The sequence below is a fragment of the Megascapheus bottae genome, chromosome 7, assembly GCF_031878675.1.
Source record: "Megascapheus bottae isolate mThoBot1 chromosome 7, mThoBot2.hap1, whole genome shotgun sequence".
In the NCBI taxonomy this organism is placed as follows: domain Eukaryota; kingdom Metazoa; phylum Chordata; class Mammalia; order Rodentia; family Geomyidae; genus Megascapheus; species Megascapheus bottae.
In genome coordinates, this window is record NC_143515.1 from 11,183,152 (window position 1) to 12,251,497 (window position 1,068,346).

At 38.9% G+C, this 1,068,346-nt stretch overlaps 11 protein-coding genes, 1 long non-coding RNA gene, 1 other non-coding gene and 3 pseudogenes across 30 annotated transcripts; 6 read left to right on the forward strand and 10 right to left on the reverse strand.

The window, feature by feature from the left end:
• Positions 1 to 28,809: 28,809 nt before the first annotated feature.
• Positions 28,810 to 32,372, forward strand: LOC150060314 (elongation factor 1-alpha 1 pseudogene; annotated as a pseudogene). Its single transcript, XR_016536299.1, has 2 exons — positions 28,810 to 30,410; positions 31,878 to 32,372. The product of XR_016536299.1 is annotated as an elongation factor 1-alpha 1 pseudogene (transcript).
• Positions 32,373 to 33,939: 1,567 nt separating this feature from the next.
• Positions 33,940 to 150,611, reverse strand: Tsga10 (testis specific 10). Its single transcript, XM_090336490.1, has 20 exons — positions 150,511 to 150,611; positions 140,378 to 140,497; positions 127,127 to 127,342; positions 122,435 to 122,500; positions 120,512 to 120,679; positions 119,969 to 120,127; positions 116,095 to 116,265; positions 115,923 to 116,000; positions 113,253 to 113,404; positions 83,982 to 84,097; positions 80,645 to 80,799; positions 77,545 to 77,600; positions 76,035 to 76,203; positions 73,416 to 73,526; positions 67,593 to 67,778; positions 57,015 to 57,224; positions 45,738 to 45,940; positions 43,775 to 43,879; positions 43,311 to 43,457; positions 33,940 to 34,253 (listed from the first exon to the last, which is right to left on the reverse strand). Exons 5-20 carry the CDS (start codon positions 120,560 to 120,562, stop codon positions 34,229 to 34,231), a joined length of 2,094 nt encoding a protein of 697 aa, XP_090192616.1. The 5' UTR covers positions 120,563 to 120,679; positions 122,435 to 122,500; positions 127,127 to 127,342; positions 140,378 to 140,497; positions 150,511 to 150,611; the 3' UTR covers positions 33,940 to 34,228.
• Positions 150,612 to 150,851: 240 nt separating this feature from the next.
• On the forward strand, positions 150,852 to 154,699 carry C7H2orf15 (chromosome 7 C2orf15 homolog). Of its 2 annotated transcripts, none has more exons than XM_090336107.1 (3): positions 150,852 to 151,090; positions 152,514 to 152,606; positions 153,664 to 154,699. In XM_090336107.1, exon 3 carries the CDS (start codon positions 153,740 to 153,742, stop codon positions 154,013 to 154,015), a length of 276 nt encoding a protein of 91 aa, XP_090192233.1. In that variant the 5' UTR covers positions 150,852 to 151,090; positions 152,514 to 152,606; positions 153,664 to 153,739; the 3' UTR covers positions 154,016 to 154,699. The 2 variants fall into 2 exon arrangements, with proteins under 2 accessions (XP_090192233.1, XP_090192234.1); XM_090336108.1 differs by having other exon boundaries at positions 150,852 to 151,036.
• A 2,161-nt stretch (positions 154,700 to 156,860) lies between these two features.
• Lipt1 (lipoyltransferase 1) lies at positions 156,861 to 180,180 on the forward strand. Of its 7 annotated transcripts, none has more exons than XR_016536225.1 (3): positions 156,861 to 156,993; positions 178,394 to 178,512; positions 180,092 to 180,180. XR_016536225.1 is itself a non-coding variant. In XM_090336493.1 (2 exons), exon 2 carries the CDS (start codon positions 162,998 to 163,000, stop codon positions 164,117 to 164,119), a length of 1,122 nt encoding a protein of 373 aa, XP_090192619.1. In that variant the 5' UTR covers positions 156,866 to 156,993; position 162,997; the 3' UTR covers positions 164,120 to 164,578. The 7 variants fall into 7 exon arrangements, 3 of the variants coding, with proteins under 3 accessions (XP_090192619.1, XP_090192618.1, XP_090192617.1); XR_016536226.1 differs by lacking the exon at positions 156,861 to 156,993 and adding an exon at positions 157,006 to 157,245 and having other exon boundaries at positions 178,368 to 178,512; XR_016536224.1 differs by lacking the exon at positions 156,861 to 156,993 and adding an exon at positions 157,006 to 157,245.
• Mitd1 (microtubule interacting and trafficking domain containing 1) lies at positions 172,292 to 181,248 on the reverse strand. Of its 2 annotated transcripts, none has more exons than XM_090336494.1 (7): positions 180,807 to 181,248; positions 178,206 to 178,307; positions 175,701 to 175,837; positions 175,242 to 175,325; positions 173,923 to 174,035; positions 173,065 to 173,125; positions 172,292 to 172,780 (listed from the first exon to the last, which is right to left on the reverse strand). In XM_090336494.1, the coding sequence occupies exons 1-7, from the start codon at positions 181,246 to 181,248 to the stop codon at positions 172,685 to 172,687; spliced, it is 1,035 nt and encodes a 344-aa protein (XP_090192620.1). In that variant the 3' UTR covers positions 172,292 to 172,684. The 2 variants fall into 2 exon arrangements, with proteins under 2 accessions (XP_090192620.1, XP_090192621.1); XM_090336495.1 differs by lacking the exon at positions 180,807 to 181,248 and adding an exon at positions 180,106 to 180,164.
• On the forward strand, positions 181,174 to 192,748 carry Mrpl30 (mitochondrial ribosomal protein L30). Its single transcript, XM_090336496.1, has 6 exons — positions 181,174 to 181,260; positions 188,181 to 188,257; positions 189,786 to 189,866; positions 191,629 to 191,775; positions 191,996 to 192,069; positions 192,605 to 192,748. Exons 2-6 carry the CDS (start codon positions 188,207 to 188,209, stop codon positions 192,732 to 192,734), a joined length of 483 nt encoding a protein of 160 aa, XP_090192622.1. The 5' UTR covers positions 181,174 to 181,260; positions 188,181 to 188,206; the 3' UTR covers positions 192,735 to 192,748.
• Positions 192,749 to 196,741: 3,993 nt separating this feature from the next.
• Lyg2 (lysozyme g2) lies at positions 196,742 to 201,223 on the reverse strand. Its single transcript, XM_090336110.1, has 4 exons — positions 201,167 to 201,223; positions 200,091 to 200,287; positions 198,846 to 198,984; positions 196,742 to 197,800 (listed from the first exon to the last, which is right to left on the reverse strand). The coding sequence occupies exons 1-4, from the start codon at positions 201,219 to 201,221 to the stop codon at positions 197,682 to 197,684; spliced, it is 510 nt and encodes a 169-aa protein (XP_090192236.1). The 5' UTR covers positions 201,222 to 201,223; the 3' UTR covers positions 196,742 to 197,681.
• Positions 201,224 to 226,554: 25,331 nt separating this feature from the next.
• Lyg1 (lysozyme g1) lies at positions 226,555 to 234,032 on the reverse strand. The gene is made up of 5 exons (XM_090336111.1): positions 233,990 to 234,032; positions 230,387 to 230,491; positions 228,984 to 229,168; positions 226,852 to 226,984; positions 226,555 to 226,673 (listed from the first exon to the last, which is right to left on the reverse strand). Exons 1-5 carry the CDS (start codon positions 234,030 to 234,032, stop codon positions 226,555 to 226,557), a joined length of 585 nt encoding a protein of 194 aa, XP_090192237.1.
• An 8,531-nt stretch (positions 234,033 to 242,563) lies between these two features.
• LOC150060322 (small ribosomal subunit protein uS17 pseudogene) lies at positions 242,564 to 243,033 on the reverse strand (annotated as a pseudogene).
• Positions 243,034 to 249,804: 6,771 nt separating this feature from the next.
• Positions 249,805 to 261,714, reverse strand: Txndc9 (thioredoxin domain containing 9). Of its 2 annotated transcripts, none has more exons than XM_090336497.1 (5): positions 261,493 to 261,714; positions 257,734 to 257,944; positions 255,120 to 255,238; positions 253,133 to 253,387; positions 249,805 to 250,337 (listed from the first exon to the last, which is right to left on the reverse strand). In XM_090336497.1, the coding sequence occupies exons 2-5, from the start codon at positions 257,920 to 257,922 to the stop codon at positions 250,220 to 250,222; spliced, it is 681 nt and encodes a 226-aa protein (XP_090192623.1). In that variant the 5' UTR covers positions 257,923 to 257,944; positions 261,493 to 261,714; the 3' UTR covers positions 249,805 to 250,219. The 2 variants fall into 2 exon arrangements, with proteins under 2 accessions (XP_090192623.1, XP_090192625.1); XM_090336499.1 differs by lacking the exon at positions 261,493 to 261,714 and adding an exon at positions 261,262 to 261,387.
• An 824-nt stretch (positions 261,715 to 262,538) lies between these two features.
• Positions 262,539 to 326,129, forward strand: Eif5b (eukaryotic translation initiation factor 5B). Its single transcript, XM_090336507.1, has 24 exons — positions 262,539 to 262,764; positions 286,784 to 286,909; positions 287,011 to 287,095; positions 287,708 to 288,371; positions 289,563 to 289,780; positions 290,333 to 290,483; positions 298,591 to 298,689; positions 299,760 to 299,849; positions 301,404 to 301,478; positions 304,728 to 305,008; positions 308,354 to 308,461; positions 308,596 to 308,706; positions 310,774 to 310,841; positions 312,498 to 312,639; positions 316,726 to 316,857; positions 317,744 to 317,926; positions 318,066 to 318,227; positions 319,784 to 319,915; positions 320,749 to 320,880; positions 320,959 to 321,035; positions 321,127 to 321,291; positions 322,774 to 322,912; positions 324,987 to 325,148; positions 325,448 to 326,129. Exons 1-24 carry the CDS (start codon positions 262,730 to 262,732, stop codon positions 325,553 to 325,555), a joined length of 3,645 nt encoding a protein of 1,214 aa, XP_090192633.1. The 5' UTR covers positions 262,539 to 262,729; the 3' UTR covers positions 325,556 to 326,129.
• Positions 266,475 to 267,038, reverse strand: LOC150060325 (transmembrane protein 59 pseudogene; annotated as a pseudogene).
• LOC150060326 (U6 spliceosomal RNA) lies at positions 272,561 to 272,661 on the reverse strand. Its single transcript, XR_016536360.1, has one exon. It is a non-coding gene; the product is annotated as a U6 spliceosomal RNA (small nuclear RNA).
• Positions 326,130 to 326,907: 778 nt separating the features above from the next.
• Rev1 (REV1 DNA directed polymerase) lies at positions 326,908 to 393,433 on the reverse strand. 7 transcript variants are annotated; one of them, XM_090336502.1, is made up of 23 exons: positions 393,233 to 393,433; positions 371,268 to 371,331; positions 369,936 to 370,059; positions 363,627 to 363,795; positions 359,879 to 360,031; positions 357,354 to 358,060; positions 354,285 to 354,392; positions 352,253 to 352,369; positions 347,379 to 347,487; positions 343,024 to 343,152; positions 340,731 to 340,885; positions 338,341 to 338,460; positions 334,285 to 334,505; positions 333,507 to 333,679; positions 331,762 to 331,864; positions 330,767 to 330,932; positions 330,248 to 330,450; positions 329,352 to 329,576; positions 328,898 to 329,018; positions 327,924 to 328,144; positions 327,684 to 327,840; positions 327,492 to 327,594; positions 326,908 to 327,293 (listed from the first exon to the last, which is right to left on the reverse strand). In XM_090336502.1, the coding sequence occupies exons 2-23, from the start codon at positions 371,319 to 371,321 to the stop codon at positions 327,182 to 327,184; spliced, it is 3,750 nt and encodes a 1,249-aa protein (XP_090192628.1). In that variant the 5' UTR covers positions 371,322 to 371,331; positions 393,233 to 393,433; the 3' UTR covers positions 326,908 to 327,181. The 7 variants fall into 7 exon arrangements, with proteins under 7 accessions (XP_090192628.1, XP_090192626.1, XP_090192627.1 ...); XM_090336500.1 differs by lacking the exon at positions 393,233 to 393,433 and adding an exon at positions 389,714 to 390,337; XM_090336501.1 differs by lacking the exon at positions 393,233 to 393,433 and adding an exon at positions 389,714 to 390,336 and having other exon boundaries at positions 347,379 to 347,484.
• A 40,398-nt stretch (positions 393,434 to 433,831) lies between these two features.
• Aff3 (ALF transcription elongation factor 3) lies at positions 433,832 to 973,310 on the reverse strand. 2 transcript variants are annotated; one of them, XM_090336509.1, is made up of 24 exons: positions 973,221 to 973,310; positions 933,672 to 933,823; positions 843,173 to 843,247; positions 840,870 to 840,990; positions 839,555 to 839,867; positions 839,050 to 839,435; positions 685,873 to 685,920; positions 618,227 to 618,307; positions 606,722 to 606,758; positions 593,416 to 593,467; positions 533,884 to 533,935; positions 511,786 to 511,826; positions 482,998 to 483,184; positions 473,506 to 474,609; positions 469,731 to 469,855; positions 466,206 to 466,395; positions 464,818 to 464,939; positions 453,818 to 453,881; positions 450,552 to 450,688; positions 442,239 to 442,310; positions 440,744 to 440,837; positions 438,843 to 438,892; positions 438,508 to 438,731; positions 433,832 to 436,307 (listed from the first exon to the last, which is right to left on the reverse strand). In XM_090336509.1, the coding sequence occupies exons 2-24, from the start codon at positions 933,722 to 933,724 to the stop codon at positions 436,186 to 436,188; spliced, it is 3,750 nt and encodes a 1,249-aa protein (XP_090192635.1). In that variant the 5' UTR covers positions 933,725 to 933,823; positions 973,221 to 973,310; the 3' UTR covers positions 433,832 to 436,185. The 2 variants fall into 2 exon arrangements, with proteins under 2 accessions (XP_090192635.1, XP_090192636.1); XM_090336510.1 differs by lacking the exons at positions 843,173 to 843,247; positions 933,672 to 933,823; positions 973,221 to 973,310 and adding an exon at positions 909,204 to 909,447.
• On the forward strand, positions 553,517 to 628,202 carry LOC150060329 (uncharacterized). Its single transcript, XR_016536228.1, has 3 exons — positions 553,517 to 553,609; positions 575,259 to 575,410; positions 628,182 to 628,202. It is a non-coding gene; the product is annotated as an uncharacterized LOC150060329 (long non-coding RNA).
• Positions 973,311 to 1,068,346: the final 95,036 nt, after the last annotated feature.

Genomic DNA, 1,068,346 nt, shown 5'->3' on the forward strand with positions numbered 1-1,068,346 from the left:
ACCTTGAATAAAGACCCAGCATTGCTCCCAAGAAGAATTAGATTTAGCTACAAATCAACCTCTATTTGCCCAAAACTTTGAGCCAAAGCAAAGGTTTTTCATGAGGAGAAGATTCAGACAAGAGGAATGGGCCAGACTGGTGGTGCGCTCCTGTTATTCAGGACAGAGTTTATTCCTGAGTGCTGCTCATTGGTTTTCAATAAGCAGAGATCTTGTAGGTAAGGCTGCATCTACCTGGAGAAAGCATTGGTGCCAAGAACCAGCCAAGAACCAGTGAGAAAGAAAGGATAGCATGCTTCTAGGACACAAGGTCCATTGGCCAAATAAGCCTGAGAGCAGAAATCTAACTGAGCTGTATCACCATCACAAAGATCCTGTCTACACACCTGCTATACAGCAGTACCCAGGTCCCAGCCATTCTCCTTCCTAGCCTCTGTGGCAAGATGGATTGGACCCCAGCATCCCCCTATTTCAAAGCCCTTCCCTGGCTTCAGCACAGTAGGATAGAACCCAGCCTCTCCAAGAGACCCTCGTCTCTTCCCTCTCCATTCCCAGGCCTGCTTCAGTCCATCCTCTGCTCACTGCACTCCAGCCATTCTGACCTTCTCTATGTTCCATGAATATTCCAAGCTCTTTTCTGTCAAGGAGCCTTTCCCCAGCTGCCATGATACTGAATGGCTTTACTTCTATCCTTCCCCTTGCTCATTCCCACTCATCGGTCAGGTCTTAGCTTAAACATCACTTCCTTTACTCCTTCCTGACCTGTATTTCCTCCTTGCCCCTCCTCTTTTCCTGTGGAGTACAAGGTACAGATTGAATGGTTTATTTTTGGTCTTATTTTGGATGCCTTCACTGGGATAGAATCTCTAGGACAGCAGAGCTCTTATCTGTCTCCTGCATTATTATATATCCAGCAGCTAGTATACTGACAGTGGGCGTAGTGGCTGTCTGTCAAATATCATTCATCAATGCTCTGTCAGACCCCTGTCAGACCTGTCACAGCTCCAGTGTAAAAAGCTACATTCTCCACTTTCCATTTCTAGTTCTTCTTTTTTTAAAGTCTTGTCTTACTCTCAGTGGTTTCCCAAAGTTTTACTCTTTCTCCCTTCAGGTGCCTTCTGTCTTGACTTCTGTCTTATCATGCAACCTCCCACTCCACCCTCCACCTTCCTGGCTTTTAGCCCCATGGCCATTACCCATCTGCTGTTTTGAAGGCGACCCCAGACTCCTGAGCCCTTGATCTTTTGTCATGCCTTTCTGGTTGAATTCCAAACCTATGGGAAGTTCACCAATACTTTGAACTCCAGTGGCCATTTCATGAATTTTCTTGCCTTTTTCTCTTTTATGTAAAAGGGAGGGGGTCATTTGACCTGGCTTACAAATGTAAATGTCTTATGCATTATGTTGGTTGTTGAGATTAAGGCAAACATAAAATTCCTATCTTTTTTTCTTCAACTACATTATAGCACAAGTAACTATTTCCCCATGTGCGTGTCATGGGGCTTCAACTTAGGGTGTGCACCATCCCTGAGCTTTTGTGCTCAAGGTTCCTGCTCTACCAGTCCAGCTTCAGCTCCACTTCTGGCTTTTTGCTAGGTAACTAGAGATGAGTCTCAAGGATTATTCTGCTGAAGCTAGTTTTGAACTGCAACTCACTAGGATGACAAGTATGAATTACCCACACCTGGTCCATAAATATAAATTTTAATAACTGGCAAATATCCCAATATCTGGATATACAGTAATTTAACTTTTACAATTTCTCTACTACCTTGTTTCCAATTTAAGAGATACAGACAAAGCTCTTTGACATATCTGTGTGTAAATTCTTTGAATGTATTTGGCCTGAATCAATGGCTTGCGTGGATCTAAAACTCAGACTATGATGCCCAGATAGAATGGTCCAAGACTGGACATGCTTTCATTTGTTCCTGGGCGGCAGCTCTTGCCATTCCCCTGCAGTCCGCTGTAATTGCTCTCATGTACGATACATTCCCATTCCCACCCTGTTCTATTCTGCACAGGCCATTTTGCTTCCTTTTTCACAGAAAAACTTAGCATCTATTGAAAGAAATGTTTTTGGTTGACCTTCAAATGGGGCAAGCCCCCTGAATTGTCTGCATAGTCCCAATGGAAACATGACAGTACTTTAAAGTGAGTAGGGAAACAGGTGAGATCCAGAGGAATGGTAGAATGAGATTGAGCTAAATAGTTCTGGCTTTGAGGATAGAGAAGCCATCAGCCAAGAAAAGTGGGCATCTTCCAAAAGTTCAAAAAGGCAAGGAACCGGTTTCTTCCTCAGAAATCCCAGAAGGAACACAATTCTTTTGACACTTTGATATTAGTCCAAATGAGATCCATTTTCACAGCAACGACATATACAGAATTTGTTAGTTTTCTTTAGTGTTATTGCTCACTGGCAGAGTCTATAGAAGAGAGTGGTTAGATACACCAGCAGTGAATGTAGCCCAAATACGCTTATTATTTTTAATGGGAGTTATCACTCAAATTGCTCTACTGGAATTTAGAATCATATTAGAAGCATCAGTTGTTGCTTATTGATGTTGTTTTACAACTGTTCAACATTGACAGTCTAAGGTTTGGGGGTCTTGAGTGGTCATTTACATATAGCAATTTTATAGATTCTTTCAGCAATATCTATCAGAGTATCCTCTGGTAACATAAAAACACTTTCAGTTTTAACCTAACTAAATTAATATTACTTATTCTTTCCTCTTTAAAAAAATGTAGCCAGGAGTGGGTAGCTCACATCTGTAATCCTAGCTAGCCAGGAGGCTGAGCTCTGAGGATCATGGTTCAAAACCAGCTCAGGCAGAAAAGTGTGTGGGCAGACCACAAAGGGCATCAAATTGGAACTGAACACCAATCTCAACCAACGAAAACCCTGTAACTCATGGAGATTGAACAACACATTGTTGAATCACCAATGGGTCATCGAAGAGATCAGAACAGAAATCCAACAGTTTATGAAATTTAACAAAAAGGAAGACACAAAATACCAGATCCTTTGGAACACAGCAAAGGCAGTACTCAGAGGAAAATTAATAGCTCTGAGTGCCTACATTAACAATTTGGAAAAATTGCAAACCAACAATTTAATGTCACACCTTAAGCTCTTGGAAAAAGAGCAACAAACCAACCCTAATCCCAGTAGAAGGAAGCAAATTATTAAAATCAAAGCAGAATTAAATGAATTGGAGTCCAAAAAAACTATAGAAAGAATCAACAAAACAAGGAGTTGGTTCTTTGAAAAAATTAACAAAATTGACAGACCCTTAGCAAATCTTACCAAAAAAAAAAAAGAAAGGAGCACACCCAAATAAACAAAATCACAGATGAGAATGGCAATTTCATGACAGAAATTACCAAGATCCAGAGCATCATGAGGGGGTACTTTTCAAACCTTTATGCCAACAAATTTGAGAATCTAGAAGAAATGGATGAATTTCTAGCCAATATTAACATACCCACACTGAACAGAGAAGACCTAATCCAACTAAAGGGCAATAAGAGACCTTCCATCCAAGAAAAGCTCAGGGCCAGATGGATTCACAACTGAATTCTATAAGGTCTTCCAAGCAGAGCTCACATCAATACTCCTCAAGCTCTTCAACGAAATTGAAAATGAAGGTACTTTGCCAAACTCAATCTACAAAGCCACTATAACCCTCATCCCCAAACCAGACAGAGATTCATCAAAGGAAGAGAGCTACAGACCCATTTCTTTGATGAATATTGATGCAAAACTTCTCAACAAAATACTGGCCAACTGTCTTCAGCAACTCTTCAAAAAATTATGCATTATGATCAAACAGGATTCATCACAGGGAGGCAAAGCTGGTTCAACATACACAATTCAACACATCAACAGGAGCAAGGACAAGAATCACATGATTGTCTCAATAGATGCAAAAAAGGCATTTGACAAGATCCAACACCCCTTTATGCTAAAAGCTCTGGAGAAACTAGGAATCCATGGAACATTCCTCAATATAATAAAGACTGTGTATGACAAACCCACAGCTAGAATTACATTTAATGGTGAAAAGCTAAAGCCATTCCCACTAAAATTAGGAATGAGACAAGGATGCCCACTCTCTCCACTCCTCTTTAACATAGTATTAGAATTCTTAGCCAGAGCAATAAGGCAAGAAGCAAGCATAAAGGAGATCCAAATAGGGAAGGAAGAAGTGAAACTTTCCCTCTTTGCAGATGACATGATTCTGTATTTAAAGAACCCTATAACTCAACTCCCAAGCTGCTTGCACAGATTAAAAACTTTGGCAAGGTAGCAGGGTATAAAATAAACCCTCAAAAATCAACTGCCTTCCTTTATGCCAACAATGAGAGGAATGAGGCAACAATCAGGAAGGCAACTCCTTTTGCAATAGCCTCAAAGAAAATACAGTACCTAGGAATTAACTAAGAATGTAAAGGATCTTTTTGATGAAAACTTTAAAACCCTAAAAAAGGAAATTAAAGCAGAACTGAGGAAATGGAAAAATCTCCCATGCTCCTGGATTGGAAAAATTAACATCATGAGAATGGCAAGATTGGTAATCTTGCCAAGAGCTATCTACAAATTCAATGCAATACCCATCAATATCCCAATGTCATTCTTTAAAGAAATAGAAGAGGCAATCCAAAATTTCATATGGAAAAATAAAAGACCCCGTATAGCAAAAACAATTCTTAGCAGAAAGAACAGCACAAGAGAAATTTCAAGCCCATCTTTAGTCTCTATTACAGAGCTATAGTGACCAAAAAAGCTTGATACTGGCACAAGAACAGGCCTGAAGACCAATGGAATAGAACTGAAGACCCAGATATTAACCCACCTAATCTTTGATAAGGAAGCCAAAAAAGAGAGTGGAAGAAAGACAGCCTCTGGTGCTGGCAGAACTGGTTAAGCACATGTAGAAAACTAAGGTTGGATCCTTCTTTGTCAGCCTGCACCAGGATTAACTCCAAATCGATCAAAGACCTCAGATACGCTGAAAACTTTACAAGAAGGAATAGGAGATACACTAGGTCTTCTTGGCACAGGTGGAAACTTTCTTAATAAGGACCAGAAACATAACAAATCAGAGAAAGTCTGGATAAGTGGGTCTGCATTAGAACGCAGAGCTTCTGTATGGCAAGGGACATAGCTAGCAAATTAACTAGAAAGCCTACAGAGTGGGAGAAGATCTTCACTAACCATACAATGGGCAAAGGCCTCATATCTAAAATATATCAACAGCTCTAAAAATGGAATCACTCCAAAACTAATCTCCAAAGAAACAACCATCCCATTAAAAGATGGGCTTAAAGAGAGTCTTCTCTGAAGAAGAAATAAGAATGGCCTATAGACACATGAAGAAATGCTCGACATCTCTGGCCATAAAAGAAATGCAAATCAAAACAACTCTAAGATTCCACCTCACTCCAGTTAGAATGGCCAGGATCAAGAAATCTAATAACAACAGATGCTGGAGGGGATGTGACCAGAAGGGATCACTACTACACTGTTGGTGGGAGTGCAAACTCCTTCAACCACTATGGAAAGCAGTATGGAAGTTCCTCAAAAAACTAAACATAGAGCTCCCCTGTGACCCAGCAATTCCACTACTTGGCATTTACTCAATCATCCAGAAATAAGGACATACTAAATCCACCAGCACAATGATGTTCATTGCAGCACTATTTACCATAGCAAAGATATGGAACCAACCCAGATGTCCCTCAGTTGATGAGTGGATCAACAAGATGTTGTTTATACACAATGCTGTCAGAAAAAAATGACATGGCCCCATTTGTAAGGAAATGGAAAGACCTAGAAAAAAATCATATTAAGTTTCCCTCATTTGTCATAATCAGTAGAAACCTTGGGCTCTCTTAGCAGAGCTTTACAATAGAACAAAACCTAGATACATAAGGCCATTTAGAATGACTCTAAATGAAAAGACCTCCAGGATATAGAAACAAAAGCCATATAACAAGTGATTGTTGTCCTTAATGTACTATGTTATCTCATCTCTTTTGATGTCTGTTGCTTATCTCATATTGTTACAGTATTTCACCTTGTTATCTGATATATTGTATATATGCGTATTTGGTTATTTGAAGTCAGATAGGGAAGGGAGGAAAACAAGATGAGGGGCGGGGGTGGGGGGAGGGAAATGGGGACCAAGACATGAGAAAGGGTATCAATGTATGTGAAGTAATGCACCTTCCATCTGGAGAATATAATGTAACCCTTCTATTAATTCTATTAATAAAAAATATATGAAAAAAAATTAAAAATAGAGAATAATAAAAAAGAAATTCTCCACATAATCATGTATCCAGACAAATTCTTATTTTCTGTCAGAGAGAGTGGCTTTTTATAAGGACATGGGTGTTTATGCTATTGAAAATCCTTGCATTATGTGAAAGTGAACACTGAGAATAACAAGGTTGATGGGCAAAACAAAAGTGGGGAAAATCAATCTGGAACAGTACATCAAAAAATCTACAAAAGAAAAAAAAATGCTGGCTTAGCCCTCTAATAGCATGAGGCTCTGATCTGAGAGTCAGTTGCCACCCCAAGTTCTGGAAATTCCACTTTTTCTTCTCAATATATATTAATTTCTTTGAGAAATAAAAACTAATGCAAAAATAAAAAAGAAAAGTCTGTGTGATTTTTATCTCCTAATTAACTACCACCAAAAAGCTTGAAGTAGAGCTATAGCTCAAATGGTAGAGTGTTCGCCTTAAAGAAGTTCAGGGACAGTAGTTAGGCCCTAGCTCAAGCCCCAGGACCAGCACACATACACACCTCATCATCTTGGTCATAATGATAGTTATGTGATTTTCCACAGAAGTCTGAATTTTTATGCTTAACCCTTAATTATTTCTCATAACCTTTATTACTTATTTGCCCATGGACAGAAGGCTGCTTTCTGAACCGTGGATAAATCTGAAAGATAATTTTGGAATAATGCCATGTTATATTTCTGTGGAATATTTTAAATGAGAGAAATGAGAACTCTAATTATGATTATGAAGGCAAAGTCTAAACCTCTACTTTTCTTTGGGCAGAGAGATAAAACAAGCATGTATCTGATTATGCGCTGGCCCACATAGCTAGCTCCTTTTGCAAATGTGGCTTTAAACCAGCTAATCTTTAAAAAAAAAAAGTCTTTATACTGACTAATTTAGAAGCAAGGAGAACAAATGTGGGAGTATAAATGTAAGGCACTGAATAAGAGTGATCATCTCTGCCAATGAACACACTGCTGTGTTTTTGAGTATCCAATGCCGTTCACGGTTTTCGTTTTGATGGAGCTTCCTGGAGAGGAGCTTGTCTTCCTTCTCAGCAAGATGTGCTGCGTGACAAGAATTCAGATTTGGAACGTTCGACCTGCCCAGCATCTTAGCGAATATACTCATCAGTCTCCTTTCCTGGAGGGACCAGAGAGTTACTAGCCGATGGTTAGCCGGTGGTGATGGAATCTCTCCCTGCACCCAGTGGAAGCGGGGGGAAATCACTTGGCCACCTTCCTTACAGTCTCAGTCCAAAGCTGTAGCTTGTCAGGTACCAGGCATCATCACATTTTGATAAACAACCATCTTTTTTTTAGCAATGCAAATTAGTAGCATGTTTCTCTGATAGGAAAATAGCATCTTATTGTCATACATTTTTAAAAAGGATCTTTTTGAATTGTACATTTTTATAATGGTCAGTCTTTGGATAGTTCCTAATTGGTGGCTAAGTTACAAACAAAAGCATGTTCAGAGAGCAGTTGTTTGGTACCCAAACCACATACTGTCTTCTGAAAATTGCTTGAGCAGCTCTCTTCCTCATCTGCCAGTGAAATGCTGTGACACAAAGGTGAAAGAACTAAGCGAATGTTTCTATAGCAAATGGTAGCACTAAAAATAGTGTTTGGAGTGAACGTAGGATGTAGAATAATTTCTTCATTGTTTCCATGGAAAACCAGCAGAGATGGAATGATGTCTCCGGGATCTGACTGTGCCTGTGAGATTACAGGCAGATTTGAAGGAAGAATGACACCCACATTGGTTATGGGTTATGAGATAACTCTCTCAACACCTGGTTACCATTTCACCACCATCTCTCCAACCTCCTTCATTCTAATGTCTGTGAGTTTTTTCATATGTAGATGGCAAGTTTTTATTGGCTGTGTTTTGGTTCCTAGTTACCTATGCCTGATTCTATGCAAAACTGCCTAGGGCTGGTAATCCTGTGTGACCCTCTATGATGGAAATGAAGCTTGGTTTTGGGTGCCATTTTTGGTGCCATCACAGCTACAGAACTTACACAGCAGAGGCTCTAGACTTATCTGTAGTCAAGGTCATTGTTCTCCTCCTCCTCCTCCTCCTCCTCCTCCTCCTCCTCCTCCTCCTCCTCCTCCTCGTCCTCGTCCTCCGCCTCCTCCTCTTCCTCCTCCTCTTGTCCTCTTTGGCCTACCTTTCTGACTTTGTTCAAATATCTCATTCCATAAACCTCAGGGAGATGAAGCAACATGTTAGGAAACCACTCCTGTCAAAGGGATAAACAGAAAGCATGGACTTGATGTTTCTCCAGTTGCTGAGTTTGCATACTTTTCTAAAATCCTGAAAGAAAAGCTCTAGCAAATGCATGCTCATTGATGAAAAGCACATCACTTGGGGAGATGTTAGGGTGCAGGTCTTTGGGAGATTTCCTATCACAGTGCCAAGCCCAGGCTGCTTCCTCATGAATCTATTACACAACGGCCGATGGTAGTAAACATGTGCTCCTGCGTGATACTCACAATGCACCTGTGCAACCTATCCTCTCTTCATTTCAGTAATTAGGAAACCCAGAGGGAACTTGCTGAAGTTTGAGTACTAGTAAATGAGAAAGCCACAAGTGAGACCTCCAGGGGTCTGGTCTCAGAGCACTTTGTATGAAACCTGATGCATAAGCACTCAGAAGTTGCCTCTCATCCCATTTAGGGAAACTTACAGGAATTCTGATAGTTGGGTTAAGATAATTTGATGCTACTGACCTCAAGTGTTTAGCAGAAACTCGATGTGTTTCTTTTAGCCTGCGAATTATAACCATAAAGCCAATGAGCAGTATGTGCTGGTCTGTTCCTTCCTGGGATTGCCTGAAGTTAGGGACACTACTCTGTTATCTGCCATGATTTCTTTTCTTCCTATAGCCAGAGAAGAGATTGAGCTAAACTAACATATTTCAGCTTGCTGGTACACAAAGACCCTGGCCAGGAGAGGCTCTGTGATTAATATCATTAATGAGCCTTTGTGAAACTCTGGGAAGGCAGTTCTATGATCCTTGTAGTTCAAGTGTGATGTGTACATAGTGTATCTCAGTACTGGTTGTGCCAAAAAAATAATTAAAGCTATGAATTTTTCGATCAATATAGGTGACCTTATTGACTCCGTTTGAAAAATTAAAGGGAATTTTTAAGGTTCGTTCAGGAATTAAAATGGGAGAAGTAGGGTTGAATTATTAGGAAGTTGGTGAGCATGGGGAGGAGGGGAGGGAAGATACAGAATTGTGATGTTCATTTGATGCCCTGCAGCACAGGACTCTGAGTTCTGAGAAAAGGGGAACAAATGAGCTGAATCCTAAGATCACCTTGGCTTCCGGCCTGAAGGTGATTTCTGGATTATGTGGGCAGAGAGAAGGAATTCAGAGTCTGAAAATCCTGCTGAGTTAAGGAAACAGAGATCTGAACACAAGGGGGATAAAGAAACTAGAATGTCTAGGGTAGGATTCTAGAAAAGAATCCTTCTTGAGAGAAAAGAGTTCTCCGGACCAGAAAGGGGTCTTATAGACTGCATTCTTCCCAGGGCTTACACAGATGGTGGTGGGAAAGTATTCAAGATTTGAACTGCTAGTGATTTCTATCCAAATCTGTGCTCATTGATGGAAACCCCAAAGTGGTCACAGAGATTTTTCCTGGACAATCTGGGTGTACCCTAGCAAAGTGTTGCAGGTTGAGTTCCCATCAAATCCAGTACCTTAGAATATGACCTTATGTGGAAAAAGGCCATTGTAGATGTAATTAGTTAGAATGAGGTCATAATGGAGTGGGGTGGATCCCTGATCTCATGTGTCAGGTATATAAAAAGGACACCAGTACGTAGAAAGAAAAGAGTGCCATGGGAGCATCAAGGCGGAGATCTGGGGGATGCATCCAGAAGCCAAGAGATGCCAAAGACTGTTAGCAAATTCCCAGAATTTAAGTAAGAGGCATAGAGCAGAAGGAACCATTGCTGCCAACATCTTCACTTTGGATATCAGGCCTTCAGAACTGTGTAAGAAGGTATTTCTATTGCTTTAGCCACTCATTTTTATGGTATGTTGAGGCCTGGAAAACAAGTATAATAGACTTTAAAACCGATGTGGGGAGGGTATGGACATTGGAGCATGGCCTAGTGGTAGAGTGCTCACCTAGCATGCACGAAGCCCTGGGTTTGATTCCTCAGTATCACATACATAGAAAAAGCTGGAAGTGGTGCTGTGGCTCAAGTGGCAAAGTACCAGCCTTGAGCAGAAAGTATCCAAAGACTGTGCCCAGGCTCTGAGTTCAAGCCCCAGGACTGGAAAAATATTAATAATATAACAATAATGTCCGATAGACGTAGTCGTTTCATGCTTGTTATCCCAGCTGCTCAGGAGACAGAGAGTATAATTACATAATCAAGATTAGCCCAGGTAAAATTAGTGAGGTCCTATCTGAAAAGTAAAATACATGTCAGTATGAGGAAAGATGGTGGATTAGAAAGTTCCTCCATCTGACTCCATGAACGAGAAGAGTTAAGATAGCGAAGAAGCCATGTGCCAGTGGCATACACCTGTATCCTAGCTACTCAGGCGTCTGAGATCTGAGGATCATGGTTCAAAGCCAGTCCAGGCACAAAAGTCTGTGAGACTCTTATCTCTAATTAACCATCAGAAAACCAGAAATGGCACTGTGGCTCAAATCGGTAGTGTGCTAGCCTTGAGCTGAAGAACTCAAGGACAGCAGCCAGGCCTAGAGTTCCAGCCCTGCAACCGACAAAAAAACCAAGCATGCTACTAACAAAAACACTGATTCATAGTGAAAGCATTGAAAAAGACCTTCCAAGCAAATAGGTCCCCAAAGGAAGCAGACATAGTTACATCTGACAGAGTAGACTTTAAATCAAAATTAGAAGAGACAAAAGTCACTTCATATTTATGAAGGAAACAAGCCACCAAGAGAACATAACAATTCTTAACATTTATCCATTAACTATTGGTGCATGGATCTTTGTAATACAAAGATTACTGAATTCAAAACACATATGGACCCCAATACAATGATAGTAGGAAATTTAATACCCTACTGTCACCACATGAAGGAGTAGATTTGATAGTGCATAAAGAAATCTTCTCATTCATTGTTAAGTAATTTCTGACATTGTGAAAAAAGATCCATGAAGGAAAGAGTAGTCTCAACAAATATTCATGGAGAGACTTGATATCCATGTACTAAAGAATGAATCTGGAGCCTGGCACAGTGGCTCATGCCTGTAATCCTGGCTACTCAGGAGGCTGAGATCTGAGGATCATGGTTCAAAGCCAGCCCAGGCATTAAAGTCTGTGAGACTCTGATCTCCAATTAACTGTGGCACTGTGGTTCAAGGGCTAGGGCAGTAGCCTTGAGCTGAAGAGCTAAGAGACAAGTACCCAGGCCCAGAGTTCAAGCCCCACAACTAACAAAAGGAAAAAAAATCTGAATCCTTTCTTCACAGTCTATGAAAAGATAAAGTCACTGAGGATGGAGGATGTAAATGTAAGAGTTAAAACTATTAAATCTCAGGAGAAGACATAAGAGTAAATCTGGTGGGGACAGGAGTTTGGCCTAGGGGTAGAGTGCTTGCCTAGCATGCAGGAAGACCTGGGTTCAATTCCTCTGTACCACATACATGGAAAAAAAAGCCAGAAGTGGTACTGTGTCTTAAGTGGTAGAGCTCTAACCTTGAGAAAGCCCAAGGACAGAGCTCAGGCCCTGAGCCCAACCTCAGGACTGGTAAAAAAAAAAAAAGGGTAAGTCTGGGTTAGGCATTAATTTCATCATATTACAACAAAGGCACAGAATTTATGAATTCATCAAAATAACAAGGTTTTATGTGCTAAAGTATAACATCAAAAAAGTCAAATAAACCAAATAGCTATAAACTATAGATTTGTTAAGCACTTACATCCAGAATATATAAAGTTTGATTCCACTCTGGCTTCCAAAAACACATACAACTCAATAATAAAAACAAATAGCTCCCTTATAAATGTACAAAAGACCTACATAGACATTTATCCAAAGGTATGAATGGCTAATAAAAAGATGCTTAACTTAGTCACTAGTAAAAGGAAATTCAAGGCTACAAAATAGAAGTGTATCATAAATATTGTGTATGTCATCAAGAATTAAAATTCACACATTTTAAAATGATACTCACTTATTTTTAAAAGTACTGTGTTGGTACTGGGGCTTGACCTGACGGCCTTACGTTCTCTCTTGGCTTTGATTCCACTCAAGGCTGGAGGTCTACCAGTTGAGCCTCTCCTCCATTTCCATAACAAACATTTTTAAACAAATGAGGTAATATTTTTACACAAAACTAAAAAACATTACGGAGAAAAATCAAATAGAGTAGTACACATGTTTATGTGACAAGACTCATTATTATTATGGTTTACACAAATGGTTATACAAATGTTTACAGTTTAACATATGCAAGTATGGGTCCACTGCTTGAGCAAAATCATCCCTTCTATCAATCTTCCTTATTCCCGCTACCTCTTCCCTTAGACTGAAATCACGTTCCCCTCCTTTATCACAGATGTACATTATTATCACTATATCTGTTCCTTATTCCCTGTCCCGTTGATACATCCCCTTCTACTGCCCACCATTAAGATGATATTTCAGCTTCCTGCTACTTTGCCAAACTGTTAATGTTCAAGGGATTTATACAATGGAGTTTCATTCTTGCATATGCTATATTTTTTTAGTCAGCTTGATTGTATATGTGTATATGCTTATATAGTGGAGATGGGTTCATTACAGATGCCTTGTGGTATTTTGTCATGCAATCTTTCAGATAAATGCTCAGGAAGGCTATCACTGAATCACAGAGTAGTTCTATTTTGACTTTTGTGAGGAATGTTCATACTGATTTCTATAGTGGTTGTACTAATTCACATTCCCACCAACAGAGAATAGGTCTTTTCTTCCCTGCATTCTTACCAGCATTTGTTGTTCTTTTTTTTTGGTTTTGTTTTTTGTTTGAACTTAGGGCCTGGGCATTGTCGCTGAGCTTTTCTGCTCAAAGCTAGCACTCTACTTGAGCCACAGCTCCACGTGTGTGTGTGTGTGTGTGTGTGTGTGTGTGGGTGGGTGGGTGGGTGTGGGTGTGGGTGTGGGTGTGTAATTGGAGATGAGTCTTTGTGGATTGTTCTGCCTGAGCTGACTTTTAACTGCAATCCTCAGATCTTACTCCTGAGTAGTTAGGATTACAGATGTGAGTGACATGTGTGTTGTTTATACACTTGATGATGGCCAATCTCATTGGGGTAAGGTGAAATTGCAGTGTTTTGATTTGTAATTTTCTTTATGATCAGAGATATTGACCCTTCCTCATTTATTTATTGACCAAATGCACTTCTTCTGAGAAGTGTCTACTTAATTCTTTTACCTGTTTACTAATTGGGTGATTAATTCTTAGGGTTTTAGATTTTTGAGTTTTTTGTTATTAGAATGTGTCAAATGTATACCTGGCAAAGAGGTGCTTTTTTTCTTTCTTTTGGTGGATTTTTTTTTCCTGATGCAGTCCCAGGGCCTGAACTCACGGTCTGAGGTGCTGTCCCTATTTTTTTCTCAAGGCTAGTTTTCTGTCACATGAGCCACAACTCCGCTTCTGGCTTTTTGATGGTAACCATCTCACAGACTTTCCTCCCCAAGCTGGCTGCAAACTGTGATCTTCAGATCTCAGCTTCTTGAGTAAATAGGATTATAAGCATAAGCCACCAGCACCTGGCTGTAGACTGTCTTTTTAGCTTAAAGTCTGTTTCCTTTGCTAGACAGAAGCTTTTAAGTTTGATTTTATTCCATTTCTCACTTCTCTCTCTCTTATTTGGTGAACCTCTAAAATTCCCCTAGGAATGTCCCTAGAATTTTATAGCAGGAAGGTCTTGCCTTATGCCAATGAATTCTAGTATTTCCTTTACTCCTTTCTATAGCAGTTTCAAGGTTTCAAGTCTTAGATTGAGGTCTTTGATCCACTTTGAATTGACTTTAGCACAAGGTAAGAGACGGATTTTTGTTTCAGTCTTGTGAATATAGATATTCAGTTTTTCCAACACCGGTTTTTCGCTTAAAATATATCCATGGGTTTGCTTAAGTATAATAAATCCAAACAGAATGTCATTAAAAGTGATATGGAATGCAAAGTCAGAAATGGCCAAGATAGCTAGGCCCAAGTGGCTTATGCCCTTAATTTTACCTACTTGCGAGGCTGAGATCTGAGGAAGGTGGTTCAAAGTCACCCAGACTGGAAAGGCAATGGAACTTTTTATCTCCAATTAAACACCAAAAAAAAAAAAAAAACCCACCCCAAAAAGCAAGTCAAAAACAAAAACAGAAGTAGATCTGTGGCTCAGGAGGTAGCGTGCTATAAAAACTCAGGAGCAGCACCCAGACCCTGAGTGGCAAACACACACTCACACACACACACACACACACACACACACTCACACACACACTCACACACACACACACACACACACACAGAGAGAAAACAAGACTTGTGATGATAAATTAAAGTAAGCTACTATTCTTCAATTCGACAGTTAGACCAATTGAATGTTGTTGAGTCCCCAGAAACAAAGCCAAAGATTTTTTTAAACATGTGTATTATTATTAAGGCATTGTACAAAAGGATTACCATTTCATAAGTCAGAAAATGTATACAATTCTTTTGAAAAATGTCATCCTTCCCTTCAAAGCCAAAGACTTTTTTTTTTGTGGGTCATGGGGCTTGAACTCCGGTCTGGGCACTGCCCCTGAGCTATTCAGCTCAAGACTACCACCCTTTCCCTTGAGCTGCAGTGCCCCTTCCAGTTTTCTAGTGGTCAACTGGAGATAAGAGTCTCTCATTCTTTAGTGCCCAGGCTGGCTTTGAACTGTGATCCTCAGAGATCTTAGCTAGGATTACAGGCGAGAGCCACCATGCCTGACAAAGCCAAAGACTTTTGAACACTTACTCGGGCATGATGGTGATGTCCAGCCATAAGGAAAAGACAGTCTTCAATAAATGGTGCTGACTTACCTGAAAATAGATATTGAATAAAAAATTATTTTACCCCTACCTCATAGCATATATAAAAAAACAATTTTAAATGGATTTTTATCCCTGAAACAACCAAAATAATGAAATTTATAAAAATAATGTAATCACAAGGTAGAAAAGTATTTCTTATCACAGAAAATAAATTGATGAATCAAATTACTGATGAGCTATTAAAATTAATCATTTTAAGCTGGGCGCGGTGGCTCACACCATGCTTCTCAGGAGGCTGAGATCTGAGGATCAAGGTTCAAAGCCAGCCCGGGCACAAAAGGACCTGAGACTCATATCTCCAATTAACCTCTAGAAAATCGGAAGAGGGGCTTGGCTCAAGGGTAAGGTGGAAGACTTGAGCTGAAGAGCTCAGGGACAGTGCCCAGGCCATGTTCAAGTCCCATGATCCCCCCAGCAAAATGATAATTTTATTCATTAAAACCCATCATTAAATGAATACAAAGTGAGCTACAAATGGAAAAGTATTTCTAGCATTATTGCTAGTAGGTTTGTATCCAAAGACTATTAAGAACTTATAACTTAATCCTAACAGAGGATTACATAGCGCAAAACCTACATACATAAGGTCATATAGGATGAGGCTAAATGAAAGGAAACAAGAGCTTTATCTTGTGTGATTGTTATTCTTAATGTACAATGTTATTTCTCTTCTCTTTTGTTGCCCTTTGGTTAATTTCATATTGTTACTGTATCTGACTTTCTTACCTGGCATATTGTATATACCTTTATTTGTTTACTTGAAATAGGAAAGGGAAGGGGAAAAAACAAGATGATTGGGAGGGGTGGGGGAGAGAATTAGGGATAAAAACATGAGACTGGGTATCAATATGTGAGAAGTAATGTACCTACTCCTTGGCGAATGTAACTGTAACCCCTCTATACGTTATCTCGATAATAAAAATAATAAAATGAAAGAAAAGAACCATAACTTAAAAATCACAAATAACTTGGGAGTTCAAAGGGAAGAGGGAATATAAATGAAGAAAGGAAAAGGGGAATTGCACTTATATTATCCAGTGCATATCTTATGAAACTAGAAAATTTGAGAGGAGTGGTTTGGTTGAGAGGGATGGGAGAAAATGATGAAAGGGAGATATTGTCCAAAACACATTATATCCATAAGTTAATTTTTTGAATGGTAACCTCTTTGTATAAGTACCTAAAGATAAAAACGTAATTTTAAAACAAAAATAATTCAAATGCTAAGATTTGAATTGGGACTTCAGAAATGTATTTTTTTAAAATTACATGTGTTAAGTGGAAAACAAGTATCTAAAAATATGCTTAACCCTATTAGTCATCAGGAAAATGCAAATTATAACCACAGTGAAGTACCATTTTATACCTACTAGAATGGCAGAAATTTACACATTTGACAGGGTCAAGCTTGTGAAGTACATGAATTCCCCTGTACATTGTGGATATTAGTGCAATTACTTTGGGATTGTCTACCATGGTGTAATATATATGATGTATATTACTGGGAGCTTGAATTCACAGCCTCAATCTTCCTAGACTGTTGAGATACTGCTGAATCATGCTTCCAGCCCCATTTTCCACTGGTTAGTGTAGGATAGGGCCTCCTTTCCCACCCAGGTGTGCCTCTTGGTCATGAGGCATTCCCTCGTCACCGAGATCACAGGGTGCACAGCTTGCTTCTGTGGAGATGGAGTCATGAAGACATTTTCTGCCTGGACTGTCTAGCCAACCCATTCTTCCCAATCTCGGCCTCCCAAGTAGCTAGTATTATGAACCTCTGTCACCTGGCTATATGTATACTCTTTAATCCAGTAATTCTACTTGTAGATGTAAACCTCTACACACAGAGATGTTCTTAGCAGTTTTGTTACTGAGAGTTCAAATAGGAAATAACTTGTGTCTATTGCAGCAGAATGAATAAGTAATGTCATATCTGCTCAATGGAAACAAACAAATTGAAGCTATCATTACATTTATCAACATGGTCACGTCTCATAAACAAAAAAATGAAAAAGGAAATAATATGATTCCATTTTTTCAATCTCCAAACTAAATTATAAGCCTACGATATCATGGCATTGGTTATTTAGAGCAGACAGGAATAATAAGGGAAATTGGGCATAAAAGGAAGTATTGAAACTTGACAAGCTCTGTATTTTTACTCAGGTTATGGTTTTATGGATATTCTCATTTACTGAGTTCATAAAACATTAGTATTGTGTTTTTTTCTGCGTGCTTGCAATTCATAATAAAGTGCATTTTGTGTAGTTTTGCTAAGACTTTATTACTAAATATTTTTAATGAAGAAAATTAGAATCAAACAATTCTTCTTTCATCCAAATAACTTCTTCTAGTCTTTGTCAATGGATCTCCCATATCAGATATCAGGCCTATGATCTGATACTGTAATCCAGAGAGAGCAAAGCGTTCATTGTAGAACCAGAGATGTCTGTTCTGTTTTACCCTAGAGAGCTTTAAAACAATAAGCACAGCACACCAAGGGAGCAGATAGCAGTTTTTGTTGTTGTTGTTGTTGTTTTTTAAATGATGTCCATGGTCATAAAGGAAATGCAAATACAAACAACCCTAAGATACCACCTTACCCCAATTAGAATGGCCAATATTCTCAACTCGGACAACGACAAATGCTGGCAGGGTTGTGGAGAAAGAGGAATCCTACTGCACTGCTGGTGGGATTGTAAACTAGCTCAGCCACTCTGGAAGGCAGTTGGGAGGTTTCTTAAAAAACTGAAAATAGACTTTCCCTACAATCCTGCCATACCACTCCTGGGCATCTATCCTGAACATCATTGCCCAGGTTATGATAAGGACACCTGCACAGCCATGTTCATCGCTGCACTATTCACAATAACCAAGTGATGGAAATAATCCTGATGCCCTACTGCAGATGAATGGATACAAAAAATATGATACATATATATAATGGAATTCTACATAGCCAACAGACAAGATAAAATAATGGCATTCGTCATTATGAAACTAGAGTGAATCATGTTAAATGAGATAAGCCAAGACCAAGGGAACAAAAGGTACATGGTCTCCTTGATACATGGATATTAGATCCAAACAGTACAAGAGTGATGACTCAATATTTAGGTACCCAAGGTTATGGACATGGTCTTGGAGATAGAAACATAACTACATAGACATAAAAAATCTAAGATGGGATATATATTCTATAGACATAATGTTATATTTTATAGATTGATATGGATCTATGGCATACAAAACCCTCAGCTTAATTTTAATTATGTTCCAAAATCTATGTGCCAGTGATTTCATATAGAGATTCCCTTCTTGAATACTTGTTTGTTAAACATGACATTTGAAATGTGACATAAAATCAGTGTTAATAAAATCTTTTAAAAAACACGATATTTTTGAAGGACAGGTGATTGAAAGTTCTAACTTGTTCTCATTCTCTCCTTCCCTCTCTCTTAACTTACATACACACACCCACACCCCCCCCCACACACACACACGTGCACACACAGAGCAATCTATGTAGTTGTTCTTAATAATATTTTCGAGACATTTTATATGGCTTTACTTATTATGTACTGAAGTCCATGTATTAATTCCTACAAATCCAAGGAATAGTTATGCTTTTTCAAACAGAAGTCCTGAAATGCTCTAAGAGACTTCTTTTGCTATGCGTGGATTAACATGACTTCTAATTTGATTATTCTAAGCTGTTCAAGAAGTAGTCTTTAATTGTTCTCCTGATGTGATGTCTTTAGATCTGCCTTTATCTCTCTTCTGCAAAGACCCCCACATGTACTTCTTTCTAGATGTGCAACAATATCAAATTTATTAAAGCTGTATTTTGATTTTGGAGGAAAATATTTTTATCAGCACAAAGAAAGTTTTACATGCTAAGAGAAGTAGGGTAATGTGAATGTATTAAGACTCTGTCTGCAGAGTTGATTCTGTGCTGCCAGTTAGCCACTTGGCAGAGTACAGGGACGTGTTAAAACTGGTGTACTAGAATGCAACTTCAGTGGTTTCTTAGCAGTGCAGACGAGGAACAGCTGAAGAACACTTTTACAGTAATGTAAAAACTAAGTTTCCATTATTTCTTTACTCAACAAATATTTGCTTAAGATTCCTAAGAAAACTGCTAGTGCCCAGTGCTAAATTATTTTTTTAAAAAAGCTACAATAGTTCAGTGAAAGAAAAATAACAAGATCTATATGAAAGTAAATGCCACTTTGGGCTTATGTTTAAATTCAGACAAAAATATTTTGCTCTGGAAAGAGTCAGAACAAGGCAACCACAAGACGTGTTCCTTATTTCTCCCATTACTGTCATCAGATCTAAGCCAAGCCCAGCCTGCTTGTGTAGAGTCTGGTATCCTGAGACATAGCCATACAGAGATGGAGCTAATTAGCTCTCCTGGACTAAGCTTATTTCCAGTTGTCCTATCATCATTAAAGAAACTAGTCCTATAATAGCAATACCTGATATTCAACAGGCTGTTAAGAAAACTGAGGAAGCAAAAAGGAGTTCTGCCTACACAGGCAAATGTCTTCTAACAGAATACTACAATTAGCACTTCGGTTATATTAGATGCTACACCTCAGAGAGGACATAGTTGCATTAATATTTACTGTAATGTCTATTTTTCTAGTTTATTTTGATTAATATTATTTTATATTATATGATAAGAGTATAATGTTTACAGCTGAGATAAAACAGGTTAAGTTGAACTTAGTGGAATATATAAATTGATAGTAAACAGAAGATGGGTTATTTTTCCAAAATGTTAAAAATATAACCCTATAGTTGTTTTACCTGGATAAATACCAGTTCAATGCTACTTCACATGAACTTAACATCAAAATAGACATAAACTAACATCTTTCCATTTAATGGGGACAAAAGAAAGAACGTATTTTTTGTTTTGTTAAAGCTTTATAGAAGAGACTAGAAGTGTGGCCTAGTGATAGAGTGCTCACCTAGCATACATGGGTTCAATTCCTCAGTACCACATACAAAGAAAAATCTGGAAGTGGTGCCGTGGCTCAAGTGGCAGAGCACTTGAGCAAAAAGTGTCCAAGAACAGTGGCCAAGCCCGGAGTTCAAGCCCCAGGACTGGCAAAAAAAAATAAAAATGTGTAGAAGAAACAAAACTTTCTGCAAGTGTAGCAACAAGTTTAAAACACAAACAGGGATTTGTCCCCAATACTTAGCCACTGACTCTTAAAAAGAGAAAGGGCTCCAGAGCAGTGCTCACTCCTGTAATCCTAGCTACTTAGAAGCCTGAGATTGGGAGGACCATGGGTCAAGGCCATAGCTTAGGTTTGTTTAGACAAAAGAGAGAGAGAGAGAGAGAGAGAGAGAGAGAGAGAGAGAGAGAGAGAGAGAGAGAGAGAGAGAGAGAGAGAGAGAGAGAGAGAGAGAGAGAGGGAGGAGAGGAGACTTTATCTAAAAAATAACCAGAGGAAAAAGGGGCTTGGGGCATGGCTTTTTTTTGGTAGAAAACCTGCCTAATAAATGCAAGAATCTGTTTAAATTGAGTACCACAAAAAAGACAAAATATTGACAAAAGAAAAAGGAGAAAATGGACTCTGAAAGAACAAAATGTGTTTATTTACCACATAAAAATATGGCTTTCCAAAGATATGGAACCAACCTAGATGTCCCTCAGTTGATGAGTGGATCAACAAGTTGTGGTATTTGTACACAATGGAAATCTATGCTGCTGTCAGAAAAAACAACATCGACCCATTTGTTAGGAAATGGAAAGACTTAGAAAAAAATCGTATTAAGTAAGCCAGACTCAAAGGAACATAGGCTCAATGGTTTCCCTCATTTGTCATAATCAGTAGAAACCTTGGGCTCTACTAGCAGAGATCTGCAATAGAGCAAAACCTTGATACATAAGGCCATATAGTATGAAGCTAATTGAAAAGACCTCCAGGATATTGAAACAAAAGCCATATAACGAATGATTGTTGTTCTTAATGTACTATGTTATCTCTCATCTCCTTTGCTGTCCCTTGGGTATCTCATATTGTTACAGTACCTCACTTTGTTATCTGATATATTGAATTTATTTGTATTTGGTTATTTGAAATTTGATAGGGAAGGGGGGAAAACCAAGATGGGGGTGGTGGGGGGGGAGGATAAAGGGTACCAAGACATGTGAAAGGGTATCAATGTATGTGAATTAATGCACCTTCTATATGGCAAATATCATGTAACCCTTTTATTAATTACAATAAAAAATAAAAAAATAAAAATAAAAAAATAAAGTTATCTTTAAGTGATTCTAAAAAAAAAAATATGGCTTTCCTTCCAAACAGTCACACAAACATGTTGGCTGTCCCTAAAATTGTCCTCAGCTTCAGCTTCTACTGGTTTCTCTCTGCCTACCTCAGTTAAAAGTAATCAATATGCGATCTTTTGCCAGTTCATGAATTGGGGTCCTCTCTTTGTGACCAGCAAGTGCAAAATTCTCCCCTAAGACCAGATCCTTTATCCTTTTTATCTTTCATTAGTAGCCTATGTTCTCTATCTTCTCATTCCTAGTATTTCATCAAGAAGCAGAGCAAGAACAAAGACAAAAATCCCCAAACAATCTTTTCTGAACTTACTCCAAAACATTTAATTTAAATCCAAAGCACAAAGGTGCAATGCCTATGTGCATCTGATCATACAAAATAATATTTAAGAAAATGAGCTGCAGGAAACGGAACAAGGGGCTTTGTCCTTTGTTGCTGTTTTTATTTTCATTTCCTTTTGTTTGTTCTGACTTTGGAAGAGCAAGGGAGGGACAAAGCATGAACAAATGCAGCAATGGTACTCATTAGACACCATGTTGGGTGGGGATGGGAAGGAAAATCTGGTAGCTCTGGGGTCCTAAAGTAAACGTACTGTTGGCCGGGATGGTAGCCTAGTGTTAGAGTGCTTGCCTAGCATACACGAAGTCCTGGGTTCCATTCTTCGGTACCACGCACACAAAAAATGCCGGAAGTGGTGCTGTGGCTCAAGTGGCAGAGTGCTAGCCTTGAACAAAAGGTGCCCAAGGAAAGTACCCAGGCTGAAAGAGAGAGAGAAGGAGGGAGGGAGGGAGGGAGGGAGGGAGGAGAGAGAGAGAGAGAGAGAGAGAGAGAGAGAGAGAGAGAGAGAGAGAGAGAGAGAGAGAGAGAGAGAGAGAGAGAGAGGCAGAGAGAGACAGAGACAGAGAGACAGACAGAGAGACAGAGACAGAGAGAGAGAGAGAGAGAGAGAGAGAGAGAGAGAGAGAGAGAGAGAGAGAGAGACTTTTCACCTGACTTATGTAACTAGAATCTCTTTGTACAACATCTTTATAATAACGAAAAATAAATAGGGGCCAGGAGTATGGCATAGTGGTAGAATGTTTGCCTAACATGCTTGCCTGGGTTCTATTCCTTGGTACTTTGAGCTGTGGCTCAAGTGGCAGAGCACTAGCCTTGAGAAAGCCCAAGGACAGTGCTCAGGCCCTGAGTTCAAGCCTGGCAAAAAATAAATGAATAAAATGTCAACCCAATTCTAAGATGCATTTAAAAGCATCTGAGTCAGGACTTGTAGAATGTAGGTGTGATGATCTTGTCATGTTAAAGCAAGGCAGGCATGGAAGAATATGGCTGACAGGATAGATTACACTAGCAAAGTTATTATAGGACAAAAATAGAAACTTTCGAGCTGGCCGCTGGTGGCTCCCACCTGTAATCCTAGCTACTCAGGAGGCTGAGATCTGAGGATCAAGGTTCAAAGCCAGCCCAGGCACTAAAAAACATGAGACTCTCATCTCCAATTAATCACCAGAAAACAAGAAGTGACGATGTGGCTCAAGGGCTCGGGCAGTAGCCTTGAGCTGAAGAGCTCACAGACAGTGCCCAGGCCCAGAGTTCAAGCCCCATGACCCACAAAAAATTATTAAAAAATGCAAACATGAATGGATCATTTCCCTAGCTAAAATTCTTCAGTAGTACCTGGAAACTTTCCAGTGGCTTTCTAGAGAATGCTGAAATTCATAACCCCTTCCTCAACCTAGCCCAGACTCATCCCGCCCTCCACATGCACTACACCACATGTACTACACCACATGCCCTACACCACATGCACTCCACCACATGCACTACACCACATGCACTCCACCACATGCACTACACCACATGCACTACACCCACATGCCCTACACCACATGCACTACACCACATGCCCTACACCACATGCCCTACACCACATGCCCTACACCACATGCCCTACACCACATGCACTACACCACATGCCCTACACCACATGCACTACACCACATGCCCTACACCACATGCACTCCACCACATGCACTCCACCACATGCACTCCACCACGTAGCTTGCTCAATTCCTGCGACCTTTAGTGTCTTTCTACATGTTGGGCTGTCCTCCTAGCACACATTTCTCCTTATTCATCTTTTCGTAACGCAGCTCATGCATTACTTGCTCTTTTCTGGGTTTCTCTCTTAGAGAAGGGATCTTTTCTTTACTCTCGGCCTCTACAGCAACCATGCCATCTTTACCATAGAACATACCAAATTATGTTTCCCATGAACTCAGGCAAATGCTTTATCTTTTGTATGATTATTACAAACAACTAGACATCTAAATGTGGCAGGATTGTGATGAGCAAAAGCTCAGAAAATATCATAATTAGCACGTGCAATGTGTGAAACTATTTGAAGTATTTGTGAATAGTAGCTCACTATGCCTACACAATGTCCTGTACAGGCATGCCACGTAAAGACTTTGGATTCCAGGCTCTTTCATTCATGCTAACAAAGGGAATGATTCCAGGGCCTCGGAAGTGTGTTGTATGAAGAACAGAGCAGTGAACAGTACAAGATTCAAGCCATGATATAGGGATTTGAACTCAGAGGCTCATGCTTGCTAGGCAAGGTATTTCCTCTCTTGGGAAGTCCCCAATCCTGTTTTTACTTCCACTAGTACTGGGGCTCAGGGCGTGAGCTTTCTCTGCTCAATTGGCATTCTACCACTGGAGCCACAGCTCTATTTACATTTTTTTGGTAGTTAACTGGAGATAAGAGTTGCATGGACTTTCCTGCTGGGCTAGCTTTGAACAATAATCCTCAGATCTCAGACTCTTGCATAGCAGGATTACAGGTGTAAGCCCCTAGGGCCCCAGCTCTCAACCCTTTCAGAACTATTTCTAATTTCCTGTTCTTCTACTTTGCCAGTCTCTAACAATGGTTAGCGTCCCTTTCCCCACTGTTTTCACAGAAACAAAGTGATACCAGTGTACATATTACTATTCTGATCCTCCTCCTCCTCCACCTTTTTTTCATTTGATAGTACAAGCCGTTTGAACTCAGGGCCTTGTGACTGCTACACAAGTGTTCTGCTACTTGAGCTATACCCTAATCTATTTTTACTTATTTTTCAATAGTCTCAAATTTATGTCCCTGCTGGCCTGAACTGTGATCCTCTCATTTATATTTCTGGAACACTTGAGGTAACAGGTATGTACCACCATGCCAACCTTTTCTTGGTTGAAATGGTATCTTATGAACTATTTTTCCATTGAACATTTATCACATTTTAGCCCCTACAGTAGAGACCTAAATTTGATTATGATAAGCTAAGACATTCTAGAATTCTTCATAGTAATGAATCACCACTATACTTAGTGTCTTTGGGAAGTTTATTTCTTTAAGTGCTTTAAACAGTATTTCCATTGTCAAGTACAAATAAAAATATGGATGTACTCTATGTCCTTCCAATGTCTCTATGGAATAAATGAGGAGGTACTATAATAATATTTAAAATTTATTAAAATCTTATCTTGGTACTTTTCTAACCTGTTTGATGTAGAAGTTGGAAAGATTTCAAAAAGTTATATAACATTAAATAGCTTTAATAAACCTGAAAGTAGTCCCAGATTGATATCCATGATGCAAATTAGGCAAATATACTTCAGATTGGCTTGAAATGCATAGGAAGATGTACAGTCCCCACGAAGGCATACCAATCAATAGAATGGTCAATGTGGGTGTATGACGACCTCAACAAGATGTTTCAATAATATCCTCTGGGGACAGGCTACGTCAATTTAAATAACAGTTATAACATAGCAAATGAAGTCTTGTGGAGTGGATTCTGAGGTTACCACCATAGCACACAACAGTCCCCAATTCTCATGTAGACTGGAAAAGATCAGTGAATGTAATATGTGTAACATGTCAAAACCTAAGAAACAAGCTGCAAAGCCAAAGAGATTAGTACTAATTAAGCTGTTAATTGTCCTAGAGCCACGACTATTATAATTTACAAGTGAAAAGTACAATAGATATTATATGAGACAAGTACAACATACATTGTTATATTAACCAAATGATCATTCATTTATAGTTATGTCTATAAAACTTAGAAAGAATGGGCCGCTTGGGTTCTACAAACTGGATTACCAGTGACTCCTTGCTTAAGTCACATCATTACCTCTATGCCATAACTTCATTGCATGCTTTTTCTTTTTTTTCCAGTCCTGGGGCTTGAATTCAGAACATGGGCACTGTCCTTGGGCTTTCTCAAGGCTAGCGCTCTTCCACTTGAGCCATTGTACCACTTCTGGCTTTTTCTATGTGGTACAGAAGAATTGAACCCAGAGCTTCTTCATGCTTGGAAAGCACTCTACTACTAGGCCACACTCCTCCTGGCCCCACTGCATGCTTTATGAGTTTGCCTGCCACAGTAAAAAGTGACTGTAGGATTAGGAATTAGTGAAGTGATGGGACAATGAACAAATTATCTTGTTTGCATCATAGTCCACGCTGTTTAGGTAAACACATGAACTTCTTGCTGCTGATGGCATTTCCAGCTAATATGACCAATGAAATCACAACACTGTTTAAGATAGGAACTATTACTTACAAATACCTTACATATTTCTTGCCTAATTTGAAGTTCCTCGTTACTTGTATATGCTTAAATATAGTTAACAATGTTTATCATGGAAATTTTTTTTGTGGGTCATGAGGCTTGAACTCTGGGCCTGGGAGCTGTCCATGAGCTCTTCCGCTCAAGACTTCTGCCCTACCCTTGAGCCACATTGCAACTTCCCATTTTCTAGAGATTAGTTGGAGATGAGTTTCAGGTCCTTTTGTATCCGGGCTGGCTTTGAACTGCAATCCTTAGAGCTCAGCTTCCTGAGTAGCTAGGATTACAGGCATGAGCCCACCGCACTGGGCTGGAATTTTTTTAATGTTATTTATTTTTATGAATTGTAGGACAACTTGTCCCTCCCATCCTGTATTTTTTTTTTAAATGCCTTCTGATCTAATAAGAACAGATGCCGGTGGGGATGTGGCAAGGAGGGATCACTACTACACTGTTGGTGGGAGTGCAAACTCCTTCAACCACTATGGAAAGCAGTATGGCAGTTCCTCAAAAGACTAAACATAGAGCTCCCCTATGACCCAGCAATTCCACTCCTTGGCATTTACCCAATCATCCAGAGACAAGGACAGACTAAATCCACTAGCACAACGATGTTCATTGCAGCACTATTTACCATAGCAAAGATATGGAACCAACCCAGATGCCCCTTAGCAGATGAGTGGATCAACAAAATGTGATATTTATACACAATAGAATTCTATGCTGCCATCAGAAAGAATGATATCACCCCATTTGTAAGGAAATGGAAAGACATAGAAAAAATCATATTAAGCAAAGTAAGCCAGATTCAAAAGAACATAGGCCCAAAGGTTTCCCTCATTTGTCATAATTAATATAAATCTTGGACTCTCCTAGCAGAGGTTTACAATAGGGCAAAACTTAGATACATAAGGCCATATAGGATGAAACTAAATGAAAGGACCTCCAGGATATAGAAACAAGAGCCATACATATAACGAGTGATTGTTGTCCTTAATGTACTATGTTATTTCTCATCTCTTTTGCTGTCCCTTGGTTATCTCATATTGTTACAGTATCTTACCTTGTTATTTGATATATTGTATATACATTTGTTTATTTAAAATAGGATAGGGAAGGGGGGAAAGATGAGGGGTGGGGAGGGAAATGGGGACAAAAATATGAGGAAAGGTAGTGCACATGAGGTAGTGTGAAGTAGTGCACCTTCTATCTGGTGAATATAATGTAACCCTTCTATTAATTAAATAAAAGTATATCAAAATGCCTTCTGTTCTGTAATCACATTATTAACATTATATTTGATAAACTATAATGTATATGTAATATACATACACAGTCCTTAAAAGGCCAAGGGTGTCTTTCCAATTAAAGAACACACTGGAGGTTGGACGCCAGCAGCTCATGCCTGTAATCCTCACTATTTGGGAGGCTGAGATCTGAGAATCATGTGTCAGAATCAGCCCAGCCAGGAAAGTACTTACTCTTATCTCCGATTAAGCACCAAAAATTCTGGAAGTGGAGCTGTAGCTCAAGTGACTGAGTGCTAGCCTTGAGTAAAAAATCGCAGAGCTAAAGCCCAAGCCCTAAGTGCAAGTCTGAGGATCATACGATCACACACACACACACACGCACACACACACCCCACAGACAACACACTGGGGGAAAAGTTAGTTCAGGTTTATATATTATCTTATCAGCAATGTGCTTGAAATTGGTATTTAAAGAACATTGATAATGACAGTCAAGATAGAATTCTGTGGGGATCATAAAATCTTGAATTTGCTTTGAAATTTCAATCTTTTTTATAAAAAATATTAAATGCTCTTAAATTTCATTAAGGAATTACAGAAAATGTAAATATAATTAGGCTAACTTGCTCAGTTTTTGTAATAAGATGTTCAAGGGCAAGGAATTAATTAATATATCAAGGAAATTGAATAATTGGTCTAATTATCCTGAGATTTTTTTAACCTTAGGAAATAAATTCTGAAGCAAAGCCAAGAAAAAATCTGAAGGGTTATAACCATGTGTGTAGGTATGTGTGTGTGCTGATACCAGAGCTTGAACTAAGGGCAGCCCTAAAAACTGTGCCTTAGCATTTTTGCTACTCAAGACTGGTGCTCTACCACTTGAGCCAGATTTTACTTCCAGCTTTTTTTTTTGCCGATTAAGAGTTTCATGGCTTCAAATGGTGAGCCTCAGATCTCAGCCTTCTGAGTAGCTAGGATTACGGGTGTGGGGCACTGGCACCTAAAAGTTTAAATCTCAATGGCTGATTATTCTGCTCTGAATCACAGCTTGTTTCAGCTGATAACTTTTGGTTTGCTATGATTACTTTTAAAGAGAACACTATAGATATATGAATTTTGAAGGTTTAATTAGTAGCTCTCACTTTATTTCACAAAAATAAATAAAATTTATAAACTAAGTTGTAAACTATTTCTGGTTGTGCAATAAATGTGGCTTTGCACACAGCACTGGGAGCTGAAGAAACTATGTGAAAGGCTATGGCAAAGACTTAATGGAAAAATCTGTTAGAAGAAACAAGCCTTTTGCAAGGAGTTTGCAAGCAGAATGATACTTCTTTGAAAACTACCACAAGTCAAGGCCAAAGTGGAAAAGGAAATGATGATATCAACATTGTCATCACGGGACATGTCAATTCTACAAGTCCACCACATCTAATGTACAAATGTGGTGACATGGACAAAAGAACTATTGAGAAGCTGAGAAGGCAGCTGCTGAGATGGGAAAGGGCTGCCTCAAGTATGCCTGGGATAAATGGAAGGCTGAGCATGAGCATGGTATCACCATTGACATCTCCCTGTGGACATTTGACAACAGAAAGTATTACATGACCATTGTGGATGCCTCAGAATAGATTTTATCAAGAAAATCATCACAGGCACATCCCAGGCTAACTATGCTTGTCCTGATGGTTGCTGCTGGTGTTGGTAACTTTGAAGCTGGTATCTCCGAGAATGGGCAAACCGGTGAGCATGGCCTTCTGGCTTACACATTGGGTGTGAAACAGCTCGTCGTCACTGTTAACAAAATGGATTCCACTGAACCACCCTACAGCCAGAAGAGATAGGAGGAAATGGTTAGTTTCAGTCAGCACCTACATTAGGAAAAGTGGTGACAACCCTGACAGAGTACCATTTGTGCCAATTTCTAGTCGGAATGGTGATCACACGCTGGAGCCAAGTGCCAATATGCCTTGGTTCAAGGGATGGCAAGTCACCTGTAAGGATGACAGTGCCAATGGAACCAAGCTGCTCAAAGCTTTGCACTGCATCCTGCCAACAAGTCCTCCAGTGACAAGCCATTGCTCCTGCCCCTCCAGCATGCCTACAAAATGGGTGATACGGGTACCATCCCTGAGGGCCGAGTGGAAACTGGGGCTTTCAAACCTAGCGTGGTCCCGTCAGCGTCATAATGAAGTGAAGTCTGTGGAAATTCATCATCAAGCTTGGAGTGAAGCGCTTCCTGGGGACAATGTGAGGTTCAGTGTCAAGAATGTGTCAGTCAACGATGTTTGTCATGGCAATGTTACTGGTGACGGCAAGAATGATCCACCCGCTTCCGCAGCTGGCTTCACTGCTCAGGTGATCATCCTGAACCATCCAGGCCAAGTCAGTGCTGGCCCATGACCCTGTGCTGGATTGTCACACCTGCATAGGGCTTGCAAGTTTGCTGAGCTGAAAGAGAAGAACGAGGGCTGTTTCAGTAAGAAGCTGGAAGATGGTCCTACATTCCTGAAGACTGGTGATGCTGCCATCGTTGATATGGTTCCGGGCAAGCCTGTGTGTGGAGAGTTCCTCTGACTATCCTCCCTTGGGTCATTTTGTTGTTCATGGTGTGAGGCAGAGAGTTGCCATGGGTGTCATCAAAGCTGTGGACAAAAAAGCTGTGGGAGCTGGCAAGATCACCAAGTCTGCCCAGAAAGCTCAGAAGGCTGAATGAATATTATCCCAACACCTGCCATTTCAGTCTTCAGCAGCAGTAGAACAGTCTCAGAACTGTTTGTCTCTGCCATTTAAGTTTAACAGTAAAAGACGGGGTCAATATTATGCTTTGTAAAATCGTCCAAAGGAAAGGAAAATGTTTCATGGATCACTTTTTTGTGAGTATGGCAGATTTAAGCTATTGGTTTTGAAAAATAAGTATTTTTTTTGTCAGTCCTGGAACTTGAACTCAGGGCCTGAGCACTGTCCTTGGACTTTTTCAAGGTCTGGTGCTCTGCCACTTGAGCCACAGCACCACATCATTCTTTTTTCTATGTATGTGGTACCAAGGAATCAAACCCAAGTCTTAATACATGCTAGGCAAGCACTCTATCACTAGGCCAAACTCTTAGCCCTAAAATCAGTACGTTTTAATGGACATAACATGACCAAAAAAATCTGTCACAAAATTCTGAGACCTATTAAAACTAAGTTTAATGAAAAAAAAAAAGAAGACAGAAAATGGCAGACTCATAACTTTTTGGGCGTGCTGGCCTGGTTGCTATCTCAGCTTTTTTTGCTTAAGGCTAATAGTACTCTACCACATGAGCCACAGCTCCCCATCTGGCTTTTTGGTTGGCTAATTGGAGATAAAGTTCTCATGGCCTTTCCTACCTGGGATGGCGTTGAGTAATGTTTCTTAAATCTCAGACTTCTGAACAGCTACAGTGAAAGGTAGAAGCCACCAGTGCCTGGCCAAAACTATATTTTAGCTGGGTGTGGTGGCTCACACCTATAATCCTGAGGATTGCAGTTCAAAACTAGCTCGGGCACTAAAGACCATGAGACTATTATCTCCAATTAATCACTAGAAAAGGGGAAGTGGGGCTGTGGCTCAAGGGGTAGGGTTGTGGCCTTGAGCTGAAGAGCTCAGGGACAGCTCCCAGGGCTGGAGTTCAAGCCCCAGGACCCCCCCCACATACATATATATTCATATATACATATATAGTATATGCATATATAATCTGGATTTGTAATTTCAAGTAATTCATAACTTCTTAGGAATCATAACTGAATAAATCCAGTGACTTCCATTTATTTTCTTGTTTCTTTTTTTTTCTCAGGGTAATTACTTTCAATCACTGTGGTCAACACTCCTGAGTTTTCACTGGAAATTATTTTTATATCATTAATATTTTTAGTTGATTCCAAACTTTATTGGACTAATATTTGAATCAAAACATATTGAAATAGTATGTTTGTTCTTCCTAAATTTTGTCCTAACAGTGTGAACAATCATATTATTACCACTAGTAATATTCTAAAGACCAAAAGATAACATCTGTTCCCTTTTTATTTTACTATTATTATTATTATTATTATTATTATTATCATTATTAGTGTGTGGGTCATGGGGCTTGAACTCAGCCTGGGCACTGTCCCTGAGCTCTTCAGCTCAAGGCTATTCCCCTACCCTTGAGCCAAGTACCACTTCCCATTTTTTAAAGGTTAATTAGAGATAAGAGTCTCAGGTCCTTTTGTGTCCAGGCTGGCTTTGAACCTTGATCCTCAGATCTCAGTCTCCTGAGTAGCTAGGATTACAGGTGTGAGCCAATGCACCCAACTAACATCTGTTCTTTTTACAGCAACAGCTTGCAAATTTATAGATCCTCATGCAAATGGATTTTTTCTACTTCCAATGAAAAGTTGGATGATAGATTAACCAGAGGGGGTGGAAAAAGACTTATGAAACTTCAAAGTATGTTTTTTACTATCTGATGAATGTAACTGCAACCTCTCGGTACATCACCCCAACATTAAAAGAAAATTAAAAAAAGAAAATTCAATGAAAAAAATTTTAAAGTATGTTTTTATACAACAAATTTTGTATTTAAATTACACAGAGGGTTAGCAATTCCCTTAACAACACCCTTGCTATAACAGGAATCCATGTTCTCTACTAAACATATTTAAAAACTTGAGAACCCTTAGGTTTTTTTTCAGTCATCCAAGAAAATATATGTTTGGGCTGGGAGTGTGGCCTAGTGGTAGAGTGCTTGCCTGGCATTCATGAAGCCCTGGGTTCCATTTCTTTGTACTACATACACAGAAAAAGCTAAAAGTGTTGATGTGGCTCAAGTGGTAGAGTGCTAACCTTGAGAAAACCCAAGGACAGTTTCCAGGCCCTGAATTTGAGCACCAGGACTGGCGAAAGAAAGAAAGAAGAAGAAAGAAAGAAAGAAAGAAAGAAGAGAGAGAGAGAGAGAGAGAGAGAGAGAGAGAGAGAGAGAGAGAGAAAGAAAGAAAGAAAGAAAGAAAGAAAGAAAGAAAGAAAGAAAGAAAGAAAGAAAGGAAATGGAAGTATATGTTTGGTATAGATTTGGTAATGTAAAACTCTAGGCAGTCTCTACTACATCAATAAGCTTATTACACATTTATGTCAAAGTGATCAGAATATAATTTAAAACAATGAATGTTATTGAATATTATCTTAACAAAAAACTTATAAGTGTTAACATAAAACACAAAGTTTTTCCTACCTTTGCATAATGTTGACCTCTTTAATGCTACCATATAATTTTCCATTAAAATATTTTATTCTTACTGATACAAGAGTCATAGTCTTTTAAGCAACTAGGGAAATATTTCCTTAACTATTTTCTCCTGATCCTCATATACCCATCTCCTAGCATCCTGCCTCTTCACATGATAAAAGTGTATATCAGAAGTGGCACTCAAGTCTTTGGTGGTTCTAGGTGACAGACTAAAATCAATGTTGTGATGATGTAGTACTATGGTCACTTGGCAACCAAGTAATGGTTAATTTTGTAAATATAAGTGTATTGTTTAATATTATAACAATTATGTTTGCACATTATTCTTTATGATCATTATAGATACCTTATTTTAAGTTATTTTTACCAACCTATAATTAGACTATATGAATAAACCTGAAGTTAAAGAAAATAAATGGCATGAATTTACAGCTAACTATCAGAATACTAATGATTAAACAAGATCAGGGCACTATCCTTTATCACTATCATAATGTTGAACAATGACTACATAAAATGAGAAACTGTCTACATTATATAAATACTATTAATGACAGGACTTCTTTTTTTTATTAAAATGACAAGAATACAAATAATGAGTCAGTAAAATACAATGGCATTCGGGCTCTAATATCAACATTAAACCAAAGCCTATGGGAAGGAAAGAGATTAAGTAACTTTTAAGGGAAGGAAAAGAAAAGAACATCAATCAACTCTTTCTCTGTATTACAGACAGCTGCCATAGGCAAATAATAAAAATGGCAATTAAGTTGATTGTAGTACTTTAATATTTTAAAGAAAACTTGGTAAAAATACAAATTTTTAAAGCTCTTACATTCTTCACAGATATATCATCACCTACCTTTCTAAAAATAGAAGTAAACACAATTGTAGAAAATGCATGTTAATTAGTCTTAGAATGGTACAATAGTACCCTGACACACTCCTACTTTCTGCTGCTTTGAAGTCAGACTGTGGCATGGAATTTATGTCAGGTTGGTTCCAAAATGCAATATTGGGTCCCAGGCCAGTGTTGTCAAATTGCCTATTTTGGCCATGAAAATATGAATCACAAAGAAAAAATTTAACCAACCAGTAATATAAGATACCAATGAAGAAAAGGAAATCAGTTTTGTAAAAACACTTTTCCCTCTTTTTTTTTAAGCTTCTTTATTTACTCCGGATAGTTAACAAAACAGTGTTCAATAGTGAAGTGAGCAGATTTTACACTCACTATTACTGTATGGATAGAAGAGCCATATGCATTTTTGTTTGTATATGTCATCTCAGATCACTGCAATATGGCACATGAGAACAGATTCAGAAGCACAAAATTAATAAAATTTAACACCGTCAAGCATTCAAAAGATAAATGCAATCATATAGCAAAAAAATCCGTCTGTAACTTTGACCTTTCCAAGGATGTGGAGAATCTCACTATGTCAGAAGTCTCTATAGCAAAGATTCCTATAAGAGAAAAAGAAATAATGCTATTTAGTTCAACATGTGTTAAAATGCATTTCAGAATTACTTTGGCAATACTTAAGTTTTTTTGGGGGGGGTGTTTTAGGCTAGGCATCATAGCATATACTTGTAATCTCAATACTGGGGAGACAGAGACAAGGATTGTTTGTTCAAGGACTCATATAGTGACTTTAAAGACAGCCTGAGCTAGATAGTGAGATTGAAAAAAATCATTTATTTTCCTCCCAGCTCCATGGAATACTTTTTTTTTCTTTTTGGTGCTGGTCCTGGGATTTGACTTGGCCTGAGCACTGCCCCTTAGCATTTCTGTGCAAGGCTAGTGTTCTGCACATGAGCCACAGTACCACTTTCTGACTTTTTTGTTTTTTTGTGGGTCATGGGACTTGAACTCTGGGTCTAGGTATTGTCCCTGAGCTCTTCAGCTCAAGGTTACCACCCTATCCTTGAGCCACAGCCCCACTTCCCATTTTCTAGTGTTAATTGTCCAGGGCTGGTCCTCAGATCTCAGCCTCCTGAGCAGCTAGGATTACAGGCATGAGCCACCACCCAGGCTCACTTTCTGTCTTTTATTTTAATTGGAGATAGGCATCTCATAGACTTTCCTGCCTATGCTGGCTTTGAGTCACAGTCCTCATATCTCAGCCTCCTAAGTAGCTAGTATTACAGGCATGAGCCATTAGCACCTGGCCATGGAATATTATTTAACAATAAAAAGAATATGGACTATTAACATGTATTTTTAGAAAAAACTTGATTAGGCATAATGAGTATTATGTTGAATAACAGAAGTCAAAAGATTCTAGTCTGTGAAATGGAATCACTATTTCATTTATATAACATCCTTAAAATGACATCATTATATCAATGTTTGTGAAGTAATGCACCTTCTATCTGGTGAATATAATGTAACCCTTCTATTAATTACAATAAAAAGATATGGAAAAAATGACATAATTATAGCAGGAAAAGACATTACATGCCAGGTGATAAGGGAAGAGAAAAAGACCACAATTATAATTGGGTATCACAAGTGAGTCTTTGGGCTCTGATGTAACAATTCAGAATATTTGCTGCTGATAAAAAATACCGTACACACACACACACACACACACACACACACACACACACACACACACACACCACATACCACAAATAAACACATGTAATTTAAAAAAAAGAACATCAGTGACTGTTACACCCTAGCAGTCATATTATAAGAATACCAGTTTATTGGTTGGTAAGATTTATCATTTAGAAGCTAAGAAAAGGATATATGAAACTGTATTTAACAGCTATCTATAAGGTTATAATCATTTTTTAATGATCATCCATACAATGATTTGAGTAGCAGTGAAAAGGAACATTCAAGAACTACTAATCCTACAACAATCTGGACAAATCTTAAATGTGTTCTGCTTAGCAGAAATCAAGTACCAGAGGCACACACTATATATAAAACTATTTGACAACTTAGAAAAGAAAAACTAGATGTACAAGAAATAGAATAGTGGCTAGGAAAACTAGGAATAGTGCCTAGACACTTGGACTATTGCAGGTGATGGGTAACTATAACAGGGTAGCATCCAAAACTGACAGTAAAAAATTAAGAGCAGTAAGGGAACATTACTAAATGAAAGGTAAAAGGTAAAATAAAATATAAACCTTTTCAAACATCACAAGTAATTTAGTAAAAAGCAAAGAAAACTAATCAAATGGACACAGCACATATTACACAATGCTGATAATAATAGTAATAGTAGTATGATAGTAATAATAATATACTACAGCCAAACAAAAGTCACATCAATAATGTGAAGGATTTTAACTTGCCTATTAAAAATACGGCTTATAAGGGCCAGGAGTTTGGCCTAGTGGTTAAAGTGCTTGCCTAGCATGCATGAAGACCCGGGTTTGATTCCTTGGCACCATATACATAGAAGAAAGCCGGAAGTGGTGCTGAGGCTCAAGTGGTAGAGCTCTAGCCTTGAGAAAGTCCAAGGACAGTGCTCAGGCCCTGAGCTCAAGCCCAGGACTGGCAAAAAAAATAAAAAATAAAAAAATATGGCTTATAAGGAGAATGATATCTGATATGGTTTGAAGTCAGCCCAGACAGCAAAGTCCATAAGACAGTTATCTCCAGTTAATCACAACAAACCCAGAAATGGAGCAGTGGCTCAAGTGGTAGCATGCTAGGCTTGAGTGGAAAAGTTTAAGGATAGCACCCAAGCCTTGAGTTCAAGCTCTAGGACACACACACACACACACACACAGAGCTTATGTAGCAAAACCCAAATCCATATCTTATAAAAGAGGTATATTTAAAAAGCAGGAACTCACAAAGCTAAATAAAGGTAAATGAAGGCAATAAGAAAACAGAAGTTTGAACTCAAATATCATAGTACCAAACAAAAATGTACATGAACCTGAAAATATTTTAGAAAAGCTATAATCCATAATGAAGAATAGCAGTCAGAATATCTATCTATGCAATAAATATACCAGTAGACTACTTATATATAGACTACTTATATAGTTATATACAGTAGACTACTTCTATACTTACATAGAATTTTATAGAAACAAAAACTAATAATTACTCTTTATAGCAGAAATTCACAATAGAACAAAATCTAGATACATAAGGCCACATAGTATGTTGCTAAATGTAAAGACCTCCAGGATATAGAAACAAAAGCCATATAATGAGTGATTGTTGTCCTTAATGTACTATGTTATCTTTCATCTCTTTTGCTGTCCCTTGGTTATCTCATATTGTTACAGTATTTCACCTTGTTATCTGATATATTGGATATATGCATATTTGGTTATTTGAAATGGGAGAAGGAAGAGGGGAAATCAAGATGAGAGGGGGTGGGGGGGTGGGAAATGAGGACTAAGACATGAGAGAGGGTATCAATGTTGGTAAAGTAATGTACCTTCTATCTGGTGAATATAATGTAACCCTTCTATTAATTACAATAAAAATATATGAAAAAAACTAATAATTACTCTTTATAGACTTTAAAACTCTACTTTCAGCACAAAACAGGTCAAATATAAAACAACTAAGCACTAAAACAAAATAACTACATAAATAAAAGTAAATTTTTTATATATACTGGATACTATACCATCATTAGAAAAAATACACATCTCAAGTGTATGTTAATTATTCACAAATATTGGTCATTTAGTAAAACTTAAAGACCATCATTTTTCATAAAATATACATACTAGAGATAATAATCACAATTCAGAAATTCAAAATTAAACAAAAGCACAAAAAATCCTTCTTCCTGAAAATTAAGTGATTTTCTATCATTATTACTCCAGAAAAAGTGAACAAGATTCCCTTCTTGAATACTTATTTGTTAAATATGTCATTTGAAATATGATGTAAAAATCAATGTTAATAAAGTCTTAAATAAAAAAAAACAAAACAGAAATCCAAATGTGAGCTGGGTGCAGTGTTTCATGCCTGTAATTCTAGCTACTCAGGAGGCTGAGATCTGAGGATTGCAGTTCAAAGCCAGCCCGGGCACTAAAGAATGAGAGACTCTTATCCTCAATTAACCACTAGAAAACTGGAAGTTAGGCTGTGGCTCAGGCCTTGAGCTGAAGAGCTCAGGCACAGCACCCAGGCCAATAGTTCAAGCCATATGATCCACCAAAAAAAAAAAAAGAAAGAAAGAAAAACAAAACAAAACAGAAATTTAAAATATTCAGGAAAATAATGATACATATCTAAATCTGTGGAATACATTTAAAATAGTAATTAGGAAAGAATCACAAACTCAAAATACCTATATTAATAACACCTATATCAATTAAAAACAATAAAGTCAAACTATATCAATAAAATAAAATGTGGCAATAACTAAACTTCCAAACCCAAAAGCTAGTGGAAAACTTGAATAAATTAAAAACACAGGCAATATCTTTCATCCCTAACATTCACTAGACAGAATAATCATCAATATTTATATAGAGAAAGAGTGTGAACAATTAAGACTATTCCACGTAAAGACTCTATTATAAAAGACTGTTAAAGAACTGTGGAATCACTTTAGGATTATAAAAAATGTTTTTGGAGTATCTTTATCTTGTGTGATTGTGTTCTTAATGTACTATGTTATTTCCTTTCTCTTTTGTTGCCCTTTGGTTAATCTCATATTGTTTCTCTATCTGACTTTGTTACCTGGCATATTGTATACACATTTATTTGTTTATCTGAAATAGGAAAGGGTAGGGAAGGAAACAAGATGATTGGGAGAGGGTGTGGAGAGAGGTAATTGGGGACAAAAACATGAGAAAGGGGTATCAATGTATGAGAAGTAATGCACCTACTATCTGGCAAAAATAACTGTAACCCCTCTATACATTACAATAAAAATTGTAAGTTTGTAAAAAAAAAATGTGTGGGCTGGGAGTTTGGCCTAGTGGTAGAGTGCTTGCCTATCATGCGCAAAGACCCAGGTTCGATTCCTCGGTACCACATACATAGAAAAAAGCCAGAAGTGCTGCTGAGACGCAAGTGGTAGAGCTCTAGCCTTGAGAAAGTCCAACGACAGTGCTCAGGCCCTAAGCTCAAGCCCAGGACTGGCAAAATAATATAATAATAATAATAATAATAATAATAACCAAAGCTACGTAGTTCCACAAGTGAATTCAACCAGATCTTTAATACTCAGATAGTAATAAGGCAATATGGTTTTACAAACAAAAATATACTTGAAGACATAAAAATAGGGTTTAGGAATTATCTTTACAGATGACCTGTTAGTACACCTAGAAAATAAAAGACAAAATTTAATGACAGCCAGGAACTGGTAGCTTACACCTATAATTCTAGCTACTCAGAAATATGAGATCTGAGGATCACAATTTGAAGCCAAACCAGGCAGAAAAGTCTGTGATGGCCTCTTATTGCCAATAAACTACTCAGAAAAAGCTGTAAGTGGCACTGTGGCACAAATGCTAGAACATTAGCCTTGAGCATATAGAAGCCCAGGGACAGTGCTCAGGCCTTGAGTTCAAGCCCTAGGATCAACAACAACAACAACAAAAGTATCTTAATAACAAAATAGAATAATTTAGCACAGTAGCATGACAGAAAATTTAACACACAAAAATAAATAGTATTTTTGAAGATGCAATGAATTGAAACAACATTTACAATATAAACAGCTAAAACAGAATGACCTTAACAAAGAATGTCCAAAACCGATATAAAGAAAAGCACAAGAATTTTCTGAAGTAAACTTGAACAAACAGAATGACACCTCCTTCTTGATTACATGGTCCCTACATTATTGAGATATCAGTTTTCTCTAATTTAATTCATAAACTCAATGTAATCCTAAGAAAATTTTCAATGTAATATATATGTATGTATTATATATAAGAGAGAGAGAGAAATGGAGAGAGAAAGAAAGAGAGTGTTCTTAGGTAGCATATGTCCATTGTTATCTTAGGACTGGCATGTAGCCAACTGTAAATATCTAAAACTTTTTTTTTGCCAGTCCTGGGCTTGAGCTCAGGGCCTGAGCATTATCCTTGGACTTTCTCAAGGCTAGAGCTCTACCACTTGAGCCTCAGCACCACTTCTGGCTGTTTTTTTCTGTGTATGTGGTTCCGAGGAATTGAGCCTGAGTCTTCATGCATGCTAGGCAAGCACTCTACCACTAGGCCAAACTCCCGGCCCAATACCTAAAACTTTTATGATTTCATGGTTAAAGCCATTGTCAGCCTGAAACTTGTTAGGTAGAAGTATTTACATTACAGAAATTAGTTGCTACAGATAGGGCTCTTTTCCCTCTCTTTTATAGAACTTGTATACCAGTATACTATCAGGTAATATTTCTACAAAGGTAAAAAAAAAAAAGCCACAAAGTCTTTAAGTTTAAAATAATGTAGGAAGGTGTCCATTCATAGCAGAACAATAGGATATGAATACAAAGTTCAGAAAGAGACTTTGAATCACTGGGACAAGGTTTTTAAATAAATTATCTTAGGACCACTACATAATCCTTTGGAAAAAGAAAAAAATAGATCTCCAATCCATATACAAACTATTAGTGAAATCTATGACAAGTAAAACTATAGCCAGGCATAGTGATTCATACTAGTAATCCTAGTGATTAGGGAGACAGAAATAGAGAGGATCAGAATTCAAAGTTAGTCTGGGCAAAAAGTTTATGAAACTCCATCTTAACCAATAAAAAGCTGGGTGTGGTGGTATGTGCCAGTAATTCTAACTACAGTGAGAAGCAGAAAAAATGGGGATTGCTGTTCATGCTGGCCAGGCAGGCCACAAAGGCATAAACATGAGATCCTATTAAAAAAATAAATAAAACAGAAGGGTGTGGAGCATAGATCACGGGTTAAAGCTCCAATCTAACAAGGGCAAGACTGAGTTCACACCCTAATTCCACTAAAAAGTAAATAAAACTACATATGTAACAGAGGAAAACATTGGTGAATATCTGGTAGACAGCTTTTCTAACTATGGATAGACCTTCATATTATTCAGAAAAAGTGTTTCAAAATTTGACTTTATAAAAATAAAAACATTCACCTGGGGAAAAAATCATCACAAGTACAACCAAAAGAACAATTTACAAACTTGTAGCATATATCACTAATAAGGGGCTAATCTCCAAAATTTATTTTTTAATTTCTTAAAGAGACCAAAAATCCATTAGTAAAAGAAATGGATTATTCAGGAAGATATTTTTAACCAGATTGTTAAACCTATCAAAAGGTACTTGAATCATAGTAATAGAAACCCCAAACTACACTGAAATACTATTTCTCATCAATCATCAAAAATTCAAAGTTTAACAGTATAGTACTCTGCTGATAAGGCTAACAGTATAAAAGGTTACAACGTGTGGGGAGATTTAACACTACCTATCCAAACTACATATGCATTTCCCCTTAAGCAAGAAATCTCATGTCTAGGAATTTCTTCTGAAGATACTTCCCCAATTATATGAAAACATATGCAAATTATCCATGGCAGTCTTGTTTATAAGTAGAACTTATTGTAAATTACATGTCCAACTATAAGAGATTGTTTGCAAAACTATGATATATCCACAAAGAAGAGTGTTAAGTGGCTCTAAAAAAGGAAGAAAAAGAAACTCTGTGAATCAATATGGGAGATGTTAAGTGAGCAAATGAAGTAGCAAAGAAGCTTAAGTGCTTTATACCTGCCATGCTAGTTATTCAAGAAGTTGAAAAGGGATTGTGGCTTGAGGTCACCTTGGGCAAAATGTTTGCAAGACTTCTCAAACAAAAGCTGGGTACAGTCATTCAGCTATGATAGGAAATGTAAAATATGAGGCTACAGATCAAGGCACATATTCTAGCAAAAAGCAAAATCTTATCTTAAAATAACAAATTAAATAAAAGGGTTGGCAGTGGTGGTACAAGCTGGTAATCAACAAGGAGGATGAGGCAGGAGGATCAGGAGTTTGAGACCAGCCTCGGTTACACCTTAGACGTGGTACTGTGGCTCATAGTAGAGATCTAGTCTTGAGCTGAAGAGCTCAGGGACAGTGCTCAGGCCCAGAGTTCAAGCCCCATGGATGACCAAAAAAATGGGGCTGGTGATGTGATTTATCAGTACAGCACCTGCCTAGGAAATATAAGGCCCTGATTTCAAGCCCTATGAAACTACATAAACATATACAGATATATATACGTATATCTGTATATATATATGTATATAGATATACGTATATATACGTATATACATATATATATTGATTACATAGAAATGGGCTAGAGGCATGGGCCATAGAATGGAAGGCATAAAGGAGAGGAGGCCTTTCTAAATGTTAATTTTTAAGAAAATTTGGCACATTTTTGCCAGTCCTGGGCTTGAGCTCAAGGTCTGAGCACTGTCCTTGGACTTTCTCAAGGCTAGAACCCTACCACTTGAGCCATAGTACCACTTCTGGCTTTTTCTATGTATGTAGCATTGAGGATTTGAACCTGGGTCTTTGTGCATGCTAGGCAAGCACTCTACCACTGGGCGAAACTTTCAGCCCCAGAAATTTGACTTTTAAAATCATGATAGCCTATATATTCAAAAATGAAGTAAAACTAAGGTATACATTAAAATGAGAAGTAGATGGCTGGGTGCTAGTGGCTCACATATGTAATCTTAGCTACTCAAAAAAAAAAAAAGCCAGAAGTGATACTCCGATTCAAGTGGTGGAGTACTAGCCTTGAGCAAGAAGGCTTAGGGATAATGTTATTCTGAAAGTATATAACCATAACTACAATTGAATGGAAAAATTATTCAAGTAATATTTGAACTCTGTATTTGGCGCGCTCTCTCTCTCCCTCTCTCCCTCTCCTCTCTCTCTCTCTCCCTCTCTCTCTCTCTCTCTCTCTCTCTCTCTCTCTCTCTCTCTCTCTCTCTCACACACACACACACACACACACACACACACACACACACACATGCATATAATTCTTTGGCAAGATAATAGTCTATGTGAGTAGGAAGAAAGGATTGTAGACTGATCCTGAACTTTTCTAAGTCAAGTTCGTCTGTTTACTGTAGTAAACATCAATGTAGTGAATGTATTGGTAGTGTGCTGGGGCTCTCATCATAGAAGAATATATAAACAGGAATAAAACAAGACTTTCTAGGGTACTTAGAAATCAGAGGTACCCATTGTGCATGTGTGTGTCTGCATATGGACAGGAGGGGACCTGAAGGAGTGTGAATGTAGGTGACAACCCCTGTATACATGATACAACAACAGGAAACAATTTAACCATAAGTCTGGGTAAACCACATATTTACTTTTGTAACTTCATGTACATTTTAATTTTTAAGTAAAAAGTTTTTTTTATAAAATTGGTAGAGACTTGTGATATAGCAGTAATTTAATTATGGAAATCTTTATTTTTATGTCAACACATCCTGGTAATCATGTTTAAAAGTTTCCTTACTCACTCCAATACTCATTGGGTATGTTACCACTATTCTCAAGAGAACAGATCCTTGAGCAGACTTACTCTTCTAATGATCGATCTAGTCCTCGGTCAGGAGATCGATGGTGAGCACGTTCTGGTGAATGACATTTTGAATTTGGCTTCATTGAACTCATATGATAGGCATTACTTGAGTAATTTTGGCGGCGAAGTTCTTGGACAGCTCTTTCCCTAAAGCAAAATGGTAATGTTTTAAAATTTCATCTTCACTGACATTAATACAACTGTCACATCAGTGCAGCTCAGTTCATACTTTAAAAATCCAACATGAAATAAACAAAACCTATTGTAGAGCTGGATATGATAGTGTATGCTTGTTATATACATAGGCATTTGGGAGGCCACTTTAAGAGGATTATAGATTTGAGGTCAGCTTTGGCTACAAAGTGAGACTCTGTCTCAGAAAATAAAATAAACCAAAAAGTCCAAAAGAACCTATTTTACCTTATAACTCATGCTTTCTAAATATTACATAGACATAAACATACCTTTCAAAGCGTTCTGTCCCTAACTGTCTTTTAGTAATGTCTAAATCCGCTTCCAGTTGTGTTACGACATTTCTGAACTGGGCCACATCTCTACTCTGGATGGCCCTGAGAAAATGAAGAGAAGAATGATAATTAAATTCAAAATATGACTGTGACTCCTGTACTGCATTAAACTATGTATCAGCTATATCCAAGACATACTGTGATTTTTTTTTGCCAGTTCTGGGCCTTGAACTCAGGGCCTGAGCACGGTCTTTGGGCTTTCTCAGGGCTAGAGCTCTACCACTTGAGCCACAGCACCACTTCTGGCTTTTTTCTATGTACATGGTACCAAGGAATCAAACCTGGGTCTTCATTCATGCTAGGCAAGCACTCTACCACTAGGCCAAACTCCTGCCCCCTCACTGTGATTTTTATGGACAGTTATAGTATTAAATGTACAAACTGGCACACTTAAAAAAAAAGTAGAGCCAGGAGTGGTGTGGTGGCTCAAGTGGCAAAGCACTAGCCTTGAGAAAGCCCAAGGACAATTCTCAGGCCCTGAGTTCAAGCTCCAGGATTGGAAAAAAAAATTAAGTAATCATAGTCTTATTCAATTAAACACCTTCTGTTTTTAACTCCTCTCTGTACAGTGAAGCAATAATGTATTATCCACTCAGTGCAAATAATTTTTAGAGAAGTACCTTGAAGTACTGAATACATGTTCATCTATACTTTGATCAAATTAATACTTGGATTCATTAGCACTATGGTTCATATGGTCTGTTTTACACATTAACTGAGTGCTTTATATATACTTAAGATGAAATTTAATATGTGGCATTACAAATATAAAAACTTTTCAGTTTAGCAGGATTTTCCTTAGGCCTAAGCAATGCTTCAAAAATCCTGCGATAAGTACATCACGAAGATAGTGACAGATGAATGCTGCTTGCACAGAACATTCTATCCTCTTTGCTAGTGTTCAGGATGGCAGTACAGACTGCTGAACTATAAATGTGAAAGATTAAGAAAAAATTATCATGCTTGCTAGTTCTACATGATGGTACTTACCAGCCAGTCTAAAACACAGTGTACCCCTTGAGGTAGGAGATTTCCTCCCACCAGTTTGAGAAATGAATCTCACATAACTGGTTGAAGGAATCAAAACAGCTCAGCTACAATAACTGAAAAAAATGACTCAGTCACATCTATCAGGACCAGAGACCATCCTTCAATGAAAACAGGCTCTGGCTCTATGGTCTTTGCTAACCAGGGCTCCTAGAAGCTGTTGAATAGTGACCATGAGTTTTCTGTCTCCTAGGTCCTAAGATAAAGGCTTACAGAAAGTATGCCATAAATGGGATAGATTAGCATAGGCTAAAGATTCCCATTAGTTCTTGTTAGAGGTGATCAAATTTTATAAGCGTTTAGTCACTATCCAGGCAGATATTTCACCCCAAACATTCTATCAAGGTCTTCTCCAAAGTGCTGAGTGCTAGTGTTGCTAGGGATTATTGGAACAGCCAGAATCAATGTTCTGGGAAATATTCAGTATTTCTTCAGAAATATTCAGTGCTCTTTCAAGTATCAAGTATGCATTTATAGGTACATAGAGAAATATGTAGCAAATAGAAAAGCTAATACAAATACTAGATGGTTCATAAATATAAAAAGTTTTCTGGTTTCACAGTGCCTAATTCTTTCTATTTTGCTTATATTTCATAAAAGCAGTATTTTAGATTGAATATTTTATAACATATAAAATTCTACTGGAAACAATCAGCAGCATAGTTAAACTTATATATCTTAAAAAGAAAAAATAATAATGGTACTATATCTCAGGCAAATCACAGCACTTCTGTACTTCAGTGCATAACAAATTATGAGAATTTAAATTTCTAGATTCTAGAATTCTAATAATCCATAAAGTATAAAAAACTTAAGAAGTATTACTTTGTTATTACATTGCTAGCCAACTCACATTTTATTTTCTGCCAAACAAAGGTGCTCTTTAAGAAGCTGAATTTCAGATTCTTTTTCTTGAAGTGCTATCTGAGACTGATATTCTTTGTCTCGATTGGCCACCAGCAAAGCTTCTAGATTCTGCATGGAGATTCTTTCATTTGTCATTTGACTCCTGAGGAGTTCTATTTCAGAACGAGCAGAATCCAACTCATTCTCCATCTATATAACAATAGAAAGATATTCACTTAACTAACATATATGATCAATATTTCATAAGTTATCATAAATTTTTGTAGGATATTATAAATAGACAACCACGTTTAGTATCTAAATTTGAAATTGTGTTTTCTTATTAGCAAACACATATACTACATATATTATATGATGCACCCTTCACATCCTCTGATTATCATTCATCAACTTCAAACTGCAATCAATTTCTATTTCCAGTTTTGATGTTTCTTTGTGCATTTCTGCACAACTGACACAGTATCTGTGATTCTCAGTTTGAGTCAGGCAGCTATAAACCTGTACTCTATAGATAAGGAATATACAGAACAGATTTATATTCCCTCTCTTGTTTAAACTTGTAGAGAACTTAAGGTTATCATGAGCCAAAAATATGTACTGAAAGCCAATATTTCTTTTAAAGTAGGAATAGTAACATTCAGAAAACATTATAAGAAATTGTTCCTTATCCCATAATACATTATAATAAATCATATATTAAGACTGAAATATATGCACTTATCCAATAGAACACAAATTAGGCCACACTAAAACTACCAGCACAATAATGGTTAATGTAGCATTATTTACCATAGCCAAGATATAGAATCAGCACAGATGCCCCTGAGTGGACAAATCTATAAAGAAAATGTAGTGTATATACACAATGGAATTCATTCATCAGACAGAATGATATTGATATGTGTACAGTAGCTCACATCTGTAATCCTAGCTACTCAGGGAGGCTGAGATCTGAGAATCGCGGTTCAAAGCCAGCCCAAGCACTGAAGTTCCTGAGACTCTTATCTCCAAAAAAACAGAAACCAGAAACCACCAGAAAACCAGAAGAGGTTTTACCACCAGAGCAGGATGGTAGTCTTGAGCTCAAGAGCTCAGATCAACATCCAGGCCCAGAGTTCAAGTCCACAACTGACAAAAAAAAAAAGAATGATATTAATATGATGTAAAAATCAATGTTAATAAAGGAAAAAACAAAACAAAACAAAAAAAGAATGATATTGTACCATTTGTAAGGGAATGGAAAGACTTGGAAAAATTATATGAAGTGAAGTAAGCTAGACCCAGAGAAACACAGGTTCCATAGTTTCCCTCATCTGTGGGAGCTAGAATTGCCTATAAATCTGTAAATAAACATACTAGGTGGTATGTAAGTGATTAAAAATTAATTAACTGACATATTTAGATTCTATGGAGAGCTCAAATAGTATAATTCTTTTAAAAGCCTAAGTCAAAGACAAACAAACTAAGTACCATTAAATGGATATTTGCATGAGGACAAGGTAGAGAAAAGAAGAGAAAGCAGGAGAATGTAAGCAAGAATCCATTGTATATACCAAAAAAATCGAGAAAAATCAGAAGTGGTTGATCAAAGGGGGGTGAAGATGTTGAAGGAAAGACTGATCAAGATGCATTGTGTACATTGACCAGTTTTGTAAAATGGCAAAAAATTAAATATATAATCTAAAAATTAAGAAAACGGAGGAGATTAAAAAGGATGGGTTAGGAGGTACTGTGTTCATAAAATGCTTTGTTGAATGGCAACTCCTTTGTACAAATACTTAATTATAATAAAAATATTCAAAAAAAGATAATCTTAACATTCCAATGAAATTAATAAAAATAAGATTACTTGGAAGGAATGTCAAATACATCTGTAAACAGATAGGGTAAAAAGAAACATTCTGAGCTAGACACAATGCAGAAATAAGTTTAACTGTATAAAAAAGTAGATATTTTGACAGTCAATATAAACTTCAAAAAAACTACTGTGAAAACACTATCCAGGCAGACATTTTACCCCAAATCTCCAGTCAAGCTCTTCTCTAAATAAAGTGTTAAGTGCTAGTGTTGCTAGGGATTACTGAAAACAGCCCGAATCAATGTTCTGGGAAATGTTCCGTGAATAAAAAGTTTTGTTCCATAAACAAAAGTTAATATACTGTCTAATATAAAGAACTTGTAAAAATAATGAGAAATATGAAATAATAAGGAATAAATAAGATGCTGGTGGGGATGTGGCCAGAAAGGAATGCTATTATACTGTTGTTGGGAGTGTAAACTTGTTCAACCACTCTGGAAAGCAGTATGGTGATTCCTCAAAAAACTAAACATAGAGCTCCCCTATGACCCATCAATCCTACTCCTGGGAATTTACTCAAATGTACTCAAATGGCCATAAACAAGGGCATACTAAAGCTACTAGCACAATGTTCACTGCAGCATTATTTACCATATCTAAGATATGGAACCAACTCAGATGTCTCTCGGTAAATGAACAGATCAAGAAAATGTGGTATTTATACACAATGGAATTCTATGCTGCCATCAGAATGACATCGCTACATTTGTAAGGAAATGGAAAGACTTGGAAAAAATCATATTAAGTGAAGTAAGCCAGATCCAAAGAAGCAGTCTCCATGATTTCCCTCATTTGTAATAATTTGTACACATGTAGTATTCTTCTAGTAGAGGATCACAATAGCTCAAAAGCTATGTACATATGGCCATATAGGATGAGGCTAAGTGAAATGAACTCCAGGATAGGGAAACAAGAGGTTTATCTTTGTGATTGTTGTTCTTAATGTACTATGTTATTTCTTTTCTCTTTTTTCTCCTTATGGTTTATCTCATGCTGCTACTGTATTTGACTTTGTTACCTGGTATATCGCATATACATTTATTTGTTTATTTGAAATAGGAAAGGGAAGAGGAAAAACAAGATGATTGGTAGGGGGTGGGAGGAGGAAAAGTAGAAAAAAAATGAAAGAGGTAGTAATGTTTAAGAAGTAATATACCCACTACATGATGAATGTAACTGTAACAACTCTTTATCCCAACAACAAAATACAATTACATAAATAAATAAATAAATAAATAAGAAAGAAAGAATGAACGAAAGAAACCTATAGGGTTGGGAGGGTGGCCTAGTGATAGAATGCCTACCTAGCATGTATGAAGTCCTGGGTTCAATTCCTTTGGTACCTCATACACAGTAAAAAGCCAGAAGTGGGACTGTAGTTTAAGTAGTAGAGTGCTAGCCTTGAGAAAGATCAAGGAGAGTGCTCAGGCCATGAATTCAAGCCCCAGGACTGGCCAAAAAAAGAAAGGAAAGAAACATATAAAAATTCACCCCTAGGGCTGGGAATGTGGCCTCGTGGTAGTATGATCATCTAGCATACACACAGCGCTGGGTTTGATTCCCTGGAACCACATACACAGAAAAAGCCAGAAGTTGCCCTATGGCTCAAGTGGCAGAGTGCTATCCTTGAGCAAAGAGTGTCCAAGGACAGTGCCTAGGCCCTGAGTTTAAGCCCCAGGACTGGAAAAAAAAATTCACCCTTGCCAGTTGTCATTTAAAAATGAGTTAAAAACAAGATGTTACTTGTAGTCTGGATACCAACAAAAGTCCCTTTGGGGTTGAATATTAGTTTGGTGTGTGAACTGCCCTACACATTTTGAATGTTCAGTGAAATCCCTGATCTTTTCCCTGATGCCACAATCAGTCCCTACTTTGTTCATGACAGTCAAAAATATATCAAGACATTGCTAAATATTTTTAGTGGAATTGAAAAGTGTATCACAGATGCTTTTCTAATCTCTCAAATTGGCAAATGTGTTGGTACATATTAACAAACATTAAAAGAAGCAATGACAATCTTATAAACATGCCTGGCAGGAGCACAAAAAGGGGCATCTTCGTGACAATGCCTTTATTGGAGTATAATTAACATGCCATATAAATCATGCATTTAAAGACCCCAATGCAGCGGTGATATGCTGGGTGTGAGTGTGTAGTGTGGACCCAGCTTCATTCCGTCTTGTTGCTCTATGCTGAAGCTATTCTGTTTACCATGAGAACAGAATACTACTCACCTGAGGCTATTGAGTTCTTGAAACATGGCTATTCCAGAGTAGGATATATTGTAAGTAATGACATATACATACTTCAAATACTTCATATTTTTGCCATTCCTGGGCATGAGCTCAGGGCCTGAGCACTCTCCTTGAATTTTCTCAAGGATAGGGCTCTACCACTTGAGCCACAGCACCACTTCTGGCTTTTTTCTATGTATGTGGTATCAAGGAATCGAACCTGGGTCTTCATGCATGCTAGGCAAGCACTCTACCACTAGGCCAAACTCCCAGCCAAAAAGATCTTATTAATTTCACATTGATTGCATGTTAAAACTGTGTTTTAAGAGGTAAATACAATACTTATAGAGTTCTCTTTTTTTTTAAAAAAAAGTATTCTCTTAGGAGAGAAACACAAAGTTGCAATGCCTAAGTGCCTCATTATATTTATATAAAATAATATACATATAGAAATGAACTTTAAGATATGGAAACAAAAGGCTTCTTTATTTAGTTTTTAGTTTTTGATGATTCTGTCTTCCTTTATTTATCCATTTTTAAAATTTTATTTTGTCAGGGTGATGTACAGAGGGTTACAATTACATATGTAAGGTAGTGAGTACATTGTTACCTCCTCCCATGTTTTTCTCTAGTTCTGTCTTCTTTACCTTATGTGCAGTGTATATACGTGTATATCTTCAGAAGGGTTGGGAGAGGGTTCAGAACTCAAGGGAAAAAAAGGTGAAAAGGTGTAGCAGTGGAGCTCACTGGACACCAATGAATTACACAACTCGTGGGTGGAGATGGGAGGGAGGGATTGGGAGAGAATGAGGGAACAGAAGATGCTGTACTCATTACCTGACTCATGTAATTATAATCCTTCTGTATATCACCTCTATAATAACAATAAATTAATAATACAAATGAAAAGTAAAAGATTCAATTCAGTGTTTCTAACCTAATAATGGAGTTGGGCAATCATTGTCAAAATCAAATGTTAGAATGTTTTCATCACACACAAAAAAAGCACAAATTAGGGCCTGGAGGGACTAGTGGTAGAATGCTTGCCTAGCACGCACTAAGACTCGGGTTCGATTCCTTGGTACCACATGCATAGAAAAAGCCAGAAGTGGTGCTGTGACTCAAGTGGTAGAACACCCAAGGACTGCTTGGGCCCTTAGTTCAAGCTCCAGGACTGGGAAAAAAAATACAACTCAGTACTGATTAGCAGTCAACTTTCTCTACCCTCAGTGTCCCTTAATCCTTAATGCACTTTCCTGTCTCTATGAGTTACCATTATATGGACATTTTATATTAATGGAATCATAGTCTTTTTGTGACTGGCTTCCCTGCTGATTCATGCCTGCAATCCTAGCTATTCATGCAGGTGACTTCTGAGGAGCACCATTCAAAGCCAACTCCAGCCAGGGAAGTGTCTGAGACTCTCATCTCCAATTAACCACCAGAAAACCAGAAGTGGAACTGTGCTCATATTAGGAGAGTGCTAACCTTGAACAAAAGAATTCAGTGACAGTGCTCAAGCCTTGAGTGCAAGCCCCACAATCAATGATATATAAATATACATATTTTTTTCAACAGCCATCAATGTTTTGTTCAGGAATTAGTACTTCATTATTTTTATTACTTAGTAATATTCTATTGCACAAATATACCACAACCAACCATTCATGAGTTAGTATTTTATTATATTTTAGGACTAATAAAAATAATGCTTTCATGGACATAAGGATCTATAGACATATGCTTTCATTCTGCTTGGACAGGTAAGAGTAGGATTTCCAGGGTTTTTTTTTTAACAGTTGAAGAACTGCCCAAATGTTCTCTACTTTAACATTCTTCTCTTAGAAAAGTTTACGTTTCTCCACATCTTTATCAACAGTTCCTAGCATCTCTTTGACCATAGCTACCCTACGGGTGTGAAATATTATGGGTTTGATATGTATTTCTCTAATGGTTAATGATGCTGACAGACTATATGTTTATTTATGCTCGTTTTGGGGCTTGAACTCAGAACCTGGGCACTATTCCCAAGCATTTTTTTAAACTCAAGGCTGGCACTTTACCAATTAACAAAATCTCCATTTTTGTCTTTTTGGTGATTACTTAGAAATAAGAGTATCATGGATTTTTCTGCTCAGGGTAGAACTCAGCCTCCTGAACACAAAGGTTACAGGCTTGAGTACTTCAGATTACAGGTTTGAGCATTAGCCCTCAGCTCTTTTATGTATGTACTGAAAATTGTCTGTTAATAACTTGGCTCCCTTTTTTTTCTTTTCTCAGTCCTAGGGCTTGAACTCAGAGCGGGGGCACTGTCCTTTAACACTTTTTGCTCAAGGCTGGCACTCTGCCACTTAAGCCACAGCACCACTTCCAGCTTTTTCTGTGTATGTGGTTCCCGGGAATTGAATCCATGGTGCACGCTAAGTGAGCATGCTACCACTAGGCCACACTCCTGTTTTCTCCCATTTTGTATATTGTTATTTTGATGGAGCATATTTAAGAAATATTGTTATTGTTGGAGTTTTTTATATGTATCTAAGACAGTAACTCCTAAATCAAGGTCATAAATCTTTACTTCTACTTTTAGCTTCTACAGTATATTATAATTTTAGCTCTTACATACATTCTATAATTCATTTTAAGTTAACCACTGTAAATTGAAGTAGAGATATAACTTCATTCATGTATATGTTCAGTTATTTCCAAAACTTCGTGAAAAATATTATTTTCTCACTGAATTATCTTACCACTAGTAGTGTTTTGAAAATCATCTGATCACAGATGATTCCTATGTTTTCCCTTGTGACACCACAATACGGTCAGTTTCTGTAGTTTTATGACCAGTTTTGAAATCAGGAAATTTGAGTCCCCAGCTTTTGTTCTTTTTCAAGGTATTTTGGGCTATGTGAGGTATTAGCACTTCCATGTGAATTTTAGACCAGCTTGTTATTTTCCTTTTATTTCTTTCTGTTTGTTTGTTTAATTATCCTGGCTGAAAACTCCTTTACAACATTGAATAGAAGAGCTAAGGTAGGCACTTCTTTTGTTACTAATATTAGATGGGATATTTTTACAAAGAAGAGATATGGGATTCTTATAGAAATTGTATAGAGAACCTGTAAATCACCTTAGAGAGTACTGCAATCCTAACAGTGCGGTGCTGATTCATGAACATGGAATGTCTTTCTATTTTTTTGGTCATTTTCTTTCATTTCTTTTGAGAATGTTTTGTAGTTTATAAAGTACAAGTTTTATACCTTTTCTGTAAAATGTATTACTAAATATTCCCCTATTTCAGATGCTACCCTTTTTGATGCAACACAATTTGATACAGAACAATATTCTTATTTTCTAACTGACTATTGCTAATGTCTAAAAATAAGAACTGTAAGTGATAATTGTATCTTCATCTTGTATCCTGAACTGATTTCTAACTGAACTCATTTCTTTTTTTGTAGTAATTTATGCTTACTGATATTTTTGGTTAATTTGGCTTATACATACATATATGACAATTAAATATAATAAATTATAATGCTATATGTAATTTGTTAATATTAAAAAGACAGGAGAGCAAACTGAACTCATTTCTAACAGTTTTTTTAAATGAATTCCTTAGGACTTTATATATCCAAGAGCATGTCATTTGCAAACATTGTTTTACATCTTTTCAACCACAATGCTTTTTGTTTTTCTTGCCTAATTACTCTGGCTGGAACCTCTATTGTGATCTTGAAGGGAAGAAGCATGCTAGGCATTATTGTCTTGCTATTTATCTTGGGGCAAAACAATTGGTCTTTCATCATTAAATATAGTATTTGCTGTAAATTTTTCATACATATTTTTAGGAAGTTAAGAATGTTTTCCTTCTGTTACCATTTTGTTACTGGGACTTGGAGTCAGGTCCTCTTTTGTGTTGCAGGCTTGAGCTAAACCTTCCACTGTCATTTTGCTAGTTACTTGAAGATAAGAGTCTCTCAGAGTTGTCTGCCTGGGCTGGCTTCAAACCACAATCCTCAGATCTCAGCTTCCTTCTCAGGGTAATTAGGATTGGTATGAGCCTCCAGCTCCTGCCTAGTGCTTTTGTTGTTCTTAATCATATGAAGATACTGGATTTTTCCAAATGCCTTTTCTGGGTCTTGAAAAAAACATCTCGTTTTTGTTCTTGATTATATTGTGTTTTGCATTACACTAATTCACTTTATATATTATTGGATTAAAATGTGTACTTTAAATTTCAAGAAATCTAAGGGGTGACACTAATCAAGATGCATTTCACACATAAACTGACATACTGAACTGAAAGTACTTTGTACAATTATTTAAAGATAACAAAGTAAATATAAGAATTTTTTACAGATTAAATCATACAATTAAAAAACATGTTAGCCAGGGGCCCGTGGCTCACGCCTGTAATCCTAGCTACTCAGGAGGCTGAGATCTGAAGATCATGGTTCAATGCCAGCCCAAACACTAAAAAGTCCATGAAATTTTTATCTCCAATTAACCACCAGAAGTGGCACTGTGGCTCAAGTGGTAGAGCTCAGGGACAGCGCCCAGGCCCAGAGTTCAAGCCCCACAACTGGCCAAAAAGCAAAACAAACAAACAAAAACTCACTGGGTAGGTGTGGGTAGCCAGTTACTTGGGTGGCTGAGATTAGAATTTCAGTTTGAGGTCATCCCAAACAAAATGTACACAGGACCCCAACTCAACCAACAAAATAAAGTGTTGTGGCACACGCCTGTCACCGCAACTATGCAGGAAGCATAAATAAGTGGATCATGGTCCAAACCTACCCAGATAAGCTCAAGTAACTATTTGAAAATTAGTAGCAAAAAGGTTAAGAAGCATGGATCAAGTGATCCGAGTGTGGAAAATATTCCCTTATTTTTTAAATAATTTGCATTGATACATCTTAAACATTTGAAAAATTCACAATCTAGAAGATCCAGAATCTCCTCTTTCTTTTCCCCTTCTCTCTCCCCTCCTCTCTCCTTCCCTTCCCCTTTTTCCTTTCTTCCTTGCTTTTCTTCCAGGACTCAATTCAAGATCTGGGGGCTATCCCTAAGCCTTTTTTCCTCATATTTAGCACATTACTACTCGAGTCACAGATCTACTTTTGGCCTTTTGGTGGTTAACTAGAGATAAGAATCTCATGAACTTTCCCCTTCCTGGACTGGCTTTGAACCATAATCCTCAGGATTACAGGTAGGAGGCAGGGGTGCCTGGCTCAGACTCAGTTTTGCTTTACAGTTTCAAATGACTATTTTGAGCTCTTCAATTGTTAAGAGGTTTATTCAATGTTTTTACTTTTTTTTTTTTTGCCAGTCGTGGGCTTGAGCTCAGGGCCTGAGCACTGTCCTTGGACTTTCTCAAGGTTAGAGCTCTACCACTTGAGCCTCAGCACCACTTCTGGCTTTTTTTTCTATGTATGTGGTACCGAGGAATCGAACCTGGGTCTTCATGCATGCTAGGCAAGCACTCTACCACTAGGCCAAACTCCCGGCCCCCAGTATTTTTACTTTTAATTACTTTCTGTTGCTTTTGTTTTTCTGAATTTATTGATTTTATCTAGGTCAGCTAATTTTTGGATTTCAGTTGCTCATTTTATTTTTCATGATCTTTTATTTTCTGCAAGGTTAGCATACACCACTATGCCATTACCTATGTGGTTGCTCCATCTGATGGGATGCCTCATTCTTCTGCATTCAGAAGTACTTCTTTGTAAACTCCTCCCTGATAGCCCTAGGCTAAAGAATTGCCTCTACCAAGCCTTATATATTCCTTCTTAGTGTAGCTTTCATCCCAATTTATATGTCAACACTGGAAGGTCTTTTTAAAGGCCAGAAGCCAACATATTTTGAATGTTTTATTTGCAGTGGCAAGCACACTATAAGGCACTGTAATGCCCAAGTCTCAGGATGACCACCAAGGAGACCACTGAGAGCTAGGCGTTCCAAAATGCAAAGGCAAGGCTTTATTTAGGCACCCTGGCCTTGTCCTACGCACCCAGCCCGAGCTTAGGAGGAGACCACAAGCTGAATTTTTACAGGGCTTTTAAAGGCAAAGACCACAGATTCACAGCAACACAGCAATCAGCTATTGGAGTGAGATAAGGTAGGGGTTAGGGACACTTCAGGGCAGTGGAAGCTAACAGGAGGTTCCCATGCCAGTATAGTCCTAATTAGCTGTCTGAGGGTAGTTTTATGGCTTTAGAAAACAAATGCCATCCCTTGAATTTACACAAGTTCTGGTTAATTTTAACACAGACAAGTCAGTTCCTGGGACTTAATGGCACCACAATTCTGTTTCTTTAATTTATGTGCGCTTTTGCATCACTCACAGTTTATATAAACAGCAAGATAGTTACTGCCTCAGAATGGGGGTGCTTTTTAGCCCCTCAGCACAATTTATGGTTTTACAAAACCTAGCCAGTTAGTAAATAAATTGAGATTAAATGGCTCACATCTGTATTCCTAGCTGCTCAGCAGACTGAGATCTGAGGATAACAATTTGAAATCATCCTGAGCAGAAAAGTCTGTGAGACTTTTACAATAAACTACTCAGAAAGAGCCAGAAGTGGTGCTGTGGTTCTAAGTGGTAGAACACTAGCCTTGAGCACAAAAAGGCTAAGGGACAGTGTCTAGGCCCTGAGTTCAAGCCCCAGGACCAGAAAAAAAAACAAAACAAAAAAACGGTATTTCATTAAGGCTATAATTTACCTGAATAACCTTTGACCTCATTGTTCTTTGCAGACTGTTATGTGAACATATTTTGCTGACTACTATGCCAACATGCTCTATAACTCTACTAATTAAAAGTAATTGCAAACTACATATTCTTTATGTTTATATGTTCTTTATGTTCTTTAATTTATTGGAACACAGTATATGGATTCCTTATATTTTTTAAAGAAAACCTAATAAAATCTAACATAACAAAAATAAACCTTAAGTTGAAAGAAATGACTTCGTATACTAGTCGATAAAAGAACTGTTTTATGATATTGTAGTAATATTACAGAAATAGCAACTTGTAAAAGTTTTAACAAGGATTTATTTTAGTATGATAAGATTAAAGTACAGAAAAATTCCTGCTTTTCATAGAGGACGTGAGAGTTACTCTAATAAATAGCAATCTCATAGAAGTTTTATAAAATGTATTACATACCATTTCTATTTCTTGATCTTTAGCAACCAGCTGCCGATTCAGAAGCTCTTTGCTTGAGTCAAGTTTAATACAGAGTTCCCTTGTGGAAGACAAATCTGCAAGTGCAGACACTTTTTCAAACTGAACCTTCTGAAGCTCTTCTTCCATCTTCACAACAGATTTATGTAGGGTTGAAATCTGGGACTTGTAAGACCTTTCAGCATTTAAGTGCTGCAAAGGCAAAACATTTGATAAATATATGTATACATTTTTAAAAATAATACAACAGGGAAAATAAAATGGGGCAAAACTTAACATATTAGTTCACTTAGACCATAGAAAGCTGAGAAGATACAGGTGGTGACTGTGTTATAAAACATGTAAGAAATGATAAATTCAGGTTTAAGACCCCAAACTATCTCAGATATAATTAATGTTTGGCCTACATTTCTATTTCCAGTTTTAATCATTCAACAATACAAATATCGCTGATAAACACAAAATGCTAGCCACTGCTTCACTCATAGTACCCATTTGTTTTGTTCTTGTCTTGTATGTTGCCATCTAGCACAGTATCATAAAATGAGGGCTAATAATTCTCTAACACTAATATTTCTGAGGGAAAGGGATTTGGGGCAAGAATAAACTAAGCATATAGACCAATTACAATTTTAAAAAGAACATCTTAAAAACCATGACCCAGATGTGATGACTCACATCTGTATTACCAGCTACTTGGGAGGTAGAGATCAGGATGACCAAAGTTCAGGGCCAGCCCAGGCAACAAGTAATTGAGATATCTCAGGTAAGCAAAATGTGATGGTTCATATCTGTAGTACTGATATGTGGGAGGTATAGGTAGGAGGATTAAAGTCCAGGGATGGCCCCAGCAGAAAACAAACTGCTTGAAAATAAAACAAAGCAAACAAGGACTGGGGGCATGGTTTAAGTTGTAGAACAAGTACAAATCCTCGAGTTCAAACCCTAATACACAAAGAAAAAAATTAAAAAACAAATAATATATGATTCAAATTACATAAATATCTTCCACATTTCATAGTTGTCAGGTTCATGTTTTGCAAAGATCACTTGGGATATTTTAGGTTCTAGTAAGATGGTTGGTTCATTTAAAAGCAGAACTGTCCTAGGAGGTCAGGAGTTTGGCATAGTGGTAGAGTGCTAGGTAAGCACTCTACCTAGACCTAGGTTTGATTCCTCAGCACCATATACATAGAAAAAAGCCAGAAGTGTTGCTGTGTCTCAAGTGGTAGAGCCTCTAGCCTTGAGAAAACCCAAGGACAGTGCTCATGCCCTGAACCAAAGCCAGTACTAGGGGAAAAAAATGGATAACGCTAAATAGTAAAAATATCTTTTTCAATTCATAGCTGAACTTAAGAGAGGAAACAGAAAATCCCTTCTTCCTAAAAAGAAAAAGAAAAATATTGAGCAGGCCTGAAGCTAAACTTAAAAGGTGAAAAGACTCCTTTTCAAAGAAGGGTAGGAAATAAGGATTTAGGACTGTTTGAGAGTTAGAGGTAAGAATTCTAAGGTTAAAAGGTATTCTCAGTGGTAGAGCACAAGGCAAGACAAAACAAAACAAAAATGAGCCACATAATCTGGGATCCCTGAATGCTGTCCTATAAATGCAAGGAGATTCCAGGGGGAGAGTCATTCAGTCTCACAGAAAGACCATAAAGAAAAGATATCAATGTTAACAATGACCAAAGACAGTCTTATAAAGAATAGCAATTACAATAAAAATGAATCCTTCAACAAAAAAGGCAAAAGTTGTTTTCAAATTTATAAGAAAATATTCTCAGTCTATCATTCTCTGCTCAGATAAACTAATTTTCAAGACTGAAGAATTAGTCTTGAAGGTAATTCAAAGTTATTTTTAGACACAGATTGAGAAAATGAAACTTATAGTTTGTTGAAAGACAGTTGTTTGAAAAAAAGAAGAAATTAAATTTGGAAGGAATAGAAGGCAAAGAGCAATGATAAAGGAGTAGAGCATGTTTCACAAATTAGAGTATCTGCCGCACAAGCTTGAAGCCTTGAGTTCAAACCTCAGTATTATTGCCAGAATAGAGAGTCCTTAATGGATTTGGCCGAGTGTTCATTTTATAAATGCCTCAGACTTAAACTGTAAAGTTAAATCACTTGTATAGGAAAGGCTACTCAGACCTGACCCATCAAGGTTTAAAAACAATCTTAAAAGGAGCAGATAGCATCAAGAATTTAAACAGAAAAATAAGAAAAAGAAAACTGAAAGTCATGAAAAATAACCAAGTACAACATTGGGGATAAAAAAGGTAGTATCACATTGGATTTATTTGTATTTGGTTATTTGAAATTTGATAGGGAAGGGGGGAAAACCAAGACGGGGGTGGGGGGATGGGGGGGTAGGGGTAGGGTAATGGGTACCAAGACATGTGAAAGGGTATCAATGTAAGTGAATTAATGCACCTTCTATCTGGCAAATATCATGTAACCCTTTTATTAATTACAATAAAAAATATATTAAAAAGGTAGTATCATTGGTGAATGCCACTCTGAATGAAATAAATTGTAAATTAAATTTAAAAAGATACATAACTTTTGAAACACAAAAATAACAACTACACAAAATAGCGCATGTGTGTGCGCGCATACACAAGCAAGCACGCGCGCGCACAACCTACTGGGAGAAAAATGGACAGAGCCTTTAGTGATATTTGTGGAACAATATCAAGTTACCTGAGTACTTGTACTTGGAATTATTAAAGAAGAGACAAGGAGAGACAAAAATATTTGAAGGAAAAAGCCACCCTCAGGCATCGGAGCAGACAGCGCTTCTCAGCAGCGCAGACCTGCCAGCTCCAGACGAGCCTGCGTGAGCCCAGAGCCGTCACCGGCTATGGTGTGGACCCGCCAGCTTCACAGAACCAGAAAATCCTACAATTTGTGAGTCACTCCGTGGAGAACTTTCCACTTCCGCTCGCGGAACAGCATTGGGAAGGAATCTCCTCCCCCACCAGCCAAGAGCACCGCCATCTTGACTGCTGGCAAAAACCCTGGCAAACCAACTGGAGCCTGAGAAGTGGTGCTGCCAGCACCATCATTCAAAAGGACAAAGGTTTTCCCAGAGGCAGCTTAGACGGATGTCCGTCGCAGCGCTAGTGGAAGTTCCTCCTCCTGGGCAGGGCCGCATGCCTGGTCAAAAAAAAAAGCTGCTCGCAGCTTCACCAGCTTTTATTTTTTTTCTGCCCAATCAAGCAAACCGATCAGAAAAACCGCAGAGCCAAATCGCAAGAGTAAAAGACTTTTTGAAGTATTTGGATTCCGAATTTAGTAGACACAAGTTTCCTATCCCATCCCCCAAACCCAAAAAACAAACAAACTGAAGAGTGCCCCTTTCTTTCTACCTTTTTTTCATTTGCATTTTTGTGTTCTTTTTTTTGCCATTTTACCTCCACCCTGTTTTTTTTTAATGTTATGATTCTTTCCTCCCTCCCCCCTTTCCTTCTGTCATAGTGACAGCACTGGGTACAGACTGAATACAAATGGTATTTTTATTAATGTGTTTTTATTAATACAGTCACCTGCTTTTTAATCTCTGGGTTGTTAGCCTTAGTATTTCTTGTCTAAGATCTCACAATTGTGTGGGATCTCCCCCCACCTTTTTTCTTGTTTTTCTTTTTAGTTTGTTTATTTTACTTTTAAAAAATTTTTATCATTGAACTCTCCTATACATACCTTCCTCTTTTCTTTAAATATTCTTTTTATTATTCTTATTTTGATAGGTTTTATCTTTTTTTTTTCTAAATTTTGTACTCAACTATTTTACCTTTCTACCACCTTAGGTCAGTTTTCCTTACCCTATCCCTTTTCTTCATTACTATATTAATCTTACACTCCTACATTACTCTTTTCTTACCTCCCCTCTTGTCTTTCCTACTATTTTTCTATCTCTGGTCCTCTGTTCATCCTTCAACTTTTATAATGCATGGATCTACAGTTGATGATTGTTGAGCAATACTGTATATCAAGGAGTTCAATTATACTGCAGGTCCAGAGGGATTTAAATACAATAGATTGGATTGGGGGGGATTGTCATAAAATGGTGACCGGTGGTGGTATTAGATTTGTCTGTAAGTACACAAAAGAGAGAGAGAAAGTGATAATACCAGTCTAAAGTAGAAAGTAATGATAGCGAGTTAGACAATACAGAAAAAAGTATCTCTGGGGTTAAAGATAAACTAGTTGTTATAGAGAAAGAACAGAAAATGAGTCAAACCAAAGCTAGGAAATATGAGAGAATGCTTCAGGAGGTCCAAGATACAATTAAGAAACCTAATTTAAGGCTAATTGGTATTGAAGAAGGCCTGGAGAAAAAGGTCAATGGTACTGGAAATATACTTCAGGGAATGATCTCAGAGGGCTTCCCAAATATCCAGAAGGACAGGCCCATCCAGATACAAGAAGCTTTTAGAACCCCAAACAGACCTGACCAGAAAAGGACCTCCCACTGCCACATTATAATCAGAACTGGATTAATAGAGAACAAAGAAAGGATCCTAAAAGCAGCCAGGAAGAAGAGAACAATAATCTACAAAGGAAAATCAATCAGAATAACCCCAGGTTATCTCAGCAGATACCATGCAAGCAAGAAGAGCTTGGAAGGATATATGTCATACCCTTAAGACAAATAACTACCAACCAGCTAAGCTCTCATTCATAATTGAGGGAACAATAAAAACCTTCCATTCCAAGGAAAAGTTGCAACATTCTGTAGCAACCAAACCAGCATTACAGAAAACTCTCAAAGATGTTCTACACATTGAAAACAAACACAAATGTGATACTGACAAAGAAATTGCACCTAAAAATCATACCAGCTAAGTACCGCAAGAACTGTCAAGCCACATGCCCTAATGAAAGCTTTTGAAAATGGCAGGAACTGGTAAATATTTTTCAATCCTAACCCTCAATATCAATGGACTTAACTCTCCAATTAAATGGCCACTATAACCCTCATCCCAAAACCAGACAGAAATTCATCAAAGAAAGAGAACTATAGACCCATTTCTTTGATGAATATTGATGCAAAACTTCTCAAAAAAATAATGGCCAATTACATACTAAATCCACTAGCACAACTATGTTCATTGCATCACTATTTACCATAGCAAAGAAATGGAACCAACCCAGATGTCCCTCAGTTGATGAGTGGATCAACAAGTGGTATTTATACACAATGGAATTCTATGTTGCTGTCAGAAAGAATGGCATCTCCTCATTTGTAAAGAAATGGAAAGTCTTAGAAAAAATCATATTAAGTGAAGTAAGCCAGACTCAAAGGAACATAGGCTCAATGGTTTCCCTCATTTGTCATAATCAGTAGAAACCTTGGACTCTTCTAGCAGAGATTTGCAATAGAGCAAAAACCTAGATACATAAGGCCATACAGTATGAGGCTAAATGAAACGACCTCTAGGATATAGAAACAAAAGCCATATAATGAGTGATTGTTGTCCTTAATGTACTATGTTATTTCTCATCTCTTTTGCTGTCCCTTGGTTATCTCATATTGTTACAGTATTTCACTTTATCTGATATATTGGATATATTTGTATTTGGTTATTTCAAATTGGATAGGAAAGGAGGGAAAACAAGATGAGGGTGGGAATGGGGGGGAGGGAAATGGGGACCAAGACATGAGAAAGGGTATCAATGTATGTGAAGTAATGTACCTTCCATCTGGCGAATGTAATGTAACCCTTCTATTACTTACAATAAAAATCTATGAAAAAAAATAATGGCCAACTATCCTCAGCAACTCTTCAAAAAATTATACATTATGATCAAACAAGATTCATCACAGGGATGCAAACTTGGTTTAACATACACAAGTCAATTAATATAATCCGTCACATCAAGAGGAGCAAAGACAAGAATCACATGATTGTCTCAATAGATGCAGAAAAGGCATTTGACAAGATCCAACACCCCTTTATGCTAAAAGCTCTGGAGAAACTAGGAATCCATGGAACATTCCTCAGTATAATAAAGGCTGTGTATGACAAACCCACAGCTAGCATTATACTTAATAGCGAAAAGGTAAAGCCTTTTTTTCTAAAATCAGGAATGGGACAAGGATGCCCACTCTCTCTTTAACATAGTATTAGAATTCCTAGCCAGAGCAATAAGGCAAGAAGCAAGTGTAAAGGAGATCCAAATAGGGAAGGAGAGAGTGAAACTTTCCATTTTTGCAGATGACATGATTCTGTATTTAAAGAACCCTATGGACTCCACTCCCAAGCTGCTTGAGCTGATTCAAAACTTTGGAAGCGTAGCAGGCTATAAAATTAACCCTCAAAAATCAACTGCCTTCCTTTATGCCAACAGTGAGAGGAATGAGGCAACAATCAGGAAGGCAACTCCTTTGCAATAGCCTCAAAGAAAATACAGTACCTAAGAATTAACTAAGAATGTTAAGGACCTTTTTGATGGAAACTTTAAAACTCTAAAAAAGGAAACTAAAGCAGAATTGAAGAAATTGAAAAACCTCCCATGCTCCTGGATTAGAAGAATTAACATCATGAAAATGGCAAGATTGGTAATCTTGCCAAAAGCTATCTACAAATTCAATGCAATGCCCATCAATACCCCAATGTCATTCTTTAAAGAAATAGAAGAGGAAATCCAAAATTTCATATGGAAAAATAAAAGACCCATATAGCAAAAACAATTCCTAGCAGAAAGAACAGCACAGGAAGAATTTCAATACCAAAGTTGACTCTATTACAGAGCTAAGTGACCAAACCAGCTTGGTACTGGCACAAGAACAGGCCTGAAGACCAATGGAATAGAACTGAGGACCCAGATATTAACCCACAGACCTATGGCCACCTAATCTTTGATAAGGGAGCCAAAAAAGAGAATGGAAGACAGCCTCTTCAACTGGTGCTGGAAGGACTGGTTAAGCTCATGTAGAAAACTAAGGTTGGATCCTTCTTTGTCAGCCTGTGCCAGGAATAACTCCAAATGGATCAAAGACCTCAAAGTAAAAGCAGATACACTGAAAACTTTACAAGAAGAAATAGGAGATACACTAGGTCTCCTTGGCACAGGTGGAAACTTTCTTAATAAAGACCAAGAAACACAACAAATCCGAGAAAGTCTGGATAAGTGGGACTGCATTAGACTGCAGAGCTTCTGTATGGCAAAGGACATAGCTAGAAAGCCTACAGAGTGGGAGAAGGTCTTCACTAAGAATACAATGGGCAAAGGCCTCATATCTAAAATATATCAACAGCTCAGAAAATGCAATCATCCCAAAACTAATCTCCAAAGAAACAACCATCCCATTAAAAGATGGACCAAACACTAAAAGAGAGTCTTCTCTGAAGAAGAAATAAGAATAGCCTATAGACACATGAAGAAATGCTCGACATGTCTGGCCATAATAGAAATGCAAATCAAAACAACTCAGATTCCACCTCAGTCCAGTTAGAATGGCTATGATCAAGAAATCTAATAACAGATGCTGGAGGGGATGTGGCCAGAAGGGATCACTACTACACTGTTGGTGGGAGTGCAAACTCCTTCAACCACTATGGAAAGCAGTATGACAGTTCCTCAGAAGACTAAACATAGAGCTCCCCTATGACCCAGCAATTCCAATCCTTGGTATTTACCCAATGGTCCAGAAACAAGGGCATACTAAATCCACTAGCACAACGATGTTCATTGCAGCACTATTTACCATAGCAAAGATATGGAACCAAACCAGATGTCCCTCAGTTGATGAGTGGATCAACAAGTTGTTCTGATTTATACACAATGGAATTCTATGCTGCTGTCAGAAAGAACAACATTGTCCCATTTGTAAGGAAATGGGGCAATCTCTTTTGCTGTCCCTTGGTTATCTCATATTGTTACAGTATTTCACCTGGTTATCTTAAATATTGTATATATGCGTATTTGGTTATTTGAAATCAGATAGGGAAGGGGGAAAACAAGATGAGGGTTGGGAATGAGGAGAGGGAAATGGGGACCAATACATGAGAAAGAGTATCAATGAATGTGAAGTGGTGAATATAATGGTGAATATAATGTAACCCTTCTATTAATTACAATAAAAATATATGGAAAAATATTTGAAGGAATAATAGCCAAAACTGAAGCAAGAATTCACTGTATGTACCACAGACTTCAGAAAAGTAGAGGAAATGGTAAAGTTGCTGAAGTGATTACACAGATCAAAGTGCATTGTACACATAAATAACCTTGTTAACTGGCAAAGAATTTAAATGCATAACTTCCAAATTAAGAAAAGTGAAGGAAGCGTGGGTGAGAGGGGTGGGTTAAAATGTTGAAAGGGGTGACATTGACATTGACCAAGATACTAGGTTTCATAAACGGCTATGTCAAAAGGCATCTCCTTTGTACAACTGCTTAAAGATACTAAAGACATTATAAAGAAAGAAATAGCAGCCAAATATATTTTTAATTTGATAAAACTTATAGCCCTAAGGAACTATCAGAGTAATCGCTATATGAGAATTATAGAGATATATAATAAACTATATGCCATTAATCTAAATAACTTCATGGAAAAAAGTTATAGAAAGCACAAACTATTGAAACTAACACAGAAGCGGAATTAATTGAATAATTTATAACAACAAAGAAGTTGATTAGTCATTTTGAAAATTCCCACAAAGAGGAGGTCTAGATGACTTTACTGGCAAATTCTATCAAGCCTTTAAAAAACATCTACAAATTCTTACCAAAACTGGAAGAGGACGAAGGGAATGTTTTCAAAATTGTCCTATGAAGACAATATTATTCTGATGTCAAAATCAAACAACACACTGAAAGGAAGATACTCGTAGGAATAGTCACAAAAACCTTCCTTGACATTAATAAGGACAAACCAAAATATACCACTTATGTAAAAGTTATTATGTCCTAAGGCCAATTAGATTTATTTTTTTTTTTGCCAGTCCTGGGCTTGAGCTCAGGGTTTGAGCACTGTCCTTGGACTTTCTCAAGGCTAGCACTCTACGAGCCTCAGCACCACTTCCAGGTTTTTGCTATGTATGTGGGGTACCGAGGAATCGAACCCGGGTCTTCGTGCATGCTAGGCAAGCACTCTACCACTAGGCCAAACTCCCGGCCCAGCCAATTAGATTTTATCTCAAGAAAGAATTGTTTTAGTATCCCCCAAATCATTGAATGTAATATAGCTATAAACTTAAAAAATACCACAAACCACATAATCATCTGTACACTTAAGTCATTTGAGAACCCGGGAGTGTGGCCTGGTGGTAGAGTATTTACCTATCATGCACAAAGCCCTGGTTTGATTCCTAGGTACCACATACTCAGGAAAAAGGCAGAAGCAGTGCTGTGGCTCAAGTGATAGAGTGGTAGCCTTGAGAAAGCCCAACGGCAGTGTCCAGGCTCTGAGTTCAAGCCCTGGAATTGGCAAAAAAAAAAAAATCCTCAACTTCAAGGAAATAAAAAAAGATGAAAAAAAAAGTTAAGGTCTTAATAATGTAGAACACAGATTTATATTTGAGCAAACTGTAACTATGGTTTCTGGAAGATAAGAAAACTTCAGAAAGCAATTTGACAATACTTAGAAGGGCTGAAGTCAAGCATATTTTAGGTCCAATTACTCACTTGTAGAAATAAAATTAAATGTCCTTCAACATGACAATGCCTTAAACAAGAAAATACTTATGCCAGTTTGAGTAAGATATAGCTCTATATATCTATAAATGGAAAGTATTTAAGCAAGTGTTGAATAAAGTGTAGCATTATGTGAATCAAAATAGAAAAATATCAAATTTACAATATTGAGCAAAAGACAAGTTACAAATATATGGATAGTATGTTATCACTTAAATTTTAAAAACAAAACAATATTATCACTTGTGGGAGATAGATATGTAGACAAAGTATAAACAGGGCTGGGAGTTTGGCCTAGTTGTTGAGTGCTTGCTAGCAAGCACGAAGCCCTGGCTTCAATTCCTGGTACTACATACATAGAAAAAGCAAGAAGTGGTGCTGTGGTTCAAGTGGCAGAGTGTTAGCCCTGAGCAAAATAAAGTCTGAGGACAGTGCCCAGGCTCTGAGTTCAAGCCTCAGGACTGGCAAAAAAATGTATAAACACTTGCAAAAGAGATAGACATAGTAATATGAAATATTCATCAACTATTAGGGAGGAAGGAAAAGAGTGGAAAGGATGAGAAGTTATCTGTAATGCTGCTTTTCTTTAAGCAGAAATATGAGAATCAAGTACATTAAAATGTTAGCATTCTTACATGTAGGGGGTAGTACTGGGATTTGAATTCAGGGTTTTCCATTTGGCAGGCAAGTGCTGTACCACTTAGACAACACCCTAGCCGCTCACCTTTTGCCATGTTTTACATACTTAAAATAGTTTCTAATTTCAGATTATAAATTATAAGGCTATGGTTGTATGGTAGATAAGAAATTAGAGGAAAATCAGGATACATAAAAGGAGGCTACAAATACAGAGCCAAAAAAAAATCCTCCTTTAAATATGACGCAGGATGTACTAGAAATACATTTTTCCGAACTTACTTGCTCAACCTCCCTGTTGAGGGCATCTACTTTTTCTTTTAACCTGTTACCCTCTGCTTCAGCAGTGATAAGTTCCAATTTGAGGGTGTTGTTATCTGCCTCGAGTTGACGAGCTTTATTTTCCCAGTTTTCAGCATCTTCGTTGGCTTTTCGGAGTTGTTCCATTATTTGCCGGTTCTCAGATTCCTGAAAAGCAAATCTTAGGTATAATCTTACACATTCAATACATATTACATATTAAAATATTATTTTCAGGTCACTTGTAATTCGCTTCCCACAGGAACATTTGTAACATAAACTTGAGAAAGACCTATTAAAGAATATGCCATTAGGATCTGCCCTGCCTCAGCCATAATTACCTCCTTAGTTAATTTAAGTTCATTATTATCTTAGGAGAGGATCTCAAGGGCTCAGTAGTTATGTGCACAAGATCATTATAAAATGATTCTTATCAAAATGAATCCAAGAAATGGAAGTAAGATGTTTTTTTCATTATATTGTTTGCAGTTCTATTTCTTTTCTTTTCTTCTTACCTTTTTTTCTTTGGTTTATTCCCTTCTGTTGCTGTTTTCCATTCCTATACCTTTTGTCTGGCATATAAGTTTATCAAATTTGGGGAGGGGAAGGGGAAGCACAGAAATGGTTAGCCAAAGGGTGAACCAATTAATTCAGCAGTGAAACCCACTAGACACTGTTAGAGATGAACTATACAACTTTGGAGGGAATGGTAGTTGGAGGGCGAAAAATGGGAGAAAATGAGGGAGGAGGTGACACTGTTCAAAAGGAAATATACCCCATTACATGGCTTATGTAACTGTAACCCTTCTGTACATTACTTTTGCAATAATTTTTTTTTGCCAGTCCTGGGCTTGAGCTCAGAGCCTGAGCACTGTCCTTGGACTTTCTCAAGGCTAGAACTCTACCACTTGAGCCTCAGCACCACTTCCGGCTTTTTCTATATATGTGGTACCAAGGAATCGAACCTGGGTCTTCGTGCATGCTAGGCAAGCACTTTAACCACTAGGCCAAACTCCCAGCCCGCAATAATTTTTTTTGTTTTTTTCCCTAGGTCTTTATTAACAAATGCAAAGTATATCATTAAGATAACACAATAGAAGTTATTTTTAAACTCTAAGCAAAAATAACTTATCTATAGTGGTAGTCCTGATTGATTTAATATTTCATTTCTAATATTACAAGTAAAGAACAAAGCTTGGGGTCCTGTGTTCTCAAATTCTGATAATCTTTCTTTTTTTATTGTGATTAATAGAAGGGTTACATTATATTCTCCAGATAGAAGGTGCATAACTTCACAAACATGATCATGACATGATCCCCATTTCCCTCCCACCCTCCCCCTGCTTATCTTGATTTCCCCTTCCCTATCCAATTTCAAATAACCAATTAAGCACGTATAAAATATATCAGATAACAAGATGAATATTGTAACAATATGAGATAACCAAGGGATGGCAAAAGAGATGAGAGATAACATAGTACATTAAGGACAACAGTCACTCATTATATGGCTTCTGTTTCCTTATCCTAGAGGTCCTTACATTTAGTGTCATACTATTTGCCCTTATGTCTCTACATTCTGTTCTATTGTAAATCTCTGCTAGGAGAACCCAAGGTTTCTACTGATTATGACAAATGAGAGAGACTATTGGGCCTATGTTCCTTTGAGTCTGGCTTACTTCACTTAATATGATTTTTTCTAAATCTTTCCATTTCCTTACAAATGGGGCAATGTTGTTCTTTCTGACAGCAGCATAGAATTCCATTGTGTATAAATACCACATCTTGCTGATCCACTCATCAACTGAGGGACATCTGGGTTGGTTCCATATCTTTGCTATAGTAAATAGTGCTGCAATGAACATCATTGTGCTAGTGGATTTAGTATGCCCTTGTTTCTGGACGATTGGGTAAATGCCAAGGAGTGGAATTGCTGGGTCATAGGGGAGCTCTATGTTTAGTCTTTTGAGGAACCGCCATACTGCTTTCCATAGTGGTTGAACAAGTTTGCACTCCCACCAACAGTGTAGTAGTGATCCCTCCTGGCCACATCCCCTCCAGCATCTGTTGTTATTAGTTTTCTTGATCCTGGCCATTCTAATTGGAGTGAGGTGGAATCTTAGAGTTTGTTTTGATTTGCATTTTTTTATGCCCAGAGATGTGGAGCATTTCTTCATGTGTCTATAGGCCATTTTTATTTCTTCTTCAGAGAAGACTCTCTTTTAGTCTTTGGCCCATCTTTTAATGGGATGGTTGTTACTTTGGAGATTAGTTTGGAGTGATTCAATTTTTTGAGCTGTTGATGTATTTTAGATATGAGGCCTTTGTCTGCCGTATGGTTAGTGAAAATCTTCTCCCATTCTGTAGGCTTCCTAATTAATTTACTAGCTATGTCCTTTGCCATACAGAAGTTCCATAGTTTAATGCAGTCCCATTTATCCAGCCTTTCTCTGATTTGTTGTGATTCTTGGTCCTTATTAAGAAAGTTTCGACCTGTGCCAAGGAGGCCTAGTGTATCTCCTATTCCTTTCTGTAAAGTTTTCAGTGTGTCAGCTTTTATCTCCAGGTCTTTGATCCATTTGGAGTTAATTCTAGTGCAAGGTGACAAAGAAGTATCCAACTTTAGTTTTCTGCAGGTGCTTAACCAGTTCTGCCAGCACAACTTGTTGAAGAGGCTGTCTTTCTTCCATTCTATTTTTTTGGCTCCCTTGTCAAAGATTAGGTGGCCATAGGTCTGTGGTTTAATATCTGGGTCCTCAGTTCTATTCCATTGGTCTTCAGGCCTGTTCTTGTGCCAGTACCAAGCTGTTTTGATAATTATAGCTCTGTAATAGAGTCTAAAGTTTGGAATTGAAATTCCTCCGGCGCTGTTCTTTCTGCTAAGAAGTGTTTTTGCTATACGGGGTCTTTTATTATTCCATATGAAATTTTGAATTGCCTCTTCTATTTCTTTAAAGAATGCCATTGGGATATTGGTGGGTATTGCATTGAATTTGTACATAGCCCTCGGCAAGATTGTCATTTTCACAATGTTGATTCTTCCAATCCAGGATCATGGGAGGTTTTTCCATTTCCTTAGTTCTGCTTTAATTTCCTTTTTTAGGGTTTTAAAGTTTTCATCAAAAAGGTCCTTTACATTCTTAGTTAAGCTAATTCCTAGGTACTTTATTTTCTTTGAGGCTATTGTGAAAGGAGTTGCTTTCCTGATTATTGCCTCGTTCCTCTCACTGTTGGCGTAAAGGAAGGCAGTTGAGTTTTGAGGGTTGATTTTATAGCCTGCTACGCTTCCAAAGTTTTGAATCAGCTCAAGGAGCTTGGGAGTAGAGTCTATAGGATTCTTTAAATACAGAATCATGTCATCTGCAAAGAGGGATAGTTTTATTTCCTCTTTCCCTACTTGGATCCCCTTTATGCTTGCTTCTTGCCAATAAAGACTTTTTATAAATATACATTCACACGTAAACTGTTCTTATAATACAAACCAGACAATTTTTGCAGTGGTATTCAAACCCAGGGCCAAACCCAGGCCCTTACACATGCTTAGAGAGCACTCTACCACTAAACTACATTGCCAGCCTTGTGAAACCATTTTTTAAATCTATATAGCTGTATTGATAGAAGTAAGATGTTTTTCTTGAGGGAAAATTTCAGTTCTATAATGACATAGCTTAGTATTATAGTTTGGCCCACCCATTCTTTAAAACTCAATTGTAATGTCAGTATTTAATTTTTTTAAAAAAAGGCACTGGTTCTCTGTTTCCTGTTAATAAATACTGCATTTCTGGCCCTGGGCTGACCCCAGGCTGGGATGGCAGGCATAGTGGCGACAGCAGAAAGCACCCAGCTTTAACAGCTGGGTGGCAGCAGAAACAAGTTGCCTCCAGGACCATAAGGAAGGGAGTGCAGGGGTGGGGTCTTCCAGTCTTTAGGGCTTCCTCAGTGCATGCCCAGTTGGGCTTTCTTTGTCTAGCCACTGGACTTTGCTTTCAGAAAAAAAGGAAAAAAAGTGAGAGGAGAGTGGGGTAGAATCTTAGTGTCAGTGAGTAAAATCTACACTATTGGTGTATTTTGTTTTCCTTAACCACTGTGATATAGAACCTATCTTCAGAGACTTACAAAACAGATCTCAGATTCAGGGTGGCTGTATGAGCAAGTGAATATGTGGACAGAAGGCTACATCATTGGTTTTGATTAATACATGAACCTTGTGTTAGATGATACAGAAGAAATTCATTCTAAAACAAAGTCAAGAAACAACTTGGTGGGATCATGCTAAAAGATACTATTACTCTACTACAAAGTGTCTCCAACTAGAAACGATCAATGAAATAAGAAGTTATTAAGAATCTTACACAGTTATTTTTTGGGGTTTTTTTTTAGGTGTTCTTTGCTGGAATCTAAGAAAACATCTGTTCATATTGTTTAATGAGCCCTTTTGTTAAGTTTTAGTGCACACAGTTCTGATAACCTTGTGTTATCATTAATAAATCAATAAAGTCAATAGTCAATAAATTTATCATCAATAAATGCTTTAGGATTGTATTTTTATTAAAATAAATAAATACTGCATTTATCAGAGGTCCTGGGCTAAATAAAATGGCAAAATTGCAATAGTGTCTGATGCTATGATTTTTGGATTAATTGGATTCTCACAATTAACATCATTTAACAGTAATAAACTGGTTGAAATCAGTTAATATTGCCACCTTGTGGCCTTTAATGAGAAGCATTTTTGCCAACTTTTAATACTATATGCTAAACTACTTCATTGACTTTCAAGGTTTACATATTTCACATTGCCATAGAAACCTAATGTATGTTTTCCGTGGTCATAATAAAAGCAATAGCTGTCTATGGAACATGTCCGAGGGACATAGCTGATATAGTTCTTGGACACTGGATTCTACCAATGCCAAAGTTAAGGGGATGGACACATCCCTCTAACTTTCTGTAGGACTTGCTGTCTCTCCCAGTTGTTTAAAGCTGCCATTCGGCTATATGATTTATCTAGTTAGGAGTGGATATACCTCCTCCCATTTCTAGTTCTCAAGGATAAGGTCTATTTTTTAATATTAAATTTAGTTTTGTGACCAAGTTAAAAAGGATTCCATAAAATGTGTCTCTTGCCCTCCAATCCCCCTGAATTTCTCCCTCTTGCATTCAGAAGCCATATTCTGCCCTTTTTGTTTTAATCCTCCCAGAGCATTGTGGGGCTTGAAATGGACAACATTACAAGGACAATGAAATTGTTCATTGTATCCCTCTACTTGGTGCCTCTTATATCTTGTACCCAAGGTTCTCTCTGGTGACTCACAAAACTCTCTGCAATGTTCTACCTGCTTCAACAGGAACTCTGTTCTATTTGACTGAATTGTGGTCATAGTATCTTTTAGTTGTTCTCTTTTCTAGTTTTATTACACTCACAATTGATTCTTCCTCACATCTCCAGAATCATTTCTCTAAAGGCAATTCTTTTATGTGCTTCTTATTACTAACTATTACTTTCTAAACTCTCTGAAAATAAGGCTGCCTTTGGCCCATCTGCCTCTGTTAGGAACATTGTATGGTCTTGAAAAATGTTATACATATGCAAATGGACCTTGGCAAACAAACAAAAAGTTCCTCATCCCAGTGTGAAAGGCACATACATATTCTTAAGTTACCTTTCTAGATATTTGTGAAACTCTAAGTATGTGCTAATTCATCATTATCAAAATTCATGATTCACCTGTTATAATGTGATAACTAAAATAATATTTATGAAAATTTTTAAATATGAGCAAAGCAGAAAATAAATGTACATACTTCAGACTTTAATATATTTTTCAGCTTATTAACTTCCAAATTAGTATCTTGGACCTTCTGTTTTATGTCATTAAGTTCATTATGCGTATCATTCAACTTTTTGGACAATGCCTATAAAAAAAAGACAGGACTATAACTAATAAAAATTTCTATATGTAAAACAACACATTGAATACTTAGACATTTACATTAACATACATAATATGTACTACACAAAAATGATGAAGAAACACAAAGCCCAGGAGTAAAGGGGCAAAGAACCCAAAAGACAATCCATAAAAAGGTAACATAAGTAGATAGTGCTTGAAAAAAAATAAAATTTACTAACCAAATGAAAAAACAATCATAACTATGAAACATTTTGTCTACCAAAATATAAAAGAATTAAAACTTTAATAATCGAAAAAAATAGCCATTCTTTATTTAGTGCCCACTAAATTAATTCTATATGATGGTGTATCAAGAAACATTTTAAATGTTCATAAAACAGAGACAAAATGTTGGTTATTGTTAAAGATGGATGTAGATACATAGGAATTCAAAAGAATTGAAAATATATCTCATCTAAATTTTTTCAGGTTAAAAAAGGAACAGTGTAGACTGATTATCAAGTATGTACAAAGCCTTAGGTTCAATCAATCCTGATTCAAACAAACTTCAAACAAACAAAAATGTTTAAAAGAAACCTCATAGGCTTTGATTCAATTTGATAGTCGAATAAAATTTGATGAAAGAAAATATTAAGTTACTGTTGTAAAGAAATAGCCATTTTAGGTGTAAGATGCAGTAACTAATAGTATTTCTGCATGTGGTATAACTACATTGGGAAAGAATATATCTTTGAGACATATTTAAGGTAATTTTTATAATAAAAGAAAATGTCATCTACAGTAAGTTTTTGGGTTTGTTTTTTTTTTTTTGCCAGTCCTGGTACTTGACTTAAGGCCTGGGCACTGTCCTTGGACATTTTTTGCTCAGTGCTAGTGCTCTGCCACTTGAGCCACAGCACCACTCCCAACTTTTTTTTTTCTTTTTTTTAAATTGTACTTTATTGTTGGGGTAACATATAGAGGGGTTACAGTTACATTCATCAGGTAGTAGGTATATTACTTCTTGGACACTGATACCCTTTCCCATGTTTTTCTCCCACGTTCCTTCCCCCCACCCCCTCCCCACTTCTAGCTTTTTCTGTATATGTGATACGGAGGAATCAAACCCAAGTCTTCATGCATGCTAGGCAAGCACTCTACCACTAGACTATGCTCCCAGCCTTACAGTAAGTTTTTAAGAAAAGTTTTTTTAAATAAGTGAGTTACATAGGTGAACACAGAACTCGTTGTTTCACTTTACTAAATATGTAGCATCATGGATAAAAAATTTTCAGGTTTCCATTTTTTAAATCTTGTAAATACTAATTAAACCGTGGTCCTTTGAGCTTTAGTTATTTTGAAGATAGTGTCTCACATTTATCCCTGGGTATCCTGGACTGTCATTCTCCTATTTATGTTTGCCCTCTAGCGGGGATGACAGCTCCACCACACCCAGCTACTGGTTCAGATGAGCTCTTGCTAACTTTTTGCCCAGGCTGCCTTAAAACCTGAATCCTCTCAATCTTCATCTAATAAGTAGCTGGGATTACAGGTATGGGACACTAGTACTTGATATTAAGATCACTGTATATAATTAACAACATTTTACATTTTATAGTTTACATAAATTTGAAATATTTTAAAAGAGGTTTCTGATATGCAAAGTGAACGTACTGGAAGTAAAACCAAAGGGTTTTTTTTAATTCAAACACACTTTCTACTAAATTAATTCTTGTTTCTTTATTGTATAAACACATCATAGCTAGAAATTCATATTCTAGAAAATTCATCTAAAAATAATGTTATAAAAGTAAATAATGGCCGGGAGTTTGGCCTAGTGGTAGAGTGCTTGCCTTGCAGGCACGAAGACCCGGGTTCAATTCCTCAGTACCACATACATAGAAAAAAGCTGGAAGTGGTGCTGAGGCTCAAGTGGTAGAGCTCTAGCCTTGAGAAAGTCCAAGGACAGTGCTTAGGCCCTGAGCTCAAGTCCAGGATTGGCCAAAAGAAAAAAAAGTAAATAATATGTTATAAAAGTAAAAATAAGGACTGGGGATGTAGCTTAGCAGTAGAGTATTAGCCTACTATGCATGAAGCCCTGGGTTTGATTCCTCAGAGTGCTAGCTTTGAGCAAAGAAGCTCAGGGACAATGCCCAGGCCCTGAATTCAAGTTCCAGGACTGGCAAAAATAAACAAACAAACAAATAAATAAATAGAGTAAAAATAAAATGACTATTCTGGTGTGTGAGCTTTTCTGAAGAGTGAAGTAAAAACTTTCACAGAAGAAATGTATTCTGGGGGGTAGGGCGGAAGATTGGCCTAGTGGTAGATTGCTCGCCTAGCATGCACGAAGACCTGGTACTACATACACAGAAAAAGCTGGAAAGGTGCTGTGGCTCAAGTGGTAGAGCTCAAGCCTTGAGAAAGCCCAAGGACAGTGCTCAGGTCCTGAGTTCCAGCTCCAGAACTGGCAAAAAAATTAATAAATGTAGTTTTTTCTTAGACAAGAAGATTCTAAAATAATATGTACCTGATTTTCTTGTTTGGCTTTGCCAAACTGTTCTTGGAGAGCATCATTCTCATGAGCCAAGATATCTCTTTCCCTTGCAATTTGACCCAGCTCATCATTTGTTTCCTCCAGTTGCCGACGCATTCTAGAAATATCTTGTTCACACATAATTAGGGCTTCTGTAGACTGTCTATTCCACAAATCAAATAGTACATAAGAAGAGACATTTTACTGAAACAGAATAACAAATTCTCACAAGACAGAAGATGAACAGTTAGCATCGAAATATTTGAAGAAGCTTAAATACTACAAAGACATTTAGAGGCTTTTCTACTTTGCCAACATTAACTATAAAAGAGTATTAAATATATATTAGTCAATGATTTGATAAACATTTTAATACTTCTGATACTGAAGAACAGGAAAACCCTTTATCATCATACTTCTAGCTGCTTATTTGCTTCTACAGATTCTTCTTCCCCTGTCCTCTTAAAAATTAATGATTTTTCAAGGTTCAAACTTACCTCATGATTCATCTCCCTCCAGCCCATGTTTTAGAGGATTATAGTCATACCCAAACCTTTCTATACTCAGACTCTAGAACCATTAACTACAGCATTCATCCACCTCCCTGTAAATAATACAGATTCATGCTTACTGGGCATTTCTACCAAAAAAAAAGCCTCAAAGGTCCCTTCATGTCTGAGGTGGAAAGCGCTTTTTTCCTCACACTTCTGTTATGTTCAGTATTCATGCTTAGATAGAAACTTGGCATATTCCTAGAGTCTTCCCTCATTAAAAAAAATCTCATTTTTTCTCTCCTCAAGTTGCAAATGCCTAATTTAATGTCACCTCTTCAGCCTGGTTAATCAAATACCAAACTCTCCTTAAAATGCCTTAATTACTTTCCCCAAAGAATAAAAATTAGAACCCAGTTGCTCACCCCTGTAATCCTAGATGCTCAGGAGGTTGAGATTTGAGGCTTGCAGGTCAAAACCACCTCTGACAGAAGGCCATGAGACTTCTTTTATCCAATTAACCAGCAAAAAGCCAGAAGTAAAGCACTGGCTCAAATGGTAGAGTGCCAGCCAGGAGTGAAAACGCTGAAGGACAGAGCCCAAGTCCTGAGTTCAAGCCCCAGTAATGGCACACAAAAAAGCAAAGAAAGGGTAAAAATAACCAGTGTTCATCTATTTATAACACAGGTCTCCTCTGGCCTGTGTATCTTTTCCTTCTTGCCTATCTTATACTTCAGGTTTCAAGAGCACTCATTTACATTTACTTGAGTTTGAGGCCCTTAAACATGATCTATGGGGGTTTTTTTGCAATTATTTTTTATTTGAATGCCCTATCCTTCATTTTGCTTGACAACTTCTCTCTCATTGTTTACTTTCCTAGGCAGATTAGGCCTTCTTTGAGTATTAGAGAGTTATTGCCTTATATATAATACTAAGTCCCTTATTTCTTACTCTTTGTATCTTAAAATTATTTTGCCTCCTGTAAGTACTCTAATATTTATGGATTGATTTACCTTGATGCCTGTTCCATCTCTGCAATGATATTCTTCATGCCTGAAATGGTCTTTTCCTTGAAAAGTAATACAAATATTGCATAAAAATTATCTTAAACTGTTAGTTTTGTTAAAATTAACTTTTATAAAAGCAAAATTCCTCTCCCCTTTTGATTTCCATTTGCTTTTAAACATATCTTGTTTTTCAATGTGATTATTTGCACTGAGCAAAAACGATGGATTACATTCACTGAAGTAAAAGCTATATTTAAAGTGTACAAGTATAATCATATATCAAATACTTTGCTAAAATATTTATGCAGGCACCCAGCAATACTATCTTACATAACTACCAAATTTTTAGAAGTAAACCAATAGTATGGCATTGTAGCATTCTATGTTCCTGATTCATTTTCTTATATTCTTCATGTTATAAATCCCAGAGAAACAATTCATTTGTAACTAAATTTAGTTCTCAAGAAAATTAACTTTGTTCAAATATATCATGTATATTTATCAATAATAAAAAGTTACTCTATGGGATACTTTTAAATGTATGGTCTAGCTTGAGCTTGCAATTCTGCTTTCTGATATAATAAAAAAGATTCTATAACTGGAGGTAATAGATATTATGATATAGTTTAACTATCTACTAGCAAGAATAGTTCATCATCTTTTTTAAAAGAATAATCCCATGAAGAATGAACTCAGACAGAAAATGCTCCTTGAAATGGAATGTTTATACAATTTTAGAAAGTATAACATAAGCTGGGCATTGGTGGATCATGCCTATACTAACTACTCAGGAACCTCAGCTATGAGGATCTAAGTTCAAAACCAACCTTGATAGAAAAGTCCATGTGACTCTTATCTCTAAGTAAGCACCAAAAAAGCCAAAAGTGGAACTTTGGTTCAAATGGTAGAGCACTAGCATTGCGCAGAAAATCACAGGAACAGTACCCAGACCTTCAGTTCAAGCTCCAGGACATGTACACACACACCCAATAAAAAGCATTTTAATACATTTAATGACTAACTTCTAAAAAACAGATTAAACTTTTAATGTTTCGGAAAGTCATTACTTAGATAAGCTTGGACTATATTTTACAAGCCTAAAAAGGGCTTTTATCAACAGATGTTAATCTTAAAAGCAAGATTTTCTAAAAATATTGTAAAATATTCAGTCTACAAAATTATGCTTTATTTTCCTTTCAGAGGATGGATGTGCTTACTTCCATAAAATTGTAACATTTTCATTTTGAAATGAATTTGCAACTCAATAGTCCTTGTGAAGAAAAGATAATGTTAATACAGTTAGTAAAATGAAAAAAATGAGAAGGGAGAAATAAGATTCAGAAAGATGTGAACATTTTTGTTACAAATGTAAGAAAAGGAAATCATGCTTAGCTACTAAAAATATCTTGAATATAAGGAAAAGCAAAATTGCACCTAAAATCAATACTTTTAAAATGATCAGTCAGCATCTCACAAACATTCAGAAAGCAAATTTATCTCATGCCTCTTGACTATTTCAATTATGCTTATGATTCCAAATGTACTAACTTAAAATTTCTCATTCTAACAGCCTATGAATATTGCATCTACATATCTCAAAGCCAACTATAATTCAACATGTAAATAATCTCTCTCAACCTCTCTTAGTTCCTATGTTTCCTACATCAGGCATAGGAACTATTCTTTGAGCTTCCGAAGACAGAAAACACACCTTATCAGTTTTATCCCCTTAATTATTTCTCTCACTAAAATTGCTACTATCTTCATAAGGTCATATCATTGCCATTATTCTCAATTCCTTGTAATCCATCTAGTAGATTTACAAGTGCCAGAATATTTCTTCTGAACCAGCTGTATGTAACATTTCATATACATTACTGCTTCCATACATCCATGATGAGTTATCATTCATCTTAGCATGTACTTTGGACTTATTATCTCCTAGCCTATCTTTTCTAGGCACTGGTATTTCCTAAAATGCTCCCTCAATCTTTCTTTTCCCCTAACCCGACTTCCAGACTGAATTAGGTGTGGCTGACTCCAATAACACATTGGGCATAGGTCCTTATTATGTTCTATCACAGAGAATATAAGGCCATATATTATAGGTCCTTATAGCTCCTTGTTATATTCTATCATAATAGGATCTTTATCACTCTATGTATTATAATATAGCTCTGCTCAGCTGTAGTTTTAACAAAATACCTGGTGTCAAAGAAATATTTTTGTTAGGATGGATGAATGGACATACCAACACACTAATGAATTACTTCCCTCAGAGTAGGGAAAGAGCTTACTCCAATAATGTAGTTTTTGTGAGGAATTGTCTTCAAAATTCATTGGTAAGCTAGATCACTATGTCCCCTTAGCAAAACTTTTTTTGTTGTAATTTAGCAAAAATGTGAAATTGAATGAGCATCCAGCTTTATGTATCAGTCCCATTTGATACATTCTCAAAGCGCAAGGATGATGTAAAAGAGATGTGTCTCTACAAGATCTCTCGTGGCATTGGATGTGGAGGGATAATGAAGAAGTGCATGAGGATGAATATGATCGACACAATTTATTTGCATGCATGAAAATAGAACAATGAAACTTATTGAAATTATTTTAAGAAAACAGTGGGATAGGAGAATGATAGAAGGGTGAAGTTGATTGATTGGATACAATGTCTACATGTGTAGAAATATCACAATAACACTTCTCCTTGTACAACGAATACACATGCTATCTACAAAAAAAGTCTCTAGTTCACAATCTCAAAGGCAGTTTTGTTGGAATAAACATATTGCCTACCAAGGTGACTATCTGAAATACTTTGAAGGAAAAAAATCAAACTACTTTATTATTATCATTATCATTATCAATGAATATCAGTCACCAAATTATGACAGGAAAATCACCTAAAATATTAGCTAGTAGATTTACATACTTATTTCCTAAGACTATCTAAACTCTTTCATACTCAGATTTTAAAGTTTCAGCTCTCTAGAAAGAACTTTGAGAAAATCCAGCCTATATTTTATTCAGATTCAAATGAGACACAGTTTAATATTTAAATATTTCAATTAAACATTTCTTGTTCATCACAGCTCTCAGAACATACTTTCATTGCCAAACTCTCTCCAAGGGATGCAATATTCTCAGATTTTTTATCCAAGCATGCTTGAAGACATTCTTTTTCTTTAGCCAAGTCATTGAGTGTTGCTCCAAGAATGCTGATTTCTTCTCGTTGTGCAATACTTTGCCTTGTAAAATTATCTAAATAATCATAAAGGTATTATTTCAATCAAGATAAAAATACGTTGTCCTGTTCAAGTAGATAGAAACACTTTGCAAAGTTCTCTTGGGTTATATAAGAGTACTATATTCCAAATGAAAATGGCATTATTCCTAGTAAGTACAAAGCCCTGAGTTCAAACCCCAAATGATTTTATTGTTAGTGATGTAAGACTACAGTGAATCATTACATTCTAAGTGGATCATAAATGTAAAAGCAATTAATATCTTTGAATCAGAATGGCAAAGGAAAGCTGTATATGGTAAGTTCTCAAAGTAGATTTACAAGTGTAATGGGGAGGAAGTATGGATCATAAATGTAAAAGCAATTAATATCTTTGAATCAGAATGGCAAAGGAAAGCTGTATATGGTAAGTTCTCAAAGTAGATTTACAAGTGTAATGGGGAGGAAGTATGATACTGGATAAGATAGGTAGACTATCAAAAGGATCTTTACTCCTTCATTTTTCCTTTCTCTTTCCTCTAGTTTGGGATGGCTGTTGCATATAAGTAACGAATCATAAAATATTCAATTAAGCCTGGCCTTGATGGATCACTTCTGTAATCCTAGCTACTCAGAAGATTGGGATCTCAGGAGCTTGGTTCAAAAACAGCCTGGGCATGAAAGTCCAGAAAATATATCTCTAAAACCCAGAACACTCTAAGCGGCATTGTGGCTCAAAGTGGTAGAGCACTAGCCTTGAGCAAAAGAGCTCAGGGACAGTGCCCAGGCCCTGAGTTCAAGCCCCATGACCAACATGGAAGGAGGGAAGGAAGGAAGGAAGGAAGGAAGGAAGGAAGGAAGGAAGGAAGGAAGGAAGGAAGGAAGGAAGGAAGGAAGGAAGGAAAGAATAAGTCTATTAAGTTTTCTTCATAGTCAAATGTTTTTTAATATTATGATTTTTCCCGATTTTTCCAAATTTGTCAAAGGAAAATAAAATCATCACAGAAATCTGATTCAATTTGTGAGAACTCTAGCAAACCAATGTTGAAGGCCTGAATGATTTATATAGAGTAGTAGCTTTTAAATTGTGATTTATCAATTAGCACTATCAGGATCACATGAGAAATGCAGTTTTAGACTCCTACCCCAGACCTACTGAATCAAAAATTCTTGGGTTGGGCACAGCTATTTATGTTTTAATAAGCACATTCCTCCCTGTATCCTGCACACTTATTCTAATGCACAGGGAGGGTTCTAGGGTTATCAGAATCACTTAAAGAAACTGGCAAAGATAACAAAAGCTCTAGTCCTGTCCTACTTCAAGTGTCTCTCTGCAGTGCTCTTTATTAGCTTCCAGAGTTTGAGAACTGTGCAAGTTAGAACTTTGCAAGACTCTGCTAGGTTAATGCTATAGAGGGAATCCCTGCTAGGCGCTATTCTAGTGCAATGCTAAGGTGAGCAATATCATACTTTCATATTTCATACAGTATTTTTACTGGCAGGAATGCCTCCAAGCCAACCCATACTTAAGGTTTTCTGATGTCTTAATTTGTGACTGATACTCAACCTCTTAAAAAGTTCTGTAATCTCCTAGCTTTAAAAAGAATATCCTCGGCCGGGAGTTTGGCCTAGTGGTTAAAGTGCTTGCCTAGCATGCACGAAGACCAGGGTTCGATCCCTTGGTACTACATATATAGAAAAAGCTGGAAGTGGTGCTGAGGCTCAAGTGCTAGAGCTCTAGCCTTGAGAAAGTCCAAGGACAGTGCTCAGACGCTGAGCTCAAGCCCAGGACTGGCAAAAAAAAAAAAAAAGAATATCCTCAACCTCACATTCCACCAAGGCTACCACCCTATACCTCTGAAGAGACTTCTCTATTCTTTTCTCCACCACTTCACTTCCTTTTCACGTTTAAATCAACTCAATGTACCACATCCAACACTCAAGAGTATTTTTGGTCAGTATTACTAAAACTGCCAATGTATCAAATTCTATCACTGCCTTTTTATTTCATTCTGAAAAATCTCTGATAATTGATCATAATTGCTAATCTCTCTTTAAATATTTTGCTCTTTTGCCTTCCAAAATAATGCTCATTTCTGGTTGGTTTGGTTTTGTTTTTTCCATCTTGGGGGGATTGAACTCAGATTCTGGGAACTCTCCTTGAGCTTCTTTGCTCAAGGCTGGCACTACACCACTTGAACCACAGCTCTACTTCTGGCTTTTTTTGTGATTAACTAGAGATAAATGTCTCACCCTCAGATTTTCCTGCCTGGGTTGTTTTCAAACTGTAATCCCCAGCTCTCAGCTTTCTGAGTAGCTAGGATTATAAGCATGAGTCCCTAATGCCAGCTGTTTCATATATCTTTGGCTTCAGTCCTAGAACTTAACTTCCTTATACTCAGTATTTTCCCTAGGTGATTTGATGGTTTTAAAACATAATTTATACAGTTATATAATCCAAATATATATCATTACATTAGAGTTTTCTTCTTAGAAACATATATTCAACTGCTTACCTTATGTCTTTACTTAGACTCAAAATATCAAAAAAAATCCAAGTTATCCTTCAATATTGCCTTTTATATTTCTCTTCTGATATTTCTTATTTCAGTAAGTAGCAATACCACCTATCTACTTATGCATGTATAGATGTCAAATGCTAAAAAAATTCTCCAGCCTTAGAATAGTTATCTTCATAGTCCTAACAAAGCTTCATCTTATTTTTATAAGATTAAGTTATGACTATTTTCATACAGATCACTAATAGGAAACATAAAGAAGAGATTTTTATAAAAGCTATTTTATAAATTCAAATAATAGATATAACCAAATATATGTATATGTTCTACTATATATATATACACACATATGTGTGTGTGTATATATATACATATATACATATGCAGGTGTACTATGATACATACTCATACACAATGAGTAAGCTTAAATGTATAAAAATGTACATTGACAAGTAATCATCCATTTAAAAAACATTTTGCTTAGGTTAGCTAATTTTTCACTGAAAACTTATGGTCCTAAATCTGTTTTAAAATGTTGAGTCTTAAAGAAAAAAAACTTTTCTGATAATTTTATTTACAAATTTTAAGGTTAATGGCCTATTGCTAAGTTCATATATGTTAGAAGTTCATATATGTTAGAGAAGAAACATACTTTTCTACTAGACAAGAAAAATAAAAGTAATATCAAGAAACAAACTCACCAATTTTCTCATCCAAGCACATAATTTTCTCCTGAGTAAGTTGTAGCTCATACTTTTTCTTAGCAAGATGTCGCTGAGTATCAGAAAGATCTTTCTCTGTGTTTTCATATAAAAGTCTGCAAATATTTTAATGATAACTCTAATTCTGAAAATTTTGTTTTCCAACCTTTAGTGTATTTAAGTCTAAAAACTCTTAAGAACACTAATATATTTTTTTCTTTCTAATATTTTCATGATAAAACCATACTACAGGAAGCTTGGAAAACTGGGTAAAAAGGAATCCTCAAATGACTACTCCAATATAACCTACTATTTTGCATGTTGGTATACTCAAGTGTATTTTTTGCTATGTGCTTTCCAAAATTACCAGAATATAGATTAAAATTTTAAATCTTGAGAATTTTTCACCTATGCTTAATCTTTGATATTTGAAGACCTATAATATAGCCCTTGGAATCATTATTTTAGTGCATAACAATTATTTACTTTTAAGTAAATGTACATAGTAATTACTGTATTATAAGACATATAAGTTCACTTCAGGTTTCTACCCTTTTTTTCCCCACTAGGTTGTGGGACTTGAACTCTGGGCCTGGGTATTGTCCCAAAGCTCTTCAGCTCAAGGCTACTGCCTTACCCCAGGAGCCACAGCACAACTTCCAGTTTTCTAGTGGTTAGTTGGAGATAAGAGTCTCACCAACTTTAGTGGCCGAGCTGTTTTTGAACCATGATCCTCAAATCTCAGCTTCCTGGGTAGCTAAGTTTATAGGGATGTGACACCATGCCTGGCTAGGTTTTCACTTTTATACATAAATTTGTTTGGTGTGTACCAAACAGTAGATGTTGAAAAGCAATGGTAAATTAGGTTGCCACTGGTTCTTCCCTTATGGACTTCATGGCTAATAAGTGGCAAATAAATTTCAATTTCTGGAAATAGGGAAGAACAGACAATCTGAAAACCCTTTTACCACATAACACTTAGATATGCTACATGCTGTTTAAGTAGAAAACAACTTTAACATGGAGAGCAAAACTTAAAATAGTTTGCGTGAGATGCTGGTGGCTCACACATGGAATCTTAGTTACTCTGTAAGATGAGATCAGGAGGATTCCAGTTGAAGGTCAGCCTGAGCAGAAAGAGAGCCTGAGCCCCTTTCTCATCTGAGAGCTTGTACGTTGGTACACATCTGTCATTTTAGCTATGACAGAAAGCCAAAGATAGATAGGTTAAGGTCCGGGCATGTACTGAGTAAGGAACCAAAACCTTATCTCAAAAGTGACCAGTGCTTGAGGCAACCATTGGTCTGCTGCTAGGAGATACTCAGGGAAGGCCCAAGCCTGCCTAGGCAGGGTGTAGATATAAAGAATTTGGGAGAGTAGGGGAGGACGTGGGAAAGGATGGGATTTCTGGGATGCTGATTGGATGGGAAAAGCATGTATGACTTCACTTGGGGAAGTTGTTTGCTATTTATCACTGGTGACTACAAGAAGAAAAAATAAAATTTCTTTGGAACCACACAAAAAACATGACCAGTGTTTAATGGCCTTGAAATGTATCTCAGGTGTGGAGTGCTTGCCTAAGAAGTGCAAGACTCTGAGTTCAAATCTCAGTTCTGACATTAAATACAAACAAAAACTTGTAATCATTTGTGAAGGAAGTCCTCTGGAACCTAATAAGAGCAATCAGACATACGAGTTATGCTCTTGGTTTATCTAAGTAGCTAATGACCTTTGTATCAACTAAAAAACAACAAAAAAGAAACCAATTGTTGCTAGGTTCAACAGCATTTCCTCTAAGAAATCCTTTCTTCTTTCCTTCTCTCTCTCTCCTTCCTTCTTATCGTTCCTTCCTTACCTCCCTTCCTTCCTTTCCTTCCTTTTCCCTTCCTTTCTTCCTCCCTGTCCTTTTCCTTTCTTCCTTCCTTCTTTCCTTTTCTCTTTCTACCTTTCTTCCTTCCTTTCCCTCATTACTTCTTTTCTTCTTTCTTCCTTTCTTTCCCTTTCTCCCTTCCTCCTTCCATTTCCTTTTCCCTTTCTTCCTTTCCTTCTTGTTGGTATTGGGGTTTGAATTCAGTAGTACTGGTCCTTATGCTTGCTAGAAAGGCACTTGAGCCATGCCCCCCACCCCAGCTAATTATTTTTCAAACAGGATCTCACATTTATGCTCACACAAGCGGAATCGCAATTTATGTTTCCCACAAAGCTAGTATAGCCAGCATGTTAAATGCTCAGGGGTTTTTGTTGTTGTTGTTTTGTTTTTGTTGGCCCTGGAGCTTGAGCTCAGGGTCTGGGCACTGTCCTTGGGTTTTCTCAAGACTAGTGCTCTACTCCCTGAGCCAAAGCACCAATTTCAGCTTTTCCTGTATATGTGGTACCAAGGACTCAAACCCAGGGCTTTGTGCATGCTAGGCAAGCACTCTTCCACTAGGCCAAACTCCCAACCCCCATGCTCAGCTTCTTATAGGTTGATGGAGCCTCATAAACTTCATCCTGGCTGGCCTTGAGCCATGATTCTCCTGATCTCTGCCTCCCAAGTAGCTAGGATTATAGGCATAAGCCACCATACCTAGCTTCCTCTGGGAATATTTAAACTCAAGATAAAACTCAAAATAAAAGCTGGTTCCAGGCTGGCCATATAATCTGGAACACTAGACAAAACCTCTCTATAAGCCGAGAGTGATGGCTCACGCCTGTAATCTTAACTATCCTAGCCACTCAGGAGGCTGAGATCTGAAGATCACGGTTCAAAGCCAGGCCAGGCACTAAAGACAGAGGGACTCTTATCTCCAATTAACCACTAGAAAACTGGAAGTGGCACTCTGGCTCTCAGGGGTAGGGCAGTAGCCTTGAGCTGAAAATCTCAGGGACAATGTCCAGGCTCTGGGCATTAGCCTTGAGCTGAAGAGCTTAGGGACAGTGACCAGGCCCAGAGTCCAAGCCCCACTGACCAAAAACAAAACAAAACAAAAAAACCTCTCCATAGATATAACCTTCTCACCTGAGGCATGAACCCACTGAAAATGATATCACGATTCAAAATTTCAAAACACTTTAAGAAACAAGTACAGCCTAAGAGTTTAAAAAAATACACAAACTAACCTGGTAGAATGAAAGTATACCTGCCTCCAAAGCATAGAGACAATTATTTCCTCAAATTGGAAGCAATCAAAATGCCCCTTATTAGGAAAGTAGTTAAATAAATTGTGATAGATGCATACAAAGGAATAATACTCAGCAATAAAAGTAAAGCTACCCAATGTGCCCATTTGGGGGGAAGGGAACCGACTATCTTGATCATAAAAAATACTATTTATTGAAATGAACACCTGAAAATGTAACCAAGAGGTGGTTTTTTCCCTTTGTTGCTATTTTTGTTTTTTTTTCTTTCTGTCTTGTTTGTTCATGTACGTATCTTTGGGAAGGTAATGAGGGGACAGAAATGGAAGGACAAAGGGTGAACAAAATTTGTGTGTAATTAATATTGTGTTGTACATTTAAAATGGCTATGATGATAATTTTTTGTAGCTTCAAATGCAATAAAAGCAAAGAGATAAAATCCAAGTTCTGCCATAGGTGGTTTTCACTGTTTCTTTGTCAGTAATGATTATGATCTTCAGTCTAGTTTAAGGTGCTTTTGCTCTTAAGGAAAATATATTTCTTTCAAAGTCTGAAAATCTGTGTGTGTGTGTGTGTGTGTGTGCGCGCGAGCGCGTGTGTGTGTGTGTGTGTGTGTGTGTGTGTGTGTGTGTGTCTGTAATGGGGCTTGAATTCGGGGCTGCTCACTCCCCATTTTTCTGCTCACTCGAGCCTTAAGTGTCTCTTGAATTGTCTGCCTCAGCCGGGTCTGTAGGTAGGATTAAAGGTGTGAGCAACTGGTACCTAGTAGAAATTTTACAATTTTTTAAACCAATTAGTGTAGGTATACAAGGGGACATGGTAAGTTGATATAGTAGTGTATAAGAATGAGATGAAGAACAAGGGCAATTATGGAGGGACACCAATGGAGGGAGGGAAGGCGAATAAATGCAGTCATATTCAATACACACTGGGTAAAAATTGAACTGAGTGGCTTGAGAGTAGGAATGGGAGGGGAACAGGTGAAGGAAATGAAGGAGCCAGGAGCACGGCCTAGCGATAGAATGCTTGCCTAGCATGCAAGAAACCCTGGTTTCAATTCTTTGGTACCACATACATAGAAAAGGCCAGAAGTGGGGCTGTGGCTCAAGTGGTAGCCCACTAGCCTTGAAAGCCCAAGAACAATGCTCAGGTCATAAGTTCAAGCCTCAGGACTGGCAACTCAAGTGACAGAGTACCAGCTGAGCAAGTTAAAATCTGAGTTGAAACCCTGATACTGCCAATAAACAAAAAGAAAACCTAGATTAAGACTTTTCTGTTCTGTTTTTATAATACTTTATTCTTTGCATTCAAAGAAGTTTTTTTTTAAAGTGTGGCTTATATTAATTGAACAGGAGAGCAGATTCCATTATTACTATTTCACACAATCTCACCCCCTCTATTCCATTCAAACAGCACCACAAGACATTTCCTTTTGTTTTCATCTTCTCAAATAACCTATTTTTTTACAGTATTCAGCTTCCTTTATCCTCCTGTCCGCACAATGTTCTCAGTAGCCCCCATACCCCCACAGTCTTTTCCTGTTCCCTGTTCTCCCATAGATGATCAGCTTCTTTTGATTTCTCTGCTGCCTTCATATATATTTGCAGTGCATTTCAAACTTAATCACTTTTTCCATTCTCTCATCTTCTCTTCCTCCTGAGTAGTCTCTTAGCTTGATTCCAGTTCAGTGTTTAAATGTATAAGTATATGGACATTTATACTTCTGTACATTCCCTTGAGTGTATATGTTCCAGCTTCCACATAAGTGAAAACATATAAAATCTTGCTTTTATTTTTGAGCTTGTCTTGTCTTGCATGGTGTTATGGTCTCTAGTTGCATCTATTTTTCTGAAAACGACAAGATTTATTTTCTTTGTAGCTATGTAATAGTCCATATTATATCACATCTCTATCCATTCATCTGTTGTTAGACACCTTGGTTGATATATACATGGATATGCAGATGTCTTTCCATTTACTAATTTGGATATATGCCCAATAGTAGTATAGCAGGGTCATAAGATCTACTTCAAGGCTTTTGAGAAACCTCTTTACTAATTTCCATAGAGATTGTACTAGTTTACATTCCCATTTCCAATAGTGAATGATGGATCCTATTTCCACTCATCCTCTCCAGCATTTCTTTCCTTTTCTTTTTTAGGCCAGTTCTGGCCTGAACTCAGGGCCTGAGCACTGTCCTTGGGCTTTGTCAAGGCTAGAGCTCTACCACTTGAGCCACGGAACCACTTCTGGCTTTTTTCTATATATGTGGTACAGAGGAATTTTGTGCATGTTAGGCAAGCACTCTATCACTAGGCCAAACTCCCAGCCCCCATATAATTTTCTTGATAGCTACCTCTCGCTGAAGTGTAGTTTTGACTTGCATTTCTTTCATGGCTAAATGTTGGAACATTTCTTCATGTATCTATTAGTCATTTGTATTTCTCCTTGTGATAACTGTATGTTCAATTCCCTTGCCCATATGATTATAGGATTGCTTATTTTCTTGCTGTTTAATTTTTTGAGTTTCCTATATATACTGGATATTAATTAGTCCTTTCTCTGTTGACTAGCTAGTAAGGATGTTCGATTCTGTGGGTTGTCTCAGTTCTGGTGATTGTTTCTTTGCTGTGAAGAAACTTTTAATTTGGTATGATCACATCTGTCAATTCTTGTTCCTGTCCTTTGGGCATCTGAAGTCCTATTCAAGAAAAATTTACTTGTATATCTTCCCCAGTTTTTTCTACATTTTCCTGTATCCATTGTTCCTCAACCTAACCAGAGTCAATTTTTGAAGTCTATATTTCCAGTCTTTTGCAAGTGATAGCTTCTCCAGCACCATTTCTTGAAAATATTGTCTCTTCTTCACTGTATGTTCTTAGCACTTTTATCAAAAATTAATTTGCTGTAGGTCTTAAGATCTGTTTCTGTGCCAATACCATGGCTAGTTTTGTTGCTATGACTCTGTAGTATAATTTGAAGTCTAATGATATCTCCAGTGGTGCTCTTCTTACAATTTCTTTTGCTACTGCAGGACTTTTTTGCTTCCATATTAACTTTCATATTTTCTGTAATTCTGTGAGGACTAATATGTAATTTTTATGGGTATGGCTTCTGCCAACAACGAACGTGGGTTATCTTTCCATCTTCTGATGTCTTCTTCAGTTTTTTTCTTCAGGGTCTTATTGTTTAAATTATAGAGATATTTCACTTCCTTGATTAGATGGATGTCTGGTTTTACAGTGTTTTGGAGGGTATTGTGAATAGAATTGTTGTTTGTTGTTGGTATACAGAAAATCTACTAATTGTGGGGTGGGTATTGCTTGTATATTCTGCTACTATTCCAAAACCATCTATCATTTCTAAAGGATTTGTTAGTAGAGTCTGTAGGACACATTAAGTACAAGATCATATACCAAATAGGAATAATTTGGTTTCTTCTTTCCCTGCTTGAATCCTTTTTCTTTCTTCTGCCTAATTACTTTAGCTAACAATTCTAGTACAATTTTGAATAAGTATGGAGAGAGTAAGCATTTTTGTCTTGTTCTTGACCTTATGAGAATGGTTCCAGATTTTCCTCACTTAATATGATGTTGGTTATAGATTTGGGATATATAGTGTTTATTAAATTCAGATCCTTGCATTCCTGATTTCTTTAGAGCTATTATAAAAAAGAATGCTGAATTGATCAAAGGCTTTTTTCTGCATGATTGAGATGAGGTATGTACTATATTTATTGATTTGTATTTGTTGAACCATTCTTTTATCACTGGGAGGAAGCCAACTTGATTATTGTATATGATTTTTTGATGTATTGTTGAACTCCATTTTTACGTCAATGTTCATTAGTAAGACTGGTCTGTATTTCTCTTTGTTGCATCTCTGGTTTTGGAATAAGTGTAATATTCACTTTATAAAATGAGGTCAGTAGAGTTCCTTCATTGAAGAGTTTGAAGAGTATTAACACTTATTTGAATTTATGGTAGAATCTGGCTGTGAATCCATCCAGCCCTTAGGCTTTCTTTGTTGGCTTTCTTACTGTTTCAATTGGATTGCTTGTTAAAGCTCTGCTTAAGTGATTCACATCTTCTTGGTTCAGCTTTGGTTAGTTTATAGCATCCAGACATTTACTCATTTCTCCTAAATTTTACAGCTTGAAAACACATTTTTAAAGAGCTCTCTTATGCCCTGAGAAACCCTGCAATGGGCTGCTTCTTCTGATGGCAGTATGCGAGACTCCACTCATACCTCCTCTGCAAGGTTAGCTTTACCAGCTGCCCAAGCTACAACCCACATGGGCAAGCACAGCCCCTCTCCTCACCAAGCCAGAGACATGTGCTCTATTGGCTCTCCACACAGCTGCCTTCCTGTTAGTTTAGTTTATGGTTTTACTGAGTTCTGAAGATTTTTTGCTAACCCTCTGTTTAAAAAACCTATTGGTGATAATGGAATGTAGAACCTTCACACTGTTTCTGGGCTGGGATCTATCAGCACTTGTAAGTCCAGCACTTGTAAGTATTTCATGAAACTGGATATGTCACTATTTGGAACATATATGTTAATGACTATAATTTTGTCCTCGTGGATGACTCCCTTTGGTAATATGAAGTAATCTTCTTTGTCTCTTTTGATTGATTTTAACTCAAAACAGCTTTATCTGATGCTATGTATGGCTATTCATCCTTTTAGGGTTTATTTGCTTGTTAAGTCCTTTTCCATCTTCTCACTAAGAAATTGTGTTGTCTTTGTTGATGAGATATATTTCATGTAGGAAACAAATGTTTGGATCATATTTTTGGTCCACGCTTCTGTTATTCATCTTTTCAAGAGTTGAGCCCACAGACATTTACTAGATAGAGCCCTAGTCTTGAGAAAGCTCAAACCCTAGGACTGGCAAAAAAAACCAAGCTAGAACTCTATTACTTGAGCCACAGCACAAACCCAAGTCTATGTCCATGCTAGGCAAGCACTCTACCACTAGGCCAGACTCCCAGCAATGAAAAGTTTTTATTTCTCCATCATTAATTGATATTTTTACAGATACTCATTTCCAGCCAGTGGAATTTCCAAAGATATCCAAAACACTGAAATGAGAACTCAACATACAGCAGAATATAAATCAAACCATAATATATGTGACGTTTTGTATGCGATTTCCATCCATTATTTGGTGGTTTAGCAGGTATTATAAACAACAGTCTACTATCTGGGAATGAACACAGTTAATGTCTTGTTACATAAGAATTACTCTTGAATGTACAGAACAACATGCTTCCTTCAAATAATATGCTAAAATCAGACCAAACTGATACAGTTTTTAAAAGTAGTTTTCAAAAGATTCCTGTAAGGTAATTTAGGTGGTCAACTGAATATTTGGTATTAAATGTTTTGCCTCTAATACACAAACTCAAAAGTAACCAATGTTAGAATTACTAGGTATGGACTCAAAACCACTTTTTCTTACAAATAGTCCATCAATTGTCTGACTATATGGAAAATTATTAAGCCTTAGGCCTGAAATTATATTATGTACAGGTACAGATAAAAGGCCTTTACTTGGGCCTTTTTTGAAAATGCTGAAGCTTTTCCATATTAACTTCGCTTATCTGACACAGGAATCCAAATAAAACTCTTGTTACTAACTATACCAGTTTAGAAAGCATGCTCATTTGAATACTATCGAAATACAGAAATCAGTCTTGGTTTTCAAACACTGTGAATTTTGTTCTTTATCAGCAGAAATATGTTTTTGTTCTCCTAATGTCCAACACACTTTTCTTTTAGCTGACTTAGCCAGAAATGCTATAAAGGCTCTTTGTATATGTATATGTACATGCATATATGTATGTATGTGTGTGTGTTTATAATCAAATTTACAATGACCTTTGCTTAGGACCTAACTTCTAATAAATGTAGTTGTACATAGGACAACACTATAACTTTCTTAATGACTATCAAAATGAAGAACAGAAACAATAGTGTTTAAATAGTATTTAATGTAGTTGGGCTACGTAGGTTTGTGACTCTTTGTCTTTTTTTGTTTGTTTTTCTGGTCCTGGACTTTGAGCTCACTCAGGGCCTGGGTCCCTCAGCTGTCCCTAAGCTTCTTTGTGTTCAAAGCTCACAATCTATCACTTGAAGCACTACTCCCAGCTTTTTCTGGGCAGTTTATTGGGAATAGGAGTCCCACAGACTTTTGTGCCTGGGCTGCTTTTGAACTACTCAGCCTCTTGTATAGCTAGGATTACAGGAATGAAGCACCAGTGTCTAGCCAAGCATTTCTTTTTAAAGGCTGCATGCATGCACCAGCTTTTCTTTCTTTTCTTTTTTTTTTTTTTACCACCCTCAGATCTCAGTCTCCTGAGTAGCTAGGATTATAGATGTGAGCTGGCACCTGGCTAGTCTTTGCCTTTATACTTATAAAAATGAAACCAATTATAAAAAGATGTATATAATAAAGCATAAAGTGTTGATCTATTTTTAAAAAGTCAATCAATAGATGAATAAATAACGTGTGGTACCTCATACAATAGAATACCAATGAATTTCTGATAAGGTCAATAACACAGAAGAATCTCAAAAAGAAATGAGATATAAAAAGATATGCACTACATAATTTGTCTTATACAAGATTCTAGAACAAGGAAGATTAATAACAGATCAAATAAATGCTTGGTTGAAAAATAATGATAGCCAGTTAGGAAAAGGACACAAGGGAACTTTTGAAATAAGTCCATTTCTTTACTTTTCTGATGGCTATACAGTTTCATATATCTTTCAAAAGTCATTTAACTATCACTACATAGTATTGTATATTGAAAGAAGGCACTGTTGACTCATACTTGTAATCCTAAGCTTGTTTGCCAGAGCAAACAAATCTATTTTCTAAACAACCAGCAAAAAGCCAGAAGTAGCTGGGCGCTGGTGGCTCACGAATGTAATCATAGCTACTCAGGAGGCTGAGATCTTTGGATCACTGTTCAAAGCCAGCACAAAAGTTTGTGAGACTCTTTCCAGTTAACCACCAGAAAACCAGAAATGGGCCTGTGGCACAACTGGGATAGCCTTAAGCTGAAGAGCTTAGGAACAGTGCCCAGACCCAGAATTCAAGCCCCACAACTGACCCCCAAAAAAGCCAGAAGTGGAGGAATGGTTCACGTAGTAATTGTGACCCCTAAGTACACCATCTTTATAATAAAATTAAATTTAAAAAAATTTCATTACTGTTACTAGACCTATAATCTATTTTCAAGAAAGGTATCATATCCATTTAATTGGGAAATGAAATTTTTTCAATATTTGTGGAATAGATAAATATGTATGTAAAAAAGAATATGACTCATAAATCACACTTTAAACATAATTCAAGAAAGGAAAAGTCTAATATAACATACACTAATACCAAGCTTATAACTGAAAATATAGCCAGTTCAAAGAGTCTACATCAATAAATATTTGAAGTACAAAAAGTACACTATCAAAAATATTAAAAGCTAGAACCAGGTATTGGTGGCTCATTCCTACAATCCTACTTATTCAGAAGACTATGATTTGAGGATTTCAGCTTAAAGCTCTCTTAGGAAAGTCCTATCTCCAATCAACCAATAAAAAGCCAGAAGTAGAGTGGCTCAAGGGGTAGAGTGCCAGCCTGTACCAAAAAAAAAAAAAATGCTCAAGGGCAATGAGTTCAAGCCTCAGTAAGGGTATATAAAAATATTAAGAGCTGAGATCAATGAAATATAGTTTAGATGTATATTCTTTTGGAATTACAAATATAATAAAGTGAGAACCAAATGCTCAGTATTTGTTTCATGCCAATCCTAGCCAGACTTAATTATAGTAGAAGGGCTGGTTTTATTGCAATTGTAAAAATGTAAATAAGGCTTTAAAACTGACACCTGAATTATATTTTATAAATGAAGCTTTGATTTTAATTTAAACAATTCTCTTAGGGCATTATGTCCATTATTCAAACTGTTCTGCATCCATTATGGCTGAAATAGCTGCTATACTTCAGGAGACAAGGGACAGAAACAGCTGTTTTTGACCAAATTACATCTCCTAATGATGATAATAATTTTAAGCACTAGATTAACTTTCACATGTAAAGATTGAAGCTATTTGAAAGTTTAAATTATCAGATAAAGCTTATTTTTAAATTTTAAGTGGAAAATGTGAAATCAAATGAAGTAGAACCTTACCTATTTTATCTTAAATATTGTTATGACTAAAGTATGCATCAATACCTATATTAAATTTTTTGTAACTTGTATTGATTTTCCCTATTGCAGATGAAACACTCAATTATTAAAAGTTGGCAAATAACTGTTAAATAAAACCTAAAAACTTAGTAAAAAATATTAAGAGCTGAACTTCAGAAAAAATTTTAAAAGTACTCACAACCCTAAACCAAATAATAATAATAATAATAACAATAAGCCAAAGACTAGCACATGTTTCTCACAGAGTTTTTTCATGCAATAATCATTCTAATAGAAAAATAAAAGGATTTAAGAGAAAGCAGGCTTAAGATAGGAGGACCTCAAGTTCAAAACTAATGGGCTATATACAAAGACCCTATTCAAACAAAATTTAAAAGATAAACAACCAAATAAAATGAGCAAAACAAGTGAATAAACAATTTACAAAGATGATAAATGGCACTCAAAAGGCACCAAACATATGTGGAAACCAGAAGACTACAGACAGAAACTACAAGGACACCACCTCACATCCAGCAAAATGATTATAGTCCAAGACAATGACAACACTGAATGTTAAACATATGGAGCAATAAACTTCATACAACCTGTCTCAATCAGAAACTGTGACAGAATGAAGAACTAGATAAGATTATGTAAGTGATTTTTTTTTCAATTCTCTCAAGTACAGTCAAGAGCTGTACTAGAATCAAAAGAGAGAAAGCAATTTTTTACTATAGGGCTACATTCCAAGAATCCTAAGAAGGGTTATATAATAAATTGCTAGTGAAACTTTAAAATCTTATAATCATCATAAATATCTAGTTATTTCTTGTGAAGCTAAACATATACTCACTGTGTAACCAAGCAATTCTTTTCCTGTTTACCTAAGAGAATAAAAACATATCCACAAAATGACATGTAAAACAATTTAAATTGGCTTAATTCCCCATGGCCACAAAATGGATAACTAAACCCAAATACCTATCAACTGAATAAACAATGTAGCCCAGCTATATTATGAGATTCTACATAGAAATTTAAGAAAGATTGAAACACATATAAATGAAAATATAGATGACCGTAAAACATATGTTGTGAAAAACAAGTGAGACTTTAAAAAGTAAAATTTGGTGGGGAAAGGTCATGGGTCCCTGAGCTCTTCAGCTCAAAGCTACCACCCTACCCCTGTGCCTGAGCGCTGTCACTGCTGAGCTCTTCAGCTCAAAGCTACCACCCTACCCTTGAGCCAAGCCCCACTTTCCATTTTCTAGACGTTAATTGGAGATGAGTTGCAGGTCCTTTTATGCCTGGGCTGGCTTTGAACCTTGATCCTCAGATCTCAGCCTCCTGAGAAGCAAGGATTACAGGCGTGAGCTACTGCGCCCAGCTAAAAAGTGATTTTTTTAAGCCAGGTACTGCTGATTCATGTTTACAGTCCTAGCTATTCAGGAGGCTGAGCTAGGAGGATAGCACAGGTAGAAAGTCTGTGAGACTCCTATTTCCAATTAATTACCAAAGCTGCAGAGCTTCTACAAATTTGGTAATTACCAAAGAGGTAGAGCTGTAGCTTAAGTAGTAGAGCACTATCCTAGTGCAAGAAAAACCTCAGAGTACCTAAGCCAAGAGTACTGTAAAGTCCTACCTTTCATGGCCAAATAGGACCACAAAAGTGACTGTACATGGTAGCCAAACAAATAATAAGCAATAACCAATGGGAATTATTGCAACATTTAAAATTTTTTGTCAAAATCCAATTTCCTTAATGTCAGTTATAAGTGCTTATATACAGGATTTTTACTTTTTTGTTTCGTTTTTGTGCCAGTCCTGGGGCTGGAACTCAGGGTCTTGGCATTGCCTTTGGGCTTTCTCAAGGTGTGATCTACCACTTGAGCCACAGCACTACTTCTGGCTTTTTTTTTCTTTTCATTTTTTTTTTGGTTGGTCATAGGGCTTGAACTCTGGGCCTGAGTGCTGTCCCTGAATTCTTCAGCTCCAGGCGAGTGCTCTACCACTGGTTAATTGGAGATAGGAGTCTCATGGACTTTTGTGCTCAAGCTGGCTTTGAACCACAGTCCTCAGATTTCAGCCTCCTGAGTTTCTAGGATTACAGGCATGAGCCACTAATGCTCGGCTTGATTTATTTCTTTATAGAAGTTTACCAAAGTAGTTTGAACAGGGCTATGCTTTATGTCAAAAATTATAATACATTTTTTTCTATGTGTTAGTAAATTGTCATCTCCTTTCAAATTTGGATCAGCTTCTACATTTTTATCATTACCACATAATGAAAAATCCTTTAATGTGATGGATGTTATCTGGTTTACTTCTTCTGAATTGCAATCATCTTTTTTTTTTTTATGCCAGTCCTGGTTTTGAGCTCAGGGCCTGGACATTGTCCTTGGGCTTTCTCAAGGCTAGAGCTCTATCATTTGAGCCACTGCACCACTTCTGGCTTTTTCTATGTCTGTGGTACCAAGGAATCTGGGTCTGTGTGCATGCTAGGCAAGCACTCTACCACTTGGCCAAACTCCCGGCCCCATGCTATCATCTTTTTTTTAGAGACAACTTTCTAATTTGTGTTGATAAGGTTACTTTTACTAAATTACCTTGACCATATAGATAGAATTCCCTATTGGCACTGATGCTGATGTTCTCATGATCAGCTCTTTATTCTACAACTTCAGTTACATTTGAATAAAATTTTACTTTGTCTTAAAACTTTTTGTGTCTACATTCTCATTTTTGGTAATAAATTTCCTCTCTTAATTATCCAAATGTAACAAATGTTTAATGTAACATTTTGCTGTCTTACATACACTGAATAACACATGCTACTGATGGATTAGCAACATACTTTGAAAGAATATGACCATGAATCATGATTCCCATCAGTTATGAAACAGGTAAGTTTGTACTTCAAGTAACCTATATACTATTATAATCTAAAACGTAAAATTGAGGCAATTCTGTAAATAGTTTTTTAAAAAGCTATAAAAAATATTCTGACAGAAAAGACACCAGACCACACAGAGGTAATGAAAGAACAAATGGAATTTAAAAGATAAATGCATAAGTTTAAGCACAAACTAAGCAAACAACAATAATAGTATCTTACTAAGCTTAGATACATATAAACTTGTGAACTTAGATACATATAAACTTAAATTCATGTAAATTATGAAAATATAGGACAAATATGCTACAAGAGTTGAGGAATATTTAAATGAGTTCATATTAAAAGAATCTATGATCCCTAAAATAATCACTAAAAAGAACAGGAAGAATTTAAAACTTCGTAGCTGATATCTAAGCATCAGCAGGAAAGAAGAAATTAATCATATGATAGGAATAATATAAAACATAATAGCATGTTAAATTTAAGTCAAAGACATCTGTAATTGACATAAATATAAATAGACCAAATGATCCAATTATAAAGATGTCAGGGGCTGTGAGTTTGGCCTACTGGTAGAATGCTTGTACCAAGACCCAAGTTCCATTCCTCAGTTACCATATACATAGAAAAAGCTGGAAGTGGTGCTGAGGCTCAAGTGGTAGAACTCTAGCCTTGAGAAAGCCCAAGGACAGTGCTCAGGGCCTGAGCTCAAGCCCAGGACTGGCAAAAAGTCATTTGAGGTAAATGTATGGCTTTATCTATCTATATTACAAAGATTATATATCTATATTACAAAAAATAGGCCCCAAAAGTGATCCTGTAAAACACTGACAAAGTCAGAATCAAAAGTAAATCTAAAGAAATAATAGGGGCTTCTGTGAGGGCCAGAAAGGTGGTGGGCAATGGGGATGTCTCCACCTGGCTCCTGGCCATGCCATTCCTCAACTACAGGCAGCAGGAAGCACCTTCCCCTCAGGAAATGACATCAACACAAGCCTGAAGAAAAAACAGTGGTTTCCTCTTAAGCCATTGTTTATCAGTTAAATATGCTGGGAAACAGTATTCAAGAGATCCTAAAGAGTTCAACAGACCACCTCCCAACTTGCCCTTCAAGTTTGATAAGGCTATAAATACGGCATTGGCTCAGAGGATAAGGGACAGTCAATTTTAGGGGCTCTCTAAATACAACAAGGTATGGACTTTTGTACTGAGTGATGTTGAATTCGGAAAGGTGACAAAGTTTACTAACATGAATAAAGAAAAATTGTAGCCTGTGATGGTAAAAATACTAGTTTTATAACAATGTGAGATTAACGAAAGGGCAACAAAAAAAGAGAAATAACATGTACATTAAGAACAATAATCACATAATATAAAGCTCTTGTTTCCACATCCTAGAGATCCTTTTTAGCTACCTGGTATATTGTATATATACATCTATTTGTTTATTTGAAATAGGAAAGGGGAAAACAAGATGATTGGATGGGGGTGGAGGGAGGGAAATGGGGACAAAAACATGAGGAGTATCAATGTGTGATTATTATATGGCATAAAGAAACTTGACTTCTTTTAATGACAAAGCAAAAGTGGTTACCTTCTGGAGAACATTCTTTAATAAAGTCACTTTAAAAACTCAGAAAAGACATTTGAAATATGATGTAAAAATCAATGTTAATAAATTCTTTAATAAAAAAAGATAATAAAGATAATTTTAAAAACTCAGAAAAGGCTGGGCACTGGTGGTTCATACCTGTAATCCTAGCTACTGAGGAGGCTGAGATCTGAGGATCACAGTTCAAAGCCAGCCTGGGCACAAAAGTCCATGAGACTCTTATCTCCAATTAACCACCACAAAACTGGAAGTGGAACTGTGTGGCTCAATGTGGTAAAGCACTAGCCTTGAGCTGAAGAGATAACACCCAGAGTTCAAGCCCCACTACAAAAGAAAGAAAGAAAGAAAGAAAGAAAGAAAGAAAGAAAGAAAGAAAGAAAGAAAGGAAATAATAGAAATCACAAACAGGTAAAATCACAACTAATGGAAAAAGTTGATCTTTAAAATGATAACCACCAATTCCAGAATAGAAAAATAGAAAATCATTAGATTAGATTTGAAAAACAATATTAACAGGATATTATAATAATATGCAAAAAATAGAATGGAAAAATGCCTGAAGATATATTTCACAACTCCAAATTTAAACTAATTCTAATTCTTCCAAATATTTATAGTAGATAAAATGAATCATAAATAAGATTATTACTTTGACATAAAAATCTGATAAGTAGCTACAAAAAAGTCAAATTTTCAAACTGTAAATTATTTTAAAAAATACATAATGGGGGCCGGGAGTTTGGCCTAGTGGTTAAAGTGCTTGCCTCGCATGCACAAAGACCTGGGTTTGATTCCTTGGAACCACGTATATACAAAAAAGCCAGAAGTGGTGCTGAGGCTCAAGTGGTAGAGCTCTAGCCTTGAGAAAGTCCAAGGACAGTGCTCAGGCCCTGAGCTCAAGCCCAGGACTGGCAAAAAAAAAATACATAATGGGTGGAGAACACATAATAATCTTAGAGTATTAGTTAATTTAGCCCATTAATATACAATTAATACAACATAACTGGGCCAGTTTGTATTTATTCTTTTTTATTGGTGGTGGTAGTGGTGGAACTTGAACTCAGGGACAGGGCACTGTCCCAGAGCTTTTTTCAATTGGAGGTAAGCATCACATGGGACTTTCCTGCCTGGGCTGGTTTTGAACTGTGAACTCCTTATCTCAGCCTCCTTCCTAGCTAGGATTACAGGCATGAGCCACTAGCACCTGGCTCAATTTGTATTTACTTTATATTGTAAGTTTATTTTTAATTTTATGAAAGTAACTACTATAATTCCAAACATCAACAAATTAAGGAAAACATAATATGACTATCTGAACACATGAATAAAAGTTACTGGGTCAATTTTGTCATTCATGCATATTTTTTAAAACCTAAGAACATGAAGATTAGACACAAACATTGTAAATCCAACAGAAACATGAAAAAAAGTAAATATTTTACTATTTGAACTTAGGAACAAAATAAGAATGCTATCAGCATTTCAGTGTACTATTAAATATAGGCTATGTCAATGTAAAAATGCAAAAAAATGAAATGTAAAAGGATTAACAAAGCAGAAAATAGAGATGTTATTATACACGTACATAACAAATGAAAAGGAATCATCTTCAGATAATTATCAAAACGGACACTGTTGGAAACCAAACAAAACTACCAAAATCAATATTTATTATTTGCATGTAGCAGCCACAGACAAACAAAAAGACAGAATAGTATTAGATATCAAAAATAGCTTGAGTGGTGATTAAGCAATTAGAAGGCTGAGATACAAAGATTGCACATTTAACGCCAGCTTAAGATACATAGCAAGACTGAGTCAAAATAAAACAAAACACTTAAAAAGGAGTTGGGAATTTAGCTTTGCGGAAGAGCCCTTGCCTGGCAAGTGCAAAGCCCTGAGGTAGGTACTCAGTTCTGGAAAGAAAAAAACAAAAAACACTTAAAATACTGAATACCTATGAAATTAACAGAATCAATGTGGGATCTCTACACAAAAACAATGGGAAACACTAAAATAAATTAAACAATGAACAAATCTGTGGAGAGACCCAAAATGTTTATGGAACAGAAGACTTGATTTGTATAAAAATACAAATTCTAAGCTGTCAAGTTAGCTTGTGCATGTAGTCTGAAGCCAGCCCAAGCAGGGTAGTCCATGAGATTCTTATCTCCAATAAACAACCCCAGAAGCCAGAAGTAGAGCTGTGAGTCAAGTAGTAGAGAGCTAGTTCAGTGACAATACTTAATCCTGTGTTTAAACCTGAGGATTGGCATGTGTACACATGCACACACTATCTTCCAAAATTAATCCTCAATCACAATTTTAACAGTAATACAAGTAGCCAAGTGAAAGTGTAGCTATAGCAGAACTACTATCACAAAAGAGCCAAAAACAAAGAGCTACTTCCAGAGTGGGTTAGATGATTTGCTATTTTGTATGACAACTTAATGACCAGAATCAGTTGTTCTTCATCTGAGTTTTCCAAATAGTAAACTGAAAAAAAAATCATAAACTACTTCACGGGGCTGGGAGTTTGGCCTAGTGGAAGACCCAGGTTCAATTCCTCGGTACCCCACGTACATAGCAAAAAGGCGGAAGTGGTGCTGAGGCTCAAGTGGTAGAGCTCTAGCCTTGAGAAAGCCCAAGGACAGTGCTCAAGCCCTGAGCCCAAGCCCAGGACTGGCAAAAAAAAATCATAAACTACTTCAGAAAAGAGAATAACATCATGTGAGCAAAAACTCCAAACTCTTCTCAAGCAGTACCAAGAAGAATAAGAAAGAATTGTTAGAGTAAATTTTACATCTTCCATCTAACTGAGAGTAGAGAGAGGCAGGGAGAGAGAGGGAAGAGAGAGAGAGGGAGGAATGGAAGAAACAGAAGAAAAGAGAAGGAAGGAGGGAGGGAAGGAGGAAGGAAGAAGGGAAGGAAAGAGAAAAAGGAAAGGAGGGAGTGAGAAAGGGAGGGAGGGGTCCAGGAGTGTGGCCTAGTGGTAGAGTGCCTGCCTAGCATGCACCGAAGCCCTGGTTCCAAAAAAAGATGCAGGAAGTGAGTGGAACCAGCCCAAGATAGAGGCCATGTAGGCTGCAGCCAATAAGGCCACAGGAGCAAGGCTCTTGTCACACCAGTGCACACTCTGGTGCCAAACATGAAGCTACAGGATTTAATCTTTGCCTTTCTACACTTTATTCTTGGTCTGATGCTTCCATGGTATTTGCCCACTTGTCTTTTTTTTTTTTATAAAAATGTGCCTGTCCCACCATATATATTCACCTGCTTTTTAAATTTTTAATGTGCCTGTCCCACCATATCTATAAACCTGCTTTTTAAATTTGTAATGGGGCTCATTGCTAAAACTTTACCTTGAGCCTCAAAGAAGAATTTGGATTTTTGAGTGACATTGAACTGTTAAGACCTTGGTGATTCTTGTGGATGGACTAAATGCATCTTGCATTGTGAAATTAGAAGAAGCCTTTGGGGCCAGACTGGTATTTGTTAATATTTGACATTTAATATGCCCCCCAAAACAACACAGTGACAAGAAGAAACTTTATGAGGTGAAGGTGGGCTGGAAAAAGATAGGTTACTGGAGAATGTCTTTGCACATATGTGTGTGTGTGTGTGTATCATATATACATATCACAATGAAATTACATTGTGTGAATGAATGTATATATAAATGTACATATACAATGGAATTTCACTATTATATATAAATTACATATAATTTTAGAATACATGGAAGTTTATTACCATAAATATATATAATAATGTATAATGTATATAATTGCATTATATATTACATATATTACAAACACACTGAAATCATTCTGTCAGAAAGAATACTATCATTTGCATGAAACTAGGAAAAAATATTTTAAGAAATGTCAGTCAGGTTCAGAGACTAATGCAGCATGGCTTATCTCGTGTGTGGAAACAGGATATAAACCATAAACATATATGAAAACATAGGTTAATATACATACACACACATACAAACTAACTAAAGCATGGTATACTCAGGAAAGGAATTCCTCTGAACAACTAACTCAACTGATTAATAAAAATGAATACTAGGAAGCTGAAGCATGTTTTGTCAGGGTAGAAAAAGGGAGGCAGACAGAGGACAGATAGGAGAATATAGTTATTATATTCAATGTACAAATGTGAAAATGGAACCAGATAACTTGAGAATATAGGTGGGATTGGGAAAGACAGGGAAAATATAGAAGGGTTGATATTGATCAAGATACATTTATATATGGCCGGGAGTTTGGCCTAGTGGTTAAAGTGCTTGCCTAGCATGCGTGAAGACCCGGGTTCGATTCCTTGGTACCACATACATACCAAAAAAAAGCTGGAAGTGGTGCTGAGGCTAAAGTGGTAGAGCTCTAGCCTTGAGAAAGTCCAAGGACAGTGTTCAGGCCCTGAGCTCAAGCCCAGGATCGGCAAAAAAAAAAAAAAAAAAAGATACATTTATATTTATAAACTGATATGTTGAATTAAAGCATGGTATAAACACATAAGGACTGAGCATACACTTATGAATGATGAGGCCATAAAAGAAAAATTTATGCCAAAATGAATTGATACAAAAAGGGTAGAGTGGCTCATATAATACCTGCCCAGCAAGTGTGATGCTTGAGTTCAATCTCCAGTGTACACAAGAAACATAAAAAAAAAAGAGGTAAGGAGAAAGAAAACTTTCCAGCTATTCATCAGAAAAGTATTAATATACAGAATATATAGAATTCAAAAAAAAATTAAAGAACAAGGACTTGTAGCTAATGCCTATAATTCTAGCTACTCAGGAGGCTAAGATCTGAGGACTGCAGTCTGAAGGCAGCCTGGACTTTAGTAAAAGTCCATAAGATTCCTATCTCCAATTAACCAGCAAAAAGACAGGAAGTAGAGCTATGGCTCAAGTAGTAGAGTGTCAGTGCTGGGTAAAAAAAAAAAGAACTTAAGTGACAAAGCCCAGGCTATTCAAAACTCTGTACTATCACAAAAACAAAATGAACAAAATTATATAGAGGATATGAAAATGCAGTATGAAAAATACAGAATAAGCCTATATAGAAATATCACAATGAGGGCCAGGAGTGTGGCCTAGTGGTAGAGTGCTTGCCTAGCATGCATGAAGCCCTGGGTTGGATTCCTTCGTACCACATACACAGAAAAAGTCATATATAGTGTTGTGGCTCAAGAGGTAGAGTACTACTAGCCTTGAGAAAGCCCAAGGACAGTGCTCAAACCCTGAGTTCAAGTTCAATGACTGGCAAAAAGGAAGGAAGGAAGGAAGGAAGGAAGGAAGGAAGGAAGGAAGGAAGGAAGGAAGGAAAGAAAAGAAAAGAAAAGAAAAGAAAAGAAAAGAAAAGAAAAGAAAAGAAAAGAAAAGAAAAGAAAAGATCACAATGAGGGCCAGGAGCGAGGCCTAGTGGTAGTGTACTTGCCTAGCATGTACGAAATAATGGGTTCGATACATGGGAACCATATACACAAGAAAGCCAGAAGTGTCACTGTGGCTCAAGTGACAGAATGCTAGCCTTGAGCAAAAAGTATCCAAGGACAATGCCCAGGCCCTGAAAAAATCATATTAAGTGAAGTAAGCCAGACTCAAAGGAACATAGGCCCAAAGGTTTCCCTCATTTGTCATAATTAGTATAAACCTTGTACTCTCCTAGCAGAAGTTTACAATAGTGCAAAACCTAGATATATAAAGCCATATGGGATGAGACTAAATGAAAGGACCTCCAGGATATAGAAACAAGAACCATATAATGTGGGACTGTTGCTCTTAATGTACTATCTTATTTCTCATCTCTTTTGTTATCCCTTGGTTATCTCATATTGTTACAGTATCTTACCTTGTTATCTGATATATTGTATATATGTTTATTTGAAATAGGATAGGGAAGGGGGGAAAAGGTGAGGGGAGAGGGAGGGAAATGGGGACAAAAACATGAGAAGGGGTAGCAAAGATTGTTAAGTAATGCACCTTCTATCTGGTGAATATAATGAAACCCCTCTATTAATTACAATAAAAAATACTTTTTCCAAAAAAAAAAAGAAAAAGAAATATCACAATGAGCAGGGCACTGGTGGACTGTAATCCTAGCTACTCAGTAGTCTGAGATCTGAGGATCATGGTTCAAAGCCAGCTCAAGCACAAAAGTCCAGGAGACTTTTGAATTTCCAGTTAACCACTAAAAAAACAGAAGTGGTACTGTGGCTCAAAGTGCTATAGAGCACTAGCCTGGAGCTGAAGAGCTCAGAGACAGTGCCCAGGCCTAGAGTTCAAGCCTCATAACCGACCAAAAAAAAAAAGAAGAAGAAATATTACAACGAACCCTACTTTGTACATATAATATATGTAAATAGGAACAAAAATGTCCCAAAATGAATCAAAATAATAAATAATAAAAGAAATTGTGTATACATGTATGTAATAGTTTTGCAATAAAAATGAAAAAATTGTTATTTACAACATAGAAGATATTATACTAAGTGAAATAAATCGATCACAAACTAATATTTCATGAGCCTGGAATGTGGTCTAATAGTAGAGTGTTTGCCTAGCATGCATAAAGCCCTGGAGTCGATTCCTCAGTTCCACATATTCAGGAAAAGCCAAAGTGGTGCTGTCACTCAAGTGGTAGAGCTTTAGCCTTCAGAAAGTCCAAGGACAGTGCTCAGGCCCTGAGTTCAAGCCCCAGGACTGGCAAAAAAAAAGACTATGTTAGGTAATGAATAGCTCAACAAAAATGATCAATATCATTTCACAATATATCAAAATATCACATTGAACATTTGAACACACAATTTTTATTCAATAATTATACTACAATGAAGTTGAGAAATGTTTTTACATATTAAAAACAGTACTACATGGGCCAGGAGTTTGGCCTAGTGGTGGAGTGCTTGCCTACCATGCACAAGGACAAGAGTTCGATTCCTCAGTACCACATATACATAGAAAAAGCCGGAAGTGGTGAGGAGGCTCAAGTGGTAGAGCTCTAGCCTTGAGAAAGCCCAAGAGCACTGCTCAGGCCCTGAGATCAAGACCCAGTACCGGAAAACAACAACAACAACAACAACAAAAAAAAGTTCTAGAGACAGCATTCCCACTTCTAGAGTATTTATATAAAAGAACAGACATCCTATGGACATGGTACTGGAAATATAAACACAACTACATAGACATAAAAATTTATGACTCTATAGATATGTTTTATTACATAGATTAATATGTATATATGACATACAAACCCTCAGCCTAATTTTAATTATGTTCTAAAATGTAAGTGCCTGAGATTGTATATAGAGATTCCCTTCTTGAATACTTGTTTGTTAAACATGTCATTTAAAATATGATGTAAAAATCAATGTTAATAAATTCTTTAATTAAGAACAGACATCAGGATCTTAGATGTCTACAGCCTCCAGTTCACTGCAGTATTATTCACAAAAGTTAATCATTTGAAACAATCAGTCTATCAACAATTGACTGGATGAAGAAAATGTGGCATGCCACTCAACAAGACATTCAGTTTTAAAAAGAAAATGCTATCACTTGCTACAATAGGGATGTACCTTGAGAACATTATGCTAAGTGGAATAAGACAATCACAGAATATACACTGCATAGTACACAGCTTACAAGAGGTAACAATGAATAGAAAACTGGTGGTTGGCCGGCATGGTGGCTCACATCTGTAATCCTACCTACTCAGGAGGCTGAGATCTGAGGACTGAGGTTCAAAACCAGCCCAGGCACTAAAGCCCATGGGACTCTTATCTCCAATTAACCACTAGAAAACTGGAAGTGGGGCTGCATCTCAAGCTGAAGAGCTCAGGGACAGCATCCAGGCCCAAAGATCATGAAAGGAAGGAAAAGAAAGGAAAGAGGAAAGGAAAGGAAAGGAAAGGAAAGGAAAGGAAAGGAAAGGAAAGGAAAGGAAAGGAAAGGAAAGGAAAGGAAAGGAAAGGAAAGGAAAGGGGAAAGGGAAAGGGAAAGGGAAAGGGAAAGGGAAAGGGAAAGGGAAAGGGAAAGGGAAAGGGAAAGGGAAAGGGAAAGGAAAGGAAAGGAAAGGAAAGGAAAGGAAAGGAAAGGAAAGGAGGGAGGGAGGGAGAGAGAGAGAGAGGGAGGGAGGGAGGGAGGGAGAGAGAAAAGAAGGAAGGAAGGAAGGAAGGAAGGAAGGAAGGAAGAAGGAAGGAAGTTAGGAAGGAAACTGGTTGCTAGTGGCTGGGGGAAGAGAAAGTGAGGAATGCTGTTAATAGTTATAGAGAGGTACACCTGATGAAAATTTTCCACATATCTCATGACAATAGCTTTTTATTGTGGGGAGGAGGCCGTAAACTCTGGCCTTATGTCTATTGGGAAGGGACTCCTAACACTTCAGCATCAACCCAAGTCCTTTTTATATTACTTATTTTCCAGTAGGGATTCGCTTTTCTTTTGGGGACAGCCTGACCTGCGTTTCTCCTACTTTATGTGTGGTTTGGCTGAAAAAACAAATGCATACTGGCACAGTTCTTTGTTGTTGCTGAGATAAGATCTCACTATTGCTGGTTTGGAAACTCAACCTTCCTAATTTCCGCCTCTCAAATAACTAGGATTATAGTTGTGACTCATCATGGCTAGCCAACAAATTTTAAACAATGTTTTACACAAATTTCAATAGGGTAGATTTCACATTATCTACATTTTATCACAAAAACATACAGGATAAAAAGAGCCTGGTTATGGTGGCTCATACCTGCAATCATGAGGAGGAAGAAATTAGTAGGAGTACACTTCCAAGCAAGTAGGGACAAAAAATTAGCATAATGGCATGTCAGTCATCCTAACTAGGTGGCAAGTGCAAATAGGAGGACCACGGTCCAGGCCAAGACTGGACATAAACTCAAATTATTAGAAATGACCAAAGCAAAGGGGCCAAGGCATGATTCAAATGATAGAGCATCTGCCTAGAAGAGATGAGGACCCAGGTTCAAATCACATACTGAGAGGAAAGCAAGAGAGGGAGGGAGGGATGGAGGTGGAGAGGGAGGGTGAGATGTGGGGGGGTGAGACAGAGATTCCTAAATATGGACAAGTGACCTGTCAAGATAAGGCCGAGAGTTTGGCCTAGTGGTAGAGTGCTTGCCTAGCATGCACAAAGCCCCGGGTTCAATTCCTTGGTACCACATACATAGAAAAAAGCCGTAAATGGTGCTGTGGTTCAAGTGGTAGGGCGCTAGCCTTGAGGAAAGCCCAAGGACAGTGCTCATGCCCTGAGTTCAAGCCCCATAACTGGCAAAAAAAATACAAGAGTGATGACTCAATACTCAGGTACTCCAGATCATTGACATGGCTTGGAGATATAAATATATCTATATAGATATATAAGTCTATGATAGGCTACATATATTGATATATAGATCGATATATACCTATCACATACAAAGACTCAGCTTAATTTTAATTATATTCTTAAATTTATGTGCCAGTGATTGCATATATTCTTTCCTTGAATACTTGATTGTAGAACATGATATCTGAATTATGATGTTAAAACTCAGTGTTAAAATAACTTTTAATAAAAAAACCATGATGCCAAAAATGATCTACAAATTTGTCAATCCCCATCAAAATCCCAATGAAGTTCTTTACCAAGCTAAAGCAATCCAAAAATCAGATATAACAACAAAAGACCTTGAATAAATAAAGCAATTCCAGGCCAAAAATAGCAATGCTGGTGGTATCACAATCCCAGACCTCAAGCTCTACTACAGAGCTATAATAATAAAAAAAAACAGCTTAACAGCTTGGTATTGGCAAAGAATAGACCCAAATATCAATGGAACAGATGAGAAGACCTAGATATCTACCATATCCTTACAGTTATCTGATATTTGATAAGGGAGCCAAACATATACAGTAGGAAAAAAATAGCCCCTTCAATCATTGGTATTGGGAAAATCAGCATCCATATGCTGAAAAAGTAGATGCTTGTTTGTCACCATATACAAACATCAACTCAAAGTGGAGACTCAAAGTCAGAGGTGAGACTTTGAAATTACTACAAGAGGGAGTAGGAGAAACACTAGAACTCATAGGCATAGGCAGAAACATTTTAGAGTTCCAGGGACACAGCAGATAGGAAACAGACTTAACAATTGGGTTTACGTCAAAATAAAAAGGTTATTACAGCAAAGGACAAAGACACTAAACTAGAAAGACAATGAACAGACTGGAGATGATTTTTAACAGCAATGCATCTAACAAAGGCCTGATACCCCCAAATTATACAGGCACTCAGGAAATTGACCTTTCCCAAAGCTAACAAATCAATTACTAGACATGCAAAGGAACTAAGGAGAGACTTTTCAGAAGAGGTAAGAATGACAAAGAAACACATAAGGAAATTCTCATCATCCCAGGCCATAAAGAAAAAGCAAATCAAAACAACTCTGAGATTCCATCTCACCCCATTTAGACTGGCCAACATTGCTGGCCAATGCTGGCAAGGAAGTGGAGAAAAAGGACCCTATTGTGTACCCATCCTATTGGTGGGAATCTAAACCAGAACAACCACTCTGAACAGCAGTCTGGAGGTTCATCAAAAAACAAAACATAATAGGTACTCACTAGCTACTATGTTGAAAAAGACCTATGTAAACTTGTGGGTGGGGACAGAAGAAAAATACTGGGAGAGAGCAAGGGAAAGAGTGACATTGTCCAAAATGAAACTTAATTGTAACCAATGGATACACTGCCTTTGTAATAACAATAAAAATTAACATAAGTAATCCAGGCATGGTAGCTCATGCCTGTAATCCTAGCTACTTAGGAGGCTGAGATCTGAGGATTGCAGTTCAAAGCTAACCCCCCCCCCCACACACACACACTAAAGAACATGAAGTGAGACTCTTATCTCCAATTAACAACTAGAAAACAGAAAGTGGTGCTGTGGCTCAAAGGGCAGGGTGGTAGCCTTGAGCTAATAAGCTCAGGGACAGCGCCCAGGCTGTCAATACCCCACAGCCGACCCCCTAAAAAATTAACATAAATAAAAAATAAAAGCCACAAAAATGCTGTCAGAAAATTATGCACATATTTGGTATGTGCATTTATATATGCAAGCTCTGGAGCAGAAGAAAATATTGAAAACTAATATCTGACAAAAGATTTATATTTAAATTACAAAATCCTTTACAATTTAATATATAATTCAATAATAAGTATACAAAAGACAAGAACAGATATATCACCAAAAGATGTATATATGACAAATAAGCACATGACAGATGTTCAAAACTGGGAAAGGGCAAATTAAAACCACAATGTATACCTTACTTAGAAAAGCTGAAGTAAAAAAACATTGTATACTAAATGCTAGTGAGGACATGTAATTACTGAATAACTTACACTGCTGATGCAAATATAAAACAAAATAGTGCAGCCATATGGAACAACAGTTTATTAGTTTCTCCAAAAGGGAAATATATACATATATATATAGCATATGAATTAGCCATTTTATTCTTTAGTGTAAATCCAAAAGAAAGCATATGCCCAAATACAGACTTACACAGAAATGTTCTAGCAGCTTTATTTGTTATAACCCCAAACTGGAAACAATGTAAATGTTATTTGTGTATCTATAAAATGGAACCATTAGTCATAAATAAATAAAAATGAGTTTTTTACATGACAATAAGAATCTAAATAACCATGTTGAACAAAAGTAATCTGGCAAGACATTACATAGTGTTTCTTTAAAGATTTTAGAAAATCAACAGTTGATTGGCATTTAAGACTACTGAAGAGCATGAAAAGATTAGAGTTCAGAATGAAACCACTACTTTGGTAGGTAATAGATATACAGGTGTGCATAAATATCAATACATACCCAAATCAACACATCAAATGTGTGAATTTTTACTATATATGTCTGTCAATTTCAATTAAATGATTAAGTATATATTTAAGAACCCCAAAATTATTATACATCTGTTAAAAATAGTATAATAAATAATATACTAAAATAAAGTGCTTTCAATGGTGTTACTAAAATGCTCTCAATGATATGAAGAAATAAATATAAATTAAATATAAAACTATACATATATCATTTCAATTACACATAAAGCTTATGTGATATACATGACATTTATGGTTAGAAACGGCTCTATATTAATATTTTTCCCTGGGATCATGAGTGATTTAAATTTTTTTCATTAGTTTCTTAAGGTTTTCTTACTTTCTTTTTATCTCAGCTTACAATATTCTCATAAGGAATTTTTCTTTTCTTTTTTTTTTTTTTTGCCAGTCCTGGGCTTGAGCTCAGGGCTTGAGCACTGTCCTTGGACTTTCTCAAGGCTAGAGCTCTACCACTTAAGCCTCAGCACTACTTCCAGCTTTTTTCTATGTATGTGGTACTGAGGAATTAAACCTGGATCTTCGTGCATGCTAGGCAAGCACTCTACCACTAGGCCAAACCCGCATTCCCACAGGAATTTTTCTTTTATGTAAAGCAAAATTTGAGTATTACCTCCCCCAGCAAGTGATTCCAACCTATATACTATAAATCTTAAGACAGATAAACAGGATTGGGAATTCATATGCCAGCCAAATACTTGTAGATTTAATAATCCATTTTATAGGGGCTGTGAGTTTGGCCTAGTGGTAGAGTGCTTGCCTAGCATGCATGAAGACCCAGGTTTGATTCCTCAGTACCACATCCATAGAAAAAAGCAGAAAGTGGTGCTATGACTCAAGTGGTAGATCGCTAGCTTTGAGGAAAAAGCCCAAGGGCAGTGCTCAAGTGCTGATTTCAAGGCCCAGGACTAGCAAAAATAATAATAATAATAATCCATTTTATACATGAACGAACATCCTCCAAATTTTCACAGGTGTATTGAAATAGAACCATACTGAATTGGTAGAACCTTTTGTTTTTCATGTCAATAGATAATAAAAGTAAAAATAGTAGCAGATGTCCTTCAAACAATTCTCCATGCTTCCTACCTATAGGCTTGATTTGACAATTTTCTGCTACCATACCAGTATGTTAGAGCTAGCATTGTACTTAGTATTCAATTAATTGGAGTTCTGTAATATGCTCCTCTTTCTTTATTATGACTTTGCATTATGTTCTAACCCACCCTTTTTTTTTCAGAGCCTCTGTCAAAATTGTGGGTTGTACTTTCTTATTCTGTTCATATCCTATAAAAAGTGAATGTAAGATTAAAATTACTAAAGATCACTAGAATCGTCTAGTATCATGGCTTCCTAATTGTGTCATTGGTAATCTACAATTAAACTTGGAGAGACTATTGCATAGGTTGAGGTTTCTACAAGTACTCCTAATAATTCTCTCAGAAATAAAACAAACAATATACAACAAAAAGCAGAGCTACAAGTTAAACTTAGTTATTTATCTGATTTAGTTTACCTCAAAGAATTATTCTCTGCTTTTTGTCTGCCAAGTTCACTTTCAGTGTCCATTGCTTTCCTTGCTAGTGATTTCATTTCTTTTTCCACAGTGGTTATAGTTTCCTTCATTAAAGTCATATTTGACATTTGCTCCATACGTTCATCATCAAGCTACACAAGTAGAATGACAAGGTGGGTTATTGCCAGCACTAAAAAAAAGCCTCAAGTAGTCTTTCTTCAGAGATACATTCCCTCTGTACAAATTGTGGTTTCTGGCAAATTGTAAATAATGAGATGACCACGTTAGACAATATTCTACATGCAAAAGGATTCCTTGTTATCTAAAATCAACAAATTGTACATAAAATAGAACTATGAAAATAATTGGTTGTCTTCTATCTAGTGTTTTTCACTTATAACAAAATGCTATAATAGGCTTATAAATATATGCATTAAACATAGCAACAGGAAACAAGTCTCTTAATTCCATTTTTATAGTTTTAACATCTTAACTATATATTCATGACACCTCAAATGTCTGGTATCTGCACATCTGGCAATATTATCTTGAACAAAATAGGGAGCTAAGAACATTATTTTAAAAATATTAAGGAATAATGCACCACTTGCTCCAAATAATCCTACCAATTCAGGGGCTTGGATCTGAGGACATGGTTTGAAGTCATCCTGGGAAGGAAATTTCCTGAGACTCTTATCTCCAATAAACTATTTTTTTTAAGCTGGAAGTAAGTTGGGCAAAAGGTGGATCACACCTGTAAGCCTAGCTACTCAGGAGGCTGGATCTGAGGATCGTGGTTTAAAGCCAGCCCAGGCACTAAAGTCTATGAGATTCTTATGTCCAATTAACCACTAGAAACAGGAAGTGGTTCTGTGTCTCCAGGGGTAGGGCAGAAGCCTTGAGCTGAAGAGCTCAGGGACAATGCCTAGGCCCACAACTGACCAAAAGAAAAAAAGCTGGAAGTAGATCTGTGGTTCAAGCAGCAGAACACCAGCCTGATCAAAAATGCTCAGGGTCAGCATTTAGGACCTGAGGTCAAGCCATAACCTGGACCTGAGGACCAGCACAAAAACATTTTCTTAATTAAAGGAAGAGTCAGGTGTTGTGAGACACATGCTTATAATTCCAGCAAACAGGTTAAGGCAAGATTTCAAGTATAAGAGTAACCTGAGTATAGAGGGGTATTCAGTTTCAAAGAGAAAAAAAAATGAATAAATAAAAGAATGAGAAAGGGGGGGGGCGGGAGTTTGGCCTAGTGGTAAAGTGCTTGCCTAGCATGCACGAAGACCCAGGTTCGATTCCTCAGTACCACATACATACAGAAAAGCTGGAAGTGGTGCTGAGGTTCAAGTGGTAGAGCTCTAGCCTTGAGAAAGTCCAAGCTCAGGCCCTGGGCTCAAGCCCAGGACTGGCCAAAAAAAAAAAAAAGAATGGGGAAGGGGGAAAGAAAAGAGAGAATGGAATAACAAATATATAAGAAAAAGGAAGGGAGCAGGAGGGAGGGGAGGGGAGGGGAGGGGAGTTCCCAAAATTCCTCCCTGGGTGACACTGTTCAAAAGGAAACATACTCATTACCTGACTTTATGTAACTGTAACACCTCTGTACAGCACCTTTACAATAAAATTTTTAACATAAAAAAGAAAATCCAATATCTCTCCCTGAAAATCCTCTTAATGGTTTTTAGAAAAGAACATACTTGATTGTTGCTCTTAATGTACTATGTGAAGTTATTTTGTTTCTCTTTTTATTCCCCTTTAGGTTTATATCATGTTGTTACTGTATCTGACTTTGGTACCTGGTATATTGTATATATATTTATTTATTTGAAAAAGGGAAGTTAAGCTGGGCACGGTGGCTCACACTGGTAATCCTAGCTAATCAGGAGGCTGAGAACTGAGGATCAAGGTTCAAATCCAGCCCAGGCACTAAAGACAGTGAAACTCTTATCTCCAATTAATCACTAAGAAACAGGAAGTAGTGCTGTGGCTCAGGGGAAGGGCAGTAGCCTTGAGCTGAAGAGCTCACGGACAGTGCCCAGGCCCATAGTTCAAACCCCATAACTAACAAAAAAAAAAGGCCGGGGGGGAGTTAAGGGAAAAACAAGATGAGTGGGAGGGGATAGGGGAGGGAAAGTGGGAAGAGGTAACAATGTTCAAGAAGTAATGTACCCACTATCTGATGAATGTAACTGTAACCCCTCTACACATCAACCTGAAAATAGAAATAAAATAAAAAGAGCTGGGCTCGGTGGCTCATGCCTGTAATCTTAGCTACTCAGGAAGCTGGGATCTGAGGATCAAAGTTCAAAGCCAGCCAGGGTATTAAAGTCTGTGAGACTCATCTTCAATTAACCACTAGAAAACCAGAAGTGGCGCTGTGTCTCCAGGGGTAGGGCAGTAGCCTTGAGCTGAAGAGCTCAGGGACAGCGCACAGGCCCAGAGTTCAAGCCCCATGATTGACAAAGAAAAAGAGAGAAAAGAACACACTCACACTTCACAATCTAACATACAAAAAAAACCTTACTCACATTTTAGAAGGAAATAGTAAGCATTAATGCCATTTTAAGTGTTTTAAGTATAATAACACTATCAGAAAAATTAATTTCTCTGAATACAGGAAAAGGGGATAGAAAAAAGTCATTGAGTTTATAGCCAAAAGTGATGTTTTACGTTATGAACTGTACACTCCAGCTCCTCTATCCTTTGTTCCAAGTGAGCCTTCTCGTTAAATGCTGTCTCTTGAGCAATCTATTTAAAAATAAAAACAAAATAAAGTGATTTCAAGGTCACTGCAGTGTGTTCACATAAAATGAATGCTGTAACAGATGATATTCTTCCATACCTTTAGTCTTTCCCTTAGACTATCTCTCTCTGTGGTCATTCTTCTTAAATCAGTAAAGGCTACATCTCTCTCAGTTTCCACTCGCCGAAGAATTGCATGAGCTGTTGTTGATTTAGGAGACTTACAGGTTTTCATCATTTCTCGCCTAAGTCGGGCAATTTCTTCTTGTGCCTATAATTTCAAGACATAGATAAGGTTTAAAAATTATTAGGATAAATTAATTGTACAGCTGGATTTCATTCTGATATTTATAATATTCATATATAATGTACTTTGATCAAATTTAGCCTCTTGAGGTTCAGAGTTGGGTCAGCTAGCACAGATCTTTTGGGGGGTTTTTTGTTGTTATTGTTGTTTATGGTGGTGGGGATTGAACTCAGGGTGCTGAAAATTTTTGCTCAAGCATAGCACTCTACCACTGAGCCACAGATAAACTTCTGGTTTTCTGGTGGTTGATTGGAGGTAAGAGTCTCATGGTCTTTCTTGCTTGGGCTGGCTTTGAACCATGATCCTTGGATCCTGAATAGGTAGGATTACAGATGTAAGCCACTCAGTGCCTGGCTAACACAGATCTAATAGATCTTAAATAAGACCTATATTTAAATGGGTCTTATTGTAGATTTACAGTTTTGTAGATGTATAAGCCAAGAATATTTTTGACCTTTAAAATGGCTGAGAAAAAATGAAGAGCAACTTTTCCTAACAGTAAATATATGAATTCCAATTTCATGCACATATAGCTTGACTATAACACGGTCAAAGCTTATTCTTGTATGTACGGGCTTTGGCTACGTCCACCCTCAACAGAGTTCAATAGTTGTAACAGAGATTCTTTGAGTTGCAACAGCTGAATATAGTAGTAATGTAGTAATAAGTTACTATGGCTTTTGCTGGAAAATTATTCAGCTCCACTGACTTACGCAATGTCATCTAAAGCTTTTGTATACTGTGCTCCTGCCTTTATTTACTTATGGAATGTGCCTCCTTGCCCCTTTGTAAGAAATAGAAGCTCCATTTGTTCAGAGCTCAAACTCTACACTTTCCTTAAATAAAATAACTAATAATTCTCACTTTTCTTAAATCTTACAATATCTTTTAAACCATTTATCCTACATTAGCAAAAAAAAAATCTGTATCTCTCCAACTACACTGCAGATGTTTAGAAATCTGAGTCTGCTTAGAAACAATAGGTCTGCTTATCATTTTTTTCTATTCCTTGTAGAGTAGTAAACTTAGAGTAGTCATCATTAACTAAAAGCTTTGATGCTTTTCAAAAATTGTTATGATTTAATATTTTGAGAATAAAACAATTATATGATCAATAAAACTCAAAGAACTTTGAACTAGAGGTCAAACACAAAGTGATTTTGATCTCCAAAATTCAGCAAATTATAAAGAAGTTCAAGAGATAATATCATTTTTAACCCCCGAATCCTGATTTGTTTTTACCTTACTTATTACACCTTATCATTTAACACTTTAAAAAATTTTTATTTTGTCAGGGTGATGTATAGAGGGGTTACAGTTACATCATCATATAGTGAGTACATTACTTCTTGAACATTGATACCCCTTCTTATGGTTTTCTCCCACTTTCCCTCCCTCCACCCCCTTCCAATCATCTTGTTTTTCCCCTTCTCTTCTCTATTTCAAATAAACAAATAAACATATATACAATATACCAGGTACCAAAGTCAGTACAGTAACAACAGGGGATAAACCATAAGAGAAAAAAGAGAGAAAGAAGTAACTTCACAAAGTACATTACAAACAACCACAAACAAACCTAACTTGAGCCAGGAGCCTGGCTCACACCTATACTCCTAGCTACTCAGGAGGCTGAGCTCTGAGGATCAAGGTTCAAAGCAAGCCGGAGCACAAAAGGACCTGAGACTCTTACCTCTAATTAACCTCTAGAAAATGGGAAGTGGGGCTTGGCTCCAGGGTAGGGCTGTAGCCTTGAACTGCAGACCTCAAGGACAGTGCTCAGGCCCAGAGTTCAAAACCCCATGATCCACAAAAAAACAAAAAAACAAAAAAAAAAAAAACAAAAAACTTAATTTTTCCTAAGACCTCATATATGCTAGGCAAGGCTAATCCTTTCACTACAGTTTCAGCCCCATTTTTTTTTGGGGGGGGGGTGTTGAGCAGTACTAGGCTTTGAATTCAGAGTCTTACAATTGTTAGGCAGGTGCTCAACTATTTGAGTCACACACAACCCCCTATTCTTTTACGTTTAGCTATTTTTCTCACTTTTTTGTCCAGAGCCTGTATCAGATCACAATCCCCTTTTTCTATGCTTAACTAGCTAGGAATGTAGCCATGCACCACTATACATGGTTTGAATGTTAAGATGAAAGTCTCATTTTGCCTATTTTCCCAATTACTATCTTTCCACTCTCTGACTGACAAGTAGCTGGGTTTACAGGTATATGCCACCACATTCTGCCCCCATCAATCTTAGGGGATCTTTTTCAAAAACTAAGACTAATTTCATGTATGTATATGATCATTTATAGAATATGGAAATAACTTCTATATTTTATTTGTAGTTATTTGTATATGTACTCATGCTCTAGTTGTACTGGAACTATATTATTTTTCATTAAGAATATCTTAAGAGCCGGGCACAGTGGCTCACACATGTAATCTTAGCTACTTAGGAGGCTGAGATCTGAGGATCAAGGTTCAAAGCCATCCCGGCACAAAAGGACCTTAGACTCTTATCTCCAATTAACCTCTAGGAAATGGGAAATGGGGCTTGGCTCAAGGGTAGGGTGGTAGCCTTGAGCTGAAGAGCTAAGGGACAACATCCAGGCTGAATTCAAGCCCCATCACTCACACATACACACACACACACACACACACACACACACACACACACACACACACACACACACACACACACACAAAATATGTATATGTGTATATATATATGAAGAACAGGGCCAGGAATGTAGCTCAGTGAAAGAGTACTTGATTAACATGCCCAAGTCCTTGGAGGAATCCTAGCACCATCATAAAAAGTAAAATCTCAGGGGCTGGGAGTTTTGCCTAGCATGCAGGAAGACCCCGGTTTGATTCCTCAGTACCACATAGAAAAAAGTTGGAAGTGGTGCTGTGCCTCAAGTGGTAAAATGCTAGCTAGCCTTGAGGAAAAAGCCCAAGGACAGTGCTTAGGCCCTGAGTTCAAGGCCCAGGACTGGCAAAAAAAAAAAGGTAAAATCTCAGGCAGATGTGTGGCACATGTCTGTAATTCTTGCCTCTTGGGAGATGGAGACAGGAAGATCATGAGTTGAGACTAGATAGGGCAAAGTTAGCAAGACCCTATTTCAAAATCCAAATAGAAAATAAAAGGGCTGGGGATATCTCTCAAAAGACAGAATACTTGGCTAGAAAACTCAAGGCCCTGTGTTCAATCCCCAATAATGCGAAAAATAAAATTAAATAAATAAAAATAGCCAGGCACTGGTGACTCACACCCATAATCCTAGCTGAGGAGGCTGGGATCTGAAGATCATGGTTTGAAGCCAGCTCAAAATCCATGAGATTCTTAGCTCCAATTAACCAGCAGAAAACCAGAAGTGTCACTATGGTTCAAAGTGGTAGAGTGGTAGCCTTGAGCAAAAAGCTCTGGGCCTAAGTTCAAGCCCTATAACTGACAAAAAAAATGAGAGAAGAGACAGAGAGAGAGAGAGAGAGAGAGAGAGAGAGAGAGAGAGAGAGAGAGAGAGAGAGAGAGAATGAATCTTTAGGACAAATGTAAATGTAAATTTGGCAGTTTTAAGCATTCTCACAAAACCTAAGGAAAAATTACATATTCCCCAAAGTAAATGCTGTTATTGATATAATTGTTCTCTTAAAAATAAGTTACCTGTTCATAAAGGAGAAATGTCTTGTCTCTCTCAGATGTAAGAACCTTGACATTACCCTGAATTTCTGCCAAATGCCGCTCATATTTTTCCAACATGCATTTAAGTTCTTCACGATCTCTGGTTGTATTCTTCAAAAGCTCGACATCACAGTTTGCACCCTACAATTATTATTTAAGAAAGCTGAAATTCTTTATTCATGTATGGTACTAATGAAAAGCTGCTACTAACAGCAATATACATCTCTACTTAAATAAATATGACTATATAATCAAAGGAAATAATAGATAATAAATAACAAAATCACCCTCCCTTTGTAAGTTTCATCCCCAAGAGTTCAAAACTTGTCATATCACCCAGCAGCTTATACTGAGAATAAAGAACCAGTATTGTCCACAATGCCACCAAAGAGACCTCAGTCTCTCAAACTCTTTAATACAGCAATTCACAACCAAAATGAATTACTTCCAAATTAGATGAATCAAAGAATAAAAGTCAATGCTTAAGCAGCACATTCTAAAATACTTTTCAGTTTCCAAACCTACCCGGGAAGTTGGAGATGGGCGTCTTGGACTTTTTGATCTACTTCTGATCATTTTTCTCAAGTTTTGAGCTTCACTTTTATAGAAATTTTTGTCTGCTTCTAAAGTCTTGACAAAGGAATCAAGTCTAGAAGGAGATTTATGTTGTGCTTTTTCAGTCTCTAAAATTATCTTTCAAGAGGGAAAAAAATTAGGCCATTATTTCTATGGAAATATAGCATCTTTTTTTCTAAATAAAAACGAAGAGGATCTTTAAAATATTAAGTTTGGTATTTTAAAAATAGGACAATTGCCAGGCATGGTGGCTCACGCCTATAATCCTAGCTACTCAAGAGGCTGAGATCCTCGGATCCAGTTCAAAACCAGCTGGGGCACTAAAGAACTCATCTTCAATAAATCACTAGAACAGGGGATGTGGTGCTGTGGCTAAAGGGGTAGGACAATAGCCATGAGCTGAAGATCTCAGATACAATGCCCAGTCTCAGGGGTAGGGTGGTAGCCTTGAACTGAAGAGCTCAGATACAATGCCCAGGCCCAGAGTTCAAGCCCTAGTGGTAGTATGCTTGCCTAGCATGCACTAAGCCCTCGGTTTGATTCCCCAGAACCATATACACAAGAAAAAAAAGCCAGAAGTGGTGCTGTGGCTCAAGTGGCAGAGTGCTAGACGTGAGCAAAAAGTGTCCAAGGATAGTACCCAGTCCCTGAGTGGCAGTGAAAGCCAGGTACTGTGGGTCATGCCTGTAATCCTAGCTTCTCAGGAGGCTGAGATCCGAGGATTGCAGTTCAAAGCCAGCCAGGTCACTAGAGACTGTGGGACTCATCTCCAATAAATCCCTAGAATAGGGCTGTGGCTAAAGTGTTAGGACAGTAGCCTTGAGCTGAAGAGCTCAGGTATCATGCCCAGGCCCAGGGCGGTAGCCTTGAGCTGAAGAGCTCAGGGACAGTGCTCAGGCTCAGAGTCCAAGCCCCCATGATTCACCAAAAAAAAAAAATCAGTAATAGTTTTATAAAAATGATACTTTCGTTTTTCAATTCTTAAATATTTTAATTTGACTAAAAGTACTCCCAAAGGTGGGTGTTAGAGACTCATGTCTATAATCTTCACCACTTGTTAGACTGAGATCTGAGGATTGAGGCTTGGAAGCTAAGTAGACCAACTTTTATCTCCAAGTAAAAAGTTTTCTAAATTTTTTTGCCAGTCCTAGGGCTTGAACTCAGGACTAGAGCATTGTACTTGGGCTTTTTCCTCAAGGTTAGCACTCTGCCAGTTGAGCCACAGCACCACTTCCAGCTTTTCTTCATATGTGGTACCAAGGAATCAAACCCAGGTCTTCCTGAATGCTAGGTAAAAGCACTACACCACTAAGCCAAACTCCAGGGCCCCTGCTAAATTATTTTTAAAGAAAAAGCTGAAACTACAGGTATGGTTCAAGTGGTAGAATGCCCCAGCCATGAGTAAAAAGCCCAGTGAGATTGTGCAGTCCTTAGTTTGAAGACACACATACACACACAAAAACCACAACTAAATTCACTTGTTATATAAGCATTCTATCACTTGTGCAATGTCCTAACCCTGAAATAATATCTAATAATCTCTAAATATTTTCTTCAATAATTGTTCAAATGAATTTAAATGGATCCTAGAAATTTCGTATTTTTATGCGTTCTTGTGAACTCCAATTCATTTTAATATGTCTTAAGACATTTCTTTCACAATATTCATTTTGCAATACTTTACAAAGGAAAATTACATACTTTCTGACAGACTATTTAAATGATAAGATTAAAATGTTTAAATGGGAGAGTTTTCATTCCCTTTGTTAGATAAATAAAACATTGGAAAGGAATGAAGGCCAAAATATGCATATGAATTTTTTGTGGCTGATTAAAACATGATAACTTATATTTTATGGAAAATGTACTTACAGATCTAAGCCTTTTTATTGTATCTTCTAATACTGTTATATTATTTTGCTGGCAAATTATTTCAATCTGAAAAAAAATGAGAAGTAATTTTTATTTGAGGATGCCTCTGTTTAACTGGAAAAGTATGAAAAAAGAAAAAAGCCATTTGACAATAAAAACTTGGAGGCTATATATTAAGGAAAAAATATGCGTTGATGATAAAAGTACTTAGGACGGAATATTACAGCTTCTTTCTTTCTTTTTTGTCAGTTGTGGGGCTTGCATTCTGGGCCTGGGTGCTGTCCCTGAGCTCTTCTGCTCAAGGGTACCACCTTATCCCTAGAGCCACAGCACTACTTCCAGTTTTCTAGTAAGAGTCTTACAGTCAGGGCTAGGGGCTGGCTTTGAACTGTGATCCTCAGATCTCAGCCTCCTGGCTAGCTAGGATTACAGGCATGAGCCACAGGGCACAGCATGGCAGTTTCTTTAGCCAGTGTTGTACATAAAAACTTTACAAAATTATTTCCCAACATTGGACCAAAATGTTAATACTAATTATATTTCTAAAGATGGCAATAAAGAAGCTATAAAAAATTAAACATTAAGGGGCCAGGAACTTGGCCTAGTGGTTAAAGTGCTTGCCTAGCAAGCACGAAGACCCGGGTTCGATTCCTTGGTACCACATATATAGAAAAAAGCTGGAAGTGGTGCTGAGGCTCAAGTGGTAGAGTTCTAGCCTTGAGAAAGTCCAAGGACAGTGCTCAGGCCCTGAGCTCAAGCCCAGGACTGGCAAAAAAAAAAAAATTACACATTAAGAAAAACATGTTTTCTACTCAGTACTAGTGCAATAACTTAATTCCCTTCCATCCACAGCATAATTTTTTTTTTTTTGCCAGTCCTGCGGCTTGAACTTAGGGCTTTGGCACTGTCCTGGAGCTTGCTAGCACTCTACCACTTGAGCCAAAGTCCCACTTCCTGTTTTTTCTGTGTATATGGTACCAAGGAACTGAACCTAGGGCTTTGTGCATGCTAGCCAAGCACTCTACCACTAGGCCACACTTCTGGCCCCCCACAACATACTTTTTGTATCAATATTATGGCACTGAATAAGCTAGCCTCACCCTAACCCATAGTTATATTTATCACATGTCTCGTATATTCCAAAACAGCAGTGAAAAAGTTTCAAGAGAGTAAAGCTTTATGCTAAACACCTTTTCTTGGAGTATTTTTAAATTAAATGAGCTTTTTTATTTTTTTAATTAAAGAATTTATTAACATTGATTTTTACATCATATTTCAAATGTCATGTTTAACCAACAAGTATTCAAGAAGAGAATTTCTATATACAATCACTGGCACTTAGATTTTAGAACATAATTAAAATTAAGATGAGGGTTTATATGTCATAGGTACATATTAATGTATGTAATAAAACATGTCTATAGAATATATAGCCCATCATAGATTTTTATTATCTATGTAGTTATGTTTATATATATTTTGGGGGGTCATGGGGTATGGACTCTGAGCCTGGGCACTGTCCCTGAGCTCTCAGCTCATGGCTACTGCCTTATTTCTGGGCCTGGGCATTGTCCCTGAGCTCTTCAGCTCAAGGCTACCACCCTACGCCCTGAGCCACAGCTCTACTTCCTGTTTTCCAGTAATTAATAGTAGGTAAGAGTCTCATGGACTTTAGTGCCTGGACTTGCTTTTAACTGTGACCTTCAGATCTCAGCCTCTTGAGTAGCTAGGATTACAGGAGTGAGCTACCACACCCAGCTACAATGAACATACTTTTAAATTCATTAACTTTTCATTATTCTAAACTAAAATGTATTATGGTCTTGCTAACAATATTTTAAAATCAAACTTTCTAGAATTATCTAGAATTTCTTATTCTTTTTCTCTTCTTTTTGTTGCTATACTAGGGACTAAACTCACGACCTCATACATGCTAGGCAACTACCAGATCACTGAGTAAAACCTGTAAATTTATTTTTTCTTTATTGTTTATTCCAAAGCTCTCTTCTAAGATTTCTCTGGAAGTCATAGTTAAGTTCTTAAAACAGTAAGGGGTTTTATTGCTTGGAACATAACAATTTAAATAAACTATGTATAGGTTTGAATAATTTATATTCAATGTTAATTTATATGAACACACTTTTTAAGAAATGAGGAACCCAAAGGTATAACTTTCCTAAACATTTAAAATGTTATTTATTAAAATGAATTCTAGGAAGTAGAAAAATGGCAATTTTTTGTTGTTATTGTTGGTGGTGTTTGTTTTTGCTTTGGGGTTTGGTGTTTTTTTTTTCCTTTTGTGGTTGGCAGGGATGGGAGGGGAAGAAGTGATATTGTCCAAAAAAGGAATATTCTCACTACCTGACTGAAATTATCCCTTTGTATAATAATAACTAACAATAAAATTATATTTTAAAAAAGATATAGGTCTAGTATGGATATTGTGCAAAGATTTCCATAGTATATTAGGTATTAAATTTCACCACAACAGAATATCTCATATGATACTTTTTTTCACAAGTTCTGAGGCTTGAACTAGGGCCTTCAGCTTTCTCAAGGCTAGTACTCTACTACATTAGCCAAAGTACCACTGCTGGCTTTTTCTGTTTATGTGGTAGTAAGGAATCAAACCCAGGGCTTCAGGCATGCTAGGCAGCACTCTACCAGTAGACCCACTTCTGGTCCCTAGTATGATACTTTCTAACAGAAATAAATTTATACAGCCAGGATCCAGTGGCTCACACTTATAATCCTAGCTACTCAGGAGGCTTAGATCTGAGGACCATGGTTTGAACCCAAATTGAACAGGAAAGACTAGCAATTAACTAGCAAAGAGGCCAGAAGTGGAACTGTGACACAAGTGATAGAGTGATAAAAAAGAGAGGAAGAGAAAGAGAAAGACAGGGAAATGGCACTGTGGCTCAAGGGGTGGGGTAGTAGCCTTGAGCTGAAGAGCTCAGAGACAATGCCCAGGCCTAGAGTTCAAGTCTCATGATTGACAAAAAGAAAAAAGAAAAAGAAAGAGAAATCAAGCAAGCAAGCAAGCAAGCAAGGAAGGAAGGAAGGAAGCAAGGAAGGAAGGAAGGAAGAAGGAACAAAGGAAGGAAGGAACGAAGGAACGAAGGAAGGAAGGAAGGAAGGAAGGAAGGAAGGAAAGAAGCAAGCAAGCAAGGAACGAAGGAAGGAAGGAAGGAGAGGGAGAGCACATTATATGTACACATTTCCTAGATATAGATGAATAATAACCAGTAGTATGTGACCAGAAGAAGATAATGTCTAGGCAGTGCAGGTATAAGATTGTAGTAGATGTTATTTTCTACACTATACTATGTGGACTAAAATCTAAGATCATCTTATCCTCCTCCTCCTCCTCCTCCTCCTCCTCCTCCTCTTCTTCTCCCCCCCCCACCCCCCGCCATGTGTGGTCCTGGGAATTGAATTAAGGGAATAGGTACATGTTAAGCAAGCTTTCTACCATTGGTTCAAAATGGTAGAGTGCTAGGCTTGAGCAAAAGAGCTCAGGGACAGCAGCCAGGCTCAAAATTCAAGCCCCATGGCTGACAAAAAAAAATAAATTATATATACATATATATCCATACATACATACATTTAAATGTTAACAAAAAGAAAACATTTCCCAATCATATGCTCTCAAAGATAGGAGGATCAAGGTCTGAGATCAGCCCTAAACAAAAACGAGACCTTTCCTGAAAAGTAACTACAGCAATGATGGGCTGAGTCTATATGGTTTAACTAGCAGAGGCCTACCACAAGAAGTTAGAAATAAATTATGTACATGAAAATAAAAGATGGAAAAAAACCTGTTTGTAAAATCTCTAAAGAGAGTATTGAAGAGAGGGTTAACATTCTATTTAAAGAATATTTCTGTTCTTTTAAATCTTTAACGTATTTTACTTAGAAAAACTGCTTACAAAAGAAATATTTAAAGAAATAAAATGTGAGAAAGTGGGACGTAAGTGTGTGAGAGAGTAACAATGTTGGACAAGAAATGTACTCACTACCTTATGTATGACTGTAACCCCTGTGTACACAACCTTGACAATAAAACTAAATTAGTGTAGCCTAGTGGTAAAATGCCCATCTAGCAGGCATGAAGAACTGGGTTTGATTCCTTGGTACCAAAAACTCAGAAAAAGCTGGAAGTGGCACTGTGGCTCAAGTGGCAGAGTGCTCACCTTGAGCAAAAAGTGCCCAAGGACAGTGCCCAGGCCCTGAGTTTGAGCCCCAGGACTGTTAAAAAAAAATTAATTAAAAAATAAAATTATGAGGGGGTGAGAGTTTGGCCTAGTGGTAGAGTGCTTGCCTAGCATAAATGAAGACCCAAGTTCAATTCCTCGGTACCATATATATAAAAAAAATTCAGAAGTAATGCTGTGGCTCCAGTGGTAGAGCTCTAGCCTTGAGAAAATCCAAGGACAGTGCTCAGGCCCAGGACTGGCAAAAAATATATATAAAATAATAACAACAACAACAATAATAATAATAATAATAATATGAAACCAAAAAATAAGGCAAAATATTTCAATGAGAAAAATATAAATTAACCCATAGTATAGATTTTAGTTATGTCAAACCTAAAAACTATCAAATGACAAGAATGTCACTTTCCCACAAAATTAATAATCACAGATATAAAATAAAGCTAAAATTCTTCAGTGATAAATTTAGTACCTTTGCTTCTTCAAGTTCTTTGTTGGCGGAATCCACCACAAAAAATTTTTCTTTTTCTAGTTGCTCTGCTAGTTGGTCGATTTTAATTAATTCATTACAAAGATGCTCATTGTGGTTGGTTAAATCGTCTACTTGACTGCTTACCACCTCCTTACTATCCAAGAGTTTCCTAACATATTCTTCCAAATCATGATTTGTCTGTTTGAGATCTTCAATCTGTTATCATTAAAAGAAAAAAAATCACATTAAAAGATTTCCTTAGCTTCCTTTTGAGAACAACTAAAAGATTGGTGTCAGAAAAGATTTGCTTCTTTGAAAACGTGACCTAACTGCATACTTTTTTGTACCTTCTGAATTCTGTACCAAGAGAATATATTACTTATCTGAAAAAGTGTAATGAATATTTAAAAGTACTTATTTATTATGGCACTAGGTACAAATTCAAGAGCCTTATGCATGGTAGGTAAGCATTCTAAAACATCTCCACCCTAAAAATTTTAGAAAATATATAGACAATTTCCAGTTTATTTTTAAAAATAAAATAAATAAAAAGAGCTGGGTACCAGTGGCTCATTCTTGTAATTCTACCTACTCAGAAGGCTAAGATATGAGGATTATAGCTCAAAACCAACTCTGGCAGGAAAGTTCATGAGACTCTTATCTCCAATTAAACACCAAAAAGTCAGAAATGGAGCTTAAGTTCAACCGGTAGAGCATTAGCCTTGAGTAAAAAATTTCAGGGACAGCACTCAGGCCCCAGTTCAGGCCCCAGGACAAGCATGCACATGAATGCACAAGCATGTGCATACACACACACACACACACACACACACACACACACCATAAAGTCAACTTATGTGGTGGCACATACCTGTATGTGCCTACCTGTATGAGGCAGAGGCAAGAGGATCATAAGTTCATAAGTTCAAGGCAAGTCCAGGCAAAGTTAGAGAGATTTTATCATAAGCAAAGCGGGCTGAGGTTGTGGCTCAAGTAATAGGGCCTTTGGCAAGCAAGAGGCCCTGATTTTAAAACTCAGTACCAGGGGAAAAGGAAATAAAAGTAACTGTATTACTTTTTAACCAAACTATTCAACAGTCAAATATCTCCTATAAAGAAGCCACAGTTCTGTAATTACCTGCCATTGAAGTTCATTAGAATTAAATTTTCTTTGAGGTTTTGTTTGTTTTGAGATAGAAAATTATGCTCATACGTAAAGTACTGGGGCTTTAACTCAGGGCCTCAACCTCACACTTGGCTTTTTTGCTCAAGACCAGTGCTCTACCACTTGAGTCACACCTCCACTTCCTAGAATTAAATTTGTAGTTACTGTTATCAAAATATATTAACTTTTTAGAAAAGTCTTTTTGAACATAGTAACTTACTTGACTAAGCTAAATATCAACTCAATCAAGTATCTGCTGACTAATGTGGAGGATCACAGCTTTCCTTCCCAACCCACTACCAAACCATCAACAGATGAAGAAAGGGGCCTGTTCTATCACGAAGGTATGCAAATGCCTTAAAAGGAAACAAAACAAAACAAAATAAATTAGACCCGACAATAATTATGAACAATAATTATGTCAAGAATAATAGTAAATTCTAAAAATTCAGTTAAGTTAGATGCCTATCATCTCAGAACTTATAGTAAAGGAATACAGTATGTTACACACAGTAAAAATACTTAAAAGAGATAAAACAGTTGCATAAACACTTCTCCATAATGTTTGTCCCTTATGTATTAGAAATTACTTATTAAGCACTATTGTGTTCAAGATACTGCATTGGTATTCTATAGAATAGGGAAAATAAAACCTCTCAAAACCAACCACATGTACTAGAAGAAATAGTCTAAGTCTTTAAGGAAGTTCTAAAATTGCTAAAATCACATCCCTTAGTTCTAACTTAGAACTAACATTGAATTTTCAAGTAACTATAGATATAGTTCCTTCCACACTATTAAAATTGTCAGTTTACTTCAAAAGTATGAACTTTATAATCTGTCATTAAAGAATATTCTATACAGGCTATGAAATATTTTTAACTAAGTATGCTACCATGACATTTATAATCTCTAATTAATATACACTAAAGCATATGATCAGTCATTTTAATCCATTTTAATTACTTTGACATTTTAGTAAACCACACTAATTTATCAGATTAAAGGATATCTCTTACTCGACTTTCTTTTGGTCTATTACCATATACTGATTTTTTGAAACCTTGGACAATGCAAAATTAAGTCACTTCTGTAAGTTTTTAAGGCCTGATCATACTCTACGTACGATGAAAATGTCATTTATGATTCTAGTTCTACTTACCTGTCCATCCTAACTTCCTATTATCAGCAAATCCTATCATCTGCAATATATATTCCTAAGTTCTACACATGGTATAAGAAACAATCACACCAAACTCATTTTAGGTAAGTTATTGCAATGTTACCACTAAATGGCCTAGATCCTTCTTTAGGAAAAACTTCAATATAGCCTCAATTTTAGGAATATACATTCATCTTTTGGAAACTTTGTTCTTACTCTATATAGCCATGGCTACTTAATAGTTCCTTTATGCATAGCCTCATAAAACAAAAAATATGCAGCCCAGTTTTAACAACATTGCACAGAACTGTGTGCAGTGATCTCTTTACTACTCCTCACATTTTACAGCTTGTAAAATCTACTAGTGATGGAAGTAGCTGAGATAATAAAGGTAGGGTAAAATAATGAACCTATAATTTGTCTAGCTACATTGTGGTGTCTACTTGCATGTACGTACTTGCATGTATCTACTGTGCCACACTTTTCAGCAGCAAAAGTACACAAAATGTTTGCTCATCTCCCCCTGTAGCAGGAAGGGTTCAATGTTTCTCTCTCTCCATATGTACCATCATTAAGCATCTGGCATAGCTTCATCTTGGTATTTTATAGCACATATTAAAGTATTTTTTATTTTCTTGTCTCTTCCAATAATTTGTAAGCAATATAAATAATAGCATTCATTTCTTTATCATGCATTATGTTGTGTGTATTTAAATAAAGTGAATAAATCACCAATAAATAAATCCATACTCCTCTTATCTCTGATACCACACTCTACTTTTAGTTAATTCCAAACCCCAAGTACTTTAGAGATGCTGCCTAGAGTAACAGGAGGGATATGGACTTTGAACTTCAGTAGTTAAATATAAATCCTTCTCTAGTTATTTACCAGTTATGTAACTGTGGCAAGTTATTATTTCTTGGTCCCAAGAGATGCATCTGGTTTCAGAAAAATAAATGAGGGTATATTGATCCTCATCTGTTAAATGGAGAGAATCCCTAAAACTTGCAGGTTGTAGTTAAATAAAAAGCTCATGTAAAGTTTATGAAATTGTTTATATTCAATAAGTAGATTTTTAAAACTAACTTTTGCTGGGTGTAGTGGCTAATATCTATGATCTAAGCTACCTCAGAGGCAAACAATGAAAGCATTATTGTTTAACAACTGTCCAGATAAAAAGTTTGCAAGACCCCATCTCAAACAGAAATCTGGATGAAATGGTATGGGCCTGGGGTCCCAACTATGTGAAGTGGTACAGATCAAAGAAATGCAGTCCAGGGCTGGATTCAAATGCAAGATCCTTCCTGAAAAAATGATTATAGAAAGTGAAAGGATGAGGGTGTGGCTCAAGTGGTAGACGGCTTCCTAGCGTTTATTGTATACATGAGATACACTTGTACATTAGGAAATATGTCTATTTGGAGTCACTGATAACATTTTCCTAAATTTATGAGATCTAAAGATTCCATTTTTTTGGGGGGGGGGGCAGTCCTAAGGCTTGAACTCAGGGTCTGAGCACTGTCCTTGGGCTTTTCCCTCAAGGCTAGCACTCTACCACCTGAGCCACAGCACCATTTCTGGCTTTTTTCTACATATGTGGTACCAAGGAATCGAACCTGGGTCTGCGTGCATGCTAGGCAAGCACTCTACCACTAGGCCAAACTCCTGGCCTAAAGATTCCATTTTTTGTTGCCGGGCAGAGCTCATGCCTGTAATCCTAGCTACTCAGGAGGCTGAGATCTGCAGATCACAGTTCAAAGCCAGCCCAGGCACTAAAAAGTCCGTGAGTCTCATCTCCAATCAATCACCAGAAAACTGAAGTGGCTCAACGGGTGGAGTGGTAGCCTTGAGCTGAAGAGCTCACGGACAATGCCCAGGCCCAGAGTTCAAGTCCCATGACCAACCAAAAAAAAAATTATATTTTTGTCAGTCCTGTATACATATTAAAATTCTACATTTTAATCTAAAGGTAAAGACCAAAGTGCTTTATATATGCATACATACATATGTATATATGCAAATATAATGCTAATTATTGTGGGCTTCTATGTATGTTAAATGCATTTATGTTCCTCATGTATTTATCTTCTAAAGTGAAAACCTTAGGAAAACAATTTACCAAACTGGTATCCTCCAAATTAAAACTGCTATTGATGCTAGTCCTTTGCAAGATTGTATCTTTGTATTCCTAACTGTAATAAGAACAGCTTGATGAGCCAGGTGCCTGCAATCCCAGCTATTCAGGAGGCTGAGATCTGAGGAATGCAGTTCAATATTAGCCTGAGCAGAAAAGTCAGTTAAGGCCGGGAGTTTGGCCTAGTGGTTAAAGTGCTTGCCTAGCATGCATGAAGACCTGGGTTCGATTCCTCGGTACCACATACATAGAAAAAAAGCCAGAAGTGGTGCTGAGGCTCAAGTGGTAGAGCTCTAGCCTTGAGAAAGTCCAAGGACAGTGCTCAGGCCCTGAGCTCAAGCCCAGGACTGGCAAAAAAAAAAAAAAAAAAAAAGTCAGTTAAGACTCCTACCTCCAATAAACTACTCAGAAATGCTAGAAGTGGCACTGTAGCTCAGGTGGTAAAATGAAGGCTCAGAGACAGTTTCCAGGCCCTGCGTTTAAGCCCCGGGACTGACACCAAAAACAAAAACCAAACAAACAAAATGCTGATATAACAACATCCATCATAATTATTATCCTAAAATGCTGTGTGAAATTAAAATAACTAGACCTTTATGTCAACTGCTAAACTTTTTAAAAATTCTAACCATGGTCACTGTCAATTTACCTTTTGCAGTTTATTGAGGATGACTTGTTTGTCAAGAATCTGACTTCAACTTCCATTCTGTAAAAGATTTCAGTCCCAAGTCCTCGAATAGAAAATGATAGATAGGGAGCCGGGAGTTTGGCCTACTGGTAGAGTGCTTGCCTAGCATTCACAAAGACCCATGTTCGATTCCTTGGTACAATATACATAGAAAAAGACAGAAATGGTGCTGTGGCTGAAGTGGTAGAGTGCTCGCCTCGATTTGAAAAGGCCTATGGACAGTGCTCAAGCCCTGAATTCAAGCCTCAGGACTGACAAGGAAGGAAAGAAGGAAGGAAGGAAGGAAGGAAGGAAGGAAGGAAGGAGGGAGGGAGGGAGGGAGGGAGGGAGGGAGGGAGGGAGGGAGGGAGGGAGGGAAGGAAGGAAGGAAGGAAAAGAAAGAGGGGGTGGGAAAGAGGGAGAGAGAGAGAGAGAGAGAGAGAGAGAGAGAGAGAGAGAGAGAGAGAGAGAGAGAGAGAGAGAGAGAGAGAGAGAGAGAGAGAGAGAGAATCCCTGGATCAGTGCAAACACGCTGAGAACCTTGTTCTCTTTTCCACTGCCTTCTTGCTTATAGGCCTTTGGCTCCACACGCATGCAAAATACTTGTGAAATATAAATATGACCAATAGAAAGGAACTGATAAGGAGAAGGCCTGATACAGCCAGGTCCTCTTCAAGACTGCCTTTGCTCTGGAATCTATTTATGTCGCCTTGTAACTTATTCTGAGAGGAAAAATAAAAACTTAGTCCAATCTTGTTAAGATAGGCTACTTTGACAGAGACTCGCTTTATCTCCATGTCATAATCTCATAGTACTTTTAAATTTTCTCCCTCCTTGCCGAGGGTAGGATAATGACATATACAATGATTCGCTCAGATTTCAATAAAAGTTGAACCAACATAGAAATAATAGTTGTTTTCAATGAGAAGAACTTTGAGATTGACTCATTTTCACCTCTGAATAAACTTTTATTATTCTTTGTGTATACATGGCTATGTGCATGTGTGTTTCAGTACTAGGGCTTGAACTTAAGACTTCAGGCTCTCATTTGGCTTTTTCACTCTAGGGGACATTCTACAACTCCACTTCCTAGAAATTCATTTTGTTTTGTTTTTCTGGTTAATTGGAGACAGGTTTCATAGAGTTTTCTCATGGGCTCAATTTCAAACCTCAGTCCTCAGAGTAGCTAGGATTACAGGCCTGAGACACCAGCGCTTAAAAACTTTGTTACTCTTAATAAACTTTGATATTCTTTTTAAAAGATTACATTTTGGACTGCAAGTTGGTTTTTTTTCTTTTATGAGTCATGCTTTGTTTTGTTTTGCCAGTCTTGGGACTTGAAATCAGGGCAAGGCACTGTCCTTGAATTACTTCTGCTCAAGGTTGGCGCTCTAACACTTGACCCACAGTGCCACTTCCAGCCTTTTCTGAGTAGTTTATTGAAAATGATAGTCTTCATGAACTTCGCTGCCTGGGCTGGCTCAGATCTTAGCCTCCTGAGTATCTAGGATTACAGGTGTGAGCCACCACCAGTGCCCAGCTTGATTAAGTGTTCTTCACCAAGCCCAAGGGCCTAAAGATTTTTTTTTCTGTTATCTTCTAGGCTTTTCTATATATGTAGTACCAAGGAATCGAACTGGGTCTTGGTGCATGCTAGGCAAGCACTCTACCACTAGGCCAAACTCCCAGCCCTAGGTATCCAGTTTTTGTAGAACCAAGTTGAAAAACTATCTTTTTCCTACTAAAATGTGCTTCTGTATATATTTTGGCAGAAGTAGATGCATTCCTAGATAACTTCAATATACCTAAACTAAGCTAAGAGGAGGTAAACCACTTAAACAGATCCATAACAATAAAAAGCCTTTCATCTAAGAAAAGTACAGGTCCTGATTGTTTCACAGCTGAATTCTATAAGCCCTTTAAAAAAGCAAGACTAAAACCAATATTCAGTTTTGAGTAGTGTAGCTATAAACTGAGTGCTGAAACCAAAGAGTGAACCTTTCCGGTTTGTTTTACAAGTGTTTGTGTTTGGATTTTGATGGAAATGCATTAACCTACTTGACAATTTGGGAAGAATTGATATCTTCACTACACTGACAAATCTAATCCATGAATCTGTTTTTCCACTTATTTAAATATTTGATATCTTTCATTGGTTTTCTGTAGTTTTCAGAACCCAATTCTGTAACTGTTTTGTTAGACTAAATCATATGAAAAAAAAGGGCCATTTTATTTCTTTGTTTGGGGTCTGTATGTCTTCTGGCCTTGCTAATCATCATAAATGACTTAAGCTACTTATATACAGCATAAAGCTGGTTCATGCTTTTAAACTGACTTTTCTATTTTTTTCAATTGATTCAAACTATATTTAGTGTAAATATATGTTATAGCTTAAGCATGACTTTTGATTTTTAATGTATTCAATTTTGTGTTTATATGTACACACACACTTGCACATGCATGCACGCACACATACACTTTTTTTTGGTAGTATTGGAGTTTGAATCCAGGTTTCTTCTGCTTTTAAGGCAGGTAATGTACTGTTGAACCACAATTCCAGCATTGCTCTCTACTGGTCATTTTTAAGGGTCTTACTTCCTGCTCTCCATGTGCACTGATAACAACAATTTATAACAGAATTTTGAAAACAAAATTTAAAAATAAAGGAAACTGGGCTGAGTTTATCCTAGTAGTAGAGTGTTGCCTAGCATGCATTAAGACCAGGGTTTGATTCCTCGGTACCATATACATAAAATAAAAGCCAGAAATAGTGGTGGGACTCAAGTGGTAGAGCTCTAGCCTTGAGAAAACCCAAGGACAGTGCCCAGGCCCTGAGTTCAAGGCCCAGGACTGGCAAAATAAATAGATTCATAAAGGAAATTTAAGCCAGGTGCCGGGCTCACAACTGTAGTTCTAGCTACTCAGGAGGCGGAAATCTGAGGATGGTGGTTCAAAGACAGGCAAGGGCATGAAAGTCTATGAGACTCTTATCTCCAATTAACCACCAGAAGTGGTACTGTGGCTCAAGTGATAGAGCGCTAGCTTTTAGCTGAGCTCAGGGACAACACCCAGACCCAGGGTTCAAGCCCCATGACTGGAGGATGGGGAGGGAATTTCATTGCAATTACCAATAATTTTTATCTCAATAGTGTTCCTAAGTTTTTCTTCTTATACCAAGAGGTGTTTTGTTTTGTCTTGTTTTGTGGAAGGTAATGGGGTTTGAATACAAGGCCTAGAACTTATTCAGCTTGCATGCTCAACTGATGCTTTACCATTTGAACCACAACTCCAGTCCTTCTAAAAGTTAACTACTTCTTTCCTGGTGAGAGAAAATTCTTTAGCTATTGCTTTAGGGTAGATCTATTAACAAGTGTACAGTTTTCCCTTCATTCCACAAGGATATTTTGTTGTTGGTAGAATAATGAATAGACAGGATTTTGTTTTGTTTGGGTTTGTTTTTTTTCTAGCACTTTAAAAAGATGCTGCTGTTGGGGCCGGGAGTTTGGCCTAGTGGTTAAAGTGCTTGCCTAGCATGCATGAAGACCCAGGTTTGATTCCTCGGTACCACATACATAGAAAAAAAAAAAAAGCCGGAAGTGGTGCTGAGGCTCAAGTGGTAGAGCTCTAACCTTGAGAAAGTCCAAGGACAGTGCTCAGGCCCTGAGCTCAAGCCCAGGACTGGCAAAAAAAAAAAGATGCTGCTGTGCCACTACTTCTGACCTTCATGGTTTCAAACTTGAAAATTTTGCCGTCTTTGAACTGGTGTTCCTCTATATAGAGCACGATTTCTCTGGATGATTTCAAGAGTGTTTTTTCCACTTTCATCAGTTTATGAAATGTCTTCATATAGGTTTCATTGGATGCTATGACGTATTCACTTATCCTTTTCACTGTGTTTTATTAAGGAAATTTTCTACCATTATCTCTCAGAATATTTTCTCAGCCCACCCTCTCATGTCTCCTTCTGTAACTCTAGTGATTCAAATATTAGGTCTTTTGTTACAGTTTCACTCTAAGGTTCTATTTATAGTTTCCAATCCATTTATCTTTCTGTTGCTCAGAAATATTATGCTATGATCATCTCTGTTTTTCTATTCTGATATTTAATGATCTTTTCTACTTTTCTATTCTGATATTTAATGATTTGATTTTCTTTACATACTGTTATTTGAGAACACTGAATTTTTAACATAGCTGCTCTATGTTTAAAAATCGTTAGTGCAGGGCACGATGGCTTGTGCCTGTAATCCTAGCTACTCAGGAGGCTGACATCTGAGGATTGACGTTCAAAGCTATCCTGGGCACTGAAGTTGGTGAGATTCTTATCTCCAATTAACCACTAGAAAACTGGAAGTGGTACTGTGACTCAAGGGGTAGGGCAGTAGCCTTGAGCTGAAGAGCTCAGGGACAACACCCAGGCCCAGGGGTATGGGAGTAGCCTTGAGCTGGAGAGCTGAGAGACAGTGCCCAGGACCAAAGTTCAAGCCCCAGTACTGACAAAAAATAAAATCCTTACTGTGGTATAATTTTAAGTATACAATTTAGTGGCATGAAGCATATTCATAATGTCATGCAATTATTACCATTGTTTACTCCCAGAATTCTATCATACCACAAAAGCAAGAAATAAATCTGTCGCATGAATTTGCCTATTTGAGGTATAAGTGGAAGCAAAGACTCTTTATCCTGTGTATGCTTTATTTAGCATATTTCAAAACTTAGCCATGTTATAACAATTCATCATTTCCTGTTTTTCTGTAAGTACTAGGGACTGAAAAATTCAAGTCTTTTGCCTGCTAGGCAGGAGCTCTACCACAGAATCATATCACTAGCCCATTTTTTCTTTAGCTTAGGTCATGTGCTTTTGTCCCAGAATCAGCCTTAGACAGCAATCCTCCTACCTATGCTTTCTGTGTAGCTTGAATCACAGGCATATACCACCACCTGCAGCCTGTTCATTAAGATGCGGGTCTTGTCAATTTTACCCAGTTTGACTTTGAACCATGAACTTCTTGATGTGTCTTCTGAGTAGCTGAGACACAAGTATGAAAGCACTGTACCTAGTTGGAAATTCATTCCTTTTCAAAGGCTTGTATTCCTTTGAATATACATGCCACATTGCTTAGCTGCTTTTTAGATGAGGTCTTGCTTTACTGACAAAGCTGCCTGGTATGCCTGGGCTCAGGGGATACTTCTACCACCTGAGTACTACATTTGTGCCACCATACCCAGCTACCCAGTTTATATATTGGTTCCTTTGTTGATTCCAACTTTTGGCTGCTGTGAATAATGCTGCCATAAGCATCCGTATATAAATATCTGAGTCTCTATTGAACTGTTTTCTTTACATTCCTACCTGTAACACATGTGTTCCAGTTCTCCCGTTTCCTCACCATAGGATAATAACATCTGGTTATATTGATAATAGCCATCCTAATGAATATGATGTGGTACACCTCCTTGTGGTTTTGATTTGTACTTCCTCAATATATGATGACGTTGAGCATCCTTTCATGTATTTATTGCCTATTTAAAACACTGTTATACATCTGGGGGTTTTGACAAATACAGAATGATATTACCATCTCATAATGAATATTACTGCCCTACAAACCCCCTGGTGCACCATTTATTTATACCTCCCACCCATCAGATACCTTGCAACCAATGCTTTTTTCAGCTCTATAGTTCTGTATTCAGAATGTCATATAAATTGAATCACATGGTTTATAATCTTTTGGAACTTTATTTCACTTTAAATATGCTTCCAATATTTTTTTCTTATTACCAAATCTTATTCCATTATATGGATATATCACAATCTTCTTATTTGCCTACTGAAAGACATCTTGGTTGCTTCCAGGTTTTGGCAATTAGAATGCTGCTATAAACATTATATGTGAGAAGATTTTTGCACGGCAAGTTGTTTTTAGTTGTAAAACTTCCATTTAGCTCTTTATAACTTTGATTTTCCAGTTAGAACTTTCTAATTTTCCTATTTGTTTCAAGTAGGTTCATAATCGTCTATTGCAACATTTATAAGATAACTACTTTAAAATCTTTGTCAGACTGAGCTGGGTACTGGTGGTTCACATCTGTAATCCAAGCAAGTGAGAAAGCTGAGTTCTGAAGATAGCAATTCAAAGCCAACCCAGGCAAGTCCATGAGACTCTTATCTCCAATTAACCACCAAAAAGCTGAGTTTGAGTCTACTGCTGGCACACGCACACGCACATACGCACATGCATGCGTACACACACACACACACACACTGTTGCATTTCAGTGTTAACATCTCTATCTTTTCTCAGATATTCATGATTCTTATGAGGAATTTTTTTGAGACCAAGTACTCTGAATTGTGTATTTTATCAGGCATCCTATAATCCAACTCACAAAAAAAAAGGGACATTGCTTCATTTTCTAAGTGAAAGTGGAAGTCCAGTTTCTCTACTCAGTCTTTGTTTATTCCTAAGGAGGATGGGCTCCTTTTTGGGAGGCAGGAGTGTGAGAGCACAGGCTCTCCACTATGCTACCACCAGGAAGAAGAGAAGTGCTTCAATACTCATCCCTATTTGGCCTCCACAACCCTGTGAATGTGTGGCCTCGGTACTACCAGTAAGTGGTAAAAGTGGTCTTTTTGCACCCACACTAACTACAAGGAGAATGGAGCACCTCTTATGAGAAGTTTAAAGAAAAGTCACCATGGGGCTGAGTACCTCCTTATTCTTGGACAGGATGGAAGTCCTGATTCCCTACTCAGTCTTCTCTAATACCATCCTATTAAGGAGACAGAGAAAAACAACTAGAGGCGGCAAAGTTCCAAAATAAGTTCCTTATTACATTCTGGTAAGGAGCAAACCTTAGCTCTCTATTCAGCCTATGAAGGAAGAAATTGTGGCTACATTCCCCCTCCCTGCTGTGGTATTTGGAGACATTATTGTCTAAAAGTCATCTTCTTATGAGGTTAGTCCTTTATTTAGGGAGGCATGACTTTCCCAGGTTTTGGGTTTTTTGTTTTGGATTTTAATTTCACCTTGTCATTTCTAGTTGCAAGTTATTTTAGCACACTAGAATATATGAAGAAAAAAATACAAGAATTTACTAGAATGTCACTCTTTATGTCACGAGATTCCTAACCTGATGTACATATATGTAGATATTTTACATATATATATACATATGTGTATCTACTCATACATATATATACACATAGATGTACACATAATATATTGTAAGTATACAGTGTATATAAACACCATACATACTATATGTATAAATATGTATATTTACAATGTATGTGAAGTAATGCACCTTCTATCTGGTGAATATAATGTAACCCTTCTATTAATTACAATAAGAAATATATGAAAATAAATAAAATATATATATAAATACATCATGTAACATGTATATAGTATATCTGCATGACATGTACATACTGTATAATGTACATTACATTATATATGTATTACGCATTATTTATTATGCTATATGTATAATATATGTGTATAACATACATATAACATGCATATATGCATTATATATGCATGTATACACACGCATATATATAATTGAGTTTTGAGCTGTATATCATGGAAAAATGAGGAAAAGTTAAATCCATTTAGTTTTCCCAGTTCTTTTTAATAACTTTTATTAATAGTTATACTCTGTAGGGCAGCAGCAGAACAGAAACAATACTGAGCATGGAGTCCAAAGAGCTAGGTACAAATCTATCCTAACTTGGAAATACAGAGAAATTCTACCTGCCATTTATTAGTTAGATGTAAGGATTAGTGAACCTCTTGGTGTTTTAATTTTCATGTCCATCAACGTCATCATTCATAATAATAATCATACGTAGTCTTTTATAACTTTGTGAAAGATTAAGTATGATTATGTACTGTGCACATAACAGCACCTGACATAACACTTAGCACATAGCTGGTACTCATTAACTTTTAATCTATGTGAATCAAATGATTAAGATAAAATTTGAATGACTGTAGATCTATTAGATATCAATGAGTTCCGAATTAGTATTTATTTTCCATCTTCTTTCTTTAAAATAGGTTCCCATCCCAAGGTAATTCAGAGAAACAAGTATGTAAACTAAAGGTAACCTGTAATTTCAGTGTAGAGATGAATCTATCTTGGTTTCTCACTTCTTGTTCTAGCTGGAGAGTATTCTGATATTTTTCAGCTTCAGACCCTAGACCAAAATGATGTTCTTTGGTGGTAACCTAGTGGAAAGAATGGGAAGTATTAGAGACACTTAGTTTAAAACCACTTGTAATTTTTCACACCAATAAAAATTAGTAACAGCTGAGTGCTGGTGGTTCATACCTATCTATTGAGAAAACTGAGATCTGAGGATTGCATTTCACAGACATACAGGGCAGGAAAATCGATAACACTCTTATCTACAGTTAACCACCAAAAAGTTTAAGTGGGGCTGTTTAACTGATCAAAGGAAGGGAAGGGGAATCACAGAAAGGCGGGAGGAAGGATACATCAGTTCAACAGTGATACTCATTAGACACTATGTTGGAAATGATCTTTACAACTTGGGGGAGAAGGAGGTTGGGAAGGTAAAAACAGAGTGGGAGAAAAGGAGGGGTAATACTATTCAAAAATAAATGCACTCATTACCTTACTTATATAAGTGTAACCCCTCTGAATACCACCTTTACAATAAAATTTAAGTAAAAATAATAAAACTCCTTTGTTCAACTACTCAAATAATAAATTCAAAGAAATACACATATATCTCCTATCCAAATAGAGTTCGATTTCTAGAAATTTATCATACAGATACACTTGTACATCTTACAAAATAAAAACATTAAAGGATTTCAGGTTAACATATTGTACATACTACTTCATACTAGATCCTATCTCTTAAATATCTACAAGATAGAGTAATTTAGAAAAACAACTTTTTTTTTTCCTTTTTGCCAGTCCTGGGGCTTGAACTCAAGGCCTGAGCACTGTCCTTGGGCTTTCTCAAGACTAAGCTCTACCACTTAAGCCACAGCACCATGTCCAGCTTTTCCTATGTATATAGTACCGAGGAGTCAAACCCAGGTCTTCATGCATGCTAGGCAAACACTCTACCACTAGGCCAAACTCCCGATCCCCAACTTTTTCTTTTCCACCAGTGCATCATATCTTTCCTTCCAACACAGTAACTACTCACCAAAATCTCCCTCAGTGAGTTATAGAATCAGGATTTTCTCCATCAGTAAGCTTTGTGTTACACCCTGTGCAAACTGGCACTCAAGAAGGCTGGCAGATTTGTCTCCTTTTTTTCTTTCTATAAACAAGATACAAATCTGCTTTTCTGCTCAACAGTTACTGCCCATCTGAAAGTCCAGCAAAATCTCTCAGATTGTATTTGAAGTTAGGGATCACTTAGGTCTTGATGGGCAACATCAAATGCCTGTCAATTCTTATAATTTCTGTTGAAAAGTATGTTCCTAATTACAAACACTAGACTTAAGATAACAGAATAAAATGACTTGCTACTTCAATGATACTATTTTTGTTTATTGTAGGGGAAATGTATAGAGGGGTTACAGTTACATTCACCAGATATAGGTTCATTACTTCTCAGACACAGATACCTCTTCTCATGTTTTTGTCCCCATTTCCCTCTCCCCACCCCCTCCTAGTCATCTTGTTTTCCCTTCCCTTTCCTATTTCAAATAAACAAACAAGTATATATACAATATACTAGGTAACAAAATCAGATAAAGTAACAATATGAGATTAACCAAAGGGGGAAAAAAGAGAAATAACATAGTACATTCAAAACAATCACAGAAGATAAAGCTCTTGTTTCCATATCCTAGAGATCCTTTCATTTAGTCTCATCCTACGTGACCTTACGTACCTAGATTTTGAGCTATTGTAATCCTCTGCTAGGAGAATCCTAGATGTGTACGAATTATTACAAATGAGAGAAACCACTTCCATAGTACTTTTAAATTTTTAGTGAACATAAGAGCCACATGAAAATTTTATTTAAACGAAGATTCTTATTCAGAGTAGTGAAGAGATTCTGAATTTCTAAAAAGCAGCACTACAAACCCTGTGCAGTTAGTACCACATTTATAATTGTAAAGATCTATTTAAATAAAATCTAAATCCCCCAACACTAAGCTCTTCATAATCTGGTCTCACATTTCTCCAAACTTATGCCCTACTTGACACTTCTCAGAATCCCTCTAAAGACAAACTATTCTATACATTCTTTTTTTGGTCGGTTGTGGGACTTGAACTCTGAGCCTGGGCGCTGTCCCTGAGCTCTTCAGCTCAAGGCTACAGCCCCACCCTTTTAGCCACTGCACCACTTCCAGTTTTCTAGTGGTTAAATGGAGATAAGAGTCTCACAGACTTTGGTGCCTAGGCTGGCTTTGAACGATGATCCTCAGATCTCAGTCTCCTGAGTAGCTAGGATTAATAGGCATGAGGCACCATACCCAGCTTCTATACATTCTTAGCATATATACTTAATACTTTTCTCCATTTGACTAGTTACTAAGTCTTAGCTTGAGGTCTATATTCCTCAAGTCTTCTTTGTCTTCTCCATTACAATGACCACTTCACCACTGAGACTTGTGTTTATATTGATTATAGGACAATTTATGCAGCTGCCTATTTTTTCTAGCTATTTCCTCCTCAGGACATTATGATAATCTAAATAACCAGCAACTTCTGAAAGTTCTCTGCAGCTCCACTAACCTGCAGATTTTTTTTACGTAACAGGAAGGTATCAATAAAAAATGTACTGAGGTTGATAATAATTCAGTATACTAAAGTGGACACTTACCTTTGGTAAACTGAACAGTCAGTCAAGTAGGGAGTATTCTAGTAACTAAAAATAAGAGAGGCCACAAATCCACCTGACAACTGTGAGCAATCATGCTGGAGTTGATACCCTCCTACCAGCTTTTTAGTCAATATTGCTAGTTGTGGAGAAGGTAAGTATACCTGAAAATTCGCATGCTGGGCCTGCTAGTTTTTGCACCCACCACTTTCCAGTGATCTCTAATATTAAAAATCAATAGCGGACTGGGAGTATGGTCTAGTGGTAGAGTGCTTTCCTAGCTCGCACGAAGACCCGGGTTCAATTCCTCAGTATCACATACATATAAAATGCTAGAAGTGGCGCTCTGTGGTTCAAGTGGTAGAGCTCTAGCCTTGAGAAAGCCCAAGGACAGTACTCAAATCCTGAGTTCAAGCCCTGGATTGGCCAAAAAAAAAAAAAAAACAAAAAAAAAAACCACTCATCAGAATGCAATTTGTTGGGCAGGGAGGTCCATGAGACTCTTATCTTCACTTAGCCACCAAAAAATGCCAGAAGTGGAGTTACGGCTCAAGTAGTAAGAGTGATAGCCTTGAGGAGGAAAAGTTAGTATCAGGAACTGAGTTCAACCCCAGTACTAGCACAAAACAAAACAGGAAGAGATTACTATGACAGAAGGAATTACTACTTTGACAGAGTAATATACAAGTATGTTAAGGGAACACAGAGAAAATGGCTATTAAGAAGTACCTGATTTCTATTTATACTAAAATTGATTTAGGATCCATTCTCCATTACCAAAAAGCCATGAAAGACCCTTATTGGAGTACTTAACACATAATATTGCTTTTACTGGATGTCCACAGTCACAGCAAGTTTAGTACGTATAAAATAATCCTCTTGAATCCCTTATATGCACCTTTGCCCTCAGTTCTGCCTCCACTACATCCATTGTAGGTTTTCTCAAAGTAAAATACCATTATCATTTGGGTATACGCCCAAGATCAAAAAGTAAGGAGTTGGGGCCGGGAGTTTGGCCTAGTGGTAGAGTGCTTGCCTAGCATGCACCCGGGTTCAATTCCTTGGTACCACATACATAGAAAAAAGCTGGAAGTGGTGCTGAGGCTCAAGTGGTGGAGCTCTAGCCTTGAGAAAATCCAAGGAGTTATCTTCGATTTCTCTTTCCCTGACTCATATTTATTTTATTAACAGATCCTTGTTGGTTCCAGCTCCATAATATAACCTAAATCCATCCAGTTGTATATATTTTCATTACCACTTTCCTATCAAGACACCATTCTTTCCCACCTAGTTTACTGCAAGTTGCCTATTGGTCTTCCCGCTTCTTCTATTGCTCCCTACAAGGTCTTCCTTGCATTTTACCTATAGTGGCCCCTTTCTCAATCACCCTTTATAGACTATTTCCATTTATTACCACTTAATATTACATCATTTATTTGTTCACTTGTTTATCATTTGCCTACCCCTACTAGGAAATAAACTCTAAGATATTTGGGTTCTTTTCTGGTCATTAGGATATCTCACTAAAAAGTTACTCAATAAAAAGTATTTCATATTTATTCAATAATTAAATGATTAATTATTAAATATTTATTATTGAATAAATACCCAATAAAAATCTTCAAATGATAGGATTAGGGTAGAAACAAGGGTGAAGAAAACTAATGAATGAATGAAAATAATATAGACAATGTAAACCTCTTCTAAGAAGCATAATTGTAAAAGGAAGAAAAGTAAAATTAAAGCTGAGAAAGGTAAAACTTGTAGAAGGTATATTACAAGAGAGGGGGAAAAAAAGGGTTTCTGAGTTCTCATTCAGTCAAGAATTACTTTCAGCATAAAAAGAAAATCTCTGGAACCTCTTTTGAGGAAAATACAGGTTATATATCCTGTATCTGGATATCTGAAATCTGAAATGCTTTACAACTGAAGATTTTCTGAGTTATAAAAGATGTTACAAATGGGAAATTCCACATCTGACCTCATCTGAGGAACTGCTGTCAAAACCCATAAACAACAAAATGTATAAAATTACCTTCAGAATTTTCTGTTTCTATTTGGATTCTATCACTAAGATATCTCATGCAAAATTTCAAAACCTGCTATCTGAAACATTTCTCATTTAGTATGCTGGATAAATGATAATCCACACACCCAATATTTTACAGTGCCTCTGAGGTGTTTACAGGTAAAGCTCTGAAGTACAGAAATAGTTCCTAAGACATGTGTTAGTGCTAATTAATGGAGAAAGCAAAGTAGGTCATGTAAGAAAAGCCAAGTAAAAAGAGTACACAGTCCTCTGGGATAGCAGTGAGAAAAGAAAGGACAGGTAAAATTTTGGTGACTTCCTGTCTAAGATTCTAATTTTTCAATAAAGTAAAACTGGTCCAGGACCGTGCCCTGTGGTAGTGAGCTCACCTAGCATGCATGAAGATCTGGGTTTGATTACCGGGAACCACGTACACAGAAAAAGTCGTAAGTGGCGCTGTGGCTCAAGTGGCAGAGTGCTAGCCTTGAGTAAAAAGTGTTCAAGGACAGTGCCCAAGCCCTGAGTTCAAGTCCCAGGGCTGGCAAAAAAAAAAAAAAGGTTAAGACTGTAAATCAGGAGCAAGTTAGGCTAGTGACTTATACCTATAACCCTACTCAGGAGGTTGGGATCTGAGAATTGAGGTTTGAAGCTAGCCTGACCTACAAATACAAGAGACTCTCCAACTACCAAAACAAAAGCTGGGAATGGAGGGCTGACTCATCTGGTAGAGTGCCAGCCATGAACAAAACACCCAGCAAGAGCAGGAGGCCATCCATTCAAGCCTGTGAGACATGCACATGAGCACATGCAGGCACAGGCAGGCATGCACACAAGTATGCACACATGCACACACATGCACTCACACGCACACATGGCATATTAAAAGGTATTACCAGTGTAAGAAAAATAGCAAGGCATATAGCATGTGCTCTACAAATGTCTACTGAAAATATTGGCATATTTTATATGCAGTTTGGAAATCTTGTTCCACAGAATCTCACCTAGCTTTTTTTTTCTTTTTCATTTTCTTTTTTTTTAATGCAGAATAGAGCTTTATTGGTGGTATTGATTTCTTCAGTATTTATTATTTTAATGGAATCATTATTTATTTTAATGGAATTAGGAAATGAATGAGAAATGACATTTTCTGGGACTTCTAAACATATTAATCTGACATTTTATAGGGAGAAAAATCAAACCAAAATGGATCAAAATCCTTCACATGGAATCTCAAACTATTAATGTCATAGAATAAAGTAAGACCTTTGGGTCATTTGAAAATCTTTGTAACCTCTGATTTGACTTTGGTTTCTTAGATCTAGCATAGCAACACAACACAAAATGGACATATACAACAACTTGAAAACTGTTACGCTTCAAAGGACACTATCATTCTTTTTCTTTTTCTTTTATTTATAGTCTTCAAGCTAGCTACTAGTGGCTCAAGCCTGTAATCCTATCTATTCAAAAGGCTGAGATGGGGCTGGGAATGTGGCGTAGTGGTACAGTGCTTATCTAGCATGCATGAAACCCTGGGTTACATTCCTCAGTACCACAGAAAAAGCTGGAAGTGGCTCAAGGGGTAGAGAACTAGATTGAGCACAGGGAGGCTCAGAGACAGAGATCAGGCCTGAGTTCAAGCCCCAGAACCAGCAAAAAAAAAAAAAAGGAGGAGGAGTTTAGCCTAGAGGTAGAGTACTTGCCTAGCATGCATGGAAACCCAGGTTCGATCCCTCAGTACTACATACATAGAAAAAGCCGGAAGTGGTGCTGTGACTCAAATGGTAGAGCTCTTGCCCTGAGAAAGCCCAAGGACAGTGCTTAGGCCCTGAGCTAAAAGCCCAGGGCTGGCAAAAAAAAAAAAAAAAGGAGCAGGAGAAGGAAGCAGCAGCAGCAGCAGCAGCTGATGTATGAAGATAGCAATTCAAAACCAGCACAAGCAGGAAAGTCTATGAATTTAGACTCCAGTCTCCAATTAACCACCAAAATGCTAGAAGTAGAGCTGTGGCTTAAGTAGCAGAATTGTAGAACACCAGCCTACTGCAGCTAAAAGACAACTTCTAGGCTGAATTCAAGCCTAGCCCTTGTCCTAGCACTACCACATGCATGCATGCACACATACGAACAAAACACACACAAACAAAACAAATTGTCTTCAAAAGTTCAGATTTTAAGACTTTTGAAATAGGGACAACCTCACTATCAAAAGGTTATGGAACATCATACAAAAGTTTATAGCCAGGTACCAGTGTCCCATTGCCTATTAGTCTAGCTACTCAGGAGGCTGAGATCTGAAGGTCAAGGTTTGAAGTCAGCCTGAGCAAGAAAGTCAGGGAGACTCTTATCTCCAATAAACTTCTCAGAAAAGTGGCTTTGCAGCAGAGTGCAAGGCTTGAGCACAAAGAGGCTCAGGGACAGTGTGCAGACCCTGAGTTTAAGCCCAAGGACTGGGGTGGGGATTGGGGGAATATAAATAGCTGGGTGCTGGAGGCTAATGCCTATAAATCCTAGCTACTCAGGAAGCTGAGATCTTAGAAAAGTGGTTTAAGTCAACCCAAGCAAGAAAATTCTTAAGATGCTTATCTCCAATTAGACACCAAAAAGCCAGATGTGGAACTACAGGTTAAGTGGTAGTGTTAGCCTTGAGCATAAAAGCTCAGGGTCATCACCTAAGCCCTGAAGTTCATGCTCCAAGATGGGGACACACAAAGAGTTTATGAATAATTTTGAAATTCTTGTATTTATAACACAAATAAGAGAATAAATGTTGTGAAGTTCAAATCAAACAAAATAGTAAAGCCACAGTTTGGCTTAATAGAACTCATCCAATCATTCCATTCAAACTCCAAACGCTGATTTCTACAATCTCCTTTATAGTGTAAAGAAACTTGTCTCTCCAATGCAGCATGAAATCATGCCCTAATGAAAGAGCAGTGTTTATCAAGAAACACTTGCAAATATAAGAAAGGGAGAGATGTTTCCACGAAGCTCCTAAACTAAAAGGATTTAGTAATATAAGAGTGATGCTAAAAGCAAAACTAAGACAAAAAGAACCAACTTCTTCACTTCAAAAGATTCAAAATGTACAAGAATGTTCACAGCAATGTTGCTCATTACTGTCCCTTACTGTCCGGTAACAGTACAATAAGTTGTGTGGACCCTTACAATGGAGAACTAACCAGCCAATTTCAAGTAATAACAAGGACAACTCTAAGCTGGGTGCTGGTGGCCCACACCTGTATCTCAGCTACCTGGAGGGCTGAGATCAGCAGGACTGAGGTGCAAGGCAAGCCCAGGGCAGAAAGAGCTGCTCCTCAACTATGGGACGGACCAGTGGGGCACATCTTTATCTAGCTACCTTGGGAAGCTTCAAATAGGCAGATGGTTGCTCAGACATAAGCCAGACAGGAGGGTTGACTCTACATCAAACATAAGCCATACAAAAAATAAAGAGCTGGAGGTGTAGCTTGGGAGGATACCTGCCTACCAATAAAAATGCTCTGAGTTAGTCCCCAATAATGCAAAAAAAAATAATGTAAAAGATTAATCTTCAAAACACTACGTTAAGAAATAACATGCAGATAGATGGGTTCCAGTGGCTAACGCCTGTAATCCTAACTACTCAGGAGACTGAGATCTGAGGACCAGGTTCAAAGACAGCCCAGCCAGGAACTTGTGAGAGACTTTTATCTCCAATTAACTACCAAGAAACCAGAAATGAAGCCTTGTCTCAAAGTGGTAGAATGCTAACTTTGAGCACAAAAGCTCAGGTGCAGCACACAAAAAATGAAGCTACTTGCTATAGAATATACAATTTCACTTACATAAAGTTACAAAGCAAGAAAAACTATGAAGTATGTGTTCAGATAGCAAGATGGAGAAGTTAGTAATCTTCAGAAAGAAACTATGAAGTATGAATCTAAATGAAATGTTTGGGGGAACTGTTGCTATTAGACAATACGACAGTATAGGGTTTTGAGTAAACATTTCACTAAGGCAATAATCTTCCTACTTCCCAACAAATAAGACTGACAGGACTGAGTCTATTGCTCAATCGAAATACAAGCAAGTGTTAGTTTTACCCTGGAAACAGTTGAATGCAACAGCTTCCCTTCATGCTATTTATTCTATTTCCTTCAAACTGATCGTGTGGTCTATTTATTTCTTCACAAGTAAACAACTTCGTGATGCTGGAAACCAGTATAGGAAACTTAAAACAAAAAATATTCTGGGACGGGCCAGGAGCTTGGCCTAGAGGTAGAGTGTTTGCCTAGCATGCACGAAAACCCAGGTTCAATTTCTAGGTACCACATACATATAAGAAAAGCCGGAAGTGGTGCTGAGGCTCAAGTGGTAGAGCTCTAGCCTTGAGAAAGTGCAAGGACAGTGCTCAGGCCCTGAGCTCAAGCCCAGGACTGGAAAAAATGAAAAAAATATACTGGGACTGGGGTGATAGAAGGAAAACATTGGAACACTGTCATCTATGCAAACTGTTCCTCAAAGCATCCTGACTCGGGAATGGGGATATCGACATCGATCGGTTGACCTATCATTCATGTATCCACATGTTTACATACATGCATATAAGATACATACAGATACAAATATACACCCATAGGCGTTTTAGTCCACAGCTACACCACCACAAACTTGAGACTTCAGTGGCTTTCCAGACAAAAGCCAGCGTCCCCTGCCTTTCTCGTGTACAATACTGAAATTATGAGAATCTCTTGCAAATGCCTACATGAGTTCAGCACGACGTGGCTCAGAAGGGAGCCAGCGGGCTGAACGCGCAAATCTCAGGTTCCAAACTCCTCAGCTCCACTCCGAAGAGTCTCCAAGCAGAGCGGAGTCCCAACCCCGGAGAGCGAAGCGGTCACCATAGGAACTAGGCTTAATCCTGAACCCTCGAGAAACGCAACACGGGGACAAGAGAAGAAAATGTGCTCCCGGGAGTCTTTCCCGGGTCCGCCGCAGGGCTCACTCCCCGCTCCCAGCAGCGGTCCGGCGGGGACACCCCAGCCGGGGCGCCCCTCAGACCCCACTCCTCCCGGCTCCACGCTCCCTCCTGCCGCCGCCTCCGCGCCCACACGTAGCTTCTCCCCACCCCGGCGCGCCCACTCGACTTCTACCTGGAGCTCCCGGGCCCTCCCCGGGCTTTCGGGCCCACCATCCACCCCCGAGCTCATCCCCGCGACTGTCAGGCTGCGGTCTCCGCTGGAGACCCAGGTCCCACCCCTTCTCCATCCTCCGCCCCTTTCTCCTCCCTCCCCACCCCCAAGATGACCTGGCTCAGGCCCAGCGGAGGCGGAGTAGAGGCGGGGCCCGGCGGGAAGGAGGCGGGGGGCGGTTAGCGCCGGCAGTCTCGCCGTCGGCCCCGCCCTCACGCTCTGTACCTGAGGGGGGCTCTTCTTCCACTTCCCCGGCGCCTTCGCTCCACTTCCGTCCGGCGCGCCCCCGGGTCCCGTGCGCACGCGTACCTGGCTCGACTCGCACTCTCGCGGGCACTACAAGCCGTGCGCGCGCACCCAAGCACGTAGCGACTCGAAGCCCCACCCACCAGCCTCTTTTGGGACTAGGAGAGGCCTTTTCCTGGCCCATCGGCGCCGCGCAGGCGCAAGCCCACGCAGCGTCTAGACGCGCGTCCCCAGCGTCCCGTCTCCTAGTAACCATCCGCACGCTCACTTCCCCTCGCCTGACCTCCGCGGCACCCTCGGAACGCGCTTGCGCAGGGCTGTTAACCCGCGCGCCTCGGCCCGGCTGCTCTGGAACCCTTACTGTTTGGAGTCGGTGGTCTTGTGCCACTTCCCCAGGGGTCTCGGATCGTTCTGGACCCACGTTCAGTGAAACGGTCGCTCCCCGGCGCTGGTCTTGGGAGCAGTTCCTGCTTCACCCGGGAAATGTTTTGAAGGGGTGTATCAGGTCGGGCACCCCATCTCCTGCCGCTGCCTCCCGGGGGAGAACCCACCTTTCCTGGTGAGCCTGGGCAGCCTCCGAGCCTGGGGGACCCGTGGACCCCACGGCCCCGGTCAGCCCCGCACGGTCCATCCACCCGCGCTGGAATCGCCAAGTAGCAGAACCAGCAATGAAAGGCCAGATTCCTGGCCGCCTTTCCATCTCCCAGTCACTCCTCCCCCCCTCCTCCAGGTCCCCCGTCCAGGATAGATAGCCCGAATGTCTAATAGGGTATCGATTTCTATTATTATTATTGTTATTGTTATTATTATTATTATTATTTTCTGGTCCTGGGGCTTGAGGTCAGGGCCTAGGCCCTGTCCCTGCGACCCTTCGTGCTCACTGCTAGCATTTGAGCTGCTGGGCTTCTTCCGGCCTTTTCTGAGTAGTTTATTGGAGCTGAAGCATCTCGCAGACTTACCCTCCTGGGCTGGCTTTGAACCAGGATCCTCAGATCTCTGCCTCTTGGATAGATAGGATTACAGGCAAGCCACGGGCGCCAAGCTCCTCTTTTTTTTTTTTTTCTCAATTAGAAGCCTTCAGTCTGGGAGCATTGACTTCACTTAAAGGTTGTATTGTTTCTAGTCACCCAACTGCCTTAAAACTTTTGCCCCTTTGAAGATACTTGAAAAACACACAAAAAAAAACACTTCCCATCCGTTTTTTATTTTAATACCGATGCGACCTTGAATGTTGAAACACTTTTATTTCACATCTTGCCTTTCCTTTGCGGCTTTTTCTTAGATTTTGAAAATATGCTCGTGAGTCTATAATATTTCATGTATTTCCCCATACCTTTTCTGTTACCTTGCTGTTGGAATTGTATTTAAATTTTTATGGGGTTGGAGGCGTGGCACAGCCAATAAGAGAAAGCATCAGATACGGAGTTCAAGTCCTGGTCTTGGGGGGGGAATATGACATTGTGATGGGTTATCTTGTGACAGTTGGCCACAAGTTTGATTTTCTTTTTTTCTCTTTGTCCATCGTGGGGCTTGAACTCCGGGCCTTCAGCTCAAGGTTTCTGCTCTATCACTTGAGCCACAACCCCACTTCCAGTTTTCTGGTGGTTAATTGGAGATAAGAATATCACAGACTTTAATGGCAGGGCTGGCTTTGAACTTCAATCCTCAGATCTCAGTCTCCTGGATAGGTAGGATTGTAAGTGTGAGCCACTGCTCCCGGCTTAAAGTAAGTTTTTTTAATTATATTTTTTTAATTACCAAAAGTGCAGAAATTATCTTTTAGGTAGAAATAAATGAGCACTGCATCCTCTGTCAGTCGTTTTGGAGTTCAGCATGAAGAAGAAATATTTCTTGATGTTTAACATGTATATCTAGTTAAATAACCAGTTTCTGAACTATAATGATGACTTTAATCTTCCTGTTTTTCCCTCCCAAAGGTGACACTGATAGTTTTTTTTGTTTTTTTGTTTTTTGTTTTATAGCAGTCCTCTGTTTATCTGGACACAGTGTAAGCCTGTGCATTTCAAAAACTAAGGTCACATTTGAGGAGAGTATCAGTTCCTGTTTTTTCATAGGTGAGTACTGATTTTTTCATACAGTCTTAGAAATAAATGACTTTATGCTAAAACAGATTTTGTTGGAAAAATACACTGAAAGTTAAGTGCCTTGATTATCCAGCCTCTAAATTTGTTTCTTAAGGTATTTATGTCATAATATAGTATCATACATCGTATTTTTAAATTTTCATTTGCCATAAACTTTGCAAACATAACTAAACACTAGAAAATTAAGTTGAGTATCCCTTTTTCTACTTTTTTAAAGAACTCAGAAAAGCAAGTACATTTCCTCTGAAATAAAATTATATCTAATCGATTAAGTAAGTAATGAAGAAGCATGGACTCTCAAGGCCCAACCTGAAGTGTTAGCCAAAATAGGGGCCGTGAGTTTGGCCTAGTGGTAGAGTTCTTGCCTAGCATGCACTCAGACCCAGGTTCAATTCCTTGGAACTATTACATAGAAAAAAGCCAGAAGTGGTGCTGTGGCTCAAGTGGTAGAGCTCTAACTTTGAGAAAGCCCAAGGTCCAGGACTGGCCAAAAAAAAAAAAAAAAGTTATGTAAAATAGTGTAGTATCCACTATCCTCTTAGGACATGAAGATTATTTTGAATTTACAAAGAAGAATGTGCTAACTTTAAAACTAACATTTTTGGGCTTGCAGTATGCTAGGTACGAGAGCTAAGGATTTAGGATTTGGTGATCTCCACCAAAGAGAAACAAACAAAAAACATTTAGTTGAAAGAGTAAGGATAAAGAGAAAGATTGTTCATAGAGAAAATGGGAAGCACTTCCTTTAGGAAAAGAATAAGTAAAGTTTAAGTATTTATGTATACTATGTAAGATGATACTGAAGAGTCCTTGAAAGGAACATAAAACCAGAGAGATTCTTTTTGTAAAAAGAGACCTTAATAAACCTTGCAAACCCTCCCACAAAGAAAATGTAATACTTGAAAAAAGGAAGGCAGTTATACTTTATATTTTTAGTACCACTATAATGTTTCCTTTAAACCAACATTCTGTAAAGTTGTTGAAATTCCTTTTGTATCCACATGTTTACTTATACCTTTTATTTCAGTAATCAAATTGAAGAAACTTTTCCACTGTTTAAAAAGATATCTTCAGACGACTTTGATATTTGTTCAGCTGTCCCAATGGGATTTTGGCTTAGTAAATCTGCTAGTCAGATATCTGCTATACAAATAAATTCAAAAGTGGATGATCACTTAATGAGAGTGACTGAGCAAAGCAGGCTGGAACCCGTGACTCGGTTATTTCAAAACACCAATAAAATAAGATTTGAAGACAGAAATCAAGAAAACTTCACAAGAATTGAAGGGACTGGCACAGATTGCTTTTCAGAGAAAGCTTTGGGTCCAGTAATATATGTTAAAGAAAGTGATGGAATAGAAATGACTGATGTGGAATGAAGTTATTTGTATGTATTACCAAAGAAACAAAAATTTTCTTTTGATTAAGAGGAGGTTTGGAGAAACAAAATGAATTCATGAGTCATCTTAGACTACATTTTTGATAGTCTATATCCAAAAGCAGTTGCTTCAGGGAAAAAAAGACTTTCCAAAATGTAAAACATGTTTCTCTAGGATTATATTCTATTCTTGGTAAAAACAAACAAACCAGAGATTGTTGGGCTTTTTTAAATGTTGAATGGCACCAAAACATCTAATTTCTTTAAAAAGTAATTTAAAAATGCCCATACAATTTGACATGAATATTTCACACTATTTCTGGTATACTACTTTTGTGTGTTGCATTGACAGCTTGGAATTTTTTGCTTTAAGATACTGTATCCTTGTACATTTTACATTTTTATAGCATAAAAGATCACTACAGATAATCTGAAAAAAAATACAGATAAAACTTGTATGTCCTCAGGAACATGCCTCATTTTAAACCTCTTATTCTCCATGTTGAGTCTATTTCTGAATTAGGAAATATTAGCTCTTTCTACTATTTTATACAAACTTAAAGAAACAAACAAAAACTGTGAAAAAATTCTTGTTCTGTGCCAGGGTTTGAAATATCTGGTAGTTTGAAACATCAGTATTATCCTACATATTGTCAGATGAAATTAAAACTATTCTGTATACAGACTATCGGTATTCTGTATGTTGCTTTTAGGGTTTTTGTTTGGGGGTGGGCAGGAATGCTGGGGATTGAATCTTGGGCCTGAACATCCTGTGCACATACTTTGCCACAAGCTACAGTCACCCTGCATATCCTATGAATGTTTTGATGTGTTCCTATAATCTAAGATATAGTTACTGTTACTACTACCCAATTGCCCAATCTCTTTAATACTTAAAAAAAAAAGGAGGCCAGGAGCATTTCATAGTGGTGGTTTGCTTACCTAGCATGCACAAAGCCCTGGGTTCGATTGCTCTGTACCACATATACAGATAAAAGCTAGAAGTGATGCTGTGGCTCAAGTGGTAAGAATGCTAACCTTGAGAAAGCTCACAGACCTTGCCAAGATGCTGAGTTCAAACCTCAGGCCTGGCAAAAACAGAACAAGGGGGAAAAAAAGGAAAATGCATCTTTGAGTAAAAAACAATTTTATAAATCAGAAAAATATTAAATGTAATTGTAGAGAATAGTGAGCTTAAAGTTAAAAAATGTTAAATGGAACATAATCCCAAAAGAAACAATTAAAAAATTCTTTACAGAAGGTAATTCTTCTGGAATGAAAAAAAATATATAGGCTAGGAGGGTAGCCTAGTGGTAGAGTACTTGCCTAGCATGCACAAAGCCCTGGGATAGGTTCCTTGGTACTACATAATACAGAAAAAGCTGGAAGTGGTGCTGTGGCTTAAGTGGTAGAGTGCTTGCCTTGAGAAAGCACAAGGACAGTGCCCACAGCCCTGAGTTCAAGCCCCAGGACTGAAGTCATTCGTTCTTCACCTAGCCTAGTAGTATGCTTGTTGCTGAAGATATGTCAGTGAGTAATTCCAGAGCCTTCACAGTGCTGTCTGCCAAGACAGAACATTGAGTATATAAGATATAAACTGTGGTGCACTATGAAGAAAAAAAATTATTCAAAGAAATGAAACAGGAGGCATAACACAAAAATGTTTGTAGTTATCCAAAAGCAGGTAACTTTTGCAGTCTTATAATTGTCCTGGTAGAGGAGGAGGAGGAGGAGGAGGAAGAAGGCGGGGCCATCCAGGGGATGGAAATGATCTAATCGGGTAAAGCTTGGTCCATTAGCCTATCCTTAACTTTAGGCTTTCTTTGTTGTTTTGGGTATAAGAATGTGGCTGAAATGCCTGACCTGAGCTGCTCCAGTATCTGGTCAGCATCTCTGCTACAGTATGAATAACAGCCATCTAGGCCAGCCCAGTTTAATCAACCCTTGCTGAATGATGGCATAGAATAAGCCTTGTTGAAACCAACAGAGGAATCACTAACTTGCCCATTAAATTGTTAGGGCTAATAAGTCACTGTTTTAAGTACTAATGTTTGAAACAGCTCATTACAATAGCCAGGAGAAACTATTACCTTGCTCCTTGACTATTGGAAGAATCTTTCATCAGGCTGAGACTTTTCTTGTCAAGCGCAGTTATTCCCGAGTATAATCACTATTTTCAGTGATCTTACTATAAATATAACAGTGTCTCTTCTTTGAATCCACTTTCAAAGCTGACCTGAAATCCCTCATCTTCTGAGTTACCTGCCAACTGAACTATATGAAAAAGAGATCTGTGAAGACCCAGCAGTATAAAAAGTACTGTACTTGCTGATACCCTGACTGTTCTGGGCTTCTGGAGACTCCCTTACTAAACTCCATAAAATGATCCCCGACACCTGGCACTTTGGTCTCTGCTACTTTTACACCTGGGTGTCCTTTACTTAAGTCAGGGGAACTCACAGATGCACTAGGGCTTTGTGTTTGCAGCCAGGCCTTGAATCTGGATCACCTTTGTTTTTTTTTTTTTTTTCTTCCCAGTCCTGGGGCTTGAACTCAGGGCCTGGGCATTGTCCTTGGCCACTTTTTTTGCTCAAGGTTAGCGCTCTGCCATTTGAGCCATAGCACCACTTCTGGCTTTTCCTGTATATATGGTACCTACTGAGGAATCGAACCCGGGGCTTCGTACATGCTAGGCGAGCACTCTACCACTAGGCTATGCTCGCGACCCTGGGTCTTCTTGTAAGACCCTTGAGAAACCAACCGGGGGCGGGAGGCAGGGAGGCGGGGCGTGCTAGCAGCGAGGCCACGCCCCCGCCTGTCGTGAGTGGTGAGTCCGACGGTGGCCCCGCCCGTGGGCGTGGCCGACGAGGGACTATACTTCGCGGCTCTAGAGGCCTGCTAGTGGGATTGAGGCTGACGCCTGCGTCTGCTGTACTGACCCGGAAAAAAAAAAAAAGCAAGCGTGACCGGAAGCCGCAGGTGAGTGAAGCCGGAAGCAAGGTTAACCCGGGCGTTGCGAGTTGGGGCCAGCAGCGACGCGTGTTGAGGGTCGCTCTGGAGCTGGCGGGCGGAAGGCGGGCACGGTGAGGCCCCATCTCCACACGCACGCCGGCCCAGGCCTGCCGGCCGACCCTTAGCTCTCGGGATGGTGAGACTTCCCTGTTAGGAGCCGTTAAACTGCATGCCGGCAGCCAGACAGGGAGTAAACCGACGACCTGGATGAGATTCTAGGTGAGTAATTTGTTGTCAGAAAGGTTGGCCAAGCAATCATCGTAACAGGGTTTTATGGAGAAGCCGAGCCTGCTTGGAAAGACAGATTCTGTTCTGTTGGTGTTGTTATTCGGAGTGTACTTTTTCTCTTCTGTCCAGTGGAGAAGCCTGTGTGGCACTGCCATCGGGCCAGTGCGTAGTGTCAGTGGAGGTTCCTGTGGAAGTAAACCTTCTAAGGACAAAATTGTTAGGACACCGAGTCTTGAGGGTATTAGACTCAAGAAAGGGCAGAAAGCGAACTCCACACACCAGAGCTTTCACGGAGAGCTGGAGAGGGACGCCACGGTGACCTGAGAAGATGCCGGGAACGGAGGCACAATGCAGGGACTTCGGGTGAGGGGCAGTGTCGATAAGCTCGAAGGGGCAGTTCCTGGTGCTGATCTGGCTCTGGGAACCGATTGCTTTAGCAAGTCTTTTGGCTTACCACCAGAGAAGATGGAACACTGGACTTTCATTTCGATTAAGATTCTGGGCCGGAGACTGGGATGGAGACGTTCAAAACTGAGGTGCAACACTCATGGTTCCATCTACGTAAGAGGGGGTGGGCGAAAAAGCTAGCTAGGCATGGGCGGCTTACATTTGAACTCTACTCAGGAGTCTGGAATCTGAGGGTCAGGTTTCTAAGCTAACCCCAGCAGGAAAGCAGGAGCTTTTTTTCCCCATTCCTGGGGCCTGGACTCAGGGCCTTGGGCTTTTTCCTCAAGGCTAGCACTGTGCCACTTGAGGCACAACACCTCTTCCAGTTTTCTAGTGGTTAATTGGAGAGAAAAGAGGCTCGGGCCCGGAGTTTGGCCTAGTGGTAGAGTGCTTGCCTAGCATGCACGAAGACCCAGGTTTGATTCCTCGGGACCACATACATAGAAAAAAGCCAGAAGTGGTGCTAAGGCTCAAGTGGTGGAGCTCTAGCCTTGAGAAAGTCCAAGGACAGTGCTCAGGCCCTGAGCTCAAGCCCAAGCTTTCAAAAGCTTGACTGTATCCTGACACTAAAACAAGATTTTATATATATATATATATATATATATATATATATATATATATTCTGCATCTAGAGCACAGAATAAACAAGAATTGCACCTATGCCAGATGAATCCAAGGCTTTTCTAAGAGTGGAGTGTACCCTGGCCTAAGAGTAGGGTAATCCCCTGAGTCCAGGAATTGAGAGGAAGAGCTCTCTTTCCCCAGGGTTCATCAGATGAGACATTGCAATCCTGTTTATTTGCTCTTATTATATATTCATCAAGCAAACTTATGATAATTTGGCTTATGAGTGATCCAACAACTAGTAATTGAACAGGCTGATCAGAATGTCTTGTTGTTAGTCCCTGGTTCTCAGTAACATTTGTTTTAGATATACCTTTGTTTCTGCTTTTTCTATTTGGTGTTGATTCTTATCATTTAGGGTCAGTTGAAATGCTGTCTGGTTCCCAAAGTCTGTTTAGTGGTTCATGTGTTCAGATACCTGAAATTGTTTCTGACACATGTTAGGTAACTCTGTCTTTGCCCCATTTCATGAGGCCTAGCCTAAAATTTTCTCTCAGATACACATTCCCAATCCCTTTCTTTGTTTTTTTTTTCCCCCTATGGTCCTTATCACCCTGGATTCATCATTGATGAATCCAAAGTGCCGAGAGCAATGCATGCCTTGTAGTAGGTGCAGAATTTGCTGACTTAATGTCCTTTGTTGTATCTCCTTCACACTATACCCATAATAGAGATGTTTTGAGTGTTATAATATACAAATTAGAACAAGACATAATCTGTGATCCAAGCATTGGAGGAAAGAAAGAGAAAAGACAGTGTTCAGGCCCTGAGCTCAAGACCAGGACTGGCAAAAAAAAAAAAAAAAAAAGAGTGTGTAAACCTGCCTTTCTCTTTCTTTCCTCCTCCCAGCAACTCTAATCTCAGCCAAGTACCAAGTATTTAAATCTCTAGGTGATGATGTTAAAGTATACATCCAGTCCTTGGCTTCCTTAAAGCTCTATATAGCACTTCCCCACTGGCTCTCTGAGTAAAGTTCAAGCATTAAACATGGGTTTATAATGATTTCTAAATACTCTAGGCCAGGAATTGGCCTGGCATGCATGAAGCCCTCTGTTCAATTACTTGGTACCACATACATAGAAAATGCCTGAAATGGTGCTATAGTTCAAATGGTAGAGCCCTAGCCTTGAGGAAAGCCCTAGGATTGCTAATAAATCAAAATTCTTCATACTCTGACCTATTCTCCCATTACCTCTTTGCTTTTGTAACTCCCCATTCTTAACACTCATCAATATCAGTACAATTAAATACTGTGTGAGAACCATGTTGGAATACTTTTCCTTACCTGTTGCATCTGAACTTTGATGTCATTTTAAGTAATTACTAATTACTATATTTAAAGTATTGTATTACATGCTTTTTAATGCCTTTCTCTAGATTGTAGAGATAGTAAAATTTCCTTAAAGAAGTCCAACTCCTTAATGCCTTTTACATCTATCCCTCTCTCTATGTCTGTTCTCCTAATTTGAGCTCTCATTTTCTCTAGCTTGGGCAACTGGATCAGTTATTGTCTTTGGCCCTAGTCTCTCCTTTAATACATGTTCAATATTGCAGAGACATTGTGGCGGCCCACTCAACACTTTCCTGCTTGAAACACTTCTGTAGGTCCTAGCTCCTCTTAGAAAGAATCCAAATGTTTAGAACTACATGGGATAGTCTCCTCCTTCTGTATCTCCTTACTTCCTGTGCTGAGTAGGCATTACAAAAAGTATTTGATCAAATTAAAACTTAGATGCAAGGGTGGAAAGTATGGCTGAAAGGGTAGACCACTCTGCCTGGCAAACATGAGGCCTTGAATTTAAAACCCCAATATCATGAAAACAATAAAAATAAATAGAAATTAATCAAAGAAATGCAGTAGGGGCACATTGTACAGATAGGCTTCTGTGGAGTCAGAATACTTGTATCATAACTCTGTCCTTAGGAGGGAATTCCCAGAATATGCCTTACTGGTAGATGACTCTTTACTTTCACATCTCATGAGTGGAACATATTACTCTTATCAGCTTGATAAGCCATCAGATTTCAAGATTCAACACAGTGTTTTCCTTCTTTAATTAAGACTCTATAGATCCTGGACAGAGGGAATATAAACTAGTTCAACTTTTCTGTACCGCACAGTTTAAAATATGATGAGTGATGAGAATGTAGACTGTAACCTAGAAAATATACTTTCAGGTCATTACTTAACCAAAGAATTTTACCAGCTGGACGCTGGTGTTTCATGCCTGTAATTCTAGCTAGTCAGGAGGGTGGGACCTGAGGATCACACAGAAGTCCATGAGACTTTTATCCTAAGTAACCACTAGAAAACTAGAAGTGGAGATATGGCTCAATGTGTAGGGTAGTAGTCTTGGACTGAAGAACTCAGGGACAATGCCAAGGCTCAGAGTTCAAGCCCCACTACTGACAAAAAAAAGGGGGGGAATTTTATCTAAAAAATTTTTGACCTAGTTATAACTATGAAGAATCTATTCCATTTTTCATTCTTTGTCTAAAGTAAGATTATAAACACCTTCCAAAAAAAAATTGTAGCTGGGTGCTGATAGCTAATACCTGTAGTCTTAACTCAGAAGAGTAACGTAAGTCTTACTGAGATGAGGTTTGGGGTTTTAAGCTAGTCTTGGGCAGAAAAGTTCTGGAGAGTCTTATCTCTACTTAACCACCAAAGATCTGGAAGTGGAAGTTAGGCCCAAGTGGTAGACAATAGTAGAGTGCCAGCCTTGAGTGAAAGAGCCAAACAAGAGCTTGAGGCCCTAAATTAAAGCCCCAGTACCTGCATCAAAAAGATAAATACTAAAAAAGGAAAAAAGAAATGATTGAGTTATGACAACATAGTCAAAGTACTTTACTTTGATAAGTAGTATTTTCTGCCTTTTCTCATCAGATATTTTGCTAACATTGCTGTCAATAATATGTAAAATTATCCAAACAATAAAATTTTCATAGCCTTCATAATGTAATTGCTTCTTTCTGACCTCAGGGGCTTTCTTCCAAGCTATGCTGGAAGTAAATCATATATCCCATAGTCAAATAGGAATTTTTTTTATAACATATAAAGAAAAAATGAACATCTCATTGTTTATAAAAATATTCAAGAAGGGATTGTTCATAACACAGAAAAAAAACACCTAAAATACTACTAAGATATTGATAGAGCAAACTGGTATATTTAACAGTGAAATTATTACACAAAAAGCTGATGAATAAAAAAGATTTAATATTGAATTAAAACCAAGCTTACTAGTATACACCTGTTACCCTAGCTACTTGAGATGCTGAGGCAGGAGGATCATTTGAGCCTAGAGCTCAAAGCTAGCCCAAGCAACATTGTGATTCCCTATCTAAAAGAAACAAAAGGGGGCCGGGAGTGTGACCTAGTGGAAGAGTGCTTGCCTTGCATGTACAAACCCTAGGTTCAATTCCCTGGCACCACATACACAGAAAAATCTGGTAATGGCGCTGTGGCTCAAGTGGAAGAACACTAGCCTTAAGAAAGTCCAAGGACAGTGCCCAGGCCCTAAATTCAAGCTCTAGAACTGGCAAAAAAAAAAGGAAACAAACAAAAGGGGGGCTGGGAGTTTGGCTTAGTGGTAGAGTGCTTGCCTAGCATGCACAAAGGCCCGGGTTCAAATCCTCAATACCACTTACGTAGAAAAAAGCTGGAAGTGGTGTTGTGGCTCAAGTGGTAGAGCTCTAGCCTCAAGGAAAAAGTCCAAGGACAGTGCTCAGGCCCTGAGTTCAAGCCCCACGATTGGCAAAAAAAAAAGAAAAGAAAAGAAAAAAAGAAAAGGTATTCTGGGGAATGTGTATGCATGTGGAATAATCAGACATAAGATGTGTGTGTATACCAAAGTGTTAATTTTGATCATCTCCAGGTGATGAGATTAAGGATTCTTTTCCTTTTCCTTTTTAGCTTAACTGTTATTTTTCTCATTTTTGAATTCAAAATAAAATATTTGGCCTTGCTATATATAAAAATGTAGTTGCTGCATACTTTTTTTTTTTTGTCAGTCCTAGAACTTGAACTCTGGGCCTAGGTGTTGTCCCTGAGCTCTTCAGCTCAAGGCTACCGCCCTACCCCTTGAGTCACAGCACCCCTTCTGGTTTTCTAGTGCTTAATCAGAGATGCCTGGACTGGCTTTGAATCTCAATACTTAGATCTCATCTTCCTGAGTAGGTAGGATTACAGGCATGAGCCACGAAGCGCAGCATCATACTTCTCTTTTTTTTGTTGTTGTTGGTTTTTTTTTGCCATTCCTGGGGCTTAAACTCAGAGCCTGTGCACTGTCCTTGGGCTTTCTCAAGGCTAAAGTTCTGCCACTTAAGCCACAGCACCACTTCCAGCTTCTTCTATGTATGTGATACCAAGGAATCAAACCCAGGTCTTCGTACATGCTAGGCAAGCACTCTAACACTAAGCCAAACTCCCAGCCCCAAACTTCTTGTTTAAAGACTTTTTTGCCTCATTTTGTCTTAACTAAAATTATATGAAGTGTATCTTCATTTATTTCCAATGAGTTCTCTGCTGTCATATTGCTAAAAGGCAAGAAACGCAGCTGGATTTGTGTACTTAGATAAGCTTGGATCAAATACCAATTATTCACAGCTAGAAAATAAAACTAATTCTATTTTCCTTCAATTAATTTGTTTATCTTCCATTTTTGAAAGCATGCTGATCCCATTTTCAGTGAAGAATGGCTTCCGGTTATTTTGTAATCACAAGGTCCCAACTGCTGGCTTTAAAAACACAGTGAAGAATGGGCTCATTTTACAGTCGCTCTCCACTGATGTATATCAAAACCTGGCTGTAGAAGATTGGATCCACGATCATATCAATCTGGATGACAAGCCCATTCTTTTCTTTTGGCGAAATTCTCCCTCTGTTGTAATTGGTAGGCATCAGAATCCTTGGCAAGAATGTAACCTGAATCAGATGAGAGAAGAAGGTATAAAACTGGCTCGGAGAAAAAGTGGAGGAGGAACAGTCTACCATGATATGGGTAATATCAATTTGACTTTCTTTACAACTAAAAATAAATATGATAGAATGAAGAATCTGAAATTAATTGTGCAAGCTCTGAATTCTGTTCAACCCCAGCTGGATGTGCAGGCCACCAAAAGATTTGATCTTATACTTGATGGACAGTTTAAAATCTCAGGAACAGCTTCTAAGATTGGCCGGACTGCTGCCTATCACCATTGTACCTTATTGTGTAGTACTGATGGGGCCTCTTTGACGTCCTTCCTAAAGAGTCCTTACCAGGGGATTAAGAGCAGTGCTACTACTAGCATTCCTGCTGTAGTAAAAAATCTTTTGGAAAAAGATCCCACACTAACTTGTGAAGTACTGATGAATGCTATTGCTGAAAAGTATGCTGCTTATCATCAAATTGATAGTCATATTAACCTAATAAACCCAACAGATGAGACAGTGTTTCCTGGAATAAAAAGCAAAGCCAAGCAACTACAAACTTGGGAGTGGATATATGGCAGAACTCCAAAGTTCAGTGTAAATACTTCGTTTACCGTATTATATGAACAGTCACGTGTGGAAATTAAAGTATTCATAGACATAAAGAATGGAAGAATTGAAATATGTAATATTGAAGCACCTGATCACTGGTTGCCACTGGAAGTATGTGATACATTGTGTTCAAGTTTTATTGGCAGCAAGTTTTGCCCAATAGAAACTACTTTGATGACAAATATGTTACTTAAAACATATCCAGAAGACTATGAACTACACAGTAAGTGGAATATCCTCTGCGAAAAAATCAAAGGAATAATGTAACTCCAATTAACTTTCATTTACTAGAATTCAGATTGTCTAGCATTTGAATTCATGGCCTCACATTTTGATTCATCATGTTTGCTCACAGCTAGCTGGCACTCTACCTCTTGAACCATGCCTCCAATCTGGCATTTTTGCTGATTAATTACAGATGGAGTCTTGCAAACTTTTTTGCCCTTTCATCTTAGAACTAGAATCCCCAGGTCTCTCTGTACTAAGTAACTGATTACAGGTATGAGCCACTGGTGTGCAGTTGGAATAATAAAAAAATTTATATTCATAATAATAAAAGGCTTAGTCTCTTTTGGCACTTCCCATTTGAAGTTGTTTATCACCTAACCTAACCTTTTATGTTGCCACCTAGGGTACTTATAACTTTGTTCATTGTTTTAATACCTGGCACACATTTATATTTTAGCCTCTTTTATGTCTAATATGATTGTATATCATATTAAACAATCTAACTACAGAATTCTTTGTTGTTGTTTTCATACTGGTATTAGTTTTTTGGTCATGATAAGGAATAGCTGAGAGAAACAAATAGAGGGAAACAAATACGATTTATTTTGACTTAAGAGTTTCCAAGGTTTCAGTCCATGGTTGATTGGATCCTTTCTTTCTAGAGAGGCAAAATGTCACAGCTGCTTAACTCATGGCAGACAGGAAGCTGAGAGAGAATGCTTGTGGTAGCAGGTTTCCTCCTTTTAACCCTTTTGTTCTACCCAGGCCTCTAGCCTATTTTGCTTGGTACAACAAAAATTATATCCAGTCTTCCCTGTTGTCTGCAAATGCATTCATAGACACACCCATCAGAGGGGTGCCTTTCTAATCCAGACATTTCTTAATTGCAATCCAATCAACTTGGCAATCAAAATGATCAAATCTGCAAGCTTTGCTTGTTCAGGTGGTGCTCTACTACTTTCTCTGTTACTTGTTTACTTAAAGTAAACTTAAACTTACTTGAGATTCAGAGTCAGGAAGATCATTTGAGCCTAGAGCTCAAAGCCAGCCTGAGCAACATAGTGATTCCCTATTTTTAAAAAACAACAAAAAAACCATTCTGGGGAATGTATTCCTCTGAAGTTCTTCCAAGGGTGTCTAAAATGTAAAAACCATGTCATCAGGGCCTGAATGGAGATTCTTCCCAAGGAGAACCCAGACTTTCTGCCACTACAGATATCTTAAACTCCAAAATTTCTATTTCAGTTATATTTTCTTATATTTTGACTTCTTATTGAATCTTTCCTTGCTTCATTTCCCTTCCTACCCCCTCCTAAATTAGACCATACTTTCTTACCACTGTTGGCATTTGCTTCTTCCCCTTGACCTAACATGGCCACTTTCTAAAATTCTAAATAATTTTCTTCTGGGGAGTGGAGGACAGGTTGGATTAAACTCAATCTTCATGCCTGCCATGCAAATACCCTACTACTTGAGCTATATCCCCAAATGAAATAAGGTCTTGCTTATTTGCCCAGCTAGTTTAAAATTCACAGTCCTCTGGGATCAACAATGTGTGGCTTTAGTTTGGGGCTTTTTTTTTTATAAACAGTCTCAATATGTAGCCTAAGCTGGCCTTGAATTCACAATTGTTTTTCTAAAGTGGGATTATAGAGCCGGGAGTTTGGCCTAGTGGTAGAGTGCTTGCCTAGCATGCATGAAGACCTGGTTTCCATTCTTTGGTACCACGTACATAGAAAAAAGCCTGAAGTGGTGCTGAGGCTCAAGTGGTAGAGCTCTAAGGACAGTGCCTAGGCCCTGAGCTCAAGCCCAGGACTGGCCAAAAAAAAGTGCAATTATAGTTGTGTATAATCATGCTCGGCTTGAATTCCCTCTATACCTAGGTCGCAATGCAGTACTGGCCAGGAAAACAAACTTGAATAATCATCAATAGCACAATTCCATTGTCCTTTGCAACTTAACACATCCTTTCTATTGGTGTCAGAGAAAGCTTATCTGTGGTTTTCATCTCATTTTGAATGTAGCTTATTTCTATATATTTCTTTTCAGCATATTTGCTCAGAATTCAACTATCATTTTCACAAACCTTGATTCACAAGTTGTTAAGGGTTGAAACGTTTAGAAATGAGCGTATTTGTCACCCCATGTCACCCTTCAGCCCATGTTCTTCAACATTTCTCAGTCTTAGGGGAAGAACGCCTCCCTTTCCTTAAAGCTAACTTCTTTACTTGTCTGTGGAATTTTGTCCTCTGTCCCTTTGAGCCACATATCAACCAATTTACATCCTGAATTTTTCTTCCTCCACAGTTCTTAACCACACTAAAGGAATATATGTTTCTTTTGGTTTTCAAGACATCTGCTCAAGATCATTTTTCTCCATCTTCCCAAACTTCTTCAAAGTGTAATGTTAACTGTTGAATACTTGATGTTTCTACAATTCATTTTTTCATTCTCAGTTGTTTCTGTAGTGCTTCCTAATATGTTGATTGAGTGTTTACCATGTTCAGAGCCCTGTACTAGTTGGATATCAATGGTGATTGAAAGATACAAGGTTCCTGAAAATAGACCGTGGTGACTTTAAGCTTTTTTTTTTTTTTTGCCAGTTCTGGGCTTGGCTCAGGGCCTGAGCACTGTCCTTGGATTTTTCTCAAGGCTAGAACTCTATCACTTGAGCCTCACCACCACTTCTGGCTTTTTCTAAGTATGTGGTACCATGGAATTGAACCCGGGTCTTTGTGCATGCTAGGCAAGCACTCTACCACTAGGCCGAACTCCCGGGCCAACTTTAAGCTTTTTAAAAACCATAGTATGAAATATATTTGTAAAGAAATATGTAATGTGTTTTATTGTTTCACATTTTATATGCCTATCAAGGTATACAATACAATATTTCTCTGGAATTTTACTTTCTATGTCACTTTTTTTTTTTTTTTTTTTTTGGTACCAGTACCATGGATTTTTGTGGTAAACTGGAGATAAGAGTTTCCTGGACTTATGTGCCTGGGCTAGCCTCAAACCACAATCCTAGATCTCATCCTTCTGAGTAGATTATAGGTATGAACCACTAGTGCCTTGCTTCATTTCATCTTTTAAATTAATAAGTCAAATCCTAATGGGTTTGTTTGGTTATTAGTACTGTAGCTTGAATTCAGAGACTCTCACTTGGCTTGTTTATTCAGGACTTGTGCTTTACCACTTTAGTCATACCTCTAGACTGACATTGTAGTTATATGGAGATGAACCCTTGAGGGCTTTTCTGCCTTGTGTGGCTTTGAACAGCAGTCCTTCAAGTCTCATCCTCCTAAGGATTATAAGCATAAGCCAGTGATGCCCAGCCAGAAAAATCAGTGTGCAACTTTTGCTCAGTTTTGCTTATTCAGGTGGTGCTCTACTACTTGAACCATACCTTTGCTCCTCTAAGTTTTACAAGTTGTGTCAAATGTAAAAAAAAAAAAACAAAAAAAAAAACACACACAAAAAAAAACATGCCATTAGGGCCTGAATGAACTTTTTTCCTAAGCTGCCTTCTAACCATGACCTGATCCTTCTGACCCTTCCTGTAATGGAGATTACAAGGTGAGCCACTGGCACCTGGCCAAGTTGAGTCAAGCCTAGTAGGAAACGTAGAAAAACAAGTCAGAATAAGTCCCTGAGACTCTTATCTCTAATTAACCACTAGAAAACTGAAAATGGTGCTTTTGTTCAAGGGGTCCGGTGGTAACCTTGAGCTGAAGAGCTCAGGGACAGCACCCAGAGTTCAAGCCCCACGACCAAACAAACAAACAAAAATTACAAGCCAACAGAATCTATGGAGGAAGAGGCAACAGATGGTAAGGGATTAGAGCCATTAGAAAGATGACATTTAAACTGACATGAAAAAAAAGAAAAAGTATCTTAGGTAATACTGGCCATTAGTATATAAAAAAGCATTCCAAAACTAAAAATAACAGTCATCAGATTCACAAATCTTCAGTTTGAAATGGGCTTGGTAGGGATATCTCCTTTGATCCAACAGTATTGGTAAGAAGCTTACCTGAGGCTGTAACATGGGTCATTAACATGGCTGGCAATTCGAAGCTGGTAGTTGGCTGGAGCTGCGGATGGGACTGTGAGCCAAGAGCTTCAGTTCCTTTTCACTTGGAGTTGGATTCCCAGAACAACTAACCCAAGAAAGCAAGCCTTTTATATCCAGCCTTGGAAGTGGCATAGTAGTACTTGAGGGGTCACAGGCATACTCAGATTCATTGAAAGGAAATGTAGATGTGCATGTTTCTATCTAAACATTATTATAAACAACCACAACAAAAGGACTGGAACACAGCACAGTATATGGGGGGGGGGTCCTATGGCATGGAAAAGCTAGGCTTGCTCCCATTGAAAGAAATACAGCCAGACTCAAGTGCGCAAACAAGGAAAATGAGCAAGATGAAGTTGTTTGGGCAAAAACAAGATCATTGAGATACTGACAGACCAATGTAGAGTTTGATTTTATACACAAAAAATTTAGTCATTTGAGAAGCTATTACAGAGTTCAGGCAAAAGATGGTGCTGGCAGTGGCCATGGAAAAATGTGGAGTGTGACAGACAATTGTTAAAAATCAGCAGTAGTTGAGTATGGTAGCTCACACTTGTAGTCCTTGTTGCCTGGATGGAGTCTTAGATTGGGAGCATCATAGTTTGAGGCCATTGTGGACAAAAAGTTGTGAGACTGCATCTTAAGAGAAAAACCTGTCATTCCAGCTACATTGAGAAGAATAAATAGGAAGATTGTGGTCCATAACAACATGGACAAAGGGCAAAATAATGTCTCAAAAATAACCAGAACCTAGTGGTAGAGTGCTTGCCTAGCATGTATGAAGACCCGGGTTCAATTCCTCAGTACCACATACATAGAAAAAAAAAAAAAAGCCAGAAGTGGTGCTGAGGCTCAAGTGGTAGAGCTCTAGCCTTGAGAAAATCCAAGGACAATGCTCAGGCCCTGAGCTCAAGTCCAAGACTGGCAAAATAAAAATAACCAGAGAACTGGGAGTTTGGCCTAGTGGTACAGTGCTTGCCTAGCATGCATGAAGACCTGGGTTTGATTCTTCGGTTCCACTTACATAGAAAAAGCCAGAAGTGGTGCTGTGGCCCAAGTGGTAGAGCTCTAGCCTTGAGAAAGCCCAAGGACAGTGCTCAGGCCCTGAGTTCAAGCCCCAGGAATGGCAACAACAACAAAATAACCAGAGCAAAAGGGGCTATGGACAGCTCAAGTAGAGTACATAAGTTCAAATTCCAGTATCACACCCCCCACCCCCGAAAAAGGGGATAGTGGCTTAATTTGGATTCATGTGAAAAAGCAAACAGTGAAGCAGTATATTGACTTGCAAAGGATGCCATAAGACCCCACAGGCCAGTGAAACTCTAAAATGAGGGTCCAAGGCCTGCAGGGTTTTTTTTTTTCTGAATGCCACCTTCTTGTGTCCTCAGTCAATTTTCCTCTGTGTACATGCACAGCCATAACCACATTTCATCCTCTAGGAAAGACATACAGTTATACTGGAATACAGCCCATGCCAAAGACCTCACTTTAATTACCTCTTTAAAAAATCTCTAGGTATAACTACTTTCTGAAGGACTTCAACATATGAATTTGGCAAGGAGACATAACTTATCCTGCAACCTAGGAGTTTCAGGACCTGACTTACACTTGAGGTATTATAACACAGTTTTGGGACAACACATTGATTTCAGTCCTCTTTTATAAATTATTTCCTGTTAGATACCTGAGTAGATCAGATCCCCTCCATTTTGTTTGACAAGGAAGAACAGGAGTGGCCACAAGGTTTTGCCTACAACTGGGGATGGCACAAGTGAGGAGGATTTTAATTTTTAGTTGTTTCAAATGTGATTGACATCTTAGCTGATCTTCCTTTGAGACAAGTGCTTTTGTGTGGTTTTAGCAATTATATTAAATCAGTTATGAGCATAATTCATTTTGGAGATTTCTTTTGGCTATCAGAAACACATTTGACAGCCCTGGGTGTTGAATTCAAGGCCTTGCTCTTACTATGTAGGCACTTTACTGATTGAGCTATACTTCCTGACCAGCTTATAGACATCAATTGAAATATGCGAAAATGGGGGCCAGGAATGTGACCTAGTGGTGGAGTACTGGCATGCATGAAGCTCTGGGTCCAGTTCCTTGGTACCACATACACAGAAAAAGCTGGAAGTGGTGCTGTGGCTCAAGTGGTAGAGTGCTAGCCTTGAGCAAAAGTACTCAAGGACAGTGCCCAGGCCCTGAGTTCAAGCCCAAGACTGGGGGGGCGGGGGGGAATATGTGAAAATTACTTTCCAAGAAAGGCATTAACCCCCCCCCCATATGAGGTGTTTGATGCAATAACTTTGCTTCTCAAGAGAATATGATCAGGACTATACATTCCAAAACAGAAATGCACTTAGTACAGAACACTTAGTACAGATAGTCAAAATATGTTCTGTAGGCAGATAGCACAGAACTTCATGAAGTTTATACATTGAGATGAAGGTGGTAGAAATGACTGATTTCTTATTTAAGCCATTGGACAAATGGGAAAAACACAGAATGGAAGTGTCTGGGAAAAGTTCAGTTGGGATCCTTGAAATACTTCAGAGATGCCATAGAGTAACCTGAATTTAAACTCCATCTGGTAATCTTGGTTAAGTTACACATTTAAGAGTTGACAGTGTGGGGCCGGGAGTTTGGCCTAGTGGTTAAAGTGCTTGCCTAGCATGCATGAAGACCCGGGTTCAATTCCTCAGTACCACATACATAGAAAAAAGCTGGAAGTGGTGCTGAGGCTCAAGTGGTAGAGCTCTAGCCTTGAGAAAACGTGGTGCTGAGGCTCAAGTGGTAGAGCTCTAGCCTTGAGAAAACCCAAGGACAGTACTCAGGCCCTGAGCTCAAGCCCAGGACTGGCAAAAAAAAAAAAAAAAAGTTGACAGCGTATGAGTAGGACTTTTGGAATTCATCTGCAGTTTTACATTTTGTTTAGTGTCCGAGTCTCAGTTTCTTGGGAAATTCTCTATCAACTAAGACTTGGTGGGGAGTAGAATCTATGTTCTACATGGAAACTGAAAATCTTACTGTGCGTTATATGTCTTTTCTCAGCCTCAGGGTTTCTCAAGTTTTTGGGCACTTAGGCTCTGACAGTCAGAAGCACTGGCTCCAGACTTTGAATTGCAAGCTATTGTTGCAAAGAACTTGGGACTTGAGGGAATGAGAAGCCAACCCAGGAGCCTGACTGGAGTTAGTTAAGGCATTAAGGCTAGCACTGCCAGTGGAAGTACTGCAATCTACCCCATCCAGCCCTGCATCCACCTGGGGCAGCAGGGCAGCATACATTCAGTCTGGGTCACAATTCGCCGCAGTTTCCACATCTCAGTCTGTAGCTCTTATGATGATTGTTCAGATTAACTACCATTACAGTAAATCCCTTTATTTCCATCACATACTAGCAATTTTTGTTTTTACTGAGAATATTGAAAGGTAAAACCACTTAAGTAGATTAGTACAGACTTAAGAAGAAAATACTACCTAGTTTAGAGGAACTTTTCATAATTGTATTTGTTTTTCTTTCAATTTTAGTACTGGGGATTGAACTTGGGGCCTCATGCATGCTAAGTACATGCTAACTACCACTCAGCTAGACAACTTCAGTCTAACCTGTATTTTAAGGGAGGACAGAGGAAAAAATGTGTTTCATGAAAGTTGACTGTCAACAAGGGGAATGGGTAGCTGGGTCAAATGCTCCTGAAAGGTCAAGTAATATGTTCAAAAGCTTCTATTGGCACTTCAATTGTACAATTGTTTTGTACAGTTAATATTCATGAATTTTTAGTGTATAGTGTTTAAGCATAAATGCATATATCTCAAACACTGATTTTTGCTTTATATATCTGCGTGTGTATATATGAGGCATAAATGTATATACACATATACATATATATATATATCCAATATGGTAGAACATAAGGTAATTATTTTCCTTTCAAGACTGTAGACTCCAGGAGATTAACATTCATTTCATCTCCATAATAGATGCTCATTATTTACGGACTTATGCTCTAATAGTCAAATAAAAATTGCCAAAACCAAAGTTTAAAATAGCTACATGACTTGAAACATTGTAAATCTACTGAACTACGGTAGACTTGGCCAGTGTTCCCACAACTGATCAATGAATCAAAAAATTAGTAGAAATGTTTATTTTTAAAGTCATATATTATAAAAATGTTTAAAGTAAAAAAAAAAAGAATCCAATATTTTTCTTACTATAGCTTGCATTTGTCCCCAAAAGTTCATATATTGGAAACTTGGTCCCCACTGCAGTAGTGTTAAGTAGGCATCTGAAAGATGACTGGCTCTGTCTCACAGTCTTTTACAGATCCAAACTCGCTCAGACATATTGTCTTGCCACATGATGCCTGTGCCATGTTAAGATGCACAAAGGTCCTCAGACATGCCAGTGCCATGCTCTTCTCAGCCCCCAGAAACAAGAGCTAAATAAAATCTCTGTTTACCTAGTGTGCGCTATATAGTTATGGCATCATATAAGGTAAAAATGTACAATATGAATCAAGCTACTATAATTTTTTCGTGTGCTTGTTATGAAAAATGTCCACTGTTGTTTCACGACATGGCCTTAAATCAAAGTCACAATATCCAAGGGAAAAAGAGCCCTAGGAAGAAAATAAAGAATATTGTTAAAAATGACATGAATATGAAGGAAGGGTTAACACTTGCCAAGAATTACTGTACTTATAATCTGATACGGAATTGTAACCCATTTGTACAACTGCTTAATAATAATAAAATGACATGTCTAAGCTGGGGTGTGGAGTTGTGTCTATAGTTCCAGATACTTAGGAAACTAAAATAAAAGATCACATAAGCCCAGGAGTTCATTTAAAAATAAAACATCAAAACAAAAACAGGGTCACACACTTATCCATAACTATCTTACCTGTGGTCTCTTAAAATAATCAAGTCCCCTTCCAATTTTAATCTGCCATCCATTGTTCAACCTATTGACATAAGTGTACAGTAAGTTTAAGCCAGACAATTATTAAGCATCAGAAAAATTTCTCCCTAAGAAACTACTTCTGCTAGTAGTAAGAAGGCTTGAATCAAACCTAGAGTTAATAGTGGGCTACCTGTCTACAATGAAACAAAAGGACCTTAGAAACAATTAAAACTTACATGTGAATTTCAGCTTGTTGATATAAATTTCCTGTTCTGCTAACAAGTAGCTGGCTAAGTGTATTCAGGGAGTCTGATGGTGTTCTGAGGGTTGTCCTGCCCAGAGGGGAAGGAGAAGCAGGCGGAGACTTGGACCTTGCCTTTTGCTTCAACAACAGCAGCTACATTTCCATCTGTTTTGCATATTTAGATCTGGTTTAAATTTTCACTTAAAATGAGAGTTTAATTGCTATAATATTCAAACCACTGTGCTAGAGGGAAAGTATTATTATGCTGTTTTCTTATTAACACAGCATATTGTCATGCCTACCCAAATAATTACTTAGCCAACAAGAAATAACACCACACAGTATTAATGTCAATAGAAAAGGAATTATGTGTATATGTATAGAGAAAAGTGCTCTCTTCATACATGACGTAACATGTAAATTCAATTCCATTAGGAAATCACAAACATACAGGACAAGGTAAGTTTTCTCTCAAAGGAGAAAAGTTGCTAACACCAAGCTTTAACTGAATTTTTAATCTTTAAATGTAATATTTATGTAATTAAGTAGCATTAAGAGAGAAATTTAAAGTATATTTCCACTGCATAAATGTTAAAATATTATTACACACTAACCTAATTTCTCGATCATGTATTGAAGAAGAATATTCTACTTCCAGCAGCACTCCATGACTCCCAAGTGACCGTTTTATTTCTTCCAGGGCAATCAGCTGCTCTGTCCTATTTCCCTGTCAATAGTAAAAATATAATCTACTGGCCAGGAGTTTGGCCTAGTGGTAGAGTGCTTGCCTACCATGCACAAAGACCCGGGTTCAATTCGTCGGTACCACATACATAGAAAAAAGCCAGAAATGGTGCTAAGGCTCAAGTGGTAGAGCTCTAACCTTGAGAAAGTCCAAGGACAGTGCTCAGGCCCTGCGCTCAAGCCCACAATTGGCAAAAAAAAAAAAAAAAAAAAATATATATATATATATATATATATATACTGCTTCATTTATTATATTTTACATTACTATTCAGGCACAGTGGCTAACACCTAGCGGATTCAGAAGCTGATAGTGGGAGGGTTGCAGTTTTAAGCCAGCCTGAGAGGAGTAAAAAGTTTGTGAGACTCCATCTCAGTAGCAAAGGCTGGACAGACATAGTAGTATGCACCTGTCATCCCAGATATGGCAAGAATCAGTAAGTAATGGAGTTGCAGTCCAATCAGGCCCAGTGAAAAAAATAAAGCAAAAAATTTTTTTAATGAATTAATATCACAGATGGATAAAAATGAAAAACTTATTTCCTAGCTTCAATATCTGTTATTTCAAGCAAATCAAGAATGTTCTAATAAGAACGTATCACAACTTCATCTTGTTTCCTTAAATTGTTATTTTATCTCATTTTATTTTGAGGCAAGATCTCTTGCTATGTAGCCTAAGCTGTCATTAAAATTATCATCCTTGTGCTTTGCCTCTAGAGTGTTGGGATTATAGACATGTACTTTCATGCTCAGCTTCCTTAAATGTAATTTAGCAATGATGTTTAATAATCCTAATGGGACTGCCTACATATCAAATTAATCATGGAAATTATCAATTATTTAGAAATACTATTTCTTCTCCAAATCAAGAAAGATGCCTACTATCATGCTAGTAATCAAAGATATAAAACATAAAGAGACAAAATATTCACCAGTACCCAGAAGACTAAACTGATAAACTATTTGAACAAATTGAGCCTAACAAAATGGCCAAATACCAGGCTAACTTCTTAAACTGAACAGCATTTTTCTCAAGATGTACTACACTTATTATGAGGTGATAAGTTAATCCTCAAAGAAACAGATCTAGCTAAAGTTCCTCATTCAGGTTTTCCTTCATTGGACTACTATATCTTTTAACTGAATAAAGTCAGTAAGTTACAAAAAGGAAATTCTTTCAGATACTTACTGCATCCACAGAGGTAAGAAGGTGAATGGTTTTTACTTTACAGCTCTTAATAAGCATCTCACAAAATCGAAGGAAGTTATAGAGCTGAAAGACATGAGGATGGGTTATTACTAACTGGCAGGCATACTTGGTGTCCCTGGAGCATTGGGTCCAACCTCCCCCCAACAGAGGCTGAGCCACAGACATAAAATCAGTAATTATGTAGAACCTGAACACATTCTCCCCTTAAATCACCTCTAGATTGCTTACAATATTGCAAAGGATATAAATACTATGCAAATAGCTATCAGGATACTGTGTTGTATAGAGAATAATGACAAAGGTCTGTAAATGTTCTGTATAGGTATAACTCAAAAAATACTTTTGATCATTGAGTCTATGAATAAAGAATCCACAAATATGGACAGCTAACTATGCCTTTAAAATCAATTTCATTATGTTTTAGTACATCTCACTTACCTGATGAGTTTGTCTAATATAAGGATCTTCTATCCACACTTCTGTAACTGTCTCATTAAGGTATTCTTTTAAAAGTGACTCATAACTGAAACCTGTTGCATTCTCTTCTATTTTAATTTGCTTGTGATATTTTCCATCTATAAAACAGTTTCCATTAATAACAGTATCCAGTTTCTTTTTACACATTTTATATTTCATACAGTGATTAATCAAGATCAGTTACAAATTAATTTTTAGCTTATTTACTCAGTAAATACGTATTGAGTGCCTTCTCTATATGTGCTATGTAGAATTGCAAAATGTAATACAGAAGTAAAGAAGGCAATAACCACTGCCAAGGCAAGGTAAGGCGACAGGTAAGGTTTTCTAAAATAGATCCTGATCTGGGCCCTTCAGACTAGCAGGTTTGTTATTGTTGTTGATTGTGGGGCTTGAACTAGACATGGGCACTGTCCCTGAACTTTTTTGCTCAACGCAACAGGTTTCAGTTATGAGTCACTTATAGGTATGAACCAGTGGTGTCCAGTGAAAATAAAGCTCTTAGAAATACCTATGTGCAGCTTTCTCAGTTTTGCTAACTCATCTGGCACTGCTAGTTGAGCCAAGCTTCCAGCTCCTCTGAAGTTGTATAATGTTGTCTAAAACAAAAAATACATGCCAGCAAGCCCTGAGTTCGTTCCTTGTGAGCTAAGTATGTCTACTAAAATCAAGTGTGCATTTGTTTATCAAGGCAAAAACAACTATGAAAGTAATAAAGGCATAAGCACTTCGGGAAACTATATATTTAAAAATGAGGGCTGGGGAGGGAAATGGGGACCAAGACATGTGAAAGGATATCAATGTATTAATGCGCCATCTATCTGGCAAATATCATGTAACCCTTCTATTAATTACAATAAAAAATATATGAAAAAAACTTATGATTCTATACATAGATTAATATGTATCTATGACATACAAACCCTCAGCCTAATTTTAATTACGTTCTAAAATCTAAGTTCCAGTGATTGTATATACAGATTCCCTTCTTGAATACTTGTTTAACTATGTCATTTGAAATAAGATGTAAAAATCAATGTTAGTAAATTCTTTAATAAAAAATACAGAAAATGCATTTAAAAAAATGAGGGCTGGACGCCTATAGTTCACACTTATAATCTTAGCTACTCAAGACGCTGAGCTCTGAGGACTGATGCTCAAAACCAGCATGGACAGGAAAGTCCAATTAACTGCCAGAAAATTGACAGTAGCGCTGTGATTCAAAGTGGTAGCCTTGAGCAAAAGAGCACAGGACAGCACCCAGGCCTAGAGTTCAAGCCCCACAAGTGACAGAAAAAAAGCTTTCTGAATAATTTAAAACAAAAGCTTCGCTGGTACCATAGCTCAGTAATAGAGCTTTTAGCTAGCACACATGAAGCCCTCAGTTCAATCCCCACAACAACTAAGAGAAGAGAAACATACATGTTCTGTTCAGAGAATTTTCATAGAGATCCTACCAAGCATACATCAACTTTCAAAGTCAAGCCAGCCAAATTAATTTTCTTATTAATCTACAAGCATACATTAATTATGCAAAGGGGTTTGTTTCATTGTAAACATAAGTGACTATGCCAATGGTACTAGGCTGGCAGCAGTACCTTTGGTTGTAGAAAGCAGCAGTGTACACCTCAGGTGAAAAATGGCAATGCCCACATATACATGTATCTTTGAACTGCATGCTTGTGAGTATACCAACACATAGGGAAGAGTACCTACCTTACCTCTAATGATTAGGAATAGGCTTTGATTCACAACAAAATGATAGAAGTCTCAGGAGTTTCTTTAGCTACTGTAATGACCATGTTCCTTTCATTAAGGAAATACAAATCAAATACAGGATCCACATTCAGTATTTATTCTTCTAGAAGTTCTTATCTGAGGTTCACACATAAGCTTCTTAGGAGCTGTGAATTCCTTAAAAATGCCAAAGTTCTATAGAATGCGTAGTATTTATAAAATGTTCAAAGGGGTTCTGACCCCACCCCACACCCACTTAAAAAATAAAGAAACCAGGGGAGAGGAAATGTATAGTAAATCGGTAAGCTCTCAGGTTCCAATGGTCTAGTCCATACTGAAATAGGTGGAAGCCTGAAATAATGAATAGGCTATATCAGAATACCATATGAACACATCACTCTACCCCATCCCCCTCCTCCTCTTCTTTTGTGGTACTGGGGCTGAAACCAGGGATAAACATCAATACAAGCTAATATCATATAACTCACCAAAAATAATCAGTTCTACTTAAACCATTTGGGTCGAATTAATTAAATATCTGACCAAAATTTAGCAGTTTAACTTTTAAATTGGTAATTGTATATTGTCCACAAATGCAGTTATCAAAATCTAAATAGTCTGTGGCAGGAAAAAAAGGTCCTCCAACCCTGGAAGAAGATTCCAGGCAAATGCTCAGCATTCGAACTCTATCCCCAGACGTGGACACATTTTCTAAAACAGCACTTTTACCTTCTTTTTCTTGGTCCAAGTATTTCTTTATATTTTCTGCTCTATCCATGTAGTGAGAAATCTTTGCTTTGAGATTACATTTTTTATTGTTATCTTTGATACCTATAAATTTAAAAAAATTAAGTTAACATTTGATTCAAACTTTATTTCCATTTTTTCAAGTTTTCTACAAATTTCCTATCCTTCAGGATGCTTTGCTTCAAGCCTAAAAACTACAAATACGAAGATCACTGTGACTGGACAGAGGGCATTCACTTTATACAAAGGAGCTGGGTTGAAGAATGGAGTTCTGACACACTCAACTCTGGTATACCAAATCTGGCATTGTGAGAAAGGTGGCTCACTATCACCAGGAGTTTTGCCATTATTCTGATCCTATCAGTTGACACAGCTAGAATGTATATGTATGCTTACTTACAGACACATCTACAATTATTTGTTTCTATGCATCTAGTATGTTTAAAATGTGAGTTTATGCAGGCATCAGTTTATGCCTGTAATCCTAGCTACTGAGGAGGCTGAGATCTGAAGATTATGATTTGAAGCCAACCTGGCAGGAAAGTCCATGAGACACTTAGCTCCAACTGACCAGCAAAAAGAAAGTAAAGCTGTGGCTTAAGTGGTAGAGTACTAACCTTGGGCAAAAAAAAAAAAAGCTCAGATACAATGCCCAGGCCCTTAGTTCAAGCCCCAGGACCAGTGCAAAAACAAACAAAAAATCAATGATTTTGGCCTGGGAGTTTGGCCTAGTGGTAGAGTGCTTGCCTAGCATATGCAAAGACCCGGGTATGATTCCTAGATACTGCATATACTGCATACACAGAAAAAGCCAGAAGTGGTGCTGTGGCTCAAGTTGTAGAGCTCTAGCCTTGAGGAAGCCCAAGGGCAGTGCCCAGGCCCTGAGGTTTTTTTTGGCAAGAAAAAAAAAAATCAGCTGGGTGCGGTGGCTCATGCCAGTAATCCTAGCTACTCCAGAGGCTGAGATCTGAGGATCAAGGTTCAAAGCCAGCCCAGGCACAAAAGGACCCGAGACTCTTCATCTCCCATTAACTTCTAGAAAATGGGAAGTGCGGCTTGGCTCAAGGGTAGGGCAGTAGCCTTGAGCTGAAGAGTTCAGGGGCAATGCCCAGGCCCAGGGGTAGGGCGACAGCCTTGAGCTGAAGAGCTTAGGAACAGTGCCCTGGTCCAGAGTTCAAGGCCCATGACCCACAAAAAAAAAAAAAAAAAATCAATGATTTTTGCTGATAACTTTATAAGACTTGTTTCAGCCTTCTTCCTTTCCTTATTGGTAACTTCTTTTCATTACTCAAGGTATTTTTACTTATTTAATTCTAGATACACATAAAGTTATTTTAGAATTCCTAGCCCATACTCTCGAGAAATTATTAACTAGAATGTAATAGTTATAAACTATCCACTTTGTCTTAACTTTATAGAAGGGTCAAAATACTGCATTCTAACCATAGGTAATCTGTTTTCATTGTTTCTTTTGTTTTTGTCCATCATGGGGCTGGAACTCTGGGCCTGGGCTGTTTCTGAGCTCTTCAGCCCAAGGTTACTGCCCTACCCCTTGAGCCATAGCCTTACTTCCTGGCTTTCTAGTGGTTAATTGGAAATAAGAGTCTTACATTCTTTAGTCCCCGGCTGGCTTTGAACCCATGATCCTCAGATCTCAGCCTCCTGAGTATCCAAGACTACAGGCTTGAGCCACGATGCCTGGTTCATTCTGTTATGTGTGACAATCGAGTAACTTAGAAACATCTCACTCCTCATCCTGCTACCCATTCTCATTTCCCCCTTCTCATCCACCACACTTTAGGTAGCTAGTCTCATTTCTCCATGTATCATTTAGAGCAAACGACTATCTTCTATCTTTTCTTTTACAGGAAAGATGGCCCACTTGCTGTGGCTTTGTACTGTTGAAATGTGTCCCCCACATCTGCTAGAAGCCAAGAGGGAGAACAAGGAGAGCTAGGCTGAAGTTGTAACTGTACACTAAATGACAGGGAAGCGTCACAAAGGTGTGATTTGTGTGACGCCTTGTCCGTGTTACCTGAGAAGAACATATGCCTGAGACAGGCAAGCCCTGAAATGCAACTTCAAAAATGCTGTTTCTTTGTAAAAGACCTTACATGTTTTCTCCCTACCAGGCAGTAAAATGTGATCCAAGCTCCAATCTCCCGTCTCGTATTTCCTCATAAATCTACAGACTCAAACTGAACTATTTATTTGGTATAAAAGCACAAATAAAATCTGAATACTTTTTTCTTTTAAATTTCTTGTTTTGGCCATTGTTTAGAATTTGTTCTTCACCGAGGTTGGTTTTAGCTGTTTTTTGTTTTGTTTTGTATTACTTTATCCAGGTTTACATATTGATTCGGCTCTATTTTTCAGAGCTTTTGTGGGTATCCCTTCCTTTCTGCAGCCCCGCTGTCCTGTGGCACACCCCACCTGCTGAATTTGCCTGGCACTGCAGAGTTTGAAGAAAGGTTCCCAGTTTCGTTTCACTTCACCTACGCAGGAAGCCCTTCCTCCCCCGGCCCGCCCCCCCTCCCTTCCTCCCTTCCTCCCTTCCTCCCTCCCCCCAGGACGCCCGCTCACCTTTCATAACCCGCAGGAGCAGATCCAGGCCCTCCTGGTAACACGTCAGCGCCTGCTGGAACTTGGCCTCCGAGTCTAGTTCCGTTGCCCGCTTGAGGATGGTGGCGGCTGCCGTCATGTCTGGATCCTGCCCGAGCCCGGACTTCGCCATAATCTTGACAAGTCCAGAACCTTCACCCAAAGTAAAATTGGGACCGCCAAGAGCGCTTCCGGGGGCGGGGCCTCGTGGCGCGCCTGCGCACCCGCCCCGTCGTCCTCGGTGAAGGGGCGGCCCTCGGCCGGAACTGGAGTGCCGGGCTCGGAACCGAGCGCCGAGCGCTCGTGCGGCTGCGACACGGACTGACTCAGGGGTGCCACGCCGTGGTCTGGCCTCTGCTCGGCTTCCCCTGGGTGGGAAATTGAGGCTGGAGTTTTGACCTGCTGGACGGTGAGATTGCTGCATTCTTCACCAAGAGTGAGTATCCGGAAGACTGCCGACGCCGACGGGTTTTCCCTATCCATTGGAGTTGGCGGATCTCGGGAACCCCCTGGTTATAAGTCCGGATGGCGGCCGGGGCCCCTGACTCCTGGAACCCCAAGAGCCCCAAGGGAGCGGCTTGGGAAAAGGAACGCAAGTTTCGTTTTCACCATTTTCTGTGCTTCTGCTTTGTGCGTGATCTAGAACCGTGTTAGGGGACAGTAAAACATCTTTGGTCGGTTCTGGGCTTGAACTCCGGGCCTGCACGTTGTCCCTGAGCTCGTCAAGGCTACCGCCCGACCCCTTGAGCCACAGCCCACTTCCGGTTTCCTGGTGGTTAATTGGAGATGAAGAGTCTCGCGATCTTTAGTGCCACTCCCAGCTTTTTTTTTCTTCTTTCTTCTATGTATGTGATACCGAGGAATCAAACCCGGGTCTTCGTGCATCCTAGGCAAGCACTCTACCCCTCGGCCAAACTCTCGACCAAACTGCCTTTTGAAAATTAATGCATATGAGAATTCAAATTTCCTTGGGTTGTCTGTTGAGGTATTTTTCATTTACTAAAAAAGAAAAGTACTTTGATCGTCAGTTACCCAAGCTGCTTCTGCCTCTTCAGAGGCAAGTATGAGGCCTGCCTACCACGTACTAAGTACTAGAAGTTCGGAAGAAAGAAATGCTTTTGTTTTCCTCCCAGAGATATGGAGGAGGAAAATTTAGTGTTGTGCGTTTTCAAAAAGAAACACTTTTAAAGTATGTCTTTTAGAAAAAAATATTTTTAAGAACCATTTACATGAATGGACAGTGTAGACTAGCTAGACATTATAGAAGTGATGCAAGAAAAATTATCCTTGTGGCCTGGCAAAACAGGAATATGTTCATATGTTTTGTTTTGTTTTGCCAGTCCTGGGCTTGAGCTCAGGGCCTGAGCACTGTCCTTGGACTTTCTCAAGGCTAGAGCTCTACCACTTGAGCCTCAGCACCACTTCTGGCTTTTTTTTTTTTTTTTTTTTAATATATATATGTGGTTCGGAGGAATTAAACCCAGGTCTTCGTGCATGCTAGGCAAGTACTCTACCAGTAGGCCAAACTCCCGGCCCCTGTTCATATGTTTTTGACAACCTGTATGTGTGCAGTTTTACCCATTTACAGTCACAAAAAAATAGAAATGGAGCCAGGCACAATTTTGCACATCCGTGATCCCAGGTACTCCTGAGATAGAGATTGAAAGGATTAAAGTTGGAGGCCAGCCCTGGTAAAAAAAAAAAAAAAAAAAAAAATTATCAAGCTACTCTAGAGGCCATCGGTAGGAAAATGGAGGCTAAGGGGGAAAAATGCTTTTCAAACAATAACTGAAGCAAAAAGGAGCTAAGGATAAGGATATGGCTCAACTTGTAAAGCATCCCGGAGTTCTGAGTTCAAACCCATGACCACTAAAAAAATAAAAGATAATTGAAATAGACCCCATGTTTCTTATGTGATACATATTTTCCTGATTTTGCAGTTGTACAAAAGAATTCTATCAATTCTCCATTTTTTTTGGCTAAGACCAATTGGAGAAGAGCTATTGCATAGTAGAGGGCAGTATCACTGCTTCTGGGTCCAAGAGTTGACATTCCAAATAAGAACAAGTTTTACTTTTAAAACACAACTTTTGAGCTGTTCGATGGTAGCTCATCCCTTACAGGGATTACATCTTAGCTACTCAGGAGACTAAGATCTAAGGATTTCAGTTCAAACCCAGCCCAGGCAGTAAAGTCTGTGAGACTCTTTATCTCCAATTAACCACCAAAAAATAAAAAAGCTAGAAGTGGAGTTGCAGTTCAAGTGGCAGAGTGCTGGCCTTGAGCAAAAAAGTTCAGGGACAGTGTCCAAGCTCTGCGTTTAAGGTGCAAGACCAGCGTGCACGGGCATGCACCCATGCATACACACACTTGCACGCACAAAACCTACAACTTTTGGATCTAGGGATGTAGTTCAGTGGTAGAGTATTTATCTAGCACATGTAAGACTCTGGATTCAGTCCCAAGTCCTGAAAAGCAAAAATAAAACCAATAATTTTTTATTTATACTTTCTGTTATTTATAATTTCATTGAGCTGAATAGAGTGCTTACTGGGGAGCAAATACTTAGATAATTGGTATATATCTGTGAATATGACAAATCCAAACAAAAATTTTAAAGCCTTGTTCTATAGAACTATCATGCTTTGAGTGGAGACAGACATACTAAACAAACCCAATGAATACTTAGGTTAGAAGATAATAATGCTATGAGGGGGGAAAACAAAACAAAACAAGGTGAATAACAGGGACTAGGAGTGCAGTGGTGACAGTTATATCGGTGAAATTTTTTAGGAGTGTGATCAAGCTAGACTTCACCGAGATGGTTTTTTTTTGTTTTGTTTTGTTTTTGCCATTCCTAGGCCCTGAACTCGGGGCCTGAGCACTGTCCTTGGGCTTTCTCAAGACTGGAGCTCAACCACTTGAGCCACAGCATCATTTCTGGCTTTTTCTATGTGTATATGGTACTGAGGAATTGAACCTGGTTTTTCATGCATGCTAGGCAAGCACTTTACCACTAGGCCAAACTCCGGCCCCGAGATAAAATTTGAGCCCAAAACTGAGAGATAAAAAGGATTAGCTGTGTGAATATAATGTAACCCTTCTATTAATTACAATAAAAATATATGAAAAAAAAAGATTGGCTATATCAGTATCATTCCTGCCAAATATGTACTCTGCTGTACTGGTTTGAGGTGAAGCTTTTCTAGTGATGACGACAGAGAAATGAGAAATGATGTCTTTGAGGAGGAGGGGACAGTGATGTGCAGGGGAGTAACATGTGGGGACGAAGACTTTAGTGCTCATTGTGATTTAATGAATGGCACTGAAGTTTTTCCTATTGTTGTTATGATGATATAGTTGTACAAAGAGGTTACCTGCCATTCCATAAGTCAGGTTATGAGCACGATTCTTGCTCATTGCCACCCCTCTGTTGTTCTCCCATTTTCCCCCTCCCATTCCTATCATGAAGTTAAGTAGTTCAGAGTTTTAATTTTTTTAATAAGTGAAATTTATTTGAGCTACCTTTAGATTCCTAGTAAGGTTGTGAAGATAATTCCTACAAATGCCACATCCAATTTCCTCTTTTATTAACATCATATATTAGTATGATACTTTTATTATAACATGTGAACCAATGCATTTTTAACCAATGTTCCTACTTTTAAAGTTCATATTTCCTTAACTTTTCCCAATGCCTTTTGTACTAAGATCCCACCTAAACATACTACATTACATTTGATAATCCTTAGACTCTCCTTAGATTCCATTTCCCATCTAGTATATGTGTTAACTACTTGACTTTTAGCAGTTTATGTTAATTAACTCTGATGGCCTGGCAGAAGTAATGTTTGTTAGCATTCTCTTCTGTACTGTTTGAGACCAAATCATTAACCAAACCTCATAATGAAAGGAATGAATAGCTTTGCTACACTTCCTTGAAAGGAAAGAATCCATACAAATTATGTAGAATTCTTCTGTACAGGATGTTTCTATTCTTCCACCAATTTATCCACTTACTTAGCTGAATGCTGTGGTCTCATGCCTGAAATAGTAGCTAGTCAGGAGGCTAAGATTGGGGGGATCACTGTTCAAGTCCAACCAAGGCCAAAAAACAGTCAGGAGACCCCCATCTCAACAGAAAATGCCAGACATGGTGTTATGCTGCAGGCTAGAGCAGGAAGCATTAATTAAAGGATTAATCTATCTTTTATGCAGGCAAAAAAGGAAATTCTTCTCAAATATAACCTAAGCAAAAAGAACTGACAGCCAGGCTCAAGTGGTAGAGCTCTATCCTAGAAAGCCTAAGACCATGAGTGTTGTTGTTATTTTTTAATATACTTAGTCATACAGTATGGACTTAGTGGTTATTTGTAGTTCTAATTATAAGCTTTCTTTCTTTTAATTATTTGCTGGTGGGATTTTTTCCATTTAGCTTCAGTCTCTGAAGCTGTATAGTTCTGGTACTACAAGGTCCACCAGACATTATCAGCCATTTCTTGAAATCATGGTTCCTTTTATTAGAAAATGATATTAAGATCTAAATTTTGGGGCCGGGAGTTTGGCCTAGTGGTTAAAGTGCTTGCCTAGCATGCATGAAGACCCGGGTTCGATTCCTCGGTACCACATACTTAGAAAAAAGCCAGAAGTGGTGCTGAGGCTCAAGTGGTAGAGCTCTAGCCTTGAGAAAGTCCAAGGACAGTGTTCAGGCCTTGTGCTCAAGCCCAGGACTGGCAAAAAAAGTCTCAGTCTTGTGGGCTGGGAGTTTGGCCTAGTGGTTAAAGTGCTTGCCTAGCATGCATGAAGACCGGGGTTCGATTCCTTGGTACCACATACATACAAAAAAGCTGGAAGTGGTGCTGAGGCTCAAGTGGTAAGCTCTAGCCTTGAGAAAGTCCAAGGACAGTGCTCAGGCCCTGAGCTCAAGCCCAGGACTGGCAAAAAAAAAAAAAAAAAAAAAAAAAAGATCTAAATTTGGCCAGGTACCAGTAGCTGCCAGCTTCTATTGACTTAAATTTGTAATCCTAGCTACTCAAGAGGCTGAGATCTGAAGATTCAAAGCCAGAAGTGGAGTCAAGCCCCAGGACCAGCATGAAAATAAATCCAAAATTTAGATGTTGTGTTTTATTACTAGATGCTATTGACCTAAGTCTTCTTAGCTAACAGAACCATTTCATATATACCTACATATCATTATTTCCATTCTCATCAGTGTCTCTGGTAAACATGAGTCCTACCTTTAATGCAGTATACAAGGATTACTGTACCTGCCTGCCTTCCTGTCTTCCTTCCTTCTTTCCTTCCTTCTTTCCTTCCTTCCTTCCTTCCTTCCTTTCTTCCTTCCTTCCTTCCTTCCTTCCTTCCTTCCTTCCTTCCTTCCTTTATTCCTTTCCCCTTTCCTTTCCTTTCCTTTTTCCTTTCCTTTTTCCTTTCCTCTTTCCTTTCCCCTTTTCCTTTCCTCTTTCCTTTCCTTTCCTTTCCTTTCCTTTCCTTTCCTTTCCTTTCCTCTTTCCTTTCCTTTCCTTTCCTTTCCCCCTTCCTTTCCTTTCCCCTTTCCTTTCCTTCTTTTGTGGATCATGGGGCTAGAACTTGGCCCAGGCACTGTACCTGAGCTCTTCAGCTTAAGGCTACTGCCCTACCCTTGAGCCAAACCCCACTTCCCGTTTTCTAGAGGTTAATTGGAGATAAGAGTCTCTGGTCCTTTTTGTGCCGGGGCTGGCTTTGAACCTTGATCCTCGGATATCAGTCTCCTGAGTAGCTAGGATTACAGGCATGAGCCACCATGCCTGGCTTATCCTTTCTTTATTACATATAACCTTCTTCAGCTGCAAGAAATTTGGCTCTTTGGAAGGTTTGGGTCAGAGTAACATGATTCAATGAGAGGACTTAACTGCAGTTGTTGAAAAAAGTTGTTAAGGACTTGGAAGTAAAAAGCCTAGTACAGAGGATATCATTAAAGTCTAATTAAATAGGAGGAAGATTTAAGAAAATGTGAAGCTAATTGAGTTGAGTTAGTATATAAGGCTGGACTTTAAAGGAAATATGGTAAAAAATAATTTAGTATTAGGTTGGTTCTGTTGCTGAAAGTTTTTTTGGGGTCTAGGTCTTTTAAGAAACATCTTAGATAGTTCTTACATCTCCCTGCTTGGTCTGCATCGCAGAAGAAAACTTTCAGAGCTTTAGTGGGCTAGAATGTAGTGGATAATGACTTGATATTTAATAATAAAATGTATTATTTATTAAGGATTGCTATTTCAGGTGCTCCGTAGAATAGCTCATTTCCAAAGTAGGTAGGTTCTTTTCTACAGAAAAAGTTGTAATACACAAATTAAGTATCCTATTCAAGAAAGAATACAATTTGTGGTTCTAATTGTTCTGTTCTTCAAACACAAGGTAGACTGCAGCTGTTTTGTGTCTATCTAAAAAATTAAAATCATTTAGACTATAGACGTAATACATCTTATGTTAATAATTAATTCAGAAAATAAGCAGAAGTGGGGGGTGGGAGGGGAGTTTGGCCTAGTGGTAGAAGGCTTGCCTTCCTCAGTACCACATACATAGAAAAAGCTGGAAGTGATGCTGTGACTCAAGTGATAGAGCACTAGCCTTGAGAAAGCCCAAAGACAGTGCTCAGGCCCTGAGTTCAAGCCCTGGGTGGGGCTGGCAAAAAAAGAAAAAGAAAAGAAGCAAAAGGGTAAACTTTCCTTTGAAAAGAAAGATGTTATGACTTAGTGAAGATGCACTAGATTAGACTGTATAGAATTGGGTTCTAGAGCACAAAGTGTCTTTTGAGTGCTAGATCTCACAATCATGTGGCACCAGTATACCTAGCTGCACAAACTTCTTGGTAGCCTCATATGGTTGGATAAACGAGAACTTGCTAGGATTTACTTTTCTTGTACATAAATTTAAGAGGGTGGTCAATTACATGAGTTGGGATCTTTTTCAGGTTGGATTTTTTTTTTTCCAGTCTTGGGGCTTGAACTCAGGGCCTGGGCCCTGTCCTTTGACACTTTTTGCACAAGGCTAGCACTCTGCCACTTGAGCCACAGCACTGCTTCCAGCTTTTTCTGTGTATGTGGTGCCAAGGAATCAAACTGAAGTCTTCATGCATGCTAAGCAAGCACTCTACCACTAGGCTACACTCCCAGCCCCTAAGGTTAGATTTTCTGTGGTTCCCTTACTGTATTCCTTATCTGCTCTCATTGTTGAAGATGTTTACAGCAGTTGAAAACTCCCACTTCCCAGTTAAATGGGTGTGGTTGATATATAATTACTACTTTTGGTTTTAACACTAGAAAAGCATGGGGAACCTGTCCACTTTTAAGATATGGCTCTATTTTCTATTTCTCACAGCCTCTGAAGAGAACAGCACTACCTTTATGGCAGGAATTTTGCGCTCAGTAGTCCAGACACCTGTAGGCCGATTACAGGTAAGTGATTATTCAGGAATTCTTTTCCTCCTCTATTCCTTAGGAGTTTTTTTGTTTGTTGGTTGGTTCTTTCTTTTTTTGTGGTGGTAAGGATTATAATTACAAAACTTTTTCATATGTATGTGTGTTTTTATATATACATACACATACATACCATAAATGTATACATATATATTTTTTTCATATATAATCTTTTTAAATGCTAGTCTTTTTTAATATTGAGGGTTAATTTTGTTAGGTTTTTATTGTTTTATCATCCTAGGGATGAAACCAAGCGTTTTGCTTATGCTAGTCAAATGCTCCACTACTATACTGTAACCCCAGTCCATTTTACTTTGTCTATTTTCTTCCTAAAGATTTTCATAAAACCCTTAAGAGAACATGCCAATAAAAAATAAAAGGAGCTGCCATGAAATCCCTTTGGTTAGTCTTTATCTTCTCCTTAAGTTTTAGGGGAAACTCTTTAATTAATGAAACTTTCACTGAAAAGCAATACAGTAAGACAGAATAGAAACAAGCTCCCAGAGAAGATAGACATGTTATTATTTTCATGTATTTCTTTTTCATTAATCTTTTACCAATTGTATATAGACAATTAGATACTGTATGTTGGATACAGACCTAAGTACATTCTGGGCCTTGATATAAACCAATTACTTGCTATTGATGATAATGTCAGCTACCTTAGTACATTGTCTTCACATCAGATTCGTCCTATGGAATCAATATTATTTTCTCTTTGGTGCCTCAGAAACTGAGCCTCTGAGAATTGTTTCAAAGCTATAAAGCAACAGAACTGGGATTAGAAATTCATGTGTCTTTTTTCTCACCCCTGTCCTTTGCTTATTTTCTACTTTTTTATGTCCTCTCAGCAATTCTGAGAAGGCTAGAAGGAAATAATTATCACCCGAGCTCAAAGTGTTTTGCAGTTAAAAGGTTGATAGTGAATCCTGGAGAAGAATAGGATTGTAGTAGTACAGAGTGGAGATGAGATGAGGAAGAATTGCATTGTGGAGGCATTGGTAGGTCTAGAAAGAAAGCTGGAATCTCAGTTTGCATTTGTTTTGTCAGATGAATCATTGAATATTGTATAGAGCAAAAATCATGGCCTTCGGACAAATATAGTCTGCCACTTGATCTTATAAATGATATTTTAGTGACACATAGGCCCATTTGTTTACAGATTGACTTTGACTGTTTTCTCTGTGAGCAGAGTCAGGTCTTAAGAATGAGCACTAGGTAGCTCCAAAGCTATTTACTGTCTGGCCGTTTACTGTAGAAGGTTAGAAGTCTGTATTTATGTAATCTTAGCTTTATAGTACTTTAGTAGTCAGATGGGATATGTTCATTTACCTACTAAGCTGAGATCAACCTATAGATTGTAGACTAGGTCAGAATAGACTTATGTTACATAAATGTTGGTAAATATAGATTACCACACAATACAGATTTCTTAAAAACAAACATGTTTTATATCATATTTGTGACAAAATATATTCTAAATAGATAATTTTATATCTTATTTTAGACTGTGACAAAAAGTGTGGAGCCTCTCATTGGTACAGACTGGATTCGTCATAAATTTACCAGATCAAGGATTCCAGATAAAGTAGGAAATGTGGTTTCTATTTCTGTTTTTCTGCGGTCCTTTTTTTTTTTTTTGATTTAATCTTAAAGGGTATCTGTTTTGTATTATTGAACCCTTAATGTGAAATAGTATGTGAATAAAGATTGTGGTACAGAATGAAACATAATAGATTAATGAAAATGATGATCGTAAATAAGAGGTATGACCAGGCATCAGTTGCTCACACTTATAATCCTACCTACTCAGGAGACTATGATTTGAGGATCAACAAGTCCAAAAACCCACACAGACAAATCCAAGTGAATCTAATCCAAGTTAGCCAGTTTAAAAAAAAAAAATGGAAGTAGAAGTGGGCCTTGAATGATCAAGTGCCAGAGCATAAGACTCTTGAGCTTACGCAGTAGTATGGCCAATAAGTCAGCAAATCAATATAAACAAAACTGGTTTTCTTACCTGTCCTGTTGGCCTTTTATACAACAGGTTTTTTATTATTTCTTAGTTTATTGCTAGTCATGACTTTTTAATCCTTTAGATTCCACGCTATTTTTTTTTTCTCTCTCTCTCTTTTGGTCCTGAGATATGAACTGGGCCTAAGCACTGAATCTGAACTTCTTTGGCTTAAGGCTAGCAGTCTACCATTTGAGCCACAGCACCACTGCAGCTTTTTCTGAGCAGTTTGTTGGAGATAAGAGTCCCATAAACTTTTCTGCCCACACTGGTTTAGAAGTGTGATTCTCAGATCTCAGCTTCCTGAGTAGCTAGGATAATAGGTGTGAGTCACCAGAGCTCAGCTTCATACATTTTTATATCACCATCGCCCTGAAAAAAACCTGCATATTCAGGTTTTCACTGTGTAACTCTACTTTCCCTTTCCATGTCAACCCATGCTAGTTAGACTCTCAGCTTTTTCTTTTACCATTCTTTCAGAAAACAAAGACTAAGCCCTTCATTGATTTTGGTTTTCATTTTGTTTTATTTTTTTTTTAGTTTGCATTTTAAGTATAGGCTTTTTTCTTTTTCATAAAGCTATTTATATTTAAAGAAAAATTAATCAGAAATGATGTAGAATTTCTGTGTTCCTTCTCCCACCTTGAACAATTTCCTCTGACATTTAACATCACTTCTATTGGTATAGAACCGATGAAACAACTGACACATTATCAACTAAAAGCCAAAGTTTACAATATAGCAACAACTAGTGTTTTCACTCTGGCAATAGTTTTATTTATAACCCAAGAGGGAGGTTGATTTTTTTTTGGAAGGGAATTTTTTCAGTTTTTAAAAATTATTATTGTAAGATGCACAGAATAACAGTCAACATCTTAATCCTTAATTTCAGATTTTGAAGTTTTTCAGCCTTGGAAGACTTGCAGAGACTATATGAGTTTAGTGTACCAAATTGAAAACCTGAATCTGCACTTCTGAATTTGGTGGGCTTGATGACATTTCAAATTTCACATGTTCAGATGCAAGATGCTAAGTTTGTAGGTGCTATTACATATTCCTTGCAGTTGAATTATTTGCTACATGTGGTTGCCTGCTTTGTGCTTCAGGTTATAAAAACAAGATCCATACTGCGTGATATTTTCCTAGAGTATGGAATTCCTGGACTCTGAGGAAGCAGCTATACTGGTTAAAGTATTCAGTTTGAGGTTGGAGAATATATAAGGATTCTGAAGGAAGAATGAAATGTAGGTGTGTGTGTGTGTGTGTGTGTGTGTGTGTGTGTGTGTGTGTAAAGAGATGCACAACAGATTTTCTGTTTATACATCTTTCTTTCTAGGTGTTTCAGGCTTCACCTGAAGACCACAAAAAGTATGGTGGGGATCCACAGCACCCTCATCAATTACACATTGTTACCAGAATAAAAAGTACACAGAGACGTCCATATTGGGAAAAAGATATTATCAAGATGCTTGGATTACAAAAGGTACGTAACTATTTTAGTCCTTAGTATTATTTAAGTTTCCTTTAAATATAGTATAATTTTATATTTTAAAAACTTTAAGGTGTATATTCATTGTCTCTTGAATTTAAGTGATTATTTAACATATTTATTTGTAAGTTTGAGCTAAACTAAATAAGTATTTAGTTGAACATTTTTGTAAAACAGAACCATGTACTTTTAAAATTGTTCCTTCTCCTCATAGGCACATACCCCTCAAGTCCACAAGAACATTCCTTCAGTGAATGCAAAACTGAAAGTAGTCAAGCACTTGATAAGGTTTGTTGCTTCTCAGTAGTTTTTTTTTTAATTAAAACTCAGTTTTTGCATCACATTTCAAATGTTATGTTCTACAAATAATAGTCAAGAAAACTATATGCAATCATTGGCACATAAATTTAAGAACATAATTAAAATTACGCTGAATCTTTGTATGTCATAGATATATATCAATATATGTCTTTAGAATATATATCCTATCATAGACCTGTATGTCTATATAGATATATTTATATCTCCAAATTCTCAGCAGGATTTTTTTTGTTTTATTTTCTTTTGTTTTTTTTGCCAGTCCTGGAACTCTGGACTTGAGCACTGTCCTTGAGTATTACACAAGGCTAGCATTCTACCACTTGAGCCACAGCACCACTTCAGGCTTTTTTTCTGTGTATGTGGTACTGATGAATTGATCTCCCAGGTCTTTGTGCATGCCAGGCAAGCACTTCTACCATTAGGCCACACTCCCAGCCCCTCTCAGCAGTTTTCTAAATGTGTTATCCCATGTGATTCTAAATCCATTTTTCTTACGTCATAGAATCAAGCCCCTCAAGCTGCCACAAGGACTTCCAACGGAAGAGACTATGTCCAACACATGCCTCAAGAGCACAGGGGAGTTAGTAGTGCAATGGCATCTAAAGCCTGTTGAGCAAGGAACAAAGTCCTGAGGCCACAACAGCTTCAGATTAAAAATGCAAGTCTCTTTTGTGTAAAGTCAGATGAAAAAGTATTCTCATTAAAATGGTTTCAATCTTGGTCATTTTCACTGACTAAAGCTGCCTGATTCTTTTACTGTTATGTAGACTTGGATTTTATTGCTACCACATAGTCTAATGGTCTCTCCCCTTTTCCTCTATAACAGTGCCACTCCAGAATAGTCGAGAATCACTTTGTTTGAATATTTAAATTTAGATCCACTGACATATTAATAATTGTCAGCTTTTTATATGATTTCCCTATTTAACTAGATACTATCAATTCTTTGACTTTATCTTAGTCCATTTCTTATTGGTACAGCTCAGTCCCTGAGACTGGCTTCTTTATAAGGAAAAGAAATTCATTTTGGCTCACAGTTTGGTTCAGTGAAAAATCCAAGTTCAGGCAACCTCTAGTGAGTGCAGTGTCACAGCATGGCTCTTTGTGTTATGTTAACAAGCATGTGCAAGAGTAATGAAGTGAGGGGACTGCCTAAAATGCTACCCCAGTAATAGCCTGCCTCAAAAAGGACGTGAATCCTTTCTGTGAATGGTGGTCCCTACTATCCCCTCCCATCCATGTACTCCTTACAATTCAACTTTTCCCTAATGTACAATGAATATGACACGTGCTCCCTTCCTCTCTCCTTCCCTTCTTGACCCCCACAAACTCTTTTCTGCTTCCTACTATTCATTTTGTTAAACCATTCATTAGCTGTTCAAGAGGGAGTTACATCACTGGACTCTTTCCCTAAGTGTGCCAATTGGTAGAGTGCTTGCCTAGCATGCACAAAGCCCTGGGTGTGATTCCCTCCATACCAGGTTCATTCTATCTACCGGAAATGAAAGAAACCATGCAACCTTTGCTTACTTCAAGTTTTTCCATTTCCTTACAAATGGTACAATATCATTCCAAGAGACAAGTAAAATTCCATTATGTGCATATACCACATTTTATTTTATTTATTTTGCCAGTCATGGGGCCTGAACTTAAGGCCTAGGCACTGTCCCCTGAGCCTCTTTGTGTTCAAGGCATCACTTGAGCCACAGTGCTGCTTGCAGCTTTTTTGTCAGTCCTGGGACTTGAACTCAGGGCCTGTCCTTGGGCTTACTCAAGGCTAGCTCTCTTCCACTTGAGCCACAGCACCATTTCTGGCTTTTTCTGTATATGTGATACTGAGGAACCAAACCCAGGGCTAGGCAAGTACTCTACCACTAGGCCACACTCCCAGCCCCAACTTCTGACTTGAGCAACTTATTGAAAATAAGAGTCTCACGGGTACTTTTCTGACCATACTGGCTTCAAACTATGATCCACAGATCTCAGCCTCCTTTTCATCTGTGTCTTCTTGATCCATTCATCTAGTGAGGTTTTCTCAGAAGCATATTTTGGCTCAGTTCTGAAGATTTTAGTCCCTGATTGGTTGGCTATTGTTTTGTGGCCTGTGACCAAGGTAGCACATCATGACAGGAAATATGTGGTCAAAGAAAAACACTCACCCCCACCTCACGAAGCCAGGTAAGAATAAGAGAAGAGGAAGGGGCTAGGAGCCTATCTCCTTCAAGTACACATCTCCAGAGATCATAAGGCCTCCCACAGGTCGGTCCTTTTTTGAACAGTCTACCACCTCCTAATAGGACCAGACTGGGAACAAAGGGCTTTGGGGAGCATTCTAAACCCAAATTATATTAGCTGTATTCACCTTAAGAGCAGTGTTAAAAAATGGAAGGCAAAGTTTACAATGCAAAATCTATTTTACAATGAAAATCCACCCTAGCAATCACTAGGCTTATAGTTAGGCAGATTAATTAAGATAGAGATGGACAAGAAGACTAGAGTCCTTTAGGTTGTCCTTAGGTTGAATGTACATAAGTGAACAAAAATATCTGTGAGGTAAGGTTCCCAGGACTTCATGATATGGGAGACCCATGTACTATGGTAGTAAAACCCATTGATGAAGCCCTTGCATAGGCTATAGTCAAATTGAGAGAGTATAGAAATGTAAAGGTCAATAGAATTATGAAGCCTTCAGGGAAGGAAATTGTGTCTCCTTTACCTGAATGTTTTATGAGGATAGATTTATTTGACTGGGAGACACTTTGTTTACTTATTATTGCAAAATCAAAATTTTACTATTTGGCCAGAATGTGGCCCAGTGGCAGAGTGCTTGCCTAGCATGTATGAAGACCAGGGTTTGATTCCTCAGAACCACATACATAGAAAAAGCTGGAAGTGGTACTGTGGCTCAAGTGGTAGAATTCTAGCCTCGAGAAAGCCCAAGGACAGTGCTTAGGCCCTGAGTTTAAGCCCCTGGACAAGCAAAAACAAAACAAAAAATTTATTAAGTCCAAAGGGAAGCAGAAACTAGGAACGGAGGGATAGATAAAGAGTGCAACAAAATTCTGCTTTATGTGAAGCTTTACCTGACTGTATTATAGACATGATATCTGATTTGATGATGTTCTACCTACCAGTATTGTAAAACAGAGGCAAAGCAAGAGTCTTGTAAGACAAGACTTTAAACATCAGTGCTGAGAGCATCATTGTTATAACACACAAGTGTGGAAGCTGGAACTTTTTCCCTTCCTATGCACAATCCTGCAGAGACCAAATAGATATTTCTTATTATGTTACAAGTCTTTTGGCACATGAGGCAGTAATGTCCAAGACAAAGAAATACAAATATAGATACAAATCTTCATTCTCCATTATGAGTCTGGTTTTTTTTATAACTAAAAGAAGTGATATTTGGCAGAGTAGGATGTACACATAGAAATTTTCATTATCCCTCAGTGGTACACAGGAAAAAACTACAGAAAGAAAGTTGAGGATGGCCAATGATACAATATTTAATGGTGCCACATCTGAGTCTTAACATCTTTGACATTGTTCTTAGTAAGTCTCTGGGAATTACCTATTGAGCTGAAGATGAGGAAGAGATGAAGACCTTGAATTAATCACTAATAGATTTGCAGAAGTTTGGCATGGAAAACATAGATACATGAGGCTTGCATGTTATTTCCAGATTATTTATATCATGTTTTAAATCATAATGAAAATAGGGCCAGGCTTTTCCTAACCTCCAGGTATAGTCCAATGCTGGTAGTATCCTACCATGTCTCTGGACCGTTCAGAATTCTCACTTGATTTGCACATGTGCCCACAGACTCTTATTCTTGGAAATGCAGAAAAGTGTCTTGTTTACTTGCTTCGCAGATCAGAGTAGCAATGACGCACACTCCCCTAATACACCACCACACACACCTCTACAGGCCAATCCCTCAACCAGTGATTCCTGGAAGTTGATTTATGAGTAAAATACTGCAGCTTCTGTTCCCTATATAAAATAATAAGAGAGTAACAAGGGTGGGGTGTGTGTGTGTGTGTGTGTGTGTGTGTGTGTGTGTATGTGTGTGTGTGTGTGTATGTGCTTATACCATTCCTTATAGTTCTCTTGCAAGGTTGAACTCTAGTGCTCATTGTGATGGTTGGATTAATGATGAGTTTCTGTAGTTGTCTTCCCTTTCCTGGACCACTGAGCCATTTTCATACCAGTGTCGTCAATGCTTCCCAAATAAACTCAAGTTCTTGTCTTAGTGTCTACATTGCCCAAACAAATACATCTTAAGGATGGGGTCTTTGGTAGGAAATCTTTGTTTCCCAGTCATAAAGAAAATACTAGGGGAATAAGTTCAGGAAATATGTTGGTCTGTTATTTCTTTTTTGTCAAAACATAAGCTAGGTAATGGAGGCTCATGTCTGTGGTACTAGCCACTCAGGAGGCTAAGATCGGAGGATCTTATTTTGAAGCCAGCCTAGGCAAGAAAGTCTGTGAGACTCTTAGCCTTGAGTAAACAGGAACAATGGCCAGTTCCTCAGTTCAAGTCTCAGAGCTGGCAAAAAAAAAAAAGGAGGAGGAGGAGAGAGAGACAGAGAGAGAGACAGAGAGACAGAGAGAGAGACAGAGAGAGAGAGAGGAGAAAATTATCTTGTCTGGATATACTTTATCCTTATAATGTTTAGTTGAAATACATGTTTTGGTAGGAAAGACCAGACTAAAACATCCTTGAACAAAGCAGGCTTCTGAAGAAAATCCTGAATTGACCCCATACAAGAACAACAGTCAAAGTATTTAAAGATTTTGCTGTGTACTGCCACTCTAGCTGACTATTGGCTCTTCCCAGTGAAAGTGATTCCTAGTTCAGCCTGAGAGGTTATTGGGCAGGGGACAGTTTACTTGGCTTTCTCCAAGCTATCTCACTAGTTGATGGGAAGGGTCCTTCCTATGACTGGTTTTCATTCCTTCTCAGAAGGAAAAGTGATTGGCACAAACATCTACCAACTATCCCCAAAGGGATTTAAATGTTCAGCAAGTACAACACAGCAAGAACTTTACATTCCAACGTGGCGTCGTATCCTCTTTTGACTATGCGAGTAAAGGCGGCCATAATCAGCATAATCAGTTTCCTTGCCAAAAATTGTGCCCTCTGTTTTGGACAACACCAAAGAGGAAAGTAGCCAAGAGGTAGGTGTATATATGATCCAAGTTAAGCTAACTAGAGTCTCTCCCCAAAGACCATGATCAAAGGATGGGGAAAAGCCTTTGGAACTCACTTATTAAAGAGGTTGCTAATCCAATCCCAAGGCTAATCCATTCCCAAGCTGGAACGGGACCTTGCACATAGGAGGTAAGTGTTGTCAGTAGGCTCCAGCCTCTGTGTGTGTGTGTGTGTGTGTGTGTGTGTGTGTGTGTGTGTGTGCGCGTGTGTGTTTACTTTCATTAAGATTGGTCAAGAAAAACATTTTGTTTCATGGGTTAAGCCTCATTTTTTGGTCAATATTGAGCACTATATATTAATACCAAATTTTAGAGAAGGGCTGAGTGCCCTAGTTATGTAGCTCCCACTGTGCTTCTTTGCCTAGAAACCATGCTTTTTGAAGAATTTAGCTCGGGCAATAATGTCACCAGCTAAGTCAACATCTATGTCCATGGGTGTAGCGATTGCGTCGATTCCAGACTTGAAGGCAGAGAGACCACCTGAAATGAAATGAAGAGGTTTATACTCCAATCCTAGGCGAACAGCAGAAAGAAGATAGAAGCAGTTCCTGGATATTCACACTCTGTCCCCCAGGAAAATCTTCTAAAATCAACAGTCCCAAATTCTCTTTCCCTTTTTCCTTTCCTAAAAAGATGTGCTACCCTAAGAATCACTAGAAAGATCTGAATTTGTTCTTTCTGCCTCCCCCTCCTCTATTTTCTCCCCCTCTTTTTCTCTGTCCCTTTCTCCCTGGTTTTCCTTTTTCTCTCTACAGTGGACAGTTTGGGTTTGTATGTAGTATAGACTTGCTAGTTAATCATTCTTTAGTATGAAATGGTGATATTCTTTTCTTTATTTAATAATTCACACACACACACACACACACACACACACAGTCACAAAAACTACAGAAGAAAGGGCAAATTTGTAAAAATGTTTAGAGAGACAAGTCCTATGTTCAGCCAAGTAGAAATTTGCCCTGGACTCCTCAGGGCACCTGAAGTCTGGAGACTTGCATAGAACAAAAGTGTATTCCAACAATTTGGAAAATGGTTCACAGCTTCTTATATCATGGGAAAGTCTATCTGAAGAAGGTTAATACACTCATTTAACTGACTGTTAACTCTCCACCATTCAATGGATAGCAAGTCAGGAGCTTCCAATTCTTTTTTTTTTTTTTTTTTTTTTTTTTTTTTGCCAGCCAGGGCCTGGGCACTGTCCTTGGACTTTTTGCACAAGGCTAGTGCTCTGCCACTTGAGCCACAACGCCACTACTGGCTTTTTCTGTGGATGTGGTACCGAGGAATTGAATCCAGATCTTCCTGCATACTAGGCGAACACTCCTGGCTAGGAGCTCCCAATTCTTAGATAGGTTAAAGCAGTTGGTGAAGGCAGACCACTTAAGGTAACTGTGGTTCAGAGACTGCTCCTGCCACAAGTCCTGCTAGCCATGGCTGACTCAGTAGGAATGCTCCCAGCTGCTCTCAGGACACATCTGAGGTTTCATAGTCTCATTCAGGCTCATGAAAGCAAAACTAGTCCAACCTTGTAAGTGTTGAGGCACACTCCATGTGGGGAATTTTCTCTGGATTGCCTTAATTTTGTCTGCTAGAATCCCAACACCCTGCAAAAGGTGTTCTTTGCTGTCCCAGGCACCAACAGGGTGGTAACGTTGCTTATCAAGCTAGAAAAATTCAGATATAATGTCAGCATCTGGACAAGGTAATACATTTTTTCTGCTGCTCCTAATTTCTCCTCCTATTCAATTTAAAAGACATTGGGCCTGACATCTTTCTTTTCCCCCTTTCTTTCCCTTTCTTCCTTTCTTTCCTTCCTTTCTTCCTCTTTTCTTCCTTTCCTTCTTTCTTTCTTTCTTCTTTTTTCCTTCTTTCTTTCTTTCCTTCCTTCCTTTCTTTCTTTCTTTCTCTCTCCCTCTCTCTCCCTCCATCTCCTCCTCCTCCTCTTCTTCTTCCTCTTCCTCTTCCTCCTCTTCCACTTCCTCTTCCTTCTCCTTCTCCTTCCTTCTTCTCCTCCTCCATCTTCTTCTTATTATTCTTATTCTTATTCTCCTTTTTCCTCATGGAGCCTAAACTCAGGGCCTGAGCACTATTCTTGAGCTCTTGCTCAAGACTAACACTCTGTCCCTTTTTTTTTTTTTTCTTGCCAGTCCTGGGCTTGAGTTCAGGGCCTGAGCTCTGTCCTTGGACTTTCTCAAGGCTAGAGCTCTACCACTTGAGCCTCAGCATGACTTCTGGCTTTTTTTCTATGTTTATAGTACTGAGGAATCAAACCTGGGTCTTCGTGGATGCTAGGCAAGCACTCTATCACTAGGTCAAACTCCTGGCCCCAACAACTTTTCTTTCTAACTGTGAAGTCTAGAAGTCTGAATTTCTGCAAGGGATTTAAAATACAACCTGAGAGCAAAAATTCAGGTATCTTGTATCCTTCTTGCAATTAATCAAGAGAAAAAAGTTGGTTCACATAGGACTTAATTATATAATCTTACCATTCATATGGATGAGACTTTCCCAATTGAAGTATATTACATACTTATTGACCAGTTGTAGTTATGGCATACATAGGCATTTTAGAGATGTCCACTAATGCATAAGCCTTGAAATACCAAAATTGTGTTAGAAAAATCCCACATCACAATGTGCTAAAGCCCTTAGAGCCAGATATGAGGCTGTTTGGGGGCCTGGAAGCACCACAAATGTTCAGTACTTCCAGTTTTAAAATATTGTAAGCAAGGAAGGGTGAGGTTATGCCAGAAAGTCTCTAGCTATATACCTGCATCAAGCCAAATTTAAGTCCCCTGTGGTCCCAACCATTTTGCAAGACAGTTCCACCATGGCTTTCTCTAGATATGATGGCTGCAATGACAGCTGGATCAATGCAGTATCTCTGTCCCACTTCTTTGATCACGATCTGGTAAGTCTTTAGGGCCTTTAAATCCATCTCCGCAAACATTTCAGAGCCCCGGATCCCTAAGTCAAAAGAAAAGACATTTGTTTCCTCTAGGCTAGAAGAAGACCCTTTCTCAAAGTTCACTAGTTTTCCCACAGTCCCGAACCCCTGCCCAGAGCTTGGAGCAGACAAGCCAACTCAGACAGGTTCACAACCAGAGACAGGTGCCACTGATGACTCTGCTTTTCCTCCTTTCTATCATGCTGGCCCATTGCGGGGAGGGCATTGGATTGAGCCAATATGAGTTTTAATCTGGCTCTGCCACCCCTGATAGTTTTTTGTCTGAAATTGTTCCTTTCTGATGAGCCTCAACACTCTAAACTGTAAATTGAAGGTGTGGAATTATATATGACCTATGACTTCTTCCAGTTCTGGCCTTCTAAGACCAGGATATAATCTTGAAGAAATATTTGAACCATTTGCTTTCATTCTACCCCTTCTTTCCAAACATCGCCCAGATGTGTTTATTTCTATATAAGGAAACTATTACTAAAACAAAATGTTAAAAATCTGGCTTTGTTTGTGTTTGTTGTTATATTTGGGGTTTTTCTTGTTGTTTTGGTTTCTTAAAGTCAGTTCTGAGGCTTGGCACTGTCCCTGAGCTCTTTTGTTTAAGGCTACTTCTTGAGCCATAGCTCCATTTCTGGCTTTTTGCTGTTTAGTTGGAGATACAAATCCCATGGACTTTTCTGCCTATGTTGGCATCAAGCTGTGATCCTCAGATCTTGGCCTCCTGAGCAGTTAGAAATCCAGCAACACCTGGCTAAGGAGCTTTTGAAACTTTTAACTTTGATATTATTTATTAATAGTAACTGATGCCTTTACAAACTTAACTGTCTAAGCAAAGTAATCTAAAATTGGTGGGGAAAGTGAAATGTCTGTTCTGTTTCTTCACTTACCACAGCTGATCAAATTGCTTATCTCACAGGGGGCCCCGGAGGTCTCCATAGTCATGATGTCTCCATAGCAACCGTGGTACAAGCGAGGATGCAGGCGAGGATTCATGGCATGAGTGAAAGAGTAGGAGGCCCTGCAAGTGCCTGGGTTGGGGGCAGAAATGAATGATCACAAACGAATGATCATTTGTGTGAAATCTGTCAGAAAATACTGCCTGAGCTGCTATTAAAAATATACCAAAACCAATGAGGAAAATCATAGGCTTCTGAATTGTGTTTTTTGTTTGTTTTTTGTTTTGGCAAATCTGGTTTCAGTAGATAAAATAGAAAGAAAGGATCCCTTCACATGCTTGTAACATTTGGGGTTTTGTTTTTAATAGAGTACTTAATTCTAAAATGCTACACAAAATGTAATGAAAATCTATCTGTATAGACCTTAAATATTTGCTTCAATATTGATCAGAGCTTAAATGGTCACAAGACTTCATTTTCTTTCAGCATTGAGGATTGAACCTGGGGCCTCTCATATATAAGCACACACTCTACTATAATTAGATAAACATATTCTATGTCATGTTATAAAGCTAAGTTTCTATGTCTATTTAATAAAATTAGAACTAAAACATAATTTATCATAAAGACTTAATCTATTCTCTCTTTTTTTTGGCTAGTCCTTGAACTCGGGGCCTGAACATTGTCCTTGGGCTTTCTCAAGGCTAGCACTCTACCACTTGAGCCATAGCACCATTTCTGGCTTTTTCTATGTCTGTGGTGCTGAGGAATCGAACCCAGGTCTTTGTGCATGCCAGGCAAGCGCTCTACCACTAGGCCAAACTCCCCGCCCATAGACTTACTCTATTCTTATTTTTTACTCTATGATCTGAGTATTTCTGTTCAGGTCTGTTTGATAAAGGAAATTGGACTATTTTCAGAATGTTGAAAAGTTGGTTCTCATAATTCCATGGATTGTAGAAGTGTACCTTAAAATTAAAAGCATATATTAAAAGAGACTAATTATGAGAAGTCATTTGATGTAAAAAAAAAAACTATATTGTCTCAATAATGTAGATGTGTGTGTGTGTGTGTGTGTGTGTGTGTGTGTGTGTGTGATGCTGGGGACTGAACTTAGAACCTCACACTTGCTAGATAATTATGTTATAACTTGAACCGTATCTTTTGTCCTTTTGTTTTTAGTTGTTTTGTTTTAGGTAGGGCCACACAGACAATGGCAATCCTATTGCTGCTTTCTAAGTAGCTTGAATCACCAGGCCAGCTTGTTTTGGCTACAATGCCTGACTTTTGCCGAGGCTGGCCTCAAGCTGCAGTTTCCCTGTCTGCCTGCTGAGTAGCTGGAATTTCACGTGGGTACTGCCACACTTGGCTGTGTAAGCAATGTCTGTTCACAGATGGATTTGCACTCCCTACTACATGTATAGTTTTGATGAACATAATTGTGTACAAGACACTGCACACTCTCTTAGAATTAGGTATAGAACAAATAGCAAAAAGGAATTGTGAATGGACCATAAAATTAGACAAGGAAATTATCAAATAAATCAGGATATACTGAGAAATATGATCCAAATAATTAAAACATAAGAAATCAGGAATCAGCAAAGCCATTATGCCCTTTAAGATATGGCTTTTCATGTGATTTACAAAGCAAGTTCTCAGAGTTGGGCCCTGTGGCTATGAGACATGCAGAAAACATCTGCATGGATGTAATAGATAGTTTTCAGAAGAGGGAGTGAGATTATGTCCATAATGAATTCATACAGACTAATTTTCTAATCATTGTTTTCTAAGCAATACAATATAATAGCTATTAGTCACCAACGAATGGTTTACAGTACTTGACAATGCATATGGGTCCTATGCCAATACTATGCCATTCTGTATAAGATCTTGAGTTTCCTTAGATTTTGATATCTGCAGAAGTCTGAACCTGTAGCCCCAGATACTACCTATCAGTGAATAGATTACCATGATACGAATCACATGTAAAATTGATATATGTGGGGTGGAAATGAGACAGCACACTGAACACATCTGTTGGAAGTTCACTCTGTTTGCCTGCTCAGCTAATAGTGTAGTACCAATCATCACTATTGCTCATCTGGATTACAATGATGGCTTCTTAACTGACCTCTTTGCCTCATTCTTGCCATCTGTTCTCCACTCAGCCAGAGTAGTCACTCTTAACAGTCCATAGCTATATCATCACCAAGTTGGTATTGTGTTCTCCACACAGTATCTGATTTGACTCCTTACTCCTTTTTTAATTCCCTTCCCTTTCTTTACTCCCATTCTTCTCTGTTCTCATCTTTTAACATTCTAGGTAGGATTCTGCTTCAAGTCCAATTAAGGTGGATCTTTTTTCCTAGAACACCATTCCTTTAGGTAGCTATGTGATTGACTGCCTGAATGTCTTCAAGTATGTTTACATATCACTTCATTTGTACCGTTAGTTCATAGGCAAAAAATGCTATCATCCTTAAACAGTTTAAAGCATGCTTAGACACACTTGGAAAAAGAGAAAGTCACCTTAAAACATTATGAAAATAGAGAATATAACTTCCTGGTTCAACTACTTAATAAAAAGAAAACATTATGCTAGGCATGATGGCTCACACCTATAATCCTAACTACTTAGGAGGCTGAGATCTGAGGACCAGGGTTCAAAGCCAGCCCGGGCACAAAAGGACCTGAGATTCTAATCTCCAATTAACCTCTAGAAAAAGGGAAGTGGATTTGGCTCAAGGGGTAGAGTACTAGCCTTGAGCTGAAGAGCTCAGGAAAAGCACCCAGGCCCAGAGTTCAAGCCCCATGACTGACAAAAAAAAACTTATGAAGACAACATTTTTTCAGCCTTTCAATTAATAATAAGCCACATTCTGTGGGTGAGTTAATAAGCAATATGTTCATTAACTTTCTGTCACTCTAGTGAAATAAAGTAAAGAGAGGTCTATTTTGGCACACCGTTATGAAGGTTCTGGTCCAAGATCAAGAGAGACCATGGCTTTGGGTCTCTAGAGAGTGTGTCTTCTTGAGAAACCTCATTTACATCAAAATCCAGGAGTGACTGAGAGCTTGGTTTCTCCAATCCACTTGAGAGGACATCCCATAAATCCTCACCTCCCAAAGATCCATTGCATCTCCCAATAGTGCCCCTTAGGGACCCATTGTTTGACATATGAGCCTTTGGGAAACATTCATCTAAATACCACAGTAGGCAGTTTTATTCCTTGCTGCACAGAATTTTACTATAGGCTATTCCTCTCAGCTATGTGTATAACAATAGGAAACAATGCACATATCATTAATGTAGGGATGGCTAAATAAGTGAGGCCATGACCTTATGGTGGCAAACTATACAGATATACAATGAAAGAAGGAGGGTGAGTCTGTATATTATGCTATAAAATCATTTCCAGGCACAGAATAGTATTTTTAGGATCATACTTCTAGTGTGAGAAAAGGTAGAAAGATAATTGTAGATACCTGTGTCATTTGCTTATATTTTTAAAGAAACAACACAAACTGGAGCCAAAGCTAATAAGAAGTGCCGCTCATAAGGTCAGGTAAGAGAATAAAGAGGACAAGGATAGAGACTACATTTCTGTAAATGTGTCTTTTTGTAATGTTTACATCTATAATGTTGCTATTTGGGGGGGGGCAGTCCTGGGCTTGAGCTCAGGGCCTGAGCACTGTCCTTGGACTTTCTCAAGGCTAGAGCTCTTCTGCTTGAGCCTCAGCACTATTTTCAGCTTTTTTCTATGTATGTGGTACCGAGGAGTTGAAGGTCTTTGTGTATGTTAGGCAAGCACTCTACTACTAGGCCATGTAATGTTGCAATATTTTTAAAAATTAGATTGAATAAGAAAAAAGGAATTGCAAAAATGATAAACAATAAGCCTAAGTTTATAAAATATATACATAATTAGGGCCAGGAGGGTGGCCTAGTGGTAGAATGCTTGCCTAGCATGCATGAAGCACTAGGTTCAATTCCTTGGTACCACATACACAGAAAAAGCCAGAAGTGATGTTGTGGCTCAAGTGGTAGAGCACTAGCCTTGAGAAAGCTCAAGGAATGTGCCCAGGCCCCAAATTCAAACCCCAGAACAGGCAAAAAAGTAACCCATAATTAGCATAGAGAATTATTTCATATCACTATACAATATGTCAATGTAAGTTTTATCTACAATAAAAAAAACTTCTTTATTCCTAAACATAACTGAAATATCTGTGTGGACACATAATTATTTTTCTTTCTTTAAGAGGGTATGCATTCTCTAGTTCTTGTCAATGATCTATAATGAATGACAACCCTATAGCTGCTCCTTTGTATTGGAAGCATGTAAAATGAGATGTCTGGGTGTTGTAGACTTGATCTAAAATATTGTAAACAAACATAGTTAAACACACCTTAATCCTAGCTCCTCAGGAGGCTGAGATCTGAGGATTGAAGTCTGAAGTCAGCGGAAGCAGCAAAGACCTAGAGATCCTTATCTAATTAACCACCTAAAAGTCAGAAGTGGAGGTACGGCTCAAGTGGTAAGAATGCTCGCCTTGAGCAAAAAAGCTAAGGGAGAGAGCCTGAATTCAAGTTCTAGCATGCAGGCATGCATGTGTGAGCACACGCACAAACACACGCACAAAGGAAGGAGTGCAGAATATATATACATGTTTTAATGACAAATGTTGAAAACTTGTTATGGGTGTATAAGTACTTACAATATATTCTTCTGTTTTGTATGTTTGAAAATTTCTATAGCCAAAGGCTTTTTTTTAAAGCTGCTTTATCAAAGGGGCTAAGAGCATAACTCAATGGGAGAATATATGCTTCACAGGTGCGACACCTGTGTTCAATACACACACACACACACACACACACACACACACACACACACACGACTTATCAGAGAGCATTTTTTGTCCAGGTATATTAAAAACACAGCATACCACACCTCATTTTCTGACCTTTATTTTCTTACTTAATTTATTTTTTGTTATATTTAAGTTTAATTTTGTTGTTTTGTTTTTGTGGGGCTTAAACTCAGGGCTATCCCTGAGCTATTTTGCTCAAAGCTAGCACTCTACTAATTTGAGCTGCAGCTCTACTTTTGGTTCTCTGGTAGTTAATTGGACATAAGAGTCCCACAGACTTTCCTGCCTGAGCTGACTTTTGAATCGAGTTCCTCAGACCTCAACCTCCTGAGTAGCTAGGATTACAGGTATGAGCCACCGGTGCCCAGCAATCTTATTTAATTTATATTGACAGGTTCAGTATCTGCTCACTAACTGGCTCACTGCCTCCTTTTTAAAATTGTATTTTATTGTCCGGATGATGTATAAAGGGGTTACAGATACATTCATCAGGTAGTGGGTACATTACTTCTTGAACATTGATACTCCTCCTGTTTTTCTCCCACTTTCCCTCCCCCACCCTCTCCCAATCATCTGTTCTTCCCCTTCCCTTCCCTATTTCAAATAACCAAATATATGTATATACAATATACCAGGTACCAAAGTCCCATACAGTAACAGCATGAGATAAACCATAAAGGGAAAACAAGAGAAAAGAAATAACAAGAAGCCAGGTGCTGTTGGCTCTCACCTGTAATCCTAGCTACTCAGGAGGCTGAGATCTGAGGATCAAGGTTCAAAGCCAGCCCAGGCACAAAAACTCCATGAGACTCTTATCTCCAATTAACCACCAGAAAATGGGAAGTGGTGCTGTAGCTTATGTGGTAGAGTGCTAGCCTTGAGCTGAAGAGGTCAGGGACAGCGCCTGGGCCCAGAGTTCAAGTCCCATGACCAACCAAAAAAAAAAAAAAAAGAAAGAAAGAAAAGAAAAAAGAAAGAAATTTTGCATTGTACATTAAAAACAACAATCACAAGCTGGGCTCTGTGGCTCATACATGTAATCCTAGCTATCAGGAGGCTGAGATCTGAGGATCAAGGTTCAAAGCCAGTCTGGGCACTAAAGTATGTGCGACTCTTATCTCCAGTTAACCACTTGAAAACTGGAAGTGGTGCTGTGGCAGTAACCTTGAGCTGAAGAGCTCAGGGACAACACTCAGGCTCAGAGTTCAAGCCCCACGACTGACAAAAAAAAATCACAAAAATCTTGTTTCCCATAAAGTCTTCCATTTGTTAGGAAATGGAAAGACTTAGAAAAAAATCCTATTAAGTGAAGTAAGCCAGACTCAAAGGAACTTAGGCTCAATGGTTTCCCTCATTTGTCATAATCAGTAGAAACCTTGGGCTCTACTAGCAGAGATCTGCAATAGAGCAAAACCTTGATACATACGGCCATATAGTATGAAGCTAACTGGAAGGACCTCCAGGATATTGAAACAAAAGCCATATAACGAATGATTGTTGTCCTTAATGTACTATGTTAACTCTCATCTCCTTTGCTGTCCCTTGGGTATCTCATATTGCTAGAGTATCTCACTTTCTTATCTGATATATTGAATTTATTTGTATTTGGTTATTTGAAATTTGATAGGGAAGGGGGAAAACCAAGACAGGGGGTGGGTGGTGGGTGGGGGGGAGGGTAATGGGTACCAAGACATGTGAAAGGGTATCAATGTATGAATGCATGTGAATGTATAATGCACCTTCTACCTGGCAAATATCATGAAACCCATTTATTAATTACAATAAAAATATAAAAAAAAGAAAATAAAGTCTTTACCTTTACATTAAAAAAAAATCTTGTTTCCCTACCCTGGAGTTCATTTCACTTAGCCTCATCCTTTATGGCAGTATGTACCTAGGTTTTGAGCTATTGTGATCCTCTGCTAGGACAATCCTAGCCGTGTGCTAATTATTACAAATTAGGGAAACCATGGAGCCTATGTTTCTTTGGGTCATATGGGTTACATCACTTGATATGATTTTTTCCAAGTCTTTCCATTTCCTTACAAGTGGGATAATGTCATTCCATTGTGTATAAATATGGTATATTCCTGATCCATTCACCTACTGAGGGGCATCTCCCTGCCTCCTTAGAGGCAGTCTTTTCCCAGGAGTATAATCATCATGATGACATGGTGGGAATACTTATAAAAAGTGCCTGCCTGGGGCACTTACTAGATCCATATACTAGATCGACAGAATCAGGATCGATCTCGAAGGCCAAAGAGTATTCTCAGTTGACTTTATGAATAGTTTGAGAACCACTGCTTTACAGAGGCTGGAAGAAATATAAAAACCATTTTCTTTTTGCAGTACTGGAGCTGGAACTCAAGATCCTCAAGCATTTTATTCCTTAAGCTACAAGCTCAGCCAGTATTGTGTTAGTTTGCTTTTCAGATAGTGTCTTCTACTTTTGTCCAGGGCCAACCTCCGACCACGACCCTCCTACCCTTGTCTCCTAAAATAGCTGAGATTACAGAGGTGTACCACCACACCCAACCCCACAGGTTCTTTTTAAATTAGAGTCACTCATCAGTTGTACACAGATAGTATCGTAGCTCATAATTAATCTACTGGCTATATAAAAGCTTGCACTTGGCAATTAAAAGTGAGTAACAATTTAAAACTATGTTGATTTTCTTTGGACCACATATAAATGCAAATTATTGTTTTTAGATAGGCTCACTTTTCTAAATTTAGGATTAAACTCTGCGTGCGTGCACGTGCGTGCGTGCGTACGTGCGTGCGTGCGTGCGTGCGTGCGTGTGTGTGTGTGTGTGTGTCTGTCTGTCTGTCTGTCTGTCTGTCTGTCTGTCTGCCTGTCTGTTCTTGGGCTTGTACTCAGAGCCTAGGCACTGTTACTGTTTTTGTTTGTTTGTCCAAGGCTAGCACATTACCACTTAAGCCACAGCTTCTCTTCAGCTTTCTTTCTTTTTTTTTTTTTTTGCCAGTCCTGGGCTTGAACTCAGGGCCTGAGCACTGTCCTCGGACTTTCTCAAAGCTGGAGCTCTACCACTTGAGCCTCAGCACCACTTCTGGCTTTTTTCTATGCATGTGGTACCAAGGAATGGAACCAGGGTCTTCGTGCATGCTAGGCAAGCATTCTAACACTAGGCCAAACTCCCAGCCCTCTTGTTCAGCTAATTGAGGTAAGACTCTCATGTACACTAGGGGTCAGTGGCTCATGCTTGTAATCCTAGCTGAGACCCAAGGATCAAGGTTCAGAGCCAGCTGGGACACTAAGGTCCATGAGACTCTTATCTCCAATTAACCACCAGAAAACTAGAATTGGAGCTGTGGTTCAAAGTGGTAGAGTGCTAGCTTTGAGCTGAAGAGTTCAGAGACAGCACCAAACCCACAATTCAAAACACAAAACAACAACAACAACAAAGGAAGCTCATGGACTTCCCTTCCTGGACTGGCTTCAAACCACTATCCTCAGATTTCAGCCTCCTGTGTAGCTTCAAACCACTATCCTCAGATTTCAGCCTCCTGTGTAGCTAAGATTATTGGCATGAGCTACTGGCACCTATTAAGGATTAAACATGGAAATATTTTTTTATCACAGTCACCATTCTAAAATAAAGATTTTTCATTTCCTTAGGCCTAAGTTTCCATTTTTTTCAAATTCAATGTCCCTTGCCACCTCACCAGCCTTCTCTTAGGACCCTTCTCTTCTGTTTTGGTCACATAGACTTCTTTCTATGTACTTCTTGAGCATGTCTACCTCTGTCTTTTCTTATTCCTCCAGCCAGAGGAGTAGCCTCTTCTTGTATGAAATCACCAACCCTGCTTCAACTTTCATGTTCTCCCTCCAAGCTTTCAGGTCTGTATTTCCTAGCTGATGTGAGACTTTCTTCCCAACTTCCTCCCAAACTAGTTCTTTTGCCTGATATTTTAATTTAACTCTCTTGCATGGCCTTGATAATTTTCTATGTATATTTCAAGTTCCATACATCTCTTTTAAGATTTCAATCCCAGTGAGCACAATGTCAGACAGAAAGTAAGTGATCAATGACTATTTAATTCCAGTTTCCATCACCCTTACTTATCACACACACACACACACACACACACACACACACACACACACACACACACACACAGTATATATATTGTATGCCAGTCCTGGGGTTGGAATTCAGGACGTGCATGCTCAAGACTAGACCTCTATCAATTGAGCCATTGGTCTACTTTCAGCTTGGTGGTTGATTGAAGATAAGACCCTGCCTGGGCTGGCTTTGTTTTTGTTTTTTTTAAAAAAAACACCTTTATTTAGTTTTCAGGGAAATACAAGATACATGTAAACATAAACAAGATATAAAACAACCCACATCTTACGGTCTAGAAGCATGCCAAGGCAGAGTATTTCTGCGGACCAACAGTCCCGTGAACATGATGTGATGCTACCTGCCAAGTGGCAGGCTAAGGGGTCGGGTCCCTTTCCCAAGGTCACTGCTTTTTGTGATGAAATTTTAAAAAAACTATTATAAATAACCAGAAACCTGGAGATAGTTTAGCACCATCAATGATCCTGGAAATATTTCACACCTCACCTGAACTGCACTGTATTGAATCATTTTTTTTCTCCAGTTTTTCTGCCAAGGGGAAAGAGGAAAAAAACCTGGAGAAAGGACTCTGGACTCCTGGCTCCACCAGGAGCTGGATAGGGACAACAGGAAGAACGCTTTGAAGTTCCAGAGACCAGTCACATCCATCAGTTCACCTCCAGCCATGCAATCCACATACCCATGCTTCAGAGACACCGTTCATCCATTTTGCTCATCACCCAGGTTCCTGTATTACCTTAAAAACTGGCAGACACACATTCCCTACCTGTGACCTACATTCAAAGGAAATCTGTTGCAGGGAGTATGTTGCCAATTCAAGGTGGCCATTTATCCTTCTTTGAAATAAAACAGCCTGCACGGCTGGGCTGGCTTTGAACCACAGTCTTCAGATCTCAGCTTCCTGAGTAGCTAGGATTACAGGCATGATCTCCTATGTCCCACTCCATATACTCTTTTTTTAGCAGTCCTGGGCTTGAGCTCGGGGACTAAGCATTGATTGTCCTTGGACTTTCTCAAGGCTAGAGCTCTACCACTTGAGCCTCAGCACTACTTCTGGCTTTTTTCTATGTATGTGGTACCGAGGAATTGAACCTGGGTCTTCGTGCATGCTACGCAAGCACTCTACCATGAGGCCAAATTCCCAGCCCCCATATACTCTTAATTACAGAAATAAGCAGTTGGTTAATGGACAAGCAGTCCAAAAAACCACATTTTTCCATTTCATATAATCATTGTTTTTCCTTCCAGCCTTTCTTCCTCTCTTCCCTTCCTCTTTTCCCTTCCCTTCCCCTACCCCTTCCCTTCCCTTTCCATTCACTTCCCCCTCCCCTCAATTTCTCTCCCTCTCCCTTCCCTTCCCTTCCCTTCCCTTCCTTCTCTCTCTTCCTTCCCACTTCCTCTCCCTCTCCTCCTCCTCCTCCTGATCCCTGATCCCTTTCCTTCTTTCCTTCCCTCTCCTCCTTCTTCTCCTCCTCCCTCTCCCCCTTCTTCTTCCTCCCCCCTGGTCCTCTCCCCCTCTCTCCCTCTTCCTCTCCCTTCCTTTCCCAGGTACTGGCTTCACTTGCTAAGCAGTCTCTCCACCATAGAGCCAGGTCCCCAGCACTGGCTCTATCTGATTCATGAGTATGCTGGATATTCCCACAATGACAAATGTCAATCAGTGACTTACCGATGAGGGTCATAAGTCCCCAAAATACAGCAGAGGGCAGCATGATGGCGGGTCTTATACTACAAGATGTCTTCTGGTTTGAAATAGAAAGGGATTAATTTTAAAACATGAAGGATTTTTAAAGGGAAGTTCATTTGATTAAAAATAAATAACAGCATCATTTCTAATTCAACACCTATTTTCCAGTTTGAAGTTATCGTTTTCCAAGTCTCAGAAAATGGCTCACTCTCTTTCTTAAGCAACTCATTTTAACCCAATTTCATGTTGATATGAGCCAGTGAATATTTTATGTATGCTATCCCACACATACCACACACATGGAAAAGCGGTTTGTTCTATTCTCTTTCTCTCTGCTTCATTCAAAGTGGGACGGGGGCTATAAACTTTACAAGATGTAAAAAAAAAATAGCGCTTACCTCATCTGCAGCCTCCCCGAGAAAAAGCTCCCCTCTCTCTTTGAGAAGGTCTTCGGAAGCAGCAACCTGTAGGTCAAGATTTGAGAGTGATGGCCTTCGTCTTATAACAGAGGTTTAACAACTGGCGAATCTATTAATCAGTAGATAGCTGCGCCTCTGAGTTCAACTGCTCTGACCTCCATAGGACACCACAACCATACAGGAAGCTTTTAAATACCAGCATGTACACTCACCTGCCTTTTCTTACCTTCTCCCAGGCTGACATTTGGGAGGGAGCTTTATATATGGTTTTAAACCCTCTCTTTAAACCCCTGACCTCATTAGATCTGAGTATAATAGTACTTTGGATTTAGGTGGTTCCTTTAATAAAAGGACTTCAAAGTGTTTATTGACCACTACTAATTAATTAATCTAATGAGCCCCCAGGCTGTACTAGAGGCATCTATTTGGTGAATTGTTTCTGGGTACCTAAAATGATACAAAGCAAACATTTGAATTTGAGAATGAGAAACAGATGCTTAGTCTAAAAAACAATAAGAGAAATAAACAGGAAATACTAGTTGCTCTCATTCCTGGATTGATGGTTTGCCGGAAATGCGGAGTTCCCCATTCCACTGTCATATGATCCCTATACCAATATGTTATAGGATCAGGTTACATGATGGTGATCGGTAAATGTGATGCTTGATCCACTTAAACCTCAGATAGAATTTCTAATCTGGGGTGATCAATACAATACCAGAGAGTAGCAACACAGCCAAATTCTCCCCAACTTTCTGAAGAGAAGGGAAAAGAGGTTTTAGGGGTAAACATTTCCCCCTCTCCCCCCCCCCCCCAGGGCTTGAACTCGGGGCCTAGACATTGTCCTTGGTCTTTCGTCTTTCTCAAGGTTTCATGCTCTCCCATTGAGCCACAGCACCACTTCCAGCTTTTTCTCTGTATGTGGTACCAAGGATTTGAACTCAGGCTTTGTGCATGCTAGGCAAGTACTCTATGCTCCCAGCCCCTCTTCTCTTCTCTTTTCCATAATTCTCCTCTCTCTCTCTCTCTCTCTGTCTCTCTCTCTGTCTCTGTCTCTCTCTCTGTCTCTGTCTCTGTCTCTCTCTCCCTCCCTCCCTCCCTCCCTCCCTCCCTCCCTCCCTCTCTCTCTCTCTCTCTCTCTCTCTCTTTCTCTCTCCCCCTCTCTCTCTCTCTCCCTCTCTTTCTCTCTCCCTCTCCCTCTCTCTCTCTCTCCCTCTCTCTATCTCTGTCTGTACTAGGCTTTGAACGCAGGGCCTTATCTTTGCTAGGTAGATGCTATACCTTTTGAGTTGCACCTCCATTCCTAGAGGGTCATTCTTTACACTTACTTCTCAAAAGAAACGATAGAACACATTGTGCAATCCTCCAACAGGAAACATTTTTTTAACCAGGTATAGCACATTTTCCACGGTGTGTGCGTATGGGGGGAAGAAACTGCCTGAGTCCTTCTATAAACACAGTAAGTTCCTAAGTCTGCACACCATCTTTCCCTTCCACCAGGAGATGGAAAATGAAGATGCTGCGTGGGGCAACTTTTTAGTAGTCTGCCATCAGAAAGACCAGCTGCCAGGAGCGCATGCCTGCCTGCCCCTAGCAGCACTGGCTTCTGTTCTGCCAGCCCTCCCTCTTGTAGAACAGCTGCTCTTTAGTGGTCACAAGCTGAGCATTAGAAGGGTAGGGTGAGGATGATTAGCCAATGGGTGAGCTTGGCCTTGATGCTCAGGAAAATGACTCATTGAGGTCTGCTACACAGTGACCATCAGTTCTGCAGGGAGGGCTGCTGCTTAGGTGGGGAGAGGGGAAGCAATACTAAAGTTTGAACTTAGTGCCTTGCACTCACTCACTGGCTTAGTTTGTTTGTTTGGCTGGTGCTCTGCCACTTGAACCACACACTTCCAGCTCTGCTTTTGCTCTGTTTTCTTTTTTTTGTTTTTGAAGGTAGTCTTTCAGATTTTTTTTTTTGATTAGTCCTAAAATTCAGTCCTCTAGCAGGGACTTACATAGTGGCTCATGCCTGTAATTCTCACTACTCAAGAGGCTGAGACCTGAGGATTGCAGTTTGAAGCCAGCCTGAGTAGGAAAGTCTATGAGACTATTATAGCCAATAAACTACCGAAGTAGCTGGAAATGGAACGGTGGGTCAAGCAGCAGAGTGCTAGCCTTGAGCACAAAATCTCCAGAAAATGGCCCAGGCCTTGACTTCAAACTCCAGGACACCACCACCATCTCACACACACACACACAAAAAATTAATCCTCTGGACCTCAACCTCCTAAGTAGCTAGGATTAATGGTGTGCAACCAGCAAGGGATGGGGTCTACCCTTTAGTAAGGGGAATCTTTGCACAAGCCCAGCCACCCTGAGGCAGCCTTTAGCAACACCTGATTACACTGGTGATAACAGCACATTACAGATCATGTGGAGTGTTCTGCTTTTTTTTGAATGATAAGAAAAATGGAAATTCATCTGTTAGGTTTCTTTTCTTTTTTTCTTTTACCAGTCCTGGGGCTTGAACTCAGGACCTGGGGATCATTCTTGAGCTTTCTCAAGGCTAGTACTCTACCACTTGAGCCACAGTGCCACTTCTGCCTTTTTCTGTGTATGTAGTACTGAGGAATCAAACCCAGGACTTTGTGCATGCTAGGCAAGCACTTTATCACTAGGCCACACTCCTGGCCCTATCTAGTCTTTGAATATCACAGTATCAAGTCCTCCACTCACCTTGGGAGGGAGATATTGATAATTTTTTTGCCAGTCTTGGGGCTTGAATTCAGAGCCTGAGCTTTCTCAAGGCTAGAGCTCTACTACTTGAGCCACAGCACCACTTCCAGCTTTTTCTATGTATGTAGTACCGAGGAATCAAACCTAGGACTTTGTGCATGTTAGGCAAGCCCTCTCACCACTGGGCCAAACTCCTGGCCCCCATATCGATATTTTAGATATGAGGAAATCAAGACTCAGAAAACTCAAGTGTCTTACTAAAAATGACACAGTTATCATGAGGCAGTTAGGATTTGAATCCAGGTCTGTAAGATTCTATAAGCAATGTACTTCACTACAGCAAAGGATCCAGCCCTCTGGACGATGTCTCTGCAAAGCAATTATTGCCACACATGCAATTCAATCTGCTCAGAAAACGTCTCCTGTCAGAATAAATAATGTAAGCTAAAGATTTAGATACAACTAGGTTTTGTATTTGTAGATGGTGCCGCAATTTCTAAGACGCAAATTAAAGTTAGTTGACTAAATGTCTGTTCACAATGCTTTCTATTTCTTTGTGGATTTTTTTTTGCCAGTCCTGGGGCTTGAACTCAAGGCCTGGGTACTGACCTTGAGATTTCCTCAAGACTAGTACTTTACCACTTGAGCCACAGCTTTTCCTGTGTATATGGTACTGAGGAATCAAACCCAAGGCTTCTTGCATGATAGGCAGGCACTCAACCACTAGGCCACTCTCCTAAGCCTCTCTTAGTGTTTTTGTTTGTTTGTTTGTACCCTTATTTTGGGTAGTACTGGGTTTGAACTCAGGGACTCAAGCTTGCTAAGCAGGTACTATACCACTTAAGCCATCTTTACGGTCCTTTTCTTTTAGTTAATTTTCAGATAGCTCTTGAGCTTTTCAAATCCAGTTCCTGGCTTTGGTGGTAAGGACTCCAGTCACACCAATACCTATCTAACTGTCCTCAACAATAGACCATAAGCCAAAATGCATACAGTTTTCACACATACACACACAAAATTCTCACTCAAAAGCAGGGTGTGGCAGATACCCCCTTTGAGGGTCTGCTCAGTTACTTGGCAGTAGACATTTTCCTGTGTCTAGAGTTAAAAGGTTAGACAAGAACAGATGATCTTGTGAGGCCTTTGGCTCCTAAAAATCTGTTGCAGCTGGCTAAACACAGGAGGCTGAACAGAAAAGCTTAAATATAGATTATATATGTTATAGTTTTTGTCATTTTTTTGATGGAAACTTGTACTACTTTTTAATATTCATCAAAATCATAAATTCCAAGCAGTCATTGTGTGTTTTAGAATGGTTCCCGCATCTGGACCATAATCCTTCTCTTTTTAACTCCTGCTGTGGCTAGGATGACAAATCCACACTACCACAGCTAGCTTCTTTCATTGATAAGGACTTTCATTGACTTTTTTTCCCCCCAGGCTGGCCTGGAACCACTGTTTTCCTGATTTGAATAACTAATTACAAAGACAGGAATGTGCCATTGCACAGTTATTGGCTGAGAATGGGTCTTGTGGGCTTTTTGCTTGGGTTATTAACAAATCTTGATCCTTAAAAATCTCAACCTCCCAAGTCACTAGGATTACAGGCAAGAGCTACCACATCTGGCTCTCTTGGCCTTTTTAGAGGTTATAAAATATGCTGTCACTGTGGTTTACATTTTTCTGAAATCTAATAATGCTTTGCATTTTCTATGGGCTTTACTGGACACTTGTACGTCTTCTTTTCTAAATGGTGACACAATATTGACACTGGAAGAAAAGCAGTACAAACATAAATGATTTCTTCACCAGGGTAAGATATTTCAGCTTTCATATAAAAGCCAAGCCAAGAAAATCACTCAGTAATATAAGTCTGGTGTTGAAATTTCTGAAAAATTCATTGGGATTTTTGTTTTGTTTTGTGTTGTTGGTCTTGGGGCTACTGCCCTACCCCTGGGCCAGGGCATTGTCTCTGGGCTCTTTAGCTCAAGACTACCAACCTACCTCTTGAGCCACAGCACTACTTCTGCTTTTCTAGTGGTTAACTAGAGATAAGAGTCTCACAGATTTTAGTGATTTTTAGTGCCCAGACTGGCTTTGAACTGTGATCCTCAGATCTCAGCCTCCTGAGTAGCTAGGATTATAGGCATGAGTCACTTCACCCGGCACCATGAAATTCCCTAAGGAAATTTATGGAGGTGTGTCCCCTCCGCCTTTTCTCCAGCCATTGATACAGAAGAGTCTTCGCTTTGTGTTTTGGGCAACCTTTATTCCATGATTGTTAATGTTATCTGTAAGTAGTCATGCAAAGATGGTTTCAACTCACCATGTACTTGATCAATCATCATTCTCCCTCATCTCTCCCAATCGTACTCATCCCCTCAATTTACCTGGCTCCATTTTCATATAGCTACATTGAATATTATAATTGCATATGCCTATCCTTCCTGTCTCTACTTTCTGCCCTACTTCTATGCTGTGGGACAGATGTTTGGTCTCTAGAATTTTAGGTTCCAGTTTCTACTATTGCCCTTCCTTCAGTCCCATTGGGAAGTGACCTTCATTTGTCTTTAGTCCTCTCAGGACTGAGGTGGAGCTTCCCTTCCTACTCCCTATCCTATAAATCAACTCATAATTCCTTTTCCTGAGCTCAAGGATAAATAAACAAATGAATAAATCAACACAAAGGTAAATTATCAAGATCTGAGTATAGCCCACCAGGATAATAATTGGTGTATGTAGTTTATAACATGTTTTCACACATATAATTTCTTTTTATCTTCAAAACAAAGTCATGGGGCACTATTATCATCTCCATTTTATAGATGAGGAAAATGAAGGCCCAGAGAGGTCAAATTAGTTGTCATCTATGGTCATTGTTCTTAGCTGGAATTCACCAAAAACAACATGGTGGAAACAATCCAATCTTTACCATCACAGTCTTAGGTAGGAATGATGAAGGAATGCGAAACAAGGGACATTAAGAAGTTGAGCTCTTCAGCTCAAGGCTACTGCTCTACCCCTTGAAGCTACAGTGCCACTTCAGGTTTTTCTGGTGGTTAATTGGAGATAAGAGTCTCTCGGAGTTTAGTGCCCCGGCTAGCTTTGAATCGTGGTCCTCAGATTTCAGCCTCCTGAGTAGCTAGGATTACAGGCCTGAGCCACCATGCCCAGCTAGAGATCTTAATGTAAGACCTGAAACACCAAAACTACTTTAGGAAAACATGGAAAAAATCCTGGAAGATACAGGTATGATTTTTTTTTCTGAATAGACTAATGGGTGGGTGGGGCTACATGAAATTTAAAAGCTTCTGAACATCAAAAGAAGAAATTACTAGAAGCAAGAGACAATGTTCCCCCACCACCAATCAAAGAACGGTAGAAAATCCTCTCAAGATATTTAGCAGTTGCTGTCCCTTGGTTATCTCATATTGTTATAGTATCTCACTTTGTTATCTGATATATTGAATTTATTTGTATTTGGTTATTTGAAATTTGATAGGGAAGGGGGGAAAACCAAGACGGGTGGGGGGTGTGGGGGGGCGGGTAATGGGTACCAAGACATGTGAAAGGGTATCAATGTATGTGAATTAATGCACCTTCTATCTGGCAAATATCATGTAACCCTTTTACTAATTACAATAAAAAAATAAAATTAAAAAAAAGATATTTAGCAGATAGCAGATTAACATATAGAGTATATAAAGAGGTCAAAATTAAAGTGTAAAAGAGCAAATAATATATGAACAAATGAGCAAACAGTTCTTAGAAGAAATACAAATGGCCAATATTTTTTTTTTTAAATTCAGGGTTGGAGGCATGACTCAGTTGAAAGTATCAGGCACCAAGTTTGAGTGCTGGTCTCGGACAAAAAGAAAAATGTTCAACATCTTTAGTCATAAAGGAAATATATAAATCAACACTAGGATTTATCTCACCTTAGTCAAAATGGCTATCATAAAAACAAATACTGGTGAGAATACAGGGAAAAGGAACCCTCACACACTACTTGTGGGATTGTAAACAAGGGAATCACTATGGAAAGAAGTGTGGTGATTCCTCAAAAAAGTTTTAAAAAAATTACCTGTCTATGACTCCATCATACACATTAGTGGAAATATACAAGAAGCAAAAAATCAATGCACAATGAAGGTATCATGAAACTATGTCATTTTCAGGAAAATTGATGGATCTAAAGCTCATCATGTTGAGAGAGTTCAGCCAAGTTCAGTATTCTAAAAGTTGCTTGCTCTCACTTGTAAAGTATAAACCTAAATTAACAGTAATAGTAATAGCAATAGGACATTAATATAGAAGGGAGCTGTTGAGGGAGGATCAGTGGAAGTCAGCAAAGTCAGAGGACATTATGCATGTATATGTACATATATGTATTTATCATATACACATAATATATTGTATATATCACATAATTATAGAAATGTATCATAAATATATACAAACATGGATGAATGCAGAACATAATAAATCCCACCAAACACTGTTCAAAAAAGAGGGAGGTGGGCCGGGAGTTTGGCCTAGTGATAGAGTGCTTGCCTAGCATGCACGAAGACCTGGGTTCGATTCTTCGGTACCACATACATAGAAAAAAGCCGGAAGTGGTGTTGAGGCTCAAGTGGTAGAGCTCTAGCCTTGAGAAAGTCCAAGGACAGTGCTCAGGCACTGAGCTCAAGCCCAGGACTGGCAAAAAAAGGGAAGCATGAGATATAGTACAAGGGCAAATTTTTTCAAAGTGCATATTTTAAAATATCACAATGAAACAAACCCCTTTATATCACACACATACATTAACTCAAAAAAAATAAATAAATACTATGTGACTGCAACCCCTCTGTACATTACCTTTCTCATAACAATAAAAAATTTCAAGGTGGCTTTGAAGAAACTAATAAAGTAGGGTGGCATCACCAAATAAATAAATAATAAAGAAGGTGAAGACAGAATAGCCAAAAGAAAAACAGTAAAAGGAAATGAGCAAAATCAATGGCAGATGGACTCTCTGGGGGTAAAAGTGACAGGTAAGAATGAACTCGTGCACAGGTATTGCCCTCTACAACATTCCCAGAGACAGTGGGGCAGTGTGCAGTTGTGGTCAGGCTGCACATATGCAAAAGCTGGGTGACCTTTCTTTACTCCAGAAGCTCTCACAGCACGGAGAGGAATCGGGGCTAAGCGCCCTCACCTGGAGGGTTTTAAAATAACAAGCTTCCTTGCTTAGTTACAGAAAGCTGATATAAAATCTTTGGGAACACAGTAGGTTGTTGAACGGCATTAATAAGTGTTTCTAATATTCCTTAAAAGTGTGTGTACATATAGACATAGGAAATAAGCTGAATTGCATCTTCCTCCCACCAGATGTTATAATGTTGTTCTTCATGTTGTCGTGTGTGCCACATTTACTCTCTAAAAGCAAGGATAAATAAGAGTGCTCCTAGGCTTCCTGTCTTCACTGCTATTAAAGAATAATAAAACAAGCTGGGTGCTGGTTGCTCACGCCTGTAATCCTGGCTTTTCAGGAGGTTGAGATCTGAGGATCACAATTCCAAGCCAGCCTCAGCAGGCAAGTCCATGAGACTCTTATCTCCAGTAAACTACCAAAAAGCCTAAAGTGGAGCTGTGGCTCAGGTGGTAGACTTAAGTGGGGTGACAAACACATTTTCCTAATTGAATATCTTTCCATGTATGCGTTTTGATCATTCCAGTTTTACCTTCTCTGAACTGTATTTTACTACGTTTCAATGTATATATTTGAATCACCTTTGCTGGGTTATTTGCCATTTTCTCATTAAAAAGAATAATAGGAAAATGTAATGTAGTTTGTGGCCTCACCTTGTTTTATAAAGAAGGAAGGAAGGAAGGAAGGAAGGAAGGAAGGAAGGAAGGAAGGAAGGAAGGAAGGAAGGAAGGAAGGAAAAGAGAGAAAAGAAATCACCAGAGACTAGGGTCATTTACAAAGTGAAAAAAAAACAATGAAAGATTAATAATAACACAAAAGCACCTTGGTACTCATGGAGGATTGGTTTCTGGACTCCTGCAGGTATTAGAATCCAGGTGTTCAAAAGCACTGTATTAATCACATACTCGTATTTTTATTTTGTTTTGCTTTTGGTGCAGATCCTGGGGCTTGAACTAGAGACTTGGGCCATGTCTCTGAGCTTCTTCTTGCCCGGGGTAGCACTCTATCACCTGAGCCACAGTTACACTTTAGGCTTTTTGGTAGTTTATTGGAGAGTCTCATGGACTTTTCTGCGTAGGCTGGCTTTAAATTGTGAACCTCAGATCTCAGCCTCCTGAGAAGCTAGGATTACAGGCATAAGCCACCAGTACCTGTCTTGTTTTATTATTCTTTAAATATTTTAGATCAATTATAGTTAAATATAAACACTATGCATCAAAATGTGCACATTAGACTTTGTTTTGTTGTTGGTGTTGTTGTTGTGGGATTTGAACTCTGGGCCTGGCACTATCCCTGAGCTCTTCAGCTCAAGGCTACCACCCTACTCCTCGAACCACAGAGCCACTTCTGGTTTTCTGGTGATTAATTGGAGATAAGAGTCTCATGGACTTTTCAGGGCCCAGTCTGGCTTTGAATCATGATCCTCAGATCTAAGCTTCTTGAGTAGCTAGGATTACAGGCAAGAGCCACCAAGTCCAGCTCATGCATATTAGACTTCTTATTGTAGAGAAAATAGAAAAGCAAGAGAATATATATTACCTATATTCATATATATATTTATATGTGAAATATGTCTGAAAAATATAAAAGGTGTTGCTATTGCCCTATTCCACAGTTGAGTGAGTAGGAGACAGGAACACTAAGAAAATGTTTGCAGTTTACTCTCTTGTATCTTTTGAATTTGAATTGTGCAGATATTCAAATGGTACTCATTCATATGTGACCTGTTCAGTCATTTGCTATGATTTCATTGGTTGAACCCTATACCTGGAAATCCTTAGCAGAAAGAACAGAGCTGGAGGAATATCAATACCAAACTTCAGACTCTATTACAGAGCTATAGTAACCAAAACAGCTTGGTACTGGCACAAGAACAGGCCTGAGGACCAACGGAATAGAACTGAAGACCCAGAAATCAAGACACAGACCCATGACCACCTAATCTTTGATGAGGGAGCCAAAAAAATAGAATGGAAGAGAGACAGCCTCTTCAACAGGGGTGCTGGCAGAATTGTTAAGCACCTGCAGAAAACTAAAGTTGAATCATTCTATGGCACCCTGCACCAGGATGAATTCCAAATGGATCACAGAACTTGAGGCAAAAGCAGATACCCTGAAAACTTTACAAGGAAGAATAGGAAATATACTAGGTGTCCTAGGCACAGATCAAAACTTTCTTAATAAAGACCCAGAAACACAACAAAATAAAGTTTGGACAAATGGGACTGATTAAACTGCAGAGCTTCTGTATGGCAAAAGACATAGCTAACAAGTTAAATAGAAAGCACACAGAGTGGAAGAAGATTTTCATTATCCATACAACAGACAAAGGCCTCATATCTTAAATATATATAGATAAAAAAATTGAATCTCTCCAAAACAAATCTTCAAAGAAACAACCATACTATTAAATGATGGGCTAAAGACCTAAAGAGAGACTTCTCTGAAGAGGAAATAATAATGGCCTATAGACACATGAAGAAATGCTCAAAATCTCTGGCCATAAAAGAAATACAAGGGCCGGGAGTTTGGCCTAGTGGTAGAGTGCTTGTCTAGCATGCACGAAGAACCCGGGTTCAATTCCTCGGTACCACATACATAGCAATAAAAGAAATACAAATCAAAACAACTTTGAGACTCCACCTCACTCCAGTTAGACTAGCCATAATCAAGAAATCTAATAACAACAGATGTTGGAGGGATGTACCCAGGAGGGATCGCTACTACATTGTTTGTGGGAGTGTAAACTTGTTCAGCCATTCTGGAAAGTATGGTGATTCCTCAAAAGAGTATGTATTTTTCGTAAGTTTTTGTACTACTACAATTTCAATTTTAAATAGTTTCTATTTTTTAGTATGGTGATTCCTCAAAAGACTAAACATAAAGCTCCCCGATGATCCAACAATTCCACTCCTTGGCATTTACCCAAACATCTAGAAACAAGGACATACTAAAGCCACTAGCACAACGATGTTCATTGCAGCATTATTTACCATAGCAAAGATATGGAACCAACCTAGATGTCCCTCAGTTGATGAGTAGATCAATAAGATGTGGTATTTATACACAATGGAATTCTATGCTGCTGTCAGAAAGAACAACATCACCCCATTTGTAAGGAAATGGAAAGACTTAAAAAAAATCATATTAAGTGAAGTAAGCCAGACCCAAAGGAACATAGGCTGAATGGTTTCCCTCATTTGTAATAATTAGTACACACCCAGGACTCTTCTAGCAGAGGATTATAATAGCTCAAAACCTACTTACATAGGTCATATAGGATGAGACAAAATGAAAGGATCTCTAGAATATGGAAACAAGATCTTTATCTTGTGTGATTGTTGTTCTGCATGTACTATGCTATGTCTCCTCTCATTTTTTTTTTTTGCCCTTTGGTTCATGTCATTATTATAACTGTATCTGACTTTGTTACCTGGTACATTGTATATATGTTTATTTGAAATAGGAAAGGGAAGGGGGGAAACAAGATGATTGGGAGGTATTGAGGGGAGGGAAATGGAGGCAAAAACATGAGTAAGGGTATCAGTGTGTGAGAAGTAATGCACCTACTACCTGGCAAATGTAACTATAACCCTTCTATACATTACCCCAACAATAAAAGAGAAAAAAAAGCCAGAGTGGGAGTGGGGGCTGTTTTTAAATAAAGCCTTCAAATCCATTGGTGTAAGTACTTGTCTAGCATGTGCAAGGCCCTGTTGTTTTTTTTGGTTTGGTTTTGTATGCCAATCCTGGGGCCTGGACTCAGGGTCTGGGCACTGTCCTTGGATATACTTTGCTCAAGGTTAGCGCTCTGCCACTTGAGCCATGGCACCACTTCCGGCTTTTTCTGTGTATGTGGCACTGAGAGCTTTGTGTGTGCTATGTGAGCATGCTACCACTAGGCTATGCTCCTGGCCAAGGCCCTGGTTTTAACCCCTAATAAAATAAGAAAGGAAAATTCCTGGGCCAGGAGCGTGGCCTAGTGGTAGCATGGGTAGCACACACGAAGCCCTGGGCTTGGTTCCTTGGTACCACATATGCAGAAAAGGCCAGAAATGGTACTGTGACTCAAGTAGCAGAGTGCCAGTCTTGAGAAAGCTCAAAGTCAGTGCCCAGGCCCTGAGTTTAAGCCCCAGCCAAACACACACACACACACACACACACACACACACACACACACACGTGAAAATTTCCAGAGGTTGTAATGTTGTAGGTCAAAGGGAGAGCAGAAAGAGTCTTGCTAGGCAATTGGGACAAAATCCCCTCTTTAGAAGTTCTGAATCCCTCACTACCGTTGAACAATGTCATCACAGGTCCCTAGACATCTCACCATCATGACCTTGTCCCTGGAAGACTTGCACAAGAAACACACTGGACACAAAAAGTGGAAGAAAGAGGGTATTTAATGATGTTTATTGGTTGTTGTATAATTAATTCCCTTATTTTTCTTTATTTACTGTTTACTAACTTCTAATTTTATTACACTTTCCCAGAGGCTTCATTTTGACACATCATGTAGATCCTGGTATCTTTGTCTTAACTGGTGGCTGCTGCTGCTCCTCCTCCTCCTCGTCCTCTTCCTCCTCCTCCTCCTCTTCCTCCTCCTCCTCCTCCTCTTCTCTCTATTCTTTTGATGATTCTGGGTTTTGAAATCAGAACTCTGTGCTTACTAGGCATAGACACACTTCTAGCCCTTTTCTGCTCTAGTTATTTAAATATTTTTGAGATAGTCTTCGTTGGTCTAGGCTGGCCTAGATCACAATCCCCTAGCTAGGTTTTCCACCTTGCTGGGATGACAGGTATACACTACTAAGCCAGCCATTGGCTTAGATGGAGGTTTCATTAACATTTTCTTCCAAGCCGGCTATCCTTGAACTGTGATCCTCCCATTTGCTACCTCCTGAATATCTAGGACTAGCGATGTGATCCACTGGTGCCTGGTTGGGATTTCCTTAGCTGAGAAATACTTGCATGTACACAAATTGCTCCACTTACTGGACACTTGAGTCTATGGCTTGAGCCCTTGGAGGCCACCTTCATAGTATGATTAGGGAAACACTTATTACCCTAAATGTTTTTCTTGTGAACCATAGTCAGGTCCTCACATGCTACTGAAATAAGTGTACATCTCCAAAAGGGGTACATTCATAAGGCTTTCTCAGCTATGTTTTTGCTGGGAAACTATTCACTGCATTTTTATTTTTGCCAGTCCCGGGGCTTGAACTTAGGGCCTGAGCACTATTCTTGGGCTTTCTCAAGGCTTAGCATGGTACTACTTGAGCCACACTACCACCACTTCCAGCTTTTTCTGTGTATGTGGTACTGAGGGATGGAACTCAAGGTTTTGTGCACGCTAGGCAGACACTCTGCCACTAGGCCACACTCCTGGCCAGGATTTATTAATTTTTAAGGGGAAGGGTGGGGAGATCAAAAAGTATCTCTGGGGGAGATAAAAAATGCCAAAGGTAACTGCTCTGCTGAGTGGTAACTCCTTTGAAAATAGATTTAAAATTTTAAAAAGAGCACCAAAGGTCATGAGAGGTCAGTATTATCCTATTTCATTCAGAATAAAAGGCAGTTTCCATTAAAATTTAACTCTATGATTTCTTTTTAACCAATAAGTCAATGATAGTGTTGCTGGATATATTTAATTTTTATGTAAATCATAAGTAATTTTTAATATCATGTGTTCTAAATGTTGCATGTGACTTATATTAATTTTTTTCTTTTTTTTTTGCCAGTCCTGAGCTTGAGCTCAGGGCCTGAGCACTGTCCTCAGACTTTCTTAAGGCTAGAGCTCTACCACTTGAGCCACAGCAACACTTCCAGCTTTTTTCTATATATGTGATACTGAGGACTTGAACCTGGGTCTTTGTGCATGCTAGGCAAGCACACTACCAATAGGTCAAACTCCCAGCCTCATATTAAAAATTTTTGTTGTTGTCAGACTGGGACATATCTCAGTGGCAGACCATGTCCTTAAAGTGTATGAGACCCTCAGTTCCATTTTCAGCACCAACATTTTAAAAATTAAAATTCACTGTGTATATGGAGTTTAAAGAGGAGGTTTCACACACTTTCTATATTTTTATGTATTGAATCTGGCAATGGTAATCAATAGTAATAGCAAGTTAATTTCACAGAAATCTGTATTTAAGATAGTATCGGTGGCAATATCTTTAAAGGACACAGCTCATAGCACACCACACACACACACACACACACACGACCACAGAATGCAGATAACAACTCTTCTTTTAATGTGACTTATGTTACATTGACAACCAAGTTATTCTCAGTTGCTCAATAGCTAGCTTTACTGGCAGAATAATTGAGACCTCTTATCTGATCATAAACTGGTTTTATCTGCAGTGCTAGAAGCCATGTTGCTTGAAGTATTTGGCTCTTGCCAGGACATCATTACAGAAGTCACAACTCAGGTCCTGGCTGCTTTTGACAAAGCCAGGACCCCCACTGTAGGCGCAGAGTCCACCTGAAATTTATATGACAAGTTAGTCCTTGATTCGAAGCCTATGGTCACTTCAGCATACTGTGCAGAAAGCTTAGGTTCTCATGCTACTGCCTATGGGCAAGAAATCTGATACAGTGTGTTACATTTGCCCCTGTTAATTCTATGCTGCAAAGCAATGGACCTATGAGATGATACATACCCCTCAGGTACTGGCTGGGGGTCCATGTTGGAAACCTGTTCTGAATTTCTTTGATTCTAGTAGTCAGAAGCTGAGTTGCCTGGGAAACCTGGGATTCGTTGATCCAAGATGAGGGAGGGTAAAAGCTTGAGTCCTGGAGGAAAGAAGGCAAAGGGAAAACCAGATAAGCCAGATCGGCGTATGACGTAGCATCATGGGGTTGTCTTTCTCTTTCCACTGCTGGTAGAACTAATGCTAACTTTTCCCTGGGATTAAACTGGAACACTTTTTGTACTACTTGAGATGCCTGTCACCCCTAAAATAGGAATGTAAGTGTGGGTGTGGGTGTGGAAAACTATGAATCCTCATGCACTGTTGAGGGGAATTCAAAATGATGCAGTCACCATGGAAAACAATACGGAGGACCCCCAAAAATTAAAATGAGAAATATAACCGTGTATTTACTGATATTTGTCCAAGAGAATTGAAGTCAGATCTCATTTCAGAGGTACTCACAATAGTCTAAAGATAGAAGTAGCCTAAAGCCCCTGATAGATGAGTGGACAGAGAAATTGTACAATATTCATGGAATATTATTCAGCTTTACAAAGGAAGGTAAAGCTGGGTGCTGTGGCTCATGTCTGTAATCCTAGCTCCTCAGGACTATAGTTGAAGCCAGTCCCAACAGAAAACTCCATGAGATCCTTATCTCCAATCCACCACCCCAAAACTGGAAATGGGGCCGTGGTTCAAAGTGGTAGAGCACTAGCCTTGAGCACAAAAGTTCATGGACAATGCTCAAGCCCTAAGTTCAAGCCCTATGATAAAAAAGGAAGATAATGTTGTCTTTGAGAATAAAGGTAGAAAAAGAAGTTTTCAGATGCAATGATTTTGTGTAGCATCTTGTCTTATGTTTTGTTAATACTGGAGAAGCTTTGACCAATTTGACTTAGCAGTGGAATGTAACTTTGCTTACAAAAATTGCTATTAAACACCTGCTTAAGATGTTCTAATTTTCTGTGAGCACACTAAAAGTAAGCAATAAATGTGAACAAAATGTTTTTTTTTTTTAAAAAATGAAGGTAAATGCTAGGTGCTGGTAGTTCATGTCTATAATCCTAGATACTCAGGAGACTGAGACCTGAGGATGGCAGTTGGAAGTCAGCCTAGACAGGAAAGTCTATGAGGCTCCCACTAACTACCAGAAAGCCAGCAGTAGAGCTATGGCTCAAGTCTAGAGTGCCATCTTTGAACAAAAGGTTCAGGGACAGGGAGAAGAAGAAGAAGAAGAAGAAGAAGAAGAAGAAGAAGAAGAAGAAGAAGAAGAAGAAGAAGAAGAAGGAGGAGGAGGAGGAGGAGGAGGAGGAGGAGGAGGAGGAGGAGGAGGAGGAGGAGGAGGAGGAGGAGAAAAAATTTCTGAAGTATAAACAATATGGATGAATCTTGAAGACATTATGCTAAGTAAAACAAGTCATCATAGAAAGAAAAGTATTGTATGATTCCACTTACCTAAGCAACTTAGAATAATCAAATTCATAGAAAGCAAAGAACAAGTTAATGGTGGTAGTGATTGGGCAGAAGAGGATATAGGGAGTTGCTAATTAACATATGTAAAATTTTAACTTTGCAGTAGACATTTTCTAGCAATCTGATGTTCAATCTTGGACCTATAATAAACACTATGGTATTGCATACAGTAAAGTAAAATTTGTTCAAAGGATATACACATTAACTGTTCTTACCACCTATACACACAAAAGAAATAAAACTGCAGGGTTTGGGCTGAGAAAGAAACAAGCAGTCATTTCAGTGTTGGACTGGAAGTCACAAAGGACTGAATTCACCTACACTGCAGTGTGGTGCCCTCATTAGCACAATTCATGAGTAGACCTAAATGTACTTTCCACCTGAAATTCAATTCTCTTTCCAAATGATCGGTATGTCTAAAGTACTTCCAACTTTTCTTTTGCACTTTTGCTTTTAGTACTTTCATATCAGTTTTGCCATTTCCTGGGATAAATGGCTGAATTTAGGTGGTCTTACTTCATCTTCAATCTTATCCTTCTCCCAACAACCTGATTTTATACAGGTGTCCCCTCAGAATTGTGCCACCAAACAAAGGACCACATGTCAGATTAATGGTGGAGGGTTACCTGCACCATTGTGCCTCTGTCACCCACGTTGACTAGAACATGGCCACCTGGAGCCTCCCTGGACAGGACGCCAGCGATCACTGCAGGATCCATGCAGTACCTTCGGCCAACAGTTCGCATCAGGGGTTGATATCTCAGAAGATGTGGCATGTCTATTTCAGCCAGCCTTTCAGAAGCTCGAATTCCTTAAGCAAACATGGAAGGAAGAATGCAGCTTGGTCTGACTTACCCTGAAACAGGAACCCAAGGAGAGAAAGGATCCTCCAAGGATCTGGGTAGGTTTAGGTCTTATATCCCCACTGAAAATTTCCTGATCTGTGATGGAGACACTGTTCCTGTGAGTTTGAATCAGCATTCCATGGATCTCCTACGGTGGATGACCTCTGTGCTTCCCAGTGCCTCTCTGCGAGGCCTTAAGGGCTGCTCTGATAACTCCTTCCCAGAGAAAAAAAAATTATGTGCCAGTCCTGGGTTTGAGCTCAGGGCCTGAGCACTGTCCTTGGGCTTCCTCAAGGGTAGAGATCCACCACTTGAGGCACAGCACCACTTCTGGCTTTTTCTATGTATGTGGTACCAAGGTTTTCAAACCAGGGTCTTCATGCATGCCAGGCAAACACTCTACCACTAGGCCAAACTCCCAGCCCACAATTTTTTTTTGTCAGTCGTGGGGCTTGAACTTTGGGCCTGGGTGCTGTCCCTGAGCTCTTCAGCTCAAGGCTGGTGCTCTACCACTTGAGCAACAGAACCACTTCTGGTTTTCTAGTGGTTAGCTAGAGATAAGAGTCTCACAGACTTTAATGCTGGGCTGGCTTTGAACCTCAATCCTCAGATCTCAGCCTCCTGAGTAGATAGGATTACAGGCGTGAGCCACCAGCATCCACTCCTCAGACAATTTTGTGAGCCTGGATACCACAAGGTCTAAAATCTCCCAGAGAAAGACTTCCAGTAAAATGAGGAGTGTCCATCCAGCAACTACAGTGGTCCCACCATGTGAAGGAGAAACTGCCCCAACGCCTGCTGTAAGTTGATGGTGGGTTTCTCTCAACAGACTTGTTCATAATCCATTCTCCCTCCTTCTTCCCCCTCCCCCATTTCCACCCCTGTCCTTAAATAATACCAAGAAATCACATTCAAGCCTTTAATAAGACTGCTGGACAAAATTGGCTAGCCTTATCTTCTAAGCACTTTACGATTTAAGAAGCACTTTCATTCATTATATTGACTTATATCGATTTCAAAAGAGGCTTAGGAAAGCTAAGTGAAGCAGAGCCAGAGCTCTGACAAAGTCTTTGGGTTCTACATGCAGTGTTCTTCCCACCCCATCCCCACTCCCTGGGCTTGGGGCTGTGGAAAACCATAGGAGCCAAGAGAACATGCATCGAGGGCCCAGAGACTGTAACTACCACAGTAAGTCAGGCCATGACGTCTTCCAATCCCACAAGATGCTCCAGGGGTGTTCAAGGTTCGGATGTTTCCATAACATCCCCAGTTGCTGCTTTCAGATGAGCCTATAGATTGAGAAAAGGTCAACCTGAACCACTGAGCTAGACACATTCCCATCCTGTGGTGGCTGAAATGGCATTGATACATACAACAAATGGGATAACATCAGTAAGATCTAGAACTTCATTCACTCTGTAGTTAAAATCCTTTTGAGATTTAACAGTGAATTGAGAAATGGTCACAGATTGAGCCAGGCAAGGTGACTCATGCCTGAAACCCTAGCTACTCAGGAGGCTGAGATCTGAGGATCGCAGTTCAAAGCCAGCCAGAGCATTAAAGACTCTTATTTCTAATTAACACTAGAAAACCAGAAGTGGCACTGTGGCTCAAGGGGTAGGGTAGTAGCCTTGAGCTGAAAGAGCTCAGGAAAAGTACCCAGGCCTCGAGTTCAAGCCCCACGACCAACAACAGCAACAAAAATGGTCATTTCCCACCCTGAGGTCCTGAGGAACTGTCAGAGCAGCTACCCTCTTGGTGAAGTTCAAGGGCTGTCTGAGGCTATGGGTCTTGGAACAAATCAGGGGTTATTTGTGCCCTAGACCCTATCTTACATCCTACATGAATTCCTAGCACTTCCAGAAAGCCTCTCAATCACTGGTCTAATGTTTGCTCTACAGAAACATATGTTTCACAGTAAAGTGTGAGGGCTCACACCTAGAAATCTAGCTACTTGCTAGATTGAGATCAGAAAGATCATAGTAAGCAGTTAGTTTGAACAAAAATCTAGCAAGACCCCAGCTCAACCAATGGGCCAGGAGTTTGACCCAGTGGTAGAGTGCTTGCCTAGCATGCATGAAGATGCAGGTTGGATTCTGCAGTACCACATGTATATAGGAAAAGCCAGAAATGGTGCTGTGGCTCAAGTGGTAGAGCTCTAGCCTTGAGAAAGCCCATGGACAATGCTCAGGCCCTGAGTTCAAGGCCCAGGACTGTCCAAAAAAAACAAAAGGCAAAAAGAGCTGGGGGTGTGGCTCACATGGCAGAGAGCTTGAGTAACAAGCACAAGGCCCTGAATTCAAATCCTTAGTGTCACTCTTCTGAAAGGGAAGAAGAAGCATCACTCTCCCTGGAATTCTCAACCCAGACCCAAAGTACAGATACTGAGACTGGGATTGTCTTGACCTTCTCTCAGTGCATTCTGGGTAGGGATTAAGGTTTCAAAGAGAGAATGTAACACACACAAATTAGGCACAAGACCAGGTACATGGAGGTTCTCTCTGCTCTACTCCTTTCTCCCCTGGCATGTATTTGTGAACTCCATTCTGGTCATCTCTGAAGGGGAGATCTTGTTTCAGTCACTACTGATATTTTACAAAGGCCATTGGAGCAGAGGGCATGCCTCCCTTCACAGCAGGAGGGGAGTGGGGATGTGCTTAAAACCTATAGTCAACCCCCCACAACTGTGGAATCCTCCACCAGGGTTTCAACCAACTGCAGACTGAAAATATAGGGGGAATCTGTATGGAACATGTATAAAAACTTGTCTACTGGTCATTATTCACTTAATATAGCATTAGCAAACTATTTGCATGGCATTTTCTTTGTATTAGGCACTTGCTTAATAATTAGTTGAATTAGTTAAGACTGAAGTCAAAGATGATTTAAAGCTTCCAGGGCTTGAAATAGGTTATATGCATAACTTACACCATTTTATATAAGAAGTCTGAGATTTCAGGATTTGGGTATCCTGTATTCTAGAACCAGCCTCCTCTCCCCTGAGGAAATTCAGTGGCAGCTAATAACAAGTACCTTCAAAGCCTGGCTCTCGTAGCTCATGCCTATAAGCCTATCTCCTTAGGAGGGTAGATCTGAGGATCGAAGTTCAAAGCCAGGCTGGACAGGAAAATCTGTGAGATTCTTAGCTCCAATAAACTACTGTACTCAGAAAAACTAAAAGTGGTACTGTAGCTTAGGTTTTTGTTTTGTTTTGTTTTGTTTTGCCAGCCCTGGCTCAGGGTCTGACCACTGTCCTTGAGCTTTATCAAGGCTAGAGCTCTACCACTTGAGCCACAGTACCACTTCCAGCTTTTCTATGTATGTAGTACTGAGGAATTGAACCTGGGTCTTCATTCTACCACTAGGCCAAATTTCCAGCTCCCAGTCTGTATTTTTTTATGAGTATATTTTTAGGTTTTATGTTCTTACAGCATCACAGGATTGACATTGAAAATACTAAATACTTCTAGTTTACAATGTTGGCATGAGTAATCTGATATAGGTAATAGTGAAAAGACCTAGTTTTTGTGAGAATACTGGCCAATGTGTCCTATTAAAGTGGCTTTTTCTTTTTCTTTGTCTTTTTTGTGGGTGGTGGGGCTTTACTCTTGGCCTGGGCATTGTCTGTGAGCTCTTCAGCTCAAGGCTACTACCCTACCCCTTGAGCCACAGCCCCACTTTATTTTTTTTAAGAGTCTTTCTGTGTAGCCCAGGCTTGATTCCATCTCTGAAGTGCTAGAATTCTAGGCATGTGCCACTGAGCCTGACTTTTAAAATCAGTACACATTTATCTTTATGACTGATGATAAAGACCACTAATGTGGCAGTTGATAGTCTCACTACAGCCTTCCTGTGACCTCTCCCTGATGTTCTATCACCCACAACGTCCTTTATATTCCCAGTGTTCAACACCTCATAGGAAGTTAACAGTATTTGTTGGAATAAATGTCTGAATAAATAAATAAATGGACACATGTAAGGTTGCATGTGGGAAGTTTTTGGAGTTTAGAGCCAAAACAAGTTGTGCTTCTTCCCAGGAACTATGTGTCCTTCTTTTATTTATCAATTAAAAAAAAGTATTGTTGGGTGCTAGTGACTCATGCCTATAATCCTAGCCACTTAAGAGGCTGAGACCTAAGGGTTATGATTCTAAGCTAGCTCAAAGTCAGGAAAGTCTATGGGACTCTTATCAAATAGCTTAAGTGGTAGAGTGACAGCCTTTAGTAGAAAAGCTACGGGACAATTGTCTAGCACTAGCAAACAAATAAATAAATAACAAGTATTTCCATTTTTGGCTCCAGCTGCAACAAACATAGGACCAGAGAAGAATCTGCACTCTATGTGAGTCCACCATGGTTGAATCAGCCTCAGTGTCACCAGCCTAGCCATATAACCACTCCTTTTGTTTCTGTTTTCTATTTAAATAATGCTAATCTTATTATGGTAGTAGCCTCAATCTTTCTATGTAAGCTGCTAGTCTAAATATATCAAATACTTTTGATGAAAGAGCTTCTAGTAGTGGAGAATGAGCAAGTGTATCAATGGCAAATATTTAAATTCTGACCTCATGCAATGTTGTTTTAAGTCCACCCTGAATTTTAGGGTACTTTGTCTTTAAAAGATGGAACATTTGGAGCAAGGATGTTTGTCAGTAGTTGTTTCTAATGCAATGTATTGTATATTTAGGAGAAACACTCATTTTCCAACTACAAAGTTTACAGTGTAAAAGCACCTATGTGTCTCCTCTCCATTCCCAAAGGTCAAGTGAAAAAGTGAAACAGACTTACTAGTCAGGGCCAGAAGACCAAGGAGCAGCCACAATGCAGACATATTGGGGATTCTGGTTCCACAGTGCCTGAAATGCTTTTAAAATCACAGGGAGGTTGAAGATGTGAACAAGCTGATCACTATTACAACAACACATATGTTTCCATAAAGGGGTTGTTGGGGAATGAAATAAGTTAACATATAACCAAAGTTAAAAGAAAACGATTTAGATCACGGTGAAAAAGCAAAAGTAAGACAAGTATTTCATCCTTTTGAATAACTTACCCATGAGGAATGTTCCATTCAGTCCAGAGGGCCTCAACACAGTGTCAAGATAATGGCTAATTATTTCAAAAAACCAATGGCCACCTGAGTTGACTCTAAAAGCAACTTTCTGATGCCTGTGTCAGCCAGGCTGGGATGATAGGCATGGATTACCACAATTAAATCAGAGAAGAGCAAGAAGTAAGAAGTAACAAGAGCCTTTTTTTTTTTTGCCAGTCCTAGGGCTTGAACTCAGGGACCGAGCACTGTCCTTGGGCTTTCTCTCAAGCAAGGTAGATATACTAGTTGAGCCCCAGCGTCACTTCTGGCTTTTTCTATGCATGTGGTACCGAGGAATTGAACCCAGGTCTTGGTACATGCTGGGCAAGCACTCTACCACTAGGTCAAACTCCCTGTCACAAGGGACTTTTTATATGGATATACAAGGCATTCCATCCATAAACACAGCATATTGAATAACCCAAACTCCATGGTCCAACTGTACAGATGTCAAAGTGGTACTCTGTGTCTTGAAGGGATCATTGGAACATCACTGGAATACGACTAATTTGTTAATGCCTCCCCGGGCTTCCTGCACTTGAAGCTATTTTTAAAAATGTCATGTCAATCAATGTATGAGAAATAATGCGCCTACTACCTGGCAAATTTAACTATAACCCCTCTATACATTACCTTAGCAATAAAAAATGGCATGTCAAGACAAATATGGTGTCTAGATATGGAGCATAATGTCTACAGGGACTTGGTTCTTCTTGTATCTTGATAAACAAAACAGTAGCAAACAGCAAAGGAATAGCAACAAAAAACTACAGCCACAGGGCACTCTGGAAGCTAATGAACAGCATATTCCTCAAGGGCTAGTTCAAGTTCTTATTCTGTTGTTGTTGGTATGGGGCTTGAACTCTGGTTCTGAGCACCATCTCCGAGCTCTTCAGCTCAAGGCTACCACCCTACCCCTTGAGCCACAGTGCCACTTTCAGTTTTCTGGTGGATAATTGGAGATGAGAGTCTCACAGGCTTTAGTACCTGGGTTGGCTTTGAACCGTGATCCTCAGATCTCAGCCTCCTGAGTAGCTAGGATTACAGGCGTGAGCTACCATGCCTCCATCAGGAGGTCTTTCTACCTATCTTTTCTCCCTGGGTATTTTTTAATTCCAGCAGCATTGTATAGATTTGTATAACCCAAGGATAATTTCTTCCTTCATTTAGTTTATTTTTCTGGAAAAAGAAGGAAATGAAGGTCTTTGTAGTTTCCTAATTCTCCCATTTCTTTTCTATGAAGGCAATTGATTTTCAGCTTAACCTTGAACAATAGCATCCCAGATTCAGAACATGAATTATGTTGCATTAACATCCTGATATGACAGAGATGTCCCTGTTTTACCCAACTACCCATCTGACCTGGAAGAATTGAGAACTTCTCTATGTATCCACTTTACCCCAAAGCTGTGTCTTTGCCCTTGCTTCATGTATGTGTGAGTGTGTGTGTGTGTGTGTGTGTGTGTTTATGTCAGTATACTATCTTTTTTTTTTTTTGCCAGTCCTGGGCTTGAGCTCAGGGCCTGAGCACTGTCCTTGGACTTTCTCAAGACTAGAGCTCTACCCCTTGAGCCTCAGCACCACTTCCGGCTTTTTTCTATGTATGTGGTACCAAGGAATTGAACCCAGGTCTTCCTGCATGCTAGGCAAGCACTTTAAACACTAGGCCAAACTCCCAGCCTCAGTGTACTATCTTTTTTTAACCCAGGCTGGTGCTCTACCATTTGAGCCACACTTCTGTTTCTAGCTTTTTTTTTGGTGGGTCATGGGGCTTGAACTAGGCCTGGATGCTGTCCCTGAGCTTTTCAGCTCGAGGATAGTGCCCTACCCCTGGGCCTGGGCATTGTCCCTCAGCTCTTCAGCTCAAGGCTACCATCCTACCCTTGAGCCAAGCCCCACTTCCCGTTTTCTAGAGGTTAATTGGAGATAAGAGTCTCCAGTCCTTTTGTGCCTGGGCTAGCTTTGAACCTTGATCCTCAGATCTCAGCCTCCTAAGTAGCTAGGAGTACAGGCATGAGCCATTGTGTCGGTTTGTTTCTGGCTTTTTGATGGTTAATTGAAGATAAGTCTCATGCACATCCCTGCCCATGCTGGCTTTGAACTGTAATCTTTAAGACAGCCTCCTGACTAGCTAGGATTATAGATAGAAGCCACTGGAAGCTGGCTCATTCTTTCTTTATTATCAAGGCATGTATCTCTCTATCTGTTTGCTCCCTCTGGGATTCTCATTGTCATTCTCTCTTGTTCTAGTCTGCCCCTTCCTTCTCAGAGCAATACTCCAGCCCATTATCTTAGAAGACTTCTTTGAACCAGTGGTTCTTAAAGCAATGGCAATGGCGGTCACAAATATCCTTCCGTCACCAGGATTGCATTTTCTTGATAAAGAGCTAACTTTTAAAGGTAAAACAGAAGGCAGTAAAGTGACAGCTCTTTGTTGTTGTTGCTATCTTTTTGTTTGTTTTGCCAGTCCTGGGCTTGAGCTCGGGGACTGAGCACTGTCCTTGGACTTTCTCAAGGCTAGAGCTCTACCACTTGAGCCTCAGCACCACTTCTGGCTTTTTTTCTATGTATGTGGTACTGAGGAATTGAACCTGGGTCTTTGTGCATGCTAGGCAAGCACTCTACCACTAAGCCATATTCCCAGCCTGTTCATTTGTTTTGGAGACAGTGTCTCTCTCTATAACCCAGGCTAACTTCAAATTCATCCTCCTCTTGTCTAAGCCTCTTATGTGGAAGGCTGGGATTGTAGGTGTAAGGCAACACAGCTCATTCTGTCACTTTTTGCAGATTTATTTGCACATAGTCTGTGAAATATATATGAGCACATATAAATATATATTTGAATTGTGAGCCATGATTAATAGCCCAGGGTGAAAAAATCTAGCGAATTTGGAGTTTCTTTCCTTCTTACAGGCAAATCCTTTCTTTTGCTCAGGAGATTGAGCCCTGAAAGAGATCATTTTCCTTCTCTCCCTTCCTCCCTCCCTTCCTTTCTTTCTCATTAGGTATCCGGAACTGGCCTTCGTGATCCTCTTGACTCGTCTCTCTGATCCATCCATAGACTCTTGAAGCTTATTACTCTACTAAAACATAAGCTTTGCAAGATGTTCTCCTTAGTTATTTTTACAGCTTCCAGATAAAATAGGATATTAGAATATCCCATCACTTATATGCTAGAGTTAATACAACATTGACAAGGTAGAACACAAGAGAAGGAAAAAATTTATTACATGACAAAGATATGAACACCTTGGTCTTTTGGCCTTGAATTCATACACATAAAAATGCATTCCATGGGGCTGGGAGTTTGGCCTAGTGGTTAAAGTGTTTGCCTGGCATGCATGAAGACCCGGGTTCGATTCCTCAGTACCACATACATAGAAAAAAAAAAGCTGGAAGTGGTGCTGAGGCTCAAGTAGTAGAGCTCTAGCCTTGAGAAACTCCAAGGACAATGCTCAGGCCCTGAGCTCAAGCCCAGGACTGGCAAAAAAAATGCATTCCATTTGATATATTACCAGGAAATGTAGACACATTTACCTTCTTCCATGCTTTGTTTTGCATATGAATAAAAATTTTAAAGTTATTTATATCAAAAGAAATCTAAAATTTTATCATTGGTGTAATGAATAGGAAAAAATGTTCTGTGATCTGTATAATATTTTTTCCATATATTTTTATTGTAATGAATAGAGGGTTACATTATATTCACCAGATGGAAGGTGCATTACTTCACAAACATTGATACACTTTCTCATGTCTTGGTCCCCATTTTCCTCCCCTCACCCCCACCTCTCATCTTGTTTTCCCTCAACATTTTTTTAATGTGTGTGTGTGTGTGTGTGTGTGTGTGTGTGTATGGGTGTGTGTCAGTCCTAGGGCTTAAACTCAGGATGCTATCTCTGAGCTTCTTTGCTCAAAGCTAGTGCTCTACCACTTGAGCCACAGCTCCACTTCTGGCTTTTCGATAGTTTCACAGTCTTTTCTGTCCAAGATTGGCTTCAAACTGTGATCTTAGATCTCAGCCTCCTGAGTTAGGATTATAAGCATGCACTACAGACACCCAGTTCTACCTGACTTTTAAAACTTGAGCTTTCTTTTCAAGATCTTTAAGTTGTAGCAGCAACAGATACATAATCATGATCAAACATCACACAATGGACTTTTCACCCACAATAAGCCAGGCACCAATTCCACCCATTTACACTCACCTGTCTTCAGTTAATTCTTGCCTTCAGAACCAGTAAGTCTATGGTGCTTTATATAGAGTGCTTGTCCTACGTCCTCTTTTAAAGAAGTGCACGCCTCCTCCTATTATGAGATTTATGGCTAAATCTCATAAATTATAGTAATAATCATAATAATTACAAATACTTTGAACTTATATAGGCTGTCTTTTATTTAGGAATGTCCTGGCATTTTACAAACATTAACCAATTAGTTCTTTAACCACACCTCTGAGGAGAGATCCTAGTTATAGTTTCATAGTGATAGTCTTGGGGCCTACCATCTGTATGTATTCTTTTGGTTTCTAGAAATAGGGCTAGGCAAGAAAAAAGAGATGAGGAAATGGAGAGGAAGAGGGAAAGGAAGAAAGAGACAGCGAATCTATGGGGACAAAAAGGAAGGAAAGAAGGAAGAAATGTAGGGAGGAAAGGAGGGAGAGGGGGGAAGAGAGAATTTGTCACCGCTGAGACACTTTGTCTTAGTTTGTGTTAGACAAGAACAGGAGTTCTAGTTCAGGTGTCTTTGATTTGGCATTACCAGCTCAGCTTTCAGGAATTAGGCTTGTGTTGTCTACCCGTGGTGAAGATGTTCGCTTATGAGCAGGATCTAGAGCTGGGCACCCAGGGCAGCTCCTAAACTTAACCTTGAAAGGGGACATGGGGTCTGATCAGACAAAATAGTATTTACCAAAATGAACTCCAAGCAATGAAAATGAGTTTTTGTCTCCTTTCTTTCTTTCTTTCTTTCTTTCTTTCTTTCTTTCTTTCTTTCTTTCTTTCTTTCTTTTTGGTGTTTTTGTCTTCTTTTTGTCTTATTTGCTCATTTATATGTCTTTGGGAGTAAGAGGAAGCACAGAATGGAGGGAGAAAGGGTGAACAGATGCAGCAATGGTACTCCCTGGACAGTAGGTTGAAAATGAATCATACAATATGTGAGGGAGGGGAAGGAAAAACTGGGCGACAGCAAGGGAAGGGATGACATTACCTAAAAAGAAAAGTACTAATTACCAAACTTATTAAGTAGTAGCCCCTCTGCATATCCCCTTAACAATAACAAGCTGGGTGTGATTGCTCATGCCTATCATCCTAGCTACTCAGGAGGCTGAGATTTGAGGATCGAGGTTCAAAGCCAGCCCAGGCATTAAGACCATGAGACTCTTATCTCCAATTAATCACCAGGAAACCAGAAGTGGCGCTGTGGCTCAAGGGGTAGGACAGTAGCCTTGAGTTGAAGAGCTCAGGGACAGCACAGGGGCTGGGAGTTTGGCCTAGTGGTAGAGTGCTTGCCTAGCATGCATGAAGACCTGGGTTTGATTCCTTCATACCACATACATAGAAAAAACAGGAAATGGATCTGTGGCTCAAGTGGTAGAGCTCTAGCCTTGAGAAAGCCCAAGGACAGTGCTCAGTCCCTGAGTTCAAGCCCCAAGACTGGCAAAGAAAAAAAAGTAGAAACACAATATACCTGAAAGACCATACCCTTAACCAAAATCAAACCCTTTCTCTATTTTGCTTAGCAGCTACTAGCACACACTGACAATTAAAATTCATTACAGTGTGAGGAAATTTGGGGCTGTCCTGGCCCTGTCTACAAAGGTACTGTGTCATTAACACTAGAGGCCACATTAGCGTCCTGGAAGCTCCTTCCTGGTCAGCAGCCAGCATGTTACTTCATGTTACTTGGCAACAGCTCCACAAAAAGGTCAATTTGTGTCCTCAGGATTGTTCAGCTCTCAGCCATGCTCTTTATATTTAGTCTTCTGTTAAAATACCTGGTAAACACTTACAAATTTTGTCCCAGACCAAGGAAGGAGCCTTGATATCAAGTAGAGGTGTAGGGCTAGATACTGGAAAGAAAGCTTAGTTCAGCTCAGTGAGAGGCTGAGGTGGGAGAGGTGCCTGTAGCAGTTCTCACAGTGGAGAAAGGCAAAGAAAGAACAAAAAGAAGAAAAAGAAAAAAGAAGAGAGAGAGAGAGAGAGAGAGAGAGAGAGAGAGAGAGAGAGAGAGAGAGAGAGAGAGAGAAAGGAGAGCGCAGCCATAATTAGCCATAATAGCTCAAGCCTGCAATCCTAGATACATGGGAGAACTCTGGTTTGAGGCTAGCCAGGGCAAAAATGTTTCTAAGACTCCATCTCAACCAAAGGCTGGGCAGAGTGGTATGTGTCTATCATTCTCAGTGACATGAGAAAGCACAAGTAGAAGGATTATGCCCAGACCAGTTTGGGCCTAAGGCAAAATCCTACCTTAAAAAAATAACCAGGGGGCCGGGAGTTTGACCTAGTGGTAGAGTGCTTGCCTAGAATGCATGAAAACCCAGGTTTGATTCCTCAGTACCACATACATAGAAAAAAGCTAGAAGTGTTGCTGAGGCTCAAATGGTAGAGCTCTGGCCTTGAAAAAGTCCAAGGACAGTGCTCAGGCACTGAGCTCAAGCCCACAACTGGAAAAAAAAAACAACAATAATAACCAGTAGAAAAAAGTTACTGCAGATGTGGTTCAAGTGAAAATGCCTGCCTAACAAGTGTGACGCTCTGGATTCAATTCCCAATATTGGGCTGGAGGTATGGCTCAGTGACAAGAGTATCCATCTAGCAAATGTGAAGCCCTTGAGTTCAAACCCCAGTATGGCTAATCTCTAATACTGCCCCCTCCAAAAAAAAAAGGAAAGAAAAGGAAAAAAAGGAAAAAGAGGAAAGAAGAAAACTTAAGTGAGACTAAATATAAAATACTCAGTACATTCTCTGTCATGCTTCAGGACCATGTGAGCAGCAAATGTTATTCACTTCTTTCACTTCCATGTTTGAGCTTTTGCCTCAAATGAGCTCCATCTTTCAACTTGCAGTATTGTCATGTGATATGAATTCCATTCCTGGGATAACAGTAAATGCCAAGAGGTGCTGGAATGCCAGCAGAGTATGAGAGGAAGACACTGATTAAAACACATTTTAGAAGAAAAACAATTTGAGAGCAGATACCATTCCAACGCTTTAGAGGAATAGATGGGCGAGAAGATATTTTTAAGAAAGTCTGGTTTTGTGGAACTATTCTCTTTTCAGAGCACCTTGTGGTAATTTCCTATAAACCTATAAATTAGTTTCTTTGGATAGATGCCATGCAGATGTGGAACAATTCTCTTTCTAGAGCACTTCAGAACAGAACGGTACAGAACCAAATTTCCAAACTGACCTGTGGATCGTGTTACCTTGGCATCTAGTTGCACACTAATTCCACTTCTTGAACTGAATTCCTGAACTGATATGTGGGACTTGTATTCTTGGCATCTAGTTTCACACTAAGGCCTGCCAATTCGACTTCTTGCATGAACAACCTGTGGCTCCAAAGCCATCAACAATGAAATGGAGTTGTATTGAAATACTGTCAACTCCATTTGTTAACATAGTCTCTCTGTTTATGTTTCTGCTAACATCAATAGTTCACTGAGAATCCTACCATATATTCTCCCCCTCACTTTTGGTGTAAAAAAACTTCCTCTACTTTGCATTTTCCCTTTCTCCCTTCCTTCCTTCTTTCCTTTCTTTCTTTTGTTTTGAAAGGGTCTCACTACATAGTACAAGCTATTCTTGAATTCAAAATTATCCTGCCTCTACCTCCAAAGTGCTAGAATCATAGGTGAGAACTACTAGATCTGGCTAGATTTCTATTTCATTGACTAGGCATAACCTTGAAGTGTACAAACTCCATTGTGTGTCAAGAGCAATAAAGGGTGAGACTGTTTACAGAAATTTAGACATGTAGACACAATCTTCGCTTGTCTTTTCTATTAAACTCTGAAGAAATAAGGGAAATAATTTCAATAATTCCAGTCGTTAAAAAACTGAACTTATATGGACTTAAAATTACCTTTGCCCTAAAGAATAACAGAGAATAGCTATGGATGAAGTCTGGCCCTTTGATTTGGTTTTTTATTTCTTCTAGGTACAGGCTGACTAACATGTGCATTTGAATGATGAACCTGATAAAGATTCAATGTGGGCGTGCTCATTTTTTCTTTTATTTTTTTGAGAGTGGAACATCCCTATATTTGTCCTGGGGAGGGGGCAGTGGGGCCTCACAACTTTTGGAATTGCTTCTTGGTGCCTGCAGCCTTGAGCATGTTGAACCTCACGGTCTTGCTCAGGGGCTGGCACTCGCTCACTGTGATAATGTTGTCCCTAAAGCAGGGGGACAGGTGCACAGACATGTTCTTGTGGTGCTTCTCGAAGCGATTGCACTTGCGGATATAGTGGACAACGGTCCTCTGCATCTTCATCCTGGTCACCACACCAGACAGGATCCGCCCTCGGATGGAGACGGTACCGGTGAAAAGGCATTTCTTGTCGATATAGGTGCCCTCTATAGCCGCTGTGGGCGTCTTGTAGTACCGGGAAGCTTCTCCCTGCCACTCTCTCCCAGCAGCATCCTCTTCTCGTCTTGGAAGCTGGCCGGCTACTCCTGGTACGCACACTCTGTCTGAATGTTCCCGGACACCTGGAAAACAAGAGCTGGGCGTGTTCATTTTATAGCCAGCTATTATGTTACCTCTTCTTGAATAAGTTTAGAACTAATTAGAGGCCCCTATGAGATGAAAAATACAATTTAAAATCAAGGTGATAAGTGTTTAGACTAGGTCTAAAAAGTAATTTCAGGGGCTGGGAGTTTGGCCTAGTGGTAGAGTGCTTGCCTAGCATGCAAGAAGCCACAGGTTCGATTCCTCGGTACTACATATGCAGAAGAGAGCAGGAAGTGGTGCTATGGCTCAAGTGGTAGAGTGCTAGTCTCAAGAAAACCCAAGGACAGTGCTCAAGTCCTGAGTTCTAGCCCAGGACTGGCAAACATAAAAGTAATTTCAAGAGACAAGAAACAACCTTATCTCTTCCAAGTATTTCTATTTGTCCATCCAAAAGAGGTTTATTTGGCAACCACATTGTGCCAAACACTATTCTATAGCCCAGAAACAAAAGTTAAATAAAATAGTTTATACTGGTAAAATCTTATTGTCAGGTAGTGAATGGGCATTCACTGACATTTTCCTATTTTATGTGGGGCGAATGGGTTAATTGCAAGCTGTCACTGGAGCCAACATCAAACACTTCAGATATGAAAGTCTTCAGAATTCATTAGCCAGCAAGAAATAAACTGGTAAGATAATGCTATGTCACGTTCTTTATTGTCTAGAGAAAGAATGAGACATATCCAGGAAATAATAAACTATTGTTGGTGCCATGACTCATATGATTTGTCTAAAATACCGCAAATATGAGACCCTGCCTAAGGGATCACACAGTCAAATCTCATAGTTGTTGACTACTTCCCAAACTACAAAGTGCTTTTATGTATCCTGTGATATAGGTGGGACAGACAAAATAATTACCCATATTTTATAGATGAGAACACAGTGTCACATAGTTAACAAACCAAGGACCTAATGGTTGCACATGATACACTTATTTGCCTCCATTCATATGTCTTGTAACTCTCCAGAGAATATAAGCATTCTTCTCTGAAATCTAGTAGTTTCCCTGAGAAGGGAGGTACCTGGAATTGGGAAGGAGTATTAATCAAGTTGTTTATTATGTGAATGCCAATTGCTCATGATAGCTAGAAGCGTCGAGTGTCTTTAAGTGGTGGCTGTGGCATGCCATATGACTAACAAAGCTGCGGAGTTGGTCACTGACTCATGTCAGGGAATGGAGAAGTGGGTCTCACACCTTGGGCATTGCATTTGAGAGGCGACTAGAACAGCATAGAGATCATTAGGTCCTTAATGGCAATCAGATTGTGGTGGAAGCCCAGGTTTCAGAGTCATCAATACTGGGTCAATTCATGAAGATCCAGTTGTGCTGGACAGTGACCCTGGAATTTCTGAGCTGGAGCATCATTCCACTTTTTTTTTGGCCAGAACTCGAGGCCTGAGCACTGCCCGTGGGCTTTCTCAAGGCTAGATCTCTACCACTTGAGCCACAGCACCACTTCCAGCTTTTTTTTTTTATGTATGTGGTACCAAGGAATCGAACTTGGGTCTTCGTGCACGCTAGGCAAGCCCTCTACCACTAGGCCAAGCTCCTGGCCAGAGCATCACTCTAGCAGTAGGATTTGTTTCCTTGGGAAACAAAGACCTGAGTCTCAGATGTTGCTTTTCTGTCATCACCAACTCCACATGATCCAGGGCCTCTTAAGCAGTGGCCACTTAAGAGGACAAAGAAGTCCTGTCATTTATAGATGTTCCCAAGACTAAGCTGGAGTGTGCTAGCTATTGAGATGCTCCTCAAATAGGACACTTAAAACATGACAATTTTTCTTTCACTAACTGATATTTCATCTCTAAGATATGAGATGGTAGAGTGGGCTATTTTCCTTTCATAAATGCCCGAATGGCCAGGATTTGTCCCATGAATGCTGGGGAAGTGGATGTTGTGCATCTGTTTCCCTAAGTTTGTTCCACTTAGCAGGGCCCACATTTGCTCTTGGTCTGCTTCACAACTACAAAATGGTGAAGGACCCCAATTATGGGGTCCTTTAGCCTCTTATCAGTAGCCAAAATAGGGCACTCTGGTCACTTTTCATATGTATTTGTTCCACAAGACACCATTTTGTCTTTTAACTATGGATCTGGATCTTTGTTGTACTGAAAGCACAGATGGTGACAGTAGCAGAATCACTTATGGCTCTGTATTAGTTTTCAGGGAAACAAAAGAGTAGGATGTGTATAGAAAAGAGATATTTTATTATCATTACCATTACTATTATTACCATTATTGTTGTTAATATGTTTTAGCCTAGTTTTTGTTTCTGTATTTTTTTTTTTTTTGGTTTTGTTTCTTGTTTGAAATGAGGCCATGTAGAACAGGTTGGTCTCAACTTTGAAATTCTCCTGTCAAGTGCCAGTGACTCATGTCTGTCATCCTAGCTAATCAGCAGACAGATCTGAGGATCATGGTTCAAATCCAACTTGGGCACAAAAGCCTGTGAGACTCTTTTGTTATTGATGGTCATGGGGCTTGAACTCTGGGCCTGGGTGTAATTCCTGATCTCTTTAGCTCAAAGCTAGCACTCTATATCTTCCAGATTTCTGGTGGTTAATTGAAGGTAAGAGTCTCAGGATTACAGGCATGAGGCAGGAGCCCAGCTAAAGTGTTCTTAATCTTAGCACTTACACATCTGTTGGCATTTACTTAAGGAAACACCAACACTAACTCTTGAGATTCACTCATTGATTCTCATTAACTCAGCATCTTTTTCGACAGTAGCCAAAATTACTCATTCCTTCAGTTTCCTTCTCTTTAAAATGGAGATAATGAGGCCTGGTGCAGTGACTCACGCCTGTACTCCTAGCTACTCAGGAGGTTGAGAACTGAGGATCACAGTTCAAAGCCAGCCAGGGCACTAAAAAGTCTCTGAGACTCCTAGCTCCATTTAATCACCAGAAAATCTTAAGTGGTGCTGTGGCTCAAGGGGTAGGGTGGTAGCCTTGAGCTGAAGAGCTCAGGGACAGCGCCCAGGCCCAGAGTTCAAGTCCCACAACTGACAAAAAAATACAATAAAATAAAATGGAGATAATGTGAGCATTGTGAATTGTTGTGAATGTAAAACAATCTTGTTCCTTTCAGTAAATTATCCCCAGACCAGTGCAGAGCTCCATCACCTGGAGCCTCATAATGGTGGACCTCTGCCCATTTTCACTGTGCCAAAATCTACAACTTCTCAAGTTACCAAGTTACAGCAGGAAATTAGTAAATATGAAAGTTAACTGTATTTAGTATAAATTATCACCTTTATTCTCAAACTGTAACCTATTCAGTATTTTTATACTTTTGTCAGACTTATACTTCTAGTTTTATTATACATATGACACTTTTTTTTTTTTTTTTGCCAGTCCTAGGGCTTGAATTTAGGGCCTGGGGACTGTCGTTGAGCTTTCTCAAGCTCCTAGCCCCATGGAGGAGGGGGGAAATCTTTAAATCTATTTTATCTGATAAATGTGGTCACTGCAGCTAACTGTTTGAATAACTTTTTCTTTGTATTTTTTTTTTTTTTTTGGCCAGTCCTGGGCTTGAGCTCAGGGACTGAGCTCTGTCCTTGGGATTTCTCAAGGCTAGAGCTCTACCACTTGAGCCTCAGCACCACTTCTGGCTTTTTCCTATATATGTGGTACCGAGGAATTGAACCCGGGTCTTTGTGCATGCTAGGCAGGCACTCTATCACTAGGCCAAACTCCCTGCCCCTGTATTTTAATTTTTGAACCTAAAGTGTGCCCCCTGAGGACAGCAAAATTTTATTTAGTAGCACAAGGATTTGACTCAGGGCTTTGGGCTTGCTAGGCAGTCTATTCTTTAAGTCATAACTCCAGCTCTTTTTGCTGTACTTATTTTTGTGCAAGTACTGGGGATTAAACCCAGAGCTTCAGAGTCCTTTTGATTTTTTCTGCTCAAGGCTTTTACTCTACCACTTGAGCCACACCTCTTCCTACTCGGCTTATTTTTGAAAGGATTTCTCTTTTTTTCCGAAGCTGGCCTGGTTTCAATAGTACCATTCACATTTAATGGTATCATAGCTGCAGCTGGGTTAATGTCATTTTGCTTCGGGGTTTCATGCATCTATTTTGTTCTTTGAAATATTTTTAATCCAATATGTCATGCTTGTCAGGCAGGCACTCTTACCACTTCAGCTGTATCTCCAGCTGAAAGCAAACTCTAGTATTTCAATTTGTATATATGCTTTGTAGTAATTTCAGTGAAATGTAGACATCTTACTTCTATATGGATTTTCTATTGTTAAACATATGTAACATACATACACTTGCCTAGATTTTTTTATTTTTTATTTTTGCCAGTCCTTGGGCTTGAACTTGAACCACAGCACCACTTCTGGCTTTTTCTATGTATGTGGTACCAAAGAATTGAACCCTGGTTTTCATGCATGCTAGGCAAGCACTCTACCACTAGGCCAAACTCACAGCTCAGATTTCTTATTCTCACTCCTTGATTTATTTCTTGCCTTGATTTATCTAGTTTTGCTAGGTAAGATTCTAGGTTGACTCCCAGTTTTACTCTACTTTTGAATGTTTCCTTGCCTTGTGGCTTCTATTTTTAGAGAAGTTAAAAAATACTCCCAATTGTTTTTTGGTTTTTTTGCCAGTCCTGGGGCTTGAACTTGGCCTGAGCACTATCCTTGGGCTTTCTCAAGCCTGGTGCTCTACCACTAGAGCCTCAGCACCACTTCCAGTTTTCCATGTATGTGGTACTAAGGAATTGAACCGGGTCTTCTTGCATGCTAGGCAAGCACTCTACCACTAGGCTAGACTCCCAGCCCCTGTTCTCAGTTTTCTATCATTCTCACTGTGATAGATTGGGGAATAACAGGCCTATTACCTTTTTACAATTTGGTGGTCTTCTTTAGGTGATGGAAAGGAATGAAACCTAGGGCCTCAGGGTTAGATATTCTACTGCTGAAACACATCTCCAGTTCTAACGATTTTTCTTAATATCTAACTCCTATTACACAGTTATTTCCTCATTTTTATATTTTTTATTGTTGGTCATGCATGGGGTTGAACTCTGGGCCTGGGCGTTGTCCCTGAGCTCTTCAGCTCAAGGCTACAGCCCTACCCCTTAAGCCCCAGCACCACTTCTGTTTTTCAAGTGGTTAATTGGAGACTAAGTCTCAAGGACTTTATTGCCCAGGCTGGCTTTGAAAACTCAACCCTTAGATCTTAGCCTCCTGAGTAGGTAAGGATTACAGGCATTTTTTTTTTTTAAGTTCTTTCTCCTGTTCTTTGGATTCTTCTTACTGTAAAACTCTAAATCTGCTGAACACCTCTAATAAATGTTCCATTTGGCTCTAAAAAATAACTTTCAACTTTACGGTATTGATGAAATACTTCCATCATACTCCTAACTTCCTTCAGTTTCCTTTAGGTATTTTGAATTTATAACAGCACTCTGTCTGCTCCTGAGCTCTCTCAAGGCCTTCCTCTCCTTTTAGTTGTTAGCCGATTGTCTAAGCAGTGTTCTGCCTTTAAATGTTCCTACAGCATGGGCTTCCAATCTCTCAATAGTGACTTCCTTTGTCCTATTGGGAACTGAGGTGGAGTAAAGGGGTGGTTCAAGTCGCAGAACACCTGCCTACAAGTTCAAGGCTATAAGTTCAAACTCCAATATCACTAAAAAAAAAAGTTCTAGTTGGTTTGCCTTTATTGGTATCATGTATTTTGTTTGGGGGGGGCAAATTCCTGGTCCCTCATGTATTATTTTAATGTGATGGAGGTTGAACCTAGGATTTGAGTGCTAAGCACAAATTCTACTGAATTGCATGCCCAGTCCCAATTGAAGTTTGATCCACTTAAGTATAGATCCATATACGATACCTTTAACCCTAGGACTGTTAGCTTCCTCTTATTCTCTGCTCAGCATTCCGAGTCTTGTACTGTTGCTGTCATAGGGCCTCTACAAGTCTTTTGGTTTTAGGGTGACACAGGGGATTGAATTTAGGTTTGCTGGTTAGCAAATACCCTATCACATCAGCCATTTCCCCAGTCCTTTTTTGTGCGTGAAAGTTCAGGGCCTGAACTTCCTTCCCTCAAGACTAGCACTATAGCACTTGACTTGCAGTTACATTTTCAGCTTTTTGGTAGTTTATTGGAGATGAGTCTTACACACCTTCCCACCTGGGGTTGGCTTTCCACAGTGCCACTTCTTAGGCTTTGAATGACATTTCTCAGATCTCAGTTTCTGGGCCTGGGCACTGTCCCTGAGCGCTTCAGCTCAAGGCTATCCCTTGGAGCCATAGCCCCACTTTCTGTTTTCTAGTGATTACCTAGATTACAAACACAAGCCACCAAGCTCCTCCTCCTCTGGCTCCAGTTAAAACAAAACGAACTTAAGATATTGCCTTGTGTATTTGCCTGTGCTATCCTTGGACCGCAATCCTACCTCTGCATCCCAAGTGTTGGGATTACCAGTATGCATGCCATCATCAGGCCTAACTCCTTGATTACACCCTAGGCTTGAACTAAGGGCCCCCTGAGCACTGTCCTTGTGCTTTCTTCAAGGCTAGTGTTCTACCACTTGAGTCACAGCACCACTTCGGCTTTTCTATGTATGTGGTACCATGGAATCGAACCTGGGTCATGCTAGGCAAGCACTCTACCACTAGGCCAAACTCTGGGCCCTCCTGGATTACTTTTTAATGCATGTCTCAAATAACCCTTTAAATAAGGCATCATGTTCACAACCTGACAGAGCTTTCTGCTGTCACCAGGTGATTCACCATCAACATGCAGCATCCATAATAAGTGAGCAATTCTTTAATAGTTAAATATTTTTCACTAGTGAAATGTTTATAATTAACAAGTGCAAGGTGTTACACAATTAAATGTAAGCTGACTTACTGTGTAAACAATGCTGCTCAAGAATTAGTCCTGGAGTAGTTGGAATTTCTATTTCCAACTCAAAACACAATTGTGAATGGTATAAAGATGTAAGAATCATATTATGGTAGAAACTGAAAAATAAGAGAAACCAGACCCTCCCAAGTAATTTTAAAACCCCAATTTCCCTCAAACATGATGGCTTCTCAGACAATAAAAATGACTTTCAATGTATAAAATTCCAGAGTATTAGTATTTGATGACCTGGGTATTGAAATTAATGGAATTTACAAAAACACATTTACATGTAAACAAACAAACACTTTGTAACTGAGCTCTAGTCATCATCAGAGTCTGAATCATATTTCTTTCCTTGGATAGTTTTCTTTTCCAGCTTTGTGAAGTTTGTCCCAAATTTCTTTTGGCTCTGAAATGGTGGCTCCATTAAATTTCCACTAAAAACAGAACAAAGTTGAAAATCATTTAATATACCTGGTATACTAGAATGCAAATGAAAATCTTTTATTACAATGTACAGAATATAAGCAATTTAAGAAAACTTCTGCCAGGCGTGGTGGCTCATGCCTGTAATCCTAGCTATTCATGAGGCTGAGATCTGAAGATAATGGTTCAAAGCCAGCCCAGGCAATACAAAGCTGTGAGATTCTTACCTTCAATTAACCTCTAGAAAATGGGAACTAGGACTTGGATCAAGGGTAGGGCGGTAGCCTTGAGATGAAGCGCTGACAGCACCCAGGCCAGAGTTCAAGTCCTATGACCCCTATCCCACCCCCCCCCATAAAAAAGAAAATTTCTCTATTCATACTGTGATATGATAAATCTGTATCTTGTTCTTATATTCTACGTTTTAGGTCAATGTCTTATTTTCACTTTTATCATTAATCATTGATTATCATTTGATAGGCTGTGATAACAAAATTTCTAATAGAAAAAAGGATTGTTTCTGTTTCTTATACCTATGATGAACCTGTTCCCAACCCCCCCCCCCAAAACACATTTTTTTGGGGCAGTATTGGAATTCCAACTCAGAGCTTTGTACTTGTGTCCTCTGTGTTCTTGTCATTTATTTTTTATTTTTGCTGGTCCTAGAACTTGAACTCAGGGCCTGGGTGTTGTCCCTGAACCTCTTTGTACTCAAGGCTATTGCTCTACCACCTGAGCCACAGTGCCACTTTTGGCTTTCTCTGAATAGTTTATTAGAGATAAGAGTTTCACAGATTTTCCTGTCCAGGCTGGCTTTGAATCCCAATTTTCAGATCTCAGCTTTCAGAGCAGTTAGGATTACAGGTGTGAGCCACCAGTATCTGGCTATGGCCTGGTTATTTTTGAGATAGGCTTTTTGCCTGGGCCAGCCTGGACCATGCAGTCTTTGTACTTTTGTTTTCATAGCTGGCTAGGAGTATACTATCATATCCTGCCTTTTCTGTTTGAGATGAGATCTCATGACTTTTTTTTTTTTTTTTTCTGTTTTCTTTGTGGGTCTTGGAGCTTGAACTCTGGGCCTGGGCGCTGTACCTGAGCTCCTCAGCTCAAGGCTACTGCCCTACCCCTTGAGTCCAAGCCCCACTTCCCATTTTCTTGTGGTTGACTGGAGATAAAAAGAGTCTCAGAGTCTTTAGTACCAAAGCTGGTTTTGAACCATGATCCTCAGATCCTGGCCTGCTGAGTAGCTAGGATTAGAGGTGTGAGACATCTTGTGCCCAGCTCTTAGGATTTTTTTGTGTAGACTGGCCTGGAACCTAAACTGCTGTGATCTGTTTCCCTTGTGACTGAGATGACAGGCTACAATGCCTAGCTATTTATTATTGGTTGATGGGCAAAAGTTCATGAGACCCCATAAGTTGACCTGAAGTCTCCTAATCCAAGCTGCCCAAGGAGCTAAGCAGGTGTGAATCATTGGTGCCCTGCTTGCCTTAGCTTTTACTAAGAGAATAACAGTCAATTCTGTTCTACTTTTCGTAGCTTATTATGATTGGTTTGGTCTTGTTGAGTTTTTCTTTTTGATTATTATTTTTTTAGTCAGTCCTGGGGCTTGAACTCAGGGCCTGGGCACTGTCCTTGGGCTTTCTCAAAGCTAGTGCCCTACCACTTGAGTCACAGCACCAGTTCTGGCCTTTTCTGTGTATGTGCTAACTAGGATTCGAACCCAGAGTTTCATATATGTTAGGCAAGCACTCTACCACTAGGCCTAGCTTCCGGCCCCCTGTTGAGTATTTCCTAATATTTAGATTTCTACAGCCATTTGCAAAACTTCCAGACTACATTGTTATAACCTGTGATTAACATACATGTTTTATACTAATAATAATTAAAAATTTTTTTTTTCTTTGGAAAGTGTCTGAGGAGCTGGACTCTGGTGGCTCCTGCCTCTAATCCTAGTGACTTAGGAGACTGAGATCTGAGGTCTAAAAGTTCAAGAGACTTTTATCTCCATTTAACTCCTGAAAGACAGAAGTGAAGTTATGGCTCAAGTGGTAGAGTGCTATCCTTGACAAGAGAAATAAAAGACAAAAAATAAAAAGCAACAACAATAAAAACACCTCAGGGACAGTGTAGTCCCAGAGTTCAAGCCCCAGGACCAGCACACAAAAAAGGGAAATACCATTTACCATTAAAGGAAACATGGGTCTTTGGAACTAATTACAGGGAGACTATAATGCAATCCTAACTTTGTTAGGACAAGAAGAAAGAAAAAGGCTTAAATAATTATGGTGACATGTTAAAATGACTCAGGAGTGTATGAAAATAGGCTCTCAACAGCCAAATCTGAGCCAGAAAGGAAATCACAATGGTAAAAAAAAAATAAGGCCACACTAATTAAACTAAAAGAAAAAGTAAATGAATATAGGAAATGGGAAAGAGATTTTCTTTTCAACTATGCCAAATGGTCACCTCAAACATGTTCATCTAGTTTATTTTGCTGAAACTAGAAGATAAATTTGAGTAAGATTTGTAAGTTGTGTAATCCTTGCTTTGAAAATTGCACTCTAGCTATGGAAGACAATGTCTATATTCTCATATTCTTAGGAAACATACAAGGAAGTATTTAGGAATAAAAGGATACAATACTTCCAATATCTATGCAAATTCTTCTAAGAAAAAAAATTGCTTTTGCAAACCTACATCTCAGCCAACTAGTTTTAATATCACAAATGTTAATATATGAAAATCCTCTGTAAACTGATCAATTAGATATGATTGTCAATTAACTTTTTGCTATAAAGGTTACCTGTAATTAAGTATATCAGAACAGCCGAGTCTCCATTCTAAAGTTTCTGTGGTAAAGTCATCTGTATTTCCTAGGTCAGTAAATCCAACAACATAATCTTGTGTCTTCCCATCTTTTACCAGTGCTAGTGTAGGAATGACTTTGATACGTAGTCTCTCACAAAGGAAGGGTGCTTTTTCCACATTCAGCTTCAAAAATTTGGTCTCAAGGTGTTTCTTGGCCAGTATCACCAAATGTCGGTCTAATATTTTGCACCTGTAACAACATCAAGAAGTTAAAACCTAAGGCAACAGGTTTCTGTTTAAAAAAATCAGCATCACTAACCTGGTGCTGGTGGCTCATGCCTGTAGTCTTAGCTACTCTGGAGGCTGACACTGGGAATTGCAATTGGGAGCCAGGTGGGGCAGTAAAGTTCCAATTAACCATGAAAAAGATATAAGAAGAGCTGTGGCTCAAGTGGTAGAGCAGAAGCCTTGAGCAAAAAAGAGTTCAGGGACAGCACCCAATCCCTGAGTTCAAGCCTGGGCCCAACACTAAACCACCTGATTTCAGCTTTCCTGTATATGCCAACTTATACTGTGACCTAATTTCCAGGTTAACTGCAAGATGAGTGACACAAAGACAAATGAGCATGCTAAAAAGTCAGATATGCCCTAAATGAGATTTTAAAAAATGCTTTAAGTCAAAAAGAAGTTGTCAAACTTGTAAAGTCTGTGGAAAGAGAGCAAAATATTAAGATAGTGTTTTCCTTATGGATGTGTCCTGGTATCTCATGTAGAAAAACTTGAAAGAACTCTGTGTGTGTGTGTGTATCAGCATGCTAATCCTGGGGTTTAAACTCAGGGCCTGGGTACTGTCCTTCAGCTTCTCTGTTCAAGGCTGGTGCTGTACCACCTGAGTTATAGCTCCATTTTTTGGTGTTAATTGGAGATAAGAGTTTCATGGACTTTCTGCCCTGGCAAGGCAGTTTAAAAAAAAAAGAAAAAAAGAAAAAAAGAAAAAAAAAAGGAGCACTTGTTAATGGGGTTTGCTTTCTTGGAATGTTGCAGCTAACAGTTAACAGGAAGGAAACCTTGTCTTCTAGACTCCTTTATAAAACAGAGGAGATGAAGAAGAAAAGGGAGAAGAGGGAAGGGTGAGAGGGGAGAGGAAGAAAAGAAAATATCTTGCTACTATCTCCAAGACAGAGATTTAAGGATTGCAGTTAAAGCCGGCCTAGGCAGGAAATTCCGTGAGAAAACATTTTCAATTAACCACCAAAACCCATATATGGTACTGTGGCCCAAGTAGTAGATCAGCCTTGAATGACACAGGGGCAGTACCTACCCTGAATTTAAGACTCATTCCCGACAGACACACAACCAACAACATGTGGAGTAGAACTTTAAAAATGTGTAAGAGTGGGCCCAGAGTTTGGCCTAGTGGTAGAGTGCTTGCCTAGCATGCACGAAGACCTGGGTTCGATTCCTTGGTACCACATACATAGAAAAAAAGCCGGAAATGGAGCTGGGGCTCAAGTGGTAGAGCATTAGCCTTGAGAAAGTCCAAGGACAGTGTTCAGGCCCTGAGCTCAAGCCCAGGACTGGCAAAAAATAAATAACTAAAATTAAAAAAAAATGTGTAAGATTACCAGGAAAAGCTGGGTGCAGTGGCTCAGGCCTGTAATCCTAGCTATTTAGGAGGCTGAGATCTGAGAGTCAAGGCCCAAAGTCATCCTGGGCACTCAAGTCTGTAAAACTTATCTCCAATTAACCACTAGAAAACCAGAAGTGGCGCTGTGGCTCAATGGCTGGGTAGCAGCCTTACGCTGAACAGCTCAGGAATAATGCCCAGGCCCAGAGTTCAAGAGGATAGAGGGGGGAAGATTACTAGAAGACAAATTAGAAAGTTGTTCTTTTTAGTTTCTAATAGTATATCTCTATCCAATCTCAACCATGTTTTAAAGAAAACACCAATCTCAATCATGTTTTAAAGAAAACAAAGTTACCTGAATGTAGTGTCTCTGTAGAAATGGCAAACTACTTTTTTACTCTCCTTGACTTCTTGAAAAAAGTCTCGCTCACTAGGGATTTCTCTGTATTCACCATGTCCTTTAGAAAGCCATTCCTAATTTGGAGAGAAGAAAAATATTGTAAATATCAGCATCACTTTAAATGTCTCAATTATCATATTATTTTCTAACAAAGTCAATATCCTATGGAGAAATGAATTCATTTTAGCAGTTTTCTTTACCCATTTCTAGTGTCCAAGACTTAACTATTCTGTGGGCAGGGAGCATACCCACAGCATGGACAGACTGAGATGATTATGTTTCAGTGATTTAAAACACTTGTTTCTTAGAACACCAAAGTAATTAGACATGAGTCTCCTTATGTAACTACATTTGTGTGTCTGTGTTCTAAACTACTACATTTAGAAACATTTTGGTGTAAGTTATTGTAATTTTTTGAGAAGTTTAAAAATTGTTTTTGCAGTATTAGAGACCAAACTCACAAAAGAGTTAAGCACCCTGATAAATGCTGTACTGCTCAGCTACAGCCCCAAGAAGTTTGGGGTTTGGTGGCATGCCTCTGTTGGCAGAACATTAGCCAATGAGTAAAAGCATTAGGTAATAAGTTCAAGGTCCAGTCTTGGACCTAAAAAAGAAAAGCAAAAAAAGTATTTGTACTGGAGGGTGTGGTTCAGCTATAGAGTACCTGCCTAGTAAGTGCAAAGCCTTGAGTTCAAACCCTAGCATGCTAAAAAAGAAAAAGTTCCATCCATAGAAAAATCCAACCACTCAACCAACCAACCAAAAAACTCACTAGATTAGCCAGTCTTGGGTACAGGGGAGTTACTGTAGCTGAGAAGCAAGGGAGCTCTGCTTGCTTCTGATGAACACCCCAGAGAGGCAGGTGTACCTTCCATACTAGCGAACAAAGGGAGGTGTCCTCAAGAGAACAAGTATTCACTCAACTGGTGAATGAACCAACGCAAATTACTCATCCAATCCAACTTCCCATTGCAGTGGAGGAAGCCTTTAATAACCAAGCCTGAGAGGCCTTTCAGCTTCTTGAACCTTCCTTGTGACAGGAAACTTATCTTCTCAAATGGAAGTACCTAACTCTTTAGGAGGTGGTTGTAATAAAAAGGAGCCCTGGGCTTAGGTATAAAAGGTACAAATTTCAAATATATTTCCCAGTACTTATGGGGCTAGAATTGTTATGGCCTTTCTGGGCCTTAATATCCTCATTTCTAAAGCTAATAAAAAAAACTGAGTTGTTGTGAAAATTAAAACAGGACATAAAAATGTCTAAATAGCATCTGACACACATGCTTAAAAAGTATCTGTACCAGTACTATGAAAATTTTAGAAATGTCTTTGACAGTTAGACATTGGTGGCTCATGCCAGCAATCCTAGCTTCTTGGGATGTGAAGAGTAGAAGAACTGTAGTTCAAGGCCAGCTAGGGCAAAAATTCATGAGACCCTTATCTCAACAAAAAGAAAAAAAGGCTATGGGTAATGGCATGACTTGTCATCCCCGCTATAGCAGGAAGTACAAAATATGAGGGATAAGGGGCCGGGAATTTGGCCTAGTGGTAGAGTGCTTGCCTAGTATGCATGAAGACCCGGGTTCAATTCCTCGGCACCACATACATAGAAAAAAGCCAGAAATAGTGCTGAGTCTCAAGTGGTAGAGCTCTAGCCTTGAGAAATTCCAAGGACAGTGCTCAGGCCTTGAGCTCAAGCCCAGGACTGCAAAAAAAAAAAAAGTGGTAAGACAGGTGCTGTGGTTCACCCTTGCAGCTACACAGGAGCTCTGAGATCTGAGGATCAATGTTCAAAGACATCCTGAACAAGAAAGTCCATGAGACTCTTATCTCCAAATAATCACTCAAAAGATAGAAGTGGAGCTGTGACTCAAATGAAGAGAACTAGCATTGAGAAGTAGAGCCCTGAGTTCAAGGACCAGGACTGAAAGGAAAGGGGGAAAAAAAAGGATCAAGGTCCAGTTTAGGTAAAAATAACCAGAGCAAAAAGTAGCTCAAGAGCCTGCTTGGCAGGCTCAAAGCCCTTAGTTGTTTTTTTTTTAAAGTCTCTCACACAACTTTTTTTATCTACAGATTCAGCTCAGATAAAGTTGAAAGAAAAATATTTTAAAAATCTTTTCAAGCTGGGAGTGGTGGCTTTCACCTACAATCCTAGTGACTCAGGAGGCTGAGATCTAAGGCTAGTGGTTCACAGCCAGCTTGGGCATGAAAGTCTGAGACTCTTATCTCCAATTAATCACTAGAAAACTGGAAGTGGTGCAGTGGCTCAAGGGGTGGGGCTGTAGCCTTGAGCTGAAGAGCTCAGGGACAGTACCCAGGACCAGAGTTCAACTCCCCTTCTCCCATCCCCCCAAAAAAAATCTTTTCCACATGTCAGCCATTTCAATTTTCACAAATTGCCTATTTTCCAGAATCAATTTTCCAGAATCAATTTCTAACAGGAAATCCTTAAATCCACAAAATTTTAAAAATGAGGAAGTGAAATGTGAAATCACTATAGCACACATAGATATAAGTGGTTAGGAGCATACTGTTATAGCAATTTCAGAAAGCAGGGCAGAGAGGTTACTTGTTTCTGCTGTTGAGCTTTCCTTAGTGCCTCAAGTCTTTTTTCTTTGAGGCGCTCCAATTCATCTTCATCCATCTGGTCCAGTTTCTTAATTTCAGAATCCAAATGATCTTCTACCAGTTTGGTAGTCTGAAGCAACTGGTTTTCCAGGACTTTCGAAAACATGTCGACAGATGCATCACCCTCCATTCTTCTAAATGGTATTGTTCAACTTCAGCATTGTTTAAAAAAAAAAAAAGAAAAAGAGGCAAATAACATGAAAAGTATTCTCTTTCATTTAAAAGCTTTCTTTTTCACTTAAAAGATTCTATAAACTGTGCATTTATTGACTCCCAAGCACTTACTGCTAGGCTTAAGAATTTTTTATATAAATACCAATATATTTTGTGCCTATATATGAAGATCACATTAAAAAAAATGTCACTGTTGCCAGACATGGTGGCTCATGCTTGTAATCCTAGCTATTCAGGAGGCTGAGATCTGAGAATTGAGATTCAAAGCCAGCCCCACCACTAAAGTCCATGAGACTCTTATCTTTAGTTAACCACTAGAAAACCAGAATGGCACTGTGGCTCAAGGATAGGGCAGTAGCCTTGAGCTGAAGAGCTCGGGGACAATGCCCAGGCCCAGAGTTCATGAGGCTGACTAAAAAAAAAAAAAAAAATCTCACTGTTAAACAAGGGAGTGAAAGGATGAGGAAAGATCTATAGAGGGGGATTATCCTGATAAAAATATAGTACATAAGCTGGGCATGGTGGCACACGCCTGTAATCCTAGCTACACAGGAGGCTGAGATCTGAGGATCAAGGTTCAAAGCCAGCCAGGGCAGTAAAGTCTGAGACTCTTACCTTCAATTAACCTCTAGAAAATGGGAAGTGGGACTTGGCTCAAGGGTAGGGAGGTAGCCTTGAGCTGAAGAGCTCAGGGACCATACCCAGGTCGAGTTCAAGACCCATGACCTCCACACATGCACAACCCCTCCCCCAAAAACTATAATCATATATATATGTATATATATGAGTGTATATATACACATCTACATGTATATCCATGTGTACATATATCCACATGGATATACATGTACATATATACATGTAAGTTGAGATTGTTTTTAAGGAGGAAGAGAAAGCAGGGTGCTGGTGGCTCGTGTTTGTAATCTTGCCAACCAGAAGGTTGGGAATTAGGTTTAATGGCAGAAAAGTTTGTGAGTCTTATCTCCAATAAACCAGCAAAAAGCCAGAAATAAAAGTGTGACTAAAGTGGAAGAGCAGCAACCCTGAGAAGTAAAAGCCAAGTGATAGCCTGAGGTCCTGAGTTCAAGCCACAAAACAAAACAAATAGATGAGAGGAAATAAGGGAAAGTGATGGCTGGATGAGGTTGATGGGTACACTGTATGTACATATGGAGATGTCTAAATGAAATACCATTAATACAACTAATATAAGTGAATAAAAAAAGAATCTTTAAAAAAGAAAGAAGCAAAGTGTGATGGCCTACGGTTCTAATTCCAGAACTTGGGGAGGTTGAGGCAAGAAGACTTCAAGTTCAAAGCCAACCTGGGCTTACATAGTGAAATGGTGTCAACAATTCAAAATCCAAAGAAACAAAGGAATAACAAATTTTTACTTCAATGCTTTTAAATTTAGATACATCAAAACAGCAGAAGAGTTAAAGTTTTATATACAGCTGACTGAAACCAGATTATGACCATGTATTATTTCCAGGTAACTTAAATCATTGGAAGTATTTAAATCAAAATTCAATTGACAACTGAAACGAGAAATTTTAGCGTTTTTTTGTTTTTTTTTTTTTGAATTTAAGACCATCAGGCCACATAGAAAAGAGCTGAAGAGATGAGCAGCAATCAGTGTTTATGAAACATAAAGGAAAGCAGAATGTCAAACGACGATTACTTAGTAGTAGTAAAGTCACAAACTCAGCTTTTACATATACAAAAGCATTATTACGTAAGATGTACTTTAACATTGAGTAGAGTTGGGTAAAAAAATGGCCTTTACATGGTTAATGTGGTAAGGAAGTTCATTTCGAACTCTCAAGACATCTCAAAATTTCCGTAAAGACTTTTGCCTGGTCTTCCATTAGCATTAGTGTCCATGCCTGTTTTATTTGCAACAAAATCCATTCCTCAAAAACTGATACTGACTTCAATTAACTGACATTCAGTGTTTTCTGTGATATAAAACAATACAGTACTTCCCATTTTCTTAAATGTTTATTATTTTCCTGCCTAATCAAATCATTGTGTAAAATAAGTTTTAACACAGAGCTAAGGTTAAAAAAGAACTTCTATTTCAATTATATATTGTAAAAATAGGTAAGTATTTTCTAATAATACCAGAGAAATTCTATGTGTATTTCTGGGTTATTACCAAAAATATTTACAGTTTTGTCTATTAATATATAACCTCAATATATTAAAAAACACTACTGAAGAACCTTCAAAACCTGGCCCACTTGTGACCCTCTGTAAATGTTGATCTGAGCTTTTGCAACCTTCACTTCTGATTTTTTTCTACACAGAAAAAGCAATTGAAAAACATTCTTGATTTTACTTACATACTCTTGGAGTTAGCAGTGCATATATCAGGGCAGATACTTAAAATTCGAATTTTTTTGAATGCACACTCAATTTACTGTACATGTGTCTAGCTTTTGTTTAAAAACATTTGAGGTTAAAAAAAAGGAATAATTCCTCATCAATAATATAATTGAAAACTATTTTGAATGTAGCAAAATACCTCCATTTCCTACCTCTCAAGAAAAATCCTGAGCATAAGGGCAGGAGAGGAAGGAGAACAAAAGATACCCCTTCAACATCAGAACTTCCTAGTAGGGCCACAGTAGAAGCTGATCGCAGAGATACTAAAGCTTAAATTACCAGCTAAAGGAGAACAGAAACGGTAAACAGCTGGGCTGAATATAGGTGCAGAGGTCTCTGCCTTTTGAAAATGTAACAGAGGTGGTGTTATGGTCGCTTAACCTTTCATTCTTCAAGCCACAGCTTTTGTCGTTTAAGATTAACTGGAAAGGGGGCCCGGAGTTTGGCTTAGTGGTAAGAATGCTTGCCTAGCATGCATGAAGACCCGGTACCACATACAGAGAAAAAGCTGGAAGTGGTGCTGTGGCTCAAGAGGTAGAGGGCTACCGTTGAGAAAACCCAAGGACAGCGCTCAGGCCTTGAATTCAAGCCCCAGGACTGCCAAAAAAAAACAAAATTAACTGGAAGGGTGGAAACAAGATACTCAGGCCTGAAATTTTCTATTCCCCTCCCCTCCTCTTTTTTTTGTGATGGTCCCGAGGCTCGAATCCAGAGCTTGGGCACTCATTACTTGGAGATATGTCTCATAGACTGTCCTGCCTAGGATGGCTTGAAGCGTGATCCTCTACAGAAAGCAGGATTTCAGGACTTAAGCCTTGCCCACAGGATTATTGTTTCTTTAATTCCTTTAGGAACAGATACTTGACAAAACCACCCAGAGCTCTCGTCTTTAACAGTCCTAGTGTACCTTTCCCAGAGGCTCCTCTGCCACTCCCAGAGCCCAGGGACAGACAAGGCAACACCGAAGCCTGGACTTCGAGGACTTCCGGAGCGCATGCGCCGGAGCCTCCGCCACGGCTTAGACCCCGGCGTCCGGGCCGCGCCTCTCCTCCCATCACAACTGGATGTGAAGCTAGGAGGTGCCCAACAGCACCGGGAGGACGCGGTGGGCGGATCTGTCACGGCATTCTTGCCTCACCTGCGCTCTAGATGGTGTCCTGGGAGCGAGGGAGCAGCAGCTCCAGAGAGCCGGTTCTTTCAGCTTCGCAGCAGACGTCTTAGCCCACGGATGGGCCGCCACTTCTGCTTTATCATTGGCTGCAGTCCTCTCGCGATATCTTAAATGCTCGCGGAAGGGATGAGCAGCTGTGGAAACGGGAGCTTTTGCGCATGCGCCACACCCCTTCGCTGTCCGGAACTCCAGATTTCAATTAATTTCTCTCGAAGTATATGACTCTAGGGAAAGAGAGCCAAGTATCCTGGGAATTGTAGTTTCTTTTTAAATTCAGGCTAGAGTGGCTTTCAAAAGTCAGTACTCATGAAGTTATATCAGAAATGAAATAGCTACGATTTTTGTTAAGCATTAACATTCGAACTTAATTGTGTTTAGCAATATTTTCTACTTTTCTAAAGCTGAGCTATAACTTCATTTTTATATAGTTCACACATAACATCACCGCTTATGTTCGTATTCATAGAATATTTTCACCGCTCCAGGAGCTTCTGTCCTTTTCACACACGACTTTTCAGAAGCTGATCTTGTTTTGAACGCAAAGATTAAGGCCCTCCTACAGGGCACTGATGGATAGATATGTCCTTGCATTTTCCCTTCCGTAACTGCACGAGATGGTTAATCCATGGGTGTGACGGAGGGGGTCCCAATTTTTGTCTTGGGTAGTGACTCTCCCTCGGAAATTTCCCAGGGCTCATCCTCGGTCCATCGTCATTCTTTACGGCTTTTCGTGAAGCTGAGAATAGATGGACACAAAAGAAGGCCAAGACCCACTTTGAAGCCGGTGCCAGTTCCTCCAGCCTGGGGAGGGTGCTGACGTTGGAAATGAACAGCCTCATTGTCCGCCACTTAGTTCTAGAATCTGGAAACCACGCGGCGTCGTTGCGCGGCGAACAATGGCAGGCAGGGGGCGCTCCAGATCCGGCCGGGCTGGCGGGTCCACTGGAGACGCTCTACCCGAAGCGCCGCTCTCGATGAGCCGCGTCCTGCGTCCTCACGCTGAGGCGGCGGGGCGATGCGCTTGCGCATTGAGGGCTCACACCATATGTGCCCCGTCCCTGTGCGCGGGTCTGTGGAGAGCCGGGTGCGAGGGGCGGCAGCGCGAGCGGGGACGGAGCCGAGCGGAGACCGGAGTCGGCGGGGAGACAGAGAGTCTGTGAGAAACCGAACCGACGGCTGGGGTCACGACTGCCGCTGACTGACGATGGGGAAGAAACAGAAAAACAAGAGCGAAGACAGGTAAGGCAGTGGTTGGGTTGGTCCGGCAGCAGCCGCCGCGGCTCCGTGAGGCGCGCGGGTCCCGCCGCGCGCGGTTTGGGCTGCGGTGGAGGCTCGGGACGAGGCTCGCGGGGGTGCTGGGACGCGGCCGAGAGTGGGCTGCGCGGGTCCGAGGCCCCAGGCCCGGAGGACCCGGTGGGCCTCGTTTCTTCAAGTGGGGCGTCAGTCCTGAGGCTGCCGGGCGCCGGCTCCGGCCGGGGGAGTTCCGGGCCTGGGAGCCGGGGCGGCGGGGCAGTTGTCCCTGGGTCCCCGGCCGCGCGGGGAGGGCCTGCTCGGCCGGCTTCCCCGGCCCGGGGCGGCCAGGCCTTCCTTGAGCAGGTGGGTGGGAGCTGGGTATTTGGCGAGGGTCGGGAAGAGTTCTTGGCTTGGCTTTGTACCTCATGAATACTTGGGGGAGTGGGGGATCCGAAGCTGACGTGCGTGCCCCGTCGGCTTTTTCTAAACCCCTGGAGCGGCACAGGAATTTAAAAGTGAGGACGAAGAGTTGAGGTTCACTCTCGAATCGAGTTTGGCCACACTTCTCAGCCTGTTTCATATGATCGTCCCGGCTCCATGCTTCTCTCTTTCCTTCTTCCGGCCTTTTTGGTCATTTCTTTGCTCTCTAGCACCTCCCTTAAGAAAAGGAGAAGATGAAACAAAACCAACCCGGGTCGCTGCTTTCAAACCTCTTAAAAGTCTTCTCGGAGTGAGGGAGTGTGAGGGTTTATGGGGGGTTATGCACCCGGAGGTTTCTGGAGCGTTCCTGGGTGTCACATTCGATTGAATTCTTTCGGGTTTTTCATAAAGCGTTTACTTCCTGGGAACAAGTTACCATCTGTTACTTTATACATTGTGAGCCACTCATCAAACGTACTGTAAATGGTAAGAGGGCGGGTAAGGTAAATTCAAAAGCAAAGCCAGTCCATACTATTTCGTCGTCTTCACAAAAAAGGGGGGAGGTTTGAAGTTAAAATGATTGTCAGTTGGAATTTTGGATTGTGTACTCACTAGAACTTGCTTACCAGATGAGTGGAATGCAAAGGCCATAGACTCACGTATTTCATTTTTAAGTTTAGATAGTTTGGAGGGAGCTAACTAGTTTGGAGAATAGAATTTAAGTCAGAAAAATGGGAAAGAAAATCAGAAATTGGGTGGTTTCATGAAACCCAAATTTATGTATGACAGAAAAGTTCTTTTGATACCTAAGTGGCATTTTTCCTTGTCAAAAACAATTTTCAGCTGTAGATAAAATGTAGCGAACTGGGTATAATAAAGCCTCCTGTATCATTTACTTGTCTTCAGTCATTATTAGCCCATGCCCCCTAATCACCCACCTGTTGGATATTTGGAAAAATCTAGAGCAAACCTCAGAGGTCCTCAGATCTCAGCCTCCTGAGTACTTAGGATTACAGGCCTGAAGCACCACACCTGGCTTGTGCCTTTTTTTTTCCCCTTTCCCTTTAAGTACTGACCAATAGGCTTCATGCTCTTGCTTGCTTTTTTGCTCACAGCTGCCACTTTACCACTGGAGCCACACCTCCATTTCTGTTTTTTTCCTAATTGGAGATAAGCGTTTCTTGGATTTATCTGTCTAGCTTGGAACCTAAATCTTCTGATGTTCCTAAATACCTAGGATTATAGATGTGAGCCATCAAATGCCTTGCTGCTTGATTATTCTTATTCTTTATGTATTACCCTTATTTTAAGTTCTTAAGCTAGATGACTACATGATGTGGGTTTCCAATTAGATTTTACTTATCTAATTTTATTTTTATAGCATATGCTTTAGCATTGACTTAAGATACAATTTTTGAATTTTAGAAGTTTAAAGATCAAGTTTGAGAATTCTACTCCAACTTTGTGCAGTTTTGAAAACGAGATTTCCAATGGGGTGTTTGACAAGATTTTTTTTTTTTTTTTTTGTCTTCAGTTGACTGAGGACACTTTTTTTTGGTTGACCTCTGGTCCTGGGCGCTTTCCCTGAGCTCTTAAGCTCAAGGCTACCACCCTACCCCTTGAGCCTCAGCACCACTTGCAGTTTTCTGGTGGTTAATTGGAGATGAATCTCATGGACTTTAATGCTCTGAACTGCGATCCTCAGATCTCAGCCTCCTGAGTAGCTAAGTCTACAGGTGTGAGCTGCCGCAAGCTGACTGAGGAAACTTGATAGGACAGAGCATAGGGTTCAGTATACACTGATGGAATAAAAGATAGAGAAGGATTTCCATTTATCCTGTAAACTTCTCAGCCGTCAGTTTCCATGATGAGACCTTGCCAGATTTTGTGTGCTCAGTAATGTCCTATTAATGTTTATACTTTTTCGTCATCAATTAAAAAATACAGGTAATAAGTAATGTCATAGTCTTTTAGATTAGGAGGAATCTAGTAAGATACCTTAATTGATAATCAACCTTCTTAAGCCAAACAGAATATTCAAACCCCTTCTGAATACTAAGGTAAGGAATGTAACTGCCCACTTACCCTTAATCAGCTGTCATTGAGGTGAGGATGTCTTTCAGAACTAGGTGTTCAGGATTCAGTATTCTGGATGCATTCAGTGTCAACTTATGTGTTGCTAGGCTTCTCTTTATACCAGTAATGAGTTGCTACAGTGACTCCACTATTCGTTGCTTTTGTCTACAGAGAATACACTTTACCTACAGACTCCTTTTGTGGGGATTCTGACTGAGGTAGCAGTCTGACCCTTAGATGACTGTGGTAGTGTCAGATATTCATCCTAGTACATCATGTATAATAAAGTCCCTCTGATAAAAAAAAAACAAACATGGTGGTTTGTTTAAGGAACCAGTTCCAGAAGAAACTAAGACTACAGATCCTACAATAAGTTGCCATAAAGGGAACAATTCACATGGACAATATATGTTTAGTATCCCTAATTGGGAAATTCTGAAACCCAGGAATGCTCTAAAGTCCAAAACTCTTTAAGTACCAGCATGGTGCCACACCTTATTTCATGTAGTGGATCACAGTCAAAACTCAGGTGCCGCGAAAATATTGTGTAAAATTAATTCCATGCTCTGTTTGGAAGATGTTTAATATGTAATTGAATCTTGTGTTTAGATTCGGTTCTATCCCTCAAGTACCTTATTGTGAATATAGTAAATGTTTCAAAATCTGAAATTAAAAAAAAAAACCCAAAACTTCTAAGCATTTAGGATAAGGGGGACTAGACTAAACTATAATATAAAAAATATATATATATATAAAATGTATATATAATATATATGTAAAATATAATATATATAAACTATAGTTCATATAGTCTAGGTTTAACAAAGAAATTCATTTTTATTTGCATCTTGTGGCTTGAACTCAGAGTCTGAGCACTGTCAGCTTTCTCAAGACTAAAGCTCTACCATTTGAGCCACAGCACCACTACTGGCTTTTTCTATGTATGTGCTATTGAGGAATCGAATCTAAGTCTTCTGTGTATGCTAGGCAAGCACTCTACCCCTAGGCCATGCTCCTGGTCCCAATATAAATTAGGGTGTTTTTTTTTTTTGAACAATTTTTTATTGTAATTAATAGAAGGGTTACATTATATTCACCAGATAGAAGGTGCATTACTTTGCAAACATTGATAGCCTTTCTTGTGTCTTGGTCCCCATTCTCCCCCCTCCCCCCCCCCCCCCCCCCCCGCCTCCACCCCTTATCTTGTTTCCCCCTCTTCCCTATCCTATTTCAAATAACCTTTCTGGCTTAGACTGGAATATCACTATCTTCCCATCATCAGCTTGAAGATAAAAAGTCCACGAAGAGGTTATGAAGCTCTGTGCAGAGTCCATCATGTCACTCCAGAAAGACCTTACCAGAGTTAGAGGAAAGAGGAGGTTCATTTTTGGCATCGGGGACAGTAGTTGCTCTTAGTTCAGCAAATGGCAGCTGATCTTGGCATTCAAGATGGCAAGCATATTGCTCATCAGGTTGGGAATATGCTTCTGTACATGCAGATTCACATCCCAGTTTGGTCCAATTTAAATCAATTCCATCATCCACAGACTGACAAATTGAAAACAGCCTGCAACCTCTTTGACATGCATATACCTCCTCTTCCTTGGGGTAGGTGTGCAAGGGGTAGGTCAACTGACAGGCCTGGTGGCAGGACATTGTATCCCCCAAGACTGAGTCAAAGGCTTCAGCCAAAGCAATGCCGGAACCCTCAGCCAGGGCTATGGTCACCAGCAGCAGTGGCCCACTTGGGCCCGGACCCAGTAGTTCCCTTTCGGTGCCACCATCTTGCTCCCTCTGTCACTGCAGCTAGGCTTATTGCTCTAAATTATGTTTTTAAGAATGCTCAGTCTGAAAGTTCTCATGGCTTTAGTTATTCCTATATCAACACATTATGAACTTGATGGGAAGAAGTCTTAGTTTCATGGTATTCCTAAATAAGAAAGTGGATTGTTAGCAGCCTCTTAGTCTTTGAGCTAATTTAAGAACTGCTGCTGGTTTACTGATTTTAAAACTAGATTTATGCATTTGTGAGACATTTCATCAGCTAGTTGACCATTATTAATACGCTTGTCCTGTATATCCTTAGTATGCCTGAGAATTAAGGGCAATATAAGTCATTTGTGGACTGTTTTTTTTTTTTCCATCTTAGGTTTGATATTCGTTAGGCTGCTTTAGCAGTGCCTTCAGTCCATCTTTCTCTGGTTATTTTGGACAGTAAGGCAGTATTTGATAGGCAGATGTTCTTAGTGCTCTGTTGAGCTGGGTTTCCACCAGTTAGGCTTAATCTAGACAAATTGGCCTGATGGGATGGCAGACAACTTCTTTGTCCTCTTTTTTTGGATGATGTTGGGCTTCACTAAAGATCTAAGGGCAGCCATGATGCCAAGTAGGAAATGGTGGCCACCTCTGTAGGCAGCAATGAGGAAGAGGAATGACATTTAACATTTTTAGGGTGATAAATCACACAAATTTCATGAGCCAGGCACTGCAATTCATACCTGTAGTCCCACCTACTTGGGAGGCAAAAGTAGGAAGAGAGTGTTTTGAGGCCATCCCAGGCATAGTTAGAAAAGAGTTTGTGTTCAGGGATAGGACATGGGTCGTAAAGGCTTAAAAAAATCCTTTGGTATATGATTTGGGAATGTTTTTCATCATTTGCTGCCTGAAGTCATTCACTTATGTTGATAATTTAGTATGGCCTGAAAATGTTAGTATAAATATCCAAATGGCCTTTAGCAAAAAAAATTCCTCCACTCCTGAAAAACAGAAAGGGTGTATTGCTGAAATGATAAAGGAATCAGAAAACAAGTGTTTTGTTTGCTGCTGATATAATTTCCTTGTTGTATATAGTAAAGCCATTTCTCAAAATAGCCACCTGTGTTTGACCAGCTTACTGAACTTGCATTAAAAAGTAGTTACTTAAAGGGGATAAGGACTAAATTATGGCTTAGCTTATTACTTTTGATAATGTATAATAATGAGAGCATAGAGAAAATTAAAAACATTCAAGGCAAAATTCAATGTTGTATTTATAAATAATGCATTTTCTTTCCTCACTATGACTTGTGACAAGTTCTGTTGAGAAATTGTAGTACAAAATACAAAAAAAATGTTAAGTTGTGGGCTGGGAGTTTGTCCTAGTGGTAGAGTGCTTGCCTAGCATGCACAAAAGCCTGGGTTTGATTCCTTGGTACCACATACATAGAAAAAAGCCAGAAGTGGTGCTGAGGCTCAAGTGGTCTAGCCTTGAGAAAGTCCAAGGACAGTGCTCAGGCCCTAAACTCAAGCCCAGGACTGCCAAAAAAAAAAAAAGAAAAAAAATTTAAGTTGTATGTGTTGAAATTACCAGCACAGTTTGCCTTAGGGGAGTGATCCCAATATTTGTATAAATTTTTGTTGTTGTTGTTTTGCAGTCTTGGTGCTTGAACTCAGGGCCTGTGCACTGTCCATGGGCTTTTTCAAGACGAGTGCTCTACCACTTGAATCACAGCACCACTTCCAGCTTTTCCTGTGTATGTGATACCTAGGAATCGAACTTAGGCCTTTCATGTATGCTAGGCATGCACTCTACCAGTAGTAGACCACACTCCCATCCCCTATTAGTATAGTTTTAATAATGAATCTATTAAACAGAACTAGTTCTGTAACTAGTTTGAGTTTAGGTATTAAGCTAAGATTCCACAGCCTATTTTGTATGCATGCCCATGCATTTGTGCTCATGTGTCAGTACAGCTGCTGGGGCTTTGTGCTATCAGTTGCCTTCTTTTTATTCATGGATGGAGCTCAACACTTGAACCACTCCTCCAGTTTAGCTTTATTTTAATTATCGGTTAATTGGAGATGATGGGGGGGGGGTCCTAATGGACTTTTTCAAACCTAAGTCCTAGATTTTTGCTTCCTGAGTAGCTAGGATTACAGGTGTGAACTACCAGTGCAAAGTACTTTTTTTTTTCTTTTTTTCAAAATACTGGTTGTAGTTACTAAAGCAGTTCTCATATAGCAAAATACAGACTTTTCAGAGACATAAACTATCTACAAAATATCTTCAATGGTGATGTAACTAGTCTTAAGATATTTTCTACTTTTTATCTTATTGTATAGTGGTAGAGGGATTTTATTGTTACATGTAAACACTGCAATTCAACCAATCTTACCTCTATATCACTCCCTGCCCTCCCCCCTCCCCAAATAAAGCATCCCTTGCAGGTTTCCTTGTTTCATTTTCATAGTTGGAAATAATCTAGCAGGAATAACTGTTATAGGCTGTTTAGATCTTAAGAGGAGTGTCAAAAATTCTTTAAAATGTTTCTGTTAACATTAATTGAATAACCACCTATCTGTTGAAAGTGAAAGCAGTGGTGATATAGTTTCATTCTATCTGTTTTTTGATCTGGAAATAAAACTTCGCATGGATATAAATGAGAATCCCTTCTTTTCACTCCAAGTGACAACTTTTAGCATCATTAGTTTTAAATCTTCCTTTGATGATAAAAGTATTTCTGATATTCATATAAATTACTTGCTTTTTTGTTTATGATATTTTACCCAAGCCAGTAACTTTGCAACACTATGAATAATATAATTAGTTTTTTGTTCTTTTTTTTGGTGGGATAGGGAGTTGAACTCAGCCTGGGTGCTGTCTCTGTGCACTTAAGCTCAGGGCTACCACCCTACCCTTGAGCCAAGCCCCACTTCCCATTTTCCAGATGTTAATTGGAGATAAGAGTCTTTGGTCCTTTTGTGCCCTCGCTGGCTTTGACCCTTGATCCTCAGATCCCAGCCCACTGAGTAGCTAGGATTACAGGTGTGAGCCACTGCACCCAGCTGTAATGTAATTGGTTTTTTAAAGTTAATTACATTTTAAGTCATTAGATTTCTAGTACTGAGCTTTGATGAAGCTAGTGAATGTAATGGATGATATAATGAAATTTTTTCTAGGTTTAGAATTACATGTTTGAAGTAATGCTTCTATTACACGAATTATATTTATAGATTCATCATTTGATGAACACTAGGATTGTTAACACTTTTAGTTATAATGAATAACATATTCTTCAAGTTTTCATGTGGATATACTTGTATTCCATTATATACACTTACATTCTTAGGAGTCAGATTTCTTGATCATAGGATGATACTACAGCTTTTTCAGAAATTGTCAAGCAATTTAACTTTTTTCAGGAACTGTTTATTCTTTATCAGTTGAAGAGTATTTATTAGTTGAAAAGTTTTTCTCTATTGCTAGTTCAGTGTATGTTTTAGATTTCATAGTGCTATTTCTTCATCTATGTGATTGTCATGGCCTTTGTCTTTTATCTCTGTATGTGGTGAAGTATGTAAGCTGAGTTTTATTTTGTGTGTATTTTTTAACCTTTCTCTAATTGGTATTGGTTTGATTTTGGTAAACAGCATGAAGGGTGGGCATTAAAGTGTAACTTAAAAATATATGTCTTCAATTTGAGAATTTAAAGTGACTAAACATAGCTTGTGTTATGATTACTTATACTATAATTAATGATATGTCTTTATGTAACTATATATTGATCAACAATGGTCCATTAAGAATATAATGTAGCCGGGCATTGGTGGCTGCAGGCATTGGTGGCTCACAAGAATATGGCATAGCCGGGCACTGGTGGTTCACGCCTGTAATCATAGCTACTCAGGAGGCTGAAATCTTAGTATTGCTTTTTTTGTTTGTTTTTGTTTTTTGCCAGTCTGTGGATGTGGTACCAAGGAATTGAACCCAGGGCTTTGTGCTTGCTAGGCAAGCACTCTACCAGTAGGCTATGCTCCCAGCCTGAAACCAATGTTTAATGTCTCGTAAAACAGTATAAGACTGTAGGGCTCTTGTCTAGAATTTTGGTAATATTTTATAATCTGCCTTTAATCAGTGACCTTTTACATAAAGGTTGAATATTACCTTTTCTGTTAATTCTTTTAGGATTTCAATTTGCTTTCAGCAAAACAAAGTGATTTCCTCTTTCAGACCTGTTCCCAACCAACCAAAGGAATGAAATGTTTAGAAATTCACTACCTTTCGGGTTCTAGAAATTATGAATAAAAAGTGGTAGGTAGGAGCTGAGTGTTATGGCTCCAAGCCTTTATAGTAAATCTAACTACTTGGGAGGCAGAGATGGGGAGTTGGGGCTGCAGGCCTGCCTGGGAAATAAAAGTTACTGAGATTCGATCTCAACGAATAGCTTGATGTGGTGCTGTGTTTAGCTGTAGGGGAAGCACAGTAGCTGAGTGCCATGATGTGTGACTGTCATCTCAAGTGATAAGCAGAAGTAGGGGGGATTGAAGCTCATGCTGGCCAGAATAAAGTGAAACCCTTCCCCTTGAGAAAATAACCACTATAGCCATGTACTGACAGCACACACCTCTAGACTTAGTTACTTAGGAGGCTGATCTGAAGGATCATAGTTTGAAGCCAGCTGGGACAGAAAAGACAGACTCCTTGAAACTAATGAGGTGGTAGAGTGCCAGCAGAGCAGGCAGAGCTTAGCAGCCATGAGGTCCTGAGTTGTAATCCAGTAGCAGTAAAACAAAGGATGAAAAAGAAAATAACCAAGGCTAAAAGGGACTGGAGGCATGAAGTGGTAGAATCCTATATATGTAACCCTTAATTCTCAGTACAGAAGGGAAAAAAAGAATAGTAGATAACTAATGCAGACCAAATTTTTATGGTTTTTAGGTTCTTCCTTCCCTATTTTGGAGATTGAACTCTTTAAGTTTTGCCCAAGCTTTTTATAAGGTTTGCTGGATAGGAAAGGAAACCCACCACATGGTTCAGGCAGAAAAGTGTTTATTGAGGGGAGAGCAAGCTCCAGACCAGGAAAGGTAGAGGCATGCAGAGACAGAGGGGAAGGAAAAGGAAAAAAGAGTAGACTTGTGTTGAGTTGGATTATATAGGGAAAGGTGGGAGGTGGGACCACAGTGGGTGTGGAAGTAATCTTAGAGTCTAGGGAACCTGTCTCTGTCTGAGGAAGGTGTGACCAGGACAGTCTGTGATCTCACTGTGATCTCAGTGGATGAGGAAGTGACCTCAGAGTCTGGGGCCCTTTGCTGACTCATATTTGGGTGATTAACAGTCAGGTGATCACTGGTTTCAGGCAGGTAGAGGGGGAAGCGGGGAAGGGGCAGAGGCTGTTCTCCAGGGTAGACTTAACATTTCATATACTCAGCATAGTAGAGGAAGTAAAAGTATAATGAATTCCCATACAATCTTCACATGGTTTAATCATTATTAACCAATACCCCATTTTTGCAATTTTATCTTAGAGACATGACTTTTTATTCATTTATTTAATATGGAACCTTCACGAATTTGTGTATTATCCTTGTACATAGACCATGCTAATCTCCATATTGTTCCAGTCTTAGTATATGTGCTGTGGGAAGCAAGGAAAATACTTTCTTTTTATAAAAGTGGTTGTGTGTGTGTGTGTTTAGTATGATTTTTATCATGTTTAATAAAATTCACACAAGTCTCTAAGCCCTAATATCCTGTCCTTGGTTTAAATTTTTATTTCAGTTTCAAAATACCTTTTCTTAGTCATCCATTCAAACTAGAGATAGACTAGAGTCACTGCATCTCTTTGTGTGGCTTATATTTTTAAAAAGTCACATATGGGTTTCATTAGGACATTTACACACACAAACATACACACATACAATGAATGTACTTTGATCATATTAACCTTTATTGTGCTCCTTGTTGCTGTTCCCTTCCTCTCTCTAAAGTCCCCTTTCTGCTTTCATATTTTTTTTGTATATGATAGAAACCATGCAATATTTGTCTGAATTTGGCTTATTTCTCTTAACATGACAATTTCGTTGTGAAAAAAACCACTCCCTTGTGTGAATGTGCTCCATTTCTTCATCAGTTTGTGGGTATATAGGCTGACTCTATAACTTGGCTATTGTGTATAGTACTTCAGCAAAGACAAGTGTGTAGGTATTTCTATTTTATGCAGACTTAAATTCCCAGAGATGGTACAGCTAGATTGCATGGCACTTCTATATATTTTCCTTCCTTCCTTTGCATCTCCGCAATGATTTTCATACTGGCTGAATTTAATAATTTTCACCCCCCCCCCAGCATGTTCTCTTCTTCTTCCTCCTCTTGTTGCTGCTGCTGCTACTCCTCCTTCTCCTCCAGGCTTGTACTCTACTAGTTGAGCCACCATAACACTTCCAGCTTTTTCTTTTTCTTTTTTTCTTTTTTGGCCAGTCCTGGGCTTGAGCTCAGGGCCTGAGCACTGTCTTTGGTGTTCATCAAGCCCTGGGTTCGATTCCTCAGTGCCACATAAACAGAAAAAGCCAGAAACAGTACTGTGGCTCAAGTGGTAGAGTGCTAACCTTCAGCAAAAGAAGCTCAGGGACTAGTCCTGAGTTGAAGCTCCAGGACTAGCAAAAAGCAACAATAACCAAAACCCCATAGAAGGCCCTCAGAAATTATTGATCTGGTTTTATAAATCAATAAATACAGGAACTTTTTTCTTAAAAACATAATTTTTATGTTAAGTGAATCAATGTAAATTTTGAGGTATAAGCAAGGAACATTCATTAGTGATAGACATGACCCATTTGAGAGCGTGATAAAACAGATTCACATGCTATAGGTTTTTTGCTGCCCATCTCTGTATTTGTTATTCAGAGGATAGTCTGTGCCAGACTGGTAGTGTATATGTTGTAACACACTGTTGTGAACTAGCCGTCTGTGATGAGATAAAATGATTCCTTACAATGGTGATGACCTTGCCTCTGATGATTGACAGCAAGGTTGTTGATTTCTTTGTTCTCAGGGACAGTAATTCCAGTCTAGCCTTCATCCACACCTTCACACATTTACAATCAACAAATCCTTATACAAACTGAAATTTAAATGAAAAGTAAGATTACCATATACAAAAAAGACCTCAAGGGCTGCTGGTATGAATGTCAGATATGTTTCAAGTCTTAAGGTAGATTAGAATAGCAATCCCAAAGAAGGAATCATCTACTGAATAGTTATTAAAACTTGGTGTGTAAAGACCCCAAAACAAAGGTTGGATAAATAGGATTGCATGAAACTGTGGAGCTTCTGCATGGTCAAGGACATAGCAAGATAAATAGAAAGCCTAGAGATTGGAAGAGCTTCACTAGACATGCAGCAGACAAGGGCCTCATATCTCAAACATACTTAGAGCTCAAACAATGAAATCCTCTCCCCAAAACAGATCCCTAAAGTAACACCTCCCTCCCCCCATTAACAAGTGGGTAAAAATATAGAGACTTCTGAAGAGGAAATAAGAAAGGCCAATAGACACATGAAGAAATGCTCAACATCTCTGGCCATAAAAGAAATGCAAATCAAGACAAATTTGCTGTTCCATTGTACCCAAGTTAGAATGGCCATTATCAAGAAATCTAGTAACAACAAATGCTGGGGGGCTGTGGTCAAAAGGGAATGCTACTATACTGTTGATGGGTGGATAAACTTGTTTAGCCACTCTGGAAAGCAGTATGGCATTCCTCAAAAGTCTAAACACAGAGCTCCCCTGTGACCTAGCAATCCCACTCCTGGACATTTACCCAGATGACCATAACAAGGCCATACTAAAGCTACCAGCACAACCATGTTCATTGCTGCGGCATTTACATAGCTAAAATATGAAATGACGCAGATGCCCCTCAGATGACAGGATCAAGAAGATGTGGTATATATACACAGTGGAGTTTGGTGCTTCCATTAGAAAGAATGACATTGCCCCATTCATGATGAAACGGAAGGACCTGGAAAAATACATTAAGCGAAGTATGCCATGCCCAAAGAAAAGTAGGTTGCATGGCTTCCCTAATTTGTAATAAGTAGAATATGTCTGTGATAATCTTAGCAATTGAGCTATTGTGATCCCCTGTTAAGTGCATAGGACCATATATAATGAAGTGTGTCAACATAAACTCCAAGAATTGGAAACAAGATGTACTTATTATGTCCTGTATGCAGTTATTTATATTTTTTCTTGTTTTAGTTTTCTGTATCCTTCGTCTTGTATACAGGTTTATCTGTGAAGGGAAAGGGAGTCACAGAAACAACAGGACAAAGGATGAACTAATGCAACAATGATACTGACTTGACACTATGTTGGAAGTGAACTATACAACTTGGGGTAGGGAAGGGGTATGGGGGGAAATGGGGTAAAAGTGATTAAAAAGAAATGTACTCATTACATATGTAACTGTAACCCCCTCTCCCCCCTGCCCCCGCTCATCACCTTTACAATAAAGAGTTCTTAAACTTCTTGGTGTGACATGGTACTACAAAACAAAGAAAATTTGATGCATGTTGATGTTACCAAGGAAATGGATGTGATTTTTTGTTGTTATTGTTGTTGAATTCGAAGACTAGTCTCTGTGCCCAGTATATGGTACTTCTATATGCGTAGTGAAAAATGAGGATCTCGAGCATCACAGTTCAGAACATGCTAAAGAAATGAGTTGTGTCTGGATAAAATTGATGCTTTTCAGGGGAGTTTGCATCATTGTGCAGACTCAGCATTATTCAAATGAATTGGGTAGTGAGTGAGCTGAGTATGAAGCTGAGGCCTCATATAGAGGAAGAATGTATGAGAGTATCTGTTGGCTGTTGAGTTGTTAGCACAAAATTGAGTTGTTTCAGCATATGTGTCTTGGAGAACCATCTCAGATTGAGCATAAGACACTGAAAAAAAAATTAAAGGATGCTGTAGATTTTCATTTTTTTTCCCTCTGGTTGTGACCAGACTCACTTATAGCTGCTTTTGTTTGTGAGGTAACTAGAGAGTTTGACATGCAAGCAGAATTGCTGTCACTGGAAGCTATCTATTCACAAAACTGCAAGAGGTGACTTGTTTTTATCAATGAAAAAAAAAAAAAAGCTGTTCTTTGAAAAAATAATTGGCCTTTCTGATAGAACTCTAGCCATGGTTGGCTGCAAAAAGGGTTAATTGCACTTTTAAGAAAATGGAACTGTTTTAGACTTGATTTTAATTATATGTGATTTAATTATGTGCTGCTGTGTCATACACCAAATAAGGCTCTGTGAAGAGTCTTTGTGACTCAACAGTGTGATGTCAGCAGTAGTACCATGCATAAATTTTGTCAGAAGGTTTAACAGCCACCTGTTCAAGGAATTACTGAAAGATGTTGATTGCATATGGTGATATTTATCACGGCAAAATGTGGTATCTGAGTCAGCTAATGAGCTGTTACGAACTTTGGGATTAAAGCAAGCAGCTCATGGAGACTGTGATCTAGTGTTGAAAGTGGACATCACCAAATATCTCTGAGTTGAACAGCAAGCTGCAGGGGCCCAGCCAGCTTCTCAGCTTCCTCCTTTCAAGTGTGAAATCATTTGAAGCTAAATTAAGGATGTAGGAATAAGGATGTGGATAGTGCAACTCAACAGGAAACATTTTATTTTTGTACTCTGAAAGGACAGAAGCTTTTTTGACACCTGAATAAGCTGGTGAATGTACAAAACTGATCAAAGCATTTAATGAAAGATTCAAGGGTATGAAAAGTAAACAAATGCGGTTGAACATCTTTACTACAACAGTTAATATGGAACCAGATAAAGTATCTGGTAACCTGCAGCATGAAATCAACTACTAAGCAGTGATAAGCTGCTAGATATATTAACCTTTCACCACCTGTGTTCTATAGACTTTTCATAATAATGACTTAATTTTCCATTTTGTGGAGACATATTGAAATACGTATCTGTGTTTAGAGCATACTTGGAACAACTATGGCCATCAATTCTTTTCAAATCTTACATTGTGAAAAGTCAGACTGTGCTTCAGACACTTGGAAAAGCAGTTATGTAGTAGCAACATCGACCAGCTAGCATCACACACTTCACCAAAGAGAAGCAATTCCCTTTACCCATGTTGTTAGGGATGATTAGAGTGAATTAAATGTTTGACTAAATATATATAGCAGCTTATTTTTTCAGTTGATATTTTTTGTAGCCTCCACTGATGATACATATTCAAATGGCTGTTGGAAAAGACAAGTTTCCCACTTGTGTTCGAGTACTTTTAAAAGTTTTAAGTGTTAGAAAAAGGTCTTTGAACCCTTTTAAATTGATTTTTGTGAGGCAACTAGTTTCAGTATTTGACATGTGGATATCCAATTTTTCCAGTACTACTTGTGGAGGCTTTTTTCCTCTGCTTTCAAGAATCAGGTAGCTGGGTGGGTTTTATTTCTGGGTTCTCAAGACTATTCCATTGGCTTATATGCCAATTTTTTCTTTGATTTTTTTTTAATTTCAGAATTATTTTTTTGTTTCTGTGAAGCCCATTGGAATTTTAATAAGGATTGAGTTAATCTGTGGATTGTTATTTTCTCTTTCTTTCTTTCTTTCTTTCTTTCTTTCTTTCTTTCTTTCTTTATTTATTTATTTATTTATTTGCCAGTCCTGGGCTTGAGCTCAGGGCATGAGCCCTGTCCTTGGACTTTCTCCAGGCTAGAGCTCTACCACTTGAGCCTCAGCACCACTTCGGGCTTTTTTCTATGTATGTGGTACCGAGGAATTAAACCTAGGTCTTCGTGTATGCTAGGTAAGCACTCTACCACTAGGCCAAACTCCCGGCCCCTGTGGATTATTTTTGATAATATGACTTTTTCACACACAAAAAAATCTGACTCATGAGCTTGAGAGGTCTCTCAGTCTTCTAGCATCTTGTGTAGTTTTTGTTTTCAATGTAGTATCTTTCACCTCCTTCCTCAGGTTTATGCCTAGGCCTCCTGAATTGTTTTACAACCTTTTTCCTGTTGGTGTTTATGCAACTTTTTTTTTGCCAGTCCTGGGGCTTGAACTCGGGGCCTGGGCAAAGTCCTTGAGCTTTCTCAAGGCTAGAGCTCTACCACTTGAGCAACAGTACCACTTTCGGCTTTTTCTGTGTCTGTGGTATAGAGGAATCAAACCCAGGGCTTCCTGCGTGCTAGGTGAGCCCTGTACCATTAGGTGAAATCCCAGCCCCTGTAATAACTTCTGTGTTTTGATTTTTTTTTTTTTTGCCAGTCCTGGGCTTGAGCTCAGGGCCTGAGCACTGGCCTTGGACTTTCTCAAGGCTAGAGCTCTACCACTTGAGCCTCAGCACCACTTCCGGCTTTTTTTCTATGTATGTGGTACCGAGGAATCGAACCCGGGTCTTCATGCATGCTAGGCAAGCACTTTAACCACTAGGCCAAACTCCCGGCCTATGTTTTGATTTTTGTATCCTGCTATTTCACAAAAAGTATTTATTTATATAAGCTTTCCCCCATACCCTCTCCTCCAGTCCTGGAGCTTGAGCACAGGACCTGATGTCAGTCTATTGAATCTATGTGCTTTTGAGCTTTATCTGGTGATATTATGTGATGAACATATTGGTTCAGTGGATCTTGGGTAGAGCCAGAGATTTTTGATTTTTGTGTGTGTGTGGGGGCTAGAACTCAGGGCCTTGGCACTGTCCTTGGGCTTTCTTAAGGCTGCCACAGCACCACTTCCAGCTTTTTGGTACCAGCTTTTTTTTTTTTTTTTGGTGGGTCATGTGGCTTGGGGCTTGAACTCTGGGCCTGGGTGCTGTCCCTGAGCTCTTCAGTCACATTCCCACATCCCATTTGCTAGTGAATAATTGGAGATGAGTCTCACGTTTGGGCTGGCTTTGAACCGCGATCCTCAGATCTCAGCTTTCTGAGTAACTAGGATTACAGGTGTGAGCCACTGTGCCCAGATTGGTACTAGCTTTTTGTGATTCCAGAGAATTAAACCCAGCACTTCGTGCATGCTAGGCCAGCACTCTACCGATAGACCATGCTCCCATGTTTTTTATTTTTTGACACAGTGAATTTAAGATGCTTTTTAAAAATTGCAGAACTGTATCTTGAATAGCAAGAATTAATTGACAATTTCTAGGAATTTCTAGGAACATATCTCTTTGTGTGTGTGCTTTCCGGCTTTTTGTTGGTTAATTATAGATAAGAATCTCACCAGACTTCCTGCTTAGGCTGGCTTTGAAATGCCTTTGGAGTAGTTAGTTTTACAGGTGTAAGACACTGGCGCTTAGCTTTCAGTGTACTTTTTAACCATTCCACCCCCATAATTTCTTTTTCTTCTTCCCTTTCAACAAGTGTTGGATGGGTTCATTAGTATACATAATTAAGATCTCTATCCCATGTTACCCTCTGTACCTCTCTACTGAGTCTCTTCTAATAGTCCTTCTTTACATTCATGTCTCATCATTGCCTACATTGTTGCTGTCATCATTTTAGACCTAATGTCTTTATATATAAAAAAAAAACACAGAAAAACATATTTTGCCAGTCCTGAGGCCTGGCGTTGTCCTTGAGCACTTTAGTTCAAGGCCACCACTGTATCCCTTGAACCACAATGCCACTTCCATTGTATTTCTTGCAGCTTGATCATACTAGAAAGTCCTTGCTGAGTAGGAATCCTTGCACTGTATTGAGTTAAAGTGAGGATGAGTGGGCATAACATCCCAAACTGTTTCTAACAAATCATACAAATAGATCTGCAACAAGCAGTGAAGTTGAAATCACTAAAAAGGGAATGCTCAAGACAGAATGGATTCATTGTCAAATGTTACCAGATCTTTAAAGAAAACCAATTCTCTGCAAGCAGTTACATAAAATAGAAAAGAAACACTATTCTGTCTATGTAGCCAGATTACTTTGATAACAAAACCTGATAAGAATATATAGCTCTTAAGTTACAAACTTCTTTAATGAACATTGATGCAAAAGTAACTAAGGTAAAAGCTGCTGGGATAAGCCAGGCACTGGAGGCTCTTGGCTATAATCCTAGCTATTCAGGAAGCTGAGATCTGAAGGTGACACTTGAAAGCCAGCCCAGGCAGAAAAGTCCATGAGACTCTTACCTCCAAGTAATCACCAAGAAAAGCTGGAAGTAGAACTAGGCTCCCCAGTAGTAGAGCTCTTACCGTTTAGCACAAAAGTGCAGGGACAGAGCTGAGTTCAAACCCTAAGACTGGCACAGAAAAAAGGGAGCTGGGAGGGCCTGGGATGTAGCTCAAGTAGACCATTTGTCTAGGAAGCATGAGGCACTGAGTTCAAACCCAGACCTGCCACCTCATCACAGGACATCCAGTGAAGTATTTATAAGTTATTGCTTCAAATTGATGTAAAATATGTAAAGTAAACCTTCATGCAAAGAGAAGGTGCTATTAAAGCTCAAATTCATTACTACAAATTGAAGATTATCAGAACACTAAGCCCTTGCCAGTATATGGAAATGCTGCACTCAAAAAGTGATACTAGAAGAGGGTGGGGGAGGGAAAGGAGGACAAAAACATGAGAAGGGCTATCAGTGTTCGAGAAGTAATGTACTCATTACCTGACGACTGTAACGCCTCTATATGTTACCCTGATAATATACAAAAAAAAAAAAAATACAGGCACAGTGGCACAATTCTGAAGTCCTAGCTCCTGGAAAGGAAGATCAGTTGAGCCCATAAGTATAAGACCAACTCAGACAACTAGCAAGACCATGACTCAAAAGGAAAAAAAAAAAGAGGGGTAAATGGCAGCTGAATCACATCAGCATTCTTCCTCACGCATTCTTTACTCAGCAGCTGTGTTCACAAATAACCCCCTGAAGAACTGACCACTAAGAAAGGAGAGCATGTGGCATAGTAGTAATTCCATCAACAGCTAGGGAGCTTCAAGGTAATAACAGGCAATGTAGACTAACAGACTGCAGCCTAAGATGTCCTGTGTATGCAATAGTCTCTAAGGTTGTACAAAAACCATCAGAGAAATTGCAGGCAATAGGCCTATGTACACAGAAAGAGTCCTCATACAGGAAACCCCATAGCAGGTTATGGCTTAGTAAAGGACTGTGCCAGTGCAGACAACAGCAACTGACCGAGTTCTCAGGAAGCAGGGAGAAGGAAGAAGTCACATTAGGAAATGAGTGGGACATAGTGATTGAGAGCACAGACCCCAAAGAAACATTTTAAATTGACTTTAAAAATATGCCCAGCACCAGTGGTTCACACCTGTAATCTTAGCTATTCAAGAGGTTGAGATCTGAAGATCCTAAAATTACCCAGACAGGAAAATCCATGAGACTCTGAGCCAGCAAAAAATGGTGGAAGTGAAACTGCGGATCAAGTGGTATAGCACCATCTTGAGTAAAAAAACTAAGGGACAGAGAGCCTAGGTCCTGAGTTCAAGCCCCAGAACTGGCACAAAAATTCTCATGTTTTCTCTCTCTGTCTCTCAAATCAATAACTCTATAAAGGACTTAAATGATATTGAAGAATATGAATATTTAAATATGAGCACACTGTCTACTCTGTTCTTATTTGCCAGATTGCTTTTGGCTGATTGTACACGCTTCTGCATAAGTAAATTTTGCGTTGGTCATAAAAATTTTTTACTTTTTGGCTATCATGACTCCAGTGGTTCTTGGAGAGCATGTGTAAACATTGAAGTAGTTGGATTACACGTAGAAACTATCCCAGGGCTGGCTTGTTTGTTGAAATGAGGCCTCGCTAACTTATACACCAGAAGCCAAAACTTTGTTTACATGGAGTATTATTTATTTCCCTTAAAACTTTAATCCTCTTTATCTTTCCCTTATCTAATTGGGGTTATAAGTGTACACCACTATGCCTGTTACCATTGTGCATCTTAAAATTTAAGATAGATGGGTCTGGAGTTTGGCCTAGTGGTAGAGTGCTTGCCTGGCATGCACAAAGACCCAGGTTTGATTCCTCAGTACCATATACATAGAAAAAAAAGCCAGAAATGGTGCTGTGACTCAAGTGATAGAGCTCTAGCCTTGAGAAAGCCCAAGGACAGTGCTCAGGTCCTGAGTTCAAGCCCCAGACTTGCAAAAAAAAAAATTAAAATAGATAACCCAAAAGTTACTGGAGAAAATTTTGGGCTTCTGAATCATTGAAAGGCTACCTTGTTTTCTCCTTGAGGCACTCTTGTTTTGTAAAAACTCTACTAGACTGTGGAGATACACTGAATTCTGAAATTACACTAGAACTTAGATATACTGGTGAATGTACGAGATATTTGTCCTTGATCCTGTACTCTATTATTCTCTTTTTTCTTGTCTAATGTGTGATACTTAAAAATACAATAGAACTTGGGGCCGGGAGTTTGGCCTAGTGGTTAAAGTGCTTGCCTAGCATGCATGAAGACCTGGGTTCGATTCCTTGGCACTACATACATAGAAAAAAGCCGGAAGTGGTGCTGAGGCTCAAGTGGTAGAGCTCTAGCCTTGAGAAAGGACAGTGCTCAGGCCCTGAGCTCAAGCCCAGGACTGGCAAAAAAAAAAAAAAAATACAATGGAACTTTTACAATTAAACTTATGGAAGTGATGTTACTTCCCACATCCCCTTTGCTTTGCATTGTGCAGTGTTATGATAACAGTATGGGTTTCAGTGCTTGTAAGGAGCCAGGATGTTATAAGTGTTCCATTCTTATCTTACTAATGGATTATACAGTGAAACAATACTATTGAGAGTTTAAGAATAAGAATTGTTAGGATTAGTGGTTGGTAAAGTATCTGATTACTGTTCCTAGCCTTCTCAGTGCCCCTCCCCTTTCTTCCTGTTAACTTGTGTAGCTGTGGGTTCTAGCTAAGAAGAAATGGAGGTTGTGGAGAGTATTTTGGTGGTGGATGGCAAAAAACCAAATAGAGTGTAAAAAGGGCAGCAAGAGGTTATGCAGAACCTTTACTTCTTTTAGCTTGTTGAGATTTTGGGTGCTTTGTTTGACAACTTAGAAGTTGACAGGAGGCAGGCAGGAGTGGTGTAGTTTGGATTTTGCTTATCAACACTGTTCAGTTTTGTTGTTACTGTTTTTTTCAGGCTCTAATGTGATTAAAGAAATGCGGAAAGGGAGGATACTCGTTAGTTACACACTGTTATTCAAAAAATTAGTGGCTTAAAATTTTAAATCACTGTCTTTAAAAGTTCTGGGCATGATTCTGCCTAATTGTCTGTTGTTTTGGGTCTCCTGTGCTTACAGCCATGGGGCCTGTAATGGAGTCTTCTTAAAGGCGGAAGCCTTCCTATTCCTTCACCTCGTCTGGTGGTTGATGGTGATCAGTTGGAGCTAGATCTGTGTCCCATACAACTAGTAGGTCCTCGACATGCATATTGGTCTGGCAGTGAATGTCCCTAATGTAAAACCTGCTGATTTAAGGTCTAAGCCCAGAAACTTAAAACTTAAATGTCATTTCAGCCTCGTATTAAAGGGGAGAAAAAGACAGTAGACCCTTATCTCAGAGTGTCAGGGAAATGTTGACTTAGTTTTACTAATGGCTGTCTAATGGCTATGTAATGTCATCTAAGTAGTGTGTGTGTGTGTGTGTATGGGGGGGAAGAGAGAGAGAGAGAGAGAGAGAGAGAGACAGACAGACAGACAGACAGACAGACAGACAGACATTGATTTCCTTAACACTACTGATCATCTTGTGTAGTTCAGTTTGTGTTTTTTTTCGGGGGGGGGGGGGGGAGGGGAATTGAAGGAATTTCTTTTGCGGTAGAATTTTTTTTTGGCCGGTTCTGGGGCTTGAACTCAGGGCCTAAATACTATGTTTGGTCTTTATTAAGGCTAGAGCTAATCGGGTGCCTGGGCTCACGGGTGTAATCTTAGCTTCTCAGGAGGCTGAGATCTGAAGATCAAGGTTCAAAGCCAGCTTGGGCACCAAAGGACCTGATACTTTTTATCTCCTTAACCTCTAGAAAATGGGAAGTGGGGCTTGGCTTAAGAGTAGGGCAGTAGCCTTGAGCTGAATTGCTCAGGGACAGTGCCCAGGCCTACCAAAAAAAGGCTGGGGGGGCTAGAGCTATACTATACCACTTGAGCCATTTCTGTGTATGTGGTACCAAGGAAAGAAACTCAGATCATGGTGCATGCTTAGGCAAGCACTCTACCACTAGGCCAAACTCCTGGCCCCCATTTTTTTTTTTAACAGACATATTTCAAGTAATTTCTCAGTGTCTTTTTGCAGTTTGTTAAAAATGTTTGGCCAGGCATTGGTTGCCTGTGCTGGTAATCCTAAATACTGAGGAGACTGAGATCTGAGGATTGTCGTTCAAAGCCAGGAAAGTCCATGAGACTCTTACCTCCAGTAAGCCCAGATAACCTAGAAGTGAAGCTGTGGCTGCCAAGTGTTAGAGCGCTAGCATTGTACAAAAGAGCTCAGTGCCCAGGCTCTGAGCTTGCCCCACAACTGACAAAATAATTGTTATATAATTTCTATTCAGAAATCATGTATGGTCATATGCATTTGTAAGAATATAATTTGTGAATACTTTATCCAGTTTCTCTTAGTGCTAACATCTTGTAAAACTGTACTGTAATATTATGGTTTAGATGTTAATATTGAAGTCCAATGGTGGTAATTATTATATACTATGTTGAAAATGAACTGGATGGGGACAGGAAGAAAAAAACTGAAGAGCGTGAGGGGGGGGTGACATTTTTCTTCCCCACCCCCAAGAAATGTACTCATTACCTGACTTAGTAACTATAACTTTTCTGTATATCACCTTTATACCAAAAACAATTGAACACATGTACTGATCATATTCAGGTTCACTTAGTTTCATTTACACTTGGGTTGTGTATGTGTTTAGTGTTCTTTTTTACACTGTTCTATGTGTAGATTTCTATATCTATTAATACAATTTAGACAGAGAACATAAAGGATTTCCTTGTTGTCCATTTGTCATCATGTAAGTACCTCCTGTACACTTCTACTTATATGGTTCTTAACTAGTGGTAAACTGCAAATGTGCTCTACATTTCTAAAATTTTTCTTAGCAATAATGTTCTGTGCATCGAGCCATACATTTACATAGATTTAGAAGATTGGTTTGATTGGTTTGTTTTGAGATCTATCTAAGAACTATGTCAATAGTTTCAATACATATTGGTGAATAGTTATGTGGAATTGGGAAGCTCAGTTCATTTAACCACTTATTAAATGACTCATAGATTTTTTTTTAAGTTTTTGGCTGTTATAAATGAAATTGCCATAAAACTTTGTGGACAAGTTTCTCTGTGAACCTAGTGAGGCTGTGATATGTGGCAAATACATTTTTAATTTTTTTAAAGTTTTGTAGAGTGGGTGAACAATTTTATATTTCTAAAGCAATATGCGAGTGATCCAGATCCTGTATATTCTTCCAGCACTGTTTGTTATCACTCTTTAGGAAGGACAATATTTTGATTATATTGATGTTTTAATTTGCATTTCCCAAATGGTTAAATGAGGTAGAATATCTTCCTTTCCTTCTCCCCCTTCCTCCCCTCCCCCCAGTCTGTATCTTTAGTGGATGTACTGTACTGATCCATTGTATAAATTGGGTATTTCATGTTTTTTGCCCATTTTCTAATTAGTTGGTTTGGATTTTTTTTTTTTTTTTTTTTTTTTTTTTTTTTTGTGGATCATGTAGCTTGAAGGCCTGGGCCCTGGCCCTGAGCTCTTCAGCTCAAGGCTACCACCCTACCCCCTGGGCCTGGACATTGTCCCTGAGCTTTTCAGCTCGAGGCTTCCACCCTACCCTTGAGCCAAGCCCCACTTCCCATTTTCTAGAGGTTAAATTGGAGATAGGTAAGAGTGTCAGATCCTTCTGTGCCCAGGCTAGCTCTAAATCTTGATCTCACATCTCAGGCTCCTGAGTAGCTAGGATTATAGGCGTGAGCCACCCTGCCAGGCTTTGGTTTGGATTTTTATTGTTGAATTCTTTAGGCGAAAATGGTTATGAATCATGAAATTATGCAGTCCAGAAAAAAGTAAATGCCCAAATATGTAATACTATTATAGTTAATCAAGGATGGAGACCTGCTTTTAAGAATAACTTTATGTAAGTAAGTTTACCCTCACTGACCCCTGTGGTATGTACTAGAGTTAGTTACTTTTTTTCTTTTCTTGGTTACTTGGTATATTTTGTTGTTTTGTTTTATTTGGTAGCTCCTCCCCCCCCCCCCACCCGTTGTGAGGCTTGAACTCTGGGCCTGGGTGCTGTTCCTGAGCTCTTTAGCTCAAGGCTACCACCCTAATCCTGGAGCCACAACGCCACTTCTCCATTTCCGGTTTCTAGTGGTTAATTGGAGATGAGTCTTACTGTCTTTAGTGCCTGGGCTGGCTTTAAATCGCAATCCTCTGATCTCAGCCTCCTGAGTAGCTAGGATTACAGGCATGAGCCACTGCATCCAGCATTTGGTAGCTTTTCATGTAGCTTTTTCAGATTTGACTAATCTAGAAACTTTAGTAAAGTATATGCAGGGAGTTTTATAAGGAGCCATAAACTCACATTGTTGTGAAAGAATTTGGTGATCTCCCCCCCCAATTGTGTTGCTAATGCATGAAACGATTTTAAATTTGTGAATATATATATATATATATGTGTGTGTGTGTGTATACATATATATATATATACACACTTATAATAGATTACTGCTATTGAGTAACACCTAGATTTTCTTTGTTTTCATTTTTAAGTGCCAAGGATGACATTGATCTTGATGCGTTGGCTGCAGAAATAGAAGGAGCTGGTGCTGCCAAGGAACAGGAACCTCAAAAGTCAAAGGGGAAAAAGAAAAAAGAGAAAAAGAAGCAGGACTTTGAGTAAGGATACTTAAATACATTTGAGGTTTTTTTAGCTTTGATACTGAGTTTACTTAATAAATAATTTAAGTGCTTCAAAATGTGTTATATTCCTTTTCTAGTGAAGATGATATTCTGAAAGAATTGGAAGAATTGTCTTTGGAAGCTCAAGGCATCAAAACTGACAGAGAAACTGCAACAGTGAAGGTGAAAAACACAGATTGTTACTATTTATGTTTGCTGTTTTATTCTAGTATTGGTTTTGAGAGCTTCATTAAGAAACTTTATTCTGTAAAATGCCAAAAAGGAAAAAACGTTTCTAGGAAAGAAATAATGTATTTTAAAATTTGTCAAAGATAGGAAGATGCTTTTTTTTTCAATTCTGAAGATATTTAACGGCATTTAACATGTCTTTAAAACTGATTAGAAATGTGTTTGTTCAAATGTTCAAATTTACATATTTTCTTCTTCAGCCTGTGAATTTGAATATGCCTCAAAGTAATGGTACTCTTCTGGGGCTTGAACTTAGGTCTGGCCTCTAGTCTCTGAGCTTTTTGCTCAAGGCCAGCACTGCTAATGAAGCCACAGCTCCATTTCCAGCTTTTAGGTAGAGTAGAGATAAGCGTGGCCTGGCTTCAAACCACAATTAATTCTCAGTCTCCTGAATAGAATTACGAATGTGGCTCACATCATATTTTAAATGACAAGTTTAACAAACAAGTGTTCAAGGAGGAAATCTCTATTTACAATCACTGGGACCCTCTCAGGTCTTTTTAAGAGATTAATTCTGTTATTATTTCTAACAATGGAAACTTTTAGCCAACAGAAAACAATGAAGAAGAATCCACATCAAAACAAGATAAAAAAAGAAAAGGCCAAAAGAACAAAAAACCAAGTTTTGATGATGATAGTGAAGAATTGGAAGATAAAGACTCAAAAGCAAAAAAGAATGCAAAACAAAAAATAGAAATATACTCTGGGAGTGATGATGATGATTTTAATAAAACGTCTAAGAAAGTTAAAGGGAAAGCTCAAAAATCAAATAAAAAATGGGATGGATCTGAAGAGGATGAGGATAATAGTAAGAAAATTAAAGAGCGTTCCAGAGTAAATTCTTCAGGTGAAAGTGGGGATGAATCGGACGAATTTTCACAATCTAAAAAAGGGCAGAAAAAAAATCAAAAAAATAAACCAGGCCCGAATGTAGAAAGTGGCAATGAAGATGATGATTCCTCCTTCAAAATTAAGACAGTGGCCCAAAAGAAAGCAGAAAAGAAAGAACGTGAGAGAAAAAAGAGAGATGAAGAAAAGGCAAAACTACGGAAGCTGAAAGAAAAGGAAGAGTTAGAAATGGGTAAAAAAGATCAGAGTAAACAACGAGAACCTCAAAAAAAGTCTGAAGAGGAAGCTGTAAAATCCAAAGTAACCTTTGAGACTGGTACTGCCTTCGAGGAGAAAGGAGAGACTCTGACAGCTGTAGAAGGTTGGTAATAAGTTTAAAAGACTTCTATTCATGTTTATTCTTAAGTTGTGATTACTATGCCTCAGCATCACTTTATTATTTGTCCTTGGTTATAAAGCACCTTAATTATAGGAATCCTTTAAAAGTTACATCGTAGGGAGGTGGGTACACTAGTACATGTATTACTTGGGAATCAGAGGGAAGATGGATTGAAGACTGAAATTTAAGATTGTATGGACAGAATAGTCAGACCCTGTCTTTTTTTTCCCTTTTAAATAAAATATACACGCCCCAAAATGTATGTAATATACAATATTTTTTTCCACTGATTTATTTGCACACTGGAGACTTTGTAGAATTTATTTTTTTGTCAGTCATGGGATGTAAACTCTGGCCCTGGGTGCTGTCCCTGGCTCTTTAGCTCAAGGCTACCACCCTACCCCTTGAGTCACATCCCCACTTCCAATACTCAATCTCATGTTGTAAAATTCAGCTGCTATAAGAAACATGAGGTCCTACTCCTGGGCCTGGGTATTTTCCTGAGCTCTTCAGCTCAAAGCTAGAGCCACTGCCCCACTTCCCCTTTTCTAGTGTTTAATTAGAGGTAAAAGCCTCATTTTTAGTACCTGGACTGGCTTTGAACCACGATCCTCAGATCTCAGCCTCCCAAGTAGCTAGAATTACAGGTAGGAGCCATGATGCCTGTCTAGAACTTTTTGAATTCATGGACTACAGTTATGTATATTCTTATATTTAGATATAATATATAGATATTATCATTGTATAGATGTGGAGGTAGCTACAGAACTTAACTGGAAATCAAGTATTTCTATTTTTTAGAATTTCCTACAATTATCTGTCAGCCACTCACCCAGGTTGCTATAAATGAAGCCATACCTGAAATACAGTATTGCTCTTTCATGGCTGACAAAATCTTTTCCCTTTTATCTTAACATCAGCATTGAAGGCAGCATGGGTAAAACCGACCTGTTCTAGGCACTAAGGTGTTGAAAATGCCTTAATTCCTCCAGTCTTAGCTCACTTATGGCATCAGCTTTGGCTTATTCAGTCCTTGAATTGTAGCCATTTTACTTACTACCGTAGGAAACTCCCCCCCTTTTTTTTTCTTGGGACCAAGCCTTGGTACCTGACTCTCACATTGGTTATCACTTTGAAAACGAAACAAAAAACACTGTCTATTCTTTTTGCTAGATGACAATGAAGGAGACAAAAAGAAAAAAGATAAGAAGAAAAAGAAAACAGAAAAAGAAGAGAAAGAGAAAGAAAAGAAGAAAGGGCCTAGCAAAGCCACTGTTAAAGCTATGCAAGAAGCTTTGGCTAAACTTAAAGAAGAAGAAGAAAGACAGAAGAGAGAAGAAGAAGAACGGATAAAGCGACTTGAAGAATTGGAAGCCAAGCGCAAAGAGGAGGTATATTTTTCATGAAGTTATCACTGATACTGTTTTTATTCGAAACATTTTCTCTATAGAATATAGTTAATCTTAAATTTCTTTTCTTTTTTTTTTTTTGCCAGTTTGGGGCTTGAACTCAGGGCCTGAGCACTGTCCTTGGACTTTCTCAAGGCTAGAGCTCTGCCACTTGAGCCACAGCACCACTTCTGACTTTTTCTGTGTATGTGGTACCGAGGAATTGAACCTGGGTCTTTGTGCATGCTAGGGAAGCACTCTACCACTAGGCCAAACTCTAAGCCTCTTAAATTTCTAAAAAAAATTCATAGTTGTATAGTAATTCAGCTATGCTATTGGTTCTGGTATAAGTAACATGAGGGGCTTCAGAAAGACTGCATTTTTCATGTAGAGACAGATTATTTATCTGTTACAGTGATAATTCATAACATTTTAGGTATTTTCATTTGTAATCTACATCTGTCTTAAGAGCTTTAAAGTTTGGGCAGTTTACAGTGATGTTTATGGTTTCTTTGCCTAGTATATTATTTTAATATGACATGCATTCTTTCTTAGGAACGATTAGAACAAGAAAAAAGAGAAAGGAAAAAGCAAAAAGAAAAGGAAAGAAAAGAACGCTTGAAAAAAGAAGGGAAACTTTTAACTAAATCCCAGAGAGAAGCCAGAGCTAGAGCTGAAGCTACCCTTAAACTTCTACAGGCTCAGGGTAAGTGGTGCTCTTAATTAAATGAACCATCTGTGAGCTTTTCCCCTGTAGTTGTATCTCTGTAGTGTTCAGAAGAATGGAACCGAATTCAAAAGAATTTCTGTGAAAATGTCCAGGAAAAATGTAAGGAATAGTAGAAACTATTTCATCATTCAGAAAGATGATTTACTTATATGCCAGGACAAAACACTTATGTGTGAAGGACAGTATTACTGTAAAACTTACTTCCCCCAGCAACCAGGAATAGAGGTAAATAATAAAATTACTACCTATTCTCTCCTCACCCTCTTAAGTCCTGAAGCTTGATCTCAGGCACTATGCCTGAGCTTCTTTTGGCAAGGCTAGCACTCTACTTGTTGAACCACAGTCCCACTTCCAGCTTTTTCTGTCTGTTATACTGAGGAATTGAACCCAGGGCTTTGCTAAGCAGGCACTCTAAGCACTAAGCCTCATATTATACTTTTCTACCTATTTTCCCCTACCTTAACCTACTTTAATGTGAATCCCAGAGATGTTTGTTTTTTTTAATGTGTTGATACTCCAGTAGTACATACAGAGCATTTGCCTTTTATCAGTAGAGTTCATAGTATCATGTCTAAGATTATATCATTTGATTTTGGTTTATGGGTTTTCATATTTTCTACTTATTTTCTAAATATCCTTTATAGCTAGTTTAAATTGAGATCAAGATGTGTTCTATAGATTGCACTTAGTTAATATGCTTGTCTAAAATTATCTGCATTCTTTTTTTTTTTTTTTTTTTTTTTTGCCAGTCCTGGGCTTGAGCTCAGGGCCTGAGCACTGTCCTTGGACTTTCTCAAGGTTAGAACTCTACCACTTGAGCCTCAGCACCACTTCCGGCTTTTTTCTATGTATATGGTACCAAGGGATTGAACCCGGGTCTTTGTGCATGCTAGGCAAGCACTCTACCACTAGGCCAAACTTTCAGCCCTGGATAGACTTTCTTGTCCTCTAGATAGACTTTTTGCTTTCTCCATTTGCTCTGGAGAACTATTATTTGCCATGCTTTTCCTAGCTTTTTTTACTACTTAGTTAGAAATGACAATCTCAGGAATTTGATTCCCTGGCTGATTTCAAACCTTGATCTCAGCCTCTTGAGAAGCTAAATGTGAACCACTAGTTGTCTAGCCACCTAATAATTTTAATGTCTGGTTAGTGGTCATGATATATCCAGTATTCTTTTTAGGAATTCTCTAATTTTGCTGTTTATTTTACAGTTAATTAGCTAGATTTTCAGGCAAATAGAAGTAGTTCTCCTATGAGAATGCCAGAATAAGTACATAGTTCTTTCACTCTTAGCAGTTGAGTTTTGAGAATAATAAGAGTTGCTGCATGAATATTCAAAGGTGACTAGGATTTTAATTTCATTTTGGTTGTATGGGTATCAAATTAGTTTCATGGTTTTTATTTCTCTGGTGTGTTTTCACTTATTTAATTCATTAGGCATTTGATACTCAAATGGTATATCTTTGGTCAGTGAATATCTATTTAGGTTGATTCTTGTAGCCTTTTCACATCATTACATGTATTCTTTGATTTCTGTACTTTCTGGCATTAAGTCATTTAAGAAGGTCTTCTATACTTTAACCTTAGATCTAGATCACTTAAAGAAGTCTTGGTGCAGATATAAATACTCTGATTTCTTCTAGCAGTCACTAAAATTGACGTAGATAAAGTAAAATGTTAAAATATAGTTGGACAATTCTAAAAATAGAAAGGGATGAGAAAAGGAAACAACATACAGAAAGCGTATTAAAGTGTTAGACCTAAAACCAAAGTACTACTAATCATGTTAAATATGAGTAAAAATGCAAATACAGACATTAATGTTAAAAGGAAGATTGTTTAAAAATGAGACAGTTGTGCTTTCTATATGAAATCTACCTTAAATATAATACAGATTAGGATAGGAAGAGAGATACAATGCTGACATTAGAAGGAAGTTGAAGTTGTAGTAATTTGAAATATACTTCTGAAAAGGCATACTTTCAAAAATTAAGTGCATACTATATAACAATAGTTATATTTTCAAAAAATAATAATATATATCTGTGTTACCTAACATTTTCAGTAAGGTAGATTTTTTTTTTTTTTTGGCCAGTCCTGGGGCTTGAACTCAGGGTCTGAGCACTGTCCTTGAGCTTTCTGAAGGTTGGCACTCTAACACTTGAGCTACATCACCACTTCTGGCTTTTTCTATGTATGTGGTAACGAGGAATTGAACCTGGGTTTTTGTGCATACTAGGCAAGCACTCTTACTACTAGGCCAAACTCCTGGCCCCAAGATAGATAATTTTCTGAGTTATATTGTAGACAGGCTAGTAAAAATTATCAGCAAGATCTCTTGTCCTAAAATTTGAGTATTCAGACAATACAGCTAATATCCAGGAGTGAGATGAGAGTACCAAAGTTCAGAGGCTACCCTGTGTAAAAAGTCCACGAGACTGCTGCAGTCAATAAAAAGCTGGGTGTGGTTGCATGATGCTGTTACCCTAACTATTCAGGATATTTTTTTCCCCTGTCTCTTTCATCTGGGCAGGGCATATAGGTAAGAGGATAAAGCTGACCAGGTGTTTTTTGTTTATTTTATTGTCAGGGATAATGTATAGAGGGTTTAGAGTTATATGTCAGGTAATGGGTACCTTATATCTCCAACCTTGATACCCCTTCTCATATTTTTGTCCCCCTTTCCCTCCCTTAACCCCCTCCTAATCATCTTGTTTTGTAGGTGTTTTATAGAGAGCAAAAATGTGCATGTGAAATAGGCAGAATGGAATTTCAGTCAGCAGTTGAAGAAGCCATTGAGCTTATTCCTGGCAGATGCAATGTGTTTTCCTGTGTTTAAAAGTATAGGAGTATAGTAGAATATATCTGGAGCTGAAACAGTTGCATGAACATTTTATTCAGGAGGTGGTGGCAGGAGGATTAAGACCAGCAAAGTTCCAGGCTAACCTAGCCCAAAACTGTAAGACATTCTATCAAAATAAAACCAATCCATCCAAATAAAAGATAGACCTGAGTTACCCACAAGTTTTTGGAAATTAATCCTTGAGTCAAAGAGATAGTCTTAAATTGGATATTTGAAAATCCCCTGGATAATGAAAACAAAGGTACAGAGTGTCCACAATTGTGGGAAACAGTGCATAGCACTAATACATTGCCTAGAATGAAGCAAGCATGAGATGTTTGTTTTAGAAAGAAATCCATAAGCTAAACTTCTATCATAAGGAGTAAAGTAAGCAGAAGGAAAAATAATAAAGTCCACTAAGCCATGAAACAGAAAACAGAAAAATAATAGAACCAGTTAACTGAAGAGCTTGTTCTTTGAAGTGATCAATAAAATTGATAAACTGCTAATAAAACAAAAAAGATACTATCAGGGCCAGGAGTGCTTGCCTAGCATGCATGAATACCTGGGTTCGATTTCTTAGTACCACATACATAGCAAAAAGCTAGAAGTGGTGCTGAGGCTCAAATGGTAGCGCTCTAGCCTTGAGAAAGTCCAAGGACAGTGCTCAGGCGCTGAGCTCAAGCCCAGGAGTGGCAACAAAACAAAAAACTCAGAAAAAAAAACAATAGTAATCAAAATCATTATCAGGATGATGGATTAACAATAGTTATATAGCATTACTCTGAATAATTTTATGTCCATAAATTAAAAACTTAGTTGTAATATAGTTGTAATAGAGCTGTTGTTGTTTGTTTATCCTGGCTTGAACTCAGGGCCTGAGCACTGTAGCACCATCCTTAGGCTTTCTAAAGGCTAGACTCTACCACTTGAGCCACAGGGACACTTGTGCCTTTTTCTATGGGTGGTAACAAGGAATTCAATCTTAGTCTTCATGTATTCTGCAAGCACTCTACCACTAGGCCAGATTGGTGTCCCCAAGAGTCATTTTTAAAAGGAACATGAATCGAACAAAAGCTTGAACACATAAACTGAATAATCCCATTATGCACTGTAAAAATCAACCCACCTGGAAGTCCATATGGGCATTCTAAAATAAGGATGAAATTAGACCAATCATAAACATCTTACCTAGATTGTTTTATGAGGACAGTATTACTACATACTGAGACAAAAGCAACTGAAAAATACCTAGGTTTATATGCACTATGAACTAAAGTATGAAATCTCAATATTTTTCATTTTTATTCTAACAATAATACATATGTATTTACATAAAGGTTAATCTAGCTTGAGAAAGCACATGTTATCCTGGGAATGTAAGGCTGACTCGCTATTTTGAAATGAATGAAAATGTTTTTCTATATTGACAGTCTAAAGAAAAGCTACCTCCAAAATGAGAAAAAAAAATATTTGTCAATTTATCATTCAGTGTTTAATAAATAAAAACTAGGTGTAAAAAGGATATTAATAATAGGTTCTTCACCTTGATATTATAAGATACTAATATAAGGAAAGGACAGCAAATACATTTAATGGTGAATAACTCAATTAGCTTTATGAGGAAGTCAAGTTTGCTATTTTTTTTTTTAACTACACTCTTATGTTGTACTGGTATGTCTCCTCAACTGCCCTTACCCCTCTTCTGACTCCCCCAAACTTTAGTACTAATGGGTGAAATTAAAACTATAGCAGAAAGTCTGCTGCTGTCTATGTGTCTATACAGACTTATGCCTGTAATCCTAATTACTCAGGAGGCTGAGATCTAAGGATCACCATTCAAATCTAGCCTGGGCAGGAAAGGCCATGATACTCTTTATCTCCAATTAACTACCTAAAAACTGGAAGTTGAGCCCCCGGTAACACATCAGTCTTGAGCAAAAAGCTGAGACTGTGCCTAGGCCCTGAGTTCAAGACCCATGACTGACAAAAAAGATAGCAAATAATAGGCCAGCTGTTGGGGCCAGAAGTTGGGCCTAGTGGTAGAGTGCTTGCCTAGCATGCACGAAGACCCAGGTTCAAGTCCTCGGTACCACATACATAGAGAAAAGCCAGAAGTGGTGCTGAGGCTCAAGTGGTAGAGCTCTAGCCTTGAGAAAGCCCAAGGACAGTGCTCAGGCCCTGATTCCAAGCCCCAACTGGCAAAAAAATAAAAAAAAATAGGCCAACTGTTAGTTGCATTTGTTCATGCTAACAATTAATAACTGAAAGTAAAAAATGTACAGTAGCAATCCAAAAAGGAAAAAAATTGACATAGCTATAAATCTAATTAATCTATATACTGAAAACAATGAAACATAATTAAAGAAGACCTATTAGAGAGATACCATGTTTGTGGATTGTAAGACTTCAAATTAAGTAAATTCTCCCTAACCTATCAGTGCTACCCTCCACACAGTTTTTTTGTATACATATAAACTATTTCTAAAATGTATATATAAAAAGACTAGAAGAGTTAACCATAATTGTGGAAAAAGAAAGTAAATGGCCCAAGACCAAATTTCAAGACTTACACCAAAGCTACAAGAGTCAATAATGAATTTGTGTGTGTGTGTGAGTGTGAGTGTGTGAGATGGGGCTTGAATGTGCCTGAGTGCTTTCCCTGAGCTCTTCCACCTCAACACCACCTCCCTACCCTTGAGCCAAGCCCCACCTCCTGTTTTCTAGAGTTAATTGGAGATAAGGGCCACAGGCCCTTTTGGGCCCTGGGCTGGCTTTTAAACCTTGTTCCTTAGATCTCAGCCTCCTGCGTAGCTAGGATTACAGGCTTGAGCCACTGTGCCCATGCCCAGCTCAATACTGAATTTTTTTTCATATATTTTTATTGTAATTAATAGAAGGGTTACATGATATTTGCCAGATAGATGGTGTATTAATTCCCATCCATTGATACCCTTTCACATGTCTTGGTCCCCATTTCCCTCCCCCCCACTGAATACTGATTTCTTTTTGCAAAATTATAGACACATAGATCAACTGAACAGTAAGTCTGTATATAGTCAATTGTAACCCTTATTTTTTCCTGTTAGAGGTGACTATAGTTCAATGGGTAAAATGTTTTTAGACTTTATAACAATGGTACTGGAATAATTGGACATAGAAATGTTTTATCTATCTATGTTAATTTCCATTCAAAGTGGATCTTAGATCTGAATTTATAGAACAGTAAAATTTTCAGAGGAAAACATAGGAGAAAGTCTTCATGATTCTGTGCTAGGTAAGTAAGTGCTTGGCTGTGACTTTATAGTAAAAGAAAAATAAGAAATTTTGAGAAATTTTGGTTCAGAATTTTTTCTCAGCAAAAGACATTAAGAAAATTCAAAGCCATTACCTCTAAATCATGTATTTGACAAAAAATTCACTGTGTAAAATTTCAGATGTATAAAGATGTCTCAGAATTCAACAGAACAAACCAACAACTCCATATGAAAGGAGACAATAGGTTTGAACATTCCCTTCACCAATAAGCTTATCATGCACTGCACAAATTAGGGAGATTTAAGATCTCAAATGAGTTAGTAACACACATAGATTATATAAACTGGAAAACTTTAAAAATAAAATCTACCTATACAGAATGGTGAAGGTGCATAGCAGTAATTTATTCAGAAGGAAGAATTTGTGAATACTTGGAAAACAACAGTAAAATGAAGTCTTTATTACTCCTCTGGAATGGTGGGTAAACATGAAATAAACCAACATGAAATGCCTACATTTACTTTGAAATTACTTAGGTGTCCCTCATTTGTTAAATTGATAAATGGTATACGCATACAATATTTCCTCAGCAATAGGAAGATATTGTACTAATTCAAAAATTACTCAAAAGCCATGCATTACCTTAGGAGGCTGAGACCTGAGGATTGTGGTTTGAAGCCAGCTGGAACAAGAAAATTCCTCATCTCCAGTAATCACCAAAAAGTCAGAAGTGAAGCTATGGCTCAAGTGGTAGGATGCCAACTTTGAGAAAAATAAATGCTCAGGGACAGGGCCCAGGCCCAAGATCAAGCCCTAGGACCCAACATCCACATCTCCCCTCAAAGTGGATTACTCACAAGCCCCTATGAAATAACAGAAGTCAACAGAATTTTTTAGTCTGGTACCTTGGGGAAAGTTTAGTGTTCAGGAGAGCTGATGGCTGCTCAGCAAGCTGAGGATATAAATAAGGAGGATAAAGAACTGTTGCTTCATTGTAATGTGGTTGTAAAAAGGCATTTGTTAAGATTCTTATTGAAGCATAAATTTTAAGATGCTTATGTAGAATTAGTTTTTCTATGTGTAACCTTTTGTATTTTAGGGTATGTATCTCTCAGGTTATTGGAATGGGGTACATGTGTCCAGATCTAGGTCCTGGGGCTTGAACTCAGGGCTTTGGTGGTGTCTCTGAGCTTCTTTTGCTCAAGAGTAAGCACTCTTCACTTGAGCCAGAGCTTCATTTCCAGGTTATTCATTTTTTTTGGGGGGGGTGGGTGGGGAGGGGGATTAGAGCAGCTTATTAAAAATAAGATTCTGAACTTTCCTGCCTGTGAACTATAATCCTCAGATCTCAGCTAGGAGCAGGAGTCACCAGGTGCCTGGTTTGAAATAAGTAATAAGTTTTTGATTGATTTAATTATTAAAAGTGTTGCGGCAGAAGGGTTTCTGTTTCATAAGTCAGGTAATACAATTCTTTTTGGACAGTGTTACCCCCTTTGTTGACTTTTAGTTTCCATCCCCCTCCTGTTCCTGGCATAAGTTGCTTAGTTCCTTTTCCATGTTATCTTTTTTTTCTCCTTTTGCTTATTCTTTCTTTTTTCTTTTTTCCTTTTCTTTTTTGGTGGGTCATGGAGCTTGAATTCGGCCTGGCCAGGGCCTCTAAGCTCTTTAGCTCAAGGCTACCATCCTACCCCTGGGCCTCTGGGCATTGTCCCTGAGCTCTTCAGCTTAAGGCTACCACCAAGCCCCACTTCCCATTTTCTAGAAGTTAATTGGAGATACTAGTCTTAGGTCCTTTTGTGCCCTGCTGGCTTTGAACGTTGATCCTCAGATCTCCACCTCCTGAGTAGCTAGGATTACAGGCGTGAGCCACCAGGGCCAGACTTTGCCACAGGAATTGCTTGGCTTGGAATGATATCTTTTAATAAGTTTCTCAGGTTCTAGGCCAAATGGTTAAGCCTAAAAATTTTGTTTCTTTACCAGGTGTTGAAGTGCCATCAAAAGACTCTTTGCCAAAAAAAAGGCCGATTTATGAAGATAAAAAAAAGAAAAAGACACCCCAGCATCTAGAAAATAAAGAAGGTTTGTATTTGCTTTAGAAACTGTTTTGTTTGTTTTTTCCTCACATCTTTTAACGCATTTTTTCCCCATATATTTTTTTATTGCAATTAATAGAAGGGTTACATTGTATTCACCAGATAGAAGGTGCATTACTCCACATACATTGATACCCTTTCTCATGTCTGGGTTCCCATTGCCCTCCCCCGACCCCTGCTTTTAATGCACTTTTAACACTGTATGAATTCATTTGTGTGTACATGGGCATGGTATTGTGCACATGTACTCCTCCCCTAAGTAACAACCCTAGAACTGCATTTTAAAATTTGTCCTATAGTTTTTTTTCTTTTTATTGTCATGCCTTAACTTAAATGAGAGGCTAATAGAAGTATTTAACATTGGGAAAGTGGGCTACTCTGAATAACTATTAACTTTAATGAGGAACAATGACTTTTTAACCTTTTGTGATTATTGTATTTTGTTCCTTGAGTAGAAAGAGTATTTTTTTTGCTTGTCCTGGTGCTTGAAGTCAGGGCCTGAGCACTGTCCTTGGGCTTTCTTTAGGCTTGAGCTCTACCACTTGGGCCATAGCATCACTTTCTACGTATGTGGTAACAAAGAGTCAAACCTGCATCTTTGTGCATGCTAGGCAAGCACTCTACCATTAGGCCAAACTCCTGGCCCCGAGTTTTTATTTTTTAAACAACATTATATCAGCTGATATTTTCTAAATTTGAAGAAATACATGATGTTGTGGGGATTTTTTTTAAAGTTTTTGTTTTGATATTCATCCTGGGGCTTGAACTCGGGATTTTATTTATTTTTCCTTAAGGCTAGTTCTACCACTTGGGCTGCAGCTCTCCTTCCAGCTCTTTGGGTGGTTAATTGGAAATAAGAGTCTCATGGACTTCTGGTCAGGCTGGCTTTGAACTGTAATCTTCAGGACTCAGCCTCCTGAGTAACTAGGATTATAGGTGTGAGCCACTGGCACCCAAGGCATAGGTTTTTATTATTGATTTTTAAAAATTACATAAATAGGATATGTGACCAGAAATACTGCAGAAATATGTTAACTTGATTGTGCTTCTTTTCAGTGTCTGAAGCAGTGGAATTGAATTCTGTTGTAGAAGTTGTAGAACAAGGAGTACCAGAAAAAGAAGAGACACCACCCCCTGTTGAACCAGGCCAGTGGCATTTGGGGATCAATTGATTCCTGTTAGATGCTATTAGTGTATCATAAGTTGTCTTAGATGTTATTAAGTATTTTAGAAACAAATACATATTTGACTAGATGGCTTTCTTTAGAATTCTTTTCTCCTAACCATTTCTAGTTTAGAGCAGTAGACAAATAAGATTACAGTGTGTTTTGTTCTTTATTAACTGTTTGTTTTCTTTTTATGGGTTGAAAATCTCAAGGCTTGAAAATTTTAAGAACTACAGAAATTTGCATCTTAAAACTAGTTTTGTGATAATTAACACTGTGTGTGTGTGCGTGTGCCCACTAGGAAGAATTGTCTGGCTTTTTTTTTAGTGTTCTGATTCATGAGATTGGTAAGACCATATGCTAGGTAAAATATGTGCAAACTCAAGAGAATATTTAGTTTTCAGTCAGGATTATGACTGAGAATAGCCTTCGAATATTCAGGCTGTGATAATTCAGCTCTCCTAAATGAGAGCTTCTCCCCCCCCTTCCTAATTGAATAGTCATTTTACATGTATAGGCATCAGCTTAGTGTTTCAATAGTGACATAATCTGGGTGCAGGTGGCTTGTACTTGTATTCCTATCTACTCAGGAGGATGCAATCACAATTCAAACAAACTTAGGCAGGAAGTCTGTAAGACTCTTATTTACAATTAACCACCAAAAGCCAGAAGTTGGAGCTGTGGCTTAAAGTGCTTAAATGATTTCCTTGAACAAAAAATGCGCATGGACAGTGCCCAGGCCCCAAGTACAAGCTCCAGGACTAGTCCTGAAACACACACATACCCCAAAGTAGTGAAATAGAGGTAGAGGATTGGTTGTTGGATTTGTGAGTTGTTCATGAGGCCAGAAAAATGTTTTTAGAGAATACTTATTTCTGAGACTCATTTCCTCAAGGGATTTATTGAGAATTAGGGATTTATCGAGAATTATTATTATAGGGAGATAGAACCCCATCTTCATCTTCCTTTTTAATACTTTTGTGTAGTTGGTTTCAGTAAAAGGAGCTTCATTTCATTGTTAAGGAGTGTTAGTTTTTCATACTAAAACTATTCCAATGTTTAACAATATTTTTTTTCCCTGGAGTAGAATAATAGTTCTGTATCTTCAACTTTGAAATCTAATAGATACTATAAATATATCTGTGAAGGCTAAAGCAAAATCAGTAATTCTGTGCATAAAGTGTGATTGGAAAGTTTAAAACGATGTGGCATTTGTGTTTGTCTTGAAAATGGAACATATTCATATATGCTTTTTAGATAAAAGAATAGCTTAGCATTTACATTTCTAATGTTTTAATTTCTTTAAATATGCAGGTTAAGTTAAGTTCTGGTATCTTGGATGTATATTGTGAAATAATGAAATATTCAATAATAGTAAATGATAACATACTACACTGAAAAAATTAAATCCAAAGGAAAGGTGCATCCATATTTTGACTAAGTTATAACATTAATGTCACAGCATAATTTCTAGTTTTTTTTAAAGTTCATATGCTTAAATTATTTTGTATCTGAAATGAAAATGTATTTATAGAAGAAGAAGAAGAAACTGAGGATGCTGGATTGGATGATTGGGAAGCTATGGCCAGTGATGAGGAGAGAGAAAAAGGTGAGTAACTCATAATTACACTGACAAAAGCCAGTGGTCATTTAAATTGAGTATATTTAAATGAATTGTCTCCTAATCATGAACTTTTGGGTTATGAGGACATTATTCTCTCCTTTGCAATAGTTAATAAGTTAATTTCTAAAATGTGCACTTAGGATTTAGTATACCTTTTTTCCATGATTATTATTATTATTATTTTATTTTTTTGCTAGTCTTGTGGCTAGCTAAACCACAGGGCTTCATGAATGCTAGGTAAGCACTCAGTAGGCCATACTCCCACCCCTCTGTTATTCTTTTTTTTTTTAATTAAAGAATTTATTAACATTGATTTTTGCATCATATTTTGTTGGCAGCCAGAGTGGAATCAAACTGTACCTTGATTTGCATCAGACAATGGCTTTATTGTCTTATTGTTTTCTGGCCTTATTCTGTTTAAATGACCTGAGATTTACCATATGAATGTAACACCTGGAAGTTCCCTGGGTCTCAAGAAGGGAAGAAGCTGAAGTGGAAAATAAACGGGGCAGTCTTTACCTGGACTGCAGACATCCCGGACCCGGTGTGTCTGTCTCTCTTCTATTTTTTCCTAGTCCTTGCCCCCTATTTCAGGAACCCCAATCTGCGAACCCTGGTTTGCTGCCGGCTGGCCCCGGCAATATTTCAAATGTCATGTTTAACAAACAAGTATTCAAGGAGGGAATCTATATACAATCACTGACACATAGATTTTAGAATATAATTAAAATTAAAGTGAGGGTTTGTATGTCATAGGTACAAATTAATATATGTAATAAAACATTATGTCTATAGGGTATGTAGCTCATCATAGATTTTTATGTCTGTGTTGTGTTTATATCTCCAAGACCATGTCTATAACCTTGGGTACCCAAATACTGAGTCATCGCCATTGTCCTGTTTGGATCTAAACCAGTCCTAGGGCTTGAACTCAGGGCCTGAGCACTGTCGTTGGGCTTTCTCAAGACTTAGTACTCTACTACTTGAGTCACAGCACCACTTCCAACTGGCTTTTTTTTCTATGTATGTGGTACCAAGGAATTGAACCTGGGTCTTAGTGCATGCATGCTAGGCAAGCAAGCACTCTTACCACTAGGCCAAACTACTGGCTCCTTCCCTCTATTATTCTTAATAATGGTAGCCTACATTCAATAAGACTGTTAAACGAGTAGTGAAAAGATCTCAGAATCACAGAAACTGGCCTAGGTAGGAAAGTCTTACTTCCAATTAACTACCAAGAAGCTAGACACTGATTGGGTGTGGCTTAAGTTGGTAGAGTGCTAGCTTTGAGGGAATAAGCTCAGCAGTAGTGCTCAGTTTCTGGGTTCAAGTCTAAAGAGTAGTACCCAAAAAATGGCAATAATTCCTAGTCACCACAAGACTTAAGCTTCTTTCATTGTCATTACTTTCTGTCTTTATTACTAAAATCTCTACTTTGTTTTTTTTCTTCCTATCTTGTTGAGAATGATCTTTGGTATTTTGATTTTGCAGACCCCCATGCTCATTCCTACTTTCAAAGCCACAGTTACTTTTTAAGCATGCCCTCATGAAATCCCACAATTTTAATATGTAATTTTTTCTATTTTTATTTATTTTGCTTTATATATAACTGTGTATCTTTTAACAAATTAAGTGATCAAGGATTCTATGATTGACTTTTTTCTTTTTTCTTTTTTTTGCAAGTCATGGCATTGAACTCAGGGCCTAGTCCTTGGGCTTTCTCAAGGGTGGCACTTTAGCCACAGTACCAGTTCTGGCTTTTTCTCTGTGCGTGTGATATTGAGGAATCAAACATGGGTTTTTGTGCATTGTAGGCAAGCACTCCCCGATTCACTATTTTTTTTTGTTTTTTTTTGTTTTTTTTTCCAGTCCTGGGGCATGAACTTAAGGCCTGAGCACTGTCCTTGGGCTTTCTGAAGAACTAGAACTCTACCACTTGAGCCAAATTACCACTTCTGGCTTTTTCTGTGTATGTGATTCCTAAGAATTGTATCTGGGTCTTCATGTATGCTAGGCAAGCACTTTTATCACTAGGCCAAACTCCCAGCCCCTGTTTTTAAATTTTTCGACATTCTTTAATTTACTTGATTGATTAGACAACATTTTTTTTTTTTTTTGGTGGGTTGGTCCTTGTGGTCTGAGGCAGACTTTTTTGTTTGAAACTTCATATATAACACTTTGAAGTTATTGTTTATCTTGTCTGACTTATTAGAAAGAGCAAAAGTCACCAGTGTAAATTCTAAGTTTGTATGGTTTTCAGTGATTTATATCATCCTGCCATCAGGGTAGGTGTACTCTCTTCTCCCTCCCTCCCTCTTTTGTGGTGGTGTTTTATTCTCTTTGTAGGACTTTATTAAAGCTTGTATGATTTTATGATTGTCCATTTTGTGATGACTAAAGCCATTATTTCCCAGTTTTCATCCTGTACCAGACACTATTGCTATACTAATAACTTTTTTGAGTATCCCTTAATTGAACACTTAGGATCCAGGAGTATTTTAGATTTGGGAAATTTGTGTATACATAATGAGATATCTTAGGGATGTGACCCAAATGTAATGATGAAATTCATTTACAATATGGTTGTCTTAAACAGCCTGAAGATTTTATGCAATACATTTTAAATTTTTGATGAATGAAACAGTTTCATGGCATGAATTCCCCATGTGTAGTGTCATTTCAGTGCTCAAAAAAAGTTCAGATTTTGGATTTTTTACAGGTGTTCAAAGTATACTTGGGAATATGAGTAAGCAAATTATGGAATATGTTATTTTCAACTTTATACATATGTAGGTGATTTGCCTGTAGTGGGGATGTTTGGCTCATTCATTCTTAATTCATGATCTGATGGTGGGAGTTCTTTCAGAATTTTACCCCACAGTAAACTTTAACCTGGTGCTTACCTGCCTCCCTTTGCTGTCCCATCCTTGCTCTAATCATTGATAGGTCTGATTTTCCAGTGCCTAGCTCTTCAGCTCTGAGACAGCTTAGTCTTTCATATCACCTCCAGAATCACTTAAGGACCCCAAGGAGAAATTAGTATATTTTTTAATTAACTTAATTGTGGATTACCAACTGAATTTTTACTGTATCCATGTACTGTCATATCAATAAACACTTTGCCATCTGCAGCATTTGGCAACACAATGTAGATGCCTTAGTGCATTTCAGTAGTTTTCCAATCTTGATACAAATCTGTGACACTCCAAATTCTATTGGCTTTCTTGAAAATAGGAAACACAGTCCATATAGAAGTAAAAGAAAACCCTGAGGAGGAGGAGGAGGAAGAGGAAGATGAGGAAGAAGAAGAAGAGAGTGAAGAAGAGGAGGAGGAAGAAGAAAGTGAAGGCAGTGAAGGTGATGAGGAAGATGAAAAAATGTCAGATGAAAAAGATTCAGGAAAGACATTGGATAAAAAGCCAAGTAAAGAAATTAGCTCAGATTCTGAATATGACTCAGATGATGATCGAACTAAAGAAGAAAGGGCTTATGACAAAGCGAAACGAAGAATTGAGGTATTTTCTTTTTCCTTTTTTGTTTCTCTTTTCCAAACGTAAGATCATTAGAACTGTACTGCAACAAAGGTTTTTAGCAATATTAAAAAAAATGTATTCTTAAAAATACCTTCTCTAATTTTGTAATATTAAGACATATAATCAACACTGATCTAAGGCAGATGCTTTCTTCCCTTAGCCAAGTCATAACAGACATTGCTTCATTTTCTTCCTTGTTTTGTCCAAATGTTAATTTGCTGTTTTGGTGATGGTACAGTTATTTGAAGGTATTGTGTGTATAGGTCCTTCAGTTAGTAAGGTGTTCGTTTCACATTGTTAGTATGAGATATCCAATCAGTTGTTTAAATCTGGCAAGTTGATGAAGCTTCTAGGTATTTATACCTAGTAGACTTTTGTGTTTTGAAGTCCAATGCACTACTTAGGAAGAGAAAGATTTTCATTTTGTCAGCTTAGTATAAATAATACTTTAGTTTGCTTGAATGGGCTGCACTCTTAAAGCTAAAAACTTTCAGCTATCCTTTCCATATGTAATTGATTTTCAATGGTTTCAATAATTTGTTTTCCTTATGTGTTCTGTATTGGGACAAATTGAATTTCTAGACCACTAAATTGATCTGCTGCTCCAGTTTCATAACTCTGATGTTTTGGGTTCAATAATTTTTTGTCAGTCCTGTGGCTTGAACTCAGGGCCTGAGCTCTGTTCTTGGGTTTTCTCAAAGCTAGTGCTTTATCACTTGAGCCATAGCACCACTTAAGGCTTTTTTCTATGTATGTGGTACTGAAGAATTGAACCTGGTCTTAATGAATGCTAGGTAAGCACTCTACCACTAGGCCAAACTCCCAGCTCTAAATATATTTTTTTTTAATTGGAGGGTATTAAGCTGCTCAATTCTGAAGATTACACATTTGATTTCAAATGTATCATTGTCAAAATATAGAAACAGCCTGGTACTGGTGGCTTACACCAATTATCTCAGGAGGCTGAGATCTGAGGTTCATAGTTTGCAGAGAGCACGGTGGGAAAGGCTGAGAGACTCTCTCCCAACCAACTACTCAGAAAAAGCCAGAAACAGTACTGTGGCTCAAGTGTTAGAGCCCTAGCCTCGAGCAGAAGAAGCTCAGAAATAGTTCAAACCTCAGGACTAGCAAAACAAAACAAAATGTAGACACAGTAACTATATTGTTTTAGATTACAGATTACCTTCAGACTATGTAGATAAGGTAGAGATGAAATACAAGTGAATTCTGTGTTTAATTGGCCCTATTTCTAGGATATAGTTCATGTATATACAAGTATTCCAAAGCCCCGAACCTGAAATACAGCTTCAGTTATTATATTCCTGAAGTAGCATTTTTCTTTTGGGCTAATACAGGGACCTGAGAAAAGGGCCTCAAAGCCCTTTCCTGGCATTTTTACTCAAAACTGAACTCTTAAGTCACACCTTCCCTTTAAGTGCCTCACTTATTTCAGATAAGGAATATATTAAAGTGTGTATGTGTGTGTGTGTGTGTGTGTGTGTGTGTGTGTGTGCGCGCGCGCGCATGTGCATGCATTCATTTTCTAGGGTTTGAGTTGAGGGCCTAGGCGCTCACCTTGAGCTTTTTTGTTACATGCTCATGGTTTACCACTTGAGTTACAGCTCTACTTGAAGTTTTTTTGGTGTTAGTAATTGGGAGATAGAAGTCTTACAGACTTTCATGCCCTAGCTGGATTTGAATCTTGATTCTCATCTCTCAGCCTCCTGAGTAGCCAGCATTACAGGCATGAGATACTGGTACCTGTCGGTAATTCTTACATGCCTGCTGTTTAGTTTGTATCAAAAAATTCTCCAACCAAAGAACATTAAGGTTATGATGAGTACTATTTTGAGCAGTATGTACATGTATGTGTTTTTGTTCTTACGCTGTTGGTTCAGTATAAACACTAAGGGGTAGGATTTTGGAATAAAATTTTATACCTTCCAAATACTTGAACACTTCAAGGACAGGCAGTATTCAGCCATACCCTATCCTACCTGAAGTAATTTGTTCAAGTAGGAATTGTATAATACTGGGAGGCTGCCAGGTACTACTCTTTGCTAGTAGAGAAGTGCTACTTGGTGTCATTTGGAAATCATGTTGGACATTACAGAAAGTTGTATTTCAGTTATAGCATCTAGTTTGTTGAAAACTAGTTTCACAAATGACATTGTAGTTTTAATGACAGCATATCTCATCTGAAAGTCTCCTTCATTGTATTGAAAGATTGTCATTTTAAAGAAATACTATGATAGCACACGTTTATATTTTATCCCCAGAAAGCTGAAGTTAGGTAAGTGCTACCAAAAGAAGGAAATAAAAAATTATATTGTAGTTCTAAGAGATTTTTTTAATAAATTATGGTGTCCCTGGAAGACAGAGTAAAGGAAGACAGAGTAAATGCCTGGGGAAAGTAGAAAATGTTGGACTTAAGCTAATGCTTAAACCTTCTTCTTACTAGGAAGGTGTGTGTATGAGTGTGCCTATACACCGTTCTGTGGCTTGAATACAGGGTCTAGGTGCTGTTTCTTAAGTTTTTTTTGAAGTGGTACTTTACCACTGGAGTCATCTATATACTTCTAGCTTTTGCTGGCTAATTGGAGATGATCCTAATGGACATTCTAGCAGTGAACCACAGTCCTTAGATCTTAGTTACTTGAGTATCTAAGATTACAGATGTGAGCAATCAGTAGCCGGCTAGGAGTCTTCTTTAAAAAATCATTTGTGCATTGGATAAAAGAATAAAATTTTAAAAATGTTTGTTTTTATCACTTTTTTTCTATGAGCTGTGATATAAATTAGGGGTTCTACTGTGTAGGTAGTACCATGAAAAATCAGTTCTTTCCTACCTATTTTTAAATAGTTTCACACAAAAGCTATCAAAGGACCAGGAATTTGGCCTGGTGGTTGAGTGCTTGCCTATAATGCACAAAGGCTAGGGTTCTTTTCCTTAGTACCACATAAAAAGAAAAAGCTAGAAATGGTGCTGTGATTCAAGTGATAGAGCTTTAGCCTTGAGAAAGCCCAAGGACGTTGCCCAGGCTTTGAGGTCAAGCCCAGGAATGGCCAAAAATAAAGAAGGCTATCAGAAAGTTGGAAATAACACTTTACATCTTGCCTATTTGTAGTTTATGCTCATCTGAAGTCTGTTCTAAACAGATTTTTTGTTGTCTAAAAGGGCTAGAAGTTCACAATATAATTTTGTGTGGTCAAATCACCAAATTATTTGAATGTAGGTTTTCATAATTTTATACCAATGCAAAGTATAAAAGTAGTAAGGATTTAAAATATTTAATTTTGGATTTGTTTTTTCCTTTTAATTTCTAGAAACGGCGTCTTGAACATAGTAAAAACGTTAACACAGAAAAGCTAAGAGCCCCCATAATTTGTGTGCTTGGTCATGTGGACACAGGAAAGACAAAAATTCTAGATAAAGTAGGTATATTCATTGATAGAAATTGCTGTTATAACTTTACAAAATTCACTTTGTATTGGCATATAATAATTATACAGAGGGACTTCATCGTATTCTTTTTCTATGTTAACAATCCAAATTTGCTGTCTCATAGCTCCGCCACACTCACGTCCAGGATGGTGAAGCAGGTGGTATCACACAGCAAATTGGTGCCACTAATGTTCCCCTTGAAGCTATTAATGAACAGACTAAAATGATTAAAAATGTAAGTTACATAGTCTTATATGCTTTAATTTCTGAGGAAGATTGTTATAAAGTTATTTCAACAGATTCTGCAGTCTACTATGTCAGAGTGGTATACTCAACATTTATAATGAACATTTTTACTCTTCTGCCCTATTTTGATTTAAATCTTTCTTTGAAAATTATGTAACTGAAGAGCCTTCATATTCTATTTCCTTCCCTCTTGTCCTAGAGCCATTGCTATTCTGAAGTTAAAAATGTTCCCCTCCATACTTACTGTTACTGTAGATCTCCATGTTTAAAAGTTCTCTTCCCTCTTCCCTTTACCAATGTTTTTTCTTCTGTCTTTTAAAAAGTTTTTTCCTGTTTTGTTATTTGTTGCTGTTTTTGGTTTTGTTTTGTTTTTTAATAAGATGTTGCATAGATAGGCAACCATTTCCTAATTCGGATAGTGAGTCCTTTTTTTGGGAAGGGCAGTGTTGCCCCTTCCTGGGGTAAACCCCAGTATTTGGGTCTTTTTGCCCAGTATTTGGGACTTTTTTTGATTGTTTATGGGGCTCAAACCCAGGACCTGGGTGATGTACATGAACTTTTGCACTTAAGGCTGTCACTCTACCACATTGAGCCATCACACTACTTCTGGTTTTCTGGTGGTTAATTGGAGATGAGTTTCATGGACTTGCCTGGGCTGACTTCAAATAGCAATCCTCAGATTCTTAGCCTCCTGAGTAGTTAGAACTATAGGCATGAACCACCAAGGCCCAGCTTGGGTCCTCTTTTTGATATAGTTCTAGTAGTCTTTTTTTTTTTTTTTTGCCACTCCTGGGCCTTGAACTTAGGGCCTGAGCACTGTTCTTGGGCTTCCCTCAAGGCTAGTGCTCTACCACTTGAGTCTCAGCACCACTTCTGGCTTTTTTTTCTATGTATATGGTACCGAGGCATCGAACCCCGGTCTTCTTGCATGCTAGGCAAGCACCCTACCAGTAGGTCAAACTCCCGGCCCTAGTAGTCTTTTTTAATTTTTTTAATTGCATCCATTATGTTTGGTTTGTCAGGAAGGATGTCCCAGGCTTATCTGATAAAAGAACTGTGTTTACCTGCAACTGGTTCTTATAGATAATTCCCAAGTTTCATCAGCACACTGCAAGTGCAAATGGTAAAAGCAAAGAGAACTTGGCATTATTAAATTTAGTTACCTTATTTTCTTTTGTCTTATTTCTTTCCTTTTCTTCATATATTTTTTATTGTAATTAATAGAAGGGTTACATTATATTTGCCAGATAGAAGGTGCATTAATTCACATACATTTCTCATGTCTTGGTCCCCATTTCCCTCCCCCCCCCCTTGTCTTATTTCTTGAATGTAGAGAATCAGTGAGTTTTCTTTGCTTAGGTGAGACTAGGTTTTATTAACTAATACCCTACCACAGCTTCATTTTCAGTTTTCTTTTAGTTTATTGGAGATGAGATTCATAGGCTTTCCTGTTTCCTGCCTGCCTGGCTTTGAATTGTGATCCTCAGATCTCAGTCTCTTGTATTGTAACTAGGGTTACACGTCTGAGCCACAATGCCTGGATTATGTCAGCGCTTTATGATACCTAGTGACTGCTGTGTCATTTGTATTACTCTTCCATACTGATTTGCTCCGACTTCACTATAGTTATGACATTTACAAAAGTGGTATTTCCTCGTTGCATTTTTGTTTCAGCAAATTTTCTGATTAATGAAAGTATTAATGCTCTGTGCCCGTTGACTCATGTTTGTTTGTGCCAACTCAAGATTTGGGGACTTCTTTTGCTCAAGGCACTTTACCACTTGAGTCACAGCTCCATTCTGGCTTTTTGGTAGCTAATTCAAGATAAGAGTTGCATCGACTTTCCTGTCTGCACTGGCTTTAAAGAACGATCCTCAGATATCCGTCTTCTGAATAACTAGGATTGCAGCATGAGCCCTTTGTGCCTGGCTGGCTAATGGTTTTAAAACCAGTACTTTGGAAAAGGAAGTAGAATACTTACTGTAGATAAATTGAATTGTTAAGACATTTTCTTGTTTTGACTTCCTTAAGCCATGCATTTTTCTTCACTTTCTAGTTTGACAGAGAAAATGTACGGATTCCAGGAATGCTGATTATTGATACTCCTGGGCATGAGTCTTTCAGGTATGAAGTCTTCTATCATTGAGAAAATTGAAGCTCAGGAATTGTAAATGTTTAGTAAAGTTACTAACTTTTGGATGGTTATTTAAAAAAATCCATGCTGCTTGTAACTCTGAATCTTCCCCTGTTCATAATTCCATAGTCTTTTAGTTGAGTCCTTGTTTTTGTAGAAGAGGAAGTCTTTTCTGCTCTGAAGGAACACTTCGTTAATGTGGAACAGCACAGTTCAAAATACATATGTGGTCCTCTACACACACACACACACACACACACACACACACACACACACACACACACACACACGTGGTCCTCTACACACACACACACACACACACACACACACACACACACACGTGCGCGCGCGCTATATAATATACATTACATATATGCATACGTATTTTTTCTTAATTTTTTTTTCATGCCTAAGATTTGAACTCGGGACCTCCTGCTTGCTTACCTTCCTTGCTCAGCAGGCACTCCACAACTTTAGCCACACCTCCAACCTGGCTTTTTGCTGGTTGTTTTGTAGATAGCTTCTTGCAAACATTTCTGCCCTGATTGGCTTAGAGCCATGATCTAGATTTCAGCCTCCTGAATAAGTACGATTATAGGTATGAGCCACTAGCATCTGGTTACAATGTGACCATTGTCTCTTGGACATATTCCTTAGCATTCAAAACTTACTTGTACTGGGTGTTTGTGGCTCACACCTGTAATCCTAACTACGTGGTACCTAGGATTAGATAGAAAACATATCTGAAGTGTGAAGATTAAGGTTTGAAGCAAGCCCACACAGGACAGTCTGTGAGATTCTGATCTCCAGTAAACTATATCCCTCTCAAAAAAAAAAAAAAGCAAGAAGCAGAGTTGTGTGGATCACGTGGTAGAGCACTAGCCTGGAGCCAGAGAAGCTCAAGGGCAGCACCCAAGTCCTGAGCTGAAGCCAGGCACCAAAACAAAATACAATCCTGTTCAGTAAAATTGGTATATTAGTAACTTATAGAACTTACTCCATTAGTTCTGTGTGTCTGTCAATTAGGTGAAGGCAAGTAAAGGCACTTGGACAATAAAAGACATACATAGTTCAGTCAGCATTCCTTTTCTCTAGGTTCTGAATCTGTGGATTCAAACTCAACTGTGGGTTAAAATAATATAAAATTGCTTATCTGCTAAATATTCACAAACTTTTCCCATATTCCCTGATCAATGCATTATAACTACTTATAGTGTATTTACATTATATCAGGTAATGATAATATGCTATTCCCTCCTTAGCTGAGATGCAGATGAGAAGTATTTCAGATTTCTGGGTATTGGGATTAATTTTCTATTTGGCAGTAATCCAAAAATCTGAAATCTAAAATGTTTTCAAGTCTCAAACTTGAGTATTGTGTCAGTAATGAAAAAGTTTTGTATTTTGGGCTTTTGAATTGTGATGTATGACCTGTATAAATAATGTTGAGGTGACTTAATGTATATGGGAACATGTGAGTGGGCTCTATGCAAATACTGCACCATTTTATGAGATTGGAGAATCCACAGTGTAAGGAACTCTGGACTTAATTCCCTCCTACTTTTTTTCTTAGTTATATATGTTAAGTTTAATGAAAATATTGAGTAAAATTTTTCCCTTCTTCGTCTTTTCCCTCTTTACAACAGTAACTTAAGGAACAGAGGAAGCTCTCTTTGTGATATTGCCATTTTAGTTGTTGACATTATGCATGGTTTGGAACCTCAAACAATTGAATCTATCAACCTTCTTAAATCTAAAAAATGTCCATTCATTGTTGCACTAAATAAGGTAAGTTCTCTAATGGGAAAAAGTGTTTTTGGTTTTTAGTATGGTTTAAACTCAGATCCAGACTCTTGCTAGCAGGCGTTCTACTACTTTAGACACATCTACATCCCTTTTTGCTTTAATTGATATGTGTGTGTGGGGGGGGGCAAGGAGAATGGGGCGGAGAAGGGAGGAGATAGAAGAGATACTCCGGGGCTTGGACCCAGGGCTGAACATTTTTTGCTCAGTATTGGTGTTCTACCACTTCAGCCACAGCTTTGCTTTCGGCTTTTTGGTGGTTCATTAGAGATAAGAGTCCCAGTCTCTTGAGTAGCTAGGATTACAGGGATGAGCTGCCACCAAAGCCCAGCTTCTGTCTGTCTGTCTGTCTGTCTGTCTGTCTGTCTGTCTGTCTGTCTGTGTCTATCTCTGTTTGTCTACCTGCCTTCCTACCTACCTACCTACCTTCCACTCATCTTTCCTATCGATTTAGAATAGCGTCTTACACAGATGCCTAGGTTGGACTGGATCACAACTTTCCTAATCATAGCAGGGATTATATCACTGTGTGCAGTGTTTTATCGCTTGAGAAGGGGGTCTTATGAATGTTTTGCCTGGAGTAATCCGGGCAAAACTAGTAATCCTTCTAGTCTGAGCTTTCCTGGTAGCTGCTAGGATTACAGGTATAATGACTGTATCCATTGCTTGGAAGAATTTTAACTATGCAAAATGCTTAATTTTTTTGTGATTAAAAATTATAATTTATCTGCATGTTTTTGTTTACCATGGCACTAGTTACAGTAGTGAAGCTGTAGACCATGAAGAAAATGTGATCTATACAGAAATGCAGAATCTAGGTTAAAGAAAAAAAAAGTGAAATGAGGGCTATTTAGAAATTGAAAAAAGGGACCAATAGGAAGAAGAGAGAGAACAAGATTGAGTAATTTAGGGGTGAATATGATAAAAGCATACAGTATACATGTGTTAAAATGTCACAATGAAACCCAGTTGATACATGCTGATTAAAAAATACACACACACACACGTGCGCGTGCATGCATATAGTTTTAGACCTGGGCACTGCCCTTGAGCTTTCTCAAGTCTAGTGCTCTGCCATTTGAGCCACAGCACCACTTCTGGGTTTTTCTTTTTATGTGGTACCAAGGAATCAAATTCTTCTAGTAGGCCACGCTCCTGTCCCCAAAATATTTTAAGAATAAATGTATGTATATCATAAAAAATGTACTCCATGGTAAATGTACCTTTTTGATAAATTAAGAACTTTATATTCCCAGAAACTGCCCTCATGCTTATTAGTAGTTGGGCTATTTACCCCTGGTCAACACTTGCCCTTTGTGGCACTGCAGACTAGTTTTACTTTGAATTTCACATAAATAGTCATGTTGTAGTCTTTAGCCTTGCTTTTTGTTTTATTTTGTTGTTACAGTTTGACTTCCATTGTATGAATCATAAGTTAGTCCTTTTAGTTGCTGAGTGATATTTTATTATCTGGAAGGTTCCATACTGTATCCATTCATTGTTGAATGATATTTGGATAGAGTACTGTATAGATTACTTATTAGCAAATTGACTTTGTTTTTCTAGTCCTGGGGCTTGAACTCAGGGCCTGGGTGCTGTTTTGGAGTTTCATTGTGCTCTTAATACTTGAGCCACAACATAACTTCTGGCTTATTCTGAGTAGTTTATTTATTGGAGGTAAGAGTTTCATGAATTGTATTGCCCAGTCTGGCTTCAAACCACAGTCTTCAGACCTCAGCCTCCTGATTAGCTAGGATTACAGGCATAAACTACAATCACTAGGCATCACTGGGTCTTGTTATAGGCGTTTGTTTTTGTTTTCTTGGAATCAATTATGGCATCTTACATATTTATTTAAATATGAGCATCTATAATTTTTTCCATAGAGCTGAGACAATGTTTTTTTTGGTGGGGGTACAGGTCCTGAGGCTTGAACTCAGGTCCTGAGCACTATCCCTAAATGTATTTTGCTCAAGGCTAGCCTTCTACAATTTTTGCCATAGCTGCTGCTGCTCCTCCTCCTTCCTTTCTATTACCATTTTAAAGGGAATTGACTTCTCTAAGTACTGTTTGAGCCTATTTTCTTTATTGCCAGAATATTTTTTACTTTATCTTGTGATTTTTCTTTTACCACAATGTTTAGAAAAAACATTGCTTAATGTCTTAAATATTTTGGGATTGTTCTAGATATTGCTGATTTCCTCATTGTGGTTAGAGATTTAAAAAATTCACTGAGATTTGACTCATGATATATCTATTGGTGCTCTTTTTCACTAGAAATAAAACTTTTTAGATCAGTCTTGTAAGCATGCAGGTCCTTTTTTTTTTTTTTTTTTTCTTTTCTTTTTGCCGGTCCTGGGGACTGACCTCAGAGCCTGGGCACTGTCCTTGGACTTTGCTCAAAGTTAGTGCTCTACCACTTAAGCCACAGGACCAGTTCTGGCTTTTTTATATATGTGGTACTAAGGAAACAATCTGGGTTTTCGTATATGCTAGGCAAGCATTCTACCACTAGGCCAAATCTCAGCCCCACGTCAAATTTTTTTAATAGTGTTACTCATTTCTTTTTTCTTAATGGGTATTTAGTTTAGTGACTGTGGAAATTATTGCTAGAAGGTTATTCAGATCCCAGTTGTAATTGTAGATTTGTCATTTCTTTCATTTTTGTATGTTTTTATTCTGAAGAGCTAACACTACCCTGTTAATTTAACATTTCCTCGTCACCTTTGATAGTAATGTATCTTCTTAAGCTTTCTCAGTAATGCTAGCATTATATCCTTTCACTTTTATTTCCTCCCTCTTTAAAAAAGCCTGTTTAGATTTTAAATGAGTAGTTTCATTAGAGTGCATGAACATAGTTTTACTATGTTTGTCCAAAGTAGTAATTAGAGTGCATGAACATAGTTTTACTATGTTTGTCCAAAGTAGTAATTTCTGGCTGTTTTGCTTTGGGGAGGGCACATCACAACATTTTTTGCTTCTTAAATTTTATTTTCTATGTTTATTTTCTAACTGGAGTTAGAAGTCAGGCCTTTGTTCTTGCTGGACAGGCTCTCTCCCTTGGAGCCATGTCTTTATTTCTTCCTCCAGGTTGGCCTGAGCTGTGATTCCCTTGTGCTTACCTACTGTACCCAGGGTAACAGGCCTGCATCCCCAAACCCATGCATTGAGGTGGGGCTCTCATGTACTTCTCATTTTTGGGGTGATGGGGAGGAGGCAGTCCTAGGGGTTCAGGCCTGAACACTGTCCTTGAGCTTTCTCAAGGCTAGCACTCTATCACCCATGTGAGCCACAGCACCAATTGCAGCTTTTTTTCTCTGTATGTTGTACCAAGGAATCAAGCCTAGGACTTTGTGCAAGCACTCTACCAGTAGGCCACACTCCTGGCCCTTCTCATGGACTTTTTAATCAGGCTACTTCAAGCAGACCTCTGTACTTTATATCTCTGCCTCCTGAGTAGCTAGGATCATATAGGTGCCTGGCTGACTTTTATTTAATGTCTTAATTATTTGCACTTATTGTATATTGTCCATCCTAGTTACGTTTATTTTTTACCAAATTTCCTATCTTTTATTTTCTGTTAATTTCAAATGTACTTTTTTCATCCTAGCTTATTTGGTCAGCTGATTGAATAAATAGATCCCAAATTGTATTCCTTTCACCTATTTCTAAATTTGAAAACGTTTTACCTGTGCTTTCTGTTGTTCATCACTAATCTGTGTGTGTCTGTCGCTGTCTCTGTCTATGTCTCTGACTCTGTGTCTGTGTATTTTTTTTTTCTTCAATCTCAGTCTTGTTCAGGGCATGAGCACTGTCCGTTGGCTTTGTTAAGGCTAGAGCTCTATCACTTGAGCTGCAGCACCACTTTGGGCTTTTTCTGTGTATATGGTACCCAGGAATTGGAATTGGGTCTCCATGCATGCTAGAAAAGCACTCTACCACTAGGCTTCACTCCCGGCCTATGTTATATATTCTTTAAAGAGGCACAATAAAATATCTCAGCAATTTACATTATGAAATATTTAGAGCTTAAATTTATGGAGGTGTTTCTTCTATAAAATTAATTTTCAGATTGATAGATTGTATGATTGGAAAAAGAGTCCAGACTCTGATGTGGCTGCTACTTTAAAGAAGCAGAAAAAGAATACAAAAGATGAATTTGAGGAGCGCGCAAAGGCCATTATTGTAGAATTTGCACAACAGGTAAGAAAGCATTCCTTCTCACTGCTCCTTTGGTACTGGAGGTTTAACCCAGAAGGACCTACCACATTCTAGGCAAGCACCTTCAACATGAAGGTATAACCTCCAGTCCTTCTTCCTTCTTTTTTTTTTTTTGGGTTGGTCCTGGGACTTGAACTCTGGGCCTGAACATTGTTCCTGTGCTCTTCAGCTCATGGCTACAACCCCACTCCAGGAGCCACTGTGGTATTTCTGGTTTTCTGGTACTTCATTGGAGATAAGGGTCTCACTTTAGTGCCAGGGCTGGCTTTGAACCATGATCCTCAGATCTCAGCCTCCTGAGTAGCTAGGGTTATAGGCATGAGCCTAAATTGCTAGTATGGCTTCCCTTCTTTATGAAGGCTATCTCAGATTGCTGATTTTTTCAGTTTGTTTGCTTTTTAACAAAGTTGTCATTTTTATTCATGCTAACCCATTCCCCTTTGTTTTTCATTTATTTTTATTTTGACTTTGTGTTTTTATTGGTTTTTTGGGTGGAGGTAGTTTTTTGTTTTGGTGGTTTGTTTTTGAGACAGTTTCTCACTGTTTTCCCTAAGCTCCTCTTGAGTTCCTCCTAGTTTTATTTCCCAGGTAACTGGAACTTGAGCTTCATGCTGTGTACTTCATAGATTTTCTTTATACTCTGAATCTTTGAAAAAAAAAAAAAAACGAAGTTGACCTAGAAAAACTACAATGCTTCTATGACCATGCTGAGACATCATACAAGTGTGCTCTCAGTGAGCTACATCCATCTAACCATGTGAAGTGTTATGTGTAGTTTCACAGTAGCGCTTAGCTCATTTACTCAGTCTTGTTCTCAGATGCCTTCTTTCATAGCTTTGGTGTTTTGGAATAACTTTTTTGCTTCCAGGGTTTGAATGCTGCTTTGTTCTATGAGAATAAAGATCCTCGCACTTTTGTGTCTTTGGTACCTACCTCTGCACATACTGGTGATGGTATGGGAAGTCTGATTTACCTTCTTGTTGAGTTAACTCAGACCATGTTGAGCAAGAGACTTGCCCACTGTGAAGAGCTGAGGGCACAGGTGATGGAGGTAATCAAGTTTTTGGTTTGTTCCCTAGCTGCCCTTGAATGGTTCATTCCTTGGGTGTGTGTGGGGTATGTACTGCTTTGAGATTAATGCATATGATTCACTCTGTATGTGCTATTACCTTTGCAATAATGTCTGTTAGGTAAAAGCTCTCCCAGGAATGGGCACCACTATAGATGTCATTTTGATCAACGGGCGTTTGAAGGAAGGAGATACAATCATTGTTCCTGGTGTGGAAGGGCCCATTGTCACTCAGATTCGAGGTCTGCTGCTACCTCCTCCTATGAAGGAATTAAGAGTAAAGGTAAGCCCGGGGGATAGGGTTGACGTACAGGAGACTAGTACAGTATTTAGAAATTCTGCTGAGTGTACTACCATTACTTTGAGAGCTATTTGGGATAATATACAGTATGCTTTCTTTTTTACCATGTAAGTCATAGAGAATAGGCATTTTGTGTGAGAAAATAAGTGTGAATATACCTGTTTATTACTTTAGGCTAGGCTTTTTGTTGTTGTTTGTGGGATTTGAACTCTGGGCCTGGGCATTGTCCCTGAGCTCTTCAGCTCAAGGCTACTACCCTACTCCTGAAACCACAGCCCTACTTGCCATTTTCTAGTGGTTAATTAGACATTAAGAGTCTCATAGAGTTTAGTGCCCAGGCTGGCTTTGAACCTCAATCTTCAGATCTCATCTCCTGAGTAGCTGGGATTACAGGTGTGAGCCACCCCACCCGGCTGGGCTTTTCTTAAATTATTGTTTTGATTCTATACCTAGTTTTCAGTAACATTTGTATGCTGAGAGAAAACATTCACATGGAAAAGTACATAAAATTTTAAAAATTCTTTAGGAAGCAGCCAGGTCATGAATCAGAATTTGTTTCTTCTTGCTTATACATAACTTCCTAATTGTCTCAGAGTTTTTAACCAGGGGTGGTACTTTTTTTTTTTTTTTAATAATAACTAATATCCTTGCTTTCTAGTTTCAGTAATGGAATGGAGATGGAGCTGTGGCCATCGTGTTCTCAGGAGCAGGCCATGGCTGTTTGTAACTTCTCTGTATCTTGTTGTATAGTCCTGTGTCCTGGGAGGGCACGGTTAGACAACTGAATTGCTGTGCACATATAGCTCACTATGATGGGTCTGCTAACAAATTGTACTCTCAATTGCAGTTTTTCAGTTTTATATCTTCACAGTTTTTTGATACCTTTAGTTCTTTTTGTTTTATTTTTTGCCAGTACCTGGGCTTGAACTCAAGGCCTGGGCACTGTCCTTGAGCTTTCTTAAGGCTAGAGCTCTACCACTTGACCCACAGCACCACTTCTGGCTTTTTCTGTGTATTTGATACATTCACAGAATCAAACCCAGGGAGGGCTTCCTGCATTCTAGGCAAGTAGCCTTAACACTAGACCATGCTCCCAGCCCCCGCCTTTAGTTTTTTGCACTGTCATTTTAGTATCTTTAGCTCATTGATATTTTAGCTTGCATTTACCTAATTGTTTCCATGATATTGCTTTGCTTATTAGGGGTTCATTTCCTCCTTTGTGAAACACTCAGTTTATTTCCTCCCTGTGTTTTTCTTACAGATATGGTAGGACTTGTTTATACATTCAAAATGGTACTGTGTTTTTGCTTTTTATGCTTTATTATCTTAAATGTTAGTCTTGGATTTTTTCATTACGTGTGATATTTTAAAGAAATACTATTATGTTGAATTTCTTAGTCTTTGGTCTTTATTGCTGTTTGTGCCTAGTTTATGAAATCTTTTCCAAGTTGAAGACTGCAAGACACCTTCACATACATTATCTCTTATTGCTACCAATTTTCAAATAAATGTGGTGGAAAATATTTTTGTTTATATAGAACCAGTATGAAAAGCATAAAGAAGTAGAAGCAGCTCAGGGGGTGAAGATTCTTGGAAAAGACCTGGAAAAAACATTGGCTGGTTTACCTCTCCTGGTTGCTTATAAAGAAGATGAAGTCCCTGTGCTTAAAGTAAGCTCGTCAATTTTGTTAGCCTTTTTTCCTTTTCTTCATTGGCATTTTTTTTTTTCAAATTGTGTCTTTCCTAAATATCCCAGGCTGCCTTAAGCTCGATGATCCTCATACCTGTCTTGTGCTTGGTTATCTATTACCAGGGCACTGTTAGGAGTACCCATTAAAATAGGCGAATCCTTGTGGAATTTCTTATCTGTTGGACTCTTAATCTAGTCAAATTATTTTAGTTTATGCAGACTAAATTACAGTAGAATTTCAAATGTACATTTTAATTGAAATAAAAAAAGTGATCAAAAGCTAGAAATTGGCCAGTGGCTGATACTGGTAATCATACTTACATGGCTGAGATCAGACCCCTGTGTCAAAGGCAGCCGAGGCAGGAAAGTCCATGAGAGTTTCTATCAAGTTAACCATTTAAACAAAACAAAACAACGAAGTAGATCTGTGGCTCAGTGGCAGAGCAACTAGCCTTGAATGAAATAGCTAATGGCTTGAACCCAAGGCCTAGGTGCAGTCCAGTTGATTAGCAACTCCTCACTCCCCCCCGCCCCGTTCCCATATTCAATAAAAAGAACTATCCTTTTTATTCTGTCTTCCTATCTGTTATATTTCTAACTGGAACAGTGATTGAACATAGGCAAACTGGAAAATGACATAATATTAGGGCATAGCAACTATATCTCTCCTCTTATCTGGCACAGGCTGTTTCACCTTGCTTTCTACGCCTTTCAAATAATTTCAGTACTTAACGATAAGGAGAGATAGTTAAATTCTACCAAAGATAGCAATAGGTGTGCTTATAATCTCAAATTTGAAAATTTGTTTTTAAGGATGAACTGATTCATGAACTCAAGCAGACACTGAATGCTATCAAATTGGAAGAAAAGGGAGTCTATGTTCAAGCATCTACACTGGGCTCTTTAGAAGCTCTACTTGAATTTCTGAAAACATCAGAAGTACCCGTAAGTAATCATAGCCAACTATACAAATGAGTGGAAGTTTCCATTACTTTGTGCACTCATACAAAGCATTTTTCACAGTATGCAGGAATTAACATTGGCCCAGTCCATAAAAAAGATGTTATGAAGGCTTCAGTGATGTTGGAACATGATCCTCAGTAAGTAAAGTTACTTTTCTGAAACTTACCAAGTGTCCTTTGTGTCATATTACTTTTCATTGATGGCCTTTGATATGCTTCAACCTTTCAGGTATGCGGTAATTTTGGCCTTTGATGTGAGAATTGAACGGGATGCACAAGAAATGGCTGATAGTTTAGGAGTTAGAATTTTTAGTGCAGAAATTATTTATCATTTATTTGATGCCTTTACAAAATATAGACAAGACTACAAGAAACAGAAACAAGAAGAATTTAAGTAAGTTGGTGTTTTATATTTATTTTATATCTTTGTTAATGTAGTTGGGAGAATTACTAAATACTAGTAGGTGTGTGTTTAACAGGATTCTGGCATTTGCTTATCAGAGACTGCATCCTGAAAAGTGGCATGTTACATAAACCATTTGTCCTTCACTCTAGTGGCACTCTAGTCCTCTCTAGTGGACATTCTAGTGTCATGTGACCTAGTCCTTGCTGTGGCCTTTTAGATGATTAAATTTCAGTTTGGCAAGCTTAGTTATCAGTACCATAGTAGTTGCTTAATTACTAGCTGCATCTTACTGAAATCGCTTTATCAGGAATGTAATGGAATTTGTAAAATTAGAATGTGAATATTGAGAAATAATCAAAGGGATTCTGGTTTCCCCACAAACACCTGCCGATCGCTCATGCACCAACCCTGCTTGCAGGCATCTGCAGAGCCTAGGCTGGGTACCAGGGGCCTGTTGTCATTGGGGGAAGTGTAACAGCTAAGTGTTAAGTGGAGATGAGTTGCCAAACGTAAAACAAGTGAGGAAAGGCTAGGTAAGAAGGAAAGTGGCTGATTAATAATGTGATTGGGGAAGGCATCCATTTAGAGCTCACTGGATGCAGCAATTGGAATGAGACTAAGTATAGCACTCCAGTGTGTGGGGAGTGTCCAGACAGAAGAGCACTTGAGATAGCCTTTCATTTAAGGAAGCAACAGCTACCCTTGCTGAAATAGAGTAGCTGGAACCATGGAGTCTGAGAAGTTGCCTGGACCCTTGTGGTATGGTGCTGTAGTGCATGGGGAGGATTTCACTTTTCCTCTGATTTGTGGTTGCCAAAGTTACATGATCACGCGTAGACATGGCAACCATGGCTAGTGATGAGTGCCTGTCAGGAGACTCCCGTACTCTAAGCAAGGCAAGCCGCATATGGAATGAGCTCAGTACAGTGTTAAACGAGAGGTGACAGGTATTAAGAAGTATGACATACGTTAGTATGTGCTCATTTTAGGTTGTGAAACCTTGGTTGAGGAGACTGACAACTGTTAAAAACTATTGGAGCACTTCTGGCATTGGTTTAACAAGCAGGGAAATCAACTTCTAGTAGCCTTTTGGACCAATAATTTGCTATGTGGTCCCCAAAATGCAGATTTGTTACTGCCTATTAAGTGACAGTTCTGTCAGCAGTTACTGCCTGGGTTTCAGGCTCTAAGGTGTGGCTGGAAGAATGTTGTCCTCAAAGTTAAGCTCTATCTTTTAATTTTGGCACAAGATACACCCAAGATACAGCTTTACATTATAGTGAGGATTTAAGAGAAGTGAAGATTTTGAAAGCAGTAGGGAAGATGAAGAAAATTTGGCAGGTTTGTCTTCCCACCCTCCATCAGGATAGTTGCTTTCCTCTCCAGGAAACTTCATTTGTGTGTATCTGCCTTTTATTTACATGGTGAAATGATTTTATAAGTTTAAAGCTTGCTTCTTTGTCCTTTCAGGCACATAGCAGTATTTCCCTGCAAGATGAAGATCCTGCCTCAGTATATTTTTAATTCTCGAGACCCAATAGTGATGGGTGTGACTGTGGAAGCTGGTCAAGTGAAACAGGGCACACCCATGTGTGTTCCAAGCAAAAACGTAAGTTCCACCTGCCCTTAAAGGTCTTTCCAATCCTTAAGCATACGTTTTTCTTTTCCCGTTTTTGGCTGGTCTTGGGTCTTGAACTCTGGGCCTGGGCGCTGTCTTTGAGCTCTTCAGCTTGAGGCTAGTGCTCTACCACTTGAGCCATGGTGTCACTTTGAATACATTCCTTTTTCTTTCTGTAAGTTGTACCTCAGTGTATGAAGTATCTGTCCCTGGTGTAGGTTCATATCACATGATTTCATACCTCCACCACGACTGTATCATAAACACAATCATCATGACTATTTCAGAGATGACTTTGCTGTACCTCTCAGTGGCTTTTAGATTGACTCCAAGAACATTGCACTTCAGTGTTTGAGTCTCAGTCAAGAACAGTCCTGTTATTCTTTGAAGAATTCACCCCCGGTGTTTTTGTCTTAAGTTTGGACTTAGGCCTGTATTGGTGAGCTAGTATTCTGCCACTTAAGCCATGTCCTTCGCCCACTTGCTTTTCCAATTCTTCCATTTAAACTTCTTCTCTCCTTTCTCACTAGATGCAGGTTAGAATTTATAAAGAACCTGTGTCCTTTTGTCACATGTCTTGGTGAAAAGTCTGAAAGGAAAATTTTGCTTCTGGTAGTTTGAGATGGTCTCTATGTACCAGGCTGGCCTTCCGTTCTTCATTCTCTTGCCTACACCTACAATTACAGATGTGCACCAAACGTGACTGTCATCAGTTCGATCGTGTGTGTGAGCACCAGAAGCTGAACTCAGGACCTTACACTCTTCATTGGGTTTACTTGCTCACAGCTGGTGTACTTAACACTAGAGCCATACCACTAGCTGAAATTTTCTTCTGATTAGTTGGTCTCATGGACTTCTCTTCCCACACTGCCTGAGTTTTAATTACTCATGTCTAAGTCTCCTGATAGCCAAGATTATGTGATCCACCAGCACCCAATCTCAACAGTTTAATTCCAGGTGCTCTAGTACCTATTTTGATGACTACTAGAGCCAATTTTATGTAAATATTTGCAGATATGGTAACTCTTCTTCCCTCGTGCCTTTTTTTTTTTGTCATTTTTTGTTTTGTTGGTAATGGGGTTTTACCTCTAGGCTTGGGTATAGTCCCTGAGTTTTTCAGGTGAAGGCTAGTGCCCTACCACTTTGAGCCACAGCACTACTTCCAGTTTTCTCAATCTTTGATGCCCAGGCTGGCTTTGAACTGTGATCCTCAGATCTCAACGTCCTGTCTTGAGTAGCTAGGATTACAGGCATGAGCCACCAGTGCTTAGCCCCTCAGCTATTTCTGAAGTAATTTTTTAACCTTTAAACTTCTTGATACTCTGCTTACCCAGTTTGGCCAGGGAAAGTGCTCATGCTGGTACATGCTATGGCCTTTGTGTTTTGGGGTGGTGACATCCAGATTCATGTAATCTTTCCCTTGCCCTGCACTTAGTTTCAGTACTGGGAAATATTTAGCCTTTGCTTCCACGAATTGTTTTCATTCTTAGCTCTCTTCCTATAAGGTAGCCTGCTTCTATCACCATCATTTGTTCACAAGTTTTTTTTTTTTTTTTTTGGCCAGTCTTGGGTTTGGGCTCAGGGCCTGAGCACTGTCCTTGGACTGTCTCAAGGCTAGAGCTCTACCACTTGAGCCTCAGCACCACTTCTGGCTTTTTTCTATGTATGTAGTACCGAGTAATTGAACATTTGTGCATGCTAGGCAAGCACTCTACCACTAGGCCAAACTCCTGGCCTCACAAGTTATCTTTAAACTGTGGTGCCTTTTATTCTCCCCTAACATGGCACCTGTCTTGTGGGAAGATAGGACAGATACAGAACATGATGGTATTGAGAAACATACACCAAGCTTCACACAGCACATAATGATCTTGTTCTTAACAGCTGTGTTATGAAGGGCAAGTGGAGTGGTGTAGACAAAATCCTCCTGTAGAGGTCTTCATGATAGTGGTATCATATTCCAAGTGTCAAATGTGGGCTTGTTCTAGTTCTTAGTTCAGTGGTCTCGGGCTTATATAAGGCAAGAGTTCCTCTGCATACATTGTATTTTGTTCTTGTTCTACAGTTTGTTGACATTGGAATAGTAACAAGTATTGAAATAAACCATAAACAAGTGGATGTTGCAAAAAAAGGACAAGAAGTCTGTGTCAAAATAGAACCTATCCCTGGTGAATCTCCCAAAATGTTTGGGAGACATTTTGAAGCTACAGACATTCTTGTCAGCAAGGTAAGTAATCAGTGAAAGTGGCACATTTTCTATAGAGTGGTTTTATCTGGTTTCCATCAGTGTGAGGGTTATAGTCTGACCTTGGAGAATGTTGGTGGAGCTAGGGCTTATCTGTGGAGTAGAGCACTTTGGACATCACCAGGACATAAGCTTCTAAGCTGTGATGTGGGTTCTGGTAACAGATGGGCATACACTGCCCTTCTTTGATTAGATCTTTAGTTACAATGCCTAAATTAAGGGGCCATTGGCACTTGGTTGTTAAAATTCTGTTCACCCTGTTTGTGCCTCGGGCATTACAGATCAGCCGGCAGTCCATTGATGCACTCAAAGACTGGTTCAGAGATGAAATGCAGAAGAGTGACTGGCAGCTTATTGTGGAACTGAAGAAAGTATTTGAAATCATCTAATTTTTCCACATGGGACAGGAAATGGAGTAAATTCAATATTATGTTGTAATATCACCAAGCCAAGAGAAAAAAAGGAACATAAGTATCTGGACACTGATGAACTTAGGTGTATAAAATGTTTTCCATGAGAAACCAAGAAACTTACACTGGTTTGACAGTGGTCAGTTAATGCGTCCCCACAGTTCCAGCGTGCCTGTTCACTTACCCCTTGCCCTAGCCTTCCCTACTTGGCTGCTGTTTTAAAGTTTGCCCTTCCCCAAATTGGGATTTTTACTACAAATCTAAAGCTCTTTCAATTTTATACTGATTAAATCAGTCCTGCAGTGTTTGATTAACTAAGCTTCTGCAGATTTTGTGATTCTTGGGACTTCTTTGACGTAACCAACACGTCTTTATGCATATTCCCGGTGATTTTTTTCCCAGCATTCTTCTGCCATATGCCCTTAGCAATTTTTTAAAAATAGCAAGTAAGACATTCTGGTATTTATCTGCTTTGTGTGAAACCATGGTGTAAAACATAGCTGGCTGCTTTTTATTGCTTGTGTAGTCCTGAGAGTTGGTTGTAATCCAATAAAGAAAACAGACATTGCAATAACAGTAAGCTCTGTTAGGCTTCCATGTCAGTGTAGCTTGTCGGCCTCCACACAGCTCAGTGTTCTCAGGCTGAGGATTTTCTCCATCATGCTCTTGTTCTGTGTGTGTGTGTGTGTGTGTGTGTGTTAGACCCACAGATTGTTCTCAGGGCTTTAAGCTCACTTGGCTTGCTTAAAAGTTGAGCCATGCCTCTAATTTTTTTTTCCATTTGGGCTGACTTCAAACCTCAGGTCTTTTGATGTCATTTTACTGAGTGCCTAGGATTATAGGTGTGAGCTAGTGGTGCCTGAAAGGACCTTGGTCTATTTTGTCCTAGAAAATTCCATGTTACAAGTTTTTGCAGGTATAATTTTGAAGCTAGTATTCCTGGTCTACATTCCTTTAAAGAAGAAACCTGTTGGATAGACCTGTAGACAGCCGAAGTCACTATGAATTGTTTGAGGAAAACTATTGTAAGTATTCACTAACAAAGAATTCCAAGTTGTTTTGATTGTCCCATACTGCTTAAAATTTGTAATCCCTCTTCAAGGGATAGAGCCAGCAATTTGACAGATATAATTTTCCCAGGAAAACCATGAAAGAAGGAAGCAGGATTTAGAAGCTTCACCCTTTATTCCAACAAGTAGATTGTTACAGGACCTCTCAGCATATTGAAAGCTTAGCACAAGAACCTGTAATGATCAAAAAAAAAAACCAAATACTTCCAGGTGGGGCATTTTTAAGTATAAGGATTCACAAAAAGGAGCCTGTACAAAATATACATACAGTTCTTTATTAAACAACTGTAAACACTTCACTGTAAAAATCCATAAAACTTTATAAACAAACATTTTGTAAATAGAATCTATGCTACAGTGAAAGAATTGACATAATTATTTACATGCAATACTGACAAATTTGGCACTTTTTGAAAGGAAATGTACAAAACACTTGCTTAAAAAGAAAACTAAGCATTACTATCATGCACTTTGCAAATACCTCACAAGCACTTATGGCACAGCTAGCAGAGGGCCCCAGGCTCCCTGGTAATATTTATGTAATTTTTAATGTGCTTCCATAAGTTTGTTGTAAAACCACCTGAACATTGTCAAGAATAAAGTCAAATGCCATATTCCAAACCGATTCAACCGATTGCTGCATCAACCTGCAGGTGGGAAAAGGAGTAACATGATTAGCACATTTCTCCTTCAAGGAGTGTTTTTGTATACATGTATTGTCATGTAGGCATTTCAAAAGTTGAGCTTAAACTAGAACACTTTTTTTAAAGGTTAAAGCATATGAAAATTACTAACCATTTTCAAGAGTAGCTTCCCCCCCCCTACAATGAAAATCCTGAGATTACCTTTTCATGTATTTTATAACTAGATCCAGTTTTTCCAAATCTTTTTCCTCAATAAGGTCAGTGCAGTATTTCACAACTTGTAGTATGTCTTCTTCCATTGGATCTAGGAGGAAAGAAAATCCTCAAATCACCTTTCAACATTCAAAGAGTTGGGAAAATGTGTCAATCACAGAACCATTGCATTGGGCCAACCTGAGATTGTAGTTATCCATTCTTTGAGCAATGTCTTCACATCATTGAATTCAATAGCTCCAGCTAAATTAGGTGATACGTGTCTAACATAGCTGGACTGTTCTGGCTGCAAACTATAAAGGCCTGGTACACCTGAACTGGAAGCAGACAATTCTTCCTGTTAATAGAAAGGACACAAGTGATAGTACATCTGCAGTAAGTACATGAAGCTCTAGTAAAGATCACCAATTTTAAAATTACCATAGGTTTCTCCCCAGCAGGTCCTTCATGCTTTAGGAACCCATCGATTAACTTCTGGGGACTCCCATAGGCTCCTGGTAGAATTTTTGAAGGACTGATAAGCAGCTTGGCTTTCAAGGGACTCTGCTGCATCTTTTGGGGGGAACTGATGGGTTTTTTCCTCTTCTTTTTCTTGTCTTTCACTGCTGCTGGCTTTAGCTGAAGTAAAGGATTCTTTGGCACTAAGGAGGGACAAAGGGATAATATGAATCTAAAGGTGCCATGAATTATTTCCTACAGCCAATGAAAACCCTCACAGTCTTATCAAACACCACCCCACAATCATCAGATAGCGAGTCATGAGCATCAGTGGCTCAGGACAGGCTCTAGAAATGTCTTTTATCCCAGTGCTGTCATGTTACTAGTTTGCAATGGATTAATCACAGAATTAAAAGAAAATCAGGCAAAATTCTCAGCTCCAACATTTTTTAAGAACTTAGCAATGAACTCAAGTCCCATTTGAGCCCTTGGTCATTTGGAGTTAAGGTGCCACCCAGTGGCTGGTGTGGCGTACATTTCTTCCACTTTGGAATTATGTATCACCAACTTGTTTTTGCTGATACTGGCATTGAACCACAATCACCCGATTTCTACATTTCAAGTAGCTAGGGCTACAAATTTAAACGACTTCACTTGTCTCAACCCTTAAATTATTGTTGTGGTGCTTAGTACTGAACCTAGCACATGCTTCACAAGTGCTCTGCTATGCCCCTGCTCCAGATTTTGTGTTTTGAATCTGTTCCTGGATTCAAGTAACCATCTCAATTGCCCATAACTGCACTGAAACATAGGCACTAAAATCCAACTTGGACTTACTAGTAACACAAATCCCAGCTGTGCTTTTGTTTGCTTCAGATATTCTCCAGGATTCACAGCTTTTAGTAAGACCCACACAACAGTGATGCCATCGCCTTTTTTGGTAACTGGCCACTTACCAGATGTACTGGCTGACTGCTGGTGAGAAGTAGCCTCTCCTTGCCTCTGTCTTTGATCATATGCTGCTTTCAGCTCCTTTTGAAGGTCAGCAGGAAGGGCAGCAAACACCTCAGGGTCTACCTAGTGAGGACAAAGTCAAATATTATATGGCTTTATTTTTTTACAAAGTAGATTTTGTTTTCAAATAATACTTTTCAGATATGTATAGTCTATAGTCTAATATGAGCTTTGACTAGGGACTTTATAGGTACAGCAGTCACTAGCAAATTATTTAGAACAAGACTCAGTAGGAACAAATGTTACCACGTCCTGTATGAATACAGCTCCACTATATTAGGGTCCCATGTCTCAGAGATCTGAGGGCAGATACTCATGTACATCTTTCTCAAACAGATTCGTCAACAGCTTCCCCCTCTACACACAGCACTACCTGGTATGAACTAGTCAAAGTACCTGTGAAAATGCTGGAAGAGCAATAACATTTATTCCTGTGTCACTAATGGATTCTTGAGGCATTTGCAACAAAACTGTCCCAACTGGTTGAGGCAAAATTCCTGTATTACAACCATTTACTAGTTCTTTCTTTTTGTCACCGTGTGGTTCTCCTTGTATAGCACAAACTTGTTTAATTTGTTCTCGGAGATCAGGAGGAAGTGCTTCCAAAACAGACTCATCAAGCTATAATAAATACCAAGCACGAATTTGAAGGTAAGTGTGTTGGACTCAAGGGACAGGCTATCTTCCATTCCCTCCCTCCCCCAGCCAGCACATCTTTGAAACAATTGCCTTGTACCTTGGAAAGCTGAGGTAATATGGAGGCTATAGGTAAGTGTACATAGATCAATTCCACAACATTAGGTAAATCCAGACTCACAGGCTATCTGCACTTCTATAGCAGAATCTTCTGAATGGTCAGGTCCTGCCTGTTTGAGCTCCATTACCATGAACTATGTGACCATTTATTGTAATACAATTAAGAATTAGCCCTTTCCCTGTAAGCATTTTTACCATCTCTTTTCAGGCCTTTTGCCACATAGGAGAATTGGAGGGGTGGCAGACTTTACCCACAGAGATTAAGAATGGTGTCCTTATTTCCAAGGACCCAAGGATGGCAATATGGTTTTTGCAGCATCCATTGTTATAAGTTTCACTGTAAGCAACATGAGGTTTCTAATTTACTACAGAGCTATTGTGTTGAATAGGATTCATACCATTACTAATATGACAGTGGCAAAGGCCTCGAGCTATGTCTTCACAACCTGTGAGACTAACAATTCAGCAATGAGTAGTTATTAAGTGTTCTCTTCAGCTGTAGACCAGTTTTGTCATAAGGAATAAAACATATATACCTGGGAAGGAGATGGGACCTCTATACTTAGATTAAGTCTTGATTGTACACTGACAGGAGAATGCAGACCATTGCATTTCCTTGGAGACTCGACTTTGTTATTGTCAGCACTAACATTTGCTGTCAGATGTGTAGGAAACGATGGCAAGAATGTGCCATTTCTAGAAGCAGGAGGTATTTCCAGATCCACTGCAGCCACAAATACTGCAACAATAGAAAAGCACATTAATGGTGTTATTCCTCCACTCACTTGGTTGATCATGCTGAAAAATGTAAACCTTGGTGCTTAGGAACATAGCTTACTGGTAGAGTGCTCGCCTAGCATGAAGCCCTGGTGGATTCCTGGATGCTGTGGCTCAAGTGGCAGGGCGCTAGACTTGAGCAAAAAGTGTCCAAGGACAGTGCCCGGAGTTGAAGCCCCAGGAGCAACAAAAACCCCCAAAATACAGACACAACCATGCCAGTCAGTACTTTCCTAAGGATATAAACATTGAAACAAACCATCTTGATAGCTACCAACCTTCCTTTTGCTGCTCTTCTGTGGGTTTCTTTGCTTTCTGAGCTTGGAAAAAATCACGGACAGTGTGTGACCCACCAGAGAAGTGGCTTGTCTGAACAGATTGGCGACTGGAACTCATGGAAGTGTTTGGATTAGCTGGAGTCAACTGATTCACTTGAATCCCAACCTAGAAGTAAAGACAAGTAGAGGTGGACTAAAGTAAAAATAACCAAATTTCTCAGCTCATTTTATTGCTGTAGAATAAAAGTAATAAACAGATTTTTGTATGACTCCTTACAAAAACCATGTTATGAGCCATTCCCTCTTATTTCGTCTATATACTCACATTTTCAACTTAGAAAATCTGGGCCACTGATGTGCTAAGAAACAATGAATGGGTTTTGGTTGGTCTAGGTCTTGAACTCTGGGGCCTGGGAACTGTCGAGCTCTTCAGCTTAAGGCTAGTGCTCTACACCTACTTGAGTAACAGCACCATTTCTGGTGGTTAATTATAAAGAGTCACATTCTCATACCTGGCTTTGAGCCATGGGTAGACGTTCAAAATTCAAGATCAGCCTCACAAGCAAAGACATAGAAACCTGAGGAAATAGCTAAAGTGAAAACATTGAAAATGTGGCTCAAGTGCAAGGCCTTAAGTTCAAATCCTAAATCCTACCCCCCAAAAGAGAGGTCTTCTTAGTATGGAGGTAGGTGGCCTTGATTTCAACCTCTACCACCTAGTCCTAGTGTGTGTAAACATGACACCAAGTAAAAGGGGGTGGGGGAAGGATGACCACTAGTATCTTATACCATAGTACTCATGGGACAAGTCCAACACTATCTTCTCATGAGAACACAATCCTCTATAAAGATTGCCTCTCAGAATAGCAATCAAAAGTTTGACACGACAGCTAGTGTATAAAAACAGCCCCATGTGCCCATGGGGTCGTCTGTACACAAGCATGTAGCAGCATCAAAATCTGATTAAAAAAATGATTTAAGAATTATTTACTTACCCCCCTCATATCTGAAATGTTAATTTTCATTGTATGGAACATGTTTAGTGTAGCTTTCCCAATGATTTTTGCACTGTCAGTTGCCTGGTCAAGAGTTACAGTCCTGTAAATGATAGAATTATTTTGTTTTAAACAACACATTCTATGCAGACCTATTTGTAAGTACCTCAATAGTACAGAAATTATAGTAAAGTTTATGGAAACAAAAGGGGTTTATAAGAAACACTACCATACATTCACTAGCAGCAAAGAGTTAAGACACTGAAGGGTTGTTCAAAAACGTTTTAGTTAATTCGTATTAAAACTTGGCAATCAACACATAAATCTATGTACCACAATGATTTAGATTCTAAAAGCACTTTTAAATAATGTATTAAAGATGAATTCTCTATTGCTTTCCATTATATTTAAAGGTGACAAAAAGTACGGTGATACAACCACAATTAACATGACCTTATATAAGACACATCTTTAGGCCAGCACTACCAGGCAACAAAACCACACAGAACTCAACCTTTAGGGTCATTTGGGCTAGATAAAAGCGGGGGTGGGAGGGGGGAGTTTGGCCTAGTGGTATAGTGCTTGCCTTGCATGCACGAAGACCTGGGTTCGATTTCTAGGTACCACATACATAGCAAAAAGCCAGAAGTGGTGCTGAGGCTCAAGTGGTAGAGCTCTAGCCTTGAGAAAGTCCAAGGACAAGGTTCAGGCCCTGAGCTCAAGCCCAGGACTAGCCAAAAAAAAAAAAAAAAAAAAACTAGGACCCCAAACAAATGCTATCAGTTTCAGAGATGTTAGGCTTTTCGCAAAGATTATACTAACTGAAGTTTATACAAATAGCTTTTTAAAGTGCCATATGTAATCTTGGGGGCCGAGAGTTTGGCCTAGTGGTGGAGTACTTGCCTAGCATGCACGAAGACCCTGCTTTGATTCCTTGGTACCCCCACATATATAGCAAAAAGCCCGAAGTGGTGCTAAGGCTCAAGTGGTAGAGCTCTAGCCTTGAGAAAGTCCAAGGACAGTGCTCAAGCCCAGGACTAGCAAAAAAAAGAAAAAAAAAATAAAGTGCCATATGTAATCTTCTGGTAAAGTTGCAGTTAAGTTTTTCAAAAACCATAACATGCTCCTTGGTCTGCCTGAAAACTCCAAGCAAAGACTGCCAGAAGGACAGAGTCCAGTGCTGCTATGGTTTTCTTCCCCTAAGGCTCGAACCTTGATCATTAGTTATTTTGGGAGTAGGGGACTTGAAGAGTTGTGTATGGTAAGTGATTAGGTCATGGCACTGCTTTTGGAAGGAACCGATAGGTTTCTTGTTAGGCCCTGGTTAGATCTCAAGAAAATGTTAATTCTCAATAGCCCCATATTGGCTGGGGGCATTGATAAAGTGGTAGAATACTTGAAAGTGTGAGGCCATGCTGTCCCCCCCAAAAAGGTAGTATAAATCATCAACCTAGGGCTCTCTGAGCTCCTGTTTCACCTTCTGATCTGTCTTAGCATATGTTCTTGTCTTCATACATAAGCTCTTTAGGACTTTGGGTAAAAAACGTTTATATGGTATCCACCTTGATATATTTTGATATAACACAAATTGAAATGTAACTAACAATGACCTTAGGCTGAAGCCTGGCTCTACACAATATTAAGTAACTTAGTGTGTCACACCTGTAAACTGTTATTTACCTAACTATCCATTGATTTTCTATAAGCTGCAATACCTACGCCAAAACAGAATTTACCAATATTACCTGGCAATGTTATCACAAATTCCATGGCCTCCAAATTTTGCAGTTTCTACAGGAGCCCCTGGTTTTCGCACCATGATTTTGAGAGTCACACGTTTACCCTTCATTCCAGCAGCTTCAAGTCGTCTTTGAATTTCTTCTGAAAGACTCAAAAGGAAAGCTTCTGCCTCTTTTGGCTACAGAAAGATAAACTTGACTAAGTTCCAGATATATATCCAAATATATATTCAGAAGTAAATACAATTGTCTGAGTCACTATTTTCTAGATGAATTAGTTGAAACTTTTAACAGCTTTTTTTTTTTTACAAAAAAGCCTTTTTTGTCTTCCCTTTATCAGAAAATTAGTCATTATAAAAAACAATTAACTGATCAATTAAAAAATTTAATGTTTACCATCTTTCCCCAAAGATCTGAGTTTCCTCAATCTTTTATGTGTCTCTCCCCTGTCGTATAAATACGTTGTAAAGGCGCTACAAACATCGTGCTTTAAGATTTAATTTAAGCATCAAGTCACAGGTAACTAGGTAAATGTCACTATGTAATACAGAATGAACACAAGACAAAAATCTGTTACAAAGGCTGAGAGCGTGGCCTAGTGGTAGAGTACTTGCCTTGCATGCATGAAGCCCTGGGTTTGATTCCGAGGTACCATATACACAGAAAAAAACCAGATGTGGTAGAGCTCTGCCCTTGAGGAAAACCCCAAGGACAGTGCTCAGGCCCTTAGTTCAAGCCCCAGGACTGAACAGGAAAGAAAAAAAAAAAAGGTATACAAACATACCTGAGTAAACCTTATTCCATAGTTGATTTCAGCTGAAATAGATTTTCTTTCCTTTTCGGTTCGAACTGGTCTATCGTCCAAACCGCGGCAGAATCTATAAAGCATCTGACCAGTTTTGGGACCAAATTCTTTTTGGAGTTTTGCCATGGTCATGTACTGCAAGTCTCCACAAGTTCTTACACCCAAAGAAGTTAACTTAGATTCCATTGAACGTCCAACTCCTGGCAAGGGAATGTCATCTCTTTTAATTATGAAGGATAAACTATAACTTTATCTTCTTTTGCTTGCCTAAGTCCAAAAAATATTACTTGCTATTGTATTGTCTTGACCTAAAAAAATCAAGATTTCTAACCAATCCACAAATTGATAGAAAGTATCTACCCCTCCCCTTACTGTACTCCTTTCACCTTTTCTTTCCTTCCCTCTTTTTAAAGCAATAGTGAAGACTGAACTGAGGGTTTCAAGTGTTCTAGGACTTTGAGCTATGTTCCAAGTTCAGGTGAATTAATTTTCTCAGAGTCTCTCAGAGCGATGGTATGAATCCTGGACTTGCATGCATGCCCTCCACACTCCTGGCCTGTTAGAACAGGGTTCTGACAAGTTCTGCTTTCAGTTTCCGGGGAGGGTGTCTTGGTTTTGTTCAATCAAAGTGGTTAAACAGATATGCACATCTAAAATGCAATTAAGAATCTTTACTATTTAAAATGGTTCCCTACCATTAAGTATTTTTCACCAATAAAGAAAAGACCAGGTGTATTTCTGGTCTTCTATATATTATCCAAAGAGCTCAGAGTACAGTTTGCTCAATGTTGTTATGGCCATCAGTGGCGTGTGTTTTCTCAGTCCAGGTCAACCTCTGTAAACATTAATGACACAAATGTTCAGAGTTCACATCAAGTTTACAAAAAAGTCATATGGCATGGTCAAGCCAAAATGGTTGGTTTACTCCCTATTAAAATTAGATGAAAGGTATTAAGGGAGCTGGCTTCCCTTGGTACCATTTAAGTCAAATCAACAGGCAAATAACACCATAATTCCAAGTTAACAACAAAACATACCAGAATTTTAATTTTTCAAGTAGCAACTAAGAGAAGACAAATCGCAAGTAAAGGCAAACATAGTGAAGATATTTGAGAGGCCTTTTGGGGGGGGGGAGAATAGCTCCCCTTTCTACTACTGGTGCTTTGCTACTCACTGACAAGAGCCAATCTATTCCAACATACTGCATGTTCAGAAAGAAGCAATCATGGGTAAGAACTTACTTGTAGGGTATCTTGAATATACTAGAGGTAGTCTTAGTAAACATAATTAAATTGAACTGACCTCTAGGGAAGAAAAGTAGTTTTCTCCATAGAAAACTCATATGGGGAAATGAAACATATGCAGTGGAAGGAAGGAAGCCCCTGGGACAGACCTTTGAACACAGACCTTTGTGCTTTTAGTTCTGCTTTTTAGACATCTGCCATTTAGGCCACATCTCCAGTCCTCATTAGTTTGAATGGGGCTGGAAAATTTGGAGCAAGCACAAGTGATTAGGATTAATCTCTACAGACAAAAAAGTTCAAATGGAGTTCAGCCATTTAGAAGGGGGAAAAAAGCAGATTAGAAATATCTGCAGAAGAAAGATGTGGAAGCTCCTGTTCAACTAACATTTGTACCTATTCTTGAGGGCAACTCTAGATAGATTAAGAACAGCATTAACATCCCAAATGTGGCCGGCTTTAACACTGACAAGGAGGAGTAAAGTTTCAAAGAGCAGACCAAAGACCCACCTACTTAATAGGCTGTCCTTAAGAACTTCTAGGGTGATGGAAACATTTGTGTCTACTCATTCCAAATCAGTAGGTATTTACTTATGACAGCTGGGCATATGAAATGAAGCCCATGCAAGTAAGGAACTGAATTAACTCTAAATGTTATTACCTATACCCAGATATTTGCTACCATATTAGTGTAGACAGGTGCCTATGAACTGGTGTGTGCTTGGGGTATTTCTGAGAAATATGAGTTGATAACCACTGACTGGATGCACAAACCCAAGACTATCAGGACAACGCGCAGAGTCCTTACTAGTCTAATGGTTCTTGCACAAGGTCAAGAGCTTTGCAAAGAACACACAGGGAAATAGTTCTTTTGAAACAAGTGTTTGAGAATGCTCTTTTATTAGCCTCAGGGAGGAGGATAATCAGTTCAAGACCAGTCTGGGCTACATAGCAAGTTCAAAGCCAGTCTAGGACGCAAGTCTAAAAGGAGTTTTTCAAACTAAGAAACAAATGAAGGTGAATGGTAAAATTACTAGATCAAAAACCTAGAAATGCTTTTCTATTTTTAAAAACATTACCAAATCACTAGGCAGTGACTTCCAATTAGTGTGCCTTCTCAAAACTCCTTTGTTGAGGTTCTAACAATACAAAGTCCTATGGGTACACCCTAAGCCCATATGACACTTGTCCTTAAGAAAATAGAAAATGGATTATAATAAGGAATGGTGGCTGATGACTCAGGAGACTGAGATATGAGGATTGTAGTTCAAAGCCAACCAAGCAGGAAAGTATGTGAGATTTGTTATCTTCAATGAGCCATTTTGGGGGGGAGGGACTGCAAGCAAAGCTGTGACTCAAATGGTAGCATCCTAGCCTTGGACAAAACAACAAAAAAATCCCACAAGACAGTGCCTTGGCCTGTTCAAGATTCAGGACCGGCATGGTGGGAAAGAAGTCTTACTTCATATTTCTGACATTAGTATATCATTGTACAATATTTACTTGGTTTTAAGGAATATTTAAACTTGTTTGACATTAGGGCCCATAACACATTTCTAAGGCAGATCATATATACTTGGAATAAAACCATTTGTGACGACAAACCTATAACACCAGCTACACAGAGGCAGAGATTATAATGAATTTAGCTTGTGTTCAGCTCAAACAAAAAGACTACATCTAAAACAAGTATAGTACGTATAGCACATCTGCTATACCATCTGCATAGAAAACAGGAGAACTATAGGACGTGCTAGGTTAAAGAGAGAGACCTATCTAAAAAATAATGAAAGTAAGAAGACTGGGGTTTGTGGCTTAACAGGTAGTATGCCTGCTTGGCAAGAGATCTTACTATAAAGTTCAATAGAGCAAAAATAAAGTGTTGGGCCAGGAGTTTGGCCTAGCGGTAGAGTGCTTGCCTAGCATGCACAAAGGCCTGGGTTCGATTCCTCAGTATCACATACATAGAAAAAAGCTGGAAGTGGTGCTGTGGCTCAAGTGGTAGAGCTCTAGCCTTAAGGAAAATTCCAAGGACAGTGTTCAGGCCCTGAGTTCAAGGCCCACAACTGGCCAAAAAATTAAAAAAATAAAAATAAACAGTGTTAGGGACAGAACCCAAGTAACCTGTACCCACGACTAGCACCTAACTATGAATGGAAAAGTTACCTCTTAAAAGTTTGGCTAGTTCAGTTATGCCTATTAAAAGAATAGAAAATAATCTTACTATGTTCCTTTTATGACTATTACTTAGAATGTCTGATTTTGCTGCATAAAAAATACAGTCAAATCCATTAGCTACAAAACTAAAACACAATGGGCTGGGAGGTTGCCCCAAGAAAAGAGTGCTTGCCTACCATGCATGAAGACCTGGGTTTGATTCCTAGGTACCATATATATAAAAAAGGCTGAAGTGGTACTGTGATTCAAGCACTTGAATCACTAGCCTTGAGAAAAAAGCCCAAGGACAGTGCTCAACCCTGAGTTCAAGCCCCAGGACTGGCAAAAAACCTAAAACACAAAGACTTGATAAATTAAAAACTTATTCAAATTTGGGTTTTGATGGCACAATATATTTTTATTTTATTTTATGTGGAGATAAATCCAACCTTGAGCATATACATCTATAATCCCAGCAGTTGGAAGGCTAAGATTTCAAAGGTGAAACCTAGGCCTAGGTTATGGAACAAGACTGTTTTCAAAATCAAACAACATCTGTATGTATAATATATAAATTATGAAATGCCCGTATAAATGTCTTCAGTAAACATTCAATAAATGAGAGACTAGGTCTTGCCTGGTAGATTAGTAACTAGCTGGCCTCGGATAAAATCATCCACTTCATCTGGCTGTAGGTGGTACTGTCCGTCTGGTTTTGCTTTTCTAGTTGCCATTCTAGCCAGGAGAATATTAGAACCTATAAAATTAAAAGAGAAAAAATAATTAAATATCCACCATTATTTAAATTTTTGAACATATTTACACACAAATTACCTATCAGGCTTATAAAAAGAATGAAAATAGTTTTGACTGTTTCACACTACTGCCTCATTAAATATTCCAAGCTAGAGCCAACTCGATTTGCCATGATCCCTTTTTGGTCTGAAGAATGGTGGTCACAGGAATTATGTTAGGAATGAGGGAAATGTAACTACAGCCTAGAGAAACAGAAAGCCAAAAGAACCAGAGCTGAGGACAGGATGATGCTGAGCTCAATAGTCTTTGAAACAGATGAAGATGGTTAGTGCGCACAAGCGAAGAATCACTGGGAAGAATCAAAGTGTGAACTACAGCTGTCTACTGTGAGGTGGAACTCAAGTGAGGAAGATTTCAGAATGACACAAGACCTGTATCAAGGACATTCAGACAGAATACAGATTCATGTCCACACAAAGGTTTGTTTTCTTTTTTTAAAGTAGACTATCTTTTGATATTTTGACAACTAAATTTCTTGCTGGCTGTTAGGAGGTCATTAGTACATGACTGTAACCTGTCTCATGGCATGTTAAAGCAGCAGTGTCTCAAGGGTTGAGGCCACCCTGTGCTACTGAATTATACAAGGCCCTATCTCATAAATGAACCAAAAAACAAAAACCACAACAACAAACTTTTGCAGACCCAGCAAAGACATTCTGCCCCTTCAGGACAAGCTACTGTCCAAGGATAGTAAACCATTTACTTGGAAGCAATGTATCTCACCTAACAGGATAGCCATTTCTAACCACCATCTTATCAAACAACTTCACATTAGGCTGACATTCCCTCTTCTCCTTTAAGTGATCCCAGTGTAAGGTACCAGACTCTTAAGAAATCTACCTAAAAACTAAACCCTGCTAAGATTACTCAAGCTAGCCTAAACAGTTTACTGTACCCTGCCCTACCTTTGGAAACTCCAATGAAACCTTTGCCCTGGTATTTCTGCTTTTCCTCCTTCTTTCCCCTGCCCATGTTCATCCTAGTGTTTTCCTCCCTGGGTCTAAACAAAGTGGAAGTGATCATTTCAATGGCATTTGCCTACAGAATCACCCTTGGAAGTTGCATAGATATGAGACTGAAATTTGGGGGAGGAGGGCAGTGGAGAAAAAGGGCTGTTGAATCGGGAGAGAACAACAGCTTGACACGATGAGCAACCTCAGTGCTATCCCTGCCTACCAAAACTACAGCATACAGTACTGCAGTAACAAATGGGCTTTACTCCAGAAAAAGACAAAGAGGGGAGGAATTTTGGCAGAAGGTCTGGTAAGTAGAGGAAGAAAAAGATGGTGTAAGAAGCTTAAGTGTCACAGAATCTCAGAGGGAACTGCTCCAAGAGTCACTCACAGTCTCCTCACAGTGAGGAGGACAAGTGATGGGAAGTTCAATGCTCAAACCAGAATGGAGCTGGGCATGGTGGCTCATGCCTGTAATCCTTGCTACTGAGGAGGCTGAGATCTGAGGATCAAGGTTCAAAGTCAGCCTGGGCACAAAATGAGAGACTCTTAACTCCAATTAATCTCTAGAAAATGGGAAGTGGGACTTAGCTCCAGGATAGGGTGGTAGCCTTGAACTGAAGAGCTCAGGGACAGTGCCCAGGCCCAGTAAAGCCCCAGGACCCACAAAGAACAAACAAACAAAAAACCCAGGAGTGAGGAAACTAGACTCACTAAGCTCACTCTGTGTATGAGAGACAGTAACACACACACTTTCAGCACTGACAAAAACACTTATTCTCTATCCTTATTTACTGGAATAATAAGACTCAAACTAAACTCCAAAACAGGTATCACCATTCTGCTGATACATATGTATCACCCCCTCTCCCACATTTATCTAGGATGACAAGAGCACTCAGCTATCTGTTGAGAAGTGTAGTAGACTTTTTTCTTTCTGTCTGGCCTCAAACTACAGTCTCAGTCTTAAAAATAGCTAGTACTATAGGCATAAGCCACTAGTATTCAGCTAACGCTCCCATTTTTGAAGAAAAATACCCCAACTTGACTATTATAAATACATTATCATCCATTTACTTCAACTTCTAACATTTTTGCGTATGTCATACACAGCTGTAAGGAATGTTAAGAATTATTTTAGAGGGGGATAGCTCACCTGTGGACCATGTATTAAGCTAATAAAAACTTTAAAACAAAATGGTTTTAAGGATATTCAAGTAATTACTTGGGGTAAGATAAGGATTAATAAAGCACTAACCAATTCCAACAGAAGCAGCACATTTAGTCTTCTCTTTGATTTCCATTCGCACAGCATTTGCAAATTCATCAGGAGTAAGTCTGGTCTCTGCAAGAATGTCAGTGATGTCCACCAGTGCTTCATCACAACTGACAGCTTCAATATTATGAGTGTAGCTATCGATAACAAACCAGACAGTGATTACAGAGTTGCCATCTGGCAGACACAAATGTTGCAAAATAAGTCTTCATAAGTTTTTACAATTTCCTCAAGGCATTTTTAAAACACTAAAGTAACAACAAAAATAAAAACAACAGTGTTTATCTCTTTAAGTGGTACTGGGATTTGAACTCAAAGTCTTGTACTGGCTAGACACATGTTCTACTTGAGCCACATAAAAATCTCTATTCATTCAAGAAATGAATATATTATTTAGGCAAAAATAAAGAACAAAACTCATAGACTATAAAAGGAAAACAGATTCCCCTAACCTCTACCAATTAGAAACTTCAACTAAAACTGTCTTCAAAAACTGAAATTATGGCCAGGAGTTTGGCCTAGTGGTAGAGTGCTTGCCTAGCACGCACAAAGACATGGGATCGATTCCTCGGTACCATATACATAGAAAAAGCTGGAAGTGACTAAGGCTAAAGTGGCAGACCACTAGCCTTGAGAAAGCTCAAGGACAGTGTTGAGGCCCTGAGTTCAAGGCCCAGAATTGGCAAAAAAAAAAAAAACAACACTGAAATTATGGGGGGTGCAGTGGCTCACACCTGTAATTCTAGCTACTCAGAAAGAAGCTGGCCAGGACACTAAAGTCCATGAGACTCTTATCTCCAATTAACCACCAGAACACCGGAAGTGACGCTGTGGCTCAAGGGATAGCCTTGAGCTGAAGAGCTCAGAGACAACAACCAGGCCCACAGTTCAAGTCACCTCACAAAAAAACAAAACACTGAAATTATAACAGCAGTAAGTAGCGGGAATCAGAAATCTCCCTTCAGCCCTCATAACAGGTCAGCATTCTATTCCGGGGAGTTGATAATCAGAAAATTGGAGCACTGCTCAGCTCAGTGGCCCATTCCTTGTTTCCATTTGGATACTACTACTGACCTCAGCTTTCAGAAAGAATTTAAAGCCCTTTCTACTTGATATCCCCAACATTCCCATGCTAGAGATCTCAAAAACAGTTACGCTTCTAAATGGCTTACTAGTCACCACAAAACACTACATACTGACTAGGTAACAATCTTTCCTGACACGTTTTCTTAGTAAAATAAGCTCCCATAAGGAAAGGAGCGAATATTATTTCTCCTGGTGAAAGTAGATAAATCTAGCAGCCATCTACACTAAGGGACAGTGGTGTTCAGAAAACAGTGTGAGTGAGAAGAGGCAGAGGTGAAGACATAGAAAAGGAGTGATCTCTTAGAATAAATATCAAACCACATCAAGATCTACAAAGTTAAACACTTTTTTGGAAGTTTTCCTAGAGCCCAGCTTAGACTATCATTAATACTGATAACTGAGTAGTTATGACACTGGTTTTATCTGGCCCTTTAAACAGAAACGATGCAGTTCTCTTGTTAGAACACAAGTAGGTTGCCATATACTTTAAATTGAATTTTGAGTTAATATTAGATACATATACTATTACATATTTTTAAGGCTAATGTCCTTTCTCTTGTCAACTAGCCATTCTGAAAGAACTGTGAAAGTGGAACTCATGTGTAATGATCTTAAAATAAAGGTTTCAAAGAATCTGTTTCTCAACAAAACATCAGTTCCAATTATTTACTCATTTATCATACAAGGTCTCACTATGTACTTGCTGCCCATTTCAAAATCATGAACTCAAATGATCCTACAGCTTCAGCTTCTGGAGTAGCTAGCTAGGATACAGAAGCATACTATCACATTCAGTTCTAGAGTTCTAATTTTAATAGGTAGAGAATCACATTTTATATACCACCATCAGAAAACTGTCAGCAATGAGATTAAGTTCTCAATTCAAAAAATTGCCTAAAAAAAGAAGACAGTGTCAAGACCAGGAGTTTGGCCTAGTGGTAGTGTGCTTGCCTAGCATGCACAAAGACCCAGGTTAGAATCCTCAGTACCACATACATAAGTAGTGCTGTGGCTCAAGTGGTAGAGAGCTAGCCTTAAGCTAGCTCAGGCCCTGAGTTCAAGCCCAAGGAGTGGCAAAAAGGAAAACTGTCCTCAGAGAGATGAAGTTTAATAAAAGTAATCCTGATAATGCTCAAAAAAAAACCTGCATGTTTAACAGCAGATAAAAGATAATTGATGTATTCTGTACCTTGCCAATGTTTCATACATTGTTTGTGCAACTTCTTTATATGAATGAAAATCATAGGGAACAGCTTGAAGATTAGGACAGAGCTGTTTAGCGTGTCCAAAAAACATTCCATTCTTAATGCCAACTTGTCTAGAGAGAAAACAGAACACAATGAGAGTTAATACTAGGAAGTTTTAAGCTGAAAACCAAGTATCAAACATGTTGATACCTCCCCATGCCACTAATATACAAGTTCCATTTAACTTTCTTTCTCATTAGGGGTTAACGACAGGCATTAGGAAAACTTACAGGTTTGTTTTCCCCCCAACGGAAAATAAACAATTGTCTCACTAATGTAAATGACATCTCTTTGTCATAATCTGAAGACTTCTCCTAAGGCTTGACCTCTGGCCCCTTTGCAGAGATGCCAGCATGCCATATGCTGGTGATATCACAACCACCACAGAGCAGGAATATGCTGTCAAAAAAGGTTTTCTTCCCCTAATACATGGCACAGTTTGGCCAGGGTTCATCCCCCAAAGACAAAGAATATAAACGCAAGAACTACACAAAACAGTGCTATGTGACAAACAGACAAAATGTACTCATCCTATTACCACCCAATTCCCAATTGACCAATTCCATGCTCCTGAAGTGGCTCCACAGTGGTTGAGATGCCAACAGCATTGTATATGGTAGGACATCACTCTGGGCAGGAGCCAGGGTTCCAGAACTTTGAGGGACCTAATTGAAAATGGTAAATTTTAAATCTACTGTGTGTCTCAATGCCCCACATTACCTTTGATATTTGGAGCATTCAGCACAAAACTATAATTATGGAATTATACATAATTAGTAAAATTCCATTTTTATCACTCTGTAAAGAATCAAGAAAAAATATTACAGTGAAAACACAAGCAAAATAAAGCAATGTTTCACCAGATCATATAATAGTACATAGTACAGGCATGGTTACTGTATACATTCATTCAGTACATGTTTACTAACCACTTAGTGTGGAGGTGTACCATGTTTAAGAAATTATAGTCTCTAATTGCTCATGGGTCCGTGGCACTTTCCAAATATTCAGATCACCAGAGAGCCAAGAAGACCCTACAGGTTATTAAAAGTAAATGCAAAAATCTTGTTTTTCCTTTGTCAGTTCTAGGGCTTGAACTCAGGGCCTGGGCATTGTCCTTAAGCTTTCTCAAGACTAGTGCTCTACCACTTGAGCCATAGCTTTTTCTATGTGTTTGTGGTACTGAGGAATTGAACTCAGGGCTTTGTGCATGCTAAGCTAACACTCTACCATTAGGCCACACTCCCAGCCTCACATTTTTGGGGGGTTTGGGGGTGGGTCATGGGGCTTGAACTGGGCCTAGACACTGTCCCTGAGCTCTTCAGCTCAAGGCTACCACCCCACCCTTGGGCCAAGCCCCACTTCCCATTTTCTAGAAGTTAATTGGAGATAAGAGTCTCAGGTCCTTTTGTACCCAGGCTGGCTCTGAACCTTGATCCTCAGATCTCAGCCTCCCACATTCATTTTTATATACACAAAACCCATAAAAACTGCAGTGAAGACTATCCAAACAAAAGAGAAAAAATAGAATAGTAAAGGAAGTGGTGACTGACAAGAACAGCAGCAGAAATAAAACTTTTGTTCACGTATCAAGTTATGTCTGTGCTGGGTGGACGATGGTAAATAAAAGTTCTCATGACAGCATTCACCCAGCAAAACATGAACTGGTCAACAAGCTTTAATGAATCAACAGGCTGACCAAAGCAGGGAAGTGAATACATAAATAAGATATATGTATGTAAATACATAGGCATTTTATTACTTATATTCTACCTATCCATACATATGGCTTACAAAAGTTATCAAAAATTGCTTAAAAAGTTATCAAAAACGATTAAAGCAGAAAAATGTCAGTATACCTATTTATGTATTCCTGTACATTTGCCAGAGAGGAAACTTAAAAGCACTTAGACACTTTAAGGAAGCTGTAACCAAAAAACTGAAGCAGAGTACAATGAGCTGAGGTTTGGGAAATTAAGATTTATTTCACAGAAACTCAAATGTATTAAGTACAAAAATGTATGAGATGAAGGTGTTCATCAATAGAGTAAGTATGTATTCCCCCAACCTGAAATTTCATGCAGGATGTTTTACCAATAGTGCAATTCCTAGGGATACAGAAACACAATCTATTCCCTGATTCAAAACACATCAGAGCATACTATTCATTACAATATGCTTTGCTAATGAAGTGTATTTTATCTTGTCCAGAATTACACAATGAAAACAACCCACCATGAAGTCTCTTTTACTGCCAACTCATCTGTATCATTAAATAACAGTATTAAAGGTTCCTTCATAAAGGCATATGAAAATAGAGGATGTGTCTATCATTACCTACTCATCCATGTATCGATTTCTTTTTATGGTAAGTCTAACTGTTGTAAATAATACACACTAATCTATATATGCACGTTCTACTTTTGTGTGATTTCTAACATCTCATACTCATATTTCATCCAATATTGACTCCATTATTGAGGTCTATTCAAAACTCATAAGCAGGTGTGACTAAAGTGGTAGAGCCCTTCCCAACAACGTTGAAACTATGAATTCAATTTCCAGTGCCACCAAGTAAACAGGAAACTACACAGAATACACAGAACTAGGGTGATAATGTCTACAATCTACTCCTCTAAACAGTATAATGAAATTATACTTGTTTTAAATAAAAATCCTCACAGAAGGAAAATTATCTGTTGTGCACACAGAAACACACACACACACACGAATTATATACCTTGAATAAGAGGAGTTGTCAACATAATGGCAAACTACAATTAAAATATCATAACCCAGAACTGTGGGGTTGTTTAGTTTTTTTACTTTCATCTCTTTATGATTTTGCCAAAATTAACATTTGTCTTTCAGCTGGAAACTTAAGGTTTCCCACACAGTATTTGGCATTCATATCATCAACCTAATTATTTTGTAGGGCCTTCAGCTTAGCTATCACCATGTGTGGGCCAACACAAATGCAACTCCCTAGAGATTGAACACCAAGTATGGCGGCTGAAATCCAAATCAGGAACTGAAAACGCTTCTACATTTGAGACTGCCTTGGGATTTCCCATGAAGCATTCATCTTTGACGTGTTAATGCTGAGGGAAGCAGCAAAGGCAAAAGGCGATCTCTTAACTCACCAACTAGCAACACCACCCACTTAGACACGAACAACAACTGGTAGCTCTCAGGTCATCACTCACTAACAAAATGGGTAAAGATTAGCCTGAATGGGTAAAGGTTAGCCTGAGTGCCACACAAACTCTCAGTTTTGAACCCCTGTGCTAAGAAAAAGTATCAACAATTGTCAATTTGTGTCTCAAGAACTTTATTATTAAGGTATGTTTCAACTGTTTGAATACATTATCAATTGACAATGAAGATGAAAAATTTTGTTAGTGGGAAAAGGTCTAAGTAGGTTACGAGTAAACATATGCAATCAACGGGTAAGAATTTAACATTGTTAATTATGCATATTTGGACATTGTTACTTAAATTAAAAAAAAAGACTAGAAAATGTTTTAAACTATTCTAATGTTATATTAAGCTCAAATATTGTTTGTTTAGACAACACTTGTCTGAACAACAGGCCTGCATGAATACTGAAACTGATGTAAGATTACATCTTCTTTATTGAATAAAAAAAAACATACGTTGTATAGGTTAAAAAAATGATCCATTATCAGAAAAGAAACTGTCTCTACTTTTACATTATAATTGATTGTGTAAATGATACATTTTCTTTAAATATGAGAAATGTGAGTTATTTTTTGTATTAAAATGGGAATGCATATTTCTTCTTGTATTAAAACAGCCAATTAAAATCTTGAAACATCAAATTGTTGCTAACAAGTGGATAATAATCTCAGAGTATTAATTGATCGTATCGAATTATTTACTAATATTTCAATTTTAACACAAAAGCCACCAATTATCAATTTTGTATTATATGAATTTATTAAATTATCTATAAAAATGATAATCTTACTAAAAAATTTAATGACAAAATAGAGTATGTAGATTCTGTTTCATTCAAGAGAATTCTTTTAATTTCATGCTCAAAAGATAAGAAAAACAATGCTTATTTTAGCTCCTCTGAAGAACCAGTAAGTTTATAAGGAACTATTAAAATTACTTACTGCAGTAGAAAAATAGGGGATTAAAGGCAAAAACATCTGTTTCCAAAACATGTTTATAATGTATTGTAATCAGGCCTGTCTGACATGTTGCATTCTTTTACAGAATTATATAAAAATTAAATTACTCATTAAGAATTATAACAACTTCCACATACCTGGCTTCATAACTACAAGAAGCAATTTCAGCCTTTGACAAAACAGAATCAATTCCATTTGTTTGTGCAGAATCTTGATTCTCCCACATTGATAAATCTGGTATATCTGCTTTAAAATAACATAATAAAATTCAGTGGTTACACATGTGTTAACTGGCTTTCCTTAACTTTTATCCAAGAAATTTGTTTTCCATTATTTTCATTTCATAAATTTCAACTCTAATCATGTCCATACTATTTCCTTATTTATTTAAAAGAAAACTAATCCTAATATGGTTTGCTCCCATTATATTCTTCTTCAGCAGTCATATTAAAACATATCATAATAAATTCAAAATGTGGTCTTTTAGTAATAGGAATTTTTTTAGAAGCACACCAAAAGATAAACGTAAGATACCTTGTAATACACAGTCCCTTAAATTAGACAAAGATGACAAGTGGTAGGGAGATGAACTACCACTCTTAAAGCCTCACAAAGACACTGTAGTGGGAAAAAGTTAATAGAAAACACAATTCTCTGAATGCTCTTTGCTGTTTCCTAAAAGAACTATGTGCAAAACTTATTAGCTAATTAACATGTTCAATAAATGTATTTCTAATGGCCATTTGATCACATAATTTAGTTGGTCATATATCACAAAGAAGATACCTGTACACATTGTAATTGTAAGTTTTTTTCTTTTAGACACATATCAGGTAAAAAGAGCTTGGCAACAAAATTTCCACTTTCAGTTTATTCTACTTTGGGCTTAGCAATTGAGTGTTCAATTAAACACCTAAATTCAAGTGCCATCACACAATCAATTGTTTTACAAAGCACAACTCTAAATAAAATATAGCTCATCACTCTCTTAAGATCCAAACCAAATTTACTACATAACACAATAAAAGCACAGGGTCTAGACAGAGCCTAGTGGCTAAATACCACTTAACTTCCTGTATCATTTTTAGCTACCACAGTAATTGAACAATAGGATAAAATAAATCTTTAGTCTTTAGGCCTTGGAATAAATACCACCATTAGGTTCTAAGAATATGCTGTAAAAAAAATACCACATTCTAAAAACAATCTCATTCATTTCTCTATGATATGAACAAAAATATCAATAGTAAAACAAACCAAAAATATACCACTTTAGCTAATTGCAGACAAACCTATTCTGAGTGTACTATAACAATACAAAGCTAACAAATCCATCATTTTGATTCTGTTTAAGAAACTGTTCCAAGAAAAATCAGCCATGTTAGTGCACCACCAGACAAATACAGGACAGCAGCTGGCTTCATGGGCTAAAAAAATGTTGTTTGATCAGTAATCATTACTTTCACCTCACTATGCAAACCATAAAAACATTTCTAGATTCCAACATACAAGAAGTCAAACTCAAAACTGGCATCTAAGTAGGGTCAATCCTACTTCCATCAAAAAATAACAACAGCAGAATATGTAATGTAAGCTCTATATTTTATGATAAAATGTGAATAGTATAAGCCATTATTAAAAACAAGACAGAAAGCCAACCACATTATCCATTGTGTCTGTACTAGTCTATTATTCTAATGTATTAAGAATTTCAAGATTATCAGTAACACAGTCCTAAAAGAGGGTGATACTAGACAAGGAAAAAAAAAGGTGTGGACACTTGCACAGCCACAATCAACTGCCTTTCAAAGATAAAACCATGACTTATGCTTTAAAAGTCAGGGAGTTTTATATGACCTTTATATTTGAAAGGCTAGTTAAGATTCTCATCTGGAAATTACAGGAAGCTCATGCTTGAGGCGCAATAGGGTATATAGTCCATGCGCCCCCAATGCTCTGGCCTGAGAAGGAGCACCATTGTGTTCCTCTTCACTGGGCTGGCTGACCTGTTCCACAGTGCAGCAGAGTGCGTGGGTCCCTCCACCAGCGGAGTGAGTTGCTTCATGTGAGATTCAGGGAAATGCAGGGACAGACTGTCCTCACTGGAGGGCAAAGTAGAGAACTGCTGATCAAAACTTGACAAACTAGACGGGCACATGGAGAATGTGGAGGAACGGTTGGAGAAATCAGAGGCCAGGACCCAAGTCTGTGAAAAAGAAATCGCTGAGAATAAATCTATGACTAATACGATTTTTAAAAATTGTTCTTTAGAATGAAAACTGAAGTTGCTGAAAGGACAGAAAACATCTGCACCCTTGGAATCTAGGAAGGGGTAAAAGGCCCCAACCATGAATTCTAGAGTATAAATGGTTCCAGATCATCAATGAGAAGTATCAGGGCTGAGTACAGCTTAGAAAGCAGATCCAAAGGAAGTCATGGATGGATAAGATTCCCTGGTTTCACTAGTCTAGTTAGGTTCTGAATAAGAATTAAGAAACCAAAGTTTCTAAAAAGGACTTAAGATGCTTATTTGTCCTAATATTCTGATTAGACATACAAGCCAAACATTAGAATTGATTTTTTTAGAGCTAGTGTGCAGAAGCCGAAGATTCTAATTTCAAAATTGGTCTTCAATATATTTATTTTTGATGCCATGTCTAATAATGACCCAGAGAAAGAAAGATTGGGAAAGAGGAATAAAGTCACTGGATAAACAAGTTCTGAGCAAAAGTTGTAAATCAACCATAAAATAAAGAAAAATCTATTTCTTCCATATACAGCAAATATGTTAATAAAGCCTTAATGGTTAAGAGGTTTAGGACATAAAAATAAATGTCAAAGCTAAAGCAAAATATCAAAGTACTGCAGTCCACTTTTCCAGTGAGAGGAGGAAATTTACATAATTTCTAAGTTACCTTCTGGTGTGCTACCCACACTTAGAGGTAAAGGGAATGTGAATTTTAAAAGTTCATTAAAACCTAGTGAAAGCCCAGTGGCTACAGAGAGGAAGAAAACTAACCAATGACAACATTCTATTAATGAAATCACTTATGGCCAGACAGTGATGGAAAGAAAGACAAAGAGAACCAATGGGCTGCTACACCAAAGGAACATGCAACTGCTGAGATCAAAATCTACAGGTAGACTGTTGAATAAAGATATGCATAGCAAACTCAGACCCCATTCATCAGAGACAGAGCACAGATTAAAAGAGAATACTGAACAAACAGACCTGGAACTTTTTTTCATCTTTCACCACTCATTCGGTACTTATTAAGTGTCCAACATGTAGAAGTATTAGGCATTTTCTTAAGTTATTTTTTTTTCTACAAGAACTTAAGATTTCATCATCTTGTAAAACTACATAGAAACTCAAATTACAATCTACAAAACCACATTAAACACGTAAACCACATCACAAAACAACTAAACTTCAAGTTCAGTAGTAACTAAATCAAAATCTGCTCACAACAAACAAAATTTTAGAACCTCAAAAACCTTTGCAAAGAGAGCCAATAACCAAGAAAGTCTTAGAAAACTGAGAAAATGAGCACAGGAAGTATAAATGTGTAAGTACAATTACTTTCTTTCCTATTTATACCATGTAATCAAATGATTACAGACAACAAAAAGATTTAATCCCGCAGAAGAATCCTTGGAGATTCTGAAAATTTTCCTTTTGAGTCAGTAGAGGTCTTTTCTAAAATAAGCCCAATATTTTACAACTATCCAACAAAGAAACAAATTTCGACAGAAACCAAACTACATGCTGTTATCATTCTACAGTATAGATTTTATTTGGCTAGTGTTTTTTTTCTAAAAGAATTTCTATAAAAACAGTGAAGAGGGGCTGCAACCATGCCTTAGTTGTAAAGTGCTTGTCTACCATGCATGATGCCCTGGATTTGAGCCCTCAGAACCAAAAAATGAACCTAAAAAACAAACAAAAACCAGCAGAAGTAGTGCTATGACTCAAGTGGTAGAGCACTAGCCTTGAGCAAAAAGATACTCAGGGACAGTTCCAGGCCCTGAGTTCAAGCCCCAGGACTGGGGGGCGGGGGAGGGAATTCAACAAATGATCAGTGTCAAACATTTAGTAAGAAACAAAAAATGAAAATAATTTGTAGGCATTTTTGATAATTTTCAATGGCAAATGAAAATGGCACTTCTCAAAAAAACTTATTGACAAAGCACACTAAATTTTAGAAAATATCAATAATTAGTATGATTTGTTTCCCTCCTTCCCCTTTGGTGTTGATCCTGGGGCCATAACTCAAGGCTAGTATTCTACTGCTTGAGTTGCAGCTCCACTTCTAGGTTTTTAGTAGTTAACTGGAAGTAAAGAGTCGCAAGGATTTTCCTGAATGGATTGATTTTCCAGCCCATTCAGATCCTCAGAGATCAGCCTCCTGATAGCAAGAATTACAGGCTAAACCACTGGCACCTAGAAGACTTATTATATTCTAATAAAGTTCTAATCTCTTTCTCCCCGCTCTGCTCCCTTCTTCTTGCTTGAGGGGGAGAAGTGAAAAGACAGGTTTTCATTGCTATGTTGCCTACCCAGGCTGGTCTCAAATTCACAATTCTACTACCTCGACCTTCTGAGTAGGTAAAACTAAAGGTGTATAGCACTGTGCCTGGCTTTCATCTGTTCCCTATTTCACTTTCTTATACTGTGACATAGGCACAAACGTAATTAACTCTCAAGCACAGATAAAAAGCTTCTATAAAGTAATTTTAATTGCCAAAGTCATTAATTAAATCAAACATCACATTTAAAAAACAATTCCTGACTCTGTTCCAGGAAAGTGTTACCATCGAATTCAACAAAAAAAAACTACAAAACAATCACTTGTATTCAGGTTTTTTAGATGTTATGAACATCCTCAAAACATCTGAATGAAAAAGCTTATGACTGCAATTCTGGTTTTATTTCTACAACAACGATACCAAAAGCAAGTCCAGAAGTCATCCGTAGGAGCACTATTGACTTTAAAGAGCTCATGTGTACCTGCTTTGCCTTTCTGGATTTTATTCTGGTAGTACTGCCACTCCAGCTGGGGGTTAGTGCCAGGACGTAAAGGTGCCCTTCCAGTTCCTCTGTTGCTTGTAACAGCTACTGGTTTACCTGTGAAGAAAAGATGAAATTATTTCTATATCTAAGTAAACAGGAATGTTAAAAACATACCATTTTTTTTCTGGGAATACTTAATGACCTTTTTTTTTAATCCTTATTAAGCATTAAAGAAGCAAATACCTTTAAAACATAATCAAGTAAGGTTCTAAGTTTCTCAGCTCCCTCCCCTCCAAAACAGTATACTATTGACAATTTTGACACATTTCTTCAGCATAAAAGATGCAGTGTTTTCTGTAGTTTTTTTAAAAAATTATTTATTTCATACATTAAAAAATACAATTCAGATACTAAATTTGGATTGGGGAGATAGGAAGATAAAACTAAGTAAGTACTCTTTATGTTTCTAGAATCTGAGAAGTAGCCTGGACATCTACATTTATCTTTTAATGTACAGCAAGTGAAATAAAATTAAATATAAATGATTAGAAATCACATACATAACTAAACATGAAAAATGTATCCCTCAGTTTTTTTTTCATTTCCTTTTGTATATGGATGTTAAGCGGCATGATGACCATATGATATGAGGCAATAAAACAGATGATTGATACATACTTAATGAATCCATTTGTTGTGAGAGCAGAAACTAAAAACTGGTAAGACCTGTGGTAGGGCACATGCTTAGCATGCACAAAGTTCAACATCAAAAAGAATCAACAAGAAAAATAAAACAACAGCGCATTAAAAACTTCTAATACACTAAAATCAATTTTTATTTATTTTTTGGCCAGTCCTGGGCTTAAGCTCAGGGCCTGAGCACTGTCCTTAGATTTTCTCAAGGTTAGAACTCTACCACTTGAGCCTTGGCACCACTTCCGGCATTTTTTTATGTATGTGGTACCAAGGAACCAAACCTGGGTCATGGTGCATGCTAGGTAAGCACTCTACTACAAGGCCAAACTCTCAGCCCCTAAAGTCAAATTTTAACATTCTAAAAATTCATTCTAATAATTGTATTTGACAAAAAATAAGGCCCATGTATTAACCTTAGCTCTTTTCTGTAGCATAGTGATTCTTTACATATGCAAACAACTGACTCTAAAAAGAATATACTTATATCTTTCAAAAAAACGGAAAAACCTGTTTTTAAGTATAATGACTACTAATGTAAATATATGAAATTCATTAAAACAAAGACTGTTACATGAACAAAAATGTTATAATGGCTGCACACTGATGGCACACACCTATAATCCTAGCTATTCAACAGGCTGAGATCTGAGAATCACAGTTCAAAGTTAGCCTGGGAAGGAAAGTCCATGAGTCTCATATCCAATAAACTGCTCAGAAAAAGCTGGAAGTGGTGCTGAGGCTCAAGCAGTAGAGTGCTAGCTTTGAACACAAAAAAAGCTCAGGGATAGCACCCAAGCCCAAAATCTAAGCCCCAAGACTAGCACAGAAGAAAAAAAAGAAAAAAGTAATAATGAAGTTCATAAAAATGTATAAAAAATTTAAAAATGCTTTCAAGCTGAAAACATAGTTTAGCAATACTCAGAAACAAAATCTCCACCAATAATTATGATGCTTCACTTGTACCAGGACAGAAAAGCAAGTTATTTGCTCACAAGGAAGCACAGTGACTCAAGTCTGAAAACAAGACCATCATAAAAATTCCAGTAACAGTTAAAAATTAGAAAATTTCCAATGTATGTCAGTTCCTGTGTATACTGTCAGTTAACATATGCCTTAGAGGAAAATGAGTATTGTTCCCAAAAGTCACCTTTATAAGGAGAAAGTTTGTTGTTGTTAAATTTCCCTACACCTTTGATAATGGAGTCCAGAAAAATTGGAAGCAGAAACTGATTTTGCCAAGAAAAACCAATGTTTTTCAAAGAATATTTCCTTACCCACTAGGAAATATATAAAAACTAATCATTTTTTAAAGAACATAAACAAGAATACAAACCTTTAAGATCTGGTCTATTTCGTATACCCACTGATACAAAGAAGCAATCCATATCAACATGCATAATACAACTTTGATGTCTGGGTGAACTCAATACTGACATATCTCCTAGAAGGAAAGAAGAGAACATTCAAACTGCAAACCAGTTTTACACATTAAAAAATGAGGCCTAATAAACTATAGGCCTCATTTTAAAAAAATGTTTTCAAGGAGAATATGTAATAGATTATGCCTACAAACCCAAATTAGTCAAATATCATTTTAAGCTGTTAAATACAAAATTTTTAAAAATAATCAAATCAATTATGACGTCATATTATCCAATTTCTCGTCTAATAAAGTCTGTAATTTTCAGTTTGTCAAAAGGTTTACCTTGAGCCAGGTGCCGGTGGCTCATACCTGTAATCCTAGCTACTCAGGAGGCTGAGATCTGAGAATCACGGTTCAAAGCCAGCCTGGGCACAAAAGTCTGTGAGACTACTATCTCCAATAGACCACCAGAAAACCGGGATGTGGCAGTGTGGTTCAAGTGGTAGAGCTCTAGCCTTGAGAAAGCCCAAGGACAGTGCTTAAGCACTGAGTTCAAGGCTGGCAAAAAAAAAAAAAAATCAGCTCTGCAGGACAGAAATATTAGAGTTAAATATTAGGATTGCTATTTCATAATAATAAATACTATTTTCCTTGTATAATAGTCTAAAATAATTCCTAGCTTGTAAAAGGCTCTGATATTACCAAATTTTTCTGATGTTTTTTAGTCTTTAGAATAGCTTTTAAATTAAAAAAAATTTTTTTTTGGGTGGTACTAGTGTTTGAACTCAGGACCCTGAGCAACACCCAACCCTATTATAGGTTTAAAAAAAAATATTAAGATTTGCCCTCTACAAGTTGGGTTACTATATTTATCAAACTGTGATGTAGCAACATTTATCTCCTTTTATTTTCTTTTTGGTGCCATTCCTGAGGTTTGAACTCAGGAAACAAGCACTGTGCCTGAGCTTTTGTGCTCAATGGTAGTAGTACTCTGCCACTCTGAACTTTCTGCCAGGCTAGCTTTGAACCTTGACTTCCATTATCACAGCCTCCTGAGTAGCTAGGAATATAAGTGTGAGCTACCAGATGCCTGGCTCTAACTTGTTATAGGAAAGATATCAAATTTGTGACCTGTGTTATTGCCAAGCTCTGTTTTAAGAAATGGTTGGTTAAATAAAGCTTAATAACAATTCCACTGTATAAAAGTATTATATAACCATATGCAATTCCAAATTACTTTAAACATTCAAGGAATACAAAATGCATAAGCCCTTATCTACAAATATTTTCACATAATATAGATGCTCTATTTTACTGCCAACAAAGAACTAATTCATAGATCCTTAATGCTTTTAAAATTAAATGACCTTCAGATTACAAAACCAAAACAGAAGGTGGCCAAAAGCATGGCCTAGTGGCAGAGAGCTCACCTAGCATGCACGAAGCCCTGGGTTTGATTCCTCAGTACCACATAAAGCTGGAGTGTAGTCGCTAATGCCTATAAATCCTATAAATCCTACTTGGGAGGCTGAGATCTGAACTTGAGACTCTTATCTACAATTAACCTGTAGAAAACGGGAAGTGGGGCTTAGCTCAAGGGTAAGCTGGTAGCTTTAAGCGGAAGAGCTCAGGGACAGCGCCCAGACTGAAATCAAGCCTCATGACCCCCAAAATAAAAATAAAAAATAAAAATAAAAAAGCCAGAAGTGATGCTGTCCCTCAAGGGTTCAAGCCCCAGGACTGGCAGAATAATAACAGTAATAATAATAATAATAATAATAATAATAATAAATACCTGTAACATTATCCTGAGATATTCATAAAGACTGAAAAAGCATTTGATCAAAAAAATGTAACAATAACTAGTAATAATAAATAGTAAAATATAAAAACAAAACAGCAGCAAAAATAAAGACTTATGTGGAGAGACCCCGAAAATGTAAGGACAAATCATTAGCTTCTCTCCATGTCTCAGTTTCCACAACTATAAATTAAATGCTAATATAAGATACTCTCTTTGACTTCATTACTAAAAAAGAACAAGAAAGGGTCTGGAGTTTGGCCTAGTGGTAGAGTGCTTGCTTAGCATGCACAAAGACCCAAGTCTGATTCCTTGATACCACATACAGAGAAAAAAGGCTAGAAGTGGTGCTGTGGCTCAAGTGGTAGAGCTCTACCCTTGGGAAAGAACAGACAGTGATCAGGCCCTGAGTTCAAGCCCCAGGACTGGCAAGAAAGAAAGGAATTGAGGAAAAGAGGGAGGGGGGAGGAAGGAGAGGGTGAGGGAGAGAGGGGGGGAAGAGACAAGAGAGAGATAGGAGAAGTAGAGAGGGAGAAAAAAAAAAGAAGAAAAAAACCAGCTACTTTTTTTTTTTTGGCCAGTCTGGGGCCAGTCAGTTTGGTTTTGATGAAAAGTAATAAAAATGCAGGGCTGGGAATTTGGCATAGTGGTAGAGTGCTTGCCTAGCATGCACGAAGACCCAGGTTCAATTCCTCAGTACCACATACATAGAAAAAAGGTGGAAGTGATGCTGTGGCTCAAGTGATAAAGCTCTAGCCTTGAGAAAGCCCAAGGACAGTGCTCAGGTCCTGAGTTCAAGCCCCAGGACTACCCAAAAAAAAAAAAAAAAGCAGTTAACTACTTATTTGTGAAAATCTCACTAAAAACTTATCACTCTAAGTACAAATCAATGTCAAAGTTATAGAACTAGTAATTTTATATGTATAATTATATAATTGTTTAGTTATAGTTACTTTTACTAAATTTTATTATAGACGATTAAACACTGAATAGAAAACACTATTTTACATGGATTAAAACATCAACAATTGATATAGTCTAAATGAAGAATTACAACTATTTTCACTGAGCCACAAATCTTTTTTAAAAGTCAGTAAGAAGCCTTCTATAATCTATTATAATTATTGTAACTTATATAACCTGGCATTCCTAAAGATTTCCCTGAAAATATGAATCAAAATACCAACAAAAATATTAAAATGCATCAAACTATTTAATAAAGCAATTTTAGTATCTACCTGTGTCAGTTACAACAAGGGCAGACCTGCATGTTTTCATTTTTTTTAACTTTTCCCTTCCTGGAAAGATACCACTACTTTGTCTTTGTAGGGTATTGACAAACTCAGTCAATTCACACTTCCATGTTGATATATGATGCAGTCTTGAATGAGAATAGAAATCTGAAATAAAATTGCAATCTGAAGGCTTGGATGGCACTGAAGGTGCTGCCTTGCAACGAGTAGGTACTAAAGAAGTGCTTTTTGTGCTTGAAGGCCCCTGAACAGTGGAATGGTGAGCACCATTGATTTTAGTGTTACTGTGCAAAGGTGGTAAGAGAGAATTAGTTCTGTGTGGACTTCGCAAAACATCTGTATTTCTGGTGCTTTGTTGCAATTGATGCAGCATGCAGTCTCTGAAGTCAGTGTCACACTTCCCAGTCCTTGGCTCCTCCTGGGTACACTCTGGAGAAAGCCTGCTGGCAATACTGTTGCCCACAGGCATCAAGCAATCCTGTGTCTTTAAGGCACCATTAGAGCTATGAATATGTCCATTAAAAATGGCATTGCTGCCTCCAGAATGTGAAATTCCATTTTGTTTCCTTCCCAGAAGTGCCTGTTCCAGATCCACAAAACCAAAATCATTATCTGCATCTTCTTCATTCCAACTGTTCATTCCATTGACTCTGACTTCATTTTCAGTCTCAATCTTCTTAATTATGTGATTTCTAAATAAAGAAAAATTTTAAATTAATAATGTCTGAACTGAAAAGATAAACCATAATCTTTTGTGTTCTTTTTGTTGGCCAAACCTAAGTATTAAATATTTCTAATCACTTATCCCATAAAAAATTGATTAGAACCTATACTATATAAATACCAAGTTCTAAACCATGATGTTTTTATTTGTTTTCTTTACTTTTAAATACCTGCTAAAATAATATAAGTAACTTCAAAAAGGTGGATAAAACACCTCTACATGAATACTTCCTTGTTTTACAATTGCTTTTGTGTAAGCCATCGCCTACCACATTAAATCCAAAACTACAAAATTTCTAAGGCCAATAAATCTGTTAAAAATAGTAGCAAAAACTGTATTAATCCAATAAAAGGCTAACTACTGTATCAGTAAATAGGAATCAAGTATGTGTGTACATGCAGGGGGTAATATGATTAAAAATGTACACCAGAGGGGCCAGGAGCATGACCTAGTGGTAGAGTGCTCACCTATCATGCACGAAGCCCTGGGTTCAATTCTTCAGTACCACATACACATACAAAAAACTGGAAGTGGTGCTGTGGCTTAAGTGGTAGAGGGCTAGGCCTAGAGAAAGCTCAAGGGTAGTGCCCAGGTCCTGAGTTCAAGTCCCATGACTGGTAAAAATAATAATTTACACCAGAAAAATGAAGACACATATATTATTGAATTTTTTTTTTTTTTTGCCATTCCTGGGATTGGGCTCAGGGCCTGAGCACTCTCCTTGGACTTTCTCAAGGCTAGCACTCTACCACTCGAGTCTCAGCACCACTTCCGGCTTTTTGCTATATATGTGGTACGGAGGAATCAAACTCGGGTCTTCGTGCATGCTAGGCAAGCACTCTACCACTAGGCCAAACTCTCAGCTCCAATGCTACTTCTTATGCACTTTGATGGTATTTTAAAACTTTTAAATATAGAAAAGATTGAATAAGCATATAATAAAAAAGCATGTAAATAAAAAAATAAGTAAAAGCAACCAATTACAGAAGGCAGTGATTATAAATCCTCTCAGGTTAAGACTTTTTTTTTTTGAAAAATCGTATCAATTCCCAACACAAGTAATTAAAAAAAAAACTGAGATTAATGGCAATGAACTACTTGATATACAAGACAATACAGTAATTAGATGTGAAACCAATATACACAGCAATATTGTCATTAAAGCTGAAATCGCGGGGCTTGAGCTCTTTCAGCTCAAGGCTAGTGCTCTACACTACATTGAGTCACAGTGCCACTTCTGGTTTTCTGGTGGTTAATTGGAGATAAGAGTCTCATGCACTTCCATTCCTGGGCTGGCTTTGAACTGCGATTCTCAGATCTCAGCCTTCTGAGTAGCTAGGATTACAGGCTTGAGCCAATGGAGTCTCACTCAATATATGTGTTTTTAAATCACTCATATGTGAAGAGTCTACCTTCTGTAACTGAGTATCATCAACTCCACTTCCACTGGTATGAAATGTTTATTAAATGAGAATTATACACATTTTGAAGTTGTGTAAGCATGGAAGAATTTACAGCTAATATACAACTCAGTTTCTGAAAAAGCATAAAAAAGTTTACTAACAATGTAAGACCAATTAGAATCTACTATGATGAGATAAATATTTTACTCATGAAACAAATTATATAAGCAGATAACTAAAGGCATTCACATTTCAATATGTTTACTATAAGCAAACAACCAATTTTTATTATTGTTTTATTACTGTTTCTATTTTCAGCAAAAGTGGTCATAGTTACTGCTACAATATTACTTTTGTCATCCTCCCAAAGTAGACAAACTTACACCCTGTTGTTGAGCTGTTTGGCTATACTGCTTGGACCTGGCATGGGATCCTCAGGTTTGCATACAGGATTGAAGTTGAGACCTTTCTGTGCACTGGACTGCTTAGTATACAGCTGATAGGGAATGTAGGACAGGAGCCGTCCAGCTTTGATACTAAAACAAGAAAAACACACAAATTTAGCATTCCACACTTGGTAAACACAACTTTAAAAAGAGATGAAGGTCCTTAGAAAAAGACATTTCCCCATGAATAAACCGTTTGGATTTTCTAGTTTTGTTTTTTTTTTATTTTGGTTTGGTTTTTTGCTAGTCCTGGAGCTTGAACTCAGGGCCTGGGTACTGTTCTTGGGCTTTTTAAATTTTTCTCAAGGCTAGGTAGCTCTACCATTTGAATCACCACACCACTTCTTGCTTTTTCTGTATATGTGATACTGGAGAATTGAATCCAAGGCTTTGTGCATGCTATGCAAATACTCTACCACAAGACCATGCTCCTGGCCTAGAATTTCTTACAAGTTTTTTTTTTTTAATTGCCAGTTGCGGGGCTTGAACTAATGCCTGGGCACTCTCCCTGAGCTTGTTTTGCTCATGGCTAGCACTCGATCACTTGAGCCACACCGCCACTTCCAGCTTTTCCTGTGTATGTGGTACTGAGGAAGCAAACCCAGGGCTTCATGCATGCTAGGCAAGCACTCTATCACTAAGCTAATTCCCAGCTGCATGAAAAGATTTATAAACTAACAAAACCAAGATCAGAAAACAATATGAGATAAACATCAAGCATTAGCTGGATTAATGTTTTAATCTTCATTAATCTTTATGACTACCATTTACTATTACTTTCCCTCAGTGGGAATTATTAAGTCTCAAATGCGTTTCACATATTAAACTTCTGCAGGACAAGTAAACTTAATACTAATTCATGTTAGGTATACAACTTTAAAAAACAAAATAAAAAAATACAGGACAAAACGAAGAATTTCTACTTTATAATGAATAATTGCACTACTTCAATCAGGATAAGAGATAAAAAATTTGAAGATATGGACTCCTTATACCTGACTCCAAATGTTTACTGCATATCAAACACGGCCACTAAAACCCAAAGCCATCCCAATGATCTAATACCAGATGGTAGTATCATTCCTTTTGTACTTTGACTGAAGTCAATTTGATTAAGAACGTAAAGTGATTTTTTTGCTGGCTAATAAGTTGAGTTATATGTGGGAACAAATCTTTAAAAATGTCACTTACTTCAAAATTTAAAACGACCAATTAATATACTTATTCAAACTAGAAGACAATGTTAGATTTGTAGTGGTTTTTTTTTTTTTTGGTTTCAGTACTGATGAAATTTACATTCAGCCTTGAGCTGACTAAGGTAAGGTGTTCTCCCACCCTAGTTATGCCTCTAGCCATTTACCCTTTACTTGTTCTTAGAACAGAGTACCACACTTACACAGGGCAAGCTTTGACCACAATCCTTTTGCCTGAGCTATAGCACTTAAGCCTCTTACATATATACTCAGTCATCCCTTAAAATTAAGATAACAGCTAATTAACAGGCAAAAAATATTTTTCTCAAAAATACAAAATTTTGCTGGGGGCCAGTGGCTCAAGCCTGTAATCCTAGCTACTCAGGAGGCTGAGATCTGGAGACTGTGGTTCAAAATCAGCCCAGGCTAGAAAGTCCATGAGACTCTTATCTACAATTAGTCACAGAAAAGTAAGAAATGGCAAGGTGGCTCAAGTGGTAGCGTGCTAGCCTAGAGCAAAACGTGCCAAGGAGCCAGGCTGGTGGCTCACACCTGCAATCCTAGCTACGCAAGAGGCTGAGATCTGAGGATCAAGGTTCAAAAGGCACAAAAGGACCTGAGACTCTTATCTCCAATTAACCTCTAGAAAATGGGGGATGGGGTTTGGCTGCAGGGTAGGGCGATAGCCTTCAGCTGAAAAGCTCAGGGACAACACCCAGGCCCAGGGGTAGGGCGGTAGCCTTGAGCTGAAGAGATCAGGGACAGCATCCGGGCCAAGTACAAGCCCCATGACCCACCTAAAAAAAAGGTTCCAGCTTAGACCCAGAGCTCAAGTCCCAGGACCCACAAGAAATAAATTCCATCATTTATATTTTCACAAACAGCACTCTAAGTTAAAAATAATCAACTCAGGCACTGGTGGCTCATGCCTGTAATCCTAGCTACTCAGGAGGCTGATATCTGAGGATTATTCTTTGAAGCCAAACTAAGCAAGAAAGCCCATAGGTCTATCTCCAGTTAACTATCAAATGTGAAGTGAGACTGTGTCTCAAGTGAAGAGTGCTAGTCTTGAGCAAACAAGCTCAAGGACAGTGCCCAGGCCTTAAGTTCAGTGTACAAGTTCGGCCCCACAAAAATAAAAATAGCAAATTAAAGTAGTAAAGAAAAAAAGAGCTTGGGGCATAACATGCAGATTGAGTCTAATGAGCATGCCAGACAAACAATCTCTAACACAGTAATAGCAGCAACAACAAAAGTTATCAACAAAAACCACTCTCCCTTTTTTTGGCCTACTGCCAGAAATCCAAGTTTGTTATCTTGACGTATTTTCATGCTATGGGTTAAAAATAATACATAATGCATAATAACTATGAGATGGATGGGTGTCAGTAACTTACACCTGTAACCTTAGCAAACTGAAGCTGAGATTCAGAGGATCCAAATTCAAATCAAGTTCACTTGGGAGAGTCTGTGAGATTCCATTCCTTTCTTGTTATTAGTTGGGCTTTGAATTCAGGGCCTGGGCACTGTCCTTGAGATTTTTTGCTCAAGGCTAGTACTCTACCACTTTGAGCCACAGCTCCACTTGCAGATTTTCGGTGGTTAATTGGAGATGTGAGTCTCACATACTTTCCTGCCTGGGCTGGCTTTGAAACTCAATCCTCTGATCTCATCGTCCTGAGTAGCTAATACTACAGGTGTAAGCCACAGTGCCTGCCTATGAGACTCTATTTCTAAAACAGCCAGCAAAAAAAAAAAAAGGTCAAGAGCTGTGGTACATGTGGTTGAGTGCCAGTGAGCAAGCTGAGCAAGTGCAGAAAGTCCTGAATTCAAACCCATGTATGAAAAAAACAATAAAATAAACTGAGCTACAGCTTACTCATGTCACCATTATTGTCTATCTCTCCAACAAGATAAGCTTACAAGGTATTGAGATTTTTGTTTTAGGTGGTACTTCTCAAGTACACAGAACGTAACTCCTAGTAGATTCACAATAACATTTACTGCCATTACACCCTTGGTAATCTGCTTCCTACAACTGATTCCTGCCGTTGGCTTCCATCATCTTCCTACTTGGCAGCTATTACAAACAACAGCATAATACATTCGGATCTGGAATGTTCCCAAAAGCCCTTTTGTTACAAGCTTGATCATCAGCTTGGTGTTTATTGGAAGATGGCGGAACTTTTAAGAAATAGGACCTATTTTGAAAGACCCCTATAATCCTAGCTACTCAGGAGACTTACATCAATATTATGGTTCAAAGGCAGTTTGGGCACAAAGCACACAAAAAATGTCTCTCTCCAAGTAACCAGCAAAATGCTAAACTGGAGGACTAGTGCCAGCCAAAAGCATGGAGGTCTCTGAGAAAGTGAACGGTCCTGAGTTTAAACCCCAGTCCTACCATAAAACAAAATAAAACAATGCAAATCAAAGAAAACCCTACATTCCAATTTTCAAGGATCCTATTAATGAAACAAAGTTTAACATACCTTTCCACAATCCATTCCGGTCGAATTACTTTCTCCCCCTTTAATTCTTTAATTTTGGCAGTAGGAAGATTTGTGGCAATAATGTGCGTTGTTTTGGATCTGGAATAATATACATGATATTGACCACCATGCAACATCATTAACTTTCTCAATTCCTCAGCAGAAGGGTCTGTAAAACCAATATTAAAGCAAAAGTTTTATATACAAGAAAGCAGATTATCATTAAAATGTTCAATCCCTTAAATCCCTTAAGGTCAATTTAAATACCACCACTACTTCACGTTCTCCTTGGCTATAGAACAAAGCTGAGAGGCAAATCAAGTGTTAAAGAAATGTGTCCTTTGTTGCTGTCTGCCAGAGACAGCAAAGCAACAGAAAAATATCTATTAAGAGTTGCCTACCAGAGGAAAAAACAACTTCAAAATAATCAGTTGGTGTCTAGTAACTCATGTCTATAATTCAAGTACTTAAGAGGCTGAGATCTGAAGACCAAGTTCAAAGACAGCTTATAGGCAGACAAATTTTCTTCTCAAGACTTATCTCCAATTAACAAACAAAAAGCTGGAAATGGAATTATTGATGCAAGTGGTCAAGTGCCTGCTGTTGGTAAAAAAAAAAAAAAAAGTAACAATGCCTGAAGACACACAGCCCACAGACACACACAAAGACAGAGACAGAGACAGACACAGACACAGACACCCCCCCCCCAATTGAATTAGCCAGGCACTGGCAGTTCATGCCTACAATCTTAGCTACTCAGGAGGCTGAGATCTGAGGTTCTAGGTTTAAAGAAGTAGAGCTGTGGCTGAAGGGGTAGAATGCTAACAGTGAACAAAAGAACTGAAAGACAGCAGCCAGGCTCAGAGTTGAAGCCAAAGGGCTGTTCCCCTCTCCACCAAAAAAAATTAAAAAATTGTTTTAAAACATCTTATTACATATAGCCTATGTCCTTGGTAGCTTGTATGCAAAAGGTTAACAATAAAGTCTGTATGGATGAGTTTCCAAACACTTCAATTCTTTAATTTCTTAAAAATAATACAAAGTAGTTCACAGCTAAAATCCTAGTTACTGAGGAGACTGAGATCTAATGATTATTGTTAAAGCCAGCCCAGGCAGGAAAGTATAAAGTATGAGATTCTTATCTCTAATTTAGCCACCTAAAAAACCAGAAGTGGAACTTGTGGCTCAAATAGTAGAGCAGAGTGCCAGCCTTGAGCATAAAGTTCACAGATAGCACCTAAACCTAGAGTTCAAGCTTAGGTCTGGTACCAATAAAGAAAAAGACAAACACAGGTTTGGTACCAATAAAGAAAAACAAACAATAAAACAAGAATTAGATTACTCAAACTTATACATAGATTTAGTAGTAGACTCTACGCTTAATGATTAAGCTTAATTACTTTCATTTTTATTTAATATTTAGAAAGTTAATAAAATAATTTCATAAGGATCATAAATCTTACCAGTTCACCAATATAAAATTATATCAAGGGCAAAAAAGAAAAATCCGCCAGTATAAAATAGACTAAGAAAGCTTTTTGTTTTATTTCATATTCTAAATAAAACTACAGGAAGGATCTTAAACATATGTAAGTTTAAAGAAATACCATTTTAAAAAATCAACATGCTTCCTACGTTCTCATAAACACTTTAGTTATGATCTACATTTCTAAGGTCACACTAAACCAATTATTTTCAAGTATCTCCATGCTTTTTTCACCTTTCAACCTAATGAGTGCTCTAAATCACACCTCCCCTAGCAACAATTGTACTCCAGAGACAAAGCATCCACAGGAGTCTTATTTGTACCATATTATTCAACAACAGATTATCTTCAAGCCCAAGCAATATAGGCAAAATAGGTCCAAGGGTTTAAATAAATCAAGACTATTGATCAGGTTAGTTTTACTCTTCAGAAAAATAAAAACACCTTGTACCATATACATGAGTTTCTCTAATTCTTGGTAAGTTTTTGGTTATTTTTTGCCAGTCCTGGGCACTGAGCTATTTTGCTCAAGGCTAATACTCTACCACTTGAGCCACAGTGCCACTTTCAGTGCTTTTCCTGTTTGTGTGGTACTAAGGAATCGAGCCCAGGCTTTAAGCAGGCTGGGCACTCTACCACTAAACCAAATTCTTTCCCCCCCACCCCATCCCCACCAGACCTGGGCTTGAACTCAGGGCCTGAGCACTATCCTTGGACTTTCTCAAAGCTAGAGCTCTACCACTTGAGCCTCAGCCCACTTCCAGCTTTTTTCTATGTTGGTACCAAGGAAATCAAACAGAGATCTTCATGCATGCTAGGCAAACACTCTACCACTAGGCCAAACATCCAGCCACCTCTGGCAAATTCTTATAGCACAGAATTCATTTAACATTACTGATTACAAAAAACAGAATTACATAAAAGAAATATGTGCATCATACCACAAGCTATATACATAATTTAAAATTTCTCACTCACTAAAAACATTAGAAAGGAATCAGGAGTTTGGCCTAGTGGTAGAGTGCCCACCTAGCATGCACGAATATCTGGGTTTGATTCCTTGGTACTACATACACAAAAAAGGCTGGAAGTGGTGCCATGACTCAAGCAGTAAAGCTCTAGACTTGAAAAAGCCCAAGGACAGTAATCAGGCCCCAAGATCAAGACCCAGGATTGACAAAAAAAAAAAAAAAGTAAAATTAATTTTTGTCAAATTTTATTCAACTCAATTTGAAACTGAACTGACATGAAGTAACTCATTCAAACAGTAACAACAACAAAAAGTAATAAACAAAAAACATGAACAGATACTTTACCAAGGATGACACACCAATTTAAATGCAGTAAATGGTGACTGATAATATTACCCATTTTAATTTGAGTATGCATTTGAGTATGAACTGAGCATGAATAGTGATGCTATTTTGGGAGGTTGTGGAAACTTCAGGAGTTAGGACCCAACTAGAATAACTCACACGGGCTATGTCCTCAAGTGTTACATTTTACCCCCCATTTCTTTTTTGCCAGTCCTGGGCTTGAGCTCAGGGCCTGAGCACTGTCCTTGGACTTTCTCAAGGCTAGAGCTCCACCACTTGAGCCTCAGCACCACTTCCAGCTTTTTTTTTTCTATGTATGTGGTACCGAGGAATCGAACTCGGGTCTTCGTGCATGCCAGGCAAGCACTCTACCACTAGACCAAACTCCCAGCCCATGCCCCCCATTTTCTTAAGGCTCTTCTCTTTTGCTTCCTGTCCTCCGCAAGATTAGGCAGTTTTTCTCCAAGATACCCTTCTCCCTTCTACCATGATGTTTCTAACTCATTAAACGTGAACTAGAGCTTTAAAACTGGAATCACAAATGAATCTTTTTTTGCCAGTTTTAAGGCTTGAACTCAGGGCCTGAGCACTGTCCTTGGGTTTTCTCCAGGCTAGGGTTCTACCACTTGAGCCACAGCACCACTTCCAGCTTTTTCTGTGTATGTATGGTACCAAGGAATCAAAGTTGGGTCTTTCTGCATGCTAGGCAAGCACTTTACCACTAGGCCAAACTGCTGGCCCCCCAAAATGAATCTTTACTGTTTAAAATTGTATCTCTCAGCTACTGGTTACAGTAAGAAGAGATAAATGAAAGCCAAGCACCGGTGGCTCAGACTTGTAATCCTAGCTATTCAGGAGGCTCAGATCTGAGAATTACTGTTCAAAAAGCCAGCCCAGGCAGGAAAGTCGGTGAAACTTACATCCAATTAACTACTGGAAAACTAGAAGTGGTGTTGGCAAATACTACAGGGAAATACTACAATACGTTATTTAAAAAAAATTAAAATCCAGTCTTAACAGTACTGGTGAAGATGAGGAGCAACTGGAATATAAATTGAAACCACAATGGGATAGTATTTCACACCTAAAATAAGAAACACTAAATGATAACAAGGATGAAAACAAAGTATATCACTCATAGACCACTGGTGATGTGATAAACAATTAGGATAACTTGTTTAAAACATGCCATTTAAAAGAAAAGTCAATCCCAAAACATTACATTAAGTATGTCTTATTTATACAATGTTCTTGAAATAACAAAATCAGAGATATTGACACCATATCTCTTTCACAAACTTTCCTCTGCTTATTCTTATGTGAACAAGAGTGAATAAAAAATCTCCATAATCAATGTATATAGCATACAATGTTTTTTTAATCTTTTTTTGAATGGTTGGAAATTCTGTAATTAGAACATAAAATTAACAGTAGTTTACAATTATATACGTATCACTTTACAGTTTACAAAGTTATGAAAATACATTCATTTCAATGCCCCAAAAGTCTTGTTTTTTCCTTCCAAGTTCCCCTTCATTAAGAGAGTACTAAGAAACACTAAATCAGGAAAGGCAATATAAACACACCAATCTTTAGGGCACTGCAAAGTACTGAGGGCAGGACATCGAAGGAAGGAGAAAACTATGATGTGAAATATGAGGTAAAGTCCAAGAGTCACAGGACAGTGCAGCCACACAAGGGGCAGGTCGTGTTCACTACTGAAAAGGAGGACCCATGTTCCGTATTCTAACATGCAAAGACCATGACTGAAGAGATGGGGGTGAACTTGGTCTCTCAGAACAGAAGCAGCTGTCTACCAACCGTGGTTTCCCAAGGAGCTGGGTTCAATATGCAGCTGGTTGCACGAAAGTCTTCCTTCACCCCTCACGTTAGAAACTTAACACCTGTCATCTGAGCAGTTGCAACTTTATAGAGGAGCATCCACTCCAGGAACCAAGCTTAATGTCACAATTGTGAGAAAGAATTTCCCAAGCAGGTATTTGCACTATCAATGGAAAGCCAACTTGGGCCACCTCTTGGAGATTCCTGCCGTAAGAACTGCAAGTGTTTCTCCAGAGAAAGCACAAGCCTGGGTATGACTCAGGGCTGGGCAGGAATTCACACAATGAATCCGGGTGGTGGGAAGTATGCCCCCAAAGAGTCCCTGTTCCTTGTTGGTATCTTGCACAAACTGAGGCTCTGGGGAAAGATACTCAGATAAGGTCTCCAATGGAAGACTGAAACTAGACCCTTGATGATCCTATTTCCTCAGTCAATATTTCCTCCATTCCTGTCCAGGACAATGAGCATCACTGAGCAATGAGCATCACTGAGCACAGAGACAGGCCAGGAGACCATCCTGTCACCAACACTCTCACTTGCTCGTTGCTCTTTTTAAATCTGTTAATAGCACATGACAGAGTCTATGAACCTTAAGTTTGCCAAGATATACCTACATGCATAATATGCTTCTAACAGTATACAGTCTAAAACAGAAACTAAGATTAAATTTATCATCAGAACTGGCTAACCAAACTTTTAACGACAACCAACATGGTCTACCCTCAATGAACCAGGCAAATACATTTATTCATAAATATTTAATTCAGCAAATATTTCCTGACTGATTAGGTCTAGACGTCATAGCAGCAGCAACTAGTGAAGAAAATGTAGTTCCTGTTCTTACCTAGGAAACAGGTAACAATTACAAAGTCTAATTAATGAGTGCTAGGATATAAATATACCTGTTATACCCAAATTAGCACATGAAATCATCTAAATCAATATGAAGACAAACAATGTTATATGTGAACATAAAAATTAAGAATAAGCAAGCTATCATACAAGATGATACCGACTGACACAAATATTTACATTAGAAAAATAAAGAAAATAAAATTTTTAGGAGTAAAACCTGACAATAGACAAGTACTGACATTATAGATCAGAAAAAAAAAATCTAAGATGGCTAAGGAAACCAAGAGATTACTTGGTGCCAGCAAAATCAAGAAAAATTCATAAAATTGAAGCACTGGTGTAGGTTCAACTCTAAGATGTAGCTGACACACTAAGAGGTAAATTAGTGGCTGAGACTCTGAGAGGTAAATTACAATTTCAAGTTATCTTCCTCTACTCCAAAAGAGGATAAACTACCCAACCCCTTCCAGATACTAGATTTAATGACAGTAAGCACAATTAGTGGGGGAGGAGATGAAGAAACAAAGATTAAGTAAAATTCTACAACCTTAACTGAGAATTCTAACCCATTCTTTATTGTATGTGGAAAAAAGGAATCAAACCCTGGTCTTCATACATGCTAGGTAAGCACTCTACCACTAGGACAAACTCCAGGCCCCTCATTTAATTTTTTAATCAATGTGCTCTGATAGAAATTAAAAGGTAGGGTAGATGGAAAAAAAGCAATGGAAGAGTAAGCAATGTAATAAACCATTCTCAGTTCTGAAAATATGTTAAAATAGGGTACCTTATAAGTAAAAAGTACTCAACCTGTATATCCATTAACATAAATGGCAACTCCACTAAAAATCTCAGAAGTCCCATCCTTCTGCTTAGCAGCATCTGATCGAAACTGTTCATCCAATTTCTGGACCTTGGCAGCCATATAACCACCCTAGAATCAAGGGGGAAAAAGAATGAGAAAAAGGAAAAGTCACAAAAACTCCCACTTTCATTCCATCCATTAAAAAAAAAAACATTTTAAAACTACATAATTAACACCATCTTATTCTGTGCTAGTGGCTAGGATGAAATGATGATCTCCTACATATGAATTTCAAGGCAAGATTTCTGTCAATTCAATTTTTTTTAACATCCTGAGGATGCTTCTCTTAAAAAGAAAAATGATAATACTAAAAATCATAAAAATGTACTGCTAAATACAAAACTGAGCAAAGTACTTCTGAGCAAAGTACATCAAAGTTTAAATCAATCAAAATTTGGCAAGTGGCTAAGAGTTTCAGACTATCTTCTACTTTCCACTAGACAGAAAGCTTAAAATGAAGCAGTTGACCAGTAGTCTTTATAAATAGGAATAAAAATACAATGAATAATTTAATGGGTATGTTTTGGAAGTAATCAGTGTATCTGATAGTAGTTTAACTTTCATTAGGTAACTTTAAATGATAACTTTATTTTTCTGAAGTTAACCACTTTTACAATCTTATGGATTCAGTCCCAAATTTCCTGAGTCATGGATAAATGTTTTCAATTGTCAGTGCCAAGCAAAGATATATACTTACTTATTTCCAAAATGTAAATCATTTGTTTTAAAGTATCACATGTTCATATAAAAAATCTCAGAAAAATGTAGACTTTAAAAAGATATAATCCCATTAATAAATATTTCAGATGCTATGTTCAAACCTTTCTTCGACATCTCAGAATAGACAGTTTATTACATATGTAATATTTTTGTATAATTCATTGTTCAAGTTAAAGCTATCTTTCCAGTTTAAGAGATGTACAGCTAGTAGTAACAACACAGTGTTCTACCATGTACAGAAAATTCACTTGACCCATTCTCTAATACTAGATATTCAAGTGTCTTCCTGTTTCTCAGTATTATTATCCATGTCAGAAAGTCGTCATCATCATACACTTAGTTTTTATGTTCAGGCAAATTTACTTCCTCAGGATAATTCCAGACAGTGAAGTATAAAGATTTAAGAACATATGAGCACTGTAAAGTTTTTAATGTATGGGGAAAACACAATTGTTATTTAAGTGGTTTACAACTTAGGCTTGAGTTATATTACAAACTTCTAAAAAAAAAGGATGAAAATACCTTGTTCAATATCATTTTTATTCTTTAAAACATACCCATTTTTCCCAGCCATCATTTTCAGCTCGCTTCCTCCATCCACCTCGTCTCATGGTGGAGCTTCTGTTTTGGGGGGAAAAATAAAATCATTTTTAACATAATATACTCAATAAATATTTTATTGTATTTTAGTATCAAGAAAGAGAAATGAAAATAAATTCAAATATTCAATTAAATGAAAAGCCAAGAGCAGTTCCTTTTGTTCCTTCATTCAGGTCTTATGATGAATAGCTTTAAACTTCAATTTCAAGAGGAAATTTTTTTGTTTGTTTTGGTGGGTCACAGGGCTTGAACTTGGCCTGGCTGCACTATCCTTGAGCTCTTCAGCTCAAGGCTACCATCCTACCCCTGAGTCTGAGTGTTGTCCCTGAGCTCTTCAGCTCAAGGTACTGCCCCTATCCTTGAGTCAAGCCCCACTGGGAGATAAGCCTCCTAAGTAAAATTTTTATATATCCCTGACCAGTAATCTTAACATCTACTTATATAATATAGCATAAGTCCAGCAATATGGCCACACTTACTTGATACCATTAATTACTGAAATGGAATGGCATTTAACATATCCATTCATTAACGGTCCCGTGATATGGGTCTTAAACACTGTTACATCATACTAGATACTCAAGAATAAACACATGTAATTCATCTATTCTGCAAAACACCCTAAAAGAAGTCAGTTAAAGTGGGGCACGGTGGCTCACACCTGTAATCCTAGCTACTCAGGAGGCTGAGATCCGAGGATCTTGGTTCAAAGCCAGCCTGGGCACTAAAAAGTCCCTGAGAGTCTTATCTCTAGTTAACCATCATAAAACCAGAAATGGCACTGTGGCTCAAGGGGTAGGACAGTAGCCTTAAGCTGAAGCTGAAGAGCTCAGGGACAACGCCCAGGCCCAGAGTTCAAGTCCCATGACAGACCTCCCCCTCCCCGGCTGCAAAAAAAAATAATATATGAGGAAAACTTGACACAAAGATTACCACTGATAACTAGTAAAAATTTAAGAATTCTTCAAGGAAATACTTAACAGTAACACCAAACCACCAAGATGATCAAACAATGACTCATCTTCAGTGGCAATGGACATAGTGCTTGCAAAACAATGCAAAATTCAAAACAGGCACTAAATGAATTTCCTTGCAAAGTCAAATTCTTCTAAGCAAAATAAACACATATTTGGACATGACTGCACTACCCTTCACAAAATTAATGTAACGTCTGTTTAGATTCTTTTAGTAACTATAGGTTTCTATTAAATGTTTACTACTATTATATATTACATTAAGAACTTTTTTGCCAGTGCTGGAGCTTGAACTCAGGGTCTGAGCACTGTCCTTGTACTTTCTCAAGGCTAGAGCTCTACCACCTGAGCCACAACACCACTTCTGGCTTTTTCTATGTATATGGCACCTAGAAATTGAATCTGGGCCTTGCTGCATGCTAGGCAAGCCCTCTACCACTAGGCCAAACTCCTGGCTTCTTTTACCTTTTTGACATTCATTTTTAAATGAATTTGTACTAGACAAATGCTCAAGAAGCAAGCAGAAATATATATATATATATATGGGGGGGTGAGTCATGGGGCTTGAACTTGGCTTGGGTACTGTCCCTGAGCTCTTCAGCTTAAGGCCCTACCCTTGAGCCAAGCCCCACTTCCCATTTTCTAGAGGTTAATTAGCAATAAAGAGTCTCAGGTTCTTTTGTGTCCCGGCTGGCTTTGAACCTTGATCCTTAGATCTCAGCCTCCTGAGTAGCTAGGATTACAGGTGTGAGCCACTGAGCTGGCTTCTAGCAGAAATAATTCTTAAAGGGAAGACTAGGTAGAAAGACTAGATAACAAAAATGTTTTACAAATACAAAATGCTCGGAGAACAAGAAGTAAACAGGTTGATATGAGTATGGATGTCAAATACCACTTGATAATGTGCTCAAGTATCAGTACCAAAGCTTAACAGCTAAATCATATCCAGGCAAGCACATGGACAAAGTGAAACCCTATCAAAAACAGCAAGCAAAAGTAAGTGCTTAATGTGTGGTACAATGTAAGAGCATCTGGTAAGGATGAAGACTAGAGTTCAATTTCCAGTACCAAAAACAGCTGGTTAATAAAAACACAACTGATAACATAGGGTTGAGTGAGATTCCCTCCAGCAACTGAGCTGATACAGTGTATACAGAAATTCAAAAATTAAGTTTTTAAAAAATTGGTTATTTATAACACATGCCAAAATCATGATGAATCTAATAAGGAAAACCATACAGAAGATGCAATACATTTTCATCAGTATTAATCTGTGGATTATTAAAAAAAAACAAACTGAAGCTGGGCACGGTGGCTCACGCCTGTAATCCTAGCTACTCAGGAGAGTGAGGTCTGAGGATAGAGGTCCAAAGCCAGTCCCAACACTAAAGACCTGAGACTCTTGTCTCCAGTAGAAAAGGGAAAGTGGAGCTGAGGCCCAGGGGTAGGACAGTAGCCTTTAGCTGGAGCTCAGGGACAGTGCCCAGGCCCAGAGTTTAAGCCCCATGACCCACAAAAAAAAAAAAAAAAAAAGAAAAGAAAAACTGAAAGCTGAGTGTACACACAATTCTAGTGCTCAAATCTAACACAGGAAGACCTTGAGTTCTAAGCCAGCCTGAACCACAAAGCCAGAGATCCTATCTTAAACAACCAAATGAACAAACATGTAAGTGAAATTATCACTGAGTAGTTTTTTGTTTTTTTTTTTTTTTGCCAGTCCTGGGCTTGAGCTCAGGGCCTGAGCACTGTCCTTGGACTTTCTCAAGGCTAGAGCTCTACCACTTGAGCTTCAGCACCACTTCCGGCTTTTTTCTATGCATGTGGTACCTAGGAATCGAACCCGGCTCTTCATGCATGCTAGGCAAGCACTTTAACCACTAGGCCAAACTCCCGGCCCCACTGAGTAGTTTTTTGTTTGCTTGTTTTTTGCCAGTCTAGGGGCTTGAACTCAGGGCCGCCGCACTGTTCTTGAGCTTTCTTTTCAAGGCCAGCACTCCACCACTTGCGCCACACCACCATTCAGGCTTTCGAACCCAGGGCTTCATGCATGCTAGGAAAACACTTTTCCATTAGGCCACACTTTTAATCACACCTATAATCCTAGTTACTCAGGAGGTAGGAGATCTGAAAGATGGCAATTGAGGCAAGCCAAGGCAGAAAGTCCAGTGAAACTTTCTCCAACACAGCAAATAGAAAAGAGGGCTAAAAGCACAGCTCAATTGGTGACTGCCAGCCTGGCAAGTGAAGTCTTTTGTTCAAATGCCTGTCCCCCAAAAGATAAATACTGATGGTTCCTCAAGTTGAGCTAGCAGGAATCCTTGAATTTGTTAGATATGCTTTCAGATATGGGGTGTGGCACAAATGATAACTCAAAAGAACTCTACAAGGCAGTTTATTTTTGTAAACCATATGCCATCTGCCCAAATCTGGCAGATAACCACTCAGAACAGGTGGGCTGCTCCTTTTTATTCCTAAAGCAGAGACAATACCCCTCTGCTCAGACTGGCAGAGCTCAGGTTCACAATCTGAAACAGAATGTGGTTTAATTAATACAGTGTCTTAATTAAGAAGAGCGGGGGGGGGGGGGGGGGGGGGGGGGGGGATGTAACTAATTCCAATGAGCTTGTAACTGTTCTTAATTAAAGCATAGCAGCAATAGGATGGAATCCACAGGGGTGAACCTCCTGATCAAAGCAGGAACTTTTTTCAGAAAAATAACTCTCTCAAGATACATAGAAAGGAAGTAACACACTTTAACAGAAAAGACAGCTTTTTTCACAAGTTCAAGTCCTGGTGTCAGCATAAATAAAGATATGTATGTGTACAGATACATACACAAATAAGAAAGCAAAATAAGAATGGTGGTTGGGGTGGAATATTATTTATTTGGCAAAGTCTTTAGACAAAATTAATGAGTTCTGGAGATTACACAAATAATGTGTCATGGAACAAAATGCACGCTCAAAAAGTGGCAAAAAGCTGACACTTATTTATATTTTTCTCCACAAATGTAACTTGAATGCTATCCACAAATAGAATCAGAGAACCTGGAAAAGTGGTGTGATATATTGATATATGCAAAGCGGGGAAAGAGGCCCCTTCAAAAAAAATTGGTATCAGTAATAACTGTGTAATCAGGAAGTAAAAAGCAAAATGCAAAAGCAATTTAAAGGACCAAGCACTGCTCTTGGGACCAACTAGGTAAATTAGGTTCTAATCCATAAGGCAATAAAGCTTGATAATGCCTGGAGAGAGGGGAGAGGAGGGGAGGGAGAGGGAGGGAGAGGGAGGGAGAGGGAGGGAGAGGGAGGGAGAGGGAGGGAGAGGGAGGGAGAGGGAGGGAGAGGGAGGGAGAGGGAGGGAGAGGGAGGGAGAGGGAGCGAGAGGGAGCGAGAGGGAGCGAGAGGGAGCGAGAGGGAGCGAGAGGGAGCGAGAGGGAGCGAGAGGGAGCGAGAGGGAGCGAGAGGGAGCGAGAGGGAGCGAGAGGGAGGGAGAGGGAGGGAGAGGGAGGGAGAGGGAGGGAGAGGGAGCGAGAGGGAGCGAGAGGGAGCGAGAGGGAGCGAGAGGGAGCGAGAGGGAGCGAGAGGGAGCGAGAGGGAGCGAGAGGGAGCGAGAGGGAGCGAGAGGGAGCGAGAGGGAGCGAGAGGGAGCGACAGAAACAGACAATGCACCAGTCTTGGGGCTTGAACTGGATCTGGCCCTGAGCTTTTTCACTCAAAGATAGCATTCTACCACTTGAGCTGCAGCTCCACTTCTGGCTTTCTGGGTCTTAATTGGAGATATGTGTCATGGACTTTCCTGCCTGGGTTAACTTCCAAATGTCTCAGTCTCCTGAGTAGCTAGGATTACAGGTGTGAGACACCATCACCTGGTTTCTCCAAAGTATTAAGTGTTAAAAGTGGGTAAAACATTTCGTACTGTAGTGGGGTCCAGATTTAGCCTAAGTAAACAGGGGCAGGGGAATGGAGGGCTCTAAACCACAGCTTCCTTGTTCCTTATTTCAAAAACTTCATTGTAACAGTGTATTTCCAATACAGTATGGTTCCTAGCAGTACATTTGTATACAGTACGTACCACTGGCTTTTTAACTGCTTTTTAGAGATTTTAAGCCAAGATACAGTTTACATTCTAAGTATAATGCTTGGTGTGAGTAGTTATTCTGTATAACGAAGATACCTTTGAAAAACTATGTTAGCCTTGAATTCTTAGGCTAAAGTAATTCTCCTGCCTTAGCTTCTTCAATAGTTTAGAGTAACTGGGAATACAGACAAGTACCAGCATATCCAGGTGAGATACTATCTTTATCAACATTAAAAAAAAAACTTAACGTAAAAAAAATATTTTGGTAGTACAGAATTTTGAACTCAGATCTTGACCTTGACAGGCAGACACTCATTACTCATCAATTAAGTTAAGCCTCCAGCACCCCCTACACACACTACAGCACCGCCCCCCCCAACCCCTGCCAGGGCAGCACTGGCACAGCTTATTCTTAAAATTAATCTGATCAACTTTTTCTAGGAGCACTATATTATCCTCCCAATGCTGATTTGCATGTTATACTGCTTTGTCATGTAGTCAATATTCAGCCTTAGACAAGAAAAAATACAAGAAAAAAAATGACTATTTAAAAATAGAAGAAAAACACAGAAGACGATAAGAGAAAATTATCCAAGTTTCCACAGGCCACCACTGGCTCTCACCTGTAATCCTAGCTATTCAAGAGGCTGAGATCTGAGAATGGTGATTCAAAGTATGTAAGACTCTTATCTGATATTAACCACAGAAAATTGGAAGTGGTGCTTTGGCTCAATGTGGTGGAACACTAGCCTTGAGCTGAAGAGCTCAGGAACAGAGCCCAGGCTCTAGAGTTCAAGCCACAACACAGACTTAAAAAAAATTTTTTTTAAAAAAGAAAATGTTCTTTGGGGGCCAGGAATTTGGCCTAGTGGCAGAGTGCCTGCCTAGCATGCACAAAGACTTAGGTTCAATTCCTCAGTACCACATACATAGAAAAGTGAGAAATTGCCAAACAAGGTGGCTCACGCTGTAATCCTAGCTACTCAGGGTGCTGAGATCTAAGGATCACAGTCCAGTAGCACTAAAGAATGTGAGACTCCAATTAACCACTAGAAAACCAGAAGTGGCACTGTGGCTCCAGGGGTAGGCTGGTAGCCTAGAGCTGAAGAGCTCAGGGACAGCACCCAGGCCCAGAGTTTAAGCCCCATGACAAAGTGACAAAGAATGAAAAGAAAAAAGAAAGGGAAAGGGGAAGGGGAAGGGGAAGGGGAAGGGGAAGGGGAAGGAAAGGAAAGGAAAGGAAAGGGAGAGAGAGTAGGAAAAACTACAACATCTTACACATTGTATAAAAACTTCTTGAAAAGTGATAGGACAGAGACTTGACAAGTGGGACTACATCAAAATAAATTTTCTGGGGGACAGGAGCATGGCCTACTGGTAGAGTGCTTGCTTAGCATGCATAAAGCCCTGCATTTGATTGCTTGGTACCACATACACAGAAAAAGCTAGAAGTGGTGCTATGGCTCAAGTGGTAGAGTGCTAGCCTTGAGAAAGCTCAAGGACAGTGCCTAGGCCCTGAGTTCAAGCCCTAGAACTGACAAAAATAAAAATAAAGTCTCTTCACAGCTACAGATATAGTTATGAAACTAGGAAGACAGCCAACAGACTGAGTGAAGATCTTTACCAGCAACACATAGGACAAAGGCCTAATATCCAATATATACAAGGAGCTCAAGAAACACCTTCCAAACATAATAAACCAATCACTAAGTGGGCAAAGGAGCTAAAAAGAGACTTCTCACAAGAGGTAAGAATGGCAAAGAATCACATGAGGAAATACTCACCCTGGCCATAAAGAGAAAACACAAATCAAAACAACTCAGAGTCTATCTCATCCTAGTTAAATCAGCCAACATTGGGAATATGAGTAACAACAAACGTTGGTGGGGGACCCTACCGTACTGTTGATGAGAATGTAAAATGGTATAACTACTCTAGACTGCAATCTGAAGGTTTCTCAAAAAACTGAATGTAGATCTTCCTAGATCCCAGCCATATCAACAACACGAAACAGGATATAATAAAGACACCTATACATCCATGTTCACTGCTACACTATGCACAACAGCCAAAATATGGAAACAGCCCAAACACCCCACAACAGATGAATGGATCAAAAAAAAAAGTGATACCTTTACACCTCTACACAATGGATTTTTACACAGCCATTAGAAAGAATAAAATTATTCCATTATTCCATTTGCAAAAAAAAAAAAATGGGTAGAATTAGAACAAATCATGTTAAAAGCAAGTAAGCCTGATAAATGGCTGAAATGTGGAAATCAGATCTAAAATACACTGGGATAGGATAAATTATAAAATTCTATATACTCATACAGATACCGGAAGAGTATACTCTTAGGAAAGAAACACAAAGGGGCAATCCCTACTTGCCTCTTTATATAAAATTATATGTGAATATATATACACACATACACACATATATAATATATAAAAACAGAGGGGAAAACGAACTCCAAGATATGAAAACAGATCTTTAAAAAAAATTATTTGTGGAGCTTGAATTCAGGGTCTAGGGGCTGTCCCTGAGCTCTTTTGCTCAAAGCTAGCCACCACTTCTGGTTTTCTGGTAGTTAATTGGAGTCTTAGGGACTCTCATGCCAGGGCTGGCTTTGATCCTCAGATCTCAGTCTCCTTAGAAGCTTAGGGGGCTGAGTAGCTTACAGGTGTGAGCCTGGCTAGTTCTTATTTTTTGGTGATCTGTATTCTTTATGTGTGCTGTATTTACCTGTGTGTCTTCAAGAGGGTAGGTGAGGAAGGGTACAGGACTCAAGGAAAAAAAAGGGTAAAAAAAAAAGAGCACACAGTGAAGCTCATTAGATACTGATCAAAGTGATGTATACAACTTATGGGTGGAGACAGGAGGGAGGGACTAGGAGAGAGTGAGGAAAAAAAGACACTGTAAGAAAGGAAAAGTACTCATTACCTGACTCATGTCATTGTAATCCCTCTTATACATCCATCACCTTTAAAATAATTTTTAAAAAATGTAAAGACAAAGAGAAGTGAAGAGTAGGATAAAGAGGAGTTATAGATAAGATGAGGCTAATCAGAATACACTGTATACACATACAGAAATGTCACAATGAAGCCTCTCTTGTACATGTATATTAAAAACAAAACAAAACAGAAACACCACTTTATCCAAAGAGAAGGTAGCCCTTGTCATTGGCTCTTGGGAGGCAATCTTAAGCCTTGGAATGATCTTCCTCTTAAATAACATTTTTTTTTTACTGAGGGAGTTTGAACCATTACAAATAACCTAATAATGAGATTTATGTAGGAGCTATGAACTATGTATTATCAACATCCTGAAGGTCTGGAAGCTAATCATCAATCATCCCAGCAGCTAATCATATCTAACAATTCAAGCCCTAGTAATATACTCTGGACAGGGACTTCAATAAGTTTCATTTCTGTCAGTACTGCACAGTACTGTAGCCAGTGCTAAAAGTTAGCACTGTCCAGGACTCCACTAGGAAAGAACAGATTTCCATATTACAACTCTTCTGTGTGCACCTCTCCCCTTGGCTGATTTTAATCTGTCTTCTCATTATAATCCAATAATAAGCACAAGGGCTTCCAAGAGTTCTATAAGCTCATCTAGAGATCTGCTGCACCTGATAGTGGTCCCAAGAAAACCCAAAGTAGAATTTGCATAAGAATGGCAATCAGACCCTCAAACAACATCTAAAATGGTACTCCACTGCACTATTCACTCTTCTTTCACTAACAGTTTCCCCACCTGTGAATAGAAACAGGATTGGCAAGTATGGACATTTTCCAGGCTCCTTTAAATCACAATCAGCTAAATATGACAATGTTATATAAACAGATATATGCTATCCTCCCCACCAGTATTGAAAATCAAATGTCATATATGTGTGTATGTGTTATATATATTTTTTTGTGGGGGGGCAGTCCTGGGCTTAAGCTCAGGGCCTGAGCACTGTCCTTGGACTTTCTCAAGGCTAGAGCTCTAACCACTTGAGCTTCAGCACCACTTCCGACTTTTTTTCTATGTATATGGTACCCAGGAATCAAACCTGGTCTTCGTGTATGGTAGGCAAGCACTCTACCACTAGGCCAAACTCCCGGCCCCCAAATGTCCTATATTTTTTTTAAAAGGATATTGTTTACCTCTTTTTCAGGAATGCAATTAATTATGAGATTACCCAGCTTCAATTATAAGAATGAGGAAAATACCCTAGGGTATGGCTAAATAAACAAGGAACCTGAGGCCCTGAATGAACTAAATAAAAAACATAGTACTCTCCCTCTGTACAATGCATGCCTACTTTTATGGGCAAAGAAAAATTTCCATAGTTTGTATTATATGCAGAAATAACTTTTATACCAGCTTAGCCTGTACTGTAATACATTTAAGAACATTCTGAACATAATGGTGGTTCATAGGTAGTCTAAACTACTTGCAAGTCAATAGAATGAAGCTCTTTGAGTGCCAATCTGGGCAAACATTACTGAGATCCCATTTCAACATACAAGTAAAGCATGTGTAAAGCATGTAACCTCACATGTGGATCAAACAGGCACAGGTAGAACTGCTGCTTAAGAACATTCCAGATAAAAAGTTTTAAAGTCCTGTCTTAAAAAAAAAAAAATGACTGAGAGAATGACAAAGAACCTGTCTAGCAAGTACAAGGCCCTGAATCCAATTCTAGTACCAGCAAAATGAGTGAGTGAATAAATAAGATTGTTTAAGCATTGTAATGTTAAAATTAAATATTCAAATAGACTATGTTAAAGTAACTGAATTTATAATAAAAATACCCAAATACTGAAAATGCCATAGTAAATATGTGTCATATTGTCCTATTTAAGCATTGTACTGAAATTTTTTATTCCAACAGAATCAAATCCCACAGTAGAAGCACTGAATGTAATAAATGCAGAGAAATCAATAAAACTCAGAATGAAGAAGAAACCTAAGAGTATTATTTAAGAGGTACATCTGAGTTTAAAACAGTATCATTTTAAGAGACAAAGGAAACTAAGAAGCAGGGAGAGGAGGGCAGAAAACCAAAGTTATAAAACATGCAGAAAGATGTGGGGCTGGGAGTTTGGCCTAGTGGTAGAGTGCTTGCCTAGCATGCACAAAGGCCTGGGTTCGATTCCTCGGTACCACATACATACAAAAAATCCGGAATGGAGCTGAGGCTCAAGTGGTAGAGCTCTAGCCTTGAGAAAGTCCAAGGACAGTGCTCAGGCCCTGAGCTCAAGCCCAGGACTGGCAAAAAAAAAAAAACAAAAAACAAAAAAAAAAACCAAACCATGCAGAAAGATGTTTATGGTAATATTGGGATCAATTGTATGCAGGCCAGAAACAGCAGCTCTAAGGTAGTTGAGGCTTCAATCTCATCCTAAAAGTTGGAACCTTACTTTAAGTTTTAGTGATAACAAATTTGTGCATGTAGACTGTAGTGAATGAGATGAATACATAGACAGGGAGAGTTGCTGGCTTCTGTACATAATCTACCCCACAATCAACAACTGCATCTCAGCAGAAATCCTTATTTGTGAACTGCACATATACAATTCATTAGCTCGCTGAACTCACAAGTTAAACTAGTCTAAATGATATATAACTAAAAACAAATTCTTCTCAATAACTCTAGTTCAAAATTTTTATCAAACTCATGGATCTGCCATCAGTTCCATGACAAATCTCTTCTCAAAAATCCTTATATTCTGTCCAACTGCAAGAGAACATAAAAAGAATACAATATTTAAGATGTTTCTAAGTTTCTAATCTTTTCTTTTGCTCAATGCCAAGAACACACATCTATTTTAGAAACAAACAAAAAATCATTAGTGTGTGTGTGTATGCCCGTTCTGAGGCTTGAACGAGTGCCTAGGTGCTATCCCTGAGATTTTTTGCTCAAAGCTAGCACTGTACCAACTCGATTCATAGCTTTACTTCTGGCTTTTCCCTGGTTAATTGGAGGTTGAGTCTCATGGACTTTCCTACCCCAAATGGCTTTGAACCACAATGCTCAGATCTCAGCCTCCTGAGATGCTAGGATTATGTGTGAGCCATTAGCACCAATTGGTTAAAAAAAAAAATTTTTAAAATCATGCCTTTTTAAAGCTATACAGAAATACTACAAGTGGGAGAACGGGTATCAATGTTCAAGAAGTAATGTACCAAACCTTGATACATAAGGCCATATAGTATGAAGCTAATTGAAAGGACCTCCAGGATATTGAAACAAAAGCCATATAATGAATGATTGTTGTCCTTAATGTACTATGTTATCTCTCATTTCTTTTGCTGTCCCTTGGTTATATCATATTGTTAAGAGTATCTCACTTTGTTATCTGATATATTGGATATATTTGCATTTGGTTATTTAAAATTGGATAGGGAAGGGGGGAAAACCAAGATAGGGGGGTGGGGGGGAGGGTAATGGGGACCAAGATATGTGAAAGGCTATCAATGTATGTGAATTAATGCACCTTCTATCTGGCAAATATCATGTAACCCTTTTATTAATTACAATAAAAAATATTTTAAAAAGCCAAAGAAAAGTAATGTACCCACTACCTGATGAATTTAATTGTAACACCTCTCTACATCACCCTGACAAAATATAATACTACATTCTTACTGACACTAGAAATCTAATTTGATGTTTACTTAGTGTATTAATACACTAATTAATATATACTTTATATAAGAAATTAATAATACACAATATATTACATCTCTGAGAAATACTGGGTTCCAAGAAAAGAGAAATTCTAAGATTGTTTAACAAGAAGATAGTCTACTGGCCATAAAAGACATAAGAATATTAGCTAACATTACAAATCTGAGCAGAGGCAGTTAACTTTCTCTCAAGTGCTAAATGTAAAATTACTGTTACTAAGAGAACTCAGTCCATTATCAACAACTGTACCCCACCCATAACAATTTATTTAGATGGTTTTCTTTTCATTTAACAGGAAATTACCTAAAACTAAAATTCAGAAAGAAATCCCAACTATTACACTTTTCACACAAAACAACTGTGCTCTAAAATTACTGAAAGCGTAGTTTATAACTCAATCTGTGACCAAATTTTTGTAAATAAAACATTTGCCTCAAGTGACTATCATTAAGTTGTTGTAATGCAGAAAATTATTCTCAACAGATAATCCTTTTATGTAAATATACTCATGCTTCTATGTAGCCTGTTCTATTTTCAATATAATGGATATCATTGGGCTACAACCATCACTGTTAGTTTGAGCAGTCAAACTGGATATGTAAGTGTTCTCACTTTTTCAGGATTTGGCTGACCATGATGGAAAATCTGACTACATAATCAGAAAGTTGGGGTTTTAAGCCAGGTGTTAACAGCCTGACTTCTTCTCCAGGGAGAGAAAGGACTAAAGATGGAGTTTAGTTAGACCTATGTAAAAACCCCAATAAAACCTCTGGACACTTAAACTGAAGGATGAAATGTCCCCAGAGCCATGGAAACTTAATGTCTGGGACACTCCTAGGCCTCATCAGATACATCTTCTCATTTGATTGAAAATAACTTATGTCCTTTTAATATAAAACTATCTAGCCAGAAGCTATTTTTCATGCCTGAACATAGGATGACTGTCCCAGAACAAACAAATATTGAGACGCTATCCAAAAAATAAATAAAAGGGCTGGAGCATGGCTTAACTACCAAAAAGCTCATCTAGCAAGCAGGAGGCCCCAAGTTCAAACCCCAGTGTCAAAGAAAAAAACAACCGAGTTCTATGAGCCATTCTAGAATATTATCAAACCTCAGAGGTTAGTGGAAACTTCATAAATTATATTCACTTCATCAGAAGTGAAACCATTGAAGCCTTGAAGCCATTGAAGCCTTGAAGCCCTGAAATTTGTGACTGGGATCAGAAATAACGGGTATGTTGTAGACCATGCCCTCAACCACTGATGTGTGATCTGTAGACCATGCCCTCAACCACTGATGTGTGACCTAACTCTAAAGCAATTGGTAACAGAATTATACAGCAGCTATAAAATAAATACCACCATACATCTCTTCCCAGGACTCTTAGGAGAATTAAAAGACAAGAAGTAGACTGAAGGCACTAATGTAAAAACACATTACAAAATTTATACTTGTTTAAAATAGACAAGAAATGGTTAAAACAGTTTCAAATTTTAAGATTATCTAGTATAAACTTGCCAAGGTTTTTTAGGGTTTTTTGGCCAGGCCTGGGGTTTGAATCTTCAGGGCCAGGGCACTCTCCTTGAGCTTTCTCAAGGGTAGAGCTCTACCACTTGAGCACCACTTCCGGCTTTTTTCTACATATGTGGTACCAAGGAGTCCAACCCAGGTCTTTGCGCATGCTAGGCAAGCCCTCTACCACTAGGCCAAACTTCCGGCCCCAAATTGGCTAAGTTTTTAAAAGGACTTAAAATGAAACCAGATTTTCCAAGTTGAAAAAAGGGGTGGAGGCAGGCACAGTGGCTCATGCCACTCAGGAGGCTGAGACCTGAGGATCCCCAGCTCCAGCACTATAGTCCCTGAGACTCATCTCCAATTAATCACTAGAAGAAGGGAAGTGGAACTGTGGCTCCAGGGGTAGGACAGAAACCTTGAGCAGAAGAACTCAGGGATAGCCCCCAGGCCCAGAGTTCAAGCCTCAAGACTCACCAAAAAAAAAAGAGGGGGGTGGGGTAAAGGCAGTGTTAAAGAGGCTCTTTAACTCCAAGGACAGTGCTCAGGCCCTGAGCTCAAGCCCAGGACTGGCCAAAAAAAACAAAAAAACAAAAAGAAAGCCAACATGTATTCAAGGAACAGAACTTGCTATAGAGTAAAATTTTGAACCTGATAAAAGGCATTTAAGAACAAAAAATGCATGACATGGTAAAATATGGACGAGAGAGGGGACTGAGGCAGAAAGATCAAGTTCAAGTTTCCTATGTTACAAAGCAAAAATACCCTATGAGTTACAAAAATACCCTCTCAAAAAAATTAAATCATAATCATAACTACATAACTCCTGGAAGGTAAAAATGCAAAAAAATTCATTCTCAAGAATCCTAATGTAATAATGATGGTATCTAGCCAACAGTTATTTTGTAAGTAAATATGAGGTTTCTCATTTTGTTTTTTATAAGGTCCTGCTAAGTCAGTCAGGCTGGCCTTGAAACCTACATATTATAAAACAGACTAGCCTTGAACTCTTACTCCTTCTACCTCAGCCTCCTATAGTGCTGGAATTACAGACATGAGACACCCCACTCAGCTAATTAGCTCCTCTTAAATTTGGGATATCATCTGGAATGAATGAAGCCAGCACACAATGTTTTGATTCCTTATATACTGAGCTTGTACAGAGATAAGACACTAAAAGAATAATTCACATCAATCACAACCAATCTTTTTTGCTGTTATTTATATTTACTTAGTCTTATAATTTGCGCATTGGTGTCAAAATCACATTTTGTGGTGGTGGGTGCTAGGATTTGAAATCAGGGCCTTATGCTTACTAGGCAGGTGGTCCACAACTTAAGCCACACCCTTAGCCCTTTTTGCTTTAGTTTCTTTTCAGGTAGGATACCAAGCTTTTTGCTGCATCAGCCTAAGAATGCAATCCTATCTACACCAAATAGGAACAAGGCCAGGCTTGTTCTCCAGTAGGGTCTCAGTCTTTTCGCCCAGGCTGAGATTACAGGCATTATTCATCTTGCCCATCCCTAACAGTCCTCTAAAAGAGAAGTCAAACTCTGGTGGATGAGCAAATCACTTGCCCACCCAAATGAAAAGTCTTTTAACTGCTTTATAAAGAACATGATTTTTTAAAATTACTTTTTAATCATAAAAAATTTTTGAATACTTCATATTTTAACAACAACAAAAAAGTTCCCTAGGCCAGGAGTTTGGCATAGCGGTAGAGTGCTTGCCTAGCATGCACAAAGGCCTGGGTTCGATTCCTTGGTACCACATATATAGAAAAAAAGCCAGAAATAGTGCTGAGGCTCAAGTGGTAGAGCTCTAGCCTTGAGAAAGTCCAAGGACAGTGCTCAGGCCCAGGATTGGCAAAAAAAAAAAAAAAAAAAGTTCCCTTTTTGTCTTTTTTTGTGGTACTAGAGTTTTAACTCAGGGCTAGCAATTACTGATCTTGCTTATTCAAGTGATGTTTTACCACTTGAACCATGCCTCCAGCCCTGCTTTTTTGGCAATTATTTTGGAGATGGAGTATTACACTTTTCTACCCAGGCTGACCTCAAATAGAGATTCTCTCGATCTCAGCCTCCTGAGTAGAAAGGAGTACAAGCTTGGGCCCAGTGGTGGCTTCAACTTTGTCTTCTTGAAATCTGAGATACTGTGTTTAGTTGTTCCCTGAGTAGCCCAAGGAAAATTTAATGTAGCAGGAAATGGCTTTATTTTTGAAGGGCACAGTCTAATTCATGTCTTCATTATTTGCTACACTGAGACTGAATATTAAGAAATCAATCTTGTAGGTTTTACGTGAGATGAAGTTGATGGAATGGGTCTGAATTAAGCTGATAGTGCTATTATTTTTCATATATTTTTAATCCTACAAACAAAATGCAACATTGAAAGTATTCAATATTCAACTAATACTTTCTTGCTTAAAGTCAATAAAAATAGCATACTTTCTGAGCAACTATTAATGAAGCCTCTTGAGGCTTCAGGCTGTCCACACATTCTGGTCAACTTTCTTTAAAACAAACAAAACAAAACCACCACACCTAGACTCTTATCTCAAATTAACCAATAGACAACAGGAAGTGGGGATGTGGCTCAAAGGGTAGGGTGGTAGCCTTGAGCTAAAGGTCTGAGGGACAATGCTCAGGCCCAGGGGTAGGACTGAAGAGCTCAGAGACAGCACCCAGGCCCAGAGTTAGTCCTATGATCAAAAAAAAAAAAAAAGAAACCACACATACATAGAAAAAAGCTGGAAGTGGTGCTGTGGCTCAAGTGGTAGAGCCCTAGCCTTGAGTAAAAAGTCCAAGGACAGCGCTCAGGCCCTGAGTTCAAGCCCCACAACTGGAAAAAAAAGAAAAACCAAAACAGCTTGTTCTTGGCTCTTTTCTTGGCTCTGTGACCATCATCTCTACATCTCTAAATATTCAATGAGACATCTCAACAAATAAACTGTCACACTGTGCGTATTTCATGATTTAGCCATTAATTTTGAGATACGTTACAGGACCAAACCTTTCAAATTGCTTAAGGGTGAGGCCCAATACTTAAGATCCTACTAGTCAAAGTTGAGTCTGAGGAAAAAAAAAAAAAGGTGTTTTACACACTACATTGAAAATTAACTTGTGGGTGGGAATGAGAGGGAAAAACTGGGAGAGATCAAGGGAAGGGGTGACATTGTCCAAAAAGAAATGTAGGGGGGGTGTGGGGATGGGAGGGAAATGGGTACCAAGACATGTGAAAGGGTATCAATGTATGTGAATTAATGCACCTTCTATCTGGCAAATATCATGTAACCCTTTTACTAATTACAATAAAAAATGCAAAAAAAAAGAAATGTAGGGGCGGGGAGTTAGGCCTAGTGGTAGAGTGCTTGCCTCGCATGCACGAAGACCCAGGTTCGATTCCTCAGTACCACATACATAGAAAAAGCAAAGTGGTGCTGAGGCTCGAGTGGTAGAGCTCTAGCCTTGAGAAAGTCCAAGGACAGGGCTCAGGCCCTGAGCTCAAGCCCAGGACTGGCAAAAAAAAAAAAAAAAAAAAAAAAAAGAAATGTACTCTTTAGCTCATTTATGTAACTGCAACCCCCAGGTACATACATCACATTTTACTAAGAACAAGGAGACTAAGTAAAAATAACTGTTATACAGTAACTGCCACAGGTAAGACTTTTTAGAAGTAACTCAAGTGGCATTAGCTCAAAGTACTGATTACTAACAAAGTAATTGGCTCCATCAATTACTTCCTATTTCTGAAAATGCTCTTAGAAAAAAATAATCTAGGAAAGGGAAAATAAGGTTACTTTAAATTTGAATTTAAAGATCAGATACCATTTTGGGGAAAATCTTTAATGAGAGAAAGCAGAAACTGAGCATATTAAAGATATGACAAAGTATCTTTTCCTTCCTAAATATTAGAAGACTCACAACTCAACTGGATCTTCAAGGATTTTCCTATCTGAGGACAGGAAGCCTCCAGCAAGTCCTTTTATCATTGCACTCTTATCTCCAGTGGAACTTCAAAGGGAAATACATAAAAGCCACTGTGGGTGGCAGTTGAGATAATTACTCTAAGCATCTTCCACAGATCAATTAAAAAAACTGACTTACACATTAAGTTCACTATTCTCTGCAGTTTATTTTTTAATTTGTTCAAGACATCCACAAAACTGATGTACAAGTTTGCTAAGTAAAATTTCAGTAGCAAAAAAAACTCATCCGAAAAAGTAGTATAAAAAATTAACTAGCCAGGCCAGGAGTTTGGCCTAGTGGTAGAATGCTTGCCTAGCATGCACGAAGACCTGGGTTTGATTCCTCGGTACTGAGGAATCGGTGCTGAGGCTCAAGTGGTAGAGCTCTAGCCTTGAGAAAAGTCCAAGGACAGGGCTCAGAACCTGAGCTCAAGCCCAGGACTGGCAAAAAAATGAAGTAGCCAGGTTCCGGTGGCTAACTCCTGTAATCTATCTATTCAGAAGATCTGAGGATCACAGTTCAAAGCCAGTCCAGGCACTAAAGTCCACTAACGTCCGTGAGACTTTCATCTCCAATTAACCACCAGAAAACTGGAAGTGGTGTGTGGCTCAACGTGGCTGAGCAGCAGCCTTGAGTTAAAGAGCTCAGGGACAGTGCCCAGGCTGAGAATTCAAGCCTACTTTAATAATAATAATAATTTGTACTAGCTATGGTAATTCATGATACTTAGAGCTAGTACTGTAGTTAAGAGGTCAGCCTTGGCAAAAAGCTAGACCCTATCTCAAAGAACCAGCCAGGCATAGTACTTAACATCTCTAATATCAGTGACATGGGAGTCCGCAAGTGGGAAGATCACAGTCTGAGGCCAGCCTGGGCAAATACCTGAAAAATAAAAATAGCTAGGATGCAGCTCAAATAAAGGAGTACCTGCCAAGCAAGTGTGAGGCCCGGAGTTCAAACCCCAGTACCACCCTATTCCCAAATAAAGGAATGAATTCATCTTCATTTTATGCCAAAATACAAAATCCTAAGTCAGTAATTACAAACAGTTCTTAAGTATATAACCAGGACCTAAGTACTTTATACATACTAGCTCAATTACTCACAGTAATCCTATAAAATAGGTAGTATCTTACAGATGCACAAACTGAGGCATGGTGAGTTATTAACTTACCTATGCATGGCCACACAATCAGTGAATGCTAGGAGCCAGGACTGTCCAGAAGAATGTTCAAACCGACTACATCTGTTCATTTAATAAATTTTACTGAGAGCCAAAAGCACTAAGTTCTAAAAGTAGTTGGCATAAGCATTAGGGATAAAACTATGTACAACTCAGACAAGATCTCTGCCCCATAGCAAGGTAAAAGTAAGTCCAATGGAAGAAATCAGTAAGTGAACAGTGTATCTTCATCTAGTAATAAATACTGGTGGGGAGGGAGTGAAATCTTGAAGTGGCAAAGGAAGAAGCTGAGACTGGATTCTATTTTATGAGTCAAGAGAAAGCACCTCTGAAGTGATGACATGAGCAAAGATCAGAAAACCTGAAGGTAATAATACTGACTACTTAAAGGGGTGAACCAGGAAAAAACAGGACAGCATCATCAAGTTGGAAGAGTTTGTTCAAATACTGTGAGACTGATGTAGTGTAAAGAGTAGCACACAAAATTAGAAGCTAGCACCTGCCAAATTATATACAATGGGTTTAGGATCAATTCTAAATGTTACAGAAACTTTTGAGAATTCTAACTTTTTTTTTTTTAAAGAAGATCACTAATAGTTATGTGGGGAATGAGAGAGCAAGAGATACAGAGACATCAGTGAAGACAATAATCCATAGTCCAAGCAAGAAACTAGAACTTAAGATCTCAACTTCTATTTGTTACTAAAAGAAGATCCTGCAAACCTAACCATTCACAAAAAAAGACTTCTGAAACAAACTCTCGTAGAGTAAAGGTGAACAAATGCAGTAGTGGTACACGCTAGACAATATGTGGGTGAGGACAGGAGGGAAAAACTGCAGAGACTGAAGGAAAGGTGACCCTGTTTCAAAATGAAATGTACTCATGACTTATAAAACTAACCTTTCTATACATTTTCTTCCTTCCTTCCTTCATTTATTTGCCAGTCCTGGGACACAAACTCAAGGTCTGAACACTGTACTTGGGCTTCCCTCAAGGCTAGCACTATACCCCTTGACAGCACCACTTCCAGCTTTTTCTGTGTATGTGGTACTGAGGAATCGAACCTGGGTCCATGCTAGGCAAGCACTACTAAGCCAAACTCCTGGCCCTATACATCATTTTTATAATAATTAAAAATTTAAAAATCTCTCTTCTTGTGCTTCCCCTTGGAGAGACATTAAAAAAGTTTTAAATATCTATTAATATCCACGTTAACGGTTCAGCTGGTACTATTAAAAGAAACAAATAAATAAAAATTCTTTTGGTGTTAGTACCCAGGCTTGAACCCCTGGCCTCAAGCTCTTATTCGACTTTTTCACTCAAGGATAAGTATTCACCACTTGAACTAAACTCTTTCTACTGGTTAATTGGAGATGAGTTTCTGCCTGGGCTAGCTTCTGATGACTCATCTCAGAAATCAGGATTTCAGGTGTAAGCCACTGGGGCCAAATCAACACCTTTAGTCTACAATTTAGATCAAGAGGTGCCTAATACTGCTTGTGATTAGTTTTCCTTTGGTTCATGTTACACAGTAAGCTGCAATTGGGGTAGGTGGGGGGGGGGTAATAATTTACTGAGTACCCACTATATACTAATATCCTTAAAAATCTTTAAGAACTCATTTATGATTCAAGTGCCCAAAGAGGAAAGTGGAACACAAGATCTTCATTCTACAAATCAGGAAAAAATCAGATATTAGTAATCTAACTTGTCCAAGGTCACACACAGTTAACTGGCAGAGCTATCAAAGACCAGGCCACACTAGCCAGGCACAGGTGGCACATGTCTGTAATCCTAGCTACTGGGAAGGCTCTAAGGCTTCCGATTGGAAGCCAGCACTGGCAGGGAAAAGTCCATGAGACTGAGATCTCCAACTAACCTAACCAGAAAACCGAAAGCAGCACTGTGGCTCAAACTGGTAGAGTGTTAGCCTTGAGCTGAAGAGCTCAGGAACAGTGCCAAGGCCCCAAGTTCAAGCGCACGACCAACCAAAAACAGTAAAAAATCCCCAGACTATTAATATTAACCATGGGCACACACACACTTATTAACAATGATTGGGTTACTAATAAGTAGTGCTTCATTCTCTTATGCAAATGAATTTGTTGCAGATGAGGGAAAGAGATTCAAACAATGTTTTGAAAAATATTTCCTACTCCTACTTGACCTTATATAGGTAAATTAATCTTATGTAATTTTTAAAAAAAACAATCAAAGATGCATTATTTATTAGAAAAAGAGCTAAAAGTTTATGACAAAAGTCAGGGTTTTGGTACAACCCGGCTGCGTAGTATCTAAGAAACTAGGGGTAAAAAAGATAATCATCAGACCACATGGTAAATGGCAAACAAAACATCTCAGGCGCTAAGAATATTCCTGTAAAGACATCCTACAAGGGGGACTGTAGGTGAGCTTCCAGTGTCCAGCACAGTAAGCACAAGTAGGAACAAGCTAGAGTATTTGCACAAGCAAAACCAAGACTACGTGGGAAAGTAGAGCCCCTACATTGCAGAGTTAGATGGATGGTAACCATAGTTTGGGTTACTGTGCACACTGCACAAGAAAAAGAGCCGAGGGATGGCGGGTCTTACTCTACTGAGGATGCAGGGCTCATTCCTGGGCTAAGCCAGGGAGCAGGCTGGTGCTCAGAATGGAGGCGTTGTTACATGAAGTCACGAAAAGCTTTTCCATGGCAAACTAGTTTCCACGAGTTTCACCTTCACCATCCAGTTTCTAATTTGTACGTGGCCGGCCTGAGGGGAGATGGGGGCAAAGCCGGAATCTGACCTCTACCACCTGTCATTTTATCCTAACAGGAGCGCGCCGTGGTCTATCGAGTCACACACACGGCAAGGCCCGCGGCCCGTGTGGGCCACGGCGGGACTCGGTGCTGCGGGCGCCGGGGAGGACGGCGGGGGTAGACGCCTGCCCGTCACCGGGACGGACAGCGAAGACGTGGGGAAACCAGTCACCGCTGCCGTCGGACGCGGACTCGAGTTCACCCGTTCGGGAGCACGGGGAGCCGAGCGGCGCGGGAGGAGCCTGAGCACCGGCGTCCTTCCCGGGCGCCCCCACCACCGACTCCAGCGGAGCAGACGCCCGAGCCCGACGCCGCGCGCGAATGAATGGCCCGCCCGGCGCCGGCGCAGGAAGCAGAGTTCGCGGCCGCGGCGGCCGGACGCCGAAGGGAAGGGCCGCAGGCGCCGGCGGCCGGTGACGGCCGGGAGCGGGCGGCGGCGCCGGAGCGGCCGCGCCGCGCCGCGGCGGAGGGGGAAGGGGAGGTCACGCGTTACATAACCCGGCGGCTGCCGGCGCGAGGGGCGGGCGCCGCCGGCAGCCCAGGCCGCAGAGGTCAGGCGGCGAGCCGGCGGCCGGCGCGCCCCTCCACCGCCCAGCGCCGCCGCCCCGCGCCCGGCGCCCCCGCCCCCGGCCGCGCGGTCCGCCGCGTCTCCGGCGACGCGTGCCCGGCCGCCCCTCCCCCACCCCGCGCCGGCCCGGCCGCCGCTCACCTTCCGCTTTGCCCCGGCCCACCATGCCCGGGCTCTGCCTCCACCACCGGCCTCGCGGGTGCCGCCGCCGCCTTCGCACAGTGCCCTCGCCCGGGGCCCAGAGGAACGCCGAAGAAGGCGGCCGCCCGCCGCACCGCGGTCCACGCTCCCCCTTCAGTGGCAACGCCGGCCTCGCGCCTCCGCGGCGGCTCCCGCCCCTCCCCCTCCTCGGGCGCGCGCGCCCCTAGCTCCGCCCCCCGCGCCCCGCTGCGGCGGCCGACCACGCCGCGCACGCGCCCGGCTCGCGCCCGGCCCCAGGCGACCCTGGCGCGGCGGGTGTGGCGCGGCACGACGCTCCGCCCCCTCGCCGACCCGCCCTCCGCTCTCGCCGCCACCGCCCGCCGGGGGCAGCGCCTCGGAGGCACGTGACTGTCTCACGCGCGGGGGCGGGGTCTGCGTGGCGCGAGTGCGGGCCGCAACCTCGCCGCCTCCGCGCCTCCCGCTCGGGTCGTGGCGTCGCGTCTCGGCAGGCCCGCCCGCCCTCCTCCCCTCGGGCTCCGCAGTCGCTACAGGACTGGCTTTAAACCCCCGGGGCTCGGCGGACAGGCGCCCCCCGCCCGGCTCCGCTGCACCGCGATTGATGTGTAGCGACATCTAGTGGGGAGCGTGGCGTGCGCGCCGACAGCTCTGTGTGGGGCCGAGGGGGAGTCCGGGCCCGCGAAGGTTAGTGCCGGGCTGGGAGAGGAGGCCGGGCCGCCCGCCCCGCCTCAGTCCTTTGAGCCCCGAGACAGCTGGGCCTGGACGTGTTTGTAAACGGTCCGCAAGTGACCTGCAGAAAGCGTTTAAAAAGGAAAACACTGGTTCATGGATGAATCCAGTTAAGGGCAAGAGGACCGTTTTCCTCCTAACGGTGCCGATTGCATGTAAGACTGCATGGTTGTTATAAAAGTCTTTTATCATAGTGGGCAAACGGGATGCAGCCTTCTTACAGAGGCCCTGCGACTCTCCCATACTTGATCCGAAGTAGCTGAAAAAGAGTTTGTACTTAGGAAAGAGTCAGTATTCTTTTCAAAACTAATTTGCAGACCTGGGACTTGTTTCCTGGTAAAGTAGTGGGGGGGGGGGTCGTTCTCCCACTCTTTTTCTTTCCCCATTTTGTAGACTTCATAAATTCACTGACGTAGGCATTCTTTTCCCTACCCTAGCGAAGTCAAGACTGCCTGGTTTTCTGGGATCTAGAAGTTAAAACAAATGGGGCCACTCCAATGGTCACAGCCAGTTGCCATACCAGAGGGGCAGGTACTGAGTTGATACCAGAACCAGTGACAACCCTTTGTCAATTATGAGGCTTCTTTAAAAAAAAAAAGTGAAGTAATGCACCTTCTATTTGGCGAATATAATGTAACCCTTCTATTAATTACAATAAAATATATTTAAAAATTATCTCTAAATGGCAATTATTACCACTATGGAGAAATGGCAAATTGATTTTTCAAATTGAAATACAATCTGTGAAGTCTATAGGAAATGCACCATTGGATTTCAAAACTGCAGTTTTGCTTATAATCAAGACAAAAAAAATGTGGTTTCTTAAGAAAACTTTGAGCTAATTGACCTCGGCAGTACTTTCATAGAATTTTATAGCACTATATAAGTGAATTTGTTACAAACTAGTGTCAGCTTCCAAATATCTTGTTCTCTAGATAAAATAGGATAAAAAGATGAAAAAGAGAATAAAATTGTAGACATTTAGAATCTTTGTTATGAATAACTTCACTGGAATTTTAGTCTCTAGAATGTTGTGACTTCTGCCACCCCATAACATCTGAAGACAACTTTTTTCCATCTTATTCATTCATTCACCTAATGCTATTTATTCTCATCAGGATTATCTTTCCTATCTAACTTTGGAGAGGGCAAATGATATGGCCAGTGTGCCCTCCACACACACACACACACACACACACACACACACTCACTTGGGGGTGCTTTGGGGCACTGCATATTTTTTCTGTTCCCTAAACTTCATTAAAATTCATTTTGAAAACTCAATCACAACTGGTATCTCGAGGGTCCAGTGCAGAGACTCCTGCAGGGACTGTCCTTGTAAGGACAAGCCTTGTCTGCTAGTGTATTACATCTGGATCTGGCAATAAACTCTTTTTATAACATCTACACTAGTCTCCCAAGTACCAAAAACAGTAAATAAGAGCATGAAGCCATTAAAAGAAAAAAAAAAACAGGTTGACAAGTCCTTGGGGTGGTGCAGTAACTCATGTTACTTCATGACGATGCAGATTGTTCCAAGACCACCTGCCATGATGAAAGATGAAAATAAGAAACAATGAAAATAATGGAGGATGAGCTCCAGCCCACACAGAGATAGGAAGTGGAAATCAGAATGGGTTTTCCACTACAGGTTTATACTCATATCACACCTTTCACAAAACTCTGGAGGGTTCCACAATTAGCTATATGCACTCATCCTGCATGCCACTCACTTTTATATCAGTAGACAAACACGTATTTCCTGCCCTCAAAGTGTGATAAGGGAGGCAAATAAATACACCTGCAGCACAGGTTCAGAACTACCACCTGAGAACAATCTATGGAGCAAACAGGGAGTATACTGATCAAGGAGACTGCATAAAAAAGTGACATTGCAGTCAGCTGTGGGGAATTCCTGTAATCCTAGCTACCTGGGAGGCAGAGACAGGAAGATCTAGAGGTCAAGGACAGATCCAGCTAAGTTAGGAAGTCACTGTGTTGAAATTAACATATAAGCAAAAAGGGCTGGGAATACAGTTTAAGTGTAGGACACTTGCCTAGCAAACGTAAGTCTCTGGGTTCAACCCCCAGCACGGGGAGAAAAGGACAATGGACTTCTCAGTAAAGACTGAAAGATTAGTCCAGTTAGTTAGGGAAACACTGCTTTCAGAGGTATGGGCATGTGCAAAGGCAGAGAAGGGTGGTAGTACAGGAGATATTCAAGGAAATGCAGAATATAAAATCAGAGTAACATGGGCTGTGGGGACTAATACACTTTGGTGCAGAAGCCAGAAGGGGTCAGAGCACGCAGGGCCATGAAGTGTCCTAATGTGTTTTGACTATTCCCAGGGCAAGGAGCTCTAAGCATTTAAGTAATAAGGTGATTATAGAAAGTCACTTTTAGGTTGGGAATGTGGCTTAGTAGTAGAGTGCTTGCCTAGCATGCCTGAAACCCTGGGTTCGATTCCTCAGTACCACATACACAGAAAACGCCCAAGTGGTGCTTTGGCTCAACTGATAGAGGGCTAGCCTTGAGTAAATGAGCAAAAGAAGCTCAGGGACAGTGCCCAGGCCCTGAATTCAAGCCCCAGGATTGGGGGAAAACAAGTCAGTCTGGCAGCTTCTGCAGCAGGCTTACAGGTGCAGCCCAGAAAAGAGGGGACTGAATATGCCCACGATGAGAGTTCTGCAAAGCAACTAGAATAAAGTGAGAAAAAGAGTAAAAATTGGTGAAACCATAGTGTCAATAGATGGTGAAGAATGTTTTCAAAGGAATTTGGGTGCCAGATACTAAAGGGCATGATAGTAAATGACTGCAGAATTAGTGGCTGCCATAGGATGGAAGACAAAGTCCCTAGAAGGGAGAGAAATTCAAAGATATGAAGGGCCAGAGCAGACAAGGATCATCACTGTGCATAGACTGGGATGGTGATGGAGAAAGAGAAAGTGAATCAGAGCACCATTCAGGTCAAAAAGATGAATATCATCCATTGTTTCCAGGTCTAATATGATGGCACAGAATTTCTTTTTGTGGCAATCTCTCAAGAATTTCTCTTTTCATATCATCCCAAGGCTGAAAGCAATACTTGACAGTGTTATTAAATAGGTAAGACCAGGGGTTGGGAGTTTGGTCTAGTGGTAGAGTGCTTGCCTAGCATGCACGAAGACCTGTGTTCGATTCCTCAGTACCACATATATAGAAAAAAGCCAGAAATGCTGCTGTGGCTCAAATGGTAGAGCTCTAGCCTTGAGAAAGCCCAAGGACTGGCAGAAAAAAATAAATAGGTAAGACTGAACAGCTAATTTTTAAAATCACACACATTTCTTAGCAAAGTTACCAAGAAACTAAGTCATCTTAACATCTTAGTTCTTCATCCTTAAATGGTCATCACTAATGAGTCATGTGTGCCCATTGGTCAATAGAACATTTCTCAAACTTGAGGAAGACATTGTGTATCATCATTCCTATTCTACACTAATAGGAGTATTTTACATTTCTTGTGTACATCACAGGAGGTCAGGATTTTCCTACTACCAGTGATACTGAGCTAGATCACTTGTCTAAATGATGGGAGCCAGTTCTTTCCATTATAAAACTACAGTTTTACTAATGTAAGTTGTAGGGTGGCAGTGCTTTGTTTTTGTTTTGAACTCAGGTTTTTGTTTTAGAGACTGCTTCCTTGCTCATATCTCCAGCCTGGCGTTTTGAGATGGAGTCTCACCCTCTTTTGCTGCGAACTTGTTGACACTGTGACACTTGGAATCTTTGTCCTGAGTAGCTAGGATTACAGGTGGGAGTCATCATTTCTGGCTCGGTTAGTCATGTTTTCACCAACTAAAGATTGTTTTCAGCAATTTTGTCATCTGATAGATTCTGTTTCTATTCACCATCCTATTCTGAGCCCACTTTATTGGGTATCTAAGATTCTAATTCCATAATTCTTTGTGTGCTCGTAGCTGGCATTGTTCGTCAAAGAACTTTTTCTTCTCCACTTAAAAATCAAAGCAAATGCTTTCCATTTAATTACTAATTTTGGAGAAAAGAGTTGCTCAATAACTTCCAATATCAGTAAATGAACTTCATTTTTCCTTCTTGCTTCTGAAAACCCTAAAGAATTCATACATTTGTATTTCTTATAAACTTACAATCAAGGTATTCTTTTTTTGGGGAGGGGGGGCAGCCCTGGGGCATGAACTCAGGGCCTGAGCATTGTCCTTGGGACTCCCTCAAGGCTAGTGCTCTACCACTTGAGCCACAGCACCACTTCTGGCTTTTTCTAGGTATGTGATACTGAGGAATTGAGCCCAGGTCTTCATGCATGCTAGGCAAGCACTCTACCACTAGGTCAAACTCCCGGCCCCTCAAGGTATTCTTTTTAATGTACAAATTACTTCATGTTTGGTCAATGAGAACTTCTTGAAATTGGGAAAAGCCTTCTCCTAGAGAAGGACATTCTAGGCACAGAGAAAGCGAGATCAAAGGCCCTGAGTAGGCATTCAAATACCTGAATATTTGAGGATAATGAAGTTGGAACAGAGGAACAGGAAGAAAAGGGTTGGAAATGAAATCAGGAAAGGGTTTGGGGGAGGCAGAAAGTCAACTGTATCGTACCCTTGAATTTTATGCCAAGTCTAATGCAACCATGAAGAGGTTTGAACAGAGGATGATAATCTGACTATTGTGTTTGGTGTACATATGTGTGTGTGCATGCACACCAGTCCTGGGGCTTGAACTCAGGGTCAGGGTGCTGTCCCTGAGCTTCATTTTGCTCAAAGCTAGAACTCTACCACTTGAGCTAGATCTCTACTTCTGGCTTTTAGGGAGTCGTTTTTTGGAGATGTTAGTTTCTGTCCAGGCTGGGTTCAAGCCTTGCTTTTCAGATTTTAGCTTCCTGTGTAGCCAGGATTACAATCTTGAGCCACTGGCACTCTACTTCTGACTTCCTTTTAAAGGAATCCTCATGGCTGCCATATAGGGAAGAATAGGAGAAGAGCATTTTGGGAGAGGTAGGATTAGAACTTTTGCTTTAGTTATGTTCAGTTTGAGACACTTATGGACCATGTAAGTGGAGTTACTAAATAGGCAATGAGATGTGTGGAGAGATGCCCAGGCTGGGGATATACATTTTTTTGAGTTGTTAGACAACGCTTAAAACAATGGGGTTGGATAATATGTACAGAGAGGATATTTGATGGGGCTTGGGATATGGCTTAGTGGTAGAGTGCTTGCCCTCAATGCATAAAGCCCTAGGTTTGATTCCTCAGTATTACATAAATAGAAAAAAACAGAAGTGGTGCTGTGGTAGAGGGCTGCTGAAGTGGTAGAGGGCTAGCCTTGAGCAAAAGAAGCTCAGGGATAGTGCCTATGCCCTGGGTTCAAGCCCTGGGACTGCCCCCCCACCCCAATTTTTTTGTTTTTTGATGCTGAGATTGGAGCATCTGATAAACATGTTGCCAAGATAATGAGCCAGTGTAAAGGAGGCTTTCAAGGCATATTGTCCACGAGGTAGAAGGAAGAGGAAAAGAAAGTAGTGTTCTGAAAGCCAGAGAGAATGTTTCAAAGATAAAAGGCAATTGAGTCACATGTTGCTGCTAATTTGAATAAAGTGAGAACTGAGAATAGCCATTGGATTTGACAGTGGAGAAGTCACTGACTGGGCAAGTCTTCCAGAAAAGTGTAATCCTACAGTAACTATTCAGGAGATCAAACACTGGAGGACCAAAGTTCAAAGTCAACTCTAGTAGGAAAATCTGTGAGACTCCATCTCCAAGTAACCAGCAAAATGCCAGACTGGACGCATGGCTCAAATGATAGAGTACCACTTGTGAATAAGCAAGCAGAGCAAGAACAGGAGGCCCACAATTTAAGCTAGCAGCAGTTTAATAAATGAATAAATAAAATGAGAGGAGAAAAATGGATCTAGGTGAGAGGTCATGGTGTGTCTGTCTAGGCTGGGCATGATGGATGTGGTAGAAATAGACTTTGACAATGATTTTAAGATGGAGTCGATAGGGTTAGTGTGTAGGATGGGAGGTGGGTAAAATTGCACAGGACTACCATGGGACAGACGGAAAGGAAGAGAAATACATCCAGCTTGGTGCTTCACTGTACTGTGTGTTCTCAAGATAATCTTCCTGTTGCCTTGTTAGAGACACTCAGTGTCTAGCTTCTTTTACCAGCCATTTAGTGTTCTCATTTAGTCTTCTGATTTCTAGCTTCTAAACTTTACTTGACTTCTCTCCCATTCTCTTTTCCTTGTGTATTGAAGCCCCTTTAATTATAAAAAAAATCCATTTATAATAATTTTCTGTGATATTTGGAAAGGAGCAGAGAAAAATAATGTGTGTTTAAACTCAGTGTCCTTTAAATTGATGTTCCAATGAATGGTCATTTCAGTTGGTCAACTCACCCTTCATGAAGTTTATATTAGGTATTCCAGAGCCTGTTCTTTCTGGTAACAGAACAACAGACTTTCCTCCTGCCTTCTTCTTCTCTAATTTTACTTCCCTTGCAAGAAGCAACATATTCTATTTAAGACCTGCCTGGGTACCACCCTGGAAAAAGCTCAAGTATGACATAATCATTTAAAATTATTAGTAGTATGCCTTAGATTATGTGAATGTGTGTGCATCTGCACATATGTGTATGTGTGTGTATGTTTTTGAATTTGATGGTATACCCTTATGTACATTTGTCCTTTTTAAAACATTTTTTTGCCAGTCCTGGACTTAGGCTCAGGGCCTGAGCACTTCCTTGGACTTTCTCAAGGCTAGAGCTCTACCACTTGAGTCTCAGCACCACTTCCAGCTTTTTTCTATGCATGTGGTACCGAGGAATCGAATCCAGGTCTTCGTGCATGCTGAGCAAGCACTCTACCACTAGGCCAAACTCCCGGCCCCCATTTGTTCTTTTTTTTTTTCTCTTTTTTTGTGGGTCATGGGGCTTGAACTCAGTATGTGTGTGTATGTTTTTGAATTTGAGGGTATGCCCTTACGTATATTTATTTTTATTTTTTATTTATTTTTTTGTGGGTCATGGGGCTTAAATTCAGCCTGGGCGCTGTCCCTGAGCTTTTCAGCTGAAGACTACCACCCTACCCTTGAGCCAAGCCCCACTTCCCATTTTCTGGAGGTTAGTTGGAGATATGAGTCTCAGGTCCTTTTGTGCCAGGGCTGGCTTTGAACCTTGATCCTCAGATCTTAGCCTCCTGAGTAGCTAGGGTTACAGGTGTGAGTCACCATGCCAGACTTCATTTATTCTTTAATCAAAGAACAGTCCCAAAGAATCTCCATGTGTTTACCTACCTCCATTGATTCTGAATCTTAGCTGGGCAGGAATCTGACTGGCATAGGGCTTTCTTCCCAGAGAATTTGAAATCAAAACAGAAAAATTAGTAACTGCATGTACATGTAACCTTGGGTTCTCTGTCTGAATTTACAGACTGGTGGGGGCGGGGAAGGGAGCCTCTTGCAGATATTTACAGTAAAACACCAAAAGATGGAGAGCATTCCTGTTGTCCTTCAGGGTTGCCTCCACAACTTACCCAGCCTGTTTCTACCGAGTGCTACGACACAAGCCTATGTCCTTGGAATGAATTCCTCTTTCCTATTTGAGCTGACTCAGGTTTGCTCCAGGGACCTGCAGCCAAAGGGTACTTACTAAGATCAAAAAGGTGAGATTCATAGATTAGGAAGGCTAATCGATCCATTTCCTATGGAGTTCATTCATCTCTATTGATATCATAATGAATGACAGCTTCCGTTTAGTCTCAGCTTTTTAGGAGCAAGCAATTCCCATGACCTTGGACCATTCTTGAGACTTTAACAGGATTTGATCTAAGTGACTGGGCTGCCCTACCATATAGAAAAATTCTGCCCAAAGACACAGCGCTTCTTCTTTTTTTTAACCAAAACAGTAATTAAAAGGAAAGAAAATGGAAAAGAAAAAGAAAAGGAGAGCAAGTCTAAAGTGCCCTGAATCCTGAATTTATTAAGGAAGGCATAGAAATGTATTCCCCAAAAGGCCAGGAGCTGATGGTTCCCACTTGAAACCTAGCTACGTGAGAGATGGAGATCTGAGGAACACGAGCATAAATGGGAGCCCCCGGATCAACCAGACAGCATGCTTATCAACTCGGCTACATAGGAAGCATAAGTAGGCGGCTCTCAGTCCAGACCCCATCATCATACACTCAAGATCTTACTTTAAAAAAAAAAATCAGTAAAGCAAAAGGGCTAGGATTATAGCTCAAGAGATAGTCTTCTTAGCAAGGGCCTAAGTTTAACCCCCAGTACTACAAACAAATAAAGGAAAGGGAAAGGGAAAGGAAAGGAGGGAGGCAGGCAGAGAGGCAGGGAGGCAGGGAACTCCTTATAATCATGAGAGCACAAGCATCAAATTTCTGGATTACAAGGAAGTGCACTTCCCCACAGCGGATGGCCTAATGATGGTTAATATCTTGTTTTTTAGACGTCTTACAGGAGGTGTTTTATGGAGGCCTTCTATAACTGGAATCCAAAACATTAGGAAAACCCAAGGGGAAAATAGTCCCAAAGTTATACACCAAATTAGTAGAAATGAACATAAAACCCAGGGATTTCACTGCCCAGTCTGTCAGTAATAACTCCAGAGACCTGAAGGGACAGTGAAGGATAAAGTCTGTTTCTTATTTTTATTGGAAGATTTTTCTTTTGTGAGTGTTCCAAACACAAGCACTGATGAGAGGGAAAATAAAGGAAGAAAAAAGAAAGAGACAGGATACACGTGATGGGAGGATAATGACATACTGATGATACTCAAATACAAATGATGTTTAAATGGTTATGTATTTCTGTTGTCGAGAGTGTCAGACAATCAGGGACCAGATTTCCAGTTCTGACTCTTGACACTAATGAGCTGCTTAATTTTGGAAAATTAGTTTAATTTTTCTAGACCTCAAATTCCTGGTCTGTTGTAAACAATGTCTTCTGTAGCTCCAAAATTCTATGAAATCTAATCTTAAAGGCTTAAAAACAGAATCAAATGAATTGAAATATGGTCATCTCATGTAGTACTAAAATTGTCAAAATAATATGTTTCATTTAGTGAAAATGTAAGAAGCTAAAATGATCACAGAAATAAATTCAATTAAAGATAGAACAATAGAGAGGGTTTTGTTTCTGGCCTTCAAAAGAAAAGATGTGAGGAAACCAAAATAAGATAGGGGAATTATAAAAGACAAGCAGAATTAATCATTCTATGAGTTTAATCAGGGGAAGATTAAAAAAATCAAGAGGCTCACTATTGCAAGCAGCATTCATAATCAGAGGCTTTTAAACCGCATACACAAGACATCAAACGCATCACACAGGGAAAAAAGGTTCAGAGTATAAGAGGTATAAAGAAAGACAGGCTTTGAAAAGACAATTTCATTACTCACAGAGGGAGAGAGAGGAGAATCACCAAATGAAGAGTCTTATGTCTGGGAACAACAGCTAATATTCAGGAGACTGAGTTAAAGGGTAGTGATGGCAGAAATAATTATTAACAGGCAGCATGCATTTCAGCTAAACAAAACACCAAGCTCAGATATTATTGTCTCCAGAGTGTTCAGCACATAAACAGCAATATAGGTGAAACTTGAAAAAAAAAAGCTGTGAAGAGAAGAAAGAAAGGCAATGTAAAGAAAGATTCCAAAATAAGAAGCACAGTTATCTTGAAGGGAGAAATACAAACAGAAAACCAAAACAGAACACCAAAATTCAGATTATATAACAATGCAGGCACAAGAGAAAATATTTCTTGCTGGAAAAAATGTCCACTGAGGAAGAGAAAGTCAGTGGAATTTGTATAGAAGTGACATTTAGTCCCATTTTTAGACATGAGCTAGTCACTTTTGGAGGTCATTGTTACAATTATGAAGGCAAGCCGACAGCAGGGTCATTTCACACTCATGGATTTTTTTGTAAAGATAATTTGCAAATTACTGCATGGGGAATTAATTTCAAAGGCTGAGTCAGAGGCAAGGAAGGTTCCTTATTTTTAAGAACCAGAGCCAAGATGAGATAGGAAGGTGTCTGGTCATTGCCCATGCAATACTTCTGCTGAGAAGGATTCTCAGTACCAAGAACTATGTAGGACAAGAAAGGAGAAAAGAGAAGGGTGAGGAAAGAGGCATGAAGGGAAAAATGAATAGCATGAATCTTTGCAAGCAGGTTCCCTCTCCTTAACAAAAGCAAACAATAAATAAATATACACATATATGTGCATATATATTGTGTGTGTGTGTGTGTGTGTGTGTGTGTGTGCATGTGTGCACACATGCACTGTTCCTGGGTCTTGAATTCAGGGGTTTGGTCACTGTTCCTGAGCTGTTTCACTCAAGGCTAGTGCTCTACCACTTGAGCCACACCTCCACTTCTGGTTTTTAGGTTAATTGGAGATCATGATCTCATGGATTTTCCTGCCCAGGATAGTTTTGAATGGCGATCTTCAGATCTCAGCCTCCTGAGTAGCTAGGATTATAGGTGTGAGCCATTAGTTCCTGGCCAAAATTGTTATCTTAATATCCAAGACCTGTGGTGCATGACCCTGTGTTTACTCTACCATCTCCCATTGCTCTGCCCCTTAGCTCTAGACTCTGAAACCACATTGTTTTCTTTTCCCTGTGATATTGCTGCAGGGTTCCGTTCTCACTGTCTCTGTGTCTGTGTGTGCTTCTCTTTTCCTCCTCTCATTTCTTTATTCCTCCCTTTTGGTTTAGGGAATACTAAGTACAGAAGAAACTATTAATCATAATATGCTTATCTTTGCCCCTGCCAAGTTATTTTTCAGTAAGGTAAGAATGAGAAAAGACTCCATTGAATATAGCCTATGCTTGGTCCAAGGTTAATCTTCCCTTCTCTTCCTGTCGTTAGATGAAATGTTGAACCTCTAATGGGACAATGGCTGTCCAGAAACATTTAAGAGCCCAGAAAGGATGCATCAGCCAACTGTAACATGGGTTGTTATCAGAAGTAAAATGACTATTTTGTTTATAACATGGCTTGGAGCCAAAGGCTTAAATTATGAAACCCGGGCAATGAAAACATGTGACATAATCCATCTGAGAGGGCCAGATGGCTTTTCTTGTACCTTCATCTCAGTCTGCACTGTGTGCCCTGCCGTGTTTATATAGGAGCAATGGGACTGTTTGCCACAAACTTCCCCTTGGTTGGCTAGGAGAAAATCAAGAGCTATACAATTGTCCATGACAACTGTAGCTAATGAGTTGAGACTCGTTCTTTGGGCTCCCAGAGCTGGGTGTTGTTTATGATTTCTACTAACATCAGAGACAAACTTCAAATGATGGCTCTATTTGTATTATTCCTACTGTGGGAATTATCACTCTCAGAATCCACATGAAAAAGGAATGAGGTCTGTTCCTCTTGGAAGACGTCCCAAATAACTTGTGCTTACCTCATTTTGGAGGTTTCTGGGTATCCTTTTTGAGGAGAAAGACTGTGATTAGAAGAATGGTCATTTTAAATCTCCTTCAGACTAACAATTGCCTTAGATATATAGGATCAACGAGTCTGTAGTTGAGAGATAGAAATTGGTATTCATATAAAAAGTAGTACCGGCCAGGTGCCAGTGGCTCACACCTGTAATCCTAGCCACTCTGAAGGCTGAGATCTGCGGATCGAGGTTCAAAGCCAGCCTGGGAAAGGGTCTAAAATGAGACTCTTCAATTAACCACCAGAAATCCAGAAGTGGTGCTGTGTCTCAAAGTGATAGAGCACCAGCCTTGAGCTGAAGAGTATAGGGACAGCACCCAGGCCCAGAGTTCAAGCCCCTCATATTCTCCCCAAAAAAGTATTATTGAATTCCCTGAGGATGATAGATTCCTTGAGTGGAATCAAGATGCTCCTTGCAGAGCAGGCTGACTGAAATATCTTTGAAGAGAAAAAGCATAAATCATAGCACCTATTCTTGACTAAGCTTGGCTGTTCAGGGCTGTAAGGATCTAACAAGAGTACTGTAGTGGTGTGATGACAGAAAGTTTAGGTTCAGATTTTAGAAATTGAGAATAATGATCTGAGGGAGCTCATGTATCAGAAGGGGTCTAAAAAGAGAATTCCACTTCTAAAGTATTTAAAAGATCAGGTAGCCAATCTTGACAGATTTTGTCAAGAAATCTACTAAGGAATTCACAAGTCCACTGGCTTTAGGACAGCAATTGTGGGACAGGAGTCCATGGAGATTCTAACTAAAAGGAGAAAGGTAAGTGTGATTAATATTCTAGGTATTGATATTCTGTAATAGCGAACATTGGTGAAGAATCTGAAAACTCTTCATGAGTAGAAGTCACCTATATCTGAGGCCTGCTCTTTATTTCCCCATGGGATGTTCTTGTCCATCTTTAAAGTTGAGAACATCAGTTCAATTCCTAAGACTCCTCAGTCTTAGGAATGGAGATGAAACTGAAATCCCGTGGTCAGCAGGAGGTGGCATATGTTCTCAAAGGACCATTATCTTAGAGTTTAAGAGCTATGGTATTTGTTAACTGTGCCTGGTAAGTAAGGGATAACCTTTTCTACTGAAGTTCAAGGATTGGAGGCGGTATTGTTGGTATTGTTTCCAGAAAATTAAATCTCTACACTGCAGATTCTGCAGAAATGATTCAGGAGGGTGGTTTGGAAAAGCAGCTTTTGACTACTGAAGTAGCATTTGTAAGAAGGTAGAGCATTAGTTTCTTAGGGATACTGTAACTAAGTGCTACAAATTGGATGGCTTAAAAAAATAAAAAAAATTATCTTCTCACAACTATGGAGGCTAGAAGCCTGAAGCTGAGATATAACATCAGACCATGTTACATCTGAAGGCCCTGGCAAAGGGTTTTTCCTTGCCGCTCCCTGACTTCTGCTGATAGTTGGCCACTATGAAAGATCCTTGTTTCATGGAAGCATCCTCCAGTGTCATACAGCTTCCTTCCTATCTAGATGTGTCTTGGTGTCTAAATTTCCCTCTTCTTGTAGGACACCTACCATTGCATTAAGACAGGCTATAGTGTAGGATTATCTGTTCTTAACTTAATTGATCTACAGTGTTCCCATTTTGAAATAAGGTCATGTTTAAAGAAATCAGGGCTTAGTACTTGAATGTATCTGTTCCATGCAGAACAGGTAGAACATAAAATTGAGGTGAAGTTCCAAGACCTGTGAGATCTATTATGAATTCCTACATGGATACTCTGACTTCATAAGGGGTTAATCAAAAGAGATTCATCTTCTAGGCATAGGGTTAATGGTTATATTTCAGACTGTGAAGGATAAGAATTTCTAAGAGCTTTGCTAATTTCAAGATTCCACTAGCTCTGTTTTTTTTTTGAGGATTACAGATGACAAATTTCTGCGTAAAAGATAAAACTGTAAGTTCTCTATTAATAGTGCCAGTAAAATGAATGTTTCCTTTCACTAAGGAGATACGTGTTACCAGGATGCGGGGGGAGGGGGAGAGTAAGATGTTTTTTTCCCCTTAGGATTGTAGCTCTCTGGAAAAGAGAAGAGTCAATGTTTTGTGAGAATAAATGAACATTAACCAGAATGGTTAATGTTCAGTCATAACCCAGTAGGGGGGGCATTCTATAAAGTCCATCTGGAGTGCTCTCAGGGCTCTTGAGGTTTGGTTCTTGTCCATGTCCTGGCTTTGCCAGGATTGTGTTACTGGCAGGCAGAACATGTTCTGGAAACATCCTAAGTAATATCTCTAAAATTAGCCCACTTATGTTAGTCTGACACTATTGCCATTTTAGTTCTGCTATCATGGATAATATTAGGAATCATTATTGGTCAACGCCATTTTCAGCATTTTTGCATTATCCTGAAGGAATAAAATATGATACCATATATTATTATTATTATTATATAAGATTATGTTACTATATATAATATATACATTATATATTACATATTATATATCATTATTCTACTTTCCATTTGTAGGAAATCATAATATATATATTATATGTCATACATGAGCTTCCTTATTTTTCTCATGTATTTTTTTTCACAGGGCTTATATCTGATCATTAACAACAAACTCTTAGGGTCATTTTTTACTGTGTTATTACAGAAACAATACTACGTTGGTTAATGTCTTTTTTTTTTGCATAGTGCTTAGTTAATCTCATCTCCATGAGATTGAGGGTTTTTGCATTTTGAATGGCTTCACTTTTAGCTATTTCCTTTAATGGAAAAAAAAACATTAAAAGCTTTCTAATTTGTCATCCATGTTTATAGGTGATCCTGTTGATATAAAAAACTGTTTCCAAAGACTTTCAAAGTTATAGACTATTTGAGAACATCAACTATCAGTTTAAGTATTTGCTCTTCTATTTTTTTCTAGTTGGTATAACTAGGCAAAGGCAATTAACTTAGCCTATGAACTGCTTTTAGTTCTTGGAATGGTTTGTACTGCTTTTAGTTCTTGGAATGGTTTGTATTTCAAAGGCAAATTCAGGTTTGTACTAGCATAACCTGCCTAATAATTTCAAATGCGTGCCACCATACCTGGTTTGTTTGTTGAGATGAGAGTCTCACTTTTTTTTCTGAGCTGTCCTGAAACCCTTCATTCTCCCAATCTCCCAAGTAGCTGGATATAGGCAGAAATCATCACACTTGGATTTCTCCTAGTTATTCCAAAATACAGAGTGCAGTATTTTGTTAGTCATTCTACTGTACAACATGAGAACTTCTTCTATTGTAATTATATGTCTGTTGCCTATTCTGTCCCCATCTCCCTTCCCCCATCCTCCCCAGCTTCTGAATATCATTATTCTACTTTCCATTTATATGAGATCAGTTTTTCTAGAGGCTCATTGTTCATCTCATTCTTAAACTATTTACATCATTTAAGAACTATAGCAGCAGAAGGAAAACTATGTATATGCAGGTACACAGGAGTTAAGGTGGAAGGATCCATGAGTCAAGGCTAACTCCACACAAAAAGTACAAGGCCCTATCTAAAAAACAAGCGAAAAATAGACAGTGGGCCGGATGCAGTGGATCACGCCTGTAATCCGAGCTACTCAGGAAGCTGAGATCTGAGGATCTTGATTCAAGGCCAGCCTGGGCACTAAACTCCGTGACACTCTTACCTCCACTTAACCACTAGAAAACAAGAAGTGGGGCTGTGGATCAAGGGGTAGGAAGTAGCCTTTAGCTGAAGAACTCAGGGACAGCGCCCGGGCCCAGAGTTCAAGCACCACAACTGAAAAAAAAAAAAAAAAAAAGAGACAGTGGATGTGGCTCAAGTAAGTGTGAGGCCCTGAATTCAAACTGCACTATCACCTCCCTCCTCCTGACCCCCACCCTCCACAAAGTTCCAGGCCAGCTTAGGGGCTACATAATAATAATACCCTGTCACTAAATATGAATAAATAAGTAAAAGGATAAAGAATTTTGAATATTCTCATCACTAAGAAATGATAAATGAGGTGCTAGCTATGTTAACTACTCTGCCTTGCTCATTATACAATGTGCACATATATGGAGACATTACTGTCTCCTATTAATATGTATACTTATGTGTCAATTAAAAACAAACTGGAGCTTAAAAAAATGGGCCTCTGATGATTCTCAGGTAATTGAGTCAGGATCCCAGTGTTCAGATTTCTTGTGAACAAGGGAAAGGCTTATGATAATTAGTCCTCCCAGGTTTGATTTAAGTCCCAGGGGTCTTACTCATGCACATCTTCCTATGGGAGAGGTTCAAGGGACCCGGACCTAATTCATGGGGAAGGGAGAAGTGGTGGCAGAAAAGATTGTCACTGATTGTTCATCACATAGCCACCTTAGGGATCGTCAAAGTTGTTTTGGATTAATTCACCTGAGAGATGCTGAATATCTTGTAATTTTCACCTAGTAAGAGCCTCGCCTTCTTGGGATATGATATACTGTACATAATGAAGCTCTCCTTGCTTTGGTTGTTGGTGCAGCAGAATTTTAAATTTCCCTCTAAAGGCTATCTGTCTCTTCTGAACTAAGGTCTTTAATAAATGCACAAAATCAGTCTTGAAGTTTTGTTCAGTTTCTTTTTTGAATGTAGTAAAAATTGTCCACATGCTATATCAGAACAGCCTGAAGAACAAATCTCAAATCCTTGAGCTCCCAATTAAGGATCTAAGAGAAATAAGAGAGGAGCTTGGGTAAACCTGGAGGGCACGCAAACCGTTCAGGAATATTGTCTTTCCTATGAGCAGGGAAATAACTATTGACTGCCTGGATCTAATGGAATGCTAAAGAACATAAACCATCACACAAAGTGCATGGATTCAAGTAATACTGAAAGTAAAACAGAATTTGGAATAAGGACCATTGGAAGAAAAAAAAGGAGCTACAACCTTTTATATGACACTATAGTCCTGCGCTAATCAATATCTATGCCCGTGAGGCTTTTTTACTGAACAACACTGGAATATTACAAGGCTGGTGCAAGGCATTATGGAGCTCTGGTTTATTAAAAACAAAACAAAACAAAACATTTCAATGGTGGGCTTTAACCCTTTCTGAACTTTAGGCTTTAAATGGTATTAAGCAAAAACAGTTAAGGGTTTGGAAAAGCCAATTTCTACTTCGATGGATTTTATCCTTAGAATTGTTATTATTGTTTTTGGCCTGTCCTGGGGTTTGAACTCGGGGCCTGGGCACTGTCCTTGGACAATTGCTCAAGGCTAGCACTCCATCACTTGAGCCACAGCACCACTTCCGGCTTTTTCTATGTTTATGGTTCCAGGGAATCAAACTCAAGGCTTTGTGCATGCTAGGTGAGCACTCTACCACTAGGCCATCTCCCAGCCCTAGAATTCTTCTTGTATCAGTAAAACTCTTGTTCCAAAGATAGTGAGAACCTGAAATAACTCCTCCAATTGAGATCTGGTTGAACTTGTCAGGACCAACAAAGCACTGTCTAGATAACACTACCGAAGGGCTGAGGTTGGAGCACAGTGGTAGAACCCTTGCTTAACATGAGTATGGCCCTGGTTTAATTCCAGATTGCCAAACAAACAAATAAGAAACAACCATATTATACTATTAACAGATCATACGTGGGGAGTTCTCAAGTGTTTTCAGAAACAGCCCATCTGAAGCATAGTTGATTGGGCAGTTCTATTTCCATAAAGGATCCCATCCAATAAAATGTACTGGTATAGCACAACAAAGAACTGCATGTTAATTCACGGTGATGTCACCATGATACCACAGTGACTCACAGTCACAGGAAGGATCTGAGCATTCCTCAATAGTTTAATGACTCCAAGAAAGAGGAGATAGAAATTGTGGTAGATTTGATAACTGACAGTATAGCATTGGTGGCTAGTAGAAAATTAGTTTTGTTTTTCTTTTGTTACTGAAGATACTTCTTGTTAATTTAAAGTAATCACTAGAAATGAGGCATTACATTTTAAAACCAAAGTATTTAATTTCAGATACACATATAATTATTCAGTATAGATTCCTGCTGTTTGTCTAAGTGAAAAATTTAACAGAAATTATATTTTTGTTTGTTAATAAAACTCTATGATTTTCCTTATAATGCTGAGTCAGAACACAGAGCTTTGCACCTGCTAGGTAAATCCTATCACTGAGCTACACAGCAAATCCTAAGACTCTGCTTTTATTTAATCATTTTCAGTAGTTGGCCAGTTTAGGGAAATAACATGAGTTAAAGAAAATATGTTGAAGAGTTTCTTGGTCATTTGTATTTCTTAGTGGAGAGTACATTCAAAGCAAGCTTCTGGTTGGAAACATCTTGATGTGGAGTTGCTATGCAAACTCCACAGAAGTAATACATTTGTGTTGGATTTGCTCTGACTCTTACTGAACTTCCATGTCTCATGGAATTTTGTGCTCATGAAACATGGAAACTCTATTTATATGTATATATATTAATATATAATAATTATATTATAAATTATATTATAAATATATTAGAATATATATAATAAAAGTAAATTACTTTTATTGTTAGGTTACATAGTGAGTATATTTCTTGTTGGACATTGTTACCCCGTCTCATGTTTTTCTCCCACTCTCCCTCCTCCCCCAAGTTGTAGAGTTCTTTCCACATATTGTCTGTGTGTATTGCTGTTACATTTGGAACTCTGTTTTGTAATTGGGGCAGCAAGGATTGAAATCATGCCTATTATATGTATTGTCTGTTACCTTCAGGCTTTCACTTATAAAACCCAAGTTTAAAGAAAAGATGATTAAACCAGGCACAGGCTCATGCCTGTAATCCTACCTACTCAGGAGGCTGAGATCTGAGGATTGCGGTTCAAATCCAGCCTGGCACTAAAATGTCTGTGAGCCTCATCTCCAATTAATCAACAGAAAACTGGAAGTGACAAAAAAAGAAAAGAAAATATTTAGATGAGTGATGATGGCTCCCATCTGTAATCCTAGCTATGTAGGAGACTGAGATCTGAGAATTGTAGTTTGAAGTCAGCCTGGGAATAAAAATCCTTGAGACTTCTTCTTCTTTTTTTTTTAGGTTGGTTGTGGGGCTTGAACTCTAGGCCTGGGCATTGTCCCTCAGCTCTTCAGCTCTTCAGCCTTCCCCTTGGAGCCACAGCATCACTTCTGCTTTTCTGGTGGTTAATTGGAGATGAGTCTCATGGACTTTAGTGTCAGGGCTGGCTTTGAATTAAGATCCTCAGATCTCAGCCTCCTGAGTAGCTAGGATTACAGCTGTGAGCCACCGTGCCTGGACTTGAGACTTCTATCTCTTATTTTCCAGCAAAAAGCTGGAGGTAGAGATGTGGCTCAAATAGTAGAGTACTTGCCTTGAGCTACAAAGCCAAGTGAACAGGTAAGGCAGTAAGTTCAAGTCCCAGTAAACACACACACACACACACACACACACACACACACACACACACACAAGATAAAATGATTTAGAATTTTAAGATGATGACAGCAGATCAAGGGAGAGGTCCTGCCGAATGTGAGGCCCTGAGTAACCACACAGGACATCTACAGGGCTTAAGACTCCAGTGGATGCAGCTCTCTTTACATCAGAGGCACAAAAATTCACACAAGGCCAACATGGAACTATCTTCTCCACTCGTGATCTAGTGGAACTTGCAAGTTGCCAAACCCAGTCGGCTCTTTCTGCACAGGTCCAACAACTTCATGCACTCTTTGTATCCAATTCTCCCCTCTCCTTTCAGTGCTATAGTACCTTCAACCAGATAACTCTCCTTCCCCTGCTTCCTGTTCCAGATGCACAGGAAGGTTTCCTTCTACACTCTTGTCTGGAGATATCAGAATTCCTTTCTCCCCTCTACACCCATCTCTCCTGAGACCCTCCTTCCAATATCCCATCTTGGTTCATTGATGGGAGTTCCTTTAAAGACCCCACATCCAGCTGTAGGCTATGCCATCAATCCATCCTTTCCTCTGCCTCCCATCCTTCCACCTTGCCTTCTCCTTAGAAGCCAGAGCCCTGCCTCCAGATACAACACCCAAACAACATTGGTTTTGGCAAATGACAAGGAAATAAACATATGTACAGACTCCAAATATACATTTGACATAGCATATTCTCATGCTCGTATCTGGCAGGAAGATGGATTTTTAACTACTAAAGGAGCTTCAATTGTATATGGAACCCTAAACCCTATTAGATGTCCCACACTGTCTCACACTCCTCAAACCTGTGGCAATTAAACATAGATCAACACATCAAACTACTACAAACATTATTTCTATCAATAATAAACAAGCAAACACTGTAACAAGATTGGTTGCAAAAGACTCTCATGGACAAGATTCTAAAACACTGGTTGGCCTGGGTTTCTATCAATTAAGACTGAATCCAGACTCCCCATTTTTCTTCCCATATTCATTGCCCAATAAACAGAAACAGAAAGGGAAATTCTTTCTTTTTTCAGAAAAAAATTCTTATCTGAGGAAGAAGAACCCAAATAGAGGGCTACTTTTTACTTAAAATATCCTACACTTCATATCTCTATATTCTTTTCCATTCAGAATACAAGCCACAGATACACTTATTACAGGCCTACCTCAACTCCCCTTCTCTGATCACTGCTCTAAAGCAGATTACCCACGCTTTCTTTATTTCTAGGAAATGTTAATTCCCACCCTTCCCCTCACAACAGGCACAGGGAACCTGCCAAAATGTGCCTGGTGAACTGATTTCAATCACATGCCTCCAGCCAACAGTCACAAATACATTCTTACCATGATAGGCACCTTCACAGGTTGGACTGAGACAATTTCTACAGAAAAGGTTAGGAAGGTTGCTAAGGCCGTGTGTGTGTGTGTGTGTGTGTGTGTGTGTGTGTGTGTGTGTGTGTGTGTGTGTGTGTTGGTCTTGAACTTGTGCCACAGCTCATTTCCAGAGTTTTGGTAGTTTATTAGAGGTAAGAATCTCATGATCTTTCCTGCCTACCTGGCTTTGAACTTTGATCCTCAGAGCTCAGACTCTTGAAGAGTTAGGAATACAAGTGTGAGCTACTGGTACTTGGCTGCTAAGGCTCTTTTGACCCATATCATTATCCAGGTTTGGGCTACCCTCACCTTTACAATCAGACAATGATCCAGCCCTCGTCTCCACTGTGAATTGGCAGCTTTGCTAGGCACTGGGTATTAAATAGGCTTTCTGCCTCATTACCAGCACCAGTGTTCCAGCAAGGTAGATCTAGCCTATGTCCTCCTAAACTTTCTTTCCTCGAGGCAGCAAAATGTTCAGAGATTTGGCGTCCCAATTCAGAAAACAGATACCAATTCCTGGAGCCACTGGTCTTCCATCTCCAGCTTGTTCCCCTGGCTGGCACCAATCGTGAGGCCTCTGCTCATATTATCCTTAAACTTGTCACAAATTTATTTTCCTCAACTTTTTGACTCTTTTTTGCAGACCATCACTCACAAACATGTGGATAACATTCCTCTGAAGAAGAGATTACTATCCACTGATCCCCCAGCTCCCAGAAGCCTGCCCGAACCACTAAACTACGTGCTTTCACCTCCAAAGACGAGGACCCCCTTTCTGCTGGAAGTCAATCAGAAATGCCTTCACCACCCCACTCCTCTCAACAAATCATAAAAGGAAAGAATGTTACTTATACTTAGCAAAGTTATCTCCATTTTGAGACCCTAGCCCAAGGGTCTCAACTTAGAAAAAGCAAAATATCCCATCTCACCACCCCACCAGGCTGTCTCTTAGTCTCCTTAATCTCTAGCCCAACAGGTGTCATTGCTGCACAAAAGGACCACAAGTTTGATCCTCCTGCAGCAGCTCTGCCCTGGGCAGAACCGTCTTCTTCATTTCCCAACACGCACAGGAGCCAGCCTCAAGCCTTTGTGCCCTTCCACAATAAAAGCCTTTCCATATAAAACCCTTCAGTCTGTATGCAGCTGTGAACTTCAGTTGTTCCTAGGAGACCTCATTCCTCAGGCAGGCTTTTTGCCTAAATAAACCTGAGGTGGTGCTGAGCCATCTCTTTGTCTATTTATTTTTTTCTGCCTGTGGAGTCTATCAATAAGAGTTTCAGAAACTTTTCCTTGCCTGGATTGGCTTCAAACTGCTTTTCTCAGATCTTAGCCTCCTGGAGGACTAGGATTATAGATGTGGAGCACCAGTGCCTGGCATTGGTTCTTAATTAATGTTCAGGTTTTTGAGATTTTTAAAGAAAAGATCATCTTGGCTACAGTTACTAGAAATTCATTACATTGGATGAAATAGGTAATAAAAGTACACATATGCAAGTCAGTCCACAAGACTGTCCTATCCCTGGAATTGTAGGAAAAGAGGCAGGAGAGACATGGCAGCAGAGTGAATGGGAACCTCCAGCAGACTTAGTCTTTCTTTCTTGGTCAGTCTGAGATTGAGTAATGGAGCCAGAGAGAGCAAGGAGAATAAGAAGCACCCATAGCAAACACCAAAACTTTTCTCCCTGTGTTCTGGAGCCCCTTAAGTGTGTGGTGGAAAGCATAGGCCCTGTGTCTCCCTGGCTGGGTGACAGTGGAGAGGTTGAACAGCCAAGTTCAGACAAGACATGGAACCTCGGCCTCATGGCCTGTGTGCTGTGAGACTCATGCAGGAGAGACCTGTGTGCAGGGTATCTAACATGAGAGGTCACATACTAGGGGTCATGTAACCTCATTGACCTTCTGGGTAGAGACCACAGCCCAAAGATGGCACTGTACCTTTTCAAGGTCACAGGCATGACTTGGTGGCACAATCCCTTGGACATCAATCCTTGGCTGGAATCCTCAGCCTTACCCGACCCCTTTAGGAGTGAATCTATTAAAACATTGGAAACATTGGAGCTTACATTGTCTTGTACATTTTCCTTGATATGTGTGTTGACCATTGCTGAATAGAGGATTTAGAGCTCTCCTTTTCATCCCCAAAACAACATTAAAACAAAACAACAACAACAACAACAAAAACCCCAATCCTTTCCAAAGAATCATAAAGGGAAGGCATCTAAAACACCCTCACATTTCTGGAGAGAGTTTTTTTCCTGCAGCATACTTTCCCAACGATAACTGATGAGTTCTTCAGTGCCCCTTAGGAATAAAGATACGTGCAATCCCATGTGCACGGGGAACTTAATTTACACGGATGACTAAAAAAGATGTTATGAAGTAGCATCCACTAAATTATAATTACAACCTAAAACCCCAAATATACACGTTGCACTCACCCATGCTGGAGAAGGGGCCGCTAACCTGCTGGGGGAGTCTTCACCTCCATTTCTGTTCTGCGCTTGTGGGGAAGCGGACAGAAAGCCAGGTGTCTCACATAAAACCAGCTATCTCTGGAATCACCATCCCATTTTATAGGCAAACAATTTCAGGTGAATAACTTAGAGGGAGCAAATGCTGGAGCGAAGCCAACTGTGGGTTTCCTTTATTGCTGGGCTTTCCTCTGTCCCCACATAAACCCTCCATGGCTCGACTTCTCCATAATTCCTCCCATTCACAAGGAGGAAGACAGTGGTAGGAAATGCAGGATGTGTGGGGAAGTTCCTGAGTAGAATGTTGGGGTGGCACAGAAGAATAGGACACTCAACTCCGATAAAACTTGGCAAGGAAAAGTTTGAGAGGGGTGAAAAATGTATCTGAGCATTCAACCAAAACCAGGACACTTGAATAAAATTTGTCAGAGCACCAGTTCTTCCCAGCTGGCACTCTACCACTTGAGCCACGCCTTCAGCCCCTAGAAAAACAATTCTTATATAACCAGATGTGACGAAATTATGTAATAACCTTGGCAGCCTTAGCTGCCAAATTGTTTTTGTTTTTGTAAAAATGTTTAACCTACTGGACTACCTGAATGTGGTTTCATCCTTGTGGTTATTGACTGTGGGCGTCTTCGGGTGACCTCATACAATGACTACCACCTCTGTGTGGTGTTTATCTTTAAAAGCTCAGCCCCACGGAAGGTAGGGGCTGCTCTCTAGCGAAGATGGAGAGTAGCAGCTGTACTGCTATTAACTTGACTCCTAACTTGTTTCACTGGTGACTCTATTGCTGGGGAGTTCAGGGCCCCCCAAAATGGCTGGAATATTACAAATTATAATCGCTTTCTTTTTTTTCTTTTTGCAAAGTATTTTTTAATATATTTTTTATTGTAATTAATAAAAGGGTTACATGATATTTGCCAGATAGAAGGTGCATTAATTCACATACATTGATACACTTTCTCATGTCTTGGTACCCATTACCCTCCCCCCACCCCCCATCCCCCCCACCTTCGTCTTGGTTTTCCCCCCTTCCCTATCAAATTTCAAATAACCAAATACAAATAAATCCAATGTATCAGATAACAAAGTGAGATACTGTAACAATATGAGATAACCAAGGGACAGCAAAGGACATGAGAGATAACATAGTACATTAAGGACAACAATCATTCATTATATGGCTTTTGTTTCAGTACCTGGAGGTCCTTTCAGTTAGCTTCATACTATATGGCCTTATGTATCAAGATTTTGCTCTATTGCAGATCTCTTCTAGGAGAGCCCAAGGTTTCTACTGATTATGACAAATGAGGGAAACCATTAAGCCTAAGTTCCTTTGAGTCTGGCTTACTTCACTTAATAGGATTTTTTCTAAGTCTTTCCATTTCCTAACAAATGGGGCCATGTCGTTTTTTCTGACAGTAGCATAGAATTCCATTGTGTACAAATACCACAACTTGTTGATCCACTCATCAACTGAGGGACATCTAGGTTGGTTCCATATCTTTGCTATGGTGAATAATGCTACAATGAACATTGATGTGCTAGTGGATTTAGTATGCCCTAGTTTCTGGATGGTTGGGTAAATGCTGGGTCATAGGGGAGTTCTATGTTTGGCCTTTTGAGGCACTGCCATACTGCTTTCCATAGTGGTTGAATGAGTTTGCAGTCCCACCAACAGTGTAGTAGTGATCCCTCCTGGCCACATCCCCTCCAGCATCTGTTGTTATTAGTTGTCTTGATCCTTGCCATTCTAACTGGAGTGAGGTGGAATCTTAGAGTTGTTTTGATTTGCATTTCTTTTATGACCAGAGATGTTGAGCATTTCTTCATGTGTCTATAGGCCATTTTTGTTTCTTCTTCAGAGAAGACTCTCTTTAAGTTTTTGGCTCATCTTTTAATGGGATGGTTGATACTTTGGAGATTAGTTTTGGAGTGATTCAATTTTTTGAGTTGTTGATATATTTTAGATATGAGGCCTTTGTCCGTTGTTTGGTTGGTGAAGATCTTCTCCCACTCTGTAGGCTTCCTAATTAATTTACTAGCTATGTCCTTTGCCATACAAAAGCTCCGCATTTTAATGCAGTCCCACTTATCCAGCCTTTCTCTGATTTGTTGTGATTCTTGGTCCTTATTAAGAAAGTTTTTACCTGTGCCAAGGAGGCCTAGTGTATCTCCTATGCCTTCTTGTAAAGTTTTCACTGTGTCAGCTTTTACCTCGAGGTCTTTGATCCATTTGGGGTTAATTCTAGTGCAGGGTGACAAAGAAGGATCCAACTTTAGTTTTCTGCAGGTGTTTAACCAGTTCTGCCAGCACAACTTGTTGAAGAGGCTGTCTTTCTTCCATTCTATTTTTTTGGCTCCCTTGTCAAAGATTAGGTGGCCATAGGTCTGTGGTTTAATATCTGGGTCCTCAGTTCTATTCCATTGGTCTTCAGGCCTGTTCTTGTGCCAGTACCAAGCTGTTTTGAGAATTATAGCCCTGTAATAGAGTCTAAAGTTTGGAATTGAAATTCTTCCAGCGCTGTTCTTTCTGCTAAGAAGTGTTTTTGCTATATGGGGTCTTTTATTATTCCATATGAAATTTTGAATTGCCTCTTCTATTTCTTTAAAGAATGACATTGGGATGTTGATGGGTATTGCATTGAATTTGTAGATAGCCCTTGGCAAAATTGTCATTTTCACAATGTTGATTCTTCCAATCCAGGAGCATGGGAGGTTTTTCCATTTCCTTAGTTCTGCTTTAATTTCTTTTTTTAAGGTTTAAAGTTTTCATCAATATAGGGAAAGAAATGGCACCTAAACAGCATACCATCTAAGGACCACAAGAACTGTCAAGACACAGGCCCTAATAAAAGCTTTTAAAAATGGTAGGAACTAATAAATATCTCTCAATCCTAACTCTCAATATCAATGGACTTAACTCTCCAATTAAACGACATAGACTGTCTAGTTGGATCAAAAAGCAAGAGCCATCGTTCTGCTGTCTTCAAGAGGCACATCTTACCCAAAAAATCAATCATCTTTTTAAAGTGAGAGGTTGGCATAAACTCTATCAAATTTTTTTTGCAAGGTGGTATACTTTATTAATCAGCTAGGCTGACATAGTAAACTACAAACTGGGTGGCTAAAACAGCTGAGATTTATTTTCAAACAATTCTGGAAGATAGAGCTATGAGGTAAAGGTTGGTTCTTCTAAGGTCTCTCTCCTTCTAGGCGGTAGCAGTTTTTTTCTCCTTGTTTTAGATGTTCCATTTGTGCCTGCCTGTGTCTTTTTTTAATATTTTTTATTGTAATTAATAAAAGGGTTACATGATATTTGCCAGATAGAAGGTGCATTAATTCACATACATTGATACCCTTTCACATGTCTTGGTACCCATTACCCTCCTCCCCACCCCCCACACCCATCTTGGTTTTCCCCCCTTTCCTATCAAATTTCAAATTTCAAATTACCAAATACAAATAAATTCAATATATCAGATAACAAAATGAGATACTGTAACAATATGAAATACCCAAGGGACAGCAAAGGAGATGAGAGATAACATAGTACATTAAGGACAACAATCATTCGTTATATGGCTTTTGTTTCAATATCCTGGAGGTCCTTTCAATTGGCTTCATACTATATGGCCTTATGTATCAAGGTTTTGCTCTATTGCAAATCTCTGCTAGGAGAGCCCAAGGTTTCTACTGTTTATGACAAATGAGGGAAACCATTGAGCCTAAGTTCCTTTGAGTCTGGCTTACTTCACTTAATAGGATTTTTTTTGTCTTTCCATTTCCTAACAAATGGGGTGATGTCGTTTTTTTCTGACAGTAGCATAGAATTCCATTGTGTACAAATACCACAACTTGTTGATCCACTCATCAACTGAGGGACATCTAGGTTGGTTCCATATCTTTGCTATGGTGAATAATGCTGTAATGAACATTGTTGTGCTAGTGGATCTTGGACACTTTTTGAAAGGTCTCCAACAGTGGTTTTCCCAAACACCACAAGACATCTGCCCTGGTTAGTTTATTAGTGCTGTTTATCTGAAAGGATTGGTCCTTATTGCATCTGGAGAAATTTCTCAGAAATGCTAATTGTTCTCCCTATCTAAAGCATTGACAAGTTTGCTTGGCTCCTGGAGAAGGGGGCTGGATAGCTTTTTTTTTTTTTTTTTTTTGCCAGTGTTGGGGCTTGAACTCTGGGCAGTGTCATTGAGCTTTCTCAAGGCTAGTGCTCTACGACTTGAGCCATAGCACCACTGCTTTGTGTGTGTGTGTGTGTGTGTGTGTGTGTGTGTGTGTGTGTATGTGTATGTGACTGGATTTTTTTTTTTTTTGGCCAGTCCTGGGGACTGAACTCAGGAACTGAGCGCTGTCCTTGGGCTTTCCTCAAAGCTAGTGCTCTACTACTGGAGCCAAAGCACCATTTCCAGCTTGTATGTATGTGATACCTGGAATCGAACCTGGGTCTTTGTGCATGGTAGGCAAGCACGCTACCACTAGGCCAAACTCCCAGCCCTGTGACTGGATTTTTAACTACAAAAATGTGTCCTGATACCTCCCCATGTCTTTCCTACTTGAGTTTTCCTCCTCTTAAAATTAGTGTTTTGAGATAACCTTACAGAACCTTTGAGTTTGATAAAAAAAAATAAAGTTCTCTATATCTAGGAAGAAAAGTAATCTTAAAACATTTTTCTATGCAATAACAAACACATTTCTTAGGCAAGGCAAGTGACTTGCACAGCTGGGGTTAGTGACCTGGGGATGCAGAACCTGTGGGTTACAGCAGTGCTGTGAACCTCCTTCCCGCACTCCTGAGTCTCATACTGGAGTTATCCTGCCTGGGAAAGGGTTCTTGCCAGGGGTTGGAGGTGTAACCCTCACTACTCAGAAGGCTGAGATCTGAGGATCACCGCTCAACGCCAGCCCAGGAGGGAAAATCTGTGAGACTTTTACCTCCATTTAACCACCAGAAAATCAGAAGTGGAGGTGTGGCTCAAAGTGGTAGAGGTCCAGCCTTGAGCAAAATAAAAAAGCTCAAGGACAGTGTCCAGGCCCAGAGTTCAAGCCCCAGGATCAATCCAAAAGAAAATAAAATCCCAGTGATCCTGCAGAAGACCACAACTACTAATACTGGTGACTGCAGTTACAATTCAAGAAGACATACTTTACCTTCAAAGGTTCAGGAACATAGAGACTTCTCTGAACAATGGAACAAACCTTGTTTTATTATAAGGAAGGAAACTGCAGTTTACAGGCTATGTAGAATTAAAAAGGTAGGGGCTTGCTTTGGTTTTAGTGGGTCTCTCAAAATTCAAAGCAAAGGGTGGGACCTCCATAAAAGATTATGAAGTAAGCAGTGAGCACTGGTGGTTTATACCTGTATTTCTAGCCACTTGAGAAACTGAGCTCTGAGGATACTGGTTTGAAGCCAGTTCAGGTAGCAAATGAGTCCCTGAGACCCAGCAAATAGCTGGAAGTAAAGCTGTGGCTCAAGTGGCATAGCACTAGCCTTGAATGAAAAAGCTAAGGGATAGTGTTCTGACTCTTATGTCCCAGCTCCAGTACTGGCATATACCACAAGGACTCCATCCTTATGAACAGGGAAACCCTGGCTCTGTGGGGGTGTGTACCTGGTTAAAGGATGAGTTCAAGCCCCTCTCCTGCTCATATTCTTTCACTTTTTGTTGCCTTCCCTTTATGATATGATGCTGTTAAAGGGCTGTGTGCAGAGATGGCTCTCCATGTTTGACTTTGCAATATCCAGAACCATGAGCCACATAAACTATAATTGCCTAGTGTGCACTGTTCTGTTGGAATGGCACAAAAGTGACTAGGAATGCAGGCATGGTGTAATTGTGTAATCCTTGCTACTTATGAGGCGGATATAGGGACGATCAAGATTGCAGGCCAGCCCTTGCAGAAAAGTCTCAGTAATGCTGTCTCCATGGAGAGAAGTTGGTGGTATGTATATCTCATCTCAGCAATGATGGGAAGCTTAAAGTAGGTACATCTTGCTCTATGCCTGCACTTCGACAGGAGGTGAAACCCTACCTCAGAAAATGGCTGCAGGCATGGCTCAGTGGTAGAATGCCCGCCTAGCAAGCACGAGGCTCTGAGTTCAAATCTCAGTACAGCCAAAAAAGTGATAAAGAAAAGGTTACTCCAGAAAGTGACATGGTTAGGCCAGATGCAGCAACAGAGGTGTGAGTTTCTCATACGGAAGGTGGGGTCAGATGGTATGGGTATTGAGAGGAAGACTTCTCAACACCAGGAAGGGTTGGGATTCTCTTGACATCCAAGAAGCTAGATCTAGGAAGGAGGAAGCCAGCAGTGGCCAGACTAAAAACCTTATGACAGAGTTGAGCACAGAGCCAACAGCCTGTGAACATTTGAGAAGAGCCATAAAGAGAAGCACCAACCTCAACAAATGGAAAACTTCACTAAAGAAGGCTGAGTTAATAGAGCAAACAGAAAAAGTATTTGGCACACATATAATTAGAATCCTCAGAGAGAAATAAAATGATATTGTACCCATAAAAAGGAATGCTTTAGAGATCTTGGAGATGAAAAATTTGATGATTGAAATAAAAAAAAATCTCTGTAAATGGGCAGAAGCATTGAAGCTGATAAGAGAATAAGCTGAAAAAACTGAGCCAAGGACTTGTCAAAGAACAGCAGAAATGGACAAGGAGACAGAGACTATAACATGTTTACAAAGAATTGGATGGTAAGCCTCCAAATTCCCAGCATTCACCCAGGAGAGTTTTGGAAGACAAGAACAGACGAATGGAGAGAGCTGAAGCCAGGAGGAAGACATGTTCTCAGAGTAACACCTATTGAAGCCCTAGGTTCAGATGCCTGCAGACAGCTTGAGGATCAAGGAGAAACATATTCAAACAAACGGCTTTTATTTGAGGTGGGAAGTACTGGGATTTAAACTCAGGGTCTCTCACTTGCTTAAGCTAAGTGCTCTATCCTTTGAGCCATGCCTATAGCCATTACATACTTTGTTTTGAGAGAGTCTTACTATGTAGCCCACATTGACTTGGAGCCCATTATGTAACCCAGACTGGCCTTGAACTCATAATCCTCCTGCCTCAGTGTTTTGAGTTTTAGTATTATAGGCATGTGCTACCATGCCTGGCAAACAAAACACTCTTAACAAGCCACAGGAGAAAGGAAATGCCAAATCACAGAGCGGAAAGAGGACAGGCCATATTATTACAAAGATAAAATAGAATTCAAGAAGAAATTGGAGCAATAGATACTCAAGTTTTGAGAAAAAATATTACTAGAGTTACAATATAGATCCCAGTTTCATAGCAGGGGCTTAAAATCCCAGTTGAGTGGGAAGCTGACGCAGGGGAAGCACTTGAGTCTGAGACCAGCTTGGGCAACATAGTGGGATCTTAGCTTTGTAAAAATTTATAGCAAGTGAAATTATGACACAAGAGTGAGCACATTTGCTATTGCTGGCATATGAGATAGTCATACACAAACACACACACACACACACACACACACACACACACACACACACACACACACACACACAACCAGATTCAAATGTTTTACATCCTCAGATCTGATCTGCAAGACAAATGAACTCAAGAAATATTATACAAGCAACAATACAACTAGGAAGTCTTAAATCTAACTACATGTTGGCTATCTTTTAAATTGAAATAGGAGTCACCGCCTATAAAATTCACCCTTCTAATGTCAAGAGTGCAGCAGGGCTTATGTATGTTTACAAGGTCATGCCTCCATCGACACGACCTGAGTAAAGAACAGTCTCATTTACTCCCCATCAGGATAAAATGGGCAAAAATGAGCTTACCACAGGCAATTCCTCCAGCTGGGAAAAGACAACTGACAGACATTCATGCTTCCTGCACTGAATGCAGTGCTTTCACGGTTCATCTCCATGAGGTGTGCACCAGTGTTCTTGGTTCCTTTGAATGGTTATACCTGCTTTGTTAACCCATTTGTCAGTTGATTGACATGTGGGCTCTTTCCACCTGTCTGGTATTGATTTCTGTGTGGATCATTTTCAATTCTCGTGAACATAAACCTAGGTGTTTCTGGTAGTATAGCAACTGTTTAACTTCCTGAAGAATGGTCAAAGCCATATTCCATGGCAGTTACATCGTTACCCTATATTTGGCCCTGCCCCCTGCTTTAAGGATGGCTACTTTGCCAGGCACTGTTCAAATTAGGCCTTTCTCAGAGTCATCCATTCATAATTCTACTTAATAGTAGGTTAAAACAGGGCTTCCCCCCAAAGATAATGAGTTCCAGCTACTCTCATATTCTAAAGGGATGAAGCACTCACTAAATGATGCCAGGGAACTGTGCAGATCCTGAGCAGAAAAATGGACAGAAACTGGAGAATCCACCAGAAGGGCTATAAGTAATTCCTACTCCATGGTATTTCTGCATGGAAATGGCTCAAGTAGGTTTTTGTTGGTGGTGGGGCTTGAACTCTGGGCCCTGGTGCTGTCCCTGAGCTCTTCAGCTCAAGGCTCTCACTCTACCACTTGAGCCACATGGCTCATGTAGCAAGGTTGACGTAGATGTGTGCTTTTGCATGTAGAAGAACACCATGGTTTCTTATATTCATGGAGTGGGGATCCAGGCTGCCTGTGGCACAAGAGAAAGGGGTGTGCCGGGAGGGAACCATTTCTTGGTTAAAGACACATTCAGATAAAGCTTGATTAAAGACACTCTGATGATGCTACATGAAAGAGAGCTGTTTTGACCCTGTTTTGGCATAGTCCTACCTGAGGTATCTCCTGAAGTCTCCTTCTCCAGGCTTCCTTGGCTTAGAGAAACCAATATTGCATACATGAAATCTCTAGCCTGGTGTTGGCATCAGAGCACTGTCCAGTTACCCTATACTGGCTTTGTCTCCAGGAGGACAGGGATGGAGAGCTGGAAGAGACTTGGCTGGTGGTAGGAGGCTCATGAGGTCATTCTGCACTTTCCATACAGTCCTTTCAGTCAAGCTACTAAGGCACATTGTGTTTGTTTGTAAACTGGGATAGATGGTCATCTGCTTTACCTGTAAATTAATGTACAATGGACAGCTAATTAAAGTGAGCACTTCTAGCTCAGAACAGTCTAAAAGAAAAATCCAAAACAAAAACCAAACAAAAAACCCCCAAACCGTAATTGGGAGGACACACAAGTTTAAATTTCAAGTATAGCAAAGTTATACAATCAGGATGTGTGGTCCTGCCCAAAGGGTAAGCTTACAGACCCCTGGGATGGAATTGGGAGTTCAGAAGTAAACCTTAAAAGCTCATCCAAGTTGATTTTTGGTCTGGAAACAATTGAAATATCCACACATAAAAGAATAAACAGGTATGCCTTTCTCACACATTTACAGAAAGTAAAAATGGATCATACATCTAAAACCTGTAGCCAGGGGCCCGGGAGTTTGGCCTAGCGGTTAAAGTGCTTGCCTAGCATGCACAAGGACCCGGGTTCGATTCCTCGGTATCCCACATACACAACCAAGCCGGAAGTGGCAGAGAGGAGACTGCGACAGAGAGCGAAAGCAAGCAAGCGGAGCCCAACCGAGTGGTGGCCGGAGCGCGAGGGAGCGAGCCTGACCGGAGCGAGCGGGGCCGGAGCGAGCGGGGCCGGAGCGAGCAGGGGGCCACAAAAAAAAAAACAAAACCTGTAGCCAAAGTTCTAAAACGCCACGAAAAGAATAAAAGAACAATCTCTATAACCTTTTATTTTCTCAGTTGTGGAGCTTGAACTCTGGGCCTGGGCACTGTCTCGGAGCTCTTCAGCTCAAGGCTGTCACTCTACCACTTGAGCTCTGGTGGTTCATTGGAGATGAGTTTCATGGACTTTAGTGCCCAGGCTGGCTTTGAACTGTGACCCTCAGATCTTAGCCTTCTGAGTAGCTAGGATTTTAGGCGTGAGCCACCGGTATCCGGCAAAGTAGTCTTCTTCTATGTGTTACCAAATCACACAAGACAATATGTCAAATAAATTAGAATTCACGAAAATTAAAACTGTTTGCACAACGCATACACAAGCAACAGGTACTATTTAAAGAATGAAAAGATCCTCTACAGAATGGAAAAAACAATCATGATAAGGATCTAGTATCCAGAACCCATAAGAATCATAACCCAACAATAAAGAGACAATCTAATTTAGATATGGCAAAGAATTTGAAAAAGTGTTTCTCTAGGGGAGACAAAAACATGGACAAGAAGCATAAAAAAGAATGTTCAACAAAGGAACATAGGCTCAATGGTTTCCCTCATTTGTCATAATCAGTAGAAACCTTGGGCTCTCCTAGCAGAGATTTACAATAGAACAAAATCGAGGTACATAAGGCCACATAGTATGACGTTAAATGAAAAGACCTCCAGGATATAGAAACAAAAGCTACATGATGAGTGATTGTTGTCCTTAATGTACTATGTTATCTCTCATCTCTTTTGCTGTCCCTTGGTTATCTCATATTGTTACAATATTTCACCTTGTTATCTGATATATATGCTTAATTGGTTATTTGAAATTGGATAGGGAAGGAGGGAAATCAAGATGAGTGGGGAGGGGATGGGGTGAAATGGGGACCAAGTCATGAGAAAGGGTATCAATGTTTGTGAAGTAATGTACCTTCTATCTGGTGAATATAATGTAACCCTTCTATTAATTACAATAAAAATATATGAACAAAAGAATGCTCATTAGAAATGTAAACTAAAGTCACAATGTGATACTATTTCACACTTATTAGGGTGGTTATTACACCCAAAAATCCTGGAAACATACCTTCACGTGAAAACTTGTACAATGAATGTTCATACTAACATAGAAGTGGAAACAATTCATTGTCTAATGATTGATAAAAAAGTAAACAAAAGTCTCAGCCTTTGAAGTAGCTAGGATAACAGGGATAAGACTCCAGCATCTGGCTGACAATTTCTTAATATTACATATGCTCTCCACTCCTTCCTAATACTTCAGAATAATTCACAATTGGATTATTCACAGATCGAGTGTGGAGTTTTGTTTGCAATGTAACAGTCAGCTGTTCAGGAGAAACTTTTATTTTTCTATGAGAGAAAAAGAGAACAGGAACTGATTTAGCATTTCATTTTGTTACACAAATCTGAATAATGACCAAAGGGAAAACTTAGGTTCCAGGCTTGTAAGCATCTTGGAAGCAGCCTGGGAGGTGAGATCCACTTATGATGGGTCCCTTGAAATCCACCTGGGAAGTTGGACAAGTATTAATATCTTGAGTTGAGATTTTTAATCCCACACAGGACACCACAGATGAGTGTACTCTAATATCAGTAGTAGCATGTATAATGTTGATGCTTTGAATGTGATTGCTACAACTACTTGGATCACAATAGTTATGATCAACACAGATTCTGAGCTTTTCTTCACAATCATATCCAAATACACTAACAAGAAGCCCCAAATAAATATCACAAAACAGAAAGGCATGAGCTATTTTAATATGAAATGACAAGACAAACTAGGGAAATGGTACCGAGATTGACAAACACAATATTATGAGATGTGCATTTTCACAGGTGGAATTATCATCGAACAGCATTGTCCTCTTCACACTTTTTCTCAGTTCTCAAAACTGTCCTGGAAGTAGTTCCTGTAGGAGGAGCAGATGATGTGCAGGCCCTGTCATTTGTTTTTGTGGCTGTTGAATCTGAAGCATTGACAGAGTCTCTTGGGAAATTAATATGAACCCAAGTTGCTGACAGTTTTCCTAGGGCTGAGTTGATTTTTGTCCTGACAAAATTTTAGAATATTGACTTAGGATTACCAGTTCCATGAACACATCTTCAAGATGACCCAGCAGAAGAGAAGGGTGCCTTCTTCAGTTCCTTCACTGACGAGAGACTCCATGAGAGAGGCTTTACATTTTTATAGAACTGTAAAAGCAAGTAGCTATTATGTTGTCCCAGGACATCTGACCTCAGAAAAGTGGAGGTTCAAGTTTTTAGGCTGGTTTAGTGTTTAGTTAATGAGCATATGATCACCACTCTAGAATTCTATTTTACTTAAATGTCTAGAATTCACATGGGCTGAGGTGCTGGGTTCCTGTGAAGAGAACTTTAGAAACAATCTGGACTTAGATCAGTTTGAGTATCTCAGGATCTCTGGCCATCTTTCCTTTTCACTAGGGGAAAGCTGGGAAAGGGATTTCCATTGAGTGTGAAGACCTTTTGAAAGACTATTTCAGTATTCTTTTGGCTAAGCCTGAAGCATTGACTTAGGAATACACAGAAGCCACACTAACCTTGTGTCTGACCATAGAAATATTAGATAAGGAGTAAAAGTTTTATCTGACTGTTACTGTGTTGGCTCCAGGGGCTTGAAACATCTAGGTCACTGGCTGGATTTCATCTTTGTTAGATGTTGGCACCACAGTGTTCAGTGTCTAATTGGGTATCTCAAAAGTCAGTGAGTTCCTCTCAATGCTCGCATTCCTCTCTCCTGGTACTGACTAAGATTTCTCTCTAATTAAGTGATTAGATTGAGGCAACGACTTAACCGCTGGAGAAAAAGTCACCCATTTTTCCCGAGAGAGGTTTCCTCTTTCCTGAAGCACATGCACATTATACTCAAGTCCCTCAGGACAGATCCCCTTTCTCCGACAAACCTCCCACAGCAGCTGTTTTCCCTCCCAAATTAGCATCAGAGGCATCAGAGTCACACGGAGAACTCAGTGTCCTGGTCTCCAGAGGACAACCTATAGGGCAGGGAATGAGACAGCGCTAAGGACCCCTGGCTTCATGGTGCTGTTGGAAAATGTGGTATTTGGTAGTCTAGGTGCTTTCTTAAGCCCAAAGCATTGGTTTAGGAATACATGGAAGACACACTAGCCTTGTGTAAAACCACAGAAATGTTAGATCATTTTTACTTCTCCTTTCTGTTTGGAGAATATCTTAAGGCCAGGGAAAGACAAAGTGAGGGTGCAAAGAGGAGGGTGGAAAATCTGCTGTTCTAGCTCTCTTAGAATTACTGCCTCCTGTCAGCAAGGACACCAAGTGATGACAGCACACATGGAGAAGCCGTCTAGTCACTGATCACCCTGAATGTTTTTCTCCTTTCTGGCCCATGGGTGGGGGTTATGGCTACTCTGCGTTAATTTAGATACTAGGACTAAGTTCTGTTTCCCATATTACCCACTTGTGTATCTGGTGCCTGATGATAGAGTACATTTGCTTTGCATTTGTTTTTACATATTCTGAGAGTAATACAGGGACCCAGGAATGTTTGACCAAATCTGTTGATGCTAGCACTTGCTTAACGAGGTAGTGAGGTGTCATGTCATCTCACAGAGGACAATGAGGCAGGGAGAGGAGCTTTCTTCCATGACTGGGTACAGCACAGCTAAGGAGAGGTATGTTGTGGTACCCAGTTATGTACCAGAAGTCTGATCCCAATGTCAGCCAATGCAGCTTTATTTCTGTAACTTTCATGGTCTGCAGGAATGGCTCTACTAAAAGGCCAATATACTAAAGGTAACTCACAGGATTTAGAAGGAAAAAAAACATAATGCAACAACAACAACAACGATATTTTGGGGACTTTGGGGGAATGAATAGCTTGCAATTACTCAAGGAAAGTCTCAAAGTTGCCAATTTGCCACTCTAACGGACCTCAGTGGTGGCTGGTGCCCCTGCAAAAGAGTCTGTAATTAAAGATCAGATGCTATGTTTAGAATTAATTGACATCTCAGCTTCATGGTCATGCTTGCAGCCCTTGTGCTATCTGATGAATTCAGCAGAAGAGACATGAGCAATGTTTTTTGAAACACCAAATTCCTTTGGTCACTCTGGATGGAATGCTATTTAGTCAAACAGTCAATGTGTCTCAGTGTTGACAGCGTTTTTGTGCTCATTTGGACAGTTACAAAAAAAGAGATGATAAATATTGGATGGAAATTCAGTTTTGTTTTATACAAAAAAAAAAACCTGACAAAAATGATCAAGGGGCAACTACCAGTATTGTTTGAAAAATCTTAAACATGGATGTTATCTTACTTTATATCTGGATACAAATTATTTCTTGAAGAGATTTTCCGATTTGAAAAATGAACAGTAAACGAGCACTTGGTTTAGCTTTCTTAGGCCCCACCCACACTTGCGATGTTTGAGACAGCTGTTAGTCTTTGGGTTGACTTGCAATTAGGGCCTCAAATCCAGTCTTCACATCAATATCTTTAAATTTGGTGGTATACCTAGAGGTCTAATCCCCTGATTCCCATTATTTTAAGTGCTGTGACTCTAACTCCCTATGCAGCTGACCCAGAATTGACCTCCTGCTGTGTCCCAGTGCCAATTAAATAATATAATAAAAAACCCCAAACCATGGCCAGATGTAATTAGTTTGAGAACAGAGTTTTATAACTTTCCTCAGGCCATGCAAACAGGTTAACCCCTCAGATGATATATACAGAATCATTTGGACAAAGAGAACATAAAGAAATCCCAAGTCTGAGCATTTCTGGTGCTATTTTTTTTCCCAGAATTTTCTGTTGTGGAAATAGGCACACAGTGAATTAAACTCTGGCTCCAAATGGCTGGAAATGTAGTTGATGCAGCTACTGACTGTATATAAAAACACATCTTCTAAGACTCTGGTTGATTGAGGTTATATGGAAAAATGAGGTACTTCTAAAAAATATTCTGATAGAAACAGGCTGTAGCTATGCACATAAATTCTAAAGAGAAGGATAGTTCTTATTTGAAAAACCACTAGGGCATTTCTCACTCTCTGCAAAAGCATCAAGCTGAGTGGTTCCTAGAACAAGCACAACCAAGTCCCCCATCCTAATGCAGGATTCTGTTGAGCACTTCTCCATAGCTGTCCAGAACTCCAAACGAACTGCCCATCTGGAAACAGACCCTCTCAGTGTGCTCTCCCTAGTCACATGTCAACAGTGCAAGACAGTGTAGTGGGGAAAGGTCAAGGCAATACAGACTGGATAAAGTGAAGTGGTCATTTTAGTGGCTACTTCTGCTTCTGTTCATTGGTTTGGGGAGAAGGAAAAGGGAAGAGATGGGAGGGAAAGCAAGAGTCACAAAACCCGCCCATATTGGGGCTTTGTCATGTTAACCACAGGTCTAATATTTCCATCTTCTTGAGTTCGTAATTCTTTTATTTTACTCAGCTAAATATTGAAAGTGTGATTCCACCTTGTTGCTTTGAGTTGGGAAAGCCAGGCACACTAGTCAGGGAATTGAATTTGTGCCATTAAAGAATTTGGAACAGAAAAGGCATGCACATAGTCACTAAGATGAAAGTCTCAAGCTTTGGATTCCTCCCTACCCCCCACCTCTCTCTCTGTATTGGGATATGGAAAAGGAAGATTCTAAACAACAGTTATATGGAGAAAAAAACCAGTTTTCTTTGCAAAGATAATCCAAGAAGACATACTGAAGGCATTTGTGAAACAACAAAATTGTTTTTAAAGACACCAGCTGCAAAGCGAATGTTGATGAGAACCTATTTTGATTCTCAAGTTTTCTTGTAAAATAGTCACAGAATTGGGGGACTTCTTTTTTAAACATACAACTCGATTTCTCTCATGTACAACATAAATCATTTAATGTAACATTTGCAACCTTAGAAAGGCAGACATATTTAATCCAAGTCCATTTATAAATTCCAATTTCACATGGATTAAAAACTGCAGATAAATTAAGTCACAATAATATCCTGTACATGCATTAAGGCTGGTGACCGCTGAAGTCTCTTGGGTATCCACAAACAGGAAATCACACGCAGAATACTGGGTCTGAAGAGTGTCTACATCATTAAAAAAATCTTTTTTTTTTTTTTGGTGATACAGATTTCAACAGCAACTCTGGAAAACTGTGAAAAATGTTATTTAAAAATATATATGTATATGCTACTGCACAGTTTCAAAGATGTGATTCATAAATAATGTGGCTGCACTGATTAGTTTTATAACAATGTCTGCACTTCCAAGATGACATGAACACGAAGTGACATATACTCAATATTAGGCACTAGTCATATCTGCCAGGCATACTACAGTTTCATGTTAGCTGTATTGTACATATATATTTTTAAATGTATGCATTTATACAAACTGTGTATATCATGTATGGGAGCCAGAAATGTACACATCACTGTTTTAGGAAACACACATCGTTGTTGGACATACTAGAATAAGTTTTACTGCAGAAAGTCTCACTGCATGGCATTCTGTGTGTTCAAATCTAGTACACAAGTTTTTCAATGCTTCAGTTTATTTTTCTGGTACACTCCTCTTTAGATAGTAGGTCCAAGCATAATCCATTTGCAATGTGAAAGTTTTCAGAAGCATTTTTAAAAAAAATTTCTTTAAGCAAACCTCCTCTCTCCCTAGGCACACACGGTCTGATCTGTGTGGAGGGTGATGCCTCATGCCAAAGTCTGATCTACTTGGGCTGCTCTCTTTCACAAAAAATTCTATTGTGTGACAGGATAGTATTCTTTTTTTTTTTTTTTGCCAGTCCTGGGCTTGAGCTCAGGGCCTGAGCACTGTCCTTGAGACTTTCTCAAGGCTAGAGCTCTACCACTTGAGCCTCAGCACCACTTCCAGCTTTTTTCTGTGTATGTGGTACCAAGCAATCGAACCTGGGTCTTCGTGCATGCTAGGCAAGCACTTTAACCACTAGGCCAAACTCCTGGCCCCAGTATTCTTTCTTTAAGTTATGGCAGATTAGGTGAGCTGAACTTGGTTAAACTTCTCAGGAAAGAATGCATCCTGACAAGTCCAGATAAGCACTGTGTGTTTCAATGTGATATTTCTGGATATTTCAAACATGTGCTGTGGTTGTTTCAGCTGACTCAGATGACCAAAGACCGACACTTTCTGTGCTTCTGCCTTGCCTGAATTTTTAATAATAAACAGATATCAATTTTATAATCAGAAAACACAAAAATGTTTCAGCTTGGTACCCAATTAATGAAAAGGGATGATATGACAGACTTTCACAAGCCATATTCAGGAGATGATTTCTGTTCTGAACACTCTATGGTGAATCCATCAAAAAGTGCAGCTCCACATCCTCTGCCAATGAAATGAGACACATGGGTGTTCTGACTGTTCTGAAAGGAACCATTTTTAGTTCTATTGGAAACTCCGGTCCCCAGCCTTTTATGGGGCTTCCTAGGGAGTCTAACATGGATGTCACAGTAAAGCCTGCCACTTTCAGGATGGGCAAGGGCAGAAAAGCTCTCTAGGGATGCATGGCAGACACCTAGAGCCATCTGTTTGGGTGAGAATTTCAATTTGTCACCAGAATTCACCAAGAAGTAGAACAAAGTCTCAGTTCTGCTGGGCATATGTAATTCCAAGTTTCTTAAGTTAGATTTCCATTTCCAACACAGGATGGATCCCAAACTTAACTGTTAGTGACAGAGATGAAAAGAATATCCCCAACTTAAAATTCCCAAATCCAAAATGCTCCAGAATCTAGAACATTTTAGACATCAATATGATGTTCTAAGTGATGTTTCAACCCTGACCTCATGTGATGTGTGTACTTTTGGAAACAGTGTATAAAATTACTTCCTGATCATGTGCCTAAAAGCATATAAAACATGACTGACTTCCACTAGAGACCCATCCCCAAGATAACTATATTAATGTGAACATTCCAAAATGAGAAAGAAATATGACATCTAAAACCAAGTATTTTGGATAAGGATCACTCAACCTGTACTGTTAATATTCTCAGTGCATTAAGGGTAAAGCCAAAATGCTTTTATTTGCTAATTGTCAATGAATCTCAAATCACCAATTGTTCAATGAGTTGCACAATATGGAATCAGTACTTGGAGCAGGGGAATCCCAGTTATCTTACTGGCCAGCTACAGATCAGGCTGACAAAAATGGGAACATTGTGACCAAACATGAGGATGTAGTGAGATAGATCACACACATTTTGTGCCACCACTGTCTTGAACAATATACACTGTCTCAGAGATTGTGTCACCTGTCTTTCTCACACTGACCTGCTATACTCCTGTTAAGTAACTCAAGGATGTTATGTGTTCTTCTTATCAATATTTCTTATCCAAATGCATTTAACAAGAAAACTAAAGCTAGGGTATGACAAAACATTATAAAACGAATAAATGAGACAAAAATTGTAAACGAGATGTTGAAAATCTAAAATGTAAACTTAATTCAAAAGGAAAGAAAACAAAAGAAGGGAAAGGAAAAGAATGGAAAGGCAAAAAAAGGAAAGAGGCAAGGGAAAGATGCAAACATACCTATACCAGGGACACAAGTTCTAAACAAGGTGCTCTGGTTGCTGCTTCTCCAAACTGAATTATAAGAATTGCAGGAATAAGTTCCCCCCGCCTGGTAAGCAGCTTGTTCATGAAAGCTTGAAAAATATCCCCGTCAAAATGCATCCAAGGCTGGCAGTGGCATGTTCTGCAGGGGTGTGAGGATCACACAGCATCAGAATGACAGCTCTCAGCCTGAGAAGCAACAGGTAGACTACTAGCAATGGACATTCCAGACAATGTCCTTATTGGCCCAAGAAAAGTGGCAAGAAAGCTACCATGGGAAGAAAAACTTGGTACATACGGAGGCAAAGGCCACGTGGCTCTCCAGCCACAGAGTCACAGTGGCAAGAGGAGGAAATGAATGTGCCCTGGAAGGCTTGTCACAGGTGTAGATTTCAACTTTGAACTGAGCTCTTAAACAGTCATCGTTGCTTTAATGTGGGTTAAATTGACCAGATGGTGGTGCGATTTTCATATTATTTGGGCCAGGGGTAAGAAGCTGTGGGAACTGGTGCATTTGCTTCTAATGTGTTGAGCCGAGGATAATGCTGGGTGGGAGGAAGGTAGTAGGACTGGGCTAGGTATTTGGCTACATGCAATCTAGTAAACATCTGGCACGAAAATAACTGACTTGTTTTCATTACTCAATTACCCATTAATACACACTGATAAAAATAATTGGGAAAGAGTATATTAATACTGAAAGTAATCAATAAGGTAAGAGCTAGGTTTCAACTTAACTGGCAGTTAAGCTTTCGGCGTGCTGCACGACACCTGGTTAACTAACCCATGAGATTTTGTGTGGACTTTCTAAGACGTCATGATTCGGCATTGAATAGGAAGAACGCGTGTGTGAACGTGAGTGTACCTGCGCTGTGGGTCTTTCATCTCACCAGGGACCTCTGCTGACGCTGTCTAGCCTGCGATGATGGAGACTAGCCAAGGAGAATGCGTTCAGGCACACATACACAGGCAGCTTCTCTTTACACCCACACATACAAACACCCACGCCCAGGGAAAAAGATCACGGTTTTGATGTGGAGGACACATTCACTGCAGTTTGATAAATGCTGTGGCTGGCGATTTCAATAGCACAGTGTCCCAAAATGTTGAGCCATTGGTGGATCGTGCACCTGCTGGAGGGCGAGGTGCCTAGGACAGGTGGGCGCTGTTCCTCAGCCAGTGCAGCCCCTGCTGGGAGTACTGCACCAGGTGCTCCATGCTGCTGTGCAGGGTGACTGGGCCCATGAGCAGATCCAGGTCATTGAAGAATTCTAGGGACGGAGAGAGCCGTTAAGAGCATTATACAGGTGAGGTCTTTGAGGATGCGAGCGACTTCAGAAAGAATTCTCTTCATGGTCTCTATAGAAGTGAAAGGCTTTCTGATCCATCCTGAGCTGTTAGCATCTCCTTGAACAACATAAGGTCCAAGGGCCACCCTAAATTCAAGTAAGCCAATAAACGGTACCTGCCATTTTGAATACGAATGAATAGTGTCCAACACAGCAAAAAAGACCACACTCTCCTATACAATAATAATAGATCTGGTGTCCAAGACAAGGTTTCCCAAGATGCTTATATGGACACACTAAATAATGTCCTGCTAGGAAAAGGCAGAGAGGGGAGGGGACTGTGGGGGACCGGGGGAATCTGGGCACAGGCAGAGGAGGAGTAGCTGCCAAGTCTGCATTGGACATATGGCACTGAGCCCTCTGGCAAGGGATATTTAGGAAGTGGCTGGTAGTGCCACCAAGAGCCTGGCTTGCTCAGGGTCTCCCAAAGGAGATGTGTATATTTCCTTTCTGTTCTGTCCACTGGAGAAACCTATCTCTCCCCCGCCCTCCCTTTTTAAAATCTTTTTTTCCCTTTATCTCTCCCCTCTTGGCCACTCAATTTCTCCATGATTTTCAGAATTCTCTTCTATGCTACTTCCTCTAATGAGCTTCTTCTCATGGTCTGGGACCTCTGTTGGTCTTTTAGGATGTAGCACCTGTGGGGACTCAGAATCTGTGCCATCCATAATGTGCTATCCCAGTAAAAATCAATGTTAATAAATTCTTTAATTTAAAAAAATCTATAGTCTCTTCAGCCCCCAATTCAATTTTTTTTTCTTCTGGTAGTCCCAGGGATTGAGAGCATGCTGGATAGTCAAGCGCTCTACCTTTCTCTCCAATTCTGCTTCTGTAACTGCCTCCTAAGAATGCAATCATCAGATAAGTCAAAATGACATTCTCTTGGAAATGTACTCATTACCTGAGTTTTGAAATGGCGACTCCTCTGTACAACAGCTTAATGATAACAATAAAATTATATTTAAAAAAGAATCGGGAGGAATACAAATGATGATATATTTATTAACATGGAAGAAAAAAGGCTTGGGATGTAGCTCAATGGTAGAGAGTGTTTAGTATGTATGAGATCCTTGATTCAATACCAATCAAGTGTAAAAAAGGGAAAGACCTAGTGTGTTCAGAAATAAAAAGTGCCTACTGTACATGTGGTGCAGGTATGCATATTTATATGTAATATAATCCAGTGTGGATTTTCTATGTGTACATTTAAACACTTGGTCGAATATTCTAACATGTGAATAATTATTGTAACTCAAAGTAGTGAATAGCAGAAAAATGGATAATGACATATAAAAATAGCTAGTGTAAGTAGAAAACACTAGAGATAATTAAGTGTCTGGGCGCTGGCTTGAGAAGTCAATACACTTCTCAATTATGTAGCCATCATACCGATAATACTTCAGAAGCATCAGGAAGGGTATTCCTGCAATAATGAATGATATGAGAAAATGCATGGTATAATGCATATTATCATATTATTTTGGGAAAAGTCATGCATATTTGGGAAAGACTGGAAAATATGTTATGTTAACAGTAATTTCCTGGTGATAAGATTGCTGATAATTTAAAAACTTGAGGTACATCTCATTGTATAGCCTAGGCTAGCCTGGAACTCAGACCTCCTGCCTAGCCTCCTGAATGCTGGGATTACAGGTGTTACTACCAAGGCCAACTGACAGTGAGCATTCATTCATTCATTCATTCACGCATGCATGCATACATGTATCTGATATTTTGGAGCTCTATGTTCTAGAGAAGGTCTCAGAAGTACAAATGTGAATGAAATGTACCCTCTGTCATCAAGGAGTTCATGGTCACAACAGAAAATCACTTGTATATATCTACACTTGCAATTCCACCTGTATCTATATGGACCACATCTGCATCTCTAGTTAATCCATTGGACATACACTTACATGGGGGATGAAGAGAGGTAAAGACACCGGGTGACCTGAGAGAGGGGAAGAGATCAGGAAGCTTTCCTGCAGCTGGAGACAGCTCTTCCTCTTTGCCCTTTCCCAGACACTGGGGCAGTGACCTGGCAGCTCAGGTGACTTCTCAAGCCTAGTTGGGTCAGCATGCTTTGACGGACCCTTCCTCTCCCCACCTGCCCAATACACACCTCTGTTTTCCTTGGCCAGGTTGTCAGCCATCTCCCAGTAGTCATAGCTGTGGAGGATGCTGTTGGTGATGCTGACGTGATTGGCAGCCATCTGGTGAATGCGGTGGGGGATGCTAACGATGGTCGACGGAGACAGGGCGTTGCTGCTGGACAGGCTGCCCTGAGACCCCACGGAGCTGGTGGGAGAGGGGTTGGGAGACATGGGGGAGGGGGTTCCAGTGCTCCTGGAAAGGGAGAGGTAGAAAAAGCAGAGTGGAGAGGTTGGGAGCAGGTGAGGCGGGGCAGCCCTGCAGGGCACTGGAGCAGCATGCATGGGTTGGGGAGAGATGACTTACTTTCCACTGGCACCCCATGGAGATGGGGCTTGGGCAGCTTTTGATGAATTCTGCAGGAAGATGAAAATGTGGACAGTGAGTGCCACCTGCATGAGGTCAGGCGAGACGCTGACAAATGCAGATTCACAGAAAGTGGAACTGGGGAGCTGTAGTCCCCAAGACTATCTTATTTCCTTTCTGGAGGTGAGGGGGCAGCAGCCTGGCCTGTGAGTGCTCCAGTGGGATAAGAGGAAGAGCTCTCCTGGATTTTCAGATGCACATTTCAGCTACTAAATTAAATCATAATACTGAAGACCTAGTGAATCCCTGAACCAGTCCAGTTCTCAATTTTCTGAGAAGTAACCATGAATAAGAGCTGCTCCCTCCCTGAGTATGACTTATATTTAAGATTAGGGGTTATATGCTGAAACTGTGGATAGACATTTAACCCTTGCAATTGTACTGTTTTACCTTGTGAAGTTCAAATGTATTCCTCTTCATTAAAACCACTCATTAAAAAATCGTTAAGTAATTATACAAAGGAGTTTCAACATTAGTTGAAAATCACTCTAAAATAGTCCCTGAAGAGTAGATTAAAACACATTTCCTTAACAGATAGAATATTCAGAACTTCTGATTTAGGTATTTTGATTCTGGATGCTTTGTTACATGGGCTGGATGTTAGCATCAGAGACTTAGACTTAATGGATGAGCCCTCAGCAATACAAAGAAACAAGGAAGAAAATCAAACCAACTAAACAATAAATAAAACCTAATCAAGCAAACACATGATGGGGGGAGGGAGAGAAAAGAAACACAAAAGAAAGCTTTCCCTTTAGCAAGGGAAGTTGTTAGAGGAACAGTGAGGTTTCTGAGGGCAGATATTGCTTTCTTGGACCTGCAGGTGTATCAAGGGAAAGAACTTTGTGGCGCGTATGACAAGAAAATAGCCTTGGCCTGGTTCTTCCTCTCTTCCCACCCCACAAAACATTCCTTTTGTGTACAAGGAATTTGAAGTGGTGACTGTTTTGCTTCGGTTTTAGTGTAGAATTGGCAAAATGTCCAGAAATGGCCTTTCAGGACTCTGAGGCACCCTACAAGGCACACACACAGGAATGAGCTGTAAAACATGTCAAAAATGATATGTTTGGGGGTGAGCTAGAAAGTGGACCTTCTGTTCTGTCCTGTGTTATGCTCCTGGGGGCTTGAACTCAGGGTCTGGATGCTGTCTCTGAGCAGGATTGCCCAAGGCTAGTGCTCTACCACTTGAGACACAGCTCCACTTCCAGATTTTTGGTGGTTAATTAGAGATGAGTCTCATGGTCTTTCCTGTTCAGGCTGGCTTTGAACTGCAGTTCTCAGAGCTCAGCCTCCTAGAAAGCTGGATTATAGGTGTGAGCCACTGGAGCCTGGCCGTCAAGCATTTGTCTTAATGGTAATAGCTCTTTTAGTATGGCTCTTAAGGGCTTTAGGACGGTTCTTGTTATTATGACACAGATGGTTAATGGACTAGAAAGTCATCTAGTTGGTTCAGCAAAACTACAACGAGGACATATGCTGAACACAGCCCAGGAGACCGCTAGCAGAGCCTGGTCATCAGAGACCCGGAAGAAGCAAAAGTTGGACAAAAGGAATCTAGAGTACTGTTGAGTAGTGTTTTTATAGAGGAACTGAGAAGACATCTAGAGATGTCAAAAAATGAGATTGCTTAACTGGTGGTTCACTTTACAACATATATTACAAATAAACTTCCTGTGTACGCAAAACCCCTTTTCTGAGCCCTAAAAGCCAGGTTTATTATAAAGGCCACAGCTAACCTGCATTTCCCCCAATGCAATGGATTCAAAGGCTTTCTCTAGTGTGCCCCTAACAGGAAATCAACAGAATACAAGGAGCCAGGCAAATCTTCTGCCAGAAGGTACCTTAAAATAGTCAATAAGTGCTTTCGAATACTTCACAGCATGGTCCCTTTTGAGTCGAAACATCCGCCAGTACAGGAGAGCCAGACATCGATAACTATAACCGAAGAGGAAAAATGAGCAAGACACAAAAGTATATCCTTCATAAGCTTGTCATTCTAGGGTGCTTGGAATCTATACAATGTTTATGTATTTCATTGAACATATATGTCAGTGAGTATTTGACCTTTCTTTTCTTCAAAAATGCACCCCCAAATTTCAAAGAAGTGCTCCTTAAATTTAAGATTATGGTGTTATAGCTCTAAGGTTTCTTTGTTGGGAACAGGTTTGGCAGTTTTGTTTGTCTACCACTAGAGGGCAGTCTCTGTCCACTAGAGGTAAAAGGAAGCAGCTTCCACTGCTTTCCTGGGGGAGCTACTGTATTCACACATGGGACACACATTTTACTAATCTATACTTATCTCAATGAAAGTGAACAATAAGTAATAGCAACACTAGGCTGAGAATAGTTTCGTTAGGTTACTTTCGACATAATTTACATATTAGTATTCTAGTAAAATACTCATTATTGTCATTAACTTATTGCAACATGATACTTCAGTCAAGAAATGACACAGGTAGCAGGTTCCTGAGATTCAGCCTCACTTCCTTGGCCCTTCTTATTCATAATTATTTGGGAATTGAGTACGAGCTCAGTATACCAATGGCTCATATACATTGGCCCATAAACCAATGTACCAAACACAGCTTCATAATCTGCTCTTGACTCTCCAGGCTCTGGCTGCTGTGGCATGTGAAACAATCCCAGATGCTTCGCTTTGGTCTTTTATGGTTATTATTTTGGGGGGACTGCATTTGACTCTTTAATTCACATTAAATTCTAATACTCACTCAACCTTCAGAGAATAAAGTGTTGACAGAACCAATAGCAAGGTGTCTTGTGTTTTGGGGAGAGTTGAGGTGACCCGAAGAATACTATTGCGAATAATTGTTACAGGCACAGAGAAATATATTATATATTAGGTAACATTTTAAAAGAAATGATTGGATTATCCAAGTGTAAGCAAGCTTTCCTTGCTTTTGTGAATGGTGAACATAGTGAGTCATCTGTTTTCATTCCTACGAATCTGGCAGTCAAGCAACACATGAGTTATTTAGATTGCATCTCAACTGTTACATGAAGGAGAAATTCCATTGGCAAAATTCCCATTCAAATGACTTTAACTGGGACCTACCTGGTTTTAACACACAGGCACACATGTACAGAAAAAAATACTATCCCTGTGTAACCTACCTGTCAGTTTTTAATCACAGTGAATTCTATTCTTGTGTGACACCACAGGGAAACTGGTCTGGATTGTTGCTGTCCATCAGAACTACACAGAGCTTTGTAAGTTAGAACTGCCAGGGAAACATTCTACATCTCAGCACTTGACTAGCCAGTGACGCAGAGGCCATGGCTTATTCTCGAAAGCATGGGCTGGGAGGTTACACTCACCACAGTGCAGCTAGTTGTTTGTCCTCTGGAGTAGCATTGGGGCCTGAGTGAGTTTTTAGTCTCATAGCATACCTAAAAAAACCAAAACAATGAAGGAATCAATAAATGTACCGTGTGTGTATGTGTGGGTGTGTGTGTGTGGTGTGTGTGTGTGTGTGTGTGCGCGCGCGTGTGTGTGTGGTGTGTGTGTGTGGTGTGTGTGTGCGTGTGTGGTGTGTGTGTGTGGTGTGTGTGTGAGTGTGTGGTGTGTGCGTGTGTGGTGTGTGGTGTGTGTGGTGTGTGTGTGTGGTGTGTGTGTGTGTGGTGTGTGTGTGTGTGTGTGGTGTGTGTGGTGTGTGTGTGGTGTGTGTGTGTGGTGTGTGTGTGTGTGTGTGTGTGTGTGGTGTGTGTGTGTGTGTGTGGTACTGGAGCCTGAGCTCAGAGCTCTGCGTGTGTTCTTTCTCCACAGCCTTTTCACTCACGGCTGGAGCTCCACCACTCGAGCTAGGACTCCGGTTCTGGTTTTGTTGTTGTTTGTGTTTGGAGATGAAGTCTGTCTTAAGAACTTTACAGCTCAGGCTGGCTTCACACTGAAATCCTTCAGGTGGGCTCCTGAGCAGTCAGTAGGTATAGGTATGAGCTTTTAAAACCTGACCTCCTATTTATTCACTGTTTTAAGATGAAAATTTCTCTCTCTCTCTCTCTCTCTCTCTCTCTCTCTCTCTCTCTCTCTCTCTTTTCTGTGTCTCTGTCTCTCTCTGTGTCTCTGTCTCTCTCTGTCTCTCTCCCTCCCTCCCTCCCTCCTCCCCTCTCTCTGTGTGTCCTGGGGATTGAACTCTCTCTCTGTCCTGGGCATTGAACTCAGGGCCTGGGCACTGCCCTTGGACACTTTTTGCTCAAGGCTAGCACTCTGCTACTTGAGCCACAGCACCACTGTGGGCTTTTTTCTGTGTATGTGGTACTGAGGAACTGAATTCAGGGCTTTGCACATGCTAGGTGAGCATTCTACCACTAGGCTACGCCATAATTCTCATGGTTTTGTCTCTCTGAAGTACGGTACTGGGAGTTGAATCCAGAGCCTTATACAAGCAATCTGTCACATGAGTCACACCTCTAGCTCCCCACCCCCTCTGCATGCTTTCTGTTGGTCATGGGGCTTCAGCTCAAGAGTCCTGACTATTCTTTCTTCAAAACTACCCGATGTCACTTTCCTTTCCCCAGGCACGACACTATCAATGTGACAAGAATAACATGATTTTCTTTGAATGCTAAAGATTGTCAGGAGTGATACCAACTCAAGAACTATTTGAGTAGATGACAACATTTCCAATTTTCTAAATTTTGCTTTATATCTAAGTGGCTGACAGATGGAGGAAAAGTTCAGTTCTAGAGATTTTTCACCCAGGGGCTTTGTCTACCCCCCTGTAACTCTTACGTTGATGGCAGCTTCAGTGTCTGCATATATTTTGAATCTATCTGTCTGTCTGTCTGTCTGTCTGTCTGTCTGTCTATCTATCTATCTATCTATCTATCTATCTATCTATCTATCTATCTATATTTTCTACAGACCTGGGCAACAGGTCTGACTTTTAGGGACTGCACTTAAATCTGTTTACTTCTTTGAGTTAGGGGACTGTGGCCCCTGCTTTTTTCTATTAACATACTAGGTCATCAGTGGGCTGACTCAGTGTGCAATGGCTAGAGGGTTCTAGGTTCAAATCCTAGCTCGGCTACTTATTACTATTAAAATCTCAAAGCCCCCATTTACTTTATCTATAAAATAAAATTAGCACTATAAAATAAAGCTAGCACTACCCTTGCTGTGGAGATCATCTTAGTTTTATAAAAACTAAAACATAATTTTTGGCTTTTTGCAATTTGCTCTATTTTAAGTGCCATTATCATCCTTAATTCTTCAGTATGAAGATCTGTAGGTTTTAAGTGTATTTCTCTGCACATATATATATATTGTATGTATATATATATATTGTATGTATCTCCAGAACAGTGATTTACCAAACTATTTATTGAGATCAACCTTTTACCACTTTGAGTGAAGTGTAGAAGCCCTGACCACTTTTAAATGACACTACATAGGTAATCAAATGGTGGTGTAATTATTTCATTCATCATATAAGATTTATTATTATTTTTGCCTATTATTTTTATATTATTAAAGAATTTATTAACAATGATTTTTATATCATATTTCAACTGATGTATTTATCAAACAAGTATTCAATCTATTTACAATCACTGGCACTTAGATTTTAGAACATAATTAAAATTAGGCCGAGGGTTTGTATGTCATAGATACATATTAATCTATGTAATAAAACATTATGTCTATAGTCATAAATTTTATGTCCATCATATAGGATTTATAAAACTCAAGAGGTGGATCAATTCTTAAATATATTTATATTTTTGTTCTATTTGGATGCTCTGACATGTCCTTTCTATAGTTGCCAATCTTTAAGGGGGAGTCCGTGAGAGACAGATAAACTGAGACTATTTCTATTTGTCTTCATTCTTGGACAATTGTTCTGCCAAATCTGCAGTTCACAGCTTGACAAGTCATTCACTCTTGAGAAATGTCTTGCTACCCACTTCTGGCCTCTCCAGTTTCAGAGCAGTCTGTGGTCATCTCAAGCAGTGAGTTCTCATTGGCAAGGCACCCTAACTCCTTGGCAGCTTTCAGGAATTTTGTTTTGTTTTTGCAGAAGTGCAGTGATGATATGTCCCAGGATAGGTTTCTTTAGATTTATCCTATCTTTTCTTTTCTCTTGTCTTCTTGAATCTGTAGGTTTGTGTCTGATTTAATAATTTTCAGCCATCTTTTTTTTCAAATACTCCACTGTCTTTTTTCAGTTCTTTTGGGCTTCCAATGATGTAAAGATGATGTCTTTTGTTACTGTGTTTGTAGTGGCTTGATGAAAAAGGATGAGTTTGGAGCACCTTTCTCTCTGTGCCTTTCCTCCATGTTTTGATACATCATGAAAGCCCTCACTGGGGGCCAGCAGATGCTCTTGGACTTCCAGCCTCCAGAGCCAGGGGTTTAATTTCTATTACTTATCATTTACCCAATATTTATTATTTTGGTATAGCAGCAGAAAGCAGACTAGATCTAAGGTGATGTTGGGGATCTATTCTTTGTCTTTTTAGATTACTTCCTCTATGTTGTTGAGATGGGGTAAATTCTACTTGCTGTTCTCAACTTGCTTGAGTCTATCTGCTATGTTTCTACTCTTTATCAAGTCCATCAGTGATTTTGTTTTGTTTGTTATTTTTATTTTTCAGTTTTATAATTTCCATTTTGTTTTTTAAGAATTTCACTTCTCTGACAAGATTATCTGTGTGTGTGTGTGTGTGTGTGTGTGTGTGTGTGTGTGTGAGTGAGTGTGTTATAAGAGAATTGTAATTGTCTCTTGGTTGCTTAAAAATCCTTGTTAGGGCCAGGAGTTTGGCCTAGTGGTAGAGTGCTTGCCTAGCATGCAAGAAGACCCGGTTTGATTGCTTGGTACCACATAATAGAAAAAGCTGGAAGTGGTGCTGTGGCTCAAGTGGTAGAGCTCTAGCCTTGAGAAAACCCCAGGAAAGTGCTTAGGCCCCGAGTTCAAGTCCCAGGACTGGCAAAACCTAAAAATCCTTGTTAGATAATCCCAATGCCTGATTCACCGTGGAATCAGGTTATGTTTCATTCCAGTTGTGATTTTCCTGGTTCAAGGTCTGGTGAGTTTCTATTATGCTCTGGACATTCTGGCAATACTATGTTAGGGATGCTGGTTCTTATTCAAATCTCTTCTGTTAGCAAACATTGCAGCCATATCTAGTTTTGGGCTACTTTGGGGCTATGGATCCAGTCATTTAATTTTCAGAGCCTTCCTGGTGTTATTTTTGTCTGCTCAGTGGACTTGTGCCACAAGTGGTCCCTCGTGGTGCTGCCTGAGGTGCGATGAAGCAGGAGAGGAGACTTACTAGGCTGCACTCTTGTGAAAGCCATCCTCCATTCCCTGCCCCGCCCCCTTCTGTTCCTCTGCCTGCTGGAGCTGTTTGGTGAAGCAGAGAGCTCTCTCCCTTGTGGGGAGGAGTGCCCTACACCAGCATTCCTGGCTCTTCTGTATCTTTCGGTGGGAGAAAGGAGTGTCTTTTCCACTTCATAACTGTACTTACTCAGGAGGTATAATTCACATTTCAATACATGTATATATTGGCCAAGTTAGCAAATTTGTCATATGACTGCCTCACCGCAGATCGTTTATTTGTGGTGAGAACATTCAAAATCTCTCTTGTAGGTATTTTGGAAAACAGAATACCTTTTGTTCCTTTTGTACTGGTACTGGAACTTGAATTCAGGGCCTGTACTCACACTCTGTTTCCATGCTCATGGCTGGTGATTACTTGAGTCATCCATCTAGTCCTGAATTTTACTGGTTAACTGGTGATGGAGGATGGAGAACTTTTGCTTGGGCTAGCCTGGAAGCACAATCCTGAGATGCTAGGATTTGAGGTGTGAGCTGTTGACTGTTGGCTTATGATACTGCATTATTACCTGTAGCCATACTACTATATTAACACTATTTTCTAACTCAGGTAAAATTTTTTGGGTAGTGAGACTATACTCAATCTGAGGTACTAAGAACAAGTACTATGCTCTCTACCTATGTAAGGTGACTTACACTGGTGGTCGGTCCCAACAGGTGTGACAGCCCTGCTATGCCTGGTATGTGCTGGCATCAGGCTTTTTATTGTTGTTCGGATTGTTTGTTCATTTTATTTTTTTAATCTTTAAACTTGATTTTTATTGAAAAGGTGATAAGCGGGGGGAGAGGGCATGGGGGGGGCAGGGTAGGGTGAGAGTAGATCATAGTTACATAAGTAATGAGCATATACTTTTTGTCCAGTCCTGGGGCCTGAACTCAGGGCCTGAGCACTGTCCTTGAACTTACCTCAAGGCTAGCACTCTACCACTTGAGCTATAGCACCACTTCCTGCTTTTCTATGTAAGTGGTACCGAGGAACTGAACCTGGGTCTTTGTGTATGCTAGGCAAGCATTCTACCACTAGGCCAAACTCCTGGACAGTACTTTTCTTTTAGTAATTTTTCTTATTGTCAGGGATTACAGTTGCATTCATCAGGTGGTAGGTGCATTACTTCTCCCACACTGATACCCCTTCTCATGTTTTTCTCCGTTTCCCTCCCTCCACCCCATTACCCCATCCTTGATTTTCTCTTGCTTAGCCCTCCCATTCCCCTTTCCTCAAGTTGTAAGGTTCATATCCAACATAGTGTCAAGTGAGTTGCATTAATTCATCCTAAGTGTGAATGTTTTTAAGTAAGATGTGACACTGTAGGTCTAGCTCACTGTTGGCCCTGAGGCTTGTTCATTTGCTTAGTCCTCAAATATTTAGCAAGTATCAGAGACTGGGAATATTTCATGAGCAAATAAGACAAAACAAGAGCACAAACCTGTGCTCAAGGGATCCTAGAGTACATTCTTATTTAGCACCTGCCCAGTCTCACCTTCGTGCTCCCTGGCTATGGGATAAGAACATCTAGGATCACCTCCAGTCATGTCAAAGGTTTTCACTGTCTTTTTTTTTTTCTGCTGCAAATATGATAGCAAATAGGAAGGCAGTATGAAGGAACCGCTGGGAGTGGACATATTTTAATGAGCAAAATGGCTGGGCAGGGCTGACCCTCAAGGCATATTTGAGCAATGCTGTTTGAAGATGTTCTCTGATGTTGTGAAGGCACTTCAAAGGCTGGAAACTACTGATTGAATGAGAGTCAAGGAAAATACCACCTAGCTTCTTTGGGCCAATGCGAACTAAAAGATGATGACCCAAGATGACTGGAAACCTCTACACATAATTGTAAAACAAATGAGAAAAAAACCCACCTGAGTAGAGGCTGAATAAAATCTCAGACTAGGGAAAGTCTCAAGTGAGGCTTAGGAAGAATTATTTCATACTACGAACATCAGACATCGTCCCATGCCATTAGTAACTGGCTAAAATCCTAAGCTGTTTTGTTACTGGACGGAGCTGCCTCAGTGGTCCTCAAGAGGTTTGTTAAGGACGTGCCTGTGACAAGCATCTCCAGCTACACACTCTTGGTGTCTTGTCAAGACTTCCTGTCATGCTCACACTGAGTGATTAACTGAGGTTGGGAGATGAAGCCTGTGTCTAGAATTATATTTAGACCAGAACAAGTGAACAGTATAGAGTGCTTCCCTACCTTCCCTCAAAGTGCTTTATGCACTCCTGAAACATTCACTGATGAAGTCAGGTTTTAGACCCAGCCGTGTCTCCTTAGCTGAGGTCTGGGTTTCCACGGTTTCAGTTACCTACAGTCATCTGCAGTTGATACCATATATACATAAATATATCACATGTGCATCTACATATGTATGTGTGTATGAACGTATGCACTTGGAAGCACTAGGCTTTGGGTATAGGCTTGAATTTATTAGTGCAAGAGCAGGTATTCTCTATCACCAGAGCCAAGTCACACCTTTGGCCCTGTTTTTTCTTCTCTTGTTTTCAGATGGCAGTCTGGAAGATTTACCCAGGGCTAGCCTCAGACTCTGATCCTCCTCCTGAAGCTTTCCCACAGAGCTGTTATCACAGGCATGCTGCCACTGTCTGGCTTACCTAAATGAAGTCTTGACAATGCTTATAATGGGAGATTACTGAGAATGTTAGCCTGAACAAATATTTCCCTCCCAATCCCTCTTTCCCTCCTATTCACTCTTGTTGCTGTTAATCACTATTTTGCACTGTTTTTGTGACATCATCTTTTTTATATTGTGCATGAGTGAAATCATGTAGAAATCATCTTCCTGTGCCTGGCTCATTTTACTTTACATAATCATTTCCAGTTCCACCCATGGTGTGGCAAATGAAAGCATTTCATTCCTTTTGTGGCTACATAATATTCCATTAGGTCCACGTACCACATTTTCTTTATCCACTCACCAGTTGAGGATCCCCAGATTGTTTCCATTCTTGACTATGTGAATAGGACTACAATGAATTCGAGTATAGATATCTCTTGGGCATACCAATTTCATTTATTCTGAATACATGCCCAGTAGTGAGATAACAAGATCATAATGGTAGTTCTGTGTGTGTGTGTGTGTGTGTGTGTGTGTGTGTGTGTGTGTGCGTGTGCATGTGCTGGTACTGGGGCTTGAACTCAGGGCCTTGGTGCTGTCCCTTAGCTTTTTTGCTCAAGGCTGGCACTCTCTACTTCTGATTTTTTTTGCTGGTTAATTAATTAGGACTTGCTTACCTAGCCTGGTTTTGAACCTCAGTCCCCAGATCTCATCCTTCCGAGTAGCTAGGATTACAGGAGCCACCGGTACCTGGGGTTTCTAAGTGTTTTTTTCACTGAGCCATATTGTTTGCAATGCAGCCTAGAGGTGAAATGAGTACCAGTACTGTGGCTTCCAGTGAGAAAAAACAGACGTGTCACAGGTTACTTAGACACAGCTTCCTTTCTTGGCAGGGCTTCTAGGACCTGCTCTGGCCTCATGCAGACAAAGAAAATGCAAGCTGCAAAATCAAACCATTCATTGTCTTGTGGTGATAAACACTGGTGCTCCATGGCTGATGATGCAGGCTGACATTCTTTTTTTTTTTTTTTTTTGGCCAGTCCTGGGCTTGAGCTCAGGGCCTGAGCACTGTCCTTGGGTTTTCTCAAGGCTAGAGCTCTACCACTTGAGCCTCAGCACCACTTCCAGCTTTTTTCTATGTATGTGGTACCGAGGAATTGAACCCGGGTCTTCACGCATGCTAGGCAAGCACTTTAACCACTAGGCCAAACTCCCGGCCCCAGGCTGACATTCTTTTCTCATTTTTTTTTTTTGCCATTGTTGGCCTTGAACTCAGGACCTGAGTGCTGTCCTTGGGTTTTCTCAAGGCTAGAGTTCTCCCACTTGAGACACAGCAACATTTTTGGCTTTTTTAAAAAAATTTTAGGTATGTGGTACCGAGAAACTGAACTTGGGTCTTCTTGCATGCTAGGCAAGCACTGTACTGGCAGTCATTGTGGGGCTTGAACTCTGGGCCTGGGCACTGTCTCTGAGCTCTTTAGCTCAAGGCTACCATCCTACTCCTGAGCCTCGGCTCTTCTTCCCATTTTCTAGTCGTTAATTGGAGATAAGAGTCTCCTGGTCTGGTTTTGAACAGCGATCCTCAGATCTCAGCCTCCTGAGTAGCTAGGATTACAGGTGTGAGCCACACCGCCCCTGGCTTCTCCTCATTTTTTTTTTTCAGTACTTATATTGCTTACCTACAGCCACCGCTCCCCCAGAATGCAGAACTTACCTGATGAGCTCCACTGTCTCTGAGTACATGGTATAAGGAGACTTGGATTCCATGGGGCCTTGTTCCATTGCATTTCCACACTCAATGAATGACAGGGCCGCTTCAGCATAGTTCAACGCCTTTCCAAACTTTTCCACCTGAGAAACACAAGTACTAGTGTCTTCCTTAATAATGTAGTTTTAACAGTATTGCCACATAATCCCTACACTTTATTTCAGGTCCCCAGCTTCTGAGTTTCAAAATCCTATGAGCAAACTGGAGAGAAGAAAGAAATAGACACAAGTCACCTGCCCTAGCCACAATTCTTCTCCATGGACAGTCATAGTATACAAATAGTAAGTGGAAAGGTGCAGTAATACATAATTCAAAAAGTTTAAATACACTTTACTATGGCTTATTATTGTAATTGTTCTACCTTATGATTGCCATTTCTTATTTGTCTAGTTTGTAAGTTAAACTTTATCAAGGGTATGCACATAAAAGAAAAAAACCCCATGATATATGAAAGGGGTTGATACTATGTGTGATAAGCATAAGGGTCTTGGGACATAGCTCCCTCAGATGGCAGTGGGTTCCTGTAATTCATTTTCCAGTTATTTTCTCAAATTACGTGTGGCAAGTGAGCAAATGGCTCCATGCAGAATGGCACCAAATCCAGGTGATGACTGTCTCCTGGGCTCCGAGCTTCATGGCCACTTTAGCATCTGCCATTATTCTAATGGTTTAGAATCTTTATTCCTTGACCCCTCAGTCTATGTGAAATATGGTGTACAGTTGACAAATGCAGTTTCATTGAAATGTTTTCCTAATTTAAGGCCTGGGTTATCAGCTTGCCCATTTTCTGAGACATTTATGTCTCCACATTTCCCTATTAAATGTTTCTTCACTAACAATTCGGATCTCATTTAACAATGAGAAAAGGGAAGGAGAGAGAATAAAACTCTAGGGTTTCCTTCACCTCAAATAAGACACAAAGTTGAAAATCAACAATAAAATGGTAATTTTTGTGTGTGCTTGCCAGTACTGGTGCTTGAACTCAGTTCCTGGGTGCCGTACTTGAGCTGTTTTGCTTGAACCACAGCTCCACTTCTGGCGTGTTGATAGTTAACTGGAGTTAAGAGTCTCATGGACTTTCTTACATAAGCCACCTCTGAATTGTGGTATTTAAATTTTCATTCCTGAGTACCTAGCAAAAGTGGTATTTTAAAATCCTCTGTAATTATCTAAATTTATGTTTATTTTCCCCACATCATCGAAGATAATCATAAATTAACGTTATAATCTTAAATTCTCATAAATCCAACCTGGTTTCATACTAGTCAGGAAAAAAAAGGTATAGATAATCTAAGTACCACTCTCTAAACCTTGACACTATAAACTAAATGAAACCTCATTAGTGAAGATACTTTAGAAGACAAAAATATAGAACTCTCCTTAGCAAATCAAATAAAAAAAAACTTATAAATCAAATAGGCTACAAATAAATAATTTTGGCAATACTTTCAGATTAAGGAAAACATTTCATTCAGAAAGTATTTTTTAGCTGGGTGCCAGTGGCTCATACATATAATTCTAGCTATTCAGGAGGCTGAGATTGGAGGATAGCAGTTCAAAGCCAGCTCTGGCAGGAAGCCCATGAGACTCTTACCGCCAATTAATCAAAGAAAAAGTTGTGGAGCTGTGGCTCAAGTGGTAGAGTGCTAGCCTCAAACAAAAGGAGTTCAAAGACAGTGCCTAGGCCAAGAGTTTAAGCCATGGTACTGGCAAACAAGCAAACAAAAAACCACACACACACACACACACACACACACACACACACACACACACGAGTATTTTTTTTTTTTTACAACAATCAATACTGAGTGGACTAAGACAAACAAACCTTGGAGGATGGATCTGGGTAGAAAATCTCATTCTGCATTTTTTTTTCTTTTTTTTGTCAGTCCTGGGCTTGAGCTCAGGGCCTGAGCACTGTGCCTTGGACTTTCTCAAGGCTAGAGCTCTAGCAACTTGAGCATCACTTCCAGCTTTTTTTTTCTACGTACGTGGCACCGAGGAATCAAACCCGGGCCTTCATGCATGCTAGGCAAGCACTTTACCACTAGGCTAAACTCTTGGCCCTCATTCTGCTTTAAAAAAAATTTTTTTTTAACCAGCACAGTGGCTCACACCTATAATCCTAGCTACTCAGGAGGCTGAGATCTAAGGTTCAAAACTAGCCCAGGCACAAAAGGACCTGAGACTTTATTTATTTTACTTATTTTTTGTGGGTCATGGGGCTTGAATTCTGCCTGGTCACTGTTCCTGAGCTCTTTAGCTAAAGGCTACAGCCCCACTTCCTGTTTTCTAGAGATTAATTGGAGATAAGAGTCTCAGGTTCTTTTGTGCCTGGGCTGGCTTTGAACCTTGTTCCTTAGATCTCCTGAGTAGTGGAAGGACCTCCAGTGTACCTGACAGGGCACTTCTTGATTTCATAGAAATAAATGATGGGTAAAACAGTAGCACTGGGGATGAGGACTGTTAGGGCTCACCAGGAATAAAATCCTGGAAATCACTGGAGATATAGCCTTCAGCTCCAGCCTCCAGCTCATGTTGGTTTTGAACACTGGTGGGAGGAGGGATAATATCGGAACCACTAGTTGGAACTCATACTCTTGGATGAGACCTTAAAATGGAGCAATCTTATAACCTCTTAAAAAAAATCAGAAGTTTTCTTTTTCTTGTCTGAAAGCTTTAAACTGCCCTAAATAGGAGGTTATCCAAGTAAGAAATGTTATTCCTTGAAAACATCAAATCATGATGCTTCTAAGGTTTTCCGAGTAGATAATAGTTGCTGTGTTGTACAGTTCAGGGAAGCATTCATTTTGGCAGATGCACATGAAAAAAGAATCTCTTCTAAAAAGAGATTTGATTTTTTGGAACCAAGCCAAGGGTCAGTCAGACTAGCAAGAGAGAAAAACATAAATCTATATTTTTTCTTAAAGGAGAAACAAAAACAAAAACAAAACTACCACCCCCCCCCACTGGCTCTAGTTAAAATTCAAGTCTTAGGACTAAATTGAAATGTTCTTCTATCCTGGACTTTCTCCCAGTCAGACATTATTGGTTAAAGTCATAATTTATTCAGCTATGAGCCCTTGATTATATAAACATTTCTCCATTTAACAGGCCCAGCCATCCTTGTAATAGATTTTATAATTACCCCAACATTATTGCCCCAGTGATGAAGCTGAAGCACAAATATAATTTGGATGAACGTATCTCACCATTGCATCCGCTTTATGCTTCATCCGTTTAGCTTCTTGCATAAAATAATCTGCACTGCGTGGCCTACAAGGAGAGAATATTAAATGTCATTATTGCTTAAGTGAAACAACTCTTGAAAATATTCTTTTTTTTACTCCAACATAAAGCACAATTAAAAAAATAAAACACTCTGCTTAGCATGGCATCAAGTCTTTTTTCACACTTCCAAATGACTATATGTTAGACACTATGATTTCTTTCTCTTAAATTAGCAATTCAAAGTCCATGCAATATATGCAGATACTCTGCATTCATAGTAGCTTGAACATGGTCTCTCAGTGCTTAATTTGTAAATAGGGATTTTTATTGTATAATTTAAAGAGTGAACTTTTTTAATTGCACACATTTTACACAAAATGATTCCCTTTAATGTAAAGATTGCAAGTATGTCTTGCAATAAACACATGTGCACAGGGTGTATGGGAGAGTATTTATGCATCCTTATGCATAGAAGTGTCTATTCTATGTATACATGGTACCTATGTGGCAGCTGAATATATTTATTTTAAAACCTCACTGTGAAAGATGCAAGAATGGAATGCCTTACAATTATGTTCCATTTGTACCAAAATTAACTGTAAAGTGATGTCTACCTTGTAACAATGCAAACATGCATGTATCCTCTAGAGTGCTGATTAGCTAGCTGGTAAACATTAACAGCAGACATATGCATTATTAAAGCAATAACCCTGGCCTACATGGGTTCTTCTAGGAGATGAAAGTAATTCATCCCGAGACGGGTCTGAGTGTGAATAAAGATCCCAAGTTATACTAAACTCCTCATTGACCAGTATGTTTAAATGCTTAGTCAGCAGATAAATTCTGTAAATTGTGTGTGTGTGTGTGTGTGTGTGTGTGTGTGTGTGTGTGTGTGTGTATTGGTCCTGGGACTTGAACTAAGAGCCCTCGTGCTGTCCCTGAGCTTTTTTGCTCAAGACTGTCACTACCACTTGAGCCATAGATTCAGGTCTAGCTTTTTGGTGGTTAATTTGAGATTAAGTGCCTCCACAGACTGGCTTTAAACTGCAATCCTTAGATCTCAGACTCCTGCACAACTAGAAATATGGTCATGAGCCATTGGCACTTGGCTTTTTAAAAAAAGTTACATAAGGTTTACATCCTTTAGGTATCATCAACATGAAAGTTTTTGTATTCTGGGCCTTTATGTGATCAATAAGGCTGACCTATTTATGAATACCAACTCTGAGCCTCGACTTCTTGACTTGGGAGATAGAATGCAACAGTGATCTTAAGTAACAAGTTGTTGAACCTAGTGTGATAAGCTTCTTTTAAACTGCCTTATTTTAGGTTATTAAAAAGTCTTTTATCTTATTATAGCAGGTAGTCAGAGCTAAGAACCTCTCGAGAGGTTAAAATTCTTAGAAAAACAAGGCATGCTATGATAATAAACATTGCTTAATAATAAACTATCACATTTAATCAATCAAACAAATCAGTATCTTAGAGCAAATAATTAGTTTTTTTTTTTTTCCTGTGGGTCATGGGGCTTGATCTTGGCCTGGGAAATGTCCCTGAGCTCTTCAGCTCAAGGCTACCACCCTACCCCTGGGCCTTGGGCATTGTCCCTGAGCTCTTCAGCTCAGGGCTACCGCCCTGTCCTTGAGCCAGACCCCACTTCCCATTTTCTAGGGGTTAACTGGAGATAAGAGTCTCAGATTCTTTTGTGCCTGGGATGGCTTTGAACCTTGATCCTCAGATCTCAGCCTCCTGAGTAGCTAGGATTACAGGTGTGAGCCACCACATGGCTGAGTAAATAATTAGTTTGGGGTAAAGCTTGCTAAAGCAAGGAAAAAATATAGTTTCCGGTCTTTTCTTTCTTTCTTTCTTTCTTTCTTTTTTTCCTGCCAATCCTGGGGCTTGAACTCAGGGCCTGAGCATTGTCCTTGGTTTTTCTTCAGGCTACAGCTCTACCATCTGAGTCACAGCACCACTTCCTGCTTTTTCTATGTGTGTGGCACCGAGGAATCTAACCCGAGTCTTTGTGCATGCTAGGCGCCCACTTTACCACTAGGCCAAACTCCTGACTGGTCCTTTATTTCTCTATAAAATATTGTCAATACTGTGGGCTACTTAACTCTAGTTGTAGGATTTTGTCAATGTGTACAAACTTCCTTCACCATTCTTAATCCTATTCCGGTCTGAATCTTTCCCTCCCTCTAGCTAGGCCTCTCACTGGTGTGTTGAAGGTTTCCATTACATAAAGGCCCTGTTCCACGTATCTCTTCTTTTTCTAGTTCATCTCCTTCATGTCTATACTTCTTTTAGTTGTCTTAAAGGGGTAGATTTTACTTCTTTGTCTACAAAATGTTTACATATTGATTGTTCAGTCTTTGGTTCCAATTCTTTCAATTTCATTATTTTTTTGCTATTACTACTGTTTGTTTGCTTCTACTTTTAAATATGCTTCATTATTTTATTTATTTATTTTTATTCTTTCGTCAGTTGTGGGAATTGAACTCTGGGCCCAGGCGTTATCTCTGAGCTTTTCAGTTCAAGGCTATTGCCCTATTCCTGGAGCCACAGTGCCACTTCTGGTTTTCTAGTAGTTAACTGGAGATAAGAGACTTTAGTGCCCCGAATGACTTTGAACTGTGATCCTCAGATCTCAGCCTTCTAAGTAGCTAGGATAGCTTTATTATTATTATTATTATTATTATTATTATTATTATTATGTTTTTGTGGGTCATTGAGCTTTAACTTGGCCTGGACGCTGTCCCTGAGCTCTTCAGCTCAAAGCTACCACCCTACCCTTGAGCCAACCCCCACTTCCTGTTTTCTAGAGGAGATAAGAGTCTCAAGTCCTTTTGTGCCCGGGGTGGCTTTGAACCTTGATCCTCAGATCTCAGCTTCCTGAGTACCTAGGATTACAGGCGTGAGCCACCAAGCTCATTATTTTTTTTTAAGAGCCCATTTAGGTTCACAGCAAAACGGAGGAGAAACTACACTATTTCCATGTACCATCTGCCACATATGTACAGCCCTCCCCAAGTATCAATGTACCCAACTAGAGTGGTACATGTTACAAATGATGATCATACACTGATAATCATTATCATCCAGAGTCCAGAGTTGAGTACTTATTCTTGGCATTTTGTATCCTATAGGCTTGGACAAATGCATAACACCATTACAGTAGCATATTGACTAGTTTCACTACCCCAGTTTTACTAGTCTCTATATTTAGTTTGTGTTTGTCCTTTGGCTTCATATCACCATGGAGAAGCCCAGAGTCCGCACCCCTAGCCATGAGTTGATCTGACTCCTCAGTAGCAGTGGGGTCCCAGACCTATTTATTATCTAGAGGAGTTCAAGTGTCTTCATTCACTTCTCCCTTGTTATCAAGTACTTCCTTGTACTCATTCTTCTCTTTTCTCAAAGACCTCTTCTATCCCCGAAAACGGCTTTCATCATGTCTGCGATTCTTAGGCCTCTCAGTTTGATTCCTCTGGCCTCTTAGTTTGATTCCTTTGCAATCGATCCTGAGCTTTACCCCTTGAACAATGTTTGTAAAGCATTCCTTTCATTATGGGACCATCTTTGCTCATGGACCTAAGATCCCTCATGGCTTTTGAGGTCAAATCTCAGTTTAGGTTTTCAGTAATCTTGCCTAACTGCATCGCTTATTCACCAAGGTCCTTTAGCAAAGTCTTGGTTGGTTTCCTGTTGCTGAGATGATATCCTTGTGTTAGAAACTCTTCCATACTCTCTCCTACCTATGTTTACTAGTTTGATGCTCACTGCATGCCTACCATAAGCCAAACGTTACTACTCTTCAAATTCTACCATCATCAGGGACATCCCAGTAGCTTTGGTCTGTGCTCAGCTCTGTCTTTCTGATCTTGCATAGTACCTCTTGTTTACATTCCACTGCTGGCATTCATCATGGTCTTGGTGTACTAGATTTTAGTCACTCCATGTGTGTAACTAGCTTACTGGCACATTAGCAGCAGGGACTATGCTGCTGGCCTCTTTTGTCTTCACCATATGGCAGTTTTAGGCCCAGGAAAGATGGTGAACAAATCCTCTCTGAATGGTACTGAATTTTCTCTGAGTTTAGGAAACAGAAATGCTTTCTGATGGGGTACAGCATCACAACTAATGAAGCAGAGAGCATCCTTATGACAAACTGAAATTCTCCACATCATTATCTGTTCCACACTCCAGTGTGTAAGTTTGGTCATTTTCTTAGTGTCCTGTTTTGTGGACCTTGTCACTAACAGTCATTTGAAAAGCATAGTAATTCCCATGCAGATACTCTCTGGGCAATAAGCTATGACAGTTTATTTTTCATGGGGCTTCTGAATCTGAATTACTCTTATACATGGCTGTGGCTCACAGTCCCTAATATGGGCTCTTTAATCAATGCTGATTTTATCTGTAACATACTAATGCAATTTTTAAAACCTGATATGTTCACTGAATCACAAAACTCACAATAGTACATGTAGATAAGTAACACATGTAATTTTCTGACTCTCTTCTGGCAGCTACAATAGACTCTACCATGCTGAAAGAAAACCATACCATCTGGGGACCATTTATGAACACGTTTGTAAGAATTCTCATTTTGCATATAATGGAGGGTTCACTATACTGAGCACTGAAGATTGCCTGAAGATTGGCCTATTTTCTCTTTTCAGGTGATTTCTAGTGCCCTGCTCTTGCATCAGACCATTACAAAGCTGCCAGGACCAATGGGGACATCACCCAGGTTGTTGGGCATGGTTTTGGGTGCATGCCATCCCAAAGGCATCACTTCCTACAGCGTTCTACAAGTCAGTAGGAAAAGCGAAACTTCTGTCAGCATGGTGGCAGTTAAAGAATATAACAAATACACTGAAATAAAATCTACTTATCCCAGCATTCAAACAGACATTTTTCATCAAAACTTCCATACTTTTATGTGGAAAAATTTAGAGTTTCTGTTTTCCATTTATGCAATAAAATTATTCACATTGTTTCTCAAAGTAACGGTATTTTATGACCATGCATGAAGAATCCTAATAAAAGCTAATTAAAAATTGTAAGTGTAACTGTATATCCTGTTCTCTTTAGAAACAAAGCTTGAGAGATCTGAAAGCCAGGCTGTAACCACATGTATTTTTATTACAAGAGCTCTCTCTGACAAAAGGTATTTGAAGACTTGATCCAAATAGGACATTTTCTTTTCTTCTCCTTACCCTCCCACTACCACCACCTACAAACACACGGTCCTAGTTATGAGCCACAACAGGGTATAAGCGACCCCATATTTCTTCTGGCACAGGGGCATGAAAGCAACCTTGCTTCCTTTTCTTCTTGGGGCTGAGGGAGAGTTGAATGGTCTCCCACAGGGAGGCTGGCATACTCTTTTCTGTAATTTCTACCTCTGTGAAAGGCTGTGCCTCAGCAGAGCCAGACTGCTTTGTGCAAACTGGCAGGGATGAGAGCTCAATGTGTTTGAACAAACAGGCTCCTCAGCACAGTGGAGATCTGGATGGTTTTTCTTAGAGAAGCTGAAATCCAGATCAGACAAAGGCAACAAAACACCAAATAAATTCATCATTTGACACCTGACACCTTGGTGTGACATTTCACCCCCCGAGGTGTTGCCATGCTTTAGGCTTCCAGGTACTTTCTCCAAAATGAGAATGTGTAAGAGTGAAATGATTACTTCAGAAATGTGGACTGCTCATGCGAGGCAAGGGCTGCACTGCAGAGCTCATCCTCAGCTGCCAAGAGATCACTGGGATGGGGCATTTTGGAGTCAGAGGCCAAATGTGCTGCGGTGGCAGTCCTGGCACCTCCTCACGGATGGATGCAGATTGACTGTGCTTAGGTGGCAAGGTCCCAAAGGAAGCGTTAGTTGCCTGGATTCTGATATCAATTAGGCCTCAGAGTACCTAGAACTTGGCTTCTCAGGAGCATTGGCTCATTCCTTTTGTATATTTTTAACAGGATGCACAAGCTGAGGCAGGTGTTTTTTTTTTCAATCAAAAGCAACTTTCTGTCTAGATGTCCTGTTTTGTTCTTCCAGTCTGACATTCGAAAGAAATGAATTATATCTAGCCATGAATGTGATCAGCGGACACAGATTTCAGTCCAGGAGATCTGTCCTTTTTCTTCCTCTCCAAAACTAGCTCCAGCTTTTCTTTTTCTCTCTGCTTGTTATGGTTAGAATAAGGAAATGGCTTTGGGACAGGGAATTCATAGTGAAACTATTCCTTAGGAGCAACACAGGGTTACTTAGGTTTATCAGGTGCTTGCAGGAAACAAAGGAAGCATCAGCTCATAAATGACTGGGGACAGTCTCCCTCAGGACCAAGGTAAATCCTGGGGAGCACCCTGCCTGGCTGAAATATTGCCTCCTCAAGAGTTCAGTTGGTTTCCTTTGATTAAATCATGCTGGGAGAGATCCGACCTTTTACATATGGGAATCTTCCCATCCTCTATGAAATTAAAATCCTTTTAGCCACGAGACTGCTGTGCATAATTACATTACAAATGTCAAGTCCCTGTTCTTTCTTCCCAGCCACATTTCACATGCTCATGGCCTTCTGTGCTGGGGGCTGAAGGAGTCTTTCTCCATGTTGGGGAGGTTTGGGGAGCTGAGCTCTCATTATTGGAGCCATGGGGACAGATGGGGCATGTGGTGGGTTGGCTGACTGCACTGGTCGTGACTGATTCTTCCATATGAAATATGATCAAGAGACAACACATCCTTCAATGAGCAGCAGGCAGGGCTGGCACCCAGGTTTGTTGGCTTCCTCTACGGCAGTATGGCTGATAGGAGCCTGGATTTCCAGCAAGCACTGAATTCACTACAAACTCAGGACTTCTATCCTGTGGCTTCACAGCCCAATTCTTTCAATTTTCTCCAATCAAGAACTCCTCTGTCACTAATTATGACACCAAGTAACTTACAGCTCATGGCTCTGCACAAATAAAACCAATTTCTAGACTTTGAGTTAGATTAGCTGTTGTCACTCAATGATGTAAATTATTACAGATTTTGGTTCGATGATGCAAGATTTTGGAGAGAATACAAGGATCCCCTGAATGTGTGACTGTCCAGTAGTAAATGTCAGGAAAGGTAAAGGAGTCGTCATAATGTCACCAATCTGAGCCTACAAGAACAAGCTGGCTTTCACCTCACTTTAAAAACAAGTGTTATTACATTCTGTTCTTCTGCATCCTAGAGATATGATGAGTGTCTCTCCAATTGGAAAGTAGCACAGGAAAAGGGTTTTGGAAGCCTGTGAATTTAAATTTACCTGTGTGCAGTCTAATAAAAGAAAGAAAGAAAATCCCAACATTCCCCCTGGGAAGGTTATTTATAATTCAAGTGTTCATTCAGAATTTGCTATTGATAGCCCATTGGATTCAGCTGTTGTCTGTACCACATGTTTATTAAACCATTAGTGAATATTTATAATACAAAATAATGAGTTTACTTTTTTTAAGCTACATGTTGTAGCTTTAAGGACTAAATGGCAGTATGGCATCTGTTACTTTTTGGATCACTGTAATTGGATTTCCATCATTTTAAAACTACTCTGGCACTAATTATCTAGTCATTTACTTCTTCCATTGGGGGCCTCTTTCTTTGGTCATTTTACTGTTAATGCTCTAAGTGAAGACAAACCAAGGAAGTTGGCTCAGTACAGAGGAGGAGCAGGAGGAAGAAGAAGAGAAGGGAGAGAAGGAGGAAGGGGAGAGGAAGATGAGGCGGTGGTAATTTTGAGTGGCCTACCTATTTGCTTCCTTCACAGCTGATGAAATGACATTTGTTTAACCATTATAACCTGCTTGTCATCTCTGTCTCTCATCCTTATTCTAGGTGCTCACACAAACTATACGTAGGAGACATTTTACACACTTTTTGGTGACTTTGTTCTCTTGGAGGATACTTACTTTTATGGCTTAAAGGAAGAGACAATGACATTTTTGTTGTTGTTGTTTTTGTTCTTCAACTTCTAAGAAGCTTCCAACAGCTTTCAATAGTTGAGTGACTGTTTCAGTTGCATGTTTATTTTATTTTATTATTATGGGTTTCAAATCAATCAGGACATGTAGCAATTGGAACGCAATATCTGTCTTTCTCCATATGACAGATTTGTAAGAGTGCCTTTTGATTCTATCATATGTATCCATAAAAGCAGAAATGGTCTTATTGTAGAGCTGTCACAGCCAGAAGAATTACCCATATTGCTAATGGGCAGAACAAATGACAAGAGCCTCTTCATTGATACAAATAGTGACAAAACTATATTAGCCTTGCCCTAGCAAACTGAGAAATATTTCTTCTTGTAAGAAGTCCAAGAAATTACAGATCAGAATACAATCATTTAGTTGCTCTCTTTCTTACTCACAGTTCTGTTCCATACATTGAAAACTCTTCCTTTTTTTTTTTTTTTTGGTTTCTGTACTTGCTCCTAACCCATTCTCTAGAATGATTTGGTATTAAGGGGATCTCATTGTTGAATGCTCGAGTACTGTTTTATTCTGTTTTAATTAAGACTTCTGCATACAAATTTCTTTCTTTTGTTTTTTTGACAGTCCTGGGGTTTGAACTCAGGGCCCGAGCACTATCCTTGGGCTTTCTTCAAGGTTAGCACTCTACCATATGAGCAACACTTCTGGCCTTTTCTATGCATATGGTACCGAGGAATTGAGCCCCAGTCTTTGTGCATGCTATGAAAGCACTCTACCACTAGGCCCTGCATGCAAATGTCTATGTTGACTTTACATACAGATGGATTCAGATTTCCTATATCACAAATGGTTAAGGTTCAGAGGACAATTTACACTAAGAACACTAATTAAAATAGAGTTGAAACCAGGCATCTGTAAGCCTAGCTACTCTGGATGGTGAGATTTCATAAAAAAGTCTGTGCGACTCCATCTCCAAACTAACCATCAAAAGGCAGGGTTGGGGGGATGGCTCAACAGGTACAGTACCAGCTATGAGAAAACAAACCAAGCAAGTACAGGTGCTGAGTTCAAGCCTTAGTACAACCCCCCACCATTCCCCATCACTCCTGGCCCCATGCCACACACACTGCTCACCTGAGTGTATCCCTATCCCATGTCCTCCCGGTGGATGACCACCTGCCATGCTTCTCAGCAGGGACAGTGGATAAGTTGAAGGGAAGGGAGGTGGTGAGGTCCAGGGATGGGGTGTAGAGTGCAGCTGCAAAGAATATGGCAGGAGTAGAGACCTGGGTTCCCTTGCCGCCCCTGCATTTCCCCCAATCCTGCCATCTTTAAATCTTTTCATTCAGTGGAAAAAGTGTGCAATTGTTTTCAACTCCAGAATTCTAAGCTCTAATTAGCTTACCAAAGTTCAAGTAATTCTTTTTGTGGCCAGTCCTGGGGCTTGAACTCAGGGCCTGGGCACTTTTGCTAAAGACTAGCATTCTATCACTTGAGCCACAATGCCACTTCTAGCTTTTTCTATTTATGTGGTACTGAGGGAATTGGACCCAGGGCTTCATGCATGCTAGGCAAGCACTCTACCTGGAAGCCACATTCCTAGCCACCAGGTTGACGTAACTCTTGCTCAATATCTTCTTTTCTCAAAGAAGTCTGAGGTAAAGGCGAAGGTTAGGGAACATGAAGAAGAAGGAACTGAGGATGGAGGACAGATGCTTCTCAGGTGAGCCCCTTGGAAATGTCTTCCACTTTGTCCTTAGAAGCCTTCAAAACATGATGCTGGAGCCCAGAATTCCCGCACAATAGAGGCAAGGCAGTTGATAATTATTATCATTTTCTGGGAAGAAAGCTGGAATGTGGAAGCATTTAGAGCCACTTTTCTTTTCAGCTTTCACGGGGCTCTCAGTACGTGGTTTGTCTCCTCAGCTAGATTGTAAGCTACCAGAGGGCAGAAACTCTCATTTTGCATGCTGCTTCTTCCATTCTTCACTGTGGATTTAATTTTTCCCTGCCTCCTATGAAGTTGAAATTACTTATACTGTAGATCATTTAGGAATGTGGATCTATAAGGATCACTTAGGATTCAAGGTGAAAAGCTGAACTTAGCATCTGTATATTGTTCCTGTATATAGGCTTTTTCATTCAAGGGTGGTACTCTTATCATGAAAGCTACATTTCTACTCCCAGCCTTATTCTGGCTAATTGAATAGAACAGTCTCCTTGACTTTTCTGTCAGGCTGGCTTCAAACTACTATCTTCAGATCTCAGCGCTCCTGAATAGTTAGGATTAAAGGTGCGCATGCATGCATGCATGCATGCATGTATGTATGTATGTATGTATGTATGTATGTATGTATGTATGATTTGGTGGTGGCGGTGGTCCTGGAGGCTGAATTCAGGGTCTTGTACTTGCTAGTATATTATGGTTGAGTTATGCCCATAACTCTTTTTGCTTTCATTACTTTTCAAATAGAGTCTCATGTTTTGGTTAGACCACCAGCCTATTTACATTTCCAGCACAGTTTGGATGAAAGGCTTGTGGTACCATACCCAGCTATTGGTTGAGGTAAGGGTGTCCCAAAATTATTGCTTGTGCTACCCTTAAATTGAGGTCTTCCCAATCTCAGGCTCTAGAGCAGTTGAGGTTATCTACATATAGCCTTTAGGGAGTAAATCACTATTATTTTTTTGGCCATTATAATTTACAAAGCAAAAATAACTCCTCTTTCTGGTAGCATAGAATCACCAACTGTCTGCAATACAAGTGCTTAAAAATCTCACGATGTCCTTTGCCTCAGCTTTTTGATGCCTGTGTGCCATCTCGTTCGTACTGGTTTTTCTATCCATTCAAAACCCCTACCAGAATTCAGCAATGGCTGTTCGCTAGGGCTCCCTCTGAGAGGGATGACTGAATGACCAAGTCATACAAGAGAAAATAAATTGTAAATAAGATGCGTGTGTCCCTTCTACGAAGAACTTCCATTTCCCCTCCCTCCTTACCACATTAGAAAAAAACCAAACTTACATGTCATCGAAGACCAGTTTCTGCCTCTTGCAGTCCTTGTGGCCATTGGAACCTGGAGACCAAGGCTCTGTTTGTAACCGTGACTTACTGTGGAGACCATTTTCGGAATTGTGAGCAGCTTTCTAAACAACAAATGATACAGTAATCTTTTAAATACTGGCTGAAAGAGCAGTCCATTAAACAGAAAAATATTTATTTAACAAAATATCTTTGTGTTCTGTGTTAGGATGGATGGTGGTTTCAGTGCAGATACTCTTGCTGCTCTGGCTATGAACAGATCCCAGCCTCCTGAGTAGCTAGGACTACAGGTGTGAGCCACTGGTGCCTAGCTCTGATGGCAATTTTGTATGGCTCATGAACAGTTTTTGTAAAGGTAATGCTGGGGTTTGAACAGGAGCCTGCAGACTTGCCAGGCATTACTCTTATGCTTTATGCGTTTGTCTTCAGATAGTCTTCTGCCTTTCTTTTCTTTTCTTTCTTTCCTTCCTTCCTTTCTTTTTTTTTTCTTTGCATGAGATGTACCTTGGATTAGAATCCTCCTCTTTGTCTCCCCTGTAACCACTGCACATAGATTACTGATTGAGATGTATCTTGCAAGCTTTTTTCCTGGGTTGGCCTTGAACTGCAAACCTTCAACTTTCTACCTTCTGAGTAGAGTAATAGGCATGTGTCACCATGCCCACCTCCCCCCTAGTTTTTCCTTTTTTTTGCTTGTTCTGGGGCTTGAACTCAGGGCATGAGCATTATCCTTGGGCTTTCTCAAGGCTAGACCTTTACCACTTGAGCAACAGCACCACGTCCGGCTTTTTCTATGTATGTGGTACTGAGGAATCTAGCTTGGGTCTTTGTGCATGCTAGGCAAGCACTCTACCACTAGGCTAAACTCCTAGCCCTAGATTTTACTTTTTGACTATTACCTGTGTCTCATGAAGTCAGGTGTGGAATTTTCCATGATGGCATCATGGTGGTGCTCAACAAATTTCAGACTCCAGAGCATTTTGGATTAGGAATGCTCACTCTGTATGCACATTCTAGATCTTAAGCCCAGGTGGGTAGCACCTTGTCATCAAATGTCATTCTTACAGGAACATCAAAGGATAAGTCCTATTATGCTCACTCGCACAGATTGGGAAATTGGAGCTCAGGAGATGAATGTACTTTTTCAAGTTCAAATAGTCACGGTGGGGAAGGTCCTGTGGAAGAGGAGTGAAGCAATCCTCTACTCTGCCAGGTCCTCTGAAAGTTGTTTTCAGGGATTCTCTGTGGGGCCAGACTGTGCCATGCTAGAGACAAAGTGTGTGTGTGTGTGTGTGTGTGTGTGTGTGTGTGTGTGTGTGTGTGTGTAATTCTACTCTGATGTTCCTGGGGAAGGAAGAGTATCAACCAACCGTAAGGTCTCCGGCATGGCTGTCAGTCTTAGGCTTTTTGTTGGAAGAGGCAGACGTGAAGACACTGTTGCCATGAGATCGGCTAGAAGAAGTCAAGTCCTCGCTGGAATATTTGTGTTTGGAGACATCAGAAAGGGGTGAAATGGGTGACCGAAGCATTTTTTCACTTTTATTTATTGGTATTGCCACACTGAAAAGTAGAAATTACAGTGATAGAATGTCAATACGGTAGGCACAGGGAAAAAATAAATGTTTTACACATGCTCTATACCTTCCAATTAAAACCTGCAGGTAGTTAAGACCATTAAAAAGTATTACTCATTGTTTCTTTACCTTTCTATCAGTATGCATAGTACTTCTAGAGTTTGTGATAAAACAAGTGACTCAGAAGACTAATTCATGTTTCATTTTTCATCCAAGGATTTCAAAATGCTCAACAAACTTTGTTTAAGTGTGAGTGACAAGTAATGGGAAAGTTAATCAACAATGATACACAAGTTTTCCTTCTCTTCCTTCTTTTGTTGGTATTAAGAGTTTGAACTCAGGGCCTTGCCCTTGCTAAGCAGGTGAGCTACACCCCTAGTTCCCCTTTGTATTATTTTTGAAATAGGGGTCTTGCTTTATATTGGGACTATGATCCTCTTATTTGTAACTCCTGACATCACTGGAATGACAGGCTCAGCCCTCTCCCCAAACTCAGCCAATGGTCAAAATGGAATCTTGTGATTTTCTGAGTATGACTGAATTGGTCTTGAACCATGATCTTCAGATCTCTGCTTCTCAAGTGGCTACAATTACAGCAGTGCCTGGTTTGAGCTCCCCATTTCTATTTCATTGGCTTTTGCCAAAGTTTGAGCTATATAAAATATTCTATAGAAAACAAAAGAATCACAGAATAACCTGCAAAATATAAAGTCAACTTTAAATTACTTAATTTTTGAATTAGCCAGGCATTGATTGAAATATATAGAGAGTTCAAAAACTCTTATTGGCACTTACAGTGTCTAGTTTCTTATTTCACCTTCAAAGCAATAGTGTATTCTTAAATATAATATTCTCCAGGATTAATCATCAGATAAAGTATGTCTACTTATATTTAAGTCTGAAATGTACATTATAATGTTAGGGTTTTCTCCATTATTTTACTTTGGGAAAAACACTATGTGGGGCAGACACAGCAGACACATAAATAAACCCAATCAGTCCTAGTTTAAGATGCTTGAAGAGGTCCCCTCATTCAGTCATTTTTACAAAATAATAAATTCATTTAATAAAAGTTTCATTTATTCTTGGAGTTATGATCTCTTAATTGCACGTGTTGATTATAATTGCAAACAAGCCCCTGAAGTCAGCTCAAAAAGCAATTTTTCTAACTGGGCAGGATGGCTCATGCCACCCTAGCTATTCAGGAGGCTGAGATCTGAGGTTCAAAGCCAGCCCAGGCAAGGAAGTCTGTGAGACTCTTATCTCCAATAAACTATTCAGAAAAAGCTGAAAATAGTACTGTGGCTCAAGTGGTAGAGCACACACATACACACAAAAAGCAATTTTTTCCTAGTTGATGATCACAGTAGCAATCACAAACTCAGGTCTTTAATACAAATGATAAAACCAAGGTTTTTAAAATTTTTTTGCCAGTCCTGGGCTTGAGCTCATGGCCTAAACACTGTCCTTGGACTTTCTCAAGGCTAGAGCTCTACCACTTGAGCCTAAGTACCACTTCTGGCTTTTTTCTACGTATGTGGTACCAAGGAATCGAACCTGGGTCTTCATGCATGCTAGGCAAGCACTCTACCACTAGGCCAAACTCCTGGCCCCCCCAAGTTCTTAATTATGCAAATAGATACAGGTTTTCTGGCTTCAAAAGTAGGAAATGTCCAACAAATGCCCGAAAATTCAGAATGAAATGAGGAGATGTGCTACAGAAAACTGCTCTGGATACATGAAAAGTAGCTCATCAATGCTGATGCTGAAGATGTATATGGAGAACCTGAATGGAATCATTTCTTGATGTCAGTGAAAAATACATGTCCCTAAGTGTTACTTTATATGCGCATAGAAAAACAAATTACAGCATTAAATGTGGTCATGGACATAGAACTGTTCTTTAATACTGCAGAGCTCCTCTCTGGGATGGGTCATCCATTACCTAGGATTGTTTTATTTCACTGGTAAAACCAGATAGCAGTAACCACAATTCTAGATGCACTCATATCACCATTCCCACAACAACTCTATGCACTTTTGCATGCAGTGTATCATTGCTTAACATATGTGAAATTATCACATATATGTTACACTGCCAGGTACAGTCTCTACCTCAGTTAGGTACAAGAACTTAGCAAAAGTTATATCTGTATTTTTACCAACCTCTCTCTGAAACAGAATTATTTCCTTTTTTACAAGTGAGGGCGAGAAACCAAAGGAGTTTAAGCTGGTGCCCAAACAGCAATACCTATGATTGTGTCTCAGTAGAAATCATAGGTGTTTCATGCCGTATTATAGTTGTTACAAACATCTTGAAATATCCCTTACATTTATTACTCTTCAGTTATTATGGTTGTCCTTAGATTGGCTAGGAAGGTTATTCCATACAGGAATGAAGAGCATATTGATGACTCTTATTACATATTATGAAAGTATTTCCATTTTTCTAAGTCTCTGGTGCCACCATCCTTCCTACACAGAGGACTGTGGTAGGCGATGTGTGTGTGTGTGTGTGTGTGTGTGTGTGTGTGTGTGTGTGTGTGTGTGTGTATGCACAATTTCTTCTTGCTTACACCTTCAGCATCCTGGCTGCCTTCCCAAGGTGACACAGCAGTAGGCCTGTGTGTGCCCTGGCTCTCCAATTTCCTCTCTGGGTTTTAGTACTGCTCTCCATCTTTTCCTAACCTTTCAGTTTACATCTTTATGTGTTAGGCTGAAACATTAATCTCTCCTTAAGAACCTCTGTGTACAGTCAGGAAGAGTGAGGAGTGTTGCAGCCAAGGAGAAGTGGGTCTGTGCTGAGGTGTTTCTAAATGGAAATGCATATATGACTGATGCTAAGCTCCTTGCTTTAATGAATATCCGGGACCTTGTCTTGGTGGAGAGTCATTTATTACAGAAGAGATTGGTAGCACCATTTGTAGCACCTTTACAGGGCGGCTGTTTGACCGTGGAATCACAGATCCTTCTTAACTCCACTATTTTAGTTTATATCCCAGAGCTGTAGGTGCTTCACCTGCAAACAACACTTTAAGTGGCTATTTCCTCATTCTTATAAAAGCTCGGTATTATTAAGCCCACTGAAATATAGGCTAACAAATTCATTTATTAAGTTTTGGGGGAAGGGAACTGTCTTTGAGAAGTGCAGAACTTGTGATAGCTGGGTAACTGGTCTTGGTTATATAGAAGAATCTGACAGTTATGGGAGCTGTAGCCAGAAGGTGATGTCCAGCCATCAATATGAGCTTTCAGTGAAACCAAGGACTTCAGATCCATAGGCCCCTTAGGCTCACTGCCACCTTCCAGGGAACACCTTACCTATTGATGTTCATATTGCAGTGGTTCACAGACAGGGTATTATTGGCAGATGCAGCCAGTCTCAAAGAGCTTTCTTTCTCTACCTGGGCCTTCTTCACCTCCCTGTAGTCGTCTTCGTTGTCACACTGCAGAGGAATAAGCAAAAGCCAATCAACTTTGGACTAGGCATGGTCACTGTGACAAAACAAGGGCTCTGGGGAGATCTGCTCACCTGGCTTCTCTGGAGAATTGGTTGATCAGCCACGTCTCTGGCATAGGCCTCTAAGGCATCTCCTCCATGAACAAGGAGGAACCTCTGAGGCTTACTATCAACAGCTTTATTCATTTAATTTTGTTTTATTGTATTTTGTGCTGGTCCTGGGGTCTCAACTCAGGGCCTGGGCACTGTTCCTGAGGTTTTTTTTTTTTTTTTTTTTTTTTTTGCTCAAGGCTAGGACTCTACCACTTGAGCCACAGCTTCACTTCCGGCTTTTTGGTGGTTAAATGGAAACAGGAGTCTCTCGGATTTGTCTGTCTGGGCTGGCTTTGAACTGTAGTCATTAGATCTCAGCCTCCTGATTACTAGGGTGAGCCATGGGCATCTATGTCTGTTCTCAGCTTATTGAAAGAAAAGGCATGATGTCAAGATCAAAATTTGGAAGGGAACATTTTGAATTATAAAAGCTGCTTAGAATTTAGCATTCCAACATGTGTTCTGAATTCACACTGTAACCTCAGCATCATGTCCTAGCTTTTCTTGGTATTATAATAAAGCATAAAGAGATGTATGTTCTCTATTTTGTTAGGGTGATAGTGGTGGCAGTGTAGACCTTTTTACTTTGAAAATCATACCTTCTGTGAACAGCAAGCAGACATTGTTATCTTTTTGTGCCTTAATTCTGGTTCCCAGTTCCTAGCCTGTGGCTTCTTAGAATTCTGAAAATACCTTTGTATAAGACCTGGATTGGATTCTTATTGCCATTGTGTTTAATTTTAGACTATGTCAAAGTGCAATACAAATCACTCCACAAAATACCACTTCCTGGAAGAAAGTAGGAGCCAGTCTTGTGTGGGTCCTCAGGGATATGGGTGGTATTTTTCAGGAGACAGTGAGACAGAGAGACTCTGACTTTCTTTCTAGCACAATGAGACTGTTTCATACCACCTCTGCCACAGAATACCCCAGATGATCATATGGTAATAGTGGTCTATGAATGCTCCAAACCAAACTCATCGGTTCTTATTGAGACCTGACATCTCTGGCAGCCAGGTACAATGTCTCAGCTCCAGCATTTAGCATTTAAATTTTAATGCCAGGATACTGAGTAATGAAAACTGTGAAAATGTACTTTCACTTTTCTATGTTTGTGTTTACTGATGATTTGCCCAGTTTCCTGAGTAGAGCAGTGTCACACAATATAAATGACATTTTATAATGAAAATAAAAAGAAAAAATAGAAAAAAGAAATCTGGATGCAGGTGGCTCAAATCTGTAACCTTACCTACTCAGGAGGCTGAGATTTGAGGATTGTGGTTTGAAGCTAGTCTGGCAAGATAAATTGGAGAGACTCTTAACCTCCAATTACCCAGCAAAAAGCTGGAAGTGGAGGTGTGGCTCAAGTGGTAGAGCACCATCCTTGAGTAAAAAAGCGAAGCAAGGGTATGAGGCAGTGAGTTGCAGCCCCAGTACCAAAAAATTAACAATACAACTATTTCAATACAGAATATTATAAACCTTACATGTTTGTCTGTACATCTTTCCCTCTCTATATCTATTCATGTATCTATGTGCATCTCTAGGTGTGTTTAATTAAATTTATATAGTGATACGTATTTCCAATCTATCCACATGTATCATTATTGTTATTTTTTTTAATTGGTCATGGGGCTTGAACTCTGGGCCTGGGCCCTGTCCCTGAGCTCTTCAGCTCAAGGCTAGTGCTCTACCACTTGAGCTAGCGCCACTTCCGGATTTCTGGTGGTTAACTGGAAATAACAGTTTCATGGACTTTTGTACCCAGGCTGGCTTTGGACGGTGAAATCCTCAGATTTCAGCCTCCTGAGTAGCTAGGATTACAGGTGTGAGGCCCAGTTGCCTGGCCCCATGTGTAGTTAGCACAGTTCTTATATATCTATAGACTATGCATTTCTATCAGTCTGCACGTCTCTCCCTCAGGGTAATATCTATTCTCACTTCTACAAGACTAACCAGCTGGTTGACTGAACAGAAATTAAGCACCAAGAGGTAATGAGAAAGGCAGAGTATATACTGGAAAACAGGAGGAAAGATGAACAAGGGAGAAGTGAGCTTGCTGTGTTCTGAGATTGCACTGGTTTATTGTGTGAACATGACAACACACAAAGATGTCACCATTTTTTTTTTTGTTGCCAGTCCTGGGCTTGAGCACTGTCCTTGGACTTTCTCAAGGCTAGAGCTCTACCACTTGAGCCTCAGCACCACTTCCGGCTTTTTTCTATGCATGTGGTACCAAGGAATCGAACCCGGGTCTTCATGTATGCTAGGCAAGCACTCTACCATTAGGCCAAACTCACGGCCCCAGATGTCACCATTTTATAGATGAAGAATCTTACAAATTTCTCTGCTGATGGATTGCTTTTATGCCATAGTATGACTGTATGCTTTCCCCATACACACTTTCAGAGATGAGGAATTCTTTCATCTTGGCCAGGAAAAGCCCTGCTCTCAGCTAGGTGTTTGGCTTAGAGGTAGAGTGCTTATCTAGCATGCATGAAGCCCCAGGTTTGATTCCTTGGTTTCACATACATAGAAAGAGCTGGAAGTGGTAGGACACTAGCCTTGAGCAAAAAAAAAAAAAAGTGGCCAAGGACAGTGCCCAGGCCCTGAGTTTAAGCCCTGCTCTCTAGCTGCTCTTCATCAAGGATTCAACCTTATGTAACCAGTCCTACTTATCTATTGACTGTCCTTTGGAAACCACATAAACCTTAGAATGGCATCTTAATTCAGCATTCCAGGCCTCGGTTACACAAATGTCTCATGTCCTCAAGCCCTGTTCACAGCCCTTCTTCATCTTGAAGCCTTCCTCGATCAACACTACTGGAAGTAACTTAAGACTTAAAGATACCATAGGCTGCTTCAAGCCTAGGAGATGCCAGTATTCATTGCCTGTCCCAATGACAGCCTTAAACCCCATTGACTTCTTAAGTGGATGAATGACTCTCTTCCCTTTCAGCAAGAACAGGGCTCACCCCACATTCAGCCTTTTCATATATCTAGCATTCAGCTTGTAAATACACTCAACAAATCTGTTTGTGACTTTTGCACATTTAACTGAGATTATGGGTTTTTTTTTTTTTGCCAGTCCTGGGCTTGAGCTCTGGGCCTGAGCACTGTACTTGGGTTTTCTCTAGGCTAGAGCTCTACCACTTGAACTACAGCACCATTTCTGGCATTTTTTAATGTATGTGGTACTGAGGACTCGAACCCAGGTCTTTGTGCCTGCTAGGCAAGCACTCTACCACTAGGCCAAACTCCCCGCCCCAGATTATGTCTTTTTTTTGTTGTTATCTCTGAGATTATGTCTTGTGGGAGGGAGTTAGGCTGGGTCCCTATTGTTTTGGCGCCACCTTGCTTCTGAGATTATGTCTTTTGAGCATTTCCAGTGGTATCTACATATAAGAAGTAGCAGGCAATTGTTTAAACACACATGAAACTCCTGCTGTTACCTTCAGTCCAGACCAGCGGCCCATCTGTGCTCTACCCCTTGCCCTCAAGTTAAATAAAATCCCCACCCCCTGGCCCTGGCCCTCAGCTTACCTTGCGTTTCCTCTTGGATTTTGGCAAAGTCTTTTCTGCCTGAGTGTCTAGTGTGTGGCTGGGTGGTGCGCTCTCCCCGTCTTTGGCTGCTGGAGCACTCAAGACCCCTGGTTCCTGGGGAAGGTGTTCTGGGATCCTGGACAGGAGAGTCAAGTCAATTTTGACCCAAAGAGACCTGACCTCATCACTGTCCTTCAGGGGTGAGAGAAGTTCGTTGCGGCCGAAGGGGACCAGCGTGTAGAACTGTTCCTCCAGCTCCTTGGCGATGTCACTGGTAGTCCTGGCGTTGATGGAGCCTACTGGTGCCCGGGAGCCACTGCCAGCGCTGACACTGTTGGCAGTATCCTTCAGTCTCTGGTCACTCCCGGAGGTGGCAGCAGTGGCCACCGTCTGCGCTTTGGCTAGAGGGTACTCCTCCTGCTCGGACTCCAGGTCCGAGTCGGAGGAGGAAGATGAGGAGGAAGACTCTGTCTCGATAAATTCCTTGGATTTGGGGATGATTCTGCTCAGTCCCCGGGTGCGCCGCTTCTCACAGGCCACGGAGGAGCGCAGCTCCTTGCGGTGGCTTGTTCTGGTGTTGCCACAGGTCTTGGTTTTGGTAGGCTCTGGAGGGGCCACCACACTCGCCCCCAGGGTGTCTGTGCCCGTAGGCTCCTCTGACCGGTGGCAGTTGGCACTGTCCCCTGCAGAGGTCCGTTCTGTGCGCCTGGTGGGCTTCTTGCCCACAGATCTTCGGGTGGGCGCCGGTGTGCTCTCCACTGGTCCACTGGGCACTGTAGGTGGTGGAGGGGCAGCAGTGGTCACCGCCACAGCTACAGCTGCAGGTGGGGACTTCTGCTTCACCCCTTTGTTCCCAGGGGCCTTGTTGGCTGTCCTTGGCCTCTGTTCCTCCTTGCAGGCAGTCTTGATTTCCTTTTCTCTCAGGCTGGGTTGGCAAACGTCGGGAAGTTTCCCACAGTCCTGCGCATCCTCTTTCACCGGGGTGTAGTATTGATTGCTCTCTGGCCCGTGGCTTTCATTTTGGATTAGAATTGGAGGCTTGTGGGGATTAACTTTATTTAGCCATTTATCCAGCTGCCACTTGTTAGAGGATGCTGGTTCAGCCTGAAAGCAGGAGACCAATGACACACGAGACATCTTTTATTATAGGCTCACTTAAAAGGGGCCTAGCTATTTTTATCTTGACCTGTCTCTTCCTATATGAGTAAAACATGACAGAGCTGCAAGCAAAGGGGAAATGGAAGCCGTAGGTGTGTGTGCCAGCCCTCTTTCGGCTTTCAGGATGCCGGGTGGGTGCTGGTCTCACCAGTCCTGACACAATGCCACCACAGCATTTCCAAGTCCACTTGATTAAAAAAAAAAGAGCACAACACTGTTTCAGCAGAGCCCCACTTTGGAGTGTTAAACAATACAGATACACAATGTACAAGTATAATTATACCTACCTGAATAAATTTGACATTCCATGGAACTTGACTAAAGAGTAATTCTCTGGAGGCACAAAGCCTTAAAGCAGACATTTACTTATTCACTTTTGCAGTGCTGTAGTTTGAGCTTAAGGCTTCATATTAGTTCAGCTAGTGTTCCACCACTTGAGCTATGCCTCAAGTCCTGCTTTTTTTTTTTGCTGGATATTTTGGAGATGGAGTCTCACAGACTTTCCTGTCCTAGCTGGCCTTCAACTTCTATCCTCCATATCTTAGCCTTCTGAGTAACTAGGATTATACACATGAGCCACTGGCATTTCATATTTGTTTATTTATTTTTGGTAAGATTAAGAACTGGGGGAAATCCAAGCATCTCTGATCTCAAAGAATAACCATATGACTTATGTGGAGATGATACATAGAGGATGGAGGGAATTTAACATCAGAAGCAAAACTTTGGGAAGGTGGCTCATTTAGCCAAAAATCTATGTTTCAGAGGGACTTGGGGTACCCTGTACACTTTGGTAGTGGGACTTGGTTAGTCTACCTGCTTCTGCTTTATCAGATTTGTTCAGCCATGGAGGTGATGGAAAGCTTTCCTGCAGGCAGTTTTGTTAACTTAAGAGCAAATCATGGATATCACTGGTTTTAAAACTCTGGTCCATAGATTTTAGTGAGGTGAGGGAATAATGACTGCTCTGAAACAATAGCCATGTTGTAGAGATGTGAACTTCTGGGAAAAGGCCAAGATTCTGAGTTGACTTTAAGGATTTATGCTTAAGAGATAGGTTAGAAACAGTAACAGGGACTACATACTGCTTCCTAAAGTCCATTTATCTACCATCATGATTGTTAGTAGAAAAGAGGTGTATTGGGAGATGGAGAACTTTAGCCAGTTTTTTTTTAATTGGTGACCATAAGTGAGATGAGGAAAAGCCATTCTGTGGGATCCAGGGGAGGAACTTTCCTTGTGGAAGCTCCCTCCTCTCTGAATTCTTAGCATCTGACTCTCAGGGTAGGGCCAGATACCAGCCTAGAACAAGAAGGCTTGGCTTAGTTTCTTTATTGGGTGGCAGGAGGGTGAGGAGGAGTAGGCAGCAGAAGTATGTGTGCCCTTTGGATCAAACTCAGAGCTTCTTGCAATTAATCTGCCACTGAGTAACAACCCCATCTACTTAGCTTCCTATTTAGACTTGACCAGTTCAAGTCTAGAGCCAGAGCCAATTAAGTTTGTGGTGGGAGAAAAAAAATTTTTAATGTAAGAAATTCCAAAAGCTGCCCTTGATGGTTCAAGATCTGATTTTCAACAGCGCAGTCTGTATTAAGTGCCCAGCTTTGGGCTTTGAGTGTAGTCACAGATCTAAGAGGGGTAAGGAATTGCTGTGTCTGAGATATTAGGGTGCTAGTTGAAGCTAGGGGAGTGGGGATGATTCAGGGGATGGGATGCCTCTGTTGGGTCAAAGAGGGCAGAGCTAGGTGGAACTGGCCATATTGTGTGGCTGCGAGACAATCAGAACTGTGGTGGAGACCATAGACACACTGAGTGTTGCTCCCAATAGATGAGTGTCTGGTGACACCCTGTGACACAAAGTTCAATTAAGACCATAATATGGATTTAGAAGAGTCATTCTGAAACACAGAGGGAGGAGTGATGATACCTTTGGGCCCCTTGGCTTTTTTACTTAAGTTTGTTTTCATGCTACAAAAAACCTTACCCAAAACAAAAAACAAAACATAGGGCTTCAGAGCAAAATGCCCCAAACAAAAAGATGTATCTCTTGAATTTCCTATATCTGAAATGCTTGGGACCAGAAATGTTTTTGATTTTAGACTTAAAAAATTTTGGCTGGGCACACTGGCTCATGCCTGTAATCCTAGCTACTTCGGAGGCTGAGATATGATGATTGTGGTTCAAAGCCAGGCCGTGCATTAAAAGTCCATGAGACTCTTATCTCCAATTAACCACTAGAAAACTGGAAGTAGAATTGTGGCTCAAGGGGTAGGGTGGTAGCCTTGAGCTAAAGAGTTCAGGGCAGTGCCCAGGCCCAGAGTTCAAGCCCCATGACCAAAATAAATTTTTTTTGGACACTGCATATCTATCTATCTATCTATCTATCTATCTATCTATCTATCTATCATCTATCTATCTATCTATCCATCTATCTATCTTGAGATGGCTTAGGGTAGTACTCAGTCTAATTAAAATTTTCTTTTACGTTTCATATACACTTTGTACATATACCCAGGGGACAATACTGGATAATATTGCTGGTAATTTTGTGCATGAAACGAAGTATCATGGTCTGGGATTTTCTGCTGCTGGCTTCCTGTCATCCAAGTTTCAGATTTGGGGCATTTCAGATTTGGTTAGGGATGTTTAATCTGCCTTTTTTTGGTGTGTGAGCCACTGAGTTGAAGGATGTAATTCTTCAGAGAGAGGGAAGACAGTGTGACCTTAGGTGCATATATAGTGAGGTCTGCAGGGGCAGACTGCATACTACAGCAAGCAGGCAGTGGGGAGACAGACATAGTTCCTGCCCAGGGGCACCTCCTGAGGTTACCACCTGAAAGATGATTTGGCAGCTTCCAATTTTGTCCTCCCATTCCTTTTCATCCCTACCATATTATGGGAGAGAGAGGCAGCACCTTTGGCTGGGCCTCAACTTCCTCAGAGAATTGGGATCTGGCATACGGGCCTGTAGGTAAAAGGACGTGGAGAAGGGGGCACACACTGGGATAGGGCTCATAGATGCTCACTAGAGCAGCACCTATCTCCTTGACCACTACGTTTAACACAGCTCTCTTCCATCCAAAACCTTCCATATCTCCTGTCTCCTATGTGAGAGAACATGGAAGTTGTAGCCAAAGCATAGATGCATATAGAAAAAGACACAGAAACTTGCTAGTGGGAGCATAAATAGTGAAGAGCAGAATACATTTAGGATGGGTCATTTTTTGCTGCACTTCATAGTAGAACAAATCAGGATGAAGTGCCATTTTCAACACACCACTAAATCACAGTCCATTTCTCAAGGATCTGCAACCACCGTTACCTCTCAAACAAAATCCAAATTCCCATGGCTGGCATTAAAGGGCTATCATCCTCTAACCATTTTTCATTGCCTGAATACCTATAATATGCCTCCAATTTTACATATACCAACTAATTTTTTTTTGCCAGTCTTGGGCTTGGGCTCAGGGCCTGAGCACCGTCCTTGGACTTTCTCAAGGCCAGAGCTCTACCACTTGAGCCTTAGCACCACTTCCAGCTTTTTTCCATGTATGTGGACCACTAGGCCAAACTCCCGGCCCACCAACTAATTTTTATGGGTAAGGAATAGTACCTTCCCAAATGTGTAGATGAAGAACTGAGAGGTTAGGTGACATATCCAAATCTACATCGGAGCCAGGCTTCAGTAATACTAAACTCATACTTTCTAAGGTTTAAAGACCAAATTCTCTGCCCTATTTGTCTCCCATGATCTCTCCTTCTTCTATTGTGTTGCTTCATAAAAGGATACCTCATTCCTTTGAGAAATGTCAGTGTTTGTTACAGATAATTGTGTGTGGGGAGGGCAGCTGATAGACAGGGCCTGGGTACTGTCTCTGAGCAATTTTGTTTAAGGCTAACATTCTACTGTTTTGAGGCACAGTTCCACTTCTGGCTTTTTTGGGTAGTTAATTGGAGATAAAATCATCATGGGCTTTCCTGTCCAGGCTGGCTTTGAACTGTGATCATCAGATCTTAGCCTCCTGAGCAGCTAGGATTAAAGTCCTGGCTGGTTTTGACTGTCAACCTGAGTGGATGGAGAGGCACCTAGGAGACTGGTAAAGCATACCTCTGGGTGTGTCTGTAAGAATATTTCCAGAGAGGATTAACTAAAAGTGGGTAACTGTTTACCATGTGGGTGGCATCATCCCATAAACTGAGGTACTAGAGAAAAAAAATGAGAAAAAGGAGAAAGCCTGTGAACACAGGCCATTCTCTCTGGACGCTATGATGTGACCTGCTCTGTTTGGCCACATCATCCCTGCCATGATAACTGAAGCCCTGAAACTGTGAGCACAATTAGTGCTGCCTCCTTTTTTTCCTCTATGGTAACTGGTCACAGCAATGAGTAACAATAACATAGTCCTCAGGCTAAAATGATAGTATTAGACCTAATTTCATAGATAACACCCAAACAATGCTTGTTACTTTCTAATACATTCAATAGCACATACATTTATTATTTATTTTGTTTTATTTGAGACAGAGTCTTGCTGTATGTAGCCTAGGCTGATCTCAAATTCATGGTCTTTCTGCCTCCGTCTTTCCAGAGCTGGGATTACAGGTATGTGCTACCACATGTGGGCACACATCTTTTAATGTTTGTTTTAGATTCATACGCGTGTGTGTGTGTGTGTATATATATATATATATATATATCTTATACACACATATGTCTTATATCTTTAACAAAGTCCAACACTTCTTTTAGACTAAGGCCAGATCTCTGTTTTTCTTATTCCTTTGATGTTCCACACTAGGTCTGTGAGGTCAATTGTTCTACCTCTGCTCAAGATGAATGACCTGTCACTCAAACTAGGTCCTTGCAGGATAGCAATATCTACCATTCTGGGGAGGAGGCAATTGTGGTCAGGGAAGCTGAAATAATGGCTGAGTTGTATCTCAGGAAGAAAACTCAGAGCTTTAGCCCTTAACCTACCACCATGCACTGGCAATGTCCCAGGTCCTGAGTTGTCCACACAGAATTCAGCCCAGTGGTTTTATGGCTTGCTACTTTACTATGTTCCATTACAAATCCTTCCTGACTAATCTCTCTGATTCATCCAGAACCTCTCCTCACATCCCAGCCTCATCTAAATCCTTGCTGAGCCCTATGTCATAAACCTTAGAGGCTCACTGTACCAACAGAGATATGTACCATGCTTACGCTAATTTTAAGGGTGATACAGTGCAACATTTTCTAAGATGTGCTTTTAGTTAATATATGCATTGGAGAAAGTTTGCCATGGTCAATCTACATGGCAAATGCTAAAATGGGAAATGTAGTTTACTTGAGCAGTATTAGGGTTGTTCTGTGTGAAGAAATGAGGTCTATTTTATTCTTGGTGTGACAAGTCAGGTAGGAAGTCAGTATGTCTTCCTCCCCTTCCTCTCTCTCTTTCTCTCTCTTTCTCCCCTCTTTCTTTCTCTCTTTCCCTTCTCTCTTTTTCTCTTCCCCCTCACCCCGTCCTGGACAGTCTCGTGCTGGGTGAGGAAAACCCATGCTCTGGTGTTAAGTTTTCCAGCTGTATGGGAAGGCATCTTGCCCTGGGGAAGTATGAGGGACTACAATGCTAGGAAATGTTCTGAGATAAAACTTAAAGGAGCCAGGCACTGGTTGTTAAAATCCTAGCTATTCAGAAGGCTGAAATCTAGATGATTGTGATTTGAATTCAGCCTGCAAAGAAAAGTCCTTTAGACTTCCATCTTCAACTTAATAAGCAAAAATCTGTTTTGGAGACATGACTTAAGTAGTAGAATGTCAGCCAAACAAGTAAACTGACCAAGCTTTAAGCTCTGGGTTTTTGTGGGTACCCACAAAAATCCAAACATGTAAGTGGAAAAAAAGAGGCTAAGAACAACATAGTTCATATCAGACTCTAGAGAGAGGATTCACAGCCATAGAAATGTTGACAGAGGCTCTCCCTGTCAGCTTGTAAAAGTGGCCTTACCATACTCTAGTGATTCATGTAAAATCAATATGAAACTATGAGCAGTGACGAGAAAACCCAGGTGTCCTGGAATATGAATACCTCCTACTTCCATGACAGGAGGCTCTGGAGGGGAAGTGAAGATCGGGGGCATTTTGCTTCAGGGCAGTCCAAGTCAGTTGGAGGGATAGAGTGTGAGATGTGTGCTGGTCAGGAGCTAGCTGTCATGTGGGACTCAGAGTCACTGGTCTCCCTACTCTGCAAGGCAACCTAGGTCAGCTCCGTCAAGGTGGTACACAGAGGTATGAAGGATGAGCAGAATCTTGCTGCTTTCTAATCTTGTGATTTTTTTTTTTTAGTCTGCAAACTTATTTCCTTCTTAATGTTTCTCTTGGGGAAAACATGAAAAGAATCTGACTTCTATTCTAACCAATGCTTCTCTTTTCAATGGAAGGAATAAGATAAAGAATGGTGATCATGTCACTTCTATATGGAGAAGCCAGAAGGTGAAAACCTCAGGTTTCTCTCAGGAACTTAAATTTCCAGAGCTTCTTTAGCAGACTTGTGATCCCTTTCCTTAGCCAGAGGCCTGAAAAATGTTGAAGAAGTGGCAAAAAAGCCTCTTCTCATCCCCAGAGCTCTGGGATTTGTGATGATCACAGTGACTGTTAGAAAGAACTCAAAGTGCTTTGTAACTGGACTGATTTTAGCCACGATCCCAGCCAAATCCACAGCTCTAGGGTTACTTTACAGCTTGAAAACAAGACTCAATAGTGGTTAATTTAATCTGCAAATTCACCACAAAGAAGAGCCTGGACATAGGAGTCTTCTCAAGTATATACCTCTTTATCCATCCCCAATCTTGCTCTTGCAGTGTCTCTGGGACTCAGTTATTTCTTATAACTAAATATTATGATTTCTCAACCAATAATAGTTTTATAAAAGCCTGCCTACCTAGTCTACTTATTTTATTTCATGTCTCTATTTTTCTCCTTTAAATGATCCCAATAGAATGTTAGCACCATGAAGATGGAGTATTTTCTTCAAGGCACACCAAGTCTGTGTTTGTGCACAAGCACTTGTAGAGTGGACACTAAATGAATGAATGAATGACAAGGAAGGAATAATACTTTAGCTTCCAAGAAAAGCCAGGGTCAAAATAAATGGTTACTGTTAAGGGCTTGCATCTTATGTGACAGATAGGGACAAGTAAGTAGGTAGATAGATAGAGAGGCAGGAACTTCGTAGAAAAGAGAAAAACGCTGGAGAGAATGCTTATTTCGGGAGGAGTGAAAAAGGTGCTGAAGAGAAAAGGAGAGGTGCAGGAAAATAAAAATGGTAGAAGTTTATGAGCCACTGTGTGAACTTCACATGAAGTCATGTTCTCATAGGCTACATCTGAATCACAGGTACATAGCTGCACACAGGTGTTGTTTGGACTCACAGGGTGCCCCCAACTTATGGCTGTGGTTTGCAGGAAGGATTTGGTTTCTAATCAGAGTCCACTTAGAATTTGGTTCCACAAATGGTGCAGAAGATCATAGGTTAAAAAAAAATCAAACCCTACAATCCCTGGTGATGTCCAATGTTTATACTCTCAGGGAGGAAACTGCATCTTATTCTTTTTTTTTTAATTCTCTTTAGAAACCAAGACCTCTTGTTATGGTCCTGCAGATGAGAAAAGTTTACTCTGGGCTCTCACCCAAGAATCCTCATGCTCTGTTTACTATTTAATCCCCCTTTCCACTTTAGAGTAGAAATAGCAATCGCTTTTATTGGTACCTTGTAATGTGTTTATACGAGGTACCTAAATCATCCTAATAGATACTGATCATGGCTGTAAAAGATTTCATTATTATTTGTAGGGAGATGCTAATTTCCCCTTTTATATTTTCTCAAAGAAAACAGTTAAGAAGGTTTTATTAATATTTATAGCCCTTGTTCATCTGATCCATGGTGGGGTGGAAAAAAAAGGTAAGATTCTAAGCATGTCTAATGCATAAAATTCCTTTCCCTTTGATTTATGGGTGGTCACACTCTCCAGGGGGGAGCTTGCCTGTCTGGTTATTGCCTCAGCTGACCCCGAGGGAGACCCGATCCATAGGTTATTTCCCATTAGTGATGTTTATAGCATATGTGGAAATTTCTAGAAGTCAAACAGATTTTTCAGACAGTGAAAGAAGATGCTTTGTACTTCAAAGGAAGTGGTGTCCTTAGGAGACTGGTAGGAGGGAACACAATCTGGATAATGTGAGCCCCAAATCTAACAGGCTCTGAGGTCTGTGACCAAGTAGGGAGCAGACAAGGTGAGAACCAGGACGGGGAGCTTGCTGGCATTGGGGGGAGGGGGTGAAGTTTGGCTTACCTCAGGGCTGGAGAAATGGGGGGGCTTGCTGCCCTCACTCTCACTGGAGCTGCTCTCGGTCTCAGAGTCGGATCCAGAGCTGCTTTCTGAGTCGCTGGAGGAGCTGCTGCTGCTGCTGCTGCTGCCGCTGCTGCTGCCCTTGCTGGACAGCACGGAGCCTCTGCAGTTGGTCTGCTGGACCACAGTGCTGCCAGTCCATCGCCACCCCCCCCCCAGGAAGGAAAGGAAAGGAAAGCCAAGTGAGCAAACAGGAAACACCAGCAGGCTGCCAGACCAGAAAAGGAAAGGGGGGGTGGAGGGTGGGGGAAGTCTGCACTCTGTCAGCCAGGATCTGGACTTCAGGAGCAAACACCAGGGTCAAAGGCAGCTGGATGGTTACACAGAATTAGACCCAGTAATCAGGGTGACAATGAGAGTTGGTTGGTTCTCCTTGATAACTAGGTGGTTAAATGCCTGAGAGCTTTAAGGAGGAAGGCAGTATAATATATCAGTAGCGGTTTTACACCACTGTTGTTTTTTTCATATATTTTTATTGTAATTAATAGAAAGGTTATATTATATTCACCAGATAGAAGGTGCATTATTTCACATACATTGATACCCTTTCTCATGTACCACTGTTGTTTTGAAGATGGCCTATCAATGTGACCTAGACTCCAGTCATCGATACAAATGCAAGAAAATTCCCAAAGCCTAAAATATTTTGGCAAGTGTCAAGAGACTTTGCTTTATTTCTGCCACAGAAGAAAAGGAAGTATGATGGATGGCAAAGTTTAGGAAGAGGGCTGTAAGAAGACCCTTTATACAATGCTCTGCTTTGAACTTTCATGGTCTGCTGGAAGGTCCCACAGAATTTGGGATTGTCAAAACTAAACTCTTGCTTTGCTCCTTTTCCTGCCTAAAGAGTCCAATGCTGTATTATTATAGGAGCTGGCATAATATGCGAAGAGCAACCTTCCTTTTAGTCTTTTTCTAAATAACGGGATATCCTTCCGTTATATATTCCAGACTTCAAAAATCCAACCCCAATGTTCACGAAACAGTATTTCAAATTTAAACTCAGTGTTTATATACATGCCACAGAGTCTTTATACAGTCAAACAGGACAGGAAAAATATTGGTCAATGCTTTCCAATGGTAATTCATTAACCACAAAATTTCAAATAACGCCCACACCCATCCAAAGAGTGTTTAAGTCAAAAGGAAATTTTCAGTACTCATATTCCTTAATTAATGGAACTAAGACACACCTGGATGGGTTCTTTTGAGGTTAAACTCTAAACCCAGAAACTCCTGGTCACTGCTTGCTGCTTCCAATTGTGAACTTTATTGGGGCCGAGCAATAGTGAAGGTCATCGGGGAGCTTGTTAGGGTTTATGGTCTCAAGTGCAAAGCAGCTGGACATGGTAAAGAACCCTTTCACCTATTCCTTAAATCATGACATATGCTTTGCCCAAGGGCAGGCTCTCATAAATCCAGGGTGTGGGGGCTGGGAGGGAAGTGATACTTATTTAAGTCTTTGTTCTTCTTATAAAAGCCATAAGACAAGAAACTATCTTGTAGGGAATCGGGCCAAAAAAATCACCCTTTAAAAAGGACAGAGTTAGGGAAAAGAGGAGTTTGAATATAACCTTCCTTAGTGGTTTTTATTTCTTTCCATTGATATCATGGCACATACCCACTGTCTGACAAAATTCTTCAACATCAGACAATATCTGCAGCTATTTCATTTATGTCTGGTATAGAAGGAGGAACGCAAGATCCCATGACAAGGGGTAGTTCATGCTGAAGGGGACGTGGTATTTATTTCTTGTGAATGAAAATTAATCTTCTGCTGGTTGGATGGATATGGTTACAATCAATGCAAAAAATATGTCTATATGAACATACACACACACACACACACACACACACACACACACACACACACACACACAGACTAAATTCCAAACCTGAGCATCTGGGATCTATGTTTAATATGTTGGTAGATCCCTAAAATATCAGGGGCAAAAACACACACACACATACAAAACCCCCAAACAACATATGGCCTAAAGACTTCTTGGTACAAGACTGGTGGGAAAAAGTTAGGACCAGTGGCTCATACCTGTAATCCTAGCTACCCAAGATTATCTGAGGAGTATGGTCCGTAGTTCAGCCAAATCAGAGAGTCTCTGATCTTTAATTAATAAACAAAAGACTTGAAGTTGAGCTGTGGCTCAAGGACAGAGCACTAGCCTTGAATAATAAAGCTTACGGACAGCACATAAGCTCTGAGTTCAAGCTTCAGGATTGGTACAGGTGCATTCATGGGAAAGCCTGCAAATATGTGTGCATACCCATAGAGACAGAAATAGGAAAGAGCTGTATTTTCTTTCTACCTAGGAACAGGAGGGCACATATTGAAGATCAGAAAATTAAGATATACAAATAACATTTTGATTAGCTTTACAAAATGATGATCAATGTTCTCATCACTACAGTCTATCTGCTTGCACTTGTATACTAAGGGACAAGAAATTATTTTGTTCTGTGGGCACCTAGGGCTCTGTGTGACCAGCAGAAGCTATTACATGTGTGGAATTCCCTGTATCCTTCACTACAAAATGAAAACTGTCTTATGAAAAGTAGCACTTTAATTTTTATGAAAATGCACATTGTACAGTTGTCCTGTTACCTTCTTTTAATGACTACTGTCCTAAATTAAAGAGAGTTACCAGCCCAAGGAGACAGAATCTCCAACCTGAAGTAGACTGGCAGAAAAGCTTTATACTTCTGTGTTTTTCTTCGTTAGATTGGGAAACTGACTTAAAATCACAGCCATACTTATTACTTGTTTTAGAAACAGCTGAAATTCAGAGCCCCAAATCTGCATGTTTCTTCATGCTGAATTGGAAGGAGTTGAAAGGATCATAACATCTTTGGATCAAGATTGAATATACAGACAATTCTTAGTTTACTGTGGTACAAAAGCATTATGTATTCAGTAGAAACTACACTGAATTTAGTGTAGATCTTTCCCTAGGCATGCAGTCGTAGGCAGTGGCAGTGGGCCAGCTACACTTTTGGCAGCTACATAATTGTGAGGGGAAACAACGGAGACTCTTCAGTGTGCTGAGATGTTTGGTATATTATCTGGGTTAAATGCACTTTCAATCTATTATGTTTTGGACTTCTGATAAGTTTATCTTGACAGAGTCCAATTTTGAGTTGAAGAACATCTGGTATTTGTTTCACTATGAGTAGAGAGAATGTAGCTAGAAAAAAGATCAGTGTTAAGGGCAGGCAGGCTTGCCCAGAGGCCTCTGTTGGCCAGCTGTGAGATCAGGAGATCCATTCACTTATTCTCACATCCATGAAGGCCTCTCTACTGACTAATTTTTTTGTTTGTCAGTCCTTGGGCGTTCTCAAGACTAGTGCTCTACCATTTGAGCCACAGTGCCACTTCCGGCTCTTTCTATGTATGTGGCACCAAGGAATTGAATCCCGGTCTTCCTGCATGCTAGGCAAGCACTCCATCACTAGACCAAACTCCCAGCCCCTCTACCGACTAATTTTTATACAGGTCTTTTAGGACATGCAATTATCTTGTCCTCAGTATGTTTGCACTGAGGGCATGTAGGTGTGTGTTGCTTCTGTTGGGCAGCAGCAACTGTGAGGGAAGAATGAGAAAGCCAGGGTGGTCTGCCCCAAAGGAATAGATCCCTTACTAACAGAAATAAGGTTTCAAAGTGTCCAGAAGACAGAAAAGCACATATCAGAAAGACCTACTGAAAGAAGACTGTAGGATGTATATAGTTAAAATTACAAGATGGCTGGGCACTGGTGGCTCATGCTTATAATCTTACTCAGAGGGTTGTGGTTCAAAGCCAACCTGGGTAGGAAAGTCTGTGAAACTCTTATCTCTAAACCAAAAAAGCTGGCAGTAAACCTGTGCAAAGTGCTAGCGTGTTAGTTTTCAATAACAAAAAAGAAGCTGAAGGATAGCACCCAGGCTCAAAAATTCACACCAAAAAATCAAAATTAAAATAAAAAATAAACCTCAAAACAAAAAACTAAAGTTGAAAATGCTAGTGTTCCAACTAGTTGTCTTGTCGATGCAACAAATAGCTAAATTAACGAAGAGCAATTTTTCTTGAAATGTAACACAGATTAATTGGTATGACAACACAACTTTGAAAGATTTTTTTAGAATACTACCTTACTAGGTTCTGTTCCTACATAATTTTATGAACATGGAGCCAATGGTTGTAAAGACATGAAAATAAGTCTAAGACTATAAAAGTTTTTTTTGTGTGTGTCAGTGGGCATAGATGCCTTTAATTCTAGTAATTGGGAGACTAAGCCAGGAGGATCTGGAGTTTGAGTACAGTCTGGACTACACAGTGAGATCTTGTCTGAAAATACCCAACTCCTCAAGAAAACCCTAACCAAAACAACACAACAAACAAAACACACACGCATTAACTTATTACTGAGTTGATAAATCTTAAAAGAGATCCAACTCCGCAAAAAGATTATAGTCTGTCTTTTCTGATAAAAAAATCTTTTGAACTCTTAGATCTGAACATTTCTTTTCAGAGAATGTTCCTCTACATACAATCTAAATTCCATTTCCTCATTTTAGCACTGCTCTTTGACGGATGGTTGTTGTTTTTGTTATTGGGACTTCCTGAACTGCTCTGCTCCGTTGGTTTTACTAGTGGCCAGAATTAAATACACCTTTCAGAGAGGCCTGACTTCATTCTAGGCCACTAGCAATGTCTCTTTCTTTGACTGTGTTGAGGCATTCTTTTTAGAATTTGGTCCAGGCCAAGTCTGAACAGACTGTAAAAAAAAAGATCTGAAATCGAACTTCCAAATGTTGGATCTTATTGTCTAGGCTTTTCTGCCTGTGGAGCCCAAATAAGTATTTTAAGTTATCCACAGGCTTTCTAGTGACAAATGACTTGAGATTGGGTTCTCTAGTTGGCTGGCATTGAGGGACAGCTATGTTGCTTAGTTTGGTACTATGCACCCCTTGGTAATGTCTGAAGGATAAAAGTTAGCTGATTTCTTTGGCTCCCTTGTCAAAGATTAGGTGGCCATAGGTCTGTGGTTTAATATCTGGGTCCTCAGTTCTATTCCATTGGTCTTCAGGCCTGTTCTTGTGCCAGTACCAAGCTGTTTTGAGAATTATAGCCCTGTAATAGAGTCTAAAGTTTGGAACTGAAATTCCTCCAGCGCTGTTATTTCTGCTAAGAAGTGTTTTTGCTATACGGGGTCTTTTATTATTCCATATGAAATTTTGAATTGCCTCTTCTATTTCTTTAAAGAATGCCATTGGGATATTGATGGGTATTGCGTTGAATTTGTAGATAGCCCTTGGCACACAATCACAATGTTGATTCTTCCAATAAAATAGAATGGAAGAAAGACAGCCTCTTCAACAAATGCTGGCAGAATTGGTTAAGCACCTGCAGAAAACTAAAGTTGGATCCTTCTTTGTCACCTTGCACTAGAATTAACTCCAAATGGATCAAAGACCTGGAGATAAAAGCTGACACACTGAAAACTTTACAGGAAGGAATAGGAGATACACTAGGCCTCCTTGGCACAGGTCGAAACTTTCTTAATAAGGACCAAGAATCACAACAAATCAGAGAAAGGCTGGATAAGTGGGACTGCATTAACTGCAGAGCTTTTGTATGGCAAAGGACATAGCTAGTAAATTAATTAGGAAGCCTACAGAGTGGGAGAAGATCTTCACCAACCAAACAACGGACAAAGGCCTCATATCTAAAATATATCAACAACTCAAAAAATTGAATCACTCCAAAACTAATCTCCAAAATAACACCCATCCCATTAAAAAATGGGCCAAAGACTTAAAGAGAGTCTTCTCTGAAGAAGAAACAAAAATGGCCTATAGACACATGAAGAAATGCTCAACATCTCTGGTCATAAAAGAAATGCAAATCAAAACAACTCTAAGATTCCACCTCACTCCAGTTAGAATGGCCAGGATCAGGAAAACAAATAATAACAGATGCTGGAGGGGATGTGGCCAGGAGGGATTACTACTACACTGTTGGTGGGAGTGCAAACTCATTCAACCACTATGGAAAGCAGTGTGGCAGTGCCTCAAAAGGCTAAACATAGAACTCCCCTATGACCCAGCAATTCCACTACTTGGTATTTACCCAACCATCCAGAAATAAGGGCATACTAAACCCACTAGCACAACAATGTTCATTGCAGCACTATTCACCATAGCAAAGATATGGAACCAACCTAGATGTCCCTCAGTTGATGAGTGGATCAACAAGTTGTGGTATTTGTACACAATGGAATTCTATGCTGCTGTCAGAAAGAATGACATTGCCCCATTTGTTAGGAAATGGAAAGACTTAGAAAAAATCATATTAGGTGAAGTAAGCCAGACTCAAAGGAACTTAGGCTCAATGGTTTCCCTCATTCGTCATAATCAGTAGAAACCTTGGTCTCTCCTAGCAGAGATCTGCAATAGAGCAAAATTTTTATACATAAGGCCATATAGTATGAAGCTAATTGAAAGGACCTCCAGGATACTGAAACAAAAGCCATATGAGTGATTGTTGTCCTTAATGTACTATGTTGTCTCTCATCTCCTTTGCTGTCCCTTGGTTATCTCATATTTTTATAGTATCTCACTTTGTTATCTGATATATTGAATTTATTTGTATTTGGTTATTTGAAATTTGATAGGGAAGGGGGGAAAACCAAGACGGGTGGGGGTTGTGTGGGGGAGGGTAATGGGTGCAAAGACATGTGAAAGGGTATCAATGTATGTGAATTAATGCACCTTCTATCTGGCAAATATCATGTAACCCTTTTACTAATTACAATAAAAAAATAAAGAAAAAAAAGTTAGCTGATTTCCCAACATACTGTAAGAACTCAACAAATGGTTCATTTCCAAACTCTCATCAGTGTCCCGGCAACAGTTTTCTTTTATCACGGCATCTCCACTGACAGCAAGTGATCTAAAACTATGTCCTATGTCCACATTAAAAGTGCTGAAAATGATCAAATCTGGTTGGAATGGGTTCAAGCTAATGAAACTATTGGTTCAATATTGACTTGATTTTGTTTGCTCTGACATCCTTCAAAGAATAATTTTTCTAATGTGGTTTTCAGAGTTTCTTATAGTTAGCCTCTTCTCAATGAATCCATTCCTGAACTATGGCTATATTTCTCATCACATGTTGATAATCTCTTTCCCCCACTCCGTCTTTCCCACTCTCCCACTCTCCCTCCCTCCCACCCCATCAGTGTTGGGATTTGAATTTAGGGCCTCAAAATCTTGTGTGATGTTTTTGCTCAAGGCTGGGGCTAGTATTGGTGCCACACTCTGCTTTTTGCGGCTTAGAGATACAAGTCTGGGAGTATGGGGCAGGAATTGGGTCTAGTTATAACCGTGTTTGCCTAGCATGCACAAAGATCTAGGTTCAATTCCTTGGTACCACATACATAGAAAAAGCTGGAAGTGGTATTGTGGCTTAAGGGGTAGAGCTCTAGCCTTGAAAAAGCCCAAGGACAGTGCTCAGGCCCTGAGTTCAAGGCCTGGGCCTGGCAAAAAAAGAAAAAAGAAAGAAAAAAAAAGAAGAGATAGAAGTCTCTCAGATTTGTCTTTCTGGGGCTGCCTTCAAACTGTGACCCTCAGATTTCAGCCTCCTTAGCAGCTAGGATAACAGGTGTGTGAGCCACTGGTGCCCGGTGGGGTTGTCTTGTTAGAACTGGGGTCTTTGCACATGCTACTTTCTGGCCCTTTCTTCTGGTTACTCTTATCTTCCCCCTCATTGTCCAGGACTGAATTTCAATGTCATATCTGTGTTTTGTTTTGATTTTGATTCAGTATATTGACAGTGTATAGTTGGAGTATAATTTTAAAAAATTCTCGGTCAATATGATTTCATTAATGTATTTAGGCTTTTTATTTAAATTTATAAGTTAAATCTGATATGATATTTCTATTTTTAACATAATACATATATCTATATATCTATATATCTATATAGATATTTTGTGGATCATGGGGTTAGGACTCAGTGCCTGGTTGTTGCCCCTGAGCTCTTCAGCTCAAAGCTACCGCCCTATCCTTGAGCCAAGCCCCACTTCCTGTTTTCTAGAGGTTAATTGGAGATAAGAGTCTCAGGTCCTTTTGTGCCCAGGCTGGCTTTGAACCTTGATCCTCAGATCTCAGCCTCCTGAGTAGACAGGATTACAGGCATGCCCCACCATGCCCGGCTAAAATAATATTTTTATTATTTTATATAGGTATACAAAGGTGCTATCATTCAAAAACCAGTTTATGAATGTAATGCATCTTGATTGTGAGGCCTAAATTAATTTTGAAGTTTGATGAACTTCAGTAAAAAGTTATTTCTAAGCAGCCTCCATTCTGCAGAAGTTAAGTCTGAGAAATCCCGTTTCTTCTCAGGAGAACTGTAAGATGCTCCATCAGTTGTTTGCTCAGACAGCTAGCAAGGACATTCAAAGGTCATCTCTAGGACTGCAGCTGTGTCCCACAGCTAGCAAGGTCACCTAAGACTAAACTTCTGTGGGAAACCATAACATAAAAAATTGTGAAATGTCTCTATGTAAAAGTTAACTATAACATGAGGCTGTGAGAATGAAAACTAAAACTTGTTTATTCTGTATTATAAAAGCTGTGCTAATTCTGCACTCAGGGCCTCCAAGTGTCACTGATTTCTAAGGTGTGGAGGACCAAGCTCGAGCTTGCTAATAAACGGCTCTTTGTTGCTTGCATTGGTCATGGACTCTAGTGGGGGATTGAGAACTTTGGGTACAACAGATCAGTGTCACCCCTATCTATATTCTTACCTATCCATCCCAATCCATCTCCTCCCTTACTTTTCTTGAATTTTGTAGTATAAATATATATGTATATGTACATATATATTTGACTGGCATCCTTACCTTTCTTTCACTTTGTTTTTTAATTTTTCTATTTTCTTTTTTTGCCTTTCTAATGCATATTAGAATATGCATTAAATATTATTTTAAAATTTATATTTGCACAGATTTTTGAATATTTTTCTAAATGAATTTTTAGATTTTATATTATACACAATTCATCACAAAATACTGAGATTGTCATTTTTTAGTTTAAGGGAAGCCAGCTGTGTTACATATTTCTTCTACATACATTGAGGACATAAAACAGTATCTCACAGGTTGCTTTAATTATCAAACAAAATTAAAAATTCCACATGGAGAGGAAAATATATTTAATCACACACATATAATATGTATAATCTTTCTATTCTGTTCTTATTTCCTTCATGTATTTCAAGTTTCCTTTTTTTCTTAAAATCATTTCCTTTCTGTCTTTTTCCTTCTTCCCAGCTACTCCTTTAGATTAGATCTGCTGGTGACTAAGGCTGTTAATTTTCTGCCATGTCTTCACTGGCCCTTCAATGATGAAGGCTTTCACTGGATACGGAATTATAGATTAATAGCATTTTCCTGTTAGTCCTTGCACCATGATGTATTACTTCCTTCTGGCCTCACTGGCTTTAGCCTAAAAGGATAAGCTAGAGAATTTTTTTAAACTATTCCCTAGAGATGTCTTAGGGCATTTAAACAGATCAGAATTGCCCATTGTTAGTGGTTTAAAACAACTTAAGCACACACAAAAACCATCTAAATCCCAGAGCCTCTTAAAATGGAAATTCCCTTACAATTATTCCTTGGTTATTCTCTATAAATTTTTATATTGTTTCTGAAAACATCTTCTTTATATTTTAAGTTTATTATAAAAATTAATGTGATAATCACTTAACCAGCTCCTCCAAGTGTGTCTGTTTCATCACTTACATACATAAGGCAGTGAGTACATTTCTTGTTCTCACCCATCCTAAAAGGTAAAGGTGGTGAAGCCAAAAGCAGGGCTGGTCCGGCTACAGAAGAAGCTTAGCATATATTGTTAGTTGGGTCTTGTGCTAGGAATCACAAAATTGAGAACATTTTGACCTTGTTGAGGAAGATGCCTCAAGGTGTGGCACCTAAGCTAAGGGAAGAACAGAGTATCAGATAGTTCTTTTTTTTTATTTTTTATTGTCTGAGTAATGTATAGAAGGATTACAGTTACATTTGTCAGGTGTATCAGACATTTTATGTCATCACAAAAGATACAATCCCAGGAAATGACAAAGTTCTCACAAGGAAACATCTGGGCTCTCTGATATCTGAAATTAATTGTGAAAACGTGAGTCACTAAATTCTTAAGGGCTTGGAAAATGGCTTAATGGTAGAGTGCTTGCCTTGCGTGCACCAAGGCTTGTGTTCAATTCCTAAGTAGCACATAAAGAGAAAATGCCAGAAATGCCACTGTGGCTCAAGTGGTAGAGAAGCTTAGGAACAGTGCCCAGGCCCTGAGTTCAAGCCCTAGGACTGGCGAAAACAAATTCTTACATTGTTTCTGTAAGGGATGTGATACGAAGTAGGAGTTGTGACAGGGAGGTCCCTGCATCTCTGAAAGCACTGTGCTAGTTTGGCAAGACCAGGACATAGCTGCATTACTATTTTATCCTGGGCACTATTTGAGTGACAGAGCTAAGCAGCTGCTGCTGCCTGTTGGTGACACAAATTTGCTACTCTTGCATTCATGTGGGTAGTACCTGGATATTAGGATGAAAAACCTTGCTTGTCTCAGAGAGCATCTCAAACAGGAAATACAACATTCCTCTGGCAGTGAGGATGGAGGCTGAGATGTGGCTGGACCAAAAGGCCAGAAAGCTGGAGGAGAATCAACCTCTAGTTTTTCTGGTATGGAGACAGCTAAAGACGTGTGGGAGTGTAACATGCTGGAGTGTAGAGAAGGAAGGCCTGGGTTCAGTCCAGATGTTTGTCCCTGATCTTGCAGCTGTGTGATGAGGACAGGGAATCCCTCTGCTCTGCTGCTTTGCAGTTACGTGGTCTATAGTGAAATGCTGAGAGCTTCCAAGAGCTTCTAGGCTACAGTAATACAGTGTAATTCTGTATCCTCTCTGTCCTCCTGAGTCAGACTAGAGCACTGCCTTAGGGGTGGTGGAATCATGCATGCAGAAGGGAATCTCTAAGACCTCTTGCATACCACACACTTCAGTAGAATGTCTCAGATGCTCTCACCCCTTCCAGCAACTGGAGCATTTTATAGCCGTGGCTCATTAGACATCTTGCCATTCATGATTTATTTATAGAGTTCCTAAATTTATTTGTGTCTTTTCAGTTCTGGAGGCAGAAAAGTCCTAGATGCTCCCCTTATAAGAACTTCATACTCATAATCTTTACAGTGGCAGAAACATACCCCAGCTTCTTGATTATGTTATAAAACACAAGGTTCGTGGCATACATTACTGACCACACAATTGATCTGTTTCCTTGGTCCTTTGTCACATGTCTTTGTCTACTTCAATAGTAACAGATACTGAGTGTGATAGCTCATGCCTGTATGTAGCCACTTGGGAGGCACAGACTGGGAAGGCAGAACTCTCTATCTTCCTGCTTTATCCTCCTGACAGCTGAGATTATAGGTGTTAAAATAGCTATCTTCTTTTAAAAGAACTACTTTGATTTGTCTGCCCAGGCTGGCTTTGATCTGAGATCCTCAGATGTCAGCTTCCTAAGTAGTAAGGATTATAGGCCTGAGTTACTAGCATTTGGCATTCCTGTTGTGTTTGTTTTTTGGTGGTGTTTTTGGCGCTGTCTCTGAGCTTTTTTGCTCAAGGCTACTGCACCCTACCACTACAGCCACAGCGCCACTTCCAGCCTTCTGGTGGTTAACTGGAGATGAGATTCTCATGGACCTTCCTGACTAGGTTGGCTTCAAATAGATACTTAGATCTTAGCCTAAAAAGTAGCTAGGATTAAAGGTGTGAGCCACCAGCACCTGTGTCTTCTTGTTTTTTGTTTTTGCTTTTCTTTTCCTTTTTTCTTTTCTTTCTTTCTTTTTTTTTTTTTTTTTACAATTTTTCTTTTCTTTTTTTTTGGGGGGGGGGAGCAAGTTGCAGGGATTAAAACCAGGGCTTGTGCATGCTAAGCACATGCTGGACCACTGAGCTAACCTGTCAGTACATGTTTATTTGCATTTTTAACAACTTGGTCATTTCACAGAGCTATAAAACATTTGCTCAGGAAGCAACCTAAGAGATCATTTAGAACAACTTACTATGAAAGGAATGTGATGTGGCTCTCCAAGATCATGTAACAATGAGCCAGTAACGATGCTTCTCTGAAATTTCCTTTAATTTCCGGAGAAAGGCAGCTTTTGTGCAAAATCTCAGGCAGTTTTGATCTTGAACAAGGTCAAAAGAGGCCCAGAGCAATGGCAGTGACCCAATCTTAGTTTGAAATCATGTTTGGTTCTGGAAAAACCCTCCTTCTAACCCAAGCTGTGTCTGAACAAACCAATTCCATTTCTCTCCTGTGTTTAAAGCAAATATAGTGAGTGTCTGAATGTCAGCAGCATGTGGTGTTTAATTTGCATCTCACCAAGGAACATAAGACTTAAGCATGATGAGTGAATGGATTTTTATGGAAACCAAATCTAAGCATCTGAGACCCAGACTTGTGACCATACCAGTTCAAGCTGTGATCTTGTTAGCTGTCATAAACCAAGCTGGGTTTGTTCCCTGGATGCAGATGCCCAGGGCAAACATGTAAAATAGTATTCAGATGTTCCTATGGGGAGTGCCACTCAAAAGGACCTTTTCAAAGACTGTGTATCAGAATACTGCTGTGATAGGCTGTCTGGTGACAGGGAACAGGACCACAACTAAAATCAGTGAAAACAAAATTGGGACATGAATAATTCAAAAGCAGAAGCCCCAAGGAGGAATGTTTCTAGGATTGATTAATTCACAGGCTTTGAGCCTCTCAACAAGGACACAGGCTCCGTCCATCTTTTCTCACTGCCATCCTTGGCTTGTGTTTAGATTGGCTCTCCCATGGATCCAAAGACACCTGCTATTGTCATAACATTACTTGAAAATACAGAGGAATAATATTACTGACTGGCTTCTCTTGTTAGAGCAGGTCTCACTGGCTTGATATTGTTGCATGCTTATGACTAAACAAGTTCCATACAGAGTACTATGACAACTGATGTTGGCTTAGACTAGCAAATAATCATCCTCTGGGATTTGGAACTCCAAGTCTCCCCTAAAGAGCCTGTCACTCAGGCTGGATAAATAGGCATGTTCTTGGTGGGAAAGAAAGACATGCCATTAGACAACCAGGCCCAGGTCTTCTCACAAATAGCCTGGTCCAGGCAACTGAGACAAGTCAAATTAGCCATGTATCTGTCCTATGACTGCTATGGTTTTTGAATGCCTGAGTGTATCCCACAAAGCTTTATGAGTGTGTCCCACAAAGCTTGGTCCAAAGTGTGGTAATGTTAAGAGGTGGTAGATCTTTAATATATTGGGCCTAGTAGAAAGTAATTAGATCATAAAACATAGCCAGTCAAAGAGATTCATGTCACTATTGACAGGCAAGGTTAGGGCTTCTGAGTGTGCTGAGAAAGTGAGCTGTCTGTTCCTTCTTTGCTGGCACATGTCTTTGCCTCTGCATAGACCATGGCATGATGCAGCTATGTGAACAGCTGTAGTTGTTAGTCATTGATATTGAGATGTTCAGATTTTTGAGTCATTAGAATCAGGAGCCTAATAAACTCCTCTTCTTTACAAAGTACCCCTTCTGGGAAATTTTATTATAGCTACAGAAAGTGGACAATGACAAACAGGGTTAGCTTGATGGGCCAGCCTAGCTCACATGCCAGGACAGCCACTTAGCCAGGAATCTGCACACTTGGGCTGAGTTGCACCTATGTTAAGAATTTCAATATGGGTTTCAATGATCTCATCCACTAAGAGACAGGCTTGGACTAGATGATTTCTAAGGTCCCTCTCACTTCTAACAAACAGCTTTTGATCTAATTTTAAGAAATCTGACAACCCTCATTTTACTTATCTCTAATAAGTTTCTAATTAGGAATTACATTAATTCATATTTTAAAATTCTTTTCCTTTTCCTTATTGAGGCTGATAAGCAGTTGGGAGGCCAGAAAAAAGACCAGAGAACACTGGAGTTGGATTCTGGGTATCTGATTCCCTGCTGGTGATTAACCCTGAGATGACGAGAATGCTACCTTGTGTTGTCTTCTAAAATGTGCACATAAGAATAATATGTAACAATTGAGCACATGCCAACAAATTCCTGGCTTCATTTCCCAGGTAATTAGAAGACTTCTAACCACTATACTACAGTCAGCTTTGCCATCTGTGAGCTCCCCTCTCAGATACAGCCACAGAGTGAAAAAAAAGTATATATATATATATATACATATATAAATCTGTATCAGACTGTGCAAAGCATGTACAAACTGATTTTTCTTGTCATCCTCCAAATAATACAGTACAACAACTGTTTACATAGCATTTCCATTGTTTTCAGAATTATAAATCATATAGATCTAGGTTAAACTGGGAGGGCCTACCTAGTTTTGCAGACATATAATGCCATTTCATATGAAGGACTTGAGAACTGACAGGGGTGGTTACCAACAGGGATGGGGACTGAGGGAAGGCTACACAGAACCTTTGAGAGACCAGGGGCTGTTTTTGGCTTTTCTATCTTACTGTGTGTATGTATAGTGTAACTTCAAGGAATCTACCTGCAGATAGTTTCACCCAGGGCACTTTTGTTTTCAGTTTTAGGTCAATTCAATGAGGTTTGTCTGCCATCTAGAATTTTTAATGCGCCTTGCTGAGTTGCATGCACTAATGAGTGCCATTCTGTGTTTGGTGCTGGAAGAAGCACAAGGTCAACCAGCCTACGTTGTACTATTGGAAGTACAGACATGTGAAGAATGTTTAAGAGAAGGCAACAAGTGTCCAGTTGTGATATCTATGATGGAATTCTTAGTTCCAATTGGCAAAACCAGGAGAAAAAAGGAGGGCGAAAGTTACCAGGGAAAGGGCTCTCTGGAGGCAGGGGGACCACAGTAGGTTCCTAAATAGCAAGTAGAAGTTATCCCCAAATCCTACTTGAGAAGGGGGCAAGATCCAGGCAAAAGAGTGACTAGAACACTGAGATTCACAGGGCTGGAGAGGTGTTCAAGGAGTGGAACCATTTATCCTTCATTTTATTTTATAATGTCCAGTACCAAGTAGCCCTTCTGTTTGCTATGCGACAATAAAGAGAGTTGAAAAAATAGATTGTGGTTAACTACTTTTCTGCATCTTATGAAGCTGAAATTTTACAAGCAAATAGCCACTCTGTGAAATCTACATCCAAGACTCTGTACTAAAGTCAGTACACGCTCCAGTCCCTTGTATTAAATATGGTGTTTGCATAGGCCCAGTGCACATCTTTCCATGTACCTCAAGTCATTTCTAGATAACTTATAATAACTACTGCAAAGTTAATGATCTGTAAATAATTGTTATACTGTTATTTAGGAAATAATGAAAAGAACAAATCTGTACATGCTTAGTACAGATGAGTTTTTTTTCCCCCTGAATGCTTCCACCCAATGTTGATGGATGGCAAACCTGTAGATGTGAAGCACTGACTTTATATGCAATTTCAGCAAGACCATATTGAATGGAATACTCTGAGAAAAATCACAACAGGCCTTGGATCTTAATGGGGCACAGTGGATGCTGGAATAGAGAAAATAACAGGGCCTCAAACTCTGCAGCCTCTGGGGCCCCAGTCTGCTAAGGAAGCTGCGCTCCAGGGAAGGCCAAGGGAGTGCAGAAGCTGGCTGGGAATGGGCCAGGAGAGGGAAATCACAATGCAGACATGTCTGCTATAGGAAGGTAGGTGAAAGTTCAGGCCTTAGTTTCTTTGGGGTGTGCTGCAAATAGAAAAGCTATTTCATGAAAAGGCAGAAAAAAAGGGGAATAAAGGAAGAGAGTAGGTGCTGAGAAAAAGAAGTGTGTGTGTGTGTGTGTGTGTGTGTGTGTGTGTGTGTGTGTGTGAGAGAGAGAGACAGAGACAGAGACAGAGACAGAGACAGACAGAGAGAGAGACAGAGACAGACAGAGAGAGAGACAGAGAGAGAGACAGACAGACAGAGAGAGAGACAGAGAGAGAGACAGACAGAGACAGAGAGAGAGACAGAGAGAGAGACAGAGAGAGAGACAGAGACAGACAGAGAGAGAGACAGAGAGAGCAGAGAGAGAGAGAGAGAGAGAGAGAGAGAGAGATTGAGAGAGAGAGAGACAAACAGATTTGAATACAAGCAGTAAATGGTTTCTGTCCTCCTTAGTCCTGAGTGGAGTCAGTGAAGTTGTGCTCTTTGGCTCTTAGATCCACCTCACAGAGAATGTGAGCGATCAGCTCCACCAAATGAGCAGCCCACTACAGCAAAAGGAGGACTATACTGTAGAACAGGTCCATAAAGCTCTCAGCTCAGCCTTGCCTGATCTGATGAAGCTCTCCTAGCAGGGCTGGTTGGGTTGTGCTCTAGAATTAGAGCACACGACTCAGAAAAAAAGTCAGATGACTTGGAGAAATGGGTCAGACCTTGGATGCAGAGTTTCCCATGGAAACTTAGGCTGAAGTCTCTAGTCAGAGGTCCTCTCTTCAAACAAAGGGGGGGGGGTGGTCTCTCCCCCCTCCCCTGGTGAAAGAAAAATTATGTAGAGAAGTTCTAGAAAGCTTTTGGTGGTCAAAGGAGAGGGGACAGGAGGCAGATACAATTAAGTCTGCTATCAACATATTCTGCCATGTATGCCTGGGTTAATGCCAAAGAGTCAAATGTTCTTGTTGACCTTGGAGTAAGAGATTTACAGCCTTAAAAGATAGGCCTTTCCAAAAGCTAGAAAAGCACAATGACCAGCTCCCATTCCTGGGACCTGCGTCTTCCTCTAAAAGAATATTCCCTACATACAGGTGACTGTCCAGACCCCTGGAAGCAAAGCCTTCTGAAGGTCCCAGGTCCTGCCTGCAATTTACGCTGCTACCAATCTGCCTAGATGTTCCCTACCTGCTCACTAATGTAAATGTGGAAGAAAAGTTTGCAGACTAGCACCAGGTAACCAATGTGTGACAGTTTCAGAAGCTCAAGAGAGAAGCTCTGCAGTGCTAGGGCTTTTAAATAAGTTGGAGTCCCGTGTAATTAAAATAATGTTGAATGAAAATTACTAGTTTAGTAATTACTTTATATTATACTATTTACTACCATTTCAATTATGTAATTTATCTCATTAATTACTGCTAGTAAAAGTTAGTCAGTGAATAATTAATGCAATGTGAAAACCAAGGGAGTAATAGAGCTTAAGAAAGAGTTTGAAAGAAAATGTCACCTATGCACAGACCTGTTAATAAGAGACTTATGAAACAAGGCAACTTGCTAAGGAGTGAGGCCCTCCATCTATTATCTGTTATTATTAGAGGTCAACAGAGAAATCTCTTCAGCTTTCACAAATGTAGAAACAGACCTGGAATTATTGATAGCTTCCACTTTATTAAAAGCTTCCACTTTGCACAACAAATTTGAGAGACTACAAATTAGAAATAGCGGCCAAAGATCAACCTGAATTGGGGTGGCAGGCATAATTCACAGGAAATGGGTGTCAGGGCATGTGTGGGGAGCTGGTGGGAGCAGGAGCTCAGTATTTCCAATCTACACATGGCATCCCCACCCACAGTCAGGTTTCCAAACAGGTGACAGACACCTGCAGCAAGCACAACACATATTAGTGCACAAAAGACACATTCATATGGAAGAAGAACAGCTGTGCACTTTTGCTGGAAGTATAATACTAACTGTATTGTTTCCTGTTTGGTGCTGTGATTTGAGCCCTAGAGCCTCACACATGCCACTTTTCCACTGAGTTACACCCCAGCCCTTATTCAATTCTTTCTTTCTTAATTATTCTCAGGGATTGTACTCAGGCCCTGAGCACTGTCTTTGGGCTTTCTCAAGGCTAGAACTCTACCACTTGAGCCTCAACACCACTTCCGGCTTTTTCTATGTATGTGGCACCAAGGAATCGAACCCTGGTCTTCATGCATGCTAGGCAAGCACTCTTCCACTCAGCCAAATTCCTGGCCTAACTATTCTTTACAAAGAGAAAGTTTGTTTTCAAGGAAACTCTCTGGAAGGATATGGTAGAATTTGAACTTGCATCTATCATTTGTATGCTAAGAATTATCCTTTAGGATCTATTTTAAAATATAATTTCCAAAAAATCATACACTTTTATAGAACATTTGATTCAAAATATGGTTTGTGTAGGTTTGCTGGATAAAATACAGGGTACTCAGTGAGGTGTGAATTTCAGATAATGAGTAACAATATCAGGGACATACTTCTACCATAGAACTATTCATCACTGCTGGATTTCTATTTACTAAATCTGCCTATTTAATGTAAAAGCATATGGTCAAAGCACATGTAGCACTGAGCATTGAGCTATGTGTGGGATGAATGAATTAAAGAAGATTGATGGCACTGGATACTTAAGCACTAAATAATGTACAGGAGATTGCCTGCTTCAAGTGTTGAGAATATGGTCTGGGTTACACAGTGGCATCAGAAATGGAATGACAGGTAAGAGGATTAACTACAATTAATCACCAACCAGGAAGTCTGGAGATGTGGAAACTCATATTTCAAGTTTCTTGAGCTATATTTTAAATCAGTGGAATACAGTACTTCTCTTTTTTTCCACTTATGGTTAATCTCCTGTGGTTACTGTATCTGATTTTGTTACCTTGTGTATTGTATATACTTTTTTTGGTTTGTTTATTTGAAGTAGGGAGGCGAAAGGGAAAAACAAAATGATTGGGAAAGGGAGACAAAAACATGAGAAAGGGTATCAAGGTTTGAAAAGTAAAGTACCCACTATCTGACAAATATAACTGTAAACCCTCTATACCTTACCCCGACAATAAGATACAATTTTTAAAAAAGAATGAGGGCCGGGAGTTTGGCCTGGTGTTAAGAGTGCTTGCCTACCATGCACACAGACCCGGGTTCGATTCCTCGGTACCCCATACATACAAAAAAGCTGGAAGTGGTGCTGAGACTCAAGTGGTAGAGCTCTAGCCTTGAGAAAGCCCAAGGACAGTGCTCAGACCCTGAGCTCAAGCCCAAGACTGGTAAAAAAAAAAAAAAAGAAAGTAAAATAAAAAGCAGTGAGGGAGATAGAATAGTAAGAATACGAAGTTAAAGTAGTATTAAAATGTCAGCAGAACCTATTCTGAAGTCACTAAATTGAAGCTTAAATATGCCCCTTTGAAGCTTTTGATGAATTGGAAGGGACAAAAAGCAAAACTTGTATAACCTTATATTATCAGCAAAGCAAATCTGTTTACATCTTGGTGACTGAAACCCTACAGCTAGTTTCGAGTTCTAATGTGACCAAAACGAAGAGACCACAGTTTCCATAGAAATGTGCTTAGTGTGCTCCAGGTTAGAGAACACAGTTCCTGAGGGGTCTGTAGTGCACTGAACTGGCTAGGCTCCACCATCCTGAGCTGCATTCTTTTGTGTTTAGATAAGAAAATGCAAGGTCTTATTTTATTCAATAGAACATTCTGGGTAATAATGTTGGAGTTTAGTAAAGTTGCATTCCCTTTGTGGTATTTTATTTAAAGAAAAGCAGCATCTGAAATCTAGGCAGCGCACTGTAATCAGTTTTATTCTACATCCTTTGGAAAGTAATTCTTGTTCTTTAAATCATTTTATTCACTTTTTTGGTCTAGAATGGAACTCAAGATATGTTAGGCAGTAAAGTCTGTGAGACTCTTCCCTCCAGTCAACTACCAAAAGCTGGAAGTGAGCCAGGTATGCTGTCTAATTGTCTTCCCAATTCTGCCTACTCCTTTAATGCCTGTTGTAACTCATGAATTTCGATCTTATCAGCCTTCTGGGTCAAGAGCATTTCTAGTCTTTTGATCCTGTTGATCCTGAATATCTTTCTTTTCCTGCTTCAGTTGTTCAATCTCCTTGAAGAGCTGCTGTTCTTATAATCTGAAGTCCAGGGCAAACATTAGGTATTGGTAGCACCTTTTTAGGTCCTTAGTATTATGGAGACAGGTAACACTCTTGACCCTGGCAGCTCTGACTGTGCCCGAAGTCAGGAGAGGCTCAGGGTTAGCATGGTCTTTGGCTGTACCATCAGTTGAATTATAGTCCCCAGCAATATTTGTCTTGGGATTATCTGCTTTTTAATGTTCTTCTTTTTCTTGGATTCTGCACATCCATTAGGAAAATTCCTCTGCTGGTATTCTTGCAGTCATTTTCTTTCCTGCAGTTAATTTTTTCCTTTTTTCTTGTTTGCTCAGATATCCCAGCAATGGGTCAGGGAAGATGGTGAGGAGGGGCACATTCCCAGGCTCTCTGAAAACACCTTTATTCTTGTGGTCACCATCAACTTCATCTACTTTCTACTGCAGGCAGAATGGGTGGAGTCACATGGAGAGATGCTTGTGCAACCCTATCCCCATACAAGCCTGTTTAGTTTGGTTGTGGAAAGGATGCGATCTGCTCTTGCTGGATAGGTGCACAGTTTCACAAGTCACCTTTCCTGGCTTCTATCATACAAGTGTAAACACCAGAGTTGCCACTAAGCTTCCAATTGCCCTTCAGGAAGTGGCAACCAAAAAAACATAGCTATCTGCCCATGTCCGATGTTTTCAGGTCTTTACTCCAGGCAGAATTAGCTCTACTGTTCTGACCATATTTGCTGATACTTGTAGGCTGATCAGGGAGCTGCTAAGGTTCCTAATGGCCTTGAGATAACCTGCTCTTCCAATTGTTCTGGGACTGGAGGGTTCAGGAACTTCAAAGGTCCAGACCTCTTCTCCATGAGTGCAGCACATGTTCCACACTCTGGCTGGTGATCTGAGAGGATTCAGAAACACCATCGTGGGGGAATGAGAATATCTAAGAATTCCATGCTACTGCCATCCAGGAGTATGTGAAATCCACACCAGCACAGGAAGAAGAATGGTAACTGGCAGATCACTGAAAACAAATCGTAAGTCATCTAACCAGCCACATCCAAATGATGTCTGGTGTGTCCACAATCCAGGCCCTGGGTAGACTTCTGTCACTTCACAGTAACTGACTTTGAAGTAGAATATTTTCTACCATTGCTGCTATGAACCTCATTTACTGATTATTTCAGAGAAAAATGACTAGGGGGTCCTAGGTGAAGAATTAAGGGGCTGAGTGCCAGTGGCTTACACCTGTAATCCCAGCTACTCAGGAAGCTGAGATCTGAGGATCATGGTTTGAAGCCAGCCTGGGCAGGAAAGTCCAAGGGATTCTTATCTCCAATAAACCAGCAGAAAACAAAGAAGTGGCATTGTAGCTCATAGTTGTACAGTGTTAGCCTTGAATAAAAAAGCTCAGGGACAATACCCAGATCCTAAAATAATCTACTAAGGCCTGACCACATTGCTGTATTGTGGACTGATATCATTATTATTCTTTCCTCTTGAAATGAGAAAAAGAGAGAATCAAGTCAGGTCACCAGGATTCAGGCACAAGATGGAGTCTGTCATACATGAAAGACAAGAGAAAAAGTGGTTTAAAAGATCAGGGATGATTGCCATTAAGAGGTGAGTGGAGGGTGCTATGTGAAGGTATAAAGAAGGAGGGCATACTATAGATGGGCAGAAAAGCCTGTCTGTGTGTAAGCACAGTAGAATGAATGAAAATGTCGGTGGATGAAGTCATGGAATGGGTCTGTGATGAAAGCTAGGGTTTGAGCCAATTTGGTGGAACCCCTACTGTTACATTACTTCACTCCCCACATCCAAGGAGCATGTGTGGTCTCCAGTGACATTCAGTAAATAAAGTGCTACTTTACTTCACTCAGGCAGGGAGGCTGGCAAAACTAGTAGCTGGTACAAAGAGCAACAATCTGTATGAGTGAGATTCACATTCTGCAGGTCCATAGGGCACAGATTGCTGTAGAGACAGGAGCAAAATCTGTGCTTCCTTTTTAAATGTTAGTGTCTAGCTAGGTACTGGTTTTCCAGCCAGCTGGAATGGGAAAAGATCTTCAAGAAACAGAAATCATAGGAAATAATGTTGGCTTTGCTCTTCTCATCATATAAATCTGTCTAAACCTGACCACTGCACTTTTCAAGGGGTCTGTCATGTTCTATTTTAAGTGTAGAGAACAGAAAGATTGCTTCACTCCCTAACCCTTTTTGCTTGGGAGGGACAGAGCTTGGTGAAGCAGGTTCTAGCAAGCAAGTCCCAGTGGAATCCATCATGATGGGCAGGAGAATGGAGAAGCCCTTGTCTGTAGGTGCAGCCCTCAGGTGTGTGCTGGGCCTGTGACTAAGGGCAGAGTTTGTCCGTCCTATTTTCAGGGGTTTCAGAAGAGTACAGAGGCTGGTGTGTGCCCAGTGCTGGAAACTTGGGCTCTAGTTGACTCTATTCTGAGCATTATTAACCTTGGGCAATCATCTGTCCACTTTGGTTCCCGATTTGTAAAATAGTTATAAGGACCCCGGCCCCAGAGGGCTGTTTGGGGATAAAATGGGATAGTGACAGCCGCCAGCAAGAAGCGGGGGGGGGGGGGGGGGGGGTGTCAGTAAGCATGCTACAGTACAGATCTGGAAGTAATCTAACATCCCAAAGATCACATGCTATTGTCCAAGACCGCAGGATTTTCATCTGGCATTGTGGTCATCTTTCAACATTATCAAAGGCACCTGGTCCGGTTTAAATTACAATTAAGTAGCTAGAGCAATGACTCTGGGAGAATCTGGATCTCCTTTGCATATCCTACAGACAACCAACTCCTCAATTTGTTGTGCTTGCCAAGTGCCCTTTAGTATTTTCTTTGGCTCCTCCCAGCTCTGGGATTAGATGAGCTGAATAGAGGTTACTGTCTTCATTTTAAGATGAAGACCTAAAGTGGCTCTCTGAGTCACTGGCTGCGATCAAAGCAAACAGAGACATGAAGAAGTGGAGTGGGGAGCTGCCAGGGCTTCAGACTCTTAGCATGGGTTGGGCTAAATACGGTTCAGTTCAATTTACCAGATCAGGCCAGTGAGCAGGCCAAGCCAGTCTGTAATGTGCAAGATGGGCCATGTTTTGTCTTTCACAAGCAATTGTTCTGCCTCAACATTTTAACTGATCTGATTAGTGAGTAGTGCAGTGAGACATTTTGCCTCTCTGCATGAGAGCATCTATGGGCAGAAGGCCTTGTGAAAATGGAGGCACGGCTACAAAGAATTACAGAAAAGAAGAAAGAATGAGAACTTGCTAGGAATTGAGTAGATCAGATGGTTGTCCCTAAATACCTGGATACACATGGCAGAGATTTGTTACTGCCTAGTGAGAACACAGTCAGGTGCTGCAAGCTGCGGGCCAGCAGAAGGACAGGGCATGGCTGTCAGCCACTGGCTTGGGTTGCCAGCATTTGGGTTGGACAGAGTCAGAAAGGTCAGATTGCTCCAGCCAGCAGAGATCACATTAACCTTCCTTTCCCCTGTTGGGCTGTAATTTGCAGTCAGCAAAGGTCAGCCAGCCTAGCAAGGCTAACACTGATCCAAGGCTGCCTCTATGAAGGTTTTGAGGGGAGCAGGTCATCAGAAGAGGAGGCTAGCTACCTAGGGAGTGGAGGTGAAGAGAGGTAGGCCTTTTGCCAAGAGTTAGCAGCTGGCTGGGAAGTATGGTCCAGCTGGCTCTGTGAAGTCCAAGTCCAGAGAGCCAAATGGCAGGGTGGGACTGTCCTAGGGGACAAAAAGGGGTGGGGCAAGGGAGAGGATGGGAGAAGAGGGGAGGTAGAATTAAGGAAGACTCCATGGGCTTTGCCTAGTTTTCTCCAACCCAGTGAGATTTAAAATATTAAAAAAATGTAATTGTAATTTAAATAAACTCCCATTCAAGGCAGCCAAGGGAGAAAATTCTGAGACAGAAAATTTTTATTAATATTCCCCAAATTACAAGTAAAATACCAATTATAGTAAAAAAAAAAGTCTGACTCTATCTCAAATTAGGCAGCAAACTGCTAGGCTAGAGGTATGGCTCAATTGGTAGAATGCCAGCTATGAATAAGAGAGCTGAACAAGAGCACAGAGCTCTGAATTAAGTCCTGGTATTGGCAAAAAAAAAGAGGTTGTAAGGTTAAGTAAAAACTAAATATATCACAAATATACTAAATCTAGAAGGGAAAACTTTTAGAAGTGTATGAAATACTGAAATGCTGACAAGACAAAGACTTTTAGTAAAAAAATAATTCTTAGGTTTTAAATATTTTATCTCTGGTAATTTTATCAACTTAGTCTAAGAAAATGAGCTCGGAAGAGAATGGAATTATAATGATCAATGTTAGACATGCCATAAAGTATCACTAAAGGTTTGGCCACTGATCCATGGAGAATCCAGCTCCCTATGGTCCCTTCTAAGTTTATGGACTGCTGTGAGGCCCATGAAACCAGAAGGTAATAATTAGCCTCCCCCAATAGAAGAGAAGAAAAGAATACCCAGGCTAGTACCCTAGCACTCTAAACCTGTGTGATAACAATGGCTTCCCACTGAGGCCCTGGAGAAACAGCGCATTTGGGAGACTAGTGCGGCTTGAGTATCCCTTATCTAAAATGCTTGAGATCAGAAGTGTTCCAGATATTTTCCCTCTCAGATTCTGCAATATTTGTGGGTGTATACATTCACACACATATATGCACATATGTATTTATGTACATATATGTATACACATAAGGAAATATCTTGGAGTTGGAATCCAAGTCTAAACATGAAATTTACTTATGTCTCATACATACCTTATACATATAAGCTGAAGGTAATTTTGTACCAAGTTTAGATGTTATGCATGAAAAGAAGTTTAAGGTGTGAAATTTTCCATATGTTGTGTAACGCTGGTGTTCAAAAGGTTTTAGAGATTGGAGATGTTCAGATTTCAGGTTTTCAGATTAAGGATGCTCCTTAACCTGGGTATATAGGTATCCATTCACCCCACCCCCATTTGTATACGTAAAACTGGTAGTAAAATACATAGGATGTATTTTCACCATTTTCAAATGTACACTCTTCGATGGCATTGTATGTTCATGGTAGTGTGCAGTCATCAGCACTATCGTTCTTTTTTTAGAGAGGTCAGAGCTCTTCTAAGTGGGTCTCAGCTCATGTCACCCTTCTGTCCCTTCAGGCACAGGCAATTCTGGGCTTTAACAAGGAGGTTAAAACACTTTCATCTAGAGGTCCCTCCAGCTACCTTCGCCTTGGCAGGATATCAGGCAGCAAGTCCATATTAATCCTGAGGCATTCCCAGGCGCACTAAACCATTTTAAAGGGCAATTAGTGGCTTTATACAACTTTATTTATTTACTCAAAAGATTGTAACTTCTTCCAAGGCTCTTTTCTATTGTGTAAAATACATGTTTGGGACCTTTTAAACTGTGTATTATTTACCTGATAGGCCTCAATGGCTTCTCTGGAGCCATTCAGTTTTATTGTGGAAATTAGTACTAGGGGGGCTTTTAAAAAGCTGAGTTTTAGGCCCTACAGTCTATGTTTGCTCTTGTCGTTAATGCAGTATTAATGCAGCTGACTGAGCTAATGGCCACCAAAGGGCTGAGAGGGACACTTATGTGGCTTTCCATAGGAGCTCTAGGGCCCAGGCACTCTGCTGTCACAGAGCCTGGTTAGAGGGAGAGCACTTCAGAGGGAGCTCAGGTATCACTTATCACTCTTCACACTGCTTCAAATAGGGCTCCCTCTGTGTTATCTGACAAGGACTGTTTTTAAAACAAGTATTACTTGCTTTGAAATAATAAAATGATACCAATTCTTGGATATTTGCTGGAAAAGTATCAGGAAAGGGCCCGGGGATGACTTGTAAGTAAGCAAGACGGGAAGGTGAAGCCAGAGGGATGGGTAGTAATGACTTGGAGTTGTGTCTGGACCTCACCTAGAATTCTGCATTTAGCTTTTAGGAGCTAGTAGGCTAGATTAGAACCTATTACAAAAGAGAGATTGGTGGAAAAAGGCAAGGGACATTTCTTGGGATTTTTGGCATTCGTTTTCCTAGAATGTTGGTGTACAAACAAACCCACACTATTAGTTTTCAGTTGCTTCATAATTGAACCCATAATCTACTATTTTTCTCTGCTGGGTGTTAAGCCTCTGGAAAGGCTTAAATCAAAGAGAATCTCCAAGCCACTGAATGAGAGAGTTTATGTAGTAGCATAATTACCATCCTTGTGATGGTAATTCATCTTTTCTGTTCCTGGCAGGGAGGATGCTATCCTCATACTGTGTGTAACTGGGTAACTTCAGATTCAGATGGCTAAAAAAACTTGCCCCAAACCAGTTCCAGACCAGGTTAAGGAGTGAGCATTTCATGCTTGCTAATGTCCCATGCAGCATCCCATCATGTCTAACAAAAAGCAGAGGAATTAGGGACATTTGGGGTAGAGAGCCTCAGGGCAGGGTTGATATGGACCTGTCAAAATTGAGAAGTTAAGATTTTCTTTGAAGTGCTCCTACCCCCTTTCCCGACCCTTAAAGAAGAGATCAACTGCTAGCAGTATGAGACAACTGTACTTCCTTTTACACTGTCAAGGACAGAGTAAAATGGTACCCAGGGTTCTGCTTTTGGGCTGGTGTCTTCCCCTCCCCTAACACACTCTCATTTATCTGTTGAAATTAAACCACTTAACTAGGGATTAGGAGGATAAGAGCTGAAGACAAAGCCATTGTCCTGCCAGTCAGGTGGCCACCTTGCCTTTCTCCTTTACAGTGGGCCAATTTAGGTCTCCTTTTGGGATACAGATAATTTCATGTTCGGTTACCTAGGTGGAGGTGAAACTCCTTTTTTTTTCTCTTAATTTCATTTGATTCCCTTAATAGAAAAGTATGTTGCATTTATAAGATTTGTTTGAGAGAAAGAAAAGTGCAAAGCAGCAGATATGTAAGGCTAAAGAGACCTCGCTCCTTACAAAGGCCACTTCCCTCTGGTCAGCAAAGCTGAGAGCTTCTCATTCATGGTGCCCAGTCCTAGTACAGCACCCTACCGAGAATGCCTGGTGCTCAATAAATATTTGTGGAATAAATGAATAAATCAATGTCAGTTGTCTGGATCTAAATATAAATGGATCTTGGACCTGAGCTACTGCCAGATGGGCAGACAGGTTACAGTCTGGTGATGCATCTCCAAGGCTACAAAAAAGTAGCCGTGGCTGGAGCTGCAAGCTGACATTTCAGAAGATGATTACATGCACAATTTAACTACATGGTTATTTGTGCCCTCCAAGTGCCATCACTTCAACAACTGCCTTCATGTTGGCTTTCTTGCTTGCTTTTTTTTTTTTTTAAGTCAAGCCCTGTTTTTTTCTTGCCTCTCATATTTCTAGCTGAATGTGATTTATTCATATGAAATTATGCTCCATTTTTATAAAACCCAAGTTACTGCAAATGATGCTTGAGGTTTTGCAGAAAATATTAATTTCTGATCTGGTGCTATAAACCATGCCTGCTCCTGTGCAGCAGCTCTGTCGCCCTGAGACAGATGGAAGCAGTCCCACGGTATGATTAACTTCTTAGTTCTGGCAATTTCCTTGTGCTCCTCTGGCCCTAGATTTCTAGATTGACCTCCAGCTTCTCTGCAAATGCACAATCACTCAGCTTGATAAATCACGCGAATCCCTTTTCTGATCAGAGTTATCTACTATTTACTACTTATGAAGGGAAGTTAATCGTATTCAAGGCACTTCATATGCTGTGCACATAGCCTTGCTTCTTCCCAACAGCAACCTGCATATTTTCCACATTACTGGCATTTGCAGGGCAGGCTCCATACCAAAGACTCACCTTTATAAAGGAGCCTCGTGGCCATGTACTGCCCCCCACATCTGCACTGAAGACAATGCCCAGAAGAAAAGGCATTTATGAGGCACATTATTAGGAATGAAAATGTAAGAAGGGTAAGGTCCTTTGCAAACACATGTTCTTGACATTGGTTTATCTCATCAAGAATTTTGCTACCCTATCCCTGGACCTGGTTGGTGGCAGTTTTTAATCATCTGGGGGCACCAATGAGCCTCTCCTAGGCCAGCTGACTCCTAAAGGTATAAGATATGTGAAAAAAAATCCTATCTTTTTAGGCACAGAAAAGAACTAAAAGCACATCATCCCACCCCAGGTTAGTCAGGCTGAAGTCTAAATCTCCTTTTCATTTTCTAGTTGTGACCTGCAGAGTACTATGGCAAAGTGGGATGTGAATTAGCATTTTTTTAAAAATTAGGTTTACATATCTAATTTGATAACCCTGGAGGAACAAACTAAAGCAGAAAGAAGAAGTCAGGTACACTGGACTATGAATTACTGGGTTACATGCAACAGTCCTGTATGAGAAAATCCCATCATAAGATAGATCGGTCTTGGTGAAAGGATATGGAAAGATGGAAGAAAACATCATAAAATACATGGGGTACTTACTGCTGAAAAAATGAGCTTGGGTCTATACCAGTTCCAAAGTTCAGAATTTACTGTGGCATTCAAGCCTTTTCCCCTAAGTTTCTTGTCTCTCGTTTCACTGCACAATGAGGGATTCTTCATAGTTTATGTGAAATACAACAAGGCAATTTTTGCAGTAATAAACTCCACACATGCATGACAAATCCAAGCATGCAAAATGTTTAACATCCTGGTTCACAGATTCTTTAGGGACAAAATCTGATTATGAATTATATGCCACAATAAATAGGGCTCAATGTTTCATAAAGCAATTTATAGTTCATAAAAATGACAAAATGTACCTGTCAGATAGAGCGTGGAGAGCTGTTCTCTGGGCTGCCTGCTGGAAGAAAGGGCAGAGATGTTTATTTAATATTCTGACTTTTAAATTATGTGCTCAATCAACACTTAAAAACCCCATGTTACACACATTTTTGTCATGTGGCCAAATTTTAAACGACTAACAACACAGTAGAGGGCTCTATCATGTTATGAAAAGAGCATTTCGGAAGAGGCAATGTGCACTTATCACCGAGGGATGAGCATGAGGTCCCAAGAAATAGACCCCTGGGGTTGGACAGATCTTGATAAAGAGCAAAGACTGAAGCTATTGTGTTTCTATTCTCTGAAATCACTTTCTCATTACTTAATATTTTTCCCTGTAAGACCCTCCATACCTCTGCCACTATTTTAGGTACAGTATAACTTGTGGCCGTCTTTTTAGATGGATTGGAAAATGCCTCCACAGTTTGAAAATGGAACACTAACTAGAATCTCAGGATTATTGATTTTTGAGGAATAGCACTATTACTGTGACAATGTTACTGAACGATATTTTTAGAGGTCCACTCTGGAATATTTATAGATATTGTATGATGCTGGGAGAAGGGGTGTGAATGGGCATATTCATGGCAGAAATGTACTTTGAGCAACATGAGAATGAAAAGATTAAGGTGGAACCAGCAGGAAAGTGTAGGTAAGTAGTGTCTGGATGGGACCTGCGGCTCTTCAAACAGTGGCAGGGACTATTAGCTAGGTAAATAGCTGCTGAGTGAACATTAAATAAATGAATCCATCAGGGAATCCTTTCTACTAAGAATGGGGTAGAATTTTAAAGGCAAGGAGGGATGTAGTGTGGGAAGGTGACAGTTCTGGGCTGCTTAGCTTCCAGCAATGGTTTTGAAGCAGGGCATTTCTTAGTCCCCATCCCAGGTGTGTCTGAAAGTAAGCAGGAGTCTCAAGAAGGGGCTCATCTCTGGCATTTAGAGACTGTGGCCAAGTATGTTAAAGTCCTTTAAAGAATAGGAAAGTCCTGCTTTGTACACTGAGGAATTGTCCTTTTAAAATGATATAGGGGAGCTATAGTGAAATAGTAATAGGTGGTGGTAATAGAGAAGGCAGACTTGAGAAGGTTCACTGAGAAAATAAGCTTGGGGGACTTATAAAAAGAACAGCCTGTAGAACATGACATTTGAAACATGATGTTAAAAACTTAGTTTTAATAAAAAATTTTGATAATAAAAAAAAGAACTAAGAAGTCAGAGGAGCTTAAGATCATTCCCCCAAGTGGCACAACAACAATGATTTAAGAAAAACCATTAAATGTAAGACCTGGGAGCTTCATGTCCTAGGACAGTTCAGCATTCATTCATTATGGACCTTGAGTATAATTCTCCATCAACATCTCCCATTGCCCTTCCCTTCTTTGAATAGAATGTAGAATGAGTCAGTTAGTCCATGTCCAGGCCACTGTTGACAATGGAATGGATTGCTATCCCCTGGATCCCAGTAAATGAAGGCCAAAAGTGTTGTGGCATGTCAGTGTTACAGAACTACTTCAAGAAAGAAAGGCATCTGCTCAACATATACCAAAGGCCTATAATCTTAGGAACTTGGGAGGCTGTGATTCAGAGTTTTGTGATTTGAGCCCCCTGGACACAAGTTAGACTCAATCTCAACAAAAAAGCTAGGTAATGATGGTATGTGCCTGTAATCTTAACTCTTAGGGAGATACAGGTAGGAGAGTTATGGTCTGAGGCTGTCTCTCAGGGTAAAAATGCAAGAGGCTCTTATACGGTAATCTGATTGTGAGAAGCAGAGAAGCTACAGTTTGAGAGATGGAATTGGAGTCTTTATTAGAAAGCTAGCAATGGCAAGCATACACATGTCACCAGAAAACTTGAAGCCTCTATACACTTAATGCTGCTAGAAAACAGCCACAAGAGCAGGAGAGGAAAGAAAGAGCAGAAAAAACAATGTCAACAAACCAGATCAGTTCCAGTGGAGAGCCTAAATGGGATACCATAATGATCTGAGGAGAGTCAGCAGACATGGGGCATGGTGCAAAATGGGGCCTGAGCTGGTCAGGGCCTAAATAGTGTCCCGGTCAGGGGACATGGTCACAGAGAGCTTGAGAATTCCGCAAGTTCATGGCACAGGATTAGCAGGTCCAGTAAGCTATTTGCCCACATTCCTGCCCCTGCCTAGGAATTCAGGTATGCCCATCACCTAGGCGTGGGACTTCCCCTTCCTCCATCATGGAGAGAAGACGGCGCCAGTTAAACTGAATTCCCTATCATCCACCATGTGGCTAAGATGGAGCCGGTTATACCTAGTATCTTTCTGAAGAATAACCAAAAAGCAGAAAAGAACTGAGAGGACGGCTCAGTCTGTACAGTGCAAACATGAGGCTCTGAGTTCAAACCCCATACAACAAAGAAAGTAAAAAAAAAAGAGAGAGAGAAGATAAAAGGAGAAGGAATTGTTCCTAGATCTTGAGGAGGTCACAGAGGCAGCTCAGGTGTCTCTGAGAACAGCTCTTCCCCTTCTCCCCTTCTGCCTGATCTCTTTCTGACAGCCAGCCCAGAAGCTGCTCACTGAAAGCACCCAGCAGGTGATGGGTGCCCACCTTTGTTCTCAGGCTAGACCCCTAAAGAGTTCTCACTCAGCATGCTGGCTTTTACTTTTGGTAAGGATATTTGAAAAAGACTCAACTCTCTACTTCTGGCTGTTCAAGACTGAATACCAAGAAGTATTTTGAAATCTCTGTAAGAAAGGTGGAGTGTATTATTAGTATGGTCTCTTCACATTATCTCCATAGGAGGTGTGGGAGGCAGATCCTTTCTAGGATAATAGAAACCAACAGAGATGTGACTAAAAAGCTCAATGTAAATTTTCTTCTAGTGCCATGGGAATAGTTCAGGACTGGAAAGGGCTACTGACACTTCCCTGTTTATAAATACTCTTCCAGGGAAATAGCATATACGGATATAAAACCTGATAGAAAATGATTTTAGATGAATGTAACTAACTCCTCTATACATCACCCTGGCAATAAAATAAAATAAAAAAAGAAGAAAATGATTTTAGGAAGCAAAGCAAAAAAAAAAAAAAACCAAAATAAAAAGTAAGAAACTTTGTTGCCCATCTCACTATGAATCAATGCATCCCAGATGGTGGCACCTCCTAAAAGCAACTCTGCATGACGTGGCCAAAACTAATACTAGCTGCTTTAGAAACTTGAGGCAAGGCAGCTTTTGCACAGCTACGTGATGCTCAAACCAAAAGGTACTCCTGCGCTTACAGACCAGGCACCTACCAGCCACTAAGCATTACCTTCCTGTAATTATTGATTCTTGGAATCTGCCTGCATGATTTCTTCAGTGAACACTACCAGACTCATTAATTTTTTGCAATTTCTGATTTTGATTGTGTTAATTTCCAATCACTCCACAAAGGACAAGTCAATATCCACTAAAAGAGGGGATAAGAATATGTTTTAAGTTTTAGGCAATTCCTTGAGAAAAGAAAGCTTATAGCATTAAAATTTTAAGTTAGATACCACCAAGACTTTTTTTCTTCCCCTTTTCTTAAAATAATAAGAAATAAACAAAAAGAAAACCCTTGGCTTTTGCATGTTATTTTATTTTCAGTTGGGAAATAATAAAAGAAATAAACATTGGAATTAAATAGCCAAGAAAAAAATTACTTAGGTTACTCATGATTGAAGTCTGAAAAACTACTCACTGTAAACTAGATGAATCACCCAATTTCATTCCTCAAAAGTCACATGTTACAGCAACTATATTTCTTCTCTTTCTAAATCTCTCATCATCTTTTCCTTATAACTTTCCTTTTATTTCTTTCTCAGCAAAACTGGTTGAGAGAGTTAAGAGAATGCTTCATTGATCTTCCTGAATGCATTACTCATTCATGAATGACTCTGAAGCTTAAGTCTAAGAGACAAAACACATTTTCTGCCAGGAACAGTCACTTCTCAGCCTCTCCTCACGAGACATCTTTTCTATGTCTTTATTATAACAAGCTTGGTGCTTGGGAACCTAATCAGTATATATTCAGGTTCCAATGTCTGCTAAATGAATTACAAGTCACAATCTGTTATTGAAAGGAAATCAAAGAGGAAATTAAATGACCTTATTGTAATTGGGTTGAGAATAGAACAAGTTCATGGATATTGGAGTGCAGAGTAAAACAAAGGGGAAAGGCTAAAACTCAGAGGCAGCCCACAATGATTCAATTTCTTACTTGATAGAAACAAAACTAATGCCTGGACATAGATATTATTTACTCTGAGTGCAGGAACTGGGTTTGGCTTAGGTAACAGGCAAAGAAGCAAAGTTACCATATTGTGTTCATTAGTGTCCAGAGTGGGGAAGTCTTGAGCAATTTCATATGTAAACAGTTGAGATCACAAAGGGTATGGCTAAAGAGGATAGGATGCTGTGGAGCTGAATAATGAAGGGTCAGAAGGATTCAGCTCATAAGGAAGAATAAGGCGGGGGCCTAAAGAAGAAAGGAGATACTGGCTCAGAAGGAACAAAGGACTTTATGTAGGGAGAAGTTTGGGAGCAAAAGCAACAAGCAGGTTAAATTCTGGTTCAGCTGAATAATCGCAAGTGGTCACTGTGGTACAGAGAGTGAGCTCTTGGGGAAAATAGCAGAGCAAGTTAAGGCAAGATCAAGGGCACTGGAGGTCAAGTGCAGACTTGTGGAGTTTACTCACAGGGCAAAGGAAGTCACTAAAAGGTTTATATTGCAGGAAGCTGGGCAAAGTATGCTTAAACATTCTATGTAACATCTTGTAAATATATAAAAATAAAAAATGAGTAGGGAAAGGGAGAAGACCTACATTGTTCAAATATTGATGGGACAAAGAGTGAACAAATGCAGCAGTGCTACTTACCAGACACTATGTTGAAAATGGACTATACAACTTGTGGGTGGGAATGGGAGGGAATAACAGAGACAGGAAGGGAAGGGGTGACATTGTCCAAAAAGAAATGTACTCCACTCCTAACTTATATAACTGTAATCCCTCTTTACATCACATTAAAAAAGGAATACCAGCACTTGTTGTGAATGGACACCACTGGTGAAGATGCAAAATTGGAGGGCACTGGTGCAGGGGCAAAGGTGGAATTAATTTTGGGAGTAATAGTTCAAATTGTAGTTGGAAATATAAGACTGATGCTGTTACGTGTCAAATAAAAATACCATTAACAGTCCCAAGACACACACACACACACACACACACACACACACACACACACGGATTAAGATTTTGAGTATAGTTTTGATATTATTCTAAGAGAAAAATATAATTTAACTAGTTGGAAAATGTCTTTTAATCATTCCAGACGTGAGGAATCTCCATTTATCAACAGTATCAAGTTTATTCCACCAACAATTAGGGAGGGGTCTCCGCCTCAGTGATTCTGATCATATTCCACATGCCATTTCCACATTCTATTACCAGATACTCCTCAGCTTCCACTGGGTGTATGTCTTGATAAGCCCATCTTTAGTAGAAAATATTCTAATTCAAAAATACATTTGAAGGTTGGGGTATGGCTTGAGTGACAAGTGCAAGCGAGTGACAAAGTACAAGTCTAGAATACTCCAGGACCTGTGTTTAGACTCTAGTATACAAAAAAAAGCTACACCTAACCTATATGATTCTGTATAGGAAACTGTTGTTTTCCCTTGAGATGTGACTACATCCTGCTATCTGTACAGCATTCTGGGAGAAGATCAGATCATGGATTATTAGTGTGGGAAAAGACTAACATTCAAATTTGAAGTAGGATGACTATTGAACACATATAATTTTCTTGCTGTTGTAAAGTCAAAACCTTAATCAAACCAGTATAAACTATGAACCACTTTCAACTGAGAATGCCATCACAATTAATCTTAGTTCAGTTGTGCTTTGTTGTTAACTGAGGCATGTCGTGAAATTCTGCATACTGTTCTTATTCAAGTGCATTTAATAGTTTGTTTTACTATTTAATATCTTCTACAACTATTAACACATTTTGTTTCCTTATCTTAACTTTCATGTAATTGTTTTAGATTTTAGTATAGATGATGGATCTCTTTAACATATTATTACATGTACTCCCATTAAGTGTCTTACCTATTTAATGATATTTACAAGACAAATACTGTTCAGAAAAGAAATGCACTCATTACCTGATGTATGTAACTTCAACCTCTCTATATATTGCCTTTACACTAAAAACTAAATAAAAAATTTAAATAAAAAACCCTTGTCTACTTTTTCTCAGTAATTTTAAGTACTTTGCATTTTCAGCTTCCTCGAAGTGCCGTCTAGGAAGCATTTTGCTCAGTAGGTTTTGATCTTATCTGGTTTCCTACAGGGTCAGGCAGTATAATTTATCATCATATAAGAATATTTTGGGAGTGAAAGGGAATGCTGACCAGATATAAGTCAGAGACCAAAGGAGACAATCATGCTTTTCTGGGCATCTTCCATTGTCTGGTTGCTCTAATAAAGACTTCTCTATGCAAATGTTACTTGCCGTTTATTAAGTCCATATTAAGATCATCATAAGTAAGATCATAATAAGAAGGCAGAATTTTAGAGGGTGAAGAACTCAGTAAGGCAAGCAAACAGCTGAATGTGGGTAGCAGAAAACAAATCATATGTTGAAATCCTAAAATGAAGCCAATGCTGGCTAGATTTTCCTGTTCTTTCTTTTTGTATTCTTTAGATTCAGCCTATACTGGGAGGTTTGGTTCAATCTTGATCTCCTAGGCTTTCTTTCATTGTTGTCCCTCTCCCTGAATGAATGTAAGTCAAATATAAGTTAGTACCAGGTTCCACTTATCCTTGGGGAGTTTGTTATCTGTTTTATGACAAATTTTAGTTTTGGTTTCCTAAGTTTCTTATAAGACCACTGATGGCCCAGACCCTAGCTCAGCCTTCTTCCACCAGGAAGAGCTTCTTCCAAACTGACAACCATAATGGGATGTGAATAAGAAATTTCTGGGGGTACTGGGAGCGTGGCCTAGTGGTAGAGTACTTGCTTAGCATGCACAAAGCCCTGGATTTGATTCCCTGGTATCACATACACAGAAAAAGCTGGAAGTGGTGCTCAAGTATCAGAGTGCTAACCTTGAGCAAAAAAGTGTCCAAGGACAGTGGCCAGGCCCTGCTTCAAGGACTGGCAAAAAAAAAAAAAGAAAGAAAGAAAGAAAGAAAGAAAAGAAAAAAGGAAAAAAGAAATCTTTGGGGATGACAAACAACTTCTTTGGGGATAATAAATAAATTATTATTATTATTTTTACAGTCTCTTATTGATGAGCTTTGTGGAAATATATTGTTCCCATAGCTATATAGTCTGTTTCACTTGCTTTGTGGGCCAATGCTAGAGCTTGAAATCAAGGCCTTCCACTGTCATTTTTTCTTTTTGCTCAGTTTTGCTGATGTGCTACTACTTGAGCCACACCCCTGGTCCAGCATTTTAATGGTTAATTGATAATGTAGTCTCAAAGATTTTCCTGCTTGGTCTGGCTTTAGACTTTGTTCCTCTAGGTCTCAGCTTCCTGATTATCTAGGATTATAGGTTTTAGCTACAAGTACCCAGTACTCTCATAAGACAATATGTTGGAAATGAACTTTACAATTTGGTTGAGGGGGAAGGGTTGGGGGAAAGGGAAAGTGGAAGAAAAATGTGGGAGAGGGCGTAACAATGTTCAACAAGAAACATACTGTATGTAGATAACTGTAATCACCCTGACAATAAAATTGAATTTTTAAAAAGTATAGAAGATGGGATTGGAAGCATGGTTCAGTTGGTAGAACACTAGCCAAAAAGCCAAAGTATGAGGTACCAAGTTCAAGTTCCAGTCTTGGACCTAAAAATAAAAGTATAGAAGACACACTTTCCTATTTGAAGAGTTAGCTTAGTTTCCCACACTCCAGACAAGGTTGTTTAGATTTGCTTATAATTACCAGGAATTTGATAATTTATTGGGCCCTTATTATATGCTGTGGAAATGCTCTTGGGGTTTGAAATCTGCCTTGATGTTGTTACCTCCTAGATTAGACTCTTACCAATGGACTGATCTGGACAGCTCATTTGAGGTCAAATTAGTGAAGGTCCTATTTTTGGCAAGTCCGGCTTTCTGAGAGGGATTAGGAGACACTTATTTGGTTTTATTGAACATTTCCAGTACATTTTACTCACTAGAGGCTATGAACTATCTGTGCCACCTAATTTGCTGCACTCTGCAACAAAGCAGTGGCTCTTCTAGGCTCTGGAGCTCTTGCCATCACAGATTTAGGGCTGCTGCTTGAGTCAGGAGAAATAGAGATGGTATGGGGCAATGTGAGCAGATAATGCAGTCACTCTTTCCCTCACCCCCTTGAGGACTAGCATCAGACTCCTCCCAGAGGGTCGGGCTCCCTCAGTGTGTGGGACTCAGAACTCAAGTCCTAAAGTGAATAGTCTTGTCATGCAGAGCGCATGGAGTGAAAGGAAATTGGAAGTCCTCAGAAGTTGCCTTAGAATCCAGAGCTCTGGAATCTTCCCTAGGGTCTTCCCCTGCCAACCATTGAAAGGGGCTTTCTCTGAACTTCTAGTATCAGACCACAATGTCTTCTTCCATGAGAAGTGTAAATACCTTAAACGCTTGGAAACAGAATTGCTTTCCCTTAGAAATCTGATCAAATAACTGAGAGGGATTGGGAAGGGGGAAAGGGAGGGGGAGAGGGAGAGGGAAGGGGAGGAGAGATGGGGATGCCTAAAATGGTCATTACACCCAGCCTTTTCATTTATCACCTTGTGGCAAAGCTAGTAAGTAATGGAAAGAGGCCAGTGATGGCTCCACAGAGCAACAGATGCTGCCTCAGCCTTACTGTGAATAGAAGATGAAAGGAGAGGGGAATAGATGCATTTTGAATGCTGCCAGGCTAAGTGAGAAGAGGACTGGTTGGACACTGGATGGAGGTTGGCAGACACCGAAGACAGCTTTCTCTGGGAATACCAATGAGGAGAAAGGATGGGAGTCTCTAAGGAGCTAGGAGGAATCTAAGTTTTCTGAGAATTTTTGCTTTATCTCAAAGACAATTCGAGGCAGAGGCATATTACTGGTCTCAAAGCTTGCCAGAGGCACTCTTGGGGAAGAATTCTTTCTACTCCAGACTTTTCACAAGGACATGTTGGAATGAAATTCCTAGGTTAGGTCTGAGTAGGAGTAAAGACCACTCCAGTCACTAGGCAAAGTGTGTGTGTGTGTGTGTGTGCGTGCGTGTGTGTGTGTGTGTGTGTGTGTGTGTGTGTGTGGAATCCATGCATGCTGTTGGGTGATGGTGAAGGATCTAAGCTCACTGTCCCAGAATTGTGAGGGGCACTCATGAGGGTGGCAGAAACATTCACTCTGGAACAGAGCATGGCCAAGACAATTATCCTTTCTTGAAAGAGTATATACACATATTCAAGAACTTGTCTATTGGTAATTTCAAAGTGATAGCAAACACAAAATATTACCCAGCATACCTAATTCTTGCTGACTTCTAAGAGATACTCTACAAAGAGTGTGTGCATTTCGATTTCTGACTCTTGGGAGGGCAAGCTTAAATTTGGGATGTGGATGGTGATGCTGGATTGCTGCTGCTTCAGCTTCTGGATGGCTCTTTGGCCTCCAGCTCTCCTTGGAACAGTCTAATCCCTAAAACATACATTTAGGGCAAAGAAACAAAGTAAATCACTGGTAATAAATGTTCAGTTCTGTGTCACTGGACATGCATTCAGACAGTTCTGCTCCTGGTTGGATTTAATGCGGTGCTTGAGCTATGTAATAGATGATCATATTCATCCTCGAGCTTTTCAGCTGGGGTACTGATCACATCTAGTAGTCAGCAGCTGTTCGTGCTGCACTTGCTAAAGACAATGGCATGTCACAATGCACAACCTGCTGCCTGCAGATCTGACTGAGATGGAGCTGGAAAGTGCCAAGGGGTCTTGAAGAATCAGACATAAATTCTCTTTATGAAAAAGAAGTTTTTCTCCTGAGGAAAACTGTGCTTAAGAGATAACTAGCCCCACTTGGAGAAGACTGGGAAAAATGAATGTGAAACTTTCCTCCTCTATATCTACACCAAACACCTGAATAACTAACTGTAGGCAAATCCTTTAGTGTGGGCCACCCAGCCAGTGTGGAGAAGAGTGATAGCAAGCACTCCAAGGAGCAATCACCTCTGAATGGTGCCACTTTCTAACAAGCTTTGTAGGAAAACAACAATACCACCACCACCACCACCACCAAGAAAACCCATTAAAGTCACAGGACAAAGGGCTCTTCCTCTGAGTTAAATAGAAATGGTCTCTGGAGGAGAATTTCATTTCCTCTGCCAACCAGCAGGCCTGCTGGATGCTGTGGTGAAGTGCGTATCAGCTGATGTTGGCCCCTCTCCTGCTCCCTGAAAGGAGAATTTTGGTGAGGGATTGCTATCTGCCACCAGCAAAAACTTGGCTTAGTTCCCAAAATGCAGCTCTTTCTATGAATTTTGCAATTTAACAAAGAATATGGTTACACATTTTTGTGTTAATTGTATGTTTGCCCACATTTAATGGGTCGTCTTTTTAATTTTTTGTATAATTGTCTCATTTTACAGATTTCCATATTCAGGGGCCTTAGTCTGAAATTAGGTGTGTCCTATGGCCCTGGGCTGGCTGGACACAGTGAAGCTTATATCAATCTCAGGTGGATTCCTAAGAGGAGCTCCTAAAAAATTTCACAAGCAGCATTGTGAGCTATGCTCAGTGACATTAAAGTCAACTGACCAATTTTGGAAACTGTGGCAGATAAATGTGAAAAAGGCAATTTTTATGTGTTTATATCTACCTATGCTGATGCTTTTTTGCAAATGTTTACACAGAGTGGCAGGATATCACAAGTGAAATTTTCATTGGCTTTTGGTGACAGTAAAATTTTGTTGATATGATAGTAACTTAACTAGTCTAGTCTGCCAAACACACTCTTATGCTGAACATTTATATCTGTTTCTTTGTGACTGACAGTTCAAATATATGATGTTTCCTAAAAAAGATGATATGACAAAGGTATCTTCAATTACAGTTACCATTATGTTTCCATATTGAAAAGGCATCAATATGTCAGCATGATCAAACTTGGTATTTAGCTCAGGTAAAAGATTAATGCAAGATTAAAAATAAACTGTAAACCATTCTTTTTCTACTATGTTGCTGTTAAATTTAATGCATGTAATTACACTCTTTCCTATAATCCTTTAGGGCAAGGCATTTCCTGGTATTAAAAATTTACTTAAAATTTTTGTGGTTAAATTATCATAATAAATATCACTAATTTGTAATTCATCCAGACCAATAAGCCAATATCTTGCATGGTTGTTTGGAGCATAGAAGGTATGGAAAATGATTCTTGGAATGATTTATGTAAAGACTGTCTTGTTCTTGTTTGGCTACACATAACTTTGACAATACACTTCATTTCTCATGGAGGAGAAACTTGATTTTGGAGACTTGCCCCCAAACCTGGTCCTGATTACTGTTTCAACTCCTGTTTATATAATTCTACACAGTTCTGGCAGGATTCAAGAGCACATATCAGGGTGTTGGCTTTTATGAACCTCCTGGGATGTGAATGTCACGTTGATTGGATGAACTCTGGCCACAAATCCCAGACAAGCACAATGACTCTATTTATTCAGACTTGGCTGCCTGAATGCAGATTGACTCTGTGGGTAATAAATTTTCACAGGCCAAGAACTTCAGCATCAACCAAGCTGATCCTGAGAAAAATGTACTTAGGAAAGTGGGTTGTCCTGCAAAATCCTCCTACATTTTGATTCCATGTCTGCATTTCATTCAACTAATTTGCATGGCTACTTATCAACATGCACTGTCAATGGCTTTAGAGGTGCTTTTTAAAAGAAAAAACAGCTCTGCTTTCTGTTCTATGATTTTCATATTAAAAAGAAGGGCAGGGAAACTTTTTTAATTAGGACCAAGAATCACAACAAATCAGAGAAAGGTTGGATAAGTGGGACTGCATTAAAATGCAGAGCTTTTCTATGGCAAAGGACATAGCTAGTAAATTAATTAGGAAGCCTACAGAATGGGAGAAGATCTTCACCAACCATACAATGGACAAAGGTCTCATATCTAAAATATATCAACAGCTCAAAAAATTGAATCACTCCAAAACTAATCTCCAAAGAACAACCATCCTATTAAAAGAGAGTCTTCTCTGAAGAAGAAACAAAACTGGCCTATAGACACATGAAGAAATGCTCAACATCTCTGGTCATAAAAGAAATGCAAATCAAAACAACTCTAAGATTCCACCTCACTCCAGTTAGAATGGCCAGGATCAAGACAACTAATAACAACAGATGCTGGAGGGGATGTGGCCAGGAGGGATCACTACTACACTGTTGGTGGGAGTGCAAACGCATTCAACCACTATGGAAAGCAGTATGGCAGTTCCTCAAAAGACTAAACATAGAGCTCCCCTATGACCCAGCAATTCCACTACTAGGCATTTACCCAATTATACAGAAACAAGGACATACTAAATCCACTAGCACAACGATGTTCATTGTAGCACTATTTACCATAGCAAAGATATGGAACCAAACCAGATATCCCTCAGTTGATGAGTGGATCAACAGGATGTGGTATCTGTACACAATGGAATTCTATGCAGCTGTCAGAAAGAATGACATAGCCCCATTTGTTAGGAAATGGAAAGACTTAGAAAAAATCATATTAAGTGAAGTAAGCCAGACTCAAAGGAACATAGGCTCAATGGTTTCCCTCATTTGTCATAATCAGTAGAAACCTTGGGCTCTCCTAGCAGAGATTTATTTGCAATAGAGCAAAACCTAGATACATAAGGCCATATGGTATGACATTAAATGAAAGGACCTCTAGGATATAAAAACAAAAGCCATATAATGAGTGATTGTTGTCCTTAATGTACTATGTTATCTCTCATTTCTTTTGCTGTCCCTTGGTTATCTCATATTGTTACAGTATCTCACTTTTTTATCTGATATATTGGATATATTTGTATTTGATTATTTGAAATTGGATAGGGAAGGGGGGAAAACAAGATGAGGGGTGGGGGTGGGGGGGAGGGAAATGGGGACCAAGACATGAGAAAGGGTATCAATGTATGTGAATTAATGCACCTTCTATTTGGTGAATGTAATGTAAAACTTCTATTAATTACAATAAAAATATATGAAAAAAAGAAGGGAAAAAATAAAGAGTTCCCATTACGACTAGCAATCTGCTTTTAATAGTATATTCCAATCTACTATAAGTCATACAGTGACCTCTACAGTACAGAGCTGAATTGAGATGAAATTGTTTCTTCTTGTGCCATTTGGTATAAGAAACCAAAGAAAAAACACAACCAGAATTGTGCCTCTGTGCTGAGAGCAGCCTCACCTGTAATCTGACATCTTAGTGCACAGAAGCTTTGGATTCTTATTGACAGACATGATTATTACTCTATGCATTATAAATAAGAAAATAATTGGCTCTTTAGCTTGCAGATTTATGTTAATGACCTAGATATCTATTAAATTAATTTTATGCTCTCCAAATATTGATTGGGGTTTAAAAGGTATCTTTCCTTCAGTGTGCAAGAAGTAAATTAGGTCAGTAGGGTAATTTTCCTCTACAGATTATATCCAATGATTGCTGTCTGTAAAATTAAAATAGTCACTTATAGAGGGTAAACTATGTTCATTTAAAAAGAAAAATGCACTTGTATAATTAAAATGAAAAGACTGCCCAATCTCTGTAGAGAATGTAATTACTGGAAGCTACAGGCATATACATAGCCATTCAATTTGAATCCCTATTCCTTATTCTCCTGAGTTCTTTATTTATCATTTTGGAAATACTGCTTGCAGTTGACATTATCTTGGCTGCTGCTCACTCTAAAGTCTTAATCATGGGTCCCTTATGCCTTAGTTATAATGATTTCATCTAGATATTTGCCGTCTATGCTCCCAAGCTCTCACTGACTTGAGAGGTGGCACTTTTCTTTTTGGCCAGACAGAAGGCGGGTAATACAGTTCATCCCTATTTCAAATTCATTACAAAATTCCTTTCAGGCTGAGTTCCTTCAGGAACCATTTCATTTTTTCAGTCTTCTAATTCTTTTACAAGAGGCACTGTTGGCCTCTGAAATTATTAAACCAGGAGTTACAAAAAAAGGGATCAAACAAATCTGCTACATGAATCACAATCTTTCATTTGTCCAAACAAGAAAGCCAATTATCCAATCTTTTGTACTATATCTAGTTTGAACCTCATCAGGTATAAGTCTTGTAGTAGCAACCACAAGACAATATTTCTATTTCAGTGCTACTGGCAAATTTCCACAATTAAAATTTGGTTATCCTTGACAGGGAAGACAGGGGACATACTCATATTCTTGGTACTGGAGGCTCTTACGTGAGAAAACTTATGAAAATTTGTAAATTCAATACCACTTAGTATAAGCACTTGTAAGAAACAACTATAGATACTTCTATGTAGGATAGATGCCACTCTCTCAAATAAAGAAGTTATTTGTACATGAGCCTGTCCAATTTATGATGTTGGCTGTTTTGGTCATATCTTTGATGTTTGAATGGAACTAATTAAAATATTATAGTGTCCAGTAAAAGGAGTAAAAGTAGGGCAAAGGTCATTCTTGGTTCGGGATGCTAGACAATAGGAAGACTCCCAATTCAGCAGAACACTGGGGATTTGCTCTTGCACTCAGTCAACAAACAATATTTCTGCTGTGCCAGACACTGTTTCTGCTTCAAGGAACTCCAGATTAGGTGGTAGAGATAGAAATTCAAAAAAGAGTAAGCTTATAACATCAACATTATGATTAGATCTAGGGAAAAGATGAACATTTTTATGAGCAGGACAAACCAAGGGTGTCCCCAAGGAAGTAAAATTATGCTGCATCTCTAAGATGTACAGGTGTTAGCCAGGCAAAACTAGAGGTAGCAAGGCCTGTGGAAGCATCGAGGCAATTGAGCCTGATTTGGTGGAAGAGCTGAAAATCCATGTGGCATGTGGGAGATGGGCTAGGAAAGAGCACGAAGCAAAGGAGAGGATGTGGACAAAGCCAGACTATATTGGGTAGTGCTGGCCATTCTGTGAGCTCTGGATTTTATGCCAGGTGGAAGGAAGCCCATTTAAGATTTTAACAAGAGATGACTTGATTTGATTCGTACTTTTAAAGATCACTGAAGATAGACTATATTCTAAAGGGCAGGGAACAGCCAAAATTTAGTTTATACCACATTGGTTTAAGCTAGTCAGGATGGAAAAGAGGTGTATGGACTAATACTTAATTTTGGAGGTTGGATTCACAGGATATAGAGGTGACATGAATACTTGAGGGAGGTATAGGAAGTCACTGAAAATGAATCCTAGGCTTGAATAGGTGGGCATTGGGCAGTACAAACAGAACAAACAGAAGGTGAACTTATTTGTGCATCTAAGTAGAAGACATGGCAAAGACCAAAAATTCAGCTTGGCACAGACTGAATTTAAATTGCTTGTCAGCCAGCAAGTAGTTCAGAGAAAGTTGGGAACTGAGGCTATAACTTTAGAAATTGCCAATACATAAAAATGAAAGGCCATGAAAAGGGATGAGAACAGGAGAAAAAAATCAGAACTAAAAATTGAAAGATTTTGGCACCGAAGACTGGGTAGAGAATGAGGAGTGAGCAAAATGTCTTGGGAAGGACAGCCAGAGCAGCGGGAACACACCAGAGGTATGGTGTCTAACATTGCCAAAGAGTGGTAAGCAAGAATTTTAGGGGTTGTAAGACTTCTAGTAAGACAAGAAACTTCTCAGGGCTATTCCATTTGACTCAGTGGAGGTTGATGGTAAGTGGAGAAGAACATTTCTGATGGAGGGATAGGGCATGGAGGAAGCACAAAAACAAGTCCCCAAGAAACATGGGAAATGAGATGATTTTGGCAGGAGCAAGGCAGCATCCTCTTGTATTAAGAGGAAGAAGGATGAATGAAGATGAAAGCAGTTGTCTGGATGCCGCAATGGAAAGATTAGTATTACTTATTAAAAGTCAGTCAGCCATGGTATTCACGAGGGAGAATAAGATATAAAATAAGGTTCTAATTGTTCATGCAAAAAGTTAGGAATCTAGATAGTGAAAGTGCTTGTTATTTACTATTAACAAGTGATAGAGATAATTACAGGATGACAAGGGGAAAGAACTTGCAAAATGACAGCATTAGTGAATTTCCATGATTATATAATACAATACCTACAGTAGCCACTAAAAAAGCGATACATACAATGGCATTATAGATAAATCAGCACTGAATTCTTTAAAATACTCAAGGAACATAGAGAAAAGTAGAAAAAAGTAAAATGGACAATAAATAAATCAAAATAAATAGGAGAGTAGCAGTCTTAGACCTCAATATATCAAAAATTATATTAAACACAAATATTTGCATCAAAACCCAGTTGGTAAGAGTAGATAAAGTGAATTGACTACATTTTGTTTTGCGGTCTATAAGAAAATCACTTCAGGTATAATAATCACATAGGTAGGTCAGAAGTGAAAATGAAGAAAGGTATATTATATAAGCGTTCATCAAAAGAGAATAATACCAATGCTAGATAAAAGTTTTCAGATTAAAAAAAATGACAAGAAATAGAGTGAGGCATTCCACAAACAATCTATCAAGACTTAGAAATGTAAATACATATGTATGTACACAATAACAAAGCTGATAGAATAGACATAGAAACCCACAACTAATCAGAGACTTCAAAAACAACTTCTAACAAAAGCCATATAAATGAGTGATTGTCCTTAATGTACTATGTTATCTCTCATTTCTTTTGCTGTCCCTTGGTTATCTCATATTGTTACAGTATTTCACTTTGTTATCTGATATATTGGATAGATGCATATTTGGTTATTTGAAATTGGATAGGAAAGGGGGGAAAACAAGATGAGGGTGGGGGTGGGGAGGGAGGGAAATGGGAACCAAGACATGAGAAAGGGTATCAATGTATGTGAAGTAATGCACCTTCTATTTGGCGAATGTAATGTAACCCTTCTATTAATTACAATAAAAATTATATAAAAAAACAACTTCTAAACAACTGATAGTTAGACAGCAATTCAGAAAATATATACAATAATTCAACAACAGTAAAAGGATATAATTAATCTTTATGTAATGTTTTCCCCATTCTTTCAGGTACTCATAAAACATGCCAATATGGATCATATTTTGGGCCATAAAAACTTATCAGGTTTAAATGAACTGAAATTATACAGAGAATGTTCTCTTATCTACAGAACTAAACTAGAAACCAATAAAAGTGAGATTAAAGTAAATCTCTGAACAATATATTTTGAAACGATCCACAAGTCAAAGAAGTCTCATTGAATTGAATGCCATTGAAAACACACCATATTGGGATACATAGGACAAAGCTAAGTGAAATATACAGCACTAAATGCTTATATTATAAATGAGGGCAGGGGAGCAGGAGTTTGGCCTAGTGGTAGAGTGTTTGCCTAGCATGCATGATGACCTGGGTTTGGTACCAGATATATATACATACAAAAAGCTGGAAGTGGTGCTGTGGCTCAAATGGTAGAGTGCTGGCCTTGAAAAAGCCCAAGGCCAGTGCTCAGACCCTGAGTTCAAGCCCCAGGACTGGCCAAAAAAAATGAGGGCAAGTCTTTTATCAATAATGTTAGTTTCCTCAATAAACTAGAAAAAGGGGAAAATATGTACCCAATAAAATAGAAAAAGCAAAAGATATACATAAAACAAACATTATGAGGGGAATAATAAATATGAGAAAAATAATAAAAACAAATCAATGAAGCTGAAAAGAAATAGAAACGCTACATGGAGAATATCAATGAAACAAAAAAGATAGTTGAAAACTGGAGAACAAAAATAAAGAAAGAAAAATGATGAGAACTAAGGAATGAAACAGGGGCTGTTACTTAGTTCTGCATGAATCAGATGGACTACTGCAACAAACATAAGAACTGCTTTCCAGAGTGGTTGTACATTCCCACCAGCAGTGCAGAAGGGTTCCTCTTTCTCCACATCCCGTCAGCATTTGTTGTAGTCTGAATTCAGAATATTGGCCATTCTGATTGGGGCAAGGTGGTATCTCATAGTTGTTTTTATTTGCATTTCCTTTATGACCATGGATGATGAGCATTTCTTTGCCATTTTTACCTCTTCCTCTGATAAGTCTCTCTTTAGCTATCTTGCCCATTTAGTGATTGATTTGTTGGGTTTGGGGGGATTAGTTTCTTAAGTTCCCTGTATATACTGGATATTAAGCTTTTGTCTGATGTACTGTTGATATCTTTTCCCAGTTGGTTGGCTGTTTTTCTATTTTAGTAGCCACGCAGAAACTTTTTATTTTTAGGTAGCCCAATTTCTCTGGGGCTCTGTTCAGGAAGTTTCTGCCTTTGTCTATGAGTTCCAGTGAGTAACAGCACTATTCTAACAGGCTTTTTTCTTTTTATGAATCAATAAGCTGTACATGTAGGGTATGTTCACTTTTCTCTATGCTACATTCAAATATAAATTGCTAATTGATATTACTTATTCTCTATAAACAAAGTTATCTCTCCCTCCCTTCCTTCCTTCCTTCCTTCCTTCCTTCCTTCCTTCCTTCCTTCCTTCCTTCCTTCCTTCCTTCCTTCCTCTCTCCCGGCCTCCTTCTCTCTTTTCTTTTCTTTCTTTCCTTCTCTTTCTTTCTTTCTTTCTTTCTTTCTTTCTTTCTTTCTTTCTTTCTTTCTTTCTTTCTTTCTTTCTTTCTTTCTCCCTCTCTCTCTTTCTTTCTCTCTTTCTTTTCTTTTATTTGTTCTTCCTTCTCAACAGGTCTCACTATATTGCTCAGGCTGGTTTTGAACTTCTGGTCTCAGATGTTCTTCCTGCCTTAGCTTTCCCAAGAAGCTGAATCTACAGGTGAGTGCTACAGTGCGCAAGCAATTTTCATAAATAATAAAAAGCATGTAACAGAAGAAAACCTTTTGGATCTAGTGATATGGAGATATTGAGTGACCACAGGTCTGAGGTTGTGGCAGGCTTGAGGAACTAACATCAATTCCATTTTCACAAGTAAAGTGATACAGCACAAAACAGTGGCCAGGCTGGGCCAATCTTAAAAAACTACTGTAGCAGTGCAAGGACTTAAACCCTGAAGCAGAACTGCTGTGTTCTTCACTAAACTAGGCTGCCAAGAGTGCAGTGGCAATGAGGACAAAGAGGATCGTTCAAACAGAGTCTTAGGATCTCCACACAAGTAAACAGGTACAGCAAACCAAAACCCTTGGCAACATCACCCCACCATAGCCATACAGGCAAGATGGACCAATATTCACAAAGACAAGCAAGTGCAATGCAAGAAAAGGTTAAGGACCTTAGTTTTCTATGTTTAGTCAAAGAAATATACCATATGTTTCTGAAAGATTTTGGGTAAAGGACAAACAAACTCTGCTTATACCTGGAAATATTATTTAGGATAAATTTCCAATCATCTCACAATAGCAGAGAAGTGAGCATGTATTGTATGTACAGGCTACATTATTTTATGGGAAATATTATTTTGTTTTGAAGGAGAAAATAATATTTTTTCTTTTTTTTTTTGCCAGTCCTGGGCTTGAGCTCAGGGCCTGAGCACTGTCCTTGGACTTTCTCAAGGCTAGAGCTCTACCACTTGAGCCTCAGCACCACTTCTGGCTTTTTTCTATGTATGTGGTGCCGAGGAATTGAACCTGGGTCTTTGTGCATGCTAGGCAAGCACTCTACCACTAGGTCAAACTCCCGGCCCTTGAAGGAGAAAAGAATCTTTTATAAAATTAGGGAAACTATGATTTTGTGAATAGGTCAGGGTATAATTATTGGCCAAAGCAGGACAATTTAATAGAATTACTACTGAATAATTAAGCTACTATATTCAAAACTACTGTTTGGACTCTTAAATTTTGAGACCAGGATTATATCATAAACATCATTCACTGTCAATTCTTTTTATTGCAAAAATAAAAGACATACACACATAGAGATTAAGTATAAGAGTAAAGGGAAGGGAAGGGGGAAAACAAGATGACTGGGAGGGGGTGTGGGAGGGAAAGGGGGCCAAAAACTCGAGAAGAGTATCAGTGTTCGAGAAGTAATGTAGCCACTACCTGATGAATGTTACTGTAACTCCTCTATACATAACCCCAACAACAAAAAAAAGACTAAAGGACCAGGGATGTATATTTACAATACAATAAGGTAATGGCTACAAGTTGAAAGGAAGTACCTAATAAAGTAACCTAATGAACTGAAAGTCTTTAATGATTTAGAGATGTGTATAGTACATTATAGATAATGAACCTTTTAGATTAAGTTGTTATCGGAAGTAGCTCAAGAAATAATTTCAAAAATGAAGAAATGTTTGTTCTATGAAATAGTCGTAAATCCTCTTTTTTATTATATCACTCATATGTGACACAATTGAATTCACAAGGGTACCTATCTAAAGCCTTCCCAATAGGATAAAACACAGAGAGATGAAATCATTTGCGTTTAGTCTCATAAATGAGGACATAAAGTTAGGAGGGAAATTGTTTTACCTTTCTGGGACTGCCAGTTGTGGGTATCTGACTGCCTGATACAGATGTTTAGAAACAAAAGAATTGAAAACCCTCTGGGTTTTCTCTACTTGCTAATCTAGTTTCTAGAGTCGACAAGCCATTTCAGTACTGTATGGTATCTTTTTGCTTCTCTCACAAGGAAGGGACCCTTTCTGTGACCCCACTACCATATTCTGCTAACAAACATCTCCTGAAATTTTTCCTTTGGTTTTTATTTCACCTCTGCTCACCCCCCCCACCATAATCATTTGTATTTGCAAGTCTAGACAGAAAATCACCAATACAACATGTCATGATACCTGTGTATTAAGTTTGTTATTCCAAAATAAAGTGATAATATGTACTTTGAATGTCATGTAAAAATGACCCTGTAGGGCTGGGAGTTTGGCCTAGTGGTAAGGGTGCTTGCCTAGCATGCACAAAGAACGGGGTTCGATTCCTCAGCACCCCACATACATAGAAAAAGCCAGAAGTGATGCTGTGGCTTAAGTGGTAGAGTGCTAGTCTTGGGAAAGCCCAGGGACAGTGCTTAGGCCCTGAGCTCAAGCCACAGGACTGGCAAAAAAAAAATGACCCTCCCCCTTCTCCCCCCCACCGTATTGTCCTTCTACCTACTCTGTTTATCTGCACTTGAAAAATACAATATAGGGGATGAGAAAAAGGAATGAGAAATGTAGGAAAATCTGTTTTCAGTGTTTTAAAACAAAATTCTTCCCTTAAAACAAAATTCTTCCCTGAAATGTAGAAGGGAGAGTGATGAATGTTAAGTGCATATTTTTCACCTTAACTGACTGATCAGAAGAGTATTTATAACCCTTGACTGATGTCCCTAGCTGATAAATCAACATGAGGGAGAACATTTCGAGCACATTTATCATTTAGGACAAACAGCTTTGGCTAAGCATGATTATTTTTTATTCATCATTTTAGCTCACCTCTACATTTTCTCCTCTTAGTGTTAATGATATCTGTATAAAGCTTCTTAATATTTAATATTACAGCTTGTCTACTGCATGCTGATGAGGTTAAGGTCACATTTGATTTCTAAAGGCCATTTTGCGAATGAGTGAGTAAGTGAGAGAGCAAGAGAGAGACAAAGAGAGAGAAAGAGAGAGAGACCGAGAGAATATTTCTATTTATGAGGAAGCCTGATACTAGTTAGCTTCCTTGTAAATATCATTGCTGATGTCTGTGTCATTAAAAATAATTACAGAATTACATCTTTAAGGGAAATGTATCAAGACACTGGCCCAAATCCATAGAAAAGACATGATTAGAAGAACCAAGTAGAGCTTCATAAGGCAACACAATTCAGAATCCACCAATCACACCCACTCCTGTCCAGCAGGTCAGTGACATCTGTACTTCATGCAAAGGACAGCCAGGTGCAAGAAAATCTTACCTGTTCACTCTCTTCTTCATCACTACTTAGCTTAAGATCATCTTCTAGCATTCTGAAAGAAGAAACAAAGAGGTACATATAGTTGGCAGATTCAAAATAATTCAGCTTCAGAAACAATCACTTTTTATAGCAGCAACATTTCAGTAGTAAGTTTCTTTAATTTCCTATTCTTTTCTTTCCATTTTAAGTGCTTATCCTTTAATGCACTTAATGGCAGATGTTTGAATCATGAAAATGATTAAGGCTCAGGAATAGTCTTAAGATGTGATAGGGAACCTCTAGAGTATGCTTTTATAGATGGAAGAGAGTCTTTTCTGTGGAACATTTGAATCTCACAATTACTTGTTTAGAGTTTTCCATGTCCCATGGCCTGCCTAGGGGACAGTCATAGTAAAGAAAGTGACAGGACAAGCAGAACTCCTCTGAGAACCATGAAGCAAGTAATAAGCTCTGAGCAATGACAGCTGCTTGGATTTCCATTAGTGTGAGGGCTGGAGCGGGCTGTTTCCTGAAGATCTGCTAAGTAGAGTCCCCCTACAAGGCTAGGAGGGTAAGTCTGAAGTGACTCAAGGCCACCTACCGTGAAGTTCCTTGGATAAGTACTGATTGATAGAGGCAGTGAGCTCACAAAAGATAAGAGTAAAACAAAGAAAGGCTACTAACCCTACAATGTCTGAGGAGGAGAATTTTATTAACAGCATTGTTGAGTACTTCTTTATAGAATAGCAAATTTCAGATTAATCTATGCTTTTAAAAAATCTTGTTCTGAAGCACATTCTATGAAAATGTTCCATACCAGCATTGCTGCTGGGGAATGCAGGGCTAGGTCTAACTTTGCATGGCCTGCTGCTGAGGCAGACATGAAGCTGAAGGTTGCTGAGACCTTGTGCTTAAACATCTTACTGTCCGGCTCCCAGTTCACTTCCAAAGACTGTCCTTCTAAATGTCCTTAGTTTTCTTTAGTGGCCAATTACAGGCCTTTCCTTAGTAGGTGCCTCTGAAAACTTTTATAGTGCAAGGAATTTCTGGAGTCAGCTGGGGATAAGGAACTAGCAGGGCTGAGCAGGGACCCAGGTCTGCTTCAGTTGTCTGCATCTGAAGCAAGTTACTTAGCACTGTACCCCCACACACAACCCCCCACACCCCATCTGCCCTATCGTCACTTCCCCAGTTGTCTTTCTGGACAGGCTTGAAGAGCTAATCCTGCTTTAAATCCTGCAAGGCTACAAAAATAAATTTTCTCCTTCCATCTTACTGTAGAAAAAGTCCTCTGTTTGTAGCTGAGAATACAACTAAGACATTTCTAAGTCATTCTTGGCCTGCAACTGAAGCTATTACCATTAGGACATCAAATCTGCTTCCTCATAGGGTATTACTATCCTTTCAGTGTGGACAAGTATCATACAATTTATTCTTTAAACCCCAAGAAAAGCTAGGCAGCAGCAGCAACAGCAGCAGCAGAGACTACAGAGCCTTGCCTCCATTACTCTGCACATCTGGCAGATCATTTATTTCCTTCGCCTCACAAGCATACACACTGGCTTCAAGCAGAAGAAACATTTTGGTGATTTATTAGAGCACTGTTTGATAGAACACAGGGGAGAAGTCTGCTTTGCTTTTTTTTTTTTTTGCCCTTGAGTGCTGAGTGACAAGCATAGTGACAGCACTAAAGGCAACGTCAGATTGTTGGCTGGACAGAGGCATACCTTTCTGATAATAAGACCAGAGAAGGAGACAATTTCTTGCCTCTATTCCTTACTCCCTCTTTTTTCATTTATTTTAATGTATAGCAGAGTTATTGTTATATTCTCCAGATGAAAAATACATTACTTCTCACACATTGATACCCCTTCTCATGTTTTTGTCCCCATTTCCCTCCCCTCACTCCCTCCCCTCATTTTTTCTCCTCTTATTTCAAATAAATAAATCTATAATATACCAGGTAAAAAGGTAGATACTGTAACAATATGAGATTAACCAAAGGGCAACACAAGAGAAGAGAAAAAGCATAGTATATTAAGAACAACAGTTACTTATAATTAAGCTCTTGTTTCCATGTCCTGGAGGTCCATTAATTTGGCCTTATCCTATATGGCTTTATGTATCTAGAGTTTGAGTTATTGTAATCCTCTGCTAGGAGAGTCCTAGGTATGTACTAATTATTACAAATGAGGGAAACCATTGAGCCTATGTTCCTTTGGGTCTGGCTTAGTCCACTTAATGTGATTTTTTTTCCAAGTCTTTCCATTTCCTTACAAATGGGATGATGTCCTTCTAATGGCAACACAGAACTCCATTGTATATAAATACCACATCTTGTTGATCCAATCATCTACTGAAGGGCATCTGGGTTTGGTTCCATATCTTTGCTATGGTAAATAGTGCTGCAATGAACATCGTTGTGCTAGTGGCTTTAGTATGTCCTTGTTTCTGTTCATCCTCTCTTTTAAGGTAGGCTATCGTTGCAATTGTTTAATCTTAGGGATGTCCAGAAAGTGCTGATTGTTATCAGTGTGAGTGGTCTAGAGTAGGTGAGGGGAGGGACACACACACACACACACAAACACACACACACACACACACACAAACACACACACACACAAACATACAAGGATGAGGGGGAATTTAGTCTTTACAAGGTGGTAGTATGAATAGACTTCAAACTGAAGGCCACTGTCAGAAACAGAAAACAAACAAAACAGAACAAAACAAAACAAAAACCTCTAACACATCTAAAAGTAAGGAATTTTTACCAAGACTGAGAACCAGGCATGAGGTTTCTCATTGGCAGGGCTGAAAGTCACCACAATGGCAAAAATCAGTGTGCGAGGTAGGGAACATGGATTATTTTTTTATTTTAAGCATGTGCTAAATGTGCTGCTATAGCTTTAATGTTAAAAGTATATCTCCAAAGTTCATGTTTTGGAACTCATTAAAATGTTTTGTTGATGATATTAGGAGATGGGAGCCTTTGTGAGGTGAGTATTAGCCAATGGATCCAAGGGGATAAGACTCCTGATAGAGACAATAGCTTTCATGATTGGGTGGTCTTGGTGAAGCCCTCTGCCATACTACAATGCACCTGGAAGTCTTCACCAAATGTCAGAACCATACTCTTGGATTTCCCAGATTCCAGAACCATGAGCTAAATAAACTAATGTCAGTTTGATCTTAAATATTTATCATGTCTATAATTGGGGCTCACTTACCTTTATCAGAAGAGGAGCCAAGAATCTACCTTGCTTTGTAAATAATTACTACTCTTTACTGAATTGCCATGTTAACAATGAATTTATGGGGCTGGGAGATTGGCCTAGTGGTTAAAGTGCTTGCCTAGCATGCATGAAGACCTGGGTTTGATTCCTTGGTACCACATACATAGAAAAAAAGCCGGAGGTGGTGCTGAGGCTCAAGTGGTAGAACTCTAGCCTTGAGAAAGTCCAAGGACAGTGCTCAGGCCCTGAGTTCAAGCCCCACAAAAATGAATTTATGGTAATTCTGGCTGAGTTCTAAAAACCAAAGATAGCATGTGTATATTCTGATGCTATAAGATTGTACCTGAGGCTTGGTCCTTCATAAAGGAAAGGATTTATTTTTAAAGTTCTATTTTGGAAGTTGAAATTATTTCCCAATAACTTTGGAGGGGGAAAGGCCACAGGCTGAATTGTACACGAGAGCTAGGCCTGGTTTCATCTCAGAGACAAAGCTGCAGCTGATTATCTCTGCTCCTAGGAGCATTTATGTTGTGGCAACAGGGAAAACAGAATAGTTTCTGGCAAGAAAGAAGGAAACCATGGGGCCGAATGGGACATTTAGGAACAGTGGTAGTATGAGCACACTCAGAAACGTCAGTACTGGCAATAAACTGAGCTTTCTTGGGGGAAAAGTGAGCTTGAGTTTAAGGCAGAGATTGCAATTCTTATTGTCTTTCAGAAAGAAAAAAGTAATCCCAGAATTAGTTATTATTACACAAATATGAAATTACAGATTTGCAGCAGACAGTCAGAGCCATACTGCGTCCCAAGCCCCTAAATGAATACACAGTGTGAATTAAAATGTTACACATACATATGTGCTGGAGTAACTGGGGGTCAACCTCTGACAACACCTAGAAAGAATCTCAGGCCTTCAGTGGGCTCTGATAGTTGCAGAGATCCTATTCTCTCAGCTTGTGAAGTATGGCATTTGTTCCCTTTAACTGCACTCAAGCCTGGGCCGAACATTCACACATCCGAAGAGGTCTAAATGTTTTGACAACACAGTGGAACCATGAAACGTAGTCATAGAGGAAAAGAGAGAAAGTATGGCACTCATAAGACCCTGAGGCATGTCTCCATCTGGTGTATTCAACTTTAGATTGTGGCCAGTTCAATATGAACATGTGTCACTTCAGTAGTTGGTGGCCCTGATCCACTCGCAATCCCTAAAGAACAGGTTTACTCATTTGTGTAACCCCAAAAGCAAACAGACTGGCCCAGGTATATTAAACAACAAACAAAATGTTAAGAATAAAGGGAAATTGCAAATTGAGTGTTGGTTAGACCCCTGGCAAAGGGTTTGGTCCTCCAATTGTGTTTTCAAAAAAGGAAGACAAAGATTAAGGCCGTACATTGTTAAGCAGTTTCGCACTGGTCACTTTGAAATCATACCTGGTTAACATGGGGTTATATACACAGCCCTAAATTCTCAGCTCTTCAGGCCTTCCACCACTGGTGATGTGCACTCTGACTCTTTTTTACAGTGTGGATAGAAAGTGCCCATGTGCAGAAGGCTTCATTCCCTACTGAGCAGTGTTCAGGAAACACTTTGGGGAAGTGTTTCTATCATGAGAGTGCTGATCTAATCAATGAATTAATTATAATTTCATGGTATTATTGGGAGGTGGTGGGAACTCTTCAGTCTAGTTAGAAGAAGTGAAAGGGGTCACTGGAAGAGTAGCTTAGGAGGTCCTATCTTAGTTCTGACTCTTTTCCCTTTGCTTTCTGGCTGCCACAAGTTAAATGTCCCTTGCCATACTTTGTTTCATGATGCCCTTGCTTCACCTGAAGCCCAAAGCCTCTGAAACCTCTAAAACTGTGAACTAAAATAAATATTTCCCTTTAAAAAATATTTCAGGGTGCCAGGAGTTTGGCCTAGTAGTAGAGGGCTTGCCTAGCATGCACGAAGACCCCAGAGTTCAATTCTTTGGTACCACATATATAGGAAAAAATGCTGGAAGTGGGGCTGTGGCTCAAGTGGTAGAGCATCGCTAGCCTTGACAAAGTCCAAGGACAGTGCTCAGGCCCTGAGTTCAAGCCCCAGGACTGGCAAAAACATTTCAGCAAACTAATATAGCATTCCCTTTATAGCTCCTCAGACCTGTCCTGGATATCTGAACTCTAAACACATAGCAATTGCTGAATTGGTATCTGTGCTGCACCAGGGAAGCATTTTCTAGACATTACCTCATTCAATCCCCATAGCACCATATTCAAGGTAGGAGGCAGTAGCAACATGACTCCAGGTGCTAGTACCCAGGATGTAGCTTACTTAGCTCTGCTACTCAACTAGCTGATACGTAACTCAAAGGGCTTTCCAGAGGGTTCGTTAAATACTCCTGAGAAAGTGCTCAGCACAACCACATTCACTGCAGTATTATTTATCATAGATAAGATATGGAACCAACCCAGGTGAGTAGATGAATGGATCAAGAAAATGTGATATATATATATATATGAATTCTATGCTTCCATCAGAAAGAATGACATTGTCCTATTTATAAGGATATGGAAAAAGTTATATTAAGTGAAGTAAGCCAGACCCAAAGAAATATAGGCTCCATGGTTTCCCTCATTTGTAACAATTAGTATATGTTTAGGACAGTCCTAGCAGAGGATCGCAATAGCTTAATAGCTGTGTACCTAAGACCATATTAAATGATGCTAATTGAAATGATGCCAAGATATGGAAACAAGAAATTTCTTTTGTTGTAATTTTTAATGTACTGAGTGAAGTTGTTTCTTTTTATTTCTTTTTCTTCCCATTTAGTTTATCTTGTTGTCACTATTTTTGGTTTTGGTACCCTGTATCTTGTACATGTTTATCTGATTTGGGGAAGGGAAGGGGAGCAACAAAACGGTGAGAGAGAGAGCAAAGGGTGAACCAGTGCAACAGTGATATTCATAAGACACTATGTTAGAAAAGAACTTCACAACTTGAGACCCAAGGAGTTGGGAGCGGGGAGGGAAAGTGGGAGAAAAACGAGGGAAGGGTAACAATGTTGGACAAGAAATGTACTCATTACCTTACATATGTAAATGTAACCCCTCTATATATCACCTTGACAATAAAATTAGATTAGAAAATAATAGAAAAAGACTAAGAGAGAAAACAAAGTGCTTAGTAAAGGACCTAACATAGATATGCGTAACCAATTTTCATATCTATTAGCATATACTAATTATATAATATAATGGTTTTCGTGATGTGTTTGATATCCTCTCTTACTCCTTTCCCTCCTCCTACTTGCCTCTTCCTCTTGTATAATAGGCTTCTCTTCTACTTTCAATTCTTTCTTTAAAAAACAAAATCTACAGTTCATGCCACATAAGCAAACCATGTGATAAGTATCTTTCTGCTGAGGATGTAGCTCAGTTGTAGAGTGCTTGCCTAGTATGCATGAAGCTCTGGGTTCAATCCCCAGCATTGTACCCCAAGCCCCCCAAATGTTAATTTTTATGATTATAGTTGGCCTTTCACACCCATGGGATCCACATTAACTGTACAACACGGTGTTCTGAAAAAAAAAGAATGAAATAGAGATACTTTGTATTGTCATTATTTCTTATGCAATATAGCAAGTCTGCTGGGGAGCTACTGGTTGGCCATATGACCCGGAGTCCCTCGTAGGAAGCACTGTTTGGTGACCGAGAGAAAATTGAAATAAAATAGACAATAAAATAGAAATTTTAAAATTGAGGCCAGAGAGTAGCTAAGTGCAACCAGAAGCGCTGAGAGACCTGGGCTTTACAAACTTAATACCTAGGAAGCTGTCAGACTGCTGTCAGGGACACTGCATGCTAGCACCTCATGACTTCAAAGGGGAATCTGAATCAGGTAACAGGAACTGTGACACTAAATAGATACAAGCAGAATTTTTTAAAACATGTAAAAAGATGATTAAAATTCTATCCATTTTTCAGAACTTTGGAACTATACCAGACAACAGATTTCTTACAGTTATTGTCCCAGGAATGTCAGAGGGCATTCTTTGATATTGGGGACAGGAGTTCAATGGGTTTGCATGAGGGGAGAGAGGGCCTTGCCTGAGCTCAGCAGAGGCCAACACGAGATAGGAGTATATTCACTCAAAACTCTAAGGAAGAATTTTAAGACATGGATGTCTTCTGGCAGTCTGTCAAGAACTCCCTCAATTGGGACTTTCCCTTCCTTAAAGTGGAAGATGTTGGAGATGACCCTGAGCATCAGCACTACAACCAGCTGTTGACAGGATGCTCATTCATTCCCCGGCTCATGCGGTGGTAGACACAAAGCCATACTTTGCAGTGCCCTGAATGGCTGGGTCTCTTTCCTAAACAACATTCAAATCAGCACTGTCATTGTTCTTCGAAAACTGTGAGGCTATGAAATTCATAATTCTAATAAATCAACGGCTTCATTCAAAGGTAAATTCAAAAACACTAATTCAATACAACTTTTCCAACTTTAATATTTGACTATCATTCCCTGAGAAGATTATTTTCTTTTTTGAGTGAAAAGCAAATTCATTGTATGTGGTGCCTATCTTTGTGAGATCCCTCCCCCCTTCAGAAAGCAGGACTAGCAGCCCACCTGTAACAGATGGTCGAGTGCTTCACCTACTTTTCTGAATCCCACACAACACTGCAGACGGCCACAATACCCACCTCCCCGGTAACGCAGCCAGTTCACACAGCAGTGGTTTTTAATTAATAGGATTTCTCCTGAATTACTTGTCATTTGGGGCCCTTAGAAGATGTGAATCCATAAGTCCTTTAAAGTTCATTTCACTTTGCTTCATCTTAATGGCTTTTTAAAAATTTGAGCTTTAATTGGGCTGTTTGATTTTCAGATTTGTTTCTATAGCAGATGCTTTTATCTCCACCTACCTGAGATTTAAAACCAGAGACAAATGTTTATGAATTCCCATTAAACATATTCATATATGCAAATATCCATTCAGGCAATTAGCATTGCATGATAGCCTATTTGTTATGCAAGTGTACCTCTTTGTAGGCAATTTCCAGCCCTCATCTCCATTGCTTGAACATTTGGAACATGGGAGGGAAAGATTAGGCAACTCATTTCATTCTTTCTGACGGCCACTATGCCGTCAGGGTCGATGCTACCATCTGTCTGGAATTATTTTCATTAGCAAGTGGTGACTTTCCTTCCTGCAGCTGTGTGGGAAAACTTTGCTGGTGACATTCTAGAAAACTGGGAGCCAGGAAAGCACAGTAGGTTCATGTTGGGAGCTGGTGACTGAGGGTTTCTGAGACCCAGCTGGAGTAATTTAGTCTGGGGGCAATGGAAAAAAGTGAAGAAAAAGAAGGGTGGTGGTTTAGATTATCTATGAGTGTGCAACTTTGATGTTTTCAGATCCTGGTGTTTCCATGTCTTTTGAAGCAATTCTGGTTCACCGTATCCCCTTCTCCAGGACCTGCACTGATTATCAGTCAATTCCTATGTGATTGTGATCATTTGATTCAGCCTGAGTTAAGAAGCACTGTACCTCTTCTGTTTATGATCTTACATTTTCTTAGAGACAATGGCTTCTGATGCCTCTTTTCCCACTTACATGCTCAGTGCACCTGTTACAAAGGCCTGCCTTCCCTGGGGAGTAACATCTTTTCTCCTATCTTATAAGGCATCACATAGCCAATCTCATTGAGGAAATTTGCCAAACTAGAGAGTAGTGCATTCAAAATCTCAATCAATTGCCTTTCCCAAGAGTACTTATATCTACATGCTGAAATAGAATATGCAGAAATCAAATGAAAATGAGAATCAATGCTAATGAAAGGAAGCAGCCAGTAGCACTAGAGTCTGGGGTGGTACAGTGAGTTTTTAAACAGCAGCTGCAGGCAGGACAGCATTTCAATGTAAATCATGTTGTTAGCCGTGTGAATAGGTAAGTGCCCACTCTCTCTGGACACAGTTTCCACATCACTAAGGTATGAGCTGTATAAAATGACCTCTACCTATTGCTCTGAAGTCACTGGTTCCTTGCCTCTATCAGTGGGTACAAAGTGCAGGAAGACTGTTGGGAAAGGGACACTAGGGAGGAGCTGACATGATTCACTTGACAGAACAAGAGGCTGAAATTTGATTTGATAGTGAAAGATGAAATGGGAGCCAGAACCCTCAAGTAAAGCCTTCAAGTAAAGCCTTCAATTTCAAATGTATCAAGTAAGGCATTCCAAATGGTTATTGCAAGAATTAAATAGAAAATAGAACCAGTCATGGTGGCTTAAACCTGTAATTCTAGCTATGTGGGAGGTGGGGATCAGGGGAATATAGTTTGAGGTCAGCCTGAAAAAAAAATCTATAGGATTCCATCTTAACCAATAGCTAGACACAGTGGCATGTGTCTTTATCCCAGCTATGGGGAAACACAATGGGTACATGCCATGCACAATCATCTCTGGTGACATGAAATCATAGCAGGATGATCATAATCCACATTGGTCTGGGCATAAAGTGAAAGCCTACCTCAAAAGAAAATCAACTGAAAAAGAGGCTGGAGGTATTGTTCGAGTGACAGTCTAGCAAGCATGAGGCCTTGGATTCAGTCTTTGATATTGCCAAGAAAAGAAAAATAGTTGATATGGAAGCATTTCCACACAGCAGAGTGCTATAGAGATCTACTTTATGGAAAAATCTTCTTTTGTAATTCAGTGCATAGGTCAGAACTTCTGTATCAGGCTCTCCTCTACTAATTATATAATTCTGAAGACACTTCTCGGAGACATGGTATAAAGACAATAGACTAAACTCCACAGTTTTCCTGTATAGGAAACACTGACTCCTGAAGTTGGTAGATGGTGCCAGTTCCCTAAGTGGGCATGACATCCTAGGACTGTAATTTCTTTTTTTATTAAAGAATTTATTAACATTGATTTTTACATCATTTTTCAAATGATGTATTTAATTCTTATTATAAATAACCAATTGGCTTAGATATTCTTTAGTCTTCCCTATATAGAGTGAAAGGTGACCCTCCCCCCCTACTCTGCCTCTCAATGCACATCTAAGGTCTTTTAGGTAGTTTACCAAAACTATATTCATTTCTTTTTAATTCATGAAGAGGATCTACAAGTAAAATCAAATGATTTATGTGATCATCTCATTAGACACAGAAAAAAGTGCTTGGCAAAACAGAACACTCTTTCATGATTAAAAAAATGCTATCAAACTCTAAAGAACTGTATCTCAACACAATAAAAGCCACAGTTGACAGGCCTCTGGCTAAGAACAAGAATAAGACAAGGATGTCTGTTTTTACAGCTTCTAGTCATTGCAGCACTGAAGTTCCAGCCAGAGCAATTAGATAAGCAAACAAATGAGTCATGCCAAGTAGAAAGTAAGAAGTAAAACTGTCTGTTTGTAGAAGACATCTTACATGACTTCACCAAAATGCTGTTACAACTAATAAATGCATCCAGACAACATATCAGAATGCGATGAGCAGACTGAGTAATTTGCCAACATCACAAAAGAGCTTTTTATCAGGTTGTCCAGGCTCTGTTCCACACATTAGAAGTATGTGTTCTTCTAAAACTCCCATTTGGACATAATTGTTCAATTTTTTTCAAAAGCAACAAATTGTTCCTCACTAAATGTTTGTTAAGGTAATTGAAGCAGCAGGTTGGCTAGCGTGGGTCAAAAAAATGAAGTTACTTCAAGTGTACAACATTCCCCTTCCTGGGTACAGTAAGGCCAAAAGGAGAGAAATCCTTCATTCCAATTTTAACAAGAGCTGATTACCCTAAAAATGAAGGATTCATGGTTAGCCTTCCAAAATTATCCCCTGCTTGTCTTCCTTTCCCAATTATTGAGTAGGTGTAGTACACTTGGTTGCTTGGTTTTAAGTATCTTTGGCTCTCTGAGTAGTAGACTCTGAACGCTGTGGGGGAAATGTTTCCAAAGGAGCACATCTTAGGGCAGAATTTGCTTCAGCCTCCAGCTCAGCTTTCTGAATATTTAGAAAGCTTCCGATAGCTTTTGAAATACAGGTTAGGTGAGTGATTCTCAAACTGAAAGTGCACTGTAATCACCTGGCTTGTTAAAATACTGACTGCTGGGCTTCTGATTCAGTATGTTTAGGGTGGAGTCTAAAATTTGCATGTCTAGTAAGTTTCTAGCTGATGCACCCAGAGGCTACTTGAAAACCTCTTTGGACAAGGCCATAGTTTCCTGCCCACATAGTGCATTATAGCTAAGACAATAATGAAAGTGGAGTTTGTGACAAAGTTCCCAGGACACTTCTGATGGCATATGAGGGCAGGGAGTCTGGTAAGAATTCTGAGGCTTTGATACTCACTCACTATTCGGGGACAGATCATTTGTAATTGCAAAGTTACAAATTTCCTACTTATTTCTTCTACGGAGGAATAGCTGGAAATACAGACATGAACTACCATGCCCAGATCATTCTCTGAGATGGGGGATGGGAGTCCTCATTACCTTTTGGTCCAGGCTGGCGTCAAATTGCCATATTCTGATCTATGCATCCCACAGAACTGAGATTACAGGGATAAATTACTTTGAGCAGTCCACATTTTTGCCTCATTTCATATGGCAATCCCTTTTATATGTTCTGCTTAATGGACTGCATAGGACAATTGATGAAAATAAAGAATTTAGTAATTTAGAGTATTGAGTTACTGAAATGGAGGAAAAGAATGCTCTGGCCATAAAAGTCTCTGTAATTATTCTTGGCGGGTCATGATGCTAAAGGCTCCCTTGGTCTTCATTAACATTCCAATGATTTTGCTACTAATTCTGGAGAGGCTGCAATATCCCTGCAAGTCCTAACTTCACAGAAGAGTCGAGGAGAAATTAATGGCAGCTATAGGTGTCCTAAAAGGGACAGCAGGTTTGAGGGTTAAGTACTAGTATGAGAGAACAGTGTGCTACCAGTAACATGACTTGTAAACTCTCACCTCCTGGCAAGGCAAGTGCGGCATTTGATACTGATTGATCTGCCCAGTCCTTGTCAGAGTGATAAGAAAAGTGATTAAGCACCAAAGTTATGCGAATTGTTTCCTATTTTCATTGTGTGTTTAAAAATCTCTTCTGGTTGTTATTTTCATTTGGAATGACAATTCTTGCTAGGTAGAGATTCCTTTGGTAGGAGAATGGGAACATCGCATGAGAGAAATTCAAGTGCCCACATGTGGTTGGTGTGACCGAAAGCATGGAGGTTCACTATCTTTTCCATTTTAGACTATGCAGACATCATGCCATCTATATACTTGATAGTATGTAGTAATTCAGTGAAAGATGTCTATATTTATTCTCTGGTTCCTATCAAGAGACTACAATGGCTTAGAATCTGTACTTTACCAGGGCCTGATTCTCCTGAACATGCTTTTTAAATTCTGGTCTTTGTTATAAGGACTTGTAGAAAATGAGTTTCTGAGCTTGGTGTTCTTAGTATCAAAGGATTCAGTTTCTAAGCTGGAATGAATGCAAGCACAGTGTGTAGAACATGATCCTTTCCTAGGCAAACAGAAGACAAGACAGAGGATCCAGATTGGAGAGATAAAGTGTTCTAGCCATACAGATTTGATGATGGACTTTAACCTCTTTGAAGGGGAGAAATTCAGAGGGGAAAAATGTATATATTTACTTGGCCCAAGTCTGTGATATTAAATATTAATTGATTGTCAGGTTATTCAGCTGGCTATTTGTTTGCTAACTGTTGTTTTGCTTATTCAATTGATAACTTCGATGGTAGAAATGCATTGATTCTACAAGGGTCATATTTTCATTAGGTTAAGATTGTGTGTGTGTGTGTACCAGTACTGGGGCCTGAACTCAGGGTCTGGGTGATGTCCTTTAGCTTTTGCTCTCAAGGCTGGTATTCTACCACATGAGCCATTGTTCCATTTCTGACTTTTTAGGTGATTAATTAGATATGAGTCTCACAGACTTTTCTGCCCAGGCAGGCTTTGAATCATGATCCTCAGATCTCAGCCTCCAGAGTAGTTATGATTATAGGTGTGAATACTGGTATGTAGATAAGATTTGTTCTTGTTTCTGTATTTTTGACATGTTTTTACTGTTGTTATGAAGCTAATGTGTAGAGAAGCAGGTAATGAGTACTTTTTTTTTTTTTTTGGTTGGTCATGGGGTTTGAACTCAGGGCCTAGGCACTGTCCCAGAGCTTTTTTTTTTTTTTTTTTCTGAACATTAGCAAAATCTCTCACTTTGAGTCACAATGCCACATCCTGTTTTCAGGAGGTTAATTGGAACTAAGTCGAATGAGCTTCCTTGCCTGGGCTGACTTCAAACTATGATCCTCAGATCTTAGCCTCTCAGGTAGCTACGATTACAGGGCTGAGCCACCAGCAGCTGGCATGAGTACATTTCTTTTTGAACAATGTCACTCTTCCTTCTCTCTCCCCCAGTTTTTCTCTCCCATCCCTGGACACACAAGCTGTATAGTTCATTTTCAACATAGTGACTACTAAGTATTATTGCTGCATTTGTTCAACCATTTGAGCATTTCTCATTTTTTATTATTGAAAAATTAATTGAGAGTTCCTAACTAAGAGGTTCATTTGGACAGATAAACTGTTAGAATTAGAAAACAGAAACAAACATAATCTTTGTACTAGCAAAGACTGGGCTAGACTAACCTTCACAGGTGGCCTATATATGACCTAGCAATCACTTCTAAACTTCACTGAATGTTGGAATCACGTGAGAATTGAGGCCTGGCTCCCATCCCACTTGCATATTCTGATTTAATATTTTTGGGGTGTGATCTTGTCCATAGTTTTCCAATTCTATTAGTGATTCTGACTTAATAATAAGGTTTGAGTAGCCCTACATGGCAGAAACAGACCCCATTGGAAGATCTAAAGACCTGAATTGCTGTGTACTTTGGGAAGAAATCCTCACCTCTAAGGCTTAAGTACTTTGTTAATATAATGAGTAAATAATCAAGGTTCAAATGGGACAATGCAGGAAAAAAGCCTATGGCTAACTGTAGTGATGGGATTAAACACTGACTCAGCTTAATCTCCAGAGATCTCATGTCACTTGGTATTACACTGGCCTACAGGCCAGTATTTGTGACAAGTTTCTATATTCACAATATCCTGCCCAAATTTGAATGCTGAAACTCAATCACTTGTGTGATATTAGGCTACTGGACCTTTGAGAGGGGATTAGATTATGGCAGCAGGGCCTTCATGAAGAGGTTTAGTTCCCTTACAAAAGAGATTTCAAAAAGGTCTTCCCACCAAGAGTCCTTTCTACCAGGTAGGGACGCATTGGTGTCATCTTTGAGCCAAATGTGGACTCAAAACAAATGTTCAACGTAGTTCCTTGATCTTGTGACTCCCCAGGATTCAGAACCATGGGAAATAAATTTCTGTTGTTTATAAACTATCCAGTCTAAGGTATTTTGTTACAACAGCCTAAATAGTCTAAGACACAGGCATCCTAAATAAATCTACTACTCAGAGAAAGCTGAGATCCACTGTCTTAATTCCTACTAAACTGTATCAACTTGCACTAATACCCATCACCAATGCAAACAGGATTTACTCATCATCTAGCTTTGTACATAACTAGTATCTTGAGTTGAGTTAGAACTATCTATTGACTTATATGCCTTCACATTTCCCCACACCTCCTGTGTGAATAAAAACATATCGGGTCTGGTGTAGTTCATTGGTAGAAAGCTTGTTTAGTGTGCCCAGTCCTTTGAACCATCCTTAAAACTAGGTGCAGAGGAGCACAGAAACGCTTTAAGGGGAAGGGCTTGCTTCTTCAGTGCCCAGAATAGGGCATAACCCCATCACTAGTGATGAGTTAAGGAATTATGATACATTTTGGAGAGACAGGAGTGCTAGGGGAATCTGAGATATTTACTTGATCTATTCTTTATCCTCTAGCAGGAAATACTGAAGAGTTATATGGACCATCGTGTCTTTCAATGACTTTCAGGCATTCTAGAGAAGGCTTTATATTGCCTAGGACTACATAGAACAGTATGCTGAGTTTTCTGTCTGATCATGACTTAGCACCATCACCCCTCTTTACCACAGGGGCTACAAGCTTGGTAAATGCATTTCCCAGAATCCTCAGCAGCAGATTTTTTTGGTTGTTGTTTAGATGTCATTAGTGAGAGGCATCTGAATGAGTCTGGGAAGGTCAAAAAAGAACAGACTCCTTATTGCTCCCAGAGCAGTGAAGCCTGTGCATAATCTTCAACAGATGGCAGATGGAAACTGGTTCCCAGGCTTCCTTCTAAGAATAATACTTGCAAGCACTGCAGGCTTCTGAGATTACTATTAGCAGTTCCTGCAATTCTTGCATTTGTCGATCCCCTGAAGTGAATTTCTAATGACTGATTTCTTGTTGGCCCTTTGACATAAGCATCTCTAGTCCTCCTGATGAACAAATTCTCTTCTTCAGATAACCCTCTAACCAGTATATACAGCAAGTAACGTAACTCTTGAGTAAAAAACAAGTCTCATTTATTTTTTTCTCTTTTTTCTAGTAATGAAGGTTTAAACTCAGAGACTCATGTTTGATAGATAGGAGTGGAGACACATTTCTTGTTTTGCACTGATTATTTATGTTATTTTATTTTATTTTTTATTTTTGCCAGTCCTGGGGCTTAACTCAGGGCCTGGGCACTGTCCTTGGACAGTTTTTGCTCAATGCTGGCACTCTGCCACTTGAGTTATAGCACCACTTCTGGCTTTTTCTGTGTATATGGTACCGAGGAATGGAACCCTGGGCTTTGTGCATGCTAGGCGAACACTCTCCCAGTAGGCTATGCTCCTGGTCTGCACTAATTTTTTTTGAGTGAAGATCCGTCTCTGTAGGTTTCCCTTGTAACTGGGATGACTGGCATGCACAAGCTTATCCACTTTCCTTCTGTTGAGCTGGAGTCTCAAGAGACTCAGTGGGCTTTTCTGCCTATGCTGGCTTGGCCTCAGGTCCTCAGATAGTTTCAGATGTATGACTGTGCCCAAGTGTAAGTTCAGAAGGGAGTCTTATGAACTTTCCTGCCTGGGTTGGCCTCAAATAGCAATTCTCTCATTCTAAGCCTCTCAAGTAGCTAAGATTACAAGTATGAGTCACTGGTGCCTGCTCTACTATTTTCAGTCAAGCATGTAGTCTGCTACATACTTGGTATGGTCCTTAGACAAAGAATTTAAAGTGCTCTGCTTCAGTTTCCTTATCTACAAAATGGGAAAACAAGTTGTTTATCTCTTGGGAATTTTTTCAGGGAATTATATGAGGAAACTAAATGGAACATTTTTTATATTACCTGGTATATAGTAATAACTCATAAGTATTCAATATTAAGTACTCTCTTATTATCCATTCCATCTTGTATCATAGTTTAGGTCTATTTTATTCTCTTGAACAGGGAACACAGATTCTAAATTTATTGAACATGTCCCACAAAAATATTTTGGAAGCCAGTGATGTAGAGTTGAAAAAGTCTTTGCTGTCAAGCCACTCACTGCTCAGTGAGAGCAGAGGCAAAAAGTAACCCTGTGATGTCATAAATACTATGAGAGCACAGATGTCCGTCTTCTCCCCTTCTCAGAGAATCCTGCTCATGTTATTTTTCCTCATGTATTTGTTTTCCAGTTTTTAAAGACACCTGAAATTCTCTTTAGTGTCTACTACAACACCTTTGGCATCCTTTGCAATCTTCACTCTATACACAGTCTGTATTAACATTAATCGAAAGGAAAATCACCTGCATTAATGGAAAGTGAACAGTTCTGATAGTGTCTGAGATTCACAAATGAAAACTTTCTCCCCTTAAACTCATTTACGTGTACCTTACCCAATCATATCTTGAATGAAAAAACCCATCTGAATCCTTGTTTATGCTGGTTGGTCACAGGGACATTTAAGATTTTTCAAAAAACCAGGCATTGGTGGCTTACATTTTAATCTTAAGTAGTCAGATGGCTGAGATCCATAGGACTGTGCTTTGAAGCCAGACCTTGGCAGAAAAGTCCACGAGACTCTATCTCTAAACTAATGAGCAAAAAGCTAGACTGGAGATGTGGCCCAAGAGGGGAAGCCCAGGAAGTACCAAGGCTTGGAGTTCAAATCTCAGTACTAAAAAAAAGTCTGTCAAATAATTTTAACAACTTTGCCCTATGCAGCCAAGATGATCATTCTGGCTCCTGTGACTGAGAGGGGGCCTGATACAGACTTGGATGCTGCTGAAAAGCAGCCACTCCACAGTTCAGTACCTAGGACATCTACCCTCAGACTTGAAGCTATTTGTCCCTGACCAACTTGAGCTTGTCTTCTGCCCACATACAGAATAAGGTGATCACTAAGATGTAAGAAGAGAAAAGATTTGTGGTCCACATTAAAAGAAAAAACATCCTATTCATTGGCTTGGGAAATTAGTAGATAATCCTCCAACTCAGGCATTTCCATGAATACAGTTTAATGCTATCACTTTTGTAATACTCTGCATATAATATCTGATACTTTCAGATTTTCTTTTAAATAGAAAACCAACACAGGTGTTTTGAATAGGTAAATCAAATAATCACAACCAAGAACCAAAACAAAATGAAAACCTCACATATAGCAGGAATAGGTAGCCTTTACAAAACACAAAATGAGTAGGCCTGAAAATTCTGTCTGAATGTTCTAAATCCCTTTTCAGGCACATACAACCAGTTTTGTAGAGGGAGGCATGACTCCTTAATGGCATGTACCTCCAGCTGTCAGTGATCTTTTTGGGGTTGTCTAGCTCACAATGACACAAAATGTGTTAAACCATCCATGGACATTACACCTGTCATTTCTATTGCCGAAGAGGTATCATTTACTGAGTTGGAAAAAGGGTCAGTAGCACCAGTCAAGGCCATTTCAAGCATTTCTTGGTAGCCTTGTATGAGGAAAATTTTACATTTCAGTAAAGTATTATTTCTGAGTCAAGTCATTTTTACCTATTCTTTTGTTTGTTCATTTTGTCTTAATAGTGTTTGAATTTAGGCCTCACACTTGCTAGTGCTTCACCAGTTGAGCCATACTCCCCAGCTATTTTTGCTTTATTTTATAGTGTCTCATGTTTTTGCCTGGTGATGGCGTCAGACCCTAATTATAGCTTCTCTTCCTGTGTGGCTGGGATACAGGCATACAACACATATAGCACACTTGGTTTGATAGTTAAGATAGGGTTTTACTAACTTTTTGTCCCCTGGCTAGCCTCAAACCATTATCCTCCTATCTTGCCTCCTATGAAACTATCATTACAATATGTACTGCTATGCCTGGCACACCTATTTTACTTTTACTTTTTTTGTGTGTGTGTATGTGCTGGTCCAGAAAGTTGAACGTAGGGCCTGGGACATTGTCTCTGAGCTTTTTTTTTTCCTGAAAGCTAGGGCTCTACCACTTGAGCCACAGCTCTACTTCTGGCTTTTTTTGTTAATTGAGGTTAAGAGTTTCTTGGACTTTCCTAGCCAGGATGGCTTTGAATCACAAACGAGGTATCTCAGCCACCAGAGTTGTATGCCACAGATGCCTCACTGATTTGACAGTTAGGTAGCCAAAAGAAATCTCAAGTACTAAGGTAATAATTTGTGTGAAAGATTTTAAGGGAGACTGTAGATTTAAAAAAACAGATTCTGATTGTGAAACAGTGTTTCTTCTACCTATTGCTTATGAAAATAACCAGAATAGTCATGATAAACTTAGTCATCACCCCAGAAGCTGTGGGGTAAATCCTGCTTAAATAGTCTGTTCATTGACAGAGAACAGGAGAGAGATAAAGGGAGGATCCCAGTCCAACATAAATGTCCCGATTTTAGATGAATCAAGAATGCTTAGTTTTTAAATAAAGTAGCAGAAAAGCAACTGTTCTCAGCATCAACACTAAAGAATACTACAACACTGATGAAGCTTACTTTTGAAATCCTTTTCCATTTCAGGGCACCCTCAACCTCTAGGGCTCTTGAGCCATGTAGTTGATTCTTTTCTCAGTTAGCAATTATACTCTTCCCTGTGTTTGCAGGAGCTAAAAGAAGAGCTGAAATGTCTCTGCTCTCTGCTTCCCTTCAACCAGGCCCTCTGGCAAATGACTGTGAACTAGTCATAATATGTAGTGAATGATTGGTCGGATTTTAACAAGTTCTCAAGTACTTTCAAACCGTACTTGCTTTTATATGAATAAAATCACTACTACAACAATCTTTACAAAAGTGATACTAATGGTAGAAATGTTTAGGTGTAGTGATAGTCCCTGGAGGACCACAGTGCTGTTATTCATTTCTACTGCATGTTAATATGCACAGTGGCAAGCACTCCTGACCAGTAGATTGGATAGAGCATGATGACATCACAGAGATGAACATTCTGCCCACCATGGAATTATAGCATATCCATGAGCCTCTAGCACCTGTGGCAGAGTTTACTAAATTAATCATCTTTCACTGATAGCCCACATATGTCAAGACTCTGCTGGATAATTGAGGTCAGTGATGTATAAGAAGTGGCTCCTTTTCTCATGGCACTTGAGTATAGCATAGCAGCTCTGGCTTATTCTCTTATCCAGACAATACCCACCTCTGGGATCTTCTCCAGAGGCCTCTGAGTACTGTGTGTATGGGACATTAAACTCAACCTATACAAGGCTCTAAAAATATGATTCTGAAATTTATTTTGCCAGTCGTAGGCTTGAACTCAGGGCCTGAGCACTGTCTTTGGACTTTCTCAAGGTTAGAGCTCTACCACTTGAGCCCCAGCACCATGTCCAGCTTTTTTCTATGTATGTATTACTGAGGAATCGAACCTGGGTCTTGATGCATGCTAGTCAAGCACTCTTCCACTAGGCCAAACTCCCGGCAAAAGTTTTTATATGACCAAAGATTCTACTGCAAGTCTTCACTGGCTGCTGTGGCATTTTCCTTGTTGTCACCCATACTACCATTTGAAATGAATAGCTAAAAATGTCGAAGTAGGCACCTGCTAACTGTTTTTTTGGTTCTTTTTTTTCAGTGCTAGTGATTGAACCCAGGACTCTGTACATGCTAGCACCCTACCAATTAGCCACACTAAAGTTTAATATTTGTTGATTCTATTTGTTAGGCTATAGAAATTCTATCTGAGGAAGAATAGGTACCTCATAATGCAGTAGAAGGAGAAATGGTTTCACCAGATGAACTAGGAAAGTCTGGGAGAGATGCAGCTTCAAGTCAATGAGACCAGAGATCATGGTTTATGTTGACACACAGCAAGCCACAGGCTGACCTCTGATACCCTGGGGAACCATAGGACGAGCTGCCTAAACTGACTTCCAGGGTGGAGATGAGTTTAACAGTCAGAAGCACAGAGCTTAAAGCACAAACTCAGCCAGTAACTAGCCAACTGCTATTTTTGTAAGCAAACTTTTACAGTATCTTTAGATTTGTAGAAAAGGTATAAAGATAACACAGCTTTCTCAGCTACAGATGTGGTTTGATTTAGGATTTATTTTGTGATAGTGTAAAAGTTTATGCAAGCAAGTCATAGGAGATATCTTACTATTATTTTTAGCTGACTTTGCCTGGCTGTAGGCCAATATATCTGATCATTTTTAAGATTGGCAAAAGTGAGTTTTTGTATTAAGAGGGTTAGATGTTCTATATTCAGTTGTGACTCAAAGTATTTTTAACTTATGATGGGTCATTGAGCACCACCCATACTTGAGAGTTCTGCTCCATCTCCCTGAGGGAGCAGCAGCTACGTGAATTACTTCTGCTTGTCTATTTCTTTTCATTTACTTAATTATTCAATCATTTGTTCATAACAGTATGTCTCTTACATAGTTACTTTTTTTCATAGATGAGACTGAACCCAGGGCCTACTCACTTGGTTGAACCACCCCAGCTTCTTGCTGGAGTCTACTCTGTAGGATGTATTATAACTCAATAGGAGCCAACTATTTAAAAATTCATACTAAAAAGTCTTACACCAAACAGTTCTTTCAGCACTCTGCAGGTGCTGCAAAGACACACAGAGACTAGCGCTGCCATGTGTTGCTGACATCAGGTACAGGCCTTAACCCATAGGGTCCCCATTATCTGGGCAAAGTAGTCCAAATTATGGCCAGACTTTAAGCACATAACGTTCAGATTGTTGGTCCACAAGTCTTTTCAAATTACAGCCATTTGTAATTCCACACATATACCTTAAAGCTGTCAAAGTCATTCAATTTATTTTTTTTCATATATTTTTATTATAATTAGAATTGATAGAAGGGTTACATTATGTTCACCAGATAGAAGGCGCATTACTTCACAAACATTGATACCCTCTCTCATGTCTTGGTCCCCATTTCCCTTCCCCCAACCCCGCCCCAATTTATCATAGCAAATGGACATATTTCTGCTATTTGTCTCACTATTCATTCTGATTTATGGAGCATTTTGGACACTCCTTGAAATGTTTCATGCATTTTCACTTCCTTGGTCTTGGTCTGCCATTCCCTTCAATAGCAATTGCCCTCTCCTGCCCTGGAATCTTGTCTCAGTTTTCCTCAGCACCCTCAACCATTCCCAAGTGCTAGCTCCCTGGAGCCAACTGCACCAAATCTTAACTGTGGTGCATAGCTGATCTCATTGTGCATCCTAATCACACACTAAATGTTTTCTAAGTTAACGTTCTCTTGTATGTGTCTCTTCCCTGATTGCCTAAAACCGGAGTACATTTTCTGCCCACATGAAGTCCAACTTTCACTCCTGGATTCTGTGTGCACGTCAGCAGCCTGGTAAACCTGCACATGGGTTTTGAATTCTGCAGACAACAGAAGTCCTGATGGTCTCTATCCTGTTTCTGAAGCTTTCTTCTGTGCCTTTCTCTTTCTCTGTCATGAGCATTAGGGTCTATTTTCCATTTCATTGCAGTCTATCCAAATTTAAATTTACATTCCCTACAGCTTCTGAAGGAAGGCCCATGAGTTTTTTCATGGGTCAGTCTCAGCTTACTGCAACTGCTCCCTCTCCTAGTCTTGGATCCAACACAAGAGCAATACAAATGATTTCCCTTTTTCTGAATTTTGTCCTCCTCCTTGCTCTCTGAGGGCTACCCTAAAGGTTCCTCATCTTCATGCTTTGCTGATTTTCTACTGTGTGCAAGAGCACATGTACACACACTCTCTCACACACAAGTCCCTGAAAGCCTTTGCTGTCCTATATTGTAATTATTTATCTTCAAGTCTCCTCAGCTACCTGATTCATGGGTTCCCAGAGGGAATTGTCCAGGACTTCCTCCTTTCTGTGCTTCCAGCACCTGGCCGCCTGAGAATATACATTACACAAAGCGCAATCAATGTTGTCATACACTATGGAAATGGAGTTCTGAGAGCATGGGAAAGAAAGGGGAGCACTTAGGTAATGGTCACCTTCTCCAGAACTCACAAAGTCAGCCCAGTGGAACAGTATGCTCTACCTTTAAGGCTATTTTCACTTAGTAACTGCCAAGAAAATTGCCAACTCTGATCATAAGATTAGCTTTACATAGAAGCTGCCACAACTCATATATCAGTGCTTGATAGCATCTCCAAACACCAAAAGCAACAATGAACTTCCTTTTAAAATAACTTACATAGATTTGTCCTAATGAAATCCCCAACTTTTCTTCAATATTTAGCCATAGCAGAGGCTACTTAAGCATTGGCCTGTGCGTCCTAGATTGCAATTATCACTTATTCCTAAGTAAAAATTCCTTCATTGGAGAGTTCTCCAATTTTTGATTAATTTTAATAAAGACATGACAGTTATTTAATGGAACAAACACAAGTATACATCTCTTCATAACAGAGGTAAGACTTGACCGTGATAAGTTCTTGACCATGATTTCAAAGGTAATGGAAGACATTCTAAATCTATTTTCGGTGAGCTGAAAAATGATATTATAACAACTCATTTAGAAAAAAAACTTTAATGTTCTTTAAAACTTAATCTGTGTTCAAATTTAAAAAACAGTGTTTGGGCAAGTCTGTCTGCTGTGGAATCAGACCACAATGGGAAGGACTCAATGGAAACTGCTGAGAACCCCAGGCATCCACAGGCTGTGCAAGTGCTATGTGATAACAGCTGTAATGTGGAATGAACAGGCAGAGCTATTACTGTTGTTAACACGCCCATATGTAACAACTGGGCTCTACAGGATACTTTTTATACAGATTCTCCTCCCCCTAGTAAAATTTGAATTTTAACAAATATATTTTGGCTAAAGGTATACGAATATAGTGTAAAACTTTCTTAAAGAAAATTTAATTTGTTTCACTCATGAAGTGGAGGCATGGTAGAGTTTCTTGTTTTGTACTTTTATAGTGAAGAAAGCATAGAGTAACATGGGAGCAGGTATGTGTGCTGGTTGGGGGTGGTCAAGATCGGGTAGACTTGTGTGCTTCTGTCTGGAAGTCCAGGCTGTGTAGGGGGCGTGGGACAGTAATAAAAACAAGAATGTGTGTTAAGGGGATTCACCTTTCACTTTCCAGTCACTTAGGAAAGTTGATCATCATTTCCAAAGTTCCCTCATGGTCTCTTCTTCAACAAAATGGTATGTGTCAGGGTTCCTCCCAGTGCACTCTTTCTGTGTCAGGTCTTACTATCAAGGTAATTAATTAATGGTCAGGGCTCAGAAAAGGACTAAGTTCTTGTAATGAACAAGAATAGGATCTATATTATGGAATGCTTTAAGGACATATCTGAATGGCCTTCTCCCAATTCTCAGGAGGCAGCTTCTAGAAGTGGCTGGTGCTCAGCCTCTAGTGTTGTCTGCAGAGCCTATGAGTATGGCAAGGCAAGAACAGCTTGGCTCAAGCACAGGCAGGCATGCCTACCTCTGTTACCCTGCCAGAGGACTACAAATTGTTTCCCCAGAGGAACTGAGTTCCAGGACACAGGAAAGCGCCAGTTCTGGTTCTAGCTGAGCTCAGGGACCCAGGATAGTGCACCATGCTTGTTGCTTTACAGTGACCCTTATTCAATATCACTTTCTTTGCTTTTACTCTTGACCTTATTAGTGGAGAACTGGAAACAGGCCACTGGGTTAGGGGATGCAGGAGATAGGATTGTATCTGGATATACAAGTCACTTGTAAAGAATAAGTGAATCAAGAGTTTTGAAGATTAGAGGAGGCCGGGCGCAATGGCTCAAGCTTGTAGTCCTATTCAGGAGGCAGAGATCTGAGGATCAAGGTTCAAAGCCACCCCGGGCACAAAAGGATCTGAGACTCTTATCTCCAATTAACCTCTAGAAAATGGGAAATGGGGCTTGGCTCAAGGGTAGGGTGGTAGCCTTGAGCTGAAGAGCTCAGGGATAGTTGCCCAGGTAGAAATCAAGCCCCATGCCCCCCCCAAAAAAAAGAATAGAGGAGAAGGGGAAGGGAGCCCAGTTCTATAGTACTGTGTGTGGTGCCCTCACACACCAGATCTGAGCTCCCTCCTCTGCCAATTCAAGTCCTGTATACCCTTGAGAGCTCATCTCAACCACATCTCCTTTTAGAAGTATATCAGATATTTCCATCCTTGTCCTTCCTTGTCTCTGAACCCCATCAAGAATCTGATGTTTTATACTCTGTCCTGGTGGGTCTCTTTTCTTCACTGTTCATCACTGAGATGATGTCTTAAACCTCTGAGGCCTCCAGAGAGCTGGTATCAGATACCAGCATAGCTGGTTAAAGCCTGAACCACACCATGCGTTTGAAGATGCTCTCCTGTGACAGGTGGCAATGTAGTATTCTGAGCCTGTCTGAATGTATACTTTTATCACAGCTCAACATTAACATCCAAGGGCCTCATGCCACTGCAAGGTTCAACTCCTTTGACTGGGAACCATGCCAAATGCCCATATCCATCTTATTTCTATAGCTTTGCACAGTCTCTGAACATAGCAGGAACTGAACAAATGAACAAATTCTCAACTGAATCAAATGGAAATTAACAGACTATTGTCAGGTTACAGAGAGGAGACCAATTTGATGAAATAGGAGAGTGGGATTCTAAAAAGTAGAGCTAAGAATTCAACCTTAACTTTGGCTAAAGTCAGTATTAATAGCAGCACATGTGATTACCCCAATTGGGTAAGAAAAATCTTGGCCAAGAAAAACCTTTACTTCATATATTTTAGTCAGATTCTTAGAAATCAACGCTCATTCAACACTCAGGTATTGTAAAACCTGCATGTGCCCAAGCCAAACTTTTATATGGAAATTGTTTATATACTATTAGGATATCCTAGAGTCACCACCTACAGTAGATTAATTAAAGAAAAATACATAATTATTTTAGAAGTGAATGTGATTTCAATCAAAGAAAAATGGGCAGAAATGGCAGTGCAGCCGCCTTATAATGTGTAAGTCCTAGGATGACTGCTGGTTCAGTAAAAGAGGATGTAGGGTGGGGGGCACACTGTGGAAGAACACATGTCTATACAAGTCTCTGTTCAGCCTTTAGTGCCTCCTCCAATTAAAAAGGATAACAAAGAATGTTTAATTCATATTTCTAGGCCCGCCTCTGTCCTGTGAATTAACATCCTTTCTACCTTTCTCTACTACTACGCCTACTTTCAGAGCTGTCATTAAAAATTTCTCTTTCTGTGTGCCAATCCTAGAGCTTGAACTCAAGGCCTGGGCATTGTCCATTCATATTTCCAGTAGAGGAGTTACATATAGTTTTTATACCATGAAAAAAGGTTTAGGACTCATACAATTCTTACTGAAGTGAAGGACCATTTGGGCACTTCTGGCCCACCATAGCCACAGGAATTAAGGACACTGGACATGCTCAACATTCCTGGCCATGAAGGAAATGCAAATCAAAGTAACATGGAGATTTCATTTTACTCTAGTAGGACTGATCATGATCAAGAATATGAACATTAACAATTGCTGGTGAGGATGTAGGAAAAAATGTCACTCTAACACACTGTTGGTATGAAAAGAAACTAGTGCAAATACTATGGAAACCAGTATGGAGATTTCTTAAAAAAACTCAACACAGAGGTATCCTATAATCCAATGATACTACTTCTGGGCAGTCATCTGAAAGACTGCATGTCCAGATACAATAAAGGAATCTGCATATCCTGTTCAGTGCAGCCCAGTTCACAATGGTCAAGTTATGGATACCATCCAGATGCCCACAACAGATGAATATATCCAAAACATGAGACATATCACAAATACATACCCCAAAGATAACTTTCTATATAATTATACATAGAAGAATATGCAGAATAGAAGATATGATTTAGTTGACTATAGCATATGCAAGAGTGAAACTGTGGAGTAAACCTTTCAAACAATGAACAGGCCACTTAATTACTACCAGTGAACAGAGCACAAATACATCCAGAATACTCAATGTACATAGGTGAGAAAAAAAGTGTGAAGTATTAAATAAGTCTAGGGGGAGGGAACAAATGAGCTGGGGTGACTCTGATCAAGAAGCATGCAGATATACCTGTCTAACTATAATCTCCTTGCACAACCTTTGAAGTTCAGAATACCAAAATCAAACAAACAAAAACCAAAACACACTGGGCAGAAGGGAGAAAGCAGCATATTTTCAGGAGAAACCCGGATCTGGGATGCCTGTGTGGCTTCGAAACTTTGTACTGGTTTCCATAAGCCTCTTCCTTCCCCATCCCACATGCTGGTCAAGTCCTTAGTTTTGTCTAGTATGAGCTGACTAGTAGGAATGTAAAGAAAGTGGAAGGAATCAGTGATATTAATTTTAGTAATGCAGCCAGTAATATTGTCCTCTATATTCATGATTTCCACTTCTGAGGAGAGAAATCATGGAGAGAAAATGCCTTCCCCACCCCAAAACAAAACAGAAAGAATCGGTATTAAACATGTACAAGTTTTCTCATTGTTATTATTCGTTTTCTCATTGTTATTATTCCCTATACAACACAAAAGCAAAACTACATAGCGGTTACACAGTATCCAGTATTGTAAGTCATCTGGAGATGATTTAAAATATACAGGAAGATATATGTAGGATTCATGTAAATACCACACCATTTTATTTAAATGAATTAGGCATCTGTAGATGTTAGTACTCATGTGAAGATCCTGAAAACACTTCTCCATAAATATTGAGGAACAATTATATATTTATTTAACTCAATTTACAACAGGAATGATCATTTTAACGAGTTTATGTTTTAGCAACAATGCCATTTATCTTTTCTCTGTAACTTGTTCCCAGTCCTGAGTATTTTACATTACTGCCCATTTCAGTTCAGACTGTGAGGTTCCACTGCTCAACAGGCGCTGTGCCTTGTGGTAGTGGAACTCTAGTGGCCTACATAGGCCAGTCTTTCGGATCTTAGGGGGTTCAGATCCTCCTCACTAGGTGAGTCTCCTAGGGTGAAGCCCTAACCCACTTAATGCCTTTAGTTGTTTCCACCATTTAACTCATGAAATTTGCAACAACCAGGGAATCCCTTTTTAGGGACTTCCATTTGTGAGCACAAACACCTTCTTTGTCAGGTCTCTTGAAATATCCTGAAAACATGTTCGAAAAATTACAAGAAAAATGCCTGGCATTTAAACAATGTATTTCATGTATACATCCATGACACTGCTTCACAGGATAGAAGAGGGGGTCAACCTGGCTCCTACTTTACTCATTGTACACTAACATATTGATCCCCCAAACCTTAAACTAAACATAGGAAATCTCTACTTCTTTTACTGGTGAGAGAATAGGATTTCATTTCTAATAGGTCATATCTGAGAATTCACAGGTTATTTAATGCCATAAACGGAGGAGGGTCATGAAGACACAGAAATAAAATATCTGTGAAAATAAGGTTGATCAATCACCAAGTTTTATTTTTTTCCTAGCTAGAAGACTCTCCAGAATCTATAAAGAGGTTACATGGAGGGGGACTCACATCACCCCAACACTGTGCTTAGTAGATACTAGGCAGCCTGTTAACTTCAGACAACCGTCAGCTGTTCAAACCCATCCAGACAAAATTGATTATTTTTCTGGTGCAGGGCACGGATAAAATTCTCAAATGAATTGCCAAAGAAGTCAGTTTGACATAATATCCTATAAAATCTTTGCCGCTTGGAAGAACTGCAGAAAATTTCATTAACATACAGCTTTATTTCCCTTCCAACTCCTCATACCAACCTCATGATTGTTACAACGGTCACATGCAGGTGATTTACATGCAGGAAGCTGAGATCACTGCATCTCAGCAGAAGAGGATGCAATTTTCAGGGGGAATCTTACCCACTATGACTTTATTTAAATTCCACATTGCATTTAATATGTGCTAAAGCTCAAATTCAAGATGTGCCCAAGCAACTTAGTTTTGCATGTATCATTTCGTTTTCTACAAAGGGAATCAAGTGTTTCTTAGTGGGTCACTCTTTCTTTCCATGCTTAGCATGTGGTTTCTGAAAACTCAGCATATTATACAGCATAGAGAAAATTATTTTTAACTACGTCATGATGCTAAAGGGCAAGAGCCAGCTGGGCAGTTAGTGCCCTCTGCTTTCCACTCCCTCACTCCCTGATTTTCCTCCTCCTCCACCTCTGCCCTTAAGGGAATGAGGCCCTTGCCATTATTAGAAGGTATGAAAGTATCAAACATTTCAATCCAACTTCTCCTCCTATTCCAAGGACTTTACTAAAGGGAAAAAAGTCCACCTGTCTCTTGGACTTTATACAGAGACTATAAGAATTAGGAGAGGGGCCAGGAGTTTGGCCTAGTGCTTGCCTAGCATGCACAAAGACCTGGGTTCAATTCCTTGGTTCCACAATACATAGAAAAAGCTACAAGTGGTGCTTTGGCTCAAGTAGTAGAGTGCTAGCCTTGAGAATGCCCAAGGACAGTGCTCAGGCCCTGAGTTCAAGCTCCAGGACTGGTAAAAAAGTAGGAGAAACCGACAAAGGTTCATTTCATGGGTTGTGAAAAGTCTCTAGCAGATTTCAAATTTTAAATGCCCAGTGGAATCCTACCTCTGAATCAGAGAGGTGCACTTCAAGTGGATGAGATGACCTTCCTCTTCACTTTCTGCTCTTTATGAGGGAGTGTAGGTGTCTATAAAGAGTTGACTACACATACCCAACTTTGGACTTTCTAGTCCAAAGACTATTGTTAAGAGTCCAATGATTTTGCAGAGAAAGAAAAATGATGCAATTTCAGGGCTACTGAGCAAATGTAGAAAGGAAGAGCAATTTGTAAAATACTGAATCAGCTTCAGATCATACCTCTATTTCTGGCACTAGTTCTTTAAATAGACAAGCACTGTGTGGTTGTAAAACAAACCAAGAAGAAACCCTAGAGATCAGAACAAGAAGAAAAGAAGTTTTGGTAAAAATTTGTGTTCCCAGAACACCTGTAAGAATCTGACAGCTTTGGCAAGGATTCAAAATGAGAATCTGAATCTAGTTTTGTCCTAATGCTGATGCTGAGTGCACACACACAGCTTTGTTGGGCTTCTTACAGTAGGTAATAACACCAGATCCACCTTGTTCACAGGTTGTTGTTGTCATACCATGGAACACAAAGAACTTTCAGAGCATTGTTTTATAAACAAAATAGTAAATACATCTGACCTTGTGAGTTTGCCTGCTGTCAATATATTAACTGCCTGTATCATCTGTACTGCCCTCCTGTTTGTATGGTGCTTTCACATCTCTAACACCTTTTTGTATATTCCCAGGCTGTTCAGAAAACAATTCCAAGCATGTATCTCATATATAGACTGGGGCAATGGCAAAGTGTTTTCCCAAGCTTAATCCTAAATTTCAGGAATTGGACAATCTTTGCTACTACTTGAAAACTCCAAATCTCACCAGGCAACAACAGACTCTACCAAGCATCACTCGGTCTTTTTTTTTTTTTTTTTTGCCAGTCCTGGGCTTGAGCTCAGGGCCTGAGCACTGTCCTTGGACTTTCTCAAGGCTAGAGCTCTACCACTTGAGCCTCAGCACCACTTCCGGCTTTTTTTTTTCTATATGTGGTACCAAGGAATCGAACCCGGGTCTTCATGCATGCTAGGCAAGCACTTTAACCACTAGGCCAAACTCCCGGCCCCTTTTTTGTTTTTTTTTTCTGGCAGCCCTGGGGCTAGGGGCTTGAGTGCTGTCCCTCAGCTAGTTTGCTCAAGGCTAACACTCTACTGCTTGAGCCACAGCATCATTTCTAGCTTGTTTTTGTGCTAAACTGGATATAAGAGTATCGTGGAATTTTCTGCCTAGTCCAACTTTGAACTATGATCCTCAAATCTCAAGCCTCCTGAGGAGCTAGGATTATAGGTGTGAACTACTAGTGCCTGTTGCTTTGTCTTCTTTTGAATTACTCTTTTTGCAGTATGTTTTTCTTTACTGGTTTACTGGGCTTGAACTCAAGGACTGTGCTTTCTGGGCAGGTGCTCTATCACTCAAGCCAGGCCTCCAGTTCTTTTATGCTTTCGTCATTATTCAAGCAGGGTGTATGGGGTTTTTTTTTTGGCCAGTCCTGGGTCTTGAATTCAGGGCCTAAGCACTGTCCTTGGGCTTTCTCAAGGCCAGAGCTCTACCACTTGAGTCACAGTATCACTTTTGGCTATTTCCTAAGTATGTGGTATGGAGGAATCAAACCTGGGTCTTTGTGCATGCTAGGCAAGCACTCTACCACTAGGCCAAACTCCTGGACCTACAGTGTATGTTTAAAAAAAATTTTTTTTTTGCTTTTTCTTTTGCCAGTACTGTATTTTGTGATCCTTCTACTTATGGTCTCCTGTACAGCTGGGAGGACAGATGCATGCCACCATACACAGATTATTGGTTGAAATATGGTCTTGTCAACTTCTGTTCTTGAATTGAGATCTTCTTAGTCTCTGTTTCCAAGTAGATGGGGTTATAGTCATGAGTCACCATATCTGTCTCTAATTTGTGTTTTTAAATCTTCATCCTTCACCCTTAGGATAGCTATCTATTTTCCAAAACCACTAATGATCATCGCTTGAACCCAAGATGGTGTCTGCAGAGTACTACAAGTCTGCCTGACTCATGCCTTGGACTTCCCAGCATTAGGGTGCTAGGGTGTTGTCACTATAATATTTGCAGGATTTGACTTGGAAATTCTCTCTCAAGCCTGATTCCAAGGGTGTTGATTCTGGCTAGCAACCCTAGCAAAACACTTGACTCACTTGGAAAATCTGACATTCTTGGATGTCTGATAATGAGACAGAAGAAAACTGTCAGTAGAGGGGCTGCCAATAATATTTATCCAATTAAGCACCTGATCTTTTACATATTTACCCAGCAATTTCTGAAGTGCCCATGGATTGGAGTTAGCACTTTTCTACAAAGAAAGGTAGGTTTTTGGTGTTCACATGAACAGCCTCCACATAAGAACATTTTAGGCACAAAATTTTGCATCTGAACTTTAGAGAAACCTGATAATATATTTTTACAGCCTCCTGAGCAGCCAAGATTATAGGCATGAGCCATCAGGGCCTGATGATACTGACTTTTTCAAACTATAAATGCCTTCATCCATTAGAATGCTAATTTTTCATGAAGCTTCAGATCGGAGAAACAACATCTTTCTGTGGATAAGACATTTAAGTGGATGTAATATTTCTGGCTATTACATAATATAAAAGTCTCACATGAATATATTCTTGCTGTTCATCTCACTGGTTTTCCCTATATGTTCCAAGAAACATAAAGGTACTTTTCTAGCTGTCTCCTCGCCTCCAACCTCATCACCTGTGGCTTCTATTATTATTATTATTATTATTATTATTATTATTATTATTATCATCATCATCATCATCAATCCTGGGCTTAGGCTCAGGGCCTGAGCACTGTCCTTGGACATTCTCAAGGCTAGAGCTCTACCACTTGAGCCTCAGCACCACTTCCAGCTTTTTTTTTTCTATGTATGTGGTACGTTTTTCTCTATGTATGTGGGTCTTCGTGCATGCTAGGCAAGCATACTACCACTAGGCCAAACTCCTGGCCTGGCTTCCATTATTTTTGACGAGTGTCTTTTGCTGTATTACTAAGTCATGGACAGGATATAAAAATTCAAGAAGAGGTATTATCTGGCTTACTTTAAAAAACCTCATTTAGTAACAGCACTAAAATCCTAGCTGTGAAAAAACTTAATAATTATCTCACTAGAAGTGGAAGAGGGATTTTTTCATCTTCTGTTGTACTAAATGATCTTTTCCTAAACCTGCATCAAGTCAGCTTTTATGGAAGCAGTAATGCCTGGGAGAATTTAAACTGATAATCATTTTGAATCTCAGATCCTAGCATCCACAGATTTAGGCTACAGTGAGTCTTCCCTCTGAGTTCTAGGTTCACAAGGGAACAATTTCACCCTATATGCACATGTAGAAAACATGCCACAGGTAGTGGGACTTTTCATCCACAGTGCATTCATCTTTCTGGGGTCACTTTTGGATTTCTAACAATGCCATGTTTCTGTTCACAACTCCAAAGATTCTATGTATAAAATGCTCACCGGCAACTGCTGACAAGGAACCAATGGGATAGACATGGCTCTAAACAGCTTCACTCTGATCTCCATGGCTTTCTAAATGACATGGGAATCTGCTGTAGTCTGGTCTCATCCCCCTCACATGGAAATGAACTTCCACCTGGAGTTCCTGCTCATCATTTGGTATAGAAACAGTGGCCTTTGCAGTAACTTTCATGGCCTTTGCAGAAGCCATCCTGCCTACCTATCATATGAGAATGACTGCACAACTATACCAAAGTATTATTCTTACCCCTCTCTGAGGCTTAGAATTTCTGCATACCTTGGTTGGGAGAGAGAAAAGGCAGGATTTAGAAATCATATATTTTTGGGTGGTGATTACTGATTATTGAACTCAGGGCTTTGCACAAGCTAGGCAATCACTCTAGCACTTGGCCCATGCACAATACACAAAAACTATATTCTTAAAAGCCACTTATAGTTTGGTGTATACCAGTTATTGAAACTTGCATTTAAATGGGTTTGACAGGTTTATCTGGAGCTACTGTGATGGATGGAGCAGAATAGGAAAGCAGGAGAATAAACCAAGATTCAGGAAATTTCAGGGCTTAGGACAATGTCCAGAATAACTACAATTGCAAGGTAGAAGGCCACATTGTTGCCTTGGTAATGGATGGGGATAGAGAAAGAGGCACAGAGGGAAGGCCATAAAGGCCCAAAGACAAAGTCTGTTTTCTCTGAGATGGACTGGGCCTGGTCTTGGTTCTCTGCAAGCTCAAGTTGTTGCAACCTTCTTAAAAGAGCCACAAGGCAGCCACATTGTACTCAAAGCTTGGGGTGGGTGGGGAGCCACTTACTTCAGAAACCCTTGGGGTTGTCCCACATTGTATCTGGGACAGAGACAACATGATGCTGAGTGGTGGCCTGGCCAGGACTATCAAGCATGGTGGAGTCATGAGATCTAGGATTTCCCTGTAGCCAGGGTAGTAAACTGGTTTGTATAACAGCTGGGCAAAGGATAGACTATGGGCAAGGAAAGGATATCTGAATGTATGGCTGTGTGGGTTTAGGCATTAACAAGGCTAGAATATCTTAATACTCATTAGGCACTTTTGTGAATTTTTAGTTCATGCCACAAATGACAAATGGTGTAGCAAAGGACAGTGTGGTCCTACAGACAAAGCAAAAAGTCTACCAATGCCCTGGGAGCAGGAGGAAAGAAAATATCTTTATTACCAAGTGATTTGTAGTGACACCTGCCTGAAACCCTAGACATCAGAAAACTCTCTTATATTCTCACCAGGTACTTTGGTTACTACAAAATTAAGACTAGAAGAAAACACAGAATAGCTCCTTCACTGGGAATGATGGATATGCTTTTGAGAATTTTATAAATTTAAAGTAACTACATATTTACATGAGAATGCCACAAAACATGCAGAGAATTCCTGAGCACGCTTCAACTTAGTCTTTGCCAGTGTTAATGTCTTTATTTTCAGTGCTGGGTATTGAACCCAGGGCCTTATGCTAAGCTTGTCTTTATCACTAAGATACTCCCCCAGCTCAAAGATACTCCCCATATCAAAACCAGAAATTTGAAGAATTCATTTAATTTATTTAGATTCTACCATATATGCATGAGCTCATTAGTGTGTGTACATGTATAATTTTGTCACTTGTATAGCTACATACAACATTCTAACGCTATCAAGACATGTGACCTCCTCATTTCTGTAAGATCTTTTCATCTATCCTTCTAAACCATCCCTCCCAATGCTAATCCCTAAGCTATTCTCCACTTCTACATTTAGGTTACTCCACAAATGTCATATACATGGAGTATAAAGTATGTATAGTTTTCAAATTGGCCTGTTTCTTCCTACTCAGCACAAATTCCTCAAGAAATCAATAGCTCACATTGCCCCATTTTATGTTTCACCAGCACCATATGTAGTGATCTACTTTCTCTGTAACTTTGTCAGCAAAGTTACATTATCATTGTTAGATTATCATTCTTTATTGTAGTCACCTGTAGTAGGCTTACTTGATGGGAGCACTGTGCCCTAGAATCTCCATACCCATTCGCCAAGTAAATCTATCTTTATAAACTAGTCTGCCTTAGGTCTTTCTTTGTAGGAACAAACAGCTGACTAATACACAACAGTTAAAGGGTGTGTCTGTTTTCATTCTGTCTGGGAATATATGGGTATAAACAGGAAGAACATCTAAGAAACCAACAAGACACAGGCCTAGATTTCGGAAGGGAAGAAAGAAATCAGGAGCAACAGAGGTGATATATATATATATATATATATTGCTGTTAATTATTTTTCAAAAATGGATGTGGCTTAGGCTCAATGGTTTCCCTCATTTGTCATAATCGGTAGAAACCTTGGGCTTTCCTAGCAGAGATTTACAACAGAACAAAATCTAGATACATAAGGCCATATAGTATGACGCTAAATGTAAGGACCTCCAGGATATAGAAACAAAAGCCATATGAGTGATTGTTGTCCTTAATGTATTGTGTTATCTCTCATCCCTTTTGCTGTCCCTCAGTCATCTCATATTGTTACAATATTTCACCTTGTTATCTGATATACTTTATATATGCTTAATTGGTTATTTGAAGTAGGATAGGGAATGGGGGAAATCAAGATGAGCGGGGGGAGGAGGGGAGGGAAATGGGGACCAAGACATGAGAAAGAGTATCAATATTTGTGAAGTAATATACCTACTACCTGGTGAATATAATATAACCTTCTATTAATTACAATAAAAATAAATGGAAAAAATGGATGTGGATGAAATGAGTGTTATTCAGTTAGGGCAATGAAAATGAAAATTCCCCAATCTGACCAAGTACCAAAAATCATTTGGAAAGTTTAAAAATACAAATTTCTAGATCAAATTCAGACCACTGAATGTCTACTAGAAGGACTCTGAATCAGCATTTTAAATCTCTTTAGTGATTCAAGTGTTAATTTAGGTTTTGGGGCTAATTTATGTTTTAAGAAGGCACTTTGCAATCACAGATGCTGGTGAGAATAAGGCCAAAAGGGAACCCTGTTGGTGGGAATGTAAATTTGTTCAACCACTTTGGAAAGCAGTGTGGAGTTCCTGAAAAACAAGCATGGAGCTACCCTATGATCCAGCAATTCCTCTCCTGGGCATTGACCCTAAAGATTACAAACCAGGATATAGTAAAGCCACTAGCAAATCTGTTTATTGTAGCATTTGATTCACCATAGCCAATGTATCGAATCAGCAGTCTAGATATCTCTCAATAGATGAAGGATCAAGAAAATGTGGTATATATACACAATGGAATTTTACTCATCATTTAGCAAGAATGATATTGTACTAGTTGTATGTATGCTAGGTGAAGTGAATCAGGTCAAGAGAGATACAGAGTGCATGTTTCCCCTTATATGGGGAAGCTAGATTTAGCTTATAAACTTCTACGTAAATACACTGGGTGGTATACAAGTATATACACATGCATTAACTGAACTACATTAGATCTCAAATAGTGTAATTCCCAAAAAAGCCAAAATCAAAGATCAACAAAATAAAACACCAGTAAGTAGGAACTTAAAAGAGGTAGAGTAGGATCAAGGAGAAAGAGTAAAAGAATGAAGAAGAGGGAAGAATACAGTCATGAATACAATGTATATCCTTCAAAATTAAGGAAGTAAGGGAAGGTGATGGGTGGGTAGGGGAGAGGTGGATAAGAATTTTGAAAGGAGTGACATTGATCAAGATATGTTCTATTCATGAGCCAGGAGTTGGCCTAGTGGTAGAGTGCCTGCCTAGCATGCACAAAGACCTGGGTTCGATTCCTCGGTACCACATACATAGAAAAAAGCTGGAAGTGGTGTTGAGGCTCCAGTGGTAGAGCTCTAGCCTTGAGAAATCCCAAGGACACAGATCAGGCCCTGAGCGCAAGCCTAGGACTGGCAAAAAAAAAAAAAGATATATTCTATTCATAAACTGCTTTGTTAAGTGGTAACTCCTTTGTACAAATACTTAATGATTTTATTTTATTTTATTTATTTTTTTATTGTAATTAGTAAAAGGGTTACATGATATTTGCCAGATAGAAGGTGCATTAATTCACATACATTGATACCCTTTCACATGTCTTGGTACCCATTTCCCTCCCCCCCCACACCCCCCACCCGTATTTTTTTTTATTTTAAAGATAGTGGCTTGGTATGATTTTCAGGCTGGTCTCTTAATTCTCAGGCTCCCAAATAATTGGGACAATAGATCTGTGCTGCCCCATCCAGTTTTAATAACATATATATACACATATATATACACACACATATATATACATGCATGCATACATACATACATACATACATACATACATACATACATACATATATATTGGTACTGGGGTTTGAACTCAGGACCTTGCACTTGCTCTGCTTGCTTGTTTGAGTGATGCTCCACCACCTGAGCTATACCTCCAGCTCAGCTTTTTACTCTTTTGGAGATGAGAATTTTGTGGACTTTTTTTTTAAATTTTTTTATTGTAATTAATAAAAGGGTTACATGATATTTGCCAGATAGAAGGTGCATTAATTCACATACATTGATACCCTTTCACATGTCTTGGTACCCATCACCCTCCCCTCCACCCACCACCCACCCCCCCGTCTTGGTTTTCCCCCCTTCCCTATCAAATTTCAAATAACCAAATACAAATAAATTCACTATATCAGATAACAAAGTGAGATACTGTAACAATATGAGATACCCAAGAGACAGCAAAGGAGATGAAAGATAACATAGTACATTAAGGACAACAATCATTCATTATCAAGCAAACTTTACTTACACTGAAACCATACATAGATCTTGTGGACTTTTATAACCAGTTTGGCTTTGAATCTCAATTTTCTGGATCTCAGCCTCCTGAACAGGATTATAGGCATAAGCCACCAATACCTGACTTGACTGATTAGTATTTTTAATATATGATGATATATATTCAGGCTAGGAATCAATCAGGAGATTAGGTTATATAAAATAAGTTAATTTGATAGGATACTTGAATCCACCATATTAATTGATCCTGTTATTTATAAGACCTGATAACTCCCTTTGGATATTTCTTATTCTTCTAAGCTGACTGCCACAGGTAGGCTGATGTGGCTTCTTGTGCCTTCTCAGTGGGTTTCCATAGCTGCCTACCCTAGAGGGACATCTCTCGATGTCTGGGAACAGGCTGACTTTGTGATTCTTTGAAGATTTTTAAATGGAAAACATTTAGAATACCATTGTTTTTTATTTGATCCAATACCTCCATGTACCTTATAAAAGAGCCATTAAGTTGCAGAATGAAGCAAAGAGGAAAGAAAAAGCAAAAATTGTTTATATTTCACTAATTCAAAAGATTATTATTAGGCTGATTTGTGATGAGTTTAGTCAGAAAATTCCTTGTATCATTCACACACACGTGCCTGGGCTGGGGGCTTTGAACTCAGGGTCTAGATGCTGTTCTTGAGCTTCTTTTGTCACTCTGCCACTTGAGCCAGCATTCCACATCTGGAATTTTTTTTAGTTTATTAGAGATAAGAGTCTCATGGACTTTCCTGCCTGGGCTAGTTTTGAACCATGATCCTCAGATCTCAGCCTCTGAGTACTGGCTTACAGGCATGAGCCATTCCCTGGTGCTCAGCTTTATGTATGCATTTTTTAAGCTATAGAAAGGACAAGGCAAACAGCTACTAAAATGAGAGGCACCTACACAGCTGCCTGGCTTTTTTTTAAAGGAAGTTACAAGCATAGCCCTTTAAATACATTTTTAAACTATCCATTTTTCTTTTGACTGAAATGGAATAGTGATTCAGTCCCTGCTCCAACAATGCTAACATTATTGGGTGCTGGATGCTTTAGCTCACAGCAGGGGCAGAGCCCACATGCTTTTTCATTACAGGACACTTAGCATTAGCATCACCCACAGACAATCTCCCACCACTTTCCCCAATGCTGCCTTTCCCTCCGGCTGCAAGTCCCCTCAGGCTGCAGTCCTACACTCCAAATACTCAAGATAGAACAGTAACACAAAAATATTCTTACCCCGTTGGAGGCTTGATCCAGCTGTGGCTTAGAGCAAGTAAAAAATTAGTAAACTTGCCTGTAACAAAATGCTAAAAATTCCAAAGATTTCTTTTTCTTTTCCCTATGTCCACTGTTAAAAACCATCTCGTACAGAATGGTCACATTTGTAATATGTCCAGGATGAAGGCAAAAGTCTTCCTTATAGTAATTTGTCTGGTTAGAGAGTAAAGAAAAAACAAATCCATCTTTAAGCTGTTGGTTAATATTTTGATCTTAGAAAAATGTCACATTCATGCTTCACAGCTGAATGGTGTTTTTTTTTTTAAACGGGTAAATTCTTCTCACTATCAGTACAAAACAAACAAAAGGTTATCCATGGAGTTTCAAAGGCATCTCAGGCGCATAAGCTGAATTTAGGCAGCTTTCTTTGATATCCAATTCCCCAACTGTTTCAACAGGGAGGGGAAAAAATCCTTTGCAATTAAACAATTGGGGCATTCTAACAAAGTTCCAAAGGTAGGAACTGTCACATTCCAAATCTTTCCATTCCTAGATGAGCTTTAGTATTCAGATGCAAACTGAACCTCTGCTTTTGGGGGGGGGGCTCAGGCTGAAGCTTCTGTGAAGCAGGCATTTCCATCCTGTGGCCTCACTTTTAGGATTCCTTTCTTGCAAAATTTAGTTGTTTAATTTGGCAGCTGGCCAGGATTCATTTTTATTTTCCTCTCTCTCTGCCATTTTCCCTACCTCTTTTCCCTTCTCCTGGTCCATCTTCTGTTCTTTGATTAGTTGTGACTTGGCAGACCAACTGAACCTATAGTCTATGTATTGTTTGGTGCAGGTGTCAGAACTAGTAAATGAAAAATAACAGGGCATCTGGTTACATTTGAGTTTCATGTAAACAAATAACCTTTCAGTACAAGGATGTTCAAAATATTGCATAGGACATACACTAAAAAATGATTCCTTGTTTTTCTCTAAAATTCAAATTTAACTGGGTGTCTTGTATTTTGTTTGGCAACTCTAGTTTGGAAGTTGAAGAGGAGGAATTAAAACAACCACAAAGACATCTATTTACAAGTCATGGAAGAAGAGAAATTTCCATTCCTACACTGAATGCTTTCTGGCTGGTGTGATGATCTGGGCAGCATCTCTTTTGCTTCATTTTTATCCATCACACTTTCCTGAAAGCTCTCCAAAGTCAGGCTCTACTCTGGCTCCGCTGGCAGTCCCTGCTATTCTGAAGGCAATCTGGGAGCCCAGAGCAATCACAAAACCATGCAAGTGCTCAAGTTTAAATTACTTATCTTTCCTCAAACTTTGAACACCAAATTTAGTGTTTTTAAGGGCAGTGAAACAGTTTTCTCTGTTTAGTTCCCATTTGGAGGCAATTTAGCATGATTAGTAACAGTGATTATGAGAAAAAACCAGAATTCAAATGTACTTAAAAAAGTAAGAAAATGATCACTTCTTGGATATTCTGAAAGAAAAGATAAAAATATCAATGTGCTTCTGACATTTAAAGAGAAGATAAAGATATTACATTATTTGTCAAAATATAGTTTTGAACAATTAAGTAAGCCCTGAGTCAGCAAATAATTTGGAAATGCTGTTCTGGTATTTAAAAGAAACATTAATTTTCATTATCTCAGCAATATTTTGAAGCCCGGTATCCAAAATGGAGGATCTAGAAAAGTGTGGTTAAAAGCATGGGAACAGGAGGCAAACTGGGTTCACATCCCATCTCTGTCCCAAACTAGATGTGTGGTACGGATCAAATTCCTTAACCTCTCTGTGCATATATGCCTTATCTGAGAATGAGGATAATTATTTCAGGTAGCCTTGTGAGCTATCATTTCACCTAATGATCAAAGTAAAGGACTCAGAAGAGGGCTCAGCACAGAGGAAGTGCTCAGTATATTTTGTGAATGAGCACCACATCATCTAGTCCTTCCAAGGATCTAAGAACCTTCTACTAGGCCCTACCACCATCATCCATCACCTCTGTATCTCCCCACTGGGGACTATGCTTCTAAAGACATGAACTATTGGGGAACAAACTACATACAAACTGCAGCACTTTCCAACTGACAACCTCAGATATCACTTGTTCATTTGTGTTTCTAATGCAATTCAGTTGTCTGTGGTTTGAGGCAAAGTGAAAAACAGTACTTTTGAGTCTGATACCTCTGTGGTAAAATCCTGGCTTGGTTATATAGCTGTGTGTTAGTCACAGAGCTTGGGCTCGTATAAAATGGGTAATTCTATTGTTTACTCTTGTGAGCTGCAATGAAGATTCAGAGTTGATTCACTTAAAGAGTGATCTGTTTCAGTTTACACTTGTTCCTGAATAATTAGCTCATATAATTATCCTAATTTTATAAGGCACTTAGTACACAGCACAGCATCCAGTGAGCATTTAGCATTTGGCATTGCTTGATCATGACATGCCAGCACCTGTACAGTTCTACCCAAATGCCTGAAATTCTATGAAATCCTTATTTTTAAAGCAGGAATGGCCTTTGGGTTTAGGAAGATAAATGTATGCGTGCATAAAAGTAAGGCCACCTGTTTTTATCCTTTCTGTCCTTTCAGTCGATTTAAGAATTTAAGAGGCTAAAGGCAGAAGGTGGAATGCTCTGTGGCAAAATCTTGGAGGCCAAGGTGAACATACTTCACATGCTTTGGCTGGGACCATGTGAATACAGTTTCACTACATCCTCTGCCAGCAGCAGAGGCCCTCTGAGGTGAGCAGGTGGGTTGGGACTGGGACTTGGATTGCCTGATGAATTCCAGACCTTAGCTTGGCCATTTCCCAGACCACACCATTGTTCAGAAACAGCACAGGCACCCGTGTCTGCAGCCATGTTTCCTTGCCCCGTCACTGGCTATTTTGGAGTTAATTCTCTTGTCACTAGGAGGAGGGGGAGGCAGATAAAAAGGGCTTTTAGGGCTTTCTGCCCTTTGTTCAATAGGATTTCTTCTTTAACACCTCTTCCACCACACAGATTCTCTGCCAGTCCACAAACCTCAAAGCAGCTCTGGAGCAGGGTGACTAGCTAGGCTCTTGGCTCTGATGCTGCGAACTGTGCTCTCTGAGCCAGCTCACTTTTCTGAGACCCTGTTTTGCCCTTTTGGAATGCAAGATGTAGTATTGTAATAAAATAACTTTCCAGAGTGTTGCAGTGCATGGGAAGTATCTTATGGTATCAGGAGGATTCAGAGATCCCTGTGATCAGGGGCAGCAGGGAATTCAACTTGCAAGTTTGTAAGCTTTGCATTTAGAAACTTTTTGTCTCAATTAGAATCCGTAGAAGGAAGAATTAACTAATGGGGTTTCTGAAATGTGAATATCATGTAGTGAATGTATTGAAACTGCCTCTGTATTTATTTGTTGAAGTTTTTGGTTTATTTTTCACTGAGGTTTTTGTTTTTTATTGTATTTCATTGATGGGGTAATGTATAGAGGGATTACAGTTGCCTTCATCATGTACATTACTTCTTGGACATTGATCATTCATTTATTTATTATCAATATTTTTCTTCTAAATGAGTACTAGGTTATAAGTGCTGAGAAAGACTCAGACAAATGAGCATGGAGACACTTTAGGAAAGTGTTGCTGTGAACTGAAATAATTTGTTGCAAAGGTGCCAAGCATCCTTCTAAACTGTTCACCTCCATCAAAAGTGAGTAAGTGAATCAGTTGTATATGTGGTCTATTAGGAGTCTGAAAATCTTCTTTCTCCCAGGACACAGACACTAAACAGCTACATCTTGAGCCTGTGAATGGGTCCTAAGATTTTGAATTGTCAATCTTTCCCTTTTGCAGGTTCTACCAGCATGCTCCAAGGTCCTCTGGGGGAGAATACTGCAGGGAGCTTTACAAACTCATTACATCCTGGCATTGTGGGCTGGAGAGTGGGTTTGAGTACACACAGACTTTCTGGCTGCTAATCTTTGGAGAAGCTCTTTCACAGGTTTCGTTGTCTATAAAATGAGGAAACAAGAACAGCTGCCAAAGCCACTGGCAGACTACTGACGTGATCTGTAACCCAGGATCCAATCCACATGGATTTCTTTCCTTTCCTCACTCCTTTGAAACACAGCATGATAGTAGTTGAAAGTACCTATATTGTTTGGTAAGCTGTGGCTGATGAAGGCATATCTGTGCTTGTGACCTGCATTTAAAAATAGGAACTATAAACAGAAAGTCCCATTATGAAGGCCTCTTAGTTATATACTGTCTTGAAGTTTAAAAATTGTTAATTTGAAAAAAGAAGGAAACTCTGACACATGCTATGATGTTTATGAAACTTTAAGGACATTATGTAACAAGAAATCAGCCAAAGAAACACTAGATGCTGTACTTAGATGAGGTACCTAGCGTAACCTGCATAGATTGGTACCACACATTGACAGGAGAAGAATGGGGAGATCTGGCTTAGTGGGTGTAGAGGTTCAGTTTAGGGAGATTAAAAATCTCCCCAGGAAAGATTATATTGTTGGATGCAAAAACATGTGAATCAACATTATGTCATAGAACAGAACACTTATAAAATGCTTAGTATTTAAATCTTGACTATAGTTTTTTTCTTTTTGCCAGTCCTGGGGCTTGAACTTGGGACTGAGCACTGCTTCTAAGCTTTTGCTCAAGACTAGCATCTTACCACTTGAGCCACAGTTCAAGTTTTTCTTAGTTTATGGGGAGAGAAGAGTGTCATGGACTTTCCTGCCCAGACTGGCTTCAAACCTCAGAATCTCAGACTCCTGAGTAGCTAAGATTACAGGTGTGAGCCACTGGTGCCTGGCTGCTTACATGCATTTTGCCATAATTGAAATTTTTAAAAATCCCTTTGGTTAATCTCATATTGTTACTGTATCTGACCTTGTTACCTAGCATATTGTAAATACATTTATTTGTTTATTTGAAATAGCAAAGGGAAGAGGCGGAGACAAGATGATTGGGAAGGGATGGAAAGAGGGAACTGGGTATAAAAACATGAGAAAGGGTATCAATGTGTAAGAAGTAATGTACCTACTACCTGACAAATGTGACTGTAACTCCTCTATACATTACAATAAAAAAAGAAAGAAAAAAATTTAAAAATGTAAATTTGAACACCAGTCTTTAAGGATACTTCCTGATTTAGGTAACACCCTGTGTGGATAAGGAGGCATATTTGGAGGGAGCCTTAAAGTCAAGGAATGAGCATGTGTGACTCTGGGAAACTAAAAAAGGGATAGGGAATAATAGACTATAAATCTGTTAGAGGATTCTCTCTTAAGATGGGTGAGATATTGAAAGGGTTGACACTGACAAAGATATGTTTTATTCATAAATTTCTTTGTTAAATGACAAGTCCTTTGTACAACTACTTAATAATAAAAACTGGGGGCTGGGAGTTTAGCCTAGTGGTAGAGTGCTTGCCTAGCATGCACTAAGACCCAGGTTCAATTCCTCGGTGGTACCACATATATAGAAAAAGCTGGAAGTGGTGCTATGGCTCAAGTGGTGGAGTGCTAGCCTTTAGGAAAGCCCAAGGACAGTGTCCAGGTCCTGAGTTCAAGCCCCAGGACTAGCAAAAAAAAAGCAATTCCATAAAATATTTAGTAAATTTAGCAAAATAAATACAAGACTTGCAGAATGAAAACTATAAAACATTAATAAGAGAAATATAAAACACAACTAAGGGGAGAAATGTTCATGAACTGAAAGACTTGACCAAGTTGGTATCTCCGTTATTATTATATTGATCTATGGATTCAACACCATCAAAAGTTCAGCATGATATTACTGTAGAAAATGATTCTATAGGTTGAGTCTGAAAAACGTTCAAGAAAAGGGCCTATGTAGCTTAACAGTCTAGATCAGGGATAACAGCCTTGTAGTACCTGCTTTCAATACTTACTGTGAAACCAAAGTAATGAAATTATTATAGCCTTAGCAGGAAGACAAAGAAATCAAAGGAAGAAACAGAGTCTAGAAACAGACCACACACATAGAATCAACTGATTTTTCAAAAAAAAAAAAAAAGATACCTAAATAACTCAGTGCGGAAAGCCAAGTCTTTTCAACAAATGGTGCTGAAACAACTAATGGGGGGGAAATGAAGTGTTTGAATTGCACAACTGAGATCGCCCAAAGACCTCATTATCAAAACTGGCATGACAGAACCCTAGAGGGGAAAACTGAACATTATTTTCACAACCTTGGAATACACAAAAATTTCTCACAGATGTTAGAAAAATCATACATAGTAAAAGAAAAATTCTAATTTTGATTTAAAGTATCAAAGACATCTGCTTCTCAGAATTAAAAGAAAAGCCACAAGCTGCGAGAATATATTTGCTATACATACATTTGACAAATAATTTATATCCATTTTAGATAAGGAACTCTAACAATTCAATTACAAAATGACAAGGAAATAAATGTTTTGAATGAGCAAAATCCCTGAAGAAACAAAAGATATTGTAAACATCTACTAAGCAGGGGGAAGGAAACCTTTTACTAGGTCATCTTAGAAAAATAACAATGCTACATCCTCACAATAATGACTCAATTTTAAATGACTGACACCTAACAGTGGTGAAAATGTGGAGCAACTGGAACTCTGTTGTATTGACACTAGAAGTATAAAATAGTAAGACAGTTAGTTTGGGCCAGTACTAGTGTTTAAACACAGGGTCTCACATTAGATGAGCTAGTCCTCTGCCAGTTGAACCATGTTTCTGCCCAGGCTGATCTCAGCCTCCTGAGTAATCACAATCACAAGTGTGAGCCCCAGTGCCTGGCCACAATATTTGAAAACTCATAAATGTATTTATTATATAAGCCAGAAATTTTGTTTGTAAACGGCTATACAGGAAAAAATGAGAAACAAAAGTTTTTAAAAAAAGATTTATACCAAAACAATCATAGCGACTTTATGTATAATTGAATAAGAACTAGAAATGCTTCCAGTATCCATCAGCAGGTGAATGGACAAACAATTGTGACATGTTTGTACCGTAGAATACTTCTAATTGTATATCAACAAGGACCACACTACAATATAGATGAATCACAGAAGTAGTATGTTCAATGAGGGAAGCCAAATAAGAAAGAATGTACACTATAGATTTACTTTGTGAAGTTCCAGAAACAGGCAAAACTAAGTTGTAGAGATAGAATTTGTAACAGTAGTTGCTATGAGATATTGAGAATTAAATGGGAGGGCTTATGACAGAGTTTCTGGAGTGAGAGAAGGTTGTATATGTTATCTTGTGCCATACTGCAAGGTAAGATATATTTGTAAAAACTGGCTGAATTTACATTTAAGATTTATACATTTATTGGCAGTGTGTGACTCAAGTGGTAGAGTAACTGCCTAGCAATTACAAAGCCTTAAGTTCAAAGTTCAAACCGTAGTACTACCAAAAAAAATGAAGTCTGTACATTTCCCTGCGTGTAAACTTTACCTCAACTGAAAAACAAAAAAATAGAACAAAATAATTATGTGACAGTTTTTACCCAATAATAGCATTTAAACTTTATCACATATAACTCTTAGCACTTAACATGTCTTATCTACTCTAGCCCTTAGAACAAACCAATACTTCTTTCAATTATAGGCAAAAAGAGACTGAAGTCCTTGCATTTACACAGCTTGATAGCAAAGCAGGGCTCAAACCCAAGATGCAGACCCTGAGAGCCAAAAGCTTACCAGTATGACTTTTCTGGAGACAATATCTTTCACAGAAAGAGCCAGTAATTAACATAAAAGAGGAATAGGCCAACATAGTACATTATCATCCATACCAGAGAAAAAAATCTAGCAACCAGACAAAATGGAGTTTCCAACATTCTATAAATCTTACAGGATCCTACTGTATGCTTTATCTAGTTTGTCCATGACTGAAAAATGTGCTCTCAAGTTATGGGCCAATAGCGTAATAAGCATTAGACAAATCCTAAGAAAATATCTTTTACATTTTTAGATGACCCTTAACTGGACAAAGCAACTATAGCCTCAGAGAATAAAGAACCTTCACAACTTAAAGAAATTTGATTAAAGGCAAAGTGTGAAATCCTAGGAGAGAAAAAAGTCTAGATTTATATAGTGTGTGGTGAAGGAAATGGAAATTAATATAAGCTCAAAATGAATTACAGTGACCCAAGAAGGAATTCCTTCTTCAAAAGTGAATATTTGGAATGTCTTTAGTACTGAGTAGGCACCCCCTAAATCATAGTTACTGCTATCAGCCATCCTGTCAGATGATCAAAACTAAATTGGAATTTTAACCTATTCTTTAGGAAAAAAAGTGAGAAACCTAGAAAAAACCTAAGGAAGATTGAAAATAAAAATTATTAGAAACTTTTAAAAGGTTTTCTAGTAGAACTGAGGAAGAAGGCTGAGCACCAGAGCTGCTGCGGAGATGTCAACCAGAACAAACTCTTCTCCAGGGTTTCAACAGGCAGGGCCATTGGCAAGAAATGCTTGACTTCATCTCTTCCCAGGAAGAAGACATGTGTTCTGAAGGAGGCCAAACAATTTGCCTCCACCATTGACTTCCTTTTCAAAACATTTTGGAAGATATGGGTATCAGAGACTGCTGACTGATACAACAAAATGCACTAAACAGAGATGCTCAAAACCCCTGTCCAATTCTAGTATATAACATGCAACTATGTGTCCTATATAAAGATGACATGGACAAAATGTTTATAACAGTGAAAAATTCTCACTGAACATATCTATAGTTTTTTGTAAAACTATCCTAGAAAACATTAATACAGAGGGAAATAACACCTAGGGGAGTAATTGGGCCCTAATAATATAAAGAAATCTATCATTTATGTATATTTAATAATAAGGTTGTATAAACGAATCATATAATAGGTGTTTGGGACTTGGGAGGTCAAAGCCTTTTGAAAAATATTTCCCTATTATTTTTTTTTCCTGAGAAACTTGAAACCTCCGAATATTTACTTTGGCTTTAGCAATCTGTGTCTAAAATGATGAGTTGTGGCTGATCTTTAGGTCTGTGAGGTACTTGTCTCCTGAGACTTTTTTCTGTATCTGTTGAAGTGATTAGCCAGGATCCTGATAGCTAAAAAATGAGAAAACTTGTATGTGGCTTTGGCCAGATCCTATTTCTTCGACTCTCAGACACCAAGAATAAAAAATGAAATAAGAAGGGTCCTTATGTTTCTTTAGAACAGAATTCGACGAGGCCACAAAGGAGCATGGTTTATCCATGGAGGTAGAAAGAACCGCCATGACCAGCCCACCTGCACCAAACACTTCACTGGACTGTCATGGTGAGGTTGTCATTGTTACAGAAGAGGGAAGTTGGATGTTAGATCATAATGTGTCTTTTCTCAGATTAAAGGACAAGAATGTCAATAGGAAAATGCCAGAACAAGACTGCAGAGATTTTCTGTCTGTTTAAACCAGGCCAGTCCTAAGGATCTTTCTTTTTTTGGGAGCATTTCTCAATTTATTTTATGAAGATAGTATCTCCTGATAATAAAATCAGGCAAAAAAGGAAACAATAAAAGGAACCTCATAAGTGTAGATGCAAAAATCTTTAACAAACTATTAGCAAATAGAATTCATCAGTTACATAAAAATATTCTGACCACAATTGGGTTTTATTCCATGGATGCAAACAAATCTGGTTCAATATTAGAAAAGTCAATGCAATTCCCTATATTAACAGGCTAAAGAAGAAAAATTATACAATCGTACTAGTCAATGCATAAAACATTTAACACTGGCCATTCATAAAAATTTTCTAAAATAGGAATACAAAAAAACTTGCTCAATTTGATGTATTTTGAAAAAGCAACCACAAAAAATCATTACATTATATTAAACAATAAAAGACTGAATATATTCCCCACTAAGCCTAGAAACACTAATGATCTTGAGAGAATCTTCTAGCAGATTTAGAGTCTTTTATTTCCTGTGGCTTGTTTAGTTTCCCAGATTGACAGGTGTTCATTACTTGACTTTAAGGCTCCCTCCAAATGTACCTCTTTTTCTATGCAGGATATTACCTAAGTCAGGAAGGTTCCTTAGAGGTTTGTGTTCAAATGCACACACACACACACACACAAAAAAAAAAAACCCCACATCAACCCTTTAAAATTATTTTCCAGGGCTGGGAGAGTAGCCTAATGGTAGAGTGCTTGCCTAGCATGCACAAAGCTCTAGGTTTGATTCCTGGGTACCACATATATAGAAAAAAAATCCGGAAGTGGTGCAGTGGCTCAAGTGGCAGGGCACTATCTTTGGGCAGAAAGTGTGTCTGAGGACAGTGCCCAGACCTTGAGTTCAAGTTTCAGGACTGGCAAGCAAAAAAAAAAAAAAGATTTTTCCAGGGGGCTGGGAGTTTGGCCTCGTGGTAGAGAGCTTGTCTAGCATGTACAATGCTCTGGGATTGTACTGCACACAATGAAAAAAGCTGTGGCTCAAGTTGTAGAGCACTGGCCTTGAGGAATGCCCAAGTGTGGGGCTCAGGCCCTGAGTTCAAGCCCCAGGACTGGCAAAAAAATTATTTTTCCAGGGTTGATAATAACTAGGCACAGGAGTTAACCAATGTAATGTTTTTCTATAATGAAGGTAACTGTCAGATATTTATGTTTTTATGTTTAGATTAAATAGATCCTTACACCTTCTTGATCAAATAGATCATTAAATCTCAAAGGAATCCTTATGTGTTATCCAGATTTCTCTGTTCTATCAGGCAATACATGACCAAAACTAAGATAATCAACTCTTTTTCAGAGACAGCAAGGAGGAAAGACATTTCTTTAGGAAATGGGTTTTACTATCTGCACATTCCTATTTTTTATCCTAAAAATCAAGTAAGTACATCAGATTTAAATGGCTCCTACAATCACAAAATTATATAGCTAGCGGGATGGGCAGTCATTACTGAAGCTGTCTGTCCTAACACACCATGGAGATGAAAGAGAAACTGATTCTAGTGCTTTGTGATTGTTATATCCGTTTGCTTGTCTCATCTTTTGAGTTCCCAAGGAGCTCATACTTTTTAAAATCTGTTTTACTTTAAATCTTTTACCTGTTCTGTCTTCTAAGATCTATAAATTTGTGGTTGATGAATCATATTCACTTCAGATTCTAATATTATAGGCTGAAGTATCTTCCTTTCATTCTTATTTGAAGTCCTAATCTCAGATAATTCAAACTTTGATCTCATTTGGAGATGAGATCTTTACAAGGCTAATCAAATTAAAATGAGATCACTAAGGTGTACCCTGAAACATCAGGATGAGTCCCATTTCAACACAGCTGGTGTCGTTACCAAAAAGGAATACAGAGATAGGTCCACACAGGATAATGAGGGCAGAGGATAAGAACATGACCAGGAGAAAATATCTTCCCTTACACCCCTTGGAAGGGGTCAATCAATTCTGCTGACATGTTGATCTGGGGCCAGTTCCAAAACTGTGAGAATCAGTTTTTGTTGTTTAAGCCACCTACCTTGTGATACCATAGTATGATAGCCTTGGAAAACCAGTATACTTACCACTTAATGAATAATATAATTTCAGATTTAAAAAAAAAGTATCGACTTTGTTTCTTGAGACCATATATCCCTCAATATGTAAGTGGGCAAAAATCAGAATGCGTATGTCATAGTTCACCTCTTGAGTTGAATCACCTTTTAGATCCTCAGATTCCTTATCAGTAAGGCAAAGAAGTGTCCCAGCCCTGTCCACCTAAACAAAGCTTGAATTAGGCACTGTACCTAAAAATGTAGATGCTATACTTTGTCTATTTTTCTCTTGCCTAATTTTGACAGAATCATTCAGAGAGATTCTGTGAGACATTCAAAGTTCGGAATTCTTCATTTTGGGAGATTGGCGGAGGATGGTGGCGGTTCAGTGTGAGACAGTTCTTTACCAGAAATTGATCCTAAATAAGCTTTAGCGTCACAGAGATCTCTGTCAGGAAAAATGCAGAACACTGGCGTGAGAAGACAGCATGGAGCCCCGCCAGCCGCCAAGCAGACAGCGCTTCACGGTGGTGCAGACCGCCGGCTGCAGACAGAGCCACACAGAGCCTGCGCAAGCCCAGAGCCGACACCTGGCCGTGCACGGACCTGCCAGCTTCACGGAACCGGAGAATCCAGCAATTTGTGAGTACCTCCAAGAAGAAGTTTCCACTTCTGTTTGCGGACCGGCATTGGCAGGGAGCCCTCTCACCCACAAGCTGAGAGCAGCGCCATCTTGACTGCTGGAAAAGACCTGGCCAAAGCAATTGGAGCCTGAGAGGTGTTGCTGACAGTGCCATCATTCTAACTGGCAAAGCATTTCCAAGAGATCCCTTAGCCGGAAATCAGGCCCCAGCGCTGCTGAAGTCCATCCCCTGTGCCAGGCCACAGACCTGGTAAAAAAAAGCTGCCCACGAATCTTTCAGCTTTCTTTTCCCAATCAAGCAATCTGATCCGAAAAACCGCAAAGCCAAATCACAAGAGAAAAAGACTTTGTGAAGTGTTTGGATCCCGAATTTAGTGAAGACACAAGTTTCCTATCCTGTCCCCCACCCCCCCAAAAAAAACCAAACTGAAAAATACCCTTTTTTTGTTGTTGTTCTTCTACCCCCTTTCATTTGCATTTTTAGGTGTTCTTATTTTCTCTTTGCCATTTAAACTACACCTTTTTTTCTAATGTTATGATTCATTGCTTTTTTTTTTGTTGTTGCTGTAGTTGTTTTCTCCTCTCTTTTCCCGCATTCCTTCTGTCACTGTGGTCATTCCTACAAACACAGTGACAACTCTGGGTACAGTCTGAATAAAAATGATATCTATATTGATACAGTCACATGCTTTTTAATCTCCTAGTTTTCAATCCTAGTATCTCTTGGGTAAGAACAGTGAGGAATCTCCCCCCACCTTTTTTTTTTTTGGTATGTTTTGTTTTATTTTGTTGTTTTCTTTTTTCTTTTTAAAATTTGTATCATTGAAACCTCCTAGATTTACCTCCCTCTTTTCTCTATATATTCCTCTTATTACTCTTCTTATTTTCATAAGTTTTATCTAAGTTCTTCTAAACTTGTTATCACCTTAGGTCAGTTATCCTTACATGATACCTTTTCTTCATTACTATAATAATCTTACACTCCTGCATGATTCTTTTCCTACCTCCCTTGTCATCTTTCATATTATTTTTCTATCTCTGGTCCTCTGTTCATCCTTCAACTCTTATAATGCATGGATCTACATTTGATGGTTGGTGAACAATGCTGTGTATCTAGGTGTTCAATTATACTTTAGGTCCAGAGGGACTTAAGTACAATAGAGATTGGATTGAGGGGCTTATTGTTTTGGTCATAAATCAGTAATTAGTGGTTGTATTAGCTTTGTATGTAAGTGCACAAAAAGAAAGAGAGTGATATTACCAATCTAAAAGTGTGAACATCTATTGTCGGCCAACTAAAAAGGTCTAGGTTGGTTATATCTGAAAAATTATAAATCTTGTTTAGTATTAATCTTGCTCCCATTTTCAAATGGGCAGAACAAGAAACTCAAGAAAAATGTCAAATCAAGGAATAGCATCTCCCACCCAACATAAACAGGCAATGGAGCAGTCAATGGCAAATCCTGAGGAGAGTCTTCCAAGTGCTATACAAATGTAATTGATAAACATCATTAATGAAAAGTATGAAAACATAAATAAAGAGATAAGGGAGGAAGCCATAGCTAAACAAGAGGAAACCATAAACAAGGTGATATCTGAAAAAGGGGAAGACATAAAGGAAGCCATAATAAAGGTTTTTCAAAGAAAAATGGACGAATTCATAAAATCCACAAACTAAAAGGTGACTGAACGCCAACAAATGTCCAAAGAGAATAAAGCTGCTGAGCTAACCACTCAAATGGAAATCAAGGAGTTAAAGAAATCCATACATGATCTAAAACAAGAGATGCAAGCCATCAAAAATGAGCAATTAGAAGCAAGGGAGATGAAGAATAAAGTGGAAAGCTTTGATAGCAGGTTAGACAATGCAGAAGAGAGAATTTCTGGGGTTGAAAATAATTTAGTTGTTATAGAGAAAGAACAGAAAATGAGTCAATTCAAATCCAGGAAATATGAGACAACGCTACAGGAGGTCCAAGATATAATTAGGAAGCCTAATTTAAGGCTAATTGGTATTGAGGAGGGTCTGGAGAAAGAGGTCAATGGTATTGGAAATATACTTCAGGGAATTATCTCGGAGAACTTCCCAAATATCCAGAAGGGCAGGCCCATCCAGATACAAGAAGCTTTTAGAACCCAAACAGACCTGACCAGAAAAGGACATCCCACCACCACATTATAATCGGAACTCTATCAATAGAGACCAAAGAAAGGATCCTAAAAGCAGCCAGGGAGAAGAGAACAGTCACCTATAAACGCAAACCAATCAGAATAACCCCAGATTTCTCAGCAGAGACCATGCAAGCAAGAAGAGATTGGAAGGATATATGTCATGCTCTGAAGTCAAATAGCTACCAACCAAGAATACTGTAGCCAGCTAAGCTATCATTCATAACTGAGGGAACAATAAAAACGTTCCATTCCAGGGAAAAGCTTCAATATTATGTAGCAACCAAACCAACATTATAAAAAATTCTCAAAGATGTTCTATACATAGAAAACCAACACAAATGTAATACAGAGAAAGAAATGGCACCTAAAACTCATAACACCTAAGTACCACAAGAACTGTCAAGACACAGGCCCTAATGAAAGCTTGTAAAAATGGCAGGAACTAATAAATATTTCTCAATCCTGACTCTCAATGTCAATGGACTTAACTCTCCAATTAAACGACACAGACTATCTGGTTAGATCAAAAAGCAAGATCCATCATTCTGCTGTCTTCAAGAAACACATCTTACCCCCCAAAAAAACATTTTTTGAAAGTGAGAGGTTGGAAAAAAATTTATCAAGCTAATGGCCCCCATAAACAGGCTAGAGTTGACATCCTCATATCAGATAAAATAGACTTCAAACTAAAATTAGTGAGAAAAGACACAGAGGGTTACTACATATTACTAAAACGATCTTTCTTCCAGGAGGACATAACCATCCTAAATATCTACACACCTAAACTGGGAGCCCCTAATTTCATCAAGCAAACTTTACTTTCACTGAAACCATACATAGATCGAAACACAGTGATTGTTGGTGACTTTAACACACCACTCTCACCTATGGACAGATCAACCAGGCAAAAACTCAACAGAGAAACCTTAGAATTGAACAAATGTATAGACCAACTAGATCTAACAGACATCTGCAGATTATTCCACCCAGAAACCACACAATATACATTTTTTTCAGCAGCACATGGAACATTTTCCAAAATAGACTACATTTTAGGGCACAAAACAAACCTGGTGAGATTTAGAAACACTGAAATTATCCACTGCATTCTCTCAGACCACAAGGGCATCAAATTGGAACTGAACACCTATCTCCACCAATGAAAGCCCTGTAAGTCATGGCGATTGAACAACACATTGTTGAATGACCAATGGGTCATCGAAGAGATCAGAACAGAAATCCAACAGTTTATGAAATTTAACAAAAAGAGGCACACAAAATACCAGCTCCTTTGGGACATGGCAAAGAGAGTACTCAGAGGAAAATTTATAGGTCTGAGTGCCTACAATAACAAATTGGAAAAAAATCACAAAACAACAATTTAATGTGTCACCTTAAACTCCTGGAAAAGGAGCAACAAACCAACCCTAATCCCAGTAGAAGGAAGCAAATTATTAAAATCAAAGCAGAATTAAATGAATTGGACTCTAAAAAAACAATAGAAAGAATCAACAAAACAAGGAGTTGGTTCTTTGAAAAAATTAAGAAAATTGACAGACCCTTAGCAAATCTTACCAAAAAAGAAGGGAGCATACTGAAATAAACAAAATCAGAGACAAAAATGGTAATATCATGACAGAAATTACCAAGATCCAGAGCATCATGAGGGAATACTTCTCAAACCTGTACACCAACAAATTTGAGAATCTAGAAGAAATGGATGGCTTCCTAGCTAATATTAACATACCCACACTGAACCAAGAAGAACTAACCCAATTAGACAGGTCTATTTCAAGCACTGAAATAGAAATGGCAATAAGAGAACTTCCACCTAAGAAAATCCCATGGCCAGATGGATTCACAGCTGAATTCTATAAGGTCTTCAAAGCAGAGCTCACACCAATACTCCTCAATCTCTTCAACGAAATTGAAAATGAAGGCTGTTCACCAAACTCATACTATGAAGCCAGTATAACCCTCATCACCAAACCAGACAAAGATTCATCAAAGAGAAATATAGACCCATTTCTTTGATGAACATCAATGCAAAACTTCTCAACAAAATACTGGCCAACTGTCTGCAACAACTCATCAAAAAAATTATACACTATGATCAAACAGGATTCATCACAGGGAGGCAAGGCTGGTTCAACATATGCAAATCAATTAATATAATTCAACACATCAACAGGAGCAGGGACAAAAATCACATGATTGTCTCAATAGCTGCAGAAAAGGCATTCGAGAAGATCTAACACCACTTTATGTTAAAAGCTCTGGAGAAATTAGGAATCCATGGAACATTCCTCAGTATAATAAAGGGTGTGTATGACAAACCCACAGCTAGTATTATACTTAATGGCGAAAAGCTAAAGCCATTCCCACTAAAATCAGGAAGGAGACAGGATTCCCACTCTCTCCACTCCTGTTTAACAAAGTATTAGAATTCCTAGCCAGTGCAATAAGGCAAGAAGCAAGCATAAAGGGGACCCAAATAGGGAAAGAGGAAGTAAAAGTTTCCCTCTTTGCAGATGACATGATTCTGTATTTAAAAAAACCCAACAGACTCCACTCCCAAGCTCCTTGAGCCGATTCAAAACTTTGGAAGGGTAGCAGGCTATAAAATTAACCCTCAAAAATCGACTGTCTTCCTCTATGCCAACAATGAGAGGAATGAGGCAACAATCAGGAAAGCAATTCCTTTCACATTAGCCTCAAAGAAAATAAAGTACCTAAGAACTAGCTTAACTGAGAATGTAAAGGACCTTTTTGATGAAAACGTTAAAACCCTGAAAAAGGAAATTAAAGCAGAACTGAGGAAATGGAAAAACCTCCCATGCTCCTGGATGGGAAGAATCAACATCGTGAAAATGACAATCTTGCCAAGGGCTATCTACAAATTCAACGCAATACCCATCAATATCCCAATGTCATTTTTTAAAGAAATAGAAGAGGCAATCCAAAATTTCATATGGAATAATAAAAGACCCCGTATAGCAAAAACACTTCTTAGCAGAATGAACAGCGCAGGAGGAATTTCAATACCAAACTTTAGAGTCTATTACAGAGCTATAATTAATCAAAACAGCTTGGTACTGGCACAAGAACAGGCCTGAAGACCAATGGAATAGAACTGAGGACCCAGATATTAAACCACAGACCTATGGCCACCTAATCTTTGACAAGGGAGCCAAAAAAATAGGATGGAAGAAAGACAGCATCTTCAACAAGTTGTGCTGGCAAAACTGGTTAAGCACCTGCAGAAAACTACAGTTGGGTCCTTCTTTGTCACCTGCACTAGAATTAATTCCAAATGGATCAAAGACCTCGAGGTAAAAGCTGACACACTGAAAACTTTACAGGAAGGAATAGGAGATACACTAGGCCTCCTTGGCACAGGTAGAAACTTTCTTAATAAGGACCAAGAATCACAACAAATCAGAGAAAGGCTGGATAAGTGGGACTGCATTAAACTGCAGAGCTTTTGTATGGCAAAGGACATAGCGAGTAAATTAATTAGGAAGCCTACAGAGTGGGAGAAGATCTTCACTAACCATACAATGGACAAACGCCTCATATCTAAAATATATCAACAACTCAAAAAATTGAATCACTCCAAAACTAATCTCCAAAGAAACAACCATCCCATTAAAAGATGGGCCAAAGACATAAAGAGAGTTTTCTCTGAAGAAGAAATAAGAATGGCCTATAGACACATGAAGAAATGCTCAACATAAAAGAAATGCAAATCAAAACAACTCTAAGATTCCACCTTATTCCAGTTAGAATGGCAAGGATCAAGAAAACTAATAATAGATGCTGGAGGGGATGTAGCCAGGAGGGATCACTACTACACTGTTGGTGGGAGTGCAAACTCATTCATTCATTTCCACTATGGAAAGCAGTATGGCAGTTCCTCAAAAGACTAAACATAGAGCTCCCCTATGACCCAGCAATTCCACTACTAGTCATTTACCCAATCCTCCAGAAACAAGGACATACTAAATCCACTAGCACAACAATGTTCATCGCAGCACTATTTACCATAGCAAAGATAGGGAACCAAACCAGATGTCCCTCAGTTGATGAGTGGATCAACAAGATGTGGTATTTATCCACAATGGAATTCTATGCTGCTGTGACATTGCCCAATTTGTAAGGAAATGGAAAGACTTAGAAAAAATCATATTAAGTGAAGTAAGCCAGACTCAAAGGAACATAGGCTCAATGGTTTCCCTCATTGGTCATAATCAGTAGAAACCTTGGGCTCTCCTAGCACAGATTTACAGTAAAACAAAACCTAGATACATAAGGCCAGATAGTATGATGCTAAATGTAAGGACCTCCAGGATATAGAAACAAAAGCCATATAATGAGTGATTGTTGTCCTTAATGTACTATGTTATCTCTCATCTCTTTTGCTGTCCCTTGGTTATCTCATATTGTTATACTATCTCACTTTGTTATCTGATATATTGGATATATTTGTATTTGGTTATTTGAAATTGGATAGGGAAGGGGGAAAAACAAGATGAGGGGTGGGGGGAGGGAAATGGGGACCAAGACATGAGAAAGGGTATCAATGTATGTGAATTAATGCACCTTAAATCTGGCAAATGTAATGTAACCCTTCTATTAATTACAATAAAAATATATGAAGAAAAAGAAAGAATTCTCCATTTTGAACAGGGGCCCTTTAAACCTCAGGCTTTGCTTTTGTAATTTCTAACTGGAGACAGGATGTGGCTTATTTCACATTCTATCTTTTTTATATCACCAGAGAGTCTGGAAGTTAATTTGTCACACAACTTTCTTATTTTTTACACATTACAGAAATAAGGTACTGAGTAAAGGAAATTAATCCTTGTAGTGAATGGACTTTTTAGAAATATATACAAGAAAACAGAACTCTAATGGCACATCAAATTGCCTTAATAAAATTAGTGTCTGGTGAATATGATTTCATAATATAGGACATTAAATATGGCATGCTGGCAGCTTTCTAATTTATTTTCCTATGTCTCTAAAATAATTTTGCGTTTGAGAATTTGAAAAAATTTGGTTCCTAAAAATTAATGCTTTTATTAACTATCTAGTATAACTTCCTCCCAAGTAGTTTATATTTGAGTTGTGTAAATTCTTATGCAATGTAAATGTGACTCAACATTTTCAGTGACTGTAACCTTTTCAATTCTCTAGAATGCCTCCAGATGGCATTAAAACTCTTTCCCTGTTATGTTTTGTAGCAACAACTGAAAAATTAGTAATATTTTAACCTTTGAAGACTATTCACATTCATTATGTGCTCAGAAACTACAACAGTGGAACTCTTCAGAACTTTCAAGGGAGGGCCTTAGGATAGACAAATCTACAACCAAATCTATTACAATATAATTGAGAGCCAGATCATGGACAAAATGAAACACAAAATTTTATCCCAAACTGTGACTTCTAATGACTAGTGCTTCAATGTTTAGTAAGTATTAAGAACATCCAGTCCACAGACAGAAACTCTCACAAAGCCTGTCCTAAAATAAGAGAACAGTGATTAGATTGCTTGCTTAGCATGCACGAAAACCTGGGCTCGATTCCTCGGTACCACCTACATAGAAACAAGCCAGAAGTGGTGCTGAGGCTCAAGTGGTAGAGCTCTAGCCTTGAGAAAGTCAGGGACACTGCTCTGGCCTTGAGCTCAAGCCCAGGACTGGCAATAAAATAAAATAAAATAGCAGATGTCACTCATTAAAAGTGACAAATGCAATGATTTTGAAAGGAGGGGTTACTGACCCTGTAGGCCTAAGCAAAATCTTTTGTTATAACTCAATTAATAACTCAATTGTTGGTAGATTAATTTGATGTTCAATTAATCATTTCACCATGTTTGTGGATTCTCTGAATGTTGAAAGGACAATAAAGCAGAGTGAGGAGACATGTTGTATATATGCCTCATTATTTAAAAGCATCAACAAACTCTTGGTTTCTAGAGGTAACTACTATTGTACTTTTCACATAATTCAGAAGACTGGAAATCCAAGGTTGCTAAAATAATCAAACTACTTCATTTATGTGCAGAAAGAACATCCTCAGTTTATGTGATAAGTGAGGCAAGTTTTGACAGTGATCAGTCTCCAGCCAAATTATAAAGGGCTCCCATTCTTTCTCTCCCAGTCCATACCCTCAAATCTCCTTACACTTCTACTTTATAAAGAGAAACATTTGCATTTTCATGATTCCTTTCTACTACAGCATAAGACTTAAAAAACACATCGGTACCCAAAAGCATTTAAAAAGACATTATCATGAAAAAAGAGAACTGGGCTTCCTTCGATTATGATTACTACTATTACACCATACTTGCACAGTTTCATTTTATAGGACTTATTAAAGAACATGGCATCTCCCAGAGAAACAAGAAAAAGACTTACGATGTATTCGATGTACCATTGTCTGGACTCTCTGGCTCAGCATCACCTTTCTCTTAAGGAGGTAGAAAAAAATACCAACATGTGAGTCTTGCAATCCTCAAGATTTAAGAGAGATTAAACAAATTTCTATGTTCCTATTAATGATCTTTCAGAATGTGAAGCAGGAGACTTTTAAAGCATCTTTTATTGCCTGAGAACTGGATTTGCAAAATCATTTTGTCTTTGCAGTGCAATTAGCCTAGGCACAGATCTGTGAGTAGGTACTAAGGAGCTATTTGCAAACAACCAGAGATCTGGAGTAGAGACCTTGCCAAGAGACCAATATTTTACAGATGGGATCAGTTTCTTTTTACTTCATTTCACCGAAAATTTAAGGGAATAAACCTATTAGAGGGCCTGGAGTTTGGCCTAGGGGTTAAAGTGCTTGCCTAGCATGCACGAAGACCAGGGTTTGATTCCTTGGTACCACATACATAGAAAAAGCCTGAAGTGGTGCTGAGGCTCAAGTGGTAGAGCTCTAGCCTTGAGAAAATCAGGCCCTAAGCTCAAGCCCAGGACTGGCCAAAAAAAAAAAAACAAAACAAAAACATGCTTCGGGCTGGGAGTTTGGCCTAGTGGTAGAGTGCTTGCCTAGCATGCACGAAGACCCGGGTTCGATTCCTTGGTACCACATACATGGCAAAAAGCCGGAAGTGGTGCTGAGGCTCAAGTGGTAGAGTGCTAGCCTTGAGAAAGTCCAAGGACAGTGCTCAGGCCTAGGACTGGCAAAAAAAAAAAAAAAACCTATTAGAATTTTACATCCAAGACACTCTGAACTTTAATACTTCTGTAAACACAGGTCAAATGTGGCCAGGCTGAACTTGGATGAGAGAATTTTATACAACGTCAACGATGCAATCATAAGATCCTTAAGCATTATGTCTCAACCCTGGGCAGCCTTTCGCAAGTTAACAAATAAGAAATCAAACATCCTTCTTGGTCATCTGACAGGCTAGATAACTAAGTATATATGACTATATAAAATGGTGCTGATTCAATGGAATACTATGCTGCTGTAAAAAAAATGATATTGGCCCATTTGTAAGGAAATGGAAAGACAGAAAAAATCATATTAAGTGAAGTAAGCCAGACTCAAAGGAACATAGGCTCAATGGTTTCCCTCATCTGACATAATCAGTAGAAACTTTGGGCTCTCCTAGCAGAGATTCACAATAGAACAAAATCTAGATAAATAAATAAGGCCATATAGTATGACGCTAAATATAAGGACCTCCAGGATAAAAAAACAAAAGCCATATAATGAGTGATTGTTGTCCTTAATGTACTGTTATCTCTCATCTCTTTTACTGTCCTTTGGTTATCTCATATTGTTACAATATTTCACCTTGTTATCTGATATATTTTATGTATGCTTAATTAGTTATTTGAAATAGGAGAGGGTAGGGGGAAAATCAAGTTGTGCAGGGGGAGGGGGGAGGGAAATGGGAACCATGACCTGAGAAAGGGTATCAATATTTGTGAAGTAATGTACCTTGTATCTGGTGAATATAATGTAACCCTTCTATCTGGTGAGTATAATGTAACCCTTCTACTAATTACAATAAAAATATATGAAAAAATAAATAAAATGGTGCTGATTGAAATGAACTCCAAAATATGGAAACAGAAGTTTTTTTTTTAAATGTACTGTGTGAGGTTATTTCTTTTTTCTTTCTTCCCCTCTCCTCTTTGGGTTGTCAGTGTTTTTTATTGTGGTACCCTATGTCTTATATATCCATTTATCTGATTTGAAAAGGGAAAGAGAATAACAAAATGATGAGACAAAGGACAAATGGTGAACCAATGTAACAGGGATACTCGGAAGATACTATATTGGAAATGAACTTTACAACTTGGGGGCAGAGAGAAGTGGGGGCAAGTGGGGGAAAATAAGGGAGGGGGTAACACTATTTAACAAGAAATGACCTTATGTAACTGTAACCCCTCTCTACATCACCTTTACAAAACAATAAAATACTATTAAACATAATATCGTGGATGTGGTCACCAGGAATTTAATGGCTTAAGTTAGGTTAACCTGTAAGTAGTTTGGTTTTTGGAGGTTTAGGGGCAATTTCTAATCCTAGACCAATTGGTTGTATGGAACATGAGTAAGTAAAATTGGGTAAGAAGCCTCTCTCTGGGTTTGTTGTAAATTGGGCATGGAAAAAGAATCATTCATGTTTCAGCTGCTGGTGGTTCTGCAGGGATAAGAGTAAAAGGAACCCCGCTGAAACTTGTGAGTTGCAAAAGAAAGAAGTATGCCATATTCGCTCACGTCAGACCTAGCTATCTCCTAGGATCCTTTAACCTGTTGCTCGGGTCTTTAGGCCTAAATATTGTACTAAGCCTCATTTGTCAGCTGACAATGTTAGCCTGTGGTCACCTTGCCTCAGGAATGACCTCCTTCCTGTATTAGATAATGAACATATCCCCAAAATGTTGTCTAAGCTGAGATCAAAAGAAACTTCCTATTTTCTTTTCTTTGCCTTATAGCCTATAGCTATAAGGAAAAGGGGTTCATATATCCACTGGATATATGAACTCTGGATTGTGTGCATACCTGGTAAGAAAAAGAACCCAAACCAAAACAAAAAACAAACAAAAAAAAACAGCAATGTGAGAGATAGCCACTTAGCCAAAAACTGATCATTTAGGAGAAACCCCAAAGTCCCCAAAGGTATGTTGATGATAAACTGACTAGCTTCCCAGTCTATAGGAAATCAAGTTGAAACAAAAGCAACAGATAAATAAACTTGTTCTAACACTCATATTTAAAACTGGGGAGGTCATTTAGAATGCACAAAGGCCTGGTCAACTGGCTTCTGTAACTAGAAAAAGTTTTTTTTTTTTTTTCCCATTGAGCCACCATCATTCCTGATACAATTTCCTAGGAGAGTTATAACACTGCAGATAAAAGACATAACTAAATGGAGGTTTAATTTTTCTCTCATATATTGACTTGTCTTTTCCTCTTTGAATCTGGAGAAACTGTTCACTCTCCCAGGGTAGAGCTATCAGAAGTTATGCCTTGTACTGTTTTAATTAAGAAGGTAAAATAGCAGCCTCAGCTATAGCAGATAATAATAAACATTTCCAAACTTTTTATGCCAGGAAGCAGAGAATCAGTAATATAAAAGAAGATCATCTTAGAAGGTCTGAATAAAATATGTTTTACCTTGACCAGTAATGCTTCCAAATAACCCACAGGTAGTATAGAGGCCACCAGCTGGATTGCACGTGGGAACTGGGGGCTGCAGGAGTCAAGGGCTGGCTTCAGTTTGGGGACAAAGCTGCAGCTGATTATCATTGCTCTTAGCAGCACTTATGTTGTGGCAACAGGGAAAACAGAATTGGTTCTGGCAAACAGGAAGGGTACCATGGGGCCAAATGGGACATTTACGAAAGGTGTTAGTGTGAGCACTCTCAGCAACTTCAGTGCTACAATGAATTAAGCTTTTTGGGGGAAAGTGAGCTCTGGATTAAGCCAGAGAATGCAATGTTTTTTTTTCTTTTCAGAAAGAAAAGAAAGCACATTTTGTTCCCCAACATCTTGAAATTTTAGATGATGTAATTTCTGAGGTTAATCTGAAATATGTAAGAACAAGAGCTATAGAGAACTGTGGTCTCTATCAAAACCCAAGGGAAAATGATGAAGGTAAGCTGGAAAACCTTCAATAGGAGGGCTTGTTGGACACTCAGGTGATGCCTCACTGCAGCACACAGAGGACTGATTGATTGGGGTCAGCTGGTTGACCCCATTCTTAATGGATACTACTCCTCAGTTGCTTTGGTAGGGAACTTGTACTGGCCATTAACAAGCTGGATGTGAGACTGGCTTAGGTGCAATGCATGTGAAAAAACAAGTACAGAAAAGGGGAACTGAGCCACAGAGAAGACAAGATATGTAAACTAATGCGCAATCTTGTGCATGTATATGTATATGTTGCATGTATTTTATCATGTTACATGTATTTTCAGTGATAGTCTTCTGATGATCTATCACTGATATAGAACTATATGCTACAGCAGAAGAGGTCAGGATTGGGGATGTAAGCTCAGTGGTGGAGCACATACTTAGCATGTGTACAACCATGGGTTTACCATGGGTTTAATTCCCATCCTCCAAACCCTACCCTTTCGTTCTTAACTCTAAATAGCTACAGAGTTTTACACTGGCAACATATAAAATATCTAAATTATGTTCAATAACTATTAATGAATTATCTTCATAAGTATTAATTTAGATAATAATCTTTAGAGCTGTCGATAGGAAAATTATATATATTATAAACGAATAACAAGTATTTATAGAATCATAATTTAAATGAGATATTAAAAACAAAGTATCATGGGTGTATCTATGCAGAAGAAAGTGTACTAAAGCTAAATGAAATCAAATATTCCTGACATTTAGTTCTCATTCTTCTATTCCTTTATGTTAAAGTTAGGTTTTTTCCAAGTAAATACTGGAACTTTTCTAGAAGATTATTACAGTATTTATCATCTATATTTCTAGATTTTATCAGTCATTAATCTACTTTTGTGTTATCAGAGCTTGTTCTTGCACATTAATTTGGGGAGAATTTGCACGTTGTTATACACTCCATTTATTTAGCTCTTCTTTAATATGATTTGATAATTTTTCATTTCCTTTTTTAAATTTTTATTTTTTATTGCCTGGGTAATGTATAGAAACGTTACAATTACATTCATCAGGGAGTAGGTGCATTAGTTCTCACATTTTGATACCCCTTCTCATTTTTTTATTTTTTATTGTACTTAATAGAAGGGTTACATTATATTCCTTATAGTCACACACATTGATACCCTTTCTCATGTCATGGTCCCCAGTTCCCTCCCTCCACCCCCGCTGCTAATGTTGTTTTCCCCCCTTCCTTATCCAATTTCAAATAACCAATCAAGCACATATACAATATATCAGATAAGAAGGTGAAATACTGTAACAATATAAGATAACCACGGGACAGCAAAAGAGATGAGCGATAACATAGTACATTAAGGACAACAATCACTCATTATATGGCTTTTGTTTCTATATCCTGGAGGTCCTTACATTTAGCATCATACTATCTGGCCTTATGTATTTAGGTTTTGTTCTACTGTAAATCTCTGCTAGGAGAGCCCAAGGTTTCTACTGATTATGTCAGATGAGGGAAACCATTGAGCCTATGTTCCTTTGAGTCTGGCTTACTTCACTTAATATGATTTTTTCTGTCTTTCCATTTCCTTACAAATGGGGCAATGTCATTCTTTCTGACAGCAGCATAGAATTCCATTGTGTATAAATACCACATCTTGTTGATCCACTCATCAACTGAGGGACATCTGGTTTGGTTCCATATCTTTGCTATGGTAAATAGTGCTGCGATGAACATTGTTGTGCTAGTGGATTTAGTATGTCCTTGTTTCTGGAGGATTGGGTAAATGACTAGTAGTGGAATTGCTGGGTCATAGGGGAGCTCTATGTTTAGTCTTTTGAGGAACTGCCATACTGCTTTCCATAGTGGTTGAATGAGTTTACACTCCCACCAACAGTGTAGTAGTGATCCCTCCTGGCTACATCCCCTCCAGCATCTGTTATTAGATTTTTTGATCCTGGCCATTCTAACTGGAGTGAGGTGGAATCTTAAGAATTGTTTTGATTTGCATTTCTTTTATGGCCAGAGATGTTGACCTTCTCATGTTTCTTTTTCCCCATTTCCCTTCCCATACCTCTCCCCATTAGGACATATAGGATGAGACTAAATTAAAGGAACTTTAGGATATGAAAACAAGAGTTTTATCTTGTACTATGTTATTTCTCTTCTCTTTTTTTGCCCTTATGATTAATCTCATATTGTTACTGTATCTAACTTTGTTACCTGGCATATTATATATACATTTTTTCTTTATTTGAACAAGTTAATTTGTAATTTTCTTTATTGAACTATTTCCTACTTTGCCCAGGCTTGTAGTTTAGTGAGTTATATTTCTGAGGCTAGCATTTTGAACTGTGCTTTCCATTTGTCTTAATCTAATTGTTAGAAATACTTCAGTATTTAAAAGGACACTTTTTTCTTTTCTTTTTTTTAAGACACTTTTTTCTAAGATCTTCTTGGAGGCATCATTTGTGCTAATGAAATAGCCTGCTATATTCGATTTAAGGGATTGTTTTGTTTTGTTTTAAACTGGTCTTGGGACTTGAACTCTGGGCCTGGGCATTGTCCCTGAGCTCTTTTGCTGAAGGATAGCACTCTATCACTTGAGTCACAGTGTCATTTCTGGCTTTTAAAAAAAATTAATTGAAAGGACCTCCAGGATATTGAAACAAAAGCCATATAATGAATGATTGTTGTCCTTAATGTACTATATTGTCTCTCATCTCCTTTGCTGTCTCTTGGTTATCTCATATTGGTATAGTATCTCACTTTGTTATCTGATATATTGAATTTATTTGTATTTGGATACTTGAAATTTGATAGGGAAGGGGGGAAAACCAAGACGGGTGCGGGGTGGGGGGGGGAGGGAAATGGGTACCAAGACATGTGAAAGGGTATCAATGTATGTGAATTAATGCACCTTCTATCTGGCAAATATCATGTAACCCTTTTACTAATTACAATAAAAAAATTAAGTGGAAATAAGAGTTTCCTGGACTTTTCAGCCCAGGAAACTGCAGTCCTTACCCTTCAGCTTTCTGAGTAGCTAGGATTACACAAGTGAGCCACTGGTATCCAGCTTATTAAGAATTTTCTTCTCTGACTCATGTATAGTGAGGTTTTTTTTTCGGGGTGGGGGGTTCAGTTCTGGGGCTTGAACTCAGTATTTTGTTGTTCTCTTACTTAGCTTTGTAGCTCATTGCTAGCATTCTACCAATCAGAGCTATATCTCCAGTCCAACATTTTGCTGGTTAATTGGAAATGGATTCTTGTGGACTTTTGTTTTTTGTTTAAGGTGGCTTCAAATCATAATCTTCCCTTCTCAGCCACCTAAGTAGGTAGGATTAGAGGCATGAACCTCAGGAGCTTGCCTTATATAGTGAATTAAAAAATATATTTCTTATAAACATTTATTGAAAGAATCCTTATTCTGCTTCCATATTTAATACAATGAATTGTATCAATTTTCTCAAAAAGAATTATGAATTTCTAGAATAGAACTTCACAATTATAAATAACACTTTAAATGACATTTTGATGGACATTGCTAGTTCCTTAAGGTTTTACATTTATGCTCATGAATAAAATTAACCTGTCATTTCTCTTTCCCTTGGTACTGCTCTTTGTTTTTCTGTCAAGACTATGCTGACCTGGTAGAAAGAGTTGAAAATTGCTGTTCTTGTCCTAATCTTCAAAAAACTATTATCAGTTTGAAATTTTTCTTCCTTTGATTCTAGTAGAATTCCTGGTAAAACTTGTCTAGCTCTGAAAATACGTATGAAATGATTTTGAAAAAACTGAAAAAAATTGAAAACAGCTGTAAATTTTATATAAAACATGTGAGATTTTAAAAATTATTTCAATTATGTTCATATTTTTATCTAATTTTTGTTTTGACCAGTGGAATGCACCATTTATTCCTCTTTGCATCTCTGGTGATTTGTGCTTTTCCTCTTCCTATCTTGACTAACCTTTCCAGTGAGTTCCTCCATTTATACTTTTAAAAAAGAAACTTTTGGCTCCACTGATATGCAAAATCTTATTTTTTCTATCTTATTAATTTCTGCTTTTGTCTTTTCTTAAATTTAAAATGTTTGTTTTGGATTTACTTTCCTCCCTTTTTTTTGAGACGGATACACAGTTCTTCAGTCGGTTTTTGTTGTTGTTGTTTTTTGTCTTTTCTTTTTTGGTACTGGGAATAGAACCCAGGATGTTGCACTGGCTAGGCAACCTCTTTGCCACTTAGCTACATCCCAGCCCAGTTCTTTAGTTTTTTGTTTCCTAAAAGCTATAAACCTCCCTCTGCTGTTTGTATCTTTCCTCTGTTGTAATACTAGGTATTGTGCCTATCAGTTTCAAATAAGGTACTTCTTTTTGTTGTTGTTGTTGGTCATGGGGCTTGGATTCTGGGCCTGGGCGCTGTCCCTTAGCTCTTCAGCTCCTCCCACACACTTCGTAGAATTCTCCTTAGCTGTATGTTAGGTTTTCCTGCTTTTTCATGTCTCCTATATTCTACCCCTGGAGCCACAGTGCCACTTCTGGTTTCCTAGTGGTTAATTGGAGATAAGAGTCTCATAGTCTTTAGTGCCTGGGCTGGCTTTGAACCTTGATTCTCAGATCTCAGCCTTGTGAGTAGCTAGGATTACATTCCTGAGCCACCATACCCTGGCTACTTCTTCATTTTTAAAAATACATGTTTCCATGCATATGGTCAGAGAGCAGGATCAGCATACTACTATTCTCTGAAATTTGCTGAACTTGCGTTATGGTCCCAAATCAGCCTGTCATATTCCATATATACAACAATTGGGACTTTGAAAGTATGTTGTCAATTTTTATACATACTTCTGGTTTGCTTAAAAATACTTTTATATATGCTGGTTATATGCTCTTACTAATTTTGTTATAATTTAAATATTATATATGTTTATTTTTCAATATAAATAGTTTAAATCAGGGCATTCCTTTTGCTAGGTAGGCTCTAATCATTGAGTCTGTCAACTCCTTTTATTGTATTGGGTATTTTTTAGATAGTGTCTGCTCCCTAAGAACAGTCTCCCAAGAAGTTAAAATTTCAGGCAGGCATATACTATCAGCATGTTCTTTCTTTTTTGGGGAGGGGGGTCGGTTGTAGGGCTTGAACTCAGGACCTGGACGCTGTTTCTGAGCCTCTTTGTACTCACAGCTAGTGCTCTACCACTTGAACCAAAGCACCATTTCCAGTTTTTGAGTGGTCAATTGGAGGCAAGAGTTTCTCAGGGACTTTGTGCCTAGGCTGGCTTAGAATCATCCTCAGATCTCTGCTTCCTGAGTACTATGATTATAGGCATGAACCACTGGTGTCCAGCCCAGCACACTCTTTATTTATTTAGCAAGGTACAAAATTCTTGGTAATTATTTTCTCTCACCTGAGTAACATTATTACTTCCTGGCTATCTCTCACTGCTGATGTTGTAAGATTGGATGGAAACTTACTTTTTTGGTGATATTAAAAGGTATTTTAAGTTTTTTCTTTTTGCATGTTACAGTAATATATCCATGTGGATTTGTTCTGTTTAGTATTTTGAGGCTTCCATGCATCTGTGGGAAAGTGTCTTTCTGGAAAGTTCTCAGGCATAATAGCTTTTAATATTAATCCTCCCACACACTTCGTAGAATTCTCCTTAGCTGTATGTTAGGTTTTCCTGCTCTTTCATGTCTCCTATATTCTAACTTATATTTTTGTTTCTAGGCTCCATTGTAGATCAATTTTTAAATTTCCAATTCATTCATTCATTCTTCCTTGGTCCTATCTAATGTGCTGTTAAACCTGTCCATGAGAATTTTATTTTCTCTTTTTTTCCTCTAGAAATTCTGTCTAGCATTTCTTCAAACCTTGCTCTTTATCACATTTTGATAATCTGCTTCCTTACTTCTAATAACTATAGTAAGGGCTCATTTTATAGTCTAGCTTTGGTGATTCTTTTTTCTTTCTTCTTCTTTATTAATATATTTAGTTTTGATTGGCTGTGGGGCTTGAACTCAGGGCCTTGACATGGTACTTGAGCTTTTTTGTTCAAAGCTAGCGGTCTATCATTTGAGCCACAGTACTACTTCTAGTTTTCTGGTGGCTAATTAGAGGTAAAGAGTCTCCTGGACTTTCCTGCTTGGGCTGTCCTCGAATCATGATCTTTAGATCTCAGCTTTCTGACTAGCTAGGATTACATGTGTGAGCTGCTGGTGCTCAACCAAAGCTTGGTCATTTTATCTCAAGTCCTATTTGTGAATAAGAACACAGATTTTCTTCCGCCTGTTATTTTCTCATTTTGCACAGTCTCTTATTTCCTTTCATTTAAAGTGCTGTTGATAATGAATTAGTCATTTTCCTATGAATAATATTTATTTGACCATTACCTATTCTTCTCTATTTTCTTTTTCTTTCTTTTTTATCCTGGAGTTAACATTCCCACTCTGGCTAACTCGCTTTCACATTTTCTGTGTTTTAGGGAAAATGACTTCATGTTCCAGACTCTAGAGTTCAATTGCTACTTCTAGTTCTTAATTCTGAAGTGCTTATTCAGTAACAACTTCTTATCAACCTCTCTTTTTAAAATCCAGCATGAATAATTATAAATCTTTCTGAAATTGTGATTATATTTGAACATTTTTCTGGCTTCCCTTGAATTATAAGATTCTTTTTTTTTAATTATAAGATTCTTTTTGGGAACAATCTTTTTTTATAAAAATGGTATCTTACTTTGGGCATGAAGAGTTTTGAGAAAAGTTGACTCTTCTATTATTGGTTTATGTCTATTTTTAAATTAAAATAGTAATATTAATTTTTTGAGAGCATTTTCTTATATAACCTAGGTTGGTCTTGAACTTGTAATTAGCTTGTCTTCTTTTTGCCAGTCCTGGGGCTTGAATTTAGGGCCTAACAGCTGTCCTTAAGCTTCCTCCCCCACCTCTTCTCTCAAGGCTAGTACTCTACCACTTAAGCCACAGGTCCACTTCTGGCTTTCTGATGGTTAACTAGACATAAGGCTCTCATGAACTTTTTCTGCCCAGTCTGGCTTCAAACCATCATCTTCAGATACCAACCTTCTGAGTAGCTAGGATTTCAAATGGAAGCCTCTGGTATATTGCTTCTAAGACTATTTTTTTTTTTTTTGCCAGTCCTGGGCTTGAGCTCAGGGCCTGAGCCCAGTGCTTCGACTTTTTCAAGGCTAGAGCTCTACCACTTGAGCCTCAGTACTACTTCCAGCTTTTTTCTATGTATGTGGTACTGAGGAATCGAACCCAGGTCTTGGTACATGCTAGGCAAGCACTCTACCACTAGGCCAAACTCCCGGCCCTTCTAATACTATTTTTAAGGGCAGGTAATATCTTAGAATCTAATCTGCTTCTTTCCTCCACACTAGTTTCCAAATGGGAATTGCAGTCATATTCATTTTTGAAGCAAATATCTCCGTCCTGTTGAGAGAAAAACTGGATGGAAAGTTCTGAGAATCAGCTAGGATGGAGGCACAGAATGACAGGTGGAAAGCGGCCCAGGTATCCACGTGGCTGGAGGTGACTTGTTTTTCTGGCTTGAAGATCTTGAGGTTCTCCTGAGTCTCCCAGGGACTACTTCCCACCATGAGTGCCAGTTCCTCTGATTCTTTTGTCTTTGCCTGGGATATCAGGCAAGGACTTGTTCTGCTTTGAACCTTTCTAGTAGGGGCTTCTCCTTCTTCTTTCTAGAAGTTTAGCTAATAAGTCTCTCAATCTCCTGACCTCAAAGCCGTGGTGCCTTTAATTTCTATAGTTTTATGGTAAGTGGGGATTCTGAGGGAGGGGGAGCCAGGTGCTTAACCTGCTACCTGAACAGATATTTTCATAACGTTTAAAAAGGCAAACAAACATCATCTGTATGTAGGAATATATATATATTAATTTATTTTTTTTGTCAGTTATAGGGCTTGAACTCAGGGCCTGGGTGCTGTCCCTAAACCTTTTTGTGCTCAATGGTAGCACTCTACCACTTGAGGCACAGCACCATTTCTTGTTTTCAAGTAGTTAATTGGATATAAAAAGTCTCATGGGCCAAGTGAGCTGGCTCACACCTGTAATCCTAGCTACTCAGGAGGCTGAGATCCTAGGACTGTGATTCAAAGCCAGCACAGGCACCGAAGATCAAGAGACTCTTATTTCCAATTGATCACTAGAAAATCGGAAATGATGCTGTGGCTAAAGGGGTAATGCAGTAGCTTTGAGCTAAAGAACTCAGGGACAATGCCCAGGTCCAATGTTCAAGCTTCACAGTAGACAAAAGAAGAGTCTCATATGAGGAATTTTCTGCCTGGGCTGGCTTCAAATTGAAACCCCAGATCTCAGCCTCCTGAGTAGCTAGAATTACAGTCATGAGCCACCGGTGTCTGGCCCATTTCAATATTTAAGTTATTTAAGAACTGAATGGTATATGTAGGACTTTAATATTATAAAATTAAAACTAACTTCGGAACATCTTAGGAAGTGTTTTCGTTTATTTGTTTTTGCCAGTCCTGGGGTTTGAACTCAGGGCCTGGGCACTGTCCCTAAGGATCTTTTACTCAAGGCTAGCACTTTACCATTTGAGCTACAATGTCACTTCTAACTTTTTCTTTTTATGTGATACTGAGGAATCAAACCCAGGGCTTCATGCACTCTAGGCAAGCACTCTACCACTAAGCCACATTCCCAGCCCTCTTACAAAGTTTTACAAAATCCCTTCACTAGTTTCTGTGTCCTCAGAAAACCACTATAGAGGGTGGGGCAATTGACTGATAGTGTCTAGTGTCTAGTGTCAGGTGTCTTCACCATCTCCTCTCACCTTTCTTTATCTGTGCATGATGAGTCTGGAGTATCTGAGAGCATTTGTCTGAATATTTTTCTTGAAAACATATTCTTACAGTGGTCCAGTGGAGGAACCTCAGATTTACAGATACATCTACTAGCTCAGAGTGATTTTCTGGTTCAAATACACCAACTGGCAAGGATACCCTCAGCCCACTGTACTCATGAAATTAACCAAGTCCAGTCTGTGTGGCTGTGCGTTTAGGATAAGCACAGTATAGTTTATGCATTTTAATGCCCTGAACAAAATTAATGTTCATTAGTAGTGCCAAGAGAGAGGGTTAGGATATTACTGCATGTAGTGCTTCTACCTTTGATGACGAAGTTAAAGTGTTTTACTGAACACTGATTAAATAAGGAAATTACTTCCTAAAGAGTCTGCCCATTTCAAAGAGGGTATGGAATATAAATCATGCAAGTTGTGATTTTTCTTCATAAATTCTAAAGTCATTTATTTTGAGGTCTTTCAACTACTTCATTTTCTTTTAGCAAACTCATTTCATTTGTCTTTACATTTTTTCCCTCTTCACATATGTGAGGACCCAACTTGAAAAATACATAAACTTCTCTCTCATAGCATTATGGTGAATTTATTTCTTCCTTGAATATTGGGATTTGTTTCCATTTGGGGAGCAGTTGAAAAAATGGCCCATTTAATTTTTTTTTCAGTGACTTCTTTCATCTGACATTGATTCATTTTCCCTCCCTTCCCATCCTCCCCCATTTAGAATTACAGAGACAGACTTTCTTACTTGGATTATTGTGTCCAGAAGATACAAGCTGAGATTCCTGAAAGAATAAGAAATACCAATTAATTTGACTATTTTGGCTTTCCAATCCCAAGCTGAATATGAGATATGTTACTGGTCATTCAGAAGCAATTCATTGATCATAACAACCAGCTAATGTCACAAAAATATGCTTCTTAAGTAGTTCTGAGAATATAGTTCATAATCACAATTATTTTGTTCACTGAGGTGAAATTCACATACATGATTTTGATAAAAACAATTCAATGGAATTTAGTGCATTCATAATGTTGTACAACCACCATCTCTATCTAGTTGCAAAGTACTTTCATCACTCCAAAATAAAGGCTCCTACCCATTAAGCAATAGCTCCACATTTCACTTGTCCTTTCAGCAACTAATTTCCATTTTTTGATTATGGATTTATATATTTTGAATAAACAGAATGATACAGTATATGACCTTTTAGAACTTGCTTCTTTCAATTAGCATAATAGCCTAAACGTTCATCCTTGTTACAGGAAATATCCTTTATTTCTCTCTTCCCCTCCTTTTCCATTCCCCTTCCTTTCCTCTCCTCTCTGCTCATCTCCTCTCCCTACCCTTTCTTTTTCTCCTTTCTATTCATTTTTATATGTCTCCAATTTGTAATCTTACTGACTTTGCTTCCTGAGTGCTCCAGTTACAGGCCTGTATCACTATGCTGGGCTTCGATTCATTTTTATGGATGGAAAATATATACCATAACTTTTTAATCTATTGGTGGGCATTTAGGCAATTTCTACCTTATAGGTTCCACAAACACTGCTTTTATGAATACATATACATTTCTTGTTCTAGTCCCTAGTTTCAATTCTGCTTATACTTAGGAGTGAAATTTTGGAATCCTATGACAGTAAAACTGTCAAACAGTTTTCCATGTGGCAGGACCATTTTGCATTCCAATCACAAATGCACAAAGGTTTCAATTTCTCCAAGTCCTCAACAACACTTGATATTCCTCTTTAAAAAATTTAGTCAGCCTTGTGGGAATAGAGTGGTATCTCATTGTGTTTTGACTTATATTTACATAAAAACTACATGCTCATTTTTCATGAGTTTTTTGGCTATTTGTAAATATTCTTTCAATAAGTACCTATTTAATTCCTTTGCCATTTTAAATATCATTATTACTTAGTTCAAAGAGTTCACTATACAGTCTGGATATTATACATTACTTGCCAATACTTTCCCCATTCTCTTATCATTTCCCTTTATTGACAATGTTCTTTATTGGACAAAAGTTTTAAATTTGTATAAAGTTTATTTCCTATAACTTCAGTCATATATAAGAATCCACCACCTAGTCTGACAAAGGTTTAATTCTGTTTTTTTTTGTGACATTAATGATCTTAGTTCCTGTATGTAGTCACTGATCTATTACATTAATAGCTTTGTAAGTCATTGTTCTCTGAATGTACCTCAATGTCAGAACCTCTCTGCAGAGGTTGGCAATCTTCTTTTCCACCAAAGACACTCTACTAAACAACCGTTGTCAATCATACAGAGGTTGACAAAAATAGTATTACAGATGCACATTTATCTGCAAGGGTACAATTCTAGTACTGTGCAGTATTTTATGATAGTTACTACCCAGATTAGAGATTGAACCTGATTTTTTCTATTAAAGTGAGATATGTAATTATGCATTGAGAACTCACTATCCCCCTCCTTTGCAAAAATTCTCATTTAACATGGAATATAAATATGAAATGAAAAACATGACTTGAGATGGTAGGAATGTAAAAAAATAGCAGCATTTAAATTATAACAGAACTCCTTTATAATTCTGGAATGTGGAATAAAAATCCATTGATAAAGAATTAACTTCTATGATGTGGCTTAACATATTTCAACAGAATTTAATGGTATTTAATGGGACTTACAACATATTCAAGTTCAAGTAAGAATGTCTATTGTAAAAAGGAATTCCAGGGACTAGTGTTAAAAGTGCTAGCCTGGTGGGCACAATTTGAGTGAGAATAGAAAAGGAGACTTCCTGCCCTGTTGAGATGATTGAGCTATATGCAAATGTCTAATAAACCTCAACCAATGTTGGTAATAATGAGCCATTTATCTAAAGAAAAAATAAATTCTGAGGTTCAGAGTTTGGAAAGTTATACCATGATAAAATATTGTTCTTGATCCAAACACATTTATTGTTGGTGACTTTAACACACCGCTGTCACTTATGGAAAGATCAACCAAGCAAAACCTCAACAGAGAAACCTCAGAATTTTATGATTGTATAGACCAACTAGACCTAACAGACACCTGCAGATCATTCCACCCAGAAACACCAGAATATACGTTTTTTTTTTTTCCAGCAGCACATGGAACATGTTCTAAAACGGACTACATTTTAGGGCATAAAGCAAACGTGCAGATTAAGAAACACTGAAATTATTCCCTGCATTCTCTCAGACCACAGGGCATAAAAGTGAACACCAATCTCCACCAATGAAAACCCTGTAAGTCATGGAGACTGAACAACACATTGTTGAACCGCCAATGGGTCATCGAGGAGATCAGAACAGAAATTCAACAGTTTATGAAATTTAACAAAAAGGAGCACATAAAATACCAGTTCCTTTGGGACACAGCAAAGGCAATACTCAGAGGAAAATTTATAGCTCTGAGTTCCTACATTAACAAATTGGAAAAATCACAAACCAACAATTTAATGGTGCACTTTACACTCTTGGAAAAAGAGCAACAAATCAATTCTAATTCCAGTAGAAGGAAGCAAATTATTAAAATCAAAGCAGAATAAAATGAATTGGAGTCCCCCAAAACTACAGAAAGAATCAACAAAACAAGGAATTAGTTCTTTGAAAAAATTAACAAAATTGACAGACACTTAGCAAATCTTACCAAAAAAAGAAGGAAACACACACAAATAAACAAAATCAAGGATGAGAATGGAAAATACCATGACAGAAATCACCAAGATCCAAAGCATCATAAGGGAATACTTTTCAAACGTTTATGCCAACAAATTTGAGAATCTAGAAGAGATGAATTTCTAGCCGATATTAACATACCCAAACTGAACCAAGAAGACCTAATCCAACTAAACAGACCTATTTCAAGTACTAAAATACAAATGGCAATACAAGACCTCCCATCAAAAAAAAACCCAAGACCTAATGGATTCACAGCTGAATTCTCTAAGGCCTTCAAGGTAGAGCTCACACCAATACTCCTCAAGCTCTTCAATGAAACTGAAAACAAAGGCTCACTGCCAAACTCATACTATGAAGCCACCATAACCCTCATCCCAAAACCAGACAAAGACTCATCAAAGAAAGACAACGATGTTCATTGCAGCACTATTTACCATAGCAAAGATATGGAACCAACCCAGATGCCCCTCAGTTGATGAGTGGATCAACAAGATGTGGTATTTACACACAATGGAATTCTATGCTGCTGTCAGAACAACATCGCCCCATTTGTAAGGAAATGGAAAGACATAAAAAAATTATATTAAGTGAAGTAAGCCAGACTCAAAGGAACATAGGCTCAATGGTTTCCCTCATCTGACATAATCAGTAGAAACCTTGGGCTCTCATAGCAGAGATTTGCAATAGAGCAAAACCTAGATACATAAGGCCATATGGTATGACGCTAAATGAAAGGACCTCTAGGATATAGAAACAAAAGCCATGCAATGAGTGATTGTTGTCCTTAATCTACTATGTTATCTCTCATCTCTTTTGCTGTCCCTTGGTTATTACAATATTTCACCTTGTTATCTGATATATTTTATATGTGCTTAATTGGTTATTTGAAATTGGATAGGGAAGGGGGGAAATCAAGATGAGTGGGGGGCAAAGGGGAGACAAATGGGGACCATGGCATGAGACAGAGTATCAATGTGAAGTAATGCACCTTCTATCTGGTGAATATAATGTAACCTTTCTGTTAATTACAATAAAAATTATATGAAAAAAGAAAGAGAACTATAGATCCATTTATTTGATGAATATCGATGCAAAACTTCTCAACAAAAAACTGGCCAAACATCTTCAGCAACTCATCAAAAAATTATACATTATGATCAAACAGGATTCATCACAGGGATGCAAAGCTGGTTCCATATGCACAAGTCAATTAATATAATTCATCACATCAATAGGAGCAAGGACAAGAATCACATGATTGTCTCAATAGATGTAGAAAAGGCATTTGAGTAGATCCAACACCTTTTTATGCTAAAAGCTCTGGAGAAACTAGGAATCCATGAAACATTCCTCAATATTACAACAAAGGCTGTGTATGACAAACCCAGAGCTAGCATTATACTTAATGGTGAAAAGCTTAAAGCCATTCCCACTAAAATCAGGAATGAGACAAGGATGCCCACTCTCTCCACTCCTAATATAGTATTAGAATTCCTAGCCAGAGCAACAAGGCAAGAAGCAAGCACAAAGGGGATCCAAATAGGGAAAAAAGAAGTGAAACTTTCCCTCTTTGCAGATGACATGATTCTGTATTTAAAGAACCCTACAGACTCCACTCCCAAGTTGCTTGAGCTGATTCAAAACTTTGGCAAGGTAGCAAGGTATAAAATTAACTCTCAACAATCAATCACCTTCCTGTATGCTAACAAGAGGAGCGATGACCCAATCAGGAAAAGCAACTCCTTTTGCAATAGCCTCAAAGAAAATAAAGTACCTAAGAATTAACTTAACTAAGAATGTAAAGGAGCTTTTTGATGAAAACTTTAAAATCCTGAAAAAGGAAATTAAAGCAGAACTGAGGAAATGGAAAAACCTCCCATACTCCTAGATTGGAATAATTAACATCGCGAAAATGGCAATCCTGCCAAAAGCTATCTACAAATTCAACGCAATACCCATCAATATCCCAATGTCATTCTTTAAGGAAATAGAAGAGGCAATCCAAAATTTCATATGGAATAATAAAAGACCCTGTATAGCAAAAACACTTCTTAGCAGAAAGAACAGCACAGGAAGAATTTCAATACCAAATTTTAGACTCTATTACAGAGCTATAGTAACCAAAACAGCTTGGTACTGGCACAAAAACAGGTCTGACGACCAATGGAGTAGAACTGAAGACCCAGAAATCAACCCACAGATCTATGGCCACTTAATCTTTGATAAGTGAGTCAAAAAAAATAGAATGGAAGAAAGACAGCCTCTTCAATAAGTGGTGCTGGTAGAACTGGTTAAACACCTCCAGAAAACTAAAGTTGGATCCTTCTATGCCACCCTGAACCAGGATTAACTCCAAATGGATCAAAGACCTTGAGGTAAAAGCAGATACACTGAAAACTTTATAAGAAGGAATTGGAGATACACAGGTCTCCTTTGCACAGGTTGAAACTTTCTAAATAAAGACCCAGAAACACAACAAATTAAAGAAAGTTTTGACAAATGGAACTGCATTAAACCGCAGAGCTTCTGTATGCAAAGGACATAGCCAACAAGTTAAATAGCCCACAGAGTGGAAAAAGATCTTCACTAACCATACAACAGACAAGGGCCTAATATCTAAAATATATCAACAGCTCTAAAAATTGAATCACTCCAAAACTAATCTTCAAAGAAACAACCATCCCATTAAAAGATGGGCCGAAGACTTAAAGAGAGCCTTCTGTGAAGGAGAAATAAGAATGGTCTATAGACACATAAAGAAATGCTCGACATCTCTGTCCATAAAAGAAATGAAAATCAAAACAACTCTGAGGTTCCACCTCACTCCAGTTAGAATGGTCATTATTAAGAAATCTAATAACAGATGCTGGAGGGGATGTGGCCAGGAAGGATCACTACTTCACTGTTGGTGGGAGTGTAAATTTGTTCAACCACTATGGAAAGCAGCATGGTGCTTCCTCAAAAGACTAAACATAGAGTTCCCCTATGACCCAGCAATTCCACTACTTGGCATTTACCCAATCGTCCAGAAACAAGGACATACTAAATTCACTAACACAATGATGTTCATTGCAGCACTATTTACGATAGCGAGGATATGGAACCAACCCAAATGACCCGGTATTTATCCACAATGGAATTCTATGCTGCCATCAGAATGAACCCTATTTGTAAGGAAATGGAAAGACTTGGAAGAAATCATATTAAGTGAAGTAATTCAGACCCAAAGGAACAGGCCCAATGGTTTCCCTTGTTTTGTAATAATTAGTATAAACCTTGGATGCTCCTAGCAGAGAATTACAATAGCTCAAAAGCTAGATACATAAGGCCATATAGGATGAGACTAAATGAAAGGACCTCCAGGATATACAAACAATAGCTATATAATGTGTGATAATTGTTCTTAATGTGTTACGTTATTTCTCATCTCTGTTGTTATCTTTTGGTTATTCTCATATTGTCACAGTATCTTGCCTTGTAATCTGGTATACTGTATATATGTTTATTTGTTTATTTGAAATGGGGAAAGGAAGGAGAGAAAACAAGATGAGGAGAGGGGTTGGGGGAGGGAAATGGGGACAAAAACATGAGAAGGGGTATCAATATATGAAGTAATATACCTTCTATTTGGCGAATATAACTGTAACCCCACTATTAATTACAATAAAAAATATAAAAATATACTAGGAAATTCCAAGAAAGGAACAGGAAAAATAAATATTGTTCTTTTTTTTTTTTTTTTGCCAGTCCTGGGCTTGAGCTCAGGGCCCGAGCACTGTCCTTGGACTTTCTCAAGGCTAGAGCTCTACCACTTGAGCCTCAGCACCACTTCCGGCTTTTTTTTTTCTATATGTGGTACCGAGGAATTGAACCCGGGTCTTCATGCATGCTAGGCAAGCACTTTAACCACTAGGCCAAACTCCCGGCCCCTTTTTTGTTTTTTTTTCTGGCAGCCCTGGGGCTAGGGGCTTGAGTGCTGTCCCTCAGCTAGTTTGCTCAAGGCTAACACTCTACGGCCGGGAGTTTGGCCTCAATAAATATTGTTCTTGAAAGACCAACTATTTACAAAAAATGACTGGCTTGGAGTGTGACCTAGTGGTAGAGTGCTTGCCTAGCATGTGCGAAACCCTGGGTTCCATTCCTCAGTACTGAATACACAGAAAAGCCAGAAGTGGTGCTGTGGCTCAAGTAATAGAGAGCTAGCCTTGAGAAAGCCCAAGGACAGTGTCGAGGCCCTGAGTTCAAACCCCAGGACTGGCAAATAAAACGAGACTGGACTATTTTGGATAGATGCTATCAGTAAAAGGATATCTACAGTTACATTCACCAGGTAGACTGCTGTGTTTTCATTTTAGAGTTTACATCTGAACATGTTAGCTTTGTAAGGCTTTCATTTGTGGCCAAATTTGTGGGCCCCAGGCTTAACACTACTGTGCTATGTATAGATTTTGCCTCTCATTCACCACCATTACCAAAAATAACTGACAGTTTTCAACATTATGTAATGAAAATTATAATTATTTTTATGTAATGTAAAACATGGAGTTTTAGTGCAAATACTTGGTTTAAAGTTTATTTATATTTATTTTGATGCATGCTAGCAACCTGAGAGGGAGATATATGGTAAACTTTCCAACTCCAAAGCACCTCCTTTTACAATTGCTGGCTTTCTTTCTCATCCTAGGGTATAAAGAAAAAGGCAGAATTCTCAGTTTTGTAATGATGCTGGAATTCTCTAAAAAGCTTTACAAAAACTATTCAGCAAGAGTAACTGCAGACTAAGTCTAATGCCAAAAGATCTGTGGCTACCTGAAATGCTTCTGAGATGCTAATGGGCCAGGACACACCTCTTCTGAAATAAGGAAAACATCCCATACATTTTTGAGTTCTTTATTTGCATTTCAAAACTTATGAGATTAATGGAAATGAAAGGGAAAAGGGCAGAGCAAATTCATTTTCTTCTCTCTTGGTTGGATACCTGGTAATGGCAGCCAATTTGAAGGAGTCATGCACTGTTTTCTTTAGCAAATCCAATTACTTTTGAGATTTGAAGAAGGAGGTTGCACTGCCTGGTTGTGTTTGTCTATGGAATTGTGACTTTAAATCCAGTCCTCAGAGAATTAAAAAAAAATAGCCATGTCCATTATCAATCGACTTTACTATGTATTAGGTCCTTTAATACTGTGACAAAATGAGGAAATTATTATAAGTATTGAGCTAATCAATTTAGTGGCACTGGAAATTTAGAATGCTCAGTAAAATTGACTTTTCCTTGTGAGATAAAATGGCCCCTTTAATCTTAATAAGGCCTACATTTCATTATTTGCCAGTCATTTTGGGGATTTTTGCCTCTTAAATTTCAGGAACAATTCTAGCCCAACAGTTAAGCAATAATGATAATCTCCAACTTTAATAGTCTAATTAATCAGTGGCAATGCCCAGCTGTCAACACTTCAATTTTGTCCAGATAAAGGTTAAAAGAGTTACACTCTAGGGCTCATATGTGTAGTGCGCCCATTGACCTGATGCAAGACCCTAGCTGGGTTGCCCTCCTGGAATCATAAGACAAACAAACACTGGCACTCTAAAAATATTTGTCCATTAATTTCCAAGCTGTGAATATGTCATCTCACTTGGAGAAAGGGATTTTTCTCAGAAGTAATAATTTTGAGGTAGGAGATTATTCATGCAAGCCATTACAATCACAAGGATCCTAATAAGGACAAGAGGATTGCAGGAGAGTGAAAGATGTGACAAAAGAAGCAGATGTATCAGTGATAGTGCATCCTGAGAAAGGAAGGAGGCTTCTGGAAGTTGTGCCTTTGCCTGCAAGACAGTTCTTCCTTGGAGTTTCCTTAAGGAACGCAACCCCGCCTATACTCTTATTAAGCAGATTTTATACTTCTGACCTACACAGCAAGTGTGTATTCTATCAAGTCATTAAATGTGTGGTAGAAACAGAGAATATGCAGCTGTGTTTCATCTGTACAAGATAAATGATCAGTACTTACACTGAGCCACTTGAAAAACACTATTAAAACCATTCAATGCTCTTGGACTTTATATAGTCATATTCATTCTTTCTTGGGCAAGGTAAACAGCCTTAGAGGTGAAATAGTTGTAGTAAATTTCTAGAACTTGCATAATTTCTTGTCTTGTATAATTGGGAGTTTATACTCTGACCAATGTTTGTTAAAAACCACTGCACTATATTCCTTCTAACTACTATTATACTCCCCGCTTCTACAAGTTTGCCTTCTATAGGTATAACATGGAAGTAAGACCATATAGTATCTTTCTTTTTGTGTCTGGCTTATTTCACCATAAAATTTATGATACATGTGATATCTATATCACATATACATACATATGATATCTCTAAGTATACCACAATATCATACATATGCATCATATACACAGTGCATCTACATGCATGCCATATATATGGATGACATGCAGCATGATATACCAGAAATGTGATAATACTGCATGCTTAAATATTGAATTGGGAGGTATGCTACAAGAGCCTGTCTTTGAAGATTCCTCATGATGGCAGTGATTTTTTTTAAAGAGAAGTAGGTAAGGTAGGACAGATATTGATTAGCTTGTTGTGATTATTACTTATTTTATAATATATGGAAATACTGAAACACCCTACTCACTGCTTTAAATATGTGTTTTGTCAGTTATTCAATAAAATTGTGCAGAATTATGAAAATTTTGAATTTTATGAAAATTTTGCACTTTGTATCTCTATCTTCCAAGTAGCTGGGATAAGAGGCATCACACCTGGTCTTTTTCTGAGAAGTGGTTTTGCTGTATTGTCTAAGCTGGTATCAAAGTTCTGGGATCAATAAATTCTCTTGTATCAGTCTTCTGGCAATATGAGACTACAGGTGTATTTTACCCTACTTGTCTCAGTCTCTAAATAATAAATTATTGGAAAAAATTAGATGAATATACTGAAAAAAGAATCAAGAGTCCTGAAATAAATCCATGTACTGATAAGAAATTTAACTATTGGCAAGTGGGGAAAATGAGCTAATATACCGGTAGTGTGTTATAGAAATTACTAAAAAGACAGTGTCCACACATATTTTTAAATCTAAAAAAACATACAAAAGAACTGGAATAAAATAGAGACTATTAGCATGTTTTAACAAGGGAGACTCCCCACTCTAACTGACCTGAACATTAAACACTTTTCTAGTATTAAAGGCACATAAATAAGGTTTCATAATGGTTCCATTATATGTAATAGACAAATGAATAAGATATAAGGAGTTCCTACAAATCATTTTTATGAAGTGGCAGTGGATATGAATGGGCAATTTGCAAAGGAAAAACAGTTACTGCTCAAGCTTAGAAGTAATTGGGGAAATGCAAATTAGAACAATGAGATATCAACTTTTCATCCATCACACAGACACAACAACAAATCCCAGATAATATTAATCATTGGCTATGATACATAAAAGAACTCCTGAAATACAGCCAAGTGTAAATGTGTGTTTTCAAGGCTCTGGTACCATAACCACTGCTCTAGGTGCTCTTATTGAGGCACTTTACTGTGACAGGCTATGAAGAGGCACACACAAATGGGCTGTAGTAACAGAACTTGTAATAACAGACCATAAGCAATCTCAAGGTCCATCAAAAGGGGCTTGCTCTAAATCAGTTTCAGTAAATCTGTACCACACAATATTTTGCTGCTGTGTAGAAAGAGGATGAAAACCTCTATAGGGTAGCCAGACGATCAAGTATATGTTGTTAAGGGAAGTAAAAATAAGCTTAAAATGGAATTTATTATTGTGATAAGAGCAGTGAATAATTATTTCAAATAATTCATTTTAGAAGGTTGTAATATTGTTATTCACCAATAATATTTATGTATTATGGCAATCTGGAAAAAATTCAATTACTAAAAAATGTTTTGAGAACTGTACAATTAAAAGTTAAAAACTACACATGAAGATATACACATGTAATTCACAGGAACAATAACCTAAACTCTTGATTGTAATCTCTGGCTTGGGATATAGATTATGGTGGGGTATAGACTAGTTCAATTTAATTTTGTGACTGATTTTTCTGTTTTTTTTCCCCCTTAGGAAGCATAGAAATCACATTTAAGGTCTTAAAAATATGTTAAGCTTTAAGAAAAGATTTTCAAGAGAAGCTAAATATCACGTCTTAATTCTAAGATGTTCATTTTAGGGTAGATCATTCATTTATTACAGCTTTTCAGGAAAAAATAGACTAGGTCATATAATCCCATCGAGTGTGATTGCAAGATGTGACTGTAAGATGTGTTTCAATCTCACAAATGTTTTTAGATAAAATGACAGGTATAACAAGCTTCACATTTTGCAGAATATGAAGTAGATAAGAAAGACAGCTAGCTTGAGTCTTCCCTTTTGATGAACAAATGTGTGCTTGTAGAATGCTGAAGGTTAGATTCACATGCTGAAGACAGGAATACTGGCAGCAGAGAGTACACCCAAGTTCACCTCAAATGTCTACACCAGCAGACTGCATCCCCCACAGTGATGTAAGAACTCACCTTATTTGGAAATGGAAATTTGCTTGGTTCTACTTTGCCAGGTGCTTGAATAGCAGAAAGTGGTGGAAGCCAGGTCATTTCCTAGAGAAAGGGATAAAAACCAACACTACTGTGATATAAGGAATATGCAGCCAGGAACATGTAGAATAGCTGTCCAGATGCCACGATAAGGCCTGAGAAGGACAGTAGTGAACAGATATTAACAGATATGTATTAAAGGATGAGAACCCCAATTTCGTGATTTTTTTTCCTAATGTGGTAAGTTCTCAGTTCCTTGGCCATTCCATCTGTTAGGAAAGTCTCAGATTCCCATTTTCATTTCATTTAAAGCCTCCTTACAAAGAGTAGTATAGGTACTACTGAAAATGCCATAAAAGTGGGGGGAGCAATTCCAGAATTACTCCACAGCATTCACATGATGACTCTTTAGGTGTCTTTATTGCAGTAACAATAGCTATACTATTAGAGATAAAGAGTAAATTCCCACTAAGTTCCACCATAACTTCGGTCTTCCTAAAGACTGGTGAAAGAATGGTGTCAAGTTTTGGGTTTTTTTGTTTTTCAGTTGTGGGCTTAGACTCTGGGCCTGGGTCCTGTCCCTGAGCTCTTCAGCTCGAGGCTACCACCCTATTCCCTTGCCACTTCTAGTTTTCTAGTGGTTAATTGGAGATAAGAGTCTCATAGTCTTTAGTGTCTTCAGTGCCCAGGCTGGCTTTGAATGGCGATCCTCCGATCTCAGCCTCCTGAGTAGCTAGGATTACAGGCGTGAGCCACCTCACCTGTCTTGATGTCAAGCTTTATATAAGGAAGTACTAACAACAAAGGAGCTCCGGAGGCAGTAATTTGTCATGTACTTTTTGACAGACACTGTTAGTAACCATAATATAGAGAGGGGGCTGTTTTATTTCCTTCTGGTATTCTTACTCAGTCCTTTCTTCCCCATTGTCATCAATAACTGTTTCTAGGATTAAAGTAACTTCTAATGACCAGGAAGGTAATAGGAAATAAGTAACAGGTTTTCACCCTCTGTTTTTGGTTTGCTTACACTTTCAAACCATAATTGATTCATTTTAAGAATATGGAGACATTTCTTTCTTGAGGGAGGATGTTTCCTTACCTCTTTTTGTTGTGTGAGAAGTTGACAAGGGAGGCTGCTAGATTCGGGAAATTATAGGATAGCCACATGCTTTCTCCCAAGCTCTTAGATGAGGTAATGTTTAAACACCACATAAACATAACATCTCTCCCTATTGTGACACATGTGCCACAGGCAGCAGGAAGATAAAGCAAGCACGCTTTCACAGTGTCCTTATCCAGTCTTCAGTCACTACAGATTCCTCTGGAAAGCAAAAGGGGACCCATCTCTTCCTCATCTCACCTCTTGCTCCCTAAGTATTTCCACTGTCCTTGCTGTTAAGCAGTACTGTCAGCTGTACCTCCAGAGTGACATCTGACTTTGTTCATGGAGTTAAGGTTCTGGCCATCATCCTCAAATGAGTGGGCAGCTTGTGGAAGAAGTGGTCAGATCTTACCTTGATTGTTGCCACCCAATTAAGAAAGCTACAAAGATACATATGAGTTTCCTTCAGCCCCCTAACCTTGCCATTCCTCCCCCAGCTCCTCCACAAAGTTTCTAATTCTTCTCTTTTATTTAAATTACTGGCTAGGATGTGCATTCGCTGTAAGTGGCAAATCTTTGGTAGAGGAAGTTGAGTCATTGATTGCAAACACTTGAACTGATTTTTCTTTTCCTCCCTTTGGACTGTTTGATGTGTCTCTAAGGCCATCCCACTCTTAATCAGCCACTCAGTAGCTTCCTTCCTTTGCAGTCATTCTCTGTCTTAAATAATTTAGACTGTGTGATCCTTAGGGAACATAACAGATAAACACAAACTAATGACTTGATTAAACATTAGACTTGCAATACAACCCCCAGCATGTCCATGTTAATCTTGTGCAAATTGTCCTATGCTTTCTTTCTATGCATTTTCATGTCTTTATATGTTTAGTTTATGTTTAACTACTATAAAACCAAAAAGATAAACGACTACTTCAGTATTCTACAGCAATAAATGTGAAGAGAAAGTCCATAAACACATAATAGTATTTTGTTTGCTGGTGACTTTCTTTAACTGACACTTTCACTTTCAGGTTAAAATTTGTTTAATGCACAATTTATCCAAGAAAAAAATTGAAAACAAGCTTTCAGAAAGTGCTAATCTTTCTACTTTAAGGGTAGAAATGGTATTCTCCTGATCTTTGAACTCAACCTTAACCACCCAACAGACAGCTGGCTTGAAGACCATCTCCACATAGTAGGAATCACCATTAGGTCAATTAAAAAATACTCCTAGCTGGGTGCGGTGACTCAGGCCTGTAATCCTAGCTACTCAGGAGGCTGAGATCTGAGGATCGCAGTTCAAAGCCAGTCTGGTCACTAAAGACAGTGAGATTCTTATCTCCAATTAATCACTAGAAAACCAGAAGTGGTCTGTGGCTCAATGGGTAGTGTGGTAGCCTTGAGCTGAAGAGCTCAGGGACAGTGTCCAGGCCCAGAGTTCAAGCCCCATAACCCACAAAAACAAAAAAAAATACTCCTAAAATTTCCAATTTGGGATCAAGCCCTAAGTTCTTTTTCTTTTATTTTTTTTACTTGTTAAAAGTTTTATTAGGTTTCACTATAAAAACATTCCAATAAGTGATCTATAATATCTAAGTTCTATGTTTACTAAATAAGTAAAACATTTTTTAAATCATTCCTTTACAACCAGCAAAAAATCAGAAGAATAAAGACCAATTCTTTCCCCAGTGGGAGAATTAATTAAACCTGTTGGGTCAGTAAACCATTGATCAGCTGTATTTAAGCATACCATTTACTTTAAATTTAGTATTCATACTTACTACAATTAGTTTTTCTATTTTACACTGTAAGAAATCTAAATAATCTAACTGTAAATAAAATCGCAAGAGCCAACAAGTAATTAAGATTACAGAAGGCTAGAGCTAAGATAGTGTTTCAAGTGCAGCTATTGAAATTGATCAATACCCTCACAGCCTGATTAGGAAAATGACCAATGAAAGTTAAATTTATTCAAATCCTCCTTTTGTCTTCTCTGATCCTATGCCTGGGCTACTAAGGAAAAGGCCATAACATATCATGGTAATGGTATGGGTTTGAGACACAGGCTCATTGGGCCCTTCATAAGAGATGGTAATCCATGTATTTCTGATCACTTTCCTATTCTCCTCTTCCAGGTTCCTCAGATATGAGTCCCGTGTTTTGGTGGCTCTCCTGGAGCATCAGTTTTGTCCTCTCACATAAAACTGGTGGTCTTGCTTCTCCTGGTTTTTTTTTTTTTTGTGTGCCAATCCGAGGGCCTGAACTAGTGCTCTACCACTGAGTCACAACTCCAGTTTTTTTTTTGTTTTTGTTTTTTCTTTTTGGGTGGCTAGTTTGAGCAAAGAATCTCACTGCCTGGGCTGGCCTTAAACCATGACCCCCGGGTCTCAGTTCCTGAGTAGGTAAGATTACAGGGGTGAGCCAAAGGCACACACACACACACACACACACACACACACACACACACACACACACACACTCACTCTCTTAAGTTTCAATGATTCCTACCTATAGCCTCCATCTCTCCTGCTCCTCTGTCTTGGGGTATATAGTACTATAAATTCCCCACTGGTATCTTTTTAATGTCCATCTTTTCTTTGTGAGATTTTTTGGGGGGGCAGTCCTGGGCTTAAGCTCAGGGCCTGAGAACTGTCCTTAGATTTTTCTCAAGTCTAGAACTCTACCACTTGAGCCTCAGCACCACTTCTGGCTTTTTCTAAGTATGTGGTACCAAGGAATAGAACCCGGGTCTTTGTGCTTGCTAGGCAAGCACTCTATCACTAGGCCAAACTCCCGGCCCCCATCTTTTCTTCTTTACTGACTACTTTCCTTAAGAAGTTCCAGGTCTCAAATCCTTCCTGACACTGTAACCCAGCTCCAGCCTCTCTTTATTTCTCAATTTCAAAGTAATATACAGCTTTCCCAAAGAACCTTTTATATTTTCTGCTTTCTCAACTCTCTTCAACTCTTTCTTGACTCATCCCTGTTTTGTTACTAATTATATATAATCTCCATATAAATGTAGGTATACCAAGTCGACGAATAATAAAATGGTTGAGTGTAATCTGTAATCTCAGCAACCAGAGAGGTATTGGGAAGATAGCAGTTTAAGACCACCCTACACAAAAGTGAGAATCTAACTCAAGAGCTGGCTGTGGTGGTGTACTCCTGGTATCCAGCAGTATAGGAAGTCTGTCTGGATTCCACTTTCTGGATATTTTCTTCTGGAAAAACAAGTTTACAGCACCATGGCATACTGTTTTTATTGGCTGAGACGTTTGAGCTCAGGGTGGTCTGAAACCATGATTGTCCTGGTCTCTGCCTCCTGAGTAGCTAGAGTTATAGGAATAAGCCACTGTGCCTAGCCCCTATTCTTTTACCAAAACCTTTTCCTTCCCCCTCACAGTTTGTTGAATGTTTTTATTTTTTTCAGCCTTGTCACTAGTGTTCATCTCCCTGGGTGATCTTATGTATTTATCACTGGAGCTTTAGCGACTTTCTAGTCTGTGTGTGATGCCTAAATATATGTATACTACTTTAGATAAATATATGTATACTACTTTAGATGTCTACTGTGCTTTCAAACTGATATTCCACAGTCAATCTGAATATTCATATTTAAGGTTGGTAATCTATTGTCAGAAAAACTTCCCTCTTGTCTTTTAGATCCTTGTTAAATGTACCAACTTTGTGCAAATTAAATCTTTAAATCAGGATTGCATAGGATCATCTTAGAGTCTTTATCACTCTCTTCCTACCCACAAGTAAATATTTATTAAGTACTTAAAATACAAAATGTTTTACATGATTCATTTAACACAATTTCCTAAAAGCTCTGAAAGTTACAGCTTCTTATTTCTAGTTACTATAGAGAGCAAGTCACTCAGAGGTTAAATGGTGTGCTGATGTCCATCTGCAGCTGGGTGCTTCTCCATTGGTAAGAAGCACCTCGGTGCTGCTTGCCAAGCAAGGCCTATCTCATCTCACTGCGTTCCCAAGCCAATTCCTTAAAAATGTCAAGCTCTACAGGTGTGAGTTGCCTCTCCTAGATTCCTGTCTTTTGGACTGTCCATCCATCTGTCAAGACCCAGTTCTATTCCTCTTTATCTAAGATGCTCTTGTGGGTTAGTCCAGGATTTGCATCCAACCTTCCTTTGTGTCAAATTGCTCCATATAGATGGGGGGTATCTTTGAGAATTCTGGCCCCGTAATCTGTTAGGAACTGCTCAAGGGTGGACACTACATGGGACAGAGTGTGTCTTCGGGACATTTTTGAATGAATGTCAGGTTGAACAGCATCTCTGACATGTTTCTCCTTGCCTTACTATATGCTATTTGAATTACCATTCCAATCACACTGTCATTATTCTCAACCTGCCGATAGCTTCCTGATTCACTTTCCTCCTTTCGAAGTTAGTCCATCCTCCACACTGCTGTCAACTGAGTTTTACTAAAGTGCAGAACTAACCAAAAGTCTTTGCCACTGTGAAATCTTCATATAGCCTTCTTAATGTATGTAACAAAGATGATTAACAAGGACAAAGTTGCCTCTAGTTGAGTTTTAGGACAGTTCTATGCAAATTTTCTAATTTATGCCAACCCTGTACAGTACTTCATTATTAGAAGTGAGGAACTTAGAGCTCAGAAAGATTAATTGATTTATGTCAGGTCATTACACTCACAAATGTCACTGCTGGAGTGAGGCCATGAGTCTCCACTCTGCAGCATTTTCCCTCAAAGATCTCACCCTCGGATGTGGAATCTACACTAAGGTCCTTATTTTCATGCCTTTTTATTGCTCTGTAATACTCACCTGCAAGAAAAGTTGGTGTCTGCTTTTGCTACAGTGTGCCTCCTGGGTGAGAGCGTCCTCCTCTCATCCTACATGCTTCTAATGTCTTGCCATCCATTATAAGCTATCTGAAATGTCACTTATGTCTTGAGGCTGTTTCTTTTCATTACAATACGAGGTAAGAGTCCTTCTCAAGTACTCCAAACCACTTATGTTTTCCCCCCTTTCATAATAATTTGAACATTCTGTTACGTGCTATGACTTTATAAGAACATATCTTTACCTATATGTAATCTTTCTTTCCTTTACTTTTTACTTTCATACTGATTCTGAGGCTTGAACTCAGGGTCTAAGTGCGCTGAGCTTTTGCCTAAGGCTACTCTGTTACTGGAATAAAGCTCCACTTTCAGCTTTTTGATCATTACTTGGATTTATGAGTTCCACCGACTTTCTTGCCCATATTGGCTTCAAATCTCAATCCTGAGATCTTAGCCTCCTAAGTAGCTATGATTACAGGCCCGAGCCACTGGCACCTAGCCCTAATGATCTTAAATTGCATTCAGATTTACTCAACATAATCCCTTACAGAAGAATTGTAAATTTCTTTGGATAAGAGTATATCTACTTACATTTGGCTACACTGGAGCATCTTACATACTAAGTGTTCAATATACACTTGTTAATTGAACTGAATAGCTGTACTCCAATGCAAACTTGCTTGTTGGTATTTAATTTTGCCTAAACATTTCCATGTAGTTTTTCCATGCAATAAATCCTACAAAATGGTAAAGGTGACAAAATTGCTTAAAACATTCAGGTGAGAAGAATATTCAAAAATATAAGAATTATACATACAGACCACTTAAACATATTTGTCATGTATTCCAAATGTGAACTATGTTATTTTATGTGCATATAAAATAAAATACAACTTACAGAGCACTGTAAAGATTTACTACCTATTGTAAGGACAGACATTTTCTTTTCTGTCTCTTACTTGGCTCTGTGAGTTCAGGTAAGTCAGTAGAGGCAGTAATTTTAACTTCTGGACTTTAGAGTCAATTGGATTTTACTTTTGGTGTCTTAGAACCAGGGAAATGGAGACATGAACTAGTCCATGGTTCATTCACACAAAAATTAAGTAAAATAATCCAGGGGACAATAGCATAGCTTCCTTTACATTTAAGCATTTAGAAAATATAGCACTGATTAACACCAAATTGAACTTCAAAATTCCTATCTCTAAAATGAGGAATAAAATGTGTTTCTGAGCCTTAGTTTGAGAAGCTAAATGATTTCTTGTCTCTCAAACCATTGCTCAGCATCTCCATTAACACAGAGGTCTGCTGAAAAAGCTGGCAATTGATGTGGCTTCACGTCAAAACTCCTCGTATCCAGAAATAAATTTTTTCTTCAATATGATATTGGATTAATCTTGCCATTTCACAATGAAAGGTAAAATAGAACTGCAGAGTAGAGCAGGGCTTTGTTTTCAGTTTCTGAATTAGATGAATCACTTGGCTTTTCAGTTCATTCACACATATTCTTCTTGGTATCACAATCTTATCAGAGGAGTGCCACTACTAACACAATATGATAATTTTATTATTCCCCTCCCCCCTCCGCCCCACAATCCTCCAAATGCCCAGTAGCTTACAGGAGCATTGCCACCTGGGGAAAAGGACAATACTTCCTAGCCTGGGCCTAGGGGCCCAGTACCCGCCCTGGGAGTAGGAAGAGAGAAGAGAAATCTTCCTTCCTAATGTGACTAAAGAGCATGTCCTGCTTGTTAAACCAACAACCACACATTCCTGGGGAAGACACCATACTGGCTCTCAGATGGGAGTTCTAGGTTCAGATGGGAAGGCTGGATGTACTACTCAACACATCCTAAGTCTCTAATCTGGCCTCACAATAAACATTAAGTAACAGTCTTACACTCGGGCTCTGCAACAGAAGGAAAAATACAGTGCAGTGTTACAACTGCTGAGCCCCTCAATCACATTCATCATCAGTGAGGAAAAAAAGTGGAGGATCAGTAGAATCAGTTGGAGAAGCAGCATTCAACTCAGGTTTTGCAGACTAACATACAAGTCATAACAATTGTTTTCATTAGCAACTACTCATAGAAGATTTCTGGCTGCAGGCAATAAATAAATAAATAGATAGATAGATAGATAGATAGATAGATAGATAGATAGTACCTTGAAAACTCTTGTTTTCATCTTACTGCTTAGACTGGTATAATGCCATGAAACAAAATTGCAACTGATTTGAACATAATACAACTAAGCAAATGTTCAGTAGGACTACTTAAAAAAAAAACCCACAGTGAAATCTTTCTTTAAACAAAAAAACTGAGGAATCGGGCCAATGTAAGGTCTACCCAGTCTGATAAAATGAGTCTCAGGAGCTGTACATTCATCCCTTAGTTTTTTAGACTTTTTAATCTAATTTTATTATTAAGTAATTGTATAAGGAGGCTATAATTCCATAAATCAGGTTATGAGACAATGCATCTATATCAATGTTACTCCTTCCATTGTTCTCTCTCTCCCATTTTCCCCCTCCCATCCCTACTTAAAGTTACACAGTTCGATGTTGGGGTTGACTTTATTATTATTATTTATTGTAAATATAATGAACAGGGGGTTACAGTTATGAGTACATTTCTTTTTGAACACTGTTACTCCCTCCCTCATTTTTTCCTGCTTTCCCCTCCCTACTGTGGCCATAAAAGAAATGCAAAATCAAAACAACATTGAGATTCCACCTCACCCGGTTAGCATGGCCATTAATCAAGAAATCTAATAGTAACAGATGCTGTCAGGGATGTGGCCAAAAGGGAACACTGTTGGTAGGAGTGCAAACTTGTTCAACTGTTCTGGAAAGCAAAATGGAAGTTTCTCAAAAGACTAAATGTAGAGCTACCCCTCCCTCCCCCACCCCTTTATCCAGCAATCCTCCCCCTGGGCATTTACCCAAATGGCCAAAACAAGGGCAAACTAAAGCTATCAGCACAGCCATGTTCACTGCAGCATTATTCACCATAGCTAAGATATGGAACCCACCCAGAGCCTCTCAGTAGATGAATGGATAATCCCTTAGTTTTCATATGGGTTTGATTCCAGGGCCTACAGGATCCCTTACATAAAATGGCATTGCGTTTGTACATCATACTGTATACTTTAAATCATCTTTTTTCCCCTTCCACATCATTTATAAGAAAGCTTTGATTATAACAATGCTGAATCCCCCAAAGCAAACTGTGGGTAGAAAGGACTTGTCAACATTTTCAAAGTTACCTTTTTTGTCTCCAGGTTCAATTCTTATTTTGAGTTTCTTGGCCAACAAGTTTCATAGATGAACAGTCAACATTTTTCTTGGGGAGACATAGGATGGTTTTACTTTTTTAAAAAAAATTTGCTATTTTATTTCTTTACTTTTATTTCATTATATATATTCAGATATTGGGGCTTAAGTCATCTTCAAGTGATATACAGTATAATATAAGTGCCATATATAATAATTCTTATGCTGTACTATTTAGTGAGTTAGAGAAACGTCTAACAAAAAATATGCTTGAATTGTGCTTAGTTGAATCCGTGAGTGTGGAACCCACAGATATGCGGGGGGGGGGGGGAGGGGGAAGCTACCTATATTTCCTGGACAAATTTCCCTGGGTGAGGAGATCTCAGCCGGCACACTGACATTCCTTGCAATGCCAGGGCCAGTGCCTTTGGTGAGAGAAGTCATCAGGGATAAAATGAGGTAGAGATAAATGGGATCAGGTTGAGAAGCCACAATCAATTTAGCTTTTATAGGTGGGCAAACACAAAACACAAAAGACCTTCAAACTGGCATGGAGGGCACCTGAGGCCTATAGTCATACTTGTTCCTTGGTTCTTAAGACTCCCACTCAGTGAAAAGCTGAGGCCACATGGTGTGTGGCCTTTATTTCCTTCTCATTACAGTAAGTGCTAGTTGTTAGAATATTAAGCCAATGCCTTGAGAAACCCCAACTGTTACCTCTTTTACTTCAGCTGTCCCCAGGAACACTGGACTCTCCACCAAGATGGTAAGAACACTGAAGTAAGTTAAACACTTTCTCTGAGGGAAGAGGGGAACACAAGATGATTGGGAAGGGGTTGGGGAAGGGAAATGGGGACAAAAACATGAGACGGGGTATCAATGTGTGAGAAGTAATGCACCTACTATCTGGCAAATATAACTGTGCAAAGACACACTTACTCTGAATTTTTATTTTCATACTCAAGTCACTTTTTTTTTTGCCAGTCCTGGGCTTGAGCTCAGGGCCTGAGCACTGCCCTTGGGATTTCTCAAGGCTAGAGCTCTACCACTTGAGCCTCAACACCACTTTCAGCTTTTTTTCTGCGTATGTGGTACTGAGGAATCAGTGCTAGGCAAGCACTCTACTATGAGGCCAAACTCCCGGCCCTTCAAGTCACTTATTTTGGACTTCTCAGATTTCTTGTAGGTTCAGGTCTACTCTTCCCATTTTCCCTTCTGGGATAGAAACACAGGAGAGACCTTTCCACCTTTTCCCCCTTGTTTGGTGTATCAAGCATGTATCTGTTTCATTTAGTTGGAATCTTGGTAAAATCTATACATTCTAAAATTTAGTTTTTGATTCACCTGGCTTTCAATGTTCATTTTATGCATAAAATACACTATTAATTCTGGATCTTCAGTTTGGGGATTGTATATGGAATTACCATATTGTTAAAATGTTAAATTAGGGTTGGGAGTTTGGCCTAGTGGTAGAATGCCTAGTGTGCACGAAGATCTAGGTTCAATTCCTCGCTACCACATACCTAGACAAAAGCTGGAAGTGGTGCTATGGCTCAACTGGTAGAGCACTAGCCTTGAGAAAGCCCAAGGACAGTGCCCAGGCCCTGAATTTAAGGCCCAGGACTGAAAAAAAAAGTTAAATTAGCATAATTTATCTTGGGTTCTCAGAACTTAAAACAGTTGGGTTGGCTGTGCAGAGCCCAGGGTGCAGGAACTGGGGACTCTGGTTAAACACAGGTGATGACAATCTCTTCACAGGTTCCTGTGGCAATCACTCACCTTTTGGTTTCTGGCTCTCTTACAATTGTGTGCTCCTGATGAGAAATAGTAACTGGTATAGTTTTAAATTTCTTTCAATTAAAAGGATAAACCATTTGAAGAACATTGAGAAGGTTTCTCAAATTCTGCATCTGAGCCAGCACTATCCTTTGTCATTATGCTGATACTATCTTGTATCATTTCTGAGATAAATTACATTAAGTTTGGGTTCATGGAAGTGAGAAGATTTGTGATCAGATCACAAGAGAAGTCATGTAATTAACTGTGCCACTGTCTTCTTTCTGACTCATAGGATACCTTTTAGTGGTGGCATAAGCACTGAGAAATTAGCTTTCTGAACAGACTAATAACTTATAATTAATCTCTGAACTGACCACAGTTTGCAATTATCAAATTCCTCTTTTATATGGAGTTAAAGGAAAGAATGGCATTATATGAAATAGAAGATCATGGAGTTGAAGTTCAGTAATAAAGAGAATGACAGTCACATCTTCATCTTGTTTTCTGTGTAACCTATTTCTGTACTCCTTTCCACAGACAATCTGGAATGCATTTGACAAAACCCTATGACCACTACAGGTAAGTAGAATAGTGGAGCAGAAAAGGCTTGGAGCTAGTGTTCCAGACATTGGCTCTACCACAATTAGCAGAATAACTCTGGGCAATTTTATTTTATTGATCGTTTATATTCCCACTTGTAACCTGGTATTAATAATCATATTTTGTTCAGTGGCACAAATATCTAGCATGCCTGGTACATAGTAGGTAGTCAAGAAATAGCAATTTCTGCTATAATACTAACTTTAAAATTATGGTTGGCAGTTTTTGGCTTTGAAGGGAGAGGATAAATATAGAAGACATTTATGAGCTTGTTTTTAATCTATTTTACTGTGTTAATTATTTAATATTTAACTGGTTAATTATTCATAGTCAAATAGAAGGTATAATAAAAGTGTGCTTATTAAACAATAATTTACTTTCCTAACTCCCAATGCATTAAAGCCCAAGTGCATAAAGGGAAGGGAGGATGCTGTCTCTGTCCCTGTATCTGTTTTTTGTTTTTCCCTTAAAGGGAAAGTTATCATTAAGCAGGATCTATCCTTTTCCTAAGATCTGGCTTAGGGTTCTAAACAGCTCATAAGATTGCCATTATGCCTACAGCCTACCCCCAAGGACAGTTTTGTAGGTGTTTAGCTCAGGTTCTCCTTGGATGAGAGAGTCAGTGGGAAGTTTTTTAGAATTCTGATTTCTAGAAACTTTTGTGGTAATCAAAGCTTAAGCAGGCCAGGATGGCAATATTTCAGTTGAATCATTAGGCCTGTATGTGTGAGATTATTTCTTGAGGATTTAGGGACAACACTTTATTTTATTTTTTTCATATATTTTTTATTGTAATTAATAGAAGGGTTACATGATATTTGCCAGATAGATGGTCCATTAATTCCCATACATTGATACCCTTTCACATGTCTTGGTCCCCATTTCCCTCCCCCCACCCCCACCCCTCATCTTGTTTTCCCCTGTTCCCTATCCAATTTCAAATAACCAAATACAAATATATCCGATGTATCAGGTAACAGAGTGAGATACTGTAACAATATGAGATAACCAAGGGACAGCAAAAGAGATGAGAGATAACATAGTACCTTAAGAACAACAATCATTCATTATATGGCTTATGTTTCTATATCCTAGAGATCCTTTCATTTAGCATCCTACTATATGGCCTTTTGTATCAAGGTTTTGCTCTATTGCAAATCTCTGCTAGGAGAGTCCAAGGTTTCTACTGATTATGACAAATGAGGGAAACCATTGAGCCTATGTTCCTTTGAGTTTGGCTTACTTCATTTAATATGATATTTTCTAAGTCTTTCCATTTCCTAAACGGACAACACTTTAACCAAAGAGATGATTCTTGTCCTCGGGCTATTCATAGATAGGAAACAGAACAGACCAAAGCACAGAATTATAACAAAATCAACACACACATGCGCGCACACACACACACACACACACACACACACACGCCTGAAAGATCTTGCTAGGGTGATAAGCTGGTTGTACATCCCTAGAAATTCACTGAGTTTTTTTTTGTTTTATTCAGTTTTCATACAGAAATATTATTTTTTACAGTACTGGGGACTGAACTTAGGACCCACATCCTCTGCATTTATTTCTTTATTTCTTTATTATTGCAAAGGTGATGAGCAGGGGGGTTAGTTACATAAGATAAACATTGTTACCCTCCTTTTCTCCCGCTTACTCCTCTCTGTTCCCACCCCTCCAAAGCTGTAAAGTTCCTACTGAACACAGTGTCAGGTGAGTATCAATGCTGCATTGGCTCATCCTTTGCCCTGAGGTTTCTGTGATTCCTTTCCACTCCACATATTGAATAATCTTACATTCAATACACAAGGTACACAAAACTAAGGGAAACTTAAAAAATACCTACATACAGGACATAATAAGAACCTGTTTCCATATCCTGGAGTTCTCTGCAGTTTTTTAGTGATTTTTAATATAGTGTATTTCACTTTTGCCCAGGCTGGCCTTGCCTAGTGATCTTCCTACCTCTGCATCCCAAATAGCTGGATTACAGATATGTGCCACTATGCCTGGCCAATGGATTTTTGTTTTTGTTTTTGAGACTTAAACTCTACACCTGTTAAATTGTAGAACTCACAGAAGCGACAAATGACTATTTAATATACAGGATAAAACCATTGGGCTGAATCAGAAAGAATGACATCGCCCCATTTGTAAGGAAATGGAAAGACTTGGAAAAAAAACATATTTAGTGAAGTCAGACTCAAAGGAACTTAGGCTCCATGTTTCCCTCATTTGTAATAATTAGTACACACTTTGGACTCTCCTAGCAGAGGTTTAAAATAGCTCAAAACCTAGGTACACAAGGTCATACAGGATGAGACTAAATGAAATATATATAGAAACAAGAGATTTATCTTGTGTGATTGTTGTTCTTAATGTTCTGTTATTTCTCTTCTCTTTTTTTGCCCTTATAGTTAATCTCATGTGGTCACTGTATCTGACTTTGTTACCTGGTATATTAGATATATGTTTACTTATTTGAAATAGGGAAAGGAAGTGGGGGAAACAAGGTGATTGGGAGGCGGAGGGAGAGTGAAATGGGGACAAAAACATGAGAAGGGGTATCAATGTATGAGGAGTAATGCACCTACTACCTGATGAATGTAACTGTAACCCCTTTATACATTATCTCAAGAATAAAAGAAATTAGAAAAAAACAAAAAAAAAACCATTGGGCTGATTACTAAACTGTCATAATGGGCATCCATGTAATTTCCAGTCAATTCAAAGTCATAGCTAGCTAGGTGAGTCTTTTATTACAACAACGCTTGGTGACAATGTTTCTGGAATTCTTTGGGAAGTATATTATGTCACAAGGATAGTAGTAGTGGGGTGAAGGATCTCAGAAGTAAATGAAAATCTGAATCCACAGAACCAAAAATACTCTCATAAGCAAGCCTTAAAATGTCTGAAGAAAACAGGGAGAGCTGTTTGGGACACAAACCCAGCTCAAGTGCCAGGTCTTCCTATATATCCTCCTCATCACAAGAAGAAAGTGGCCATGGGAATTCTCCAGAGATGACTACATCATTAGACTTGAGTATTCTAATAGATCTACTTTGTCCTCGAGCCCTAATAGTCTGCCTTTAATTTGATCTACTCCACTAGAGAGACTTTCCACTGAGTTTTTACTTGACTTATGGAGATGTTCATTTCCAGAATTTTAGTTTCATTCTTTTTGAGATGTATCTTGATTAAATTCTTTCACATCCTTTATTGCTTTCCTTATTTCATTCAGATGTTTATTTGCAAACTTGAGAGTTCTTTCTTCCTTTTCACTATCTTTAGTGTTGGCACTGTTGGCCTTTGATGGTGTCATAGTGCCTTGTTTATTCATATTTCTTGTTTCTACATTAAAATTTATGCGTCTGAGGCCCTTAATTGGTTCTATGTTTTAACCACTTGTAGTGTTGTAGCTGGGATATTTTCAGTGTTTAGGCAAACGTATATAGTGGAGATAGCCAAGGACAATAAATAGATAGTATTTAGCTTCTTAGGATAACCATTACAAGGGACTGCAAGTGATTCCTTGAATGCATTAAAACTATCCCAAATATAACTATTTCTTTTCTAAAATGAATCTATTGCCTAACACACAGAAGAAAATCAATACCCACTGGTCAATTCTGTTTTCACTGTAACCACATGCTACTGTGGTGTTCCAAATATAAACATTAAAATAATTTTGCACTTTAAAAATACCAAGATTCCATAGCAGAACAATAAAACAATGTAACAGTAGGAGACATGAGAAAATATATGACTCTCTCAGGAGGAAGAAAAGCATGGGGATCTCCGGAAATGTAATTCTCAGAGGGGTTTCAAGTAACACCAGGAGAAAAAGGAACACACCACATGTTCCTTATAATTGAGCCTCTCTATTCTGGCTCTGAACAAAGAGCCAGCAGTCAAGGCAGGATTGTTTGGGGCAAACTTCAAGAAATTAAAAAATAGGTTCAAAAAAAGAGAGAGAATAGGGGTCAGTCTGTTACCTAGTATAGACAGATGGCTGTGTTTACACAGTTAGAGGAGCAATGTAGAAAGATTTCCAAAGTTCCAGATGAGGTACAATTGCCAAGAAAATGCTTCAGGTTGGCAGAAGGTAAAAACCCTGTATTGGGTAAATATTTAGCAACATGGAAGAATTTTTAACACTAATATCTTACTTGTAATGGAATATGCTTTATGGTCTAAAATCTCTTTTCTCATTCTGTTTTACAAGGGATGATAAAAATCAAAACATAATCACCTGTCGGATGAATCCCACACCTGTGAAGCTATATTTCAAATGAGCCAACTTCCTAATTACAATGGGGAGGGAACTGGCAGGAAGAAGCGAGCTCTTCCTACCATTCCTGCTCTGGGCTCTGGGCTCTGAGACAAAGGGCTGTTGGTATAACCACAAAAAAACCTGCTAAAATCATCTTTTATTATTCCTGTCTGCACAACAAACAGCTCCATCTGGAGCTCAGTTGTCCATTCCAGCCAAAATTTGAGAGGGCTCTGCTCTGAGGCACGTGACAGCAGTTCTGCCTCAGGGAGAGTATCAGACCACTACTGTTACTAGGATCACTGTCTGCTGGATTTGTGCAGGCTGCTGGGCTAAATGTGTCACAGAACACAGAAAATACAAATGATGAACCTGTCTCTAAACAAGACTAAACAAGTGCATACCCGACAATAAAAATTAAAAAAAGACTAAACAAGTGCAGGTAGAGAGAAAGAATCTAAACATGTTCACATGTACAGAAGCAGAACAGTCCCTTGGCCATGCATGGAAAGTACAAATGCAGCAATGGCTGTGATGCTCATAATGGAGTGAGCTGTAGTGGACAGGAATATTTATCAAAGCCTTGTGTTCCACCAGCTTTCCCAGAACATCCTAATACCCGATTCTTCTCTCTGTGTGCTTTAATGAACTGATACTAGATAGTGGAACTCCAGAGGGTGGGTATTCAGAGGTATGAATGAACCCACAGGCTGCATGCTGCTATGCCCCAGGGCTTGTGGGCTTTTCTTCAAGGAGGAAAGATGCTGTACCATGTCCTTGAGTTGCCATGGCTGGGCTCAGCATCCTTTTGCTTCCTGGTCTTGGCTGCTGCACTAAGGTTTTAGACACAAGGCTCTTAATACATAACTCTCGGACTGCTAAACCTTCGATATCAGGCATATTCTTCACTTGGTTCCTTTGTTTCTTGCATCCAAAAAAAATACTCTGAAGGGCCAGAAGACTTGGATAGCTATTTCCTGGCCAGCCCTGACTAGATACAAATGGACTTGCCAGTGGCACAGCACAGAAGCCATGCCTCTCAGCAGTAGGTTGTGTCCTGCCAGGCCTGGCTTTAGGAGCACAGGCTCATTATAGAAAAGGACATATGACATGAAGTTTACCTAGGTAAACTTTTTTCAGCACTGCCTGCTTAAATAGGTAGCATGAAAGTCTGTAAGGTGTGATTGTTCCAAGTCAGACTATGTACTAGAGAGTTTTGTTAGTTCATTTAGGCCTGTGAGCCACAAGGCCGAGTAGCCTTTAAGTGCCAAAGCCTGAAAGACCACTGCTTCTGTCATCTGTTTGGCCTGCCTGCAGCACACATTCTCCTCTTCTTCCTTCTTCTTCTCCCTCACCTCCTACAGGTCCATGACTGTCCCCAGAACCTTACATAGTTACTGGCATGAAGCAAAATACATTAAATAGTTGTTTAAAAATTAAAAATATATAGCTGTTTAAAGAACTTGTCGAGGAAAGAATAAGACCTAGGAGGTCTCAGAAAGATGCATTCAATAGAGATAGAAGGACATAGAAGGGGGAAACGGTGCACAGAAAGCAACAGAAGAATCTATGCATAGCTCACAAAGCTGGCTGGGAGATGACTGTGGTCTCTGCATTTTTCTCTTTCTTCATGAATATCAGTAATTTCTCTCTATGTACCTATGAACCTACTTACTAAAAAGTTTTTTTGTGTGTGATGATCCTTGTGTGTATCACACATTCCTATATGTATACCTGCATACACATGTTCAAATGTAGAAAGAGCAGGAATTTGGAAAAGTCATCTCTATCTAAGCAGTTCTTCTCCAAACATTTCAGTAGGATGGTAAAATGTTAGGATTTGTTAACCAGAAAATGACGAAGTTACATAAACTTCAATAGTGCTGGTCATGAGACCTTAGTTAGGAATAAAGCACTTGCCTAGTTAGTGTGTTCATGAGGTCTTGTGGTTAATTTTCCACAATGAAAAAAAAAACAAACAAAAGCATCTTTAAAATAACATGAGGAAAATATGTTAAATAAAGTATAGCCCCTCCTTAGATTAAAAAAAGTTAAAACTGAGTTATCATAGAGCCAGTAATTCTACCCCTCCAAAATTTAAGAATCAAGATGAATTTCATGTGAATAAAAAGCCCTGAAGAGGAATTAGAAGGAATTAGGAAAGTAGAAGGCAAATAAAGGGGAGAAGAGGAGAATGCAGTCAAGAATCCAGCCTATATCCTACAAAATTAAGAAAAGTAAGGGAAGGAGTAGATTGGAAAGGATGGGTGAGAATGTTGAAAGGGATAACATTGCACCAGACACAGTGTGTTCATAAACTGCTTTGCTGAATGGCAACTCCTTGTACAACTACTTATAGATAATAAAAGAAACACAGGAAACTGGACTCAAAGTAGTGAGATGAACCACAATCCCCACTCTAGCTAACTTTAGGTCTTTGGTAGTGACGTGAACAATCCTAAGTGATTTTCAGTTGTAATCGTAACCGCATGAAAAACAATTTGCTGATTCATGAGCCATAGACCTTAAATTTAGACAGACTGGGTACGGGGAGGTGCTGAAAATATTCTAAATTTCCAACACAGAGAAGCCCACTTTACTTTATAGAAGCTCTTTCTAATATGTGTCTTAGTGTTCTTCAGAACTAGCAAGAAAAGAATAGGAGAGATTTTGGAGCTCTGTGCTTGTAAATGTGTACGTGAGTCTGTGTTCAGAAAAGGCCCGGCTTGGAAGCTATGGCTACTTTCCAATAAAGTACACACCATAGTTGTATTTTTTTGTGGCCTTTCCAACCATGAAATCTCTGTTGTGTTAATTTTACCAGAAATTACAAACTAGCTTTTAAAGAACTGAGATAAAATTCATACCACATAACATTTATCATTCAAATATTTCAAAAAATACATTTTGTCACTATCACCCCTATCCTATCTGTAAAATTTCCATCACCTCAGAATAAAACCTTTGCCCTTCCAGTTCCAGCTTCTTCCCATTCAAGAATAATCCCTATCTACTCTCTGTCTCAAGATTTGTGTCTGCTGTATGTTTCATATCAATGGCATCATGCAACATGTGAACCTTTTGTCTGGCTTTTTTTCATGTAGCACAATGTTTTTAAGATACATGTCAAATGTAGCATGAATCAGTACTTTATGCCTGTCCAGGAATGAGTATTCAATTGTATGAATATTTGCTTATTCATCAATTGAAAGACATCTGGGCTGTTTCAACTTTGTGGCTGCTGTGGTAGTACTTCTCTGAATACCATGTACACGTTTTAGTGCAATTATATTTTAAATTATTTTGGGTGGAATTACTGGCCCTATAACAACTCAAGTTTTGACTTTTTAAGGAACTTACAACTGTTTTCCAGAATCATGCACTACTTTATACTCTCTTCAGCAATGATGAAATCCAAACTTAATTCACTTTTGTTGTTTGTGCTATTGGTAGAATAGAAACCCATTGCCTTAATCCAAGGTTAGGAATATGTATACCTAAGAATTTTCCTAAGGTTTTTCTTTTTATTATTTTTAGTGTTTAATCTTTTTGGCTTACTTTTGAATATACAAGGATTCAATGCAAGGTTTTGATTTCTTTCTTCCTTTTCTTTCCTTCCTTCCTTTCTTCCTTCCTTCCTTCCTTCCTTCCCTCCCTCCCTCCCTCCCTCCCTCCTTCCTTCCTTCTTTCTTTCTTTGCATGTGAGCACCTTGCTGTGCTAGCATCATTTGCTAAAAAGGCTTATCTCTCTCACTGAATGGAGTTAGTATTCTGATAAAAAAAAATCAGTTGGCCAACCTGGTAAGGTGGATCAGGTTTCACAATCAGTTATTCAGTATCTGGAGGAACTCCATTCAAAGACAGTGCCTCCCACAACCTAAAGCTTTCCCATAGTTTTTGCAACTGTGTCTCAATTTTTTTTTTTTTGCCAGTCCTGGGCCTTGAACTCAGGGCTTAGGCACTGTCTTTGAGCTTTCTCAAGGCTAATGATCTACCACTTGAGCCATACTTCTGCTTCTGGCTTTTTCTGAGTATGTGGTATGGAGGAATAAAACTCAGGGCTTTGTGCATGCACTCTATTACTAGGCCACACTCCCAGCTGCCTCAAATTTTTAACCTTGACCTGTTCTTTACTTCCTTCTATGATTCACCTTCAGTGTCAAAGGCTCAGTAATCTCCTGATGTTTGACATTTCAACTGGTAATCATGTCTGAGGACATGTACTTCCACTCAAGTTGCCCCTCTCCCCACCAACATGATGAATTCAGACACAGGACTTCTGAAGGTATAATTTGGTGAACCAGAACACCAGTCCTTCCACCCCCCCATTCTCAGTTTCTTTTAAACTAATAGCAGGCAAGCCAGGTGCTGATGGCTCTCCCCTGTAATCCTAACTACTTAGGAGACTGAGCTCTAAGAATCATGGTTTGAAGCCAGTCCAGTCAAGAAAGTCTATGACATTCTTGTCTCCAATTAAATCCCAAAAAGCCAGAAGTGGAGCAGTGGCTCAGGTGGTAGTGTGCTAGCTTTGAGTCAGACTCACAATGGCACATAGAGATCCAGAAGAGAAACAAACAGAAAAACCCCAAATGAAACAAAGCAAAAAAGCCAAAAAACTTTTGTGATTGATGAATATGTAGAGGATTTATTTTTGTAAGGTTCTATATCTTTAATTCAAATCACTTTAAGCATCCCAACTTTTGCCATGCCTTGTTGTTCACCAAAGTTCCTGAAGTTTCAGAACAGTTAATGGAGAGCAAAACAGTGAACAGCTAAGAAGTCTGAGTTTGCCTTCTGTTTTCCTAGCAACAGTATTGCAGAGGATACTGGCAAATAAAATTCATTATTCAGCCGGGTGCAGTGACTCACACCTGTAATCCTAGCTACTCAGGAGGCTGAGATCTGAGGATTGAGGTTCAAAGCCAGCCACTGGGCACTAAAGACCAAGAGAGTCTTATTTCCAATTAAACACTAGAAAATGGGAAGTGGCACCATGACTCAAGGGGTAGAGCAGTAACCTTGAGCTGAAGAGCTCAAGGATAGCGCCCAGGCCCAGAGACTGACCAAAAAGTTTCATTATTCACAGAAGTAAAATAAACAAGAACAGAGATTAAAACCAGAAAGCATCATTATTTACCAATTTCAAAATGGCAATGCAATTTTTGCTCTGTCCAAAGCTTGATAACTGTCATGTGCTTCTACCCATCCCCCATCTCCTAAGGTCCTCCTCTGAAGCCTACCAGGGTCTCTGAGTATTGTCAGTGTCCAGGGATGCTGAGCACACAATGCCAACCTCAGAGTACACATGTAAACCCTATCATTTTGGTGCCTGTAGCTGCTCTGCAATGTGAGGGGCTTGCCCTATGCTAAGTAATTCTTGGCTCTCTCAGGAAAAGGCAACTGAGTTCTACTGATATGTCAGTAAATAATTACATAACAAAAGAGGGCTCCCTTCACTTTCACACTGTCCTAAGGACTTTCAAACTTGGTCACTTGATAGAATGTGCGTTCTTTACTCAAAGATTGTTGTTCAAATAATCAGTAATGGGGCATTTGACCTGAATGCCCTTCTAGAATCCTGGCATAATTTGTAGATGGAAACTGCCTTTTGCAGAAACTTCCAGAAAATGGAAGAATGATCAAAAGAACACTTAAGTCCAGCTACTTTGTGAAGATCAATTCTTGCTTAAGGAGTACATGATAGGCCAAGGAAAGGGACTCAGGAGTCCCTTTTGAGTACCTTCCATGTTCTCGGCACAAATACAGCATTCTGTCAATCATATATCATCCATTCTAAATAACTTTGGAGATTGCATTAATGCTATCTGATAGAAAAAGTACTTTGTAGATGCACTAAGTGTTCTATAAAGATACTTAAAGGAAATTCTTAGTTAATTCTTTCTGATATTTTGCTGAGAGGCGGGTCTTTTTGCTTCACCAGCTGTCATGGATTGGATGATTAGCAAAGGTTCATTTAAGCTTCAGGCTCCTTTAGAACCTGGATACAGTGTCTGTCAATCAGAACCAAGCCCACAAGCCAGTTTCCCAGGGCCTTACCTTCTTGGAAATTTCCACTCTTGGAAAACGTGACTAAGGTGAGCTACCACAGGTTTCTGGTCTCCAGCACCCTCACAGACTGCTTGGGGGGGGGGTACATATGTTTTAATGGGATAACAGCCTATCAAGCCTTCCCAGGTTCCAAATCAAATAGTACACAGTAGGCTATCATGAAGGACCTGTGAAAAATCACAGCAGAGAAGGGAGATGACAGACACAAGATCTAGGAGTTCATCCTTCAGGAGCCAGAAACAGATTGGAATAGGGTTGACATGAAAGCAAATGGGCTGGCAAATTGCATGTGCTAGTAAATTACATCAGTATAGACTGCATTTTTACAGGATATTAGAACAACAGAGATTTTTGCAGTATGATAAATTCTTTCTCAACTTTAAAACCACAATCTTTTGTTATGATGTAGAAGAGACTCTTACAGGAATTCCTCCAGAAGAGCAAGTTTCTCCTCCTGACTAGTGGAAGCTTCAATTCCTTTAAGCTGATTTTCACTTTGAGATCTGAAATAAGAATGTACCAGGTGTAATTGTCCTGCCCTAAACTTTGGTCCATACTCTTTACCTATGGACAGCCTGATACTGTCATGAGAGTACATTCTCAGCTGAGCTGAAAACGCGAAACAACTTGATAAAAAAGATTGTATTAGTTGTCTTTTTGCAAACTTTTACTGTCACTATCTGTCACATTCTCTCTTCTAATTCCAGCTCTGCAATGGTCTACTGAAAGAATCTTGGTTGTAGTTTCTTAAGCTGTTTGTGTGTTGAGGGGTGCTTACATATAGCAGCAATGTGGGGCTTGGAAGTCATAGTCACTTATTCTCATTCACACCAGTGTTCCTGTGACTGCAGGGGGGCAGGTCACTTTATTTGTTTCTAATCAAACCATGGTAAGACATCTTCAGTTCTAGCCTAGCTTATCATATAACAGAAGCCAGTACAAAAGAGAAATTACAGTAGAGAATTACGGAATTAGAGTGTACAAAATGGAACTGTGTATGCCTTGGTATATGCTCACTTTAACCATCCATGTCTACATTTAAAAATAATAGTATAGGCCGGGCCTTCTGTGGTTCATTCTTATAATAGTAGTTGCTCAGGAAACTGAGATCTGAGAATTCAGGTTCAAAGCCAGCCTGAGAAGGAAAGCCTAAGAGACTCTTATTTCCAGTTAGCCACACACACACACACACACACACACACACACACACAGAGAGAGAGAGAGAGAGAGAGAGAGAGAGAGAGAGAGAGAGAGAGAGAGAGAGAGAGAGAGAGTAAAATAATAGCAAAGCTGTGGTTCAATAATTATATCCAAACCTCCAAAAGCTACCCACAAAGATTACAACTATGAAAAGACAGGAAGATTAGCTTAGAAAGAATAAAACACTCTCCCTTATTCATTTGCCCTTTTACAATGGAATCTCATCATACATTCTACAGGCAATAAAAGGGAAAACATTTTTATTTCTCTCCAGGTTTCTAGTGTGAAGCTAAAAATTACTCAGAGTACTGCAGATAGACGGAAGGCTTTTCTGCTGCTTCTCTCCACTGACTATGTAACAAACTTAACCTCTATAGGAAAGCTACCTATGTCTTTCCATACACTCCAGAAATCTGGTGATGGTGGTGGTGGTGGGGTATCAGTTTGAATGTTATGATGTTAAATTTAACTTTACAGTAACACACCCCCCTTACATATTCTCTGCACAATATCCCACAAATATTCCTTGAATCTATTGCCTCCCCCGCCCTGATCTCTTATACACCTCCCTCCTGTGCTGAGTATATTTTACAAAATGCAGTAGGGGGTAATAAGCTTTGACTCTTGGATCCTGTGCATTTGAATCTCAGCTCTGTCATTTTGCTTTGCTTTTGGAAAAGTTACTTAATCTCTGGGCCCCAGTTTCTTCATCTCCACATGGACTGATTATAGCACTGGTAAGTGGGGCTGAGCTGAGGCTCACATGAAATGTTATTCTGAAAGCCATCAACAACATACTACCATTATTCTACAACCCCCTCCACCCCATGCTTAGCCATGATTTTAGTTACTCATGTTAAACTGCAGTCTGAAAATACAAGTAGATGATACTTATTATAGTATATTGTTAGGAGTGTCCTATTACTTGTTGTTGTTCCTCATTTCTAGCTTTGCCTTATTTATTGATAAACCTTATCAGTATGCATATGAAAAAGTAATACAGTAAAGGATCAGGCACTATGCACAATTTCAGCCATTCAAGCAACGCCTTAGAACATATTCCCCCCATGGAGCTAGGGTTTGCTATCTTTCCTTAAATGACAGCTGTGGTCACTGTAATGACAACGGACTAACAAAATCCTAACATAAAAGGTAGATAATTACGTTGGTAATAATGTTCTCCCTTTACAATGACAAATGTTTTTAAACACAAAGACTTTCCACTTTCTTTTTCTTGATCCTGCATGATAAAAAGCAAAGCAAATATAACTGAACTCTGCAGTAAGGGATGAGGCAGGTACATCCTGACAGCTGCGACTGCCTATATGTCAGAGTACAGGGCCAATACACAGAACAGACACTGGAAAGCTTTCATGATTTTTATGGTGAGGTAGTAAAAAAATAAACTATAACCCCAAATTAATCATTTTATGCCAACTTGCTATAAAATATTTAGAGGACTCCGGCTGGTTTTTGGGGTAGGTTTCAGTACGCCATGGAGCTCTGTGGAACTGGAGCTGCAAGGGCTGGGTTCCCATCACGCCATCTGTTCCTGACACTCAGTCTCATTAGTGCGACTATTTTTATTGACACTCACAGTAATGCTTCCCCTATCATCTTAGCTAAGCATTATTTATTGTATGTCTATATACAACAATATTAACACAGTCAAGCACCAGGATGGGTACTTGAGGGCATCATTAAAATCAGCCAGTGTTCAGCAAGAGATTTAATGGTGGATTTAATAGTATTAAATGGGAAAAAATGCCCTTGGCCTTTACATTCTCATTTAAAAACATATAAAAAAGCAGTAATTCAGGCAGTTATACTTCTCTCAAAGATTTTGCTCTAAATCACAGCTGGCAATGGGAGGCCATGGTTGTGTGTGGCTTATCCCCTGTTCACTCTGACCAGAGCCAGAACTAACTCATGCCTTTAAATCAGAGATTGACAGGGCCTGGCTAAAGCATCAGGGGTAAAAACAATCTAGTGAAAATGGGGTTCCCTGGAGGTTATCTCTATGGACAGCTATCCACCAGCACCACACTCAGACTCTACCTATAATGAGAAGTATTATGCCTTGTTTACCAAGACCTCATGGTTTGGCTCTGGCTTGTGCAAACTGTCTTCCTGCAACTGTCCACAGATAGGTCATGAGTTTCTGTCTCAGAAACACATCATTTAGCCACCTAATTATCAATTGTTTATGAGGTACATCTTATGTAGTGTCAAGCAAGGGCTGGAAGACTAAGCATTACTGAATTGAAACCATTAGGCTGGGATTCACATTTGGATAGACAGTTTGGCAAAATGGGGGTAAAAAAAAAACAACCCTGGAATGCAAGTAAGAGGCTTAGCTCAGAGTTCGCTTGCTTATGGACAACTCTGTGTTTGGGGCTCTGATCATCCACTGAATCTGTCCCCTCATATTTGAACTGCCTCCTAGCCCCATTATAAAACGCTTCATCTGAAACACTCTGTACAAAGCTTGTCATTTGTAAGCAGTTGTGGATGATTAGAAATCATGCAAGTATGACCAGAATGACAGTATGGTTGCCCTCTCTCAGAACTTCTACAGGGTATTCTGCATATTTACTGGCATTACCCTGAATGTCTGGCAGCCTAGGCTGTTCCTCCATCTGGCATCAGGAGAGATTTTCATTCTGGAAACACTAACAATCAGCACAACACATGTCAGGTCAGGGAGAGCCTGTGGCCAGGCACACTGCTCAAGGACTCTGCTGTGTTGCTATGGGCTATAATGGTATTAGTGGAGTCCTTCCCACACCAGCTGATGTCTTGCTGGAAAAAATAAGAATCCATGGTAGAAGCACTAACTCTGCAAATTAAAAGATAGCTACAGAAAATCATTTTTGCATTTTTAAAGCAGAGACATTCAACTAATTTCAACAATGAAAGGAAAGTAGATCCAGTTAAAATTGCACACACATGGACTCTGGTGATGATACCTAAAATTAGACTATGGATGGCAGTTCCTACTAAAGTAAACGCAAAGTGAATGCTCATCAGAAAATACATGTTAATATGTGAAACTCCTCGCCTGTGATAAATTCTTCTACTGCAGTGAGCACTCAAACATTTACCAACCTGCCTTAGAAAATACTGCATACTAATGTTTCTTGTCCAAAAATGTGTCTACAGCATGAACAAGGGAAGAAATGTGACAGCAATATCAATCTTTTTTGGGAGAGGGGGTTGTCATGGGGCTTGGACTCTGGGCCTAGGCACTATCCCTGAGCTCTTCAGCTCAAGGCTCCCACCCTACCCCTTGAGCCACACCACCACTTCCAGTTTTCTAGTGGTTAAATGGAGGTAAGAGTCTTTAGTGCCAGGCTGTCTTTGAATCTTGATCCTCAGATCTCAGCCTCCTGTGTAGCTAGGATTATAAGCATGAGCCACCACACCTGGCTGCAATATTAATCTTGAATGTGTCAAAAGAAAAGGTGATATAATAAGAGCTGCCTCTGAAATATGACTAAGTAAGACACAGGCTATTGTGGTAACAGAATCTGGTGGAGTAACATCAAAACTACCAAAAATTAACTCCAAATGGATCAAAGACCTTGAGGTAAAAGCTGACACACTGAAAACTTTACAAGAAGGAATAGGAAATACACTAGGCCTCCTTGGCACAGGTCGAAACTTTCTAAAGACCAAAAATCACAACAAATCAGAGAAAGGCTGGATAAGTGGGACTGCATTAAACTGCAGAGCTTTTGTACGGCAAAGGACATAGCTAGTAAATTAATTAGGAAGCCTACAGAATGGGAGAAGATCTTCACCAACCAAACAACGGACAAAGGCCTCATATCTAAAATATATCAACAGCTCAAAAAATTGAATCACTCCCAAACTAATCTCCAAAGAAACAACCATCCCATTAAAAGATGGGCCAAAGACTTAAAGTTTTCTCTGAAGAAGAAATAAAAATGGCCTATAGACACATGAAGAAATGCTCGACATCTCTGGTCATAAAAGAAATGCAAATCAAAACAATTCTAAGATTCCACCTCACTCCAGTTAGAATGGCCAGGATCAAGACAACTAATAACAACAGATGCTGGAGGGGATGTGGCCAGGAGGGATCACTACTACACTGTTGGTGGGAGTGCAAACTCATTCAACCACTATGGAAAGCAGTATGGCAGTTCCTCAAAAGACTAAACATAGAGCTCCCCTATGACCCAGCAATTCCACTACTGGGCATTTACCCAATTGTCCAGAAACAAGGACATACTAAATCCACTAGCACAACGATGTTCATTGTAGCACTATTTACCATAGCAAAGATATGGAACCAACCTAGATGTCTCTCAGTTGATGAATGGATCAACAAGTTGTGGTATTTGTACATGATAGAATTCTATGCTGCTGTCAGAAAGAATGACATTGCCCCATTTGTTAGGAAATGGAAAGACTTAGAAAAAATCATATTAAGTGAAGTAAGCCAGACTCAAAGGAACATAGGCTCAATGGTTTCCCTCATTTGTCATAATCAGTAGAAACCTTGGACTCTCCTAGCAGAGATTTATAATAGAACAAAACCTTGATACATAAGGCCATATAGTATGACGCGAAATGAAAGGATCTCTAGGATATAGAAACAAAAGCCATATAATGAGTGATTGTTGTCCTTAATGTACTATGTTATCTCTCATCTCTTTTGCTGTCCCTTGGTTATCTCATATTGTTACAGTATCTCACTTTGTTATCTGATATATTGGATATATTTGTATTTGGTTATTTGAAATTGGATAGGGAAGGGGGAAAACAAGATGAGGGATGGGGGTGGGGGGGAGGGAAATGGGGATCAAGACATGAGAAAGCTTATCAATGTATGTGAATTAATGCACCTTCTATCTGGCAAATATAATGTAACCCTTCTATTGATTATAATAAAAAATATATGGAAAAAACTACCAAAAATATTTAACAAAGCTGCTACATGATTTTCAACATCTATCTACCATACGCTAGTGCTTTGGAATTCTTGAATGTAATGTACTAAAGAGAACCTCTGTGAATAAATGAGAAACTGGAACTGATTTTCCTTGGGAAAAGGAATTCCTGAGGAATGATCATGTAGCAAAGGATACAGTGCTTCCTTCATGGAATACTGCTTGCTTTTATTATTTTGTTTGCAATATGCACTAAATGGGTATTGATTTGGATGGTGGTTTTCAAGCAGGGGCCACTGCTAAGACATTTTTCAATTGTACAACTAAGGAAAGACTACTGGCATCTAGTAAGTAAAGGCCCACGTTACTGCTAAGCATGCCATAGTGCATGGACTTTCCCCATAATAAAGGGGAAATGTCAGCAGTACTAAGGCTGAGAAATAAATGCTAGTAATTATGCACAGCAGTCCCACTCCTACATTCTGGAAATGGCTATGCAAAACTGATCTCAGAGGAGTGAATACACCACACTTGTCTTCTGAACCTATTTTATTTGTAAATTCACAGCCTTTCACTTGCTAGGTGGGTGCTCTATTCTCAACCACAGAGTTACACATCCAGCCTGTGTAATCACCTGTCTCACTGGTGATTTTTATGACAGGGTCTTACTTCCGATCCTGGTACATTACAACTGCTTTATGCTTCCTATAGTTGCTGAGATGACACACCATCTAACTCCCTTAGGATCCTCCCAATGTAGTCTCCAATATAACTTGTGATGACAAGGTCAAGCCACTGTACCAATCTATAGGGTGAGAAAGAGTCTCATGAACTTTTTTGCATAAACTGCCTTCAAACCTTAATCTTTCTGATCTCAGGCTCCCAACCACTTTCAATTTTAGTGAGTCACTTATTTCACTCTCCTTACTTCCTTTGAGTTAATTTTCTCTTCCAACTATACATTCTTAAGGTTAAACTTAAGGAATTGATTTTCTCCCTTTCATTTTTTTCTGCTATGAACATTTTAAGTTATAAAATTTACTGTAGTCACTGTTCAAGAGGCATCTCGCACACACATGCTCATTGGGGTCAACAATTTCTTCTGTGATTTTGTGATGTCTTCTTTGACCCATGAAGTTGTTGGTTGGCTTGTGTTAAAGAAATGTGTTGTTCATGTTATTCCTAAAGAACAACTGCTGGCAAGGATGTGTGAGATACACTGTTAGTAGGAATATACATTAGTGTGACTACTATACGGTGTGGAAGGGCCACTCTGTGATCAAGTGATACTACTCTGGGTATTTCTATGAAAGACTGCAAGTGAGGGTACAACAAAGGCATTGTATACCTATGCTCATTACAGCATAGTTCACAATAGTCAAGTTATGGAAGAAGCCCAGATGCCCTGCAACAAATGAATGGCTAAAAAAATGTGCTGTATGTTCAACAATGAAATTTTATGCAGGCATCATTTGCAGGGAAATGAATGGCTCTGGCAAATATCATATTGAGCAAACTAGGTAAGGCTCAGGAAAAAAAGGCACATGGCTTATCTCATATGTGGATATTAAGCCCAGCGTGCAGTCTCCTAGGTAAACACACATAGAGGTACATGCCTCCATATCTGCTTTAGTTGGGTAACATACAGAATATGCAAGAGTGAAATTTCATGGAGTAAGCCTTTTAATTAAAAGACAGTTTAACAAAATGAATATTAGGAAGCTGACATAAGAGTGAATGGGGGTTATAGTGGCAGAGGAGTAGAGCAAAAAAGAAGGATTAAAAACTGCCAGAATAGGGAGGGAAAGTGGGAGAAAATGAGGGAGGGGGTAACACTGGAAAAAAATGTACTCATTACCTTACTTATATAACTGTAACCTCTCTGTATATCATCTTTACAATAAAATTAAATTACTAAAAAGCCAGAATATTCAATATACATATGTAATAAAGAAGTGGAAAATGTGAAAGGAGTCTGGTGGGAAAGGGTGACAGGGATTGGAGGAGAATGATAAAAGACAGGGATTCTGATCTAGAGGCACTAGACACTTAAGTGGCGCTGTTAAACTGTAATCCCCTACACAGCTGTTCGAAGTTTAGGGAAAACAGATAATGTCTAATGGTAACTATCCTGATGTAAATGACAGGATTGTTTGTATGTCTGAGTGTATACAGTAATCTCCTATATGAATAGATGATGTTTTTCTTTTATCCTTTCATCTGATGAAGGGTATCTTTGTTGATTCCATATTTTAAATATTGTGAATGAAAATAGCAGTGTAATAGAAAAATGTTGGTATTGGGAATTTATAAGTTGTGTATGTGTGTGTGAGAGAGAGAGTGTGTGTGTGTGTAAGTGTGTGATGTGAGGGGGTAATGGTAGTGGGGTTAAAAGCAGGATCTCAACACTTGCTAGGCAGGTGCCCTATTACTGGAGCTACACTCTAGCCCTTTATTGGGAACAGGATCTCACATTTTGCCTGGGTCAGCGTTGACCATGATTCTCCTATTTATAGTTCCTTCATAGCTGTGAGGACAAGCATGCACTAACATATCGAGCTCTTGACTGAGATGGAGTCTTGTGAACTTTTTGCCTGGGCTGGTCTCCCACTGTGAAATTTGCTATTTCTTACTATAGACATGTGCCAACAAACACATATTCCAGATAGCTTTTCATTGTTTATTTCTAAGTTAACTTCATTTGAATCAGAGGACTTTTTCTTACTGTTTCAATCGTTTTAATTTATTGAGAGTTTTTAATATCCATAGGTCTGTAGAATTGTTGGAGGAAGTGCACAGGTAGCTAGTTAAACCATTGGATGCACTGTGCTGAGAGCACAAATGTTGGCTGGTTGTTATTTAAGGTCTAATTTTGTTTACTTGTTCTATCAAATAATGAGAAAGATATGTTGAAATGTCCAACTGAAACTGTGAATTTGTCTACTTCTTTTCGTAGGTCTAAAAGTTTTAGTTTCTGTAATGAAAAGCTCATTCACTAAATCTGTACATAAGACTTTGTTATCAATTTTGATGACTTGGTATATAATATTCTAATTTTGAAATATGTTTCCACATCCCTGACAATATTTTCTGGAATTCTATTTGACATTAATAAAGTCCCACATTATTTATCTTTGATCCTTCTTTCCTACTTTCCTTCTTTCCTACCTACCTACTTCTTTCCGCCTACCTTCCTTCATCATGACATTTTCATATATATCTATAATGTAGATTGATCATATTCTCTATGTCACTGGTCTCCTTGCTAAGTCTGGCTTATTTTTCGTAACACAATGATATACACTTCCATCCATTTTCCTAAAAATGACATAATTTAGTTCCATTTTGTGGATAAGCAAAATCAATTTGGGCTTTCCATCATCTTTACGTTGATGCATTTATTGGCCATTTTTACTTCTTGCTTGAAAACTGTTCAATTCTTTCACCTATTTATCACCATTTGTTCACACTAATATTTGCATGTTTTAAAAACTTTTTACTTTGCATATCTTAATTTATATTCAAAGCATGCAGGCAGTGTAGAGTTGATTTCTGCTCTTGAATATCCACTTTAATAATCTTGACCTTTCAATCAGTGTGTTTAGACTACTTTCATTAATGCTATTACGGAATTACATTGGGCTGTTTGAAGTATACTGTCTCAACAGCTGTTTTCTCCTTGCCCTATCCATTCCTTGTTCCTCTTTCTTTCTGTCTTCTTACGGATTATCATTTTATTTTTTCTCTATTGCTGGCTTTATGGTATCTCTGTTTAATTCTTTTTTTCTTTCTTTTTTTTTTTTTGCCAGTCCTGGGCTTGAGCTCAGTGCTTGAGCACTGTCCTTGGGTTTTCTTAAGGCCAGAGCTCTACCAATTGAGCCACAGTGCCATTTCCAGCTTTTTCTATGTATGTGGTACTGAGGAATCGAACCCAGGTCTTAGTGCATGCTAGGCAAGCACTTTACCTCTAGGCCAAACTCCCAGCCGTCTCTGTTTAATTCTTAAGTAGGTGATCTTCAGTTTAATATATGCATTGTTAGCTTATCACAGTATGCCATTAAGTAATGTATCATGCACTTACATAAGAGCTTTGCATCAGTAACAGAAACTATTCCTTCCCAATTGTTGTACACTTGTAATTCACTTTAGTTCACATCTTATATATCATTTAATAAATTGCTATCTTTTTAAAAATTTTATTTTTGGAGTGATGTTCAGAAGGGTTACAGTTACATTCATCAGGTAGTGGGTACAGTAGTTTTTGAATATTGTTATTCCTTCCCATGTTTTTTCCCACTTTCCCTCCCCCATCCCTCCTACTCATCTTGTTTTTCCCTTACCTTCCATTTTTCAAATAAACGAAATATCTTTTTTTTGTTTTTGACTGCAAGTTGTTTTATTTATTTATTTACGAGTTATAGAAGCATTGCATTATGTAAGTCACGTAAGGAGTACATTTCTTTTTGAACAGTGTCATTCCTTCTCTCATTTTCTCCCACAAGTCGTATAGTTCATTTCCAATGAAGTGTCTAGTGAATATCTCTGCTTGATTAGTTCACCCTGTCCCACCATTTCTGTGTGCAAGTTATTTTAAAATAAAATTAAAACTAGAAAGAATTTGTTACTTTATGTAGCTTCAAGTTTCCATTTGTAATTATTTTTCTTCATCCTGAGAACTTTCTTTACCATTTCTCTTGTCTTATTTGCTTGTAGTGAATTCTCTAATTTTCTGTTTATTTGAATAATTATTTTTACTTCATTTTTGAAAGGCATTTTTATTGGACGTATATGTCTGGTTGGAAGGATTTTCTCAACATATTCAGATACTACTGTGATATTATTTGTATTTTTCCAACAATTAAGGCTCTACTCATGTTTTTATGTTTGTTTTCCTGAGCACGGGGGCTTCTTCCCACCTAGGTGCTTTAAACATTTTTCTTTTTACTCATTTTTAGAATTATGAATATGGATGCTTTGTGGTGTCCTTTGTGTTTATTCTATTTTGGATTTGTTAAAATTACTGGATCTGTACATTTACAGTTTATGTTAACTATAGAATACTTTATTTCTTCAAAGTAGATTTCACTTTCTCCACTGTCCTTCCTGGACAACTACATATATGATGGGCCCCTAAATATTTCTCCACAGGTCACCAGGGTTCTGTTATTTTGGCGCAAGCATTTTTCTTTCTACACTTTATTTTGGATCATTTCTATGGTTATGTCTTCAACATCATTTTTCTTTGAAGTGTCATTTTAGTAGTAAGCTTGTCCAGCCTATTTCGAGTATCAATAGTGTATTTTACAACTCTTGAAGGTCTACATCATTCTCTTTAATTTCTTTCCTTAGAATCTTTCCACTTAGGTCACTGAGGAAATTCTAGCTATTGTAAAGCTCTTGTTTGTTAATTCCATTACGCTTTTTAGTTCGGGAATGTTTTTATTAACTAATTTTCCCTTTGCTATGTATTACATTTCCTTGTTTTGTATGTCCAACAATTTTAGATTGAACACTTAATGTAATGGTTATATTAAGTTGGTAAACTGGTTTGTTTTCTATCTTTAGAGATTGATAAAGTTTGTCAGGAAATTAGGTAACTCATGGTTCAGGTTGTTCCTTTTTTCTTAAGGCATATGTTGCAAAGTTTGGGTGGGCCCAATCCCTTTACTTCAGAAATATTATAGCTTTATTATTAAGGCATGGCTCTTCCAGTGTTTCTTCTTAATGCTCTGTGTTTTTAATGAGATCTTTCCATTATGCTTGTGAGAATTTAAATATACCTTTGTTCTATTTGAGTTCTGGGAATTGCTCAGCTCATGGTATCATGACAATTTTTATAGGATGGCCTATGGAGTTTTATATTTTGCATGCAAGTATTAGCATTCAGCCAAAGATTCATGGGCCTCTTTGTAGACTTTTGGAAATCTTTCTCTGAATTCCTTCACTTTTGTACTCTGCCTTGTAAATTCCAGCTACCTGGGCTTCTCTGAACTCTGTTCTAGTTCCTATCAACCAAGTTGGATTTCTAGGTTTGCTTGAAGTTTCTCCACTACATAGCAGTCTGGAAAGCATCTCTGAATATAAATCTGAAGTAACTACAGATGTCACCTAATTTATTCCCTTTTATAAAATCACAATTCTGCACTGACTGTTTTCCAGTACCTATAGCCACTAATTTCATATTTGTGTGTGTGTGTGTTTCCTAGATGTTTATGACAGAGGGTAAATTCAATTCTATTTATTATTCTATTTATTAAATCATTAGAGAAACTAGTCATCATTCAGAAGTGCAAAGCTAGAATGTCATTCTTCAGCATAAATCCATCGAAGCTAGCTATATATTTTATACCTGTACTGAAAAATGTGAAGTCCTAAAATTTCATCAAGTAGGCCTGATGTGATATGCTTGTCTTGCTCCTCATTTCCCATTAAGCTTCATTCCTCGAGTTTTAATGCCTTCACAATGGCATTCTTTGTTAGGCTCTCTGAGCCTCAGATCCTTACCGAGGATACAGTGCTTTGTTCCTCCAGCAATTCCATTAATTTGCTTGTATGCTGACTCTTTTACAGACTAAGAAGCAAGGGGAAAACTCAAGACATGTATTTTTGAAAAATTAATCTAGAAGTAATAATTATGGAATGTATAATGTATAAGACATAAAGGTAACTTCAGAGATTGTTCAGTATCCATGTTCTTATTTAATACAAACCTTCAAAGCTAAAGAAGCTCAAGGACTCTTGGCTCTAAACCTTCCTAGATCTTCTACTTAATCTCTCAAGCACATTCAAAACCCATCTAGGGGTAAGAATCATCTGCAAAGGTTAGAGAAGAAATATCAGATGCTTATGTACAAGGCCAGGAACAATAGATAACTGTTTTCATCAGCCAGAGTAGAAAACTTGGTAATTAATAGAGCAAGGATAGAACACTCCAAAGAATCTTGCATCAGTAGTGAGGAAATGTTAGCTAAATTAACTGATATTTTTTCCTACCTAATAAGCTGCCAAAACAAGGCTCAAAAGATTTAACTATTTCCAAGTAACTGCATTCCAAAGCATGACTGGAGAAGAAAAGGCAGTGTTCTTTTGGTATCCTACCAAAGATTATCAGACACATAAAAAAGCAAGAATGTATAATCCATAATGAAAGAAGAAGAATCATGAAGAACATGAAGAAAACAATGTGAGTACATGGAATAATCATATACAACACTAGCAATAAATAGTAAAATCAGCCAGAGAAGACATTAACTAAAGATAAAGCCTACAACAAATTTCTTGTTGGAAACAATGCAGAAGATAATGAAGCAATATCTTACATTTTTATTAGCTTGTATTATTTGGTGCAAATAATGAGATTCATTGTAATTTTTTCATACATGTATTTGTTTTTCTTTTCTTTTGTGCTGTTGTCAGTCATAGGGCTCGAACTTAGGACCTGGGTGCTGTCTCTGAGTTATTTTGCTCAAGGCTCGTGCTCTACCACTTTGAGTTATAATACCAGCTTTTTGGTGATTACAGATAAGAGTCACAGATTTTCCTCCTGGGCTGGTTTTGAACTGTCAGCCTCATTAATAGCTAGGATTACAGGTGTGAGGCATTGGTGCCCAGCTTGTATTTTTAACTACTAAAATCAAGCATTTTTGGACCTGTAGAGGTTGAAATAATTCAGTAAATGTGTATGATAGGCAATGTTAAAGGAAGTCCTGTACGCTGAAGGAAAAGGCTTACAGATAGAAAGACACAGAAAGAAATACTAAGAACTGGGGCCGGGAGTTTGGCCTAGTGGTAGAGTGCTTGCCTAGCATGCACGAAGACCCAGGTTTGATTCTTCAGTACCCCACATACATAGCAAAAAGCTAGAAGTGTTGCTGAGGCTCAAGTGGTAGAGTGCTAGCCTTGAGAAAGTCCAAGGACAGTGCTCAAGCCCTGAGCCCAAGCCCAGGACTGGCAAAAAAAGGAAATACTAAGAACTGGAAATACTATCCATAAAGGTAAATATAGTAAAATAATTTCATAATTTTACTGTGTTTAAAATTGATTTTTAAAAATATGATGTGCTTGGAGTTGGTAATTTATAAAATGAAAATGTATAAGGGACATAGGATACAGCCAGGCATTGTGGTACACAACTGTAATCCCAACAGCAGGATTGTAAGTTTGAGGCTAACCTTGTTACCTTGTGAGTTCAAGGCGATGGCTAGGATAGTCTTAACTATGGAGACCATCTCAAAAAGAAAAAAAATAACAGAAGAAAAAACCCCAGAGCCAGAACTGTAGCTTAATGTTTAGTAGTTCACTGGTAAAATGCCCTCCCACCATAGAAAGCCTTGGATTCAGTCTCCAGAACTAAAACAAAACAAAACAAAACTAAACTAAACTAAAAACTATAAAAAGAAAAGTGCCTGTGAAAGTAAAAATAACTTAACTGGAGTTGATGATCTATAAAAGGAAAATGAATGACACAAGAGAATAAAAGTGAGTGCATAGGAAGAAACAGAAGCACATTAGTACAAAGACATACTATCCCCGAAATGGGATGGTATTAAGTTTCACAGGTATATATGCATGAAACATACTATGTCACTTTAAATATACACAGTGTATTATATGCCAAGACTCTCTCTCTAAAGAAATGCAAAAAATGGTATTTTCTTAATTCTTTGCAACTTGGACATGTAATATTGCAAACTCTGTGCAATGTTTGTTTCATCCAATCAGCCTGAATAATTTTGAAAAATTCATAAGAAAGTCCAAAGTATGCTAGTGTCAACTTGTTATTTTATAGTTTAATTTTCTCTCTGACTTCAGCCAGATGCCCTGTGTGGTGTTTCCTCTGGTTTTCCTTAACAGTGCTGTTGATTATGTGATTATGTAAATTTAGAGTCAAGAAAGTGAAGTCAATTGAATTGCCCACTCCAAAAGCAGGAATGGACCCCGAGTACATTCACTGTAGACTATGCAGGAGATTGCCTCCCTTCCTGGGGAGTGAAGAAGCAATCTATACATCTGACATCCACAGTTTGGACACCCATTTCCTCTAGGAGAGTTGCATGGAGAGGCCTGCTCTGGTAGTCACTTGCAATTATATCCCTGGCTTAACCTTCAGTTTGGGGACTTTAGCTGCCTTAATTGTCTCTCCCAAGCCCCAGCTACTTAGGTTATGTATTTACCACTAACCAAAAGAGGAAACTGCAAACCCCTGGAGCCTGAGCTCTGTATAATTATACAATAGGGTTTCTGTATCGTATCAAGTCATTAATGAACCCAGCTCCTTTATTTTTGATTAAACAATCTTTCTACTACTGTTCCCATAATCACCTTCCACAGAACTATTTTCTTTGTTAAATACATGCTTATGCAGGTTTTTACATGTGTATTATGGACCAATTATCATATAATTACATAATTACTGTAATTGGGTTTACTGGCATAATTAGAATATGTAATTACATAATTAAAACATGTAATTACCAAGTTAAAAAAGTTATGGAAATTATTTTTTGAATGAATAATACACGTCTAAGTAGGTAACTTCCAAAGTTTACTACTAAGGACTAAAAATTGAAAAACAATTAAAAATCCAGTAAATCAGTTATCCTGCATGAAATGCTAAATACCTACAAAAATGCTAACAGAGTCCTACCTTATTTAAGTATCTGTAACCTGTGAGGGCTTAGCATCTGAATCAGGAGTAGAAGACCGAAAATTGAACTCTAATTAAGTGTATATGAGGTCTGACCACTATTAGCCTATTCTTATGGTTATTAAGTTTCTAAATGTCATTGAGGAATAATGAATAACAGTGAGCAGTATAAATGCAGCTGGGTTTTGGTTAACACCAGAAATGATGGATCTGATTCCACCCCGTGTGTGTGTGTGTGTGTGTGTGTGTGTGTGTGTGTGTGTGTGTTTAAACTGCCTGTATTCCACTTGACTTCACTTTAAAGAAGCAAACCTTCTTAAAGTTATGATGTTATTTTTTATTATTTATTTTTAAAGTGTATGATGTCAACCTGGGAGGTAAAAAGAGGTATCAGAGATGTCCTCTCACTGCATTACTCAAATACCTGAACAACAAATAAAAAGCAGATGCTAGTAATAATGGCTTTGAATTTTATTTTGAAGATCTAGTGAGTCATTATAATTAGATACTGGAGAAAATCAGTTACTGATTTCTCTGCTCTAAGCAACATAATGGTTAAATACTGTCTGTGCAGGAGAATCCCTATTCTACTTCAGGTAGGGCAATAACACTTTTCTACACTTCATACTGGTGCATTTATGCCATTAGTTCTTAATTACGTATGTCTCCTTAGAATATGTGTTCTAGGAGGGCAACTGCTCAGAGTTTGTACCACCTGAACTAAATCAACACACACATAAGTATGTGCCTATTTACCTGTCCTTTCTATGATGCAGAATATATGATTTTTGTTTTCAACAACATATGTAATCAGCACATCTTTCAAAACTCAACAGTTTAATTTTCAGGTATTCATAAATATAATTCTCCAATGATAAATTAATATTGGGAAAAATGAGAAACACACAAAATAAAAGAATATGCCTCACAGTAAAGGCAGAATAGATAAAACCAAGGCCTACCCTTTAGCAGTGAGGTCTGTATCTGACGACATTGGCTTATTAGCCCAGTTTCAGCACTCTGCTCCAGCACTAATCATATTGTGGATTCACCCTCAGTAGGTTAATGTTCAACTCATGAATGAATTACTCCCATCAGGCCCATACTGTACTTCTGTCAACTTAATATGGAGCAGGGTGTGAGGAACAGAGGATACAACACAGAACAGGAAAAAAAAAACTCTAGTCTTGTGGAGGTGAGGCTCCAGGAACAGGGGAAGAACATAAAAAACCACCGTGGCATAGGTGCTCAACTTTGTGGTATGCCAATCCTCTTGAGTGAGAAATAGCAACTACGCAACCAATTCAGTGCACTGCACCAAGGCTCTGGCTTCCTTTTGACTTCTCGTGGGGGACCACTCCAGACTTGATAGACAAAATTTCAGTCGACAATTATTTAGTGGACCAAGCAGCAGGGAGGAGAAAAGAAAAATGTGCCAGAACCTAGAGGAGCAGACATGGTGGTCTCAGGAGTCCTAACCTCTCTACATATACCTGACTTCAACTGCACCCTCATCTAAAAGTCTATTATTATTATTATTATTATTATTATTATTATTATTATTAGCTAGTTCTGGGCTTGGGCTCAAGGGTTGAGCACTGTCCTTGGATTTTCTCAAGGCAAGAGCTCTATCACTTGAGTCACTGTATCACTTCTGGCTTTTTTCTATGTATGTGGTACCAAGGAATGGAACCTGGGTCTTCATGCACCCTACTACCAGGCCAAACTCTTGGCCCCTCAATATTATTTTTTTGAGTGACTATAATAAGGGGTTTTAATTCAGGTCCTCCCGCTTGCTAAGACAGGTACTCTTCTACTTGAATCGTGTCCCCAGGCATTTTTGCTTTAAAAATTTTCCATAATTTTTTTCTTTTTTTTTGGGGGGGGGGGTGTTGAATAGTCCTGGGAGCTGGCCTCAGATGCTAGGCCATGCTTAGAGCCATCTACATAGCTAGAGTGAGAGCTACTATACTCCACCACACCTGGTTTGTTGGTTGATAGTATCTCATCCCCCACCGCCAGGCCAACCTGGATTAGGAAAAATATACATTCTTGTATACATTTTTTTTACTATACCTTGGATGATAGTGTGAGCCATCATGTTAGCCCTTTCCATTGAGATGAGGTATCATAAACTTTTCTGGTCAGCTCTGGGCCTAGAATCACAATTTCCCTTCAGTAGAGTAGCTAGAAAAGAGTAGCTAGATCATAAGCATAAGCTACAACCCCTGGCCTACTTTTAGTTTTGGGGGACTATTCAAATTGCTTTCCATAATAGTTATCTTAGCTATGTAAGAATTCTCCTTTATTACTATGTTTTGATAATAGCCATTTAATCAGCATTATTGCTTTTTCTTTTTCTGCTTCCTCCTCCTGCTGCTAGTGGTAGTACTTGGGTTTGAACTCAGTGCCTCTTTGTCACTCAGCTTGCTAGCTCACAGCTGATGCTCTAACACTTGAACCCTGCTTCTAGCCTAGGTTTTTGCTGGTGATTTTGGAGAGAATCTCATGCACTATTCTGCCCAGGTTGGCTTCAAATTGAAATATGCCAGTTTTCAGCCTCGGGCATAGGTAGGATTACACATGTGAGCTACTGTCACCATGCAACAGCATTAATTTTTTTCATTTTGTCAATTGTGGGGCCTGAACTCTGGGCCTGGGTGCTGTCCCTGAACTCTTTTGCTCCAGGCTGCATTCCACTACAGTGCCACTTCTGGTTTTCTGGGGGTTAATTAGAAACATGGACCTTCCTTCCTGGGATGATTTTGAACTGTAATCCTCATATCTGAGCCTCCTGAGTAGCTAGGATTACAGGTGTGAGTCACCAGCACCTGACTAATCACACTATTCTTAATGCATGTTTACTGGAAAACATTTGAGAGGTGTAGCAGACTATGTAGCAGACAGTAGGCACTCATGTTAGCTGTTAAATCTTTTTGGGTGTCTTACTCGGAGTGTTTGGGCTTCCCCAATAACTTTCCATCTTTCTAAAGAAGAAAGATACCACTAAACTGACCATGACCTCAGTAATTTCTCAGAGACAGATTTAAGTGTGCAAAAAGCTCAGCTGAGGCTTTTGGAGGTCTGCAAAGGGGCATACATCTGAGTAGAATTTTCATTCTCTGCTCCTATTTGTAGAGTACTACTGGCACTACTAGGACATTCTTTGCATTCATTAACAAATACTGAAAGAAGCCACTGTTGACATGTGCCTGAATTGAACTTTTCCCTGATCAATCCACATATGTTCATAAGATTACTGGTTGTTTTACTCATAGGTCTTGGGGATGGGGATAGAGACTTAGACAGATGAAAGGAAACAACAGGATGTATGGATCCCATTTGTTGGATCTTCGAGTTTGGTATGACCACAGGAACTCATTTATCTTTGGGAAGGACTCTGGACTAACTACATCTCTAATGCATGGATTCCTACGGCTTCATGCAGTTTCTGCTCTTCCTATGATGGAAAACTCTCATGTCTCCCCATTTATTCAGTTTTCTGATAGCTGGTAGAAAGGTCTTCCATTAACCTACTGAGTCTCAAACTATATCCTGGCTTTTTGGTATGAGATCAAAGGAGCCAATGTAGACATGTGCCCCTGTAGAATAAATTCTGAAATTAGGAGTTCATATTAGGGGCTGACTTAACATCTGCTCAAAGCATGAGTTAAGTGGCTTAATTACAAGTTCTCCTCACTCTGTCCTGGAGGACAATGTCTTCTAGTCCCACACCCTCCCTGTCAAGAGACCAGGCACAGTTCCTGCTTCACTAACTGGTAGCATGTGTAGTTCTGTGAAACTACTGATACAAGCCAGCACATCCTCCTGTGGAAACTAGGGGTCATCCTAACCCTCCTACTACTTTCAGGCCAGCTGGATCACTGTTCCCAAATGCTGTCCCTGTGTGGCTGAGTACTTGTCTCCTAAGTTGTAAGCCAAGTGACTCATGGTCTACTGGGTCTCCTGTCCACAGTTGAGTAAGTGCTCTGTGTCAGTCAGCACTGCCACTTCAGAATAGGAATCTTTCCCTAGTCCACCCAAACTACAAAGACCTTATGATATGTGACATACAAACTGCCAAAAGAAGAGATGTAATTTTCACATTATAAAAGGAAAAACAGATGTGAGGGTAACACACACACACACACACACACACACACACACACACACACACACACCCTGCAGAATGTATGCCTCTTCTACTCTGAGGAAACTTGTCCCTGATCATGCTGTGCATAGAATAGGACAGGGAAGGACAGGACAGGAAGGAGTGTTTCTACAGGTGGAGACCCATGTGGCTGAAGAGCAGCATAGCAATGTGGACACATCCCACCCATAAAGAAAGGACACCTTTGTTGGATGCTCTCATTACCTTTGCATTCATGAAGAAACAAGGCTTCGAGGTGTCTTTAGTCTTGTGTACACACTGATAAGTTTTGCATAGAAACACCTGCCTGTTAGAAAGAGGCCTCAGAAGAGCAGGGATGCCTGAAAGGCCTGAAGAGCTCAGTCATAGGGGCAAGGAAATTCCATCTCTCCATTCTGCTCCCCTCCTCCTGGCATCACTCCAATGTCAGATGATAGCAGGAAACAAGGACAAGCAAACAGAGACAGAAACAAAAGAAACCTACTTCAGGACAAAGACATTCTGGGGTGTCAGGACCATTGTAGATCAAAGGCTTATTCTAGAAACCATGTAAAACTCTTCATCTGATTCATCATCAGCTCTGTCTATATCCTACTCTAGCTTTCTGAATATCTCATCCCAGTGTACGAGAACCTTCCCTGTCTCTGTAAGAAAACAAAGGGTACTGAACAAGAAAACTAATAATAAGCATTAATGAATGTGGCCTGGTAACCAACACAAATGCTCCTCCTCCCCCTTGAGCTAATGGATGAACCTCAATGAATACATTCAGGAAAGACCACAGATCAATAATGAGGCTAATTTAATGGAATTAAGAAGTGGCTTTAGGGGTAGGATGAGTGAAGAAACCATGAAAGTGACATACAATTGCAGAAACTACATTCTTACATGTTGCTTAGCAACAGATATAAAAATGATATATGATGTCAAGAACTTAGTTTCACATGTAGAAACAGCCTCTTGCTTTGGCAGAGCTCTAGTGTACTTTTCTACAACCAGAAATCCTCAGAGACCATTACCATCCACCATTCTCCATAATATATTCTGTTAAACAATCTTGTATTTTTGTTAGTGCATTCAAACACTGAATTTACCTAATGACTACCCAGTAATTGAGCAGCTGTGGAAAAAGTAGGACTTTTTATGCTTCCTTTTTAAGCTCACAGATTAATTCCCAAGGCAGGAGAATTCAATGGATAGGAAAGATATGCACCTAAGGACTGAAGTTACATATGAAAGAGTCTAGGGAGGCTGTGTGTTTTACTGGGGGGGATAGTCATGCTGAAGTGAAATATTAACGCATATTAATGATATAAAAAGATTATTTTGGAATATAAAACAAGTTTTCAGAAGGCAGGAAGCATTTATGATTTCAATACATATCCTTGGACCTGGAAGGAAGGTTTAGAAAGTGATGTGCCAGCAGAGAGCTTTAGTCAGGATGCAGATCACAGGAGATGCTATAGGGGATATCAAACCCTTAGTGGCTATAGGGCCAGAATTTGATTTGTTAGTTTCTGCTAATTTGGACTCAGGTGAGGGCTTTCCTGAGGTTTTACAAATACATATATCTGATCGCATTTTTAAAAATGATTTCAGGCTTTTTTTTTTTTTTGCATTCCAGAGTTTAACTCAGGACCTAGTACTCTTGTTCAGTTTGCTTCCTTGGCTGGCATTCCACCACTGATCTATACCTCCAGCCTGGCTTTTTTTTTTACTGGCGAATTGGGTAGTCTGAATGAGTTTTCTGACCCTGCTGGCTTTGAACTATAATCTTCCAATAGTTAGGATTACAGACATTAGTTACCAGTATCCAGCTAAGCCATTTAATGCCGCTGTGCAGTACAGTGATTTACTAGTATCACTTAGCTAGTAAGTCAAAGAGCTGGAATCAAAAATCTGTCTTCATAACTACCACATACTTTTGCCTCAGTTGGTAATAACTAGTTTCCAGCAGTTGGTGTAACTGGTTCCCAACAGTAGGGTATGTTCTGGGACTGCTGTTTTTGGATATCTGGAGCTTTAGAAAGGAGGAAACCCATTTTCCCCAGAAAACCCATTGACCCAGCAAACAAATAAAAACCAACAAATCACTCCCCTAAGAAGCTTTATTATACTCATGTATATCCAGTATGCTTCCATGACTTTTTGCAGGATTCTTAGCCACTGTTGTGTAGGCTCATCAATTCATTTATTGCTGGGGCATGTATTTTTTCCAACTGTTTTCTAATGACTAGAGTTACTTTATTCAAGGGACTTCCAGAAAGTTCTGATAGACAGATAACTTGTGGATAGGACAAAGATTACTTAGCTGTATACACCTAGGGAAATAGATCTATATAGCTATCTTATCCACAATGCCATGTTCACCTGTTATGTAATGTTCAGTAAATATGCATAGATAAACCTTGGGCACTAAGGAATGAAGAGTTGAAGAGTGATTTTCTTTTTGTTAGAATCTTATGGGATCTGAGTCAATATAGTTATCTGAAAAACAGCCTGAGATAAATGTAAAGACAGCTCCATTATCCATTATGGGTGGTTGCTAATATGACGTGATGTGACTGTTGTGGCTCAGTGGGAAGAGCAGGTGATAAGAGGAAAGGCAACTGGAATGCAGCTGAACATCCTCTTGGTTGCTATGCAACCCTAGAAAGTCCTGTGTACTATCCAGGGTGTTTTACCACACCACACCTGTTCTCTCATTTAGGAAATCATTTCAACAGCTCCATGTCAGACAGTGAACAAGCATTTATGAAATACCTGCAGGGCACAAAGTAATAAACGTATTGCTTACTTAAGACTGGAAATAAAGCGAAGGCAAAGCAGAGGATTAGTGGGAATACCTGGGTAAACTAGGCACAAGTAGACGCATTAGGTTGTTAAATCCTTAGGGTAATTGTGGCCATACAGTTTTGACTTTGGGATAGTTTTTAAAGTACCGTCTTAAAGATTCTGCTTATTCACTTTAGTCAATTAGGTTTCTGCTAATTTTCTGTATCTGCTATACCCAATCACCTCCAAATATCTTAAACAACACAAGTTTATGCTGAACAGCTTAAACATTTAAAATAGATAAAAATCAAAATGTTGGCCAGGGCCATGTTCTGTTCTGGCAGCTCTCATGAACAAATCTGTTCCTTGCCCACTCCACCTTCTAAAGACACCTAAATTCTTTGGCTTGTGGTCTCTTTCCCCATGTTCAAAGCCACCATATCTTTCTCACAGTCATCCATCTCTGGTCTTCTCTCTCTTCTCTGTCTTCCTCTTCTACTTCTAGAGATCTCTGAGACCACATTATACTGTTTGGATAATCTAGGATGATTTCATCTCAAGGTGAGCGGAGCTTAATCCCATCTGTAACCCTGATCCCTCCTTGCCAGATCACCTAACATGTTCTGGGATTTGGGATGTTATTCTGCATACCATGTGTTAGTCTGAGTAATGAGAAATGATGGCTCTATATTTTCTGTGGGTAGTTTAGACTGTCTGCTGCCCCGGAAACTTTACATTTGAAGGGGAAGATGATAAATATGTAAAATAATAACTGCAACCAAAAATAACCTTGACATCTATAACATGATTTATAATTGCAAAGCACTTTGACATATGTCTTTCTATTAGAATCTTAGACCTACTTCCAAGATAGGTAAGGAAAATAGTATGAACTCTGATTTATATATGAGTGTACTGAGACATTCAGGGATTTTTCTTAGGGCCACAGAAACATGATTCTACCCTAAGCACATATACTTCTGTTTCCTCTCCTCCAACTCTCACCTGCAATGAGTTTAGAACATGTATTATGTCAATGTATACTGCAAAAAAGAAGAAAAAGAGGTCTAGGTTTTATTTTATGAAAGAAAAGCAGATATTGAAGTGTTTTTAAAAAGTAAAACAGTAAAACAACAGTGTATGCTCCTTCAAAAGCTAGGACAGTCACCAGGTTTCCAATTAAATCAGGGCTTGTCCATGATCCATGCTATGAACTACCATAAACAACAATGACAGGATAGGAAAGATTTTTCTGCAGGTAGTTCCATATGGCTTTCAGCAGCATAACAATGTGGACACTTCACACCCCAAATGAAAAGACACTCCTGTTGGATATCCTAATGAATTCACGAAGAAATGATGCTGAGGCTGGGAGTGCAGCCTATTGCTAGTGTGCTTGCCTAGCATGCTTGAAGTCCTTGGTTCAATTTCTTGGTAGCACATACACAGAAAAAGCTGGAAATGGTGCTGTGGCTCAAGTGGTAGATCACTAGCCTTGAGCAAAAAAAGCTCAGGGACAATGTCCAGGGTTCAAGCACAAGAACTGGCAAATAAATAAATAAGGCTGAGGGTGACTTTGGCCCTGGGTGAAGTGGCTTTTATATCTGTTGCCAATTTTTTTAAACTTTTACCCACATTTCCCTCTCAGTTATTCTTCGACATACGTTTGTATGTCATTTAATTGGAGAATGAAGCATCAGAAATTCATTCATTCAAACTATGTCTTCACAGACTTGTCCTGGGAAAAGGTATACTGATTTTTATATCCAACCCAAAGATGGTTGGATCATGAGTTAAATGTGACCAATCCTGATGGCTGGGTGAAATGTACAGAGGAATCAGCCAGGCAGTAAAATGCCATCTACCTCCCACTCTCTCTAATTTTCTCTTTCTTGTCTAGAAGAGGGCAACTTAGGAATTCGCCTAATGTGGCTTCTAGGTGAAAGAGATTAATTATGCTTAAAGACACTACTGTTTCCTTCTAATAACCTTTGAAATGGAAACATCCACAGAAGCTGAATAGTCTGAGACACCTGCTGGTCCTGCCACACAAAGCACATGGCCACAGATACTGAGCAGATCCTGGCAAGGTGACAGCCCGGAACTCCATGTTCTCACTGCATACCATACCATTCATGATTATGATGCTTTCATTGGTGAAAGCCATGAAAAAAGACAGTCACTAGTCTGAAGAGGAAAAACATAAATGTAAATGCGTAATGGGAAGTTGAGTGAGATTCCCTGTCTTAATTGCCTAACATAATTCCCACTAGATGCATAAATTGCAGTTCCTATTAACAGCACTATGAATAATAATCAGTTTACGTTCTCACTTGTAGCTAAATATACTTTCTATATGATTTCATCTTTTATTCAGCTGTTTAAAAGCAGAACATCTAATTACAGTTCCTATTAGTCAACATTAATTTTTTTCCTTTTTGCTATAGAGCATGTGTGATGACTGATTTTTCTAAAAACAGAATTTTTCAGCATATGGAACAAATCGTGTTATTATTAATGCATTCCCAGATGACTCTGCATTTCAATTCCCTTAATTATTTAGTCATTGCTGATTATCTCTTTTTACAATTCATTATCCCATTTCTTGCTACACAGGCGTTTTACTCATTAACTGTCAAAATGAAGAGCTTGCATTCCACCAAAAAAGAAAAAGTTATAAGAGAAAGAAATATAATCAGGGAACACTGAGGTAGTGTGAAAAGTCTTGAACAGGTTCAGCTACGTGAAAACATGCTCTATGTTACAATCTTTTCAAGGACATCCCTAGACACCAATGGCTGTGTTGGAGGTTGGAGGGCAGCAAGTATGGAAAGCAGGAAGTACTTGTGGGATGTGAAGAAAGACAAGGCTGTGACCTCAGCTGGATCACACAGCTATGTTCTCCACAAAGAAAAAATACCATTTGTGTAGGAGATTATTGTACCCGTTGTATTCAAAATCTAACATGATGTTTCAAAAATAACTATGTAGGATGGGAAGGCCACGTTAAGAAACATTTACTAAATTAAGAGAGAATGAGCTCTTAATGAGGATTCATTGTGTCCCTTGGTTAATCCTACTGACATTATAAAACCAGATTCTGACTTGGACTATTTAATAAGGTCTGAGTATTACAGTCTCCATGCAGATGTTGGCTCATTATTTCAGTGAGGGCTATGTACCTTGTCTGAAACTAAATCCATTGCAAAAATAAAAAGTGGCAAAGGGGAAAGAAATGAAAGGATTGAGGAGGCTGACAATGAGAGGAAGTGACAGGAGAATAAGGATATGACGAACCCAGTGAGAGCTTAAGTCTTTCTACCTGAGGTGTCAAGTTCCACATAGAGAAAATCTTAGGAAGAATTCCCTTGGCTTTACTATACTTCTGATAGCAGATACTATTGGTAACACAGACTACAGCAGTGTAGAACAAACTAATAAACATTTTTTGTCCTTTTTTCCTTTTTACCTTCTTAGAGTTTAAACTCATGGCCTTACATTTGCTAGGTAGGCACTCTACTACTACTTGATCCATTCTCTAGTCCTTATTTGCTTTATTTTTTCAGATAGGTTCTTATGGTTTCTCCCCAGGGCCAGGCTTGAACCACCTATGGATGGTTCCCACATGCTGAGATTACAGAAACATACACCAACCAATGACTTGTTTTTTGTAAGGGGATTTTGGTTTTTGGCTGAACTGGCCCAGAACTATGATCCTAACCATGTCCATCAAGTAGGTGGGATTACAAGCATAAGCCATTGTTCCAGGCCTAAAAAGATAAACCTTTTTATATAGTACTCCTTCTAGTAACCATGGATCTAGAAACTATGATGAAAGTGAGAACTATTGAATATGATAATAAAATGGGATTTCTTCCCCCCTGCCTTTTTTTCCAATCCTGAGGCTTGGAATCAGGGCCTGAGCACTGTCCTTTCTCAAGGCTACCACTCTACCACTGAGCCACAGGACCACTTCTAGCTTTTTCTATGTATGTGGTACTGAGGAATGGAACCAGGGTCTTCATGCATGCTAGGCAAGCACTCTACTACTACATAACGCTTCCACACCCAGCCCCCCACTTTTTTTATTATAAACAACAGATCCAAATAGGAAGTATACCTAAGTAAGGTAAGGGTCACGAAGTACTTTACAAAAAGGGGGTTAGCATCAGGTTCTTGTGGCTCAGGCCTGTAAAGAGGTTGAAATCTAAGGACTCCAGTTCAAAGCTAGTCCAGTTCAAAGCTAGGAAAGTCTGTGAGACTTATCTACAATTAACCATCAGAAAATCAGCAGTGGTGCTGTGGCTCAAAGTGGTAGAGCTAGCCTTGAGCAAAAGAGCTCAAGGACTAGGCCCCAAGTTCAAGCTCCTTGACCAACAAAGAAAGGTGTAAGGACCTTAAACTCAAAACCCACTTGAAAGTCTAGGCAAGCTGAAGCTGAAGATTCTCAGTCGGGTAAGAATTTTTTTTTTTTTGAGAAAATGGCTGTTAGTTCAATGATAACTTCCCTCCTTCATCTACAGTTTATGAATGAAAGCATAATATACTACTTCTTCCTTATCTTTCTGCTTCTATTCTCAGCCTGTCATTTGGCTATCTTATAATTTCACCTCAATGGCGAAACTACTTATGTGAGCTTATATGCCATCCACCCTTTCCATAAGAGTCATTTATGTATTAATTGTAGTCATTTTAATTACCTGTCTCATGGTTCTAATATTTCAGTCATATCTGATTCTAAAGCATCATAACTTCAAGACATTTTGTTCTTATCTTGGATATCTCCCTCTCTCCCTCTCTTGCTGAAAGTCAGACTGGTCTAGGACAGCAGACTCTGAGGTCAGCATAGCTGTTATTGGTGGTAAGAGTGCATCCCTTCAGTTGGGTCTTCAGTGTGCAAGTTTATGCTCACAGTTAGGAATTGGTCTGGGTGTGAGATTTTTTCTCTGCTTGGTTGTGAGTCTGCGATTTAGCTTTTGGTCTTTTTGCACAGCCCTCTCAGTTGACCTCATGGCCATTTTTACTCAATGTTAATGAATGGCATTGTTGGAGATACAGAGAAGGAAGATGGCATGTGGGCTGATTGCTCCTTGTCTCATGAAGGCGCTGTGAACACAATCCCTTTTCAAGCACTTCTCTCCTTTCTCTAGATGTGAAGAAATGTTAATCTACCTCCCTGTCCCATGGATAGGGTTTTTGTCTTTTTTCCTTCTTCAGGCACAGGGAGTTTCTATCAAGAACCCTCAGGATGCACTGTGACTGTTTCTGAGTCTTAGGAATTACAAAGAGTTGAGTTATTTTAGTAGTAGCTATCCTTCACCTTGTCCAGCTATAGGGAGATCCAATCTAAAATCTGTAGTTTTCTGCCCTTCTTCCTGCAGACTAAGGCTCTGTTCATTAGTAGATGTGGAAGGAAAGGGTTGGGTTTGGATGGAGGTTCAGTAGTGGCTTCTGTTTTCCTCCTCTAAACAAGCCCCCAGAAGATGCTTCTGGGGATTCTTCTAGGTCTTTCCTACTGGTGCTTGGTGAATGCAAAACCTGCCAGAGATATGACGCCTGTTTGAAGCCAGGTCATTCCCATGTGCCCACATCTGACCTTTATCAATTCATGAAAGTTCCTAGTGACTTTTTTGTTTGGCTTTGTGGCCTTCATTACTATCCGATGTAAGCAACGATTAGAGCCTGGTTTAGACCTCAAGGACTCGTCTCCATTTACATTTTAAATTGGTTGTTTGCAATTTCAGTTCTCCTATGGATTTATTTTGTAGAAGTGGTTAGTTTTCTGATTCTCTTTTATTCTGTTGTAACAGTAGATTGGCTCTCCTTTAGGCTCTGTAACTCTGGGATGAAATGGCACCATTTTAAATAGCACTTACCAAGCTGTGCAACCCATAAACTTTATGAGATACACAACTAGCCTGAGTTAAGCACGTTCCTGCTACTGCAGCATGAGAGGAAAATAAATTAGAAAACTTGACTATATGCAGACTCTGCATACTCACTTCTTCATTGTCCAAAGTAATCATAGCTACCATTACAATTACTAATTCCCCTGGCCGTGACTTTCTATAAAGGTAAAACCAAAGTTGGTAATTGTAGATATATCTCATAGTCTTATGAAGATATGATTATTTTTTTGCCAGTCCTGGTGCTTGAGCTCAGGGTCTAGACACTGTCCTTGAACTTTCTCCAGGCTAGCACTCTACCACTTGAGCCATAGAATCACTTATGGCTTTTTCTTTGTATGCAGTACCCAGGGCTTCATGCATACTAGGCAAGCACTCTACCACTAGTCCACACTCTGGGCTGGCCAGGACAAATATTCTATGTTCAAAATGTCTGGAACCCTCTTCCCTTTCCCTAAATGACCAGGTTTTTATATTAATAACTCCAGATATAGAACATAGCTTAACAAGTGTTCAATAATTGTACATAAAATCAAAGTATAAAAGATACAATGTAACAATGTTCAATAATTGAAAATATATAAAATGGCTTTAAACACTGAATCCATTTTTTCATAAAATTAAAAATTTCAAGTATCTTGTACATATTTCAAGTATTTTGTAGACCCAGGGTTTTGGGATCCATGCTTGGCAAATGCTTAGCAATAAACTCCAACTCCAACCCTCCAAGTACTTAGTAAGACTGTTTATTGAGCACTGCAAATTCATGCAGACAATCTCATTTCAATGGAATGAGATTAAATCTCTACCTCAAAGAAACGTACACTATTTAAAGAAACATAACCCTTCATACATGGTACCACAGTGAGGCAATGCCAACCAAATTCCTTCCTTATTCTTCCTTTTCTTTTCACTACGGGAGTTTAAACTCAGGGCCTTGCTAGTTGGGCAGTATACCTCTGAGCCACACCTCTTGTCTTTTTTAAAAAAATGTCAATTATTTTCAGACAGAGATTCTTGCCAGGTAGAATTCTCACTAGAATCCACCTACTTTAGGATTGCTTTCAAAGATGGGATGACAGTTTTTCAGTTGAGATTTGTGTGCAGACCATAGATGTTCTCAGTTCCGAAGTTGATACTTGGACAGGAGCTACTAGTATATGGCCAGTACTGGGGCCTGAACTCAGGGCCTGGGTACTGTCCCTTATCTTTTTTTTTACTCAAGGCTAGCACTCTACCACCTGAGCCACAACTCCACTTTTGGCTTTTTTGGTAGTTAATTGGAGAGAAGAGTCACATGGACCTTCCTGTCTAAGCTGGTTTTGAGCCATGACCTTCAGATATCAACCTTCTGAGTAGCTAGGATTATAGACATGGTTTCTTTGAAAAATCTCATTCACTGTTTTAAGTCATTGTTTCAAGAACCTCAGCAGATTTCTGAAATTTACACTGATCTCCTCATTTAATAAGTCTTTATGTGAAAAGGAATATATTCAAATAGGAATATCTCTGTAGTGTGCGAAGCTAATCTGGGAAACTAGCAAGTTTATTTCCATGTGAAAGTACTGCTGTTGGCTAGAAGGCATACATGATTTTTTTTTTTTTTTTTTTGCCAGTCTTGGGCTTGAGCTCAGGGCCTGCGCACTGTCCTTGGACTTTCTCAAGGCTAGAGCTCTACCACTTGAGCCTCAGCACCACTTCCAGCTTTTTTCTATGTATGTGGTACCGAGGAATCGAACCCGGGTTTTCATGCATGCTAGGCAAGCACTTTAACCACTAGGCCAAACTCCCAGGCCCCGGCATACATGATTTTTAATCCTTGGCGAGCTCTCAAAAGGAAACATTAAGAAGACAGTAGACTAGGACATACTTTATAAAATTTGCTCTGCCTAGGCAATCTGATTCATAATTAGCAGACTTATATAATCATATACTTGTAAAAGCAACCAACAAATTTAAGTTGATATGAATATAGTTCAACAATCAAATAAGAGGGCAAAGAAATTCAAGTAAGCACTTTTAACTGTTGAAAAGCTATCAACCATCTATCAAATAAATGTTCCACCAGGGGGTGTAGTCTGCATTTAGTCCTCTTGCAGCCAGTTAATACATGCACCTGAACTACTATACCAAAAAAACAACAACAACAAAAAAAAAACAAAAAAACCCCAGAAACAAAACAAACCCCAAAATAAAACAAAACAAAAAACTAAATAAATATCTATTTTGTAGTGATTTATAATTTCCCACAGGCTTTACTTTTTATTCCAAGGAAGGTTTCTGTTTTATTGTTTGCCAGTCAACATCAAAGTGATTTCTTATGCTTTTGCTTTTCAAATTAACGCCAAGTTGTAAAGAAACTGTAAGCAAATATTTAAATTCTTTTGGGAACTCTTGTTACTAATGCTGTTAATCCTTTCATGTAGCCAGGAATCCTTTAGCAGAGTAAATGTTTATTAGCAATAAGATACAAGTATTCTACAAGTAGATTTTGTAGATTGAGACTTCTATAACTGAACCTTATGGCTAATGAACTTGAAAAACATTAGATTACTCTAACAATACAAGTAATAACAACTCACAGTTCCCAAATAAAATGCTGATTTCAATTGTAGGTGTACAAAACTAATTTACCTCCAGGAGCACATTTGATGAGTGAAAACATGTTGTCAGACATATTTTGATTCACTAAATCATGGGTATTCACAATTGATCTAGCAGTAGATATTATAACCATATGAAACAGTAAATTCAAATAACCGCTTCTTTCCTTACAAAATCAGAGCCAGCCAAGGGCAGAACTTAGGAGTCTGATGCTTAAGGCATAAGTTTAGATGGAAATTCACAGCTTGACCAACAATCAGGAAAGCTTGGGCTTCTGTATTAGGAACTCAAGAGTATCTCCTGACAATCCACCTTTACCTATCCATTCCAGGGGAAGAGGACAGCATTGGCCACGGTTGTTGCTCTCACTGGGAGTGACATGGGCAGGCAACCCCCAGAGGAGGTGCCAGTCACTACAGACTTCATATACTACAAACAGTATAAGAAAGAATCCACAAGAAGATGTGGTATTTATACACAATGGAATTCTATGCTGCTGTCAGAGAGAACGACATCGCCCCATTTGTAAGGAAATGGAAAGACTTAGAAAAAATCATATTAAATGAAGTAAGCCAGACTCAAAGGAACATAGGCTCAGTCGTTTCTCTCATTTGTCATAATTAGTATAAACCTCGGACTTTCCTAGCAGAGGTTTACAGTAGGGTAAAACCTATATACATATAGGATAAGGCTAAATGAAATGACCTCCAAGATATAGAAACAAGAACCATATAAGGTGTGACTTGTTTTTAATGTACTATGTTACTTCTCATCTCTTTTGTTGTCCCTTGGTTATCTTGTATTGTTACAGTACCTTACCTTGTTATCTGATATATTGTATATATGTTTATTTGTTTATTTGAAATAGGATAGGGAAGGGGGAAAACAATGATTGTTAAGTAATGCACCTTCTATCTGGTGAATATAATGTAATCCTTCTATTAATTATAATAAAAAATAAAATTAAATTAAAAAAGAAAGAATCCAGCATTTCTGGGCATTTTGCTCAATAGCTAAGTTATACATAACTAGTATTCCAGGGTTATTTGTAGCAATTATCAAAGGTTTTTTGTTTTTTTTTAAGCATCCTGATTTGCATGGCATGCATGAGAGCCTCTGTCCAACATACCTCACCAACAACTACTTGCCATGAAAGCGGCAGATGCATTCACAAGGCATCCTTTCAGCTATGAGAGACAGTTCAGATCTAAGACTCTTGATGTATCTCTGAAAGAGATACATTTGTTGGGTACATTACTTCTTGAACATTGATACCTGTTCTCATCATTTTCTCCCCTTTTTCTCCCTCCTCCCCCTCCCAATCATCTTGTTTTTTTCCCTTCACTATTTCAAATAAACACATATACAATATGCCAGGTAACAAAGTCAGATACAGTAACAATATGAGGTAACTCATAAGGGAGGAAAAAGAAAAAAGAAAGAACTACACATAGTCTATTAACAACAACGATCAAAAAGATAAACCTCTTGTTTCCATATCCTGGAGTTCATTTTGCTTAGCCTTATCCTATATGGCCATATAGCATTGCTTTTTTTTGGTGGTGGTGGTGGGGGGGGTCAGTCTTGGGACTTGAACTCTAGGCCTGGATACTGTTTCTAAGTCTTTGTCCTCAAGGCTAGTGCTCTACCACTTTAAACCACAGATCTATTTCCAGTTTTCTGGTGGTTAACTGGAGATAAGAGTCTCACAGACTTTCCTTCCCCATGCAGGCTTCAAACCAGGTTCCTCAGATCTTAGCCTCCTGAGTAGCTAGGATAAGGTGTGAGCACCAACATCTGGCTTAGCCTTGCTTTTGCTTATTATTATTTATTATTTTGGAGATCCTTTGGATCACAAACTGCTTAATAGCTAGGATTACAGTATGAACCACAGAACCACATTGTTTTTGAGATAGTATTGCATTAACTTTGTTCAGGCTGGTCTAGAACTCACAATGCTTCTGCCCCTGTTTCCTGAACAGCTGAGATTATAGCCATGCACCACCATGTTTGGTTAATACTCAGAATTCTTTTTTTTTTTCAATACAATTGTTTTTCCTTGATATATACAGGGTATCAGCTCCAGAAACCAAAGTCCACAAGTGCTCAAATACCTTATACAAGATCTGTGGTACACTTACTACACCTAGGCTGCATTTACACAAAATCTGCATACATACTTCCGTAGTTTTAATCATCTCTGGATTACTTATAATACTTGACACAAGGTAGGTGCTACCTGATTAGTTGTTACATTGTATTGTTAGGGAGTCAAGACCAGAAAAAAAACTGTGCATGCTCATACAACCATCCTTGGTGGATTAACATAACAAACAAAGGAAACCTAAGGCAAATAGGCAGGGAGTGTTGGAGACTGTGGAGATCTGTAAAAAGGCAGGGGGTGGGGGGAAAGGAGCACAGCAGGGCAAACAACACCTCATTCCTGTTAGGTGGGTTTAGGGATGTGCTTGGTACATGACAAAGTAAGTTATGAAACATTCAAGTTATTTTTTCCTGGAGATTTTCTATCTGCAGTTGGTTGAATTTATGGATGTAGTGCCTGAAGATGCAGAGAGCTCACTGTCCCCTGTGTAGTATGTAAGTGTAAAGGCTGGACTCTGGTAGACTTGAATTAAAACCCTGCCTCTTAGGTGTTGTGTTCGAATCTCTACTCATTCCTGTCTCTGTAAAACCGGGATGCCGTCACATCAAATTACAGAAAACCAATAATACATTAAGCCATGCCAGTGTTACTACTGTTTCTGGTGCTTCTATTCATAAAGTTTGTTAATCCAAAGCCTTACACCTCAAAGAAAAGAAGGTTGGGCTCTTTTTCATTTTTGGTGATAACTGGCAGGGTATACATCCTTCAAGGAACTGTGAGTTTTCCTGGAGCTGTAAGTCACTGCAGGTTGGGAGTGATGTCAAGTGCAGGGATGTATTTTTTTAATGCTCAAATCAAAAATGATTCCTAATCTCACTTCCTAAATGTTTCTTTGAATTCACTAAATATTTTGCTCACTGCTTTTCATTTCATTTTTCTCCAGTTGCATGTGCCTGGCTTTTGATGTGGCACACATTTTAAAAATACATTATTAAACAGACAAGCCCATCACCCCTGGAGCTGACACACTGTTCCCTGCTTATTCTTAACAAATCTCCCTTTGTGTGCTTTTGTGCTTAAGTGATTAATCATTTCACTATCCAAGGGCTGCTGACAACCTTTCCAGATGACTCCAGCTACCATGACCCCCCAACCCTCTGGCATTGACACTGTTTTTAGCATGTTAGGAACCTGCTCTTGGGTCTTTATTCAAACACAGTGGGCTTCTCCTTTCATGCAACAATAACTAACCAACTTCCAAAAGAGCTCTGTTTTGATTTCTTGCCTTTTTCCAGAGTTCAGGGTTGGGGGTATGAGTGAAGGGGGAAGTGATGACTTCAATGAGCAGAGAAGGAAATGGAAAGTTTAAAAGTCAGAATGATAAAGGCTTGTTTTGCAGGCCAGATAGGAGCTTTCTAATCTCTCTGTCTGAAGAAAACCTGTTGAGCTCCCTTTGCAGTGTGATACCATCCTCTTTAGTGCCTGGCAGCTAGGGCTCACTTTTCTTTTTTCTCTTTCATCTACCACACTTTTCAAATGCCCTGTATTTGAAGCACAGCACTGGGCTCACCAGGCTCTTAATTTGTAATTTGGTTTCACAAGATGCAGCCAGGTCACGTTGTGAGGTTTAGTCATTTTTTTAATAAGCTATTGCGGACATTTTAAGCTGTTAGGGTCCGTGATCAAAGGAACGCATCTGACACAAAAGCGGAAGTTGGAAGTTAAGTTAAACAGAGTTTTATTCCGCGCCTACTGACCGGTCAGGGCCGTCTCTAAGATGGGAGTGAGAGAGCGACCCGCCTAATGTTACAGGCTACTTTTATAGGCCCCAGCCATGTGGTTGGGCTGGCCATACACAGGTGGCCAATGGAATTCAGCATGGTTGATTGATGGCTGGGGCAACCACTGACACCTTTGCTGTTTCAACTGACCTATCATCTCAGTGGGCTTCTGGCGCACTGTTCTGACAACAAAGGAAGGGGAGTTTCCTGGCAGGCCAAGGGGGGTGGGATGGGAAGGAATTCTGGTAACTCCACCTGGTTTAACTGCTCTTATAATCTGAGCTGCTATCAGGGATTCTGCAGCCCCCGCCTTAGGTCAAGTCCTCCTTTGTCACAAAAATGGGAAATGTCTATAGGGGATGGATTTTGGGGAAGTCAAGAAAGGGGTCCCTTCAAAGCTAACTTTAAAAGTTCTGTTTTAAAAAGCTTATGTCTGTCCTCCTTTCCTGCATATTCTGTGAAACTGAATTCAAAAGCAGGTTTAAAGAACTGATCCAAAATATGAGTTGCTGCTAGAAAGGAAAGGCTACAATCATTTTTAGAGTAGATATAAATATACAAATATTCTGGCAATGTTAATTAGTATAGAATGTTAAAAATAAAGACAAAAAGACATGTGCTTCATCTGTAAAAAGCAAGTCTATATTTTAGGCTATTAAAAGCTATTTCCAAGTAACCAAATACTAAACTTTTAAATTATGGAATACTAGTTTGGGCTGAGCATTGCTGACCTTAAGTTTTCATTTATTTTTTCGGTATTAGGAATTGAGCTCAGACCTCATATGTGCTAGTCAAGTACTTTAATACTAAGCTATATCCCTAGCCTTCTGCGTTTAAGATTTTATATTATCAGAAATGTTACCCATGATCATGATGATATTAAAGTGGTAATATAGGATCCTTTGTATTTTTAATACCATAGAACCACAGACCTCTAATTGTTTGACATTCCAATAAAAGGGACAATAAAATGAAACCTATATAATGAAAAAGGCTAAGAACAAAAAAATGTATTGCCTAGAAACATTTACTACTTCCTATGAATTCCAGGGAAAGAGACACATACTGGCATAAATAAGTATACTTTTTTAGTGTGTGTATGGGAGCTAGGACAAATAAATCAGCTGGGGTTAGTGTATGACAATTCTTTTCAAACCTAGTAAATAAGTGGTTCAAGTGACCCAGACCTTATAAAGTGCAATGGCAAAAGAAAACTATACTTCTGGGATTTTTGTTAGGTTAAAATGAGCTAAATAATTCTTAGATTACAAGAACTACAAATTTTTTTTCACAAAAAAATATGTTTATCAAGCCATATACCAGTGGCTCATCCTTGTAATCCTAGCTACTCAAAAGGCTGAGATCTGAGGATCATGGTTTGAAGACATCCCAGGTAGGAAAATCTGTAAGACTCTTATCTCCAATTGAACACTAGAAAATTGAAAGTGGAACTGTGGCTCAAACTGGTAGACTGATTACCTTGGGTGAAAAAATTTCAAGGATACCACCCAAGCCCTGAATTCAAGCACAGGACCAGGAAAAACAAGTATATCTCGATAGATGATCTCATTTATACCTCTTCCACCTTCAAACTATCATTTTCTATTCTTTAAATAACTTTTCTAAGCTCTGTGTGTATACAATAGTAATTTGCAGCAAATCAATGTAATTTTAAAACCTTCAATTTGAAAAAATAACAGAGAACACTGTGCATGACGTTCATAATAAATACAATTTTAAAATGTGTACCTTGAGTTGATCACTTTAGATAGACGTGTTTTAATTATTATAAGAACTGCTTTACACACAGCACATTAGCAGTGGAAATAGCTTTGACTTGCAGCCCTTGATTCTAGCAGCAGCAACATGGTAATTAGCAAATTATCCCTGCAAACTTATTATCTTGATTTCTTCAACTTGTAAAATTCATTATCTATAACAATGAAAAACTCCATTTCATAAAAGATAATAAAGATACAAGTGGAAGACACAAAAGGTCTGAGCTTTCCTGACATGCATGTCTCACTAGCTGCTGGCTTTCTTTCCATTTCTGTCCACTGGGATTTAGCAAGTGATTTTTCAGCTCTCAAATTTGTGCTCATTTTACAGTAGGTGCTATTGCTTCTGGATAATTATCAGTCTTGGCAATTCTAGGAGGGCTAATATTTTACAGTGCAACAGCATTTCAAACTTCTTTATTGTGGGACAACAAGGTGAGATCAATGACAAACAGTGAACAAAAGGCCAATGTCGTTCAGTGTTTGTGAACACTTGTATGTTTTCATTGCCAGCCAATGAGGATGGGGGGGGCAATAAGAGATAGGAAAGACCACTGTATAGTGGTAAAGTAAGAATAAAGGGTCCTTGGGCATTGAACTCAGACTCAGACCTTGAGTATTAGGAAGGCTTCTAGAGAGTGATACCTTGGGAACCTTGGAAGACAATAGGAATCAGTCACCTGCAGGCAGAACATGTTCCAGGAAGGAAGAGGAATAGAGTGTGAGGTAGAGAGTGGAGAAAGAACAGGCTAGAAGAATCCTCAGAGCCAGAGCACATGGGGCTCTGCAAATTACTCTCAGGAACCCAATTCTATACTGACCCCTGAGGAGCCACTAAAATGTGCTAAGTGAAATCATGCTTTGGGAAGCTGGCTGTGCTCTCTCATTTGTAGAGAGCTGGTAAAGAAAAGCTAGTGGATAGCTCTTTAGATTTGTCTTGATAGGGAAAGATGGTGAGCTAAACTAAGTGGGTGACTGGGGATATAAAGAATGGACTCCTTTCAGAGAGACAGAGCTGATGGGCTTGGGGAGGAGCTGAGTGAATGAGAAGCCATGTGATGAGAATAATCCACACCAGAGGAAAAGAGAGTGAATGTGTGAAATGACATTAAGGTGGAGGTGTTCATGACATGTCTAAGTGGAATAATTTGGGGCCAGCTGGATGGGTGGGCAGCAAACTCAGGAAACAGAACTGAGTTTAAGACATACATTCAGAACTTATCAGCACGTGGATGGTGTTATCAGAAGCCAGGGAAACTGTGGTAGGTGATCAGAGCAGCATCCAGAAGTGACAGTGGCATCTAAGACAGATGCAAAAAGAGAGGAACACTGAGGAGATGGACAATAAACAATCATACCGAAGAGCAGGTTGGAGTAGAGGCATGAGATTTTACCATGGCCCTGCAGTCAGTAACAACTAATTCTTAGCCAGACTAAAGTGGGGGAACAGTCTATATACTTGATGATAAGAAGGCTTTTTGGTGGTCACTTTGGTACAATTCCATTCAACAAGGCTGTGGCAGAAGAGAAATCATACAACACAGGATAGAAGGTGGATGGGGAAATGAAAAGGAAGATGCACAGAGACTTTGACCAGTCTACCTAGGAAGGAGGGAAACAATACAGGGAATTAAGTACTGGACAAACCTTATTTCACTTCTTCCTCTTTGGTAAGATGGGACTAGTGTATACATGTACATTCTAGTGACAGGATGCTAGTAGAGAGATCACATAAGAGCAAAAGAGCACAAGAGTTCATGAGTGATGGGATTCTGATACACAAGTAGAGGGATGAGCCTCAAGTAAAACAAAGTGCTTTAATTGTAGCAAAGAGGGAGTGGTATTTAGGAGTCAGAAAACAGGATCACAAGAGTTCTGGCAAGGCGAGGTATGTACTTGGTTAGCTCAAAGCTGGGTCCCTAGCACTGGCTGAAAATAGTGACCCCCAATTACTCACAAGGAGTACACCCCACTTACCAGGATGCAGAAGTTGAAGCACTTTCAGAGGGAACTGGGGAGATGGTGCTACATAAAACAGGTGCATAGCACACAGGGATGTCCTGTCCTGCATGGCACTGTCAACATTCACAGATGCAGTAAGAAAACAAAGCACCATCAAATGTACTAATTTACACCTTGGGGAAAACTAGATTTTGCATGGTGAGTTTCTCTAGGCCAACATCAGATTTCTTTTTTTTTCAGATATTTTTGTTGTAATTAATAGAGGGGTTACATTATATTCACCAGATAGAAGGTTCATTACTTCACATACATTGATATCCTTTCTCATGTCTTGTTTCCCATTTCCTTCCCCCTAACCTCACCCCTCATCTTGTTTTCCTCCTTTCCCTATCTGACTTCAAATAACCAAATATGCATATATGCAATATATCAAATAACCAGGTGAAATATTGTAACAATATAAGATAACCAAGGACAGCAAAAGAGATGAGAGATAACATAGTACATTAAGGACAACAATCACTTATTATATGGCTTTTGTTTCTATATACTAGAGGTCCTTTCATTTAGCATCATTCTCTATGGCCTTATATATCTAGGTTTTGTTTTATTGTAAATCTCTGCTAGGAGAGCACAAGGTTTCTACTGATTATGACAAATGAGGGAAACCATTGAGCCTAAGTTCCTTTGAGTCTGGCTTACTTCACTTAACATGATTTTTTCTAAGTCTTTCCATTTCCTTACAAATGCGGCGATGTTGTTCTTTCTGACAGCAGCATAGAATTCCTTTGTGTACAAATACCACATCTTGTTGATCCACTCATCAACTGAGGGACATCTGGGTTGGTTCCATATCTTTACTATGGTGAATAGTGCTGCAATGAACATTGTTGTGCTAGTGGATTTAGTATGTCCTTGTTTCTGGATGATTGGGTAAATGCCAAGTAGTGGAATTGCTGGGTCATAGGGGAGCTATGGGTCTAGGGGAGTCTTCTGAGGAACTGCCATACTGCTTTCCATAGTGGTTGAATGAGTTTGCAGTCCCACCAACAGTGTAGTAGTGATCCCTCCTGGCCACATCCCCTCCAGCATCTGTTATTAGCTTTCCTGATCCTGGCCATTCTAACTGGAGTGAGGTGGAATCTTAGAGTTGTTTTGATTTGCATTTCTTTTATGACCAGAGATGTTGAGCATTTCTTCATGTGTCTATAGGCCATTCTTATTTCTTCTTCAGAGAAGACTCTTTTTAAGTCTTTGGCCTATCTTTTAATGGGATGGTTGTTTCTTTGGAGATTAGTTTGGGAGTGATTCAATTTTTTGAGCTGTTGATATATTTTAGATATGAGGCCTATGTCCGTTGCATGATTAGTGAATATTTTCTCTCACTCTGTAGGCTTTCTAGTTAATTTGCTAGCTATGTCCTTTGCCCTACAGAAGCTCTGCAGTTTAATGCAGTCCCACTTATCCAGCTTTTCTTTGATTTGTTGTGTTTCTTAGTCCTTATTAAGAAAGTTTCAACCTATGCCAAGGAGACTTAGCGTATCTCCTATTCTTTCTTGTGAAGTTTTCAGTGTATCTGCTTTTACCTTGAGGTCTTTGATCCATTTGGAGTTAATCCTGGTGCAGGGTGACAAAGAAGGATCCAGCTTTAGTTTTCTGCAGGTGCTTAATCAGTTCTGCCAGTACTAGGCTGTCTTCCATTCTATTTTTTTTGGTTCCTTTATCAAAGATTAGGTGGCCATATGTCTGTGGGTTCATATCTGGGGCCTCAGTTCTATTCCATTGGTCTTCAGGCCTGTTTTGGGCCAGTACCAAGATGTTTTGGTCACTAAAGCTCTGTAGTAGAGTCTAAAGTTTGGTATTGAAATTCCTCCTGTGCTGTTCTTTCTGCTAAGTATTGTTTTTGCTTATACGGGGTCTTTTATTATTCCACATGAAATTTTGGATTGCCTCTTCTATTTCTTTAAAGAATGACATTGGGATATGGATGGATATTATGTTGAATTTGTAGACAGCCCTTGGCAAGATTTCCATTTTCATGATGTTAATTCTTCCAATGCAGCAGCATGGGAGGTTTTTCCATTTCCTCAATTCTGCTTTAATTTCCTTTTTCAGGGTTTTTAAAGTTTTCATCAAAAAGGTCCTTAACATTCTTAGTAAATTCCTAGGTACTTTATTTTATTTGAGGCTATTGCAAAGGAGTTGCTTTCCTGATTGTTGCCTCGTTCCTCTTATTGTTGGCATAGAGGAAGGCAGTTGATTTTGGAGGGTTAATTTTATACCCTGCTACCTTGCCAAAGTTTTGAATCAGCTCAAGCAGCTTGGAAGTGGAGTTTGTACGGTTCTTTAAATAAAGAATCATGTCATCTGCTAGAGGGAAAGTTTCACTTCCTCTTTTCCTATTTGGATCCCCTTTATGCATGCTTCTTGCCTTATTGCTCTGGCTAGGAATTCTAATACTATGTTAGAGGAGTGGAGAGAGTGGGCATCCTTCTCCTGTTCCCAACATCAGATTTCTTTTGGTTTGATTTTATTTTCCTACAAGTTATGATATCTGAATGGGGGCTTCTCTACAGTTCCACCTGGATTGATGTGGCCATTGATGAATTTCATTTTGTCATTAATGAAATCTTCACCACAGGAAACAAATGAAATAACTTATGAAGGAAGCATGAAAAAAAAGCCTGTCTGGCCTGCAGCCAGGGAGATCTGATCTGAGCCAGCTCTGCAACTGACCCAAGTAGGTCACTGGAAACAAGTCATCTCTTTGTTCTTTATTTTCCAGTAGGCACAGGATGGCTAATATGTTTTCATGTGCATTAAGGAGTATGTAGACATTAAAGCACAAGGCTCCTCTTGTCCTACCATCCTGAGTCTAAACATGTGACAAGCTATAACAATGTATTACATATGACACTCTTTCTCAGCTCACAATTCTCCCAAGACCACAGCTGGACAGCTTATGTAGAATGCTTTTTAGTTTCCAGAAAGTCAAGGAAAAATGAGTTCTCTTTATTTGCCTAAAGTCAATTATCATGTCAGGAAGCTGATCTGAATCTCCAGAATTTAAACAAGTTCTCTTCACAGAAACAGAAATGCAACTGTAAGTAAATATCCACTATGAATATTTCACAGCACACTGGAATTAAATTAACGACTAATGATGAAAGCCAAGAATGTAATTTTCTCAGATGTTGTGCTGAAGGGGCCTCTAAATTCATTGATTAAATTAAAACTAAAATCTCAAGCTCTGGCACCATGCTTCCAAGGCTTCTTGCTATTGTGTCATAAGGGTGCCCTCTACAAATGTCTTTTAAAGCTGTCTTGCGCATCGTAGGCTCCCAGCCCTGCATTCCCCCCATTAAGTTATAAACCACTTTTATGGGCTGAACAAATGTTAATGCCATTATATCTTAATGGATATTGCTATGAAAAGCACCAAAGTATTACAGCATGTGAACCTTTAGGGATGAAATACTGTATAACTTAGAAAACTGTCTGTTATAAACATATGCTAGCCATGAGTGCTACTAGCCTTTATGATCCATCTTCAGAGAACTGAGTTATAATTTCACCCTTGGTTAAGAGAACTTTGCAATTACACACAGATTTATTAGGTCCCAGGATTAAAATTCTCTGAGTAAGAATAAAAAATAATTATACTTCAGAATACAATGTGATAGTCAAATGCTTTGAAAATCGCCACCTCAGCAAAAATGAGAGAAAGGAGAGGAAGAAGCTGAAGATGAGACTGGTAGTGTTGGCCATTAAAAACTGTGTGTTTCACTGTACAAATGTACAATCTGGCACTTTTATATCATAATAATGTGGAAATGAAAATCTCCCTTTTGCAGCAAAGAGCCTATAGTCTTTCTTGTCCTTTCAATACTCCCTCTGCACATTCTTGGATGTAAAACTCTCTTCCCTTGGGTCTGTAACTCTTTAAGATAATCATTTTTACTCAACCTTTCTGGTAACTTCCTCTCATTTCTTCTTGCCAGAAAATATTCCTTTTGTTGGCCTTTCAATATGAGAATTTAGATTCCTGTTACTTTGTCTCTAGTCTCTCTTTCCAGGAAAATGTGGCCACTTCTGTGGTTTTATTGCCAATGATATTTGAATTAACTAAAAATGTTAGGCTGCAGCTCAGACCTCTTGCTTACATGAGAGGCCTGGTTCACTTTTCTCTGTTCTCTAAGTTTAGTTAGCTGTCTCAAAGGCACTTTGATTTAGCAGGTCTAAAAATGAATTTATGATTTCTCTCTTTTTTATCCTAAATCAGGATACCTCCTAAGCCTTTTCATGCCTGTAAGTGCATCTATCCTTGGGACTCCTACAATGATTTCCACTCATTCTTGATGCTTTTCTTAATCTTCCACATTCCCTCATCCACAGCAGCTAGAGTAGTACACTGACATTGTCTGTATGATCACATACCATTCTCTGCTCAAATGCTTCACTGACTCCCTTTCTTACAGAACCTTGAGCATGGCTGAAGAAGTCAGCATTATCTGGCTCCTTTCGCCTCTCCTGTCCAGGCTTATCCCACTGTGGCCTTCCCTACTGTATCATGGCCACTATCAAACCAAGCTCTCCCATTTCTTTTACTTGCTGTCATCACCATTTTTATCCTTAGTTGTTTTTCTATTCATTGCCTCCACCTCAAGGAAGGACATGGTACCCTAGGCTAAGCTCTCATAAATTCCTATTTAACACAGTTTATATTGTATATTTACTTACGAGCTCTTTGAAAAACTGGTATCTTTCTCTCCCAGCAGATTATCAGTTCAAGAAGGCAAAGGTCAGGTCTATTTTACCCTCTCTCAGTGGTCCCCACTCCCATGAAAAGGGAATGAGTGCCCTAACATATTACTTCAAAGCCTTTTTCCTGGCTTTCCTTTTCTATCACTACAAGAAAACACTATCACAAATGTGATGGCTACAAACAACTATTTCTGGTACCTTAACCACATCAGGTTTACTTAAACAGAAAAACTGGGTACCACAAAGCAATGTACAAAAACCAGATTCTGAAGAGACCAAGGAACAAGGTCCTAGATTTATAACCAATGGAGGTGTTAGGAGCCAATATCATATGAAGTATTTGAATTGGTTAAGTCTTTGTTCAAATTTGTTACACCCTACTTAGAGATTTGAAGGGTAGGAAGAAGGCTGAAGGTACTGGCAAGCTAGGCTATATTGCAAAACCCTGCCTCAAAACAACAATAATAAAACAAACAAACATGTAAAAACATGTTTTCCCAGAGAAAAGAGGCAAAGATAGATTTCTTTCAAGAGATGATAAAAAACAGTAGAATTTCTCTGGGAAATTCTAAAAGAAAAGCAAAGAGAGTGTTAATGAGTTTCAGTATTATCATTTTGTAGAGCCATTCAAAAGGTGGCTTAAAAATGGAAGATGATTGGGAACGGCTGAGGGAGGGCAAGGGGGAGAAAAACATGAGAAGGGGTATCAATGTTCAAGAAGTAATGTACCCATTACCTAACAAATGTAACTAACTCCTCTATATGTTACCCTGGCAATAAAATACAATAAAAAAGAAATGTAACAGAACACACACAAAAAATATTTGAAATCTCAAGCATGATTATTTTACAAGAGAAAAAGAAGGAAAACATCTCTCAATACCATATACTATCAACTGTTTAATCTGACAAAGAGACAAAATAGATGATACAGATAAAGTACAGTATAGATTTTATTTAATGTGCACCTAAATGCCAGAAATAAAGCTATTTGATTTGATAATTATCTTACATGTAAGAAAATTAATTCAATAAATAAAACTTCTTTTTTTTCTGGCCAATTTGTGAGTTACAAGATTTGTGAAATAATGCCTTCCATAAAGAAAAATATGTTATTTTAGAAAATATTTTTCATATAAAATTTTAAAGTAAGTAATTACTTATTATTAAGTAGTACAACACTGTAAAATAACAATTAAAGCGAAAGTATATAAGATGTCCAAAAGTTAGAAACATATTAAAATAGCTTTTACTCTGTAGAGAATGTTGATACCATCTGGTCTAATTTTTACTGGAGTTTTGCCCAGTGGAATATCACTTTTCTGAGAACCATAGATTTTTAGAGAACTCCCCTGGGACAAAACTATGAGCAACAAAAACCAACCCTCTGGGTTGATGGTGACTTTCTGATTAAAACTGGAATTCTCAGGAAAATGACAACCCTACATAAGTCTTACTTGTCAGACTACTTAGAAACCGACTAATGGAGGGGTGATGGTGGAAAGAAGACAAGGAAATTAATAACATGAGAAACAATGTAGCAATACATTTCAGACTCTGAGCATTACCTGTTTGTCAGGTACGCCTGATTCTAATTAAGTTCAGAAGAAAAATCACACGGCAACCTCTGCCTGACTCTTAAATAGTAGGGTGATAAATGGGTGTATCCAAATGTAAGTGCTTCCATATTTTTCAACTAAAGTCTGTTCTGTCTTCCAACGGGTCACTTTAATGCCTGAGCATCACCTCAGCCTGCACAAAAGTACCTGGGTGGATAAGCTCCTAGGTCTGTTAAAAGAAGTGTTATTTTGTTAAGGGATCTCTCTCTCTCTCTCTCTCTCTCTCTCTCTCTCTCTCTCTCTCTCTCTCTCTCTCTCTCTCTCTCTCTCTCTCTCTCTCCTCCCTCCCTCCCTCCCCCCCCCCTCTCTCTCTCTCTCTCTCAAAAAGGTAAATGTTAAACAGAAAATGACCCACAAGCCACAGGCTTCCTTTGAAAATGTGACCCTATGAATCCATTCTCTTTAGAATGCATGCTCAATACATTGAATTTTTAAATAAAATTTTCTATCTTTTGTTTTGAAATGGTTTTTAAAACACTACTCTTACCCGAATTATTTCTTCAACACAGCTGTTGTTTTCTCCAGACCTAGTCTCCTGAAACAAAGGAGAAAGAATAAATTAGGCTTCTTAGAAAAGATTTATGGTCACAAAGAGAAGGTGACATGCAAGGTTCCCAATTAGTGGGAAAAAATTCACTAGAGGTTTGGTAAGGGAATACTTAAGATGGGATTTATTGATAAGCTTCTTCCCTTAATAGCTGACTCCTATTGTGGCTCCTTGTTTTCTCTTGCCTGGTAGGAGTACCACACTCTCAGGCCTGCCCCAGAAGCATGACCTCCCATCTTCTGGCCACACGAACACCAAGCAGGGAGACTCATAGGCACAAAACAGGAAGCACAGATTTGAATTCTGTTCATCCTGGGTCCCAGCACAGTGTAGAAACTTCGTTGCAAAAGCTACCAGATATGTTCCATGGGCTTGATAGTAAGGTGATTGCTATGGCTTAAGTGAAATCCTAGTCATTCACAGTTCCCAAAGCCACACTTAGGTTTCGATGGATCCCAAACTGACAAACCAAAAAGTGAAATCTCTGGAAACTGCAGCCCAGTGCTACTTGCTTGGCTGTCACTAAGCTGCCCTGTGTTGTGGTGGAACCAAGGCCTCTCAGGGGTGGTGTCTTCAGGTCACAGCCCTCTGTTAACAACCTTAAATTTGAGAGACTGTTTGCTGCTGGCCACACAGTCTGGAACACAGCACGTGGTTTTGTGGGGACATGAAAGCAGCAAGCAACTGCTACTGGAGATACCACATGTGGGCTTAGGGCAATCATTCTCTGGTGCCTATAATTTAAGGACATTCTAGAATGGGGAGCTTTCTTGTGATCTCTACTCAAATCCTACTGCCTTTCTTCCTTATAGTTCCCTATCAGAAATGTCATTTGTACATGTCACAGTTTTCTGGAGAATTCCAACTCATTCCTCAGATACCCATTGCCTCCTCAGTGTCTAAGGCCATCTGTCATCCCAGAGTTCTCTACACTCTGGCATCACCTCATCATAGTCCTCCCATGACTTAAAATCAATAACTGATTCTTTAATAACATCGCCTCTTTCTAGAACATACACTCCAGGAACACAGAGTTCCCAACTTATTCTGAACTAAGCTCCACACACCATGCAATGTGTGTACTACTCATTTATTAATTGATGGTGGGTGAAGATAGGAATAAATTTACTTCCTGCAAAACTATAGAGCTTCTGAGCTTCTACCTAGCCAGATAAATAGAAAGGAAAAAGTGCTGGTGGAAATGTAAATTAGTATAGCCACTCTGGAAGGCAGTTTGGAGGTTTCTTAAAAAAACTGAAAATAGTCCTTTCCTACGATCCTGCCATACCACTCCTGGGCATCTACCCTGAGCTTCATAACCCAGGATATTATAAAGACATCTGCTCAGCTATGTTCATCTCTGCACTATTCACAATAGCCAAGCAATGAAAACAACCCAGATGCCCCACTACAGATGAATGGATACAAAAAATGTGGTACGTATATACAATGGAATTCTACATAGCCAACAGACAAGATAAAATAATGGTATTCATTGGGAAGTGGATGAAACTAGAGTGAATAATGTTAAGACCAAAGGAACAAAAGGTTCATGGTCTCCTTGATATGTGGATATTAGATCCAAACAGTACAAGAGCAATAACTCAATATTTGGGTACCCAAGGTTATGGACATGGTCTTGGAGACATAACCATAACTACATAGACATAAAATCTATGACATAATGTTTTGTTACATAGATTAATATGTATCTGTGACATACAAACCCTCAGATTAATTTTAATTTTGTTCTAAAATCTATGTGCCAGTGATTGCATATAGAGTTTCACTTCTTAAATACTTATTTGTTAAACATGACCTTTGAAATATGCTGTAAAATCAGTGTTAATAAAAAACATGATGTTTTTGAAGACAGGTGATTGTTAAAGGGAAGACTGAGACACCCATCTCAAAGGCGGTACGGTAAAGTGTCAAGTAAACTGATGGCTTTATATTTTCATTGGAATGCCCATACCCTTGTCATTCATAAATGAGAAGCAGCGGTCTCAATTGGAAAACAGACCCTATAGCCACAACACTTCTTTCATTCTACCTACACATTTCCAAACATTCCCACAGATGACAGAACAAATGCTACACCAGCAATATACCTCCTTTTTTTTTTTTTTACTATGAAACAACAGTCTCACCCAATATACTATCCATACAATATATAAAATAACTCTTCCAATTAAACTTTGGGCTTGATTCATTGCAGTCCAGCTTCTCCTGAATACTACACTTGAACTGCATTTGATGTGGTCTATATAAAGAAAAGATTGCTTAATGATGGCCCCTTATAATTATGTACTGACAATCTTAAACATTTTCATTACCCTACTATGTTAAGGGAACTAATATATAGAGAAAAAACAGGGATAGGTGCCAAGAGGGCAGGTTTAACCCTGGACTTCAATGGTCTGGATGGACAGATGCCAAGTCACGACCTACGAGGAAGACCTCTGACACAGTAGTGGAGGTGTCAAACTGAGACCAGGACCAAGGGGCTGAGACCAAGCAATCTTAAGTAGGTCAGATAGTCTGGAGAGGGGAAGTTGAGCCTTTTGTGAAACATTCCTCCTGATGACTCAAGAAACCTATCATATTATTTTGGATCCCTAGGATTCTGTTTGGATTGAGTGGTTTTATGGGGCACCGTATCACAGGAAGTTTGAGTTATAGGAAATCTTGGAGCTAATTTCAGGCCAAATCAAATGATTTGCACAGGTAGAAAAACCATGACACATAGAAGCAAAGTATTTTGTCCAAATTACTCAGCAGATAGCAGGAGCAGACAGAGAATGCACATCTTCTCAGCACCGGCACAGTAAATTTTCTACAATTTCTCTGTCTCCCCGTGGTCAGTCCTCAGGACTTTCATGTTTTAAGTGGGGGAATGGAACAATTAAGATAGTATTTGGGTAAATTTTCTCCCTTTTCCCATTCTGCAAATTCTGTAACATTGAGTTCCATCTCTCAACTGCCTGAACTACATCATATGCACTGATCAAAAGGAAAAGAGGTAGGAGTGAATCCTGAGAGAAAGGGTTAAAACTCCTATTCCTCCTGTAACATTAAAAAAATCCCAGAGGGTTTTTGGTGTCCCCAGAAATGCAAGGATGAAATCTCACCTCATCTTTTCTACAAGTACAGAATGGGCAGGAAGGTAGGTAGGCACAGGAAAGTAGCCTATAGCATATTTTATCTTCTGAGGTCTATCCCAAGTCTGCTTTCAGCTATAGTTTGTGCTTTGATTATATTTACATCCTATGTTTATGAACAAGATTAAAATGTGCATATAATTTACATCTCAAAAATTGTGTTTATACTTTCCACAATAAAATTACTGCTTCCTTGGAAAGGTACCCACTGAGAAGGAGGGCTGCACAATGTAAATTTTAATTACTCTAGGTTTTGAGACTTTGTAGCTGTTGTTTCATGCTGAGTTGCTGAGCTGCTGTTTCATATTTACTCCGACTCTGATGAACCCACCTCATTTTCCTATCATTACATTTTGAAATCTGTCATAACAACCTCACCTCATTGAACCTCTAACTAAACTTCAATTAAAACCTAACATCCCTGGCTGATTCTTCTCTACAGTCTTGCTATCATGTGCGTTCTCTCAAATCCTACCACCTAGATACACATACTCCATACTGTGCCTGAGAAAGGTGAAGAACTAAGCTCTGGGAAATGGGAGCTCAAGAATCCACCAGGAGCAGCCTGGCCCTGACAGCAGAAGTCCCTAATTACCATGCACAGCACACAACACTGTAAGAAGCAAGGCTTAAGGAGAATAGGCTGGATCAAATCAAGGAAAATGGCATTTCATAGCAAAGTAGATGAGCTGCACACATCACACTTTGTGAAAATAGTTTAACTCTTCATCAGATGCATTTCAGGTGGAACTTCCATTCTAAAATACTGCTAAGTTAAAGTCACAGGCCTTCGTTTGTCTGCAGGTCCTCAAAGGAATGTTTAGAAATGCTGATCCCATGCATGCATATATATATATATATATACATATATACATGTATATATATATATATACTCCAGCAGAGCTATATTGAAACAGACTTTACTCTTCTGGTTTACAGGAAATCTGAGCAATGAAGAAATGAGACGTAAGCAGTACAAGAGACAGTATGCTCAGGTTCAAGAACCATTGTAACTCCACAGGAAGCCCTATCCCTATGTTGTGTCCTCAGCCTTATCCTGAGGACAGTATCACCAGTAAACAAAGGATGCAGGCAGTCAACTATCTCTTCTGGTTAGCTTGTCTATACCTAACCTGAAATGTAACCTTCCAAAGGATATACTCTGCTCTCTTCCCACCCACGGCCCAGATTAATCTCTGCTTTTCTGCTTTCACCTGATCTGGCCATCCATGCACTCTTACTGTTCTGCCTCGGTGACTTTACTGTCACCAGCAGTATTTAGATATTTTCACAACTCGAGAAAAATAAGCCAAGGAAATAATTTTAAAAGATGTACCTATAAAAATGAAAGCAAAATGATTACAGACTAGAAATATTAACATTAGCCAAAGTCTAGGTCTTATTCACAAACACACACACACACACACACACACACACATACACACACCCCTATATGTGAACCCGCACACATATTCATATATGAAACACATCACAATACAGAATGAGGAAAATTAAGGCAATCATAGTGCATCAGAAGATTTACTAAGAAGAAAATAAAAAAATGAATTATGGTTTAAAAATTTCAATATGCTCCTACGAAGAAAAGCTACAGGAGAGAATACAGAATTTGCAAAGGTTATTGAAGTTAAATTGGTATATTGAAAGAACTTTCACTTCTGAGAGAAAACTCTGCCTTCTCAGATATGCAATGAGATTGAAGGTAAAGAATTGGTTGTATTACTTAGATGTGGGCTATAGAGAAAAACTCTTAAAATCCAGAAGTTGTCCCAGACCTATGAGGGTAGGAACTAAAGGCAGTGCAGACATAAAACCAAGAATCTCTGAAATTAAGCACAAACCACATTCATACAAATAACTTTATATTTGCAGGAAAAAATAGTATTAAAACTCAGTAATATAAAAACGATGAGATGACACAAAGACTATCTAACAGAAAAGGCTTTCACTAATTTTTTTCTCTAGTAAATTTTTGCATTAAGGAATCAACTAAAAATTTTAAGTAAAATCCAGGTACTGGTGGCTCATGCCTGTAATCCTAGCTACTCAAAAGGCTAAGATCTGAGGATACAGGTTTGAAGCCAGTCTGGAAAGTCTGTGAGACTCTTATCTCCAATTAACCACCAAAAAGCTTAAGGAGGAGCAGTTGTACAAGTGGTAGAAGTCAATACTTGAGAAAAAAGTCTCAATGACAGCACCCAGGCTCTGAATTCAAGTCCTAGGACTAGTATATATATACACACACACACATTTTAAGTAAATCCAAAGAAGAATACAAAAGAAGGAGAAAGAATGGAAGTAACAACTAGGGGAAGACAAAAATTATCTATAGCATATAAAATCAAAGGATTTTATAAGTTCTAAACATATTATGAACAAAAGCAAAATTAAAAATGTGTCATGACAGGCAAGTCACACACAAATCTATTAAATAAGAAGCTCAAATAAGCATAATTTTAGATAAAATAACATATAAAGTACTATAATTTTAAGAAGACATTGATACTATTTTTATTTTGGTGGGTCGTGGGGCTTGAACTTGGCCTGGGTGCAGTCCCTGAGCTCTTCAGTTCAAGGCTACTGTCCTACCCCTGGGTCTGGGCAGTGTCACTGAGCTCTTCAGCTCAAGGCTATCATCCTACCCTTGAGCCAAGCTCCACTTCCTGTTTTCTAGAAGAGTCTCAGGTCCTTTTGTGCCCGGGCTGGCTTTGAACCTTGATCCTCAGATCTCAGTCTCCTAAATAGCTAGGATTACATGTGTGAGCCACCACGCCCAGCTGATACTAATTTTAAAATAGAATAAAACACTAATAATTGAACATCTTAAAACTGGAAACTTCTTGAAGAAAACCAATGTATGATGATAATGGATTTATAATCCTGAGAATGCAAGCAAAATAAAACACTTTCAAGTCCGTTTTTTAAAAAAAAATCATAATGATAAAGACTAAACATAGAACTCCCCTATGACCCAGCAATTCCACTACTTGGCATTTACCCAACCATCCAGAAACAAGGACATACTAAATCCACTAGCACAACGATGTTCACTGCAGCACTATTCACCGTAGCAAAGATATGGAACCAACCTAGATGTCCCTCAGTTGATGAGTGGATCAACAAGATGTGGAATTTATACACAATGGACTTCTATGCTGCTGTCAGAAAGAATGACATCGCCCCATTTGTAAGGAAATGGAAAGACTTAGAAAAAATCATGTTAAGTGAAGTAAGCCATACTCAAAGGAACTTAGGCTCAATGGTTTCCCTCATTTGCCATAATCAGTAGAAACTTGGACTCTTGTAGCAGAGATTTGCAATAGAGGAAAACCTTGATACAAAAGTCCATACAGTAGGACGCTAAATGAAAGGACCTCTAGGATATAGAAACAAAAGCCATATAATGAATGATTGTTGTCCTTAATGTACTGTTATCTCTCATCTCTTTTGCTGTCCCTTGGTTATCTCATATTGTTACAGTATTTCACTTTGTTATCTGATATATTGGATATATATGTATTTGGTTATTTGAAATTGGATAGGAAAGGGGGGAAAACAAGATGAGGGTGGGAGTGTGGGGGAGGGAATGGGGACCAAGACATGTGAAAGGATATCAATGTATGTGAAGTAATGCACCTTCCATCTGGCGAATGTAATGTAATCCTTTTATTAATTGCAATAAAAATATATGGAAAAAAATAAATAAAATCACACACAAAAAAGAAAACTGTTTACAGAAAAATAAATTCCTGTCCAATTTCTCTCCCAGAATACAAAGTAATGGAAAGCTATAGAGTTAATTTTATTACATCAGAATAAAAACCCAACAGAAGAGAACTGATCAATATCCCTGATGAAAATAAATGTGAAATATTCTACAGATTAGTAGCAAATATAAACCAATAAAATATATGAGTTGGTAGGATTTCTCTCAGAAATGCAAAATGGGTTCAATATTAGTAGTATTTTGAAGCACTATGTCATTAAGTAAACAAATAAATTGTGATTAATTCAGTTTACTAATTAAAAAAAATCATAATCTTGGAAAAGCCCAAAAGACTTCACTTTATTAAAATGGAAGGTTAATATGGGATTGGATATAGAATAAAGACAAAAGCTATTTTGTGTAATAGTAAGGACCATTTAAAAATATAAAAGAATTCATGTTATAAGAACAAGAAAAATAAATAAATGAGGATAAACTTAAGAAATGTTCGCAATAAATGTCCAAGAAAATAATTTGTTATTCTGAAAGATACTAAACAAACAAAAGAGTCTAGGCTAAACTTCTCAAATATCTCCCAATTATAATACAGTAATACAAATTCAAAGAAAAATAGAGAAAAGAGCACAAAGGATACTACTATAAAAAATACTGTGGTTCAAGTCAGGTAATATAAAATGAACCACTATAAGCATACCATATTCATGGCATTTGGCACATTTACAATGTCACGAAGAACCATCATTTCTACCTACTTCCACAATATCACTACCATTCCAGAGTAAAACCCAATATCCAATAAGCATTTTTCTCCATTTCTTTGACTCTATATGGTTTTACTGCATTAACAACTACAGGTTAAGCATTTTCACTCTAAAACTTTGAAGCCTGAAATGCTCTCAAATCCCCAAGTTTTTGAATGCTGACAACACAAGTAGAAGACTACACACCAGACCTCTCAGAATAGACTGGCCAGAATGCAGAAAACCCTTAAAATTCTGTATAGAATACCTTCCTGCATATATATAAAATATACCTGAAACATAAAGGAATTTCATATAATAGTCTTGGTTCTCATGCTCAAGTTATCTTGTTTTGTACATGCAAATTGAAATATTTCCATCTCCTCCATTTTGAATAAGGAAGCACTACATTTGATGAACAAGAATAAATGAAAAAAATGTTAATGGATGCCATTTCCTTTCAATCAGATTTTATACTGGTTATACCATTTCTTTTTTATAAATTTATGACCACTTCTTATCAAAGTCCATATCTGTTGACTGAATAATTAAGTAGCCCATAGATTAAAAAGAAAAACTTCTAAAAACTAAAATGCTAATTGGGCATCACTGGCTCATGATTACAATCCTCGCTATTGGTAAGGCTGAGATCTGAGGATCACAGTTCAAAGCTAGCCTGGGCAGGAAAATCCATGAGACTGTTAACTCCAATTAATTACCAGAAAACCGCAAGTGGCACGTAGAAGTGATAGAGTGCTAGCCTTGAACAAAAGACTTAAGGGACAGTACCCAGCCCCTGAGTTTAAGCCCCCTGTCCATGTTTGCAATCCCAGCTACTACTGGGGAGCAAAGATAGGGAGGAATACAGTTCAATGAGTGCCTCTCCTCGCCTTGCCTTTCTTTGTCCTGGGGCTTGAACTCAGGGTCTGGGCACTGTCTCTAAGCTTCCTTTGCTATCACTTGAGCCACACCACCACTGGCTTTTTCTGTTTATGTGGTACTGAGGAATCAAACCCAGGGCTTCACGCATGCTAGGCAAGCATGTTACCACTAGACCTCATTCCCAGGTCCTTGACCTTTTCCTTAATGAATAAGGCAGGCACAGTGGCGTGTGTCTTACGCTGCATGGGAAGTGTAACTGAAGCTAGCCTAAGAGGGAAAAATATCGTATTTGATCTTATTTGAAAAATAATTAAAGACAAAAGAGATTAGGGGGTATAGTTCAAGTGGAAGAATGTCTTCTTAGCAAGTGCATGGCTTCAAGTTCAAACTCCAGTATTGTCACAAACAACAACAAACCTCAAAGTTTGAACTTCCTAAGTAACCAAGGCAGTCGCCTACAATTGCAAGGGATGTATTTGCTTTACCAAATAACAGTAAGTCACCAGTGGACTTAAAGACAATTTCTTGCAATATTAATATTTATTTACTTCATTAAAATAAAGCTATAGTTATTAATATAGAAAACATTTAGAAGTAATTTGACTTTCCTGATCCCCATACTGCCATCTGTAAATCCAAGAACAAGTATTAACTTTTTTTTTAAAGGTATTTTTTATTGTATTTTATTGTCAGGATAATATATATGTTCATCAGGTAGTGGGTGCATTACTTCTCAAACCTTGATGCCCCTTCTCATAGCTTTTTATTAGCAGGTAACATTGTTAAAAAATTACAAACTGAACATCCCCAGTCTAAAAAGTGACACCAAACTCTTGAAACTTCTTAAGCAGTGATGTGAAAATTTCACTTAATCTCACCTGAAGGTTAGTAGGTAAAATACAGGCATGCAAAAATGTTTTATAGGGCCGAGAATTTAGTCTATTGGTAAGAGTGCTTGCTTAGCATGCACTAAGACTGGAGTTCAATCCCTTGGTACTACATACATTAAAAATAAAAGCCAGAAGTAGTACTGTGGCTTAAGTACTAGAGCTCTAGTAGAGCCTTGAGAAAGCCCAAGGACAGTGCTCAGGCCCTGAGTTTAAGCCCCAAGACTGACAAAAAATTGTATAAAATTCTCCTCAGGTTGTATGGATAAAGTACATATAAAACTAAAGATTTCATGTTTAGTCGGGTCTCATCCTTCAGATGCCTCATTATTAACATGTAAATATTCTTAAAATATCAGAAGAAAAAAAAGCAAACTAATTCTGAAATACCTTTATTCTTGAGTATTTTGACTAGACATACTCAAGTTGGACTAATTGATTTCTTATCAGATTCCCAGCCACAGGACAAAGTCTTTCAACTATGACAATATTTTTACAGTGAAAATTAGTTATCTTAATCTGAGTGTGTAACTAAAAGTGTATTTGGCTCTCAGAAAGGTAAGTGGTCTATCAGTGTGCTGACTTTGTAAAATCCTATTGATGAATTAAAGAAATTAGAACTATAGACTGACTTTGCATCCTGGTCACTAATTGATATCTAGTGCTTTTCCAGGGGACCATGTCCTCCACAAAGTGTCAAGTCCTGAATACTGGGGTCATCTTCCCACTGCCCTGTCAACAATGAGCAAAGAAACCATAGCTTAGTCATATCGAACAAGTGCTTCCTGCTTGTAATTGACATTGACAAGAATACTTCAGACCTCTGTGTTCTTTCATCTCAAATCATTACTCCCAGCCAATGAACAGCAGGCTCAGGAGTGATGAGAGATCCATTTCACACTCACATGACAGGCAGGCATTGGGGGGAGATTTCTAAAATTTCTCAGCCTGTCCCACTAATATGCCCCATAATCTAATATTAAGTAACACATTATTCATCAATAGTAAGAAGCTAATAATATCACATCTCTATTTTTGCCTCAGAAGGACAAACAGATATATAGTGTGAAATTTTTGATTATTAATCAGGAGCATTCATTCTATTCTTCTCAATTCTTGAAATTCTGAACACAAAGGCCTGCAAGATGGAATAAATAATTCAATGTGGTTGAAGAAATTAACCAGTTAATGATACTAAAGACTTTCCTAATTTGTGTTGCCCAGTAAAATATATAATAAGTTAAATATGAGGTGTAATGACTATTGTAAATGGCAAAAAACAGGGCTATGAATTTGACAATACCAAATTTCTTTAGGACAGAAGTGTTTCTGGTTTAGAATTTTTGAATATTTGTGTATATATACGATATTTTTGAATTGGAAAGCACAAAATAATTCTTTCTCATATAAAAGATAGCTTAGATGCATAGCCTAAACATATGTGGGAGGACAAAACCTCAGGATTCACCACAGTATGTTGCTTTTTGCCTAGTCCTGTGCCTGGACAATCCTCCTATTTGTTATTTCTCTCCATAGCTGGGATGAGAGGTGAATATTACCATACTCAGATTTTCCTGTTGAGATGGAGTCTCAAAAGCTTTGTTGCCATGGATAGTCTAGGACTCAGCCTTTCTAATCTCAGCTTCCTGTGGAGTTGGGATGACAGGCACATACCCAGCTATTAGTTGAGAAGAAATCTTGTGAACTTATTTTTTGTAGACTAGCCTCAAACTGCAGTCTTATTTGAGCCTCCAGAGTGGGTAGGATTACAGCTGTGGAAGTATTTTTACACAATATTTTAGTACTCTTGTGTAATTATACTCTAATATATCATATGAGCCCTCAAAATGTCTGGGAGTTTGAATTTAAGATTTTGGGATTAAGGATTCTCAATCTATATTCTATATTTGGTATAAGCAATTAATTTATTTGTATCTTAAGAGAAATAAAGAATAGACTTAGATACAGACCTTTAGATGTCATGTTCTTCAAAGGCTTTTTCTCCATTATCCTCAGATTTCCTCAACATAGATCAGGTCTGCCTGGCCCTCAGAACAGAGTTCATTCAGTATATCCAGCATCAACGGATTCTAGGGATACTCTCTGAGGAATCATGCTATAAGAACATGCTGAATACTTACATATGCATGGTTTCCCTCATTTATAATAACTAGGATGTGCTTATAAATCTACAAGTAAACCCAGTAGACAGTAAAAGACAAAAAATGGACATGATAAATTAAAAAGGACTCAAAATATTCACACAGTGAGACCAAAGGAGGATATTCTTAGGAGAGGATCATAAAGGCTCAATAGCTATGTGAATTTGTTCACATAAAATGATATTTATCGAAATGAATTCCAAGAAATGGAAACAAGAGTTTTTGTTATTTTGTTTTTGTTTTAGTTTCTCCTTTATTGTTGTTTCTATTTTCTGTACCTTTTGTATGTAAGTTTATCTGTTTGGGGGAGGGTAAGTGGGAAACACAGAAGAAGTGGAACAAGGAGTGAATAAATGCAGCAGTGATGATCATGAGACACTATGTTGAAATGAACTATACAACCTATGAGGGTTTAGGTGGGAAAAACTGGGAAAAGATGAGGGAAGGGGTGACATTGTTCAAAAAGAAATGTACTTTATTACCTGACTTATGTAACTCCTCTGTATATCACCTTTACAGTAACATATTTTTTTAAATCTGCAATTAGTCTGAAGAAAAAATTGAGCAAAGGATAACCATTGCTTATGTAGATAGCTTGGTATGAAAAAACACAAAATCAACAGATGACAGAAAGCCTGTCAAACATGACTCAACTTCTAGCTTGTTTCTTCTCTCATATCAGAAACCATCTTCAACAAAGAGGAAATTTGCATCTCAAATAGCCATAATAATTTGCCAGTCCTGGGCTTAAGCTCAGGGCCTGAGCCCTGTCTTTGGAGCTTCTCAAGGATAGAGCTCTACCACTTGAGCCTCAGCACCACTTCCAGCTATTTTTTTCTATGCATGTGGTACCAAGGAATCGAACCTGGGTCTTCGTGCATGCTAGGCAAGCACTCTACCACTAGGCAAAACTCCCGGCTCCCTAAAACAATGCTTTTATTAGCTGCTTTATATGGCTATGTCCTTCAGATGCACCAATGACATCAGAGGAACTTGCTAATAAGGGTGCAGAACCCACATCTTAAAGAAACAATTGCCCTGTTGGGAGGAGGCAAAAGCTGCAGCTAAGGGAGAACTGGCTCAAACCTTTTTATAAAGCACCAAGCTTCAGGTGTTTCCTTATAGCAACACAGAATATACCCAAACCCAGGCAAAACCTTGCTTTAGAAAATATATCATCATTCAAGAAGATGTAGTATTTATACAGAATGGAATTCTATGCTGCCATCAGAAAAAATGACATTGCCCCATTTGTAAGGAAATGTAAACACTTGGAAAAAATCATATTGAGGGAAGTAAGCCAGACCCAAATAACACAGGCTTAATGGTTTCCCTCATTGGTAACAATTAGTACACACCTAGCAGAGGTAATCCTAGCAGAGGATTACAATAGCTCAAAACTTAGCTATATAAGGCCATATATGATGAGGCTAAACGAAAGTGTCTCCAGGATATGGATACAAGAGCTTTATCTTGTGTGATTGTTGTTCTTAATGTACTATGTTATTTATCTACTCTATTGTTGCCCTTTGTTTAATCTCATATTGTTATAATTTCTGTGTCTGCAATATCATCACTTTATCTTATAGCCTGAGCACATTTGAGCTTTTCATGGGCTTGCCAGGGTTAAACCAAGGTTCAGAGTAAGAAATTTGCCTAAAGCACACAAAAACTCACTTTTTGGTTCTTTTTGTAATTCTAAAACTACAGCAATCAACATTCCCATTAAGCAGAGATATGACCTTTGCTCTTCCCACAGGAAAGTCAATGAAGTAGAAAATACTTTCTACATACTTGGTTCTTGCGATATGAATATCCTTAATTCTCACTGTACCTCTGAGCTGATAAGATTTGTTACTCAAGTTACTTTCCCATATGTTATAACAATTATAATAATTGTTTGTCCTTTTATACATATAGCAGAGTGTAACATTTTATATTAATTCTTCCCTGATTGTGAATGTCCAAGACCAAACAACTTAGCCTTTTCCTGGCACAAAGATACTCGAGTAAGTCATGAGCTGAAAAGGGCAACAATCCAGGGCAAGTCTGGGTGAAGATAAAGGCAGATATAGCTGGTCTATGACATTAATTACTCTCCAAGCCAAATAGCACCAGTATAGACCTTACTCGTCACTTAAAAGAAAAATCAAAGGGGTCTTAATAGGGATAATAATGGGCTTAATTTTGAAAGGAGAGGACTGCAGTCAGCTCTGATCAATATAGCCTGTCCTATTTCCTGCTTTCAGTCTGTGAAGCAAGACAATGCCGTTAAGTTGGCAATATTCCTTACTATGCCTCCAAAGAAGAAAAAGATCCACCAAGAAATTATTATTTAATATCCACATAGTCAGTTTGTAGAAAAGTAAGACACCACAAGAGAAAAATGCTCAGGAATATACTTGATGACAGTATAAGTCAAAGATCAGACAAGACAATTCTGTTCAGGGAACTCAACTTTGCCTTATAAAAAAAGTCATTTCTAGAAAGTCATTTATTAATTTGAATTGATGTGCTGATTTCTTCATTCATAGAAGACTGCTGGTCAACAGTGCCAGGCTGTGCTGGAGCTAAGATGAAGAACAATAGAGTACACACCTCATGAAGGTGATCATATATGGGCAATGAGAAAATAAACAGAGCAATCCTAGGTTTTGACAACTGCTGACCAGAAAAGAAGACAGGGGATCAGGATTCCTTTCTTTACTGACATTATTCATATCACCAATGTTTAACGAGGATTTTCAGTCCTTTGGATAGAAGTACTAAAATCAGAGAGTATACCAATAACAGAAGGTGTAAATGCCAAAAATACAACACTGAAAAGAAGAAGCAACGTGAGATCCTATTTCTACCGTATCCTCAAGATCCTCAAAAGAAACTATAGTTTCATTGCAGCCATGCTGAAAAGGTAGAGAAAGAATCACGGGTTTTCGAAATGAAAACTTGCAAATAACATGGCAGTATTGCAAAATGCAAATGTAAATGCTGCAGAGCCATCTGTTCAATATTACGGCAACATCATGGAAAGGATCTGAAAGAAATGATGTTTGAAATCATTAAAAAAATAACATGTCAAGTTTAAAATACTCAAGAATCTTAAAACCAACATCAACACATTCACCAACCATATGGCTATACATCACGTTAAAAAAAAATCACCCTGCTTGCAATTTCTACTTTAGCCCAGTAATTCCTAAAGCATTTCCCCTTATTTGTGTGCCCCCTTTTCCTATTGAATTCCTTGTTGTTTATAGTTTCTTGAATTATACTTAAATCCCATCTTAATTTTTTTCCTTTGTGAATAAGGAATAATATGATAAGGAAGACTGAGTTAATTAACTCTTCCAGAAAAGTAGTGATATAAAAATAGTTACTGAATACATCTAGTTTTCACTTATTTATAAATCTGTTCTGATCACATTGTCTCAGTAATAATTTCTAATAACCTCATTGAGTATTTGAATTATCCAAGCAATCTGCTAAGTGCTTTATACTCATATGAATCACACGACTTTATGAAGTAGCTTCTATTGTTATCTATTCTTTGTACTGGATAAATTTCAAATTCATCCAGGTAGCACATGACAAGGCCACAGTCTAATCATGTGGATCATGTGGTGTCCTAAACTGCTATTATTACTAGATATGAGTAACCTCACATTGACTTTTCAAGGTGAATAAATGAATGATATATATCTGAGGGGAAAGTTAGCTCCCCTAACCCACTGAGGACAATCTTGAAGAAATGTCTTCAATTAAACTCAAATAGTGATGTAAAGAAAAATATCTCCCTAGATGTAGGAAAAGAGGAACAAACAGAGGAAACTGGATGATATAGTATCACCAGCATTTTTTTAGAAGACAAGGATCAGAAACTTCCTCCCTCAGAAAGATACTTGGCCTTCCAAATCACTTTCCCGAAACTTACTTCATTGCATTTGTCTATTGCTCTGAACAGTTTCACCTGGCCTGACTGATTAGTAATCTTGGACATCATTAGTAATACAGACTAGCCTGGAATACATGATCTCCCTGTCTCAACCTCCCAAATACTAGGATTGTTACAGGTATGCATCATCATGTATAGTCCAAGGGAATATATATATATGTATATATACACACATATTTGGTGGGTCATGGGGCTTGAATTTTGGGCCTGGGTGTTGTCCCTGAGCTCTTCAGCTCAAGGCTACCACCATACCCTTGGAGCCACAGCTCCACTTCCCATTTTCTAGAGGTTATTTGGAGGTAAAAGTCTCATGGTGGGTCTTTGGTGCCTGGGCTGGCTTTGAACCTCGATCCTCAGATTTCAGCCTCCTGAGTACCTAGGATTACAGGCATCAGCTACTGCACTCGGCTGGGAAAACAATTTAAAAAAAAAACAAAAAAGAACAAACTATAAGAGAAAAAAATGAGATTGACTTAAAAATACTGTATAGAAGGAAGAGATAAAGATACAGATTCCTTCAGAATAATAAAAATGCTCAAGGATTGATGATAGTGATGGTTGAATAATTCAATATACTAAAAACCACTGAATATGACTATGAATGGATAGGATGTATAAATTACCTCAAGCTGTTACCAAAAAATTAAGAAAAAACAAAGTCTGAAAGCATTTATGAGATATATAGTTGATAGAAAATGTGTAATTAAGACTAAAGAATGATTGTAATTCAGCACGAAGACAAATAATAACACATGAGCAAAAACCACAATGAAGATACATAGAAGCCACCTGAATGGCCAATGTTGGAACAAGACAGTAAAGTAGCATTGGATAATAATCAAAGTATAAAATAGATATCTATGACTTCACAGTACATACTACCTCAGCCAAAAGATCATGGTCAACATCAAGAAAGGTAAGTCATATTGACAGCATATACCCTTGATATGATTTGATGAGAGTGACACTTGCTCTTTAACCCTTCTCCCTAAATCCACATCCCTAGTTTGATCCTGGGGGATAACAGCAGATAAACACAAACTGAGGACTCTTCTACAAATGCCTGGTTGACATTTCTCAAAGCTGTCAATGTTATCCAAAGAGAAGTCTGAGAAATCCAAGGGAAATCTGAGAAACTGTCACAGCTTCTAAAGAGTCTGAGGACATACAACTAAACATGTGGTGTCCTAGGTAAGAAGTTGGAAGAGTAAAAAGGACATTAGGTAAAAAAGTAAAATAAGAATGAATAATTGGTTCATTAGTGGATAAAACAGATGTTGAAATTATCAAATTCAATGAGTGGGTTTATTTATATAAATTATGATAAGACAAGAATGAAAGTCTTAGGACTAAAATATATGAAGAACTGATACAGGTAAAATATATTGGTACTATTTTGATTGTTGTTTGAGGTAAGTTGATTTATGATCTTACATATTATTTAAAAACTATAATCTTACAGATTATAAACAATAATCTTACAGAAAAATATTCTAACAAGCAAGTATACTGAGAAATGTGGCACTATACAGACCCTATCTTAAATCCTGTAATATGCCAGTTTCTTAATTGCTTTGGTATCAGATTATATGTCTCAGTGCTATTAATATCTCATAGGATTTTGGTGAGATCTTCAGATAGTATATTTGTGGGAAGGTAGGACTTTAGAAAACTAGACAGGATGATTCAGCTGAAGTGCTGATGTAGGGGGCAGGAAGAAGAGAACCAGACATCCTAGCTTCCTCTGGCACTGAAAAGACTATGTTCTGTTAGGCACAGTGATGAACACCTACATTTCTGACTACTAGGGAGTAAAAGGCAGGAAAATCACTTAAGCCCAGTAGTCTGAGGCCAACATGGGCAATACAGTATGAATCATATCCAAAAAGGAAAATAAAAGGAGGAAAAAGAGTAGATGAGGAAGGAAAAGAAAGGAGTAGAAGAAGGAAGGGAAGGAGGGGAAGAGAAGTAGAGGGAAAAAACAGAGAGAGAGAGAGAGAGAGAGAGAGAGAGAGAGAGAGAGAGAGAGAGAGAGAGAGAGAGAGAGAGAGAGAGACTTTTAAAAACCACGCTCATTAAACTCTCTAGTCTTTTCCTAGAAAGAACCCACAGAGACACATCTTCACTTGCTATTAATTTGCATAGATACACAGATTTCAAGAAGATTGCGCAAATAAATATTTATTTTCTTAAAGAGGAAAAAAACCTGTGAAACTGATCATCTTTGACTCTAAATAGATGAATAATCACTATTGGTATCTCTGATAGCAAGAAGCTTATTTGCAAACTATTGCTATAATTGTGCCACTCATTTACGGGCACAACCAAGTGAATCAGAACATCATACTTCACCCTTCTTATTTGCATTAATTGTGATCATCACAGTGACTTTATAAGACTGAATAATTTTTAATCCTAAAATAATGATGCTGATTATCAAATAATTTTGTATTATTTATTTTGGGGGAAACGTTTAATCACTGCATTCTCAGAATTTCAACTACAGGCTTTTTATTCTAATGTTGCTTATATGTTATGTCCAAGAATGTAGATGGTTTTGAAGTTATTCTCTCAAAGACATCTTAGAAAAAGAACAATAAATTGAGATAAGCAGATGTGATTTTTAGGTGTGACATTAAGATTTAAGAATATAACACTGGAACTCTGACATGAATAAATCCAAGCCTGTATCAGAACAAATTCGTGGTGAACAATCTCATCTAACATACTAAAATCCTACTAGATTTAACCTTCCGATGGTCCCAGGATAATAAACCACCCTCTTTTATGTTTTCCCAAAGCATTTTGTGCCTCTATTTCCCTTAGTCTACCTTTCAGTTGAGCAAGCTATCTCTCCAAGTTGGTCTTAGACTCACAACAGAAGATCTTATTAATGGCATTTCCCCTAGAAACAAATCAAAGAAATATATGTCTAATTTATTATGCTATACTCTAATGCTGGTTGGAATACATTCATTTTTCTCTGCTTCTCCTATAGCCTCCCTTACTGGTTGTATTGGCTTGACCAAGTAGCTTGCTTTATCCAATGGGCTTCAGGGATAACAGGAAGGAAATGGGGCTTAAATGTGCTTGCTCAGCATGCTCCCTCAGAAACTTTCATCATTTCCATGCAAAAGACATGCCACAGGGCAGGACACAGTTGAGGAAGGATTAACTTGAAGTGCAGGTCTGAATCCAACCTTTTTTTTTTTTTTTTGGTTGTGGGGCTTGAACTCTGGGCCTGGGCGCTGTCCCTGAGCTCTTCAGCTCAAGGCTATCGACCTACCCCTGGAGCCACAAGGCCACTTCTGGTTTTCTAGTGGTTAATTGGACATAAGAGTCTCAGTCTTCAGTGCCTAGGCTGACTTTGAGCCACAATCCTCAGATCTTGGCCTTCTGAGTAGCTAGAATTATAGGAGTGAGCCACGGCACCGGGCTTAAATCCAACTTTTTTATCACTGCCCTAGGCCAAACCAGTTCCAGCATAGAGTGGCAGTCTGGAAGACTAGAGTAAGAGTAATTGACTGTTGTGTTTAACCACTGAACTATGGGGTTTTTTTTTTCCTCAGTAGTTACTTCTTTATTAACATAGGACTTTCTTCTCCATGAGTAGGTCTGGTGATTAAATTGCATTTTGGAATTTCACCAAAGGAAAATGGCTCTGATATTCCTGCATTCGAAGTACATTTCTTTTTCTTTCATATATTTTTATTGTAATTAATAGAAGGGTTACATGATATTTGCCAGATAGATGGTGCATTAATTCCCATACATTGATACCCTTTCTCATGTCTTGGTCCCCATTTCCTTCCACCCCACCCCCACCCCTCATCTTGTTTTATCCCCTTCCCTATCCAATTTCAAGTAACCAAATACAAATATATCCGATATATCAGGTAACAAAGTGAGATACTGTAACAATATGAGATAACCAAGGGACAGCAAAAGAGATGAGAGATAACATAGTACATTAAGGACAATCATTCATTATATGGCTTTTGTTTCTATATCCTAGAGGTCCTTTCATTTAGTGTCCTACTGTATGGCCTTTTGTATCAAGGTTTTGCTCTATTGCAAATCTCTGCTAGGAGAGCCAAAGGTATTGAACTGATTATGACAAATGAGGGAAATCATTGAGCCTATGTTCCTTTGAGTCTGGCTTACTTCACTTAATATGATCTTTTCTAAGTCTTTCCATTTCCTTACAAATGGGGCGATGTCATTCTTTCTGACAGCAGCATAGAATTCCATTGTGTACAAATACCACATCTTGTTGATCCACTTATCAACTGACGGACATCTAGGTTGGTTCCATATCTTTGCTATGGTAAATAGTGCTGCAATGAACATTGTTGTGCTGGTGGATTTAGTATGCCCTTGTTTCTGGATGATTGGGTAAATGCCAAGTAGTGGAATTGCTGGGTCATAGAGGAGCTCTATGTTTAGTCTTTTGAGGACCTGCCATACTGCTTTCCATAGTGGTTGAATGAGTTTGCAGTCCCTCCAACAGTGTAGTAGTGATCCCTCCTGGCCACATCCCCTCCAGCATCTGTTGTTAGTAGATTTCTTGATCCTGGCCATTCTAACTGGAGTGAGGTGGAATCTTAGAGTTGTTTTGATTTGTATTTCTTTTATGACCAGAGATGTTGAGCATTTCTTCATGTGTCTATAGGCCATTTTTGTTTCTTCTTCAGAGAAGACTCTCTTTAAGTCTTTGGCCCATCTTTTAATGGGATGGTTGTTACTTTCGAGATTAGTTTTGGAGTGATTCAATTTTTTGAGCTGTTGATATATTTTAGATATGAGGCCTTTGTCTGTTGTATGGTTGGTGAAGATCTTCTCCCACTCTGTAGGCTTCCTAATTAATTTACTAGCTATGTCCTTTGCAGTTTAATGCAGTCCCACTTATCCAGCCTTTTTCTGATTTGTTGTGATTCTTGGTCCTTATTAAGAAAGTTTCAACCTGTGCCAAGGAGGTCTAGTGTATTTCCTATTCCTTCTTTTAAAGTTATCAGAGTGTTGGCTTTTACCTCCAGGTCTTTGATCCATTTGGAGTTAATTCTAGTGCAAGGTGACAAAGAAGGATCCAACTTTAGTTTTCTGCAGGTGCCTAACCAGTTCTGCCAGCACCACTTGTTGAAGATGCTGTCTTTCTTCCATTCTATTTTTTTGGCTCCCTTGTCAAAGATTAGGTGGCCATAGGTCTGTGGTTTAATATCTGGGTCCTCAGTTCTTTTCCATTGGTCTTGAGGCCTGTTCTTGTGCCAGTACCAAGCTGTTTTGATAATTATAGCTCTGTAATAGAGTACATTTCTAAATCTGTTCTGACTGCTTTCCTCAAATAGCATTATCATATACTTGCCTAAATTAAAGATAATGCCTTTCTTCTCAGCCTACTCAGTCTTTTGTCACTGTCCTGATTTCTGTGCCTTATTATGTTGGTATATTACTACTCTTCAGAAGACTTGGAATGATCTGCACATGTCACTCTGTACCCTGTCCAGCAGGATCATATTTTAAATATGAATTCTGTTTTCTTTTGGAAGAGGCCCAGGAATCATCTGAATGCATAATTACCTAGAATCCTTGTTACACTTACCAATTGCTGAGCCTACTCCAGACCTACAGAATCTCTGTGGCAGTACTGAAGAATTTATATTGTTGACAAGCTCCCTAAATATCCTCTATTACAATAAAGTGGTTTAGTGTATATGTGTGTGTGTGTGTGTGTGTTCACACTGGTCTTGGGTTGAACTCAGGGCCTAGGTGCTGTCCCTGAGCATTTTTGATGGAGGCTAGCACTCTACCACTTGAGCTACTGCTCTGCTTATATTGTTTGGTAGTTACTTAGAGATAAGAATCTCAAATTTTCCTAAGGGGGCTGGCTTCAAACCCTGATCCTCAGATCTCAGTCTCCTGAGTAGCTAGGATTGTAATCATGAGTAAGCAACACCCAGCTTACAATAAAGCTTTTGAAAACCTGATTTATAAACATGTTAGCTCATCAGATCATCAATCCCTAATCCTGAAGAATTTAAGTAGTAATTTGTCACCATATATACATTTATTCTTATTTTCATTTTCTGTTGTCCAACAGCTTCAACCTATTTGTCTACTTTAATCATATGATAACTCAATTGAGAACATTAAGTTTGATGCAGAATATTTTAATTGACCTTTTGGTCATTTAAGTAAGCTTTCTTCCCCACGTTTGTCTGTCCCTCCCCCAGGTACTAGGGGGATTGAAGGTCTTGTACTTAATGAGGCTGGAGTTCTATTACTTGACCAAAGCCCTTAGTTCTTTTGCTTGTTTTAGGATGGCATCTTTGCTATATAACCCTTGCTGGCCTTGAACTTGCCCTCACTTCCCAAGTAGCTAGTATTACAGGAATGTGCCATTGTACTTGGCTTAAATAAGTTATGTTAATAATGGTTTTAATTAGTATATTTATATATTTTCTTTAAAATGTAGTTAGGTTAAATCAAGTAATCCATATACAAACCATACTTAAGGGATGCCTCTGCTTTTAATTTTTAAAATTATTCTTGATATATTTTAATAAAATTAAAAATATAAATATGCATATTTGAGGAATACAGTGATAATTTGACATACAGTATGAAATAAAATTATCATAATGGACACATCCATCATCATTTTGTGTGGGGGTTTCAACAACTTCAAGGAAACAGTAAAGCATTACTACTTACAGTTACTATGCTATACAAAACCTCCCAATCTGCTCAGTTTATCACCAGTATCCTCATATTTGTCTTCATTAATTCTATTCTGTAATGGAGTTTGCAAACTAGTCTTTAATGGGAGTAACTCACAAATCTTTTTGCTTTGGATTTCTTGGGAAAGAAAATCTATTGGTGCACTAGATTTTTAGCAATGTGGCTAAATGATCTATTTGGGTTATGAGCTCTGAAATGATGTTATCATTGGTTTTGCTTCATCTGGAACTTGCTAAACTCTTCATATGGGCATACTCAGGAATATAGACGGGCTTTGGAGACAGTGTGCCTGAATTTGTTGTCCTGGGCACACTGTGGCACACTGTGGCTCAGTTTCTCCTTTCACACAAATGGGAATAGTGACTTCCTATATAGACCTATAAGTCACATAACAAATTAATGAGTTAAAAGAACATAACAAATGATTTATTCATTCAGAAGGAGTTGTCATTATTGCTTTTCAACCCTTGTATGTATTCTTGGCCATTCATCTTTAGTATTTAGCACTTTATCTTTTAAAGCATTCATACAAAAGTGTCCCCAGTGTGTATGCAAAAGCTTAAAGAGTAACATTATAATAAAGAACATTTGTGTCCATTGCTCTCCTCATTGACTTCTTCCTCACCTTATATGTTCCCAGATGGAGTGTATGCCATTCCCTTGCTTTTCTTTTGGTTTTAGTATTTTGTTTATTACTATTTTTAAAGAAACGTTGCAAGTTGCTCATAAATTCTTTTATGCCTTATTTTCTTGTGAACACTCCCCATCTGCCACCTTTTGAAGGCTTTTTTTCTGTTTTCCTCCATCAGGGGACTGTGGCAGATTATGAAAGATGGTGTATTCCCTATTTGGTCAATTCCTTTTCTCTGCTTGGCTTGTTGAAGCCTTCTGCAATCTTTCCCTATGTTTCCCCACTATAGTCCTGGGTAGTGAATGAAAAATTACCTTAAACTTCCCTTGCAATTTCTATACTTTTTTATATGCATTCCTAAATGCTCCATATTACTGTATTTCCTTTTTTTGAATTATTTAATCAAGAAGTATACTTCTTGGGTTTCACAGAACTAATTGACGTATAAGCTCATTGGTGGGGAATGCTCCCTGCAGCCTAGTATTTCACCCACAGGTAAGTATCACAGATATTTTTTATTGAATGGAGGCGAAGTATGCCCCTAGGAAATCTTTATCAGGACTTACATTTCATGTCTTAGAAAACAGTCAGATGGTCTGCTTATAAGAGGGAAGGGAATGTTCTCAATCTCTGAATAACTAAATGCATTTTTGAAGCATCAAATTTTTCAGTGTTTTAGGAGTATTTACAGATATGCCCAGCATCTATCCATCGGGTCTATCCCAGTGTTCCAGGATACGGTCCTGATTCTAGACAAAATTAAGTAGGGAATTTCTGTAATCTTATTTTGGTTCTTCATGCAAGAGCAGAATGTAAAACAATATTTTACACACATAAAATGGATCTTTCAGTCTGTCAAAGGCTAAGATCTTACTAAAGGGACTAAATACAATTGTGATTAAACTTATTCAATTTTTTTCTTGACAATTAAAATCTAGTGCCAGAAACCAAAAGGTTTCCCCTTCCTGTCATCCTTATTTTTAACAGTCATAGAAAATTTAAAAGATCCCTTTGGTTATTTTGCACTACTTTCTACTTCAAACACTTCCTATAATTTAATGTCACTGTTTTGGCAAACCAGTGTTACACTGATTTTTATTAACATGTAGTTTTAAATAGAATATGCAATAAATTATCTCAACAGAAGTTTTCCAACAAAGGCACTACAGACATTCAGAATTAATTCATCCTTCCAGTCAGCTGCCCACCTTGCTCAATAAAGACTCTACTACTCATTTCTTATAGTCATTGATTTTTGCAAGTATGGTAGAAGTTGAAAGGAAAGAAAATACATGCCTTCTAAAAACTGGATGTTTCTGTTATTTGCCAAGAGTGTCTACTTCAGAAAAAAAGTGAAAATGTAACCTGTCCTAAGGATTACTATTTCAGAGTAAAAGTGATGCTCTGTGCTATAAAGATAATCATTTCAATATAAATATAGTGCAAGTACCTATAAAGTGAGATGATGATTAATTTCAACCTCACAAATATCCAGAGTCACATCATATATGACTCCAGTCTATCTTATAAAAAACTGTTTCAGAAGTATTTACATAGCCCAGTCCTGACTCTTTAGCTACTAAAGAAAGTATCTTAAGTAAATATGATTTATTAGACATACTGAAACATGTTGATTCTATCATTAAGTTATTTTTTACATACAATATTACAGAGAAGAAAATTTTAAAATCAGCTATTATTATATATGCCCTGCTTTGTCCCCCAAATGTAATAAATGTGATTTAACAGAGATAATACACAACAGACCCCTTTTAAAAAGAAGCCCAAGAAGCTAACTGGCTGAGGATAGGGAGGGTGCGTTCATCAGCTGATGGTTAGCAGTCCAGTTAAGCAATCCTGAGCCAGATAGATGAAACAGATGAAAGATTATGACAGATTCATGCTTCATTTTTCATTTGAAATCCATACACCACCAAGATGCTGCCTCTTTCACAAAGGTGAGTAAACTTTCCATACTGGTAACGGCAAATTAAGGACACATGATGGATAATCAAGGGTCTTCTAAGTCAGAAAAGAGAAGCAAGCATCAACTGTCTGTTTGGTACCTTGGTTTTACAGAACCACTTTCCAAAAAGGAGCCAAAAAACGTCAAGTGTTACCATGGTCATAACTAACTGGTAACATCTGGTTGGGTGAGCTACTTCATCCCCATCCCCTGTGATTCTATATCATCATAGCTCACCTAGTTTTTCCATATTTTATGATATAAGAAACCCAATGATGACTGTGTGACACAGACAGAAAACAGAGGATGATGAGAAAAGTCCTTAGACCTGTTACCTTACCTTTATTTTTGACATCACGGGTAGATTTATATTATGGGTCCCTGATAAATTTGATGATAAAAGTCCACACCTATACTCCCAATCTTTTTCTTAATACTGAAGCCATAGGTGAAAAAAATCTGAACCAATGTGTTTCTGTTGAGTTCATGGTAGAGTTTCATGATAGCTGACTTTCTGTTCATTTTATACAATTAATTTTAAAGGCACAGAAATGGATTATGCATCCAGTCTCGTGCGAGTCTTTCAAGTTAACATGGCAGTTTTCATAAATGCCATGCAAGATGTATGGCACGCTATTCAAAGACTGCCTGCTTAATAACTGTTCTAAATGAATCCTACATCCCAGATTCTGAGAAGAATATCCAACAAGCTAACTATGAGTGCTGAGAAGCCCAAGTTAACCCATGCAACAAGACCAGAGGAAACTGTAAGCAAATAAAAGCTATAAAGAAATAGAGCAAGAACTCTACCTGAAGCTTACTTTACTGTCCAATGTGTTTAGTTGAACAGTGAAGTGTTACAGCATGGTTAATATGTTCTGTGGAGGTGTGACAGACACAGTTCAGTATCACCAAGGCCCTACCAAACTCCAAAACAAGCAAAGGACAATTAGTCATTTCTTTTTTTACACCTGGAGACTTAGACATGATATAGAAGCCACATGTGGCTTTTTAGGTATTTTAATTAATTTCTCCCATGAACCTTCTTTAACATGAAATAGAAAAAGGATTCTGAAACAGAGCCATTCTGACAACACTACACCAATACTTTCTAAGCCCATGCTGTGGGGACCTGTGGAGGTAGGTGGAAATCATGTAGTGAAGCAAGAGCTCTATGAAATGCTGAATGGAAGTTAACATAATGAAATGGACAGATGACACATTCCAGAGATATAATAGCAGAGCTTCATTGCTGTGACCCAGCTGCCAAGTGCTAGGGAGGGCAGCAACAGTGAACCATACCTGCCAGGAGAAATGGGATGGCTTCTTTCAGCAGGCTTTTAGCAGCCTTCAAAAGAAAAGAGTGGGCAGTTTTGGCCCAAGAGCTATAAGAACTAGTGGTGAAATCCAAGAAATTATTTATACAAGCATGGAAAGTACTGAATATAAAAGTATGACTATTAGCCACTCATAGTTCATACATTTGATGACAGGATTAGATTCAGAAAGATATCATTAAACTGGATAAGTCAACCAACAAAATGAAATGGGATAAAAATCAATGACTTATTATATTTAGATCAAATGATGGAACTCCAATAACAAAACAATTGCAGGTGAGAAGCCCTGGGGACATAGGGTTATGAGTTAATAATAAACATGACAAGAAAAAATTATTTTTTGTAGGGATTAAACTCAGGATGTGGGCACTATCCCTGAGAGTTTGGCTCCAGGCTGTCACTTTACCACTTGATCCATAGCCCTACTTCTAGCTTTTTGGTAGTTAGAGATAATAAAAGTCACCCAGATTTTCCTGCCTTGGCTGGCTTCGAACAGTGTTCCTAAGATCTCAGCAATTCTAAGATGCTAGGATTACAGGAATGAGTCACTGACACCTAGCTAAAATTGACAAAAAATATTTACTTATTCAGAAAAGAAGGGAACAACTTTGTTTACATAACAAAATATACAACACTGTGCTGGGATTGTGATACATTTATTAGAAAAGTGTCTAATGAGAAGAAATGCATGAAGTCACAGAAAGCATCCTACTCAGGGCAAGTGATAAATAAATGACATCATAAGAGTCTCACATTAAAAAAAAGAGTCTCACATTTTTGGAGTGATGTGATATAGATAAGAGACTAGAGTTATTCCTTAGGGCTATTATAAGCAGAATTAGAACTAATGAAAGACATTATAGTTATCCATTCACAAATTATTTGGTAAGCTCATCCATGTGTCAGCTGTTGGGGAAGAGAGCAGAACTGCAAAGTTAAGGGCACCTTAGCAAAAACTAGAGAGAACTTTTCAGAAATAAATGGGCCTATCTTCTGGAGACAAGTGAGGACTTGCTGCTGAAGCTATTATGCCTAAACTGAAATTCTAATCAGATTATTGAAAATGCAACAAATGGCCCTTGAGCTTCCAATCTTAAGAAATTTATGAGCAAATGTGTTACCATGCACCATTTCCCCCCAGTTTTTTTATGGAAGATGTAATCTAACCCAACACAGAGCTCAGTAGAAAGCAAATTTAAATAGAATTTAAATTAGACACTTATTAAAGAGGGCATCTAAGGCTCTCCAAAAGAGACACAAATCCAGATTTTAAGATCTCATCTTTGGAAAGGAAAGGATTCCTAGCCATGCCCAGCAGAGCTGGTTTGGGTAAGGTACCTCTGGTCAAATGAGGACTTAACATCTCTGTCAACAGATTATAGTACCATCAGTAAACAGCAGCTTGGAAACGAGGAAGCATCTCAGTATACATCTCATGCATTCCCTATAGAGCCAGCCTGTTAAATCCTGGAGGGTGAAGCAGATTGGCACGCCTGAATCATGGGCATTTGTCTGAGATTTAAGGCAACACAGAAAATCAAGCGTCAGGCATTGTCAGCTTTTAGGAGGAGAGTTCTGCCTCACACAAAAAAAGGAGAGTCTATGAAAGGTATTCAGATGGTCAGAGTCGCAAAACACTAATCAAATGTAAGTGAACCCAATGCAAGACCAGACAATCCTTCTCTCATGAATAATTTAACAAAGCCCAAGAGCCCAAGAGAGAAGTCAGAAAGCAAAAAAAGTAAAAAAATTAGAATTGACAAATAACTTTCCTAATCTTGTAGAGAGGATCTGCATCAGTATAACCCTTTTTAAAAAGAATTGTGATGTTCCTGGTCACTCATTGAAACATAACACTGATGAGGAATTGTCATAGAGGGTTTGAGACTGAGGCACTCTCCACAGAATGGAGAAAAGACAGGAATTTCAGATGAGGGTCTCAGTCATTCTGCTGGGAAACTAAGTGACCAAGAATGGCTTACAGGCATCACAAGCCTAAAGGAGACCACCATCAATCATGAAACACATCACCCTCTTTCCCCCATGCCTATTTTGTCCTGCTCTTTCTGACCCTATCCTCCCACCCCAGGAGTAAACACAGAGGAGGATCTCACCATCTTGTCCATCACTTTCACTGTGGTTTCCAAAGGATGGTGCTGGGAATCAAGACAACATCATTTGCTAGATGGTGATACATCCATGGGGGGCACTCTGGCCTTTGGATGACACTTTGTAATGCCAGACTTCCTCTGGGAAGTGGGAGCACATTAATCATGCCCCTGGACAGGTGGGCACCTGGAGCAAGAGATTAACATTCCCCCACAGCTGTCAAGCTGGGGCTCTCTCACTAACACCCACATCGCTCTTTCCTAATTTTTTTTTAGGTCCTTTGACTGCAGCTCATGTACTTGAAGTATGTCATTGAAAAATGCACAGATGGGATCTACCAGATCATGAGTATGCTTTCACAGCTTTTCAAAGTGTACTGGGTATCTTTCCTTAAGATGGAAAAAGTCTTGTACTCTAATTTCTAACCCTTTTCTACCTTCTTCCTGCTTTAGAAATAAACCATTGCAGAAGCAAATGTTCCAAGGGGTACTAACCATCCAGGCAATAATTAAAATCTAGTTCTTTTGCTCTTTTTCCCCTCTTTTAATCCAAAAGCTGCTAATTGTCTCTGCTAATCATACCTCCCTAGTTCACAGAGAGGGCAAAGCATCTGAAATATATTCCACATTAGCTGCAATCACCCATACTCAATGCCAGGCCATAAGGGGAGACAGCAGGGCAGGGCAGTCAAGAGGGGTGATGAACAGGTGCTGCCCTGGGGGAAGATGTGTCCTGAAGCTGAAGCAGGAGGAAGTGACATGAAAAATGAATTTCCTATTCTCTACTGAAAGTTCTAGATAAAGGATTGGGAGTTTTATATGTTAATAGAATCAGCAAGACAGTGTGACCCATGAAGCAAGAGTACTAGAAGCTGTGTCTCTCAGTCCTATACGACCACATAGCCTTTTGAGCCTTTTAATTTGGATTATCTATGATCATCTGAATAAGATCTATGAATCAAAGAGGATAGTATTACCTCTTCTCTGGGTGGATGCTGTGTTCTATAATGCTGTCAAAGGGGGCTCTGCTAAAGTACAATAATCCTGTTTTAAATACAGATCTGACATTCTAGACTTCTACCCCCTGGCAGGTGAGAAACCTCACAAAAGACCAATTCTTGGCTAAAAGGGACCCACAGGTAGTGATAAACTATAAAAGTAAAGCCCATCCAAGATTTGGACTGGTTGGAATAAGCAATCTTTCCAGAATATACTCTATAGAATGTGTGTGTAATGCCTTTCTGCTGATAGCATATTTCTTAGCTTATGAAGGACCCTCAACAAGGGTCTCCTGTAGGAAGAAGGTATTAATAACTCCATCCACTTAGCAAATACCACTTCAGTCTTCATGTGTGCCATAGGTCAGATGGGAGGCTGCGGGAAATCAAAGATGACTATAATCCTTTCTCTATTGAACAGAAAGCTACAATTTAAGTTGTCAATAACATAATCTTGAAAATTATGATATCTATCCCATGAAAATGTTAGGATGTTATAGCCTAAGATGTTACTGACTCAAAGAATAGTGAAAAAGAAGTGTTAAGGAAGGCTATCCCCCAAGCAGTATCAGGGGAACATAAGGGAAGGTATGCCAGATATCATTCAAAGCCAAAGAAGAGCTATATGCAGAACCTCATCCCAGAGTGTCACTTTTATGAAATTATATATGTGGTAAAACTATATATTCATAGAAAACCCGTCACTGGTGGAAACACTCTGTGAACTACTTTCAGGCTGGTTCCCTAAACCCAGGAGTAGAAAAATTGGATGTCCAATAAAGGATAGATCAGGTAATGCAGAAGCTGCAATGAACCAAGAACAAAGGTATCTGGAGAGGGAATACCTGCCACTTGAGGTTGTTTAACATACAAGATTTCAGATCCATCAAAATTATGGCTCCCAAAGCTGAGAAGAGTATCAGGTACCTAATCAACCTGTTTCAACCTCGGTCTCTACTTCTATTTCTGGATGGAAGGCACATTTACCCCTACCCTTTTCTACCATATGGAAGCCAGTGAAGACAAATGAGGTCACTCCTTAGTATCCCAGTCCTGAGAAAATTCTGCACCAGGTCTGATGAATCTACCACAGAGCATTCTCTGCAGCTACTTATAGAACCATGTCTTGAACAAAAAGGAGGTGGGTGACAACTTGACTCTGATTATCAAACATGTTGGCAGGTTTCCAGACAGACTAGTCAAGCTTCCCAGAGGTATGTAACCTTGTGTAGGAGCCTCTTGGACAATTGAAGACTCTTTGTCAAGTTGTGGGACAAGTAAAGATAGTATGCCTATTTTTCTTTTTTGCAGAAAAATAATAATAATTAAAATGTATCAAGTATTGAAAGGAAGGAAGGAAACTGTATTTCACATTAATTTAAGTTCAATAATATGTAACTTAAAAACCTGACTCTGGAATATGATTACTTGAGTTTTAATACTGGCTTTAGCAGTACTTGAGCCTCTTTGTGTTTTTCCACCTATAAAATGGGGACTCTAATTTTCACAGAGCTTTTATATGTATTAGATGCATAGTAAAGTGCTTGGCACTTTACTAATAGTAAGGACTCACTAATTTTAACAATTGATATCATAAAGTATTTATTTAATTAATTTAATTAATTAATTAATTAATTTATGTTGGTCATGGGGCTTTGAACTCTGAGCCTAGATGCGATCCCTGAGCTCTTCAGCTCAAGGCTAGTGAAAGCTAGTGCTCTACCACGTTAAGCCACAGCACCACTTCCGAGTTTCTGGTGGTTATGAGATCTGACTCTCACAAACTTTAGTGTTTGGGCTGGTTTCAAACTGTGATCCTCAGATCTTAGCCTCCTGAGTAGCTAGGATTACAAGTGTGAGCCACTAACACCTGGCACAAAGTATATATTTTATGTCATGGCATTATGTTTGGTTCAATTCATTCCTTCCTTCCTTCCTTCCTTCCTTCTTTCCTTCCTTTGTTCCTTACTTCCTTTCTTCTTTCCTTCCCTCCTCCCCTCTCTCTCTGTCTCTCTGTTTCTCTCTCTGTCTCTCTTTCTCTGTCTTTGTCTCTGTCTCTGACTGTCTCTCTGTCTCTGTCTCTGTCTCTGTCTCTGTCTCTCTCTCTCTCTCTCTCTCTTTCTTGTTTTTCAGTCCTGTGGCTTGAACTCAGAGCCTGGGCACTATCCTTGAGCTTTTTCAAAGCTAGTGTTCTATCACTTCAGCCATAGCCTTAGCACTATTTTTCCGTGTATGTGATACCAAAGAATTCTGCATGCTAGGGAAGCACTCTACCACTAGGCCATACTCCTGGCTTTGGTTCAGTTTCTTTTCCTTTTTTTTTCTGTGTGTCATGGGGCTTGAACTCTGGGCCTGGGCACTGTCCCTGAGCTCTTTAGCTCAAGGCTACTGCCCTACCCCTGGGCCTGGGCATTGTCCCTGAGCTCTTCAGCTGAAGGCTACTGCCAAGCTTTGAGCCAAGTCCTACTTCCTGTTTTCTAGAGGTTAATTATAGATAAGAGTCTCAGGTCCTTTTGTACCCAGGCTGGCTTTAAACCGTGATCCTCAGATCTCAGCCTCCTGAGTAGCTAAGATTACAGGCATGAGCGACTGCGCCCAACCTTTGGTTCAGTTTCTTGCTGCATTGAATCCACTATGAAGTGTGGCAAAAACATGAAAACTGGGGTGAGGTAATTGTAATCCTGTTCACTAAATGATAAGGAAGGGCTCATAAAATTTTTTTGAAAATGTTCAACACTCTCAGTCAACAGCTAATTGAATTATGAATAATTTTACTATACATGGAAAATGTTTTGAAAAGGAAATGATAAAAGTAGTTATAATTTGAACTTTGAAATCTTAGCATTGACCTTCCCACACACTGTTACATTAAAACCCATCATTCTATTCTTGTACTTTAAACGATTCTTTTCTGCATTCATAATATTGTAAGAATTCATAGGTCATCTGGAAAATCTTGGTTCACTGAGTTACACATATTTTCCATATGTTAGTGTATTTTATTATACAACATCCAACTCTCACTAGTTAATATCACCACTCACCTTAGTACAAAACTCTTTAAGTATACTGCTTTCACTTAAAGTAGTTAAGTTTCTGCTGGCAGATACAAGTGTTCTAAAATTTCAACTTTTGTTTCAATGCTCAAATTTTAAATTCATTCCATTCATTTTTGATAAAATGTTTGTCAAATAATCAGGTTTAAAAACCATAATTTTCATATGCAACCTTTCTTTAAAACAGTGTTCCTTGGTGGGGGTTGGGGGGAAGGCTTTTCCCAGGACCCTTACCCTAGTTGATTGGCTTTCACATCTACAGGTCATTAAGACTTAATTGTTAGCATGGTTGTTACATTAACAACATTCAATTTTGTGTATGGGGAGAAGGGGGTACTGGAATTTGAACTCAGAATATACTTGTTCAGCTTTGCTTGCTCAAAGCTGGAGTTCTACCCCGTGAGACATGCCTCCAGTCGGGATTCTTGGGAGTTAACTGGAGATGGAGTCTCCAGGATTTTTCTGAGTCTGGCTTCATACTCCAATCCTCTGGATCTCCAGCCTCCTGTATAGCTAGGATTATAGGCATGAATTGCTTCAAGACCATTCTCATTCTTTTAAATGGCATTCTTTCAAATGGCAACTATGTGGCTATGGCTGGGAAGAATATGATGATGGTAGACACTGGGTGGCCACTGCATTGATGCCTGTTAAGGTTAAGGTGCCTGCCGTTTCATTATCTCTTGTTCGTAGCATTACTATAATAATTAACACAATGAAAAAAAAAGACAAGTAACATTTTTGTATTATTATGCAGGTTAGAGTTCAGTTTTCTATGATGCCTCAGGAACTTCAAAGACTAACCTGATGCCTTAGGCAGCTTATATCCCTCTGCACCTCAACTGCCTCATCTGTAAAATGGAGGTGACATGAAGCACACAATCCCTAGGGCTTCTGTGAGGAGGAACTGGAATCATCATGTAATGAAGCAGAAATGAGGCTGATTTGATGGTGCATGCTATGTACAGATGGTTAGAAAGGGGACTGGGTTTCATTTGAGCTTTTTTTTTTTTTCTTTCTTCTCTAGTACCTCACAAATACTAGGTAAGTACTTAAACCCTAATCTAAGTCCTCAAAAAGATTATCAGTTGAGACTTTTTAGTTAATTTGGGAATTATAAGAATCATAGTCTCAGTGGTTTTATGTGGGGGATGGAAACATTTATCAGTCATCACAGCTCAAAAAGTTCTTGGTTTAGTATTTTCCTGAGATAGTTAAAGAGATCAGAAATACCATATTTTTGTTTTTGGCAGTATGGGGATCAAAACAAGTCTCATGCATATGTGGCAAGCACTCTATATGAGCAATATGTAGAGTTCCAATTCTAAGACCTTTCTTTCAAGAAAGTCTGGCCATGAATACTTTGCCTGGAAAACCTGAGTACATTTGACCTCCTCTGCAGAGGGTGCCAAGCATCTTGCCAATGGGCTTTCCTGGGAATCACTGAAAGTAATGACAAAAATGCTGCCACTTACATGCATGATCTTTATGTGTACCTGAGTACTCCAACTATTGTGACATTGAGAGAAATGAGAAATTGCTCAGCTCCTGGGCCTGACATGCAGTGTCAGCTCTCTTCTGCTTCTGTATGGTTTTCAAAAAATGGAGACTCAGAACAATGATATCTGTCCTTTAGTCATAGGGCAGTAACTGGCTTGGGGTTTGTCTCCCTGGTGGTACTAACTTTATAATTTAATTAAAGCAGGCATGGATGTATTATGGAGTAAATATAAACTTGTGATTATTATTTATTTTGTCAGTTGTGGGCCTTGAACTCTGGGCCTGGGTGATGTTCCTGAGCTCTTCAGCTCAAGGCTAACTATGGCCCTACCCCTGGAGCCACAACACCACTTCCCATTTTCTAGTGGTTAATTGGAAATAAGAGTCTCACGGACTTCAGTGCCCAGCCTGGCTTTGAACCTTGATCCTTAGATCTCAGCCTCCTGAGAAGCTAGGATTACAGGCGTGAGCCAAGGCACCCAGCTAAACGTGTGTGTTTTTAAGACAGGACTCTTATTTGCTTATAAAATGCATATTTTTAGATCATATAGCAGGAGAGTAGAAAATAGAGAAAAATACAAAGGTCATTATTAAAACAACTGGTGAAGGGGCCGGGAGTTTTGCCTAGTGGTTAAAGTGCTTGCCTAGCATGCATGAAGACCCAGGTTCGATTCCTTAGTACCACATACATAGAAAAAAGCCAGAAGTGGTGCTGAGGCTCAAGTGGTAGAGCTCTAGCCTTGAGAAAGTCCAAGGACAGTGCTCAGGCCCTGAGCTCAAGCCCAGGACTGGCAAAAAATAAAAAATAAAACAACTGGTGAAGACAGGTACAGTGATGCAATAAAAGCTGGACATGATGGTGGAAGCTTTTTTCTCAGCTAAACAAAGACCATAAACATGGCTGACTGTTCATTCAAAAAAGGAAGACCTTATTTGAAAAAATAGCAAAGCAAAATGATGGCTCAAGTAGCAGAGTGCCTGCCTAGCAGATGAGAGGCCCTAATTTGAATTCTAGTGTGCACACACGCACACAATTGGTTAAATCCTAATACAAACTATAGGTTAGGTAGTAGTACTGATTGTATCAGCTCAAAGTTGTATTTCCTAACTATAAACTAATATGGTATTTATATTAGTGCCCCCATTCTTAGGAAATATTTTGAAATGTTTAAAAGTGAAGGTTATGATGCATGCAGTTTAAAATTTTCCTAACATGGCTGAGAAAAAATATCAGAGAGACAGAGAGAAAAAACAGACCATGTACAATATGCCCTCTTTAACCTGATGTCTGAATCTGCAGCCTCAACTACAGATAGAAAACATTCAATTGGAAAACTGAACATATGTAAATGTTTTCTCTGGTCTTAGCTCTGTACAATACTCTCTAATTACTATTTACATAGCATAATATTATAAAGAATATCCTGAAGATTTATAGCATATAAGAAGGTATGCATGGAAATATAACATTTTACACAAAGAACTTAAATATGTGAACTGTTAACTATAAACAGTCCTGAAACTAGCAGATATGGAGAGATGATTTGGGGGAAAATGTTAAAAATTGTTGAATCTGGGCAAAATATGGATAAAAATTCTTGATAGTATGCCTATACCCTTCTTTTAACTTTGAAATTATTTCAGAATATGTACTTCTAAAATGTTATAGCTAAAAATGATAATGAATTTTGGCCTCTGTTGTGTGAATTTATAAATGATATTGCTTACAAGACCATTTACTATGTGCTTCCTTGTTCTGGTTCATCTTCTACCAGTGTCCATTTTGTTCTAGGAACAGCCACAGTTCCCTGGACCCATACCCAACATTCACCCCATACATATGTTTTCCCTAATTTCTGTTGCCCTGCATTGTCCCAGGCTCCCCACTGGAGCTATAACTCAAGAGTCTCACAAAAATCTGTATTTGAAACATACCTAAATAGTTTCATTTTTTCTGAAGTATACAGGTATCTCCTCTATCAAGGTCTTTCAACCTGCCATTTCTCAGTCTGGACAATTTTTCCTCTAATGTTTCAGCTGATTCATTTATGAATCCATAGTAAAACACAGATATAAGAAGATTTCAAATAGTGCTTCAAAATAAATTTCAGTTCCCTTCTCATTCCGGTACTAACTATAACATTTCTTATCTTCAAGTAATAAGTGAAAACAAAACAACACAGAAGTGTAGCCATGGTTTATGTGGTAAAATACTAGCCTTGAAAAAAATCTCAGGGACAGTGCCAGGCCCTTAGCATAAGCCCCAGTCCTGGTATGTATGTACATATGTATGTGTGTATGTACGTACACACACACTCACATGCACACACACACACACACACACACACACAGACATTAAATGTATTAACCAAATCAAATCACTCCATTTTTTTCATACTCTCCACAGGGATTCCCAATTCTAGACAGCTTTCCTTGATTATTTATCATTGAATGCTTGAAAATTACCCAATAATTAAGCTCTATGTTGAAAAAAGTAGGCATCCAATAAAATACAATTTTGTAGTATAAAGAGGAGAAAGTAAGAGGCAAGAAGTTCACCCACCCAACCCTGTAGTAGTATTTTCTAGGTCCACTATGGATTTTGCTAGAAATGAGAAGAAAACAGGCCAGGAAGTTTGATCACAAAACTGAAATTTTTGATTGAATTTGGTCTAATGACAATGTTTGAGAAAAATAGCTCTTACTCTGGAAGTTCCTCCCTGGATGATTATTTTTATCTTAAAGTTGGGTAAAAAAATCTAATGTACAGTCACCTACTTACTAGGACACATTAAAAATGTATTTACTTTGGTGCTGATGGCTCATGTTTATAAGCCTAGCTACTCAGGAGCCTAAGATCTGAGGACTGTGGTTTGATGCCAGTGAAATCCATGAGACTCCAATTAGACAGAAATAGTGGTAAGTGTAACTGTGGCTTAAGTAGAAGAACATTAGACTTAAGCAAAACAATCTCAGAGATAGTACCTAGGCCCTAACTTCAAGCCCAAGGACCGACAGAGATACACACACACACACACACACACACACACACACACACACACACACACACGTTTTTACCTGTTCATGATTAATTTTGGTTTTGTTTTGTTTTGATTTTTGTCTGTCATGGGACTTGAACTCTGGACCTGTGAGTTGTCCCTGAGCTCTTCAGCTTAAGCTACTGCCCACCACTTCCAGTTTTTTGGTGGTTACTTGGAGATAAGAGTCTCACAGAGACATTAGTGTCTGGGCTGGCTTTGAACTCCGATCCTCAGATTTCAGCCACTGTGCCCAGTTTCATAATTCTTTAAAAAGATTATGAGCCTTTAAAAATAATTCTAAGTCTGATAATTTCTCTCTTTCATAAACTAATTTACAATAAGTAGATTTGTGTAAAACTTAAGGGGAAAGTTTCCTGGGATTCTGTCATACATTCTAATTTCTAACTATATTTCAATCAGTGTCTAGAATATTCTAAAAATTAATAAAATAAAAAAACCAGCTACTAAGTATAAACTTAGGAATGGGCAACATGTATCTATTAAATACTTAAGAAAAATTATTACCAAGCTCTTCGTGTGGACTTATGAAGTCCATGTGAGAAAAGAGTATTAGCAGGTAGTTCACAGTGCTTCTGACAAAACCTGTTTTGATTCCTGGTTTGGATTTTCATGGTTAATATAAAGATCATAGATTTAAACAATAGTCCTTTTGGATACCTTCATTCTTAGAATGTACAGATTGTCTTCAAATACAGACAAGAAATGCTTATACAATGATACATTCTGAGAAATGCATTCAGTGATCAGTCAATCCTATCACTGTGCAAATATCATAGGGAACACATGCACAAAGCTGGACAGGTGTACCATTGTTATCCAACACAGTGCTCTAGACAAAAATGTGTACGTTCTATTTCCATGTGACAGTAGTCTTGTAAGTTGTGTTTACACTAGAAAAAACCACAAATGTGAGTAATGTATTTTGCCACAGTATCAGACATGTTTTATGTCTCCTGAAAATAGGACTTTTTAAACTGTTTCATTCTTTGATTAACAGTAGTTAACCAAAATGATCGATTTTTTCACCAAAATGCCACATAAAAGAATCTGAATTAAATGTGGACAGAAATATAAGAAGAAGCCACTCTAAAGGCCACAACATCAGGTCACTTCAGAGAGAAGATGTGAGTTGTTTCCGTTTATGCAAGTGCACACTGGGGCGGCCCTGGGTCTACTGGGAAGACACAATGAAGTGATAATGCACAGGGAGGAAAACACTTCTGGAACTGGTTGGTCATAGTGATGGAGACATAAAGCATGAAGTTCCAAAACGGTTTTCCAGATTGTATTCTCTAACAAAGATACCTACTATTTATGCTCTTGAAAAATGCCTGTGATGTCTAAAGTCCATAATGAGTTCTGCAGATTCATGGAATTCCATTCTTGAACTCATTTCCTTTCCTTGAGCTTTCATGTTTATGCCGTCTATCTTCTAGCTAATTTAAATTTAGACTATGAGCAGGGACCATATTTGGATTTTTTTGAGTTGTGTTCATCAACTTCCTAGCAGCTCCACATATTTGCATAATGACAATATTAATGAAGCACTATATAAAAACATCAGTGTGAGAACAAAGGGTATTTTTAGGAGAGAATCACAAGGGCTCAATAGCTATATGCTTCAGATCATATAAAATGATGCTTATCGAAACGAACACCAAGAAATAGAAACAAGTGGTATTTTATTGTACTGTTTGCAGTTATTTTATCTTTTTATTTATTTCCCTTTGGTTTGTTCCCTTTTGTTACTATTTTGGATTTGTGTATCCTTTGTGTTATATGTAAGTTTATCTGATTTGGGGAGGGAAAGGAAAAGCACAGAAACAATGGGACAAGGGGTGAACCAAGTCAGCAATGATACTCACTAGACACTAGGTTGGAAATAAACTGTACAACTTGGAGGTGAAGGGGGCTGGAAGGAGAAAAATGGGGAGAGAATGAGGGAGGGGTAACACTATTCAAAAAGAAATGAACTCATTACCTGACATGTAACTGTAACTTATCTGTGCATCACCTTTACAATAAATTATTTTATAAAACACTTTTCAGTATGTCCTTGTTTCTGGCCAATTGGGTAAATGCTAAGTAGTGGAATTGCTGGGTCATAGGTGAATGCTATGTTTAGTCTTTTGAGGAACTGCCATACTGCTTTCTATAGTGGTTGAACGAGTTTGCACTCCCTCCACTAGCACAATAATGTTCATTGCAGCACTATTTGCCATAGCAAAGATATGGAACCAACCCAGATGTCCCTCAGTTGATGAGTGGATCAACAAGATGTGGTATTTATACACAATAGAATTCTATGCTGCTGTCAGAAAGAACGACAATGCCCCATTTGTAAGGAAATGGAAAGACTTAGAAAAAAATCATATTAAGTGAAGTAAGCCAGACTCAAAGGAACATAGGCTCAATGGTTTCCCTCATTTGTCATAATCAGGAGAAACCTTGGGCTCTCCTAGTAGAGATTTACAATAGAACAAAACCTAGATACATAAGGCCATATAGTATGATGCTAAATGAAAGGACTTCCAGGATATAGAAACAAAAGCCATATAATGAGTGTTGTCCTTAATGTACTATGTTATCTCTCATCTCTTTTGCTGTCCCTTGGTTATCTCATATTGTTACAGTATTTCACCTTGTTATCTGATATATTGTATATATATGTATTTGGTTATTTGAAATCGGATAGGGAAGGGGGGAAACCAAGATGAGGGGTGGAGGTGGGGGGAGAAAAATGGGGACCAAGACATGAGAAAGGGTATCAATGTATGTGAAGTAATGTACCTTCTATCTGTTGAATATAATGTAACCCTTCTATTAATTACAATAAAAATATATGAGAAAAACACTTTTCAGTGGATATCAATTTTCCTCTATTTTCTTGAAAAAACAAACAAGTAACCTTTGCAATATTTCTCTACTCCCTTATGGATAGGAGACAGGTCATATGTGCCCTGTTGAGGAAATTTTGGGTTTTTGAACACTTTAACTCAGGTCAGCGTGGCATAAACAACTGACCTTTATACTCTCTTGATTCTTATCAAGGGTAGCAAAAGAAATTAGTCATTATTTCACATATGGCTAGGTTTGCAAGCCATTAGATATTGCCAACAAGCCAAGAGACCACATCTATGTTCTACTGAAAGGGTAGAAACCCTGCTCTGCATGTCTTTACCTCTTTATTGAGTTTTTATATCCTTTTCAATTATTATTAATGTTCATGGGAACAGATAAAGTGGCTGTTACTCTTTCTACAGATATGAGCTATCATCAATTAGTACCATGGCTTCCATTAAAACAGCAAAGTAGTTAAGGACCATATAGAAATAGATAACTTAAAAATATCACCTAAAATAATGAAAGAGATCAGATGGCTAGGGGCTCATTCAATTGATAAGGGACCCAAACCAGAAACTCACAAGCCTGATTTCCTCAGAATATTGATCTGAAATATTAGCGGAAAAGATCTTATGGTAAGATAGTTTTAAAATGACACAGGGAGGAGCTAAGTGTTGAAAAGAATTTCAATCAACATGATTGGTTAGGATGTCCAAATACTTGAGTATTGGAAAAAAATAAATAAAAATGAAACAAAAAAGTAAGTTTAAAGATGGCTTTTTCTTTTATGGGTGCTATCTTATTTCCAGTATGGTTACAAACCAAAAACAAATCTAAAGGAAAAAAAACCCTTAATTTTCCCCTGAAATCAGAAGGTATGAGTATGCATGAGATGAGAAATAAGAATGAAGTTTATAAATGGTGCTCAAGTGAGTGTCCACGAACCTCATACCCTAGGAGTGCCCTGGTGCACTCGCGCTGGCAAGCCATCTCCCTGGGACACGGCTGGGCCTAGGCCTCTGACTTAGCACCATGCTTGTTTTTCCTTCTGGGAAGCTCAAACAGACACTTACCCTTTCTTAGGATGAATCACAGGTGAAATGCGTTGGCATTGTGAGGTGATGGTAGAAACAGAAGCTGGGAAGAAGGCTACATGAAGAGCAGAATGAAAATGCCACGATCCATGGTCTGCAGCTCATTACACATATAGGGAGGCTCCCACTCAATTTCAAAAGGGTGCTACTCATTCTTGAAAAAATATAATCTAGCCCACAGAGTAGCTTGGAAAATACACAGCCAGGGAGACAGATGGTTCAGGAAGAAGCAATCTGGAATGGAGTGAGAGTGTAGGAGTGGAAATATAGACCAGGCAAGATCAGAGAAGAAGGGACGGGCATCAGTATGTGGCGCCAGATGACAGAGTGCTGTTCGGGGAAGAGCAGTTGGAGGAGGCTAAGGAATTGGAAGTAATGTATTTATGCATAAGGGCTCTATCATAATGGGAAAATTCCCCTTCTGTCTACTCCATAAGTCTCGCTTGCTTCAGTCACAGGCAGACAGCAAAGAGCATGTGCTTCGCAGGAAAGCCAAGGTTATGTCTTCTTCCTACAGGCTTTCTATTTCTGATCGAGACAAATCCAAACTGAGCTAATTTGTGTACAGCTGCAGGCAACATAAACATGGCGATTTAGAATTCTTTATAGAGTATAAGCCTTTGTACTCCATACTTCATGGAAGTTAATAAGTAGGTGTCAAACTCTGAATTAAAATTCCCAGAAGAGGACACAGCACAAAGGACAATAAAAATGATTTTTAAATAATCATAGGGATAAATAGCATCTACTTCTGACAAATGTAAGTGCTGGCATAAAATGTTATTAGGCTACCGAGATTGTCTTTTGTTCGGGAAGGGTATTTTATTCTCCAGCCATGTCATTCATCATCCTAATGAGCTCTCAAAATGTAAATTAAATAGCAAAGACAGATTCATTCGGAAAGCATCTTTCCAGAAAAAAAAACAAAAACTAGGTGTTAAAATCATTTTTCTATTTTGTTTTGTAGTCCAGGATAGCCTCAAACTCAGTTCTCCTGTGTTACCCTTTCAAGTGATCAGGTTAGAGTGAACCACTATACCTGGACAGTTATAACCTTCACATTTATGTATTGGTTCATTTTTCTTTAATTTTTAAAAACCTGAGTACTTGAACAATTTATGGTGTAAGATAATGCAGTTCATATTTTCAGTAAATAGTTCATTCTTTCACTGATATTCTGGGACCAGTAACTTAAAGTAAAAGAGAAAAGCAAAGAAAAGAAAGAAACATATTTTAAAATGGCAGGCCCTAAAACCTAGATACATAAGGCCATATAGGATGAAGCTAAATGAAAGGACTGCCAGGACATGGAAAGAGGACCCATATAATGTGTGATTGTTATTCTTAATGTACTATGTTATTTCTCATCTTTTTTTGTTATCCCTTGGTTATCTCATATTGTTACAGTATCTTACCTTATTATCTGGTATATTGTATATATGTCTATTAGTTTATTTGAAATAGGATAGGGAAAGGGGAAAATAAGATGACAGGAGGGGGTGGGGAGAGGGAAATGGGGACAAAAACATGAGAAAGGGTATCAATGTTTGTGAAGTAATGCACCTTTTAACTGGCAAATATAATGTAACCCTTCTATTAATTACAATAAAATAAACTGGCAGGCCCTGTAAATTATGTTTGATCCCTAAAAATCTTGGGAACCTACACATGCATATGCTTTTTTGTTTCATTCATAATCTGGTCCAGGGAAATTCTTGATGTGAGGGATTAGTGAAAATTTTAAATAATTTTAGTTTACTGAACCCAACATAATACTGGCTAAGCAAACACCATTTCAACCATTAATGACAAAAGAATAAGGTCATGAGCCAAATTACTTGTGATTTCTTGTTATGTATTGGTAAGAACACTATCTATTCCTGTGATGAATAGAGAAATCAGGATTTTGTACTTGACCTGAATTTATGCATGAGCACACACAAGAGAAGTGACAGAGCAGCTCTGCTGGGGAGGAACACAGGAAAAACACCCAGGGAAAGGAAAATAGCAGCAAATCATGTCTCATTTTGGCATAATTGGTTCTCATTAGCTTCTCCCTCTCCCTCCACTCTCACAAATCTCTCTTATGCAATCTATAAATCATTCTTTGCATTCTTTGGCTGTCCTTGCTTGTATGAGAACTCAGCTCCACTGCGTTCTGTGGATAAATGTATATAAAATAAAGACACAAATAATATCTCTGATAAACGTTTGTCTGATGTCTAGGAAAAAAATCATTAATCTATACAAGAGAATTCTCAAGACCAAACCCTCAGAATAAATTATCATTATGCTAACTGGACATTCTAAATACATTATATTTTATGAGGTAAAAATGTGGGAGAAATACCCCTGGGAGGGACTGGAAGTATTCAACTATGAAAGGAGTCACCTCATAAACAGTGTGCTATGGAAGCTTGCTTCCTCAAACCATGGGACTTAGCTCTAATAAACCTTCAAAGTTTTCTGGTCCGTGGGGAACTGAGATACTAGGAAAGTGATGGCCAAGCTCTAGATGACTGGCACCAATCTTTCTTGATGAAGGGCATAATCTGACTCGCAGAAAACTCTGTCCAACCCACTGCACATCACATTCTGGTTTGTTTACTTAGTTTACTTTTTTTTTTTTTTAACACAATGAGCTGAACTCGATGCTAGGCTCAACACTATCACCATGACAACTGGCCTCATGAAAAAGCCATAGTCTGATACCAAGCATGGTCACTTCTTTTCTCCCAGTCAGTTTCCTTTCCTAATGATACATATTTTTGGGGGCACATCCATTGGTTTATGATGTAAGACTAGCAAAGGAGAAGTCAATGCCAAGGGTCAATGACTGGTGACTAGGAGACCGGAAGAAAGGGAAGGTTGTGGTTTAAGTCATGAAGGAAAAGTGACTTCTGAGAAAGAAAAGGGAATTATTCTATACAGCTACACTCTGAAGAAGTGTTGCACTACAATAGACATAGTTTAAAATAGAAATGAAACCTCTTAAGAGAACTATGAGAATATCAACAAACTGTTTTCTATTTAACCCCAGGCAGGAAAAACAATACACAATCCAAGGAAGCAAAGTGCCCTACTGTGAAAAACAGGCATTTTAACCTTTGTGATTTGTTAATATTTAATATGAATTCACACCAATATGGTATCTTCACAAAAACACAGAACATAAAACCTTTCAAGTATAAAAGAAATAAGCTACCTCCTAAAGGTTTCCCCAGAACATTCCAATGAAGAAGGATCTCACAGCTGGAAAGAATAGACTTTTAACCAGATCTGAGACTCCGGGTGAACGGGCCCCATTTTAAATGACTGACAGTGTCACTAGGAACTCTACAAAATAAAACCCATGCTTCATTAGTCCTCTCAGCTGAACTCAGAATCCTCTAGCTCAGAATAAATCTCAGCCTTTAAAAATAAATTCTCTGCCAAATTAACATCTCAGAATCATTAATCTTTGGAGTGACCCTACAATTTCATCTGGAAGAGAAGTACCACATTTCTCAAAGGTCCTTTTTCTTTTGGCAAACCACAACTGAATGGAGGAAAGGAAAATAATGTGTTCTTTCTTCTATCATTTTCCTGTACTTGCCCCCAGGGCAGCTTTGTTTCCTTTCTCAAGTGAAGCATCCTAAATCTAAAATCCACAGAAAGCCATCTACTGAGGCAGAGATTAATGAAAATTTGGCTGTAGGTATATGTGACAATAAAAATAAGGCTAGATGAAATTATTATTATAAATTTCAGGAGGAAAGAAACCATCATTGTGGGTGAAACTTTACCAAATTAAAGTTGGTTGAGATTTCATCTTTCATTGCAAGAAGCTCATTTATCATGTAGATGCTGAACTCAGTTTGATTACTCCAGAGGTAACTGCAGACATGAATAATGTATGTTTATTCTATAAGGAAAATGAAGAGTTGAAGTTTTATATAGTACAAATGGCACCTCAGTTTACCCAATATGTGTCACACTAAAGGTGTAGCCATCATCATGTTCATTATTCTATTTATGGGGTCATAAAGTGATATTTTGATACAGGTACACAGTACAGAATGATTAAATCATGCATATATATCCATCTCCTCATATGCTTTTAATTCTTTTTGTGGTACAAACATTTAAAATCTATTGCAAGAAACTTTGAAATATGCATTACATACTCACTGTGCTCCTTTATTTATTACCCTAGATTTTCAAAGTGAGATGCTTGCATAAAAAAACAAGATGAGCGTGGGGATAGGGGGAAGGGAAATGGGGACCAAGACATGAGAAAGGGTATCAATGTATGTGAAGTAATGCACCTTCCAACTGGTGAATGTAATGTAACCCTTTTATTAATTGCAATAAAAAATATAAGGAAAAAAACAAGTAGGAAGATCACAGTCCAGGCTGGCCTGGGCATAAGTCACAAAGCCTTACCTTGAAAATAACCAATGCAAAAAGGCACTCAAGTGGTAGAGTGCCTGCCTGCTAATAAACTTCATGGCCTGAGCTTTGTCTCTAGTACTATAAGGGAGGGAGGGAGGGAGGGAAGGAGGGAGGGAGGGAAAAAATTTAAAAACACAGACTTGGCATCATGGCATAAATTTATAATCCTAGCTACTTGTTAGACAGAAATCTAAGAACTGTGGTTTGAGACCAGTGAAGCATAAAAATCAAGACTCCAATTCACTTAATAACTGGGCACATGATATATGCTTATCACCTCAAGCTATGAGGAAAACACAATGGCTAGGCACTGTGGTATATAGCACTATTATCTCAATAACAAAGGAAGATAGAACTAGGAAAATTGCAATCTAGGCTGGCCCAGGTATAAAGTAAGACTCTACCCTAAGAATAACCATCTAGAAAAGGACTGATGGTGTGATGGGTCAAGTGGCAGAGCACCTGCCTGGCAGTGCATGAACCTGAGTTCAAATATTTGTACTGCCAAAACAAAAACAAGCACATACCTCCTTTGCTGGTCTTCCAAAGCCTCATTTCACATATAAAGCCTTTCTCTTTATTTTCCTCTTTAAAACTCAACATTCACAGTCTCTGATCAGATATTTATTCTTTCCTGTCTCACTGAGCTATTTAACAGTCCGCATGTGTTAAAGTCTTATCAACCATTCACTGATGACAGGAAGTATGTCTGGTATTCTCGTGCACATGACCCGAACATAACATAGCAAGAGACCCAAAACAAAAACTTACCACTTAAACAGTATTTGGTTTATAAAGAGGGGTATGGAGAGGAGACACGAGTGACAGAGGGATAAGTTTAATCAAGGCACCATCATGGTACAAAACCCTCATTCTTTGGTACCAACACTGGGCTTGAACTCAGGATCTTGTGGTCTTGCTTGGCTTTTTATTATTATTATTATTTTTTATTGTAATTAATAAAAGGGTTACATGATATTTGCCAGATAGAAGGTGCATTAATTCACATACATTGATACCCTTTCACATGTCTTGGTACCCATTACCCTCCCCCGCACCCCCAACCGTCTTGGTTTTCCTCCCTTCCCTATCAAATTTCAAATAACCAAATACAAATAAAATCAATATATCAGATAACAAAGTGAGATACTGTAACAATATGAGATACCCAAGGGGCAGCAAAGGAGATGAGAGATAACATAGTACATTGAGGACAACAATCATTCGTTATATGGCTTTTGTTTCAGTATCCTGGAGGTCCTTTCAATTAGCTTCGTACTATATGGCCTTATGTATCAAGATTTTGCTTCATTGCAGATTTCTGCTAGTAGAGCCCAAAGTTTCTACTGATTATGACAAATGAGGGAAACCATTGAGCCTAAGTTCCTTTGAGACTGGCTTACTTCACTTAATATGGTTTTTTCTAAGTCTTTCCATTTCCTAACAAATGGGTCGATGTCATTTTTTCTGACAGCAGCATAGAATTCCATTGTGTACAAATACCACAACTTGTTGATCCACTCATCAACTGAGGGACATCTAGGTTGGTTCCATATCTTTGCTATGGTGAATAGTGCTGCAATGAACATTGTTGTGCTAGAGGATTTAGTATGCCCTTGTTTCTGGATGGTTGGGTAAATGCCATTGCTTGGCTTTTTTTTTTTTACTTACTCAAGGCTGCTGCTCTTTACCACTTGAGCCATGCTTTAAATTTCAATTTCAATTTTGTTTTTTGTCTTGTTAACTGGAGACATGAATCTCATAGTTACTGCCCAGAATGGCTTTGAACCTCAATCCTCATATCTCGGCCTTGATTAGCTAGGATTAATATAGGTGTGAGCCAGTGGCATCTGGCAAAAACCCTTTTAATGATTAATATAATTAAGAAATAAAACCAGCATTCTTTTTTCCTGCCTTCAATTTAAGAGGCTGAAGATACAAAGAAGCTCTAAGCATCTGATATGTTTGTCTTTTCCAGAGATGAGTTTCAGGAGAATATCAGGGTTCTGATTTGCTTTATTTTTTTTAAACTTACGGTATTCCACTTGCTAGGCTGGCATCCTACAACCGGAACCATAACCCCAGCTCTTTTCACTTTAGCTATTTTTCAGGTAGCTTCTCCTATTGAGGAAGGGATACTATTTTCTGTATATCTAGGTTTATATGTATGACTCACTTGGCTTACTGATTGAGATGGGATAATGTTAACTTTTTGCCCAGACTGGCCTCTGATGACAAACCTGATCTCAACCCTCTCAAGTAGTTGGAATTACAGGTGTGAGCTACAATGTGCAGCTACAAGGTGAGGGTATACTTTTTTTTTAAGCTTTGACAATTCTATTCTTACCTTCTTTAAAACTCTTACAAGTTTTAAAAGTAATACTAGATAGGCAACTTTATGGGGTCCTTCTCTAGAACAAGATCAACAAGTCCAAGGTCAATCTGTTTTTTAACTGCATTATAAATTCCTGTTTCACTTGAACATGTGAAGCCACACTTTGGAAGGACCAGCCTCAGTTATGGATAGACTACAGAGGGATGACTTTGTAAAGCATTGTGTGGCTGGGCTGCTCCTAACGGGTAAGAGAAGCTTATCTGTTATCAACCAGATAGATTGTTCTCATCTCCTACCATATAGTGATGTGTTAGTATTCTAGACGAGGGACTAAGTAATATGTAGACAGTGAAAGTTTACTGATCCTATTTATTCCTAAAGAGGGATCAGGGAAAAAGAACAAGTCCTGAAGCAGGTGCACATTGTGTGTGTGTGTGTGTGTGTGTGTGTGTGTGTGTGTGTGTGTGTGTGCAGATACTGGGACTTGAACTCCAGCTTTTTGCTCATTACTACTTCCGAGGTCCGCATCTTCCAAAACATACAAAATAAACTTTTAAAATATATTTCTCATGTAGCCTTTGCCTAGTACCAAGCTTGTTCATTTTGTTTGTTTGTACATATTCCATAGTTAGCTAAGCACTGACCTGCCCTTGCCAGCACTTGCTAGGAAAGTCTTCCGTTATCCTGGCCTTATCCTACTGATATATAGATGTCCTCTGATATGCGTGGCTCAGTTACATTGACACAACTACAATATGGTTGCTTATTTATTTAGAAAAGGAGATGGGAACAGGTCAGATAGCTTCTTTCAGACAGTGGGATGTATTGTCATGATGTCAGTTCTGGAAGCAGAGCTGAAAGCATCATGTGTCCTGTTCCTGGCTAAAATAATGCAAAACATGAATGTTTACCAGTCAGAAAATCCATAATTGCCTTTTGGATGACATTCACTTCAAATCCATTGGACTAACGCCACTTGAAAAGAGCCTGACTAGTAGGCTCCATGAAAGAAGTTTCATTAGCCAACCTGAACAAATCAGGGACAATAAGATACATGTATGTTGTATCAGATGTATGGCTGCTGGGAAAGACATTCCATTTTCACGTCTGATTTGTAGACTGAAAATTCAGCATTAATGAAAAATGTTGATTTAGTAAGAATATTTGATACTTTCTTAAATGTTTTATTTCAACTTTAAATTTATTTTTATTATCATAGTATTACATAGAGGGGTCACAGTTACATTTGTAAGGTAATGGGTACATTACTTCTTAAACCTTGTGACCCTTTTCTGTTTTTTTCTCACTTTCTCTCCTCCCACCCCTCACAAGTTGTAGAGCTCATTTCCAACATATTGTGAATATCTCTGTTACACAGGTTCATCCTTTGCCCTTTGACTCATCATCTTGTTTCTCCCTTCCCTTCCCTGATTCAAATAAGTAAACAAATGTATATATAGTGCACCAGGTACTAAAGTTAGATACAGCAACAACAGAGAGAAACCATAAGGGAAAGAATAAAGAAAAAGAGAAAAAAAGAGTAAGGAGAATAAAGAAATATCTTTACATAAAACATGAAAAACAACCACCACAAGGATAAATCTCTTGTTTCCCGATCCTGGAGTTCATTCTGCTTAGCCTCTTCCTATATGACCATATGCTCATAGCTTTTGAGCTATTATGCTCTTCTGCTAGGGGAATCCTAGATGCATACTAATTATTACAAATGAGGGAAACCATGGAGCCTTTGTTCCTTTGGGACTGGCTTTGCTTAATATGATTTTTTTCCAAATGTTTTATTTTTTAACTTAGAAAAGCTACCTTTAAATATACTGAGCTCACTCATATCTAGTACTATAGGAAATAATGCACTTCCCTTAATAAATTTCCAGTTACAATAATTAAAATTTTTTTCATCCATCTATGCAAAACTGTGATGAACTGTTTTGTATAGTTAACCCCACATCATGAGTCCCTGTTTGAAAGAAAAATAGTTCTGCCCTTGTTGAGCACAGGGTTCCCAAAAGTAGCCAGGCTGATGATAGAAGACAGCTGAGCTAATGTGTCCACCTGAACCTCTGGGTCACATTCAATTTAGCCTCCATTGCTAGAAACACAACATCAGAGGATTGAAGCAAAAAAGAACCCACCTAATGTAGCTCTAAAAGAAAAAAATCTTCCTTTAGATCCAGAAGTAAGAATCTGTCTAGACTTGATTTTCTCACTATTTTTTTGAGTTACATAATTATTATGTCAGGGGTGAAGGTGAAGGGAGGAACTGACAACAGAATGACAATAAAGACTTCCAAGATGCCGAGTCTTTAATAACTGATTATGTAGACAAGTCTTAGAACTATACTTGTTAACTTAGTATCTGACTAGTTTATGGGAGAAATTTTTAAAGCAATAAATTATATTTGCTTACAAAATATCATAGTGTCTATTACTGGGAAAGTATGTATTCTACTGTATTGTAATTTTCACTTAAATATGTGTTTTTATTAAAAATGCAAGCTCTTCAATATTAGGCATATGTATGTATACATGTTCATGAGCATATGTATCCTAGTTATTAGTAGTTGGAACATGACCTGAATTCAATGAATATTAACTTTTATGATAATTAGTAAGCTATTCTAATAGTTATCAAATATAAAGTGACTTCTGGGGAAACTTGTTCCCTCCCCTTCAGAGATTTTACTACCCACCTATGGGATATTGGGAACCTGGGTTCCAGGTGAGTCCCTAGAAGAGATACAGACTTCTGTGTGGGACCCATCCATAATGCTGTACCAACATCCATAATATCTACAAGCTTCAGAGCTTGCTCTCTGCAGTTATTTGTAAACAGCAAGTTTAGATTAAGAACTCCACATTTTCATACATAACCAAAGTTTGCATTTCATATTTCAGTAAAGAACTAATATCCAGAATTATTTACATAATATCAAAGCAAGGGATGACTAAGTATATTCCCAGAAAACTATTGGGATGGGCAGGTATATTCCACCAATAAGATACTGTAATATTTCATAGTAACTTCAGACTCAATGAAGAGATCACACAATAAGTATAATAAATGAGATTATATATATATATGGCAAAATCATATCTAGTGTCACATGAATAAAAATGATCAATATGTATATTTTGAACAATGCTGTTTGGGAGTGCCATTTTATTTTCTATGTCATAATTTATTTTGTTGTAAACAATACTTTATTTTATTGTAAAAGTGACGTAGAGTGTTCGCCATTACATAAGAAAGGTAATGAGTATATATTCAAGATTTAATAGGTACAAAACTAAAAATGTTATCAAGTTAAATGTTATAATTACCTCTGTACCAATGAATAAGTATACTAGTCTCTCCTTTTGTCTTTTCACCTCATCAATTTCTCTCTGAAAATGGCAGAGCCCAATGCAGTTTTTTGAAGATCATTATACAACTTCTTGGACTTTCAGATGGACATTTAACCCTCTACAGTGACTTAAGGAACTCCTCCTCTGCTGTACATTTTAATCAATCACTCCTATTTCTGAAAAGACTAAAACATGTACATCAAAACAGTAGTTTTTCTTAAAACATTCAGCAGTCTTTGTTAAAATATTGCGTTTTTTTTCAAGGAAATGTCAGCAATATTATTCTTGGGTATCCATCTGCCTAAGAGGCCAATGAGAGATGAACAATGAAGCCAACAGACATCTAATCATTAGCACCCACAGCTCCATTTTTTTTATCCTTGGGAATTTTCATGTTTAATGAGGCTTACACCATTTAAGAAAACAGGACTTTCAATCTCCACTGGTTCTAAGTGGTAGAAGAATTTGGCTAACATAAAAATAATGATATAGACACATGCTTTGCATCTTTAAAAGTTCTTTTTTTCATTCTAAAACCTAGACATAGGACAGATACACTACCTGGAAATAAAAATACCAATTTATCAATTTTTCTCATATTCCAGAAAGAAATCATAACAAATATTCATCTTGTGAACAAAAAAGGTTTCAACACAGCCTCTAAGATATTATAACTAATAGATCTAGAATCAATTTATGAGGAGAGGTGTTGGTGCCATTGTTTCTGAATGATGTTGACACATATCCTTTCAACATGTGCTCTTTTCATGACAGATTTACAAGACAGGAGTAAAAACATCACATAACACACACATAACCCCTCCTCAGGGCCTGAGGCAGGTTTTCTGGGCCCTTCAAAGTTATAAAGCTATCTTTAAAAAAAATAATTTTAACACAGCCCAGATGCATTGAAATGGAAGCTAGATAAACTTCACATTTACTCTGTCCTGAACCAGAAAACCCAAGTGACTCCTCTGATTATGACACATAGTATCTGCAAAACTGAGCTCTGTTGACTTGGTGTTCTGATCCTCACTACGGTATTGCCAGACTCTCCAAATGTTCCATGTCTGTATAGCAGCACATATGCCAGGATGTACAGCCAGAGAATCACAGATGCCAACTCCACCCAATGTCGCCTGTGACCACCCTGGAAACCTACAAGCAGCCGCTTCTACTAGAGCAGTGGAGAGACATGTCAGAGTAGGCTTCGGGCTTTGATATTTACACATTTTAGGGGCTAGACAAGATTGGCCATTAGATGTAGATTCAAGGTTTTAGTAGAAAAAGTCTTTTATGTAGATAGCCTCTGTGTTTATGGGTTCTATGTGTATTTTCAATCAACTGAAAATATTGGAGAAAAATCACATGAACATCAAACATGTATAGATTTCTTGTCAGTCCCTAAACAACTAATATAATAACTATTTACATAGCATTCACATTGTATTAGGTAAGTTAAGTCATCTGGAGATAATTTAGAATCTATGGGAAGATGTGTACAGGTTAGATTGTAATATCACACATTTATATAGAGCAGCTTGAGCACTCAAAAACTTTGGTATCCTCAGGGGAGTACTGAAACCATTCCTTGCATACACATAGGGGAGATTACATTCAAATGTTTTGCTTCTAGTAATTTGATTTTGACATTAATTTTCTATTAGAAATGCAATATGAATGGAAAGGAAATCAGAAGAAATATCACACAGGTTTAAACAAGTGATCAAGATATACCATGTTGATGTCTCATTTCTAATTGAAACAAACACGAGACAAGCTCTGTCTAGAAGAGTCATGATGTCTGAGCAAAATGTTCCTGAGCCAGAGTGGGTAGAAGTCAGGGCAGGAGGAAGAGGCATGTCACTTCTCTGAGGTCAACCCTTTCTTGCTCCAGCTGAATGGAATTGCTGCTCCCCTGCCCTCACTGTCCTTCAAACAACAGGAGGCCAGGAAAGGCCTTTGATGAGCTCTAATTCTGTGTAGGCAGAAGTCACTTCTGGTTACTTCATCACAGCCCTGGCCTAGTAGGTGCAGCATCTGTGGCCTGCCAGCTGGCTCTTCCCCACTTCAATCCAGGGAGTAGAGGGAACTAGGAGTTGGTTTTCTTGCTCACTAGGGTCCACCTTCCCTAAGATAGCTTTCTGATAACCAAGCTGAGAGCTGAGGAGGTGTTTTAAAATGTGAATTTCATCATTATTCATGTAAGACTGGCAAGGACAGTAAGTCACAGAGGGAGCATTGGGGAACATTGGGAAAGAACCAGGAGAGAAGGTACATATGAATAAGTGTCTTTATTGTAATTTCCATAAGGAAATTGGGGAAGGGAGCGTAGGAAGGTCAAGTTTGATTTCAGTGAATTTGAAGAAGTAGGGATAATTTCTAGTAATTTATACCTGTGCTGAAATGATGAGGGTATTGGGTAGGAGTCCAGAGAATGAGAGCCTCACAGAGGACATGAATGGCTGGTGTGTAGGCTCTAGATTGGTTGGCTTGTTAATTGAATGGCCAGTTCCCAGCAGCAGCAGATCAGTCATTTTCTCTTTCTGAGAGATCATAACAAGGGTTGTCTTTCAAGTGTCAGCAAGGAGACTCAAGATATCAAGTCATCAAAGATATAGACTAGAGTCCCAATAAATAAGAGGACAAAGGAGCAGCAGCAGATAAGAGTGTTAAGGTGTCCAGCAAATGAGGTCTGGGTTCCTATCACCTGTGCAGGACGATGAAGCCTGGAGAAAGGCTTCCCTCACTTGTGCCCTACATGGAGGGTGGAGTTAGCTAACCTCTGGTATGTGGCACACGGGGGCCTGGTGCAGATCTTTTTCACAACATCAAGAAAGCAAACCTCTACTGGTCACTGGATTGGCTTATGGCTGTAATCCTAGCTACTCTGGAGGTGGAGTTCTAAAGATCGAGATTTGAAGCCAGCTCAGGCAGAAAAACCCATAAGATCTGCATCTCCTATTAACCTCCATAAAGCTGAAAGTAGAGTGGTAGACAGCCAGCTTTGTGTGAAAAAGCTAAGTAAGAGTGGAGATAGCATAAGGCCCTGAGTTTAAGCTCTAATGCCAGTGGAAGGAAAGGAGGGAGCGACGAAGGGAAGGAGGGATTGAGGGAGAGAAAGAAAGGGGATGGGAAAGAAATATTGATTTGACTTACTAGCAGTGTGAAAGGCCCTCACTGATGGGCTGATATTGTGGAGTATCTTTCCCAAAATCTCCTACTAGAAGAGAATACAGCCAAGACTGTACCCAGGCCCAGGATTATTCTATGTCTTTGGGACTGGTTTATGGCCTACTAGCTCTTGAAGAACACACACTAATGTCTGAAACCTGAGAATGAAAAAATAAAGGCTCCAATGTTTGTTTTTTTTTCAAATGTTAGAATGTCAGAACTCATAAATGTCTGTTTAAGTGGCAAAAAACATATGAGGCCAATTTTATTAATTATTACATTCATTCATTACATTCATTAATTCCAAGAATTCTTTTTTTCCCCCAGTCCTGGGGCTTAAATTCAGGGCCTGATACTGTCCTTAGGCTTTCTCAAGGCTAGTGTTCTACTAGTTGACCAAAGTACCACTTCTGGCTTTTTATTTGTATGTGGTACTGAGGAATTGATGCCCGGTTCTTCAGTCATGCTAGGAAAGTACTCTACCACTAGGCCAAACTCCTGGCCCTAATTCTAAGAATTCGTGAGTTTGCCTGATGATTTCAGGGAAACCAGCCATAAGTTAAGTGAATTATCCTTAATTTTGTGGTATACAGAATTTTTTCTTTCTCTTTCTTTCTTTCTTTCTTTCTTTCTTTCTGTCTGTCTGTCTGTCTGTCTGTCTTTTTTTTTTTGGTGGGGGGAGATCATGGGGCTTGAACTCTGGGTCTGGGTGCTGTCCCTGAGCTCTTCAGCTCAAGGTTACTGCCCTATCCCTTGAGCCACAGGCCCACTTCCCCTTTTCTAGTCTTAGTTCTTTAGTGCCCAGGCTGGCTTTGAACCTCAATCCTCAGATCTCAGCCTAAGTAGCTAGGAATACAGGCATGAGCCACTGAAGCGCCTGGCATACAGGATGAATTCTTGACTGCATTGTCCCCCTATTTCCCCCTTCATTCTTTTACCCCTCTCCCCTTGGCCACCTTCTTGCTCCTTGCAAGTACCCATGCCCTGATTCCGATTTTGTTTGGCCTTTTCTTTTTCCAGTCCTAGGGCTTGCTCTACCACATGAGCCACAGCACCACTTCCAGCTTTTTCTGTTCATGTGGTACCAAGAAATCAAACCCAGGGCCTCATGCATGCTAGGCAAGCACTCTACCACAAGGCCACACTCCCAGCCCCTGACCTAATCTTTCTAAAAGATTATAGTATTTGACCTCTCCAAAGGGTCTATTATTCTTCAGTTAAGTCATCTGTAATCACTTGCACATCACCAACATTTTTACTTATAGATTTATAGGTAGACTATTGTATATATCACAAAATTAAGTAAAGTAAGGGAAGGACTAAGGTTGAAGAACAGTGAGAATGCTAAATGGGTGACACTAGTTTAGATACACTGTATTCATAAACTGCTTTGCTAAATGGCACCTCCTTTGTGCAACTAATTAAAGATAATAAAAAGTTTTTTTTAATTTTAAATAATTTATTAAGACAAAATTTATTTCATGGAATAATTAGTGTATGAGTTTAACCTTCCACATGGAGATGAGATAGCCAAAGTAGAGATGTTCACAGTTGTGAGCACAAAGGATTATGTCTCAATAACAAGAAAATTGAAATTTCAGAATGTTCCCTTGGCATGTGAGAGATAAAGAAGCAAGCAAAAAAAGGGGGGGGTGGGGACAACTATCCATAGTCAACACTGAAAGCACAGTTATAACAGTCTTTTGAGAAGCTTTAAAGATTTTTAAAAATTGTATTTAATACTGGATATGGATATAATCTAATTTGTTAGCTAGAATATGGGACCTCCAAAAGGAAGCTGGCCCAATGCCTTGGTGGTCATGAAAGGGCTCTGCCCCTGGAGCCCTTTCACCTTCCACTCATATTGCCCAGACCCCAGGATGCCAAAGTTTTGGGGGAGAGGTCACTGAGGAATTAGCCCCTGATCCTCCTTCCACCCACTACAGTGTGTCATGTCTACCATAGGGAGGGACTACAGGATTTCCCCCATTCAGAGGAGGTAAAAATGTTACTGTACAGAGCAGATTCCATAAAAAGCTTCTTTTTGCGGTCTGTTCAGAGCACCAAGCAGAACTATGTGTCAGGTGACCCAGGCTCTCCTTCCAGGGCTCTCACTCCCTGATTACCTGGACAAGGCCCTATAGGGCTGCCTTTACTTCTCTTCTTTATCAATGGTAGGACCGGAGATATAGTCATTATTTAGTTTTCTTGACCTTTTATTCCATACTAAAACATACAGGTCTCTGCAAAAGGACACTGTCCTCAGAACCAAAGGGTACACATTAATAAGCTAATAATAATTGTGTCATTGGCTCAATGTAAATATAGGTCACACAGTGTAGCCTAGTCCTATCACTGAGTTGGAATCTCAGAAGATAAAACCTTGGAGGGACTCTACTTCATCAGCTCCTTCATCCATAATAGGGAAATGCAGGTTGCTATCAAAACAGTTGCTATTAAATTTAAATAATTAAATTTTAAACATTAAACTTAAACATGTATCTGATCCTTGGCAAGCTCTAGTAAACACTGTAATTGGCCCAAATGTATTAACCATTCTTAACTTTTTTCAGTTGAATTTTATATCCATAAAGCTTCCAGTTAACAAAATTAAGTACTACTTTTGTGTGTGTGTGTGTTGGTCATGGGGCTTGCACTGTGGGCCTGGATGCTGTCCCTGAGCTCTTTAGCTCAAGGCTACTGCCCTACCCCTTGAGCCACAGAGTCACTTTTGGTTTTCTAGTGGTTAATTGGATAAGAGTCTCATGGCCTTCAGTGCCCTGGCTGACTTTGAACTGTGGTCCTCAGATCTCAGCCTCCTGTGTAGCTAGGATTATAGGCATGAGCCACTGCACCCAGCTTAAGTACAACTTTTTAAAAGAGATACCAAGTAAAGTTTATACCCAAAGAAATTTAGAATGTACAGGTTTTGTATTTGTATTAGGCCCAGGGTTTAAAATGACTGTATTTCCAAAACTCCCTTTTCTAGTTTGGTACCTAATTTAGTGCCTATAAAATGCAGCAATACTCTGGAGTTTTAGAACAATGTCATATTCATTGCCTGGAGTCAGAAAAAATAAACATAAAACTCTGGGCCAAAGTCCTGAGTTCTATCATAATTTCAGTGGCTAAAAGACAAAAAAAAATTGGGAAAACAATATTACTTTTTCCTTTTAACTAGTCTTCAGTATCAACAACCATGATTTGGGGGCCAAGTCCTAACTACCACCTGATTTTGTAAAATAAAATTTTATTGTAAAACAGGCATGCTCATTCACTTATATAATGTGTATGGCTGATTTTACCATAATAATGTTGAGTATTTGTCATAGAGACCAACTGACTCACAAAACTCAAAATATTCACTATTTGACCCTGTATAGAAAGAAAAAGGTTCTTGGTTACTGTTCTACCATGTTCCTTTTCCATTTAGAATTATTTCTTCTGTTTTCAACTTCTCAACACTGTCTGCCTAAAGAAGCTAGCTATTGCCTTCTCTGAAAATTTTGTCTTCTCTGAGCTTGGTGTTACATGTCTGTAATTCCAGCTACTAGGGAAGCATATGTAGGATAATCAAGGCTTGAGCCTGGCCCAAAGCAAAATGCCTAAGACCCTACTAGAACAATACATAAGCAAAAAAGGGCCAAGGTCAAGTCTTGAGCAGTACAGTACAAAGTTCTGAGTTCAAACTCCAGGATAACCACATACATAAGTGAATAAAGTGATGATTTAGTAACTCTGCAAACACATTATAAATTGTTTATTTTTTATTTTATTTAGGGATCTATTTATTTCTTTTTTATTTAGGGATCTATTATATCTATCAGTAGGCTTTACATGCTCATATTCTGATCTTCACACAAATTTAGGGCATCAATTATTCATCCAAACATTATTAGTAAATTAAACAAGTATTCAAATAGATTAGTAGCTTGGGAAAATTATTAAAAATAATTATGTTCTCTACTATTTTATATTACCAATGGGAGTATCTTCCAAAGATTGCCTATTCTCATGGCTACTTAAGAAACAGTATGTGACTATCAAAATAGTGAAACAACTGTCCAGTCAGGGACTATGCATCTTGACCTGCTCCTGCCTCTAATCTTGATTCTCATATATATACATATATGGACATCTGAGTGGGAAGGAGTATTTTTGAATCAGTGACATGGAGAATGGCTGTTAGATGAGCCCAGTCTGCATGGTGAGGCCCAGCACTGAACACTGTGTTCTCTCATCCTAAAGGAGCTTTCTCTGCTTAAAACAAAAAGCTGCTGAGCTTTTCCCTCTATTAATATTCTTGGTGTACCTGTATGACTGTTTCTGCCAGAAATAGTCTTAGAAGTGGAACTATCAGTCCAAAAGACTCCTATTTTCAAATGTTCAAATTCCTGCCACGCTGTAGTCTGACAAGACAAGGCCTGCTTACCATCCCACCAACAGAGAATTTCTCCTGACTTCAGAAAGAAATTCAAATAAGAATCCATTTGAAAAAGAAAATCATGTTTTTTGAAGTTGAACTATATTTCAATAACACAGTATAGAAATACTCCATGCCTCTGAGCTTAGAAATTCAGGCTGTTCAAGTCCAAAGATACTTACATGGAATACAAAGTTTTGCTATCCTTTATGGACTTTATCTATCCACAGGGCCCTCTAAAGTCTGATTTTTTGTGTATGTGCCATCCTGGCTCTTGAACTCAGGGCTTAGGCAGTGGCCTTGACTTTTTTTTTGTTGAAGGCTAGTGTTCTACTATCCACAGCTCCATTGTTAGCTTTTTCGATGTATTTTATTGGAGATAAGAGTCTCACAGACTTTCCTATCCCAGTTGACTTTGAATCTAGATCCTCAGATCTCGGCCTCCTGAGTAGCTAGGATTACAGACATAAGCCATTGACATGTGCTTTAAAGTCAGTTTTATAAAGAATCACCAAGATCACTGCAAAGGGGGACTTTTTCCCCGAAGAAGTCTTGACCTCTGTACCTAGTGTGCAGAACCCCTCATTGCCATGCCAGCTGTGATCATGTCTGAGCTGGGTGACATGCACAGGCTGAGGAAACAGAATGAGAGGCACAGTAAGGATATAATGGGGTGATTAATGTTAATTGATGAGAAATATAAGCCATATTTGTGTACTAAAAATGGCTATCTCTGTACTTTTTACCCCTGTCAATCTTGATTGCGAAATTACTTGGCATCAGAGGATTATAGCTAGAATTACCATGTGGGCATAGCACCCAGCTATGACTCCTTGACTATCCCTACAATTTCCTCTATTGCCTATAAGGCATGACCTCTCCTTGGCAAAGCTATTCCCAGTGACTTCGTGAGCATTTCTAACTTCATTCAGTTCTGCAATGCTTAAAATTGTCTATTCCACACCTATTTGTCCCTACCCACTTAACTTATTATATCACATCTTGAAGGTTTTGTCCTTTTTTCAGTGCAGTTCTAGGGCTTGAACTAAGGCCCTGGGTACTGTTCCTAAGCTTTTTTTTTTTTTTTTTTTTTTTTTGCTACTGCACTATCACCACTATATTCACAGTTACACAAACAGCTTTTTTTGTTGGTTACTTGGAGACAATAATCTCATGGACTTTTCTGCCTGTGCTGGATTTGAACTGTGATATTCAGATCTCACCCTACTGAGTAGCTAGTATTTCAGGCATGAGCCATTCCTTTTGGAGTGAATAGTACACCTATTCCTTTTTATTTGCCCAATCGAGTAATGAGAATGTAGTTGGCAAATGCCAGTAAATAATAAATTGAAATGTCAGTTTTAAAGAAAAAGGATTAGGCATATTCAATGGATTTAATACATTTAAGAGCTTCTGATTCATAAAGCAAAGCTATGACCTGTCAGTTTAATGATACACATTCATTGTGAATTGATAAAAAAAATCCTTTCAAATGATTAATTCCTGAAAAACACTTAAGACCTTATTCAAGGAGCTAGGTCAACAAATCTCCAGGCTCTTCTATCTCTAGCCCTTCCTGTAATTTCCACTGAGTGCATGATGAGGCTCTCTCCTTGTTAATGAAAAGCATTTGTGGAGTGGTAGTCAGCTTAGCTCTCATCCTAAGGATGTTTTTTTTTTTTTTTTTTTGCTTTCCTAGGAATCTATATATTTTCTCTATTACAGTATGATCTTTAAGAGAGGTAATAACTAGTCACATTTTTCAGGCTAGTACTTGGTGCCTAGAAAGATGCCACATGATGGCTTACTGCATCATTTTATTTATTCATGCCCCTGGACACAGATGCTGAAATGCAAAAAGAGAAGGGACCTTGTGCAGAGTCCTACAGCCATATTCCACATTCTTAACTCCTCATTATATTAACTCATGACCCTAACCATGGCATCCCATACCTCCAGAGGGGAAATTGGCATAAGGAACTTTGAGAAGAAACTAAGAGTGGTGGAAGAGCACTTCCATAAGCAACTGGAACATAGACACTACCAGTTATTATCACCTCCTCTGCCCCTGTATCATGTGGTATATCAACCTTGTCCTCACTCATGCCAGCTCCTGTGTCTTCCCACTTCCAGCATCCTTGCGGTCAGCTGCTGAGTGAGCCCTTTCTCCCCTGGGAAGCCTCTTCTCTGCTCAACATCTAAAGAAAACCATTGGATGGGTTTCCAACATAATATTTTCATCTCACCATAAAATTCTAAACAACTCCCACTGCTCCACTGGCTTGAATCCAAAGCCCTGCTGAGTGGTGCTCTCACTGTGGCCACTCTGCCTCCCATGGCTGCTGCCACCCATAAAAGGGTATACTCTGCCTCACCTGCCACCAGGAGCTCAGTTTGCTTCCTGCCCTCATCTCTTCCTCTTTGTTCCATTTTCTGTTTATGCAATCTAACTTTCAAACCAAGACAGTTGAAAAAGCCACTTCCTCCTGTGTCTTCCTGTCAGAGCTAGATAAACACACATCTTTAATAAGTCCTTTCAAATTTGACATGTCTGAATTTTAGCTACACAATAGGACCGTAAAATGCCAAATATGCAAGGACAAACAATCTACTTGAGGGGGTACTCATTTGGGAGGGAAAAACTGGGAGAAAATGACGGACAAGGTGACACTGTTCAAAAACAAATGTACTCATCACTTGACTTACATAATTGTAACCCAACTATACAGCACTTTTACAATTTAAAAAACAACCAATATACACGTCTTCCCAACTCTCCCAGTATTTCCAAGTTTAAACTGCAGCTCTCTGAAACAAAGATCACTTGGCTTAGCTACAGATAAATAAAAATTCACAAGCATCTTCAGGAAAATCAATACAGGTACTAAAAAATCTAAGTTGATAATAAATTTTAGTTCCCCTTGCACATAGCTCAGGAATGTCAGTACTTCCTGGCACGACTGTAATATCAGGTATTTCAGAAGGGTATTGATTTTGCCACTGAAGTGTGACTAAAGGGATAAATAAACTGCTCCTGGGGTCAATCGATCCATTTATCTTCACTGGTATTTTATAAAAAGTCAAAGTAGCATAAACTTTGATAAATAAATGTTATCATGAAAGAAATATTGCTGACATAAGGACTTGAAGGAAGAAAGAACAGATGGCCCTACCACCTGAAAGCCACAAAATTGGCTTAACATTTTAGCACATCCTTTCTCACCAACTCTACACAATCTGTGGGGCCCAAGTTCAACTGTGAACCACATAGCCAAGAAGCATAGGGATACAAGTCTTTAAGAAACAAAAGACAATGGAACCAAACTTTTATCCCCTTGTCTAATCAGAAAGAAACTGTTACAGATCTCTAAAATAGGCAAATGCCTTTGGATATTTTGAAAGGTATGTTTTGAAATAGCAAAGCAATTTAGACTTTTGGAAATCAGGATGCGGCACATTCTGAAGTGGCTTTTTTAAGGCTTTTATTGTTAAACTGGGCTGCTCCAATAACCACTTAACTGCATTGCAATGATCCTATAAAGATTTCAATGCAAGGCCGTGGAGAGCGCACAACATTGTGGATGTAATAGGATATTAAGGCTCCAGAAGAATTTTAATTCAAGTGTAGGAAAAGTGGGAACCCTATGAAGAGGCTATAACTTAGCGTGAGAAATTACATTGGCAGGATTTTACTGAAGTGTGTGGAGAAAGCATTACCATTGCGTGATGAAACAGTGATGCTGATGAAAGTCCACTGCCTGATACTGCAATTTCAGCCCAATAACCACTTATGTTAAATTATCGTACCCCAGGGGATGCACTTCTTTCAGGATGCAAAGACTGCTAACAGATTAAAAATTTGGTTTGGGTCACCTTTATAAGAGTTCTCAAATTTGAATTTTTCCATCAAAATACAGTTCTTCCTCTTCTCAGTCACTACCTAGGATTATTCGGGAACTCTTTGACTTCTTAGACCCCTAAACCACTATTGCTGCCTCCAAAGATTCCTTAGTGGGCTGGGGGAGAAAACCACGCTTGGCATTTGGTAAGGCACCACAAGAATTGTATCTCCTGTGGGCTGGTGCAATGCCCACAGGATAGAGTGAGCTTTTGATACAATGGCATTTACTGACTGCAAGTGTTTGGGTGGCCAGACTGGGACTGGGATCCTCTGAAGGACACAGGATGTTGGCAATGTGGTTCTAGCAGCTGCTAAAGCAACCCTGGGCAGGAACAGTGCGGTAGTCATGGGTACAGTCAAAGGGGGAAATGCCCATGATGAAAGGTTGTCTGGCAGGTTTGGACAATCTCCACAAAATAGGTCTGGCACATTTTCCATGACAGCAGGTTGCTAGAAGGAGCTGACAGAGTGTACAATAATGCTCATTTTCTTCCTTCTCCAGAGTTATAAGTGCAGAATTAGCTACCGACTCGGGCAAAATATAGGCACCCTCTCATGGCAGTCTTTCCATACTAGTAAACATGATGTATGTGTGCATATGTTTGTATGTGTGTATACATGTATGTGTACACATTATCTAGCTATGAATTTACTGTATAATGTGGCAATAAACAAATGAAGGGTGATAATCTTTCACAACATTTTTCTCATCTCTTCTCTTTGTCTCAGCTCTTTTGAGGCTTTGGACTTTCCTCTGCCTAAAGCTTTAAGTCTGATTGGCTAGCCTTCTATTCTTCTGCCCTGGGTCTCATTTGCATGCACATTGTCACTAGCCTAGAGAAAATCTAAACATTATCTGCAGGCTGTGGCTTCATCTGTGTTTTTCCACTTGATCATCTCCAATAGATTCTGCCAGCAGGGCTCAGCAGGGCTCTCATTCTCCCCTCACTATTCCTTTGCAAAGAAACTTAGAGATATTCATTATGTGGACTAACCCTTCTTCATGTGATCACAATCTTCACCCTTCCAACCAAACTCTCACGCTGGGAATCTGGGAGTCCTTTGTGTCACCCTCACAGCCAGCTATCTGTAACAGAATCTGGATACTACCATCTACTACCACGCTGTAAATTCTATCTCATGCTCCTGGTCTTTCTCACCACCTGAATGCTAACTGGTCTCCCCAATCTATGTGCCTACACTAGCCACTTGTCCAGTGGAGCTGTGCTGTGAATACAGGTAGTACCCTTCAAAGGGCAATGTGGTAAAGGTCTGGTCCTCAGGATGGCAATATCAGGAAGTTCTGGGGACCTTTAGGGAGTGGGGAGTTGGGAGGTGATCCAGGTATCTTGTGGCATACCTCTTAGGGGATTTTGGTTCTCTTTTTCTTGGCTCTTTAGATGCTCTGACCAATGTACTTGGCATGAGGTATAACTCTTGTCAGGGGACCAGAGAAATGAGAATACTTGGTCTTAAATTGGAGCCTACAAACTGTGATCCAAAATAACCTTTTTCTCTTTGTAAATTAATTTCCTCAAGTATTGAGTTAAAGTACTTTCTCTCATTGAAGTCACAGTGATTTCTCTCCCAAATTCCCACATGATCATGTTATCTTCTTGCTCAAGACACTGTGTTGTGCCCTTAGAACAAAAGACCAACTGCTTGTCACCACAAAGAAGGCATTTTATGACCTGGTCCTAGAGTCATCCCTTCTTATTCTTGTCAACTTCACATCCCAGCCTTACCCACAGCTCCAAGTTCCCTGATCTTTTTTTTTTTTTGCCAGTCCTGAGGCTTGAACTCAGGGCCTGGGCACTGTCCTTGGCTTTTTCCTCAAGGCTAGCACTCTGCCATTTGAGCCACAGCACCATTTCTGGCTTTTCCTGTATGTGGTACCAAGGACTCGAACCTGGATCTTTGTGTACGCTAAGCAAGCACTCTACCACTAAACCAAACTCCCGGCCCCTTACAGCTCCAAGTTCTTCAAATGTTTTTCCCTCTGACCTTGTGAACCTTTCAAATTGTTGCTTGGATGAAATTTTCTCCTCAGTCAGACCTAAAAGTCCCTCCTAGCTATTCCAACAAAACCCTTGTGCATGGCAATCATTAATGTTGTTCATAAAATATAGATTTTGGATATATTTGCTCATGACTGTTTAAGCTGCACACTTATGTACTAAAAAGTACGAACTTTAATAAACAGTATAAATAATTTATAACATTATAAATTTGAAAATCTGGAAGTCACATGCTATAGTTAGTGATTAATATCTCTATATATGGAAATCTTTTCTTTTATAGATAGAAAAAAATAGAACATTTGTTTAAAATTAGTGCGTGATAAACTCTAATCCCCAGTGGGAGCCCATTTGGAACAATGCTTTAAATACACACACACACACACACACACACACACACACACACACACACACACAGAATTCACTGTATATTAGAGTGCATTTAGATGAATTCTATTGTTGACTCAGCTCTCAGTGCAGGTGTATATGCTCACCTCAAGGTTTGCCAATCAAATGGGGTGCAGGTGTACCTCAGCAATGCAGGTGTAGTTCATTTTACATGATAGATGTGCTTGTAAAACTTCATGCAAACTAAACTTTGTGAATCAAGGTTGATTTTGTTGTCCTATGTTGATTTTGTTGAGAAAATTCTGTTAATTCTATGTTAAGGAAAGAATAATCTCCAAATGTAACTTTTCTGAATAATCTTAGATTTACATAATTGACTTTCTTGAAGTGATATTATAAAGTAATTAAATTTATTTTAGTCAGCATGAAAAACAAAGAAAAATGATATAAGATATGCATATTGCATACTGTCATATCCTACATAATAGAAGTACTAAGATGCTTAAGTTGTTTGAAAAATATCTCATGCATAATAAGGGAAGAAATACAGGAAAATTTAGTGGTTACATTCTTCTGAGTCCCATTTGATATGCTAATTTTTTATTCTACTTAAAAAAAGTTTCCTTTAGTTTTCCAGTCCCAGGCCTTGAACTCTGGTCCTGGGGACTATCCCTAAGCTCTTTTTGCTCAAGGCTAGCACTCTGCCACATGAGCTACAGAACTACTTCAGGCTTTTTCTGTGACTAAATAGAGATAAGTCTCATGGACTTTCCTACCTGGGCTGGCTTTGAACTGTGGTCCTCAGATCTCAGCCTCCTTGAATAGACAGAGTTAAAGACATGAGCCATTGGTGCCCAGCTATTCTACATTTTTGTTTTAAACTTTAAGTTTACTACACCAAGAACACTCTATACTGCAGCCATTTTTCCCCAAGACATACAAAAACTGCAGAACCTCAATTTTCCAAATAAAATAAATAAGTAAAAATGATTGTCTGCACACAAAATTAATCTAATTATATCATTACATCCAGATTCAATGACCCTTAGATATTACAAGTATAATAAATACAATCCTGTGTGAGATTTAGGACAAAAACCTTCTCCAGCCACGTGATGACTCAACATATTATAAGACACATTGTAATTTTAGAGATGTTAAATTGTTAGAAAATGCTTACTGGGAAATCAATGCTATATGCTCACAGACACTCTTCTGTTTATTCCCTGAATGTGGGACAGTGTTCAACAATAGTAAAACTGAGAGTATGAAAAAAGTAGATATTTGAATAATGAACTTAAACATCTAAAATTATGAAAATAGCATACACTGATCAAATTTTTAAAAAACAGTACAGTTTCATTATGTCTTATTTAGCCTGCTTGGATCCAAATATGTTTAGATTTCTTTGCTCTTTTTTTTTTTTTTTTTTTGGCCAGTCTGGGGCTTGAGCTCTGGGCCTAAGTACTATCCTTGGGCTTTCTCAAGGCTAGTGTTCTACCAGTTGGGCCACAGCATCAGTTCTAGCATTTTTCTATGTATGTGTTACCAAGGACTCAAACGTAGGTCTTCATGCATGCTAGGCAAGCACTCTACCACTCGGCCAAACTCCCGGCCCCTCATCTTTAGATTTCTACACAATGAGATAAATATTTCTGGGATAAGACCCAAATCTAAAATGTTTCCAATTTTGGCACATTTGGGATTTCAGATTTTTCTGCCTAGGGATGTTTAATGTATACCTGCTTCACATACTTACCTATTCTTTAAAATTATAATTCAGGAAATTAATATACAAATAATAATAACCCTAATATAGGTTTTAATTCAGCAGAAAAATAAATTTAGTGTGTGTATGTGTGCATGTGCGTGTGTGTGTATCATAAGGCTTAAACTCAGGGCCTGGGAGCTGTTCAAGGGTAGAACTGAACCACTCTGAACCATAGCTCCACTTCCAGTTTTTTGGTGGTTAATTGGAGATGATATGTTCCTGCCCTGTCTTTCTCTGAATGTCAATTTTCAGATCTCAGCCTCTTGAATAGCTAGGATTACAAGCCTGAGACACTAGCACCCATCTTAATAACTTCTTTTTAAATGAGTTTGAAGTGACTGTCCTACTATGCTATTCTGCAATATATTGTGATGGATTAGTCCATCACAAGTTTTATTCTCCAAGATTTACTTTAAACACATCAAGCTTACCTTGCAATGTCTGGGGTATATTAATGTGGCTGGAGAAACATCTACATATCCATATGAATGGAGAAATGCCTCTCAAAATGCTAATCTGACTTGATGTTGCCCATTATAAATCTTTCAGAACCTCTAGTCTATTTATTGTCTCTGTTCTAATTATTTTTAAGCGTTATCCTTTTCAACATCATACAAAGAGAATATTCTCTATATAAAGAATTGAATAATATCTCATTCTTTGTTAAAATTTGCCAAGTTTTTTAACCTATCAGTTTACACCTCTTTCTTTCCTAATTTTATCCTTCACCTAAAAACGCTGCCCCTTATCTCACTTGTTCTGCCTTTCTAGGCTCATAAGAATTATAGCAAAAACCTAGTCATATCTCATGGCTTTTCCATCTGCGTTCTACTGGAAAAGGAAGCTCTGGTTTTCCCAAACCCTAATCTCCATGTAGAAATGCTGTGTCTGATCAATCTGTGTTCAATACACTTTATAAAGCAGGGTCTATATCTCTGGGGCATAACTATGTCATCTTTACAATGAAATGCATACCTCCAATTAAATGGAAGACACTTCATTTCTTCAGCTGAGTAGGAATGCACTTACAAATGAATTCTACTTAGTTAAACTTACAATTTCATAGGGGGAAATGCCAATCCAAAAATATCTCTGGCTTGGGACCCTTTATGTCTAATTTTGAATTATTTATACCCTTCCCCCTCAGCATCTTGTGAGACAAATAAACACTAGTTGAGGTAGTAGTATCACGCCCCAAACCTGAATTTTCTGACTAAGTGCCCCATAATTGCTAACTAAAAGAGGAATTCCTCCTTTATTGATCCACTTTTTAGTGCAAGCAACTTTGGTAGCTTGTCCTTATTCTGTTTCTGACATAATCAACTTTGTCCTTGGCACTTTCCACATGAATCTACAAGTTCTACAAACCTGGAGCCTCGTGACCAGAAACTCTGGAGTTCCTGGTATCCCCTCTCAGCCGGCACTTGACACCCCTCACCCATAGCCACTGCTGGCTGACTGGATGATGCTCAAGTTCCTGGTGCTCAACCATTTCCTTTTCATCTGCTTTGCCCTCTTCTGCTTCCATCTCTGGCTTCTTTTCCTTCCTCTGCAGCTTTCACCTTCCTGATTTTGCTCTTCCTCTTCACTCTAACCTCTGTGCCCTCACACTGGACCAGCCTGGAAACCAGACTGACTTATAACAGTATTCAAGTGAAGGGACTGTGCTGCAGGAATCTGATGGTAGTGGACTGTCAAGGAACGCTCTGATGTTCATTCTCCCAGATGGTACCGAAGTCACCACAGAAGTGCCCTGAAAATGCTTTCTCAAACGCCTGCGGGCCTCTCAGTGGCCAGAGCAGCCCACTTGGTTGTGGTGACCTCCACAGATAAGGTCAAGTAGAGTAGATCTCTGTTCATATGCTTCTTACCTGTCTCTCTCACCTCCTTTCCTGTTGCTAAGAGATTAAGACCTTTTCATGAGTTATAGTTAACTTTTCTTATCTCAAATGCCAAGTTAATGCCAATTACAAGGGGACAAGCCAACTATTACGCCTGGCTTCAGGCTCACAAAGAGAGGTGCTCTATGCATTTCAGCATTGGCATAAGGCTTTTGTTTCATTTTATGTTTAAGAAAACTGCAACAAATACTCATGAGTTTAATTTAACCGCCTACTTACTAGCAGCTATGCTTGTTAAGAATGGCAATAAACCAACAAAAAATTAAGTGCTCACTTTCTTACATCCTAAGTTATACATTTTAAGAGTCTAATAATTAGAAATTCAGTTGGTGCTCACACCAGCAGTGCAGATCCTAATGGCTCCATTTGGCATTCATATATATGTTATCATGTATCACTCCCTCCACTGCCACAGGAGATTCAGTGTTTCATTTTTATTCCTTGCATTTGATAAATAAGCAGATAATCTTTGCTTTACAGAATAGATAGTCTTTGCTCTTCAGAGTAAAAATTACCAAAACCAGGTCTGATGAATGTGGGGCTGAAAAAATAAAAAGAAACAAACACTGACAGGTCTCAACACTGAAGTTCTCTGGCCTCTTCCCTACCACTCAAACCAGCTAATAGGGCAACATTCTGGGGAGTGCCATTCTAAACAAATTTTAGAGGAAATGCTATAATTTCAAGCATGAATCTTCAAATGTACCAACCTATGATAACTACCTTTTAAATGCATATTTTTTCATGCTAGATATTCAATGATTGTGCCACATTTCAGGTTTAATTATGCCAGGTATTAGGATGGTTATAATCAGGATGCTTAATATGCTAAATGTTAAGATTACAGAGTCTAAGAAGCCCAGAAAAATTAGCATTGTCAACCCCATTTTGTATATGTAAAAATATAGACATGGAAGTTCAGAATTCTTGTTAGCAAGAGAATTAAGCCATGGTAGAGTTGAGTTTCAGATTTAGGGCCAAAATGGGGACAGATTATGAAGGACCTTTATGTTATCCAGCTCTTTCCCTATCTACGTGGGATGGTCACTTGTGTCCTTTTAGTATGGCTACTAGTCCCAGCTTAAGGAAGAACATTGTAGATAATCTGAAGGACCTGATGAAATCAGGTGACAGCCCCAGAAGCAGGTTTCCCTGGAGAAGAAGAAATTCTGATGCCTGTAGTCTTAACTCCTGTCTGGAGGTTTCTCTACTGTTCTTTCCAATGATCTGCCCTGTGGCCTGTGGAATTTGAAGTTTCCCAGTCAGCTCCCACAACCATACAAACCAGCATCATATCTATCTATCCATCTTTTAAATACACACATATACATTTATCTATGACTGCTTCTCTGGTGGATATCCGACTGACTTATCCTTTCAGAGCTGTACTGACAACTAAGGAAATGCCAATCCCTGACTGGGCACGTGGGCCTGTCCACCTGCATAAATCAAGAAATTATTGATACATCGTATTTTTTTCCTACAGTTTTCTAGGCAGGGTCTCACTATGTAGCCCATAATGGTCTCAAAATTGTCATCTTCCTCTTCCATCTCCAGCATTCTAGGATTATAGGCAAATCTCTGCATCCCTGGCTACCATGTTATTGAAATTCAACCTCCTACAACCTTTCACAGCAAGCAATTTAAATTAAGCAATGTAAAGCCAACAACATGCACAGATATTTATCCCTTTGTAATTTGGGACTGCTTTAATTCGAACTGAGGTAAAATCAATCTTTCATCCTCATGTATTTGAAGTCATTCAGGTACTTATCATGCCATTGATTAAATGGGTGTCAAAATTACATGAAATCTGTATAAGTTGCCTAAAATTAGCCCAATTCTATTGCGCTGTGTGCAATTTTTACTATTTTACATAACAAATTCATGCAAAATTCACTCATGCTATGTGCAAGATTAAAGTGAAGTATTTCTAGTGCTACCAAAATACTATTCCTTAGATACTAGTTTAGGAAAGTTTATTCTTCTCTCCAGGTTAAATAACCCATGCTCATTTAAAGCTTCACTGTGGATCATACATCAGACTTGGAACTGCCTCCTTTATCTGCCTGTGGCACTTTTACCATTCATTTTTTTCTCATCCTAAGCAGTGAACATTGGACCTGGCTTCTAATAAGAGATTTTGAATTGCTGATGAATGCTGCTTTGAATTCAAAATACATACTCTGTCCACCTATCATTATAGACCACTTTTTCATTATCCTCCTTCGTAGCAGACAGAAGCTTTCTTTCCTGTCAATCATACCTTGAATCAGTTAATGACCATGTAATGATCTATGGCTTATCTTGTCTTTAAAAAACTATCTATTTGGACACTTGTTTCCATTCAGGTGGCTTATGTGTGCCAATTGTCCCATTTTTCCATAATCATTTTACATCTGTTTTAGCTGTACTGTCTGATGCCTATTATTCTAAAACCAATGCTCAATCAACTAGATGTTGTTGAACATAATTTTCAACCCTTCCCTTATATCATTGATCACAAGATATATAAAAAAAGACCTTTTGGGGACATGTTTTCTCTTATATGTGGGTACATTTAAAAGAAAAACTCATACATGAACACATATAGAACCCTATATAATGTTTGTCCCTATCAAAGTTAAAGTGAAGTTAAACTGCAGAACCTTGCTAGAAAGCATTTCATAGGTGCCAAGGAAGAGATAAAAATGCTTTTTGATTTGTGCACACAGTATAGCAGCAAGGTATGAGGGTCAGGGCTGACAACAGTATGCTTCCTGAAGCTTAGAGTATTAATCCATTACTCTGCCAGCTGTCATTCATAGTGAATTGACCTGTGTGTGTTAAGTCTCTATTTGACCTACTATATTCCTATATCTTTCAATCATTTTTTGATTTACTTTTCTGTTAGTTTTCAGAAGACCTAATATATACCATGGTTTAATACAAAAGGATATTTTTATAAGAAAAAAAGATCCCTTTCAAAAACTCAATACAAACAACAAAAAGTTGTTTGTATTCAGGACTGCCTGAATAGATCTAATTGTTTTTATTAAAGTTTTGCACCTATTTAAATATTTTATCCTGACAAAAATATGGCAAAGGTTGACACATGCCTGTTCTGGTATGTACCTTTAACATGGCAAAGTTCCACATAACAAATTTCATGATCTACAGGTTTCTTGTACCCAGGTTCATTTTGAATTTTACTGATTAACACTTGATGTCTAGGTAAAAGATAATAGAAAATTCAAATGTTCCCTTAAAAAATCTAAGCTGATGTACCACCACCAGCATCCATCTAGAAGGCCGCTCAGTGGAAATTGGGTGGCATGAATGGAGTGATGGCAGCCTAGGAGCTGGAAGGAAAGACTTGAACCCACATCAGATGCAGCACAGATAGACAAAACCCACTATCTCTGTCAGATTCTTAAGAGCCCTGATGCTGTTACATAACATTCTAGGAAGACATTTAATATTCTCTGATGATACTTGAGGACACCCTTGTTAAGAGTTGTAGAATTTACAAGTACAAAAATAATAACATGGAAGGGAAAAGTGCCTGAATGAGAGGGAAGAACAGAATCCATCTTCAGTCAGTACATCATGCCTCAGCAACAGGATTTCTTGACATGTGGACATAATTCTGAGATCAACAGGAATAATTAATCCCTTGTTCTTTAGTCCAAAAAACAACAAGGGTACATTCGTGTTCCAGAAGAATACTGAGTTCCAACTTTACCAAATGATTAGCCCAAAAAAGGAAGACCGCTCTTAACATAAACACCTAGCATTATTAGAAGCTTAAGGCAAAAATTCACTGTAGCCTATGGGAAAATAACTGCCCATGAAATAATGAATAGCTCTACACTGAGCTTAAGTTTAATGCTTGATGGCAAACACAGTCCATAAATGTCACTTGGTAATTCATACTAGTAAAAATTATTAGTCAAAATCACTCTTGGGGCAAATGTACTTCCATTTACCATATAACTTGTTTTACTAAGTCCTTAAATTCATAAATGTGTGTATGCCCTCTCTTAAGATCTATTAAATAGCCTCTTCAACCACTGATTGTGAACAAATTTCTTTATCAGGGAGGCTTCCATTCATACAGAGCTTTTAAAAACATCATACTGTAACTGCAACAAGTAAAATTGTATTTTTCATCAAATAAGCCAAGATCAGAAAGTACTAGGTTATGAGAGACACAGAGTTCCATATCAAACCTAGAAACTCCAAAGTTAATAACAAGTAAAAATCGCAACCCTCAAATAAAAGCATAGAGAAACATATTCTTAGCTTACCAAATTTATAAATGAGATTAATTTTTATCCTGCCAAAACTACATAGTCATGAACAAGACAGATGATTACATTTATTTTATGTCTAGAAATGGGTTGTTATTATACAACAGTAGCTAGCCCAGACACTCCATTTAAGAAGAATACAGAGACATGTGACAGTCTATATAGCCTAATGTATTCTGACAGACACTGGGTGAGGCCTTCTGTTCAGAGGAAAGAAGAAAAAAATGCTAAAGTAACTCAATGACAGGATAGTGTTTTATTCAGATAGTCACAGTGCCTATATATAACAACATCTTTCTATAAAATATAAAGGTTTATACTAAAATATTGAATTTAGGTGATGTATATTATTTTCATAGTATCTGTTAGCATTTTTGAATCTATTTTTTGTGAGTATTCAATATCAAGAAAATAAGTAAACACATTATGAATACTAGGAACCAGCTTTTCCATTGTTGAAAGAGGAAGTTAAAAAATACTGACGACTCCAGTGAATCCTGTGGAATTGGGCTTAGATTTGAACAGACCTTTCTGTTTTCAAATTAAATATCTAAGTAGACAGATGATAGATACTGAGGTATGGAAAAACATACGCATTTTATATATCTATATGTATGAATGTGAAACATTCATACATATAGATAAAAGGAACCAAGTGTCTCTTGAGAAAGGGCCCATTCCAGGGATAGAATAATTAGAAAATGATCTTAGTACATTTTATGTGTCAAATGGAACAAATCAGCTTGAAGAGTATCTCTACACAGCAAATCTGGAGGAATATGAACATAAAAATAATGTGTGGATGATGGGAGCCATTGTCTCCTGCCTGGAATCATAGGTACTTGGAAGGCTGAAAATAGGAAAATTGAGGTTCCAGGTCAGCCTGGACAAAGAAGTCTAAAAGACTCCAATATCTATAGAAGAAACAACAATAGGAAGCCTAACAAGCAGAATACAGTCCTTCTTAAGAAGGAAGCTAGACCCTATCTCAAAAATAGCTAGCCCATTAAAAGGATGGAAGTATGGCATAGTGATAGAATGTTTATTTGGCAAACACAAACCCCAATACTACAAAAAATAATGTGAATGACTAATTACAACATATTGTGAAAATTAAAATCCCTGAGTTCCTATGGATTAAGCATATAAATATGGTAAAAAGGAAAGACCTTCTTATAAATACAGACAATCATTCAAGTAGAAAAATCTCCATTTGAAAAGCACTATTGCAACTGACTCAAATATCATAGATGCTAAAACTTAAAGAGCAATGTCTTTGCAACCTCACAGATATCTGTTAATAGTACTTATAAATAACTTTGATAGTGTAATCTAGAAGAAACTTAGTCAAATTCATGACACCTGCCTCTGAACGAAATACTACAAGGGAAGCCAATATATGGAACTGTCTGTGTAAAGGTATGAAGAGAAAGCTGGTAACTGTGTGTTGGTGTGAAGACCAGACTCTGGAGACCACTAAAAGAGGGTATGAATCAAGATAGATAAGACCTTACTCTACTTCCTCCCTTTGGTGAATGTCTATCTGTCAATCAGTGTAAGTATCTTCCATTCCTCCCTCTTCTGACATCTCTCTTCATCTTCTTTCTTCAAGAAAAGGTCTCCCTATGTAGTTCAGACCATCTTCAAACTCTCAATCATCCTTATTATCTTCTCAAGTGTGGGTGCAAAAGGTGTGCACTACTATATCTTATCCTCTCTCTGGTTTCTAGATGATGCTCTTCATTGCTTGAATTCAGCTAAAAGTGAAAAGACAGGAATGGTTTTTACATAGAGCTTCTATAAACTGGGTAGATAGATATGGAAGAACAAATAGGAAAGATTCATAATAACCCCTTCTGCTCTGAACAGGTATAACCAAGAGCACATCCTCTCTTCTCTAACTCTGCCTTTGTTTCCCATGTGTTTATCTAGTCTTTGGCAGATGGACTCTATGCTCTTCAGGAAAAAATGTCCATCACCCAAAGAGATTATTAAGCAATCATTAAATTATTGTAGTGTTTTAGTGACTGATGTGATAAGACCATTAACAGCCCTCTGGATTTTCCCAACATTAAAAACAATAACAACAACAACAATAAAAGAATTTACAAATACTATGAGTATAGACAATATCAAGGGGAATCTACCTCATTATTAGTGACCATAATTCCACATCAACTGATTTATATTTTAGCACAAGAGACAGTATTACCTAGTAAGAAAGTAAATGATAGGAAATAATTTGCTATTTGACAAGAACACTGCAATTTCTGCCCAACAAAAGCACAACAACAAAATCTGTTGGATAGTTATTACTTGGCTATTATATGAAAATATTACAGAAATAAAAAATCCTAGGAAGAGGAAAAACATCCCAGCAAATTCCTATAGAACCAAAAGGCAACTTGCTAATGCACAATAAATTCTAATATAAAAAGAAGTAAAAGAAGAGGAACAGACACTCTCTTCTAGTATAGTTTCCTAAGAGGATTAAATAATTTACTATTCCTTCAACCAAACAATTCTCCCTTATTATATAAAAATATATCTGGTTGTAGTTTTACAAAACAAAATCTAGTACATTTTTCTTCCAGACTTACCCTATGCATTATGTGGTTATGTGGAAAATCAACCTAGAAGTCATAAAGAAAAGTTTATTTGAAATGCCATGTTGCTTCAGTGACAATAAGGAAAAGACAACTGATTAAAATCTGAAATAGCTGGGCTGGTTCTTGAACCACTTAAAATATTTTTAATTAGACAACTTGAAAAAAAATCATCTCTTACGATTTTTTTTTGTCAGTTGTGGGACTTGAACTCTGGGCCTAGGCTCTGTCCCTGAACTCTTCAGCTCAAGGCTACCTCCCTACTCCTTGAGCCACAGCACAACTCCCAGTTTCCTGGTAGTTAATTGGAGATAAGAGTCCTAGGCTGGTTTTGAATCGTGATCCTCAGATCTCAGCCTCCTGAATAGCTACGATTACAGGCGCGAGCCACTGCGCCCAGCTTCTTGCTCTTAAGGAAAATTCTGCTAATAAGTATGTCCATAGCCAATATACTTATCCAATTTCAGGTCTGAAGGGAAGACTAGCAGGCTGAATTACTAGATAAAATGTTCAGACTTTGCCTTCCACAAGGATGGAGTACCATTGTCAAAATTATATCTGGTGGTAACAATTGGTAGTATTAATTATTCCAGTCTTAATTTATTAACAACTTAGAGCTTTTGCATTCATTGATTTAGTCTGACAACAAATAGTTATGAAGTTAAATAGACAAACATAAGAGAAACACATATTCAAATGACTGTCAGTGTGGATATTACCCTGATTCAATAAAAACTGTGGCTTTAAGAAGTTACTCGCAACTAAAACCTAACTGAAGTATCCTCCTACATGTTTTCATCTCACTTCTAGAAGTCACCTTTTAAAAGAAAAACTAGTAACAAAAACACCAACTTCAATAGAAAAAGTAGATCCCTCGTAGTAGTAGTGTAGAATCCTTTCTCTCCGTTGCTATGTTCTGCCTCATAAAGGACATGGCTAAGAAACATTTAGCGGCTGGGAGTTTGACCTGGTGGTAGAGTGCTTGTCTAGCATGCATGAAGACCAGGGTTTGATTCCTCAGTACCAGATACATAGAAAAAAAAAGCCAGAAGTTGTGTTGTAGCTCAAGTGGTAGATCTCCAGCCTTGAGGAAATCCCAAGGACAGTGCTCAGGCCCTGAGATCAATCAAGTCCAGGACTGGCAAAAAAAAACCCAAAAAACAAAAAAACATTTAGGGCACCTATTCTTTCATGGATGATCTACAAGCATGAAACATTAATGTTTCAAACATAATCTCAACCATAATGACTGTATTTCTCACATTAACGCCCATGGTTGAACACATCAATTAGAAATAGATATATAATTTCAAATCAATTTGTGTGTAGAAGATATATATTGTATGTATTCATATACATATATATATATATATATACATATCTGTGAGGTGCTGCTTTGACAACTATGGAATAGGGAATGGCTCTTCCATGAATATATCACTTCTTCTAGGCACCCGCCCTTTGACACCAGGGTAGTCATGTTTCCTGAAGTTACATCAGAGTTTATGGGGTAATTTTTTTTCACATTTAGACATTAAGTTCAACTTGCTTATAATGATTTCCTATAAATAATTATTTCATTTTGAAAAAGTACTCCATACTAATTTATTTCTCTCCTTATTAGCCAAGTAGAAGTTCACCTAAGACAAAAATTAAAGGTAATATAGCTCCTCAAATTAAACTCAGAGTAAGTAGAAAAATAGTAATAATAGCAATAACAACATCAGAAAATCAAAGAAAACTAAAATTGACAAACAGGATACAAACCCAACAAAGCAAGTTGGGAAAATATATAAACTTGGTAACTACTTGGCAATACTAATCAAGATTTTCTTTTAAAATGGAAGAAAGAAAAATTGACCAGTATTAGAATAAAGTAGTCAATGTCACTAAAAATTGTTTAAAAATTAAAAGTACAATAAAGGACGATTAATAGACAACTAGGTAAAACAGATAAATTCCTCTTAAGACACCAAAATTGACACAAAAAGAAAATGTATCTAACTCTGTATCTGTTAAATAAACTGAATTTATGATTAAACCATTTTATATTAGCATTAAAATAGTTTTTACAAAATTATAAAAATATTTTTAAATTGGGGTGTTAAACAAAAGATATGCAAGATCTTTATACTAAAAAACCCTATAACATTATTAATTTAATACCAAAAATCTAAATAAGTGGAGAAATACTCATGAATATATTTAGATTTAATATTGTTAAAATAACAATTCTCCTCAAACCAATGAAAAGATCCAACATACCTGTCAAAATACCATCACAGGTCCTGGAGTGTAACCTAGTGGTACAATGCTCACCTAGCATGAACAAAGCCCTGGGTTTGATTCCTCAGAACCACATACACAAAAGCCGGAAGTTGTGCTGTGATTCACTGTGGTTCAAGTGGTAGAGCATTAGCCTGGTGAAAGCTCAAGGTCAGAGCCCCAGGACTAGCAAAAATAAAAATACAAATAAATCACAATTTCTTTAAAAGAAAATATATAAAACACACAATGGGATAATTACACATAAAAGCAAAAACAAACAAAAGATTTAGAATAAGAGGGAGGGAAGGAAGGAAAGAAGGTGGGAAAGGCAGCTACAGTGGTACTAGCCTCCCTCACTTACAATACCAGTTACCCATCAGAGGATTACTGTTCAAAGGCAGCCAAGGCAAAACAAAAACAAACAAACAAACAAACAAAACACTGCTCAATAACCAGCAAAAAGTTGATCTAGAATCACAGCTTATGTGGTATAAAGACAGCTTTAGTTCAAACCCCTAAACCAGCAAAAAAAAAAAAAAAAGAAGAAAGGAAGAAAAAGAGGAAGAAAAGGAGAATTGTATCAATTGTGTAATATGGTTTTCTTCTCATTAACCCATAGCCACAGTATGATCATAAGAGGCAACTCAACACAAATTCCTCGAGTAGAATAAGTGTCATGATTATTAAAGGCAGAGGAACTACTACAGATCAGAAAATATAGGGAGTCTTCACAGCCAAATGCCATGTGATATCCTTGACTAAATCCTGAAACAGGACACTGGGGAAAAATGGTGAAATCCAAGCAAAGTCTATAACTTAATAGAGTGCACGCACCCATCTCTGTTTCTTAGCTTTGAAAACTCTACTACAGTCATGTAAGATGTTAACTTCAGGAGATACTCATTATATATAAACAGGCTCTTAACAATACAATGGAGTAAAAGCAATAAGAAGTCAGTAGAATCATACTTTGACTTTTGGATAGGCCACCTCCACATGGTATCATATGTGCTCCTAATGCTGGGCACAGATAGTGAATCACAGCTCCCAGCAGCCTCCAGTCAAATGCTGTTTGGTAGGTTAGGTGCATTAACTTGCCATGGCTTCCATCCAGGAAATACAAATAAAACCTTAATGTAACACCTACATTTACCACTGGAATGATTAAATGAAACAGACTGACAGCACCAAATGTTGATGGAACATGTGGAAAGATCAGAATTCCTACAAATTGATGCCTAAGCATAATATGCTATACATCTACAGTCATTTTAGAAAACTAGTAAGAAGTTAAACACGTATCTTCTCTTTATCAACTCTATTCTCAGGTACATAAAACAAATCAAACTATATACTTACAGAAAGCTTTGTTGTACAATTTCCATCCCTATTTTATTCCTGATAACCCCAAACTAGAAAGAGCCCACATACCCATCAAAGGATCTACCCACTATAGTACATTCATACAGGAATGGATTAATAAAAAAGGAACTTCTGCTACAATCAATAATGTAAATGAATCTTAAAAACATTACAATGAATAAAAAGAAGGTAAGATGATCCCATTCTTATGAAAGGTAGAGGAAGTAGGGCCAGCATGTGGTGACAGAAATCATATCAAAGGAATGCGTGATAACTCAGCATTTCTCTGCATGCAAATACCACAAGTAAATACTATACTTACACAAACACCATACTTATACCACAAATAAAAGATAATACCATCCCTAATAACTAGGAAACATTTTAAGACCTTCTTAAGTTAATATTTTCCATTCATTTCTAGATTTTTCTCTGCCTCTGGAGTGGAAATAAAAAACCTCACAGTTCTAGTACTTTGGCCAATGCTCTGGAAAGTACTTGTATATATGATTTAGTTCACCAAGTCTTCTGAAGCTCTTGGCTAGGTCAGGTTCTGACACATGTCTCTCAAGTGTTTCTCAAGCACTGTATTATTATATTCAGGCACAAGCTATTCTTTTCCAGTGTACCATCTAGGGCATTAACCTCATGAATGTTCCTAATTTTAAACACCAGAAACAAAACAAAACAACAACAAAACACCAGTGATATCCCCATTCTTTTACATGTCCACTTTTGTGAACACATAAACTCACCGTGCCAAATTTAATACAGAACGCATAGCAGTGCAGGAGCTCCAGCTCCATTTTAAGTATGATAACACGAGGGCAAACCATGTCTGTGTTTAATCTTGATCTAGTTATAACTTTCATAGTTGTCATCTCTTCAGACCAAATACGAAGTTGCTCAAATATAAAGGGCTCCTTTGGGAGCTATTGGATTGTGTGCACAGGTCTTGACAGGGACTTTGGTCTCAATCATATCTGTGGTGCTTACGAGAGTGCAGATTGTCAATTGCTACATAAACTCTCAATGCTGAAAAGCATATGTAGGCACTGGAAAGAAACTTACTTTGGGATAAAGAATCAGTAAGTACTTTATTTTGCATTCTACCTAAGTGTTCTCAAGATCTGCAGTTACAAGCTCAATAAACTTAAGAGCTAATTGATAATTTTTGTGGGAGAAACAAAAATGACCAAAATTTTTTCTTGCTGAATGCAAAGTGATATCCAACAAATTCATTCAAAACAGATTCTAATGTGCAAAATAGCAGTATCCATGGTGCTATGTAAATCATTTGTAAAGATGATGTTACAGTGATATAGATAATGTAATGAGTACATTTCTGGTTAGACCTTGTTACTTTCTCCCTTATCACCTGAGTGGCACTCAGCCCATCACTGCTGGGATCACATGTATAGAGTCTTGCTAATTTTTCTTCCCAGGCTGACCTTGAACTGCAATCCTCTTGTTATCAACCCCTCAAGTAGCTAGGATTCAGCTGCTAGTACTCAGCTGAATCAGAAATTTTTAGTAAGACTTATGCTATAGTTCTTTTGCAATACTAATTCAGTTTTGCATTGGGAAGAAATAGTCCCCAAATGGAACATTTATGCATCCTTGATTTCTGACATATATATATATATATATATTAGAATATATGCTATGGTTGGTCTCAGTATACTAGTATATATTCATGAAATATATTAAGTTATGTTTGATGTCTTCATAGAATCATGTCATAAAATTCACTTTTTTGTGGTGGTAGTACTGAGGATTGAACTCAGGACCTTGTGTTTGCAATGTGTCTTATTATTTTCAAAGTATGGTATCACTTTATGGGCTTCAATCCTCCTGTTCCTCCTACTTGCATTTCTTTTACTGAGGATGATACCACTGCATGTCCAATCATTTTTTTTTCTCCAGGGATGCATCATTGCACTCAGCCTAGCTACTGTATGAGATGGAATATCACATACTGTTGTGCCCTAGCTGACCTTGAACAGAGATTTCCCCCAATCAAATAGATAAGATTAAAGGTTTGTACCATCACACCTGGGTCATAAGGTCCATTTTCAATGTAATAACTACATTTATAGAATTAAACTGAAATAAAAAATAAAATGAATCACTACTACTTGTGAAGGATTTAAAGAAATCCTACTTTAAGAAACCTTTTCTGACTACTGATAGTTCTAGAAGTAGATGACTTGTACAGGTCCACTGGGAGCAAGGCTCCTATGAAATGGCCTGCTAGAAATGACCCATAAGTAAACCAACATTTATGTAACCTGAGCTATTCCTCTTCAGTATGTTGTCATTCTCTCTCCCCAGAGTTCATCTGTCCTGTCCTCAGCCAATTCTGTTCTCTGCATGTGGATAAGGATAGAGGAAACTTCTTTTTCCCTAAAAGATATGATCACTGCAGCAGGAATTTAAATTTCTTTGGAAATACACAGATATGCACATATCAATACATGTCCTTTAATTTCACTGAACATAAATCTTCTATTTCCTTTAAGGTTCCAATTGCATGTTACCTTTGGGTTGCTTTTCTAGGGTCTACAAAGAAATGGGTTTTGCTCCTTCTAGCACTAATTATATTATGATTAGAGCTCTTATTTGGAATTCACATCTGAAATACATAGGAGTATACAATGGGATCCTTTCCTATTTCTGAATTCTTCCCACAGTGTTTAGTACAACATCTTGTATATCATATGCGCTCATTAAATAACAGCTGAACCCTTATCTTTACATATATGTTTGAAATGTGTGAGAAGGATGTCTTTATGAGAAAGATGGAATGAAAATCTTCCTTCTAATTCCTAGTGCCATCCTTCTGTTTTTTCCATTGCTTATGACTTCAAACTGCTCTCTATCAATAGCAATGCTACAGTCAATCTGTCTATCATATACCCATGTTTCTGGTTTAGAAATTATTAATGTAACACATAAAATGCCATTTTGTCAACTTATTTTTTCCATATGCACACATTCCCAAAGGGAATTTCTATTTGAGAATTACAGCACCAAATGCAAATGATTACAGTTTTTACTATAACTATTATTGTCAGAGTTTTTAATTTATTCATATTCATTAAAATTCATGTCAGACTTGACATGGATATTCAATCCTATTTATTCAGGCTTACTAGTAAAATAATTCTGCAAAATGTATTTTTGAATATGTCTGTCTGTCTAGAAAGCAAGTCAGCCTAGGGAATGATTTTTCTTATGGATTATAATCTAGGAAATTGTATTAATTTCTTTTGACCTACTTAACGTCAAGAGTATCTGAAAATTTATACTTTCTCAGCACATAGCACAATGCCTGACACTCCATAAAAATTTGTGGAATGATTGTTCTGCAATTAATCTTGAGGAGATGGAAAGACAGTTCAAAGATGAAGGACAGTATGCTAAAATCTCAGTCTTCCACTTTGTTGGAAAACTATTGTTTCATGCTTCCTAGGGAGCCACATCCTTGTCATGACAGAGGCTGTTGGATGGAGCATACAGTTTAAAGCCGGGCCTAGGTGGAGTGTCGGGATGCTGTACATGAAGAATATGTCTGAAGATTCAGCCTCTGATATTATCTTAAAACAGAATGGACACTTTTAGTGTTAAAGTCGCCACATATGTTACTCAAAAAACTCACAAACCTGGAATGCATTCCCAAAAAGGTGACAGATGACTGGAAAACAACTCTAAGTCTCACAACAACAGATCCAAAAGCGATCATGTTTTGATGTTAGCTGTTGCTTGCTTTCCACATACGCAACCTGTCCTACAACTGTGCCATTTCTGTAGCGATTCTGGCAAATATCTGAAGAGGTTGCACAGAGGGAAATGAACACACCACTGACACTTTCTGCAAATTCAACTGAGAGGAGCTGAGGATATAGAAATAAATAATGCACACGTCTTAGTCTTCATCCTAGAACTCTACGTCATGAGGTGATAGTTGCAACATAAACCAGTAAGTAAAAGAGCAGACTCCAAATATATATGCTCAGAGAATTAACAGAGCAGATGACAGTGAGAGGAGAAATAATTACACAAGTTGTTCAAGTGCACAAAAGCAGATTATTAGTGTCACTGACACTACCTGCTACTCTCCTGGACATGAGTGTACCATAAATATGTATCTCTGGAGATTTTTTTATATCCCTCATTTTCTACACTAAGCTGAACTCTGATGTCTCAAGATACAAATTTTTCATCACACAGCAACATCCCCAAACCTAACACACCTACTTCATATTTTTATTTCAAATATTCTCAATCCATATATACACATGATGCACACATGCAGGATTAGATGCACTATGACATGAACTAGATATTTCTTCTGAAAGATTTAGGACAATAGCAGAATAGTCAATAGCAGAATTGACTGTGATTTTTCACCTCATGATAACTGAATATCTTGGGGTGTGCAGAGTGCTTCTGTCACATAGGACCTGGAAGAAGGAGCCAATCTTTGGGCCTGCATGTTGTAGAGGTAAAGGACTATTAACCCTTTATCCAGCAACTTCTTCTAAAACACAAGATGCATTTCATATGTTTTCATTGACCTCTTTCTCTAAACCTGACATTTTTCAAATCTGCTTAGCAGACTAAACTTTAAAAAAATAAAAATGCAATTTCTGAAGTAAAACATCAGGATTTTACCTGCATCTATAAATCTCCAACAAAACAAATCTGAAGAGAAACATCTTAGCCAGATGATGCTAATACTTATAAATTTTAAAGCCCTCCCCCAGGTGCTATACTCTCACACAGGTTCACAGTAGTTCTAAAACTCTGGAGAGTGTGGACTGTAGGCTCTTCCTCCTTAAATGAAGAGACATAAAAGGTACAGACCTTTTATCTCTCTAGCTCATGCCTTTCGTGTGCAAGCCAAGGCTTGCTTAGAAGTCCAAAGCTAGAGATGAACAATTTAAATAACTGTCCAAAGATTTCTAAATGAGTTCGAAACAGTGCATCCCCATTGCCTCTCTAAGGCTGTCAATCTTACAAAATGGGGCGGGGGGAGGGAATTAAGTGTCCTAGTCAGAGACCTTTGAGTATATAACTGAGAGCTTACAGAGCTTGGGGGAGGCTGCTTCATTTCTGAGTCTGTGGAATGAACAGCCATTGTAGGAGAGATGCTCTAATACGTGAAAGGAAATTAAATCTTAAGGCTAAATAACTTCATGAAAATTGTAACAGGGTGAAAAGAGTTCTGTTAAGTCTTTTTAACATGCACGACATGAAATCAGAGACTCTTCCTTAAATATATATTTCTCCCTATCCTCATCAATATTCCCAAGAGAAGGCTGATATTTACCATCTTTCTTGCAGCACAGACTCACCTAATTATGCCACAGCTGGAACAGGTTGCATTGTGTGTTCCAGTGTCAGGTGAACTTGAAAGCAGCTGCTGAGGAAAGAATCTTCCAAAAGCTCTGTGAAAGTATCTGTATGGGCTTAGTTAGGCTACACTGCTTTTCCTATCACTTAAGGTAAATAAAGCCAGTATCACTCATTCCTCAGTGGGAAGTACAGGAAGATGCCAGAGAACAAGATATAGTTCTAGGGGCCTTGGAAATCTGTTGAGTAAAGCAAAGTTGTAGATGGAACCTGCCCTGATCTCAATTCTTCTGTGAAGAATTTTATCATCTTACTGCCAGGTACTTAGTCTGGGAGTAAAACTTAGACCCAATTCTCCAGTATTTGTCACAGCCTCTGACTGTGAGTTCCTATAAAACTCTGATCACATAGAACTCTATTGCATTAGGCAACACAGAAAACATAACATACATAACAAGCATAATATACAGAATGTTTTGCAGTGGTATAGATTAAAACTACTTTTCCAAAAGCTTGAAAAAATAAGCAAATAAGTTTAATCCAGTTCTGGTGTGTGTGTGTGTGTTGTGTGTTTTCCTTAATAATGTGCTTTGACATTGGGGCCTCATGCTTTCTAAGCAGGCATTCTACCACTTGAGGTTTTTATTTTTGCTTTAGAGAGAAAATTAAGAATGGCAAATAGACAAATGAGGAAATATTCAACATCCCTGTCCATAAAGGAAATGAAAATCAAAACAACTTTGAGATTCCATTTCACTCAGTTAGATTGGCCACTATCAAAAAGTCAAAAAAACAACAAACGCTAGCAGCCATGAGAGGTGGGGAAGGGAGGGAAGGTATACTCTGAAAGGCAGTTTGGAAATCCCTCAAAAAACCAAAATAAAAAACAATGACAACAGGGGATAAACCAAAGGAGGGGAAAAATGAAAGCAAAAAGAAATAACTTCGCATGGTGCATTAGAAACAGCAACAACAAAGAAAAACTCTTGTTTCCATATGTTGGAGTTCATTTTGATTAGCAACAATTTATATAGTCATATGTACATAGCTATCAAGCTATTGTAATCCTCTTGTAGGACTATCCTAGACATATGCTAATTATTACAAATGAGGGAAACCAGAATCTATGTTTCTTTGGGTCTGGCTTACCTCACTTAATGCTGATTAAAGAAAACAAGCTTTGGAAGCAGAGAATATTCTAGTTTTTCAAGGTAAATAACAAGGCACAGCCCAGAGGATGTTGTATAACATATGATGCCAGCATCTGGCCTTTTCCACACTATATCCACCATTTTACCACCAGCAAGTTTTGCAAGGAACCAATCAATAGTGCCAACCTTCCTTGTTCAGTGATATCACTAGGCCTACAGCATTAGTTATAGTTAATGTTATCTTACAAACACCATACAGTTGTACTGATGCAATTGTTCATGTCAATTCCAAGAACTGGAAGGCAGGAGCTATCTTTTGAATTCATTTGTACTCAGTAGGCACAAAAGACTCTTCAATGTTGCTTATATACTCAGGAGGGGGAGAAGGTACTTGGAAGAGGGTTCAAATCCTTTAAAGGCTACCTAGAAAGAGCAAGGTATGCATGTTCCTAGTAACCTGTTGACATAGGTAATTACAGGTAATCACAGTTTCCAATTGCTTTTCCATTGTGCTACAGACACCTTGGTTTTCTCCTGATCATAATGGACAGTTTCAATAGTATGGTCATTTCTTTACTGAAGTTAAATATGTTCTTAGAAGTCAGACTACAGGGAAGTAATTTCATAGTGAGCAAAACTGGATTTGCTTTCGGGTAACAAGTATGTATGTTCACAATTAAATCAGACTTATGTTGCCAGAAAGGAACAAAATATGATGTAAACAGTGATGTAGAAATTCTAAGCTCTGTGTTACCAGTGATGAGTTTCACCTCAACGCTCTTACAGATAAATGAAACATTCTAAAATTCTAAGATATGGGGATTGCTTCAAAACAGTTCCTTTGAGGACCTATCAAGAAAGCAGTAGGTAGATATTTAGGCTATGCAGTTGAGAGACTTAAACAAGAGAGTAAAAGCTGACAGAACCAAAAAACTAAAGGTTCTGGAAGTATTTAAGTTTAAATTCTGGGGAGGGAAAATAGGCTATATCTCCAGGGTTCACAAAACTTGCATCCTAACCTTTTTTCAGGTCCTGTAGTTATGCTCTGTCCTCTAAGCACATCAGAGACTTCATAGATAGTACCAATCTCTTTAGAAAAGCCAGACAGCCATTTTTCCAGAATGATCTGAATGACAATATGAAGAACAAATAAGCCTTCAACAGTAAAACAGGGCAAGTGGGAAGCAGGTAGCTTTAATTAAAATCTTTCCCAGCAGAAAGCGGCCATGGTCTCAGAAATGGGTGACTCTGCCACATAACTAGATGTCCACACTGAATGTGAGGTTTCTTTAGACATATGGTTTCACACATCTACTCTATAATGTTTTCACATTTCCGCTGATAGTCAACCAGGCATTTTCAGGGTTAGAAGTGAATGGAAAAGTTAGATGAGTTTTCATAAAGTTCTGAACATCAGGACATTTCCTAATGTTAGACCTCTCTATGACCTAGCAGATAAAGCCACAGAGGCAGTTCTCTAAAATAGCTGGCCAGTTTCCAAGGCCTCCTAGACACTGGTTATGTGTCCTGGAATAACTACTGCATTGGGAGCTTACCCCACAGATGCAGTACCAGGTAAGAAGGGGAAAGGAAGAACCTACAAAATTTCCAATGTATAGAATGAGGGCAAGGCAAAGGGATACCAGAAGAGTTATCAATAATAAGGGCTCTATTAGACTCCACAGAAAAGAGAAAAGATAGTCAGACATGGCTGCTCATGCCTGTAATTCTAGCTTTTCAAGAGGCTGAGATCTGAGATCAAGGTTCAAAGCCAGCTCGGGCAATACAAAGCCATGAGACTTTTATCTCCAATTAATCACTAGAAAATGGGAAGTAGGGCTATGGCTCAAGGGTAGGGCGGCAGCCTTGAGCGGGAGCTGAAGAGTTTAGGGACAGCACCAAGGCCCAGGGGTAGGGCAGTAGCCTTAAACTGTAGAGCTCAGGGACAGTGGTCAGGCCAGAGCTTTAAGCCCCATGACCACGCCCCCCCCCAAAAAAACAAAAAGAAAAGAAAAAAGATTCAGGACAACTTTCTAGACCACTGCTTGGTTAGCAGAGTTATCTGTATGAAATTGGCAAAGTGCCAGTGCTTCCCTCTTCTCCTTTTCCCCAGGATGGTAAAGGAAAGAACTTGGATGACTGGGAAGCCATCTAGGAAGAAACATTGTGCACCCCAATTCATGAGGCCTCCCCTGTACACATCCCAGTCTATTCTGTTAGTGGCACTATAAGGAGGAATTTAGCTCTTAGATCTTCCTGATTCTTGTGGATCTTCCTAAGCACTGCGTCATTTGGTTCTGCTCTTGAATCATACTGGGAGTTTGGGGTGGCAGGCTCTGTCTTCAGGAGCAGGGACGATTTCCCAGCCTTACCTGGGACTATGAGGATTGTCCAGATTCAGGCCAGCATGTCTAAACTACTTCATTGAGTCTGTTACTTATGCTGTAACTCTCAATTAGTTCTGAATTCAGAAAAGGAAGAAGGGTGTATATATGAGCCTCCTTCATTACTGACACCTTTATATCTGAAGAGGAGGGGCAGGTAATACTTAACAATAATGCAGGGATGGCAAATGTTTACTCCAACACACAGGGTATTCCTCCTCCTGAGCCACGACAACCCCTCAGAGTTCTCCCCGATATGGTGGTCACAGCAGGGTAGATACTTCCTACAAACCATCTCTGCCACATGCAGTATCTTCGATTTGTTATTGCTAACCTTTGCATATTGGTTATTGACTGTTATTGTCTGAACGATTCCTTCTCACAGTGCTTCGTGAAACAAGTTTAAATCTATGGTCATTATTTTCATTCAGTCATTCAAATATTTAATGAGCAGGTTTTTAAGTCTCCTGGGGGAAAGCAAAGTGAGTATTTTTAAGGAGCTTTTCTGAAGTAACTAAGTTCTATGAACCTCTGTGAGAAGACATATTCTCATTACATTAGTGGTATAACTTAGGGATTGAAAGCCTCCAGGGTCCACAGAGATCAGAGGCTGAGGGACTTAAAATGGCTGATGATGTGCTACCACCATGGGTATTTCTAGGACACCACAGATAGCCCATATCAAAAGGCCTTGGGTCTGGTTCCACAGGCTACCACCACTTTTCTCTGGGATACACTCACAATTTGAGCATATTTCTGGTTTTTTTTCTATTCCACTGAGAGATATTAGTTTGAATAGAGAAGAGAACTTTGCAATACGGCAAAGGAGTTGGGAATAACTACATAAATCACCTACTACCCTCAGTGACTAACCCAGTCACTCATCGTAAAGTACAGGAGCTGCAGGATGACTCATTCTGTGAAAGCAAGAAATGAAAGGAGGTGGGGAAGCAAAAGTAGGAATTCAAACAAAGAAAAAAATGCTTCCTATATTTACACTCTAAAATCAGAAAGCACCCACGCATTATAGGTGATCCTGGAGCATGTGTAGACAGAGAAGGATGGAGAGAATTCACTGAAAAAAAAAATTCTAACAAGGAGGCAACACAGAATTCAATCTCTCCTGTTTTGTTCTGTTTTCTCTGCTCTTGCCTCCTTGTCCTTCAAAGACTAGAGTCTTGGGGGAGACATATTTGAGAATTAGCTGGGTAATAATTAGAGGATCTAAAATGGCTGGTGTATAAAGATTAGCAACACCCGGCTCACAGTGCTTAGCTAATCCCTCTCTGGAGCCCCAGGAATGGAATGACTTGATGGTGCTGTGTGGGTAGCAGCTCCCAGGAAGTCTAGAGGATCAGTTCCTGACAGCTTCATATACCTGGCCTGCTTTGATGATAGGTTTTACCCTAATCAGACCACCCTGAAAGGAAAGGACTAGCAAGGCAGCTGAGCTCCATTTAGAGAGATGTCCAAGAGGTACTGGGATAATACAGACTGAAATAGTTCTCATTTCCTGTCAAAAGCACACAGAAGCCTGCAGATTGGAACCCTGGATGGGTCAGTTCCTGTGCTCATACCACTCAGAGGCTGTCATTTCTTCTACTTTGCAGAGAAAGCCATACAGCACTTAAGAAATAAAGTCTAACTCTAAACTCACAAGTTCTCAGGAATGAAACAGGAATTAGTGTGCATACATCTTGTGTGAAGACTGGGTTACATGGAGAAATCCTGAAGTTTTATGAAGTGTAACTACAATTGTTAGAGAGGCAAGCACATACTTTAAAATGCTAATAACCATCAAGGACAGGTGTGTTCTAATAATTACCAAAATGTGCCTTCTTCCCTCACTGCTCAGGTGTTTCTTTGTGGTTGTTGTACTATGTGAAGTTATTTACTTTTTTTAATTTCATTTTATTCTGCTATGGGGGGGTGAGATAAAAAGAGTGGGGGAGGTGAAAGTGGAGAAAAGGAGGGGAGGAGGAAGAGGAGCAGAAGGACAAAAAGGAGGAGGGGCCATGTTAGTTTCCCTTTTTTACATTGTCCAAGAATACCTTGAATCTTTTTCTTCAGAACTCATATCCATTTAGAATGTCATGTATATAAGAAATTGAGACTATTTACAACAAATTGTAGTTTAATACTCAATATGGAAAATATACTTCATTTTATTTGCCATGGTGGATACCAAACCCAGAGCCACACTTACACACTCCCTCTCCCACTGAGCCACCTTGTAGCCTGGGAGCTCCAACCTCTACATAGAAGCTATGGAATACTGAAGCAGAAACTCCTCATGTCTTTAGTTTCACTTACCTCCACACAAGAGTACCTTGAGCTGTTAAAACTAAGCTTCCTGAAACATGAGACACTGGATCGCTTCTACAAGATTAATGAGATGCTTTAAATGTAAGGAACGAAATATGTACTTCACTCATTATCTGTTTATGGCACTAACAAGAACCGCTTTGCTCTCTATTGTCAGTTCTCTATTGAGATAATACTAAGGTTTTAGGAGTCCATAAAAGCTTTATATTGAAGTTGTATTCTAAGTGATGACCATTTTGTTCTGATGAGGCCTACAGAACAGAGGTTAATATTGGCTGTATTGAGCAAAAAGCTTATTTTAGATGAAAATTCTTCTCATCAAATAGTAAGGCCTTACATTCCTCACTCAGTAACTCTTCTCATGTGGATGTCTGATGTGAACAAATTAGGAAACCTGTGTGCACAAGGGCTTGTGAGAATGTCTGTGGGTGACTGTGCCTGGGGTATGTGGTTGCTAATGCACTTAATCTTTTAATGGATTTTCTCTATGATTATAAGGCATTTTATACAAATTAAGTTCTACTAAAATGGATACAAATGTCCAGTTTTCTACATTATCTTTGTGATGTCAAAAGGCAAAACCAGGAGGCAATTCTAGTCAGTTAAATTTTCTCACCTATCTGTATCCAGATGGCCTCTTCTTAGCCCTATATCCATGTCATAGCCCTCTGGGCCTACTGTTAAGGAAAAGGTTAGAGGGTGACAACTTTTCTAGGTCCTCAGCAACTGTAGTGCTGCTATAGCCCTAAAAGGGAATGTGAGCTCCTGCTGCAATGCCTACAATCCAGAAGCAGCCAGTCAGGAGTACTGGTCCAATGGAGGCCAGCCATTGGCATGGATTGCAGGGAAGTCTTTTCACAAACATCCAGATGTAATGTTTGGCTCTATGTTCACATACTCCAGAAATTAATTCCTTAAAAGACACAACAGCCATCTTCCTATGAGATGCTTCACTTGCAAGATATCCTGGGTAAAGGTCTTGTGGGCCATTTAACAATCTATTATGTTACTGTCAATTTGAAATTTTACATAATCCTAAGTATATATGGTGGCAGATTGCCATCCAGATATGTTATAATTCATTCCCCCTTTGTTAACAGCACCTGAATTTTGATGGATAAAACTGCGTATTTTGTTTAATGACGCCATTCTCTAATTTCCACAGTCACCAAATTCTGTTCAATGAGATAGAAGTTGTCTTTTGGGCTGTTGTTGAATTATCTATTTAAATGGGAACTTAGCAAGCAAGGTCTGTCTTCCTTCCTTCTCTCTCTCTTTCTTTCTCTCTTTCTCTCTTTCTTTCTTTCTCCTCCTTCCTTATCAGGAAAACAGATAGGATGGCTAGCACAGCAGTATCTTGGGACCATGGGACGATTTTGTGTCTAGAAGTCACATACTAAGGATGATTACAAAAAGAATGAGGATAGGATCCTGATGACAATATATCTCTGTTCCACATGTGAACTGCTATTTTGTACCTCATGGTATGTAACCAAAAACATCTGCACTAAAACACATTTTGTTGACACTACTAATTTTCAGTTCACTTACAAGCAACCAGTTCCTAATGGAACACACACACACACACACACACACACACACACACACACACACACACACACTCACGCATGCAAAATAAAGCATCCATTGTGAGCACTATTTGAACAGTCCACATAGTTTGCCTCCTGGAAGCTGCCACCACCTGTTTTTCAATCAAAAGCACTTCCAGAGGTGCCTACTGTGAGCCAAGAGCTAAGGGTACAAAGGTGAACACCCTATCACATCACTCCCTCAGTGCGTTGACCATCTCCTTGGAGAATCACGAAGGTAAAGAGCATTGTACATGACACATGTGTCATTCACCTGCCTAACAGATGCCTCTTATACACCTACTAGGTATAAAATGTGGAAGAAAAGAATGCAATAGTGAATTTATATTCAAGATGTCTTAGAGAGGGCAAATTAAAGGGTAGAAAACAAAAAAGAACAGAGAAGAAAATTAACAAATAAGAATACTAGACAACAAGGGCCAGGAGTTTGGCCTAGTGGTAGAGGGGTAGACCTGGCTTCAATTCCTCGGGACCACATACATAGAAAAAAGTTGAAAGTGATGCTGTGGTTCAAATGATAGAGCTCTAGCCTTGAGAAAGCCCCAGGACAGTGCTCAGACCCTGAGTTCAAGGTCTAGGCCTGACAAAAAAAAAAGAATACAGACAATAAGGGTAGGGTGAGGATAGGTATGTAGCTGCTTGGGATTATTTTAGGTCTAGTGGCCTAAAAAAAAATCCTCTCTATGAAGGCAGCAGCCTGGGGAGGAGCTTGGGAGGAATATTCCTAGAAGGAAGAACAAGTCCATATTCCTAAAGCAAGAATAACATTAGAAGCTTGAGAGATAACGGCAGAAAGGAGCAACAGGTCTTGATTATGGGAAAGGAAAGATCAGGCAAAGAAGCCCAAGATGGCCTTGGCTGCATCACATTCCCTCCTCTTACAACTAAGGTGTTCCCACCAGAGAAACACAGCTGCATGAAGTCTCTCTCCCACCCACCCAGTCTCCCAGCTCAGGGACAGGACTCTTTATACCCCACACCCATGCTAGTTTCCTTCTTTGAAAAACAATGTTATTGTTATCATTTATAGGGGTACACAATTTCATTTAATTAATTCTCTTCCTCTCTTTCAGTGCTTTTTTCCTTGAGACAAGAGGAAAGAAACTTTGAGTAAATACATAGGAATGTTCTAAGTTCTCAGATAAATTTCTATATGCCTTATACTATGCTTGAAACATTGTTTCAGCATCAGATGTTGATATAGAATGTCCTTTCACATCATCACAGAATACCATGCAGGGTTATTTCCTACTCTTGCTAGGGATTAACAAAACATTCATATTTTTATATTTCCCATAGCCACTGCAAGTAAGTATAAAAAGTTGACTCTCAAAATAACAATTTTATTTATAAAATAATATTTATAAAATAAAAATGTGACTTTAGCTAAGTTTTAATTATATATGCAAGTGCATCAATTCAGTTTGAACAAATAATTACATGATCAATCCTATAGAACTACTGAGTGTAATAACAGCAAGATTAAATGGATTATTTCTTTACTACATCCTTAGATAAGTATTTCTTCATGTGGGATTGGGCTTTTAGTGTTGTGGGTTCTTTTAATCCTGTCAAAAAATGAGTGGGGAAAACAGTTTGAAAGTTAGGTAACTATGTGACTACAGGAGGAAAAATGAAAATGCATTATTAGAGACAAATATACCTCGATAAAAATGACTTAAAGTCATAAGAAGGGATATCAATGTGTAAGAAGTAATGCACCTTCTATCTGATATGACTGTAACCCCTCTATATATTAAAATAAAAAATTAATAAATGACTTAAAGTCACTGTGTTCTCTACCAGAGCCTGAGAGACAATTAAAGGTTTGTTGTTTGAAGAAAGGAACAGTCACTCATTATTACTAAGAACAATATACAGCTGAATAAAAATTACTGGGACTTCTATTTTCAATAAATTGTCCTATCCATGAAATCTTTTATCTTAGAATCTCAAGAGAAGAAGAAAAGATTTAACCATGTCAACTGAACCAAATATCAAATTAGCAAGTATTTTTTTACTGTGCATCATATAGTGGTAAGTTAAAACTGTGTATGAGTTATATGTTTAACCATGGCAAATTATTGAGAAATCTTTTAAACACAGCCTACTACAACAAACAGGATCTAATTTGTAGGTAGAAAACTAATGCTTAAGGTACTAGGTAATAATGGAAACAGATACGTTTACATATGTACACATGTAACTTAATGTATATATTTATCACATATCTTACTACCTGACTTGGGGACTACAAAAAGCTAAGTAAAATGGATCTACTTAAAATGCAGACCAAAGTTTGAAACTAAATAGTGAACTAAAGTCCTAAAACTAAGACAAGTTACTTACTTCATAGCCTTATATTTTTATGATCTAAATGATCACCAACTCATTTTTAAAGAATAAATTAAGTCATATTTTTTTCAATGTGACGTTTGACAAAAAAAATCTGATCTTGAGAACATTTTCCTGAATTTTTAAAATCCGTAACAAGGATCATTCCTGCCCAAATGATTGAAGGCTTCTGTGATCCTCCCAATGGTTTGCTTTTAAAATTTCTCCTTTCTTTAATTGTCCATCTCTGCCTACTGCTCATTTGCCAGTGGCTTTTCCTGATCTGAGCAACTCTCCAACCTCACTTTCACTGACATCAAGGAAGTCTATAATTTGCACAAACTGCCCTTCACATTTTCCAAGTGCACTATGTATGAAATTTACAGTGACCTATTAGTGAAACAGGAGACAGACATAACACATGAAGGTTAGGAAAGAGGGAAGTTAGGATACAGACCCATTTTACAAAGGGTCATTATTAGGAAATAGGATTGTATTTTCTCTGTAAATCTACAACTGATTGAATTTCCTGAGATTGAGTGAAGAACATAAAATGAAGTGTTGCCTTGCATACAAGTCTAATCTTCCTTAACATCAATAGTCCTTTTTCCTAGAGACCCCTTTATTCCTCTGACTCACCCTCTCATATCTTAGTTTTCTTCTTATAATTTTCCAACTCTGTATATTATTTCTAAGCTTTATGGGGAAAACTGCTACCTAATATGAAAGCAATCATCTGGGAAATACTATTTATAATGGAAGCCATGTGACTGTAGAAAGTCTCCTGAATCTGGAACATTTTCCTTTACCAGTTCCTTCTGCTCCCTATTGAAAGAATGACTCACTCCTGCAGGCACCTTGACCTTAGTTGTTAGGAATATGCATACTAACTGCTGTGAGCCCAGCTATGAATCCTGCCTCTCTATCTTTATACCATTATGACCTTAGGTCAACTTTTAAGGCACCTGTATCTTTACCTGTAAAATAGAGGTGGGTCCTGCTGTTTTCTGTAGTACACAGAATTGGTAAGATGCTGAAATCAGACAGTACAAGCAAGGTGCTTAAATGATGCCTGTTGCACAGGCCCTTAATTTTAGACACCAACTGGTGCTCATTAAACTCTAGGTTACATGCCAAAGCCCTGGGATCCACAGAGATCTGCGTGTCTGGGATCCGCAAAGGGGTTCAAAATTTGAACACAGGCTGAATTGGGGGTGGAGAGTCTGGGATAGTCATTCAATGCCACCCATGTAATTTGGCAGCTGAGTGGCTCTAGATTAGATGTTGAGTATCTCCAGACTTTCTGTCACTGTAAAAATAGGATGCAATTCTCTCTACTCCCCAAAGTCATTGGAATGATAATTCCTAGAAGACATTTGGGAAAGTATCACATACGCAGATATTCACAAATGTTCTTTGGGAATATGAGCATCAATTCCCTTTGCACATAAGTAAAAGTGATCACTGACTAATTTTAACTCTGTCTACCTCCAAAGAACAAGATGGGTTTCTAGGCACAGTGGCTCAAATCTGTAAAATTAGTTCCTCGGAGCTCATAAAATCAGGATGGGGATTCAAGCTCAGCACAAAAAAAAGCATGTAAGACCCATGGTTCTGCTAGGCAAAATAGCATACCTATCATCCCAGCTACAAGCAGGAATCAGAAATAAGAGGACTCTGGTAAAAGGTGGCCCAGACAAAACGTGATGCCCAAGCTCAAAAAGAGCCAACATAAAAGGGCTCCAGGTATGGCTTAGGTGTCAGGTTCCTGTCTAACAAGCACAAAGTCCTGTTTTCAAATCTCAGTATCACCAAGTAAGAATAAATAAGTAAGCTTTAGGATAACTAATAGCTATAACTTCTCAAATTAATCAAAAATTTTATTTAATTATATCTTAAAATGACCAAAAGGGAACTAAGAGAGGCATATTGTAGTCATTTTTCTGAGGTTGTGTGTTTTGTATAACAGAGGAGGAAAAATATGGGAGAAAAAAAATAGGGAGAAAAACTATGTTAAAATGAGAGACAACACAAGAGATAGAAAGAACTTCAGAACCAACCAATTAGTGAACACAGTGGACTCCAGGCCTGGAGACAGAGTGAGAACACAACACAGAAAAGACCTACCTTCCTTTACCACAGCTCCACACTTTACCCAGGAATGTTCCCTAGATAACAGTCCATAGCAGAAGAGACAACCTTCTCATTTATACACTGAGTGAGTCATTGGGAAGGTACAGCTCATGTTGAGCAGTTACTAAGTTCTACCTTGTAGGTCTGATTGCCTGACTGGAGTTGTGGCCCCACTTTTCCTGTATGTCATTTCCAGCCACCTTTTCTGAATGTGGGTGGGTAGAGTAATACAACTCTACCACTGTTGGGCAGAAATGAATAAGTTCTACCAATGAAAGGTCCCCAATGACTCTTTGCATACCTTTTAACATTCTAGCAATACAGAGGAATTAAAATGATAAGCTATGAAAGAACTCATTTAACCAAAAATTTGCCATAGGAGGCATTGCTTACATCACCTTTAGTGTTCTTCTGGTTTACAAGTATGGAAAAGACAGATCTTAGTATTTCTCCAACCAACAGTCAAATAAATACACACATCCTGAAACTTTGTGGAATTTAAAAATGCTATAGAGGCTGGGAGTTTGGCCTAGTGAGACAGTGCCTGCCTAGCATACACGAAGACCTGGGTTCGATTCCCCGGTACCACATAGAAAAAAGCCAGAAGCGGTGCCGTGGTTCAAGTGGTAGAGTTCTAGCCTTGAAAAAGCCCCAGGACAGTGCTCAGGCCCTGAGTTCAAAGCAGGACTGTTAAAAAAGAAGAGTGCTATAATAACATAACACAAAACACAGGGCGCCAGGAGTTTGGCCTAGTGGTAGAGTGCTTGCCTTGCATGCCCAAAGACCGGGGTTCGATTCCTCGGTACCACATACATAGAAAAAAGCTGGAAGTGGTGCTGAGGCTCAAGTGGTAGAGCTCTAACCTTGAGAAAGTCCAAGGACAGTGCTCAGGCCCTGAGCTGAAGCCCAGCACTGGCAAACAAAACAAAACAAAACAAAAAAACCATACAACACACTGAAAGGAAGGAAGCATGGTGTTTAGAAATGCTCAATTATCACCAAGGTGATGTAGTAAAATGAAGATAATAAAATATAATTAAACATTAATTAAAGAAACTATCAAAAATAATTAACTTGTACAAAGCACAGCACTCCTATTAAAAAAGAAACCATTGGATAATAATATATATATAGTATTCCAACCTCTACACATAATTATTCCAAGGCAGTAATGAAATTTATAGAAAACTGTTAAGTTTCTTCTGTAACGCTTTACTCCTGTAAGTGAGAATCACCTCAAAAAAAATTTCTTCTGTGTCATCTTAATTAGAAGCATGGCATGATTTATAAACAACAAAAAGTTAATTCAATCAGTACTAGGAATCAACTGCATTTGCTAAGATTCCTGCTCCTACAGGACAGACTTCTACTCTAGTTAGAAATGTCTAGATGTTTTATACTTATGTCTGAGCACAGTTTAGTATTAAGGGAAAAAGTAATGTTAATGAAAAACAAATATTCTACAGAATGATTGAAAAAATGTATTTTAATAACAATTACCCTGACAATTTTTAACACTAGTCATGTTTCTCTGCCATTGAAGGAAGCAGAACCATTCCACAGAATAATTCCAATGTCCTTATGGGAAGCATTAAACATACACTCAATTGCTAGAGCTAGGGAAAGCAAGGATATCAAATTATTTTACACTAATATTTTACTTCAAAATGAAGAAAGCTTTACATAAGTTAACCCTGTATAGCAAGGTGTCAATGGCTAATCCTGTAATCCTAGTTACTCAAGAGGTTGAGATCTAAGGATTATATTTGAAAGCCAACTCAAGCAGTAAAGTCTGAGATTCTTATGTCATCACCATCAAAAAGCCAAAAGTGGAGCTACAGATCAAGTGGTAGAGTGCTAGCTTTGAATAGCACATGCCCAGGCCCTGAGTTCAAGCCCCAGAGCTGGAAAAAAATGTGTATAAGATTAGCAACAGGGGGCTGGGATTTGGCCTAGTGGTGGAGTGCTTTCCTAGCATGCACCAAGACTTTGGTTCGATTCCTCGGAACCACATACATAGAAAAAAGCTGGAAGTGGTGCTGAGGCTCAAGTGGTAGAGTTCTAGCCTTGAGAAAAAAATCCAAGGACAATGCTCAGGCCCTGAGTTTAAACCCAGGACTGGCATAAAAAGAAAGATTAGAAACGGGCAAAAAATGCAACAAAGTTTTTCTGAGTATAAAATGTTTTATACCTGAAATAAATAAATATTTTATTTCTCAAAAAAAGGCTACAAAAGAAGAAAAAATCTAATGTAGTCACAGAAGAAATGATTTAATTTTCACTCATGTCATTGTTAGAATAAAGCATTTTAAAGTTTAAAAATGCAATAAAGGTGATGATCATGTTGTATGTATATGTACAAAACAATCTTCAAAATGATATGCAACTGTAACCCTTCTGTATATCACTGTTATAATAACAATAAAACATAAAAAATTTTAAAACTACCACCACCATAATAAATTCAAATAAGCTCTAAAAAATTCCAACTGAATTTAGCATTTCCTCATTTACTTTGTGTCTTCAGAAAAGGCTTTTCAAAACAATTTTGTCTTTAGTCTAAAGATATCTTCCATATAAGTAAAGATGTTAAATACAGAAATAATTGACTATTATGCTTTTTAGAGAAGAAATGAAGAATAAGATTGTAGAAGAAAAAGAGGGAGGCAATATTAGCAAGCATCAGGCCATTCTTCATTATATAGGAAAGAAATCTAAATCCTGGAATGATACTTTCTGAAGCAGAACAGAAATGTAGACAAGAAAGATGGAATGTAAACCACAATTTAAATTAATACACACACACACACACATACACACACAAACTTGGCACTGTCACTGTAGCACAACATAGTATATTCTGACTAAAACAGAGGATATCATCTAACTTTTATAAGTGGGTGTGTGTGTGTGTGTGTGTGTGTGTGTGTGTGTGTGTGTGTGTGTCTGTTTGGCCAGTCCTAGGGCTGGAGCTCAGGGCCTGGGCACTATCCCTGGACTTTCTCAAGAATAGAGTTCTACTCCTTTGAGCCACAACATCACTTTCAGCTTTTTCTGTGTATGTGGTACAAAGCAATCAAATTTAGGACTTCTTGGATGCTAGGTGAGCACTCTACCACTAGGCCATGCTCCCAGCCCCAATAAACTGTATTTTAAGGACCTGATTTTGAACTACTATAGAAGTTATGCCTCATTTGTAAGAACCTTACTTTTAATATATAAAGAAATGATTTGGCAATATAACTTAAGAATGCCAAATTATGACAACTCAAAATTAACCCAGTAAGGAAATTCCAGAGACTGCCTCTATTCATATTAACATATTTCAGCATCCCTGAGCAAGACACATTATATTATACCTTCAGTGTAATGATAGGAATGTTGGCAAGAAGTATCTTGAAGAGGAACAGGAAATAAGGAATTCTCAGACATTATATAATAATTCATCACTACTATCTTGGACTGAAGAGGAAATGGGGGTTTTATACCATAAGTATCATATAAAACATGCGTATAAAATAAAAAATAAAACACTTAACTACAATAATCACAGTTACAGAAGAGTTCAAACTACAATAACCACAGTTACAGAAGAGTCAACAGAGACAAGTGAGAATGGTGCTCAATAAGAATATGTTCCATTCTACGCTGTTCTTTCTGCTAAGAAGTGTTTTTACTATACGGGGTCTTTTATTATTCCAGACTTAGAAAAAATCATATTAAGTGAAGTAAGCCAGACTCAAAGGAACATAGGCTCAATGGTTTCCCTCATTTGTCATAATCAGTAGAAACCTTGGGCTCTCCTAGCAGAGATTTACAATAGAACAAAACCTAGATACATAAGGCCATATAGTATGATGCTAAATGTAAGGACCTCCAGGATATAGAAACAAAAGCCATAAATGAGTGATTGTTATCCTTAATGTACTATGTTATCTCTCATCTCTTTTGTTGTCCCTTGGTTATCTCCTATTGTTACAATATTTCACCTGGTTTTCTGATATATTGTATATATGCTTAATTGGTTAATTGAAACTGGATAGGGAAGGGGAGAAATCAAGATGGCGGGGGAGGGGGAAATGGGGACCATGACATGAGAAAGGGTCTCAATGTTTGTGAAGTAATGCACCTTCTATCTGTTGAATATAATTAATTACAATAAAAATATATGAAAAAAGAATATGTTTCATTCTAGAGCCTGGAGCTACAGAGAATAGGCATACTTACCTAATCTGATAAGGGATCTTTACTAAATATGTGGACTGCAAAAGCTCCCTCACAACCACAAGGGTATGTGTATATGTGTGCACACATTTGCAGGTACACTTCTGGTGTACACATGCATTCACTCTTGTATCAAATATCTTAATTCACAACTTTCCCCAAACATGAAACGGCATTGCCCTGTTATCTCTAAATGATTTATCACTCTTTTATCCAAAGACATACTGTTTAATGTTTTAGGGTTGTATGTACAAGTATAGGAAAATTGAAAGACATATCTATCCAGTGTAATATTTTCACTTATATTCACCTCCATACCATCTTGCCAATAGGAAAATCCAGAATGAGGTACTGTATTTCTTTATAGTATAGACAGAGTGATTTGGTTTTCCCCCCTTCCCTATCCAATTTCAAATAACCAAATACAAATAAATTCAATATATCAGATAACAAAGTGAGATACTGTAACAATATGAGATAACCAAGGGACAGCAAAAGAGATGAGAGATAACATAGTACATTAAGGACAATGATCATTCATTGTATGGCTTTTGTTTCAATATCCTGGAGTCTTTTCAATTAGCTTCATACTATATGGCCTTATGTATCAAGGTTTTGCTCTATTGCAGATCTCTGCTAGTAGAGCCCAAGGTTTCTACTGTGTTGGGTCCTTTTAGAAGCAATTTTTCATATATACATTGAGCATTTTATTTCACATATTACCAAGATGGGGGGGTGAAGGGGGGGGTAATGGGGACCAAGACATGTGAAAGGGTATCAATATATGTGAAGTAATGCACCTTCTATCTGGCAAATATCATGTAATGCTTTTATTAATTACAATAAAAAAGCAAAATAAATAAATAAATAAAGTCAAGCTCTATTGGGTAAAATTAAAAAAAAAAGTATAGACAAAGTGAACTTTTAAAAGAAATCAAGTAGGCCTTCATGTTAGAAAGGTCTTTCAGCTAAAGCAATATAGAATAGACACATGGCAACAAAAGGCTCTTTCTATTCTATTGGTGTATCCCTTAAAGTGAGGCAAGCAAGTGGGTCTCTACAAGGCTGACTGGGACCTCTGAAGTGGGCAACAGAAGTGGTAGAGTCTCACATTCAAGATCCGGGCAATCTTAGCCGCAAGACTGAGCACAGAGACAAATTTCACAAGTGATTTGGCTTGCCCATGCCACAGTGATTAAAAGTTTCTTAGACTACTGATTCATTTTTCACCCAGAATAAAAAGGTTGTGCTATATTCTGCCCCTGTAAAGGCACTATTTTAAGTTCTAAACACCTACTGAGACAGATACTGCCCAAATATGAGCAAACAGAAAAACAAAGGCTTTCGAAATGCTGCAGGTCTCAGGAATGGCAGCTGAATAGTCAGAAAAAAAATTGGTAAAAGTATATAATTATCTTAAAATTTTCTCAGTAAATATTTACTAAGCATCTTCTTAAGGTATGTACTCTGGAGGCACACATGTAGATTGGTAAAAAGCAGGCCCTGCCCTGCAGTTACAAGAGAGAAAGGTAAAAATAAAGAAGTAACTAACACCAAGCAGGCCTGAGGAAGCAAAAGTATAGCTGGGACTTATTGATAGAAAAGATCACATTTCACTAGGGGACAGTTTTTGAAGGACAGATAGGATTTTGACAGAGTTGGGTTTTTTTGTTTTGTTTTGTTTTTGATCAGAGAATATAGAATAAGAACACGATACAGAAAAAAAGGATTGGAAGTAGAAGATGAAATGTATGGGATTCGTAAAACAACAAAAATGATAGGATGAACAACAACAACAACAATAACAGGATAGGATGTAATAGAATAGAATGAAAATAGGATGTAATAAGAAAAGTAATGGATAATTAATATGTCTAGGGCATATTTCCAAGACAAATCTATACTTGAAAATAACTATCACTTTAAGAGCACATTCTCATTATATACTAGAAAAACAAGGCACAAAAAATCTTTCCACATAATACTTTTTAGTCCAGACCATTGCAAGCATTCAGTAAAATTACTGAATTGAAAAAATAAACTTGTGTTTTAATAAACAGTATTCGAAAACCTGGTGCCAGTGGCTCACATCAGCAATCCTAACTACTCAGGAGGCTGAGATCCAGAGAATGGCAGCTAAGTCGGCTCAGGCAAAAAAAATCTGCCAGATTCATCTAAAAAGTAATCAGTCAAAAGCCAGGTTGGAGGCTTAGATCAAATGGTAGAATGCCAGTTGAGCAATTAAGATAAGAAAGTATGAAAGCCTGGTTTCAAATTCGAATACTGCCAAAAAGGGGGGGGATGGAAGTACAGCACTATTATATGTGAGATTACTGTAATGCTTCCCTGAAAATCACATTTTCTACTTCACTCTTGTCAAATCTGTGTTTACATGTTCTTCATTTTAAGTCCATTTTAGTTTTCAGTTGATACCAGATCCTACCACACCCAAACACATCCACACCTAAACCAAAGACTACAGATATTGCAATGTCTCCTAAACAGAATAAGTAAGAATGGGTTTGTTGTGAGTGCTGTTTACTCACACATTTCCAGTGTCTATAAAACAGTACTTGACACACATGCAGAATAAGCTAAAATACAGCGTCTTTTGTTTACTTGTTTATCTGATGATTGAGATTGTTTATGATCCTACTGAAGTCACACAAGACTTTACACTAAGTGAAATGTGAGAATTATGCTTAATAAAAGAAAACACCTACACTGTTGGTGGGAGTGCAAACTCGTTCAACCACTATGGAAAGCAGTATAGCAGTTCCTCAAAAGACTAAACATAGAGCTCCCCTATGACCCAGCAATTCCACTATTTGGCATTTACCCAATCGTCCAGAAACAAGGACATACTAAATCCACTAGCACAACAATGTTCATTGCAGCACTATTTACCATAGCAAAGATATGGAACCAACCCAGATGTTCCTCAGTTGATGAGTGGATCAACAAGATGTGGTATTTGTACACAATGGAATTCTATGCTGCTGTCAGAAAGAACGACATTGCCCCATTTGTTAAGAAATGGAAAGACTTAGAAAAAAACATATTAAGTGAAGTAAGCCAGACTCAAAGGAGCATAGGCTCAATGGTTTCCCTCATTTGCCATAATCAGTAGAAACTTGGACTCTTGTAGCAGAGATTTGCAATAGAGCAAAACCTTGATACATAAGGCCATATAGTATGACGCAAAATGAAAGGACCTCTAGGATATAGAAACAAAAGCCATATAATGAATGATTATTATCCTTAATGTACTATGTTATCTCTCATCTCCTTTGCTGTCTCTTGGTTATCTCATATTGTTACAGTATCTCACTTTGTTATCTGATATATTGGATATATTTGTATTTGGTTATTTGAAATTGGATAGGGAAGGGGTGGGGGTGGGGGGGAGGGAAATGGGGACCAAGACATGTGAAAGGGTATCAATGTAAGTGAATTAATGCACCTTCTATCTGGCAAATATCATGTAACCCTTCTATTAATTACAATAAAAATATATGAAAAAAAGAAAACACCTTTATTTTCTTTGAGGCACAGTAGAGTATTATCTGAGCAATCACTCTCTTGCAGTCATCTTCAAATGCTTAATTGTTTAATAATAATAATAATAAAATACTTACAATACAGGTTAGGCTCTACTGTGACTTTCAGATTCAGTCAGGATTTCTGATCATACATAGCCTCACACATTGTTAACAGTTAAAAGTAATCTTCTGATGCTTCATTTAGTATCGCCATTTATAATTACTTTTATGTTTACTGAGAACCATTAGCACCATGTGCACTGACTCAGAAATATCCTGCTGGGACACTGCATTTTGTCAACAATATGCTAAGTTCAGCTATCCTTACAATAACCTAAAACGCATTCTCCTCTATCAATGCCATGCTTCCTGTTACATACGGAGTTTTATTAAAAGCCAAACCACATACATATCCTCATCTTTCTTAACTTCTCCCCCTCCTGTCTTCTCTCTTTAAGACCCTCCTAAGAGGAAGGGTTATGCATACCTGGAGAAGGGGTGGCCACAAATTCCATAGGGGATGAGAACATAGTTGCCCACATCAAAGACAATCTGACAATCTTCCAGAGGAGATGTCTGCCAGTCACCATTGTGCTATACAGTAGTTGCTTTCTGGCTTTTTGACATAGCTGGTAAACCTACGGCACTTCCAAAAATACAGCCCTGTGCTTCAGACTGTCTACAACCAAAGCCCTTCCATATGGTGGGCTCAGAACTAGAATCATGCTGATATTATGAGCTAGAAAGGTAAGCGTTCAGTCACTCCCTTTGGTAGTCTCAGTCACTATTCTCAAGTTTTTGTGCACCACTTGCGTCCTCCTGATTTCTCCCAACCATGCTTTTGATTCTTACTCTGGAAGTTCAGCCTACAGGACTTGGGGGAAGGAGCTGGGGTTGGGGAGGGCACGGAGAAGTATCCTGTTCTGAGATGTTACTTTCTATTACTTTCTAGATTCCTTTTCTAGTCAACCAGCAGGCCTCTTTCATCTGAAGATCACATTCTATGATGTCACAAATGATGAAAATCTGTGGTTATTAATGGCTGAACTCAGGCTGGGAGATATTGATTGTTGGTCCCTCTGAGCCCCATTGTTCCTTGCTCAGATCTCTCTAGTGGCAATGAATCACACTTAACCTTGTTATGGTTGTAGTTTTCCTTCCTTCCTCTTTTCCTGCCTTCCTTGCTTTCTCCCTCCCTTTCTCTCCTCCTTTCTACCTTCCTCCTTTTCTCCCTACTTCTTCCTTCCTATCTACCTACATATTAGGGACTGAAGGCTCTAGTTCTTGCACATGCTAGACAACTCTTGAGGCTTACTCTCAGGAGTTTTTGTTTTTTAGTTTGATTTTGAGAGATGGTCTCCCTAATTTTTTTGCCCAAGCTTGCTTCAAACTTGCAACCTTTCTTCATTTACAGGACAGTGAAGATTACAAGCATTTGCCACCGCTTTCAGGTTACTTTTGGCATTTTCCTTGGCTTTTTGTATCCAACTAGCCAATCTACTTGGTGCAAAAAGATTTTGTACAATCCTATGTCTCTATGTTCCATACTAAGTCTCAAAAAAATACAATAAAAAAACCCTACTGGACTAATGATCTAACGAAATAGTGTAGACTATTTCTCCCTATTCATCCATGCTAAGCACAATGCTAAACCCTGGAAATAATGCCGGGGGCAATGAAAGGATGAATCTGAAAGGTAGGAAGAGTAAGGTCCATCCATTACCTAGGTCCATCCACCTAGGACCTATACCTGCTTTACTGAGGACCAATGCCTATCCAGTGTTTTGGAGACCACCACATATGCAAACATATACAAGCAATGCAAAGAGGGTCATTCCTTTTGCAAACTGAGAAAGAATCCTGGATCAATACAAGATGAAGAAGTGATACCAGGATGGACCAGTGCCTGATTAACAGTGGCCAGAGGAGGAACTCTCCTACAGCCAGCTTCAGGCCTAAGATTCTCTTCCACAACTCAGAGACAAAATACAAAGGGAGCTTGCCATAGTACTGGCCTAACAAGGGCTTGTTTTCCCCACTAGGCATGAGATACCATAGAGCAATTGGACACACCAGAAAGGGGAACCTACTACAGCAATGATCCAGTCTGCAGAGCGTATTCCTCCTTAGGAAGCAACAGCATGAGATAAACCCAGAAGACTTGACATAGCACTGAAAAGATCATCAGCACAATGGAGAAATAATACAATATGATTTTAACAAATTTCCCATTATGCCAAGAACCAAACTTGTGTGGCAGTGAACAAATGCCAACATTGAGGTTATAAGATGTTGAGATTACCAGACCAAGATTTTAAAGCTGTAATCATAAAAGTATTCTCACAAAAAATAACTCTGACAATCAATACTCTAAAAAAATCACTTGAAACAAATGAAAAACAGAAAAAAATATCTTAGAGGACATATAGTAATTGAAAAATTACTATAACCAGAGCTAGGAAAGGGATGACTTAGAGCATTTAGTTTCCAAGAACAATATTCTGAATTCAATACTGCAAAATAAACAAATAAAAAATTACTATAGTAGAAATAAAAACTTACTGGTTAAGCTCGATAGAAAAAAAATAAAAATAGGGATAACAGAGCATAGGATCTGAAAATTTACTGAATCTGAGCAATGACAATAAAGCCAGAAAGAAAAATAAGTACCTTCCCGGGACCTGTGGGACAGAATACAAAAGTTTTTTGTTGTTGTCATCATCAGAGCACCAAAAGGAGAGAGGGAAATATCGACAAAATGGTATTCAAAACAATAACAGTGGAAAATGTTACAAATTTAGTGAAAGACATAGTCTTCCAGATTGTAGATTTTAAGTGAATCCTAAACAAAATAAACCTTAAAAAATCACACCAAGACACATTATATAAAAACTGAAAATAAACAGCAAAAGAAAAAGTCTGCAAGCTGCCAAAGAGGACATGCCAAATGATATCTAGGGTGAGGCAATTTCTCTAGGAGTAGATTCCTTACCTGGAACATATCAAATATTAAAGGATAATGTCAACTGTGAAAGTAGAAAATAAAGAGGAGAAAAAGACAATCTCTTATGAAGGAAAAGAGAACTTGCAAATCTGCCTTTAAATATCAAGATAAGTCCTCAAAACAGCTAAATAAACAAATTAGAATGAAACTTACAACTCCAGAAATGATACTGAGTTAAAATGATGACTGAAGTAAGTTTTACTCTATCCAATGTAGTCTGTACTGTATACCAAGAAAATACTTGATATGACCATTTTAAAGGAAGAAAAAGATATCCTAAGACAGTTAAATTTTTGGTGATTACACTAGAACACACTGTGATTACGGTGTGATATGCCATATTTGTGTATTGTAATACTGAAAGATAACATAAAAGCACATGCAAAGACATACACTTTTTATAAACCTATTTGAACAAATTAGCACAATTGTTTTTAAAAAGATATTCAAGGGGCCGGGAGTTTGGCCTAGTGGTTAAAGTGCTTGCCTAGCATGCATGAAGACCCGGGTTCGATTCCTCGGTACCACATACATAGAAAAAAGCAGGAAGTGGTGCTGAGGCTCAAGTGGCAAGAGCTCTAGCCTTGAGAAAGTCCAAGGACAGTGCTTAGGCCCTGAGCTCAAGCCCAGGACTGGCAAAAAAAAAAAAAAAGATGTTCAAGGAAGTGGCTCTGTAGCTCAGGGGATAGGGTGGTAGATTTGAGCTGAAGAACTTGGGGACAACGCCCATGACAAAGAAAGAAAAAAAGAAAGAAAGAAGAGAGAGAGAGAGAGAGAGAGAGAGAGAGAGAGAGAGAGAGAGAGAGAGAGAGAGAGGGAGGAGGGAGGGAGGGAGGGAGGGAGGGAGGGAGGGAGGAAGAGAGAGAGAGTTTCAAATAAGTTACAGGAGAGAAACAGAGGAAATAGAAACAAAAAAACACAAAGAAGTAATTATTTTAAATGTAAATGCCTAAAGAAACCAAAATAATATGCAGGGATTGCCAACGTGAATATAGCCATACAATCCAATTTGCTGGCTTAAGAAACTAACTTCACATATAACTCCATAGGTTGTCTGAATCAAACAAGAAAATGTAAAAATCTATTGAATGTAAACACCAGTTTTTAAAAGGCAGAGTTGGGTATGTTAACATTAAATAAAATAAACTTAACAGCAAAGAAAAATACTAGTGGCAAAGGGAAACATTAATTAAAATAATCAGACCATTAGAAAAGGGTAAGAATCCTGGAAGTATGTGAATCAAAGCTCAGAGCCTCCAAATACTCAAAGTAAAAGCTGACAGAGTTAACAGGAGGTGATCAAATCCACTATTATAGCTCAGGACTTTAATATCCCATTTCAACAATAGTTAGAAGTTATAGACCAATGATTAGCAATGATACAGAAGAAATGAACAACTCAACCATACAATAAGATGTAACTGACATAGAAAATTTCACTCAGTAAGAGCAAAATACTCATTTCCAAGGATACACAAAATAAGATAGTACTTACTATGAAACATAACACAAATTTCTCTAGACAATAATGGAATCAAACCAGAAATAAATGATCAACAAAACAAAAAACAGGGCCAGGATTGTGGCCTAGTGGTAGAGTGCTTGCCTAGCATGTATGAAGCTCTGGGTTCAATTCCTCAGTACCATGTACACAGAAAAAGCCAGAAGTCGTGCCGTGGCTCAAGTGGAAGTGTACTAGTCTTGACAAAGCTCAAGAACAGGGCCCAGGCCCTGAGTTCAAGCCCCAGGACTGACAACAACAACAACAAAAAATCCACAAAGTTGATCTCCAGACACTCAGAAATTAAAAAGATACTTCTACATACTTCAAGAAAAATATTTAAAGAAGTCCCAAAAAAAATGTTTCAATATCTATAGAACTTAATGAATAAGAAAATGCAAGGTATTAAAATATGTTCCAAGTAGCTAAAGTACTGTTGAAAGAGGAACTTCCAATACCAAATGCTTACATTAGAAAAGAGGTAACATCTCAAAATATTAGATGCAAAAGCCATCAATAAAATATCAGAAAATCAAATCCATATAAAAAGAGTTACCCACCATGAACAATAGGTAAAGCATGCACAGGATGTCTATGTATTGTTTCTTACAGCTGCTAGTAGAACTAGAACTATGTCTAAATAAAAACATCTGTGGATGTTGAATGCAATTCAACTCAACCATCAATTTGTATACAACCTTAAAGGCCTGAAAATGTCATGGTTTTTAGTACTTAAAAGTTGGAAAGACTCTCCAAAACCATAGTTTCTGATGTCTCTCTGAAACTTCAAATTTAGGAACAATAGAAAATGAATGAAAGATAAAATTAAAAAATTAACTTTACAAAAACGTTCGATTATTAGACAAAAAGACTATAGAGTGTAAGTGGGAAGAACATTAACATTAAAACAAAGACTAGCTAGGTCCAAGTTGCTCATGCCTGTTTAATCACAGCTACTCAGGAGGCTGAGATTTGAGAATCATTGTTCAAAGCAAGCCTGAGCAGGAAAGCCCATGAGACTCCTATCTCCAAGTAGCTTTCCAAATTGCAACAGGTAAACCTGTGGCTCCAGTAGTAAAGAGGTAGCCTTGAACAAAGAAACTCAGAGACAGTGCTAAGGCCCTGAGTTCAAGTCCTAGGATGGACACATGGACACACAAGAACACGCACACACACACACACACACACACACACACACACACACACAGAGGAAAAGAAATAAAGGAAGACTATGTGGCTCAGAAGGGTGGCTGAAAACACCATATTCTTTTTTTCATATATTTTTATTGTAATTAATAGAAGGGTTACATTATATTCACCAGATAGAAGGTACTTCACAAACATTGATACCCTTTCTCATGTCTTGGTCTCCATTTCCCTCCCCCCACCCCCACCCTTCATTTTGTTTTACCCCCTTCCCTATCCTACTTCAAATAACCAAAAATGCATATATACAATATATCAGATAACAAAGTGAAACACTGTAACAATAAGAGATAACACAAGGGACAGCAAAAGAGATGAGCAATAACACAGTACATTAAGGACAACAATCACTCATTATATGGCTTTTGTTTGTATATCCTGGAGGTCCTTTCATTTAGCGAAAACACCATATTCTTATGGTCAACAGTATTATCCCATTTCCAGAGAAGCTTTAGCTAATCTCTTGCTAATATCTTGACAGTAAGGCCTTTACTACTTTGGTGGAACCATACAATTATACCTTCAGATACTTCAGTCCTGTTCTCCCTCTTGGGATGTACACTTAACACTATACACCTGTACTGGGAAATTGAGATCAATATGGTAAAAATTATTGTTGCATTCTGAACTATCTTTGCTTTTTTCTAATTCACTAAGATCACAATCCTATATTCTTTCCTAAACTGTTAAACATTTTCCTGCCAAACTGAATAAACTGACTTACTGTTTTTATATAAAAGTGTTGCTAATTTAATTTACAGAAGTCCAAAAATCAGGTAGCAAAATTAGCCATCTGAGTCCAAGGTTCACCTCTGCCATGCACCTGGATGCTGGGTAGACTCCTTTGGCCATGCACATTCCCTTTCCTTGTCTAGTATGACAGCGTGAACTTTTCAAACCCACTATTTTTCTGCTGCCCAAGCCATAAGTCAGACATGGTGCTTAGGCTTTATTGGGCTTTACTTTGGGTTTGGGCTTTATTAACATAATTTCCACTTGATGATAGAAATATACAAGATTTTTGTTATTTTCACCAGCAAATTAAATCAAGGAATGTCTTTATATACTTTAGAACACTATGGAAATTGAAGATTTTTAAATTACAAAAGACATAATGAAATTACTTTCTTCCAGTTACACACCTTTATTAGGACTAGTATTAACTTGCTTACATAGAGGTTATGATATGGAGTAGCTCTCCAAACAACTTCCATCATTCTTTACTAGTCTTCCTTCCAAATGCTCAGAGCTTAAGCAAACTATCAAGGGAAAGCAACTAACTTAGGTGGGATAAAAGACAAGTGAAACTTACATGAATTAAAATTCATATAGTTGAACTGTTGCCTGAAGGGTTATTCATCATTAATAGCAAAGAAAAAAACCCCAGCACCCAAACATGGTAAGTCTCAAAAAAGAGACTCTCAACCAAACAACAGAAAATTTAAAAAACTTATTGATAAATCAAACCTTTACCATATTTATGTAGAAAGTAATTAATTTTGATTTAAATAATTTCATTAAGATTGATGTGAAAATGGAAAAATATTGGAAACAGATTAACACCACTCTATGGAAAATTGATTATGAGAAGGAATTAAATTAGCTTAATGATGTTCCCTCCGGAACTGTATGAGAATTAATTCATGCTGAGCCAATTCTGATGAAAATATTTATATTCATAAACTTAAGTCAAAATAGCCTACACTGCCAATGGCATCACTAGGTTTTTGAATTCCTTCCTCTTTTAGACACAGAGTCTGTCCAAGTCTCACACACAAGTCCTCTTCTCTCCAGTCCTTTACTTGTTACTTGCTATATCTCACCCCCACCCTCCCCCCCCCGCTTTCTCTCCACACACACACACAAACATACACACAATCTCAAGGTTCTATTTTCTTCCATAATTCTATCTCCCACCCTGCTTTATCCTGCCTCCCCCACTTTAAGACTGATGATTTGCCCTTGTCTCTGGCCCTGCCCTGAGACTCTTTCTTCAAAGTGCCAGCTCTACAGTTCCAATGACTGCAATGCTTTCCATATTGGGACCTAGCTGCTTTCTCTACACAAAGCATTGGTATGCTAAAGCTGGCTTAAAGCAGCATGTTAAGTAAGAGTACACATTCTTCTCAACTTCACATTCAGGACACCACTCTGGTGCTAGGCTGAAGTGGATTTAGGACATGGATTTACACCATAGAAATTGGCAGTCAATCAATCAATAATAAAGCCCTCTTTTCCTTTGTGATGAAAGTGTAATCTTGTTTATAAGCTACCACTATTCCCAAACCATACAGCATAGAAACTTAAGAGTCATTTTTGGTACCATCAACTAATGAGCAAACTATTTGTAGTGTAGTCTGCTTCTGAAATACCATGCATCTTCCACTTTTTCTCCAGACTCAAAGATACTGCCAGTGTTTGCCTTGATTGTTGAACTGGTTTCTTAACTGGCTTTTGATTTACATGTTTTAATACAAAATCTATCCATCACACAGTCATAGGATTTGTTCTCTTTAAATACAGTGTGGAACATGCCATTCAGCTTCTATGTCTCACTGCTTTTTCAGAAACATAGTCCCAAATTTTTTAGGTATAAAGATTATTCTGTTTCCCTCAATTCACCAATATATACATATATATATTTGCCTATGCTTTCCTTATATTCCCTGAATCATAAATATCTTTACCCTCATCTTAATCTGAAGACCACTCAGTCAAGAAGCTTTGTTCCTGATCTGCACCATGAGGATTAATGATTCCTTTCTTTCTGCCCATACAACCTGTATTTGCCTCACAGTCCTTGTGCTTCTGGCCTTCTACTTCATTGTCTCAACTGAAGCCGACTTGGCAAGTAATTAGCTTCATTTCCACTCATTTTTAAAACTTGTATTTGCCTTTAAGTGGTGAAGATTCTATTTTCCATTCAACCATGTATTTTCTTCATTTTGTTTCCCTAACCCAATTTTAATTATCCCCAAACCATAAGCATTTGAAAGCTATGAATGCCTACTCTCTGTCATAATCAGGCAAGATGAAAGGCTATTTAACCCTAGGCTGGGTATTCCAACTGCCTTCAATTAAAGCAATCTCCCTTCCCTCCCTTTCTCTTTCCCCTTCCCTCCCTTCCCCACTCTCCCTCTTTTCTTCCCTCCCTCCATCTCCCCCTCTCCTTTTTCTCTTTCTCTCTGGTTTATTTTATGATTAAAAAAGAAAACAATTTCATTACAGATAATTTAGTTGACATTTTCTCTTGGTACAACTTGGAGCTGAGATGGCTTTTACTGTCCCAGAATAATTTCACACACAGTAACATCAAGAAACATATGAGTCTTGAGTCAAACACAATGTGAGCCATAGTGAGGTAAGTCTCATAAAATACCTGTAGGAAGTTAGGAAAGATTCTGGCTAGAAGAATTATTTTCTTCCTGTTGCACTTAGTGTTTCCACTTTTATCTGCTCTGCCTTTTTGTTTCCCACTCTTACAGGTACTATCATGATACCATCTTGGTTTTGTGCCAAAAACAAGCAATGTGCCATTGCACAGGAGGAAAAGCACAGATTTCAAGGTCCTGACAGGAAAAGGTCATGATGAAAAGGCAGCAACCACAGAGAGTGGGAAGCAAGAAGGGCACAGCAGGCTTGGCCATCAGCTGGAGTCCACCAACCTCAACCTCACACTCTCTCAGTCTCTGCACCATGACAAAGCCAAAGTGGAGTATGGGAACAGCTTTGTGGTTCTTCTGAACAGAGAACCCAGGGACCTCCTCAGGTGTGGCCTCCTGTGTTCACAACTACCCTGATGTCAAGCCACAGGGTTTTATTTACACCTTCAAAACTGGCACTGACATTTATTGTCTTTTTTGGCTGAATAGTGACATCAGTTCTCCTTGGCCAATGAGTACTAACTAGTAGGAAGCTCTGTTTGAACAGCTCCTCTTGTAAATGGGGCAGTTTAAAATTATCTAGTTTAGATAACTTTTTCACATTTTTTTTGTCCTAAGGCTTGAACTCTGAGCCTGGGCACTGTCCCTGAGCTATTCAGCTCAAGGCTAGCACTCTAACACTTGAACCACAGCTCTACTTCCAGTTTTCTGGAGGTTAATTGGAAATAAAATTGAACCATGATCCTCAGATCTCAGTCTCCTGAGTAGCTAGGATTACAGGCATGAGCCACCAGTGCCTCGCTAACATTTTCCTTTTTTTGAACTTTCAAGTTTTTATGTTTAAATGACACAGTAGCTATCCATACTTATGGAGTACAGGTGCAATTTTCAGATTGGGATAAATGGTGTACCTATCACTTCTAATATGTATCATTAATTCCCCTGTGTTAGGAACATTCAAAATCCTATCTACCAGTTGTTCTGAAATATAGAATTGCTGTCAACCATCATTACCCTACTGCTCTGTAGAACATTAGAAATAACTTTTCCTATCCAAATGCATCCTGCACTCCTCTCTACTCCCCTGCCCTCAACATTTTCCAATCAATGTTTGGCTTCCATATGAGAACAGGCAGTATCTTTTATGTGCCTCACTCATTACTTATTAATGCAATTATTAACCCAAAAATCTGTACCACTTCTACCAGATATCTTAAATATATAAATATTGCAATCAGCAAATACCTAGCAATACAAATAACTAATATTTCTATCTGATGCTCTCATATCATTTCTATGTAATTAGAGTCTTTTAACTTTTACACAGGTATCAAAATAGTAATATAAGCTTATATAGCATTAAGAAATAAATAATTTTCAATATTATCTACCTGTAATAGTCCTCTGTAGCTCTCTGGCCACTGCATAAAAGGAAATATTAAGGTTACATAGGGCATTCAAGTGTTGCTCCTGCTGTGAGAGAAAAAGAAACATTCAAAGAATGGACAAAAGGAAGAAAATAGAAAAAGTAGCAGCATAAAAGATGTGCTTCATGGTTTTCTTTGGGACATTTACTCTATAGTGGACAATTAATTGGCACTGACTGTTCTCTTACAAGACACAGGAAGAAGTATCCCCAACTTTTCTAGTCACCCTTCTCTGTAACCTAAAAATAACCCTTTGTCATCTGTCATTTGACCCTCTTCCCCAATCACACTTCCTTACATTCCTATTCAAACAATTCTAGGTCTTCCACACATTGAAAAATCCACTGACTCACTCTTGTTTTCCAAGGGACCTTCTTCTCTTGAGCCTAGTTCTTCCCTCTCACTTCCCTTCTACTCTATCTTTTCTTTAGTACTAACCTTGGCTTACATTTATAATCTCTTATTTCATCATCACATACCCATTCTCCCAACTCACTTTGAAATCCTTTAGCTCCTTGGCTAAGTTTTTTTATCAAACTATTTTACTTAATTAACTGATTTATTATTTTGCAGTTCTGGGAATTAAACGCAGGACCTCCACCGCAGTGCTCTACCACTTGAGCCATATGCCTTGTCTTTTTATTTATATTTTGATTTAGACAGTTTCCTAACATTTGTCTGGGTTGTTCTCAAACTTATTATCTTCCTGCCTTAGCTTCTTCCTAAATAGCTGGGATTTACAGGCATGTACCATCATGCATAGATTTTCATGGAATATGGGTATTACTTTCCTTTTCACAATGGAAAGCATTTTAATTCATTAGTTCATCTGTCTGACACATTGTCAGGCCCTTCACAATATGCTAAGAACTTTTAGGTGTCAAGAATACAGAAATATAGTAAGATAGTCACAGTTTTTAGTTTGTAGAGAAGGCAGGCAGGCAATTAACCTGGTGGCACTAAGTGATACAGACTTTGTAACAGATTATATAAAGAATGGAGAACTACTGTAGGGTGGATGATTAAACAATCAATGAAAAACAAGAAAGAGCCTTTAACCTGTGGGTTTTAGGGGATATTAACAATTCAAATGATAGCAAAGGAAAACCTTAGGTCATCAGTCTCTTCAAACCGTCTTAAGCAAGGTGAAAAATAGGAGCAGATAAGCAAAGTGTTCCACTACCTACATCAATTCAGAAAATCTCTTGAATATGATTTCTCAATAGGTTCAAACATTACACCTCAGATCTATTTTATTCTATTTTATGTGCAGAGGAGAGTCATTTGAAATTGACCCAAATTCCTCCTTTGAAATCCTCAAATGTGGGTAGCAAAGACTTGTAATTATAAATTCAATTACAGTGAAATAATTCTTACATTTCAACCTGATTATGTAAAACCACACCAAGTAAGTGCTAATTGCCAAAAACTAAATGTTTTTTTTCCTTTTCTAAGTAGAATGTTCTGTTTCCAATCTTTGTTTTTTGAACAAGACTTTCCCTGGAAAATTACTGGTTCCTATAAAGGTATTCTTTTATGCCCACTGTCCCTGTAGCTACTGTTTTAATTAGTTTGCCTTCTTGGAAGCTGTCCTTGTGCTGTGGTCTGCTCCAGAGCACAGGTGCCTGAAGAGAATTCCTCTTCTGGAACTTGAGTCTTAATGAGCCATTTAGTAGTAAGAGCCCTGTAGAGATAGAGCCTGAATGAGAAAACCCAAGCAGCATATACACTCACTTATTTCTGTAGCTGTTTTCAAATTTCCTTTTAAACATAACTCCCAAAGAACATTTCACCTGTGGTTTTCTGAGCTGGTGAAAAAGGAAAAGGGGATTCTAAATATTGAAGATGCACAGAATATATTAATATTCAATGGAGGTAAAGTGAAATGTATTGACATGTAAATTGCACACACCTTCTCTCGAGGTCTCTCTAGGTGAAAGGAAAAAAAATTAAAATTAAGTGAATCTTTTAAATTCCCATTTGATTAAAACTGATTACTGCTTATCTTCCTGTTACCTAGGATTCAGAAAAGAAGAGAGATTACTGGGTGCCTAGTGACTTCATACAATGGATTGAAACCAATCTAATTTAACACCTGTGTGCTCATCAATAAGGGCACTCAAGCACAAAAGTGAGCATAGTGCTGAGTGATTTTTGATACTGACTACATGACAACCAGAGATTTTGTATCCAAACACTGGCAGACAAGAAGCTAATTGTGGTGATGAAAGGCACACCACTAAAAGCATGAGTAATCACTGCCACATCCAAAGATAACCCCCTCTCCTTTCCTACCAAGGGTGCTGGAGCATTTATCTAAAGCCTGTCTCTACCCAATCTGACAACCTTTTGTCTCTCTGACCAATGGAAAATGAAAATGATTTTTCACAACTGTGCCTGTGATGGTGAAGGCTCTTTTCCAAGCACGGAAATGTAGTGCAGCAGTTGAGTATGAAATAAAGGCAAAAGCTGCTATTTGTCATCTCACTACAGAAATGAGATCTGTTAATGAGGTCTGTTTGAATTCCTTCTCCTCAATTCACCCTTTAGTACCCTTACAGAATATAGTATAGCTGTGCTAAACATTAGCAAAGTACTCAGGCAATGGAAAAATGTCTAGAGATACAGAACAGTGCTGTGTGACTTCTGGTTGCAATTCAAGTACCTAATAACAGACTTGCTGAAACTAAGATCAGTCACTAAAAAAACTAAGATATTCCTACTTCAAATAACCAAGATTATGTGGATGAACACAGAGGCCTGATGAACTGGAATACAACCAAAGAATCTTGTTAACTTACTCACAGGCCAAACCCAGTGAGTTTCACCATTTTGGGTCTTTTGTCCTGATGGCCAATAGGCTAGACATAATAAATACATGGCAGGAATCTTCCTAGGCCTAGCCATTCATTGACTTGTCATTTTAAGCCCCTACTCACTCCTCAGGTTAACTGGGAGTATAATTAGATATACAGAAACACTGCACAGAGCAGATAAAAATACAAGAACCAAAATTATCCAACCAGCTGGTTAGAGCAATTTTACTCAGCATATATCTGCTAATGAAATATTAACAATGATAACAAGAGTCTTTGAGTTTCTGATTTATGGATGTCAATTAAGAGTTTTATCCAAAGTTATCCATTTTTCCTCAGATATTTTTTTGCCAGTCCTGGGCCTGAACTCTCAGGGCCTGAGCACTGTCCTCAGACTTTCTCAAGGCTAGAGCTCTTCCACTTGAGCCTCAGCACCATTTCCGGCTTATTTTTTTTTTATGTATGTGGTACTGAGGAATTGAACCTGGGTCTTCGTCCACACTAGGTAAGCATTCTACCAGTAGGCCAAACTCCCGGCCTTTTCCTCTGATTTTTATCAGACAATAGTTTAGGAGACTAATCTGAAGTCTGAAAGCTCAATGAAATGGCCCAGAAGATATCCTAAAGTTACAAGGACATGTTTCTTGAACAAAGATTCTTAGTACTTATCAAATCTTTAAATGCATATAAAATCCTCCAAAGGAGGGCTGCAAATGTGGCTTAGTGATAGAGTGCTTGCCGAGGAGAACCACATACATAGAAAAAGCCAGAAGTGGTTCTGTGGCTCAAGTGGGAGAGTGCTGGCCTTGAGCAAAAGAGGCTCTGGGACACTGCTCAAGCTCTGAGTTCAAGCACCAGGACTAGGAAAGCAAGCACGCAAGCAAGAAAGCAAGAAAGAGAAAGGGAAAGGAACAGGACAGGGCAGGGCAGGGCAGGGAAGAACTCACTCCAAAAGATTTATAAATCTCTGCTTCAGACAGAGCTGCGATTTCAGCAAAATTAAGGAATCCTTACTCCAAGACCTTGTTTATCAAAATGGCACTAAATATCTTTAATTTATGAATCTGCTTTTAAATTCACAAAGGAAATTCATAAGCTCCACAAAGAAAAGTAAATTCAGCCTCTTTGGAGAATGGGCTATACACTATTAAATTCATAATGATTCAAAACTTAATGTTAAACTTCCTCATTTCAAGTAGGACATCACCAGCAGGCAGAAAAAAAAAAACACTTGTATTTATTCCCCTCCCTCTCTCCCTTTTTTTTGCATAAAAGCCTCATATTTACTTTATTTGAATTTTTCTAGCAAGCTTTTATCTTCTAAAACCAAGTGACTAGAACTGAAATTACTCCACAGGGGAAGAAAGAAAACTGAAAGCCAATTTAAGATTGGTTTTCAAATACATGAAGGTTCTCAGGAAAAGGTAGTAAACAAAGGAAATGGTCTTACCCAAAGCTTGAAGAATCTGACCCAGCTTTAAAGTTAAATTGTCTGACACAAAATAGGTTCATACTTGGAAACTGAGAGGCTGAAGGATATTTTGTGGAGACTTCTAAAACAGAAGCCATGCACAATGACATCCTGAGATGGGAAGATCATCTGAATACTGGACTACAAAACCAGCTTGAGCTACAAAGCCTCTGTCTCAAAAATAAGACAAAAAAAAAATCAGAACAGACGTTTTGATAGTCTCTGCGGATTTGGACATGATTGTGGCAGAAGTCAGAAAGATAAACTTTGTCATCAATAGTCCCCAAATATGAGGGCATGCCTAGAAGGTCAAGGGTTATAACGCTAGCACAGGATGTTACAGAGTCATCTTTCCAATATGGGTGGTAGTCAGCTTGCATCTCTCTGGACCCTACTCTTCAGTCAACTTTGCTATTAGTGTGCTGCTGCTCCTATCTGAGGGATTTGGAAGCCAGAGTGGACTAGCTATGTTCGCTTACAGACCTCTCAGCCTCTGCCAATTCTTCATACATCTCACAATTTCAAGTAAAGTCAAAGTGGGTCCCCTGTGTGCGAGAAGAATGACAATTTGGGGGGAAAATAGTAATTGGTTTTGTAGTAGTTCTTTTCTATGCTCTGAGTAAAGGGAATAGCCCAGCTCTGCTATCTGATTACTTCAGTCTTTCTGCTGCACAACTGTTTTGGTTTAGAATAGAGATGTGTACAGCCTTCGATTTCCAATTGGGCTGAGAGAGCTTTGTATGGCCAGTCTCCTCACAAGCTCAGAGACACTCACTCGCTTAGAAATCCTGGAAATTGTTATACCCCAGCCATTTGGGGGTCTCCAAAAGCCCAGCGACCTTCTGTGGGGCTGAGCTCTTAAAAGAGAGCACCACACACAGGTGGTCCTGCTCACCAGGAAAATACCACCAGCAGTTGGTCAAGCAGTTTAAGTAGGTTTGCAAAAAAAAAAAACCAAACAAAAAAAAGAAAATTAGGCAGTAATTCTGACAGGCTACTATGAAATGTTTAGTGTATACTTAGCCTTAGCACCCAGCTTCTGCCAGAAAGAGCTCATCCCAGAGAGTCTCAGACTCCATCATCACCAACCACCCTAGCCCAAAGATGCCCTGCTCTAAAGAAGGCTGTAAAAAAATCTTATCCCCAGACCTAAGGCAGGCAATTGAAAAACAGGCACACTATCAAGCCTTTCAAAAGTGCTGTATTGGGGCCAGAAGTGTGGCCTATTGGTAGAGTGCCTGCCTAGCATGTATGAAGCCCTGGGTTCCATTCCTCTGTATCATATACACAGAGAGCCAGAAATGGCCCTCTGACTCAAGTGGTAGAGTGCTAGCCTTGAGAAAGCTCAAGGACAGGGCTTGCCCCGAGTTTAAGTCTCAGGACTGGCAAAAAAAAAAGAAAGGAAGAAATGCTGTGCTATAGTTTTCATGTCAATGTTAGTAATTAACAAAAAACCCAAAGCATCAATAAAGTATTATACAAAAGTGGAAGTCATTATCTTCTAGGTACTCAAGGCCCAGCATCTAACAGAATGCTAGAAAAGCTAGTCACCACCAGAATAATGGGGATAATACTTACCCTTGGTCCATCCTAAGGTTCTACATTATGCAACTAGAAAAGAGATGGATGACTGCTGCAGTCTTTGTTTCCTCCCCTTCCCCAAACTCACCTGCCAGAACCTCTCCTTCCACTGTGATGGTCTGGGAGGTGGGCTATGAGAGGTGATTAGAATGGAAAGGGATACTCCTTAATGAGATTAGTGCTCTGATAAGTGAAAGCAGTATATTATTCAAGGATACAGCAAAAAGGCACTGTCTATGAAGAACAGCTCTCATCAGACATTGAATCTCCTAGCATTCTGATCTCAGACTTCCCAGGCTCCAAAACTGTGAGAAATGAATGTTTGGTTTTGTACAGCATCTTATTTATGGTATTTTTGCTAGAGCAGCCCTGGATGAGTGGACAACAACTAATATAATTAAGAACAGAGAGTGTAAGAACCAACTATGCAAAAGCTCTCCAACTGGAAGAGAGGAATGCAGCAGGGAATATGACTTAATTCTATCAGAAATCTGGAAGAGAACAAAAAGGACATTTATTTTATAGACTCATGTTTTCTCAATCAGAATTTTCTAAACTGAGCATTGGGAAGACATTGTCCTCATAATTTCCCAGAGACCCTGCAGTGCTTTGCACGAAGTATTTACAACACATTCATATTAAATTGAACTGCATTTTGTGTGGTTATTTTTCTTTTTAATAGAGTTCCCTGGGTTTATCTGGGCCAGCCCGAACTCTGGCTTAGCTGGGATTTCAGACATGCACCAACACTCCAAGCTAATAGATTGAGATAGAGTTCTGCTACCTTTTCTTCAGAGGCTGGACTTAAATTGTACTCATTATCATCTCTGCCTCTAAAGAAACTGTGATTACAGGTATGAGCGTGAATGGCTTGTATTTTTCCAAGGGAAAAGTTCAAGTCAGAAAAGTAGCTTATTTTAAGTAGAAGTATCCTGTGGAAAGAGCCTGTTTTAGAAAAAGAAATGTGAGTGATGATTAGAAGGTAAGAACAACCATGGACCTGAACTGGGTGGGAAGATTTAGATTCAGAGAGGAGTCTCATATGCCATTAAGATGGACAACTCAGAATCCATGAAGTAGAGAACATCTTTCCTGACTTCTTAAGGTTTTTCTTTATTCTATTCCTTACCTTCACAAAAATAATTCCCTAGATATACTACGTTTGCATTTGACGTTATTGATATTGACATTATCTTATCAAATGAAAATCCCCTATCTGAACATGCAGTCTGTGGTTACCCACTGTCACTGAGAGTGGAATTCCATAAAGAAGAAGCCATATAGATAAACCAACAGTGCCCCACGTCTCTAACCATCTATACTTCTCACAATCTGTGGTTGTGAAGAGCTGCACTTAGCATAATCTCATGCCCTTAATTAAATCTAACATGCCAGCAAATATTTTCTAATGTGAAACCTCATGGCAATTTTTTCATATATTTTTATTGTAATTAATACAAGGGTTACATTATATTTGCCAGATAGAAGGTGCATTAATGCACATACATTGATACACCTTCTCATATGTTGGTCTCCATTTCCCTCCCCCCACCCCCACCCTCACCCTTCATCTTGTTTTCCCCCCTTCCCTATCCAATTTCAAATAACCAAATACAAATATATCCAATATATCAGATAACAAAGTGAGATACTATAACAATATGAGATAACCAAGGGACAGCAAAGGAGATGAGAGACAACATAGTACATTAAGGAAAACAATCACTCATTATATGGCTTTTGTTTCTATATCCTAGAGGTCCTTTCATTTCCCATCATACTATATGGCCTTATGTATCTAGGTTTTGCTCTATTGCAAATCTCTGCTAAGAGAGCCCAAGGTATTGAACTGATTATGACAAATGAGGGAAATCATTGAGCCTATGTTCCTTGAGTCTGGCTTATTTCACTTAATATGATTTTTTCTAAGTCTTTCCATTTCCTAACAAATGGGCAATGTCGTTCTTTCAAACAGCAGCATAGAATTCCATTGTGTACAAATACCACATCTTGTTGATCCACTCATCAACTGAGGGACATCTGGGTTGGTTCCATATCTTTGCTATGGTAAATAGTGCTGCAATGAACATTGTTGTGCTAGTAGATTTAGTATGTCCTTGTTTCTGGACGATTGGGTAAATGCCAAGTAGTGGAATTGCTAGGTCATAGGGGAGCTCTATGTTTAGTCTTTTGAGGAACTGCTATACTGCTTTCCATAGTGGTTGAACGAGTTTGCACTCCCACCAACAGTGTAGTAGTGATCCCTCCTGGCCACATCCCCTCAACCATCTGTTCTTAGCAGATTTCTTAATCCTGGTGATTCTAACTGGAGTGAGGTGGAATCTTAGAGTTGTTTTGATTTGCATTTCTTTTATGACCAGAGATGTGGAGCATTTCTTCATGTCTATAGGCCATTTTTATTTCTTCTTCAGAGACGACTCTCTTTAAGTCTTTGGCCCATCTTTTAATGGGATGGTTGTTTCTTTGGAGATTAGTCTGGGAGTGATTCAATTTTTTGAGCAGTTGATATATTTTAGATATGAGGCCTTTGTCTGTTGTATGGTTAGTGAAGATCTTCTCCCACTCTGTAGGCTTCCTAATTAATTTACTAGCTATGTCCTTTGCCATACAAAAGCTCTGAAGTTTAATGCAGTCCCACTTATCCAGCCTTTCTCTGATTTGTTGTGATTCTTGGTCCTTATTAAGAAAGTTTTGACCTGTGCCAAGGAGGCCTAGTGTATCTCCTATTCCTTCCTGTAAAGTTTTCAGTGTGTCAGTTTTTACCTCCAGGTCTTTGATCCATTTGAAGTTAATTCTAGTGCAGGGTGACAAAGAAGGATCCAACTTTAGTTTTCTGCAGGTGCTTAACCAGTTCTGCCAGCACCACTTGTTGAAGAGGCTGTCTTTCTTCCATACTATTTTTTGGCTCCCTTGTCAAAAGTTAGGTGGCCATAGGTCTGTGGTTTAATATCTGGGTCCTCAGTTCTATTCCATTGTTTCTCAGGCCTGTTCTTGGGACATTACCAAGCTGTTTTGATAATTATAGTTCTGTACTAGAGTCTAAAGTTTGGTATTGAAATTCCTCCTGTGATATTCTTTCTGCTAAGAAGTGTTTTTGCTATACGGGGTCTTTTATTATTCCATATGAAATTTTGGCTTGCCTCTTCTATTTCCATAAAGAATGACATTGGGATATTGATGGGTATTGCATTGAACTTGTAGGTAGCCCTTGGCAAGATTGTCATTTTCATGATGTTGTTTCTTCCAATCCAGAAGCATGGGAGGTTTTTCCATTTCCTCAGTTCTACTTTAATTTCCTTATTCAGATTTTTAAAGTTTTCGTCAGAAAGGTCTTTCCATTCTTAGTTAAGGCAATTCCTAGGTACTTTATTTTCTTTGAGGCTATTGCAAAAGGAGTTGCTTTCCTGATTATTGCCTCATTCTTCTCACTGTTGGTATAGAGGAAGGCAGTTGATTTTTGAGGGTTAATTTTATACCCTGCTACCTTTCCAAAGTTTTGAATCAGCTCAAGGAGCTTGAGAGTGGAGTCTACAGGATTCATTAAATACAGAATCATATCATCTGCAAAGAGGGAAAGTTTTACTTCCTCTTTCCCTACTTGGATCCCCTTTATGCTTGCTTCTTGCCTTATTGCACTGGCTAGGAATTCTAATGCTATGTTAAAGAGGAGTGGAGAGAGTGGGCATCCTTGTCTCGTTCCTGATTTTAGAGGGAATGGCTTTAGCTTTTCACCATTAAGTATAATACTAGCTGTGGGTTTGTGATACACAACCTTTATTATACTGAGGAATGTTCCATGGATTCCTAGTTTCTCCAGAGCTTTTAACATAAAAGGGTGTTGGATCTTGTCAAATGCCTTTTTGCATCTATTGAGACAATCATTTGATTTTTGTCCTTGCTCCTGTTGATGTGTTGAATTATATTAATTGATTTGCATATGTTGAACCAGCTTTGCCTCCCGGTGATGAATCCGGTTTGATCATAGTGTATTTTTTTTTGATGAGTTGTTGTAGACAGGTGGCCAGTATTTTGTTGAGAAGTTTTGCATCGATATTCATCAAAGAAATGGGTCTGTAGTTCTCTTTCTTTAATGAATCTCTGATTTGGGGATGAGGGTTATACTGGCTTCAGAGAATGAGTTTGGTAAAGAGCCTTCATTTTCAATTTCGTTGAAGAGCTTGAGGAGTATTGGTGTGAGCTCTGCTTTGAAGACCTTATAGAATTCACCTGTGAATCCATCTGGCCATGGGCTTTTCTTAGGTGGAAGTTCTCTTATTGCCATTTCTATTTCAGTGCTTGAAAATAGGCCTGTTTAGTTGGGTTATTTCTTTTTGGTTCAGTGTGGGTATGTTAATATTGGCTAGAAATTCATCCATTTCTTCTAGATTCTCAAATTTGTTGACATAAAGGTTTGAGAAGTATTCCCTCGTGATGCTCTGGATCTTGGTAATTTCTGTCATATTACCTTTTTCATCTGTGATTTTATTTATTTCGGTATGCTCCCTTCTTTTTTTGGTAAGATTTGCTAAGGGTCTTTCATTTTTGTTAATTTTTTTAAAGAATCAACCTCCTATTTTGTTGATTTTTTCTGTAGTTTTTTTGGACTCCAATTCATTTAATCCTGCCTTGATTTTAATAATTTGCTTCTTTCTACTGGGATTAGGGTTGGTTTGTTGCTCTTTTTCCAGGAATTTAAGGTGACACATTAAATTGTTGGTTTGCCATTTTTTCAATTTGTTATTGTAGACACTCAGAGCTATAAATTTTCCTGGGTACTGCCTTTGCCGTGTCCCAATGGAGCTGGTATTTTGTGTGCTCCTTTTTATTAAATTTCATAAACTGTTCGATTTCTGTTCTGATCTCTTCAATGACCCATTAGTGATTCAACAATGTGTTGTTCATCTCCATGAGTTACAGGGTTTTCATTGGTGGAGATGGGTGTTCAGTTCCAATGTGATGCCGTTGTGGTCTGAGAAAATGCAGGGAATAATTTCAGTGTTTTTGAATCTGTCCAGGTTTGTTTTATGGCCTAAGATGTGGTCTATTTTGGAAAATGTACCATGTGCTCCTGAAAAAAACTTATATTGTGTTGTTGCTGGGTGGAATAATCTGCAGATGTCTGTTAGATCTAGTTGGTCTATACAGTTGTTCAATTCTAAGGTTTCTCTGTTGAGTTTTTGCCTTGTTGATCTGTCCATAGGTGAGAGTGGTGTATTAAAGTCACCAACAATCACCGTGTTTCAATCTATGTATGGTTTCAGTGAAAATAAAGTTTGCTTGATGAAATTAGGGGCTCCCGGTTTAGGTGTGTAGATATTTAAGATGGTTATGTCCTCCTGGCAGAAAGATCCCTTTAGTAGTATGTAGTAACCTTCTTTGTCTTTTCTTAGTAATTTTAGTTTGAAGTCTATTTTATCTGATATGAGGATGTCAACTCTAGCCTGTTTATGGGGGCCATTAGCTTGATAAATTTTTTTCCAACCTCTCACTTTCAAAAAATGTTTGTTTTTTGGGGTAAGATGTGTCTCTTGAAGACAGCAGAATGACGGATCTTACTTTTTGATCCAAGTCATTTAATTGGAGACTTAAGTCCATTGATATTGAGAGTTAGGATTTAGAAATATTTATTAGTTCCTGCCATTTTTACAAGCTTTCATTAGGGCCTGTGTCTTGACAGTTCTTGTGGTACTTAGATGTTATGAGTTTTAGGTGCCATTTCTTTCTTTGTATTGTGTTGGTTTTCTATGTGTAAAATATCTTTGAGAATTTTCTGTAATGTTACTTTGGTTGCTACATAATGCTGAAGCTTTTCCCTGGAATGGAATGTTTTTATTGTTCCCTCAGTTATGAATGAGAGCTTAGCTGGCTACAGTATTCTTGGTTGGTTGTTATTTGACTTCAGGGCATGACATATATCCCTTCCAATCTCTTCTTGCTTGCATGGTCTCTGCTGAGAAATCTGGGGTTATTCTGATTGCTTTGCATTTATAGGTGACTGTTCTCTTCACCCTGGCTGCTTTTAGGATCCTTTCTTTGGTCTTTATTGATAGAGTTCAGATTATAATGTGGCGGTGGGATGTCCTTTTCTGGTCAGGTCTGTTTGGGTTCTAAAAGCTTCTTGTATCTGGATGGGCTTGCCCTTCTGGATATTTGGGAAGTTCTCTGAGATGATTCCCTGAAGAATATTTCCAATACTATTGACCTCTTTCTCCAGACCCTCCTCAACACCAATTAGCCTTAAATTAGGCTTCCTAATTATATCTTTGACCTCCTGTAGTGTTTTCTCATATTTCCTAGATTTGAATTGACTCATTTTCTGTTCTTTCTCTATAACAACTAAATTATTTTCAACCCCAGAAATTCTCTCTTCTGCATTGTCTAACCTGCTATCAAAGCTTTCTTTATTTTTCATCTCCCTTGCTTCTAATTGCTCATTTTTGATGGCTTGCATCTCTTGTTTTAGATCATGTACGGATTTCTTTAACTCCTTGATTTCCATTTGAGTGGTTAGCTCAGCAGCTTTATTCTCTTTGGACATTTGTTCGAGTTCGGTCACCTTTTTGTTTGTGGATTCTACGAATTCATCCATTTTTCTTTGAAAAACCTTTATTATGGCCTCCTTTATGGCTTCCCCTTTTTCAGATATCACCTTGTTTATGGTTTCCTCTTGTTTAGCTATGGCTTCCTCCCTTATCTCTTTATTTATGTTTTCACACTTTTCATTAATGATGTTTATCAATTACATTTGTATAGCACTTGGAAGACTCTCCTCTGGATTTGCCACTGACTGCTCCATTGCCTGTTTATGTTGGATGGGAGATGCTATTCCTTGATTTGACATTTTTCTTGTTCTGCCCATTTGAAAATGGGAGCAAGATTAATACTAAACAAGATTTATAATTTTTCAGATATAACCAACCTAGACCTTTTTAGTTGGCTGACAATAGATGTTCGCACTTTTAGAGTGGTAATATCACCCTCTCTTTCTTTTTGTGCACTTACATACAAATCTAATAAAACCACTGATTACCGATTTATGACCAAAACAATAAGCCCCTCAATCCAATCTCTATTGTACTTAAGTCCCTCTGGACCTAGAGTATAATTGAACACCTAGATACACAGCATTGCTCACCAACCATCAAATGTAGATCCATGCATTATAAGAGTTGAAGGATGAACAGAGGACCAGAGATAGAAAAATAATATGAAAGATGACAAGGGAGGTAGGAAAAGAATCATGCAGGAGTGTAAGATTATTATAGTAATGAAGAAAAGGTATTGTGTAAGGATAACTGACCTAAGGTGATAGACAGGTACAATATTTGAGTAGAAAGTTTAGAAGAACTTAGATAAAACTTATGAAAATAAGAATAGTAATAAGAGGAATAGATAGAGAAAAGAGGGAGGTAGATCTAGGAGGTTTCAATGATACAAATTTTAAAAAGAAAAAGAAACAAAACAACAACAAAATAAAACAAAACATACCAAAAAAAAGGGGGGGGGAGATTCCTCACTGTTCTTACCCAAGAGATACTAGGATTGAAAACCAGGAGATTAAAAAGCAGGTGACTGTATCAATATAGATATCATTTTTATTCAGACTGTACCCAGAGTTGTCACTGTGTTTGTAGGAATGACCACAGTGACAGAAGGAATGCGGGAAAAGAGAAGAGAAAACAACAACAACAACAACAACAACAACAACAAAAAGCAATGAATCATAACATTAGAAAAAAAGGTGTAGTTTAAATGGCAAAGAGAAAATAAGGACACCTAAAAATGCAAATGAAAGGGGGTAGAAGAACAACAACAAAAAAAGGGTATTTTTCAGTTTGGTTTTTTTTAGGGGGGTGGGGGACAGGATAGGAACTTGTGTCTTCACTAAATTCGGGATCCAAACACTTCACAAAGTCTTTTTTTCTTGTGATTTGGCTTTGCGGTTTTTTGGATCAGATTGCTTGATTGGGAAAACAAAGCTGAAAGATTGGTGGGCAGCTTTTATTTACCAGGTCTGTGGCCTGGCACAGGGGATGGACATCAGCAGCGCTGGGGCCTGATTTCCAGCTAAGGGATCTCTTGGAAATCCTTTGCCAGTTAGAATGATGGCGCTGTCAGCAACACCTCTCAGGCTCCAATTGCTTTGGCCAGGTCTTTTCCAGCAGTCAAGATGGCGCTGCTCTCAGCTTGTGGGTGAGGGGGCTCCCTGCCAATGCCAGTCCGCGAACAGAAGTGGAAACTTCTTCTTGAAGGTACTCACAAATTGCTGGATTCTCAGGTTCCGTGAAGCTGGCAGGTCTGTGCACGGCCAGGTGTCAGCTCTGGGCTCGTGCAGGCTCTGTGCGGCTCTGTCTGCAGCTGGCGGGTTTGTGTGGCCAAGGAAGCGTTGTCTGCTCCGTGGCTGGCAGAGCTCCATGCTGTCTTCTCGCACCAGAATTCTGCCTTTTTCCTCTCTGAGATCTCTGTGGCGCTAAAGCTTACTTAGGATCAATTTTTGGTAAAGAAGTGTTTCCTACGCTGCCAGAACTTGTATCTTGGTGGGAGTTCAGAACGACTTACACTGAAGAGCCACCATCTACCACCAATCTCTCTCATGGCAATTTTATAGCATAATTATTGTTATGGCAAGCTATTCAATCTTATCTACTGCCTGACTTAAGTTAATAGTTAATTTTGTGTTTCTTTCATGTTCATAGTGGGAATATCACTTACAAAAATGTTCTGTTTGTCTTTCCCCATGATCTGTGGTTAGTAATCTCATTTCATCCTCAAAGATCTGTCTGGCACATTTGGCCTCAGGGTCAGAATAAGAGTCAAAAGATAAGACCTTACAGACATACTGTCAGTGATTTAGTGCTCTCTTTAAGTACAGATGCAATGACATTCTGGTACAAATGTGCAAGTGGTAGCAATTAGGACAAGGCATAATTCAGAGCCTTATTGGACTGGAAGGACACAAAGAAATGTAATGACTTACCTTTCCCAATAGGTAGCAATTCTTAGGTTCCAAAGGAAAAAATAGACAGATATATCATATGAAAGTATTTTATTTGTGGCAATTGCTTCTCTTGTCCAGATTCTATTAATGTCAGCTTTGTTGGCCTTAAGCGTAAGTATTTTATTCTTATTTAGTGCTCCCTGGACAGTTATTATCTGTATCAATTTTCTTTTATCTATATCCATTCTATTGAAATGATGTAGCTTTCAGTTACAACACATTATGTAACCAAAATATTGATTAAATATTTGTTAAAAGCACATTGACATAATGTGCTTTTATAGTTAATCTAAGGCACCTTCAAATTTGAAGTTATTTTTTTAGTATGAGTTGTTTTGATGCTAGGAATAATCCAGGTTCATTTTAAGAACCAATTGGAAAAAATAAATATAACTCCATGACCTATAATACTATCAATCAAGACAATCTCTAATAGACTACCCTTATAATAAACATTTGAATAATTTTCCATATAACTTTTAAAATTATTTTTCAGTTAACCCATCATGCAATGTTTCTCATGACATTAACCTCTTTTAAAAATCATAAACAACTGAGGCCATAGCCTGAGTGGTAGTTCACCTACCACTAAAATCATGTCTTTACTACCTAAAATCATGTTTTAATACCATATAGGACACAGAAATTCCTTTCCTCCAATATGTTCAAAGAAATCATGTACACATCATTTCTATTTCCTCTCTCATAATCTAAGCAACTCTTTAGAAAATTAACAATTTTAACTTCTAGAAAGATAAAAGGAGGATCCTGCTTGATTCTTTCATGATTTCTCAATTTTTACCAATCTGATGATAACATTTCATGACAATGAGATTCATTTGAATTTTGTCTTCACATTCACTTATCAATATTTCTTTATTTTTTTCTTTTTGATAGTAGAAATCTTTTTGTGAATCATCTGCTTGAGACTTGTTTTTAGAGTACTGAGTATTTTTCCCAATTGACAGACCTTTATGTCTTAAGGATATTGACAAACAACCTCTAATTGTCCCAGTTAGTTATTTGCCTTTAATTTGAGATCATATTTAAAAAAATTTCAAGTAAGAGCCAGATGATGATAATTCAAGCCTATAATTCTAGCTACACAGGAGGCTGAGATTGGAGGATCATAGTTCAAAGCCAGCCTGGGCAGGAAAGCCCATGATACTTACTTCCAATTAACCATCAAAAAGCTGAAAAGGAAGTGTGGCTCAAGTGGTAGAGTGTTAGCCTTATGGGAAAACACTCAAGGTCAGTGCCCAAGCCCTAAGGTTCAAGTCGCAGTATTGGCACACCAAAAAAAAAAAAATCAAACAGAAACTTACATAATTTTGTGCTCTGAATTTACTCATTGATTTAATTAGCTGGACCATTTTGAAAAAGAGAGCTTCCAACTACTAACTATGGGAAGATAGAACATACCAATGTTTTCCTTTTGTTTTTCTGCTTTTCCAGATGCAAGGGTATACAGTATCCTAAAGTTATTACCCCTAAACAAGGCTCTTCCTCACACATGAGAACCACAAACATACAAGCAAAGTACAAAACATCACATCTGGAATGCAGCTTTAAGTTCTAAGGGTGACTGAACCAGAAGAAGGTAATTGTAACAGAAAAATTGCTATCAACTCCCTAGGTTTCTTGGGTTTCTGACTCTCACCCTGCCATGCTATCTACAGCAAATCCTCTTTATGAGGATGTTCTAATCTCTTCATATGATGGACGTAGAATACTGAATTTACTAGAAATTTGTAGAGGAAAAGAACTTTAAAAAGAACTCACACTGAAAATAATATGGACTGAGGAATCAGAATGGACAGAGGAATCATTTCCAAATTAAAGATAGAGAAAGATTCAAAAGCGGAGGAAACTGACAATACAACACTACCTACTTTCTGAATTAGGTTTACTAATCTTCAGTTGCCATATACAAGTAACCTCCCTGAACAATATAATCTGTTACCACATGTAAATATTCATATTCACACATATAGGATAATCTGCAACTAGATTATTAATACAGACAACATCTTGGCCTCATGTGGGGAGACTGCTTGTGCTCAACCCTAAGAGATTAGAATTGTATTCAATGAAATCCAGGTTCCATTTAATCACAAAAGCCTAATGTAACTGTGAGATAAACTCGATTTCCCAATGGCTTTGCCCAGCCATCAGTCACCACCTAATCGAAACAGCAGGGGAGACTGGGTCTAAGGGAGATTATTCTGTTAGTGTCATTGGCTCCATTTTACTTTGACTTCCTTTTTTTCTTTTGTTTTTGTTTTATGTTTTTTGGCCAGTCCCAGGCTTGAGCTCAGGGCCTGAGCACTGTCCTTGGGCTTTGTCAAGGCTAGAGCTCTATCACTTGAGCCTCAGCACTACTCCCAGCTTTTTTCTCTGTATGTGGTCCTGAGGAATAGAACTGTGGTCTTCATGCATGTTATACAAGCATTCTTCCCCTAGACCAAATTCCTAGCCCCTTACTTTGAATTTCTTAAAACTCTTCAACAATTTACCTAAAAAAGGATTGCCATGTGTCTTGATCATGTCTGGTATTTTTCTTCATGTAAGATGGTATAATTCATTTTTGTGGATTATTAATGTCTTTGTTAGTATGAAGAGGGAAGAAGATTATAAACATATCCTGGAAAAGCATCAAATACCTGACAAAATCTCTGCTAACCAGCAATGACTTGACCTTCAAGTCTGGAGCTGTTCATTATCATCTGATGATACCGCCTGAATGGCAACAGATCCAGTCTCTATCTACTGACTTCAAAAAAAACAGGAGGCAAAACATATAATTATCTGGGAAAATTCACAGGAGAAAAGCTCACTCCTGATTTCTTTGCATAAAGAACTTTAATAGACTGAATTTCTTAAATAATTGTTCTATACTGGTCCAAATTTAATAAATTTAAAAAGGAAAGACATCTGCCAGGGAAGCAGTTTTCAGAAGGCTGAGTTTTGCAAAGCTACTACATAGCTCCAAAAAGTGCCAGCAGAGCACAAAAATCTACCTAAATTACATTAGATTTCATTTCACTCATTTTTGGAATAATCTATTTCAGAAAGCTTAGAAAACACTGCTTTTTCAAACATGAAAGAGAAAAGCTCTTTAATTTTAAATTAAATATATAAAATAATATATTAAAAGTATTTTCCTGCAGAAAGCATTTTTTGCATCTTCTCTTATGTCTTGCGTTTTATAATTTTACAGTATAATATAAGCAGTCTTTAGTACTCAAAATGCCAAGCTTCCAGCATTGAGGCTCTGGTGGCTTGAGTGGAAATAACACAGACAGTGAACAAATGCACTATGTATCTCGATTGATGTATGAGTACCAATCACTTCCAATGAAACAGTTCATTGACTCCTTTATACGCATGAAATCTATGAAGCTTACAAATCCAGTTCTGAATAGCAAATTTTAATAATGAAAGAGATCAGCTACCATTTCCAGTTTCATACAAGATCTTTATTTTATTGTCTTATGAAATATCTATACAAAATAAATAAAAATCCTTTTTTTAGTGGAAGCTTGTACTGAGCTTTTATGGAAGAACTAAGCAAGAGAGGAAAAAAAAAGGAAGAGAGCAAAGGACAAGGTGATATTGTCCAAAAAAAATGTATTCATTACCTGACATTAACCCTTCTGTACATTATTTTTATAATAACAATAGAAAATATATACAAAAAAAAGAACCAACTTGAAAGATTATCTAAATGCATTCTGCTTTGTTTGGATAACCTATATCATCATGAATATGCTACAACTATGGAAGCAAAAATATCTGGTCAGAAATGGAAAGAGGCACATTAATAAGTCTAAAAAAATCTAAACACAAAATAGTACATTAATACTATCTGGTACAGTTCTTTCTGGTCCAAATCTGTCCACCCTTCAGCACCCCCACCCCATAAGAAGGATCTAGTTAATTCACAGGAACTGCTTGCTGCCTGAGATTCTTGCCAGAACACTTAACAGCCCCCTCATTTGTTGGGTGATTTTATAGGTCTCTGGTGCTGAGCAGAGGTAGGACAGCTTGCATGGTGTGAGGACAGATAAAACCACCCTGCTGTGTAGATTTAGTCCATTTGCACTGGCTCTCAGACAGAAAACAAATTGCAAGGGCTCACAAAGGGGCCCCTTTCTGCCCTAGCAAGCCTGAAAAATGCAGGCAAAAATGAGTAAATCAGGCAACTTCACATCAGGAGGGGAAAAAAATGGCTACCATTCTAACAGCTGCTCTTGTAATTAAGAACAGATTTCATCACTAAACTCTTGCTGGTTATGTCTGAAGCAAACCAAATACACAGATGTGAGGCATTTGAATACTAGCAAATTTATCCTGGGACCCAAATCAAATTTACCTTCTGAGCTTTAAAATATTCTCTTTAAAAATATTACCCAATTACTAATAAAGTATAAGGCAATGTCCAGTTTTAAGCCTAACTATATTTCTGTTATCATCATGCAGCTAAATTTATTTTGGCCTTCTACCAAATTCACTTTCCTTTTACATATCCAGAATTACAATGGACTGCCATGGACATGACCTCTTTCAAATAATGAAACTGGGTTACCCATTTCTTTTACTCATAAAATATGCTAAATTTATTGCTGCCGCATTTCTCCATGTTTTAAACAACTGCATGGGCACACGCAATAAAAAAAATAACATTTGACCCTTGTAAAGGTAAATTAGTTAGAAGTTATATCAGATATAAAATGAATGAAATGGTAAAATTACAATAAAAGTAATTGGTATGGGAATATTAATGCAAGGCCGCTACACTGTTATAAGAAAGAGCAATCTGCAATTCACACAACCACATAAGTAAACCTCACAAGTGAAACACTGAACAAAAGAAGGTAATCATATGAAGTGCAAAAATAGGCACTGTAATTTTGCTGTTGGAAGGCAAAATAATAGTCACCCTTCAGTAGGTGGGATTGTTCTCAGAAGGGACAGAGAGGGCTTTAGGAATATAGTCATGATCTGTTCCCTCATATAACTGATGGGTATACAAGTGTTGTGTTAAGTATGCAAGTATTTTTCATGTTGTATGCTTAAGTGAATTTATGTATACTTAGGTTCACATAGATATGTACCACAAGTTCATATATATATATATATATAAACACATACACACATATATATATACACAAAGATATATATATATATACACACTCCTATAAGAAGTTAAGATAGGTGCGTACCACAAGTTCATATTTATGTATATACATATACATATATATATATACTCACTCCTATAAGAAGTTAAGAAAATGAAAAGATAGGAAATGTATCTGTTGGATTTTATGATTTTCAGTACCAACTTTAAGTGATAGCTTACCCCTTTGAGCCACAACATCTTCATGTGACACTATCCATCTTTTGTTCACAAATCTCATGTCACTGTGGCAACTGTGTCCTCATTAACAATTTGCATCGACATGCAATTCTCTTTCTAAATTACTTAAGTAGCCAAACACTGAAGCACAGATTATCTACACAATATTCTGAGAGTTGCTTGTCTAACATTTCAAACTGTTTTTCTTACCCAAAGGTATAAATGTTAATAACTTTTTATTATGAACTGCATTCTCACTACTGTAGTTTAAAGCGAAGGAACAAGTTTTAAACCTGCAATTTTCTGTAAAATGTGGTTCTAAGTGCATTCTTAAATGGCTTACTACACTATTTTATCCATGGAACAGTGATCCATATAGAAGCTAATCCAAAGGCAAAAATGCAAGGTAACAGCTATTCAAGTCAGTCTGGAGTTTTCTAAGATCCTGAATACTTAAAGTGTGTATTATTATGTGTTAATCCAAAAATCTGAGAGAAATATTAACTACCTTGATATGATCAATACATGCAACATCCATGATATATTGAATTACAATGATTGCATACAACAATCAGTACAATATGAAAAATAAAACAAAAATAAATTTACTTGCAAAAATTAGATTTTGAACACTGCCACCACCGATGTATTCAAGTTTAATCTGGAAGTTGATTAGTAGTTTAAATAACATAGTTCTCATTCAGAATTGTACATCCTCAACTTGAAATTATACTGCTGGACAACCACTAGTGTTAAAAGTACCTGGAAACGTAAATGGAAGAATCAAGTCACAGCTGTTACTTAGGGAGCAAAATGTGAGAAAGCACATGCTCTCATCCCGGTTAGATCTTTGGTGGAAGAAAAGGCAGGTGGTTACAAACACAATCGCATATACTTTGCTCTAAGTGGCTTCACAGCTGCACTTCTCAATTGGTGAGCATCAATGCATGAGCCAGAGGTCAAAGACATAAAGTGACTTTCTTTACTCTAAGAGGGGGATCTAGTTGACCTTTCCCTTTGTGTCTGTTCATCTATTACATCACTGTGACAGAGGTTGAATTCTCTTCTGATAGCTTGGCCCTATGCAGTCATTAATGTTTAAACTATTAAATGAAAAGAGCATGGAGAAAGTTGTGCATACTCTGCATTCATCTATTTGAGTCATTTGTAAGTCAAAGTCTTAGAGAATTTGTACCTAGCACAATAACTTAGTGTTTGGTATTGTGAATGGAAATATTTAAACTACTAGATTAGTATTTTCAAGAAAATATTTACCAGAATATTAATTCTATAGATTGCTTTGCAAAAACAAGCCATCTTGGAGTCAAGAACATTTAAAAAGTACTGTACTTGATGGTCTCCTTTCAAGAAATTCCTAATGCAATGGTATCAAGAGGGCTGAGAAATACAGGAGTTAAGAAGCTAGTTTAGCTTAAACATCTTTTTCACAAAATGATTAGCATCCCTATATATTCTTCAGAATATATAGATACTGAAAGCTGCTATAGGAAAATTAGGACCAAGGAAGCCATTGCAGCATCAATGTAACAGCATCCAACTTATTTTTGCCTCTTTCTATACGATAGGAAAATAGTTTTGTGTCTATGTCTAGTAAGGATGGGGAGGCTGAATAAGTTAGGGGGAGACTAAGGGCAAAAAGTTAAATGGTTATGAAACCTACCACTAAAGGATTCCAGTCTTGAGAGGCCGCCTGCCTGCCTGCCCCCTAAGATAAAGAAGGAATGACAGGAAAAATAATGGAAACACAGTAACTCAGTATACCTTAGAGATGTGGTAGAAGGCCCTCATTTGACCATGACATAGAATTCTGTAGAAGCCTGTTTGATAAAGTATCAGTATAGGGAGAGGAGCATCCATACAAACATTCATCTGGGGACATCTAAGAAGTAGTTATAAATATAGCTCCTCAGCATAGGAGGAAGGCCAGGACTAGAAATAAAATCACAGAGACTACACATAAAGTTATTGGAATGAATGAATGAATGAATGAAGAATGGTCCTTCCAGAAAACATTGGGTAAAAGAGCAGTAAATACCAACATTTCAATGTATAAAATACAAAAATCAATTCATCTGTTGAGAGACATATAATATTCTTTGATATTGTAATTCTAGGTTTTCTTTTGTATTATCCAAAGAGGTTGACAGTTATGTATTTAATATTGGTCACTGGTATATAATGTAAAGGAGTAAAAGTAGTATGGTATAGAAAAGGATCTAATTAAGTACACCTGAAGGCCAAAGTGAATGTGAAAACTGACTAAAGCCTTGTAACTACTATTGTTTGAAACTCCTCTAATAATAGCATGGGAAGATGAGTTGAACTCTAATAGGGAATAGGTACACAGATTGATAGGATTAGGTGTAAAAAAGAGTCCAAGAAGTTCTACTTGAGAATGTTAATAAAAACTGCAAATTGTTTTTGCCAGTCCTGGGGCTTGAACTCAGGACCTGGACTCTGTCCTTGAGTTTTCTCAAGGCCAGTGCTCTACCATTTAAGCCACAGTACCACGTCCGGCTTTTTCTGTGCATGTGGTACTGAGGAACAGAACCAGAACCCAGGGTTTTGTGCATGCTAGGCAGGCATTAGGCCACACTCCTGATTCCAAAACTGTGTTTTTTAACCTACGAAAAATAGAAAATATGATATCCTTTTCATTTTATTTGTTTCTAAAGCATTTGAGAATATATCACAGTTTAAAGCTAAAATTATTAACAAGTATTTAAAAAGACACTGTTGGTTTTTTCTGTTCTCTTTCTTATTTTAATCACTATGAAATGAGTATTGTACTGTAAAGTGTTTATTTTTCTCAGTGTAACTGAATTATAGATTAGTGGGAAATCATGCTCTTGGTAGGGGTAAGGGGGTCAAGAGAAGCAATGCTGTAGTGATGGTCTTATCACCCTAAACATCCACTCAATAAACAGTACTCATCCAAGAGAATGAGATGTCCAGAATCAATACACTGAGAACTGAGCTCAAGAAAAATTCCAGTGGCAACCACTTAATTCTATACAGTGCTTTCAAGAGATCAGTGAGAAGCCCTGAAATACTTTTTAGTCTATAATACCTACAATCCTGCATTAAATGTAATAGGATTTATAAGTCACCTAGGAAGAGGAGGGAATTATGAAATGTTGATGCACAATGTAAATACTGTAATACTTTACACTTCTGAATGGCTTGCTTACAAATGATTCAGATGGTAAACTTCATGCTCTGCGTTTTTTTACCCTAAACATTCTACATTATTGATGAAATTGAATTAACTTTAAATAATGTACATTTATCCAAACAGTATTTGTTCTCTATCCCTCAGGAAATTGTGAACTTGCTAGTTTTTTTTGGTGGGGAAGAAAGAGGTGAAACTGGACCTTCAGTATAGTTAAACAGATAATGCTGCTCAAGGAGTTACTAAAGAGAAATGACTGGGCAGACATTCATGAATTAGAAAAGCAGGTATGGAAGCAAAATATTATATGGGAAAAGGACTCAGATTTGGGAAAGCATGAGACTGATAAGAGGACCAATCTATAGTTTAGGTATGGTGAAGACAAAAAAAAAGAGGACTTCAAGATGATTCCTGACACCAAGTTTCAGAGATCAAGATCCTTGTTATGTCAACCTGATTTCCAATAAAGGAAACAGGAGGAAAAGAGTTGAGGAAATAAAGGAAATAACTTCAACATTATTTATCTGCAAGGCCCCCAGAGATACGAATCTGGGTTATTTCAGAAATGTTAAGGCTGGACTTCAAAATGTATGGAAGTGCACCTTGGACACAAGCAGCTAAGCCATCATAGATTTTCCCCCAGAGATGATCCTGCTTAGCTCTCCTGGAGCAGAACACACTCACTGCAAATGTTTCTGGTGAGGAGGAGGCATTCACATTTGCAGGTAAAAACCTTTGGACTTCAATTGGGATAAAGATTAAGAAATATCTGGAGGGTGAGAGTCTTTCCTAAAAATTTGCCTTGCTACAGGGAAACTAGAACAGTGGGAGAAAAATAAATCCTTCACAACTTTATGCCTTTAGGCAATCTGAAAATTGATCTCCCTTCCATTCTGGATATTAGTTCTTCCCAGCAACTCAGATACTTTCACACTTTGATCTGTATAAAAGGTCATTTGGTGTTTCTAGGTCTATATCACTGGTGTTTCTTTCCACAAAACAGCAGATAAATCTTTGCTACTTTGACATCAGAAGCCCTTATAAGTATCCACTCTCCATTCCAAAGTCTGAAAGGAGAGAGGAGGGGGCAGCTGAATCATAATGTTATTATGTTGAAGTTGAAGAATCTTAGTTGATGAACAATATTTTTAAAAGAGAGAGAAAAAAATGTTAGTTTAGAATCTATCACAAAACGTTATAGCATTGCAAAATTAAATGGAACTTTATACTGTTAAGAAGCATAGTTGATTTCTAGGGAGAGTAGAACTTGGAAATACAAAGTAAGTTTATTTTCATGAAAATGTATGCATTTAGACTATCTTCCCTATCTTTGTCCTTTACACTTAGCTGTTTTTTGTTTTGTAAGTTGACATGTTTGAATTTCTAATGTTAGAATAATGTAGTTTGATCATTTATTTTATTTTTTCCAAATTTGTGGCAACTATTTAATCAGTGAAATGCAGCCTAGAAAAATATGGAGTTTTAAAACCTGTTAGTATAAAGATAAGCTGTTTATTTAATAACTAATTAAATGTGGTCACCAGAGGAATCACAGATTATAAAACTTTATCAGAAAAAGATTAATCCATTTCGGACTTAAACCAAATGTCATACAAAGGCTCATGAATTTAGATAGGAATCCATTTATTATCCAAAGACATTTCATATTGAGTAAAAAGAACTTATATTTCAAGCTATATTTATACTTATTTCAATCAAATCCATATACTTTGTAACTATCACTGATTCCAGGGATAATTATCAGACTAGAATGACATAACAGGAAGCCTTTACCTATTTGTCAAATTTTCTACAATGCTCTAAAATACAAATTTATACACCTTTTCTTTCAGAAATTTAAAACAGTGCATCATCTATGGCATTTTAACTCTAAAACAACAATCCAACAACCCAATATTTCTGACTTCTTGTTTTTTTTATTGTAATTAGTAAAAGGGTTACATGATATTTGCCAGATAGAAGGTGCATTAATTCACATACATTGGTACCCTTTCACATGTCTTGGTACCCATTACCCTCCCCCCCCACCCACCACCCACCCCCGTCTTGGTTTTCCCCCCTTCCCTATCCAATTTCAAATAACCAAATACAAATATATCAGATAACAAAGTGAGATACTATAACAATATGAGATAACCAAGGGACAGCAAAGGAGATGAGAGACAACATAGTACATTAAGGACAACAATCATTCATTATATGGCTTTTGTTTCACTATCCTGGAGGTCCTTTCAATTAGCTTCATACTATATGGCCTTATATATCAAGATTTTGCTCTATTGCAGATCTCTGCTAGTACAGCCCAAGGTTCTACTGATTATGACGAATGAGGGAAACCATTGAGCCTAAGTTCCTTTGAGACTGGCTTACTTCACTTAATATGATTTTTTCTAAGTCTTTCCATTTCCTAACAAATGGGGCGATGTCATTCTTTCTGACAGCAGCATAGAATTCCACTGTGTACAAATACCACAACTTGTTGATCCACTCATCAACTGAGGGACATCTAGGTTGGTTCCATATCTTTGCTATGGTGAATAGTGCTGCAATGAACATTGTTGTGCTAGTGGATTTAGTATGCCCTTGTTTCTGGATGGTCCAACAACCCAATATTATACACCTATTATCTGTTGCATTCTGGCAGTGGAGAAATAAAGATGGGAGAAAATTATTTTTCTTTTGAGAAGCTCATAAAGCAAAAAGAAAGGATAGGAAGAGAAAGAAAGAAATGACCGTTTATGCTGCATCTGGATACACAGTTACTCATCTTCAGTCTAGTGACTCAATCACCTGGGACTGAGAGGTAAGATATGAGAGAAAGTAGTTTGTGCTCCTTCTAGATAGCTGTATGAAAAGGTTGTTCCCTCCCCATTTTTTCTCCATCTTGCTGATGCTGACAAACAATATTGCCTATCTTGAATCAGGTGGAAACTACTGACAGGAATATAAATTAGTATAACCATTATGAAAAACACTACACCAGCTCTCCAAAATATTAAGGGTTGAAATATTATATGATCCTGGAATCCTACTACTTGGTATATACACAAAGGAAATGAAATTAGTCTATTGGAAAACAAAGGGAAATCTACATTCCCAAATTATTTCATCACTGTTCCCAACAGCTAATATATGGAATCAACTGAGATATCCAATGCCAGATGAATGGATCAGGAAAATATGATATGTAATCTCAGTGGAATCCTACTCAGCCATAAAAAAGAATAAAATTCTATCATTTGTGATCATGAATGAACATTGTAGAATATTATATTCTGTAAAATAAGCGAACCATAGAAAGACAAATACTGCATGATCTCACCCATATGTGGAGCTAAAGAAGCCAATTCAAAAAATAATAGAGAAGGATAGTGTCTAAAGGAAGTGGTAGAAGAGATAAGGAGGGATAAGCTGGTCAATAAATACAAAGTTATAATTAGAAAGTCATTCTTGGTATTCTACTCCACAATATGGAGTGGTTATAATTAAGTTAACTATTTCAAAATAGCTAAAAGAAAAGGTTTTAAATATTTTTGCCACAAAAAGGATTAATGTAGAAAGTGATAAATATGTTAAATACTGTTTCCATTATTTTTTTCCAATTTTTTATTGTGATTAATAGAAGGGTTACATTATATTCACCAGATAGAAGGTGCATAACTTCACAAACATTAATACCCTTTATAACATATACATGGAATTGTTATACTGTGCCCCACAAGCACGTACAGTTACTGCATGCCCATTGAAAAGGAGAAAAATAGTGACCCTAATGCAGGTAGTAAGCACAGCAACTGAGTAAGAGTCTAAGTCCCTTTCTTTGAGAGGACATCACAAAACAAAACCATTGTACATCTTCAGACTTTAACACTCTTTGTTCTAAAGCTATTGTTTGGAATACATCACTAGAAGTAGCTTCAAGCTCTAATTAACATATAATAAACTTACTTCTTTTTCTAAGAAGACTTTATATTGGAAAATTCTCTTTTAAAAGAAGAATCAAAACATAATAGTACAAATGAGGCAAAGCATGATTTTTAGTTTTTTTAAATGAAAAACAAAGCCTTAATTTATGACAATAGATTAATCTTACAAGTAACAAAATTGAGATCCACAATTAAACTCATAAGTTCTTAGGAAAGAATGATTTATGTATGTATAGAAATCCATAATTTTTAAATGAAACTCTCTAATCATATAATAAGCTATTTTTTAAAGAAAATGTAAAAAGCTAACGAGGAACAAAACTGTAAAACTTAGAGATGATAGGAAGCAGGATAAACACTTAAAAATGTAGTTAATGACAAATAAATAGGAAAACTCTAGGAAAATACAATGAATGTAGCTGAACAAATTACAGATCAAAACCATCAGAGAGAAACTAATAAAGTGAAAAAAGACAATGATTGGTCATAGGGCCATTCCTTTAAGGAAAAAACCAAAAACAATATACCTACTTAATATGTGTATAAACACTCAATGGCCAAGTACAGTAATGTACATTTTTTATCCCCACCAATACAGAGAAGTACAGGTAAGATTACAGCCCAGGCCAGCCTGAACATAAAGTGAGACCCTAAAAAAATTAACCAATGTATAAGGTGGTAACCTTGAGCTGAAGAACTCAGGGTCAAAGCCCAAGCTCAGAGTTCAAGTCCCGTAACAACAACAACAACAAAAAAAAAAACACACAAAAAGGGGCCGGAGGCACAAGTCAAATGGTAGAGCACTTACTCTGCAAGTGCAAATCCCTGAGCTCAAATCTGAGTATCATACAAAGGGCACACTGATATACAGGTAGAACAGCACTTCCTCATTCAGGAGTTGGTTATACTGAGATGTATCTTAATGATACTACAGAAATTACAAAGAAATACTATACATACACATGAAAAAAGCAGTCAGAAGAGGCAACAAGATGGGCCAATTGAAAGAATGTGTGTCAACAATACGTGACAGTCTCTACAACTGAAGAAACAAAGAAATATAAGAGAGAGAAGGAAGAAAAACGACCATGTTTTCTAGAATAAAATCCATGTTATGTTAGTTGATTTTGATTTCTTGAATGATGGGATATGAGTTGATTTCATTTTTATTGGTTTACATTAGTAAACCAGAGGGGGATTTTATTGTTGAACTGATTTTTAATTTTCATTTTTATCCATTATTTAAATTAAAATATATATAATCTCCTAGTAAAAGTGAGCATACAGAAAATATTAAGAAAATAAATATGACAAGATATTAACAATAATCTGCTTCTCAATTATTATTCTTTTAAATAATAGGAACAGGCCTGAAAGGATGTGGTGAGAAAATTGGGATGGACAGCACACAGGCCTAATCAGATGCTGAAAAGTTTGAAAGAAAATGGTATGCGTAGAAAACAGACAGCAAAAGGTAAGGTAAATCGATGTAGATAAAGCCTCTTCACATTGCAGACCATGTTTTAACTTATTCCGGCCTTTATTTTTTATTTCAGTTATTGATCTACCAAACATCATTCAAAGTACTGAAAGTCGGTTTGCCTCCCTAGTTCTCTGGCACAGAAACTCAATGTACAGAACTCAGGGGTGAAATAACTCAGCATTCGCTCTATAGATGATGGGAGAAAGATGAATGGGAAGGGATTTGTCCTCTAGGAACTTACAATATATCAGTGTTAGGTATGTCAGACGTTAAAAAAAGTAAATAATAATATGTGGTAATGGAATTCTTGTCACTAGAGGAATTTAGAGAAAAGACATCATACCAGTGGCTGGAGTTGCCTAAAAAAGTGGAAGAAGTTACACTGGAGCTGGAAGAAAGGACAAAGTGTTTTTACTTAAGATTTTCTGTCTCAAAAGGATTCCTAGCAATAGCTATGTCACAATTCCATAAAAATGAGAATTGAAATTATACAGGGCTGACTAGTAAATTATAGTGAGGTTCAACTATCTGAAAAAATAACTTGTCTTATACCTATTAACAAAGTAAATTCTAAGAAGATAAGGTAGGCCTCTAAGAATTGCTGGAGGATCTAGCAGAGGAGCCGGGAGTTCGGCCTAGGGGCAAGAGTGCTTGCCTAGCATGCATGAAGACCTAAGTTCAATTCCTTGGTACTACATACATAGCAAAAGCCAGAAGTGGTGCTGTGTCTCAAGTGGTAGAAAGCCCAAGGACAGGGCTTAGGCCCTAAATTCAAGCAAAAAATAAAACTAAAAGATCTAACAGATTACTGCAGTTATGAGGAGGCCACTAACAGACTAAAGGAGATTTCTTTACTCATATCCTAAATATATGGTTGCAGATGTTTACAAAATGGGGGGGGGGGGTAGAATCAAAACAAAACCATATACACTTTGTGGCATTAATATCCTAATATATAATTTCTAGTTCTGAGGTGCCAAAGCACCTGGAGTCAGGCGTTTTGGAAGGTAAATGTAAAAACAACAGAGCCACAACATTGTTACTTAGTAGATTTTTATGCAGCAGCCAGTATTCCAGACATTGTGTAACTATTAACATAATTTCATAAAGGACGTTAGCAATTGTTTCTACCACAATTCCAAGTCACAAAGAAGGCAGTTGAGGCACAGACTAGATATCTTGCAAACAGGAATGACAGACTTAGTTGGGCTTCAGAAGCCACACTCTTCATCTACAACTGGACCAATCACTAAAGAAATATGTGGCCTAAACAATCTTGTTTCCAAAAGCATACTGTTCCTGATGTCTGACCTTTGGTCAAATTAGAACTGCAGGGTGCTCAGGGGTGGTCAGCTAGCTGCCTGTTACACATGTAGCTATGGAAGTAGATCCGCAACTAGCACCAGAGAGATCCTATTCTCATGTACAATAAAGGCATTGCTAATGCTGGTGAATCATGTGGAGATAAGTCCAATTAAACATGTTGTTTAGTACATGGTTGCTACAGACAGCTCTGTTTCAGTGAGTTATTCTAAAAGCTTACTGCCTAAGCATTTTAACATTTTTCTCCAATCCAAATCTTGTTTATCTTACATTTCATTTCATTGGAAATGGTATGTTCCACGACAGCTAAAAATAGCTCAGGAGAAAAATATAGATAAAAAGAGCAAATGTGACCCTTGACTTGGGAACAGAATCTTAGGAGGAGCTAAGCATCACATAGGAAGAATGTTACTTGGGCTTTGTTACATTAATCTAGGATAATCTTGATGTTCAAGATTTCAATTGTTTACAACAAAAATATTTCAGAATTTTATTTTCCTGTTTCACATGCCCACACATATAAAATTGCTACCAATAATATATTCATGTTTACATTGTTTCTACTTTGAAGCAGTAATATAGCTAATATTTACCTCTTTTATTATTACTCTAAGTATATCATACGCTTTACTTCATTTTTTTCTCCTTCTCCAATAACTCTGCCAAATACACATTATCATTATTCCACTTCTTACTTAAGAATCTAGGAACCAGAGGATTAAATCGTTTGGCTACCATTTGTTAGGAAATGGAAAGACTTAGAAAAAATCATATTAAGTGAAATAAGCCAGACTCAAAGGAACTTAGGCTCAATGGTTTCCCTCATTTGTCATAATCAGTAGAAACCCTGGGCTCTACTAGCAGAGATTTGCAATAGAGCAAAACCTTGATATATAAGGCCATATAGTATGAAGCTAACTGAAAGGACCTCTAGAATATTGAAACAAAAGCCATATAATGAATGAATGTTGTCTTTAAGGTACTATGTTATCTCTCATCTCTTTTGCTGTTCCTTGGTTATCTCATATTGTTACAGTATCTCACTTTGTTATCTGATATATTGGATATATTTGTATTTGGTTATTTGAAATTGGATAGGGAAGGGGGGAAAACAAGATGGGGGGTGGAGGGGTAGGATAATGGCTACCAAGACATGTGAAAGGGTATCAATGTATGTGAATTAATGCATCTTCTATCTGGCAAATATCATGTAACCCTTTTATTAATTACAATAAAAAATATCAAAAAATAAATAAATAAATCATTTGGCTATTAGAGGATAGAACAAAATTCCGGAACCCATTCTTAGTATACAGGCCATGGGCATTCCACATTGTCTTACCTCTCCCCCATGTTTCTGAGTGGCTGCACATGATCTAAGCAAGTATGGATAAAATGCAGAAAAGGCTTTTCTTATTGGATTGTGGAATAGGGACAGGGTTTTTTTCTTTTTTTCAGCAAAACTAAATGCAAAGGCCTTGAGCTCCTGATTGCCCAAGTTTGGAGTCAGCACACACATAAGGTTGTAGTTTAAGAAAAAGCACTTTTGGAATTCATCCAAATGCTTTCCTGGGGAGAAAGCTTTACAAGAACTGGGGAAAGGGAAAGGGAAATAGAATGGGCTGGCTAGCAGCCTTTATGTGCGTTCTGTCCTCCATGCCATCAGAAGTGGTTCAAACCTTAAGGCTGAAAAACTTGGCTTTTATAACATATATCTAAAGGACCCCCAAGAGAGAAAGGAATAGAAAAGGACACCAGAACCTTCACACAGGGGCTCCATTTTCTTCAGGTTTTCCGATCAAGGGTTATAGAAACCTACGTCATTTTATGTCATTAAGTGCATTACCTTTTAGAATTCATTGGCTGAACATAAAACAGTGTGTGTGTGTGTGTGTGTGTGTGTGTGTGTGTGTGTGTGTGTGTGTGTAAACATTTCCATGTGCCAGTCTCCATTATGACCTTCAGAATAACCTACTAAAATGCAGAAAGTAAATGCTTTCATCCACCAAGTGAGATAACATTGTGCAGTCCACCTTGCAAAGACAAGGACCTCAGCTCCTCACATGGAGGGTGGAGGCTGCACAGTGTGAACAGAAAGGAGCACAGAGCAGAGCTGTCTGTGCAGTTGGTACACCACACTGTCACCCTGGGTATGCCTGTGCCTCTTTCTGCAATGGGTACAAAGTGAGAATGATGAGAAGAATTAGACCACTTCAGATAGAGAAGCCAGGTCTATAGGCTCCATACACTCACTTTTCTTTAAGAAGCAAGCCAAGAGCTTACTTGGATTTGAAAACATTATATATCTCAAATGTAATAAAGAAATTCCAGCTGGCATGAATATGTAATGCACACACTGATTTGCAGATGCCTTTTTTGCTGGACAAGCTGGTGCCCACTTTAATTTGGAAGAAATCCATTTCCATACAAAGGTAACCAAGAATGACAAGAAATAGGAAGCCTATCATTTATCTTCTGTGAACTTATTTTTTTAATCAGTTAATTGCTTTTCTAGGATGCTATTTTGTAGAATCATAGTCCTCCATTTCTCTATTTGTATTCATGGCATAAATGGTGATTTTTTAAAATGCTGTTTATGAAGATGCTCTGATAAATAAATATATTTCAAACAACCTAATTACATATTTTAACAAATAAAGTTTTGATCAACCAAAAATAGTTATTTTGCTCTTTGAGATGAATTACTAACCACTACTAAAACTTCTAACACAACCTCTAGTCACTGCTACTCACATTTAGGGATCTCTTTCCTGATCAACTAAGCTCTAGGCACCAAGGCTTTCTTTTCTCTGCAGTTCAAATGTTTTCCATTCCCAGGCATCAAAATCCTTTGCTATATAGCAGATTCAAATTAATGCTGATTATTGTATTAACAGGAAGCAACAACTCAAATAACACATTTTGGAATAGTACTGCTACAAGCCAAACAAACTCATCACACAAAGTTCTGCAAGTTACCCTTTTTTCTTTCCTTTTGTCCTCACTTCTGTTTTCTGATAGATAAATACTTACTTTTTAATTCTAAAACCTTAAGGCCAATATTATGCATCTTCCCAAACTCAACCCTATTATTCTGATACCAATTTCTTATCCTGTGAGCCAAATACAGATCTGGAAGCTAAGCATACTTACGTTTCAGAGACCTCAATATCCCAGAAGGAACCTAATGCTGTGTTAACACAGATACATGTTTTATGAAAACCTCAATTCTTATTTTTTTTTAAAAAAAATCTGTATGTAACCCTCCAAGTTAGCAGTCTCCAAAGTCTAGATCTGGAACTCAAATTTAAAAGTCAATTGTATACAAAGAAGGGTGGGGGAGGAGAGAGGAACAGAGGAAAAGAAAATAATTTTACTTCAGTTGGAAAGAAATACATTGTGCCCTGTCCTAGAATGTTCTAGAATGTATGTTTTAGCCATTCATTAAGTCCCTTGTCTCTTGCCTAACAGCAGAATCTTTCCAAGTGGCACTCCAGGGTAGGCTTACTTAATGAGGGGTGGCGTCAAGAACAAGAGACTCAGCTATAACAACAAAAATATGTTTTTCATTAACACAAAACTGAGCTGGGAAAAAAAACCAGCCAGAGGCAGGTGTATCAGTTAAGGAATTCTCATGAGGCCTTTAACTTCCACATCAAATTGCACTGGATTTTTCTACACTAATTACCTATTACTGAAGACTGAAGAATTATAACAAATAATTTGCCACAGAAGCAGACAGAGTGCAGATGTTGCAAGGGAAAAAATGAGGGGTTTATAAAGTACAAAATCAGGCAAAAAAGATCCAAAATTTGCCATTTAAAAAAATTACATAATACTTTTCTATTACAAGAATGATGAAACTGAAAGAATTTTCCTAAGGCTAGGAGGCCAATTTTAAATTTAGTCTAGACTATGAGTGAGAGAAGTTGCAAAATAAAAGCCAAGTGCTAGTATCTAATTTATTCCACTCCTGTAGATAGATATCCTAAAGGCAGAAATCACAGATTAGTTGTTGCTTAATGTCTCACATCACAGTGCATCTTGTTGTTTATCTGACTGAGTACTACTCAGTGGCAAGCAGGCCCCTTTTGCATGCTTGTCCCCATTGTTTTTATGTCACTGCTGCTTAATGCTTCCTTTTAGTCTTAAATTCTGCACACCCTTAGTCTTGCTCTACAACTTACATCCTATAAAATGTAGCACATAACACAGTTCCTTCCAGCTCATTTTCTCTGTAAATTTCCTTAGAAAACAAAACAAAACTTTCTCTACCTGACTGGGAGAATAGTTTCTTACTGATGATATGTATATTTTAAAAACACACCCATAGTCCTGAAAATGTTTGCTATATTAAATGATTTTATCACTTCCCCAAAATCAAAGCTTCTTTTCAAATCAAAATCTATCCTAAAATTCACTAGCTTCTATGTTATGACTGTAGATTTTATAGGAATGGTCTAAAATAGTGAATTATATGCTTAAACAAAGATATTGTTAAGTTTCTCTTGGAATACAGTAAGACAACCATGGAAAATAACAACAAAAAAAACCCTGAGAGTTGTTTGAGTGGGACGAAATAAAAGTAATTTAGAGATAGTATTTTGGGCCTAAGCATAAATCAGACTTTTATTTCTACAATACTAAGCATATTACACTAACAAGTATTCAACATTCTAATTATAATATATTCCTAAAATGCAAGGATTTTTGCTAAAATAAGAACTGCATGTCCTCTCTAATGTCATTCTATAAACAACACTTCTTGTCACAGTTACCTCTCTTCTATGCATACACAATTGGCCTCTTTGACATATTCAGGACAAAAAGTGAGGAGAGCATCAGACTGCTTGGTTTAAGGCCACTGCATGTAGGAAAATGAAATCATCACTGTGTACAGCTCCAAATTCTATCCCTGTGTCTATCTCTGGTTTGTCTCTCCTTCTGTGATGACCAAATACTAGTAAAAAGGTGTCATTCCCAATCTGGGGTCCTTTAAAGGAATACTGATAATATCTTAATTTGTGATAACATAATCAACTACCTCATGAAAACTGTGCAAGTATCTGCATCAGGATACATTGGATATAAAAATGCACATCTTTTAGGGCCAGGTACAGTGGCACATGACTATACACTTTTGGGTGGTATAAGAAGACTGCAGGCTGGGAGTTTGGCCTAGTGGTTAAAGTGCTTGCCTAGCATGCAGGAAGACCCAGGTTTGATTCCTCGGTACCACATACATAGCAAAAAGCGGGAAGTGGTGCTAAGGCTCAAGCGGTAGAGTGTTAGCCTTGAGAAAGTCCAAGGACAGTGCTCAAGCCCTGAGCCCAAGCCCAGGACTGGCAAAAAAAAAAAAAAAAAAAAAAAGAAGACTGCAGACTACAGCCAGCCCAGGCAAAAAGTCGGTGAAGCTACTTCAGAGACAAAAGATTTACCAAAGAACAAAAATACAAACAAAACCTGAAGTTGTAACTCAAGTGTTCTATCACTTGCCTAGCATATGCAAAGCCCTGAATTTAATTCTCAGCAACACTACACCAAAAAAAAATGCATTGGAGTTTTTCTTTTATCAACTCACTGGATTCCAAAATGAATAGTTACCTAATAAGTTTGAAGTTTACTTGGTAGATGAAAAAATAGTTTTTAAAAAGATGGGTTAAAATGAAAGTTAAAAAGCTGATTCCTGATAATTTAAGTTGATCACCACTGTCTAATGATCAGCTCTGCCATATTTACCAGTGAATGCTACTGATGAAATGGTAAAAATAAAAGAACATGACAAGTTCAGTTTTATAAGGTGGTATCTAGGAATGCGTCCCTCAGACTTTTAAAAACAAATGCCTGTAGAGATTATATTTTGTTACCATTAATTCCTAATGAACATGTTTTAGAATCTCCCATAAATGTGTAATGAAATAAGCTACTGGTACACATGTCATTGAATTTCCTCATTAAAACCTGTGTAAAAATCTCATAGAGTACATAAGATGTCATCTCTTAAGTGCAACATGATCCTTGGGGAATTCCGAGATGCTACAACAGAAATGCCTAGCTTGGCCTTGTCAGAAATGAAACAAGAAGTATCAAATCATTTTTTTCACCTCATATTAAATCAAATTAAGAGCCAGTATTGGTGGCTCATAACTGGGTGCTTAGGAGGCTGAGATCTGAGAAGCCAGCCTGGGTAGGAAAAACCATGAGACTTATATTCAAGCAGCAGAAAAGCTGGAAGTGGAGCTGTGGCTCAAGTGGTAGATCATTAGCCTTGAGCAAAAAAAGCTCAGGAAGAGCACCCAAGCCCTGATTTCCAGCACCAGGACTCATACCAAAGTAAATAAAATTAATTAAATAAGTAAAATTAAGATGCAGAGAATATTCTAGCTAGACTATTCTAGAATATTATTTGAAAATATTCCATTTTCAAAGAAGAATTTATTTTGCCATGTGCCCAGTGATTCACACCTATAATCCTACCTACTTTGGAGAAAGAGATTAATGTACAAGGAATGTGGTTGGAGACCAAGAAAAAGGTTAAGATGCTCTTTTTCTCAACCAAAAGCTGGTGCAGTAGCACATACCCATCATCTCAGAGCAAAAAGTTCATTACATTCCATCTCAACCAACAGTGAGTGTGGTATCACATGACTGCAAAATAAGAAAATTATGGTCCAAGCAAGAATTGGCCTGATACTATCTCAAGCAAGAATCTATAAACAACAACAAGCAACGCCCCAAACCCCCCAAAATAAAACCTAGCAAGAAGGGCTAGAAGTGTGACTCAAGCTATAGAACACCTGCCTAATAAGTGCATAGTCCTGGGTTCAAACCTCAGTACTGTGAGAAAGAGTGAGAGACGGAGGAAAAGAGGGAGGGAGGGAGAGGGGGAGAGTGGAGAGAGGGAGAGAAATTATATAAAAACAAATACTAACACTCTCGAAGTGCAATGTTTGAAAACTACTTTAGCTTATATATCTAACATCACAGCAAAACCAAAGGAATAGAACCACATGGGTCACGTGACATTGATCAATATATATTGTACTCATAAACTGCTTTGTTAAATGGCAACTGCTTTGTACAACTGCTGAAAGATAATGAAAAAATCAGGAATCACGGTTATCCTTCATTTGCTTTGAATGATTATTATCAATGTGGGATATGGTATGAGATATGCTTCTTTAGAAAACTTTTTCATCTAGATTTACTGTTCAAGTGTCTAGCCACTGCCTTTGTTTGCCACTTCTGAAGAAGCAATGTGCTTACTCAGAATTCTCATATTCAATACATCCATTCCACACATTTTATAACACAAGTAAATACTTTGCAACAAAATCAAAGTGTAAACCAAAAGAATATGAACCAAAATACTTCACTAAGCTCAGATTCTCATTAACTTAAGACCATTTTCATGACAAGAAAGACTCAGGTAAGAATTCTGATTAATATGAATATTGATCATAAATATTATAATATGGATGAAAATCTGATATATTCGAATATGCACCATTTTCAATATTGTCACTTAAGTACTTTAAAGAGTTATGATGAGAGGGGATGGAGGGAGGGAAATGGATACAAAAACATGAGAAGGAGTAGCAATGTGTGAGAAGTAATGCACCTACTATCTGGCGAATGTAACCCCTCTATATGTTACAATAAAAAAGAGTTATGGGGGGACGGTGGGGGGGGAGGGTAAAGGGTACCAAGACATGTGAAAGGGTATCAATGTATTTGAATTAATGCACCTTCTATATGGCAAATATCAGGTAACCCTTTTATTAATTACAATAGAAAAAAAGAGTTATGATGAGATTTCCTTTATAAAATTTTCCCTAAAATTTTCAAACTCATAGGAGGGTTTAGTTTTATGTAGAACCCCTCTATGTAAAAACTTTACTTCCTGGGGGTGCTAGATTATAGACTCGGAAGTGCTTTTATTTCTGGCATACAATATCACATATCATTGCCTAATTCACACAAAAAACCCTTGAACTACTTTGAAGGAGGCATCCCTTCCCTACGTAATATCTACATGCATGCTTATACAAATGCACAAATGTGTACACATTCCATTTATAATAAACTTGAGATTTTAAAAAAACAAAATTTTATATCTACCCATTTGAGGAAGTTTACCACATGTTTTACACATGAAGTTTTACCACATTGAAGTTAGTCACATCACTGAAACAAAGACACATGGAAATGCAATTTTCAATAGTGAAGTAATTGGATAATTTATTAGTTGCATAAAAAATGACAATGAGAAAAGACTTACCTCTCCTTGCTTAGGGATGCTGAACTTGGAAAGCTTGGTCTTCGCTCTGGCTGACTCTGGCTTAGTAGCTGGGCCTCCCCTGTAGGATGTGCAGTGCACACCAGATTCTGCAGAGGACTTCAGCTTAGGGGACTCATCAGGAGCCTGGTCTTGGCCATCCATTGGTCGTACATATGCAGTTGGTTTCTGCTGGACCAGAATAGGTTTTGAAGCCAATGATGGAGGAAAGTTCTGCACACAATGTCCACTACTATTGTGCTTAGCTGCCATTGCAGGTGGCCTTTCTTGGGTTTGAAGCCCCATCTCCACATTACCCACTTGTTTGGACCGAGGTTGCTGTCTACCAACACCATCTCCAAGCAAGGTTCTAAGAGAGCCCTGTGGTGCTGCAATGGAAGAAGAGACAAAGAAGAGTGAGGGACTTAACACACCATGATTAGGTTTGTTATCATTATTCTCTAAGATAGCATAGCTGTTCAAAGCAAGCAATCTCTGCCCTGCATACCTGCTCTCTGCTGGCCATCAGATGATGGGTGCCCAGCCTTCTGCCAGCCCATGGTGCCTCTCTTACTTTGCTGCACAGGAACAGCTGCTGGTGTGGAAGATGTGGTACTACACACAGATGAGGGCTGGCTTTGCGCTCTTGAATCTGCCACAAAATGTTCATCAATCTTGTTTGCAGGAGTCTGAGTAACCCCAGGTTTGGGAACACCAACAAGATGGCTCTGATTGGATCTATCTGTTAAAAAGTCTTTCATTTCATCATAATTGCCTAAAGTATTCTGGATCCGGTTGGAGAGCTCATCACCCTTGTTAGTCTGGAGAGAGAAAAACACATCCATGCTATTATCAAAGAAAAAAAAGGGAAACTCTAGAAAGTAAGGGAGAGGTGCCCTGACAGATTACAGAACCCAGGCTGATGCATTCAAAAGGAGAGCTGAGAGATGAAATCATAATCCTTTATAGTCTCTGATGATATCCTGTTGACACTCAGCATGGCTCCAGACCTGGAAACCTATAAAGAACAGCCTCAGGGACTCTTGAAGCTGTCTTTTGTGTTGTACTATGGTTTATAGATTATCCAGAAATCAAAACATAAATGATTTCAACTTTACAAAATGGTCTATATTACATCTTTCCAGGATTAGATTATCTTTTGTTTTTCATAGTCCCTTGGAAACTTATTTTGCAAATTCAGATTTTGCTCAAAATTTGTCTGAATAGATAATTGCTCATGCCAGAATAACAGACAAGGAAAGCATGACTTCAAAGATACATGGAGCCAACCTGTAAAAATCTACCCATACAAACTATCCATAGCTCCATGGATCATTTTAGAAGAAAGGTTGTATATTTGACTTTTGATGAAAATGAGAAATAATTTGAATATTTCTTTTTCATTAGCCCTGATATTTGCAAATATCAAAAATGTAACCCACCTTCTTTTTTGAACAGTGCTTTTTTCTAAGATCTCAGAAAGCATAACAAATGGTATTGACTTTGAAACACCAATGCAAAGGTATAGGGTATATTAAAACAAAAATCACAGCAAGTAAAGTCTGTATTACTTATGAAAACCACAGCAAGTGGTTCTCAACATTAAATAAATTCACATTTTATTGAAGGAGCCAATAAAGATGTTATGAACTGGAAACCAAGGTGGGGGGCTATGCCACACTTGGTACCAGAGCTATCTTTTCCCCTGTTAGCACAAGCAGAGAGAACTAACTGGAGTTTGATCAGTCAGCCTCTCCAGTCAAGAGGACCATCCACAGAGAATTCATAGTAGGGTCAAAGAAGAACAACTGGATACACTCTACCTTGTAGGGCTCACTGAAGAGAGAGTAACTGGAATTAAATGTGCCACCATCCTGTTGCGTTTCTTGGTTTCTTCTCTCTCGCTCTTTCCTCCGTAATGCATTCCTATCTGGTTCATAGACACTGTATCAGGAGAAAGAAAAGTGAACAAACAAAAATTTAAAGAGTAAAGACCAAGGCATCATGTATCTGAGTGCAGATCTTTGGTTCATGAACAAATGGCAATGAAAACAGAACACGGAAAAGATTAAAGCCAGTCTAATCACACCACATGAGCCTGGGAGTCTAATAATTACATTCTTCAGAAGGGAAATCCTTAGGACAAGTTCTAACCAAAATGAAACTGCTCTGATATGTGAAAGAGGAACTGCCTAAGTACCTCTGACTAGAAAACACTGACTGATCCCAAGGCCAATGGTAATTAAAGCATATGTAAATATGAATTATGAATACATATTTCCTCTATGACACAGTCTCTGAGTAGTGTATGGGAATGTTCCTATTTGGGATTTTTTTTTGAGGGGGAAGAAGAAGGAGTATGGTTGCATTTCTGTCGTGATTCTTTCATTAACTAGCTCCCTAAAGAGTTTTTGAGACTCCATGCTGCAGTGGTTTTTGCAGTGTTGAGCCTTCTTCTGATCTCTGTTAATCAGTCAAGTCGTCAAACGATTCCTGAATCAATTCCTCCTTCTGATATATTTGACTCACTCACACCTCCTACCTATAAAAAATGTGCCAGGAGGAAGGGGAGCAGGTGACAAAAGGGAGAGAATGGAAATTGATTTATGTCATGTCAGCAAGGAACTCAGCCTTTTGGTTGAAGAAAATTAATATCTACTCTTCCAAAATACAATTGTGAAGTGGCCAGACACCAGACAACTAGAAGATCTAAGGAAGAAATAAAATCTACCTTCTCCCTAATAAGGAGAAAATACAGAGTGAGACAAGGAAGTGATCTGCTTACTGACAGAAGATAACACTTCTTTTGTTGTTTCATGTTTGGCCCACTGGATAGAGAAATTTGATCAGATGTCCTTTAAAATCAGCATTCTCCTCATTTCTGGGCAGAAGCATTTAATATAAATGACCTTGCTACCAGTTTGCTTAGAGCTCCCACTTGAACTAATGGGCAGATAGCCGAACAAGGAGTCAAGATACTTCTCTACTAATTGAAACTGTCCCCTAACCAGAGATGAGATAACAGAAAACTCTACAGACTCAGTGTCTTCATTATAAAGATCGGATGTCTTATAGTATGGCTATAAAGTCCAAACATGAACGTCATTTATAAAAAAGCTTTGAAACAATTTTAGGGGCTTCAAATCCAATGCAACTACTATTAAAATATAGTTAATAATAAAAGAAACTGTGGGTTCAAAGGAATTTTATGAATATAATGGTATTTTAAAGCCATATAGCTATCTATAGTAAAAAGATGATAGTATTTGTGTCATATAGCTGTGGGAAACACAAAAATGCAATCATAAAATAAATATTGCTTATCTTAGCTCTGCCTGTATGGCCAAAATGTATTTTAAAGCTGCTGTCTACCTGGTGACACTAAGCATGCTTCTGGCAAAGCTGTTCCAGGCCCTAAGGCATTTAATTTAAATTTAAAATTAGGGAATGTTAAAATATCCAGAACAAGGAGTCTATTAGCATTTTAATTCATTCTTAGTACATTACCCATTCTTATTAGGTTTGGGAATCCAACCAGTGTCCTTCATGAAAAGGAAACTGTGGCCTCTAGAATCTTTTGTAAACTGAGAGGCTCACAGCTTAAATCACAGTCACTTTCAGTCACTTCTATGGTGACAGGGAAGAGCAGAGATAAGGGACAGATGGAAATAACACTCTCATCTACAGAACCAGAGTTTCAATTCACAGAAGAGAACATGGTCCTCCCACCCTTATGGTGGACATTTGTCCCATGAATCTTTAGCACTCATGAACAACCATGGATTTCAAATAGAGATAACTCTAAGGACAAATGACTCATGCAATGGACAAGTATAAAGGTTTTAGCCAATAAGAAAATGATGGTCTCATTATGAGCATCTCACTTTTAGACAAACGTCAGCATTTGCAATCAAAGTAATCACTATCAGTATGCGTTGCATGCATGAAAACTCTCCTCCTCTCCAGCATGAACAACAACCATCATACACAGACATACACACATGCTAGCCATCCTTGGCTGAATCAAGCCACCAAGCACACAAGACTGATGTGATGCAGGAATGGCCTTATGGAGCACCAGATGATTGTTGGCCTTCTGAGGAGGCCCCCATGCTCTGTATAATACCTCCTGCATCTGCTGGTTGATGACTGAAATTCCACAACTAGGGAGTCATTCCTCTGGCTTAAGATGTCTTCACCCCTGTACAAACACAGACACCACAAGTAGAGAAAACACTTGAATCGTGACCAGACTTCATTTGGTATCTTAATGCGTGTTATGTGTTTGCCAGCATTCTTCCCAAAGGCCAACAGAAAAGGATACAGGACATTAGGATCCAAAGAGGAAAAAGCAACAAAAGAAGCAGGGGGGGGCGGGAGTTTGGCCTAGTGGTAGAGTGCTTGCCTAGCATGCATAAAGACCCAGGTTCGATTCCTCGGTACCCCACATAAATAGCCCAAAGTGGCGCTGAGGCTCAAGTGGTAGAGTGCTAGTCTTGAGAAAGTCCAAGAACAGTGTTCTGCAAGCCCAGGACTGGCAAAAAAAAGAAGCAGGGACAGGGACAGAATATAGCAATGAGAATAAATGGATAAATTATATCTCAATGGGATCCTAAATGTAAAAAAGACAGCAGGGTAAGTACCAACTATGATTTAGCAGGTGAGATCTGAATACATATCCACAATCTGGAGCAATAATTTAGAAATGCTACAGTTTAGGGGAAGCTTCCCCTCTTTACTAGCTGCTTCATTTCTGACATTTCTAAGCTGAAAGATGACTTAAAGTTCTCCATGTTGCAGTTTGCAAATAGATAAAAGTTCTCAAGTGAGGCTCTGCCTTAATAGCCAGCCCATGGCTGGCTTCTACTATTGATTAGTACTGAGTACCCCTGGGACGTCTGTGGAATCTACTAACAGAAGTGTACTCTTCAGCTTTTTACACTACACTGGATGACCCCAGAGATAACTGCCCCCACAGCTTCAAAAGAGAGTAAAGGAAACACAAGAGGAAAGGCTTTGCTTCTTCCCTGCTTCTTAGTGCCTCCCTCCTTTCTTCATAGGCAGTTATATAACCACCAATGAACACTGAGCCCTTGCCAAGGGTAACCCACCCCCATGTGTCACTTCAGGCCATGGGAGCTTACATACCACCTACCTAAAGCAAATATCATTGAAAGAGAAAGGTAAGACTTCCCATTCCCCATCTTTCCCGAGTGCCTATACTTTTACCATTCCCCCAACACTAAATATTTTGCTTCATGAAAAAAGTTGCTGGTGAACAGCGAGTCCACCATCCCACTAAGAACAAGTGGAATTTGTGCAAGTGCTCACATGCCCATAGAGTATATTTCTTTTCATCTCTTTCTGTCCTTTGAGCAATGCAAAGATCCTTTTTCTTGATATGCTAAAAACTGGCTCAGTCACAGGATGGCTGATTTAAACTTAGAGAATTCTATTCCCTGGAAGATTTAAGGTTACTTAAATCCAGTAAGTGCTAGGTATTATGACTGTTTCTTTGTTACTAGCAGATGGTACTTTCTCTGTTATCTGTAAATATCCTCCATATTTCTGTAATAATTATAAAAATCACATTTCTCAAATGTATATCACCAAATGTATTTATTTTGCACAGAAATAGACATAACCAACTGCTGTAATATTATTATTTATTGCAGATAAAAAACATTCTAAGAAAATGAAACTTCTAAATAAACTCCTTTTAAAAGGCATATTTACTTTTAGAGATAAAAAAGAGCAAGTAAAAATTACACTAAAACATTTCTTATCCTTTTCCATGTATTTGCTTTTAATCTATAAAGTTTCTTGTAGGTGTTAAGCAAGTCAATTATTAGTAGTTGAGCACAAAGGAATGTCTAAATATGAAAGCATCATCATTTCCAAAATTAAATCTTCCTTAATCATATGGTAACAACATGAAACTAAATAATAATGTCTGCTAGCCTAGTGACTTCTTCCCATTGAACTCAAAACATTGTATCTATATGTCCCTTAAGTATTCTTACATATCCACTGAAGATGGACAGATACTGAATATTACTTCTGGGTTAACTTTAAACACACACACACACACACACACACACACACAGAGAGAGAGAGAGAGAGAGAGAGAGAGAGAGAGAGAGAGAGAGAGAGAGAGAGAGAGAGAGAGAGAGAGAGAGAGAGAGAGAGAATGCCAAGGCATTGGTGGCTTATACCTGCAATACTACCTATTCTGGAGGCTGAGATCAGAGGATCATAGTTTAAATATGGCCTGGTTTCTGATGATCAATTAACCAGTAAATAGCTGGAAGTGGAGGTATGCTGAAACAGTAGACTAGCATCAGGCCTGAGTAAGAAAATTCCAAGCAAGAGTCATTTACACACACACACATACACACACACACACACACACACACACACACACACACACACACCCCTTAGTATAAGAATTTAATCACAAAAATCATGCCAAAAATAAGACATTACATAGAAGGAACAGTAATGTTCAACGTACTTTACTAATCTCTACCCAGAGAACAGGACTTTCCCACAAGCCATGAGGAGGTGACCACACTTCCTAAACTCTGATGTCTACAAGTTCAGGAGTAATATGAGTCTACAGAGGCCGAACAGGTCAAATGAAACAAAGAACGGCTATTTTCCATTGAGAAAGAACAATGAAACGAATTATGAATAAAAGTGCCAGCTGTGGTAACTTTTTACAGCCCCACACAACAAAAGAAAACTGTCTCTTTCCACAACATACACATAAAGCAAAGTCATATGACCTAAAACTGTGGTACAGAGGACAAACCAGAAAATAGAGAAATTAGATTCTACAGTAAGCTGTGAGCACTGATGGTATCACCATTTTCATCAAATGCAGCCCATTCATCAGCCTGTTCCAATCTCTCCAGGCTCTCCCCCTGCAGGAAAAGATGCTGGAGTTAGCACAACTGATCCCTAGCATAACCCAGCAGACCCAGCTGACCAGAAAAGACTCTTTCTCCTTCCTGGTCCTGTGCTCATCCATGTATTGACCATGGCATATGAATGCTTGCTCCAAACAAACTACATTTTTTATGAGAGAAACTTTTAGCCAATTATACTTCTTGACTGGAGACATGCATGTATTTTATTAAAAAGACATTTTTCCTTTTGGATCTGGGGATCTAGAGCTGGGGATCTGCTTTAGTCTACTGCTATAACAAAATGCCTGATGCTAGGTAATTTATAAAGATAAAGCTTTTTCATCAGTTTGGGAGGCTAGAAGTTCAAGATCTGGGAGTTCCATCTGTTTGGCCCCTGGTAAACCACTTTCAGGCCCCATTACAACATGAAAGATGGCATTACCATGAGGGAAAAGATGGAAAATAAACCCTCCTCCTATCTTTCAGAGAAAGCTATCATGGTTTCCATGTTTTGAAAACATGGAATAAAATGCAATTCAGTTTAGTTCAAAAGCATCTCCTGAATTTGTATGCCCAGTGTTGGGAAAATAATCAGGGAAGTGACCAACCTATCCTGCTAGTGAGAAGCTAGGAGTCTAGAAGTAGGAGAAGAAGAAAGGAACAAGAGGTCCATTCACAAACGAGCAATGAAAGCATCACATTTCCAGGGTTCTAGCAGAAAAGAACATGGGGAGATAGGATAGTCTCTGGCAGATCAGTTTTAAACAAGATCTTCCGAAAAATAAATGTAGGAAGGTTGAAAGGTGTAAGATACTTAGCATACTATTAAGTATATTCAGAGATTCTGTGTCCTTAGTTTGCCCAAAATAGTCTGCCATTGCTACTTCCTCCTAAATAAGTTCATCTAATCCCTTCCTGAAAACAGATTTGAAGTGAATAAGTGCAGGGTGGGAACAGAGAAACACTCTCCCTCTTTTACTTCACACCAGGACTGGCCCTGAGCAGCCAGGCCACAGAGACTATTATCTGTCCAGACACTATGAGTCCCCTTGGCACTGTGAGGGCAAACAGGAAGAAGAATGGGGTGTGAGAAGAATACTCCCACTCTCCAGAGCAGCAACATCAGCAACTGTGTCTGATGAAGCAAACATTCCAAAATTATAACAACTGCTTTAATTTTATGAGTCAAACTCATTAGTATCTCTTGGTTTCTATAAAGCAAATGATAGAAGCTCACTAATACTGTCTGAAATTAGAGCAAAACAAGGCTGTTAAAAGTGTATGAGGTGTCATGAGAAAGAGTATCAATGTGAAGTTATGCACCTTTTATCTGGTGAATATAATGTAACCCTTCTATTAATCACAATAAAAAATTATTTTAAAAAAGTGTATGACGGTGGTGAGGATAATGACAATGGTATGATAGTGTAGATGGAATCAACAATGATGAGGGTGACCGTAATCTAATGGTGACAGTGATGGCCAGCTGGGACTAGTACTGATTATAGTAGTGGTATTAAAGTTAGTAATGGTCTTATGATGGTGCTGAGATTGGTGTTGATAATGATAATGGTGGTGTAGTGTTGATGGGGAGAATGATAGAAAAAATGGTGGTATAGTGTCCATAGTGGCAATTGTGCAGAGGGTGGCAGTGATCATAAGCATAGTGGAGGTAAAGATGGCAGTAGTGGCACAGAAGTGGTAAAAGCAGTGTTGATGCTGATAAGTGCAGGTGAGGTGGTAGTAGTGTTAGTAAGATTGGTGTAAAGTTGATAGCACTAATGATAATTAGAATGAAGGTATATGCAAACAGCACTAGTAAGTAGTACCGGTAAGGACTGTCTAGTGGTGGTAGTTGTAGCCGTAAGGGTGGTATTAGTGTTGATGCTGACAAGGGTAGTGGGGGGGGGGCTGCTGCTGGTTAAAGTGGAGGTTTGATGTAGTGTTGATGGTGGTAATGATGGAGAGAGTGGTGGTGCAGTGTCAATATTGGTTGTGGTTGTAAGAGTAGTATGGTCATAATGATAGTGGTGGTGAGGCCGGTGGCAATAGCAATGATGGTGGTGGTGGAGTGCTGATGGGTAATGGTGGTGAGGGTGGTGGTAGTGGTGGACAGAAATGGTGAGGGTGATAGTAGTCATAATGATAATGGTGTAAGGGTGATTGGTGATGGCAGTGGTTAAAGACCAATTAAAGAGGTTATAACAGTCAACAATGTATATAATAGATGCTTAAACTGCAAAAAGTATTACTATGGCATGACTCACTTTAAAAAAATCACTGGAGTTTTCTTTTTGCTCTGCTTGCCCCAACACTGTAGTACCACTGGCTTGCCACAGGCTTTGCAAGGGTGCCCCCAGCATATGGATTATTTCTGCCATGAATTCATCCTAAAGATCAGGCTGACCTTTTACTTGTTTGTCTGGCCACAAAGGTTATGTCCATCTTAATCCAATCTTGAAGACAGCCTGTAAGAACATTAATAGATTTCTGCCTATCTACTCTTCCAGAATAGAAATGAACTTGAGGCCATTACATGCATACCACAATTACTTCTGTATCATAACTTAGGAAACTATGATACAAAGAGACTCAAAAAAAATAACCAACATCCCTAAATGTAGCCCACAAATACCCCCAAATAAAATTTTGGGATGATCTATGCCATACCAGACCCCATATCAGACTCTTCCACACCCTATATTGAGTTTTATTAATAACAACAGCTATTCAACATAAACTTTGTAGTATATTAGTCAATAATTTTGAAAAAGTCTATGAGACATTATCTCCACTTCCCAGGGAAGAAATAAGAAACTCTGAGACTAACAAACTTGTCCAAGTCCCACAAGCAGAATGTGACATCTCTTTAAAGCAAGGCAGACTGGCACCAGACATGGAAATCACAGACTTTGATGTACTTTTGCCCCTGGGACTAGCCATCGCCAACAAGCTTTGACAAATGGTGCACTCATCCTGTGTGAGTAAGGGCCAGGAAAAGAGGGGTTAATTTTAAGGTCATGACTCTTTCAGTTCATTCTCTGAATACCTGCTAGGCCTCCTTACCCATTTTAAGACTTCTAACCTATAAAATAAAACTAGGAAACCCACAATGAATAAGACAGTACTAGAAGTGAACTAATATCCAATCTTTAAACTTTTTCCAATGGATTTCAGGAACTGCCATCTAAATCAATTCCTCCATTTTACCCATTATTAACAGTGGAATTCTTTAAGTATTACAGAATACCAGAAATACATGTATAACAGAACTAGCATAGACAAATGGTTGGAACATGTTATTAACCCTTGCCAAAATTTTACTAATCATTTATTGGTACCAACTCTGTTTCTAACCATAGAAATAAAAACTTTCAAACCACTCTTGTAAATATCCCCAAATGGGTTTTTACAGAGAGATGACAGATAAATGACAGCTTTGCATTTTCAAGGCTTATATTTTTTTTCCTGAGGTATCCTATGTCTTGGTTTCAGAAGGTTCTAATGGAAATGTTCTATGATAAATAAACCACCAGGCTATATGACAATCAGCTTTTGAAGAAGCTTTCCATACAGTAGAAACATCAGAAGTTAATTTAAGTTTCTTAACAGGACCCTTTTCTTTTACAATATAAAAGTGCCTTGGGATGAAGCAATTATTCTGATTTACCATCTCCTCCTCGGTAGAATATAAAGATGCAGCACAGCTCACAAAAGCAGTAACTTAACCAAATGAGACCCACTTGCAAAGTCCCTACTATGCTATTTCCAAGAGTTCACTTCCCAGCAGCAGTGAAGAGCCATCATCAATCACAGGTGCCAGCCAAGAGAAGATGTTCACTCCCAGGGCTTTTCATGTTAGAGACAATAAATTATTTCTCCTCCACTAAATGTTCAGTTAAATTTCATTTTCACTTTACAACACCAGTTTTGAAACTTCAGCTCCTAGGAATTTCAAAGCCACCTACAGAATACTGTATTTTACAGCATGCCTATGAGGATTTTCTAGACATCATAATAGTGGTCACTCAGGGCCACATATTGGTGACTTCAGTAAGAAGGCTAACTCCTTTCAACTAATTTCCTGACACTTCAGGCAGATCAGGCTTCTGGGTGCTGATCCTAAGTCTCATACATTAAATAATGGCTCATGACCTTCCAAACAAAAGTCCTCAGCTTTTCCTCCCAGAATCATTAATGAGATACCCTAACTAAACCAACTGGAGTCTGTAAAGGAGTAAGACTCAGCCTTACTTACTGTTCTTCGATGAAGTGAATTCATTTACTTGTGAAATACAAAGCTAGTCAAAGGTCAGAACAAAAATATAGCTGAATTAATCAAAGGTAGAATTAGAAGGTTATGCATGAGCCCAAATGTCTTACGATACACCATCAACCTAACCGGCAAACCAGTAATTGGCCTTCTATGTAGACAACACAGGTAAAAACTGCTAGAACAAACTGTTATCTGAGAGGTAAAGAAATACTGTTTTAAAGAGAAGAACAATCTGTTTTGGTACAGAGCAACTCATCAATTTAGTTAAAAGTCTCAGGGGTCTGTAGTAGTTTCTCAGTACTTGAAAATAAACACAGAAGATTGCCTTCCCTGCCCTCTGCCCTGAGATTGCTGGGCACAGCCACTCATATTCATAATACCTGAGTTCAAACCCCACAATAATGCCATTTTTTAAAAAAATGCAATCATCCTTAAAGGAGGAATCTCTGTGTTACCCACGGAAACAGGACTGGGGTAGGAGATCAGGAGCTTGGTTTCTTGGTCTTAAGAGCAGCCAGAAGCAAACAGGCAGGTGTTTCCACCATTTCCTGTCCTTCAGCCATTTCCCACCTCAACTGGCCCCTTAAACTTCACACCTCAATACAACCTCTCACCTCAATACCACCTCTCAAAAAGGAGCTCTCTCCCTTGGACTCTGAGGTCTATCTGCCACTCCCACTTACCATGAATACCAACTTTTCCTGCCAATCTAATATCTTGGCTTCTGCTGGCTTTCAGAAGTTAAAAACAAACTTGTTGGAGGTCCAAGACCTGGAAATTTTTCTCCTCTATAGGCTTCCTCATGCTGTGACACTCTCAACAAGGCCAAACGAATGGCACTTTCTATTCCCAGATTGCAACCCTCCAAAACTCTGAGCTAAGTAAACATATTCCCTTTATAAAATTAGTTGCCTAGAGTATTTTAGTGAAATAAGGAAAACTGACAAATACATAAATGCTAAATAGCAGTTTGATCATGTCCTCAGAACTGAGTCCAAATTTAGAAGCCATGGCCTCTGAGCCAGGTCTCTGTTTAGGGATACTTTTCCCTCAAGAACATTTCCCACTTGTATCCCAGGGCCTATATTACATGTCCTATAAAGAACTCATCATCATGCCTCTCATGCCAATTATCCAAATCCACCATTAAACTGTTGATCTCTAAGAAGAATGTCTATGTTTACTTTCTACTAAGGCATTTCCTCAGCCTAAGGATTGCCTGACATAGTGGGTAAGGAAAAACAACTTTACTTTGGCTGTAAAAGTCCACAGGAAATGAAGGTTTCCTCTTCTCTACTTTCTTTTGCCAAATTTTGCCCACAGGCATATTACAATGTAAACAAACATAATTAAAATACTCTCACAACCTGGGTCCTAAAATTTTCTTTATGGTCCTTGAATTTAACAATCATGGGAATCACAATAAAAGTAATACAGAACAATCGCCTGAAGAGCTTGTAAACCAAGTTTATATTTTCTCTATTTATCTTTCTCTATAAACTGTTCTGTAGTCCTTATTTCTGAAAAGCACACAATTTTAATAGATGACCAATATAAATACAAAATTGAAATAAGACCCACACACCATAAACATTATTATGGCCATTTTATAGATAAAATAAAAATAAATCAATAAAAATAAGTATGTGGGGCTTAGCAAATTTAAATACTTTGCCTAAACTCATATAATTAATAGAATTCTAGTCTCCATGGAAACTGAAGCTACCAAAACAATTTAAGTTTCAAAACTTTTCATCCAAAAACTACTCATTTACCCTTATAACATACAAAGTGCCAACTAGACCTGGAAAATGTCCATGACCCCAGCCTCCACACAGGCATATGGAAGGCAGTTCTCTAACTGTAGTAAAAACTCTGCAAGTCATTTCTGCTTGACTCAGAGGAAGGCATTAAGAGTTATAAATTATTTGAACTCTCTGGTTCTATAATTCATTCTCTGCTAGTGGCACTAAAGATGATTAATTCTAAATATGCATATAACAGTGTCAGAAAATCTGGGGGTCTTCCTATAGCTGATGGATCGCTCACAAGTTTCCAATCTCAGTAAGACATGTAATCTATCATAAAGCATTGTATCTGGCCCCTCAAACATTAGGAAGACGTATTATATATGATGGCTGTGTTATATATTATATCCCCAAACATGAGGAAAATTGCCACAGCTCTATGAGAAATAATACAAAGAAGACACAGTCTTCTCTGCACATCTATTGCTTCATGTTACTTTCAAATGACTTCAACCCCTCCTCTCATCCCTTCCCCTCACCCAAACCCTTCCTTTTTGTCTTTTTGTTTCCCATATATACCCATACAAGGAAAATGAAGTCCAATATCATAGGTAATAAACACTGAATTAAATTTATTAATGTGAAGAAAGCCTAGGAGAAGGGCTCTTCTTCCTCAAAATTCTGAATACATAAAAGAATTATAAGTGGGGCTGGGAGTTTGGCCTAGTGGTTAAAGTGCTTGCCTAGCATGCACGAAGACCCAGGTTCGATTCCTTGATACCACATATATAGAAAAAGCCGGAAGTGGTGCTGAGGCTCAAGTGGTAGAGTTCTAGCCTTGAGAAAGTCCAAGGACAGTGCTCATGCTCTGAGCTCAAGCCCAGGACTGGCAAAAAAAAAAAAAGAATTATAAGTGACCTAGGATAGGCAAGGTGGGCAATTAGTAGCACCTTATATTGAAGAAATGGAGATAGACATCTCACATCTCTCCTCTGCCAATTCAACATCACAAATCCCTCTGTAGACTAAGCAGGACTCTATGGGCTTCCAGCTTGGTGTTCCAGCTTCTTCACCTACTGGGTCCCCCACCACAGGACCTGCAAAACTCTCAAATCTGATAGAGAACAACGCTTGGCTCATAGTAGGTACTTATAGGCACTCATATTCCATTACCATTTGTGACATGGATGCACCAATGAATTACAAGTATTACTTTTCACTCAATGTCTCTTTTCACTAAGCCCCAAAGATACATAATACTTAATAGATTTGTCTGGTCTTCCCAAGGACAATAAAGTACATGTTTTAATACTTAAAAGTACTTTCTGAAAGCAGCAACTTCAAGGAGTTGATAAAGCTAATAAGATTATAAGATTTATGACAGATAGTTTATGACAGACGTTTCCTGGAAGTAGCATATCATCTTTTTTCAGCTAAAAGTTCACCTGTATTAACAGAAGATCCTGTACTATCTAAATGGGAAGCATAATATAGGCTAAGTATCTATAATCTTCAGACTCAAAAAGTGAAACACTCAAAAAATGACAACTTTTTGAGAGTCAACATGATGCCACCAAGTGGACACTTCCACACCTGGTCTCATGCAACTGTTCTCGAAAATACAGGTACACTAAAAATATCATATAAAATTACTGTCAGGCTGTATGTATCAGAGATGCATATGAAATAAATGACTTTCATGTTTATACTTGGTTTCCAATGGGTCAGGTCCCACTCCCAAGATAGCTCATTATTACATATATAAATACTCCAACAATCCAGAAGAACTGGAATTCCAAAACACTTATGGCCCCAAGCACTTAGGATAAGGGATATTCAATATAAAGAATTGTTTAATGAGACAAAAGTGACTCAGAGTCTTCACAGAATTTGAAAAGTGTGGACTCAAGGAAATTTCTTATCAACCATTTTCATGGGTTTCACCATCTTCAAAGAGATCAGCACTGGGTTCTGAGTGAAGAGATCTGGCTAAGATCCATGCACAGAAAAGCAAGAAGCCACTCTGCCTTGAGAAGCATAGGTAATAAAGATTAATCCATACATTGATTAGTGGCTGTAAGAAACAAGTGAGGTAATGAATGTAGTACTTAAAAACGTTAAAGAACTCTCTGAAGGTGAAATATCATTAATACTGGATGGAAGGTGACTAAAATACCCACATGCAGAAAGGAAGTTCACTGTTCAATTATCTGAGATATATAACCTGAGTGTGCTCTCATTGAATATGGACTTTGATCCAACAGTTTCATATTTAAGTATATAACATTCACATTTAGGATTCCACTTACAATATTTAGAAATTTAAAAGAAAAAAACATGATTAAAAACAATTAAATATTCATTCTTAAGCAGCTAGTTAACAAATGGTACTTGATACAATGGAAGACTATATAGTCATTGGATGGAATGGATGTTAATTGTATAGATACAAAAACATATTCAAAACACATTAAGCATGAAGAGTTGTGGAAGAACATTATTTTTATATCTTTTTGTGTGTGGGAGGGATTATTGGGCTTAAACTCTGGCCCCGGCCATTGTCCCTGAGCTCTTCAGTTCAAGGCTACTGCCCTACCCCTTGAGCCACAGCATTACTCCCCCTTTTCTAGTGATTAATTGGAGATAAGAGTCTCTCGATCTTTAATGCCCAGGCTGGCTTTGAACCTTGATCCTCAGATCTCAGCCTCCTGAGTAGCCAGGATTACAGGCACGAGCCACTGCACCAGACAATATCTTTTTCTTACATAATCTATATGCATTTATACCTATATGAAAACTTTAAGTAATTATTGCTGAAGCAAATGATGATGGAGTGGTGGAAAGTATGCATGAATTTTTCTTCTGCCTTGCTTGGAAGTTTTATAAGCATGAATTAATCTTAATACAAAATATTTCATTTTTAAAATAGTGACAACATAAAATTTCATTTATTCTTTCTCTTCTGAACTATTATATAAAAATATAAAATTAGGAGAATAATTATAAAATATAGCCAGAATATATGCTATACAATACTAGGATTCTTGTCCCCCCTATCAATCTAGGCCTATTTCCTCCATTCCTCATTCCCCCTAAACTGCCTACCCCCAAATTAACTAATCTCTCAAAAAAAACCCTATATAATACCAATCAAATACCATGTTGATGAGGTACATTCTGAATCAGTTTTTTGTAAGGTATGTATTTAAAAAAATACTGTATGCATCCTAATAGCATCAAATTGCACATATTCTAATGTAATATGAGTTTCAGACAAAGAATTTGCACTATCTCCAAAGATAACTCACAAGACAGAAGTTCTTATGATCCCAGGACTGAGGGATTCTCTTTACTACCTAAACTTATCTCATTCTTTTAAGAGATTTAAGAGGTCAAGACTGTGTAGCTAGTTACAGAGGCATCTAGAATTTCTAATTTACAGAACAATTTGGTGACTCTTCAAGGCCATCTGAAAACTTTGAATTCTATCTATTCTCGTTTGCAGACTGACAAATTACCTGTCTTCCACTTCATCCATCTCCTGCAGACAAATCTCTCCTACCTTATAATTTCATAAATACTCGAGTTTTTACATGTTTTCTTTATCTTTCTTAATCAATTTACTGCTTGAGTATTTACTTATTTCTTTTCAAGTCAATTAGTAGTAAACTGGAATTTTACATGGAATTTTTCTTTAGGCAAGTATGTTCCTATTTTACAAATATTTACATTTTCAGCCACTGTCTCTGACTAGTATTCATATATCTTATGTACCAAGGAAATCATTAATAATGCAATAGTATCTCAATGTTAATATTAAGCATTCAATTTTTAAATGTTAAAGGTTATGACTAATAGGATCTTATTCTTTTACTTTGAAAATTCTAGTAATTCTGTTCATTTGACAGGCCATTTCCTATTCATATGAATTATTTTATGAGGCTCAATTAATCCATTAAAAATACACATGCTCAAACTGTCCACCATCATTAGTATTCTAAGAAATGTATACCAAACAAAGGTGAAATCGTCTTCACTTACCTGACTAGAAATTATTCTGGAAAGGTAGTAATAATTGTGAGAAGACACTAGGGAATTTCTCTGAAAAAAGGAAATTATCAGAAACACACAGATTCATATGGATTAATTTTCATCAGAGGATTACATAAAAACCTGGAAGAAAGTGGAGTCTATAAAGAAAAAGGCAAAAAGAACTTCTCTATCAGTACTCTACGCCAGATGATAAGGCTGTTTACAAATGGAAATGCAGGATAATAACTGTGGAAAATATACTAAAAGGTTTGAGGAACCATGCAGTATAGAAAGAAAGTGCTCAAAACAATACCATAATATTTGGTGTGTACACACAAGGGATACAGGAACCAACTGAAAGACATTTCAATGGCTAAAAATAACCAGAGCAAGAAAATAAAGTAGTACTAGATTATTATCCAAAGAACAAAACAGATACCCATAAATACACAGTTAAAAAATAAATGATTACTGTAAAGGAAGGAACGAAATGGTCCAAAAAGAAATGTAGTCATTACCTGACTATATAACTGTAACCCTATGTATTATACCCTCTATTACAACAATAAAGATTAAAATGATTTAAATGACTAAAGGAAGGAAGGAAGGAAGGAAAGCAAAAGTATTCCAGATAATTTATATAGATACTCCATGCCCTTAAGCATCACTCCGCACTCTTTAAGAACTATAGTTAGATGTGACAACATAAACAAATATCTCAAACATAGTGCTAAGTGGAAGAAACAATAGAGAAGAATGCCTACCATATAATTACATCACTATGATTTATAAAGCAAGTACCCATAATTTATAGTCTTGGGATTCAGCATAATGATAATCTCTTAAGAGATGGTAAAGGATGATTAGGAAAATGCCTGAGGAAATTTCTGGGATTCTGAAAATGTTCTTTAGATATGCTCAATGATCTAGGTTCTGTCAATGTTATAATCAGTTCAGTGAATTAAACCTCATTTCTACCTCACATTGTACATAGAACCAATTGCAGTTCAGGGTGAGGAATGCCTGAAATTGATTCTAATGGCTTATAGGGAGCTCAACTTTTCTTCATATGCTAGTCTAATCACTAATCACTAAGGGGTGAAAATGGACACTTATTATTCCCCCATTCCTCTATAGTGACAACTTCTGTCATAATGTCCTAAGTTTGGAGCTTATATATGTACACAGAGGAGGTCAGGAAGAGACTTGCTGGGAAGGCAATCTACCATGCAAGCCACACCTTTAGTTATTTTTCCAGTAGGGTCTCCTGCTATTTATTGCCTGGGCTGGCCTCCACCATGATCTTCCTATTTATGCCTCCCACATACCTAGGATGAAAGACATATACCAGGGGTCTCAAGAATTTTTTGCTCCTGCTGGCTTCAAATCATGACCATCTTGATCACCACCTCCCAAGTAGCTGAGATTTCAGGCATGAGGCTCTGAGCACAGCCTTGTCTTCATATAAATATATGGTGGATGATGGGTCTCAAGTTTCTGTTCTTGCACTAAATTTGCTTTTTTAGACAAGTCCCACTATGTGGCCTCAGGACAACCTCAAATACTTCCAAATTCTGTTTTTAATTACATTTGCTATTTTGTCCATCCCTGTAATAAAGTCCTGTAAAGTGAGTTCTGTATCCTTATATTTTTCTTAAAATCCATTTGTCATTCTTGGCCCTTTGTATTTGTTATACTTATTTGGAGTTGAGTTTCTGGTTTCCATACATAATTCTATATTGAGAATTGGCTGGGAATTGGCTTGGGAACAAGTGTACCAAGTCCTGACATGGATCACATCGATACTTCTTTTACTGCCAAATGTGGAAGCATGAAAATGGATCTGTGGCCTGGACTCCTGAATGAAACCACTGCTGCAAAGAGTCTCCACTCACATTAACATATTATGAACACATGAAATAAACTTCATTATTTAAAAATAAATAAATTTAGACAGGCACTGGTGGCTCACACATACAGTTCTAGCTATTCAGGTGGCCGAGATCTGGAGATTATGGTTCAGAATAGACTAATCTGTAAAACTCATATCTCCAATTAACCTGCAAAAAAGCAGGTACTGAAGGAGTGCCTTAAGTGGTAGAACACTGGCCATGAGCAAAATAGCCAAGCAAAAAGGGGAAGACACTCAGTTTAAGCCTCATTACTGGCACCAAAAAAAAAAAGAAAAGATGAAACATTCTGTGGTTTCCCTTATTTGTAATAATTAGCATATGTCTAGGATAGTCCTAGCAGAGAATCACAATAGCTCAATAGCTATGTACATATGATCATATAAGATGATGCTAAGCAGAATGAACTCCAAGAAGAGATTTTTCTTTGTGGCGGTTGTTGTTTTTTATTATAGTTAATAGAAGGGTTACAGTTATATTCACCAGATAGAAGGTGCATTACTTCACATACATTGATATCCCTTCTCATGTTTTTGTCCCCATTTCCCTTCCCCTCCCCCTCCCTACAACTTGTTTTCCCTATTCCCTTTTCTATTTCAAATAAACAAATAAATGTATATACAGTATACCAGATAACAAGGTAAGATATTATAACAATATGAGAATATGTGGTTGTTGTTTTTAAAGTATTATGTGAAGTTATTTCTTTTTTCTTTCATTTTTTCCTATTTATTATCCCCTATTATCACTGTATTTGACTTTGGTACCCTGTGTAATATATATATGTAAAATATATGTACATATATGTTTATTTGAATTAGAGAAGGGAAGGGGAACAAAAAAATGGTGAGACAAAGGGCAAATCATGAACCAATACTCACAAGACAATATTCACAAGACAGTATGTTGGAAATGAACTTTACAACTTGGGGGTAGGGGACACGGGGGAGGGAAAGTAAGAGAAAAATGAGGGAGGGGGTGACAATGTTCAATAAGGAATGTACTCATTATCTTACATATGTAACTGTAACCCCTCTGTACATCACAATAAAATTAAACTTAAAAAAGGAAGGAAGTTGCCGGGCATGGTGGCTCACACCTACATAATAAAAATAAAAATATTTGAGGCAGACATAGTTGCTCACACCTATAGTCCTTTCTACTGGGAAATGGAAATTGGGAGAAATGCAATTGCACATCAGTCTGGGCAAAAACGTTTACAAGATTTCATCTCAATCATTAAAATGCTGAGTACAACCATACAACAGACAAAGGCCTCATATCTAAAATATATCAACAGCTCAAAAAATTGAATCAAATCCAAAACTAATCTCCAAAGTAACAACCATCCCATTAAAAGATGGGCCAAAGACTTAAAGAGAGTCTTCTCTGAAGAAGAAACAAAAATGGCCTATAGACAAATAAAGAAATGCTCAACATCTCTGGCCATAAAAGAAATGCAAATCAAAACAACTCTAAGATTCCACCTCACTCCAGTTAGAATGGCCAGGATCAAGAAAACTAATAACAGATGCTGGAGGGGATGTGGCCAGGAGGGATCACTACTACACTGTTGGTGGGACTGCAAACTCGTTCAACCACTATGGAAAGCAGTATGGCAGTGCCTCAAAAGACTAAACATTAGCTCCCCTATGACCCAGCAATTCCACTACTTGGCATTACCCAATCATCCAGAAACAAAGACATACTAAATCCACCAGCACAACAATGTTCATTGCAGTACTATTTACCATAGCAAAGATACGGAACCAACCTAGATGTCCCTCAGTTGATGAGTGGATCAACAGGATGTGGTATCTGTACACAATAGAATTCTATGCTGCTGTCAGAAAGAATGACATCGCCCCATTTGTTAGGAAATGGAAAGACTTAGAAAAAATCATATTAAGTGAAGTAAGCCAGACTCAAAGGAACTTAGGCTCAATGGTTTCCCTCAATTGTCATAATCAGTAGAAACCTTGGGCTCTCCTAGCAGAGATTTGCAATAGAGCAAAACCTTGATACAAAAGGCCATATACTAGGATGTTAAATGAAAGGATCTCTAGGATATAGAAACAAAAGCCATATAATGAATGATTGTTGTTCTTAAGGTACTATGTTATCTCTCATCTCTTTTGCTGTCCCTTGGTTATCTCATATTGTTACAGTATCTCACTTTGTTACCTGATATATCGGATATATTTGTATTTGGTTATTTGAAATTGGATAGGGAACGGGGGAAAACAAGATGGGGGGGGGAGGGAAATGGGGACCAAGACATGTGAAAGGGTATCAAGGTATGGGAATTAATGCACCATCTATCTGGCAAATATCATGTAACCCTTCTATTAATTACAATAAAAAATATATGAAAAAAGTGCTGAGTACAGTGATACACATACCTCATCACAGCTGGGTGAAAAGCATAAATATGAGGATCACAATTCAGAGTGGCCTGAGCAAAGAGAATAACAATGGCATGGCTGAAATGGCAGAGTGCTTACCTAGCAAGGGTGAGGCCCTGAGTTCAAATGCCAGTACTGCCAATCAATCAATCAATAAATAAATAAATTTATTAGAGTAGGAGGCTTAGAGTAGGAGGAAAAGACAAGAGAAATGTTCATTGCATTCACTATTCATCTTAGCGATGATCACTGTGGATATACTTTAGTATCTGAGCTGTGATTTGTATGTGCATACACATACAATGTACACATACATGGAATATAACCCTCTCAAATTCACTCAAATCACTTATCAAATGATAAGTATATACATATGTGAAAAACAATATTATCTGATGCATATATGAAATACAGCTTACCCTACTAGAATTTCCCATTTTATTTTGCGGAAAGGAAACAACATAAATTTTTATTACTTGTGTTACCTTAGAATGATAATCAACTCTGATTTGAAAAAGTTCTCTGTTTGGGATGTTTTTTTAGCAAATCAATATTTGCCACTATTCATCAGAATTAAAAACAAAAGATACAGGGCCGGGAGTTTGGCCTAGTGGTAGAGTGCTTGCCTAGCATGCTTGAAGGCCAGGGTTCGAATCCTTGGTACCACATACATAGAAAAAAAACAGAAGTGGTGCTGAGGCCCAAATGGTAGAGCACTAGCCTTAAGAAAGTCCAAGGATAGTGCTCAGGCCCTGAGCTCAAGCCCAGGAATGGCAAAAAAAAGATGCAAATTCTTATAAGACTTGTATGAAACTTTTTAAACCCTTTTATATCTGTTTGTGTATATAAAATTAAGATTTAATACATAATAAAATGTATTAATAGTATAAACCTTTGAAGTATATTTCTTCTACATTATCCTCAGCTATACTACAGCTCATAAATCATGCAAGGGGATTCTCAGAACATATATTACACAGGCATGAAATTATTTTGATTTAATTCTCAATAAGAAGTGAACCAGTAACTTGTTACTTTCGACTGCCAAATCAATATCAAATGCTTGTTCTAAGATTGGTTATCATTATAGCTAGGCAAGTAGCTTGAGAAACTGACATATTAGCATTGACAAAGGATTGCTCTATTTGTTTTCCAATGATTTTCTTGCCTGACTCTACACTTAGTTTTATGTCAAGGAAAAATCAATTTCTTTATTCAACTTGTCAATCAGAAAACACATATAGGAACAGTATTTTTATGACAATACATAAAAACACAGTGAAGACTAATTTAAGATGAAACAGAAATACAAAGTGTCTTTCCATATAAAATATACACCATAGCAAATAGTCAACATGAGCATATATTGATGCAATTAGCATACATAGAAATACAGACTTAAATGCAAAAATAAAGTTATATAGAGAAACAAAACCTGACAAAAATCAGTATCAGTTAAATAGACTTTACCATTCTAAGTTTTCAAACACACTAATCTCGATTCATTTCAGAATCTTTAAAAAAGGGGGAAAATGTCCCTTAGAACTAAAAGCTTCATCTAGTACAATGAAAAAGGTCAAAGAAACGTAATTTTCCTTTTGTAGAGAGGGCTCTCTGCAAAGACTCAGTTTTCTAGACAGACTGTAATGCTGGCACGTTTTATTAAAAAACAAAACAAAACATTTCTCTTTATAATAAGGTCTTTGAGTGATTATAAAATACACCTTATTACATAACAAAGAACCAAAAATATAGATGCCTGGCTTTTTATCTAGTACCCTGGAAAGGTATCCACTGAATATCAAAGTAGAAAGCAACCTAATACATAAGTCTCATTATCACCTAGGTTTCCTCATTCCATCAAGGTCACTCAAGTTCATCATATTGCAGTATTAAATGTCAGCCACACAAACTGATTCACAAGAGTTTTATTTTAGTGATGAGTACTATCAACTCTCGGGAACTGGCTTTAAAAAAATTGAGTCATATTCTTTTCCCTCTGGGATCACCACAGTCTGAGACCTCTGTTCCCAGTATCTCCAAGGCCACCAACCAAACAGTAAGCTGTTCCATACTACTTCATCATAAACAGTACACCTGTGCCCAACCATACTTCTCTCCACTATGGCTATGTTCAACCCCCCCCCCCATTAGAATTCCAACTCTGAGGAATCATCTACATGCACAAATTGGATCATACTTTGAAGATGCTCAGGAAAACTTTGTTAAAACAATGATGACAGTAAAGCACATCTCACCCAGTGCCAGCATTCTATATGAAGATCTATATTAGACTAGCAGAACCCTCAGTGAACTGGCCAACCTTTTTTCCTACACAGAAGTAGTGTTCATGAGAAAGGAACTTCTACTCCAAGCTGAAGGGATCTCTGGTCAACTCAGCTGGAGCAACCATGCTTACCAATTATGAACCAAAATGATTACTATAGAGTCTGCTGCTTCTTCAATGAACTGAGGATAGTCATCAAGTTCTATCTAGTAAGCAACCTAATCATAATTTATCCTGTGCGAGCCATGAGGTTTGTGGGCATGTATTCCAGGAGTTACTAGAATAATCAAAACATTCCTTTGGACCCACAATCCAGCTTTGCCTGAGTTACTTATATACACTGTCCACAAGAAGCTTCTCTTTCCTTTGTGTACCTAGCAATGTCTGTAACATTATGCACCCTCAGTGAATATGTATTCAGTGAAAGAACAAAGAGACACAAAGGAAGTATGTTACTTTCTTAAGTACTCCATGCATTTGGGTACAACTTTTTAGATCTTTAAAAGCAAAGACATAATGAATCAGCACATGTCTTTGCACAGAGGTGAGAGAATCAAAGGAACTAATAAATACACAAGTTATCTGTTCACCATAAATTATGTCACAAGGATGTGTTGTGAGTCAAAAAGCATTCACTCCTAAAGAAAAGACAGTAGTAGCAATGAGAGTGGTACTTTAAAGAAGATAGCCTTCACAAGGAAGGCGTCTTCCTTGAACCTTGAACTCCTTCTTCTATTCACTGCCTGACTGGAAAAGATGTTTGATATTGGTACAGACAAGTGATATGGTTCTAATTAGAAGGTATGTTCACTGAAAAATAAAGAGCTAACTTAAAAAAAAGTTTATCAACCTCTTTCCTAGTAATTGTCTCCCCAGTAAAGTTTTCAATTAACATGTATGGCCCATAGCACTCACCTAGCTCGTATCAGGTTTAAAACATGTACTTTAGTCAGTCACATCCAGTTCCTTTCATTTACTAATCCAGAGACTGCCCACACATGACCCTGGCCAGTCTTCCTAAAGCCTGGTTAAAAATCCATAAAAACAAACAGGTTTTCAAATAGCTCACTTCTGGGTTTCAGAAAATAGGTAAAGTGTTTGGGAGAATATATTTTGGTCTTACATGTTAATATTAAAAACTAAACTCTAAATTACTGGATTAAAGAAAAAATATTTCTAAATGAAGCCATAAACAAGTAAGAAAGAAATACAGAGACTGTCATTCCTACTTATTAAAGTAAAGAGAATGCACCAGCGGCTCATGCCTGCAATCTTAGCTACTCAGGAGGCTGAGATCTGAGAATCATGGTTCAAAGACAACCCGGGCAGGAAAGTCCATGAGACTCTTATCCCCAGGTAACCATCAGAGAACTGGGAGTGGTGCTGTGGCTCAGTGGTAGGGCTAGCCTTGAGCTGAAGAGCTCAGGGACAATATCAGGCCTGGAGATCAAGCCCTAGGACTTACAAGAAAAGGGATGGAGGGAAATAAAGAGAAAGCAAAAAATGATATTTGACCATGCAAAAATTGTACACTTCTACACTTCACAAAATTACCACAAAGTTTAAAACTTATAAACTAAGGAAAAGATGTAGAATGGTCTTATTTAAAGAGCTATCAGATTCAAGAACACATTCTTAAACCCAATAAACTTGAATTGGGACATCAACATTAAGGAAAATGGGGAAGGTGAGGAATGCCAAACATGTAAAAAAAAATAGCAGCTCACTAGAAATCTAAAAAAGGAAATAAAAATACAATTTTTTAAAAAATTCTATTTTTATAAGAAGGGGTAGCAATGATTGTTAAGAAATGTACCTTCTCTCTGGCAAATATAATGTGACGCTTTTGTTAATTACAATAAAAATTGTTTTAAATTCTATTTTTATGTACCAAATAGATAAAGAACTAAAAAAGCATAATCTCAATATAGATAACTGCACAGCAACTAGAAATCTCACATTCTCCTCCTTCGAACAAAGCAGGTAAATCATCCTTAGGGGATATACAAGATATAAAATACAAGATATAAAAAACTTTATTAAGAAGTTCATTCCAATTTCAAGAACTTATATTAAAGAAGTTATCAGCAATGTGACAATGAATTTCTATAGAGTGTGTTCACACAAAAATATTAGAAGAAAAAATCTCAATGTCCAACAAGAATAATAATTAAGCAAGTTGTAGTATATTCCTAAATATGAGAAATCCATCTTCAAAGAAAGTAAATTTATATATAAGGGCAAGTGCTCATAAAGTCAGTAAAATATAAAATTTAATCCCTCATCTGTAATAATTAAAATGTGCCTATAAATCAGTAAGTAAACCCAAAGGACAGTACAAGACATGATACATTAAACAGGGCTCTAAATATTCACACTGTGAGACCCAAGGTAGCTAGTCATAGGAGAGAATCGCAAGGGCTCAAAAGCTAGGTGCATATGATCATATAAAATATTGCTTATCAAATTGAACTCCAAGAAATAAAAACAAGGTTTTTTTTTAATTGCACCGTTTGTAATTATTTTCTTTCTGTTCTTCCCCTTTTGTCTATTTTTAAAATTTCTTATATGTTAAGTTTATCTGATTTCAGGAAAAGAAGAGGAAGCACAGAAATGGTGTGAGAAAGGGTACTAATTTCACAGTGATACTCACTAGACATTATATGAGTTGGGATGTTGCGGGGGGGGTCTGGGGGAAGGGGGGGAAAGCCTGGGAGAAAATGAAGGAGGGGATGACACTGTTCCAAAAAATATATACTTAATATATGACTTATGTAACATAACCCCTCTGTATATCACCTTTACAATAAAAATAAAATTTAAAAAAATGTAAAGGCATAAAGGTGTGATCCAAGCTTATAGGGGAAGGATAAAATATGAAAGCATGTATTTTATACACAAAATCATGTATCACTTAACAATGGAGATACATTCTGAGAAATCTGTCGCCAGGTGATTTTCCTTATTAGATAAATATCAAGGTACACTTTTACGCAAACTTAAGGCAGCTGTGGAATGTAATTTTATGTGTGTCTGCACGTGCATGTGTGCTTGTGTGTGTGCTTGTGTGTGTGCGTGCGTGTGTGTGTGTGTGTGTGTGTGTGTGTGTGCGTAGCTCTGTGAAAGGTCTACAGAATATTCTCAACTTTGAGAAAAGGCTTCCTAATTGTTGACTTGGGTCTCCACAGATTCTGAAATAACCCTCATAAAAGAACAAATTTTAACATGAATGCTTCCATTAGAAAACTCTTAGCTTTACTCAAAAAATTGAATCTCTCCAAAACAAATCTTCAAAGAAACAATCATCCCATTAAAAGATGGGCCAAAGACTTAAAGCGAGGCTTCTCTGAAGAAGAAATAAGAATGGCCTATAGACACATGAAGAAATGCTCAACATCTCTGGCCATAAAAGAAATGCAAATCAAAACAACTCTGAGTTTCTACCTCACTCCAGTTAGAATGGCCCTTATCAAGAAATCTAATAACAACAGATGCTGGCAGGGATGTGGCCAGGAGGGATCACTACTATACTGTTGGTGGGAGTGTAAACTCATTCAACCACTATGGAAAGCAGTATGATGGTTCCTCAAAAGACTAAACATAGATCTCCCCTATGACCCAGCAATTCCACTACTTGGCATTTACCCAACCATCCAGAATCTAGGGCATACTAAATCCACTAGCACAACAATGTTCATTGCAGCACTATTTACCATAGCAAAGATATGGAACCAACCCAGATGTCCCTCAGTTGATGAGTGGATCAACAGGATGTGGTATTTGTACACAATGGAATTCTATGCTGCCATCAGAAAGAACAACATTGCCCCATTTGTTAGGAAATGGAAAGACTTAGAAAAAATCATATTAAGTGAAGTAAGCCAGACTCAAAGGAACTTAGGCTCAATGGTTTCCCTCATTTGTCATAATCAGTAGAAACCTTGGGCTCTCCTAGCAGAGATTTGCAATAGAGCAAAACCTTGATACATAAGGCCATATAGTATGAAGCTAATTGAAAGGACCTCCAGGATATTGAAACAAAAGCCATATAATGAATGATTGTTGTCCTTAATGTACTATGTTATCTCTCATCTCCTCTGCTGTCTCTTGGGTATCTCATATTGTTACAGTATCTCACTTTGTTATCTGATATATTGAATTTATTTGTATTTGGTTATTTGAAATTTGATAGGGAAGGGGGGAAAACCAAGACGGGGGGTGGGGGTGGGTGGGGGGGAGGGTAATGGGTACCAAGACATGTGAAAGGGTATCAATGCATGTGAATTAATGCACCTTCTTTTTGGCAAATATCATGTAACCCTTTTATTAATTACAATAAAAAATATTTTAAAAAATCATATTAAGTGAAGAAAGCCAGACCCAAAGAAACAGAGGCTCAATGGTTTCCCTCATTTGTAATAATTAGTACAAACCGTGGACTCTCCTAGCAGAGGATTATATTAGCTCATACCCTGGATACATAAGGCAATATAGGGTGAGGCCAAATTAATGGAGCTCAAGGACATGGAAACAAGAGCCTAATTATGAGTGACTGTTGTTCTTAATGTACTATGCTTTTTTTCTCTTCTCTTGGGCCACCCTTTGGTTAATCTCATATTGTTACAGTATATGACTTTGTTACCTTGTATACTATGTTTATTTATTTATTTGAAATAGGAGAGGAAAAAAGATTAGGGAAGAGAGTGGGGAGAAGGAAATGGGGACAAAACATGAGAAGGGGTATCAATGTGTGAGAAATAATGCACCTTCTATGTGGCGAATATAACTGTAACCCCTCTATACATTAAAATAAAATAAACTCTTAGCCTTTATATCTTTATTACTTAAAACATCCTTATCACGCCATTAAGAGAAGAGAAAAGGCAAAAGCAACACAGCCATCAGTTTCTGCAAAGAGGCCTGAGACAGAAGGGATCCCTTTCAGTTGAGCAAATCTAAGCCCAATCTGCCTCATTCTGACAGATTCAAACCAAAAAGACTTCCTGGCCCCTTAGCTTCTTCTCTCCAGGATTCCAGCCTTCCAGAACCAATCTAATTGTCTTAGAGTATGCTCAAACTGAAATAAGAAATCTATAGATACTCACCCCCCCAAAAAAAATACGATGCACAAATGCCTATATGAAAGAAGGAAGGGCTGCACAGAGCAGAATGTTCTACAGAAAGACACAAGAATAAAATGATCTCAAATATTTTGTGAGCCAACAATACAAAGAGAGCTTTGATTTTACTTTTCATACATTCTATAAACATTGGAGAATGTGAGAAAAAGCATCACTCGGCCTAGTTACAGGAAAGGAAGATGGGCTCCAGTCCTAACTCCTCCTGTGATTTCTTTTGCCCTGAGACACACATGCACAGAAAAGCGTATCAAGAAACAAAGCCTTAAAATGATTTAATTTGTATCTATAGATCATGGGACAATGCAACACGTCCCTTTTCTTCTTTACAGTTTTTCTGCTTTTGAATTTTCCTGAAATTAATCTATTTTACTTTTGTAATGAGAAAAAATCAATAGCAGCATTTAGAATTTTAATTAGGTAAATGAAATATCCTCTTCATTATGTCAACCTTCCTACTTAGAATGGCTTTCTAGTAGCTATCCTATCAAATTCATTCTCCTTTGAGTATTTTCTGCCAGAATTAGGTCCAGAACTCTTCATGAAATATCAAAGCCCCTTTTGACCTCCCTTCTTCCTTCAACTTAACTTTATACCATAAATATCCAGGACTACTCCGTAGTGTATTGTGCTAGCCTATGTTCCAAAAGCTTCCTTGACCTTCTGACTTGGCTTGGAATACCTGTCTTTACTTGGCACTGCCCCTCTTCTCACATATCACCTCCTGGCTCGTTCTGCTTAGAAGATCTCCTCTTCTAGAAAGGAACCCCTCACTTAGGCTGCTGCCTCCTCTCTATTGTAGGACCTCTGTGCTCACATTTAATTCAGATCAGTTATCATTTTCCATCTAGGATGGGAGTGAGCTTTGTTCTCTGTACCACCTAGTTTAATATCTGGCTCAAAAGAGCATTGGTTAAATGTATGAGAAAGACTTCTATTTCTTTGAAATCTTCAATTCTGCCTCAGGATACCCAATCATTTCAAATGTGTGTGCCATGCTTTTTTTCTGGATGGTGATCAAGCCTAAGGAGCAGAAACTTTCCTCTTTTCAAAACCCTTGGCATTTTTTCATTAAAAATTTGGTCCTGAGCTACTGCTAAGACAGATAATAAAAACTCTTTAACTAAACAAGAATATTATTATTATGTTCTTCCTTTACAAGTGTGATACTGCTTAATGAAAGGATGAGGTTTATTACCCAGATCAATGAAGGAAATTGACCAATCAGAAATCAACGCAATTTATCAACTTACTGAATAAAACGATTCAAGACAAAACAAATTCCTCCTTGGGTCTTTTCCAACTACCTCCACTTTATTCCTTTGTTCTTATCTTTTCTTCTGGATCTCTGTAAACCTGTCATCATTTACATCTTCTGCTCATTAAACTTTAGTAGATATGATGGCAATTATTGCTTATAACCTTTGTCATCAGACTATGATCTCTTAAAAGTAACAAAATATGACAAATTATTTGTAAATCCATTTCCCTCACACAACACAACACACAAAGGAAGAGCACCAACCCAAACACTTCAGCATTCTTTTGTTCTAAGAAAGCAAGCCATTCAGTGAAAAACAACTATTTTACGTCACTGAGTTTCCAAAGCTCCATGTACTCCTGGAGACTTCCCTGTTGCCCATAAGGAGTAGAGAGAAGGCAACAGCAAAGGCCCCTTTTTTAGTCACTAGCAGTGAGGGAAATAAAATGCTGTTAGCAGACTGGCTGCAAAATCGGGCTGAGCAGAGACAGAAAGATTCCCTTGAGAGAAGTAAGCTCCACTTTTAGCTGCTCCTTCCAAGAACAGGTATCTGATGAAAACCTGTGTCAGTGGAGACTGTGTAGCTGAAGCCATACAGTCTGCTTTACAGTCTGTTATATATTGTGGCAAGATTTTTAACTGTGTTGATTTTCTTTCTTTAGTAGGATTGTTAAAAAGCAGAGAGAGAGAGAGAGGGAGAGAGAGGGGGGAGAGAGGGAGAGATAGATAGAGAGATAGAGAGATAGAGAGAGAGAGAGAGAGAGAGAGAGAGAGAGAGAGATTCTGATTTATATATATATATATATATATATATATAGTGGCTCACAACTATAATCCTAGCTCTTAAAAGGCTAAGATCTGAGAATCTTGTCTTGAAGTCAGCCTGGGAAGCAACACCCATAAGATCTTTATCTCCAATTAACCACCCAAAGGCCAGAAATGGAGCTGTGGCTCAAATGACAGAGTGACAGCCTTGAGTAAAAAGGTAAGGGACAGTGCCCATGACCAGAAATCAAGCCTCATAACCTCCTACACACACACACACACACACACACACACACACACACACAATATAAATTATAAGACAAAAATTAAATCTTTATTTATCCTTTCCCTCCAACCATCATACCCCATCTATCCATTCTTGGTTGACCCAAAGACAAAACTAAAGTCCTATCAAATTCTATTTAACATATATATATATATAAAACATAAAATATAATATATAATGCATATAGTGTAAGCATACATAGCTTTTAATTTCAAAGATTTATCTCTCTTAACTAGAACTAATACTTAATCAATCTGTACAAAAGAAATTACGAGGGCCAGGAGTTTGGCCTAGTGGTAGACTGTTTGCCTAGCATGCATGAAAACCCAGGTTTGATTCCTCAGTACCACATACAAGTGGTGCTGTGACCCAAGTGGTAGAGCTCTAGCCTTAAGAATGCCCGAGGATTGTGCTCAGAACCTAAGCTCAAGCCCAGGACTGGCAAAAAAATCACAAAACAATTTAGATCAATATTTACTTTCCCATTCTTCCCTACTAACCTGGATAAGTGGAAAGAGGACAACTTTGTTGACTTCTGCATTGAACAATGAGCAATTTCATCCTACAAACTAAACAGCAGCACAGAATAGCCACAGAAGCACCAGGTTTAGTGTTGGTTTCACCTAGTTCCACAATTTGCTGGATATCTGGCATAGGAAAACTGTCTCCCTCTAACGGCAATATGCCTACCTTGTAGTACTTTTTTGAAACAACAAAGTGAGAAAGAAAATTTTTTTAAAGACAAAGTATTACTCTGGCAGTGTAAATCATGACTAAAATTAAATTACTTTGATTCATTCATGCAATAAGAAAACTTGGTACTAATAAAAGCTAACAACAAACATTAAAAAAATCTATAGAATAGGAGGGGCTGTCTTTATCATAACTACCACTAAATTTTATTGTTGTGCTTCATAAAATCATCAGGATTCCAAAATATGCACAACATTCAAATGTGTTTCGTGGTGTATCTTTCAAATGGCAGTTTAAAAAAATCTACATTACCATCAAGGGACTTCTCCAACTATTCTTTACTCCCGGGAGGAGAGGAGTGAATACATCCAAATGCCACCCCTTCAGGCCAAGGATCACACCATCTTTATGGGGCAGGTGGCATTCAACTGGCGGCCAGAACAGTCTGCCATAATCAAGGAAACAATCTCCCTTTTATCCCTTGACAGTTAAACCACCCCAGGCTTCTGGGTCTTCCCAAAGAAGCCAATACAGAGACCAAAACCATATGCAAATAAATGCAGAATCTCATGAGGATTGAAGTTGCATGTGACTGATGGCTCTGCAAACCACATCTCCGCAAATTCAGAAAGGGCCTCCTAAGCACATGGCATTCTCCAGGTCCATAAGCATGCAGGTAGCTTCCTACAGAAACTAGCTGATATGCTTTATCACAAAGGCATCACAGTTCAGCAACAGCTAAACTCCAGAGAGCAGTGCTATGGACACATGTCTCAGGAGAGGATGTCACTCATTTGTAAATATAGACACACACAGAGGGACACTGTCAAAACTAAGCAAACAACTTGGTTAATGCTAACAGGGAATCCTGATTTTAATTCCATAGTGCTAAGTCACCTCATCAGTGTCTTGTGTTCAGATGACAGGCAGAAAGCTTAAGCAGGAGTTTGTGCTTCTCCAATTAATCAAATAGCCTTTGTGCTACTTATCCTTGGAACTGGCATTAGTAAAGCCCCCATGTGCCCACAAATCATATAAATTCCAGGGTTTCCTATTCATTAAATCCAAGTTGGCCCATGCTGATATGTCATATTTTGACATGTCGCCACAAGGGATGCACAATCAAAATTAAGAAGCGACCTTAGCTAAAATTGGCATGCCCTACTCGTATGAACAATTTATGTCCACACATGGATAAAGCTGCATATGTCTTCCCCAAATGATGAATAATAAACTGTTAGAAACACAGAGTGATATAATTCACTGGCCCATTTTACATTAAACATTTAACTTTCAACCAAATACAGAAGTGATAACTTTCATACAAGTACACAGGATTATTTATGTAAATGCCTATGAGTGCCCATACTACTATCATGAGTAACCTGCAGTGTTAATAAAATTACATTATTCCTCTTCTTGGAACTCTCCATGGTTTCCCTCTACATTTAAAATTCACACCAAATTCACTGCCATTGCCTCCAGCGCCCTCAAAAATCTAGCCACCCAATCCCTGAGCCCTTCTTTTCCACTCCTTTCCACCCTACAACTTCTGTAGGCTCAGGCCCTAGCCACCAGCACCCATTCTGCTCCTGCCATGCTGGTGTTTTCCTTTGTTCTTTGTCTCTTGAACAAGATATGAGAGCAGCCCTTGTTTCTACTATTTCCTTTGTTTTGAAGGCTTTCCCTCCAGCATCCACATGGTTATTTCTCTAAGTTCAAGTCAGATGTCATCTCATCACTGGGCATCCCCAGCCACCCCAGTGAGTTCTGCCCTCCACCTGCAGGCATTTTTTGTCATGTCCCTGCCGTTTAACTTATGTTCTCTACAACACAAATATATTCCAATCTGAACCATCTAGTTTTTATTTCCAATCACATGGACTACTAAAACATAAGATCCCATAAAAAACATAGTTTGACTTCACTACAGCATCCAGGACTGTGACTAGCATATAGCAGATCTACAACAGGCATAAATGATGTGCTATAAAGTAGACAAAGCAAGTTAGATACAATGACCTGTCCCCTTCAAAGTACTAAGGCCAATAAATTAATAGACAAATAGCTAACAGACTCAGAAATAAGTAGTTACATAGTAAATTATGATTAAGTAACCAAATCCAAATGTATCCAATAGGAAAAGGGTATTTAATAAAGACAAGGCATATTGGAAATGCTACTGAGCCGGTGTTAGGGTTTGGAGATGGTCTCAGTGTACACAATAGGGGTTCTTGTTTTGGAAGCATTGGGTCCCCAATGTGATAATGTTGGAGATGGCAGCACCTTTAAGAGGTGGGATCTAGTAGGAAGTAGCTAGATCACTGTTGAGTGTTGCCCTCAGCACAGATTCATATAGTTCTCAAAAGACCCCTTGATTATTTCTCTTGAAAAGGTTGTTATTAAGCTAGCTGGGCACCAGTGGCTCATATCTGTAATCCTAGCTACTCAGGAGACTGAGATCTAAGAATCATGGTTCAAAACCAGACTGGACAAGAGAGTCTGTGAGATACTTATCTCCAATTAACCACCTAAACACCAGAAATGAAACTGTGGCTCAAAGTCATAGAGTGCTAACCTTGAAAAAAGAAAGCTCAGGGACAGCATCCAGCTGAGTTCAAGACCCATGACCAGTTTTTAAAAAAAAGGCAAGCCACAACTCATTTTAGTTATCTGTCCTCTTCTTCTCATATGCTCTGAGCATGATTCTTCTCCCAAGATAAAATATAGCTAGGGCAAATCACACAAGAACTCATGCTATACAGTAGGTAATTATTATTTCTTAGTAGATTATTTTTAAAGACCAATTCTCTCCCATTTCCACTGGTGTTTTCTCTCAGAAGTAAATACCAAAAGAATGTGGACATTAAAATTAAGCAGTAGAAAAATCATCCATGAATGAGGGTAAAATACAATTAAGAAGTGATTTTTTAATGGGAGGATTTCTTTTTTTCATATATTTTTATTGTAATTAATAGAAGGGTTACATTATATTTGCCAGCTAGAAGTGCATTAATTCACATACATTGATACCCTTTTTCATGTCTTGGTCCCCATTTCTCTCCCCCCACACCCCCCTCATCTTGTTTTCCCCCCTTTAATGGGAGGATTTCTTTAGCCCTAAAAACTTCAAAGAGACTTTTCCAAGTGCAAACAGACTTTAGCTTTTTCACATTTTTCATGCCCAGAAACTGGGACATGAAAATGCCAAGAACTCTTTCAATATCAAAACCATGTGATAAATTCAGGAAACAACTCTCAAACGACCAAGATTACTCCTGTGGAGTTGCCAAAGAACCAGATGCTTCCTTCCAAAGAATGCCAATTTGGCTTTGAAAAAAAAGTTATGTCCTCAAGCCCCAACTCGGAAGGTTAGGTGGGTTAACACAGTATAGATACACATTCCCACAGCTCAGCATGTGAGGTAGCAGAGAGAGTCAGGAAACTGTGCTGCTTACAAACTGGGAGGCACATGCAAACTGTATGGTTTTACTGCATGTACAGACTAGGACTGGAAAGATTTGGCCTAGTACCATGTACAATGAATTCTGTATGTGGGAAGACTATAATATAGAAAAAGGTGCAAAACAGCTTCACTACATTTGAAAATTTTATATTCAGAAATACTGAACAGAAATTAAGGGGAAAAAAGATAGCTACATCCAAAATCAAGTTCATACACTGGAACATAAAATTTAACCTCTCCCCCCACAGCACAACACACACACACACACACACACACACATACACAATACATACACACACAATGACCATTTGTTTTGACTATTGACATTTATCTAACTTTGGACCAGGGGATCTATCTCCTTTCATATGAGCCTGCATCCATTTTCACAAGCCCTTGTGAAATTGGCATGATGATCTGACCTAAAGTAACAAACTATGGCTTTCTGTAATAACTGTTCAGAATTTTATGCTTTTCCTTTTTTGGTTTGGGTTTTTGGGGGGCCAGTCCTGGGGCCTGAGCACTGTCCTTGAGTTTTCCCAAGGTTAGAGCACTACAACTTGAGTCACAGCACCACTTCCCACTTTTTCTATGTACATGATACCAAGGAATCGAACCCAGGTCTTTGTGCATGCTAGGCAAGCCCTCTTACACTAGGCCAAACTCCTGGCCCCAGTTTTATGCTTTTAAAGAAGCCCAGACTCCATTTCTATATTTACAGCTTCTTGAGGTGTTGATTTATGTTTAAATTCGCGACCATAATTATTTTGCCAGTACCCTTAACCCTTGCCTGGCCCCCTGAGAGCAGGAAGGCTCTGGGCTTTTATAATCAGGCAGCTCACACCTAAGTATATCTGGTTTTTGTAATTAGATTTCACAACAGTTCCTTTCATCCAAGATGAGTCCAAGGCTGTGACTGTGTCTGTATCTCTACCTTACCCTGCCTAGGTGCTGAGGTTCTCAATTACAAACCACCTCAACAATGCCTGAAGGGCAAAATGCACATTACATTTCTGCCCTCTCTCAGCACCCAGCAGGATCCTCTCACATGGAAGACAGCTTCTAAACACTGCCACTAATGTATCACTATATGCATGTCCTATTTTGAGTGAAATAGCTTCTTCTTTTCCCCTGTCAATATTCAGTAAGATAGGAGTACTGGAGATAATATGAAGAGGAAAGCCCTGAATGGAAATACTGAATGCATTCAGAACACTCCCCTCTCCCTCCTTTAGATCTGTTTATCTGAGGTATAGAGTACAACAAACCTCAGTGACTTTTTTCAAGATTTCTCTATCTCAACTCCCCACAGATATTCACTTTCCTGACACACTACCACAGTCAACAGCTAAAAAGATAAAAATCCCTAGACAATAAAAAGAAACAGATACTGTCTCCTTTCTCTCCATGGACTAGCCTGATGTCTGCTGGTTCACTGGCCAATGAGCAACATGGCATAAAACTGAGTCATGTTCAATCTCAGATGGTGCACTCCATTAGTGTGAGGTAACTAATATGTTTACATTCTTTAAAAGCAATCTATAGATGTGCTCAAAAAGAAAGGGAATATAGTAATGGTCATTCAGAAGCAGAGTTGAGCCTTTGCAAACCTGTGGGAATGTCCACAGCTGTCTAGCTGTCCTGTAGGTCAAACTCCCATTTTGCATGGTAAAGGAGACATGGGGAGATGGGTGGGAGCAAGCTAGAAGGAACATGAACAGAACAGCAATCTGTTTCAGCAGGAAAAGCTTCAGCCCAGAGGATCATTTTTCACCTTGTCTGCAAAGCTTTCTATGCACATCCACAGCCCAACTAGCCACCTCAGTAAACTCAGATATGTAATAGTATGTGTCTGAAAAGAGCACAAAGGAGGGAGAAGAAGATGAGCCACCACAGTGGAGGTGAAGAGTGGGTACAGCCTATGAAGGACAGCTTATCAAAAGATCACTACCAAATTCATTGTATAAAGCCAGCATAACCCTCAACCCAAAATCAGATACAGACTCATCAAAGGAAGAGAACTATAGACCTATCTCTTAGATGAACATTAATGCAAAACTCAAAAAAATCTGCCCAATTCACTTCAACAACTTATCAAAAAAATCATACACTGTGTTCAAATGGGATTCATTCCAGGAATGCAAAGCAGGTTCAATATATACAAGTCAATTAATATAATTCAACACATCAACAGGAGCAAGGACAAGAACCACATGATGATCTCAACAGATGTAGAAAAAGCATCTGACAAGATCCAACACCCTTTTATGATGGAAGGTCTCAAGAAGCTAGGAATCCATAGAACCTTTCTCAATATAATAAAGATTGTATATGATAAACATACAGCAAGCATTATACTTAGTAGTGAAAAGTTAAAATCATTTCCTCTAAAATCAGACAAGACAAAGATGTTCAATCTCTCCACTATTCTTCAATATAGGACTGAAATTCCTAACCAGAACAATAAGATAAGAGACAAACCTAAAGGGGATCCAAATAGGGAAAGAAGTAAAACTTTCCCTCTTTGCAGGTGACATGATCCTGTATTTTAAAAACCCTACGAAGTGTGGCTCAAGTGGTAGAGCATTAGCCTTGAGCTGAAGAGCTCAGGGACATAGCCCGGACCCAGAGCTCAAGGCCCATGATTGACAAAAAACAAACAAACAAACAAAAAAAACCTGTAGATTCCTCTTCACAAGTTACTTGAGCTGATCCAAAATTGGCAAGGTATAAAATTAACCCACAAAAAATCAAGAGCTTTTCTGTATGCCAACAAGGAGAAGAGCAAGGATGAAAACAGAAAAGCAATTTATTTTGCAATAGCTTCAAAAATATTCCTAGGAATTAATTTAACCAAAGATGTGAAGGACCTCTATGATGAAACCTTCAGAAACCTGAAAAAGAAAAATAAGGCAGATGTAATGAAGTGGCAAAAACCTCTTATGCTCCAAGATTGGGAGTATTAACATCATGAACATGGCAATATTGCCCAAGCTATCTACAAATTCAATGCCATAACTGTTTGCAGTTATTCCTTTTTTCTTTCTGTCTCCCCATCTTTTGGTTTATTCCCTGTTGTCACTGCTTTTTGTTTCTTTACCTTTTGCCTTGTATAAGATTATCTGATTTGGGGAAAGGATAGGGAATTGCAGAAATGGTGGGACAAAGAATGAACCAATCTAACAGTGATGTTCAGTAGACACAATGTTGGATATGAGCTTTACAACATGGCGGGTTGGGGGTCAGTGGTTGAAAATGAAGGAGAGGATAACACTGTTCAAAAAACATCCTCGGGGCCAGGAGTTTGGCCTAGTGGTAGAATGCTTGCCTAGCATGAACGAAGACCCGGGTTCAATTCCTCGGTTCCACATACATAGAAAAAAGCTGGTAGTGGTGCTGAGGCTCAAGTGGTATAGCTTTAGCCTTGAGAAAGTCCAAGGACAGTGCTCGGGCCCTGAGCTCAAGCCCAGGACTTGCAAAAAATGTGCTCATTATCATACTTTTATAACTGTAATCTCTCTCTGTACATCACCTTTACAATAAAATTTAAATTTTAAAAATAGAAATCATTACTCGGTCTGAGAAAACTGCAATTCCCATGGAAAACCAAACAATGGACAGGATATGTAACAACTGTAGAGTAGCAATTACATACAGGGATTCTGCTGTGCCGCAAAGAAGCACAGAAAACAGCCAGGTGGCTATAAGCCAATTTACCTCCTAATAATGAGAGTAACAACGCTACTATTAAATTCTCACTATATCACATACATTTCCCTGGCTTTAAAAGGTTTCTATCACCTTTATGATTCATAACCCAGAGAAAGTCTCCCCACTTCTTTTTTTTAGCATAAATAGAATTAAGAATATATCAATGGTATATGCTTAGCATGGTGTATACTTAAAACAAAGATTTTAAAAATTCACAAGTTGATCATCCCTAATCCAGCAATGTGGAAATCCAGAAGGCTCCCTTATCAGAAACATTTTAAGCATAATGTTAGCATTCAAATTTTAGAGTTTTCAATGACAGATACTCAATCAGAAACTAAACAAATATCTCCAAATCTAAGAGTGGGAATCTGAGCACTGGTCCTAAACATTCCAAATAAGGGTTACCCAACCTTGAACAGCTCTGTGTCTTCCATTACAGGAGCCCCTAGCCACATGTGCTCTGTAGGTTTAAATTAAATTAAAATTCAGGTCTCTATTCTTGATATCCACAATTCAAACTAAATAGTCACAGGAACCAGTGGCCATTATACCAAACAACATTTCTCATCACTAAAAGGATTACTGGATAGCCCAGACACAAAGGCTATACACACAAGTAACATTTTCTTTAAAATGTGCACTCTGTTCCAAACAGTGAGTATCTTAACAATATTTGTTACTACTGTATTATTGAAAAAACCCATCCTCCACCTGATCTCAAATTTCATTATTTATACAGTTCCTCCCCCTCTTCTTGCTCTTCTCAACAGCAACAGAAGATGAGTCCAGTGACTATTTCAGTTTTCTGTCTCTCAACAAACCTGAGAGTTTCTAAACTTAATAGATGCTAAAGTTTCAGAGTTCTCAAGGCCCAATACAGGACCTAACTTTATAACTGTATGATCCTCTAATTCCTGTACAAATTCCAAACAGTCTGATTAAAACAACTTGAACATTTTTAATTATTTAAAATAATTCATTGTGGTGCCAGGAGTTTGACCTAGTTGGTAGAGTGCTTGCAAGCACTCTATGGAACCCATTTCTTGGTACCATATACATAGAAAAAAAGCCAGAAGTGGTGCTGTGGCTCAAGTGGTAGAGCTCTAGCCTTGAGAAAGTCCAAGGGCAGTGCTCAGGCCCTGAGTTCAAGGCCCAGGACTGGCAAAAAATAAATAATAATTCATTGTACATACACATACCCCTATACATTTTCTTCTCAAAATTTATCCTGAAAAAAATAGTGCACTGCATATTTCCAAATGCCTACAAGACAGAATTGTAAATACTTCCAGCTCAACAAAATGGTGTTTGAGGCAACATATATGCTAATTATCCTGATCTGATCATTACTCATTGTGTGTGTGTGTGTGTGTGTGCACCTTATGAATATGTACAATTTTGTCAATTAAGTAAGTAAATAAGTCATCTCATTCCGAAGAGACAATATCAAAAAGATGTATGCTAATAATAAAAACATCAACAAGACATACACTTTAATAAAACTAAATGACACCGTTCTTTTTAAAAATCCAGTTAGAGGAATTAAACTCATGAGTTAAAAAAGCCCATCTCTCAGCTCTAACTGAATGTTAGAATGCAGTAAATTTTAAGTTCTACATTCACTCATTAGTGGACTGACGAATCTCCCTGTAAAGGGTAGAGTACCATGTGTCCTCTGTGACAAATCATGCTGCAAAACTGTTTTTGCTGTTCTCTGCCTTCCAGTTTATATTAACTAGCACCATAAAAGAAAGCCTTTAAAATAATATTTATTTGCAGAAACAAACATCGATTCAAGGCACTTAGAAGAGCATATGTGCATTGAGGGGAGCACTCGAGGGAATCCTAATATTTTATCATGTGATTATTACCAGTGTACCTGCATATCTCCATACTCAGCCCATTCTCAATATTTCACATTAAGCTTTACCACCAACCAAAGATGTTGGTGGCATATCCACATATAACCTACAATAATGATGTCAGTAAATATGTTTTACCCTTCGTCAGATGGCCTAACATTACATAAACCTGACATATTTTAGGAAGGGATGAATCTCTGTTGCTTACAATTTAACAAAGATAAAGCCATAACAAATATCACAAGCTATAAATAAAGATATCTACACTAACGTACTACACCTATTCATCTCCAAGTTGAACAAATGTTAATTATAGAGAATTTGAAAATTAAGCTTGTTAATGTCATTTTTAATTTAGCATGTTACAGTGTAAATGTTTTTCCATTGTGTTAATTTACACCTGTTATTCCAAGCTTCATTATTAGGTTTATAGTACAGCATCTCTCTGTGACTCTAGAATTTGCTTAAAATGGCAGAAACAATTGCTAATTAGAAGGCCATGTTTACTTTAATTATATTTATTTCTTAGTCTAGTTTTATATGCCACATACTATGATTTAATTAATGAAACATTTATCACAAGCAATTTCTCTAGTGAGTACTGCTTTAAAAATAAAACTGCTTCTTTCAGTATTCTACAAATGCCTTAGATGTTATTTCTACAGAGAGACACATATATATTTGTCACACTTGTGGCCTTAGCATTTTCCCACTTAGTTCCAAGGACTACCAATAATTAACTAGTAACAAGAATTCCATCCTAAGGTATTTTCAATGCAAAGTTTAAGAGATGGTATGCAAAATTTCCAAATTCATTAAGTGCAACTTACTGGCTCTCTATTTATTCAAGCTCACATATTTTTAAAAATCTCATTCTAAATATATACAGTGCAAATTTTAAAACACATGTACAGTGCCATGAGTTTGGCCTAGTAGTAGTGCTTGCCTAGCACACACGAAGACCTGGGTTTGATTCACTGATACCACATACACAGAAAAAGCAGGAAATAAAGCCCAAGGACAGTGCTCAGAACTTGCCAAACACATACACACACACACACACACACACACACACACACACACACACACACACACACACACACACACACACACACACAAAGTACATGGCTTTTCTTGTCCCTAGAGTTACTTGTTTAATGAGTTCAGTGGGTAAATCCACTAGACATACCAGCTACCAATGCAATAAATGTTCAGGCATATAATATCCATAGATAAAACTGGCAAATATGGTGGAAGAATAGGATTTTCAACTGGTACTAAGTAATTAATCATATAGAGGTACTTTTAAAGCAGAGTTATAGAGGGGCATTATCTTAACCATATGACCAAACAAGACAAATAGACACACTGTACTTCCTGAGGTGCCTGGGCAGGTGCTCAAATATGATACCCTTGAATCTTGCAAAAAGAAGCAATTCGATTGGTGGAAAAATCCAAAACAGCCAGCCTGAATTTTGCAACACAATGTCACTAAGGGGGTTATTGGAATGCTATAACAAAGTACAGACTGTAGTATAGAAAATATTATTATACGATGATAAATGTATCCCTGGTGTTTCAATGGAGAAAGAAGAAATGAATCTCGAGAGATACACTTGAAATCAAGATAAACTGTCCATTTCTGCAACACTGCTCAAATGCAAATAACTAGCAAACAGAGATGAGTAGTATTTTTGTGTTCACTACACTTTATTTTTCACTTTTCTGAAAACTTTAAATATTTTAAATCACCAAGTTTGAAAATGTAAGCAATTCTATGGGCAGTGTGGGAGGCCAAACTGGGAACCCTATATACAACTTCTTCCATAGAACTTAAAAGAAATGTTACTACATTACACTCAGTCAAACTACTGAACATTAATGGGATAAGCCCATTAAAATGGCAGTTACACTTGTAAATGTATTCATGATCCACTCTCAAAATGTTTACTCACAACATTCCCCTCAAGTGCATTCTCCTGACCTTCCATTTCTAGGTCCCTTAAAGAGTCCATGCCCCAAAGCAGCCAAGGCATTCTTAGACTCACAAACATTACCAGCCATAGTAAATGTCTTCCTACTTGCTAGAAAAGATGCATACACAGAAGATGCTTGGTTTACAAGATAAGGCTTCTTTCAGTACCTTCAGGGATTGGTTTCAGAACCCCTGCAAGATATGCAAATTCTATGATGTTTAAGTCCCTTGTATAAAATGGCACTGTTTATGCATAGGATCTATAAATATTCTTCATATACTTTTACTAATTTGAAGATGGCTTCTAATACCTAATGTGACATAAATGCCATGTAAATCACTGTTACACTATTATGTTAGGATTAAAGTGACAAGAAAAATGTTTGTATGAGCTCAGTAAAGATGCTATTTTCCCAAATATTTTATCCTAGGTTAAATCCTCGGATACAGAATTTATGGATGTGGGTTTTATGGGTATTTGTTATGAGTTCCACGACACAGTGTTCTGCATTTGCAAAATCATAACTTCAAGAAAAGTAAACAATGGACATGAAACATTTTGTCCAGCCAAGAGAAACTCACTGGAAACTAAAAAGGGTCCACTTCACCTTAGATTCACACTTCCATGCTGCTCCTCTAAATATATATAGGCTTAACCAAAATCATCACTTTGTATAGAACTGCTGCTGACAACTTCTCTTAGGCAATGACTGCTGCCCTCAGACTAATGTACAGCAAACAGCCAGCAATGAGATGATCCTATTGCAAGAAGAGTGCCACCTCTCACATTCCCTGGCTCCAATGTTCCCTGACCATACAAGTTCCCAAGCATTTCTCACTCTTTGTGATGGACACAAAGCATCCCATCCAGTAACGATGTCCTTTTTAGGAATAAAGGGAAAGTTACTTTTCACTTAAATTTCTGATATATCCCTATGGCAGAATACATATCTTTCACCTCAAAAGGTCATTCAGATCATTATCTTCAAATACAACTATCTGAAAATTTAAAGTAAATATCACATCACTTGTTTTAAATATCTATCCAGTCCTACACCAGTAGGGGTAGACCAGAACCAACTGAGGAAATGAAAAGTTATTTCAGGAAAGAGCTATAAAATGCTAGCTATGCCAATTTAATTGCCCCTTGGGAAAATGCAGAGGGCGGCTAGAGAAGGCTAGTTAAATCTAGGGGAGATGACACATTGATAAATCAGCAGCGCAACAGCTTTCAACTCTGGTCTTCAAACAGATTGCACTTGCAATGCCTTGATGCTGAAAATAGATCTTTTAATCTCCAAGAAAGGAAAGAATTAGGATGAGGCAAAAGCTTGTTAGGAGAAACAAGGGAGGCTGGAATTGAACCTGACTAGACAGTAGCATCTTTCTACTCCCTTCCTAACTTCCTTTACTCAGGTGCAAATGTTCAAATGAAGGGAAAAAACTAGCACAATCAATATTTTGTATCTACTGCTAATATAATCAAAATTAAAACCCTGAGTTCTACAAGAAAGATATCATTATTCATGTGTGTGTACCTCTGGATTCACATATATACTACATACACTGTGAATGTATTTTTAGAAAATACATCTTATCCTACAGATAAGAAGAGGTTACTGAACTGGAATAAGTGCTCAAAATTCAAACTTCACCTCAGAAACCAGGAGCCAGAATAATTAGATTACAATCTCTCCAACACTGTAGGAAAAATTTAATCAATTAGAGCCAAGATCGGTTACATTATTTGGTTTACCTGAGTAATGGACTCTTAAATGCAATCAATACTTCTCCAGGCTGTGTGTGAGTCTCCAAGATCTGAGATGCATTCAACAGAAAGCACAAACAGACTTTCAAAGAACCTCAGGATAGTCAATCACAGACTGGGAAAGCGACTGCAGAGATGAGGAAGGAGACAGACTTCTAAGCTTGCTACATGAATTCCTGATTTCCTTACTTCATTTGTAACCCTTCTTCACATCACCTTCAAAACAACAATTAAAAATTCTAAATTTTTTTAAAAATATGTATCACAAGGCTTCCTCTACTCCATCCTTTCTGCCATATGGATTTATGAAAGCATAAATGAGAGTGTCAGACCCAGTTCGTGTGGGTCCTCCCTATAGCTGACCATATCCTGCCTTCCAAAACTATCCTTGTTAAAAGGAACTCATAAGGGCCCATGAAAACATGAAATTTTCAGAGAACCTGCCCTGCTACCCCAAGTCTGGGATGGATTTAGAAACTGTAGTTCATCTTAGGGCCTCCATTTACCAAATCATACCACTGAGAATCTAGAGATAAGGTATTGGTACAACCAGATAGAACAATCCCCAGCTTTCACTTAGGTCACTCACTATCATCCTAAACTAAGTCTACTAGCCAAATAAGACAAGGCCAGAAGCACCTGCTGGTATGTCTCCCCGCAGCCTCTTTGGGCATTTGCTGAGGCATGTGCACCTGTAACATGCAAGGATCTTATCAGTGATTTGTTTACCACACTTGTAATAATTAGAAAGTGAAGCAACTAATTTATTGACTTCCCCTAAGAGTAAGGCTTCTGTTAAATAGTGCAGGGAAATGTAGCAAGAAGGGAAGTGGAGAAGAGGAAATTTATACTGAGAGTTTACTTTGCATAGCTCTGAAGTCTCTGCAATAATGATGAAGAGATGCTGAGGTAATCTGAAACAACGGGTAATCAAAAAGTCATTTATATTTACCTTTTAGCATCAATTAGCTTCCTCTTGGAAGCAGTTGAAAAATTATGTTTTACTCAAAAGTCAGCCTGTTGACTTTATTTATACAACACCTGAACTGTGTTGAGTGTCAGTGTGTTAGCCACCACAGAATTTCAAACATTGCTGTTTGGCAGTAAGAGTTGATTGAGAGTAACATTCTGAATAACTACATCATCATCCCCTAAAATCAGATGTGCTCAGTGCCAAGAGTATGGAAGCATGCAAAGGCATTATGTTGAAACCATAGCTCACTGTCAATTCATTTTCTTCCAAACTGAAGAAAATTTATCTAATGCTCAGTCCACTTGTCTATGGAAAGGGCAAGATAATGTATGACTTGGATAGCTGTCTTCTAGGCTAAGCAAAAAGATAAGCACCTAAAATAGTCCTTGACACACAATACTTCGTCCTTTATGATGATTGTCACAAGTAGTATTCCCTGAGGGAGGGCTTCTCTTTGAGCATCTTGCATATTTCTGCCCAAATCTATGGCTGATTCAAGGGAAGAAAGCCCTTATGCTGAGAACTCTTCTCCATAGAGCTTCCATGTGGCCTGGTGTCACCCAACTATGCATGCCAGCAAGGAATTTGTCTCACAATCCCTCTTCCCTCTTCTTTGTCCTCTTAATGGCATTAAAGGATTAACCAGAGTTTTGAAGCTCCTTGAATAAGCCTGGAGGGTATTTATGTATAGTTTGAGCCAGTGATGTCACTTGGGTTACGTTAACAACCTCTACCTCTCACTGACCATTTCTTCAAAGTCAAGCTCCGCATTTGCAGTAGCCACAGCTCTCTATCCTCATTCAAATTTTCATTCATAGAATAATTTCTTCCATTTCTTTTAGCCATCAGTCTAATCACAAGAGTAAAGAGTGCCATACAGTTCATAGGAATAACCTTAACAGCTGCTAAGCAGACTGGAAAAAAAAAGCAGGATGCTGTGGACTGAGGAGACTGAAGATCTAAGGACTTCATTCCCAAAGTAAGTGACAACCTCTGAGACTGTCTTCTCATTCACACTGAGAGCATTTTAGATGATGACTGTGATTGCTACCTGTATGTGTCAAATTGATTGGGCCATAGGGTTACCCACCATTTCCCTGAACATTATTTTGGGTGTAACTGTGGAAGTGTTTCTGGGTATAATTATTATTTCCTTCTGGGTAAAGCAGTCTGGTTTACCAATGTGGATGGACTCCATGCAATTTAGTGGAGGGCCCACGCAAAACTAAAATGTTGGCCCTCCTGCATACACATGAAAAAGCTCCTGTCTGGATGCCTTGGTTTGGGACATTGCATTTCTCCTGGTTTTTGGACTAAAACTGAAACATTGGGTTTTCCTGGATCTCAAGCTGTCAACCTTCAAACTAGTACTACACCATTGAGTCTCCTGAGGCTTCAGCTTGCCAGCTCACCCTACAGATCTAAGAAGCTGTCAGACTCCATAATCATGTGAGTCAGTTCCTTATAACAAATCTCCTTAGAGATACAGATAGAAGATAAAGGAATCATTGTTTCTGTTTCCCTGGAGGACCTTAATATGATCTCCAAAGATATTTTCAGTTCTAAGCTCTGCCAACTGTTATCTATGCTCTACTTAAACACCTCTCACAGATGGACCTCACTGCCTCTTCTGGTACAATGCTTGCTTTAAAGAGAATGAAGTTGCCCTCTTCGTAAGTTCCAGCCCTAGATAAGAATCAAAGCTAAATCAGCTGAACTCCCTCCACAGAGAGTTTTGGTCTTACAGATGTGATACAGCCTAAGCAGAGTATCTAGTACAACTGTTTACCTTGCTTTCAGCTGGAATTACATAAATCTAAGCTAAGATTTGGTTGTTATTGGGTTTTTTTGCCAGTCCTGGGGCTTGAACTCATAGCCTGGGCATTGTCCTTGGATACTTTTTGATCAAGGCCCTGCCACTTGAGCCACAGCACCACTTCTGGCTTTTTCTGAGTATGTGGTACCAAGGAATCGAACCCAGGGCTTAGTGCATACTAGGTAAGCACTCTACCACTAGACTACACTCCCAGCCCTTGGTTGTTATTGTTAAATTTTTCTTATTTTGGTCTTCTTGATTGTATCATACTCATTTTACTCTAAGCAATGTCATATAACCTAAGGGTCAGAAATTCTACATTTCTTAGTTCTTCTCCTATAGGAAGATCTAGAGGGCAATTTATTTCTCTTAAGTTATGTCATACAGAGACTGGATTATCTGTATAACATACCATTATCTAGTTACACTTCCAGTCAATCCCTTACTTCTCTGGCCAGCTGTCTTTTTAAAAACATGCCAGAGATTCTAATTCATTTGAACAAGAGGTAGGAGGTAGGAGGTAGGGTTAGACAGGGATAAAGCCAGGAAATTAGTAAGAAACTTTTTAGATAATTCTACTGTGAAGCCAGGATGAGATTTGGTGTTCAGACTAAGACAGGTATCAGTGAAGAGTTAGACAGTAAATATTTTTGGCTTTGTGGGCCCAATGATCTCTTTAACAACTGCAGAACTCTTTCCCTGTAGCTAAAAGCGACCACTGGCATTAGGTAAATGAACAGTCACAGGTATGTTCCCATAAATCTTTACTTACAGAAACTAGTCATGGGCTACATTTGGTATGAGAGCCAAAGTCTCTTGATCCAACTACCTACTGGCCCATTAAAAAAATGATTGTTGCAGAAATAGAAACTTATTGAACTGTATGTTGCCTGGCTCACATTTCCCCATCTTATCTGTGACAGGAGACTCTCAAGTGGATTGTTGAGAACAATACTCACTATATCTAGCATTCCCTTCAAGTATTACACCAATGTTTTACCTAAACAAGGAAAATATACTTATTCTTGGGATATTTTATGTCCCAGAAGTCATTGCTGTCTTTTTATGTTCAAACATCTGCTTCATATTGCTTCTAGAATTTCATCAAAATCAGACTAGCTCACCCATCTGTAGTTTCTAAACTATGTTTTCCCTACCCCTTGAAAATTGAGACACACTCATCAAAATCATTTACAATCTCCTTATATCCTATTCTCCTTGACTCACAAAATAATATCTAAAATGGTTCTACAATCACATCTGCATGTTCTTTCCATGCCCAGGGGACCTAAGTGCACTTTTTAACAGTTCCCATTATCTCTTCCATCTTGGGGTTTAATTTCTCCCAACCATGTTTACTCTACCCTTTCCAATTTGCAGATCATTTTTTCTTGATAAAGATGATAAAAATCAAAGTAGGAGTCCAGCAGTTCAGCTGTCTCCATGTCATGTTTACAGTATACCATCTGTTCTAAATAAGTCTATGTCTTTTTACTTTTCTTGGCTCCAAAAATAATTGCTTTAAAATTCCTAATTACATGTGACCAAACATTCTTGTTTGTCTGGCATAGTCTACTATGCATCTTTTACTGTGAATAATATTAACAGAGATCCCTCGACTCTAAAAAGTGACCTGTTGGAACAACTGGTTCCATACGTAAGAAATGATCAAGCATTTCATAGATGTTGAAAAGTCACAGGTTGTTTGGACACACAGAACAACAGAAAAATATCTCTGTTGAAATACCTCGCCGTACAGGATTCATTTTCTGTGGTTGCCTTTACTAACCGTGTGGACTTAGAAGAAATTCTTTAATCTCTCAACTCTTGGCTTTACTGCTCAGAACCTCTGTGGCTTTGTGTGTGAGTAGGGGTGGAGAAGGTGGGGGATATGGGTACATTCTTGTCCTGGGGCTTGAACTCAGGGCCCAAACACTGACTCTGAACCTCAAAGCTAGTGCTCTACCACTTGAGGCACACCTCAATTTCTACCTTTTGGGTCTAGATAAGTGTTTCAAGCTTTCCTGCCTGGACTGACTTCAAACCTTGATACCCAGATCCCACTCTCTCATTCCCCCCTAGGGAATGCTAGATTTATGTGAGTAGCTAGGATTTCAGGCATGAGCCACCAACACCCAGCTTTTTGTGACTGCTTTTATAAAGATCCTCCAAATTTGTTTTTAAATTCAGTTAAAACAATTTTATAGGTCTGGGAGCATAGCATAGAGGTAGAGTACTCGCCTAGCATGCACAAAGCCCTGAGTTCCATTCCTTGGTACCACATAGGCAGAAAAAAAGCCAGAGTGGTGCTGTGGCTCAAGTGGTAAAGTGCTAGCCTTGAGAAAGCTGAAGGATAGTGCTTAGACCCTGAGTTCAAGCCTCAGGACAGGAAAAAAATAATCTATTTATCTATCTACCTATATTATAAAGCACTTCCATGAAAGAAGCAAAAATAATATTTTATATACATTTTAGAACTATATTATTAGCTTTGATTATTAAGTAGTAAAGTGATCTTTAATTCACTTTGGGATAAAAGTCAGAATCCAAGATAGTTTTTTACATAAGGTACAATGTACATGAGGATGGTAAAATGAAGCAGGTAAATAAAGTGAAATTTGCATTCAGCAGACTCAAAGGAGGTACTGTTTGGATTCATCTTGTGTTCTAGAGAAAGTAAGTAGTATCCATCATGAAGTGGCTCTGCCTGGGTAAAGCATATTAAGTAGGCCTCCTAGCCTTGTCTGTGTATCTGCTGCATGAATGGCCTTGCAAAAGACATGTGGTATTCCTGAGCTTGCAGGGATTATGTCTATTTCTGTAACTATATAATACCTTTCAGTAAATCATATTGGGACAACTGTGTATTTACAAGTATAGAACCTGAGTCAGGAAGTTCTAAAACCTCCCCCCATATATAGATATTGACTGGAAGACTACAGGAATCAGCACAGAATGTTGATACTCATGGCTAAGGCATTGCACTCACATAGTAAAGGAAGTACAGCTAAGTACATATATCCTAAGGGGAAATGATAAACAAAGTCTTAGAGACTCCATGTAAGGCTTCTTATATTATTGCCTTCCATGTGGTGTCAAGTAAATCAAGCACATTCTTGCACCAGCATTTAAAATGTGTTATCATGTGTGTGATGGAACTCAGAAACTCAAGGCCCAGAGTTTTTATTTAGCTAAGTAGCTGGCTATATAGCTAAATATTCTAGACTCCACCAGCAAGATTAACAGAAAGATTAAAGAAAAATTAATTGTTACAGGATGTTCAAAGGAAGTAAGAAAAATATTTAAGGATTTGGAAAAAAGGCAAAGAAACAAAAATAATAACAATAGTTCCCTACAAGGGTCTTATGAAGGTCTACTTCCACACTTGTAGCTTTTGGAAACAGGGCCTTAAGTCTGTGATGGATTAAGTAACTAAGATGAAACTCCTGAATTATGTTGGGATGCATGGAAGATGCTGGGATGGTTCTGGAAACAGCATCCCATGCTTGCTTAAGCAAAATAGAATACTAAGAAAAAAAAAACTTAAGCCCAAAGACTTTCTTTCTGTACAGATTAAGATCAATGAAAGATGAGTTAGCCATTAGGGTTTACTAAATACACATGAAAACAAAAGGACATCAGAAATCAGTCCCAGAAAATTAACATACCACAGATATAGTTCTAAGACTTCAGATGTCCCAATTACCAGATATAGACTACAAAGTAACCACAACCAGATTCAAACTACAAAATATAAAAGAAGCAAATAATAGTCACACAAAAAAGCAAGCATAACGAGACCATAAAAAATAACCAGACATGGGGCCAAGAGTTTGGCCTAGTGGTAGAGTGCTTGCCTTGCATGCACGAAGATTCCTCGGTACCACATACACAGAAAAAAGCTGGAAGTGGTGCTGAGGCTCAAGTGGTAGAGCTCTTGAGGAAGTCCAAGGACAGTACTCAGGCCCTGAGATCAAGCCCAGGACTGACAAAAAATAAAAATAAACATAACCAGACATGAGGAAGGGAGGGGTGGAGGAAAGGTTGGTTAGAGTGAACTAAGTTATATACAATTAGATAAGAATAATTAGTTCAGGGGTTAAACCCTGTAGTAGGCTGACTACTGCAGGTGGCTCACTGAGCGCTTATAACCCTAGCTACTCAGGAGGCTGAGATCTAAGGAAGTTCAAAGCCAGCCCAGCACGAAAGTCCATGAGACCCTTATCTCCAATTAACTACCAAAAAACTGGAAGTGGCACTGTGGCTCAAGTGGTAGAACACTAACTAGCCTTAAGCTGAAGAGCTCAGGGACAGCACCAAGCCCAGAGTTCAACCCCACAACCGACAAAAGGTAACATGAATGTTCTATATATTTCAACAAGAAAAAAGAAGAAAGGATCTTGAACTTCTACCACAAAAATGGTAAAATTTTGAGGATATAAATGTGCATTATATAACACTAAACATGTACTGAATCATTAAATACTACCCTTAAATATGTACAATGCTTACATGATAATTTTTTAATTTTAAGAAGAAAGAAGCTGGGCACCAGTGGTTTGTGCCTATAGTCCTAGCTACTCAGGAGGCTGAGATCTAAGAACCACAGCTCAAAGCCAGCCAAGGCAAAAAGTCCCTGTGAGACTCTTATCACCGATTAAACTCTCAAAAGCCAGAAGTGGCACTTTGGCTCAAAGTGGTAGAGTGGTAAGACTTGAAGCAAAAGAGCTCAAGAACTGTGCCCAGGCCCTGAATTTAAGCCCCATTCCAGAAAAATGAAAAAAACTGATCAGATTTAACAAAATAATCTCTCAGTGTGCCATATAAAGAGCTGTGGAATTTGTGTGTATATTAATATGAACATGCTTTGAAATATACACTAAAAATAGTGAAGATGGTTAATTTCATATACTATGAGTTTTACCATAAGTTTTAAAAAAATATGACCTGGCAGCTTTTCTAATAACTAAGTAGTATTTTTAATGAAACAAACTTTTTCAATTTTTAACTGAACACTAAAAATGTCCCATCTAATTGTAAGCACACTAGCCAAAGCTGAAAAGAAAATAGAGAAACTGGAGAGCTTTAGAAACTCTTTAATAGGCAATTCAGAGAAACAAGTAGATGAAACTATAAAGGAGGTATTAACCTAAATGAAAAGTACAATGAGAAGGTCTAAAGATATCTAGTCAGGGTTTTGGAAGAAAAGGGTAGCAAGGATAAAGGGAAGAAAATATTTCAGGAGATAACAAACTATTCCAGGAGTGGATTCACAATTCTATTCATTAGGATAAATTATAAAAATGCAACCTATGTACATTGTTGAGCAACAAGAAAGCATTAACGATAAGATGTTAAATGACAACCTAGGTGGGCAAACACAAAGCCACCTGGTGACCAGATCAGTCAAGGAAGAAATGTTTCACATATCCTAAAATTACTTCCTTCTCCTTGGCCCCTTTTTTTTCCCTAACACTTACTCAGTAAGAAAGAGTAGCCAGGTGAAGGGAATTCAGAACTCCTTAAAGCCACTCTCTACTACATCATCAGGATGGATGCCCACAGTCACAACTTAGAAAAGGCCTGACCTTAGAGTGCATGGAGATTCTGTTCCTATTCACATACTAATGTACTTATGAACATTCTAATTGCTCTTGAATTTAGATTCTATGCTTCTAACTTTAACTTTCCAGTATGGAAGGTAAAAGACAGGAGGTATCCTCCTTCGACAAAAAGTTTGTAATAATTTTCCGATATTGTAAGCTACAGAAAAAAAATATATATCACATTGCTTCTCCGGGGCCAAAACCAAAGTTGGATTAATAAAAATGATCCACGAAAATACACAAAAAAACCCACATTACACAGTGATCAGTGACATGCCTATCCTCATCTCCACTGTCATATCGAATGGGAAAGAACTGACCTTCCAATCCATCCTGCAAAGCATCCATGCCATGAAGATACTCTCTCCCTCTCTCTCTCCCGTCTCTCTCCCCCCCTCTCTCTCCCTCTCTCTCTCCCTCTCTCTCTCACACACACACATACACACACAGATAAATTCTATAGATACGTTATTAGATAGTCTCTGTATACAGAAGTAGCCTGAAAAAAGGGATGAAATAATGAATAATACTCAAGAGAAGGAAAATCCCTTTTTCAGCTAGTTTAAGTCATGTTGATAATGTGCACACAGCATTTTGCATTTACCATAAAGCTTTTTCAATTAGTCCACAGACAAGTTAACCTTCTAACTCCCAGAAAATATAATTCATGCGCATTTTATACCATGCAGCATCCTGCTAGCTATTATCCATCATTTACAAGTGTTATTTGTCTATAAAAGTGACACTAAATTTTTGAAAAATGGGACTGCCTGCCTGCTTCTGGCTGGGTTTTAACAAATGGCACCAATGCAAAAGGCTTTAAGTCACATAAAAGGCAATTAGTCAAAGAAGCAATAAATATGTTTTAAAAGGATATAAATGATGGTGTGTCCAGATAGCCAAATGTCTAAAGGCTGATATACAATAAAATAAGGGTTAACATAAAAGAGTACACTTCATTATTTATCGTAAGTAGAGTTAATCAATTCAGTGCCTCTTGAACATGCATGCATTTAAATTGAAACACAAACATGATATGCACACTTGCGGAAAACATCCCCAAAGATCATTATCACTACAATAAAATTCAGCAAGGAGAAATATATAAAATGTAGCTGTTATCTTACAACATAGACTTCTCTGCTTAAAACACAAATATTTATTTTAATTAAAACTATTAAACTAAGTAATATTTTTCCACAACTGATAAATGTGACTAAAATATCCATTCCAGGATTAGTGTTAAAATAAATTTTGGAGAGAAGAAAATAATACAGCCAGAGCCCTTCAATTTATCTTTTATTCACCTATCCTAGAGCTTTTTGTTCCTCTATTGAAACATCTATTCTCAAAAGATATATTAGGATCTTTTTAAAACAAAATTAGAGAAGCATAAGCTCATCAATCAGCAATTTTTAAATGCATTATCATCAAATGGATTGGTTTTTTATGTCACTTATCTGCTTAAAATTAAATATCAAAGAGTTTCAAAGAAAAGATTATATAAAATTAACTTCATTTCATAATAAGTTCTCCAATCATGCCAGCAGACAGCTGACATTATTACAGTTCACACACTTATAAATCAGTGATTATATACACTAGTTAAGCAGGAAAAGAAATGAAGAAGGCAATTATAGAGTGGTGAAATTCCCAAGAAGCACATGTGCAGTGAATGTTGCTAAACAGTAGTTCACATGTGGTTAAAATAAAAGCCCTCCCTTCAGATGTCTGGGGTTGTGATTCTGGAGGGGAAGAAAGTAAGAAATCTATACAATTTGTCTTACACGTAAAAAACAATTTAAAAAAACAGTGAAAAATCAATGAATTATAATTTAACTTTCATTGCTATTTGTTTTTTATTCTAGAACTTCTATATGTCACTCAGCTATAAAATAATGAAAGTAGAATACTTTGGAGGAAGGAGGACTATCCAAACGTCTAAATTCTATAGACCTTGAGTAATGAAGTAGTGAAGATACAGGACATGGCCTGGGCTTGGTTTCCATGCCGGCTTCTGCTCCTTGCCACTTGACTAAGGGCCAAAATAGGGCTTGTAATCTTATTTTCCATTTCTTAGATGCCTTATCAACTCTTCGTTTCTTGCACAGTTAAATATTCTAATTGACCCACTGGAGAGTTACAGCAGCCAGACGTCCATTTTCCTTTATTGTGTTTTGTAATGGCCTGCAGAAGGAAGGTTCTCAAAGACCCAGTGAGGTCCCATTCCTCTCTTCACTCTATTGATGGCATGACCACCCAACTTAAGCAGTGCAGCACAGTAAGATGAGGAATATTCCTGTAAGATGAAGAACATTCTCTTTTCTATCTTCTTCAAGTGCTTTGAAGAAATGAGATACCCTTTCTATTCTCTCCAAGTGAGAACAAAACAATGTGAGTCATTCCTGAAGCATCTTGTATTCTAGATATTAATTCCTCATAAAACCCCAGCAAAGGAAAAGGAACTGTTGTCCAGTATCGTGGTTTACAGAGAAAAAAATCAGATTGGTAACTGAAGAATTTGTCAAAGTTTGGAAAGCTTCTACAAATGGAGCCTTGAGAAGATTATGACTGGATTCACCTCTTGTACTCATGTTGAGGAAGTCCTACCCATGACTGTGTGAAAAGCAATTGCTTTTCACTGACTCTCTGCCCACTTAGCAAATTTTAAGAAATAACTGTTCACAGTTACTACTGTTGTAAAAGGTGCTGCTCCAAATGCTAGGCAGATAGCACTAACCTTCCTATGCCCAAAAGGACACAAAATGTTTATTTCTTCCAGTCTAACCTGCAGCCAAGGAAGAAGCCAGAGGCCCTGCCAGGGGAAGTGCCTCTTATCTGCTTCCTTCCTGATAACAAAGGGAGCAGGAACACAAACCTGAGTGCCAAAGGGTGTGCACACAAAATCTCTCAGAGCTTATCTGAAGCCAAGAGTCATTTCTGAGAGAACCCTCTTCTCCTTAACAGTCCCAATTTTTTTTTTAAATTCCACCTTGTCTAAACTAACAGCAAAAACATTGTTTATTTTTTGAATGTTTATTATCTGTAAGTAGTTACACAAAGGAATTGCCATTGATCAAAGCAGTTTATGAATGCAGTGCATTGTGATCAGTCACCTCCCCTTTCAACGTTCTCACACACCCTTCCCACCCCTCTCCTTCCCTCATTTCTCTTAATTTTTAGGTTACCTATTTTTTGCCATTTAACAAAGCAGTTTATGTATACAATGCATCTCCATCTGTGTCATTACTTCAATATCTTTACCCTCCACTGATCCACCCTTTCCCTAATATTTCTCAATTCTGTGGTGTACACAAGAAATTATTGCTTGTATTTTCCCTTCCCTCCTTCATTCTTCTGCAGTAGAAACATTATTTTAAAAAATAAAACCTAAACGGTATGCTACAAAAATAATCTAAATGTTACTGATAAGACAATAGCAGCAGTCACAATCCACAATGGCATAACAATGCTTAATGATAACACACTTCTCTGGATATTTCAAAGCTCTGGACTGGCATTATTTTTTATCATTTCTACCCAACAGTAGGATAAGGGCACGTATTAACTCTGTTTTATAAAATAACTTGGATCTAGAAAGTTCAAATAGTGGACTAAGGTAGAGACATGAATTCAGGTCTCTAAACTCTCTGCTAACTAAATAACGGCCCAGAAGAGACACACAAATGTCAACACAAACAGTGCCAGCTGTTATTTACACTTCCTACAATAAATGTTTGTTCCAGAAAAAATAGTTCAAACAAGATGGGAAATAGTTTAAACACAAAAGGCTGAAGGGTTCAATATAGGAGCAAAAAAAAAATATGTTTGCTCTTAATACAGTGGAGGAAGTGTTCAAGAACAGTTTGCTCTTCTCTCATCAAGGATGGTGGTGTAGTGCCCAGGGCTGCAAGATCACAAGCTACATGAAATTGAGATGCCAGTTCACTGAAACACAACTTCTTTCCTAAGACTTTAAGTTCCTATTCTTGTTAAATTTTCAAACTTTGACCTTAAATGTGAATGATCTTTTTACCAACAAACAAAATTTCAATGTGTGGTATAAACAGTATTCTGACCCTGAGCTAAGTAATGCAAAGTAATGCAGAAGACACCTGAAATTAACTGGATATCCAGGGAAATTGAGAAATGTTGAAACACTACAAGAAAACAGACACAGCTCATGATTCCTGAGGAGATGGGAAACTTTCTACTATTAATATCATAGCTGTTTGTTGATGTTGTAGTGTGATTTCTTTTTTTTAAAAGTTGTCCTTAACCTGTGGCAAGAAAGGTTCAAAAGAAGTTTTTTTTTTCAAATAGTACAAAAGATAACATGCAAATGAGGGGCTAGATTTACTCTGGATGGCTCCAGGGAACAAAACTAGAAAGTGAGTGGTAGGAATCTATATACACAACAGAGTAGAAGTTGCTAGTAATTAGAACCGTCCAATAGCAAGGGTATCTTAACAACTGTGGAGGTCTTTACTCAAAAAATATTCTAGTGGTAAGCTCAGATTTACTCCCCTCCCTTTCTGGGTCAAGGATGGTGAAAGGGAGATCTTAAACTAGAAAAGACATCAGACAAGGCAAATGCTAGGTGTGTGCCAAATGCTACGGTTGGAGGGACTTACAAGACCCCACCTGATGGTCACTTCTAGTTAATGAAATACACAATACTACAGAATTGAATGGATCTTCCAATCAACCATGACACCCAAACTCAAATGTTTATTAGAGTCGTTGGGAGTCTGACGTAATCAAAAAGATACTCAGATCTATGTATTAATTCTAGAAATAGAAACCAGGAATCTACATTTTTAAGATGTCTCCAAGTTTCTAATAGTATAATGGCGGGGGAAGAGGGGAGAAGGCAGATGGATAAACAGGGAACATGACCAAGAGTGGTGGCTCAGAGGATCACAGTTTGAAGTTAGTCCAGGCAAAAGTTATAAATAGTCTATTCTCAATAAATAAGCTGGGCATAGTTGGACATGTCTGTGACTCCAGCTGCATGGGAGGCTACAAGTAAGGCAGAATGTGGTCTAAGCTTGCCTAGGCAAAAATATGAGACCCTACCTAAAATATAACTACTGTTTTAAAAAAAGTAAATAAAGAGACAGAGAGAGGATTAGCTAAAGTGGTAGACCACCTGCCTAACAAAGAAAAAGATCTCAGTTCAAACCCCAATACTACCCAGGGGGAAAAAGCAGCAGGAAACTTGATAGCTTTTCCCAAATTTAATCATGCAGATATAATATGTAAGGTATTTAGCATGATGTCATTGGCCCTTTAAAAACAGAAAAATCTGTTCTCTCTAGGATCAAACTTAGGAGCCTTCACTGAGTACAGTGCAGCATAAAATGACAGTATTTTCTTGTATGTTTTTTGTCTTGTCCCTTATTCCACACAAAAATATCTGTTGGAACAGGGTCTCAATCCACTGTGAATACTGTTTTTGTTGTTGTTGTTGTTGTTATGCCAATCCTAGAGTGTGAGCTTAGGGCCTAGGTACTGTTCTTGGGCATTCTCAAGGCTAGCACTCTACTACTTGAACCACAGCACCACTTCTGGCTTTTTCTGTATATTTGGTACCAAAAAAATCCAATCCAGGGCTTTGTATATACTAGGCAAACACTCTACCTCTAGGCCATGCTCCTGGCCCCCTTGAATACTGTCTTAAAATCAATTTATGAAGGACCAGGAATTTGGCCTAGTGGTAGAGTGCTTGCCTAGCATGCTCAAAGACTTGGGTTCGATTCCTCAGTACCACATACATAGAAAAAGCTGGAACTGGTGCTGAGGCTCAAGTGGTAGAGCTCTAGCCTTGAGAAACTCTGAGGACAGTGCTCAGGTCCTGAGCTCAAACCCAGGACTAGCAAAAAAAAAATCAATTTATCAAGAACAATTTACTGTCATGTTCCAGTGAAAATGTTCTGCCCATTTCCAAATCCCAGGAAGTTAATATCCAGGATATATACTGTCAGGGTCCTTTGTCCCCAATCCCTCTTGAGGAGGGATGGGGAAAAGCACACCCCAACCAGTCCAAGCCACAAGAGGAGAGGGCCCACTGTCCTCCCGCACTCAGCCTTGCTTCTCCGGAGCACGAACAGAGACGCCACGCAGCTTCCTCAAGGCAGGAATCTCTCTCTAAAACTCCCCTCCTTATATTGGGTGCGGGAGCCTATCAGCACAATAGGTGGGCAGGATAAAGAGGTCCACTTGTTTACCCCTACTACAGGTCTCAGCAGAAAGTTATTAGAATGGCGTTACTCGGCCCCCAACAATATACTACACAGCAGATATGATAGTCTGCAGGTAGTACAGGCATGAGCCCTGCTCATCCACCTTCACAGCATTTATTGTGTATTTTTATGCCTTGTGATGTTAGTTACTAAATACAAATAAGGAAAAAAACATTGGAAAATGGAGATTTCTGCTACAGGAGATGAATGGTCAGTAAAATCACTTCTGCCCTAACCACAGAATGAGATGTACTGGCTTCCTCAGGTCCATGTGTTTAGGCTGCCCTTTAAATGAACTCTTGGCCTTTATGGAGACATGCTGAAGTGAGAGCAAGTCCTCTCTGCAGCCATCCTGAGCTGGCCTGGTGCCTCTTGGCTGGACCATGCTGGGAGGGGCCTGGCCTGGTAGTAAAGCTGCAACCCCTAAAAAGATGCCCATCTCAGACTAGGAAGGGAGGTATTAACAAGGAATTCAACAGTCCCAAATAATCACTATACCTGTTTTCTTATTTATTAACTATAGAATTAATGCCACACATGGTAAGAATTCACCATATCACAAACACTATCTTGTTTAGTCTTAGCAAAATTGTGTTTAGAACACTTTGTAGATCTTCTGCACTCAGAAAATTCCAGCTGAAACATGATGTTCCTATTTGCTTTCTCTTTGCCATTTTTCCTTCACTTGTCTCTTTCCTACTATCCCTCTTACTTTAGCAGAAACTTTTTTATTTCCTAGTTCTGTTCTCATATTAATTGACTTGACTAAATTAATTTATTTGGTAAAATTCAAAGAAATTATTGTAAGGTTCACTAAAAAGTCATTTTCTCCCCCAAGAAGTACAAGGTAAAATCCAACAGCATCCAAATGTTGAGGAGAAACTTTTTAACTTTAGCCTTGAAGAATCTTATTATGCGGTAGTCTAATACATTCTAGTAAGTGGATATGTGTTCCTTCATCACCAAAGAGAAGTATTTATATAATAAACCTTTGGACCATACAGCTTCAGTGACTTAACTTGAAAATAGGGCCATTACAAATGTAATTATGTAAGCTGAGGTAATACAGGAATAACATGAGTCTTTAAATCAATTTGACTGAGTAGCATTCTTATTTTTTTTAAAGAGGCACAGACATACACACACACACACACACACGGAAAATGTTATGGGAAAATGAAGGCAGAGATTGTTGAGATCATGTGTCGAAAGCCAAGGAAGATAAACATGGTCAAGAATCTAACAGAAGCTGGAGAGAGTTATAAACATCTCCTCCTTTATAGCTTTCACAGGAACTGTCCATACTGACATCTTGATCTCAGAGTTCTAGCTTCTGGGGATATGAGACAAAAAGTGGTTGTTAAAGCCACCCAGTCTGTTATACTTTGATACAGTAGCATGAAAAAAATTATTGTATATTCCATGTATTTTTCTGTCCAACCTCTAGGAAATTCAACAAAATGTTTATCAGCCAAATGTTGTTTGGTCAGAGAAAATACAACCCCAGATCCAAAGAACAAAGATACTAACTTGTTTCTTAAAGGCAAGTTCACATACCTTGGTCAAATGTTAAAATTAAAAAGGTAATAGTGGTCCAAATGTTAAAATTAAAAAGGTAATAGTGGTCATCTATAATTCCAAGTTTGCTATCAAATGCTTTTAAATGGCCTGTTCATGGAAATCAATATATATATATATACATACATATATATGTATGTATATATATATATTTTTTTTTTGCCAGTCCTAGGCTGGAGCTCAGGGCCTGAGCACTGTCCTTGGAGTTTCTCAAGGCTAGAGCTCTACCACTTGAGCCTCAGCACCATTTGTGGCTTTTTTCTACGTATGTGGTACCGAGCGAGGAATTGAACCCGGGTCTTCATGCACGCTAGGCAAGCACTCTACCACTAGACCAAACTCCCGGCCCCGAAATCAATATATTTTTATAGACTTGAAAGTATTACCCTTGAGTTTGAAATTGTAAGGCAATAACCCACTTTATAAAAAGGAACATCATCTCCATTCATGACATATAATGAATAAAAAGAGACTAATAAATTGGGAAATTATGAAAAATAAGAACACATAAGCTATATAACAATTAGTATTATTCCCTTAGAAGACTGGTTATAGATTCACTCTCACCTCCCAATGGACACTGAAACCCAAGGTAGACACCAAGTTCTCCTATAAAATGGCACAATACATATAGCCTACAACATATCCTCCTATGTGCTTTAAACCATCTCTAAGTCACTTGTAATAACTCATATAATATAAATGTTATGTAAAGAGACATACTGTATAATTTAGAAAATGATAAGTCTGTACATGTTCAATGAGGATGCAATTCTTTTCAATATTTTCAATCTGCGATTGATTGAATCCAAAAAATGTAAAGCCCTCTGTATCGATATACAGAGGGCAATTTTAAATAAATTCATTTCACAAGTGCTACTGTCTTACAAACTAGCCTGAGGCTGGCTATAGAAAATCCAGAAGGATTCCCCCCATCTCTCCACCATCCCCTGCTATACTTCAGGCAAAGACCAGACATGTCATCATTTTGAGCACTGGTCTCCTTAAACTAACCTGTCAAGTCTCAAATTTGGACAGCTGACCCAGACACTTTCCATATTTCACAGTGCTGGATAGTTGTGCCTTTGACTCTGCTTGCCTCATTCTTGGAAATGTCCCACTTTCTGGATATCTAGACTTTTCTGCCTCCCAATTCTCCTGCTCCGTCACAGGTAGTCCTCAGGTCTCTTGTTCTAGACACTTCCTTTGCCTACTCTTTCTCAGTCTGTATTTCCAACTCTAAGCTCTCACCTTCCACATAGCAGTTTCTGGGAAAACAGCTCTGCTAATACTTATGACGATATGCTTTATGTTTTCACATACTTATATTTAGGCTTGGTTAAATACTATATTTTTACCGTTGATCTACACAGCATGGAGAGATGAGATGACTTAAAAAATGGCATGTTAATACATTAATACATTACACCCTTAAAAAAGTTAACATATCGTAGCATTCTTTGTTCACAGCCTTCTTTGGTTCAACAAGGGAAGGCTTTTATCCCCTTTACCTGAGGAAAAGATAAAGCCAAATGTGTTTCTGAACTCTGAATCTGAGGGATACACAGCAGGCCCAAGTGCTTTCAAGGTGAAGCTATACAGGCCCTTCTGAAGACACAACAACCAGACAGAAATCAAGGACAAAGTTCTTCCCCCATATCCTCCCCCACAAAAAAGTGCTCATTGACACTGATAGCCCAAACTCTCTTCAAGGAGAAGTAAAAAACATTTTGCAAACAGTCAATGACATTTGAAGGTCAATTAAAGTTAATCTTGTGGTCTGGTGGAGAAGAAGGAAAGGAGAAATCTGGAAAGATAAAAGTTTCCTAACTTAAATGTGTTAAAGTATCACTACAGAATCTTAATTTCTCTGCCAAATAGAACAATTAATTATTATGTCCAGGTGCTATATTGCAACCTCTCTAGAAGCTGCATCAAAATTTCTTTTTCTTCTTTCTTTCTTTCTTCCTTTTTGCAGTCGCTATGCTTCAACTCAGGGTCTAGGCACTATTCCTGAGCTCTTTTGCTCAAGGGTAGCACTCTACCACTTTGAGGCATAGCACCACTTTCAGTTTTCTGGTAGTTAATTGAAGAGTCTCACTTACTTTCCTGCCAGTGCTGGCTTTAAACAATGATCCTAAAATCTCTGCCTTCTGAGTAGCAAGGATTACAAAGAGCCACCAGTGCCTGCTCTCCACAGAAGTTTCTTAGCTTTCACAAGAATTACCTGAGCTACTCCTTGTGCTTCCTTGTGGGTGATTAGTTTCAAGAAGACCTCTTTAGGTAAAGAACTTACACATAGATGGAGGCTATGGATTGTGTTAAAATGCAAGGTTCCCATGATGTGCTAGTCGGTTTCTACCACAATGAAAAAATATGGGACATATATAAAAAAGGAAAGATTGATTTGGGATTCAGTAGTTGTAGTCCATGCTCCCTTCACTGCATTAATTCTAAGTGTAGAGTCAGAACAGTATGTCAGAAGGTCATTAAGAAGGATAGCTACTCATCCAATGGCAACAGGAAGCAAAGGCACACAGGCCCTCAGTGGCCTACTTTCAATTAGACTCCACCTTCCTATTAGGCTTCACCTTCTAACAACCCAGTCTATTAAGACTAACTCATCAGTGGACTAAGGCTGGGGACCAAACGTACCATATTAGTCCTTTTGAGAGACACTTTATATCCAAATTATAACACTAGGTAAACCATCGTAAATCTCTCATTCCCAATTTCCTCCAAAATCATTTTAAATCATGGTCAATGATTTCATGTAGTAAGTCTTCAAGAGGTACAGGTCATATATGGAGTGAAAGTCTGTTTCGCTTTCTAGTAAAGGAACACTATCTTCTATGCCAGCCCTAAGAATTAAAGTGAGAACAACAGCTGTTCGTTTCTTTTTCTCACAGTATCCTATTGAGATTCCTCACTAGAAACACCCTTCTGAATAGCACAACCAGGATATAGCTTGGAGAATAAGGATGTCGCTCAGAAACTCTAAGAGCTAAACTGGGTGCCAATGGCTTATTCTGTAATACTCAGGAGGCTGAAATCTGAGGATCTTGGTTCAAAGTCAGCCCAGGCAGGGAAGTCCATGAGACTTTTATCTCCAATTAGACCCAAAAAGCCAGAAGTGAAGATGTGGCTCACGTGATAAAGCACTAGCCTTGGGTGAAAACAAGCTCAGGGATAGCACCCAGACAGTGAGTTAAGGCCCATGATGGACTACAGATAGACAGAAAGACTTGATATCTTCTATGTAGACAGACCAACAATAGGGGGGAAAAGCCCACCTGTTAATTAGGGAAATAATGATGGAAATTTCACTAAAATTAGAAAGAAGCTTCAAATTCTGTTATAATTGTTTCTAATTTATGGCTTTCCTGGCCAAATTCCCAGCATGCATTTATTTGATGATAACACAAGTGATGGGGAACACTGAACATTTATATATTCCAGGTATTCTGCTGCTAGTCTTTGTCTGTAAGAGGGTTTGTCTCTCTGAAAGCATGGTACTGCCAAAATGCTGTGGATTGCTCGATGGAGTAGAGGACAACATGGATACTTGGACAAATTAGCATCCCCAATCATCTCAGATTCATTCTCAAGACTACAGGTCAGTGTTTCTCTACCATTAAGGCCACCTTAAGTCTAACTTGGGGATAGTTTGTGTGCCTCTATCAAAGCAAATCAGAATGACAATGTACCAAAGAAATGTATATGTCATCTTCCAGATGAGTTTCTTCTTATGACCAAAACATCTTATCCAATCAGCACATAGATGCAAAGTAGCTGGAGCAGACAGTGAAAAAAGATGTGACTAATGTGTCACTGAACTGTTCTCCCAAACTCTGCCTTATCTTCAATTATGTCTCTAACTACAAACCTAGACATCCTCTTATCTGATGATGTGACAATTAAAATGTCACACTTGAGATCATAAGACTAGAGAGTCTAAGGGTTTCTACAGCAAGGAAGGAGAAAAACTGCTGGTATTACAACTGGACTAGGGTATAGAAATTTTTTTCTATTGAAGTTTTGATAACTTCCCAGGACTTTTAGAAACCCTTGCTACATGTAACTAAACTACCTGTGAGCTCCTCATGAAAGACAGTATGGCACTGCAGGTGAAGTCTCAAAGAATGTAAAACCTAACATCCCACCGAATTTCAAATACCTGTGGTTCTAGCCCTGAAAACCTATTTCCTTTTCTCCAAACCACTGAACCAGAGGACAGAAGGCACTCTTTTTTTGAGGCCTTTAAGGTGGCCATTTGAAAAGATGAAACAGCCTCCTACTGCGTGGCCATTTTTGTGTTTTCTCCCCTTTTCCTTTTAATAAACTCCCTAAGGTGGCAAAAGAGATTGGAGAAAAGAAGCTGAAGATCATCCATCAGTGATAAAAAAAAAGATTTAATCTACCAACATTATTTCTTTCCAGAGAGGGAAGCACGGGCTCCTGGGTCAAGCAATGCAATCAACTTTACATATGTGTAATAGAGATTATAAGGATCTGCACAGAACCTTCTGCACATACTGTTCATACTTGAAATTTGAGGATACGTTCCATCCCATAGTAAAAGGGGCTGCATTGTTGTGATCAAGTTATGGATCTTAAAATAGAAAGATTATCCTGCATTACCCCAGTGGACCCAACATGATCACAGTGTCCTTCACAGAAAAGATGGAAAGAGTGAGGGGCTATTGGCTTTGAAGATGGAGAAGGGACCATGACTCAAGGAATGCAGAAGGATCCTAGCTAGATGTCCACTTCCACAGAAGGACATGAGCCGTTGACACCTTCATATCAACCCAGTGAAATGCATTTCAGGCTTCTCATCTACAGCACTACAAGATGATAAATTCATATTGTGTTAAGTCACCAAATCTGTGATAAGTTGCTTCAGTAGCAACAGAAATCAATATAGTCCATTATTTCCTCCCTCTGGATCTAATTCTCAAGAGTTCTGGGAAGCAGTTTGGGGTGGGCGAAATGTAGCTAGCCCCTACATTCTATTTCTCTACTTGTACTGTCAATTATCTGTTCCAATGTCAGGAGCTAACAAGATGAAGTTTCTTTTATTTTAAGGCTATCCCGCATTGCTGAGCTCTTAAGGCTTGTTAGTCTAGAGACCACTTAAGCCAAGCTTCCAATTTTAGCTAAGAGGAAACGAAGAACCAGAGAGGTTCAATGAATGCCCACAACAACTAAGTGGTAATTCTGCTGGCCTTTACACCAAACTTGCTAAATTTTCTATCTCTTGCTTTCATAGCCAAGAACTCTCTCCTGCAAAAGCATATTCTTCCTTAGAGGGAGTTCCCTTGATAAATTTTCCTTTGAAATAAATATTTCAATTAGGAAAATAGACATAGTCACCATATTCTTTTTTTAATTTTTTATTTTAAGTTTATTTTTATTGTAATTAAGAAAAAGGCTACATTAGATTCACTAATAGAAGGTACATTACTTCACAAACATTGATACCCTTTCTCATGTTTTGGTCCCCATTTCCCTCCCCCCACCCCTGCCCCTCATCTTGTTTTCCCTGCTTTCCTATCTGATTTCAAATAACCAAATAAACATACATACAATACATCAGATAACAAGGTAAGCCACTGTAACAATAGAAGATAACTAAGTGATAGTCCCCATATCCTAAGTAGGAAATAGAATAGTCTGGATGGCAAATGCATGCCAAGACAAGCTGGCTCAATCAGTTCATATCCCAACATCAGTTTATGGGCTAAGATTGTACCACCAAAGATTCAAATCTTGCAGCTTTGCAAAATTAGGCTCTGCTAAACACAGAAGATATAAGTTAAAGCAAGAGTTTGGCAATTTCTAGAAATTCTATCTAAAACACCCCAGACAGCTCAAACTTAAATTTTTACAAGGCTTTTAGTTCTTCTGAACTCAAATTCACAAGTTAAGAGCACTAAGCAAGAGCTGGAAACAACTTTAAAGGTCATTATTTGAATCCTTTATTCAGTCATCAAATCCTCTCTACAAGGATGCCTATATTTGCCCTGGGTTTGATCGAGAAGCACTAAAGTCACAATGTCTCAGAGGCTCTCTGTTCCTGGCCAGGATATGCAGACATGCTTTTAATTTCATCTGTACCATGATTGATGATACAGGGAATAGACTCATTTGGCTGTAGAGTAAACTAAATTAGTTGATTTGTAAACATCTCTGAATGAAAGATTAAAAAATAAAATGAGGAATATTATTATGTCAAATAGAATTAAGTTTTATTTCTAGGAAAATATAGCTGTCTCTCGATAATTTCAGGAGAATGATTCCAGGACCCCTTCTGAAACTAAAATCTACGAATGTTCAAGTGCCTTATGTGAAATGGCACAGAACTTGCATACAAGTTGCACACATTCTTCTGCTGAGTTTAACTCATCTCTAGATGACTTACAGTACCTAATGCAAAGAATATTATGTCAGTTATTAAACTGCATTATTTAATGACTAATGACAAGAGTTGGTACATGTTTAATACAATTTTTCCAAATATTTTCATCTGCAGTTTATTGAATCTTTAGATGCAGAACACATGGTTATGAAGGGCAAACTAGATATTTAACCTACAAAAGGAAACAAACTAGCAACTAGCAAAAGACATTAAGATTCTCAACTAAAGTGAGAATTCTTTGACAATGAGGTTGTGAACTCTTTGAGGAAAGGTACTCTCTCTGTCTTGGTGACATACCTTGTCTAGCCAGTTATAGAAAAAGAGCTGTGTAAGCACATCCAAACTCTGCTTAACATTTAAAATGAGGGTATCTGTAGAAAATATTTACAATATCAACTGCACTTTATTCCTGCCTTTCAAAAGGATTACCACTTCCTTAGTGTCAAAATACTTGCAAATATAAATCAGATGTCTCTCAATGGTCCAGCTTACTAAACAGTGTTGGCTCCTTGCTTTGAAACATTTTCCTCTGGGTCCAATGCATGTCTGATGACTGCCCATGCTGTATCTAAACTCAGATCTAGAAGCAAGAAAGGAACTGGCCTCTGGGAAGTCAAGACAAATCCAACTGCATATACAAAAAATAAAAATAAACAAAAAAATTATTGAGGTGACTACCTATAACAGAAAAAGTTCCTCTAACATTCCAGTCTTCAGTTTGCCCAAATCTCCACCAGCCTACACTCAATCTGAATCAGAAATTTTTGGCCCATGTACAACCCACATGTAAGATTCATGAACAAAAGAATAAGGAAAGCTTAGATTAGGAGCATAGGGCATCTCAGGTTGACTCACCCTTAGTTCCTTCTATGCAGAGCCATATGGAAAGGAAAACATTGCTATGATCTGTTGAGTTCTCAATATTAGGTACTTAGGTCAGCTGAGAGAATCTATTCCCTGAATTCCACACAACCTCATGAGGTAGGAAAAGCAATATTATTAGCCTAACTTTATGTGCAAGGAAATAGAAAAAGAGGTTCTAATGAGAGGCATTGGCCAGATCAATAGCTCGTAGGAGACAGCCTGAGTGAAGTAGGGAAAACCTAGTAAGATCTCAGAGAATATTCTTGTGTATTTTTGGCTTTGGTTTTATTCTGTGTGTGTGTTGTTTGTTTGGTGTTTTTTTCTTTTTTTCATATATTTTTTATTGTAATTAATAGAAGGGTTACATTATAGAAGGTACATTACTTCACAAATATTGATACCCTTTCTCATGTTTGTTTGGGTTTTTTGAAGCTCAGTCATACGGAGTAGCTCAAAGTACTCTTCAACTCTTAATCCTCCTGCCTCTACTTCCAAAGTGCCAGGATTACAGGTTTGCACTAGCTATGTGTGTATGTCTTGTGGCTTTTAAGTTCTTTTAAAGAAATTCCAAGATTTAGTAATATTTCATTTCCTAGAAAGCTTTTTGAGAGAGAGAGAGAGAGAGAGAGAGAGAGAGAGAGAGAGAGAGAGAGAGAGAGAGAGAGAGAGAATGTGGCTTGCAGTCAGTGACTAGTGCTGTCCCAATCTAGTTGTTTACAACCTACTTGTCAAGGAGTTCTCACCTTAGATGAGAATCCTAATGTCTTTTGTTTTTTGAGCTATACGTCCACTTTTGGCTTTCTGATGGTTCATCGGAGCTAAGAGTCTTCACAGACTTTCCTGGCTGCGTTGGCTTCAAACTGCAATCCTCTGATCTCAGCCTCCTAGCAATTAGGACTAAAGGTTCCTAGGATCACAGGCTCCCAGCTAGATATTAACTGCAAATTATGGGATGTTCTCATCAAAAATAATTCAGATCCTAATAAAAATGTCAATGTCTGGAAAAGTTGAATCCTGAGATAGGAATGAATGAATGAATGAATGAATAGATGAACAGCTGAATAAAAAGTGTACCTCCTGGGCCAGGAGTGTGACCTAGTGGTACAATGCCTGCTAGCAAGCACCAACACCTGTGTTCGATTCCTTGGTACCATACACACATAGAAAAATTCAGAAGTGGTGCTGTGGCTCAAGTGGTAGAGCTCTACCCTTGAGAAAGCCCAGTAACAATGCTCAGTTCAAGCCCCAGGACTGGCAAAAAAAAAATGTACCCCTGTTTCTATATGCCTAAATTACCTAACTTGCACAACAACTGAAATTGGAAACTCCTAACCAATGACAGCCCTATAGTGTGTCTGGATGCTAAACATAGACAAGGTCTGAATTACCAAAGTCTAAATCAAGCTTTATCACACACACTTGCCACAAGAATGTCATCCTGATAAAGCCTTCTGTCTTCCCACACATAACTGCATGCCCTCAATACATACTATCTTCCACCTAACTGCTGGGGGAGACAAATCACCTCTGTACTCTTGCTGTCTAGACAAACTCTTTGAAAGGGTCCCTGATTCTACTAGTGCACCAAAAATGCACTGCTGTCAGTTACATTAAAGCTATTGTGGTAAATCTGAATACTATATAATAGAGGAGAAATTTAAAAAAAACTGTTACAGATGTTTACTTGTTTATTTGAAATAGGAGGGGAAAAATGAGGGGAAGGGTTGGGGGGAGGGAAATGGGAACAAAAACATAAGAAGGGATATCAATGTGTAAGAAGTAATGTACCCTCTATCTGACAAATATAACTGTAACCCTTCTATACATTGAAATAAAAAATATAAAAATAAATTTTAAAAACTATGTTACAGAACTAAAAGGAATACAGGAAGCTATTGGAGGATGATTTTATCATTGATCAATGACCTTCAAGGTGACTATAATTAATACTTGATAAGCCCTTGGGATAAAGTATGGCATACATTCTTATCAAGCTGCTCTTAATATTGCTCTTATAAAGTATGCATCTGAATCTTTACATGTAACACTAGTCCCCTTAATTTTAGTTTAAACCGAGAACAACATTTTTCTTTTGACAGTTGTATCTCACTGTGACAGTCTGTGGCCAGCTCATTTACAATTAAGACAAATCTAAAATACCTGACTTCCCACCATAGCATGAGGAAATGGCAAAGAAGTATGTCCTGCAGGTACTCGGGTGTTGCTGCCTGATTTTCCAAACCCTGGAAGGCATTGTGGTGGTGTGGCTGCACCATCACAGACTCTTGCTGGTGTCACAATCAGGAAGGCATCTAGCAATGTGTTGGGAGCCAAGTGCAGGGTCAGGCTGGCCGATGAATCTGCATCACTGAGTAAGATAACTACACAGAGAAATGAGCTGTCATGCATGAACGCCATGCCTAACTTTGAGCTATATCATCGGTATTGTGAATCACTCTCCACTGAGACTTGATTACTATTGGGTACGAATGTGTTATTCCTTTACCACTCTCTGCTAAGACCTATAGTCAGAGTAAACACGTGGACCTCTTCTGCCTTGCCCACCTTTGTGCTGATAGGCTCCTGCACCCTATATTAGCTGAATGTACTTCCTCAATAAAGGAGTTCCTGGGGCCGGGAGTTTGGCCTAGTGGTTAAAGTGCTTGCCTAGCATGCATGAAGACCTGGGTTCAATTCCTTGGTACCACATATAGAAAAAAGCTGGAAGTGGTGCTGAGGCTCAAGTGGTAGAGCTCTAGCCTTGAGAAAGTCCAAGGACAGTGCTCAGGCCCTGAGCTCAAGCCCAGGACTGGCAAAAAAAAAAGGAGTTCCTGCCTTGACAGGTCTCCCTGACTTGTCTGATGGTCCTTCAGCGAGAGAGGCCCCTCCTTTCTCAGCTTTGCTGGTCTGGGTGTGTTCTCTCTATCCCTCCTGAGGGTCGGGAGGGACAGAAGACTAAAAACCCCAACAGCAATGTCTTCATGATCAAGCCTTTTTTCCTGGCTGAATGGCTTTACCAAGCATCCTTGCTAGTACCTACTGCCTCCACTATACCTGGAGACACTAACCAAGGCATATAATTCTCACGTTGCTCTGAACTCCATCTCAACCTCTGCCCATAATGGAAACCAGCTACTGCCAGAGCTGAGGGAAGTGGGGTCATGGATGCCTCTAAAATCTCATCAAAAATATAGGCTCCTTTCTTAAACAAAAGTGAAAGGAAGCAAGAGAAGTATATCTGTGAGTTAAAGGATTTCCTGACCTCCAGGTTAAGAATACCTAGATTTACAAGACTAAAAGAAAAAAAGAATAAAACTACTAAGAGAGAAGGGCATAGAGACAGTAGAAAGCAAGTGGAAAAGGAAGAGGGAAGGGAAAGGTGGAGGAGGCCGGAATGAGGGACTACTGAAAAAAGTGCCACTCTTCTCTTCTGGCTCCAGTTGTAACTCCCTGGTGAAAGACATGAAATTCTGTGGCTTCATACAAAATTCTTCCTTTCTCAGAGCTCTGCCTCTATTCCATGGGTCATATGAATCTTTCTGACTAAATATTCTGTCTCATTTAAAAAATGCTACTTTAATAATATGCAACCAGAATGGAAATAGGAGGAGGAGAATAAATACTGCCACAGAACTTTACAATTGCTGTGGTCCCTCATTTAGTCAATAAACATTCAAGGACCACAGTCTATTTGTGTCATGTGCCAGAGTCAATTACCAACAAATACTACAACTATAAACAGCCAAACACATACTGTGTACTTTGTACCATGTGCCATACTAAGAACTTTAGACATACTAATTAATCTTATCCTCATATTAGTCCATTGTCTTAAGATGAGTTACTATTCTTTTCCATAGTTACTTAGCCAGTAAATGGAAGAATGGTAGACTGATACACTAGTGCATGCCCTTAATCATTATTGTGTGATTCCTATCTTCCACCAACTCATAGGCCAGAAAAAGCTGTATCTAGCAGTTTGACAATCAAATGAACACAACTATAAAATATATGCAAATCTGAAATAGACATACTTTTTCACAGAAAGGAGAACCTATCTGGCATCCCAATGTATTATATATTATAAATAAGTTTACTTCCTATCAAGGACTCATATACATATATATATGTCTAATTTCATGTAACAATAATATCTAAAGCTTCCACAAAATTGGCACTTCTTTAAGAGAATAAATTTATTTTCAAGGAAAAACAGTTTATAAATGTTAAATGTTTATACTAGTTCAATAGCATACCCCTTTATCCAGATATGTATATATATATAATTTGCATACTAATTCCTTTATTAACAAGAAATACAGTGGCAACATATAAAACACAGAAAATTATTAGTGTATGTTTCAAGACAATTTTGAGATGGCACTGGAGATGATAATAATAAACTTCAAGTCAGGCTAGTCAAACACAAGGGATTGAGATTGCACAATTACCTTAGTGCAAGTAAGTGCTTTCTTGCAATTTTAAAGTAATTATCAGAATGTTGTGAGCAGAACTATGTGAACACCTCATTTTCAAAGCAAATGTATAAAATCTCCTGTAGCTCTTCAATGTCCCGATGTTATGTGATTTGGAACACTCTGCTCATTGCTTCAGCCATGCCAGTTACTAACTCTAGGCTCCCAGACTCAAAGATCCCACTCTTAACCTCTGAGTGTGCAAGACAAGTCACCTCCAGGAGCTTCTTTCTTGTTCTTTCATTGAGCTCCTTTTTCTTGAAACTTTACAACCACTAGATATGACTATCGACATGCACAAAACCAAAAAGCAAAGAGTGGGGCCCCTGACCAAGGGATTCTTGATTGTCAACTGATTCTAGGCAACTGCTAGATTTAAGTAATCCTGAACTACATCACAGAAATTAGTATTTAGTTATAGGTATTACTTTACTCTGCTATAAAATATGGGAGCTGGGCTGGAAAGATGATCTTAAAAGTCCCTTCCAGAAAGAACTAACAGTCTGTGAGTCTCAGCTCTATAGCTATTTCATAAATATTGGTTTCTATCCAGCAACACTTTATGCTTCTTCAGAGCAGGGGCCACATTTTTTCTACATTTCCAAGCCAGCAAATGCTTGATAAATAGTAGATGCTACATAAACTAGTGGCTCATGGGTTTATGTGTCTGGATCCTACTGACTGACAGCCAGTACAGACACTGCTATGGTCAGGCTATTTGGCAGACCTTGTGCAGATGCTGGATTATGTCTTCTCTTACAGAGACTTCAAAATGTCAGCACTTGATTTACTGTGAGAAATCAAACTATTTCAAATAAAATGATTCTAAGAAAGTGCAAGTTCTGACTGTTTATCTCTTAAAGAACCACAGAAACTCTTTATAGATAACATCTGGTTTATGAGAATTTTGAACTTTATTCCCTTATTATTCTAAGGGCTCACATACCTACTAGAAACTAAGTGACAAGAATAAGACTACAGTATGTTTTTACAGGGATAGTATTTGGATGACCAGGTAGCCACAGAAGTCCATCCAAATTGCCTTATATCTATTATAAGTTTATTCCATTGAAAAGAGAGACTTCTAGCTGGCCTTCATTTATTTTTCCGGGTCTGACTACTAAATTCTAACCAGGAATTATATGTCTTGGGAAATATAATATTTGTTGTCTATATAATATATAGACAACAATACTTCTTTATTGGTATAGAACTTCATAGTGTTTGAATTATTTTTTTTGCCAGTCCTGGGCTTGAGCTCAGGGCCTGAGCACTGTCCTTGGACTTTCTCAAGGCTAGAGCTCTACCACTTGAGCCTCAGCAGCACTTCCGGCTTTTTTTTCTATATATGTGGTACCAAGGACTCGAACCCGGGTCTTCATGCATGCTAGGCAAGCACTTTAACCACTAGGCCAAACTCCTGGCCCCTATTTGAATTATTTTTATACATTATGACATTTAAACCTCTACAACAACCCTTGTAGTAAGGAAGTTATCCATTATGTTTATCTTACAAAAGAGAAAAGGAGGTTGTAGAGAAGTTAACAAACGCCCTAAATGGTTAATTTGAACTTAAATGGCAGGATCTTAAGCTCTACTAAAGACTCCTGAATGAGTATTAGAGGGGGAAATCATGTATTATCTGGGTCAAACAGAAAAGGCTAAAATTGTTTTGTCCATTGAATTCTGGTTTTTAAAACACTGGATGCATGAAAAAGCAAAGTTGCAGAATGTATGTGCTACTGCTTCAGTCATTTACTCTTCCTGTGTAATTCCTGAAAACATTACTATTTGTGAACCTGAGTTTAAAGATGTATCTACATGGCAAAGATCATGTAACCCTTCTATTAATTACAATAAAAAATATATGAAAAAAGATGTATCTACACATTTATATAAGCAATTATATCTTCCCATCATGCATAGTCATATACCACATTTACTTGTTCTTCATAATCTGCCTTACTGATTATGAAACTAAGTGAAAAAAAAATCAAGACTTATACAGGGTCAGGATTTAAAATCTAAATGTATCATATAAGAAATGTGTAGGATGCTCAACATCTCTGGTCATAATAGAAATGCAAATCAAAACAACTCTAAGATTCCACCTCACTCCAGTTAGAATGGCCAGGATCAAGAAAACTAATAACAACAGATGCTGGAGGGGTTGTGGCCAGGAGGGATCACTACTACACTGTTGGTGGGAGTGCAAACTCGTTCAACCACTATGGAAAGCAGTATGGCAGTGCCTCAAAAGACTAAACATAGAGCTCCCCTATGACCCAGCAATTCCACTACTTGGCATTTACCCAATCATCCAGAAACAAGGACATACTAAACCCACTAGCACAACAATGTTCATTGCAGTACTATTTACCATAGCAAAGATATGGAACCAACCTAGATGTCCCTCAGTTAATGAGTGGATTAACAGGATGTGGTATTTGTACACAATGGAATTCTATGCTGCTGTCAGAAAGAATGACATTGCCCCATTTGTAAGGAAATGGAAAGACTTAGAAAAGATCATATTAAGTGAAGTAAGGCAGACTCAAAGGAACTTAGGCTCAATGGTTTCTCTCATTTGTCATAATCAGTAGAAACCTTGGGCTCTCCTAGCAGAGATTTGCAATAGAGCAAAACCTTGATACAAAAGGCCATATAGTAGGATGCTGAATGAAAGGATCTCTAGGATATAGAAACACAAGCCATATAATGAATGATTGTTGTTCTTAAGGTACTATGTTATCTCTCATCTCTTTTGCTGTCCCTTGGTTATCTCATATTGTTAAAGTATCTCACTCTGTTACCTGATATATCGGATATATTTGTATTAGGTTATTTGAAATTGGATAGGGAATGGGGGAAAACAAGATGAGGGATGGGGATGGGGGGGAGGGAAATGGGGACCAAGACATGTGAAAGGGTATCAATGTATGGGAATTAATGCACCATCTATCTGGCAAATATCATGTAACCCTTCTACTAATTACAATAAAAATATATGAAAAAAAAGAAATGTGTAGAAATTCCTTAAGCATATACCAAGTTAAAATTCCTCAGCAAAGCACTATATTAAAGTTCATGAACTTGAATACTCAAGTTGGCATATTTCAAGGTATTTTTATTCTTATTTAAAGGACAGTTGTTCAAAATATAGAGAGAAATGAAAGTTGCATGTTTCTATGGAAAAGTCACGCTTTATTTTTCTCTAATGTTTATAAGCTTCCAGTATCAAAGGCAAACAGGAAAAAAGTATTTTTTGTTTTTTTTTAAAAAGGAAGTAATTATCTGAGCACAGTGGCAGATATTCCGGAAGCAAACATCAGAGGATCATGGTATTCCAGGCCAGCCCCAGACAAAACTATAAGATCAAAAGTTGGCATGGTTTAAGTAGTAAAGGAGTTGAAAGGAGGAGGATGAGGAAAGGAAAGAGGAAGAAGGAGGAAGAGGAGAGGAGAAAAAGGAGAAGAAAATAAAGAAGGCAAAGAACAAGATGACAAAAATGACATTTAACAAAATACTAGCAAAATGAATCCAGCAACAAGTACACAAAATAATCATAATCATGAATAACTGAAAGCTTTTCTCCAAGACTAGAATGAGCCAAGCATGTCCATTCTAACGACTATTATCCAATTTTCTACTAAAGGTTCGAGCCAAATTATCCAGCCTTTCTTTGATATGTTGTGTTTGGGGATCATTATTTAGGAAGTTACAGTTGTGCCTAGGAGCCCCAGAGTTTCCCCTATCCTTTCCTGTAGTATTTTCAGGTTATCTGGTGTTGCATTGAAGGTTTTGGTCCATTTTGAGTTGATTCTGATACAGGGTGATATATAAGGGACTAACCTCAGTTTTTTTCATGTGTACAGCCAATTCTGCCAGCACCCTTTGATGAAGAGGCTGTCTTTCTTCCACCCTGTGTTTTCGCCTCCCTCATCAAAGATTAGGTGCCTATTGGTCTGCAGGTTCATTCTGGGTCTTCAATTCTATTCCATTGGTCCTCAAGCTTGTTCATGTGCCAGTACCAAGTTGTTTTTATAACTATGTCTTTGTAATAGATAATAGAGTTTGAAATTTGGTATTGATATTCCTTCAGCACTGCTCTTCCTGTTAAAAATTATTTTTTTTCTATTCCAGGTATCCTATTATTCTGTATAATTTTTTTGATTGCTTCTACTATATTACTGAAAAATGTTACTGGGATTTTGATGGTTAATGAACATAGTTTGTAGATAACTTGGGCAGTATTGCCTTTTTCATGTTGTGAATCCTCCCAATTCAGGAGCATGGAAGGTTTTTCCACTTCCTTAAATATGCTTTAGTTTCTTCTGACTGTCTGTTCCTAAATTCTTAGGATATATCCTAGTAAACATTTTTGGAATTAATTGTCATGTGTAAGTGTCACATTTGGACATTGCCTAATTTGATAATTTAAAGAGAAAGTCCATGTAAGTTATGTTTGCAAGTCAGAAAACAAAGTAATTGTATAATGCTCTGAAATGTAAAAATAAAACAAAACAAAAAAATTGTTTTAAAAATCAACTAAATCCAACAAAAAAATAAAGGTTCCAGCCAGCTCAACTGAGTACCAGAGAGAAATGAAAGGCAACTAGATCAGAAAGAAAGAATCCAAACCATTTTTATTTTATTATCAAATAATATGATCTTGAATACATATTGATTCCAAGAAATGAACACACACACACACACACACACACACACACACACACACACACACACACAAATGGATCCTAATTGAGAGGGACAAGCGTAAGATTTCCATATGAAAGCAAGACAAAATAAAGTAAAATTTATCAGCAATCCATGATCTAAGCACACCTAAAAAAAGTTCTTTTAATTACATTCATCTCAACCTGAGATATAGAAATCCAAAATTCAGAATTTACCTTTTTAAAAGTGTCCATGGTATTTGCTTAAGAAAAATATTTGCTAGCATGTGCATAGTTCTAGAAAATGTGGAGGAAAAGAATCTTTTGTTTATATAGCCAAAGTTAATGACGGGAATTAGAAAAGATTTTGAACTAACAGATTTTGTGTCGGGCCTATTACAGAACAGCTAATCTGTTCAAGTTTTAATTCTCTCTAATGGGTTTTCCTCAAAGTACTTTACAGCAATCGAAATCAGTTCAAAATACTGCATCTTGATGCTCATACAAAGTAGAAAGCAATAACAACATTTTCAATTATTTAGTTTGCCTTTTTACTTTGTCCCAGTCTCCCAGAGATTTTAAACACCATTAAGTACTTCACAATACTGATATGGACTCCTTCCTTCCTCAATTACATTGAAATTAACACAGAAGTGGTATCTTATTCCAATATTATTGAGCATACTTCTTAGGTAATATAAACCAAACATACAGAGAAAGAAAAATTGTCCTACTTTTACAAAAGCATCCATTTATTTCTTTCCCAAGGATCCTGCCCAGTTTAAAATGTAGAAAGTAAAAAATAAGATAAAGGATGAGAGTTCCTGCTGAACACCAGGAAATGTTCTTCATTCCCTCAAGGCCATAGCAAACACTTGGCTCATTCATTCCCATAGGTAGTAAACCTTCATTCCCTGTTTATTTGAAGGTTCACATAGCTATTTGTTTTTATTTAATTTTTTAACTCAAAACCAGTCTTTATGGTACAGACTAGATTATAGCAACAGAAACATTTTCATCTGTAAATTAGTTGATTCTTTACCTTTTTGTCATATATTTTTATTACAGTTAATAGAAGTGTTACATTATGTTCACAGATAAAAGATGCATTACTTCACATACATTGATACCCTTTCTCATGTCTTGGTCCCCATTTCCCTTCCTCCACCCCAGCCCCTCCTCTTGTTTTCCTCCCTTCCCAATCCAACTTCAAATAACCAAATACGAATATATACAATATATCAGATAACCAGGTGAAATACTGTAACAATATGAGATAACCAAGGGACAGCAAAAGAGGTGAGAGATAACATAGTACATTAAGGATAACAATCACTCATTATGATTCCCTTTACTTTATGTACGTAATTTTACTCTGTATCCAGTATTTGATCTTTGTCTATAGTAAGCAAAGTAAGTTCATTAAGAATCAAGTCATTTTTAACTAAATACACAGTGTTCATCTCTACAAGATAAAAAGCAAATTGTTTAGAGACAAATTATTAAATAAACACATATTCTCAAAAACAATTTCCCTAATATTTCATACCTGTCATGAGGGGAAAATCTCGTGGGTTTCTTTTGAATAGAAAGATTTTGCCCATGCGCCGGGAGTTTGGCCTAGTGGTTAAAGTGCTTGCCTAGCATGCACGAAGACCCGGGTTCAATTCCTCGGTACTCCACATACATGGCAAAAAGCTGGAAGTGGTGCTGAGGCTCAAGTGGTAGAGCTCTAGCCTTGAGAAAGCCCAAGGACAGGGCTCAGGCCCTGAGCCCAAGCCCAGGACTGGCAAAAAAAAAAAAAAGAAAGAAAGATTTTGCCCACTTTTCTCATAACCATCCCCATGAAAATTCAAAAGAAGTGAAAAATTCCAGAAAAAGTAAAACACAGACCAGAAGGCAAAGATCTCTTACACTATAAAAGAACACTGTATCAGACAGTTCTGTAAGCCTTTGGGGGGGATCATATAGTTTTAATTTAAAATGGTAAGTAATCAAAAGAAAAAAGATTCTGACTGATGTCATATGTAACCAAATAACTGTTAATGAACAACTATATAACATATAATAGTAACTACATAATAAATAACTGTTAATTTCTCTTGTTAGGAGTACACGCTCCCTGCTGGGTGTCTGTCTTAAGACCTGCACCATAGCTGGGTTAAAAGAGGATTGTCCCACTCCTTGATGTCACACTTATCTGTAGGACTTACTAGACCACTGAAATGGAAGCCACTCATCCTATGTCACATCCCACAGAAGCGCCTTTTCCATTCCACCAAAGAGACAGCATGTTTAAAAAAAAAAAAATGGTCCTCTGTGGCAGCTAGGCCCAGGAGTAAAAAAGGCAGGAGAGCAGAGTAGTTCCTCAATTCCACCGAGAATGAGCAAGAATCATACCTGTCCTTGTAAACCTTGAGATTGAGTGGTGTTAATACAACTTGACTGAGCAGTATTATGAAATGTTAAGTAACAAACCGCTGCACTTAGTGGAAGAAAGTATCAGATCATTTCCCATACCTGGCTATAGTCAACTCATAAACATAATCATACTTTTCCGTCTTTGAAAAGGTTGTCAGTTTAAAAAAAATAAACAATGATACAATGACTCACATAAATGCTTCGAAATATCATTAAGCGACAGAATGAATGTTGCCGTTAAGTGCAATTGCTATTTAAAACATCCTTAACCATCAGGGAAAGGCAAATCAAAGCTTCATTAAGATTCCATCTCACCCTAGTCAGAATGGCTATCATCAAGAAAACAAATAACAGCTGGCCAAGAGGGGCATGTCTATAATCCCAACTATAAGAAAACCATGAGGTCTGATGTTAATCCTGGAGCAAAAGTCAAGATTCTACCCAAAACTTAAAGCATTAAAAGGGCTGCGGGAATGGCACGGTGAAAGAGTATTTGCCTAGCCAGCAGAAAACCCAGACTTCAAAGCCCAATATAGCTAAAAGAACATTAAAAAAGAAAAATTAGTAACAATGCAAAGTGAAAGAAGATTTAGTAGTAAACTCAGAACTATTGAGTAGTTACTATGTGCTTCATTATTTATGCATATTATTTCAAATCTTCTAACAATACAGTGACAATATAATTTCCATTGGTACATTAGGAAACTGAGGATCAAACAGTTTAGATGGCATAGCCATAACATGGAATGTTCCTGCCAAGTGAATTTTTTAAACTATCCTTAAAATTTAACTTGTCTTATTCTCAAAGAGGCTTAAAGAAGACATTTATAGTTATTTTTGTCATCTGTCTTAATATTTCACAGTCCCTTATGCCAAGAATCTATTAATTTTATTTTACCCAACCCTATGGCATAAATTAAGCCTGTTTATTCTTTTGCTTGTTGCCAAAGCAACACTTTTATATAGAATAAAGCCTACAGCAGGAAGAGATCATCTACATTTTTAAATTCAGTTTACACATGATTTCCAATGACTGATGAAGAAATTTTTACCCATCTTATTATTGTGTCATTATTATTGTTATTAATAAAGTTATGTTTTGATGTTGTAGACATGATCAACTGTGGCAAAATTGTTACCATTTTCTTCATCTGTAAAATTTGCCACATTAGTGGTTTTATAAGTAAACCAATAATTAAGGGGAAATATATAGAGACAGTATATTTTTATACATGTTAAATACTGGCAAAAAAGCTAGATATATAGCGCAAATGGTACAATGCTTAGAAGGCAAGAAACCTTGGCTTCAATCCATAGTTCTACAGGGGGAAAAGCGGCACTAGGGGTGGGGGATTTAGATCTGTGGAAGAGCACTTGCCTAGCAAGTACAAGGCCCTCAGTTCGACCCTCACTTCTGGGGGAATGAAAGTGGATTACGGACACTTCACACACAGAGAAGTCTGCTTAATTAGAATCCTACTAGTCTAAAATACATAATACTCATATACAGCTTACTACATTATTCAGAGTTTATAAACTCGAAATAAGTGCCAAGCTTATATACAAGCTTATATACAAGCTTCTTGGACATTCTATGTGCATATGTAAATATATGTATAAAATATATGTGAAGTATAATATATGGTACATCTGTATAAAATATGTAGTATTATACACATGTGTATATATACATATATATGTCTTATATATAGTTTCAGGGTAAACTGGCCCTCAGAACCCACATGACACTGCCATTAAGAGATGTGAATTACAAGATAGAAATTATATGTAGAGACTCTGAGTGAAAATCCCAAACTTGTCATCCTACCAATGAAACCTTGTGACTTTGTTTCCTCCCTAGAAAACAGAGAATAGATAAAAAAAAGTCAAATGAAATGTAAAGAATTGATTAATCTTCCCTTCATATGAGAACCTCAAACCATACTAGATCCAGCCTACCACCTTTTCCAAGGAGATCCTACCATTGAGTGTTATCATCCCCAAGTTCTCAACTGTAAGTCTTCAATATTTGAAAACAATTTTTAAAATTCATTGGAGATATTCCAATATTAGACAAGTTCGCTAATTTTTCCTGGTGATATAGCCTCACCCAATTACATGAATCAAAACTTTTAAAACACTCTAATTATATTACAGAAAGTATGACAGATTTATGCTAAAGTGGCTTATGCAGACTTTTTTTCATTAAGCCTTTTTCTCAAAAATAAGTATGAAGCACTTTTCAGTCTCCTTTTACAATCCAAGAGTTAGACCTCTTCTTTCTATGGGTTCATTTTCTGAACCTTCCATTGCTCAGAGACACTGAGAAATAGACAGGCAGCCAGACAGTGAATGAGATTCATTCACATCTATAGTCCCTGCAAGTACTCTCATGTTCTTTCTTTTACTCTGGGACTGGCCACACTCTTTCCTCTGAGACTTTCTTTCATCAGCTTTTCCTCAAGAGAGAGAACATAGCTATATGTTCCCACCTCCCATTCCTCTTGCATCTTCAAGCATGAGTTACCACTTCAATTCCAGCCTTCTGTCCTGCCACTCCCTCCTTAGATACTGCTGACCTACAACTCACTGGTACTAGGTACTGCTACTGCTCACGACTTGCTGCTGTACCCCTTTGCTTTTACTTACATCACTGTACATACCACCTTCCCTCTTCTCTCAGCCTGGTTATCTCCAGTTCATCCTTCAGGACTCAAGTCAGTAGCCACTTTCCCTAGGAAATCTCCCCTAAAACTGCAGGCTAGTAGTGTAGCCTTTCATCTACTCCACAGGATTTCAGGAAGGTAAAAATTATTTGAAGTAATCTATCTAGTCTAAAGTGCAAACACATTATGGCTGGAAATATGATCTGTTCACACTTCTGTGTCTGGTTCAATAAATAGGTCTCCATCATAACCTAGAAACCTACAAGTTCAGAGGAAGAGGGTTAAAATGAGCTTCCCAAAGTCCCTTATCCAGTCTCTCTATTGTGTCAGGTTATTGTATACATGTTTTAAGGTTATAAAATATTACTTCCAGCCTGCTAAGAGAGAAGATAAAGGGAAAGAATCTTAGAATTAATGTTACTAATTACATAAATGTTACACAAACTGCCATATTTTCTTTCAAACTATAAATACTTAATCTTGGAAATTAATTCAAGCATTGGAATTTTAATTCAAGCAGGGTATAGTAGCAGGGTAGTTGACAAAATTCAATACCATTCACATCAAAAAGGTGGTCGGTTCATCCTAAAGAATTAAATTCTATGTTAAAAAAAATTAAAAGAAGTCATCAAAAAAGTTTAATTCTCAAAGAAAGCTGTCCCATGTTCTGGGCAAGAAATATCTTCAATGTAAACAAGAAATAGGAGCATCTTCATACCATAGCTGAGCTAGCCTCTCCTGCATGATTAAGGCTCAGCAGTTCTGCATGCAGCTCTGAACTGGGCTTCCAAAGATGGCACAGGTAGGCATTATGGTGTATTGCTGTACTCTGCGTCCAGGCAACATAGGCCAGGCCCAAAGCTTCATTCTTGAGTCACACAGCTAGAGATACAAAGGGTCTACTACAGTAAAGTGTTAACCTGCTGGAGGAGACCATTACATTTGGATATCATTTAGAACAGAGTGACATTCCATCATTGAAGGCTGTAGTCTATTTCCTTGGAAGACAGAGACAGCTTGAATATTATGCTTCAAATGAATCCTCACTTCCAGCACCCAACAGGATAAGGGAAGGGCAAGAAAGGGCACTGAAGAAAGTAGAAAGATCAAAACTCTAGGATTCTGCAGGGAGGAGCAATGAAGGTCTACCTGCCACAAGACTCTCCAGCAAACCACAGAGTCTGTAGCTCAAAGATACTTGCCTCTCAGCCTGAGGTCAAGTCCTCCAGCTGCTAGCACCTTCTATTTTAACAATTCCAGACATAACACAAACAGGCTCACTGCTGGGGAACATGGGGAAAGAAGTTTGTGGGGCCATGTTAACAGCTGTTTTCTCAGCTAAGTTAGAAATCCCAAGAAGCCTGAATGATGCCATTTAAGCTCTGAACAGAGCTGATCATTCTTAGTTGCTTTTTGTCCTTAAGGATCCCTTGACCCAACAAAGAAAACCTGCATGTCTAAGAGTCTGTTTTTTTAAAAAGTTATCTCAATTACCTACTATATGATGGTAGCAAATAAACAGTGTTGTCTTCAGTGTAAAAGGCATAGATTCCCATCACTCTAGTACAAACTAAAACAATAATAAACACTTGTTCAATTTACTATGGGCCTGACCTATGTCAGGCAAGTTTCTCTGTCTCTCCCCCACTAGGCAAAGGAAGTTCAATTAGCAGAAAATAATGCTGCATGCTACAAGGATGCAATTAGTCTGACAACACACTGCACTATGATGCTCAGGACAACATGGCAGTCACTAAGAGCACAAGTAAGCATTATGGCACCCACAAAAGCTCTACCTTCTCAGGCTTACATGTGACCAAAGCTGCAAGATTCCAACTTGTATTCCTCAAAATTCAACCCCTTTATCAAATGAAAAATACTTGCGGTTATTCAAATCCCATTTGGTTTTGTTTTTTTAATATTTTTATTGTAATTAATAAAAGGGTTACATGATATTTGCCAGATAGAAGGTGCATTAATTCACATACATTGATACCCTTTCACATGTCTTGGTCCCCATTACCCTCCCCCCTACCCCCCCCATCTTGGTTTTTCCCCCTTCCCTATCCAATTTCAAATAACCAAATACAAATAAATCCAATATATCAGATAACAAAGTGAGATACTGTAACAAAATGAGACAACCAAGGGACAGCAAAAAAGATGAGAGATAACATAGTACATTAAGAACAACAATCATTCATTATATGGCTATGTTTCTATATCCTAGAGGTCCTTTCACTTAGCTTCATACTATATGGCCTTATATATCAAAGTATTGCAAATCTCTGCTAGGAGAGCCCAAGGTTTCTACTGATTATGATGAATGAGGGAAACCATTGAGCCTAAGTTCCTTTGAGTCTGCCTTACTTCACTTAATATGGTTTTTTCTAAGTCTTTCCATTTCCTAACAAATGGGGCAATGTCATTTTTTTCTGAAAGCAGCATAGAACTCCATTGTGTACAAATACCACATTTTGTTGATCCATTCATCAACTGAGGGACATCTAGGTTGATTCCATATCTTTGCTATGGTGAATAATGCTGCAATGAACATTGTTGTGCTAGTGGATTTAGTATGCCCTAGTTTCTGGATGGTTGGGTAAATGCCAAGTAGTGGGATTGCTGGGTCATAGGGGAGCTCTATGTTTAGCCTTTTGAGGCACTGCCATACTGCTTTCCATAGTGGGAGAAGATCTTCACCAACCATACAATGGACAAAGGCCTCATATCTAAAATCTATCAACAGCTCAAAAAATTGAATCACTCCAAAACTAATCTCCAAAGTAATAACCATCCCATTAAAAAATGGACCAAAGACTTAAAGAGAGTCTTCTCTAAAGAAGAAACAAAAATGGCCTATAGACACATGAAGAAATGCTCAACATCTCTGGTCATAAAAGAAATGCAAATCAAAACAACGCTAAGATTCCACCTCACTCCAGTTAGAATGGCCAGGATCAGGAAAACTAATAACAACAGATGCTGGAGGGGATGTGGCCAGGAGGGATCACTACTACCCATTTGGTTTTCTTTTGTTGGTTAAGTCTTGCAAGCTCTCAGAAAAAGAAAATGCATGTATATGCATACTTTCATTAGGAAAATAAAGCCAATAAACCTCCCTCTAAAGAACATCCAAGTCGATTCTAGTCAATTTCACCATACTTCATAAGTCACACATATAGATATGTTTTCTAATGAAATAAGATTGGAAATTAAGACACAGAAAATACAGTAAAGCTCCTAAAGAAGTTAGAGTACTGGTAATGGCTTGGGGAAAGGAGGATGACTGGTCATGCTGGGATAAAAGAGCAGCGAGAAAAGTGTCTAAGAACCACTCTCAGTTCCACTTAGAACCTGTCATTACTACTAGGACATGAAGAGAGTTGGAATTTGTAGCCAGAGCCACTGGGTAGTGTAGTAATTCAGTAAATACTCACCTCCAACCCTCGCTGCCATAATCTCCTGCCCCTTAGCTTCTGTTCCCTACACTATCCTTTTCTCCCAGGGACAGAATGGCTGAAAAAGGATAGGGACATTTTGTTCCTCTTGGAGTTTTTGTGAGATTCCCCACAAATCTAGAGTGTTTGTAAGAATATCCTATCATGACCACTATTCACTTCTGATACAGCAGAAAGACTCAGCCTTGGAAGGACTGACAAAAACAGAAATGTTGTAAAAAGTGATTATCCCATTTATTATAAGTTGTGTTTACTCAGGTTCTTATGTTGATTTCTGACTGTAATCCCACTAGGATACAATTAACCACCCCCTCACTCATCAGACTTGTATTAGTAAAAAATTTACAAAAATAAACTAAATGCTGCCTCTAGATGTAACCTTCCAGCTTTACAAAACTGCAATGTTATTACATAAAAGTTTCCCCAAACAGGGGAAGAAAAATAGTCTTCTGAAGGACCTTCTTTTTAAAGGGATGCTTTATATTTTAAATCCTTGCAACTCAACTTATTAGTGTATTAGAAATGTAGAGTCAGGGCTCCATCCTTGTCCTACTAAATTAGAATGTATATTTTAAGATGCTCCTGAGGTTATCTGGATGAACATTAATTTCCTGGATGAAAGTGAACTATAGCAACCTATGCTCTCAAAATAGCTCTTTTCTTCCTCTCAATATCTCCTATAAATGTGTGTCTGTGTGTGTTTGTATTTTTCAATTTGGAAACAAAAACAGAATTGGTGATGATGCACTTCAAAAGTTTTTTTTTAATCTGTCAGGCAGCTAATTAACATTTCAATGCACACTGACAGAAAATCCGTCTGTCACTTCATAACTCAGGTAAACAGCACAGGTATGACAAGAAAAATTTAACTAAGACCAACAGGTTCACATTACATCCCCATAGGGGAGTACTGAAAAATAATTTCCTATCCATAAAAAAAGTAAAATTATGTTCAGCATCAAGTTAAGCATATAACTCTAAAATAAGTTACTACATTAGTCTGGTCTCCAAATTGTAGTCATTTTTTGTTTACCTCCACTAACAGTGAACCTCTGGGGAAGAATTATGTGAATAAGTTAAAGGATCCTTCCTGACTTTGCAGAGGGGAAAATACCCAACTGAATACAATTAATGACTTCAGCACTGCTCTCTCAGGGGAATGATCACAGCATTTTGAAATCAAAAGGATTGTCATAGACAGACCGCTGCTGTTGGTCTGCTTATATAGAAATGCCTTTGTATAAAACCAGGTAATTGTTAAGTTCTGAGACTGCACACTCTACATCACTGTAACATGCTCACACACACTCACTAATCTTACTGGTACCCTTGTGGAACTCAGAACAACTCTCTACCCTCCCCCAGCTCCCAGTGAAACACCTCCAAACACCTAAGGGACCCTAGCATGTCTGCAGGTGTTAGTTTCCTTAGATTAAGCCCATTTCACTTCTTGGGTAGTATGGTATCCTCTTACTCTGTTCTAAATGTGTATTTTGTTTCTAGTGGAGCGAAATTGTGATTGGCTTGACATAATTTAATGAGACCCATGGTGCCAAATGAAGTCATTTGATGTAATGGTTGGTAATACAATACATCCTCAGTAAAACATCAGAGATTATGTAATGGTTCATATGTCTACATATGTTAGCAGTACAATCATAACTAAGGGCATATTTGCTAGAGGATGATGCACAACCAAGTAAAACTACTAACCTCTACTCCACTACACCCCATTGCCACAGACAGAGCTCTGCAACATATGGATGGCTGACCTAACCTTATGTGGACTTTTTGTATCTGTCATCATTTATGAAAAAAAGACACATTTTTTAAGGAAGCAAAAGCATTTTTAAAAGAACTACACTTGGTATTCACAAAGCAATTGACACTTTTATTACTTAACATCACAACCTTATGAAGTAGGCCAGAATATGTGCTGTCATTTTATAAGTGATTAAGCCAAGACTGAAAATAGGAAATGAGAAAAGTTGTGAGCTGCCCAGGGCAAACAGAAAGTAAGGTTGAAGCCAGTTGAGTTCAGCCTTCAATTAAATTTCTAGACAAAGGGGAACAGCCAACACTGAAAATAAGTTTTTATGGATTTCACTTAGAAATAAAACAAAGAAACATTAGGCTACCATTAAATGATATTAAAATTGTCTTTTATGGTCTTGATTTTTGCCACCCAGACTACATTCACAAAATAGGCAATGCTAGTCCAAGTTTAAAAAAATCTTTTCATTTACAAAATCTTGCATTTAACATTGACAAATTATTTTTTCTTAGTCTATTATTTTAACCTAAGGGCCTCATTCAAATTGCTAATCCCAAGTATCTGTTGATTAGACCCATTCTGGCTCATAAGAATGTGCTCTCAAAGTGGATTCTTAACATTTTATAACCCTCCTACATTTTTATGAAGAGAATCTGGAACAGGGAAGAAATTATTTCCCACACATAATATTCATCTTTATGTATCTTTCCTGTCCCCTAGCTAACCAGTCTCTCCAGTGAGCTTTAACAAATGCCCCACAAAGGACCCCAAGCGGATTTTACTCATCAATAGGTGTTTTCCATTGATTTTCTCTGACTCCTCCAGTTTCACAGCCACCACAGTCCACAACTTTTGCCACCCATAAAAGTCCCTTTTTGGGAGTTTAGCCTAGTGGTAGAGTGCTTGCCTAGCATGCACAAAGACCAGGGTTCGATTTCTCAGTACCACATGCATAGAAAAAAGCCGGAAGTGGTGCTGAGGCTCAAGTGGTAGAAGTCTAGCCTTGAGAAAGCTGAAGGACAGTGCTCGGGCCCTGAGCTCAAGCCCAGAGCTGGCAAAAAAATAAAAGAGGGAGAGAAGAAATAACCTCACATAGTACATTAAAAACAATCAATCACAACAATAAACCTCTTGTTTCCATATCCTGGAGTTAGCTTCATCCTATATGGCCTTTTGCTTAGCCTCATCCTATATAGCCATATTTACATAGCTTTTGAGCTACTCTGATCCTCCACTAGGAGAATCCTAGATATATACTAATTGTTACAAATGAGGGAAACCATGGAGCCTATGTTTCTTTGGGTCTGGCTTATTTTGGTGAAGCCCTTTCTTATTCTCTGGGCATCTTCCAAAACTTTTCAACCAATGAAAACCTACTCAGCCAATTAGAATTCCTTTAGGCCAATGAGATTGAGGGGAGCTGTCATAAAGCTGATCTCAACCAACCAGTTGTAGGATACTTGAGCTCAGCACATTTAAGCTCTGCTCTCCTTCTACCCTTTATGTTCTGATACACTGCTATGAATCACAAGGGCTGGCTATCAAAAGAAATTGGGGTTAAACTTAAATTATTTGCTCTACAGATTTTGGAGGGAAAGGTCTGGAAACATGAGGACCAAGATAAGGAGTCTTTTAGCATTTTCTAACACAGCAAGGACCTGAAAGCCCGAAGGAGCCGGAATATGAATCAACTGGTGATTATTTGAAAAGAACATTCATAAAAAGACCCCAAGAGCATGGATGGGCTCTAGAAACGCATCTGTATGGGGTTGACAGTGCACCACTTGGTCCTCCTCCCTATCAGGGATGCAGTCCACTCCCACACTCCAACACCTCCTCACCCCTGCTTTAATTGATAAATTTTATCTTCAAATATTGAACTTTATTTTCCCCAAATCTCTAATTGAAGATTTCCTTACTTATGCATTCATTGTCTTCCTATTTATTTTCTCCTCCTGAAATACTACTCAGGGATCCATTTCAATTGCCACTAGGCCATGAATACTTTACTCTCTCAGCAGGATGTGTTGGCATTCCCCTTCAACAGGTAGCATCAGCTTTGTATTGCAGATATGCATGTGTATTACTCTCCTGTAAGTTCCTAAAGGTACCCTATCACTCCCCTTTACATTCTCTGGCTCCCTGTAGTAAGGTTTTAAGCTGCAGGTTTCAACTGTTCACTGTTACATAGGAAATACAAAAATAATATGCATTTATTTGTTTATTTGAAATAGAGAAGGGAAGGAGGAAAATCAAGATGATTGGGAGGGGGTGAAGGGAGGGAAACAGGAACAAAAGCATGAGAAAGAGTATCAATGTGGGAGAAGTAGTGCATCTACTACCTGATGAATGTAACTGTGACCCCTCTTTATAGTATCCCAACAATAAAAAAAATTTAAAAGGAAGTGCAGAACACATCAAAAGGCACCACACATGGTAATAAGTGTTATTTTAGGCATTCTTGTTTCTGTTGTGCCTACTTAGGTGCAAAGGGGATCTAGGTTGTAATGTTAAATGCTATTTCTTACATTTGATTAGTGATACAAAATATTTAAAAAGGCACTGTTCCCACAGTACCTGTCCTGTGATAATACTTAATACTCTAGATACAGAGACACACAAATTGATGAATAAGAAATAATCCAGGTATGAGCTGGGTGCAGTGGCTCAAGCCTGTAATCCTAGCTACTCAGGAGGCTGAGATCTGAGGATCACGGTTCAAAGCCAGCCTGGGCACTAAAGTCCATGAGACTCTTATCTCCAATTAATCACTAGAAAACCAGAAGTGGCTCAAGGGGTAGGGAGGTAGCCTTGAGCTGAGGAACTCAGGGACAATGCCCAGGCTCGGCTCAGACTTTAAGCCCACAACTGACACACATACAAACAAAAAAAGAAATAATTCAGGTATTGAAATAGCTAAGTATCCTATTAAGTTACAATGCCAATTGTAACCAAAGTTCACATATGTGAAGCAATATAAAGGGTCTCAAGTATTATTTCATCATAATAGATTTTCTTCCAGGTAACTATAATGATTCATATTCAAGATTAAGTATACACTAAAGTTGGAATAATGTCTTCATTCAGTGAAACCATCTCATGATTACAGTGTTCTCTATCTTTAAAAGACATTTAAAAGACATAGTTTAGGTAATTCCACCATGACGCATAAAAGGATCTTTCAGAGGTACTAAGAAAGCCTTTGTTCAACTTCTTCCTTTACCCAAAATGACCATGTCAGCTTGATATCTCCATCTCTATCATCTGAAAAATGCTAATTAATCTTCTAAAGTTCAGTTCAAAGGTTCCTCTTCCATGGAACCTTCTATATTTTTCCTTAAACTCAATTTTTTTCCTTTTTCTCTCTTCTTTCACCCACCCTATTCCCAAACATGGTCCCTTTCCTAAATCTCCAGTATTGGAAAGTTCCTTTCACACTCATGTATGTATTTGTCTCATTCTCCTACTAGACAATAATATGTATAACTCATGGGTTTTGTTCATCCTGTATCCTCCACAGCAACAGCAGAGTCTTATATTTTAAAGATGGTCAATAAATATTTGTGAATTAAATAAATGTAAGCAACAGCTAGCATGCTAATAGGCATGGTCCTTATTTTCAAGCCTCTGAAGAATGGCTTATATGTTCTAGCAGCTGGCCCAAAGCCGATGGACCACAAGAAAAAGCAGAAGGCAGCAGAAGGAGACTGAACAGAGGCCCTACTCCTTTGGACATCTGCCCAGTAAACTTCCTGGACACTCAGCTCTACCAAATGAACCTACAGACCTGGGTACAGAATCTTAAGTTATCCACGCTGGCTTCCAAGTTGAATTAGAGGTGTTGATTGGGGATGCTCATCTCAATATCAATGGAGGGCAGAAATGAAAATCCACCTGTACACTCACACTCAAAAATCATCAGAAAAGTAAGACACCCAGCAGGTGGTCCTTGAATTATCAATTGTCTATACTGATTACATTCAATAATACTAGACTTTACCTTTCTTATACCTCTATAACATTTGAGGAAATGTTCTGTGACCACTAGAGTAAGCAAGCGTAGGCTCACAGACCCAGTCACAATAGAATGCAATTTGCTTTATTGGAAAATTACATACATCAATTCAAAAAGGTTAGGGATTTAAAATAAGATTCATTAAGCTGTATTTCTTTTCCCTTCGAATAAAAGTGTTTTTCCTATTATTAATTAGAAGAAGAAATCGTTTGATGGTTGCTATTTAAAAGTTATATCTCCTTTCATAGGTCAATTCACACTTAGCAGGAATAATTTCTTAAATTGTAGTATTTTAATTTTAGACTTTTAATTTTATATCAATATCTTATTTTAAGGTTCTGCCCTTCTTTTTCTTTGATATTTTAAGAGATCTTTAACTTCCAGTCCATCAAAATCTGCTTTGTAATTAATTTCAAAAGTATCTTCAATAAACTGGGAGGTTCTACAGTATTAGAAAAAATGCACTGGAGCTAAGCTCAGAGAAGGAGGTTTGACGCTAATTTGTAATTCAAACATTACTCCTCTACTGTTAGCTGTATGGCCATGGGGCAGGTTTCTTAGAAATGTCCATATCCTCAAGTTCCCCAACTGTAAAATGGGGCTAATAATTTGTTTTGTATAAGGTTGCTGTAGCAAACAGCCTAAAACATGCCATGTACTTATGGCAGTAAACAAATAATAGACACGTTGTAATACTATGTCTAATAACTAAAAACACCAAGCAAATACTAAGTGCTCTGTAAATCTTAGTAATTAAAAAACCTGTCGTTTCTTTTGTAGTTTTTCAAGTCATCCAACAATCTCCACTTTCCTTGTCTCTTTCTCCACTTTTCTTGTCTCTTCCTCATCTTATTCTCTATTTTATCCCACCACTTATCACTCCTGAGATCATTATAAGATTCAAATAAAGAAAAACATGGATGTAGAAATATCAAACATATAGAAAATACTCAAATATTAGTTATTTTTGATCAACTATAACCTTTTTAAAGCAAACCATACACTTAAATTTTTAAATAACTTATTAAAACTGAAAGATCAACCCAAAGTTGGCTCACAGTGAGAAAATGAATGACCATATTAGAAATGCATACTGAAGAAGCTCAGTTTATTTTAAATTCACCAAAAACATGTATGCTCATTATCTATGAAATGAGAAATACTAACGCCAAACTGGTCTTTTATATTATAATCAAGAATATCTGCAAGCTTTCATAAACCAAAGTCTTATGCACTGATTCCTTGTAAAAAAATAAAATATGCTTAATTCGTCAAACAAAAAAGTGCAATTTTATTAATACAAATTTCAAGTTTATTCAGCAGCCACTCTCTAACTGTGCTAGAGGTAATGCAGCAACGAACTTACAAAATATAGCTGGTATTCTCAAAAATACTACTAATTAAAGTCATGAAAGGATTCTATTTGAGGAAGCAAAGAGACAAACCGTATAAAAAGTATGCCAAAACAGAAAGTTCATCCCTTTGTTTAAAAAAAAAGTAAAAGTCATTTTTAAAGTACATTTCTATCTGAAAACATATTGAATTTGTGCCAGAAACCAACATTTCCAAATGTAAACCTGTAAAATAATAGATATCTGTAAATGAAAGGCTGAAGTAACCCCAGGAGCAGAAACACAGTAATTAGCAACTTTTATGGAGTAATAACATGTTCCATATTCTTTCTACACTGGCTCTTTGAAGTTTCCAATGTAATATATACAAGTTTTATTAGGTGAGGGCCCATCCTTGTGTGTTTTACAGGCACCAATACTATGCAGAGCAAGCTATACTTCCTCACCACCGGCTCTTTTATAAGAAACTACTGGATAATGTATTAGCTTTGTGTCTAGTTTATTTGGTTACACCTGTCCTTAGGAAAATAAAAAGTCACTGGAGGCCTAAATCACTGAATATATCCACATGTCCACATATCATCTCTATGAGTCATAAATCATGAAGCAGTTTAGTTTTTAAATTGAACGTTGCATATTCATGTGCACACCACTTGCAGTTTCAGACACATGTGAACTCTTCACTGATTAAAAAAAAAAAGGCTCAGTTCTACAATATGCGATCACCAGAGGCAGAACACAGCGCAGTTAACATGCTTGTTCTAGCAGATGTTCATCCCTGTAAATATTAAACATAACGCAAGTTCCTCCAGGAATATGAAGGCAATAATTTCACCACCTGAATAGGACTGGTTGGAAACGTTTAAGGGGTTTGGGGGAGGGGTGAAGGAGGGGTAATAAGAGGAAGGCTGAAGTAGCCAATGGGGTTTTGAAGACATCTGCAACTGCAACTGGGATTAAACAACGTTTACCTGGGATTTACCTACAGCAGTCTCTTCCTGCGAGATCACCGAGGCACAGAACCTGGAGTGCACAGTTAGGGACTGTGCGCGGGATATAAAGGGACACTCGGGGTGCGGGAGGCGGAGGGGCTGGAGAGGTGTGAAAGGCCCACAGAAATTGTGAACCTCAGGAAACCTGTCTGGCTGGGCCCAAGGCCTCTGGAATCCCGCACGGAGTCACATTTGCCCCCTCCCCTGCCCAAGGGGTGTTCACTTTTCCATGTCGGGTGGGAGTGGGTGGGACAGCCGGCGCGCGTGCAGCCGCCAGGACCTGGAGCGGGCGGCGAGGAGGCTGGAGCATCCTCGAAGGGCACTCGGGTAACCCCAACTCGGCGGGGGGGGGGGGGGGTGCCGGGGCAAGCCAGAGGCTCTGCGAGAACGGGAAGAGAGGAGATTGGAGGGAAGGGAGCTGAGGGAGGTCGGTCCTCAGGCACTAATGATACGTCTTTCAAATAAAACCTTAAAAAAAATCCTCCTTTTCCTCTCCACCGCCCCGCTCGTCCCTCAGCACCCAGATTGTCAGGCTGGAGCGGGCAGCACCGAGGGAGGGGACCGGAGGGGAGGACACACAGACGGGAAGGCGGCGGTGAGTCCATCCCGCCGGGGGAGGCAGGAAGGAGGCAGCGAGGCGGGCGCCCCCGACCCCCCCACCCCCACGGCGGCCGGCTGCCCGGCGCCCCCCGGCCCCGGTCCAGGTGAGGGCGCGCGGGGCCGCCACGACTCCCCGCGCCGCGCCGCGCCGCTCCCGCCCGCCCGCCCGCCCAAAGCGGTCAGCACGAGGACTTACCACAGCGACTCGAGGTCCCATTCCTGGAGCAGGGCTAAGTCGAAGCTGTCCATGGTGGGAGGTGTCGATGTCGGTGTCAGCGCTGCCGCCGCCGCCGCCGCCGCCGCTGCTGCCGCTGCCGCCGCCGCCGTGAAGCTCCGGCCGCCCGCGCGCTGTGAGGAGAGACGCCGCTGAAGGTGCATCCCGACCGCGCCCGAGCCGCCGCCGGCCGCCCGCCTCGAGACCCCGAGCCGGGGCTCCCCCCAGCCTCCCACCCCCCAGTCCGCACCGGCCCACAGGGCAGCGGCTGCCGCCACGCACTCACCCGCTCGCCGGCTCGCGCGCAGGCACACTCACGAGAGGAGAGCGGCGAGCTGGCCGCGCCGCCTCGCCCCCTCCTCGGCCGGCGCCCGCCCCTCCTCCGCGCCCGCCCCTCCTCCCTCCCTCGCGGCGGCCCGGCCCGCTGCAGCCGCCGCCGCCGCCGCGGTGCTCCGCGCCCGCCTCTTTCTCCTCCGGGAGGCGCGTGTGCGCGGGCGAGGCCGAGGCGCGCGCGCCGTGAACCCCCGCGCCGCGCCCGCCCCGCGCGTCCCTGCGCTCCCCACGCCGCTCCCCGAGGTCCCGCGGGGCTCGCAGGCCACGCGGCAGGCTGGTCCTGCTCCCGATCCTCAGACTCCCGGCGGCCCTCCTGACCCTGTGCAGCCCAGGCGCGCCAGGGGTGGGGGGAGAGAAGGGCAACGCTGAGGCGCCCGCCGCCAGGAGATGCGGAGCCCGTGCCCGGCTGCCGCAGCCCTCGGCCGGCCCCGCCCGCTCCGGTTCCCGGAGGCACGCACCTCTTGGGCCTCCTGAATTCGCCGGCCCCGGCTCCGCGCCTCCGCCGACCGACGACGGGGTGCGAGCTGCACACCTCGGGCTGGTGCAGGGAAAGCCCTGGCCGCCCCAGGCGCGCTGAGAGTTAACTGTGCAGCCCACGGCCGCGCCGTAAACAAATCGTTCCAGATATCTACAGGCAGTAAGTTAAATGAAATAAAGAGGAAGCAGAAAAGGAAACCTCTTCCAAGAAGTCTTGCTGCACTCAGCTGCAGTTTGGCCTACAATGGGGGTGGGGTCCCCACTGCTCCCCAGCTGGCCGGTCCCTGGAAACCAACCGTCTTTCTTTTTTTACGCCTTACGGGGAAGGCCTCTGGGTTTCCACTACAAACTTCCCGCCGCCTCTCTTGCCTGGAGAGTGGCAGATTGTCAGCTGGCAGGATGATGATAGAGTATCATTGTGGCTCCTACTTATACCAGGTCCTTGTTAGAATTACTTCCCTAGTTTTAAAGAAAGCGTTTTCTTTCCGTCTCGCTCATTGTTATACACATGCTGAGAGTCAAGTCTTTTAGATCTGTTTCTCCACTGCTGCCCTAAAACAGGGAACCCATCCTTAGTCCTCTGACTTTCTCATTCTCTTGACCTCTCAGCTCAGGGAGCCTTGCTCCCAGAATTCCTAGAGATAGTGGCAGGGAGCTATACAGTTATGCCTCACCGCCTGCACCAAACCTGCATTCTCTGCCCTAAGAGAGGCCTTCCCAGCACTCTGCCCCTTTGTTCCTTTTCTGGACAAGAAGAGCCACTGCCTAGAGCTGCCAGAAAATTTAGAACCTTGGGTAGAAGTCACAGGATGTGTGTAGGGTCAAACCTAGGGCCCCCCACCCCCCACCCCTTCCTCACCTCAAGCACCAACGAAGAAGAATTAACAAAGTTCTGGACACAGGTACAAGCCCAAGAAGCCAATGAAAATTCTTTCCTAATTGAAATTGGACTGTATCATGCTCAGCCCCAACCCACTTTCTCCCCCTACCCCCAACTCCAGAGTAATTTTCCCTTTATTAGCAGCCATAACTAATGTGCAAAATGTAAAGCACTAAATTAAGGCAGAATCTGCATCACATAGTCGGGAGAACGAGGTGCAATTGCTATTTTATATGCTGACAACTTCCTCATCCTGAAACACTTCTCTCATTAGTTGAAGGTAGTAACAAGGCTACAAAAGAACAAAGGGAATATGAATACAGAAAATAGTACAGGTGTGAGGGGCTGGCTTCCAAAATCTCAGTCTGCAGCATATTTGCAAGGGGGGCTGGAGGGGGGGCGGAGTCTGCCTTCCTGCTATCTCCTTAGCATAAGCCTTGTTGGAAATGTTTGCTCTGGCAAAAGTGAGCTGTAGACATCACATGGAGACAGCCTTCCCAGGAACAAAGGCTGGGGGTGGAGGGTGGAGGAGAGAGCTAGAGGAACAGCCCTGTCTGGAAGAACTGCAAGTTCCAAGGCCTGAAATGTGTCCTGTTTCTTGGGCTCCTGGCTGCAGCTGGGAAGCTTCTCCAGAAAAGAGACCTCCAGCTTCTCAAGGGGATCTGGCTTCCCTTCCCTTTCCCACCACATCTGTTTATACAAAGGAGGCTGATGAAGAACAAGCTGACCTATGTTTACAGGGGGCCCCATGCGGGGCTTGAAGCTCAGGATACGGTTTTTCCCTCACCAAGGAGGCTGAAGAGAAATAGAAATGAAAGGCAGTAGCAGGGTATAGAGCTAGTGGACAGGCTTATTCATAAAGGCTCCTCAAAAAAAAAAAAAGACTATGGAGTAATGAGTAGATTTATATTTGAATTTAAACTCTGGAGCCTTCTGTTAATTTATGACTGTACTTGAGTCTAAAGCAATTTCATTGTGGGATTTTTAAATGTTTCTTCAGGAATAACTTGTTATTTTCTGTTTGGGGCTTTTAGCTTGCTGATGTTTGCATTAATAGTTGTCTTTTCAGTGGAGTGTGTGTGTGTGTGTGTGTGTGTGTCTGTCTGTCTGTCTGTGTGAACAGCATCAATTTGGAGAATGGGCATTGGTAACTGTTGTAGATACTGCTTTTTCCTAAGCAGCTGTGATGGAAAATTCTAAATTAATAGTTTTGACAAGTGAAATGTAGATCAGTTAACGAGATTCTCAATAGGAAGAAAATAATAATAATTATTATCATATTTTATGAAGATACTATCTTCCAGCCTCTAGATAAATGAGCCAAATTTGGCAAGTCCTGAATCTAGTTGTCAAAATCTTAAATTCTCAATGCAAAAGAAAAAGAAAAGGGAGGAAGGAAGGAAATGGGAAGGAAGGAAGAAAAGGAAGCTTGGCATTCCTGAAATTAGAATTCCAGGGGTGAGAAATTTTTTTGTAATGGAATGAGACTGCCTAAATAAAAAGTAAAAAATTAGTGTTTCCAATGCAACTGTGGTAGCTTTTGTGAATCCTACCGACCTTATGACCTGAGGGACTTTTCTCCCCCACGGAGATGCAGCCTGACAACTGGAGCTGAATCAAACCACCCAGCTCCTGCAGGAGAGGCTGCTGAATGAAGGAGCTACTTGGGCTTCCTGGGTAGGTGAGTTTGTATAGGCTAAATTCATGACATAAAAAGCCTAAGAAATGAATCCTGCCCATTTTAGAGTGGAGCATGTGAATGCACCTACCAAAGACCTACTCTCATTGTGTCCACCTAGAAGTGGAAATCTCTGGTGTACACCCAGAAGAAAATCTGTAGCATTTAACTAAGATCTTCCTTTGGAAACAAATTAAGAGGAACTTGGCGTGAATTGATTAATTTATGCTTTATTTTGACTTTTGACTAGATGGCTGCAGTTCAGGAGTGGCTTCTGTAAACAGGTAGGGTGTTTCTCTCTCTCTCTTTCTGTCTCTCTCTCTCTCTCTCTCTCTCTCTCTCTCACACACACACACACACACACACACTCACACACACATATGCGCGCGCTGTTATTCTAGAAAAACATATAGGGTCAACAGTTAGTTCTGCATGTGGTCTTGCTGGAAGACCTGATCCACCAAGCCCTACTTCATCTCCTCCAGCATGTTTGCCTCAAAACTCTTCCCTCCTGCTCAACAAAACCACAGAAGTCCCAGTTTCTCCTTTCAGAGGCTGCTTGGGTGTTTGTAACTGTATCTAGGGATTGTCTGCTAAACCCTATAAGCTTTCTCCTTGCAAATTATATGCTAATATGTGGAGCCCCAAGACAGTAGGATTTTAAATCACCCAGGAGCTCCCCTGTCCTCAGGCCTTTCCTTCTGTCTCCACAGGTATCTCAGAGTGGCTCTAGCCTGGGATCTGAGGTGCCTTTTTATTTTTTTTCATCATTCTCCAGGTCCCGAGCAGATGGTGCCGCTGTGCTAGCTGTCATCACTCCTCCTATGTTTCCATGGAAACATGGGGCAGAGGGACCATCTCTGCCTTGGGCTCTCTGACAGTATCCTCTGGCTGAGAACTTCCAGGCCCCTCCTCCTTGCTTGTATGCTTGCTGTCCTGGAGCCATGGAGAACATTCTGGGGCCCAGGAAGCCAGTATTATCTCAGAGATCCTCAAAGGACATACTCCCTGAAAATGGTTGGAAACTGGCTGGAAAAGGTCGGGGGAAGGGAGGCCAATAGTTAAGCTGGTTGTCTAAAGCCAATCTAGAAGGACAACACATTTGGACAATCTGTCCCCTCAGCCAGCTTCCATACTGGCTGATTATTTCCCAGATGTCAAAACTCCATGCTCCAAAGGTTTGATCTTCTTATCAGGTAAAAAAATATTTCTTGAATGTGAGTATGTTAACTGAGGTTTTTTGCACCGTACTGATATTCTACCACTAGAGAAATGTAGATTCCTTTTTTAAAAAATCAGGGTTTCCCTAAGGAATGCATTTTCCGCAAAGTTTCCAACATCCTCCTCCCTTCATAATTCATTTATATGGACACTAAGACATTAATTAGATTCAGAAGTCCGTGGAAACAGCCGAGCTAGGCGGGGTCAGAGGGCAAGCAGGGCAAAGAAAAGAGAGGAAAAATGACCCCAGGAAGGGAGGGAGGAAGTGGAGGGAAATTTTTCATGCCCTTCAAGTACCAAACAAGACAAAGATAATTTCAAATTGTGGCCAACTACCATAACATTGTTTAGAGAACTAAGGTATTGCCAATTTACAAAATCCTTTATTTAAAGAAAAAGAATTGGGCATAACAATGTATATATATCTTTGCTGGTTTTGTTTCTTATATAGCTGGCTGGCTGGTGCAAAAGATGGGTGAATGGAGCTTACTACATTTAAAAAATAAATAAATAAACCATGCCTGGCATCAGTGGCTGGCTCCTAAATCCTCCTAGCTTCTCCAGAAGCAGAGAACTGGGGATTGTGGTTTGAAGTCAGCCCAGATAGGGAAGTCCATGAAATTCTTATCTCCAGTTAAGTACCAAAAGTGAAGTTATGATTCAAGTAATAAAATACCAGCTTTGAGTGGAAACGCTAAGGGACAGAATCCAGGTCATAAGTTCAAGCCCCAGGACCAACACAAAATGAGAGAGAGAGAGAGAGAGAGAGAGAGAGAGAGAGAGAGAGAGAGAGAGAGAGAGAGAGAGAGAGGAAGAAGAAGAAGGAGGAGGACGAGGAGGAGGAGGAGGAGGAAAAGAGCGGGAAACAAAGGAAAAGAAAAATCAGTTATTCATACCTACTGCACTAAAAAGAATGAACCAATTAGTCATTCATAATACAAACAGAAAATAAATCATTTCATAAAAGCAGATGAGAAAAGTATCTCCTATCACAAATTATATATCTCATAGATAGGAGATCTCCTGCTACTAGTAACAAAAAGCAAACATCATGACTTAAAATTTAACATCCGCACTGACTCTTTGTCATGCTTCTTCAAGATGCAATCTAGCCAACTCTGCAAGATTCAAGGACTCCTAAGCCACTGAGAATAAGAGATAACTAACACAGCAATAGAATATGTTTTTATACTATTACCCTTGAGGTCCTGTTCTAAGTACCAACCCCATGTAGTGCTCCCAAAAGTACAGAAGGTATGTTGCCATGGTTTTCTTTTAAAAGTGAGTACATGGAGAAACAGATAAATGTCACTAACCAAAAGCAAGGCAGATCGGGGTTTAGATGTGGTAGCCACAACACCATATGCCACCCCTGTAACTTTTGACTTAATTATCTATAGTATCAGAACATTCCCATATTCAGAGGTGCTTAATTACCGAATATAATATATACCCAGCAAGAATGCTAGAGATATCCCTGTATTTCTATCTAGAATTTTCCTTCCTTTTAGCCATACCACAACTAGGGGAAGTACCCCCTCACTCAACTTCCCACCACACACACACACACTCTGTCTCAGTGTCTTTTTTGCAACACAAGAAGGTTGAGTTGAATGTTTTTTTGTGTCGATCAGTTTTTGTCTCTGACAGTTCTAAAATATGAGACTTCTGCTTTCAGTTGTTCTTCCTGAGAGCTGCCAGACAGGAATCCCTGGAGTATGTCAGGAGAGCCATAAACCTTCTCTTTTCTAAAGGTAGGACCTCCTTCTTGGCTTAAACAAATGTCAAGGTGTTGGTTTGTTCCAAACAGGAGTGGTATGCTTGTCTGTTAAGTGTTATCCAGACAGCAAGAGCAATGTGCCCAAGAGAAAGAGACTTTGAGTAGGTCCTGGGGGCCATGTGGAAAAGGAAGTCACAATATAACTGTGGTGCTTGGCTCTTTTCCTATGGCACCAAAAGATTCATTCATGGACCTACTGGTCCTTAGGCATCCCTGGGAAGACCCTGAAGCTCAAGGGGCTCCAGTCTAAAAACAGAGATATTTCAAAATTTCATATTAAAGGGCTTAATATTGATGGAGAGAGTCAGGCACTCGTGGCTCATGCCTACAATCAGCTTCATAGGGGACTGACCTGAGGATCAGGATCACAGTTTGAAGCCAGTCTAGGGCAGTGCCCAGGCCCTGAGTTCAAGCCCAAGGATTCACACACACACACACACACACACACACACACATACACACACACACACACACACACACACACACACATACACAGTATAAACTTATGTTGGCACATCTGAAGTTAAAAGGAACTTTGTTCTTTGATTATTTCTTCATATAATTGTCCCATCTTTGGGCCACCCACCTACAATCTTACTATTTGGGGCCTATTAAGACTCTGTATGACCAAGCCAATGTTGCTATGTTTTGATTATCACAGCTAACTGATTAGAGAAGCCACAGCCCCTGAACATTGCTACACATAGTCAGGTCTACCAGATGTCCCAACTGTGTGTCCCAACAAGAATAGCCCTGTCAAAGACTCAAATGTGCCTTATAAAAGCTTTTGATTGCTTCCTTAAATATCATCTTGCCTTTTATGCTCACTCCAAATTGTAAGAGTGTCAATTAATAAGAAACTCATGCTTGGTTGTCTAAAGACTGATTAATTTGGCTCCAGCACTTTTTGAATATTCCATATTATTGTTTCTTTATATGCATATAATTTATTAACTAGGTTAAGATACTCTTACATCCTCATTGGGATACTAAAAGCTCTCACTGTGGAAAATAGCGGAGGAATAATAAAAGTCAGTCTTTCTTGTGTCCTTGCTACAATCACAAAAATATGCACGTTTCAGGCTTTGTCATTGTTTCTACCAATAAACTAATTACTACTGTATGAAGCTGATTTTCTTCAGAAGGGGTTTAGAAAAACAACTAATTAAGCACAGTATTTTGAAATATAAACTGCATTACAGGGTTAGAGCCCTGTAATAAAATTGCTGAAGCTTAAAAGTCAAGAGAAACTATAAAAGCTCTCTCTAGTTAACCTTCTATGAGATGAAGAATCCCCTCCACATCAGCCCTCGAGTGGATATTTCTAATAGTAGGAAACTCAGTCTTTCAAAAAGCTTCCTACTCCACTTTTAAAGTACTCTAGTCTGTCTAGAACAGCATTCCTCTGTAGGTTTATGGATCCCATATTGATTTCTATGTACCTTTTTAGCACATCATCAGCCTGCGGTAAGCATTCAGTCTTAGAAACAATTCAGTGAGACTGAGAGCTATCAATCCTCCACATATAAAGACTTGGGGGTTCATGTAAATTCTCCAGCATTTTGGCAGGTACAAGTCCTTGGGCCACTGGAAAAGGAACCAGTCTCTTAAAAGGAGTAGATGGTCAGGGAAATGTGGCACACCCCATCATCTTAGTTTCTTGGAAGAAAGTTTCAGACAGAAGTTGGAGCTTGCCATGAGAAGAAAAATGCCCACCACAAAGTAGAGAAGCAGGAAACTCATGAAAAGAAAAGTACCTGATGGCTCTGCTGATCCCAAGGAGGTGGAAGTAGAGCAAGTAGAGAAATGGATTCTGATTAAAGCACCAGTCTTCAGAGCCAGCTCCCCACCCCCACTCTCCAGCCCTTCTGCCCCATAAGTAACAAGAGCACTTTCCAGGACTGGTTCCCAGTGATTTTTCCAAAGCTCCACCTCTCCTGTGATGCTTATTATAATTCTATATACTTGGCATAAACCATTACAATTTTATGAATTTAGGATTGCTTTCCATCACTCTCTAGGCAACAATATGAAGTTTATTATAAAATAATCCTTTTGGACCTGAGAGTCACAGCCTAGTTCCCCTTGCTGTCATCCCAGGAAGAATGCAAACTCAAATCAGGAGTGCAGTTGTGGGAGACATTTTCCCAAGCGTAGGTCATAGGGTCAGGACCCACAGGAATACTCAATGATCACATGAGTCATTTCAGATATTGATTTCTCAAACAAAGATTATTGAGTACCAAGTATGAGTTAAGCAGTTGGTTTAGAAAGAAGATAAGCAGAAGTTTACAAAAGCAAAAGGCCTACAATTGAAAGAATTATCATCAACTACTTACTCGTTCTTGAATTTTAACAAGTACTTAATTAAGGCCATTAAGTGCTAAGCACTAGGCTTACCACAAAAGGAAAGCAGAAATGGTCTTATGGAAGAGGCCAGATAAAATAATATTGTTAAGTAGGTAAGAGTATGAGGAAAGAAGTGTACTTAGGGAAGGAACTTAGGGAGCTCTTTCTAGAAAGAATGGCTAACTAGTATTCCTAGTGAAGAATTACTTCAGGAGCAAAACAAAGAGAAAAACAAAATATACTGCAATGTGTTATTGCTATGCCAGAGCTGTGTCTATGGATCAATAAGACAAAGAGCAGGTGAATGACAATTGAGACCCTCCCTACTCAGGGTTTCATGCAGAAGAGAACATTTGGACTGGGTCTAGTAGAATGAAAATTAAGCAAATGCCTGGCTCAAGCCTGTAATCCTAGCTACTGAGGAGGCTGAGTTCTGAGGATGGCAGTTCAAAGACAGCAGGGTCAGGAAAGTCCTTAAGACTCTTTTATTTGCTTTTGGTTTTCTGTTTTGGCCAGTCCTGGGGCTTGAATTCAGGGCCTGGGCACTGTCCTTGGCACTTTTTGCTCAAGGCTAGCACTCTGCCACTTGAGCCACAGCGCCACTTCTGGTTTTTCTGATTATGTGGTTCATGCTAGGCAAGCACTCTACCACTAGGTCACATTCCTGGCCAAGACTCTTATTTCCAAGTAACTACCACAATAGCTGAAAGTAGAGCTCTGGCTCAAATGGCAGAATGTTAGCACTGGACAAGAGAAAAAAAAGAAAGAAGAAAGAAAGAAAGAAAGAAAGAAAGAAAGAAAGAAAGAAAGAAAGAGAAAGAAGGAAGGAAGGAAGGAAGGAAGGAAGGAAGGAAGGAAGGAAGGAAGGAAGGAAGGAAGGAAGGAAAAAAGCTAGGAAGCCAAATGAAGGGTCAAAAAGAAGAATGAGAGGAATGAACAGAAGCTCTACTAGGGCAGAGTATTGGGACCAGGTGTCTAAGAATCTTGTTTTGTGTTGCAAAAACATTTGAAGTGAGCAGGAAACACAGAGTGAACCCCCAGCTGCCAAACCCAGAGGGGCAAGTGAGAGTTGAAAAAAAAAAAAAAGGAACTGGTTCTGAGAAACCAGAGAAAGTACTTTACCAATGCTCAAAGCAAGGGTTTTTCTTTTGTTGTAAAATCAAACAAGCCTGCAAGCTCCTTCCCTAGGTACCAGGCTAGCCACCTCATTTGCACAGCCTGAGGCAAAATGAAAATGTGGAGTCTCTTGTTTATAAATTATTAAGAATTTCTAAACACCCATAGCAAAGCCTTTAGCCAAGGCTAAGCCTTTCAAAGTATGGGCCCTAGGCAACTGCACAGGTCACACACCCAAAGCATTTTTGTGACTTTATCCTAACAGTGGTGGGTGCCACAGGACTAAGCCTCCCAGGATGAACTGCTGACATGTTTGGAACACAGCATCATGACATCCTCTTCTAGGCTTATTCCATCCTGTTCACATTGATAGGCACTCAACTCAACCCATGCCTGGCTGTATATGTTGGGTTAGAGGAAATGTCAGATTTTAAGTTTTAAGGAGATTCCTTTAAATGGTTTTTGTTTGTCAAGGAAGGTGGTACTAGAAATATAGGTGAGAGAGTGTGATGAAAGGGGGAAGTCATTGTACAAAAATAATGCAAGGGATCGGGAATTTGGCCTAGTGGTTAAAGTGTGAAAGGGTATCAATGTATGTGAATTAATGTACCTTCTATCTGGCAAATATCATGTAACCCTTTTATTAATTACAATAAAAATATATTTAAAAAATAATGCAAATGCACAAGAAATAAAGAGGTTATACTGGGCATAGTGACAAATGCCTGTAATTCTAACACTCCGGAGATGTCCAGCTAAGGAGATTCCAGATACAGGAGAAACACAATGGGCATAATGGCACATGCTTGTCATTCCAAGTGACACAGATTAGTATATGAGGAAGATCACATCCCAGGTACGTCAGGGCATAAAGCTGGGCCCTACTTCAAAAATAGCTAGTATGAAAAAGGAATGGAGACATGGCTCAAGTGTTAAAGCATCTGACTAGCAAAGACAAGGCCCTGATTTCAATCCTCAGAACTGTTACAGAGTTGGGGGAGGAGAGAAAGGGAGAAAGAGGGAGAAAGGGAGAAAGTGGACAGGAAAGAATAGAAATAAAATATATGAAAAAAAAGAATAGAAATAAAAGTCTTGGCTAGAGTAAGTATGGGAAGGGAACAGGGCTATCTTAGTTGTATTTGTATCTTAGTAGTAGAACACTTGGGAAGCATGCACAAAGCCCTAGGTTCAATCCCCAGAACTGCAAAGAAGATAGATAGGTAGATAGAGAGATTATAGACAGCGCAAAAGATAGAGAGGAGGTAGGTAAGATATTTTAAACTGTGATGTGCATCAAAATACTGCAGTCATAGTGTGATGTATGTGGGTGCATTTTTGTGTGCAGGTTTGTGATATGTGTTGGGGGAGGGGAAAAAATTTCCAATGACTTTCCCCATCCCCAAGTACTGATGTAATCAGTGTGAAGTGAGTTTGATGAAGAAGTGGCCAGGTAGGTTATGAGAATCTGTTGGCCATGGTCCCAGCTCTCTTGTTTGAGGACCTTGTCATTCATTGGTCTAGTTGTCCATGCTTAGGCCCGTTCCACACTCTTAGTTATTATAGCTTTCTAATAAAGTCTGATGACTGGTACAGTCAGTTACTTCCAACTTATTCCTCATTAAGATATTTTCCCATACCTGACCTTTTATTATCATTTTAGAATCAGCTTGTCAAATCACATGTACATATTTACACACAAAACAGACTGGTAACTTTTTAATTGGAATGACTTTGAATATATAGATCAGTTTGTTAACAATACTGAATCTTCTGGTACCTGAACATGCTATATTTCCATGTTTATTTAGCTTTCCTTTTTGTTTAATTTGTGCCTGGGTGTTTTTTTTTTTTTTACATTGCTGTTACTCTTATTTTTATATTGCCCGTCCTGGGGCTTGAACACAGGGCCTGAGCACTGCACTTGAGCTTTCTCAAGGCTAGAGCTCTACCACTTGAGCCACAGCACCACTTCCAGCTTTTTCATTTTTAAAAAACATTTTTTATTGTCGAAGTAATGTATAGAGGGGTTACAGTTATATTTGCCAAATAGAAGATGCATTACTTCTCACACATTGATACCCCATTCTCATGTTTTTGTCCCCATTTCCCTCCTCCCACCCCTTCTCAATCACTTGTTTCTCCCCTTTCCTTTCCTATTTCAAATAAACAAATAAATGTATATATAATATACCAGGTAACAAAGTCAGATACAGTAATAATATAAGATTAACCAAAGGGCAACAAAGGAGAAGAGAAATAACATAGAACATTAAGAACAGCAATCACATAAAAATTCAAGGCTGGTGCTCAACCACTTGAGCTATAGCTCCACTTTCAGCTTTTTGATGGCTAATTGGAGATTATGCATATCAGTTTATTATGGCTAATTGGAGATATGTGTATCAGTTTATTGGAAAGATATTTGGATATTATTTGGATGACTTTTTCACTTACATGCTTAACTGACCTGTTTCCTGATAATCTGTACATTAATTTTTCTTTTCTATGTAATTTATTCAATAATATCATCTGTGAATGGCAATCCTTACACCTTTGTGTGTCTTGTGTTCTTAACTTACTAGCTAGAACTTCATGTGCAAGAGTAAAATACTGTAGTAATCATCAAAACTTTACAGCTGGGCGTAGTGGTGAGCTGAAGAGCTGAGGGACAACGCTCAGACCCAGGGGTAGGGTGGTAGCCTTGAGCTAAAGAGCTCAAGGACAATGCTCAGGCTGAGTTCAAGCCCCAGGATACCCCCCCCCCCAAAAAAACTTTGCAGACTTATCAGATAAAGGAATTTCTCATGTTTTGTTAGTCAATTAAATTTACATCTACTTATTTGCTTTACCAAAATAATGAATTGATGCTAAATGTCATAAAATGTTTGCTGTGGCTTGTTGAAATGATTATACTATTTGACTCTATTTTTCTATTAGTTGTAAATCTAGTAAATTATACAGATTTATTTTTGAAAATTTAACTCAGTCATGTATTCACAGAACAGATATTAACTGGGTGGCAAGGCATTAGTCATGTATTTATTGCTTGTTTCAATTTACCTTTTTAAAGGGATTTCTGTGCCAATGAGCATGTCTAAGATTAGCCTTGAAAGAAAGTGCAATTTTCCTATTTAGATGTGACCTTGTCAGCTTTTACTAAAGGGTTTTGTTACCACCAAAAACTGAATTGGAGTATTTACCTTTTCTCCTCTCCAGAGGAATTTGCATTATATTTCAGTATTTCTTTAAAGAGTTAGTGGCACTCACTATTAAAGACATCTGAAGCTGCCATTTACTTTCAGAGATTTAATGTTATAGATTCAAGTTTTCAATAGTTTTAAGTCTATCAATTTTTCACCAATTTTATTTTATTTTTTCAAGTCTGTTTCATCTTGCTTTTCTTTTTTAAAATTTTATTTTATTGTAAAGGTTACAATGATATAAGATAATGAGTACATTACTTGTGGAACATTATTACCCTCATTTTTCTCCCACTCCCCCCTGCCCTATAGCTCCTCCCAAGTTGTAAAGTTCATTTCCAATATAGAGTCTTGTGAGGATTGCTGTATATTGGTTCACCCTTTGTCCTTTATCTCACCATTTTGTTATTCCCCTTTCCTTCCCCAAGTCAGATAAATGTATATACAAAACATGGGGTACCAAAATCAAAACAGTGACAACAGGAGATAAGCCAAAAGGAGGAAAAAAAATGAAAAAAGAAATAACTTCCCATAGTACAGTAAAACAAAACCACATTCAATACCCTCTTGTTTCCATATCTTGGAGTTGAATTCTATTAGCATCATTTTATATGGTCCTATGTACATGACTATTGAGCTATTGTGATCCTCTGCTAGGACTATCCTACATATATATCCTACATATATACTAATTATTACAAATGAGAGAAGCTATGGAGCCTGTGTTTCTTTGGGTCTAGCTTATTTCAAGCTTACTTTCCCAGAAATCTGTCCATATCATCAGATTCTTTAAATTATTGCCTAATGTTTTAACTACTAAATATCACCTAGATAGATGTAAGATCTGTAATTATTTCTATTTCTATTCCTTCCATTGTGTGTGTGTGTGTGTGTGTGTGTGTGTGTCTTCTCTTCTTGTCTGTGTTAGCTTTCACTCGTAACAAAATAATGACAGCTTGAAAGGAGTAAAGGTTTATTTTGGTTCACACTAACAGAGGTTATAGCCTATGGTCATTTTGTTCCATTCTTCTGGATCACTACTGAGGCACAGTACGGTGGCAGGGTCCATGATAGAGCAAAGTTGCTCCCCTTTCAATGGCCAGGAAGCAGAGAGGAAGGAGCCAGGGTCGTAATGTACCTTTTGAGAGCAAAATGGATAACTTCCTTATACTAGGTGGTATTTCCTAAAGATTCTACCATTTCTCTCCAGTGACCCTAGTAGAGGACAAACACTTTAACACATTAGACTTAAGGGAACGTTCAAGAGCCAAATATAGTACTGTTGTGAAAGGTGAAGTATAATACACTTGTTAGAACTCCAGGCTTTGTGCTTGCTAGGCAGGCACTCTATTACTGCACCATACCTCCAGCTCTGGATCTCTTTATATAGAACTACCTTAACAGAACTTTATCTGTCTTTCCGTATTTTTACATAATTGATTCCTGACTTCTCACTTCTTGATCTTCCCCTCCCCACTCCCCCCAACCCCACCTGTGCTTTGCTAGTCCTGGGACTTTGAACTCAGAGCCTGTGTACTGTTCCTGATCATTTTTTTCTCAAGGCTAGCAATCTATCACTTGAGCCACAGTTCCACTTTCCGCTTTTTGGTGGTTAATTGGAGTTAAGAGTCCCATAAAGTTTCCTACCTGAGCTGGCTTTGAACTATGATTCTCAAATGCCTCACTACTTTTTTGTAGTTTTCCTTTTGAAATATCCTAGAGCTCAATTGCTTTATAAACACAAAAATATATTCTACTTGTCATTGTGTGTGTGTGTGTGTGTGTGTGTGTGTGTGTGTGTGTGTGTGTGTGTATGCTTGTATCAGGGCTTGAACTTAGGCCTCACACTTTGAGTCAGCTTCCTTGCTCATAGCTGGTGTTCTACACTTGTGCTACTTCCCATCCCGCATTTTAGTGGTGAAGTCTTGCTGACTTCTTAAACCACGTTCTTCTGCTCTCAGATGCTCCAGGTCTCAGTCTCTCAAGTAGCTAGGATCATAGATGCGGACCACTGGTGCTTGGCCTCTATATGTTATTAAAATGTATTGAAACTTCTATTGTTCCACATATGTTCAATTTTCAGATATGTTTAAAATATGTACATTCTGTTCTTATTTCGTATGTGTTCCTATGTATTTATTTATCATATTTTTTTTTTGCCAGTCTTGGGCTTGCGCTCAGGGCTTGAGCACTGTCCTTGGACTTTCTCAAGGCTAGCACTCTACCACTTGAGCCTCAGCACCACTTCCGGCTTTTTGCTATGTATGTGGGGTAACGAGGAATTGAACCCGGGTCTTCGTGCATGCTAGGCAAGCACTCTCCACTAGGCCAAACTCCCGACCCTATTTATCATATTTTTGAATAATGTTTTTCAATCCTTTGCATCCTTATTGATATCATGTGTGCTAGTTCTGATATTTTCTAAGCTTGGTAACATTTATCACTACCATTGGGGTACTTTTGTTTTGTTTCAACTTCAATACTGGGGTTTGGACTAAGGGCCCTCTGTTTGTTGGGCATGTAATCGTACAATTGAGCAATATCCCTAGACTTGCAATGGAAGGTATACATTTTTCTTCTTATATATGCTTTTTTTCAAATTTTTCTTTATATATTGCAACCCTCTTTATGAGCTGTTTTTCTTAACCAGTAGTAATGATTTTTGTTTTAAAACTGCTGATTTTTCAAATAGATATAACTATACCAGCTTGCTAAGAGTATTCTGATGATTTTAATAATCTATTTGTCTTCCTTTTTGTATTCTCCTCATTTGAATTATATGAGAATATTTTTATTATGTTATGTTCCTCCATTTGCTTTGTACTTGTATTGTTTTATACTATTCTTTATTGTTTTCATATGATGGTAAGACATGCATCTCTGACACTGAAATATAGTATTAATGGTTCTTATAAGTTTCTTTGACAAAATACAAAGATCTTAGAACACTTTATTATACCTCTCTCCTACTTTGATAGCATTATTGTCAAGTATTTAGCTCTTTCTATGTTAAAACCCCAAAGATGTTATTATTTTGAAAGTTAATTTGCATTTGCATTTTGCTTTATCTTCACTTTTATACCTAAGTTTCCACTTAGGATAATTTTCCTTCTCCTTAAAGGCTACCATTTAGTATTTACTTCACTATGTTTCTAGTGGTAATTTTTTTTTCTTCATTTCTACTACTTAGTCTGAAAAATACCATTTTTGCCTTCAGAGTTGAAAGTATTTTTTGCTAGGTTTAAAATCCCAGGTTAGCAATTCTCCTAATACATTAAAGGTGACATATAATTGTGTTTGGGATTCTATTGTATCTGTTAACAAGTCAGCAGTTAGCCAGGTTGGTACCAGTAGCTCATGCCTGGAATCCTAGCTACTCAGGAGCCTGAGACCTTAAAATCATAGTTAGACTCCAACATGAACAGGACAGTACATTAGACTCTTATCTCCAATTAACAATAAAAAAAACAGAAGTGGAGCTGTTGCTCAAGTGGTAAATTGCTAGTCTTGAACACAAAACTCAGGGATAACTCCCAGTCTCTGAGTTCAAGAACCTGGACTCATACACACACACACACACACACACACACACACACACACGTGTCAGCTGTTAATTTTATTATTGTGAAGATAAAGCTCCTTTTCCCTATTACTATTAAGATTATACTTTTGTCTCCAATTATTAGCAATTTTCTCTCTATATGAATTATTTCTCCTCCTTTCATCCTCCTCATCTTTCTTGTTATTATCTTTCAATATTGCAAAGAAGATTTAATTTGGATTTAATTTTTTTTTAGTGATTAATTGGAGATAAGAGTCTCAGATTTTCCTGTTCAGACTGGCTTCAAACTATGATCCTCAGATCTCAGCCTCCTGGGTAGCTAGAATTACAGGCATGAGTCACTGACTCTCAGCAAGCCTGACTTTTTTTTTTTTTTTTTGCCAGTCCTGGCCTTGAGCTCAGGGCCTGAGCACTGTCCTTGGATTTTTCTCAAGGCTAGAGCTCTACCACTTGAGTCTCAGCACCACTTCTGGCTTTTTCTAAGTATGTGGTACCAAGGAATTGAACCCCGGTCTTCGTGCATGCTAGGCAAGCACTCTACCACTAGGCCAAACTCCCGGCCCCGGATTTATTTTTTTATTTTTATTTTTTATCAAACTTGGGATTCTCAGGGCTTCTTGGTTGATTTTCCATTGCTTGGGGACAGTTCTTAGGCACCATCTATTTACTTTGACCTATTGGTTCTCTTTTTGCAAGAATCCAGTTTTATAGTTGTTAGACTATCTGTCTATTCTTTTGTATTCTTTTGTGAAATTCAATATTTTCTTGATTTTTTTTTGCCAGTCCTGGGCTTGAGCTCAGGGCCTGAACACTGTCCTTGGAGTTTCTCAACGTTAGAGCTCTACCAATTGAACTTCAGCACCACTTCCAGCTTTTTTCTACGTATGTGATATCGAGGCACGTCCAGCTTTTTTCTACGTATGTGATATCGAGGAACTGAACCTGGGTCTTTGTGCATGCTAGTCAAGCACTGTACTACTAGGCCAAGCTCCTGGCCTTGTTTTCTTGATTTTTATATCTGCCAGTGAACTCTTTCCTTCTTTAGCTAAATCTGTTGTTAAGCTCATCCCCTGAGTTTTTAATTTGGAGTAGCATGTTTTTGAATTCTTGAATTTTTACTTGGTTCCTTGATTTTTAGTCCTCTGTCAAGTTCTGCAACCAAATCCTTTTTGTAATTAGGAAATTATAAAATATGGTTATCTTAAAGCTGGCCTCTAATGACTCCTTTATCAGGAATTCACATGTCTCTACTTGTAATTTTCTGCTGCTAATATTTCACGTACCTTCTCATATTTCATTATATTTTTATTATGTGATTGACATTGTATTTGATAAAATAGCTTATAAAATAAAAATTAATTAAAATAGTTTATAAAATAAAAAATTAATGAAGCCTGGGATAATGTTATCATTCCCCAAAGCATATGTCTAATACCTGGAGGCATTATCATTTCAGCATTATTTTACACATTGTCATGCACTGAGGAGATTTTAAAATAAATTCTGTCCCTTTAGGGTCATATATGTTGCTTAATTCCCATACCTATAGAATGTTCTTTTAGGATTCTAACCCAAATGATGAGGATTCAGAATTCCATTTTTTCCATCCTTTTTTGTGGTATTGAAATTTAAACTTAGGACCTCACATTTGCTAGGCAGGTGCTCTAACACTATTTTCTAGCCTTTTCACTACGGTCTCCAAAATTAAACTAGAGCACCAGAAGAAAAGTGATTATGTTGAATACAAAATCACTGCCATAACTGTCTTTGTCTGGAGCTCAGCTCTATTAATTCTTTTCTGAACTTTGAGATCTGTAATGCATTCATATCCTAATTGTTTTAAAACACTTCTTAGATTTACTGGAAAGATTCACATACACTTCAAACCCAAATTTTATTTGGATTTCTCTTCCTTCACAGGAAGGATGGCTATAAACTAATCTGAACATTGGTTAAGAGGACAGATATCAGAGGCAGCACATCTTGCTTAAACCTGGTTATGCTTCTCTCAGCAGTGTAATTTTAGGCAGCTTGCTTAAACTGACTTCCCCCTCCCTGCTCATAAAATTGAGTTAATGATTACAGCTCCTGTGTTGACAAATAAGTGCAATAACATTGCAAAGATATATCTAATTACGCACATAATTAAATGGCAACTGCTTTGAGGTGAACTATCTCTATGTCTTAATGACATCTGCCAAAAGTAAACATTTAAAATTTAAAATGATAATTTACAAACTTTTTTTCTCCTGATTGTTATATTTAAGGAAGGAATTCTTAGGTCATGATTTGGGATTCCTGAAAAAACCTCCTTGATATATTTTTCCAAATCCTAGCAGTGTTTCTGCTATAAAACTCAGGTAACCAATAGAGTGCTCCTTTATTTTCTAGAGTGAACTAGAAACTCTAGCTAAGGAGTTTCTGCATCTAAGAAAAAGATCTGGCTTCAACACTTTGAAGCTTTTACAGAGAGCTCACACTTGAGTGTTTGCCTGGGTTTCTACCATGATCATAATTGTCTTAAGGCCTTTATTAGCTTTTGCATACACAGGTAAGGCTAAAGGTATAGAGTAAAGTGTCCCTGTGATTACCCTCTGGGGCTGTGTTGCTAAAACCTCATTTTAGACCACTTGGCCTGGTTTTGCAGGTCTAGGGATTATTCACTCTTCAGGAGACCATTCTTGCCAATTGCCACTGTTAGCTTTTAAAAGCAGGTTCATTTAAACATCAGTAACTAGGAGTCTTCATTGACCTCATGCTGCTTAATTCCTAACCTGGTCTTGACCCCAGAGTCAAAGCCCTGTGGAAAGTCAATAAAAGCAGCAAACAATCTTATGTTATTCTTGGCAGACTTTCCTAAACAATGAAAGACTTTAACAATAGTTAATTATGGCTTAATAGTTGCTAACAAGTATTGAGTGTTAAGAAAGTAGCAGGTAATGTGCACACAGCCTTTGATTTGATTCACATAACAGCCATGTGAGGTTGCCCACTGTCATTACCCCTGTTTTACAGGACAACCGTTTTATGGGGGCACACTACTTAACACAAGTCCACAAACCAGCAACAGGGTTCATGGCCATACTTGGAATACGCTGGATCTCCACATAGAACAACTGATAGACAAACTCAGACCCTCTGTTTAGTACAGAGGAGGCTCTTGCAAAATTTTGAAGGAATTTGCAACAAATTAATTGCTTTTAGTTATTAGCGGAATTGCTGTGGTTGAATAGGTTGGATTATGCTTTTATAGAGTATCCTGATAGAAGTGGAATCTGACATGAAGAAAAACAGTGAGCAATGGGGACAAAACCATGAGAAGGGGTATCAATATGTGAGAAGTAACCCCAACCATAAAATATAAAATAAGAAAAACAGGTAAGCAAGCATCAAAACCAAGTCATCAGAATGAAATAAAAAGAACCTGGCATCAGAAGGATATCATCCAGTCACATGGGAGATCATGTTTAACAATGAGTATGTCAAAGGAAATTTGATCAGATCTTGATAAGAAGCTTCATAGAGAGGCTACACTCAACCATGGAAGATAACTAAATAGAAATAGATGAAAACTTAGCTTTCTAGGTCCAAAGCATGTTTCCACAAGCTGTCTGACTGGACACATGCTGTAAGTAACTAAATGGCAGAATTTAATCTCCATTATGAGTTTTTGTCATCCTTAACACACATTAAGTTAATTCTTAACTCAATGTCAGCCACAGCAACCATTACACTCGAGGATGTTTTAAATGAAGTTACAGTCAAAATAAAATTTGGGAAGTAACTTAGTAGTCTAGCTGCCTTGCCTTCCTCCACAAGGTTCTTATTTGTTTTATCTGTTTATGTTTTCTGTGAATACCTATCAAACCAGAGGCTTGAAGTTCAAAGGCTCTCATTTATCTGAAAAGAGAAAACAAATTTCTCCCTTTAAGTTCTTGAGACAATTCAAATATACCTTCAGAAAATTATTGTGAGATTGAAAATTCCTTCACTAAACCTTAGCTTTTTAAAATAATCTGTAGATGGTGAATATATTCATGTTCAGGTTTAGGTGCGAAGGTAAAATTCTAAAGATGGCAAGAATGAAGAAAGAGAGGTTATGTAGCTATAGCAGTGGCTTCCTGTGGTGAATTCAGGTAGGTGAAGTTGTCATAGTTTTGCATACTTTCCAGCAATCCTAAGTTATGCCTGCTACAACAAATATTTGTTGGGTGAATAAATTGACTTAGAGGGTGTCTGACCTAGTCAAAGCCTTCAAGCAGGTCTTAAAGGAATGAGTTTGGCCAGTGGAGAAAGGTGAAGTTCAAATCAGAGAGGACATTACCTAGAGTGGGGATGGTTTTGAAATTCTTACCTAAGCAGACTGGTGAGCAATGATACCACCAACTAACCAAGATGGTCTGGGGTTTTAGAGGTATCAGTCAAATTTTTGCTACAAATGGAGATAATTCTTATTTGGTACTCTCATACATTATGTTAAAGTTGTTTTTCTTAGCCATGTGCTGTAGCTCATGCCTGTAATCCTAGCTACTCAGGAAGCTGACATCTGAAGACGGTGGTTTGAAGGTAGTCCAGATGGAGTCTTTAATTTTTTTTTGCCAGTCCTGGGCTTGAGCTCAGGGCCTGAGCACTGTCCTTGGACTTTCTCAAGGCTAGAGCTCTACCACTTGAGCCTCAGCACCACTTCCAGCTTTTTTCTATGTATGTGATACCGAGGAATCGAACCCGGGTCTTCATGCATGCTAGGCAAGCACTTTGACCACTAGGCCAAACTCCCGGCCCCTAATTTTTTTGTTTTTAATGTCCACTATGGGGCTTGAACTCTGGGCTTAGGGACTAGCCTTGAGCTTTGCAGCTCAAGATTACTGTTCTACCACTTTGAGCCACAATGCTGCTGTTGGTTTTCTGGTGGTTAATTGGATATGAGTCTCATGGACTTTTGTGCCCAGGCTGTCTTTGAACCCTGATCCTCAGATCTCAGCCTCCTGAGTAGCTAAGATTACAGGTGTGAGCCACCAGTGCCCAGCCTGAGTCTATGAACTCTTATCTCCAATTAATCACCTAAAATCTGGAAATGGAGCTATGGTTCAAGTGGTAGAGTGCCTTGAGGAAGAAAACTAATAACTAGGCCCTGAGTTCAAGATCCCAGTAAAAACAACAACATACTCACATAAGCAAAATAATAATAAAGTTTTTCTTCTCACATGAACTCAGTTTAGTGCTCAAGTGGTTGGAAACCCTTAATTTTTACCACAGTAGAGGGCTGTTTATTAAATGTTGAGATGATTGTATAGGAACCCTCTAACATCAGAAAATTTACATCACATTTGCTTATTATCAACTTCACATGTTAGATAGGTTGTCATTTTATAAATTCATTTCTCACAAAAGGCTAATGTGGTAGGGTGTCAACATTTTGAGGAAAAGAAGATATTTAAAATACAGTTCACATAAGAATGTGTAGGGCAATTTTAAGAGATAGCCATTCAAGACAGGCAGAGAATATAGAAGATACATTAATGAGATTGTCCAGCCAAAGTTCTAGAGTGTGCATGTGTGTGTGTGAGAGTGTGTGTGTGTGTGTGTGTGTGTGCGTGTGTGACACGCACACTCCTGTGAAACTTTGCATGGTGCCTTAGCACTGTGGTATGGGTAATTGAGTGCAAGTATATATCAAAGATGGAAGAGAAGAAGAGGGGAAAAGAGGGAAGGGTAAGGAGGGGAGATAAAGCAGAGGAAGAGAAGAAAGAAAAGAAGAGAGGAAACTGGCTCTTTAATAAATTAAGTCAGTATTTCTCAAAATTGAATTTTCTGAATTGTGCATTTCCCAAATAACATTTTCCAATTGTCCCTTGTAGATTCCCAAATGTATTAGCAATTAAAGGATCTGAGAAGACCTGCAGGAAAGAGAATTATTTAACTTTATTTGAATCCAATGTGAATCAAACTGATGAACCACTGGATGGTGGAACCTCTAATATTTTTATGGAACCTCTAATATTCTTTCCCAGGAAATGGTGGAATATTAAATGAAGAAACCAATGCTAGCTAGGAACCAGTGGTTCACTCCTGTGATTCTATACTCTGGAGGCTGAGATCTGAGGATCACAACCTGGGCAGAAAAGTGTGTGGAATGCTTATCTCCAATTACATTAACTGCCAAAAACATCTGGAAATAGAGCTGTGGCTTAAGTGGTAGCATGCTAGCCTGGAACAAAAAAAAACTCAGGGACAGTGCCTGACCTGAGTCTAAGCCTCAGGACTAGCAGGAAAAAGAAAAAGATAAAGATAAAGAAAAAAACAGTGCTATTTCCCTGTGTGATTAATAAATGCTTACTTTTGAATTTTAGGGGTATTTTTTCTAATAAAGCATTATGTATTTTCAAAGAGTTTCTCAAAAACACTAGATATAAAATAATCACAACCTTTATAATCAAAAGGAACTCTTGGAGTTAGGATGAATTTTTTAAATTTTTTATTATTAAAAATATTTTCTGCCAGTTATGGGACTTGAACTCCGGGCCTAAGCACTTTCCTTGAGCTTTCTCAAGGCTAGAGCTCTACCACTTGAACCATAGCACCACTTCCAGCTTTTTCTATGTACTGAGGAATCGAACCTGGATTATCATGCATGCTAGCCAAGCATTCTACCACTAGGCCAAACTCCTGACCCTCAAAATTTTTTTATGCTCTAGTAAAGTAAAGAGAATTTAAAAATTCCCATACCAATGATGCAACCAACCCCAGGATAAATTATTTCTACCAGTTCTATAGCACAATATTCCTTCAAAACTGTTCATTCTGCTTAGATGCCTTCTGTGATTGAAATTTAATTATCTCATTTTCTTTAATAGCAGGGAGTAGATTAATTGCTTAAGAGGAAAAAAATATCAGCTGGTTACCTAGGTAGAAATGTACAGAGTTCAACGTGCAGCTTATGAAAGTCTATATATTCACAAGAAAGTAGAGCTAATGAGTCCTATGACACAGATTTCTACTTACACTGAAATAGAGGTAGCTTTGTAAAATAAGAACAAATGTTTACCACACAGACTTCAGTTCAGAGTTTTGGATCCTTTATCTGCCAGTTATCAAACAGTAGGCAAGTTTCTTAGAGTCCTAGAAAAAAGCCTTCCTCATTTTAGTACTAGAAGTGTTGAAGATGGTTGCGAGTCATCATCACCAACCTAAAGACAATTTCCTTGTAGATATCATCCCCAGCACAGTTCTAAAAATGTCTGAGCCCAGAGACCTACTAACAGTAGGTCCTGAAAAACTCCAATTAACTTAATCCTTTTCTCTTAAAGAGAAATGAAAAACCAAGAACATCAGGCATGTAAAATGAATGGCAGCTTGAAACAGAATAGCCAGTAGGATTCACTCAGGAAAAAAAAGAAAGAAAGAAAAAAGAAAGACAATTAGGAAACAGAAAACAACATTAAAAATCATTTTGATTAACATATCAGGAGAATTTTGAAGAAACTATTCTATCCTGAATGTTAGAACCAAGTGCTGAGAAAAAGAAATAAAGATATTTAGATTTTTTTTAATTTAAAGGACTAGAAAATAAAGCAAAGAACTTTCTCTCTTTACTCTCAGAATACAGGAGAAATTTTTTAAAAATCAAAAACTATTTGAGAGATCCTAGAAACTCAGCTCAAAGGTTTCATCATACATAGAGTTGGAAATGAAAAACATATCAAAGAAATATTTTCAAAGCTTAGGACAAAATCTTCAGCTCTAAACGGTTTCCTGAGTGCCTAGAACAATTAGTGCAAAGACAACTATGCTTAGACACATTTTTTTAATGGGCCGGAGTAGACAGGAAACAAAGAAACTTCCAAAGGCTTCTATATCTAACCAGTCATCTGTGGGGAATCAATAATGGCATTTTTCTAAGTAAAGATCTTAGAAAAGCAATTTTCCATACATTATTTTCTCTCAAGGTATTTGGGAAGAAATTCCAGATAACCAAAATTGAATTAATATGGTGGTTCTGTGTTTCCAATCTAGAGTCATGATGGCAGCAGGAAAAAAGCACAATTGCATCGCACACTTAACAGCAACTAGTGCAGGAAAGGTAGAAATTTGTGTGGTGGAACTGGGGGAATCGGGAGTCAAAGTCTCTAGGGGAAAAGAAAACTGTAATAGAAGAGCCACAAGGGAAAAATTAATCACAAGGGCAAGTAATGGAAGGAAAACAACATCATCTGGAAACTCTGAGAATCAGATGGAAGGATAGATAATAAACACAAATGTGTAATAAGACCATAATTCACAAAAAAAGCAAACTAAAATGGGGCAATACTACAGAATGAAAACAAAGGGAAAGTCCACTGCACCTTGTTTCTGGATCCTTGAAGGGTTCATGATCACACTCCTCAGGACTTCATCGAGTCTATGTACAAGTCATGGAGATTTTAAGACAAAATAAAGAACAAACATTGATCTGGAAACAAATATGGGAAGGTGGTGTGGAGGAGAAAAAGAGGGGAAGAGTACCTATAAATAATCTAAAAAGGATGACATTGATCAAGATGCACTGTATTCATAAACTGACAACTCCTTTGTGCACGTCCTTTAAAATTACATAAATATGGAGGAGAAGAGAGATAATCTGAAGTAGATGAAATAAGAAATGGAGATTGGGTACACTATTTTAAATTACTAACATAAATAAAAGAAAAATAAAGATAACAATACAAATGCAAGATATTGGGGTCCAGGAGTGTAGACAGGAAAGGGATGGTATTTTTGAATACAATGTTAACATCCTTCTTAAAGATTCTGTAAACATAATCTATGGTTGACAAGTAAAAAAAAAAGTTGAAGCATCAAAACATTAGCATGTTGAGCATAGGAGGCAAAACAAAAAGAGTAGAAACAAAAAAAACCAACAACCTCTTGGAGCAGGGATTGAATTTGCCTCATTTGCTCAGCTTTGTTTCCCTAGTACCTCAAAGTGCTCAGTACCTAGCATGCCTACTTGATCAACACTAAATAAGAAGAAATCTCCGCTGGGAAAATGACAGTAGAGGTGAGGGAGAGCAAGAGTCAAGGTCTACCAAATGAAGACATCATTTGGATGGAAAGAAAGTAGTAATTGTGGGAAGTATTGAGCATGGCACGAAGTGGATTGTTGCCTTGAGGAAGGCGAATGTAAGAGCAGGCCTTAGGGAGTAACTAAATCATTCAGACTGAGGCAAAGTGTAAAGACTTGAAGTAGAATGAAGACCTGGGTGGCTGGAGCAGGGGAGAGGAGACAGGGACCAAGACTACTAGGGCATGGTTGACCACATTGATGATGCTGATAAATCACCCAATGAGGGCTTTGTGCATGTACGTGGGACCATCCCTCCGTACTCTGTCACATCCGATTGTTCCTGACCTACCAGGAATGGACTGAGCTCTTAGGTTTGACTTTTAATATCTAATAGCTTTGAGTTACCACAGAAGAAAATGAAAATGCTATGTACTGGACAACTGTGCGAAGCATAGTCAACTAAATTGAGTGTGTACTGCCTATGTCGAACGAAACAACAATGTGGCAAATGTGACAATGGGATCGTTAGGGGGAAAAATAGCTGCCTGTCCACTCTCATATTGGGTAGTTTGTTGGGAAATAGTGACACCATCTCAGCAGAGAGGCACAAGGACATTAACAGGATGGTTTGGGCACTGATCAGTGGCAGAGAATGTTGTATTCAAGAAACCCAAAGAGTATTTACAGGACTCTCAGGAGCAGGAGGCTGGGCCAGCTGCCAGTGATGATTGTAAAGATATGGGCTCTACTCTTGAAGAAGTGCCCATTCTTAGAAGACAGAAATAGATGTGGATGAACACAGATCCAAAGTCTCACAGAGCAAAAAATGCTACCCAGGGATTAGGCTCTGAGCACTGGGAAACTGAATTAACTCTTCCAACCCACTGGGGTCCTTGTTAGTGCATCGACGCAGTAATTTGCTCAATGGTAAGAGTTCATGTTGCTTTCTAAGACACTTACCTTACTCCAGGGAAATTGGTAACTCACTAAGGGAAAATGGCTCCCTAATCTTTAACACTTGCCATAATTATTTTTCTTTCAAAAATACTATTTCATCCCTGAGAAACTCAAAATTAGTACATAAGAAATGTAGAAATGTAAGTGTGTGATTAAAAAAAAATGTAGCTAGCAGACCCAGGGAATTTTTTGGGAGGGAGCAAACATCTCTTAAATCAATTGTTTTCTCATTTCTGCTTCTGATTGTTGAACATTTTATTTCTATATTTGTTTTCAGTTCTTTCTATGTGAAAAGGTAGAACACACTGAGGAAGGAGGGGATTAGTAATTAAGGCTGTGTAAAGTCCAAGATGCAAATAGGGTTTTCATGCATATGGATTTGCTTCAGTGGTTGTCAGGTCTCTCCATGAGTGAGCAAAACCATACACACCATCCCGGTCTGCAGTGGCAGGGCATCCAGTCACGGAATGTGTCTGTGACTCAGTTGTTCCAAACCCAGGATCACCAGCCTACATTACCCCCCATTTTGATTAGAATGTTTACTTCTGCTGTTCTCTTCTGTCACTACAGTAGACTCCTACTGTGACTTACATCCATGGTCTCTCCTGATTCTAATATCCTTGCTCTAAGGCATGAGTGGGGAGGAGTGAAATTGTTTCCTCTATTAGCCATAGTTCAGACAGCATAGGTCCAAGAGACTACATGGTGCCACAGCCAGAACCACACTAGAGGTTATTATACTAGAGTATGAAAACAAAGCAAGAAAAATTCCGCTTGCTTCTGGGTTCTTGACCAGCCCAGGGCTCATGAGCATTATCCTCAGGTAGGGCCTTGATTTCAGTCTTCACACAGGTCATGAAGATTTGATTGAGACTTCAAAACAAAATAAACAGTAAACATTGATCTGAAAACAAATACAAGTTGAGGAGTGTGAGTAGTGATGAAGAAGTGAATACCCATAAATACATACAGGAGTATTATGATCAGGCACTTATAGAATAAGAAGTGAAGATCGGGTGCACTGTTTTAAATTATGAACATGAATATATAAAGAATAAAGGAAACAAAATATATATCAGATACTGAGAATATCCAGGATTCTGGAACCTAGAGTTCACTTCCTGACCCCCAGCCTGGATTGCCTGACCTGTGAGCCTCACCCACGCCTCCATGCCCACCTTATTGAACCTCAGAATAAAATAACAGCTAAGAAGAGTCAAACCCAAGCAGGTTTCTACTCCCTGTTAGATGTTGATATGTTTTACCCAGAGGCATAGAGAACCCTGGATCTCCTCTGGCAAGAGTTGGCTTTCAGCAGAAAATGAGGATCATGGAGCACGTAGATCCTCTTTCTTATCTTGCTGGCTCACTTTCTCTTTCTCAACTCACCAATCTCAAGAAACACTCCCAAGAGGCAGCTGAGGCTTTTGTGGTCAGTTAAGGATGACCAGAGGGACCCACTGAAGAAAGGTCAATCTCAAGTTCAGGCGATGATTTTTCCCAGAGCTTGCCGCTTCTAACCCATGCCACAAGAGATTCATAAATGCTGGTTATTGTTATTTGGCCCTGAGGAGACTGAAGGCAAAGAGTTATGACCTTGTGCCTAAGACAATCTCATAGGCTTAGATTTATCTCCTGTGACACGAGCAGGGAAAACAAGACTCTGGGGTCAAAATGGCAGAGGTTTCGGTTTGAAATAAAGGACCTTCAGGTACTCCCCAGTTTTTGAGGAAGGCATGAGAAGCTTCTGTTACCGGAGCTATGGAATGAAATCAATGACTACTTATCAAAATGAGCTGGTAACAGAGAGTGTGACTAGAATGGATGACCCCAAAGGCCTCTGCATTGAGACAGTTCATTTGTTTTTCTTTCCTGTAGACACATTTTTTAGAGGGGAAAGAAAGGGAGTGGGGTCAGAGGTTAGGACCAACAGTAAGGCATCTCCAGTCCATCTGTTGTCTTCAATATCCTGAGCATGAGTCCCATCATGTACGGAGCTAAGAGAACTCAGTGTCATAGCTAACAGCCTTGCCACTTTCCAGGTGTTCCCAGTATGTCATTTACGTTGTCACCAGGACAAATAAGGCAGTAATCACTATTTAGATGGGATTCTAAAACAAAATTCTCTAGTGACTAATTTTGGGTGTGTACTCAGGGGCTTTTTCTCAGGGCATTGTGATCTCAGTTGTTCCACCATTTGACTCATATCTAGCTTTTTCCTGGTTAATTGAAAAGTCTCTCAGACTTGTCTGCCTAAGCTAGCTTTGAACCTCAACCCTCAGATCTCAGCCTCCTGAGTAGCTAGGCTCACAGAATTGAACCACCAGCCCTTGGTTTCTAGTAATTTTTTTCTCTCTACAAAGTCCTAGAGAAATGCAGAATGATCATCATCATATCACTTGCATGTGAACCCACTCGTCAAGTTCTCTGGATTGGTGTTTCCTGGTATAACAACCAGCCAAATATAAAATTTAAGTGATCTATCTGATACTTCATTCCAGACAAAAGCTCAGCTACGTAAGCAAAATCAGCAGTCTTGTAATTTTCCTGGCAGTTGAGTTATAACTAAGTGTGTATGTGTATATATAAAAACACTCCACATTATGAACAAGTAATGGTCAGCCATTCCAGTGGGTAATTTACTCTCTGGGAAACAACGTGGCCTGTGCCTCATGCATGCTCTTTCCAGGTTACTCAGAGCCATTTAGAAAATTACTATTGTTATTACAAAATGCTCCACCAGTCTGAAGAATTAACCCACTTCCCAATACGTCTAATTTACTTGTTCTTCTAAGTAATTGATGTGTGAAAGTTGATGTAGCCCCAGGATGTAAATGTTCTGCTCACTCTAAATTTATGATGTATAACCTCATTAAATCCTCACAATAACCTGGATGAGAGAGGCATGATTATCCCTAGTTTACTTAAAAGTAGATCTTGAAACTCAGACAAGTAACTTGCCACTAGTCACATAGCTTACCTGGCATACAGGAAGTGCTCTGTGACTGATATTCCTTTGTACTAGAAAATTCAGCTGGATCTGCATCCTGGTCTAAACCTTCACATTTGGCTTGTGTGTAGTATTGCTAAATATAGCTTGTATTTTTCATGTCATAGTTAAAGGGTGCCAGTGGGCCACACTCAGCAGTGTCCCATCAATCCAGAAAATGTAGCACATACAACAGAAAGGATAGACAATTGTTTCCAAACTGAGAGAAGACATACAAAGTTGCCAGAAGTTTCTAGAAGCTTAACAATATTTATGACTAGCTTGAGAACCTATGACTAGGTTCTCAACTTGCAGGAATCACCCTTCTGAAACCTGATGTGTTCAGAAACATCCTGTGGGTGAAGCTCCATACTATTCCACTTGTTTGCACCTAGACAAGCCACTTCCCTTACCTAACTAAGCCTATCCTGTGGACAAAGCAAGGGAAACCTGCTCCTTAGCATGTACCCTAGGAGTACAGGGCTTGGTGGGATGCTAATAATGTCTTTGTGAGAAGTAGAAACAAGGGCCTCCCTTCATCTGGTGAATAAGAGGTAGCCTAGATTGTAATCCCCAATCACTCTCAGACATGCAGATGGATGGCTGTCCTACAACGCCCAATAGTTGTGTTGATCCAGTAGTAAAACCCCTTAGGTACATGGTGGGTAGTTTCATCTACAGGTGCCAGAATGTTACCTGGGATTCCCTGGAGTCCTTCTGGAGATTTGTGAGCTAAATCGGCTAATGCACCATGGGCTTTTGGCTTCCCACAAAGCTTCCTGGAGCTCCTGTGGCCTTGCAGGAAACTCAATTGAGGCATAGAGCAGCTGAGACAACAGAGGACATTTTCCAGTTAAAAAGGTTAACTGCTTGCCCTTCACTTCTAAAACAAAGATCGTCAAGCCTCTCCTAAAGTACAGAAAAACATAATTACAGACCAGACAACATTAAAGATTGAATAGACTCATAAAATTAATGGCCAGAAATTCCATAGTACTATTTTGAGCCTCAGAACATAGATATGCTATTTAAAAAATGAAAAGATGGACTTATAACAGGACGGCCTATTAATCCTGTGAAACTCAGACCCTAGGATGCACTGGGCTATTTTTAACCAAACTGACGAACGGTTGGTTCACTGTGTCCACAGTGATTTCCCAGCCACTAAGCTATGCGAATGAGTATGATTTTTCAGGTCAGTATTAATGATATGATGTTACTGCAATTCCCCTGGGAGAGGCTGCCTACTGAAATAGATTTCTTAAGAACTAGTGCCCTGTCACCATTTTGCACTCCGGGGAATGAGCAAGTAAATAAACATTGTCAAATTCTAGCTATGTGCTCCGCATGCATTAGAAGGAAACAGTAATATTAAAAGTTACTGTTTAGTGAGTACCTATTATAGCCAGACACTGTCCTAAGAAGAGCACATATATTGGCACACTGAATCTGTATGCTATCCCTTTCTATAGAGCAAGCTAGCTGTCAGCCACTTAGCCATCAAACAGAAAGAGCCAGGGTGAGGCAGAACACCTGCCTGGAAAGTTTCTTGGGCATTCCACTTGTTCTGAGAGAGTACTGTTCAATCCCTCACCCAAAACATCTGGCAGAAGATTGTGGAGAACTGGTTGCCAATCGAAGACCACAGAATGCTGTTAGGGTTCTTGATTCATGTGACCCATAGCACAGCAGGTAGTCTGTGGCAAAGAGTAGCATACTCTTTACTTAAAAGCTACTGAAGAAGTGTTTAAGTATTCTTACCACAAAAATGGGACTATGAATCATGTGTATACTAAATAGTTTGAGCTAACCATTGTGCAATGTATATACAGACCAAAGTATCACATTGTATAAACATATATGCACAATTTTGTGTCAATTAAAAAAATAAATGAATGAAATAAAACAGGGAAACACTCGGATCTAGAAAAAAATAGAACAAAGCCAATGCTACTAGGCCTTTTTTTCTGTTTAATCTTCTTTCACAATTGAAAGAAGAGATTAGGTTTAATTGGTAGGACTTTCTCAATTTTCCTTTTGTCAAACATGATGCTTTTCTTACCGTTTGGACTTAAACTACCATTTATATACAGACAATGAAACAAATAACTAGGTAGTGAATGCATGTTTTTCACTTTGTAGAAATATAGCAAAAACAACAAAAGCAAAAAAATGAAAAGACCCATCCACAATTCTAACCAATGCAATGTCTAATAAGTGCCTACTAGAATTGTGGAGCTTAGATGCTAATAGGAAGGCCAAATGATAGCATATATATGTTGGATGGTGCTTAGAGAACACGGATGGGTTGGATGGGTATTCTATATGGGGTGGTCAGAGAAAACCTCTCTGAAATTAGCATTGAGCAGAAATAACTGAGAGAAGTGACAGATAACTTTTAGATACAGGAAGGAGTGCCAATCTACTTACTATATGTAGTGGATTGCAATCTACTACATTTCCAAAGACGGCCATGGCATCATGAATCAGTGTCCCTCTCACCTTCTTTGAAACTGTGCATGTGTAGCAACTGCTTTGAACAAGAGAATTAAATAGAAGGAAGAGTGATTTGTCAGGTTGGGGAAGATCCCTTAACTGGTATGTCATTTGCTTCCTGCTTCTTAATAGCCAGTCACTCTAGAAAAGTACAACTAGTGGTGATGACCATTAGCTGAACATAGAGAAGAGAAGGAGAAAGGAGAAGAGAGGAAAGGAGAGAAGTGGAAAGACAGACAGAAACAGAGAGACAGACAGAGACAGAGAGAGACCTAGAAAATGAGATGACACACAAGAAGGAGGAAAAGAGGGCAGGGGTCTATGCATTAGACCTGTGGATGGATGGGGATCCTCCAGCTCATCCAGCTCCAAACTGCCCAAATTTCTGCCCTATGATGTCTTGAGCAAAATCAAAAGCCCCCATGGTTTTAGCTAATTGCTTGTTCATCAGCAGACAATGAAACAGTGAGATAGGAAACCACTGGAGGGTTATGAGTAGTCGTATGTTATGACTTAAGTTTACAAGAATTCCTCTGGGTCTGTGCTGAGAGCAATGGGAAGGAGGCCAGATGTGGAAAAAAAAGGCCAGTTTGGAGAACAGGTGAGAGACCACAGGGTCTTAGACCAGCATGGTAGAGGAAATGATGAGAAGTGACTAAATGCTGAATACAGGACAAAGGATATACAGACAGGATGTGTTGATGGAACAGATGTGAAAGCAAGGAGTAAAGAATGGTGCCAAGGTGCTGGACCAGCACAAGAGGAATGAGATGTGATAAAGCTACAGGAGAAACAAGGTCAGATTCATAGATAATTATAGATCTGCTTGAATGTGCTTAGATCACAAGCCTTAATATATGTTCAAAAGCCTGGTGGGATATGGGCTTGAGCACTATTGGAATTACTAGGGTGGTATTCAACCTAATCATTGGGAATAAAAGTAAACAGAACAGCCAGGCACAGTGGTTCAAGCCTCATCTTAGCTGCTCAGGAGGCTGAGATCTGGGGATCACGGTTCAAAGCCAGCATGGGAACTAAAGTCTGTAAGATTCTTATCTCCAATTAACCACTAGAAAACAGGAAGTGGTGCTATGGTTCCAGGGGTAGAGTGGTAGCCTTGAGCTGGAGAGCTCAGGGACAATGCTTAGGCCCAGAGTTCAAGCCCCACAATCGACCCCCAAAAAAGAAAGAAAAAAGTAAACAAAACAGAGAAATTAGAAGACTGGGGTCTTCTATGGAAACTTCAGAAAAATAGCCAATGAGATGGGAATAAGAGAACAAGCTGTGGCAAGGGTCCAGGAAAGGAAGGTGCAAGAAGACATGTCCACTTAAGACAAAGAATCAAGTCACCTGAGGGTCTGCCACATTTGATATTACTGTCTTCATTCTAGATCTTACTAATATAAAGAGGAGTCTTTTTTGCATGCTAAACTTGCATATACATGGATGCAAGTGGACTTACATTATTCCTCTTCTCTCTCAGCAGTGTGTTTACCCATTGGGAACAAGGTAACCACAGAAGTTTTGTGCCCAGCAAAGCCAGCATTGCACCCTCTTGTTTTTTCTTGTATCAAAATAATCATGACTATTCTTAGGTTAAAATGTTAAGTCCAATTTCCACCATGGATGCAAGGGAATCTTAATTTTATTTTTCACATATAAATGAATTGATGCCAAGTCTCCCACATTTATGTTTTCTGTTTTCTTTCTTTCAGTAGCGTTTGTAACTTTTTTTAAAGGTAGGCTGTGTGTGTGTGTGTTTCCTCTTAAAGCTTTTCTAGCTATTTAAATTTTGGTGCTTTTTTCATGCGAATTAGATCCTCTTTTGTATTTTTCTATTCTTGCCATGAGAATTTGCATATAAAGGCTGCTCATGATTTCTAACAATTTTATAGACCATGCAAACATAGGTAAACATCTTTGCTGTTTCCATGGCCTTCACTTCTATGCTGATGTGTAAAGCTGTCTTCATTTCTGTTAGTAAAATCCGTCCTAGCTTTGAGAAGGCGATTTAACACAGTATTTCATGGTGTTTCCTGAAGTACTACCTGCTTTCCAAGGTGCTCTGGTAATAATTGTAGCCACACATCTCAGAATGTCCCAGATATTCCACAATTCAAATCTCTTTCCCTTTGTTAACCCATGAGTCAGACCATATGTCCTTTGATCTTTGCTTTAGAAAATATTTTCACGGTATTTCAAAAACAGGGATAGCCCAGGCAAAGTTATAACATCTGGGAGGTTTTTCCTCTGAACCCTTTTCAGCTTTCTTCCTAATTGTGTGCCTGGGGAGTACACTCCACACATTCATGCATACATACATTTTCGTACACACACACATACATAAACACACATACACAAACATAACACACACACACACAACGAAGTCGTAGAGGAAAGAGATTTCATATGCAAAACAGGCCACATATGCTGAGGCTGTGTGGTGTAAACTCTGAGTCCAGCTTGGGCTGATGGGGCAGATTTTAAGTTGGACAAGCCAGGTTTGAACCTCACACCTTATCTATGGATGTGAGCGGATCGTTTGTTGTCTTAAAGCCTTCATTCTCCATATGTTAAAGAAATAAATAATATCTGATTACTTAAAGAATAAAAAAAGAAATGTGTAGTGTCTACTGTGGTAACTCAGAAAATGTCCACCAAAATGTCCAGTGTGGTATAGAAGAGAACCCAGTGCCCATCAGTGTAATTTAAAGTGATCCTTAAGGATATTCTATCATTTCATGCTCCACTCGCAGCCACAAAAGCAAAGTAACTACAGGAGAATTAAGGAAATTAGGGATGGGACTTTCAGTCTCCCAATTTCCCCCCTTTGTACTTTTATCTATACAAACCCACCCAACTTTAGATCTTACCCATTTAGAACAAGCCACCTGTCCCAGAAGCTGGGACAGGACTGGGAAGAAGATATTCATGGTTTATTTTATTTTATTTTATTTACTGTAACTACCAACCACCAGCTTTCCTGTGCTACCCCACAGGAAAGTTTTGGGGAGACACCTTATTGTAAATAGCTTTTGGAATGTAAGGCCTGAAACCCAGTGGACAGGTTTGACCTTTTCCTAGGGGCAGGCATGAGGCCCAAATTCTCAACCTTCTCTCTGCTACAGCCCAGTGTGGAAACACATGAGGCCATACCTGTAATAGTGGCCATATTATGTGGGCAAGATGGTTGCTGCATTTCTATCCCTGTTGGAATGGTATTTCTGGCTCTTGCCACCTGACCATCAGACTATTATCCTTATGGTTTCTGCTCAGGATTTTTTTTTTTGTTTTGTGGCAGTATTAGGGCTTGAACTCAGGGCCTGGGAGCTATCCCTTAGTTAAAAAAAGAGATATTTTATTGAAATGCTGATAAGCCAGGGGCGGGGTGGGGGGGGGAAGGTTACAGTTACATAAGTAAGGTGTTGTTACAGTTACCTCATCTCTCATTTTCTCCTGCTTACCTCTCCCTACTATCTCCAAGCCCCCTGAAGTTATAAAGTTTAGAACTGGCACTCTTTCCCTTGAACCCAGGTCCACTTCCAGTGTTTTGCTGGTTCACTGGAGATAAGAGTCTCAGTCTTTCCTGCCCAAGCTGGCTTCAAATTGCCATCCTCAGATCTCAGTCTTCTCAGTAGCTAGGATTACAAACAGGAGCCACTGGCACCAAGCACCATCTGTTTTAAAACTAATCACTTGATATTGTTGAGCATAGATCACCTCAATTTCTCTTTTGGTAACAGTAGTACTGCCCAATACAACCCGATTTCAAGAGGAAAATAGGGAGAGGGGCTTCCCCCTACTTAAGATTTATCTCTTACTGTGGCCAACACCCAAGAGTTGGGGGAAGTCAGGCATCCCCAAAAGAGAAGTCCTGGAAGTAGAAGGGCTTTCATTTGACAAATTTGTCAGCAGGTTCCAGGTTCCAGAAGGATGACGGAGGGCTAGACTAGCAACTTGTACAACAATCACCTCAAATACAAACTCTTTGCATGATTACAGGAGAGCTGGAAACAATCTCTCTGTTCATGATGGGGGAAGTAAATGCTCAATTTGCCCCTTTCCTCTTTATTATCTCAGCACTGCTCCTTGGCCCCAAGAAAGTGGCCACAGAGCACTTTACTAGTTATCTGATTGTCCTCCTATTTAACATGTTCCCTTTCTGCTGGCTGATGGTAGTTTAAGCAGGATCTAATTGGTAACATATTGTCGATTGAATTAAGTGCCATACAATAGAGATTTAAACCATGGTAATTTTTCCATAAAGAAAAATCTGTCAACAGGCTATAGCGGAGGAGCAGGAATAAATCAAATTGTCATGTTTATTAGTTATTGCAAGAGTCTAGTTGTCTTGTATTCATTATAACCTCCCATTTTTAGCACAGATAAAAGCTACAAAGAAGAATATTATGCAAGATGCTTCTTAATAGGTTTATATTTGTACACAAACACCTGCTTCTATTTTAATCACTAGAAAATGATGCGATTTCATTTTAGAAGGAGCTGTATTATGGATGAGGAGTCATGGTTTTAGCAATTTCTCAAATCTATGGTTTGATACTTTGAGAATCAGTTCACTAATAATCAAACAAAGACCAAGTCAAAAAGGAGATAATATCCTTTGCTTATTAAGTTTACCAAAATAGAGAGATGAGGATGGATGGTTGTACTAACAAGTGGAGAAGAACAATCCCTGGAATTTAATTTATAAAATCCAAAACTCAAGAACAAACTAGATTTCCATAGATGGGAATACTTCAACACATAATAGAATAAAATACCAGTGGCAGAGAGAACAAAGGAACCGTTTGAAAGGAGTTAAATCATAGTCAAGGGCATGCCCTTCTGAACCAACCTCATCTGTACTTTCTTTGCAACCTGCCTTTCCTGAAAGTAACTTCCAACATTATTCCCTCACATGAATCAGAAATAATGTTACAGCATTTTATATATGGAGCCTCAGTGGGCCCCTAGAAAACCCCATGTACCTTGGAGGGTTGGTTATTAGACCCACTTGACAGATAAAGAAACTGAAGTGAGAAAGATAAAAGTGATTTGTGACAGGATCCTGTATCTATAAACCTCAAGAGGCAGGTTGCCAATCTAGGGTTCTTTTCTTTGAACAATGAAATAAAACCAAGCATCCAGCCTCCCACTGCACCCCCCCCCCACACACACACCTCTCAGACTCACTGTCACTGTGACTTTGAAATCATTTCTTGAATTCTTCGGGACTTGACTCTCCTCATCAGTTGTGTTTTAGTAACACTAACTCATATTGCAGAGGTGATGCAAGGCCAGTGGGGGCATAGGATTTGGGGAGAGTCAGATCTCTCAATGCAGCCATTTCTAAGCTCTGCATCCTTCAAATGTCTATTAACCTCTTCTCAGACAGAATCACAAGGACTCAGTTGCAGTAAAATGAAAGAATGTGTCAAATCCCCAGGCAGATTGCTTCACTTGTGAGAGGCAGGCACTAAACGCATGTTCCCTGCTATCTCCTGGGATCATAGTTACAGGTAACTCTTGTCTAGGCTGCCAGGCACATGGATATGGACCATGGATGTGAGCAATTGGGATGTAGCCCACAGATTCCGCTGCTTGCTCATCTCATAAATGGGCCTGACAAGGAGCAGTATCCTGGGCTCCTTTCTCTGGTAGTTGCTCTCTACTCCTGTGCAACATCAGGACTGCTGTGTCATTGCTCTGATTCTAAGGGTCTTTTAAACCCATTTTATATACCCATTTCCTACCTTCCCATCCTCCTACCATTTCCTTTCTTGACTAACAGTTTAATTTCATAAAAGATGGTGGTGACTACCAGGACAAGTGATTATGATGACAACTGCTAATACTTACTGAGACATTTCAGTGTTCTAAGTACTTTTCGAATCATGTAAATATTTGACATGTATTTTGCTCATTTAATGGGGACTATGATTGTACCCATTTGACAGATGTGGGACCACTGAGACAAAGATATGTTGACTTGTCCAACTCCATTTCACTAGAGTTGGTATTTGAACCATATAGTCTACCAAACAAGTGATATATACTTTTTTTCCATTTTCAAATGCCAATTATAAAGTATGCATGACACAACTGAACACCAAGTGCAGGCAACATCAGAGTACTAGCAGTTGACAGAAGCCAAACCACAACCCTGAGAACATGGCAGGTTTGTATTACTTTCACTGTACTAATCTTGCTAAGACCGTGAAAAGGGAAACCTCGACATGTCTCAATGAAGGAAAGGGCTCATGTACTTCAACAATGTCTCAATTTGCACCAAGGAGCAAGTGCTTTTATTGCTAAAAGCAGAGAATGAAGAGTTTCTTGAACAGATTGTTTAGTTTTTATAATGGATACTTGAGAAGAGTGAGTGTACTATCACTCGGTTATTGTGGACATTGGTTATTGTGAACATTTGACTTCAATCTCTTCCTAATGTAATATCTTCCATTTAGAAAGGATTCCCCCCTTATCTAAACACAATTGTATTTTAATATTTGAAAGACTTAACAAGGAAAATACATATATAAACATTATTCATTTTCTGTTGTTTCAAAACTGGGTCACTTACATTAGGTGCTAGTAACTCACTCCTGTAAACCAGGATATTAAAGAGATTGAGATCTGAGGATTGCAGTTCAAAGCCAGCCTGGGAAGGAAAGTCCAGAAGATTCTATTGCCAATTAACCACCAGAGAGCCAGAAGTAGAGATATGGCTCAAGTTGATGGAGTGCTATCCTTGAGCAAGAAAATAAGAGACAATGCCCAGATCCTGAGTTCAAGGCCCAGTTCTAGAACAAAAAACGTCACTATGTTATTTTGTATCATATAATATGTGATATATATATACCTAATGCCTTGCATAAATACATGGTATGTTCACAAACCAGGCACACATAATATGCACACACAATATGCTGTCAAAGAATATAAACACAGTGTTATTATCCCCACAAGAGTTCATGTATTCTGAGTTACTTCTGCAGAAGTGAGAGTGGCCTTAGGCTAAACCACCTATACTTTCCTCCTGTCTCCAGACCTCTGTGAGGTCACTTACCAAGGCCATCCACCAATCAATGGGTAGCTGTGCCACGGATTCTCCTACTGAAGTACAGATAAGGCCTAAACAAACTTTAGACATGGGCCCATAGGCTCATCAGCATCACAAATCTCTGTTAGCATGTTCATTTCTAGGGTGTAGCTCCTTTCCATGCTACCTGCACACAAATAACATGACCTGCTCTCATCACATCCCACCATGGTCTTTTCATGGTCCAGCCATCCAACCAAGGCTGAAAATCTCAATGAGGGAGGGTTAGAAATGCCACCTGCAGCCCACACCTGAGAAGCATAGGACTGTCTGGCTTCTTAAAAGTCTCCCTCTCCAGGGCACCAACTCCACCCCTGAGGATCCTGATGCTTTCCACCTTGAACTTACCTTCCAATTTACACGCTCCTTTCTTTTTGTTCCCAAACTGAACTTCTTTCCGTTGAGGCAGTGTTCAGCTCCCTTCTCACTGGCAAGCTTTCTGAATGGCACTTTCTGTACAAACAGGAAGAACGTGTGTGGTCACACCCAAGTGTGCAGGTGTTGATAGAGGATATGAAAGTGTGGAGGCGAGTGACTAAAGCAGACACCCAAGACATCTTCTTTCAGTGGCTGCAGGGGTAAGGCCAATCAGGGGCTGGAGGAAGAGCCTGGGATTTATGCTGAGGAGTCACCAGGCACACACCAGAACAAGACTGCCACGGTGGCCAAGGGAGAAGGGTTCCATCACTATTTTCTGACCTCCTACAGACCAGTTAAAAGAGCCCCATGGACATTCTGGAATCCTTTAAATATATTCTTTATCTTTAGGTTCTGATTTCAGTAGTTTCTCAAATTGCCTGTACATTCAAAAGACCAAGAACAAAGCCTCCCCTGCCTCTGGTTTATAACATATCGGGTAGAGCATTTTAGAATGAAGGTATATAGAGAAAAGTAAGACAACCCAAATGGAGGAATCCAGTGTCTCCGTGCTGTTTTCCTTCAATGCATCTTACCTCCCACTCCTTAGCCAATCGTAGTGAGCCTCCTTACCTGCACTTTCCATCCTACTCACTCATCTCTGGAATCTTCACGATCTTTACTAATCTCACTCATTTTTACTAACACCAGAGAGTTTAGTCAGTGAACAATTTCAGTTACTGTGTTTGCCACCACATCCATAGAGTTTGACACAGGGTTCATTTCTTTTCTTCTAGAACTTTCCCCTTGGGCCCCATAGCTCCACGATACTGATTTTTTTTTTCATGTTGTCTCCCACTGTAAGGCTTCCATTCTTTGGCTACCATCTTGATTTATTTCCTTTCCTTCCCTAGCTTAGTGGTTTGTGTTCTACATGAGTAGACTCTTCCACTCTCCAGATGGTACTTGAAAGCTCCACACTCAACACACACACACACACACACACACACACACACACACACACACACAATTTTCAACTACACTGGTATAACTGAGTAAAAACAGGTATATTCACCATCTTGTTTACATTTATATGTAAATCTATATGCGTAATGTTTATGTTTATTCCTGGCAAGTCTGTCTCATGTTTTCATTAGATTTCTCAGCCTTACTATAAAGAACTCAAAACATATGCTTGTAGATAAAATACTTTCACCTCATATTTTGATATAGCATAAATCAATCTAGGGGAAGGAATGAAAGGAGTCTAAGTGAGCAAGTCAAACAACTTATCTCTGCTAGAACCCCCAGATGTATAGCTTACAAATTGATTTAAAAAAAAAAACCAGAAAATGAAAACAAGGAAAAAGGAACAAACCCTACACTGTCAGTTTAGAAGAATACCACATAAGTAGGTGATACGTTTAAGAGAGGAAGGTAGAGCAAGCCCATCATCCATAAGAAAAATTGCTGCCTGAGCCACTCTGTAATTCAAGCCTGGAATGAAAGCAGGGGCTGCAGTGGCGATAAAATAAGAAACAAATAGGGTAGACAGGGATGGAACATAATTACAGAGACACTCAATCTACTGGTAGCATTTACCAAGGAATAAGTTGCCTACAAGAGAATTTGCATACAAATGAGATAGTGAAAGCAAAGGAACAGGACAGTGATAAGAACTCATACATGTGATTAAAGTATGCCAGCAGGCAGGGGGAAAAAAATCATTAAATTGATATCGTGTAGGTGTAGCTACCTTCCATTACCCAAATAAATTTTAAATGGCATACTGAGCTTTAACAGACCTGAGACTTTCAACTCAGCCTGAGAACTAATATTTTGTGGGGGTCTGTTTTTATTGCTTTTCCTGCTCTGATTTATAAATTTGAAGCAATACTTGAGGAACTAATATTTTAAAGTAACAGCTAACTTTTTGTGGACATTATTTTACATTTTCTTGCGATAGACTGTGCAATTCCTAGGCAATACTTTTTAGAATTATTTATTCAAATAATTTGGTGTTCATTATTGATGCTACATTTATACCAATATATTAGAAATAATTAAGTGTTTTAAGTAAACATTTCAGAGCTGGGAATGTGGCTTAGTGGTAGAGAGCCTGCCTAGCATGCACAAGGCCCTGGGTTCAATTCCTCAGTACTACATAAACAGAAAAGCTGAAAGTGGTGCCTGTGGTTCAGGTAATAGAATGTCTGCTTTTAGAAAAAAGAAGTTCACCCCAGGACTGGCAAAATATAAAAAATAAATAAATAAAAATAAATAAGCAAATATTCCAAATTTTATGACAGTTAAAATTATATGAGAAGAACCTAATAGTCTTCCCTTACTTTTCTTTAAAATGGTTTGTGCACACCTTTTAAAAGACTTACAAACAAGGACACCAACATATAGTTGGTGTCCAACTATATATTTTCCAAAATATGTAATGACAATGAGTTAGGGACCAAACGAACACCTTCAAGCACATACCTTAATTCCAGGACTTGGCCTCTCTGCAGTAGGTGCTCTGTGGGCAGGGTTGCAGGAGCTTACCTCATCTCTGCTAGGCAGCTAAGATCAATGGCCAGGTGAACAAGACTTCTAAGTTCATGTTTGATGCACTGAGATGCAATGAAAGAAGCCAGATGTAGCTCTTGGTATTCTCTGTCCTCTCTCTCTCTCTCTCTCTCTCTCTCTCTCTCTCTCTCTCTCTCTCTCTCTCTCTCTCTCTCTTTCTCTCTCTCTCTCTCTCTCTATATATATATATATAGTTAAGTTATATAGTTATATATACAGTTATATATATGTGTGTGTATATATGTATATATGTATATATATATACACACACACACATATATACATATATATATACACACATATATATATCCCTCCCTCCCTCTCTCTGATTTCAGGCACCCTCTCTGAAAGTTCTTTGCTGAGCAGTCCCAGACAACATTTCTGGGAAATATCCTGAGGTTTACACACCAAAGGTTAGAGAGCCTAACCTACCTAAAGGCCTGGATAATTTTATGATCTGAGAGTATTTAGTTGAGTGGGAAATTCTTTTCCAAAGCAGGAAAGGAGAAGGTTGGCTATTATTTCTAACTCAGTATATCATTGTGTGTCTTATTGTATTCCTACCTTTGGGGTTTATTAGCAAACTACTTTTTGTTCTAAATAGTTTTCCTTTTTGTATTTTGAGGCTATATTTTTGAACATATAAATGTTTTATAGGTTTTAATTGTATTGTTGTTTATACCTTTAACCAATTCAAAAGGTAATTCGAATTCTCATTGTAATTATAATTAGAGTGAATTTGACATTGTATGAATAGAAATATTGTAACTCCTGCCTCCTTTATGTTAAACATCTTCCTAAATTTTAATATTTCTTCGTCATGTTGATTTATATATTAGGATCTTGGAAGCTTGATTTCAGTTTATGTGTTTCTCTGATATTTGTCCTTTAGAAAAGGAATTTTTTGTTCCATTTACTTTTATTGTCTTCACTAATTTACTTGTCTTGTGTGACATTATTTTCTTGGATTCTCCTTGCTGTTATTTTTTAGTACTTCTCTTGTTTGGGTATTTTTGTATGAATTATGTGTTATCTTCTTTGAAAGGTAGAAAGTCTGGTTTAGTTCCATTAATCTTTTATTTTTACTCCTAATCATTTTGAAACTGTCACTCAAAAGCATGATCAATATTTACTTTTGATTTCTTATTGAAACAAATACTGTGTTTGACAGAACAGCTATGAAGTAGAATAATTCAAGCAAGAGTTAATATTCACCAGTGTTTATCTCACTCCATAAACTTGGACTAAATATTTAAATGATGTAATTCAGTGATGGTTTTCCAAGGTCAAAGGGGCAGGAGGAGATGGAGGTAGATCCCTAACACCAGGCCAATTCCCACCTCAGCAGAGAGGCCCTCAGATACTTCTTAAGGGAGTGATGTGTCTGTCTCCCATGATGGTCTTTTGCAGCTACTTCAAAAAACATACAAAAGATATTGTTATCTAAGACAACTGGTCCTAGGAAAAGGCATTTACTCATTTATTTATGGTGATAGGGATCGAACCCAGGGCCTTGTACTTGCTAAGCAAGTCATTTGCCCCATGAGCTATAGCCTCACTCCCCCAAAACCCAGTAAAATCCATAGATGGGCTGGTAATGTGTAGCATATTGCTTCCTAGCAAGTGCAAGGCCCTGAGTTTGATCCTCCGCACCACAAAAATTAATTAATTACTATGAGTAAAAAAGGAAAATATATCCGTATATGTGAGGACCAAATTTTCACAGGTAACAGTGGAATAAGAAGTATGATTGGGACACTGCCCTTAAAAATTGAATGCAATTATGAAAATAAATTTATCTGGCATTTAATAAGATTTAAGTTGTTACTATAATTATGTATTAATTTAAAAAGGGACAAATCCAGTCCGATTTGGGTGGCTTTTAGATGGTAAGTGTTCTGACAAAAGAGCTTGTCAGGATTTCCTTTGCAGTTTTATGTTACATGTCTAAAGAAAATATCTCATAAATAAACAACAAAACAACTACAATAAAAGGTTAGCTTTGTTTTATTAAGAAATACGCAGATTCATACCTTTGCCCTATCTCTCTTTTTACTCTCCCTCCCCTTCTCTCTCTGCAATGAGTTTTTGGGATACTCTTTATGTTTTAACTGGAAAAACTGTCAGACATTAGACAGTCATTTCAGCTGTGATTTGAAAATTTCCCAGCATCATTTCCATCTGCCAATTGGAAACCCAGCATCTTTTGCAAGCTGTATCATCTCTGGCTATGGTTGACTTACATGGCCCTCCATTGTGTTGTGTCACCTTGTATGGTTTACGTCCCACACTGCACCAGTCTTAGTTCACGGCTGCAAACAGATGGCATATTCACTTTGAGTGTGTAATTGGGGAGCAGTTAATAAAAAAAACAAAAAACTTAAATATTGCTGGTGGGCTTAGTAAAGGGAAACCAACAAAAGATGATGAAGGCTATCCAGGGTTAGCAACAGCAGGAAGCCATTACCAACCACTTCTCATTCCCCAACCCCCACCTGTGACCAGAGGGCTGGGGAGGGAGGGTCTACCTCAAAAGAGCTGCTATTTAGGTCAATTGCCATATCCTGTTCACAGTAACTCAACTGACAGTTACACGAGGGAGTACCCTGATTTCATTCTTTCTAGTCTCTGGTCTCCTACTGGTGACTTCGATTAATCAAAGCCAAATGGAAACCAGAAAGCTAGGGAGTCCTTGATTGCATTTACAAATGAGAGTCCTTGGGACACAAAACAGGATGGCTGTAATAGACACTTAGATCTAGAGCAAGCAAAAGATTCTCTTCTACTACTTTAAACAGATCACAACTTGGTAGACTGTGTGAAAAGGGAGGCTTGGGAACAAATTTTGCTGATGCTCACTTTGCTGTGGATTGTCTAATTTTATAGCTTGTCTTTCTTATATTACCTCATCACTATAGAGGTTTGGACAACGAATTCTAGATTAATGTGATCTACAGTTTCCTGTCTAAAGGCAGGCAGAGGAAAGTTTCCCTCCTACTTTGAAGAGAGAAAAAATAGAATAAAGAGTAAATTTAGCTTTACGGGATAAGTATATTTGTATACCCATGTATAGGACTGTCTCCTTAATTTTTTGAGTGAATTTACTGTGCTGGCTGAGCAATGCTGGATATCTGAAGCACTAGAAAATGTCCTTTTAGATTTGGAAGTTGAAGTCACAGTTAAGCTTTCAAACCTTAAGATCAACACCAACTGCATAGTACCACCTGACTCAGGGTTTAACAAGCAAAACAGAAATTTCAGAAAGAAATTAGGTTGGAAATCATCCTGTGTTGATCATACTTTCTATAGCTTAAGGGAAAAAATTGACTTCTGATTCCTTTTTAATGTCTATAAGAAAATCTGAAATGATTATCAGCAGGATAGTGATTAAATCTAATTGGTTGTATATATTTCAAAAGTCTCCCATTTTTGAAAATTCTCATGATTAATACAGGACAAATACATGTGAAAGAAGCTGATCACGTCAGTTGGATGGAAAGCACTATTTGTGGCTGGTGAGTCATTCACTGATTTTTAAGGTGTAGCTTACCAGCAGTCTCCCCACATGGAACTCCAATCATGTAAAAGACTCTTATTTATTAATACTTGTTAAAAGAGAAGCCATGGAGGGGCCGGGAGTTTGGCCTAGTGGTAGAGTGCTTGCTTAGCATGACCCAGGTTTGATTCCTCAGTACCACATAATAGTAAAAAACAAAAACAAAAAGCCGGAAGTGGTACTGTGGCTCAAGTGGTAGAGTACTAGCCTTGAGGAAAGCCCAGGGACAGTGCTTAGGCCCTGAGTTCAAGCCCCAGAACTGGCAAAAAAAAAAAAAAAGGGAAGCCATGGAGACCTCTGTAAGACTGACCATGGCCCAAAGCCCTGTGGCCTCGTCTACTTTTCCTCTCTTGATTCCCATTGTCTCCACTGATTGCTGCCGAGGAACCAGATCATACCACATCTGCACCAGTTCAAATCTTAAGTGTGAGTTTGAGTTCTCTCAGAAGCAAACTCCAGACCAGTGTTCTACTAAGAAGTGAATGAAACACCAATAGGGAATTGGGAGAGAGGAGAGAAGGGAAAACAGCCAGAAGAAACTATTTTCCAACCTGCTGTGGCCAGCTGGAACTGAGGTTTCTAGGAGAATGACCTGGGAACTTCTGTAAAACACATGAGCCAGGGATTTGGAGCTGGAGTATTTCTATACCTAATCCTATTGATCAAAGGCTGATCAGTGGAGGTGTTCATTCGCTTGATACTTCCAGTCTGCTAGACATAAAGGAAAAATGGGGTCTGAGGGTCAGAGAAAACTCTCAGGAACTAGCATTGGATGTCAGATTAGTGGTTCTGAGGAGCTCTCAGGCTGCTATTCCAGCATGACTTTGTTGTTGTTTTTTGTTTTGTTTTTCATATATTTTTTATTGTTATTAATAAAAGGGTTACATGATATTTGCCAGATAGAAGGTGCATTAATTCCCATACATTGATACTTTTCACATGTCTTGGTCCCCATTTCCCTCCCCCCACTCCCACCCTTCATCTTGTTTTCCCCCGTTCCCTATCCAATTTCAAATAACCCAATACAAATATAGCCGATATATCAGGTAACAAAGTGAGATACTGTAACAATATGAGATAACCAAGGGACAGCAAAAGAGATGAGAGATAACAGTACCTTAAGAACAACAATCATTCATTATATGGCTTTTGTTTCTATATCCTAGAGATCCTTTCATTCAGCGTCCTACTATATGGCCTTTTGTATCAAGGTTTTGCTCTATTACAAATCTCTGCTAGTAGAGCCCAAGGTTTCTACTGATTATGACAAATGAGGGAATCCATTGAGCCTAAGTTCCTTTGAGTCTGGCTTACTTCACTTAATATGATCTTTTCTAAGTCTTTCCATTTCCTAACAAATGGGGCGATGTCATTCTTTCTGACAGCAACATAGAATTCCATTGTGTACAAATACCACATCTTGTTGATCCACTCATCAACTGAGGGATATGGTTCCATATCTGTGCTATGGTAAATAGTGTCCAGCATGAGTTTCTTTGGACAATCACTACCTCCCTTTCTGTCACCATCAACTCACAGAAATTATTTTCTTGATTTAGCTCCATCATCCACAGAAATAAAATATTGGTAACTTATACATCATTAACATTGAGAACTTCTGCTTCTGTAAATAAACCTTTGAGAGAATGGAAAGTAATTCAGAGACTGGGAGAAAATACTTACAAGCCCTAAATATAACTAAAGATATGGAGTACAGAAAGTATTTAAATTCAAGGATGGATGCTGATGGCTGGTGCCTATAGTCCTAAATTATCAGGAAGCTGAGAACTGACAATCGTGATTTGAAGCCAGCCCAAGCAGGAAAGTCTATGAGACTCTTATCTCCAATTAACTGCCCCACCCCCCCATAAAAAAAGCTGTGGCTAAAGTAGCAGAGGAATAGCCTCGAACAAAGAATCTCAGAAGTAGCACAAGGGCCATGAGTTCAAGATCCAGTAGAGGCAATAAAAAAATAAGAATTAAAATTACATTAAAAAAGTAATAATAAACTCCAAACAACCCAGTAAGCAAAGATTAGACCAAAAACATCATCAAAGATGTTATGCAGATGGGAAATAAACACATATTTATTCACAGTAGTAGTGATTTGAGGCATGCAAGTTTGAGCCACAATGAAATATCCTTACAACAGAATGTCCAAAATTAAAATGTCTCACAAAGTATGATTCACATACACTGATGGGGGGTGGGAAGGTCAAGCGGAACAACTATTTTGAAAGCCAGGTTAGCAGATTTTTTTTTTAAAGTTAAACATCTACATATCATATGGCCAAGCTATTTTATTCCTGCATAACAAGAAAAGAAATGAAAGCATATGTCTACACCAAAACTTTCAAAGTCTTCGTTTATAGTAGCGCCAAACCGGAAACACCCTAGATATACATCAAAAGGTGACTGGTTAAATCATATGAGTAGTATATTGCTCAGCTTAAAAATTATTGATACATAGCCAGGTGATAATGACTCATGCCTGTAATCCTAGTTACTCAGGAGGCTAAGATCATAGTTCAAATGGAGCCTGAGCAGACAAATCTGAGATACTCTTATCTCCAAATAATCAGCAAAAAGCCCAAAGGGGGAGTGCCTCAAGTGATAGGGTGCCAGCTTTGAGCAAAAAAGCCCAGCAAGAGCAAATAGCCCTGAGTTGAAGGTATATTGGCTTTATTGGTGTGCGTATACACACACACACACACACACACACACACACACACACACACACAATTAATACATGTTACAGTGTAGAAGAACCTCTAAATAATTATGCTGAAAGAAGACAGCTGAATAGAGAACAGACTGTGTTACTTCAATTCTATTAAATTTGGAGAAAATAGAAAAAAAAACTAAAATGAAATAAAGCTGAGGGTTGAGGAATAAGGAGGGCAGTATAGAAGTTGTACAAAGGCACCAAAAAAAAAGTCTTGGAAACGAGAATATTCTCCTTTATCTTGTCTGAGGTATAGGTGACAGTCATAGATGTACATACAAGTTCAAGCTGACCAAATTATTCACTCTAAATAGTTGCAGTTTCTTTCAGTCAACCACCTCAATAAACTTGTTATATTAAGGTTTCTCTATATAGAAATCTTTAGGTCTAGATGTAGTCACTGTGAGTAATTCTAAAAATGAAGAAAGAAATAATGCCAATCCTTCACATTTTCTAGAGAACAAATAACAAGAAAACTTGTTCTAACGTCATGTATGAAACCAGCACATTCCCAATAGCAAAACCAGAGAACATAAGACAATAAAAAAATGGCCAGCCAAACTTGCTTATGCTGAAAAGCCCAAAAGAATGAATTAGTAAACTATATCCTACAATCTTTACAGAATATAATATCACTGAAGAGCTGGATTAATCCAGTAATTAATATTTGAAAAATCATTTGATGTAATTCATCATATTATCAGGATAAATATAGAAAATATATCATTATTATAACAGATTTATGAAAAGCATCTGGCCAAATTTAATACCTCTTTATTGAAGAAACAAGTTAAAAACTAGAAATAAAAGAAAATTCCCTTGTATGATAAAGTATTTATAAGATTTCTATAACAGAGTAATTAGTGGTAACATATTGAAAACATTTATTCTTATAATCAGAAATGAAAAAGAGATGCCTACCATTACTGCTTCTCTCCAATATTATACTGCATAAATAATATGACCAGGATAAGAAGGTTAGCAAAAAGATAAGAATTGGAAAGGGAACAATTCAACTGTTATGTTCCCAGCTGAATGATTAGATATGCAGAAAAGATGAGACCAAACAAACTTAAAATTCATAATGAATGTGTCAATAATACAAAATACAAGGTTAAGTTTAAAAAATCCATTATATTTCTATGTATCAGTAACAAATGATCAGTAAATAAAAGTTTAACCATAGTATTCAAACTAAAATCAACAAATACCATAAAACTAGAATACATTTAATAAAATTTAAGTAAGTACTCTGCATTGAAAATTGCAAGGTAGTAGGTGGAATAAAAAGGAAAGAGGACCTAAGTGATATGACCTAGAGGATATGTCATATTAATTCTCATGTAAAGTATTTTTCTGCTATTTATTCTGTGAGTTTCTATGTGAATGCAGTAGCCTGAGAAGTATCCAGTCAATCATGAAGAATAAGAGTAGACGTTCTTATTTAACATAAATGAATTCTTATATACTAAACATAGAGCTCCCCTGTAACCCAGCAATTCTACCCAAATGTCCAGAAACAAGGACATACTAAAGCCACTATCACAACGATGTTCATTGCAGCACTATTTACTATAGCAAAGATATGGAACCCAACCCAGATGTCCCTCAGTTGATGAATGGATCAACAAGATGTGGTATTTATACATAATGGAATTCTATGCTGCCATCAGAAAGAATGACATTGCCCCATTTGTAAGAAAAGACTTGTAATGGAAAGACTTAGAAAAAAATCATATTAAGTGAAGTAAGCCAGAACCAAAGGAACATAGGCTCAATGGTTTCCCTCATTTGTAATAATTAGTACACATCTAGGACTCTCCTAGCAGAGGATTACAATAGCTCAAAACCAAGATATATAGGTCATTTAGGATGAAGCTAAATGAAAGGACCTCCAGGACACGGAAACAAGAGCTTAATTATGAATGATTGTTGTTCTTAATATACTATGTTATTTCTCATCTCTTTTGTTGCCTCTTCGTTATTCACATATTGTTATAGTATCTTACCTTGTAATCTGGTATACTGTATATACATTTATTTGTTTATATGAAATAGGAAAGGGAAGGGAGGAAAACAAGACAATTGGGAGGGATGGGGGAGGGAAATGGGGAAAAAACATGAGAACGGTACCACTGTGTGAGAAGTAATGCTCCTTCTATCCTGTGAATATAACTGTAACCCCTCTATATATTAAAATAAAAAGATGCATTGTAGATCTATATGTAAGACTAAACAATAGCACTTCAAGGAGGAAATATTGGGTAATATTTCCATGACACAAATGAAGGCAAAGATGTCTAAAATAAAATTTCAAAGAATGACTATAAAGGAAAATTGCCAAATTTGATTGTGTTAAGATGAAGAATTTCAGCTCATTAAAGGAAATAATTGTAGAGGTCAAGTATGAATGAAGGGGGTGAAGGTATGGCTCAGTGTACATAAAGCCCTGGATTCAATCCCAATTACAAAGAATACAAACAACAGAGTATAACAGGATAATCCTGCTTCAGACCTAACAAAAAATTTGGAAAAGGATAGACACCAACCAATCAGGAAACTATAGACAAACTTTGGACAAAATGGAAGCCATACTCTACTAGGGAATATGCATACAATATACAATATTTATATGAAAAAGTATTCAGCACCAGGAGATAGTAGGTAAATATAAACTCAAAGGTTATCAGTATACATTTCCCCAAATAGTTCAAATGCAAAAGACAGGCAACAGCAAGGGTTGATAAAAAAAAAAATTGTGGAGCAACTAGAATGCTCAATCATTGCTGAGAATAAATTTCTACATTGGTTCAGCAATAAGTGTCTACTAAGGTTGAGTAGCTGCACAATTTACACACAAATCATTTGACCTGTGAACATATCCCAAACAGAAATGGGTACACACATATATCAAAATGCATGTGCATTAATATTTATATTCCTACATGCTATAACAGTAAAGAGCACAAATATCCCGCAGCAAGAACCTATATTTTGTGGTCTGTCACACAACAGAATACTCCATAGGTGGATCAGAAAACTTTTCAAAACAAGAGTCAACACATAGTAAAGATTTTAAGTTTTGTAGTCCGTGGATTGTTTCTGTTGCTTGCTCTTTACAATTTTTTTTTTTACAGTTCTTTACCAAAGAAAGAGTCATTCCTACCTGGTGAGTGACAGACTCCAATTTCCAATTTCACAATTTTGTGTGAGAAAAATCCATTCTCAACAGGGCTAGGGGTTTGGCTTAGTGGTAGAGGGCTTGCCTAACATGCATGAAGACCTAGGTTCGATTCCTCAGTACAATGTACATAGAAAAAAGCCGGAAGTGGTGCTGAAGCTCAAGTGGTAGAGCTCTAGCCTTGAGAAAGGACAGTGCTCAGGCCCTGACCTCAAGCTCGATACTGGCAAAAAAAATAGTGCCTTATAATTTTTTTTTTTTGCCAGTCCTGGGCTTGGGCTCAGGGCTTGAGCACTGTCCTTGGACTTTCTCAAGGCTAGTACTCTACCACTTGAGCCTCAGCACCACTTCCGGCTTTTTTCTATGTATGTGGTACCGAGGAATCGAACCCGGGTCTTCATGCATGCTAGGCAAGCACTTTAACCACTAGGCCAAACTCCCGGCCCCAGTGCCTTATAATTTTAAGCAGAGCAGATGATGATAAAAATTTTGATAGCAGCTTTCTTTAGGGTAACAGTGGTGAAAGAAGAAGCCACATAGAGCATCAGAGGGGACTGATTTCTCGACTTGGATGTATACTCATTCCTTGAAAACTTATTAAGCAATGTGGCTGTATAATTTATGTTCTCATAACTTGATTTCTTCTTGTGGCTGTAAGTTAGTAAAAATCCTAGTCCACCAAAGTTTACATTCTCCAAGAGATTTAACATTTGCCAATAGTGTAAAAGATGGTGTTTGTAACTCATGATCACTGTACTGTTTTTATTAAACAATAACACTCAAAATATTGATTTTCCTTGTCAGGAAAAGGGAGGGGGGAGGCTGGGAAAGATGGAAGAAGAGAGGGAGAGAGGAAGGAAAGACTAGAGAAAGAAAGAGAGAGGAAAGAGGGAAGAAGAGAGAGAAAGGAAAGGAGGAAGAGAAAGAGCATGCTTCTGAGAACAAGACCTTTGGCATCTGGCCTACAGTCATTCTTCTAGATCTCAATGCTTACATTTTAGTAGAAGAGAATTAAGAACATGGTTTAGTTAGAAACAAAAAACCTAGCTGAGCATATTTTTCTCATTTATACTTTATCCTAAACATTTGTAAAGCTTTAGCAGCTCACTCTAGCAGCCCTTTCAACCCACATTCCAGTAATGGAAAGGCTTTCTCAAGGGCTTCCCTACATCCAGGCCCTGGCGGAACCGAGTGACTCCCTTGTGTCAGGGAATGAAGACAGCCCTTGAGATGAGAAAAGCCTGAGCTCATAATCCACAGGACAGACACAAAGGAGCTCCTCTAAGCATGCATGCCCTGATCCAACATTTGCCTGATGAGACTGGAATAAGCCCCGCAGAGGATAGGCATGAGCAGAAATGCAAAAGAAATGAACAGTCAGCAAATGCTGTCTCTACTCTGCACAGAAAAACCAGCATCAAGGAAAGGGACTCCGAAACAAGTGGAGCTATACTACACCTATCAGAACAGAGAAAAGGCTGAATATCGAAGTGTGTGACTAGAAAAGAGTCAGAATAGAGGACAAAAATGTATAGGGTAACAGAAGTGAAAAGGCTGAAAGAAGGTAGGGTTGAAGGATATTCAGCAAGTATTCAGGTTAATTCATTTTTTATCTGCACTGACCTCTTCAACTATCAACTACCAAGAAATGAGAAGAAATGAGAATAACTCAGATGCTGAAGGTCCAACCAGTCAGTCCCTAAGGACAGAATTAGGCCTCCCTGACCAAGTAGTGACGGTAGTCTGGGTACTGTGTATGTGTATAGTGGCAGCAAGAGTGACCAGTAGAAAGAGAAGAAGCAGAGACTGTTGAACTGCTGGTTAAGAAGAGAATCAGGACAGAGGGGATGCTTTTCTGTGAAGGCCAGGGATTAACAGACAAGTTTATAATATGAAGATTACAATACTGAGCTACAGACAGGAAGCTTAATTTGTATTTAGGACATCTACTTATTTTAACCCTAGCTGTGGTAACTCAAAGTTTATGAAAAAAAGATCATAAGAGTGAGACTAGTAAAAAATCATATCAAGTGAAGTAAGCCAGACTCAAAGGAACATAGGTTCAATGGTTTCCCTCATTTGTCATAATCAGTAGAAACTTTGGGCTCTCCTAGCAGAGATTTGCAATAGAACAAAACTTAGATACACAAGGCCATATAGTATGATGCTAAATGAAAGGATCTTCAGGATATAGAAACAAAGCCATATAATGAGTGATTGTTGTCCTTAATGTACTATGTTATCTCTCATCTCTTTTGCTGTCCCTTGGCTATCTCATATTGTTACAGTATTCCACCTTGTTATTTGATATATTGTATATATGCATATTTGGTTATTTGAAATCAGATAGGGAAGGGGGAAAACAAGATGAGGGGTGGGGGTGAGGGAGGGAAATGGGGACCAAGTCATGAGAAAGGGTATCAATGTGTGTGAAGTAATGCACCTTCTATCTGGTAAATATAATGTAACCCTTCTATTAATTACAATAAAAATATATTAAAAAAGAATAAGACTAGTGACAATAGTGGTGACCAACTAAGAAATCAAATACTTGCTGTCAGTGTATTAGCTCAATATTTATAATAACAACTCTTTGTGATATGTGTGTGTGTGTGTGTGTGTGTGTGTGTGTGTGTGTATTAGTCCTGGGGCTTGAACTCAGGGCCTGGGCCTGGATGTTATTCCTAAGTTTCATTTGGTTTATTTGTTTTCTCAAGGATAGATCTCTACCATTTGTATTACAGCTCTACTTTGGGTTATTTTGGTGCTTAAGCAGAGATAAGAGTCTCACTGGCTTTCCCAGGTTCACATGAAACTGTAATCCTCAGATCTCCAGATCCCAAGTAGCTAGATCATAGTTTTGTGCCACTAATACCAGGCCCTTCCCTGAGATATCTGTCTTAGCCCCCCAATTTATAGTGACAGTGATGGAGGCTGACATCCACAGAGATACATTTGTTAAAGCTAGGGATTCAAGTTCATGTATCCTGTCTCAAGTCTTTTCAGGTCTACTTGATAAACAAATTCACATAGAATTTTCTTTTTGTATTTATTTTTTTGAGATAGTGCTTTAAGATACAGCCCAGAATGGCCTTGAACTCAAAATTCCCCCTTCAGTTTCCTGGGATTACAGGAATATATCACCTCATCCAGTGAATTTTCTTGCTACTTTCATTTCTGGAGATATAATGGCATAACTAATTTGTTAGATTTTTGGGGGACTGTACTGGAACTTGAACTCCGGGGGCTTGTACTATTGCTTGGCTTTTTAGTTTGAGGATAGTGTTTCATCACTTGAGTCAGACTTTCATTTTGGGCTTTTTGAACTTTAATTGGAAATAAGAGTCTCTAGGATTTGTCTACCCAGATGATATTTGAACTGGGATCCCTGGATCTCAGTCTCCTGAGTAGCTAGGATTACAGACGTGAGTCACTGGTACTAGCTATCTGTTAGATTTTCATTACCCAGACATGAATAAACTTACTTTTTTCTTTCACACTATGATAAACTCTGATTGTAGAAAAGCAAGGTGACTAAAGGATCAAGTGTGCTAATTTCCCCAGACAAAAGGTTTCTGAGTACTTAGGAGTTTTACGACCAACTCTGGGGATGTCCAGGTAAACAGGAAGATTGGTCACTCTTTAAGCTGTTTCAAATGAGTGAATTCACCTCTGTGGACTCTTTCTGTTTGCTTTACTTTAGCAACAAAAACATCACAAGGGTGGCCGGGAGTTTGGCCTAGAGGTTAAAGTGCTTGCCTAGCATGCATGAAGACCCAGGTTCGATTCCTCGGTACCACATGTAGGAAAAAGCCGGAAGTGGTGCTGAGGCTCAAGTGGTAGAGCTCTAGCCTTGAGAAAGTCCAAGGACAGTGCTCAGGCCCTGAGCTCAAGCCCAGGACTGGCCAAAAAAAAAAAAAAAAAAAAACATCACAAGGGCAGTTTCCACATTTTTGCCTCTGGCATCAACTAGCACTGTAGTGTAAGTATACCAGCCCTCATGTGTTTCTCATTAGGCAGTGGCTTTCTTCCCAGGCATCCTGGGATAATTTGCTTCGTTGCTGAATGGAAGGGAGAGGGCACGGGGATTGGTGGGCTCTCCCCACAGTGTAGGTAGAGGATACAGCCACAGCTGCAGAAGGGAGAGGGCTACAAGGAAGGGAAAGGCCTCTAGGAATGATGGAAACCTCTGAAAGTAAGACTTCCTTCCAGGAGGGCTATTCTCTCTGACTTTCTAGGAACTCCTGTCACAGTATGGCTGTCTCAGTGCAGGCCTGAGAGAGGACCATCTTGTATCCACCACACAGTTCATGCTGGACTAGCCTTTCCCTTCTTCAGTGCTTGACCCAGTCAGTGCTTAGATATCTTCTTAGCCATTAAGCCACTGTTTATATCTCTCTCACCTCTCTACTTGTGTGATTTCAGAGCGTCTAGCCCACTGGCCCTGGCCTTTTTTGTTAGGATCTGTTTTGATCGTATTCTTCATGTGAATGACTTAGAAGTGCATTAACATCAGCCCTCTGGAAAGAGGGAATTGCTGTGCGTCCCATGCGCGTTTCAGATTCGGTAACAGTTCAATCATCCTGGTAGGCAGGAAGGTCCCCTGCAGTGCCTTGTTACCATTTTCCAGACTGGGCAAGGGTAGATGTGAAGTGAGAAGCACTGAAGGATGCACCTCCCTAAGCCTCTGCGCTTCATTTTGCAGATGCTGAGGCACTGGGCTGGAGCCTGTGTGGGGAAAAATTCACCCTGATGGCTGCTAATTTCAAGTGCCATCAACAAAGCCACTTAATCAGGAAGGGAGTATGCAGGTGTACATCCTGGAAGGAAGAGGCTTCTTTTCAATTCAAGTCTTGTTTTTAAAAATGAACACTAAACAACTGAGTAATGAACAAGCTAGGATTTCAAATCATTTGTGTAAAATTTTATCTACATAAAAAGAAGCTATGTACCAGAACAAGAAACTCTGCTGCTTGTAGCAGACTAAATTATTCCAAGTGGGAAACGGCATCATTTCCTGGCATTGCCATACCTCTTTAGCGTGAGGAATCAACTCTGAAATCCAAACAGCTACTCAGGAAAAAAAATGTAAATATGACACTAAAGATTATTTTCTCCGTATCTCTAAAGCAGTTCTACTTCAAAAGAGGCACAATTAAATCATTTAAATTCCCAATCCTAATCTATCATAAAACCATAGCAGTACAATTCTTCCTGGGGGTAAACTCAAGTCTGTTTAAAGGTCCCTGCTCATAATTATTTTACCATTATGAGCATAATCATATTTCCAAAACCTGGTGTTTACTCTTTGGATTTGCTTCATTCCCAACCATCAGCTGGTTCCCCATTCCGACGATGAGTTTGGAAGGAAATTAGGCCCTTTCTGAAAACTAATAAAAGACCATCTCTTCTGCAAGTGGTGTTTGTATTATGTTTGTCATCATTTGGCTGGAAGAGACTCTAGGAAATGGAAGGGAGATTATTACACAAAAATACATATTGTAGGGGGAAATAAAGATGTGCCCTTCAATTCTGTGCTCTATCCCAGAAATTGGTGAGGCAGATCCAAGATGTCAGTGATGTTCATTTATTTGCTATTTGCTTTGTAATGGAGAGAGAGAGAGAGAAAGAAAGAGAGACAGAGAAGGAGAGAGAGAGAGAGAGAGAAGGAGAGAGAGAGAGAGAGAAGGAGGGAGAGAGAGAAAGAGAGAGAGAGAGAGAGAGAGAGAGAAGGAGGGAGAGAGAGAAAGAGAGAGAGAGAGAGAGAGAGAGAGAGAGAGAGAGAGAGAGAGAGAGAGAGAGAGAGAGGGAGAGAGAATGAGAGGGGAGAGAGAGCGAGGCTCAGTCTGAGAAACCAACACTCTGATGTGCCCTGGCAAGGCCTGAGAACAATTCCTCACCATTAATTTGTGACTAAAATTCAAATGGAACTGAATCTTGGTATTGCCTAGCCTGACTAATGCTCTGGCCCAAAAAGAGACTAAGAGAAAAATTTGCAATGGGTCCAAGTTTAAGGTATATTTTAGAAAACATTGTGTTTAAAGGATATTTGGGACCAGATGGCCCCATAACTTCCAATGATTGAACTTAAACTGCTTTCAACACACAGTTAGGAAAAACTGTGCTTCAGATCTTGAATTTGGGTTTCCACCCTGGCTTCAAGTGTGTAGAACAAGACTGTGGTGGTGCTGGGCAGAAGTGGTCACCCCCAGTTGCAATCCCACCCCCAGAGGTGGTCAGCTACCAGTCACGTGCATGATTACAGGAAAATAGCAATTATTTCTCCCATAGGTCCTGTTGATTGGAGTGACAGCATCATTAAATGCATATTTGACATATAAGCTTTTCAGCCCAGGATGAAAATAACAGCAAGTGGGAAGGGCATCTGTATGAGCTGTGGGCTTATTTTCCTCTTATTTCTCTTTCACAATGTCCTGCGTCAGGAAGTACAAAGAGGATGCCAGGAGCTGGAGAAAGGTTCATTGCAATCCCTTTTCATTTCATCCGTCCATCCCTTCCCCCTAGGCAAGACCTCGGACAAGTTCTGCCACCCAGGGCGGCCTCTGAGTGCCCTAACGGGTGACCTTGCTATCTTCCCACCACGGCTTCCCCGGCCTATCCTTTGCCCACTAGTCCTGTCCTGCCTCACCTTGAACCATGCCAGCGGAATGCTCTTTCCTGCCATAACTCATAATACCTATTTTACTGGGTAGTATGGTAGTAAAGGACAAACTGGGCTTCATTTCCACCCTTCTACTGCACAGCAGTGCTGCCAACCCTCCCCATATCTGCCCCATGCCCAAGCAGCCCAGTAGACAACAATGACCATATTCTGGTGTTCCCAATCTTTCTTGATGCAGCCCTCCAAGGGGCTAATGGATGCTAATATGAGTTAGTAAGTAAGATTGCTCAGTAGATACTTGCTGAACTTTAGTGCCTTGTGCCTCTTCTACGTCCTAGAGACCTTGGATTTTGTATCAGGTAGATACATAATTCCATCTCAGAAAAATATGGAAATGAATTACAAAGAAAAATAATCAGAATAAGGAGATGGGGATCCCCAGAGATATTTTTAAAAAGTCTCCTGGGGAGGAGACATTTGAGTACAGAACTGACAGGAGTGAGGAAACCAGCCAGGCACCCATCCCACAGGAAAGTTTTCTGAGCAGAGGAAATAGCAAGTGCAAAGGCCCTGAGGGCTCACTTAGAATTCATCTGTCATCCCTGCTATTAGCCTGGTTCTCCCTCCCATTTCCCACTTTCTGTCAAGGACAATCACTATACAACCATTGCTCACCTGTGCAAAGTTCACCCTTGGTTTCTACATCTGAAGTTACGATATAGTGCTTTGAAATGTCATCTTACTAAGATGACTAGATTTCCTTCTGCAAGCTGCAGGAGTTGAGAAGCTCCTTTTACTTTTTAGGTAAATGGTGATCATTTCCATTCCTGTAACATCATTGGGTCATGGGCAAGGGGTCAACTGACTTTTTGGATCATTTTTGTCCCTTGGGATACCTTTCTTTTCTCCCCTCTCCTTATCTCTAGTGCCCTTTCTACACTCTTCCAGGGAATGAACCCAGGGGTCTAGCTTTGGGTAGACAGATCTTTCCCTTCCCTTCCCCTCCCTTCTTCTTACCCCACCCTGTCCTCCTCCCTGCCCTTCCAATAGGGCTTACATGAGGGAGAAGGGATTCCTTCTCCCCAGAGCTACTGTGGCCTACTAATTGTATGATATGGGTCTGAGAGTTGATTCTTACCTACAGCCTGAGAGGGTTCTGTGCAGAGTCTGTCTTGTCTCCATTCTTTGGTCTAGGTTCGCAAGCTTATATAACTGAAGATGGCTGTCAGAGTACTGCTGACAGTGGCACCTACAGTGGCAGTGCACCAAGACTGCACGCTGCCTTATCTGCCTTATACTGATGTGCATTTGGTTTCCACATTACTGCATCCTTCGAGAGTCATTTTCAAAATTCCTGGTAATGGCGAAATTTGTAATGGAGAATCTTCGTAGGCATGTGCTTTGGGAGCTAAACGGGTTGGGGAATGGAGGCAGATTATAACAACAAATATCTTTCTCCTGCTCTTCGAACAAACTTAATCCGTATCTTCAAGTTCTGAATCTTTCTGCTTCTCCCAAAGCTGGGAAGTCTCTGCTTTTACTCTCACAGTCTGGGTCTGCATTAATGCTTCCCCCACCCACCTTGACTTTTCAAATTTTAGTTGAATGTATTCAAGGTAGGGAATTACTCATGGGGAAAGAAGCAATCTTAAAAAAGGAGATCTCAGCAGCTTAAAATGATGACAACAGAATTCATGCTCAAGTGCCAGTTCCCATGGGCGGGGCACAGAAACAGAACACTTTCATTGTAGTAGAAGTGTCTGAAACCCAGGACCTCCCAGGACACTGCAGTAGAGAAAGTGACGAGTCTCCCAAGGACGTCCCAGAGCCAGGTACTTCTACCCATGTTCCTTTGGCATGAACTCAGGTACAACTGCTCATCTGCTGAGGACGCTGGGAAGTGTGGTTGAGCTGTCTGCCCAGGAGGAAAGGCAGCCCAGATGGTGGGCTCACATGGAGGCTCTCTGCTACATTCCTTGATGCTTCTTTTTTTTTATTATTACATTTTGCCTGGGCCCTGGAGAAGCACCAGTTTGAATGCTCCTCATCATCACCTGCCTCTTACTTACCTCCCACTGTGCACTTCAAGGATGAAAACTCTGAACTCTGGCAGGACTGACTGCTAGATGCTAGTCTGGGTGGCTCACAGAGCCCTACTCTCAAATGGGCTCCAGGCTTGGGGAAAAAGGTTTGTTCTTATCTACTTCAATTGTTAATTCTTGTGTTTCATAAGTGAAGTCCCAATAAACAATGCAGCCACTTGAACACAGAACATATGTTCATGAAAGGAAATCCCTTATATTTTAGTACTCTTAATGGTATTCTTTCTCATTTGGAGGGGTGGAAGGGGTACATACATTCCTTTTCTCCCGTGTTCTATAAATCAATCATGTACCTGGTTCTGTATAATACTGTGTCAGAAAAAAAGAGAAGGAAGGAAGGAAGGGAGGGAGGAAGGGAGGGAAGGAGGGAGGGAGGGAGGGAGGGAGGGAGGAGAAAAGAGAAGGGGAGGGACAGAAGGAGGGAGAGAGGGAAGGAGGGAGGGAGGGAGAGAGGGAAGGAGAGAGGGAGGGAGAGAGGGAAGGAGGGAGGGAGGGAGGGAGGGAGGGAGAGAGGGAAGGAGGAAGAGAGAGAGAGAGAGAGAGAGAGAGAGAGAGAGAGAGAGAGAGAGAGAGAGAGAGAGAGAGAAGAAGAAGAAGAAGGAAAGAAGGGCTGGAAGGATGGAGGGGACAAGGAGAAAACAAAAAGAAGATGAAGAGGAGGAGGAAGAGAGAGAAGGAGAAGGAGGAGATGGAGTAGTAGGGAAAAAAGGAAAGGGAAAATAACAGTGAATAGAAACCTACTGTGACCAGTTAGATGCCTCTCTTCTCAGCAGTAGGTGAAGAGATGGTCACCTAGTGATCTATTTTCTTTTCACTGATAAATCATTGATTGCCAACCATAGAAATGTCCTGGACTAGATTATGAAAGTGATTCCTCTATCAAGGAGTTTGGAGTTTCTGCCTTTGGGAAGGCAAAAGTGGGGATGGGCAGCATAGAAATGGAGAGACAAAGGGTAAATAAATGCAGCAGTGTTACTCATTGGACACTATGTTGAAAATGAACTATATAACTTGTGAGTGGGGATGGGAGGGAAAAACTAAAAGAGAGGGAGGGAAGGGGTGACATTGTCCAAAAAGAAATGCACTCTTTTCAATTAGCTTCACACTATATGGCCTTATGTATCAAGGTTTTGCTCTATTGCAAATCTCTGCTAGTAGAGCCCAAGGTTTCTACTGATTATGACGAATGAGGGAAACCATTCAGCCTAAGTTCCTTTGAGTCTGGCTTACTTCACTTAATATGATTTTTTCTAAGACTTTCCATTTCCTAACAAATGGGGCGATGTCGTTTTTTTCTGACAGCAGCATAGAATTCCATTGTGTACAAATACCACAACTTGTTGATCCACTCATCAACTGAGGGACATCTGGGTTGGTTCCATAATTTTGCTATGGTGAATAATGCTGCAATGAACATTGTTGTGCTAGTGGATTTAGTATGCCCTTGTTTCTGGATGGTTGGGTAAATGCCAAGTAGTGGAATTGCTGGGTCATAGGGGAGCTCTGTTTAGCCTTTTGAGGCACTGCCATACTGCTTTCCATAGTGGTTGAATGAGTTTGCACTCCCACCAACAGTGTAGTAGTGATCCCTCCTGGCCACATCCCCTCCAGCATCTGTTGTCTTCCAGGATATTGAAATAAAAGCCATATAATGAATGATTGTTGTCCTTAATGTACTATGTTGTCTCTCATCTCTTTGCTATCCCTTGGTTATCTCATATTGTTACAGTATCTCACTTTGTTATCTGATACATTTGGATTTATTTGTATTTGGTTATTTGAAATTGGATAGGGAAGGGGGGAAAACCAAGAAGGGGGGGTGGAGGGGAAGGTAATGGGGACCAAGACATGTGAAAGGGTATCAATATATGTGAATTAATGCACCTTCTATCTGGCAAATATCATGTAACCCTTTTATTAATTACAATAAAAATATAAAAAATAAAAAAGAAATGCACTGTTTACCTGAACTAGAACCCCTCTGTGTATTTCCTTTATAATAATAATAATAATAAAATTAGCCAGGTGTGGCTCACGCCTATAATCCTAGCTACTCAGGAGGCTGAGAACTGAGGATCGTAGCTCAAAACCAGCTCAGGTACTAAGGTCTATGAGACTCTTATCTCCAATTAACCACCAGAAAACTGGAAGAGGCTCTGTGGCTCAAGCAGTAGGGCAGTAGCCTTGAGCTGAAGAGCTCAGGGACAATGCCCAGGCTGAGTTTAAGCCTCATACCTGACAATAAATGAATAAACAAACAAACAAACATAATTTAAAAAATCACATGTTCCTGTGTGCTGTATTTTTATCTAACTCTAGTCATCTATCTTCACCATAGCCAGGGTAATTTTTCTCAAGGTTATATTTGAAGAATATACTTTCCTTAAAACTCTTTCATGGCTCCCTGTGACCTCAGGATGAAGTCCCAACTCCTAACTTGTGGAAATTCATCTCAAGATTTTCCTGCAGAAATTACCAGGTAACTTCCAATGGGCCAACAACAGGAAAACATACTAAGGCGCATAATTAGGTGTCTCAGGTAGAGGGCTAGAACTGGTTAATTCATGAACTCTTTTCCAGTGTGCTGATTTGTCTTCAGCCATTGGTTTTCATTTGATGCCAAAATGGCAGCCATAATACTATAATGGGGGTGGGGGGAGACAGAGCTATTTGCTCTTGTGTATTCTTACATTAAGAGCAAGATTTTTGCAGAGTTCTCTTTTCTATTGTCTCATTAGCAAATATAACAGTTTCTCCCTAACCATGGTTTTTATTTCTATAGGTTACCTGCATTTTGAAAATATTAAATGGAAAAGCTCCAGAAATAAATGAGCCTTTTTAAATCACACGTGGCTCTGAGTTTCATGGTGAACCTCATACCATTCAACTCCACTTGCCTGGGACAAGAACCCTTCCACTGTCCAGAGTAACTACCCTGTATATGCTACCTGTCCACTAGCTACCTCATAGACATTCAGTTTCCATATTTCCTAATGTGCAACTGCAGTGCTTGTGTTCTCCTGAGCATTGTTTTATCTCATAGCAATAGTGATGATGAAGGCAATCCAGATATGCCACAGAGGAGGCATACCATTTAGTGAGAGGGTAAAGTGTTCTCAATTTAATAAGAAAAAAAAATCAAATGTTGAGGTTGCTAAAAATACCATAAGATGTGGAGAGAGTCCACACCCATTATACATTATTTATTTAGTCATTTGTGAGGCTTGAGTTCAGGGTCTGAGTGCTATCCCTAAGCTAGAATCCTACCACTTTGAGCCACTGGACCACTTCCAATTTTCTGGTGGTTAATTGGAGATAAGAGTCTTACAAATTTGGAGAAAATGAGGGAGGGGATGACACTACTCAAAAAGAAACCTGACTTATCCCTTTATATTTCCTTTACAACAAAATTCAATTGAAAAAAAAAGAGTCTCATTGACTTTCCTGGGTGGGTATTGAACCATAATCCTCAGATTTCAGCCTCCTAAGTAGCTAGTATTACAGGTGCTTGCCACCAGTGCCAGTACATTTATATTTTTAACCATAGCAATTGCTATATTGGCCTTCTATTGTTATTAACTTTTACTGTGCCTTATGAATATAATGATCATATAATATAATTTATAGTTATATAATTATCATATATAGATAAGTATGGGCAAAAACAGTATATATAGGGATTGGTGCAATCCCTGGTCTTAACTATTATATGGTGTTCTTCCTTAATGCCAAACCAATACTTGAAGTATTGAGGTTACCATGATTAACATAGACCCTGGACTGGAGAGATCTTCCCTCCTTCAAATGACATGTTTCTGCTTAGTAACTAACCATCAAAAGACTTCACTTTCAGCCCTGGATGCCTAGCATCATCCACTGCCATGTGTCCCTCCCATTTCATAGCACTACTAAATTCTCTTTTACCTTCTAGATTTTATTTGGGCTATTTATGCTAATTGTTTGCTATGGAACTGTCTTTTCATTGAAACACCTTCTCCAGACCCAATACATCCATACCTTCTTCTCCAGGTTAACTCTTGCTCATTCTTTAGACCAGCAGTTTAAATGAATGGGAAGCTGACATCAGGTCTACTGACGTATTCTATGTGGTTCTGTACTTTGGATATTTAAAAATAAAAGTTGCAGCGGGGCACCAGTGATTTATGCCTGTAAGTCTAGCTACGCAGGAGACTGTGGTTCGAAGTCAGTCAGGGCAGGAAAATTTGTAAGACTCTTATCTCCAATTAACTACCACCCCCCCACACACAAAAACAAACAAACAAATAAAACAGATGTAGGTCTGTGGCTCAAGTGGTAGCCTGAAGCACAAAAGCTCAGGAACAGTTCTAGCTCTGAATTCAAGACCTAGGACTAGCACAAAAATAAAGAAGTAAAAACAATATAAATCCAGTTTGGGGCTTTTCTTAAAAAAAGATATTGGTCCCACAAGAGACAAGGATTATATGCTCAAGCTGAGGATTGGTAACTTACTCTCGCCAGTTCACTCTTTTCCCATTTGTCTGGATTAACACTTATTGGCTTTCCTGGACTTGTAGGCATTTGAGATTTCCACCCTTGGTTTAGACTATCCACTCCCAATTTTTGCATTTTTTGCTATGATTTTACAAAGAACACATCCCTCTCCTAATTAAAAAAAAACTTAACACACTTATAATCACCTATTTTTTTTGTAAATTCTCCCAATATTTACATTATAAATTCCTTCATAGTCTTGAGCAAGTCTGACTTGTTCAAGACTCTATCATCTAGCATACAGTCTGGCATATAGCAAGTGCTAATGAATTATGCATGCCAACATGAAAACTGCAGTGTGCCTTATTTGTCTCAGAAGAGCCTTTTTGACCTTGTTCATTTGACTTACAATTCTATGTTCATTCACATAGTATTGGTGAACTGCCCATTTTAGGACTGACAGTTTCCTGGATGCTGGGGTTGAAAAATAAGTAAGTCAGCCTTAGGTCTCAGTGAGCTCCAAGTTTGATGCAGAGTCCAAAAGAAATATAGTGATGACTATTTACCATAGCAAAGATATGGAACCCAACCCAGATGCCCCTCAGTAGACGACTGGATCAACAAGATGTGGTATTTATACACAATGGAATTCTATGCTGCCATCAGAAAGAATGACATTGCTCCATTTGTAAGGAAATGGAAAGACTTGGAAAAAAATCATATTAAGTGAAGTAAGCCAGAACCAAAGGAACATAGGCTCAATGGTTTCCCTCATTTGTAATAATAATTAGTACACATCTAGGACTCTCCCAGCAGAGGATTATAATAGCTCAAAATCTAGATACAAAAGTCCATATAGGATGAGACTAAATGAAAGGACCTCCAGGATATGGAAACAAGAGCCATATAATGTGTGATTCTTAACATACTATGTTATTTCTCATCTCATTTGTTATCCCTAGGTTATTCTCATATTGTTACAGTACCTTATCTTGTTATCTGCTCACTAAGCAGAGTTGCTGGACAAACAGTATTGGGAGCAAAAATCTAAATGAAAGTACTCAGTGGTTTCCAGAGATTTGTTTTGTTTTGTTTTCAATTACAGAGTGCATTAGCTTGCATTCAGACACGCATCAGGACTGATGTATATGTTTTCATTACTATAGAGAAGGTTGAAAACTACCTTTGTGATCTATCTAGATTCCCCTGTTGCCCTGAATTCAATAGAAATTTTACAGAAATGTCCTCCTCTTAAAGAAGAATTCTCTTGAAAAAAGTAAACATGAGATTGATTCGGTGCTGTTAACTGATATAAAAGAAGGAACATTTGTGAAGATTTAATTTTTCTACCCATTACAGAAAGAACATTAGGGGGCAATTTCTGCCTTATAGGGAATGAACACACCGATGGACTGAGGGGGGACTCGGATGCCTGTCGTTATTTAAATTGCTCAGGTTTAGATGTAAATTTCACAGCAAATTCCTTACTATGATTAGGTCTATATGGACCGAAATTTCCAGCAGGATGATGTGACCAAGATAAAAAGGGGTAGGGCATCCTGTAGGTATCCAGCTACACTCAATGGGCAGGCACACTGATAACTGCTTCATTATGTCTAAAATGAAGAAATTCGAGATGCCTGCTACACAATGTGAGGCCTAAAGTAACACAGCATTGTGCCTCAATCCCTGTTACCAGGATGGATCTCATATTGTGTACATACACATAAACATACAGGCATATGCACCCACAGGAGACAAAACAAATTTTAAAAATCTTGAAGATAGGGCCGGAAGTTTGGCCTAGTGGTAGAGTGCTTGCCTAGCATGCACGAAGACGCAGGGTTTGATTCCTCGGTACCACATACATAGAGAAAAAAAGGCAGAAGTGGTGCTGTGGCTCAAGTGGTAGAGAGTTAGCCTTGAGAAAGCCCAAGGACAGTGCTTAGGCCCTGAGTTTAAGGCCCAGGACTGGCAAAAAAAAATTTTTTTTAATCTTGAAGGTAGCAAAGAACCTTTCAAAAAGCTCTCATGGAAGTTTATACTGAAAAGTGTTTTGACCTGGCAGGATTGATTGATTTCCATTTCTCTGATGGTATTTTATACTGGGCAGATTCATAGGGGATTTTCTCTGAATATTCCCATTTTTAAGTACATAATGACTTCAAATGAGTGTTTTTTTTCTGTGCAATATAGATTCCAAAGACATGTGTGAAGCTGGGGAGGTGAAATCCAGAGACTGGTGCTCTAGAGAGTTAAAAACATTTTGTTTTCATTTGGGTGGTGGGGTTTGAATTTGAGGCCTCATGCTCTCTTATAGCTTTTTTGTTCCATGATGCCACTTTAATATTTAAGCCACATCTCCACTTACAAGTGTTTGGTGATTAATTGAAGCTGAGTCTCTTGGATTTACTGCCTAGGCTGGTTCTGAACTTCAGATCCTCAGATGTTAGCTTCCTGATGTTACCTGAGATTACAGGCATGAGCTACCCTGGCACTCAGTTTACTAGTTGCAAAGCTTTTGACCCTGGGTGAGTGGCTAAGACTATTTGTGGCTTCATTTCTCAATGACTTCAGTCCTGCCTCACTCCCTGAGGGTCAAAAGCAATAAAGTGACAACATGCTTGGGTGCTTTGAAAAGCAGAACATCCTAGGAACACATTATACCCCTTTTCTACTTTCCACCTGTGTGCAAGCACTCTGGTTTGCTTTCAGGGAACAGAGGGTGTTAGAAAGAATGCAGAATGCAGGGAGGGAGCTTTGACTTTGCCTTACAGAGCCAGCTGGGATAGATGTTAGACGTGAACATCGGTACTTTCCCTCAGCAGTGATATCAGCACCTCCAAGGTCAATGGTTCTTTGAGCGCTGCTTATTCAGGAAAGATAGGACATGATAAGAACTGGAGAGATCTCATAAGTAACCTGTAGCCCATGAATCCAAATTCATCCAAGCTACTTGCTCTAAAGAGTTCATAAGCTGAACTCATAGACCTCAGACACCTGAAGGGATAGTAAGGGGAATGAGTCTACTGGAGTTGGCCCACCACTCTCTTCCTCCTTAACTTCCAACACTAACATCCTTCCAGATTCCTGGTGGCATTTTCCTTTGAAACTTTTTGTCTCTAAAATCAAGAGAGTTACCCTTTCCTGTTCACATTTCCAGCCTTTAATGATCTGCTCCCTGTGGTACTGGAGACCTGGTGTCGCACTTGGGCAATTTTATGTTAGACTATATGACCTTGTACTCCTTTGTTGTTTTCACCTACTTAGTTGCCTTTCTGATGGCCTATGTGGTGTCACCTCTTTCATTCTATATAAATAATCCTTGTCCTGTTCATTGGTTAGGGTCTAGACTCCCTGTGTTAAGGCTTTAAAAAAGATTGGGGTGGGAATGTGGCTTAGTGGTAGAGTGCTTACCTAGCATTCTGGAAACCCTGGGTTCAATTCCTCAGTACCACATATACAGAAGAAAAAAAAACAACTGGAAGTGGCACTGTGGTTCAGGTGGTAGAGCACTGGCTAGGGATACAGCCCAGGCCCTGGGTCCAAGCCCCAGGACTGCAATAAAAAAAAAGGTTAAATCTTCTGCCAGGGGGGCTGGGAGTGTGGCCTAGTGGTAGAGTGCTTGCCTCACATGCATAAAGCCCTGGGTTTGATTCCTCAGTATCACATACACAGAAAAAGCCAGAAGTGGTGCTATGGCTCAAGTGATAGAGTACTAGCCTTGAGAAACCCAAGGACAGCACCCAGACTCTTGAGTTCAAGCCACATAACTGGCAACAAAATAAAACACAAACAACAACAACAAAAAACTTCAGATGAGGATGTTTTTAGGATGACAATTAACCCTGTCCTACTGTAATATACTTCCTTTTGGAGTGGGGAGTTGAGGGTTTGAACACAAGGCCTTGCTCTTGCTCAGTAGGGCACTCTACTGCACAGCATAATTCCTTCTGTCCTGTTTTGTGATGATTATCTTTGAAGATAGAGCCTATCTGCCCAATACATGCCTGGATTGGTGATCCACTTATTTCAGGCTTCCTATTGCAGCATGCCCAGCTCCTTCCATTGAGATGTGGTCTCTAAAACTTAATTAGCCTAGAACTGGGTTCCTCCGGATCTGAGCTTCCCATATATCTAGGATGACAAGCACACATCAGTCTCAGATATTGCTCAGATATTGGCTGAAGGGTAAACTTTTTTTTTTTTTTTTTTTGCTGGTACTGGGGCTTTAACTTAGGTCCTCATCACTGTCCTTGGGCTTTCTCAAGGTTAGAGCTCTACCATTTCCGGCTTTTTCTATGTATGCAGTACAGAGCAATCAAACCCGGGTCTTCATGCATACTAGGCAAGCACTCTACCACTAGTCCAAACTTCCAGCCCAAGATCTTGAAAACTTTTCTGCCTGAGCTTGTCTTGTTTGATCTAATTTCAGCCTCCAAAGTAGCCACTGGTATCTGACTCTTCTTTTTCTTCATCTTTCATTTCAATTATCACACAGATATCCTGTTCCACTTGGGCCTTCATTAAATTTCCTAAGGGCGGAGTTCAAACTCATCTCTTCTGATATATCCAACATATCTTCAGTGAGCATTTCATACCCATCTGGCCTGTCCCCAAGAAAGCAGAGACAAATCCTTTCCTTCTCATCCCTGGACACGTTTGTGGGTCTCAGTTCTGGGGTTGCCATGACATCCACGGTTTTGCAAAACCTCGCCTCCCACTTGGGAAGCCTGCATGCATAGCATTAGACAAATATGCTGTTCTTTCCATTTATCCTGTAGATTTTACTTTGAACCAAGACAAATATGGAGTTTTGAGCTCAAACCTATTAAAGGGATTTATGGGTAACTAAAAATAGGGGAAAATTCATTACATTCCTTTCTTGTAAGAAGCTAGATTTCCCTTGCCAAATGTGTTTTAGAAAATGCATCTTTTCTCCCTCTGTCAATAGTTGTATTTTCTGCCATCCCCAACAGAGCAGACTGTCCATTAAATAATCACAACATAAGGGAATCCTCCATAAAACACCATCTTAGCTCAGGAAAACACAGATAGATATATACCTTGGTTTCAAGAATGAACCTGTTCTCTGAAGCAATTTTTTAGCAAAACAGTTAAGAAATACAAGGAATGTACCAGAAGGGAAATTTTAAAATGTAGGTTGGCTCCGGAGTGGAGGAGACTGTGGGAGCAGGCAGGTGCAGGAGCAGGAGGGAGAGGCCCAACCAGGCCTAAGCTAGGTCTGGCTATAGGCTCCAGTAAGCTGGTAATTCTGTCTTCAGAGAGGCCAACACTAGCAAGACTTGGAGCCTGCCTCTTCTCCCGGCGCCCCTCCCTTCCTTGGCTGCTTTGCACCATTATCATCAGCCCAAGGCAGAAACCGTGAGAGACAGGAATATGCCTTGGAGAGGATCACAGAGCCAATAGAAAGCCAGCATTTGCTTCACGGACAATTTACAACGCTGTCTAAGCACAGAGGCTTCTGTAATATGAGGTACAATGGGTACAGCTCTGAGGAAGGCATTGCATGTGCTAGGAGATTTCTATGCTGAGCTGGAAGTGGCTGCCTTTCAGACTAACAAATTGCTTATATAACCTAGGTCAACTAGGGCCTCTGTGCATTTGGAGGTAAGGTACACCATTTTAGCCTACAGCCCCGCCTCCTTTCTCCTGCACGGTTAGAATCCAGTGACCTCCTACTAGCTCCCGAAATCTCCACAATTACTCTCCATGTGATCTTATCCACATTGGGTTCCTTGTTAACCCTGAGGAGGGGATCACACATGGACATCCTTGGGTCTCCCCACCAGGGGGACTGGAATAGAAGTAGTGGGAAAAGGCAGGGCAGGTTTGTATCATATATGCATAGCTCCCAACAGCAAAACCTTCTCTCCTTTAGTAGCTACTTTAGTTTGGATGTAGCTTATTTAGCCTCTCTCCCCTGCCAAGATTCATGTGCTGGAAGTTTGGCATACAGTGGGCACTACTGAGAAGTTGTAGGACTTCACGGGATTGTATCTAGTGGCAGGCAATAAGGACATGGGGGCATAGGTCCTCAGAAGGGATTAATGTCCACCTGGTAGGACTGGGTTGGTCCTGGGGATGGTAGGTTGTTATAAAGCAAGTTTGGCATTCTCTGCCCTCTTTCTTCCTTCCTCTCTTGAAATGTATTGGATCTCTCTTATTTGAGCTTCTATCATTTCATACTATTTATCACAGGGTCTCACCAGAAATCAATATTCTTAGCCTAATAGACCATATTCTTAAACTAATAGAACCATGAGCTAAATAAACCTACCTTCTTTATAAATTACTCCACCTCAGGCATTTCGCTGAAGCAACACAAAATAGACTGAGACAGCAGTGGTGAAATGTATTGCAGTTAAATGGAGGTGGTTAAACTACTTCCAAGGGTACTAAATAGCCATGTGCTGAACAAACATGAGTTGTATGTACACTTTTAAAAATTGTCTTTAAGTAGTTGTACAAAGGAGTTACCACTCAACAAATGAGTGCATAAATTCAATGCATCTTGATCAATGTCACCTCTTGCATAATTCTCCGCATCCCTGCTGACCCATCCCCCTCCCTCAGTTTTCTGCATTTCATAGGATATGTTGCTCCTCAATGCATAAATGGATCAAGAAAATGTGGTATAGGTATATAATGGAATTTTACTCATCTGTTAAAAAGAATGCTATCACCTCCATTGCAAGGAAATGGATGGACTTGGAGAATATATGTAAGTCAGGCCCAGAGAGACAAAAGATGCATGTTCTCTCACATATATGGAAGTAGAACTAATTCACAAATCTACAAGTAAACACATGCAGGACTGTATGCAAGTGCACACTAATGTAGTAACCAAAGTCTAGTATTTGCAAAATTGTCTAGTCCAACAAAATGAACAGCAGGAAACTGGTACTGGAAAAGGGTAGGGGGTAGGGAGTAGAGGAAAGAAGAGAGGAAAGTGGAGGAGAATGCAGGATCAATATCTAATACCTATCCTATGAGTGGCACAATTTAATGATTGCTTATGTGAATTTTACCACAGGAAAGCTACAATACGTCCTTTCACACCCCTCTCCCAGGCAGTACCCAGCCTTGATCCCTTCTCCCTTCCACAGGCCCAGCCATCCTCCTTTGTCAGAGGTATCCACATTTATTCTCACAAGTCTTAGCTTTATAGGGCCTGGCTATGAACTTGATGTACCTTCCCCACAGAACAGTCAGAATCAAACACTGAAATTTCTTATTGACTTCAGGAAGAGGGGCATGGAGGACGTCGGGTGTCAAAGGATGGTTTATATCTCATGTGCCAGTAGTGCTTGTGGATTATATCCCCTACAAGACATAGCCAGTGAATGGCGTATACAGAGCTCTCTATGTTTTAGAGAGGAAAGCTTGGAAGTTCCCAGTCGGGTGGTCAGAGCCAGGTCTTACTGATGACACTAGCTCTGCCTTTGCATCTTTCTCCCTGTAGTCTCTGTACATTTATGGTGGATAATATCAGTACTTGCCTCAAATGGCTATGGAAGGTGTTGGTCATTAGAAGTGGCCAGAGTAAGGTGGTGATGGTGATGGTTTCTGCTCCTATGGAGTGGGGCCAGCAGAATTACTTGGTGATAGGGAGTTTGGCCTTGGAGCTCCTAGAATTTTACGAAGTATATTCCACCTTTCTCCTTGGCATTCCCAGGGAACCTGTGCAATGTGGACTCAGGCTTTGAGATTCCTGGGAAACCAAAGATGCCTGAAGACTGTGTAGCTGGAGGGCTTTGGATTTGAGCATCAAATGTGCTATAATTCAACCAGAGTTTGCATAACTGCTTATATTTGTATTAATTACAGTTTACAAAACACTTCCACAATAATGCTCTCACTTGTTTTCACAACCGCCCCACGAAGCAAACTCACCCCCATTTTTATAGATGAGAAAGCAGAGGTTAAATGACTTGACTACCGCCACAAGCAAAGAACAGAGCCAAAAATCCAAAGCAGGAATTCAGATTCGCTGTGAAGCCTTCCAGTTGGGCTGGGGCCATGGCCACTAAGCCCAGGCTTTCCTCAGCTAAGCACTGCTGTGTGGAGACAGGGAGGACTATTATCATCACTACTCTGCTAGATTGTTTTGTGCAGGAGTCTACAGTGACTAAGATGGTTCATGCTGGGTGCTGGTGGTTCACACCTGTAATCCTAGCTACTCAGGAGGCTGAGATCTGAGGATTGCTGTTTGAAGCCAGCCCAAGTAGGAAAGTTCTTAGGACTCTAATCTTCCATCCAGTAGCAAAAAAGTTGGGAGTAGAGGTATAGCTGAAATGATAGAGAACCAGCCTTGAGCAGAAAAAAGCTAAGGCACTGCAATCCAGGCCCTATGTTCAAGCCCCAGAATCAACAATCAACACATCAAAACACACACACCACACACACACACACACACACACACACACACACACACGAAGATTCACACATGTTCTTCTTGTTCTTCTTTAGGGAGCTTACAGTCCTCAAGGGGATGCCAGCTCTGCAGTTCCTACACTTTTAATGGGAGGAAGGTGACACAAAGGAGAGAAGCTGGGGCCTAGGCTCCAAGGTGTCCAGGCTAGCTGAGCCTCAGCTCAGTGTTCTCATCCATTTGATGGACAAGAGCAGAGTACCTACATCCTAGTCTTATGCTAAAGATTAAATATTTATTTAATAAAATATTTATCACAATGACTAGAATTATTATCATTCTTACAAACAAGGTCTGTTTAACATCAACCATCTTTAAGCAAATTGGACATTTGCTAAGACTACATGTTTTGTGTAGTGATTGTAACCTAAGCTTCCCATGCAATTAACTACTCCAAATCACATGACCTTCATCTTGTATTTACACATGTCTGCATTTACCACAGAACAGCTACATGTAGAACACAAAAATAACACCATCCTACTGAACGACAGATGTTAGAATTAAACCTTAATGCTGCTGCTGCTGCTGCTGCTGCTGCTGCTTCTTCTTCTTCTTCTTCTTCTTCTTCTTCTTCTTCTTCTTCTTCTTCTTCTTCTTCCTCCTCCTCCTCCTCCTCCTCCTCCTCCTCCTCCTCCTCCTCCTCCTCCCCTCCTCCTCCTCCGCCTCCTCTTCCTCCTCTTCCTCCTCCTCCTCCTCCTCCTCCTTCTCTTCCTCCTCAGCACAAAAGCTTACTATGGGAGGAAAGTCATAAAAACATCATAAAGTGGGGCCCGGAGTTAGGTAGAGTGCTTGCCTAGCATGCACAAAGACCCGGGTTCAATTCCTCGGCACCACATACATAGAAAAAAGCTGGAAGTGGTGCTGAGGCTCAAGTGGTAGAGCTCTAGCCTTGAGAAAGTCCAAGGACAGTGCTCAGGCCCTGAGCTCAAGCCCAGGACTGGCAAAAAAATATCATAAAGTATTTTCTTAGGGTGCCAGTGGCTCACGTCTATAATCCTACTTAGCAGCTGATATCTAAGAATTGTGATTTGAAACCAAATGAGCTAGCTTATTTCCAATTAAGCAGCGTAAAGCTGGAAGTGGAGGTATGGCTCAAGTGATAGAGCACCAGCCAAGAGTAAGAGGCTAAGCAAGAAAAACAAGGGAGAGAGCAAGCCCCTGGGTTTCAGTCCCTAAATGATTGGCCACCATTTTTAATAAAACTGATTAATGACTAAATGTGAATAAAGTAAGTACACACACATAAATAAATATATATTTCATCTACTATTACATTTAGATGTCTGATCCCTATGCATATGTATTCCAGATATACGTGTTTGTGCATATATGTACATAAATCTCAGAAATATGTTTTTATATTGCATGTGTACATGTACATATACTTATGTACACATATCTGACATTCATATACATTCACACATTTATCTGACACATATATGCATATATACTTGACATTTAAATAAAATAGTAGGTTTAAACATGCTTTTGCAATTTTTAAAAGTATGTTTAATCTTCATGTATATGTATGTATATATAATTTTTAAGTTACTAAAATACAGTAAATAATTTTTTGCTATTTAATCACTGTAATTTTAGCTTTTTTTCCATTTAACAAAGCAGTTTGTGGATACAATATATCTTAGTTTAGGAAGTCATTGCCTAAGGAAAGTTTAATGCTTCTTTTGAAGAAATATATTGATGGAGACATAAGAAATAATGACAATGTCCAAATCTAAACTTTTTGGTCATAATCCACATGTTTTCTGGAGGGGGAAATGGAACTAAAGAGACAGCCCTCCTCAAATAAATCCTGCAGGAAAACCACTTACATGAAATGGTGAGTTGCTTTGGCCACCATTTTTAATAAAACTAATTAATGACTAAGTGTGAATGAAATAGTGAGTAATCAGGTGGAATTTATGTTGTCCTAAGCTGGAATAAAAGTCTGTGAGATGGAAAAGCAGCCTCTGGGGGCCCGGCCAAGTTCTTAAATAAGCAGGAGCTGGCAGGGTGGCTATACTCAGGAATCAGCATCCAGTCACAGCGACAAAACCTATTAAAAATTAACAAAATAGTTTGAGACGACTATTTTAAGCATTAAGAATTGGCAAATGTGGACTACCTAGCTGAAAAGATGACTGGTTTGAGTCTTAATGGCCAATTGTAAGGGAAATGGACCACAGCAGGCTTTCAGACGCTGGCAGCCTTCTGCACTGAGCCAGAAGTATGAGGGAACATCTAAATTTCAGGATCAGCAGTTCTCCCAAGGAGCAAGCAGAAAAGCTCAAGAATAATTCCCTTCATGGTGGAGCATTTTCTAGAAAATTAAGTTTACATCTGAAGCTGGGGATGGGAGTCTACATGAGAGTGGGTCTTAGGTAAAGCAGACGCCAGCAACAGAATGAGAATGGCTAGTTGAATTATTGAATGGCTCAAGGATTTGGGTTCTTTACATTAATCATGTTTCAGGTTTTCTTTATTTTCTCTATTTCCTGGGGGCCTATCTGGCCTTGGAGGGACTGCCTATATCCCAACTGCTTTGTTGATCCAGGCCTTATCCTATGAACTCAGGGCCAGTTACCAGCCAAGGAGTGCTTTACTCCCAAGTTGAGTGATATTATACAAAATAGCTAAATCTAAGCCCGTCTCTCCTGTTTTATCCAATCCTTCGTTTATAAACTATAGTAAAAAATGACAACAACAAAAACAACCTCTGCCTCATATTTTTCCCTGCTCTCTATAGTCAAGTGCCTCTTGGTAGCTCACTGATCCTATCCCTGCTTCTTGGGATCTGAGAATAATAAGCTGTGTTTCTTTTTTGCCAGTCCTGGGCTTAGAATCAGGGCCTGAGCACTGTCCTCAGGTTTTTCTCAAGGCGAGAGCCCTACCTAGAGCCACAGCACCCCTTCTGGCTTTTTTCTATGTATGTGGTACTGAGGAATTGAACCTGGGTCTTCGTGCATGCTAGGCAAGCACTCTTATCACTAGGCCAAACTCCCAACTCTCTTTTTTTCTTTTTTTTAAACTGTTATTGTAAAGATACAGTTGCATAAGTATTCAACATCTTTACAATATAAATAACAAGAGTACACTTCTTTTTGAACAATGTCACTCCTTCCCTCGCCCTCTCCCAGTTTTTCCCTCCAGTCTCCACCCACAAGTTTTATGGTTCATTTTCAGCATTGTGTTCAGTTAATATAATGACTGTATCTTTCCCCCTGTCCCTCCATTTTTGTTACCCCCCTTACCTTCCCAAACAAAAGGAAACGAAAACAAAAACAACAAAGGAAAAAAAACACTCTTGCTTCTATTTCTTGAAACAATGAATGTAAGTTATATTTTCAATAGCTGTCCTCTGAGCTACTAGACTCACCATTCCAAAATAATAGTAAAGTCTATATTTTGAACAATCTGCATCAAAGTGTACACAAAGAAATGAAGCACTAAAGAGGACTCCTCAGCATAACAAATACCCAGAGAAGGCAAGTCCAAGAAAGTGACTTTGGGCTCTACTGTAATGCAGGGTCTCTCAAGCCTGTATGAGATGCTTGCATTTCGTTCCATGGATGGAGTGTGTTTGTGGGGGTGGAGGGAGAGCTGTTCTAAACTCCTCCAACCCTGCCTTGTATGGGTTCATTGCGGAGATGAGGAGGCTGCAGCAGGTGCCTAGGAAAGAGAACCAAGTTGAGGGCCATCGTGGAGTGAATAAAGAGGACACTGTAGACAGAGACTTGCCAACCGATGGAATACACAGAACATTGGGAGAAGAATCCAAATGACCCAGAGCTTCCAAACTGACCGCTCAAAAGACAGAAGCAAGCAGCAAGAGGGCAGTGGAAAGATGAAGAGGTCTAGAATTAAGGGATTGACTTCTCTATCTCCTATTTACAAACTTGGGAGATAGCTGTATTTGAGTGCCTGTGCTAGGTGCCTCCTAGGCTCTGTCCTAGGTGCTGAGATGAAAGTTCTGAATGAACTACGCACTTCATGTTCATGCAGTAATGATCATACATACATTGCCTGTTCATTAGAGACATTATGAGACATTGCTGTGGGCTGTGGACTTGTGTCTATCACCTTGGAAAACATATTTATTTATTCCTTATCAACCTCATTCCACCTGCTATGAAGATATTGTCAGATCTCTTAGCAGACAAGCTGCTCAGTCCTAATGTACTTGGAAATAAATATGCATTTGTTTTCCCTTGAGTTTATTCACTATGTGTTAATATAGAGAGTCAAAGGAGCCATGAGTCCAAGACCAATATAATGAGTTCCAAGCATGTGAAGAACTTTTCGGCTGTTACCTGTTCCTAGTACTGAAGACAAGCCACTCTTTCACCTGGCTTGAAGACCTTCCTCATTTAGCTGATGTACACCATTGTACATTTTTATCCTTCTGCCTGCAGAATGGTCATTTCCTTTCTGATTGCTTCTCTGACACAAAGCATGAGAGTAACAGGTCAACAGCAAAATCACAGATTAGGGGCAAAGAGAAATGTATCCTCCAACCAAAAGATACAAAGTGTAGGAATAACAGTGAGAGATTTCCTATCTGACTACCTGGCTTCTCATTCTGAGGTTGGAGGCCAGCACACATGCTCTGAATGCAGGTAAAAGGATGGATTTGAGTAGGTTAGAGATGTTGGTGAAGAGTAAGGAGCCAACTGGAAGGTAAAAGGTTTTCATCATTTAATGTCATTTTATCATCACTTAATATAATTTCTTTCTGTGAATTTTGTTATTGTTTACGATAACTTTTATTAGGATAATAAGGTATTAAGACTACGCTGATTGCAAATAATCGGGTTATATTTGCTAATTATAAGGAGACTGATTTTTTTCCTATTTAAAATACATTTTTGAAACATCTCTCCTTCCTAAAAACAGGGCATCCAAAGTAAGAAGACACATATCCTGTAGAGATAGAAAATGAGATATTTGTCTTTGACAAATGCCTGATTTCAGGGTGAAAGCCAATGGAGGATTTATGTTCAGAAATGAAGAATGGCAATGGCTTGCTTTAGTTGATTTGCTCTTGCCTTCTTCCCCATGGCCTAAATTAAAAGATTTACTTCTGATATGTGGTTTTAGAGAAATGAAGATGTTGATGGGTAAATAGTATCTCACAGAGCGGGGATCTCTCCTGAACACACTGTCTTTATCATTTAAGTCTAAATTGCCAGAGTCCGCATTTTATGAGTCTGCCATAGGTGTTAAGTGCCAGCTTAAGTAAGGCATAGAAAGGATTGGATGTATTATATTTCCATTTGGTACTGCCATAAAATTTTGTAAGACAGTCCATTTTCATCTCAGCTTTCAGCTGGCTGCTGTCACTATATGGAAGTAAGGACACCTCAGCCACTAGCAAGTTATGTAAACATTGGTACACATGAACCTTATTCAAATTATTAGTTTCCAATTTGAAATAAGAAGCCCTCTACCTGTTTTTAGATTTATAAGATGAAATGTGTTCTGAGCCTCCAAACCAGATAGAGCTGAAGATGACCATTTTTGAGTTATGTTTTTTTGAAACTGGAAATTATTTCTTTTTGATCACAGGTATTTTATAATTTATTTTTTCAGTACCCTTTTTTGCTTTCAAAGGAAAATGTCACTTATTTCAATTCATGATAGACAGGACTGTGTTCTGTGGTTTTTTTTTTTTTTTGCCAGTCCTGGGCCTTGAACTCAGGGCTTGAGCACTGTCTTTGGGCTTTCTCAAGGCCAGGGCTCTACCCCTTGAGCCGCAGCACCATTTCCAGCTTTTTTTTTCTCTGTATATGGTATCAAAGAATCGAACCCAGGTCTTTGTGAATGCTAGGCAAGCACTCTATCACTAGGCCAAACTCCCGGCCCCGACTGTGTTGTTTTTAACCACAGGGATCATATGTAAGGATTGGTTCTTTTTCTGTGGCTCCCATTATCTGGTGGTCAAGCATAGTCCAAAAGTATTCCATGGAAAAAGCCAGGACTAAATGGTTCATTAGTTTTAAACTGTAAATTGTTCTGAGCAGTGTGATGAGATCTCACACCATCTCATTCAATCCAGTCCTAGTACAAATCAATCTTTGCCTAGAGTATCCATAATATATATCTTACCCATCCATTATTCACGAACAGTACCAAGTATCAGGTCCACTATGGTGGTACTGCAGCTCCTGTGTTGATATTACTTTTATTTTACATGTAAGAAAAGGCATAGTATATATAGTTTAGTCCTACTCACAGTTTCAGAAATCCTGGGAGTCTTAGAACATACCCTTTGGAGATAAAGGGATAACTACCATATTTTAAAACAACTTCATGTACATTTTTTTCTCTCTCAACAAGATCTTGTGCATTAGGAAGATGTGTTACTTGTCATACTTTATTGATTAAGCAGGTATTTGTCTAATCTTACAGATAAAGGAGCTGCTGCTTGGAAAGACCCTGTGGCTTGTTCATAATTACACATCAGGTCTACAGCCCAGGTGGTCTGAAAGGAAGCCCATTCAGCAGGCAGTACAAGCCATTCCATTCACTACCAGCCAAGGGAGAGGAAGCAAAAATGATAGGCAATAGGAATCACTTCATCTACTGTCAACCAACCTCATTGTACTTTACTACATTCTCCTGGTGCCTGAGTCTTTCATGAGGACATGACTTTTAGTATGAATTTGGCTAGCCTGCACCAAGGCAAAGAGCCTGCCTGGCTCATGGCACAGTATCTCTATGCTTTGTACAGGTTACCATCAGATGGACGTTCAGAGGTGTTTAAGATACAAAACCATGTTGCCACTATTCTTGGAACAGGGGGTACACTTCCTGAAGACCTTGAAGACCATTTGCTCACTGACAGCATCTGAGACACCACTTACATTCTCTGCTTCCCAAAACCTAGATACATAAGGCCATACAGTATGACGCTAAATTAAAGGACCTCTAGGATATAGAAACAAAAGCCATATAATGAGTGATTGTTGTCCTTAATGTTATCTCTCATCTCTTTTGCTGTCCCTTGCTTATCTCATATTGTTACAGTATCTCACTTTGTTATCTGATATATTGGATATATTTATATTTGGTTATTTGAAATTGGATAGAGAAGGGGGAAAACAAGATAAGGGATGGGGTAGGAGGGAGGGAAATGGAGACCAAGACATGAGAAAGGGTATCAATGTATGTGAATTAATGCACCTTCTATCTGGCAAATATAATGTAACCCTTCTATTAATTACAATAAAAAATATATGAAAAAAATTATCTGCTTCCTTCTAACAGGTTATGATTAGTAGGTATAAGTTCTAATTTTTTGCAGGTCTCTAAAGATCAAGTAAAAACTTAGCATATTTCAATTTCTATCAAGCCCAAAGATATAAGTACATCTCTTCTGATTGCAACCTGCTTTGCCTAGATACACCATTTCCCACAGACACTTTTGCTATATGTAGTGTTTTTATGGGCAAGCCAAAGTCAAGTAAATTTACACCCAGGAGGTCCAAGTCTAGAAAGATCCAGAAATTCCTCAACACAGCTTTTGTTTACAAAGACATGTTCACTGGATGGTAGTGGCCTGTGCTTGCAATTGTAGCTACTTAAAAGGCTAAAATCTGACAAAGACAGCAGGGACAGGAGAGTTGATGAGACTTTTGTTGTTACTGTTGGTCATGGGGCTTAAACTCTGGGCCTGAGCACTATCCCTGAGTTCTTCAGCTAAAGGCTAGTGTTCTACCCCTTTAGCCATAGCATCACTTCTGGTTTTCTGGTGGTTAATTGGAGATAAGTGCTTCATGGACTTTAGTGCCCAGCCTGGCTTTGAACCATGATCTTCAGATCTCAGCCTCCTGGGTAGCTAGGATTACAGGTGTGAGACACTTGCACGTGGCTGGTGAGACTCATCTCCAATTAACCACCAAAAATTTGGAAGTGGAGGTGTGGCTCAAGTGGTAGAGAGCTTGAGCCATGAGCAAAACAGGTAAGAGATAGTACTTCAGGCCCTGAGTTCAAGCCTCAGTGCTGATGTGTGCATGTGCAAGTAAACACACACACACACACACACACACACACACACACACACACACACAAATATTTATATATCATAAGTTTTCAGGCAATTCCAGAGCTGAGAAAAATTACATTTATGTACTATTAAAAAGAACGCTGCCAGGTGTTGGTGGCTCACGTCTGTAATCCTAGCTACTCAAGAGGCTGAGATCTGAACATCATGGTTCAAAGCCAGCCTGGGCACTAAAGTCCATGAGACTCTTATCTCCACTAACCACAAGAAAACCAGAGGTGGCACTGTGGCTCAAGTGGTAGAGTGCTAGCTTTGAGCTGAAGAGCTCAGGGACAGCACCCAAGCCCTGAGTTCAAGCCGAAGAAGAAGAAGACAAAGACGAAGGCGAAGGTGAAGACGAAGGCGAAGGTGAAGAAGGAGGAGGGGGGGGAGAGGGAGGAGGAGGAGGGGGAGGAGCAGGAGGGGGGAGGGGGAGGAGGAGGAGGGGGAGGAGGAGGAAGAGGAGGAGGAGGAGGGGGAGGAGGAGGAGGTGACAGCTCACAAGGTGTATGTGAAGGTATTTCTGTATGACATTCTGCTCCTTGCATTTTAAAGTTACAAACAGGAATTGCTTGGCTTCCCCAAGCTTGAAAGCACCAAGGCAAGTTGTTTGGGATTCCTATGTGTGCATGCCTGCATGCGTGAGTGCTTGCGTACATGCGTGGTGTGTGTGTGTGTGTGTGTGTGTGTGTGTGTGTGTGTGTGTGTGTGTGTGTATGTACTGTGTCTTAGTTTTGGAATTGAGGCTGTGGCCATACCTCCTTCATCATCTTGCCAATTTATAGAACAGTTTTTGCAAGACAGCATTTGGAGAAATGTTTAAAGGCATGACACTGATCCTGTAGTTCCAGCAATGACAATCTACATGTTAACAAGAAAAGAATTCTAATTATTCCAAATTTTGCTAAAATTAGTCCCAAATGTTCAATTTTCCATGTGTTCCTCCTAATTAAAAATGAAATGAAAGAGGAAAAGAAAACATCAAAATTATATAAATAAAAGCAGATGGAATTGAGTTTTGGAAGCTCTCTTCTGTAATAACATTCTCTTTAATAAAATTCATTGGTTAATTTGGTTGATAAAAGTAGCATTAAAATTACATAAAAATTAGCATACACTTTGGTAAATATTTGTAGTTTTATTCATGTGCTATCATGATAAAGGTAATTTAACTTCAAAGCAACCATCCATCTTTCTTCATAACTGAGAAGGCATTACCAATTGTGTATGTTAATATGGTACAATATGGAATTGAATAGAGATTGTTATCTTAATCACATCGCCATTAAATTAAAGACAGGGTTGTATGACAGGAGAGATAAGACTGTTTATTCCAAAGAACACACCAAATGATCAACTGTAGGAAGCTGGGGTAGCCAGCATTTTGATACTATTTTGGCTGACAACATTCCATTTATAGTCAAGGCTGTAAGCAAAGATTTTTGTGGAATAATCTAGATACTGTTTCAATAAGAAAAATGATATATAATTATGGTGTAAAATATACTGATCTTTTCCCTTTCTGACTCTGGGGCTGAGTAGGAAATAATCAGAGTCTGTTGCAATAAAAGAAGTGTCTCTCTGGACTCGTTCACTAGCCCTGAACCTCTGCAGGGCAGAGGACATGAGTGACCAAGGACTGTGGAGGCTCCAGTGGAGGAAGAAAAAACTCACTCCAAGATGACCCCAAACAGCCTATCTTTCCTGTGTAGTCCTGTTTCCACTGCTCCCTGTGTCACTGGTATCCTCAGCTGTGCACCCCCAGGCTGGAAGGGCAAGATCCCTGCAGAGTGCTAGCTAGCTAGCTAAAGGCCTCAGCCAGAGAAACAGAAGCCCAAATCCAGTGGAAGAAAAGAGATGAGACCAAAGCCCAGCCCTCATCCCCACATGCCTGAAAGCTCTGCTCTGATAAACACATTATTGCCACAGCACCATCTGCCCTGGGGGACCAGGAGACCATTGGAATGTCAGTTGTTTTGTCTGCTAATTTGTTTGTTTTTTAAATCACATGTCACAAACTGCCTATTCAGATTTGTTGGGAACATGAGGCCCTGTGGACATGGCTTCTCTCTGTTGCAAGGAGCAAACACTTGACCAACCATCACGTGCAGGACCTTACCTCTTAATTTCACCACACACAGGCATGCACGCATGCACGCGCGCGCGCGCGCGCACACACACACACACACACACACACAAACACACACCAGATAAGAGACAGCATTTGTGTGAACAGCCAGAGCCAATATTAAGGATTTACTTAGAAAGGAAAGCAGTTTAGGAATCATTCTAAACTCCACTAAGATAGGCCATTCAAAAAGTCAGTCTGCAGAAGTAGACATGCATGCCAGTCCTAATTTCAAACCAACTCCACTGAATTCTTCATAGCAGGCAAATCAACAACAAAAACAACAAATCATGGCTTGACCCAAAATTGGAGATGTGATAAATAATGAACTGACTTAACATCCCAACATCATAAGGAGACAGATGGGAAATTTCTCTCCTGAGATCACTGCTTCTAGAACTAGAGGAAGAAATTTTGGACGTATTGAGGGTAGATAGTTCAGGTCTGAATTTCAATGAGGTAGGAACGTGTTTAGTATAAATGCAGGATTTTTCACATCTCCCTTTTAGGAAATACAGAGATTATAGCATTCATTGGTTTCATCCAGGACTGGGAAAACAAAAGCTGGAACCCTGGGGCTCTTTTGCCTGTCTGATTGGATAAAGGGAAGCTGCTTTTGGTGATTTGCTTCCAACAGAAGTGCTGCAATGCCATCATCTGTCCAGGAAAAGCAAAAGGACAAGAAGTTCTCAGAAAATTGAAGGCTTGGGAATAAAGGCATTACGTTAATGAGAAAATCACTGCTAGCCATTGGCCCCCTTGTAGGCTGAAAGGCCACAGATAACTGTTAAAAGACACTGAAGGTCCCAGGTTCTGGACCCTGAATCACAGTGGGCTCAGCATATGCGGATCAGAGAACAGGGAAGTCAGTGGGGAGTATCCCCCTGTCCAGCGCTATTCTGTCATTTCAGGACTGCACAGACTCAAGACTCATTCACTTTTTAGGAAACAGGGCCATTTACAAACACATACAGCAAGGCACAAAGCATCACTCACCCACAAAGGCCTGGTTCATCTGAATCTTGAGTCTCCTGTCTCTGATGCCATCTTCACTGATATTGGGCAATATCTCTTTTCCCTGAGGCAGATCAGTGCCACTGTACCTCTCTCCACCAGTCAGAAGACTCCTCACATTTGTGCATTGGCTTCTCTGCTGTTTTAAATATCATCTCATTCTCAATATGGCTTTCATAATAAAATAGCTCTGAGAAGTCCTAAGGCAAAATTTGTGTAATACCTTGATTGGGGCTTTTAGAGCAAGTCTGTTGGTTGACTTTCTCTGGAAATCTGAGCCAATACCTTCACTGTAATTACAGGCCATTGCATCGAGTAGCCCAATCCTTTTCAGACCCCAATGACTCTTTAGAGGAATCACACCTTAAAAAAAAACAAAACAACAAAAAAACACACACTTTCTTTTCTTGGGAACACTACAAACAAGGGAATATTGCAATTTCACTAACATGCCATGAACTTTTCAACCCACAACCATTGAATACAAATGAATCACATCTTGGAGAATCAAGGGCAAAAACGTTAGGCAACCAGGACAAAGACAAGCCTGCTCCTGCAGGCACAAAGAATAGGGCAAAGGCACATGGGTTTCGAAACCAAGAGAAACAATACACACAAGAAATTAACAATCAAGATTATGATTATGCCACTTATTCCCATAGTCAGGACTGAGGAGAAGCCTAAAAGGAGGCATATAGATTCCTCACCATCCTGTACTTCAGCTAGTGCAGCATGTGGATGGTAAGAGAATGTGATGGTTTGGGGGACAATAGATGATCGTATTGGCTTGGATTGCTTTTTTTTTTAATTGGTTACTTAGACACATCTAGGACTCTCCTAGCAGAGGATTATGATAACTCAAAACTTAGGTTCATAAAGTCATATAGGATGAGGCTAAATGAAAGGTTCTCTAGGATATGAAAACAAGAGCTTTATCTTGTGTGATGTTGTTCTTAATGTACTATGTTATTTCTCTTCTCTTTTTTTGCCCTTATGATTAATCTCATATTGTACTGAATCTGATTTTGTTACCTGGTATATTATATATATGTATGTTTATTTGTTTATTTGAAATAGGAAAGGGAAGGGGAGAAAACAAGATGATTAGGAGGGAGTGGGGAAAGGAAAATGGGGACAAAAACATGAGAAGTATCAATGTGTGAGAAGTAATGCACCTACTATCTGGCAACTATAACTGTAATCCCTCTATACATTACCCCAATAATAAAAATAAATAAATAAATTGGTTACTTAGGAAAAGTTCAAACTTTCAGAACATTTGCAATGATTACTCCTCTAAATCCTTTAGCTGGAATCTCAAAGGCTAATGCATACTCTTTATCTCTATAACTACATAGTTTTATTTTAGTGCATTTGTAGAATCATTTCAATGTTAGTGAAAGATATAATAATCCCCTCCCCCCCACTCACACAGACTTTGGGGTGTGATTCTCATGAATAGGATATCCTTGTGTAAAATACATCTGAACACAATTTCTATTGCAGAATAATAGGTCACCACAAATATACCAATTTAAAATAATTCTGTTTATTATCTGTGAGTTAGAAGCCTGGGTGTGGCTTAGCTAAGCACTCTACAGAGAGGTAGGTACACAAGACTATAATCAAGATATCATTCATGGTCATGGTCTCATCTGAGGCTAGAACCTGCTTTCATGTCAGCAGTCAGTCAGTTTCTTGAAGCTGTAGGACTGAAACTTCTATTTTTTTTTTCAGACTATCTACAAGAGGCCCCCTGATGGAGGCTGCATTGAGAAACTGGAGGTCCCAAGGTAAGCAATCCACAAAATGGCAATTTCCTCTTCAAAACTAGCAAAGGAGTGAGAGATTCCAGCAAGATAAAGCTGCAACCTCACATAACACAATCAAATAATGGTGTGCACATAATTACTGACCTTGCTTTTGCCATGATGTATGAGTTAGAAGAAGTCTTAGGTCAACCCTAAGTCTTAGGTCATCTCAATGAGAAGATGTCCCACAGGACAAGAATATCAGAAGGTAGGGCTCATGGGTACTGCCTTAAGAACCTGTCTGCCACAACATTCAATGGCTACATCTAGGAATTAATATCTAGATTGACTTCAGGGTGTCAGTATCTAATGCTAACCTGTCTTACATGCTAATATAAGCTCAGATCTTTTGGTGCAGAGTGGTTAGCAGGCTTTTCACCCACTAAATTTACCAGTTTTCCTTTTGGAATTAATAATGATAGCATGTTTCTCAAAGCTGATGCTTCTCTGGATCAACTGTTTCTGTGCTGGTTACTAGTAAAGGTAACCCTGGGTTTCACACATACTGGACAAAATGTTCTACCATATTCCCCATCCTTTAACTTTGCCCAACATTTGCTAATTGGTATTTTGCTGTAAAAAAAAGAAAGAAAGAAAGAAAGGAAAAGAAAAGAACTTCCCCAGCCGGGTGCCAATAGCTCTTGCTTGTACTTCTAGCTACTTAAGAGGCTGGGATCTAAGTACTGTAATTCAAAGCCAGCCCAGGCACCAAAGTCTATGAGACTCTTATTTCCAATTAAACACCAGAAAACAGGAGGTATGCTGAGGCTCAAACTGGTAAAACACTAGTCCTGAGCTGGAGAGATCAGGGTTAGTGCCCAGTTCCAGAGTTCAAGTCCCACGACTGGCTCCTTCCCTCTTGCTGGATTTTTTTTTTGCCAGTCCCGAGCTTGAGCTCAGAGCCTGAGCACTGTCCTTGGACTTTCTCAAGGCTAGAGCTCTACCACTTGAGCCTCAGCACCATTTCTGGCTTTTTTCTATGGATATGGTACCGAGGAATAGAACCCAGGTCTTCATGCATGCCAGGCAAGCACTCTACCACTAGGCCAAACTCCCGGCCCCTTGCTGGATGTTTATGAGTATTTCTTGTTCACTAGGTGGCCCAGCTATGTAACACAAATATCAACAACTAATACTAAAAGCTAGACGACTGCTACCCTGGAATTACAGACATGGACAACTCAGCCCACAGTTTCTTAGAGCCCCATAAAACCTTTAATAGATCTGCTATAAATAACAGATCGCTTCATTCATACATTGACTATATGTATAGTTTGATAATAAAGCCAAAGTTAATTCACTATATAAAGTCTACTACAATGAGTACAATAACAGGTACGAGTGGCTAGAGGTCATACAGGCCATCCACCCAGCCTCATCTAATGAGGCTTCCTGGACCTCAGCAAGGGGAATGATGTATCCCCATTAAATGTGTGGTCTGCAGTAGGACCAAGTCTGCTGGCCAGCCATTCAGGCTAGCTCTAGCATCTCTAATCAAAATGAACTGTCAAAAAGAATTCTTTTGTGTACTCTTGCATACAACCCCAATGTGTTTACTTTTATATTTATAAATTAGTTCTAGCTTCCACATATGAAAGAAAACATGTGTCCTTTGTCTGTCTGGGCCTGACTTACTTCATTTAATTTTTTCCAGGTCCATCCATTACTTTGCAAATAATATAAAATCATTCTTCCTAACAGATGAGTAAAATTCCATGTGTACTCATATACCACATTTTCAATGGTTTAGGGGCATCTAGGATATTTCCATAACATGGTTTTGGTGAATAATGCAGCAACGAACATAGTTGTTCGGGTGGCTTTACTGATGTTGTATGCAAATGTACATAAGTGTATTAACCAAAATATGAAATTTTCAGAGAAGAATCCAAGCGGTTTTATTCCTTAGCAACACTCACAGTTCAAAAAATGAATATCAAAAAATTAGTATTCAAGCCCAGAGTTCAAGCCCCATGACCAAAAATAATAAAATAGTGTTTCAAAGGTGGGAGATGTGGACAAGGAGAGAGGGACAGATGAATAATAAGAGGGTGAGAATAAAGGGAGAGGAATGCAGTCACAAAATTCAATACATATCATACAAAATTAAGAAAAATAGGAGTTGCAGAGAAAGAGAGAGAAAGAAAATTGGACAGCTGAGTATCAGTTTCTGTAATCCTAGCTATTCAGGAGGATCTTCCTATGTGAAGATCTTGATTCAAAGCCAGCTGAAGAAAGAAGTTCTGTGAGACTCTGATCTCCAAATAAACTACAGAAAACAAAAACAGAAATAATAGAAATAGAGACGTGACACAAGTAGTGGAGGGCTAGCCTGAACAATAAAAGCTCAGAAACAGCATGCAGGCCTTGAGTTCAAGCTCCAGGACTGGAAATAAATAACTAAATATAAACATAAGGGGAGGGATAATGTTGAAGGGATTGAGGAGAATGATGGATGAAGGGATGACATTCATCGAGACTTACTGTATTCATAATGGCAATTCCTTTGTACAACAACTTAAAGATAATAAAAAGATAAAAATTCTTGAATTCAAGGTCTGGGCTCTGTCCTTGTGCTCAAGGCTAGTGCCTCTACCACTTGAGCCACAGCACCCTTCTGGCTTTTTCTATTTATATGGTACTGAGGAATTGAATCCAGGACTTCATGCATACTAGGCAAGTATTCTACCACTAAGCTACATTCCCAGCCCCAAAATTCTTTTTTTTTTTTTGCCAGTCCTGGGCTTGAGCTCAGGGCCTTAGCACTGTCCTTGGACTTTCTCAAGGTTACAGCTCTACCACTTGAGCCTCAGCACCATTTCTGGTCTTTTTTTCTATGTATGTGGTACCGAGGAATCGAACCCAGGTCTTCATGCATGCTAGGCAAGCACTCTACCACTAGGCCAAACTCTCAGCCCCCAAAATTCTTTTAACAGAAGTTATCTAAAGCTGTTATAACTTGCCTTGCCTAAGAGGAGCTTGGTATGGGAGCCACCCATTTAGTCCAAGCTCCCTCCAAGCAAGAGCCATCAGTATAATGTGGTAGTGAGTGGGATCTGGGTTAGTGGAGTCAGCCCAGCCTGTGTGAGTTCTGAGCATGGGCACTCGTGACATATGAACATAGGGAAGTGACACTGGGAAGGACAAGGTCTTCTCTCTGCTCTTGTGGTTCTCTATATCTCTGCTGTTGTGAGAGTAAGCATTGCCCCTTCTTCAAAAATAAAAGTAAAAATGTCTTAAAATCTGGTAGGGATTGAGTTGAGGGTTCCTGATATTTCAATGCTCTTCTGTCATTTGTAATCATCATAACCACTGTACAAAGAACTTTTAATTACTTCTCAATTTGTATGAAAGATAAATAGCCTTTGTCAGTAGTCAAACTAACAGTGTGGAAATGAGAAAGCAAGTAGCTAAGTCTTGTTCCATGAACTCAACAGTAATCTTTTTTTTCTTTTTTGTACCAGTAGTGGGTCTGAGTCTTGAACTCAGAGCCCAAGTGTTGTCTCTCAGCTTTTTCACTCAAGACTGGCATTCTACCATTTGGGCCACAGTTTCACTTCTAGCTTTTTTGTGATTAATTAGAGATAACAGTCAGATTTGTCTGCCTAGGCTGGCTTTGACATATGATTCTCAGAACTCACCCTCCTGAATAGCTAGGATTACAGGCATGAGCCACCAGCTACCAGCTAGCAAGGCTAGGAATCTTCTTTACAAGGGGATGCAAAGGACAATTAGAGGCCAGAAGTTTCAGGTGAAGGTACAATACTCAATCTACTACCCCTCACCACCTGTTGGCTTCCAGGACAGCAGTGGACCCCTGGCCTGTCTCACTTCTCATCCACCAGCCTCTACATAGTCTCCTCAAAAAGTCTTGAATCCTTCTTCTGTAGCAGTATCTTCATTGGCTTCCTGCTTCCCAAAAAGGACTTAGTTCCAGTTCTTACTTGTCCTCCCAGAGCATTTTCTGGCAGAGTCAGCCCATAAATGTCCTCAGTTTGGCTGAGGGCAGGCAGTAAGCCACCCTGGAGGTTTCCCAGCATGCTTTGGAGCATTGCCCAGGCTGCTTTGCAAGGGTGGGCCAAGCCCACATGTGAGTGCTGTGCTCCAGCTGACATTTGCTGGCATATTTCCTGGGAACCACTTAGGGGGCAGTACCTAGGGTTGGAAAGAGAAACTTCCACTACTCAGGCCTCAGGGAAGTTCCATTTCCACTGTTGGACCAACATTCAAATAAAAATGTTTTAATTACTTAATAGGATTGTGAGTAAGGTTTCTAATAGCGATTAAGAGGTGACAGAGCTGGAGACAGGGTCCAATGGCCAGGTTTGCCCCTTATTGGTGGCAAATCCTAGGCATGTTGCCTATCTAGTAAACGGCTAAATACTTATAGCCCCCTCCCAGAGGCTGGTCTTGAAAATAATGATACTACATATTTTTTGGTTCGTTCATTTTATATAATTTGTTTGTGAGAATACATTTAATTGAGTAATTTCAAGTCTCCATTTCATTTCTGTGAGCTATTTGACTGTTTTGAGGGCCAACTGTTCCTCACTAAGGAATTAGTGTAAATTAGTGGCATTGATCACCACAGAGTACAAGAGACCCAGAATTCTCACTTCCATATTGTCTGCAGGCCTTGGCTCAAATGTCTTCCTTCTACCAATATGGTCTCCTGGAAACCATGTAAAGCATAGAGCTTGGAAAGGTCTAGGCCATGTAATCAGGCCCTCCCTGATTACATGCTGAAACCAAGGAGGACAATTGAAGAGCTCAGTCCCAAATGAATTTCACCCAAGTCTCAAAGTAGGACTAGGGCCTTGAGAACCACTGTCTAGAAGGCTGCCCTGAGCCTCTTAGGTCTTCTGTTTCTGTAGTAGCAAGCCTGGAACATTACTCTTTACCATACTTATGTGTGTAGAGTTTGACTCCTGATACTGTCATGTACCATTTTGTTTCTCTCTCCCAGACTAGGTGGTACATTTTTTCATAGCGTATTTCCTCTTATCCTGCTGAATTCTAGCTCTGGGCATTTCAACATGTGTAAACTAGAGCAGGTACTCACTGTGCACTGAGAGATAGCTATGTGGGGTATTTATTCAGCCCTTCTTATGAGCTAAAAGTTCCCACCTCAGCTAAATCCCATAAGAAACTTCATTTAACAGGTGGGTCTAGGAATGCGTTGGTTTGCCTAAGGTGATAAGGCCACCTGCAGGAGTTGGAATATATCCCCTGGTCTCTGTAACACCAAAGCCATAGGCCATCTGAAGCATATTGCTATGGCTTTGTCTGTACAGAGAGGATTGATGGAGAGGGACTGTTTTGGTCATAAGATTGGAGTCTAGCTCCTCTTGTAATTAAGGAAACTACAAAGGTAAGATTTGAAATTTTCATTGGATAGATTCTTGATATGATTCATGCTCATTATGTGTGGTCAGAGTTAGAACTGAATAAACAGTTCAATTGTAAAAATTTGGGTACTTTCCTGAGTTCCTGCTGAAATAAATTAATAATAAACTGAGCTATAAATATTTATAACTGATTAGAGGTTTTTCCTTTTTGTGGGGAGATGGAAATCATTATCCTTTGATAATTGCATTTGAAAGTTGCAAATCATCTATGACCCTTTTATTTTCTATAACACATGTGGATTGCCTCTTCAAAAGATTATCTTTGAAATAATAGGGTTGACCAGCAAAACCATTCAAGCCTGGAGGTCATTTCACCCTGATGGTGTGAGAACAGCATGCCAGACCAAGAAGATGCAGAGACAGTCCCTTAAATGACAGTGTGACATTTGCCTCTGCTCTAGTTACCTGGATCTTTTCTTTATGCCCAGAAAGCAACAGGCAAATCCACCCTGACCTCAGGTACCTCAGAACTTACCTACCTAGTACCTGTGGCCAGAACCACGAACAGCTTACTTCTTTGTTGTGGTTAGAGAATGATCCTGGATTTTGCTAGAAGTCTACATCAGAGGGTCTGGGCTAATGCCAAGGCTGGGACAGTGAATAGGCCATATAGCTCAGGACTCTGAATCACATAGCGTGTGATACTGACTTAGCACTCCAAACATGGGATGCCACAATGCCTGTCTAGTCTCACCACCACCTACTACTCTGGTGGATACTCTGAATAATTCTTGAGCTCCTAGGATCAATACTTAGGGGAGGAAAGGGAAGGACAGAGGAGGGGAAGAAAACATAAAGAAAAGAGCTGAGCTTTGATCAGTGAAGTCCTTACCAATCCCACAGGGAGCTCTAGGTCAGGAATCAGCTGCCCTGAACCAGACTGATAGGTTAAATCCAGGCTCTCTATCCCTGCACTGAAGAGAACAAGGGTCTCCTAGCAGCATGTCTTTTATGATGGTTTGGATGTGGTTTGTCTCCCAAAGGCTCATGTCCTAGAAATTTGGTCCCCAGTATAGTATAGTAGAACTGAGGTGGTATACCCTTTATGAGGTGGGGCCTCATGGAAGATGCTTATCATGAGTGAGTCTGGATCACCATCTTCACCCACACTCCCTCCACTGTGATACCACCCACCAGGATGCCCTCACACAGCCAAGAAGCTGGTGCCATGCTCTTAAACTTCTAGAACTGCGAACTAAATAAACCTCTTTTCTTTATAGAGTACCCAGCTCAGATATTTTGTTATAGGAACAGAAAATGGACTGATGGATTGCCAGCATCTGAGGGGAGGGAAAACAAGCCCCTTTCATTCAGTGACCCTCATGGTGGCCCCCTGGGTGGATCACCCATGTCCACTTCCCTCCAGGAATTTTCACAACTATTTACTACAACCTCGTCCATATGCTGAAGGATTTCATGATCTTATTTTGTCCCTGACGACTAATACACAGATGGGCTATACTGCATTTCTACAAAATGGCCATGCAAATGTTTGGAAGCCATGGCTTCCATAGAAGAGCTGAAGCCAAGATCTGCAGGTGTATTCCCCTAGGCTCCAGTGTCTACATTTACAGAAATTCCCCTATTCCAAACCTTGTGCTTCCAATTTACAGGTGAAGAGGGAGGACCTTCACTCTCATTTTCTTCTAGTGAAGAGAATGAGAGCTATCCGGGGAGTTAAGGAAGTTGCTCAGCGTCCCCACGAAGGTAGTAGGCAAGACAAACTCAGGCTCCTCTGGCCCCAGAGTTGAGCAGAAGCCTCAGAAACATTCACTTTGTAAGCACAGTCTTGGGTCCATCTTGGAAAAAGTAAGCTAGAATTGGGTACTGGCAGAATGGAATGCCTCAGTGGATGCACTGGACTGTCTCCTTGAGGAATTCTCCACTCGCAGTCCTCACTGCAGCTGTGCAGGAAGCTTCAGCACCAGGTCTTGGCCATGCTCCCATCAACATCCTCACATCCAGGGGTTTCCTAGGCAGGAAGGAGTCCTCAGAGAAATCTCCAGTTGTGAGATTAGCCAGCCCAAATCTTCCTCATTTTCCTGATGAAGAAATTCAAACCCAGAGAACTGTAGTCACAGGGCCAAGGTTACTTCATGAGATTGCTATTCCTCACTCCTTGGAAAAATGATTCTTTTATGGTATATGTTAACGTCCCCAGATGTCTCAATAAAAATACAATGACACACTTTCCTTTGTTTCCCAGAAAGGCTTTTCTTTAGCTCGAATGTTTTAAGAGAAGCTGGCAGGAAATTCCAGATCACAAGAACACTAATTAGCAGACATGCTGCTGCTGTCCTGTTCCGTCTTGTCTTGTCTGCTGTCCTCGTTGCCAGAGTCCTCACTGGCACTGGGAATTCTGTTCCTGCAATTGCCTGAACATCCCTTCCCACTCAGCCCTCAGCAGCAGCACCATCTCAATGCTCAGTGCAGTCCTACTGGTCCTTTGGCCAACCAAAGGAGAAAGATGGAGGGGTGATCAGGGTCTCCGGACATTCCTGAAATTATTAAAAATAATTTAATTTTAAATGAATTTATGTAGTTTGTGCTTGCTCATGAATGTTTGAAGACACATCTTTCATCAAAGTGCCCTACCTTGTGCGTGTTGCCTTGCAAAACCTTGCAAGTTACTGGTTACTACTTACCAGACACTTACCACGACCTGACACTGAGGTGCCCTGCTGTCACCCCCTTCTCCCTTCCTCCCACTCTGTACTCCCCACCCTTGCCTCCAATGCAGCATTTGTGCAGCCACCAGAGCCCTGTGTGTACCAGGAAGACATCCATTCCCCTTCTTCCAGCCTCACTAGCAACAAAGCCCATTGGGAAGGCAATGACCCAGATCATGTTGGAAAGGGAAATTTTGTAAGAGTGCTTGTCTTAAAAAAAAAAAAAGCCCTGACCACTTTCAGGCCACCCACACAGGGACACGTGAGCGAGGCAAATTCCTATTGACTCTGACTAGCACAAATGCTAGTATCATTAGCATTACTCTCAGGATTTATAGTAATTGAATCAAAGTGCATATTCCTGGTCTCCAGCAAGGGCCAGTTCTATATGTCTTAACTCATTTGTCAGAACATGGCCTATATTAAAACAGTAAATTCTCCAACATGGTCTCACGGCATAGCAATTTTATACATCCTCTACAGGATATGGCTTTCGGGGTCAAGAAATGAACTTAAGCACACTAATACTTGTACTGTTCTTCCCTTCATTATTCATATATGTATATATAGGTTGAAATGGGTTTAGATGGGGTCTTACTAACTTTTTGCCTGGGCTGGCCTCCAACTCAGCCTTCAGTCTCCAACTCTCAAATATCTTGGCATGAGCCACCATAACTTGCCCTTACAAATAGTTTTTAAGTGAATTGTGTCATAGTAAAAAGTATTAGCAGTGATTTTAAAATCTCTATCTGGAATATGTGGACAAGATATTTCTACATTAATACAATTGAAATAACACAAGCTTTGGAATTTTGAAATCTGAACTTGAATCCTGGATTTCTCATCTCATAACAGCATAGCGTTGGGTGATCAGTATTTGTATGTCCTATTTTCTTCCTGGGAAATGGGCACCACATTCTAGGTATCTTCACTGAGACACTTCAAATCATACCCAAACTCTGTACACTGGAAAACTCAACCCAAGGATAAGGGATCTTCTTTTCTTTTGGAATCATTATTAGTGAGTTCAAAGTCAACACTGAGAATCAAGAAAAGTTAGAGCCAGGCACTGGTGATTCACACCTGTAATCCTGGCTACTTAGGAGGCTGAGATCTGAAGATCTTATTTCAAAGCCACCCTGGACAGAGAAGTCTGTGGAGCTGAGGCTCAAGTGGTAGAGTGGCAATTCCGAACAAAAAAGCCAAATGAGAATGCAATGCCCTTAGTTCAAGACCCAGTACCAGTGTAAGTGCATCCATGCACTCCTTCACCACCACCCCCACACACAGTTTGTTTGTTTTTTAAATAACCATTTGCTTTCCAGTTTAAATTTTGGTGCTCACATATAATGTGTGATTGTTGTTCTTAATGTACTATGTTATTTCTCATCTCTCTTGTTTTCCCTTGGTTATTCTCATATTGTTACAGTATCTTACCTTGTTATCTGGTATACTGTATATACGTTTATTTGAAATAGGATAGGGAAGGGGAGAAAACAAGATGAGGGGAGGGGAAGGGGGAGAGAAATGGGGACAAAAACATGAGAAGGGGTATCAATGTTTGTGAAGTAATGCACCTTCTATCTGGCAAATATTATGTAACCCTTCTATTAATTACAATAAATTTTGGTGCTCAGAAGTACACCATATCTTTCCACTGTTATCTCTGTCATGAGAACAAAATGGATTACAGCTTCTTTCATACTATGGTACAAATGTCATAGAGGCTATTTTTTTTAGTTGCAGGAACCAAAAATTCTTTTTTTTTAAGTTCCTCAAGTGAAGGACTGTGGGATTCATTTGGGGAAGGGAGTCATTCTAAATTGGTTGGTTTCTCAATTCAACAAATGGGTAGCTGTGGCTATTTGCTTCTTGACATTAAGGGCAACTTTATGTTATCTGAAAGGACTTTTCCATGAGAACTAGAAAGCAGTTTTCACTAGGATATACATATATATACATATATCACATATATGTACTGGATTTGGTGGTACTGGGGTTTGAACTGAGGGCTTTGTGCTTGCTAGGCAGGCCACTTGAGCCACACTCCTGCCCCTATTGCTTCTGTTATTTTTAAAAACAGAGTTTCCTATCTTAGACCACAGTCTTCCTATTTATGCTTCCCATGTAACAGGGATGAGAAACATGTGCCAGCTTTTTACCTTTTTGGTGGGACAGGACTTGAACCCTACCCCTTCTCCTCCACTGTCCCACACCAGATGACAGGCATGAGCCACTGCATCCAGCTTCATCAAGGTATTGTCCTCAATTTTGAACTTTCCCACTATATTCTTACTGGGAGTCATCATGTCACCACCTTAAGACGCCCACTTACTAATGTGAGCCTGATTGAGGCTCTCAATCTTACTGTTTATATAGAAACTAAGGGAAAACTTTTTCTCCAGTGCCATCTTGATGAAATACTTTTCTTGGGTTCATTCTTAGATTGTTCATCTCAGGTGTGTAGAAATAACAACTGATATTCCTATATTGACCTTTTGACCTCTTGTCTTGGGTTTGGAACAATTGAGTGGACTTTTTAGGATTATCTCTATATACAAAACATCTTCATATATCAAGATGTACGTTTTCTTTTCCAATCTAGATGTCTTTTACTTTGTTCTCTCACCAAATTGTTCTGCCTAGCATCTCCAGTGCAATATTGAATAGAAGCGTTGAGAGCATCTCTGCCATATTCAGGAGGGCAGGGAAAGTTTTTCAGCACTAAGGATGGTGTTAACCCTTTTATGGATGCAAGTGTATCTGTGAGGGAGCCCCTGTGGGAGACCAACAGTTGAATCACCCCCAGAATGGGTGGCCAATCCAGGACATCCAAGTCTTGAACAGAATAAAAAGCTTAGTAAGAAGGAATTTCTACTCTGCCTCACTGTCTTTGAGCTGGGACATCTGTCTTCATTTGCTCTTGGACTTGGACTCGGACTGAAACTGTTCCATTTGTCTCCTCTGTCGGGAATTCTCAGGCTCCATAACTGGACAAGCTAAGCCAGTTCTCACATTTTATAGTTATTGACTTCCTTCCTATTTGGAATAGTCTTTTTAAAAAAATCTTTGTTCTCCCAATTGACTCTTGAGGGAAGTTCTTGTCAAACTGTTTCCAATTAACTAGATTTTTCTTGTCTTGAAATCATACATGGAGTCCATGGAGCCTTCAAAGTAGATTGAGAACTACACAGAGGAACGGTGGCTGTCATGGCTTCCTCCACTGATGAAACCAGAATTGTCTTTCACCTTGGTGACTATAGGAGTCTCATCTCTCTCCCTCTCTCTGATTCTGCTCTTACCTTCCTCATCACACACACACCATAGGGCAGATATACTTTAACTCTTCAGATTCATGGTCTCCTTAAAACACCAGGAACAAAGCCAGGTGCTGATGTCTCACACCAGTAATCCTGGCTACGCAGGATGCTGAGATCGGAGGATGATGGCTCAAAGACAGTCCAGGCAGGAAAAATCTGTGAGACTCTTATGTCCAATAGATCACTTAAAAACAAGTAGTGGCACTTTGTCTCAAAGTGGTAGAGCACTAGCCTTGCGCAAAAGAGCTCAAGGACAGCACCCAGGCCTTGAGTAAAAGCCCCCCTCCACACACAAAATACCAGGAACACTCTTCCCTTTGTATATTGTTCATTTGGCCTGGAAAACTCTTCCTCTCAAATATTCACAGGCTCATGCCTTTAATTCAAATACTTACAGAAGTGTCATTAAATGCCACATTACCTGCAAATAGTCTAATCAATTCTGTTATTGCTTTCTTTCCCACTACACTGTATGCCACATAAGGAGGGCAGGAGTCTTTTATTTCTTCACCTGAGGGATTGAATTTAGGTGTAGCCCAATAAGGTTCATGTACTTACAGGTATGGTTTCCAGGGTGGTTGTATTGAGAGATGGTAATGGAATCTTCACAAGGTGGGACTTAGTGGCTAATTCTCAAGCAATTAAGAGCACATTTTCAGAAGGAATGAAGGTAGCTCCCAAAGGAGCAAGTTCAACCTCTGAATCCCTCTCTCTCTCTCCCTCTCCCTCTCTCTCTCTCTCTCTCTCTCTCTCTCTCTCTCTCTCTCTCTCTCTCTCTCTCTCTCTCTCTCTCTCTCTCCCTTTGCCTGTCTGTATGTCTGTCTCTCTTCCTCCCCCCGCATCTCCTCTTGATTTTTGTTTTGAAGTGTGATCTTTTTCTGCACAATTCAGTCCTGCCATTTGGCATCAGGCTCTAACCAGAATCTGGGCTGTGCTATTTGAACTGCTTTTAATTAAAAATTTTATTAATATTGACTTTTACATCATATTTCAACAGATGTGTTTAACAAGCAAGTGTTCAAGAAGGGAATCTCTATATACAATCACTGACACTTAGATTTTAGAACATTACCAAAATTAGGTTGAGGGTTTATATGTCATAGATACATATTAATCTATGTAATAAAATACTTTTTTTGCCAGTCCTGGGCTTGAGCTCAGGGCCTGAGCACTGTCCTTGGATTTTCTCAAGGCTAGAGCTCTACCACTTGAGCCTCAGCACCACTTCTGGCTTTTTTCTATGTATGTGGTACCGAGGAATCGAACCCGGGTCTTCATGCATGCTAGGCAAGCACTTTTAACCACTAGGCCAAACTCCCGGCCCAATAATAAAATACTTTATAGCATCATAAGCTTTTATGTCTATGTAGTTGTGTTTATGTTTCCAATAACATGTCCATAACATTGGGTATGCAAATATTGAGTCCTCGCTCTTATACTGTTTAGATCTAAGGATATCATGCACCTTTTGTTCCTTTGATCTTGACTTGTCTCATTCAACATGATTTGCTCTAGATTTATCTACTTCCCTGCGAATGCCATTATTTTATCTTGTCTGTTGACTATGTAGAATTCCATTGTGTATATATACCACATTTTCTGTATCCATTCATCTGCAGTAGAGCATCTGGATTGTTTCCATCGCCTGGCTATTGTGAATAATGCAGAGATAAACATAGCTGAGCAGGTGTCCTTATCATATCTTGGGTTATGGTGTTCAGAAATAGTATGGCGGGATCGTAGGAATAGTCAATTTTCAGTTCTTTAAGAAACTGCTTTCCAGAGTGGCTGAAATAATTTACAGTCCCACCAGCAGTATAGTAGGGTTCCTTTTTCTCCACAACCAGCATCTGTCATTGTCTGAGTTCAAAATCTTGGCCATTCTTGTTGGGATAAGGTGGTATCTTAGTGTTGTTTTTATTTGTATTTCCTTTATGACCATAGATGATGAATATGTTCTCATATGCTTCTCTGCCATTTTAATCTCTTCTTTCAATAAGTCTCTCTTTAGTTCCCTTGCCCATTTAGTGAATGGTTTGTTGGGTTTGCGGGGGGATTAGTTTCTTGAGTTCCCTGTAGATACTGATATTAAGCATTTGTCAGATGTGTATTGGTAAATATCTTTTCCCAGTTGGTTGGCTGTCTCTCTACTTTTGTGGCTATGCTTTTATCTGTGCAGAAACTTTTTATTTTTAGGTAGTCTCACTTATCGAGTCTCTCTCCAGTCTGTTGTGTCCCTGGGATTCTGTTCAGGAATCTTTTGCCTGTGCCTATGAGTTCCAGTGTCTCTCCTACTCTATCATGTTTCCAATCTGACATTGAGGTCTTTGATCCACTTTGAGTTACTGCTTGTGCATGGTGAAAAGCTGGGGTCAATTTTTAGTTTTCTGCATGTGGCTGCCCAGTTTTGCCAGCACCAATAATTGAGTAGACTGTTTGTTCCACTGTATATCTTTGGCTCCTTTGTCAAATACAAGTTGACTATAGGTATGTGGTTCTATTTCTGGATCTTCTATTCTGTTCCATTGATCTTCTGGTCTATTTTTGTGCCAATACCATGCTGTTTTTGTTATTATGGCTCTATAGTAGAGTTTGAAGTCTGGTGTTGTTATACCACCTCCATTGCTCTTTTTGCCTAGAATTGTTTTCGCTATTCTAGGTTTTTTCTTGTTCCATATGAACCCTTGGATTGTATCTTCTATTTCAGTAAAGAATGTCTTTGGGATTTTCATGGGGATTGCATTGAATCTGTATATCAATTTTGGCAGTATGGTCATTTTCACTATATTGGTTCTCCCAACCAATATGGGATGTCTTTCCATTTCCTGGTGTCCTCCTTAATTCTTTCATTAGGCTTTTATAGTTTTCATTAAATAATTCCTTTACATCTTTGGTCAAGTTAATTCCTAAGTATTTTATTCTTTTGGGCACTATTGCAAATGGGATCATGTTCTTGATTTGGCCTTCTGTTTGTGTATTGGTGTACAAGAAGGCTACTGACTTTTGAAGGTTAATTTTGTATCCTGCCACTTTGCTAAAGTGGTTTATTAACTCTAGGAGTTTGGGAGTGGAGCTTATTGGGTCACTCAAGTAGAGGATCATGTCATCTGCAAATAGGGATAGTTTAATTTCTTCTTTCCATATGTGGATCCCTTTGATGTCCTTCTCTTGAGCCTTATTGCTCTGGCTAAGGGTTCCAGCACTCTATTGAAGAGAAGTGGAGAGAATGGGGATCCCTGTCTAGTTCCTGATTTTAAGGTGAATGGTTGCAGTCTTTCACCATTTGGTGTAACACTGGCTGTAGGTTTGTCATATATGGCTTTAATTATTTTAAGGAATATACCTCTTATTCCTATTTTTTCTAGTGCTTTCAACATGAATGGATGCTGTATTTTGTCAAATGCCTTCTCCACGTCCAGAGAAATTATCATATGATTCGTATCCTTAGCTCTATTGATATGATATATTACATTGATTGATTTGCAAATGTTAAACCAGCCTTGCATTTTTTAAATTTGTTTCTGGATTCTGTTGGCTAGTATTTTATTAATGAGTTTTGAGTCTGTGTTCATTAGAGAGATAGGTCTGTAGTTTTCTTTTTTGGTTGGGTCTTTCCCTGGTTTGGGAATGAGAGTAATATTAGCTTCGTAAAATAAGTTTGGTCTTGCTCCTTCTGCTTCTATTTCTCAGAAGAGTTTCAAGAGTATAGATGTTACTAAATCTTTAAACTCTTGTAGAATTCCGCAGTGAAACCATCTGGATCTTGGCTCTTTTTGGTTGGCATTTCCCTGATTGCTTCTGCAATTTCATTGTATGAAATTGGTTTGTTCAATTTGTTTACCTCATCATTTTTCAATGCAGGTATCCTATATTTATTTAAAAAGTCATCCATTTCTTCTAGATTTTCTTGTTTCTTTGAATATAGGCTCTGGTAGTACTTATTCATAATGGACTGCATTTCTTGGATATCAGTCGTGATTGTTCCCATGGGGTCTCTAATCTTGTTTATTTGAGTCTCCCTCTCCTTTTTTGATTAATCATGCCATGCGTCTGTCAGTTTTGTTGACTCTTTCAAAGAACCAATTTTTGATTTATTAATTTTGTGTATAGTGGATCTTATTTCAATCTCTGATATTTCTGATTTTATTTTTGTTATTTCTGTCCTTCTAGTTGTTTTAGAATTAACTTTTTCTTGTTCCTCTAAGTGCTTCAATTTCTTTTTTAGGTTATTTACATGCTCTTCTGTCTTTTTAATATGGGCTCCTAGTGCAAGAAAGTTTCTCCTTACAACTGCCTTTGCTGTGTCCCATAAATTCCTTTCTGATATTTCTTGAATGTAATGTGATTATATTCAAGAAATTTTGAATTTCTTCTTTGATCTGATCTGTCACCCAGGAGTTATTCAGAAGTGTGTTGTTCAGCTTCCAAGTATTTGAATGTTTTTTGACTTTTACTGCATTGTTCAGAACTAGTCTGATTCTGCTGTGATCCAATAGAATGCATGGGATTATATCACTGCTCTTATATCTGCTTATGTTTTCTGTATGAACTATTACATGATTTATTTTGGGGTGCGTTCCATGTGCTGCTGAGAAAAATGCAAAAAGTTTCGCCGTTGGATGGAAGACTCTGTGTATATCTGTTAAGCCCAGCTAGGCTATGGTGTTGTTTAAGTCGATGGTGTCTTTGCTTATCTTTTGTTGAGTTGACCTGTCATTTGGTGAGAGTGGCATATTGAAGTCTCCCACTATGATTGTGTTTGAGTCTATCTTATTCTGTAATTCTAAGAGAGTTTGCTTGATGAAATTGGATGCTCCTGTGTTGGGGGAGTAAATGTTTATCACTGTAATAGTGTGGGTATGGATTGTACCCTTTACTAATATGTAGTGGTCGTCTTTATCTTTATGTACTGATTTTACTGAGAAGTTAATTTTGTTGGTGATTAAGTTTGCTACTCCTGCTTTTTTGGCCTAGTGCATTGTAGTGGAAAATTCGTTTCCATCCTTTCACTTGGAGTTTGTTTCTGTCTTTGGCAGTGAGATGGGTCTCCTGGAGGCAACATATGGATGGGCCTTGTTTCTTAATCCAGTCTGCTGTTCTGTGTCTTTTGATTGGATTGTTCAGCCCGTTCACATTTAGGGAAATTATGTAGAAGTGGTCAGTGTCTTTGGTCATTGTGTATTTTTACTTCTGAGTTTCTTTCTCTCTTTTTTCCTGTTTTGTGTTTAGTAATTTATAAGTGATTACTTCTTGGTGGGGGTTATTGCTGTTCATTTTGTTCTTGATTGTTTAATATTTTTGTAATGCTGGTTTAGTGTACATGTATTCATTTAGCTTCTCTTTGGAATGAAATATTCTTGTTTCTCCCTCAAATGCAAATGCTAGTTTTTTTGTAATATATTTTTTATTGTAATTAATAGAAGGGTTACATGATATTTGCCAGATAAATGGTGCATTAATTCCCATACATTGATACCCTTTCACATGTCTTGGTCCCCATTTCCCTTCCCCCGTAAATGCTAGTTTTGCTGGATATATCAGTCTGAGTTGGCAGTTGGCAGTCTTCAGGGCATGAAGCTTTTCTTGCATTTAGGGTTTGCATGGAGAGGTCTGCAGTTATTCTAATTTTTTTTCCATTGTGGTATAGCTCTTTCTTTGTTTTGCAGCATTTAAGATCAGCTCCTTGGTATTTGGGTCTAGTGCTTTTACTATGATGTGTTTAGACGAGCTCCTCCTAGGATCTTGCCTGCTTGAAGTTCTGAAGCCTTCAATAATGTGAGTATTTTCCCTTTTGAGGTTGGGGAAGTTCTCTGCTATGATTTTGGTGAATAGGGGTTGCATTCCTTTATTGATAAACACCACCCCTTCATCGATCCCTATTGTACAAAGATTAGATTTTTTTGGCTGCGTCTCCAGGTCCCGGAGTTCTCTTTGGTGAATTCTGACTGATTTCTCCAGACTGGTGATTCTCTGTTCCAGCTCTTGCATTTTATCTACCATTCCTGATGTGCTATTCTCTGTCTCAGTCAATCTGTTGCTTAATGCTTCCATTTTTTTTGAATTGTGAACACTGAGCTGATCATATCTGCTTAGAGGGTATTAATCTTTTCTTCCATTTCTCTTTTGAATTCGAGGAGCTCCTTGGTAATTTCCTGCTTGTTTTCCTGGAATTGTTTTTTGGAATTCTGCTTTAATCTCTTTAGTCATGTCCATAATCATCTCCGTGAATAGAGTCATGTTTCGTGTCTCTTCAGGTGTCATTTCTTGAGTTGGTGACATCTCTCTCGTCCCTTCACTCTTGTTTCCTTTTGGGCTTTGTGTGGGAGTTTGATTATTTACATATGTCCTAATTTGTCATTGCACTTTCCGAGGCATTGAAGACTGTTGTTGTAGGTTCGCTCTGTGCTTGGTAGGTGAAGGTCTTTATTTGGTTTGGGACTAGTGGTTCTGGGAATCTGTGTATACCTGTGATTCTCAGCCAAATTGGTTCTCTGCTGACTAGGTCAGAGTTTGTAGCTTTTAAGGTGCTTGGCCTGTTCCCAAAAGCTGTGTTCCACTACACAGCTAGCTCTCAGCCCAACCAGTGGTCCCCCAGTGGGCCGTAGGATGGAGTTCTGCACTTTGGTGTCAGCTAGCCAGCAGGTGACTAGTTTGTCTTCCCTGTTCCCAGGGGTGGGGCCCAGCGACAGCCTGGGGTTTGAGAGTTTTCAAGAGCTCTCAGCTAAACCAGACTGACTGGATTCCACCCTGTTCCCAGGAGCCAGGCCCAGTCAGGACATGGGATAGGAGGGCAAGCTCTGAGCAGAGCCTTTCTGGCTCTCAGAGGGTGAGCTAGGCCCCTGCTGGTCTGCCCTTCAATTCCCTGCTGTGTTTCAGCCACTTTGGCTGAGAGTCTTTCTGTGACTCGGTGGGGGGCCTCTTGGTGTTGTCTTGCTGGAGGCTTCCAGCAGGAGGGCGCCTCATTTATGTTTGGGTCAGTCAGAGGCTGGCTCACAGACTTTCAAATGCCCCCAACTGCTGTTGGAAGGCAGGGTCTTAGTGACCTTCAGTCTCCAGTTTCAGTGGCCTGGGAGAGGAGGCTATTGGGTAGTTGGGAGCAGTGTCACCTCAACCCCCTTTGGTGCCCGCCCGCCCACTTGTCAGTCTCCAGTCAATGGCCTGGGGGAGGGGGCTGTTGGGGGAAAGGACAGTCTTTCTTGGGCGGGGTGGGAGGGGTCTGAGTTAAATTCTGTAGCTTACCACCAACTCTGCTGTCCCGATGGGTTTGGGGGAACCCACTGGACTACTTATTTTTAGGGGTTTGGCTGTGAGCTGCTCTGTGGTGTTGGAGGGTTGTTCGCTTCCACTCTGGTCTCTGCCACCATCTGTGCTGTCCGTTCCCAGTCTGTGAGGGATTCCTGTGTGTAGATTCCACACTTGCTGGAGTTGCTGGATTTCTCAGCTCCCCGGGCCCTGGAGCCCTCTGCCATGGGTTCCTTGGCTTAGAGCCAGCGGGAGGGTTGGGGGAAGGATCCTCACATTTCGGATTCTATGAGAACGTTGGATATAAGTTTTATCTGGATTTATTTTCCAGTTTGTGTACTTCTCCATTGCTTCTTGAATTTGTAGTTGTGGGTTTCTTTTTTTTTTTCCGCCAGTCCTGGGCTTGAGCTCAGGGCTTGAGCACTGTCCTTGGACTTTCTCAAGGCTAGAGCTCTACCACTTGAGCCTCAGCACCACTTCTGGCTTTTTTCTATGTATGTGGTACCGAGGAATCGAACCTGGGTCTTCACGCATGCTAGGCAAGCACTTTAACCACTAGGCCAAACTCCCGGCCCTAGTTGTGGGTTTCTTAAAATAGTTGGCTCTGGGATTCCTTGGTTCTCTCTTTTTGTGGGAGAGAGCTAGGCTGGGTCCCTATTTTCTTGGTGCCATCTTTTGACTCTCTCTGCTATTTGAACTTTTACCTTGAGAACTAAGAGCTAAATAAGTCACTTTTTGTTTCCAGAGTAGTCTACCTCTGGTATTTCAGCATCAAACAGCTGACTGAAACAGGGATTGAATAATAATTTCTTTTGCAATGCCTGACATCCTCTCAGTCAAGCAGCTCACAATTCTACTCAGTCTCTTCCGGCGCCCACTATGGTGGTTAGGCAGCTTAATGTGAAATGTACTTACTCATTTTCCCCCTAAGCAAGGCAGAGTAGTAAGTTAAACGTAATGCCCAAGTCTAAAACACACACACACACACACACACACACACACACACACACACACACACACAACAAAACAACAAAATATTACCCTTATTTTGAAACTATTATGCTGGGGAGATACCTTACTTGTTTGAATCAGATTTACAAGAAGATTTTTTTCTGCCAAACAACATCTTTCTATGTATTCTGGCCTGGTCTAGAACACTGATCTTCCTGTCTTGGCCTCCTGAGTGCTAGGATTATAAATGGGTCCCACTAGGCCCATTAAAACAGACTATGAAAATAATTTGTTTTTCACATGATGACCACCATTTTAAGTTTATGTTTCTTTAGGTGCTGCTATCATTCTAGTTCAAACATGTAAGCATCAATGTTAGGTTGATGACAAAGATCATTACAGCAGATCCTTTCTGCTTTTATATCCTTCACTAGGCTTAGGTTCCAGTGACAGCCATCATTCCTGTACTTGTGACCTGGAATCTCTTCCTCTTTCTCCCTGCACTTTGTTCATCTGACAATACACCAACCAGGATGAAATTTACCTCCGTATACCTTTATCCATTCACTGTCCACAGCTTTTCACTCCTTGTCTCTTTTCCAATCTCACTGATAAACTTGCTTCTTACTCCAATGAAAAGACATATGCAACTATCAAAACCTCTTCTGCAAACAATCTACCAACAAACCCACCTCACTGGAATCTGGACCTGGACATTCTGCCTGCTACTGTCACAGCGGGTGATCTGGCCTTGTCCCTACCTTAGTCCACATTTGCACCTGGGTGCTGGATCACATCCACATCTCTCAATTTGAGGGTGGAAAAAAGAAAGAGAAATCATCTTTTTAGCTCTGTGAGTTATAGCTCCATTCCTCCACTCTCCATTAAATCTAAACTTCTCAAGAGGGTGGCCTGTTGTCTCTGTCTTCTAGCAATCTCTTTTCTGCCTACCCCACCATGGCCTTTATCTTCATTATTGTATGTCAGCTGAGGTCATTGCTAGCACCTCTGCGATAACCTTGTGTTCAGTTCTATGCACTCCTCGAATTCACCATCTCATCCTGAAAACCAGGTTTCCTGGCTCTCAGAATACCACCATTCTCCTCCTGCCTAATGCTCCTCAGATTTCTTCTACTTCATAATTACCACCCGAGAGTCTCAGACCTCACCTTCTCTGTCTGTATACCCTCTTTATGGGGAGGGATCATTACTTATCATCTCTCACAACTTCTGCAGCAATCAAGGATAGGAGGACTTAGTGCATGCTAAGCACCTGCTTCTGCTACTGAACTAGTTCTTGCTCTGAACTCAGGTTTCTATTCCAGGCCTCTTCCTGGAATGATAGATGTTTGGCCAGCTGTTGTCTTCACACCTGTCTTTGGCTCAGATATCACCTCCAGCTTCCCACATCCAGAAGAGATGTCAGTAACTATGCCCTTTTTCACTTGTGAGTGAATATCACAGTCCCTGACCAAATGCCACAATTGGTCCACCATCTGATTCCTTAGACTACATCATTACGTATGTTATCACCTTATCAGGAATATTTAATGTCATAACCAATCTTCCTGTTTCCCCTCGTGCCTCTGTAATCCATTTTCCTATAGTGGCCATACAAATTAAAGTCTTATCATCTGTTCCTTGCTGCTTCTATGCCTCAAGTTATGCAGGGGCTTTACATCTACTTACTAGTAAAATCTAGTTCTTGGCCATCTGTTAGTCCAAATCTTCCCCTGCTTCTAGCCTGCTGCATGCCAGTCACTAGCCTCCTTGTCCTTTCTACAGTACCTGAGTAAGTATCCTTGCATTTCTGTTATGCAATATTGAAATCTGAACTCAAGGCAAGTGGCTCTACTACTGAAGCTATGACTTCTGCCCTTTTTTCCTCTGGCTATTTTTCAGCTAGACTCCCATTTCCTGCTTACATACCATGTATGGACCCCAATTTGCCTATTTTAGGCTTCTCATCATAACTGAGATGGCAGATGTATGCCATCATACTCCAGTTCTTTCTAATGAGGTAGAGTCTTACAAATTTCTCTCCTGGGGCTGACCTGGAACCATGATCCTCCAAATTTTAGCCCCCCACATAGCTGAAATGACACGCACACCAGACTATACCCAATAATCAGTTAAGAAGAAGTTTCATGTGTATACCTAAGCTGGCCTCAGACTTGATCACGGCCTCACAAGTATCTGAGATTTCTGACATTAGCCACCACAATCTGGCTGGACCTTTGCAATTTTGTATCCTCTCACTGAAAAATGTACCCTACCAATAGCTAGCTGCATGCCTTGCTCTCCATCTTCTTTTTATCACCTTTTACTAGTCAGACCTTCTTAGAAGACAGAATTTATCTTCCATAATTCCCTTTTACTATGTTTATTTTTCTCCAGAATACTGCCGTCCTATTGACATTTAGATAGGGTCAAGCATCCCTACCTTTAGGGGCTTTGTCTGATTGAGCCATGGCTATGTACATGTGATCAACACAACTTACCATGTGCTGTATAAATACAAGAGTTCATTTACTATACTGTAATTCATAAACAACCCATATCCAGCACAGAAGACAGAAGGATTAAGCAAATTACAATTTGGCTTCTTAGTGAAGTTTTCACAGTCATTAAAATGGAAGAGTTCCATTCATAGGCTTTATTCAAAAAACACAAACAATTTTCCAAAAGATCTTCAAATTGTTAAAAGACACACAGAGTAAGGTATTACCTACCTAGCAACCAAGAAAAAGCAAATTAAAAGAACTCCGGGATACCACTTTCCTGTTACACAATTAGCACATGTTTCCCTTTAAACATACCCCACTAGATTCTGGAAAGGCTTTCCTGTGGTGAACCTTCTACAGGATGTAAATTTATACAAGTCTTTGGGAGGGGGAGGAAATGGATGAAAATGCATCATTATACATCAAGATGTTCATTCTGTTTCATCTGGTGATTCTCCTGAGAATATCACAGAAGAACATAACCAATACTGGGGTGGAAAAGACAAGCTGAATATGTCTGATGGTTAGGGAAAAGATGCTGTACCTACTCCAGTGAACATTATAAAAGGAAGCAAAATTATTCTGATTCAAGGAGTTATTGCTTTGCAGAAGTGTTAATACAATGATACCTAGGAAAGATGCCAGCTAAGCCCATCGGGGATGACAAGGCCCAGGGAGGATGCTGGGTAAGCCTTGTAGGGGGTGACGAGCATCTACACATCTCCTTTGGGAGACTGTAGAGTTTCTACCTGTGTTTGGATTCACTGACTTTGTGTCTCTGTGTTTCCAGTGGTTTAATTAAGCTTTGTCTCTCGTTACTTATGCATAAACTACGCATAGATTTTACAATGCTTTTCCCACTGCCATCCTTCTCTGTATTCTGCACAATTATTTTTAAACATTACATTAGCATATATTAACTCTAGGAAATAATGAATTTTGCTGTGAGATTTTCATCTTACTTTTTACCACCTTTTACTATTGTTCTAGCATTTATTTGCTTTTGTTTTTACTTTTTTTTTGCCACTCCTAGGGCTTGAACTTAGGGCCTGAGCATTGTTCTTCGGCTTTTTCAACCACAGTACCACTTGAGCCACAGTACCACTTCTGGGTTTTTTTTTCTGTGTATATGGTACTGAGGAATCAAACCTGGGTCTTCATGAACACTAGGCAAGCACTCTACCACTAGGCCAAACACCCAGCCCCTGTATTTTTTAAGTATTATTTGCTACCATTTACTCTTACCCATCATCCCGCTTCCCTCTTTTTCCCTTCTTACCCCACTAGCCCCCTTCCACATTCATGTCTTTCTGTCTACCTTCTACATATGAAAGAAAATATATGCAACTTGTCTTTCAGAGCCTAGCTTATACTATTTAATATAATAATCTCCAGGTATATTCATTTTCCTGCAGATATATTGTATTTTATTCATTCATCCACTGATAGGCACCTAGGCAGACTGTGGAGAATGCTATAATAAATATGGCTAATTATTTATCATATTAGAGATTTTTATATTAACTTTTTAAGCTTTACAGGATTATTAGTATTTAGGGTTGAGCACAGTGGCTCAAGCTTGTGATACTAGCTATTTAGAAAGTATTTGGGAATAGAGATTCAAGACCAATCCAAACAGAAAGGATCTCAACCAGTGGCTGCCTTTGGTGGTAGCACACACCTGTTATCCTAGCTCAATGGCTGGGCATAGTAGTTTGTGCTCTGTCACACCCAGAGACACAGGGAAGCATGAGTAGGAGGACTGAAGCTCAACTCTATCTTGAAAATAACAATAGAGAAAGGGTAAATTCAATCCTCAGTACCACCAAGTAAAAGGAGTTATTTGTATTTTATAATTACTTCCTATTGATGAGTACCATAACCTTTTTCATTAAAAAGCAAACAACTGCTCAAAAGTATTATTATCAGCAAGAAAAGGCTAGCATAGTGCAAATCTCCTGTTTTGAGGATGGACACAGGCAGCTGCTAAACCTGAGGCAGGCTTTGCTGCACACACACACACACACACACACACACACACACACATTGTACAGTTTCAGTTCACAAAGGAATGGATTGTCCTCTGACTTTAAAGGAGCTTATAAGATTTAACTAGTTGTAGACTCACATTCAGAATAATATAGACATCTTAATTCAGCTTTTCTCACAGTAGCATTCTATAATACTCCACTGTACTACTAACATTGGTAGAATCCACTGGTATTCTCCAGCTTGTCCATGTTTTTGTATATGTGTGTGTCTGTTTTGTTTTATGCAATTATATAACACTTGTAGGTTTGTATACAACCACATAATCAGAATACAGAACAGCTCTCTTCATGTGGGGGATTCTCTGTTGATCTTCAATAGACACATCTACATTCTGCCTCTGATCTGTCTATAAAATGTGACAACCCCAATATCACTTCCATTTCTGCAATTCTTTTAGTTTGGGAAAATCACATAGATGGAATGATCTAATATGAAACCTTCCAGAATTGAGTTTTTCCACTTAGCCCAACGTCCTCCTAAGAATCCAAAAGGTTTCTCCAAATGGTCATGTGAGTTCCAGTTGGTTCTTTCCATTCATTACTGAGCAGCACCACTTTTTCTTGTGGTTCAGCATTTCACCCAGCAAAGGGCATCGAATTGCTCCCAGATTTTGACTTTTACAAATAAATCTTCCATGAGCATGGATGTAGAGGGTTTTATATGAACATGAGTATCCATCTCTCTGGCATAAATGCCCACGAGTGCACTTGCTGAGTCATATAGTCCTTGTATGTTTAATCTTATTTGAAAACATCAAACTTGGAAGAAGTGGGTTGGGATGAATTGGTGAAGACACATTGTATTTGTAAACTGATTTGTTAAATGGCAACTCCTTTGTACAATGACTTAAAGATAATAACAATATTTTTTCCAGAGTGGTTGTGTCATTTTACATTCCTCCAGCAGGGTTTGAGTGATCAGGTTTTTTGATCTTCACGTTTAGCATTTGGTATTGTTACTACTTTTCTTTTCGTTTTGCCACTCCTGGGCTTGAGCTGTTTCAGAAAAGGTCTCACATTAACTTTCCTGAGCTGGCCTTGAACCTCGCTCCTCGTTATCTCTGCCTCAAGGAGAGGCAGGAGTGTGCCGCCATGCCTGCCTCAATTGTTTTTTTTGTTGTTGTTGTTTTGTTTTTTTGCCAGTCCTGGGCTTGAGCTCAGGGCCTGAGCACTGTCCTTGGATTTTCTCAAGGCTAGAGCTCTACCAATTGAGCCTCAGCACCACTTCTGGCTTTTTTCTATGTATGTGGTACCAAGGAATCGAACCCGGGTCTTCATGCATGCTAGGCAAGCACTTTAACCACTAGGCCAAACTCCCGGCCCCCTGCCTCAATTGTTTTAATTTGCAATTTCCTAATGACATACAATGTTGAACAGCCTTTTTCTGTGCTTTTCTTTTTTTTAACATTACCAATTCTTATTATTATTTCTTACTATTTTTCGTATACTTTCATTATAATTAATAGAAGGGTTGCATTATATCCACCAGATAGAAGGTACATTAATTCACATACATTGATCCTTTTCTCATGTCTTGGTCCCCATTTCCCTCCCCCACACCCCCATACCTCATCTTGTTTTCCCCCTTCCCTATCCAATTTCAAATAACCATATATGCATTTATCCAATATAACACATAACAAAGTGAAATACTGTAACAATATGAGATACCCAAGGGACAGCAAAGGAGATGAGAGACAACATAGTACATTAAGGACAACAATCATTCGTTATATGGCTTTGTTTCTATATCCTAGAGATCCTTTCAATTAGCTTCATACTATATGGCCTTATGTATCTAGGTTTTGCTCTATTGCAAATCTCTGCTAGGAGAGACCAAGGTTTCTACTGATTATGGCAAATGAGGGAAACCATTGAGCCTAAGTTCCTTTGAGTCTGGCTTACTTCACTTAATATGATTTTTTCTAAGTCTTTCCATTTCTTAACAAATGGGGCAATGTCGTTCTTTCTGACAGCAGCATAGAATTCCATTGTGTATAAATACCACATCTTGTTGATCCACTCATCAACTGAGGGACATCTGGGTTGGTTCCATATCTTTGCTATGGTAAATAGTGCTGCAATGAACATCATTGTCCTAGTGGATTTAGTATGCCCTTGTTTCTAGATGATTGGGTAAATGCCAAGTAGTGGAATTGCTGGGTCATAGGGGAGCTCTATGTTTAGTCTTTTGAGGCACTGCCATACTGCTTTCCATAGTGGTTGAATGAGTTTGCACTCCCACCAACAGTAGTAGTGATCCCTCCTGGCCACATCCCTTCCAGCATCTGTTGTTATTAGTTTTCTTGATCCTGGCCAATCTAACTGGAGTGAGGTGGAATCTTAGCGTTGTTTTGATTTGCATTTCTTTTATGACCAGAGATGTCGAGCATTTCTTCATGTGTCCATAGGCCATTTTTATTTCTTCTTCAGAGAAGACTCTCTTTAAGTCTTTAGCCCATCTTTTAATGGGATGGTTGATACTTTGGAGATTAGTTTTGGATTGATTCAATTTTTTGAGTTGTTGATATATTTTAGATATGAGGCCTTTGTCTGTTGTATGGTTAGTGAAGATCTTCTCCCATTCTGTGGGCTTCCGAATTAATTTACTAGCTATGTCCTTTGCCATACAAAAGCTCTGCAGTTTAATGCAGTCCCACTTATCCAGCCTTTCTCTGATTTGTTGTGTTTCTTGGTCCTTATTAAGAAAGTCTCGACCTGTGCCAAGGAGGCCTAGTGTGTCTCCTATTCCTTCTTGTAAAGTTTTCAGTATGTCAGCTTTTACCTCCAGGTCTTTCATCCATTTGGAGTTAATTCTAGTGCAGGGTGACAAAGAAGGATCCAACATTAGTTTTGCATGTGCTTAACTAGTTCTGCCAGCACCACTTGTTGAAGAGACTGTCTTTCTTCCATTCTATTTTTTTGGCTCCCTTGTCAAAGATTAGGTGGCCATAGGTCTGTGGTTTAATATCTGGGTCCTCAGTTCTATTCCATTGATCTTCAGGCCTGTTCTTGTGCCAGTACCAAGCTGTTTTGATTATTATAGCTCTGTAATAAAGTCTAAAGTTTGGTATTGAAATTCCTCCTGAGCTGTTCTTTCTGCTAAGAAGTGTTTTTGCTATACGGGGCCTTTTATTATTCCATATGAAATTTTAGATTGCCTCTTTTATTTCTTTAAAGAATGACATTGGGATATTGATGGGTATTGCGTAGATAGCCCTTGGCAAGATTGTCATTTTTCTGTGCTTTTCCACCATCCTAATATCCTCTCTGGTGAAGTGATTGCTCAGGTCTGTTGCTTATTGTGAAGGTGAGTTATTTTCTTACTATTGAGTTTCTAAGAGATCTTTGGATGGTAGTCCTTTGCTACATGTATCTTTTGCGAATACATTTTACTACTCTATGGCTTGTCTTCTCATTCTCTTGGTAATTGTTGAATGTTGAAGTTCTATTCTTTCAATAGTATGTGGCTTGGGAATATTTTCCCAGTTTGTAACTACTCTTTTCATTCTTTTCACAGGGCCCTTAATGGAGAAAACAATTGTAATTTTGCTGAAGGCTCCCGTGTTAATTGGATTTTGGTGTGCCGTCCAAGGGCATTTTACTTAGTCTTAGTTCCTAAAAAAAATTCCTCTTTACTGTAAGGGACAACACAAGAGGGAAGACTGAAATGATGGGAAGAAGGTGACTTATTAGAGATGGAAGAAAACAACATGGTGCAGAATTAGGCTGTTTTCACAACACTGCACCCATGAGAAGAAACTGTCCCTGGCCTCAGCATTTGCAGTCCTGGGTATTGCAGGACAAGGTAGCCCAGGCTGCCTCTTCCTTCCTCGGTATGGAGCAAAAGCCAGTGCCAAAGGGATGAATCAGGGGTCCCACTGACAAAAGAGAAGGGCTCTCTATTCCAATAGGCATAAGACCCTGTTCCTCCATCCAGAGACATAAAAACAGAGAAGGACTTAGGCAGATTTTGTCTAAGCCCCTTTGCCTTCACAGTGTCTTTCCACTAAGAGACACTGGGGTTCAGGGTTCCCCAGTGGGGGAAGGGAAAAATGGGATCCTCCCACTTTATATGTACTTTATATGTACAAAGACCAGAGGATCCATTCCCTCCAGCTTAGGGGAATTCTTTCTAGGCAGGCTAGGAGGGGCTAGGAGGGACAGCAAGGGAGCCTCACCAACACCAGGTAAACCAAGTGCAACAAGCTAGCACCACAACAGCTGTGAGAATGAAATCAGTGTTGGAATTGTAGCTCACACAAAAGTAGCCTGCATGCTAAACTTATAACCAGGTGCCAGTGGCTCATACTTGTATTTCTAGAAGCTTAGGTGGCTTAGACCTGGAGGATTGAGGTTCAAAGACAACCTTGGCAGAAAAGTCTGTTTTCAGTAAAAAGGCTGGCTAGACGTGTGGCTTAAATGATAGAATGCCAGCTGAGAAACTAAGAACACAAGACACAAGGACCTGAAATCAAGTCATGTTATTGTTAAAGCAAGAAAGAAAATAACAGTTGTTTTGTTCTATTTTTTAACATTATAGTCAAACTGTCCTAGGATAAAAATTTAAAAAAAAGAAAAACTCAATACTGAACATCCCAGAAGGAAAAAACTAAAACAAAAAATGAATCTGATTGTCAAATCTGACATGAATCAGATTTGGAGATTATTCAACAAGGAATTTAAAATCACCATTATTAAATTGCTCTAATAATCAACTATAGATTCTATCAGTAGAAAGGAAAAAAAGTTTGAATCTCAGTAAAGAAACAGAAGCTCACTCCTGCATACATCACTTTTATAATAATCACAAAAAATTTAAATCAAACCAAATAAAACACAAGCTCATCGTTAAAAATATATTTGTTTATTTGAAATAGGAAGGGAAGGGGAAAACAAGATGATTGGGAGGGAGAGGGGGCAGGAAAGGGGGAAAAAACATGGGAGGTAATGCACCCACTATCATATGAATATAACTTTAACCCCTCTATACATTATCTGGACAATAAAGTATAATAAAAAAGAAACAGAAACTATATATGAAAAATTAATTAGAAATCACAAAATAAAAATCCCATAACTTTAAATATTAAAAAATACAACATTGTCTGAACTCAATAGTGAAGTGTGAATTAGTAAGGGTAGTCAGTAGGCCTGAGGAAGTATTGCCAGATTGAACCCAATCCCAACAAAAAAGAGAAAATAGTTTTCTTCCAAGAGGAAAAATAACAAAGATTCAAGGAACCACGTGACAAAACCCAAAAGTTCAACCTTTGCAACACAGGGCCTAGTGGATCCTATTGCTGAAAGAGAATGCAGAGAAACAATGGCTAAAAACTTCCTAAATTTGGCAAAAAGACATAAAACTACAGACTGTAGATGAAGAGCCAACTCCAAATATGCATTGAAGGAAATCCATAGCAGGATACAATAATAATTAAATTTGGGGAAAATAAAGAAAAGAAATAAAATTCTTAAAAGCAACCAGAGGAAAATGATACAGTCCCCATGGGAAGACTGGATTTCTCATCACAGAGGCCATAAGGAAAAGGCACATATTTTTCACGTTCTGAATTATCAAACACAAATTCAACTTAATGTTAAACTTCTTCAGCCAGGTGCTGGTGGCTCATGCCTGTAATCCCAGCTACTGAGGAGGCTGAGATAAGGACAGTAATTCAAAGCCAGCCTGGACAGGAAAGTCCTTGAGACTCTTATCTCCAATGAACCAACCCCCAAACAGAAGTGGAGCTGCATTAGCCTTGAGTACAAAAGCTCAGGGATGACATCCAAGTCCTGAGTTCAAGCCCCATGACTGAAGGCAAAGAAGAAAGGAGAGAAATAATGGAAAGAACATACAGAGAAGACTTTTTCTCAAGAATGGAATTTGGCTGTGCAAACAGAAGTATGATGTCATCTTATACCTAAGTCATGAAGCCCCCCCCGGGGCTTCATGCCTCACCAAAAAGGTGAAATGCTCACAGTAGACTATAAAATATCACTGGTACATATTGCAGTAGCCAGAGCAAACCTCCAAAAGGCAAAGTGACACATCAGAAATGGTACAAATAAATCAAGGCAAAACTCTAAAATTTACAAAAAGGCAACAAATGAGAAACAGGAAACAAATCATAAAAATTTGTCATCAGGGAGGGAAATGGGGACAAAAACATGAGAAGAGGTTTCAATGTATGAAAAGTAATGCCCCAACTACCTGGTGAATGTAACTGTAACCCCTCTATACATTACCTTGACAATAAAAAAAATTGTCATCAATTTGTTTTTTTTTTTTTGTAGAACTAGGACTTAAACTCAGGGCCTTCAGCTTGGCTCTACTACTTGAACTATGCCCTACTTGGTTTGAACTTGAGGCCTCATGCTTGTTTGATTGGTTCCCTACCACTTAAACCATGACTCCAGCCAATCGTTTTGCTGGTTAATTCAGATATAGTCTCACAGATTTTTTTTCCTCCCTAGGCTGGCCTCTAACTTTGATGCTTCATATCTCAGCCTTTCTAAGTGGCTAAGATTATTGGCATGAGTTACTGGTGTCCAGCTGCACTATTCTTCTTCTTCTTCTTCTTCTTCTTCTTCTTATTATTATTATTATTATTATTATTATTATGTCTTATTTTTAGATTTGGACATGTACCTGGATCATGGCCATCTTATTTTAGGCCTCCTTGTATATATAGTGTTGACAGGCATGCTCAGTCAAAAAATGGTCTCAGGAACTTCTTTTCCAGGTTGGTCTCCAATTGTGACACTTCCAATCTCAAACTTCCAAGCATCTAGCATTACAGGCATGAGTGACTGGCACCTTCCTAGTGTTTTTTTTTTTATTTAAAATTGTTTTTCCCAGATTAGACTTAGATTTCTACCCTCCATTCTACCTCTGGAGTAGCTAGGATTAAAGCTATGAACTACCATACCCAGCTTACCTTAAATGTAAATAATCTAAGTAAGCTAATTAAAAGTCAGATTTTTTTGGCTGTAGAGATTAAAAATGTGTCCCAATTATTTGATGTTTATATGAAACTCACTTCAAATTCAATGACATGGGTGGGATGAGAGTAAAAGTATAGAATAATGTACCATTTAAACAATAATTAGAACATAGTTCTATTGTTATTCATAGCTATGTTAATATCTGAGCAACTAGATTTTAGAGCAAAGAAAATTACAACAGACAAAGAAGGACGATCCGTAGTAATGAAATACTTCACTAGTTAGACATAGCAATTTTAAATATAGGCATACCAAATAGCAGAGCCTCAAAATGAAGCAAAACTAATAGAGCAAAAAAGAAATTCCTTTTTTTCCTTCCTTCCACAGCTATAATTGGAACTTCCACACTTTCTTCTCAGCAACTAATAGAATTTCTAGAAAAAGCTGGATGCTGGTAGCTCACATCTATAATCCTAGCTATTCAGGAAACTGAGATCTGAGGATTATGGTTCGAAGCCAGTTGGGGAAAAATCTAAGAAACTCATTTCTCCAATTAACCAACAAAATGCTAGAACTGGAAGTTTGGCTCAAGTAGTGAGCACTAGCCATGAGCAAAAAAAGCTCAACAAAAAGTGAAGGGCCCTGAATTCAAGTCCTAGTACAAGTACAAAAAAAATAGAATTTCTAGAAGAAAATCAGCAAAGTGAAGAAAAGCTGAACAGTACCAGCAGCCAATAGGACGACACGGACAAAAAATTGCAAAAAATACACTCAACAAAATGCATCATATGCTGAGACAATACTCAAAACATTTAAAGGAGGTGCCAGGAGTTTGGCCTAGTGGTAGAGTGCTTGCCCAGCATGGTTCCATTCCTTGGTACCACATACATAGAAGAATCTGGAGGTGGTGCTATGGCTCAAGTGGTAGAGCTCTAGCCTTGAAAAAGCCTGAGGACAGTACTCAGGCCCTGAGTTCAAGCCCCAGGACTGGCAAAAAAAAAAACTCTAAAGGAAATGAAATCATAGTATGTCCTCAGGCCATAAAAGAATCATGAAATAATTTTTGAAACACTTAGAAATTAAAAACAGACTTGAAAAGTCCATTGGTTAAAAAAACAACAAGATCCAAAATGTACATATATCAGAGCAGGGCTTAATAGTTCACACATACAACTCCAGCACTCTAGAGGCTGAGACAGAAGAATTATGAATTTAACACTTATAAGGGCTTTATAGCAAGATCCTGTCTCAAAAACAAAAATGATATATAGAGAATATAGAATGATATAAGCTGTTCATCAAATTTTAAGAAATATTGAAATTATTTTATTATGTGAAGTTATAAAAGTTAAGCATACATATTACAGAATAAAGTTAGAGTTATCAATATGTAATCTGTTATCTCATGATCAAAAGTATAAAACAGTGTTTCCACAAGTTTAAGAGGTTCCAAAATAGAATACAGAATAGAAATAAGCTGATAGAAGAGCTTGACTTCCATTGTACACATGCCTGCATTGTCTGGGGGGTACAAGTAGTCCCTGTTGTGTATTGTACGAAGGGCTTTTTAAAGTTAGGTAGGTTTGAACATGGGACTTTTCTGTTCTCCATTCACCTCTCTCCAAGTGAGCCCATCCAATTCCATAGTGTTAAGTGCTATCCATGGATCAATAATACTTGATTAGATAATCTGGATCTGGGCCTGAGATTCATTCAATCACCTGTAAGTTTGACACTTCTATCTGATGTCCAAAGAGTATCACATTCATCCACAACAGAACACAACTTCCTCTCTAATCACTGCTCACATTTTTATTCACCCAGACACTCATCCCAACATCCTACACTCTTTATCCCCCTAACATCCATGACACATATCAGCAAGCTCTGAAGATGCAGCTGTCCACACATTCCGCCCCCTAACCTCCTTCTATCAAGCTGCACACCAACGGCTGCAGTGACCTCCTGCCTACTCTCCTTGTGCTGCTCTTCCCTCTCTGGGAGCCATTCTCCATACAGAAGAAACCATGTTTACAGGTGTTGAACAAGAGTTAGTGGAGTGGCTCAAGTGATAGAGCACCTACCTAGCAAGCACCCTGTCTTGATGTTACCCTTCTTCACTTAGAAATTTCCAGAAGCATCTCATCACACATGCATGATAGCTCAATTGTTGAACTTTAACTAGGATATGCATTGAAAAAGACAGTACTATTCTGTGTTATTCACTCCAGAACTCACAGGACCTGGCCCTTACCAAAGAAGTTCATAAATATCCATCAGTTGAACAAATAAAGGAACAGGGATTAAAGAAGGCCACATAGACAGGATCAGGAAATCAACTGTCTCAGGGCCCAGTAGCAAAATAAGGTGATTACTATACAGCCACATAATCTGATCACATTTGTATAAGCACAACATGTACATTTAGAAAGAATGAAGAAAAGGAAACAAAAATGTTGATACTGGGCCGGGAGTTTGGCCTAGTGGTAGAGTGCTTGCCCAGCATGCATAAAGACGTGGTTCAATTCTTCCGTACCACATATATAGAAAAAGCTGGAAATGGTGCTGTGGCTCAAGTGGTAGAGTGCTAGCCTGGAGAAAGCCCAAGGATAGTGTTCAGGTCCTGAGTTCAAGCCCCAGGACTGGCAAAAAAAATGTTGATATTATGTCTAGGCGATAGACTTTTCCTCTCTCCCTCTAAAAATCTTCTGTAAAATTAGCATGAATAATTGCAGCCATTTATCAGGATTCCCAGACTGAATTATTCTAGTACCTGTCACCATTCCAACCCCTTTCTCCTTTGTCTTCCTTGTGTCCCCTGCACTACAGGGCCTCTGCACCATCGCAACCCCAACAAGTGTGCATTCATCTGTCAGTCCTTGGTATTGTATAGGCTTGAATATTCCAGGAAAAGAATTTTCCCTTTCATAATGGTGTCATGGAGAAAATAGGCTCCAGAGTGGTAATAAAGTCCCGATTTTAGGAATGGCTCCTAAAGAGATTTGGGAAGGTTCTAATGGGGCATAAAAACTGGCAATTAATTCCTGAACGAATGCCTGAGAACCTCTACTGAGCTTTGCACGTTTTCTCTTTTTCATAAAATGGTTGAATGAGTTATGTTATTCACACTTTTCAAGTGTGAATCTTAAAGGAGGTTTCATTATATTTAGGCCAAATGCTATGAAAGCAACGTGATACTCATCTGTGGAAATTAAAGAAATCTACATAGCTCTAGGAATGTGAGCATTTTCTTTCAAACTAACTGTTCTAGCTGCTGACTCTATGAGTAGCTGTGGTTTTGCCTTCTTTCCTTCAGGTGGGGACCCCAGAGAAGGTGGTGACATATTCATTTCAAGAATATGTGTCTGGGCAGAGAAACGCAGACCGTGTTTTATGAGCAATTCCTCTCAGGGGCGGAGGTCCAGGGTAGTTTTGTGGGTGGTCTTGAGGCCACCTGCAAAAGTCAGCTTTGTTGCCAGTTCTAGAATTTGCTCATTTTCAGGCATCATTAAAGAGGCTAAAACAGAGAAGATAAGAGGGAGAAAAGATCAAGCTGAATAGACGAAGTGGACAGCGTAGGCTGCGGTACACATTGAGCCCTTCAGATCTAGGCTAGTGTGAGAACCTATCTGCCCAGAGGCTTCCATCGAACCACATGAAGTGTGCCAGGAGATGCCCTTGCTGGATAAGAAATAGCTGAATAAGTCAGACCAGAAAAGATGGAGGTGATGACAGGCCAGCAGGGCTAAGGCACCAAGCCATGCCTTTCTTGCTGCAAGTTTGACCTAGGACCTGTTCCCTTGGAATGCTTGCAGAGATGGCTGCCTGGAAAGACTCCCTCCTTTGCAGCACATTCATCATTCAGTGTTATGGTTTCATCTGCTATCACTCCTGGAGTGTTATGGCAGGGTACCAGTTGCTCATGCCTGTAATACCTGGGAGGCTGAGAACCTACTTGAGAGGATTGTGGTTCAGGGCCAGCCCAGAAAGAAAAGCTCACCAGACCTCTTCTCAACACATAGCTGGGTACAGTGACCTCCCTCCCAACCCAGAACCTGAGATTCAAAGAGAAGCTGAGATTTAGCAGGAAAAAGTCCCACAAGATTCCATCTCTACAAGAGGAAAGTTATATGTGATGGCATGTGCCTGTGATCCAAGTTTCCAGACACTACAAGAAGCCTAAAGTAGGCAAATTATGGTTCAGGCACATGCGTAGGTAGGAAAGAAGACCCTGTCCTAACCAACAAAAAGCAAAGCTTTGAGGCATGACTCAGTGGTTTGGGACAGGCCTAGCAAGTGTTAAGGCCCTAAGTCCAAACTCCCAATTCTGTGGTTCTGAGCTTTCACTATCGTTTCCTGACACATAGTTGTGGTCCTTCTAGTCGGCAATGCAGCCTCTGCTGGAAATGGCTAGGCGTGAACACGGTTTTTGTCCACCTTTCTTCTTATGTTTTGCAGAGGATTCTACTAAAGATTCGTGGGTACTTCTCATCCATCTAATTGTTAAGGGGAATGAAGAGAATCAAAAAGCAAAGGCTGAGCCAGATGCCAGTGACTTACACCTATAATCCTTGCTACTCAGAAGACCGGGCTCTGATGATGAAGCTTTGAAGCCAGCCTACACAGAAAAGTTCAAGAGACTCTTATCTCCAAATAACTGGCAAAAAGCCAGAAATGGAGCTATGTCTCAAGTGGTAGAATACAAGTGAAAAGGCCAAGGGACAGCAGTGAGGCCCTGACTTTAACTCAATACCAGCATCAAAGAAAAGAAAAGGAAAAAAAATGAAGGTTGGTCAGGAGCTGGAAAATTAAGGATAAAAATGTGTGACTTAAACTATGGTTTTATTATTTTTTTTTAAATCCTGTTCACCACACTGACAGTGAGCTACAGAACCTCAGTATAGTCAGGGTAAAGAACTGGAGGACATGGTTGTCATCGTAATAAATTAAAAACATCAACCGAATGTTTAATGTTTGTGGGGTTTTTTTGCCAAGTGTTTAAGATTTACACCTCTAAACCCTTCTATAAGTGCTCAGATGTCGCTGCCCACCGCAACAACACGTCACTTCGGAGGCATACTGGGAATGATCACAGACTCAAATCACTGCAAGCAGAGGTCGTTTATTTCTCTCTCCTTTCTTCTCTGCCTCTCTCCTCTCCCTTCTCCGTCTTTTCTCCCTTCTTCTTCTTCCCCGCAAACCCCACACTATTTATATCCTTAAACAGCCAATCACAGTAAAGGTCATCTGCAAAGCAACAAACAAACCTGGAAGAAATCTAGTGATCCACTCTATTCATAAGCAAGGAAGAAACAAATGAACAAATGCAAAGAAACTTCCTGGTCAGCAAGTACTGACTCATTAGCCAGCTGCCAGGCGCCATCTTATAATCTTACTTCCTCAGGAGGCTGAAAGCAATGGTCTCCAACATTCAGAGACTTTGCAATGTTTCTTGTGTCTTTGTTTAAAACTTGATAGTACTAGGCCAGGTGGCTCATGTCTATAAACCTAGCTGCTCAGGAGGCTGAGATTTGAGGATGGTGGGTCAAAGCCAGCCTTGTCAGGAAATTCCATGAGACTCTTATCTATAAAAACAAAAACAAACAAAAAAACAGAAATGGAGCTGTGGCTCAACAGCACTAGCTCTGGGCAAGCTCAGAGACAGAGCCCAGGCTGAGTTCAAAACAAAACAAAACCAAAACCAAAACCAAACCAAACCAAACAAAAAAACTTGATAATAAGCTAAATGGACCTCAAGAAGAACATTAAATAAATGCTAACCAGACATGAGTGGCTCACATTCATAATCCTAGTTACTCAGGAGGCTGATGTTGAGGATCACTGTTTGAAGCCAGCCCAGGCAGGAAAGTCTATGAGACTCTTAGCTCCAGTTAACCATCAAAAAGCCAAAGTAGAGCTGTGGCTCAAGTGGTAGTGTGCTAGGCTAGTTCTGAGCAAAAAAAAAAAAAAAAAGCTCAAGGACAGTGCCTTAATTCAAGTCCTAGGACTGGCATCCCCTCACCCCCCCCAAAAAAAAGATGAAAAAAGGAAAGAAAGAAAGACAGACAGACAGACAAACTAGCGTGTGGTGGGGTAATGGCTGACACGGGCTCAGGGCTGCAGAGCCTGCCACCCTGGACAGCTGCTCTACAATGTAGTCATTCATCCAGCCCAGGTGTGCATGGCCTCAGTGCTCTCCTTCCCCTTCCTGCCCTGGCCTCCAGCAGCTCAGGAAGCCCTGCAGTCTCAGCTGTGCATAACCCACAGTGGCTCAGGAGAATAGGGAGCTGATTCCCAAGGCTAGATTGTGCTATAAGAGCAGCTAGCTCTGTGACATAGGCAAGTTCATGGTCACTGAGCCCTTTGAGGTAGTCTTGCTGAGGGGATACCTTCACTAACTGTCGGGGCTGGACCAAAATGGGACTGAGGAAATCTTCGATGATAGCAAAGCTACCTAATGGGTGTTCTGTGACATTTCCCCTCTAGCAGCTCCTCACATACACATTATAAGAAGCACAGCCATCAGGTGGAGAGGTCAGACAAACTTGTCCAATGTCACCCAGGCAGAATGCTCATCAAAGCAAGATTTAAACCCAGGTCTGTCTGGTCCTTCCTGCTCTTTCTCTGATATGGCTGCCTTTTTTGGAGAGGGCCAGTCCTGGGGCTTGAACTTAGGGGCTGAGGACTGTCCTTGGACTTTTTCCTCAAGGCTAGCACTCTGCCACTTCTGCCACAGCACCACCTCCAGCTTTTCTATATGTGTAGTACTGAAATCAAACCTACGTCTTTGTGCATGCTAGGCAGGCACTTTACCACTAGGCCAAATTCCTGGACCCATGGCTGCCTTTGATTTAGTTTTCTTCTTTGGTAGTATTGGGGTTTTAATTCAGGCTTTGCGTATGTTAGGCAGGTGTTCTGCTACCCAATCAATGCTTCTAGCTCTTTTTGCCCTGCTTAGTTTTGAGACATTATCGTTTTTTCCCCTAAATTCAGCCCAGACCACAATATTTCTACAGCTTTCCATAGCTGAGAAGATAGCATATGCCACCACACTACCACATGCTCTTTCAACTGAGATGAGAACTATTGAACAGGTTTTCTTTTGCACAGGCTAGTCTTGAATTGTATTCTTCCAGATTACCACCTCTAATTTGCTAGGGTTACAGATATAAGTCACTGGTAACCAAAAAATCACAGGTGTTTGACTTTTCCCTTTGGATTTTTCTAAATATAACTCCTGTTCATCTCCATGCACTTGCCATTCCCTACAACAGTCCCTATACCCATGAGGCAGCAACTTCAAAACTGTACCTACTCAAGGCATCTTTATCATTTGTCTTTATTTGTAGCTCCTTGGAATACATTAACAGGTTCATCTTAACAGACATTCAGAAATTAATGAGGATAGTTACCTTACAGAATAAACCCAGATGCCCCTTAGTGGATGAGTGGATCAAGAAAATGCAGTATAGATACACAATGGAATTCTATGCTTCCATCAGAAAGAATGACATTGCCCCATTTGTAAGGGAAAGACTTGGGTAAAAAATATATTAAGTGACCCAAGGAAATGTAGATTGCATGGTTTCCCTCACTTGTAATAACTAGACTATGTCTAGGATATTCTTAGGAGAGGACCAACATGGCTCAATAGTGATATGCCTACGGACATAAAAAATGATGCTTATTAAAATGAGCTCCAAAAAATGGAAACAAGAGGATTTTAAATTGTACTGCTTGTAGTTATTTCTTTTTTTTCTTTCTTTTCTCTTTGGTTTATTCTCTGATGTCTCTGTTTTTTACTTCTCTAAACTTTTCTTGTATATAAATGTATCTGATTTGGGGAAGGGAAAGGGAATCACAGAAATGATGGGACAAAGAGTGAACCAATTCAGCATGATACTCATTAAACACTATGTTGAAAATGATCTTGGTTTTCTGTTTGCTTGTTTATTTTGGTGGGTTTTTTTTGTGGGTAATGGGGCTTGAACTCAGCCTGGGCACTGTTCTGAGCTCTTCAGCTCAAGGCTACCGCCCTACCCTTGAGCCAAGCCACACTTCCCATTTTCTAGAGGTTAATTGGAGATAAGAGTCTCAGGTCCTTTTGTGCCCTGGCTGGCTTTGAACCTCAGATCTCAGCTTCCTGACTAACTAGGATTACAGGTGTGAGCCATCGCACCTGGCTGGAAATGATCTTTTCAACTTGGAAAGAAAATGAACAAGAGGGGGAAAGTAGGAGAAAATGAAGTGGAGGGGGTAACAGTGTTCAAAAAGAAATGTACTCATTTACCTGACTTACGTAACTATAACCCCTCAGTTTAATTTAAATTTAAAAAAAAACTTTCCAATGGGGGGAAAAATTGAATGAGGAAACAACAATAAGTGAAAAACAATTACTAAAAAAGTCATAACGTTTCTCACAGCCTGACGACTCAGCTGTGGTTATCGGGATCTGAGTACTGCATCACTGTGCCAGTGGGGACATCATCAGTGGGTTCTTCATCCGCCCCTCAGCTCTCACTCACTGCAGGTTAGGCCAGCCTGCCATCATGTCACCTAGCTGACCAATGCAGCCTCTTGAGTGGTGGTAGGATAATGGGATGGACATGAGGTTTGCATCAATAGCACATTTGCATTCGAACTTGACAGGCTGAGAGCCACCGTGCTAAGGAGCTATTGGTGCCTCTCTGTCCAGTGCCTTGCAGCCATGGGAGATCTCTGCAGGCCATCGTCAACACATAAAGGGACAAGTTTCCAAGGAGTTTCTGACACTTGTGGGGACAGTACATAGAGGAAGGGGGGCTGGACTGGGTGGTCTTCCTCAGTCCTAAATCCTGTAGCCTAGGCAGAATTTTTTATGTATGTCCCACAAGTTCACATGTTGAAGTAATAGCTCCTGTCTACTATTGTTTGGATCGGGAATGTTCCCCAGTGACCCATGTGTTGCAGCGTGGGGCTAGCCGGTGGCCATTGGGCGATAGTAAAAACTTCAGGAGATAGAGCCCAAAGGAAGGTTCTAGGTTATCAACGGTGTGGCCTCTAAGGAGAGTGAGGATGTCAGTCTGTTTCCATTTCATTTTGTTTCCAGGTCATGAGGTGAGTATTTTTGTCCCAGCACACACTCCCTAACATGATGTACTGCTTGGCCATGGAACGGGATCAACCAACCATAGTTTGAAACTTTTTTTGTCAGTCCTGGGGGTTGAACTTAGTGCCTGGGCACTGTCTGTGAGCTTCCTCAAGGCTAGCACTCTGCCACCTGAGCTTCAGCACCTGTTCCAGCTTTTCTGAGTATGTGGTACTGAGGAATCAAACCCAGGATTTTGTGCATGCTAGGCAAGCACTCTAACACTAGGCCACATTCCCAGCCCCTGAAACTTTGTTTTAAAGATTTATTAACCTTGATTTTTTTACACCATATTCCAAATGTCAAGTTTAACAAATAAGTATTCAAGAATGGGATCTCTATATGCACATAGCATACACTGGCACATAAATTTAAGAACAAAATTAAAATTAAGCTGAGAGTTTGTAGGTCATGGCTACATATCAATCTGTATAACATTATGTCTATAGAGTATATATCCCATCATAGATTTTTATGTCTATGTACTATATTTATATCTCCAAGATCATGTCAATGACCTTGAGTACCCAAATATTGAGTTATCGCTCTTGCACTGTTTGGATCTAATATCCACATATCAAGGAGACCGTGCACCTTTTGTTCCTTTGGTCTTGACTTATCTCACTCAACATGATTCACTCTAGTTTCATCCACTTCCCAGTGAATACCATTATTTTATCTTGTCTGTTGGCTATGTAGAATTCCATTGTATATATGTACCACATTTTTTGTATCCATTCATCTGTCGTGTGGCATCTGGGCTGTTTCTATCACTTGGCTGTTGCCCTAAAACTTTTTAAGTAGCTTTTTTTTGTTTTGTTTTATTTTTTGTTTTTTGTAGAGCATGGGGCCTGAACTCAGCCTGGGCGCTGTCCCTGAGGTCATCAGCCTAAGGCTATCATCCTACCCTTGAGCCACAGAGCCACTTCCCCTTTTCTAGAGATTAATTGGAGATAAGAGTCTCACAGTCTTTAGTGCCGTGGCTGGCTTTGAACTGCAATCCTCAAATCTCAGCCTCCTGAGTAGCTAGGATTACAGGCGTGAGCCACCACACCAGGCTTTAATTAGCTTTTGAAAGTAGATTTTCTCAAGTACTTTATTATAGTAATGGAAAGCTGACTAACACACTCCCGATACTTCAGCACATCTAATTAGAAACTGAGTCATTGTAGATGTACCTAGTTGAAATGATTTAACGTTGAAGTAAAGTGGGACTCCATCCATTTTGATTGCCTAATGAATAGGATGAAATGTTGATACACACACTCACACACACACACACACACACACACACACACACACACACACACACTGACATGCCCTGTCTCATAAGCATTAGGACATTTACCTATAAGCCTCAGAATAAGGCCTGTCATAAGTATCCCTTCCCTCACAGTCTTCAAAAGGAACAAACCCTGATGACACCTGGATCTCTGACTTCAAACAGCAAAACTGACAGAGAGAGCATATTTCTGTTGTTTAATCATCTAGTTTATGGTGCTTTGTTATTACACCTCCTCCACTTCCCAGGAAACAAACACAACAGCTCATTTTCACAGTTCTGCTTGACAAAATCTGAATGGTTTTTGCTAGGTAGCAGGTGAAAGGACCCACAGCAAAGATGGGGGCCAGGGTGCTTTTTGTGCAAAATAGGGTCATTTGCGGCCATTCTCAGGACATAACCCAAGAACCATCTACAGACAGCTCCATGTGTCCTGTAGGAGACACTTAACTGATTTTAAGGAAGCACAAAAACTCAGGGACCAAGTAAATAAAACACAAAAATCCCAAGTACTAAATGTTATTTATATTAAATGCCCATTGGTTTCTGTATGCCATGTTTTACTCCTGCATGTAACTGCCCATTGGGATTATCTATGCATCTGACAACATGACCTAACTTCCACTTCCCCTTCAGCTATTCTTCAGATCATATGGGAAAAAATACATGCATAAAATACATGCATAAAATACAGGCTTCAAAACAAATATTCTTTGTTTAAGGGACACCATGCCATGAGAACATTTGCAAGTCTGTGGTAATTTCGCAAAATATTATTTACTTTGATGATTTGCTGAAACTCCATACTTCAATCTATAGCTATTTTGAGTCCTCTGAAATTGGATATGCATTTTTCTGGGGGAGAATGTAAACATGGATTCCTTCTCCCCACCTCATGTCAGCTATTACCCACTGGGCAGTCAGGACATGAGCTCATGACAGGAGAAGCTGTGGGTTAATTTGCTGTGTGAAGCCCATCCATCTATCTTTCCATCCTGCCAGCCTTCCTTCCCTCCACAAACCTCCCCCTGTTCCTCCCTGTGCAGGAGAGATAGACAAACCCTAGGTACCTGCTGGAGAGCTATTTTCTTGCCTAGGCAGACATAGTCAAGTGCAGCACACATTCACCACCAGTTTTCTGTTTGTTCTTTGAGGGCCTTGGAAGGCCTAACCTGGTGGTGACAGCACATAATCAGGTCTTGCTGGGTTTTTCCTGAAGACACACATTGTGGGACAGAGATGAAGGTCATAATACAGGCCGTCTTCTCTAGTTAACTGCTTTTGACTAAAATCATAACATTCCCTCTGACATAATGACAGTATCAATTAGACTTCAGTAAAGGAAAAGCTCTGATGGAATAAATTTAGTCATAGGAATGGGATCCATTCTAGAAGGGGCTGCAGCAGTGATCTGTGACCTCCCAGGGTCAGGGACACATGTGGTGCTGACAGAAGTCCACGCTCCAAGCCCCTCATTGCTGCTTCCATCAAACTCCCCAGTGGGCATTTCTCCTCTTTTACTAGGTATACCCAAGCACAACCTGTAGGATGGGAGTAGAGTCAACAGGGAAGGTGGGAAGCAGAGCCAGTATCTTGAGGTTACTAGTAATTCCAAGCTGAATCCATGGAGAATCATGCCTTGAATGCATGTTCCTGAGGACCCAGCCTCTTAGATCCACTAGTGCAAACAGCCAATGTATCCTAATGAAAGAATAACTCCATCCAGTCAGCTGGCTCATGCCTGTAATCCTAGCTCCTCAGGAGGTAGAGATTGGAATATCCAGGTTCAAAACCAATCTGGGCAGACAAATCTGAAAGACTTGGGTTAACCAGCCAAAACCAGGAAGTGGGGGCCTGATTCAGTGATAGAGTGACAGCCTTGAATTAAAAAGCCAAGCAAGAGCATGAGGCTCCAAATTCAAGCCCCAGTACTGGCATGTGTGCATGCACATATGCACACATACACAATGCACATGCACACGAATGACTATCTAATTTGCAGAATATTCAAACCAGCCTTTTGACATCCTTCAGTCCTTTTTTGGGGGGGTTGTCTGTATAGAAAGAAGTTCCCCCCAAAGCAACCCCTAGGTCTAGGTTTGTTTGCACACACATCTAGATAGAATTTATATAGAGAAAATAACTTGAAGTCTTTGTTTAAAAACAAAAATGCCACTGCACCATGGCCAACAGACACAAGTGTTGGTTTTTAAAAGAAACTGTAGACCAAGTCAGACTCCTTGTTATCTGGCCTGTTGTGAGGAAGGCCAATGAGACAAGTGGACTGCAAACACCTAAGCTTGCTAGCCTCCCTGGGGAGGCCATTAGCCTGGCAAGTTCTCTTATAGAGAACTGGAGGAAGGCAGGAGGTACTGATTACTGTTCAGATTCACGGCAAGACCCTAGTGTCTGGAACTAAGAGAGAATTCATGCAGACTGAGCCTCAGGAAAAAAAAAATGTAGAATTGTGCCTATGGCAGGGATAGCCAGCTTTGGGGAAATCTCTCTAGAGACTTAAATACAAGATGCACACTTTGTATGCAGAATGTTGTGTGTTATTTTGTGTCTCTTAGCTACACCATCCCAGCATCTTCAGCAGTCAAACACTAAATAGACTGACTTCCCTCATTCCCTCTTTCCATTCATCAGGAGTGCCAAAAAAAAAAAAAAAAAAAAAAAAGAACAGCAAGACCATTCTTTGGCTTAATGACACCAAGAAATTAAGTAACCTTGCAATAACAATTTTACCCACTTATTTCTCTGTGCTTGGCATTATTTCATCTTTATTTTACAGGTAAGAAACCTGCTGGACCACAATGGCTCACCCCTATAATCCTAGCTACTTAGGAGGCTGAGATCTGAAGATCAAGGTTTGAAACCAGCCCAGGGAAGAAAATCCATGAGACTTTTATCTCCAATTAACCACCAAAAAAGCTGAAGTGGAGATGTGGCTCAAGTGGTAAAACACCAGCCTTAAGTGAAACAGCTAAGAGATGATGCCCTGAGTTCAAGCCTCAGTACACACACACACACACACACACATACACACAGAGTCATACACACACACACACACACACACACACACACACACACACACACACACACAGGAAAGAGAAAAAATTGAGGCTGAGGGAGGTTAAGAGGCCTATCTAGCCAGGACTTAAATGTTATATTTTTGTGAATGCAAAGTAGAAGCCTACTTTTCCATCAAAGCTCCTAAACAAGCCCATTCTGTGTTAGTTTATTTCCTCCTCATTTCCCCTCCCTGGATCCCAGGGGTCAACATGATCCATCAAGTTGGTTCCTTGATCACATACAAATTCCCTTTCCCCTGGACATCACCTCAACTTTATCTAAGCCCCCATCTTCAAGTTGACTTGCAGTGAACAGTGGGGCTGCGGTCTCCAGAAGTTCCAGGGCCCTCCTGGGAATGTCTGTCTGCGGTAAGACTAAACCACACCACATAAATCTTGTTCAGGAAAAGAAAAGAACCTGGTTGTGCAGGGGTAGAGTTACTACCAGCTGCCAGGACCCCCAGTGCTCAGCCCAGGGGAGTGCAGAGTTGAGCCAAGCCAATTGATTCCTGGCCCAGAAGGCCGGGTATGCTGAGAACTTTCTCCTCAGGTTTCCCGCATTTGCAAGCAGGGCAACAAACTCCATAGGGAACAAACTCAAAGCAATTGCAGAGGCTGAAGGATGAACTCCACCATGCACCTCCATAGATAAGCAGAGGGTGGCACACTGGTATCAAGCCAGATTCCTTTCTAGCTCTGATAAGATTGAGAGCCTCTCGTTTTGAACATGTTACTAATTTACTCTTCCCAGTCTTGGGGGCCCTGGTGAGAAGAGGGAAGAATTGTGCTTTTCCTCTCATCAGAAAAAGCAGGCTGCTCCCCCAAGGTTAAGGGGGGTGGAGGTGATGGACAGATTGCATCCTGTACACCCAAGGCCCCTCTTGGCCTCAGGGGGGCTCAGCCTCAGTCAGCCTGATGTAGCCACATCAGCAAATCTCTCCCTGGAAATGTAATCAGATTTAATAAAACATGGATATTGTATAATAAATTCTGGCATTTTCATGAATCTGCCTGTGAGATCAAGTGGTGTGCTAGAAAAATACGATGAAATATGTATCAGAATCTATTATGGCCTCCTCTGAGCGTTTTCCATAAATCTTTTACCTGTGAGAACAGTTGGAGGATAGATGGAATCTAGACTCTGTGGAAGACCCCAAAGCCTTTCTCCATTTCAGTGAGATAATATTTGCATAACATTTAAAAATGCAAGTTAGCTGTTGAGAGCCACACATCTTACACAGCCACCCTAAGAAACACATTTTCTGTGCCCCTACCCCAGCAATAAGCAGCTAAATACTCCTGGATCAACAGCGCCCCCCTAGTGCAGGGGACCGAGCACATAGCACTCCATTTCCTCAGCTCTGGCTTCCTGGAGGAGAGTGGTATTGCCCTGGACCACGCACCACTCCACTCTCTTCTCTCATTCCTTGTTTCTTTGTCTTCAAGTGTACAGTAAATAACAATACAGAAATAGTTAATTCTACCACAAACATTCTCCCCTCACACATATCTGTCCAAGTCCTCTCTAATCTCTTCCTCTTTATTCTCTCACAACATAATGGTTTCCCCAAGAAAATCCTGTCTGTCTCCCAACTTTCTCTCTCTTCCATTTGGAAGCCAAATACAACCCAAAGATGCATGATGCAAATGTGGTATGGGCTACACAAATGCAGTAAGGAAAAGGCAACACATGTATTTTAGCCAGACACTGGTGGCTTGTGCCTGTAATCCTAGCTTTTCAAGAGAATTTGTGGAGAGAGAGAGAGAGAGAGAGAGAGAGAGAGAGAGAGAGAGAGAGAGAGAAGAGAGAGAGAAGAGAGAGAGAGAGAAGGAGAGAGGGAGGGGGAGGGAGGGAGAGGAAGAGAGAGGGAGGGAGAGGGAGGGAGAGGGAGAGAGAGGGAGGGAGAGGAAGAGAGAGGGAGAGGAAGAGAGAGGGAGAGAGAGGGAGGAAGAGAGAGAGAGAGAGAGAGAGAGAGAGAAAGAGAGAGGGAGGGAGGGAGGGAGGGAGGGAGGGAGGGAGGGAGAAAGTAAGAGAAAAACAGAAAGAGGAAAAGAGTGAAAAAGAGAAAAGAAAAAAGAGAGAGGGGAGAGGGAAGAGAGAGAGAAAGAGGGGAGGGAGGAAATATGTGCTTTACCATGGAGGTAAAGTAGCCCTCCCATTTCAGAGGATCTGGAAATTTCTTAGACATGCCTTTCCATCTTATGGTATCAACTACCTCCCTCCTATTTCTCCAGTGAAATGCCTGCATCCAAGTTGAACTTGGATAATGGAATAATAATGGGTAATAGTGGGAATTAATAATAATGGAAGTAACTTAAGTACAAATCCCAGCACAGAATGAGTTGGAACAGTCTTCCTAGTCCATCCATGGATAAATCTCTTGGTGTGGGATCAATTCTGCATAGGAAAAAGGAAGAATTGGTCCTTAAGAAACTTTTTACAGCCGTATTCGCTGAACGGATATATAAGGGCCTTTGCACATGCTGTGGCTCTTCTTTCTACTCTAATCATTACCAGCTGATGTAAATCACCCGCCAAACTTCATATTTGAAAGCATTAGCTTATTATTATTTTTCACAGTGGCCTCTGTGCTCCATGGGTACATTCTGGTGTATTTTTGCCTACTCCTTTTTTTTCCTGCCACTCCAGATAACCCAGGATTCTCGTCTCTTCCTGGGCCACAGTCCCCAAATCAATCATTTCTAAAGGAGCCCTGGTTCCTTTTGGAAGATGGTGTAGAGAATGCAACTCTGGTATTTAGTTGGACCTCGAGCTACTTACTTCTTAATGTATAGTCCAGACTGGGCTGGCTCTCAGTGGAGTCCAGCCCTGATTATGTATGAGAAGACCTTGAACCACAGGAGAGGCTTCTTCATGTGTCCATGGAGCTCCACATAATACCCAGCCCCCCCCACCTACCACTAATCAGCTGCCAGACAGGATGCACACATCCCATATCCCTTTGTGTACACACAAGCGCGCGTGCGTGCGCACATACACACACACACACATACACACACACACACACACACACACACTGCAGCAATGTCAAAATACTCTTCAGAGCCATGTTGACTGGAGTTCTGCCTATTTGCAAAATTTATGCTGCTGCAACCGACTTATCCCAGAAATTCCTCTCATACCTAAGGGAAAAGGGAAAGCAGAGAGTTCATTTTGTCAAGATAACAAAGCCAGATCAGCATCTCACAACGCAAACCATCTGGTCTGAGACCAAAACTCTGAGGCCATTTTCTCTCCGAGACCAAGAAGAGAGCTCTGCTTGGGGTTGAACTGTGTGTTTGTGCACTTGTATGCATAGAGTGTGGATGGATTGTGTGTGTGTGACTCAGAGGGTGAGTGTGTTCCTGGGAGTGATGTGTGAATTCTGAGTGTGACAAAAATAGTATCATCATGGTTTACAAGGTTGGGAGTAAGATCGAGAGTGAAATTATGTGTGCAGATGTGAATGAAGGTATAAATGTGAATGTGAAAATCTGATGTTGGTGGTTCACACTATAATCCTAGCTAATAAGGAGGCTAAGGTCTGAGGATCCCAGTTTGAAATCAGCCTAGGCAGAAAAATCTGCAAAAACTCTCATCTCTAGTTAACCAGCAAAAAAACTGGAAGTGGCGGTTTGGCTCAAATGTATTCTAGTACCAGTCTCGAGTTACACAAAATAAATAAAATAAAATGCATGAATTCCCATGTGCATATCAGCATGAGTCTCCGTGATGACGTGAATGAGTGTGTGAGGGTATGGATGTGTGTGTGCATGGGAGAAGTGTGTAAGACCAGAACAGAAGTCACACATGGTCCTTGCTAGGACATGACCTCCTTGAACATCAGCTTCA

Bases quoted from the DNA above. Each gene is read 5' to 3' on its own strand.
- Txndc9 (XM_090336497.1), bottom strand. From the start codon at position 257,922: ATGGAGGGTGATGCATCTGTCGACATGTTTTCGAAAGTCCTGGAAAAC. The intron at 255,239-257,733 runs GTAACCTCTCTG...TCTCCAAATTAG, and splicing joins AAGCTCAACAGCAGAAACAA to GAATGGCTTTCTAAAGGACA. The intron at 250,338-253,132 runs GTAACCTTTATA...TTCTGTTTTTAG, and splicing joins TCTGATATACTTAATTACAG to TGGAAATTTAATGGAGCCAC.
- Tsga10 (XM_090336490.1), bottom strand. From the start codon at position 120,562: ATGATCAGAAGTAGATCAAAAAGTCCAAGACGCCCATCTCCAACTTCC. The intron at 77,601-80,644 runs GTATGTTCTGAG...TTACTTTTCAAG, and splicing joins GAGAGAGTTTGGCAATGAAA to GAAAAGACCATTTCAGGCAT. The intron at 43,880-45,737 runs GTGAGTTGGCTA...TCATTTTCTCAG, and splicing joins TGTTTGGCAGAAAATAAAAT to GGCCATCCAGAGTAGAGATG.
- C7H2orf15 (XM_090336107.1), top strand. From the start codon at position 153,740: ATGGGATTTTGGCTTAGTAAATCTGCTAGTCAGATATCTGCTATACAA.
- Aff3 (XM_090336509.1), bottom strand. From the start codon at position 933,724: ATGGACAGCTTCGACTTAGCCCTGCTCCAGGAATGGGACCTCGAGTCG. The intron at 593,468-606,721 runs GTAAGAAAGTCT...TACCTCCTTAAG, and splicing joins TTCTGGACACAATAATCCAA to AGAAAGGTGATGCTGAGCCA. The intron at 464,940-466,205 runs GTTGGTTGATAC...TTTGTTGTTTAG, and splicing joins GCCATGCCGGAGACCTTACG to AAAGCTGCTCACAATTCCGA.
- Rev1 (XM_090336500.1), bottom strand. From the start codon at position 389,793: ATGAACAGATGTAGTCGGTTTGAACATTCTTCTGGACAGTCCTGGCTC. The intron at 338,461-340,730 runs GTTAGTGCTTTA...TTAATTTTATAG, and splicing joins TGCTGCTTCTGTTGGAATTG to GTTCTAATATTCTCCTGGCT. The intron at 331,865-333,506 runs GTAATATTGGTA...TATCATTTACAG, and splicing joins ATTTGTGATAACATTGCCAG to GACTGTAACTCTTGACCAGG.
- Mrpl30 (XM_090336496.1), top strand. From the start codon at position 188,207: ATGGCAGGAATTTTGCGCTCAGTAGTCCAGACACCTGTAGGCCGATTA. The intron at 191,776-191,995 runs GTACGTAACTAT...TTCTCCTCATAG, and splicing joins AGATGCTTGGATTACAAAAG to GCACATACCCCTCAAGTCCA. The intron at 192,070-192,604 runs GTTTGTTGCTTC...CTTACGTCATAG, and splicing joins GTAGTCAAGCACTTGATAAG to AATCAAGCCCCTCAAGCTGC.
- Lyg2 (XM_090336110.1), bottom strand. From the start codon at position 201,221: ATGACTATGGAGACCTCCGGGGCCCCCTGTGAGATAAGCAATTTGATC. The intron at 200,288-201,166 runs GTAAGTGAAGAA...CTTTTGACTTAG, and splicing joins AAGCAATTTGATCAGCTGTG to GGATCCGGGGCTCTGAAATG. The intron at 197,801-198,845 runs GTTGGACTAGTT...ATTTCATTTCAG, and splicing joins TGTGCCTCAACACTTACAAG to GTGGTCTCTCTGCCTTCAAG.
- Lyg1 (XM_090336111.1), bottom strand. From the start codon at position 234,032: ATGTCTGCATTGTGGCTGCTCCTTGGTCTTCTGGCCCTGACTA. The intron at 229,169-230,386 runs GTAGTTACAGTC...TGTTTGCTTAAG, and splicing joins TCATGGCCTGACTTACTGTG to GAATTCGAGCTTCTGAAAGG. The intron at 226,985-228,983 runs GTAACCCTCCAC...TCTTTCCTCCAG, and splicing joins ACAGAGGCACAATGGTGCAG to GACTCAAGCTTTTACCCTCC.
- Lipt1 (XM_090336491.1), top strand. From the start codon at position 157,720: ATGGAACACTGGACTTTCATTTCGATTAAGATTCTGGGCCGGAGACTG. The intron at 157,791-162,996 runs GTGCAACACTCA...CATTTTTGAAAG, and splicing joins TGGAGACGTTCAAAACTGAG to CATGCTGATCCCATTTTCAG.
- Eif5b (XM_090336507.1), top strand. From the start codon at position 262,730: ATGGGGAAGAAACAGAAAAACAAGAGCGAAGACAG. The intron at 290,484-298,590 runs GTAAGTGGTGCT...TTTCTTTACCAG, and splicing joins TAAACTTCTACAGGCTCAGG to GTGTTGAAGTGCCATCAAAA. The intron at 321,292-322,773 runs GTAAGTTGGTGT...TTGTCCTTTCAG, and splicing joins CAGAAACAAGAAGAATTTAA to GCACATAGCAGTATTTCCCT.
- Mitd1 (XM_090336494.1), bottom strand. From the start codon at position 181,248: ATGCAGCAATCTCACCGTCCAGCAGGTCAAAACTCCAGCCTCAATTTC. The intron at 175,838-178,205 runs GTAAAAGTGCTG...ACTGTTTTATAG, and splicing joins CTTGGACCAAGAAAAAGAAG to ATGGAAAATATCACAAGCAA. The intron at 175,326-175,700 runs GTAAGTGAGATG...CATGTCTTTCAG, and splicing joins ATATTAGACAAACTCATCAG to CTCTATAACTTCCTTCGATT.